At 46.5% G+C, this 1,000,460-nt stretch overlaps 1 protein-coding gene and 1 long non-coding RNA gene across 2 annotated transcripts; one reads left to right on the top strand and one right to left on the bottom strand.

Moving 5' to 3' along the window:
- Window positions 1-62,626: 62,626 nt before the first annotated feature.
- Window positions 62,627-171,762, top strand: LOC138527584 (uncharacterized). Its single transcript, XR_011283953.1, has 2 exons — window positions 62,627-62,737; window positions 171,306-171,762. It is a non-coding gene; the product is annotated as an uncharacterized lncRNA (long non-coding RNA).
- Window positions 171,763-344,086: 172,324 nt separating this feature from the next.
- On the bottom strand, window positions 344,087-967,702 carry MAP3K9 (mitogen-activated protein kinase kinase kinase 9). Its single transcript, XM_069638859.1, has 11 exons — window positions 966,194-967,702; window positions 902,441-902,854; window positions 766,870-767,050; window positions 657,176-657,324; window positions 634,234-634,409; window positions 628,126-628,366; window positions 612,720-612,842; window positions 536,642-536,798; window positions 453,133-453,245; window positions 387,432-388,223; window positions 344,087-358,669 (listed from the first exon to the last, which is right to left on the bottom strand). Exons 1-11 carry the CDS (start codon window positions 966,618-966,620, stop codon window positions 358,203-358,205), a joined length of 3,240 nt encoding a protein of 1,079 aa, XP_069494960.1. The 5' UTR covers window positions 966,621-967,702; the 3' UTR covers window positions 344,087-358,202.
- Window positions 967,703-1,000,460: the final 32,758 nt, after the last annotated feature.

Genomic DNA, 1,000,460 nt, shown 5'->3' with positions numbered 1-1,000,460 from the left:
ACAACTCACAAAACGCCGACTCTCTCCATAGAATATGTACATCCTTTTTGATTCGAAAATGTATCTGAGATCTTTTCTTTTGAAATAACGCTGAAATAATACTAGCGGTGTACAATATACAATAATATATTGTATGAAAATTGCAATTTTAAAATTCCTATATATTTTCAGTACTGAATATAAATATTTGATATTTGCGCTTAGAGATGCAGCCATAGGGCTTGAAGTGGGCCAGGGCTAGCCAGGGCTCAGCCCTGGCAGTCTCCAAATATTGCCCCTGAGCCAGGGCTCTCTGAAATGACCTCCTTTACTACATTTCTTTAAAAATATGAGTGGCAATACTGCTCTTTGCCAGTAGATGTTACCTTCAGTAATGCTTAGAATCCCAACATCAGTTAAATAAATCTGAAATTAGGTACTTTTCAAAAAGGAAAGGGAAATGATAAGCGAATACATTTTTTGATTTTTGGCACACATTGTGTTAAAGTATTATCATTGGAATGCCCTTAATGAGTATGTACGAATAATGGATTTCTTTCAGAAGAGATGTGTGATGGATGGCATGGTGTACTGAACGCTTTTGATTTGATGTTCTGTTTCATATTTGAATTTATTTATTTTGGTCAACATTAGTATGCACATTATCCGTATTTAAATACCAGAACGTGTTCCCTTTCATTGCACATATATAAACTTGATTGGCTCAGTTAGGTGACGCTTTTCATTACACAGGCCACGCCTCTTTTAAAGCTCTAGTAGCTAATTGGGATTTAAGGCTGTGCGAGACCTGTTTTAGGCCCTGCCCCCAATAATTGCATCACGACGCATTGGAGCCTCTCCCGCCCCCCCTCACCCCCTTTGATTCCTTCTCTCACTTAAAGCACTGGGCAGCCGGCCATTACTAATGATGCCCATGGAGGCAGAAACACGTGCCCATGGATGCTGGCTGAACTCTTGCTCAGAGGAGATTTCCTTGACATTTCAGGCTGGACTGTCATTTTTATGCCCTCCTGGTTTGGTACAAAGAGCTAAAAACATGGTTGAGGTACTCCTGGGTGGGTGACAGCTCATGCACAAGCTGTTCCTTTTTTTTAAGTTCTCAGCAGAGGACTGCTCACATTGTTGGCTATATTTGTATGTAGTAGTCTGATTTTTGAGGCAGCTGGGTGAAAGCAGCACCACACCAGCAGATCCCGGTGGAAAATGTTAGTTTCCCTTGAGTTAGAGGCCCTGACTTCCGAGCAGTGAAGATGTCATGGTCAGTGCACCCAGGAGACGGATTCTAGAAGGATTCTCCAGCGTAGTATTAGAACAGCAGAACACAGACCTAGTAATGAACACTGGACCCAAACGGGATCCAATTGAGGGGTAGTCATTTGTCAACCTTGTCCACCGCAGAATGCCCATTGCTCAAGCTGGCCTTTGACATGCACACCCAACTGCTACCCCGGAAGTCGTATTCCTTTGTGGCCCGTGAAGCAAAGCACCGGCGCACACGCCTGATCATGAGAAGCCGTGAAGGTGATATCGCTTCTGATGAAGTCCAATGTTCAAGGCTAGAGGATGGGTCCTGAGCGAGTCTGGGTCCAGTGGACCGCCACCCACTCGGTGAGGCAGGCCCCTCAGGGGGTATATGATGGATCCCCCAGGCTTCCCATCCATCCATCCGTGACCTCAATGGTTTCCCCAGGCCTGTTGGTGTTAAACCTCCCTGGAATTGTGGGAAAATCTCATCCCATAGGACACTTTACTTTACACCACGCACCAGGGACCCGAAGGCTTAAGGGCGCACATAGAACATCTCACACCCAAACATAAACAGCCAGCACAGCTTCATCTAGACTAGTAACCAGTGGTCGAAGTGAGCGGGAGCGGTCAGGAGCGGTGCTCCTATACTTTTTTAAATTACCTTGTACAGCTCCTATACTTTTATTTTAAAATGAAACCGTTCCAGAATGGTTTTGTTTTAAAATAAAAGTTTTAGGAAGAAGTTGAAACCTTCACTTTCAGTGCAGTGCACTGAAAGTTCCCTTAAACAGCAGGTGCAGGTGTTTGGGGGGTGTATTGTGTGTGGGAGGGGTTGTGGCAATGGGGTTTGTGGGGAGCAGGGGCAGGCCAGCAGGGAACATAGTTCCACTACTTCTTTTCGTACACTTCGACCACTGCTAGTAACACCAGAGAAGAGCATTCCGAAGTAGCACGGCAGGCTTATTTCCATGGCTCTACTGCTGGCAATACTCTTTGGGGTTGTGGGGAGCTGTCACGTGATGAGCAGCGAAATTGTGAAAATGAATGATGAGTTTCACTGAGCCGCCACCGCAGCCACCCATCAACCTCCCAGCGCAAATCCGAATGCTTGATTCGCTGCACAACAAAAGTCCACAAGCTGATGGTTCAGAATCCCACTGCCCGCAATAGCACCAGCTGCTCAGATGCTAAATTAAACATGGCGGATTGAAGCTTTCGCTCTTCAACCAGCGGGGCCACGATGTGGGTCGGCCACCAGGCACAGGCAGTGCCGAATTTGTAAAGCAAAAGAGTAAGACCCAACCCCTAAGCAGGTTTATACGTCCTGCACGACCGAGCTCTCTTGTTGAATAGTTGGGCACACCAGAAACACCCAGGACAGTGGCAGAGCTGGGGGGGGGGGCAGCCAATCACCCTGGTTACCCCCCCCCCCTCCAGGTGATGAGTGCACACCCCAGCCTCCCGCTGGTGCCCTATTATTCACCCCCCCTATTATCCTCTCCTCCCACTCCCCCCCCCCGCCCCGCCCGCACCAAAAGCTGCCCCCGACACTGACTCGGGAAGGTGTCATGTTGGACTTTTCCAGTTGTCCACATCGTTATGTGGAAGTTTGGGAGGGAGATAAAGTGGGAGCCGACAAACTATTGGTGTGGAACGGATACAGTGTGGTGAATATCAGTGTGCAATGATGGTTTACAGTGAAAAAAAAGTCGAATTTTTTTAATGACGTTTTCTATTCGAAATGGGGGGGGGTTCCCCCCAACCCCCCCTTTTTTTTACCCATTTTTTTTATTCCCAGACACCAAAATAAATATATAATTAAAAAAGAGGGAATTCGACTTTTTTTTTTTTAAGATTTATTTTTCGACATTATTGTCATTCGACTTTTTTTTCGAGATTTTGACTGGATACCAATGAGGTGGCAAGGAGGAAAGAGGATAGAGCAAGAGAGAGAGATGGAAAAGTCGAGGTGGGGGAGGGAGCAGGTGTAGCATGAAGGAGAGTGGCAAGAGCTGGGGGGACACAAAGGAGAGTAGCGGTGAAGGAGGGAGAGTCAAGATCAAAGGTGGGAGAGGGAAAAATGAGAGCAGAATCAAAAGAGGAAGAATGAAGAGTGGAGGCAAGAGGGATTGAGAGGAAGGAGAAAGAGGAGAAGGTTAGAGCATAGCACCATCGAGGAGGGAAGGTACAGGGTGAATGTATGAGGGAAAAGAGGGCTCCGAAAGGTGACAAGCAAAATAGCTTGAAGGAAGTAGAAAAAAAAAGATTTGGCCTAAGAGCAGGGTTCCCCAGCGAAATATCAGACTGAGCGGCATGGTTCTGGCACATGTTATTAGAGGAGTGGAGGCTTGTGGAGGAGTAGAAAAAAAAGTGCACAAGTAAAATGGGGTGGGAGGGTTAAGCCTGGAATCCCAGGAACCAACATTTGCCAAAGAGTCGGATCCCAACCCCTGTACTGACCACCCGGGGCACAAGAAGGGCTAGTGCCAGGTGCACACGGATGTTCAGAAGACTCATGGAGACGTCCCGACACAAGCTCTGAAAGACAAGAAAGTGTTCATTAAAGCCGAGAAGGAAGTCTGTGGCACTGAAAACTCCAGAGACCCAGGCACTATTTTGCTGCCAAAATGACAAGAGTTGTTCACAGAGGGAGAGGGAGGGACTGAGGACCATGGTCCTGAGGAAACCTGGCCAGCTGTGTTTACTTCAACAATCCCAACCAATGACCTCATTTTCACAGGGACGTCATTTCACCAAAATGCCAGAGGTAGCGGAAGTGACATCACACGACCCTTGACCCCCTGATGACCACAGGAAGTGAGGTCATTTGACCCCGCCCCAAAGTGATATCGCGGGTAGCGATGGAACACGACATTTCACCCGTTGACAAAACAGGAAGTGGCATTACATAGCATTGTATACTACGAAAAATATAGTTACGATATCACTACGTGATGTACCTTCATACAAGAATGGATCGCCATATGTACCATTAAGATCAGTGTGTATGGGCCCATATTACCAAATTACTGTGTATGCAAGCAGACGTCCATGACCAAATGATAATGATGTGTTATTATATAGCACTTACCCTTACACCCAATATCACCCAACCTGTGTTGGTACTTATTTATCAAACTAAGAAGCATGAAAGGCTGAGAGGCGTTTAAAACAGATTAAATCAGTGACCCACCCCCTGAAGGGTGCCTGAAATAAACCTTTAATGAGCCCAGCAATTATTGTATAGAATTCCAGAAAGACACATTATTTGGTATTCCTATTCTTTCTTATTTAGGGTCAGTGCTGAAAGTGTTAGACTTGTGGCACTCCTGTTCTTATTTTTCTTCTTTTTTTTTTTAAGGGGCCTGAACAAGAAAGCCACCCACCCCAGAAGTAAAGAGCCATAGCCCAGGAGCTTGCATTAAATTTCTTTTTTAAAAAAATAAAAAAAGAACATATTTTCTTTTAGAGGTTGCAAGGGAGACGACAGAGGTCGCAAGGGAGACCATTATAGTAGCCCCCTTCTGGGTGGTTCACCGAGGAAGTATCACTTGGGGAGGGAATCCCTGGGATTGGAGACGATCATCACCAGGGAACGCTGTATCTCTTTGCTTTACCTCACCATATCCTTTTTCCAAGACTAAGTCCCTCTATCCCTTCCCTCGATACAGATGATATATATTACTGTCAAGTTAGTGAAAATAACCCACAGGCTAATATTGAAGACCTACACATTATGAAGTATTATGCATGTAGCCAAAATGACCTGAAAATGCATATAGTCAAACCAATATGCATAGCAATACTGAAAATATCTATATCCAAACTGGCTAACAGAACAACGCTGATAATAGAAAATATTGTGCAGGTATCTTGACAAACAGTACTGTGATGAGGAAAATCACCAAGATTGCAAAGATAACGCGTGAGTAACTGAATGAGTGGTCTAGCTTCCAGAGGCCCACAATTGGCTTGAAGGAGCATATCAATCCAATGCGGGAGTTTCAACAGCGTTCAAGCTCAGGCTGAAACTAAAGCGTCATAGAGACGCGAGAGAGGGTGAGCCGTCCCCCAAAGAGGACAAGCGTGAAGCAGAACCGGGCGATAGACGGCATGCAGAACATGCAGGCGGGAAGGGGCCTTAGTTTGCATCATGGCTGCAGACCCGACTGGATTCTGGACGCTGCCCGAGCCTCCTGGAATGAGAGAGCTGCCCGGCGAACACGAACACTGCCAAAAAGGAGGCAAGCAGTTCTGCAGGATGCCTGGGAGCTGTAGGAGGTCCGGGGAAGTGTAGTGGTGAGGTAAAGAGCCAGAGAAAAGAGTCTGGGACACTGCAACAAATGAAATAGTTGCATGTTTGGGAGGAGAGTGAGTCAGATGAATGCAGTGCTCCTGTGCGAGTCTGGTACCTGCACCCAAAACCATGAGGGTCTGGGACCCTGAAACACATAAGAAGGGTCTGGGACCCGACAACAAATAAGAGACAATTGTATGTCTGGCAGGAGAATGAGCCAGATGAATACAACATACCTGTGCAGGTATGGGACCCGCACCCAAACCACAAGGGTCTGGGGCCCTGAATCAAGCGAGAGAAAGTTGCCAACTTGGTAGGAGAGTAAACCAAGTGGATTTGACACATTGTGAGTCTGGGACCCACCAGTGACACCTACGTTTAAAACCAAGAGGGTCTGGAACCCGACGGAGACCATTGCCCATTTGATGAGAAGATCTGGGACCCTGAGATAAACAAGATGCGCATTACATATTTGGAAGGCTTTAGGACCCTGAAACAATTGCAAAACAGCTTCAGACTTGGAGGAGAGTAAACCAAGTCATAACAATGCAACCTTGCGAGTCTGTGACTCGCACCCACACGTGAAACCAAGGTCTAGAGCCAGGAGGGTCAGAGAACCAGAGGAGTAACATCAACGATAACCACGGGTATGAAAAGGAAAGCAAATACGTCATACAAAGCATCGCGAGCCTGGGACTCACACCCCCGCATAAGATGAATAATAACAGGATCAACAACCACAGGAATCCTAAGCCTGGCAGCAGGAGGGGCCAAGCTGGAAGGATTCGAGAACTGTATAATCAAGGAACAGTTCCTCCTGAGTTTTATCCTCAAAGGCGTTGAGGTGAAAGAACTAAAAACCTAACATTGGGGATTTTCGCTTAGGAGCAGAGCATACCACGTTGATGGGAGATAAGAACTGTGAAAGCAGACAACAGCTCCTCGTCAATTATTCAGAGACTTAGCTATTTCTTGGAACTCAATGATGTGTTCTTTTGATAATGCACTGTAAACTTGTACTGCCTGTATCAGGTCTTTCCCTTTGGAGTGTGATGCACACTTCACAATAGCTACATGAAGGGGACCTTATAATACTTCTATTAGTGTAGGTAACACAATAGCAGCTGTTTTGCTTTGGAAAAAGTGCACGTCTTATTTGTCTCTCCAATACTGTAACTGAAATACAACCTTGGAGAGAGAGACTCACTCACTCGCCAAGAAGCCTCCTCTATCGGAATGCATGGATGCCTTTCATTTTTAAGCCATATACAACTGCGTGATGGCATTTCCAAGTTTCAACATTTGCCAGTTCCCATGGATTATCGGCCGAATGACCCATGGTCACTTGAAGAGGTGAACTATTCCCTTTCTCATGAGATCGCGAGAGCATAACTTTCTCTCGGCTCCGCAACGTAATCAGGCGCTAGCTGGCACCTTTATTAAAAACAATCCTTGAAGCACTGCTAGCATAGGTGAGAAAAACATGTTTTCTAATGGAAGACTACAGCCAGTGTTCAGACTTCACATAAAAATGCAGATCTCACTGAGGAAGAAAAATTGCTGCTCTGGGCTCACCCAGAATGCATTTCACACAGACTCCATTTTTTTTGTCAAAAACATTAAAATTCAAAAGCATTACGCATGCTGAACTGGTAACGTGTCTTCGCTTCTGTATCCTCTTCTCTTCCACCTTGATAAACCTGAATGTACTGTAATGTCATGTAGGCGGCATCTGTATAGAAAGTGACATCATATGCATCCTATGCTGATACACTTCTATGAGTGTTATGAGTTATGCAGCTTGTGCTGAATAGTGTAACGGTAATCTCTGTTGCACCACATATCTTTATACAGCTGCTCCTTTGTGTCTTTGGACACACTCTTGATCTATACTTGAAGACCCACCTACACTTCTCCTGTGTCTAGGGCGTCTTCACTCCCCCTGCTGTATTCGCCTGGTTCTCCTTCATATAGTGCACAATTGTGTACTTTATTTTGGGGCTGAACTGTTTTGGCTATGAACGTCGCTGGGTTAACTGTGTGGCACCTCACTATGGTGATGGTTCGGTTAGTCAAGATTACCTAATTTCCACCAGTTCTGAGTGGTGAGTGGTGAATTGTTTCTTTTTAAAATGGAAAAGACTACGTGCTCAACGTACAAAGTGAGTGGCCATCCCATAACCATGGTGGCAGATATTTGTACAGAAAATGTGCTGCAGCAGTAATGCTTTTTCGCATGGGAAGTGACCTTGCATGACTGGCTCTAAAAGACCACTGTAGTTTGCTAATGGCTTGTGCTTCTGCGATTATCGCTTTGCGAGTACTGCGGTCATGACCTGTCCGTTTGAATGTGAGAATAAAGAAAACGTGTAATTTGCGGTTGCTAATACTGGTGCACTGCTGCAGGCTACTTTTAAGGTCTTCAAAGTATTCTGCCATCTGTCCATTTAAGTGTGCCTTTCATCTTTTCTACTTCCTTAAGTGCCTGTAACAGGGGTCTGACGTGTCGAATAATCACATACCTATGTTCTGCAATAGTTCTAGGAATTGATGCATCCCTCTAACTGTTTTATGCTGTGGTATGTTTCTTACTGCAGCAGCTCTATCTGGACGTATACATCCGTCTGAGGATAAATACACTGTTTTCTCTGGACAGTACTGAAATCTTTCTTTGTCCACCTTGTCCACTTTCTCTGCAAGGATTATTAGGAGTTGTATTGTGTCTTTTCTGCATTTGTCTTCTATGTTGCTGCATACTAATAGATCTACATACTGTAGCACTGCTGGCCATGTGTATGTTTCCGAAGTCCATTTGAAGGATTCTGTTAACACTAGGGGATTCACAGTACCCCTGGGGCAAACTAGTATGCTGGAATCTCTTTGTGCGATACAAAAACGCAGTCGAATACTGGGAATATGGATGTAGTGGTATAGTGAAAAATGCATGCTTGAGGTCAATTACAGTGAAATAAACTGCATCAGAGGGTATGTTGCACAGTATTGATGTAGGGTTTGGCACTAGCGGGTTTTCTGCTTCCACTAGATTGTTCAGGGGGCAGAGATCCTGAATGAACCTCCATGGGGATCCTTTTGCTTTTTTCAGGGGGTATATGGCCATGGTGCATGGTGAGTTTGAGGGCACTATAATGCCTTGGTCAAGTAATGCTTTGATAGTGTCATACATTCACTCATCGCCTTCTTTGGATAATGGGTATTGTTTTACTCTGGGGAGGATGGCTCCTGTTTTGAGTTTGATCTTTACTGCCCCTATGCTGGTCAAAATTGCTTGTCCATAGTCGACTATGCACTTCTGGCAGGTCCTCTTGTAGCTGTGAGGGTGCTTCTGTGGCTATCAATATTGTCTATGGTACTTCTCTGTGCTGCACTACCATTTCCTTCAGTTCCCACCGCCTACTCATTTTTTTACTTGTACTTTGGGAACTCCCTGCACATGCTATGGAGTACTCATTTTTATCTAAACAGTAAGATCACAAACGCAACTGGCCAGTACCTAGTATTCCCAAAAGACCAGAACAATGACCTTCATAACACTTCCAAGGGTCGCCCCTCTACAGCGCCCCCCAAGCTACCCTTTAAACACAATGCACAAAACCTGAACACAAAATCACAGCGTGTCTTTGCGCAAAACCAATATCCAATATCATCAAAAACCCTGCCAGATGCAGTCTCCACCCCATTCCTATTTCTCCTCATTCAAATTATACATCAAACATTTGCCTCTGATCACCTGATATCTTTGTTATGTGTACACGTTCTAACCTGCAATTAAAAACTTATTTACACAATTTTATATTCTCCGCCTTGCCATGAACGGAGGGTACAGTCATCGCTAGTGCAAGACCTCTCACTTTTATTTCTAAAGCATCGCTGCTCTGCCTCCCTTACTGAGGGATGTGTACACTTCACTTACCAAGTTCACAACGAATGTGACGTGTCCGCTCCTCGATACGGGAGCCCTCTTCAGTTTCTACTAAACGGAAAAAGAAAAACAAGGCAAAACAGACCAGTGGTTCACACAGTCACTCCCTCCACTTCTGCATATATACTCGCTATCCCGTTGTATTTCAATGAGGTGCTGTGGCTTTCTGCTCTCTACAGGCAACCTCGCTTTTCCAGGGGTGCGCTGGAGGAGCCTCACAGCTGTCCGGGGGAGACTGTAATCACCGTACAGGCCACCAAATATGTTAGGCAAGCCCCAAGTTCAATAATAAAAAATAAATCCAAAGAGCCGAAAAAGAATGTACGAGATATGAGAAAATCAAAACGTTTATTACAACACTGCCCGGGCCAGTAATAATCAAAATGACATTCGACATGATGATAGAAAATGGCTGAATTTACAGCTAGTATCGGAGATGACATGACAACAGATGTTACAGGTTATTCATACTTTCCCGGCCCTGATTGGGCATCATCGTTTACACTATAGGTGAATCTATACAATATCTTGCCCTATTGGCTTATTCTTTCCTTGTGACCGTGCCAAGACATCCGTTTATTAATTAACACTGAGATCAACTTATTTCTCATGATGCTGATTGGATGCGCTGTTTTAAAACTTGTATTCCCTAGACTCCATATTGGATTGGCTGTCCCAGGAGAGAGTAATCGTGGAGTGAGTGACTTCATGTATTCCAACCAATCATTGTGTGAGATGTGACCGTGTGACAAGAAAACAATAACTTTTACATCCTTTCCCCAAAGACCTAATTAGTTGGCACCATCTTACCGTTCTCATCATTATGAACTGTTCATTGCCAGTTCGAAACATTACTCGTTTCCTATCCTTTCTCATGGTTTATGCATTATTTCATTTGCTCAGTCATTTACCTTAGAAGCAGGGGACTTAGGTGTTCACAAATTCCATTATCTTATGATGCTATGAATATGTGCACATAGCTTGCACTGTCATAAATGCATTCTTAAATATCGTGTATGTGCGGTTGTAAGTGTTCATCCATTTTCATGAGATTCGCTGCTGTCTAACTCGAAATACCCAAAATACTAATAATCGTGCGGGACCTAGCCGACGCACTCCGCCAGTCTCCACCGCCTACCTGCCAACTCAATAAACAACTAACCCCTGACGCCTTTGACTCGTGGCTCAACGCATGCGGCTCACACCCCCCTGCAAACCATCAACCCACCGTGGCCTCTTCCCCAGATGGTTCACTCCTCAGTTGAAGACCACTAAACAACTATATAAATACCTAGAACGCAAATGGCAGAAAGACAAAACCCAGAAGAGTAGGGCCACCTTGGCCCGACACCTCTATCAGTACAAGGCCGAAATCCGGAAAGCAAAAAAAGCGCACTACAACTCCCGAATCCTAAACTGCAAAAATCCAAGCAAAGAACTCCACAAAATCATTTCCGAATTCACCAAACCGGCTTGCACCATGACCATCCCGACCCCCTCACAATCACTGTGCGACTCACTCTCCCTCCACTTTTACAACACGGCTCTCGAAAGAACAAATACTCTAGCCACCAAACTAGCTCTCTTACATCCACCAGACAATACTCCTCCCATACCGTCCAGTCCATCGGCTGCGACCACTACGCAACCAACGTTCGAATCCTTTAGTCCAATATCTCCAGAGCAATTTCTCAAACTTCTATCTGCCCGCAAACCATCTGGCGCTCCGCTGGACCCTTGCCCAGCCACAACCCTGAAAGAAATTTTTACCTCCACCTGCGCAGGAGAACACGCAAGATCCATCATAAATGCCTCCCTATCCTCTGGTATCTTTCCCGACGCATTCAAAACGGTTCATGTCAAACCTCTAATTAAAAAACCTTTGCTCGACCCTCTTGAGCCAAAAAACTACCGCCCCATCTCAAACACCAGATTCCTTGCCAAACTCATTGACCGAACTGCCTACTCCCAACTAAATGCCTTTGTCGAAGCCAACAACCTCCTAGATCCCGCACAATCAGGTTTCAGAGCCCGTCACGGAACTGAAACCACCCTAACCTCAATCTGGGATGACCTTAAAATTACAGCAGACTCCGCGGGATGCGTCGCTCTAATCCTTCTTGACCTGTCCGCCGCCTTTGACACAATCAATAACTCAATCCTCCTAGACCGCCTCCACTCCCTAGGAATCTGTGGAACCGCTCTTAAATGGATAGCTTCATTCCTCAAAGATAGGCACCAAATAACGATACTCTCAACCTTTACCTCCCAAGCCCGACCAGTCTACACGGGAGTCCCACAAGGAGCATGCCTATCTGCCCTCCTATTCAATCTCTACTTGATCACCCTCCCACCAATAATTCGTTCACACAACATCCTGTGCTACAACTACGCCGACGACACTCAACTAATTCTAAAACTCCTGAACCCAAAACCCAACTCCCGACCTGACCTGGCATCCTGCCTCCTGGACATAGAACTCTGGATGTCCCAAAGCCACCTCTTGTTAAACCCCTCCAAAACGGAAATCATGGTATGTGGCAACTCAGAACTTCTTCCACACCCGCTACTCTGGCCATCCGCCATGGGCAAATCACCAACCCCCTCAACTCAGTAAATAATCTTGGATGCACCCTTGACTCTGACCTAACACTCTTGCACCAAGTCAACAACGTCTCAAAGTCCTGCCACTACCACCTTAAAACCCTTAGGCGCATCTTTCCATATCTCTCCTTTCCCAACAGACTCTCCGCGGTCCAATCAATCGTTATCTACACAAACCCCCTATACCTCGGAGTCCACGTGTACCAACTGAATAAACTCCAAAGGGCACAAAATGCGGCAGCCAAATTGTTACTTGCGCTCGGCCCAAGAGACCACATCTCCCCGGCCCTTAAGATGCTTCACTGGCTTCCAGTAGCCCAAAGGGTGACCTTCAAAACATTATGCATCTCCCATCGAGCACTGCATAAAACTGGACCTCAATATCTTCAAAACAAGCTAAAACCCTATCACCCCCCCCACCCTAAGATCAAGCTCAGCCGGCCTCCTAGTCATACCAAAGACAAACTCAGTCAGGTTAGGCGGTTCATCATTTTCCGCCTTGGCCCCCACGCTATGGAACTCTCTCCCACCCCACATCCGCGTAACTCAGGATTTAACTTCTTTCCGCAAACTGCTGAAAACTTGGCTCTCCCCCTAAAACCAACCCAACCAAACTAACCCAGACAGACTAACAGCAACTCAATGGGCCTCATTAGGACCCTGGCGCTAAGTGTTTAACGGCGCCGTAAAAGGCTGCGACGCCGTTAAACACTTAGCGCCTTACTACGAGGTCCCTTTGATGAGACCAGCCGTTAAAGTAGGGCCCCGCAAAGGGACCTTGGTGCTAAGTTCGGTACTGCAATTTGCGGTACCATACTTAGTGCCTTCCCCATTCCCATAGAGCCCTATGTGGCGAAAATGGGAATGGGGAAGGGCCATGGTTCAATGGGGAATTACCGCCCTGCCAACCTTGGAATGGGGTGGTAATTCCCCATTGAACCATGGCGGACCTGTTACAACACCGGCACCAACCATGGTGCTAATAGCGCCATGGTTTAGCACCGGTGTTGTAATGAGGGCCAATGACTCCAATCCAGCAAACTACCTAATGCAAGAAATTGACAGCTAATAACCCCTTAAATAAACTAGAGGGACAAACAGATTTAAACGAATACATTAGATCAAAGCAGTGAAATGGTTAATAAGAAGTAAATCATATGGAAAAAGTAACGAGATTTAAACTCCTGAAATGGACAAAATGCATGAGGAATGAACAAAGCGAATGGCGCGGATGAAATAGTTAAAATGGATGAAGCAGGTAGAACAGATGAATGCGCTGAGTAGAAGAATGCATGAGTGGAAGAATAGATAACTATATAGTTCGAACTAGTGTGGAAATCAAATGAATATGTAGATTGGATGAGTGTATAAAATGGATGAACATGATGAGCGGATGAGAGTGTAGAGCGGCTGGGTGCGTAGAGCGAACGAGCGTGTAGTGCGGATGAGTATGTAAATACAGAGAAGCGAGTAGACCGCAGGAGTGCTTAAACCAGATGAACATACAGAACGGATGAGCATAAACCGGATGAGTGTGTAGAATAGACGAGTATGTGGAGCGGATGAGTATGTAAAGCGCATGAGTGTAGATCGCGGATTAATACGGAAGTGCAGAGAGTCTGTAGATCGCCAGAGCAGATGAATGTACAGACCTGCCGAATGTATAGAACGGTTGAGTGTATGGAGCGGATGAGTGTATGGAGCGGATGAGTGTATGGAGCAGACGAGTGTATCGAACGTATGAATATATGGAGAGGATGAGTGTACAGAACACATGAAGGTATAGAACACATGAGCATAGAGATGAATATATAGAACAGGATATTGCTGTTGATTGCGTGAAAACCACCAGTGCTTAAAGCGGATGAGTGCGTAGAGGGGATTGAGTGCATAGAGGGGATTGAGTGCGTAAAGGGGATTGAGTGCGCAGAGGGCGTGAGTGCGTAGAATCAGGTGAATGCATAGTACGCGGTCGAGCATAAAGCTGATGAGTACCTCGAGCGAACGAGTGCCCAGAGTGAACGGACGCATTGCGTAGAGTGGATGAGTAGGTAGAACGAACGAGCACAGATTGCATCCAGTACTGATGAGTGCATAGAATGGATGAGTATGTAGAGCTGCTGAATGCGTAGAGCGTGGGGCAGTCAAGAGTGCATGCGTGGGGCGATCAATAGTGCATGCGTGAGGCGGACGGGAGTGTGCGGGCGGACTAGAGCGCGCGGGCGGACTAGGGCGCGTGGGGCGGGCCGGAATGCATGAGTACGTGGAGGGGACCAGTGCATTGACCAGAGTGGGGTGCATCGAGTGGATAGGAATGCATTGAACAGGCTGGAGCGCATAGAATTGCGTGACATATATACTATGGTTTGGAATGCAGAGAACGTTTGAAAGAGCATATAACCCATCATATCACGCCACCACGCTTACTCTCTCCTTACATCACCACTCAACTAGAACACAGAGATACTATGACACCATTCGGTATAACTGTTCTCATACCAACATCCGCCGCTCACTCCACATCATTCTAAGTAAACACTGCTGGTATCACACCCCCCAGCCAGGCGTTCTCCTCAGGCCTAACGCAGCCACATCCGTTCTGGATAATTCCTGCCAGAACGAACACATTCTTCTGACCTCTCAACCACCACACCTACCGCTAAGAAGCAGCTATTACACGAATACCGCACCAGCTGCACACATACCCGGTGCCCACACGCACCTTTTGACTCTCACTACTCTCTCTACTGATCTGAACTTCGGTTCCCGAGGGCATTCAACCTACCAGCGCCTTCAGACCATACCAATGGTATATAAGGCACTATATAAATGCAAAATAACATAACATAACATAAGAAAGAAGCATATTCCTAAGATTGGAACTTCGCAGTTTGAAACATTATTTTTGTAACGCCTGTTTTCACTCCACGAAGCTGAGAAATGTTCAGTTATTTAAAACCATTAAGAACACTTTTTCCTTTGAGAGGAGATCAACACTAAACATTTATATTAGACTGTTAGTGTTAGGGACAGGAGTAAGGTTTTGGGGCACGACAGTGACAGACTTTTTAGTTTCAGACTTCCTGAAAATCTCATGAATTTCCTTTGCAGTAGGAAACCCCCTCTTAGCCGTAGGGACAAAGAGGCATCATGAGGTTTGTGGTAGCCCTTAAATGCAGTGGTAATGGAGTTACTGCCACATTTAAGGGTCCGCCCAATCATGAGTATGGCGTGTTTACCCCAAGCTCAGAGCTGGGGGTAAACACAGCAGAAAAATTATGGTTTTTGGTGCAATAACCAGTCGGCAATACCGCCGGGGGTATTTGTGCCTAAAATTCCCTATTGGGTCCTGGGGAATAACATTTACTGCACACCCCGTGATCCGGCAGTAATACCTCTGGATGGGTGGGCGATAACACAAATAAAATTGGGTGATATCCCAGTCGGGATACCGCCCAACTCGTGAAGAGGCTGTATGGGCCTCATCACGAGTTGGTCAGTAGACCTTAAATGCAGCAGTAACAGTATTACCACCGCATTTAAGAGCTGGCCCAATCACGAGTTGGGCGCTAAATGGGCTGTTTTACCTTCAGCTTTTTTCTGGAGTTGAAAATTCCACTAAGTGCCCTGTTTTCGGTGTAATTACCACCGGCTGTATTAGCACGAAGTATTTGCGCTGAAGATTCCCCAGGACCCAAAGGGCAATGAGGATTTACAGTTCAGACCCAAACCGTTATCTAGCTGTAATACCGCTGGACCCCTGGTTGCTAACGCTATTACAGTTCGGCAGTATTAGACCCGGGATACTGCCCAACTCGTGATGAGACCCTATATCCAAAATTCGAATAGCGTTGTGTCTAAGTCTTACTTCTACACCCTTACAGGGGACCACAGGTTATTTTGGTTAATATATCCTGGAACATCAGAGTCGATCTCCTGTTCACGGAACCTGATTTTCACATCCCTTTTGAACCACTTGAGGATGTATTCTGTTTTTAAGCAATGGGAGGTCATTTTAGAGTTTTGGACCAATCCCTGCAAGAGATCTAAGAAATCATGTGAATGTTAACCTTGGGCTTCGAGTTGTCTGTTAGTGCTCAGCCCTGATGCTGATGGAGTGGTGTCATTGGAGATTATAGCAGCCAAGGCTTCTGGAGATCTAGGTGGTTACTGTGGAGCAGGACTGGAATTGTGCTGGTGAGGCCCAGCATGCAGGCACAGAGCAGTCTCCTTATGTGTGAAGAAAGTGCCCCACTCTAAGTTATGAAAATGCTTCAATGCAACCTGCCTCTGCTTTATTGTGAACTCTGAAGTCTGTTTGATTTCAGTTTTCTACTTCCTCCACTTACTAGCATTCCTTTTTCGATCAAGAAAGAAGCAGAACACTGACAAAGCCTTTATTTTGTTACCCTGAGAGCCAAGTTTGGTATGAAGCTGTAGACATTAAGCTGCCTCTCACCTCGCTCCTCATATCAGGCTTAAGTCTGGAATCATGTCTTCTTTGTCTGTAATGGCACAGCCTTCTCCTCACTCTGATGCATCAGCTTGCCCAAACCCACAGGGAACTAATATACTCCTGCCTTCTTTCAGCAAGTCTTTCAGTGCCTGTGATAGACAATGGGCAGCTTTGGAAGCAGCAGCTTAATATGCAGTCAATGGGTCACAGTATTACTGCATTTTAATACTTTAATCTTCCCAACAGCATTGGTCTGCAAGTTCATTAGCATGTGTAGGAATCGCCGATTCCCTCTCTGAAGCAAACCCTATTTTCTGACTAGATCAGGGGTCTGCAACCTTTGCCTCTCCAGATATTTTGGACCACAACTCCCATTAGCCCAAGATAAAGTAGTCAACTGTGAGAGGTTATGGGTGTTATAGTCCAGAATATTGGGAGAGCCACAGATTGAAGACTCCAGGACTAGATAGTGAAGTGTATCACCATTTTAATTTACATTTGTTAGGCAATGGGCCTCATTCCGAGTATGGCAGTAGGGGTTTAACGGCACCAGTAAGGATGCCGGTGCCGTTAAGCCCCTAACGCCACATTCTGAGATCCCTTAGCGGGTCCCACCAGGAACGGCTAGTCTAACCAGCCGTTCTTAGCGGGACCCGTTAAGGGACCAGGGAGCAAATAACGTTATTTGCTCCCTCCCCATTCCCATTCAGCCCTATGGGAATGGGGAATGGTTTTCTGAATGGGGAGTTACCGGGTCCTCCAAGGTTGGAATGATCCGGTAAGTCCCCATTCAGAGAACCCAGACCCGGATTTGGAGGCAGCTATGGTGCTAATAGCACCATGGCTGCCTCCAAACTCGGAATGACCCCCAATGTGTTCTTTTCTTTTAGCCCTGTAACACACCGCTGGAGAGGTCCTTTCCACTGCAAGAGGAAGATAGGAAAACATTGGAAACGATTGAAGAGCAATGGGATTAAGGATCCTGCAAAGGCATCTGAATAGATCAGCCCCTTAGATGTTGACAGGAAAACCAATGGCTGCATTAGGCTGTGTAATTGACTTCCAGGAGTTCAATAGAAGTACTGCTGTCAACCAATTCCTACTCCCACGCACAAATGAACTCATAACAGCAAAATCAAATGCTAAAGTGTTTTAGATCATTGAATTTAAACCAGCCTACCAGCAGGTGAAGCTAAATTCCCAGCTCAATGGACATCACCATCTTCATCACCCAAATGGGGCTTTTTAGGTACAATCGTATGCCTTTCTGGACAATCTCCATAGCCAGTGTCTTTCAGTATTCGGTAGGCTCGAGAGCCTAAAGTACAACCAAAACAACATATTGTTCTTCGGAAGGGACGTAGAAGAGCATGATGCCAGTTCTGTCATTTGTCGAGGATGCTGGTCTTGCGATTAGCTTAGGAAGTGCACATTCAGGAAAGAAAAGATTGACTACCTTCCACCCAAGCTCACATCAGATGAAGCGTGTCCCAAGTTGAACTTAGTTAAAGCTGGACTGCACATGCCCGTCCCACAAGGGAATCCTGCGCATCGTTCTCAGGACTCACTGAGCACTATGGGAAGTTCATGAGTGCGCAAGCCTAAATGGGAACATGAGTTTATCTCCTGGTACAATGACTGTGACGACGAATTCCAGAGAGCTAAGAAGGACATGCTTGGGGGGTTCCAGTGTTCCAAGGCTTTGAAGATGGACTGATGCTGGAAATGTACATGGAGACCAGTAAAAATGGTGTCAGTGCTGTTCTGATGCAAGAAGGTAAACAAAGTTTGAAAATAATGGCCATTGCAAAAGTGATGGCTCTCTTAGTGGGCAATGGGCATCCTTGGGAACCCTCTGTTACGACCACACGTCTCGTCATGAAAACGGAGCTCCTGCATCCAAAACCATTGGCTCACAGTCCTTTAGTAGCGGACCCATGGACATGGAAAACTCCTGAAGCAAAGCACTACGCCTTTCGCAACAACCTTGTTAACATATAATAAAAAGAAGGTTGGTTACATTCCATGTACAAACAGAACATCTCTATGGTTAACCCATAGTACACATTTTTGCTAGTCCCTCATTGATGTCTGTGCCTCAAGCAACACCACTGTTTGGAGTGTAAAACTGTCTGCCATTTTGGAATCTCCTGTCACAGTGACTATGAAAGTACAAAGAAATAATGCAACCAAACACAGAAAACTCGTGTTTAAAAGCAGTGTGATGACCACATGAAACCATGTTTGTACACAAATTAGACCATGTAAAGTGCTTAGTGCTTGAACATATCAGGTGACTCGTGATTGCATAGGCAGTGCACCAACTCCGATTCCCCCAAGTGCCAATTGCCTATTCACATTTATAACCAAACAAACCCAAGATCTAGTATCTAAAACATGTTACAAAAAGGCTGCTAACTAGCAAAAATGTTACACCGTCTGGTATTGAAAGCAGTGCATCATATGAGGGACATATTCAATGACATACAAACAAATGTACAATATACCAAAGTTGCATAATAAAATCGCTATTGTTCAACCATAATGGACACCAGGGAAGAATGTTTCTTTTTTTTTTTAACTCTGTTTATTAATGGTCATGTCATCAACATTCAGCATTATTGACATAATACAGTAGAAAAAGGCGTTTACAATTACGCAATACAGTCAGGTTGAACATACTCAAGGCGTTGGCACAGAAACGGTTTCATCGTCGGATACCATGTCACATAAGTACATTCTAAAAGGGCCCCAAATGTCTTTAGGGTGACTAGTCCTGGGTAATGTCATAACATATTGTTCCTCGCATTCATTAACAAAAGTCAATTCTTTGAGAAAGTGCTCAACACATGGTTTTTGAGGGCTTTTCCAGTTTTGTAGTATACATTTTTTCACTATCATACAAGACACATTAAACAATCTCCTTCTGATTTCGGCCACTTTCCCAATGTCCCCAAACAGATATTTCTGGGGGGTGAGAGATGCCGGAACCTGAGTTATCCCCTTCATGATCTCAGCCACCTCCCTCCAGAACCCCGCAATCAGTGGGCAGGCCCAGTACATATGAAACGAGTCAGCATTTTGGTCCCCACATTTCTGACATTCCCCAGTACAGTTTTCTGAGAACTTGGCCATCTTGGCCGGTGTGTAACGCAATTTATTCAGAATCTTAAACTGTGTCAAGCGCAGGCCGGCGCTTAATCGTTACACCCATATCTGCCCCCCAGGTTGCTTTAATTATATTCAAGGAATGGGAGTGTGATTGTATCATAGCATACATCACGGCTATGCCAAATCCGGTCCCAGAGGTCACGACACTAATGCATTCATGAGATGGCGGTTCATCCAGGAATAGCGGCTATCTAGCGCTGAACGCTGCTTTCATGCAATGGTATTGGAGTATTCTGAGTTAAGCTCCTATGACTGTGTCAACAAATTCTTCAAGGGTCACATACTTTCCATTCGGAAACATGTCCCGCATTTCTATCTCCCTATTGGGATCCCATGTCTTCTGCAGATCACAATCAAATGAGGGCGAGATTCTGGGGAAATTCCATAGTGAGGCTTCCGGGTCACACAGTGCCTCTACCTGTAGTTTTTTGTAGATTAAGGACCAGGTGTGGACAGTGACACTGACCAGATCGAATTTGCATGAATCCCTGTGTCGTGTTTTAAATAGGATGGATCGGAGTTCGGTTGGTGACGCTGTGTATCGCTCCATCGGGATGTGTGGTGCATTGTCCAATGGGTCATACTATTGCTTGGCGAACTGGGCTTGTGCCACCAGGTAATAAAGTTCAAAGTCTGGCACCGTGATACCCCCCATACTGTACGGTCCATCCAGTTTATCCCATTTCATCCTTAGCGCCCCCCTGGACGACGTGGCTGCGGATTGGAGCCTAGCAAAAGAAACGCCCTGCCTGGCCAGATCAGAATATTTCCAAAGAGATAGGGCCTCATTACGACCCAGGCGGTAAGGGGTTTACGGCAGCGTTAACAGCGCCGACCCTTACCGCCTGAGTACGAGGTCCCTTAGCGCCATGGCGCTTTTAACACCTGCTTTTAGCAGGTGTTAAAATCCATGGCGCTAAGGGACCATGGAGTTAATTACGCCACCGTAATTTACGGTGGCGTAATTAACGCCTTCCCCACTCCCATTATGCCCTATGGGGCAAAAATGGGAATGGGGAAGGGTAAATGGGGATTGGGGACTTACCGCCCCGCCAAGATCGGAATGGGGCGGTAAGTCCGCCAACCACCATGGCGTAAACGTAGTTTACGCCATGGTGGTAAAGTCACGGCCCAGGCGGTAACTTACCGCCTGGGTCGTAATGAGGCCCATAGAGGAGTTTGGGGAGAACCACCATCTTCAGAACTTCAATCCGCCCGTATGGGGAGATGGGGAGCGTAGCCCATATTTGCAGTTTAACAATAAGTGATTGCAAGAGTTGGTCATGGTTGTCCGTGTAGAAGGACTTTTCTGTCCCTGGACACAATTATACCCAGATAACGTATCTGTGCAGGAGACCATTTCAGGTCGTAAGTATTGGCTGGGCATTCTGTAGCAGGTGTAAGAGGAAATATTTTGGATTTGGCGATGTTGGTTTTTTAGCCCGAGTATTCAGTGAACTTATGTATGTCTGTCATGATGGGACCCAGGTTTGTTACGAAAATACAGGAGAGTGTCATCAGCATATAGTGATATGGACTGGGTTGGGCCTGTCATTCTAATTCCCCTATCCCTGTGATTTGTTGCACAATGCTGCCAATTGTCTGGTACCCCTACCTAATAAGAACATTTTGGAGAGGGTTTGATTAGTAAGGACCTTGGCTCCGGGTTTGGTATATAGCAAGCAGACACATTTAAGAAAATAGGGACCCATCCTGAATATCTTAAGCAATGCAAACAAATATTCCCATGATATGGAGTCAAAAGCCTGCCTGAGCTCCAGGATGAATCTGTGCCATAGCCCCAAAAACTCTTCAGTGATTCAAAGCGGTGGACCGCGTCAGAACAAATCCACATTGGTCCGGTGGACCAGTCGGGGCATGCTAGGGAGGAGCATAGTGTCTAGGACCTTAGTGAATATTTTTGCATCTGAATTGATTAGTGCAAGAGGTCTATACGAGGACATGTCATTGGGTGGACGCCTAGGCTTTAATAGCACTGTTATTACTGCCTCCCTCATAGACTCTGGTTGGATGTCTCGGTCCATTGTTTCTTTCCATACTTTTAACAGGACGGGGGCCAGTTCAGCATGATATTCCTTATATAGCTCCAAGCCCAGGCCATCTAAGCCCAGCGCTTTCACGGGTGTTAGGGATTTTATAGCTCCTATTATTTTAGAAAGTATGCCTAATAGCGTCACTGTGTTAAAGTTGAACTTAGAAGGTATTCCCAACATCATTGAGTGTGCCATAATAGTGCCACTATGTTAAAGTTGAACCTAGAAGGTATTCCCAACATCATTGAGTGTGTCCTAATAGCGTCACTGTGTTAAAGATGAATCTAGAAAGTACACCCAATAGTGTCATCTATGGTGCGGATAGAGACAACACCCGGCCAACATGTGGATGGGATGGATGGAAAGGATGGAGTGGATGGAACGGATGGAGTGGATGGAAAGGATAAAGTGTATGGAAAGGATGGAACGGATAGAGTGGATGGAAAGAATGGAGTGGATGGAACGGATGGAACGGATGTGGAACGGATGGAGTGGGTGTGGAACGGATGGAGTGGATGTGGAACGGATGGAGTGGATGGGGTGACTGGAACGGATAGAGTGGATGGAACGGATAGAGTGGATGGAACGGATAGTGGATGGAAGGGATAGAGTGTATGGAACGGATGGAGTGGATGTGTAACGGATGGAGTGGATGTGTAACGGATAGAGTGGATGGAACGGATGGAGTGGATGTGGAACGGATAGAGTGGATGTGGAACGGATAGAGTGGATGTGGAACGGTTGGAGTGCATGGAACGGTTGCAGTGCATGGAACGGGTAGAACAGAGGGAGTGCATAGAAAGGAGGGAGTGCATGGAACGGAGGGAGCGCATGGAACGGAGGGAGCGCATGGAACGGATGGATACCACCATATCACACCACCACGCTTACTCTCTCCTATACACCACCACTCAACTAGAACAGAGCAATACTATGACACATTCGGTATAGGTGTTCTCATACTAACACCCGCCACATACTCCTCATCATCCTAATTAGACACAGCTAGCTGAGCACACATCGCTAGCCTAAGTGTCTCCTCAAGCCTAACGCAGCCAGAAATCCGTCTGGGTATCAACCCACCAGAATGAACACATATTCCTGACCTCCCAACCACCACACCTACCGCTAAGAAGCAGCTATCATGCAAGTGTCACATCAGCTGCACACATAGCCAGTTCACCCATGCACCTTATGACTCTCTCTCCCTCTCTCTACTGACTTGAACTGCGGTTCCCGAGGGCGTTCAACCTACCAGCACTTTGAGATCATACCAATGATACATAAGGCGCTATATAAATGAAAAGTAACATAACATAACATAAATGGTAAACACACATGTGGTCAGCACAATAATTAGTAAACATGTGTGGTCAGCACTATATTTTGAGGATCTGTACACATCTGAGAATTTTGGATGTAATGAAAGTGGTCTTGTATAGCGTCGTGCTGCCACTATTGGTGGACTCTCTGCATGCTGATCTGTAAGAAAGAAAGGGACATGGGGTGATTAGCTGGACAGTAGGAGAGGCACATGTGAAACCTGTGGTGGTGATGGGTGCAGGTCAGAAGTACCCGGTTCCTGAGTGCCAATCTGCTTTCTATGGTGTTGGCAGATAAAGATAAACCTGGGAGGATATTATCCATAGGGAAGAGCCAACATTCAGATGGGCTACAGCCCTTGGATATTTGAAATGTAATTGGTGGCACTTACCTGTACCGCTATCACTTGTGTGTAACCTTACTCATAGATGCACAACCCCACAAATATACATTGAGAGAGTGGGAAATGCATTGGGGCAACTAGACGTGCACAAATACGCACGTGTTCAGGATCCAGCACTGGTGCTACGAAGTATGCAAAGCTTGACCTTAAAATCACTGCGTGTAAAAAATGTCTTCTGCTGGATTGGGACAAGAGAAAAAAGAATTCTGAAAAGGCCTCATGTCACTGTTCCTCAGTCAAAGGCCTCCCAGAGACATCTCATTGACCGGCTACAGAAAACCTGCGGCGGGGCGACAATCGCTATGGGGGACACTATTAAATGTACTCAAAAATCAACTCACAGCTGCCTTTATTCAGAGACCTCTTTGATACCCGCTCCAGCCCTCACCACATTATTCCCCATTGCTATAATCTACAGGTCCACCTCCAAGCAGCACCATGCCACAAGATCTCCCTGATTTCTGCTGCTCAGTACTACCAAACTAAGACCGACCAATCAATCTTGGAGGTCTTCAATACCCGGGACGTATCCTATATCGAGGCTGCAGCCGCATGCATGGCCAGCTCTATCAAACAACACACCAGCTCATGAGCCGACGCACAAGACGTGTCCAAAAATCAGGACCTGAGTTCAATGGGCAATGACCAAGCCACTCCTGGTTAATTGCTCCTAATTTGGTCCCTTCCCAGAAATGTGCCCATTTAGAAAATCTTCGGCAAACCACTTTAGCTACAAATTCTTCTTCATGCCACAGGCCGAGCACTCATACTACTGTCAATACTAAAGCATCAATCTCCCCGCCCCTACACTGTTTAACTTCTTCAGCCTCGGCCATTGCCTTCTGCTGCTTGGATTACTGCATATCACTGATCATAGGAACTTTGAAATTCAAGCTCCCCTCTTGGAGGCCAGCCCAAATGGCTTTCTCTATGGTTCCATGGGACTACAACGAAAACAGGAATCACGAAAAAAAATTTCACAACCCTAAAATAACAACAAATAACTATTCTATTTTTTTATTTAATTTGGGGGGATTCCCCCCAAAAAAAATTTAGCTAGCTCCATAACGACACCCCAAACACCTCCCGACCCGCTGTATTCTTTTAGCCCACCCCCATATATATTTTAAATAGAAAAATCGGTATTTTTCGGTATTTTGGGGTCGTATAGAAAATTGTTTGTTATTCCTAATTCGCTGTTATCACTGTGTACCTTTCTCTGTACTTATAGCTGGATAGTGATGATGAGACTGGCTTCAGACCACACTAATCCTTGGCCTGTTCTGAACAATGCCTTCCAAACAGAACTCCCATATGACCACTTGAAAACATAGCTACAGTGGGGGAAAAACTGACCCCTCTCAGCAAAACAGAATCCACGACCTCAAAGGGACGCTAATCTCCAAGCCCAAACTAACCCAGTCTGTAAAGACTCTTTCATAGCTGTTGCAACCACAAACTCTAAAAGCCCTTTTTCTTCACATCAAACACAAAGCCAAGCTACTGTAGTTCAGGAAACAGCTGAACACTTGCATCCTTCCACAGGCCGCCAACCTCCACCTGCCATCCCTAACCTTAGAGCCCCCGATGCCATGCTAGACCACGCAGATTAAGGGCTACACAACTGCTTGTACTCAAACCTTGCACCACATGACCCCCCCTGTCACTGACACTTGGACTCGGACATTTCATGAAATGGCCTAAATGAATCGTGTTTCAGTGAATTTCCTGAGTCTCGACACCAAAACACTCAGAGCCTCGTTCTGATGGACACGCCGAAAAAAGACCACCCTCTACCACATCCAGCGAAGGGGCAATCTGTCTGACCTGCTAGCATTGCTTGTCTTGACTAGACACGAAATGTGGGAACGTGAAAAATTGTGTTTCCTCTGAAAACGTCCGTGCCATTGCAGAAGAAAGATGTCGAACATGCACGCGGAAATTGTGCGCAATTGTGCTTCCTTGTTTGCATGCCAGTATACAAAAAATCTGTAGATTGAATACCAGGGAATGTGGCTGTATGCTGTGATTGTTGACCTTGTGTCTTATTGCTGCGTTTTGTCGATTCTGTGAAGGTGCATGTTAGGCAAGATTGTGTGCAGTACCCTTTGGGAGGCTACAGCAACCTTGTCTTCCTGACAATAGGTAACCCATCCTTTGGCATAAGTCTGTACTACACAGGTTGGTAGTGTGGCTGAGAAGCCAGGCTTATCTCAAGAGGGGTCAATGTGAGCAGTGGGGTTTTTACACAGAGAGTCACAGTGACAAGTATTCAAACAAACTCTTACACTCAAGGTTTCTTGATAAAACAATGATTAATTTATTTAATAGTCAGTACAATACGCCTTCTTCAGAAGGGAGCAATATATAAGTAACACAGAAATACACTTAAAAATACACACTCTTAGTTTCTCCAAATCAGCAAGCACCCATTTGGGATGGCACACAGGAGGTTCCTACACCCTGAGGTCACTTAAATAACTAGGACACTTTGGACATTCATATATCACTGGTACATTTAGAGCAAAACTGAGTTTGGTGTAAAAGAAAAGGGTTTGGGAATGAAACAAAGGTTACACAAATATTCTGAAGCAGGCAAGTACTTTTTAACCCCCAATGCAAAGTATATTAACCCTTTCCTGGAGGAAAGGTAAAGCACAAAGTCAGAGGTAAGAAGAGTCTTTCAGGGAGCCAGGCCAGCCAATGTTAATTGAACAAAAGTCTATGTGAGCTGAAGTACTTCTTGCAGGTAAGTAAAAGTCTTGCACAATGTTTTAGAAGTCGTTGTAGAATAAAAAATCACTGTAGAGCCACAAGCTGGGAGGCTTGTGAAGGGCAAAGCTGGAAGCAACTCTGCAAAAGCAACCAAGACAAGTCTCAACTGAGAACAAGCAAGGCTACACAACAAGAGGTAAGTCCCCTTAGGTGTACAGTACCTTTGGTTAAAAGAAATGATTCCAGCTGGCTTTTGTTCCTGTGTAGATCTGTAGATCCTGTGGTTCGTGGGCCTCGGTCATGGGGACAAGAGGAAGGACGTCTGGGGACTCCTGCACTACAATGGGACGGTCGGCGGCAGCAATGGGCAAACTTCAATTCAGCGTCACTTCGCGGTTTCAGCTCCTCGCGTCTCTAACAAATAGCAACACAGCGGTTCTCGGATACCACTTTGGACTTTCCTCACATCTGGGGTCCAGCACTCTGTTGAGATGGCACAGGCTTGGTCAGTCCTGCTTCCTGGGAATCCGGAGGCAGTGACTCAAAGACACTCACTCGATTCTGGTGTTCCTCTCCCTGGCACTTTGGTTCCTGCAGCAGCAATGGAAGTACAGCCAGCTGTGAGAGGATTTCCACATGAGCTCGTCTTGAGGTCGATTGGTCCCACCAACTCAAGGGGAGAAGTCGTCCTTTGCAGGTCTTCGCTAGTCGAGGCGAATTCAGAGCTTGAGCACTGCAACAGGGCTTCACCGGGCAAACCAATGGTTCAGGAGTTGCAGCAGGCATCTCTTCCAAGTTCTTCTTCGGATTCCTTTGTCCAGTGGTCGACTGCCTGCCAAGCAAAAAGCCTCACCTTTTATGCAGGTTTCTCCCATTCATTCGCAGCCTCGCTGCCAATTACACCGCAGAGTGGCTTTCCTCTGAGGACAGCCCTCCAGCCAATTACCCTTGGGTGCATTCCTGTAACCAAGGAGAATAAGCACAGGGAGTTTTGGGCACCTCCTCCACTTCCTGCCCCTGCCAGACATGCTGGAGCCAGAGGCAGGCTTCACTCATGAATCCCGCCAAAGAAAAAATGAACAAATAGACCATACCTGGTTTGGTGCGCAGAATAAATCCCAAGAAGGACCTTTCCAACAAGAAATGGCAAAAAAAAGAAGACCGAGGTCATTTTTACAAAATGGACACCCATGGGTGTCTTACTGCAGCTGCAATTGCAGCCCGCGGTAAAAACACACAATGGTAGTAAAAAGTAAACCACTGCCACCAGTCATTAATTGTAGAAAGGGTAACATAAACATGTTACATGAGAAACTAGACAAAGGGCATACTAAGTAACCCCTACATCACCCTATTATAAGATAGTGTGTGCTGGGTCTAGAAAGTTACAAACTGTAAGTAAAGCCAATTGCACTTCACTGCACTTGGAAACAATAGTTACACCAAGAGAAGGTATTTAAACCTTTGGGAAATCTAAGAGACTTCCCTGTGCCACTGCACTGAAGGTGCTGTGTGTCACAATGTAAAGATGATGCCTATGGAGTTTGTCAGACTCCAAAGTCAAAAGAAGCACGGAGTCTAAATCACAGAAAAATATATGAGAGAGTGTGAAAAAGGTCTCACTCTCTCCAGGTTAGAAATTAAAAGTCCTAAAGTCCAGCAAAAAGAGCTGGGCGTCTCTAAGGTAGAAGGGAATTAGCACATTTCTGAGAATTCTCCCTAACAACATTGGCAGCAGGATTGCCATCAGCACTGCTGTACCCCCACTTATGAAGCTTGTGCCAGTCCTACAATACCTTGAAATGGGCAGCTTCCAGCACACAGTTGCCATGATGCATGGTATGGCCCAGTCCACATTCAGCGCCGTCCTGTGCCAGGTGCTGGATGCACTGCTGCACCACGTGAACGCACACATTGCATTGGCCACCACCCAGGCACAGGTGAACAAACTCAAGGCACAGTTCTATGCCATTGGCCAAGTCCGAACGTGATTGCAGCCCTAGACTGCACACACGTTGCACTGGTAGCACCCCGGGACCATGAGGCAGCCTACCGGAATCGGAAGCATTTCCATTCTCTGAACGAGCAGATGACCTGTAGCCCAGACCTGACCATCAGCCACTGCTGCGCCCGCTACCCAGGATCCACCCATGACTCCATGGTGCTGCGCAACAGCCGACTTCCAGCCTACATGGATAGGCACAGAGCCCAACGTGCGTGGATAGTGGGTGAGTACAAACCCTGAATGAAATGCCTGCCAAAGTACAACACATTTAAAGGGGGGGCACACCCACGGGAAGCCTTCCATGCCACCAGGGGCCGCAGCTAGCACCATCACAGCACCAGTTCCATAAATGTGTGCCACACAAGGACACCTGCACATGGCCACCACACCTGAACCCACAAAAAGTGATGGGCACACACTTGTCAAAACACCATAACACATGGGAACACAACAACCACAATGCACCTTGTCTGTGTTGCAGTTCTGCTATACACCCTGACACACAACAGTAACCTCACCCAGCGCACCCCACAGGAATGCAAAGGGAGAGGAATGCAATACCCATCCATGAAACCACTGTAGATGATCCATATCAAACCTGAACATGGACATCCCTGAGAGGGTGACCCATGGATGCACATTTGCATGAATGTTAAAGAAATGAAAAACTGATGCCATGTAGCTAAAGCCCCACCATCCACTGAGACAGCCACAACCAAAAACAAACCAACACTGGCCTTGAACAGGCAGTCATGACGGGAGCCTTATCCTGACGTTATGGATGCACCACTGTGCCAATCAAACCCAGGGGGCGGTGCATGAAGAAAGTGGGCTTCAAGGTACATGGCGCACATTGCAGAGCAAACCTGTGGCACATGAATACACCATAATCAAAGGACAAGTGGTAAAATGCCGATACTTGTTGAGCATGAGTGTCCCACACAATCCCATACACATAGGTCAATATCCACTGCTGTGAGTGCAGGCATCGCAAGTGCAGGCAAATGTAATCTGCCACAGGACAGCCCACTTAATCACAAAGGGGCAAGTATGGGTCAGATGATGCATGTCCTGAAAGATGATGGATGTATACCAATCACATTGCATGTCCCTGTTGCACACTAAGATGACCACAGTGCATAGTGTATTGATGCTTCTTCCTTGCACACCCAGTGAAGCAACCTAGGCCTCATGTACACATTTAATCCTATGCAGGTGATTCAGGATATCCGCAACTGACATAGCTGATGACCCCTGTGCGGAATCCACAAACACCGGCAGAGATGGCATATAACAATGCTCACAGTCGTACCCGCATATATGTGGAAAGGACATTTGGTTTGTTGAAGGCACGGTTCCAGTGCCTGGACTGTACTGGAGGGGCACAGATGTATGCGCCAGAGAAAGTTGGCAAGATTGTACTCACCTGTGCCATGCTGCACAACATCTGCTGCCGTAGGAATGTCCCACTATGCCCTGATGCAGACGGGCAACACCAAGAGGATGGGAGTGACGATGACCATGAGCCCGTTGCTGGGGCTAATGCACACAGGGATAGGGTGAGGGAGGTGAGATTAGCCAGACAGGCGTTGAATGAGAACTTTTTCTGATTTGGTGGATGGGCACATGTCACAAAGAGCACTTTTAAAATTAAATAGCACTTGTACACAATCATGAATGTCCTTGCTTTCTACCATCTTTCAACATGCTTTAATTAAAGTTCAACTAACCCCCTCCCCAGCACACATCCCCCTCTCCCTCCACCAACTCCCCAGTACACATACCCCCCTCCCCCAACACAGTGCATATGGGTCATGTGCCCGGCCCTCAGGCCAACAGTGCTTTGTCCATTTTACAGGGATGTTGTTGCTTCCCACGTGCTCCGCCTTCAGGTAAGCGTCACTGTGAATGACGCAGTGGCCTATGCCTGGGTGAACCCTGTAGGGATCCCTCTGTTGGGGTGGTTGAGGTGGATGGCACTGATGCGGCCAACTGCAGCTGCTGGCGGAGGAGATTATTTGCATCACGCATCTGTTCGGCATGCGCAGATTGCACCTCACATAATTTTGCGTACTCACTGGCCAAACCCTGTAAGTGCTTCAGCGCATCCCTCTACAACCTTCCGTGTGCGGGCATTGTTGTGCACCATGGTTTTGGCATCCCCCCTTATCGCACTGCTAATGGCCTTGATGTGGCGGTTGTGTTCCCTGGCCATGCCTTTTATCCTCTTCTGGCGTGCCTCCATCACATCTAGGCGTGCCATGACTGCATTGGCTGCTGTGCCTGGAAGATCTCTGCGGGGTAGTGTGGCTGCTGTGCTGGGCAGGTCTCTGCGGGGTGGTGGGGCTGCTGTTGCTTGCTGTTGCTTGTGGTGTTGGACTGTCTGGTGGGGCTGCCATGGATGGAGGTGCTGCCAACAGATGACCCATATGAGGTCTGTCCTCATCCGCCACTGGTGTGTGTGCATGGCGGCGGCATGCATGGCCATGTGGACTGTCGCTGGGAGTCTCCACCTGGTCAGGGGTCCCTTCGGGTGAGTCCATTTGCTGCACTGGATTGTGTATTGGTGTGATCACAGGTGCAGCATGCTGCCCTTCACCAGATGAGGCACCCTCATCTAGGGTGATTGCACTCGTGGCAACTTCAACATCTTGTGAGCCCCCGGTGGCTTGGGATGGGCTTGGTGAGGTGGCACTCGTGGCTTGTGGGCGTCGAGGTGGTGAGCCCCTGGTGGCTTGTGAGCGCAGAGGTGGTGAGGCACTGGTGCGGTGGGGTGGGTCCTCCGCCTTGGCGTATCCCTTCGGGTAGTGTTGGTGGTTGAGGCGCATCTGGGCAGATATCGAGATGGGCCTGGTCATCCACGATGCACTCCGATGATGCCTGCGTGCCCCTGTAAGGGTTGTAGGGTATGGCATGTGGGCAGGGCACCTCAAATTATTTTCATGCATTTCAAGGCTTACTAGGCTTACTGGGGGGGGGGGTTACAGGACAGTTTCTATCATGCTTGGGCCTGACCAGTTTAGTATTCGCAATGTTGGTATTACTGGGGCATACTACGTGGGGGGGACACAGTACAGATTTGTTGGGAGAGCCTTTTCATGCATATGATGCAAATGCACAGCTGGCATGCTGCAGTCAGTGAGTGGGGGTTGGTACTACACACGCCCACCTGATGTTGCTGTGGCCACACCATGGATGTGTGTGCCATGGTGCTTGCATGTGTCCATTGGCTGCTCTATTCACAACTCTGGATCCCTGGGGTCGCCTGGGTGCACTGGTACAAAGATGAAGTCGTGGGTGACTATGGTAGATCACACGCACTGCACCCATTCACAGTGCCCCGCTGTTGGACATCCACACTGGGGATGGAGTGGTGGCCTATTTACAATGCAATTTGCAAGGGGGAGACTCACCTCCAGCCTCCTGGGTGCCAGTGCTTGCCTCCGCTCCGTCCACTCCCTCAATGGATGCCATGTCGATGAGGGTGGTGCACTGCTCCTCCCATGGTGCCAGCTCCAGTGGTTGTGGTGGCCCTCCACCAGTCGCCATGCTCTCACTCCTGTGCTGTGCCAGGAGGCCTCGGATACGGACACAGAGGTTGTTAAAGCGCTTGCGGCAGTCCTCTCCATCCCTGGGGACACAGCCCACCACAGTGACCTTCTGGCTGATGTCTGCCCCAATGTAGTTACACCACTGTGAGCCCGTCTTTTTTTGTTGGGGACCATAGAGTTTGTTCTGGTGGGAAATTACCTTCTCCATGGGTATAGTGAGTTCTTAGTCCGAGAACTTCGGTTTGCACACCCTGTCCAGGCCAGACTTGCCCCTTACACGCTCCTGAGACATTATTTGTGGTTTGTTGGAGTGGATGGCTTCCAGGGGCTCCGATTTTGGGTGGATTGTGATTTCCAAAATGGCCACCGCTTTGTTTCCCGGTCTGGTGGTGAGGCATTCATGCAGCGCTATTAGCGCGAGGCGCCGGTGGTAACGCAATGGTCACAGAATTTTTGGGTTTTCAGCCAATATTACCGCCAAACGCTATTTGCGTTAACGCCCGGGCCGTGTGCGCGTGCCCGCCAACTCATGATGGGGCGCTGTTTGTGCTACAACTCACGGCGTTAAAACAAATACTGCTCGCGGTATATGCACCCGGATACCGCCCAACTCATGATAAGGCCCTTAATATGAAGTAATTTACTTGAATGCTTTGGGGTTGAACAAGGGTGGGAAATGTCTCCTCCTTTTTAATGCTTACATGAGCTCACTTGCTGGTCATCCTGCTTGCAAGGGTTACAAAAAGTTACATTGGTTTGCATGTAAATAACCTTATGTCCTCACACTTTAACTATCCTCTTTCCATTGGGTAGCCTCCTAATCCATCTCACATAGTATAAATATCTTAGTGTAACCTTCAGAAATAAGCTCTTATTTGGTGGTGCGCTGCTGAGTAGCGACTAGAATGGTCGCCTGTTGCTGTGCTCCAGCCACAGCGAGACCCTGAATTTAAATTAATCCTTTCAGGAGCCCAGATATCGTAGCTGCATGGTCGCATTGGGTTGCGCCCGTAGTCTAGCAGTTTCAGGCCGGACCCGGTGGTGTTTGATCTCCGGCCAGAGTGGAGCGGCGAGGCGAGCTGCCGAACGTGTGGTGCGTTCACCAACACCCCGCCCGCACATCCAGTGCAGGCGGCTGTAACCGCAAGTGAGACAGCAGCGCGTGGACGCCTGTACGCCTGGGGTGTGATGACACTGATACACCCGTCTGTGTCGTTCAAAGTGGATAAAAGCCATGTCGATCCCCAGGGAAGATATGTGGTGGTAAAGGGAATATTGGATGGGGATGACATAGTCCTGGAAAACTCCGGCGGGCCAAATGTTGACAACCCCGATTTTTACTGGTCCCTTGCGGATATACTAGTTGGGCATATTGATGTACCTGTGGTTTGCGGAGGTGATATGAAAATGATCTTTGAACCTACCATAAATCTCTCCTCCACTAACCCCCATCCTCTCACCCTTGTGGCTCAAGCCCTGTCACAAAATATGTTACAACTACACCTGTCGGATGTCTGGCGAGGGTTGCACCCCATGGTGAGAGAATATACATATTATTCCACAGTCCACGATTATATGTGAAGGATCGATTACTGGTTTCTGTCCATGGACCTGATTGGGGGTGCGTGGGTGCTCTCTCCTTCCGCACACTTTTTTGGACCATTCTATCGTATTGTCCTTGACCTTCACTCATACACGCAGGCCCTGGCCCCTCTGGCGCATGCCAGCCACGATACTATGGGAGTCCAATGTCATGAAAACACTTTTCTCAAAAATTCTTTAACACGAACTTGGGATCGGTGGCACTGTACTCTACTATATGGGAGAGTTTTAAAGTAGTTATGAGGGGGAACTGCTCTCGCTGACTGCCGGGACCTTTAGGACACTTTGGTGGGAACTGCGCAAGCTTGATAGGCAGATTAGACATCTCGAGAATGAGTATAGGAAGACGAAAGACAGAGCTCTTCTGGGGCTGATTAAGGGCAACCTAGTGCAAATTCAGGACCTGGCGGACAGAGAGGTGCTATACATTGCTAAGCCAGTGTTTGCCTGCCGCTATGGCAAGGCGGATAGCCCAGGCTGGACTCTAGCTAGGGCAGTCAAAATGGACTTCTCCCCTCGGGCTATAACAGGCATTACTGCATCCTCAGGTACTACTCCGACTTCAGATGACAACATCAATGCAGAGTTCTAGAAATATTATGAGTCCCTATATTCCTGCAGAGACACTAGCACAGACCAGGAGCACACACAGTATTTGGAAGGCATTGATCTCCCGGCACTACCTGATGCAATGCCCCTAGCACTGGATGCTTCAGTCACTACAGACGAAATTGCTAGTGCCATTGCGGCTTTGCAGTCCGGTTAGACCCCGGGGTCAGACGCACTGGGGGTTGAACTGTATAAGGAGTACAGTGCTCTTCTTGCCCCACATTTGGCACGGGTATGGGAGAAGTCTCTCGAGGTTGGGATCCCCCCAAACTCCATGTGTGAGGCAATTACCTGGTGAAACCTGGTAAGCCGCCGAATGAGGTCAATTCATACCGGCCAATATCATTACTAAATACAGATGCAAAGATCTTCTTGAAGGTTTTGGCATCTAGACTCCTCCCATACATGGTATATCCAGTACATCCTGATCCATCAGGATTCATCACAACCAGAAATACAGCTTTGAATCTCTGTAAGCTTTTTGGCATTATTTCCCATTATTGATCAGCAGGCCAGGACGGTGGCGGCATCTCTGAATGCCAAGAAAGCCTTCGACTCAGTGTCCTGGCAATACTTGTTGAGGGTTCTGCGTTGGTTTAATTTTGGGAAGCTTCCAGGGATTTGTCCACCTTCTCTATTCACGGCCGTTGGTATGTGTGAGGACCAATACTAAGTTATCCCCTACCATATCCCTGCACAGGGGAACGCATCAAGGATGCCCCTTGCCTTCTGTGTTGTTTGTGCTGACAATAGAACCACTTGCTGCAGTCATGAGGGGTAGGCATGGGCACAGAAGGATTCATACGTCAGGATTCCCACAGGTAATATCTTGTATGCTAACGACACATTGCTATATGTCCGCAATCCTGAAGTGAACCATGGCCCAATGACGGATGAAGTACAGACATTTACAAAGCACTCTGGTTATAGCGTTAACCAGGCTAAATCCAAACTGTTTCCCATTACAGATGCCACACCTCAGATGGCAGATCTCTTGGGTTTTCACTGTGTAGACGACAAATTCAAATACCTAAGCATACGGGTCTTGTGATAACAGTGCACGTTGTATGCAGAAAACTATGCCGGGCCCATGCAGCACTTGGAGGCAAAGCTTAAATTCTGGGCTAAATTAAGACTCTCCCTGTATGGCCGATTGTCCTTGTTGAAAATGATAGTCCTATGGGAGTCTGGTGCCACCAGGATGAGTTGGAAGAAGCTCACCGAAGGTCATGTTCACCTGGTCTCCACGGGGGCGTGCTTGTGTGCGAAGGATGATGTCTGCACTGGTGTTGTTCTGCTCAATGAGGGCCTGCTTGCGTCTTCCCTTCTGTCTTGCCTCAGGAGATATTCGTCTGCAAGTTGAAACAAGATATTAGCCAACTGTGTGGAGCTGGTTTTGGTTTTCACCTCCTTCCGTGTTATCCTTCTCTTTCCCTGGCTCACCTTGTCTATTATATGGGTGAGCTCTCCATTCTGCACACTCTCTGGCAGAGGCGCGGTTACTCTGTAGTTTCAGGATCGAGATACTTCACTGATCCGATGGAGGGTGCTGAAGTGGATGGACCGGAGTAAGCAGGTAAGTCTCTATTCCAATAACTCCTTGAAATAGTCCTTGCATGCAAGATATCTAATGTTCGGTTTTTTGTCTTTCAGGTGTGGCACAAAAGCGGCTTTCGGATGATGGATGACTCTCCTGACAATGATGTGCAGGGTTCTTGCCGGTAAGTAGAGCGCTGTGCGAGATGCACTAATAGTTCGCTTTATTTCAGCCTTCTTGTTGTGTGCGACTAACCTGCTTTGTCTTTTCTGTTCGGCAGGTGCAGCGCTTTTCCAGGAAGAAGATGCAAGGTCCGACTGACGGTGTTGAGATGCGGTGCAATGCAGAATGATGGAGAACTGCTCGCTGGAGTTCCTGGAGAAGGCTGAGTCAGGTGCGTCGCTACTCGAGAGGGTACCTTCTGTTCTGATCTTATACAGATGCGGCGGCCCTTGGATAAGCGTAAAGGCGAGGTCCGGGTGTTCTGCAGGTAAGGCCTTCAATGCGTGAATAACTCTTGTCCTTCTATTTTCTCAGGTGCCGATGGATAGAAGACTCTGGACGGGCGTGGCAGAAAGGAAGCAAGAACTGACACGGTGAGCGTTACGCTGCAGGAGTGCAGATTAACGCGAAGTGTGTTCAGTTTGCAAGGTGCGGTTTAAATAGCCTTGCAAGTAGTTCCAGGAAAATAGTCCCCTTTATTGTATCCTGTCTCTCAAGTAAAGTAGTCCCAAGCCACACCCTGTACTGAATGGCTCAGCATCACAGAGCCAAATAAATGGAGCATGTATTTAACACATACCATGAGCCTGGCGCCAGAGGCGCCAGGACTGAGCTCAGGTGAGCCTAGCTAGGGCCTGGAAAGTCCCAAAGGAAGCCAGAATCTGGGCTGGGCTCGCGGGTTTCAGGGTTTTGGGGGCATGCACCATGACACCGAACTGTATGAACGTGGGGGACTGACCGCCCCGATATCAAACTATATTACCTGGTCTCTCAGGCTCAATATGCAGGATTTTGGAACGCACAGGGGCCTGACCCTGTGCACTTGATGCTTGAAAGATATGGGGCATCACCCACTAACCTTAAGGTGGTCATCTTTAGTGACAAATACACTGATTCCAGTACTTTTGACCCAGTACGTATGACTGTCAATGCTTGAGCACGGCTGTTTCATAGGCTGGAGCTTTTGGTTATTTACTTAAGAATATAATACTCTGGAATTTCCGTGGGCTGGTCCCCCCCTTTGACGATGACGTACAGAAATCTTGGGGTCGCAGCAGGGGATTGGTATTGGGCAACCTTTTCCCGGGCAGGCTGTTTGTGACCCTAGACGACTTTACGACCAAGCTTGGTAGCAGCCCTATTGCTTTCGGCAATATTGCAGGTTGAAGGCCACTCTAAAACTGCTGTGGCTGATGTTTCTGCATGAACCTGAAACCCGTCTGCTCACAGAAGCAATAGCCACCTGTAAAGAACCTAGACGGTTAGTATCCAGATTATATGGTCTTGTTCTGAAAGCCCTACCCACTTAGAATATTATACGGCAGCAATGGGAACATGATTTAGGCATCCAATTCACGGATGTTCAGTGGCAGAAATGCTGTATGCTCACTAGGTAGGTGTCTCTGTGGCCTCAGTACAGGCTTATCCAGTTTACGCTCTTAAATCAACTGCACTACACGTCAGCAAAACTCACAACATTTTCCCGGGACACTTCTGATGAATGTTTGAAATGTGGCCATGCCCTAGCTGATACTATACATATGTTCTGGCACTGCCCGGGTTCTACCAGTTTTGGGGAGAAAGTTGCAGCTACCCTGCATGAGATTCTGGAGATCCCCTACACACTGGGCCCTGTTAAGTACCTTCAGGGGGCATAGGCAAGGTGTTGGTGGTTACTAGACGATGCTTCAATGTAGCATGTGTAGTTGCCAAAAGGTGTGTGCTTCGTTATTGGAAATCAAAGAGTCCTCCGACACATGCAGAGTGTATGCGTGACCTCATTTATACTTCTGACCAAGAAGAACTGTGTGTATCTACCATAGTATCATTGTGTAGGCCTACAGACATTTGGACTCCCTTGCGAGTATACTTGGAGACTGCAGAATGATGCGACTTTGCAATGGACCGATGCTGCACTCCAAGACTACGCTGTGTGTGTCCTTTTTGCATTCCTGTATATTAGAATTTCATGGATGTCATTTCGTATAATTATGATTAATGTCTACATATGCAGAGCTTAGTGCTGTGCCTGCAATCTCGTATGATGTTACATCTCATGTGAGTGTTTTCTTTCTTTCCGGCCAATCCTGGTATGTTTGCCTTTGGTTTAAATAAAGTTTTTTAAAAAATAAATAAGCTCTTATTTGTTCCTCAAGTCATTAATTTTGACAAGACTTTCTTCCACCATCTTTGTAGGTTTTCGAGGAGCTATTCTGCCCTTACCGTTCCCCCCCCATTAACACTAGCAGTTGTCCTCTTAAGTGGAGACTACTTTGATAGGATCTTTGAAGGGCTCCAAGCCAAATCTATTTCCAAGCGCCAGGAGGCACAGAACTTCACAGCCCACTTCAGCCTGAGACAGCGTGACATTTTCTGCTCACACCACAACAACTACCAAGAGGCTTCACAGACTGCCAGTCAACAAGAAGTTTGCCTTCTAAATCAGTTGCTTAAGCCATAGCCATGGGCGTAGGACATGGGGAACACGGGTGGGGGTATCAACCCCCCCCACAATCTTAAGTGGGGGATACAATAGCATTTATCCCCCCCACCAGTTTGTGCTGCTCTGCAGCAGCATGTGCCATGTGTACTGATATGTGCAAACTTCAGACTCTGAATTGACTCTGAAGTTTGCATGCAGCAGGCGCGGGTTCGGTCGGGTGGATTCTATCCATTCCATTCACAACAACAGTGAGGGAAGGGGAGGAGAACGACGCAGGACCATGACAGCTCTTGCTCCTGCGTTCCCATCCTCTTCCACCCCCGGGAATACGGCACATGCCAGGCTGCCTGGAATGCGCCGTGCACTGCTGCGCAGCCTGCAAGCCTCCTCCTCCTCACCTTGCAGAAGCCGGCAATAGCAGCAGGCAGCCGCAGTGACACGTGCTGCTAGGCTTCGAGTGTGTGAGCCTGAGGTGAGAGTCTATTAGACTGCTCCCTGCCTCCTGCTGCGATGCTGACGCCCGTAGCTGGAAGAGTGAACAAATCACCCCCTGAAACTACCAGCTGCACAGAGGTATTCTTCCTTTCTGACTGACCCTGCTCTCTGAACCGCCTTGTGTTGCAACCACTCGCTTCCCTGCTCTCTGGTTTAGACGCCAGTGTCCTTTCCTTTCCTCTCACCTGCCTTCTCTCTTCCCGCTGCCTTCTGCCTTCATGTCATCGCGTCGGTTTTGGTAAATAATTCTGGAAGGTTTCTAACAACTCTACAGCCACATTATGCATTTAGTTTCTGTCCTTTTTGGAAATTCGAATCCTGATGTATTTCTAACACTTCCTGTTGTAAGAAACATACAAGGCAGGATCAAAATGTATTGAAACAGAAGGAAAAAAACAGGTACAAAACACGCAGAAATGCTCAAAATGCATTTAAAAGCCAAAATCCAGCCTGTAAACTAGAAGAAAGGATTACCACCTCTTGATAGGCCAGGAGACAAAAAAATTAGCTCAGACAGACGCATAAGTGCTCAGAATGCATTGAAACATATTACAATGAAAGGATTACATCGGGTGCACGTGTAGAAGGGGTTCGGGCATGTTTTCAGGTGCATGGAGTTGTAGTTCACGCTCAAGGGAGAGGCGCGCACTGCATTTTGCAGAGGACAAGAGGTTGCGGGGGCCTGAAGTGAATGGAATGGGTATGGTCGTGCTGCGGCGCTGCCAGTTAACAATTATATGTGCAGTATAATAACAGAAATTAATGGAAGGAGCACGATGGGTGAGCCAAGGGCGGTAGGTCTGCCGGTAGCAGGATGGTATCTCCTATTGTGGCAACAGATGTAATTCCTCTTTAATAATCAGGTGTTAGGAGTGCTGGAAGGGTTCCGGTGTGCTCAAGTTTCAGTGTTCGAGTGAAGGAGGGTTTCAGTTTCCAGCAAAGAAGGAGCGGCATGTCGTGGTCAAAGTACAGGAGGTGAATATATGAGGAAGGAGTTTTAGTTCATAATAGGGATGTGGGGTCCTTAATTGGTAGGGCGTGTAGGCATTTTTTATTTCTTTAGGACAAATGGCCACATGCGTGCAGGGGTGGGCAAATGCCTTTATCCACAGAAGAGCACAAATGGTTCCTTTGCCCACAATGAGCAGCCAGTGGAAGAGGGGGATGAGGGGGTTGGGGTCACGGGCCATAAGATTGCTTTGGGAAGCGGTCTCTGTGCCACGCATTTCTGTGTTATAGGCCCCTGTGGGATTGTATGTGGGTGCTATGCAGGGTTGCTTCAAAATACATATATTGAGCTTAAATTGGATACGGTTATGGCAAAATGTAATGTTGGGCAGTTTAAAGTCCCCACGTAACTGCAGAGGTTGGGGCACCGAAACCACAATACATAAATAAAAAAAGGAAAGTCCCAAGGTGTCCCCTGTCCCCCCCAGTTTTTATGGGTCTCCTACGCCCCTGGCCATAGCCCCCACCCCAAACCCAAACACCAGTCTACAAGCACAACCTGATGGTGCTGCATAAGCGAGCCAGAAGTTTAGGGTGCAAAGACTGGTAGGGGGTGTCTGTACTTCTGCTCTCTATATGGTAGAAGAGAGGCACAGCAGACCCCAGCCAAGATTCTCTATTACGGTAGCAATGGACGAGCAATCAAGGCCTAGCTTCTCAGGAGGTGATGCAGGCTGGTTCTTAAGTACAGTGTAGTCCCCAAGCCCCCACAAAGGAATGTCCACACACTGTATTGGTTAGAACACAGTCTTTATATAATCAATATTCAAAGTTATGTACACTTATCATAATAACTCACTTTGTACCTAGGAAAATCAACAATGGCAAATATATACAATTCTAAAGTGGTACCACCCTTTGTATTAGATCTCATTAAAGTGCATCAACAATACTGTAACAATGTCACACAGATCAATAGAGTGAAACCAGCAATAGAGAGAGGAGAGAAAATAAGATGGTTGAGCAATAGGCAGAATACTGGCCCCTACCACTAGACACAGTTCTGTGTGGAGATCTCCCCACCTGGGCAACCTGTAAAATAAAGATATAGCACAAGCCCAGTCCATATATTGTTCTGCAAGTCTTATTCCCTCCTATAATGTTTTTACCCCCCCAATGTACCTGGTGGAGTCGAGTTCTTCGAAGAGGCGTCGACAGATCCTTCTTGAGCGACCCCCTTTCAAGCGGGAGTCACGGATCGTCGAGAGGCGTCGAGAAGCGTCGAGGAACTCGGCGTTCGGCGGCGGGGAATCGACGGCCCTTCTTGAATGCCTTGCCTTTCAAGCGGGAGACACGGGGCGTCGAACGTCCGTCGACAAACAGGGTAGAACGGCGTCGATGAGGCGGCAGCTTCGATCCAAGCGGTGCTCGTCGACGACGGAGCGTTGGCGTCCTGCAAGGCAGAGGCGTGCGGGGCACCTCGATGACAATTGTTCTGGACCGCAAAGATTGTGGAGATGGGGGCCCAGCAAGGGCGTCGAGTCGTTCGAGTCTTTGTGGTCTTCGGGTGGCGGGAAACCCACCGGCAGGTTTCTCCTCGGCGCGTTGGTCGTCCTCGACTTTCTCCGGCCGGATAAAGCGGTCGACGGTGCGGACGAGGGAGTCCTTCGATTCAAATGTTCTTAGGCAAGGAGCGGACGGCTCCGGTCGTCGGCGGCACGGCGTCAAGTGGTTCCCACGGCTGGGCAACACAACTTCGACGGGCCTCCAGCGGTAACACAAACCTGCCAACCCTGGTCCACGGCAATGCACTTCGACGGCGGCGATGTCCGGGTGCTTCACTTCGATCTCCTCGGCGGTCCCGTCTCGGGTCGGCAGCCTTTCGAGGGTCTGTCTTCCAGGGTGCTTCGGCGAAGATGGAGCGGTGCTCGATGGTCCCTCGGAGCATGGGAAGAGGGCGCCTTACCAGGTCCTCTCTCGGGTCAGTCTTCGACGATTTCGGCAGCCTTCGGATCGGTCGAAGCAAATGCAACAGCAAGTCTTCTTCTTCCAGCTGGACGTCGAGGATCAGCAGTTCCAGTTACTCTTAGAGTGGAGACTCAACTCCAGAACGCTTCTGAACAATTACCAGTGGTGAGAGGTCCCCAGATATACTATTCTGTCTCTCATCCACACTGCTGGCACACACTCAGCAGCCAATCATACAGGAGGGCATTCATGCAGTCAGTCAGCCAATCAGGCACACAGTGCATTCAGGCCACACTCCTCCCTTTCAGACACTCACAACAAGGAATGTGGATTGGGACAAGTACCCAGCCATTCAACACTACACACTGCATTCAGGCCAGTTTCGGGCAGGGCTGTCTCAGTCTTTGTCTCTCATGCCAGAAACCAGACAACCACAACAAGGAGTGTATATTGGTCACACACTCCATTCACCCAGGTCCCACCCACAGGAGGTACCCACAACATACGGTCACTGGGAAGGCTCCAGTCAGTCTAGCTGGGCCTTCACAACAACACCATATATGTAACTTCCACCCAACAGCCAGTCAGGGGGAAGGGACAGAGTCAGGGCTTCCCAGGACTTTGGGAAAACAAGGTAACAGGCAATAGAAAGCAAGAGGCCACAGGGGCCATCTTGTTTCCTATCAGGAATCAACTGACCCCAATGACAGGGACTGGGTATCCCAAAATGGAGGACACCCAGAGCACCTGTCAAATTCAGCATGGAGCTGCCACCAGCCCATACCCTGCTCTGTGGGCCACCCACAGGTGCCCAAAAACATACACTAGGGGCACAGGGTTGTACCCCTACCCATGGGTGCCATGAGGGTAACCCATGGGTCTGTTCACCAAACCAAAAGAGAGAGCTGCACTGCCAGGAGTCCCACATGGACTCCTGGGCAGAAAACATGACAGAACACACGATAAAAAGCAGTAAAGGACAAGGATTCAGAGGCCCTGTCCCTCTGATGCATTTCCAGCATCACAGTCGCCCCCCGCAGACTGAGGTGGAGGGTGTCTAATCTCCCACGGGATAGACACCCTCATCCAGACGGTCAACAAACCTTCTGGAAAGGCCATCTGCATTATCGTGACTCTTCCCTGGTCTGTGCTCTATGGTGAAGTCTAGCCCTTGCAGGCTAATGGACCACCTGAGCAATTTCGGATTCTCACCCTTCATTTGCATAAGCCACTTCAGGGGCTTATGATCTGTTTGGACCTTGAAGGTAGACCCCGTAAGGTAGGGCCTAAAACGCCTAAGGCTCCAAACTATGCTAAAACACTCCTTTTCAACAGTAGCCCACCTGAGTTCTCTACCCTTGAGTTGTCTACTGATGAATATGATAGGATGTTCTCTCCCTTTGTCATCTAACTGGGACAAGACAGCTCCAATTCCGGTGTCGCAGGCATCCGTCTGGACGATAAAGGGTCGGCTGTAGTCAGGCGCACACAACACAGGTGCCCTACACAGACTTTCTTTCAAGCCATCAAAGGCCCTCTGACAGTCTTCGGTCCAATTAACCTTCCTAGGCTATTTGGGTGAAGTTAGAGCTGTCAGGGGTGCAGCTATGGTTCCATAGTCTGCCATGAAATTGCGATAGTACCAGTGAGGCCCAAAAAGGCTCTCACCTGGGTTTGAGTAGTGGGAGTCTCCCAGTTCTGTACATCCTGTACTTTACTGGAGAGAGGTTGGATTTGACCCCCTCCTACCTCATGACCAAGATAGGTAACTTTCCCCTGAGCTATCTGGCACTTGGTGGCCTTGATAGTGAGGTTAGCCCTTTTCAAGGCCTGCAACACCTTATCCAGATGTGTCAAATGCTCTTCCCAGGTGGAACTGTAGACGGCAATGTCGTCTAAGTAAGCCACACAAAAGGCTTCCAGCCCACTGAGCGCATGGTTGACCAATCTCTGGAAGGTGGCAGGGGCATTCTTCAACCCAAAAGGCATGACCCTAAACTGGTAGAGTCCCTCAGGTGTTGAGAAGGCCGTCTTTTCCTTGGCATGGTCCGTCAGAGCTATTTGCCAATAGCCTGAGGTAAGGTCAAAGGTGCTCACAAATTTGGCAGCACCTATGGTGTCCACGAGCTCATCAGCCCTGGGCAATGAGTGCGCGTCAGTTTTGGTGACGGCATTGACTCCTCGGTAGTCCACACAGAACCTCCAATCCTTGGTACCCGCCTGGGAACTTGCCTTGGGGACAAGGACCACTGGACTGGACCAGGGACTGGTTGAGGGTTCAATAACACCCAGATCCAACATCTTGGCGACCTCAGCCTGGATGTGGTTCTTGACGGTATCTGACATACGGTAGCACCTGCTTTTGACAGGCACACTGTCACCAGTTTCAATTTCATGCCTACACCACGGTGTAAGGCCTGGCGTCAGTGAAAACAGAGAGGCATACTGTTGGAGCAAAGCCCTGCAGGCCCTCTGTTGCTCTGTTGTCAAATCTGGAGAGAGATGTACTCCCTCCACTGAGCCATCCTGAGGGTTGCTATGCAGCAAATCAGGAAGGGGCTCACTCTCATCCTCTTCTTGCCCTGAAGCTAGCAAGAGACATGAGACTTCTGCTCGCCGGTGGAAAGGCTTGAGCCTGTTGACATGGAATACCTGAGGGGCTACCCCAGAGGCTCCCATGTCAACCAGATAATTGACTTCGCCCATCTTGGAGATGATCCTGAAGGGTCCAGTCCACTTGTCTGCCAAAGCTCTAGGCTTGGTAGGCTCCATCACAAGGATTTCCTGTCCCGGAGTCCAATCCACTTGCGAGGCTTTAAGGTCATGCCAGTACTTATTCAATTCCTGGCTGGCCTTGAGATTTGCTGTCGCCTGACCCATCATCTGTGTGATCCTCCGTCTGAGGCCTAACACATAGTCCCCCACTTGCTTGGCGGGACCTGGAGGGGTGGCTTCCAAGCCTTCTCGGATCAAGGCGAGGGGCCCCCTCACGGGATGTCCAAAGAGTAACTCAAAGGGGCTGAAACCAACACCCTCTTGAGGTACCTCTCTGTAAGCAAACAGCAGGCATGGCAGGAGGAGATCCCATTTCCTTCTAAGGGGTTCTTCCAAAGCCCCTAGCATGCCCTTGAGAGTTTTATTAAATCTCTCAACCAGACCATTGGTCTGGGGGTGGTAAGAGGTGGAGAACTTGTAGGTTACCCCGCACTCTTTCCACATGGTTTTCATGTAACTAGACATGAAGTTGGATCCTCTGTCAGAGACAACCTCCTTGGGGAATCCAACACGGGTGAAAATGCCCAGGAGAGCTCTGGCAACCACCTTGGCAGTAACAGTCCGAAGGGGTATTGCCTCAGGGTACCTGGTGGCATGATCTACCAAGACCAGGATGAACCGATGTCCACCTGAAGTGGGAGGGTCAAGGGGACCAACGATGTCGATGCCCACCCTCTCAAATGGTGTGCCAACCACTGGCAATGCCTGCAGTGGGGCAATGACACTGCCTCCAGTCTTGCCAGACAACTGACAAGTTGGGCAGTTCCTGCAGTGGGACTCCACCTCTACTCCCATCCGTGGCCAGTAGAAATGGGCAGAGGGCCTCTGTTTAGTCTTCTTGGTCCCAAGATGACCAGCCAAGGGCACCTCATGCGCCAACTGCAGTAGGAAGGGCCTGTAAACCTGGGGTACCACCAACCTCTTGAGGGCACCAGGTTCAGGCTTAGTGGGCTCACTAACAAGGAGCTCACCCTCCCAATAAATCCGGAATGTCCTAGGCACTTCTCCTTGTGCCTGGGACAGGGCCTGTTTCCTCAGTCCCTCGAGAGAGTGGCACTCTCTCTGTCCCTTACAGAAGTCTGCCCGGGAGGGTCCCCCTTCAGCTAACAAGCATTGAAGGTCAGGATGATCCTCCGGGTTGAGAACCTCTCCCACAGGAGAGTCTTCTGTCTCTTCTCCCACAGGAGTTGAGTTTGGGTTTTCCACTGGACCCAGCCCGTCCGGAGCATGGATCCCGATGGGTGCTGTCAGAACAGCAGGAAGAGAAGGTGTTCCCTCCACAGAGGTGGCCTTCTTGGTCTTCCTTCTTCTTGCCTTAGGCCTCGCCTTTGGCTCGGGTACCTGACCCACAGCCAGACCCGGTGTCACCTGTGACCTAGTGACTGCAGCAGCAGTCACGGGAAGACCATCCGAGATCAACCCCAACTCTACTAGATCATTTCCTAACAGAATGTTAGCAGGGACATTGTCCTGAACCAGGACAGGAAGCTTTGCTGTCTTGTCTCCAATCATGAGTGTGACTAAGGCTACAGGCGATAATTTGGGAGGCCCACCAGCTAACCTGGTGGTTCTCAGAGGAGCACCTACATAGTCCTCTGGCTTGAGCAGGGTCCTGTCCACCACTGTCATGCTTGCCCCAGTGTCTCTCAAACCAGTAGAAGGCTGGCCATTCAAGAGGACACTTCTCAAAAACCTACAGGTGTTCTGTGGGATAGTCGCCAGTACTTCTGCATACTGGTCCCAGGCCCCAAGGGACTCTAAGGAAATCTCTACCGGAGCACCAAATGTGATCCCGGTAGAGGAGGGGAGGACAGTGGCCTCCACCTCAGACACGGGGTAAGGGTAGGTCAGGCTGACAGCCTGTACTCCAAGTGCCTTACCTTTACACTTGGAGTCACCCCTTTTGTGATCCAGAGCCCCACAGTCCCAACAAGCGCCAGGAGTGCGGGGTACGGTACTGGAACCACTGGGAGCCTGCTTTGCAGCAGGTGGACCACTACTCTTATTCCCACCCACAGATGACTTATCCCCACTAGATTTTTGGGTCTTGGGAGAGGAAGGTTTAGGTTTACTTGCCTGTGACTGCTTGTGGGACTCCTCAGCCTTCTGAGAGGCCCCCTTTTCTTTGTCCTTGTCCTTCCCACTGGAGTCCTTAGGGGACACCCGGTGGGAGACCCACTTGTCAGCCAACCTAGCCAGCTTAAAGGGGTCCAAAATGTTCTGGTCAGCCACATACTGACGCAGCTCTGGTGAACAGGCTTCAGAAAAATGCTCAAAAAACAAGGAGGTGGGACAATTCAACAAAAGTCTTAACCTTGTACCCATCGATCCACCCCATCATGTTCATGTGCGCAGCACTCACCCAGTCAACCCAAGACACATTCTCTCTTTTCTTAAAATCCCTGAACCTTCTAAGGTATTGGGTAGGTGTCTTGCCAAACTTGGCAATCAAAGCAGACTTCATACACTCATACTGACCCCTTTCTTCCACACTCAGCTTCAGAATACAGTCATATCCAGTTTGAGGCACTCTGCTTAACAAACACTTAGCCCAATCTCTTTTATCAACATCATGAATCGCACAAGCCATTTCAAACGCTTCAATCCATTGGAGGATATCGGAACCCTCCACAAATACACCAACCAAATCTTTAATAAACTTGGTGGCTGGGGACCTGACACTCTCACTGGTTTTAGCTGAAGTCTCCACTCTAGCTTTCTCTAGCTGGATTCTCTGACATTCAGTGTCCTGGCTCTTGAGTTCAAGATCCCTATTCTTGAGCTCCACTTGTTGAGCCAACTCCTCTTTCTTAAGTTCAGCATCTATTTCCAACTTGCGGTATTCAAAGGCCAATTTCATCCTTAATAACTCAAGCTCAAAGGAATTGCTGGGGTTTGGAACAGAGGCAGCAGGAATGGCGGCATTCCCAGAAACAGATTCAGCAGAAACCCCAGGGGCAGAGTCCTCATTGGTTGCATTCCCCCCCTCATCAAGAGTTTCACTATCAGTCTGGTAGTCCACCAGGGCAGCTATCAGCTCAGCCCTAGACTTATCCACAAAGTCTAACTCCCTGGCTTCACAAGCACTCTGGAGAGCCTCCAAGCTCATCCGAGTCAATTTGCCATTTGCAATAGACTCCATTGTTTGTAATGCAGTTATCTTGTACACAACTAAACCTTAATTTAATAAAGTGCAGATATTTTGTAAGTGGCACGGTTATACACTGATTCTTAAAACCATAAGCATCCCACCGCTGCCACCAGCTGTAAAGACTGGTAGGGGGTGTCTGTACTTCTGCTCTCTATATGGTAGAAGAGAGGCACAGCAGACCCCAGCCAAGATTCTCTATTACAGTAGCAATGGACGAGCAATCAAGGCCTAGCTTCTCAGGAGGTGATGCAGGCTGGTTCTTAAGTACAGTGTAGTCCCCAAGCCCCCACAAAGGAATGTCCACACACTGTATTGGTTAGAACACAGTCTTTATATAATCAATATTCAAGGTTATGTACACTTATCATAATAACTCACTTTGTACCTAGGAAAATCAACAATGGCAAATATATACAATTCTAAAGTGGTACCACCCTTTGTATTAGATCTCATTAAAGTGCATCAACAATACTGTAACAATGTCACACAGATCAATAGAGTGAAACCAGCAATAGAGAGAGGAGAGAAAATAAGATGGTTGAGCAATAGGCAGAATACTGGCCCCTACCACTAGACACAGTTCTGTGTGGAGATCCCCACACCTGGGCAACCTGTAAAATAAAGATATAGCACAAGCCCAGTCCATATATTGTTCTGCAAGTCTTATTCCCTCCTATAATGTTTTTACCCCCCCAATGTACCTGGTGGAGTCGAGTTCTTCGAAGAGGCGTCGACAGATCCTTCTTGAGCGACCCTCTTTCAAGAGGGAGTCACGGATCATCGAGAGGCGTCGAGAAGCGTCGAGGAACTCGGCGTTCGGCGGCGGGGAATCGACGGCCCTTCTTGAATGCCTTCCCTTTCAAGCGGGAGACACGGGGCGTCGAACGTCCGTCGACAAACAGGGTAGAACGGCGTCGATGAGGCGGCAGCTTTGATCCAAGCGGTGCTCGTCGACGACGGAGCGTTGGCGTCCTGCAAGGCAGAGGCGTGCGGGGCACCTCGATGACAATTGTTCTGGACCGCAAAGATTGTGGAGACGGGGGCCCAGCAAGGGCGTCGAGTCGTTCGAGTCTTTGTGGTCTTCGGGTGGCGGGAAACCCACCGGCAGGTTTCTCCTCGGCGCGTTGGTCGTCCTAGACTTTCTCCGGCCGGATAAAGCAGTCGACGGTGCGGACGAGGGAGTCCTTCGATTCAAATGTTCTTAGGCAAGGAGCGGACGGCTCCGGTCGTCGGCGGCACGGCGTCAAGTGGTTCCCACGGCTGGGCAACACAACTTCGACGGGCCTCCAGCGGTTACACAAACCTGCGAACCCTGGTCGACGGCAATGGACTTCGACGGCGGCGATGTCCGGGTGCTTCACTTCGATCTCCTCGGCGGTCCCGTCTCGGGTCGGCAGCCTTTCGAGGGTCTGTCTTCCAGGGTGCTTCGGCGAAGATGGAGCGGTGCTCGATGGTCCCTCGGAGCACGGGAAGAGGGCGCCTTACCAGGTCCTCTCTCGGGTCAGTCTTCGACGATTTCGGCAGCCTTCGGATCGGTCGAAGCAAATGCAACAGCAATTCTTCTTCTTCCAGCTGGACGTCGAGGATCAGCAGTTCCAGTTACTCTTAGAGTGGAGACTCAACTCCAGAACGCTTCTGAACAATTACCAGTGGTGAGAGGTCCCCAGATATACTATTCTGTCTCTCATCCACACTGCTGGCACACACTCAGCAGCCAATCATACAGGAGGGCATTCATGCAGTCAGTCAGCCAATCAGGCACACAGTGCATTCAGGCCACACTCCTCCCTTTCAGACACTCACAACAAGGAATGTGGATTGGGACAAGTACCCAGCCATTCAACACTACACACTGCATTCAGGCCAGTTTCGGGCAGGGCTGTCTCAGTCTTTGTCTCTCATGCCAGAAACCAGACAACCACAACGAGGAGTGTATATTGGTCACACACTCCATTCACCCAGGTCCCACCCACAGGAGGTACCCACAACATACGGTCACTGGGAAGGCTCCAGTCAGTCTAGCTGGGCCTTCACAACAACACCATATATGGAACTTCCACCCAACAGCCAGTCAGGGGGAAGGGACAGAGTCAGGGCTTCCCAGGACTTTGAGAAAACAAGGTAACAGGCAATAGAAAGCAAGAGGCCACAGGGGCCATCTTGTTTCCTATCAGGAATCAACTGACCCCAATGGCAGAGCCTGGGTATCCCAAAATGGAGGACACCCAGAGCACCTGTCAAATTCAGCATGGAGCTGCCACCAGCCCATACCCTGCTCTGTGGGCCACCCACTGGTGCCCAAAAACATACACTAGGGGCACAGGGTTGTACCCCTACCCATGGGTGCCATGAGGGTATCCCATGGGTCTGTTCACCAAACCAAAAGAGAGAGCTGCACTGACAGGAGTCCCACATGGACTCCTGGGCAGAAAACATGACAGAACACACGATAAAAAGCAGTAAAGGACAAGGATTCAGAGGCCCTGTCCCTCTGATGCATTTCCAGCATCACATAGGGTCAGCTACCCCAAAACAGTAGTCTCTCAGGCACGGGATATGCAAATATTTTGGAGTAGAAATACTACAGGCCCATGGCTGAAACTTCTGCAATCTCCTCAGCACAGAGCAGACTTTGTCAAGTCCCACGGTGGACTGAATTCCTTTCTCTTCCATAAAACATTTGATCTTAACTCATCCCAGTCCTCCAGGGACGACTGCTGCCACCTCTATGGCAGGGGCAGACAACATTTGGCTCCCCAGATGTTTGAGACTACAATTCCCAGCAACCTTAGACAGTTTAGTCAATGGTGAGGGATCATGGGAGATATAATCCCAAGCATCTGGAGCTCCACAGGTTTCAGACCCCTGCTCTAGGGTATCATTGGCCTTGAACGATCCCACTGACTGTCATTGCTGCAACAGAATTGTGATGTTGCATAACTTGAAGATTCTGCAGTTACGCAAGGACACAGAAGGAGTGCAAACCATCAGCTGACAGGTAAACTCAGATCAGGGTTGGCTGCCTTTCATATCTCGTATCTCAGAGGGTTCCATGTCATTTCATGGCCTGCAATTTCATCCTCTGTCATTTTAACATGCACATTCCATCGAAAATGCTCATAGTTTTCTTTTTTGGGGGGGGGTCCATGCCCCCCTCCCACACTTTGGCTATTGCCTACCCGCCCAAACCCTTACCTGCCCTTTCCCACCCCCATAAAAAATTTGATGAGCATATTCATTGTAATATGCACGTTAAAATACCAGGGGATGAAAATGCAGGCGATGAAAAGACATCGTACCATCACAGAGCCATCATATTTTCTGCAAGCTGGCATGGCAATCCGCCCTATTGCACAAAACTTTAAACACCCACCCACTGCCAATCTTTCCTGTAGCCTACCCACCCTGACACCTCAGTGAGGCAGCCACATAGAGGCATCCGTCGCAGAAGTGCATCTACACAAAGAGGCATGCACACACAAACCTGCACAAACACAGACAGTTACGCGTACACAGCAAGTCAAAGAGAGAGAGAAAGGACCGCAAAGAGAAGGTCGCACACACAGAGAAACAACCGCGTGCACCATAGACTAAGACCAACACTACTCAGTTGAAAAGTAGGACAGAGATACTGAGATAAAAAGCATTGGCAATGGCAACAGTTTTGGCTTTTGTGTAGGCGTAGGAAATGTATTTGCAAGGCACAGCCATAGTGTTATTAACTGGCCATTGATGGTAGCAGCTGCAAGATGATGCAAGCGACTGAGCATATAATAGCAGTGCCTGGTAAATGCCTAATACTTGCACACAGGCCAAAACGGTTGCTGAAGAGGAAGAGGGAGAGAGGAAGGGGAGGGGGAGAGGGAGAGGGAGGGGAAGAGGGAGCGAGGCAGATGGAGGGAGAGAGGGAGGAGGGAGAGAGAGCCACCCCCTGCCCCCCGGACTTATTTCTGAGCTCCAGCACTTATTTTCTCAGACTCAGTCTGATTATGATGTGTTTGGCACCTTTATTATTAAATATCATTCAGCAGTTGTCACACACCAAGCAACAACAGTGTGCACTGGCCACGTTCACTTCACCCTGTGACACGCATCGTTGGTCATGAACTTGATGACCCACGTAGACAGCAGAGTGGTAGTTATCAATTTTCATTGATAACAATAAGTTGGAAAGTGACATTGCTGCGTGCATGCGCTGGTCATGCCCACACACTTCTCCAGTCCTGCATAACGTTGAAGCCCCTCCACTACTGCAATATGCAGCAACACTACAACATTAGTGTGGGTTGGCAACAAGAGGACAGTCACCAGCCAGCAGCACCAGCACAGGGGAAAGGCCAGGGGGAAGCCACTGCCTAAGAGGAGTGGCTTTCATGAATGTTAACCTACACACAAAGGCATTACTGCAATGTTTGACAGACACGTTTAACAGTTCAGTAATCATGGTGCCTGCATTTGTCAATCAATTAAACTTAGGAAAGCAGGTTTGCTCGTTTTTCTATGGATTGATGGTCAGCATGATCCAATGGCCACCTGTACAATCCGAGCAAAATGTTAACAATGAGGACGTGTTTAAAGAAGCACTTAAACATGTGTCTTAAACTAGCATGATATGTCATTTTATGTTTGGCATCTGTGAGTTGCACATCTGTCACGGCTTATGTATCCACCACCCACAATAGCCAGTAGGAGTTGCAGCGTTAACCCTTAATATGCAGGCGCTGTGGAGGAACATTCATGGGTGCTGGCAGCAGTGGGCCGGGAGTTGCCTGCCTGATGTGTCCCAGGTGTGCGCGAAATATTTGGGCCCTGGTACTTATGTTTTTTAACAAATGATGCACTGGAGAGAGAGAAATGCAGAGATGCAGACAGTATACGAGGAATAAGGAGTTAGGCAAACTGCACCCACAAAAAGACAGAAACACATGCACATACAGACATTCAGAGGTGTATACAAAGAGACACGTACTTTCAAAAACAGATGTAGATGTAAAACCGTCAAGAACGATGGGACACGGAGACAACAGTGTCACATCAAGATAGGTCTTGCAGGCAGAAAGACTGATACTGACAAACTAATATACACACAGACACACAAAAAGTGACATTGACGCACATGCACTGTGACGCATGCACAATTAGACTGACAGGCACAAAGGCTGGCACAGAGACGCAGCTGCTCCAGCTCTGTTTCCTCTGTAATTGCCTAGCTGCGGGGGGTGGAGGGGTGAAAACTATAGCAGAAGCAGCATCTGATGAAAGACGAAAGATAATTAAAAGAACATTAAAATAAGAGAGAACATGTAAATTGTCCTCAACCACAAATATGTTTTGCTTGACAAAAAAATGGAATGGAATCTTCTTGGGAGATTAAAACCTTTTGTGGGCACAGTTGGGTCCATCTACAGAACGGCTTCTCATTGGGCACGTGCCAGTTTTTAGGATTATTTTTCTAACGTGTCTTTAATGGCACCTTATGTTTGCAGACTATGTGCTACATCAAATATTCGACTGCTTCCATTGTATAATACAATAGCCACGAAAGAAGAAAACATGGAATCTAAGGTCTAGCATTCTTAACAAGCATTGGCAAGGCCAACAGCTTTGGTGTTTGTGTAGCCATGGGAAAGGCATTTGCCAGGCACTGAAGCAGTGGTTATAACTGCACATTGATGGTAGCAGTTGCAAAATGGTGCGAGTACCTGGGCATATAATAGCAGTGCCTGGCAAATGCTGACTACTAAAACACAAATCAAAACTGTTGGCTTTGACAATGCTTGTTGTTAACGGGAGTTTAATGAAGGACACGCACAGTGCTTAAAAATCGAATGGCTGAAGGCAGACATTTTTGTTACACCAGTAGCGCGTATACAGCTCCAATTAAGTAATTAACTCTCAGAATGCTGCTTTACAAAACACTGGCTAGCTAGGAGTATGTGACATGGGAGTGGAGGGACAGGAAGTGGGTGGCAATGGTCATAGGGAATAACATGCCACAACACTACAAGATGTGTGTCCCTCCTCCTATGCCATTGCTCTTTAGCTGTACTCGAATGCAATAGTTTTGACTTATAGGCGGTGCTTTAGCACCACCTAATAACCGAAACCAATAAATGGCCCTGGAATTGTTGCATCGGTCCGATAAGTCAGCCATAATTATTCTTATTATTAAAGTTTCATAGAGCACGACATTCCCATGGGCCTCAGTGCACAGAGAACATAAAAACAATTACAAAGACATACAAAGGGCTGGGCCAAGGAGGGAGGCACTGATGAAGGCTGATTGTTCAGCCAGATTTAAGATCGAAGATCCAGACTTTTTCCTACCGATTACTTTGAACAAAGCCTCCATTTTTAGATTTGGTTGCAAGACTTAGGCCCTCATTATGAATTTGCTGGTATCCCACCGGTAACTACGGTGGGATACTAGCAAACTCACCTATCGTTTCTGCTGCTTGATATCCTGGTATTACCGGATATTACAAGCGGCAGAAACACAGGTAAATCCCCATTCCATGGAGTTCCATAGGACGCCATGGAGGGGATTGCCGCTATTTCCGGCACCGGTAATTCCGGGGCAGGAAAAACTGTCATTTATTTGCCAGTGGGGGCCTGATTAACATCGAGCTCTTTGTTGGAGGTATATCAGTGAACCCCCACCAGCAAACGTGTAGTTTCCCGGGGCGGTAAAAGTGCCGATGCCAGAATTACCGCGACTTTTACCAGCACTTTTCCTGCACCAGGAAACTTGTAATGAGTGGAAAAACTATTGGCATGAGAGAGCAGATGGAGCAGAGATTGGTATTTTGTGGTTGTATTTATTTAAAAGACAAGGATGTTAGTTTGGTTCAGAAATGACTTGCAATAATACATTTACAGATCTGGAAGGCAGTGCCCGGGACGGGACCTGTGCAATAGCACGAATATGAGAATAAGTGACCAGCTAGTTTATGAGGTTATGAACAAAGTAGTGTAACAGAAAATGGGGCTGTCCACCTCTAACGTAAGATATTTTAGTCTCAGTGATTCCTCTGCAAATTGTTCTTAACTGTCAGGCTATTTTGCAAGTCTATGCAAAAAGGACGCGCATACTCGTCCTTGGCACTTAAGTGGTTAAAAGAAAAGGGGCTGCATTGCATAAAAAGGGAGCCGTAGCACACAACACTCATGCCAACAAATGTGTATATAGTCTATATGCCCTTGATTCCTTAAATGATGTACTTTTCATAGCAATAGCATGAATACATCTGTGCATAATATGGCGTTATTCTTACTTTTCTATTAATGATTAATGTGTACCAATTGCCAAAATTGTGTACAGCTTTACATTTCTACTAAATTGCCATTGCTCAAGGTTACTGTGTACAACTTTACATTTTCACAAATTGCGATTGCCATGGCTACGTGTTTCGCCCATAGGGCTTTATCAATGCTAACACATTGTTGTCCTCATTCCCTACAAACGCGTGACACCCCTGTGAATAGTGTCAATTCTCTAATAATTGTTATAGGTTTTGTTACCGAAATAAGAATAAAGTAGGACATAGGCCAGGGACAAAACTAAAAAAGGGAGGCTTGCCAAGATAACATTAACCTAGGGGGCACACTAAAGAGGAGTGATGTACAGAGATACAAGACAACATTATTACGTGGCACTGAACGGAGTGGTGTGGTAAGTTAGGAAGGATGTGGGAAGTGGTGAGGGCATCTCTCTCTTTGCCAGTCGGTGAGGTTTAAGCCAAGCTTGGAAGAGATCCACAGGTAAAAACTCTTTGATAGTGATGAGCAACAGATTTCAATGGACTTGGGCTAGTAGGGAGAAAGAGCAAAAATGATAGAAGTCACAGTTGTGGCATGGGACAGTGGGGTTGAGTGCAGCGAAGGAGTGTAGGGAGCAAGATGGTGAGCAGACAAAGTTTCAGTCAGGCGGTGTCTGAGGAAGAAGACCAGTGAGAGCTTTGTGCCTCCCCCACTTGCAGGCAACCCCACAGGTGAGAGGGCAGGAGCCGACCCCTCCTGCAGCACGAGAGACTGCAGCCACGACGACTGCAGCAACAAAGACCCACCTGGATCAACCATCTACAGCCCCAGCAGCCCCTGCCTACCATCTGCCCATACAGACCTGCACATTTCTTCGTGCCTAAATCACCCGAGGCACCCGATCCCACACTGCGCTGCTGCCTACCTGACCCTCCAAAATGGCCGGCGCAATGCGGCATGAGAGCGAGGCTCTCGGCTGCTAGGCAACCCAACAATACATCTGCGATGCCGCCCCACCGGCAGGCAGAAGCCGGCGGCGGAACAAGGCCAGGATAAAGGCCATCACCCCCTGTTTGCCCCTGTTTGCCATCGTGAGCCCACCAGAGACCCTCCGACCTCGGGAACGATCAACAATCTCACATCATCAGTCCAAACCACAGAGGACTTGAAACACAATGGTAAGGTTCACCTCCAACCCCAAACTAACCCTAAAAGGACTAAGCAACTCTGCCCTACTGTTACACTAGCGTGTGCTCTAGCGACATACCACAAACACTATGCTATTCGTCACTATACTACCTCTTGTTTTACTAATGTCTAACTCTCCCACTACGGGATTTAACTCTACAGCCGCCTGAGAGGATGTAGCCACCCTCCCTCCCTCTTTCTCCATCATGTACATGTTCCTCCGGTAAGGCCGCCGCCTTGCAAACCACCAATGTTCTTGTAACGTAGCCATGATTTCTGTGATATAGCTAAAATCTGCTACCATAATGTAACTAAGTAAGCTGTCCTATGATGTAACTAAGAAAGTATGCCTGCCGTGCAATTATAAAAGTATTCTTGTAAATGTAACAAACTAATCATTATCATAACGTAAATGGAAAGTATTCCTGTCCTGTAACTAAGAAAGTATTCATTCATGCGATGTAACCAAAACAGCATTGTTGTCATGTATCCCTGTTACCCCTCCCTGTAACTAAGATCCCTACAAGTAACAGCGCCACAATGCCCGAGGGCTGCATGTGCGCTATATAAATTTAATTAAATAAATAAATAAATACATTTGTTGACTAGGAAAAGACTCGAAAAGGGAGAGGTTGTGAAAGGAGAGCCAACAAACATGGTGTTGGTAGGTAGAATTGGGTGCGGAAATGGGTAGGTTGTAGAGACTGTGGGTAGTGAATTAGAGGACTTTGGGCCTCATTACAAGTATGTCGGTCCATACATAGCAGTGCTGGTCACACCATACCGGCACCCTACTCCGGACCGGCACACTACGAGTCACGATGCCGCAAACACTGTCACCGTCATCACAAGTGGCACCCACTGTGCTACCGTAGCTGGCAGCACCATGAACATAAACAGCAGATTGACCCGTAGGCTGTGCCTGATACACTGGCTTGGCAGTAGTATGGGTACATTCTGAGTTCCGACTTCACGGAAACACTGCTGTGAAAATGGCAGTGGCACTGTGATGACCACGCCGGAAACACTGACATCGGGCACCAGGCATTAAAAACAGTGTCAGGTGTGCAACAACAGGCCACAGGTGGCCCAAATCAGCCCAGATGCACACTATGAGCACTGTGAATGTACAAAAGGACAATTCCCCCCCCCCCAACACAACCATACTGGCAGCTGCAGTAGCAAACATGGAGCTGGAGGCCCTGCATGCAGGGATACAACATGTAAATGAGCTGGAAGATGCAGAGAGGCAGAGGAGGCGGTTGAGGCACAGGAGGATAAGGAGGAACATGATGGCCATACACAACAACAATTGGCAGCAGGTAGCACCCCGCAGGCAGCCACCCATACCCCGCTTAAGGGCCACACCCTGCAACCTCACCCAGACACAGATCCACACACTCTACCGGCTGGACAGGGAGACAATTACCTCCACAGTCAACCTGATCCACAACAACATTGTCAGCCTCATTAACATCCAGACTGCCATACCCCTCTTGATCAAGGTAGTGTCACTGCTGCATTTCTTGGCTACCGACACCTACCAACACACTGTGGGTGAGCTGCATGGGTTATTCCAACCCTGTTTTTACAACATCCTATTTCAGGCCCTGGATGTCCTCCTGCGGCACGTGTCAGACCACACTGCCCAATGTGATTGGTACGTTGGACTGCATGCATGTGGAGTTGGTGGCCAGACATGCCATTGAGGCAGTTTACAGGAACAGGCAAATGTATCACTCCCTCAATGTGCAGACGGTGTGTGATGCACACCACCTCATCACGCACTGCTGCACAAAACATCAGCGGTCAACACACAATTCCATGGTGCTGAGGAACTCCACGCTGCCAGGGTACATGGCACACCATAGTGGAGAGTGGACCTGGATGTTGGGTGAGATGATTAAAAATTGCATGTGCACTGTTGATTGGTGGGGGGGTTAATTCACTGTCACCAGTGCATGTACATAATGCAATATCATACACACAAATTGCATGGCTAAGTGGAAGGGCATGACCACAAGTGGTACATGGGCACCCCATCACAGACACAACAAATGCGCCAGAATGCATCTCACCAATGCCACATACCCCTGCAATGACACACTGTACACAACCCCCACTGCCTGCGTCACAGCCAGGTCAGACCAATGCAACCAACCTCCACACCAGCAGAGTACCCGACAGCATGTAGCCAGTTCACCTGCCTGTCAGAAGTGTACATACCCATATGCATGTGACATAAATGCAAACAAATATGTAGCACACATGAATGAATGGGTGAGTTGACCATTGTACGACATGCAAATGGAATCAGAATTGACACATGCAATGGGTAAAGTAGAAGATGGCGTAGGCAAAGGGGTAATGGGCAAGATGGGTGTGAATATGACATGGAAAAGTGCTTGCAAACTACCCACCCACCATTTCCTTCACAATTAAACCTAATTCAAGATTTTTCCTTTACTGTGCATACATCCTCATAAATAATTTTCACTGAATCAAAGATGACTTGCAACCACTCTTATGCTGCATTCCCCAAAATCAAAAACGCAAGTATCAATACACGCATGAAGCCCATTCATAATTAAATATTAGCTAAAATGTGGGCATGCCAACAAACAAGTGCTTCTGTGACTGCTGCTGCTCTAAGAAACATGTCAGCAATCACAGGTACTTGAATGCCATTCCTATGCAAATATGGGTCTGCATTCTGAGGTCTGGCAGTAACCCACAGATGTGACCGGCGGGTTGCCGCCAACCCCGTAATAACGCTACCGGCGCCTGAGTTTCCATTGCCACTGAGACATTACAAGTTTACTGCTGGCCCAGGTAGACCGGCGCCGGAAAGGTTAAGTGCCCATTCCGATAGAGTCCTATGGGACTCTTTGGGAATGGGGACTCGAAAGCACCGGCAACATCGCTGATGGCGCCGGTGCTCCCATGGCAACTCTGCCTACCAGGGACGTAGCGCCTGGCAGGGCCAGACCTGTCGGGTGCTCTGACGGAGGCAGGCAGACTCGTAGTTTGCCAGTCCCAACACAAGGGTGCCGGTAAGGTTACCGGCACCCTTGTTTCCAGACCGGTAAACTTAGAATGAGGCCCAAATGTATAAATCTCAGAAGTAATCGGACACTGCAATTCCCATTGACAATGCACCACATACTAGGGTCATCTGTGCCATTAGCTACATCTTGTGCCAATCCCATGTGACACTGGCCAACACATAATCTTTGCTAACAGGCCACTGCCAACACAATGAATTTGCTCCCCTTCTGTCCCTCCCATGCAGGTGATGCCGGATACCCCTTGATGCCATGGCTGATGACCCCCGTCAGGCAACCACAGGACCAGCATGAGCAAAACTACAATGTGCTCACATCAGGACACGGTGAACAATAGAACAGACATTTGGGTTGTTGAAGGCAAGGTTCCGCTCCCTCAGCAGATCGGGGGGTGCACTCATGTACAGCCCCTTGAAGGTAGGCAAGATAGTCCTGGGCTGTACCATGTTGCACAACATGTGCATCAGGGGCAACATACCACTTCCCGAGACATGGACATGCACCCAGCAGAGGTGGAGGAGGAGAGTGACAGTGAGGATGAACTGCCATTGCCACATCCGCGGGATGCAATGGATCGGCGTGATGCATGGTATGCATTAATCAACCACTACTTCTGAGCACATCACATATGCACATGGCCTAGGCCATCAAACACAATCTGCACTGTACACAAAATAAATCTCACTCTCACATTAGAAATGAATGTCCAGTCATGATTTCTATGCAACACCAAGTGTAATGAAAAGAATGAAATGCAATAACAGGTGGACCAACACCCCCCTCCCCAACTCTCCCTCCCCACTCCCCCCCGACTATGCCTTCCTGCTCACCTTCCCCAACTATCCCTCCCCACTCACCCTCCCCAACATGTGTCATGCTGTCCATATAGTCTCAGCCCAAGACACATCCATTGCACATGTTGGTCCATGGCCTATTTACAGGACCACTTGCCTCCTGGCCTGCCACTGTGGTGTGTGACTGACAGGTGCATCGACCTCCGCCTTGGACTGCCAAGGATGGAACTGGCAGGTGTGGATCTTGTGGATGCCGTGTGTGTCGGGTCACTGGCCCGTCAATCCAGGGCTGCTCCCCTCGCTGACCCTCCTGGCCATCAGTACAATAGCGGATGTAGCACATCAAAGGGAACGTGCAGTGCGACTCCCAGTGGCCTGCACACTTTCCCTCGTCATCTGGGCCTCAGTGTGTAGGAGGCCTGCCTCCCAAATGCATCAGGCGTGCCTCTTCAAGGTGCTGCTGCACCAGGGAGGTTAAGGTCTCATGCCATTCCTCCATGCAGCAAAGACGGCTGTCCATGTGACTGACACTGGGGAAGGGTGGGCGTTGTGGGCTGGTGAGGTTCATTGGGCTGAAATCTGGCCTCTCATAGCTGTTGTGGTTGGTGGTGTCCCCCGTGGAGTCTCCAACATTGTCGGCAGTCTCCTCTGCACTGGATTCATGTCGAAGTGCATGTGGCCGCTGTGGTGGGGTAGTGTCCTTCCTCCTGCTGCTTGCCTTGCAGGCACTGCAGGTGGTACAGCCTGGGTTGGGAGGCAGCGGTAGTTACCACTGCAGGCGGTGCTGCCTGGGTTGGGGGGCAGTGGTTGTTGACACTGCAGGTGGTATTGCTTGGGTTTGGGGGCAGCAGTAGTTACCACTGCAGGTGGTGCTGCCTGTGTTGGTGGGCAGTTGTGTCAGTGGCAGCGGTTGCTGCCGTGTTCTGAGTGGTGGTGGTAGTCTGTGCAGTATGGCGCCATCGCCGTCTGGTGCCCCATGAAGTGTCTGGTTGGGATCCATCACTCTCAGATGATGTGCCTGGCGGTGGTAGAAAGGCATGATGTAAGGGACCAGTGTGGATTCAAGATGCAATGATACATGTAATACGTTGGTTGTGGGCATGCTTTGGTGGGGACATGGTGTGGTTTCCTGGCACTTGCTGGGTACGCTGGTAGGGGGGCTGTCAGACTGTGAGGTGTTGGGGTGGGGAGGGGGTGGTTTGGATGGGCTAAGGCTGGGCTTGATGGCTGGCCCAGTTGCAGGTCCAGTATGTGCATTTGGGGTCTTTGATAGGCCTGGCAGGGACATGGGGCACACATAGACGCAATTGCTCTAGCATTCAGGAATATGACTCACAGGCTAAGGTGCTCACCGCCCGCCTCTCGGAACGAGGGTATCCCAAGAGACTTATTAAAAACGCCAGGAAGCATGCTAGGAACATCCCTCGCAAGATCACTATGCAGCAAAAGGTGCATCCGGCAGGTGAACAAACCATCACAGCAGTGTTCAGCTATTCAAACAAAATCAACCAGATTAAGAAGGAACTTGTGAAACTGTGGCGCATACTTAATGTTGGCCCCGTGACTTTACCTGTCCTGCGTTTTACTATGAAAAAGAGGAGAAGTGTTTGTGACACTCTAGTCCATTCATATGCGCCCGCCCAAGAAGTCCGAGACCAATCAACCCTCTGGGATACTACCCAGCCACTGGGACACACTCCCTGTGGCCAATGCAATGTATGCTCCTTGACTAAAAGAACCAAAACCCTTGATCTTGGTCTTCACACCCCGTGGAGACAAAATTCATTGACCAATTGCAACTCCTCTAACGTCATCTATCTGATCACGTGCCCATGCGCAAAGAGGTACATTGGCATGACCACCCGCCCAATTAAGAAACGCATTCAGGAACATATGTCTTGCTTACGCACCAGGCGTGACAATGCTCCCATGGTGGAACATTTTTCCCGACACAATCACCATCCCAAGGATCGCCACTGGACGGTGATTGAGAAAGTCAAATGCCCCAGAAGAGGGGGTGATATGGTTAGCCTCTTGCTCAAAAGAGAACAAAAATGGGTTTTCCGTCTCAAAAAAGACTGAATTGGCCTGAATGAGAACATTCCGTGGCACTCATTGGCCCTGATCTCATGACCTCTGTGTGACACACTGTCATTTGCAGTATAATGTGTTAGGATCCCCTTTGACCCCATGCAAGGCACCATTTGGCTCTCAATTCCGTCTCTCCTCACTTGATGAACCACGGGACCCATTAACGTCTCCCTAGTGATTTCCTCTATACAACTACGAGATGGCACTCAGGCCGTTGTGCTAGCAGGACCCTCTATCACCCTTGAGGAATCTTCCCATTTAGTCCGGCATGTCCCACTCTTTGAGTGATCAGGTGCAATCTCTAACACTAGCTCTGTCCCTTTGCAGTCCTCTGCGACCTGTCCTCTAATTGGTCACTGCACCTAGACAGCACTTCATGGTCCTACCACAGCCTTGTGTGTGTGGACAGTCCCACATTGACTGCACACCCTGCAGGACATCCCCATGAATAGTCATAGGCAGTGCCCGTAGTGACTTATGTACCTTGGGTATTACACGTGAATTCAATGTGCTTTCGTTCCACATTGTTTTACTAACCCCACTCTTGTCTAACAGTGATGAAAAGGATTTTCCTCTATCTGGGGTCTGCGCGTCTTCTACTGCATCATTAGGCAGATTCCTCTACAACTGCCTGACCTCGCTGGGACCAGCCGCTCCTGCCTGGGAGTACTGCCTGACTTCCGGTCCAGGCGTTCTGCCTGACTTCCGGTCGAGGTGTTACAGCTGGCAACACATCTTGAATGGCGATGGGCCGCATCAGTTACACTGCATCCACGGCGAACGGCAGTACGCGTATCTTCATGGGTCCATTCTCCCTTGCAAGTAAGTGCCCACGGACCATCTTGGCCTTTGCAGCCCATTACGTGCTGAAGCCTATTTTAGCCAACACGCGTCTACGGACTTCTTCCTGACACATGCTAAGCTGCCACACCAGCAGACGCTGTTGCCTGCCTCATATTTAAACCAACTATTAGTCCATCTGTTGGTGGCCCTGCTTTGAGAACCTGCCTTTTGCTGATCCATTGCCTTGTGATTGCCAGTAATATAGCATACATGCTATTGTGATAAAACATATGTATATTATAATTTAACCACACATTAATTAATTATTTGTAAAATTCAAGTGTTATTTTAGGCCTTTGCTAAGGGTTTAAAGTCCGTTTTTGCCTCTTATTCTGTGAGGGAAGGTCGGATTTTTGTTCTGTCTTCTGCCTGTAATTCCTGATTACCTGCTGCTTCTTTCAATCCATTTAGAATTCGATTATTCGTGGGATGAGGGAACATTGCAGGGGGAAATCTTAACTTGGGTGCTATCTTTCCTAAATCAAAAAGTGCTCTTATTCAATTGTTATGTGTATATATTCTAGGAGAAGGGTAACCAAGTGTCTTGATTCCATTTTCATTGTGATTATCACCCCATTGGTGATTGCTGCCCCAAATTAAAAATTTCATGATTTCCTTAGAATTTAAAAAATAAATAAATATTGTATTTTCACCAACTGGCCTGGTTCATGGTCCATTGTGACCCAGGGTATTTGAAAAAGGGGGTGTGATACGAGTTGTGTACCATCTCAAATTGAATTTGCATAAAATAAAGAGAAAGGCATATCAATTGAGCGCTACATCCTAGGCTGACACCAAGGTGTGTGTCACTTGATTGAAATCCTTAAAAGTGGGTGGGTGGTCACTTATGGGTGGAGCTGAGGGTCAGCATTGCCGGGTTCTGGTGGCATTGGCAGCACAGCAAGCACACATGCAGTATGCAGTGGCAGGGTGATGCGTGTCTGTGTGGGGGCGGATGCTTGTACACTTGGCAGTAAAGGGTGCTGGTGCAGTGTTCAACATGCATTTCTGGCATGGGTCATTGTTAGAGGGCCAGGCTGTATGTCAATGACTGCGACCTGGGTGTTGATGCAGTGGTGGGAGCAGGGTGGCTAGGGCTGATGTTCATTAAATTGGGGTTATGTGTACTCACTGGCCTCTTTGAGTGTCCTGGCTCCAACCTCCGCAGTGCCAACCCCTTCAATCGACCCCATTTGCAGCACACTGCTGCACTTCACCTCCCAGGCAATGAGACATATTGGCGAGGAGGGACCACCACCTGTGCCCAACTCTGTCTCCGGTGGCAGAGGTCATCCCAGCGCTTGTGGCAATCTCGGACCGCATGTGCTATTGTCCCCACTGCTGACACCTTTTGTGCCACTTCTTCCCATATTGTTTTTTTGCGTAGCTGGGTTTGGCTGCTTTGGTCATTGGGGAGCAAGTCCCCTGCATGCAGGACAATGGTGCCTACGAGCATGTATAGCTCTTCCTCAGAGAAGCGTGGCTTGCGCTGCCCGGTCCCACGGACACGAGATGTCATGGTCCTTGAAGTGTTTTTGGTGTCAAGAAGGGTGGATGTCACCTGGGAGTTGCAGATTGCAATGGATTGTGTTTTTATAATGGCGGCCGGCCTGTTTGCACTTCTGGCGATCACTTTGCTTCCGGTCACAGTATTTGCGGTGACGCTGTTTCCGGTGCTGCTGGGTCTGGCATCGCTATGTGAAATCCGGGGCCACTGGTACCAAGGGCAACAGTCTTGGCAGTTTTGGCCACTTTACACAGTGTTTCCGTGATGTCGGTGCCACCGTTTCCGGCATGCCGGAATGCACGCGCCCGGCAACCCGTAATGTTCCTTTGTTTACGGAAGCACGGGTTGCCGGAAATGGTGGGATCAGCATCGCGGAAACTACGGATTCTTACCAGCAATCTTGTCATGACGCCCTTTGTCTAGACAGAGGAAGGAGTAGAGGGAACAGCAATGAGTAGGCACAAGCAGTAATTGAGTTTGCTGAGCATGAGAGTGGAGATTTGAGATTTCGAACAGCAAAGAGTAAGAAATGTATGGTTTTTTTAAATGTTGCTAGTAGATATGTTAGTATGAGCAACAGAGGTGATGATAGTAAGGAATTGTTGCAGTTGGTGGTCGCTTTCAAAAAGTACCCCAAGGTCGTGAACCTTGGGAGAGGTAGGAAGGTGGTCAGGTGCAAAGGAGATTGGAGAGGGGAGAGTAGATGGCGTAGGAAGTCGGGAGTGAGATGACTTCTATTATTTGGAAGATTTCAGCATGAGACAGCAGATAGCCACCCAAATTCCAGGATATTTTAAAGGAGTGACCTTCCAGGTTGGTGGCAAACCGGGCTAAAGCAGATTTGTGAAACCAAAGGTCTTGGAGAGTGAGGAGAGAGTAGTGGTTGACAGTGCTGAAAGTGGAATAGAGGTCCAACAGGATAGGTACAGATTTTATGTTATGTTAAAAGTTGTTATTACGTGCACTGTCGCCCCTTGCATGGTTCCTTGGTGCTGTGGTGGATCTATAAAGCAAGAGGGAAGGGGGTAAGTTAGCAGGACTGAGCAGGAGAAAAGAGCAAGCAAGCTGTGATGTGCTATTGGCAGCTTCAGTTTGGTTGACACTGTTATCTGAGCGTAGGTGTGTTTTTCGGTTGGTAGCCGTCATGTGCTGTTGTGCAAGGCTATGTGTGGTTTGTTTCATTGTGGTGTAGTGAAGTGCTTGTGGTTTGTTGTGCTGTAGAGGTATAGTTGTGTTTAGAGATGTATGCAGAAGGATGAGGTTTTTTAGTAGGGTTGATTTGTGGCAGTACCCAATCCTACACCGTCTGTTTTGATTGACTGTGGCCCATATCCTTTACCCAGTGATATATTCTGGTGTGCTACACTTACCCCTCCTATGTTGTGTGCATAAGAGTGTGTGTTCAATGGGCTATCTTCCCCTCTAGTATAATTTTGGTGTGCCTCAATTACCACCAGCACATGTTTCTCGAGGTTGGGATGTTATCCCTGTGCCCTCGTGTCCATCAGTTCCGAGATCAGTGGGCCTCTCGCTCCCCCGCTTTTTAATCTAAGGCTCTCTATCAGTGGTTCATTTAAATCGGTCCCATCTCTTTCTCCTGTTTCCAGTTTGACCCTCTATCGGAAGGGGACACGCAGGGCGTGGCCAGAGTCCATGCAGTGAGGCTGTGCCTGGCGTGAGCTCTCCCTTCGATCCTTTGATCCTTTCACTGATCCTTCCTGCGGTGCTCTATTACTATATTTGACCCGAATTCCTGGCTACCCACTAACTATCCCCTGCAGCCACCCCAGCAACGTTAGTCTGATGTGGATCGCTGCGCATAGGGAAGAGAACGACCAAGGTTTCCCCAGCACTCTTGCGGGTATCGATATGGCTGCCACGCTGGCTCGTGTGGTGAAAGATTAGCCAGGGACCTGGAAAGGTGATCCTGACTGGCTCTGCCCCACATAACAACTGCGGGGACAGGATTGACAAGATTGGCAATGGGGGGGGACCCAGCGACTGCTGGTGGATGGGGCGGTGAGGCGGCGGGGACTATACTGCCCGAGCCACCCGCCTGCCTGGAGAAGATGCTGGTTCGCAGCTGGGGACAAACTTTGAATTTCCGCACAAGCTCTGTGTGCACAGTAACACATGAAGTTACACGATAGAGGGGAAGACAACACAGCTGCCCACTGTGTGGTATCTCTGACATCCCCATTACACTTGGCGCAGTAGGTACCGACCTGTGGTGGGTAGTTAGCCTGACACCCCGATGGCACGAAGAGGCATTGCGGGTGTGGGTGAGCCTGAGCAGTTTAAGGCTGTTGGGTGGAGCTATGGCCCTATTGTTGAGGGTGAACTGGTGACCTTGTAGGTCCTTTGTTCTTTGTTTGGTTGGTTAAGGCTTATATCCGAGACTCTGATCACTGAAGAGAGGTGTCGTGTTCATAGAGATGCTATACTTTTATTGCAGCTTGTTTGGGTGTGGGGGGTCCGATGAGGTTATGGTATCCAAAATGTTAAAAATACATGGGAAATGGGGGAGAGCCTTGAAGGGGGAGTTGCCTTTGATATGGTATGTTAGGGGACATGTTGGTGGGGTTCCATGTCATTTCATTGTGGGATGTTTTTTCACAGGTTTTTTACCACATATTTTTTTACGAAAAAACTCAGATTTTTTATTTTTTTATTTTCAGGGGTTACCCCCACCCAAAACCCCCATCCCCTTTAATTTTTTTTATATTCCCGTACACCTATACCCAATTTATATATTTTCCTAACCCCCCAAAAAAATTCAATCAGTTTTTTAGGCAAAATATCTGCGGTAAAAAACCCAGTGAAAAAAACATCCCGCAATGAAAGGACGTCGTACCGTTGGTGGAGTGGGGTGATGGGGGCTAGGGGCAGCAAGGGTTCATGCCTGGAGGGATGATTGCTTTATGGAGCAGCGAGATCAATTGCCGTAATGAGCTGCTTGAAGCTGAAGTCGGGGAGGATGAGGCACCACTGGAATGGAGCAACTTAGAATATTAACATGGAACACTAGGGGAATGGGCTCATACTTACGCAGGAACCGAGTGAAATCATTCCTGCATAGAAAGCATGTTTGTACTGCATTACTGCAAGAAACGTATATACTACCTGCTGAACAGGAATCAATGTTGGCTAGATGGGGGGCATGGGATATGGCTCTGCCTACTCCAAGTTCACTAGAGGCGTTCTGGTATGGATAGACCCAGAGGTCCCTTTCCGGCTCCTCAAGGTGGAAACTGACAGGGAAGCTAGATATGTAATTGTGCATGGCTATTTGAACTCTCATGAAATAGGCATAGTGAACACCTACTGCCCTAATCACGCTATCCCTGCCTTTCCCTGCTCCCTGAGTGGTAAATTAGCCCATAGAAGAAACTCCCTGTTTCTCTGGGGAGGGGAATTTAATTGCTATATGAACCTAACACTGGACAGGTCAGACTCAAGGTGTGCCGGATCACTGCAGGCTTCTGCAGCCCTTAATGGTATAACGACAGAATTGCCATTGATTGATGTTTGGAGGGGGCAAAACATGGACAGACGGGAATACTCATTCTACTCAGCCACCCATAATCTATACAACAGGATTGACTACCTCTTTATACACCTTGCACATTTGTCAAGGGCTGGGTACCTAGGGCACACCGTTCCAGTGCACTCCCCGCTTCTGGTGTGTTGGGACATTCAGGGGCCAAGACCACATGTCCCGAAATGGCGCATGCCAACAGGAATGCTACATGATGAGATATTTAGAGGTCAACTGGGGGAAGCCCTAACTGTTTTTCTGGAGAATAATGTCAGAAGCGTTCATAGCCAGGGAATCGGTGGTGGTGGTGGTGATCAGAGGGGAAGTCATAGCTAAGGCTGGAGGCATGAGAAAAACACTGAGAAACAGCCTGGTGACTTTGGAAGACAAGATCTGAGTCATTGAGTCGAGGGTAGACATGGACACTTGTCGAAGCAGAACTCTTTTTACTCTAAACCCAGTGCACAGAGCATAGGAGAAACTTCGAGATTTTGAGTACCCAACTTTTACAAAGCGTATGTACAACGAGGGTGACAAGTCTGGGAAATGACTGACATGACTACGTAGAGCAGAACGACCCCGGCGGTCTATTACATTGATTCAAGATGAATGTGGGGAATCATGGCAATCACAGGCTGAGATTAATGACACTTTTCACACGTTTTACAGCACATTATATAAACATGAAGTGCAGGTGGCCCCTGAGTACCTGAACTCTGCTTTCTCCCAGATTCAACTGCCCATGTTGACTGCTGAACAAGAGACCTCTCTGGAGACCTCTCTGGAACTCCCTCGAACTGAAGAGGAGCTGAGGGGTGCGACCTCATCCTTGTCTAATGGGAAGACCCCTGGCAGTGATGGACTCCCTGCACAGTTCTACAAAAAGTATGCCTCCACTCTAGCCCCCACTCTATTACCTGTATATGGCGCGGCATACAACCGCGGCTTACTCCCCACTAGCATGCATGAGATGTGTATACTCCCAATACCTAAGCCTGGGAAACCTCCAGACGGGTGTGACTCGCATCGACCCCTTGCCATGTTGAACCAAGATGTAAAGATATTGATTGCAGTATTAGCGACGACACTCCAAAAAGTGGTTGTTATATTAGTGCATGAAGTCCAGACGGTATTTATCCCTGGGAGGAGCACATCCATGAACTTTCACCGCCTACAACATGTGGTAGGTCTCATTAATCTTTCAGACAGCGCATATGTGGTGCATCCCTTGATGCCATAAAGACGTTTTTGGGAGTGGATGTGGGAGGTGTTGCAGAGGGGAAGGCTTCATACGTGGGGTCAGGTTGCTGTATACATGACCAATGGCTAGGGTTAGAACTGGGAGACATATATCGGACGCATGGGATATACAAAGGGGTGCGCAACAAGGTTGCCCTCTATCGCCCATGCTTTATATATTGGTGCTGGAACAGGTAGAGGCTTTCCTCTGCCAGGAATTTCCTGAGGCTGGGAATACAATGGGTGGGACTACACACTTGATCTCCTTGTATGCAGACAACATCCTTTTATATTTATGCGAGTCAGACCATGATTAGCCCATCATCCTAGATAGATTATCCGTGACCACGTTTAGCAGGCAGAAATCTTGCCTTTTTCCATTGGCGGGGCCACAGCAATATGATGTAAGAGACTTGACCGATCTGGGGATATGCTGGGAGACTATTTTGTTTAAATACCTGGGGATTCATACAGCACATGCACCTGAGCATATGCATATTAAAAATATAGTGAAGGCATTGGAAGGGGTGCAGAGATCCGTGTCATTCTGGGGTAAACTCCTGCTATCTCTACTGGGTAGAGTGTCCGTGGTGAAGATGATAACGCTACCACGTTTTCTTTATTGTTTTGCCAATGTGCATCACTTCATCACAGAGCCATTTTTTCCCCAATCGGATACCCTGATAAGAGAGTTCCTATGGGAACAAAGCCCCATAGAATCGCCCTGGATACATTGAGATTGGCATATGAAGATGGGGGTGTGCAACTCCCGCGTCTTGAACTTCATTATCTAGCGGCACAATTACAGTATGTGGCGTGTGGGCTATCAGATGAACTCAACACAGAGACTAAGCTACTCAAAGACATGCTGCCTCCAGCAGTACCCAAGGAAGCTTTATGGGTAGCGGAATGCTGCATAAATCATATGTCCCTGCTGATTACAATAGGAAGAAAGATTTGGGTGAGAACACAAAAAATACTCCACAACCCCTACTCCCCACATGTGCCGTTGGCAGCAAACACATGCTCGGTTGGGAATGAGATAGCAGTAACAAGGATCTGGGAGGCGGTTGGGCTTGCCACATGGGGATATATATACAGAGATGATAGGTTCAGTGACCTGGAGGAGTTAATGCAATCATTGGGCTTGCCCAGAGGCCAGTTCCTACATTATCGGAGACTAGTGTCCTTGGCGAAAAAGAAATCGGAAGGCTGGCCGGAGGAGCCGGAACCTAATGTGCTATTAACGTTAATGTATGACTTAGAGGATGGCTGGCGTCCGGTGTCCCGACTATATAAATGCCTGTTGGGAACAACTAGTGTGTGGAATGAGCGACTGAAACTACATAGGGCGAATGATTTGGGAATTGAACTGAGTGATGCTAAGTGGGACATGGTTCTGGTTTTCATTAAAAAGGTCTCCCGCAATATGAGATTTAATTTATTGCAACTGAACGTGCTCCATATTATATGATAGGATATGATATGGCATTTATAACGCGCCTATACACAAGTGTTTCAAGGCGCAATGAGGCAAGGAAGGGGGAACAAAGGGAGGACAGACAACGATCCTACTAGGCCTGGTGTCATTCAGATCGCAGAAGTTCATGGGATGGGGGAAGGGAAAGTGCAGGGGGAGAACATACATGACGCCTGGACGAATAGCCAGATTTAATCCTGATGAATTCACTACTTGTCCGTGGTGCCATGTTGACCCTGCAGATATTATCCATATCATTTGGCACTGCGCACAGGTGAAAACGTTCTGGCAGCAGATACAGCTGGCATGTGAGAAGGCTGGAATTGTACATTATAGATGCGACCCGGCGGAATGCCTGCTAGGAATTTATCATAGGCCAGAGAAACAGAAACATGTGTTGAAACTAATGGATTTAGTATATATTCTTGCTAAAGGGTGCATAGCCTTGGCTTGGAAGCAAAAAGGGGGACCACAAGTCTCCCTGTGGTACAAAGACTTTCTGAGATGGAGTGCAGCAGAGACCACTGCCTGGCAAAGGGCATTCAAAATAAGACTGGGAGAACCAACAGACAACACAGAGGCAAGGAAGGCCCTTCTCCGAGCACTGTCTCATCCATCGGATGACAAACCCCTGTGAACAACCGTTTTTATGAACATCTTTTAGTAGCTGTAAACCCCCTCAGTTATACACATGGTTAATATACTCCATGGCCGCCTGCCCCCCTTCCCCTGGACATCTGGGGCAACCTGAAAATTGAACTGACTTCTAGCTAAAAGCCTGGCATGCAGGTGTGCTCTTCCCGTGCCCCCCCCCCTTCATGGCCCCTTTCCCCACCACTCCCCCCGCCCATCGTTGATAGTGCTGAAAACCTTAGGACACCTGAAAGTTAACTGTTTATTTGGAATAGTTGAAGAAGGGTCATACATTGATACTTCATAATGTGTGTAACTGATCTTGAACTTGGCAATTATTGAAGCATTGACTGTGTCACACTGCTATGCCACATGTATGAATACAATAAAACCATTTATATTTAAACTATAGGAAGGGGCCACCTAAGTCTACTTCCCATTCCGACTACTCTCTTCTTCCGTGCACTCCACTCGGTCCGGCTTACTCCTCAGTCCTTCTCTGGTGTGGGTTTATTTCATTGTGAGTGAGTGTTGTTCACTCGTTTTAGTCCCATTCAGAGTTGAAAAGCCAGGTTTTCAGAGGTTTTCTGAATTTTAGGTGGTCCTTCATAGTTTGTATTTCTCTGGGGAGGGAGTTTCAAAGTTTTACGGCTAAAATGGAGAAAAGATGATCCACCCAGTTTTGTTCTCATGCACGGTTTAGGTTCTAGGCGGATGTTCGTTGCTGAATCTGAGTGTTCTAGTCGGCTGGTAGATGGTGATTTTCTTTGGTATGAATTCCGCTCCCAGGCCGTGGATTGCTATGTGTGTTATGCACATAGTTCTGAAGGTGATTCATTTTTTGACTGGGAGCCAATGTAGCAGCCTTAGCGCTGGAGAAATGTGGTCCTTTTGTGAGAGTTTGAGGAAAGGTTTGGCAGCTGCGTTCTGTATATGTTGCAGTTTCTTCAGTAAATAGTCTGGCATTCTGAGGTATAAGCAAGCAGTTGGCATAGTCTATCCTGGACTTGAAGAGGGAGAGAATGGTCAGTGTTTTGTGCGTGAGGCATGGTAAAATCATTTTGATCATGTGTAGATGGAAGAAGCATTTCTTAATTATCACGTTTACTTGTGGTTCTAGGGTTAGCTTGTTGTCCATTAGGATTCCAAGGTATTTTGACAACTTCAGATGGTGTTGGTGCTATTCCCAGTTCTGTGGGCCATGGGATGTACTAGTTGCTCCCTTGCTGGTTGGATATAATCAGGATTTCTATCTTGTCCAGGTTGAGTTTGAGGTTGTTAGTGTTCATCCATTGGTAGAGTTCTTTCAGACAGTCTATTAGAATTGTGTGTTCCTCTTTTTTTCGTTGACGGTTTTGTAGATGATTTGGGTATCATCTGCGTAGCTCTAGCAGATGAAGCTGTGTCTTTTGATGTGGTTGATTAGTGACATCATATAGATGTTGAAGAGGAGTGGGGATAACAAGGATCCTTGTGTTTCTATTGTTCCAGACAAGAAAAATGTAACCCAGAGCAGCGCTATGTCGGTTACCCCTCTTTCTTCTACTATGTTGAGGATTTTGTGGTTGACTGTCAAATGCTGCAGAGAGGTCGAGTAGTATCAGTGCCAAATTCGTGTTGGAGTCTGCACTGGTTTTTAAGTCATCCCATATAGAGAGAAGTGCCGTCTCAGTCCCTCTCATGGGTCTGAAGCCAACTTGTTCCTGGTCCAGTAGTTGGTTATTTTCTACGTATTCCACTGTTTGTTCGTAGACATAGGTATCTAGTAGTTTTGCTGGATAGGGAATGTTTGAGATCGGTCTGTAGTTTGAGAGGTCTTTTACATCGCCTGTTGTGTCTTTGAGGAGTGGTTTGATGTAGGCAGATTTGAATGCCTACGGTACTCTCCCCATTGAGAGTGATAGGTTGATGAGGTTTAGGTAGTATTCCGAAGGTGTAATCTGTGTATGGCTTGATTTATAGATGTCTGGTGAGCAGGGGTCTATTGGGGATCCTGCCTTGTTGCTTTTTTTTCACCAGTTTGAGGAGTTTTTCTCTTAACATTTGGGCAAGGCTGTTCAGCCTGTTCTGTGGTCCCGGGATAGGTAGGGAAGGGTGCATGGTCTGGTCGATTGGTGTAACGCTCACCTGATTCCCGTAGAGGCGCCGGTCTTGACTGGGCGTATACCGTATCTTCAAAGGTGATGTGAAACACACGGCTGGCTCTTTGGGCTGGACCTCTGTGCACTGTATGTCTGGCTCGAAGGGTAAGATGTCTTAGGTAAGTGAACGCCGTGCTCTCCATCTGCCTCGAGGCAGGGTGCTGTAACCAGTTTCTTCACTGGATAAGGGGAGCAGGCCTCTTGACTTCAGAGGACTGCTGTCCGTCGTTTACTGCACGAATGGTAAGTTTCGAGTAATTCTAATGTCTTTAAAGTCTTTAGTAATGATGTCTCTTGTTTTGCAGGGTTCCGGCGATGGCGGATGGCGGGCTGAAGTGAGTTGAAGATGGAGCCCGTGTGATGAATAGAAGCGCCTGGAAGCACGTAAGTAAGCGCTTGTTGCCTGCTTCACGATGCGCTCTAACTGTCTTTTTATTTTGCAGGTACAAGTTCGGGGCGGCTGCAGGGTGCCTGAATACCCACTGGGTTAGATGTGGAAAGGAGTAATGGCACGTGAGTATTAAAGTTCCCCAATGTCTTTAAACGCACCTTGTTTTGTCTTTCAGATGCGGGATGCAGCGCCGAAGGCCTCCGGAGCGTGCGAAGAGTTGGTAAGCTTTTGTCTTTCAGATGCCGGAATGCAGTGTGAAGAACTCCGGAGCGCACGAAGAGTAGGTAAGCCTTTGTCTTTCAGATGCCGGAATGCAGCGCGAGGCGTTGGTGACAGCCGATGGACCAGGTAAGTGAAGAGCTGTCACTGAAGACCGTAATGCTAACCTGTTCTTTCTTGTCTTTATAGGTGTTGCTGAAGACTGGATTCAGAATGGTAAGCCTTTCTCCTTAGGCCCAGGATCAGATGCAGAAGACACGATGAGCGTTCTGCTGCTGAGGATGCAGAATAACGCAAAGCAAGATTCATCCATCGGATGTGGTTTAAATAGCCCCCTGTAGTGCTTAGGTGTCTCCTTCCACAGCCACGCCTAGGTAAGAAAAGAGTTCCTGCTTTCCAGAAGAGTTTCAGTGTTCTGAATCTAGGGAGTGGCTCCTGCCCCACCCAACAGGAAAAGTAGTTCCAAACAGAAGAGGATCAGAGACTCAACTGGCAGGCAAGTAAGCAGCATGGTCTGCTGCAGGTAAGTCCACCCAAGCATTATGAGCCCGGCACTTCCAGCGCTGGGACTGGGCATATTTATGAGCCTGGTGCCACTGGCACCAGGACTGGGTCCAAAAGGTCCCAATTGGGACTGGTTGGCACTCGGAACCTGGGTTATGGATCTGCTTCCAAGGGAGTTGGGAAAACCCTGACCTTTTGGAAGCAGAGATCATGACAATTGGTCTACTTTGTATGATCCAATGTATGCTGGTGATATTATTCCTAAATCGATCTGGGAGATCATTGCGTTGTTTTTGTGAAGGCACAAGGGTGTTTTTGCATACAGGGGGATTTCTTTCCTCGTTTATGATGATGAATAGTTATTTCTGAGTGTTGGTGGCTTTTGTGATCCAGTTGTCATACTATTTCTTTTTTGCTTTAAGGATTTCCTTTTTGTATGCTCGGATTTGTTTTTGATAAATTATTCTTTTGTCTTGGTTGTAGTTTTTCCTCTGTTCTTGCTCTAGTTTCGTGTTTTTTTTCATTGTGTTGAGTTGGGATGTGAACCATCTCCCCACTGCGGAGATGGCACCACTTTCTAGTCTCCTCTGCCAAACTGGCTTATGTACAAGCATGCAACAACTACCAGAGTTCTATTAAACGCCAAAGCACAGCATTTCGCTGACCGTATCTTGAGTGCTACCTGCTCTTCTAAAGAGCTATTTCGGGTGGCCAAGGAACTGACCACTCCTGTCCATCCCCCCCTGCTACTCTGCATACGCAAGCACATTACGACTGCATTGCATGCTTCTTTAAAGAAAAAAAATCGGTAAAATCCGTGAACAGATATGCACTGAAAGACCCACTCTTGCTGACTCCTCTGATGTCCTTCCTTACCCTGTTGTGCACTCCTCCAATGTTTTCAATTTCATGACAGTGACAGATACTATGGTCTCTGCTGCTTTACATATGCTAAAATTTGCTTCCCCCACTGACCCAATCCCACTTCGTATCCTTCAAACTCTTCTCACAAACTTGTCCCTCTATTCACGTAAGCTCTTCAATACTCTTTTTCTAATGGATATATTCCTGACTCGCTTAAACACGTTGCAATTTCTCCCTTACTGAAGAAACCTCATCTTGATCCTGCTGCTGCGGAAATCTATCGACCTATATCTTTTCTCACCGTTGTCATAAAACTGCTTGAATCTATCGCCACTCCTCAACTCTCTGTCTTTCTTGAAACCAACCCTCTTTTCCACCCCTTACAGGCAGGATTTTGCCCCGGAATGGGTACTGAATCTGTCTTGGTGGCCCTTCTTGATGACATTGCTTTACTTCAGGACGGTGGAGAGGTTGGTACTCGTATTCTCCTTGACCTCTCCGCTGCCTTCGAAACCGTTGACCACTGTCTTCATGAAGGTGGAATTTCTGGTACACCTATGAAGTGGTTCTCTTCCTTTCTTTCCAATCGAGTCAAGACTGTTTCTCTCCCCCCATTCACTTCTCCTACTACCACCTTGGACTGTGGGTTTCCTCCGGGATCGGCCCTTTCCCCTATCTTGTTTAATCTGTACATGTTGGCTCTGGCCAAATTGGTCTCCAGTCATGGTATACATTTATTTTCCTATGCCAATGACACACAGATTCTTTCCCGACGTAATGCCCCTTCGACTGATCCCCCTCAGAAGCTGAAGGACTGTCTTTTGGCAGTCGGTGTCTGGATGGCCAAAAATTGGTTTAAACTAAACAGTGATAAAACCGAGATTTTATTGGTGGGCTCTACCTGCACAGGACAATCCTAGACCTCCGACTACTGGCCTTCCTCTCTCGGGCCCTTGCCCCGAAACCTCCTCCATTGTCAAAAGCCCATGCATTAAGATTATGCCCTCTGGCTACAGAGCAGCCCAAATCTCGACAGTCTGTCAAACTGGCTTTGGAAAACTTAAAGTACTGAAAAAGGTTCTTCCTTTCCTCCCGACTGACTCTAGATCAGAAATGGTCACATCCTCCATTATGGGATCAATTGATTACTGTAAGGGCATCTATCTTGGCCAACCAGAAGCTCTGCTCCAACGCTTACAGATTATTCAAAACTCAGCAGCCCACCTTGCCCTGAATACCCCCAGACTGGCACACTCCCAGGACCTTCTTCGCAATCTTCATTGGCTCCCTGTGAAAAGCTGAATTAAGTTTAAGGCTACCCTCAATGTTGGGGCTGAGTTCCTGCAATCCAGACTTACACCTTACAAACCAAGCAGAGTTCTTCGCTCGGCCAACCAATCTTTGCTCAGTATTCCTTGATTCCAATGAACCAGAGCTGGAGGAAGGTCTTCCTCTGTGCTCGGCCCTACACTATGGAATGCCCTCTCCTCTGAGATTCGCAATATTCCTGATTTTCTCTCCTTTCGTAAACGTCTCAAAACTCTTTTGTTCTAACTTCTCTAGTTTGCCGCCTCTCTTCTCCTCTCTTAGCGCCTTCATGCCTTCTGGTCTTGGTCGCGCTCTATAAATTGCAGTACAATACAATACTGCTTTCTTTCATGATGGGGTGAGGGAGTTTTCCAGATAGATACTGTTCATTCTTTCGGCGATCTACTTCTGGATTAGGTCTGCTTTTTGTCAAGGTCAGTTGCTTCCAAGTTTGCGAACAATGGTTTTGAGGATTCTAGTTGTTCTTCCAAACAGCTTTTTATTTTTACTCTATTCCAATATGTTTTCCAGATTGGGGGTACTTTTGTGGCTGTCTGGATGGTTTTGATGGTAGTTGGATCACGAACGGTACAATGAGGTGGTTGCGCGATAGTATTTGTATTGGTGGCGCATTTGATGTGTTGCTCCTTTCAGAATCTGTTGTAGTCTCATTGTCTCAAGCTGCTTAGTTAGTGATTCCTGCGAGCTTGCATTTTCTTCTTAGCACCATATGTTGAAGTCCCTGAGGATGATCAGGTGATCATGTTTTATCCCTGGTTTGTGACGACTTCTATGAAGGTTTCTATGAAGTTTGCGTTGTAGGTCGGTGGTCTATCGATGAGTATGAATCTGAAGTTTGTTTGTGGGTCCGATGTCAGGTGAATGACGAGGGTTTCACAGTTCGGGATGTTCAGTGGGTCAGTTGTTTTTATTTTCAGGTGTTCTTTGCAGGCTACTGCAAGTCCACGTCCCCTTTTTCCTTTTCTGTTTACCTTTATATATTTGAGGTTGTTGGGTAGACAGCTGTGTAGTGTGACTTTGGAGTTGTCATCTAGCCAGGTTTCTGTGATGAATAGCATGTCAATTCCACTGTTGTTGAGTAGATCATAGATCTCTGTAGCGTGTTTGGCCATCGATCTTGCGTTGATTAGGTTGCTGTGTATTTATTTTCTTAATAGTGTCCTGCTTTTCTTGCATTCGTCGGTGTGTGGCCTTGTTGGGGAGTTTCCTCATTCTCAGGATGTGACATGTGTTTTGTTAGGTCTGATTCGTCATTGAGTAGATCAGCTAAGATTCGTATTGGATCCATGACTTCTTATGGGTCCTCTTCTGTGTCGAGTTGCCATGGCTGTAGGTCCCCCTGGGTTCTGGTGATGTATGGAGTAACAGTGTTGTTTCCCCATCTATCTCCTTGTGCATGTTTCTGCCTTTTTCTTGAGTGGTCCCGGTAACCTGCCGGTGTGTCCAACATCTCCGTTGGTTGTCTGCTGCCCTGTCAAGTAGTCCATAACAAGGTATGGTGTTAGGTACAATGATTTTTTTCTTATTTTTGAGTGTGTTCCTTCTTCTGTCACGCTTGTGGTTGTATGCTCCGTTGTTGGTATTTGATGGTTTGGTGGCATGGTGTGGTTCTGTTTCTTTTATCCTTTCTTTGTGTTTTGTCTCACATCATCCTGTTCTGTTGCGTGATATTATGTTCTCTTACATTTTTCTAGATTTTTTCTGGAGTTTTTGTTATTGTGTTTTTGTTCATAGGGGACCTTCCCACCTCCAACACTTTTTCTGAGTTTTAGTTGGGGTTTTTTGTAGTCTTTTATTTGTTTGTTTAGTTTTAGGGATGGATCCTTCTTTATCGCGGTTTCCTTGGTGGTCTTGTTGTTGTTGTCGGGTGGAGGGGGGATGATTGCGGTTCGTTCGGGGTCTGTGTGGTTACAAAGTGGGTTGGGGAAAAGGTCCTTACGCGACAGGGCTGGGAAGTGGTTTCTGAATGCGCGCCATGGTAAGCATGCCGTTTGGCCTGTCTGCGGAGTCTGCAATCCTCTGACTATTAGTCAGCTGGCAATTTACCACTGTCTTTCTACTTTTCTGCTAGATTCCCCTGTAGCCCCTAGATTGGAGGCACAGCAGTGATGGTCGAGCACCTAAGATGTGGGCCCTGTACTGGTGGGGGACTTAGTTTGGGAGTTGTTTGACTTGTAGCACAGGTGCAATGCAGGGGGATTGCCAGGAACCGAGACCCAGCAGTGGTGGGGGAGCACCTAGAACTGGAACACAGTGCTAGGCGCACCTAGATTTGAGACATCTGACAAGTGGAAAAAGCACTCAAACTCTAGACACAACAGTAGGTCAAAAACACAGAGATTTGAGAGACACTGCAAGTGATAAAAAACGCCCAAACTTGAGACACAACAGTAAGTAAAGAACATGCAGATTTGAGAGACCCGGTAAGTGGGAAAAGTGCCTAAATTTCAGACAGAACACTAAATAGAAAAAAAACAGATTTGAGAGAGCCAGCAAGTGGAGAAAGATGTCCAAACCCGAGACACAACAGCAAGTAAAAAACACCTAGATTTGAGAGACCTGGTAAGAGGGAAAAGCACCCAAATTACAGACACAACAGTAAGTAAAAAACACTCTGATTTGAGAGACCTGGCAAATGGGAAAAAAGCTCACATTTGAGACACAACAGCAAGTAAAAAAAAAACTGATTTGAGATACCTGGTAAGTGGGGGATAAATGCCTAGATCAAGGTTTGGAGTTGAGTGCATCAGAGAGAAAGGTGGAGACATGCATGAGTGCAGCCTCAGTGGAGTGTTTACTACAGAAGCCTGATTGAAGTGGATCTCTAAGGCCATTATCCTCAAGGTACTAGTGATCTGGTTGAAGAACACTTACTCATGGACTTTTGAATAATGGGGCAGAAGTGAAACCAGCGATAGTTCCCTACCATCCCAGCTTGACGTTTGGGTCAGTAGATGTTTTTTTTTTAAGGTCGAAGAACAGTTGCACATTTAAAGGAGGCAGGGACGAGTTCAGCAGAGCCACAGAGAGAGAGTTTAAAGAGATCAGAGAGATTATTGCAGGTGATTCAGACTAAGTGTTTGACTGAGGAGCAGACGGGTTGATAGGAGCACAAGATGGCTTGGCGCTGCCAAGGAAAGGTGCTAATTCGATATGAAATGTAGAGGAGAAGTAGTCAAGAGAGAAGGGGCAGTGGGTAGAGACAGTAGACAGATGTAGGAAGGGAAATAGCAGGGTTGTCAGAGTGTTAAGAACTTTAGTGTTTTTGGTGGAACTGCAGTGAGAAAAGTCAGCAAGGAGGAAGCAATAGATATTGGCTTGGGAGGTTTTAGCAAAACATGGGGTTTGCATGGGTGGGATTGCGAAGGAAGGAGCTTATGTTTATGAGGCAGGAGGAGTACAGTAGCGCAGAGAAATTAGTAATGGAATTTGTCTAGGCTAAGAGTAGGGTGGGGGTTCGGGAATTGAAGGTTTGAATATCAGTGGGGATCTAGGGCTGAGAACAGGGGTGGGAAGGTGCAACTGTAATTGCAAGATGGTGTTAGTCAAAGGAAATTGTAAGCGCATTGTGAAAATCAGAAACCGCATGGTTAGTGAAAGAGCAGGGATAGGGGAGAGTGACCGGAGAGAGGCCCTCACATCAAGCTAAGGGCCAAAAGAGTCCTGCTTAAATGTTCTCTTAGTCATTGAATCGGGGAGGACTAGAGGGTGGAAGGACCAAGGAGAAAAATTGAACAATGGAGTGGTCAGAGTGAGAAAGGTAAATGGAGTGGTCCGAGTAGGAGAGCAAAGTAGAAAAAAATACAAGGTCAAGAGAGCTCACACCACAGTGGAAAGATTGGTCCTGCAGGGAGTAGATGGAGCAGTCAGCCAGTGGGCAGTTAAGTTCAAAGCGGTAGGTTGCTGAGGGCTTGGGAAGGTTAAAGACCCCCAACATGACAATGGGGATTCTGGTGAGAATATCTCAAGAGGGTTTATGTCAGGGAAGGAGTTGAGAGGACCGTGAGATTGATGTGAAGAGTGACACACATCTTACACGTGTGGCTTGACCACAGCAAAAATAGTGGACAAATTGGAAAAGGGAATTTTCTTTCCTAACCCAATGGGGGTTTCTCTATTATGAAGCACCTAACATAAAACGTTATTTGTCAAGATCATTTTTTTATGTTATTTGTCCCAAAATAAAGTCTAATTGCAACATCCTCACACACTTACACACACATTACCTGCAGCACTGCACTGTGCACAACACACAAAATCATGCACAGACTGCTCACACCACAAGCACTACACCACCTCAGCACTTCACACAAACACACACAATGTTCCTAGCACTGCACGAATACACTGCCCGATCACTACAGTGCTCATGCACACCATTATGGCACTGCATGCATAAACACACACACAAACACACACACACACACCCACCCACCATCAGAGCACTGCACAAAAACAGACCTAACACACAAACCACACTGCACACAGCATTGTGCACACACATTCCCAAGCACTGAACACACTGCCCATAGCACTGCATGCACACTGTCCCCAGCACTGTGCGGCACTGAACGCCCACCACACACACATGCAGCAAAACAGGAATCTGGCCTTGAACTGCTAATCAGCCATCTGGAATATGGGAATACTGCCCTTAATGGACATAATAATACCTGTATGATATCTATAATATTGGAACATGGCTTTTCTGTGCTAACTGGGCATAATGGTGTCTCGCATTAAGTGGGCAAAAGTGGATCTGACATTAATGCCATGAATGGACATAATTGCATCTTGATGTGACTGGACATAGCCGATCCTGGCATTTACAAGCCAACTGGATATAAAAGACTCGGTCACCACTCTGCTAACTGAACATAGTGGGGCTGCTCTGCTCATTACACATATCCGTGTCAATGGTTTCAGTACCTCAGGATTGAATAGCATTGGTGCACATATTTACACTTTGTTTGCAATACTTGGCAAAGGTGTAAGATCTTTAGAATTTCATAACAAAACCTTGACATTATGTGAATTCCTGTGCATTTGCTGGTATTACCTGAAATACCTCACATGTGTGACCAAGGGTATATGATGTCACTACCTGACAAATGATGGTACTTTCTAGGCATATGATGACAATACTTGGTGTCACAGATGGCCGCAAGAACACACTAACTCTGAGAGACTGTTCAAAGGTTTATTATAATATCCAAGGGGGGTCCAACTAAGGGCAGTCCTTCTTTGTCTCGTCTTCCCGTGAACTTCCTCCACCATGCAAGCCCAGAATACACAAATCCCGAAGATGATGGTCACGAGAGATTGGTAACTCCTACTATCTAACATCTCTCTGGCTAGAGGCGAGGGCCTAACGGCAACAGCCTCATCAATCTCACTCCCTCCGGGTTCTTCTAGGTGGATCCTAGCCAGGTGCAACAAAACAATCATGATGCTCTTCAAAGCAAGAAATGGTGCCCTTCAACCCCCAGATTTCTCTCACTCTTACACCTCTCACAATGTTGTGTTACTGATCCTGATGTTCTTTCCTTCCTTTCCCTTTCTTTTACTTTCCATCTTCTCCTCCTCCCACTCTCTATTACTCTCCCTCTCTTTCCATTGTCTGTCCTTCCGATGCTACTCTGTCTCATGTCTACTTCTTCCTCCTTCCCTACTCTCCATTCTCCACTGTTCTCCTCCCATCTCTACTCTCCTCCTCTCCCCTCTCTAGCACTCTCCACTCCCACCTATTCGCCACTATGCTCCACTCCCCTCTCCTCTCCATTACTCTACACTCCCCTTTATTTTCCACTCCCCTCTACTCTCCAGTTTCCTCTACTACACTCCAACCCTCGTTCTCTCAGACACGCCCTCCTTTCAATCTCCCAGTCACCTTTCTTAGTCACTCCCACTTACTCCCCTGCTCTCCCACTTTGCATTGTTCACTCAACACACATTCACTCTCACAGCCATGTAGCACTTTCTCTCACTAACCAATAACTCTTCTTTGACACTCTCTCTGCTAGTCTCCTCCATGCTCTGCTCCTCTGTACTTCCACTGCCTGGACTCTTGGTCCGCGCCCTAACCCTTTGACCTCACCTGAACAACCCTCACTCGGCCCTTTAACCATCTTCTTTTGTTATTATTCCTTCCTTGCTGTAGCCATCTCCCCCTCTCCACTGGCCCATCATTTTGGGCCAATCCCTATCTGGCTTTCCCCTGGGGGCCGGGTTACACATGGTACAGCATAAATAGTATTTTCAGCAGCACCCCTTTTTCCAGCATGGCCCACCGGTGCCCTGTGACATCTCTTCATTGCCAGTCTCTATGTTCCTGGAACACTGCAGCGGGGCGCCGGTGCTAGTCCATAAAGGCCACATATGGAAACTAAGGCACAATAACCATATACTATAATGACACGTCAGACGCGAGGTTCGTTTTCCAAACAAGTATGGTTTATTTCAAAGGTTTGTCAGTCGGCTGACTGGGTCTCAACGCCTCACGACGTGTGTTTCCAAACACTGTGAGATGCGAGAGAGCGAACGAGTGCTCAAGAAGCAATATATATACATTAGACATTGGCCCTCATTACGACCCTGGCGGAAATCGAAAAACGATGGCGGAAATGCAATACCGCCATCGAATAGCGCTCGGTGCGACTATGACCCGTCACCGCAAAGTACGAAGCCATTAGCGACACCGTAGTGAACGCCAACGCTAACTGCACCAAGCACGCGCGCGCGCGCCATGCCAAACCGCAAACACCACCATGGTGCAACGGTACGCCAATTCCGACCCTAGCGGACATGTACCTAACGCCATCAGGCATGGCGGAATGTACCATTCCGCCATGGCGAGAAGTACGGCATCGCGAATCAACCGTAAACGGCCCCACTGAGTGCCTGTACACCGCTCCCTGCCCACAAAGTACAACTCCCCGTAGGTGCAATGAAGCCACAATGCAACCATTGAAATGTACAAGTCACCCATGCATGCCAACGAACAAAAGAAACACAACAGGGGCCAATGGGAGCTGCAGGGCACAGATGGCACGAATACAGAAGCCATCCCAATGGACATGACCACAGTCCCCCACCAAGAAACGCACGCAAACACAGGCACCTGTGACCAGCAATATTCCGAAAACCACATCATTCAACCAGTCCACCTGGCTGACCGGCATCTGTTACACAAAACCCAATCCCCCGCCCCTGAGCATGACAACATTCAAACTGGCATATTGGCAGCCCCCATCCCTGACCTCACTGGGCTTCGTAGGCAAACGCGCACAGCACAGTACCACGCAACTAAACCCCGAAGCTGGAACCCAATGCAGATCTCCTCACAATACATCGCCCCCCAAATAGGCATATGCCACATCACTTGCAAAGAAAAACGCTACACGGGCCAAATCAGAATAGAAATTTTATGCACATCAAAATCACCAAGCACATACAGCCATCAGGCCATGAAATCCAAAACACCAATCACCATTGTGGGCTGCTTCCGCAAGAAATGACCAGCCACTACCTGTGTGTCGCCCTGTTCCCCCATGGTACACAGAGCCACATTCACGTACGAAAAGGCAACATGGAAGCGCACAGAACCGCAGGGCCGTCCCAATGGGGAGGCACTAGTCCAGCTGAAAGGCCGAAATGTTGCTCCGAGCCACCAGTACTGCGTAAGGGCATGTGGCCCATTGGCGATCGTCCCATAAGATCGTAATGCTGCTCCACTGATTAACACGAAGCAGCAGGTGTCGGGAGTAAAATCCATCTGCAGGAGTGGCATACAGATGGCAGTGGCAAAAGGGGAGGAGATACCTGTCAACCAAAAGAAAAGAAAAAGAACAGAATGGCCATCAGAACTACATACCAACAACTCACTTCAATGATCACACGAAATCCACAGCCATATGCATGCTAGCCCACTCCAAAGGAACATCACCACCCCAAAACCACTTGCGACTCATAACCATCTATATCGAGGTGCAAACACCATCACAAACGAGTGTCTGAGGGCGCCTCGAGACAGGGAGGGCTCAACAAGGCCAGATGGACGATGGTCCCACTATGGCAGCCCGGCATCACATAGCGTAGGGGAGGCGGATAGATCCCAAGAAGCCCTGTACATGGCAAACTCTGTATCAAATCACCTGCCCATGCATCCATCCATCATTCCCTCATCCCGGGATCAAAATGCCTGAATAATTACTCACATGACATTAGAAACATCCATTGAGTCTGTGCGTTATGCAGCCTGCTAAATCCACAGTGCCCCAGCCCGTAATTCCAGTGTTGTGAAGTAACATGTATTTGGGAACGGACGGCCTCATCGCCCACGTAGCTATTGCGCATCCCAAACTATTCATATCAATCATTGCTCCCTCGCCATGGGCCCTGTCTCAAGGACATAGAACAATAGAACGTTACATTTGCAGTCAGACCTGTGGGCATCTCCTCGCCGCTAGCTGGAAACCGAAAGCGCCGCCCTTCGAATTCCTCATTTGCAACATCACGTCGAAAAGGCATCTGTGGCCGTTTGAAATCACTAATTATCCCATCGAGTGCGGCTGTGTGTGAAAATGGCAACTGCCTTCACCCACGAATGGGACGCCCCGCCCGTCGTTGCAACTCGGTACAGTGATGCATGAGGGCCCACCGTTACTCGAGTACTACGTCCCACTGACCCCTCACAAGTCTGTTCGCGACTGCACAGATAGTATGTGAAACAATGGGACCACAGCAGAATGAACATATCAACCAATCTTACACGGCCATCGGGTACAAATACATGATTGCAATAGCAAGATACAATTCCCCGAATTGCAGCGTTGTGCGCGGGACGTGCTCGGCCAAAGGGGAGAGCAGTTTGCACAGGTGGAATCAATCACCACAGGTGGAGGCCATACAGCCTGAAAACACATAAATTGCACAGCCAGTCTCCTCCCACAACCACACCGAAATGCTACCGGCAGGACTCGCGATGTTGGCCCTGGGGGACCTGATAGCACTGCAAGTGCTCCGACTCCAAGAAGTAGACGAACACCAACTACAACCAGCCGCACGGAGGAGACGCAGGAGGAGGAGGAGGCCAAGGCAGGGCCAGCAAGGCCCACCAGCACAGCCACTACCACCACGCAGGCAGCCCGCAATTCAACGCCTCCGAGCACATCCGTTCAACCTCACTGATGAGCAGATCCACACCCTCTACCGTCTGGACCGGGACACCATAGCCGCCATTGTGGACATGACACAGGCTGACCTTGTCAGCATGATAGATAGCCCAACCGCCATCCCACCCCTACTGAAGGTGGTGTCTGTACTCCACTTCCTGGCCACAGGCACCTACCAGCACACAGTCGGACAGTTGCATGGCATTTCTCAGCCACTGTTCTCACGGACACTATTGCAAGTGCTCGATGCCCTCCTGAAGCACGCAGACGACTACATCTCTCTACCACGCTCGGAGCAGGAAATTACCAACACAAAAGTGGGATTCCATGCACTTGCCGGCATACCGGGTTGCATTGGTGCCATCGACTGCACCCATGTTGAATTGGTCGTCCCACATGCCATGGAGGCCCAGTACCGCAACCGAAAACAATTTCATTCCCTGAATGTACAGATGGTGTGTGACTCCAACAGGATCATTACACATTGTTGTGCCCGATTCCCTGGATCAACCCATGATTCTATGGTCTTGAGGAACTCTACAATACCACGCTACATGGAACGACACGCAGGGAACAGATCCTGGCTACTCGGTGAGTCTCATTACATGCATGATGATGTGGGGTATGTGAATCGTCAATGACCTGCCAGGAAGGGGGGGGGGGGGGTGTGCGTACGTATCAATGGCATTCCACATCATACGTTTCTCGTCCACATACAGGTGATGCTGGATATCCACTGAAGAGATGGCTCCTCACACCAGTCCGGAACCCACGGGACCAGCATGAGGAGGACTACAACCATGCCCACTCACGTACCCGTGTAGTCATAGAACAGGCATTCGGCCTACTGAAGACCCGTTTCCGCTGCCTCAGCAGGTCTGGCGGGGCACTCCTGTACCGCCATGAGAAGGTTGCAAAGATGGTCATGGCATGTGTCATGCTCCACAACATGTGCGTACGTAGAAATGTGCCCATGCCCCCTGACGCAGAACTGCAAGCACCTGATGATGGTCATGATGAGGGTGGGGATGTGGCAGCACCTCATGGAGTCTGCGAGGCACCGGAGGGCCGTGACATTCGTCAGCATCTCATTGATGTATGCTTCTAGCACTCACGCCTGGTGGCTGATACATGGACACGGGACTCGTGGCACTGCGTGTGTCTGGGACATGCACAATATGGACTGTACGCCTATGATGGCCTAGTACACAAAGATCAATGTCCACACTTCTCATTGGTTGATCGTGCACTTTTTATGGCATATGTGATATCATGTTGAACACCCTATCGACCCGCCACCCAAGTGAGCCCAACACACCCCCTCCACCCTCCTACCTCCCACCCGAACACCAGTGTCCAAAGATGCTCATTGTCAGTGGGCTGTCGCTATTGCATGCCCCCTCTGCGGGTATCAGGGGCACCCCTGCCTGTGGAGCGCAGGTTCCTTCCAGATCTACGTTGGGGGCTGCCCTGGACGGAACTTGCAACGGATGATGTCTCTGCCTGCTCACGTCCATGCATGTCCCTAAGGGTTTGCGAGAGCTCAGTGAGCACACGGCGCACTGCGGCAAGTTCGGCACATACGTCTTTGGACGTCGCATGCAGTTCCCCCCTCAGGCTCTCGGTGCTACTCTCAATTTGTGCCCTTAGCGTCTCTGTACCTCTCTCCATTTCTGCCCTAAGTGTCTCTGTTGATGTTTCTATGTCTGCCTTGGTGCCCCCACATTCATCGGCATGGCCCTTGAGGAGTGTGGCCATTTGCTGCTGTTGGACGATTAACTTGTCGAGGGACTGTTGCCTCTGCTGGGCCATGGCCATTTGCGGTGGTGTCACAGAGGGGCTGTTGTCCTCATGTTGCCTTGCCACAGGGCTTGTGGGGGATGGCCAGTCGTCGTCTTGTGGCTGCACCTGCGTGGTATCCTCATGTTGTACGGGATGGGACAGACAGGGGGATTGGGACAGGTCATGGATGGATCTGACCTCGACATCCCCGTCTTCTGTGTCCGAGCATGCTGCCATCAATGGGGTGTCACCTATGGTGCTGCTGCCACCAGAGGCAGTGCCTTCTGTGGCATCCATTGGGGGGACCTGTGGTGGTGGTGTTGTGGCCATGCTGGCTGCTGGGGTGCCTGTTGATGTTCCCTCCTCTGTGCTGCCACCTGATTTGTGCTGCTGCCGTGTCTTGATGCGTGCAGCTGAGGTGGAGGGTCTCTGGCCGTTGGTCTTGGCCCTCTTTGCAGGTGTGCTGGTAGGGGTGTCCTGTAGCTCGTCGTTTGGATCGGACCCTGTGGTGGAGTAAAGGAGGGCGAGGGTTATTGATGGGTCAGTGGGAATTGGAATGGCATTGTATCACATGCATTGGGGTGGTACCTGAGGGTGATTTGGGTCGGGGTCTTGGAGGTGCTTTGATTTGTGTGTGGAGTGAGGGTGCAGTTGTTTGGCAGCCTGCAGTTAGGGTGTGCCTGCTGCACGTGTAGTGCGTGTTTTAGGGGTTTTTAATTATTTATGTATTTATTGTGGGTTTTAACGTGCGCTTTCAGGCCGATGTGTGTGGACGTTCTCCTGGACATGTGTTTCTGTTGCACTATGTGGACGCATGGTACTTCACATGGTTGGACTTTGTGGATTTGGCATTGTTTTATCTGGCCCACCTACCTGAATCTTCGGATGTCTGCACTCCTTTCTCCATCCCTCCGACTCCCTCTATGCTCTCCATTCCGATGGTGGAGGCACAGATTTCTTCCCAGGGGGTCAACTTGATGGGTGATTCAGGACCTCCCCCGGTGGCTGTGGCAATGTTGCGGTTGGCAGAGAGTATGCTGCGGACGCGTATCCGCAGGTCGTCCCATCGCTTGCGGCATTGCTGTGGGGTGCGGGGTGCGGTCCCCACCGCACTTACCCGCTGTGCCACCTGAGCCCATATGGCCTTCTTGTTTGCAAGTGCCGTCCTGGTCATTTGCGTGGAGAAGACGACGGCTGCATTCTCCTGGAGGGTCTCTGTTAGCACGGTGAGTTCCTCACGGGAGAAGTGGACCTGCCGCTTGCGGTCGCACGCTTTCTTCGCTACTTTTCCCATTTTTCGTGGTTTCGCTAGGGTGGTTGACGGGTTGGGGTGTGTTTCAGGGTAGTGATTTTAGTGGTTGTGTGGTTTTGGTGTTTTTATAGGTGTACGCCGGGATGTTTCCCGTTCCGGGCCCATGTTTTAACTTCCGTTTCCGTATATTTCCGGGCACCGTACTTTCCGGTAGGCGCACACTGCGGTGACCGCTAAGAGGGGTGGCGGTATTGCACCTAGGGCGCCGTACGGCGGCGGTGTGGGCCGTTTTGGGGTCATTTCCGCCATCGCGGTCTTTGCACTTCCGCCGTGGCGTGGTGCTCGTGCCCGATGGGTCGGAATGGGCCGCACTTTGCTCCTTCGTACAATGGCGGAAACGCTATTTACGCTGTGGCGCTCCGGTCAGTCGCTTTCCGCAAGGGTCGTAATGAGGGCCATTATCTTTTGCTAAGGCAATTCAACCCGCCCTCATACATGTCATACAGGCTAGGGTTCAAGGATTGACAATTATGACATGTTATGACAAGTCTTCATTAAAGTCTAAACATAGTTTTTCTAGCACAGGCAGCAGAGACAGCTTTCTTTTATGGGGAACATAGTGCTCTGGCTCAGTAAGGATATCGTGTTCATAGCAGAGAAACATTCCTTACTATGTTATCTGTGTGTTACGGCTCATGAGCTAAGGGTACGATAGTTCTGAAGCAGAGAATACCATTCTCTGCAGAAGAGCACCGCTAGGAGAATATAATTCATGTTTTATTGCCTTTTACAACAGTGCTTGCAAGACAAACCGGCATCTGTACTACTGATTAGATGCGGCTTCTGCTCGACTTCAAGGACTTAGTGAGAGGGAAAAACAATGTATTTCTGCACAGTTTGACATTCCTGTCTGCTTAAGTATTTCATCGTTCAAGCTGTGGCCTCACACCGTGTGCGAGTCTAAAGCATAGAATATATTTGCAAAGCGGTTAACAGGAAAGAAAAAGCAAATGGCTGACATTTCACAAAATGGACGCCCTTTCGTTACATTGACGATTCTTGGATTGCGATGTTTGTCACATGATGCGATTTGCTTCTGGCCAACATATTATACGTATCATTCGACTATGGGTTTACTTTTCTGGTCTAACAAGCCATCCTTTGGGCCGAAAGCCAATAGCATCCTCCATACATCGCGTCTTCATCGGACCACGTGTCCAAATCCGAACTGCCCATGTCGCTCTAATCATCATCAGAAATATTAATTGCCATAAATTCTTTAATTATTTCATTTTCGTGTTGTGCACCTTCACTTATCATGCGAGGAGGTTTTGTACTAATTGCACGTACACACTCATTTGTAATTTGGGAGCAGAGGACTGGCAGGCATTGTATGCAACTATAGCAGAATATGAGGATTCCAAATATCATAACCACGATTGCAATTAGTTTCCATCCCCATGATCGTAGCAGTTCCCAAAACCATGAACTTATATTCAGATTCCAACCACCTGTGGAACTGTTACGCTCACCTGGCTCCCACAGGGGCGTCGATCTGAACTGGACAGCTGCGGTCTCCACCAATGTAATGCGTAGTGCCGAGATGACAGACTGGACTGGCCCACCTGGCTTCGTTTGCTTGGCCCGTAGGAGTATTCTTCTGCAAATGGAGAAAGGAAATTAACCACCCGTGGAGTTGAGCGTTAACCCCCACCCCTGCTGTTCTCCCCACTGATCACCTTTAATGTCCCCTCTTATAGTCTCACCTAATGGTTTGGAAAGATGAGCTCTCCATCCTGCATTGAGCGCAGGGGCGCGTAGATAACCAGTTGCTTCACTGGTTCGAAGGAATAGGTGAGTTCCAGAACAACATTGACTCTGAAATTTCCGGCAAGACGCCATAGGTATATAGTTCGTAAGAGTTCAAATGTCTGACTTTCACTCTTGTCCGATTCCTTGCAGGTTGTAGCTTGACCCTAGCGAAGAGTTCCTCGTGGCAACCAGTAACATTCAGGTAAGGATTTGTATTATCCAACACAGTTCGATAAAATAATGTCAGTATGTAACCTGTTGATTTCTCCCTTATTCAGGTGCTGAGAGAAATTATGAAGTCTCTGGGAATAATGCCTCAGGCGGTAAAATTAGGTAAGTCTATTGTGGTGAGGAGGATTCCCCTTGTTTGTCCCTTTGTTTCTCCTTGCTGTCCTTTTGTTTCCCCTTAGGGGCCGGGGTACGGCGAAGATGCAGTGGAGGCTGCGCCGACCCGTGAAGAGGAATAGTACCCCTGGTGGTAAAATCAGGTAAGACTATGGGGGGTAACTAATATTGCCTCTGTTTATTCCCTTGGCTCACCTTGCTGTTCTTGTGTTCCCCTTAGGTGCCGGAGTGCGGCGGGAACATGCAGAAGGATGCGGTGAATAGTGAAGATGCTGCGAAGGCCGGTGAGTTCAGCGCGGCGCTGCAGCAGGCGAGGCGACGTGCATAAAATAACTTCTTTCTTCCAGCTCGAAGGCGCGGTGGATCGGGAATTCCGGTAAGGATCAAAGGTATTGCTCTTGTTCTAACCTTTTCTCCTTCTTTCTCCCTTTTTCTAGGAGCTCCAGACTCGAGGCGGGCGTGGCAGAAGACTGGATGCAGACTTGCTGGCACAGTGAGCGTTACGCTGCTGGATGCAGAATAACGCAAAGCGTGTGCTGCTCTTCAGGTGTGGTTTAAATAGCCTCCAAAGCAGTCCCAGGTAAGTATTCCTCCCCGACCCCACCCGAGTAAAAAAATAGTCCCTAGGTAAAGTAGTCCCTTCCAAGCCTCTTTTGGCTTGGAGCTCTGCAGCATGGTCTGCATCTGGTAAATTGTAATCTATGAGCCTGGCGCCAATGGCGCCAGGACTGACTCTCCATATGAGCCTGGTGATATAGACGCCAGGACTGCACCCAAGTGGCCCCTAGCAGGGGTTGTTGGGCTTGCTTGGAATAACTTGATGCCTGCTTCCGGGGCTGCTGGACTTGGTCTGGATCCCCGGGGGTAGGCATCATGACAGGAAAATGAATTTCAGAACTTAGGACATGCAATTTCTTAATTGATTCAAATATCGTAGGGGAGGAGTCACTTACGAATACACAGCATGCTGATCCCACCAATTTGCATACTCCTCCACGATCAGCACCTTGGACAGTTTTCTTATATTCCATGAGTTTATTGCTTGTCCCCAAAATGGTGCAAATTATTTCGCTATATCCCCAGCAATCTGCCCTGCAGTTTTATCTCGTCGTGGCCGAGATCTAGATAATTTTGCTATTTCAGAAGTTTTGGAAAGAAATACACCAGGTAAAAGTATCCCTAAATAACAGGTCCCTTCGCAGGTTCTAGCTAACCATGGATAGGCCTGATCTCCACATATAAAATAGACAGAACCTCCTATATACAATGGCTTCTCTTCTTGTTCAAGCACAGCAGTATTCATACATCTGGTGAATATTCCCACTGGGTGGAAACCCTTTTTCCGTAAGCAAAATGGGACAGAATGTGGACTATGATTAATAGTGTATGAGGGAGGCACAGCATCTTTGTTTCCTTCTGGAGCCATTTTAAAAGTGATTAGGGACTGGTAAGGCCGAGAGAGTCTATCTACTGGACTTGTTGTTCCCAGTTTTATTTTGCTTATGCTTGTAAATACGGAACAACCCAACGGTTCCAAAACCAATCTTTCAAATTCATTTATGTTTGTTCCATCAAACTGACCAGTGACACTATCATTCAATTTTCATAAAAATAGCGCTCTTAATGATGCATAACAGGCGGTATTAAGGGGCAAAGAATGTACATACCAACCCATTCCTCTTTCCTCATGCTGGGGTAAATGGGAACAAACACAGCAATTTGACCTATTCAAGATAGCATGGGTCATATTCATAATCAGCAGTAATGTGCTATTATCATATAATTTTCTATGTTTCACTTCTTGTGATGGAAGAGTATAAGAGAGCACATGTACCGGGCTGCTCATTGTAGGAGCATTGGTAGCAGACAAGAAAGAGTTTAAGGGATGCATAGTCTTAAGATACCAAAATATTGGGATCAGTGTAATCAAAATGCAAAGTGGTATCATAATCAACAGCATATTATTCTTTCTAAACCAAGTCTTTCTTGGAGTAGGCTTAAAGGAATGGTTCGGTAAAAAATGTGTATTGCCCCTACAGGTCGGCCATGTGTTTTTATGCCTAAGTCGCTCGATTTTAGAAAAATTTCCTATGGACCTTACCCGAGTTTTCGTCCATTAAACGCACGCGAAAACAGGCACCAGGTCGCTGCCATTTTGTGATAATCCTATCACTTGCCGCATCGCCCTAGCTGACCTGCTTTTGCGGCACTAAATCATATCCCCCGCCCCTGAGCCTGACATTATCAAAACATTCATATTCCCAGCCTCTCTCCGTGATGTTACTGTGCTGCGTAGGCAAACGCGCCCAGTCGTCTTCTACGCGACTTCACACAGAACCCGGAAACCAACACAGATCAACTCACAACACAGCGTGCCACAATTCAGAATATGAAACTGTACTTTAAAATTAAACAGCAACACGGTGCATTTGGTAAAGTACATTTATTTGACATTAAATGTTTATAGAATATTACTGCGACACCATCTAGAAGAGAGTGGGTTCCTCCATTTGGCCTTCACTCTACATAGCCCGAGGTCATAAATCACATAATGTCCAACAGATCCAGGAATACCAGCAAGACTGGGGCTATGGATACATTTGCAAAAGCCACCTCGAGATCTGAATCAGCCCATTCTTCATGCGATCAGACCGACACACCGCTCCCTGCAGAGGGGCCTCAGGCGGACCTGACGGTCATGATGGAAACTATGGCCAGAAACTTCGCTGCATTTCATGAAAAGCTCGACGACATCAATGCAAATGTGCATCGCTTAGGGCCAAGTTGGATCAACAGGGGACGCGACTCACTGAGGCTGAAAATAGAATTGGTGCCAGCAAAGACACTGTAGCCACACTGCAGAGTACAGTGGCCACCCTTGTCACGGACATGAAGTCAGTGAAGGCTAAGTGTGATGACCTTGAATTCAGATCGAGGAGGAATAATATACGCATTATTGGGGTCCTGGAAAACGCGCTGAAGGGCCGACTCGAACTGGCTGTCGAGAACCTATTGAAGGATCTATTGGGCAACCCGGTTTTGTCCCCTTTCTTCACGATCAAGAGGGCCCACAGGGCACTGGCCCCACGTCCCAGGCCTGGGGACTTTCCAAGACACATCATTGCGAAGATCCTGAGTTTTAAAGATTGCGACCAGATCCTCCGCCTCGCACGTGAGAAGGGTGAGCTCAGAATGGACTCGCAGGTGATCCGAATTTTCCCTGACTTCTCGACTGGAGTCCAGCAGGAACGTCGCCAATTCCTTGGAGTTAAGAAACTGCTCAGGGAAAGGAACATTCCTTATGCCATACTATTCCCTGCACGTTTGAAATTCACATTCAACAACAAACTTTACTTCTTTACGGTGCCTTCGGAGGCAGTGAAATTCATAGAGGCACACATTCCCCCTCATCCACCCGCTGAGGATATGATGCAGAATGACTGAACTCCATCTGAGGCGTGCTCCCTCTGATCGCCCTATGGCCGGGCGTCCTTATGGCTATACAAGTTTCTGGTTGTTCTATTTACATTTCCTAAGTAGCCCTGGCTGTACTCACTGCACCTAATCTCTTGAAAACGCACTTAATACTGAACCTCTAATCTTGTCCATGTTGACTTCCTAATGTTGTTTAGTGTAACGTTCCTCCGTTCCACACGCAGGCCCGGCATAGATGCAGCGACATGCATTTTTATACCGCAAACACTGCTTGTTTTCTCAAGGATCCCACCGGGCTCCAAGCGTGCTAGCGCACGGCAATAGCGCACCCCATTGCGATTGGACTGTTTGTTATACTGTTGTTATGGGTTAGCCCCTGTTGGGCTCCTGCACCAGCTGGCTCAGGTTGGGGTCGATCCGGCGGTGCACAGGGAGGGTGGTTTGGTGCTTACACTACTAAATTTGGGTTAGTGGTGAGGGAGGTGGGTGGGAATGGGGTGTTATCTAAAAAAGGCACACGAGGTTGCATGGTGCGAGCATTAAAGGCCCATGAATGCATGTTCGACTTCAAACGTTGGGGCACACACCACTGCCGGGTCTGGGATGTCCGCTAAAAATGTGTGCAGTACGTTAGGATATTTACTACTGCAATGTCTACCGTCATAATGTCCTGGAATGTCCGTGGGCTAAGCAACCACACCAAGGCCCGTAGAATCATAGCGTATGCTAACAGACACAACTGCAAGTTACTGCTCCTACAGGAGACGCACTCCAATGGCCTCATACCAAGAACCCTGGCCCCTGCATGGGGACCGGCGAGATTCTTCACCTCCTATTCCACTCAATCCAGGGGTGTTCTAACGATGATCCACAAATCCATTAAGTTTACAATGCACAAAAACTACACCGACCCCGAAAGTTGTTATGTAATACTGCACTGCACTCTGGCTAACAAAGAATATTTACTTGTTAATACCTACTGCCCTAATGTGGATTCCCCCGAATTTTTTGACCACATCACCACCATACTGCTGGGATTTGTGGGCATACCGATCCTGTTGGGTGGGGACTTCAATCTTATCCTCGACACGGTCCTGGACAGAACTGGAATTGCTCCTCGTTCCTTGTCCGGTGCTGCACGCAGACTACAAGCCCACATTATGACACTTGACATCTGTGACGCTTGGAGAAAGCTACACCCCCAACGGAGAGACTACACCTACTACTCATCAGTGCACGATAGCTCCTCTAGAATAGACCTATTTCTTGTATCAAAAGGAGTCATGGGTGGGGTGGTGGAAGCCCAGATTTTACCTCACACACTGTCTGATCATGCCCCAATTACACTCTCAGAGAGGCTGGGGATACCTGTCCCGACGTTCACCACCTGGCGTTTCAAATCCGAGGCCCTTAGGGATGTTGTATTTAGGGCTGAAATACTTGCTGACATTCTGTCTTTCTTTGAACACAACTCTCTTTCGGACACCTCGGCTGCAGTCAGGTGGGACGCCTTCAAAGTGTATATTAGGGGTATGTCCATCTCCCGGGAGGCTGGGGTGTTGAAATCGATCAGAGCCGCACTGGATCGATCTGAAACCAAACTGAAGCAATTGGAACTACAATGTGCCACTAGGGCTGACCCTGCCATACTTGCTCAGGTTGCCGGTGAACTCCAGGCATACAACAAGCTCACCGTCAGTGAAACACAATACTTTACCCGCCCGCAGGCAGCCAGGAAATATGGAGAGGGAGACAGGCCTGGGAGAACATTAGCGACGCTATTAAAATGGGAATCTGGCCGGACGCAGATCACCTCTACTAAAGATAAAAATGGCAACGCACAATGGGCCGACCAACAAATCCTAGATACGTTCGCTGAGTTCTACGGGTCCCTCTACTCTCAACCCGCTGAACACACAGAACAACATATGCGTGAACTCCTCGACCAGATCCCCACCACAGAGATCTCCTCCGCTACTCGTGACGAATTGGACTCCCCCATCACACTAGATGAAATTGTAACAGCCATTTCTGACCTGCCCAAAGGCAAGGCCCCGGGACCTGACGGCCTAACCGCCGATTTCTACCAAGAGCACGTCGCCATAATCGCTCCCAGGCTGCTTGAGGTCTGGGACGAATCGCTCCGTGCCTCTATCCTCCCCCTCTCCATGCGCAAAGCGGCCATTACAGTGCTGCTCAAGCCTGGCAAACCTGACAATGAATGTGGGTCCTATAGACCCCTCTCCCTTATGAATCTCGACACAAAGATTTTTGCAAAAATTATAGCCAACCGATTCCTGCCCATTATGACGTATTTAGTCCATGAAGACCAGGCCGGCTTTGTACCCGGTAGGTCTACCTCCCACAATATCGGGAGACTGTTTAACGTGATGTCCCGCATTGATCAAGATGTACAGGCTGTGGCGGTTACGCTTGATGCCCAGAAGGCCTTTGACATGGTCTCCTGGAAATACACATGGCTAGTGCTGGAGACCATGGGCATAGGCCCAAACATGATTAGGTTCATCGAATTACTGTAGACTTCTCCTGTGGCGCGGGTTAGGACCAATTCACTGACATCTGACCTTTTCACACTCTTCAGGGGCACCCGACAGGGATGCCCCTTCTCTCCTATTCTGTTTGCCCTAGCAATAGAACCGATGGAAGACTTTGTCTGTGCTCATCACGCCCGCAAGGGAATAAGACTGAAAGACAGTCCTGAAATTATATCTTTATATGCGGATGATGTTTTACTATACATCAGAGACCCCGCAACACACCTTGACCCCATACTAAGGGACATCACCCGCATTGGCACCCACTCCGGTTTCACTATTAACTACTCCAAATCAGAGATCTTCCCACTCACTAAGTCCACTCGACAACCCACCACTGAATACCCCCTCCGCTGGTCACCGAATGGTATAAGATATCTAGGTGTGCAAATATCGCTAGACAAATCCACCCTCATCGCCGACAGCTATTCCGCGATATCACAAATAGCTGAGACTAAACTCCTACGGTGGCGTGCCCTCCCACTATCCATTGCTGGACGGCTCTCCCTCATAAAAATGATCCTACTCCCCAAACTGTTATATACGTTTAGCAACGTACCCGTATGGCGTGGGAGGTGATATTTTACTAGACTACACACACTATGTGCACAGTTTCTCTGGCACTCTGGCGCAGTACGCAAAAAGTGGACGGACATGGCACTCCCATATAAACAAGGGGGATTCACGGCTCCAGATCTGTCACTTTATTGGTCCGCAGCCCAGGTCCAACATGCCACCCACTGGTACCCTGGCACCCTGGTGCGTCCCCATATCAAACTGGAACGAATGGCAGCTGCTGGTATCAATCTAATGTCCCTCATACTACATCGGCACTACACACCAGACTCTCCCATTGACCCAATCAGCACGACCCTTCAAGCCTGGGCTTGCTTGCTATTTCAGACACTGAAGCCTCTCCATACTACAAGTGGCTTCCTGTATGGGCCTTTCCCGGCTTGGAACCCACTCATGATGCGGCACTGGCCCGACACTGGGGGATGCTGGGATACCAAGCACTGACGGACTTCTACCCCGAGGGCAGGTTCATCGACCCCCAAACTTGGAAACCGGGGCACACCGGGTCCACCTTGGAGACCCTCCAATACTACAGACTGCGAGCTGCGTTTCGCACCAAATGGCCCACATTCCCCGATGAGCCCCCAGACAACTCAGCCATTGCATATATTGCCAATTCTGGAGGTGCCCATGGAGTAGTCTCATCACTTTACAAGATCCTACAGGAGGCTACCCCTACTCCCACTATCAAGGCACGTGATGAATGGGCTGGCGAACTAGATCTAGAAATATCAGATAGGGTTTGGGGGGATATGTGCCTACACACTCGGAAAGTCTCCCTCAATTTCTGTTTTCGCGCCATGCAGTACAAACTTCTAAATAGACTTTACTACACTCCACATAGGACTTCGAGGTTCGCCCGTGATACGGCGCACCCCTGCCCCCGCTGCGGAGCGACGGCAGCTGACCACTTACACATGTTCTGGTATTGTGATAAATTGCTGAGGTTCTGGGAAAGCATCCTAGAAACGCTCACGGCTATCACTGACACAGTGATTGACCCTGATCCTTTAGCCGTCCTCTGTGGAGCCTGGAAAACGGATGACACCAGACGTTTGGCCAAGTTTCTTAATATTGGGTGCATGATAGCCAAAAAATGCATACTTCAGAACTGGAAAAGTCCCATCCCCCCCGGTCCACCAGAAATGGCTCCATATGCTTACTTGGGCACGGAACTGTGAGGAGGAATTTATATCCATGCTCCCCGTCACTTCTCGACCCAAGAATATCTGGGTGGAATTCAATTCGTACCTTAACAGTCGTAGTGAAGACACACCCGGCTCTGGATCGTCCCCCACCCCTTCAGTGCCCACTGCTACAACTTAAACTCGTACTCATATGTATCTTGTATGATTATTGTCTGACATTATTGTGATTTTGTACAACTGCTCATGCACTGCTCCACCTAATGTTTCTTACTTGTGCTTGTTGCCTTGATGTATGTACCACGTAACCTTTGCCGCCAAAAATAAAAGTTTATTCATTTATTTTCAAGATTTACAATAACCAAAATATACATCATCAAAAGTTCAAACAGAGTATTAAACATAACACTCAGTTTTCATAGGTACAGAAGCAAAAAAGTCCAAATCATGGATAAATATTGAAACATTTCAGATAATAGAAGACACATTTTGTACTATTCTTAAAATAAAACACCTAATCTCAAAATAATTAAACAATAAATGCAACATAGAACATTACAAAAACATAAAGACCACACACAGACTACATAAAACAGAACAAAAACAAAACAGGGGGAAATCCTCAACTGATGCACATAAATAATATCGGATAGTCGGATCCGATAGAAACAACTAATCCTCAGATACACAGTCACCATATAAATCTGTAAATGGTTTCCAAAGATCTCGATACTTATTTTCCTTTCCTTGTCTCACAACCATCACCCGCTCAAAGTTTGACAATACCAACAAATCATTAATCTAATTCTCCACTCTGGGCTTCTTCCTCGTCTTCCACACCATCAGTATTTGTTTCACTGCAACCACAAGTGCTTTATCAACCAACTGTCCATACTGACGAGCAATCGCACAACGCCCTCTACCCGACAACAGCAACACCTGCATAGGCATCCATATCTGTGCTTCTCTAATACAGCAACAATAGGGCTTTTGACAAAGTCGAACTCCATTTCCTCATAGACTGGTTTGATCACCCATTGCTTACTTCTTTTTGAAAAGGCCTTAGTGTAGCGAGGCATCCTTACATTACCCGTAGTCCTAGATTGTTCACGGCCGACATTCTCGTTATGGGCCAAGACAGCAAGTAGAGTCCTATGTCACATGCCCTGTATGCTGAAATGCAAGCGCTTTGGCCTGTACTTTAGGCACATATTGTGGAACACCTCCACACCTCCTGTGTGACAGAATTCTGCCAGTCCACTCAAATCTCTTGATAGCGTTTTATCGAAAACAATCTTCTCAATGGCTTTGTGTGTTGGTGAAGATGGAATCAACCACTTCTTCTTCTTTGCCTCCTCTGGACTAAGGGCCATGTTCACATTGGTGGAAATGTTGGTTTTCTGTCCAGCGGTGAAAGTTGGTACAGTGGTGCATCAGTGACTGCCATTTTCCAAGTAGTATTTCCACTGACCCTTCACAAGTTTTGGAGCTCCACCAAAGATGGTTGCTGATAGACTGGGACCACTCTGAAATACGTTCCAAACCTTTTTTTTTTCCCTGCAGCCGAGATTTTCTTATTGATTGATTTAGCAAGATGCCATACGTCAAATTGATGTTTAATATGTGGGAACTGCTCTCTCATTGTCTTGGCAATTGAAACATGTCTGTCCATGGCTATGAGGTCAATGTGCATTCCCCTCGATTGTAGATATCCCACTGATTTTATAAATCCTAATTTCTCCATGACCACTGAGGATGTACATTGTGTTACCTGCACAACCACCAAACTCACAATTTTCTTACTATCCATGTCCTGAAAGTGGTAGGTGCAGTACTTTGCAGAAAATCCAGGGCTGTCGCACTGTCCATCGCCGGCTAGCCTGAATCGTTTGCCTTCGAATGTACTTGCTACAGACAATTGTTCAATTTTCCAAGCACTAATAGCCGGAAACAGATAATCATGTTGGTATTTGTAGTACTGCGTTTTTTAAATGAAATGGAGTCCCACAAACTGAAAGAAAGACTCTAACTTTCTAAAACTGGACCCACTAAAAAGTGATGCTACTGCACACAGTAGATTGCCTGCTGGAAGTTTCCCCAGCATCGGTTGTGCAGACCATTAGAACGTATGATTTAATCTACAGGCGGCATTTATTTTGACGTTACTGCCTTTTTTTTGATGAGTGACATGAATCAATGGCTTCCACATACTTTCCCTCTAACGGAATGCCCACATTTCAGCATACTTATAATATTCATCAAACAACTGTCGAATAATATGTATTTGCCCTCTTTCATTAGACTGTCATCCGGCGTCAAAGTTGTTTCGGCCTGTGACGTTGAGGAAATATCACCACATTTGAAAGAAATATCGCTGCTATCAAGTTCTGATGCGTCGGTGATTGCTGCTGCTGGTTCATTCTCTGTCATTTCAACATCTGCTACTTCAACATTGATGGGAAAACACAACAATGTCGACAGCTCTTTTGGTGGCAATTTTTTGGCAGGTGTAGATTGTGTGAATTGATCTGCGACTACTTCAGAGCTATCTTCAATACATCCAGTATCATGTTGTTGTGGTGGTGCGGTCGCACTGTAACAATGGTCCATTACAACTTTACTGGATTCTCCGGACACATTCAATTCATGTTCTGGCCATTGGACATGAGCATCTCGAGTCTCAACACGCGGCATCTGAATTAATAGTTCCTCCATAGTGTAAATGGTATGGCAAGCAACATCTCTCATTCGCTTCACTGTCTGTGTATGTATAGTTCGGACAGCCACGGGTAACTAGAGGACAGATCGGAAAAGGGATGTTCAGTTTAAACACGAGATAAAGTATAGTACAATTGACTGGAAAAAAACATAAAATAGTCCCCAGCACAACAAAATTTCTAAAGTTATGAACTGTTTGTAACTAACCTTATTTTTGTTTCTTTTCTTTGCAACTTTTTTAACTCGACCTTCAACATCTGCACGCTGTAGCTCAGATTCGTTTCTGCATCTCTCCCCTTCCTGTTGCGCTGCAACGACTATATTTTCTATATCCGCATAGACAGCAAGGAATGAGGCTCCATCGACTCCCTGAAACATAGTACTTTCATTACTGTGCATCAAAATATTGTTAGCATAAAACACACGTGAGGACGAACACACAGTACATCTCAATAGCCAAACACGATTTAAACATTGTGTGGAACAATCAAACAACAAGTATTCGAGCTCTGATGACCTAGTTCGATGGAGCTGTCAGTATCCATACTTCTGGCTCTGCATGGACTGCCACGAATGATTGTATTGAAGAGGAGGCATCAGCAACTCCCTGAAACACAGTACTTGCGTTAGTATGGTTTTCAATATTGTAAACATAACACACACTTGGGGTCGACGGCACAGGTACATATAAAGAGATAACCACAAATATTGCATTGTCTAAAAGAATCAAGGAATATTTAAATATGATCAGATTTAATCGACTTATTGCTCCGATTTCTTTACATCTGCATCATCTAAATGGGATCTTGTGATTGTAGTGGAAGCTCCATTGTCTCCCTGAAACACAGTACTTGCGTTAATAGGGAAGAAAGTATAGCAAATGGAATCACGTTATATGATCATGCTCGATGGAACTGTCAGTATCCATACCTCGTGCTGCTGAAGAATATCTATGGATGTTGTAAATGTGGTGCGCACTTCCAAAAGCTGTTGCGCCGATTCGTATCCACATGGTCCCGCTTCCCCTGGAATTTCTTGAATGTCAGGCTCCGCATCAAGTGCGTGGGTTGACGCTTCAACAACTGCCTGAAACATAGTATTTGCATTAGTAAGGATTACAATATTGAAAACACAACACACACTTGGGGTCGACCGCACAGGTACATATCAATGGCTAACCACAAATGAAACATGGTGTAGAACAATCAAACGACAAGTGTTCCAGTCCTGATGATCACGGTCGATGGAGCTGTCAGTATCCATACCTCGTGCTGCTGAAGAACATCTAGGGCTGTTGTCAATGTGGTGGACGCTTCAGCATCTCCCTGAAAGACAGTATTTGCATTAGTATGGATAAAACTAATTATAACTGAAAACAAACACCAGGGGACGACAACTAAGGTGTATATCAATTGGAAAGCACTAACCAAACAATTGGTGAAATAATCACGCGATACATAAAAACTATTACTTGACATGCATAAAACAAGTCTGTAGCGGAATAGCCAAGTATGATTACCTGATACGCGCTAGAAGTGGTTGATAACTGCCGGCACGTCACGGATATAGAATGTTTTTGCTTCAGATTCAGTGGATAGTCAAGCAGTTGTAAAGGAAAATTATTGTTTGATAATGAAATGCAAATATTAAAAAATTGCCATGTAAACCGACAGAATACTTGAGAATAATGCTATTGAAAATGCTAAATATATTACAGTTCCCTGTGCCCTTAAATAGATAACCTTTGGGGGTTATAAAATCAAAAAATAATTTATTGATAAATGTCATTATTCAAAAAGCTATACACTCATATCAATATCGAAAGTATTACAAGGGAGTATTACAAGGGACACAACACCTAAAATATCAATTAATCCATTCGGCTACCTACACACTACCGCAAGGCCTGAAGCTAAATCCGTGCACTTGACTCACCAGTGGTGGAATGTGGACGAATAGAGATGGAATAGCGTTGCGAGCAATTTTCGTGTCGTTCGCCGTTTATTCTTCTTTGTTACCCAAGATGTAGCGTACATGTTCGAGGAAAGGTGCCGGCTGCAGATGCGGTATCGATCACCCCTCTTGTCCTCCAAGACTTGTTGGACCCTACTTTCCAGCTCATCCAGTGGATATCCGCAATGTCTGACCCATTCTCTTATTCGATCAACAGTTTTCGGGAATACATGCATTGTAGTGCCTTCAGATTCAGCATGGGTCTTCGAAGGGCAACCGCTAATCGAACAGGCAGGCATTGTTGAAAATTCTGAAAAGTAAATATCAAGATTGTTATAAAACCTTGATGAATAAAAATGTCATAAAAAAGTAAATGAACCAAACCATGTTCAATGCAAGGATTGTTTTGGTCGCCGGAACTATACCAGTTCATCATGTGCGGCTTAGTATTTGCATGAATTACAGAAATGTTTTAAATGATGTGACTAAACTCTGAACATGTGACTCGTCCCTTGGATGTTCTGTCTTGCACGAAAAGGAAACATGCTTACATTATAGACTGGACCCCCGAAGGATGCAATTCGATGACAATTGACACAGATGAAATTAAATAGATCTATTGATAGCATAACAATTGAAACCCAAGTCAATAGCAATGAGACCAATGACCATAGCACTATTGGGTACTGTAATCGCAAATAGATAGAAATGTAAAAATGACCGAATTATGACTAGGATACATGGCCTTACCTTGACCAACAAACAGTTGGATTCAGCAGGCCGAGCAGTATGTTGCAGGAGAACAGGTAGATAGCCACAGGTAGCACACTGACGAGTTTGCTCGAAACGATCACAGATAGCACGACGACGAGCAGATTAGCATAGATCTCAGTGCTTCTATGGGAGAAGGTTCAGGAGTTGACTTGCAAAGCACAAAGATGTTCTCATGAGACATATCAAGTGGTTTATAAAGTATTAGAAACAGAGGTGTGTTTGTGAATGAATGACGTGTGTATGTCGTGGTATTATGTGGTTTGCAGGGGGGCGGCCTGCCTCAGGGGAGGCCTTCCTGGAGACACAGGTCTGAGGAGGCCATGTGAGCGATGGCCCCTGGGCGTGGGATACCTTTTGAAGTGTACATGCTGTTTGGCACCTTGGCCGTTTGCGCCCGTGACAGCCCCCCATGCCAGCGCTCATCCCCGGGTGGGAACCGCCTTTGATAGAGGGGGCTGGGATGGATGGGCCGGTGGGCATGCAGGCAAGTGTGTGGGAGCGAGGGGCCATCAGGCCCCTCTCATCCTTTACTTCTCAGTAGAAACTCGGACCAAGTGCCTCCAGTAGTGGGTTTGCCCCTTGCCCTTATGTGATGTTAACTTTGGTTGACATTCGCGTAGATGGGACCACTGAGCAGGACACGGGGCATCCATTTTTGTACCCCCTTTCCACTCCATCTTGGTGACCAGGCCTCACTGCGCAGAGCACATGGCCCCCACCCTCGTTCCCACTCTGAATGGAAAACTCCAGAGGTATTTGCAACAGCTAATAAATGTAACACATCACTCTTCCTCTGAGATCACTGTCCTGCATGTGAACCAGCCTGAACTAAGCACATAGCTAAATCATCTCCACAAACGTGTCCGTGCCCACGCACCCTCGCCAGTCGAAACTTACTGCCATTCTGCCCTTGTGTCCCTGCAAGGTATTCTCTTCATGTGCCAGACCACTGACCACACCATGATGCCCACCTAGCAGATCCCCAACTAACATTTGACCCCTACTGCAGTATATCGTTGCCTATCAATAACAAATGCCACATACCGGAGATTCTTGTGAGCACAGACCCACACTTCAAACAGTGTATTATAGTGGTCAAGGCCATTAACCTAAGGCCTGTATAATCCAATGTTGATTGATAGTATAGATATATGTGTGACTTTTATAGAGACATAACCGACTGAAGACTTTGAACAAGTGTTATTTAGTGCATGCATTATTGAGAATATATTATGTTAGCTTAGATAGTGACCACCCTGCTTCACAGCGACCTGACTTTCACCCATTCGGAGCACAGATGTCTGACGTCCATCCGTGAATGGAGACACACTTGATTCATTTAAAAAATCGAAACAACCGTTAAAATATATGTGGTGTTTTATTTTGTATCTTATTTTGATGTCACAAAAATACAAGACTTTACACATTGTACAGGTCAGGTTGCAGCACAGCTCGAGAAAATCCCCTGTACTGACCGCTGTCACTCGGGAACGTTTCTCTCATGGCACGAACGGCACAGGCGGGTATTACTCTTCGAACGCGGTGTCCAAGCCTCCCGTGAAGCCACCATGTAAAGGAACGATAGGCCACCAGCCGGTACCACCTGTGAAAAAGAATGATACAAACTATTTTTAAATGAACAAGATAAGTTTAATAAACGTTTGTTGTCAATGACAATTCTTGTAACTAATGGCATTCTGCTTGGACAAATGCTACGAGACACTGCACACTATTGAACGACTTTCATGCGTTACAATGATATGTAGATGTAATTTTGGATATAGTAGAAGACCATGAAATAGGAGTGGCATGACAAGCAGAGTATACTTACTCGTTACTCGGATTACAAGGACGAACAGTTGCGCGAAGTTCGGGCATAAGCACCATCATTATCCTCAACACGGACTGTGTGAGGCAGGCTGCCCTGAAGTCTGGCAGCTCGGTGATGCATTGCGGTCGTGGCTCGCCTTCCGAAATGTAGGCCACGCATCCCGAGTTTTCACAGCAGCAGCAGTTCTCGTCCTCGGTTGGCATTAGCTCCCACCAATTGCATGTGCACCAGGTGGAAGCACCGTTCATGCGACTAGGTCCAGGCTCTTCAGCTGTTGAATCGTTCTCCCAACTGCCGTCCGAAGCCCCATCGTTTTCGCGTGTTTCCCTTTCCAGTAGTTCCTCCTCGGTATACTCGGGCTCGTACATGTAGGGCATTATTGTAGCCATTGTGTGTTAAACAAACTAAAATAATTTATAGCGGTGGTACTGGTATCTGTTCACACGGGCTACAAGCAACGAAGGTAGCTGACCAGAGCACAGAAACGAGTCAAAGAATACTCAAAGTAACACAGAGCGAGGAATGGAATTGAAAATCTGCTGCTGTGCGTTGTGAAACGGTCTGTTTATTGAGGAAAGAGGCATCCTGCAATTTCCATGGCGACACGACATTAGCTGAAGCGCAGCGAATGTTGACACGAGACGTGCTTTGGCGTTGTGAAATGGGCGGTACATGTCTGCTGATGACAGGCTAAGGGGCGAGGGATATGATTTAGTGCCGCAAAAGCAGGTCAGCCAGGGCGATGGGGGAAATGATAGGATTATCACAAAATGGCAGCTACCTGATGCCTGTTTTCGGGTGCGTTTAATGGACAAAAACTCGGGTAAGGTCCATAGGATATTTTTCTAAAATCGAGTGACTTAGGCTTAAAAACACATGGCCGACCCGTAGGGGCAATAAACATTTTTTACCGAACCATTCCTTTAATGTCAATCTCTATATCATCAACAGCACTGGTGCAGGTGGGAGCAGGAGCGAATATAGGCACCGTCTATAATGTTTATTTCAGGAAAGGTTGTTCAGTGTTTGTCTGAAAAGTTCTCCCCAGCAACATACGTTAGTAACAAAAGTTCAGGCCAATCCAGGTTAGCCCGTTTATAGATGACAGCAAGCTGATGTTAAACTTCACAGCGCTCCTTAAGGCAGGAGCAAGTGTCAATTTTATAGTGTTGGTACCATTTGTCCCCGCTTGTCCGTGCCAGGTTGCAAAGCCCTTAACTTTCAATGGTAGCACCGGGAAACCGCGTGTCAGGGCTCTCAACTGATACAGCTCATATGCTCCTTTTCCCTAGGCCTCTGCTCCCAGCTCTATCTGTGAGCTAGAAACAAAGGCGAAACAAAAGCTGATCACCTCCGATTTTGTGAATGTAGATTGTACCATACAACTCCAGGTACATTATGATTAATGAACAATGCACTCTCATTTCCAGATGCAGGATTAGTGCCAACTTGTGATGCAATGAGTGATGATGAGGCAGCAGTCGGACAAAGTTGATGCAACTTCGGCCTTTCGATTTTCGTTGCAATGCCCAGGCTCTTTCTCGGGTTTAGGAAGTACTTGTGACAGGGATTCAGCATGATATCTTTGTGATCAGGTACAGCTGTCTTGCTTTCGATATCACGATCATCAATCTCTTTCTCATGTGGCAAAGAAACTGCACTCTTTTCTTGTGTGTTGCGTGGATCCAATGTTTGTGGCTACTCACTCGAACTGCAGTCTGCATGGCCAGTAGCACCTGGAAGGGTCCCGTCCTGCGCAGTGCAAGTGAAGACTTTCTTTCCACATTTTTCACCAACGTCCAGTCACCTGGCTGCAGACAATGTCCTGGGCCGGTATATCTGACAGGAAGAGCCTCCTTCAACTGCTGATGAATCAAATGCAAGTTTTGAGTCAACTGTTGGCAGTAATCAATAATTTTGAAATGCTTCACATTTCATTATTGCTAATCGCTTGGGAAGGGAAAGTGTTGACAACAGTCTCACTATCAAAGTGCCATGTTGGATTTTGGTTCCATGTGATGTCAGGAAACCCCTTTCAGCCCATAATCGACCAAAATTGTGTACCACACCAAAGGCATACTGACTGTCAGTATATATGTTTACATTGAGGTTTGCAGAAATTTCACATGCTCTTGTTAACGCTATTATTTCTGCAGCTTGTGCTGAGTTATATGGGATTTGTTTGCTCTCTATAGTAGTTTTCAGTGTAGTAATGGCATAAGCAGCAGTTGATGTGCCATCTGGTAATTTAAAACAAGAACGTCACAAAACAGTTCTCTATCTGGCTCTTTCTGTGGAGTGTCAGTTAGATCAATTCTTCCTTTTGTCTCTTGTTCAGTAACCATTAAGCAATCATGTGGGAATTGTTTTTCACCTCCTTTTTCATTGGGGGGAGGCATTAACTTGGCTGTATTTAAAGCGCAACATCTCTTAATTTGAATATGCGGTGCAAATAGGACAATTTCGTACCTTGTTATTGTGGCTGATGTGAAATGGTGCATCTGTGTTCTATTTAAAAGAATGTCCACTGAATGAAGTACCATTACGGTTAAAGCGTGACCTGAAACCATTCCCTCGGTTTAACTGATGTGGCGGCTGCAGCAACAGCTCGGCAAAGCACATGCAACAGGATCCAACGTGGAAGAGAAGTAGCCGCATGTTCTATTTCTCTCCCCGTGTTCCTGAGTCAAAACAGCTAAAGCAAATCCATTGTTTTCATGCACAAATTAATTAAAAACTCTTGTCATAATTTGGCGTTGCCAAAAACTGGAGCTAAACACAATGCAGCTTTGAGCAGGTCCAATGCTATTTGACATTCCATGTTCCATGACAAAGATAAGGTACCATCCTTCCTTGTCAATGCCACTATTGGTTTCACAATCATTGAAAAGTTAGCGATCCACTGCCTACAATATGAAGCCATGCCAATTAAAGCCCTGACTTCTTTCTCCGTATTTGGAATAGGCATATCGGAGATGCTTTCTATTCTTTCTGGTGTCAATCTTCTTCCCTCCTTCGAAAGGAGGTAGCCCAAATAGGCCACTTCCTTTCAACAATACTGGAATTTTTTTTGCGAAGCTTTGTGTCCATGCGCCGCTTAATGTGTCAATAATGCAACAGTGCTTTCTTTACAAATATCTTCTGTGTCTGCTGCTATTAGCAAGTCATCAATGTACTGTAATAATACGCAACCTGTTGGTAATTCAAGCATATCTAGTTGTTCCTTCAATGCTCTACTATAAATACTTGGACTCTCAGTGTAACCCTGTGGAATATGTGTGAATGTAAATGAACGTCCTCCTTGTGTAAAAGCAAACAAATACCTACTATCTGGATGCACTGGGCTACTAAATAATGCATTTTTCAAATCAATTACACTAAAATATGATGCAGAGGCTGTAGTCATAGTCAAAATTGTAATCACATTCGGGGGCTAATGGAAATTGATGATCAACCACTTTATTTACACCGCGTAAATCAATTATAAAAAGGTAAGGTATATCATTACCTCCTTTCTTGTAAACCAGAAGAATCTGACTATTGCAAATACTACCAGAAGTTTCTTCAATTACGTTTCTTTTAATTAAATATGATACAATACACTTCAATGCTTTTTCTCCCTCAGCCAAAATTTTATATTGCGGAATACGCGGCAATGTAATTCCTTCTTTCAAAACAATTTTTACTCGTTCTGCTTTCAAACAACCAACATCATTGTCATTCACTGACCATATACAAGCCGGTACTTTTCTCAATTCAGTCAGTAGTGGCATAGATACAAATTGTGAAACAGGAGTCTTTTGTGGCGAAATTGTCAAATACACTCCATCAGGAGAACAATAAATTACTGAATTCCATTTTTTGAACAAATTCAATCCCAACAAATTTCCGCCGCAATTTTTCGTCAAAAGGAATGGGCAAGACTCTGTAAATGGACCTAGTGTTATAGGTACTGGTTGTGATACTGGACTAATTACTGGCGTACCTGAGAACCCTACTGAGACATTTCTATGCCCTGACAGTGGTATTTCTGGAACCCGCTGATGGTCAATTGACATTTTTTGTGCACCTGTGTCCACTAAAAAAATGAGCTCCCTATTTCCAACCTTCATTTCTACGTAGGGCCCTTTCTGGTCAACGGCAATAGGTACTGGTTCCAACCCCCGTTTCTGGCTGTCCTAGTAGAACAGTACATCGTCAGATGTAAAGTTGCCAGAGTAATATGCGTTGGACTGATTGTCAAAAACATTTCCACCATTCGTATTGTTACGTTGTTGATTCTGATTACCCTGATTATCCTGAAATTGTGGCATCTTTTGGTTTCTATTCTGCCCTAGTATTCCTAGACGACCTCTATTCTGTCTTCTCGGAATAGTCCCATTTCTATTCTGTATCTGCGGGCACTGTGCTCGCCAATGGCCTTCTTGTCTACAATAGGCACATTGAATAATCCCTATTGGACCCCCTTGAATATTGGACGTTAATGCAAATTGGATTCTGGACGGTGCATTCCCACCACCTCTATTTTTTCTCGATACTTGCTGTAACAATATTCTTGTTTTCAAATCTCCTTTATCCCTTAGTTCCTTATCTTTTTTCTGAATTTACTCTGTTTTCATAATATTGGGCCATATGTAATTCTTCACTTTGTGTTTTCGCTTGCCATGCACTTTCAGATGTCATTATTAAAGTTTGAATTTTCAGCAACAACCCTCGCACGAACCTATCAACAAACAATCTCTTCCCGGGTTTGGTACTTAGGTCTTGACCACTAAAATCTGCAAATACTTCTTCAAACCGATTAAAATAATCTGTCGCTCCTTCCTCTTTGCCCTGTAAACAAGCAGTCAATTTATCCCAAACTATTCTTTTTTTCGGGCACTAAAGTTTCAATTTCTCTACTATCCGCGATGGTTAGGCCAACATTACCTGCGGTGGCTTCTCTTCAGCCTTTCTGTGACTATCAATTTTAGTCAAATTATCCCATGTATTGCCTAACATCGGCGTGTCATTTATATTTCTAACCTGTTTCCATATATCTACAGGAAGAATCACGGGAAACAGTAAATCAATGTCACTTAATGTAAAAACAGATTAATTTAAAACAGATTCAATTTCCTTATAGAATCCTGCAGGGTTTTTCCTAATATCAGGGATCGTCTGCTTTATAGTATTTACCTCTTGCCTAGAAAAAGGGACATGTACAAACTGTGCGATATAATGAGCTTCTATCGTTCGCGCTGGAGTCACTCCATCAGCAGCAACCTCTACTTTCGGGACAAACGTGGGAGGCACCACCTTCATGGGTAATTGCAAACTAGGCGATTCTACATTTGATCGTTTATTAAGCAACAAAGCTAGATCAAGTGAAAAAGCAGTCGTTCCAGTTTCAGGCGAAAATGCTCTTTTATAAATTGTCATTAAGTCAGCGGGACAACATATCTTATTCTTCATACGTTCATCCTGTAGATACTCCACCATAACTTGTACTTCCTTTCTCTGCATTTCTGGTGTATACTGACTAAACGTATCATGCACTTCAATTGGGGAAATGGCGGCATCCGTAATCCATAAGCGCATCTCCCGTACAAATTCGCATCTCTTCACTGATAGGTTTCAACGGCGGTAAAAAAAACTTTGCTGAACGTACGACATAAGCGGTTTATCTTTTTTCAATAATTCTTTATGCAATCGATCAAGTTCTCGCTTAAACACAAATATTCGCCTACGTGTTCATGTACATTCGCCGCATTATCTCGCAAGTTTGAAAGAACAACCAAATCACGCAACTCTTGCAGTACCACTGTATCAGTCAAATCACTCCATATTTTCACAAGATAATTCCCCATGCATTCTACCAATACCTGTTGTTCACTATGATCAGATATGGAACTTTTCAAAGCCACTTCATTGTCATCATCAATATTCGTTTCAGCCAATTCTTTCAGTTCTTCTTTCCTTCTTTTGCTAATTATACTACGAGTATGTCTAATACTTCCTTGCGCAGGCCCAATCTCGATAGAACTGCCTGCTAAAGCGGCTAACTCATGCTCTGAAGGCGGTGGAGGAAATGATGTCACAGACACAGGGAGAGATGAACTGCTTACTGCAGGTGCGGCTGGGTTCATGGGAATATGATGTACATAAGGAGAAGGTGCAACTGGATCTGTACTTTGATGTTCATTTCTTCGCTCATTTAATATTTTGTTTATTAGTTCATCTGATGTATGCAAATCTTGCGATGGATATATTTTCTGTACATCTAATGGAAAAGCCCTGTCCATGTTCCTAATGGCTTCTGTCTGCTGATGCTGATCATGCTCTAGCGCTTTCTCTACATTTGTTTTATGTCTACGCGCGTGTTTCTCCCTACTTCTCAAACAGAGATTAGCTTCCTTCCTCCAGTCTCTTACAAAGTCGAACGCTGCAGGTCTGGCCTTTTTGCGTAGCAATACTGATTCTAGGTGTTCTATACGTGCTAATTCAAAGCTCCCATTATTAGGCCACTGAAGGTCTGATACATGTCTGGTCTGCCTATGCCAAATCGCATTAAACACTATTGGCCCTATACCATACTTGATATACATTTCATGTGCTGGTGACCCTTCGGGTGGCGCAACCTGGCCAGTTTCCAAAGATTGTCTACCGCAGTGAAAAAAACTCACTAAACAGGAAGACAATTTCCCAGGCATGGTTAATTCTTACCCTTTTCTTATCCTAGGCGTTTGAACTTGCAAGTGCAACACTCTACCAATATCAGGACGTTTAAGAATCGGGGCACGACTCACCTGATCAATCAATTCATCACTCAGGACGCAATTCGCCCGTATACAGACGCAACCAAGAATCGTCGCGACCACGTGTCTGGCTCAATCTGCCTCGTTCCAGGACCTTCACCATGATGCTCTCTGGACGCTGATCGTCGATCAGGGATCGGCTGTGTACAGATCTGCGGAGGAGTCTCTCATCACTTACATTTTGCATCACCAGATTGGACCTCATGATATTAACTCTTGCACTCCTCTTCCATATGTGGTATGTAACTGCAATCCTTTGAAAAGACCACTGCACATGCCAAAGTAAGCCTCGGACTGGCCTATATGACAATTCCAGATCGGCCCACCAAGGGTCAGTTAGTAGACCAACGTGGCCCAATTCAATCATTCAGTGAAGTTTGCAACTGGTAATGATAACCAATGTCACCCATCCGTTGTGTCTTAAGAAACAGAATTTGTTACAATGTGTCCCAAAATGTGCTTCAGGTATTTCTGCGACAATCTTTTGTGAAAAAGCTTGAATTGAGATTTTGAAATGTAGGTCATTTGTTCTGGCCCCCTGATTTTGTTTTTATCCCAGACTGATCGTGGTTAAAGGTGTATCAATTGGGAACAGGTCTTCGATCAAAGATTTCAAGTGAGCAGAACCTGTCAGCCAGACTACTTCTTATTCGGTCATCTCTAGATTGGGGTATTTTCGGAAACATCTGTACTGTGATGCCAATATAGAATACTTGGTATGCGGTGTTGTCGGCCATTTTAGGTTACACTGCGTTTCCATTTCCTTTTTATATAACGCCATCAACCTGGAACTAAAATACTAATGTGCATGATTAAAAGCCATGCCTAGTGGGCCATCACTGTTTTTAAATATACTCTGTGCAACGTGGAAAGCTGTAGTCAGTGGTCATAGATAAAGGCCATAGCTAGTGCCCTTTAATATGTTAGAATATACAGTCGGCACAGCCAAAAGCCATAGCCACTGGCTAGTATCGTGTTGAATGCCATGGCTAGTGGCTGGTTAGTGTATATAATATACAGTGGGCACGGCTGAAGGCCATAGATAGGGACTGGTTAGTGTTGCATAATACACACCGGGCGTGTCCGAAGTCCATTGCTTATGGTATTTTAGTATTTTAAAATATATAGCGGACATGGCCAAAATATGTACAAATTGCTCATGGTCAAAGGCCATGGCTAGTGAGGCCCATTTATTTATTAGAATATATAGTGGGCAAAGCCAACGATTGTGGCCACTGGCCAGTATTGTGCTAAAGCCCTTGGCTAGTGGCTCATTAGTGTTTATAATATACAGTGGACGCAACTAAACGCTGTAGCCACTGGTGAAGGCCAAAGCCTATAGTTCGTGGCCCGTTAGGGTTTTAAAATATACAGTACACATGGGTGAAGACTGTGGCCAGTGTCCATGACTGAAGGTCATGATTAGTACCCATAAATGTGTTAAAATATATTTGGCCAGGCACACTGAACATGGCTTAAGGCCATCCTTAATGCTGGTTGCTGTTGTAATGTAATTAGTCATGTTATAAGTGATGTGATCTGTGATGTCATCATTGTGGTTATAGGCTGCACAACGGGGGCGTGAGGTTAAGGTGGCTTTAGCTGAATTTCAGGGGTTTCGTTGCGTTAAATTCTCACCTTAACATCCCTGCAACTGATGTTTTTACCTTGAATTTCAAAGGTTTTGTTATTCCATAGATTTTTAAAATGCTACCAGACCACTAGCCATGGCCTTTGGCCATGGCCGTTTGGCATGGCCACTCTATGTTTCAAAACACTTGCAACCCATCAGTCAAAGACGATATCAATCAAAAACCGATGTTGTCCTGTTTTGACAGTGGAATTGTTATGCATAAAATATTGTAGGCTTTGAGAACTCACAATGTTTTTAGGCGATGAGCAGTGAGATAAAATTATTTGCCATGGACCACACTCTCTGGTTAAGCAGCATGCTCCAAGCCCCTTGTTTTATGGCCAGTCTCTTGGTGACTGTTGTGATACATTGCACGACCCCAACTAAGCACATCTAAGAAGCACGGAAACAGGAAAACAATGACCAGCTGCAAGAATAACATATGCCGAGGTACTTTCTGCACCCATAGTAAAAATCAAAAGCTGTCACCCATGAATATAAATGAACATATATCTTAAGGTGAAATATACAAATAGCTTTGGACTTTTAAAAAAAAGTAATGAACACCAGAACAATAACCTGAGAGAGGAAATGTTCCAATAAATATGCTGGCAAAGTATAGAAGGTGCTCACCCTTTAAACCCAGCAATCTGTAGTGAGATATTCCATGGAAAACAAAATCCGAATGCAAAACAAGTGCTTATGGTCTTGTGGTAAGCGTCTGCACTGGGAACATGACAACCTGAACACAATCCTGGTATCCAAATACTTGAGCAAGCTTGCCAACCTCAAATAAACCCAATGGGTTGGGTGCGCTCTGTGAAAAAAAGTTACGCTGTCCACCCACATGTGTCGTTTGTTGGTGCCCTGAAAAGCAGCCAGAATCAGGGAAGATACTTACACCAGTGTCCAGGATTGCAAACTCTCTTACCACATCACAGGCAAATACTCATGACTTACTTGCCCTCTCATCATTTCCCCTCCTCACCCCATGTCTGGCTTTCAACAATGCTCTGCTTTAGAAAGCTAACTTGAAAAGTACACATACCATAATTTCACTCAAATATATAAATCCTTATAAAACCGTTAGGCAAAAAGTGCACAATTGTGGCATTATTAGTGTGTGATTGATTCTATGAACTTGTAGACTATTATTTGTTTTTAAAAGTTAAAACGGTTGCTAGGTTTCAATTGGTTTGATATATTTAAAAATATATATTGTGCTTTTTTGAGAAAAGATTAACTTTAACCCTTTGATTAATTTTATAGAGTGTGTGACTATTTAGTATCAAGGTGACATGCTGGTTTGCACGCCGATCCAAAACGGTGTGGAACCGCATTTAGACCTCTTCATGCTGCTGTTAGAACCACAATTCCCTTTAGGATTGTAGTTCTCGATGCGCATTTATTTGGATAACATGCGTGACAGCGCCGGTGTGAGAGACACAAGCCAGTTTGTGGCGGTCAGCAGTGCTCTGTGGTATTAGTGTGAGTACTATGGTATTACCTATCCTCTCAAGGTCCTACAGTACCCACTATGCATGCGTTAGCTCTGATTCAAGCTACAAAAGACAAACTAACTGGCCAAGGTTCTTCGTTATAATCAAACGATATCTGGATCAAGCCTACCATATCCAGCAGATATTAGTGGGCCATCTAGCCCTATAGTATTAGCTAATAAGAGCAACGACTCACATACACAAGTTGTAGTAGGTGTTTAAAAATATTACTACTTAATACGAGGTTCTTCATGATATTGATGTCTGTGCTCTTACAGCAACATGGCGTCATCCTGCAGGAGGCTCCACATTGGCACTTGCTACCCATCCTGGCAACGATATTTCCTGTCATGACAGAGAGGAAGGAAAGGGAGGTGGAGTTGCCTTTATTTTTAAAAGCACTCTTGACATATGGAAGACGGAGTGCCTGCACATCGAGGGCTGTGAACAGTTACACGTTAAAATAAGAACTAACACTTAAACTACATTTAATTTGATTATTTTTTATAGATCTCCATCCTCTATGCCTGGCTTCCCTACTCAACTCTGTAATTCTATACTCCCGACTCTTAAACCTACTACCAAAGCTCTGGTCCTGGGGGATTTACATTTTTGGTTGGGTAATGCAAATGATCCACAAGCAAAACAGTTGGAGGGTGCATTTGGAGATTTGGGTTTTAAACTAATTGTTAAATCTCCCAAGGGGAATATCCTGAGCTGGGTGTCACTTCATAACATTGAAACCACTGATTTGTCGGTTTCGCCCTGTCCTTAGTCGGATCACTTCTTTATATACTTTTCCATTAGGTGTAATAAGGCTCCAAAGAAAATGGAAGTGAAATAAATGGTCATTAAATCAAGGAACCTTAGTAAACTTACTCCAGAGGCACTGGGACCTTGGCTTATACTATTGGCTGAAAATGTTAAAGGTCTAGTACAGGCCGAAGATATTGTTGATGCTTTCCAGCAAACCATGCAGAAGGCTACTGATTCAGCAGCACTTCTAAGAAGGAAGCGGGTGGTGGAAAGACAGTTGAATGCCTGGTTCACCTCCGATATACAAACCCTTAAAAGTTAAAAAATGAAGTGCCTTCACATATGGAAGTCCTCGCAGGACGAGCAGGATAAGGAAGCCTATCAGAAGGCAGTGAAACATTTCAAAGAAGCTTTTATATTAGCAAACAAAAGGAACTTTGATGATAGGATAGATAAAGCACAGGCAGAATCCAAAGAACTTTAAAAATGTTTACATGAACTAGAACATCCACGTCAGAACACACCTGATGTTGGTACTAAAGATGCTACCTGGTGCGAATCTAAGCAATGTCTGGTAAACTCAATAGGATTAAATCCAATATTGAACCTGCTAAGAAGGCCATTGTTCCCACTGAAAAGAGTTCTTTAATAGTAACAGATATACCAGTGCAACAACAGTTTTACTTTAAACCTATTCCGGATCCTGAACTGGCACTGATCATAAGAAATCTTAAACCCACACTTTTCAAAGGGGATGTCTGCCCAGCTATAGTGATACAATCATGCTCCCCCTATCGATAGGCACACTGTGTACATTTGTAAAGGCTTCTTTTAGAAACCATCTTGTGCCCATGTGTCTTAAGTATGCCTGGATTGCTCCCTTTCTTAAGAAACCTTGCTTAAGTCCACTGACACCTCTGAATCACTGTCCCATCACCAATACCCTGTTTCTACTAAAGATCCTGGATTGTGTGGCATACACTTGAAGTCTAGGGGTATTCTGAACAAATGGCAATCAGGCTTTAGGGAAAATCATGGCACTGAAACATCTCTATTAGATTTGAAGTCTAGACTATTGCAGTTCATGGATATGGACCAGACGGATCTGCTGATGCTGTTGGACCTTTCTGCCACCTTTGACACGGTAGACTACTCTTTGTTGGTCTCCAGGTCGAAGGAGGTGGCTGGGTTCTCAGACAACACTGCCTGTTGGATTGAGTCTTTGTTTAGCAACCGCTGGTGCAGGGTCAGCAGTAAGATTGCAGAAGCCAAATCGGTCCTACTGACTCAGGGCGTGCCTCATGGGAAGTGTTTATCACTCTCCCTTTACAGTATCTTTACTGTGCCGTTCCTTAACCTACTGGAAGAGAATAAAGTGAATTTTACTAACTATGCAGATGACACTCCATGTGTCATCTTTCTGATGGGCAATTACCAAGAGGATGTTAAAACCATCAATAAAATGTGTGGCCTGATCCAATTATGGATGGCCAACAATGGCCTGGCTCTTAATACAGACAAAACAGAGTTAATGGTTATTGGTACTCAGCCAAAGTTCGCAAAATGGGAAAAGACTGTGCACTTTTTAAAATCGCAGGATGTAATATTAAAAGAATAGATACAATCTAAACACTTGGAGTATACTTCGATCAAAACCTAAATATGTGGGCCCACATGAGTAGTTTAGTGTTCTCTATGGCATACTACATCAAGTTACTTGTACAGTTACATCCTTACATCTCTAGAACTAGCTGTAAGACTGTGGCAAGAGCAGACATTGGCTCTAAAATGGACTATTGTGGCAATCTACTGGTGGGCATAGCTAGGTCCGACTGCAGCAGGCTGCAGATTATACAGAATAGCGTGGTAGGAGTTATTACTGGCCTCAACAGGAGAGATCATGTGTCCGAGGCCAGGTGCGGTTTGCACTATTGAGGCATAAATTGATTTCCAGCTTCTGTTTACTGTACATAAATGCCTAATGGGGTCCAGCCCACTATATCTTAGCGAGGCATTGGTAACGAAATCTAGTACTCGCACTCTTAGATCGAAGATCGAAAAATACTAACCAACTTCAAGCCCCCGCTTTTAAAATGATTCAGGTAAAGAAGTGCGCCTGCTCAGTGTCTGTCCCGAGGGCCTGGAATGCCATCCCACCTGATCTTACGGAGCTTAAATACACTGGTATGTTTAGAAAGAAGATGAAGACTCTGCTGTTTAGGTAACTTGTTTCCCTTGTTTTCTTCTTCTGCCTAAAATAGGGACTTCTTTCAGAATTCCTATGTTGCCTATATATGGTGTATTCTTGTTTGTTTGCGCCTTTAAATCTCTTGGTCAGTGGTGCGTGGTGGAAGTAGAAAGTAAAGTATTATTCCCCCCCATCTTGACTGCAAGACTAAAAATACCAGAATGCAATTCAGCAAAAGGCAATAAAATGGTCTCTAAGTGCACAAATTTCAAGGACTGACAGTAGCACAGTTTAAAAAATAATAATGCGGATGCCATGTGTTATGAGATATTTAAAACTAAGAAAACACACAGCATTCGGGACTGTGGACTGTCTCCCATCCATGCATTAACCAGGACCGACCATGCTTAGTTTCAGAGCGAGGAAGAATCCAGCTCCCTTAGACCATGATTTTCTAAGTGGTCTTGTAAGGTGGGCTCATTTATTAGGCAACATGGCCTTTGTGGCTGACTGTCAGATCTCCCCACCATCCCAACACGGCATTAGGGAAAAGACGTGCAATAGCACCATTTAAGTATAGGCACGTCCGCAATCAGAACATGCTTAATCGCAACAAAAATGCGGGCCGTGGGAAAAGAACACTCTTACCCAGAATGCCACATGGTGCCTGGAAGGTAGCCTGGCAACGCTGGCGTCCTCTGCACTGCAGGATGTCTCGCCCTGCTCTGACAGTATCACGCAAAGGCAGTCACATGATCCTTCCTTCATAAGCTCCTCCCATGGAATCTGCTAGCACTTCTGAACAAACTTTGGTGGCGTTACGGATTTGCTGTTCTGTTTCTGACCTTTTTGATTCTCGTTTTCCTGACCATCCTTACCTCTTTCATTGCCCTCTTTGTTATGACCAAGGACCGCTACTGTTTTGCCTTTTGAACTCTGAATTTGCTCTCGCTGCCTGCATCCTGCCTGACCACGGACCGCTACTGTTTTGCCTTTTGAACTCCGAATTTGCTCTTGCTGCCTGCTCCCTGCCTGACCACAGAACGCTACTGTTTTTACCTTGAACTCTGATTCTGCCTGCTTGCACCCTGCCTGATCACGGACCGAATTTGGATTTGCCTTGGATTATGTTGAGTACTTTGCTGCCTGCACATTGCCTGACTTCGGACCGCTCCTGAACCGCATTGGATTCTGTTTTGTCTTCTTGCTCCACACGGAACTTTGTACGGGACTTGGGAACATTTGTTTTCTGGGACTCACGAGTACACGGACTAGAGATTTCTTGGTGTACTTCGTGGGTTTGTTTCTTGTTCTCTCCTGAAAATCAATGAGGGAATTTGCCACGCACTTCTGCTGCTCCTCAACTCTATGTTACCGTCGGACAGGAGTCCAATACGGTAAGACTGCTAACCTGGTATTAGTGATATCTTGACATTAGTGATATTCATTCTGCCAGTTATTTATACTTTGCTTTCTTCGATTAGAACTCTGGTGCCTGCATCATACAATCCGTATCCAACACTGCCATACCTGAGAGAGCAGGTTAGTGGGTACATTGTGTATGTATTAGTGTATTGGCTCATTTGTATACGCTTTACTGATAACTTGCCTTGCTTTCAGCTGGTGGTGTGTCCTCCTGCCTACCGTGTGTCCACTCCTACGGCACCTGGGTCATCGGTCTCCTGTCTTTCCATTAATAGACCATTCTGGTTTTAGGTTCTGACAATCAGACAGGTACATTATTTGGAAGACTTTGTCTTCTACACGGCGAGGCAACTCGCTCCATTTCAAGCATTCATTGCTCTGGCAGATTCAGGAGACTTTTAACATTATGGATGCAAACGAGACCTTAGCCACTATTTTACAACTAGTGGCTGATCTACGTAATGATATGACAGCTGCTCATTCCGCCACCCAACGACGGATTGACGTGCTACAAGTTGGTCTTCAACCCCCTGGCGCACAGATAACACCACCTGACATGGCATCTGGGTCGGGCTTAGGACCGCCAACACCGGGTACTGGACCGGTATACATGACTGCCCAGTTCCCATTGGCCCCTCCCAGAACGGTTCAATGGGGATCCTAAGTCTTACAGGACCTTTTTGAATCAATGCAGGCTACACTTTCTTTGTAGGCCTGCTTCCTTCCCTGACTCAACAAATAAGGCCGCCTTTTTGCTGTCCCATTTGGGTGGTGCAGCGGCTGCTTGAGCTAATCTATTGCTAGAGGATGGCAGCCATTTACTCTACAATTATGACGCCTTGATCGATGCAATGAGCCGTGTGTTTGATACACGTTATGCCACCCAGGCAACAGATTTGGAATTGCTCGGGCTCAAACAAGGGGATATGTCCCTTCTTGCATATTTGGCCAAGTTCAATCAGCTTGTGGCGGAGACTGGATGGCCTGAGGACAAAAAAGCATTGTTGTTTTACAAAGGTCTCTCCGAACCTTTGAAAGATACCTTGGCTACCGTCCTGATAGTACCAAATACCTTTCCTGAACTTCTTGATTTGGTGTTACAGATTGATTCCAGACGTGCAGAAAGGAAAGGGGAAAGGCGAACTGTTCCTCCTACGTCCGTCACTCCTCCCATTACTGCCTCAGGTTCTTCAGAACCTATGCAGATAGGGGTTTTACGGGGCCCTATGTCCGCGGAGACGAGAGAACACAGGAGAAAGAACGGGTTGTGTTTCTATTGCGGGGCCTCAGATCACCTTTTGCGTGTATGTCCCAAGAAACCAGCTAAGAAACAGGGAAACGCCAAACCTCGGCAGTAGAAGGGGTCCAGCTGCCGGGCGTTTCCTCTGTGGACTCCAAGTTGTCCGTTCCATATTGTCTTTCTGTTACCCTCGCCTCTGAAGAAATTGGTTTAAGAGAGGTCTTGGTTGTCCTAGACTCGGGAGACACTGGAAATTACCTGGATGGAACTTATGCTCGATAGTTAGGATTACCTATTGTAACCAAGCGTTGTCCAGAAACCGTGAATGCGGTTGATGGGTCCTCTCTGTTTTCAGGCCCTGTAACAAAGTGTACTGCCACTTTGGTTATGACCACAGGCTGTGGGCACCAGGAAAGCATAATGTTTGATCTCATTGCCGCTCGACAGTTCAGGTGCATCCTGGGACTACCCTGGTTGCGGTTACACAACCCCGTAACTGATTGGCAAACGGGCTGGTGACGTTCATTTCTGATCATTGTGAAACAAACTGCTTGGAGACTAGCTCAGATTCATCGAACCCTAGTCATGCCTTGCTTGATTCCGCTCCCATTGTGGGGGCAGTTATCAACGTGGTCTTACCGCAGGAATATCAAGGGTACAAGGACGTATTCGATGCAGGGGGAGCAGACATTCTACCACCTCATAGGAGTTATGATTGTCCTATAGAACTGGTACCTGGGGCAAAAATACCATCGGGCGTATATAGTCTTTGACCCTCAAGGAAGACATGATATTGAAAGAGTATAAAGATAAGTTGTTAAAAACCGGCTTCATTCGCCCCTCAAAGTCCCCCGCAGCATCTCCCTTATTTTTTGTCCCCAAAAGGGAGGGGGATCTATGCCCATGTATCGATTATCAGGCCCTGAACACTGTTACCATCAGGAATCAATATCCGCTACCACTGATCTCAGTCTTTTTGGACCAACTCAGAACCTCAGTTGTGTTCACTAAGTTGGACTTGCGGGGGGCATATAATTTGGTAAGGATACGCAAGGGAGACGAATGGAAGACCACGTTTAAAACAAAATACGGTCTCTTCAAATATTGCGTGATGCCCTTTGGGCTGTGCAATGCACCGGTCACCTTTCAGTACTTCATCAATGAGGTGTTCCACGACATGTTGGACCATTATCTAGTGGTCTATCTAGACGACATCCTTATCTATTCCCCCTCTCTTGAAACCCATGTTACACATGTGTCCAGTGTATAACAGTGATTGAGGGAAAAACACTTGTTGGCCAAACTAGATAAATGTAAGTTTCAAGTAAATGAGGTTGAATTTCTTGGCTACAAAATCACTGATCACGGGGTGCAAAAGAGTCCTTCCAAAGTATCTGCAGTATTGCAATGGCCAATTCCTTTGAATTTGAAGGCGTTACAATCCTTTTTAGGATTCTCTAATTTTTACCGACGTTTTATTAAGGACTTCTCAGCCATCGCTTCCCCCCTCACTGCTTTGACCAGTTCTAAAAGGGCGTTTTGCTGGAATGAGGAGGCTCAAAATGCGTTTGAGACTCTTAAAGCCGGATTTACCTCTGCACCAGTACTCCAGCACCCCAACCCGGCACGGCCATACATCGTGGAGGCGGACGCATCTAATATTGCCTTTGGGGCTATTTTATCACAACTATGCCCAGAGACCAACGGACTCCACCCAGTTGCTTATCATTCAAGGAAACTCACCTCCTACTAGAGGAATTACACTATCACGGAACGTGAGTTGCTGGCAGTGAGAGATGCCTACATGGTATGGAGACATCACTTGCTGGGTACCCCAGAACCTGGCCAGGTCTTTACTGACCACAGGAACCTGCTTGCACTTCAATCCGTTAAGTGTACCACGGCTCGTCATGCCCGATGGCACGTGTTTTTCTCAATGTTCAACTTCGTTATCACCTATTGCCCTGAGGCTGTTCATTCCAAAGCAGATGCACTCTCTCGTAACCACGGTAATCCTGAAACCAGTAGTATGGATGAGGGTTCTGCTTCTGCCCAATCAAGTGGTATGTGGGTGTACTCTCCAACCCTCTCTCAAGGATGCTAAACGAGACTGGGTCAGGAAGTCTCCCACTGAGATAACCAATCTGGGGATTAGAGGTAGTGCAGTCACTTCCTTATAAACAGGGGAAGATCTATCTGCCCGATGCTCCTACGAGACTCCAGGCGATGCAATGTAACCATTGCATCGCCTGTTGCTGCCGCCCATTCAGGTATCCGTAAAACTCTGGATCTATTGAAACGTAGGTGTCGGTGGCCCTGTATGGCGAAGGACATTGCAGACCATTTGGCAACCTGCGCAGTGTGTGCCCAGTGCAAGAATCCGCCTGGCAAACCAGTGGGGTTGCTCAGACCCATGCCCGTACCCGAGTTACCCTGGACTATGATTTCCATGGATTTTGTTGTGGAATTACCACTGGTGGAAGGATATGACACGATTTGGGTCATCATAGACTATTTCACGAAGATGGCGTTGTTTATTCCCTGTAAGGGTATTCCTACTGCTCCTGTCCTGGCTGGCCTGTTTTTGAAGAACGTATTCAGGTGTTTTGGTCTTCCTTCGATCATTATTACTGACCGGGGTTCTCAATTCACCTCCCTTTTCTGGCAAGCCCTCACTTCTACCCTAGGTATTGACGGTAGATATTCCAGTGCCTATCATCTGCAGACAGATGGGCAGACTGAACGCTTGAATGCTACCATGGAACAATATCTACGCTGCCTCATCAATCAGCATCAGGGTACGTGGGTCTCTCTTCTATCCTTTGCAGAATGTGCATATAGCGATTCATTGCATACTGCAACGGGAATTTCTCCGTTCTATGCTATGTATGGTATGAATCCACGTTCCCTTCCAATACACCTTGAACTACCACTGAATAATCCTGCAGCACTTGCATGTGTGAGGGACTTATCTGGAACACGCAGGATGGTTAAACAGCATCTGCTTCATGCTCAGACGAAAATGAAGGAGACTGCAGACGCTCACAGGTCTCCGGCCCCATGGTACAAGACGGGTATGAAGGTTTGGCTGTCTACACGCAACCTGCGAATACCTGGTCGCAGGGCTTTACTACCAAGATTTGTGGGGCCATACGAAATATTGGATGTTATCAATCCAGTGGCCATACAACTAGAACTTCTGTCAACCTGGAAAATCCATCCAGTGTTCCATGTTTCACTTGTGAAACCCTGCCATCCTTCTACTAGACTTCCATCTCGCCCGCTCCCGATTAAAGTTCATGGTTCTGATGAATATGAAGTGAGCGCTATTCTAGGCACATGGATACGCAAAGGGAGATGGTTTTATCTGGTAGATTGGAAAGGATACGGTCCGGAAGATCGTACCTGGGAACCTGCAATTAACATTCATGCTCCTGCTCTCGTGTCCCGGTTCTGGTCTGCCCATAGGGTGAGGACCTCTTTGGGGGAGGATACTGTCAGATCTCCCTGCCATCCTAACACGGCATTAGGGAATAGACGTGCAATAGCACCATTTAAGTATAGGCACGTCCACAATCAGAACATGCTTAATCGTAACAAAAATGCAGGCCGTGGAAAAAGAACACTCTTACCCAGAATGCCACATGGTGCCTGGAAGGTAGCCTGGCAACGCTGGCGGCCTCTGCACTGCAGGATGTCTCACCCTGCTTTGACAGTATCACGCAAAAGCAGTCACATGATCCTTCCTTCATAAGCTCCTCCCATGGAATCTGCTGGCGTTTCTGAACAAACTTTGGTGGTGTTACGGATTTGCTATTCTGTTTCCGACCTTTTTGATTCTCGTTTTCCTGACCATCCTTACCTCTTTCATTGCCCTCCTTGCTATGTCCACAGACCGTTACTGTTTTGCCTTTTGAACTCTGAATTTGCTCTCGCTGCCTGTATCCTGCCTGACCAAGGACCGCTACTGTTTTGCCTTTTGAACTCCGAATTTGCTCTCGCTGCCTGCACCCTGCCTGACCACGGACCGCTACTGTTTTTGCCTTGAACTCTGATTCTGCCTGCTTGCACCCTGCCTGATCACGGACCGAATTTGGATTTGCCTTGGATTATGTTGAGTACTTTGCTGCCTGCACATTGCCTGACTTCGGACCGCTCCTGAACCGCATTGGATTCTGTTTTGTCTTCTTGCTCCACACTGAACTTTGTACGGGACTTGGGAACACTTGTTTTCTGGGACTCACGAGTACACGGACTAGAGACTTCTTGGTGTACTTCGTGGGTTTGTTTTTTGTTCTCTCCTGAAAATCAACGAGGGATCTTGCCATGCACTTCTGCTGCTCCTAAACTCTTTGTTACCGTCGGACAGGAGTCCAATACGGTAAGACTGCTAACCTGGTATTAGTGATATCTTGATATTAGTGATATTCATTCTGCCAGTTATTTATACTTTGCTTTCTTCGCTTAGAACTCAGGTGCCTGCATCATACAATCCGTATCTACCATTGCCATACCTGAGAGAGCAGGTTAGTGGGTACGTTGTGTATGTATTAGTGTATTGGCTCATTTGTATACGGTTTACTGATAATTTGCCTTGCTTTCAGCTGGTGGTGTGTCCTCCTGCCTACCCTGTGTCCACTCCTATGGCACCTGGGTCATCGGTCTTCTGTCTTTCCATTAATAGACCATTCTGGTTGTAGGTTCTAACAATCAGACACGTACATTATTTGGAAGACTTTGTCTTCTACACGACGAGGCAACTCGCTCAATTTCAAGCATTCATTGCTCCGACACCTTCCTCTCTTTGAATCCAAGCAGGGTTCTTCCCAGTTACTGCAGGGATGGGAAACTCACTGTTGCTGTAAAAATACCTATTTATTTTTGTATCATTGACTGGGAGACTACAAATACCAGAATGCAATTCAGGAAAAGGCAAACAATGGTCTCTGGGTGCAAAACCTTCAAGGACTGAGAATAGCACGGTTTAAAAAAGACAGTAATACAGATGCCCATCCATACAGTAACCGGGACTAACTCTGCTCAGCTTACAAGCAAGGAAAGTGCCCGCCCATTTCTCTAAGTGGTCTTGTAACTTTGGCTCATTTATCGGGCAACATGGCCAGAGGAGGCTTGCCACTTCCTCACTTTGAAGCTAAGCACGGTCTGTCCTGGTTATTGCATGGATGGAATTCCTGGATGGCCATCGCCAGTGATATTTCACCCCTGACAACACTATAGCTGTAAAAATATCTTTTAACAAAAACCTGTAACTGCGGGTTATGAATTAAACATACCCTCGGATATCCGTAGTCCTTTATAGCGGTGAATACAGCCGCGAAAATCACAAAAAAGTGAAGAAAAAATGCTTTCCTGTCCCCCAGGCCCTCACCAAGAGCCCCCTCATCTGTGCCAGCCAGAGGAATTGCTAGGGGTTGGCTTAGGGGACTATAGCCCCGGATCGTTTGGTTGTAGCCCAGATAGAATCTCAGGGGATGCAACCAAAAGGCTGCCTAGCCCCAAGTCCCTACACAGGGAAGTCTATATGTGTGAGGCTGCTTTCTTTCTGATGTGTGCCTCTTCATAGTGACTTTCAAAGCTTGTATTTTCATGTACGTTGGGGACATTGGATATACTCCCCAACACTACTACCTACTACCGCCACCCTCTGATCTTACTCTCTCCCTCCTCCAATCCAATATAACTCCCCCTCTCTCTCCACACCACTACTTCCCCTATCCGCACCACTACTCGCTACTCTCCACATCATGACTTCATGACTACTCTCCGCTCTCCACACTACTACTAATCTTCCCCTAAACCTCCTACCACTACTCTCTACCGACACCTTTCTCCCACAATCACCCTCCTTTTTTCTCTCTCTCTCTTCTCTCCTTGCATGAACTTATTGTGCCAGACTCTATTTAATTATGAGGGGGTGAAAGTCAGTGCATCCATCAACCACAATGAGCAGGTGCAAGCTGTAGTGTAACCCCAAATATTTCAATACTGTGGGGAGCACATGTGTCACATAAGTGCAAGAAAAATATTTGCACCCTAGCACTTGTGTTTTTATTTTTTTTTTCATACAAAGGGAGGGAGCACTGATCCTCACCCTTCCCTCTCGAGTGACTCTTTTCCTTAGCTGGTTCCCTGGGCCAACTGGTACCTTTCCTTTTCCCCAGTGCAGGTGTTACAGGCACGAAAGCATACAAAAGGGGTTTTGACCCGTGCCCCTTTGTCGTACATGGGTCTGCTGGTTTCAGCAGTGACAGCCCGCTGCATTCAATGTCCCCGTTTGATTGGTGGCTTTCTGGCAGTTTGAGATGCCGATTTGAGGAGGGAACCACTTCTCGTCCCCCATTACAGATGAGTACACTGGGCCTCATTATAGGCTTGCCAGTATCCTGGCGGAAAATCCACCTGGATATTCCCACTAGGATACCTGCAAACGTACCTACCAATTCTGCTGCCTGATATCCTGGTTTTACCGGGATATTACAGGTGACGGAAAGGGCGTTAAATCCCCATTCCATGAAGTCCATGGGGCGATTTGCCAGACTTCTTGGCACCAGCAATACCGGCTCCACAAATACTGGCTGTTCTATGCCAGTAATTGTGGAGCCGGTCCGGCAAAGTTCTGGTATACGTAAATACCATCACTTTATTAACAGGCCGGCAGGGCACTGTCTTTGGGCGTGTGCATATTGCTTGAGCACTCCGCACACTCGCTAGCGCTGCAGTTGTGCTGGTGCGGGTCACGTAGCGGCTTGGCTTTATTAGGCTGCTACTGTCTCACTCTAGGTCTGATTGCTTGCTGGCTGTTCCACCACTAAGGCTGCTGGTATTTGGAGTCCTGTGGGACAGACTGTAAGAAACTAGACAGAATGGGGCTTTGCATGTATGGAAAGATCGACAGTGCGACTTATTTCAAACATGCAGGCAGTAGAAGAAGGGATAGGGGCTGGGCTCACCCAACTCTCACCCTATCTGGAAGGGCCGCACCGGTTCTGGGAACCCCGTGGTAGGGCTCCCACACCAGGCTGATAGGGGTCCCCATCCCCTCTTCACAGGATCACATCACACGCATTCGTAACGTACTTCGTGTGTCTATCGCAGATTGTGCAAATGCAGATTTGGAGCATATTGTGTGTGCAGATGTACACTCTGTGTGCACTGTCTGTGTTTATGTGTGCCCATACACATTCCGATTACACTGTATGAGCCTGTGGGCACATTGATCATATGGTTTGTAGTTCTCGTCTGTGTTCCAAGTGTGCATAGGTGTCTGCACATTCCGAGGGTCAGCTCCAGGGCTTTAAGTGGGCCGGGGCCTGCCGGGGCTGGGCCCCGGCAGGCTCCGAAATTTCGTTTTGAGGCGGGGCCCTGCCGGGGCCCACTAATCTCCCCGGGCAGCCCCGGCCACTACACGAAAAGGCATTTTTTTCTACAGCCTGAAGCTCTCGCTCGTGTGCGAGAGCTTCAGGCTTCAGAAAAAAATGCCTTTCAGCTATAATGGTGGCGCCGCACCTGCGAGGCATCCCTTTAATCAAGGGATGCACGTGGGCCGGCGCCACCATTATGGAGAAACGTGAGGCCGCTGGAAGCAGAGGCCTTGCTTTCTTAATACTGAAGCTCCCGCGGATTCGCGGGAGTTTGTCTTTAGGAAAAAGGCCTCTGCTTCCAGTGGCCTCACCCTTTCAGCCTTAATGGTGAGGCTGCCCCTCCCCAGCTGGCGAGGGGCAGCACCACCATTAAGGCTGAATAGGCGAGGCGCTGTCCCCTGCCAGGCAAGCCTATACAAAATAAATGCGGAGATCAGCACCCTCTCCCCCATAGGGGAGAGGGTGCTAATCTCTACAAAAGGCTGCCTGGCAGGGGTGCCAGTAGCCCATTGAGCCGGGGCTCGTCAAGGGGGCGTGGCCTAACGGCCCATCAAGATCCCGTTGTTAGGCCACGCCCCCTCGATGGGCCCCGGCTCGATTTGTAGTGCCACTTAAGGCACTGGTCAGCTCCATACGTAAAAGCATTCTGCGGGTAGTGTAGGGGGTAGCGCGGATTGCCTCCGTGTATGTACATGCTGAGCAAACTATAGACTCCTATTGTGCTGCTTACATTTACTTGGCGTGGACTGTGTGCGCCTATTTACAGCCCGAGGGATTCCTGTGTGGGGTTTCCGTATGTGTGGCGCATACTGTGTGTGTGTGAGGGAGAGTTTGGCGTGTGTATGTGTTCGTCTGCATGTGTGGTTCGTGGGCATGTTGTCGCGGTGTGCATGCATAGTTCATATCTGCTGTAGGAATGCATATTTTGAATCTTAATGCTGTGCTTACTGTTATGCCGAACACACATAATGCACAGCAATGTGGTGGCCTCGCTGCACGTTAGTATGTGTGTATTTCGCGCACGCTGAAGCTCAGGCGAAGGCCACATAAAGCACACCGATCGAAGTGGCCTTATAGAGGGCAAAGCCGCTACCTTAAACGTTGCCACTTCCGCTCCTGCGTGGAAACTGGCCGTGCGCCCGGAGCCGGTTCTTGTCCTAGGAGGGCCTGGAATAAGTCCACCATCCCGGGGAGGTGTTCAGCGCCATCCTGTCTCATCCGTCAGAACAATGCGCAGCGCGCTAATGCCGGCGTGACGTGCTTCCTTCGGCTCCGTGTTCCGGCTCAGGACGCACTGTACCTGGTTGATAAAAGGATGCCTTTTGTTTGCCGTTGCAAGGCACTCAGTGCTCCTATGTTTTCCCCGGCTTCTGGACACAGCCCAGGATACAAATCCTCCACCAGAAGCTTTGCACAAGAGCGGACCCTCGAGCCTAGCCCAACACACAACAGCAATCAAGGCTATGTTATGTTAAAAGAACGTTATAGCCAGGGGTGGACTGGGAACCAAAAAAGGCCCTGGAAATAATGTTCAAAGTGGCCCCAAATTACACATTTTCATTAAGTCCAATCTTTGTCCTATGGGTACATTTGGAAATAAAATAGGTTATCCAACAAAAGAAGCCCAGGGCCCAGAGGCCTAGCGGAAAATCTCCAGAGTTCCCTATAGGGCAGTCCATCCCTGTTTAAAGTTCGCCAAATCACCCGTGTCGTAGTCACCCGTGTCGTAGTCTCTGAGCATAACGGAGGAGTCATGGTTATACAACAGCTCATCTGTCTACAGCCAAGAGCCGTTCCATCCAGCAGCATGCAGAGCTCTATGCAAGAGTCTGCAGCCTATGGCTCGCCAGATATTTTGGACTACGATTCCCAGGATCCCTCATCATTGACTTTGCTAGCACAGACTGATTGGAGTTGTAGTCAAAAATATAAGGATTGCAGACCCATGCCGCTGCAGGAGAAAACAGACTTACTGATGACCCAATGCCTTTTAGACATCAGACGAAACGTTGCCCTTTTACCTCTTTGGGCATCTTCTTCCTTCCTTCTCTGTCATTAGCATGTATGCCAGTGGAGGACTTAACGGTCGGCAGACAGACAAATGGCGAGTGGGCCCCTGTGCCCTGCCCCACCCCTTCTCTTCCCAGTCTCTCTCTGAGACACACGTTGCAGTCAGACCCGAAATTCAGCAGATGGTCACAGCGCACTGTAATGGAGGCAAAGAATCTATTAATTGGCTTTAAACGCCTGCAGCGCGGTGCACAATGTCCACTATTACTCTGTTAATCACTTCCCAGTTGTTCACTGCAGCTCGGTCCAGGGTGCTCTGACTGGGCAGTCAACTTCTCGCTTTATCCCCTCTCCAGAAACGCACGCTCCTCTGCTCTAGCAAGTGTTTAATGTATTATAGTTAAGAAATAATGCAGATTTAAGCAGACCTGAATTCTTTTTGTTGTAATATTAGTTCTGGCCTGAATGTCTGCGCTCGGGCCTTTAGAATCACAACTTAAATAAAATGAATCATGTATCCCTAAAGTTCATCTTTGCACAACTCCGCCCACTTTGGGGCCCCACCTCCAGGACCCGCCCACTTAGATAGATAAATAGATCAGGGGTCTGCAACCATTGGTACTCCAGAGGCTTGGGACTACAACTTTCATCCGAGCTCCCCAGTTTAATCAATGGTGAGGGATCATGGGAGGCGTGGTCCAAAACATCTGGAGAGCCACACGTTGAAGGCCCCTTAGCTAGACAGGTCGATAGATAGCAACAGCTTCAAATTCAAGACAGTGTAGACCAAGGTCTATTGGAGACGTATCCTAGCTATCTTCCAGTTTTGCCCCCTGCCCCCTGCCCATATAAATCTGCCACATCTACAGAGATTCCTCTGGGTAAATGGCCCATGCATTTGCAGTGCCCTCATTACATCTCTGAGGGCCTAACCAGATCATTTACATTTTTAAAAGAACTGAAACCTTCTTTCTAGTAATGAAAGCTGTTGGGAAAGGTCCAGCAGACGAAGACGCCGCCATCTTCTCGCCGGCAAGTAGATTGCTATAGCAGGAGAAATGTTTCTAGGGGAGGAAAATGCTGGCACTAATGCAGAATCAGAATGCAGCTGCAGAGCGCGGCATCCAGGGAAATTGGCAGAGGTGGAGGCAGAGCCGTGTACAGTCTTTGAGCTGTGTTTCCTCGACCCAGAAAAGAGCTTATCATTGGAAGAGGGCCACCTTGTTGCACAGCTGGGCCAGAACAAGGAAGTGAGGGAGCGGGTAAGTGGATTTTTGGTAGGGTGACCAAACGTCCCAGTTTTGCCGGGACTGTTCCGGTATTTACTCCTTGGTCCTGGTGTTCCATGACTTTTTAAAGTTTTAAAACACTGTCCCGGGATTGGAGGAATGGGTGGCTATGGTCTGGGTTTTTGCTGCAAACCGATTGAGAAATCCGGAAATCGGGCCCAGCACCGCTCTCCCTGCACATGTGAATGCTTTTCACTCCCCCTTCTCCTCCCTGGCCTCTCTCCTTCAATGAGAGTTGAGTTCCTGTGAAAACACCATGTAACAGGCCACCGACATAGAAGTGGGACTACAGTGTTATCAGAGTCCTGTTAGTGTTTTAGTCCCTCTTTTGTGTTTATGTCCGCTAAAACTGTAGTCCTGCTTCTATGTCTATCACCTGTCTCCTTTTGTTTTTCTGTTAATCTGGTCACCTTAATTTTTGAGGACAAGTAGTGGGGGGAGAGTTTTTTGGTAGTGGCTCTGGCAGAGGTGGCCTGGGGGTGGGGCAGGAATGTACAAGTGTTTTGCATGTGATGACCAGACACAGAGGTCCAGACTGGGTGGGTCAGGGTGAAGGGCAGTGGTGTTGATGAAGGAGGGCTTGGGGCGGGAACCACCCCCCATAGCACCAAAATGCCTGCCATTGGAGGCCCCTCCAAGGATGTCCAAAAATGTGGTCTTTTTTTGGAGCAGCCTGCAACGGGCTGGATAAAAACAAGAATCAGCAGAGTTTCTGCAGAAAAGAACAAGGTAAATGGTGAGGGGTGTCTCCCCAACGTACTGTGAGACCATCGATCCAGAAATTGGACCGTAACTATTGTGGTTGGGCTGCAAAAGCATCCTGACTCTTCCTTCTACCTGCAAAACGGTGAGGCTGTGTGGAGACTCATGGCAACACTGCTCCTGCAGACATGGCCAGCGCTAGGCATGGGCAGCATGTGTGGCTGCACTTGGCCCTGCGCCAGCTAGGTTCCCACGCCGGGGGTGCAGTTGATTCTCTCTTGCAGGCTGCAGAGTGGGCCGTGTGCTCAGAGTCCCTAAGCTTGCTGCAGTGCACTCTGAGCACATGGGCGGCACACGCTGCAGCCTGCATGATAACAGGGAAGCTTGCCGGAAATTTCCAAAGCGGCTGTTCTGCCTCGAGGTTTGGCTCCCTTTTGTTTCTTCTGGTGAGGAAACTTGTTTCCTATCAACCTCCTGCTGCGATTCTGGAGAGACAAACGTCCCCCGCCATGTTTTCGCTGCTGCCTACATGCATAGTGGTAATTATCTTGTGATGTCACTTCCTGTGATGTTATCAAATGCAAGTTAAGAGGCCCGCACTTAATGTGCCGCACATGGGCCCGCAAATCCTAGGGCTGGCCCTGCCTGCAGATTTTGCCACATTCGCACCACTTTGACGTAAATTCCCAACATGAGCGGAAACCATTGCATAAAATCGACTCTGTGTGTCTATCTGTCCACATCAGTATTCCAAACCCAGGGAAGAAGAAGGCACAGACTGCTGTTTAGCGTGTGCTAAGAGCAGGGGGAGTCAATAGCGATCCACAGTGTTGGTGGCTGACATGTATTTTCATGGGGTGGCCATTACCGATCTCTGCTGCTTGGGCATAACCCGTGCATCCGTCCATTTGGACCCATTACATAGCAATTGCTCATTCCACCTTTCGCCCCAGAAATGTGTAGAATGAGTCCTTGTTTTTGTTTTTTGGCATAAAAAGGCAGCAGATTTATTTTTCCACATCATAAAAACCACACTTTACACATTAGTGGAAATAACTCGGAAGATGCAGCGACTGCTCCGTGTCCAACAACCTGCTTCCCCTTTCCAAAAGTCCAGTATAGGCCCAACTCTCCCAACCCTTTGCGCCTGAGCCTCGCCTGCCCATGCAGGTGTCCTGGGCGGGGAGAGTGCCCTTTCCTTGGGGGAAGCTGAGCCCTTATTGTTCCCCCCCAGACACCCCTGCCATTTAGGCTCCCAAGGGGCGCTGGCCGGAGAAGAGCGAAGACCCTTCCGGCTTTCTCCTGGCTCATCCGGAGTCTGTCTCTTGTGCTTGGTCGCCCAAACACTGCTACACCGCCTCGCCGCCCCGCAACGTCGACGACCAGGCTTGTCTGTTCCTTGCCCTCATTGTACGGTGGGTGGGTGGGAAACAAAATCCTCTTCATGGTCCTTGTGGGCGGGCGGCCTTCTGCCAGGGCTGGATGGAAGATGGAAGCTGCCTGCAGTAAGGAGCTCGCCCGATATAAAGGGGTAGCTCCACCCCTTTCTTTTGTAGGCCTTCGCAAGCTTTTCCCATTTCTGCCACGCTTTCCGCCGGCGCCTCCCCCTCGTTCCCAGGAGGAAGGGGGAGGGCAGGAGGAGGATACTGCCCAGGTTATCGGGGTGCCTCCTCCATTTTCTTTGTCCTTGTTCGTAATCACTGTCATACATGCATGGCAAGGATCCATTTGGGTTGTCCATTTGAGATGTAAACCGGCAGTGCCGGCTCCAGGTCTGCCAGCACCCTGTGCGAGATTTGTGCACCCCCAAACCCCACCCACCCACCACAAATGGAGAACAGCAGGGTGCTCAGTTCAGTTGTTCAACAGCATCTATTAAAAAATGTAGAATCACGGTGTAATTCTTTAATAGGTGCTGTTTACATGACACTGAGCTGGAGGCGATGCACCCTCTATTTTCTGCACCGTGGGGTGCCCGTGTGCGGCCGCACCCTCTGAGTGCACCTCAAGCCGGCACTGGAAACAGGCACGGGAACATGTGGGTCATCCTGAATCCCCATGCCTATTAACATTCCATACGGAAAACGATGAAGATCCGCTGCAGGGCCCTTGCACCAAAGAAGCAGGGCCATGCTCGCATGAAAATAGATACTTACATAGGACATGTATTGGGGCTTTTTTTGCAGCTTTGCTGGATCTGTGGCAGAGGCGGCAGGCCCACTTAAAGCCCCAGTTCCCGAATCTGAGTGAGCAGCGCTGGCTAATGGGCCGGCTCTCACTGGATCCGAGATCCGGCATCAGTTCTCTAGCCGGATCTCGAGACCCAGCTTGCCTCTGCCCCAGTCCGTCAAACAACCATGCACAGTGTGCTCGACGTGATCTAATGTACTGTGCACACAAAGCCTGTGTGCACAGTACGCTCGCACAGAGCACATTAGATTATAGAGGCCCAGTGGCATATCGAATGGAGGGAGGAGAGCAGCTGCGGGACATTTGTTAGTGTGACACCTCTCATGTTCGGCACCTCAATGAGGGTGCCCAGTGGGAAAGGTGTCCTGCTGGCAGGACAATGTGTGCAAGCAATTCCTGCTCAGCACGCTCATTGTCCTGGCAGCAGGACACCTTACGTTTTCTGACCGGGAGAGGTGTCCTGCTCCCAGCACAATACCCCACGGAGCTCCAGCAGCAGAGGGGCTCTCACGTTGTTCTTTGTAAACAGAGCATTAGAATGTGAGCCATTAGGCACTGATGGGCGGGACGGGGTTTAGGGGGACTATTAGCAAGGACTTTTGTCCCTTTAGAAATGGGAAAGGGAGGGAGTGATACGTGTGCATAATGATGCATGTGTTATGCAATAATGAATATGGCTTTAAAACTCGAGGGGGATTTGTTAGGCTCACTTTAAAAGCAGGGTGGGGGGAATAAAACTACAGCCATACTCTTATTACTGAACTTATTTCTATAACAATGTATGTAGTGTATAGTTAGTTTACTATGAAAGGCTAGTTTATTAAGAAATGTGGTTTGCTTCCAAGGCATTGCTATAAAGAAGTATTTACGCACATGAAATGTGAAGCAATACCTTAATAAATATCTATATCAGCTACATTTGGCCAAAGTGTGTGATCCTCGGCAAATCATTTAATCGTACTTTGTCTTATCTGCAGCTCTGTAAGTGATTCTGATTCACTTCATAGCTTATGTTAATATATCATGCTATTATTAAATAATAAAGCCCAGTGACTGTAAAGGTGCTCCATATATAATAGTGCAATTTAGATATGTTGCACCACAAAGTTGTTTGCCACTTAGTTTACTTATGGCAATTTATTCTAAAGTCATTTCGATGGTGCCTCCATATATCAAAGACAATGCTCCTTGCAGTGTCCTTTTCTGTTAAGTCACTTCTGTTGGTGCAATCCATATGCAAATTAGGAGTTTTGCATGTTTTTTGCCCCAGAGCGCCTGGACGGAGCACTCTATAGATGAGTTTCCTGCATCTGTAATGGTCCTGCAGTTTAAAAAAAAATAAATTATCTGATAAAATGCCATCTCCCACTAATGTTACCAAAAAAGTAGACTGGGGCGGGGTTGGGCGGTTTGGGGGCACAAATGAGACCGTATGGAATTGCACACACTGTATTTGGGAGGGGAAAATAACAAGACTTTTTCTGTGGCTCACCCCCCCACTCTTGCAATGCCGGATACTCCCCTGCCGAGGATAGCCCCCAGGTTCACAGAGGGTCAAAGGCATGGCCCCTGTGACAGAGCAGAAAGCACACTATGCACATAGAGCAGAATCCATTTGGAAAACACAATGATCAACGAGCCCCAGTTTCGCGGGCTCGGTGCTGTGCAAGCACACTGTTTGCACAGAGCAGTACATTATCAAGCCTGCAAAACTGGGGTTCGGTGATCATTGCCTTTGCCAAATAGATTCTGGGATTTGTAGTCTTGAGACGAGGGCTTGAAAAGTACACAAATCATAGTGAGGTACATCTTACTATGGTTTGTGTACGTTTAAAGCCATGAAAGAAATTGCTCAATTTTTAAACTATTTCGAACATACTTTGATCGGAGTTCAACTGCCAGGTCCGGCCCTCTGAACTCTGCCTCCTCAGAACTCCGCCCCTCCTCCAAACCCCGCCCCTAACCCTCCCCTTGTAGGATCACCGTCAAATGTTTTCCAATGTTTTCCATTGCCACCACTGCGAGTGAGCACCTTCTAGTGAATACTCAGGATTCAGGTAAAGTGTGTGCATTTATCACATGTGAGCATTGGCAGACTGGCTTATACAGAAACCGATTTCCTGACACTGTCGTGCCAGTGAAAGCCTGTTTTTATGGCTGCGGCAGACTAGTCAGGATGGTACGTAAAGCTGATCTGTCTCTTATCGCTTTCTCCCCTGTTTGTTGGTAAGGTAGTCTAGTGGGCAAGGGCGGACTGGCCTATCTGCCATTCTGCCACCGGCAGAATGAAAATGGACTTTGGATGGCCCTGGGTCCGATTTTATAAGCCGCTCTGGGGCCGTTTTTATGAGCACATTACTATCCATGGAGGTTGGCTGGATTTTTGAAACTGAAGTTGTACTTGTTACGTTGCCTCACACAGCCTGCCGCCAGCTTGCCACACAGCGGAAAACAGCTGTATATATGATTAGGATGCACACATTGTCTGTCGGCAAACATCATCAAAAAAAAGTGAACACTTAGTTAATGTTAACTTTGCTTTGATGGTGCACCAATAACATGAGTCGTGGGGCTGCCAGTGCCCCAGCCATCCACTGGCTTGGCGCCATGCATGCAGCTTCACGTTCTCTTTGAGAACACCAACTGTTCCTGTCGTAGGGGGTGGGCTCTACATCAAGTTTGCTGTTGTCTGCCTTGGGTGGGAGGCATGGCGGGGCTGACCTGGGGAGGACTCTTGAGCCTCGCCCTCTCAGGGCAGGGTCAGGGGGCCCTGTCGATATGTAGCAGGCTGACAGTGGCAGCCAATCATGCTCAAGACGCTTGGGCCGTCACGCGCATTGGTGTGTTGCTGGGTGCCACACCCAGCACAATGTGCAGATATTCGAAAGGAAGTGTTGATGACAGAGGAGGGAGCAGGGCTCCAGCAAAGCACGTCCGACAACGACGAGGAGGCCTATTCGAAATGCCTGGCCCAGCCGTGAACTGCAATGGAGAGTCTTTGGAAATAGAATTTGTGTACGTGGCTTACACACCGTAAGTAATAAAAACATAAAATTGAATGGGCCAGCGGGTGCCGGGAGTGGGAGAAGAGGCAGTCACTCTGAACGAGAACAGTCAAGTGAAGTGTTTGTAATGAATTGTTACTATCTTTGTTAGTCGAGAAAGGCCCAGAGAATTGCCACTCAGTCAGTGTGTGTCACGGCCGTGCAGTCATCGTGTCAGCATGACTAAAAACACATGCAACTTCAACCACAAGGGGATGTTTGAGCACAGGCAAAAATACATATGAAGAAAAGAAACCACATTTCCAATCACACTAAATGAGTGCCTTTTGAATGGAGATCAGGTTTTCTCAAACGCCTGTTGCAGGCAGCAGCATGCTTCCCATCCATGGCAAATGGTTTTGGGAGCATGGGATGACTTAAACTCGCTGTTCCTGGCGCTGTATCTGGAGCTTGTGCGGAAGGGATCCGTGTCGTGGTCTGCGTGGGTCATTGCTTGCAACACTTGGCTCAGTGTGGGCTAGACAGGGGTGGAGGGCCGGCCTTTGTAGTAGTCCTAGTCCTTACAAAAGTGCACCAATGACAGAGGGGAACCCTGAATCCTTAAACAACCTGTTTGTGTGTACATAAATGTGAGTGTGCAGGATTGCCAATTTGAATGAATGCCAGAATAACACGCTTAAAGTAGTGTGAATTCAGCCCACATGAAAGAGCTCCCTGGACAGACCGGGTTTAGGGAAAGGTGAAAGGTCCTGTCCTGCTGGTGCATGCAGGGCCTAGGTATCCTGGTTGATGTAAATTTTTCGGAAATAGTATCATTGTGCAGTCTTCCATTCTATTAATTGACGCATCGACCTGCTCCAAATTCCCATTCCCCTTTTACCTTTATCTTCCTGTCGACATTCTCCATATTCTATTAAGCCTGGCCCCAAGTATTCAATTGAATCCGATTTCTTATAATGTGAGCCCAGGGGGAGTTAGGGACCTGGCTGTCCATGTTGCTCATCTGTGCATAAGGCGTTTATGGTGCAGCTCAGTTGGTTTGTTGGAGGCAGCCCCACTGATGCTCGCTAGGGGGCACTGGGTTTCTGGTTGCAAGTCCGTGACAGTCTGCGCTTGTCTATGCATTTTAAGACAGCCCGGGCCAGGCACAAGCCCTCACTTCTTTGGGGTGCTACTTGGTAGGAGGTCTCCACAAATTGTTACGCTCACCTGGTCTCTGCGGGGGCGTTGGGATACGGTTGACACCCTCCCTCGGTTTGGCTCCCCTGTATCAGCTGTCTTCCCCAGCTGCTACGGAGTGTGCTGTTCTGGATCCTGGTATTGCCTCTGGGAGGAGATGAGAGGCAATGAGAATGGCGTGGAGGTGTTACAAATTCCCTCAACCCTTTCGTGCCAATACGTAGTGCGCAAGAGTTTTCCAATGCAAGCTCACCTGTAATTTTGTAATGCTGAGCTCTCCGTCCTGCTTCCTTCAGCAGGGGCACGTAGAGTGGGCCTAGTTGCTTCACTGGACCACGAGAGTGGCGATACAGACCAGCTGCGACCAATCCACTTGAGAGGTAAGTCTTTGATTATGGTTATGGTTCATTTATAATAATGTCTTTGGCAATGAGTCTTTTGACTTGATGGCAAGTAATAATAATTCTTGCAATGTCTCTGCTCTTCCTTATAGGTGTGAAGATGGTAGATCGGAAGCGTGAGCAGATCCGGGGATTCCCTTGAGGATGATGGGACTCTCAAAGTCAACAGGTAAGCTGGCCGTTATAATTGAATTCAAGACTCAGGTATGGCGCGGCCCAGAGTAAGTTATTTATACGATTTCTAACCTGTTGTGTGTCTTTCCCTTTGTAGGAGCGGTCTGACGGCGTGGAGCAGACCCTGGATCCGTTCCGCGGCACCGGATGAAGAAACCGCGATGAAGAGGAGAAGAAGCGAAGCCCCCGCGTTGCTGGAAGTCTGGATCAGGTGAGGAAAGACTCCGATGGCGCTGGAATGCAGGTAGGATGCACGTACAGCGATGGAGCGGCTAAAATCAGGTAAGGTGTGTCTCAGCGATGAAGCGGCTAGAATCAGGTAAGGTGAACCTTCAGCGATGGAGCGGCTGGAATCAGGTAAGGTGAACCTTCAGCAATGGAGCGTCTGGAATCAGGTAAGGTGAACCTTCAGCGATGGAGCGGCTGGAATCAGGTAAGATGATCTTCCGCGATGGAGTAACAGGAACCAAGGTGAGGAACAGCGGTAAGCGTCACGCTGCAAAGCAGACTAACGCGAATAGAGGGCATGTGGTTGGGCTGGCCTTATATAGGCTAGCTCTGACTCCTCCCTTTGGCCCCGCCTTGTGGCTCCACTTTGCCCCTCCCAAGGACTCTGGCACGTGCCTCCCAATGATGTTCTTTGGCCACGCCCGGCCCTGATGCACGTGCCTTAGGCACAGGGTGCACAAAGCACACCTTTCTATTAGCCTGACACCAGAGGCACCAGGACTGGGTCCATTTGGACCCTGGAGGTGATGAAGGCCTGGGCCCTTGCCCAATGGCCATGACAGCACTCCCCCCACAAAGCCCTTCTCACGGGCATCCTTCTCCCCGGTCCAGGTTTGGTGGGATTGTTTACGGTGAAACCGCCTGATTCGTTGAGGTGCATGGACAAATTCCACTGGTTCCCAAGTGCGATATTGAGGTTCATAACCTTCCCAATCAATTAAATAGTATAGTTTCCCTTGTACCATTTTCGAATCCAGGATGTCTTTAACCTCGTACTCAGGTTCTCCTTCGATAATTTCTGGCTCCGGAGGTTTTTTGATCCTAGTTTCGGGCTCCACAGGCTTCAGGAAAGAAATGTGAAACACTGGATGAATTAGCATATTGGCGGGTAGATCTAGTTTTACCGCGGCCTGGTTGATAATGGCCTTGATGGAATAAGGTCCGAGATATCTGGGATGAAAGACTCGAGGTCCTTTTAATGGTATATTTCTAGCAGCAAACCATACTTTATCCCCAATTTGGTAATGTGGGGCTTCCTTCCCTTCTATGCCTGTCAGCAAACTTCTTTTGTTGTACTTTGGCTTTAGTTACATTCTTGGTTGCTTCCTTCAGAGTTTGAGTAATTGTTTTATGTAGAGAGGTGATTGCTGGCATTTCTAGCTCATCAACTGGGTCAAAGGAGGACGTCCGGGGATGCCGACCATTCATGATATAGAAAGGGGTTTGTCCAGTACTAGTGTGGACAGAGTTATTGTACGCAAATTCAGTTAACCAGAGAATGTCCTTCCAGGATCCTTCGGTTTGCTGCAGTATGCATTTCAGGTATTTTCTAGCGTCTGGTTAGTTCTCTCAGTTTGACCATAGGTCTGGGGATGGTGACTGGTGGAGAGGCGAAGGTCGATTCGCACTATCTTGCAACAGCTCCTCCAAAATGCTGAGACAAATTGCGTTCCTCAGTCAGAAATCAATACCGAAATTAAACCATGTAGTTTGATTATCTGTTCTTGGAATACAGTTGCCAGAGTTCCAGCAGTAGGAAGTCCCCAGAGGGGAATAAAGTGTGCCATCTTGGAGAATAAATCTACCACCACTAAGATTGTGTTGAAGCCGTCACAGAGAGGTAAATCTGTAATAAAGTCTATGGATAATGTATGCCAAGGGACTGGTGGTATAGCTAGTGGACGCAATAATCCTGCAGGACTTGACTTTTGGGATTTTTGTTGTGCACAAACTCTGCAGGTTGTAATAAATTGGACCACATCCTTTCTCCAGGTGGGCCATCAATAGTTCTTCCTGATTTTGCCTCGAGTCTTAGTAATTCCGGGATGCCCCTCATCCAATGACTTGTGGTAAATTGCAATAATCTTGTGTTGAGTTTCTTTGTCTTTGATGTATAGCCTTCCCTGGAAATAGGGTAAGATGTCTTTAATGGAGTACTGGTTCCCCTTGTGTAACCATTCTTGTTGGGCGGCTTGGTCCATTTGAGACTGAGGGTCAATCTTCAAATCTTTCCAGCAAGCGGTTACTGCGATCTGATTTTGAATTTGCTCTTCTGGAATGATGGATACTGGTTCTGATGATATAAATGCGTCTTTATCCTCTCCCATTCGCCACAGAGCATCTGCCTTTCCGTTACGCACTCCTGGCCGATAGGTAATCACAAAATCGTACTCTGCGAAGAAGAGAGCCCAGCGAAGCTGACGAGAAGATTGGGCCTTGGCAGTTTTCAAATATTGCAGATTACGGTGATCCATGACAAAGGTGACGGTATGTCTAGCTCCTAGGAGATAGTGTCTCCAAGTTTTAAGAGCTCCTTTGATCGCCAATAATTCTTTGTCGGTTATGGAATAGTTATTTTCTGGTGCTGTAAACTTACGAGACCAAAATGCTATGGGATGTGAGTGCCCCGTGTACGGATCCTTTTGCGATAATACCGCCCCCATTGCCACACTGGCGGCATCGGTCTCAACAATATAGGGCAGATCGGGTCACGGATGCCGAAGGATTGGTGCTGAAGTGAAAGCCGATTTCAATTCCAGAAAGGCTTTTTCGGCATCAGGAGACCAATAAAACGTCTTATTCTTTTTTAATAAGGAAGTGATAGGATGAACGATTTGGGAAAACCCTGGAATGAATTGCTGATAGAAATGAGCAAATCCGAGCACGCTGTGCACTCCCTTGATCAATGTCGGAGATGGCCACTGAAGAATAGCCTCTACCTTACGAGTGTCCATGTGCAACCCTCGTGGGGTAAGCATAAAGCCCAAGAACTCAACCTCCGTGACATGAAAGGAGCATTTTTCCAATTTGGCAAACAGTCAATGTTTGCAGAGTTTTTCCAGAACGGCTCTTACATGCCGTTTGGATGCTGAATAGATGAGGATGTCATCGATGTTAACTAGGACACAGACGTCCAACAATTTGTGTAGTACATCGTTCATAATAACTGAAATGCTGCTGGTGCGTTGCATAACCCAAAGGGCATGACCTGGTGCTCAAAAAGTCTGTACTTGGTTCTGAATGCCGTTTTCCATTCATTGCCTTTTTTTACTCTTACCAAATGGTAAGCTCCCCGTAAGTCCGATTTTGTATAGATTCGAGCATTCTTTACTTGGTCAAGTAGTTCGGGAATGAGCAGCAGAGGGTACCTATTCTTCACTGTAATCTGGTTTAATGCTCTATAATCTATACAAGTTCTGAGGTCCCCTTCCTTCTTTGGCACGAAGAATAGTGCTGAAGAGGCAGGGGACTTGGACGGACGAATGAACCCATTAGCTAAGTACTGATCTAGGTATGTTCTTAGGTGCTGATTTTCTTGCTCAGTCAGAGCATAGATTCTGCTGCAGGGAATTTGTGCTCCTGGGACCAGATCGATTTGGCAGTCATAAGTTCTATGGGGAGGTAGGGTATTAGCTTGTTCCTTTTGGAACACGTCCAGAAAATCTTGATATTCAGAAGGTAATGAACCAACAATTCCTAGGATGGATTTTCCTTCGAGTTGTAGTTTCCTACCGTCACTGTGGTAACAAATTGTTTGCACATTCCTGAGGGAAGGTCAGCTTCCTGGTGCGGTAGTCGATCCTTGGGTTATGGGTTTCAAGCCACAGCATTCTGAGGATCATTTGGAACTGGGGGACCCTTATAAGATTAAACAAAATGCTTTTCTGATGACCATCGTGACATGTCAGCATTACCTTATCGGTGTGTTGAGTTACTGGCCCTGAAGACAGCTGCGAGCTATTCACGGCAGTGATGTTTTCCGAGCTTGGTTTTTGCTGAAGTGGAAGGCCTATCCGTGCGGCCAAATCCTGATCGATGTAATTCCCCACTGTACCACTATCAATGTAAGCTTCCAGGGCATGGACTCTTGATGGTTGTTGGTGGTGGGTTATTAGTGTCGTGATGACCAGGTGGGAGGTCTGTACAACTTTCTTGATTCCGCTCAACAAGTGGACCCCTACACGTGCCGGGCGTCCGAGTTTTCCGACTTCTGTTCCTTTGCTTCGGTTTCATTGTCCTTGGCCCCTACCAATTTCTTGGGAGGTTTAACCATGCAATCTCACAAGAAATGTCCAGCTTTACCGCAATATAAACAACGTTTTTGTTGTCTCCTCTTTTCTCTCTCAGCCTCGGAAATGGGAGCTCACAATCCCCCAATTTGCATAGGTTCGGTAGCTTCATGAGCCTTGGTTTGATTGTCCGAAGGTCGCAGATAAACCGACCTCCCTTCTGCCCTTGTGCGATCCATTTTTCGGTCTTGTAGATGATGGTCCAGTTGCACAGTTAGGTTAATATATTCTGCACAACACTCGGGCGGATTGACCACTTGAGCTAGCACATCTTTTAACTCATCCCATAACCCTCGGCAAAATAGTGGCATTCTTTTCTCCTCTGACCAATTAGTCTGTGCTATGAGGCGGTTGAAGGTGGTAATGTAAGTCAATATGTCATGGCTCCCTTGTCTAAGAGATAGTAATTTGTTGTCTAATGCTTGTCCTTGGGTGTGCCTGGCAAGCAGCTTTTCCAATTCCCGTTGGAATTCCCCAAAGTTCCGAAGTATTGGATCATCCTGGGTTACTAATGGAATGAATCAGTCGGCTGCACAACCTCCCAAATATGAAAGTACAAAAGCCGCCCTTGCACTGTCATTAGGGAAGGCTCTGGGTCGACACAAGAAGTGGAGACGGCACTAGTTCATGAACATAGCGTATTTGTTTGTGTCGCCGAAGAAGCGTTCTAGAGGAGCCAGTGGGACTGCCCCCGGGAGTACCACTTGCACTGGAGGTGATGGCTGGGGCAACAGGGTTGGTGTAATCCTGGGTAACGGAACTTGTCCTGCGTGTGTCTGGAGCATTTGCCTTTCCTGCTCATCTGTCCGCTCTCGGGATACTATAAGGTCTCTTCTCAAGGAATTAGTCTCTTGTCTTGAGGCATGCACTTCAGCCCGCATCTCCCCTAGTAATTGGGCTAATTGGTCAGTTTCAGAGGTTTCCATTACGCCCAGGCAGATTTTCGGAGAAGCTTTGGGTACTATTATGCTCACCTGGTCTCTGCGGCGGCGTTGGGGCATGGTTGGAGCCCTCCCTCGGCCTGGCTCCCCTGTATCGGCTGTCTTCCCCAGCTGCTGCGGAGTGTGCTGTTCTGGATGCTGGTATTGCCCCTGGGAGGGGATGAGAGGCAATGAGAATGGTGTGGAGGTGTTACAAATTCCTTTGACTCTTTCATGCCAATACGTAGTGCACAAGAGTTTTCCCATGCAAGCTCACCTGTTATTTTGTAATGCTGAGCTCTCCGCCCTGCTTCCTTCAGCAGGGGCACGTAGAGTGGGCCTGGTTGCTTCAATGGCCCGTGAGAGTGGTGATCCAGACCAGCTGCGACCAATCCACTTGAGAGGTAAGTCTTTGATTATGGTTATTGTTCATTTATAATAATGTCTTTGGCAATGAGTCTTTTGACTTGATGGTAAGTAATAATAATTCTTACAATGTATCTGCTCTTACCTATTGGTGTGAAGATGGTAGATTGGAAGCGTGAGCAGATCTGGGGATTCCCTTGAGGATGATTGGACTTTCAAAGTCAACAGGTAAGCTGGCCGTTATAAAAGAATTCAAGACTCAGGTATGGCGCGGCCCAGAGTTTGTTATTTATACGATTTCTAACCTGTTGTGTGCCTTTCCCCTTGTAGGAGCGGTCTGACGGCGTGGAGCAGAGCCTGGATGCTTGAGGGCAGTTCCGCGGCACCGGATGAAGAAACTGCGATGAAGAGGAGAAGAAGCCAAGCTCCCGCGTCACTGGAAGACCGGATCGCGTAAGGAAAGGCTCAGTCTCCGATGGCACTGGAATGCAGGTAGGATGCGCGTACAGCGATGGAGCGGCTGGAATCAGGTAAGGTGCGTCTCAGCGATGAAGCGGCTGGAATCAGGTAAGGTGTGCCTTCAGTGATGGAGCGGCTGAAGCCAGGTAAGGTACGCTTTCAGCGAAGGAGCGGCTGGAATCAGGTAAAATGAACCTTCAGCGATGGAGTGGCTGGAATCAGGTAAGGTGAACCTTCAGCGATGGAGCGGCTGGAATCAGGTAAGGTGAACCTTCAGTGATGGAGCGGTTGGAATCAGGTCAAATGAACCTTCAGCGAAGGAGCGGCTGGAATCAGGTCAAATGAACCTTCAGCGAAGGAGCGGCTGGAATCAGGTCAAATGAACCTTCAGCGATGGAGCAGCTGGAATCAGGTAAGGTGCGCATTCAGAGATGGAGCGGCTGAAGCCAGCTAAGGTATGCTTTCAGAGAAGGAGCAGCTGGAATCAGGTAAGGTGAACCTTCAGCGATGGAGTGGCTGGAATCAGGTAAGGATCAACAGCGATGGAGTAACAGGAACCAAGGTGAGGAACAGCAGTAGGTGTCACGCTGTAAAGCAAACTAACGCAAAGCAAGGGCATGTGGTTGGACCGGCCTTATATAGGCTGGCTCTGGCCCCTACCTTTGGCCCCGCCTTGGAGCTCCACCTTGCCCCTCCCAAAGACTCTGGCACGTGCCTCTCAATGATGTTCTATGGCCACGCACCTTAGGCACAGGATGTTCTATGATGCACGTGCCTTAGGCACAGGGTGTGCAAAGCACACCTTTCTATGAGCTGCTACTCAGCGAAAGAAATGTTTACGCTGCTGTCAAAGATGCTACGCTCCTGTCAGTGCTGCTTTCTGTTAAAGGCATGTGAATGCAATGGTGTTCTGTGTTCTGTGGTGAAAACGCTCAGTGCTGCCCAGTGGTAAAGGCATTTGATACTACTCAGTGTGTCAGTGTTAAAAAAGCATGGTGAAGGCATTTAATTGTAAAGGTTTAAATTGGGTGGACATGGGAGAGAGTGGTGACGATACAGTATTTAGGTGGCTCCAGTGTCACAATAAATATGTGCAGGAAGCTCTATGTTTGGAACTGGGCTGCCCTGGATCTATGTTATCGTACCTGCTGGCTCCTTCATGCAGTGAGATTGTATTTATGTATGTGACACTTATCAGGTCATGATAAAGCCTCTCTGAAAGCTCTCGAAGACTGAAAACGAACTGCATCCACGCCACATGTCTCTTTTTAACGCATGAGCAAAAGCTCTTATCTTCTAAAAATGTCTGAAATTCGACATGGACATACCCAGTGGTTGAAGTAAGCGGGCGCGGTCGGGAGCGGTGCTCCTCTACTTTTTTAAATGACCTTTTACAGCTCCTATACTTTTATTTGAAAAAGGAACCGTTCCGGAACGGCTTCGTTTTAAAATAAAAGTGTAGGAAGACGTTGTGGCTTGCACTTTCAGTGCACTGCACTGAACGTTCCCTTAAACAGCTGGTGCAAGTGTTTTGGTGGTGTGTATTGTGTGTAGGAGTGGACGTGATGATGGGGTTTGTGGGAAATGGGTGCAGGCCAGCAAGGAACATAGTTCCCATACTTCTTTTCCTACACTTCGACCACTGCTTCAGGCCAGGACAAAGCTTCATAGTTTTAGTTTACAGAAATGGAAATAGCCCTTAAACTGTAGTAAATGTGTATGTGTATTTTCTTCATGCCCGTTGACTAGGAGTGTCCAATGCACAGTGCTTCTTGTTAGACCTGATTTCCTAAGTTCCACTGTACAATTATAGGACACACACAGTCAATGTACTTCTGCATTAGGTATAAAGTGTGGCGAGCACAAGTGTGCACTATAATTTGTCATAGTGTGGTCCTTTCGCTCTCATTCCAAACTGTTGGCTTTGGAGCCTAGTGTTTGACCTTCCTTCCAAACTTTGCAGCATATAGCTGACACGTTCTGTAAACCCAAGGATTGTATTTCAGAATTTACTATATATCCAGAATATGGGGATTAAGGCAATCAGCAAAACTAATTTAATTTTAAAAAAAAAATATTTCCCAGAATGCCTTGCACACTGCTTGTCCTTACCTTTGCAGGTCAAGGGTGGGTGAAATAAAAGGAACATTGGTGTTGGCAGACGGTTGCATTTGCTGATACCTGAGGCATACGATCATTATTTTCTCTTAAAAGCTCAGTTTTGTTTATTCCAACTTTGGTCATGGTCTCTGGCATCTAAACACTGGCCCTTATTCCAAACAGCCTACTTTAATATATTTTGGGTGTATGGTTGAATGTACAGATTGTACCTTTTGCTGTGCCTGTGCACTTGCACAGCTGAATCCAATACACAAAATGATAAGAAACAATGTTTTCTCCGTGCTTCCCAGTACAGTGGGAGTTTTGTTACAGGCCCCTCAGTAAGGGACCTCTGAGAGGCTGTGTATGGTTCAGATTCAGTGGCTGCATTGAGGACCCTTTCTGAAGTTGCAACAAGGCCTATATTCTTGGGCCATTTGTGTGCCTGGGAGGGAGACTGAGGGACATAAGGTTTGTTGCACCCTGTTTCCTTTGAATACATGTTTCTGGTGTAGGGCATGTTTGATCAGGGCTTTGAACAGAAAACAGGAACTTGTGGAAGGTGAGAGCTTCTCACTTCACTAAAGTATAAATACAGCAACCTAAAGCTAGGTTATCGTTAGTGCCAGTTCTGCAGCACACAGTGTCATACTGGTATGAGCATTGCATGGTGCGCTGAGGACAGGTTTTCCTAATTTTCCAGCCACCAATCGCACCTCGGTAGTTTAGGTGCATTAACCTCATTTAACGAGGGATGGTTCTCACACTGTAGAATTGGGGAGGTGATAACTGTAGTGTGGCATTGCCTTAGATTGGGGATTGTCTGAGCGGCATGAGGTGTGTGGTGGCACCATGGTTGTGGTGAATTGTGGTAGCTGAAACTGCATGCTTGTGGACGTCACCCTTTCCTGGCACCTTACCCGCAAGATTAGACAGCACATAGACAAGACAGCACACTGTTCCTGCCTTCTCTTGTTTCCCCTCCAATCCCTCTCCGTGTTCCCTCTCCCTCCCACCCCGCATCTTCCCATTGGCCTGTGGGCCCTGCAACTTCTTTGCTCGGGTTAGCGACCCTCACTGCTGCTAGAGTGTGATCCCTGCTTGCAGGTAAGAGCGCTGCCCTCCAATACCTAGGCGGCCTTTGGTTTCCTTTGGCACCTTGCAGCACTATACAGGAACGCAGTTTCCCTTGTTAGTCCTTCTCCCTCCCCCGACCCGCTTCCGTGTGTGTTTTCTCCTGTTTCTGTCTTCTCTTGTTTCCGCTCCAATCCCTCTCCATGTTCCCTCCTCCTCCCGCCTCCCGTCCCACCCAGCACATTCCCATTGGCCCGTGGAGCCCTCTAAAGTAGCCCTCCCTGGGCAGCCCACTGCCTGGTAGCCCCTGCGGCTAAGGGCCCTAAGCTAAAGGGCGGCTCCCACAACGGTGGCTCCAGTTAGTGTCTGCTGGTGTCAGCAGGGGAAGCCAGTGGCCAGCCATCAACCAGCTGCGACTAAGGCAGGTCGGATTGGCCTGTGTTAGGTTTAGAACCTCACGCTTCCCTGTTAACCTGACCATAGAGCAGACCCTCAAACTTAGGTGTGTTTTCTCCTGTAATAAAATTGAATTTTGAAAGTATTTAAAATTGCATTGAAAAACCTAGGCCTTTTTCTCGCTGTTCAGGACTCTCAGACTTGCGTGTTCTCCTGTTTTATAACTGCTTTGTTAAAGTAGTGCCATTCTGTGGCTTGCCTCCTAGCAAAAGCACTCATCTAGCGTACCTTTCTACCATTATCTAAGCACCTGTCATCTTGTCCAATCGTCTACTTGTCTCATCTCTTGTTCTAGACTGCTTGCACCCTGCCCTGTGTCCTGCCTTAGTGTTCTCTCCTACCCCTTCCCACTCCCTTCCTCTTCTCTCCTCTCTCTACCTACTCTATGGTGCTCTCTGTCTCTCCTATCTTTTCTAACTGCTTCTCTATCGACTATCCTGCTCTCCTCACTAAATCTGGTAAGAACTTTAAAAAAGAACATCCTGGTCTCCAACCCAGGCCTTCCTATCGCTGACACCTATACCAGTGCCTTCTCCAGGCAAACTAACACCAACATCCTCTTTGTCGTTCCCTCGCCAGACCTATGGACTCTACATATGGTCTCTGTGCTCTCTCCATTCTCTTCCTCACCCATTAATTGTGGCACCCAGTGGGGGGCCCTCCTGGTCTCCTTCCACTCTTCCAAGGTCATCATTAATGTTTACTTGAATGGTACCGTCTTGGTCCAAGGCCCTCAAGCCAACCTTCTCCTCTTTAATAGACGCTTCCCGCACTTCATCAATTTCCTTTCTTCTCCTGCTGTCCCATCTCTCTCCTCCACAGCTTCCTTGCCTCCCCCTGCTGTCTCCTCCTTGGCTACCTTACCTTCTCCTCCTTCCTCATCTGCCCTCCCTCGGGCTGCTTCTACACCTCCACAGGGCGTACCTCTGATTTGTACCCCTCCCTGGAAGTCTTTCAAGGACGGCAACCTTCTCCATATTGCCACTCTGTACTCTCGCTCAGCTGTAAAACATTCCTCTGATATCTGCCGCCTCCTGGAAGAACTTGACCTCGATGTCCTCAGTCTCAATGAGACTTGGTTCACAGCCAGCTCTGTCACGAGCTTTGACACTCTCCTCCCTGATGGCTACAAGATCCTCTCCACGCCCAGGTCCAACCGTTCCGGAGGGGGTGTAGCCCTGATCTTCCCTGAGTGGATTCCTGCCTTTGTATTCCTACACAGGCCTACTCCTCTTTCGAATGCCTTGTCTGCAGGCTTGCTCTCTCTCCTGGCCATTCCCTTACTGTGACTACCATCTATCGGCCACCTGATCAGATCCCCCCTACCTCTCTGAGTGGGCGTACCTCTCCTCTTCCCTCCTGGTCTCAACCACTCAACTCCTCCTTCTTGGAGACTTCAACATCTACCTGGATGCTTCCTGTCCTTCACCTGGACTCTTTAATGACCTTTATGACTCTCTCTCACTCTCTATTCTCCCCTCTGGCCTGACTCACTCTGCAGGGCACACTCTCGATGCTCTGATCTCTTCAGACCTTCCACTTTCATCCCCTCTCATCACTCCTCTCTCCTGGAGTAACCACTTTCTCCTTTCATTCCATCTCACCCTCTCTACCCCTCAGGCCAGGCCAACCCCAGCACTGCCACCTACCTTCTCGTTTATCTGACCCATGAAGCGTGTGGTCAGTTGAGGCTTTCGCCGCCACTTTCTCACCCCTCCTTCCCCCCTTGGCTGACTCACACCCTGACATAGCCCTTTCCATGATCCACTCTCTTATATCTGATACTCTTGATATTCTTGCCCCTGTCATGAGGATCCACTTGAAGCCCAAAGCCAAGTGCAACTCTTTATACGACTCAGACCTTGTCACCCTTAAACGCAAGTGCATGGTGGCTGAGAGGAAATGGCGTGCTTCCTGCACATCCTCTGACAAACTGGCCTTCTCTCTGCTCCAAAGGCAATACCGGATCTCTGTCCACACCAAGAAGAGAGCCCTCATCCAAGCCTGCATCTCCGCTGCATCTAACAACTTGGCCAAACTCTTTAAAATCTGCAAGAAGCTGGCCAATCCTGCTGCAGTCTCTACCTCTCCTGTCCTCTCCCAGGACCTTTGCACGGCCCTGGCTTTTCATTTCATCTCTAAAACTCAGGACATCCTGTCTTCTCTCGCTTCCTCTCCTCCTCCTCCTTCTACTGCCTGCTCCTCCTCTGGCCCTTCTTCGGCCACCTCTCCTCCCTGCTTCTCTGCCTTTCCCCTGTTCTTCTAAGACAAGGTTTCTAGACAAGTCTGATCTATGAAAGTGTCATCGAAACAGGTTCACCCCTGTTTCTCCAAAACCATCAAGGACCACATTGACACCCTGGCTCCTGCTCTAGCCGATTTCTGCAATCACTCCTTCACCACTGGAGTGTTCCCCTCCCCCTGAAGCACTTCCTTGTGCACCCTCTTCTTAAGAAACCTTCTGCCGACCCTTCCTGCCTGGCTAACTATCGTCCAATCTCCATCACTGCTTTCCTGGGCAAACGCCTGGAAAAGCTGGCCATCTCCCAGCTTAATCTTCACTCTGAATCTGTTGGCTGTTTCCATGACCATCAGTCTGGCTTCAGAGCTGCCAGACGCATGGAAACTACTCTTCTGAACATCCGTGAAGACCTGCTCTCCAACCTCGATTCCAAAACCCCTTGTGTCCTCATCTTACTTGATCTCTCTTCTGCCTTTGACACGGTCAACCATGCCATCCTGCTCAACCGTCTCCGTGATAACCTGGGTATCACTGATCAGGCCCTGGCTTGGCTGACCTCCTTCCTCTCCGATCGACCCTCCCAGGTCCAACTTGGGTCCTTCCTCTCCTCTATCTCCATCTGTGGTGTTCCCCAGGGGTCTAACCTCTCTCCCTGGCTGTTCAACCAATACTTGGCACTTCCTGCCCACCGCATCGCTGCTCTCTGCCCCAACTTTCAGTGATATGCAAATGATACTCAGTGAATTTTCAGGCTCCCTCCAGCCACCTCTTCTCCTTCTGTCATCTCTTATTGTCTGTCCGCCATCCAGGAGTGGTGTGCCACCAATGATCTCTGCCTTAATTCCAGTAAGACCGAGATTCTCCTCATCGGCACACCTGCTCCCTTCTTTCCTGTCACTCCCTAGCCCTCTTCCTGCTCTCACCTGTAAGGCTAAAAACCTCAGTGTCATCTTTGACTCCACACTTTCCTTCTCTCCTCACATCTCGGACGTCTCTAAGAAGTCACACTACCAACTTCACCTCCTCAGAGGTATTCTTCCTTTCCTCTCCTTCCCCCAGAAGCTCACTGTTTCCAGAGCTTTGGTTCTCTCTAGGCTGGACTACTGCAACAGCCTCTTTCTAAATCTGCCTGGCTCTACTCTCCGCCCTCTGCAACTCATCCAAAACCGGACTGCAAGACTTATCCTTGGCCTCAAGGCCAGGGATCGTATCTCTCCAGGACTGAAATCTCTGCACTGGCTCCCAGTGGCAGCGAGGATTAAGTTCAAAACCCTCTGCATTGGCCACAAGGCCTTCTGGAGCCTGGGACCTCAATACCTTCAACTCTCTCTTCCTAAATATCTTCCTTCTCGAGCTCTTCGCTCATCCACCTCCAACTCCCTCAGGGTTAGTCGCTTCTCCAAGCAGAGAGTTGGTGGTAGAACTCTTTCTTCTGCTGGCGCCTCCCTCTGGAACAGCCTCCCTGCCTCTCTGAAACTTGAGGAGAACCATCTCTGGTTCCGGAAGCACCTCAAGACCTTCCTCTTTGATTCTGCTTTCTTTCCTTCTCTCCCTTGCTGATCTCCTGGCTGAATCTTATACTGCACTGGTTACCTGGCTACCCTCTGATCTCGTGCCCAGGTTCACCCCCATCCGCCAGTTGCACACCTGCACTGTCCCCCTGGCAACCCTTGCACTCGGGGACTGTTTCTGTATTCCTACAGCACCTACTAGCACTTGACACCTGATGTCTGCACTTATTTATTATCTTTATATTACTGTTATCCTATGTACTGCACTGCCCCCCTTTCCCCCTGCACTTTTCCTCTTCCCAATGCCCTGCACTTGCGCAATCTCAAAATCACCTGGCCTAGTAGGATCGTTGTCTCAGTCTTCCCTCTGTTTCCCCTCCCTTATCTCGTCCCGCCTTGAAACACTTGTGTATAGGCGCGTTATAAAAGCCATATCGTACAAACATTGTAAATGCTGGCCCCTAATCCTGTGAGATATCTATACCTAGACAGACCCAGATGTGGGGTTCATGCATGCTTCGATTAAATGCTTCTGTATCAACATGGATTTATCGCACGCTCATGCTGTCTCGACTAAGGGCTTGTTGATGCAGCCGCCCTTTGGTATCAGCTGTGATTCAAGAATGCTGCAGAGCCCACCATTGCACTCGACTTGAGTGCGCCCTAGTCTGTTGACCCATGCACAATAATGTATCTTTAACTGCTTATCAATGTGGTAGGAATTAAAGAGAGTGAGGAAGGAAAGAAATAAGGAGGAATGGCAGAAAAGTCCAAAACAAGGAGGGTAGAAGGATGGGGGAAAAATTAAGAGAAAAGATGGTAGGGAGACAGGAAAGTATGTGAGAGAGGAAGAAAAGGAGGAGAGGAAAGATGCCCATGAAAGAAAGGAGAGAGAATGGAAGGGAAAGCAGGAATAAATGAAGGAACAAAAGAAAAAAGTAAGAAGAATATCAAGAGGGCGGGATAAGGGAGTGATGGATGATGGGAGGGAAGAAGGAAGAAACTGCTTGCTCCTCCTAGCTTACTCCAGTAATATAGACCAGCGGATTGAGCGCTCGCTGGCGCTGCTGCGATCTATGCATGATCTGCAGGTAGCAGGTTCAAATCCAGGCAAGGCCAACTCAGCCTTTCATTAATCAGAGGTTGATAAAATGAGTACCAACTACATTGGTTGGGAATGATAGTATGTAAATATGTTCTATGTACAGTGCTTGGGCAAACGTGATATTTACATAACAAATCATTATCAAATGCAGGGGCAATGTACAAGGAATGTTATCACTTTTTCTCAAGTGTTTACACAAAACATTACATGCAACAAACACCATTAACCCCCCATAAGTAGCATTTTCGGTAAAGTTTTGAATTGGCATAATTCTCGAATGAGGGTTTGAGGGCCACTTTTTTTAGGTGAGGGCCACTTTTTTAGAGGTATCCAGGCCCATTTCTTGTCCCAGTCCGACCCTGCTATTGGTTAATCTGTAACTGCTTCCTGTGTGGTCAGTTTCATATCGCAGAATCACTGTTCCGTGGGTTATTGTCCTTATTGCACAGGCCTGTACAGGTGGTCGCAGGTAAGATGGCTCAGCGGGTTAAACACTCGTTGCAGTGATCTGTGTTTGATCTGCAGGTAGCAGGTGCGAATCCCAGCACGGCCACCTCACCCTTTCATCCTTCCGAGGTCGATAAATGAGTAGGAATTGGGTAATAATAGCAATGTATGTAGAGTGGTTTAGATTAAAGCGCTGTAACAAAACACATTGTTATTATAAAAACCAAGGGTCAAATAATATAGCTCACTGGGTTAATGTGCCATGTGCATACCTCACATCCTGGACACTTAGCTCATCGGGTTCTCTTAGCTATTCTGGGAGGCTGCTTCATTGCTTAGGATTCCCCATCCTTATTTGCACAAGCATGTCGTGTGGATTCGTATCCACATGCACAAAAGGGCAAACATCGCTGCATTTGTGGTTGCACAATTGCAATTCGCCTGTCAATGTTACCCACTCATTGCATCCGGTTTTCATGCAGCACTAGAGGTTAAGGCCTTTGCTGCTCCAGGATGGGGACAACCCAGGGGGCTGGGCGCGTTACACCTGCTGCAGCCTGTACACGAGCACAGGAAAGGACACGTTGTGAATCGGGAGGCAAACAAACCAGCTGGGGCCATACTCTGGCCTCTTAGTAACATTGATGGTAGAGTAGTAGGCACTACCGCCCACAACCCCCGAAAGGCTGGTAATGCTGGGGTAGAGCTGTCCTCATGCCGGGCACTCCTGGCATATGACTGACACTGGCCCAACCCCACCTGCCTTCCGGAGTAACCAGCCAGAGTCCTTAAATCTCCCACTTTTCACAGGCATCAGGCCGACTGTTCCATAGGATCTTTCGTTGCCCAGCCTTCTCCTATCTCCGTTCCAAGCACAGGAGCGCAGCAGGACACCCCCGTCCCCCTTCATCCCAGAGATGAAAGCCGCTTCTCCCTCTACATTCTTCCAACAGGACTTGGAAGAATGCCTCTTTTAGCTTTCGGTGCTCGAATTCATCTTCTGCACAGGGGTGGGGGTTTGATTAACTCGTGTGATGCTTCACCATCCCAAACGCTCCCTCTTAGCTCATGTATCACAAAGCTGGGGTTCTGGCATCTATCCCACACTCCTTTCTCACTAACCCTCCACGACAGGGGGCAGGCGGTCAATGGCCGCAGCAGAAAGGCTTCGCTGGAGGCTTTCAAAACAGGCGGAAACACGTGCCTTCTCGCGCAGAGCTTTCAACAAGCTCCCCGCATTGCGACTTGAATGCACCCTTTAGTGCCACGTGATAGGGAGTAGTTCCATGGGCAGGTGGCTGGTGAATTTCTCCACCGAGATATATATATATATATATTTAAATGATGGTTTACTTGGTGCTTTTCCTGAGTTTTAGAGAAGGCAATTCACATTCAATTCAGTGGTGGAACTCATGAAAACCACCAATGGATACCAGGTCACCAACAGTCAATGGGAGTATTTTTCAACTCCTTTTCATGGCAGCCTTGTCCAAAGAAAACACTGGTCTCAAAAATATATACAGCACCTCACACGGACATGTAAAACACGTTTTAATGCTTCCAATGCCCAACAATCTATGCCAGTATTGTCAATGTAAGATCACAACTGGCATGCTGGCTGTGCCACATATATGCCAGCATGCCACTGTAAGAACACATTAAATGCCATTGCCTCATCTGCTGCTTACACCTCCAAACCTCTCATCACCATCAAACCCTTCTTCTCATCTACTAACTGCCTTACCATAGCCAGAGCTATCATCGTATAGAGACTCGATTACTGTAATGCCCTCTTTGCAGGCACTTCCGAAAGAAACTTGTGCAAACTGCAAACCATACAAATCAATGTCTTCCCAGGCCACTAATCATGAGACCACATTTCGGAAGCAAGAAAGAACGCTAACTGGCTACCAATTCGAGAAAGAATCAAGTTTAAATCTCTCTCCATAGCCCATCGATGCCTTATGAGTACTTCACTGATATAGCGCTCCCAATGCTTTGAGAAATACATCCCAACTCACCAGTTGAGGTCAGCGAACTGCCACTACCTCAAAGTACCCAAGTTAAATCGCAAGTCTTCCGGATAATCCAGCTTCCCTGTCACAGGGGCTAAGCTGTGGAACAACCTCCCCATCACACACAGAAAAGAACCGTCCTACTGGACCTTCGCAAAAAACTGGAAACCGTGGCTCTTTAACTAAACTGACGCTGCCTCTGTACCCGCCTGGAAATGACCACTTCACCTGTGTTTTTCCTACTGACACATTTCCAACTCAATGTAACTAGCGCCTAGATACCTGAGGGTTCAGCATGCTGTACCAAAAGCATAAATAAAGAAATACATGTATTGTTTGTAATGGTTTTTCTGAGGGAGCCCATTGATGTCTAGTGGTGTGTTTGGGGCCAATCTAGACATAACGAAGAATAGGTGTATTTTACCCTCACTGTGTCATGTCCAGCCATTGCGACTGGCTTTATCTGAATGTTAAAATGTATTGACATGCACCAATCATATGTCTATTTGTGTTCTGTATTTAGGAATTTGTGTACATTTTTTGTCTTTGTGATTTAATAGGTGATTTTATTTGAAGTATGAATTATTAAATTGTTTTTTTACTTTTTTGTATAAAATATTTTACCTTTTGATTGGATCTCCATCTCCTTATTTTTTTTGAGGTAGATGTGTAGTCTTCCCTGTTTTATAGAATAATATGTGGGTACATGTGTGCAATACATTTCTATGATGATTTTCTTTTTGTTTAACGACATATATCATATTCCCACTTAAAAGGAAAATCATTCACCCTGTAGTGGGACATACCTGATTAGAATACTGAGTGTTTGAGTCTATACATTTGCTTAAGGTGGGTGACACACTCTCAGTGCCGGTGAGTTGGTGAGGTACGGCAGTTTACTTCTCTGCCATCAATCAATGCAGATGATATAGTAGCATAGACCTAGTCAACCGGAACGCGGACGCGCAACTCTTGCTTGCATATGTAACATTACCTTAACGTTAATAATAGTTAAAGGTTCCCTGCATCTCCACTCACACATGGGACCTTCTCTAAGAGGTAATTTCCGGTTTCTGTATGCCTTTGCGACCATCCACTAAAAGATGGGACCTTACGTAGGACTTACGGACTGCACTGAGAGGAGAGTAAGGCACACCGTTAATCCTATGAGCAGACATTCTGCAGAAATGGAGTTTGGCATAGCAGTGTAGCTGCTTTTATCATGCCACTGTTTCTCATGAAGTGTGCTCTACGGTAGGAGTGCCTGTGGGGATAAAAAGCAATTCAATCTTCCATGGCCAGTCTTCCACCAGTATCTGAATCTTTGACCAAGGAATGATCATATGACATAGAGAGAGGGGTGCACTAGAAACCTAAATAGAGTGACTAGCGGCGTGGGATAATCATTTCAATGTATCAAACCAGCGTATAAGGAGAGCCATTTGGAAGACAGCCAGGACTCTGGCTCTTCCTCGGAAAATCAGTCCAGTTACACCAATTTGGCAAAGTTTCAACTTTCATCAACGTTTTAATGTCAAAAACAATTGCTGAATAAAACCTGTATTTTGCACCAGGTGTTCCACTGAGGTTAAAATATGGACCATTTATCCAACATTATCTAAAATCATCCCATTTGATTTTCAAGATATTTGACGCACACATACCTCTTAAGCTGAAATAATACATGCCACAAAAATCTCAAAGATCACCTCAGCCAAACTCAAGATATTCACTTTTTTAAGTGGCTCAATATTTCTGGACATGTGTGAGCTCAGGGCCCTTTAGGAACGTGCATATGTAATGGATGGGATCACACAGATACATTCCTGAGTCCAAATAACTGAACCAACTCAGCAAGATGGCAAAGTACTGTTTTATTAACACTTATCTAACAGGGAGTTACAACGAACATCAACGGATGTATGCTCGATTTCTCTCATCGATCTTTTCACAAAACATAGACTTTATACTAAAAATACCTCAGAGGTGACATCATACTACATGGCAATAATGAAAAACCTACTAAGGGTCGAGATTGGCTTAAGGAGAGCATCTAAGTATATTTTCTACAGGAACTAGGATTGTAACTGGCTGCCCACTGTCAGGTGGACAACATATGGCTACCTCTAAAACAAGTAAACTTCAGAAACATTAGATGCACGGTTTCTCATTGTTTTTCAAACTATAAGGTCCTTCGTTATGTGGACCACTACGATTGGTTGGCAAGCTTGTGCCAGGTCTGGAACATTCAGTTCACTTAGCAGCACTTAAACCCAGACCCAGGCAAGGAGATGGGGCATGACACTACCTCTCCACCCAATTAGCCTAGCATCTCTCATCACCCATGCCTTGTGCCATGAAGACTGTCTTTGAAATTGGCCTTGCAAAAGTATCCTTGTCTTTAGAATACATGGGAGCGAGAGCTCTCACTATCGTGTTCTGGGACTCCAAGTCCAAACTCTATTTTCATCCTTGGCTCACGTGACAGGAGACTATGATTTGGTCCATTTTGCAGGTTTTAAATGCTCTAAATGAATTAAACTTGCCACTCTTGGAGTTCTTTCTTTGCACCTGTCATGATCTCTGTTTCCAAAAGGTCAGGGTTTTCCCAACTCCCTTGGAAGCAGATCCATAACCCAGGTTACGAGTGCCAACCAGTCCCAATTGGGACCTTTTGGACCCAGTCCTGGCGCCAGTGGCACCAGGCTCATAAATATGCCCAGTCCCAGCGCTGGAAGCGCCGGGCTCATAATGCTTGGGTGGACTTACCTGCAGCAGACCATGCTGCTTACTTGCCTGCCAGTTGAGTCTCTGATCCTCTTCTGTTTGGAACTACTTTTCCTGTTGGGTGGGGCAGGAGCCACTCCCTAGATTCAGAACACTGGAACTCTTCTGGAAAGCAGGAACTCTTTTCTTACCTAGGCGTGGCTGTGGAAGGAGACACCTAAGCACTACAGGAGGCTATTTAAACCACACCCGATGGATGAATCTTGCTTTGCGTTATTCTGCATCCTCAGCAGCAGAACGCTCATCGTGTCTTCTGCATCTGATCCTGGGCCTAAGGAAAAAGGCTTACCATCCTGAATCCAGTCTTCGGCAACACCTATAAAGACAAGAAAGAACAGGTTAGCATTACGGTCTTCAGTGACAGCTCTTCACTTACCTGGTCCATCGGCTGTCACCAACGCCTCGCGCTGCATTCCGGCATCTGAAAGACAAAGGCTTACCTACTCTTCGTGCGCTCCGGAGGTCTTCACACTGCATTCCGGCATCTGAAAGACAAAAGCTTACCAACTCTTTGCACGCTCCGGAGGCCTTCGGCGCTGCATCCCGCATCTGAAAGACAAAACAAGGTGCGTTTAAAGACATTGGGGAACTTTAATACTCACGTGCCATTACTCCTTTCCACATCTAACCCAGTGGGTATTCCGGCACCCTGCAGCCGCCCCGAACTTGTACCTGCAAAATAAAAAGACAGTTAGAGCGCATCGTGAAGCAGGCAACAAGCGCTTACTTACGTGCTTCCAGGCGCTTCTATTCATCACACGGGCTCCATCTTCAACTCACTTCAGCCCGCCATCCGCCATCGCCGGAACCCTGCAAAACAAGAGACATCATTACTAAAGACTTTAAAGACATTAGAATTACTCGAAACTTACCGTTCGTGCAGCAAACGACGGACAGCAGTCCTCTGAAGTCAAGAGGCCTGCTCCCCTTATCCAGTGAAGAAACTGGTTACAGCACCCTGCCTCGAGGCAGATGGAGAGCACGGCGTTCACTTGCCTAAGGTGAGAGCGTTAACCTTTGGGGTTCTACAGGAGAAGAGAAAGGGAAGAAGAGAGAGACATTCAATAACCCAGTTCATTAATCCCACATTTTCTATCTGCAGACATCTTACCCTTCGAGCCAGACATACAGTGCACAGAGGTCCAGCCCAAAGAGCCAGCCGTGGGTTACACATCACCTTTGAAGATACGGTATACGCCCAGTCAAGACCGGCGCCTCTACGGGAATCAGGTGAGCGTTACAGAACGCAAAGCCTACCACAAAACTCCCGTCCAGGCGCTATGGAAACCTCGGATACCGACCAGCTAGCCCAGTTACTTGGGGAACTAAGGGCAGAAGTGCATGCAGCCCGTCAGGAAACGAACGCTCTAAGAAGGGAACTGATTATTTCCAAGGAGCGAACAGATGATCTCGCTAGACAATTGCTACAGTCACAAGCCGGACAGACCCCGTTACCCGCATCTGGGGGAAATCTTCCTTCTACATCCTCTATGAATCCAGTGCAGATCAACCTACCTGGGTATGTACCTCTGGCTCCGCCCGAACGATTTTCTGGTGACCCAAAGAGGTTTGCAGTATTTATCAATCAGTGCCGGTTGCATTTCTTATGCCGGCCAGCAGCCTTTCCAAATGATCAAGCTAAAGTAGCTTTCGTGCTTTCGTACCTTAGTGGCAATGCGGTAGACTGGTCGATCCCTCTAGTAAATTTAGATGATCCGGTCCTCCATAATTTTCAAGCTTTTCAGCTCAGTATGGAAAAACTGTTCGCAAGACATTCACAGGGGCAGGCCTTGGACAATGAGCTTCTTTCGTTGCGACAAGGTAATCAAGACCTTTTGGCTTATATTGCGTCTTTCAACAGACTGATAGTGGAAACTCTCTGGCCTGAGGACAAAAGGATTACGCTGTTTTATAGAGGCCTACGCGGAGAGCTCAAAGATGTGTTAGCCCAAGTAGTGAATCCCCCACAAGATTGTTCGGACTATATAGACTTAGTCGTTCAAATAGATCACAGACTGCAGAACAGGAAGGCCGATCGTTCCAAGTTTGATGCTCGAGTATTTTCCAAACCGCCAACTCCTTCCAAAGGAGTAGACTCCGGGGAACCCATGCAAATAGGGGATCTGAAAGGTCCTCTAACACAAAAGGAGCGGGAAAGGAAAAAACAGTTGCAATTATGCCTCTATTGCGGAAACTCAGGGCACTTTCTTCGAGACTGTCCGGTGAAACCTGCCAATAAGGCAGTAGGAGCTGCAGTTACCAAAGTTACAAACTCTGAGCAGGGAAACGACCTCGCCCGACAAGAATAGAGGTCCTCTTGCCGAGCGTGAAAACCAGTTCCGTGACCTCGCATTTCGTGATACCTATGGTCCTCATTAGCCCTGATAATCCGGATCGATTACATGCAATTGAAGCTTACGTCGACAGCGGTGCCATTGGCAATTATGTGGATCATGAAATGGTTTTGAGGATGAATCTAACTCTTTGTCCCAAGGCTGTAAAGGACGTCATTACTACGGTGGATGGTACGGAGATAGCCTCCGGGCCAGTAACGCATACCACTCAAGAAGTGACGCTAGTAAGTCAAGATGGACACCATGAGAAGATCGTGTTCGATGTGATCAAGGCCCCTCAGTTTCAGATTATTCTAGGAATACCTTGGTTAGAGAAACACAATCCTCTGATCGATTGGCGAGCAAGAACGGTCCAGTTTCCAGAATGTTTCTCTACTTGTCACTCTCCACCTGGTGTTGCACTGGCAGCAATTTCTTCAGAGACTCCCCAGTTACCTCCCGAATACCTAGAATACCAAGATGTTTTCCGGAAGGATCAGGCTAACTCTCTACCGCCTCATAGGTCTTATGTCTGCCAGATCGACCTGATACCTGGATCTACTCCTCCTTGTAGTAGAATTTATGCCCTCACCGAGCCTGAGAACCTTCACCTTCGACAATACCTGGATCAATACCTGGCAAATGGGTTTATACGTCCTTCCAAGTCCCCTGCTTCTTCAGCTTTGTTCTTCGTTCCAAAAAAGGAAGGAGACCTTAGAACTTGTATAGATTATCGCTCCCTGAACCAGATCACCGTTAAGAATAGATATCCGTTACCTTTGATCCCTGAACTCCTGGACCAAGTCAGAAAAGCATGCATATATACAAAGCTGGATCTTAGAGGAGCTTACCACTTGGTACGAGTAAAAGAGGGCGATGAATGGAAGACGGCCTTCCGCACCAAGTATGGGCTATTTGAATATCAGTTCATGCCCTTCGGACTTTGTAATGCCCCGGCCGCCTTTCAATATTTTATGAACAATGTCCTCAGAGAGCTCATAGATGTGTGTGTTGTTGTTTACATTGACGACATCCTCGTTTATTCTTCATCGGAATCTGAACATCGGAAACACGTGAAAATGGTCCTCGAAAGATTGCGTCAACACAAACTTTTCGCTAAGTTGGAAAAATGTGTTTTCAACGTGACTGAAGTTGAATTCTTGGGATTCATATTATCACCTGGCGGAGTGCGTATGGATTCAAAGAAGGTCGATGCAGTTCTCAAATGGCCATCACCATCCTCCGTAAAAGGTGTGCAAAGCATGTTAGGCTTCGCTAACTTTTACCGCAGGTTTATCCCCGAATTCTCTCGAATAGTCCAGCCCATCACTGCCTAAAACAAACGTTTTGAATGGTCTACCGAGGCGGAACAAGCTTTCCAGGATTTGAACACTAAATTTATCTCTGCACCAATCTTAAAACACCCTCGCCCCGAACTCCCCTACATCGTGGAAACTGATGCTTCAAGCCTTGCCATGGGGGCAGTTCTATCACAAAAGGACCCGGTAACCAATCAGTTGCATCCTGTGGCATTTTGGTCCCGCAAATTCTCGCCTCCTGAAATCAATTACACGATTACTGACAAGGAACTTCTGGCTATCAAGTCTGCCTTTAAGGCTTGGCGGCATTATCTGCTGGGGGCCCGACACACCGTTACTGTGATTACGGATCACCGAAACCTGCAATATTTGAAAACCGCAAAAGCCCAATCCTCTAGACAACTCCGTTGGGCATTATTCTTTGCCGAGTTTGACTTCATAATTACCTACCGACCTGGTACAAAAAACGGTAAAGCTGATGCCCTTTCTCGGATGGGAGTGGAAGAACACTTGATCAACCCTAAACCTGTACCAATCATTCCCGAACAAAGAATTCTGGGTGTTATCGCCACAGAATCCATAGAGGAAGTTAAGGATAAAGCCAGGCAACTTGTAACTCCAGCAGACATACAGAATTGGCATCTGCAGGGAAAGGACTTTGCAGTAAAGGACAACTTATTGTATTTCCAAGAACGATTATACCTACCCAGCACAGATTTACAGAAAAAAGTAATCTCTTGTTATCACGATTCTTTAATGGAAGGACATCCCGGTATGGCCAAGACCTCAGAAAAGATCAAGCGCTACTTCTGGTGGCCGTCTTGGAAAAAAGATATCAGAGACTTTATAATGTCCTGTGGAGTATGCGCCCAAAACAAGAGTCAAAAGGAAAGACCAGCAGGCCTCTTACGCCCTATTGACATCCCACCTCGCCCTTGGCATACGCTTTCTATGGACTTCATCACCGATCTACCTCCATGCTCCGGATACAATACGATTCTAGTAATCGTGGACTTATTCTCCAAGATGGCGCATTTCATTCCGCTCAAAGGCTTGCCAACAGCAGCAACTCTGGCCCGAGAATTTCTCGAAAACATCGTCCGACTGCACGGTTTTCCTTCGGTTCTAATTTCGGATCGAGGTAGTCAATTTATTTCTCATTTTTGGCGAAGTTGCTGTCGGTCGGCTCAAATTGATGTGAGACTATCGACCAGTCACCACCCTCAGACCGACGGGCAAACCGAGAGGACCAATCAAACTCTGGAACAGTATTTACGCTGCATGCTGCAACAAACTGAAAAAACTTGGAAAGACATCCTTTGGATAGCCGAATATGCCTACAATAACTCTGTCCATTCGGGAACTGGGAAAACCCTGTTTTTTCTTTTGTACGGCAGTCACCCTCGAACCTCGGAGTTGGATCCCCTCCAAGATCTTGAAACACCAGCAGTAGACTACCTGCATTCTACAATCACCCAAGCCATTAAGGAAGCTGTTTCTCACCTTCAAAGGGCTAAAGAACAATACAAGAAAGGAGCAGATCAACATCGGAAGGAAGCCCCTCAATATCAAGTAGGGGATCAAGTCTGGTTATCCACCAAATATCTACCTCTAAAAGGGCCACGCACATTCAACCCAAGATACCTTGGTCCCTATTCCATCACTACCCTAGTAAACCCAGTAGCGGTCAAGTTGGACTTGCCCCCGCACATGAAGATACATCCGGTCTTCCACGTCTCTCTATTAAAACCCGTGCAACCTCAAACCCGGCTAACCAAATCTCCAAAACCTATCCTAGTTGATGGAGAACTCGAGTTTGAAGTCAAAAGCATTCTGGACTCCAAGATCTCCAAATCTAAACTATTCTACTTAATTGACTGGAAAGGCTACGGCCCCCAAGAGAGATTCTGGGAACCTGCTGAATATGTCCACGTTCCTCGCCTAATCAAAAAATTTCATCGAACATTTCGTGACAAGCCAAAACCCCCGGAGAAGCCCGGTTTGGGAGGGGCCTTGAGGGGGGTACTGTCATGATCTCTGCTTCCAAAAGGTCAGGGTTTTCCCAACTCCCTTGGAAGCAGATCCATAACCCAGTTTCCGAGTGCCAACCAGTCCCAATTGGGACCTTTTGGACCCAGTCCTGGCGCCAGTGGCACCAGGCTCATAAATATGCCCAGTCCCAGCGCTGGAAGCGCCGGGCTCATAATGCTTGGGTGGACTTACCTGCAGCAGACCATGCTGCTTACTTGCCTGCCAGTTGAGTCTCTGATCCTCTTCTGTTTGGAACTACTTTTCCTGTTGGGTGGGGCAGGAGCCACTCCCTAGATTCAGAACACTGGAACTCTTCTGGAAAGCAGGAACTCTTTTCTTACCTAGGCGTGGCTGTGGAAGGAGACACCTAAGCACTACAGGAGGCTATTTAAACCACACCCGATGGATGAATCTTGCTTTGCGTTATTCTGCATCCTCAGCAGCAGAACGCTCATCGTGTCTTCTGCATCTGATCCTGGGCCTAAGGAAAAAGGCTTACCATCCTGAATCCAGTCTTCAGCAACACCTATAAAGACAAGAAAGAACAGGTTAACATTACGGTCTTCAGTGACAGCTCTTCACTTACCTGGTCCATCGGCTGTCACCAACGCCTCGCGCTGCATTCCGGCATCTGAAAGACAAAGGCTTACCTACTCTTCGTGCGCTCCGGAGGTCTTCACACTGCATTCCGGCATCTGAAAGACAAAAGCTTACCAACTCTTCGCACGCTCCGGAGGCCTTCAGCGCTGCATCCCGCATCTGAAAGACAAAACAAGGTGCGTTTAAAGACATTGGGGAACTTTAATACTCACGTGCCATTACTCCTTTCCACATCTAACCCAGTGGGTATTCCGGCACCCTGCAGCCGCCCCGAACTTGTACCTGCAAAATAAAAAGACAGTTAGAGCGCATCGTTACAACTTACCGTTCGTGCAGTAAACGACGGACAGCAGTCCTCTGAAGTCAAGAGGCCTGCTCCCCTTATCCAGTGAAGAAACTGGTTACAGCACCCTGCCTCGAGGCAGATGGAGAGCACAGCGTTCACTTACCTAAGGTGAGAGCGTTAACCTTTGGGGTTCTACAGGAGAAGAGAAAGGGAAGAAGAGAGAGACATTCAATAACCCAGTTCATTAATCCCACATTTTCTATCTGCAGACATCTTACCCTTCGAGCCAGACATACAGTGCACAGAGGTCCAGCCCAAAGAGCCAGCCGTGGGTTACACATCACCTTTGAAGATACGGTATACGCCCAGTCAAGACCGGCGCCTCTACGGGAATCAGGTGAGCGTTACAGCACCTTAACAAGGGATGATTCATTCTTCGCACTTTCGCTCCTTTCCAGAATAGATAGCTGACCTTGGCTGCTTCAGTCTTGACTCCTGGCCTGACATGCTCGTCTTGCAGCTCCACGATTTTGCATATTCTTGCTGCGACACACTTTTCCCTTCCCTCTTCATGGGTCCTGGTTTACTAAATTCATGATACCAATGTCCAGCTTATATACAATGGCGGCTTCACCTGCATTCTATTCACTACGTATAGCCAGCTTCTATGATGACTTAGTCTACTTGCGTTTCAGCATCTGTACAATTATTGAACAGTTGATTTTCTGCAGCACTTTGTGCAAGTGTAATCCTCTTTCTTTTGCATTTAAAAGCTCACTTGATTTTTTACTTCATCTTTAGTCCCTTCAGGATCTATACATCTTATTCAGCCAGTATTTTAGGACATTGTACATACTCTTTTGTGACATCACTGGCTTATTTTCTATGCTCCATCTCATATTCCTTCAGGGAGTTCCTCCTTTAGGTTGTCTCACTTCGGGGATACATTCGGCAGGGTTGTCTAAATGGGTATCTTCTCTCAAACACACGCTGCGGTATTGGCACAACTGCAGGTGTCAAACACGCCACAACTCTGGTTTCCAGCATATTGGAGGTAGGGGGACAGGGTTTCCTGCAGAGGCATGCAGCTGCTCCTCTTCACCCCCCCCCCCTCTGTCGAGTCCTCGACCACCTCCTCTATCCTTTCCATACTGGTATTTTCTCTTGAAAAAGTGTTTCTTTGCTGTCCATATCTTCATCCGCCCCCTCAGGGTGCCTGCTGATTTGACATGTTCATCTACACTCCAGGTCATGTAGTTACATTGTCCATTCGGGGTACAATGGACCCATCGTCCCATGTACTTCTTATGATTCTTTGGGTACAGAAACTTGGTTCCTTTGGGTGCTATGATGCTAGCCCCTATGTATTTTCCAATGTCATCATCAGTCAGCTCCTTGGTGTTTGGTTCCGGTTGGACATCGATCATGATCTTCATCCCTACCACTTTCTTTGTTGTTTTCTTGCATTGGGCAATCATCATCCTGACCATACAGAATCCAAACATTACTAGCACCAGTATTACTCCAAGAACCTTGAATATATTCACCAACCACTGTGGAATCCATGAAAACAAAGAGGCAAACTGGCTGTCATCTTCAATGTCATCTGTCTCATCTCCCATCTTGACATGCAGTTCTGTCAACAACGTTATGGCCTCTGTCAAGGTTCCATTCTGGTAATCGTCAGAAGGTATAAATGTGCAACATGATGGCCCGATTTTGGCGCAAACTCTTCCTTCCATCGCTGTGATCATATCAAGGACATATCTATTCTGGAGGGTCATCAGTCGTATGACCCTCAGCTCTTCTTTGATAGCGTTGAATCCTTTTATGGTAGGATTGATTGTCTGCAAAAGCTCCCATCTGGTAATTTGCAACCATTTGGCATTCGCCACTGTTTGGATCCCAGGCATGAAAATAGCTGTCACTATCATAGCCGGCTTCCTGAACAAATTGGGCTCCCCATGAATGGTATCATACGCTGTTATCGACTTGGATGAGAAATAACTTTCTCTTTGTGTCCGTTGGAGAAGTTCAAGCGATCTTCTTTTTCTCAAATGGTCATCCACCTTTGGAAATTCACCAATGTTTAGATCGCTCTGAGGAATCACTTATGCTGGAACATGGATGAGCACCAGGGAACACACTCTGCCCCAATCCTTGGGTAACTTCATATAGGCTCTAGATCCACAAGACCAATATCGATCCCTAAGGACGGCTGTCCCTTCTCTCATCCCAGGAACATCAAATGTGGCTTTGCATTCTTTGTTATATCCCACATGGTTCTTGCCATGATTTTGGAAACATAGGGCCTCATTACAAGTATGCCGTTCCGGTAATATTGTTGCCGGTATTACCGTACCAGCATCTTTTACCGGACCATAGTAGTCCGAGTCACTATGCCAGTGTTGCCAGCATCAGCAGGGGCCCGCCGTGTCCGGCCATACCGTTGCCAGTATCAGCGTTGACACACGGCAGCCATGCCAGTGACACCAGCATGCTGCAAGTAAGTCCACATTAAGAGGCGCACAGACATGCAACCACTGGCATGGACATGCCGGTAATAATGGATACAATGATGCGGGAAACACTGGCATCGCGGACCAGGCGTTAATAGGAATCTGGTGTGTAGAAACCTGCCACAGGTGCACACAATCAGCGCAGGTGGAGGCAATGGGCTGTTGCAGAGCACAAAAGGACCACTCCCACACACCACCCCCCCTCCAAATCCACAATGCTACCATTAGCACTAGCAGTACTGGAGCTGGAGGACATGCCTTCACAGCTACTCATTAAGGAGGCAGTGTGCCAGAGGATGCCATGGAGGCGCAGGAGGAGAAGGAGGGCCATCATGGGCCAGCAGATACCCAATGTGCAGGCGGTTGTACCCCGCAGGCAGCCACCAATCCCTTGCCTAAGGGCCACCCCATTCAATCTCACCCCCGCTCAGATCCACACCCTGTACCGGCAGGACAGGGACATCATCACCACTATAGTTGACCTCATAAATGAAGACCTGGTGAGCCTAAGCAATATCCGGACAGCCACCCCCCTCTTGCTGAAGGTAGTGTGTGCGCTACACGTCCTTACCACAGGCATTTATCGGCACACAGTGGGTCAGCTGCATGGCATCTTCCAACCCTGTTTCTCCCGTGTGCTCACCCAGGTGCTAGATGCACTCCTGTCCCACGTACGTGACACTAGCTTACCAGGGACTGCAGAGGAGGTGAATGCAACCAAAATAGCATTCCATGCACTTGCAGGCATGCCTAATGTAATAGGTGCACTCGACTGTACACATGTGGAGCTGGTTGTCTGGCATGCTGTGGAGGTAGTGTACCGCAACAGGAAGCTGTACCATTCCCTCAATGTACAGATGGTGTGCAATGCCTTCAAAATAATCACACATTGCTGTGCAAGATTCCCTGGCTCCACACATGACTGCATGGTGCTGCACAACTCCACGCTGCCTGCTACATGGCACGACACGCTGGGCATCGTACCTGGCTGTTGGGTGAGTCTAACCACAGGGCCATGAGGCCTGTTGAATTGGGGGGGGGGGGAGTTTAACAGCATAGGCAACCTGTCTGCTGGGTGAGTCTAACCACAGGGCCATGAGGCCTGTTGAATTGGGGGGGGGGGGTGGTTAACAGCATAGGCAACCTGTCTGCTGGGTGAGTCTAACCACAGGACCATGAGGGGTGTTGAATTGGGGGGGGGCAGTTAACAGCATAGGCAACCTGCCTGCTGGGTGAGTCTAACCACAGGGCCATGAGGGGTGTTGAATTGGGGTGGGGGGAGTTAACAGCATAGGCAACCTGTCTTCTGGGTGAGTCTAACCACATGGCCATGAGGGGTGTTGAATTGGCTGGGCAGTTAACAGCATAGGCAACCTGTCTGCTGGGTGAGTCTAACCACAGGGCCACGAGGGGTGTCCAAACATAGCATAGCATGGCATGCATGAAGAGCAGATGTGCACACTGCATGCATGAATCCATCATCACACCTGCAAATTCCCCTAACCATTACCAAGTATCCACTGAAGTGCACAGAGACTGGATAGGCCAATAGAAGGCTAAGGTAGATGAGGAATTATACCAAGCAACCTCATCATTCCAAACCTGCACAACATCAAACCTCACACATTGAATGGAACAAGACCAGACACAGAGTTCTGGGTGCCTTGAACTTTGACTTATGTAGATTTAACAGAATGTGCAACACAGTGAATGCATGCCGAAGTGCAAGGCCTTCACAGTCGTGTCTCCATGTATTTAACAGACACAGTGCTCAAATCAGCATATGTATTAGGATCATCACAAAACAAAAACCGCATGTACCACAATGCACCACTCTGAAGTGACAATGCATAAAATACATGAACACAGTAAAGCAATGCACAAGTCATGATGCGCAGCCAGAGAGAAAACCATCTGCCACACTAAATAAAATAGTGACTGCACTCACAGTCCACAGGTACACCGCAGGTCAGTACGCCCCTCATCTCATCTTAAGGGACACCTTCAAGTTGAATGGGTCAAGTCTGAAATTCAAAAATGCCACAAATCTTGATTCCCACCAATACATGATTGGGAGGTGCCGACATCAACCAATGTAGCTTCATTCCACCATGCAAACACCCACCCAGCCATATTCTTGTAACATAACCCTTCACCCGTGACACATACTACCAATGGATATCTTACCTGGTCATTTGGTTGAAGGTATCGATGGATATGTACGTGAAGACCTGTATATGTTGATTGCATACCGGGAAGACCACTGTATTACAAAAGCAAATTAGGCAAATGTGTACGTTGCCACTGTATAGGCACAGTCCATTTCCATTGATAACACATCAATGAGAACTAAGTCTATTGTCGTCAGATGTACTTGATTTCTGAGAGTGCAGGTTCACAGTGGATGGGCCATGTGACAGGAACTGCATCCATCTCCCTGCTACCCATGGATCAGCCATAGGTTCACTTACCGGGTTCATAGCCAATGACACATGCCACGTACAGTCATGAATCCCTGTGCTAAGTTGCATTTTCAAATGTACACTGTACAGGCAGTGCCAACATGGAATGACCAAATAAATCACAAGTACCCTTTCTCTTGCTCCCATGCAGGTGATGCCGTTATCCCATGATGGCATGGTTCATGACCTCCATCAGACAACCACACAACAGGCACGAAGAGGCCTACAAACGTGCACATGTACGCACTCGCTGCACCATCGAGCAGACGTTTGGCCTGTTGAAGGCCAGGTTCCGCTGCCTCTGCAGGTCGGGAGGAGCCCTCATTTACGGGCCAGAGAAGGTGGACAAAATCGTGCTGCTATGTGCCATGCTACACAACATGTGCATCTGGCACAACGTCTCCCTCCCCCCTGACATGGACATGATGCCACCATAGGATGAAGAAGATGTAGGAAATGCTCCGCGCCACAATGGAAATGATGGACGTGCCACACAGCAAGAATTAATTGAACACTACTTTTGATGGACTGTTAAAGACACAGCACTGGGCATGGGTCACACTGGGCACTGAATACTGTACATGATTAAATAGGCTCACACTGAATAAGCAATGTCCAGTCATGTTTGTTCGAAACACCAGGTATATTGCATAAGGATAAACTATGTACAGATGTGAATTACATTGCCTAACACTAATATCCTGTTGTACTGACCCATCAACCCCTCCCCCATAACCCCCACACCCCCTCCCCCTTGCCCCCAAACCCACATCACCACCACACCTCCCCCATTACCCACACACCCTCCCCCCTTACCCCTACAACTCCTCCCCACCATCCCCTCCCCCATTACCCAAACACCCCCTCCCCACCACCCACTCCCCCACCATCCACTCCCCCACTACCCCCACAACCCTTTCCCAACTACTCCCTCCCCACATGCACAAGAACCTTGGCCTATTTACAACGCCTATTTGGTGGATGGGGGTGAGCCTCTGGCAGGCGATTGAGTCGCTGTGACCGACGCACAGGGCTACTTTGAATGGAACTGGTTGGTGTTGTGCTTGAGGATGGGCCGAGTGGGTGGTGATGTGCCGTTGTTCCGCTATAGCGTTGACCAACAGGTTGATTGATTCTGCCATTGCAGACATTACTCCATTTCCCTCCCTCACACGCCTCGCCAGGTGGTACACCCCATCCGTGGCTCTGCCCAGCATTCGTGCCATGTTATGCAAGGTGTCCTGCATGGTCTGCCGCATCTGTTGTGCCCAAGTAAGGTACTGCGTGACCAAGGCATGCATTGCCTGCTGCCTTTCCTCCATCCTGGTGAGGTGCCCCTTGATGTCTCGTATGTGACAGAGTCCAGGTAGTGGCATGGGTGGTGGGCTCCGAGGGCCTGGGAGAGTAAACACTGGTTCATCCTCATGGCTACCTTCGGTCAGTGTGTCGTGCACACTGGCTGACAATGCTGTGTGTTCCTGACCCTTGTGTTGGTGTTGCAGGTTCATCCAGCTGGCTGGGTGGCGGGAAAACAGGCTTTTCCTGCTGGCTGGGGTTTAGGGATACAGGCTCTTCCTGCTGGCTGAGGTCTGGGGATACAGGCTCTCCCTGCTGGCTGAGATCCAGGGAAACAGGCTCTTCCTGCTGCCGGGGCTGATTGGCAGCAGGTGTTGGTGGCTTCCGGGGCTGCTTGGCAGCAGGTGTTGGTGGCTGCTGGGCAGCAGGTGTTGGTGGCTGCCGGGCAGCAGGTGTTGGTGGCTGCCGGGGCTGCTGGGCAGCAGGTGTTTCCTGCTGGCAGTGGGGGCTGGGCCAATGGTGTTGTGGCACGCTCCGGTCTTGCAGTGGATGTGCTTGGCTCCTGGCTGGAGCTGGTGGATTTCCTGCAGCGGCGACGTGCCCCAGTGGAACTGGGTGCAGTAGCATGTTCCCCTTCGCTGTCAGATGATGTGCCTGTGGGGGACAGTGAGTCAGGGCATCAGTAATAGGTGTGGATCCATCTGACAGATAACAATGGTAGTACATACGGAGTCATGTGCATTGTCATGGACATGGTGGAGGGCATGGCATGGTGCACACATGAATGTGTGGGGGATGCAGTGTGGGAGCATGTTTGTAGTGTGGCCATGAAGTGAGCAGTGTCTGTTGCCTGGGATACTGGTGTTCAGTGGTTTGGGTGTTGTGGGCATGCCACAGGAGCTGTGTGACATGTAGAGTTTGATTGTGGAACGGATGTGTTTCACTTGTGGACGTTGCTGCATTGATGTTGACTCTGCAGGAAGGGACATGGTGGGTGTGACAAGTGGGCGACATGTGTCATTGATGTGTGCATCTTGACATGTTGTGGCTTTGGCCATGTGATGGCATGGCGGTGACGACAGCAGTTGGACATTGTGTGGGTGAGGTGTGTCTGTGTGCATGCAGATGCTACTTGTGTGACCAATACGGGGGACATGTGGGGTGTGTCAGTGTTTTTTTTTTGTTTGCTCTCGCAGCCAAGTACATTGTACTTGTGTGGAAAGAGGTTGTCGGTGGGTGGTATGGCAGCAGGTATTTGGTGCCATATACTTGACATTCAGACATGACCATTGGCATTGGGGCTACAAGGTGTGTCATGTGACTTTGGGGTTACAGGCACTCACCGGCATCATCAGATGTCGCAGATCTTGCCTCCACATCTCCGACTCCCTCTATGGCAGTGGTCTTCAACCTTCTTTGGCCTGGACCCCCCCCAGGCAAAATTTAGGCAGGCCAGGCCCCCCCCAAAAATGCCAAATGGACAGTATGTATTGCGCGCCGTCACCGCACCCTACTCCCACTATAGTGCCTGGGATCCCCCACCTGCTCCCCTCACAGTCGCTGGGCTCCCTCATCCCACTCCTGCCCAGTCCCTGGGCTCTCCCCACCCTGCTCTCACCACTATCCCATGGTTCCCGCCCATTCTGCTCCCACCACAGTCCCTTGGCTCCCCCATCCTATTCCCACAAAAGTCTGAGGGCCAGTGGCGGCTAGTGAATTTTTTAAGTGGAGGGGCATAACTGTTTACCCCAAAAATGCCATAGCAACCGAGCGCAGTGAGGGAGCCCAAACCAATGAAGGGGATTCTGGGGGTTTGGGGTTTCCCACTGCCCCCGTGATTTATTTGAAAAATAATGAGTTAAAATGTTGCATTGTAGAGCATACTTTAAAAAATAAGGGTAAATAGCCAAACAGTTTGCAATTGGTGCTGGGGGACTGAGGGCGCAGGAATGACATTTTTTACTGGACATCTATGATAGATGTCCAGTAGAAAGATACCATCCCTGTCCCCTGGGCCCCACTGGGTCTAACACAATCAACATGATTATGTGTCTATGAAAGACGCTGGGGTGCCAAGGGGGAAAGCATGGAATTTTTGACTGGACATGTATGATAGAAATCCAGTAAAAAAAGACCATCCCTGTCCCCTGTGCTCCACAGCACCTCAGAATGAGAGCTGATTTTGGCAGGTGGGTAGGGGGATTGTGCAACAAAGGCATTTAGGCATTTTTAAAATGCCTTTGTGTACAATCCTCCTTCCCCCCTCTATCCACCACTTGCCGAAATCAGCTCAATGGACCAAAACAAACTAACACACACATTCATACAGCAATCACTATCATTCACACAAGCATCCATCACCATACACTCACTCATAAGGAGAACCATCTCCGGTTCCGGAAGCACCTCAAAACCTTCCTCTTTGCTTTTGCTTTCTCTCTTCCTCTCCCCTGCTGACTCCTGGCTGAAACTGCACTGGTTACATGGCCACCCTTTCTGCTCACAGGCCCAGGCCCCGCCAGTTGCTCACCTGCACTGCCTCCCTGGCAACCCCTGCACTAGGAGACTGTTTCTGTATCCCTACAGTCCCCCTACCTGCATTTATGCCTGCACTTACCTTGCACTTGCCACTAGCTGGCCGTTTTATTTATTCTGTATCCTACTATCCCATGTACTGCACTTTCCCCTCTCCCTGCACCCTCGCACTTTTCCCTTTCCCCCTTCCCATGCACTTCCACGATCTGAATGACACCTGGCCTAGTAGGATCGTTATCGGTCTTCCCCTGTTCCCCCTCCCTTGCCTCGTCGTGCCTTGAAACACTTGTGTATATACGTGTTATAAATGCCATATCATATCATAACACAAGCATACACGCATCCATACACATGTTTACATTTTTAAAAAAATGAACATAAACGTACCTTCCGCATTGGCCTACGTGTGGGCACTGAAACGCTCTACTCCAGGCTGCTCTGTCCATATGTGCGAGGAGGCGCAGGAGCTCCCCCTTGCACACACAGACATGCAGTGCCAGCATTGCATAGCATTTCCAATGAGCTATGCAATGCTGGCAAAGCAAAACGCCCAAGCCTTGCATGGCTCAGTGAGCATGTGTGGCTGGGGAACTGAACTGAACTGTCAAAAGGAAATAGTGTTTCCCTTTGACAGTTCAGCCAGCCCAGGAGCCCTCGCTCAGCTGGAAAAAGCAGCTGAGGGAGTGCTCATTGTTTCACTGGCTGGCTCCTCAGCTCCTCCATAATGGGTGAGGGGGCCACTGGGCGGTCGCCCCCTCCCCATTATGGATCAGTCGCCAGGCTCAAACTGGCCTATAGGGCAATAGGGCAATGACTGTACCAAAAATGCAAAATGCTAGTGTGGGCCAGTCAAAATGGGCCACCTTTTGCCAATGTGGGCCAGTTTGATGAGTTACTTCACTAAGCGGTTAGTAATTTTGATCATTGTTGCTGAAAAAATATTCTTTAAATATCACAATTTACTTACATTTTAACACAAAGCACCCCTTTGGGTACTATTCAAACAGTCTGTGACTAAAGGAATGAATATCCATTTACAATTGTGGGCCACTTTTTCATTGGTGCCTGAGACAGTTTCATGCTTAAGCCCGACCATGTGAGCCGCCCCTGCCCATTTCTTCCACTCTAAAAAAAAATGCATTTTCATTTCATACTGGGCTCTCACGCCCCCCCCAGGGATGCGGCCACGGCCCCCTGAGTGGGCGCACCCCCAGTTTGAATACCGCTGCTCTATGGCCTCCATGTGTAGGACGGTGCTGCACACGCCTGAAGTTTGATGGGGATAGTGCTCCACCTCCTGTGGCCAGGCCCTGGCTGTGCTCTGCAGCAAGGAGGTTGTAGACACAGAGATGTAAGTCATCCCACCTATTCCTACAGTCTCGGACGGTCCAGGGTGTTGTCCCCACCCCCGAGACTTTGCGGGCCACATCTTCCCAAATGGCCTTTTTCCGTATTTGGGCTTGGCGCCGCAGATCTGCACAGAATACCTCATCTGCATGCTCCACAAGGGTGTCTGCCAGCATGTTCAGTTCCTGTTCACTGAACCGGGGTTTGCAGCGGCGAACGACAGGCTGCCTTGAAGACATGTTCCTCTGTGTGGATAGGTGCTCAGATTTTGAGTAACACTTGTGGAATGAGGATTGCAATGTATTGTATTTTAATGATGGCCGCCGGCGCATTTCCTGTTCCGGCACGATGACGTTATTTCCGGTGCCGGTAACCGGTACTGGTAATTACAGACTCCTTGTGCCAGAGTCGGTGTCTGCGGCATCGATGATGCCGGTATCAGGGGTTTTGGGGCCTTTACAGGCATGCCGGTGCTTCTGTTTCAGGCATGCCGGAATGCATGTGCACGCTGACTCAGAATCTACCGTAGATTGCGGCAGCAGTGCTACATGGACACGGTAGCACCGGCATGCCGGTAATTTTCTTTTTTTACTGGCAAACAAGTAATGAGGCCCATAGTGTTGCATTAACCAAAGGAACTACAACTACTGGGCCTGATTCGTCTTCTACCCATGTCAACAATTTAGAGTGCTTGGCCCACGACTATAAGCATCCTTCATTCACCTTCTGCACTTCTTGTACGTAGTCCATCTTCAGCAGATGAGCTGCACAAGACACAATTTCCTTCTTCCCATCCATTTTTGGTATGCACTCGTCCATAGATCAACATTTGAGTTTGCTCCCAACATCCAGGTGATCCTGCTATTTCTGTCACATCAGGACAATTCATTCTCTTCATTTCTTCAATTATCACCTCATCCTGTCCTGCGGCATCCAGGCTCCATTTGTGTGGTTTTGATATAGTCATCCTGCTATGGAAATGACCATTTTGATCTCCATCGCAAGGTTGCCCAACTTCCTTGAAACTGTCCTTGAGTAGTACACACTGCAAGATGACAGGCATTTTGCATCATGTGCTGACACCTCCTTCGAAATGAAAGCCCTTACTGTATTCATGGCATAGGGGATGAGAGAGCAGACATAGCAACTGTTCTTTGTCTTCTTCATTAATTATTTCTAATACGATCATCAAGTTTCTTTTATGTCTGCAACTGTACAATGTGTTCAATTGTAGCAATAAGGAGTCTTCTTATCACTGGACCGGTTTTAGGATCCTGTAAAAATGTGTGAATATTAACATCTCTTCTAACGAGAGCAGGCTAGGATTGAGGTATGAACACAAAGACAGCAACCACAAGCCGATGAACGTCACTGTCGGCAGGCATAATGTGTTTTTATCATTTAAAACAACTATTCTCCACAAAATGAATCTGGATATTGATCTCTTTTTCAATTTCTGATCAAGAACTGACGTTTAGGCATAACTCTGGTGCATTATTTACTGCTTCAATATTTTCCTAAAAGTACATTTCAAATTTCTGGAACTCTCTGCAAGAATATATATAAGGAGTGTCCAATTCCAGTCCAAATAAAGTATGCGTTAATCACTCGTTGCTTTATCGTCCTTCTTCTTTGTCATCCATCGGGTCTGCACACCCGGAAATTCTTCTTCTTGTCTTGCTTCTGACTCTGCAAAGTTGTGGAGGTCTCGCCTTTATAAACCTTCACATCGTTTAAATGCAACCAAGCTCTTCTTCCCTAAACCTTAACTGTAGAAGGGGACACTTCTTTAACAGCGCTGATTAGCGCTAGGTGCCCAACATATAACTTAGGTGGTGGTGGTGGTAACAGTTAGCTTGGATTGGTTGCCAAATTATCTACTTCGATGTTTCTAGACTGTCCCCCTGACGCTTGACTTGATTTGAAATGAATGAAATACTGATAGTCATACATGTCAAATAATCATGCATCTCATCACCTAAAGTTTTTGCAACACTCTCGGCATCACTCCTAATGCTAGACAGAGGTGTAAGGGGTGTTCCCATTCGAAGGCCAGTCACTAGCTCATGCAAGGTGAGGTGGTGGTCTGACCCTGGCTTATTCCGTAGGCCATATAGGGCCTGGGGTAGGTAATACAGTTATCCCTTTTTCAACATCAATTTAATCTTGGCAATCCTCTCTTTAAGGAGTCCTTTGAGTCTCTCACATATCCTGTTCGCTTGTGTGTGATACGCAGAAGAAAACTTGTGCTTTATACTTAATAAAAGCCCTATTTGTTCGAATAATTCATTGACAAAATGTGGCCCATTATTGGATCTTAGCACTTGACACACACCCCACCTCAGAAATACTTTGTGCACTAAAAACTTTGTTGGGCACGTGGCATCAGGGTGTGTACACAGACCTGCCTCGATCCACCTAGAGAAGGGACATACCAGCACTAATAGATACTTATATCCATTACATGTCTGCAGCATATCGACATAGGCAATATGTAAATGCTGAAATGGACCATTCAGTCAAGGTATTACTCCTCTAATCGTTCTCAGTGTATGCCCAGCAGTAAAGTTTTGACACGCGATGCAACTCCCCATGAATAGTGCAACGTGTTCCAACAAATTAGGAATAAACCAGTCTTCTGCAATATTGGCAGCAAGACTATTTCTAGTTACGTGCACTGGCTAATGCAGCTGTTCAAGCGCGACTTTCAATAAAGTTACTGGCATCACTGGCTTTCCAGTGCTATCCTGTCACCATAAAGCTTCCATGGGGGATAAAGAACACCCCCTTTGTTTCCATAGTTCTTGCTCCTCCTGTGGTGCACTTCCCTGAATCTCTATTAATTGGGTTATTGATAACATATTGAACCCTTTCTGTATCAACATGGATGTAGCTACATTTTATTTAATATCTTCAGTATCAAAGATCAACATTTTTGGAGAATATGCAACCCTTTTGACTTCTACATCTGCGGCTTCGTTCCCGCAATAGATAAAATCTGTTAGTTTAGTATGCGCTGCGCATTTTACGACAGCTATGGCTACTGGGAGTTGTAGTGCCTTAATGAGCCTATCCAATAAGGACACATGCTGCACTGGAGAGCCATCTGCGCATGAGATAGCCACTCCTCTTCCAAGTTGCCAACCCTGTGTGTACGGTTGACATCACATAGGAGGAGTCACAGCACAACGTCTCTTCCTGTCCTTCATGTTTTTCAAATGAGACAATAAGCCCTACCTATTCTGCTGCTTGCACTGAAAAGTGAAATGGTAGTCTTGCACTCGCCACTACTTCAAATTCTCCATTTAATCTGTGTCTCACTATTGCAGTGTCTGAATGTCTTTCCCCACTAGTCAAATACATTTTCGAAGAACCATCAATAAAAATAATCTCCCCTCCTGCTAAAGCATTCTGCTTCACACAGGGTATTTCATCATAAAATTCAACATAATTGGCACAGTCATGCACCTTCTTCTATGAATGTGTCTGGGTTCACTATTTTACATCTTACAATTGTAATCGTTGGGTTCAAAATCATTACCTCATATGCTTAAACTCTTTGGGGTGTCAATGTACCCTTGGGTTTCTCTAGGATAGCAAATAGAGCATGCTCTACGAAAAGGGTCGTAGAGCAGCCCATAACAATACTTTTGGACTTCTCAATTGCAAACGCAGCAGCTGCCAAAGATTGTTCGCAAGTGAAGTTTCCTCTCATAACTGGGTCTAAAATCCCACTGTAATATGCCAAAGGTTTGTGCCTCAATGTGGTTCTTTGTGTAAGCACTGTGTCATTACTGACCCATTTGTGTGTGAAAACAAACAACATTCCTTGCCATATTTGGGAATTCCTAAAAGTGTAACTGTACAAATTGTTTTTTTTCGATTCCTCAAAGCCTTCCTCCATTTCTTCGGTCCATTCTAGTTTTGTTTTACCAATTTGTTCTTTCTTTAATGCTTGCAGAAGTGGTCTTGTGTATGTGCTATAATTAAACACCCAGGCTCGAACGTAATTGCACAAGCCCAGAAACAGTTGCATCTGTCTCACTGTGTTTGGTTTTGATGTTTTCATGATTGCCTCAGCTCCCTCAGGTGTCACTTTCCTTCCTTCATGCAAAATTAACTGACCTATGTATAACACTTCTTCTTGACAATACTGTAACTTTTCCTTGTCCACCTTATATCCTTTATCTACTGAAACAGTCATTAATCGGATAGTGTCCTGCCTGCACTCATCCTCTGTTTTACTGCAAATCAATAGGACATCTAGGTACTGTATCACCGCCCTTTGCAAGATCGATATTGCCTAGATCTATCTGTAGGACTCTGTTAAAGATTGATGGGGACTCACTGTACCCTTGAGGCAAACGAATATGTTTTAGTCTCTTTTGGCGAAGCGTAAATGAAGTCAAGCCTTTGGAGTCCAATTGCGACGGGATCAAGAAAAATTCATTTTTCAAATCAATCACTGTGAAGTATCGAGCTTCTACTGGAATAGTACATACTATTGTTGCCGGATTAGAAAATAAAAGAAATTTAGCATCTACAACCCTCCTTTAGTTTTTTTAGTCAGATACACCGCTGTATTACACAATGACTCTGATGGCACCAGAATCCCCCGATTCATCATTGCTGAAATAGTCTGAAATATACCTTCATCAGCTTCTCGAGACATGGGGTACTGTTTTACACGCGATAAAATTGCTCCTGGCTTAAGCTTTATTTTAACCTCCCCTACCCCTTCAATCAACCTATGTCCTAGGGGCCTGTGGTCCATAGAGCACTCAGCACTTTTTCTGTAAATTATGTAACTGTATAATTGTATATACCTTGTAATGTGCATTCCTGTCATGATCACTGCTTCCAAGGAGCCAGGACCAGCCCAACGTCCTTGGAAGCAGGCCCCTAATCCTAGGCACCAGCCGGTCCCCACGGGGACCTTTTGGACCTTGTCCTGGCGCCGGTGGCACCAGGCTCATCAGAATCATCGGTCCCGGCACTGGAAGCGCCGGGCTCATAATATGTGTGCAGATGTTTGGGTGGACTTACCTGCAGCAGACCATGCTGCTTACTTACCAGCCATTTAGACGTCCTCTGTAAACAGGAACTACTTTCTTACCTGGGTGGGGCAGCTCCATTCCCTGGATTCAGCATGGGGAAAGCTTCTGGAACTGGAACTCTTTTCTTACCTAGGCGGGGCCGTGGAGGAAGACGCCTCATCACTCCAAGGCTATTTAAACCACACCCGATTGATGAAACGTGCTTCGCGTTATTCTGCATCTGCGCAGAACGCTCACCGAGTCTGTTCCAGCCTTTCTTCTTCAATCTGCAAGAATCATACTCACCATTCCTGTATCCAGTCGACAGCAGAATCTGCAGAGACAAGAAACAGCAGGTTAGCAAGGCAGTCCTAACTCGCAGTGTTTACTCACCTGATCCATCGGCTGCGGTCATTTCGGCACGCTGTACTTTCGCCTGTGAAGACAAAAGCATTGTCATTACTTACCGGCACTCCGTGAACTCTGGAATTCTTCACACTGCATCGCCACCTGCGGAGATAAAAGCATCGTATTTACTTACGGGCCTTCCGCGGACTCCGGCGCTGCAAACAAGCTTCTGAAAGACAAAAGAAGAGACATTAGACAGGTATTTACTTACGCCCATCGCGCTCTTCACAGTAGAACGCCTGCAAATACTCTGGTGCCTCTTCAGCACGAACTACGCTGCAAGGGAAAAAACAGCTAGAGCGCTTGCATTTACTCACGCATTTCCAGGCGCTTTATTTCATCTTCCTCAAGAGTCCTGCAAGCAAAATGGGAGAAAAGCATCATACGAAGTCCTGTTCAATGTTAACGTGCCTTGCACCTAAAAACTCTAAAGACTATAAAGACTAAAAAGGTGTCTGGAAACTCACCGCTCGTGCGATTAACGACGGTAAAGGTCCTCTGAGTCCAAGAGGCCTATGTTTCACCAGTGAAGGAACTTGCAACAGCGCCCTGCATCAGACGCAGATGGAGAGTCCAGCATTCACCTATCTAAGGTGAGCACGTTGACCTGGGGGCTCTACGGAGAAGCTTGGGAGAGAGAGGAAGAGAAACATTAAACAACCCAGACCATTAACCCCTATATTCTTTCACCTGCAGAAACCTCACCCTACGAGTTCGTCACACAGTGCGAAGAGGTTCGACCCCAGAAGCCCATCGAGTCCTGCACATCACCTTTCGAGTCACAGACACCTTCCTGCCACGACCTGCGCCTCCGTGGGAATCAGGTGAGCGTTACAGAACGCGAAGCCCACCGCAAAACTCCTACCCAGGCGCAATGGAAACCTCAGACACTGATCACTTAGCCCAGTTGCTCGGAGAATTAAGAGCAGAAGTACATGCAGCTCGTCAGGAAACAAGCTCTCTAAGAAGAGAACTAATACTTTCCAAGGAGCGAACAGAGGACCTCGCTAGGCAATTGCTACAAATGCAGGCCGGACAGACACCTCTGCCCGCTCCAGGAGGAAGCTATCCTTCTGCACCATCTGTAAATCCAGTGCAAATCAATCTACCTGGTAATGTGCCCTTGGCTCCGCCCGAACGTTTTTCTGGTGACCCAAAGAAATATGCAGTGTTCATCAACCAGTGCCGCTTTCATTTCTTATGTCGACCAGCTGCATTCCCAACAGATCAGACCAAAGTGGCTTTCGTGCTTTCTTATCTCAGTGGCAGCGCCGCAGATTGGTCGATTCCTTTAGTCACCCAGGATGATCCGGTTCTGCATGATTTCCAGGCCTTCCAGTCCAGTATGGAGAAACTGTTTGCAAGACATGCACAAGGGCAGGCCTTGGACCATGAACTTCTTTCATTACGACAGGGTAATCAAGACCTCTTGACCTATATAGCCTCATTCAACAGACTCATAGTGGAAACTCAATGGCCCGAGGACAAGAGAATAACGCTTTTCTACAGAGGCCTGCGTGGAGAGCTCAAGGATGTGTTAGCTCAAGTTGTGAACCCTCCACAAGAATGTTCCGACTATATTGACTTAGTCGTCCAATTGGACCACAGATTACAGAACAGGAAGGCTGATCGTTCTAAATTTGATACCCAAGTGTTTTCTAAACCACAAACTTCTACTAAGGGAGCTGACACTGTGGAACCCATGCAAATAGGGGGGATGAAAGGTCCTTTAAGCCAAAAGGAGCGGGAAAGAAGAAGACAGCTGCAATTATGCCTCCATTGCGGGAACTCAGGGCACTTTCTTCGAGACTGTCCAGTGAAACCAGCTAAGAAGGCTGTAGGAGCCGCAGACACCAGTGCCACAAGTTCAAAGCAGGGAAACGACCTAGCCCGGCAAGTGTAGAGGTCCTCTTGCCGAGCGTTAAGATCTGTCCCGTGACCTCGCATTTCGTGGTGCCCATGGTCCTCATTAGTCCAGCACGTCCGGATCGTTTGCATGCAATTGAAGCTTACATCGACAGCGGAGCAATCGGCAATTATGTGGACCGTGAAATGGCATCAAGGATGAATCTACCCCTTGTCCCTAAGGCAGAAAAGGACGTCATTACTACAGTGGATGGCACGGAGATAGCCTCCGGACCAGTAACGCACGCCACCCAAGAAGTGACGCTAGTGAGCCAAGATGGACACCGGGAGAAAATAGTGTTCGATGTGATCAAGGCCCCTCAGTTCCAGATCATTCTGGGAATCCCTTGGTTAGAGAAACACAATCCGCAGATCGACTGGCGAGCAAAGACGGTTCAGTTTCCAGAATGTTTTACCACTTGTTACCCTCGGCCTGAAGTTTCAGTGGCGGCAATTTCTTCTGAGGTTCCTACATTACCTCCCGACTACCAGGAATTCCAAGATGTCTTTCGAAAGGATCAAGCTAACACCCTGCCTCCTCATAGGTCTTACGACTGTCAAATAGACTTGATACCCGGAACAACTCCTCCTTGCAGTAGGATTTATGCCCTAACCGAGCCAGAGAATCTTCACCTCAGACAATATCTGGACCAATACCTAGCTAACGGGTTTATCCGTCCTTCTAAGTCTCCAGCTTCCTCGGCTTTGTTCTTCGTTCCGAAAAAGGAAGGAGACCTTAGGACTTGTATAGATTACCGCGCCCTGAATCAAATCACCGTTAAAAACAGATACCCATTACCTTTGATCCCTGAACTCCTGGGCCAAGTCAAAGAAGCATGTATATTTACAAAATTGGATCTCAGAGGACCCTACCACTTGGTACGAATAAAAGAAGGCGATGAATGGAAGACGGCCTTCCGCACCAAGTATGGGCTATTTGAATATCAAGTGATGCCCTTTGGACTTTGTAACGCTCCTGCCGCTTTCCAGTATTTTATGAACGATGTCCTTAGAGAACTCATAGATGTGTGTGTTGTTGTCTACATTGATGACATCCTTGTCTATTCATCATCTGAAGAGGAACATCAGAGACACGTTAAAAAGGTTCTCGAGAGACTGCGTCAACATAACCTTTTTGCCAAGCTCGAAAAATGCGTTTTCAACGTAACTGAAGTTGAGTTCCTGGGATTCATATTGTCACCTAATGGGGTTCATATGGATTCGAAGAAGGTCGATGCAATCATCAAGTGGCCATTACCAACCTCGGTAAAAGGAGTTCAAAGCATGTTGGGATTCGCTAACTTTTACCGCAGATTCATTCCTGAATTTTCCCGGATAGTCCAGCCCATCACCGCTCTGTTAAAAAAAGAACAAACGTTTTGAATGGTCTACTGAAGCAGAACGAGCTTTTCAGGACTTAAAAGCTAAATTCATTTCTGCACCTGTTCTGAAACATCCTCGCCCAGAACTCCCCTACATCGTGGAAACGGATGCTTCTAGTCTTGCTTTGGGGGCAGTTTTATCACAAAGAGATCCGGTCACACACCAATTACATCCTGTAGCCTTTTGGTCCTGCAAATTCTCGGCTCCCGAGATCAACTATTCCATTACAGACAAGGAACTTTTAGCTATCAGATCGGCCTTTAAAGCCTGGCGACATTATCTTTGGGAGCCAGACACACAGTCACCGTAATGACTGATCACCGCAATCTACAATATCTGAAGACGGCCAAAGCTCAGTCTTCCAGACAGCTTCGCTGGGCTCTGTTTCTGGCTGAGTTTGACTTTATAATTACTTATCGACCCGGCAGTAAAAACGGAAAAGCAGATGCCCTCTCTCGGATGGGAGTAGATGAATATTTGACCAATCCAGAACCAATACCCATAATCCCAGAACAAAGGATTTTGGGGTTAGTCAGCACTCAATCCTTTGAAGACATCAAGACTGCAGTCAAGTCACTCCTAACTCCGGCCGATTTGCAGGACTGGCAATTAAAGGGAAAAGAATTCTCAGTGGATCAAGACCTACCATATTTCCAAGGACGATTGTACTTACCCTGTGAGAAAATACAAAAACAAGTCATCTCCGGTTATCACGAATCTCTGATGGAGGGTCACCCTGGCATTACCAAAACCATGGAAAAGATCAAGAGACATTTCTGGTGGCCATCATGGAAGAAGGATATTAGAGACTTTGTAATCTCCTGCGGTGTGTGTGCCCAGAATAAAAGTCAGAAGGAGAAACCAGCCGGCCTTTTACACCCTCTGGATATTCCTCCCTGTCCATGGCATACCCTGTCCATGGATTTCATCACGGACTTACCTCCATGCTCAGGGTATAATACCATTTTAGTAGTCGTGGATCTATTCTCCAAGATGGCTCATTTCATTCCCCTGAAGGGCCTACCTACGGCTTCGGTATTGGCCCGAGAATTCTTAGAAAACATCATTCGGTTACATGGTTTTCCCTCGGTTTTAATCTCCGATAGGGGAAGTCAATTCATCTCCCACTTTTGGCGAAGTTGCTGTCGTCTAGCCCAAATTGATGTAAGACTTTCAACCAGTCACCATCCCCAAACTGACGGACAAACCAAGAGGACAAATCAGACTCTAGAGCAATATCTGCGTTGCATGCTCCAACAAACTGAAAACCCTTGGAAGGATATTCTGTGGTTCGCTGAATACGCTTACAACAATTCGACTCATTCTGGAACCGGGAAGACTCCCTTCTTCCTATTATACGGACATCATCCTAGAACCTCTAATTTGGATCCTCCCCAAGAATTCGAAACACCAGCTGTGGATCATTTACACTCTGAGATTACCCGTGCTTTTAAGGAAGCCACTGCCCATCTGCAAAGAGCTAAAGCTCAAGTCAAAAAGGGAGCAGACCGGCACCGTAAAGAGGCCCCTCACTACGCAGTAGGAGACCAGGTCTGGTTATCCACTAAGCACCTGCCTCTAAAAGGATCCCGCACCTTCAACCCGAGATACCTTGGACCCTACACCATCTCTACCATAGTTAATCCGGTGGCGGTCAAATTGGAATTACCTACGCATATGAAAATACATCCAGTATTCCATGTCTCCTTATTAAAACCAATACAACCAGAAACTCGATTGACTGAACTCCCAGAACCCGTTTTGGTAGACGGAGAACTCGAATTCGAAGTAAAGAACATCCTAGACTCCAAAATCTCCAAATCTAAATTATACTATCTGGTTGATTGGAAAGGATACGGTCCCCAGGAAAGGTCTTGGGAACCCTCAGAATATGTCCACGCACCTCGTCTGGTCAAGAGATTCCATCTGAATCACCCCGAAAAGCCAAAACCCCCGGAGAAGACACGCTTAGGAGGGGCCTTGAGGGGGGGGGTACTGTCATGATCACTGCTTCCAAGGAGCCAGGACCAGCCCAACGTCCTTGGAAGCAGGCCCTTAACCCTAATCCTAGGCACCAGCCGGTCCCCACGGGGACCTTTTGGACCTTGTCCTGGCGCCGGTGGCACCAGGCTCATCAGAATCATCGGTCCCGGCACTGGAAACGCCGGGCTCATAATATGTGTGCAGATGTTTGGGTGGACTTACCTGCAGCAGACCATGCTGCTTACTTACCAGCCATTTAGAAGTCCTCTGTAAACAGGAACTACTTTCTTACCTGGGTGGGGCAGCTCCATTCCCTGGATTCAGCATGGGGAAAGCTTCTGGAACTGGAACTCTTTTCTTACCTAGGCGGGGCAGTGGAGGAAGACCCCTCATCACTCCAAGGCTATTTAAACCACACCCGATTGATGAAACGTGCTTCGCGTTATTCTGCATCTGCAGCAGAATGCTCACCGAGTCTGTTCCAGCCTTTCTTCTTCAATCTGCAAGAATCATACTCACCATTCCTGTATCCAGTCGACAGCAGCATCTGCAGAGACAAGAAACAGCAGGTTAGCAAGGCAGTCCTAACTCGCAGTGCTTACTCACCTGATCCATCGGCTGCGGTCATTTCGGCACGCTGTACTTTCGCCTGTGAAGACAAAAGCATTGTCATTACTTACCGGCACTCCGTGAACTCTGGAATTCTTCACACTGCATCGCCACCTGCGGAGATAAAAGCATCGTATTTACTTACGGGCCTTCCGCGGACTCCGGCGCTGCAAACAAGCTTCTGAAAGACAAAAGAAGAGACATTAGACAGGTATTTACTTACGCCCATCGCGCTCTTCACAATAGAACGCCTGCAAATACTCCGGTGCCTCTTCAGCACGAACTACGCTGCAAGGGAAAAAACAGCTAGAGCGCTTGCATTTACTCACGCATTTCCAGGTGCTTTATTTCATCTTCCTCAAGAGTCCTGCAAGCAAAAGGGGAGAAAAGCATCATACGAAGTCCTGTTCAATGTTAACGTGCCTTGCACCTAAAAACTCTAAAGACTATAAAGACTAAAAAGGTGTCTGGAAACTCACCGCTCGTGCGATTAACGACGGTAAAGGTCCTCTGAGTCCAAGAGGCCTATGTTTCACCAGTGAAGGAACCGGCAACAGCGCCCTGCATCAGACGCAGATGGAGAGTCCAGCATTCACCTATCTAAGGTGAGCACGTTGACCTGGGGGCTCTACGGAGAAGCTTGGGAGAGAGAGGAAGAGAGACATTAAACAACCCAGACCATTAACCCCTATATTCTTTCACCTGCAGAAACCTCACCCTACGGGTTCGTCACACAGTGCGAAGAGGTTCGACCCCAGAAGCCCATCGAGTCCTGCACATCACCTTTCGAGTCACAGACACCTTCCTGCCACGACCTGCGCCTCCGTGGGAATCAGGTGAGTGTTACAATTCCTCTGTTTGTATTTACCACCAAGAACTGTTCATTTTTGCTATAATGTATGTAACCAATCTAACCACACTATGCGCCCAGATGCCTATGGGCCCAGCAGCGCTAATATATATATATATATATATATATATATATATATATATACATATATATATATATATATATATATCCTGAAAAAATGCTGGTTGCTGCTGCATTCTCATCATTCTTTGTGGGACTTCCCTTTTCTCTATCCTTATCCAGTATGTAATGCTCATAAAGAACACTACTTCATAATTGCTTCGATCTTCCCTGAACATATCGTCATCAGTTATGTCAGGCAGTCTGTAACCCTCCTCAGAGCTATCACTGTTCTCCATGGTATACCCTCATCCCGGTAGGGCCAAACTCAGCCTTTCATCCTTCCAAGGTCGATAAATGAGCACCACACACTGTGGGTAATAATAAGCAGAGCTCAGATGCCTGAGGGTTCGTAGCGCTATATAAGTGCTAAATTATTATTATTATTATTATTATTATTATTATTGTCTATCCCTTCGAGCATTGCCATTTCTTTCCATACTATAGCTGCTTCCAACTCTATAGGAATAGTCTGTCCACTCTCCTCATTCATAGGTATTTGTGGTCTAAATAAAAACTCATCAGGTATTCTTACAATCTTTCCTACCAGGCCAGGTAGCCATGTCAGTAAAATGTTAACCCCATTTAGAAAAACCTCTGGATCTACTGGAATGATTCATAGAGCCACTTGCCCTGTGAACGCCAGTATGAACTCTCCCACAATAAAACAGTGTATTCCTGGTGTGGAACACACTATTCTTTGATCAGTAAATGAAAACGGCATGTTACGTTTCGTCATTAAATCTCTTCCTAAAATGTTATCCAGGGTCTGTCGTGAATATAACAGAGGCACAGAAATGTCACATTCTCCTATGGAGACTGGTAATTGATCAGTAAAAGGATCTCGACTCATATCTCCAGAGAAGCCTTGCGCATTCATGACAAAACCTGACATTGGATATTTTCCCTCTCGTGTACATGAACAAGTTGCTCCAGTGTCTACAAGAAAAGAAAAGGATTTTCCTCCTAACGTCACATCAACCCTTGGTTCCTCTTGGGGGTCTAGTGTCACAGATAGTACGGAACATATCAAGTCACCCTGTGAGCTGTCCTATTGTGGGTACACGCTCATCCCTGTCCCTGTGAAATGATTTCATCCCACCATAGTGACGCCTCCTATTCTTGGTGTCAATACTTGTCCTGTGTTCGCATTCTGCTATGTCTGCATAGGGGCTTGTTGCGACTGCCCCTGTGGTGGATTCATTTGTGCTCGTCCCTGCTGTGACACATGTTGCACTAGCGGTGCTTGTGCTTGATAAGATGTGTGATCTTGGGCAAAGATCTCTCTGACCTGTGTGCTGTATGGCAGAGGATAAGCTGTTCCCCCCTCTGGAAAATTGGCCGTTTTGTACATTCCCTTGGCTCCCGCATATGCGTGCAATGTGTCCTGTCATTCCACAAGTCCAACATACTGGAGGAACCCTTCTGTTAATCAGTCTTTGGTTATTTCCTCCCTCAGCACTCTGGTTCTCGTTCTGTGTGTTTTGAAACCTATCTTGGTTATTCTGAAATCTGCCTCCTCTTCCCCTATAACCCATACCTCTGCCTTGTAGCATAAACCCATACCCACCTTCGTCCATCGGGAACAGATTATTTGCATGTGATCTCCCGTTGTTTCCTGCATGCCCATACCTTCTCCGCTTGTCAATACTGCCGGTTCTGTGGCAAATTTTGACAACTTTTTCTGAACTAACTTGGCTTCCTCAATCTTTCTATTCTCATCTTCTTGTTCTTTTCTTGTAATAAGCGGCAATGGTGTACAATTGTCAACTGTATCTCAGCCAATGACATCGCTTCCCTCCCCACTTGTTTTTTCATCTGTCCCTCTACTGGCTCAGGCAACCCCTGGCATAAAATATGGTAAAACAACGCCACTGTCTTTTCCCACAGCTTGCATTTTCAAGCTGCCATGTCTCCTGAATATCCTGAATATAAGCAATAGGGTCTTCATCTTCTTTCATTTTTCGTGTCATAATGGCACCCATATTGGATGTGTCAGGATACTGTACCCTGAGAGCCCTCCAAACATCTGCTCTACAATTATTAAATGGGGCTCCATCATACACTGTGTTCTGTGCAGTCACACGTCAATATCCTGCTCTTCCCCATATGTCATCAGCCCTCTCTCCAAGAATGGCTGCCAGGAGACCTTTTATGTCCCTATTGCCAGTGTATTTCCTCCTGTAATTTTCTTTCATTCGTTTATCTATTTCCCAGCCCCCAAAGTTAAACTAGGCAGCTTACACTTTAATTATCCTTATCCATCTGCGGCCATGGAATATATTGCAGTCTTGCTCCCCCTTTTACTAACAAGGGAAACTGTATAAACCCCATCCCATATTCGGATCTCACTATTAGCCTATCCATGGCAGGGATAATTGTCCCTGTCTGTCTTCTTGTCGGTAATGACCTTAATCTGCTTACATATGGTGGAGATTCTCCCTTCTCACTACACAATCATCCTTTGGGACGCTCAGGATATGCTATGGGATCTGGCATTCTATCTTTAGGCTGTTCCAGATCTGACCATCTTACTTCCTTATCCATTTGCAAGCTTTCTTCAAGGACGTACACGTGTCCGCCTCCTGCCCTAAGACCAGACTCTCTTTCCTCGTCCGACATATCTAAGTCCCAACTAGTGTGACTATCATCCCACTTACCCTGGTCTAAGTTCAGTCTGCTAAAAGACAATGCTCGATGTTGGTCACTGAACAGGTTTTTCCTCCTTACTGCGTGATTGAGGAACTGGGGATCGATCATCGTTCCCTTGAGCTCCATACTCGCTATCTCGTCTATACTGTCGATAGACCTTATCGATCCTTTCCCCAATGCTTTCTGCATGAAATCTTTCTTCTTCTAGCACTACTCTCGATACTGCTGACATTACTTCCTTTATCGGAAGAATCACCTCCGCTGTCCCCCATCATATTTCTGGGCTCAGCCTCATTTGTTCATTTTGAATAAGACTAGTATCCGAAATTCACCGTCTCCTCTTTCGCTCTATTTCTTCATCTACTTCCCTTTACTTTCTCACATCTCTTCTAATTCTTTCTTCCTCCTGTGTTCGTTCTTCCATTCTTACTCCTTCTTTTCATTTCTTTTCTTCACTTTGTCTCTGTAATCTTTTGTCCTTTAATCTTCGTGCTTCTTCCTCTTCTCTCTTTCTTTCCTTTCTGTCCCTCTCTTCTATCGCTCTTTGTTTATTGTCATACTTTCTTTGTTCTTCTGCCTGTTCTTCAATGTTCTCTTGTTCCTGCTGACATATCTGTTCTCGTCGCTCCCAACGTTTCCTTCTTTGTTCATCTTCTTTCAATCTTTTCTCTCATTCCTTATCCTTCCTTTCTTGTTCGTCATTTCTTCTCTTTGCCTTCCTCAATACTTTTCCCATCTATCTTGAGTAATATCTGTCCTCCCATCCATTCATTTTGTACGATCGCTGTTGACAAATTTGATCGCTCACTTCTTCCTTCCCTGTCTTGCATGAGTTTAAAAATATCGTCCTTTCTTTAATTCTCTTCCAAACTATCGTCACTACTGTAAGCGGGGGGTTCATATATCAGATTACTGTACCCCATCGCGGCTCTTAGTTCCATTAAAGGATACACTCCTATCTCTTCCATAGCAACACTCTTTGCTTCAGGCAAGGTAAGGGAGCTGAGGGCTCAATGTCTACCCACTTATTCTGATTAAGCATCCACTTTGCAGGTGGCGGGTCTTCCCTTTCCTCTTGGTACATCTTCCAAAGTTCTAAAATTGCAAATCTTCTCCATAATTTCGTTCCTGTATACGCACCATGCAAGCATGTGTTGTAATACCGCTCTTGACAATGATCCCCCTTTGTGGTCATGGCATAAACATTTTATCTGCTGTGCTCTTTACCCATTCTGCACTGCACTGTTGGAGCTTGGGCATATGTTTTGGCAGTGTCTTGCATAGGTGTATGAGAGGAGTATCCCCCATACTGAAAAGTCTCAATTGACTGTCAAGACTTATCAGATCGCTAAATAAACCTTTTACCTTGGTTTAAATCACAACTTTTATCATTTTAAAACAAATATGAGCAAGTACCATCAATCGCTGCTTAATCCTCTTATTTCAATAACCTAACTATTCTTTTGATTGGCACCAATCGTTTCGCTACACTTATCTTTATTCACAGTCATTTCTTCACAATTATATCGCTCTTCGATACTTTTATTCAACAAACAACATTTAGACTAGTCAGACATTTACACATTATAAACACTGTGAGCACTTCTTCCCTCGCCTTTACTTTTTACCCTATACAGGGTTTGAGACATTACCTTACAAGGTCCTGACCTGTGCATTTTATATTTCACTCTACCCCCATTGGGGTTTGAAATGTTTCCTTCTAATTCCCTTGAATTAGGACTCCTAGGCGTTATCTCTTTATCTTCACAGTATTTCCCTGTTACACAAAATTATTACAATCCCTTCCCTTTATTTGCCTATCCCCTTAGTCTACTCACCATTCGTTAATCGACTTGAGGCCTTCGGTATGGACTCCTCCAATCCAACCACTTTACCTTCCGTCCTCAGAGTGCCTGTGCAAACCGGGAAGGGTTTCTTCAAAGGGGGACCTGCCCACCGTCTCGGTTCTTCTTGCAAGTTTACTTCTATCGGCAGCTCTACACAGGAAACTCTGCGTTCTTCCAGCTAATGGCAAATGATACCGATCGTCGGAAAATCTGGAGCTCAACTAGTTTGGATATTTAAACCATCCGAACTGCTATCACGTGAGCTTAGGGCCCTTTAGGAATGTGCATATGTAATGGATGGGATCACACAGATACATTCCGAGTCCAAATAACCAAACCAACTCAGGAAGATGGCAAAGTACTGTTTTATTAATAATGATCTAAAACAGGGAGTTACAACGAACATCAACTGGCATACGCTCAATTTCTCTCAGCGATCCTTTCGCAAAACATAGACTTTATACCAAAAATACATTAGAGGTGATGTCATACTACTTGGCAATAATGAAAAACCTACTAAGGGTTGGGATTGGCTTAAGGGGAACATCTAAGTATATTTTCTATAGGAACTAGGATTGGAATTGGCTGCCCACAGGTGGACAACATATGCCTACCTCTAAAACATGTAATCTTCAGAAACATTAGATACACGGTTTCTCATTAGTTTTCAAACTATAATGTCCTTCTATATATGGACCACTACAATTGGTTGGCACGATTGTGCCAGGTCTGGAACATTCGATTCACGTAGTAGCACGTAAGCCCAGACCCAGGTGCAAGGAGATGGGGCATGAAACTACCTCCCTACCCGCATCTCTCATCACCCATGCCTTCTGCCATGAAGATTGACTTTGAACTTAGCCTTGCAAAAGTATCCTTGTCTTTAGAATACATGGGAGTGAGAGCCCTTACTATCGTGTTTTGGGACTCCAAGTCCAAACTCTATTTTCATCCTTGGCTCATGTGAGAGGAGACCACGATCTGGTCCATTTTGCAGGTTTTAAATGCTCTAAATTAATTAAACTCGGCACTCTTCGTGTTCTTTCTTTGCACCTTAATAAGGGGTGATTCGTTCTTCGCATGTTCGCTCTTTTCCAGAATAGCTAGCTGACCTTGGCTGCTTCAGTCTTGACTCCAGGCCAGGCAGCCTCGTCTTGCAGCTCCACAATTCTGCTTATTCTTGCTGCAACACAGTTTTCCCTTCCCTCTTCATGGGTCCTGGTTTACTAAATTCATGATACCGATGTCCAGCTTCTATACAATGGCGGCTTTGCCTACATTCTATTCACTACGTATAGCCAGCTTCTACGATGACTTAATCAACTTGCATTTCAGCATCTGTACAATTATTGAACAGTTGATTTTCTGCAGAACTTTGTGAACGTGTAATCTCCTTTTTCTCATTTAAACATTCACTTGATTCTTCACTTCCTCATTAGTCTCTTAGTTTCTTCCAGATCTATACATCTTCAGCCAGTATCCTGGGACCTTGTGCAGACTCTTTTGTGATGCCACTGGCTTCTTGTCTCTACTCCTTCTCATATTCCTTCAGTGAGTTTCTCCCTTCGGGGATACATTCGGTAGGGTTGTCTCAATGGGTATCTTCTCTCAAATGCCTGCTGCAGTATTGGCACAATTGCAAGTGTCAAACAAGCCACAATCTCGGGTCTCCAACGTATGGCAGGTAAGGGGGCAGGGTTTCTGCTCCTCTACATGTGTAATGGGGCAGAGGGCTACATCATTGAGATGGACTTCATTTTGAACACATAGGCCCACAGAACATGGAACACGTGTGCATAGGAGTCAGGAGGAGAAACAAACTTAACAAACTTGATATCATCCAAACCCCAAAACCAACCTGCAAACTGCACACCCAACATGGAACACCTGAGGATGAAGGTCAGAACAGAGGATGAAGGGGGGTATACTGTGGAATGTACACATTAGTGCACAGCCTCTTTCTCCTTCTCTCTCTCCCACACACACACCCCATTACCCAACCACCAATTTACCCCTACCATAAACAATTACAAAAGGAAACAACCTCAAAGATGGTGTATTGTGAGTATGTTCAATGGCAAAAGGCATCAAAAATAAATAAATAATTTAGCTATCGAAACACAACAGACTAAGAAAAAATGCCTTACTGCCCCACAACAGACAGACACACAAAAAAAGAATGTGCTGTGGAAGAAAATTGAATTGCCAAGTTCAGTTAAGTGACATCCCCCAGAGAGTGCAAGGGTCATTGTTGCAGATGTTGAAGAAAAAGATAGGTGGCATATTGTGGTCACCCATGAGTCAACCTGAATTTGTTCAGGTTCCTTCTAACTTCTAGATCTTGCAATGTATCACTGTCCCTCAGACCCAGGAGATCTGTGTGCACGAACACATGAAAAAACAATGTGGCATGATGGAAACTGTGAAAACAAACACTCCAATCAGCCCTCATTTGACTCAGAAAGTCTGTGCCCTTGGTATAACTAAGGCCATTGCCACTAGTGGGGAGAATATGCAATTAGGGAACACCATGACATTCAGGATTAAAAGGCCTGAAATAGGCCATTATCTGAGCCATTCAGCCCCATGATGTCCATGCCAGTGATTTAGCAGTCAAGAGTTTCTCCAAACACAACTCCTCTATTCATCAAAAAGCATGGAAGCTAGTCCTGCTGTTTCTTTCCTCCCATCTGCCGATTTTCTCCACTTGCCACCTTCTGATGCACGCCTCAAACCACCTATTGATACTTTCTTCCTGCCACCAATTATGTTCACCTTGTATTTCTTTCTTCTCACGATCTCCTGTTCTTCCTTCTCCCGCTGTCATGTCCAGACTCCTACGCTCCTTGCTCCCTCCCTCCCTCCATTCTCTTTCTCATACCTCTCTCCTCAATTCACTCTAACCACAGCTTCCTCCAAACAGCAAGGCTGTCTCTTCTGGGACAGTGCTTATTAACCTGGGGATTTCTCCCCGCGGTCCAGACTAGCAATGAGGGGCTGCACCTGTTCTGCCTGCTTGTACTTGACTAGCGATTGACTCGGTCATTTCTGCACTGGGATCCACTGTCTCTAATTTGGTTGCGTTTTTCTCTCTCATGATGCAGAATGTGGCTTTCAAAACGGGGTCAGCCATCTTGGAATTGGGCAACGGTATTAAGCACCAAGCTCGTGGACGTGAAATACCTGAAGGCCTTGATGGTGTCCGGCTCGTAGATCTCCGAGATAGGTCCAGGTATTGTTAGCAGAACAAGTGATGGTGGGACCCCAACCATTCCTCTCCTCTCCCTGAAATTGTAAACAATCAGGGTGAGCCAAGGACTGGCTTGCCACACCACAGACACACCTCCCAGTATTAGCGTGGTGAGGAGACAGTGCAAGCACTGACCTGGGAGTCGTTGATGGCTGTAAGGTGTGCAGTCTTCCCTTGCAGGGGCCTAGAGAAAGGACGGACTGCAGCAGGTCCAGCGTTCATGCTGGACAGTCAAAGGTTGGTGAGACAGGCTGAATGGATGGGCACAGCTGAACAGCAGGCAGGCAAGGGTAGGAGAGAAAGCAGGGCAGAATGGCAGACAGGAAGGGTTGACAGATAGGCAAGTAATGGCAGGGAAACAAGCAGGGAAGGCTGGCAAACTGTATGGTAAGCAGGGCAGAGACAGAATGGAAGGCAGGAAGGTGCAGACAGGCAGAAAAGCAAGCAGGACATACTGGCAGGCTGTATGGAAAGCAGGACAAACTGGCAGGCAGGATGAGTTGGCAGGCAGAGAATGGCAGGAAAACAAGAATGGCAGACTAGCAGAATGACAGGCTGAGTAGTGGGAAGAACAGGAGGAAAGTGCACTGACAGGGGCACCAGGTTCAGGGACAGCATTGTGACACACTCCCTTGTGGGCCCGTCAGGCTTATGTAGGGTGCTGCGATAACAACGAAGCCGATGGAATGGGGCATGTTGCCATGGGGATCTGGGCAGCAAACGTCCAGTTCATTGCAAGCCATCATGGCAGCGTTCAGGGGAGGCTCTGAATGCTCGCAGCCCTATGTCTGCCTGGATGCCGCAGTACCCATCCGGTGTGCCGCCAGCATGGGTAAAGGTACCAGCCTAGTGCCGTTAAAGATGGACGCAGGAAGCCGATAACAAATGGGTCTTTTCGAGCATGTTTGTGAGAACACAGCTCCTGAATTCCTATGCAAGTGAGTGTTTGTGGGACACTCTTTACTAGAGTGATGTGGGAGGGTGTGGAAGGAGGAGACTGACACACAGAAGGCATGCTTTTGGGCAAAGACTTTTATTTTGTACCAAAAGAAAGAAACCAATCTAACCCAAACTCTAAGAGGGGTTTCCCTGGCTCAAATAAAACAAAGGAAACATCAGAATGTCCAAAACTAAAAAGTCCATCATCCTGTGTTGAAATCCTACTTCTAACCCTCACACTTATAAAAAAAAATTAAAATGGATTTCTCTCTTCAGGGTTGAGAAGAATGACTCCCTTCTGGACAGTATGGTTTACAAAGTAGGGGGAATCTCTCCCTTCCTCATGCCTTTCTCGGGCTTCTCTTGACAGTCTACTGTGGTTGGGGGAATATTACCCTTCCCTGGGCCTTTTTTCCCAGGCATTTCTCAGGCGTTTCTTGGCAAGTCAATGTGGTAGGGGGAATGTCTCCCTTACCCAAGCCTATCTCAGACTTCCCTTGGAATTGTCTCTGCTCCACAGGTCTTTCTCAGGCTTCTCTTGACAGTTCACTAGGCAGCCCTTGTATACGCTCCTGCGAGGGTCTGCATTTCTCAAATGAGGGTCCCAGACCCCTTCTTCTACTTCTCATATACGGATCACAAACCTCCTTGTATTGACTTCTTATCTGCGGGTCCCCAACCTCTTTATTCAGGCTTCTGGAATGCGAGTCCCAGACCCCTTCGTACATGTTTCTCAAATGTGGGTCCCAGAACCCTTCACATCAGTTTCTCAAGTGTGGATCCCAGGCCCCCTTACAATGGTTTCCTAAGTTTCCCAGAGGTCCCTGGGTAGCCCCCATACATTCTCTTGGGGCTCCTGGTCGTCGGCCTCCTTCTTGGGTCTCAGTTTGTCTTCCTGCAGCTCTTCTCAGCTGTTTCCTGTTCTCACACTAGTTTACGCCGCTCTGCCACTCTACTGTGGAGCCGCACAGTGCGTACCTGTTCACCTGCGCTGTGCCACGCTCTACTGTGCCCAGGCCTTCAGTATTGCTCATTCTCGGCACGTCGCACTTTGGCAAAACAGGTAGGGGCTCTGAAACTCTCTCCGTTACTTCCCGTTCAGCAACCGTAGTCTCAGCTCTTCCTGGTGCGGGCAAGGACCTCCACTTGCAGTGCCTCAGAGGCAGGACTGACAACAATGTTAGTCCCTCTTCCATCTTTAAGCTACTTGTGACTGGATAACCAGACCATTCACTCTGGTTTTCTGAGATGTTTGTTAGGACTCTATTTTCTTCGTCACAGCACTTTGAGGGAATGTCCCAGTTGAGTTAGTCCTGATCTTCCTCATCCCAATACTTTGAGAAGGCAGCTCAGAGGAGTCAGCACTACTCTTCCTTGTCCCAGTAGTAATATCACTGCTATAACAGAGATACATAGAGGAACCTATAGGATCAGCGGAAGGCAAAGAAGAGGAGTAAAGAAAGGTGGGTGAATGTGTGTTGTACCGCGTTGGCTCCTGATGTCCTCCCTGTCTCCCAGAGGGGGAATCCTTCACCACAAGATCCACCCGCTGAGTCCCACCCCCAGAGGGACTATCGGGTAGTGGCCTCACCTCCCTGGCCTCATGCAAAGGGTCCCACCCTCAGGAGCAGGGACGACATCATGAGATTCGTCACAGGTGTTATTGTGCAACCTGGCTTCCTTTGCATGAAAGTATTGCTGCAGGTAACACTAACAGACTGTTTTACAAAGCAAGTGACTAGCCCCTTGCAATGTGACATTTCTTAAAGTGGCAGGTGCATTTTGGTTACACATGTAGAGGGTCCCTGCCCACTGGCCGGGACTAAGCGGAAGTGACCATCAGATTCTCCTTATACCACCCCAGCCCTATCATTCACTAGCTTTGGGGGCGTGGGGATACCAAGCCACATTGATTATCCACACTTGATGTACCCAAAGTAAGGCAAGGGACTTTATCACATATCTCCCCCTCTCCTCTCTGAAGCCCCTTTTTGCTGTCATTGCATAACTACCTAATTAGTCTATATTAGCTAGAAGTTTGGACTCCCTATGGGTGAAAGAAAAAGAGTACAGCCGAGGAGCCAGGAACCCCCTCATGATTCAAGGGTTGCTATTCTCAGTTCTGGATAACCAAGTGAGTGGGGCACGGTCTATGGCTAAGGTGAACTTTTGGCCTGTCAGATAGAATTTGAAGTCTTCTATGGCCCACTTAACAGCATGGCACTCAAGTTCAAAATTGGCATAGATTTTTGTGTGGAAATTGAGCTTTCAGCTCGTAAAAAGAGCATGTAGTTGGGCCAAGTTTCGTAATTGAGAAAGTAATGCTCCTAAAACAACATGGGAGGCATCATTTGTAGCATAAACGGATAATACAAATTGGGCGTTATTCATAGGGGGATTCCAGAGGGAGTTTTCCAACATCCCAATGCTGTTCTCCCTACTTCTGGTCCATTGGATAGGTTGTATACGAATTGTTCGTTTTACAAGAATTTTTATTGACCCTTTCACAATTGACCGAATTGTGAAGGTCAATTGTAACATATATGTGGGGGGAAACCCCCTACAACCCCCACCCAACGCCAAACCCCCTATCTATATATATTACCAAACCGATATATATATATATACAGTCAATTGTGAAAAGGTCAATTGTGACCCTTTAAATTCGGTCAATTGTTCATTCGAACAATTGTAAACAAACAATTTGGGTAATACCATTGGATACAATTACATTTTGGTCCTTTTAAGTGATCAGTTAACAGTTCTGCGATGGATGAAAAGTTTGGAATTAAACAATGATAGTACGTGACTAGACCCAGATAAACGTGCAGATCCTTCTTCATCTTGGGATTCAGGCAATAATAATAATATTCTAAATGCTTTTAACTTTTGCTTCTTGTAGTTAAAGTGTCCCCTTCTGACTTGAGAACCCAGGTTTTTGACTAAGGACAGAAAGGAGAACATTTTGCTAGATTGAATTTATATCCTGCATTCCAGAAGCTTTGGGAAACCAAATGTAGATGTCTAATGTGGCCTGCCCAATTCTTACCCTACCATTATATTATCTATGTAGTCTCCAGAGAAAGCTTTATGTGCATGGTGTCCATTACCTACTGAAATATAGTGGTGGCACTATGTACTTCCCAATGGTGTGAGGGAGGCAGTTATTTTCTACTCTCTGGACCATGGAGATCTGCCAGTAGCCTTCATTATTCGAGGCAAAGAGGTCAACCCGGATATTCTGGCAAGCTGGGCACAGTGAGCAGTGTGTTTTTTAGGAAACGCCAATTACGTTAATTTGTCAGAGAGGTGTAGAGGACTACTCAAGATCGATTAGAAACTCTGATCTCTTCTCTTATTAATTGATTGATATTTTATTTCTATCGCGCTCGTACACAAGTGTTTCAGAGCATGACAAGGCAAGGGAGGGGAACAGGGGAGAACAAAACAGCGATCTTACTAGGCCCAGTGACATTGAGAACGTGCAAGTGCATGGGAGAGGGGGAGGGGAAAGTGCATGGAAGGGGGGAGAAGTGGAAAGTGCGAAGCAGAGGAGAAACAGATAAATAACAATAAATAAATAATGAAGGCAACAAACAGTGGTAGTGCAGCCAGCAATTTGCAAGTGCTAGGTTTAAGAGGTTTATGAGGCAGAAGAGCAGCACAGCGTCTGCTGTTAGGAGAAGCTTTTGGCAAAGAGATGGGGAAGTTTGTTGGCACATACACTTCCCTATAAAAGGCACAGGCCTCTATCAAAAATATATTACAGGGCAGAGTTTTTGCAGGTACCGGTCACTATAGAGGTCGCCGACCGGTCGACACTCCTCATTAAGAATACCTCAAAGCACCAGAGCCCAGTATTGAGAATCAGGGCAGTAAGATTAATTCTTCCCTGCATGAGGACAGAATTTCAGAGGGCGCAGAAAAAGAGGATTCAGCGGAGCGCATGCTTCAGCAACAGGTAAGAATAAACCCCAGATTACACCCTCCGGTGTGAGGGAGGACAAAGCAATGTGTAGCACACTTGTGCCAGCTATCCAGCAATGCATGGATCTTACATGGTTCAAGGATTCCAATTAGAATTCATAGAAACACCTGTACAGATTATTGTCCCTCCACTCATTAGTATTTCCCAATTAGAGGAGGAACAGCTAGAGAGCGAATTTGCTCAGCTCAGCATGAAGGGAGCCAGAGCCACATCAAGGCTCATTCAAAATTTGTGAGCAATATATTCCTAGTACACACAAAAGAGACAGTTTGTCCAGTCATAAACTTGAAGGACATGAATGGATGGGCTACCTGCAGACACTTCAACATGGAGGGCAGACACCTCCTGACAGACATCCTAAGGAAGGATGACTGGCTACCCAAAATAGACCTGAAGGACTCCTGCTTAATGATTCCAGTACAGCAAGAATTCCAGTCCGTCCTCTGCTTCAGATGGGCAGGACAGATCTGGTGATTCAGGACGTTGCTGTTCGGCCTTTCTTGAGCACTGTGGGCATTTACAAAACTGATAACGCTGGTCTCAGCAGCCATCAGAGAAAAAGGCGATAACTTACTTTTAGAGAAGAGAAAGATAGTTGTGAGTCAAACCAAATGGGCGAAGGATATCCTGACCTCTCCTGGGGTCCTCATCCACCAAGAGAATTCGGAGACTTCTTAGAGCAGGAGAATGGATTTTCTGGGGTGCATACTGAATACCAAGAAAGCTACTCTGGAACTTCCAGCGAAAAAGATAAACAATATCAAGAAGGATGTCAGGGCATGTCTCAGAAGAACAGGTATATCTCTGCACACATTGGTGCAAATAGTAGGCTCCCAGCATTATCCATAAAAGTCATTTTCCCGGGGTCTCTACAATCAGATATCATCAAGCAATTCCTCTAGATCAAGAGTCTAGGATGGAGTAGCATTGGTGGTTGCAAAACATGGAGGCATGGAACGGTCATTCTATTTTGGGGAACAGACCAGATCCGATCCTAGAATCAGATGCCAGCCGAGCAGGCTGGGGAGCCAGGTGCGGTGCTGTGGAGACAGGAGGCTAATCACCACCGGAAGAGCTATATCTTCATGTAAACTGTTTAGAAAGGTTAGCTGGGTCCTTCGCAATCAAAGCGTTTACAAAGGACAAAGTAGACTGTCGCATTCTGCTCAAAATGGACAAAATTAAAAAGGAGTGTGGGAGCCCTTCTACTCAGAACAAACGTGGGTCAAATGCCCTGCTCTATGGAATTTCTTCCACTCAGGAGGGTCTACAACCGCATTTTAGCTCACTGCACCCTTCACATTGGAAAAATAACCATTTGCATATCATTCTTGGTCCCACCTATGAAAGATGTGGAATGCCCAAATACCACTCTTGACTCTGCCTTGCCGGGGCTATGAGGATGATTTTGCACTTGTACATTGAAATCATTTGCAGGACCTTGCGTGTTACTGGTATCGGGGGGGGGGAAGCATAGACAAACAGCCTCTCCCTTGATAGAGTGAAGGCATCCCCTAGAGACCCTTCTTATGGGCATCTGGTGGCAAATTTTGGACATCTCTTGTTCTCCCGTTTTGCAAAGAGATCTATTGAAGGCGAGCCACACTGTTTAAATACCCTGTTCAGCTGTGTGCTGCATAGTTGCCATTCGTGGCTCTGATTCACTGCTTTGCAGAGTTGGTCTGCTGTTTCTTTCTGCTTGCCTGGCAGGTGTAAAGCTTGTAACATTATTTGATTGCGGTTTGCCCAGTGCCATAATGCCTGTACCTCCTGAGACAACGTCCTGGAGCGAGTAGCCCCTTGTTTTTTTATATAATACATGGTGGTATTGTTGTCTGCCAACACCTAGACCGCCATCCCCTTGAGCACTGGCTGGAAGGACTGAAGAGCTTGGAATGTGGCCTTTAGCTCTAGTACATTGATATGCATCTTTGATTACTCTGCATTCCATTGACCCTTGATGGACAAATCTCCCACATGAGTGCCCCATCCTGTTAGACACGTGTGTGTTATCACTGTTTGTCGAAACGGGGCCTCTTCAAGCGCCATTCCCTTTTACTATGTGCAAGGAGTTTGCCCACCACTGGAGCTGGGGAACAAAATGTGCTGTGACTGTTAGCTTGTTGTTCCATGTTCCGTTTGTTTGAGACCAGCGGTCTGATAGAAATTCCCACAACAGTCTCATGCAGAGCTTCCAATGGGGAATTAACGGGATGCAAGACAGCATTGTTCCCAGTAGCTGCATGCATTTTCTCACTGATATACGTTTTGCTGGCTGGAACTGAATAAGTAGATGAGGAATTGAATCTGCTCTTTCCTTTGAGGGATGGACCAAGCCGTTGGTGGCGTTGAACTGTGCCCCCTAGAAAACTAAACTGTTGGATGGCTGTATACAGGATTTCTTGCAATTTATCAAGAATCCTAGCCACCTGAGAATGCTTATAGCATTCCGGATTGTGCATAGCACTTTCTGTTTAGAGGCTGTTCTCATTAACCAATCGCTGAGGTAGGGGTACACATGCTGCCAATCTTTGTGAAAGTCTGTGGGGCAAATCGAAGACCGAAAAGGCAGCACATTTAAATTGATAATAGTTGTTTCCAACTGTGAACATGAGAAACCATCTTTGGGCTGTAAGGATTGCATGTGGAAGCATCCTTCTGCCAACAAAATCACCCTTGATAAGATTGGGCAATGTGATGGACTTGTTGAGACCCCTTAAGTCTAAAATTGACCTCCACTTTTTGTCCGGTTTTCTTACAACAAAGAAACAGGAGTATGTTCCCTTACCCTGTTTGCCTTCTGGGACCTTTTCAATGGCATGTTTGAGTAGCATTTTGTCTACTTTTGCAGAATGTGCAGCCCATGGTCTGTGTGAGTGAGGCCTGCTTTTGTTGTCTCCCTCTTTGGGAGGTGGCTGGTGGTCGTATTTGTGGTGTCTTGTATTCTTTAGCTTTGTAGGGGTATGTTTTTCTGTATGCCTGTGAGTAGAGTGACCCTCTTTGATAGGGTTTGCGTCCCCTGGTTGAACCTGCAGATCGTCCCTAAGCTCCTCCAAAAAGTTGAAAGACAGGCTTTGATGGAAGGGATGCGAGTGATCTCGCCATATCAGAGTCGGTTTTAATTGCCTTTCAGGGCCTCATCTATTTTTGACCCAAAGATTTGATCCCCTTCTAATGGCATGTTGATGACCTTAGACTGCATTGCAGGTATAAAGACTGTACATTTTAGCCATGCTTGTCTGTGCAACACTACGCCATTTGCGATTTGTTTCAATCATGTCGCTGCTATATCTACTCCAATGTTAATTGCGTGGTTCAACACTTCTTCCCTCTCATGTAGTATAGTGAAAGCCTCCTTTCTTTTGTCATCCAGTAAGTGCTCTAATAGTGGTGCCATCCTGTTCCACATTTTGCGATCATATCAAGTCATGATTGCTAACAAATTTGCCGCTTATACTGTGGTTGCTACAGTCTCCAGTATTTTCATTCCAAAGGCATCCCTCTTTCTATTTTCATTTTCCAGAGGGGTGGCGCACTTGGAGCTCTAGGTGTGTGTTTTCCGCACTCCTGCGGCCGAGACCACGAATTCCAGACTGGGCAGAGAAGTTAGATATTTGGGAGATATGTCTGGAGCCCTGTATTTCTTCTCAAGCCTGCCTTTGAGCGCTGGCTCGGAGAAAGGCTTCTTCGTGAGGAGAAACCACTCCTACCAGTCATGGTCCAAAGAAGTTACAGCATGACTGATTTTCGAAATATGTGCATAAGATCAAATAGAAAACAGTCCTTTTGTTGGGATGGTGTTAATCCGAATTCCTCACATGCCTTTGACATCATGCCATGAAGTGCTCCAACATCATCGGTATGGGATTGTTTGGAGGTTAATCAAACAGAAGATACTGGAATGAGGCCTACCGATAAGAGGGTGGCCTAATTAGGAAACGAAGAGACAGCTGACGTATCTCCAATCACCTGGGTTTCATTTCTATGTACATGCGGATAACAAGCTGAATGTCCAAAGTTGGATTTGGGTTGCAAACCAATTACAATAGCCTGCCATGCACTTTTATATACAATGTTGCAAAGTATGATTCCGCTTCCATATTTTCTACTATGATGAGTGTCCTACACCAGTAGGTCAGGGTGTGTCAGACAGATAAGAGACAGCCATTGAGGTACTAGAATGCGTATTTTCTATAAGTAAAAATGATCCCTTAATCAAATCCCACCCCTCGATAGGTTTTTGATGTTTGCCATGTAGGATGACCTCATAGATGACACATCTACCATTATATAAGCTACAAATAAAAGATAAGACAGTGTGATCTTGCACGAGTTGGATTGATGAGTGTTTATTCGCCCCGCTTTACTTTTTGAGATTAAAGCAGTATTTTACCATCTCCTTTGAGTCTGTCCAGTTATTGGCTCCGAAGTATGTTCTTGGTAATTCCATCTAGCACAATAGATGCTTCAAGGTGCTAGAACACATTTGGTAGCAGTACGGATGGTTCTGGTCTAATCGACCTAGAGGCCAGACCTAAAACCCAGACCTAGGTTCCCAGACAATTGACAACTCCTGCCATAAACCAGGCGAGCGCAGAGTTCCCTGCAGTGAACGGTGTGCTAAACCAAAATTCTGTGATCGATATATGGTCAACAGTTTTCCCCCTTTGAAGAAATTCCTGTTTGGTCCCGCAGGTGCCCCGTGGACAAAAGATTAACTGGTTGGTTAGGGGGGTGTCGATGCCGGGGGACTCGACCTGAGGACCAGACATAAGTAGACCATCGTAGTTGGTAAAAGCATATGGGGGTGCGATTGTAATTATGTCATAGTGTAAATAAGAGACATAAAAGAGTAACTGGATTTTCGGGAATTATATAAAGAAGAGAGATAAGAATAGCTCAAATTTACGGGCTCAAGAGTGATGGAAAGGGCACCCATTATAGTTCCATATCAGAGCATTAAGGACTCCTACTGGCAGATCCAGGCAGACGAGCGAGTGTCAAAATAAAAAGAGAGGAGAGTACATCCACTAAAGGTAGTGGGGGAAGATGTACATATAGGGGAATATATATATATTACATGGCCAAGGTAGTGGCCATGGAGTTATGGTTAAGTTGCTGTTTCCATAGGAAGAGCACTTTTTGGGTGGCTTATAACTTCGCTCCTCCTGGACGAATCCTCACCAAACTTTGCAAAAAAAGTATATGGCCCACTATGAATGTTTTTGTAAAGTTTGGTGAGGATACGTCCAGGGGGCGGCAAAATTATAAGGGGGGTCCCAAAACTTTTTTTTTCCCATAGACTGAATGGGGAAAAAACTTTGCTCGCGCCTACAGCCCAAACTGCTGGACGGATTTTCACCAAATTTGGATCAGGAGCAGCGGCTTGGTCCCGAAAGCGTGCTTTTGCAAATTTGGTGAAAATCCGTCCAGTAGTTTTTTTTTTTAAATGACCAAAAAGTAGGTCAAAATAAATTAGTGATATCTGTGTTCGTTCCGCGGATGCACTTCCCTGTTCGCTCCGCGGACAGTGTCCTGATTGGCCGAGTGGCTTACGTCATATCCACGGACCTACGGTGTGTTCGCTGATTGGACGGTGTTAAGCGTGAAGCGCGTCAGATTTTCGGTAGCGCCCGCCATCTTGGATTCGCAGACGTCCGCGGACAGCGCAGTGAAAGTTTGTTCAAAATGTGTATTTAGTAGAGTGTGTTGTTGTGTAGGAGTGTTTGGGGGGGGGGGGATGGGAGGGTTTGAAATAGGTTATATGTTGTGCTTGTTTATGTGGTAGACGTTCTTTTTGTGTTCGATTTGTCTGCGGACATCATGGGTGTTCTGAAATGTTTTAAATAAACTGAATGGGTGGTGTTCTGAGGACTCCATATGTGTCCGTTTTGTTCGCAAGTAAGCTGAAACTGTTCCAAGAACACTCACGGTGTCCTGAAATGTTCGCAAAAAAAAAAAGAAAATGGGGGTGTTCTGAGGACGCTGTCCGTATTGTTCGTTGTCAATCGCGGTGTCCTGAAATGTTTGCAAAAAAACAAAATGGGGGTGTTCTGAAGACGCTGTCCGTATTGTTCTGTGGCAAGCTGAATGTGTTGTAAGAACACTCGCGGTGTCCTGAAATGTTCGCAAAAACAAAATGGGGGTGTTCTGAGGATGCTGTCCGTATTGTTCGTTGTCAAGTTGAAAGTGTTCTAAGAACTCTCGCGGTGTTCTGAAATGTTCGCAAATAAACAAAATGGGGGTGTGTTCTAAGGATTCAAGCGGTGTCCTCAAATGTTCGTAGGGGGTGTCCTGAAGACCCTGTCCGTATTGTTCTGTGGCAAGCTGAATGTGTTCTAAGAACACTCGCGGTGTCCTGAAATGTTCGCAAAAACAAAATGGGGGTGTTCTGAGGATGCTGTCCGTATTGTTCGTTGTCAAGTTGGAAGTGTTCTAAGAACTCTCGCGGTGTTCTGAAATGTTCATAGGGGGTGTTCTGAAGACGCTGTCCGTATTGTTCGATGGCAAGTTGAATGTGTTCTAAGAACTCTCGTGGTGTCCTGAAATGTTCGCAAATACAGAAAATGGGGGTGTTCTGAGAACGCTGTCCGTATTGTTCTCTGGCAAGTTAAAAGTGTTCTAAGAACTCTCGCGGTGTCCTGAAATGTTTGCAAATAAACAAAATGGGGGTGTGTTCTAAGAACTCACGCGGTGTCCTGAAATGTTCGTAGGGGGTGTCCTGAAGACACTGTCCGTATTGTTCTGTGGCAAGCTGAAAGTGTTCTAAGAACTCACGCGGTGTCCTGAAATGTTCGTAGGAGGTGTCCTGAAGACGCTGTCCGTATTGTTCTGTGGCAAGCTGAAAGTGGTCTAAGAACTCTTGCGGTGTCCTGAAATATTCGTAGGGGGTGTCTTGAAGACGCTGTCTGTATTGTTCTCTGGCAAGTTGAAAGTGTTCTAAGAACTCTCGCGGTGTCCTCAAATGTTTGCAAATTAACAAAATGGGGGTGTTCTGAGGACGCTGTCCGTATTGTTCATTGTCAAGTTGAAAGTGTTCTAAGAACTCTCGCGGTGTCCTGAAATGTTTGCAAATAAAGAAAATGGGGGTGTTCTGAGAACGCTGTCCGTATTGTTCGTTGTCAAGTTGAAAGTGTTCTAAGAACTCTTGCGGTGTCCTGAAATGTTTGTAGGGGGTGTCCTGAAGATGCTGTCCGTATTGTTCTCTGGCAAGTTGAAAGTGTTCTAAGAACTCTCGCGGTGTCCTGAAATGTTCGCAAATAAACAAAATGGGGGTGTGTTCTAAGAACTCACGCGGTGTCCTGAAATGTTCGTAGGGGGTGTCCTGAAGACGCTGTCCGTCTTGTTCTGTGGCAAGCTGAATGTATTCTAAGAACACTCGCAGTGTCCTGAAATGTTCGCAAAAACAAAATGGGGGTGTTCTGAGGACGCTGTCCGTATTGTTTGTTGTCAAGTTGAAAATGTTCTAAGAACTCTCGCGGTGTTCTGAAATGTTTGTAGGGGGTGTCGTGAAGACACTGTCCGTATTGTTCGATGGCAAGTTGAATGTGTTCTAAGAACTCTCGCGGTGTCCTGAAATGTTCGTAGGGGGTGTCCTGAAGACGCTGTTCGTATTGTTCGCTGGTAAATTGAAAGTGTTCTAAGAACACTGGTAATGTCCGCGGACATTAGAAGTTTCTATAGGCCATAGTTGAAATGTTTGACTGTATGGGTGTGATATGCTGCAGTGGTTGTGGCCAGGGCATAGTGTTGGGTGCATGACCATTTTGTCATGCACCCAACACTCTATGCCCTGGCCACAACCACCGCAGCATATCACAGTTATAGTTGCTTATAACTTTGGGTCAAAAACAAATTTATAAGGAACAAAGTTATAAGATATTATGGGTGTGTTATGCTGCAATGGTTGTGGCTATGGCATAGAGTGTATAATATACTTACTGTTGGGTTTAGTAACTGGAGTACATGTATTTCTTCTTAATTTCTGTGTTAAAAGAAAATTGCATGTTAGTATTAGTATTTTGTAATGACTTATTACATTGTATAATATTATATCAACAAAAAAAGGAATAATCAGGATTCCTTTTTTTTTTTTTTTTCCCTCCTTTTTTTGTACATATACCCACCTGGGTAAATCAGGACTCCGCCAGGCGCCCTATATTTTCTATAATATTATATCAATACATTGTATCAACATTTTTTTTTTTGGACCCTCATATTTAGTAGATTACAAACCAGAGTACTGTGCAATTTGCTCAGTTTCTGTGTTCGTTGCTAAAATCATTGGATCTGTGGGAGAAAAAAAAAATCCATGTTGGATTAAAAAAAAACCTTTTTCTGTTATGCTACAGTTTATTTGTTGTTTTCAGTGTTCACTTGTTGCTTCTGGCTAATGGTTTATACATTGGGTTGTTGCATTTTTTTGGAGCAGTAACATATTATTTATTTGTTTGGATATTATAAAATTTTGGAGCACTTAGATACCAATTGGCGTATTCTAACGGTCTTTTTTTTTAAATATATTTTAGTGGTATTGATTTATCTGTTTGGATATTGTTAAGTTTTGGGACAGTTAGATACCAATTGGCATATTCTAACTGTCTATTTTTTGCTCTAATTTAGTGGTATTCATTTATCTGATTAGTTGTTGTAGAATCTTTGGCCAGTTATATAGCTTTTGGAATATTCTAACAGTTTATATTTTTTATACTACAAGTTTAGTTAAGGTTTAAGAACAATTTATTTATCAAATTTTGGCTTTAAGAACATTAAATAAGCTTTTGTAAGATTTGCTGGTAATCTCTGCTTTAGAGTAATGGTACTATCATTACATTCAAACCATCCACATTTCTTTTTTATATATGCAGTGTAGTGACCTGCATTGGTTTTGGCTCCTGCGTGGTAGATTATACCTATTGTTGTGAAGGTTTTCTTGCCCAGTGATATTTGACCATGTGTGAATCCAGTCATCCTGCAGTTGTTTTTGGTACCATCTGCATTGTAACGTAGAAACATTAGTATTACGTATTTACTATGTGTTTGTATTACTAATGTGGAGCGATTATCTGAATTGCAGGTAGAACATAATCTAACATGGTTTGCATTTTGTACAAGTTGCTGAAATGGAATGGATTCACAATTAGGTATCGATATATATACGAAGCGTTCATTGGGTATTTCTTCTTGTGTCACATTGTTGCAGAGATTGCATGTATGTTTCCACATGTATGAAATCTGGAAGATTTCATTTATAGGTATGTTTTTGTTTTCCAGTACTTGTAGCAAGTACATTAGAAATTCTTGTGGATCTTCCTGTGAGTTTATAGTGAATTTCACCATTCCAGCACAGTAGTCCAATTGTTGTCTTATTCCATAAACACTATATGTGTTATCAGGATTGTTTGCTGCATTTCTGTGAAGTAGTAACATTTGCATACACAATGGGTCTGTACTGTGTAAGTAAATGTTGTCAACAATTGGTGGTAATTGAAATAGAATATTCATTGCTACATTTGCGTAGCAACTTACAACTATATTTGAGAGTTTAAATGGACGAGGTATTTCTGTATCTGACTGCTTTTTTTGGAGTTTGTCTTCCTTCTTTGAAGAAGTACCTGGTTTACTTTCCCTAATTGATTCTTTTTTGCTTGTGGTACTTGATGAAGTATTACTTTCTTTTACTCTCTTTGGAGGATTTGCAGTGACATCCTGTTGCATTTCTGTTTGACTTATTTTTCTTTTATAATGTTTTACTTTTTGTGGAACAGAATATGTGCTTAGATGGGGGTGTATAGTGAGCAAAGTCTATTGTATTCTAAAATGCAAGGAATATCAGCGTTTATTTTACTTGCATCAAAGTTGATTAGAAATAGACCGTCAAGTGTACGTAAGCGTGATAGTGCTACGTAGCTCATGCCTTCTTTAAAGACTGTGTTACCAATATCTATCATTGCTTTATCTAGGGTAAGACCTTGTGATTTATGAATCGTGACTGCGTATGCAAGAGTTAGAGAAAATTGTTCTCTGCGTACATACATGTCTTTGAAGAGAAGAAATCGAGCTGTTGAGCGTCCTATCCTTTTTACCTTTGAAAGTTTGTCAAAGAGTATATTGACAAACTGAATTTTGTTGTCACGTGGGTATGTTTGAAAGCCAACAACTGTACCCAGTGCTCCATTAACTAGTCCTTGGTCCACGTCAAGGTTACGTTTAAGCATTACTCTGCAATTTAACGATAATTTTAATATCTTTTCTAAGCCTGCTGTGTTTGAGATTGATTTTTCTAAACTATTTAGTCTTGTTGTGGCTTGGTCACACATAGTTAGTGTCATACCATGTACATCTAGTTTGTCTGTGGCACTAATTTCCATTATTAGTTGCATTTCTTTACTTAACATTATTTCATTGAATTTGAAACAGCTTGCAAGAGTTGGCATTAAGGCCATACAATTGACATTTTTGTGGGCTAATTGTTCCATAACAACTGTAGCACATGCATTATCACCATAAAGTGCATTAATTTGCTGGGTTTTCAATATTGCTCTTCAAAAGAGCTCTTCATAGTTTGTTTTGAGTACTTCTTGTAATCTGAGGTGAATCAAAGCCAACATTAGGTTGGAGACCATGCTCACTTCATCTATTAGTAGCATTTTCATTTGTTTCAATACTCTGCGTAGTTCCATTGCAGCTTCTGCAGAAAGTTTGTAATAGTCTCATTTGTTCTGGTGTTCTACTGGCAATAGTAGTAATCGGTGTAAAGTGACACCACCTATGTTGAAGGCAGCTAAACCTGTGGGGGCAGTGACAACAGCTGACAGTTTGTTGTTTGTCAATTGTTGAAGGAATTTACTGATGATTTTGATTAGGAATTTTTGCCAGAACCAGCTTCACCACTGATGTACAGTAGTATAGGTTTATAATTATGGCAGGAACATTCTTTATTTTCATGTTGTATACCATGTGCAATTTGTTTTGTTACTTCTTCAAAAATGCTACGTCGTTCGTTGTTTAGTTTTGATTGTAGTATAGTTAAGTCTTCTTCATCTTCATACTGACACATGGTGTTTTCTATTTCTATCATAGCTAAGTCTGCCTCATTTATTATTAGTGGTTCTCCCAGTGGTTCTTGGCTTCCTGTTACAGAAGGTTTACTACTGTCAGGAGTGTCTTTATCTAGTTGGGCCTGGAGTTCTTCGTGTTGCTGTTCATTGTGCAACATTGTTTGTATTGTGTAAAGTTTACATCAGTTATAGTGCTTTCATTTGCTTTGAAAGCATCTTCATATGAGTCATAGTTATCTAGTATTTCTTCTTCTTTTCTCCATGGTTTGAAGAGTTGTAGCAGGGACATGTAATATACTTCTTTATGTTGAGGAGTCTTCAATGACAATTTGATATGATTAATAAAATTTGGTTTAGTGAGTTTAACTAAGCTGCCTTCACAGTTTGTCACTCTGTATTGACCTTTTTTTTCATCAGGTTTTATATTATTTTTGTATGTGTAGTTTTGGGCTATGTGGTATAGACACATGGTTTCCAAAGTATTACTTCTGTTTAGGTAGTATGTGTCCAATAAACTGTTTTTTAAAATGTCTTGGCTTCGTATGATTTTAGAACTCTTTTTCTAGATTTAGCTGGACCAAGACTTAGCCATACTATATTTTCAGATTTACCATACAATGCAGTACCAGTTAAACGATCAGCTGCTTCATATGATCCACATTCTCTATGGGAGAGCATTTTTATGCCCAAGCTGTATAATTTCTGAGACACTGTTTTATCTGATGACAGGTCATTCCAGAGGTCTTGGAGCTCTGTCTTTTCTGCTTTGGTTAAGTATGCTGTGACATATTGTGCACCTGCAGTAGAATTGTCTGCAACGTACTGCACATCTATATTTGCATTCCATAAGTGGGCTATGATTGCATTATAATCATTGATATATTTTTCTTCGTCTTTTCTTTTTATATAATATGTATTTTTAGGTGACTTACCTTTAACACTATATGTCTAACTGAAGACATGAGGTTGTTCACTTAACCTGTATTTGTAACTGGTCTAGGGAAACCAAATTGGCATTTGGTGTAATATTTCCCTTTGTTTTTGTATTTGCGACGACAATATTTGCCACATTTATGTCTTTGAAATTGTAAAATTTGTGCATGAAGATCACTATTTGTGGATTCTGAATTTCACAAGTGACATATTTTTCAATAAACTGTAAAACAGTGACATCACTGTCTTGACCAAATTTAGGAGCATCTTTAATCCATAAAAGCATGTGGATATGTGGTGCTCCTCTGGCTTGGTATTCTTTTCTCCAAAAGAAGTGTTGCACTTCTCCAAGGGAGGAACAGTTTTATTACAAATAAAATGTAGCATAGCAGTGAAGCGATGGTGAAAATATCTTGAAACATTAACAGGATCCAAAGAACAAAGTTCTCCTGGTGTTAGTATATCTATGTTTGTTTTTTTTTGTTTGATTTACAATGGAAATCATGTAAATCTTCCCATGCATATTCTGCACAACTTAATGTAACAAACCAAGTGGGTGGGCCAAGGTTTCTGATCATACAACGTACATCTCCATGACGTCGAAATCAGTACTCTTTAGTACCACGCATATTTGCTAATAGATTTGTAATATTTGATTGTAAAACCTCTTCCTTTTGTTGCACTTTTTGTAATAATTGTGTAGCTGTCATATTTTGAAAGTGTAATCCTGATTTTAATATGTGTGCAACTCCGTAACAAAGTTTCTAGTTCACTTTCAAAGAGTAGGTGGAATATGTATTCCACATTTTGTCTAAATCTGGGATCTTCAGAATACATCCGTAATGAGCGGTATTCTGATGCTGATATTTGAATAGGTCTATCATCGTACCTTCCTCCTTTGCCAGTAGGAAAGAGTAGAGGAAAAGCACGTGCTCCTATACTTTGTTCCCATATGCTGATTGGTGATCCTTTTGTTTGACGCATTTGGTACGTTTCCAGTGCATCTTCTATGGTGTCATTAGACTGCAAAGGATGAATTGTATAATGGTCTAATGTATTTGATATTGTAGCAGGATCTAGGAGCTCAGATTGACCAGTTTCTTGTGTTTCTTGAATTATTTCAGTCGTATCCTTCAAGTTTTCTTCAATATTAATTTCTTTGTAATATTCATTATTTTCTTTAAGATATTGCAAGGCTTGTCCAACTTTCTGTAAATCTACCATCTGTTGCCATATTTTTTTGACTTTTGTAGGTACTCCATTTACTAAGATAATTAAAGATTGCTGCATTGGATGTTGCACTCCTAGAGTATGCACATTTACTTTTAGATCTAATGGTAAATAAATTACTTTTCCACGAATGCCTTTTACCAATTCAGAGGGAGGTAATTTTGCTGTTTTTGGTTGAAGGCATATTATTGCTTGAAATGAGTGCACTGTTTGAATTGTGATGCTCTCATATAAATTAAGCTGTTGTAGGGGTTTTGGTAGTGGGTATAATTCCAATTTATTTGTGATAGCACATGAAGGAGTTTGGTTGTTGTCAAGTTTTGTAGTGCAGTAACTGCAAAGTATTGAGGGGTCAGTTATTTCGTATTTGTTTTCTGCTACAAGGTAGAGAGCTAATTCAAACAATTTAGAATCTTCATTGTCTTCTATTTTATATGATAGGTCTACAGTTTTTGTGTTACTTTTATAAAAAGCTCTGCAGCAACATACACATACATGGTTTGGTACTTCAGCTGATGTACTTTTAAATTGGAGTATTTCTTTTTTATATGTGTTTAGCAAAAGGTTGCCATGTGTAGAATTGTTGCTAATTTGGTTTAAAGCTATTTCATTCTGTAAATGGCTTTCACTTCCAAAATATTTTTTCTGGATATAGTCAATTTCTTGAAGTAGGTCTTTCGCTGTACCATGTAGAAGAATGTTATTTAAATTTGCTAGTGCTAAAGCAGGACTTTTAGCATAGTACAGTTTATAGACTAGATTTCTTATAGTTGAATGATGTGTTGATATTCTTTTGATATCATGGAAGGTGGTTTTACAAGTAGGTCCTGTAATGCAGGCCAATGAATGTCCTTATAGTCCTGTGTATTTGCGCACTGGACAAGTATCCATATTTTGCAGTAGTTTAATTTTGATTTTGTATTTGCTTTTTACATATTGATTGAGGAATTGGCATACAGACTTGAAAAATTGTTTGGGAATGTTACATATTGACGTGCATGGCCATTTGTACACTAGACGTTCTGATTCAGTTGAATGGAAGGGTAATTTTAAGTTTTTAGGGCATATTTTTGTAAGGAGTACTTCTTGTTCCATTATGGTATTATTAACCTTTTCATAATCTCGACCACTGCTATGTATGGCTATTGTATTTGTTTGGTTTTGTTTGTACGCTTCTTCATTAAAGTATGGTTTTGTGCTCGTAGTGTGATTCCATACACCTCCACAGATACTTAAGAAGTTCTTTCTGTTGACATTTCCTTTATTGCAAAGTCTTTTTTGTAATTTAGTTATTAGTTTTGTTAGTGGTTTCATTTTGTTTAACACTAAAATAAATAACTTTCTTTTGAGAATAATTGCAGTGTCTATCAACGCTTCTAAGATTAATTTCCTACGATAGGTTTTAAGCATTGAACCTGATTTCTCTCCTGTTTTTATAAGATTTTGAAGGACTTTGTGACGGAACCTTTTGGCTAAAATACTTTTCTTGGTATGCTTACTTTGCACTATATTAAAATTTAAAGAAGCAGTTTTATGTGTAGTGATAGCTGATTTTCTGTTTATTGTTTTTTGGTTTGTTTTACATTTTGATAGAGGAGGCAAAGTTTTTGTACTTGAAACTTCTTGTGTTTCAGTAAATTACTTTATTAGCTGTTTTATTTCAACTTTTTTTTAAATTCTGCTAGAGATGGATGCTTATGTTGCACACTTTTATTTTCATTTGCTCTACTTCTGCATTGCTTTCTATGGACTTGACTTTTATTAGGCATTCTTTCGGGTCTGTTGAAAAAAAATAAAGATGGTATGGGTTGGGGTGTTCTACAATGTATGTGTGATGTGTGCATGAGTGTTTGGGTAAGATGATGTATGTAATGGTGTGTGATTGTGCATTGGGAACTACAACTAGTAGTGATGGGTATTCTTCAATTAATATGTTCCTAAACCCAGGTTCAGATGACAGAAAAAAATAAGCTAGTGGTGTGCAGAAGTACAAATAGTAAATCTAATGTATACAATTAAAACAGTTGTTTGTTCTATAATATGAAAATTCTAGCGGTTGATTTGGGCAATTTGTGCGTCCAAAAATAGGAATTTGTGCGCCATTCTGGCTGTAAATCGCTGTTTAAGACATGGGGATTTTTGGACAGAATGGTGCACAATCTCGGTTTTTAGGCACAGCAATAGCATGAATTAACTTTACAGTATGTTTGAGTAAGAATAGAAATATTCTAGTTACTTTTTTCTAAAATGAACAGGTTAATTCTTAGTTCTTTGTTTTTCAAATTCGGCTGCTTCTTTTCAGGAGAATGGTCTTCACTGCAATTGTAATAGAAACAAATTATTAATTTTGTTTGTATATAGCACTGTTTTTAATTTAGATATTGATTTTTTAAATTGAAATCCTCAGCGCCTTCCTAAAAACCATTAAAACTATCTACATAAAATACTTCGCACCAGTTCAATACATATGATATGTTCTTAATGAACAAATTGCATTACAATGACTAACTGTAACACACAGAATATCTTTACTATGTCTTGTGAAATTCATAATGTACCACTGAATACCACTATTTCGGTAACTAAGCTGTTCTAGTTAATAGTGCCTCAATGTCATGCTTAAATAAAAGTAATTAAAAAAATAAATAAATAAAAATATGTAATTGTATAAGTATTATTTTTTGAGATTTGAACATAGAGTGTGCATGCATGCAATTTTGTTTGAATATATGTAGTCTATACATTTCATAAATGTTAGTTTACCATGATTTGAGTGTGTGTGTATAAAGAAAGTAAATAGTATAAAGGTTTATAAGTGACAGTTGATTTTAGGAAATTGGAAAAAATACAGTAGATTAATTTTCCAGATTACACAAGCTAAAAGTCAGTTTGAAAATGTGTTCATGTACTGTACAGAAAATATGCATGCCTGTAGTTTGTTTTCATGCATATGGATATGCATGGAGTTGCAAGTACAAATCTTGGAGACTTGTACAGTATTTCTTGTAGATGGTGCTTGCCAACGATATGACACTTGTGCTCAGAGAAATTCACAGTACATTTGCAGTGCTGATCTATGATGATGCAGTTAGATGTAGAGGTCTTGAATGTGATTGGTGCATGGTCATGTGATTTCTTAGCTACATCCAATGAGGGAATGGCACAGAGAGTGAAGTAGAAATGGTAGAAGGGCTGTTCATGTTACGATATGTCCGCGGATATGGCAGTAGTTCGCGGACATCGGGAGTTACATCCGGGGATTTTTGGGTTCAGAAGTCATGCAAATGAGAATGAGCACTGAAAGGGATTGGTCAGGAAAGTTTAGTGGGTGTGTTGTGCCAGGAGAGAGTTTCTCAGATATTCTTTTTGCTGAGAGAACGACAGATAGCTATGGCTGTGTGTTTCAGAAAACAGATTGTCTAGATTTTGGGAGATTCGTGGATACATTGGTTGAAGGTGCATGCAGAAAGCTGTGGAGTAGCTGTAGATCTTGGATTTCCACATGTGGAAGTATACTGGCATGGAGTATGTGGAATGAAGTGGTTGGACTTGCTACCTCTCTGTGCTACTTTGGAGACAGAGCAACATCCAGACATAATTGTAATTCATTGTGGAGGGAACAGTTTAGGACATATGACTGGAATTTTTTTGCAATTTGCTATGAAAGAAGGACTTGGGAAGGTCATGGACATGTTTCCTAATTCTCAAGTGATATTTTCACGGATTGCGCAGAGACAAACGTGGCTTTGTTCTTCTTCATTAGGTCCACAAATGGAAAGAGCAAGGCGCAATGTTAATAAGGCTGTTTGTGCCTTTCTAAGAGATTTTGGCATGTCCTCTTTTCACAATGAAAATTATTATGTTTCGTAGTACATACATTTTTCGCAGAGATGGAGTCCATCTTACTTATGCTGGCAATCAGATTTTTCTGAGAAATGTACAAAATGCATTGCGACCTTTTTTAGAAATACAGAATCCATTTTGAAGTAGGTGTTAAGTATTTATAATTTTTGACATACAAACACCTGCCAAAGGCTCTTTTCAGAGCCACCACTTCCTTCCAGAGAAAAATGCAATGGTTATAATAGGGTAGCACCCCAATTTTTTGAATGTTCGTGAACTGTCCGCGGACTTCTAAGAAATACAAAGGGCCCTGCTTCATTTATCTTCACTTCTATTTTTTAACTATGAAAGGCGGCTCTGAAAAGAGCCTTATTTTTTTTTTATTTTTGTTATTTTGTATTTTCTTTGGTTTTTTATACACGACACATTAGGAGAGGAGGGGAAAGGAGGGTAAAGGGGGGGACACCAAACACAGGGATAAGAAAGGGCGAGCTGAGAGAGCAAGATGTAGAGTGGGTTTTATTTGGGTAGTGAGCAGGTCTTCTCATGCTCTGAGACGATAGTCTCAAAAGCACTCCGAAGTCGCTCCCCCCTGCAGAGTACTGTGTCACAGTACATACATACAACTGTGACCCTCGAAAGGGAAGGGTGATCAGAATTCTGTATGGCCTGTGAGGCAGCTCGAGGAAGACGCTGTCCCACAGAGGTGGTCCTTGTGGTGACAGGATCAGAAACGGAGGATGAAGTAGAGGAAATCAACCTACTACGTTCTTCGCAAGGTACAACCTTGCAAATAGCCCCAGAGTGAAATCACCTCAGGTGTCGCTTCATGGTTGTGGTCCCAAAGCTGTACGAACCGTGCTTTCCGTGACTGAGTATCATTTTGCACTCATTGCAGATAACACAGTTTGCACGAGCCTTAGGACCATTGCCATAAATGGTAAACAACCGCCACACCCAAGACTCACGCCTAGTGCGGGTAGTAGGGATTTCCTCTACCCCATTCTCGTCATCCTCTTCCTCCTCCTCTGCATCCTCACTCCTGTTCCCCTCTTCAGGCCCTTGGGAAGTTGGTGGTGGTGGAGGGGGTCGGGGTGGTGCTGAGGCAGACACAGCACCAGGTGGCAGCAGTGGAGCCACAGAAGCCATCAGGTTGAAGATGGAAATCTGCAGGTTGCAGCAAAAATCTTTGTGCTCTGTAGAATAGCCAGAAACACAATGAGAATAAGCTCTAGGGCGTGGTCTTTTATAGGGGTGCTTGTGCACGGTCCGCGGACATGCGCACTGTCCGCGGACAGATAGAACACAAAAAAAGGTTCAAAAGGTTTCAAAAAGTATGTATAAACTTATAATTAGTATGTGGGACTTGTGCTATGGTGAGTTTTTATTGGAAAATATTGTGGATTACTTGAAAATGTACTTTTAAATTGTTCGGGGACACGAACAGTGTCCGCATTCAGAACACGCGATCAGCGTGGGTGCGGTCACATGGTCGCTTCGCGAACATGTTCGCGAAGGAAGCGGCTGTCCGCAGGACACCAAATGCACGGACATTGGTTTGCGCATGCGCGTTGATGTTCTACGGACACTGTTCGGGTCCTGAAGTAATTAAAAGTGCATCAGACGTCAAACGAACAGTTACGGACAGGCGTTTGTTCTTAGAACAGTGTCAGCTTGCTTGCGAACAATACGGACAGAAATAGCATCCTCAGAACACCTCCATTTTCGTTTCTTTGCGAACATTTCAGGACACCGTGTGTGTTCTTAGAACAGTTTCAACTTGCTAACGAACAGTACGGACAGGTAAAGTGTTCTTCAGGACACCTCCATTTTCGTTTATTTACGAACATTTCAAAACACCAATTGTGTTCTTAGGACAGTTTCAACTTGCTAACGAACAGTACGGACATGTATAGTGTTCTTCAGGACACCTCCATTTTCGTTTATTTACGAACATTTCAGAACACCAATTGTGTTCTTAGAACAGTTTCAACTTGCTAGCGAACAGTACGGACAGGTATAGTGTTCTTCAGGACAACTCCATTTTTGTTTATTTACGAACATTTCAGAACACCCGCGCTGTCCACGGACACCTACATTGTTTTTTTAAAAAAAACAGAAACTAATTACAACTCAATATAAAAATTTAACTTTATTTAACATATATTAATAATTTATGACAGAGAAGGTGAGGCAGAAACGGAAACAAAAACAGGAGAATTAGGGGTTTCAACATGATTGGTATCAGGTGAAGAAGGGATGGAAGTCTCATCAAAACGTTTTGGGTTATGGAGAGGGTTTGGGGGTAATTGACTGGGATATGGTGAGGGGGGAACAAGTACATGTGGGGCAATGGTATGACATTTTTGTTTTAAAATGATCTTCAACAAAAGTTTTCAAATTATTAAAATTGGTGAGCAATAAATTAATTTTTGATTTTATGCTGTCAAGCGTGTTTTCCATAACAGCTTCTTCAGAGTTATTTTCTATTTTGGTATGCTCTGTGCAAAAAAATATATATATGTTAAATGTATATAAAATAATAATAATTAAATGGTTTATATTGTAAAGTGTTTACCATTAGTTTCACTATCTTGTGACATTTCCTCATGTGGGAAATGCTGCTCTAGCCATTCCAGAGTACTAGACATTTCTGTGAGAAAAAAAGATATTATTTTTTTTTAATCTAATACAGAAAGTTTATAAATATATGAGTAAAATGAAGTACACTTACTATTTCAGGTAAAATATGTTCTAAGTACTGTGTAGGTCTGGAGTTGTTCTTAGTTCTGTAGTGTCTGTGAGGTAATTATGTTGGAAGCCAATTTATCTTCTTCTGGTATATTCCATTTTTAGAACATATTGTATTTAAATGAATTGTTAGTGTGTTACATATATGGGTTACATTTCTTATGTATTACTACATATAATGTGTATGTGTGTTGTTTTTTTGAATTTGTTAAATGTTCCTATGTTATGATATAACAATCAAACATACCCCCCTAGAGTTTTTAGGTAGTGGTACTGTTCTCCGAACATGTCAGCGGACATTAAAAGAGTTCGCGGACATCAAGTTCAGTAGAAGAGGTTCAGTATGTTCCATATTACATGTACATAAAGTCAAAGTTATTATTGTTAAGTTGCGCTACTAAAAACCTATGAAATTCAGTGAAAAAACTTTGTTAAAGGGACGTTATTGTTAAGTTGCGCTACTAAAAACCTATGAAATTCAGTGAAAAAAAACTTTGTTAAAGGGACATTATGGTTCCAAGTAAAACCGAAAAACCCTTGAAATTTGCCAGTTATGGTAAGCTAAGCAACAAAACTCGCGCCACCACCATGCACTGCTAAGACTAACACCCACGACATCAAAGATGACATCACAAATGTCATTGATGACATCACTGATGACATCACATGTCTGGCTCACTCTTTTTTCTTTTGCTGACATATCTAGGCCACATGGTTTTCTTCAGTAACAGTCAGAAACTAAACATTTTAATTTATTTGTAGACGTATCCTTCAAGTAGGTTCTTACAGTAATTCCCTTAGAGTCCAGTCACATCATATGAAACATATACATACGGGAAGACACAAGGTTGAAAGACAGCAATCCTTTTTGTGCATAAAGATAATCAATAGACGTATGAGAACTTTCTGACAGTTCTGTTGTTTTTTTATGGCTGTACTTTCCCTGTATATGGTCATATTTGTATACATTGTTCTCTCACTACTTTCCTTAGGGTCCAATCACATCAAGTGATACATATACACAGGGTAAATAGCAGCTTTGAAACAGAGCAATCATTTATTTGCATGAAAATAATCAGTTAAGTTATGAATTGTTTCTGCTACTACTTGTGTGTTTTTGCTAACCTCACTTTCCCTGTATATACCCATATTGGTATGTGTTCTTGTGTCTTTGTGTTTTGTCTATAGTAATGCAATTATGTAATACATGTGTTTTATTAGCTACTTATTCCATATTTCATAGTACACAAAAATCTATTAAGAAAACAATTATCATTTCATTATTCAACATATTAGCATTACGAATATTATACCTTCATCTTGTATGCTGCACACAATGTTATGTTTCTGCATGAGTAGCTTAGTATACTAGATAGAACCCCATAATACAATGCTATTTATATCAATTCATCGTTCAGTGCACTAATTAGGGTATGATATTTATTGCAATGATCCTTGACACTTTTTTTTGCAACATTACAATAAAAATCCTGTGTACACATATTTCATGAAAAGTACATACACATGTGATGTCATCAGTGATGTCATCAATGACATTTGTGATGTCATCTATGATGTCGTGGGTGTTAGTCTTAGCAGTGCACAGTGGTGGCGCGAGTTATGGTTGCTTAGCTTACCATAACTGGCGAATTTCAAGGGTTTTTCGGTTTTACTTGGAACCATAACGTCCCTTTAACATAGTTTTTTCACTGAATATATATATATAAAGTGCACATAAATAAAGGGTATAATATGAATGTATAAAAGAAAATGAAATGTGTTTAGAAAACGAACAGCAAAAGCAAAGAAAGACTAGTGCAAGATAAATAAACAATTTTTTCCTTACACTTTTTTGACAAAGGATCAATGTTGATCAAAAGGTTAGAATTAGACAAAACCAAAATAGAAGTAAAGAAGACAGTCTAAAGATACTAAAAAAACACAAACGATATAACAATAATTAACAAAAAGTGTAAATGTGTCATTGTTCCCGTTCCCAGCGTTCCTTGCCGCTGTGTGCCGAAACAGAATACACACGTAATCTGCATTAGACGCTCCTGGCGGTTGCCCTGGCGCCTACAGGACCGTCGCTGCTCCAAGCGGCCCGACATTCTAAAAAAAATGATGCCCCTTTTCAGTTGCAATGGTCATGCGACGCTCTCCAACCTTGCACAAGTACTTACATCATCAAAGGAGGCACTCAGCCTGGAAGCATAAAAGCATGTGCATTTCACATAGCAAGTCCTTCTGATTGAAGTTACTTCCACGCTTCTTGCTCCTTCGTTCTTCGATGTTCTGCTTGCTGTTTCTTGGTTACCGGCTTTCTGTACTGCTGTGACTTGCCTTCTGATATTGGAATTCTCCTGTGATACTTTGACTCTGGCTATGATAAAATGATTTGACAAAACAGGGGGGGCAGATAGTAAAGTTAACAGGGTATTCGCCCTTACTTTGTGCATATTTCAACACAAAAAATAGTCAACAGCCAGCTGTCTCGTAATTATGTTATAGCCAGTTGGAATCCAGATAATAAAACCTAAGTGGTTAAGGACCAGTGTTTAGTTACCCAAAGAAAGGAACACGGCTGTGACGAGGGACAGTAAGGATAGAGCAAGTCTCTAGCTATCCCTGCCTAATATAAACAACCCTGCTTTTGGATTTCCCCTTTGTACTTGCTTGCTTGCGGATTACCTGGTTTTGACACATTTATGTACTACATATTTCTTACTGGATTACTTACCTTTCTATCAACAGAGAACTTTGGACACTTTGCTGTAATCACTGCAATCACTTCTTCTCTGTTTTCCATTAGTGTGCCCCCCTTCTGTTTGGGAAACAAGGTCCTTACTAACCAAATTAACTACCCCCCTCCTTTTGCCCTACCTCCTTTTATTCTCCTGATTGTTTTGCTCCTACACTAATCCAGGAGTCATTTAAAAAAAAACTTCATCAATAAGAGCCTTTTTTTCCAGATCTTTCATTTACATTTAAAGTCTATTCTCAGCATATTCAGGCTAGTTTCTTTTTTAACTTCCCTGTTATTGTTACCATATCCTATTCTTGTACTAAAGCTCTCCTTCATTTCATTTCAGCCTGGTGAATACCTGGTGATGTTTTTCACTCTTCCAGGTGAACCTCTATCCTGTACTTACATTATAGGCTCGGACAGGGCAGTATTTCATAGGCAAGGTCACCCTATCAGAGGAGGCCCTTACTGGGCTACTCCACATCTGATCCATACCAGATCATCACCGTTTCTTGACAGCACAGGTGTTACGGCTTGTCTAAGTATTTTTACAAAATGAATGCGTTAGAAAAATAGTATCAAATAAATTCTGTTTTCAAAAATAATAAACGAAGATAGGGGAAATATTCTGATCTTCTGGAATGCAAGTGATGGTGCTTACTCAAAAATATTGAAACAATATATTTAATTAATTTGGAAGTAAGAGAAATATTTGAGTAAGTACTGACAGCCTGAATCGGCTTGTCGTAGTGGAGGAGACACCTCTCACACATCTATGCAGGACACTGCCAATATATACAGCTAAGGTTATGCAGTACCGTTCTGAATGGATTAAGGGCATGACCAATAAGACATTTATGCCCTGGCCTCCAGGAAGGTCATTGTCAAACATAATATTACGAAATCTGGTGACATATTTGCATGCCACGTATAAGGGAAAGATGTTAGCGAAGAGATTGGCAGTATTAGAGCTTTGGGAAATGTACCGGAATGAGAAAGAAGGTCCGGTCTATAAGGTGTGGATGCTTAGTCAGCATAAAGGGGAAGACGTAACACCTTCAGCTCCTCTTTCCCCTTCTGAGAAGCAAGACAGAGAATAAAGAGGAGGGATTTTAGCCTTTAAAGGAATTGAAAGGAGCACCAGGACATGTTAATCCACCGTATGAACCCCCTGCCTATACTAGTGAAGCGACAGAAGAAGAGAGTAAGAGTAGAAAATGCAAATGTATACAGACACATGATGAAAGTAAACAGCGTGATAAGAAAAAAGATAGACAGAATAAACAGAAAGAGACAGATGAAGAGTAGAGAAACAAAGGAGAATAACAGATACAGTTAAGGGTACGACAATAGTACAGAACGAACGGAAGGACAAATACTACTCAAATTAGATGACAAAGGTATTGGCGGAGTTTGAGAAAGAGAGAAAGGGAAGAACATGACAAAAAAGCGAAAGAGAAGGAAGAAGAGAGGCTATGTAAATGAGAGAGACAAGGAATGTAAACAAAGAGAAGAGCAAAGAAAGCACAAGGCAAGAATAGGAAAGGTTAGAAGAGAAATGAGAAAAAGAAGGCCAAAGTTTGAAAGCACACAGGTTAGAAAGAGGGCAAGAGGAAGAAGAATCAAGGGAAATAAGGACAAGAGAGGAAGAAATGAACAGATGTAAGGGATTTAAAGATGATGCAATTGAATATTTATGCCATAGAAGCATGATACCCATAGAAACACCAGAGCAAACTGAAGAAGAGAGAGGTTCACAACCATCTCGTGAAGGGTGGCGAGGACCATCAGATATGCCATCATGGAGAGAAGAAGACAGAGCATAGGAACAAAAACGGGGAGACTATATAGACAAATGAGGGATAAGAAAAGGTATATAACTCAAGAGGGCGAACAAGGAACATCATTTAGGGGAACAGGAGGAAACTTAGATGATGTCAGAATAAACGACCATAGGACTATATCCTTAATTGGGTTAGAACTTCAGGATGCGGGAGAGGATAACAGCCATACGAGGTGGGGTATAATGATGTCAGACAAGGAAAGGAAACAAAATAGGGAGACGCAAGAGGAAGGCGCATATGGATTTTCAAGAGAATCGAGCGTAGAAAAAGGGGTAAAATGGTTAAATCTACAAGACGCTATAAGAAAAACACCAGAACCAATACCTTATACTGAACAACCACAAGTATGATCGCATAGTACATGGGATGCGTCCCGCCCTATGTGAGCAGACTAAGACCATTGCCAGGCAGAAAACAAGAAGGCGACGATAATGCTGCATGGAAGACAAGGAGTGTGGGTAAGTATGACAAAGGATCAGGGTTTTCACAGTTCCCACTATTATAGAAAGGAAGAGGTTGACCACAATATACACCATGGTCCCAGATGGATAAGGATAGTTTAAAATGCACACTGCCGAGTTTGACTTCCAGTGTGGGAAAATGGATTAAGGAATCAGAGAAAAGGATGTCAGGAATTACGTTAGCTATAAGCCTATTATCAGCCATTCTAGGGGAGGGATCTGATGACACTTGGAAACGAGCAGGGTACCCAAAAGTAAATGCGCAAAACACAGTGCATGATGGGGCGCTATTCAATAACTGTAGAGCAGACCTATGGCGAGCGCTTAGAGTACAATATCCAAACACATCGGATATAGGGGAGATAATGACTAGAAAGATGAGAGAGGATGAAGACCAATTGCTTTTATACAGCTATTCAGGATAGATGGAGTGAGGAAACGCATGAAGTGTGGGATAAAACAGTGTTATTTTACCACATATTATGTCAGGGACTGCCAGAACCAGTACCGAGGCAGTTAAAAAAAACAGGTGGGAATGGAAGCAAAACCATGGCCAGAGATACAATTGGCAATCGTGCATTATTGCAGAATGCTAAAAGAGAAAGATAAGAAGAAAGCAGGGGTAGAAAGCAAGAAGCAGCATAGCTGTTGCAGAACAAATGAACAAGGTTCGCCATAGAAGTAGTGTTGACAAAAATGAGGGAAGCTTGGCACAAGTGATGCAAGTCCTACAGCAAAATAATGTAGTCAATGTTCAAGATCAGAATGATATAATTATATGCCAAGAGGCAGAGAGAATGGGCCTCGAGGAGGACGACGAGGAGGATTTCAAAACTCTCAAGGAAAGGGAGGATTTAATGGTGACCATTCATTACTATGTTGGAATTGTGGAAAATTAGCGCAAATGGCTAGAGTATGTAGATGCAGAGCAGCCATTCCACAGCAGAATTGGCAATCTCCAAGAGGGGGGCGGAGGGAAAGGATATGCTCCACAATATAACAGATTCACAAGGATATTATGCCCAAGACCCCACACAGAATCAGCATACCCACCGCAACCACAGTAGTTTCAGCAAGCACCAATGCAGATACAAGTGTCACAACAGCAGCAATTCCAACAAGTACCAATGCAAACGCAATCATTATAGGGGCAGCAATAGCAAGCACCTATGCAAATGCAACAGGCACCCACTCAACAGATATAATATATTCCTATGCAACAGATAGGTGCATCACAGTGGCTGATGGACACGGGAGCTACACAAATGACCAAACCGAAACTAGGGAGTGTGGCTTTGGTAGGAGGAAATCCTTTGACAGGCACAGAGATTAATTTATACCAACAATAGGACAGCCCACAGGACGACCTGATGTGTTCAGCACTATCTGTAACACCAGACCCCAAAAAGGAACCAATGGTTAAGGTGACAATAGTAGGCAAGATATACTCATTTCTTGTGGACACTGGAGCGACTCGTTCCTGTGTCTGTGAGGGAACATTTTCAATGTCAGACATTGGCATGAATGTGCAGGGATTTACTGGGGCAACGACTTTAGTTCCATTTACAGATGAATTACCCATTTCTATAGGAGAACACAACAGGTCTATGGCATCGCTATATTCTAAACAGACACTGTTGAATATATTAGGATGTGATTTGATGACAAAACTTAGTCCAGCAGTAACTCTACCGATGTTGCGGGCGGGTTGCCGCTGGACTTGCAATATTTACTGGCACCTGGCTTGCCGGAATCACCGGGGATTACGACCCTGGTGATCCGGGAAGTCAGGTGCTGGTAAATTGTTAATCCCAATTCCCATTTGAGTCCCATAGGACTCAATGGGAATGGGGATGATGGAAGCACCGGCACCGTTAATAACGGTGCCGGTGCTTCCATGAAAGGCTGGGGGCGGGTGCCGTTCCACCCGCCAGGTCTGACCCTGGCGGGCGGTACAGCACCCACCCGCAGACTCGTAGTGTGCCAGTCCGGTAACAGCAGTGCTGGTAGGCTTACCGGCACCGTTGTTACCGGACCGGCACACTTGTAATGAGGCCCAATATCTTTTACTGGCGAAGGCATAGTGTGTTCAACCCCCGGGGATATATTATATAAATGTGAGGGACTTTATACTAGCCTTTGCAGGAAAGAAAGCTTTAAGGGGAGTCCCGCTAGACGAGGAAGTGCTCTTGTATGGAGTGAATGTTCTATTATCATGGTTACCTAAATTTGACAGGTAAAATAACAACGATGTCTGATACACTTTTGTTCAGGCCAGAAATTCCCATGGATGATGAGGGAAGGGCAAGTTATTCCTTTGGAAATATAAGCAGCAATGTTAAGAGAAGAAAGGTTGATGCTTCATCGGCCAGACAATGATGGAAGAGGATGGAGAACAGTGACAGCCCTCAATGAAGGAAATAGGCTGACAGAGTTGACAGATGAGGAACTTTTAAGAGATGATTATTCAGATGACAAATTAATATTCTTTATACATCTTACTTATTGGATCAAAGTTGAGAGGAAAGAGGTATCACAGAGAACGGCATTGGTAAAAATAAAGCCACAATTTGTTCAGGAAGACATGGAAAAAGTGCAAAGTATCCTATGGACCACAAGTCCATATGACGTGGGCCTATTGAAGAGAGTAGGAGCAGTGAAAATTAAGCTTAAACCAGGAGCTATTTTGCCACATGCAAAATAATACCCTATGTCCAGAGAAGGGGATGAGGGGATATTCAAAACTATATCCGGAGCAATGAAACAAGGAATTCTGGTGCCATCAGATTCACTGTGCAAAACAGCTGTGTACGCTATCAAGAAATCGAAGGGGGGGGGTGTGGAAATGTATCCACAACCTTTGCCCTTTAAACCATATAGTCGAGGCAGAGCTTCCTTTAGTTCCAAACCCTGCAACAATATTGTGCAATATCCCATCAACAGCCAGGTATTTTACTGTTGTCGATTTGAAAAATATTTTTTTCTCAATTCCCTTACATGAAGACTCACATGATTTGACTTCCTTTCCATATAGAACAATTCACCTGAAACATACTAGATTACCTCAGGGGTACTACGAGTCCCCTTTCATCTTTAATAGAGTCCTTCAGATGGACTTAGGAAATGTTGAGCTCAAAAGTGCCATAATTCCAATACGTGGATGACATTTTAGTGTGTAGTGAGACAGAAGTGAGATGCGGAGAAGACTCTGACAAACCTATGATGATACTTGCAGAGAAAGGGTACAAAGTAGACAAAGAAAAATGACAGTATTGTCAAGACAAAGTATTATACATAGGACAGTTAATCTCGCAAGAAGGGAAAAGAGTGACACCTGAAAGAGCAGAAGCTATTATGAGAACTGTGCAGCCAAACAGGGTGAGACAAATGCAGCAATATTTAGGTCTATGCAATTAAATCAGGGCTTGGGTCTACAGCACATATATTAGACTACTTTTAAAAGTGCTCAAAGAAGCACATGTGGGCAAAACTAAATTGGTGTGGACAGAAAACATGACTGAAGGATTTAATTAAAAAATGCGATCAGCACAGCTCCTGTATTAGCAATTCCAAATTACAGTGAATAATTTCATGTATTTTCCCATTCATTTATTTATTTATTTAATGTGATAGTCTATTTAATAAACTATACACATGTTAATGAGTAAACATCATATATAGATTAAACTTCCGAGAACAGAATAGTAACAATATAACAATAATATAACAATATAATGATAATAAACTATTTACACATATAAGATCAATCTCAAAGCTCAAGGCTCAGATAGCATATAAAATAACAAATAGAGAAGGTGCTGAGAAGAAGAGGAACAAAGGGCCGGGGCAGTGACAGTTATAGGTTACGAGTACTGATTTCAGATCTGAATATTCAATATTTCTTCTATCTTAATCCAGATATTGAAGAGAGCTATCATTTCTCGCATGCTCTCAGAGTTCATGCAGTGATGCCAGAATAATGACATTCCAATTGATGCTGGATTATGGGAGAACTTTCCCAGATGACAATGGATTACGTCAATCATAGTGCCACATCCTGTCAAAACATGCCTTGCTGACTCTAATACTTTGTTTCCTTCACACAGCCGACAGGTGCGTTGTTCCAGTGGTAACTGCTGTCTTCTGCCCGTAACCAGGAGAATAGGCAGTTGGTCCATCCTTAACAAAAGGATAAATCGTCGCAGTTTTTTTGAGGGACATAGATTGAGACACCCTTGGGGTTGCAAGAATGAGTACAGCCTATACTGAACAAATGCGTAGCTTTTCAACGCGCTAAGGTGAGCGAAATTCTCTAGCCAATCCCACATTTCTACCCTCTTATCAAGTGCATTTTGAACTTGCTTGGTATATGGGCCAGCTCGCCAGGTCCATCCAATGGTAGCAAGAAGTTTTATCATCGTCGCAGATGGAGACTGAGGTTTTTGTTTCTTGCACAATTCTTGGAAGATGGTAAGCAGCAGAGGGTTAGCTGTTGTACTGCGCATTTTCAAAAAGTTGCCCAATCTCCTTTTCATGACGATGGCCCTCATAGAGGGTAGCCCTAGTTCTAATCGAATAATTGCCATCGGGACTCCCGGGCCCAGGCCAAGTATGCGACGCCAGAATTTCCCCTCGATGATTTGAAGCCAGCTAAGATCTAAGTCAAGAAGTGGATCTAGACCATAAGTAATCATAGGGATAAATACCTGCATATATAATTGGCGCGTACCCCAGAGTGTAAATCCTCCTTGCTGATTGGTAAAGTTGGCTATTAAAGATGTTACTTGTGCTGCTCGCATTGTACGTGAGAGCTTAAGAGCCACATAGTCCCCATTGGGCTCAAAATCAATACCTAAATAACGGTAGAGTGGGGCGTATGAAATCAAGTTGTTGTTCACCCTGAGGTTCACGCGGGACACTTTTTTGCTAGTAAATCTCAGTACCTTAGTTTTGTCTAGGTTAATAATGAGACCATTAGAATCGGCATACTCCCATAATGCAATGGCTGATCTACGTAAGCCACTAATAGTGTGGTCAAAGATGACCAAATCATCAGCATATGCCATGACGGTACAGGCAGAGTCCCCGCATTTGGGGGGGCAATTATGAGTAGAAGTTAGAGCAAGCCGGATATCATGCACATACAGATTGTACACTAGGGGGGCAGTCACACAGCCCTGTTTGACCCCCCTATTTTGATATACCTTGCCGGTCAGATGTCCCTCCTGGTCCAATTTTAACCTGACTGAGGTATTCTGATGTAACAATCTGAGAAAATATAGTACGCCAGCAGGGCAGCCTAGAGCAGCCAGTTTAGACCATAGGCGTTCTCTAGGTACCAGATCAAAAGCTGCTTTAAAGTCGATGTATAGTGCATACAACGGTGGCTCGTCTCTTTTACGGGCTCTTGCTCTTAGTAGATTCATTACCATCAAATTGTACCCGGTAGAGTAGCCTTTTCTGAAACCACATTGGAATTTGGATAATATATGGGCCTCGTCTACCCATGTCTGAAGGTCCTTGAACAACAGAGCGGCAAACAATTTGCCTGTCGTGTCCAGCATAGAGAGGAGTCTGTAATTATTTGGGTCTAGCCGGTTTCCCTTTTTAAATACCGGGATCAACACGGCTGTGCCACGATTTAGGTATCACCCCTTGGTTCAGAATTTTCTAAAACATAATTGTCAACAATCCTGCCCAAAACTCAGGTTGGGCTTTGATAACTATGTTGGCTAGGCCATTAGGGCCGGGAGCTCTAGAGGATTTTAGAGTTTTTATCTTACAGAGTATCGCTGTGTATGACATATCAAATGATATACTAGATCTTGGAGGAAGCGATGGAAAACTCTCCTCTGGCTGTACGATGGCGTTACGATTCAACAGGAAATCCTCCCATTCCTTTGCACCAATAGGGTTTGCAAGTTGCCCCTTGGTAGTTTCTCTAGCTTCACGCAGCAGTGCCCAGATGCTACGAGTGTTTTTCGAGCAAATGGTGTAAATCAATTTCTGATATGCCAGAGTTCTTTCGGTAAGCCGTAGCTTTTTGATATTGGTTCTATATTTATTCTTGCATTTCCTAAGAGCCACCCTGAGATTTTCTAAAGGTTCGCTCCTTTGTTTGATCGTGCGCAGCTCCCTTCTAAATTCCCTCTTAGTGTCTCTGATCTTTTTGTTAAACGGGGGTATACCACCCTCTGGTTTAATCATACTCCGATTAGGGGTTGAGGCATGAGTATTAGAAAAACGACTGATCCAAGTTTCTATAGCTTCTATAGACATATCGTTGAAGTTGGGTAATAGGGGCCAGTTCTCAATGTTTAATGCTTTTGAAGCCAAGTGTATGTTCTGGGCAGTCCACCTGATACTAGAGCCCGCTTTGTTTACCTGAATTGTACCCAGATTACTCTTTTCTGATTTAGTGTGGACAATGTTTAATACACACTGAAGTGCAGCGTGGTCACTCCATTCATTTAAAGATACCATTAGGTCAACAACACATAGCAGCATTTTAGGGCACATAAATATATAGTCAATTGTACTGGAAGAAGAACCGTTAGCCCACGTTGGTTTTCCTGGATGGTCACTAACAGTGTAACCATTCACCATCTCAAGATCCCAGTCATCAAACAAGAGACGCCATTGCGGGCCTTCAGTATCTTTTTTGCTATGCGTAAGTAACCGCATGTTTCTTAGCCTAGAGTTTTGTGGGTGTAGCCCTCCCTCACCCGGTATTCGGCAATTGAAATCGCCGACTACCATAACCGCACCGTTTCCCTGAGTTGCTGACCAGGATGCCAACAATTCTTGAAGGGCTGCTTGAAGTGGTTCACTTATACGGGCATAAGGAGGATTATATATATTTATCAGCAGTACCTTTTCTCCTTTACCCTTAGGCCCGTATTTAACTTCCACTGCCAACAGATTATTGTCTAGACTACAGGGTATCTGTTTCGAGATCAAACGGCTTGCCACCCCAGTAAGTAACCCGCCGAATGGTCTACCCTTCTCTCCCCTTTTCGCAAAAGACTGATAAGTCACAAAACCATCCAGTAATAAAGGGTCCATCGCCCAGGTCTCTTGTAAACATATTAGCTCATGTTTGGCGACAAAGTTTGCTGACCCCTCAGAGGACAGCAGATGCGCAAAGCCTCTGCAATTCCACGAAAGTAATGACCAGGTTCAATGGTTGGATAGAGCTTCGGGAAGTGCTTCAGCCAACCATTTTAACACGTGTTGTATTTCTGCCACTTCTACTTTCTTTCCCTTAGGTACAATCGGGCATACATCTAAATCAGCTGAACCACTTGTTTCGTCGTTATCGACACAGGGATCAGGTTCATCCAAGTCAGCATCTATCTCCATGTCAACTGCCCAAAGTTCATCTCGATACTTCCTGATCAGCTGTGCGGTTGAAAGAAACTTGCAATGAAGGGCAGATACACACGAATTCCGCCCCTTCAATGGCTCCACAAACTGAAAGTCATCAGATTGCAATACTCGCAATTCCGGAACGGAGTATAATCGGGTTAAGAGTTCTGACCGAGACAGCCATCTGCGCCCGCTGTTATTATAAAGGTTCTTGATCCGACATATCCTACTGAACGGAGAACTCAAACCCTCCTCCGTTGGTTTGCTAGGAGGATGGATGATTTTAGCCTGAGGCAGCAGAGGATGGGATGGTTTCTCCGGTGACCTACATAACCTTTCCTCTGGCAGCTGAGCATCGACTTCAGGTTGTTCCCACTCTTCGTCCAGTGCTTCTAGGTCATCCAAAGTCAATGTACCTTTAGCCTCAGTATCCTCATCCTCCCTTGCAGGCATTGGCGGCTTCTTCGACTGTTCCTTGTTCTGATCTTGGTCTGTAATCAGCCAGCTAGTCAGGCAACCACCTCCATTGTTATTCCTTTTCTTAGCTCGGGCAGCCCTTTTCTTTGCTTTTTTTGAGCGGCCCCCGGTTTTCACAAGTTCTTCTACTGAGGGGCACTCTGACAGTTTTTTCCTGTTTTGTTGAGCCTTCTTAGCCAGTTTGCGCTGTTTGCGAGAGTAAAAAACCATCTCGCTCTGGTCCATATTTGCAGATGCTTCTTTAATGGGCATGGCATTTATCTCTTCAGCTATATCAATGGCCTCCGCTAAGTTGATTTCTGCCTCATCTTCCACAGGATTTTCATAAGTCCGCGGAGTGATCGGTGCGGTGGTATTGGCTAAAATGCGTCCGGTCATTTGGAGCAGAATTTTTAGGGCAAACTGGATAGAAGTTACAGAGGATTGTATCTCTGCTATTTCATTTGCTCCAGGAAACGGGATAGAAGGGTCCACATCCTCATTGTCCGGGACATCCTCCATTGATACCATTACTAGGTTGGGGGAGGCTGATAATCTGCCCCCCTGCTCAGAATAGCCCGAGATAATGACAGGAGAAGCCGCAGGATGCGTTCCCTGTGTCAGATCTTTATCGTCCTGCCTCTTGGGTATCAGGGGGGTCATCCCACGTTGTATGTTCAGGCATAGATCAAGTAGAGAATTATTATCGATGTCGTCGAAGTTAGTGGTACTCATACAGTCCCCCCCACCCCTCCAATGTATGTTGGTTCCTCTATGATCGTTGAATTAGTTTCAGGTATAGAATTTGTAGGGAAGAAACCAGTAATCTTCCCTTGACCTGGGACGGTGGGCTTTTTGAGCTTCTTCATGGAAATTTCCTTAGTACTGTCCTTCTCCTCACTCCGCAATGCCTCTGCTTCTCGGGCTTTCGGTGTCTTTCGTAAATTATATTTGTTTTGTGCTGTCTTTTGTCCAGGAGGCATTTTAAGTTATTCAAATGAATAAATAATTAGAGGGAGGGTAGTAGTACTGTTTTTTATGGGGCCACCTGTCTGTCACACCCCCAGATGGAGTACAAACATAAAAAGAAGGGGTTAAGTAAAAAAGGGGGGAGGGGGTCCAATGGGCCTCTTCCACTGGGGATACAGGGAGTACTTCCCACCTCTCTTACAGTTCCAGCACCACCCCAACAAAGTCTTAGTGTGTCCCCTGCACCACAGGTGCAGCTTGCTGTAATGTGCCAGGGGGGAGGGGGGGGGGGGAGCAGGGACGCCAATAGGCACCAATAGGCACCCGATATAACGGCCGCTGAACTTCCTTAAGTTCAGCGGTCCTGGCCAGGACACCCGCACCTTCCTCCCGCGCTTCTGCCTCTTCGGGGGGGAGTAATAAAGGCGGTTGCGGCGTATCAAAGGAAAAAATATCAGGTCCAGGAGCAAAACGGACCGCTAGCGATAAAGGAGATTATGGCGTGTCATAAACAAGAATATCAGGAGCAAAAGCAAACGGTAAGGCGCCTTTGCACCAATGCGCTCTGTTAGTTCTGTTGGCAGCCTTAATGAGGCATTACTGCTTACCGCCTCGTAGCTGCCTCTTTGCAGGGGGGCCTCTCCATTGGTCTCTTTACCAGCTGACCAGCTGGCCGCCGCAACACACCCCGCACACACCGCCTCAACGGGACGCTGCTCCTCAGCTCTGCAGCTCCGCGGGCTCCGCCGCTCCCGTTCTGCCGCTCTGCCGGGTGCCTCGGTAAGCTACCTGCTTCGCTTCACGCCGCGTCGCACCGCGTCGGCCACTTCCGCACTCCTCGCAGGGAAACGTTTAGAGGAAGGGACCTTCCCACACTCAGATGAGCAGACGAGTCAAGCCGCACTGTGAGACACTCCTCACTCTCCCAGCCGCTTCCGACTCGTAATTCCAATCCGCCAGGGGAAGCGTCAGGTGGAACAATCCGTACCACAATGTCCGTACCACATTGACTACATAAAAAAACAATTTGCACTCAGGCAGCCATTCAGAAGTTACCCTCATGTTGAAACAATGGAGGAAAGCTACCAAGAAGGATGTCCCTTGCCGAGTTGCCAGAAAGCAGCCATGAATAAAATGGTACACAACATAGATATGCATTAAACTAAGTATAATAACAGCAAAAGAATGTCCCAAAGAAGATATATGAACCTATGTTGAAACTTATATGAAAATACTTAAGAATTATGATGTAATTGGAATACTAAGAGAAACATGTACTCCATGATGCAGTAATTACAAATACAAAGAAGAATGAAATGTTCACTGGCCAATAACTGTAAATACGCTGAAACGCAAGGAGGAAAGACTACATAGAAGCTTGCTTATGAGAGGTATATAATCAACGTTTACGACTACTGTTAGGACTGATTTTCTATACTCTGGCCTGGTGGACAGATGTATAGAAGGCCAACCTATATTGTGACAGGGACAACTCTGGGGAGCTGTAGCCAAACCAGTTCAGGTAGCAGTGACAGGCGGTCTAGGGTAAGTTCTTCAGAGGTGGTGAGCTTGTAAAGGGTCCACAATCGGTTCAAACAATGGGAATCACAAATTATATTTAGACAGGATGTATAAAAATATAATTATTATTTACTGGCCAAACCACACTATAGAAAAATGACTACTAGCAAGTAGAGTTATCACACAACACTAGCACTTATTAACGATGCATAATATTAAACACATACTCCTGCAAAGGAAAGGTAAGATTGGTTACATGTCTTTCTGATAAATCATTTAATAACAAATGACTATGTAACGAAACATATAGAATGAAAAAACATAACATCTTTTTTTTGGGGGTGACACCCCCAAACACCTGTTTCCCACAGCTAAACCCCCCCCCCAACCATTTCCCCACAAGATTTAACCCTTTACCCTACCCCCACATACATTTTCATAATTTATTTTGTTATATAATTTTCGTTATATAGTCATTCATTATTACATTTTCGTTATGAAGACTGTAAACCATAAGATTATATTATGCACTCAAGGCCCACAGAGAATAATCCCTAACTTAAATTGTCCAGCCCTAAGTTGTCTGGGGCCTTTTGCCAAATAGTTCAGTTAAAGATCCACAGAATCTTTGCAGCAGGAAAAAATGCAGGTAGGGTCTCTGGGGTCCAGTGAAGGGTTTGAATTGTCAGAGTACAAGTTAAACTAGCTAACAGAAGTAGCCCCAACTTTCAAAGGTCTTGTGCAAGCAAGCATTTGCAAAGCCAATAGTGTTAGAATAAAGCTTATTGTAAGATCATTGATTTATAATGGAGGTATAGGGGTAGGTAAGAATCACTGTAACTTACGCCGATACTCCGATTCGTCCATAGACTTGGCAGGACAAAGGAAGAGGGTCTGATGTTGCTTTTCCTGCCAAAGGTCACAGTCCTCGATTCACAGGGGTTGCAGGTTCTAGCTGATCTCCGGTTGGTGTCTTTCACTGTTGCAAGGACTCTCGAATGAAGAATGCAGCAAAACGTGATACAGAACCCCTTTCAGGACTGGACTCGGGTCAGTTAAGCGATTTTTGGATGGTCGTCACCGCAGCATGGCGAAGCAAAGGGACTAAACTGCTGCTGTCAGACTTTCCCTCCTATCTCGGGTCCCCTTGAAGCTTGGATGCCGACATTTTGCGGTGGTGAGTCTCCTAGGGCCAGCTGGGGATTCCCAAAGTTCCAGGTTGGAACTCAGAACAATGATGTCGGGAGCACAGTAGCCCAAACTCGAGCAGGTCAGCCACAGGACGGTCACAGGACACTTCCGAAGGCTCTTTGTTGCAGGGTACCAAGCAGATGTCAGAAATGGATGTTCCCTCCACTCCAAGGGTTGCAGCTCCTTCGCAGGACTGCTAAAGATCTTCAGCAAGACAGTGCTCCTCCAGGAAAGCAGCAGAAGTTGGAAGCCAGGACTCCTTCCAACGGGTCTCCCGTTTCTTTGCAGGTCTCACAGCTGCATAGGAGTCTCGGCTCCTTCAGGTTTCTCCAGGATCTCTGAGGAATGGGTGCAGGGATCCACTTCTTATCCTAAAATCCAGGTAAGAGCAGCTGCCCTCACTAGCCAATAACAGGACTAGCCCACACAAACAACCCAGCAGTGGTCCAATCAGGACCAATGGTGGGAACACTCATGCATATCACTCAAACACACTGAAACCAGTTTGTGGATTTGGACGAGACAGTCCCAGCCCACATCCTGCCAGCAAACACACAGAGCCCTTCAGCAGCCCGCCAAAAGCTTCTGCTTTCCCAGTCCCTGGAAGTCCTTATAAGAATTTTCCTGGGCTCACAGGCTAGAAAGAAAGCTGAAGAACAAGATGCAAAAGGACAAGTGAAAAATCTTGTGGCACGGCCATGTTTGACCAGTAGCCACAGTTAGTAGCCAAACGCGGTAAACGCAGTAAAGATATAACGAAAAGTCCCGAAAAGTGGGAGCAAGTCACTGCTGCCACCAACTTATACTTTTAGCACACCTAGAGTAACCAAAAATCCTCTGAGTGTTAGTCTATGGCAAAACAAAAATGTATCCCATTGCACTGCAGTGTAAGCTGCATTGTACAATGATAAAAAGATACCACAAGTGATACCAAAGTAACCAAAAGTAGTAATACAAAAAAGGTAGCAGGCGCCCCTCTCTCGAAAGAACAAGGCATGATAACCTGTTCAGTGGTTATTAACCACATTGAGAGTTTGCAGCCATTGCTTTGTGCTTAGAGAGGCTCAGCTTCACCTCACTGATGATGCCCAACAAGGCTGAAACACGTGTATGAGGTTGCTGATGGTACTCTTGTTCAGAGAGGAATTGCCATAGCATTTCGGTGCTGGACTGCCCTTGTGGGCGGGACAAAGAATGATATGCAAATGGCTATTTCCCATCTGTGAAGGTACAGTGAGCAAAAAGCAATGGCTGCGAACTCTCAATGTGGTTAATAACCACTGAACAGGTTATCATGCCTTTTTCTTTCGAGAGAGGGGCGCCTGCTACCTTTTTTGTATTTTTGAAAGGAACTTGGGGTTGGTCACCCTAGGTTACCTGGGGGCAACCAGACGTGGACTCCCTGCTCACTGTGCTTAGAGAGGCTCAGCTTCACCTCACTGATGATGCCCAACAAGGCTGAAACACGTGTATGGGGTTGCTGATGGTACTCTTGTTCAGAGAGGAATTGCCATAGCATTTCGGTGCTGGACTGCCCTTGTGGGAGGGACAAAGACTGATATGCAAATGGATATTTCCCATCTGTGAAGGTGCAGTGAGCAAAAAGCAATGACTGCGAACTCTCAATGTGGTTAATAACCACTGAACAGTTTATCATGTCTTTTTCTTTCGAGAGAGGGGCGCCTGCTACCTTTTTTGTAACCAAAAGTAGTAACACAGTAACACGACTGAGGGGAAACAATGTTTCCCAGTACTGACAGCCTGAAGGACATGTCAGTTTTGCTATAACATATGAGAAAAATCCAGTGTAGTGAAGCTTAAGGCTTCACTGCACTGCACTGCAAAATATGCAGGTCAGAATAAAAAATAATAACAAAACGTTCAGGGGTTCCAAAAAGATGGACGGAAAGGTGCAGTAAAGAGAAATCTTTCCTAACAACTACCATCAGAACAAGATGGATAACGGCTCAGGTCAATCAACCCAACTACCTAAAAATATGAGCCCAGAGTTTTAATGTGGAAAGCTGGTGAAGAAGCTGTTTTCCTTGCCAAATAGGAGAGTACATTGGCTTTGAACCAAGGATGCCATTTCGAGAGATGAAGGAAAAGCACGAAGAGGAGTCTACGAGCAGATAATGCCGAAGGACATATTTCCCAAAGATTAGGAGGAACAAGAACATTTACTGATGCCAAATATTGGATAATGAAAAGGCATAAAGTCAATATGGGATAGAGTGAACAAGTCTCTAAAGGCCAAGAGGAGAACTGCACAGATCACAAATGTAATCAAATAATGTTAAAAGCACTGTCAATATGAACAATTTCATGGTCGTGTAACATGTGAGGAAGAGCTCTCAAACAAGGCCTATTCATTAGGCCTGGAGCTAAGATAGCGGTGAACCTACACTCCCTCGAATGTCCTGAGACAGTGCAGACTGGCACGGTCAGTCTTTAAACAGAAGACTCTCGCATGAGGCCTAATTGAGAAACAAAGGGAGAGCCGACGTATCCCCAACCACCTCCAACAAGCCGAATGTCCAAGGTTGGATTTTGGGTTTCCAACCAAATAGAATAGCCCGCCATGCACGTTTGCATACAATGATGCAAAGTATTATTCTGCTGCCACATTTTCTGCTATGACGAGTACCCTACACCATGTGATTAGAAGTAGCTCAGGGTGTGTTTTACAGACAAGAGACCGCCAATGAGGAACTAGCATGCGCATATTCTATCTGAGAAATGACCCCTTAATCCAATCCCACCCCTCGATAGGTTTTTGACGTTTGCCACATAGGATGTCATAGATGATGCATTTAGCATTATATAAGCTACAAATAAATGATAAGACAGTGTGCTCTTGCATGAGTCTAATCGATGAGTGTTTATTCGCCCTGCTTTACTTCTTGAGATTAAAGCAGTACTTTACCATCTCCTTTGAGTCTGTCCAGTTATTGGGTCCAAAGTATTTTCTTGGTAATTCCATCCAGCACAATAGATGCTTCAAGGTGCTAGTGCACGGTACGGTGGTCGTTGATCTGCTGTGAACATTGACAAGGTAGTCTTTATCGTGGAGAGGTAAACACAGTTTGATATGATATGATAGTTTATTGGTATACTGCCTATACACAATGGGCCTCATTACAAGCTTGGCGGTAGCCGTGCCTGTTTTACAGGCACGGCTACCGCCAAACTCGCTACCAGCAACGCCGCCAGCGAATGCTCAATTACCGGCCCATTACGAGTTGAATGGGCCAGTAATTGACCATTCGCGGGTGCCGGTATTGCCGGGCTCCCCTTCCCCATTCTGCCCAGATGGGGAGCATGGATGCGCCGGCACCGCTGATTAACGGTGCCGGCGCAATTACGAGTTATGCTCGCGGGTGCCGCACAGCCCGCCAGGTAAAACGGGCTGTCAGGCACCTGCGAGCAGAACTCGTAATTCGGTGGTACGATATGAACGGTGCCGGTGCCTTACGATCCCGGTCCAGCAGGGCCCTGGGTTAAATGCAGAGAGGTTGCCCCACTCATAGAGCGTAAGATGTAAGCGCAGTAGTGCTGAACAAAGTACAGCGGCCCAGAGGCAAGTGCAAAAGACTGGAGGGGGAGCCTGGGACCTGTACTGCTCTGGAGGTGAACCAGGCAGTTAGGAAGGAGAAGGAGGGTGGAGAGGAAAGAAAGGAGGTTAGCAAGGGAGAGGTAGAGAGAAGGAGGAAGAGAAGAGGAAGGACTTGAGGAGTTTCCGGAACTTAAGGTGCTCCAGTTCAAGATGAAGAGAGTTAGGGAGGCTGTTCCAGAGGGAGGCACCTGCAGCGGATAAAGATCTACCCCCAAATCTCTGTTTGTGAAAGCGGCTCACCCGCAGAGAGTTGGAGGACGACGAGCAGAGGACTCTAGAGGGAGAGTATTTAGGAAGAGAGTGTTGTATATAGTGCGAGCCCCGGGCCCAGACAGCGCTGTGGATTATGCAGAGGGTCTTTAACTTGATCCTTGCAGCCACCAAGAGCCAGTGGAGGGATTTCAACGCCGGAGAGATGTGGTCCTAAGGCGTGAGGCAAAGGATAAGTCTTGTGGTTCTGTTCTGGATGAGTTGTAGAGGATGGAGAGTAGTAGTAGGGAGATTGAGAAAGAGGCTGTCACAATAGTCCATTCTATAGAGAACCAGGGCTCTTGAGGTGGTGAGCCGCTGGTGAAAGTTGGAAAAGGTAGAATACCTCTGAGGAGGTGCAGTTGGTAGTTGGACTTTTTGGAGATGTCTGAGATGTGAGAAGAGAAGGAGAGATTGGAGTCGAAGATGACTCCAAGATTTTTTGCCTCAGTGGTATGTGAGGATGCAGGGCCAAGGGTGGCAGGACAGTGAGAAAGTGGGAAAGCGGGAGCAGGGGTCCCAATGAGTATGGTACTGTCTTACTGGCATTTAGGAAGAGATTGTTCGCAGAACACCAAGTCTGCATTGCAGATAGACAGTCATGGATGAGCGAGGAGGAGGCCGAGGGTAGCCTGAAAGAGAGCTGTGTGTCATCCGCATAACACTGAAAGTTAGAGGTAAAGGTAGAGATCCTGTGGGCCAAGGGGGCCATACAGATATTGAAGAACCAGGGGGAATGGTTAGCTCCCTGGGGGACACCACAAGCAGAGAGAGTGGTAGAGGAGAGAAAGGACCAGAGTTCCACCTGGGAGGGTCGGTCAGAGAGAAAGGAGGTGAGTCATGCCAGGACCTGATCTGTGATGCCAGGGTATCATGGAGACGAGTGATCAAGATGTTGTGGTTTACCGTATTGAAAGCAGAAGAGAGGCCAAGAAGAATGAGGACAGAGGGAGAGTTAGAGTCAATATCTGAGAGCAGGTCTTCACGGGTGTTCAGAAGAGTAGTTTCCGTGACTCTAAAGCCAGACTGATGGTCATGGAGACAACCAACAGATTCAGCCTGGAAGATAAGTTGAGTGATAGCCAGCTTCTCCAGGAGTTTTCCCAGGAAAGGGGTGATGGAGATCAGGCGATAGTTTACCGGAATAGACGGGTCGGCAGAGGTTTATTTTTAGCAGAGGGTGCACAAGAGAGTGCTTGAGAGGAGAGGGGAACATTTCAGTGGCAAAAATGAGGTTGCAGAGGTTGGCCAAGGCTGTAGTGAGAGTGGCAATATTGTCCTTGATGGTTTTGGAGGGCAGGGGTCCACCTCTTTGGAAGAGGCTTTCATAGACTGTACTTTTCTAGAAACCTCATCAGGTGTGACAGGGGAGAGAAGAAGGGGTGGGGTGGCCGCGGGGGGCCAAGAGATGTTGCAGGAGGGGCAGCAGAAGAGAGAGATGACAGGATGTCCTGTGTTTTGGTGATGAAATGTGCTGCCAGGGCCAAGCAAAGGGCCTGGGTGGGTGTAGTAGAGGATGTGGCTGTAGTAGGATTGGCCAGTTCCTTGCAGACTTTGAAAAGTCTGGCCGTGTTGTTAGATGTCGCTGAGATGCGGGCTTGAATGTAGTCTCTTTTCTTGGAGCACATGCACAGTCTATATTGCCTTTGAAGAGGGCAGCAGGCCAGTTTGTCAGAGGGTGCACCTGAAGATCCCCATTTCCATTCGACTGCTCTGCACTTGCATTTAAGGGCAGCCAGATCAGAGTCATACCAAGAGTTGCACTTTTTGGCAAGCTTCAGATGGACCCTCATGACAGGAGTAAGAATGTCAAGAGTGTTGGAGATGGAACAGTGAAAGATGGAAAGGGCTGTATCAGGGTGGGAGTCAGCCACAGGATTAGAAGGAGGAGAGTAGGTGGAGGCAAAGGCAGCCACTAACACTCTTTTCATCGGTCGGATTACCTTGAAGGCAGGAGGTAGTTTAGGGTGCGCTATTGCCAAAGGAGAAGAGAGCTTCAAGTGAGAAGAGATTGATCAGTCCATGAGAGTGAGGTAGTGAGATGAATAGAAAGTGTGATGTCTGTGGTGATGAGAGCATCCAAGGTGTGGCCCGCAGTGTTCATTGGACCAGAGGGTAAAATGGAAAGAGAAGGAGAGTCACATAGGTTTTGGAAAGGTCCTGAAGAGTCAGGAGAGTCAACATGGATGTTAAGATCCCCCAGTAGGACGAGTTGGGAAGAGGAGCAGAGGAGAGAAGAGGCTAGGTCATCCCATTTTGAGAGGAAGAGGGTGGACTAGCCCGGTGGCCGATAGAAGGTGGCCAGAGCAAGAGGGGCGACAGGCAAGAGAGAGAGAGAGAGAGAGAGAGGGCCTGCAGACCAGGCATTCAAAGGAGGAGTAGACCCAAGTGGGAAAAATGGAAACAGGGATCCATTCAGGAAAGACCAAGGCTACTCCACCTCCTGGCCTGTTGGGTCTGGGCACGGAGAGGATCTTGTAACCTTCAGGGAGGAGTGTGTTAACTCGTGACAGAGCTGTCCTGCGACCATGTCTCAGTAATGGAGCAGGTTGCCATTTCTCAAGGACTTACGTGGGGTGATGCAGGGGACAGAGCCCCGCCCCCGCAAGTGGCAAGAGTGGAGGTTAGAAGAGGCAAAGGAGCTCCAGATGTGGTGGCAATGGGTGGCCAGGGCAGCAGGGTGGAAGAGGCTGACACGGTTGTCCGTGTAGTGCGAGTAGGCAAGGGAGCCTGTACACTTGAAAGCGACAAGGGGGGAGTTGTGAACGAGGTGGTGAGGTTAGTAGGAGGCAAGGTAGCCATTGTGGGCATAGTTGGCAAGGGAGCCTGGGCGGCCGTAGAGGCAGGTGGCAAGGGAGCCTGTGAGGAGGAAAGTTGCTAAGGCAAGGAAGGAGCCTATCCAAAAGTAAGAGGTTGGGTTGAGGCCCTTGTACTAGGATGGTACCATTTCGATAGACATTTATGATGGCCCTGGAGGTGGAAGGGGTGGCAAGAAGGGCCTCCAAGCCGGTGCCACCATTTATGTTTAATGAAGAGTAATGAGAGAGCAGAGCGGCCATATGGAGAGTCCGTAGGTCGGGAGAAGGAACGACAAAAAGGATGTCAGTGAGTCTCTCTCTGGCGGAAGCACTGACGTAGGTGTCAACGATAGGAAGGACTGGGTTGGAGGCCAGTATGTCCTTCTTGAGTTTCTTCCTGCCAGACTTAGTGAGAGGTGAAGGATAGGCGATGGAGAAGCAGTTAGAGAAGATGGGGGGATAGAAAGCGCCATAGTGAGGGGCACAGAGTGTAGAACACTTAACCAGGTAGAGCAGTAGAGTTACATGGGAGGTCGTAGGCAAGGAAGGAGCAAAGCGCACAGGAAGACACAAATGGGATAGGGAAGAAACAATGGGAAATGAAGAGGGTGAGGGAATGGATAACAGACCAGAACAGAGGTAAGAGGGGGTAACCAGTCAGCACATTCCCATGAAAAGCAGGATGTGCACACCCTAATGGAGGCACATTGTAAGAGCACTGCTGATCTGTTTTCTTGTTCTTTTCAAGGACTGTCTACATTCCACAGCAGCTATACCTTTGAAACCTAACATACTGCAATGTGATTGCTAAATCGCAGAGCACAAGGCAACTCTAGCAGAGGGTAAACAGTAATTGCTTTATGCAATACGTATTTTTGTCAATAAATCTTATTCTGTAGCTACTGCCGGCCCTAAAGCTACGACATAAACAAGAAACAACATATACATTTTCTAACTATGTAGATGAACATTCATTTATTCTCAAGTTTATTACCTTTAATTCTCAGGACAGTATTTCTACCTTATGCTATAGAGTGAAGGGCAACGTCTGCTATTCTAGAAGGATAAACATCTTTAACTAAGGTGAGCCGACCAAGGCAGAGCGTTTTTTTTCTCATCACATCTTCAAGGTGCTATATGATCACACACTGGGAAGAGTATCCTTAAGAGGATTGGTTGTCACTTGTCATGGGTATGACTAACTATGCAGATGCATGGAACTTTTTCTTGGAATACTTGTGACTCACTAGATTCAGACTATAAATTGCACTGGCACATGCAACAATAAAACAGTGAGAATGGAGTAATTGCTCATCTGTGATAATAATTATGTACACCGAGTCGCGTTGATGATAAAAGGGGGGTTAACTGTGCACAGACTGGACAAGAGCACACATGTTTTATTTTTTAGTTTCTTGACCATTAATGTGGTTTTATTTTTCATGAAAATAAGTTAATGCTTGTTTTTCTCTTCTCTCCCATGTCTCGCCCTCTCTATATTGACATTTTCAATTTGTGGCTGTTATTCTTATTGTTGATTAATGTGTGGTTCATGCTGTATTTTGTCATTCATATATGTTCAGCTCAGCCTTGAGAAAGACATGTGTTGGCATAAGGGCATTTGCTTAATCTACCCTATAATATCTTAAGTGACGATTTTGTGTAATGTTTTTATGAAATGATTTGTGTAACACTTGAAATCGGGGTCATCATATGTCCTACAGACATGGTTCTGGTGTTATTCCGTTCCACATTTAGCCCGCTTTAACGGTATTCTATCCAAGTCTGTGAAAATCTTGTTTGGGTATTGTCACCTAAACGGCTGGAAGGATCCGTGTGAGTCAATGTCTATAGGCCTTTGTTCTGTGGAATAAAGATTTACAAATATATTACACATAGATGAACTTTTTTTTAATTTTAGAATCACCCTTGCTTGGGAATGAAAAGAAAGAAAAATACATAAATATACACAAGAAATGAATATGAACTTTGAGTGAGAATTCACACCGGTCCTTCCAGCCGTTTGGGTGACCATACCCAAACAAAATGTTCCCTAATTTGCTTCCAATTCCAATGTGCAAGTGGAGCATTATCTGGGAACAGGACCAAATAATATTCAGAACAAACAACTACCTTTCAATCAATAACAAAACAGTGCTCGCTCAAACCTAGCTAAAACTAAATTACACATGCTATCCAAATCTGCAATACCAAAGGCGTTTGAAGTTTAGTCACTGATGAAGTTGTGTATAAGTGACGATTTAGTGTCATGTTTTTTTGTAATGCTTTAAATTGGGGTCATTGTATATCCTACAGACATGGGTCTGGTGTCATTCCGTTCACATTTCGTCCACTTCAATGGTATACTGTCCAAACTGTAATTACTGACGCGTTTGAAGTCCATTCACCGGAGTTCATTCATTGATGAAGTTGTGTATAAGTGACAATTTCGTGTAATGTTTCTTATGAGTCTGGTGGCATTCCGTTCCACATGCATCCAACTTTTATAGTAAACTGTCCGAATCTACACTTCCTAAAGCGTTTCAAGTACCTTAACTGACATTAACTGATGAAGTTGTGTGATGAACTAAGTGATAAGTGACGGTATCATAACGCTTTGAATTGGGGTCATTGTATGCCCTAAAGATATGGGTCTGCTGTCATTCTGTTCCTCATTTCTTTAACTTTGCAGCCGTAGAGTTCAACATGCAGCAGTCGCTGGGGGGTGGGGAGGGATAGAGCGATGCAAGCCACTCGGGGGGGTTGGGCGCCCTGTAGGAAGAATGTAGGCTCCGCATTCCCACATTCACATTAAGGCGAGAGTTTGAACTTTAACTAAGGGCAAGGGTGTGAGACTCATCATGGACTAGGAGTCTCAGGCTGAATTTAAATAGATGCCAATGCACAGAGCACATATTAGAAAAAGATCACTTTGCTCCATGATGCCATGTTAATGGGCTGAGCTGCACCGAAAAATAATACTAACATGATATTAATATACTCATTAACCCAACCCCATTTAACTTGTAACAGATTCCCATAATAACATTTAGAATAAATTATCCCATGATATAAGCTGGATGTCGATTGAGCGAAGTACATGATGCTCTGAAAATGGAAAAGGGAAATTATTTAAATGTGCAGACTGAATCTGTGTTGTGAGCTGAGGAATGTGAAGATCTGTTATACTAAAATCATTGCATTGCACTGGAGCAGGAAGCTCAAGAAAAAATTAGCAAATTCTATTCAGAATTGCAGTTAGAACAATGAGAAAGGCACAGAGGAAATCGTGTGATGTTAGTGGGATAATCTACACAAACCTTGAGTGACAGGTTTGTCTATGAAAAGGGTTTGAGGCAGAGTTAGAAGGGCATTCTTATTCTAGCACTCACTGACGGAGGAGCAGAGGACTGCTGCTGGGCTGACTGTTTGCTGTGGCTGCCTCTCTCCTGGGTCGGCAATCTTTAGAAGGGCTGTGAAATCTCGAGCAACCTTAGCTGTGAATGACCCTGCAACACTGCCCAGCGGTGTCTGGGAATATCAGCATCTTAATCTAGATAATTATGAAGTTAATTGAGGGGCGAGTGAAGTGAGTGATACTATATAGCACAGATTAGATAATTCAGTTAATTTGTAGGCACTGCATTAGTGATTATAATTTAAATGTGCATTTAAAACTGTGTTTATATTTTTCAAAGTTTTGCTGTTATTCAAAGTATATTTATCCTGTCAAGTTTTGTTAAAAAGCCAAGGTTGATTTGGCAGAGCTTGGCACATTATCACAGATAGAGCATTGAAAGCCATTGCAAGAAAAACTTTGTTTACATTGTGAATTACAACGTGGATGTACGTGTCACTCTGTGTAACTTGCATATTTCTAGTTTATGATAAATAATCTACATTTGAAAAGGTAATTTAGTCTCATTGTATTTTTATGCATTTCAGTCCCATTGATTTGACATTCATTGAGATAAACGTGTGGTAAGAAATATCTCAAAGCAAAGTTAGCCGCAGTAAATTGTTTTACTTAGAGAAACTGAATGAATGTTGTGTATTTCATTTGCATGCTTTACATTTGTTGAAACACAGCCAAAAGGGCATACACGTGATGTTGTAAATAAAACCATTTATTCAGAGTGTATAAAGTCCAGCATTTGTTTATTGGTAGTGACTCTGGTAAAATAATTATTAGGCAGTATTCTGAAATTAGTCTCACCACTATAAAATACCATAATTGTAAAAATACCACAAAAATATCACGAAAAACCACCATAGCAAAATACCATAAATATACCACAAAATACTAGATATAACCCCAAAGAAATCTCATACAGCCCTCCTAGTATACATATAAAAAGCTTTTTCACTCCCAGCTTGTTTTAGATTTTTGATTGCTAATTATAATCAGCCAATAGATTTGATGATTCATATGCCCCAAGGAGCTATTTACAAAGCACAGGACTTCTAACTCACATTAATATGTTCACCATAAATTAGAGCTAAAGACCTCCCATTAGTTTTGGACATGCGCATGGTCTAAGGGGTAAAACTGTATTCTTTATCGTTGACATGGTTGCCGTCAATGACAAGTTTGATTTCGCAGTGGTTACCACCATTGATAAGCTTGCCGATGGGGGAGCCCCTGCTGCTTTGGCTGTTTTGTCCATCGTCGACATATCTTTCGATGAGGATTCATTAGAAACCTCTTTGCACCGCATTACGCCCATAGACTAGGTCGTCGGCAATATCCTTATCTACAAACAGGAGGAAAGTGCAGCAAGGCCCAATTTTTCAGCCTTTTCTTTTTAAAATGAGAAGTAGACCAATCTCTCCTCAGACCTGGCCCTTTTTGAGCATAGGCCACCACACTTTTAGTTGACTCAGCCTCAGAAAGGGGGAGGGGGGGTACTTCCCTTAATTTCGCCAACATTCTAGGTGCCTGTGCCTATCTCCTAGTGTTTTGGCACTGACAGTTCTGCAAATTTCGCAGTCTTCTTGTATATGGTTGGGGTACAGACAGTACATGCATTCAGAGTGTTTATCCCCCTCATATACATTCTTTATTCCCCAGGTCTCACATGCCTTTAATAGGAATTTCTTTGATTGTCCCTCTCTCACTTACCTGAATAAGAAGCAGAAGATTGTTGAAAACCTTTGTTGATTGTAGAATCTCTCATTTTGATTTTTAAGTAGAATATAGTTTTCTCTCAGGAGAAATAGAGGTTGAGGACTCCTCAGCAGGACGTGTGGTTAGAATCTGAAGATGGCCTCTAGGGTGAGGCAAGATACTCAACATTACATTAGCTGAGGTACAAAACACCCAAAAGGACAGTGATGGGTTGTAAAAGTGAAACATTTATTCTTTATTGTATAATATAATCTGAGTTTACCAAGGATTCCCAGCCTGGCAACGGGGAATATTCAAAGCATTTGAATCCATGAAAGATCCAATGCTGGAGAAAAAAACAATTATTTTCTTTTTAATCACAAAGTTCTTGTGTATAACTTTGTTACTTCCTCTCTGGGTTATGTGTCCTGTGTAATCAGCAAATCATTGCTCACAGACTCCAAAGCCTGTATCCCTGCCCCTTTATCATCCTCTCTTCTACTTTTCTATAGAACCTGAAGTTCATCTGTGGCCAACCCACTATCTCATTCTTCCAGACATGAATTCCCATTATGTAGCCAGGGAGCAAGTGGCTAACTATTAACTGCTTCACAGAAACCATCCTCAGAAGAATAAACAAATATCCAGGTATCCTGTTTGGATCTCGGAAGGAAACCCTGTAAGCATCTGGCAGCTGTTCTCAAAGCTCTGTCATTCCTGCCAATGTTCTAACAACTTCTGCCCAAAACTTCACAACCTTAGGGCAAAACCAAATCAAGTGGCCCAAGTTAGCCATTCTGGCCTGGTGTTTCAGACTCATCCAGGAGGCTGATGGGTCTACGCTATGCAGTCTATGTGGAGTGAAGCATTTTCTGTATATTTACTTTGATCTTACATTCCTATAGATTTGCTTCACTATTAAACATGCCCTACGCCATTCACTTTCCATCAGTTCTTGTCCAGGACGAATTCCCACTTTTGTCTACATGGCAATGGCTGAGGCTTTCTATTGGTAAATAGAGATTTACACAACACAGACACTGCTTGCACACCCCCTCGTATATCCCAAATTCTCTTACATAAAACAGATTCCTGCGTTCCAATGGGGCAATCCTCCTGTACTTCACACGGTAGTGTAGTCATTCTAATAAATTGCAGGAATGTTATTTTACTTATGTCTTACTTCTCACGGAGTTCCGAAAATGTGTGCAACTCTCCACTACCATAGAAGTCTGAAATTATATACAAACCCACTTGCTGACAGACCCAAATATCTTCCCCAGTCACGGCTGCGCAGAGATACTGAAGAGTCCACACTAGACAATTCTTAGCACAGGGGACTAAGATTCCTGATTCTTAAAAACCCAAACCCAAATCTTACGACACAGAGTGAGTAAATGCGGGATGTCCATATGCCACCCGTAAACCGATAACTCCAATTCCAGCCACGCACGACCAAGCCCATCATTTGCTTTTTAGAGCTGGAGTCGTGTTCCAGCGACTGAGCAATTGTAATTGCGCTGCCAAATAATATATTTGAAAATCTAACACCCTCACCCTTTGGAAGGCAGAACAACTCTTTGGTGCCCTGTCTCCCAAATCAAGGAGGTCAAAGTTTTGCACACATTGGGTCTCATTACGAGTTCAGTGGTAATTCAGCTGCAAATACGCTGAATTGATGCCAAACTTGATAATCATTACCGCCACTGCGTCCCGTGGCTTTGCTGCGGGATTACAAGTGGTGGTATTAATCTGCATTTTTGGGCGCTGTAGGGGATTTCAGCGGCCCACACTAGCATGAAGTTAGAAAGGGATGCATACGGCACACTGCCCAGAATGCCAAACAGAATAAGACATGACTTCTCCCCCACTTAACCCAGAGTCCAGAACAGGCACTTAACCACTCAACCAATTCAAGCAGAATGGGCACAATCCTAACTGGCTCTTTAACAAAAAAAAGTAGCAAGTCATCAGAATATAATGATGCGGTTTGCTTATTACCCAGCCCCTGTATACCCCATCGGGCAAGTTCCGACCTCAATGTATTGGCGCAGGGTTCCACCTTTCAAGCAAATAGGAGGGTTGACAATAGGTACCCCGGCTAGTGTCCTCCTCACCAGTGGCGGAGCAGCTTTTGGTGCCGGGAGGATAGATAATGGAGCACCTGCGAGAGGCTAGGGGGCGCACTGGGAGGGAGCAAAGGGTCGCAACCCCCCCTCCACCCCGCTCAGCCACTGCTCCTTACCGATCCTACTTTCTGACACCAATGATCATGTAGGCACTCTTGCCGTCAGCCTATCATCTAACAGCCTCACCAGGTAAACCTTTGGGCCGACTCATGCCTTCATCCTTCTGAGATCGCAAATTGAGAACCACAATATTGGCCATGATAATGGCAATTACTAACACTTGTTAACAAGCACAAGCGCCCTGAAATGTTAGCTCAATTTAGCAGTGCTATATAAAAATACAAGAATTATTCTTTATTGTTATCATTTGAGCCTATTGCTGACATAGTCTTTACAGGGGCGTTGTATTTTTCTTGAAAGTTCTATCTGCGGACTATCTACGAGACACCATTAATCAATGTTTGTCTTCTGGATAGAACTGGACTGGCCAGCGAAAGAGCGCCACTAGCTCGAGGGCTTGAGCGCGGGAAACCAATCAAGCAGGAAACACATCCCGGAAGCTTCCGCAAAACGCGCTGTCTGGACCAGTTTATTAAAGGATTAAGTAGGAGCGCAAGACACGAACTAAACTGGACAGGGACTTCTCTATGCGACGTTACTCATTTTAGAAGTGAGCATTTAGGGCTGGGTAATTATTTCAGACCCGACATGGCACAACATAAGATCGCTGTAAACTGCTGTATTACTTGCACAACTTTTAAGATATAAATACAAACATTAGAAGAGCTTGTACAATAAAGTCGACCTGACTGTAGTCATTATTTGATATAGACATGCAGCTGGTTGCACTGAATGATGTGAAGAAATGTCCAGTGCAGGGCACTAAGTGGGTGGGAGTGTTAATGGTAATGTTTACTTATAAAGCGCCTATACACAGGCACTGTTTCAAAGCGCTCAAGGAGGGTGGGAACACGGGAAAAACAAACCGTCGCTCAGAGCCCTTGAATTTCTCAGACGACGATAAAGGTTTGCACAGGCAGAGTAAGTGAATATGATACATTTAACAGCTGAGGCACAGCAAATAGGCCTGACAGCAATTCTCCGGTTTTTTTTTCCAAGTGCACTGCACATTAAGGGGTGAAGACAAGGTAGAACAGACAGGCAATCTTAAGCCAGGGATGCATTCTGATCGTGAAAGTGTAAGACGGGCGAGGGAGGGGTGGGGCTCCAAGTGCACCCAGTCGGTAGAGACTGGGGTAAGTGCGAAGAGAGAAGCTCTGTTGGATTTATTTACGAGTGCAGTGAGGGGTGTGGGGTGCAGGGCCCTGAGGCAAGTGCAGAGAGGTTAGGCGGGGGTGTCAGGGACTAACTATCATTGGAGAGTCAGTGGTTGGGAGTGGTGCTCCTTTACATTTTTTTAATTAAGTTTTACGGTTCCTATACTTTTTTTTTTTTTTTTTAAATTAACCGTCCTGGAATGGTTTTGTTTTAAAATAAAAGTGTAGGAAGAAGTTGAAACTTGCACTTTCAGTGCACTGCACTGAACATTCCCTTAAACAGCAGGAGCGTGTGTTTAGGGGTTTGTATGGTGCGTAGGAAGGGGCGTGGCGATGAAGTTTGTGGGGAGCGGTACAGGCCAGCAGGGAACATACTTCCACTGCTTCTATTCGTAAACTTCGACCACTGGGTCCAGTGCCATAAAACAGTGAACACATTTGTGTGCACGTAACTAGCAAACATGGGATAGTCCGCTCTATACAATTTAAATAAGTAGGTTTCCTTTGAGATTTAATTTACTTTCAGGGAAGGACATTTTCAAAAGCCATCTTTGGGCTTCAAAATGCATGTGTATCACTGTGGTGCTAACAGACGTCAAAGGGGGCGAGAACTAAAGGGTACGATGTTCCCCTACTTTTTTGGGAAATCAGGAACCCCTTTTTACCTTTCCCCGAAATCCCTCCCTTTTGATGACTTTTTGCCACCCAAAATAAGTGGAAAAACATAACTTTACTAAAGTGAACTACTTGTCCCATAATCCTACAGAGACAGATGAAGAAGAGGGCTCAGGGGGCATGTACAAGTGAAGGACAGGCATGTAAGCCTAACAGTATTTGCTGAGGTCAGGCAATTAACACTGAGGGCTTGCACCTGAACTTAATTTCCCCACCTGAAGGCACAAAAGGCGGCAGAAGGAGGGAGAAGTCAAATGGAGCTGGAGCAAGAACCGGAAGGCTGGGAGCAGAAGCGGCAAGAAGAGCATGAGGCTGGCAGTTCATGAGGAAGTGTGTTCCCTTAAGGGACGCTGCGGCAAGAGAAAAGCAGATTTCACCTGCAAGTCCTGACAGAGTCTTGTGTTAAAAAACCTGCTTTGTTGTAACTGAACTGAGAGAGACGTGTCAAGGTTAAAAGTCTTCCCAGGTGCACCTAATGACTGTGAATGCAGAGCCAAGAACGTGCTGCAACCCGAGGCCTGTGTACTGAAGCAAGCCGAGGGATAGAGGTGGCGAGGAGACTCCTCATGTTTAAGGCCTGACCAAAGGCACTTGTGCTGCCGAGGGGTGCGAGTCCCGAGATTGCCTAAAGGAGTAGCAGAGCCCGAAGAAGTCGGGAAGCGGAAACAATCTGCAAGCGTAGTGTTTCTGGAGCTGGTGAGAGAAGTTCTGTATGCAAGTTCACTTTCAAACGCTTGCCGGTAACTGTTAACAGATCATTAATATCTCATGTAAGTGTGGAGGGAGTAAAAGTTGTTCATTGCTGTGAAGCAGTCGGCTACAATGAGAATGTATCACGTGTAACTCTAAATGCAAGTTAGAGTGTTTGTGAACAAAAGAAGTCGTTCATTCTCCATTGAACTGTAAAACCGTTACCGGAGTTGTTCTGTGTCTCCAATTAAGAAGGGAAACGCTTTTCAGGATCACACCGAAAACCTAAAGCTGACTTTCACGATTTGTTACAAGGTATATTCCATCAAGGCAAGGTGGCGTACGAATGATTGTGATTCCCGACGTGAGTCAGAGTGTAACTCTGTGATAATAAAGGGAAATACAAATTCTTTCAAGACTTTAAAGCTGAAAATCTTCCTTCAAAGTGGTCGCCTGTACCTAAGACTGTTTCTAATGGAAGAACGATCCTTGTAACATTAGAACAAGTATTCCAAGCAGACAGAAGCTATTAAACTGAAGAGAAGAGTAAGCATTGCCCTAGCCAGTAGGCAATTCCTTTGTATTAGAAAACCAGCCCAGTTAAGAACTATTCACCCACATTCTGAGAGTGTTGTAGTTGTTAAAGGTCCAGTGTCCTCTGACACAAGTGTGACATTGTTATCCCAAGCTGGTTGTGTTGCAATGGAGCTTAAGGGTAACTACTGGAGCCATGACGGTGTGAATGAAGCTTGGGATGGGAGCTGGACGCTTGTAAAAGTACTAAGGCAACAATCTGTAAGGCTGAGACTGTTGAAGCTAACAGAAGCAGTCAGAAAGCAGAGGCAGATTACATTCGGGGTAATAACACAGTAGAGGCAAATAGGCTGCACTTTTCTCATAGGTCAGGCAAGAAGAGGGCTTTGTCTACGTGTGGCGGTCGAGAGTCTTGTCTTCAAACAACTTATATTTTTAAAGCATCAAGTTTGAGTAGACCAAACTGAACTGTGGTGTATATTGTTGTCAGTGCATCTTACCCTAAAGCTGATCGACGTTGTTAGTATTCTGTGGGGCAAAGGAGCCTGCTCCCCAGTAACATTAGTAGAAGGGGGTTGTCAAGAGGAAAGTAACATCCTGAGAAGAAGCATCCTGACAAGTATACTAAATACACTGCAGAGGTCAAGATGAAGCAGAAGTTGTTTCTTTGTTTAACAAACTGTGCTAACTTATTCTGGACTAATGATATCCAGGATCACCATTGGTGCTGTTTTCTTTACTAACCTTGGAAGGGGACCTTTTCAACGGAAGGTTGAACTGTGCAGTGGGATTTTGTTTAGTGAACTTTTATTTTCCTTTGGAAATGATAAGACCTGGTTCAAGACTTCACCCTCTTTTTGAACATTTGGGGGAAGGTGACTTTAAGCAATCCTGGGAAAGGAATCTATCCAGGACAGATGAAGGTCATTCAAATCATTGGTTGTTGGTTATCCTTTTATGTATGTTGTTTAGGTTTTATCTTGAATGTTTTGTTGTTTGGTGCGAGGGCCAGTTTTGTTGATGCTAGGAGTTAATCCCTTAGAACTTATAGGGAACTCCCAAATAGAATAGGTTTAGTGAGGTTTAATTTGCACTTTTCATTTTAAATAAAAATGTTTAGTTTGGAGAAAAAAATCTCAAGCAGTTGTCAGCCTCTTCCCTACTGTGGATTTGAACCTGGGTAATGAGGGTAACTCCAGCGGCACACGATGTTGAGCTATCTTGCAGATGCTGGGCTGCTGCTGTACCTTTGTATAGATTGCCTGGGACATACCGCTCATTGTCAAGCAGTCGCAAGGCCCTGTCCTCAGCACAGATATGTGCCTTCTGCAATGAATCATGGATTGCTGCAGACACAGTGTCTGTACAGGTAATGGGCAGGGGTGTGTAGCTATAGCCCTAAGCATGTCCCTTAAGAGGGGGGAATGGTGGGTGATTGGAAAGGGGAAGGCTGCTTAAAGCTGCATGCTGTGAGGGACACTGAGCAACTAATGGTGGTTATTTAAATGGTGCATGTTCTTTGGTTGTGCTCTCACCTGTCTAAATAGTACTGTAAACACAGCAGTGTAGGGTGCAGTGGAGAAAAGGAAGGTATGGTGTTTGCATTGTGGGGGGGGTCGAGTATGGGGACACTGGGGGGCAGAGGGGTGGCTGGTGTGGGAGTAGTAGAGGGGGAGGCATAGCTCCACTACTTTTATATTTTACACTTCGGCCACTGGACCTGGATCATGAATGGAGAAGTGGTCCAGGTTAACATCAGCGTTCCTCCCACCCATAGAAAAATAGGAGGGGGCAAATATTTGGAAAATAGAAGGTTGACACCCATGCATAATAAGGAGTAAAACAGCCACTGCAGCCCACTGTACTTCTATATGGCCGCATGACTTAAAATAGCCTTGTAAGAAGCAGCTGGTGTTCGTTTAACACAAACTGAGATGTGCAGCAGGCTCTAAAGGCAAAAATGTATAAACTGAACGGATGCAGACGTTCCAGCTTCTGTTCGCTTGCAGACATGCCAGTGTGCACAGACAGTTCTGCAGCTAATCAGAGACCTTATCAGCGAGGACTTCACTGCAGGCAGGTCCTTTGGAAGCTCTGCTGTGTTCTCCGAGCCCTTATCAGCTCCCACACAGCTGTGGCAGTGATCGCACCATCAATGGAGAGAGCAGGTGTCCAAGATTGATTTCAGAACAGACTGCAGGCACGCGACTTTCCATTTCAAGAAGCTAAATCCATCATCTGGCATGGCCGCCAAAGAAATGAGGGGGGTGGGGTGGCGATAAAAATGGCAGGGGGGTAGAAGTGTACCAAATAAAAGTAGTTAAACTGTGACGCTGGCAGGAGATAGTAGGCAAGAAGGGAGCAACATGCAAAACATTTGAAGGGTTGCAGACATGCTGGTGACTTCAAATTGAGTTGAAAAACATTTCAGTTTAGCAGCTGTCGGGTGGTAAAGTGGAGAAATGTGCTTTAACTTCACAAAGAGCAGTCCCGGAATGGTGAAAATGGTGGCAAAAAGTAGTGGAACGGCAACAGTAAAAGATAAAAGTAGTGGAACACTGCTCCCGACGGTTCCCGCTCACTTCGACCACTGGGTTTGGGAGGCTTTCAGTCAATCGCCTACCAAGCCAGGCTCCTGTTGGTGAGAAGTGCGCCTTCTCGAGGCTTTGCTGAATTCCAGTGCCCATTAACTGACATTTGGGCGTGGTTTTGTAATGGAGATTGCTGTGAAAAAGAGAGGTTCTTCAAAGGTACAGTACTAACTTTCCCCATTGCCTGGCGGCTTTTTGTTCCTAAAGTTTAGTTTGACTAACTTAGGATGCTTGTATTATTAATAATGATATTGTGCCCTTATATAGTTCTTCATGGCAGACTGCTCCATCATCTTGACTCTATCATCACTGGCACTATTACCCCATTTTGAATGGTACTTTATTGATCGACCTCAGATAGAAGACAGGGACGTCATTTCACCAAAATGCCAGGGGTAGCGGAAGTGACATCACACGACCCTTGGCCCCCCCATATCATCACAGGAAGTGATGTCATTTGACCTCGCCCCAAAGTGATATCGCGGGAAGCGATGGAACATCACATTTCACCCGTTGACAAAACAGGAAGTGACATCACATGGCATTGTACACTACGAAAAAGATACTTAGAAATCACTATATGATGTACATTTCAAACAAGAATGGATCGCCATATGTATCATTAAGATCAGTGTGTATAGGCCCATATTACCAAATTACTGTGTATGCAAGCAGACGTCCATGACCAAATGATAATGATGTGTGTTCTTATATAGCCATACATGCCAACCCTCCCGATTTAGGCGGGAGACTCCCATTTTTAGGTGAAAAATATTGCTATTTTTCACGGTCTCCCGCCTAAAATAACTGTATCCCCAATGCATTCCTATGGGGAAATATGCATCTCCCGATTTCCTTGTAAATTTCCCTCCCAGGTGTATCTGAATGTTGGCATGTATGTATAGCACTTACGCTTAAGCGCTTTATATAGAAAAAATATACACCCAATATCACCCAACCTGTGTTGGTTCTCATTTATCGACCTCAGAAGGATGAAAGGCTGAGTGAGGCATTTAAGAACAGACTAATCAGTGACTCACCCCCTGAAGTGTGCCTGAAATAAACATTCAATGAGCCTAGCAATTATTGTATAGAATTCCAGAAAGACACATTATTTGGTATTCCTATTCTTTCTTATTTAGGGTCAGTGCTGAAAGTGTTAGACTTGTGGCACTCCTGTTCTTATTTTTCTTCTTTTTTTAAGGGGCCTGAACAAGAAAGCCACCCACCCCAGAAGTAAAGAGCTACAACCCAAGAGCTTGCATTACACAAAAAAAGAAAAAAAAAACATATATATATATATTTTTTTTAGAGGTCGCAAGGGAGACCCCACAGGTCGCAGTTGCGACCTCTGGCGACCCCTAAATGACGTCCCTGATAGAAGAAATGGTAAGTCGGCCCTGCCGCAGGATTTGGACTTGCGAAGTGCGGGCTGGCCGGTGTCAGAGACCAACGCTTTACCCTTGTAGCTATCGATCCTCGGTTAGCAAAGCTAAAGTGGCCCTTCCAAAGTGACAAGAAGGTTTAAGGGTAGAGATCCAAAATGTCGAGGTGAAAGCATGTTCTTAAAGTTTATGGTCAGAGCACAACAGCTGGATCTTAAACGCTTATGTGCACTTCTCGATCCAGTGGTTGCCGTGTAAAGTGGCGTGGGTGTAAATGTTGTTTTCATTTTGGTGCAAGCAAGAACAAGATGGTGAAAGAGTGGAAGTGAGTGGCCTTGAAGAGCGGGTTGGGAACAGAGAAATGAAGCAAAGCAACAGAGTGAATGAGGCAGGAGGGGGGAGCTATTTAGAAATAGATGTCAAATGGACGGGGGCAAAGCAGATGGGGAGAAGTGGAGAAGGTTGCGAAAAGTGCAAGGTGAAATGTTAAAAATGATAATCAGGGGGGCAGTAGTAGTAGAAAGGGATCTGTTGGAGGAGGCACGCCTGAGGTGTACACTGTGTAATAAGGTCCACTGGTCGGACTCGGACGCGACCCTAAAACCCTCCAGGTCACCTCTGCAGCACCTCCTCTTCACACGAGGGGACAGTAACATGGCTCACAGGATAGTCACAGCTCCACGTGGGAGAACTCCATTCCAAACTAGCCAGGTCAGTATGGGGGAAAGAATGGACAAGACACTACCACTCCCACAATTCCCTAATTGCACCCAATTCAAAAACTGGACTGGATCCAAATAAGGCAAGTAAGGATACCAGGAGGAGACCACCATGTGGAATGCCGAGCTAAGTCCCAAGAAGCCAACAGAGCACCAGGGGAGACCACCCAAACCAAGACTAACCATGAGTTGGACAACGTGGGCTTGGGTGGGGGGTCCCTTTTGTTTCTCTGACCTTCTTTTGGGTCCTCTTGGCCCACTTGTTTCAACACTATGATGCCTACAGGTTGAAGGTTTATGTCTTTGTGCTTAGTAAGTGTTGGACCATAGATCAATGTTGGACCATACATCTCCAACAGTCTCACTGGTTGCCTAAAAGGAAGCTCGGACCGGACCAGGAAACTGTTTACCATTGCATGGCCAGGAGCACAGGGCATGAGGGGGGACAAGTCAACCTATAAAAAGGGCTCTTCAAACCTCGAGAGAGAGATTGCCCAAGGATCCAACAACCCTTAGTGCTCCCTCGCCCCTTCTCAAAATCAAAGGGGAGAAGGTGAAATTCCAGCATCTATCCATCTCCAGTAGAGTAGAACATTTGACTTGAAATGTTCTGCATCATCTTCAAATGCACCCAGGGAGCTGCTCCTGCACATGGTGTGTCCCAGGATGGAACTTTTGGTCTATGCAGGATCCTACATCATTTAGCTCTAGGACTCTGTCATACCAGAGGAGATAGAAGACTTCCAGTCTTGTTTTAGGTTCCCAGCTTTGAATCAATTGCTATTCATGTCAAAGCAGGCTTTCCTAGTTTCAGTCCCCTGTTGAAGCAACATCTGATCAGGTAATTGTTAGATAAAGGATCCCGCGGGCCGCAGAGTCTTTTCTTAGGGTCATCATGTTGGCCTTCAGTTAAATTCGTCAACTGCAGAATCATTTGGGATACCACCATTTGTGTGTGCGCCATCTAATGCTGTGCACCCCATTCATATCCACTGCGACCCTCATTCCTGCCTGGTCCTAAAAAGTCAGGTTATCTCTACACTTCTCACTGGAACTTACTTAGGTTTTAGAATGTGTATGTATATGTCATATTTAACTTTATTGAATTGTATATTGCATTTAATTTCCCCCTCCACTTTTACAAAAAAGACTTGTGCTCAGCTACACTACCAGAAAGGTAGCAGCTTTGTGATTTAGTCTATCTTAGACTAATGGAATCCAGGCTTTGCAATTGGCCCCTCATTTCAGTCCCTCCCCGGCCAAACATTCTACGAAAAAAAGTCTTTTGTTTAAACAGGACAGTAACTTAAAGCTTCCTCCATCTTATACCACTATCAACAAATAGATGTTTGGTCCAACAAAATTAACTTTAATGGTATTCAGCTGGTAGTGTTTAAGTCGTGTGGTTGGAAAATGAAATCACTAATTTTGGGAGCTAAAAGCATTGTTCGAGGAAAACTTTCATTGTTCAAGTCAGGGGGGTCTTTTGTGAATTCTTATTAACATAGCATACCAATACGAACAGGCTATGATGAAATGTGTGACAGGCTATCGGCACGGTGGTCCACCAGAAACACTCCCTTTATGAGCATTGCTTTTTTTGGGAACTATGGTATGGTCGGTCTTTGCTCTACTATTTGGGAAAGAAGTCATCACTTGCTCGAGTCACGCCACTGGACTTCAGCCAGGCCATCTCCAACTAGCAAATTCTAGCAAATTCAGAATTCCTTCTGAATTCAGTATTCAGCTCGTCATAGCAACATCACAAGCATCAAAGTGGAGCTTATGCCTCGCCAAACCTACTGCACAAATCTTTCATTTTGCAGTCCAAGAAATCAAACCACTCATAATATCCTCATTGAGAAAAGATTCACCCCCACCTTACAGCAGAACCTCAACTTCCTCATCCCACCAGGCTATAACACCAAGCAGATCAATCACAACCGTAAGAAGTCACATTGACGTCCACCCTCCAGACCCCCTCAATTCACAGAACTACACATCGGCTACCCACGCAACCAGCCACAGTCAACTTGATCTACTCCTCACTACAGACCCCCATGGCCTTAACTTAAGAAAATCTCCAAATGCCTAACATCCACACGTATCAATTATCCCCTCAACACCTTCCTTGCTGACCACAGCCTAACTGGCACACAAGCAACCAAAACACATGAAAGACACACTCTTTGACCTAAAGAACTCATTAAGCATACAGAATCTCACTACAAAACCTATCCTCATCACAGGCAAGACATAAATGTGATATCGACAGCATCAACCTCCATCGAAAGCTTACCTCCCCACATACCAATGGACTGACCATTCACCCATATCCATCCATCTACATCACATGCACATCAACCAAAGTCAACGAAAACACTTGACATCTCCATAAGGGACTTCCCTACTGATGTTCTGCAGAAAGAACTCCTCTCATTGACAGACTTAACCATCTCTACATCAACACCTTGCTCAACACTCGCAACCTCGCCGTGAAGGACCTGGTCAACATCAACACCACCGTGTAAAATCTTCCACTCAACCGCACAGAAATTAACTAAGCATTCCATCCTTAGGCTATTTTTTCCGGCTACCTCCCTACTTTCAGCAATCTCCTCGAGGTGATCACGTTTGACCATTTAATATTAAAGATCTCGATTTCCCCATTTTACTGTACATATGGATATGGGGAAATGTAGTTTTTTTTGTTCACATATCCATTTTAGGCCGAGTACTTATATTCCCTCCTCTATACTAGAAATTGTGATTTCTCTCCTTTTTGAGAACACACTATTTCTCTTCAGGGCGGGATATTTGACCCACCCTGCTTTTCTATCGCCATTTGCACATCACATCATCACAAAATCAAATAGAAACAGCTTTTCTAGTTCAACATTTTTTGTCAGCATGACGCGGACACTAGGAATTCAAGTGGACCATAGTGCAGAATAAAAGAAGCATTGGATAAGAAGCAGGCAAGCTAAAAACTGTTGTCACGAGAACAGGCACTGTTTGTGTATTTCCAGAAAGCCACATAACAGGCGTGAATGACAGGTAGGATTGGCATAACATATAAATCTAGAGCACAGGAGAGATCTTATTCTTGGTGTAAGGCAGGATAGGCATTCTGCCTCAAATCATGATTAATTATACAAATCTACATTTCCCAGAATACAGTGTAGCACTATTTGCGATGTGCAAGTGAAGAATGAAAAAGAGGAAGGGTAAAAAAAAAACACAACATCCTACTGATAAAATAAATATTTAGAAAAGAGCAAAAAATGCGATTGACAGTATTGAGGAAGAAATAGTACTCAGCCTAAAATGGATACATGATAAAAATCTACATTTCTCAATATCCACATGAGGAGTAAAATGGTACAATATTGGTATTTTATGCCGGTAAATGGGATGAGAAAATGGAGATAGATAATATGAAGGGGTCCAAAATCATTGCCTCCCATGAAGAGGACTGCTAGAAATTATCAAGAAAAAAATCCAAACTTGGGACACTTGGTCAATATTTCGTGATCGAAAAGATCTTTTTACGAAGCGATATAATCACGCACGCTAGTACACTGGAACAACAGAAAACATGCAGTACACTGGAACGCACGCTAGTACACTGGAACAACAGAAACATGCAGGTAATGGCGGCCAACACAAATCAATGTAGTGCTGCGTAAAATGACAGAAATTGGAACCCAATATGGGTAAGTGGGTATCCTGTGGTTTCAACGCTGGAAATTACTTCGAAGTCATTACTTTGAACAAGTATATATATTTCAAGAATGAATTTTTTGTTCCAGGTACGTTAAGTTGAGAACTTAACACAACAAAACCCCCTGAATTTCAGCTAAAGCCACCTTAACAGCGCCCCCCCGATGCGTAGCCTATGACCGCAATGATGACATCACATCACTGATGACATCACTAATTACATTACAACATTAACTGCCATTAAGCATGGCCTTCTGCCATGGTCAGTGTGCATGGCCAAATATCTTTTACCACATTAATGGGAACTAGTCATGGCCTTCAGTTTTGGACAGTAGTCACAACTTTCACCCATGTGCCCTGAATATTTTAAAAAACGAACAGGCTACCAACCATAGATTTTGGCCTTTACCAATGGATACAGCTTTCAACCTTGTCCACTGTATATTATAAAAAATGATCAGGCACTAGCCATGGACTTTATCACAAAACTGCCCAATGGCCACAATCTTTTGCTGTGCCCCTTATATATTCTAACATATAAATCATAGGATTTGACCTTCAGCAGTTTGTACATCTTTTGGCCAAGTCCACTATATATATTTTAAAATAATAAAATGCAATTAGCAATGGTCTTCGGCCGTGCCCACTGTATATTATATACACTAACCAGCCACTAGCCATGGCCTTCAACACAATACTAGCCAGTGGACACAGCCTTTGACTGTGCCGACTGTATATTCTAACATATTGATGGGCACTAGCTATGGCCTTTAGCCATGGCCACTTACTACAGATTTCAACGTTGCCCACTGTATATTTTAAAACCGTGATGGGCTAGTGAGCATGGATTTTAACCATGCACATTGGTCATTTTTAACAATAACCGACCACAAGCTATGGCCTTTGGTGCTAGCCAGTGACCCCAGCCTTTGACATGGCCAAGTCCATGGCCTACAATGTTATTAAGGTAATCAAAGTTTTCATGAGCTAACTTATAAATTATGTAATGTCTAATTCCATTATTGATATATTAAGTTATACACAATGTAATTTGTGTTGTCACCAGTGATGAGATTTGTAATGTCATCAGTGTTTTCATACAACATGTAATTAGTGATGTCATCAGTGATGTAAACTGTGATGCCAGCATAGTGGTCATAGGCTGCGCAGCAGGGGCGTAAAGTTAAGGTGGCTTTAGCTGAATTTCAGGTTTTTTTTGTGTTAAGTTCTCACCTTAACTTCCCTGCAACTAAAGTTTTTTCCTTGAATTTCTAGGGGTTTGTTATTCCATAAATTTTTAGAACACTTCCATACCACTAGCACAGTCTTCAGCCATTGCCACTGGGCACAGCCACTCTATATTTGAAAACACTTGCAACCCATCACTCAAAGACGTTCATCAATGAAAAACTGATTTTATCCTGTTTTGACAATGTTTTTTTAATGTATAAACGATTGCAGGCTTTGAGGACTCACAAGCTTTTAGGCAATGTGCAGTGAGATTACATAATTTGCCATGGACCACACACTTTGGTTAAGCAGCGTGCTCCCAGCCACTTGTTTTATGGCCTGTCTCTTGGTGATTGTTGCGATACAACACACAACCCCAACTAACCACATATAAGCAGCATGGAAAAGGAAACAAAAAGGCTGGTTGCAAGAATAACATATGCACGGATACTTTCTACACCCATAGCGAAAATCAAAAGCTGGCAGCCATGAATATACGCACAGTAAATAAACATATATCTTAAAGTTAAATATACAAATGAAGTTCAATTGACCTTCCCCTTAGAAGGAAGTGCACAAGACAAAATAGCATTGGACTTTTAAAAAAAGTAATGAATACCAGAAAAATAATGTTCCAATAAATATGCTGGCAAAGTATAAAAGGTGCTCACCTTTGAAACTCAGCAATCTATCATGAAATATTCCCTGGAAAACGAAATTCTAATACGAAACAAGTGCTTGTGGTCTTGTGAGAAAGCCTCTGCACTGGGAACATGATAACCTGAGTAAAATCTTACTAGCCAAATATTTGAGTAAGCCTGCCAACCTAAAAAAAAACCAAAGGGCTGTGTCCCCCCTCGGAAGAAAAGTTACACTGACCACCCACTTGTGTCCTTTACTTGTGCCCTGAAAAGCAGCCACAATTAGGGGACATTAACTGCACCAGTGTCCAGGATTGCAAACTCTCTTGCCATGTTGTGGGCAAATACTCATGACTTACTTGCCCTCTCATCGCCTCACCTCCATGTCTGGCTTTCAACAATACTCTACTTTATAAAGATAACTTGAAAATCACACATACAATAGTGTCGCTCAAATATATAAATCCTTATAGAAATAGGTTAGGCAAAAAGTGTATACTTGTGGCATTATTCCTCCCCATTTTGACTGGGCGACTACAAATATCAGAATGCAATTCAGCAAAAGACAAAAAAAGGCCTCCGAGTGCAAAACTTTGATGGACTGAAAGTGGCACAGGTTAAAAACAATAATGCAGATGTGTGTTATGAGATATTTAAAATTAGTATAACACACATCCTTCGAGACTGTGGACTGTCTCCCATCCATGCAGTAACCAGGACTGAACCTGCTTAGCTTTAAAGCGAGAAAGGATCCACCCACTCCGGCTATGCTACTCTAAGTGGTCTTGTAAGGTGGGCTCATTTATTAGGCCCCTTCCTCGCTTTGAAGCTAAGCTGGGTTGGTCCGGTTATTGCCTGGATGGGAAACCCATTGTAGGTATAAACATATCTATTTTTTTATTATATATAAAAGATCGCAGGCTTTGTGAACTCACAGGGGCCGATTCATGGAACAAATGTCTGCCGAAAAAAGTGGCGCAAGCTGGCGCAAGCAGGCGCAAGCGTGAAAAAGGAAGCGCACACGTGCGATTCATGGAAGTCTCTGCGTGTGCTTTTCTCGGGATGTGTTCCAAACCTGTGCGTGATGCACACGGGCGCACACGTCATTGCAACATCCTGAACGTCGTGCGTGGTGCGCACAGGGAAAGCGCCCAACGTCCGCGCACATACCAAAAAGGGGGCAGGACATGGGGCGTAATACACAGAATGGGGAACAACGCTTGAAAAAGAAAGCGTAACTGGGGAAGTACTGCAGGGAAATACACGGAACGCCCACACGCACGTGAACAACTCGTATTCATGGATTTGAATATGGGAAACAAGCGCACGCTAAAAGACGCGCACAGGCATCACCACGTCCGCCACAGGAAGGCAGGCGGAAGCGTCCCCGCGCACAGTATAAAAGCGCGCACAAACAAAAAACACATACATACCGCTACGATGAATACCCCTTTTGTCGCAGCACTGATCGTGGGACACCGCAGGAGGAGGAGAATAGCCAGGGCCCGCATTTTTTCCCCCCGGACAAGCCTTTTTGGGATGCCTGACGACCAGGTCTACGGCAGGTATAGGTTTCCACCTCGTATCATCCTAGACCTGGTCAGGGAGTGGGAAGATGACCTTACATCACCCACCCTCTGCTCCCAAGCATTGAGCCCCTTTGAGAAGGTGCTCAATGCCCTGCATTTTTTGGGCACTGGGTCATTTCAGCGGACTACTGCCATAGTGGGGGGGGGGTCTCACAGGCCACGCAGTCACGCTGCCTACACCAGGTGTTGGCAATCATGACTGCGCGCCCCTCAGTCCGCTCAGAACACCCGCAGAATGGCAGGCCGTTGTCCAGGACTTTTACAGGGTGGCAACACTTCCCCAAAGTGCTCGGTGCCATAGATTGCACCCATGTGGCCCTACGTCCACCTAGGGCCACTGAGCACATCTGCCGAAACCGCAAACACTGGCATTCCATCAACATGCAGGTGGTATGCGATGCCAAGGGAATCATCACCTCTGTCTATGCAAACTACCCTGGCTCCACCCATTACAGTTTCATATACAGAATGTCCGCCCTGAGCCGGGCCCTGGAAGCTGGGCAGCATGGTGACACATGGCTCCTAGGTGAGTACAAATGCCCGTGCACATGCATGCATGTCACACACAGACAAATACACAAACCCCAATTATCACAACCATTATCACCTCTTCAGGGGACAGTGCCTACCCACATGATGATGCCAATCCGGAACTCCACCACACCACCCCAGGTAAGATACAATGCTGCCCGTATTGCAACCAGGGCCATAGTGGAGCGCACATTCGGAGTGCTCAAGTCACGCTTCCGCTCCCTTGACAGCTCTAGCGGCCAGCTACTCTATGCACCCCCAGTAGTGTGCAGGACCATTGTGGCAGCATGTGTCCTGCACAATGTTGCAACACGGCAGGGCGTACTAGTGGACATGGTGGTGCCCCCACATCCTCAACCACAGGCACCTGCGCTGCCCATGGGAGGGGATAGGGCAAGTGGCGAGGCAGCCCGGACCCAGCTTGTGGCCACATTTTTCACCTAAACTCCCACCTCTGCGGAGTGCACCCAGGCCTGGCACATACCAGGTGACAATCGATGATGACAAAGAGACAGTCAACTGTCACAACCTTACCACCCTGAGAATGTTGCCATCGAAGTGCCACATTGTGTGCATCCCTAGCTACTCAAACCTAACCAATCCTGTGTGACCAAAAGGTACACATGCAAGGTGTGTATCACACAGACTTGAAAAACAGGCCATGACAATCACTGGTATGTCACACAAAGCCACCAAAACCACGACATGGCAAGCAATAGCAAAACACCAGCACAATAACAATAATGAACACATTGACATGTGAAAAATGCAAAGTGGCGTCAGACAACCATGCCTGACATCGAATCAGATGAAATGACTGACCAACAACCTCCCACACAAAGCAAGTCATACCCAAATGCATAACAACAGTTGTAGCTTGAACATAACAATGAATGCCTGTTCACATGCACATTGTGCACGGCAAAAGAAACACTGCATAATACATGTGCTGTGTCCATCTCCTGCAACACACTGCTCAGCACACAGCATAGTGACCAGTCATTTTGTGTGATGCACACCCTGAGCATCACATGAAAATGTCAAACTAAATAAAAAAACAAATCACGCATTTACAGGATCCACAAATGGTCATAGATCATGTGCTGCAGGGACACAGTGGTCCCCAGAAGGCTAACTGTGTGCACATGTGGACATGGAAGGGTGGTTGTACATGTTGTGGATCATAGTGCAAGTGTGTGTGTCAGTAGGGACATGCACTCAATACATGCATGTGCAATCCAGTGACCATCAGTGTCCTCATCACATGTGAACATTGCCCATGTGTACACCCCAGCATGTAAAACCACAACTATACCCTCACACCTGAAAGGTAAACACAACACATGAACAGCCATTGATCAGCAGAATACATCATGTACATAGGATACCACAATTACAATGTCAGCGTGCCCCTCACACTGTGGGGAAAGGCAACTGTCCAACAACAAAATACCCCCCTCCCTCACATATCACCATGACCCACTGAACAAATGCGCATGGGGTATGTAGCCTTCATCCTTGAAGTTCACCTGGCCACAGGATAACCCTTCCCCTTTGTCTCCATCTTCCACCTTGCGTGTAAAAAGTGTCGAGCACCCTCAGAGGCCACCTTGACTTGCAAAAACAACAAATCAAAGAGAACTCAAAGCAGGCCAACACATAAGCCAAGCAAAAAGCCTGCAGGCAACAAAACAAACCAGAAGAGCCTCCAGTAGATGACTTGAAGTAGCAGTACGTCACAAAGCCCAAGTACTAGCACAATGATGGAACAACCAAGGTAGCACAGTAAAACAATGTCACAACAGGATGTGTACCATGTGTGGTACATAATATCGAATGATGCACCACAAACTGATGTGTACTGTCACAGCTCCTGTGTACAGGCGCAGGAGTGGCATGAACCAACCCACCCCCACCGTGGTCTGGGTGCCCGCAAGGTCAAACTCAAACAGGGCTCTGAGACCCTGGTGGGGAAGGAGGGTCAGGGATATGCAGTCGGGACAGGCATTGGTATACTGGATAACCGGAATGAGGGGCAGGAGAGGGGAGTAGGATTGACAAGGGAAAGTAGGGAATGTACAAAAACATAATAATCACATTAACACATACACAATCAGACCAAACGTGTACATCATGCACATACTACCAAATTACTCAAATTGAAGTCAAAGAGAAACTTATCTCTGGGGTGAGTGCTGGCCTCCTGCCTGCGCACTCTCAGGTTTGGTAAAATGACCAGTTCAATGCTGCAAAGAGAGCCAGAGTCACTAATCTGTGTGTGCCCATAACACACACACACACCACCATGCATGCCCCAAAGTAACAAAATACTCTACAAACTATCTGGTGTGGTGCTTCGTACCCATACGTAAGATTCCCCCCGTGATGGTTCATACACAGTCAATGCAGTAAGTAATGCGCTGGTGGGTGCGTGGCAAATGTAAGACTAATGTGTCAAGATTCACACAACATCCAATGTTCCCTGGGTAAGCATCCAGACGCATTTAGCAAGGTACGACTTCAGTACAAGTCGTGTTCCAGCATAACCTAAATAAAGTAGGTAGTGCATGTGGCAATACAAACCTGTAAATGAAATGCACTGCACACGAGTCTGTCCCTCGCTGTCCGTCCCTGTGAGCTGCTTCTTCCCCTGTCTTGGAACGCTACACGGCTAATACAACTGCCTCATTGGACCATGTTGGACCGGAGGATATGTGCCACTGCCCCTGCATGTGCCCCTGACAACTTTCCCATCAACTACCCATTACTCCACCAACGCATATTAGCTGTACTGTGCGCTTCAACACCAGTATCTGTCCAAGCTCACCGTCAGTGGTGCTACTTAGCATGCATGTGCAACTGTCCTGGTGGACGGTTGGCTGCGGTGTGGCCCCCTTGTGCTGCTCACCTTTCCTGGAGTTCCTTGAAACACGTCAGCTTCTGTATGATATATGAGCGCAATCCCTGTGGCTCTGCCTGCGCACACATGTGCATGTCTGGACCACCGAACGTGACCAGCTTCCAGACATCCAATGGGCCATGTCTGCTGGGAAAGGTGGTCTGGAGGCTCATCCCCCTGCAGAAAGGGCAGAAAACACATGATTAATGCATGAAATTTCCCTGTGTGTGTCTCCTAAGGCATGTCATGAGTGGACCATGTCAGAGATGTATATCTGAAATCACTCCATCAGTGCAACTTTCCCAGCCAAAGTGTGTCAGCCACTGTCTACAGCATGAATTGCATGAAGCACATGTACAGCAAAGATAACAAACACACTACACAATGTATAGCAATTAATGCACACATGAATAATAAAACTACCCATCAAGCATAGGAAGAACTGCGGTCAAAATCACCCCTATCATCCCCACTAGGGGTGTCAACACAAGTAGTACAGCAGCAGACATGCCAGAGATATGACAGTCCTAAGCCCTTGTGTAATAAGCTGTTACACTGAACCATCCTGGCCACATACTACCCGGGCGGGGGGGGGGGGGGCACCAAGGAGGGGGGGAGGTACAGGGTGCTGCTCAACACCCACATGCGATGATGTTGAGGAAAAAAAAAAACTCCATGGGCTCAACGCCTGCACAGCCCGACCTATGTGGGAGATACCTCGTCATCCGAGTCTGGCTCTTCCTGGAAAGGAGGACCTATCACAGGAGCCTGACCATGCCTAGCCGCAGCTTGCCCCTCGTCGGCAGCAAGTCTGCCGGACGGGTGAGCCTGGTTCTGTGCGGCGAGGACACGTAGGTCTGCATGCAGAACCTCACGTGATACACGTGCTTCCTCTTGCAAGGTAACATGTGTAACACGGAGGTCCTCCTGCAAGGCCTGGCTGGACAACTGATGCACCTCCCGGCAAGCATGTAGCTCAGCTGAGATGGTACGCTTAAGCTGTGCAAACCTCTCCTCTGACCGCTCCCTCTGGGACATCAGAAGTACACCCAGAGTGGATCTGAGGGAAGCATACTCCTCCCTTAGGGCCTCCATGTATGCCTCTGCATGAGCAGCAATTGCTTCACGCAGAGACAACATTTCAGCCTGGCGTGCCCAGCCTGAACGAGCGGGCCGTGGACCGTGCCGCCTGCTGCTGGAGAAGCACCTGCCTAGCAGGGGGGAGCACGGATTGGGCCACACGCTCCATGCTCACAGCGATGTTCTCCATTGCTGCCCCTGGCGTTCAGAATTGGCAGTCATGTCTTGCTCCCACTCAGTATACAGAGGTTGCGCATGGTGGCCGCGTTGCTGGGCTTGACACCTGCGGGACCCAAGGACCGGGTGTCCTCGTTGTGTTGGCACCACCCGCTGCTGCACGACTACATGCCCCCGTCGACGTGATGGCCCAGGCAGATCAGTGACTGGTATGGAGGGTGACCCTGCGTCCCGATCCACCACAGGCAGAGGTTCCAAGACTGTCTGACCCCCTCAGTGCAGGTGTCACGGACAGAGGAGTGCCCACATCAGAATCACTCACCCCTGACATATGGACCTGATGCACATCCAACTCGACATGGACGTCAGAGTGGTCATCAGGGTTGGACTCATTGCCAGCCAAAGACAAGATGGACTGTAGCACATGTGGGTTTTTGTGGCCTACCACCCCACTACCCCCACTTGTGCCGGGTTGCTGTAGTGACAACAACCCTGTGCCTGGCATGACAACACCATCCTCTGGCTCCATTGCGTCATCATCTAAAAAGTAGAGAGAAAAAAGGTCAGTACACATGTTAGAAGCACACAACACACACACACATAGACATCACACAGACACCAAACACATGAAGCAGACATGTCACACACAAAAGAGAACCTGCATTGCATGCTGGGTCAACTTGACATTGCTTCTGTGATTAAGCATGTAGAAGGGTGTTATATCGCTCTGAAGTGGGTCGATGCAGTGCAGCACATGTGTATGTTACTCACTATCCACATGTAAAAGTACTTCATGATGTGTATCAGAAAATGTGAAGGCAGTGCAAGGTCAACTTCAGCCATCACGTGCAATGTGCATGCAATGGGTAGCATGGCTACAAGCAAACCACCCCTCCCCCCAAGTGCAAATGCAGGGATGCCGTGCATGGTATCAAAAGGATGACCATAGACCTGTGTATTGACAGACAGTGTTGACTAGCATCAATTGCATCATGCGAGTCAAGTGACAACACAGCAGATGATGATGGGACAGTAAGCAGGACATGATGAAACCTCAGGAGTACACCCACATGTGAAGAAGACACTACACCAGTTGGACAGAGTCATTGGCAATGAAACAGGCTGAGGCCTGTGACCCACACAGACTATCACACCCTAAACATGTGTGCGACGCAGGACTGAGCCACAGTGGCCATGGGAAGGCTGATGAAATGCCATGCAATGTAGGTCACCCTGGACACGTACTACAATGATCATCCAGCCAAGGACACATAGGGGCATGCATGGAATCCACATGGAGCATGAATGGGCACTCATGTCCCTGTGGGGCATCTGGCCTCTGCACAGTCCAAGTGAGACACCCTGCATCAAGTACAAATGATGTACCCCACAGCATATGTCTGGCAGATTGGCTGGTGGAAGTAAGCATGTACACAGGACGCATGAACAGGCAAGTACTCAACGGCAGAATTGAAGCTGACCAGTGCCAAGGTGAAATTGGGGTGCAGAGGGGGGGTGGAGGGGCAAGGGAGCATACCTACATGGAGTACCCGCATGCAGGCAGAGGACACATGCACGTCAGTCATGCTATGACATAGTCCCAGAGCTGAGAGGAAGGTCACCCCAGGCTACATGAAGAAGGGCCAGTGAGCTGGAACATGGACTGGAGGGGCATCCTGGTGACCAGCATGTGAGTAGGGTGCAATAGTGGTGATGCGGACAGTCCTCGTCCCCTCCACATGTCCACCATCCTGCAGAGCAGCCATGCATCAGTGAAATATTGCATTACTTGCACATCAGAACCATGTAAACATGACATGTAGTGGCAGTCATGCACAACACATCACACAAGTAAAACACACATGTCCTCAACAAACACGCAGCAACACTCACTGGACTGGGCATCAAAGTCCAGCATCTCTCCCACTCCTTTGACCAATTCAGGTGGTATGAACTCTGCAACGAGTGACTCGTGCGGAGTGAGGTCTTCCTCCTCAAGTGCAGGCCCACTGCCAGTCACCAGAGTCAAGTTGTAATTTGAGGCATGCTTAGCCTTAGCGCTGCGTTTGAGGTCATTCCAACGCTTTTTGAATTCTTGCGCCGTGCGCACCTCATGGCCGAATGCACTGACATGTTACACAACTTGCTTCCAGTGGGTATCACGGTGGGCAGCCGTAGTCTGACAATTAGGCCCCACTAGCATGTCACGGCTGTGGTCCCGCACATAGTCCACGAGGAAGTCCAGTTCCTAGTTGCAGAAAGGCTTCTTCCTCGACATGCAGGAGGTCGTGGCTGTGTGTGGGGTCCAGCCTGTGCTGCAGGTGCAATCTTCCTCCTCTTGGATTGTGGCACAGACCCTGGCTGGCAAATACCACCCTGATCAGTATGGCCAGTGGCACCGGTGGATTGAGCCAAGGGAGTGGCATGTGGAGGGACGACCAAAGGCTTGACTTGCGTCAGTGGCAGTTGGGTGTCCTCTAATGGACGCTGCGCAGCAACATCCGCTGTGGCAGGGTCATTGACCGCGACTGTCCTGGTTGGCAGACTCACAACCGGGGTGTTGTTGGCTGCATCTGCCCCTGCACTTGCCAATACCCGGCTGGTCGGGGCAGCAGATGACATTACTGCCCCAGGAACATGCGTCTCTGTCAGGGTAGCCCTGCGTGTCGGTCTAGGAAAAATGGACACCTTTCACGATGGACGGCAAACGCATTTTGGTGGCCGAAGGCCAACCGTCTCATGTACGAAACGATAGAAATACAGGTTTCTGAGTTTGACCAATGAACGGCCATTTTGCTGTAACAAGGATCGCCATTTTGTTTTCTAACGATTGCTCATTGCTTTCTGTTCAAATTGCTTTGCAGCACATTTCTGCTTACACTGCTCGACTGTTAACATTGTTGTCTGAACATGAAAGGACAAGGCCGCGAGGCTAATAAGAGTTCGTTGAAACACAACATAGGCAGCTCCGGAGAGGAATGCCCGGCTCCCTCCCGAATGTAGCCTTGAAGCAGAGCCGCAGGGCATTTAATCATTTCACAGCTGCCAGCCAGTCTCGTTATATGATAGAATATGTTAGAATAAAGCAGCTAAAGGCTTGAATTATGCTCTTCTTACGGCCCCCCTTTTCCGAGCCCTGTAGAGCGTGTCGGCTCCCAGGACACGAATAGCACCTCATAGATAGCAAGGTCTAGAATGTGAATCTTCCCCCGTATGTAGCTCGCTTACAAGAACAGAAGCACTGTGTTCTGTTCAACAAAGAAAAGATGTCTCTGCACTTGCAAAGTTGCATATTGTTACTAGAATAGATATTTGAAGGTGTCAAATTCGTCGGAAGTGTCCATCATCAAACCGAGTTCAAAGAAACCCAATAAAGGGAGGTGTTAAACATGTCACAGCTGATTGTATGATATGCATTTTGTATATATGTAACTGATGTACGTAATTCGCTCACTTGCGTCCCTCGAGGTCTAGAGATACACGTCGCGAGACCGAGTTGACCAACTGAGACTATTTGCTTTGCAATAAACCCTAGCTTTGGGAATACAACCTCGTGTCTGGCGTATCTATCGTGTGTGGTGACTTGCCTTGTTTCCATAACGCGAGGGACCCCTAGGGGCTACTTTCATGCATGCACCTACGGTTTCCCTCCTGCCCTGTTGGAAATCTTCCAAGGACTCCTCAAGTGCCAACACAGCCTGCGTGTCGTGATCTCTGCTTCCAAAAGATCAGGACTTGCCCGACTCCCTTGGAAGCAGACCCATAACCCCGGTTCCGAGTGCCAGCCAGTCCCAATTGGGACCTTTTGGACCCTGTCCTGGCGCCAGTGGCACCAGGCTCATAAAGATGCCCAGTCCCAGCGCTGGAAGCGCCGGGCTCATAATGCTTGGGTGGACTTACCTGCAGCAGACCATGCTGCTTACTTACCTGCCAGTTGAACCCCTGATCCTCTTCTGTTTGGGACTACTTTTCCTGTTGGGTGGGGCAGGAGCCACTCCCTAGGTTCAGAACACTGGAACTCTTCTGGAAAGCAGGAACTCTTTTCTTACCTAGGCGTGGCTGTGGAAGGAGACACCTAAGCACTACAGGAGGCTATTTAAACCACACCCGATGGATGAATCTTGCTTTGCGTTATTCTGCATTCTCTGCAGCAGAACGCTCATCGTGTCTTCTGCTTCTGATCCTGGGCCTAAGGGAACAAAGGCTTACCATCCTGGAATCCAGTCTTCAGCAGCACCTGTAAAGACAAAGAAAGAACAGGTTAGCACTACGGTCTTCAGTGGCAGCGCATCTCTTACCTGGTCCATCGGCTGTCACCAACGCCTCGCGCGGCATTCCGACACCTGAAAGACAAAGGCTAACCTACTCTTCGCATGCTCCGGAGGTCTTCGCACTGCATTCCGGCATCTGAAAGACAAAAGCTTACCAGCTCTTCGCACGCTCCGGAGGCCTTCGGCGCTGCATCCCGCATCTGAAAGACAAAAGAAGGTGCGTTTAAAGACATTGGGCAACGTTATTACTCACATGCCATTACTCCTTCCCACGCCGAATCCAGTGGGTATTCCAGCACCCTTCAGCTTCTCTAAAGCTCCGAACTTGTACCTGCAAGATAAAAGGGACAGTTAGTGCGCATCGTGAAGCAGGCTACAAGCGCTTACTTACGTGCTTCCAGGCGCTTCTATTCCTCACGCGGGTTCGATCCTCAACTCTCATCATCCCGCCATCCGCCATCGCCGGAACCCTGCAAAACAAGAGATATCATTACAAAAGACTTTTAAGACATTTGAAGTGCCCAGAACTTACCGTTCGTGCAGTTAACGGCGGACAGCAGTCCTCTGAGGTCAAGAGGCCTGCACCCTTATCCAGTGAAGAAACTGGTTACGGCACCCTGCCCCGAGGCAGATGGAGAGCTCGGCGTTCACTTACCTAAGGTGAGGGTGTTAACCTTTGGGGTTCTACAGAAGAAGAGAAAGGGAAGAGGAGAGAGGCACCCAATAACCCCAGTTCATTAATCCCATATTTTCTATCTGCAGACATCTTACTCTTCGAGTCAGACATACAGTGCACAGAGGTCCAGCCCAAAGAGCCAACCGTGTGTTACACATCACCTTTGAAGATACGGCATTCACCGAGTCAAGACCGGCGCCTCTGCGGGAATCAGGTGAGCGTTACAGAACGCAAAGCCTATCGCAAAACTCCCACCCAGGCGCTATGGAAACCTCGGATACCGACCAGCTAGCCCAGTTACTTGGGGAACTAAGAGCAGAAGTGCATGCAGCCCGTCAGGAAACGAATGCTCTAAGAAGGGAACTGATTATTTCCAAGGAGCGAACAGACGATCTCGCTAGACAATTGCTACAGTCACAAGCCGGACAAACTCCGTTACCCGCATCAGGGGCAAATCTTCCTTCAACATCCTCTACGAACCCAGTGCAGATCAACCTACCTGGGAATGTACCTCTGGCTCCGCCCAAACGATTTTCTGGTGACCCAAAGAGGTTTGCAGTATTTATTAATCAGTGCCGGTTGCACTTCTTATGCCGGCCAGCAGCCTTTCCAACTGATCAAGCTAAGGTAGCTTTCGTGCTTTCGTACCTTAGTGGCAATGCTGCAGACTGGTCGATCCCTCTAGTTAATCAAGATGATCCGGTTCTCCATGATTTTCAAGCTTTTCAGCTCAGTATGGAAAAACTGTTTGCAAGACATTCACAGGGGCAGGCCTTGGACAATGAGCTCCTTTCATTGCGACAGGGTAATCAAGACCTTTTGGCTTATATTGCGTCTTTCAACAGACTGATAGTGGAAACTCGATGGCCTGAGGACAAAAGGATTACGCTGTTTTATAGAGGTCTACGTGGAGAGCTCAAAGATGTGTTAGCCCAAGTAGTGAATCCCCCGCAAGACTGTTCGGACTATATTGACTTAGTCATTCAAATCGACCACAGACTGCAGAACAGGAAGGCCGATCGTTCCAAGTTTGATGCTCGAGTATTTTCCAAACCACCAACTCCTTCCAAAGGAGTAGACTCCGGGGAACCCATGCAAATAGGGGGAGTTGAGGATCGAACCCGCGTGAGGAATAGAAGCGCCTGGAAGCACGTAAGTAAGCGCTTGTAGCCTGCTTCACGATGCGCACTAACTGTCCCTTTTATCTTGCAGGTACAAGTTCGGAGCTTTAGAGAAGCTGAAGGGTGCTGGAATACCCACTGGATTCGGCGTGGGAAGGAGTAATGGCACGTGAGTAATAAAGTTGCCCAATGTCTTTAAACGCACCTTCTTTTGTCTTTCAGATGCGGGATGCAGCGCCGAAGGCCTCCGGAGCGTGCGAAGAGCTGGTAAGCTTTTGTCTTTCAGGTGCCGGAATGCAGCGCGAGGCGTTGGTGACAGCCGATGGACCAGGTAAGAGATGCGCTGCCACTGAAGACCGTAGTGCTAACCTGTTCTTTCTTTGTCTTTACAGGTGCTGCTGAAGACTGGATTCCAGGATGGTAAGCCTTTGTTCCCTTAGGCCCAGGATCAGAAGCAGAAGACACGATGAGCGTTCTGCTGCAGAGAATGCAGAATAACGCAAAGCAAGATTCATCCATCAGGTGTGGTTTAAATAGCCTCCTGTAGTGCTTAGGTGTCTCCTTCCACAGCCTCGCCTAGGTAAGAAAAGAGTTCCTGCTTTCCAGAAGAGTTCCAGTGTTCTGAACCTAGGGAGTGGCTCCTGCCCCACCCAACAGGAAAAGTAGTCCCAAACAGAAGAGGATCAGGGGTTCAACTGGCAGGTAAGTAAGCAGCATGGTCTGCTGCAGGTAAGTCCACCCAAGCATTATGAGCCCGGCGCTTCCAGCGCTGGGACTGGGCATCTTTATGAGCCTGGTGCCACTGGCGCCAGGACAGGGTCCAAAAGGTCCCAATTGGGACTGGCTGGCACTCAGAACCGGGGTTATGGGTATGGGATATCTATTCTTAATCAGGCCATTGAGTTTCCACTATCAGTCTGTTGAAAGACGCAATATAAGCCAAAAGGTCTTGATTACCCTGTCGCAACGAAAGAAGCTCATTGTCCAAGGCCTGCCCCTGTGAATGTCTTGCGAACAGTTTTTCCATACTGAGCTGAAAAGCTTGAAAATCATGGAGAACCGGATCATCTTGATTAACTAGAGGGATCGACCAGTCTGCCGCATTGCCACTAAGGTACGAAAGCACAAAAGCTACCTTAGCTTGATCAGTTGGAAAGTCTGCTGGCCGGCATAAGAAATTCAACCGGCACTGATTAATAAATACTGCAAACCTCTTTGGGTCACCAGAAAATCGTTCGGGCGGAGCCAGAGGTACATTCCCAGGTAGGTTGATTTGCACTGGATTCATAGAGGATGTTGAAGGAAGATTTGCCCCTGATGCGGGTAACAGAGTTTGTCCGGCTTGTGACTGTAGCAATTGTCTAGCGAGATCGTCTGTTCGCTCCTTGGAAATAATCAGTTCCCTTCTTAGAGCGTTCGTTTCCTGACGGGCTGCATGCACTTCTGCTCTTAGTTCCCCAAGTAACTGGGCTAGCTGGTCGGTATCCGAGGTTTCCATAGCGCCTGGGCGGGAGTTTTGCGGTAGGCTTTGCGTTCTGTAACGCTCACCTGATTCCCGCAGAGGCGCCGGTCTTGACTGGGCGAATACCGTATCTTCAAAGGTGATGTGTAACACACGGTTGGCTCTTTGGGCTGGACCTCTGTGCACTGTATGTCTGACTCGAAGAGTAAGATGTCTGCAGATAGAAAATATGGGATTAATGAACTGGGGTTATTGGGTGTCTCTCTCTTCTTCCCCTTCTCTTCTTCTGTAGAACCCCAAAGGTTAACGCTCTCACCTTAGGTAAGTGAACGCCGAGCTCTCCATCTGCCTCGGGGCAGGGTGCCGTAACCAGTTTCTTCACTGGATAAGGGTGCAGGCCTCTTGACCTCAGAGGACTGCTGTCCGTCGTTTACTGCACGAACGGTAAGTTCCGAGTATTTCAAATGTCTTTAAAAGTCTTTTGTAATGATGTCTCTTGTTTTGCAGGGTTCCGGCGATGGCGGATGACGGGCTGAAGTAAGTTGAGGATGGAACCCGTGTGAGGAATAGAAGCGCCTGGAAGCACGTAAGTAAGCGCTTGTTGCCTGCTTCACGATGCGCACTAACTGTCCTTTTATCTTGCAGGTACAAGTTCGGAGCTGCTGAAGGGTGCCGGAATACCCACTGGGTTCGGCGTGGGAAGGAGTAATGGCACGTGAGTAATAAAGTTACCCAATGTCTTTAAACGCACCTTCTTTTGTCTTTCAGATGCGGGATGCAGCGCCGAAGGCCTCCGGAGCGTGCGAAGAGTTGGTAAGCTTTTGTCTTTCAGATGCCGGAATGCAGTGCGAAGACCTCCGGAGCACGCGAAGAGTAGGTAAGCCTTTGTCTTTCAGATGCCGGAATGCAGCGCGAGGCGTTGGTGACAGCCGATGGACCAGGTAAGAGAAGCGCTGTCACTGAAGACCGTAATGCTAACCTGTTCTTTCTTGTCTTTATAGGTGTTGCTGAAGATTGGATTCAGGATGGTAAGCCTTTTTTCCTTAGGCCCAGGATCAGATGCAGAAGACACGATGAGCGTTCTGCTGCAGAGGATGCAGAATAACGCAAAGCAAGATTCATCCATCGGGTGTGGTTTAAATAGCCTCCTGTAGTGCTTAGGTGTCTCCTTCCACAGCCTCGCCTAGGTAAGAAAAGAGTTCCTGCTTTCCAGAAGAGTTCCAGTGTTCTGAACCTAGGGAGTGGCTCCTGCCCCACCCAACAGGAAAAGTAGTCCCAAACAGAAGAGGATTAGAGGCTCAACTGGCAGGTAAGTAAGCAGCATGGTCTGCTGCAGGTAAGTCCAGCCAAGCATTATGTGCCCGGCGCTTCCAGCGCTGGGACTGGGCATATTTATGAGCCTGGTGCCACTGGCGCCAGGACAGGGTCCAAAAGGTCCCAATTGGGACTGGTTGGCACTCGGAACCTGGGTTATGGGTCTGCTTCCAAGGGAGTTGGGTAAGTCCTGACCTTTTGGAAGCAGAGATCATGACAGCACCCCCCCCTCAAGGCCCCTCCCAAACCGGGCTTCTCCGGGGGTTTGGGCTTGTCAGGAAATGTTCGATGGAATCTTTTGATTAGACGAGGAGCGTGGACATATTCTGCAGGTTCCCAGGATCTTTCTTGGGGGCCGTAGCCTTTCCAGTCAATTAGGTAAAATAGTTTAGATTTGGAGATCTTGGAGTCCAGGATGCTTTTGACTTCAAACTCGAGTTCTCCATCAACTAGGATAGGTTTTGGAGATTTAGTTAGTCGGGTTTGAGGTTGCACGGGTTTTAATAGAGAGACGTGGAAGACCGGATGTATCTTCATGTGAGGGGGCAAGTCCAATTTGACCTCTACTGGGTTTACTATGGTAGTGATGGAATAGGGACCAAGGTATCTTGGGTTGAATGTGCGTGGTCCTTTTAGAGGTAGATATTTGGTGGATAACCAGACTTGATCTCCTACTTGATATTGGGGGGCTTCCTTCCGATGTTGATCTGCTCCTTTCTTGTATTGTTCCTTAGCCCTTTGAAGGTGAGAAACGGCTTCCTTAAAGGCTTGGGTGATTGTAGAATGCAGGTAGTCTACTGCTGGTGTTCCAAGATCTTGGAGTGGTTCCAACTCCGAGGTTCGAGGGTGACTGCCGTATAGAAGAAAAAACGGGGTTTTCCCAGTTCCCGGGTGGCAGAGTTATTGTAGGCATATTCGGCTATCCAAAGGATATCTTTCCAAGTTTTTTCAGTTTGTTGCAGCATGCAGCGTAAATACTGTTCCAGAGTTTGATTGGTCCTCTCGGTTTGTCCGTCGGTTTGAGGGTGGTGACTGGTCGATAGTCTCACATCAATTTGAGCCGACCGACAGCAACTTCGCCAAAAATGAGAAATAAATTGACTACCTCGATCCGAAATTAGAACTGAAGGAAAACCGTGCAGTCGGACGATGTTTTCGAGAAATTCTCTGGCCAGAGTTGTTGAGTTGTTGCTGTTGGCAAGCCTTTGAGTGGAATGAAATGCGCCATCTTGGAGAATAAGTCCACGATTACTAGGATCGTATTGTATCCGGAGCATGGAGGTAGATCGGTGATGAAGTCCATAGAAAGCGTATGCCAAGGGCGAGGTGGGATGTCAATAGGGCGTAAGAGGCCGGCTGGTTTTTCCTTTTGACTCTTGTTTTGGGCGCATACTCCACAGGACATTATAAAGTCTCTGATATCTTTTTTCCAAGACGGCCACCAGAAGTAGCGCTTGATCTTTTCCGAGGTCTTGGTCATACCGGGATGTCCTTCCATTAAAGAATCGTGATAACAAGAGATTACCTTTTTCTGTAAATCTGTACCTGGCAGGTATAACCGTTCTTGGAAATATAATAGGTTGTCCTTCACAATAAAGTCCTTTCCCTGCAGATGCCAATTCTGTATGTCTGCTGGAGTTACCAGTAGCCTGGCTTTATCCTTAACTTCCTCTATGGATTGTGTGGCGATTACACCTAGAATTCTTTGTTCGGGAATGATAGGTACAGGTTTAGGATTGATCAAATGTTCTTCCACTCCCATCCGAGAAAGGGCATCAGCTTTACCGTTTTTTGTACCAGGTCGATAGGTAATTATGAAGTCAAACTCGGCAAAGAATAGTGCCCAACGGAGTTGCCTAGAGGATTGCGCTTTTGCGGTTTTCAAATATTGCAGGTTTCGGTGATCTGTAATCACAGTAACGGTATGTCGGGCCCCCAGAAGATAATGCTGCCAAGCCTTAAAGGCGGACTTGATAGCTAGAAGTGCCTTATCAGTAATAGTGTAATTGATTTCAGGAGGCGAGAATTTGCGGGACCAAAATGCCACGGGATGCAACTGATTGGTTACTGGGTCCTTTTGTGATAGAACTGCCCCCATGGCAAGGCTTGAAGCATCAGTTTCAACGATGTAGGGGAGTTCTGGGCGAGGATGTTTTAAGATCGGTGCTGAGATAAATCTAGTCTTCAAATTCTGGAAAGCTTGTTCCGCCTCGGTAGACCATTCAAAACGTTTGTTTTTCTTTAACAAGGCGGTGATGGGCTGGACTGTTCGAGAGAATTTGGGGATAAACCTGCGGTAAAAGTTAGCGAAGCCTAACATCTTTGAACACCTTTTACGGAGGATGGCGATGGCCATTTGAGAATTGCATCGACCTTCTTTGAATCCATACGCACTCCGCTAGGTGATAATATGAATCCCAACAATTCAACTTCAGTCACGTTGAAAACACATTTTTCCAACTTAGCGAAAAGTTTGTGTTGACGCAATCTCTCAAGGACCATTTTCACGTGTTTCCGATGTTCAGTTTCCAATGAAGAATAAACGAGGATGTCGTCAATGTAAACACCACACACATCTATGAGCTCTCTGAGGACATCGTTCATAAAATATTGAAAGGCGGCCGGGGCATTGCAAAGTCCGAAGGGCATGACCTGATATTCAAATAGCCCATACTTGGTGCGGAAGGCCGTCTTCCATTCAGCGCCCTCTTTTACTCGTACCAAGTGGTAGGCTCCTCTAAGATCCAGCTTTGTATATATGCATGCTTTTCTGACTTGGTCCAGGAGTTCAGGGATCAAAGGTAACGGATATCTATTCTTAACGGTGATCTGCTTCAGGGCGCGATAATCTATACAAGTTCTAAGGTCCCCTTCTTTTTTTGGAACGAAGAACAAAGCTGAGGAAGCAGGGGACTTGGAAGGACGAATAAACCCATTCGCTAGGTATTGATCCAGGTATTGTCAGAGGTGAAGATTCTCAGGCTCGGTGAGGGCATAAATTCTACTACAAGGAGGAGTAGATCCAGGTATCAGGTCTATCTGGCAGTCATAAGACCTATGAGGAGGTAGAGAGTTAGCCTGATCCTTCCGGAAAACATCTTGGAATTCTAGGTATTCAGAAGGTAACTGGGGAGCCTCCGAGGAAATTGCTGCCAGTGCAACACCAGGTCGAGGGTGACAAGTAGAGACACATTCTGGAAACTGAACCGTTCTTGCTCGCCAATCGATCTGAGGATTGTGCTTCTCTAACCAAGGAATTCCTAGAATAATCTGGAACTGAGGGGCCTTGATCACATCGAACACGATCTTCTCATGGTGTCCATCTTGACTTACTAGCGTCACTTCTTGGGTGGTATGCGTTACTGGTCCGGAGGCTATCTCCGTACCATCCACCGTAGTAATGACGTCCTTTACAGCCTTTGGACAATGAGTCAGATTCATCCTCAAAACCATTTCATGATCCACATAATTGCCGATGGCACCGCTGTCGACGTAAGCTTCAATCGCATGTAATCGATCCGGATGTTCAGGGCTAATGAGGACCATAGGTATCACGAAATGCAAGGTCACGGAACTGGTTTTAACGCTCTGCAAGAGGACCTCTATTCTTGTCGGGCGAGGTCGTTTCCCTGCTCAGAGTTGGTGGCCCTGGTAACTGCAGCTCCTACTGCCTTCTTGGCTGGTTTCACCGGACAGTCTCAAAGAAAGTGCCCCGAGTTGCCGCAATAGAGGCATATTTGCAGCTGTTTTCTCCTTTCCCGCTCCTTTTGTGTTAGTGGTCCTTTCAGGCCCCCTATTTGCATGGGTTCCCCGGAGTCTACTCCTTTGGTAGGAGTTGGTGGTTTGGAAAATACTCGAGCATCAAACTTGGAACGATCGGCCTTCCTGTTCTGCAGTCTGTGGTCGATTTGAATGACTAAGTCAATATAGTCCGAACAGTCTTGCGGGGGATTCACTACTTGGGCTAACACATCTTTGAGCTCTCAACGTAGACCTCTATAAAACAGCGTAATCCTTTTGTCCTCAGGCCATCGAGTTTCCACTATCAGTCTGTTGAAAGACGCAATATAAGCCAAAAGGTCTTGATTACCCTGTCGCAATGAGAGGAGCTCATTGTCCAAGGCCTGCCCCTGTGAATGTCTTGCAAACAGTTTTTCCATACTGAGCTGAAAAGCTTGAAAATCATGGAGAACCGGATCATCTTGATTAACTAGAGGGATCGACCAGTCTGCCGCATTGCCACTAAGGTACGAAAGCACGAAAGCTACCTTAGCTTGATCAGTTGGAAAGGCTGCTGGCCGGCATAAGAAGTGCAACCGGCACTGATTAATAAATACTGCAAACCTCTTTGGGTCACCAGAAAATCGTTCGGGCGGAGCCAGAGGTACATTCCCAGGTAGGTTGATCTGCACTGGGTTCGTAGAGGATGTTGAAGGAAGATTTGCCCCTGATGCGGGTAACGGAGTTTGTCCGGCTTGTGACTGTAGCAATTGTCTAGCGAGATTGTCTGTTCGCTCCTTGGAAATAATCAGTTCCCTTCTTAGTGCATTCGTTTCCTGACGGGCTGCATGCACTTCTGCTCTTAGTTCCCCAAGTAACTGGGCTAGCTGGTCGGTATCCGAGGTTTCCATAGCGCCTGGGTGGGAGTTTTGCGGTAGGCTTTGCGTTCTGTAACGCTCACCTGATTCCCGCAGAGGAGCCGGTCTTGACTGGGTGAATGCCATATCTTCAAAGGTGATGTGTAACACACGGTTGGCTCTTTGGGCTGGACCTCTGTGCACTGTATGTCTGACTCGAAGAGTATGATGTCTGCAGATAGAAAATATGGGATTAATGAACTGGGGTTATTGGGTGCCTCTCTCCTCTTCCCTTTCTCTTCTCCTGTAGAACCCCAAAGGTTAACGCCCTCACCTTAGGTAAGTGAACGCCAAGCTCTCCATCTGCCTCGGGGCAGGGTGCCGTAACCAGTTTCTTCACTGGATAAGGGTGCAGGCCTCTTGACCTCAGAGGACTGCTGTCCGTCGTTAACTGCACGAACGGTAAGTTCTGGGCACTTCAAATGTCTTAAAAGTCTTTTGTAATGATATCCCTTGTTTTGCAGGGTTCCGGTGATGGCGGATGGCGGGATGATGAGAGTTGAGGATCGAACCCGCGTGAGGAATAGAAGCGCCTGGAAGCACGTAAGTAAGCGCTTGTAGCCTGCTTCACGATGCACACTAACTGTCCCTTTTATCTTGCAGGTACAAGTTCGGAGCTTTAGAGAAGCTGAAGGGTGCTGGAATACCCACTGGATTCGGCGTGGGAAGGAGTAAGGGCACGTGAGTAATAAAGTTGCCCAATGTCTTTAAACGCACCTTCTTTTGTCTTTCAGATGCGGGATGCAGCGCCGAAGGCCTCCGGAGCATGCGAAGAGTAGGTAAGCCTTTGTCTTTCAGATGCCGGAATGCAGCGCGAGGCGTTGGTGACAGCCGATGGACCAGGTAAGAGATGCGCTGCCACTGAAGACCGTAGTGCTAACCTGTTCTTTCTTTGTCTTTACAGGTGCTGCTGAAGACTGGATTCCAGGATGGTAAGCCTTTATTCCATTAGGCCCAGGATCAGAAGCAGAAGACACGATGAGCGTTCTGCTGCAGAGAATGCAGAATAACGCAAAGCAAGATTCATCCATCGGGTGTGGTTTAAATAGCCTCCTGTAGTGCTTAGGTATCTCCTTCCACAGCTTCGCCTAGGTAAGAAAAGAGTTCCTGCTTTCCAGAAGAGTTCCAGTGTTCTGAACCTAGGGAGTGGCTCCTGCCCCACCCAACAGGAAAAGTAGTCCCAAACAGAAGAGGATCAGGGGCTCAACTGGCAGGTAAGTAAGCAGCATGGTCTGCTGCAGGTAAGTCCACCCAAGCATTATGAGCCCGGCGCTTCCAGCGCTGGGACTGGGCATCTTTATGAGCCTGGTGCCACTGGCGCCAGGACAGGGTCCAAAAGGTCCCAATTGGGACTGGCTGGCACTCGGAACCGGGGTTATGGGTCTGCTTCCAAGGGAGTCGGGCAAGTCCTGATCTTTTGGAAGCAGAGATCATGACACCTACACTTGTCGGGCGGAGTCGTTTCCCGAAACAGAGTCTTCATGGTTTTTATCAGCGGCTCCTACCGCCTTTCGGGGCGGTTTTGCCGGGCAATCTCGTAGAAAGTGTCCAGAATTCCCACAATAAAGACATAATTTTAACTGCCGCCTCCTTTCACATTCCTTTTCAGTTAAGGGTCCTTTAACCCCTCCAAATTGCATAGGCTCAGAGACATCAACTCCCTGGGGATTAGCATGGGTCTTGACCAACACCCGGGTCTCAAACCTAGACCGATCTGCTTTTCTGTTTTGAAGTCTGTGATCCAATTGGACCACTAAGTCTATATACTCTGTGCATTCTTGGGGCGGATTTACAACTTGGGCCAAGACATCTTTAAGTTCTCCGCATAGGCCTCGATAAAACAACGTGACTCTTTTATCCTCTGGCCATCCCGTTTCCACAATTAGTCTATTAAAGGTTGCAATATAGGATAGGAGGTCCTGATTGCCCTGTCGCAGGGATAGAAGTTTGTCATCCAGAGCCTGCCCCTGAGAGTGTCGAGCAAATAACCTTTCCATGCTTGCTTGAAACCTTTGAAAATCACGGAGAATCGGGTCATCTTGAGTAACCAGTGGAACTGACCAATCGGCAGCGCAGCCGCTGAGATATGACAATACAAAGGCTACCTTGGTCTGATCATTAGGGAAGGCCCCAGGTCTGCATAGGAAGTGCAAACGACACTGATTCATGAATACTGCGAATAGTTTGGGGTCCCCAGCAAAGCGTTCGGGTGGGGCCAGGGGCATGTTTCCAGGTAGATTAATCTGCACAAGGTTACTGGAAACCACAGGAGCGGGGTTCCCTCCGGAACCGGGTAGAGGAGTTTGCCCAGCTTGACCTTGCAAAAGCTGTCTGGCCAGGTCATCAGTTCTTTCCTTTGATATTATTAATTCCCTCCTGAGGGCATTAGTCTCTTGACGAGCGGCATGTACTTCGGCCCGTAATTCCCCCAGTAATTGGGCCAACTGATCAGTCTCAGAACTTTCCATAGCGCCTGGGTGGGAATTTGTAGGAAGGCTTTGCGTTCTGTTACGCTCACCTGACTCCCACGGAGGCGCTGGCCTGGTTCGCGCTGCTGTGACCTCTTCAAAGGTGATGCGCAGGGTTCGGAAGACGGACTGGACCGGGCCCCCAAATCTGGCTTGTCTGGCTCGCAGAAGTATCCTTCTGCAGGCGAAAATAGGGGATTAACTGTCTGCGGGGTAATGCAATCAGCCTCCCACTTTCCCCTCTCACCCTCCTCGAAACCCTTCTGTGATTCCTCGTAGCGTCTCACCTTAGGTTCTGGAAGGACGAGCTCTCCATCCTGCTTCGGATGCAGGGGCGCGTTGGTATCCAGTTACTTCACTGGATTTTCGGATTGGTGAGAACCAAACTTGCTTGGCTTCCAGGTAAGTTTTTTGATAAGAGGTTCCCCTTGTGTCCATGCATTAATGTACTAATGCTAGTGTCTTTTTCCCCATAGGGGCCGGGGTACGGAATGCCGGGGAACAGGCACCGAGATGAGAGGTGAAATCCTTGTAGAAATCAGGTAAGTCTTTAATGAGAGTTTTTTGGTAATGTCTTTTCATACGCTCATTAACGCTGATGTCTCTTTTTCCCCTTAGGGGCCGGAGTCCGGAAATGCCAGGATGCGGCGCGGACCCGAAATGAAGAGGGAATGAATCAACAGGTAAGTCTTAACATGGAGAATTAGCTTTCCTTATCCCCTTCTCTCTCTCACCTTTTGTTCTGGTCTTTTTCTCCCTAGGCGCTGGGGCGTGACTGCGAATCCGGAAGATCGCTGCTGAACATGGAGGCGCCCTGTAAAGGTGAGTAGAATGTGGCGCTGCAGCGATCGACACGATGAGCTTTTAAATAAAAGTCTTTCTTTTCAGGATTGTCGGCGAGATGTCTCCGGGATGCGGATTTAGCAGGTAAGGACTTTTCCTTCTTCTGTTCTCTTCTTCTCTTCCTTTGCAGGTGATCCAGGATGCTGGCAGGCGTGGCAGAAGTCAGGATGCAGGAGCAGACACGGTGATCGTCCAGCTGCTAGATGCAGAACAACGCGAAGCACGTGTGGCTGTTCGGGTGGGGTTTAAATAGCCTTGGAAGAAGTTCCAAGTATGTATCCTTCCTCCAATCAGGTATGTATCATTCCCCGACCACACCCGGATGGTAAATTAGTCCCACAGGTAAAGTAGTTCCTTTCAGGCCTCAAGGAGGCCGGGCCCTGCAGCATGGTCTGCATCAGGTAAGTGCACCCAAGCACTTCCATAATGAGCCTGGCGCCTATGGCGCCAGGACACTGTCCAAAGGGCCCCTATATGGGGTTGCTGGGTCCTTCCTTGGGGACTGGATGTCTGCTTTCGGCGACGCAGGGCTTGAACCGGCTCCCCGGGAGCGGGCATCATGACAAAACCAGGGAAGATAAAACCTCTGGAGCCACCTTGGACCAAAGTACAATGGAAGAGAAACCGTCGAGCTGCCAGGAACACCTGGATTGTACATTGGAACAAGATCATGGGGCTAATCCCACGACCAGCGACCTCCCAACGGAACCCGAAGAAACAGAAGAACTGGTCCTTGTAAGTAAAACGCCTCCGCGTGCCAGAACCTCCAAAAAAGATCCTTCGATGTCTACGGCACCAACTCCTTTGAGAGCTAGAAGGTACAGCGTACTACCAGAAACACCCCTAAGAGCACGGAGACTCAATGAACTACCAGGGTCTATACCAGCTGGCTAGCCGAAGAAAAAACTGGACATCTTGACCATTATGTCAGCTGTAACAGTGGCCATCACTCCCTTCACTATTTTTTTTGTTTTTAGTTGCGGGGCCGAGTAGTGCGAGTACTGTCTTTCTTGGGGGTGCTTCATTCTCCATATATCAGTCAGGTCAAAATCATGAAGCAGCGTCTGTAACACACGTGCCGCCAGGGCAGGTTTTTCCAACTTCTGATCTGATCTGTCCACCCTTGGATCTGGTACACAGTTAAAATCCCCACCCCAGATTACCGCACTTCCCATGCACATACCAAGGTTAGCACTCAGGGTTCTGAAATACATTGCTGTATTATGATTGGGAGCTTATGTATTAATTATACTTATCTCTCTGTTCTCTGCCAGGCCCCCCGAGTATGACCATTCTCCCGTCCGCTTCAGCAGTTTCCTGTAACACATGAAAGGGGACATGCGGGGCCACCCAGATAAGGACCCCTCTGGCATAAACTGAGTATGTTGAACCCACCACCACTCCTTTCCATTTCCTCTTAATCATTCCCAGTCTCTCTTTTGTCAAATGGGTCTCTTGTAATAGCGCGATGTCTATCTTTTGTCTTCGCAAGTATAGCATGACCTTATTTCTCTTCAAATAACTGTTTAGACCCCTAACATTCCACGTGATTATTTTAAGGTCCCCCATGGCTTGTTATGATTTCCGCCCCCACCCCGACCGCGCAATCCACTACTCGTACCCGTTTTCGTCTATTTAGGCTTGTATCCCAGTTCAAACTTCCTTTAACTGCACACACCCCAAACACCCCTCCCTTCCCCTTATCCCACCCAACCACACCCAACTCCCCACGCTTTCCACCCCTCATTCTCCCCCCCAACCCCCCCCAACCCCCTCCCCAACTGTTGCCCAGCTCCATCCCTGGATCTCAGGCTTCCCCGCATTTAGCACTTTTCTGGCTCCCGCCTGTACTCGATGCTCTGCGGGGTAAGGCCGCCCTACTGGCTAGCCTACTAGGACTAATATGGGGGGATAGGGTGCTCACGTCCTGCCACTCCTGTTTGCTATAAACTCTACACACTGTATGCAATTTGCAATATTCAAGTCCTTGTGTCCGTCCAAGTCCATGGGATCTACTTCAAGTCCCACCCGTACCCAGTGATACCCCTCAGCCATAGCCATCACCCACAGTTCTAATGGATACCCACTGCACATCATGTCACGCTACATGTAATGTCCCAGCCAATTATCGTCTTACTCTTGCGCTCGATCCGCCTCCTGTTACGGACAACCCTGAAGGTCTAGCCAGGTCGTCGCTTCCTCGGGCGTGTGGAAAAAAAACATCTTGCTCTTATGTATCACTTTTAGTTTCACGGGATACAGCAGCATATATTTGATCCCCACCGCACGTAGCCTTCTTTTGATCACCACATAGCTGTATCGCTGCCTTTGGACCAGCATTGTGTAATCTGGATATGCCGTGACGGTGCACGACGCCCTCTCGATGGTTCCTCCTTTGCGAAAGTATTCCAAACTCTTCTCACGATCCTTATAGTTCAATATTTTCGCTATTATTGGCCGGGAGGGAGCCCCCGGTTGTGGCCTCCTCATGAGGGCTCTGTGCGCACGCTCCACCGCAAACCCCTGCAAGAGTTTTTCAGCCCCTATTTCTTGTAAGAACAGATTCTCAATGTAGTCTGTCGGGTCCTGTCCTTCCTCTCCCTCCGGCAGTCCCACCACACGAATGTTGTTCCTCCTCGCTCTCCCTTCTGCCACCTCCGCTCGAGTCTCCAGATTAGCTACCTGTTGTTTGAGAATGTGGATCTCCTTTACGTTGCTAGTGCTGGTGTCCGTGTTGATTTTCACCGCACTCTCCAAGCTGCTCGTTCTCTCCGCCAGTCCCCTGACGTCTTGCCTCAGCAGGGTAACTTTTATGCCTACTGCGTCTATTTTGGCCTCCAGGGAAGTGCGCAGGTCCGACATCGCTGTCCCCTATGAGTCTCGCAGCTCCGTTATGGCTGCTAGTATCTGATGTTTGTCAGTCACTGCAGCGCTCTCCCCCGGTGCTGCCAGGTCTTTGGACGTTGGAGATTGTTGTGTTTTGGCGAATGCTTCCATCGTGGATTGCTTATTCTTGCTTTTACTCACAGTCCTACGCCCCGACATCTTTCAGCCTTCGTTATGCACCCGAGGTTGACTGGCCTCAGGTGCACGATCCTGCTGTTCTATGTAAGCTCGGCACCAGTGCACCTCTCCGGGTATAGGCAGCCGTCCTAGTGGAGCCCTGGCGCTTGCCTATGTATGCTGCGCTCCAAGTTCAGAGTGGGCTGTGTCCTCCCACGTATCACAAGTCCCACTGCGTCCTAGAGTCCACGCAACCTTAGCGTAGTCACCTAGCCTCCCGGTTTCTTACGTGCAACGCTTGGGAGCCTCCACCTCCACCTTAGCACCACTCACGGCTGTTATCCCCAGCTTTGGCCCAATGCTCCCACATCTTTTCTTAGGACACCACTGTCCCTGTTTCCACAGCTTACTTTCCGGGGCCAGTGTACACTTTCAACTTCTCCTCCAACAGTGGTTTCGCGCCTGGTACCGGGATGCCAGGCTGCACAAGTGTTTATGTCCTCTGGCAACGCTTCTGCATGGAATTTGTGTCCTCTCTCTGCAGGCCCTAGACTCTTACAAGGCCTACAGCGTTACCTCAGTTCCTAAACCCCTGTCACGAAGGGTAGGCTCTCCAGTGCGCTTCAAGTGCTTAATAAACCCTGCGCTTCCCGTTGTGCTCCTTTCCGGCAGTGTCACAGCAGTACAGTTTACCGGTCCGTATTTTACTGAGCACTAAGGCAATGGGAGGGGTCAGTTCCTGGGCTGTATTGTGAAAGGGCAGGCTTTTCCGGTGCTTCTCATCCGTTCATTTCCCAGCATCTCATGTGGCACTTCTTCCCAGCAGCGCTCCGAGTCAATAGCCTGCCACTCCTTGCTTATCATGCACTCCAATAAAACGTAGAAATATTCAGTCAGCTCAAGTGGCAGCCTTGTCCCGTGGAATTAAACCACAGCACGCCGGTTCCGTGTGCTCTGCACTTATGCAAACAGTCTTCCCTGATCGCCCACTATTCCTGTAGTGTCTTATAACGTTCCTCATTTACAGCCTTTGTTGTGAGCGGCTGGGAACAGTGCGAGCCTCTGGCTCTTATCTTCTTTGCAACCCAGTTGCACTCGTTCGGTTTGCTCGTTTGGTCCGCTCGCGTCTGGGGGCTCCACTACGGTATTGCTTAATGTAGCAGCTGGGATTTACACAGGCATTGGCTGTTTGTCCTCCGTGGCATGAATACAGTTGCAAGCATCCAGCATACAGTTTGCTCGCGCCCGGGAGCGCCGCCCCAATATTGCTTTACACAACAGTTGAAAGCAGCACAAGCATTCGGCGTTCGTCCTCTGTGACACGGATACAGTTGCAATTTTTCAAATATTTCAGCTCGCTCGCGTCTGGCAGCACCACGATATCGCTTTACATAAAAGCAAGGTTCAGGAGCATACCATCCAACAACTACCTTCTATCGCGGTCCGTGTCTTTCAGCTGCCTTCGATTCCCCTCGAGGTTGCAAGAACCGCTTCCTTTGTTGTACGCCATCTTGGCAGCAGTTCGTCCCCACGGCTGCCTCTTCAACGTTCCATTATCTCGTGATCCTCAGTCGCAATGTGCTTGCTTTCAAGGATACTTACAGAGCATGTGTTCCGACGTCCATATCTTCATTGACAGGACGCGCATAGCATTTTTCAAGTGTAATTTCAAGGACAAGTGCCGGATCAACAGGAGCTGGACACAGAGGCACGTCCTACTCCATGGCTAGTTAGCCACGCCCCCCCCCCTCACTCCCTTCACTAAACTGTATGAGTTGATATATGACACCTTAAAGGACCACAGCACCCTCTCAGCAATGATGCACTGCAAACTACTCTACTTGGAGGGCTACATAGCTGCCATGGAAAAACAACCAGTAAAATTCCATTCGTCTACAGCTCGATGCAAACTTCCCGAAGACCAGTGTCATAATGCCTACCCCGGGCAGCTGGACCAAGCCCATCCGCCCCGGAAGCAGGCATCCGGACATTTGTTTAAACCTCAGAAGCCCCGGCTAGGGGGGGTATATGGGTTCAGTCCTGGCGCCTTAGGCGCCAGGCTCATAGTAGAAATAAGTCCTGGCGCCTAAGGCGCCAGGCTCATAGTCATCACTTACCTCAGGCCGACCATGCTGCACATGCATCCAGGCCAACGTGAGACCTGGAGGGACTATTTTTCCACAAGGACTACTTTTCACTCAGGTTTGGTTCTAGGGACTTCTTACCTGAAACTACTTTCAAAGCTATTTAAGCCACGCCCGATCTTCAACACACGCTTCGCGTTATTCTGCCTTTAGCAGCGTAATGCTCACTGTGTCTGCAAACCTGCATCCAGCCTTCTGCCACGCCTGCCTCGAACACGGAGCCCGTAGGAGAGAAAAGAAAATAGAAGAAGAGGTTAGATTACAGACTTTAATCTGATTCCTCACCTGATTTCGGATCCTGCATCACTCCGAGCCTGAAGGGACATTCTTCCGGCACACGTCGCATCCCAGCTACAGCGAAGCTCCATTTTCACCAGCCCACAGCATCTCCGACTTGGCGCTGCCTGTGTCACTTTTTTGGTGATTTTCAACACCTGGGGAAAAGACAAGAAACAGCAAGGTGAGCCTAAAGAGACTAAAAAGACAATCACTTATATTACAAGACTTACCTGATTATCACCGGAGGCTTTATCCTTCAATACGCCGCATCTAGGAAAAAAGGAAAAGACAGTGAGCTAATCTCACGCACCTTTACAGGATAGTTTGGGTAATACAGACTCTTACCTGAACGCCCCAGCAACCTCCAGACAGAATTTGCCGCCGCAAATCAACAGGGAAGTGCAAGAGTGAACTTTGGACATTTTTAACTCTTTACAAACTTGGCAAACTCCGGACTCAATAATCGTCCAGAACCCCAACACCTAAAACCAGTGAAGTAACTGGTATCTACGCGCCCCTGCATGCCACGCAGGATGGAGAGCTCACCAATCAAAAACATAAGGTGAGGACACTGACTGAGAATATCGGAGGTGGCAAGTGGGGAGAACGGGAGCAGGGAGGTGGGGTCTGCATTCACACCCACGGGGCTAAATACCTTTCTCTATCTACAGGAGAATATTTCTACGAGTCAAGCTTACAAGACTGAGGGGGTCCGTCCAGACGGTCATCTTTGCCCTACGCTTCACGCTGGTGGAGATCGCAGCTGTCCCGGTTTGATCTACGCCCCTGTGGGAACCAGGTGAGCGTGACAAACAGAGGCAAACAATTACAACAACCTCTAAAGAGATAGGATGCCAGACATTGTGGAATTTGAACAAACCGAATCAAGCACCATTCCATACGCCATATGGTCTTGGGAGGGCCGACCATCCGCCCCCCAATCCACCCCAAAAAAGCCAAAAGCAATGGAGAAAAGTCATAACCCCCTGAGAGAAACCAAAGACAGAGGCAAAAAAATTAGCCAACCAGATACAAAGCGATCGTCTAACTGTGTGTGAAGGAAATGAGCTAATATCGGCAGTGGACCTCAATAAACCCAATTCTAAGGAAAATGATTCACAGATGAATAAAGACTTTCCAATCTTTGTAGACCCGAAGGCCACACAACCTGAAACTCTGAGGAGGGAGAAACAATTGGTTTTCCGCTTACCACCATCAGAAAAGAGACCGGCTGCAAAACCACTCAAGAAGCCGGGCCAGAAAACAGGGCTAGAGGCTATTAGCCAACCAACTGACACTGACCCAAAACTCACTCCCAGCAGTCCATATCAACCTGGTGGAGTAAACAAGTCCATTGGACAAATTAAGATCGACAGAGGACCTTCTGATGGAAGAAGCGCCATCAAACTTAAGCCAACATCTTGATGATCTCCCGGTGGTTATACCTGATGACACACCGCCCCCAGCCAAGTACAAAGAACGGAGTCAAGAATTTTCATCAATAGAAAAGATCTGTGAGGCAAAAGACGAATCTCCTTTCCTGACTTTGGAGGAATGCAGTAAAAAGGCGACCCAAATTGAAAAATGGGGGTCAGATTGCCGAGCGCAAAAAGAACCAGCGACCTTCTATGAAAGACCTCAACGTCACTACTATTCAAACACACGGAGGTCCCCTAATCACAGTTCCAGGAAACCAACAAGCAAACATCTCTCGAAAATCCAACCCCCCCCCCCCCAAGAGGACTGCAGAGGACCCGATCCCCAAAAGAAGGTTAAAAAACGAAGCAGAGTGACAAACACAAAGATACAGAATATCGAAGTAGAGGCTCCCCAAAAAAATTCGGCGCTCATACAGTGAAGAGTCCAATCCCAGCCTTTAGACTAGATCAAATGCGGGACAGTAGAGAATATGTCATCCTCAACAGAAGAACAGTTATGAAATTACTTCACAGTGTACCGAACCTTAAATCAGTGGAATCCAAGGATCTAAAATTAGTAGAACCTAGCCATGAAGACTGACAGGCGACCTCCTACCTGTATATAACCTCCAGATCTGTAAAACAGAGGCTACGTGACTCCAAGGGAAACCTCTGGAAACTCGGCTATGAGCTGAGTGAAACCGAAGATCTTAGACATCAACAACCGCAGGATACCCACAGAAAAGCCACACATATTCTAGTCCACCACCAAGAAAAGAAAAGAACAGTCGAAACAGGTTACCATCTGACAACAGCCAAAACAAGCTCCACAAATCCGGCTCTGCAGAAACTCACTGAAACACCTATGGTAAGAAGATCTAACGTGGACAAAAAAAGACCAGTAACAACTCATAGGCAAAGCAAAGAAAGAAATTCTGAGGCGGTCGTGCGAAACTGTACGAAGACCAACTGGCCCATTGATATCAATAAAAAGAACATTCACAAAGACTATCGACAAAGTCTCTAAACAGCCGACTGAAGGTGGAAAACTTAATTCCCTGCATAATCTATGGGCATGGCCCCCGAAGTCTCTGGTCCCTCAAAGAAAATAGCATACATGAACCAACAACACAACGAACCTGCACCAGCGAAACCTCGAGACTGAGATCATGGAACACACAAGGGTTGTCTCACCTCACGGTTCCGGGAGATGTGAATTTGGACTCCTTTGACATTCTGTGTCTTCAGGAGACGTGGTTTATAGAAAAGCCCGCCTTACACAGGTTTGACTTAGTCCTCGCTCCAGCAAAAAAAGGGACCCAAAGGGCAGCCATCCTCAGGCATGTTAATTGCGACAAGTTCAGGGAGAGGAATGAAAATGATCCAAACTCTAACTTCCACTCTATTCCTACTAACTATCCAAGTGAAGTGACCTACTGGAATTCAGAACAAGGAAAGCCATCGACTGTTTCTACAATAATCATGAACACCTATTGGAATTCAGACGCCATCACAGACAACGACTTCTTGGACATGGTAGCGAAAGAAATTGATCGATCATATATTGACCCCGAAGAATCTCACCTCCTTATCTGCGGGGATCTAACACAGTCTGCAAAACAAAAGAGACCCTACGGCCCTCGGGGGCATCGGCAGAGCTGCGTGGCAAAGCATGGATCTCGTTGATGAGTTCCAGAGATCTTGTAAACTTGGATACCATCTATGCCCGTACCAACCACATCCCATCTTGGGAAGGCCGTAACTCAACGGCCAAAATCGATTACATTTTTGCCTTAACCCCTTTGCTCGAAACCATCACCTCATTTAATATCACCAATACCGCGGCCAGCGACCATAACCTACTGAGCATAACGTGGCCATCTTCCACGGTGGGAAGAGTCATGACAAACTCAAACCTGGCTATAAACCCTAAAGGAAACCGCCTCTCTTTGGGTGTTAATAACATCATCGCCCTGACAAACAACTACGCCAAGTTGGGGACATCGAGAGCGCCTAACCTCCAACCAGACTATTGCTTGTTGCTTAATACCTTCAAAAAACCTAAACTGAATCAAGGTAGGGCAAAAAAGAAACCCACCCATAACTACGATCAAATACTGGTCACCAAAAGACGCCCTTTAAGGAAACTAAGAAGAGCACTAGCCAGCAACAGCTCAGAGGCAAACAGACAAGCCCAATCTGATGGTCTGAAGCACTACAAGTCCTGGCTAAAATCCTATCGGCTCTCCATGTACCAAACGGACTCGGAAGAGATGCTCAGGGCCATTTGCGGCAAAAAACACTCGTAAATTTTGGGTTCTGATCAATGCAACCGAACGATCTACGAGCGATTCACTAATTAACAGCATTGGCGAAGACACCTGGATTACACACTATAAAAGTCTCTTCTACGACCCACTTGCGAGTTACAACCTTGTCAAACTCGCAGGAACAAGCTGCGTCTTCTTGGGTGGACCTCTGAGATAGACAGGACATTCTGGAAATCTTAAAGAAACTTAAAAACTCACGTGCCCCAGGTCCGAATGGACTGTCGAACATGCACCTGAAACAGCATCTGGCAGAATGGTCCCTGTGTTAGGAAAACCCCTAGAACTCTTTGGAAACATTGGAAGATTCACCATCATCGGCGCACACAGTGGAATTCAAGATGGCGTCTGTTGGATCACGTTTCTACTACCTAACGGTGCAGGTCTAGTTTCGCACTCAGTTCCACCTGATCACTCCTACTTAAACCCAGAATCACTAAAACACTCTGCGTTGCTACTCGCTCCCGTGTATGCATTGCTTTCCATCTGTGTTTCCCTACCTTTCACCGCTCGGCTGTTGCCGTGCTAGCTGCTCGCAGCACCTTTCTCATTATAGCGTCTGCCAATCTTGGCCGTTCGCTGTTTCTGTTTCCTCGATCGGCTTTTGCCGTACTAGCTGCTCGCAGCACCTTTTTCTCCGCTCAGCGGCTGCCAACCCTGACAGTTCGCTGTTTCTTTTTTCCACACGGCTTGCCGTACTAGCTACTCGCAGCACCTTTTTCTCCGCTCAGCGGCTGCCAACCTTGACAGTTCGCTGTTTCTTTTTTCCACACGGCTTGCCGTGCTAGCTAATCCTAGCCCTGCTCGGCATCCTTTACTCCGTTTCGGCTGCGGCCACTTCGGTACTCACCGTTTCTGGTTCACTTACTTCTCTCAGCCTCTTTCCTCCTTCCGCCGTCGGCCTCTCGCAACCGCGGCTCCTCTCCTCCTGCTGTCACTTTGTGCTTCTCCTCGTCTTCCTCTGAGTCACGTCTCTCGTGAGTCTGCTCTCATTCTCCTGGTATTAACAGGGTTTCCCAGGCATCTTACCTTGGATTATTCGTGCTCCGCTTCCTGACGTCAAGTGTACAGCAAGTTATTTTTCTACGTCTTCATTAATCATACGAACTTCCGTTCCAATCAATCGGGACCTGTCTGGATCTGGGTTTTCTTCCCCTCGAGGGTTTCCCAGGGGGTGGCCCCCTGGGTGCACAGAGTACTACTCACGGTCTCTGGACTCCCGGGGGGACGTCTCTCTACTCTTCAAACATCCTGATAAAGCCCGAAGATTCGTGAGTACCATTCTTGGCTTATCAAAAAGTGTGGTGTTGAAACAGATTGTAAGAGATAGCAACGCCATGGAGCAACAGATACAGCAGCTGGTAGCGGCTGTACAAAATCTCAATACCGAGATGCAAACCCTGCGCAATGAAAACACCATGCTTCGTCAAGTAGTACACTCAAGAATCGAATTGCCTCCAGGTCCCCTCCCTATGGGGAAATATGATGGCAATCCCAAAAAACTAAAAGAATTCATCGACTCTTGTACGGTACAATTTACATTGAAACCGGCCTTTTTTCCTAACGACCGGTCCAAGGTCAGCTTCATGATATCCAACCTATCAGGGAGCGCTCTGGCTTGGGCCACACCCCTGGTGACCACTAACAATCAACTCTTAGATTCTATTGCTGGATTCTCCAATAGCATACAAGCCATGTTTGGACGCAGAGAAATAGTGGTATCTGCACAAGAAAACCTCTTAGACCTGAAACAAGGAACAATGGAAATTCTGGCGTACATCACTCAGTTCAAGCAACTGGCACATGAAACAGCCTGGGCAGATGACGCTCTCATTACTATTTTTAGGAGAAACGTAAACGAAGACTTGAAGGACGAACTGTCTCGAGTACCTCGCCCGCATAACCTTGCAGAGATGATTACGCTCGTTCTACAGATGGATTATAGAATCCAAGAAAGGAATTTAGAAAGGAAGAAGGGAAAAGCCAAAGGACCTCCTCCAAATGTACGAAGCGAATTTACCAAGACCTCACGAACCCATGAGGAAGAACCCATGCAAATAGGAATCACTAGAGGTCCTCTTACCTCAGAAGAGAGAAACAGAAGACGCTCTCTGGGTCTCTGTATGTACTGTGGTTCGGACAAACATGTTTTGAAAGACTGTAATCTAGTCCCTCCCCGGCGTTCGGGAAACGCCTTCACCCGTTCATAAAGGGAACCATGAACGGGCATGGAACTCCGAGTTCCCTCAACGGAGTGGCTAATTCTACTCAAATGGTGGTTTTACCAGTAACACTCCGATTTAATGATGTTTCACTCCAAAACGTTCCAGCTCTTGTAGATTGCGGAGCAGCGGGTCTTTTTATGGATACCGAATGGGCTTACAAGAACAAGATACCCCATATAGCTAAAGAACTACCAATCCCAGTCGAAGGAGTGGATGGAAAATCCTTATCCTCTGGACCCATACGAGCCAATACCTCCGTCCTCACAATGAGGATATCTACCCATGAAGAGGAAGTGATCTTTGATCTCATTAAGGCAGCTCACTACCCGATAATCCTGGGAATACCTTGGTTGGCTAAACACAATCCCTATATCAATTGGAAAGCTGGAACCATGTTTTTGGGATCAGAATACTGTACCTCCACATGCCAGCATAACGGTACTACTGGAATACACACCTCCCAGGCACCTGAGATCTCTCAGAACTCTAATGCAGTAGTGCTAAATCTGAAATTGTTACCGGAATGTTACCACAAGTACAGTAAAGTATTCTCTAATGAGGAATTCAAGGAACTGCCTCCTCACCGGAGAGACGATTGCAGTATAGATCTCCTGCCAGACGCCCAGATCCCATTTGGAAGGATGTACACCCTATCTAATCCCGAAAAGGAGGCCCTGAAGGAATATCTTCAGACAAACCTACGCAACGGACTTATCACTGAATCAAAAAGTCCAGCTGGAGCATCCTTGTTTTTCATCCCGAAAAAAGACTGCAAAGAACTGAGACCGTGCATTGATTATAGGGGATTGAATAGGGTCACCTACAAGGATCGATATCCTTTGCCTTTGATTCAGGATATTTTAGAAGCGGTAAGGGGTGCCTCCATTTTCACCAAACTGGACCTGAGAGGCGCTTATCATTTAATTCGGATCAAAAGCGGAGACGAGTGGAAGACGGCATTCCGCACCCCTTTTGGGCATTACGAATATCATGTTATGCCTTTCGGCCTGGCTAATGCTCCATCAGTATTCCAAAGATTCGTAGACCACTTGTTTTCGGATTTATTACTTCATTCACTGATCGTATATCTTGACGATATATTGATCTTTTCTACCAATCTACAGGAGCACATTTCTCATGTTTCAGAGGTACTACACCGCCTACAAGACAACCACCTTTTCGCCAAATTAGAGAAATGCTCGTTTCATCAAGAAAAGATTCCTTATTTGGGCTTTATTCTTTCCAAAGAAGGGGCTTCCATGGACCCCCACAAGGTACAAGCCATTTTGCATTGGAAAGCTCCACAAGGAGTCAAAGAAATCCAAAGGTTTGTTGGCTTTGCGAATTTCTACAGGAAATATATACCCAACTTCTCCAAAGTCATCAAACCAATGACTACACTTCTACAGAAAGGAAGGAAATATGTGTGGACTAAGGAAACACAACAAGCCTTCGACGAATTAAAGTCTGCATTTTCATCTGCTCCCATCCTTAGATTGCCGGACCAAACCAAACCATTCCTTCTAGAGACAGATGCTTCTCATTCTGCAATAGGAGCAGTCTTGAAACAGACTTCTCTTAGCGGTAAAGAGCATCCTATTGCCTATATGTCGAAAACCTTGACGTCCTCAGAACAAAACTACACGGTTCTGGAAAAGGAATTACTCGCCATTAAGAAGGCATGCCAAGAATGGAGACATCTTCTAGTAGGAGCAAGACATCCAGTAACTATCAGAACTGACCACAGGAACCTTAAAGTCCTTCAGAATTTCGAATGCCAGAACAGCCGTCAAGCCCGATGGGCATATTTCTTCTCTTCTTTTGACTTTCAAATTACTCACATTCCTGGCACCTGTAACCAAATGGCTGATGCCTTGTCTCGCAGTCTACAAACAGAAGACTGTACAATTAAGGAGAAGATATTTCCACACACAACTTTTGTTTTTGTAGTCTCTTCATTTCTCCAAGATGTCCGCAGTCAAATAAAAGACATAAAAGATAGTGATATCCAGATCCACCAGCTCCAGAAAGAAGATGGTCTATATTACTATGGCACTAGTCTGTTTGTACCTACAGGAAACCTAAGACAGCAAGTATTACACATGTGCCACGATCACAAAGTAGCAGGTCACAGAGGAATAGCCAACACTCAAGAACTAATCAGCCGTCATTTTTGGTGGCCCACCTTATCTGCAGACGTTAAAGACTACGTTTCGTCGTGCGTCATATGTCTGCAAGAAAAGACACCAAGAAGGCTCCCAGTAGGAAAACTGGTCCAACCCGCTCTACCCGACCAACCTTGGGAAAAGATTTCTACAGATTTCATTGTAGATCTACCACCTTCAAATAATAATACCACTATAATGGTGACGGTGGATTCAATGACCAAGATGGCACACTTTATACCCATGAAAAAACTCCCAACAGCAGCTCAGATGACATCCTGTTTCTTAAGGACAATATTCCGATTGCATGGACTCCCCAAAAACATCATCTCCGATAGAGGACCACAATATATATCGACATTTTGGAAGAATTTATGCCAATCCTTAGGAATACAACGAGATCTGACCTCGGGATATCATCCACAATCTAACGGTCAGACAGAGAGGCTGAACCAATCTTTGGAACAATACCTTAGATGCTTCATTTCTGCTACCCAAGACAACTGGGACGACTTCCTACCCTATGCGGAAATAGCATACAATAATTCTCAACATTCTGCTACCAAAATGTCTCCTTTCTACTGTACCTACGGATATCATCCTGTAATAATCCCTACCACTCCTCCCAGAATTACCAACTCTCCTGCAGTAGAAGAATTGGTGGCCAACATTCAGTCTGGACATGCCCTGGCTAGAACAGCTCTCAAGGAAACTCAAGAAAAGACTAAAAAACAGGCGGACAAGCGAAGAACCCAAGAACCTACTTACCATCAAGGGGATTTGGTATGGTTGTCCTCTCGATACCTCCCAAAAAGACTGATACCTAATAAACTGTCCCCCAAATATTTTGGTCCATTTACAGTTTCCGGGGCAGTAGGGAAGGTGGCCTATCGCCTTCAGTTACCTCCTTCTTGGTCTAGGATACATAATGTTTTCCACGTCTCTCAACTAAAGGCGAATGTTTCAGACAGGTTCCAAAGACAAGAAAGAAACAAACCATTGCCTATTGACTCCTCTGAAGGACAAGAATATGAAGTATCGGCCATAGCGGACTCCAGATACCATCGGGGAAGTCTTCAATATCTTATAGATTGGAAAGGTTATGGACCATCTGACAGGACTTGGGAACCAGCGTCTGCAGTTCATGCACCTACACTGGTGCGCCGATTCCACAGGTCTCAACCGTGGAAACCCGGACCTTCCACCCCACGGGAAGGGCATACTGTTAGGAAAACCCCTAGAACTCTTTGGAAACATTGGAAGATTCACCATCATCGGCGCACACAGTGGAATTCAAGATGGCGTCTGTTGGATCACGTTTCTACTACCTAACGGTGCAGGTCTAGTTTCGCACTCAGTTCCACCTGATCACTCCTACTTAAACCCAGAATCACTAAAACACTCTGCGTTGCTACTCTCTCCCGTGTATGCATTGCTTTCCATCTGTGTTTCCCTACCTTTCACCGCTCGGCTGTTGCCGTGCTAGCTGCTCGCAGCACCTTTCTCATTATAGCGTCTGCCAATCTTGGCCGTTCGCTGTTTCTGTTTCCTCGATCGGCTTTTGCCGTACTAGCTGCTCGCAGCACCTTTTTCTCCGCTCAGCGGCTGCCAACCCTGACAGTTCGCTGTTTCTTTTTTCCACACGGCTTGCCGTACTAGCTACTCGCAGCACCTTTTTCTCCGCTCAGCGGCTGCCAACCTTGACAGTTCGCTGTTTCTTTTTTCCACACGGCTTGCCGTGCTAGCTAATCCTAGCCCTGCTCGGCATCCTTTACTCCGCTTCGGCTGCGGCCACTTCGGTACTCACCGTTTCTGGTTCACTTACTTCTCTCAGCCTCTTTCCTCCTTCCGCCGTCGGCCTCTCGCAACCGCGGCTCCTCTCCTCCTGCTGTCACTTTGTGCTTCTCCTCGTCTTCCTCTGAGTCACGTCTCTCGTGAGTCTGCTCTCATTCTCCTGGTATTAACAGGGTTTCCCAGGCATCTTACCTTGGATTATTCGTGCTCCGCTTCCTGACGTCAAGTGTACAGCAAGTTATTTTTCTACGTCTTCATTAATCATACGAACTTCCGTTCCAATCAATCGGGACCTGTCTGGATCTGGGTTTTCTTCCCCTCGAGGGTTTCCCAGGGGGTGGCCCCCTGGGTGCACAGAGTACTACTCACAGTCTCTGGACTCCCGGGGGGACGTCTCTCTACTCTTCAAACATCCTGATAAAGCCCGAAGATTCGTGAGTACCATTCTTGGCTTATCAAAAAGTGTGGTGTTGAAACAGATTGTAAGACCCTGTTTATCAGTCAAGTCTTTCAAAGATCAGCAAAAGCAAAGAAACTACCAGAATCCTGGACTACCTCAGTAGTAGTTCCTATCTTCAAAAAAGGCAATAGAGACGATCCCAATAACTTTCGTCCAATTGCACTCTTGGACGTGATTGGCAAGGTCTACGGGTCAATGATGGTAGGCAAATTTCGATCATGGTCGAGCAGTGCACCTTGCAAGGACCCATTTCAGTCTGGGTTCAAGATACTAATACCAACATATTTACCCTGAGCATCTTGAAGAGCAAAATACTGGCAGGGGGAAACTGACTCTTCATGACCTTTATCGACCTAAGCCAAGCTTTCGACCAAGTAGACAGAGCAAGATTGTGGGAGAAACTAAAAAAGTGGAACTGTCCGGCTGAAATATTACAACCTATCTGGGCGCTCCACAACAACACCAGGATACAAGTCTGCTTAAATAACCAAGGGCTTTTATCAGAAGAAATAACAAATCAATGAGTCAAACCAGGCTGCCCGTTGGCCCCTGCTCTCTATGTGGCTTACATGGGAGACTACTCAGAAACTGAGGGAAAAGTTAGAGCCTTTCCCCCCGCAACTGGGCCAGGTCAAAATATTCAGGATTCTATATGCAGATGACATTATCCTTCACGACCAAACCGCCATCTGTCTACAGAGACAGCTCACTAACTTTGCCGAATACATCACAGAAAATCATCTAGAAATCAACAAATCGAAAACCAAAATACCATCATTTGGGACAGGGAGAGGTAAAGCAGACAACTTTTTCTAGAATGGGAAAGGCCAACGTATCGAGAAGGTTACAGACTTCAAATACCTGGGCATCATGGTAGACAACTCTCAATATGAAAACGCCATGCAAAACCATCTGAAAAATAAAACTAAGAGCCTAATATCTCATGCTAAAGCCATTGACAAGAAGTTCGTCAACACCAGTCATAGGGCCTCATTATAACTTGTGCGGAATGGGTTTAACGGCGCCGGTAAAGATGCCGTTAAACCCATTCCGCACAATTACGAGGTTTTTCCAGGCGTCCATAGCGGGTCCCGCGAGGGGACCAGGGAGCCAACAATGGGCGCGTTCGGAATAGGCCCCTTGTTAGCTCCCTCCCCATTCCCATTGAGCCCTACTAGGGCTCAAATGGGAAGGAAGAAATACCAGGCCCTCCATTTCCCCATTCAGGGAACCCGGACACGATTTTGGAGGCAGCCATGCCCTTATTAAAGGCATGGCTACCTCCAAAGTCGTAATGAGGCCCACAGACTTTTACAAAGCCAAGGCTGTTCCATCACTTGTATATGGCGCAAAGCCATGCCGGGGCTACCCAAGAAGATCTGGCTCACACTTGAAAGTAACTTCTGGCGAAAAGTGTTGAACCTGCCAACCTCAACACCTATGGCTTTAGTGAGGCGCAAACTGAGTCAGTTGTCACTACAATTGGTGGTTGAAAGAAATTCAGTGATGCTATTCAGGAAACTCCTGCTAGAAAACAGCCCCAAGTTACTGGAGGCAATAAAAAACAAGTTGACTGGGGGACGCTGCACAGTTTTAAACCACTGGTCTTCTGACCAAGTGGCTAAACTAGAAACGATCCAATGCTGCAATCAAGATCTGATTGAGAATCCAACAAGAAGCCCCACAAAAAAATGAATGAACTGGACTGGATTAAAACATGTGAGCAAGCAGCAACTTACGAATTGACCTCGCAATTTTCGTATGTGCCCCAGAAACTGCATACACTACAACCTTTTGCGGGCAAATACCCTGACCAAAAATTGAGAAACATCTTCCTAAGAGCTTGCCTCAATCTGCTGCACACCAATGAAATTTTTGCCATTTGCGGGCAGTCAACGTCAAATAAATGCAGGTTCTGCAAAAACCTTGCAGAGGTCGAGACAACAAGGCAACCCTTCCATCATGTCCAGGAGTGGAAAACATCAGGCAAGCTTACCTGAACCCTATCTTGGCCTCAGCATATATCTTCGATGAAGACGTCTGGTGGTCTAGATTAATTGGAGGACAGAAAACAGTGTGGGTGACAACCCCTGCAAAAATAATGGACTTAATTCTGGCTTTGGCTGTCCAAGGAAAATAGACAAAAAAAAGCACAGAGAAATGCAAAAAGGAACAATTCTTTTAAAAACCTTGAGGGTCATTCAAGTATAAAAAAAAATTGATGAGCTTTCATGAAATAATAATTGTGATATAATTCTGTTATGATTTGTGTTTTTCTCCTTATGGTATTTAAACATGTTACAAAAACGATGCAGACATGACGGGTAACAAGGACACATTTACTATTGTCCCAGATAAAAGTACAGACAGCATTTTTAGAAACTTACGAGGCACTCATTTCAATTAAAAAGGGATGTTGGGGATGATCATGAAGATATAAAAAAATATCTTGATAATTCATCTCATTTAAAAAATAATTGATGCTATCAGCACATGAAGGAGGCTGGAGAGAGAACATCAGATGAAATTTACTACGCCTGTTCCCTAATACCATATGCCATGAATGCAGCAAGTAAATGTATTGCCAAAGGGATGCCTGCACATGATGCAACATTTCTCAGTCATCTAGCAGCGTCTACGAACAGAGGGCAATTTGAAGAAAAATTGGCAACTTTATGATGGCAATAAAGAGGAACAAGTCCATATGAAGATACTTATGTGAAGACAAGAAGGATGGAAAGTGGGATGGAGCGGACAAGAAAAAAAAGTATGTATCCATCCCAAATTTGAGAATGAATAAAAGTTATTGAAATGAGGACGATGGATTGCATAGATATGACTGAAATATCAGGAGAGCCAGTATGCTGGGAGACCTCAGAGACCTCAGCTATTGGTGTATGGGCATGCTACCACCAGTACCGGATGGGAAGGACTTTTATCTTGATGTGATACAAGCTGTTTTCTATCTACGCCGTTTGTTCCTACTTGTGTTATATGGAACACCCACAAGTGCTCTTTCCATATGTAAATAGAGTACACTGATCGTACTACTTTTTGTTTATTCGTGTACGACTTATTGGATTAAGAGGATTAAAATCCAAAGTTAACTCTAATGTCTTGGTTCTGATTGTTCCATTCATTTCACACCTGTGTTTACAATTTATCCTTATTAACACTGTTAAATTGTGTAATGACATTTTCTTTTGGAAACTAGAGAAACGTAGGCGGTGTTTGTACACCGTAGAATTTACGCCCTGTTGGCGCCAAATGTTTAAATGAATTTTGATTTAAAATAGAGGGTACTTATTGTCCCTGTTGAGTGCATCTGGGCTTGCTGGGTAGCAATACACAGGTTTGGATTTGTAAGGACTTTTATCTTGCCCTGCACACTTATTGAAGAAAGGAACAGTAAGTATAGTGCAAATAGTGAATGACAGATACCTAGAGTCATGGCCAATTATTCTAAGTCACTAACATACGTCGACAATGAAGCAGGACCAGTATCCATAATACCATTAAAGAATGCAACAACATGCTTCAAGAATGGACGCTCAGTTCTGGTTGGAGAGAACAATAAATGTGGTCAACCGAGGTCCCAGGGATGAATGTAGGAACTGTAGTACTGATGGGACCGATATTGGGCCTGAGGATCCAGAGCTTACATGCGGTTGCCTAAAAATTGGGGAGGAGTATGTTCCATTGTGTTAATAAATGTTCCAGCATTACTGATTCCTCAAAGTGATCTCAATATCGATGAATTTCCAAAAATGATTGAACACCAGAGAAGGAAGAGGTTGCTCATTCTTTGCGGGCTGAAAAGGAAGAACTACTTCTCATAAAAATCAATAAAGGCCTATGAAGACATTCCAGATGAGCATAAACTGTTCTGCAAGACAGCAATGATAATGGCATCTATATTCATGCCAGACTGCAGTGAACCTCAAGTGGTTGCAGTTTACCAGATGGGAGCTGTTACAGACGATCAATGCAACAATAAAAGGAATTAATGCAATGAGAAGAATTGAGAGCCATCAGATTGATGACTCTCCAGAAAAGTTATGTCCCTGACTTAATTATGGCAATGGAAGGAGGCATGTGTGCCAAGGTCGGACCTTCTTGCTGTACATTCATGCCATCCCATGACGGAAAATATGGAACCCAGGTGAAAGCAATAACTATACTCACGACCTTGCATACGAAGATGAGCCCGATGAGACAGCAGGAGATGACTGGTTTTCATTCCAATCATAGTGGATTCCAACCTGGCTGGCCAATGCTTTCAAAATACTCGGAGCAATACTAGTGTTGGTATTGCTAGGATTTTGTCTCATAAGGATCATCTTGGGACAGTGCAAGAAGACAACCAAGAAAGCTATTGGGATGAAGACAATGATTAATATAGATGCTGCAGCCTGTGAGAGAATGCAAGATGAGTGAAGTAACGGTAAGAATATAAAGAAAAGTCCCCTGGCAACTCCAGGAATGAAGATCTCCTATCCTAAGGATCATACAAAAAGTTTAGCACTGTAACAAACCAGAAGGTGTCTCACCCGCTAGTCCCCGGGGATCTGTCATTCAGTTGGCCAGGACACGGCCATCACTTTTGGATCCAGTGGCTGGGGCGGACCAGTGCAGGAGGATCACCTGAGTGAGGGGTCATCTGGGAGTGGGAATGGGAAGACGGATGGTGAGACGCGGTATTCCTCTGTTCCCTTTAATTCCCTTACCCTATCCTACCCAATGGGATATTTAGAAACTCAACCCCCACCCCCATTTTCCTGCACAAACAATTTTACACGCACAGCCTGCTGCGGGAGAAAACAGGCTCACACCTGAGCTTTGAACGGTACATGTCCCAATACTGTGGTCAGGCGAGGTCAGGCAATTATCGACAATCACTCACAAGTGACTTCCATTACACTTCCCCACATGGATAAAAGGCGGAGCATGACAGCACACTCTAAGTGAGGCAAAAAGCACATAGGCAAAGCCTTTTCGAGTTCGCAGCTGAACGAGGGGAGAAAGACGGCCAGGCACGAGAGGTTTGTGAGAGGGGCAACACCCTTGACCTTGTTGGCAGGAATCTGTTACTTTCAAGAAACCTTCAAGGCAGAAAACGTAAGACCAGGAAACCGGGCTGAAGAATCCTGCACTGTGTGTCGGAGATACCGAGGGTCCTCCTGCGTAACTGACCAAGGCAGGGAGAACAGCAGACGTGTGGTATAATCCTTGGCTCCAAGAACAAAGAAGTGACAGAGAACAATACAGCCAGTGAGTTGGGGAGACGGATAGCAGACCGGTCTGTGTTGAAGTCAAGGATGCAAGCGACAACATTGTAAAAAGAGCGCTTGAACGAACATTGTTAAACGCGTGTCATGAAAGATGCGAGTGAAGCTAAATTGCTGGTGAATATTTAAACATTAAAAGGAAGGACATGATACCGTTGACAGAGTGGTCCAGCACTGTGAATGTGCTCAGTCGAAGGTCTCTGTACAGTATCCTGACAAGCGAAACAAAAGTAGAAGATTGATGTGAAGTATAAATTGTGTGAAGTGAATCGAAGTGGTCCTGCGACAGTTTAAGCAAAACCCATTGCACATTCTAAAGTCTTCTATTCTAATAACAAAAGGGATCTGAGCACAGACTAGAGCGACCAAATTGTGAACATTGTAGAAAAGGAGTCTGAGCCCGGACGCGGGGGACCCGTGGTCTGAGCACAAGGGAGGGAGACCAGTCTTGAATTTGGGAAAGTGAAAACCTTGACAAAGGAAAGGAACTTTGTTTGTTTGTTACATGAGGCCCTCTGAAAATAAGAGACAGTCATTGTGTGAGAGACTTTGCTGGGAGGCCCTGATGCCTATGTGTTGAACTATTACCTCCTGCCCCAGAAGACAGAATGTGTCCGAAGCCCGCACATGCCCCTTGTCCAGTGCTGAAAACACGGGCAAGGGAAACCAACTGCCAACTATCCTGACATATCATTTCTTGAACACTTTTCTTTTGCATACATTGTTATCCCACACTATTTTGTATTTAGAAGTAAGGATTGGCAATAGGTTTATTAGTATAAGCCCTTTTATTTTGAGACTCCACTAGTAGCTTGCTCCCATCTTTAGATTTAGGTTTAGATGGGCATTCTAGCAACCCATTGAAGTTCAATAAACATCCTTGAACTGTGATCACTTGTGTCTGTCTTCACTGTTTGATACCATGCCTTCCTTACATGGATATTGGATATAATGCTGCCATATGACCTGGAGTGTAGATGAACATATGAAGAATGCAGGTCAGCTGAGGGGGGTGACACATATATGGATGCCAAAGAAACAACAGTATGAAGATGAGATACAGGAGATTGAAGAGGAGAATAAGGTTGAGGACTCGGCCAGTGGGGGAAATGTAGAGGAGCAAGTGGATGCGTTTTCCCTAGCTCCCGCCCCCTCACTGCCGTCATACAGGAACAGCAGGAGAAGGGCTATGTGTGGGATCCCATGTGTTATGCCTATACCGCATCGAGTGTATGAGAGATGATATGCACTCAGACAACCGTACCGAATGTACCCTTGCATTGAAAGAGTGGAAGGATGTTAGCACTCACCTTTGGACATCATGTGACGCTTAGTGAAATCTGATGAGGCCAGAGTGATGTCATGAAGAAGATATACAAGGACATACCGAAACGATATGAAAATACTCAAGAATAACAACGTAACTGAAGTGGCAAGAGAAACACGTTTGAAATGATAAAGTACACATATACAAAGAAGATGAAGTAATTTGCTGACCAATAAGTGTAAATACACAGTAATGCAAGGTAGATGCACCATATAGAAGGTTGCTACAAAGGAAAATATAACATGGCAAGGACGGCCATGATAGGAAAATGCACGTCAGCTTGTGTAAAGATTCAATCCAGCGACCTCAGAAACAGACCAGTGGTGCAGTCAGTAGATGTTGAAGAAATATCTTTGTGTGCAAAATAAAAAAGGAGTCTGTGTTGGTCTGGAATCAAGGATGCTATTTCAAGGAATACTTGCATGGCACAAAGGGAGGCAGATGGATAAGCCATATACATAAGACATATTTCTCTTAGATTAAAGAAACAAATATTTTCAAGAGCCAAGTATTGGACAATTAACAATGGATAAGGCTCCTGCAAGATGGAGTGAGCAAGTCTCTAGATCCAAGAGGAGCAAGAACACAGAGTGTAAATAAATCAAATAGCAGTAAATAGGAGGTCTAAATTGACACATTTGCAGTCTCCTCACAGGTCAGAGATCAAAAACAAGGGCTATTCATAAAGTCTCAGTTGAAGATAGTGATATGCTTACACTCCCTCAAATGTTCTAGAACAGAGAGCAGGCTGCAAGGTCAACTACAGACGGGAAACTTTGGTTTATGGTTGGAGTGATGAGAGATGATGACTAATTAAAAGTGGGGAGTAATCCGATGTGACTCAAGCACCTGGGTTTCGTTTTTCTTACGTGCTGTTAACGAGCCTAAAGTCCAAAGTTGGGTGAGAATGCCAACCAATTAGAAAGTCCATGGGGCAACGTGCTATACAATATTGCACAAACCAATCTGTTGCCATTTTCTCGGCTATAATCCATATTATAAATGCATATTTAGAGGTAGTTCGAGGCGTGTCCTACAGATAAGGGGCAGCCAATGAAGTACTAACCCATATGCATGCCATAGGTACATATGTTCCCATAACCAATCCTTCCCGTCAATAGGTGCGTCAGTTTGCCTCATTGGATGACATCATTGATGACAAATATTGGGCTATATAACCTTTGTATAATCAAGATTGTCTGTGAGTGTGTGAGCATCAGTCCGTTGTTCGCCAGTTCGCCCTGCTTTATTGAATTGGGACTAAAGTACTACTTTACCATATTTTCAGAGTCTGTCCGGTTATTTGATCTGAGATATTTATTGGTAATTCCATCTAGCACAAGAGACGCTTCAAGAAGCTAGAGCACAAAACATTATACAGGAGATGATGAATCAACTCCATATAATGTTTGATGGTTATATGGAAACAGGTGGATGTTTCGGCATAGGAGACCATTTATAAAAAGATATATGGGATACATTACTCACCGCAATCCTATTTCTGGTGCTTGTATCTGCTTAGATTGACATGCTATGCATATCTAGTGGAAATTGCGGAGTATTACAGTTGTTGTTTTCGAAACTCGAAAAGGGACATCGACAGATCGTGCCAATAATACTATCCCTAGTGTGACGTCCACTGTACCCATGGTCCATCATCATCGAGGTCACTCAGATTGTTTTGTTTCAGACATGAGGTAGCATGAAATGTATCATGAGTACAGCTAAATAAATATCAGAAAAGCTCATAAACCATCCATGCACCTCCTCTCAGGGGAGGAAGGGTGGGCACATGTGAATCTAAGCAAGTACAAGCATCAGAAATACGATTGCGGTGAGTAATCTATCCCATCTGAGGCTTGGGGAATCTGCTTAGATCACATGCTATGCATAGATTAGTGAGCAGTGTTAGGAGAAGGTGGTGGGTTGTGAGAAGGAGCGGCAGCAAACAGATGTTTTAGATCCACTTGTCCCACCTGTGTATCTGCTTTGTAATGGGTGTCAATGCAGTAGTGCTGAGTGAAAGTATGTACTGAGCTCCATGTAGCTGCTTTGGAAATGCTGTCTAAGGGGACATTTGCGATAAAGGCCAAGGTAGATACTGTGATTCTAGTGAAGTGAGCTCTTTGTGTGAAATGCAGTGTTTGGTTTGATAATGAATAGCACAGTTGTATGCATCTGACTATCCATCTGGAGATGGCATTCTTGGAAATGCGATCTCCTTCTCTGCCTGGTGCTACAGAGACAAACAGCTGGTCTGTTTTCCTTAGCGGTCTAGTCTTGTTTACGTAATAAAGGACTGCCCTCTTCACATCCAACGTGTGGAGTTGTACCTCAGCTGAGCTAGTTGGATTCTGAAAGAAGGCTGGTAGCTCAACAGATTAGTTCATGTGGAATTTGGAAATTAATTTAAGAGAGAAGCTTGGATGAGTACGTAAAACCAATTTGTCTTTATGAATGATAAAGAAAGGGTCCTGCACTGACAATGCTTGCAATTCGCTAACTCTTCTTATGGAAGTAATAGCCACTAAGAAGGCAGTATTGTATGTCAGGTGTTAAGACTTGACTTGTGCATAGACTTCAATGGGGGCCCCCCCATGAGCTTAGCAAGTACAACATTGAGATCCCAGCCTTGCAGTGGGTTCAAAATTGGAGGGTGGAGTCTCTTTACCCCTTCCATGAATGCCTTAATGACTGAAATTTTCCACCATGATACCTTACTCTGAGAGGTTGTGTACGCTGATAAAGCCGCCAGGTGGAACTTTATGGAGTTGAATAGTAACCCTGAGTCTAACAAGTGAAGCATATAGTTTCGAATGTGGGATGGAGTACATTCTACAGGGGTTATTTGTTTAGACTGGCACCAGCTTACAAATCTTCTCCACTTGTCGAAATAACAGTGTCTGGTGTTTGGTTTACGAGCCCCCTTGAGAATATCCATACGCCGTTGTGGCAGATTAAGGTGTCTGAACTCTATGACCTCAGGAGCCAAGCTGTCAGGTTCATTGAGTGTGGTTGAGGGTGAATTGTTATTCCCCTGTGGGTGAATTGTTATTCCCCTGTGTTGGGTCAATAGGCTGGTCTGACACAGGAGTTTGATGGGATCGCACATCGCCAGTTTGCACAGATGTGGACACCATGGCCGTCTTGCTCACATGGGAGCAACTAGGATCATTGTCATTTGTTCCCTGTGAATCTTGTTCACTACCTAGCTCATTAAGGGAGTTGGGGGAAAAAGCGTAAGCAAATTTCCCTGACCAGTTCATTCATAGGGCGTTCCCCTTGGAGCCTGGTTGGGGGAACGTGGACGCAAAGTCTGGGCATTGCTTGTTTTCTCCTGTAGCAAACAAGTCTAGCGTGGGGTAACCCCACTGGGAGAAGATGTGGTCTACTACACTTGAGTCTAGTTCACATTTCATGTTAGGGGTAGGGGATCTCTGTCACGACCCTCGCCCAAAACCCCCTCTGGCAAACCCATTGGCCAGGTGGAGTCAGGACTCGGGCCTCTAGAGCCTGGCATCCTCTTCAAAAGCCCTCATGGGGCCAGTTCCGGCGCCTATAGTGCCAGGCTCATACACCATGAACAACAATGTGCTTGGGAACTACTTAATTGTATTGTCAGCCAACATGGAGGCATCCACACAGCTTGGGTCCCTAAGAACCAAGCTATGCGGTCTAGTTTTTTGGGTGTGGCAGGCCTGGAACTACTTTCCCTGGTACTACTTTCCCTGGGCTATATAAACCACACCCTGACTGCGGAACATGCTTCGTGTTACTTTGCAGCTTGCAACGTGACGCTCACCGTGTCCAGCTATTCCCTCGAACCTCGGAGAAGCAGAACCTGCAAGGAGACAAAAGTAACATCATTAGCAGCAGCATCTTACCTGCAGTCTTCATCTTTAAACACTCGCAGCTACTGAGAACAGCTTCCTCGAATCTGTACGCATCCCGGACAGAACGACCTGAAAGAGGAAGATAGAGACAACATTAAAGAAAGCTGTAGAGACATTTACAAATTACGAACTGCTCAAAAGGCTTACCTGGCTGGTCGCCTCTCGGCTGGCACGACTCTGTACATTCCACTTGCGCTGAAGAACACCGCAACCTACAAGGAAGGAAAACATAGGTTAGCAAAGGCAAGACTTTGCAGCGCTGCGCATAGCGCTTACCGCATCATAGCGCTCTTAATGCACCATCATTTACCAGCGGAGCTCAACCAAGCCAGTTCGTCGCGCTGAAGCTCCGCATACCTAAGGGAGGAAAAAGAGACATTTTAAACAAAGAAAGGCATGCAGGATAGCAACAAAAATAAAGAACAGCAATAAGACTTACCTGAAAAATATCAAACGGGCTGGCGTCAGTGAAGTAACTGGACCGCACTCGCCCATGAAAGACAACGCACCCCTGCAAAGAAGGCAGGACAGAGAGCTCGCCTAATTCTACCACAAGGTGAGGAGAGGGCGCCAGAGGGACTGAAAGCATACGGGGGTGGAGGGAGGATACTTACCCCAGTCGGTCAGTCTTGAACACAGTCCTCCTGTATTTTCAGGCAGAACCTTCCACGCAGACCACATCAGGGCAAAGCTGAGAAGCATACCAGCGAGTAACCCGGCTGGGTGGAGTCCCTGTGGATACCAGGTGAGCGTAACAATCTCTGCTCAGAGAGTCTGCTAGAGTGTTGAGTACCCCTGGAACGTGTTGGGATGATCGAACATCCAACGTTTGAGGGCCCACCTCCATATTTTCTGTGCCAGCTTGGACAGACTTGGAGAGTGTGTGCCCTCCTGGTTGTTTGTATAGAACATTGCAGTGGTGCTGACTGTTAAGATCTGAACCTTCTGGTTCGTCAACTGCACTTCGAATGCTTGAAGTGCTTTGAATACTGCTAGTAGTTCCAGCAGGTTGATGTGGCTCTGTGACGTGATGTGAGTCCACAGACCATGTGCTGTGTGGTGAAGGTAATAAGCTCCCCACCCGGAGAGTGATGCGTCTGTTGTAACGATCGCTTGCGCCTCCGGATCGTGGAGGGTTATCCCTTTAACAGATTTTCCTTTGTCCACCAGCGTAGGTTTTGAACTAGTGTTGGTGAAACGACCACTAGATCATCCCACTGACTGCTTGACTTTCGCCAACAACTCCTGCATGGGGCACATGCGCAGGCGTGTGTGGGAGATCAGGTATATGCACAACGCCATCATGCCTGGTAAACACATTGCTTTGCGTATGCTTATCTGGTGACCGGCTTGATACCGAGGCATTTGCTGAAGCATGTTTTGAACTCTTTCCATGGATGGAAAGGCCAAGCCTGCTTTTGGGTCTAAGACAGCTCCTAGGAACTGTTTTGTTGTGTTTGGTACAAGACTTCACTTTTTCTCGTTTATAGAGAAACCCAATTGGAAAAGAAGGTTTATGGTTCTTTGCGTGTTTAGTTTGCAAAGATGGGGCAATTCCCCTGTGATCAGCCAGTCGTCCAGGTAGAGATACAGTGGGATTGTCAACCTAGGCAGCTTTGCTGCCACCACTGCCAGTACCTTGGTGAATACCCTTGGAGCAGATGCTATTCCGAAGGGTAGTACCTGGAATTGGAAGTGCTGGTTTGCTCTCTTGATTCGCAAGTTTTCTGTCCGCTGGGAACATTGAAATCTGAAAATAGGCACCTTTCATATACAGTCTCCCCACTTTAGCAGGGGGATTACCTCCTGTAGCGTTGTCATGTAGAATTTCTGTCGCTTTACATAAGTGTTTGCAGGGCGTAAGTCTAACACTGGGCGCATTGATAGATCTTTTTTTGGCACAAGGAAGTAGGTTGAATAAAAACCCTTGTTTACCTCGTTAGATGACACAATCTCTATGGCGTCCTTGAGAAGCAGTGTGTTGACTTTTTCAAGAAGGATGAGCTGTTCTTCCTTTGTTGTCTTTCTCTGGCGTGGGGGATGGTTTGATGGTCTTTGGATGAGCTCTACACAATAACCTTGCGCTACTGTTGATAGCACCCACTTGTCTGTGGTTATTCCCTCTCATGCGTGGGTGAAGAGTAAAATACGTCCCCCTGCTGGGGTGGCATGGGAGGGGACCTGTAGCGGGCTGTCATTGCTTGGGAGGTGTTCCTCCACCTCTAGATGTGGAGGATCTTCTCCGGCAGCGTGATCTGCGCTGGCCTCTTTGGTAGCCTTGTGAGGCTTGACCCTGTTGTTCCATGAAGAATTTTGACGCTGTCTGTAATCAGAGCCTTGTGGGAAATTTTGGCCACGAAAATGACAAAAATGGTTTCCACCTCTCTGGCGGTTTATTTATCAATGGCCCAGAGACTTCAAGGTGTCATATTCCTCTTTGGCAGACTTCAAGGCGTCCTCCACTGCTTTACCGAATAAGACTGAAGGTTCCACTGGCATGTTAAGTAACATAGCCTGGGTCTCAAGCTTAAAGCCAGATTGGCGTAGCCAAGCGTGGCGCTTGATTATAGTCCCCTCAGCGATAATCCTGCCCGCATTATCTGCAGCATCAAGGTTATTTTAAAGGATGGAGCTGGAAGTTGCCTTGCCATCAGCCCCCACCAGGGCTAGTTGTGATTTTAAAGGTTCAGGAGCAGAAGTTATTAAGGTAGTTATTTCATCCCATTTGTGGCAATTATAACTTGCCAACAGTGTTGAATTGTTGGTGATTCTGGTCTGGAAAGCGCTGAAGTCGCAACTATCCTCCCCATAGTACAGAGCTTCTTGCTCTCCTTGTCTTGTCTGGGGTGCCTCTGAAGAGGCTACTGGTGTCCCTGCCCTTTTACAGGTCGTTGTCACAACGAGCAAATCTGGCTTAAACTGGCCCCTGCTATAAAGCGGGTCAGATGGTGCTGGGTGGAAAATGTTCTCCACTTGCGGGTTAACTGCCCTAGTCTGGTTAGTTGTCTCCAGTGAAGGTAGGATCCTCCTATGGACAGATTGTACAATTGAGATGAACTGGGTGGCAGCCTTCTTGTCTTCCAAAATATCCTCCACAAAGTCTTTGTCTAGCTGCGTTTCTTGTGTCTGGATAACAAAGTGTTCAGCCGCTTTGATTAACATATCATTATGGAGGGGCTAATTATCCTCTGCCTAATCGGCCACTGGGGAGTCCTGTTCAATTGGTGAGGCCAGAATATACACCTATGCCTTTTCATCATCACCATCATAATAATGATCAGATTGCTGGTAGTCCTCATTATCACCTTCGGTGTCTGTATGGATGTCATACAGGTCACCTAGTACTGGTTGGACTGGTAGTGAGTTTAGCTGGGGGCTGGGAGTCGGAAGCCAGAGGCTGGGAGCTTGAAGGCTGAGAAGTAGGAGGTGTAACCTTAAAGTTTTGATAAGCCTGAGGGTTTTTTTCAAAGAAATTGGCAAAAAATGTCATTCTTCTCATGACCTGGTCTTTGTCTTACGCAGTCCATTGGGCTAAACGGGGAATGACACCAGGGTACTGAGGGGTAGGGACTTGTTCTAAGGGTGTAGGAAGGCCCTGGGGTGTGGGTGGGCTCTTGGTCTGTAAGGCTTCAGCCAAAGAACCCTCCTCTTGTGGGTCAGAGAATGTTTCTCAAGTGGGTGTAGATTTGTCCTTATGAGACTTATCTTTATTATTAGAACTCTTGAAGGAGTGTTTCTTGGAGTGAGTAGCCCTTAGGAGGCTCTCAGGGATATGGTTTTTGACTAGGCATGATAAACCAGTCTTTTTCGACCCTACTGCCATTTTCGACGTACGATGTCGACTTTCGGTAGTGGGACGGACCTCCGCCTCATCAGCCGACGTTCGGCCAATGGAGTTTTAGGTACGCCGTCTTTGGATTTCCGGGGCCTGTCATGGGGCGATCGGGACCTTGAGTGCCCAGAGGACAGGGATTTTTTGTAGACCTCCTCCCTGGCGACGTACTTGGGTGTTTTGTCGACGACGTACTCATCACCCCGGGATTTGTGTTTAGTGGCGGGGGTAGTGGAAGTGCTTTTGCCGCCGGGTGTCATACCTGTACCAGAGTCGCCAGCCTGTCTCTTGGGGTCAGAGGTCTGCACTTGGGAACTTTGCTGTTCTCAGCCGCCCTCGCCATCCGAAAAGACAGTGACGCTGCCATCACTGGAAGCTCCCTCCACGTCAATGGCGGCCTCGGCCTGCATTGCGTGCTTGGCCCAGCGATTGGTTCTTCAGTCTTTAAGTGTCTTAGGTTTGAGGAGCTTGCAGGCTCTATAATGCCCCTCGTCGTGGTCGCAGTGCAGACACTAGTTACACACACAGTGTTTGTCTATGCACTGGAATTTTTTTATTTACGTGGGGCAGCATTTAAATGGTGTTCTATCCATGTTTGGGAAAGGGAGCCAGGCGAGAAAGGGAATGGTTGGGAAAAAACATACTACAATGACCACCTCCCCCACTCTCTCTACTGTAAGGGCCTAGGCCCGGTCGCCTTCAAAGGCCGAAAGGGTCATTTGAATTGAATCTTGAATTCGTCCGACAGCTGTCTTTTCCACCGCGTCGATGAATTTGTCGAAGTCGGAAGGAAAAGGACAGAAAGAGTAATCTATTTTGAATTTATCATAGGCAAATGGTGTTACCCGAAATTGAAATCCGCGATAAGCATCCACTCACGATGGCGGAAAGAAACAATCTGAGGGATCTCGACGCATGAAGGATCATGGGTACAGTGGATGTCACTAGGGATAGTATTACTGACACGCCATGTCGACATCCCTTTTCGAGTTTCAAAAACAACTGTAATACTCTCCAGCTTCCACTAGATGTCGGCCTATGCGTAGCATGTGATCTAAGATTCCACAAGCCTCAGAAGAACAAGTTACTTTCTTACCTGGCAACGTTCTTTCGATGGGATGGTCCGACGACGTATTCCATATCTATGACAGGTAATCACCACAGCTGTGCTGCTTTGGAAAATTTTCAGCGTCTACGTCCTGCTTCGATGACGTTGATACGCTGTCCTCGAGGGCCTCCGTTGAGCCGATGTCAACGGATGTTATAAGTAGGATGCACGACGCCCGTAGCCTCAGTTGTAGTTTTTTTCCCCCCAGAACCTGTGGCACCAATCTTCTGCCAGTATGACCACAGAAAACCTTATGGAAACGTAAGCTGCAATCGCATAAGAAATTCTGTAGCAGGGCAGGTAGGGAGGGAGCGATATGGAATACGTCATCGGACATCCCATCGAAAGAAGGTTGCCAGGTAAGAAAGTAACTTGTTCTTCGAGGGGATTGTGTCCTCCGACGTATTCCATATCTATGACAGACTCCCAAAGCAGTACCAAAGTATGGAGGAGGGAAAAGAATTTTGAATACAGAAATTTAGAATGCCCAATTAAATTGCAGAGTAAAGGACCACCTTGCCAAAGGCCAGATCCTGCCCATGGATAGAATCTAGGGAGTAGTGTCTTACAAAAGTATGGACCGAAGCCCATGTGGCTGCTACACAGATGTTACGAATAGGAACACCCCTCTGCAGGTCAGTAGAGGCAGCCATACCCCTAGAAGAATAGCCCCGTAAGCCTACCGGAGGGTCCTTACCCGCCAAGCAGTAACATTCAGAAATTGCCAAGATAATCCAGCTAGACAAAGTCTGCTTATTAACAGCTTGTCCCAAACACCTTCCAGCGTATCGGATAAAGAGCTGATCGTCCACTCTGCCCAGGCGTGAAACATAGAAACTTAAAGCTCTCCTAGGATCCAACCTATGGAGCCTCTCCTCTTCCTTAACAGGATGCGGAGGAGGATAAAATGCCGGAAGAATGGCCTTCTGGCTTAAATGAAATTCCGACACAGCTGTCATGAGCACTGTTTCCAAGGAGTCAGGACAAGCCCAACATCCCCGGAAGCAGGCTCACAACCCCCGCCCCTGGTCCCAACCGACCCCTATCGGGGCCCTCTGGACCATGTCCTGGCGCCGTTGGCGCCAGGCTCATAAGAATCACTGGTCCCGGCGCCAGAGGTGCCGGGCTCATACTTTGGGTAAAGGTGCTTGGGTGGATTTACCTGTAGCAGACCATGCTGCATACTCACCTTCACAAGTCCTGGCAACATGAAGCTCCAGCCTTCTGCTGGGTGGGACTATTTTTCCAATCTGGAACTACTTTCTTACCTGGGTGGGGCTGGCATCACTCCTTGACTCTGGAACACAGGAACTCTTTTTCTCTTGGGCGAGGCTGAGGAGGAAGACACCTAATCACCTCAACACTATTTAAACCACACCCGATTGGAAGAATGTGCTTCGCGTTATTCTGCATCTGCAGCAGGACGCTCACCGAGTCAGCTCCAGTCTTCTAGTGATATCTTCTGCTCCAGCCTGTGAAAACAAGTCAGATCTTCATTTACCATCCAGGGATCCAGTCTCCGGCCGCACCTGTCAGCAAAGGAAGATCAGGTTAGCAAAGGGCAACGTTTTAGCAGCCGCGCTTACTTACCTGAATCCACAGCATCTCCCGAATCCCGTGGCCTCTACCTGCAAGACAAAGAACTCCGGTTAGTTCAAAAAAAGGGGAAATTGGACACAATTATATTTTCACTTACCGGAGCTGTGCGCTCCTCGCCATCTCCTCTTCTGCTGCATCTCCGCACCTGCAAATCAAGAAAAAGACATTAAGAGGTGCGAATAAACCTGTCAGCAAGCATATTACTTACGTGCTCCTCCACGTGCATGGACCTTCATACTTACGTGCATCCGTATGCTCAGCATATAGCATTTCGGCACCTTAGAAACAAAGGCAAAGACTTCATTAAAAGGTGCTCTCGAACTTTACAAACCGACCAGCATCCGCTTGTGCAGAAAACGACGGCATCGCTTCTTCAGCAGCTTTAAACCCTCTGAGGCTACAAGAGACTTAAAGCAATCCCAGTGAAGTAAATGGAACCCAGCGCCCCTGCATCAGTCGCAGGATGGAGAGCCCAGCATTTACATATCTAAGGTGAGAGCTCATTCAGACTTTGGGCGGCCTCAGGGAAAAAACGAATAAGGAGGAGAAGTCCAACCAACAACCAACCATTAATCTCTTTTTCTTCCGCCTGCAGACACCTTACTCTACAAGTCAGACATTCCATAAGAGGAGGTCCGGTCCAGAGAACCATCTGAGTCCTGCGCTTCTCAATTGAAGACACAGTAACTGTCCAGCCAGGATCTGCGCCTCCGTGGGAACCAGGTGAGCGTTACAGAACGCGAAGCCATCCAATAACTTCCTACCCAGGCGCAATGGAAACCTCAGACACTGACCAACTAGCCCAGCTATTAGGGGAATTAAGAGCAGAGGTACATGCAGCCCGCCAGGAAACGAATGCCCTGAGGAGAGAATTGATTGTATCAAAAGAACGAACTGATGATCTTGCCAGACAGTTGTTACAATCACAAGCGGGGCAAACCCCTTTGCCTACAGGAGGGAGCTACATTCCTGCAGCCTCGGCCAGTCCGGTACAAATCAATCTACCCGGAAACGTGCCTTTGGCTCTGCCCGAACGCTTCTCTGGTGATCCTAAAAGGTTTGCGGCTTTCATCAACCAGTGCCGATTGCACTTTCTGTGTAGACCAGCTGCTTTTCCGACGGACCAGACTAAGGTAGCCTTTGTGCTTTCGTATCTTAGCGGCAGTGCTGCTGATTGGTCGGTCCCTCTAGTAGCACAGGATGATCCGATTCTTCACGATTTCCAAGCCTTCCAGACCAGCATGGAAAGACTGTTTGCAAGACATTCCCAGGGCCAGGCCTTGGATAACGAACTCCTTTCCCTACGGCAAGGCAATCAGGATCTCCTGTCTTATATTGCGTCATTTAATAGGCTAGTAGTTGAAACCAGATGGCCCGAGGACAAGAGGATCACGCTGTTCCACAGAGGTCTGCGGGGAGAACTCAAAGATGTTCTAACCCAGGTAGTGAATCCTCCTCAGGATTGCTCTGAATACATCGATTTAGTGGTCCAATTGGATCACAGATTGCAAAACAGGAAGGCAGACCGCTCCAGGTTCGAAACTCGAGTGTTCTCCAAACCACAGATTTCCACCAAGGGAGCTGAAGCCGTAGAACCTATGCAAATAGGGGTCATGAAGGGCCCTTTAACCCAGAAAGAACGCGACAGGAGAAGACAGTTGCAGTTATGCCCCTATTGTGGAAATTCAGGACATTTCCTTCGAGAATGCCCAGTGAAACCTACAAAGAAGACAGTGGAAGCTTCTGATAAAAATACCGAAAGGCCCGAGCCGGGAAACGACCTCGCCCGACAAGTGTAGAGGTCCGCTTGCCAAGCGTTAAAACCAGTTCTTTGACCTCGCATTTCATAGTCTCAATGGTCCTCATGAATCCAGAGCAACCGGATTGTTTGCATGCTATTAAAGCATACATTGATAGCAGAGCAATCGGTAATTATGTAGACCACGAAATGGCTTCCAGGATGAACCTACCCCTCTGTCCTAAGGCAATAAAAGACGTTATTACCACAGTGGATGGTACGGAAATAGCTTCTGGACCAGTGACCCATACCACCACGGAAGTGACGTTATTAAGTCAAGATGGACGTTGTGAGGTGATCATGTTCGATGTGATCAAGGCTCCTCAATTCCAAGTAATATTGGGGATTCCCTGGTTGGAAAAACACAATCCTCAAATTGATTGGCGAGCAAAGAAAATACGGTTTCCAGAGTGTGCCCCCACTTGTTATCCTTGACCCAGTATTGGACTAGCAGCGACAACGTCCGGAAGTCCGCAACTGCCTATGGAGTATCAGGAATTCCAAGCCGTCTTTCAGAAGGAGCAGGCCAATACTCTACCTCCCCACAGGTCGTACGACTGTCAGATAGACCTGATACCCGGATCCACTCCCCCCTGTAGTAGAATTTATGCCCTTACCGAGCCTGAGAATCTTCATTTGCAACAGTATCTGGACTAGTACCTAGCCAACGGATTCATCCGTCCTTCAAAGTCTCCAGTATCCTCAGCTCTGTTCTTCGTGCCGAAAAAAGAAGGGGACCTTAGGACCTGTATAGATTATCGTGCCCTGAACCAAATCACGGTAAAGAATAGGTATCCCTTACCTCTAATTCCGGAACTCCTTGACCAAGTTAAAAGCGCCTGTATATACACAAAGCTAGATCTTCGGGGAGCGTACCACTTGGTACGGATCAAAGAAGGCGACGAATGGAAGACGGCCTTTTGCACCAAGTATGGACTATTTGAATACCAAATGATGCCCTTTGGTCTTTGCAATGCTCCGGCCGCCTTCCAGTACTTCATGAATGACGTTCTTAGAGAACTTATAGACGTTTGTGTAGTCGTCTACATTGATGACATCCTTGTCTACTCATCTTCTGAAGCAGATCATCAGAAACACGTCAGAGCTGTTCTTCAAAGGCTTCGCCAACATAAACTTTTTGCCAAGCTTGAAAAGTGTGTTTTTCATGTCACCGAGGTCGAATTTTTAGGTTTCATTTTGACACCCAACGGGGTCCACATGGACTCGAGGAAAGTTGACGCTATCATCAAGTGGCCATCACCAACTTCTGTGAAGGGAGTCCAAAGCATGTTAGGTTTCGCCAACTTTTACCGCAGGTTTATCCCGGAATTTTCACAAATAGTTCAGCCCATTACGGCTCTTTTAAAAAAGAATAAACGTTTCGAGTGGACAGCAGAGGCAGAACAGGCCTTTCAGGAGTTAAAAGACAAATTTATCTCAGCTCCTATATTAAAACACCCGCGCCCGGACCTTCCTTATATCGTTGAGACCGACGCCTCCAGCTTGGCAATGGGGGCAGTTTTATCACAAAGGGATCCAGAAACTAACCAATTACACCCTGTGGCATTCTGGTCCCGCAAGTTCTCGGCGCCCGAAATCAACTACACCATCACTGATAAAGAACTTCTAGCTATTAAGTCCGCCTTCAAGGCCTGGCGGCACTACCTCCTTGGAGCCAAACACACAGTCACAGTAATCACCGATCATCGCAACTTACAGTATTTGAAGACCGCTAAAGCTCAATCCTCCACACAACTTCGCTGGGCTCTGTTTTTTGCCGAATTTGACTTTGTAATCACTTATCGTCCAGGCAACAAGAATGGCAAAGCAGATGCCCTTTCCCGGATTGGAATGGAGGAACACATGGTCAATCCTGAACCCTTACCTATAATTCCCGAACAAAGAATCCTGGGCCTGGTCTCCTCGCAATCCATCGAAGATATCGAAGCAAAGGCCAAACAACTTGTGACTCCTTCAGATCTACAGAATTGGCAACAGAAAGGAAAGGACTTCACCGTGACTAGGGATTTGCTTTATTTTCAAGGACGACTATACTTACCTGGTACTGATTTACCAAGACAGGTAATCTCTTGCTACCATGATTCTTTAATGGAGGGACATCCTGGCATTGCCAAAACCTCAGAAGATCAAGAGACACTTCTGGTGGCCGTCATGGAGAAAGGACATCAAGGACTTTGTAATGTCTTGTGGGGTGTGCGCCCAAAACAAAAGTCAGAAAGAAAAACCAGCAGGCCTCTTACACCCACTAGACATCCCGCCACACCCCTGGCATACCCTTTCCATGGACTTCATTACTGATTTACCCTCATGCTCCGGATACAACACCATTTTAGTAATCGTGGATTTGTTTTCTAAAATGGCCCACTTCATCCCACTGAAGGGCTTACCCTCAGCTTCAGTCCTGGCCCGAGAATTCCTCGAAAACATTGTTCGGTTACATGGTTTCCCTTCAATTTTGATCTCAGATAGGGGAAGCCAGTTTATCTCACACTTTTGGCGAAATTGCTGTCGTCTAGCTCAAATTGATGTGAGACTTTCAACCAGCCATCACCCCAGACCGACGGGAAAACCGAGAGGACAAATCAAACTCTGGAACAATATTTACGGTGCATGCTGCAACAGTCGGAAAGTAATTGGAAAGACATCCTTTGGATCGCCGAATATGCCTACAACAATTCGATCCATTCAGGAACCGGAAAAAGTCCCTTTTACCTCTTATACGGGATTCACCCTCGAACCTCCAATCTTGATCCACCTCAGGATCTCGGAACACCTGCCGTAGATCATCTACACACTGCTATCACTCAAGCTTTCAAGGAAGCCACGACCCATCTTCAACTAGCCAAAGAACAGTATAAAAAGGGAGCAGACCGACATCGAAGGGAGGCCCCCCAATACCGGGTTGGAGACCTAGTTTGGTTATCCACTAAACATTTAACTCTTAAAGGACCTCGCACCTTCAATCCAAAATATCTGGGACCATATCCTGTCACCGCCATAATAAATCCAGTGGCTGTGAAGTTGGGCTTGCCGTCCCACATGAAAATACATCCAGTTTTCCATGTATCTCTACTAAAACCAATGCAGCCTGGAACCCGATTGACTAAAGCTCCAGAACCCATTCAAGTTAATGGAGAACTCGAATTTGAGGTCAAAAACTTCCTGGACTCCAAGATCATCAAGTCCAAGCTATACTATCTGATTGACTGGAAGGGCTACAGGCCCCAAGACCGATCATGGGAACCCTCTGAATACGTCCACGCACCTCGCCTAATCAAAAGATTCCACCAAACTTTTCCCGACAAACCAAAACCCCCGGGGGAGACAATTTTGGGAGGGGCCTTGAGGGGGGGGTGCTGTCATGAGCACTGTTTCCAAGGAGTCAGGACAAGCCCAACATCCCCGGAAGCAGGCTCACAACCCCCGCCCCTGGTCCCAACCGACCCCTATCGGGGCCCTCTGGACCATGTCCTGGCGCCGTTGCCGCCAGGCTCATAAGAATCACTGGTCCCGGCGCCAGAGGTGCCGGGCTCATACTTTGGGTAAAGGTGCTTGGGTGGACTTACCTGTAGCAGACCATGCTGCATACTCACCTTCACAAGTCCTGGCAAAATGAAGCTCCAGCCTTCTGCTGGGTGGGACTATTTTTCCAATCTGGAACTACTTTCTTACCTGGGTGGGGCTGGCATCACTCCTTGACTCTGGAACACAGGAACTCTTTTTCTCTTGGGCGAGGCTGAGGAGGAAGACACCTAATCACCTCAACACTATTTAAACCACACCCGATTGGAAGAACGTGCTTCGCGTTATTCTGCATCTGCAGCAGGACGCTCACCTAGTCAGCTCCAGTCTTCTAGTGATATCTTCTGCTCCAGCCTGTGAAGACAAGTCAGATCTTCACTTACCATCCAGGGATCCAGTCTCCGGCCGCACCTGTCAGCAAAGGAACATCAGGTTAGCAAAGGTCAACGTTTTAGCAGCCGCGCTTACTTACCTGAATCCACGGCATCTCCCGAATCCCGTGGCCTCTACCTGCAAGACAAAGAACTCCGGTTAGTTCAAAAAAAGGGGAAATTGGACACAATTATATTTTCACTTACAGGAGCTGTGCGCTCCTCGCCATCTCCTCTTCTGCTGCATCTCCGCACCTGCAAATCAAGAAAAAGACATTAAGAGGTGCGAATAAACCTGTCAGCAAGCATATTACTTACGTGCTCCTCCACGTGCACGGACCTTCATACTTACGTGCATCCGTATGCTCAGCATATAGCATTTCGGCACCTAAGAAACAAAGGCAAAGACTTCATTAAAAGGTGCTCTCGAACTTTACAAACCGACCAGCTTCCGCTCGTGCAGAAAACGACGGCATCGCTTCTTCAGCAGCTATAAACCCTCTGAGGCTACAAGAGACTTAAAGCAATCCCAGTGAAGTAACTGGAACCCAGCGCCCCTGCATCAGTCGCAGGATGGAGAGCCCAGCATTTACATATCTAAGGTGAGAGCTCATTCAGACTTTGGGCGGTCTCAGGGAAAAAACAAATAAGGAGGAGAAGTCCAACCAACAACCAGCCATTAATCCCTTTTTCTTCCGCCTGCAGACACCTTACTCTACAAGTCAGACATTCCATAAGAGGAGGTCCGGTCCAGAGAACCATCCGAGTCCTGCGCTTCTCAATTGAAGACACGGTAACTGTCCAGCCAGGATCTGCGCCTCCGTGGGAACCAGGTGAGCGTTACAACAAGTTTTGGAAGAAAGGAAGGACAAACCCTAAGGACAACCGTGTCCTTATGAAACACCATGAAGGGTGGCTTAACAGAAAGTGCCTGCAACTCACTCACTCTGCGAGTGGAAGTAACCGCAACTAAAAATACAGTTTTAAGGGTTAACAAGGACAAGAATGTAAAGGCTCAAATGGAGCACCCATTAGGAATTTTAGAACAAGGTTCAAATCCCAACCGGGCACCTAGAAAGGTGATGGTGGAAACACATTAGTGAGCCCTTTCAGAAACTGAGAAATTAAAAGGAATTTTGAAATAAGAACACTCCTCAGACGAGCGCTTAAATGTAGACAGCGCCGCCAGGTAAACTTTAATGGTACCCACTTGCAGGCCCTTGTAGGCTAAAGAAAACAAAAAAGACAGAACCAAAGGAATGTCACATGAAAAAGGATCCACATTCTTAACCTTGCACCAGTCGCAGAACTTTCTCCAACGGCAATTGTACAGGGACTTTGTTGCAGGCCGTCTGGCCGATAGCAACACCTCCATCTCGTCTTCAGGGAGCTCCCAATCCTTATACTACAACCTTACAGAAGCCAAGCGTGAAGGTTGAGGGATCTGAACTCTGGATGGAGAACCAGACACCCCCCTCCCGTGAGAGCAGATCGTCTCGGTAGGGAAGACAGCGTGGAGGGCAGATGGACAAGTCGAGAAGGTCCAGGTACCACGTTCTCCTGGCCATTGCCGAAGCAATGAGGATCACCTGGGAACCGAACCTCTGTAACCTCCGCAGCACTTGCGGGATGACGGGGACTGGAGGAAACGCGTACAGCAGTGGGAAGGACCACCCCACCACGAATGGGTCGTCCCCTAAGGCTCCTCTTGGAGGAAATTCCTGCGAGCAGAACCTTTCGCACTTCCGGTTGACACTGGAGGCGAAGAGATCGACTTGTGGGGTCCCCCAAAGGGCGAAGATCTCCAGGAGAATCTCCTGAGCCAGCTCCCACTCGTGAGAGATTACGCTCTGCCTGCTCAGAGCATCCGCCGTTTCATTTTCATCTCCGGACAGATGAACTGCCGAGATCGAAATTTCCTTCTGGATGGCCCAGACCCAGAGCTGAATCGCCTCCCCACCCTTTTTGTTGAGGTAGCGCATGGCCACTGTGTTGTCCGTCAGAATCAGGACAGTCTTCCCTCGCACAGTCGGCAGAAAAGCCTTCAGGGCAAGCCTGACGGCCCTCAGCTCCAACAGATTGATATGGAGTTTGGACTCCGACGGAGACCAACGACCTCTGACTGTCAACTCGTTGCCATGAGCTCCCCATCCTGTGAGGTATGCGTCCATCACGATTGTCACCTCTGGCCAGGGTAGCCAAAATGGAGCGCCCTTCATCAGATTGCCTTTGACGGCCAACCACAGAAGGTCCTGGGCGACCGAGGGAGGAACCTGAACGGGATCCAACAGCCTGCCGGAGGACTGTGACCACTGCATCTTGAGAGCCCATTGCAGAGATCTCACCCGCATCCTGGGCTGTGGCAGCAGAAGAATGCACATGAAAATAAGCGTCCTTGAGGTCTAGAGACACCAACCATTCCTGAAAGTGAAGGATCTGGAGGACTTGAGAGAGAGTAGCCATCTTGAACTTGTCCTTCCTGAGGAACTTGTTCAAACCACGCAAGTCCATGATGGGTCTCAATCCCACGTCTTTCTTCTAAATCAAAACATAAGGGGAATGCCATCCCTTGTTCCTCTCACCTACAGGCACCAGTTCTATGGCGCCTTTCTCCAGCAGGGATTTGATATCCTGGGCAAGGAGCGGATCCGGACTCTTCAAAGAGAGATTCCCTGGTGGATTGTCATGAGGCCTCTGCTGGAAAGGAAGACAGTAGCCGTGGGCTATGATCTCCAGAACCCATACATCTGAAGTAATGGCACGCCGTTCTACAAGATGCTGCTCCAGCCTTACCCCAACCGGCGAACCATGGGACATGGCCTCATGACTGAGCTGAAGCGGCTGTGGCAGTGCCTGAGGGTAAAGAGGCAAATGCCCGAGCGGCTCTGGCACCTTGAGTACCTTGTTTTCCACCTCTGGCACTCCTACGGTGGCCCCTTTGACTTGCAGACCCTCTCGATCTACCAAAGGAAGAGTAGTATCGAAAGGAACCTCCCCTCCATTGCTGTCCCCTAGGACGAAAAGTTGGATGTTGGCAAACTGCAGCGCTCAACGACTTCGCTGCAGCTTTGGAGTCTGCAACCTCTCAAGGCTCTCGTCAGCCTTGCTGACAAAAAGATGTTCACCATCAAAGGGCATGTTGAGAAGCCGGGCTTGCACATCAGGAGCAAACCCCGACTTCCGCAACCACGCAAATCTGCGCATTACGGTGCTCGCCGCCATAGACCGGCTGACACAATCTGCCATGTCCAGACTCGATTGAACGGATCTACACATGACATCCTTGCCATCCTGAACAAGAGCAAGAAAGACATCCCGTTTCCTCCCCTTCGGGAATATGTTCAGCCGCCAAAGAGACAATTCCACAGAGTGTGAGTGAAACGAGCTAAGGCACACACAGAGTTGACTGCCTGTAAAGCCATACCCCCTAAAGAAAATACTTTCTTCGCCCATCCATCAAAACATTTGTTGTCCCTATCAGGAGGGATGGTAGAAATATAGTCAAGAGACTGGAATAAATCCCTGGATGAGGGCACGTGTTTGGACTTGGCCAGAGCCTTCCTCAGGGTTTCCACCGGTCTCTGGGGCACCTCTGAGAAATCCTCATCGAAGGGCGTCGAGCGTGGCGCTGATGGCTTCAACACAGGCCTCGAGGGCGGAGCCCCTAGCGTGTCCTTCGACGGTCTTGGCATCGAAGGAGTCGACGTCTTCTTCGAAGACCTCACCGGCTCCGGCGGTCTTGATGGCATCGAGGACCGGGACCCGGAGCGGGCATGGCTAGAGCGATCCACCTTGTCCGACCGGGACCTCGAAGGTTCCCTGTGATCGCGACGACCACTCGAGCCCGAAGGCATGCAAACAGTGTCTCTAGCATGTTCCCTGCCGGCGTCTTTCGATGGTGCGGACGGAACGGAGCACTGCGATTGAAAAATCGCCATCATCTCCTTGTGAAATGAATCCCATTCCGGTGACATTGGCTCGACAGAGGCCCTCGAGGACAGCGTATCGACGTCATCGACACAGACGCCGAAAATTTTCCGAAGCAGCACTGCTGTGGTAATTACCTGTCATAGATATGGAATACGTCGGAGGACCCAATCCCCTCGAAATATATATATTTTCTAGGTAGATAAAAAACGCAAATAAAATATATTTTGGTGGGTGAAAAGGATGAATATAAGTAAGTTTGTTCAATGAGAATATAAAAAATAAATGTGTGGGGTCTGTGACGAATCGAGGGAATTCACCCCTTCCTATGGGTATGAGGTAATATTATCAGGTAATATTATCCCCACCAATAACATCGCCATATATATGGTCGTGGGGCAAGGCCATAGGCGATATTATTAGTGGGGATAAATTATGGGGCAATTAGGACCGGGGGTTGCGCAGGGAACCGACGCGCCATTAAACAAATGATGGGGGTTGCAGGGGTGGCCCCCGCAGGTTCCATGGCTTAACATTGCTGAAACAATATGGTGATTTTTTGTATGCCGATATTGTTGCGGGGATATTAACACATGGAACCTTCCTGTGAGGCTAGGGATGTGAGCCTTCTCCGCAAAACGCTACCTAGGGGTCGAGGCAAGTGGGACCTCACAGCGAGATACTCCCCCTTAGGGGACAAGGACACTTGTTACTGTGAGGAGATACCTACAGTTGTGCACACTATGGCCAACATGACAGGCTCTACAGTACCAGAGGTCTTTGTACCTCAAGAATGGGATGAAGAAAATCCTCAGAGATACCATTGTCTTATTGGAAATGAACATTGTCGTGAAATACAAAGTGCCAAATTTGCCAATTAGGGCTTCAGATGACAGCATTAGCAGCTGAAAGCCAATAGTTTATTCAACGTATGTGCTAAATGCTGAAAAGTAATGTGTGGTAGCGCCTCCATTACGCTTTAGTGAGCTACAAGGAATATGCAGGCCTAGTAGGGGTGGTAGGTCACATTATGCATTGTGCATAGACATGCAGGGCAGAGGCCCCAGTGTAGTAGCTAATAGAGACTTGTATTGGAGTGTTTGGAGCATTATGGCACCTATATAGATAGCTTAGTGTCCATAGCGCTTCAAAGATTGGCTATGAGTGCAGGCCTGGTAGAGCTTGCTCACATGGGGTTAATTGATCTCGGCTTCTCTTAAAATATTCTGTTTCTTGTAGCTGTAGCACTGCATGGCTTCGTAAGCAAATCCTCTTTCCCTGAGAAGGCCTGGTACGGCCTTGCCCACACACTGATAAGACACATTCCAGTGCTTTCGCAGACAGGACTCCAAGGGAGGGGTACGAGCACGAAGCATCTCAGAGAGAGCTGGGTTTTTCCATGAGCAAACCTATATTTTGCACAGGGAAAGTTCTGGAACTGTGCGTCATGTTGATTGACGGCACAAGAGTACAAAAGGTGCACGCACCCAGAACTAGAGGGAGATCGATCCGTGGACTTGGTTCAAGCAAGAGCGAGTGCCCGGAACCTGACGGTCTGTGCGGCACCCTGCAGCGCTGTCATCTGAGCGGAGCTGGCAGCAGTTAGCTTAAGATGACCGGGGTCTCCAGCGCTGATTAATGATACCATCTGAAGGGGCGTAAGACTGTGTTTCTCTAAGTTTTGTGATTGCTCTAATGAGCTTTGTAATCTTCTCTAACTTGAATTCCAAAGTGCTGCTAAATTTACTGTTTATGCTTTTTGTCTAATAAATGCTACATTTATTCTGAAGGTGTTATTTTTCACTAGCATGAGTTCATTGCTCAGCACGATAGGACCTGTAATTTGGGCTGAATTGGGTAATTTTTGCTCTGAAGGGCTGGTCCCTGGGAAGATTTTCCCCTTTTCAAGACAAACATGTCCCTTTAAATCCAAATATGGAAGGCACCGAGATGAGTATGTTAAATAACGTACCCTGGAAAGAGAGAAAAGGAATGCATAAGAGGGCTAGAGAGGGCCCCGCGCAGAGTAAGGTCGAGTGAAGGTTGTAAGGAAGGCATGGTATCAAACAGTAAGACAGACACAAGTGATCACAGTTCAAGGGTGTTTATTGCACTACAAGTGGGTTCAAAAAACGCCTATCTAAGCCTAAATGTAAAGATGGGAGCAAGCGATTACCATCAAATAATAATAACACAGTCCTAGTGGCGTCTTATCAAAATAAAAGGGCCTATACTAATAAACCTATTGCCAATACTTCTAAATACAAAAAGTGTGGGAACTAATGTTATGCAAAAGAAAAGTGTTCAAGAAATGATAGGTCAGGATATTGAAGCCGTTGGCTTCCCTCCACCGCGTTTTCAGCACGGGACAAGGCGGCACACTCAAGCTTAGCACATTCTCTGGCTTCTCTAGCACGAGGATGCAGTTGAAAACTTCAACATCATGGCCTTCTGTGCCAAAGTTTCTATGCCATTCAAAGTCTCTTATTTCAGAGGGCCCGATGCAAAACGACAAAATATTAAAAGTTTCTTTCTTTTCAGGATTCTTAATTACACACCTTCTCTGGTTATTTATTGTTCATCCTAGGTCCCGCTATGCCAGGCTCAGACCCACTTTAACATGAAACCTTCAATTGGTCTCCCTCTGCTGGACTTGGACCAAATTCATGTACTTTTCCAAACTTTCTGTACTTCATCAAAATCGAAGACTTTTCGAATGTGCGCTGGATTTTGCTTGACCCGTCGCAGGACCACTTTGATTCACGTTTATGTGTTCTCGTTCAGTCGGCCTCCATCCGTGGGGCTTGGAACAAACGTATCTACTTTTGTCACTTCTCAGTTGGATACCTTACAAAGACCTTCGTTTGACCATCCATGTGGTGCCGGACCACTCTGAACTTTAAAGCAAGCTACAATATCTTTGACAATCACTCATCAGCAGTTCAACTTCACTTGTGTCTCGTATCCACGCGTTTTAACAATGTTCATTCCAGCACTCGCCCTACAATGTACCTGCTTGCAACCTTGGCTTCAACACAGACCGGTCTTGTATCGGTCTCCGCAACTCACCGGCTTTGTTAACTTCAATGAAGCTGCTTTGTTCTTGGAACCAAGGACGGTTCCACGGCGGCCAGCGGTTCTCCCCGCTCTCTGACACAAAATGCAGGGTTCTTCAGCCTGGTTTCCACGTCTTACGCTTTCCATTTTCAAGGTCTCTGGAAATGAATGGTTCCTTGTCAAAAAGTTCAAGGGAATTTCCCTCCTTGCAATCTCCTTCGGTTTTGCCGACTTTCCTCTCTTGCTCAGCTAACGTCTCGAAACTTCTGTTTCCTCATGTGCTTTGCCCCACTCAGAGTGTGCTCTCGTGCTCCGACTTTTATCCGTGTGGAAAAGTGTAATGGAAGAGATGGTCAGTAATTGCCTGACCTCGCCTGACCAATGTATTGGGACACATCAGGTATACTGCTCAGGTGTTAGTCTGTTTTCTCTCATAGCGGGTTGTCTGCAAGAAAGTGTTCGTGTTGTAAAGGGGGGGGTAGAGTTCCTAAATATCCCACCTGGTATTATGGGGGAAAGGTGTTACAAGGAAGATCTCGAGAATCCCTTATTCAGATAGCCTGGGAAGGGCCGACACTCTCAGACCCCAACGCTAGGGGCAGACGAATGAGAGAGGATCACCTGGATGGGGGAACCCAGGATTGTGCTTAGGGAAATATCCCCAGGTGAGGCGTGGTATTATACCAGGAAAGAAGGAGTGGAGAACGAGATCTCTGAGGCCTTTGTAGGCTGTACTACACCTGCCTCCCTTCCTCCCATTGAATCTCTCCTGCCCAAATCCCATAACACCTCAGTGTATAACAAATGCTCTAGGATCCCAAACCCTGTTGCACCCAGAAACTATCCCTCCCAGACTCCCTGTTTTCTGGTTTCCTACCCAAAATCGTCAAATCGTCCTTCTCCAAGTCCCTCTGCCTATTCTTTTCCAAAGACCCAGTCTACTTTTACAAAACACTACCATTCCCATAATTCCCCCTGTTCATTTCACAATGATAATCCCGGTCATTCCCGTCTGTCTCACAAATCCTATCAATCTCACCCTTTTTTTTCAAAACCCATGGTACGAGGGTTGTAATGCCATATAGCACCTTTTCCCCATCCCACCCTGTAGGGCAATCTGACCCACTAGCCCCTCCTCTTTCCGACACAAACACTATCTTACCTCATGGAAGACAACGGACTAACAAAACTGTCTACCTGACATGTCCCAACCCAAGGGTCAAAGTCAGGAAATTGACCAGAACCTCACACACCTGACGGCCCTTTCCTTTCCCCACAGGGATAAAAGGTGGAGCACTAGTGCACAAGCAGACTGCATGTCACGAGAGCGAAGTCAGTACGGCAGTTCAAGAGGAGGAGAAAGACGGCGTGAACCATGAGGGTGATAGCGAGAGAAACGACTTCGCTGTTTCCAACCAAGACCCGTGAGACCTCTGTGGAAGGAATCATAAGACCCCGAACAATATCCAGCGTGTGTTGCAGCAGATGTCAAAGGTACAAAGGGCCCTCCTCCGCTAATAACCAAGCCGGGGAGAAAAGCTGGTCTCTGTGGTACCAATCTTGACTAAAGAGAGGAGGAAAGCCAAGCGGTTCATCACAGCCGGTGAATCACGGGGAAAGCCGATAAGAAACCGAACTGTGTTGAACCAAAGTAGAAAACGGCTAATTTAACTGTGAAAGTACAAAGAACTGTTGACACAAAGAGGAGGAAAACCAGAAACAGAGGAGTCAGGCACCCTGTGGGTGCTCACTCTGGAAACTCTGCATAATTACCCGATTGTTGAAACTACCATAACCAGAAGGCCTTGGGAAAGGTGAGAAAGGGGTCAAAGTTGTCATACAGAGGTCTAGTAAAATCCTCGATACAGTCGAAAGTCTTTGACCAACAGAAGCTAATGGAGGTGAATCCTGCATCGTAAGAATTGATCAAGGAAATATGCGATTCACAAAGTTGTCAAGAGTGAACTCGAAGGAAGGATGCCAATAAACAGGGGAGTGGGGGGGGCAAAGTCTGAAGTCCTGATATACAGTATGTTGACAAGAGTGAACCCGGCAGAGGGATGCCCACAGTGAAATGGTTAAAAAGACATTAAGGTTTGTGAACGTCACAGATGAAATTGTGTTGAAATACAAGCCACAGTGAACCCGGCAGAGGGAGGCTAGTATTCAAGAGGGGTATGAGCCTGAAAGAGGGGGAATCAAGGCTTGAAACCCCACTGACACATGAATACAACCAAGAAATCTTTTGAAATAAGTCAAATTGAAACTGGTGGAGGGAGGCTAATATTCAAGTTGGGTCCGAGCCAGAAGAGGGGTCCCAGGGGTGCAGAATTGGCACCCATGTACTATAAGAACTGAACTTTTGTTTTGTTATATGGTACACATCAGGCACTTGGAATCAAGATACTGAACCACGGAAGGTCCTGTATCACTAGGAACGTTTTTTTGTACCTGAACACAGAAGAGGGGGATCCAGGGGTGAAATGTCATTGCCTGTCGTGCATAGGGAAAATACATTTTGTTTGTTCTAAGTTTGACACACATCGGCCCTCGGAGGCAAGGGGCTTTTTATAGAAAAGAGACTTAACCACAGAAGGCCCAAATTGCTGAGAGGCTCGTGCTGGGAAAGCTCAACCGTGTGCTGTGCTCCGGAATCCCATCTTGTCCCATGCTCAAAACGTGGGGAAAGGAGACCCCTGGCTACTGCACCCTGACTTAACATTTGTGAACACTTCCTTCTTTCTTATGGACATTATTCCACACTTCTTTTTGTATTTAGCATAAGGATTGGCAATAGGTTTTTCTTAGTATAGGCCCTTTTATTTGACAAGACGCCACCAGGACCGCCTTATTATTATTTGATGGTCGAAGCTTGCTCCCATTTTAGATTGAGGTTTAGATTAGGCGTTTTTCCAACCTACCTATTGTTAGGCAGAAACCTGTGCAGTTCCCTTAGGGACCACTGCAAAAAGTTTAAGACTACAGGAGTTAGCAGTAAACCCAATTGGTAGCAGTCCGCACCACCCAGATTTACCTGGTAGCTGTGGCTGAGCAGTCAGACTTCTCTCAAGAAGAGTTAGGCAGTATACAGAGCATACACAATAGAGCAGGTAAATACAGTAGAACAAGCAAACACTGACCAGATCTTTGGTGTAAAAGATAAATAATTATTTATTTAAAAAAATATCTATAAAAACACACTGGCACTAATATCAAGCAATTTCAAAACACAGTTACTAAAGTATATACACTCCCTTCGCAGAATATTAGACAAGTCTTACGTAAAGCACCACTTATTTTCAGACAGCGGTGAGCGCTTAACGCAGATGGCACTCTAATACTTCGGGTACAAGGGAAAGAAAGGCAGAGCATAAATTGAAACAGATCCCAACACTTTCAAAAGAACACAGCAAGAGAGGAAGGCAGATTAAACCGTGAAGTTAGAGTTTCAGAAAGCCAGACCCGCTTTAAGAGGATCAGAATGAAATGGGTCCAAGGTCACACGGTTGAAAAGTGCAAAATAGTCTCGAAAAGGTTCAGAAAGGAGTTGGCCCAAAAAAAAGGGACCAGTTAGATGGTCAAGAGACCAGCCCAGTCTAGAAGGTTAAGGATTTACTGTCACCTTGTAGCAGTATATAGAAAGGGAGGCCAGGCAGACATAGTACCTTGAAATGGTGAGAACACTCCAGCGGGGGCAGTTGTTCCTGGCAGCGGTTGCGAGTCGGTGCTTCGTCCGGCAGAAGAGAAGATCTCGTCGGGGAGGAAAGCAGAAGGTTGTTGTACTGCCAGGGAAGAAACCAGCTGCAGAGTTTCTCGATTCAAAGGAGCTGTCCTTTTATTCGTGGTTCAGTGGTAATTGGCTATCCTGTTGCCGGAGTGCTTAGCACAGGAAATTCGACCACTAGACGTCCTGGCAGGCGAAAAGGAAAGTGAACTGGTTGTCTCCACCAGCTCAAGGGGAAGAGACTCTCCGGCAAGAAGATCTCCTCTGTCGTCGGGAAGTGGTGAGGCGGTTCAGCAGGGCTCCACCGGTGGTGTCGTCGTTGCAGGTCGGCTCAGCTTCTCCCTCTTCGGATTTTCCGGTCCTGTGGCGATTTCTGAAGTTGCAGTCCCCAAAGCCCTGCTTTTATGCAAGAAACCCCCATTCATTCAGCCTAGCTGTCAATCAAACATGCTAAGTGGTGAGCCGGCCGGCTCACCACTTGGGCCAATCACACAAGAGTGCGACTTGAGTTGCCAAGGCAACTCAGTCCAGGGTGCCTAAACCCCCTCCCACACCCACTCTGGTACCCAGACAGAGTGGCACCACTTTTGGAGGCTTCTGTGGAGAAGCCTGCCAAAAAGTGGAACAAAGGGCTCGACTTGGGTTGGAGGCACAGAAGAGAACACAAACGCCATTTTAGAATCGAGTTCTGGCAAAAATTACCAACCAGTGAATTAATATTAAATAAATAACCCGGCGGTATGTTCGAGGCTATAGGAATTAAATAATTAAAGTTGGTAGCCTCGAACAATGGGAAAATCCCATAGAAATATATTCGCGGTTGAATATAAAAAATTGTATCCACTGCCACCAGCCAAAACTCGACCAGTGGGGACAGAGACGTGCCCCCTCGAATAACAGACCCCGGGGCAATCGAATTGCCCTGACCAGTACGTCCACAATATGATGGTTTGTACAGGTTTCTGTTCATAATTTGGGACTAGTAAAGCCAATGGTGACTTTACATTCCATGGGAGACAGTAGTCAGTCCCAGGGTATGGAGCCTATGGTGGGGTGTCACTATGACACCCCTGTGTCACTGCAATGAAGGTGCTGTGTAACACACATAGTAAAAACACACAAGACCTTATGGAATAAAAGACCCCATAGCCCATAAAACACATTAACAGTCAAAGGAACCCCTCAAATCATGTCCAAGAGTGTGAGGAAGAGAGTCTCACTCTTGGCAGGAGAAAAAAACAAACTCGAGAAATCCAGCAAAGCTGCTGGGGGACTCACTAGGTTAGGAAATTCAGCCTAAACAGAGAATATTCCCTAACACCTATACATTTTAATAAACACCCTTGAACTTTGATCACTTGTGTCTGTTTTTACTGTTGTCACCATGAGTTCCCTACGATACTGCATCTCACCATCTGGTGTCTCACTCCCACTATATATCCTCCCGCACTGGTCCGCCACCAGGAACTGGATCCAAAAGCGATTGTTGTGTCCAGGCCATCTGGATGACAGATCCTCGGGGACGAGTGGGTGAGACACCTTCTGGTTTCTCACAAGGCAGAGTACGCACTAGTGAGGAGACTTGAGAGTTTCTAATTCACCCGCCAGAGTAGGCTGGAATGCCAAAGCCACAGTGTAGCCCCGACACAAGAAAGCAACCGGTCAGGAGCCTGACACGAGAGGCTGGGACGCCAAAGTCACGGCGCAGACCCAGCTCGAGAAAGCAACAGGGTGGAAGCCCAACAAGAGAGGCTGGAATGCCAAAATTACGCCACAGCCCGGTTAGGAGAAAGCAACCGGGTAGGAGACCAACGCAAGAGACTGGGACGCCGGAGACATGGCACAATGCCAGTACAAGAAAGCTGCATGGCAAAAGCCCAGAATGAGAGACTGGGACACCAGAGCCATGACGCAACACCAGCGCGAGAGACCAGCAGAGAGAAACCGAGAAGAAGGTGATGGCGAGACCACGGAAAGCCTGTGGTGGACAGACGGTCACAGAAACATAGCTGATATCACTATGAATAGAGAATCTGAGAATCTCCGGCCCCTCATCAGAAGACCAGAACACCATATCGGAAAAAGAGACCACAAGGAAAAGCATGCTGACGAAGGCAATGTGACCATGCTCAGAAGCCCAAGAAGAGGTTGCAGAGGAACAAGCCTCCCGAGTACATTCTCCTTCATAGCAAAAGGTAACGGGGAACACATGAACAGCGGGAGACTGAAAAGTACAAATTATGAAACAGACTTATCCTTGAAACAGATGAAATTAAGTTGTTAGGATGCAAGAGCGAGAAGTGGCATTGTGAGAAAAGGTCAGTGGGATCTAATTTGTTGTGATACAAGAGAGCAATACCATTGTGATTTGAGACAAAAATAAAATGCACCACTGAACCATGTAAATCAGCCAGTAGAGAAAAACAAGTCGAATGGTCATTCACCCAGAGAGAAAGGTTATCAGAATAATCGTATCTAGGATACGCTGGAGGTGATAACCAACAATCCATATCTTGCAAAAGAATCCCAAAAGGGATCCCAAGAAGAAAGTAAGAGTACAAAAAGCAATTCAAGAATTACAGAACTTCATAAAAGAAATTACAAGAGAATATTAGAGATTTTCAGATCAATAAATAAGTCTACAGATTGGTACTTAAGTACCCTCAAGGATAAGGGGGACATTCTCCGGATATAGGTTAGTTTTCATAGTGGCAGGGGCAGTTAGGATAGTTTGGGATTACAGACTGGTTCCTTTGGACAAGGGAGTGTGGGAATCCTTCTATTGAGAACGAACATGGGTCAAATACCATGTTCAGGCCTCATCACTGAGGTGAAGCTGAGCCTCTCGAAGACCGGGTGAGCAAGGGGTCCATGTCTGGATTACCCTAGGTTACCTAGGGTGAAACCCCAAGTTTTACCAAGTTACAAAGGAGTGTGGGAGCCCTTCTACTGAGAATGAACATGGGTCAAATACCCTGTTCTGTGGAATTTCTTCCACTCAAGAGGGTCTACAACCACGTTTTTGCTCACTGCGCCCTTTACAGAGTAGAAATATCCATTTGCATTTCAGTCTTTGTCCCACCCATAAGGGCAGTCCAGCACCGAAATGCTAGGCAAATCTCCTCTGAACAAGAGCATCATCAGCAATCCCAGACATGCGTTTCGGGCTAGTCGGGCCTCGTCAGTGAGGTGAAGCTGGGCCTCTCTAAGACACAGTGAGCAAGGAGTCCACGTTTGGAATACCCTAGGTTACTTAGGGCGAATCCCCAAGTTTTACAAAGGAGTGGGGGTGCCCCTCTACTGAGAACGAACATGGGTTAAATACCCTGTTCTAAAGAATGTATTTCTTCCACTTAGTAGGGTCTACTACCACGTGGGTTGGACAAAGACAGACATGCAAATGGATATTTCTCCTGTGAAAGGTACAATGAGCTAAAACGTGGTTGTAGACCCTTTCAAGTGGGTACCTTCCCAAATAACAGGTTATTTGGCCGTGTTTGTTCTCGGTAGAGGGGCTGACGGACCTCTTTTTGTACATTTAGGGACTTGGGGTTTCACCCTAAGTTACCCAGGGTTATCCAGATGTGGAGCCCTTGCTCAATGCGCTTAGAGAGGCACAGCTTCACCTCAATGATGAGGCCCGACTAGGCTGAACACGTGTCTGGGGTTGCTGTTGGTACTCTTATTCAGAGGAGAATTGCCTAGCATTTCAGTGCTTGCCTGCCCTTGTGGGTGGGACGAAGACCGATATGCAAATGAATATTTCACCTCAGTGAAAAGTATAGTGAGCTATAACATGGTTGCAGACCCTCCGAAGTGGGCACCTTGCCAAAGAACAGGTTATTTGGCCACGTTCGTTCTCGGTAGAGGGGCTCCCAGACCTCATTTTGCATGGTTCCTTTGGACATTCATGACTGACTGACAAGCATCTTAGTTAGAAATATAGACACGGGTCACCCATAGTGATGGGGAAAGTTAGACCTTATCCTTTACTTTAATTGACAAAATGTGAATCATGTCCACAAATTGTCCGTGTCCTCCTTCTGACTCGCCACAGGTCATATAAAGAGGGCTGTGAAAACTCATACATTACCATGAAATAAACGCAGGAAGTCTCGGCCCAGTTATCAAATCCTGGTGTTATCTATGTACTAAAAACACTACTGCTTATTTAGGATTCAGATTGTTATTAGCAGTTGTACAGACTAAAGGAAGTGATTGGGTATACCCAACAGCTAACCATGAGAGCTTTGATTTACATGTGGTTGGTGGACGTACGTACCCCTGTTTGGGTTTTAGGTAGTGTGTCCCTATTGCCAAGGTTCTCTTTTGTTTCGTCCTAAACATAATAACTCAGGCACTTACGGGTGTGCTTCTCTTCTGTTTGATAATATAGGTCCGTGCCAATGTGTGCTTACAGGTTATAAGGGGGTTTCACTACTAACACTTTTCTCCTTCAGGCCGCCACCAAAACATCTTCCTCCCTTCCACTAGCCACCAATTCCTGCCAGGGTCTAGGTCACATTGCTAGGTGGGTATCAAGACAACTTCTACCTAGGCATCTATGGCCTTGTCCACGTTATAGCCCCTAACAGGCTCTCTGCAGAGCAGTCTCTCTGACTGCATCCAATGGTATTGGGCGGCCTGGTCAGCAGATCTATTTATCACAGCAGTTTGACACGATTGGATGAACATCTCATCTAATATTTACACACTGTTTTTGCTTTTGAACAGAGCCACAGGTACACATATTTTCCATTCCCCTGGCCTTCCTTAATTAGCTTCTTTGAATGCAGATTGATGTTTTAAACCCTCTGCCCATCATCCTGAAATCAGGCAAGAACTCGCTCATCATTGAGGCACATGTCTCCATCAAAAAACATGGTGGTCTGTGAGCTGTCTGACTGATTCAACTCCTCCCTGACGTTGTTCGGCCAGGGCTTATGCAAAGAGGATCCTGTATTTCAAACTACAGAATACAAATACTGATGTTTTCATGGAGCAAAGCATTCATTGGGGCTATTCAGGCTCACACTACGCTGCTGGTGGTGTCTGTTGGCCAAGAAGTGAAGACACGGGTAGGGATTCTCCCATGGGCTACGTCCATGGGTCGCATTATGACGTGGTTGCCTTCACCTAGCCCCCAGAGCCTCCAAGGGGTCCAATGTAATTTGAAAACAATCACAGACCCCAGCAGCCTAATAACAATCGGAGCAACCCACAGAAAACTCATTTACTCAGCAAAAACCAAGCATTACACCAAAGTCCTAGAAGAAGCTACCAACAAAATCAGAGCCCACTTCAATGCCGGAAAACATTGCATCCCCCTGATCCTTTGACCTACAACACCTTAAATCCAACAAGTGCAATACCAATAACAAGGTCTTTACAGAAAAGATCAGCAAGATCAGGTAACATATCAAGAACACCAAACACTCAGCAAACACCCATCCCATCAATCCACACAACATATCAAAGTGGCCAAGTTGAAAACTATAACATTACAAGACCTAACTGGCATCACCACAGCCCTCAAAGCCACCACCTTCACAGACGACATCCTCCACGTTATTAAGAAAAACCTCCAGCAAAAGCACTCACATAACACTGCAGTGTCAACGCCTCCCTCACTGAGACAATAAAAATGCGCCAAATCCTCCTCTTCTGAAGATGGCGTGATGACGACATCGATCAAATGAAACCCTCACCACGATAACAAGATTTTGATGTCAAGCACATATTTGAAAATATCACAAAGACAGAAGTCATCCACAAGGAAACTCTTCCTGTAAGCCCAAGTCCAAACCTGGCTGGCAGAAATAAATTTAGACTGAGCAACACCACTAAAGAGAACCCACACTGCATCACTCAGGTTCAATTTCGACAGCAACCTCTCATTCAAGCCCCACATCACCAAGAAAACGCACACAGCCGGGTTGGCAGCAAAGGCACACCATTGGTCTGAACAGACTTGAAGTGACATGTAAGCTCTGGTATACTTCCAACACGATGGCAGCAACATCCTACTGGCCAATGTGCCTGCCACCACTCTGCCTCCGCCTCCCTTGACAGAAGCCCCACATGCTTCAGACTCTTTATTGCTGGTCAGAAGAAAGTAGTCCACATCATGCATTTCCTGAAAGTGTTTTACTGGCTACATGTTCAAGCCAGCATTACATGCAAGACAATTTGTTAACTTACAAGGCCATGAAGACCACCACCCTATCCAACCTAGCAGAAAAACTCACCATCTTTGGAGGCCAATTCAGCATAAAGCTCCATGCCATCCCCATACTTGAAAGAAACACCTGTAAACATTAGGGAAAAAAAAGAAAGAAAACCGGCATCCTGCTATACTCTCCGACTGTGTAACAACTTCTCAACTGACGTCAGATTGACCTCCACATTCCTGCATTTGAAAAAAGCCATGAAGACGTGTTCTTTAAACAATATTAAAATAAATATGGACTACGGCTAACCATCCCCACCCATGTCCTCCTTCTCTTGTACCCAGGTACCCCCCATTGTACATCACATCACTGCTTCCTTGCTAGAGTTGCTCTACAGAATTTCCCAATGTTACACCAATTCTAGAAATGTCACTAGGTCATTAGCTGTTGCATGCCCCTAAACACTTGCAATGACCCAAAATTCATATTTGCATCTGCTTCTCAAAACAGGAAATTAAAACAAGAACTTTAATGGTGGTAGCAACCATTTAATTCAAGTCAGTGTGCTACAATGGTGAGGCAATGCCTGGACCAGCATTACTCTGCAATACAACAATATATTCACAGTTCAACCAAGCCTGCTTGGCACGCTTGGTTTAAGAATTACAAGTATACTTCCCATCAGGTATTCTTCAGCTTCATTTAAATATAGTCCTATAACATTAAATAAATTAATAATACAAAAAGAAATAAAAAAAACACTGACATAATACGGTTGCAGTTACTGTAAACAATGAGACAAACGTACAAATCAGACAGAAACAATTTTAAGAGATGCTTCCAAACCTCCTCTCCCAGCACAACCATACAATACAAAGAGGGAAAGGGTCAGCATTTCCAGTTCAGAATTAAATATTGTTTAAATGGTTCTTTTTTAATTTTAAAAGTACATTAATTACAGGTCTCGGGACAGGTATTCTGCACTTTGATCATTACTTTGTCCACTAGAACCAACAGGCTTAGAGAAAATATACTCCAAGAAGTTCCATTGCCTTTGGGAGATCCTAGCCCAGTCCTGTTCTTTCCTTTGCATTCTGGCATTTGCAGTAGTCCTGGATTTTGCCAATATTTAAACAGGGCTATATGTGCTGGAATACAATCAAAAACAGGCCTGGATTGTCATCTGCGAGGTAGAATGGGGCATTCTGGCATGCATGGAATTGTGAAAAAAAACAATTGCAGTTGTCTTTACACATCCCGGCATCAGCAGCAGTCTGCAAAACTAAGGATTCTAGAAGGTCCCCTCGTTGGACGATTTTTGGTTGGGTGGTTGGGCACTGTGACATTCTTAAACAGCCCCTTTAAAGTTCGATACCCAACTCATTTGCTCTCACATACAGCTTCAACACTTTGGGCCTCATTACGACCCTGGCGGAATGGGTTAACGGGTGCTGCAAATGGATGCAGACCCGTTAAACCCATTTCGCCTGATTACAGGGTCCCCTTGCGGGACCCGGTAAGGACGTCTGGTAAAACCAGGCGTCGTTACTGGGTCCCGCGAGGGGACCAGGGAGCCAACAACGGGCCGGTCGTAATCGGCCGTTGTTAGCTCCTTGCACCCATTCCCATTGAGCCCTATGGGGGCTCGAATGGGAAAGGTCCGGGCCCGGATTCCCTGAGGGAGGAATTACCGGGCCCTCCAAACTCAGAATGGCCCGGTAATTCCCCATTCAGGGAACCCGGACCCGATTTTGGAGGCAGCCACGCCGCCAATAGCGGCATGGCTACCGCCAAAGCCGTAATGAGGCCCTTTGGGTTTTAAGGACATTGGAAAGGTATCCAATGGGTATGTGGGACATTTTTCAGCCATCATTAAGTATTTAGAAGCCCCAGAAAAGAGTAGTCTCGAAAGGAATCCTCTTAGTGGCGGGATTGAGCATAATTCCCCTATGAGCGAGTTACAAAAAGCTTCTCTATCGAAAATAACGTCGCTGGAGTCCACAGCTAAAAACGGATCCCATGCCAGCAGGAGCACTTATACAGTTCTATCTTTTTAGCCAAACGCCTTTCTGTTTTACTTATGGAACTTCGAGTACACACTGTTGGCTAAAAGGTCAGGCGTGGAAAACGTTTCTATTGGTGACCAGGGACGGCAATTGTGGTGAACCGGGTGGCTTCAAACCTAGTCACCACTGCCTTTAAATTATGTGAATTATATTCTTAAATGAAAAAAACAGAACATGAAATTTGTGATTTACACAAGTCTTCTCATTTTACCAATTTATTGTAGCCACCTGACTGCCTGTAGGATACATCTTTGACAATTCTATACTGTTATCGCTTATTTTCCAAATATAAAAAAACATATCCCAGTTAGCAACTACAATGGTCAATGTTAAATCGGTTCTTGGTACTGTTTTATAGGGTTTGATCTATATTATTTAACCAATATATCAACAATTGTCTCTTTGTTACAGAAGATGGTCGATCTACAGTTTGTCCTACGACATTTTAAACGCTGACTATTTGGTCATGGTCTTTTGATCAACATGACCAAACCGATATATAGATGTGGGTAGCTGGAATCTCAGGGGCCCCCTCACTGCATTTTGCGGGGGTGAGCCTCCACGTTCCGTTATGTAGTACTTCACCTTTGATGTTACACATCAACATCTTCTGAGGTTCTGCAAAATACAGCTCCAGGGCGAAGATAGATGCCTGTGAATAGTGGGGAGGGGTTTTTGAGTTAGGGAGCTCGCGGGGTGCTCTTTACACCCCCGATTTACATATCAGGCCGCATGTACTACATTTTGAATGGCATGCAGGAAACGTAAGTTAAGTGCTGTTTTGACATGTTCAGATGGACTGATCATGAGAAATCAGTAGAAGGAATACTCAGTGGTGCGTTGTAGGATGATGGCCAGTAAATGGTTAATGAGTGTGTTGAATGTCAAAGCCTGGCCATCCGTATCTTTGGCCTGCATGACAACCAGTGACTATCAGGTTTTAAGACACTTTATCCCTGCAACAACTAATGGATTTAATAATGTCACAGAATTCAGGTGATAATGAAAATCATCAATAATTTGCTGTAAATTGTGGTCTCAGTTTCAAGAAACTGGCCCAAATTACAGATCATGCATCAGAAGCATTACAGGTTCCTCTGAAGATAAGAGTTGCTAAAACTGATGTTTTTCTTTCCTTCCCAACTCTCATAAATATAAATTATGATTTAAGCCATAATTCGGAGTGTTCTAGAGGAGAGAGGATACAACTATTCCCATAACCATTTGGCTGTGGTCTCCGTGTGTGAGGGTCCAGAAGCAGCCACTTAGGTTAGGATACTGGCAGGATGTCCACATGCACTGGTAAGGGCAATGCATGTTTCTTGATTCTAATGCACAAATTACATTCTAATTCAACATCACTAATTGCTTGAGCGCATAATGCAAAGGGTATATTCTGACACAGATCACAAAGACGCACCGGGTTTAGATCAGTATTCAAAAGCTGTGAAGCGTTGCACCAATTTGCACGCACAGACTGTGATTTTGGAAAGACCATCAAGACCTTTGGAGGCATCAATTGGCGATCTTCGTATTGTCATTACAGGACAGCAGCATTTCAGTATTGAAGTCTTGCCGTGCCGTCAGCAATGGAGTCAACCAAATGAGGGAGCTGGTGTTGCTGGTGCATTTTGTTAACAGATTTGTGACCTACACTCTTAAATTGGAGAACAAGAAACATTTTCCATGAGCAGAAGTAGAACGACTCATATTAAAAGAGAAGTATCTAACTTTATGCCTGATACCCTTATGGACCAGTGGTTCCTATTTTAAAGGTCTAAATTTGTTCCACTTATTTTACAAGCTATTCTTGAACCCAGAGAATTAGGATTATTAAAACCCATCTTTATTTTTTGAACTTGATCACACCATATCCAATGTGCTTGTGCTTGTGCTTACTGGCTCCTTCCTCTTCGACCAATAGGATGAAGCCAGGTTTAGTATGCTGAGAAAGGTGCATAGATGGATCAAGGACTACAAGCAGAGCTGGGCAAAATAAGAGGCAGGCTAATATGCTCCATGGAATTTGGTCAATACCACCGATATATGAAACTTGACCTTAGTTTCAGATTCCTGCTTTAATGGAAAATTGACGATGGCAGTCTACTCCTTTGAAAATTAAAATGTCATGGTAGCCAGAAAAAGAGGTTCTGCAAATCCTAATTCCAGTCAATCCACCTGCCTCTGAGATTCCCACTACATTCAATGGTTTTCACCAAGCAATTGGCGAAAGAAACCTGTCGGAAAATCACAGGTTCTTTCTTTAAACAATACATCATTATTTTAATAACCAGAATTACTGAAGTCATGTTGTCTGTTCCACAATGCTACCAATGTGTGATCTGCATAACAATGTTTGTAGCATGCGTGGGATGTCATTTCTTTGTAGCAGTTCTTAATATCAGATCATCATGTCAGGCGCAGAATCTCCTTGCTCCTATTGAGGCTATCATTGCGAAATGGAACGCATGTTTGTCTCCACAATAAGTGGTGAAAATGATGTGACCATGGAGGAAGCTTAGCATGCTACTTGCTGTGGGGGACGAAGAACCAATGTTCTTTATATCGCTATACAGCCTTCTCAGCATATTCTAGGACTGGTATGATTATATAAATAAAATCCAGTCCTACAATATGTGGGGGAAAAGTGCTGAATAGTAGGAGAAAAACAAAAATCAGATCTCATGGGCAATGTAAAATAGGTGAAATGTTTCCACATGTTACATGGGGGGTGGGGGGTTGGGAATATCCTGTACAAACCATGCACATTGGGAGACTTTGGTCATAAGCAACAATTGCAAACCTAATTGCATACCTTTCCCAGATGCAGAAAGAGCAACATACGTCTTCCAAGAATATACAGACTCGTAGGCAATCAGGGAGCATAGCCTTACAGTGACTAGTAATCTTAGAAGGCCATTATGGATTCCCCTGTTGGACATCCGGTGTGCAATTTACTAAGTGCACAGGCTGAACACGTAACTCAACCCCTCGAGTGTTAGCTTAATTTTGTTGACATCAGCCAGATACCAAAAGCACCAACTGCAACGAAGTGGACATAAAGCCTTGACAAAAAAAGTTTCATGGTAGCTTACAACACATTTCACCGGATCTTGAATTGTACATTTGCCATAGCAGTTCAAGGCCTGTACTGCAATGACCAATTTGTGGGCATCATTTTGCTGATGACATTTTGTGGCTCATTTCCTCTCTGTGCTGTCCTTCAGACACCTGCAGTGGCTGAGGAACTGTGCAGTGAGGACTCTGACTGGGAGCCATTATTAAATCCAAGCTCGCAAAATGGTGGACTTGAATGGAGACAAAAAATAACCAATATAAAAACGCAGTGATCAGATATTTGGAATATTACTCACCAGAGTGACTATAATACTGCTAGTCCAAAGTCCCCTTTCCCCTATTCTTGATGGGCGCCCCCGGAACGGGGACGGTACCAGACCTTCCAGCGAAAAAACAGAGCTTCCCCATTAAATATGATGCCAGGAACAGCCCCAGCGTATGCACGCCGTATAGCCCCGCCCTCTGGCGCATCACCTCAGACCCTTTACATGCCAAATTATCTTAACAAGGTGCTTGGCCATGTATTATAATGTCCAGGGGGGGTGGAGATGGGTCGTAAGGAGGAAAAGGGACTTAAGACTAGGAGTATTATAGTCACTATGGTGAGTAACATTCCTTTCATTACTCCTATGTCCCGTCCCATTTCCTCCATCCTAGATGGGCAGGGCCAGTGCTACCAGTAGGCAAGGTTAGCCACTTTCCTATAATGTGAAAATGTTAAAGCAGCAAATGCCACCGAAGGCAATAACCACTTATACATTTTGTGTATACATATATTTATTATTCTCTGCCTTGAGTCGTCTCGACTACTTGAAAGTGGCACTGTCTTCAGCAGCAGGCAGCACAGCAGGCACCGTGAGGTTTGGGTTGGGTATAGGCGTTGACGTGGCGCTGTGCCATGCGCAGGGCCTCAGGCCTCACTCCACATTAGCACTGCATGTGCACTCGTGCAAATGTCCTTCCGTTCTGGACTGTCCGTGGGCGCCCTGCCCCTGCCCCTGCACTAGCTGCAGCCTGCCGCCGTGGGGGGCGGTCCTGCGTCAGAGACCCAGACACACGCACAGCCATGTGAGGTGCCCTATTGTTTTATAATCTTTGTTCTGCCCCTCAGCTCTCAGGGGCATCAATAGCCAAACTGGAATAGAGAAGAGAAAGTGAACATCGGAGCAGGTGGTAGTGCCTGGCAAATGCCTATCCTACGCATGCATATTATCCACAACTTTTGGCTTTGACAATGCTTAAATGAGAAGCACACTTGCTTAGCTGAGATTACTGATGTTTCCTTTGAATTACTCTTTGGAGAGGGTTTTCTCTGACAAATGGTACATCAAAGAATTTGCAGTGCTGGACTGACCTACAGAGAACTCTGGAGCTTTCCATGTGGGCCTCTGCACCATGGGCAACTTGTGAAGAATTAGTTATAAAGCTTCAAATATGTTGTTCACCACTATTAACACATGTTATATGAAGGTTTTGGGCTACAATTTTATACCTTTAATAGGACAAATGTGCTTAAAAAAATATCACTATCTAGACTTGTTTGTCTAAATTATATTGTACAAGAACCCCCAAGGCCTATTTAGAGGGATTTAGCTTGTTTGTACAGTGTAATATGGGACCCCTATGAAAAACAGGTCTACTGACACTTTTGATTCCCAGTATATCCCCAATCCAGTGTTTCTTAAAACGGCTGCACTATTAGAATTTAGGAAAAAAAGCTTGAAAATGTGATTTACTATACAAATGTTGGCATACATTTACTTCAGCATCATGGTTTTCTTTAGGCAAAATAAGCATGACAGTCAAGGGGGTTAGCATGGAAATATATTATTGTTGTAACAGACTGCCTGATATTCTTTTGGCATGAGCAGAATGATATAGGGGGTCAACTCTGGGATATATTGTTGTGACTGTACTCATAATATTGGGGCATTCGTAGCTTTAGTGAATTAGGCCGTGTTGGCATAGGTTACTGAGACTGGTCACATGATATTCTTTGGGCACAAGCAACATAAGGAGTCAAAACTTGCTTATATTGTTGTGAATGTGATATGTGTTGGGAAAAAGCAGAATGTCAGAGGAGAGTAAACATTAGCCTATATAGTTGCGTCTAGCCTCATGATATTCTATGGGCACTACCAGGATGAACAAGTGTTTTACAGTGCCAATGATGGCAAATATTGTTGAGACACTTCTGATGATATTTGTTGGGCACAAAATGTATGAAAATATGTTATATGTTGCCAGTGCTGACATATACTGTGACAAAGGCACATGGCTTGATTTGGGGATGACCAGCATGAACATGTGTTGCAAAATGATCCCGTGTACTCTGGGCAACCTGGATTCTATTGAATTATTTCATGTGACCATCCAAAGAACTGATGGTAAATTCTATGGATTTTCACAGACTTCAACTGTAACCGGTGTCATACAATGGGATCGGGGTGAAAGGCTGTAACGGAAATGTTCGAGGGAGAAAAGCCTAAGATTATTTTTCCGAAATAACTTTTGGTCTTTCCTCCCCAGAACATTTCCGACTTGGCTCCCAAACCCCACCCACACTGACACCCCCAGACCCATACTTACCTTGAGGCGACCACCGACTCGCTGTGTCCCTGCAACGCCTGTTCAGGAACCGGCGCCGCAGGGTCTTACTTTTTTTGTGGGCTTTTTGGGGATCAGCTGCGGGGGACACCTCCGCAACCCCGCTCACAATATAGTGAAAGAGGGTTTGGGGGACAACCCTGCAACCCCTAGCACCGAAAGGGTGATATGGACAAACTTTTCAACCATTTGAAATTTTCGAATGGACGAAATTTGGCCAAATCCCCCATTCGGTCATTTTCCTCAAACACTTTGGATGATTCCATACAATGCAACAATGTAATGCATTATTTTACCAAATTTCCTGGGGTCAACCACGAAACATCTGTGTTTGTTCTGGTCAAGAAAAACATACTGTCCTAACTTAGGAAAAGTTGCATAATGGTTGCACAGGAAAGTTGCATAGTGTTTGCACATCCCATGCCTGTTCTATTTGCTGGGAGATTATAGTGATGCTCATGCTGTTTTCTGTTCTGTGTGTACGAGATGAGAGAAGTTGTATTTCTGCCGCTGTTCACAGAGGCAGAGGTTTGCAAGGTTGCAGTACATGCTATACCATCTATGTGAGACAAAAACCTGCACATGTGTCCCATGCTGTTTCTGTTTAAGGCCACATTTGATGCCACTCTGGTGTTGTACACATTGCTGCCTGAGGGAAGCTTAACACGGTTACCTATTCTCTGAATTTTTGTGAGGGGGAAGCTTGCAGTGCTCCTACCCATGCTGTACTGGCTGGGAATGTGGGGTGTGGATTGTCATGCTTGACTGATGTTCTGTGTTTCCATTCTATTTGTTATGGCAAATTCTGTTTCTGCTGGATTGAGAGATGTTATGTGGGATTTACTTTTACGATTATATAAAGTGCCCCCCCCCCCACTGTCTGAATATTGGGGCTAGCTTTGTGAGGTCCGGTCTTCACTTGTAGGTCTTTCTATCCAGCCATATCTGCTTCCGTATCACTGTCCCTGGGAAGGTAGACCGCACTGAGGTAGTTACTGTGATGTAGGGCCCATTCCCAGATCTCTATGTCGATGAGACAGAGAATAAGAGATCTGGTGAAACCCTGTTTGTTCAGGTAAAACATTGAGGTGGAGCTGTCGGTTCTCACTAGCACTGACTTGCCCTCTACTTGAGTCACAAAAGCCTTTAGCGCAAGGTCAATAGACTTGGGCTTAAGTGCATTTATGTGCCACTGCCTCTCCGGTCGATTCCATAACCCGTAGATGCTGTTCACCCCCAGCGCAGCTCCCCAGCCCTTCAGGGATGAATCTGTCATAATGATGACCAACAGTTTTTGGGGCAACAGGAGCGTATCCCTAATTACATTGTCTGTTTGCAACCACCTCTGGAGATCCAGATGCATGATCTGGGGTATGGCCACCTTGACTGACCCATTCCTTTTCTTGGTCCCAGCAGACACCAGCTACAACTGGGTGCATCTCATCTTTAGTCTGGCATTGGGCACTGTTAGCACGCATGAAGCTAGAAATCGCCAAGCTGTCGTCTCACTCCTTGCCAGGAAGTGATGTGCCGCCTTTTGAATGTCCCGCAGCCTGTCCTGTGTGGAGAATACCCTGTGAACCACTGTGTTCCAATGGGCTCCCAGGAAGACAAGCACTTGCGTAGGGTTCGGTTGGGACTTCTTCTGAGTGACCGAGAAGCTGAGGTGATATAGAATATCAGCCAGCCTCTGGCAGGACTGCTGCGGTCTGGCTGGCCAGCTGGCTCTCAACAGCCAGTCATTTAGATAAGGGTACATACAGGTGGTGCCCCTTTAGCCTGAGCAGAGCCACCATCCATATTCATAAACTTTATAAAAATTCAGGGGTGCGATAGATCTTACATACATATTAGCCAAGAGCAGAACTGCCATGTCCTGGAAATCCCCAACAGGCACCAGGATAGAAGATTGGTGGCACGATTTACATAAATGGCCTTTGGCTGAAACAGTAGTGTGGCAGCGAGCGGTGCACACTAGTTCGTCCAGAAGTGAGGAGGGAATTGCGTCTTGGAATGCACTGACACAGACCATGTGGTAGCACTCGTGGGAGTATAAATACACAAGAATCTTAGGAGTAACTTACACAATTTCACAGCTCTAGAGATAAAGGCAAATGCAGTTAAACAGGGAGAAGAGGGAGGGAAAGTTGTGGGTAATGTCTAGATAAGCTCTACAGCATGCTTCGACAACCTTATTATATAAGCATATCTTTGTATTGTGCCTACACAGTTGTGAATGTGATGGTAACAATTACTGAAAAAAACAAAAACAAAAATGGAGGGGGCCGAGATTAGACCAAACGGCAGCACCTTGTACTGGAGAGGATATCCAAGTACAGTGAACCAAAGAAATTTCCTGTGCGGATGAAATATGGGGATGTGTAGGTAGGCATCCTTGCGGTCCTGGGCGCACATCCAGTCTACCTCGCAGAGAGCCTCTGTGATCTGGGCTGATGTCACTATCTTGAAATGTTTTAAGGGGAGAAAGAGGTTGTGGCAGAATAGGTCAAGCACCACTCGCAGGCCCAACTGGTTCTTCTTGGGGACTGCAAACACTCTGGAATAGAAGCCAGAGCCCCTCTCTGCCGGTGGGACAGGTTCCACTGCCTGATCCTGAGGAGTGCTGGTGACCCAACTTGGAAAAGTGGGGGAGAGAGGGTGGGGCAAGAAGGTTGAGGAGGAATACAGTATCTCAAGCCTGAGAAAACAAAAACAGAATCCATGGGTTCATAACTAGTGGACGTCAGTTGTCCCTGAAGAGAGCAAGACTGCTCCCTACCAAGTAGTTGTGGACCTGAATGTGGAAGTCACTTTTTTCTGGACTCAGAGGCTGAGGAGGAGGGGGACTGGAAGAGCCCCTTGGTAGATAGCCTGGGTTGCTTCCTTCAGTGTTGGCTCGGGTACTTGTCAGGCTGACTGGCTCTTTTGTCGCTAAAGCCCCTGAGGCCACCAAAGGACCTAGCCAGCTGGTCCATCCTATGATAGACGGGGTGAAGGACTTTGCCGCATGTTTGGCTAGTACCTTAAGGGACTTGCCACTCTGCGTGCTGGTCTTCTTTTTATTCAGCTCCATGCAGACAAATGCAAGAGCTTGACTCCTTCAAAGGTGAGATGGACTATGCGTTCTTGGACATCCGTCGGAAAACCTGGTTGCGTGGATCCACTCGGTACATCTCATATCCACCCCAAGGCACATGCCCCATGCTTGCGGTGTTGATGTGGGGTGACAGAAGCCTCCAGCAGGTCCTGCGCTACGAGTCTCGCTTCTTGCGAACCAAACTTGAATGCCGTTTGTCTCTACAAGGGGAGATCCTGGATGAAGGCGGCTATTTCTCAACATCGTTTCTGATTGGCTGTGGCGAGAATGGCATCTGCGTTTGCTTGCTTAAGGTGAAGGTCTGTGTTGCTGTATACCTTCCGCCCCAAGCCACCCTTCCAGTAGTTTCTCCTCCTTTGATAGGCATGCACTGGCTGAGGAGGTCGAAGACGACGCTTGCTTCGGGTATAGCAATGCTGCTGTGACTACGGACAAGTGCGGCTGGGGTGGACCGCCAGCAGCAACACGCTTCCCTCTAGCTTCCTGAAACTGGAGTGTGCTTTCAGCCATAGCTTTTTAGCCACAGCTACCACATTTTCTGCAGGGGCACCCCCTATCTGCTGCTCGATTTGAGGGACAAGACCTCCATGAGCACCCCCGGCTCCTGCTAGTCCTGTCCGGCATGGCCAGAAAGCCTGCCAGGCCCTGCGCCCTGTCATGGAATGCCCTAGCGGACTAGGATGCATCGTCACTGTCCTCATCGCTGTCGGCTTACCCCCCCCCCCCTGTGATCTTTGTGAGGGGCTGGAGCACCCGATTTATCACCGGCCGTCATGTCCTGCTGCCACAATAGTGCCGCAAACACTGGCGGAGGTGGCAGTGTTGTTGGAAGGGGTGGAGGAGGCGCAGGCAGCACCAGAGCTGGTGCTACCGGGGTGGCTAAGATTGGGCCCGCAGGCTGCTGGTGCAGCACCATTTGGGGTATGACTGCCCTGATCAGCCCCTTGAGGATTCCAGACATCTGCTCTGACTTCATCAGCATAAGAAAGCAGTTAAAGAAGCTTTCTTCACATGCCGGCAGCAACTGTTGGCCGTGCCTTTGCGGTGTAGCTGGGTCCCCCTGTCTCGGGATGAAGGAAAGCATATGCCCCTGATAAGGGTATGTAAGATGAGGAGTCCAGGGGTACCTTGAAGGCCCATGTGTCCCCTGCAAGGGCAATGAAGGAGAACTAGCCACCTGAACCACCCACTCAGAAGGGGAGGATGCATGCAGTGTGCATGCCCTCCTGTGATTCACCTGCCGGGGTGTGCCCCGCCACTATTTTGGACATCTCCGGCCACATGCTGCCTGTTACGTGGCCGACTACCATTTTGTTGGGCAGCTGTTATGCCTCAGCAATGCACAAAAAACTGGGTTCTGCGCAGTGTCACTTGGCCCTGCCCTTGCGGGCTTCTGACTGGGACGGGCCTCAGAAGAAATTCCGGCTCATGTCGCCTTTAGGCACCCCCTCGGACCTTGGTCCAGTATCAGAGTCTAACAGCCCTCGCACCGCGGTGCGGTCTAAGAGCTCAACTGCCCCTCAGTGTCAGGCCTGGTAGTGCCTTTGGGCCCCGGTTCCATGTGTTAAAATCGTGGCAAAAATGGCTGTTTACACAAATAATCGAGGCAAAAAGGCTGTGGGTTTGCCGCCGCAATCCATGTAAAGGATGCAGGTGACACCGCTGCAACCCCCAGACCCATTATACCATTTAAGGGGAGCGAGGATATCCTCGCAACCCTTAAATGGTATAATGGGGTACACCTTTACCAGGTCAAACCACAGCATTTTTGCAGCGATTTTTTGTAAAGGTGACATTTTTGCCACAATGTTATTACTGCATAGCGGGGCCCCTCGGCGTGGAAGCCGCTAGCTTGCTTTGCCTCAGGCTGGACCCAGTAGAAGGGCTTAACGTGCCCCTCCCAACCGCAGGGACTCCAGGGAAGTAATCCCTGTGCTGGGGTGGTTTATTAAATAAGGGACTAGCCTTGTCCTGATGCTTCGCCTTACCAGCAAAATCCTTAATGTGTTGGGGTAGCGATCTGTCAAACATCTCTCGACACCATCCAAGTCTGTTCTTAAGGGTCCACGTTGTAAGCGTGGTGCAGGCGCCGGAGCAGTGCTCCAATCCCAGGCACTCCAAGCAGAGCATGTGGATCAGAGGCCAGGAACACACACTTGCATGAGGCACAACGTGTGAGCCCTCCCGAAACGCACATGTGCTGGGGAGGTGTGAAACCGGAGGCCGGTATAGAAGAGCATAGAAAAAAGAATAAGGAAGCGGAGCTCCCGCAAAGCTGCAAAAAAAGCCACGACTGTGCGCAAGCCGAGAGGTTCGTCACTGTAGGCGCGGAAAAAGGGACTGAGGTGAGGTGGTAGAATATGGCATGAAGGGGGGCTATTTGGCATCAAATTTAAAGGGGAAGCACAGATTTTTTCACTGGAAGTTCCGGTACCGTCCCCGGGACACACATCAAGGTTGGAGGAAAGGGGACAGGACATAGGGGTACAAGTGAAAACTTGCCAAAACAGGTCTTCAGGAGATACTGTGTAACATTATTTTTGTTCCGATTTTCTGTTGCTCTCCTTTAATAAATGTTCTCATTTCAAGAACACTGGAAGAAAAATCAGATAGTGCTTTTTTTGTAATAACCTTTTCCTGAATTTGGCTCTGTAATTAGGGAAAGCAATTGCAAATGTGTATTGCATACATCCCGCTATTCCATTCACACTCTAGAACAAGGGTCTGCAACATGCGGCTCTCCAGACTGTTTGCCCTACAACTCCCATGATCCTTCGCTAATAACTATGCTGGCTAGGTCTGGTGGGAGCAGAGGGCCAGAACATCTGGAGAGCCAAAGGTTGCACGCCACCTACGCAAGAAGATTGTGCACAAGGTTTCCAGAAAGCTACTGATCTGGAAATGCTGAGTGCCCCTGGGGAGAATATGATGGCTTGATAATACTTATTCAATATGCCTCCATGCACACTAATGCAGTAGGATTCAAAATACACATGTACTTATCCTGCTGATGACTGCCAGCTATCTGATTACTTGGATTTGCAGCACACAAATGGCACTATACTAGCATTGTGGCTATTAGTGGGAACACCCGACTACAAGCGCAGCAGATGCGACCCACTGATTACAGCACTGCTGTTCAGAACGCCTGCAAGGAACAGAGCAGAGTATTATTTCTCATTTGCATATATCATTGATTATTCAGGATGCTCGTTTAAGTACTGTTCTGAAGTTATTGTAAACAGAGTAAAGATTTGCTCTTAACAAGGACTCTTTGCCACTTAAACCTCAAACTAGTATGTGGCTACACAGAAACAAACTTCAGCATTGAACGGATTAGAGGATGAACAAGGTAGGCCACTCACAAGATTTGGCCAAAGTCATTTGAAGCATACTCTCCTACTGAACAGCCAAAAGCCTTCATTGTCATTCATTTAAAGAACATGCTCAATAACCCAGTCTTCATCACCTGTGTGGTTTGTCACCCTAACCAAGAGCTTTCAGTTCTTCAAACATACATATCGGCTCTCCATCACAACCGCCCTACTTCTCGTTCCTTGGTCCATCGGAAATAAAAACAGAAGGGAAGACGTCATTTGTATAAATACTAGGTGGTTTGGGTCAGCAGCTTCTATTGGAAATGTGTCTCTCATATGAAAGGCAATTGCACATCATCGCAGTGTCAGTTTCATACTAGCCTCATTTTTCGAATGTCTTCAAAGTGCATTCTCAGTGCAAAAATCATGGTTGAGTTGTGATGCGGTTTGCAGTTTCTTTAACAAAAACAAGTTCATGCTAAGACCAGAAGTCATTGGATTGATTTGTTTTCTGTTCTGTTCGACACAGTGGGACAGTGCTGTCCTGGCTTTGCCCCACTGCGTCCACGTCTAAAAGCGTCCGCTCAGACACAGGGATTCCCATTTGGAAAGGCAGCAGGCCAGGAAGCCCTGGGCGGTCCTCCACTGTGCTACCACTACTACTGGCAAAGCAGGAGTCTAAGTTGCTTGGGGTTTCGGTACTTGAGCTGTTGGCAGATGATTCACCCCTATTACGGCTCGGTGAGATGAACCACCATGAGTCAAGTCGCTGCCTATTGGTGGAGGGACGTGGTCTTGGCACAAATTCCAGTGTCTTAGGCCTTTCCAGTGTTGAGTCTTTCTGTGTGCTCCAGCGTCTAGGAGTTGGGGGGAAGATGAGGTTAGGGTCCGGCAGGCGGGGAACCTCATTGGGATCACGGCTAGGGCTAAGTGTTTGTAACATGCCTGAAAAACAAAAAGTAAACAATTTTATTTTTTGTGCAACTAGCAATTGTGCTAATCTGTATCTACAGCCAACATATTCTATTGACCTTGTCCATAGCGTAATCTATAAACATACAAAACATGTTAATAAAGTAATGCCATCACATATTGAAACTTGATTACAAATATAAACATTATCTCAGGTTAGGTCTTTATAATACCAAGCCTTATTTAATGCCCAGAGTCTTCTTTATTTAGGGACAATACATTCCCATCCTAATACCACATCCTGCTGCTACATCTGTCAACTATGAAACACCTATTCCTTCATCTGATAGCTGAACCCTAGAAATATGTTATGAAAGTTCCGTATTTCAACACAAAATATTCTAGGAAAATACCTGTTGACAAAATGCTTGCCCATTCTAACCACCCAGGGTGTCGATGCTTGAACAAAAACTAGCTGCTCTCTTCAAGCTGGGCAGCATTAAATCAAGAGTGTGGGAGACTGAGAATCATTTGGCTCATGTGTATCCTGTGCGCACAACCCCCTTCTGCTGGAAGATCTAAACCAAAGCACATAATGAATATGGATGCAAGGTGCAATTATGGAACGTCCAACAGTTCTGCAATGTTTCCTTACTCTAAGGACTGAGGGAGAGGGGTTTAAACATAAAATTCTCAACAGCAGGAAGATAGCACAGGGGCAACACAATTGTCTTGGAAGCAAGACAACGCAGAGCAACACCGGTTCGAATCCCGGCCCCATGCTTAGAGACTGATCTTCGTTTTGATGCGTGTTATAAAAGATTGCATTTTTAAATTAATTACACCACAAAGCCACCACTGCCAACTGTCTACAGGAGAAAACAGGTTACAACCAATGAGACTTAAGAGATTGAAAATGTCGGAATGAAAATAGTCTGGCTGGTCAGATTGTTACGGCTCCTACGCCTGAGCAAGTGAAATGACGAGGTCCACAGAAGTCAGACTGATAATGAGTTTGGGTGAAGACATTCGGATCAGAGGAATGATAAGTCCTAACATTATGGTATGGGTGAATTTGGCTTCCACATGGAGCAACCGCACACCAGCGGCATGGTCTCCCCAAAAACTTCAGCCTCACAAAAATTGAGTTTCTTCACCGTCAACATTTACTGCTTGAGAATTTGTAAGGATGGAAAGTTGGCAGAATCATCCATTCTAGGGTGACCTGTTTTGACAATTGGGATGGCGCAAACGTCATAGAAAACATATTGGGAAGATGTGCTACTTTTGACCAAGGATATCTCTGGTCTCACTTTGCACCTAGACCCATTGGCCTGCATTCTGGCAAGGGTGAGGGGGGGATACAGTTTATCCTTTCCAATCTAATTCAGGCAGACTGCTTACTCTCACGTTAGTCATGGTGGAATTGGCGATAGCTCAGGAATGGAAAAACAAGTCTCCACCGACCTTATAGAACAACATTTGGATGATATATATTAGGACAAAAATTATGTCCACTTTACTGGATGAGCAAAGTGAACATCATAACCTAGCGACACTTTGCTGATTGTGTACAGAGAGCAGGGGCACCAAGTCTCTGGAAATCTGAGCTCGTACAGCATCTTAGTCTGACAGACACTAATGGGATGCTGTTTAGATGACAGTCTAAAAGTTGGAAGTGAAGGATGGGTTCAGCAATAACAACCAGGGCACCAAGGTTAGTCGCTCATTCATCTGAAATATTGAACAGGGAGTCCTTCGGTTGAAATGAACATGTGTACAGGTGCACCGCAGCACTCTAATGTCCAAGTCGGATCATTTAGATGTATTGATAATGCACGGTTTGGCCTCTTTTTTGGCACTTTGATGTACTGACAATATGGACTGAAAATCCAATAAAAGATCATTAAAAATATCATAAAAAGACAATCTATATTAAACACAATACTGTGTGAAAATAACCATTTATTGAAAGCTCACAGCTCACTGTGTGCAATATATTTTTGTAATATTTTCTATTTATGTGGTTTTGGGCTTTAATTGCATGATAAAGAATGATGTTATAAATTATTGAAATTCATAGCAAGTGCCTTTATAAAATTGACCTCTCCGAATATGGCTAATCGCCAACATGCCACCACTAGAATGTCACTGGAGGCACACACAAGAATAACCACAAGGAAAACCCTATCATGTTATTTTCAATGTACTCACAAATTGCACTTTTAAAATGCATCACTTGACCCTTTTAACTAAAAAGGCATTAGGGAGTCCTGTAGAGTCCTTGTTGTCATTTGAGCCCCGGCACAGCCCCGGTCTGCTTTCTGTGTCAGTTGAAGGAGGTGGGGCTATCTCCTCAAAACAGTGTTGCCGGAGAGAGCAGAGTCCTGCAGGGTCCTTGCGGTATGCGTGGTGGGGCGTCTTTTGAATTACTGCAAAGCGAGATTCTGAGTTTCCCTGATTTGATCTCTGGCCTCGCTGATACACTGGGAGTGTTTTCTTAGCATCTATATAATATGATACGATAGTTTATTTATATAGCGCCTATACACAATGTGTTTCAAAAAGCTTCAAGGCAAAAGGGAAAATACAATTACATTCTTAAAGGCCATGAACAGTAAGGATGGGAAATTAACTATCATACTCGGCCTGATGACATTTTAGATAGTGCAAGAGCTAAGACATAGATAAGGACGGGAGGGGGAGAGTGGGAAGGAAATGGAAACAGACAGGCGACTACCGGACTAGACCGGACTAGGCCATTTCTGGTAGAGCCAGAGAAAACAAAAGGTGAGGGAGAGAGGTGCAGAAAGGGAGGGGAGGAACAAAACAACTAGGCTTGATGACATCTCCGGATTGTGCTGGGGGGGGGACAAGTAAGGGGAGGGGCGAGGAGACAGATGAGGTTGCTATCATACTAGGTCCAAGTACAATTCTGATAGGGTAAGCGCATAGAAGAAAGTAAGGGGAGGAGGGGAGGAGACAGGAAAAGGGAGAAGGGAGAGGAGGAGAGAACAGAGAGTAAGCAGTCAATAAGAGTGGAGAAGCAAGAGGGGAGAGAGAATACAATTGCAGAAGTCAGTAGTAACACAATTTTGCAAGCCTGGATACAAGATGAAGATGGGAACAGCATGATTCAGGGCCACCATGAGAAAGGGTGACGAACAGTGAATCAATGAAGTCCATAAAAGTAAAATCCAGCATTGGCCACAAGACGGTGATGGTGAAACCAGAATGTATCAAGACAGACTCCTGCAGAAGTAGGCTGGAGGGGGGCAACAGGGTAGAAGAATCAAGCAAAACATGCAACACCTGTGTGTGAGAAGGGGGGGAGCACAAGGGAACATCACGGGTGGACCAGAGGGGTGGGGATGGCCTGTGGGGATAGAGGGAGTAAACCGATGTTGGTGCATGCTACGGAATTCCTGGAGCTGCTACTCTGACACACGTGTAAGTGGAGTCCACCTCTTACTTGTCATACCATTGTTTACCCCTACATATTATGGCTTGCTTCACATTATTAATAACTTGCTTAAAGCCTTAGAAGGGCAGGGGGGGGGGGGGACACTCTGGCAGCTCCTCAAGCCGTCGGGCATGCCCTGCCCTTGGACATGCCCTGCCCTTGGACTTCCACTTGCCTCTACGCTGGCTTATTGGGAAAGGATTGTCAGCCCCCAAGTGTGTAGGCCTTTTGCCACCCTGGCCGTCTGATATTCCTTGGTTCTGCAATTGGTCTGCCAAATGTATTAAGCTTGCCTTGTTCCGTGTATGGTCTTTGGTGACCAAAAGCCTTGTTTACGGTAGTAGGGAAAAGATTTAATGAAACTTAGCCTGAGGGTGTGGATGGTAGTGACTCGAAGTACACAACTAGTGACTAGAACGATTCCAGAATGCTGGCAGCAGAAGCAGCAGCTTAATCCTGCAGCTCCTGGCCCTCTCCTTTATCATATATGATAATGAACTCAAAGAAAAATTTAAACTGCTGAAAACCCTATTCCAAAGAAATCTAAACAAGCCCCAGAGGTGAGTGAGACTACCAGTCCTCAGGACATTTATACCCTTCTGCTGAAAGTCGCCCAGTATGTTGGAGAAGTTAAGCCATCTTTGGCAGACCTCAATCTGAAAGTCTCTCATCTGGATAGCGGGGCCTCAGTTTTGGAAGCAGGTTCAACAACCATGAGCACTGAGATTGCGGGCAGCTTCAGGGCCTATAACAACTTGAAGGAAGAAATACAGAAGGAAAAGGAGAAGTATTTGGAGTTGGATTTGAAAATGAAGGGGAAAAACCTAAGACTGGTGAGGATAGAAGAAATGGCAGGGAAAAATAACGACAACTTGATCCCCTTTGTGACGGAAATCTTAAAAGATTGCTTTAACTTTGACCCAATTTCCGTGAAGGACATTGACCAGGCATTCAGAGTTGGAAAAAATTTGGGCCCAAGAGCCAGACATATTTTAATTACTTTTGTGAGCTCCAGGACAAAGGAAAATCTGTTGAGTGCTGCCAGGAATAAAGGAAGCGCCAGCTACAAAGGGAGTCCTATTTTCCTCTATCCAGATTACCCAAAGGAGACCTTGCTGAAGAGAAGATCCTTTAAAAGTGTCAAGGATATGGCCAAGCTTTTGGGCATTAAGGTTTATCTGAATAAAGCCAACCTTCTGACTCGGTGTCTGCCTGCTGGGGAGAAAACTACTTATGACCCTAAAGAAGCTTTGAGTTTGTTGGAAAACCTGCAAAACATCTCTGCTTCAGTGCCTTGATTGGATGGGCTTGGAGCCCCTCCCCCAGATATTGCTACTGTTTCATTTATTAATATTTAATTGTCTCTTTTGCTGTCTTTATTACTTTTTTGGACTGACAACACTTTCCCAAAATGGCGCTGCATCTTTCAGACGGTTCTACGTTTTATTGTGAGATCGAACGTATTACCGTATGGCCGTCGTGATTTCATGGAACTCTCCTCGAGCGCAGCTAAAGCTTGATAAAGGGAACCTCAGCATCTTGTCAGTGTCACCTGACTGGTTCGTAATTGACGAAAGTGACGCAGGGAATTGTCTCTCGCTTTGACAGTGTATGTGGAGTCTTCCAAATGGCCCACGGCTGTAAATTAGGAGGGAGGCGGTCGGTACTATATCTGCAGGATCACCATCGAACCGATCATCATACCGTTCTGGAATGCTGACTTGTCCACTGATCACATCTAAAACATATAGTGCTCAGAACACGATGGATTTTCTTGGTACACTAAAAGGCGAGAGCGCTAATTTCTTTAGTTTGAATTTCAGCGTCGATGGCAAAGCTACCATCTATAGTCATCACAAATATTATGGATTGAGAGCAGACGGTACTCTGGATGGAATTGCAGTCATACGATAAATAGTTGATTTTGTCCCGATGGCGGCGCCTACTTCTCTTTTTATTTAATACGTCTATGTCTCAGTGCGGAGTGGTGTCGGTCCTGAGCAGCACAGAATATTTGTTGTGCACCTAGGCAAGTCCTTTTTTTTTGGGAGAGGAGCTGTGGGTCCTGGTTTGTTGGGTATACCTTAAAGTTCAGTGCTGTGCTGATTGCGTGGGACCTGCATGCCAGTTTTAATGTGGAGAAATGCTCACTTCAACGATACGTACCTTCCAGTTTCGTTTCCAACACCCTGCATGTTATGATACTGTTCCCCTTAAACGGTGAAACCTACTTAGCACAGTGACAACGTCAAAAAGGTCCGGTTCCAGTTTCTATAGCATTCCCACAATATAAACCATTACAATGTATACGCAACTGTGGATGTTGATGTCAGCTGTTAGACTTTTGCAAGACTGATCTTATCGCTCCATATATATAATGAGTGCCTTACAAGTGGGGATCAGTACACCTACTGGGATTGGATATAATATGACTAATGTTCACTATGCCTTTTCACATTATAAAGTGTCACATTCCTTCTTTTTAGAACTCTTATGTGCATTTTTCAAATAACAGGTTGGTATGCTGTAAAGTATCGTATACTTGATTCTTTGTATTTAAAGTATCAATCTGGTTTTCTAAAGATGGATGTGGGGGACGGGCTTGTATACTGTGACTTATGTTAAGGATTTGGCTCATTGGGGTTATGGTACGAGATGGCCTTGTGCATAGGGTCTAGGAATTGATTCCCCAGGTTTGTTTTTCTTTTATTTCCATGATTTGTATGCCAATAACATTAATAGTTTTTTGTACAACAGGCCGTTGTGTGAGTACAATGATAAATCCACACTGTCTACGGTACGCATCAGTTGGAGATTTTTCCATATTATATCTGTCCTTATGATTATTTTTGACTCGTCGTGTCTCCAATGGGTCATATAGCCAAGGTCTAATGTCTAGAGGAATGTCAATTTTAGATGGTGATGTTTTTGCTTTCTATGTTACTCTGATCAGAATTGAGCGTTTTTCTTTTTGATCGGGAGGAGCACGATAATCTAGTAAATGGATTATAACGAGGAAATTATGCGTTGGTGGTGGGAGTTTAGATGGTTTTGGACCCCGGCATGCCCTAGATTAGCTTTTCAGGCTTTCCTGTTCTTAGACTAACGAGATTGGCCATTCATATTATTTTAAGACTAACATATGGTCTGGGTTTCATACATTTTCATGGCTGTAGTTGGCTCTGCTTAGCTAGACAGTTGGCAAAATGCGGGCCGTTTTGGTTTTGTGTGTATCGGGTCAACGTGTACAACTATCGATATAATTTCCTGATACTGAGATACAAGAAGTACCAGATGTATCACCTTAACTACATAGCTTGGGTTTTCACAACTCAATTTTAGAAACAGAAAGTTTGTACAATGAATTTTGACCCAACACATACAATCCGAAGTATGCTATTTAGATTCTTCTAACTTGGTATGTTTTTGAGCTCGATGGAAGCCTTATTAAGTAAACTGGGGGGGTAGCTCTACCTTTTACAACTCAGGTCGGTTTATTTTTAGATCCTCGAGGGTTCTTGAGTTACTATGTTATATTTAGGCTGAACAGGAAGATTGGGAGTACACGTGGTTGGTAAGTTACTTATCTTGTATAAACTGACTGAGCACTTAATTAATGCAACCTTGCTATTTGTTTTGATTTTAGATTTTCGGCGGTATTTGCTTATCTGTATACATTTTACACTTACCACGTATTTGTCTGCTAACATTATATTTCTTTTACAGGTCAGGCAATTCTACACTGGTGAATCTCGGTAGGGTGTGGGATGCGAGGATGGAGCTCGAACATGTTGTAATATCTTGGCGTATACTTTATGTTGAATCTCAATTGGGTGAAGGACTATGAGTAGTAGTGTTTCCAGTGTCCCGGTGTGCTCTGACTCTGCTCCTGGTAGGTGTGAGGTGATTAGTGGCCTTAAATACCTTAGATAAGGAAAGTGAAAGGGAATTACAATTTGCGCATTGAAAGGTTTAAGAAACTTTAATGGTGCGATTGGTGCGATAGTCCCAAGACTGAGGATCTTAGTTTGAACAGTTTGTTGGAATTGGTTGGAATGTGTTTGGTGTTATATGATTGGAATTCGTAGAAATGCTTTAGGTGGAAATGGAATTCACTTGTTTTGGCTGTTATTGTAGGTCGACTGGCTACTTAAACATGTCAGCCTTAATTTGGTTCATTTGGATTTTGATTTCCTGTCAGTGGGGTTGGTGGACTTCTACATGAAGGTAAATGGCATGTCGGGGAGGTTCAGGTTCTGTTTTGGTGCATGCATTGTCCCAGGATACGTGGAAGGCTGACTACGCCAGGTGTGCAGATATAATACAATGTTGCTGTTTGTTTACCTTGTTTCCATAGTATTTGGGATAGTGTTGTCGGATATACTTAATTTTTGTTCCAGTATGGGGAAAGTGGGGAGGGTGCTGAGGTTTTAATTTGAATTACTTTGAGATAGAGTTCTAGTGAATTAGGAAAGGTGCCTAGAGTATAGGGCCTTTGAAATGCACTAGTTGTATTGTACTTTAATGTTTTGTCTAGATTTCGCTTTAGAGGGTTGGGGTGGTTTACTTTGTGTTTTTTAATGAGTCTATTACCTTTTCATGAATGTGCATTATTTGAAGCGTGTATGATAAGATGGGTGAGAAATTGTGTATAACCACCTGGAATGTGAATGGTCTGAACAATCTAGTCAAAAGGAAAAAGGTCCTCAAGTACTTGAACGATATGAAAAGTGATTTGTGTTTTTTACAAGAGAAGAACCTTGAGCAGAGGGAAATTACAAGATTGGAAAAAAATTGGTCGGGAAGGTTTTTGGTTCCTCTTAGGACTCTAAATCCAGAGGAGTTGCGATTCTGATATGCAAAAATGCACTGATTAAAGTCTTGAAAGAAGTCTCAGATCATGAGAGACGCATAATTTCATTGTTGGTTGACATTCAAGGGACAAATGTGATTCTATGTAATATATACGCTACGTCAGTTGATGATGGAACTTTCTTCAGGCAAGTAGCTCAAGCAATTCAGGATTTGGGTTCGCCGGGTATTATTTTGGGAGGCGACTTTAATGTGGTCTTGGATCCCGAAATGGATAAAAGTAGGTGCAGACTGTATAGGAAAAATGCTAACCATTTTCTCGTGTTGCAGGATTTGCATAAAGAACAATCTAAAAGGACAACTGGAGGCTGGAGCATCCTTCCGCTAGGGAATACAGTTTTTATTTGGGGGCGCGTGAGACTTACTCTAAATTAGACATGTTGTTAACGGCCGGGAAAATGGCTGAAAATTACAGATCTAGTAAAATTGGGAATATTCTCCTAACAGACCATACGCATGTTGGAATGTATTTGAAATTGGAATTCGCACTGCATCGGTCGTGTACGTGGAAAATGAGCACATCGCTTTTGTAGGATGATGAAATAGTGAAGAAAGTCGCTCCTGAGATAGATTTTTTCATGAAAGAGAATCACACTGGGGAGGTACATCCTCAGACAGTTTGGGAGGCCTTCAAGTGTACTTTAAGAGGGATACTTATTGGCCTGTCTAGCGGTCAAAAGAAAAGACTTGAAAGAGACTTGAATTGGATTCTCAGATGTGGTCTCTTTCACGGGAAGTCATGGCTGATCCTAAGGAATATGAAAAAGTGAATGGGTTACGGGATTTGAAGAAAAAGTTGAATGCGCAGATAACAGAAAGGGCCGAACGGAATATATACCAGCTGAAATGTTCGTATTATGAGAAGGGAGAAAAGTGTGATCGTTGGCTGGCTTATAGGTTGAGGAAAATGAAGTCAGAAAGAGCTATAACATCGATAAGGGACCAGAAGGGTTTGATAACATTTCATCCGAGGAAAATCAATGAGATCTTTATGGATTTTTATACGGAACTATATCAAAATGAGCCAGAAATCACCGGTGATGGAAAACAATTCCTTAGGAGATTAGAGATTACGAAAGTTTCTGATACTGACTTTAAATCTTTAGAAGAAGATATAACATTAGAAGAGATTAAAAGGGCTATTGGAAGATAAAATTTGTGAAAATCGCTGGGGCCGGATGGTTTCCTGGTAGAATTTTACAGATTGTTGCCACATTCTGCGCTGGTCCTGCTGAAAGATATGTTTGATGCTTCTTTGATGACGGGTTTTCTACCACATTCCACTAGCCACGCAACTATTTCGGTCTTTCTAAAGAAAGGGAAGGATGAGAATCTACCTTCAAGCTACCAACCTATCAGTTTGATAAAGACAGATAATAAGATTCTCTCGAAGATTTTAGCCTTAAGGTTGGAACATGTACTCCTACGTTTGATTCATAATAATCAATCAGGTTTTATTCAGGGCAGACTGACTGAGTAATATCCGCAAATTGATCCCAACAATGTCGAATGCCGTGGACTCCTAGAAGATATCGCAGTGCTATCACTTGATGCAGAAAAGGCATTTGACTACGTTAACTGGAAATATCTGTATTCAGCGATGTGTGCGATGGGGTTTGGTGCAAAATTCATGTCTTGGATACAATTGTACTATTGTTCTATCCTTGCCCTCCAGCGAATATTAATATTAACGGCTTAAGATCTGACACTTTTGAAATTAGGAGGGGTACGAGACAAGGGTGCCCACTGTCTCCTCTATTATTCATCATTGCTATTGAGCCTTTGGCTTTAGCCCTCAGACAAGATTGTAGGCTACACGGAGTGAGCTGTTGAGGCTTAGTGCAGAAATTGTGGCTCTACGCAGATTATCTTCTTTTGGTCTTGAGGGGTCTGGAGGAATCTTTACCCATGCTTATGGATATTCTGTCACTTTTTCATCATTCATCTGGTTACCAAGTTAACTGGTAAAAGTCTGAAGTGTTGCCTTTGACGTCTACTTGCAATAAACAAGCTTTAACCTCAACAGGGTTCAAATGGTGTGCTGACAGAATATGCTATTTAGAGATATGGTTAACGCCTAAGATAAATGACATTGTGCAGGAAAATCTCAAAGAACTTTGTAGAGCTATGGAACATTGGGGTGTGTTAAATATCTTTATGGGGGGAAACTTAATGCCCTTAAGATGACCTCAACTCAGAAGATTAATTATGTATTGGGTATGATTCTGCTGAATATCAACTCACAATATTGGAAGGAATTAGAGAGGATCGTGCAAGATTTCATTTGGGACCATAAACCACCCAGATTGAAGCTTTGGAAATTACAATTGCACCTGGAGAAGGGTGGACTAGGGATCCCTAATTTCCGGGCTTATCACCTGGCTTTCATGACACCGTTTTTTATCCCATTCCTTAACACGCCGGATGAATGGGCGATAGCTGAGGCTGGGTCGAATGGGCCTTTGTCACCAAGGGCTATATTGTCAACCATGGCTGGACCTGGTTATGTGAAGAATCCCTTGACTGAATTTCTAAGACCTTCTTGGAAGAAACTCTGAATTTCTAAAAGTTTGATACTCTTAAGGATCCAGGTGCATCGAATTTGGTTGAATGCCAGGATCAAGGTGGAAGGAAAGATTATTTTTTTGGCCTGAATGGTTCTTGAGAGGGGTCAGGTGGATAGCAGATCTGTTTCAAGATGGGAAATGGCTGACGGCCAGGGAGGTTTCTGAAAAATTGAATATCATTGCCTTTACGAACTCAGATTATCAGAAGCTCAGGATAGCAATTGATGAAGTAGAGATAAGCGATGGGTTAGTGGAATTTTTCACTACTAAATCAAAAAAGGGAGAGGGAGGATTGGCTAGGAGGGTATATCATCAAATTGTTGCTGAATATAAGGAAAACGTTCTGCTGAGAGATCAATGGAGTCGGAGACTTGGATGCGATATTTCTTCAGAGTTGTGGCCGAGAATGGGTCAAAATGTCAAAAGTTCTTTAAGCCTAGGTGAAAGATCCCAACCGATTAAGATCTTAAAAAGGGTGTATTGGAGCCAGGAACGGTTGTGTAAGAGAGGACTTACTAATACCAATGATTGCTGGGGCTGTGTGCATAAAATTGGGACTCCGGAACACATGATGTGGGATTGTGTAAGAGTGCAAGGTTTTTGGGTGGAATTTGGTGCGATTTGCGAGAAGGTACTGGTGGAGAAAATTAATTTTTATTTTAAGACCTTGATTTTGGGAGGGGATGAATTACTTCAGAATATTTTTCTACTCTAAATGTACATAGTTTTGTTTATATAAGGTTTAAAATGCTGTTGTTTAAATGACAATTTTGTTGTATACATTTGTCTGTGTATGTATTTATTTATGAATCTATGAAAATAAATATTTTTTTAAAAACAACTAGTCACTGAGTGCCTTTGTCTCTCAATTAAACGGGTGTTACCGCATTCCCCCAGCATTGGTTTTATATTTATGTATTTATTGAGGGCACACGTGGTGGAGTCCTCGCCGTTCTTAATAAAGCCTCTATTTAATAGGGACTTTTAGGTTTTAAGACTGTTGGGGAGGTTACCCGGTCTACTTGGGATACTCACCCTTGTTTACTTCTTGCTTGGTGTGTTGGCCCTCTGGTTAATACCTGTAGAGCAGTGGCACTGGTATCCATTTGGTAGGTGCATTCTGTTTGGGTTTGTTTGCTCGGTTAGTAACTTAATTGATTGATTTGGCTTTCTGTCTGCCCTGGGTTCTGAATCTTGAATTGCGAAAGTTGAATTCATTGAATTGTGAACTTTGAATTGTAAATTGTATACTTGAATTCTATCATTATAGATGTCTATTAAGTATTATTTTAATATGTAATGTTGTAAAAGTTCTTCGAACTATACCCAAATAAATAAATAGGTATTTGGAATAAGTTACTTACTTGTAACTCCTGTTCTCCAGCATTGGTATCTTTCATAGATTCACATGCTGTGAATATTGCCGTTGTCAGGCTGGGAATGCTCGATAAAATAGAGCAGTTTAAATTAAACTGAAACCTCAGTCACTTTAGTTCTCCATCGTCGTCGTTTTTGGTCATACTGCCCACAGCCACTAGGGAACATTCCCTTAACTCGGCCCCTGACAGCCATCTTCAGATTTGGCAAGTGCACGTAAAGTGGCAGTAAGAGCCAAATGACGAGCCATGAGGGGTAGGAGGGAGGGTTGCATGTGAATCTATGAAAGATACCAATGCCGGAGAACAGGAGTTACAGGTAAGTAACTTATTCCTTCTCCAGCATTGGATATTTCATAGATTCACATGCTGCGAGTAAATTACAAAGCAGTAAAAACAACCAATACACAAGGGTGGAGGAGCTCCCATATCACTTACCACAGGAGATTTACCAACCTTATGCGAACAGGTTTCGTAGAACTGCCTGGCAGATTCTAGACTCCTCTGCGGAATCCCTGTTGACGCAGTAGAATCTGGTGGATGTGTGCGCCGACCTCCAGGTGACTGCATGGCAGATGTCCGGCAGCGGGATCTCAGAGAGAAAAGCAGTAGTCGCAGCCACTGCTCTGGTGAAATGTGCTCGGGTCTACCCAGAAGTGGTCTGCCCGCCCTGCTGGTGGCAGAAAGAGAAGCAGGCTGCAATCCATATGGCAATAGAAGACTTGGAGACAGCCTTGCTGGGCCCTGTCGGTCAGAATGCGACAAATACTTGATCCGTTAAACTGAGTGATTTTGTGTGGGCCACATAGTACTTGAGGGCATGCAACCGCAACCACATCCACTGTGTGCAGGGTGCGTTCTGCCGGAGATGCGGAAGAGCCGAAGAACACTGGTAACACCACCTTGGTTAATATGAAAGGTTGTAGGTACCTTCGGTATGAACCTAGGATTAGTTCGCAACGTAGCCTTGTCCTTGTGGAACGTCAAATAAGGCGGCTTTGAAGAAAAAGCCTGCATCTCTCCTACTCACCTTGCAGAAGTAATTGCGAACAGAAAAGCCATCTTCCATGACAGGATTAGAGGGATGCATGGTGCATGGGCTCAAAAGGGGGTCTCATTAGCCTTGTGAGCAGTACTATTATTTAGAACAAATGAATATTTCTCCTAAAAAGAAATTCTATACCAAAGTATTTCCTTTGTTTGTACAATTAGCCTTAAGAGGTAACCATGTAACCATTGTCTTGCATTGCAATGCTTTAACCGTCACAAATATCACGCATTCTTTTATTGTATTTTTTTCTAGGCACAGTAAATGAACACAATTGCAAAAGATCTCTACACGTGTAGAGAGACTAAAATAAAATGTATGTTTGATACATAGAGAGACTGTTTGTTTAATACACAATAAAAAGACTGAACTATTTAATCTGCTCTTAAAAATTTGAATTTCAACAAGCAAAGGAGCCAAAGGAACTCAAGTTGGCGCAAAAACAATTTATCCCAACTCTATCTTCTTGTGAACAGTACGTTGAGTTTCCAAGCTGGTGTGGGGCGACGGACTGGAGGAAATGAACTAAACAGACCTCGTTGAAACTCTTTTACTAGCTGATGGGACCAAAGGAAAGACTTTCCAGAGGACTGGCAGTATCTGGAGGATGCGGGCAGGTACACTTTAATGTAGGAGTGCGTCAAACCAGACTCTACCAGTGACAAAAGATACGGTAGTAGTTCCTCTGGTTTGATGGACTGGGGACGCAGGCGATGACTTCTGCACCATACCTGGGAAGCTTCAACTTGCTCTTGTAGCATTTCAGAGTGGCAGGGGCCCTTGATTTAACCAACACTTCCTGGCATGCCAGCGGGAGGGAAAGAGACCCAAATTCTAGGAACACAGGAGCCAGGCCGTCAGATTGAGAGAGGTCAGTCGTGGTGCAGAACCCTTACCCGGTTCCTGGACAAGAGTGACTGGTGCTGGGGTAGCCTGATCTGAGCTGCTGCCGAAAGAGCCAGGAGCTCCGAGTACCATTACTGTCTCAACCACGCAGGCACCACCAATATCAGTTTGCACTGATACTGTTTGAAAGTGTGTAGGACCCATGGCACTGGAGGAATTGTGGGGAAAGCATACAGGAATTCCCCCCCAATGGAATGCAAAGGCGTCCCCCAAGATGTCTGGAAAGGGAAACCGGCTGGCAAAAGCCTTGTAGCAGCTGTTGTCACGTGTGACAAACAGGTCGATCTCTGGGGTGCCCCACTTCGGGAACAACAGGTGTAGTTGGTCCTTGTGTAACTCCCATTTGTGATAAGAGCGCATCTCCCTGCTGAGGGAGTCTGCCAGAGTGTTGTGGATCCCTGGTAGATGGTGGGGAACCAGGAACATGTTCTGTTGTAGCGCCCAATACCAGAGCGCTTGGGCCTCCCTGGAAAGCGGTGGCAATCTGGTCCACCCTTGCTTGTGGATGTAAAACATGGACATTGTGTTGTCTGTGTAGATCCGAACCACCTTCCCTCAGAGGAGGGAGAGGGAAGATTTCAGTGCCCAGAATATTGCTTGTAGCTCCAGCAGGTTGATGTGCTGGGTCTTCTCTGACTGACCACAAACCTCGGGTGTACTGGTCCTGGCAGTGGGCTCCCCAGCCTTCCAGGGAGGTGTTCATGGGTACGGTGATCTGTTGGTCTGGAAGCCTGAAAGGGGCACCTTGCAGGATGTGTTCTCTCACTGACCACCAGAGCAGGCCCTTCCTGAACGCTCGTGTCAGCGCGATGAGGTCCTCCCAGGAGCCTGAAGCTTGGATCCATCTGGCATCCAGGAAGTCCTGCACTGGCCTCATGCGTAATCTGCAGTTGGTGACCAGTGGGCTGCATGAAGACAGTAACCCCAGCAGAGACTTGTAGCTGCAGGCTGAGGTCGACCGGGTTTTGCTGGGGCAATGTACCATCTGCAAAAGGGCCATTATTCTCTCGTACGAGGGTCTGGCTCTGCAAGCGCTGGTGTCTAACAGTGCTCCGAGGTACAGTGCCGTCCGAGAGGGGGTTAGCTGAGACTTTGGAAAATTGATGGAGAATCCCAGCTGCTGAAGACATTGGATCGTGGAGCGGTGTTGGATTTCTGCCAAGTGAGGAGGAGGGGGACTCTTATTAACCAGTCGTCTAAGTATGGGTAGACTTGAACCCCTCTACGCCTCTGGTGAACCACCATTGGTGCAAGGCATTTGGCGAAAACCAGAGGGGCTGATCTGAGCCCGAAGAGATGCGCCCCGAACTGATAGTGCTCTTCTGTCACCCCAAAACAAAGGTACTGCCGATGTGATAGGCGAATAGGGATGTGGAAGTAAGTGTCTTCGAGATCGGGGGATGCTAAGAAATCCCCCTGCTAAAGCTAAGAGAGCACTTGCTGCAGAGTTACCATACAAAAGGTCTGTGCCTTGAGAAACTTGTTGAGCACCCTTCGGTCTAGGATGTGTCTCCAACTCCCTGGATTTTTGAGTAAACCCTTTTTCCTTACCAGGAAGTAGTGAGAATACACCCCCTTCAGTTTCTTGTTCCTGTGAAATTTTTCAACAGTGCCTTTTCTTAGTAGAGACTGCACTTCTTGTATTAGAAGGAGCTGCAGTGTTTCCGGTCTTTGCACAGGCGGTATGTCCGGAGGATACTCTATGAATTCCAGAGAGTGTACCAGATGAAGGAGGGACAGCACCCATACGTCGTATGTTACTTGAGCACATTCGTCGACAAAGTCTGAAAGGCGACCCCCACTGGGGTGCTGAAGTGGGGGGTCCCTGGCCAGTCATGCCCGATTGGCCCCTAGGCTGGGAGGAGCCTCAGCGTCTTTGGGAACCCTTGTAAGACTGGGTTTGCTTCCTGTACTGGTCGCAGATGAATAAGGGGTCTTGTAGGACAAGGACGACTGATATGTGCTGCGGTTGTCCCGTAAAGTTCTATTGTAGTGCTCCTTCCCTGCGCCAAAGGACTGGCGCTTGGTGCTGCAATGTGCGCAGGGAGCGGGCGGTGTCAGTCTTTATGGCCTGTAAGCCCTCATCCACCTTCTTCCCGAACAGGGCTGTACCATCGAAAGTCACCCAGGGTTTGGACATCTAGTCTGAAGTCTCTGGCCTTAAGCCAACCTGGTCTGCGCAGGACCACTCCATTCCCCATTTGGCCATAGCCTGTGTCTGCAATGTCGACGGAGGCGGTGATGGCGTGCCAGATGCAATCTCACCCTCAAGCAGAATGTCCAAAGCCTCTTGCTTCTTGTCCTCTGGCAAGAATTCTAACAGGGGTCCCAACTTGTACCATAACTCGTGATCACAGCGGGCGAGTATGGCCATAACGTTAGCCGCCTTGATGGTTGTGGCCGCTGCTGTGAGGATCCTCTTGCCGAAGGCGTGAAGGCGTTTGCCCTCCTTGTCAGGGGGCACCGAGCAGGATAAGGGTGGGTTGGACGACCTCTTTCTGGCTGCCGCTGAAACCACAGTCTAGAATGGGCTGCGTTCTGAGACAGGCCGCAGCACTCTCTGGAGCCCTGTACTTTTTGTCAAACTGATCTTTCTTTGGAGGTGCAGTTGCCGGGTGTGCCATGGCTATCAGGCTGTCTTCCCAGATGTCCTCCAGGAGTGGTATGGCCATGATAGACTACCTGTGTTGTTCTCTGCGCTGATATTAAACGTTTTCCTTTCTTTGCTCTTCCGGAGATAACCCGAACATTGTGGATGCTCTGGACATGAACACGTGGAACGCTCCTATTTTGTCAGGGGGAGGGTCCCCGAGAGGAACTTCATCTGGTTCACCACCTGCAGTGACGAAATCCTTGAACTCGTCTGTATCGGAATGAGTATAAGACGTGCCCTCCCCAGGTTCCGTGTCCGCTCCCTCATCTGTCAATAACTCTAGTGCCGACCGGTGTCATTGCGACTTGGGAGTGTGGGGGGGCGAGGAATCTCGTAACCCTCTCTTGAGGGTCCTGGGGCTTCAGCTGGCCTCTGCTTGCTGGGTTCGGCAACTGGTGCTCTCAAGGGGAGTGCATGGAGGGTTGCCACCAAAATTGCCAGAGTTGACAACAGATCCAATGATACGTTTCTTTGAGGGCATGGTGGTTGATGCTGGACAGTTCCTGCGGACAGCATAGGATCCCATTGGGGCAGAGGTTGAGGAGGCTGCATGAGCCCTGCTGATGGCAGGGATGTTAGAGATAGAGATGGTGGTCTAACAAGGCTTGCCTCCCCCGAGGTAGACTCCTCTGTGGCAGAGCCCTAGGAGGCGAGGCTTTCTCTGGTACAACAGTGTTCTTCTCCTCTGATTGTGTAAGACTCGGTTCTGGGACCACAAGGCCACCTGGTAGTAGAGCTATGTCCAGGTTTGGGTAAGCAGTTCTTTGGCAATCAGCCCGTGCTGCTGTTGTGTTGGTGCTGGTCTCTGGTCCAAAAGCAGTGGTGACAATGGTTTGGTGAGATTCCTGGGTTGTCGACAGTCTAGTCGTTGACAACGGTATGGTGGACGAGGCACCCGTAGTCGGTGTGCTCATGGTCGTAGCCGTCGAGGTCGATGACGATTTTGTCATCTTGGTCGACGGTCCAGGAGTTGATGGTTTTGTAGAAGATTTAGTTGTGGACAATGTTTTAGATGGCCTTGTCGTCAATGATGATACATCCGCAGACTTTGTTGCTGTTGCCGGCTTCGCCGATGAGGAAGCTGCAGTAGACGACTTTGGCGTAAATGACCTGGAGTGCGAAGAAGACGGCTTCTTAGCAGAATGCGATAAGCGTGGAGAGGAATGCTCACCCGATTTGGAGATGGATCTGGAACTCAATGCCTCTTTGGGGCAATGGAAAGGGCTTTGTTCCTTTTCCCGACCTGGCTCTCTCTGGGTACTGACCTTCGTGGGGGGTGGGGGCCGTCCTTGCGGGATGATCACAAGCTTTTGCCTGAGGCTTCCTTCTGCCTCTTGTTGCTTATGGCTTGGTCATCGTGCAATCTGTACCTCTTACTTGTGATGGTTCGCTGGGCCATCCTGCCCTGCCATAACAAGGCATGACTTTGTACCAAAGCCGAATCAGAGGCCTCGCCAGCATCCTCCAGCCAAGCGACAAGATGGCGATGACGATCCTGGCAAATCTGGCAGTTCTTGATGACATACTTTGGGCAAAGGTGAAGGCAGTAGAGGGATTCTTTGTGGTGGTCCTCCGCATAGATGTTTTTCAGCCCACACAGGGCACACGCACTGAACAGGCACTTTCTCGTGGACTCCGCCATGAGGTAGACCCAACTGTGTTGTTGAACTCGTCTTCGACATTCACTGGCGGCGGGAACTTTAGACGGAGGTTTTTTTGATTCCGCGTTGTCGGTCGTCGAACGACGTTGAGGAACAAATGTTCTTTCTTAGCAAAATTCCGAAATGTGATTATAATATTCGAAGACAATTGATGAAGATTTTTGAGGACTCCCAACACAAATGTTCAGTAAATAAATCTGAAGAGGACCGACAGGGGCGGAGTTAAGGGAGTGTTCCCTATTAGCTGGGGGCAGTATGACCCAAAACGATGACGATAAGAGCACTAAAGTGACTGAGGTTTCAGTTTAATTTAAACTGCTCCATTTTACTGAGGATTCCCAGTCTGACAACAGGGAATATTCACAGCATGTGAATATATGAAAGATCCAATGCTGGAGAATAAGGGAATACATTATCAAGCCCCTACCGTCCCCCCCCCCCCCCGAACCCCGTTTACACAATTTAAAAAACATGTCCTTTACTGAACAGAATACTTCTTAAAGGTCCTTTAAAAAAGGCTATTTGGTCAAGTTTTGGGGTTCATAAATTGAGACTGACCCGTCCTGAATCCTGATTGGGAGGTTAGGTTGTGCACCTTAAGGGACCAATGAGAAGTGTTCCTTAGAACGCTTCATTCGGTAAAAAGGCATCTCCAGATGAGTGGTGTACCCACCTGTAAAACTCCCTAAAGGTAGGCAAATGCCCAACAGAAAAAAACAGATAAGCAGGTGTCTGCCCCTTTTTGCCACCTGCACAGCTGTATTAATGTGTTCAGACCAAGCATCAGCACTGCATGCCACACAGCGGTTATTTGATTATAAGAGGAACTCCAATGCAAAAAAAAAAACTTTTCCTTTATGGTACCTGCTGGGTACAAAGAAAGTAGGCATTTCATTAAAGAACGGGTGAACTGCACAAGTCGCTTTCAATGGGATGTGCAAGCACCTTTCAGGGAGATGGAACCTTCACAAAGAACCACAAAACTGAATCATTCAGAAGCATTGGTTTTCCATTAAGATAACCAGCCACTGTGGAATACAGGAATACCTTCCCATACTTTGAGAGGCCAACTTAATATTTTGATCAGTTAATGATTTGATGTGGCCGTGATGGTGTAATGGGAGGCTAAGACAGCTGGTTGCCGAGCGTACATGGTAGTGGGGGGTCTGTTTTCATTACTTGGATCAGAAGAGCATTCTAACTTCGCTATGCCCTCGTCAGATCTGATGCACCATCCATCATCACACATCTAGCTCTGACAACAGCGATGCAAAGATATCACCCCAGCCCATACCAACAGTTGAGTGCTCTCTAAAAAGAAATTTGCCAACCAAAATAGCGAACCATTGATTGGCATGACCTCCTGCAGCTTCTAATAATAATATCGAGCTTTAGTAATGCTTGCACCACAAACGGGTGCCAAGTCCACAGTACTCACATCACCTGCTTCTGAAGCACAAAATAGTGAGTCAATCATCAAAAAATAGTCATAGGTGCCCCTCTGCAAGAACAAACACGGCTAAATGACTTGTTCTCTGAGAAGGTTCCCACTCGAGAGTTCCGCAGCCACACTTTAGCTCACTGTACTTTCCACAGAAGGGAACATTTGCATTTGCATATCAGTCTTTGTCCGGCCCACAAGGGCAGTCCAGCACCAACATGTTAGGGCAATTCTCTTCTGAACAAAAGTACCAACAGCAACCCTTACACACGTGTTCCAGCCTTACTGTGCCTCTCAGCACAGTGTGCAAGCGGTCCACATCTGGAGGACACTGAAACTTAGGGTGACTAAACCGAAGTCCCTTAAACAATCAAAGAATAGTCATAGGCGCCCCTCTGTGAGAACGAACAAGGTTAAATGACTTGTTCTCTGGGAAGGTTCCCACTCGAGAGTCCGCAGCCACACTTTAGCATTTTGGTGCTAGACTGCCTTTGGGTGGGGGAAAGACTGATATGCATATGTACATTTCTCCTCTGTGAAAAGTGCAGTGAGCAAAAGCGTGGCTGAGACTCTCCCGGGGCCATCCACCCAAGAACAGGTCAATGGGCTGTGTTTGTGCCGATAGAGGGACACCCAGACCTTCTTTTGCATATACTGAGTCAATCATGCCACAATTCATGTGACTCACAGGCTCTGTACACATCTTGAAGAGGGCACTCAAGCCAGGAGCTTTCCAAAGGGTTTACACAGTTTTTACAATATGACACATTGGTCAATGGAGCTGAAGGCACTACAAGGGACCTTGCCATCATCTTCTGCCTGAAGATGAACATTCAAACTCATCACTCCACAAGGTAACTATTCTCCATCACAGATATTGGAGTAGGCAGATACGTGCAATTGGTCTAACTTAAGTAGTCAAGAAAAGGCATTTATGAATAAAGCATTTCCATAAGTCGGGTAAATTAAATATTGGGCAGTGACCAATAAATTTGTGGTAGCCGGCACTGGCCCCTAACTTGGCTTGGCAAGATTGCATTAAAGCTTGTAGGTGAGCTCAGTTAGCAAACAATCGAGTTTAGCATGAGAATGTGGCGTCAGAGAGGCAGAAATATGATCTGTGAAATCATAAATCTTTACTTCAGAAAACGCAGCTTAACTGGGACAGAATACCTGTGATGATGTCATAGAGCATTTTGTCATTGAGGATCTGAACAAATCCACAAATTGAACAGTTTTGCAGGACATGCGTCTAGCCCCAAGATTTCCCCCACATAATTCAAGGTTCATTATAGTAGCTCCACTGAGTAGGGGAAGAATGTAGTCTTTCAAGGCCAGATGTCTTCCATACTTCCTTCACTACTCTTGTCTTCTTTTTCCAAATCAAAAGGACTACCAAGAACGAAGAGTGCTGATAGAAGGGATAGTGACCATATCGACTAGCTCAATCGGCCTCATTACCATTGTGGCGATCTAGAAATAAGGGTGCCGGTCGCACCGTACCAGTACCCTTTCCGGACCGCCACAGTGCAACTCTGCGGGTGGGGGTGTGACTTGCCGGGTGCAACAACACTCACTCGCAGAGTTTTCACGAAGCACCGGGACCGTTAGCAACAGTGGCGGTGCTTCCGTGTCCCCACTCCCATGGAGTCCTGTGGGGTTCCATGGGAATGGGGGCTAACATTGTCCGGCAGCCTGATTTCCCGATCTGCCGAGACTTGTAATGTCCCAGTGGTACGGAAAGTCAGGCGCCGGTAAAGTGTAACATGTCCGGTGGCAACCTCCCGGTAGCACCTGCGGGTTACCGCCATACTCGTAATGAGGCTCAATATCTATGTAGATAATTGCAGCAATACTGAAAAATCATGGTGCGTCAGGCTGCACCGCCTCTTTGAACTTAGGGACAGGCAATAGTTGCTTTGCGCGGCACACCAGGAGCTCTGGAAGGGGAGTGGTGGCAGGAACTCGATCACTATCTGCTCTAAATAGCTACAAAGAGAAGAACAAGTTACTTTCTTACCTGGTAACGTTCTTTCGATGGGATGGTCCGACGACGTATTCCATATCTATGACATGTAATCACCACAGCTGTGCTGCTTCGGAAACTTTTTCGGCGTCTGCGTCCTGCGTCGATGACGTCGATGCGCCGTCGTCGAGGACCTCCTCCGACGTCCGACGTCATCCGATGTGATAAGTAGGACGCACGACGCCCATAGCCTCAGTTGTAGTTTTTTTCCCCCAGAACGTGTGACATAAGTCAACTGCCAGTCAGACACAAAGCCTTGCGGAACGTAAGCTGCAATCGCAAAAGAAATTCTGCAGCGGGGAAGGCCGGGCGGGAGCGATATGGAATACGTCGTCGGACCATCCCATCGAAAGAACGTTACCAGGTAAGAAAGTAACTTGTTCTTCGAGGGGATTGGGTCCTCCGACGTATTCCATATCTATGACAGACTCCCAAAGCAGTACCAAAGCAAGGAGGAGGGAAAGAATTTAGAATCAAAATGTAGAATAGCCAATCAAATAGCAGAGCAAAGGACCGCCTTGCCAAAGGCCAGATCCTGTGCTCGGATGGAATCAAGGGAATAGTGACGTACAAATGTATGTACTGAAGCCCAGGTGGCTGCATCACAGATGTTGCGAATAGGAACACCCCTCTGCAGGGCAGTAGACGCAGCCACACCCCTGGTAGAATGGGCCCGCAAGCCAGCCGGTGGGTCCTTACCCGCCAAACGGTAGCACTCCGAGATGGCCAAAATAATCCAGCGAGACAAAGTCTGTTTCGTCACAGCTTGCCCCAAACGCTTTCCAGCGTAACCAATAAAGAGTTGATCATCCACTCTGACCCGGGACATGCGTGAAACATAAAAGCTTAAAGCTCTCCTAGGATCAAGCCTATGGAGCCTCTCCTCTTCCTTACCAGGATGCGGAGGAGGATAGAATGCCGGAAGAACAACCTTCTGGGCCAAATGAAATTCCGTCACTACCTTCGGAAGAAAAGAAGGACGAACTCTAAGGACAACCCTGTCCTTGTGAAATACAGTGAAGGGAGGCTTAACTGAAAGTGCCTGTAACTCACTCACTCTGCGAGCGGAAGTAACCGCAACTAAAAACACAGTTTTCAGAGTTAACAGCCTCAAAGGGCAAGAATGTAAAGGCTCAAACGGAGCACCCATAAGAAACTTAAGAACCAGGTTTAAATCCCAACTGGGCACCAGGAAAGGTGACGGAGGGAACACATTAGTGAGCCCTTTCAGGAACTGTGAAATCAAAGGGATTTTAAAGTAAGAACACTCTTCAGACGAGCGCTTAAAGATGGACAGCGCCGCCAGGTAACCCTTAACGGTACCCACTTGCAAGCCCCTGTGGGCCAAAGAAAGTAAAAAGGACAGAACCATGGGGATGTCACATGCAAAAGGATCCACATTCTGAACTCTGCACCAGTCGCAGAACTTACGCCAACGGCAACGGTACAGAGACTTTGTTGCCGGCCTTCGGGCCGAAAGCAACACCTCCATCACGTCCTCAGGGAGGTCCCAATCCTTATACCTCAACCTTTCAGAAGCCAAGCGTGAAGGTTGAGGGATCTGACCTCTGGATGGAGAACCTGACCCCCCTCCCGTGAGAGCAGATCGTCTCGGTAGGGAAGACGACGTGGAGGGCAGATGGATAAGTCGAGAAGGTCCGGGTACCACGTCCTCCGAGCCCACGCCGGGGCAATGAGGATCATCCGGGAACCGAACTTCCGTAACCTCCGCAGCACTTGCGGGATGACGGGGACTGGAGGAAACGCGTACAGCAGCGGGAATGACCACTCCACCACGAACGCGTCTCCTAAGGCTCCTTCTGGAGGAAATTCCCGCGAGCAAAACCTTTCGCACTTCCGGTTGACACTGGAGGCGAAGAGATCCACTTGAGGGGTCCCCCAAAGGGCGAAGATCTCCAGGAGAATCTCCTGAGCCAACTCCCACTCGTGAGAGATTGCGCTCTGCCTGCTCAGAGCGTCCGCCGTCACATTTTCGGCTCCGGCCAGATGAACTGCCGAGATCGAAACTTCCTGCTGGATGGCCCAAAACTCGAGCTGCATCGCCTCTCTGCACAGAGGAAGTGACCCTGCCCCCCCCTTTTTGTTGAGGTAGTGCATGGCCACTGTGTTGTCCGTCAGGATCAGGACATTCTTCCCTCGCACAGACGGCAGAAAAGCCTTCAGGGCTAGCCTGACGGCCCTCAGCTCCAACAGATTGATATGGAGTCTGGACTCCGACGGAGACCAACGACCGCTGACTGTCAGCCCGTTGGCATGAGCTCCCCATCCCGTGAGGGATGCATCCGTCACGATCGTCACCTCCGGCCAGGGAAGCCAAAATGGAGCCCCCTTCATCAAGTTGCCTTCGACGGCCCACCACAGAAGGTCCTGGGCGACCGAGGACGGCACCTGAATCGAGTCCGACATCCTGCCGGAGGACTGCGACCATTGCGTCTTGAGTGCCCACTGCAAAGATCTCATCCGCAGGCGAGCCTCTGGCACCAGAAGAATGCAGGATGCCATGAGGCCGAGCAACCTCAAGAACTCGAACGCTGGGAGCGTCTGGGCATGCTGAAACTTGTGCACCATCTGCTGAATGTGAAGAGCCCTCACCTGGGGAGGAAAACACTGCCCCAGGGAAGTGTCGAGCACTGCTCCGATGTACTGGAGCCGCTGTGTTGGTGTCAAATGGGACTTCTTTAAATTGAGGGAGAAGCCCAGCCTGTGAAGGGAGCGACAGGTGATCGATAGATGATCCAGGACTTGCTCGGGAGAGCTCCCCCTGATCAACCAATCGTCCAGGTAGGGGTAGACGTGAATCCCCCCTTGCCTGAGATGCGCTGCCACCACCACCATGAGCTTGGTGAAAACCCTCGGGGCGGAGGTCAATCCGAACGGCAGGACCCGAAACTGAAAGTGCGAGTCGCCAACCGCGAACCTCAGGTACTTCTTGTGCTTGGGATGGATCGGCACATGGAAGTAAGCATCCTTGAGGTCGAGTGACACCAACCAGTCCAGAAGCTGAAGGGCCTGGAGGACTTGAGAGAGAGTAACCATCTTGAACTTGTCCTTCCTGAGGAGTTTGTTCAAACCGCGCAAGTCCATGATGGGTCTCAATCCCCCGTCTTTCTTCGAAACCAAAAAATAAGGGGAATACCATCCCTTGTTCCTCTCCGCTACAGGCACCAGTTCTATGGCACCTTTCTCCAGCAGGGCTTGAATTTCCTGCGCAAGGAGCGGATCCGGACTCTGCAAAGGTGGATTGTCGCGAGGCCTGTGCCGAAAAGGAAGACAGTAGCCGTGGGTTATGATCTCCAGAACCCACACATCTGAAGTAATGGCTTGCCACTCTACAAGATGCTGCGCCAGCCTTCCCCAACCGGCGAACCATGGGACATGGCCTCACGACTGAATGGGAGCGGCTGCGGCGTTACCTGAGGGCAAAGAGGCAACTGCCCGAGCGGCCTTGGCACCACGGGTACCCTGTCGTCCACCTCTGGTACCCCTGCGTTGGCCTCTTTGACTGCCAGCTCCTCTCGCTTTACTGAAGGATGAGTAATAGCGAAAGGAACCACCCCTCCACTGCTGTCCCCTAGGACGAAAAGGCAGAGGTTGGCGAACTGCAGCGCCCAACGACTTCGCTGCAGCTTTTGAGGTCTGCAACCTCTCAAGGCTCTCGTCAGCCTTGCTGCCAAAAAGGTGTTCACCATCAAAGGGCATGTTGAGGAGCCGGGACTGCACATCAGGAGCAAACCCCGACTTCCGCAACCACGCAAACCTGCGTATCACGGTGCTCGCCGCCATGGACCTACTGACGCATTCAGCCAAGTCCAGACCCGACTGAACGGACTCACACATGGCATCCTTACCATCCTGGACCATAGCAAGGAAACCATCCCGTTCATCCCCTTCGGGAATATGTTCAGCCGCTAACGCAACACAGTTCCACAGAGTGTGTGTGAAACGAGACAGGGCACAAATGGAGTTGGCCGCCTGAAGCGCCATACCACCAGAAGAAAACACTTTCTTCGCCCAGCCATCAAAACGTTTGTCGTCCCTATCAGGAGGGATGGTAGGGTACGACGCCTGCTTTGCCGCCTGCACCACCAAACTTTCCGGAGTGGGGTGCCTGGTCAAGTAGCAGGGGTCGCTACTGGCTGGACGGTATTTACGCGACAAGGATCTGCCCACCGCCGGGAGACTCTCCGGAGCAGTCCAAGCCGCCGCCACCCTTCTCTGTAAAGCCATATGGAACGGCAGTACCGGGTCAGTTGGGGGACCAACATCAAGGATGTCCGTCAGATCATCCTGCACAAACTCCCCTGGGGGAGCAGACCATCCCAGATACTCAGACACCCTAGCCATAAGGCGCCGGTACGAGGAATCGGCATGGGAGCCAGGCTCAGGCCTACAAAATTCCACCTCCGGAGAGGTGTCCAGTCCACTGGCATCATGCAGTGACTGCCTCAAATCGTCAAACTGACTATGGCCCGAGACAATTTCATCTGGCACCTGACTAGGAACCAGGCCATCAGAATCCTCATCCGCCTCCGAAATATATTCCAGGTGGCGAAAAGGCACCCGAGAGTGCTTGCTCTTAACCAGAGCCTTCCTAGGGGGTACACCCGTGACACGGGGCACCTCCGACACGAAAGGCGTCGATGGCGTCGAGCGAATCGGCGCCGACGCCGAGAAAACCGGCAACGGCGCCGAGAGGATCGGCGTCGACGTCGAGGAAATCGGCGTCAACGTCAGATGCAGCGCCTCCAGTATCGGCGGCGTCGACACAGCCCTCGAAGCCGGAGCCCCGAGCGTGTCCCTCGACGACCTGATCGTCGCCGGCCTCGACGACGTCCTCGAAGCCGGAGCCTCGAGAAAGCCTGTCGACGCCCTCGACGCCTCAGACGTCGATGTCTTCCTCGAAGACTGCACAGGAGCACACGGTCTCGAACGCGTCGAGGACCGGGACCTGGAACGGGTACGGCGAGAACGAGCCTCCTTGTCCGAACGGGACCGCTCCCGTGACTCGTGCCGACCACTCTTGCGAGCGGCGTCTCTCGACCTCACACGGCCGACCCCACTCGGGGGCGCGGACGGCTGAGTACCCTGCGACTCAAGAATCGCCAACATTTTCTTCCCGAAGGAAGCCCATTCCTCCGGCGTCGCACGGCTGGTGGGGTAACCGACGTGCCGTGCAGAATCCTCGGAAGAGGACCTGGAAGGCGACCGGTGACGGCGCTTCCGAGAATGCCTCGAAGAGGCTGAGGAGTGGCGAGACCCACTCCTAGAAGAAGACCGACGAGACTTCCGACGATGACGCGGAGAGTCACCCCTCGAATCATACGTCGAAAGCCCCGCCGACTTCGACTTCCGGGGCTTGGACACCCGACCTACCGACAACTTCTTCTTACGTTCGCGTAAGGCTTTGGACGTGAGCGACTGGCAGTCGATACAGTCATCCGTGTCGTGGGCCTCCCCGAGGCACCAGAGGCAGGCGTCGTGTGAGTCAGTCACCAACATCTTGGACCCACACTCCCCGCACTTCTTAAAGCCCGGACGCGGGGTTGAAGACGAAGTGGAAGACATCGCCGAAGGAAATTCACAAACGAACAGGTTCGAAGAACCAGAAAGAACAGAACTCCAAAGAGTCATGTCTTAGAACCGAGAAACACGAAGCAACACGTTCGCGGAAAAAACGGAACTGAGGCTATGGGCGTCGTGCGTCCTACTTATCACATCGGATGACGTCGGACGTCGGAGGAGGTCCTGGACGACGGCGCATCGACGTCATCGACGCAGGACGCAGACGCCGAAAAAGTTTCCGAAGCAGCACAGCTGTGGTGATTACATGTCATAGATATGGAATACGTCGGAGGACCCAATCCCCTCGAAAGAGGTTATATAAGCAGGAAGGGGGAAAACAAGAATTTCAATTACAGAAACTTCGGTCAAGTGGTGGCTCCTAAGAAGCAGGGTTAAGGTGTAGCAAAGTTTTATTCCGAAAGACAAGATGGCAGCATTTTCGAATCATACGTCACTGGTGACATGCATGACATGACTTGGATGCCATGGGTTGCATCATACCACTTGCTTGTGGAGGTCAGCAATCCGGCACAAATTCCAGTTTTTTTAAAGTGAGATAGGAGGCAAATATGTTATTTTACTTTTTATATAAGGATCTACACTATTTCATGGTGTGTCATAATTTCCATTTAAGGCCTCACTTGTAAAAACACAATGTTCAATAAGTAGGTGGACGCTAAACCCAGGGGTATTTGAACTACCATAATTTTATATTATTCCTAACTGGCTCTTAATGAGGGTCTACATTTGTTTGAAATATTTTGTTTAAAAGTTACCGAAAGCATGGTGGATTATTGCTCTCTTTTAAAATCCCTGACATGAAATACAGATAATTTTTCTTATAGTATAATACAGATTATACATTTACCTGCATCAACTCATTGATCTAACAGCTATGCACACTTTGTGTGGCCGAAGTCAATTCTACCACTGTACACCATTTAGTGCATTTATAAACTAAAACACAAATCTGAAAAATAAAACATTAAAAAACAGGAAAGGTTGAAGCATACACCGTAAACCTGAACGGGGGTCATTAATTAAAGTCCTGACACTGGGTTTACCTTTAGCAATCTCAAAGCATTGAGTAACTATGCTGCATGACACTTGAGCACTCACCCTGCTCCAGATGATTAGCCCAATGCAGTCATTCAAAAGATAGTCCACAATTGACCCACAGAAGACATTGCAAAACATACCTGATACTGGAGCACTTGCTTTGCAATTGTTAGACGTGGTACCATTTGCCACCACTATCGCCCCTTTTATGGCCCCGTCTGAGGGGGTGCGCCGGTGCCCTTGATGTGGCCTGGCATTTACTGTCACGTGTGTAGGGGTGAGGGACTGATTAGGGTTCCGCTTGAAGCTCTCAATATGGACATTGACCAAGGGATTGCAAACAAATGGTATAGGTTCCTCTGCAGTCACAGGGGTGGCAGGCATCTCGTACACCACAATTTCATCACTGTCCGAGCGCAGCAAGGACTTTGTGGAGTTACATTCAGATATGGAGGATAAGGATAGCTGGGTCAGTGACGAAGGGGGTTCACCTGGAACGGGTGAGAGCTCCTCTTTTTTTAAGAGCTTCCTCGCGGGAGGGCTGGTGCTTCTGCGTGGGCGTCCTGAGCGCTGAAAGATGCTCTCTTTCTTTTTCTTCTCTTCCTTGGGTTCCACTTCATCCTGGGTCAGCTGATACTTTCCTCCTTCCAGCATGTCAAAGCCGAGACCTACAGTGGCCAGAAGGGCACCACAGCCCAGAAGGACCATGGCACACCTCCTGTGCTGAACGTCGCGCTTAAGGCTGTTGGTCGGAGTGGCCTGTGGAGTACTCGAGGTAGAGTTCACTGGTGTTGGCTCCTCAGTTGTATCGCTGAACTGGCCGTCCCCATCACCCACCTTTTGGAAGGGGATGCAGAGGTAGGATTGGCCAGAGATCGGTGATGGATGCTCTTGACAGTTTTCACTATTTTGACACTCGCCGTCTTCATTTTCTGTAAATACAAATAAAAAGCATGAGGAGTTGGGCCATCAGTTTCATCTTTTCATGCACATTCATTCCATTCTATCAGTATGTGAAAGGCCACAGAGGACAACCTACGCGTGGCATTCCTGAGGAGCCCACTTGTGGTATTCCCGGGGGAGCCCATGCGTGGCATTCCCATATCACCTTTAAGAGTGCAGAAGAAATAAAAGAAAGCTTTCGGTATGAGAATGGATTTCCTATTGCAACATATACAATAATTATAGTTAAGGGCCTGCTTGTACTTATATCTAAGGTCTCAATAAGAGTGGGGCGGATGTACAGGAATACCACTAGAAGTAAATGCCACCTCCACTGGCAGCAATTCTGAAATTCTACCCGAATTCAGAGTTAGCACCGGACACTGTGCTAACACTGGTGTTTGTACACCAACTCCGGTGGCATTACAGAAATACAACTTGAATAATTTTTCATATTAAATGGCAGAAATATATATTGTACAGTAGTTGCACATACCAGTACTGTATTCCTTTTACATAAGGACAGAAGTATACTTTCGGACCATTTTATGCACCACATGGTAAAGTGTGAGCACCAGAGATACCCACCTTTTCACCCTTTAGAATGGCCCAATGTCAACCCCTTTTTTACACGGTATTGTTTTGTGCCTGTACTTGACTGCTGTACAATGGGTAAAGTTTGAAATACTTTAGCTGCCTATTCACATTTGTTACCTCCACATGTAAATTCAGGGTAAATAATGGTGGATTTCCCATGTTGGAGATCTAACTGAATACCTCTGGCAGTATTCACCATTTCCCTGCAGTACACCAATTTGGGAGGGCAGTAAAAAAACAGCAGTATTTCACAAATATCACCCTTATAATGTTACTTGCAAATTCATAACTATCTCCTTAACAAACTGAATATAAGCATGGAATGGCTGCATGGATTAGTAGAGTGTTGGAGAACACCTTGAGTCCGTGCAATTGTTAGAAGCATGACTGGAAAGGAATGTGGGTGTGTATAAGATTACATAATGGACAGTCAAATCAGTCTATGTTTGACACAATCAAAGAAACTAGCACTCCTGTTTGCCTGTCACACTGCGCTTGTCAAACATCAACAAAGAACAGAACTGAATCCGCATGGACACTGAGCTACCATTCCTCCCCAAAGAGCAGCATCATCAGTATAGTGATGTGGCACATTGGCCATCTAAGGTAGGATATAATGTAACCCTTCTGGCATTTCTTGTTTTAAACATGTAGATGTAGGGTGTCATGGAAGTTAAGCCCCAGCATATAAATATGGAGTGGGAGGAGAAAAGAAGGTCTGGAGCTGCTTAAGACTGGATACAATACTGCACAAGTTCTAATCCCACACTTCAAGCAGAGAGGGGACAGGGAGGATTAAGTTGTGCCCTCACCAGTGTTCAGGTTCTCATGATTCTCAGAAATTAGACACCTTGGTCTAGGGCGCAAGCTTTAGCTGCAGTTTTGTGTAAGCACTTCCAATGTATGCGTCTTCTGAACATGACTACTTTTCATATGAGCTTCAGCAGCGTCTTCTTTGGGGAATCCATTCCCCTCATGTTGGGTATGGATTAAAAAAAATCATCTGAGATGTTACATTGCCTTCTAAGATACAATGGCCTAAGTAAATTCAAGAAAAGTCTATCTAGGGTGATATCTATTTATTCACAAGGAAGAGAGTCAAGTAAATGAGAGAAATCTACTCACTTGCAGAAGTGATAGGACAGTAGCAGACAGAGCCATTAAGTGGTAAGGGACATGCAAATAGTTTGTGAAAAGCCTACACAATATTGCCGGGCCTCCAATTAATTTATTTTTAGTTCTCAGACAGATGTGGTCTTCAAACCTTTAATGGGCACCAGTCATGCAGTTATTTACAGTATAATACCACATTAACTCAGTGTTTGGACTGCCAACTGTCCTATGTTTAAAGACACACACTAAGCAGGGCAGCAGAATTATAGCCTTCATCCCCTACCCACCACAGCGAACATAACACCACACCTTCTGCTGGGGAACAGGAGCCCGCCAATCTGAGAACCCTCCACTGGTTGCTCTAATGGACGTATACACTCAATAAGTAATTGGCCAATCAATTACTGGGGGTAATCAACAGGTGTGCCGAACTTCACCATGACCGTGCCTACAGGCTGTATAACCACTTAGGATATAGCCATGAGTGTGACACATATATAAATAACTAAGTAGTACTTCATTTACATGTCAGATGTACATATCAGATCTGAGGAAACCTTTTCTTCCTTTTTAACCTGTACTATGCTTCCCTCCCAATTTTATATATTTGTTTTAAAAGCTCTCTTTTGATAGATTTTGCATTCATTGAAAATGAAATATACATGTAGGACTGCTCCCACAGAACACTGATAAGCGATGGAGCATATACAAAAAAACATTTTAATATCTTATATCTTCATTGTCCCATCTTCAAATACACCATTCCGGTTTCCCGATTCATCCATCTCCCGACAGCCCTGTAGGCTGAATCTCTTTATGCCGTATTTCCTGTTTGACTGCTACCCGGAGAAGATGATGCTGACCCTGCAGTCAAGACTATTGGGAAATCCTGTCCTCCTATGAAGATTGATCACTTGCTATTTTTATTACAACCAGGGAAGGTAGTGCTGGGAGTTCATTCAGCAGTTTCCCTATCCAGGGTAAGCATATAAAACATGCACCTCACCCATTTAGGTCAGGGTTGCCATTTAGGAACATGGCTAGGATGTCGAGATGCTGGGCAGAGATATCAACATGATTTATTGTGGGAAAGAAATACATGAAAGCAGTACCAAACCTGTTTGCTTAAGCTACTACACATACAACAAATAGTTGGCACTTCCGAACAAACAAATACTGCATATCAACCCTTGCGGTGGATTATGGGGCATAATCAACAACTGGCAGGTGTGAGGGGTCAGAAATGTGTGGCGGACAACTTTGTAAACAGTTTTCAACATTTTATTAAATAAAACTGGTTGAATAAACGCTTCACTATCCCTACCCTGATGAGGATTTCCCTGCCTAAAGTAAACTAAAGGGAACAGAAGTTGGTTTCACCAATTTGTGGCAAAAATTGCTGAAAAATAAAGCGATTGGGAAACACCCAAAGAAAAACTGCTAAACGAAGCTCTGGAAAGTAGAAAAGCTTTATTTATTTATTTCCTTTATTTGTGTGTGTCACGAGTAACCTTTACAAAAAAAATATATAAAACACATAAGAACAGATCTTTAAAATACATTACATACATTTTTTTTAATCCAGAGCATTCCTTATAATAGATCTTAATAAATAAGAATAAATGATTTATACATCCAAATGAACCTTACATAAAATAAAGAAGTACAGGATACTAATACATGCAAAGTGTTGTAGCAAAACTACCTCCCTATAGTTTACATTTATCTTTTAGAAAACGTAGTATAGCCAATTGAAGTTTGACCCTAGGTCCATACAGCATGTCTTTCCAAAGGGCTTCCAGATCAACATTCTCTGGGTTAAGCACATATTTAATAAAATAATCAATACGTGCCGATCTTAGACCCAAGCATTGCGTCAACAAATGTTGTAAAGATACTTCTCCAATGTCTAAATCACAAAAAAGACATTTAACCATATGAGGTGGCAAAGTTTGCCTTATAGTCATAATCTCACCTGTACTGAGGACATTAAAACGAAAACGCATAAAATCCTGTCTGTGCTTTTTGCTGGGGAATCTTATGAGGTAGGGTTCAGTTGTTGTAATTTTTTTATAGTTACCAATCATATGCGCATATCGTTTTTTGCTTTGTATTATGTTGACAGTGTGGTTCCAGTCTGCGTGCTGGAGAAGTATCTTCACCTTGGTGGGGTTATTGATAAGGAGTTCTTTAGAAACCCCAACTAATGCCAATACTTCGTGTACCTCTTTTTCCAAGTCACGCACTACTACAGAAAATTCCTTTCCCGCAACTAGACACCGTCCAAGGATCCATATAGAGTGGATTCTTTACTTATAAGCAGTGTCCTGAACAAAGAGACTCTACGCCAAAGAATTAGACTAGAGAGCGAGTATAGTCCCAGTTCAAAAGGAATTGCTGCCAGTGGAACACATTCCGGGAGATACCAAACCAATGGCCTTAGTAAACGTGCCTCATATTTCACAAAATCGCTCCTAAACCAGGACGGAACCAATTCCATTCCTTAACTAAACTGGGCAATCGTTTCACGGCGATACATTTTTATACATGGTTGCATTGAACATTTCCCATATTTGCAATCAATTTTGAGTAGCTGAGAAAGCAATGGTGTCATTTTTTTATTCAAATAATTGCGTATATTGACCCTGGTAACGGTCTCAAAAATCGGATAACCTAAATACCTGAAAGCACGACATATGGTGAGTTTAACATGATCCAGAAACCATGCAAATTTAGCTTGTGTTTTCCTATGACTAAATTGCATGATAAAAGTTTTGGTTTGATTTATGTCTAAAGGGTTGTCTGCCGTGTACTTCTTGAATGCAGACAAAACTTGTTGCAGACCCATGGGTGTTAAATCAAACAATAACACATCATCTGCATATGCAGTCCACGCAATCCGGGTGCCTTCGACTTTTGGCGCAGCAAACAATGCCTCTTCCAAGTGCGGACCAACATCAGACCAGTACAAATTAAAAACAGTGGGGGCAAAAATACACCCCTGTCTGAGACCATTTCCTGTATTAATTTCCTCAGACGGGGTACCTCGGTGTTCAGTCGGACTCTTATCTTGGTTTCTGAGTGGCGATAGTATAAGATCGCTAGGAGCTCTGACGGCATGTCTAAGGCTAACATTTTATTCCACAATGTACCTCTGTCCACTAGATCAAAGGCTGAACAGAGGTCAATAGAAGCCAAATAGATAGGTTGGCTACCTCTCTGTCTGGTCTGGTGCTGCATAATAGTTAGGAGAAGTCCACCTGCATCAGTTCCCACCCCTTTTCTAAAACCAAATTGCTGTGCTGACAATACATCCTTTTCCTCCATCCACACATGTATATGTTCAAGAACCAGGGAGGCAAATATCTTAGAATCAGCGTCAAGCAAAGCGATAGGTCTATAACTAGTTGGTATAGATCTATCGCCCTTTTTATAGATTGGGAGCACATAGGACATATGCCAAGCGATTGGAAAAACCTTGGTTATGACAATGTTTTTAAACAATAAAAAGAGAATTTTGGCCCAGAGAAGCGGGTTGCCTTTGAAAACCACATTGGCTAGCATGTTGGGACCTGGTGCACGGGAAGACAAGCACCTAGCGATCATTCTTTGGACATCCTGTAAAGAGAAGGGGAGATTCCATGGACAAAGAGATCTCATCCGGAACCACCCAATTACAAACCAAGGGTTTATATAATGAACCAATGTGCCCTTCCCAGATAACCGAGGATATTGTCACACCTTGTTCTTTGGCGTGCACATCCCCTCGTCGTGGTATCCTGGTATGATGGTGGTGACTGGCTGTGTGTATGCAGAGGCCTCATGGAATGATGAGGTGGAGCTTGGAGTGTGGGAGGCCTGGGGATTCCAAGTGTGTCGGTTGGACTTGGAGATAGTCTGGGAACCTGGGCAGAGGCTTATTACTTACTCTCCTACCTTTCGTTGACTATGCTATGTAACCAAGAAGAATAAAGCCTTTTTCCTTTTACACTTACCTGAGTCAGCCTGGTTCCTGCTCCCTGTCATCACTGGCTCAGGATACATCATTTTGGCGACGAGGATTAAGCTAAAAGAACCCGGAGCAAGGTGGGAGAGCGAACCGAAGGAGAAGGAGAAAGGAGAAAGCCAGATGTCCGTGCACCAACTGGGAGAAGAGCTGTCAAGATGGTGTTGTGCAGCATAGTTGGTGCCAAAGTAATAAGTGACTGTGGCATCAGACAGGCTGTGGATGAAGCCTGTAGCCCATCCGTGGGGCAGGAGGAGTGTCAGGCCTTGATGAAGCTTGGGGGCCGTGTGGCAGAAGGAATTAGCCACAAGTGAGCTGCGTTTGAGGTGCTGGATATCCGAGCGCCTTTGTGCTCCTGTAGTGCAAGGATTTATGGGACCTGTAGTCCTGTGGAGGAACAGCGAGCATTAAGGTACTGCATAAAATGCATGATTTGGGCAGGTTTGGAGGGTCCTTGGGGGCCGTGGGTTGCGCGCGCCCAATCGTGCCCCCCCCTGCGTTCCAGCCGTTGCCGTCGAGCTGGAACGCATGGAAATTTCCCTGTGCAGTTGTTCCTCTAAGTTGGATCCCCGGAGCTGTTAGTGATTGCTGGAGGCCTGCCTTCGAGGAATGGTCCTCGCAACGTGTGTGGAGCGTGAGAACGTTCAACAGGGAAGCGATTGCCTGATGCCTTGGTGTTGTAGACAAGCGTGATGACATACCCCCAGGAGAAATTAGCGTTTGAAGTGGCAAGGCGTGGGGAGATGCCTCTGCATTATTAAATGTGCGTTGGAAGGTCTTAAGGAAATAAACGCTTGCGTGAAGCTGCAGCGGACTGCCTGGAGAAGTGTGAAATGCAAGGTACTATGATCATTTTGACCTTTACCGCGGCAATAAAGATTAAATGATACTCTTTGGAGAAAGAAGTTCGCAATCATCAGGAACAAATGGCGTTCCGTTTCCTTTTATTGAAGAAAAGCACAGTTTTGGGCTGTCAAAGTATAACGAATGTGTTTAAATGAAATCTGGCTAACTGGTGTTGAGTGCAGCAGGACATCAACGCATGTTGTGGAGTTAATTTACATTTAAGAGGTAAAGGTGATTATGGCAGCAGTGATAGAGCAATGTGGTTTTGAAATGTTCTTTTTGATTACCAACATTTTGCTTTCAGGAAGGCATGAATACAGCGTGCTGCACTACTAGAAATGTTATGAGAACATGTTTGTGCAGACCTCTGGAAGTTACAACTGGAATTTAGTTTCCATGATTTATATGCAGATTTGGTGAGCATGTGTTATATGTGTACTGTGGTCATTGTTGGACGCTATAACTGGGAATTGCATTTAAGCATAATTTTGCACTGCAATTGGGCACATGATTTGCCCATGAGTTATTTTGGGGTAATGAAAGAAAAGAAAAGGAAAATGTTTTTTATTGATGCACTCTTTACTGATTATGCGCAGAACTTTGAAAGCAGGTAGAAGCTTTCTTTATTAATGATGTCTACATTTTAAATGGTGTTGAAGTATGGACTACCAAAGTTTTGACCAAATGTCCACAGAATTTCATTTTGCAGATCATTTTTTATTTTTGTTGAGATTTGCGCCCCCAGCATGGTGACTGATCACCTCCATGGCTGGTGGTGCGACACATTCCTGTTTTAGGAGAGGTAGAGATTTTTAAAATGCGCATTTGTGGGTAGTATGTATGTTGGGTGGACAGTGTGTTTGGAGTTGTGTTGGAGTTCTGCGTGTGTGAGCGCAATGTGTGGAAATCGTGTACGTGAGTGACGTATATGTGTGCACATGAGGTAGCATGTGTGTAGTGGTATGTGTGTACGTGTGATGGGAGCACGTGGTAGTGGAGTTTAGCACGTGTAGTGGAGTTGTAGGTGATGGAGCTACATGTATTTTGTGAAGTGGCTTTCACATGCCGACTGGGTGCGTTTGCCTTTTATGTTGAAAAACCTTTTGTAGTAACCTCATTTTTTTGGAAGTTGGACACACTTGTTTTGGTGGTGCTCCAGTTGGGGTTAACCCTTTAGATACGTAGACACCAGGGCATGGGGCCCATTTTTCGTAGTTTGGGGTCATGTATATGCATTTTGCATGGGAGTTTTAGGCAGGAGGCCCATTTTGTAGGTATGTGCGTTAAAGGTGACCGCACATGGTGGTGTCTATTTAGGAGTAGTTAGACTCCTAGAAGTTGTTCTGTAGTGCCAGGTGGTTCAGTGTAAGGCGAAATTCAGTTGTTTAGCACACCAGTTGATTTTTATGTCTAATAGGTTTTTGGAGGGGCACACAGATTGTAGGCCAGTGTTAGATTTGTGACTGTGGTTAATTGTGTTTTTTGGGTTGTAGTTATGGTCATTGGAGGACCAGTTTAACCACGCACTGGCAAATTGAATTCTTAAACATTTTTTACATTAAAATTTTTATTATATTTTACTGGGAGTTTTGGAATTTTAGCATGACAATTTTATTTTTGTTGTGCTTTAATAAGAATTCCAGCCTTTTTTCATCCTATGTATACAGTTTATTCCATCTTTGTAACGGTTGTGTTACCGTTATTTTGCATGGTTTTTACTGTGTTTGGGTTTACGCACCATTTTTCTTCCTTTCTATGGTTGCGTTTTGTGGTTTATGTGGTCTTTTTATAGTTAGTCTTCTTGCTTTAATTTTCATCCTTTTCTATGTTTTCTTTAGGTGAGAAGGGATAAGGTGTTGAAAGGTGTTGAGGCGTGTTTGTTTTGTATACTGTTGGTTTTGTTGTTGTTGGCATGTTAGGATTTTTGTTAGGCCAATTGTGTACGCTTGTTGGGCTACACTATATTTTGGAAGGTATGTTGGTCTCGTTGAGACATGGTTTGTGCTCAGGTGTGGCAGACTTGAGGCCAGGAGTGGCAGTTCTGGCAAAAGGTGGTAGGTTAGGAGGGTTTATGATGGTAGTTTAGTTTTTATTGTCCATGTGGCAAGATATGCACTCGTTGTGGCAGGCCGGGGTAGAAGGTGTTTTTGTTTGTTTTGATTGTGATCCTAACATGATGGTGAGGGTATTCTGTTTCTTGTGGTTGTTATTAAGGAGGGAGATGTGTGGTATCCTGGTATGATGGTGGTGACTGGCTGTGTGTATGCAGGGGCCTCATGGAATGATGAGGTGGAGCGTGGGAGGCCTGGGGATCCCACTGTGTTGGTTGGACTTGGAGATAGACTGGGAACCAGGGCAGAGGCTTGTTACTCACTCTCCTACCTTTCATTGACTATACCTATGTAACTAAGAAGAATAAAGCCTGTTCCTTTTATACTTACCTGAGTCAGCCTGGTTCCTGCTCCATGTCATTCCTGACTCAGATACATCACTCGTCTATTAACAAGGGACCAAAAATGACAAGTACTGGTTTTTGAGAGTGCCTCCAGTATATTTTCTGCATCTCTTTGCACCATGTTTGCTTTTAAAGTACGTACCCTGTACCTCCATTGTTGTTTTACTTTTTTAATCGTTTCTCCCAGGGATTGTGTGAATGGGAGTTTCTGGAGTTTCCGAATCTCACAATTTCTTTCTTTTTTAAGCTGATGGATGGCCGGGTCAAAAACATGGGTGTGAATAGTGCCTTTTTTCTTCGATTTCCCAATCCCTTTTGGCCCCAAGATAACCTCCCTGACATAGTTGTTAAACTCCCCATGTGCATACATCATGATCTTATTTTCACAGCCATGTTTGTTGTAGTCCTCAAAAAAAACCTTGTTCACTTTTTCGACATTATCCCCGTGCCAGTTTATTCTATTCCTAGCGGAGTTTAGCTCCAACGTCAAAGGAAGAGCACCAAGGGATTCCGGAGAAGGGTGAACCCGCATGGTAAGTTTAAGGATACTATGATCGCTACTCAGAGTTGGAATAATTTTAAAATCAAACAAAGAGTATCTTAAAGACGTACTTACAAAAATGAAATCTATTGTGGAAAACTCCTTTCCATTAGACCAAGTGAAAGCACTCAAATCCTTACCTACATAATCGTTCACACAGATTAAGCCCCAATTTCTCAAAAAGGCATTCCACTGTTGACCCTGTATTTGTTTCCTTGATGAACCAGGGTTATATGAACATGTACCCGCATCGGCGTTGAAATCACCCAGAACCATGAGATTCAAAATTTGATATGCTATTTGACACTCTTGAATAACTGCGTCCACCAAACAAATGAATTCCTTTAGATCAAACTCGGGACTCCAATAAATGTTAACTACTAATAGGTAACCAAGAGCCACAGGCAGAGCAAAATATAGTAGCATGGCAATGCATCCTTTATGTGGAGAAAACACTTGAAAATAATGGCGTTTCTTATCGCAATAAGAAGACTCCCCCTACCCCCACCCCCCCAGACGGCCTTCCCCGGGACTTCTTCTCCGCTGTTTAATGTAAACTATACCCATCCAGCACCAGCGGAGAAAGGGCCCAGGTTTCCTGAATGCAGCAAATGCTGGCATCTGTAAGAAGGCGTAAACTGTCAGACTCTGTCCTCAAGGGTTTATTACCTTATTACCAGAATTCCAGGATACCACTAGAAATATTGGTTCAGATTATGATTTCACATTCAAAACTTGTATCTTTGCTAAGGTCTCAGTTAGCGTTTGAGCAAGCCATTTTAGATCCGTCTCTGAGGTTTGTTTCTGTTTAGTGGAACCCTCCCCTGCCTCATGGTGCCTCATGGTTAGAGTCAATATTCACCTGATCAAAAGACTCAGCCTCCACTCCTCTACTAATTAAATGATTATTGAATGGTTCCAAGTCAAGTCCAAAAGGGTGTAAGGAGACTATTTCTGAGGCGACAAGATCCACGATAGCCTGAGAGAAAAAAACCAGTCTAACACAATCCAGTCTCAGTGGATGCATGTAATCCACGAGTTTGATGTCACCTGAGGAGATCATGGAGAGCCTTGGTATTTCACTGAACAAGGTTAGAATTCGATGGCGATTCAGCGAGGAGGGACTCCCTTGTGAAAACATAGAATAAAGCATAATACTAGGATAGTCAGTGAGGGCAGGAGGTCTCCAGTCCATTCTATTAGTCAGCCTGTTATTTACCATTCGTTTAGTGGATTTGGGGGCAGTGAAAGCTTCCCTCTCTGTCCTAGATTCAGACCCGGTATTATTTTCCACCTCTTTAAACAGCTCATTGCTGGAAACTCTATCCTCCGTCAAGAGCGCCTTACAATTACCCTCCTCGCTATGGTGTGCAGCTTGTACCAAATTCATCCATGCTTTAGGGGCCATATTGGAGGCTTCCTGACCAGATTGGGTTTCATGAGCCGTGTTCGAGGATGAGACCTTCAGCTCCCCACCCTGTCCAACAAAGTCTCCCGGATTCCATGACAGAATACTTTTATCTCGACCCAGTCCATCATCAGCTGTTGGCTCAGATGGATGTAAACCTTTTATTTCTCTGTCGAGTATATGTCGGGTTCCGATACCCTCCCCGAAAACACCTTCTAGATTCTTCTCATTACCACTGCTCAAACTCCTTACCTTGGTCCAATTTTGAATACCTGTAACTGTCGTACCTGTCCTCCTTGAGTCTTCAAGCAAATTCTGTAATGCTTGTTTTACTAGTATTTTAATATCCTCACTTGGGACCATACCGGATGTCGAGGGTGTCATGGGTTCCCCCTTCACACTCCTTCCCAATATAGTTTCCGTTTTGTGTGCTTCCACTCTCTGGGTCTTCCCCCCCATATTAGGCAGGAGCCCCTCCCCCCCTTCATATGTCATTGGTTACATCATCACCTTTCTTCTTCTCTTGCTCAACGGCAGGGGGATTATTTACTCCTTGTTTTGGTGGAATAAGAGTAGACGTGGGCAAGGAGCTCTTAATCTCTTCACTGTTCATAGAGACAATTTTAGATTTGGGGTTGAAAAAAAAGCTTAATGTCCATCTTGTCGTTTGCAAGCCCAGCATTTTTATTGCAGTTACATTTCTTTGTGTCATTTTTAGACTCCTGAACAAGTTTCCCCCCTGTTGGTTTCTTATCAAGGGATTTTTCTTTCTTTTTTATTTATTTCTTCTTTTTTTTTATTAATTGCTTACGAGCCTGTGCCTTTCCTTTGCGAGTCATGGCATCAATCAGGGTAGCCGATGCTTCCCCATAATCACCTTCCACAATAGCCGAGTGGCTAGTAGGACTCGAGGTATGATGATTCAATCCTCCTTGACTAGCATTATTTGGTGCCTCCAGTTCTTTCAATTCCAATGCTTTTTGCTTTCATCGTCCAGTTGAGACAGGTCAATACAACCCTCAACCGCCAGACCACATATCTTTCAAATTTGCATTGGAATTGTGGATTTTTAGTGCTGGTAGATTCTTACTTTTTTTTCTCACAATTTTTTGTTGTACCATTAGTCCTGGCCAGCCTACGCCCGATGGCCCTAGCCCTCATTTTTTTCTCTCTTCGAGATAGCGATGGGTTATGATTATTTGAACAATCTAGGGACGAGTCTCAATCCAGTGCGCCTCCTTCATCACCGCCTGGCTCTACTCCCTCCTCTAGGGCCCTTATTAATACAGATGGACTATCCCTGTCGGGAAAGTTTGTTGGGGCCTCTCGCTTGCTTATGCTAGATACTAGTTTTTCATCCATTCTTACAACATTTGTGAAAACCAGTTCGATCTTTTCACCTAGACTCACAATCTGAGTGCCATTAGTGGAGACCATTCCTTTAAGCTCGACCAGATCATGCAGCCAGCAAATCCATTTCCTTGTGAAAGAACTTCTGCGTAGGATTTGGGGCAAACCACAAGCTTGCTATCAGTTTGGACCATCTGGTCGTGGGAGATCATGTGAGGATTACCATGCCCTCCCATAAGTGCACATCTTCCCATTGCCATAATGAAACCCTCCATTTTGCAGATCTTTTCTGTGTTAACCAATAATATCGATCTAAGTTCCTGAATATCCAAATGGGTACGTTCATGACCCTTGTCTAGGAGATTCAGGATCCTGGTTAACACAGGAAAGGTGGCATATGACACGGCCGTGTCCTCTTGATTGATGCCCTCAAAAATGGTCCTGTAAGGGGGTCAATAGTTCCAAAAGACTGATTCAACATAGAAGATATATGTGAGGCTGGACTGGAGGATTTTATCTGCGTGGGCTCTGACCCACCCTGTCCCCCATGACCCCCCAAAAGAGGCTCCGTCTCCTTAGTCCCATAACTGATATTGCGGTTTCTTCTATCCATCATAGGAGGATGCTCAGGGGAGAATGGGCCCTCCTCAGTAGGCTCATGTAAATGGACATTATCGAATCCCCCAGCTCTAGGTCTAATGGGTGTAGATGGCTCATTTGACAGCCGAACCCTTCTGTCCAACTCGGCCCTAACCAAAGGTGCCAAGAGAGAGGTGTCGGCTCCTTTTATGGGTTTTCCTCCTTCCTCTATTTGCCCCAGAGAGTATCTACGGGAATTCTCCTCAGTGCCCGTCATACTCTTCTGTGTCGCAATAGCTGCCGGGCCTGTGTAAGAAGATTTCTCTCCCAAAATACCTGCCCCCCCCAATTGAGGGGGTAGTACCTGTGCAGTTATTCAAAACATGTGGGTGCCGTTCTTCAGCTGGTAAGTTAACATCACTAGGGCCTTTAGTTGTGGTGGGGTCTAACAGTGGACATTCCACCAACCGGCTGTCCATTTTATCCACAAAAACTGGTTTGACCAAAGAGTAGAATTTTTTGGCTGCTTGTGTAGGTCTCACCAGTTTACCGTGTCGGAGTGTGCCCACCATACTCCACGATCAAAACAAAATAGGAGTTTACTCAGTATAACATTTTACAGCACATGTCCAATAGAAAATAACAATTTTACTGCCTTCATTCAATTTACAATTGAACCCACAGAACACAATGTAACATTTCTGCCCAAATTGTAACAAAGAATCAAAATATAAGTCAAAGCCGATAAGCAGAACAATAAAGTTCCGGAGAGCACAACAAAATATGCCCCCCTGTACCGCCTTACCCTACACCAATATGATGATGTTGAGTTCCCCCTGAAAAAGAAGACTTCAGCTGCCCGCGCCCCGTGAACACTAAACAGTACTTGTGTGTACCTCTGGGTGCACGTGCGGGTGCGCGGGTCAGCTGGGTTATATCCTATTGAGGAGGGGCGACATGCGCAGTCAATGGGAGAAGTCCTAAAGGGAAACACAAAGGGTACAGTGTCAGGACCAATGAAAGGGGAGGCTAAGTCCAAAAGAGGCTGTTCCAAATGTGCACCAATTAGGAAAATCCTAACGTGCACTGTACTGTTTTTCAAACGAGCACAGGAAGCCAAACAGTCACCTTTTTTATTTTGATGACTCCAGGCAGCAAGGTGCTACACAGTAAGACGTCCTCCTGGTGGTTTTTGAGTGTCTTTTCCTTCCTGGAGAGGTGCTTTGGCAGACTTCACAACAAGTTCAGCGCCTGCCAGCAGCAGCCCGCCGCCCCAGTAAACAGTACTTGTGTGTACTTCTGGGTGCGCGCACGGGTGCGCAGGTCAGCTGGGTTATATCCTATTGAGATGGGGCGGTATGCGCAGTCAATGGGAGGAGTCCCCAGTCATCCAGGATCTTTTTCAAGTCCTTGACGCGCAGCTTCTTCAGTTCTACAGTACTCCGGTCAATCTGTTTATCATATTTTAATTCGCAGATCTGACCATCTTGTTTCTTTAGCTTCTCACAGATTTTTTCAGCCGGGATGTGGTTACTCAGAGGCTTGGACACTTCGTTGGTGATTTTGGTAGCTGCATCAACAGTGGCACCAATGTAATAGCACAGTCTGTTTTCTTTCCCTTTAGCTTCGTTGCAGGCTTTCAGAAGCTCTTTCTCAATACTGGCTGAGGTGAACTCCACATCTTTATCCTTCAGGGACTGATAGAACCTCATCAGGAAACAGACACATACGATTGGTTGCCGTATTCAGGATACTCCACGACACGCTCTCCGACTGGCAAGTTTTGGACACTGGCTAATAAAGCTTTATTTAGATAATGCAGTTTAAAAACAGCTTCCCAAGTATGTTCATGCCACAGAGGCTGACTGACGTGTCGCCACACTCCTGTGGCTTGCTCACAGTAACTCCTCCCTGTGTTGGGAGCCCATTTAAACACATGCATGCATTTAACAAACAGTGAAGAGGTGACTTCGGCTAGATGTTCAAATTTCTGTGGGCCATTTTTAAGAGGGCTCATGGGTCTCACAGAATATATGCACATTTTATGTACTGTTTGACTTGGATTCATTCTATGCGTGCAGTTGTTAATACATTCCTCCAAAATGATTTTAGGGCTGTATTCCGTAAGGCTTCATCAATAATTGGTCTAAATGCCCATTTTTTTCATTTACGCACGTTAAATGATAGAACAACATGCATGGGCCTGTAATAGCTCAGTGCTTTAAAAATGGGCATTTCAACACTACGTGATTTAGACCTACAGCAAGCCGAGATTGTGTTCGATAGTTCCAAAGTGAGAATATAATATGGATCAATTATATATACACAACCTGCTAAAGTGCTAGTGCATAGTGCAAAGCTAAACCAGATTCTCATGGAATAATGTCAATATGCTTTCTTCTTGTACTTAAATGTAGATACATTGCACTGAAACCTTAATAATTTATCTAATGTCAAATTGATGCGTGCATTCAATATGATTCTAGAACCACTTCATAATATAGGAGTGAGCGATTCTGTCATTTGTCTATGTATATACATATATATCCCCATCATATAATAAAGTGCAAGTGCATCATATTGCAACGAAAAAACAGATATCTATAATATATACATCTCCAATAATATATATATATATATATATATATATATATATATATATATATATATATATATATATATATATATATTATAAAACTGTTTCTGCGTATAGGACTACAAAACGTCACACCATTGCCCTATACCATTACATAATTAATTTTCTGATTTAACGGTCTCGTGTATAACCAAAGTCACAGGATTTTATCCATATTTATATCATCATCATATGTAGCGTCACTATGACGTTAATAGCATAACTACTGCTCGAATTGTCCATGTTGGCCGCACGGTTGTTTTAAATCATTAAAAAACATCTTCTTGATGAAATTGTAACTAAACTTATATTGCATATCAGTTAGAGATTCTCTTGTGAAAAGTAATAGAGGTCCGTATGAATGCTATCCATGAAGGTAGTATGAGATATTTTGCACCTTGCACTTTCTAAAATGGCGGAATGTAAATAATAGCATCTGTGTAAGTCACCTTTTCTGTGTTCATTGATGTGTCCTGGGTTAAAAGAACTCCCAGAACAGGGCAGAGTTACTGTGAACAAGCCACAGGTGTGTGCCGAAACGTGTTAGCTAGCCTCCCTGCCACTGGGAAGCCGTTTTTTATTGTAAAGATTATAGAATTCAAATTTGAACTTTTTAAAAAAGCAAACTGTTGCAGTGGAGTTGTTCGCTGTTTTTCCCTGGTTGGATCTTTGGACAAGCAATTGTTGCAGGATATTTCTGGATTTTGTTTTTTGATGGGAGTGCAGCTTCTAAAGAGACGGGACCATGCGATCCGTGTTTGCTTTCATTTTCACATACATATATATATATATATATATATATATGATACATTACTCACCGTAATCGTATTTCTGATGCTTGTATCTGCTTTGATTCACATGCTGTGCATAGGGCGACATCTAGTGGAAGCTGCAGAGTATTACAGTTTGTTTTTCGAAACTCGAAAATGGGCGTCGACACAGGGCGTGCCAGTAATACTATCCCTAGTGAGACGTCCACTGTACCCATGATCCCTCACGCGTCTAGGACCCTCAGATTGTATTTTTTCTGACATGAGGAAGCATGAGGAGTAGCGCGAGTACGGATGATCCAAGCAGATAGAAGATAGATAAGATAAGACTACAAGCATCCATGCGCCTTCTCTCAGAGGGGAGGAAGGGTGGGTCGCATGTGAATCTAAGCAGATACAAGCATCAGAAATACGATTACGGTGAGTAATGTATCCCTTCTGAGGCTTGTGGAATCTGCTTAGATCACATGCTGTGCATAGATTAGCGAGCAGTGTTAGAAGGAGGTGGGATTTGAGAAGGGTCATGAGCAAATAAATGTCTTAGAACTGCTTGTCCCACTTGAGTATCTGTCTTGGAATGGGTGTCAATGCAGTAGTGCTGAGTAAAAGTGTGAATAGAGCTCCAAGTAACTGCTTTGCAAATGGTGTCAAGGGGAACATTTGCAATGAAAGCCAGAGTGGCCCAAATGCCTCTTGTCGAGTGGGCTCTGGGAGTAAAAGGCAAAGTTTTGTCAGAAAGAGAGTAACACAACTGGATACAGTTGACAATTCACTTGGAGATGGCACCCTTAGAGACGCGATCTCCCTCTTTGCCTGTGGCTATGGAGATAAACAGTTGATCTGTTTTCCTAAGCGGTCTGGTCTTGTTTACGTAGTAAAGGACCGCCCTACGCATATCTAGGGTTTGTAGTTTAACCTCAGCCAAGCTTTGTGGGTTTTGGAAGAAAGCCGGAAGCTCGATGGACTGGTTTACATGGAATTTAGAAATAAACTCAGGTGAGAACCTAGGGTGTGTCCGTAAAACCAGCTTATCCTTATGAATAGTAAAGAAAGGATCCTGCACTGACAGAGCCTGAATTTCACTGACCCTTCTTATGGATGTAATGGCTACTAAGAAGGCAGTCTTATAGGTCAGGTGTTTGAGACTTGTCTTATGCATGGGCTCGAATGGGGGGCCCATGAGTTTAGATAGCACCACGTTCAGGTCCCATCCTGGTGGTGGGTTAGATATAGGAGGATGAAGTCTCTTTACTCCCTCCATGAAGGCTTTAACCACGGGTACTTTCCACCACGACACCTTGCTATGTGAGGTGGTGTACGCTGACAGTGCTGCCAGGTGTACTTTTAGTGAGTTGAAAACCAACCCTGCGTCCAGCAGGTGGAGCATGTATGTCACAATTGTGGAAGGAGTGCAATCAACTGGGTTGATTTGTTTATTCTGGCACCAGATAACGAATCTTTTCCATTTGTCGAAGTAGCAATGCCTTGTGCTCGGTTTCCTAGACTCTTTTAGGATGTCCATACACCTCTGTGGTAAATTGAGATGTCCAAACTCTATGACCTCAGGAGCCATGCTGCTAGGTTCATGGAGTTGGGTAGAGGATGCACCTTCTGACCTTGGTGCTGGGACAAAAGATTGTACCAGCCCGGGAGTTTGATGGGATTGCACACCGAGAGTCTGCGTAGGTGTGGAAACCACAGTTGTCTCGCCCACATGGGCGCAACTAGGACGAGCGTCATCGACTCTCTGTTCATCTTCTTCACCACCTTCCTGATGAGAGGAGTTGGTGGAAAAGCGTACGCAAACATCCCTGACCAGTTCATCCACAGGGCGTTCCCCAGGGAGTCTAGTTGGGGAAACCTGGATGCGAATCCTGGGCACTAGCTGTTTTCGCTTGGGGCGAATAGGTCTATAGTGGGGAAACCCCACTGAGAGAAGAGATCTTCTACGATTTCTCTGTGTAGACACCATTCGTGTTCCTCCGGAAGGGGATCTCTGCTCAAAGCGTCCGCTAGAGAATTGAGATCCCCTGGAACATGTTGAGATGGCAGAAAGATGTTCCGTCTGAGTGCCCATATCCACATTTTCTGGGCAAGTCTGGACAGATTTGGCGAACGAGTCCCACCTTGCTTGTTCAGGTAGAACATGGCTGTCGTGCTGTCCGTCCGGATCTGCACCGACAGGTTCAGTAGGTGGGGCTCAAACGCTTGGAGTGCTCTGAAAACTGCCAGAAACTCTAGCAGGTTGATGTGATTCTTGGCCACTGTGTGAGACCAGAGATCCTGAGCTGTGTGGTGGAGATGGTGAGCTCCCCATCCTGTCAGGCATGCGTCTGTCGTGACTACCGCCTGTATTTCGGGATAGTAAAAGGGTTTCCCCTTGGATAGATTGTCTCTTGTCCACCAGTGGAGGCTTTGTACAAGTGTTGGCGAAACGACCACTAGATCGTCCCACTGACCACTTGCCTGAGACCACAGTTTCGCCAACCATTCTTGCATGGGACGCATGTGCAGGCGCGCGTGGGGGACCAGGTAAATACATGACGCCATCATGCCCAGCAAATGCATTGCTTTGCGTACTGTTATCTGGCGACCGATATTGATATTGCGGAATTTGCAGAAGTATATTCCGAATTCTTTCCTCTGAAGGAAAAGCCAACCCCTCTTGAGTATTTAGAACAGCTCCTAGGAACTGCTTGGAGGTGCTGGGCACCAGACTTGATTTTTTCTCGTTTATGGAGAAACCCAATTCGAAGAGGAGGTCGATCGTTCTTTGAATGTTTGTCCTGCAAATTACTGGGGTCTCCCCCGTGATGAGCCAGTCGTCCAGATAAGGGTACACTGGGATTGCCTCCCTGCGTAGGTGTGCCGCCGCCACCGCCAGTACCTTGGTGAAACCCTTGGAGCCGAGGCTATCCCGAAGGGCAGTACCTTGAACTGGTAGTGCTGACTGTCCACCTTGAAGCGCAGATATTTTCTGTGCGCTGGGAACATGGAAATATGAAAATAGGCATCTTTCATATCAAATGTTGCCATGTAATCCCCCTTTTTTAGGAGGGGAATTACCCCTTGGAGAGTAGTCATGCGAAATTTTTGGGACTTGACATACTTGTTTGCAGGCCGTAAATCCAATACTGGGCGCATTGTCAAATCTTTTTTTGGCACAAGGAAGTAAATTGAATAAATGCCCTTGTTTACCTGGTGTCCCGGGACGAGTTCTATCGCGTCCTTTGCGAGAAGATTTTCGATCTCTTCGAGTAGGATCTTCTGGTGGTCTAAGGAGTGTATTCTTTGTCGTGGAGGGTGGTTTCGGGGACGCTCTAGGAGTTCTAAGCAGTATCCTGCGGACACTGTGGACAGCACCCATCTGTCTGATGTGATCCCTTCCCAATCTTGGGTGAAGATGGAAATGCGTCCCCCTACTGGGGATGCGCGAGAAGGGACCCTGAACTGAGCGTCACTGTTTTGGTGGAGGCGTGCCCCCTCCTTTATTGGGACTGCCTCTACCCCTACCACGACCTCTTTTGTTACCCCTGCCATAACTCTGGGTAGACTGCTGGTTAGTGTTCCATGGAGTACCCTGGCCTTGGGAATAGTTTGAGCCTCTTCGGGAGTTTTGTCCGCGAGGCCGATGAAAATTGCCATTCCGTCTCTGGTTAGGGGGTTTGTTGGTTAGTTGCCCTAAGGACTTGAGTGTCTCGTACTCGTCCTTGGCATTCTTCAGCGCGTCCTCGACCGCCTTTCCAAACAGTAGATCCGGCTCCACCGGCTTATCTATCAATGATGCTTGGGTCTCGGCCTTGAACCCAGACTGCCGTAGCCAAGCATGCCTCTTGATGACCATGCTTTCAGCAATTAATCTGCCGGCGTTATCCGCAGCATCAAAGGTTGATTTTAAAATGCAACCTGACACGGCTCTCCCCTCTGCCGAAACTCGTGCCAATTGGCTTTTTAAGGGTTCTGGGGCGGAGTCTATGAGAGCCGCGACTTCTTCCCACTGGTGGCAGTTGTAACTAGCCAGCAGGGTGGTGGAGTTGGCAATCCTTGCCTGGTAGGCGGAAGTGGAGGCTACTTTCCTGGCCAAGCCATAAATCGTCTTGCTCTCCTTGTCGGGGGGAGCTTCAGACGATGACAAGGGTGTTCCCGCCCTCTTACGGGTGTTTGTAACAACCAGTGAGTCCGGTTTGAGATGTCCCCTTATGTACAGTGGGCCAGATTGGGCTGCCCTGAAAAGCTTTTCAATTCTGGGGTTTACTGCCCTAGTGAGATTGGGGTTAACAAGGGAAGGGTCTATCCTCCTTTGTATCGACTTAAGGATAGGGATGGCCTGAGCAACAGGTCTCCTTTCTCCCACCAATTCCTCTGCAAAGTCCCTCTCTTCCTGAGCACCTTGGGTGTCAATGTGGAAATGCTGTGCCGCTCTGGACAGGACCTCATTTAGGAGAGGCTGGTTGTCGACAGGGGAGTCGGTAACCGCGGGCTCTTTCTCTACCGGGGAATCTACCCTGTATGTATCTGGGTCGTCGTTCTCCTCCTCCTCTTGGGCCTCATCATCCCCATAATAGCCCGTCCCAGTTTGTTCTTCAAACATGCCCACGTCTGGATCCTCACCAAAGGATGGATCTTCCTGATATTGAGAATAGGGCTGTATATAAAAGGGGTCTGAAGACTGAGTAGGTGCTTCACCCCGCGACTTCTTACTTGGGGGTATTGGATCCTTATAGCCTGAGGGAGTTGCCCCTTCTGGGGTAGAAGATAGAAAGTGTTCCGGGATTTTGGCGTAGAAATCTGCCAATGATGACATCCTTGACATTACTCTGTCTATGTCATCACTGGACCATTCCCTTGAACTGGGAATAACTGTATTCTGGAGTGCTTTCCCCGTTTTATCCTGACTAGACCTACTGGCCTGAACAGGGGCCTTAGGGACAAGAGACTGAGACTTGCCCGTCTGTTTAGGTGGAGTAGAATGTAGTTTAGGAGTGAAAGTAGGCTGGGACTGCTTGCTTCGTTGTTTTCCCCTCCCCGCGGGTGGAAGAGTGTTTCCCTGAATTTTGGGCCCTATCAGAGCTTTTCGGCGGCTGGCGCCGAGATTCGGTGGTAGAGTCCCTGTCTCTGGAGAGTGTAAGGGATTTGGTAGCAGCCTTCGTGCTGCCTGCAGACGCCGACTCCTGGAGTGCGGCCTGGGGGTAGAGGTCGGCGTCGTCCTCCGACGACCGAACCTCAGTCACTAAGGGGAGCGAGTCACTCTTAGCAACAGTAGAGGGTTGCCTGGTGTCATGAGGTGATCTCGAACGCCCAGAGGACACTGACTCGGTGGACCGTTCTCTCCGTGCCTCTTTCCGAGAACTCGACGTGCGCGTGGAGTTTCGGTTGGACCTTTGTTTGCTGGAAGTGGTGTGGGTAGCGCTCATGTCGCCAGGTGTCTTCCCCATAGCTGTCCTGCCGGACAACCTTCTGAGGTCGGGGACTTGCACTTGGCTGTCCATCGACTCCACATTGCCCTCGCCGTCTGAAAGTACGGCATCGCTGCCATCGCTGAAGGCACCCTCCGCGGCCATGGCCTCTTGTCGCCTGGCGTGGTGGGCCCAACGCTTTGTCAAACGGTCCTTAAGGGTCTTCGGTTTGAACCGACTGCACGCTCTGCAATTCCCCTCAGGGTGGTCCCTCAGCAAGCAGAGGTTACACGTGGCGTGTATGTCAACCCAAGGATACTTGCGGTTGCACTTGGGGCAAAATTGAAAAGGGGTACCCTCCATACGCACCCTGTGGCAGCGGGCTGGGAGTGTAGGAATATAAGTAATGTACCTATATTAATCAGAGTGTAGGATATGTGCCACCCCCCCACTCTCCCTACTTGCAGGGCCGAGTCCAGAGGACGGCCGAGGCCAGAGGCCTTCCGAGGCCCAAATCCGTCGCTGTAGTTCGACGGTTGACTTTTCTCCGATCCGGCGTCGAGTGTCGATGTTCGGAGACTCGACGTATAGGTGGAATAAACGGGGAAATATATAACAATATTTTCAAAATCTGACTAATTTAGGGTACTCCGCTCAGTGCTTCCGACCAGCATGGCGGAAAAAAACAATCTGAGGGTCCTAGACGCGTGAGGGATCATGGGTACAGTGGACGTCACACTAGGGATAGTATTACTGGCACGCCCTGTGTCGACGCCCATTTTCGAGTTTCGAAAAACAAACTAATACTCCGCAGCTTCCACTAGATGTCGGCCTATGTACAGCATGTGATCTAAGCAGATTCCACAAGCCTCAGAATATATATATATATATATATATATATATATATATATATATATATATATATATATATATATATATATATATATATATATATATATATATATATATATATTCTGAATCACAACTTCCCATCCCCTAGATCCAAACAAGGGTTTTCTTTACAGTTCAAAGGAAAAAAACTGAATCTGTTTTTAACACAAAGTCCCATTGCTTCAATGAAATAGCTTAACAAAGCCATAACATCTCACTCCTCCTGGAATAAGAACTGTCCCAAAGTATCTTGAAAAAAAGTTAGAAGCTCTCACTCCTCCAGGAATAAGAACGCTTTCACATTTTTGGCAACAACAAATAGTTTGGTCAGGATGAATCTCCACAATTTTAATGGCAGAAAGATTTGTAACTTTTCTTCAACCGGTTTGCACAATTCTTCCCCAAATGTCACAACTCAACATGTTTTCTATTAATACCACTCTTAAGCACTTGCGCCTTCTACTACCTGGCGTATCCTTTCACCAGGTTTCTTCTGGGCAATCACTTCTTGCCCTACAGGTATACTCGCCTGCCCATATACTTCTTCAGAACCAAAATAGATAAATGCTTCAATGGTAACTTTCACAATAGAACAACAACAACTTCAATAATCTCCTTTGGTATCAAAATACTAGCAGCTTTCAGAAAATAGAACATTCACATTGATCCATATTAAGACTTCTCTACAAACAATGCGCATCTCCCTCTGTAGAGCTTCTTCCAGAAGGGCAGCCTGTTTGCCACCTTTCTTTCCCTTCTGCATCAAAAATGAGATAATAGTCAGGATAAAGTATTTTCCTGCTTCTGCCTTGGCTCTAGCGCTGTGAGTTTTTATTAACCACACTGCTAGGTGTCCCAGAACCTGAGTTAAAACCTTGACAACCATGGGGCTTTCCAATATTCCCCCCTTGTGTTTGGCAACTTTTGTTAGACTGATATTGCCCGTTCTTGGATCTATGTGAAAGAACCACAACCCAAAAGCACGAGTCTCAAAACTGCAAAGCTGACTTCTTTGCATTTTGAAAACCTTGAATGCTTTTTTTGACACTGGTCGACCGCTTTGCATTTAATGTATGCAGGTTACACCCCTGAAGCCCATATTGCCGAACTAGGAGTGCGGGGGACACCCTGCAAATGCTGCTCACATTGTTCGGCATTTTGGGATTCGAATGTTCTATGCGCATTCAGCATTTTGTATCCATTATTTTCGACCATGCCACCTGTTCTTTAAGTTCCCTTGGCTTGGGTATTGGTGGTATGCCTGAGATTCTGATAAGGCCTCCCCACCAGGTTGTTGGTATTTGCTCAAACTCACATACTCAGTTCGAGATTCGGTTTGATTTAACATCAGCCACTTTTGTAAATTTTTACTCGTTTAGTATTTGTAGTGGTTCTTAGCTTGTTTGTGTAAATTAGCAATTGTTCGGTGTTCGTAATGCTTATTAACTTGCTATTGTAAGTTTACAGCAAATCGTTATTCATTATGCTTATTAGTTTTCTTTTGTAAGTTTGCATTAATTCGGTATTCATAATGCTTATTAGCTTGCTTTTGTAAGTTAGTAACAATTCAGTATTCTTAATGCTCATCAGTCTGCCTTTCACTCGCGAGTGGTCCTGCCTGCCCTGAACACGTCGCTTCCAGGTGCTCCTCTTTGTGTCACAGGACTGCTAGACCTGTGGCTTCTCCAGACCAGGTGCACCCTCTCTCTTTGGTCGCTGCTGCTTCCACCACACTGCTTTGGAGTCACCCTGACTCCCGAAAGTCTCTGGTGCAACCATGCCACCTGAGACCTCTCGACTACTCACACCACGCTGGCTTCCTGCTGCATAATCTCTACACAACGCTGTCTTCCTGGGTAAGCATTTGTTCTCCATGCTTCCCGCTGTGTGAACTCTGGAATTGGGGATTATAGAGGCACACACACTCTCAGGACTCGCAATGGTCCCGGCATCTTCTTGCTCCTCTACTTCTTCCCACAGCATGCAGGCTCGCACTTCTTTCTCCAATTTCGCTTCCTCGTTACCTGCACCTGAGGGGTCCTTTTAAGCCTCCGAGTCTCCCTCAGGTGTAGGTCATTTTTACTAATTGGCTGACCATCCTACACCTTTGTCCCTCTACATCCCTCTTCCTTGTCCAAGTACTGAGGGAATTATAGGCCTTGAAGTCCCTAATGATAAAGTTTGTTTTCTTAACTTCTTCTACATTGCAATAAGCCATCAAGAGGCTAGGGTCGCGGGGGGAGTTAAAGAGGGGACTCTCCCCTTCTACCTGACCCACCCCCCCCCCCCCAACATATGATCATCCTATACGACACCACCCAAAGGGTCGGGATCAGGAAGCGTCTGCCTTTCCCTGGAAACATGAGGCAGGCCCCTGGCAGAGGTTTTGGGGGAATCACTACCGATTCATCACACAGGTCTCTGTCAACTCTGTTGGGTGGGTCTCGACATGTCCCAAAGCCTCTGAAGGCCTTCTGTATAAGTTCATACTCCAGTTAGTTGAGCTGGAAACACCTTGCCAACACCAATCCAGCATTTCATTTTGGGTGGGCCTTGTTTCTCAGCCCCAGACAAACATATACAACCAAAGCCGTTACGAGAAAACAAGATGGTTTAGGCTGAAAAATAAGAACATTGGTTAAATAAATGTGGCGCAGAGGCTTCAACTTGTAGCTGGTAGCTGCAGTGATAAACAGGGCTTAGTGGACTGCAGTCTTACCACAGAGAATGGGAAAATAGGGGGGCATCTCTTGTCAAGTATCCTCTTGGTTCAGCCCTGACATTTCTGTTGTTTCTGGACCAAATAGTGTACTGCGAGTTGATGATATTCAGGCATTGATTGCATTATGTGCTCTTTATCCCTTCTATGGTTCTTTTTTAGCACTCAAGTTACTGAATTGGCCGTTCTGCAAATTAGTAGTTCTGGCTTTTAGGTGGCGCTGAAAGCACTACCTATAAAGCTGAAACTATTGTCATTAAAATAAGAGCTTTAACATGAGAGCTTGAAATAGGGGCTTTGGGTGCAGGTTTGTAATGCTTGTCAATGCAGGTTGACATACGAGGATGGATATTATGTAGTTTGGCCATGTGCCATCGCCAAGTGAAATCTACATGGTTTTCCTCCCACTCCCACCCATCTCTTCCCACAACACAGCTCTTTTTGCACTCTTTGGCTGATTTTCTACTGAGTGGTGTATTTGCCAGCCGCATTCTGTTAATGTTATAAAAAAAAGTTATTTGACCTGACTGATGCTTTAAAAAATATTTACTGATGAGTTTTCGTTATATTGCATATTGTAATATATTTTGTAATACAAAAACAATGTACTGTTATAAATAAGTTTTTGGCAAAATGTCTGTAAAAATGTCCATTTACTTATTTGTGGGTGTTTGTCTAGTGTGTTCTGATGAAGAAGTACCTGATTAGATATGCAGCGTGATGTCACTATGATGTGATTGGTTGGCCCAGAAGCAGTCTGGCAGTGCAGTGAGTAAAGGAGACCGGCCCGAGATGCTTGCTGATTCTGCATACTGAGCCCGCTGTGTCCTGCGCCAAGCCCAGTCGGCTGAACAGCAGGTAAATGCCACATACCTGATAGGAAACACATGGAGATGGGAGCAACTGCCGTTGGTGTCCTAGTGCAGCGGCCTCACATGCAGGAGATGCCTGGAGTTGCTTGCATCATCTGCATCATCGGCCTTCCCTCGCAGGGCACGGGACTGCCGCTCAGAAGCGTCGGACCAGCGGGAGTCACAAGTCCACTGGGGTGTGTGGGTCACTGCATCTGCCGGTCCCGCCGCCGTGCAGACTCATACTCCTGCCGAGCGGAGGTGAGAAATACCACAGCAGCCAGTCACCAGCACTGCAGACACAGGTACACTGTCTACTCAGCTTAATGCCGGACTCGAACTCAGTCGCCAACACCATAGAGCAGATGCATTTTACTGCAGTGCTTTGTATTGAAAACTGGGAGTACTATTCCCACTTCTCTACATATAGAGGTGCCTCAGCGCCTTCCCAGGTCAGCTTCTCCCGTGATTCAGCAGAGCCTAGCCCACTGCTGCTCGAGGGTGGCTTACATGCTGACTCTTGCAGCTGCTGTGTGCGCTCAGCCGGCAACACTAGGGCCCTGATTTAAGGTTTCCCCAAGGCTAAGCTGTCTGGGAGCAGAGAGAAAAATCGCTCGCTGGACGGACACATGCCGACTGTGGGAGGGGGTCGCTGAAGGTCCTTTACAGTTCAGGTAAAGACACCACGGCCTGAAAACAAACAAACCCATCATTTGTGCAGGATGTCTCAACTGACTATATGTTAATGCCAATCATTGGCTGTATTCCACTGCATTTTCTGAATTCTAGACTCATTCCACTGTTTGTAATTCAACTGCCATAAACAGATTTGGAGTTGATTTTACAAAAAGAAAAAAATAGATAAAAGGAGCCGTTAGTAACTCCACCTGAGTTGATCAGGTGACCAGCTGGTTGCATGTGCATAGTCAGAAGATGAATCACTTTGCTATCTGTCTGCAACACAACATCAATAAATATCAATTAAATGAGGTAACTGTATAGCTTTCATGAATTATCTGGGATCATTGAAGAATAAGCTCAAAACGGGGTGGGGTGTCTTGATTCTATGGTGAATCTCCTTTAGGTGCTGTGACAGTGCAACACTGACAACTTGCATGCTCCTTCCCCGACACTGAAGTGAATCCTAATTAAATAAAAAATAGGGTTAAACCTCTCAGTGGTTCTATTGTGAACACAAATATATATGATAAAAAGTCTACCCATCTGATACTCGAAGGGTACTGCTACTCTCTAAGGCGTTCTGTGACCACACAGAGGAATGCTCTGCCCCAAGGTCAAGTTGTTTTAAGATCTTGGTGTTCTGACTGAGGAGATTTAGAATATATTTGATATGTCCACTCTAGTGGGTATTTCAGTCTTTATAATACACGTTCCTCCTCCTTCTAGGCCCTTTTAGCACTTGAGTCATGCTCCCTCTCAGCTCAAGCCTTGTTTGGGGTACACATATCTAAGGAAACTTCACCTGTGTCACAGGGAGATTGGAGCAGGATTGCTGAGATCCCCTCCATCTAATTGAGCGATTATGCTGTAATCTACGGGAGATGGAGCAACTCTGCAGGTGGGTGCTCCCTTCTCCAGTGCGAGGGCCAGCACTATGGAACCATTTGCTTTAACATCCCAGAAATATGAACAGACTCCAACACCTGTTGGAGAAAACCCTTGTAAGGAAAGAAACCTATGTCTAGATCATGGTTCTGCAACCTTTAGCTCTTCAGAAGTTTTGGACGACAACTCCCATCAGTCCTATACAGCATAGTCGCATTTGGGGATCATGGGATGTGTAGTTCAAGACATCTGGAGAGCAGCAGTTGTAGATTCATGCCCTGGACCTAGCCAAACCCTATTTGAACGGATGCCGCCTTTCCTCCCTATGCAACTCCCCTGACACCTGGTCTTTCCAACTCCACACCTGCAAGAATCCTGGGTCAATTGCAATCTCATGAATACAAAAACAAGCACTGGCAATGCAGAAGGTTTGGCTTTTGTGTAGGCATGGGAAAGGCTCTTGACCGGCACTGCCGTAGTGGTATTAACTGGCCACTGATGGTAGCTGGTGCAAAATAGTGCGAGTACCTGGGCATCTAATAGCAGTACTTGGCAAATGTATAATACTTCTACAGCCGCCAAAACTGTTGACTTTGCCAATGCTTGTTAAAGCTATGGAACGAAATATGGGGGACTGTCCCGATGTTGGGCTCAGTGAAAGTATTGTTTTCAATATCTGTAGCCTTTTTGGCATGGTTTAAGTCAATAGTAATGTCATCCATTCAGGACAATTTCTTGTGTATTGCAGCTACTGGTTTTTGAATAGGGGTATGCAATGTGACTAGCTACTTCAGAGGAATTGTGGTTCTATGTCATAATTTCACTTTTTGTAGGTCACCTAACAAAAAGATTTTTTTTGGCCGGTTTAAGCAGCTTACAAAAAGTGAAAAAACGACATTCCCTCGCCCCCCGACCCTACTGCTCCCCACCCGTCTGCTGCAATTTATTCAAAATCGGGGGGTTTCACCCCCCAGAATCCCCTCCCCCAGCCCCGCCTCCCAAGACTCCCCCAACCCAATTATACACACATACAACACCCACACAAGCACACACTGACCCAGTAGTCACAGAGCAGTCTTTAATCGATATTTCGAGCTGAACATTTGGTGTTTGCCACACTTTCACTGGGTCTGGGTGTTTTTGCAAAGTGGTGATCATGTAGGATAGGCACCTGGGTTAGTTATGGGATTATATGGAAGTATAAGTTATTTTCTGACAGTTTCTTCCTTATAGCTGTTTGAAGGACCTTCGCTACTCATTGTTTGAGGGAGGTGCAAACATTTTTTGTGCATTCTTTAATCAACTTATGATCTAGCAACTAATCTACTGTTGCCTTGCGGAAGACTACATGGACGAAACTAGCACATGTGGAGAAAGACATCTGTCTCACACGTTTACAAACGGGTAGCGGCCTTGCTGGTGTTTAATCAGCTAAATGCAGGCACTGCATGGGTATCTAATCTGCTTTTCCTAGCACACTAGTATGTGCATATGGAACTCTGGATATGAACTTGGATCCGTTTTTTGCATTAGGTGGTGCATTTAGTTAGGATTTGTAGAGAACTTAGGTCAGTGTTTGCCTGGGGTGGTGCATTTAGTTAGGAATTGAAGATTTTTTTCATTGATCCATTTGTATATATGATTTTTTATTTCGTACAGACTCAATGTTCCATCTTGCAACCTAAACACATTTGTGGAATGATTTGTATTTTTCAACATTGTAAAAACTATTTTATATGTGTGACCATTTATAGTGGTTAATTTTTATGTATGACTTTATAAATTGTAACTTGCATTGAGATCAAACAACAGCGAATTAAATGATGTAAAATGTACCTGTCTCTATCGAGAATTACCATACGTATGTTATAGTTGTATGTTAATAGAAAATTGATTGATGTTGCACGCACAGTGATACGGGGCGTATGGAATTAATCTGAAGTGGATGGGTTTCAGTCTGCACATCGTCAACAGTTCTGGTTGAGGGTGTTATTTTTTTTAAAGATTTGGTTCATGTTATTAAGGAGCATGTGTGTGTCCTATGAGTTTCTGTACCAGGGACATCATTAGCTCAAGTTTACCCAGGATTGAACTCTGCTTGGAGAATTGACAGGAAAACTGCGCTCTTCTTGGACAATAGAGATGTATCTGGTAATCTGTAGACCATGGGCAACAGGAAGAGGCAGCAGCCCTAAATCTTGGCATTACCAGCTGTAAAATAGCTCTTCTTAACATGGTATGTTCCTTACATAATTGAGGAGTCGTCACCCTCACTCCCAGGGTGCTTCCGCATATGCCACCTTATGCTCTACCAATGTATTTAGGCTTATAAAGATATTTTCCCATCTCTCTCTTTTTTTCATAAACTAAGAGGGCAACCAAAAAGGCTCACATAAGGCTTGTGATTTTTCACAAGAGGCTACTCCAGCACCATGTGGTACAATGTGCCCTTCCATATAGCCCAGTGTTACTGCTCTGAGGCGATCTTTACGAGTTGGTCAGTAAGAATAATTGGTCAGTGTATTGCTTGTTTTTACAGACAGCCTTTATTTTGAGGCCGAAAGCTGTTGACCTCATGTGGTATTTTTGGAATAAGAGTGAGAATTCAGTCCAGTAAAATCCCTTCTCAGTCTGCCAAACAGCAACCCCTCCTCACAACCCAACCACTTCCCCTCCCAGAGCAAAAAAGGAGTGTCTAGCTTCATCCTTCACATCCAGCTGGACCTCAAGTGCCAAAAGAGAGATCTAGCTCCTACTCCCTTCCCATTATCACTGCAGACTCTACCTCTTTGGCCCGATTAGTTCCCTATACCATGAGTACTAACTTATTTCCATCTTTACCTGCCCCTTCAAGCTACCTTGACTAACAATCGCCAGTGTTCCCCAGCCAGCTACGTCCTCTCCATTAAAAAATAGCCCATGAAGGTTGAGCGAAGGGATGGTAAGTCAGTGTTAGGGAAGGGAGGGTACCATGTCTCGCCATCCAGCCCCCTCTTCTCACTCTCCACCCAGGTAATCCTCCCTCGCTTATCCACGCCCAGGGTCAGGATCCAAAAGTGATGGCGCTTCCTTGGCCACCTGAGCAGAAGATCCCTGGGGAGTAGTTGTGAGAATACCTTCAGGTTTCTCACATAGCCTGCTGAACGGCTGTTTGATAGGAGCTTGAGGAATTCTGTGTGAGTGCGCAGAGAACAAAGAAGAGAGGAAGGGTATCAGGGGTTCTGTTATAAATATTGAGAGGGCTAGGGTGAGGGTGAGGAAGGTTGAGATTTTGTTTTAGAGAAGTGTGCGTCTCTTGAAGGATGTCAGTACACTCTGTGTAGATTACAACCATATATGATATGCCAAAGTTTTAGAGATCAAATCCGGCATTAATGAGTATGCTTTTCAAGACACTTTTTCTAAATTTGTTTATAGCTGTGGACTCGCAGTACTGTGGAAGAGTCTGATGGTGATGTAGTTGTCTTTCATTGATTGGGGTTCGCTCTCAGTGAAATGGGACAAAGGTGATGGAGCACATGGGTTGGAATGCATTCATGCCCAATCTTCCCCTTTAAATACCGACCAAGTACCAAGAAGAGGAAGAAGCAGCTCGGAGTAATACTCACTTCCTATTACAAACACCACTCTGCTACTATGACGAAGAAGAGGGGTATAAAGACATCCAATACCGAAGGTCCGGCATGTCCCATTGATTGGATTACATATGGTCAGGCAAGACATGCCAACAACTCACACCTGATGTCCCTTAATATGGCTCAGGTGTATAAAAGGGGAAGGTACAAAGATAACAGGAAAAGGAGAAGGCGAACGAGAATGAGACCCGCAGTGTTGGGAAGAGACCCAGGAGTCTGAACGCTGGCATCGATCCCGGATGACCTACAGCTGGTGGGTGCAGGACCGGGAGCCTTTGAACTTGAAGGCGGGCAGTTGGGCTGACAAACCGAAAAGAGTAGGAAAAAGAGACTCTGTCCATGCCATGACCCGGAGGCAGCTGGAGCTGCAAAGGCAACCAAGAGCAGGGGAGACCCTGTTCGCGTCTATTGTGGAGTAAGAGGCTGAGAATTACAGTCGGGACGTGCCCGACAAATGTGGCGGTCTGCTTCCCCACTGCGGAGAAGGGGAGCGAGAACAACAGGAGCAGCCACTGTGGAAACACGAAGCGCCAGTAAGTGTCAGAGGACACAGGGAGACCAGAGGGCTCCCGGGACTGCAGGCAAGTGTCTTTCCAAGTGAATGTGAACTATATTGCAGTGGCGGCTGCTTACATAGGGCGGGTGGGCGCCGCCCCCCCACCCATGGCCCCCTCGATGCAGGGAGTGACATACACGAGTGTGCAGAGAGCAGTTCTGCAATCTGCATCATTTTCTAGCAGCGCTGCACTGTGCTGCTTGACGGCAAAAAGAAAATATAAATATGCCACTCTCTGCCGTCTTATCAAGGCTGGGTAGGCTGCACAGAGGGATGCGTCCCATTTTACGCTGCTTTTTTACTGTAAAATGCGTGGAGCTCGTAGCTCCATGCACTTTACGTAACCCCCATTGCATTGTAGAGGCTGACGGGGCGCTAATGGGGTGGCCCCGCCAGGATAAATCTGTGCGCAAATAGCGCACCTGAGGAGCTGACGTGACCTGCTGCTGTAATTTCGGCATAGCAACAATTCATTTACTGCAATGTCATTGGCTGTTTGCCAGCCAATGATATTCAGTGTGGCTGGCTGGGCACAGACCTGCGACGCCGGAAATCCTGTTTGTTCCACCTTCTCACTTCGTCCGAATGTTGCTGCCCAGAACACTGTTCTCTCAAGATGGTCCAGTTGAATGCACATGGCCTACCTCCGATTAGTGTAAGTTAATTACGTGTGATTTGAGAGGTGCTTGCCTGCCCTTCATTCCCCAGGACAGTGCTCCCAGTCCAGGCCCGTCCTGGAGCACTGCCCCAGGGAATGTCGGCCGTAGTAGTGGTTCTCTGTGTCGACGGTCTGTCTAGGCCAGGTTAGGTACTGTGCTGACCAGCACGACACATGTGGTTGCCGTTGCACAGTTATGTTTTTTTTACACTACCTGTGAAATATTGTATATCACTGCACAAGGTGTTTTTTGCTGTCGGATTGATTGTAAAGCTGTTGCAAGTTTTGCATCCTTGATCCCCTAGTCCTATGGTACCTAGTGATGTTGCCTACTATTCGGGTTGGCATAATTAACATGTGAGAGGGACCATTTTGAACAATTGTGCACTTCTCTAAATAGGCCCTTGAATACCATGAAGCAGAGGGGAAGCCACGGCACGCCACAAATGCATACCATTGCTGGCTTAGTAAACCTGCAATCCAGTGAAACAAGTCGGTATTCAGCATTGCTGAATACCGACTAATTTTGCCATTTCCGTTAGTGGGGCTTTTTTTTGGAATGCAAATTCATTCTAACCCCCATTTTCCGCCTGCAATGTAGACGTTTGTTCCATGAACGTGGGTGCTGGCCCTTCCTGGCCCCATAACAGACCTTTAACAAAACAAAAAGTGATATTCTGCACTCATCCCCATACTGGCAGAGTAGATTTCTGATTTGAAGTCCGGGCTGCTGCGGCCAATTCATGATTGCTTAACCCTAAACACTCTGCTCTCACAGGTGAGAGACTGGACAGGGCTCTTGCTGTAGTGCCCTGGGCATGAGTGCTGCCTTCTGTCTTCAACTTCCTAAATGTGTGGGCGTTAAGCCCTTCCTAGCCAGTTGCTGTCTCGGCACTGGCCCAAGAGACAGCAAGATGTGATTTCTGCGATCAAATAGCTCAGTGGGTAAAGTTCCTATTCATTGCAATACTTTTGGGTAATCGTAGAACAACAGTTATTGACACCGCTTTGAAACGCTAGAACTATAGCAGCGTGTGCTTCATGGAGTAAGTGACCAAATACTACACAGTGGTCTCACAATCAGAGTGCCGAGGCTTGTGCAGAAAGTGATGTACTGTGACCCTGCCTGGGAGTCCAGTCCCTGGTCTGTAAAGGAGAAGGAACAGGTACACAGGAGCAAAAGCTATTAAGGGAAGATTCTAGAGGGGCAGGCAGGGTGGGGGGCCAGGGGTGTTTGTGACATAATTGGATGCTGGCCACTGGACTCAGCGCAGCTGGCTTATAAGGGAAGCACAGGGTGAAAGGAGAGCAGTTTGCTAGGACTCCATGGGTAGTGTTTGCAGTAGATGCACACTAGTGTGGTAGGCTCAAGAGGTCCCTGCAAGCATGGAGGGTTGTTTGCAAAGGTCGAGTTTTACCATCACTACAGACACTGCAGAAGCTTACCCCTGGCACTGCCGAGCCCACCTGTCAGAGAGGACGCTCCGGAGGTTGACTGTGGGCAAGGTGACCGAGGGATAGAAGGATCGGGGGGCATTGTCCGTACAGAGTGGTAGTTCCAAGTGACAGTGGCTTGAGACTGCAAGGGGGTTGAGGTTAGCCTGAAATGCATTCTCTTGGACACGCGCAATCTGCAGGTTCCCAATTGCCAAGTGTGTGAATGTTGGACATCTATTGGGAGGGGGTGGCCAGGCAATGAGTGCTTTAATGCGTTGACAGTAACTGTAGCAACGGGTACTCGAAAAGGACAAACGCTTGACAGTCTTTCTTAACATCCAAAAGACTGGCACGCTGATGGAATAGTACAATGAGCAGGATGAGCAAGAGTAGGATTGGTTGGAGATCTAGCTCCCAGCTGAGGGCCCTGCCCTGCCACTCCCTCCATGCACTGCAGAGAAGGTGGAAGCCTGGTGACCCCCGCAAACAGTGTTTCCTCTTCACTAAGTGGCAGAATAACGAAGAGACAGTGCCTAGAGGCAGCCTTCTCTGCACCAAGGGACAGCAGGAGGCAGAGACCCCCTGTGTGTGTGTGGGTGTGGGGGTAGCAATTAAACGCACAGATAAGAACAATTCTCTTTTAGTTAAGTCGAAGAGAAAACAGAAGTGGAAATCTGCAGAAAAGTGAAATATAAAACTGCCTGGGCAGATCATGTTGAGAAAGGTGTGTGTGTGGAGGGGGCGAGCAAGTGAGGTACAAACAGGCGAGAGAGAGGAGAAAGAAAGTGTATAAAGGCAGAGAGCAAGGAAGCAGAGAAGAAAGGAATGAGGGAGAGTGGAATAAAGGGGAAGGGGGAAGTGGGAAGAAGGAGGAAATAATTAAGGACAGAAGTGAGGAAAGAAAGGACGAGAGGACATCAAGGAGAGAGGGGGTGACAACGTGTTTCTTCATAGTGCTTAACCCTCCCCGTTTTAAATACCAGATTCTTTTCCAACCAATCCAATTAAGTTCCGTACATACTTCTATTAAGGATGAAAGGCAGCGCAGCAGCAAGTGGAATTGGCACGGATAGGACTGGAAGGGAGAGCATTGTCCAAATAAATTACATCATAATACTTGCACACGTAAGAATGATGTACCACCATTAGTATGCAAAACCTAATGCTTTTTATGTCATTTCTGTGGGTTTGGACAGTAAATTGCACATTTTGGAAGCCATTTTTCAAATGTTTTCTCACGGTGGGAGAAACCCCACGGACCCCCCTTAGTGTGGGTTGGGCTCGCTCACTCACTCCGAAATTCGCACCAAGCAATGTACGCCCCACCACCTTTCAAAGTCACCAGCCGCCACTGCTATATTGAATACCAAACTGAATTGAAACTAATTTAGTATATTAAATACTGAACTGAAACTACTAATTGAGTATATTGAATACCAAACTGAAGTTAACAAGTGCTATTTGAAATAAGATCCCGGCATATTGAACACCGGCCGAACATTTGAAGTTAACAAATGCTATATTTGAAATAAGATCACAGCATATTAAACATTGAACATACTGAATGTCAAACTGTATGTAAGCAGCACTGTCGCAAAAACGAAAACACCACATGGAAAAAAAAACAAAAAAAATCGAACAATCATTTAAGTATTCTATCCATCAGTGTAATTGTAATCAGTTATTTATAACACGCTTAATACCCAGAGATTTCTTTGCGCAGACTGGTGGATTGAACCTGTGTTGCTCCGTGTCTTGCTTCCAAGGCGAGCACATTGCCCCTGAGCTATCCTCCCGGCTGTGAGAAAGGCCCATAAGTCTATGGCAAAACAAAACACTGATGCGGAAGAGTTACATTAACAGAAGAGTGTTACAATAACCAAAGTGCATACAAGTGTGAAAACTAGAGGCAGAAATGCTTAAAAGGGGGCCAAACAAGGGTAAGGGAACTCATGGTTGCACAAGCTGTAATCAGTGTACTATGCGGTCTGACAACTGCGCCTAGGCCAGGGAGTTCCCCACTGTGAAGATCACAGACATCAAGAATCAAGTCAAGCAGAAGCTGAGGGTTCCTGGTTGCGTGACCTGTAATGGGAGGACTGTGTGGTCCGACAACTGCACTTAGACCAGAGAGCCCTAAATGATAACCAGTTAAGGACATTGGAAATGATTCATGAAGAACTGTGAAACAATTGGTAAAGCAAGTCAAAAGGTGGCTCAGGTACACCTATTGTTTTCTCGTATTGAACATTGATCAGATGAAAGCAGTATAAGTGCTGGAGTGAAATCTTTGGGAAAGGAACCCTGAGAGTTGAAAGAACTAAGAAACGCTGTCGTGGGGAAGGGAACCTCAAGACCTCCTTTTTATGTAAACGATACTTTATTGAACTTGGGGAAGGGAACCTCAAGATTTGACAGAACATCGACAAGCAGCCACCAGAGCTGTGTTGGACTTGGGACAGGGTACCCAAGAAGAGCTAAGAACAGCTGAGACTATTTTATTTTACTATTTTGTTGGCTAAAAACCCCACACCACGTTTTCTTTAGATGTGAGGATAAGCATAGGTTTTTGACACACACAGGGCCTCATTACACGGACGGCGGTAACGGTTAACGGTCACCGTTAATGGTACCGGTGACCGTTAACCCTTACCGCCTGATTACGAGGTCCCTTTGCGGGTTGGAGACTTGAACGCCTGCTTTTTGCAGGCGTTAAAAACCAACCCGCAAAGGGACGAGGGAGCTAATTACGGTACCGCAATTTGCGTTGCCATAATTAGCACCTTCCCCATTCCCATTATGCTCTATGGGGCAAAAATGGGAATGGGGAAGGGCAATGGGGCAAGGGGGAATTACCGCCCCACCAACCTTGGAATAGGGCGGTAATTCCCCTTTCCTCCAAGGCGGTGCCGGTATTTTACCGGCATGGACCAAGGTGCTAATAGCACCTTGGTCCACCGCCGTCCGTGTAATGAGGCCCACAGACTTAATTTAGACTTATAGACACAGACTCCATAGTTTTCTTTAAGCAGGAGAAATCCTTAACCTAGTTCTAGGGCAAGTTAGGCCTTACACCATCCTCACCTTGAAATAAAACATTTTTTTAAACATGAAATCTGTTGTCTGTATCATCTCTTGATACCATGCCTGTCTCGCAGCTCCCCAGGAGACGCTTGCCCCTGCCAAGACATTCTGTCCTCTACTTGTGCGGCTAATCTTGCACTTTTCATCATCAACGCCTCATTTCCTGTCGGCATCTTCCCAGCAGAATTAAGAACCTCATACCATCAAGCCTCCTTAAAAAGTCTTCTCCCGACTCTCTTAACCTGGCCAATTACAGACCTCTCTCAAATAACCGGTATATAGCCAAACTAGCTTAATGAGCGGCATCATCTCAACTATACCTTTTATCTGAATCTAACAATGTCCTATATTATGCTCAATCAGCCTCCAGACCCTTCCGGGGGAACAGAATCGTGTTTAGTTTCCATTTAAGAAGATCTTAAAAGACACACAGACTCAGACTGAAGCACTGCTCTCATCCAATCTGCAGTCTTCAATGCCATACACCACTCCACTATCACCAACAGACTACACAACCTAGGCATTACAGATCTAGCTCTGAAATGGGTTACCTGCTTCCTGTCTAACAGATCACAAATTGTACACCTATCATCATTCTACTCTTAACGCCCCATTCTCCACAGGGTAACACAAGGTGCCTCACACTCCCCACTTCTCTTTAATCTCTACCTAAGCCCGCTACCATCCCTCATACGATCCCATGGACTATCACGCTTCAACTACACCAACGACACCGAACTCCTCTTCAAAATCTCAAATAATTCTTCTTTTCTCCCTACCGGCCTCCCAACCTGCCCCTGCGAGATCGTGCACTGGATGATAGCCAACCACCTCCTCCTCAACCCTGGAAAAAACAAGGTTATGCTATGTGAAAAAAACACACTCTTCCCTTAACCCATCCTCTGGCTCCCTTCTCCAAGACCCCACATTCCTGTTCTAACACAATACAAATTATCGATTGCCTTATGGACTCCAACCTGACCCTGCCATCAACTAAGTGGTAAAAAGCTGCTTCCTCCACATCTGCATACTCCAACGTAGTTTCCCTTTCCTAACCTTTTCACACAAGGTGACCATAGTCATACTATCACGCCCAGACTCTGCAAACACACTATACCTTGGAGCTACCACCACTCACCTGACCAAACCTCAACAAGAGTAAAACACAGCTACAAGATTTCTCTTACATTTAGGACCTAGAGAGCACAGCTCACCTGCCCTCCAAGTTCTCAGATCGGTCGTCGCATCTATCTTTAAAGCAATGTGCATCACACATAGAGCTTTCTACAATAAAGGACTTGAATGCCTGCAGCAAACGTTTTCTTACTACAAGCCCATCCTGAGGCCAAACCTCAAATCTGGCTCAGCACTTCTACTTGTATTCCAGTGACAAAATCAACTTGCATTGTGGGTTCCTCCTTCTCAGCCAGGCACCCACAATTTGGAACTCATTCCCTGTACAAATCCACCACCTAAAGGACCACCTCCTCTTCAAGAAAGCCATCAAAACAGGTCTCCAGCTGCCGACTTAACCTGATTACCTTACCCCTACTTGATAACTAACCCCCACACTAGCCCCATCACCTGACCAGCTCTCCCCCCCCATGCCGACCCCACTTTCGCACACACCCATCTTAATCCATCTAACTGCCTGCTTATATAATCATCCGATTTGCTCTAATGTGTCAAGAGCCTGCGGGTGATAAATGCAATTAGGCTATCCTATCATCAGCTTTCTTGTACCCTCTGGGGCCACCAAATGCTGAAGCCATTGACAAGGGGTCAATCCAAATTGTCATTCTTTATGATCATTGCCTCCCCTCAGGGACCCTGTCATGCAAAAGACTTCCTGTGCCTGTCATCCTTAAGAGCCCCTTGACCAGATATAAGGGTTGGTCTCAACCCTGATGCCCAACCTAAAACCAGACTATTACTGGATCTTTTGCAGCCGTAGTATACCCTTGGTAAAAGACTGAGCGTGCAGCACCACACAGTAGGTCCTCATGGTACACTATCACCAATTCTCCACTACAGAAGCCCTGCAACATCCTGTCAACCAAGACTAATCCCGCATGCATTAGACATAAATTAAACCTTGGACAAGTCATCCCGGTCTAGAGCCTTTCATACCCCTTTCAACAAGATCACATTCCATACCCCTAAAATTCAAAACTCCCTGCCTTCCACCAGCAGTCCACACTCCCTCAATTTCAGTAACTCAAGAGAACCAACCCAAATTCCTAGCTTTGGTCTCAAATTATGCATCACATATGGGATTGAAAGAGGTTTTTTGACAGAAACTCAGATCTAGGAAGGTGCAATCCTACCCACAACTGCAAAACACCTTAGCAAGGAGATACCGCTCAGCAGTGACAATACCGGATAGACTGATCTCTCAAGGAGGACCCTAGACTGCGGCTACAGTCTGAACCCATTCTTCACTGACATCCAACTGAAGACTGTCAGAATTAGACAGTCTCACAAACCCGCAAGGTAGGATTCGTCCCCCTTTGAGGGTTCATTGTTATAAGCAGTTTGTCTATATCAGTACCGCTTGGGAGGCCACATGTCCTAATATACCCTCAGCTCCCGCCCCTTCCATTGTCATCCCGAAGTAAATCTGCTCTGTACATCTGCTCCTGGAGAGGTCCTGTTACACAAATTGATAAACACAGGGGGGCTTTGCGAGACAGACCTCCGCGAGAGCACTGGGGGCTTTCTTGTCCCGATAACGTTTATTTTCTTAGCCAAAAATGTTGCACTGTGCTTTCGAGAGAATTTCCAACCCGAGCACCTTAAGGAGGGCAGGGTCGCGTTTAAGGTGAGGTAGGACAACATACGAGTTTCCAGATGAAATTATAAGTGTCCGTTCAAACGTATACAGGTAAACTACATTGTTGCATAGGCGCCTTACAAATATCCAATAACAAAAATACGGAGCTACAGCGGAGTCTACTGCAGAGTCAAGCACTCTGCAGTCCTGAACAGAGCACTGAGGAGTCTGCTCTCTGTTTTCTTTGTTTGTGGGCGGACCTACATAAACACTCCTTTGACCGCGGAGCGGAGCTACAGCAGAGTCTACTGCAGAGTCAAGCAGTCTGCAGTCATGCAGAGGGTCAGTGGCAATGGGGCCTCGATGAACTCTAATCCCCAAGAAAAGAGTCACACGAGGCACACGACCTCTCCACTCCCTCCTCTCTCGATGGAAAACGTGGAATGTATGGACGTGATGGACGTGGATGACTCGTATACTTTGGAGCCGACAAGATGCCTCAGAAGTAACTCAAAGCTCCTGATGCAGCCGGAGAAAAAATCACCTACCTTAAAGCGAGGTAAGAGTCATGCTACACCATCCGCTTTGACTCGTACAACAGAGTCGCGTTTTGACTTTTTACCTGAATTCTTCATTGAGCGATCTCACAAACCTAAGGGAACGCAAAGTATTGCCGCCACTGCAACTGCAATGGCTGCGGAGAAAATCTTGCCATTGGCGGCAGAGACAGAGGAGGGACATGTAATGTGTGACGGGGACGTGGACCGGAGGCCCGCCTCGGCGAGAGGTTTGTCAGCCGAGACTGCCAGAGGGCAGCCTGGGATGACGCTTTCTCTGGCCTGCCCCGCCAACACATGTGAGACGCAGGAAAAAAATCCGGTCACAACGTCATTGCCAGATACTCTGGTAAACATTGCAACAATACCGCCAAGTTTGAAGGGGTGCTCCAAGGAACAGTCAGTAGGTGAGGGGAGGGGAGGGGGGGCCCAGATAAAAGAACAGGAGCATCGGCAACTTTTGGGCACCAGTACAGGGATAATGGCACAGATGAAAACGACAGTGCTGACAACATGCCTAATTCACCCTCAAACTCAAACTGAGGCGCAAAACCAACAAGAACCAATAAACAATCACGCAAAGACCAAAGAGGCACCAGCAATTACTGACAAAATACCAGTTCCGGTCAACACAAAAGAAAAACCTTTATGTGTAGAGGAGATCGCGGAAGATGATATGGTGGATGATATGTCTTGACCACGGAGCCTCTGGTAGCTAATGACCAAAATACTCCGTCTAGTCCCGAGGAGACGATTGCGACGGATCCAAAAAAGGGGGATGGGGCAAAACAAACAAAAAAAACTCACAACAAAAGGCAAAAAGGGAAAGCCCTTAAAACAAAAAAAACAGAAACCCTAAAAGGGAACGTGCAGGCCAGCAGTAAGTACACAGGCGCCAGCTCTGGAAAGAAAATTCAAAAAAACTGCCAAAAAGTAACAAACAAGAAGGAAAGTGGCACAGCAAAACTACCTAATCCACTAATCTCAAATGCACTCCTTAACTTCTTTAGGAAGCAACAGCACAAACGGAAATTCAACACAGAAACTGAACTATCTGATGCAGAAATGCTGGAAGTAGTAGAAGAGATTTTGCCTGCAAATAAAGCAAGAAAAACGGACGATCTGAAAGTTAACGCTAAAATGAACACAGACAACAGACTTGACCTCAATAAAGAACTAGCAGTGGATCCCAAACTAGGTGAGTCCACTACACCTCCACGAGAAGGAGAGGTAAATCATCCCTTAACTAGCACCAAATGTCTCCCACATCCTGACAAGATGGTCCAAGACTTGATATCCCCAGAGTTAAACGTCGCCTCTGATTTAGCGGAAAACGCTATGTCCAACGCTGAGATCCGGCAAAAACACAATCAGGCACAACAGGAAAAACTAGATCCCCCAAAGAACACTTCCACTGCAGATCGATATGGGCATGACACGTCACAGGAGGATCAGGCGAGGGAACATCTTTTCACCCCGGGTGTGAAGAAAAATGAGCGAACAGCCCTGGGCTAAAATCCATCTGCAACACCTAAACGGGAGTGAAAATCGATCAATGCAAATGACGGAAAAAAGAAACCAGATGGGGAATCACGGGGACCAGCGATCCCTGGCGACCCCCCCCCCTCGTGCATTTTCGCATGCCGAAACCTCGGCCCAGTCTTTTACGCTTCCACACAACTCAGAACAAACATCAGGGAAACACAGAAGACAGTGAAATCACGATGGACACGCAGAAAAACTCACCAAACAAAAAACCAGACATGACGACAATTATGGCAGCAATCACTATCTCCCTTGCTCCGTTCGGGAAGCTCTATGAAACTATAAATGAAGCTACAAAAGACAACACAACCATCTTAGGAAAACTACTATCAAAATTCGAGTTCATTGAAGGATACCTCACGGCAATGGAAGTAAAAAATGAAAAACAGGCAGCTACATGGGAGGCAAAATGGCAACAGATGGAGGCGGCGCTCCAGGCGGAACTAAAAACAAAAATCCCAAAATAAAAACAATGGGAAGTCAAACTCAAGCATGGCCAACAAAGGAAAAGGCCGATACGGATTACAGGGCTGGCGAGTCTAACCAGATGTCACCGGCTGAAGAGGCATGGCTGCAAAGCCAAAACTTAAGACCTGACAAAAGTACAATTCCTAGAAGCAACCAAAGAGAAAAACTAGGCCTGCAGTTAGCAACACAAACAAACAACTAAAAATAAAACTTCAGCTACAGAGGGTAGCATTGACTTGACCAAGAGTCCTGACCGAGACGACCAGAAAATTACAAAAAGCCCAAAAAAGACCATACATACAGAAAAATCCCCAAGAACGGCAGATGAATTTTTAACGACAAGTAAATTAATGGATATATCAGTATATCCGGACTCAGAGCCAGATAAGGAGACTGCCGAAGACAAAGTTATCGAGAACTCGGCACAAGAAGATATCTCAAAGACAGAGCAGACGGAGGCAGAAGATTCCATAGAAAATAAAACATCTAAAAGGGGGCGAAACTTAGGGTGTGAAAAACAAGGAGTCAACCAACGAGACCAGAGCCGTGCGGAACACCATAAAGAAAACCGAGAAACTAACCAAAGAAAACCAAACAGACGGGCACCATCCCCAAAAAGACAGAGTACGAAGTAACTCAAAGGAAAGAATAAGAAGAACATCGGGGCGGGAAAGACTCACGTGAAGAGAAGCTAAACCAGAAACTAGAGTCTTTAAATTAGAACAATCATCATGTAAAAGTGAGTATATCATCCTGAACAGGAAAACAGTCCTAAAAACTTTGAGCAAAATTGTATCGCTGCAACATCTAAAGACAGATGATTTCACCTTAATTGAACCCTACCACCGTGACCAGAAGGCAAAAACATATCTGCATATTTAAAGTGGGACAATTAAGAACCTTACTAATGAGCCATACAAAGATCTAAAAAAAAGCTGGTTTTACACTGACAGAAATAACACAAGAAAACGAACAAGACGGAAGGTCAAGGAGAGTCAGTGAGAGTGAGAGTTCAAAACGTCATCAGATATAAAAAATACACGCCTGGGAAAACTGCAAAAGGGCCAACTTAGGAGGAACAAATGCAGAGGAAAGCAATAGATACAGGAGGCAGAATTATCGAGAAACCAGTCGAGTGCTGAGTAGACGAAGTGAAAACTACACTAGTTCGCACAAAAAGATGGGTCACCTAGGAAGAGCGAGCAATACCATAAACAGACTCCGATCAGAACGAGAGGAAGACTATCAGAAATCAGATACACACCGCTCTAAAAAAGATCAAGCAAATAAACATGAAAACGTTAAAAAAAAAAAAAAGAAGTGTTTGACCAAGTCGCAGAAGACTCAAGAAAACCAAAAGGCCCATGGAAATGGCTGAAGTCAGCCTTAAACTCCAACTCTGAGAAATAGCAACCACAAGGAGGAGCGCCGGAAAAACGACCTCCTCCGACTCATTATGAACAGACCACTACAAAGAATGCTGTGACGATGGCCTCATGGAACATAAGACTAACCCAGACAACCAAGACCTGGGAGCTTTCGATATACTTTGTCTCCAAGAAACATGGTTAATGATGAAACCAGCATTGGACGGATTTGAGATAGCATTCGCCCCGGCAACAAAAGGCATGTTTGGCCGACCATCGGCAGGGCTACTGATAGCCATTCGAATGGGATGCGGAACTGAAATAACCAAAACAATTACGGAATCATACGGCATCTTGGCGATCTTAACAACGTGGAATCAAAAACAGTGCAAACAAAGGCAAATTAAATCATCAAAGATCGCAATAACTGTATATTGGAATCCACAGAGAACGTCGAGCACGGATTTCTGTAACAAAATAGAAAAGGTGATCGACAACATCTCAGTGGAAGATCCGCAAACACACATAATTATATGTGGAGATCTCAATTTGAACTGTAACAGCGACATAGACAACACGGGAAAAAAGAAAGCACGCTCACAAGCCGAAGAGAGAGGAACTCTATGGATGGCCCTGATGAAATCTAGAAATCTACACAATATTGCTACAGTGAGATCATGGTCAGGGACGATACCCACATGGGAGAGAGGAACATCGAAAGCTACCCTTGACTACTTTTTTACCTCTGAGAGTATGTTACATTACATAGAAAATTACTCAGTAGTCAAAATGACAGAGAGCGACCATAATCTGGTAACAATTACATGGGCATCAATACCTCCCCTAACCCAAAGCTACAAACACCAAACAGAGGTAAACAACCAACGTACGCGGCTGCGTTTAACTGCAGCTAGCATTGCAAACATCTCAAATGCCTGCAAAAGCCAAAATAACGCCTCGGAAACCAAACCAGTACGTCCAGATTACCTGCCCTTTCTGCTACAGCACAGAAAGAAAATGAAAGATGGAACCCACGCCGCAGCTAAAAACATCCATGCGTACGACAAAGAAGTGGTGGAAAGAAGAAGAATTCTAAGAAAAGCGAAAAGACATGCGAAGTCAGCAAACGCTCTACTAGCGTGGAGAAATCTACAAAGCGAGATAAAGTGATACAAATCCTGGATCCTAGGGCATAGGTACACTCAGTACCAGAAGGACGCGGAGCAAATGCTTAGGGCACTCAGCACTAAGAAAAGCAGTGATTTTTGGGCGCTCATCAAAAGGACGAACAAAGAAACAGACACTAAAACAATTAACGCAGTGAGTGAAGAATCATGGGCTTTATTCTTTGAAGATCTCTACAAAGTCCCAACATCTAGTGAGGTGCTTCCGCTAAAAAACATAGGACATCAATGGATTGATCTATCTGACAGACAAGACATAAGACGCAATTACACGATTAAAAAAATCAAGGGCACCAGGTCCGGACGGACTCAGCAATATAGACATCAAACAAAATGCGGAGGAATGGGCAGAGTTCATCAGCACCATCTTTGAACACTGTAGAGAAACAAAAGCTATTCCCGCATCCTGGACAGAAGCAGTGATCGTGCCGATTTATAAGCAAGGCGACAGAGAAGAACCGGGCAATTATCGCCCTATCGCACTGTTGGATATAATAGGGAAAATATTTGCAACCTTACTTCTAGCCCATTTTCGTACCTGGGCAAAAACGTCACTTGCAGATGACCCCTTTCAAATGGGCTTCCTCAAAAATGGAAGCACTTCCGTGAACATTTGTTTGCTAAACCTGATAAAAGCGAAAGTAAAACAAGGAACATCGCCAGTGCATATGGCCTTTATAGATCTGTCACAGGCGTTCGACAGAGTAGACAGGCGAAGACTATGGACCAAACTGGAAATGTCCAAGAGAGCTACTCGATCCTGTAATGGCCCTACATGAAAACACCAAACTAAGAGTGCGACTTAACACCCAAGGAACGCTATTGCGCGAAATTCCATCCAAACGCGGGGTGAAACAGGGCTGTCCCCTAGCCCCCGCCCTATTCATCGCCTACTTAGGTGACTTTAAGGAAGCCGAACTGTCTAAGATCTTTTCCTCCAAAACTGGGGAAGGTGAACATCTCGAGGCTACTATACGCAGACAACCTTATTCTGCTAGATCAGACACAGATAGGCCTGCAGCGCCAACTAAACAACTTGGCGGCATATATGGACGAAAATAATCTGCAAATAAAAAAGAAAAAAACAAAGGTTCTGGTGCTTGGGAAAAGCTCTACGAAAAAGAAATTGAACAACAGATGGTTCTTGGGAAATGTAAGCATCGAGGTAGTGCCATCCTACAAATATCTTAGTTCTCATAGACGCATCCAGCCAGGAAGAGTCAATGCAGGCGACACTCTGGAAAAAAGCAAAGAACCTAGCAGCCCAAATGAAGACCCTGGATAGAAAATATGGGAAATTTTCAGTCATCCCAGTAATTCAATTCTATAAAGGGAAGGTAGTTCCGACACTCATCTACGGGATGGGTGAAACCCTAAACATGCCCAACACCATATGTAGGAAACTGGAAGGGTTTCTTGGGAAATCCCTATTAGGTCTACCAAAGTCAGTCTCAGTGGAACTCATCAGGCGTGAATTAGGCCTGCTTTCCCTTGAACAATCAGTAACTCTTGGCGCAATGCAACTCTTGAGAAACACCGCACTACCTGAGGCTTCGCTGACTTACAAGATCATTGGAACGGAAATAACAAACCGCAAGTTGAACATCTTAAAGAGATGGGTGGACAAACTAAGGAGGAAACTGGAGGAAGTGGTGTGTACAGAAGAAGACTTGCAAAAGAACCCAATAAGAGTAAAATCCAAATTGGAAGCCCAAGACTGGATCAACACCCTAGAAAAGGCACAACTCAACAAACTCACAAAACATCTGCCACCCATCTTTAACAGTCTGAACGGACCTTTGCCGTACTGTATAAAGTTCCCCAACAAACAACTCAGGATCACCTACATGAGAGCACGTTTAAATCTCCTCCCCACTCGCGAAATTCAATCGATCAGACTATAAACAGCCACCATAGAATGCAGACTATGTGGCGACCCAAACAAACAGGAGACAGTACACCATCTCCTGATGCAGTGTTCGGAGCTAAGAGAAATACGCGCTACATATCTAAACAACCTGTGCACTGACCTTGTTGGACTTCAAGAAGAAGAAGAAACAACATGGTGGAACAGGTTGATGTCAGGGGAAAAAATGTCCTGGGCACTAGCAACCGTAAAAATCTTAAACGCACAATCTGGTAGCTAACGCTACAAAACAAGTGCAACCTAGTTCGGTACGACTGAACGCGGGAACTGAGTACCAACGAATTACAGGAAGGACTGGTAAATCCGATTTGAAGCTAGTGAATTTCCTCTGTTCTGTTGGAACCCTGAACTTTTGAAGGTCGAACCTTGAAAGTCAAGTCTTTGTTGTTGTTTGCCTTCTCCTTCTTCATCTATGTTATGTTCGCCTTTCTACCCTTTCAATGAATCTCTTAGCTCTGAAGGAACAATAAAAATTCTTGTGAAAATTGCTAATTGTAATTACAAACAAGTAAATTAAAAAAAATACCCTCAGTTTGTGCTAAACTGTCGCACACTAAGATTTAGATGGAGTAGGATATGTAAGAAACCACTAGGTGCCTGTTGCAACATATTAGGCAACTGACTTAGGCCTCTAACCCATACGTACGGCCCACTGACACATCGTCGCACTATACTTTATCCTTTACCACTAGAAAATGCTGCACAAATGTGGATAATGGTTTATGTGCATTCAAGCATATATCCGTTCAGTGCGCACGCTTTTACGCAAGTAATGTATAGCTGACCGGTACTAGCTCCTTTCCACTCATCGCTGCACCACATTGGAATATAGTTGAGTCGCACAAACAATTTGGTCCAGCTGTCACATAGCCATCTTCATTATAATCCTAATATCACTCCACCTCAGTATATTCTATGCCGCTGCACTATACATCTCCACTAGTAATTGAAATACTGTATAAACTATATCGGCTAACTGCATGAAATGTGATGCTCCGCTGTTTCATGCATGTTCAAATCACGATCTGCCTAAGGGCCATTGAACCCGAGCACTTCGAAGCCATAACCCATGGCAGAAGGCGCTATACAAATACCACATAACACAACAATGAGGCATGCTGTAAATATCTCAGGATGAGGAGGTCAGATTGTCTCAGAATACTGCCTATTTTTACCTCCACAGAAAAGGTGGATGTAAAAACATAACCCCTCCCACACCTCTACTATGTTAGAAAGTTGCTGTCCTGCAAGTGAAATGATATGCTAATGCATCCTTTCCACATAAGGGAGAAAAAGATACTAGATACCAATAAAGTGAGTGACAATGTGGGAATCTCAGATTCCCACTTACACTCCCACTGGATGCACAATGCACAGAAGGACGGGCATTACTGAGCCTTCTGTTGATGGTTCTACAGACAAAATCAGTGGCATTGTCCCACTTGCATATTCAACCGGCCAACAAGGCTGGAAAAGCATTTTTATTTCTTTACAGGACATGTAGATTTTCAGAAATATTGCATTTTTCTGGCATAACTGGTACAGAGGGGCTATAAAGGTGTACTACTGGCGCATCTCTGAGAAAACTGCATGTGGTAAGAGTACTGGTAGGCTAAGAAAAAAGATGGAGCTGCTAAGGGGGTGCTTCCATCAACCTCTCAAACGGAAAATCGTCACAGCACTGTTTCAAGTTGCTATTGCAGCAACCGAAGGTATGACATTTGTTGGCCTCATGCAAGTACAACAAAAAGATGAGAATTGCCAAGGTCGGAAGCTGGTCTCTCGCTGTGCCTTGCCGATGGGCGTAGAGACAATGATTAGTCTAGTACTGGCCGTTCAGCTGAATGCTTCCTGAGAACCTGAATCCCAAAGCCGCCCTTTCTCTGTGAGGGATTCACCATCCGGGTCCAGAGCCTTCTCCTAAATACAGAATGTTGGAATTCTTATTGAAGCGTTGGTGTTTCTTAGGGTAAACGCAAGTACAAACATTTTAGGTAAATTTTTGATAAAAACCTCAATAGTCATTTTAAGCCTGATCTTAGTTTTTGAACATGCATGCTTACCCAGGCTTCGGTCTTTGCAATTCTCAGACAGAGCATTCATCACTCTGCTCTATGTGAGCACGGTGGGCATTTGAAAGCTTCCAGATTTGCAGTCACACTCCCGGTCAGTGTGTCACGCTTTGACAAAAAATAATTCAATCAATCTTTTTCTGACGTATAAGGTTTCTTATAGGACTGTAAATGCTAAAAAAATGAATGAAAAGCTTGCGGGAGGGAGAGAAAGGGAAATGCATAAAGACCTGAGCGATCAAGGAAGTAAATAGTGAGTAAATTGCTTATAGTTTGCTGCAGGTTAGATGTCTACCCGGAGTCTTGTTGATAGCAGGAGCAGGATTTGCAGCCTAACATATGACCTTGGGGAAAACAACGGGAGATCGGGGACAGAGAAGGTTCACTGGCATTGGTGGATCTTCCAGTCACCTTTAGACAAAGCAGATTATTTTCTCCCAAACACCATGACCAATTTCTTTGGTATTGTGTGGTTACTGGGGCAGTGGGTTTGATCCATCCTTAATGATCACATTAGCATGAGAAGCAGTATAGGTTCTTCAGGTCCAGGAAAAATGTAACATGCTGAGTAGGGCAGAGTTTTTTGCCGGTCTCTTTTTTATTGTTCAATTTACACACCTGCGATTTGTCTGACATTGTCAATTTCCGTGATTTAGTTAATCACCTATGCTCCAATGATGCCAAGTACTAGAGGATGGCCAAGACCATTGGGATGGGAGAGACACATTCATCTGGTGAATGCAGTTATGGCTCAATAACACTGTCATGTGGTAAATGGGTAGAAGATGGATATCATGCTGATAGACAGCAATCAGCTATTGACAAATTTGGCTTTTCATCCAACACCCTCTGTTGTCTTTGTTCTCAGCCTAAGAAGTGGAAAATATCTAAAGCTCTCCAATGTCGCAATAAATCCAAAGTTTAACCAGAGGTTGTCGTCAATTTTGGGTGTTATAGTGGTCAAGGCCCATAAACCTGTGACCTGTATAACCCAAATGTTGTAGATGATATAAACTCTTGAGTGATTTGTACAATGACATGATACACTGCTGAGGGTCTTTTGATCTACCATTATTTAGTGCATGCATTACTCAGAATGTATTGTCTTAGCTTAGCTTAGATAGTGACCACCGTGTTTCACAGCGACCTGACCTTCACCCATCCGGAGCACAGATGTCTGACGTCAATCCTCCCGCCAACCAAGCAACCAACCCGGAGGAAGAGATGATGCCCACACCTAAGACACCACCCCGGCTGACCAATCCAGGTCCAACGTAGCATCATATGTTAAAGATGTCAATGTACTATATAAAATGTGTTGTAACCTTGATGTGGTCAGAGCACTCTCAGAGATCTAGATAAACCTTTCCTTGAACTCTCGCAGCCTGCTCTTTTGTGCCTTATTCCCTGTCCAGGGAGTGTCTGTATTCATTTTTTCACGTAGAGTAGGGGAGTGCACAAACATTTGGTGACCCCCTGCGACGTGATCAGAGAGGTGCCTCAAGGCCGGCGCAGAGCGGCGAGATCTGGGACGCCCCCAGCAAAACCATCGCCTCCGCGGCCGACCAGCCAGTGCGCACTACGAAGAAGGGTCAAGGGTTCCCGGTTGACGAATACCCGACTGAAAAGCTGCTCGCCGAGGCGGGCCACGGCTTGGTTGGGGTGCGAGCCGGACTAGGGTCGGACTGCGAGCGGCGACCCTCGGGTCACCTGATTGAACACGTGAGTGCCAGTTGCGAAGGTTACGAAGGAAAGGTAAGGGGGAAATAGGGGGGACAGGTGGTAACGGGTAATAGGGAAGATTAGGGCCTGTGTGAGTGATGAGGCTTTTCTGATCTGTCCTTTATATGGCCATTAGGTTTTTGTAAGAAGTGAAGAGAAAAAAGAGAAGTGGTATCCTAGCCCGAACCGGGTAGAAGGCGGCGCCGCGTAGCATTGTCTTGTCCAGTGCAGAATAAATAAGTGAAGATACAGAGAAAATAGTAGGAGTCTCGTATATTAAGTAGACTCGAAGTAGTTATTTAGAACATTCTTTTTCTGGGTACGGAAGGATTCTTGGAGAAGAGCAAGAGGGTGTAAGAGGTGGGGAGTTAATGAGAAGAGTAGGCGAAACGGGAAAGGGGTGGAAAAAAGAGAAAACGGAGAGAAAACGCGCACAGGTAGTGCATGTGCATGATAAGTGTTATATGTGCTTTTGTGTTCTGGCATTTTTCGTCAAGGATATCCAAGTACTGTGATTAATTTGTGGTTAAAGTGGCAAAATATGCAAAAATGAACTAACTGTTGAATTTGAACATGCAACAACTATAAGGTTAACGTTGAAAAGTGATTGATGTATTTATCTTGATACATATATGTGCATACAAATTACAAGTAACTGAGAAGATTCGTGGTGTTTGTCCACTCGAAGGAAAAAAGACTAGTGAAGAAGTGATTAAGGGGAAAGAGAGGTCGAAAGGTAAGTATAGACAAAGGGAGAAAAGGGAAAAATATCGTCCTGGGGGAATAACACCACTAGCACATATTTGTCAGCACCTTCCGTTATACAGTGAGAAAATACAGAAATACAACAACCAATGGTTGACGGAGATAAAAGGGGACAGTGTGACGCCAATTTGGCCAGAAGGTGGGTCATTCGACAAAAGAGTATTAGATTTAGTATCCACACACTTGTTAGCAAGGTATAAGGGGAAACAACTACAAAATAGAAGGGAAGTACTAGACTTGTGGCGAATGTTTGAAGAAGTTACGCCTACAGCAGAGGTAAATAAAGAAAGAACGAACGAAACACAGAAAACGCACGAAGAGGTAAGCACCCCGCCACCCACAACCGGAGCAGTTGCCACAGCACCACCACCCTATGATAAAGGAGGTGTGTATGGCCCAACAAGTGCACCCCCGTGAATTTGGCACACTTCACTGGAGAATTAGACCGCCAGCTAGCGCAGGCACAGATGGAAATAACGCGGCTAAGAGCATTGTGCGATAGAGGCCAAATGCTGCCAGGGGGAGGAGAGATGCCACCATTATCCTTTGCGGATCTAACGCCAACATTGAGCACAGCAGGGGAAGTGGCGCAAGCGATCTCAAAGCCAGCGCGATCAGTATCATCACAAGGAACATGCATACCACAAGGGCAAGAGAAAGAGTGGCGGTCAGGGGAGTTCCTGTTCCATCTAAATGACAAACCCGTGAGAATTATACGCCCACCCACCCCAGAAAGTGAGAGAGGTGAAGGATGTGAAGGGAACAATGAGCAAGAATCAGAAATAGAAGAGGTGTGGAGTGACTATGAAGAGGCAGCTGCCGAGACCGGGTCCCCACTGCCAAACCGCCGTTACTGAGATACACCATCGCCACCACTATGGCAGGGTAGACTAAGACAGCGAGGGGGAAACATGATGGTAAGTAAAATAAAGAAAGGTGCGTTAAGTAATGTAGGAAAGAAACACAAGTTACAAATGCCATTGATACATAAAGGAGCAGGTAGGCCACACTACATTCCATGGGCCTCAAATGGATAAAAACAACTTGCTAAAGGTCCTCCCCCCACTATCGGGAGGGGCTGGGAAATGGATACATGCCTTTGAGAAAAACACAGCAGGAGTGCCGCTAGCGATAGGGGATGTGATGAGTTCATTAGTGTCAGCAATTGGTGACCAGGCAGACGCAGTGTGGGAAAAGGCCGGATTCCCCGGAGTAACGATGAGTTGTGACCGCCACGAAGGGTCGGAGTTCAATATGGTTCGAGCACAAGTATGGGATGCATTCAGGCGCACGTTTCCAGATATCCCAGATTTACATTTAGTGATGCAGTGCACAATGGAGGAGAACGAGGATCCTACGCAATTCATACTGCGGGTACAGGATTTATGGAGAAGCGAAACTGGCATGGCGTGGAACCAGTTCACCGCCTTGTTTTATTTTATCATTAAAAAGGGGCTCCCAAAGGAGGTGCAGAAGGCCTTGGACAAAATAGCTGGGATAGATGCCAAAGGCTGGCCTGAAATACAGAGTATAATTGTGCACCACTGCAGGAGGCTCAAAGAGAGAAAAAAGGAGATAGCACAAAAAAGGTTGGCAGACGAAGCGAAGCTGGTACAGAACAAATTAGTGAAGGTCGCCGCCATCAACGCCAGCGTAGCCACAGACCGAGAAAACGAGGGGGACGAAGGAGCGGGAAACATACCAGCAACAATAGCGGCACTGCGGGCCACAAGAGGACAAGGACAGTGGAACGGAGAAGAGCAATACGGTGGACAACAGTGGCAAGAAAGACCAGCAAGAGGAAGAGGTGGGTACCGTGGCCAGAGAGGGGGGTTTGGAGGTATGGGAAATAGAGGATTTGGCAGTCAAGGAATGAGAGGCGGACCACAAGGGTCATGCTGGAACTGTGGGAGATGGGGACACTACTCCAGAGATTGTAGAATGCGGCCTCCAGGGTATTTCCAGGGGCAACAGCCCATGGAGAACGACCAAGGTTGGGGGTGCCCACACCCAGGTAGCCCCTATGGACTACCGATGGGAAGTGGGAGACAGCAAGAGCAATAACGAACCTCAGATGCAGCAAGGACAGCAACCACCACCACAACCTGGCAAAACAAAATGCAGTAGGAAGCGCAAACAATAATTGCTATGCAACATCCGCAAACGGTGCGCCCGCACCATACCGTGGCGTGACCGTGATAGGAGACATTGTCTTCTCAGTGCCAGGGCAAGAAAGATATTCAGATTAGGACAGCCCAGAGGGAATACTTTCGTGTCCAGTCCTATCCACCACCCTATGTGCAGAAGAGGAACCACTAGTGGGGGCAGAGATAAGAAATAAGCAGTTTATCTTTATGGTAGACTCAGGAGCCGAGAAATCATGTCTTATGGAAGGGTGGTTTCCGCTCTCAGGCAGAAATTTAGAGACGCAGGGGTTCTCTGGGGCTATTTTAAAAGTTCCTTACACTAAAGATCTTGATATAACGGTGGGGGGAAAAACCGTGCGCGCACCCTTAATGTACCACAAAGACGCGCCAATCAATTTGCTGGGGAGAGATTTGTTAAGCAAATTAAATATGACCATCTCGTTTACAGAACGAGGAATAGTGTGTTCAACCCCAGGAGTATGCCCAGTACGAGCCATGTTGATGATCAGCACAGTAATGAACCAAGTTGTGGTGCGAGGAATACTCATTGATATAAGTATCTTTATTTATGGCATCAAGGTATTAGCACGAGCGGTGCCAGAGATAACGAGAAAAGAATGGAGAACACCATCAGATTTCATATTCCGCCCAATTGCACACACAGACGTCGTGCCAGGCACGATAATGTCCATAGACATCGAGGCAGTTCAAGTATCCAGCAAACGTATTGTGGTCATAGGACTGGACGCGCATGGGTGCGAGTGGAGAACTGTGTTATGCATAGACCCAAACATAATGCTACGAGATATAACAGACGAGGAATTATTCACTGATGGTGAGAATGATGGAGAAATAATAATGGAAATAAGCATACCATGTGATATTATGATCCAGTACAGAGAGGTACATAACCCACTGATGGCTAGCATAAAGCCCCCACTGACTATATTTGAGGAAGACATGGCAAAAGTAGCACCTGAAATTTGGACCACAGGGCCCCACGATGTAGGGCTACTGCATGAGGTGACACCAATAAAAATAAACCTCAACCCAGGTGCAATACTGCCGAGGGTAAAACAATATCCCATATCAAGAGAAGCGGAGGAGGGAATTAGGGAGACCATAAATGCACGCCTGAAACAAGGCATCATAGTGCCATCAAACTCCCCATGTAATACAGCGATTTTCCCGATCAAGTAAGCAAAAGGAGGGGCGTGGAGGATGATCCAGGATCTCCGCCCACTCAATGACGTCATTCAAAAAGAGTTCCCATTAGTGGCTAACCCGGCATCAATATTGTGCAGCGTGCCAAAAGAATCAACATGTTTCATTGTAATTGACTTGAAGAATGCTTTCTTCTCCATACCACTCGACCCAGGATCCCAATACCTGACAACGTTCACATTAGGGAACAACAGGTATGAACATCGCAGACTCCCACAAGGGTATTGTGAAAGCTCCAGCATTTTTAACAGGGTGTTACAGGAAGACATTGGAAACAGATGTAGAGAGCACCATCATTCAATACGTAGACGATTTACTCGTCTGTAGCCATACAGAAGAAAAGTGCAGAGAAGACTCGATAGCACTACTGAATGTGCTAGCTACCAAGGGGTACAAGGTAGACAAAGGAAAATTGCAATACTGTCTCGCCGCGGTTGTATACCTTGGCCAGCTAATATCAAAAGATGGGAAGCGAATACTCCCAGACAGAGCAGCTGCTATACGCAAAATAATAATCCCAAAAACTGTGAAAGGCATGCAAAAGTTTCTTGGCATTTGTAACTATTGCCGAGCATGGATCCTTGATTACGCGGCATACACACACCCTTTACTACAAGCGTTAAAAGAGGCACAGAAAAATAGAGCAGCAATAAAATGGGCGCAGGAAATGATAACACAGTATTTGAAATTAAAAGTCCTCACTGCTGACGCCCCAGTCCTCGCGAACCCAGATTATGAGAGGGAATTTTTCTTGTTTTCACACTGCAATGGGACACTGATGACAGCAGTACTGACACAGAAAACATCATTAGGTCACAAACCATTGGCTTATTACAGTGGGACACTAGATCCAGTAATGCAAGGCCATTTCGCGTGCGAACAGGCTCTCGCAGCTGCGGCCTTCACGATTGAAAAGAGCGCCACCATTGTCATGGGATGTTCAGTAACGCTGTATGTGGAGCATTCCCTGTTCGCCATCCTTGAGCGATCAAAATCGACAATAACGACACAAAGAGCAACAGCATATGAAGTAATAATTTCAAGCCCCAACGTACACGTTATGAGGTGCAAAACAGTAAACCCAGCAACATTTATTACAGAGCCATGCACGACAGAGGACATACAGGAACACGATTGTGCCACATATGAGGGGGAAGGTGATAACATCCCAAAAGCAAGCGAAAATGCCCTACAGGAGGGAGAAATAGATTTCATAGATGGGTTAGCATCAATAAACCCCCAAAAGAGTGGAAAAACACGTCGGAATGGCGGTAGTGCGCATGGAGGAAGATGACTATGAGACGATTGTGCAAAAGCGCCTCCCATCCCATTATTCAGCACAGGCAGCAGAATTAACTGCCCTGATCGAAGCACTGCACACAGTTAAGGGCTGTGCGGTGACAATATACTCAGACTCAGCCTATGCAACTACCACAGTGCACTCAGGGTTGTCACGGTGATGTAGACGAGGAGTCAGGAGGGCAAACGGTTCTCCAGTACAGCATGCAACATTGTTGAATGAGCTAATAGATGCATTAGCAGTACCATCAGTAGTGGCAGTGGTGAAATGCCTAGCCCATACCAACAACACCGATGCAATCTCATTGGGAAACGCGGCAGCCTATGCAGCAGAGAAGGACGCCTCGTATTTCAATGTGACACCAACACTCGAATGCATTGTAAAAGCAACCACCACAGATCCACAAGAAGAAGCATTCAATAATACCCCAATAACGCAGATAATAGAATTACAAAGAAGAGTACCACAAGAGGAGCAAGAACTGTGGAGCAAACGGGGATGTAAACAATCAGCCACAGATCTCATTTGGAGACAGGAGACAACAGGAAAGGTATTAATGACCATAGAGTTGAAATAGCATTCCAACAGCTGCATTTCCCCAGCCATGTAGCAAAGCAACACATTGCCGCAGACATCCAGGAGCACTGGTTCATCCCCAATTTGCAAGAGCACCTGTCAAAATTCATTGTAGAATGCATGACATGCCAAACATATAATTCAGGAATGAAATTAAGAACACTGTGCGGTACCCTGCCCCGACCAACAGGACCATTTGGAGAGCTCCACATAGACTATGCTGATATGGGAGAGCAGTGTAATGGAGCAAGATATTTGATTGTGGTCGTGTGCCCCTTTTCAAGATGGGTGGAAGCGGGCCCATGTCCCCACCCAGACGCAAAGTGTGCGGCCAAGTTCCTTGTGCGGGAGGTGTTTTCACGATGGGGAATATGCGATGTGATTAGATCACTTCCTCTTTAAGGAAGTGACATCACTCTTGCGGGTAAAACACAAACTATGCTCAATTTATCATCCAATGGCGAATGGGGTGGTAGAAAAGATCAACAGATTATTAAAGAGTAAGTTATCTAAGCTGTGTAACACATTAAAGAAAAACTGGGTGTATTGCTTGCCCCTAGCACTGTTCCAACTCAGGACGTAACCATGTAAAGACCACCATCTAAGCCCCCACGAAATTGTGACTGGGAGGCGAATACACACGCCAGTATCCCCGATTAGAAGAGCATCGTATGCGCACAGGGCTGCCACTGTGCTGGGGGAAGAGTTCAAGGAATACCGGACCCAGTTAACACGCGCAGTACGCATCGTAGCGTGACAAATAGCACCGCCTTTTACTGAAAATGTGGCGACTGATACTACCACACTGGCCACAGACAGTTCAAGCGGGCCACTGATGCCAGGAGCACATGTGTACGTCCGCAGCTTTGTGAGGAGGTGGAATTCACCCAGGTTTCATGGCCCTTATGAGGTCATCTATAGTACACTCACCGCGGTGAAGGTAAAAGGATTGAAGTATTGGGTTCACTTATCAGACGTGTGGAGGGCACATGATAGTACAATCCCCCAGGAGGAGCAAGATGGTGCCACTGGCACCACAAATTAGGTTGAAAAAGGATAACCAAATTGTCATTAAAGAGAATATGCAGAGATAAAAGTTATGATATGTATTTTGTTCTCCACGACTTATCTCCTCATTCCTTCTTTTCTATGTTTTCCTCCTCTCCTCTTTAATTGATCGAAATATTCTCCATACACCTCAACTCTCTCTCCCTATCTCCCACCTTCGTTCCGATTATTGTTCCACGCTTTTTTCCATCACTATTTTACTACCATCTTCTCTATAGCAAAAGTACATGTGCAATCGAGTAAAAGAACAAACATAGCTAAAAATGATGATTAAACATAAAGTTGAACAAAGAATGTAAATACATGTATATATTGTGGTGACTTAACAAATTTATATCGCCCCTCCAGGTGAAAAATGGCCCAACGACCTACAATCGCGGAGAACAAATTAATGCTAGATAGTGATAGGGTCGCCATTAGGGCTCAAAGGTTCAGTAACGTTGAATCTGTTTTGAAATGTGCTGCAATTTTGATGTCAGTAATGTTTTTCGCAGCTTGGTATTATACCCTTTTATCTTTTGTTAATGACATGCAAAGGGGAAGAAGCGGGGCTAACATGACACGAGAAGGATCGCAAATGATATGGACTGGGGTAAAGACTATATGGAAAGAGTCACATGAGATTAATGTCAACAAAACAGATGTGATGCAACCCTCAGAATACATCACTGTAGGATCAACAAGTGTGTCAGTGTTACGATTCAATGTAAATATGCGTAATGCTTATGGATATAAGGAATTTAATGGAGATTATTGGTCAAATGATTTAATTAACACTAGTATTAATGCACAGATAACCATACACCCTACCTCACACAACATTGCTGCTACTGATGATGATACACATACCATATTGAATAGTAATGATACAACCTGGGCTGGAATGTTTCCAATACATTACAAAAGGGTGAAAAACAATAACCAGGAAGGGAGGAGGAGGAGAAAAAGGGGGGCCGGACGGAAAAGATACGACATCTATCATGACCTGGGGTTAGATGAAATAGAAGATCCCCGCCACCCTGATCAATCAAATAAATGGTATTCCGACATGAGTGCCACGGCGAAGCAAGCAACAAATGAAAGCTGCTACGTCTGTTCACTCATTCCGCACGCATCAGGAACACCGTAAATGTTAGTACCACAGGAAGTGCCCTTGTCGGAGGCCCAATGTTTAATTCATCTGGTTTTATGCAGAATAAAGAGCGCACACCGTCACATTGAAAAAACTGGAGAATGAGAAAACGTGCACAAGCAGACGCCAAGGAGTTATTTGCCTCAAGGAACCATTTCTTGTCATCAAGGGGACGCGATATGCAGAAAACAAGTGGCACGAAGAAACAATTGAATGCAAAGCAGAAGCCCTTCGAGGCCTATCAAATGACACTTTCCAATGGATAAAAGAGGTATGTGACCCCATCTGGTCGCAACATGTCGCAAAGCTAACGTGGGTCACAGCGTTAGAAATACAAAAAGAAGTGCCACATGAACTGTGTTTCCATGGGGATGGAAAAGTGAACATGGGAGAGACAAAGAGATGTAACAAAACGGTAATCATACCCGACATGAAGAAAGGCACAGCTGCACTAATGGATATGTATTGGGTTTGGGGCAAACAAGGTTACCTGCACCTCCCGCATCGTGGAAAGGAACTTGTGCTCTAGCCACCCTCCACACAGCCCCGATGGTAATACCAGAAAGCCACATCCAAGGGTCAGCAGGGCAATCGGCTGGCATATCGGCAGCAGAGCAATCGGCTGGCATATCGGCAGCAGGGCAATCGGCTGAACCATCGACAGCGCCCCAACCAACAAGAACAGAAGCTCCAACATATGAACTATTGTCAGAATATGAACTAAAGAAAAGATTGACACAAAGTAAAAGATCCTCCAATTACATCTCATCCGAATCATCGAAACTCCTTGCTGAGATCCCACAGAAATACAAGCTCTTTTCATCAGCAGAGACATTCTTCGCCTCACTTCTTGTCCCGGGACTGCAAGCACGAGCGAACGCCAAATGGTTGCAGATAGTGCGCTGGGAGCTCATTCAACTGGCTAACGACACTGAAGAGGGGTTAAACGTGATAAAAATAGAGCTCCGCGTGCTGCGCATAATGACAATGCAAAACAGATATGTCCTAGATCTCCTCACGGCGATGGACGGCGGTGTTTGCCGAAAAATCTGGGGGGCGTGTTGCACATTCGTGCCAACTGAAGAGGCTGATAACGGCACACTCTTACATGTGATAACAGCAGTACACAATCTAGGAGAGAGAATGAGAGGGGAAGAAGGAGCAGAAGAAAGCAAATGGTTCGACAATTTGTTCAGCTGGATACCATCATGGGTAAATGTGGCAATGAAAATACCAATCCCCATCATCGTCTTTGTGCTCCTGTTCTTTTGTGTGTGCCAACTGGGACTACGGTGTTGTGAGAAAAGCATGCCAACCTCAGCTATGATGATGGTAACAATGGGCCGACCGACAAGGGTAGCTACCATGATAGATGCACAAATGCAAACAGGGGAGTGCAATACACCACAATACAGGATATCAAACAAATAATCAGGATGAGGAGATCCAATACAGAGACACAAAAGTGCTGTGTGTGTGTGTTTATTATGTAATCACACAGGAAGTAGTTAGTGGCTCAACAATTTACTTTACATTTCTTCCGATAAGCACGAAAGATGGTTGAAACAAACGAACGGACAAAGTTAGTTATACAGTAGTAACACAAATAGGTGTCGGCCTCTGGAGTGTAGAGGTCAAAACTACATTGGGATACATGTTTCCTTACAGATCGAGGGGGTACAAGAACCCGCTGGTACAGGAAAAACACGAGCCTGAGACTGGGGATGGTCTGAGGCGTGGTAAACAAAAAGTGCACACAACAATCTTTCAATATGACAAATACAAGGTAGTGATACAGTTGTGTCACGTAGTTCGACACAGGGTGTGACACAGGGTGTGTTTCGGCCAAAGAAAGTGGCTTAGTTAGAGCCTGTCTTTGTGCTGGCCTTCGTCAGGAAAAGGCACCGGTGGCGGTGCTGTCCGTGATGTCTACTGCTGAGGTAGCAGAGGGATGCTGTCGGGAAATCCAAAATGAATGCAGGATAACCGGTGCAATACTGGCACTGGGTGGGTCGGCTGTAGTTTCCTAGAGGCCGACGTGGTTCAGAGTCTCATGGTACCGGAGTGGGCCGATATTGTTAGTCGTTGTCCGACTAACACGGCTCTCAGCAGTCCCCGCGCATCATGGCAGCTTATCATCACGACCGCGACCTGGGTCCAATATCGGCCCATTCCAGTATCGTGAGACTCTGAACCACGTCGGCCTCTAGGAAACTTCAGCCGACCCACCCAGTGCCAGTATTGCAACGGTTATCCTGCATTCATTTTGGATTTCCCGACAGCATCCCTCTGCTACCTCAGCAGTAGACATCACGGACAGCACCGCCACCAGTGCCTTTTCCTGACGAAGGCCAGCACAAAGACAGGCTCTAACTAAGCCACTTTCTTTGGCCGAAACACACCCTTGTCACACCCTGTGTCGAACTATGTGACACAACTGTATTACTACCTTGTATTTGTCATATTCAAAGATTGTTGTGTGCACTTTTTGTTTACCACGCCTCAGACCATCCCCAGTCTCAGGCTCGTGTTTTTCCTGTACCAGCGGGTTCTTGTACCCCCTCGATCTGTAAGGAAACATGTATCCCAATGTAGTTTTGACCTCTACACTCCAGAGGCAGACACCTATTTGTGTTACTACTGTATAACTAACTTTGTCCGTTCGTTTGTTTCAACCATCTTTCGTGCTTATCGGAAGAAATGTAAAGTAAATTGTTGAGCCACTAACTACTTCCTGTGTGATTACATAATAAACACACACACAGCACTTTTGTGTCTCTGTATTGATCTCCTCATCCTGATTATTTGTTTATGATACGTATACCCACCTGGGTAAATCAGGACCCCGTCAGGTGCCCTATGATTTATACCACAATACAGGATGACAGCAATTTACAGGGAATATGGGGATATAGTTGATGAATTGCATCATACAACGATAAAAGAACCAAGGGAGTTGCAATGGTACCAAGAAGTATGGGTAGATCTAGATGGGGATGGAGGGATTTACTTAATGTGTACACCAGATGAATATGCCAGAAGAGGAAATAGCCTAAGAAGTGTATGCAGAGCATGGATGCCCATAAAAGGCACCCCCACGTGGGACGAGGCTGTGGCGGAAGCTGAGTACTACCGAAAGGAGAATGAAAAGAAAAAAAAAAGTAGAAGTATTCGTTACTTTAGATGTAACAAAAGGGGAAATGTGTGGCAGCGACGGGCCAATGGGCCCCTCTCTACCATCACTTCTCAGTACAAAACTCGGACCAAGTGCCTCTAGTGGTGGGTACGCCCCTCGCCCTTATGCGATGTTAACTTTGGATTACATCCGCGTAGATGGGACCACCAATTAGGACACAGGGCATCCATTTTTTGTACCCCCTTTTCGACTCCATCTTGGTAACCAGGCCTTACTGCGATAGTACAAAATGCCTCTCTCCCTTTTGCCCGCCGCAGTAGCTAGGAGCACATGGCCCCCACCCTCGTTCCCACTCCAACTGGAAAACTCTGCAGCTCCATTCTCACGCTGAAGCCAGAGTTGCTTGCAACAAATAATAAATGTAACACATCCCTTTTCCTCTGAGATCACTGTCCTGCATGTGAACCAACATGAGCCTCACGCCTTGAAACACTTGTGTATAAGCGTTTTACAAATGCCATATCATAGCCAAGCACATAGCTCGTCCATCTCCACAAAAGTGTCCTTGCCCTCTTACCCTCGCCAGTTGAAACTTATTGCCATTCTAACCCTGTGTCCTTGCAAGGCATTCCTTTCATGTGCCAGACTGCCAACCATGCTATGAAGCCCACCCAACAGACCCCCGAACTAACATTAGACCCCTGCTGCAGTATATCGTGCCCAATACTAACAAGTGCCACATACCTGAGATTCTTGTGAGACTAACCCTATAGTTCAATGACAATATTATAGTGCTCAAGGCCCATAAACCTGTGACCTGTATAACCCAAATGTTGTAGATGTTATAAACTCTTGAGTGATTTGTACAATGACATGATACACTACTGAGGGTCTTTGATCGACCATTATTTAGTGCATGCATTACTCAGAATGTATTGTCTTAGCTTAGCTTAGATAGTGACCACCGTGTTTCACAGCGACCTGACCTTCACCCATCCGGAGCACAGATGTCCAACATCAATCCTCCTACCAACCAAGCAACGAACCCGGAGGAAGAGATGATGCCCACACCTAAGACACCACCCCGGCTGACCAATCCAGGTCCAACGTAGCATCATATGTTAAAGATGTCAATGTACTATATAAATGTGTTGTAACCTTGATGTGGTCAGAGCGCTCTCAGAGATGTAGATAAACTTTTCCTTGAACTCTCGCAGCCTGCTCTTTTGTGCCTTATTTCCTGTCCAGGGAGTGTCTGTATTATTCATCTTTTCACGTAGAGTCAGGGAGGACACAAACAGTGGTTTAGGGGGAGGAAGTTGTAAAGGTATCAAAAACTGCTTTTAGCTCATTGTTGACTCATGGTGGTACTCCATACTTCAATGTTGATATATGCTTCCAAACAGTTGCATTAAGTGCTGTGTTCTACCCGGGGAGAGTGCTCGACCAATCAGGCTGCCGGAAGCGTGCGCAGAATCCACAAATAACACCCTTCATTCTCTCAGCCACCTGTGCCTCTCTGAAAGATGTTAGCCATATACTTTCCTATTCAGCTGTTGCCCCAGACGCCTTCCCTCAACCCAATGGAGTTTTGCACCCAAATACCCTCCTGCTGCCACTTCAGTCCCACATTTAATGGCGCTCCCTGGTATCCGTTCTGTGCTCCATCATGGTCACCAGGAGAACAGTAAAGGGAATTAATCCCTTCACTGTTTTCTGTGGTGGCTATATTTGCACACACAATTTCCCTTTAAAAACCAACTATTAGCACCCAGATGAATACCAATAAAGTCTGCTTTCAGGGGCTGGCATGCACGGTAAAGGCACTGAGCCCTCACAGCGGCCCAGGCAAATGTTAGGCTCCGGCTGGCGAGCTGATACAGGCCCTGACCCTCCCCGCCATCCCCAAAACATAGGGTTTACATCTATAATTAACCACTTTTCCCAACGGATATTGCTAATCCTGATGACAAACATTTTAAGGATGCTTTGTTAGCGAAAGACAGAGTCAAAATCAATTCCATTTGAACACCATTTGAACAAAATAAGTGTTCTATTCTGACTAGCAGGTGCATGTGCTGCACTCATTTAAACAAAAATGGGGACCTATATTACAGTCAGAAAAAATTGGGTATCAGGTAATATCGCCACCAAAAATATTGCCGTACATATGGTCATCGGGAACGGCCATCGGCAATATTTTTGGTGGGGATAATTTATTGGGTAAATGGATGGGGGGTTCCCCCGCTCCCTTTTAAAATATATGGGGGTTGCGGGGGTGTCCCCCGCAGGTTCCATGGGGTAATATCGCCACAAAAATATGGCGACATTTTTGTACGGCGATATTGTTGCGGCGATATTATCACATGGAACCAATAATTGTTGTTCAGGGATATAGAAAGGACCATTAGCTTAGAAATTCCACCAAAAGCACCTCAGCAATCAAAATACCTTGCTCATGGGACTTTGGAATTATTTCTGATCACAAAGCAAGTGTCCTACATTCAAATAGGTTTTGCCTATACAATAATTCTATACACTTTGAATTGGCCACCCAAAAGAAAATCGATGCCGAACTTCAAATCAGTGTCATTTGAAAGAGCTGCCGAGAAATCCAACATGCAATCTGCGCACAGATTGTCCTCCGGCAGGTCGCACTGGGAACCTGACTTGAAATTAATAGTCTATAGCAAACACTGAGTCTATGTTTTCTATAAATCATTGATGTGGAGTTGGACTGGACTGGATGAGCAATGGAAACCACTAAATATGTTAGTGGAGAGAAATGGACAGAAGAGTGCTAGGATTAGCATGAGGCGAGCAGGTGTGCATGCAACTCGTACCCATCTCCGTGAGGCTGGTGAATCCTGCAACAGCTGGCACTGGCCTCTGCACCTTTCCAAGGTTTGGAGTACTTGATGACCACTGCTTGTAGCCTTCCACCAGCGGCTTAAGGCTGCAGAAGGAAAAACAAGGAGGGGGATAAAAAGAGGAATTATATTCAACCATTAAGGCAAAAGGACATGTACACCAGGTGTAGGTTACTTGCTAAATCGAAAGCGTGATAAAAATATTTTACATTACCCCTATCAACGCCTGCAACAACTTGACAGATAAAACCTTACGTGGTTTATTGGTTTCTAGTGGTCATATATCCAGTATGAAAAGCATTATATAAAAAAATACTTCGCTTTTGTAAGGCAGGGGGCGTTGATCGGAACTTGCATCTGCCACCAGCTACTCCCTCCTAAGTGGGATTATTTTTTAAATGTAGGCAGATGTTTCTACCTGAAGCTAGCTGGCACTGCCTTTTTAAGAGCACACTGCATTTCGGAAGTTGGGAGATCAGTGGTATTCTCAAGAGATTAAAAGCTCCCTGTTTAGGGCCAACACCAGGTTTGAGTGGAGATTTAAATCAATGACAGAGGCTCTGGGACACAAATATGCTACCAACATACTCCCAATAAGTTTATTAGAATAATTTAGAAAATCAACCCACTGATGAAAAATTATGCACACACAGCATAACCATCAATGTAACTACTTTAGCAGTAGCTCCAACAACTTTACGCTTCCTCCCCTTCGCTACTCCTTCTCTCTGCTCTCCCACATTCTTGCTGTTCCTTAGCACCTTCTTCTGGATTTGACTTCATCTGCCTTTACTCCCTCCAGCTGAAAGCCATTGGGTCTCTTTACCTATCCCTGGGGCCTGCCAAACCGCACTCAGCTGTGTCCATGTGTTAGGTGAGTGCTTTGTCAGGTGTATTGACCCACATTTGAGTCATTAAGCTGCAACATTTGGTGCTGTGGGCTTAGAAAATCCAAGATGGCCAAAAAGCCCACACGTGCGCCAGAATCCAGGAGAACCGCGCAGTTTGTGCGCACACCAACATGGTCGCCTAAACCGTCCTCCAACCAGTGCGAGCGTGATGGGCCAGGGGTGCCATGAGTGGAATGTGTGCCAAAGGAAAAACAGCAGTGCCTGTTAGCTTAAAAAGCCCTTTGAAATCACCTTGGTTTCTCTGAATGCAAGCTTTCAAACATTGCAGGATATTCAAAAATCTCACTGAACACCAGCAGACATTTGGCAGAATGAATTTTTGTGTGCATACAAAATCTGGAAAGAAAAAGAGCCCAAAACCATGTTCATAACAAAACTGGCTGAGCTGTGTTAGTCAGCAGCTTAAGTTAAACTGAACTGAAAACCACTAAAATCGAAATGTTTAAATTTAATGAGGGACCTACTTTTGAGTGTCACATAGTTTGTAACTGTTGAAATGTCATAGTTTGGAACTTAGAATCAGCATTCTAGCTGCATGTGTAAAAATTGTCAGTTTGATTTGAATGTAGAAAACTGGGAACAAAAAGTGACATTTAGCTGAAACCTGGCTTAATGAAACTGGATTCTGCCTGACAACTACCTGCGACAGGAGTTGAAACTGGATCAACAGCTGTGTTCCCAGGCCTGGCTGCATTCTGCTGCCCCACAAAAAGGAGGTCACATGGCCCTGTTGATTGAAAGGGGAGTGGCAGCTGGGGACTGCAGGAAACTGAACAATGGACTCAGGCAAATGTTATATTGGGGGGGCCGTAAAGTGGCTTCCTCTTGGGGGAAACTGGGAGGGGCAGTGCCTCTGCTAGCAGCTGAGCTTGGGGGAAGTGGATAAACCAGTTATTCCACCCTGTGATGTGGGAAGCCACACCCCTTTTTTGACCAGGGCATAATTTTAAAAAGATAGATAACTCATAGTGCGGACTGGTCAAAATTATATAAATGATACCATTATTCTTGTGATTTTTCGGTGCACATTTTAGGAGGTGTTAGGACCCTGTGGTATGTTCCTGGGGATAGTAGCGGAAAAAGGTTGTTACTCCAAATGTATGCATGTTAAAAATCTGACACTTTATCATCTGAAACCCATCTCCCTGGTGCACATTTGTGTAAAATCTGGAAAGGTTTAGCGGTCGTTATCTGGATGAAAAGGGGAGAATTCTGTCATCAGTGGACACGACATCGTACAAAGACAGGGATCGGATGGTTTGGTGCTACAGAAAATATGTAAACTGGACCTATAATATGAGAAAAATGGTACATAGATAAATATGTATTTGGATCAGAAATAGATTTGTGTGCAATTTGACAAAGGGAGGTTCCTCTGACCATAAAACCTACAGCATCACTCTGACATTCCATTTCTTCCCCCCAATCAAGGGAGAGAGGAAAGCTTGGCCAATGACAAGTAGAGAGGGGCAGGCTCAGTTATGCCACGCACACACCCACTTCCAAAACACATAAAAAGAGACTGCTGGGACAGATAGAGACATTCAATTCCATTTTCTGCGGGACGCTCTGCCGGGAGACTCCAGACTTCACATCCATCAATCTTCAGAGACCAGAAATTTACTTCAGAACTTAAAGCAAGGGCCTAAACCCACAAACTGAGAACTCTTCTCAGCAGGCCTCAGCATCCTTAAAATCATTTGCAAACTATTCCACAGCCGGGCGAGCTGTCTGAATTATTTTGCCAAGAACTTTTGCCAGTACCCAGAAAGCAGTGTTACATCCAGAATCCACTTGATCCGGACCGGAAGCAGACCAGAGATCCAGAGAACCACAGGCCGCTGTATCCAGAGCGCTGACCCAGATCGCTGTGAAGTGCCGAGACCAGAACCGGAGTCCAGTCCAAAACCTGACCATATCCGTGGCGAGGCCCATTCCTGCCCAAAATATATTGCCAGAACTGTGCAGAACCCAATCTCTTAGTTAAAATAATCGAATCCAAGCTATTTTAACCTAATTAGAACAGCCTCCTAGAAATCGTGTCATCTGTCATTTTTAAAGCTGCACAACTATTACCTGTCAATTCTGCAGCTGCAAGATGTCACCTGTCATTTTGAGTTTTACTTTAAATCCGAAAATCTACCTTTATTAAATCATCCGTATCTCTGCAACCGTTTGTGCTAGGAACGAGATTTAACTTTCATTTTAAAGCTGTTATTCTAGGCTTTCCAACGAACCTAGAACCGACTCCCTATACTTGTTCTGTAATCGCGAGACACGCACTCGCGAAATTTACCGCGATTTGGCCCGATTTCTTCGTCTGTAGAAAATCAGCAGCTTTTTGGCTTCTCTTTGCTAAAATTCGTTGCAATCTGCTAATCATTCATAGAGTATTGTTAAAGAGAGCCTGAACTAATATAAAGTAACCATCACCTACCCTGAGCCTCTAGAGGGAATTAAAAGCAATTTTAGCACCTTTTTACTTCCTTGCAAACCACATTAAAGTAATTCGCCTGTGTTTAAAACTCATCCTGTTTTCCCTAAGCTTGCTGGGAGAACTGGAACTGTGTATTGCATTATAAAGTGTGATTTGTTGGGCTTCTTGAAGACTGTGTGCTCTCCTTCCATTTCTTGTATTGCATAGGGGGGGGAGTGAATTGTCAAAAGAAAAAGTGATCATATTACCTTTTGCTTAAATCATAACAAGTTATTTCTGTACTGCATTTTATTCCGCCTTGCGTTTCCTTGAACCATATAAAGCATTCTTTCCCACCTTATTCTTCTGTTCCTATTCATAAGGTACCTCTTGCTGACTACCGCTCATATTCATAAGTGTAATATCCATTATCAATTTATTTATAGAAGTGTGATATATATATATATATATATCGTTTAAATTTTCAAATAAACCTTTTAATTTGCAAAACAAACCTACTTCTTGGCTCAGTGGGGTCAGGGGGATTCTAAGAGGGGGGTGTTATATAAGGGTTGTCATCCAGAGTACTGAACTGGATATAAAAATACATCAATAAGGGTTTTACTCAGCATCCCAGACTAGGCATTGACTTAGCTGTAGTGTTGATTGAATATCGCTTACAAAAGTGGGGGCTCGGAGCCGGGATATTCTGGGTTAGATTTACCACTTGTGCAGATTAATATAGTGTGCCAACTGACCAGATACACATATCCGGTTAGATCACCACGCTGTTTTACACTGTGAAAGCATCCCTCAAAGGAACGCTCTAAGGAAACGGTCTGTTTTGCAAAATAAAATACAAACTTCTGTAAGTCAGGAAGGAACTCAAATTCCAGAATGACGACCTTGGTAGATATGAAAATAGCCAGAGAGCACTTCTTACATAAGCTATTTGTGAGAGGTGAGTGGACTCATCAGGACCAAACGGTCTGGTTGCAGGCAATCGCGCAACAGGTCACTGAAACAGGGTCGGATATATGGAGAGATCAGGGTCCATTACATGGGGCCCTGAGTGAACTATATATGGCCCCTAAAGCCAAAGATGAACATAATAAGATTGCCAGGATAGCGGCATATTTGTATCTATATATGGGAGCCATGCAGGACAAATGTGCTGAAGGCCAAGATCTGGCAAATAGGCAACAGATGGCGTTAGAAAAGGCCCAATCTGACCTGGTCTCTTCTGAGCAGAGGCTGCAGAGGAGCCAGGAGTCAGAAAATGATAGTAGGCAGTACATCATTAAAATAAAAGAGGACATGGATATACTGCAACAGGAAAAGACAGACCAGGATACCAGAATTCTGGCTTTGCAGAAGGAGCACCAAGACAGTTTGGACTCCTTACTGCAGAGCCAGAAAAAGCTGGAGCAACAGATCAATTTCAACAGGGCATGCACAGAGCATGTAGCCAATCTGCAAATCCAAATAGACATAGAGAAAGAGGAAAGCAATAAATTGATTTTGAAAGACCTGGATACCCAGGCAGAGTTTGATGAAGAACGCCAGAAAGCTGGTGTCTTTCAAAGGCAGAGGGACGACCTGGCGTCACAAATGCAGGCTCTTGGTCAGGAAAGGGATACCTTAGGCCAGGAAGTCTGCCATTTAAAAAGAAAAATTGAAGAAAATCACTTGGCCCTCCAGGGGCTGGGTGACCTCCAAAAAGAGCATCAGGGCTTGCTAGATCACACCAGGAGGGTGGAGGAGGCTCTGGCAAGAAAGGAGCAGGCCAGTAGGGATGGGACTGAAGAGGTAACCCTCCTGCAGCAGAGACTGGCCCAGTACTCCAGGACCAATCAGGAGGCACAGAGAGAAAATGAGGCTCTCTGTCAGCACAATGATAGGCTCCAGCAACAGGTAGCCATGCAGGAGAGAGTCTAGTAAGGCCTTAACTGAGGAACTGAAAGTGCAGGCTCTTGCATTGCAACAGGAAGCAGGGGCGGATAGAGATGAGGTTCGCTGGGAAAGAGAAACTCCTGAGCATAACCTCAGGTGCCCTAGTACCAGAGGCCTTCATCTCTCCCAGTCCCTGGACTCTGCCACCCCCATGTCCCCTCGCGCACATGAGCCCAGGGCCACGGGGATGGCAGATTACTATCCAGCTAGAAGTATGGGGCTCATAGGCCAGTACCTCCCAGGAATGGATGGGCGGGCATCCGGGTATGGGCACCCAAGCACAGTGCAATTTAGTGGGGAACCTGAGGAGAGTAGGCCCACTAAGGGCATCCTGAAAACCTCTGCCAAGTTAGGTCAGTGGGGGGGATACCCAGCAAATCCTGGCAGCAAGGAGGGATCTGAAGACTCCTCTGAGCGTCACAGGACACAGGAGACAAGGTCCCCACATTCTGCCAGCCATTCCCAGGCTCGCAGAATCCGGGAAAACCTGGAAGATCAGACGGGCACCTCTGGGAGCAGCGCTTCTGAGTCGGAGGATGAATGGACCAGGGTTGCCCGAACCAAAAAGGCCAATAAGGCAAAAAAGGGCCTTGCTTAAGGACCCATTGAAACAAATCAAGGCAATAAGGAGCGTCATCACGCCTTATCATAAGATTGCCAAGTATTCTGTTTGGGAACACTTGGAGCTCTATGAGCAAATGATGGAGACTTTCCATTTGAAGGACAACAGTAGCTGCATCCAGTACGTAAAGTGGACCTTCTCACCAGACTACTCCAGTTTCTTTGACAACCATTCAAGGTGGTCCACATACAGGGCGGCCATCTTGAAACATTTTTCTGTGCACAGAAATCCTCAAGAGGCTCGCAAGGCAGCCTACAATTTGCAATGTGAGGAGGATCAGGCCCCACAAGAGGTTGTGCAAGAATTAAAGCGTGCTTTTGCGCAGACCACCAGAAGGGTGCGCACGGATAGCAGAGAATTTATCAATACGTTTTTCCATGCCTTACCCAAATACATAATGGCCCAGCTCGTGAGAGATTTTCATGAGAAAAGATCTTTAGACTGGGTCATTGAACAGGCTACCCGGATCTATGAGGTGCAGAAGACCATCGAAAATAAAAATAATGCGCCGAAAAACCCCAAAAACCAACAGCACCCCTGCTGCTGCCAAGGTGGCAGAGGTAAAGGTTGCCCCGTTTTAGATTTGGAGATGGGGGGGGCCTAAAAACCTGCCTGCACCAAATAATTCACAGCCCAGAAGGCCCTCGGGCCAGTCACAGACAGGGAGTTGATGAGGTAGTCCCACAAATGGGGTTCCCCGCTCCCCTGACTATGTAAGTCCCCGCTACAAGGGAAACCGACCAATCCTGGGTTATGTGTGGACTCCTCCAGTCCAAGGGGGGGGGTCCAGCCAAGCACCTAACCCAGGGAACTTCCCTCCCAACTTCCCACAGGAGGGCAGAAATTATCCAAATCCTGGGCAGAACTTTTTCCCCAGGTATCCACCCAATTTCCAGCACCAAAATCATCCATCCTTCTTTCCCCAATTCCCTGAGCCCAGACAACCTAATCCGGGAGAGGGGAGGCCAAGGGTGGAGGGGTACCCAAATCTTCCCAATGCGGGGTATTACCAGAGAAGGGATAGCTACCCTTCCCGGGATCAGCCCAGGGGAGAAAATAGAGCCCCGTATCAGCCTGAGCGGGTTTCACAACTTGAGCGCCAGGTCCAAAATATGGCACGAGATCTGGGTCACATACTGAGGGCTCAACAGAACCCTCAGATGAGTATGCCACCGCAGAATGCTCCAAACTCTGGACCTGGTGCTCCAGAACAATGACGGGGGCAGCACACCGATAACCCACCGGTTCCCAGGGAGGAGGCACAAGGGGAAGGGGGGTGTAAAGCCTTGGAGGAAGCTTCCTTCCCAACTTGTAAACAGCCCCTGGAAAACCAGGAACCGGAAACAAAATCTCCTGCCCCTGAAAGCCTGCCTCCCAAGGAGCAGAGGGGGGTAGGAGAAACAAAGGACCCAAACAGACCCACTTTGTGGAAGAGGTACAGATCTTCCAATTTGAGGGAGAGGAATCCTCAGAGGATCCTGGGAAAAGGATCTTCTTCTTTAGAGATGGGGGAACTCCTCCCAAAGAAAAATGGGTTCCAAGGGATTCCAACCCAGACTGGGGAGATATGGAGACTGAGCTACCGCCGCCCATCATCTCATCCCAGAACGCACAATACTGAAATCCCCTGGTTCAAACCCATCCTGGTGACTGCCTCCAAAAAGGGGGGGGCGGCCCAGAACCGGAACCAGGGGAACCCACAATGGCTCTGATCTCCAGTTGCCAACTTTTTCTTTCAGATTCCCAAGGCTCTCCACAGAATTCTGCCAAATCTCTTCGCTAGCAATGTCCAAAACCAGAAAGTTAGCCCACCGGTTGTCCAAAAATGTGCATTATCTGTGCCCCCTTGAGGAGAAGGAGGGAAGATACTATGCACCGGTACAAGTACAGGGGCAGGGTACAATTTCGGCACTGGTGGACACTGGATCCCAAGCTACCCTTCTGTCCAAAAGGGCCTTTGATGAACTAAATGCAGGAAGGGGGAGAATTACCGTATTCCTCTCACCTCTCTTCCTGGACAACTGCAGAACTTTGACGGGAAGGAAATTCCTGTCGAGGGGACTGCAGATTTGGACATCAAAATTGGGCGACACAAGGTGAAACACAGGGTCATAGTAGTGACTCCAGAGGGCACCCCTTGTTTACTAGGGAATGACCTCCTGAGAAGGTTGTCACCCCTAATAGATTGCGTAAACAAGGTCCTCTAGACCCAGACTAGTCGACCAATAAAATTAAAACAGTGTCAACCATGTTAGTTTAAATGGCACCTGCCACATGGTTGAACAAAAATCTGTAGAATTTCACTTCCAGAACAACCAAATTCCAGACGTGACAGTAATAGCAGAAGGACAACAGACTGGTGATGGGGGGTCCTCTCTATTTCTGAAAATCAACCTTCCTTCCAGTTTAAGGTGGTATTCCACACTGGAAGGACCCTGAAATTCTTTACTAATCCACAATCAGAAACTCCCACTCCTATAGTCCAGAAAGATGTGAAATCAGCTCAGAGCCTGGCTGATATTCAGCAAATTGGAGAGCAGTTGTTCATCCCTGTTCAGTTAAATGATGGGAAGGACTCTGTTCTCGCTCGAGGGTGTGTGAACAACGGTAAGAGCTTCATCAGGGAAGCCATGTTCCGCCAACTCCCAAAAGATCCAGCCATTCCCACATTTAAACTGATAGACAAATGGGAAATGGACCTGGAAGCACCTAATTCCAAACATCTCCTGCCAAGCAGGTGTATGCTCAAAATCTCCATTGGCAACAAGAGCATAGTCCATAATTGTTGGGTCGTGCGAGACGTCACTGCCGCCTTTTACTTAGGCAGTGACATTCTCAATCGCTTTGCCATTAGTTTGGACCTAATAAACTTCAAAGCTTGGTCCCGATTAGCGGATAATCCCAAGGTGCTTTGATGGTTCAGAAAAAGCATTTAGGTCAGCTCAATTGCTACCTTATGCAGTTGAAATTCAGATTAAAGAGCGAGTCACCTTCCCAGAAAGGACCCGACAATTCTCCCTGGATGTGAAAGTTAAGAGGACAAAAATTGAAAAATCCTGATGCTTATATACATCTAAATGCTTCTCTCCAACAGCAAGGGTTGGGGGTAAACCCAACACCATTAGTCAACATAGAACATGACACCATTCCAAAAGAGGTGGATAACAGCGACTTAAAGAGTATTACTCTAGCCGCGGGCACCATTATTGGAATGGCAGTGGATGACCGCCATTTCTCCATTGATTTAGGAAATGAACTGTTAGGACCGATCCCCAAGGACTGTTTTGACAGTGACAGTGAGGACAATACAACACCAGACAGGATTTTCATCCGGCATGGGGGAACTTCCTGGTGTACACTTCTTGCCCTTATGGTAAGGAAGATGTGACTTGTGACTTCAGGAGGGATGAGGTGATTTTCCAGGTCCATGAGGGCTGCCTTTCCCACCTGAAGCCTCCAGTCCAAATCAGCACTCTGACCAGGGACTTCTCCACCCAGCTGGAGGAGGCCGCTGAGATAGCCAAACCAGAAGTCTTTCCAGGCTTCAGGCAGCTGGTGGAGGAGAGAGTCAACCTAGCTGATGCCTGTGTGACTCTGGAACAGAAGCAAAAGTTGAAACAAGTTTTCTTGGATTTCCAAGATCTCTTTGCGGTAGACTCATAGGACTGTGGTCGCACCGACATCCACACCACAACAATTCCCATGGACCCTGGAATGACTCCAGTGTTTGTGAAGCAATATCGTTTGCCTCTCGCATCCATGGAGTCCCTTACTGAAATAATTAAGAACCTTATGTGCCGGGGAATAATCCGTCCAGTACACAGCACCTTCAATAATCAGGTGCTGGGAATATTGAAGCCAAACGGCCAGTGGAGACTCTGTGCCAACCTTAGGGAGCTCAACAAACGGGTCCATACTTCCCGATGGCCTCTGCCCTACATTGACCAAGGGCTGGCCCAGATTCAAGGGTCACAAGTATTCACTGCAATAGACCTGACCAATGGATACTGGACCGTGCCTGTCAGTAGGGAGGACCAATACAAACTGGCTTTTACCTTTGGGGGCCAGCAGTACACCTGGACCCGGACTCCCTTCGGATACCTCAACTCCGGCAATGAATTCAACATTTTCTTACATAAGGCCATGCCTGACCTGGGTGCGAGGAGTAACCTGGCTTATGTAGATGATGTCCTCATCAAAAGTTCATCTGTGGAAGAACACATAGCGGAGATCTGTTATGTTCTGACGCAGTTGAGGGCACCCGGAGCAAAACGTTCCTTTCAGAAAGCACAGTGGTGTAGAACCTGTGTTAATTTCTTGGGGTATGAGGTTACTCCTCAGGGTCTCTGTCCCCAAGAAAAGAAAGTGGAAGCACTTCAGAAACTGAAGGATCCCACAACTCTGCAGGAACTAAGGAGCCTCCTTGGACTGACTAATTACAGCAGAAAGTTCATTGAAGGCTACGCAGAGCTCACTAGACCCCTGATTCATCTCTTGAAGGGGGGGGTCAAGTGGGAATGGGGTCCAGAACAATCCGAGGCAGTAAGACAACTCAAGAGAAGCCTCTCACAAGCACCTTGCCTAGCTTACCCTGTCAGAAACAAGGAGATCTTCCTGGAGACAGGGTTCTCTAATACGTGCTTGTCGGCAGTATTATACCAAAAGCATGACAAGGTCAATAAAGTAATCTCCTATGCGAGCAAAACTTTATCCTCTGTGGAGGAAAAATTCAACGATTGTGAGAAGGCACGGTGTGGGCATTGAAGAATTACCGCCCGTTTATCCAGGGGGAACACATCATAGTGGGGACTCCACACCAGCCTCTGCCATATCTCCAAAGTGACAGAATCCAGGCCGGAAATGTGAGTAATTCCCGAATTACTTCCTGGATTCTGTGCAAGGCTTTCCTGTGGAGGTCAGATATGGCCAAAACAAGAAGAGTCCCCTCGCGCAAGGTCTGGCTGACTTGCATGATTGTGCCAGAGAAAACTGTCTTGAGGATGAAAGTCTGAAAATCAAGGACAACATGGAGGCATACCTCAGTTCCCCACACAAAGTCTTTGAAGAAGACAAGTGTGAGGGAATGCCCACTGTATGTGGATGGATGCTCTTACCATGTTGACAACAACGGGGAGAAAGAACTGGTGGCCGGCGTAGGGAATGCATGGGTGAATGAGTCCCCAGAACCATCCGCTGGATACAAAATTGGTCCCCGAAGTAGTCAGGTGGCAGAATTGAGGGCTGTGCATCAGGCCATCCTCACTGCTGTCCAACATCAACTCCACGAACTGGTCATAATCACAGATTCGGATTATGTACGGAACGGGTTCGTGGAGAACCTGGTTAATTGGAAAACCAGAGGCATGTTATGTGCTAATAACAAACCCTTGAAACATGGGAAGTTAATTCAAAACATTGATGATCTGGTCACATCGAATGGGATGACCATCTACTGGAAAAAAGATCAAGGGTCATTCCAAAGTAGAGGGACCAGACAAAACTGGAAACGACTTAGCTGATCAGCTGGCCAAAACCGGGGCCATCCAAGGGGATCTAATAGAAATAGAGTCCCTGTTGGGGGAAATCCAGGTCACTGCCATCACTAGGTCCCAGACCAATGCTCACAATGATCTTCCAACTGCACAATGGAGTAAGGAGACCCCTGATGCTGATTTAATTACATCTCAGAAGGGGGATCCAATTATTGGTAAGTTTTACCAACACCTTGAGGACTTCGAGAACTTTCCCCTGACGGATACCGATTACATTGGGAAAGAGGACCTAAGAGTGTTGATGAAATGTCCAAAAAGGTTCTGAATCCAAGACGGTTTGTTGATAAGTAAATCCCAAGCTGGCCATGATCAGTGGGTGGTTCCTACCTCATTCCTAAGCCTGATGTTAAGTCACGCCCATGATGCGGCCACCGCCGGTCATAGGCGGTTCCACACAACACTGGAAATCTTAAGAGAGGTTGCATACTGGCCACACATGGGGCAAGACCTCGTCCAATACTTGAAGGGGTGTCTTGTGTGTGCACAATTTCAGCCATCATCCCTCACACACCGTGCGCCTCTCCAGGGGGATGACACTGCCATGGTCAGATTTGCAAATCGACTTCGTAGGCCCTGTAATTCGCTCGTCTAGAGGAAACAAGTACATTTTGACCGTTACATGCTTGTTTACCAAGTGGGTGGAATGTCTCCCAGCCCCAAACTGCAAGGCAGAAACAGCAGCTGCCCTGATGATTAACCACATCTTTTCCCGCTTTCGTCTACCTCAAAGGATTGAGTCAGACAGGGGTAGCCACTTCACCAGTGAAGTAATGACAAAGATGTGGGAGATACTGGGGGTGAAAAGGAAGCTACACATTGCTTACAGGCCAGCTTCTTCTGGTGCGGTGGAACGCTACAACCGGACAATTGTGAGCATATTAAAATAGTTTGTGGCAGATTCTGGGCCAATTTGGGATATCTGACTGGACGCAAGATGGTGCTTCCTCAACATTTGCTCTACAGGACCCAAGAGCAGACATTGATAAATGCCTCCACAACTCATGAGTATGTGGAGAATTTGAGGAAACACCTTCAACATGCTTTTGCCTATGCTCAGCGGAATCTAGAAAGATCAGCCGAGAGCATGAAGACCCACTATGATTTGAAAACTACCCGAAAGGAATATAAGGTGGGTGATCGGGTCTAGCTATACAATTTCCAAAGCAACCAGACCAAACAGCGAAAATTTTTGCCTACATGGAAGGGACCCTTTGAAATTATAGACAAGATCTCCCCTGTTGCATACAAGATCCGCATCCCCAAAGGCGGTTTGGCGGAAGGGGAAGACAAGTGGGTACATATAAATCAGCTAAAGTGTTGCCATCCCAGGCACACTCTGCAACAACTGGAGGAGTCCTCTGCAATACCAGAGGGGACCGCTCCAGAGTAATTCAATTCCAACCCTAAAATATCCCACATATAGTCTCTAAAATATTATGATTTGGAAAAAAAAAAATGTCTTATAATTGTATCTTGTTTTTGTTAAAATAAGAACGCAAATGTTTTGACTATAAAATGTATATGCCACCCCACTATATCAATGGTGGGGAGAAATGTCTACGAATAGGTATTGCCGCTTTCCTTTGTCGTCCTAGGAGAAAGAAACTGACCAAGGAGGACGACCGGGAGCAGAGACCCGAGGGGCCCGGGGTACCGCCCAATATTCCCATCAGGACCGGCGAGGAGAACCGATCGATCCAACCGGATGGAGGAAAAGATGCTGAACTGTGCCATTTGCGGAATTGGAAGAAGATGATGCAGACATACCAGTGGTGGGTCAAAACATTCTTCGCACCCGACTCCCCCTCGACTCAAATTCAAAGTGCAGTCAGGTGGGGGGGTTTGTCAGGTGTATTGACCCACATTTGAGTCATTAAGCTGCAACATTTGGTGCTGTGGGCTTAGAAAATCCAAGATGGCCAAAAAGCCCACACGTGCGCCAGAATCCAGGAGAACCGCGCAGTTTGTGCGCACACCAAAATGGTCGCCTAAACCTTCCACCCACCAGTGCGAGCGTGATGGGCCAGGGGTGCCATGAATGGAATGTGTGCCAAAGGAAAAACAGCAGTGCCTGTTAGCTTAAAAAGCCCTTTGAAATCACCTTGGTTTCTCTGAATGCAAGCTTTCAAACATTGCAGGATATTCAAAAATCTCACTGAACACCAGCAGACATTTGGCAGAATGAATTTTTGTGTGCATACAAAATCTGGAAAGAAAAAGAGCCCAAAACCATGTTCATAACAAAACTGGCTGAGCTGTGGAGGTCAGCAGCTTAAGTTAAACTGAACTGAAAACCACTAAAATCGAAATGTTTAAATTAAATGAGGGACCTACTTTTGAGTGTCACATAGTTTGTAACTGTTGAAATGTCATAGTTTGGAACTTAGAATCAGCATTCTAGCTGCATGTGTAAAAATTGTCAGTTTGATTTGAATGTAGAAAAACTGGGAACAAAAAGTGACATTTAGCTGAAACCTGGCTTAATGAAACTGGATTCTGCCTGACAACTACCCCCGACAGGAGTTGAAACTGGATCAACAGCTGTGTTCCCAGGCCTGGCTGCATTCTGCTGCCCCACAAAAAGGAGGTCACATGGCCCTGTTGATTGAAAGGGGAGTGGCAGCTGGGGACTGCAGGAAACTGAACAATGGACTCAGGCAAATGTTATATTGGGGGGGCTGTAAAGTGGCTTCCTCTTGGGGGAAATTGGGAGGGGAGGTGCCTCTGCTAGCAGCTGAGCTTGGGGGAAGTGGATAAACCAGTTATTTCACCCTGTGATGTGGGAAGCCACACCCCTTTTTTTGACCAGGGCATAATTTTAAAAAGATAGATAACTCATAGTGCGGACTGGTCAAAATTATATAAATAATACCATTATTCTTGTGATTTTTCGGTGCACATTTTAAGAGGTGTTAGGACCCTGTGGTATGTTCCTGGGGATAGTAGCGGAAAAAAAGGTTGTTACTCCAAATGTATGCATGTTAAAAACCTAACACTTTATCATCTGAAACCCATCTCCCTGTTGCACATTTGTGTAAAATCTGGAAAGGTTTAGAGGTCGTTATCTGGATGAAAAGGGGAGAATTCTGTCATCAGTGGACACGACATTGTACAAAGACAGGGGTCGGATGGTTTGGTGCTACAGAAAATATGTAAACTGGACCTATAATATGAGAAAAATGGTACATAGATAAATATGTATTTGGATCAGAAATAGATTTGTGTGCAATTTGACAAGGTGAGGTTCCTCTGACCATAAAACCTACAGCATCACTCTGACATTCCATTTCTTCCCCCCAATCAAGGGAGAGAGGAAAGCTTGGCCAATGACAAGTAGAGAGGGGCAGGCTCAGTTATGCCACGCACACAGCCACTTCCAAAACACATAAAAACAACCGCTGGGACAGATAGAGACATTCAATTCCATTTTCTGCGGGACGCTCTGCCGGGAGACGCCAGACTTCACATCCATCAATCTTCAGAGACCAGAAATTTACTTCAGAACTTAAAGCAAGGGCCTAAATCCACAAACTGAGAACTCTTCTCAGCAGGCCTCAGCATCCTTAAAATCATTTGCAAACTATTCCACAGCCGGGCGAGCTGTCTGAATTCTTTTGCCAATAACTTTTGCCAGTACCCAGAAAGCAGTGTTACATCCAGAATCCACTTGATCCGGACCGGAAGCAGACCAGAGATCCAGAGAACCGCAGGCCGCTGTATCCAGAGCGCTGACCCAGATCGCTGTGAAGTGCCGAGACCAGAACCGGAGTCCAGTCCAAAATCTGACCAGATCCGTGGCGAGGCCCATTCCTGCCCAAAATATATTGCCAGAACTGTGCAGAACCCAATCTCTTAGTTAAAATAATCTAATCCAAGCTATTTTAACCTAATTAGAACAGCCTCCTAGAAATTGTGTCATCTGTCATTTTTAAAGCTGCACAACTGTTACCTGTCAATTCTGCAGCTGCAAGATGTCACCTGCCATTTTCAGTTTTACTTTAAATCCAAAAATCTACCTTTATTAAATCATCCGTATCTCTGCAACCGTTTGTGCTAGGAACGAGATTTAACTTTCATTTTAAAGCTGTGATTCTAGTCTTTCCAATGAACCTAGAACCGACGTCCTACTCCCTATATATGTTCCGTAATCGCGAGACACGCACTCACGAAATTTACCGCGATCTGCGATTTGGCCCGATTTCTTCGTCTGTAGAAATCAGCAGCTTTTTGGCTTCTCTTTGCTAAAATTCGTTGCAATCTGCTAATCATTCATAGAGTATTGTTAAAGTGATCCTGAACTAATATAAAGTAGCCATCACCTACCCTGAACCTCTAGAGGGAATTAAAAGCAATTTTAGCACCTTTTCACTTCCTTGCAAACCACATTAAAGTAATTTGCCTGTGTTTAAAACTCATCCCTGTTTTCCCTAAGCTTGCTGGGAGAACTGGAACTGTGTATTGCATTATAAAGTGTGATTTGTTGGGATTCTTGAAGACTGTGTGCTCTCCTTCCATTTCTTGTATTGCATAGGGGGGGAAGTGAATTGTCAAAAGAAAAAGTGATCATATTACCTTTTGCTAAAATCATAACAAGTTATTTCTGTACTGCATTTTATTCCGCCTTGCGTTTCCTTGAACCATATAAAGCATTCTTTCCCACCTTATTCTTCTGTTCCTATTCATAAGTTACCTCTTGCTGACCACTGCTCATATTCATAAGTGTAATATCCATTATCAAGTGCTGGTCAAGTGGCACAGCGAGTAGAGCGCTCGCTTTGACATCCGTGCAGAGCCTGCTAACCCAGGTTCGAATCCCGGCAGGGCCAAACTCAGCCTTTCATCCTCCCGAGGTCGATAAATGAGCACCACACACCGTGGGTAATAATAAGCAGCGCTCAGATACCTGAGGGTTCGTAGCGCTATATAAATGCCAAATTATTATTATTATTATTATTATCACTTTATTTATAGAAGTGTGATATATATATATATATATATATATATATCGTTTACATTTTCAAATAAACCTTTTAATTTGCAAAACAAACCTACTTCTTGGCTCAGTGGGGTCAGGGGGATTCTAAGAGGGGGGTGTTATACAAGGGTTGTCATCCAGAGTACTGAACTGGATATAAAAATACATCAATAAGGGTTTTCCTCAGCATCCCAGACTAGGCATTGACTTAGCTGTAGTGTTGATTGAATATCGCTTACAGTTTGGATTGGCAATTCACATTTGAATTGGTCTCCTTGGCCATTTTGACTTTTTGCGCATGTTGGCGGGCCAAGGGCCCTGTTTGGTGACTTGTCTGCATAATTTGACTCTACCTTTGCAAATAACCTGCCTTAAGGTCCATGGGTGAGATGGAGCGCTTTGGGCAATGAAAGAATACCACCAGTAATGCCTTTCTTACAAAATACTGTATTTTCACAAGAAGCTGCTACACCTGACGCCAGCTAGCAATATCTGCTTACATTTTTTAATCTGGTTTTAAAATGTTTTATTCTAAACTTTTCCATATCAATATACTTCTTAAATGCACAGAAAAGCAAACTCATACTCAATAATAGTGATATAAATTCTTTTACAAAACCGTTCTCTAAACACAATAGAATAATTTGACAGAAAAGTCAAGAGAAAAAGAAGTACATTCATTGAACATATAGCATCTCCCTTTAGAACAACCAATAGACAACCTTAAATAGCATGCACACTTTCCTGTAACAAAACACAATCCTAAAGGTACTTCGAGACATGACACATTATACATAAAGACAAAGACTAACAAAAACAGAAGAAAGTTACTCGTACCTCAATGATATTACTATCCTGTATCCAAGTAATATCTATTTGACAAGTAAAAAAGCCTCTAGAACTCACGTGGGTAACTCCACTAATCCTCCTTAATCATACAATTCTTCATTGAATTATGCCAACATTTCCAAATCTCGTTTATCCTGCTTCTTATACACCTGCCTACATTTTAAAAAGAATCCCCTGCAGGAGGGAGAAGCTGCTGGGATTTGCGATCCACACCACCTGACTTACAAAAAACTACGTAATTAATTTTAAAAAATAATGTTCATGCTGGATATATTTGCGATAGAAATCAATAAAGAGCACAAGGTATCATCTGTTAAAGGGATCTGCAGTGTGAGGATCAGGAGGGAGAAAAGGAATGATTGTGGGGAGCAGGTGGGAACGATGCAGAAAGAATGCACAGAAAGAAGAGGAGGAGGAGGGGGGAGAAGGTATAATAAGAGAGGAAGAGGTTAGAGATAAAGCAATGGAACAATAGAAGGATGGGGAGAGAAGAGCAAAAGAAAGAATGTGGAAAGATGGAAAAAAAGCAGACAGTGTGGAGAGTGAAGGAGGAGGGAGAACAAAATGAGCACTAGTAAAAGTGGAGAAGACCAGGGAAAAGTCACTGGTACAGAAAGAGGAGAAGAGATCCAAGAAAACAAGACTTAAGTGGGTTGGGAGGTGGAATAGCGAGAGTAAAGAGGAAAGGGGAGGAAAAGTGAGAGAGAAAGGACAAACCAAGAGAGGAGGCGATCAGGACTCGATTGCTGAAGAGCATTATAGAGGAAGCAGGAGACAAGAAAGAGGCAGCGAGGTCAGGAAAAGGGAGAATCCAGGACTATGAGCACCAGATGAGAAGTGCACCTACCAAACCATTGCCTGCAGAAACTTTGGCAGTCCTCCAATGATCTTGCAGGGCTTTGCCCTGCCATCTCCTAGTCTAGTGCAATCTGACAACTGCATACCAGTGGGAACCTCAAGCCCTACCTCGTGTAACTTGCTATGAAAAGAATAACAATCTGTTGAAAGCAAGGAAGGAACTACCACTCATCCGGCTAAGAAATTAGTACTGAAGCATTTAAACCCCAAAGACTGAGCAACATTTCCTTGATCACTAGATGGCAGAGCAAAGGGAAGGGAGGGACAAACTGACGGACTAGGTTGCTTAAGCAATTGCCCATTCTTGCAATTGCTCATTCTTCATGTCTTTGAATATCAAACATCCTTATTTTCACTATACCCTGAAGTCTAGGCACATTTATTTTGCAAAATAAACCAGCTTGAACAATATTTCGTGAGTATCGATCCCACCGGCCAGGACACTATACAAGATAGAAAGCGGCTACTGGCGTCAAAGGAATCATTGTAGGATGTGCAAAAGTTATGTGGTTACAAGCTCCTTAATCAAACTATTCCAGAAAACTTGAATTACCTGCCTTCCGCCAAAGAGCAATTTCCTTTATTCAAACATGCGGGGCAAATGGCTAACCTCTGCAGATTTTCTGCCAACCCTTTTCCCCTCTATCCTGCTTCAAGCTTACTTCTTCCTCCTCATGTTCTCCATCCCACACATTTTGAAGCAGCCTCAATCAGTGGTGTGTCCAGACTCTTGACTGGGCTGGCCCAAATGGGGCACTGACTTATGCAGGGGTGGCATGAAGTACAAGGGTACACACATACATAATGATCATAGTTTAGGATAATGGGGTAATACTTGGGGTGACCATTCAGATTCCAGGGGTAGTACGTGCCTCCTAGGCCACTCCCTGGACACGCCACTGGCCTCAAGTGGTATTGAAATGGTTGCATAGTATTAAATAAATATTAGACCCCTCCGCCCCCTCCCGCCAACACACAATAAAATATAATTACTTAGTGGCTGGTACAAGACTACAAGACTGCATAATTTCCATATTTATTATCCACTGCGTTATACTTGTAATTGCTTAAATTATCTGCAGAAAGTAGACTGTAAGGTTGTATAAAAAAAGGGAACAATTGTGTTTCATTGTAAAGGGACAGGTGATGTTTTTCCTTTAGTGCTAAGGATATAGTTCTAGGATTCACATTTATATGTTAGCAATGTAGACAGTATTTTTCCACCCATTATGTAAATATTATATACTATTCACCTTGCATATCTATTTTTATAGTGCAAAATCCATATTGGCAGAAAGTCTATCTTAATCGAGTGATAATGTTCCTGTGCACATTAATCAGGCTCAGATAAGGGAGAGGCCGTCCCACTTCCATTATTTGGATGTATCGCTTTATAGAGTCCACCTCACCTGCCTCTTCCCTTTGGGTGTCCCATAGCTCCGGCAAAGCAGTTGACCCTAAAGGTTGCTTTGCCTCTGCTGGGACGCAAGAAGGCCCAATGAACCAGCTCTCCTTTCCAACCTTGCACAACACTTTTCACGTATGCCTGAACCACGGAGTTGTCTCACGGTTGAATACGACATACGTTTCTCCCACAATATCGCTGCATAGTGAAGGCCCTTTGGTGCTCCACATTTTCACCCAGGTCAATGCTCCCTTCAGTAACAGCTTCCCTGAAATTCAATATATAGGGGCCTCGGAACTCCCAGGAGATTACTATTTTTATTAAACTAATTGTCGATACCCTCAAAACACTTTCCTAAATGCATGCCACAAACCGCAGCCCCACACAGAACTAAGGCTTACATTATTGCTGTGCACACCCTTTCTCACAGCCTCAAAGGATGTATTGCCCATCTTCCTGTATGTGGCCGTTATTCCCAAGAAGATGACTTCATTTTAGTTTTATTTGTCACTTGAGGAACCCAAGAAAGGTAATATGCAAACCGGATGCCAATATAATCATAACCTAACCTCTCCATGGATATACCCCTTTACCTAATAATGTTTGATTCAGCTAAGTTAATGCACAGGCCATATTCATTGCAAAAATGTACTAAAAGTCCCAAGCAACCTAGTTAACACCATTTTAGTTTTGGCAAGGATAACACCTCAGCAGAAAACATGAGCAATCAAGTGGGATATGCTTTAGGATGTACTGCTATGCTACCTGCAGCTGTTCTTAGGATGTCCTGCTATGCTAACTGCAGCTGTTCTTCTAACCCGTTTATATACAGAATAAATAAGAGGGGCTAGGACAGAGCTTTGGCAGCCACCTCACTTTACAAGGAAAGGAGAGATTTGTGTTCTTATTCCACCGAAACTCACACATGCCGTGTTACAGCGGTATAAAGCCAAAATACAATTAAGCAACCTCACTGGTATGCCAATCAATGTTCCCTCTAATTATTTTTCTTTATGTGCGGAACTGGATGGCTGTTGTGCACACATCATTTTCCATGTGGGCAACTGACTAATGAGGTAAGCCCCTTTGTGAGCTACCTTTGCAGAAGAGAGTTTGGAAATGAATTTCCTCTTCCGGCCTACTGCAATTCTTTACAAATCTTACAAAACAATTTCCAAACACATAGGCTAAAATAAAATGTCATACGTGATTAAAGAGAAAACCCATCAACCAGTCCAAGGGCCTCATTACGAGGTGGGCGGAATGGGTTTACCGGCACTGGTAATGGTGCTGGTAAATCCATTCCGCACTATTACGAGGTTCCCTTGCGGGACGCGCTCAGAACTTCTGGTCAGACCAGACGTCCTTTACGGGTCCCACAAGGGGACCAGGGAGCTAATAACAGGGCCGTTAATAGCGGGTCCGTTATTAGCTCCATCCCCCTTGAGCCCTATGGGGACTCAAATGGTAATGGGGGTGGGTTTTTTGAATGAGGAATTACCGGGTCCTCCTAGGTTGGAATGTCCCGGTAATTCCTCATTCAAGGAACCGGGACACGATTTTGGAGGCAGCCATGGCGCTAATACTAATAGCACCATGGCTACCTCCAAACTCGTAATGAGGCCCCAAGTCTTCAACATCTGCCACAATACCTTGCAAACATACTTCAGCGCAGAGAAAAATGTATGTGTTATGCCACTGGAAAATCACTCATGGGTATTACAAAACACAAAAATCTCTTGGCATAACTGATGTGACTGTCAAGTAATTCAGACACAATACATCAAGTGCCACTTTAATGAAGTAATTCAAGGGCCAGGAGAACATGCTTTTAATCATTTGTTTAAGGATGATAATTGCATCAGAATAACTGCCCCTCACAATATGAGGAAGAGACTAATAATATTAATGTCCGATCTCAAGAGGAATTTTAAGGGGAAAGAACCGCTTTTAATAAGCAGAAAGTATCCTTATTGGCAAAGCTAATTACTTTTACACTCCCTGAAAAATCATTTGACTCCAACTAGGGAGCAGAATCTGATTAGAGCCCTGCTTGTACCCCTACATATGAAGTGAAATGACAGGGCACATAATAAAGTGTAGTTTTGCCCATCCTTCCACACCACAGCCTAGATACAATTAAACAAGAGCCTGGCTGAAGAAAATCACATATGTATGCCTTTTAAGTTAATACGACCAATTTATCACAGATACAACTGATTGAGTGCCTTCTTCTGTAACTATGGATCCCTCTTATGTAATTCTTTGTGATCAGTTAAATAAGATGCAGGGAGTTGCTAGAGACGATACACACAGAACACATGATTATATTGAAAAGCCCTCCGCAGCTGAGCATAGAAAGAAAAAGAAGGTGTTGTGGTCTAGATGGGTACTAGAATTTCCTATCTTTTAGCAAACAAGCAACACATTTCCTTCAGTGTACTGCTGAAACATCTGCATTGTTTTTTTAAATGTGCTACTTTGTTCATCACCCGCAAGGAGTGATTACCTGTACGCTTCCACCCATAGCCTTCCCCGGTTCCTGTGCTAGCCTCCAATACTAGTTGATGGAGCACTGTAAAAAGTAAGGGATCGTAGCAGTAAACATTCACTGGGATATTTGCAGACCCACAATATTTTGCAGGCAAGGCATATTTAATGCCTCAACATATTATGTGCATTTTAATTATGTCATGACTCTGCGTGTACACAATTCTTCTGCAGTGTACACTAAATTGTTTGCAACATACCCCACCCTTATATCATTGTGTAGGATTACACAAGTGCTCAGTGAAATGGTTTTTGTATAGAAGCGAGTTACCATATAATGTGTGAAGGCCTATGTGCAAAGGAACTCTGAACGCTTGGAAATGATGCAGATTATGTGAAAGCAATCTCCTGTCTGAATATCTGGTGTCCTGATACTATGGAAGAGTAATCGGAGGCATAGTGCATGCCCCTTATCCCTTGTAGGATAAGGAAATGATATTGCAATGTTGCTCTCCACTTATAGGGTAATGTTATTAATGATAAAATAGGAGGCGCTGAGTATCACATTTGTCTTCTCAAAATCTTTAGAGGGCAAATTAATATTTGAGTTTTATAATGCGTTAACTTGCAAGGGAACTGCTTCAAAGTACTCACGTGACATGTGTAAAAAGAAGAGGAAGCATGGGATAAGGTTACACATCCAAATAGCTTGCTTGCGTAAGTCAGTATCTGATATTTGAGCTGGTAGTTCAATTATATAGTTTGGGTGATGTTTTTGGTAAGGTGCAATGAGTAACAGAAATGTTGGCACATGAACGTTATTCATGTTACAACAAACATAAAACTGGTGGATGTAGGGACAAGTCTGCAAACCTTTCGCAGAGCCAAGAGAGAAAGAGTCAAGGTTGTCCGGTGTGATCTTAATGTGTTCTGGGGCCGAAGTTAGAGTCATAAGGTGAAAGTGTGGTAGTCCGGTTTAGGAGTCATGGGTGGGGAGGGAACATTATTTGGTTAATGTGTGGAGGCATAACTTGGTTAGATTCTTCTGTTCATGAAGCCAGTTTTTCATATTCGTTTGAACCTCTTGTGTGTGTAGGTTAATGTTAGGGATTTTAGGTGTTTACGATCACCCGTGCATAGTATTGTAATGCAAATGAGCAGAATGTCAAGGGTAGTTGCTTAATTTAAAAGAAAGACAATTTCAGGTAATTGCTGTGGCTTGTGCCTTTATAAAATCTTTTTGAATAGGTGAGAATTGTCTGTGTGCACTGCTAAAAATCTTCTGAGCGGCACCCAGTAGGAAGCTGGGCAAGCGCACATGCGCACAGCTTAGAGGGAACATTGACGCCAATACTGGCAAGCACCATCCAGCACTACCTTGCTCCCTGGGACAAACTCAAAAGATGTGCTATCAGGAAGGCAAAAAACAGCCTCCCCTTCCTAACTAAACAGACCGACATGAATGAGGGCTTGGAAAGGCCCTTATCAGGCAGGCCCTCCTATCCCTAGCCCCATTGTAAGAGCAGCTGTGATGGTACAATGATCATATACTGTAAAGGCATAGCCTGATACTCTACCCCGAATGATCAATGGATATATTTTAGTCAGAGAATCCATCAAGGAGATTGACCGATAGCATGTTTGATTATTTCTGACACCTTTCTTGAAGAAGGGCACTATAACTGCATTCTTCCAAGAAGAGGGTATTGCAATCATGTCTCGGGTTACATTAAACACCTCTGTCAAGGGAAGGCCACAGGTAAGTGCTTTGTACTGCATCAGGTCTGGGAATATTCGGATGGGTCATGGTGCCTTTCCAGTCCCAAGCTTTGAGATAGCCTTAGTAATTTCCTCAAGGGACAAGGACACTTGTGTCTCAGGAAGACTGTTGCCATCCGTAGGGATGCCCCCAGATCTCTATTGACACAAGGGAACAAAATGGTTAAGCCAGCCAGCTGCACTTACCTCAACATGCTCTACCCCTGGTGCTGTTTGCCCAGAATGGACCTTGATCTTTTACAAACACAGCCTCATAGAGGACATACCATATGTCCACAGAATGGGCATTATTGTTATTATTGACTATCGTTTTAAAACATTTTCTCCTTTCCATGGTTACCTTTGGCTCATGTGCTTCCTTCATGGCATTTACCATCACAGCTTTGGTCTTTCTACAGCATGCATTATATCAGCCTTTCAATTTCACATGGCACTTGACAATACCCCAACTCCACCATTAATAGTATCAATAGGTTTAGAAAAGATCCGACCCCCGCACGATACCAAGTGCCCGTAGGCCAACACAGTATCCATACTTAGGGCATTATTGTTTAGGATTATTTCGATAATGGGCAGGCTGACCCTCATTGACTTAGTTGACAGGATACGAGGACATTACACCCACTCCCTGAAATTAATCCATGCTCTGGCTAATTCCAAAGACTCCACTTACTCATAATCAACCACTTCAATAGGCACGGTGGTGAGCACCCCAAAATGTAGCACAGTTGCTAAAGGGCCCTAATCACTAATTTGCACCACCTTAAAATACTGCTGTCTGGACCATGCTTTTAGGTTGTGTGACAGATCCTCATATGTCGTACCTTCTCCCTTAGGGGGAGCCCTTTCCCATGAAGACAGAGGTGAGGCCGCTAATCAATAGTCCCCCTGGGAGTGGTACTAAGAGGGAGGATCCCATGGGGAGGGATCCCCCTATGGGACTAGGCATGACTATCTGAAGAGAACACAGTATCCCTATAACACCCCCACCACCTCTCCTTCACTTCCTCCCTATCCCATGACTTCTGTAGTAAGACGAGGAAGATCTCTAGTGAGTCACAACATCATAACTATCAGTACTGTGACAAGGAGGAGGCATAGAGCAGTACAGAGTACCGCCCTGAACCACTTTGCCCATTATAGTGGTTCAACAGCCAATTGGAAAGAACCAAGTTAAAAGCAAAGAAGGACTTGACAAAGTGTCAAGCCCGCCTTGGGGGAAACGCGAGATGGAGTACATTCAGGGAAGGAGAGAGGCAGACCTGGGAACCGAGAGAGAAGGAGGTCGCAGTCATGCTGGTCCGGTGTGCAGGGAAAGCACGGCGAGCAACAAGGAAGACACTCCTGGCATCTCCGAAAGTTGGCACCCATGGAGGAATGGTCTCCCGCCGACAAGGAAGAAGCAGGCACGGCGAAGCCGCCGTCACCTGGAGATGATAGAAGAAAGCAAGGGAACCTCTACTGCAGAGAGCAGGCGCACAAGACATCCCGAGACCAACACAGACCCGGAAAAAAGGTACAGTGATGAGGCGCAGGGGCACCTGAAGAGTGGCAGAGACAACTTGAGGGGAAAAGTAAGCAAAAGGAGGCACATTATTGGGTCTGGGATCCTGATGGAAGTTGAAGGACAAGCCAAGATAACAACACTTGGAAGAAAAGTGAAACAATTGTAGCAGGGTACTTGCAAACACCTGCAGTGTGAGCCTGGGACCTGCACCTATATAAAATTAAGCCTGTGTGGGAAATCAAGTCACCACAAAGAGAACTGTGAGAGTGATAGACATAAAGGCAGTTGTGATGAATCTGATGGTGTCATCACTCGTTTCCCAGTGGTGACTTCTCCCTATGTAGCCAGGGGACGGCAGCTCTACCTGATCTTGACCCTGTGGGTGGTTCTATGAGGGAGGACCACATGGGGGAGGAAACCCACAGGGGAGTGTCTTAACATCATTGGACAAAACATGGTATCCCCTTTTCTTTTTGAAGATACCCCTTAAATTCCCCATGCCTTAATGGCATGTTGACACTCCCATTCCTCATCTTTGTGTAAAGTTGGTGTGTCTAATTCCCAAACTCCCATTAAGGAGAATGTACTAGCACTTGAGACGAGGAAGAGACAGGGAGTAGCAAAGACTACTCCCTGGGGAACAGAGTGCTCATTTCCTCCAATTTATTCAAATGCTAACCTGACTACCAAGAATACTTTTTAAAACTAATTGCAAATGATCAAGAACGGTCTTCTATTTTCTTAATCAAAATACTGCAACGAGGAAGCCGAGCTGAGTAATGCGGATCAATGAAGACCAGGAATGCACAACGCACTATAGTTGTTGTAAACATATGATTGATGGCAGGACATTTAAATCGGTGAGCCCACTGACAGGAAGTGGCTGGCTGGAGATATTGTGTCCTCTAGGGATCAGTTGATGGATAACTGGGTGGTGATGCAAGGTCCAAGGAGCCGAGCAGCTCACAAGAGAAATCAAGAGAGGCAAGCTGCCGAGAACCATATAGCATGTGAACGAGAGTGAGAAGGACGGCCTCCTGGTGGCTGCACTGGAAAGCAGCTCCTGTGCCACGTAAGCCCAGAGGAACATAGAGTAGGCAAACGTACAGTGGGCGAGCGAGAGCTGTGGGAAGCCCAGAAGCTGCGAGGCAGAGACAGAGAAATGCAAGTTTCTGCAAGTATACAGCAGAAGAAGCAATCCCCGCCACAGAGAACCGGTGAGTCCACCCAAGAGAAGTGGGGAAGTCAGGGCATTTCGGCAACTGTATCAAAGCCAAAAAGAAGTAAACAAAATCAGTGAGCAGGAACGAAAGATGCATTTATTCTGGTCTATTCCTTTAAGGAATATTGCAAGTGACTGTGTAAGCATGCAAGTGTGCACAGTATGCATATGAGGAGGGTCCTGGCAGCTGGCAGTACAGTAAACCAGGCAACCCAAGCTGCAAGTATATGAGAAAAGCCCTGGCAGGAGAGGACCAGGCAGATTTGAGTGATACGAAAGAAAATTCTGGCAGGAGAGTGATTCTGGCAGGAGAGTGTACCAGGCAAAGACAAGTCGGAGAGCATAAAAAGTGCATCCCATGAGAGAGTCCTGATCAGGATATATCAGGCAGAAATCAAACTGTGTGGAAATAATTTTGCATCATAGATTGTGTTGAAATATATCAAGGAGGAAAGGAACCTGGCAAAAGAGCACACCATTTATACTATCAAGGTTCAGACTACCAGCAAATATATTGTGTATACCAGTTGTGTTTGATTTAAGAAAGACTCAAAGAACTGATATTAAGTGGAGTGAAGAGAATTCCATGGAAGGGACCCACCCCGCCCCCCTTGGAATTAGGAACATTTGGAACTTTTAAGTTGAAATTGCTTATTTTCCTTTTCAGAACATTTGAACACTTTACAAGGCCAAAGACATTGCCCTTTTCACCTTAGAGTTAAGTTTTAGGATGTGAGGGTCAGAATAGTACTTTGGACATAGGGCAGTTTGACAATGGACAAACCCATTTGTTTTTCTTTAGGTAGGGAAATACCTTTTAGAGCAGGGACAAAGAGGCATTTCCCAATCCTTTTGTGTTTAATAAACATCTATGGCCAAAATCGTGAATTCCCTATGTCCGTGTCTCAATCCTAACCCCTCACAAAGTACTTGGCAGAGGAGTAAACCAAGTCTGTATGTAACACCACAGCTTTGAAGTGCATCAAAGCTACTCTTTGTCGCAGAACCTGGTAGGAGGAAACCAGGGCTGTCAGCCAGGGTCAGGGATCCACCACATCTTGGAAGTGCATCCAAGCTATTCTTCTTCATCGCAGTGCCTGCTGGAAGGAAAACAGGACTGCCAATCAGGGCCAGAGACCGAGATGCAGAGAAGAATCCTGAGACAGGACCACTAGGGAACAGAGACTTCCCCAACGATTGTTGAACTGTATTTCAAGCCTGAAAAAGACTGGGACATGGAGATATCCCCCAGCAGTTGATGAACTTTATAAAAAGCCTGAATAAGGGCAGGAAAAGGAGATATTCCCCAACACTTGGGGATATTAATATTCCAGAACTGTCTTTTTTTCCCAGGGGAAGGAGTCACTACGTTTGGGCTCGAAAGACCTTTGTTTCATTTAGTTTAAACTAAGTGTGTGAGGGAGAGAGTGAGGATTCTGATATTGGATATTGGTACTTTTGCTTTTGGACATTCCGACACTGACAGAATGTGGTTGAGGCAGGGAAACCCCGCTTAGAGTTACGGCAACATAGGGTTTTCTTTCTCACCCAAATACAAGTTTCTACTAATCACTATGGCCCATGCGTCAGAGTCTTACTTCTGCACCCTTACAGTTGGGAGAAGTGTTGTCTATCAAAGATTTGCATACTGGGAAAGCAAAGGTATAGCACACTGGTGAGTCGGAGAAAGAATGCCCAAAAGGTGATGCCCTAGCATCCCCCCTTTGGACAAGTAGTGGTCATCCCTTTACACCCCACCATTCTTATTGCAATAACATTCCCTCGTTTAACCAATTAAGCAATACAATCCCCCATTAATAAAATGCACTGAGTTTAGCCAGCTTATAGTCCAGGACATTTCAACAGTTTTCCAAAAATAGCAACAAGTCTGACAAGTTGTCCCTGTTGGATAATCCAGCCAACCATTTTGGTGCATTGTAGAAGTTGACAACCAATAAGACGCTTCTCCCTTTCACATAAAATATTTGGAGAGCTTATTAATATCTCAACCCAAACACAAGGTAATTTATCTGGAGGCAGCAGATGCCAAAAACAACGTTCTTTACTTTCTTTAGTATTCCTCAGCAGTACTACCTTTACTTTGTGTCTCAATGAGCGTTCTACATTTTTGGTATTTTGGAATGTGACCCGACATCTGGGGAGTGTCTTTGTATTCTAGTAATGATGGGGCTATCTCTGGCATATGGCACATTTCATGTAAGTCACAATGCGTTGTCAAATCTGTCAAAACTCACTTCCATGCCTTCCCCAGCCATTAATCCTCTCCTGTCCTACATGCATGCGCTCACATTTGGATCAGTCAAGGACACCTGATCCAACCCTCGAAAAAAAAAAAAAATTTGAAATCTTGCCAGATTTGCAGGTTGAGTAACTTAGTTTATATACTGCTGAATATGTATAACTTATGTACTCAACCATAGACTTGATGGCAAAATAAAATATTTTTGCATTGAATAAACAGTGCCACATGAAAAAACATTACAAACAATGTTAATATGCCTTCTCATTATTCTCCTTCCCCTCCTAACAAGTTGGAACAAAATGTCCCACAGAACGAAGAGTAAAAGATCTTGCATGTGAAGTACCATCAGCCAAGGCTAATATGGTGCTTCTGATAAATTGAGGTCACGGGATTACAGTTTGAAATCACTTATTGATTAGAGTCAGGGGTTGAATGTGACTCAAAGCTAGGATCGCATCTAGCGTTAGGATAAAGGATCCTACACGCAATGGACCATCAGCCGAAGCCCAAGATAGAAATGGAGTGTGAATGAGTGGCTGCAGACTGACGCAGGAGTAGAGTAAATGGATACATGTTGTATGTTTATTTAATGATAGAACTGTTGTACCCAGGAATGCAGCTGGTCCTATAACAGGGCTATTCATTTATATACATTAGCAAGGGCCTCTGTGCTAACTATACTTCAAGGGTAAAAATGTACAAATATAGTTTGAGGCTGAACATTGGGGAACTTGCCTGATCCCCGCAACCCCCACTCCCTATGGAGCACAGTGCATTGTCCCTGCAACTGCCAGGGACACCAAGGTCACACTGCCCAATGCAGCCTCCCCTCCTTGCTTTGTCTCGCCAATGATTCATCTCATCAGGAATGTACAAAAAAAAGTGCCCATGTGTCCGAAGTCTGCCGCCTTCGCATTGTCCTCACCACTTCCTCAGATTTCTCGTATTCTCTCCGTGGCACAGTACTTCCAATGGAAGGTCAGCTAGCTTCTTTTTTTATTTACTTTTTATTTGTATTTCGTTATACAAAAACCTTTTTACAAAATCTTCTATTTACATTCACGATAAAAGCAACAACAAAAAAATGCAATCAAAATGCAGTCTTCCTTCTCTAGTCACTAACAACTATTCAGCACTAAAAAGATGCAAGAAAGCAGAATAAACTAAATTTTTAAATTTGCATTTGCTAAAGAGCATACAAAAGAAAAAGAAGAGAAAAGAAAAGAATAAGAGAAGCAGGAGAGAGATGGTCTATATAGGACACATTAACTAATGAACACACAGGGGTCTAGATCCATCTCATTTTCTGCTTCACTAAGGAGGACATTTTCCTGGAAGCGTAATTTTCAGGGAGAGACCTTTGCCATCTTCTTGCTCATCACAATGTCATACCTCGAGGACTTTTACCACTGCTGTTGTCAGAGAGCTTGAATGTCCAGAGAATAGTCTATCCCAAAACAAATCAGCAATGTGATCCTCTCTACCGACTCCAAATCTTGCAAAGAAGGAAAGTCTTACGGGCCAAGTCCCCTCACACTCCAGCAGTAGATGCTTCAGGGTTTGGTTGGAGGGTATTTTACAGATGTTACATAAAACGATGGAATTCTCCCCTTTTCCCCTTACTGATAGAATCTCCCCTGTGTGTGCTATGTTAAGTCTTATTCTGAGAAAGAACTTCATTAGATATTGGGCTATAACCCCTTGTTTTTTTCCGCTTTTAAAAAGAGGTTTTCAGGAGTGTGGGAGCGCATCTTATCGATTGTAGTTATCCAGTCTATTTCATCTAGATTCTTTTTTACCTTTAGGGGGTTGTATATCAATGTCTCCAGGTCTGTTCCTTCTTTTTCCAGACCCTCCATTGACCTTTCTTCAAGAGTAGATAGTATTTGGGATTGTTTTGCTTCTAAATTGGCCTTAATGTCGAAATACCAGGCATCCTTCTGAGCAGTGATGAATAAACGTGAGAGGGAAATTCATTTCTAATCTGCCTGGGAATTGAGTGAGCGTAGGCCCAGTTCGAATCTTAGCGTGGACATTGGAAGGCTCAATGGGAGACACAATGCTCTCTTCCAGACTAGCCCCTCCAGCCTTTGCCAGTCTACATTCCATAGACATGATTTCGTTTCTAAACCATAGAGGATCACTGGGACCACTTTAGATGTATACAATTGAATCAATGAATCAATGGAATGATCGGAAATTTGTAGAATTTTGCTGAAATCTTTTTCATTTGTGGAACCAGCTGCGAGATTTTCAGTTGCACATCTTGTTCGACCTTCCCCTGCGATGGTGCAGCATAGACGTTATAACCCAGGTAGGTTAAATCTTCCACTCTTAGGATGCTCTGGCCCCCTAGCTTCCAATATAGATAGTTTATCTTCTTGAGTGGGTGCTTGACGACGACTATCCTCGATTTCTTTGGATTAATGGCAAGGTCGTTTTCCTTTGCATAGACGTCGAGTTTGTCCAAAAGACGTTTCAGCCCTACTGGTGTTTTGTCCAGCAGGACCTCATCGTCGGCATAGGCGAGCCAGTGGATCTTACATCCGTTGATTATAAGGCTAGCAATGCTGATTGTTCTAATGACTCCCTCATATCAGCGAGATAGAAGTTAAAGAATAGAGGGGCTCCCAGGCAGCCCTGATGTACTCTTCTTTCTACCATGATCAATTCTGACAGATGACCTTCATCATCAAGCCGGACTCTAATAGTGTTATCTTTATGGAGTTCTACCAACATAGACAAAAGCCCCTCTGGGATGCCCCATTTCCTTAGTTTTGACCATAGACGAGATCCATTCACAAGGTCAAAGGCCTTTGAGAAATCAACCCAGGCACCATATAACTGTTTGCCTTTAATCTTTGTTTTTTCACTTAAGATGTTTAACATCAGGCCATTTAATGCTGTCAAGTGCCCTACTCTAAAGCCTGTTTGGTGTTTTGACATTATCTTCTTTTCCTTCACCCAGCCCTCTAGCTCCCCCAATAAGATCTTCATGAAGAGTTTACTCTCGATATCGAGGCGGGCGATCGGCCAATAGTTTGTAGGTTGCAGCCGGTCACCCCCTTGAATAGCGGGATAATGACCACTGATTTCCATGATGCAGTGAATTGTTGTCTTTCTCGAATCTCTCCAAATAGCCAAGATAGTAGTTTGGCCCATAGTTGAGGCTGTTATCGCCATTTGGCCCTGCTGCTTCTGAGGATGAGGATTTGGCAATCAGATCTAATAGAGACTGTTCCCCGAGAGGAAGACACCAACGAGTGGTTTTCTCCGGCCTGCGCTCCATCATCACAGGGTTCTTGAAGCTGGCTGGCAGGAATTCTATCCAAATCCTTGCTGGCACCAAATTGCACAATGCAGTGTCTGAATTCCCCTCTAACCGGCGAATTACTGACCAGAATTCTCCGGAGTCATTGCTTCCTGTTAACTTCAGCATACGCTCACCATCTTGCTGGAGTCGCCACATCCTCCTGCCCACCGACCACTGCTTTCCCTTTGTGAAGCTCTCTTGGACTCCCTTCCATAATCCTCTCTACTGAGACCTGCTCTCTTCAAATGTCTCAGTTTCTGTTTGAGAAGCTTTTTCTCCTGTCTAGTCACCTCATCATATGAATGTCAAACTTGTCTGCTTCCTCCCCCCCACCTCTACACTTGGTGGACAGATCTGCCAAATATGTTTCACAAAACACCTCTGGCTTGCATAGACCCTGCTGGATGGTCTCTGGAGTCTCCAGGAGTCTTATTTAGGGCTTCCCCTTCTTTTTTGTATTTACACAGACTTAAACTACCATTCATTAACAAATAAGTTTGAGCCTGCTTGGTTCGCAAATCTGTTGTGATGTCTAAGAAAGATAGTTCCAATCTGGAGTGGTCGATTCCACCCTCTTGCTCGATCTTGAATGTGAAAAGGTCCGCTGTCATGAAAATATAGTCTATTGTGGAGGCGGAAAACCCTTGATGCCAGGTTGGGGCTGCTGGAATGTCTCCTGGCAGATTCCCATTTACCATCTTCAGTCCCCATCCTGCTAAAAATTCCACCCAAACTTTTCCCATGCTTGAGATTATTCAGGATCTATAGATACCAGAGTTCTTTTTCCAGTGTTACACATTGGGCATTGAAATCCCCTGCTAATATTACTTGAACACTCCCATTGCCGGTTTTGATCCTTTCCAGCAATATCGATAGTGTGTCCAGGAAAGCCTGGAGGTTGCAAAAGGCGGGGTTCCAATAGATATTTATAAGAAACACCTTCAGGGAGGGGTTTGAATTGTTCATGAGTACCTTACCCGCTTGGATGCCGATTTTATTTTCAAAGATCACTATCGAATCTTCCATCGTGGCATTGCTGAACGCCATCAGCAGCCCCCCTGACGGTCAGCCTTTGGCTTTTTGCAGCGCAGGTAAACAGCAAAAATGATATCCTTCAATTAGAATTGGATTTACCAACCATGTTTCTTGTAGTAATAGAATATTTATATTCCGGAATAGGTGGTCTTTCATTTCCCTGGAGGTGAATGTATTGGGGCCCGCATGTTCCAACTGACTATAGGCATCTCCCTCTGCCTAAAGGGACTGTGTCCCCACCCACAGTTTCTGCAAGACCTGTATCAAAATCTCTGGTAACATGGAGAGGGCTTTGTCTTGAGAGTTGCCCCCGTTCTTTCTCTGTTCCACTTGGTTGGACTCCAAATTACTGCTTTCCCCAGAGTATCTTCTGGCTCTTGATGTCCATTTTGGTGCCTGTGGCGTAGTGGAGGATATTAGAGGTTCTGTGCGTGAGAGCAACAGACCCCATCTCTCTAGTTCTGTTGATGCTCCCACTATAGCTTCCAAGCCCTCTCTCGATGTCAAACCCACTTCGACTGTAAATGGGGAATTGATGTTTGGGAATAGTACAGATTCAATGTCTCGAGAGCCAAGGAGATAGAGATTTGGTAGCTCCTTAAAGTAGGAGAGAATTGCACTTCTGCACAGCAATTTGTGTTTCTTGTTCTTGTCCGAAATGAAGAGCCAGACTTTTGGCATTGCAAATGGAGACATAGCATCTTCTTTGACCTTACTTTCCCATGCTGAATGTTTTAGTTCTTGTGGAGCAACCGATATTTGTGTCTCCTTCTTATCCATTTCCATTGACTTTCCCCCTCCATTATATTTTAAAATCGAGCGAGGAGCACTTGGCCTTGCCCCAATTTGACTTCCTCAATCATCGACTTTTTCCCCTGCAATGTAGCTAGGGTTTTCAGGAAGATTGGTGCCATCTTCACAGACTTGCCTTGAATCTCGGTCTCCTTCATGTTATTGATTGATTTTGGGGTCACAGCAGTGCGTTTATTCAATAGGAATATTGGGGCAACCGGACGGTTATGGTTCAGTGGGGCCGATCAGGAGCTTTGATGATTCTTCTTGCTCTCATCAATCTGTGGTAGATTTGCCTCTTTTCTTTCCTTTGTGCTGGGCCGTATATTCTTGATCTCATTTTCCCACTCTTGACAGTCTGTTTGGAGGCAGACACTTATGCATTTAATTTCAATGCTATCCATTGGGTCATCTTGACAACACTTATTTTTATAATTTCAGAGTTGCTTTGTTTTTGCTTGCCTCTCCTCCTTTTCTCCCTTTCCTTTAACACGCTCCTCCGTAGTGGCTGAGAAATTCATATGCTCTTCTCTCTCCGGGATACGCACTACTGGTGACTTTAGCAAAGATTTTTGGAAGGGATTTGTTTCCGATTTTTTATATTTCCCACTTTTTTGTTTCTTTCTTTTTTTTCCTCTCGCTCACTGGAAGGAGGGATTCTCCGTTTCTTCTCTTCCTCCTTGTTTCTCTCTTCCTTTCTTTCCTTCTTCCCTCGGATCGTTGCTGATCCGTCTCCAACATGGTTTGCTGAGCTTGGTCCAAACATTTCGGGCGGGCTCCACTGATGGTTCCTCCTGACCAGATTCCTCTTCTAGGGCTCCCGCCGCTACATTAGCGAGTCTACTGAACTCCTCGAGTATCGATTCTGATAGGGGAGTATCATCAAAGGGGTGGTTTGTCTCATCTGGTCTATCTTCCCCCGACTTCTCCCCTCTGAGCTTGCCACATAGTTTTCTTTTGTGTCAGCAGATCCTGTAGGAATATTTTATCTGCCTCCTCCTCTTTTCTCCTTTAAGCCAACGAGAGTTGAATAGCTGATGTATCCAATCCTTGTTTGGCTATCTCCAGTCGTAGATCCTTCATCCAGGGCACAATACTAGAGTTGATAATATTGTTACAACCCACCAAAGAGGAGTCCAAACCTGCTTTTTCCTTAGTGAGTTCTAGAAGAATACCCACTTGCGCCTGGACTTCGGTCTTTAGCAGTTCAAAGAAGGAGACCAAGGAGTTAAGGACATTGTTGAATGCCGGAATTGTGGCTTCATTTGTGCACAACATTCCTTGTTGGGCGGAAATGGTCTGTGCTCGGATTTGGTTTGATGGAGAACCAAATCCCTTTTCTTCCAGCGACTCTCCTTCAATGATTACACTGGGCCTGCCCCCTTTCGCCCTCCTGGCAATCTGGGGTCTCTTGTCGCAGATCGTTCTAGTATGGCCAGAATAACTGGTGGCTCCTTATTGTCATCTGCTTCTCCATGCAAGCCTCATCCTGCTCTGCCTGAGTCCGACTCATATGCATAAAATCTTGGTCATCCACCCTTTAGGATTTTCTTTTACAGAAGTGTTTGTTTATCTTCTTTTGTATTTTCTTAGTTGTGACTGTATACTCCAGTCCTTGCTTCCATTGGGCGGTGCTCCGTAACCCCTGCCATGACGGGAAGCGGGTGTGAGGAGGGCTTATGTTTGCATGGATTTGAGCATAGATTTGTATTATCTGGCCCTCCTCAGCTACCCAAGTGGAATCGACAGAACGGTCTTCCTGTGCTACGAAGTTTCATCTTTGTCTTATTTTATTTTTGTCTTTTTTGTTTTTATTGTTTTAATTGTGGATCTTTCTTATCCTTTTAGCTTCTGTTGTAGGGACAGCTTAGCTGACTGCACAGTGGTTGCACCCCCACCACTGGGCCTCCTCTAGTCAGAGTGTTTCTCAGCTGCTAGAACGATCCTTACCACCCCGTCTCAACTCTAGTCTATCAGTGATGTCTGGGTTGGGACTGTCCACACTAAAATTATGGGTGGATGGGGAGGGGGTGTGAAGAGGCAGCGATGGAGACGGCGCGCTTCAATATGGGGTGCTGCTTCAGTTCAAGCGGGGATTTGTTTTCACTTTTGTTTCAAGTCCTATTAACACACAACAGAAGGCTTTCCAAAGCACCCAATACCAAGGATGTAACTATATTTCTCTAAATTCCCGTTTGGGTTTGTTTGTTTGAATTAATACGGGGGCGGAGTGGGGGGGGGGGAGTAGAGTTCCCTGCACCGTAAATCCAGTGGGCCAAAATCCACAAACCCAGTTCTCCTTACCTCCTTTCCTCACCCTTCTTTCACTCCTATGTGTCGCTCAATTCTTTACCTTGTTATGTCTGCAGGGCTATCCGTAGCTATTCCTCCTTGAGCTCCCTGGTGTGTCCCAATACTGGTCCCTGCTTCTTTTATTCTAAATCCAGCTGCACTCTGGATAAATATTAAACCTGAACCAGCGTACTGCACTCTAGCAGTTCTCGGCTATCCGGCCAGCACAAACAGCAAAAAACAGCAGATTCAGTCCTCCGCCCTTTTCTCCTTGACGGGCATCTCGCCGCAAGGGCTGACGGTTCCTGCTTTTCACCTACACCAGCACTTCCTGGTGGGCGTGTCCTGCCTTTGATTTGTTGTTAAAGGAGCCGTATGCAATTCGCTCCGTAGGCTCTACTGCTCTGCTCTCTCCTTGACAGCACACGGCACACAGCAAAAGGCAGCGAGTAAACAGTTAATATCTGTTAACTTGCGTGGCACAGCACACAGCAAAGAACTGCGGATTCAGTCCTCCGCCCTTTTCTCCTCGACAGGCTTCTTGTCAGCTAGCTCCTGCTCTGGGCCCTCGCTCCCCACAATGGGCTCATGGTGGTTGGTCTGGTGCTAACTCCTGAAGCGGTTGAGCTCTGATGCTAGGGAGAAAAGTTTGTCACTCTCAGGCTTACTAAGGGTCTGATGAGTGTCACCTAGAATGCTGCCAGCAGCTGTGTCCAGCGAGCCTGCAGTGTCCATGGCCATATCTGGCCTTACCTCCCAGAACCCATCTGAGCTTCAGTTTCTCCCAGCTCCGAGCCCAGATGTCAGAATGGCATTAACAAACTCCACTATGAAAGATATGCTCATTTCTTTAACCTTGCAATGCCTCTTTCGCCAAAGCTAGGTTCAGAAAACATGCCCCTCACTGGGGGTTGAGCTTAGAAACTCCAAATACACATAAATCACTGGAGTATCATTTTTCGGACTAATTATCAATGTTATAACAAGACACTTACAAAATCTAACTCATCCTAAGCAGGCCTGGATTGCATAGCCAAAACCTTTATCCAGCAAGTTGCAGTGTGGAGATTGTGGCTCTTATGAGGAGTATTTTGACATATTGACTGTTGTAATGCAAGATCTTTGTTGTACCACACCAGCTCATGGCTCAAGGAAACTGTGCCAACTACTTGCAGGTCTCAGTGAGTGCTCCTCCGTGATGGTTTGTTGGAGAAGCAGGAAGCGGACTCCAGCAGGTAAACAGGTCCTCAGTGCACATCCACCTCATAGCTCGTCCAGAGTTCTACTCCAGCCAACCAACAGCTTTGGAGTGTAAAGTAGGATTAACCTGATGCACAGTCGTCACCCAGGGGGCAGACACAGACAGTGCAATTATTGAATACAAACATTTCAGAAGGGACGCAGAACCCCAAAGTCTTGAGTATCTTGAAATTCGTACTCGACACTCCTAAAACGTATTTGAAAATGCTAGTGATAAAGTGGCTTTTGTGAGGCTTGTGAACACTGCAGCCTCCACAGTAAATGCAATCTGATAGGATACTTAAATTAAAGAACGCTTTGGCAGTTGCACCCTGCAGGCTCAATGGCCATGTCAGAATGTCCATTAACATTCTCTGATACAAGTTTTTCTTTCTGTGAAGCAAGCTTTCAAATGTACAAATCAAGTTGTTTTTTCTCTATTCCTCAAGTTGACCTTAGATTTAGGCTGCATGATTAACTCACTCTGAATTTGATTAGTAGAGCAAGGCAATTTCTATAACTGTTCTCTCGGTACCGAACACCCTCCTTTCCATCTTGATCCCCATTCATATTAAAGCATGATGTACAAACCAAATTATCCCCAGGCTTCCTCCTAGATATTTCAAATTTCTCCCCACTTATGCATGGGGCAATTACTACCATTTTTTGTCTGATGCACGGTTAACAGTTCCTGGTTGGGTGGGTGCATTCTCTGCCTCTAGGTGTGCACACCTCTTGGATCGTTTTTGAAATGTCAGCACATGTCAGCCCTTTGCTTTGTCTTTCCTTGCTGCTTGTAGTATCCTTCTGTGCCACACTAGGGGCACTGGGGTTATTGAGCTCTCGCTTTGGACTACTTTCAGTCAATTAGTAATGGCAAATAGTATTATAACCTATCAGTCGATGATACTTAAGCACCCCTTTGCATGACTTTTTGTCATCCTATGTCGGCTTGACAAATTATTTGTCTCTGAGGCTTTTTTTGCAATATGCATCAGGATCTGGTCCTGGATTCTTTCTTCTCTGGGGAATGGCACCATCCTAAGTAACTCTGAGAAGGCTACTTCCAACGGTTTATAGTGAAAAGGTTTTTTTATGACGTTTTTTACCCATTTTTTTTATTCCCGGACCCTAAAATGAATATATAATTAAAAAAGAGGGAATTCGACTTTTTTTTCTTCGAGATTTATTTTTCGAGATTGTCATTCGACTTTTTTTTTCGAGATTTTGACTGGATACCACTTCCAACCTAGGTTTAACAGGTCAGGCGATGGCTCAATGCCTATGCTACCTTGTCCAGCATTCTGTGAGGTATCCTGCTCAGTGGCCTCTTACAGGTCACACACTGGTTGATCTTGATCATATAACGGAAACTCTATGTCCAGAGGCAAAGTACCTTCCTTCTTTACCCTGCTTGACTTACAATTGTAGACTCCTACTGCTCTTTCAGACCTTTCTTTTGATAGTGTTTCCACAGCATCTCATACTTTTGGAGCATTGTCAGATCCTGATCCTGACCGCAGATTCTTTCTCTGTATCATCAAGAAGTTATGGCCAAAGCTCTCGGCATTCCTATTGGACACGTTCTCCAATACATTCTAAAATGTAGCCTCACCTCTCCACTCCACTCCACTCCACTCCACTCCAATTATAGCTCCAGTTAGGCAAGGAAAAACCTGTAGAGTTATTAGCGGTCACTAACTATGATCATCATGTACAGCCTTTTCCATAGGCTATATGCTCCTCCCCAATATTGTTTGTGTTGTGTCGAGTGGCAGATCCCAACTTTGACTGGTCCCTGGCTTCTCCTTATACTTCTGGTTTCCTTAATATACTCTTGGTTACATTTCGGTGCCAGGTGACAGGCCAGAGAAAGACTGAGTTGCAGCAGTTAGAACCCCTCTAGGGCATCGAGGGAACTGTGCAGTAATTTGATGCATCCTAAATCACATTATGGACTGCTTACCTCCCACTGTATTGGATTTACGTTATCGGCCGGTTCGATTACATCAGCAAGTCCAACTGGATCTCACAAATCAGTTAACAGCGCAAAAGCAGAGTGAGCCACTCCCTGGTTTTGCACTTTGCTTTGCTGTGATCAAATTATGAGTCAACATTTTGGCACTCCAAAGGATCCACAGCAAAGGAGTTTATTCCTTTGGTGTCTCAGTTGAGGATGGAGGTAAGGATCTGGCAGTTGGATTATTGGGATGGAACTAAGGGTCCAGGGCGACTACACTTTAATAACTTGACCCTTCAACCCTCTTACCTATTCGTAGTTGGCCTTTTGGCAATTTTGGTTAGTCTGGCTGTTGGATTACCAGTCTGCTGTGATTTCTGTGATGATTCACAGGTTCTCGTCACTATGAGGATTGGGAGGCGAGGACAAAGTCAAGTATTTCTCGGGATTGATCTCCCTCATCACAGTAGTGATAACCAGAGAACCAAGAGTCAGATAGGTATTCCTCAGGAGTGATCTCCCTCATCACAGTAGTGATGCCCAGAATACCAAATCTCAAGAGTGCCTCTGGAGTGAACCTCGTCAAAGTGGCAAACCCAATATCTATGAAAGATACCAGAAGAACAAAGAACTATCAGGGAGTAATTGCCCCAATAATCAAGCTATACAATGTTCTGACAAAGTGCCAGCAATAACAAGAGTTGATAAAACCTTACACTATGTTGCGCGCCAATCTTTGGGAGAAAATAAAGAGATTTCTAAAAACTTGTACAAAGGACTATCAAGGAACAGTGTCCAAAAACTCTTCCAGATAGACCAGGAGAAGGGCGTCATTCTCCTGGTCTAAGAGTATTTGGTGAATCAGGCCCTATTGCGAGAGACTGCTGGTAAATCAGCCTAAAAATTGATTGTTTCACCAGGAGAAGGGAGCCATTATCCTGGTGATTTTTGATAAGAAGTATGTTGAATCCTTTGTTTGATTTATTTCTCAGTGGTAAGGATAGAGTAGTTGTTTGGACAGAGGGCAGTATTTGGTTATTTTGACTTATAACTTGACGAGCAGTGTTATTCTATGTTGAGGTAGGGTAAACCACTGTAGGAACAGGGAGAGACAGGTTATATTCTTTGTTTGAATAAAAGTCTATAGCCAAAACAAGAACACCTCGTCAGTCACCTTATTCCATAATGCAACAGTTCTTGGCTATATTGGGCTGTTATATAGTCACATATTTTCAGTAACTGTTTTACTAGTTTTTTTGTTTTGTTTCCTTGTTCTTAATACTTGTGCTTTATTGAACTTATGTTCTCATGTTCATATGTTCTTGTAAGTTCCTGGTTTGTATAACTGGCTGTAATTTGGGAGGCTGGGGGTGGGTTGGTAATGGAGCGTTGTTGGGGCTACAAGAAAAGTTGTAGGTAATTCAGTGAATAGAAAAATTATTCAGAGAACTTCCAATTGTAGATTCCCCCACCTGCAGAAGATGTTGTCGCAAAAAACACTGGTTAAGACGCACCACAGCCTGAAACTTGGAACAGGCAATGACTGAGTCTTAGAGGGACACATCTAAAATCCAAGATGGTGCCCACACCATATGTAAGCCTTGTTCCTTCCTTTACCCCCCATCAACACGAGGTGCTTCCCCAGAAACGGGCCAATTCCAGCCCATACCTAATGATATCATACATGTGCAGACCCTGAATGAAAGATCCACCCAGCGGGAGGATAAAAGAAAGTATAAAATCCATGAAAGTCAGTCAGAACAGGAGGCTTGTGTTGGGTGTAGGCTGGAAAGCAGGGGACAACCAGTAAAATGTAGGAGTGGAGGAGAGTAAATATTTGGTGGCAGACGAGAGCAGGAGGAGATGGTGAGAGTGAAAGGAGTGAGGAAAGAGGAGATAACATTAGGAGAGAAGAAGGAGGTGGTGATTGATTATTACATTCAGATTTCTAATATTAACAGCAACAATAAATATAAATAATTTAAAAAAAAAGTCAAACCAATTAAGATTGTGATCCATACAAAATAGTGGCCTGCCTTAGAAGAGCTCTAGAAACATAATTATATAAATTATACCAAAAAAGCATGATTACAAACCATTATAAAACAAAGGGCTTCTTGATAAAATCGAATGTTATTAACTTTAAAACAGTAATTAAAAAATTCCTTACGGAAATCTAAATAGCGAGTGCAAAGCAATAGAAAATGGTGCAGATCTTCCAACATGGCAGTATTACAATGGCAATTCCAGTTGATCACATTTGTTTCCCCACCTCATCCAATCATTCAAAGGCAACACATTCAACCAGGTCATGAGTACCAGCCTCCTACATGCCCCAGATTTAATAGAGCATATTTCGCCACCCCTGGATGTGGAATCCTGTAAAGCAGCAAAAAGGGCCTCGCCCGATCCATCCCTGCTGCTTTTTGTTTCAACATAGACAATGTTAGAAAATGAAGAATGATGAGGGCAATCCATATATGGGATACAGATTGACAGTAAGTTACAACCCTCATTATACCATTGACAATTTAACAATGCAGGGGACCCCTTAATTTCCCCGACCGCCTTCATCAAATGTGTGTTATTTGACTGACCCATACAAACTTTTAAGAAATAGGTAGCAAATATAGTTTGCACCTAGGCCTCAATAGAAGAAATCCACAATTCTAATAGCAGAGCACCGCTTGGGGCACCGTTGGGGACACCCACTAGTTTCTTCTAAATTCTATTTTGGGTCTTCTCTAACGAGTCTCCCATGACCCCGAGTCTTCACTTCCCCTGTTTCACCCGGAGGAATACCTGACAAATACAAGGTGTACTCTCAGACCTGAATTCACCCCGATTCCCCTGGGCCCTGCCCTTCTCTTTACTGTGTGCTGTGATGTCCCCCTATGGGCTTACCTTGATCTTTAGTAGGGTGTGCACTCCATCCTGCATTTGCATGGGCGCGATTCACTCATGTGATTGGTGCCAATGTCTGTAGGCTGAGTTCAGATGCCAAACGCTGTTTTATGCCTTCACAGCGAGGCCGAGAGTTCAAGGCGCCAGTTTCTTCACTGGCTAGAAAGTCATTCCCACAAGTGAACGTTGCGCAGAGAATGTTGAGTGTCCAAAATTGTCCGTATTTCTTTGTTTGCCAGTATTTTTGTGGGTGAGTAGTGCTGCGTGTAGAAGCTAGCTGCTGGTAGGTTTGCGCAGAGCCTTCAATTCAAGCGCGCCTGGTAATGTCTCTCCCTTTCCCTTGCAGGAGAAATTATGTGGTAATAGCGCTTCGAGGTTCAGCGCTACTGGAGACTTGGTGGTTTTGAACCACGTAGAGAGAGAGCGCAGTGAAATAAGTGTCCACGTTATTGGAGCGAGCGCAATGAATAAGGTCTTCTTTCTTACAGGGGTTTGTGCGCTCGTGCAACTAACCTGGATTCCAGTGTCGCGGGAAGGTTCGGTGAGTATGCCCAGCCTTACTGATGTGCGTGTGTTAACGCTGTTCTTCTTTGTTCTTGCAGGTGCCGGTGTAGAAGTCCCCTCTTGACTGGAGATAGCTGCGGCGTGGATTAAGAACCAAGTAAGCTGAAGCTGAATGATCCGGAGCGGGTAAGCAGAAGTAGGATGATCTGGAGCAGGTGAGCAGAAGCAGGATGATCCGGAGCAGGTAAGCAGAAACAGGATGATCTGGAGCAGGTAAGCAGATGCTGGTTGATCCAGAGCACGGCAAGTGTGTTGCTGAAACAGCTCACAGTAAGCAACACGAAGCACTGGAAGAATCTTGGGTGTGTCTTATATAGCCAGCCACACCCAAACACTAGAGAGCTCATGAATCATCATGCACTTCCTGTTTGGCAACAGGAAGTGGTAACCAGGAAGTTGCTACAAACACTAGGAAGGGATTAAAGGAGGGATTTGCTATGTGTTCATTGTGTGCCTATACCAGGCCTGTCAAGCCTCCACCCAACTTGCCCCAAATACCTGTTTGATACCCATGATAGATTTGGAAATTGGAAAAAAATAATTAATCCAGCAGCCATGAGACTGGCGTTACCTCAACATATGCGTATACATCCCGTATTTCACGTGTCACTATTAAAACCAGCACACCCAGGAACCCGAACTTCCACACCTCCTGCACCCATACACGCGGGTGAAGAAGCACCAGAATATGAGGTATGAGATAGTCTTTCCCCTCAAGACCCCTCCCAAAGGTGTGTATGAGGGCTTTGGTTTCTCAGGATGGTCCAGATGGAATTTCCGCACCAATTGGGAGGCATGCACGTGTGTACTGGGTTCCCATGATCTTTCCTGGGGTCCGTACCCCTTCCAGTCAATCAAATAATACAGGGTTTTTCGTACTTGTTTGGAATCTAATATGTTCTTGACCTCATATTCTGGTGCTTCTTCACCCGCTTGTATGGGTGCAGGAGGTGTGGAAGTTCGGGTTCCTGGGTGTGCTGGTTTTAATAGTGACACGTGAAATACGGGATGTATACGCATATGTTGAGGTAACGCCAGTCTCATGGCTGCTGGATTAATTATTTTTTTCCAATTGTATACAGGCCTATGTATCTAGGCTGACATTTTTGGGACCCTTTAAAGCAATGTGTCTAGTTGCCAGCCAGACCGAGTCTCCCACTTGATAATCTGGGGCTTTTCGTCGATGCTGATCAGCGTTTTTCTGTGTTTCTTTGGCTTGCTTTAGGTTCCTGCTGGCTTCTCTGGCTGCTTTCATGATGCTGGCATGTAGATTCTTTACTGCGGGCATTTCAATGTTTTCTAGCGGATCGTAGACAGACGTTGTGGGATTTCGACCATATATAGTAAAGAAGGGTGTTGCTTGGGTTGATGAATGTGTTGAGTTGTTGTAGGCATACTCTGGCATCCATAGAATTTCTGTCCGGCTTTGGCTTGTTTGGTGAAATAGACAGCGCAAAAACTCTTCCATGGTCTGGTTCGTGCGCTCGGTTTGGCCGTCCGTTTGAGGGTGGTGACTAGAAGACAGATGGACTTCTACTCTTGCCAGGGCACAACATTTTTTCCAAAAAAGAGATACAAATTGGCTGCCTCGGTCAGAAACGATTACGGTAGGGAATCCATGTAACTTGACGATTCGGTCCAGAAAAACCTGTGCCAGGGTCTGAGCTGAGGGAATACCTTTTAGAGCTATGAAATGGGCCATTTTGGAGAAGAGGTCCACTACTACGAGGATGGTATTATAACCTGAGTTAGGAGGTAGGTCAGTGACGAAGTCCATTGATACTGTGTGCCAGGGCGCTGGCGGAATGGTGATTGGCTGAAGGAGGCCGGCTGGTTTTTGCCTGGATGTTTTGTATTGTGCACATACTCACAGGTGCCTATGTAGGTGGCAATATCCTCTCGCCAAGTCGGCCACCAATAAGATTTGCTTACTTTCTTCATGGTTTTGGCTATACCCAGATGGGCTTCTAATAGCGAGTAGTGGTAGTCTGATATGATTGCTTGTTGCAGATCCTTAGTTGGAACGTAGAGGTGTTTTTGGTAGTATGGTAGTATGTCTTGAATGGTGAACTGATCTTCCTTCGTGTCCCAAGCCAGTAGGTCTTCTTCAGACATATTTTCTTTTATTGCTTCCTGCAGTGTATTTAACGGAGATGGGCCGATGCAGAGGCCGAGAATGTTATGGCTGGGTATGATCTCCACCGGGTTAGGGGCCTTGTAAACTTCCTCTCCTGTGCCAATGCGGGATAACGCATCCGCTTTCCCGTTCTCAACTCCGGGGCGGTAGGTGATTCCTAAGTCGTATTCCATCAAGGATAGGGCCCAACGGAGCTGCCTAGAAGACTGAGCTTTTGCTGAGCGTAAGTATTGCAAGTTCCGATGATCTGTTATTATTGTGATGGTGTGTTTTGCTCCTAATAAGTAATGTTGCCATTCACACAGTGCACTTTTGATTGCTAGGAGTTCTTTCTCAGAAATCGCACAGTTTAATTCTGCTGGGGAAAATGCCCTTGAACAAAAGGCAATGGGATGAAGGCATCCAGTTTCAGGATTTTGTTGAGATAATACGGCCCCCATGGCAATGCTTGAAGCGTCCGTCTCCACGATGTACGGTAAATCGGGCTATGGGTGTTGCAGTATCGGGGCTGAGATGAATTTTTCCCTGAGAGCTCGGAAAGCTTCTTCCGCCGCTGGTGTCCATTCGAACTTTCGTGTTTGCGAGCAAGGACGTTGTTGGATGTACAATATGTGAGAATCCCGGTATGAAGCATTGATAAAAGTTTGCAAACCCTGGGAAACTCTGTACTCCCTTTACAGATGTGGGTGAGGACCAAGTGAGGATTGCCTCCACTTTTCTATTGTCCATCTTGATCCCCCGTGGTGTCAGTACATATCCCAGAAACTCCACCTCGGTGACGTGGAAGGAGCATTTTTCTAGCTTTGCGTACAGTTGGTTTTCACACAGTTTGCGGAGTACAGCTCGCACGTGGGTTACGTGTTCTTGGGGATTGGTGGAGTAGATCAGAATGTCATCGATGTAGACTGCGCAGACATCGAGGAGTTCCCATAACGCATCATTCATAAAATGCTGGAACGCATCCGGAGCATTGCAAAGCCCAAAGGGCATGACCTGGTATTCATACAAGCCATAGCCGGTACGGAACGCAGTCTTCCACTCGTCCCCTTTCTTCATGGGTACCAGGTGATACGCGCAGCGTAAGTCTAGTTTGGTGAAAATCTTCGCTTGTCTCACCTGGTCTATGAGTACTGGTATCAGAGGTAACAGGTACTTATTTTTTATGGTGACTTGATTTAGGGCCTGGTAATCAATACACATTCTTAAATCCCACTCTTTCTTCGGTACGAAGAATAGTGGCGAGGCCGCTGGTGACTTAGATGGTATAATGAAGCCATTGGCCAGGTATTGATCCAAGTAGGTCCGTAGATGAGGGTTTTCTTCCTCGGTTAATGGATAAATGCGGCTGCACGGTACTTGTGCCCCTGGATGCAAGTCGCTCTGGCAGTCGTAAACTCGATGTGGTGGTAGTGTATTAGCTTGCTCCTTTGCGAAGACATCCTGGAACTCCTGGTATTCCTCTGGTAAAGTGCCCACCAAGCCTAAACCTGCTATCTTTTCCTGTGAAGCTAACAATGGGCTTCCTTGGATCCCTTTGTTGTCGTAACAAGAGGAGCATTCCGTGGAAAAGAGTAAGGTTCAAGCTCGCCAATCTATCTTTGGATTGTGCATCTCTAGTCACGGTATCCCAAGAATCAGCTGGAATTGGGGTGCAGCGATAAGGTTGAATCTAATACTTTCCCTGTGGCCATCTTGGCAGATTAAGGTGATGGTGGAAGTACACTGTGTAACTGGTTCCGAAAGGAGTTGTGTGCCATCCACAGCTGTCACGCTTTGTACGGTGTCCTTATGGTGGAATGCCAATCCCAAGGTCTTTGCAGTGTTTATGTCCTGGTAGTTCCCAATAGTCCCACTGTCTATGAAAGCCTTGAGGCCATGCATTCGGGTGGGCTGTGAAGGGTCTACCAAAACCACAGGAATACTGAAATGTGAGATCTGAGTGCTCCGATCCTGGCTCGCCAGACCAACCTCTACATCTGCCGGGCATTGGAGTTTTCCGCTACCGCACCTGTGTCTTCCCCTGTGTTCTCTAGTACCCCCATTGTCTTTCGTGGGGGTTTAACCGTGCAGTTCCGGAAGAAGTGACCAGATTGGCCGCAATATAAGCAAAGTTTTTCCTGACCTGACGCCTCTGTTCTCTCTCTGCCTTGGTGAGTGGTCCCCTGAGAACACCCAATTGCATGGGCTCTGAGTGTGTTTCAGAAGCCTGTCAATGGGACGCTTCCTTTGGTCGGACATACACTGGTCTATGCTCTGATCTGGTTCGGTTGGCCTTGCGATCCTGAACCGGTGGTCTGGTTGCATAGTTAGGTTGATGTATTCACTGCACTCTTCGGGAGGATTAACTACTTGCGCTAAGACATCTTTTAATTCTCCTCTCAGTCCTCAATAAAATAACGTTATTCGTTTCTCCTCTGGCCAACCTGATTCGGCTATTAAGCGATTGAATGTGGCTACATATGAGATAAAATCCTGACCACCCTGTCGCAGAGAGAGTAGCTCATCATCCCGGGCATGACCTTGAGTCCGATAGGCAAATAGTGTTTCCAGTTCACGCTGAAAACCTGGGTAATTTCTCAGTAAAGGGTCGTCCCTAAGCACTAACGGAACGGACAGTCCACCGCGTGCCCTCCTAAATAGGAGAGGACGAAAGCTACTTTACCTTGGTCGTTCAGAAAAGTATCTGGTTTCCATATGAAGTGTAGCCGGCATGGATTCATGAACGCTCCAAATTTCTTGGGATCCCCAGAGAAGCGTTCCGGGGGTGCTAAAGGAATGTTGCCTGGAAGCAATACCTGAACGGGTGTGGCTACAGGTGCCACGGTAGGCTGCCCCTGGGGAAATCCACCTGGTAGGGGTGCTAGACCAGCTTGGGTCAGTAAGAGCTGTCTTGCCAAGTTGTCCGTTTTGTCCCTGTTGACTACCAGTTCGCACCGTAAGGCATTTGTCTCAGAGCGGACTTCATGCACCTCGGCCCGTAGTTCACCTAACAATAGGGAAAGCTGGTCTACCTGAGAGGTTTCCATCGCTCGGGCAGAGGTATTGAGGATGGCTTCATGTTCTGTCACACTCACCTGTGTCTCTGCAGGAGCGATGGACGAGCCTCCCTTGACCAGAGTCTTCACTTCCCCTGTTTCACCCGGAGGAATACCTGTCAAATACAAGGTGTACACTCAGACCTGAATTCACCCGATTCCCCTGGGCCCTGCCCTTCTCTTTACTGTGTGCTGTGATGTTCCCCTATGGGCTTACCTGGATCTTTAGTAGGGTGTGCACTCCATCCTGTATTTGCCGGGGCGCGATTCACTCATGCGATTGGTGCCAATGTCTGTAGGCTGAGTTCAGATGCCAAACGCTGTTTTATGCCTTCACAGCGAGGCCTAGTGTTCAAGGCGCCTGTTTCTTCACTGGCTAGAAAGTCGTTCCCACAAGTGAACGTTGCGCAGAGAATGTTGAGTGTCCAAAATTGTCCGTATTGTCTTTGCCGGTATTTTTGTGGGTGAGTAGTGCTGCGTGTAGAAGCTAGCTGCTGGTAGGTTTGCGCAGCGCCTTCAATTCGAGCACGCCTGGCAATGTCTCTCCCTTTCCCTTGCAGGAGAAATTATGCGGTATTAGCGCCTCGAGCCCGGGTTCAGCGCTACTGGAGACTTTGTGCTTTTGCACCGCGTAGAGAGAGAGCGCAGTGAAATAAGTGTCCACGTTATTGGAGCGAGCGCAATGAATAATGTCTCTTCTTTCTTACAGGGGTTTGTGCGCTCGTGCAACTAACCTGGATTACAGCGTCGCAGGAAGATTCGGTGAGAATGCGCAGCGTTACTGATTGCGCGTGTTAACGCTGTTCTTCTTTGTTCTTACAGGTGCCGGTGTAGAAGTCCCCTCTTGACTGAAGATAGCTGCGGCGTGGAGTAAGAACCAGGTAAGCTGAAGCTGAATGATCCGGAGCGGGTAAGCAGAAGTAGGATGATCTGGAGCAGGTGAGCAGAAGCAAGATGATCCAGAGCAGGTAAGAAGATGCTTGCTGATCCAGAGCACAGCGAGTGTGTTGCTGAAACAGCTCACAGTAAGCAACACAAAGCACTGGAAGGATCCTGGGCGTGGCTTTTATAGCCAGCCACACCCAAACACTAGAGAGCTCATGAATCATCATGCACTTCCTGTTTGGTAACAGAAAGTGGTAACCAGGAAGTTGCTACAAACACTAAGAAGGGATTAAAGGAGGGATTTGCTATGGGTTCTTTGTGTGCCTATGCCAGGCCTGCCAAGCCTCCACCCAGCTTGCCCCAAATACCTGCCTGATACCCATGACACAGGCATTTAGCCAGCATACACATCAATACATATGGTAGAATCTCAGCAATCCACCAAACATTGCTGCCACCTTCTCAGCAATAACTGATAGATGCACTGCCCATTTTCCATCCTTAGTAAAAACTGGCCACGGTAGCAATATGATTTTACTCTCTTCGATTGTTTCACTATCGAGGACCCAGGAATAAGGATTTCAACCCTTGCCAAAGACCAGGACTTTGTTCTTCATCCTGTTCAATTTAGGGCCATGAGCTAAGAAATATTCCACAGCATATATAAGGCCCTGCTGCAGCCCGCCACGCGTCACGTCGATCAAAGCAGTATCGTCTGCATACAGAAGAGAGCCAAAAATAGTACCATGCAAGGAGGGCGAATTGGCCTTGGCTCCCAAAGTCTCCAAATTAAAATCAGACAAATACAAAATGAATACAATTGGAGCAAGGGCACAACCTTGCTTAACCCTATTGTTAGTTTGAAATGGGTTACATACTTGCCAACCCTACAGATTTAGGCATTAGGCTACTGCTTTTGAAGCAGCCCTACCGCCTACAGATTTCAGTGACAGATCCTACTGCTTTTTACAGTGGCAAGTGATTTATGTGACTCTAAGGCAGGCTCCAGGACAAAGCATGCAATACATTAATTAGTCTGCCTGTACAGTGGGCTGGTAGGTGATTACTTTGATTGCACTCAGACCAACCCACTGACCTGACAGTTAAGTGACTCTGTCCTGCATGCTTGCTGGGGCAACCCTTAGGTGAACTACCAGTGAAAGCAAGTGGCAGAGTCCAACACCATCACACAGCATCTGCCGACAATTTGGTGTTACCATTCAGAATTATACATTTTTTACATTTCAACATCTTTCCATGTTGTGCTGTTTGTATGTTTTGTATTTTCCTTTGATGTCATTGTAAGGGGAATTATTATTTTTCAAACTTGAAAAATCCTACATCTTTTTGGTCACAGAATGTTGGAGGTTAGTCAGCCGTTCGTTGGACAATGCACTCACAGAGGCATACGGGTCTCTGAAGCAAGAAGGAGGTGGTGCTAACTGAAGGGTGAGATAGAAGACGGTAACCCCAGGAGTGACACAGAAGGAGGTAACTTCTGGAGTAGAGAGGAAAGGTGGCAATAAAGAGAAAAGCACTATCCGAAGAGAGTGAACTGAAGGAGGTGCTGGGAGTCAAGGAGGTGATATGATCAGGAGCCGAAGGATGGCAACTAGAGTTGTAGGGAGGCAAGAGGTGTAAAAGGAAGGGAAAAATCCAAGGAGTTGACAAGACCTGAACAAACATCAGGGTATGGAAGTGATACAGCTGCTGTACATCAGAAGAGAGCAGTACATAGTAAGTCAGTAAGAAGCAGAGAGGGAAGTGTAGTAAGAAAAAGTGAGGAGAACCAGAGCCTACCCGGCAAGAAAAGGCAGGTTCTGGTAGGTCAGATCAGACTTAGGGAAAACAAGATGGCGCGAAGAGGAATAAAACTAGGTAGGGCAGAGTATGGGCAGTTCAGAGAGGGGCAGGGGAAGAAGACTGGGATCCAGCCACTCTACCCTGAGAGACACCTTTCTTACTCCCGCTGCCAGCTATGACCAAAGACCTTTTCACTCTTGAAGAATGATAAAAGACTTTGGAACCCCCCACTAAAAGCAACAGTAGAAGAGTGTATGGAAACCCTGGGAGCTCACCTTGGAGAACGGGGAGGCGGTGAAACATCACAGGAACTCTGAGGATTGGAACTTTGAAACCGGGCGCTGAGGGACCCGACAACCTACCTTGCCTGCAGACATTTACCTGGAGGAGACTATCTTTAATGTTATTAATACTTTTCTTTTTCTATGGGATGTACCCATTTACCCCAGGTTTGCCAATAGTGTACAGTATCCCTAATAAACCCAGTAGAATGAAACCACATGTTTTGGCATCATTTATGGTCCCTGCTGTCCTATGTGACAGGAACATAGATGATGTCATACAGTCACAGCTTCTGCTGGCCCCAATCAAGCGAGATATGGATCTGTTTAGATACCAGAATGACATTTTGATTCCCCGAGAGGATTCCAGACCCAAAGTGAAAGCCCACTGAGCAACCTTGAGAAATTTTAATGTGGTGAGCCCCAGGAATTGGGTGGCTACAATAGTTTGAAAGAATGCACCTCCAAGAGTGAAAGCAAAGTGTGCATTACGGTCCCAATTATCACTTTTCACCTGGGAGACTGCACCATTACCATGTCGAAATAGTAACACAGTAATTGGAGAGGACACTCTTTCAGGCCGTCCTGGAACCAAGAAGAAGTTGATCTATGAGGAAGCTCTGCTGCAGCACATTGTCAAGACAGGCCTAATGGTGAAGTTCTGCCAGCGTCTGTGGTCCCTGCCCTTTCAGCAACAACAGGGAACTAACGACCCAGTACAACTGTCCATTAACTCTGTAGTCATGGTTGAATTGCAAGATCAGAAATTTTCCAGAGAAAACCTTGCTTCTCATCTATGCATTCATCTGCCACTAAGAAGCAAGAAAACCAGAAACCTTAAACACCAGTAACAGACAGCACCAGAGGCCTGCCACTGCAAAAAACCAAACAAGAACGAAAAACTACAATAGCATTGTTGGGGCTTCCGAGGAGTCTAAATCTTACAAGAACTGCAACTGCTGAACATCAACTGCATCTTTCCAGTATGAGAACTGTACCATTGATGAACCACAGCTGCACAATGCCCTGGAGTTAGGAGTTCATAATCTCCTCTGGTGCAGCACCTTGTCCAGTGCATGTTCAGTCATCATGCAGATGGTTCTTGCCACTGGAACCGTTCCTGATCATTTGGAGAGCATGATTGCTGTTGTTCACCTTTGACTTTTCAAAGTTCTAATGTTTTCACAACCAGTGTTCAGGAAAAACTGTTTGACTGGACAGGTTTTTAGACCTACATGTTAAGGTCCTATCTTTACTATTAGGATTCTATTTAGTATTGGATAGTACTACAGCATTACAATTCTGTCTTGGTCAGCAAATCAGAAGCGGTCTGTATTTCAAAAACATTTCTATAAGACTGGGTCCTAGCTGAGCGGCGTCACAAAGCCAAACTGAATCAATGTGAGAGAGACACAAGAGGTTGGGATTTAAAAAGTTTATTAGGGATATCACAAAGATTGGACCAATTTAGGGAAATGTAACAAGATGGTATTCCGTTAGGGGTTCAACAACAAAGTGTCTGGATTTTGTTATTTTCAATCCAGGGTCCTTCCTCAGGATTTGTCATCAGTTTGCAGAGGCGAGAGTGGGTGTGTTAGAAGAATCCTGAATCTTACAGGGTGGTTGTAATTCACCATCCTACATCCCAGTAAATCACTAACAACTGTATAGAGTAGGAAGTCCCTGAAGGTGTTTAGTTATCCTGCTTGTTGATTACCATATTTAGGGAAAGGCAGCTCTTTAGACAGTAGGGGCCATGTTTCAGCAGCACCAACCTGGGGTTTGTAATGTATCGTATGAACACTTATAAATGCTAACTAAGGCCAAACAGCATCTAGGCGCTAAGTAACACAGATACAGGAGAAGTCCGACTGGACAGGTCACCTGGAGATCAGAAAGTGATAAGTTACTCACCAGAATGACTAACATACTCTTAGTCCCCTTTCCTCTATACTGCATGGGCGTCCCTTCCTAGGGATGGGCGACGGAACCCTTTTCACCAGAAAAAACCTTCTTCCCCTTTAAATTTAGAAGCGCGCAGGGGTGCAGCCCTGGGAGCATGTGCTACCCTGAATCCGCCCACCGGCACCACACCTCAGTCCCCATTGACGCATCGACAATATTTAACATTGCCTAATGACACCAGTATTAATTGGGGGAGGATGGTGGGACATATGGAGGAAAGGGGACTATGGATAAAAGTACGTTAGGCACTATGGTGAGTAACTTGTAATTACTCGTACGTCCCGTCCCCTTTCCTCCATACTGCATGGGCAATTACAACTGAATATAGCCCCAGGGTAGAGAGGAGACCCTCCTTAAGAAAATAGATTCCTTAGCACCGCCTGTCCGAAAGCCGCGTCTGACTTAGAGCCGGCGTCCAAACAGTAATGCTTGCAGAAGACTGAAGGGGTGGCCCAGGTGGCTGCCCTGCTGATGACCTGCCACGGAACCTGCCGTTGGACTGCAATGGCCGTGGCGTTGACCCGGACCGCATGAGTGTGCATGTTAGCTGGAAGTGGCTTGTGCTGCCCCTCGTAGGCCACTGCGATGGCCGAAACCATCCATCACGCAATGGATGCCTTATATGCATGCTACCCGGTCCTTGACCCCCGAAGGTGACAGTGTGCCCGACTTGCAGAAGCCCTTGGTCCTGTCTAGATAGAATTTCAGAGCACGTCTGACATCCAGACAATGCAAAACCCTGGGAGGCTCGTCCTTAGGGTCGGCAAAAAACGTAGGTAAGACCATTTCCTCGTTTAGATGGAAAGCGGAGGGTACCTTAGGTAGGAATGCGGGGTGTGCCCGTAGGGTCACCTTATCCTTGTGAAAGGTAGTATAGAGGCTCTGAGGCCACCAGAGCCTGTATCTCACTGACTCTGCGAGCCGAGGTGAGCCCCACCAACAGGACTGTCTTAATGGTGACTAGCCTGATGTCTGCGGATGTCCTTGGCTCGAACGGCTTGTGTGCCAAGGCGCCCAACACTACATTGAGGTCCCACACAGGGTGTGGTCCTTTGATGGTCGGTTAGAGTCTTGCGAGGCCCGTCAAAAGTCTGACTATCGGGTTGGATGAGGAGAAGAGCTCCATCTCTGAATTTCTGTAGGCTCCTATAGCCGCCAAAAATGCATGCGGCATGTGTCCACCAGCACACCTGAGTGAGCAAGGTGTGCAGAGAAGGAGAGCACGTCGTCCAATGTGTACATAAGGGGGTCGATCTCCTTAGAGTCCGACCAGTGACAGAACCTAGCCCATTTACTCTTGTACTGGCTCCTGGTAGCCTTGCTCCTGGCACTCTAACTCTAGATCAGCCTATGATAGGCAAAGGTGCTTCAGCATGACCTGCTCAGGAACCACGTTGCTAGGGCTAATTTCTGTGGCGCAGGGTGGATGACCCTGCCCCCATGTTGCACCAGCAGAGGAGCTGGACCCAACTGAAGGTGAATGGGTGGCCTGTCGGATAGGCTGAGAAGCTCAGAGAACCACGGTCCTGCTGCCCACCATGGAGCTATCAGAATGATGTTGAGGTGGCAAGACTCCTTTATCTTGCAAATCACCCTGTGGACCAGGGGGGTGGGCGGGAAGGCGTATGCTGTCATGCCGTTCCACTGTATCTGGAATGCCTCACCCAGGGAGCCGGAGCCTTGTCCCTGCCAGGACGCTAACTGATGGCCCTGCTTGTTGTCCCAGGAGGCGAAAAGATCCACCTGAGGATGCCCCCATCTGCTGAAGATCTCCAGCAGCACCTGGTTGTTCAGTTGCCACTCGTAATTGTCCGCCCCCAGTCTGCTGAGCCTGTCCGCTTCTAGGTTGGACTCCCCCGGAAGGTGGATGGTCCTCAGGCAGATGTTCTCTAGGGCCCATTCCCACATGCTGATCGCTATGCTGCATAGTGAAGACCACCTGGTCCCACCCTGCTTGTTGTTATAGTACATGCTGGTGGAGTTGTCAGTCTGGATGAGGACGGCCTTGCCCCCAACGAGCGGTAGGTAAGATTTGAGCGCTAGCCAGATGCCCTTCAGCTCCAGCCGTTTGATATGGGACACCTGCTCCTGCCAGGTCCAGACCCCGTGGACGCTGAGGCTGCCCAAAGTGGCCCCCCAGCCTTCGAGCGAGGAGTCCGTCGTAATAGTGACCTGCGGAGCCAGCTGCCGGATGTGCCTGCCCGTCTGTAATTTGCTGTCCCTGGACCACCATGTGAGGTCCGAGTGGAGAGGAGGAGTAACTCTGGGAGCCCTGCTGCTGATGCCAAGAAGCTGCAGAGTGCAGCTGTAATTTCCTCATCCTGAGTCTTGTGTGGGGTACGGCCAGCAGGACCACTGCCATGAGACCTAACAGATGCTGGTACCACCAGGCCGAAGTCACTTGTCAGGTGAGGAAGTGAGTAGTGGCTCTCTTGATGGCCGCGATCTTGTCCTCCGAGCGGAAAACTCTCTTGGAGATCGTGTCCCATATGAGGCCCAGAAAGGTCAGTCTCTGCGTAGGCTGCAGCTTAGACTTCCTGAGGTTGAGCAAAAAAAAAACAGGTTGTGGAGCGTGTTCATAAGGGTGGAGGACGTGTGGTGCACCGCCTCCGGAGATTGGGCCCTGACGAGCCAGTCTTCCAGGTACTGGTAGAGATGGTAGCCCTGGGCCTTGAGGAGGGCTGCCACTGCATTCATGAGACTGGTAAACACCCAAGAGCCGAGTTGAGGCCGAAGGGTAGCACCTTGTATTCGAAATGGCAGCCCATGATCCTGAACCGCAGGAAGGAACGATGCAGCTGCCAAATAGGGATGTGTAGATACACGTCCTTCAGATCGAGAGAGCACATCCAGTCTCCCCTGCACAATGACTCCGCAATGAGTGCTGGCGTAACCATCTTCAATTTTTGAAGAGGGAGGGAGAGGTTGAGGGTGGAAAGGTCCAACCCAATTCTCAGGCCAGCCTGGTTCTTCATCTGTATGGTGAAAATTCTGGAATAGAAACCCAATCCTCGCTGGGAAGCTGAGACTACTTCCACTGCCTGGCTCTCGATGAGCGACCGAATCTCCGCCAACAGAGTTGCTGTCCCAATCTGTGGGGGTGGAGGAGAGAGGGGAGGAAGGGACTGGTAGGCGGTACCCCTTGGATATTACAGAGAGGATCCAGAGGTCCGTGAAACACCGACGCCAGAACTGTGCGTGAAGGGCGAGCCTGCCCCTAACCGGAGACACATGGACCTGAACGGGCGCACCATGCCTTCTTTCCCTCTGAGGCTGCTGCGGAGGAAGGGGACTGGAAAAAGCCCTTACTCCGCCCCCTTTTTGCTGTTTGTGTCAGTGTTGACTCGGCGAACGCTCAGGCTGCCTGGACCTCCGCTCTTGGAAGCCGCGGAACCATCCAAACGTCCGCCCCTTGTCGGAGTGTTGATGTGACTGGGTGTATGCCCTTGGGCGTGGCCTTCATAAGGATAAAGACTTCCCAGTTTGTGAACTGTTTTTCTTTTTATCTAGCTTCTCGTCGGTGGTGGAGTGAAAGAGGTCATCACCCTCGAACGGAACGTTCAAAATGCATTCCTGGACGTCCGGATTGAATTTAGTAGCCTGGAGCCAGGCCGTCCTCATGTCCGTGGCGATGCATACGGCCCAGCCAGAGGTGTCGATGTGGGTCACAGTGGCCTCCATTATGTCTTGCGCCACCATTTCAGCCTCTGCCAGTCCCACCTTGAAACGAGACTGGCTCTGCACCGGATGTTCTGGAAGGAATTGGGCTATTTCCTGCCAAAGCATCTGATTAACGGCTGCCAGCATGGCATCTGTGTTGGCTTGACAAAGATGCAGCGAAGCCTTGGAATAAAGCTTCTTCCTGTACGTCTCCAAGATCTTCTCCTCCTTGCCGAGCAGCGCTGAGGTCGAGGTGGCTGAGGACGACTGAGGCTTTGAGTAGAGTGACGCCGCAGCAATCACCAAAGAGTGTGGTTGAGGGTGGGCCGACAGCAAGAGTGTATCCCCCTCCATTTGCCTGTACTTGGCGTCTAGGGGTGTTGATTGACTGGCTGGAATGAGTGGGGTTTGAGCCACTCCTTTTTAGCCAAGGCGACAAAGTCCTTTTGCATTGGGATCCCCGTCCTAGCCAAGGGGCGTAGAGTGAGGACCTCAGCAAGCACCCCGGTCTCTGGTTGCTCGACTTTGGACTGAGGAAGGCCCAGTTATTCAGCCAGCCCTGCAAGTCATTTGTGGAAAGCCTTGGCCGATGATGGTGTCGGGGGCCTTCTTCCTCGTCTGTGTCCACCTGGGCATTTGGCTGGTCCAGTGCGGGGGGAGGGCCGCTGGGCACTGAGGGCTGGGGTGTGGAGACCAGAACCAGAGGCTGGTACGGAACCCCTTGAACTGTGGGAGGCAGTGGAGCCGGAATCGAAGGAGCCGGCACAGGCAGCGGTCGCTGCACAGGGGTCTGTGGCGCTGGAGCCATAGGAGGAATTACTATGGGCGCGGTTGGCGGGGCCAGAGGGCGCCTGTCCCTGACAGCATCCTTGAGGATGGCCCCCACCTGAGGAGATCTCATGAGGGTGAGGAACGTTTCAAAGAACCTGTCCTCATAGGCCGGTGGGGTAGCAGGTGAAATTGACAGGATTACGGAAGGCTGCTGCTCTCAAAGAGCTCCCTCCACCTAGCCAGTCTATTCTTCAGGGCACGCGAGGAGAGTGTGTCACACACGGTACAACCTTCCCATCCGTGGACACCTGCTGAAGCCCGCTGAAGTCGACATGCACCAGGGAGGAGCGTGGCACCAGAGGACCGAGCACCTGATTGACCAAAGAAAGACAAAAAGACAGAAGAAAGTATCCGGGGATGAGCGCGTGGTATTACATGGCCAAAACCAAACCCAGGAGCACTGGTGAAATCGGCCCTTTCCTGTCGATGCAAAAAAGGGGACTGAGGTGTGGCGCTGGTGGGCGGAGTCAGGGTAGCGCATGCTCCCAGGGCTGCACCTCTGCACGCCTCTAAATTTAAAGGGGAAGAAGGTTTTTTCTGGTGAAAAAGGTTCTGTCTCCTGTCCCAAGGAAGGGATGCCCATGCAGTATGGAGGAAATGGGGGTGGGACGTAAGAGTAAGATATGTTTTCAGGTTTACAGAAAATTGAAGGTGATCAGTGAACTCTCGAAGGAACACAGGAAGGGAGTTCCACAAGGTAGGAGCATAGACTGAGAAGGATCATCCACCGGCTCGAGCTCTGCAGTAGCTCGGAATCTTTAACAGAACTTGTGAGGAAGACTGCAGGGTTCTAACAGGCCTATATACGGTAAGCTTAGAATGCAGATATTGTGCGCCAGTATTGTGGATGGCGCAATGAGCCAGGCACAATATCTTAAACTTGATCCGGCTCTCAACAGAGAGCCAAACGCGATGCAGAGTTCTGCAAAACCTGCAAGCGCTGAAGGAAAAAAGCTGGCTACCCAAATAGATGCCATTACAGTAGTCCGCGGACCCCATAATGGAGAAGGAACAACCTTGGTCCGGGACATGGGGGAAGGCTGAGGTGGGGAGAAATGGTAACATTTTTCTCAATACTTTAAGCTTGGCAAAGCCCATTTGGCATACAGAAGAGAGTTGCTTTTCTCTGGAGTCGCTGGAAAGAAGTTTAATCTCTAGACTATTTACAGCTTCCACAGGCAGAGAACAGGGTCCCAAAGAGGTAGACCAATATTCAGCACTCCATGTGGACCCCAAGGCAGGAGAACCCACCACCAAGACCTCACCAATGAGATTTAGCCAGTTCATTGTTATCCAATCCCCAATTGAAGATAAACCGTTCCGCAGTTTGGAGGTAGGATCTGACACCAGAGCATTTAAGCGGAAAAGGACCTACGTATCATTAGCGTAGCGGTTTTAGGATCAGCCGGCGGATGCAGAAGTTAAACAATAGCGGGCACAGGGCAGAGCCCTGTGGGACCTGTGAGACACCTGAAGGTGTCTCACTTACTAGTCCCGGGGATCTGTCATCCCGGTGGCCAGGACATGGCCATCGCTGTTGGATCCAGGACCTGGGGTGGACCAGTGGGGAGGATCACCTGGGCGAGGGGTCTTCGTGGAGTGGAAGTGGAACAACGAGGATTGAGACGCGGAATCCCCTTCCCTGTAACACCTTTTCCCCATTCTACCCTGCAGGATATTTAGAAGCTCTACCCACCACCCCCCTTTTTCCACACAAACACTTTCATACATGGTAACAGACAACGGACTAACACCAGAGCCGTTAACCTGACATGTCCCAACACACGGGTATGTCAGAGTCAGGCAATTGACAATAACCACTGTAAGGAACTCATGGTGGCAACAGTAAAGACAGATACAAGTGATCATAGTTCAAGGGTGTTTATTAAACTGCAAAGATAGGTTGGAAATATACCTATTCTAAACCTAAAGCTAAGACGGGAACAAGCATCGACCATCAAATAATATTAAGGCAGTCTTAGTGGCATCTTGTGAAATAAAAGGGCCTATACTAAGAAAAGCCTATTGCCAATCCTTATGCTAACTACAAAAAGAAGTGTGGGATAATGTTCTTAAGAAAGAAGCAAGTGTTTACAAATAATAAGTCAGGATGCAGTACTTTGGGTCTCCCTTCCCCACGTTTTTAGCACGGGACAAGGTGGGACCTTGGAGCACAGCACACGCTCAAGCTTTCCCAACACGAGCTATCAGTTCTGCTTTCAGCAATCAGGGCTTTCGTGGTGAAGTCTCTTTTCTATCAAAAAGTCTCTTGCCGCTGTGGACCTGATGTATTCAAATAATCAACTAAAGAGTTCCTTTTCACATATACATTGGATGATGCCCTTCAACCATGGATCCCCCTCTTCTGGGCGCAGATCCCTAGAAAGTTCATTAATGATACCAAGATGTCTGATGGTTATGTTCTCTTGTTTTCGAGGGCCTGTCAGGTTCAAAGTATCAAGACAAAAGTTCAACAGAAAGTTCTTCTCTTTATTTGGGTGATAGTTCTTCATCCCGGGGTTCCCCTCTCTTCCGGGCTCAGACCACTCTCTCATGTCAGCTTCTCTTTATCAGATTCCCTTTGGCATGGCATGCATTCAAAGGCTTTCCCTCTTGCACTTTGCTTTGTTGGATTCACATGTCAATGGGTGTTGGCTTCTCATACTTGGATCCCCCTCTCTTCCGGGCTCAAATCTAACTCTACTGTTCGCCTCCATCGATCATGTTCACTTTGGCTTTCAATGCAGTTTAGCCGATGGCTTTCACAAATCTTAATGTCTTTTTGTACAGTTCACTGTGGACACCCCTCATTCGGGTTCACTCTTGCCAGTCTATCAATCGCACCTTTTCCATTCAACTCTTAAGAGGCGGGATTCACTTCCCTTAGTTTCACAATCATCTGTCAGTCAAAAACTTTAGACTGTACAGAGGATATTACAAGATCCCTGTATGACCACTTTGACCTTATTCTCGCCTTTCCCATGGCCTTCTGGTTACGGTAGTTTCAACAATTGGTTAATATGCCAGAGTTTCCTGAGTGAGCACCCATGTGTTGCCGGACTCCTAGGTTGATGGTTTTCCCCCTTTCACATCAATTGCTCTTTATGCTTTCACAGTTAAATTAGCTGTTTGCTACTTTTCGTTCAACACTTCAGTTTCTTATCGACTCTCCCCTCGACCCACCGGCTGGGATGAATGGCTTGGCTTGCTTGCTCTTTACATTCAAGGTAGGTACCACAGAGACAACAGTCTCTCCCCGGCTTGGTTATCAGCGGAGGAGGGTCTTGTGTACCATTGACATCTGCTGCAACACAAACTGGCTATTGTTCGCAGTCTTGTGATTCCTTCTGCAGAGGTTTCACGGGCCTTGGTCGGAAAGGGCAAGGTTGCTTCTCTCCTTGTCACCCTCTTAGTATGGCCCGTCTTTCTCCTTCTCTTGAACTGCCATGCTGAGTTTGCTCTCTAGACAAGCGGTCTACCTTGCTCATATTGTGCTCTCGAGCTCCATCTTTTATCCCAGTGGGGAAGGGAAAGGGCCATCAGGTGTGTGCAGTTCTGGTCAATTGCCTGACTTTGCCTGACCCTTGTGTTGGGACATGCCAGGTAAATAGCTCGAGTGTTAGTCCTTCACCCTTTGTGATAGGCGAATGTGTTCACGTCAGAAGAACAAGTTACTTTCTTACCTGGTAACGTTCTTTCAATGGGATGTTCCTCCGACGTATTTCACATCTTTGACATTGATTACCACAGCTGTGCTGCTTCAGAAAACTTTTTCGGCGTAGGCGTCCTGCATCGATGACATCGATACGCTCCTTCGAGGACCTCCTCCGACGGTCGACATCACCGGATGTTATATGAAGGACGCACGATGCCCGTAGCCTCAGTTGTAGTTTTTTCCCCCAGATCGTGTGGTACCAATCTTCTGCCAGTATTACTACAGAAAGCCTTGTGGAAATGGAAGCTGCAAACGCATAAGAATTCTGTAGCAGGGCAGGTACGGAGGGTACGATGTGGAATACGTCGGAGGAACATCCCATCGAAAGAACGTTACCAGGTAAGAAGGTAACTTGTTCCTCGAGGGGAATTGTGTCCTCTGACGTATTCCAATTCTTTGACAGACTCCCAAAGCAGTACCAACGTAAGGAGGTGGGAAAAGAATTTAGAATTTTTTAGAATGCCCAATCAAATTGCAGAATAGAGGACTGCCTTGCCAAAGGCCAAATCTTGCCCATGGATAGAGTCCAGGGAATAATGTTTCACAAAAGTATGGACAGAGGCCCATGTAGCAGCTTCACAAATATTGTGAATCGGAACACCCCTCTGTAGTGCCGTGGAAGCAGCCATACCCCTAGTAGAATGAGCCCGTAAGCCTACTGGAGGGTCCTTTCCCGCCAAACGATAACACTGAGAGATCGTCAAAATGATCCATCTAGACAAGGTCTGCTTGGAAACAGCCTGACCTAAACGCCTTCCAGCGTAACCAATAAAGAGCTGATCGTCCACTCTGACCCAGGACATTCGTGAGAGATAGAAACTGAAAGCTCTCCTAAGGTCCAACCTATGGAGCCTCTCGTCTTCCTTACTAGGATGTGGAGGCGGATAGAATGCCGGAAGAGTTACCTTCTGGCTCAGATGGAATTCCGACACAACCTTCGGAAGAAAGGAAGGCCGTACCCTAAGGACAACCCTGTCCTTATGGACACAGTGAAGGGTGGTTTGGGGGAAAGTGCCTGCAACTCACTCACTCTGCGGGCGGAAGTAACCGCAACTAAAAATACAGTTTTAAAGGACAATAGTCTCAATGGACAAGAATGCAAGGGCTCAAACGGAGCTCCCATTAGGAACTTTAAAACCAAATTCAAATCCCATCCCGGCACCTGGAAAGGCGATGGTGGAAACACATGAGTTAATCCTTTTAGGAACTGAGAAACAAAGGGATTTTAAAATAAGAAATTCCTCAGACGAGCGCTTAAATATGGACAGCGTCGCCAGGTAACCCTTAATGGTACCCACATGCAGGCCCTTGTTGGCTAAAGAAAGCAAAAAAGACACAACCAAAGGAATGGAACATTGGAAAGGATCCACATTCTGTACCCTGCACCAGTCGCAGAACTTCTTCCAACGTCAACGGTACAGGGATCTTGTTGCGGGTCTTCTGGCCAAAAGCAACACCTCCATCACGTCTTCAGGGAGGTCCCAATCCTTATATCTCAGCCTTTCAGATACCAAGCATGAAGGCTGAGAGACTTGACCTAAGGATGGAGAACTCGACCCCCCTCCCGTGAGAGCAGATCGTCTCGGTAGGGAAGACGACGTGGAGGGCAGATGGACATGTCTAGAAGGTCCGGGTTATCACGCTCTTCTTGCCCATGCTGGAACAATGAGGATCATCCGAAAACCGAACATCCGCAACCTCCGCAACACCTGCGGAATGACGGGGACTGGAGGAAATGCGTACAGCAGTGGGAAGGACCACTCCACTACGAAGGTGTCCCCTAAAGCAGAATCTCTTGCACCTCCGGTTGACACTGGTGGCGAAGAGATCCACATGTGTGGTTCCCAAAAGGGCGAAGATCTCCAAAAGAACTTCCTGAGCCAGCTCCCACTCGTGAGAGACCGTGCTCTGCCTGCTCAGAGCGTCTGCCGCCGCGTTTTCGTCTCCGGCCAGATGAACTGCCGAGATTGAAATTTCCTGCTGGATGGCCCAGAACCAGAGCTGCATCGCCTCTCTGCATAGTGGGAGTGACCCCGCGCCCCCCTTTTTGTTGAGGTAGTGCATGGCCACTGTATTGTAAATCATAATCAGGACATTCCTCCCACGCACAGATGGCAGAAAAGCCTTCAGGGCTAGCCTGACAGCCCGTAGCTCTAACAGGTTGATGTGGAGTTTGGACTCCGACAGGGACCAACGACCGCTGGCTGTCAGCTCGTTGGCATGAGCTCCCCAACCCGTGAGGGATGTGTCCGTCACTTCTGGCCACGGTTGCCAAAACAGAGCCCCTTTGAACAGATTTCCTTCGACAGCCCACCACAGAAGGTCCTGGGCGACCGAGGGCAGAATCTTAACGGGGTCCGACATCCTGCCTGAGAACTGCGACCACTGCATCTTGAGTGCCCACTGCAGAGATCTCATCCGCAGCTTGGCCTCTGGCACCAGTAAAATACAGGATGCCATGAGGCCGAGCAATCTCAAGAACTCGAACGCCGGGAGACTCTGGGGACGTTGAAACTTGTCCACCATCTGCAGAATGTGGTGAGCCCTCACCTGGGGAGGCGAACACTGCCCCAGGAATGTGTCTAGCACTGCCCCGATGTACTGGAGCCGCTGGGTAGGTGTCACATGAGACGTTTTTAAGTTGAGGGAGAAGCCCAGCTTGTGAAGGGAGTGGCAGGTGACGTACAGATGATCCAGGACTTGCTCGGGAGAGCACGCCCGTTAGGCAGAAACCTGTGCAGTTCCCAAGGGGTACCATCATGCTTTTTGAGGGTCCTAAACCTCTTAAGGTACTGGGAAGGGGTCTTCCCAAATCTAGCTATTAAAGCTAGCTTCACGCACTCATAATCCTTCTTATCCACCTCCCCCAACTCCATTACCACATCAGTTGCAACAGGGGGGAGCCTAGAGAACAACCATGGAAGTAACTAATTCCCTGTGATGTCCTGGAGCCCATGATTATATTCAAACATTTTCAACCAATCCAACACATCCAACTTAGGTTCATACATACGCACTAATTCCTTAGGCATCCAGGGTCTTTTGGGACTGGAACTCCTAGAGGAACCAGAAGAGAGAGAAGCAGTTTCCACAGACAACTTTTTCATTTCAAGTTCATGATTAAGCTCCATTTCTCTGAGCTTCAACTCAGCTTGCTTCTGCTCAGCTTGGGCATTGATTCTTCTGAACTCTAACTCTTGATTTCGTTCACATTGAGCAATAAAACATTTGTATTCTAATTCAAGCTTCATTTTTTCAAGTTCAAAATATTCAGGATTACATGTGGGACCTGGTATAGGTGCAGTAGGTACAGTTAGTAAAGCAGACAGAGGTTCAGATCAATACCATCACTGTTATCCACATTTGCTGGGGGGTGGGGGGGTAGATTCCTCTGTACCACCCAGACTTAGATTTTCTAACAATCTTTCTATAAGTTCCATTTTCTTGCCCTTCCCAGAGAGGTTCTTATGTCTACACAATACTTCCAAGCAATCAGCAGTTTTGGCAGACAATGATTCTAGGGTATAACTTTCCATAGTAGACCGGTTTAGAAAATCAGCTTTTTAGTGTTAAGCTTTGTGGTTAGTTGTCCTAAAGTATCTAAAAGCACACTAAAGTGTATACTCAATACAAATCCCACCGCTGTACACCAGTGTTAGACAGAAACCTGTGCAGTTCCCTTAGGGACCACTGCAAAAAGTTTAAGACTACAGGAGATAGCAGTAAACCCAATTGGTAGCAGTCTGCACCACCCAGATTTACCTGGTAGCTGAGCAGTCAGACTTCTCTCAAGAAGAGTTAGGCAGTATACAGAGCATACACAATAGGGCAGATAAACACAGTAAAACAAGCAAACACTGACCTGAGCTTTGGTGTAAAAGATATATAATTATTTATTTAAAAACACATCTATAAAAACACACTGGCACTAATATCAAGCAAGTTCAAAAACACAGTCACTAAAGTAAATACACTCCCTTAACAGAAGATTAGACAAGTCTTAAGTAAAGCACCACTTATTTTCAGACAGCAGTGAGCGCTTAACGCATATGGCACTCTAATAATTTGGTTTAAAAGGGAGAGAAAGGCAGAGCATAAATTGAAACAGATCCCAACACTTTCAGAAGAACAAGAAGAACACAGCAAGAGAGGAAGGCAGAATAAAACCGTGAAGTTAGAGTTCAGAAAGCCGGATCCACTTTGAGGATCAGAACGAAATGTGTCCAAGGTCGCACGGTTGAAAAGTGCACAAAAGTCTTGTAAAGGTTCAGAACGAAGTTGGACCAAAAGAAAGGGACCAGTTAGATGGTCAAGAGACCAGCCCAGTCTAGAAGGTTAAGGATTTACTGTCACCTTGTAGCAATCTATAGAAAGGGAGGCCAGGCGGACACAGTACCTTGAAATGGTGAGAACGCTCCAGCGTGGGCAGTTGTTCCTGGCAGCGGGTGCAAGTCGGTGCTTCGTCCGGGGGAAGAGAAGATCTCGTCGGGGAGGAAAGCAGAAGGTCGTTGCACTGCCAGGGAACAAACCAGCCGCGGAGTTCTCGATTAAAAGAAGCGGTCCTTTTTATTCGCGGTTCAATGTTAAGTGGCTATCCGGTTGCCGGGGTGCTTGGCACGGGCAATTCGACCACTAGACGTCGTGGTAGGCGAAAAAGAAAGTGAACTGGTTGTCCCCACCAGCTCATGGGGAAGAGACTCTCCGGCAAGAAGATCTCCTCTGTCGTCGGGAAGTGGTGAGATGGTTCAGCAGGGCTCAACCGGTGGTGTCGTCGTTGCAGGTCGGCTCAGCTTCTCCCTCTTCGGATTTTCAGGTCCTATGGTGACTTCTGAAGTTCCAGTCCCAAAAGCCCTGCTTTTATGCAAGAAACCCCCATTCATTCCGCCTAGCTGTCAATCAAACATGCTAAGTGGTGAGCAGGGCGGCTCAACACTTGGGCCAATCACGCAAGAGTGCGACTTGGGTTGGCAAGGCAACTTAGTCCAAGGTGCCTAAACCGCCTCCCACACCCCCTGTGGTACCCAGAGAGAGTGGCACTACTTTGGAGGCTTCTGTGGAGAAGCCCGCCGAAAAGTGGAACAAAGGGCTCGACTTGGGTTGGAGTCACAGAAGAGAACACAAACGCCATTTTAGAATCGAGTTCTGGCAAAAAATACCAACCGGTGAATTAATATTAAATAAATAAAACGGTGGTATGTTCGAGGCTATAGGAATTGAATAATTAATGTTGGTAGCCTCGAACAATGGGAAAATCCCATAGAGGTATATTTGCGGTTGAATATAAAAAGTAGTATCCACTGCCACCAGCCAAAACTCGATCAGGGGTGACAGAGACGTGCCCCCTCGAACAACAGACCCCGGGGCAATCGAATTGCCCCGACCAGTATGTCCACAATATGATGGTTTGTACTGGTTTCTGTTCATAATTTGGGACTAGTAAAGCCAATGGTGACTTTACATGCCCTGGGAGACAGAAGTCAGTCCCAGGGTATAAAGTCTATGGTGGGGTGTCACTATGACACCCCTGTGTCACTGCACTGAGGGTGCTGTGTAACACACATAGTAAAAACACTTGAGACCTTATGGAGTAAAAGACCCCATAGCCCATAAAACACATTAACAGTCAGAGCAACACCTCAAATCATGTCCAAGAGTGTGAGGAAGAGAGTCTCATTCTTGGCAGGAGAAAAAACAAACTCCAGAAATCCAGCAAAGCTGCTGGGGGACTCACTAGGTTTGGGAAATTAGCCTTTACAGAGAATTCTCCCTAACAACGCCCTGATGAACCAATCGTCCAGGTAGGGGTAGACGTGAATTCCCCCTTTCCTGAGATGCACTGCCACCACCACCATCAGCTTGGTGAAGACCCTCGGGCGGAGGTCAATCCGAACGGCAGGACCCGAAACTGAAAATGCAAGTCGCCAGCCGCGAACCTCAGGTACTTCCTGTGCTTGGGATGAATCGGCACATGAAAGTAAGCATCCTTGAGGTCGAGAGACACCAACCAATCCTGAAGTTGAAGGGCCTGGAGGACTTGAGAAAGAGTAACCATCTTGAACTTGTCCTTCCTGAGGAGCTTGTTCAAACCACGCAAGTCCATGATGGGTCTCAATCCTCCGTCTTTTTTCGGGATCAAAAAATATGGGGAATACCATCCCTTGCTCCTCTCCGCTCCAGGAACCAGTTCTATGGCACCTTTCTCTAGCAGGGATAGGATTTACTGCGCAAGGAGCGGATCTGGACGCTTCAAAGAGAGCTTCCCTGGTGGATTGTCCTGAGGCCTCTGCCAGAAAGGAAGACAGTAGCCGTGGGCTATGATCTCCAGAACCCACACATCTGAAGTAATGGCACGCCATTCTACAAGATGCTGCGCCAGACTTCCCCCAACCAGCGAACCATGGGACATTGCCTCATGACTGAGCGGAAGCCGCTGCGGCAGGGCCTCAGGGCAAGGAGGCAACTGCCCGAGTGGCTTTGGCACCTTGAGTACCTTGCTTTCCACCTCTGGCATTCCTACGGTGGCCCCTTTGACTGGCAGCTCCCCTCGATCTACCAAAGGAAGAGTAGTATCGAAAGAAAGCTCCCCTCCATTGCTGTCCCCTAGGCTGAAAAGGCAGAGGTTGACGCACTGCAACACTCAAGGACTGCGCTACAGCTTTGGAGGTCTGCAACCTCTCAAGGCTCTCGTCAGCCTTGCTACCAAAAAGATGGACAACATCGAAGGGCATGTTGAGAAGCCGGGACTGTACATCAGGAGCAAACCCCGACTTCCGCAACCACGCAAATCTGCGCATCATGGTGCTCGCCGCCATGGACCGGCTGACACAGTCTGCAAATCCAGACCCGACTGAACAGTTTCACACATGGCGTCCTTGCCATCCCGAACGAGGGCAGGAAAACCATCCCGTTCCTCCCCTTCGGGAATATGTTCAGCCACCAACGATACACAATTCCACAGAGTGTGCGTGAATCTTGCAAGGGCACAAACAGAGTTGGCTGCCTTTAAAGCCATACCCCCAGAAGAAAATACCTTCTTCGCCCATCCATCAAAGCGTTTGTCGTCCCTATCAGAAGGGATTGTAGGGTACGCAGCCTGCTTTGCTGGGGCCGTAGCTGCCTGCACCACCAAACTCTCCGAAGTAGGGTGCGTGGACAAGTAGCAGCGGTCACCACTGGCTGGGCTGTATTTTTTCGGCAACAACTTATTCACTGCCGGGAGACTCTCAGGAGCAGGCCATGCCGCCGCCACCCTTCTTTGTAAGGCCATATGAAATGGCAACACCGGGTCAGTGGGTGGACCTTGGTCCAAGATATCCGTCTGGTCATCCTGCAGAAAATCCACAGGTGGAGCACACCACCACAGATACTCCGTCACCCTCGACATGAGGCGCCTGTACGAGGAGTCAGCATGTGTACCAAGCTCAGGCCTGCCAAACTCAACCTCCGGGGAGGTATCAAGACCACTTGCGTCATGTAAAGATTGACAAAGGTCTTCCAATTGGCTATTACCAGACAACAGGTCATCAGGAACCTCAGGAGGCACAACCCCCTCTTCATCAGACCCTTCCTCCACCTCTGAAATGTACTCCAAGGGTTGGAACAAGTCCACCCTGGGAGGAGGAACAGAGTATGGGTCAAACATAGGCCGCACAGACTTGCTGAGCGTCTTTCTCAGAGCTTCCACAGCTCTCCTGGGCACCTCCGGCAAATTTTCCTCAAAATGCGTTGAGGGTGCCGATGGGAGTGGCGTTGACGTCGACCGAGGTGCCGATGACTTCGACAACGGCTTCGAGGCCAGAGCCCCGAGCGTGTCCTTCGACGGCCTCGGCGCCAATGGCGTCGACAACTTTCTCAGAGCCAGAGCCTCGAGCAAGTCCCTCGACGGACATGGTGCTGACGGCGTCGATGCCTTCTTCGAAGACCTCACAGGCTCCAACGGCCTTGACGGATTTGAGGACCGGGACCTGGAGCTGGCACAGTGGCGATCATCCTTGTCAGATCGGGACCTCGACGGTTCCAGATGACCGCGCCGACAGGCCGAGCCCGAAGACGTGCGAGCGATGGCTCTAGCACATTCCCTGCCGGCTTCACTCGAAGGCGTGGACGGAACGGTGCCCTGCGATTCGAAAATCGCCATCATCTGCCGGCGGAATTCATCCCATTCGGCCGGCGGCGAGTGTTTCGTGGGACAAGCCACCCGCCGTCTGGCAGAGTCATCTGACGAGGACGGGGAAGGCGACCGGTGATGGCGCTTCTGTGAATGCCCCGAAGAGACCGAGGAATGGCAGGACCCACTCCTAGAACGAGACCCCCTGGACTAACGCCAACGCGGAGAGTCGCGCCTCGAATCTTCAGTCAAAAGACCAGTGGATTTCGACTTCCGGGGCTTGGAAACCCTACCTACCGACAGCTTCTTCTTCCGCTCCCGCAAGGCCTTCGACGTCAAAGACTGGCATTCGTCGCAGTCATCGGTGGCGTGGCTCTCGCCGAGGCACCAGAGGCAGACGTTGTGCGGGTCCGTACATCTTGGAACCACAGTCCCGACACTTCTTGAAGCCTGACTTCGGGGTAGCAGAAGACGAAGACCTCTTTCTCCTAACAACAATAGAAGAACCGAGGTGCACTGAGATTTCTAAGCAAACACGTTTGCAGAAAAAACGGAACTGAGGCTACGGGCGTCATGCGTCCTACATATAACATCCGGTGACGTCGACCGTCGGAGGAGGTCCTCGAAGGAGTGTATCGACGTCATCGACGCAGGACGCCTATGCTGAAAATGTTTTCCGAAGCAGCACAGCTGTGGTAATCAATGTCAAAGATGTGGAATACGTCGGAGGACACAATCCCTTCGAAAAGAGGTGTGGGGTAAAGTGTTTGTGTATCCTACGTGAAAGGTTGGGGAAAAGTTGTCATAAGACGGGGGATACCGCATATCACCCATCAGTGTCCCACTTCCACTCCTCGAAGGCCCCCCATCCAGGTGATGCTCCCTCACTGGTCCACCCCCCGGAACTAGGTCCAATAGCAATGCCAGTGTCCTGGCCACCTAGATGAGAGACCACGGGGACTAGTGAGGGAGACACCTTCAGGTTTCTCACCACGCACACATGACTGCCCTTTACTTTCCCCACAGGAATACAAGTCGGAGCACGTGAGAACAGTATGAGCAAGGCCGAACGCACAAGGAGATAGCAACAACAAACTGGCAGTTCAAACGGGGGAGCAAGGCCGCGAGACCTGGAAGGACGATGAAGGAGGGTTACCCTTGGCCTTTTCAACTCAGACCCGCAAAGCCTCCGAAAGGGAAATCATAAGACCGGGGGTTACAGCTGGCGTGCCGAGCAGCAGATGTCAACGGTACACGGGGGCCTCCCGCATTGATAACGCAGGTGGAGAGGCAAGATGGCTACCATGTTACTTTCCTTGACTCCAGAGATCAGAGAAGCCAACGGGTTCAGCAGAGCTGGTGAGTAGGAGGAAGCTGATAACAAACCGAACTGTGTTGAGCCCAAGGTTGCAAGTGGCAACATTTTGAACACAAAGAATATGAAATAGAAAGAACTTGTGTGTGTTTGAACTTTAAAGAAAGCCCAGCTGAGGTCCAGGTGCAGAGGGGTCCAGCGCCACGTGGGCGCTCATTCGAAAGACTCTGACCAAGACCGGTTTTGAAACTACAAGAACCGGAAGGCCCTATGAAGGGGTGGCGAGAGGCGTAAGAGTGGTCCTACAAGGGTCACGTCAAATCCCTTGTACAATCGAAAGTCTCTGCCAGAGGAAAGGTAGGGGAAGGGAACCCCGCTTGCCGCTAAGATTGTTAACTGGAGAATAAGGCAAGTGTGAACCAGACAGGGATGCAGAAAGAAAGCCAGGAGAAGGAAACCCCTGCTTTCTGATGAAACGGAGTAATAAATGAACTGTGCTAAAGAAAGGCCGTAGTGAACCTGACCGGGAGAGGCCCATCCTTACAAGGAGGATCTAAGCCCAACGAAGGGAGGTCCTAGTGGTGAAGACACTGATGAACTTTGTGTCAACAAGAGTGAACCCGGTCTAGGGTTACCTGCAGTGGGAAATTGTTTAAAAAGGACATTCAATATTGCAAGATATATATCGAAAAGGCTGGAGTGAACCCGATGGAGGGAGGCCTGACTTGAAAGAGGATCCAAGCCCGACAGAGGGAGCTCCTAGGGGCGGAGAGCAATCGCCCAAAGTACAGGAATACCGAAGGAACTTTTTATTTGTTTGTTTATTACTTTGAATCCACAGGACTTCTAAGCCAAGAGACTTTTGCAGGAAGGAACCTCAACCTCTGAAGGTTTTGATATCGATGAACTGGAACTGTGAACCTCATGCTAACGAGGCCTTGGAGTGTGCTGTGCTTAGAAGACCCGCCTTGTCCCGTGCTTAAACCGTGGGGAAGGTAGACCGAGCCATACCATCCTGACTTTTCATTTGTGAACACTTCTTTCTTTTCTGGTGAACATTATCCCACACTCTTTTTTTGTAATTTAGCAGTACGGATTGGCAATCGTTTTTTTTTGGCAAGACGCCACAAGGAATGCCTTATTATTTGATGGCCGTAGCTTGCTCCCATTTTAGATTTAGTTTTAGATTAGGCATTTATCTCACCCATTATAAAGTTCAATAAACACCCTTAAACTGTGATCACTTGTGACTGTCTTTACTTTTGTCACCTTGAGTTCCTTGCAGACCCTGCATGTCAGTGCTACTGGGGGAAATTTAAATGGAGGCAGCGACACGTCCAGAACCGATCGGACAAGAAAGAGGAGAACCATTGGAGTGGACGACTTACAATCCCAGTTCTCTACAGGCTTCGTAGTAGGATTCCATGATCAATATTATCAAAGGCCGCAAAGAGGTCAAGGAGAATCAAAACTAAACGCTGACCTCTCTGCGGTCCTGAAGCAAGGAAATCAAGTGAATGAAGCCAATACCGTACTAGAAAAAGCCAGTGGGTGGTTAAGGCTTATTATGTAAGACATGATAGGGGGGCGTTGGGCACGGCTTTGGATCTCTATCAGGGGCAGGCAAAGCTAGTGGCTATATACGGGGCAGAGATCTGGAGCTATGTGGACACCTCAGCCATGAGAATTACAGAAAATACATTTCTGAAAGCTATTCTGTTGCTACCCCGGTCAGATAGCACAGCGAGTAGAGCGCTCGCTTTGACATCCGTGCAGAGCCTGCTGACACAGGTTCGAATCCCGGCAGGGCCAAACTCAGCCTTTCATCCTTCCGAGGTTGATAAATGAGCACCACACACCGTGGGAAATAAGCAGCGCTCAGATACCTGAGGGTTCTTAGCGCTATATAAATGACCAAACAAACAAACCCCAAAGCATGCCAACTAGCTCCTCTCGTATGGAATGCAATCTTCCACCAACTGATGAGGAGCTTGCAATCTTGACTACTTTTTATTGGGTTAGGATTTGGGGTAGCGGGAATTAGAGGAATATCAACAAACTTTGATACATGTGCTATCCTTGAGAGGCTGGTAGAAGATCCCTTGGCTGTCACATGGTAAATACTGGCTAGCCTAGTTAGGGCTCTCTCCCTATTGGAAGAGCCCATGTCAGATGAAGTACAGTGCCAAGAACAGAGTAAAGGATGCTTTCAGAAGATACAAGGACATGAGAACCAGGATCACAACACTCGCTTTGGCCACAGGCCTGGCGTATCTTGCCACAAAAAGAGTCCCAGGGGTTTGAAAATTACTTTAGTACCCTCAAACCAGCATACGCCCAGGCACTCTACACCTGGGATCGCAGCCATTACGAGATATAACTAAAAAGTGGGCATGATCAGAACATTTATTGTGTCCGCTGTGTGAGAATGGCATGGAAACGATGGTGCACTTTTTATTATTTTGTGAGTCATTGAAAGATCTGAGAGCAATGTACCTGATACCCCTATTTAGCCGAATTGTTAACAAAGCCATCCGCCTATGTAAGGAGACTACTGATATGAACGTGGTTCACTTTGTCGACAAGTATATCCACAGAGCCTGGCTAAGGAGGAACAGGGCCAATGTGGCTAGGTTTATGAAACGGATGAACCTCTCTATCAAAACCGTTCTCCTGATGTAGAGATCTATGATTGGGATTTATCAGGATTTTGGTCGAATAATTGTTGTACCGTAAGTCATACTTTTTTACCCTATCAAATGTATTTTAGAGTTTATGAATTAATGACGATTTTTATCAATATGTATTGTTGGGATACTGTGTAATTATTTACTGTTGTGATGCTAACCGATATTGCTTATGCCGAATAAAGGTCATTTTGAATTGAAGTATTACCTAACTTATGCATAGGGGGATGATCCTGCAGATGTAAGGCAAAATCTGCCAGATGAGCGACAAGAGTCTTAGCTGGATCAGTGGAATTATTAGCACGAAGATTAGTCACCCATCAAACTATGTTTGGGATAAGTAAGTGACAAGTTTGCAACCAGTTGGGCACATTCCAACACATAATTAGACGTAGAATGCAATGGTGGGCGATAAACCAACAAAAGATACATACAAACGTAAGTAGAAGGCTGCAACCTGACCAATTAAAGTTCACATTGCAGTTTATGATTCAAGGGAATAGCAAAACCATTAAGAAATGAGAGAAAAATTGGGGCTAAACCACCTCCAACCCTGTCTAAAGGGGGGTCTGTCTAAGTGCAGTATCCTGTACTGTGAAGGCACCATCTGCACAATTTCAGGAACTGAGGATGCAGCGAACAAAATTTCCATGAAACACAAGATATCGGGGGAGAGGTCCTCAAGCGGGGTGTAGATATCATTACAGTGGGAGACTGCCGATATGGCATTAACTCAGATAACGTATAGGGGTTTAATGGCTCTACACACACACTCTCCCTCTTACTGCCCATGGTGCTTTTGGTCATTTGCAATGATAAAACAAATTTTGATACCCCGTACCCGCAAAATCCTGGAGGCCACTTAACAGATGAGGGAGATCGAGCTATCAGATCATTGAGTGTAAGACCCTGTCGAGAAGCAGCACTGAGATGAATTTGAGGCAATACATCTTTATTTTGGCAGAGGGTTGAGGCCCAAGGCCTGTCCAGCTCACGGACAGGCACAGACCAGCTTGCCTTTGGTGCGTTGCAGGCACGCCTGCTGCGCCTATCTGCTGCACAAGCGTGCCCTTCGGTGCATATATGCCATGCAGGGAGTAATGGCCAATAACACATGACGGCACGTGCCCCACAGAAATAAAGAACAGACTGTCCAGTCAGTAAAGTGACAGTGCAGCAGAATACAAAATACCCACCAGAAAAAGTTTACTTTTTAAAATCGTTAAAAACTCCCAGTTCACCAAATGAGTAGCACATAAAATAATATCAAATTACATTTCAAATAACGTTTCTTTTTTTAAACTAAGCATACAGAAAGCAAACCGCCTGCAGGGCAATCTCACCGCTATCTGAACATGTGGGTGGTCCCTCTGGCGCATATATGCTGTGCAGGGAGTAATGGAGGATGACGCGTGTTGGCGCATGCCCCACAGAAATAAAGAACAGACCGTCTAGTCAGTAAAGAGACAGTGCAGCACTATACAAAAAGCCCATCAAAAATAAGATCAAAAGACAAATAATGTATTTTTTTTAAACTAAGAATACAGCCAGCAAACTGCCAACAAGGCAATCTCACCGGGTTTAAGAATTACTGGACTATGGGGGAGGTTCATTACAATACAAGTGAAAAAGGAACGGTCCTAGGGCCCCTCATAACTTCAATAAAAAATTATAGGAGAGGAAAGGATGGAGCAGAACAACTATTAGACAGGAGAGTGGGGAAATGTCAAGAAAGGTAGGAGGAGAAGTAGGGGGTAAACAGAAAAGAGAATGGAGAGAAGGGTCATCAGAAGGAGGTAAAAGGAGAAGTGGGTAAGATACAACTAAAGAGAGAGAAGGAAAAACAGGTACATGGATCCCACTAAGAGGAAGGAAAGGAGGCGGAAGAGGAATGCTAAGAGAAATAATGGAGAGGAAGGGACGCTTCAGTTTAGAGAAGAAACCGTGGTACATCAGAGGAGAGGGAAAGAAACAAGTGGAAAGAGCGAAACACAGAAGAGGAGTAGGTAGACAACCAAGAGAGGAGGGAGTAAAATAATTTATAGGGAAGATAATTAGGGTAAGATGTGAAGAGATGGAGAAAGGAAGTCCTTTATGGCCAGGCCAAGGAGACCGTCCTTAAAATGGTGAAGAGCGGCCAAGTCAAGAGTCAAAGGTTAAGCATGAACCTACAACCTCTAGTATAGCATGAAGTTGAAAGGGCCCCCCTCCCTTTGTAAGGAAACCAAGAGGGAAAAGGGAAAGTACTCTGTGTCCAACTCTGTATGCAATGCCTGATGCCAAACCCTATGGATCAACCTAAGGATAACGGCTTGTGGCACATGACAGCAGTCTAGGAGGACCAACGCAAGAGCCAGGGTGACGAAAGAAATACAGAGTCTAAAAATAAAACACAGAGAACTTGGAAGTTGATTTGAAGTTGTCCATCAATTCTTTGGATAGTACAGCATTTGAACTATAATGAATTGCCCAAGTCAGTTATTACATAAAATGACTTTTGACACGCATTCTTAAATGATGTTAGTTTGTTCTTTACACTCAATACCTGTATGCACACTTTAAATATGGTGCAAGTATACGTTCATGCACATTGTTAACATTGAAAACTACAAAAAATGACATTTTTCAGTGAAAAGTTTTAAAATTAATTTAAAATGCAGCAGCCGTGCCCATCATTTTATTAAGCCTACACAAAGTACAGCTGTGCGAAAGACTGATTCTCCAACATCGGCTCTAGCGTTTAAATAAATAAAATAAAGCTTTTAGAAATGAAGGGACTGTGTTGGAGCATCTTTTTTTCTCAAGTTGAGGGTTTTGGGGATTAGGGATACTTTATCAATTTCTGCTCATCGTGTGAGTGGTAAATCAGACTATCCGCTACTCTCCTAAGAGCTACCCTTGACTGCTCAGCCATCACTACCACTAGGTGAGCCAGTGAAAGCTTGCAGGAATCCAGGTTGCCTATTTGTAGGCCAGCTCATTTACGTTCCTGAATAAAGGAAAAAGAGAAACCATTGCAATGAGTATCCCTCAGAAGATTTACAAAAAATATGGTAGTTTGCCCCATTTCTCCCTTCACAAGACGAGGTCACTTGGATCCTTGAAAATTGATGAAATTTCAAACAATCTTTTTCTGCTGAAAATATTTATGTTACAAATATGAGAGACATTTTCGTGAACCATTTTGTCATGTCATGTTCTCAGGAACAAGTGGTGAGAGTGCCACTGACTAGGGATATTAACAAAATAAAAAATTAACACAATGGTTTTACATTTCTGCAAAGGAACAAGTTACTTACCTGTAACTGTTGTTCTCCAGCATGGGTCTGGCATGGATTCACATGCTCATGAATATTCCCCGTTGTCAGGCTGGGAATCCTCGGTAAAGAAAAATCAGTAACAGTTTCGTTTCTGATCTGTCTTTCTTAGTAGTAACCAATCACTGGTCTCTGGGTCATACTGCCCCCAGCCAATGACTGCCCTCTCCCTAAACCCCGCCCCTGGCAGCCATCCTCAGATTTTTATCGCACGTTCAAGTGTTGGGAGTCCTCGTGCTATAGCTCTCGAGCTTTTACTGCGTTTTGTGCTTTTTCAAAGATTTATCTCATTTTTCGATTTAATCGAGCCTCAAGCTCCACCGTTTCTACTTCCGATCAACGGGGACCCGTTTCGGATTTATCTACGCCCCTCAAGGGTGAAGTTTTCGTCGAGTTACGCTTCTTGGAGGATTCCAGAGGTTTCTGAGGCCTACCTCGCGGACGAGAAGAACATGGCCCAAAAGAAGGGAAGCTCGACACTCGGCAACCTACAAAATGTGTTCAAGGAGGAGGACGAGCATTCGAAATGCCTTTACTGCCTCCACGAGGACAAAGCGCACGTGGAGAAGGACTGTGCGTTTTGCATGAACATGTCGGATCGGACTATGAGGGATCGTCAGACCCGTCTCTCCAACTGGCTGTAAGGCAAGAGCCCAGCAGGTGAGGAGAAGAAGAGCGGTCTTTAAGTCCTGTGAGGGCGCCCCGGCGACCCAATAGAAGGCAAAGCACCGCAAGTCCGCGGGCTCCGGGAGCGCCGAACTGTCAGGCTCCTCGGCTGCCAGGCACGGCGCACCTTCACCGACGCCATCAACCGCGAGCCAACGCTCTGGCTCGGGGAAGAGAAAATCCTATGACTGCCCTCTCCCTAAGCCCCGCCCCTGGCAGCCATCCTCAGATTTGGTAGCACGTAAAGTGGCAGTATGACCAAGTGAAGAGCTGCAGAGGGGAATGAGGGAGGGTTTGCATGTGAATCCATGCCAGACCCAAGCTGGAGAACAACAGTTACAGGTAAGTAACTTCTTCCTTCTCCAGCATGGGGTCTAGCATGGATTCACATGCTCATGAATATAAGAATACATAGCAGTACAACATGCACAAGCACAGGAGGTGGCAAGGCTAAACATTAAGCATTACATAAAACTCAACATTAAGCATCTCTTACCTCCTCACCAGGCTCACCTTAAGCGAACAGGTTGCGCAGCACTGCCTGGCCGACTCTGGACTCCTCCCTAGAATCCCGGTCGACGCAGTAGAATCTCGTGAAGGTGTGCGTCGACCTCCACGTAGCAGCCCTGCAGATGTCCAGCAGGGGCACACCAGGCAAGAACGCCGTGGTAGCAGCAATCGCTCTGGTCGAATGGGCTCTCGGACGGCCGGGCAACGGTCGGTTTGCCAACCGATGACAGTGCATGATGCAGCCGGAGAGCCATCTGGAAATGGAAGCCTTCGAGGGAGCATTCCCCTGGTTCACAGGTCCAAAGTTCACAAACAGCTGTGATGTCTTACGAAAGCTCTTTGTTCGGTCCACATAGAACTTCAGCGCTCTAGCTACATCCAGCGAGTGCAAAGTCCTCTCGGCCGGCGACGAAGGCGACGGGAAAAAGACTGGTAACACCAAGGGCTTGTTGAGTGGAAGTCCGACGGCACCTTGGGCATGAAGGAGGGGTGTGTCCTCAGCACCACCCTCGTCTCGTGGAAAGTCAAGTATGGAGGCTTGCAGGAAAGGGCCTGAATCTCTCCCACGCGTCGTGCAGAGGTGATGGCCACAAGGAACGCTGTCTTCCACGACACGAACTTCAATGGAGCAGAATGCAAGGGCTCGAATGGCGGGCCCATGAACCTGGTCAGCACCATGTTGAGCTCCCACGCCGGGGTTGGAGCCTTCACTGGCGGGAACGATCGGAACAGTCCTTTCATAAACTCCTTCACCAGGCGATGAGACCACAGGGACGACCGTCCTGCAGTTCTGGTGTATCGGGAAATCGTTGCCAGATGTATCTTGATGGAAGCATGAGCTAGTCCAGCTTTGGCCAGCGACAGTAAGTACGATAGCACTTGAGGGGCTGTAATCCGTAGAGGGTTAATCTTCTGTGCACTGCACCAGACAGAGAACCTCTTCCACTTGTGTCTGTAGCACTTGAGAGTTGAGGACGCCCTGGCCTTTGCAAGAACCTCTCTGCAGTCAGCCGGGATATCGTACCCTCCAAACTCTAGTGCTGCAGGAGCCAGGCCTGCAAGTTCAGCGACTCCGGGTCGTGATGAAGAATGGTGCCTCCTTCTCTGGAGAGAAGATCTGAGTCTGGCGTCAGTTTGACTGGTGGGGACGCTGACAAGTCCAGAAGGTCCGGGAACCATATCTGTCTCGGCCACGTCGGTGCGACGAGGATCATTCTGCACCGGGACCTCTTGAGTTAGTTGATGAGCCCGAGCAGCAACGGCAACGGAGGGAACGCATACAGGAACAGACCATCCCAGGGGAACGAGAAAGCATCGCCCATGCTCCTCGGCTGGGGGAACCTGCTGGCGAACCTCTGGCACTTGGAGTTCATCGCTGTCGCGAACATGACGATTTGGGGTTTGCCCCATTGCCGGAAGAGTTGATCCACTTGATCCTGGCATAGTTCCCACTCGTGGTACGAGCGCAGCTCCCTGCTGAGTGAGTCGGCGATGGTGTTTTTTATCCTTGCTAGATGAAAAGGTACCAGAAACATCCGCTGGGCAACGGCCCAGTGCCACAGATCCTGGGCTTCCTTGGACAGGGCTGGGGATCGGGTTCCTCCCTGCTTCCGGATGTAGAACATCGTGGTGTGTTGTCGGTGAAGATCCTCACCACCTTGCACTTGAGGGACGGGAGGAATGACTTGAGGGCCCAGAACACTGCTCGGAGCTCCAGTATGTTGATTTGGAGCGGCCTCTCCTCTGGGAGCCACAGGCCTCTCGCGTGAAGATCTCCGGTGTGTACTCCCCACCCCTCCAGGGAGGCATCCGTCTTCACCGTCACCTGGTATGCTGGGGTCTGAAAGTCCGTGCCGGCTGCGAGATGTGCACGAGTGCCCCACCATCGAATCGCTTGGCGGAATACTTCGTTGAGCGAGATCTTGTCCTCAAAGCTGCCTGTCGCTTGCATCCAACGGGCGTTGAGGAACTCCTGCAGAGGACGCATCCGAAGCTTGCACAGGCGCACCAGATCACAGCAAGAGGACATCATCCCAAGAAGGGACTTGATGGACCTCACTCTGGCCACGTCCGTGGCCAGCAGACGCTGTAACTTGCACAGGATGGCCTGCTTTCTTTCCTCCGACGGCGAGTCCAACTGCGCTACTGTATCGAGCTTGGCTCCCAGAAACAGCGCGACCTGCGACGGAATCAGGTAGGTGGGATTTGGGGAAGTTGATGGAGAATCCCAGGTCTGTGAGCAGCCGGACGGTCTTTGCTGTGTGTTCGACGGCGAGTTCCCTTGTCCCTGCTCGGATGAGCCAGTCGTCCAGGTAGGGGTAGACGTAGATCCCCTGCAGGTGCAGCCGCGCCGCCACTGGTGCTAGGCACTTGGTGAACAATGGGAGGGCCTTGAACTGGTAGTGCCGCCCTTGGACTGAGAACCTGAGAAACTTTCGGTGTCCTTTTAGAATGGGGATGTGAAAGTACGCATCCACCAAATCCAACGACGATAGGAAGTCGCCTTCCTCCAGCTGGCCCAGCACGTGCTGGAGGGTGACCATCCGGAACTTCTGTGCCTTGATGTATTTATTTAGCCGACGCAAGTCCAGGATGGGACGCCAACCTCCTGTCTTCTTTCTGACGAGGAAGTATCTTGAGTATACTCCGGAGCACCGGAGCTTCTTTGGGACGAGCTCGATGGCTCCTTTCTTGAGCATCGCCCTTACCTCTAACAGCAGTTGAGGGAGGTGGTTATCCTTCCTGGCCATGGGAGGAATTCAGGGGCACTTCTTTAGAAATTCCAGAGTGTGTCCGTGGGCCATGGCATCCAGCACCCAACGGTCGGTGGAGATGGACTCCCACACGCTGACGAACTTCGTCAGCCGGCCTCCCACCGGGGTGCTTCGGTGGGGGCCCGACGCAACGGCCGGTTCAGTCTTGCTTGGAAGCAGCCTTGCCGCCTTGGCCTCCCTGGCGACGACAGCGAGATCCACCTGACTTGCCTCATCCCCTATAGGCTTCTTGAGACGAGGAGCGGGCAGCCTGACGGTAGGTCGAGGAGCCGCCGCCGAATCCTTTGGAGGCACCTTGCTTGCCTCCGGAGTTCCGAAAGGGCGGCCGCCGTTGCTGCAGAACTCCCAAGGCCCGAGCCTTCTCCGTGTCGGTCTTGATGGCTTGCAGTGACTCATCCACTGTCTTTCCGAACAGATTGTTCCCGTCGAAGGGCATGTCCAAAACCTTAGCTTGCACGTCTTGGCGGAAATCCGTCGCCTTGAGCCACCCCCGCCGTCGAAGGCAAACGCTGTTGCCCAACTGGCAGAAACCGGTGTCGGCAATGTCCGTGGCCACAGTTATGGCGCGGTCCGATGCTACCTCACCCTCCTGTAGGATAGCCAGGGCCTCTGCCCTCTTGTCGTCCGGGAGGAAGTCCAACAGGGGGGCGATCTTGTACCACAACTCCCTGTCATAGCGAGCCACAATCGCTAGGGCGTTGGCCGCCTTAATCGTCGTCGCCACCGAGGAGATGACCCGTCGTCCAATGGCATCTAGTTTCTTTCCCTCACCGTCCGAGGGGAAGTTGAAGTTGGAGCCGAAGCCCCCCCGCTTTCTTCTTGGCCGCTGCCGAGATGACCGAATCCGGGGTCGGTTGTGCCCTAAGGCACAAAGGGGTGCCGTCGGGGACCCGGTACTTCTTCTCGTACCGGTCCTTTTTGGCAGGCGTCGTGGACAGGTTCTTGAGGAGGTCAAGACCCTCGTCCCAGATGTCATCCAGCAACGGCACCGCAAAGACCGTCTTCCTCTTGGCCTCGCGCCGTTGGTAGAGGAAGCCTCCCTTCTTTTCTTCGGGGCAGAGCTGAAAAAGCTCGGATGCCCTGGCAATCATGGCGTGGAAGGAGCCAATTTTGTTGGGAGGAGACGCCCGAGGAATCGGAGATGGGAGGTCAGTCCCGTCGTCGCCGCCGTCATCCGTCCCCGTCGGTGCCGTGTCCGTTGCTGTGTCATCCCTCGGGACCGGGGAGGGCAACAAAGGCTGAGAAGGCCGTGAGGGCTGAAGGGGAGCTGGATTAATTCTCCTCATGTTTGGAGGGCTTCCCGACAGACCCGGTTCAGCTGGGTCGTCTGTCGGGGCAGTCTCGTCCTCATCTCCGTGCAGGAGGCTTGAATTGCTTGGATTGCCGTCAAAATGGCCGCCGAGTTGTCTTGTGGTTCGGGTTGTGACAGGCGTGCCGGGAGTGACGGTTGTTCCTCCTCCACGGGAACCTCGTCTTCGCCACCCTCGCTCTCGTCGTCCCCCTTGTCGGGATCCCTCCTGTGGGACCGGGCCTCTTCCAAATTCTCGGTCAGTTCCTCCTCGGAGGTTGTGTCCGTGTCTGTCACGGCTACCACCCCCCCTCTTTTTCCACCAGGGTTTTCACTGGGGTCTTCTCGACGGGCTTAAAAGAGGATTCCCTCCGCAGAGGCAGGGAAACTCTGGGCCCCGAGGTCGCCTCCACTGGGATAGCCTCCACAGGCTTTGCCAGTGCCGCAACGACTCCCTCAATCGAGGCCTTGGCCGGGATCAAGGCCTTCCCCACCTTGGGCACGCTTGAGGCCTTCACCTTAGGGGGGAGGGTCACCGCCTCGCTCCCCTTCGGCCTGATCCTTCGAGATCGACCGTGGCCTCTCCAGAAGCTTAGCTGGGTTCACAGATGTTCTCTTCCCCGAGCCAGAGCGTTGGCTCGCGGTTGATGGCGTCGGTAATGGTGCGCCCTGCCTGGCAGCCGAGGAGCCCGACAGTTCGGCGCTCCCGGTGCCCGCGGACTCGCAGTGCTTTGCCTTCTGTTGGGACCCCGTCGCCGGGCGCCCTCAGAGGACTTAGAAGACCACTCCGACTTCTTCTCACCTGCTGGGCTCTTGCCTTCCTGCCAGTTGGAGACGGGTCCGACGATCTCTCATAGTCCGATCCGACCTGTTCATGCAAAATGCACAGTCCTTCTCCACGTGCGTTTTGTCTTCATGGAGCCAGTAAAGGCATTTCGAATGCTCGTCCTCCTTGAACACATTTTGTAGGTTGCATCCAGGGCAGATCCTGAACAGTTTGCTGAGAGACGAGCTTCCCTTCTCCTGGGCCATGTTCTTCTCGTCCGCGAGGTAGGCCTCAAACTTCTGGAATCCTCCAAGAAGCGTAACTCGATGAAAACTTTACCCTTGAGGGGCGTAGATAAATCCGAAACGGGTCCCTGTTGATCGGAAGTAGAAACGGTGGAGCTTGAGGCTCGATTAAATCGAAAAATGAGATAAATCTTTGAAAAAGCACAAAACGCAGAAAAAGCTCGAGAGCTATAGCACGAGGACTCCCAACACTTGAACGTGCGGTAAAAATCTGAGGATGGCTGCCAGGGGCGGGGTTTAGGGAGAGGGCAGTCATTGGCTGGGGGCAGTATGACCCAGAGACCAGTGATTGGTTACTAATAAGAAAGACAGATCGGAAACGAAACTGTTACTGATTTTTTCTTTACCGAGGATTCCCAGCCTGACAACGGGGAATATTCATGAGCATGTGAATCCATGCCAGACCCCATGCTGGAGAACAGTTTTTGTTCATAGGACACTGTAGTTTAGCTTTCAAATTTGCAAAGTATATATGGAGGAGTCATTTGATTTACTGAGATGATAACAGGACACAATCAATTTGCTCGTTCTTACCCATCGTCTCCTATGGCCAACTCTTTTGAACAAAGGGAACTTGGCCCCCACGTTCGGCCTTTCTTCTTCATAAATCGCTGCTCTTCTTTCTCAACATCAACCTTTGGCTGAACAGCACTGCTTTGACCCCATGTTTTGTTGCTCTCCCCTGGTGTCACTACAGGAACAAATGAGATTCAAGATACACCGTTCATCAAATAATGTATACTGTGCAAGTCAAGAGTTAACGATCAATGTAAATCAGTCAGGAGCACAAAAACTTGATCTTCAGCACCCTGGTTTACCAGAACCACTCAATGCCATAATAGCATTATATCTCAAAATGTTTTAAAAGTCTATAGTAATTCACTTTATTCAATTGGTATCAGCAGTAAGCCATCTACTGTATAAATAAACTTGATACGACAGATCAATGGCATGCAAAATAACTTCCCCTAGCTACATCTTGATGGAAGGGCTAAGTGGCTTTATGAGCTCTGTATGGCCAAAGTTCATGAAATCACTGTATGACGTTTGAAAACTTTGAGATACACTTTTTGGGGACTACATTCATGTGTAACAAATGTGCAAAACAATCCACAGTAATTTCATATACTCTGTCAATCTGTAACACTTCTTCCTACCCTCGCTGTTCATGATGAACAGGCAAAATTAAAGCATTTATTGTGACAAGAGAAAGGGCTGAAATAGTAAGAGGCAAAACATCAATGATTTGCAAGTACAAGTAATTACTGCAGCTGGGTGACGGCTAAGAATACTGGAAAAAGGTAGATAAATGCAGAGATGGCAAAGTCTCAAACTGTGAATAAGCTACCTAATTGGGAGGATAGTGGAGGGTAGGCGTGTGAGACTGAGCAGGGATGAGGATAGATGTGCGAAGGATCAACAGCGAAAATGCCAAAACATGGAGCTAATAGTTTTGTTCAGTGTGTCCCATCGTTCACTTTGGAGGTATTGTACACTGCGTGGGGTGGACTGGGTATACATTTTCTCACTCCCCTTACTTCTCATTCTATCCCAGTCCCCAGAATCATCTTATGGGAAAAGCAATTACGCTAAACTCCAGAGGGGAGTTATTTGCATAGAACGTTGAAGAGTTTATTTTGATGCTATCTCGCATACTGTCTTGTGGCAGAGTGCAGGTGTGCGGATAGCCCATTCTGCGAATACAGTTTTGTCAAAGTAAATTACGTGTGGTAATTTACTTTGCTGAAATTACCTCAAGACAGTAAAGAAAGGTGTGTATGTGTTAAGGGGTAAAGTGGTTAGGGCAGACTCACCCATTTAAAAAATAACAAAGACAAAGCCACAAGGTAATATGGATGCAATTTCTGCTTAGTAAATAACTAAGAGGTAATTTACTCTGACGAAAACCACGTAGAACCACACTCTGGCTTGGAATGGCGCCCAAAGGGGCAGTGAGAGGGTGAGCGTGATGTGTGGATCCTTGCTTGCCCCAAGAACAATGTTTGTTATTAAAAGGAAATAACATTTTTTTCGTGGCACCTACTGGTGAGTGCATTGCCATACCAAATCCAAGCCGCATTTACTACTCTCATAATGCTGAAATTCCAATAAAAAAGATGCATTTTCCTAAAAGAAATTATAATTAGCTGACCTGCATAAGCAATATTCTTAATTTTTTTGATAATCAGGCCTTTAACAAGGTGTAAGGTGGAATGGTGATTGCTCTATAGTTTTATTAGTCAAGAACATAAAGAGAAAACCTTACTTTCCCTGCCTCAACTAAAGTTCTAATGGGTCTGTGAGGATATCCTTGAAAACTAAAAAGTCCACCGTCATGTGTCAACATTCTAATTCTGTCCCTTACACTTATAACTAAACTAGACGGTTGCATCAATATTCTTGGTCCAGGAGAATGATTCCCTTCTCCTGCACTGGGTAGCAGGGTTCTAAAGTTACTCACCAGGGGGAATGACTCACTTCCCCTGGTTTTAGTACTTCACAAACAAAAAAAGATTCTGTTCCTTGAATACTTTGAAACAAAGTTCAATATTTCTTTACTCCAGGAGGAATTACTCCCTTCCATACGATTTCTGGTTTGTTCCTCATGGAAATCAACTTGGCGTCTTCCGTCTCATCAACTTCCTCTCTCCTCCTGCCACTCCTCCCTCTGCCACCCCTCTGATCCCTTCAACACCACCGATGGGCATACCACATTCCTGTACCCCTCCTCGGAATACCTTCAAAGGTGGCAATCAGCTCCATTTAGCTACACTCAACACCCCTCTGACACCTGCCACCTCCTGGAAGACTTCGACGTCCTCGCTTTCACCGAGACGTGGTTCACGGCCAGCTCTTTCACTTCTATTGACACACTCCTCCTGTAGAGTTACAAGATCCTCTCTAAGCCCAGGCCTAACCGGTCAGGGGGCGGAGTGGCCCTGATCTTCCCCAAATGGGTCCCTGTTACTACCATACTCACTCAGTCCAACTACTCTTCCTTCAAATGACTTGTCTGCAGGTTTGGTATCTCTCCAATCCTCTCGCTGACTCTTGCCGCGATCTTCAGGACACCTGGTCTGATCTCCCCCTTGCTCCAAGAATGGTCTGACCTCACCTCTACTCTCTTGGCCTCCATATGCAAGCTTCACTTCCTCTAAGACTTCAACTTTCACCTCGACTCCCCTGATGCTGTCCCTGGAAAGCAGCCTCTGTGACTCTCTTTCCCTCACCATTCTGCCCTCTGGACCGACACACACCTTGGATGCTCTCATCTCAGCAGATATCCCCATCTCCAACTCTCTCACTAAACCTCTCTCCTGGTCTGATCATGCTCTCCTGTCCTTGCACCTGGATCTCTTGGGTCCCCTGGCTAAGCTTCTGCGTGCATTGCCAACCTCCTTCTCTGTCATTCGACTGATGAAGCGAGTGTCAGTTGCTGCTTTTGACACCACTTTCATTCCCCCTCCCACTCCGGCCACTGACTCACACTGACACAGCTCTTACTAACCTTCACCTCTCCATCTCCAACACTCTGGACATCCTTGCCCCTGTCATGAGGATCCACTTGAAGCCTGCCTACAAGTGCAATACCTGGAATGATTAGGACATCGCCTCGCTGAAACTCAAGTGCAGAGCTGCTTAGCGGAAGTGGCAGACTTTGAGCACATCCATTGACAGACTGACCGGCCGCCTGCTCCAAAGGCAATACAGACTCTCCATCCGCTCGAAGAAGGCGGCATATATCCAAGTCTGCATCTTGGGGGCCACTAACACAGCTGACCTGTTAAAATTCTGCAAGGAACTCGCTAATTCTACTGCAGTCTCCACTTCTCCTCTGCCATCCCTGACACTCTGCACTGCACTGGCCTCTCACTTCATAACCAAAACTCAGGACATCCTGTCCTCACTCTCCTCTACAGCACTCCCTTCTCCCTCACCCGCTCTCAGGTCTCCCTTGGCCCCCTCTTCCTTCCTACTCTCCTCATTCTCGTCCATAACACCTGATGAGGTATCTAGACAAGTCCTCTCTATGGAAGTCTCTTCCAAACAGGGGCTCCCCTGCTCCTCCAGATCAAGGACAACATTGCCTCCCTTGCTCCAGCATGGGCGATGTATGCAATAATTTCTTTGCCACTGGCTCCTTCCCGTTACTCCTCAAGCACTCCGTTGTGCACCCTATCCCCAAAAAGCCTTCTGCCGACCCTTCCTGCCCAGCTAACTACTGCCCTATCTCCATTACCCCCAGTGGCGTTGGGTGGGGGGGCCTGCGAGCCATGCCGAGCACCCCTCTACCCCCAGCTTGGCAACAAAATAACAGGTCACCGGCCAAATTACCATGCTTGTGCAATACACACGAATATGCTGCTGCAGGGGTATGCCACACACTGCACTAGGAGAAAGATATATATGTGTTTTAATGCATTGTGCAGCACACTGAGATTAATTGGCTAAAAAGCCAGAGTATGTGCAATTGTTTTGAAGCGTAACACCAATCCAAAAATCCAATACATGCAAGTCACCAACAATGCACAGGGAAATTAATGCTTTAATTAATTGAATGCTTTGCTATGAAAAATGCCATTCCACATTTAAAACATGTCCAACTGTCTGCACAATGTAGACCAGTCTAGGCACGTAATAACTTATTACAGTAAGGCAGGACAGGCCACATTTAGACATACCTAGACTGGTTGCACCAAAATGCCAGTCGAAGCAATAACACCTATGGTTGTTTTATCACAGATGCTCAGAAAAATATACAATGTAACTGTAAGAGACTGCTAGACTGGCAGCACCCAAATGCCAGGCTAGCCAAGTCATTACACTTAGCAGGACTGCTTTATCAGAGAGGCCCAGTTAAAATAAATCAAGCCAAACTAAGAAATGATTAGACTGGCTGAACCAAAATGCTTCTCTAGCACTTATACCACATATCATGCCTGCTAAGCCTGGAAATGGATGACCATTACGATTTATTGCACAGTCCCTGCTCCACCCCAGCCACCACATAGCCCCTTCTCCCTCAAACCCCTTGCCCCAACCGCCAAAATCAGCTACTTGGCCCAGAATTACCTTCACCTCTCTCTTCCTTGTCCCAGTGCTTACATATGATGCACCTTGCCTCATAGGTAAGTACTGGACAGGGAAAAGTGGGACTAGGAGTAATGAAGATTACAGGTAACTATGCTAGGATTACCTCCATGTCCCGCTACCTCATCCCAGTACTTGTGTATGAGGCAAAGCACCTCATACACAAGTACTGGGACGAGGAAGAACATGGGCAGGAGTAATGAAGATTACCAATAAGTAATGACAGCATTAAACACAAGCAGTGGTGCAACACCATTGAGCCGACTGAGCTTCAGCCCTCTCTCCGCACTCCCCCTCCCCCCCCCCACCTAAATCCCTGAAAAATTGGGCTATGCTGACTACCTGGCAGACCTACAGAGCCGTTGCCGGACAAAACAGGATGCAGATGTTAAATGGCACCTGGGTTTCGCTGTTAACAAAGTCCTGGCAATTACTAACATAAAGCATTTCACTGTTAGTACCTGCATTCAAATGCATAATTTTCTAGGCAATTGAAATTGTGTTGTGGGTTTAGTACTTGCACGCCAGGGGAGTGATTGAAAGGGTAGAGAGGGGACAGGAGACTGCTCAGTCTCACAGAAGTCCATAAGTGGGTGCTTTCAGACTTAAAGGAGAGAGTTAACTGCTTGTAACATTGAATGTGAACTAGAATAGTATCATTTGAATGTGTAAAAAGTTAGATGCCCACACACAAGTAAGTATGCTCCTCCCCCACCGACCATGAAGTTATCGCCTCTCCCAACATTTGAAGGGTTAGCCTCCACTGACATTTAGGTTTTGTTGCTCCCCTGAACACAAACACACAGCCAGCCACCCATACATTACGCAGTCACTCATTCATGCACATTACGTGGTTGAGGAAACGATGCCTTCAGCTCCCTGCAGCAGCAAAGGACGCTTGTGGAGTGGAGGGGAGCCCTATTACATCACAAAGAAATGCTTTCGTTCTAAAGTCACTCTCAATTCATAAAGAAATGATTTCTGTTAAAGTACCGAACCGTAACGGAAATCATTTCTTTATGAAGGCAGCCGTGACTACAAAAGGAAACTATTTATTTTTGAAGTCATGGGCTCCCCCACCCTATGACATGGAAGCCTCCCTGAGACTTCCATGTCATGGGGTGGGGGAAGCCCTCGGAATTCAAAAAGAAATTGTTTATTTTTGTAGTCACCCTGCCCTCATAAAGAAATTATTTCTGTTACGCTGCAACCAAAATAAGGTCTTTATGAAGGCGGACTGACTTAAAAAAGAAACAATATTTTGTTTTAAAAAAAAATATAAATTGTCTTTTAAATGTTTTAAGTCCAAGGGGGGCCCCCTCCCAGGACATGTGGTTGGGGGGGAGGGGAGGGGAAGTCTGCACAGCTGGGGATGCGGCTGCCCCTGCCATGCCATAGATTACCCCCTTCCTGGGCCAACTCTTGGAGAAGCTTGTCATCTCCCAGCTTGTCCAACACACTGAATCTGTCGATTGTCTCCACAACCACCAGTCTGGCTTCAGAGCAGCCAAAGACATGGAAACTGCACTCCTGAAAACATGTGAAGACTTGCTCAAATCTCGATTCAAACTCTTCTTCTGTTCTCATCCTTTTTTACCTTTCCTCTGCCTTTGTGTAGTGTTGTACTTATCTATTTGCACTGGGTGCACACAGTGCTGCTGATGGTAGAACACAGCTATGTCATATGGAATGTGATGGGACCTGAAGGTTCCAAGAACTACAGTTGGGAACACAGGATGGGAGAACCTTACTGGAAGGATGTCATCTGTTTAGCTCCCTGCCCCTTTCTATATAACTAGCCCTGTAACTCTGTAACTTATAAATAAACGTACTCCTTTTATATATACTGGTCTCCTGTGCTTTACCTGAATCCAGATGTCTTCTTACCATCCCCGATACTACAAATGGCGACGAGGATGGGATGAACAGGTGTTTTCTGGCTCCAGCTAAACTCATATACTTGGCCTGTTCATCCCAAGATGAAAGGACCCACTGGAGAATAATCTGATACTCCTAGCATCATAAAAATGCTTTTGGCAGAGGTCCATGATGAGCCCACCAGTGCACAGCCCATCGCCAGTTTCCAGTGAGATGACTTCATATCATCAGCCCACATAGGTATAAATCATATTTTACATTTATATGGCAGGCAGCCTCCTGAGGAGTATCCTGAATTTTCTACAAACTGAGGTATTGTGTGGCAGGTGATGTGGCGTTGCGGCAGAGTTTAAATTAAGAACCAGATTGCTTTTACAAGCTGCTGAGTTACAGGGCTAGTGATGCAGCGTTTCGCCTAATATAGAATCAGTGCTGCCTGGGAGCGTTTAATAGCAGCGTTGTAATACTACAAGATGCCACTACACAATTTTTTTCCTTCAATTATTATGGCACTGGATGGGTGTTGTTCACTCTGCGCTGCACGTGATCCAAATACTGTTGCTACGATATCTGAATCCAAGTATATAATATTAACTAAGCATGTATCTGTACTGCCATTCAACAGTCATGCGGAAGGTATTATTGTATCATGGGTTTTCTGAGAGAAGCGCGGTTTCAATGCGTGTGTCAGGTATTTCCCATGTCAATACAGTGTTCCGCCGTTGACCGTTATCCAATTTCGTCACGGAGCTCTGCGAGGCTCCGTGGGTGCAGATAAAATGATGACGTACGTGAGTGGCTGGGCGTATTGGCGGATCATCGAACGTTGGATTGTTCGCAGTTCTTTTCGTAATTGCGGCTGCACGTCATTTTCATTCCCTTGATTTGTGAATGAAGAAAAACATTAGAGGAATGGCACTATTAACGTGGCCGACGTGTTGACTTATGCGGAAGGTCAGCGTTCATAATGCAAGTTCCTGACGCAAGGATAAAGCGTATTGGCTGCAGGAAACTTCAAGGGAACATACTGTTCCCCGACGCAGAGCATTTTCTCTTGTTTTACTTAGACATGCGGGGATGTCAAGGACAATTTATTGTGCATCGGCGAGGAACACATTTAGTTTATGCAGTGCCGTGTTTACCTGGATGGAACGTGGGGGCACTAGTTTGACTGCAAGGAGCCCCAGTTAAATGATCTATCTCGTGTGTCTTCCATGTGTGGTATTTCACTGATGCCATTTCCCGCATCGAAATTACAGATGAAGAATGCAGACATGGAATAAGTCATATCTTTGAAGTAATTGGCGGGTTAATGCTGCACGGTAATGTTTCCATTCAGTAATGACACGGACATTGAAGGTACTGTTTTCTTCATTTTAAACACAGCAACCTGCAAATGATAATGCTACATCTGTAGCTCTAGCAATGTTTTCTGCATGTGTCTCCATTAACCATTCAACGTGCAATTCATGGACATGTTGCATTTTGCGGAATTTTAATGCACGTTTATTTCTGTTGGATTTTATTATTATGATGGTTAAACAATTGCTAATACTGTCATGACGTATTGTTATGAAGTGGATCGCATATTGGTAAGTGCTAATATTTTAAAGGTGATGCACTTACTATATGAGGATGAGTGGGTGTATTTATGCATAACACTATATCACACCAACAACCTAACCAACAAACAACACAAAGAAAAATGTTTTTTTTCCTGCGTGTAGTGTTTAACAATATTACAAGATTTTCAGGTCTTCAAATGCTGCATTTCATATATATTTGCAATGCATATTGATTTTAAATGTGTTATCAATCCAAAGGGGAAATATGTTCATTAATGATATATTATCCATGATGTGGATTGTAATTAAGTATAATTGAAGTGGCACAGCATCGTTCTGATGCCATGTTATAGTATAATATTTTGGCACAGCATCGTTCTGATGTCATGTAATACATGAGTGAAAATAATGAGTGATTTTCATGTTAAATGAGAGAGCCCTATGGTTAAATGTGACACAGATGTTGCGTGGTATGTATACAATTTTTTGGGCATATTACTTGTGGCATGCATATGAATATTTTACCGGTTTAGATTCCTTGGCCTAACATGTTTTTTAAACCTTGGATGCTTTCATTTTTTTGGCTGCATTCAAAACAATTTTGTTTTAAAAGATCTTTTGCACTTGGACTCAGATCTGATCAGTCTCGGTCGCGGTGTATTCTCTTCTCGCGCTGTTCTTTTCCAGCTGCGTTGTTTTAATGTGATCTTTGTTTTGTGAGTTTTCTTTTCTGCATTTCCCACTTTTCATTGTTTCTTATGGCAGGGTGTGTATGTGAATATGTGATGGCGCAAACCAATGGTGTTTCGGAGAGGAATGGTGGTGTATGTAGTTATGCAGTTATGGTTGTGAGGCAAATGTAATGTTGATAAGGATAAAATATAAGAGGTTCATATGAATGTTAGATAGTTCCTTATGGTTGCGTGAGTACGCGTTTGTGCTGGGTGTGGCAGACCCTTGTCTCCAAGTGGCAGATGGAGTGGGAGGAGATACGCTCTGATGGTTGAGAGTGTGGCAAGGAACGTATGTGCTCGCAAGTGGCAGTTATGAGGCCCGGGAGTGGCAGTCCCGGGCAGGTGGTGATTTGTGTATTTGATTGTTTTGATTGTTAGTTACGTGAATGTGGATACCCTTTCTTGGTTGTGAATGTTGTAATGGTTTTACGGATTTGCAGGAGTGTGTAATTTTGAGAGCCTCTTTTAATGCTTGGTTTGTGATACTTTGTTTGGTGTTCAATTGAAGAGAGGGAGATGTGTAGTGTTGTACTTATCTATTTGCACTGGGTGCACACAGTGCTGCTGATGGTAGAACACAGCTATGTCATATGTTATGTGATGGGACCTGAAGGTTCCAAGAACTACAGTTGGGAACACAGGATGGGAGAACCTTACTGAAAGGATGTCATCTGTTTAGCTCCCTGCCCCTTTCTATATAACTAGCCCTGTAACTCTGTAACTTATAAATAAACTTACTCCTTTTATATATACTGGTCTCCTGTGCTTTAACTGAATCCAGATGTCTTCTTACCATCCCCGATACTACAGATATGATCAATCATGACACCCTTATTAAATCGGCTCTGTGATACCCTTGGCATCACAGACCTGGCACTGGACTGGTTGACCTTTCTCTCGGATCGACCATCCCAGGTTCAACTGGGCCCTTTTCTCTCCTCCATCACAATATCCACCTGCTGCATCCCTCAGGGCTCTATCCTCGCAATGGCTCTTCAAAATCTACCTTTCCCCTCTAGCCCATTTGATCTCTGCTTTCTCGCCTCACTTCAGTGTTATGCAAACGACACAGCTCACTTTCAAGCTTCCATCTACTGCCTTCTCTTCTTTCTCTCTCATTCCTGTCTGTCTGACTGCCATTCAGGCATGGTGTGCTGCTAGCGATCTCTGCCTTAATGCCAGTAGGGCTGAGATCCTTCTCATTGGGGTTGCTGCTCCCTCCTTCCGTCCCACTCTCTGGCTGCCCTCCATGGCTCCCGTCACCTCACCTCACCCTCTAGTAAGGCAAAAAACCTTGGTGTCATCTTCGGCTCCTCTCTCTCCTCACATCACGGACCTACCTAAGAAAACCCACTTTCAGCTGCACAATCCTCAGAGGCATTATCCCTTTCCTCACCTTCCCCCACAAACACAATGCCGCCAGAGCTCTGGTCCTCTTTAGGCTGGATTACTGCAACATCCTCTTCCTCAATCTGCCTAAATCCTCCTTTTGTCCCCTTCAACTAATCGACAATAGGACTGCAAGACTTATCCTTGGCCTGAAGCCCAAGGACCACATCTCTCCAGTCCTAAAATCTCTCCACTGGCTCCCGGTTGCTCCTGGTTGCTGCAAAGATCAAGTTCAAGACCCTCTGCATCATCCACAAGGCCTTCTGGGGCCTGGGACCCAGCTACATCCAACTCCCCCTCTCTAAATATCTCCCTGCTAGAGCCTTTCGTCCTCTAGCTCCAACTCTCTGCAGATCAGACTTTTTCCAAGCAAGTAGGGGGGGGGTAGGTCTCTCTCTTTCGCAGGAGCCTCCCTCTGGAATGGCCTCCCTGCCCCTCTAAGACTTGAGCCAGATCGCCTTAAGTTCCAGAAGCTTCTCAAGACCCTCCTTTTCGCTTCTTCCTTCTCTCTCCCACTACCCTGCTAACGTCCCCCTCTTCTGCATTTGACTGGCTGCCTGGTTCTTTCCGATTCATACAGGGACCAGGCCCTACTCCCTGAGAACTTTGGTCTCCCCTGAACCCCCCTTTCCACTAACCTGCACTTGCCCTACCAGGCTCCCTACCCCCTGCACTAGCCTGGCTGGGCCTGCACCCCTATTGAGCCCATCCAGCCCCATCCTCGCACTTAGCATTTGAACCTTCACTCCCCTGGCACTTGTCCACCTGGCGTCCCCTTAGCACTCGCCTTGCCCAGGGGCCCTCCTCCCCCACCCCAGCACTTGCACGCTCTTCAATCCTACCTGCACTTCCTTTACTGCCATAGCACATTCTTCCCTGACCCGCACCTCCCCCACCATCCGAACTCCCCTGCACTTCTTGGTACTGCATTTGTATGGTCCGAATGACAAGACCTAGTAGGACCATTTGTTATTCTTGATCCCTGTTCCACCGCCCTCTTTTGTCTTGTTGCGCCTTGAAACACCTTTTGCTGTACAGGCCCATTATAAATACCCAATAAATAAAATAAAATAAAATAAATAAAACTACCAGGAGAATTACTCCCTTCTCCCCGCTTTCCTTGGCTTTGCTCTCAAAGTTCCTAACACGAGGGGGAATGACTGCCAGCCCTGGCCTTTCTTAGGCTTTCTTGCACAGTTCAGAACACCAGGGGGAATGTCTACCTTCCCCTGGCCTCTCTCACACACTTGGATTTACAATTTAATTTACACTTTGAGGCCCCGTCTCCAGACTTGGGCAGACTTGATTCACTCTCCAAGTACTGCCAGAAGGAAGATGACTCGAATTACCCTCTTCATGTGGGTGCGGCCCCCAGACCGGGGCCCCAGACCTGTAGTCTTCTACTGTTGCGATCTGGCAGACCTGGTTCACTCTCCTGACAGGTAATGCCATGAAGATGGCTTGTATTACTCTTTTCTCGTGGGTGCAGGTCCTAGACCCTTATTTCTCAGTTTGGCTCTTCAGGCAGACTTGGAATACTCGCCTGCCAAGTACTGCCATGAGTAAGGTAAGTGAGAACTCCTTCTTGTATTCCCTTTTTTAGATTGGGCTACATGCTACCATCCCAGTTCGCAAAACCCTTCGGGCATCCCCTCTTTCTCGTCTCCACTCAAGGTTTTTTGTCCTGTCACTGTTACTTATATAGGGTATTGGGTTACTGTCTCCCGAGTCCCAAGATCCTCTTGCGGCCCCACCAGCCAGCCCGTATATCCCTGTACCTTTTCAGGATCTTGTTGGCGGGCTACGGTCTGCTCTGGGGTTTTGGTTCACCTTGTTTGCTTTGACATCTGGTTCTCTGTCTTCGGCAGCTCTGCTGCTTCAGGCGCGGTTCCCTTCTTGTGTATGCCTCGCACCACGCGGTCTCCGCTTTGCTGCCAGTCATTCTGCTGCTTCGCCCGCCTTCGACTAGGTGCTTTGTTGTTGGACCTTCTAACATCCTTAGCGTCCGGGTCTACTGCTGCTTTCCGTTCCCGCGCTGACTTGCCACACTGCTCTCGGCTCCTCCTGGGACAGCTGAACTTCTGGTTGCTCCTCGGAGGGCTCAACAATATTGTTCTTTCCTTTTTTTTTTTAAATCAATTTTTATTAAGTTTCGTACATTTATTACGACATTACATAGCATGTGTAAGCATGGATTAACAAAAAAACAATCTTAACACCCCACCTCCCCCTCCCCCCCGTCCCTCCCTACCACCCCCCTACAGTTCAAGTTCTCATTAGTTGCTTGTTGCTTGTTTGACAGGCTTTTCGAAAACAGAAGTGTCGTTACACAGTGCACTTGGCGCGCCGAAGTCATGGGTCCAACTGGGAGAAGTTCACGATCAGGTCGGTGGGCAATGGTCCAGTGCCCCTGGGGGAAGGCCCCCGGCCCAGGCACAAAGCATTAAACTGATCGGCCATATTTGTCAAAAAATGGGAGCCAGATTTCCTCGATATTGGACTTGGACTCATCGAGTAGGTGTGTGAGAAACTCCATGTCATAAATGGCTCGCACCTTGGTCACCCACGCTTTTTCCCCCGGCATTTCAGGGTGTTTCCATTTTTGTGCCAGGCAGCATCTGGGTGCCACCAACATGACCTGGAGCATATGGTCCCGAGTGCCCTCCTGACCATCCCCAGTGTCGATTCCGAAGAGGAGGAGCCAAGGGAAGGAGGACCGCTCAACCCCGTCCACCCCTTTGATCCAGGCCAGTACCCTTTCCCAATAATTTTGGACCACTGGGCATCCCCACCACATGTGGATGTAATCCCCTCTCTGAGTCCTACATTTCCAGCAGTGTGGGTCGTATCCTGGCTTCATCTTAGCAATCCTCTGCGGGGGGTAGTGCCATCGGTGTAGTATCTTGAGGGCTTGATGGCGATATTGGAGGGAGGCCCTGGATCGATTGGCCCGCCTGCACATCTCCGTCCATCTTTCATCATCAATCTCCTCTCCTAGGTCCCTACCCCATTGTGTGCGTGCCAGTGGAGGATCCCTGGGGGCAGAGAACAGGAAGAGCTTGTAAAGGCGAGATATTATCCCCTTAGAGCCCCTCGCAGATAGGAGAAGCTTTTCAAAATCCGTGAGATCCCTCCTGAGGGTGTCGCCCCAAGATGGCTCAGTGAGGACACCCTTAAGCTGGAGGTAGCGAAAGGGGGACAGGGTACCTATTCCCAGGGCCTCCTCAAGGTCATTTAAGGGCAGGAAAGAACCCCCCCAACCAAAGATGGCCAGTCCTGCTAAGGCCTGCCTCAAACCATGTCTGGTACGCCGCTGGCTCTGCTATTTTGGCCAAGAAAGGAGGGGCCCAAATGCAATTTAGCAGGGAGGGCCACGTTGTGAGCCACCGATAGTAACCTCCCTCCCTCCACAGGGACCACAGCACCTTCAAGATTGGATGATTCAGGACGCTTCTGGGGATCTTCTTCCTTGGGACCCAAAGTCATTCCTCTATTGTGACAGGGGCAAGGGGCCTATTGTCCATGGCAACCCATTGTTTTTTCGTATCTGGGGAGAAGTGATCGACCAAAACCCTCAACTGGGATGCTCTGTCATATGTCTCCAGGTCGGGATAACCCACCCCCCCATCCTCCTTAGCCCTAGTCAACACCTCGTAGGAGATCCTATGCTTTTTACCCGACCAGAGGAAGTTGAGAAGGACTCGCTTCGTTTCCGTAAAGAAGGTCTTAGGGATCAGCACCAGGAGCATTTGGAAGAGAAATAAAAACTTTGGGAGGAGAACCATTTTTATGAGGTTGAGGCGTGCCATCCAGGAGAGACCTGATCCCGCCCACCTCTCTACATCTCTTCTGATTGCGGACCAGAGGGGGGGGGGGGGGAGTTGGCCGTGTACAGCTCCTCAAGATCACGCATGATCTGTACTCTCAAATACCGGAATCCCTCTTCACTCCGTCTAAAGGGGAGCCCTTTCACAAAGGCCATCTCCGGATCCGACAGATTCCCACCTATAAACGCTACTGATTTATCCAGGTTGACTTTATACCCCGATAGCTCTCCACAGAGCGAGAGGCCCTGTAGTAATCGGGGGACTGTTTGGGACGGTCTGGTGACAGAGTAGCGCGTCATCCGCGAAGAGGCAGATTTTGCATTGCATGTCTCCCATCTGTACTCCCCTAATGGCCACATCATTGCGGACCGAGATTGCCCATGGTTCCATTACTAATGCATAAATTAGCGGGGACAGGGGGCATCCCTGCCTTGTGCCACATTCGAGGGGGAACTCTCTCGATTCTGTCCCGTTTGCCACCACTCTAGCCGAGGGGGAAGAGTAAAGCGTGGCCATCCACCCCAGCCACCTTGGGCCCATCCCCAGAGATGTGAAAACCTCCCCCATAAAAGCCCAGCTGACCCTGTCGAAGGCTTTCTCCGCATCGAGAGCCAATAGGAGTGCGCCCTCGTCTCGGACCCCCACTGTGCCAAGTATATGAAGTGTCTTCCGTAAGTTGTCGGAGCCCTGCCTGTTGAGGACGAATCCCGCCTGGTCAGGGTGTATCAGGCGTGGAAGGCAGTTCTCAAGTCTGGAGGCCAAGATTCTGGTAAAAATCTTGGCATCTAAGTTAAGGAGCGAGATGCTATTTTCTCCCAGCCCCCGTGAATCCTACCTTCCCCATCGCTAAGATGGGCAAGCCCCCTTTCCACCCTACAACGCCAGGACCTTTGTGCCAAAAGAGTCCCCACCCTGTCTCCCCGTTCATAGTATCTTTGCTTGGTGTACCGCATTTTCTTAATAACCTCCCCTATGAGAACCGTGTGGAGCTCTTGTCTTTTGCCCTGCATCTCCTCCAGGAGTGCATCTCGGTCTACCCCAGGAACACCCAGTCTGGCCCGCAGGACCCCCAACTCCGCACATAGCTTGCCCTCAATCAGGCCCCTTTCCCGTTTACGCCTCGAGCCCTCAGGTATGAGGAGACCCCTAAAAGTGGCTTTTCCGGCTTCCCATACCATGGACATGTCGGTCTCACCATTGTCGTTCGTCTCAAAACAAGCCAACATTTCTTGCTTCATAAAATCCCGAAATACGGGGGTCCCTAAGAAGCGTGTCGTTGCACCGCCAACGGGAAGATCTTGGGGCGACGGCCAGTGACCAGTTAGCTACGAGTAATTCATGGTCCGACCACGTTATGGCCTCCACCTTCGGCTGTTGAACCACCCCGTTCCCCTCTTCGGAAATTAGCAGGAGGTCAATTCTAGTGTAGCTACAGTGTGGGGGAGAGAAGAAGTTGTAACCGCCCTGGCCCGGATATGCTTTGCGCCAGACGTCCACCCAATAATGGTCCCTCAAGAGGGTCTGCAGGGCCAGATTATCCTTGGAAATCCCCTTGGCAGACCACCAGTCCAGACGAGGGTCAGCTACCAGGTTAAAGTCCCTGCCAAGTATCATGGCCCCTTCTGCCCATTCGTCCATGACATTAAAGATCCGAGTGAGGAACTGCACTTGACCTCACAGAACCCCTTGACACCTAAGAATCGACCCCCAAAACCGCTCTTGGTTTCTACCCCCGTGAGATGGAGCGCCCTCCCCAGGAGAATACCCACCCCTTCCTTCTTGGAGCTCGCATGTGAGGCCCAGTAGTTGCAACCAATATCCTTCCCCTTAATTCTGGATTCTCTTCCCCGTTTGTAATGCGTTTCTTGTGGGAAGAGGACTGTTAGATGTTGTTTGCGGAACATATTGCTCGTAAGGGACCTCTTATTTTGGGAGTTAAGGCCCTTGACGTTCAGCGTGCCTATCCTCCCCTCAATCATTATCGTCTTTTAGGTTGTGCACCTTGAACCCCTCATAACATCTGCATTTCAGAGCCCGCTGCCAAGCAAGTTTCTGTGATTTGAACTGGTTTTCCCCCCCTTCCTCCCTGTCTCTCTCGCTGGTCATTCCACACCCAAGCCCCCAGGCCCTAGCCCCCCCCTGCCCCCTCCCCCCACCCCCCTTTCCCTTGCAATGTAAGGCGTTCGTCCACGCCCCCCAACAAGTGTCGGGGTTGGTCAACGAACCACCAAGGACTCTAACCCCAGCCCCAGGATTTTCTTGTGTTAGGGAATCCCAATTCTTAAAGTCAATATAAGTCGACCCCACCAAATCCTCGGTGCAAATGTCCGAGGTGGAATTCTGGAACTGTGAGCCCCCGCTTCAGCCTGTAAACTTCGAACTCAGACTTCGTGCGTGGGTCAACACAACAAAATAGTTAACATTTAACAAACTTCCGCCCGCCCTCCAACCCGGCGGGCCACTTGCCGCGCCAACGTGGCGCCCAGCCGTGGCACCTTCGGGCCCCAGGTCCCCTTACTGCCAGAGCCTGGAATTGATGATCATCGTAGGATTTCCTCAACCTCCGGAAGGGCGATGCTGTTATGGCTTTGGATGGTCCTCGGAGGTCGTTGATGGGTGTCTGGTTTTTCAAAATTTCCGGGCCCCCTTGACCTTAGATTTGCCGCTGAGCTTTTCCGATCTGTCGGGGCCCCTCGGGGGGGTCCCGGGCTCTTCCATCTTGGCCACCCGAGTGGCCCGCCTGGTCGCCAACCAGGTCGTCCGTGGCCCTTTGAATGTCTTCCTCAGACACCAAGTGGTGTTTCACCCCCAGCCATTCAAATTTCAGATAGAAGGGGTGGCCCCAGCGGTATCTGACCCCTTTTCCCTGAAGCCATCTTGTGAGGTTCCCACACTTCCTTCTCATTGACAGGGTGAGGGCTGATAGGTCCTGAAAGATGGACACCCTGGAGTCGCCGTATTGAATATTGCCAAGGTTCCTCGCTTTCTCCAGAATTTTAGCTTTGTCCTTGTTATAGTGTAGCCGGGCCAGGACCGAACGCGGGCCTCTGCCCCCTCCGCCTGCTCGATGGACCCTGTCGAACTTGATCGCACCTTCGGCATCCGCCCCCAAGACAATCCTTACGATGTCATGTACTTTGCCCTCGAGGCCTTGTGTGGTTTCACTCTCGGCCTCCACTAAACCAAAAATACACAGGTTATTCCTTCTCTCCCCGTTTTCCATATCGTCCACCTTGAGCCGGAGTTCTTCTTCGCATCTTTCCATGTCTTGGAATCTGGTTTCCATTTGGGTCTCAAGGAGAGTTGTGGAGAGCCGATTGTTTTCGACTCCCTCCATTTGGTCCTCCAAGGTGGTGACTTTAGTCGTGAGGTCAGCCAATTTGGCACCCATGTCAGTCCTTATCCCGCGGATCTCCTCCAGAATCATCTGGATATTGTTCTGGATGGCACCCAAGTCTGGGGGTGGGATGGAGGGGCCCCCGGTGGCCATGACGCCCTCGCTGGCCACAAATTGGTATTTCAACAGGTTTTCTTTCCAGCTCAGGGGAGGTTTGTTTTGGTCACCTGTTGTTGGCGGTCACCGCTTGGTCATCGGCCGTGTCTGGGTCCGTTAGGGCACGGGGTGGAGGGAGAGCGCGTTTTCCGTGGTCGTCGGTGACTCAGTACGTGCCAGGCTTATCTGGATCTGTTAGTTCCCCCTGTGGTGGTGGTCTCCGGGTTTCTCGGCTAGGGGGCTCTGGAATTGCATTGGTTGGGGCTATCTGAAGGCCAAGCGAGGATAGTGTCCCCTCTGGCGCCCCATTCAATCAAAGTACCCTTCAAATGGGCCTCCCTTAAGGGGTCGAGTCCCCCGAGGAGGATATGGGGGCACTGGGCGGGGGTCCTCAACTTCAGCGCGTGGCTTCCTGTGGTCCCCCAGGCCTCGCTGTAGTGGGGGGGGCCCTCAAAGAAGTCACAAGTGCCCCTGGATGCCCTCCTCCAGTGACAGCGGAGGAGGGGTGTGTATTGGGGGGGCACTCCCGCATCGGTCCCCCAGCTCCCGGACCCCACGGGTCGCGGGGGACTCACTGTGTGGCGATGGCCTCATGGTGGCCTGCAGGTCTGTTCAATGTGGGGAGGGGGCGGGCACCCAATTTCCAGGGCCCCGTCACTGCTCTTTTCAAGTGGCTCCGAGGTGTCCGCGTCGGCGGTCCTGGGATTCCTCCAGGTTGCTGCCTGCTGCGATCGGTGGTGAGGGGGAGGTCGGGGGGCGCGCTCCCGCATCGGCCCCCCGGCGATGTTGCTGCCCTGTGGGCAGCTGGCCCTCTCTGTCTCAGGCCTCGGCGGCTCTGCCACTGGAGTCACGGGATGGGCGGAGGGGTCGGACCCCCCCTGTGCCGGGCCGCGTCGGCAGCGCCTCGCCAGACCCACGCCAAGTATCGAGGGCCGGGGCGGGAAGCCCCGACGCACCGCGGGTGCACAGCCTCGGGTTCTCCCCCGTGGGCGCCGCCTCCTCCTCGCCCGTGGCTTTCTCACTCCGACAATGGCCGCGTGTGCGCGGCTGCTGCGGCCTCCCTCAGTGTGTCGTGCCGGGCCGTGGGGGAGGGGCCGCGGGAACTTTCCAATCTGTAGAACTCGGCTCAGGGGTGTCAGATCGGCACCGGAGTTGGGTGTAGCGGGGGGCCACAAGTTCCCACAGCGTATGGTGGGGGTCGCGTAGCTCGTGGGACCCTCGTTCCGTGCTAAAGCCGTTGTTCACCCGGAGCTGGGTACGGAGCTCGAAGCTCAGGCGACCATCCTGCCTGCGCCCCCTGGTGGCCTCCCCGTTCTTTCCTTTTTGTTGGTAATGAGCACTGATGACTAGACTGCTCATCTAAGTTATTGTTGGTGCTCTTCATTGTTCCACACCTCCTCCTCATCGGTTCTATGTAATTTTACTGAAATCAATTTCAGAGATGTTTAATGAAACAATTACAACGAAAAAACATCAAAAATGTGTTTTGCTTTTATTTGCCCCCATAATCCCTCTGATTCCCTATGCTTTTATCCCCCACCCCAAACCCATCCCCACCGTTTTGACCCCTTACCCCCACCCCAAACCCATCCCCACCGTTTTGACCCCTTACCCCATATGGAATTTTTTTAAACAATATTTTTTCATTATAATTGTTTCGGTATAAAATAATTCTATGAAATCTTGTCGTTAAAATCACTGGATACCCTCCTCATCAACTCAGTACCTGTATAATAGTTCTCCCTTAGGTAATCCCTACTCTACCTCGTCTCAGTAGTTGTTAAATCCTCAGATTTACAGAGACACATGGAAGGGTAGGGAAATGGGTTAGGGTCTACAGCATAGGGAGGTGTGTTGAGTGAAGGTTGATATAGCACGTTCTCCCTAAATGGTCGTCCTTGTCCCCAGAGGGGTAGTCTTTCCCCACAAGATCCTCCAGCTGTGTACCACCCCCAGGGGGACTATCGGGTTGCAGTGTCACCGTCCTGGCCTCATGAGCAGGGGCTCCTACTCTGGGAGATTTGCAACATATAAGGATTTGTCACAAAGGGCATCTGCTGCCATAACTGGCTGGTACAGCCTTTGTTGGCATCTCTGAATATGTAATGAATAGCAATGTATGGATTCTGCTTTAATTCATTGTCAGAGCTTCTTCCTTGGCTTGCTTCCTATGGGGAATTTCTTACTCTATCACCTGCAAAGATTCTTCTTTCAGTTTCCGAACACAGATTGTAGATATCCCTTCTCTGAGATTTGCTCCTTAAACCTCCTCTCCTCCCATTTCCAGGATTCTCTCCTTAGTTCTTTTACCTCCTTTTCCTTCACTTATCCCCTCACAGGTATTGCTCCTTTCCACAGCAACCCTGAGCGTTTTCCATTGTTCCTGTTCTTTTCTCTTGGTCCCCCTTTCCTGTGTTGCTTCTCTTTCTCCTTACTCTGGGGCTCTTAAGGGCTTACTTCACTTCTCACCATTTTGGTATGGTCTCTTAGACCCCGCTTCTCACTCTTCTGTGAGTCTATTCTTCCATTCTTAGGAGAACCCCTTTTGATACTTTTCTTGGATAGTTCATCCCCCAGGGTAGTTATTCTTTTTCCTTCTCTAGGAAGTTCTACTCTTCTCGCCAATTCAGAATTGTCTTTCCTTTTCCCTGCTCAGGAGTTCTACCTTTGTTTCCGAGGAAATCTCTTCTTTTCTAAATTCTCTAGGATTCGCTTTCCTTTTCTCTGCTCTAGGGTTATTGTTTTGTTTCCACTGTGTCCCCTTTTTGAGGTTTGTATGATCCTATACTTCTGTGCAGGGACGAAATTTCGGGGTATCCAGGGGTCTCCCTTGAAACCCCTGGAAAAAAAGAAAAAAACATTTTTTCTTAATGCAAACTCCTGTGGCCAGCACCATCCGGTTCTTTGCTTCTGGGGTGGCTGACTTTCTTGTTCAGGCCTCTTAACGATATTAACAATACATATGGCGATCCATTTTTGTATGAAATGTATATCACATTATAGTGATATCGTAACCATATTTTCCGTAGTGTACTTAGGAACAATGCTATGTGATGCCACTTCCTGTTTTGCCAAGGGGTGAAAGGTCAGATTCCATCGCTTCCCGTCATATCACTTAGGGGTGGGGTCAAATGACATCACTTCCTGTGATCTCGCCAGAGGTCAAGGGTCACGTGATGTCAATTCGGCTACCCCTGGCATTTTGGTGAAATGACATCCCTGCTTCTGTGGTAAAAATGCAAGCTCAGTGCAGTAAATAGGCACAAAATTACCAACTGAAGGAGTAGCCTGCAGACATGGGAGGAGGTTTCATTAATAGCCGCTCAATTATATTCTGTGCACTAGGCTGGAGAATGCCCTAAATTATTGTGTTTCAAGGCAAGTAACATATAGGCAATGGAAGCTACAGGTACGTACGAATACATGGCTTAACATTAGCCAGAGGCACTGTAAACAGGCCTCAGAGCATGCTTTTGATTAGAAACAAATTCACATTTTACTAACGTGCTCAGTAGCCGCAGAAGCTGACAGCACAATGCAAATTACACGTTCCGAAGATCATATGGTAAGAAATTAATAGCTCTTGATACTTTCAAGGTCAGGGAGCTAAGCTTGTGGGTAGAAAGGCAGTGGGCACACAATCGTTTTATAATTCGGCAAATACATTTATAAAACTGGTCTACTGGTAGTTTTGAGGTGTCTGATGGTGGTTGCAAATTGCCCCTTGGCACATATGAGCCTGAGAAGAGGTTCAAAGAGTTCTTAAGATGCAACATTAAAATGGTAATTTTGTCAGTGGTTCAAGGCTGCTCCAGTGTCATGATCAACTATATTCTCATGAGAAATGGATTGAGATGACCAGCGGCAGATGAATAAAGATCCGCTGGTCATCTCAAATGCCTCAATGTATTGGCACTATTGATGTGGGAATTGTGGTTTGGACCGTGATGTCACAGAGGGGGTCGAGAGTGATTGATTGATTGATTTGTTTATTTATAGAGCGCTTTACACCAAGGCGCTGTACAATGGAACAACTCATACAGTGAACAACAATAAACAAACATTGTGGACAAAATTACATAATGAATCATTCGACAGCAAAACAGTGCAAAAAGCAATTAACTGGTGGGGAGGGGAATTGGAGAGGAAGTAGGATTGGTGTGGGGGAACAGAGAAGGATAGAACAAATGAAGAATAGAGAGGTGGGAGAATGAAAAGGGAGTGGGGATTGAGGAGTTAGAAGAGGGAGAGAGGGGGGGTGAAGAGAGAATAAGGAGGTTATCAAGGAGGAGAAGGGATTTAAGGGACGTGCGAAATGAGGGAAGGGTCGTGGAAGAGCGGATTGAGAGAGGGAGTGAGTTCCAGTGAAGAGGAGCAAGGAGTTGGAAGGAGCGGAACCGTGAAGCACAAGGGGAAGGACGTGCAGTGAGGAGGAAAGGGTCAGCAGAACGAAGAGAGCGTGAGGGGGAGTAAAAGGTGATAAGGAGGAGCAAGACCATATAAGGATTTAAAAACAAGGCAAAGAAAGCAGAATTTTAACTGTAAGTGGAAAGGTAACCAACGAAGATGAGAGAACGAGGAGGAGATGGAATCACGGGAGGTAAGGAGACAAAGAGTACGAACAGCAGTGGTAAATGGATTTAAGGGGGGTAAGCTGGGATGCAGGAAGACCAAAAAATAAAGGGGAGCAGTAGAATAGTCTGGAAAAGATGAGAGGAGATAAGGAGTTTGGTCGCATGGAATGTGAGGGAGGGACGGATTTTGCGAATGTTGTGTAAGTGGTAACGGCAGGAGCGAGAGGTAAGTGAAATGTGTTGTGAGAAGGAGAGAGTGGAGTCAAATATAACGCCCAGATTACGAGCATGGGAGGAGATAGGGAGGTTGGAAAGTGGATGAATGGGGGAGGAGAGGGAGGAGGAAGTGAGTTAGAAGGGAAGAAAAGGACTTCCGTCTTATCAGTGTTGAGAGAGGAAGCGGGAGGACATCCAGTTCTTGATAGCTGTGAGATAGGAGGAGAGTTTGAGATGGAGGTCAGGTGTGAAGGAGGAGAAAGAGAGAAAGAGTTGTGTATCATCAGCGTAAAAATGATGGGAGATGTCAAAGGAGGAGATAACAGGGGCAATGAGTGAGGTATAAAGAGAGAAGAGGAAAGGACCAAGTACAGAGCCTTGTGGAACACCGTATATTAGAGGGAAGGAAGAAGAGGTCTGACCTCCCCATGAGACGGTAAAGGAACGAGAATAGAGGTAATAAGATAGCCAATTCAGAACAGGGCCCTTGAAACCAAAGGAGGAAAGAGTGTGTAGGAGGAGTGGGTGATCCACAGGGTCAAAAGCAGCAGAGAGATCAAGGAGAATAAGGATGGATGATTGCTTGGCATGCCGAGCAGAGAGGAGAGAGTGGAGGATAGAAGTGAGAGCGGTTTCAGTGGAATGTTTAGGTCGGAAGCCAGATTGAAAGGGAGGAAGGAGAGAGGAGGAGGAGACAAAAGTAGAGAGTTGAGAATAAGCGAGACGCTCAAGGAGTTTAGAAAGGAAAGGTAGAAGGGAGATAGGAAAGGTAGAAGGGAGATAGGTCTGTAGTTAGAGGTGAGGAGTGGATCAGCAGAGGGTTTTTTTAGGATAGGAATAATTGTTGCGTGTTTGAAGGCTGAGGGAAATGTAGAAGAGGAGAGGCAGGAGTTAAAGAAAGTGGTAAGGTATGGGATAAGAAGAGGGTAGATTTTGGGGAAGAGAAAGGAGGGGAGAGGGTCAGAGGGAGCGGATGTGGGGTGAGCTTTGGACAGGAGGGAGGAGACCTCCAACATAGAGACGGGTGAGAATACAGACATAATGGAAGAGGGAGGAGAGGGGGGAGGAGAAGAGAGGGAGTTAATTTTTTGGCGGAGTGAGATGATTTTGGAGGAAAAGAAGTTAGCAAAATCAGAGGGAGAAAGCGTGGAGTTGGATGAAGGATTGGGAGTAGGAGGAGTGAGAAGACGGGTAAGAGTTTGAAAGATTCGCCGAGGATGAGATGCTTGAGACTGGAGGAGGTTAGAGTAGTAAGAGGACTTGGTGGTTGCAAGACAGAAGTTGTAAAGAGCGTGATAAGAAAAGAGGTTCGATTAGAGAGCGAGGGAGTTTTGAGCCAGTCTCTCTCTAACCGCCTGAGAAGGCGTCGCATAGAGCGGAGATGGGGGGTAAGCCAAGGTTGAGAAGGCTTGCGTGTGGGGCGAAAGAGAGAAAGGGGGTAAAGTTGGTCAAGGGTAGAGGAGATAGAGGATGAAAGGGAAGAGAGAGCATCATTTGCAGAGAGTAATGAAAAGTCATGGTGAGATGGGAGAGAAGAAGAGCAGGTGTCTAAGAAGAGGGTAGCGTCAAAGTCCCGGAGGTCACGACGCAAGTAGATTGGGGGAGAAGGATTAGTGGTAGTAGGTCTAGAAAGAGGAGAAAGGGAGAAAGAGTAGAGCATGATCTGAGAGATAAACAGGGAGAGAGGAGACAGGGGAGGAGTCGTCGGAGGAGTCGAAGAAGGAAAAGATGAGATCAATAGTGGAGCCAGAGGAGTGAGTAGAGGGCGAAGGGAGGAGGGAGAGGAGGTAGGAATCAAGGATGGAGAGGAGAAGATTGTGGGGGAGAAGGCAGATGGATGTTAAAGTCGCCAAGTACCACTAAAGGAGAGGTAGGTGGGGAAATAAGTGAGAGGAGGTGATCCAGATCATCCAGGAAAGAGGAGAGAGGACCAGGGGGTCGATAGATTATCAGGAAGGAAATAGAGTAGGGAGAAGAGAAGGACTTGTAGAGGAATTCAAAAGTAGAGAAAGAGGTGAGACTTGGAGAAGAAGAGGAGGAAATTAATTTCGGGTGGAATAAGAGACCTACACCGCCACCTCGTCCAAAGGCACGAGGGGTATGGATCAAAGAGGAAGACGAGGTCGTTAAGGAAGCAGGGACAGAGGTGTTTTGAGGTGTAATCCATGTCTCAGTTAGGCAGAGGAAATGAAGATTGAGGCGAAAGAAAAGATCAAGGGTAGCAGCGGTCTTGTTACAGATGGATCTGGCATTCCAGAGAGCAGTGTTTATGAGGGCAGATTGGTTGGCAGTGGGGGGGTAAAGAAGGTTAGGGCGATGAAAAAAGGAAGGAGGATGGGTAGGAGAGTGTGGGGGGAAAATAGTTGAGCGGACTAGGCATCAGGAGGAGCTAGTAGAGTAGGAGGGAGAGGAGGAGATGGAATGGGTGGGAGAGAGTGGGGTGAGAAGAAGATAAGGGGGATCGCATACCAAGGGCTTAGGTACAGATAGGTAGGTAGGAGCAGAATAGTAGTAACGGGAATGTGGAGGGTATAGATCAGAAAGGATGAGGATAGGAGGAGTCCAAGTTGGAGGCCCAACTGGAGTCAAAAGAGTCGGAGGTTCAGGAACTCAAAACTGTGGAAAGAGGGGACGAGAGGTGCTAGAGACAGGATGATGTAGTTGCACCAAGTTATCCTGACAAAGGGAGCCAGAATGATCCAAAAAGTCAGATGGTGCAGGAAGTCGATAGTGTAGATGGAGGGAACAAGTGGTGCTTGATGTATGACAAAGTAGGAGTCCAAAGTTAAATCCGCACTGCCGAAGGTGGTGACAGGGTAGAACTGAAAAGGTGTGGGAACAAACAATGGGGAGGGGGGAGAAGAAGCATATAACTCAAAGTCAGAGTCAGGCAAGCCAGGAACTGTGGGAGGAGAGTTGGAACACAGCCAGTGGAGCGACAATTAAACAAGTGGAACTAGTATAGCGCAGCGTCCCCCGATGGCAAAAATATGGATCAGCCGGGAACCATCATAGTGCAGACAGAGTTCCGAGGTTGAGCGAAGTACAGGGGCCCAGGAAGCAGTGAAGCAAAACCGTCAGGAAAGTGCGCCGGAGGTGGGGACTCAAGCCCTGTGGGAAGAAGAAGGGGCTCGGAGAGCTGAGTGAAGGTAGCTGTGTGGAGGGAGCTGCAGGATTCAGCGAAGTGAGTCCACCAGGAATGCACTCCAGACCGAATGGAATGATGAGAGTTCAGAGAATGGTGTAGAGGCAGCCATATGGGGGAGGCCCCAGGCCGCTGCGACTTAGATCAAGAGTACGGAGAGCTGTGAGGCGGCTGCAGCATGGAGGGAGCCTCAGGAAACAATGAAAGAAGGAGTGGACTCCGAAGGCCACGGGGTGCTCGACGGTCGGATGACTCCAAAAGGGGGACCGGAGCTAGCTCAGTAGACAGCGGTAGCCGTACCTGTTGTTGTGCTCTATTTAATGACAGTGGGCTCCGGCAACCGATGAGGGTTCTGGCACCTGACCTATGCAGGATCCAAGGAAGAGGCAACCGCTGCCCTGGGTGACTGGAAGGCAGGAGGGCTCCGCGGGTCGGCTGGTGCAGCAGGCGGCGGCAGGGAGGAAGAGGCCACCGCCGCTCTGGACTACTGAAAGGCGGGAGGACCGTGCAGGTCGGCTGGCTCAGCAGAGAGCAGAAGGAAGGAAGAGGCAACCGCCGCCCTGGATGACTGGAAGGCGGGAGGCTCCTGTAGGTTGGCTGGCACAGTGGGCAGTGGTGAGGAAGGAAGAGGCCACTGTCGCTCGGTCTACTGGAAGGCGGGAGGATCCCGCAGGCCGGCTGGCTCAGCAGAGAGCAGAATGAAGGAGGTGACAACTGCCGCCCTAGATGACTGGAAGGTGGAGGGCCTCGCAGGCCGACCCGATGACGAAGCGGGAGGAAGGTTGCTCAGGGGCTTGCTCCCGGAGCCTCTCAAGGTGGGTCAGATTTTGGTGACCGCCGCCCTGGATGTCTGGAAGGAGGAGTGTCGCTCCAAGGTTCGAACCCGGAGACGCTCTAGATGAGTCTGATCATGACAGCTGCCGCCCTGGATGTCTGAAGGCGGGAAGGACTCACCGGGTCCGTCCGAGGACAGAGCGGGAGGAAGGCCCCTCCGAGGTTCAATCCTGAAGCTGCTCCAGGCGGGTTCGATTTTCGCTGAAAAAGCAGACAGTGGAGCCTGAGCAGGTAGGAAACAGGAACGGAGGACGATTTTGGCAGAAATTGCAGTTTAAACTGCCTTAATTTACAAATGATTCAGCCTGATTTAAGGAGACGCAGACTCAGGCAGCCATGCTCAACATGCATATCACATGTGCACATCACATGTGATGTGGTGAGGTTTGCAGGACCCAACCACAGCGGGGTACTGTATGCTTTTCCATAAGGGAATGACGTAGCTCTACCAATCAGCTCAACACGGAGGACTATCTCAATGTTGCAATGTGCTTTGATGCTAATTAGTTTGGATGGTTAAAAAACCTTTGTCTTATGGGCATATTAAATCAGCCTTTTTCATGCAGCACTGTTCCACTGTCTTTGATATGATATTGTGATAATACCCCGAGGTTTCTAAGCGCAGAACCGGGGATCGAACCTGAGGTGCTCCATGTCGTCCTCCTTCCAAGGCGAGCACGTTGCCCCTGAGCTATCCTCCCGAGTGAATTTTACTTTCCCAGCTGCGCCTGGGCCCAGAATACATTTCGTTACTTCTTGCCTGTTGTACTCTCCTTTTTGGATTACTTTTGTAATTTTATTGGTGAGTTCTGAGGTAATCCGCAGTACATTTTTGGTGGCCAGTACAGGGAGTCAGCTTTCCCGACCAGATGTGGGAATTTCAGCTGTGCTCCTGCAGGAGTGCGGGATAGTGTTTGCAGACCAGTTCTAGAGCTCTATATCGAGGATGCAGACACCGAGTTCACAAAAGGTCTGCCTCGTCAAAATGCTCCCTGCGCTCGGAAGGGAATCGAGAATCTTTGAAGGATTTGTGAGTGTATCCGTGCATGAACGCTGCAGGGTGCGGGGGAGGATTATTTTTATGATGTATAGGAAACACCCTCAAAAGTTGGGAGGGTGATTGGCCGTAGTAGTCATAGATATTAGGTCCACTTACCCGATAGGGAGTGAGTGGGAGGTGGCACATCTGCGTTAGAGCAGAGGATTGCGTAGTAAGTGGCAGACCTTCTTAGAGGAGCGTTACGCAGGCAATTGGTTTAGTTGCATCATTTTTTATTTACAGGATAAGAAGTATTGAAGTTGTGAAGAGAAAGGGTCTATGCAATGGTGTGTTGTTGTAACGGTAGTAATTTGATGGCATAAAGTGAAGTTATCGTGTTTTAGGTTTATTGTGGTTGTGGAAATAGCAGAAGGGACAGAGCCAAACTAATATGTAAATATTGGAGGAGTTGTGTTGCGTGTCCATGTGGCGCGGTTGAACGGTGGGAGGAGCAACCAAACCCCAGACACACTAACATGGGGCATAATTGTTACTGTGGTGGGCCTGTGGAGAAGGCCATTTGTGTATTGACTGAAATTAAAAGGACACGTATGTGCAATTTATTGAATGTAAGTGGTGTGAAAGGGAGAAGCCTGATGAAAAGGTCAGTGTGAACGAAATAGGGTGAATGAGTAAGACAGTAAGTATAACAGTGGGTGAATGGTTATGCATGTGTGTGTAGGTAACAGCACAGTGGGAAAATTATCAGGAATGGCCCGGAGAGGGACCATTTCAAAAGGATATAATTGACAGTATGTATTCATATCTGTTAGCAACATATAAAGGTGCAAAGCTGAAAGAGAGACAGGACATCTTGGGTCTCTGCAAAATGTACAAAGTGACTAACATGGAGGAAAAGAACGGAGAACAGGAAGAGGGGAAAGCTGGCTCTCCACTCCCTCCTTATGGATTGTTTCTGTTGTTAAAGCCAGCTTCAGGATATACTAATCCTAGGTGGGCATCTTCAGATAAGAAAAAGACAAGGAAAAACAGGGCAGGGTCAGAACCTCATTCGAAGGGTAAAAAGGAAAAAGGGAATACAAAATATTTAGCAGACATAAAGGAAAGCACACGACAGCAACTCGACTCAATGTTTAGAGAAGCAGAAAAAGTAGTAGAGAGGGAGATTGGGGGAAAAGGGAAGGAACAGGGAACGGGAGAGAACCAGCAGGGATGGACGGCAGTACATATAAAATGTGAAGTTGATAACTGGGGTCAGGACATGCAAGAGGATGAGCGAGATTCGACAGAATGAGATGATACTGCATTGGACTGGGAGGACACCGGTGACAATGACAGTAGGGATGACTTTGACCCATGTGATCTAACAAGTGTGGGCAAACGAAGGAGGAGCAAAGAGGGGGAAGAAGAAGAAGAGAGGAGCAAACAGGGAACTGGGGAGATAGGCTTCAAAACAGGAAAGCAAAGATGGCAGTAGCAAAAAAGACCATGACAGGAGGGTTAAGAGCAGAGGACAAACTCAGTTGCCCCTTCTACAGAAAGCAAAAGGGGAAGAAAATTACGTACCCTGGCAGATGATGGATAGGGATACTTTGGACTACAGTTTATCTTCACTAATGGCAGGGGCCAGCAAGTGGATATATGTATTCGAGAAGGAGACAGCAGGGAGCCCACTGGCCATAATGGACATGAAAAGGTTTTTGGCAATTTTGGTAGGGGAACAAAGTGACAAGATTTGGCAGTAAGCAGGATATGCCAGGGTAAAATTAAGCACTAACATACAGGATGGGGCACCTTTTAACAATGATCAAGCACGCGTATGGAAAGCTCTGGGACAGCTGTACCCAGATACTTGCGATATGGGATCAATATTAGCACGTAAAATGAAACCAGATGAGGCCCCTACAGAATACATATGAACAATACAAGCGATATGGATGCAAGAGAATAAATCATCATGGGACGATAAGGTAACTTTATTCTATCACATTCTAGTAAGGGGGATTCCTGCAGATGTGCAGGCATCCCTAGGAAATGTAGTAGGGAGAGAAGCAAAAGGATGGTCCGAGATGCAGGCGACAAATGTACAGTATTGTAAAAGAAAGCAGGAAAAAGACAAGGAGGCAGTAGACAACACTGTAAAGGCGGAAAACAAATGAGTGCAGAAAAAACTAGCCACAATAATCATGGAAGGGTGTAAGGAACTCATTGTGGCAACAGTAAAGACAGACACAAGTGATTACAGTTTAAGGCTGTTTATTGGGCTATAAATGCAGGGTGGAAAAACACCTAACCTAAACCTAAATCTAAGATGGGAGCAAGTGTCGACCATCAAATGAAAAATAAGGCAGTCCTTGTGGTGTTGTGTCAGAATAAAAGGGCCTATACTAAGAAAACCTATTACCAATTCCTTAAAAATAATTACAGAAAAGAGTGTGGGATAGGGTATTCAAAATAAAAAAGAAAGTGTTCACAAATAGTAAATCAGGATGTGATTTCCTTGAGGTCTCCCATTCCCACGCATTTAGCATGGGACAAGGTGGGACTTTGGAGCACAGCACACGCTCGAACCTTAACAGCATTTCAATAAAAGTCTCTTGCCTTCAAGGGCCTGATATTCTCAACAAACCAACACAAAGTTCTGTTCCACAAATACTTTGGATGATGGCTTCACCCTTGGGTCCCCCTCTTATGGGCGCAGACCCCTTACATGACAGTTCCTTTCTCAGTGAACTTTGGGTGATAACTTTCCACCCCCGATCTCCCACAAACGCGCTCAAACCCCAGAAGACGAGGGGACACTTTCCTTTCCCTTGTCTTGCAATGCTCACGATTTTTGAAATCTTAATGTCTTTTTTAACAGGATTTTGGATTTTGCCCCTATGACCCAAAGTTACTAAAATTAGGCGAAAAACAAGGGGTATCCTCGGAGTTGCTGTTGGTACTTTTGTTCAGAGGAGAATTGCCTAGCATTTCTGTGCTGGACTGCCCTAGGGCAGAACAAAGACTGATAAGTTTTGGATATTTCTCCTCTGTGAAAGATAGTGAGCTAAAGAATCTTGGTAAGGCTCTCGAAACAAGGACTAATGTCCGGCAGAGGGACTCCCAGGACCCCCCTTGTGTTTTGCATAATTTAAGTAACTTTGGGTCTCACCCTAAATTACTAGGGGAATGCAAACGTGGAGCCCTTACTCACAATTATTAGAGAGGCACCACTCCACTCTACTGATGAGGTCCAAAAAGACCGAAAAACGTGTTTCGGGTTGCTGTTGGTACTCTTGTTCAGAGGAGAATTGCCTAGCAGTTCAGTGCTGGACTGCCCCAGGGCAGAACAAAGACTGATATGTTTTGGATATTTCTCCTCTGTGAAAGATAGTGAGCTAAAGAATCTGGGTAAGGCTCTCATAACCGGGACTAATGTCCGGCAGAGGGACTCCTTGTTTTTTGGATATACACAAGCACCATATAACCCACAATGGGGATCACAACAGAGGCAAAAAACAACCCAATTTTACAAATGCAGGAGGAGTAAATACATACATGGGGCAATATCAGACGGAGAGCATATTATCCAAGGGGAAGGGGATTTGGATATAGGAGTATGGGGGCTGCTGTTCGAACAACAGTGTTTTTGTTTGCAGAAATTCTGGTCACTATGCCTGAACATGCACACTCATTCAGCAAACAGAACAGCAAGGAGCAGTGCAGCAACAGCAGCCATATATGCAGACATGCAAACAACCTCAGCAGATGCAAAGGATACCACAGCAACAGATGGAATTACAACCTACACAGACACAGGTTGTGCCAACACAGGGACAAGAACCAGCACAAGGAGGAATGATAGCTGGAACGCATGGTACAGTAAGCATACTCCAAGCACCAGCACAGACACACTCACAAGAGAAGGTGTCAATTTTGGGACAGAATGAGGTGCCCCATTACACTGGGGTCCACAGTAATGGGTGGAAATCCATTCTCATCCTCGCTCAACACATTTTGCCAATAGGGGTTCCCACGGGAAGTACGAGTGTGTCCAGTCCTAGCAGTAACTGAAAATACAGCAGAGGAGCCGGGGGTAGCAGTTCAAATAGGACGGAGGGACCTTTCCTTTCTAATAGATACTGAAGCAACTACATCCTGTATAAAAGAAGGTGGGTTCCCATTATCGAACAAGAAATTGGACATGCAAGGCTTTTTTTGGGGACTATTCAAGCGGTTCCTCTAACGAAAGACTTCCCAATAACAATAGGGACGCAACATATTGTGACACCATTATTGTACTTCAAAGACACACCTATTAACATATTAGGAAGAGATTTGTTAAGTAAATTTAATGCAGCAATTTCATTTTCAGAAAAAGGGATGGTGTGCACTACACCTGGCATGTACCTAGCTAGGGTGGCAGTACGGATACAAGCATACTATGCACACAGCACACAGAGGGATACCCAGGCACACAGAGATGTTCCTATAGGGAGTGCAAGTACTGCTAGGATGGGTCCCAGCGATACAGGGAAAGGTTTTCTGATTGGCAAATGAATTTGTGTTCAGATCATAGTGCCCCTCAGCAATCACATCAGGCACACACACACACACACACACACACACACACACACACACACACACACTGCTATACCTAGATGAGGTAGTAGTGAAAAAAGATAGGATTATACTGTGTGCTACAGATGACGATAACATGGAGTGGCGATCAATACTGTGCATAGATCCCACACTAGCACTGACGGAGTAACAGAGTCAGACTTGCTTGCTACAAAAGAAGAGGAGGGGGAGATAGTGTTTCAGTTGAGCATACCTTGTCCAGTACAAATAAAGGAAAGAGCAGTACCCCAGATGACAACTGGTGAAAAGAGACAAAATACATGCAGGAGAATTTAGAAAAGTTCCAAAGAATTTATGGACCCCATAATGTAGGAATACTGAAGGGGGCGTGAGCAGTGCATATTAAGATCAGGGATAGATCACTTTTGCCGAGGGTGAAGCAATGTCCTCTTTCAAGAGAAGCAGACAAAGGCATATATGAGACACTGCATGCCTTTTGGAAGCAATGTATCATACAGGAATCTACATCACCATGCACCACAGCGATCTATCCAATTAAAAAGGCATAGGACGGGGCTTGGAGATTCATACAGGATCTCTGCCCCCTTAGCCACATCATCAAAGCAGAATTTCCGCTAGTTCCAAATCCAGCGACAATTTTCTGCAGCACCCCGGCAGAGTCGCGCTACTTCTCAGTAGTTGATTTGAAGAATGCATTTGTCTCCATTTCCCTGCAGCCAGACTCCAGGTATCTCACTGCGTCCACATATCACGGGACCAGATTCGAACATACAGGAAAGCCCCAGGGGTACTGTGAGGGACCCAGCATATTAAACAGAATGATACAAATGGATCTGAGCAGTTTGCAAGTAACAAGTACAGTGATACAATATGTGGATGACCTTTTTGTGTGTAGCACGACAGAAGATGAGCGCAGGGAGGACTCAGTGACACTACTAACATTGATGGCTGACAAGGAGTACATAGAGGCCAAAGAAAAATTGGAGCATTGTCAAACAGAAATAGTTTACTTGGGGCAGATGGTATCAGCAGATGGGAGATGAAAAACACCAGAAAGGGTTGAAGCAATACATAAAACACCCCGACCAAAAACAGTGAAAGAAATGCAACAGTTCTTAGGTTTATGCAATTATTGCAGAGCATGGGTTTTTGATTACTCCTCATACACCAGGCCACTCTTCCAGGCACTAAAGGAAGCACAGAAAGAGAAAAGCAATCTAAAGTGAACAGCTGAGATGAGTGAAAGGTTTCACAAACTCAAAAACGAGCTGGCACACGCAGAAGCATTGGCTTTGCCCAATTACAAGGACAAGTTGTATTTGTTTTCTCACTCAGGTGGTAAAGTAATGACACAAAAGTAGGGACAGGGACATAAGCCACTGGCATACTAAAGTGGGTCACTAGACCCAGTGATGCAGGGACATTTCCCTTGCATTCGCAAGTGAGAAGGCATCAACAATAACAATGGAATGTTCAGTGATTTTGTATGTGGAAACATGCATTGTTTGCGATACTAGAAAGGTCCAAATCAACTCTGACAACTCGGATACAGGTTATGAAATTAAACTGACAAACACTGCAATAGAAATTGTAAGATGCAGGTCAGTAAACCCAGCAGAAATCTTTGCAGAACCAATAGAGAAAAGAGATTATGTACATTATTGTTTGGCATGCATGGAAAAGAGCGAAGGGAACCCCATGGTGAAAGAAGAAGCAATATAAGGGAGGGACATGAATTTTATTGATGGGTCTTCAATTATCGATCCAAATTCAGGACAAAGGGATTCTGGTGCAGCAGTGGTAGGACACAAAAATGGAATACAAAAGGAAGGGGAATTTGCAGGGTTTTTTCAAACATGACTGCCAGCACATTAGTTTGCACAAGCAGCAGAATTGGTGGCATTAATTGAAGCCCTAAACATGTCTGAATGTCAGGCATTAAATATCTTTTCCGATTATGCTTACTTAACATCTACAGTACATTCAGGACTAATTAGATGGAAAAGGAGGGGGATTCAGAAGTGATGGCTCACAGATACAACATGCAGCAAGTTTGAGTTAGTTATTTGAAATGCTGCTGCTCTCAGCAGAATTAGCAATAATTAAGTGCAAAGCACATACTGGGGAACAAGATTTTATTTCATTGGGTAACGAAAGAGCAGACAGAGCAGCACAAGAAGCAGCATATTTGCTAGAAGGGACACATGCTGTTCCCTGGCGAAAAGGAGAAAACACGACTGATCGTCTTGAGGAAACCAATAAAGGAACAGAATTCACTGCCAGAGGGCTTTAATGCAACACCTATGGTGCAGATAATAGAACTACAGGGAGAAGCACCAACTGATGAAAGAGAGCTTTAGAAGAAAGGGGGTGCCCTCTGTCTCCAACAGACTTGATTTGGCAACAAGACAACACCGGAAAGGTGTTAATGCCAAGAAAGTTGTTGAATGTGGCTCTGGAACAGTTTCACTACCTTGCCCATGCATCAAAAGCTCATGTGGCTGAAAGTGAGGACTGGTTTTTGCCATATGTATATGAACATGTATCTGAATTTGATAGCAAAGGCATGACATGTCAAAATGTTTCATGTGGTCACAAACAGAAGGGCCCTTCTGGCACTTGCACACAGACATGTCGACATGCAAGATAGATGTAACTCTTATAGATACATGCTTACTGTGGTATGTCTGTTTTCACGCTGGATTGAGGCTGGTCCCTGTGCCCGTAATGACGCCCGTTCAGTGGCCAAATTCTTGGTGAGGGAGGTATTGCCGAGGTGGGGGAATTGCAGACTAAATTTTCTCTGACAATGGTCAGTATTTTGCAAATGATTTGATTGGGTAAACAAATGGCCTTCGAGGAATACGGCACAAACTATGTACCATATACCACCCACAGGCCAATGGTGTGGCTGAGAGAATGAATGGCCTAGTGAAAGAGCGCTTGGCTAAGCTAACACTGACGCTTAGTAAGACATGGTTGTACTGCTTACCCCTTGCTCTCTTTGCTTTGCGAAACTCACCCGAGCAGATCATCATTTGACTATTCATGAAATTGTTACTGGCCGGAGAATGCATGCACCAATCTCTCCGGCACGTATAAATTCTGATGCCAACTCTTCTTTTAACATTCTAGGGGAGGAGTTCCATATGTACCTCACAGAACGTACAAGATCGCTTGCCTATATATCCCAACAGACAAACCCAAGGACACAGACCGAGCAAGCAGGTGAAATAAACAGTGGCCAGCAGGGAAGGGAATTTCCACAAGCAGCACCTCTCTATCAAAATCTTCAAAAGAAATCATGTTAGAAAGTGGAAAGTAAAACATTTTACTGGTCCACATACAGTGAAATACTCAACACCAACGGCTGTCAAGGTCAAGGGTCGTCGGGGATGGGTCCACCTCACCGACATGCGCAGTGACAAGAGCACCAGCTCCCCCACAGAAGAGGGGCAGAGAGCAACATGATGGGATCTAGCAATCCATTTTCATTAACTCTTTTTTCAGCAATAAGGTTTTATAGAAGACCAACGAGGGAAGAAGGAGATGATGTATTCAAGGACAATGTTAATATAAATAGACGGCAAACAATGCCTATTTCGTGGTGTGTATTAGCATTAACATGACTTATTATAGGATTAATATTGTTGTTTTTTTCCTCAATGAAAAGAGTGTTACATTGAAAAATATTTGTGTGAACAGAGCAAAAAGAAATGTGTTAACTGAAGAGGGGCTTCATACAACATCTGGAAACAAAACATCTGCTATGATGAAATGTTACGTGTGAGAAGAGAACAGGCAAACCGCACATGGAACATCTGCTCACTCATCCCACACGTAATAGGGGCACCCAAGCTTTTCCTACCACAGGCTGTTACATATGAGGAAGCCGGATGCGTAATGCACCTATCCCTCTGCAAAGTAGGGGTTTATTTCAAGGAACAAGTGTTTCTGTTCAGTGGGTGGATGAAGGGGAAGAGGTTTACACAGATAATTATGGGCAACTTGAAAAGATGACAGTAGACTACATAATAGAAGCCTCTAAAAGGGGGGAGCAGGTGATCAATGAGCACAGACAACTGCATTGTAGAGATAAAGAAGGGTGTAGCACTCCATGGTGTCACACAAGACCATTCACGAGCATAAAAGGGGCAGTATTGTATGATGGCAAATGGGAGGGGGGATTAATGCAGTGTCATGCTGAAGGTTTGGTAGGATTTGAACAAAAAGTGGTGGCCACAGGAAACAACAGCTGGAAGGCAGTTTGGGGAAAACATGTGCATGCATTGCCATGAATAAGTTCAGCGCATCAACTGGTTTATGTGGGGTACATTTATCCGTCCAGCAGAAGTCCCCTACATCACCAAACCACATCTCAGCAGTCACCAGCAAAATGGCTGCGCTGGCTCTGTTGAACACTATCGTCTTGCATTAAAACCGTGTTTCGCAGTCAACAAAATAATGGCTGCGCAGTCTTACCAGCCACACATGGGGCAAGATGAAACACAGAACACCTCAAGAATTACTGCCAGTATCTTCTTCATTTGCACCAGAGAAAAGAACTCAAAGGCAGAGTTGCTATGCTGCCAGTTCAAAACCTTTCACTGAAAAAGAAAATATTCTGCCTTTTAAAATGACTGCACCCCGATGCTCTCTCTCTCCTAGCTCATGTCAGTTTCAAAGGACCTTTTATTTGGACAGATGCCTGTGGAACCTATCGTGCTTTATGCACTGGTTATTTGTGCTTTTGAGATAGAGGGTTTCCTTGATATGATACAGGGTAGATTGTGGAAGCAGGTATTGGATATGGCGCTTTCATTACCGAATAGGATTACATGTTATGAACTCGGGCTATTGCCACTCTCAGTAAAATGGCATTGGCGCATGCGCAATAATTACGCTAACATGCTTGCTCCTCCAAAACAATCCGTGTACGAAGATTTTGCTATAATGCTAAGGGATGGCAGTGTTCCGTCAATCTCAAAATTTAAAAATAAATGGAAGTTATTTTGGAGGAGACAACGATAGCTAAGGAAGATCTTATTCTGGGACTCTCCTCTTGTAAAAGAAAATTTCAGCTTTACTACTGGTGTCTCTTGTTAGACCAAAGTGGCATTCGTAAGTCATAATATGAATATGCCAACTTTCATAGAAAATGGGGCGATAGGGCCCGGTACTTAGAGATATTTCCATGTAAGCAGGAAAGAAAAAAGTATATGCGGTACAAGTTGAATCAATTACTGACCAATGAAAGGCTGCAATATTGGAAGCAGCGAGTTGTAAATACTAATTCTGGAAGATGTCGCTTTTGCCCCCAAAATACTGTATTAGAATCGTTAAAGCACTTGGTTGTATATTGTGAATTCTTTGAATTGGTTAGATGTAGAACTTTTGGATCAGATTTATCCCCGTTCTCAAGGCTGTGCAGAGAAAGCTTGTGGGAAACCTGTATGTGGGGTAACAACCAAAAGGTTGTCATCCGATTAAACCCCTTGAGTTTATTGAAGAGGCCCTTTCACTCAAGAACAACATGTAAAGTGAGGGGGCTGTATGGGTAAGGTCGGAAAGGATAGCGGACAAATGCATATGGATGCAATCTGAAGTCGCCTGATAGAGTGGACAAAAATGTTAATGAAACTTTTGCTAAAGTTGACTAGTTCACATAAGCATAAATTGTTGTATGTATCGTAGATGCTTTCGTTAGTATCTACTGGAAGAATTTTATGAAAGTGTTTATTTATATTTTTATGTAGTGATATAATGTGTTATGTATTAGTTTGCTTTTTCCTAGATATAATGTGAATGAAAGAGTCGTATTTTAAGTTTTTATGTGATTGCATGAGTAGTGATTGTCTTTGTAGTATGTACGTAGGAGGTAAAAATATGAATTTTTTGTCATTTAATTCTAATTTGTCATGTTACCAATGAGTGTTTTTTTTGTAAAGGTTTGATAACCAAATACAAAAATAAAAAAAAATATGGATAAGCAATGGTAGAGGATTTCGCACCCTTGTCAGACAATGCGGCAGTGCTCCTGCCTGGGACAAGGGATTTCCAGGACACACAGGTGCGACTTTCTGGTAGCACCTCTCATCAACTCAAACTGAGGAGCTTCAAAGGCAACTCCATGGCAACGCTGGACTCAGGCCAGCTAGAGCCTGACATTTGGCTGTGGGTTGGGAAGAATGCACTTATTTGGAAGACAAAGCCAGCTCATTCAGGGCAAAAGACTGTTCTTAATTAATAGACTTTAAGACTTATTTATGCAACCGGAAGACGAACAGTTTAAATGTAATTTTTGTGGCATTAAAATGAGACACTGGTCCTCATTACAAGTCAGACGGTCCGGAAACAACAGTGGCGGTAAATCCGCGGCCACTGTTGTTTCCGGACCGGCTGATTCTGAGTCCTGCAGGCGGGAGGTGTCATTCCTGCCAGGTCTGACCTGGCGGAAGTAACACCACCCGCCTGCAGGTGGACATGGAAACACCGGCTCTGTCCAAGACGGAACCGGTCTTTCCATTGTCCTCATCCGCATGGAGTTCTATGAGACTCCATGGGAATGGGGATTTACTGAATTGCGCTTCCAGAATTACCGGGTCACCAGGGTTGTAATGCCCCGGTGATTCCGGCACTCAGAGGCGGAATGGTATTACTGGTCTGGTGGCAGCCTGCCGGTTTTTCTGGCACGGATACCGCCGGACTTGTAAGGAGGCCCATTGTAGCTTTCCCTAGCATGTAGGGGACACAAACGGCAGGACAATGTGATTTATGGGAAAAGTATAATTGGTGCAACTTTGAAATGTAATGCAAACATGCTCTATGATAATAGGTACACATATATAAAATTGTAGAATTTCAGGTGAAGCGGTTCCCACTAGAAATTGTGAAAGAATATTAGAATGACTAAATAACATTGTAGAAATTTAGGAGTTGGAAGGACAGGTTCAATGTAAAATATATAATCTGCATTTTCTGTCATAACTAATTCTGGCAAAAATAACTGTGGGAGGGTCATGGGCATTGTAAGCACACACAATAAACTGATGTCATGTACCTGAAGTCCAACCAGCTGACAGGAAGTCGGTGACAGTCATCCCTGACAGTCATCCCTGACCAATCCAGTTGTTAGAGGCATGTCAAGCCAAAGGTCTGCCCCCATAGTAAATCCTGTGCTGTCATCCGCCTTATAAAAAGGTGGAGGCTCAGAGAGACAAAGGACTGAGTCTCCTGACCGACTCTCCTGATTGACTTTCCTGATTTCCTGCTTCAACATCTCCAGAGATCCAGACATTACTACTCACCCTGCAGATTCCAGATTCCCCTGCCAGGAAAGGGATAGCTGATCCAGACCCTCCTATCCAGGCAGAACCACCCTTCAGAACTAAACCCCACAAAAATCCCACTAATTCTGGGAGAAAGGAATCCTTATTGGGATTATTAAGCACTACCTGCTTGCCCTGCTACCTGCTTAATCCAGCTGATGCACCTCGCTATCGATTGAGACCACACCTATGTTACCAGCTGTCCCCTTCTAGGAGAGCCCGTCGCTGTGCCGTGACCAGATCCTTGCCACCGCTGTCCAGAAACCCGGTTGGGACAGCTGGTAACATAGGTGTGGTCCCAAATTCAAGTGCTGATTGTAAGTATGTTTATGTTTATTGTGTTTATATAGCGCTTTACGCCAAAGCGCTGTACATTATAACAACAAGAATACAATAACAGTAGAAGCAATTACAAGATATGAGTCAAACCAGTAATACAGCAACTAGAACAATTTGCCAGTTGAGATAAATGAGGGAAGAAGGGGTGGAGAGGGGAATGGAGTGGGGAACAGGAAGTGAGATAAGCTAAAGGCGAGAGAGGGTGAGAGGGGGCATAAGAGGAGACAAGGCAGGGGTAGAGAGGCAAGATGAGGGGGATAAAAGAGGGGTGGGGGAGAGGGAAGGGCGGGGAGGATCAGAGTATCAGGGAGGGGAGTGGAGAAGAAGAGATTTTAAGGGGACACAAAAGGAGGAATAATTGGGGATGGAACAGATAGAGAGGGGAAGGGAGTTCCAGTGGAGGGGAGCAAGAAGCTGAAAGGAGCGAAAACGAGGAGGCACATGGGGACGGGGAAACAAGGAGAAGGAAGTGATCTGCAGATCTGAGGGAACAGGAGGGAGTGTAGAATGAGATGAGAGAGGACAGATAAGGGGGAGTAAGTTCATGAAGAGATTTAAAGACAAGACAGAGGAAGTGGAATTTGAGTTGGGAATGAAAGGAAAGCCAGCTAAGCTGTGAGATCGAGGAGGAGATGGAGTCATGAAGTGAGAGAAGACAGATGGTGCGAATGGCAGAGTTGTAGAGGGATTTTATGGGGGCAAGATGAGAAGCAGGGAGTCCGAAGAGGAGAGAAGAACAGTAGAAAAGACGAGAGAAGAGAAGGGAGGAAAGCATCACCCCAAGAGAAGAGAGGGAAGTATCACCCCATCCCATAGCAAAACGTAGCATCCCCCATTTTGAAACCTTGCCTTTGTTCCACCTTATAAGTAATCCCATCAATACCATGATAAAATAGTCAGAATCCCCTGTGTTTTCTGTTCCATGGTTTCTAGGTTTTAGCGTAATTTTTCCCCATCCTTATAATCTATTGCATAAACCCTTAGTCATATTTTTAATAATTTAATTCCCATATAGAGCTGAACGCACCATGAATAGGTTAACCTTGCACATTAACTTTCGAGCATACCGTGTCTTTCTTTAACAATATAGTCACGATAAGTGAAACTTGTCATTTCTTTTCCAAACCGATTTTCCTTGTCCACTGCTTTCATTTTAAAAACGATTTTCCTTGTCCACTGCTTTCATTTTAAAACAGAATTTGCTTTCCTTTCCCATTAAGAATCTCCTCCTGTCAGTCATTTAGCGTTACCCTTTCACTTTCATAATATTCCTGTGATGTGTATCTGTCCCTTAGCATAAAAACCGGATTCCGATTTTGTCTGTTTAACCCGTTTTTCCGTTTTTGACATTTAAACCTGTGAAATAAGAAACTGCAATTTCTCCACGTGATTTGGCTGCACTGTGTTCTTCCTTCCCAAGTCGATTTTCTGAATTGTATGCCCGTTGTTAGGACATTGCTTGGTAGTTTTCTAGTGTTCTTATACTGTTATACTTATTAGTGCCTTTTCCATTCAACTGTGCCTGCAAAATAAACATTTAGTAATTTCGCTGGTCATTTTGCTCAGTTTTCCGGGAGCTAAAATCCAGTTTTTCACCTCCTATTCAGTGGGGGTGAATCGGATTTTAATTCCGATTGCTGCACCGTGTACCCGACTCCTTGCTACACCTCCGCATCCAGGGAATTAGACCTGCAGAAGCACCATCTCCAAAAGGGACCATTTGGTGCGATTTGCAGAAAAACAGCAAGAAATGAGGTCCCAAAAAGAGCATTCTAAAAACCTCCAACCAATCAGGACAGTGGGGAGGTCTTCCCCTAACCTTGGAAGCAGAGCGGAGTCAGAAGACTACTCTTGTGCGCCACAGCTGAGAAGAAACTAGGTCCCACCATTCTGCGAGCCACTCACTAGCTCAAAGAATCAGGGAGCGCCTGGAAGATCATGAGGGGACCTCAAACAGTAGCGGCTCTGAGTCTGAGGGCGAGTGGACTTGGGTGATGCAGCAAAGGAAGGCAAATAAACGGAGGAGAGTTCTGGTGAAAGACCCCATTAGGCAGATCAAGGCTATTAGGAATTTCATAACACTGTAGCACAAAAATGCAAAATATTCTGTCTGGGAACATCTGGAACTACATGAACAGATGATGGACACTGTTCACATCAAAGATAGCCAGAACTGTATAGACTATGCTAAATGGACGTTCTCTCCGGAGTACTCCAGCTTCTTTGCTGGACTGGAATACCAAAACCATTCAAGGTGGTCCACCTACAAGGCGGCCATTTTGAAGCACTTTTCCGCAAGCAGAAACCCCCCAGGAGCCGCAAAGTGGCCTACAATTTGCAATGCAGAGAAGATCAGGCCCCAAGAGAATTTGTGCAGGAGCTAAAATGCGCCTTTGCACAAACTACCAGGAGGGTGCGCACAAATAGTAGAGAGTTTATAACGACCTATTTTCATGCACTCCCAAAATACATAATGACCCAGCTAGTGAGGGATTTTCATGACAAAAGGACCCTGGACTGGGTAATGGAGCAGGCTACCCGGATCTATCAGGTCCAAAAACCTACAGAAAATAAAAAAGATGAAAAACCCCAAACCAACCAACTCCCGCGGGTGCTAAAATGGCAGAGGTGAAGGTAGCCCCCATTTTAGACCTACAAATGGGGGGGCCTAAAAACAGACCTTCCCAAAATCAGCCAAATGAGATGCAAAGAAGGCCATCGGATCAATCAGCAACAGTTGGCAATCACGGAGGTAATCCCACCAATGGGACCCCTAACTCTCCCGATTACATCAGTCCCAGATATAAGGGCAAGCAACCTATCTTGGGGTATGTATGGACTCCCCAGCACAAGGGGGGGATCCAATAAGGTGAGTACTGCCCCAGGAAACTTCCCTCAGGTGGGCAGTAATCCCCCAAATCCAGGGTTAAGTGTCTTTCCCAGGTATCTACCAAACTCCAACCTGCAGGACAACCCTCCTTTCTTTCCCCGGTTTCAGGAGTCCACCCAATCTGGGAGAGGGGATGCCAAGGGTGGAGGGTTACCAAGGGAATCCCCAATAGGTCCAAAACCTCACACAGGATCTGAGTTGCATTTTGAGGGCTCAACAAAACCCTCAGATGAACCTGGTGGCTCAGAACCCCCCCCAAATCAAGGGTCTGGCACCCCAGAACAATGACGGGGAGAGCACCCCGACTACCCACTGCTTCCAGAGGAGGAGGCACAGGAGGAACGGGGGTGCAAAGTCCTAGAGGAAGCTCCCTTCAGCATCCGTGAACAGCCCCTAGACAACCCGGATAACGGAACTAAAATCTCCTGCCCCCGAAAATCTGCAACCCAGGGAACAGAGGGTGGGTAGGAGAAACAAAGACATCAAAAAGACCCATTTTGTAGAGGAAGTCATTTCCTCCAGTTTGAAGGGGAAGAATCCTTTGAGGATTCTGGGAAGAAAATCATCTCCTTCAGGGACAGGGGACTTCCTCCCAAAGACAAAATGGGTCCCAAGAGATCTGAATGAAGACTGGGTGGGTGTGGGGACTGATTCAGAGTCACCCATCCCTGAACCTCAGAATTGTCATCCTGAGAAAAAAATATTAATTGAGGGATCCTCCCCACAAATTAGTTCTAGTGACTGCCACCAGGAAAGAGTGGGCAGCACAGAGCTAAGGTAAAAAGGGGATACCAAAATCCCACATATTTCAGGATGCCAAATACTTTGTTACAGATTCCCAGACTCCGGCACAGAAAAATTTCCAGAACCCCATCGTGTCGGAGTCTCAAATAAAGAAATTGACCACCCAGCTTGCCCGAAATGCCCATTAACTTTGCCCGTTGGAGGAGAAGGAGGGGAGATTCTATCCCATTCTGCAAGCGCAAGGGTAAAATGTATCTTCAGCACTGGTGGACACAGGAGCCAAAGCCACTCTTCTGTCTAAAAGGGCCTTTGAGCAGCTAAATTCAGGAAGGGGGGAGAGACACCAGATCTCACTCACCCTTCTTCCTGGACAACTCCAGAACTTCGACGGGAATTAAATTCTTGTCAAGGGGACTGCGGATCTGGAAATAAAAATTGGACGACATAAGGGGAAGCAACCGGTCATAGTAGGGACTCCAGAAGGAACCCCCTGTCTATTAGGGAATGACATCTTTCGCAGGCTGTCTCCCCTAATAGACTAGCTGAACAAGGTCCTCTGGACTCAGACTAACCGGCCAATAAAATTAAAACAAAGTGTCAACCACTTTAGTTTAAATGGCACATGCCACATGGTTGAACACAAATCTAATCATATTGAGTTTCATTTCCAAAATAATCAAACACCTGACGTTACAATAATTGCTGTAGGACATCAAACTGGTGACGGGAACTCCTCTCCATTCCTGAAAATCAACCTTCCTTCCAGTTTTAAGTGGCATTCCACACTGCAAGGATATACTTTGAAATTGTATACCAATTCACAATCTGAACATTCAAATCCTATAGTCAAAAGTGATGAAAACCCAGCTCAAAGTTTAGCTGACATTAAGAAAATTAGAGAACAGCTGTTCCTCCCTATTAAGTTAAATGAGGGGAAGAGTCTGTTTTCGCCCGAGTGTGCCTGAACAACGGAAAGAGCTTCATCAGCGAAGCCATGTTCAGAAAACTCCCAAAAGATCCAACCATTCCCACATTTATAATGATTGATATGTGGGAAATGGGACTGCAAACTCCCAATTCCAAACATCTCATGCCTAGCAGGTGTATGCTCAACATTTCTATAGGTGACAAAGGCATAGAGCATAATTGTTGGGTCGTGTGAGATGTCCCTGCTGCATTCTATTTAGGCAGTGACGTTCGCAATCGGTTTGCAATTCATTTGGACCTTATAAATTACAAGGCCTGGTCCCGACTAGGGGGCAATGCCATGGGCTTTGATGATTCTGAAAAAGCATATCGGTCAACCCAATTGCTGCCGTATGCGGTTGAAGTTCAAAGTGGAGAGGAGGTCAGCATCCTAGGACGCCCTGAAAATTCCCACTGGACTTAAAAATGTAAAGAAGACAGAAACTCTGACACCCATGTACATCTCAATTCCCAGCTCCAACAGCAGGGATTGGGGTTAAACCCAACACCATTAGTCAATGTAAAACACAACACCATTCCAATATTGATGGATAACAACGACTCTCTGAGTATCACTCTGGGCGCAGGCACCATTATTGCAATGGCCGTTGATGACTGACATTTTTCCATGGATCTAGGCAATTAACTGATAGGACCAATCCCCAATGATTGCTATGACAATGATGATGACATACCATCAGCAAGGATCTTCACCCGGCAAGGGTGGGGCGGGGGGTGGGAGTTCCTGGTGTACTCTTCCTGCCCTTACGGGGAGGAAGAGGTGACCTGTGACATCAGGCAGGATGAGGTGATATTCCAGGTCCACAATGACTGCCTCTCCCACCTGAAACCCTCTGTCCAGGTCAATACTGTAACCAGAGACCACTCCACCCAGCTAGAGGAGGCCGCTGAGATAGCGAAACCCAAAGTCTTTCCAGGCTTCAGGCAAATGGTTGAAGAGCGGGTCAACCTCGCTGATGCCTGTGCGACTGAAGAACAAAACCAAAAGTTGAAACAGGTGTTCTTAGATTTCCAAAATATTTTTGCTGTGAACTCGAACGACTGGTCGCACCGAGATATATACTACCACAATTCCCACGGTCCCTGGAATGACTCCTATATTTGTGAAGCAATATCGCTTGCCTCTCGCATTTATGGAGTCCCTGACAGAAATTATCAAAAATCTAGATTCCTGTGGGATAATTTGTCCAGTCCACAGTACCTTTAATAATCCGGTGCTGGGGATTTTAAAACCAAATGGCCAATGAAGACTTTGCACAGACTTAAGGGAGCTGGACAAATGAGTCTACATGTCCCGATGGCCTCTTCCCTACATTGACCAAGGCCTGGCCCAGATCCAGGGGTCAAAGGTATACATCGCTATGGACCTGACAAATGGATATTGGACCGTGCTCGTCAGTAGGGTGGACCAATACAACCTGGCCTTTCCCTTCAGGGGGCAGCAGTACACGTGGATCCGGACTCCCTTCAGATACATAAACTCCGACAACGAATTCAACATCTTCTTACATAAGGCCATACCCGACTTGTGTGAAAGGGGTAACCTGGCCTATGTGGATGATGTCTTGATAAAAAGCTCAACTGTGGAGGAACATATAGCGGAAATCCGCTATGTTCTGACCCAGTTGAGGGTTGCTGGAGCAAAACTGTCCTTCCAGAAGGCACAGTGGTGCAGGACCCGTGTCAACTTCTTGGGACATGAAATAACTCCTGAGGGTCTCTGTCCCCAAGAGAAGAAAGTAGAAGCACTATTAAACCTAAAAGACCCCACAACTCTGCGGGAGCTAAGAAGCCTCCTTGGACTGACTAATTACAGTAGGAAGCTCATTGAGGATTACACAGAGATCACAAGACCCCTGATCCATCTGTTGAAGGGGGGGGGGTAAAGTGGGACTGGGGTCCAGAACCAGCCAAGGCAGTAAAACATCTCAAAATAAGTCTCTCACAAGCGCCTTGTCTAGCTGACCCTGTCAAAAACAAGGCGTTCTTCTTGGAGACGGGGTTCTCGAATACATGCTTGACAGCAGTATTATATCAAAAGCATGACAAGGTCAATAAAGTAATCTCCTATGCAAGCAAAACTTTATCCTCTGTGGAGGAAGAATTCAACGATTGTGAGAAGGCCCCCCTGGCAACGGTGTGGGCATTAAAAAATTACTGCCCATTCATCCAGGGGGAGCACATCATAGTGGAGACTCCACACCAGCCTTTGCAATACCTCCAAAGTGACAGAATCCGGCCAGGAAATGTGAGTAATTCCAGAATTACTTCCTGGATTCTGTCCATGCAGGGCTTACCTGTGGAGGTCAGATATGGCCAAAACAAGAAGAGTCTCCTCGCGCAAGGTCTGGCTGACTTGCACGATTGTGCCAGAGTAAACGGTCTCGAGGACGAAAGTCTCAAAACCCAGGACAACATGGAGGCATACCTGAATTCCCTGCACAAAGTCTATGAAGAAGAGAGGTGCGAGGGAATGCCCACAGTTTATGTGGACGGGTGCTCCTACCAGGTTGACAACAACGGGGAAAAACTGGTGCCCGGTGTTGGGAATGCCCGAGTGAATGATGCCCCGGAACCCTCCGCTGGGTACAAAATCGGTCCCCGCAGTAGTCAGGTGGTGGAGTTGATGACAGTTCATCAGGCCATCCTCACTGCCGTCAAATACCAACTCCACGAACTGGTCATATTCACGGATTCAGATTAGGACCAGAACGGGTTTGTGGAGCACCTGGTAAATTGGAAAAACAGAGGCATGCTGTGTGCTAATAACAAACCACTTAAACATGGCAAGCTGATACAAAATATTGATGATCTGGTCACCTTTAATGGGATGACCATCTATTGGAAGAAGATTAAGGGTCATTCCGAGATAGAGGGGCCAGAGAAAACTGGAATCGACCTGGCTGATGAGCTGGCCAAAACCTGAGCCCTCCAGGGGGATCTCCTTGAGATCGAGTCCCTGTTGGGGGAAATCCAGGTCACTGCTGTCACCAGGTCCCAGACAAATGCTCACAATGAACTCTCAACTGCCCAGTGGAGTAAGGAGACCCCAGATGCTGATTTAATCACGGCACAAAAAGGGGATCTGATTATTGGGAAATTTTATCAACACACTGAGTACCCTGAGAACTTTCCTCTGACGGAAACCGATTACATTGGGAAAGAGGACCTCAGGATGTTGATGAAGTGTCCCAAAATGTTCAGAATCCAAGACTGTTTGTTGGTAAGGAGATCCATCTCTGGATGCGACCAGTGGATGGTGCCTACCTCATTCCGAAGCCTGATGCTAAGTCACGGCCACAGCCGGTCATCAGGGGTTTCATACTACTTTAAAAATCTTGCGGGAGGTTGCATACTGGCCACACATGGGGCAGGACATCGACCAATATTTGAAGGGGTGTCTTTTGTGTGCACAATTTCAGCCAAGCTCAAGCTCACTCACACACTGAGCTCCCCTCCTCACACTCCTCCTCACACAAAAAGCCCTCTCTCTCTCTCCTAGCTCATGTCAGTTTCAAAGGACATTTTATTTGGGCAGATGCCTGTGCATTAGAAACGGGACTGGGGCTTTGGAAAGGTTCAGAAAATGGATGAGAGGAAGGCCGCATTGTAAAGTGACAGCCAAGGAAAATTAACTAGGTGTAAAATGGTGCTTTTAACAAACAAGAAAATATCTGTTTAAAAGTGAAATGTTGAATTAAGGCCCTGTCTTTGCATAGATAGGTGATGGGAGTTTGTTTTAAAACATATATTGGATATGTAATTCCAACAGTCTTGCTTTCTGGTTCAGGAAAGAAAGAAAGAAAAAATAAATTTGCTGTGGGGCCAGAAGAACACAATTTACAGGCTGTGGCTTCAAAAGAACTTGCTTCCTGGGAACAGGATCTACCTCCCTTCAAGTGGACCAGGGCATATGGTTAGGCAAGGGTGGAGGATCTCGCACCCTCGTCAGACAATGCGGCAGTGCTCCAGCCTGGGACAAAGGATGTCCAGGACACATAGGTGTGACTTTCTGGTAGCACCTCCCCTCAACTCCAACTGAGGAGCTTCAAAGGCAACTTCATGGCAACGCTGGACTCAGGCCGGCTGGAGCCTGACATTTGGCTGTGGGTTGGGAAGAATGCCCTTATTTGGAAGGCAAAGCCGGCCCATTTGGTGCAAAAGACTGTTCTTATTTAATAAACTTTAAGACTTTTATTCCTGTAATGTTTGTGGCATTAAAATAAGACATTGTAGCTTTCCCTAGCATGTAGGGGACGCAAACGGAAGGAAAATGTGATTTATGGGAAAAGTATACTTGGTGCAACTTTGAAATTGAATGCAAACATGCTGCGTGATAATAGGCACAATATATAAATTTGTAGAATTTTAGGTGAAGCAGTTCCCACTAGAAATTGTGAAAGATTATTAGAACGACTAAATAACATCGTAGAAATTTGGGAGTTGGAATGACAGTTTTATTGTAAAATATGGAATCTGCCTATGTGATTTTCAAAAGCACCACAACTGTAAAAATGTGCATTCTGTGTCATAACTGATTTTGGCAAAAATAACTGTGGGAGTGCCATGGGCATTGTAAGCACACAATAAAACTGAGGTCATATCCCTGAAGTCCAACCGGCTGACGGGAAGGCAGTGACAGTCACCCCTGACCAATCCAGTTGTTAGAGGCATGTCAAGCCAAAGGTCTGCCCCCATAGTAAATCCTGTGATGTCATCCGCCTTATAAAAGGTGGCAGCTGAGAGACAAATGACTGACTCTCCTGACTGACTTTCCTGATTTCCCGCTTCAACATCTCCAGCGATCCAGACAATACTACTCACCCTGCAGATTCCAGATTCCCCTGCCAGGAAAGGGACAGCTGATCCAGACCCTCCTATCCAGGCAGAACCACCCTTCAGAACTAAACCCCACAAAAATCCCACTAATTCAGGGAGAAAGGGGAAAGGTGTCTGAACCCTCATTGGGATTATTCAGTGCTACCTGCTTGCCCTGCTACCTGCTTTATCCAGCTGATGCACCTCGCTATCTATTGAGGCCAGACCCCGGTTACCAGCTGTCCCCTTCTAGGAGAGCCCGCTGCTGTGCTGTGACCAGATCCTTGCCCCGCTGTACAAAAACCTGGTTGACTGTCCCAAATTCCAAATGCAAGCACGGATTGTAAGTATCACCCCATCCCATAGCATACCCACTTTTGATACCCTGCCTTACCCCATAAGTAATCCCATCAATACCCTGATGACTTGTTAAAATAGTCTGAATCCTCTGTGTATTCTGTTCCATGGTGTCTAGGTGTTAGCATCATTTTTCCCCATCCTTATAGTCCATTGCATAAATCCTCAGTCATATTTTGGATAATTTAATTAATTCCCATATAGAGCTGAACACGGCGTGAATAGGTTAACCTTGCAAATTAACCTTCGAGTGTACCGTGTCTTTCTTTAACAATCTAGTCACTGAAATCTAGTTTAAGTGAAACTTGTCATTTCTTTTCTAAACCTATTTTCCTTGTCCACTGCTTTCATTTTAAAACCGAATTTCCTTTCCTAAGAACCTCCACCTGTCAGTCATTTAGAGTTACCCTTTCACTTTCATATTATTTTTTGATGTGTATCTGTCCCTAAGCATAAAAACTACATTCCGATTTTGTCTATTTAACCTGTTTTTCAAACCGTTTTGACATTTAAACCTGTGAAATAAGAAAATGCAATTTCTCCACATGTGATTTGGCTGCACTGTGTTTTTCCTTCCCAAGTCGATTTTCTGAATTTTATGCCCGTTGTTAGGACATTGCTTGGTAGTTTGCTAGTGTTCTTATACTGTTATACTCATTCGTGCCTATTCCGTTCAACCGCGCCTGTAAAATAAACATTTAGTAATTTTGCGGGCCATTTTGCTCAGTTTTTGGGGAGCTAAAATCCGTTTTTTTGCCTCCTATTCAGTGGGGGTGAGTCGGATTTTAATTCCGATTGCTGCACGGTGTACCCGACTTCTTGCTACAGCTCTCCATCCATGCAAAGTTTAACAGGGGTTTGAGGGAGTGTTGCAGGGGGAATAATTAATTGTGATGCAATTTAAAATCCACTCAAAAGTAAATGTTGCTTTCATTCAAGTATGTAGTGTTTATCTTGCATGAAAAGGTTCAACTAATTGCATTCAATCAATTTACTGTGTAATTATCACCCGACTGGTGATTGCTGCCCAATATTATTTTTGTGTGATTTCATTTGTATTTTAAAATAAATAAATATTGTATCAACCCCCCACCGGCCTGGTTCATGGTCAATTGTGACCCGGGGTATTTGTAAAAGGCGGTGTGAGACGGGTTGGGTGGCATCTCAATCTGAACTCTTATTAAATAAAGTAAAAGTGTTTAATTGTGCGCTGCAGCCTAGGCCAGTATCAAGAATCCTGGTCTGGTGTGTGTCGCCCCATTAGAATCCTTAACATTTATATAAAGAACCTTACACTATTCCCTCTGTGTTTCAGGTCCAGTGGGTCCATCAATCCGGAGACTAACATTGGCTGTGCGAAGGTGATCTTCAATGCAGCACTGACGCAGGGGACAGCTGTCATAATGGATCTGTGATGGGCATGCAGATCGAGGTCTACGCTAAGCTTCCTCCAGATTGGAATGGGGTATGTGCAATTGTACAACTGCACAGCCCTGCCCTGGTGGTGCCCCGAAGCAACAACATGGTGCTCTCGTTAAAGGAGCAGTCAGTGTGGTTGAAAGAAAAAGTGGTGCAGCAAGGCAAGGAGCAAACAATACGAGGAGTACTAAAGAGAAAGAGGAGAGAAAATAACTATTGGTCTGAGAAGAGTGCAGAAAGTTTGGCAGCAATTCCTGCAGTTTTTTGAATGTTTTCCAAGGCAACCATTTTTTTCATGTCCTTACTTCTTCCACTTGTGCAAACTGCAGCTAATGCCAAATGGCTGCAACTGACTAGGTACGAGTTGCTGCGACTGGCCAATTCAACAGCAAAGAGCCAAAACGCATTAAAAGAAGAGCTAACAGCCAGACTTTTAGTGGCACTCCAAAATAGGTACATCTTGGACCTCCTCACTGCCATGGAGGGAGGTGCTTGTGCAGAAATAGGGAGTAGCTGCTGTACCCTAGCGCCCAATGGAGAAGAATCAAATGGAACACAGAGTAAAGCTATTAATGAAATAAAGACACTCCATGGAAAGATGAGAAACAAAGTTAGTGGAGTGCACTCTAACAATTGGTTGGACACCCTTTTTGCTTGGGGGCCTGCTTGGCTCTCAGGAGTATTTAAAGTGGCTGTCCCCGCACTGTCCTCATGCTCGTCACCTTCTGCAAAAGTATTTTGAGACTCAATACTAACAAAGGGAGAGGGACATTTATGATGCCCTTGAATGTTGACGGGGTAAATGATAGAAAATAAGCGCACTATCAAACTAACAAAGGGTGAAAAGATTGATAAAGAAGTTGATTTGGTCACAATACCACGGGCAGATATAGACAACTACAATGCCTTTTGGATGGCATGCATTAAGGATGGGCATGGATGTGTGCTGATACAGGGATCATTGGAAGATGATGGAGGTGACATGATGAAAAATAACAAAAGTATGGATACCTAAAAAGAAAGCAGCAGGGTTGGTACCTGGAGAAGAAAAAGAGTTAGTGATTGAGGGGTCAATCAAAGGGAGGAATAATGTGGTAAAAATGCAAGTTCAGCACGGTAAAAAGGCGCAAACTTACCGTGCTGAACTTGCAGGAATAGCCAACTGCAGGAATAGCCTGCTGATATGGGAGGAGGCTTCATTAATACTTACTAAATTATGTTCTTTGTACTAGGCTGGAGAATGCCCTAAATGATTGTGTTTCAAAACAAGTAGCACATGGGCAATAGAGACAGGCTAAAGGTAACTAACTATACATCGCTTAACATCAGCCCGAGGCACTGTAAACAGGCCTCAGAGCATTCATTTAATTAGAAACAAATTCACATTTTACTAACGTACTTAGTAGCCGCCAAAGCTGGCAGCACATTCATTATTACACGTTCCCAGGATCATGCAGTAAGACATGAATAGCTCCTGATATGTTCGGGGTCAGGGAGCTAAGCTAAGCTCATGGGTGCCGAAGAAAGGCAGTGGGCACACAATCATTTTATAATTGGCCAAATTAATTTATGAAACTGATCTACTGGCCGTTTCGCAGTGTTCCATGGCAGTTTCAAATTGCCCCTTGGCACAAGTGAGCCTGAAAAGAGGTTCGAAGAGTTCTTAAGATGCAACATTAAAATGATACATTTGTCAGCGGTGCAAGGCTCGTCTACTGTCATGATCAACTATATTCTCACGAGAAATGGGTGGAGATGACCTGCGGTAGATGAATAAAGATCTGCTTATGATCTCAAATGTCTCAATGTTTTGGCACTATTGATGTGGGAATTGTGGGTTGGACTGTGACATCACAGAGGTGGTCGAGGCTGGTATGGTGAGGTTTGCAGGACCCGACCACAGCAGGGTAAATGTATGCATTTCGATAAGGGAATGACATAGCTCTACCAATCAGATCCACATGGAGGACTATCTCAATGTTGCAATGTGCTTTGATGCCAATTAGATTGGATGGGTATAAAAACGTTTGTTTTAGGAGCGTATTTTGACAGCGTCTTTCATGCATCACTGTTCCGTCATCTGTGTTAATCTTGCGTTCCTAGCTGGGGGTGGACAAGCAAGTGAGGATCACCTGGGTGGAGGGTGTCTGGGGATTGGAATGCCCTTGGTAGAGACACGGTAGCCCCCTTTTCCTACTAATGACCAACCCGTTACCCTGTCTTCATGGGGTATTATAAATCATCCCCCCCCCCCCGGCTTCTTCATACAGGACAACAAAAAGTACTGAGATGAGAAAGAGGCTACAGGGAATAATGAAGACTAGTTGCTTTCACCACTTAGGTCCTGGGACGAGGAAGAGGGCTGCTGAAAACAGTAGAGGTCAGGCATGTACCCTTAATGATGGCCACGCAGGGCTAATTGTGAACTTGCACCTGCAGCCTGTTAAAAGGGCTGCAGGTGTATAAAAAGCCCCACCAAATGAGAATAGGAGAGGAAAAGGTGGCAGGAGCAGTGGCGATTAAATTGCTGCAGCAGCATAGAAGCCAGGAAGAATAGCGAGGAGCCGTTAGTTTGCAGCATGCTTATGGTTCAGGGAAGAGTCGCTCGGGAGCTGGGACACTGAAACCAAAAAAGAGGCGTGAAAGGGGAACCGTGCTGGATGGCTGCCCCTTTTTCTATTGCTCGAGGTGCTCGGTCTCTTGGGGTCAGAAACTGACCCAGGAGTGCCTGAGGGGCAGGAGATGGAGCCCTGAAGCAAAGACCAGAAGGCTGGAAGATCTGCGCTGCAGGAACCCACGTCGAAGCAACCAATGAGTTTCTAAGCAATCAGAAACCCGGTATGCAAGTGTTTGATCATACGCACAAGGATGCTTTGTATCAGAGTGGTTGCATGAATTGTGAGACAAGTTTTCTAAGGTCTCCGATTTGAATCCTTGCAAACAAGGAAACAATAAGACTTGTTAACTTTGGAATAAAAGTGAATACTTTGTTATGGAGTGGTTGCTTGCAGGGGAAAGCACGTTTTGGAAAGTCTCTATGATGGGCATATTTTAAAGCCAACTATGACGATATATTACAACAATGATGATTGAAAATAACAGTTACTTACAGGCAAACCTTTAAGCATTATTGAATATCAAACGGAAAAAACAATGTTTAAACAATATATCTGCACATTTTGAATACCGCACTGAAAGAAAACCATTACTTATGAAGATGCTAAAAGAAATTAAGCTTTGCTACATAACTAAATACAATGTGCCAATTCCTGAAGTGAATGAAATTTACATTGCAAGCAACATTCACATATATAATTTGTACAGAACACTTAAGTGTTACTTCAAAGAAACCAATGTTTAATGAACTCTAAAGGGCAAAAAAGCTCAAAAATGTCCCAACTACAAAAACTGCAAAACCCAAGAAAACTGGGAAATCATCCCCCAATACTGTCCCCAAAGAAGCGAAATTAGCCCCTAATACATCACAAAGATCCCTGGATTCCTACATGGATGTTATGGCCAATAAAATAGTAAACTGCATGAATGCAGCCACAAGAGAGGTTGCCCCCCGGGCAGAGGGACCGGGAAACAAGTGTGTGGGGGCAACAGACATCTGTCCTGGCCCCTTGTTGGCTGGGGGGGCGGTACTCGGGGTTAATAATGGAGGGGGGGTAGATCAGGCGCCACTGCCTACCCAGCATCCCAGGGGGGGGGTGCTCGGAACTAATACCCTAGCGTATGAGGTTAGGGAAGCCGCAAGTTTGGATAGCTCCGTAGACTGTGAGGGGGATAAAGAATGGCTTGCACTATTAGATAAAAAACTGAGACCCCTGCAACAGTTGCTGACCTCCTTGAGAGGGTTAAAAGAGGGTGTTTTAAATACTCTTGCAATTATGGATGACTCAATCAGGGCAGTCTCCCTCAAACTGTGTGATTTGGTCAGCATTGTTGAGGAAAGGGGAGTAGTTGATAGACAATGCCAGTGCCCCCACAATTATATCCCTAACTGGCGGTGTTTCCTCTGGTGACAAGGCCTCTGATATACTAGACAGACAAGCTGTTGCTGCTGCCACAGGGGAACCAGAGGTGGTCCCTGTCGAACAAGAGGGTACGAGGGGGTCTGGAAGGGATACATCGGGTAGTAACCAGATTGAAAGTGCATCTGCACTGGGGTCAGGGAGTGGACAGGGGAACGCTACAACCCTAAATTTACCACCAGAAGCAGCCCCCTTTGTGGGGGTCATTACCGGATTACCTGGGCTTCTCTCGGGGAGTTTTGAATCAACGCTTTCCCTGATACAAGGCATCCCACTGGATAAATTCGAACCTGATGGGGCCCAAGATTGACCCTAAAATTATCCGTATGGCAAGGCGAGTGGGTTGGGTGGGGAATAGGCCTAAGCGCCTGAATGGGGACTGTGTGGTGGTAACCTTTTCTGACCCACAAATAACTGACTACCTTCTGAACACAAATCTGGCCCGGGGTCTTAAGCCCAATGGTAATAAATTGGTGAGCAAACTTTTTCCCCTGGATTATTTCTATGTCCAGAGCGTGGGTCAGGTGGTGCATAACCAGTCCATGGATAATAGGACTGGCAGGGGTCCTGTCGAGAGGAACACTGCCTTAGTTCGGCCGGGCCAAATTAACCCTCTGTTGGCCGGCTGGAGTACCATCCCCACGAATAAGAGACAACGTAATGCTCTGGAGAGGAATGATATGGCCTCCGCGCCAATAGACAATCCCTATGAAATTTTAACGTCCTGTGAGGATGTAGATTGACAAGAGGCTGTGACTGAGGTCAGTGCAGCCCTACAAATGCCATCTGTACCTGAGGGAGGTGCTCTAAGTAAGAGCTCGGAGCTACGTCTACTCTCGTGGAACATTGCGGGGTCAACTAGGAAGATGAACCTAGGGCCAGTTATTGAGTTTTTGCAATTAAACTCAGTGATTCTACTCCAAGAAACTTGGGCTATTGAACCCCCACACCTTGATGGTTTTGTTTCCTTTGGTGTCCCTGCAAAGAAAAAGCCGAGAGGCAGATACTATGGTGGCATGTGTATTTTGATCAAGGCATCCATAGAATGCAGGTTTGAGGTGATTCCGACAGGGCTGGATTTTACGCAGGTGGTGCTATTAATAGCGGAAAAAGGGAAAGAAATATGCATTATCAATTTCTATAATAGCCCCCATATATCTGATCTTGATCGATTAACTAAGGCCAAGAGCTTTATAGAGGACCTACTACATAAGGGCAGGAACAAAGTCATCTCTTATGTGTGGGGGGGGGGGACTTCAACCTCAAAATGGGTGGGGGGGGGCAGTAAGGGACATTTTGGACCCTCATGAAGATTTGGTGGAGAATATCCCACCCAGGCGTATGAGGGATGAGAGAACTTGTCAAAAAGGCCTAAAGTTCGGCCTTTGGCTGTTGGAATGGGGCTTTCGCATAGTAAATGGCCGCTTAGCTCCAGATATTCCTGGGGAAGTGACGTTTAATAGCCATCAAGGCAGCTCTACCATAGACTATTTTTGTATTTCGGTGAACCTTTGGGAACATGCTGCAAGCTTTGAGGTATCAGTAGACCTCAATAGTGATCATTATCCTATTTGTCTGTCACTCAAGGGCTTGCTTGGGGAAGGAGTCTCTAAGGATATAGCCCCCAGCCCATTGCTGGGAGTGCCTCCGGGCTCAAGAAGAATAAAATGGGGGAAAATCCAAGAGGAGGAGCTGCATTACAAAACAATTGGTGAGAATGAGCCCCTTGTGATGGACATTCTGGGTGACCACTTACATGCAGAGAGTGTAGTTGAGAAATTTCTAGAACTGTCAGACGCTCTCACAACCAAATTCACCATAGTTGCAAGGGCCACGGGGAAGACACTGAAGAGAGGGTGGTTTGATGAGGCATGTAAAAGGGCGAAGAAATCCCTGCTGCGGACACTCAAGGATGTTTTGAGCAGCAGATCTGTGATTGCCATAGCCAGGAAGGCGTATAGCCTTGAGCTAAAGAGGAGGAAACTGGAGATGAAAGGGTTAGCGTGGGAAGGTTTTCTGAGTGCTGCTTTGAGGGGGGACCAGAAGAACTTTTGGGCCTATGTAAAAAATGGGCCGGAGAGTTGTTGGTCCGACGTGGGCAGTGGTAACCATGTGGAAGAAGAAGCCTGGTTAACTCATTTTGGGAGCTGTTTGGGTCAACAAGTATACAGGTGTACTATGACTATGCTGGGCCATGCCTGAAATTTGAGGTGGAGGAGACTGAAAAGGCCATTAGGCTTCAAGCGCATAATAGAGCCCCGGGCCCTGATATGATCCCCTCTCATCTATTTCAAGATCCTGTTGACTTATGGGCCCCACTCTTAACGGTGGTGTTTAATGCGTGCCTTCGATCGGGGAAGTATCCCCCCTCCTGGAAAAAGGCGATAATTTTCCCAATTTTCAAGAAGGGGGATATGTCAAGCCCAGGTGCGTATAGGCCAATATCATTGTTGGATTCCTCCTTTAAAATCTTTGGAAGAATTCTGTAAGCCCGAATTGAAACCTGGATATGTGAACAGTCTATCCTTTCTGACATCCAATTTGGGTTTCACCCTGGTGTGGGCACAATGGAACAAAGTCTCAACTTATACCTCTTAGTGGCCAACTCAGTATTTAGCCGGGGTGAGGCAGTTTACCTGGCCTTTATGGACCTGAACACAGCCTTTGATAAAGTGGACAGAGTTAAACTCTGGGCTGTGCTTGGGTCCTTGGGTTGCCCTGGGGATATTTTGAAGGCGCTGGTTGATCTGCACACAGACAACCAGGCATGTGTTCGTAGTGGTCCAGGGGGACATTGCACAGCCTGCTTTCAGGTGGGGTGTGGAGTAAGACAAGGCTGTGTGTTGGCCCCCATTTGTTTTTGTCTTTATATTAATGGCCTCTCCCAGGACCTTATTGATACTCGGGCAGACTTCCTGGTTCTGGGGGGTAGGGGCTACCCGGTACTGGCCTATGCTGACGATACAATCCTTTTAGCAAGAACACCTAGGGCTTTACAGGCCCTGATCAATGCTTATGCAACATTTATGAATAACCTGGGTTTAAAAATAAACACAAAGAAATCAGCAGTCATGGCTTGTGTGGGCAGAAAACGTTCTGCCCCCATGAAGCCAATGCTTTGTGTTGGGGAAACCATACCTAGAGTTAAGGCTTTTGATTATCTGGGAATTAGATTCTCTGAGGCACTAACCGGTGTAGCCCATGTGGCTAAACAATCAGCCAAGATGAGCCAACAACTAGGGGGCATCTTTAGATTTATGACCAAGTGTAAGGGACACCCACTGGATGTGATTACCAAGATCTACGGAGTACAAACCGTAGCCACCACTATGTATGGTGCGTCCATTTGGGGTCTCCAGAATGCAGCCGAGATACAAAGGAAGGAGACAAAATTTTTCAAAAACCTGCTGGGACTCCCGCCCAGCGTCTCTGGAATAGCTGTACACAGAGAGCTGGGCGTGGAGTTCTGGGAGGATCAGTGGGCAATGGCTCCACTTCTTTTTTGGGTCCGGTTATGGGCCAATGAACATGCCTCTCTCTGCCATTCCATTATTCATGCTGTGCTGGGCAGAGATGGATGGAAAAAAATCCAATGGCTTGTATATGTCTGGAAAACTCTGGGGGCAGCTAATTTAAGATCCCTCTTCCCACCCGCCATATTAATTACAAAGAGTGAGGGGGTGCAATATAAAATAGCACTGGGGGAGACTAATGTGAGGAAAAGAATTCTGGAGGAGTATGGCCACAGATCTGGTCGATTCCACACCAGTATTAGCAGGCTCACAGGAATACAACCCTATCTGACTTGGAGCCCTCTCAAAAAGGATAGGTGGCTGATCACAAGGGCACGGTTTGATTCCCTAAGGTTACAAGGGAATACCTTCAAATGGAAAGGCTTCCCTGATTCTGCAGGCTGCCCAATCTGTGGTTATCATCTCGAGGATTTAGCCCATTTGTTGTTTTTCTGTACTGGATATGCCGGCATTTGTAGAGAGACCTTGATCCCTGCCCTTAAGAAGACAGCGATACGCTCGCACAGGGCAGCTCTCGTGTTTCTATTGAGTGCCGACATGCCCTATACAGCGTGGGCATTGCTTATGTTTTTGAAGAGAGCGATGTTCTTTAGAAAGGGTCTATTATCAATGCAGGGAGATGCTAGTTAGCACTATGAAAATCTTTTTTAATAGGGATTTAAAGTTCACCTTTCTTATTTAACTGACACTGCTAGTGTTTTCATGGGTTTTAATCATTCATGTAATTATTTGATCAATGTTTATGGCAGGTTATCTAGGTTACGAATGCCTATGATTTTATTATTAGGATGTGTTTTATGAAATGTAACCTTCTTTGTGTTTTTTTGTCGTTTAATGGATTTTTCATAATCCGAATAAACTTGTTTGACTGACTGACTGAATGAACTCTAAAGTAAATACAACTTTAACAAGACCAAGGAATACAATGTTTATTTCAACCCAAAGTGAATGGAACTGTAGGAAATTAACTTTAAAAGGTGAATTTCGATTTTCAACTAAAACAGTTTGTGGTGCAAAGACCAGCTATGTGCAGAGGGTGCAAGTGTGGCACAGAACATTAAGAAAATTGGGAAACACCATCATATTAAAACGTCACTGAAACTATATCTTGGGGAAGGAATCCCTGAGGTTGGAACTACTTCTTGTCTTGAGGACAGAGCCTCAGGATATTTGGTGTTTTGAACTGTGTTCTGGAACTTGGGGAAGGGAACTCAGAGTATTGGTTAATCCTATATTGATTTGATACTCAAGACCTTTGTTAGAACTACTTTTTACTTGAGGAAGGGAGCTGCAAGCTGGACCAAGCTCCGAACTTTACGCTGAACACTATTTTGTTGGTTGCTGACATCCCTACACGTTGTATAAGATTAGTTGTGAGGGCAAGTATAGGTTTTGGACACAAACTCCTAAGCTGAACATGTGGACTTTGACTTTCCTTAGGTTTGGTAGGGAAATCCCACCATAGCATAGGGCAAGATAGGCGTTTTTCCAGCCTGACATTTAAGTTAATAAAGATGTTTATTTTGAACTTTGAATCTGTTTTCTGTCTCTTACTTCAAGATGCCACACACCATCAACAGGGTATCCACAGAGCCTGACTTTTTTTTTTTTTTCTCTCCCTCTCTCCCTCTCTCTCTCCCTCCCTCCCTCCCTCTCTCCCTCCCTCTCTCAGCCCCGCTGAGCCCTGTGGGGATGTCAAGCAACGCCATCTTGTACAACACAAGTATAGTTTGACATTGTTTTATTAAGACTGAAAACATAAGGGCTTTGGTTAAAAAAAAAAAAACGCCCATCAGCACTAAGCAAGTATTCTAGCCAAAATAACGGATTAGTAAACAAGCTAGTGTCAAGGATGCGTTGACTCAAAATGTTTTTCTTCAGATGATCCTCGAATCTGAGGGTGATGAACTCTTAACATAAAAGTCTTAAACTATTCTTATGAGTCTCGTCCCTGAAGGGGCGCCCTATTGTAATAACCAAAGTTTAAAGGTGTTGGCCAAAAGAACATTCAAACCTTTTTTTTTTAGAAGACCTCTATCCTCCAGGCTACCACTCTCGAGTTCTTCAGGTTTGACCAATAAAAGGGTTTGTAAACCCGCCCATCCCTATTCTAGAAATTCAACAAATATTAGATGCCATCCTCATGGTACTGCCTTCTGCGGGGCTCTGGTCAGATTTTTTTACGCCTCTCCATGGCCTCTTACTTCTCTCAACACATCATCTTCTGGAGGCCTCGCCAGGACCTCCGAGATTCTCTTTGGTCTCTCCACAATCTTCGATTCTCTCAACACAACACTCTAGGCAATATGGGTATTTTTCCCTCCATCATTCAGGGTCCTTTTCAGGCAGGCGATATCCTCATTCTCCTGGTAGGGGTTCCCCTAGTTCTAAGTTTCTTCAAGGAAGTACTGCATCCTAATGTTCTCATGGATGAATTAATTCCCACGCTCAGCATTCTGCGAACTTGCGAAGTTTGCGCTTCTTTTGATATTCTACTGTGTTAAAGGGATGTGGTTAGCCTTCTCTTTACAGTGAATGATTTTTGCACTCATAGCTCTTCATATCATTCAATTCTTACACTCTCACATTTGCTTTCTTTCATATTCTAAGATTTGGCCATTCTGAGGAATGCTGGGTAGTCCTGAACCAAATTGACAGTCCAAGACAAATCCTTGTGCCCTAAGGAAATACCTTGTCTGTCTGTGCAGGGAATCCTACTTCATCCATCCTCTGGAAGGAACATTGCGTGGAAGCCACACCACCTCAATCAGCTGTGCCTCAATCACGAGCACATGAAAGGATGGAGAGTTTCTCAAACTGACTACTGCCCTCACTGTCCCTGACCCAGGCCATACTTTGCCAGATTCTTGCTGTTTCTGTCAGAGGCACTTAAGTTTTCCTGCTGTTGTCTCTTGTCTACAGTTTCGGTTTCCCAACTCTCAGCATCTCTTCCACCAGTAAAATGTTTCCTCCTAGACTTTATATCCATGGTGTTCCTTGGATTGGCTCTCCGGGCAATTCCTTTGGTTGGTGGCATAGCAAACCATCGCCTTTCTGGTCTGCATTCCTTTTGTTTCTATCATGATGGTTCCCTTACTAGTAAAGCCCAATGTCCCTTGCTGGTGTACTCGATTTAGGTGTCCTATTTTCCACATGCTGTTGGATTCCTCTTTTCTGGATGCTCTGTGCACCGTTAGAGCTGTCTGAGGCTGATGATTTCCCTGTGCTCAGGCCTTCCACACTGCACTGCCCTCCCTGCTCGACTGAAGACTGAGCATGGGTTTCTAAGAGACTCTCTGTATCACGTTCCGCAGCTAGCGACCCTCCGTTCTTTTGGCTAGAGGGATTTCAGAAGAAAGACTTGACTCGTGGGGTTCGACCCTTATCCAAGGCTCTGGCACCAAGGAATCCCCATTTCTGTGTCCATTTGAAGACCATGAACACAGGATAAGAAGACAAAAGGCTCAATCGGAACAAAGAGGTGAATGAGAAACTGGGGAAGTTGGTCCCTTTTCAGTGTTCACTGGACCATTGTACTGAAAACTGAAAAGGGAAAAAAGGAAGCAGAGCAGCAAGATGCTGACGTGGGAAACATGCATGTTTTGTGGGACAATCCAAGAACATCATGTTGAAAGTTTGCATGGAGTTAGAGAAGGCCCAGAAGCTCTGTGTGGGCCAAGAGAATTGTGTCACATTCCCACAGTGGCAATGTCAAATGAATGCAGGCTTGTACTGGTATATACAGCCCATATTTCTTGTATTCTGTTAGGTTGGTGCACTTGGACAGGTGTCAGGAATGCGGGTGCCAACGCCCTTAGAGTATCTATTTCCCCAGGGACAGCGGGTCGCTTATCCACTGCACAATGGCATCAGACCCCTCGATTTATTTCTGGGAAAGGCATTGCATCAAATCTCACTTGTAAAGCACCAAAGCACTCATGGTCCCTGCGAGAGCGTTGGTTGTTGCCATGGAGGCAGTGGCATCCTACGTTTCGCTTACATTATTTTTACTCGCTACCACGTTATTCAAGGTACAGCAGATCAGCTGACCGGAATATAAGCTCTTTCTGGTATTCAGCCATGAACTTTGTTCTACGTACTTTGTACTTTGACCCTGCCTTTATCCTCGTCCCCCCTTGTTTCTATACCTTTGATGTCTTGTTACTTGATACCCTATTACCTTGATGCCGACCTGGAATGCTCATACGGATTGAATTGTCTCACGTTCTGCCTCCAGTCACTGCTAGAAGAAAAACGCCAGCCCTGGACCGCTGACATGGATTTTTTTGCCTCGCGGTCTGTCTACACTCACCGCCATAATAACACCGACCCGGACTGCTCATATGGATTGATTTGCCTCACAATTCTGTCTTCTATCCTCACCAAGATCGGTTCCAATCCGGAACTGCCACGGAACTCTCGCCACCAAGTACTTTGTTTTTTGGACTTCTGGAATACCACTGTTTACAGATTTCACCCGGTGTGCCTGGACTAGAGACTTCCGATTCTGCACACCTGGTGCTAGCCGTCCTCGTGCCGTAGATGTAAGGTTGCCTGAACTGGACTCCATTGCAGGCGTCCTCGTGCCGGCGGAATAGGGTTTTTTCCTTTTCTACAACACGGATTTACTCGTCATGACTCAGGACTCCTTCAATGGTTAGCAAATCTCCTTTTTCTCTTGTTTCCTTGCCTACACCACTGTTAAAGCTAAGATTCACATTACTTTTGTTTTGCCCACAGGCTCATGCCCCCCTCCACCTTGTCCCATTAGAATAGGATTACTTGTTGAACATGAAAACCAAGCCTGGAGAATACAAGTGAGCTTTGTTCAGTTTACTGTTCTTGATACTGTCTTTTCTTGGGATCAGTTCTTGATTACTGTCTTCTTGCATTCAGCCTCCTGTGACGATCCTGTTCTGGGGTGCGGATTCCATCTTCCGGCTAATCAAATTCTCATACCGTCCATTGGTACGATTGAGAGTTGTATTGGCAGTAAGATATCGTCTTCTACATGACGAGTCAACTGCTCTCCCCTGCTCAAGCAGTTAAACAGCAGTCTAACAATAGGGTACTAATTGAACCTACATAGTAAGGGTGCCATTAAAGCGACATCGCACATTTTTTGCTTTGGATTGGTTGGTAAGTGGGATCTTGTCCACAGAAAAGATTAGGCATCATAAGGAAAGGTTTTTAGTTCATGCACTGTTTTAATCAAAGGCAATTGTTTTGCATCCGGGGTATGACTGATACAGATTGTCCAGTTGACTTTACATGTCATTAGTGTTCCCAAAATCAAAGTCTCCCAAAATGTCTCTGATGCCACTTGTTGAAATATCTAGTGAGAAAAGAATCACTGAAGATTCATCCAGCTAATTATTTGTTATTATGGTATTTATTGAGCGCAGACCTGGCTTCGAGAAGCAATGGAGCTCTTTACAGAGGTATACAAACATATAGATGCATAACGGAGCACTTTTTAGAGGTAACAACAGAACAGGTATACAGCGTGGGTGCCATACAGAGGGGCACAACTGAGGTGTACAGCCGTACTGGGTGGCGGGAAGGAGAGGGGCCGGTGGCATCTAGTGAGTCAGGTGGCAAGAGGGGCGATATGATGGCCTGGGTGTTGAGGCAGAGAGATTCCTTGAAGAGATGGGTCTCGAGTTCTTTTTCGGAATTGTAGGAGCGTGGGGGCGAGTCAGATGCTGACGGGGAGGAGGTTCCATAATCTTGGTGCATAGGCAACGAAGGCTTGTTCTCTGGTCCTTTCCTTTTTGCAGCGGCGGATTTCAACTCTGCACATGTCCTGGCTTCTAGTGGTAGGCTGTCTGCCGGAGATACAGTTTCTCTGCAAGGTAGCTGCGTGACTTGAGGACGACTGCCTTATAGACGACGCAGTAAGACTTGAAGGTGATTTGTGCGTGCAGTGGGTGATGGTTGTTTCTGCGAAGACCCTTGATGAGGCGTGCGGCAGCGTGTGGGACAAGCATGTAAGTGTCATCATGTGGGTTTGCCTATTTTTATTTTATTATTTAAAGGGCGGATCTAGCTCGAGAGCAGGAGAGCACTGTAGAGGGTATGGTTAGCCAGCGTTTGGGCCGGCACATTTATTAACAGAAACTCATTACTGTGCGTTGTGTGTACGCCCTTTGAGATTAGTCCTTGGTCAGGTCCTGAAAGCGACACATTTTAGGAGATTTGCAAAACTGGAGAATTGTGGGAGCATTTTAAGCCAATACCAGCATAGAAGTCCAGTGGGTGGGTGCATGACAAGAGATGGATTTTTTGCTGGCCCTCTCTTTGTGGACGAGTTGTGATTCAAGCTGGTCGGTCGATTTGCTGAATGAGGAGCGTGTGCCACCGATATGTAGAGCTTAGCCGCCAGGTACACTGGTGTGCTACTAGTGACTGATTTGTAGATACATGCAGTCTTGAACAGTATTCTGAACTGGAGAGGATGTCAATGCAGTTTGCGTATAACGGGGGTGATTCAGTCGCATTTCCACAAACTTGTATTAAGACATGCACAAGTGTGGTGGACTTCTTTTAAGGTAGCTAAGTGAGTGGTTGAACGCCGCAACAATCTGAGAGACCGCAAGGGCCTGAACTACGGTCTGGATGTCCTGCAGCAGGAGAAAGGGTTTGATTTTGTGAAGGGTAGAGATTTGGAGCGTGGCCATTTGGACTTCTAGGCTATGCGTTTCTGGAAGGACAGGCTTCTGTCAATGGTAAAGCCTAAGGATTTTGTTGAATCTGAGAGTTAAGTATCAAATCCTTCTAGGCACCACAGATCATTGACACATTGCTGGACTAATTGTTGTTCAGCTTGGTGACTGATGTTTACAAATAGGGTCTTGAAAGGTTTAAGTTTGAGGTGGGCAGTCGACATCCAGGACTGGATTATGTCTAGATAATGTCATCTAGGCTTTTTACTCTCATGTACAACTGAGTATCATCCGCGTATCGAGTGCTTAGAAGCTCCATATAAAGGTTAGAAATTATTAGTGAGATTATGTAGCCTTGGGGCACTAGGCAGAAAACGGAGTCAGTAACAGCTCAACATGTTCAGCTGGACAGCCTGGTATCTGCCAGAGAGGTAGGAGGTAAACGAATTCAGGACGGTGCCAGAGAATCCCATACTGCCGGCAAAGAGGAAGAGGAAGATGCAGTGGTCAATGGTGTTGAATACCGCCGAGAGGACAAGGAGGACAAGAAGGCTGAGTCACCCTTATTCTTGATTTGGAGGGCATCCTCTATCAACCTGTTGGTGGCGGTCTCAATGCTACACTTGGGGTGGAAGCCCGACTGATAATCATTTAGGAAGCGTAGTTGTTAGATTCTGCGAGTAGCTGTGCAGCAACTAGTTTTTCCAAGATTGTGCTGATAAACGGGAGGTTTGTAATGGGTGGTCTCAGTCTCAGGTTTTTTTTTTTTTAAAGATGTCATATGAAACCAGTCTTGAGGGTGTTCAGGAATGACCTTTTAGTGAGGGAGGCATTAATGATGCTGAGGATAGTGTTAAAAGCCCAGTCCATAATTTGTTTAAGGATGGAGGCCGGGATGAGATTGTCCCAGTAGGAGGTAGGTTTGAGGAGGTATGCTATTATTAGGAGGTCTGCAGAAACAAGAGGAGAGAATGCGATCCAGAGGGGCAGTGTGCATGCTGAGGTACGGCATGGGAGGAAGGGGGTGTGCTAATGCTGTGGGAAGTTGATTAAATCCATCAGATTTGGACTCTTTTTCAATAAAAAAGTTGTTGATTCCACTGCATTTTTCCTGAGTTGCTGGCACCTCAGGGTCAGGTGAGGGTTTGGTACAATGCCTTATTACATTACAGAGGGTTTTGCTCCAGTTAGAGGTTGCTACAATGGTGGTGGAATAGTAAGCAGCTTAGACCTCAGTAATCTGAATCCTATCATTGAAGTGGTGAGATTTGAGGTTGGTGAGTTCAACAGGGTTACGTTTTTTGCGCCACCATTTCTCTATGGCTCTGATTGAGCGTTTGAGCTTGAGGATGTACCAAGGTGCAAATGGTTAGGTCTTAACGCAGATGATTTTTAGGGGGTCATGAGTGTCCATGAATTTCAAAGCAGAGTTGCTGAATAATTCTAGGAGGACTGAGGCATTCCCTGTAGTGGGGAGGTTTGTTTCCATCATATTGACCGGGAAGGTTTTCAATGAGCGCTGCTGAGTGAGGGGGCGTTTAGACTGACCTTTGTGGGCCGTGGTAGAGTGTGTGATTGACAGCGAGATGGCGGCATGGTCAGACTAGTCGCGTGGGTTAGGGTCTGCACAGGTGAGGTGGAGGGATAATGTAAAGACTAAGTGTAGGGATCCTGCTTTTGTTGTGCGAGAGGGAGAGCACATTTTCCTTAGGGTCCATGATTCAGTCTGTGCAAAAAAGAATACATCAAATGTGGTTGTCGGCATGAGACCTGGGTACGTTAAAGTCTCAGAGAAAGACATGTGTGTGCTAATTTGTCACAGAATAAGTTGGAGATGTTAGCAAAGAAAGACACTCCTGTGAGGTGGTCTGTAGATTAGAAGGAAGGTGATGGATTCTTTGTGTGATAAAGGGAATCAGCAGGGAAGTGATTCGAACAAGCTTGTTATGGGATGATGGAGCATGGGCAATCGCTCCTGTGGATGATTGCCACTCTGCCTCCTGCCCTTACTGGATGGTGAGCATACTGGAGCAGAAGCCCGGGGGTCGGACACCATTGAAAACATGTAGGGTCAAGGAGGATGGGACCAATTTTCAGTTATGTGGAAGGCGTCAAGATCATTTTAAGAGATGAGGTCCGTGATCTCTGAGGCGCAAGTTAATGCTGAGCTAGAAATGATCAGCATGAGGGGGCATGCGCATGTGGTCTGTGGGTATTGTATTGGGACATGGGCGATATTGATGATGTTTGCTAAGGTAGCTTGACCTGACGCCCAGGGCGTCTGGCCATTCGAACCCCATTGAGGGTGGGGATAGGCTGTAGAGGGAGGAGCCACATGGTGATGTCTTTAGGTGAGTGGCATTAGTAGAGATTACTTTGTAGGTGAAATGCAGGATAGCAGGTCTGGCCCCGCGCTCAATCAAGCGCGAAACAAGCATAAACAGGTAAGGTCCTTGTCTTCGTCGTCCTTTGCCGAGGACACACAAGGAGGACTGGTGAAATAGGTGGTAGACCGAGCAGCTGAGTGGCAGGGCGGCTCACATGACCAGCAGCCTCCTAAATGCCGTCTGCCTGGAGTTCTTTAGTAGCTGACTGGAAGGCGCAAAAACTGGTGGTGATCGGAGAAGCAGAGTGGCAGGGCCTGGTCGTGTGACCAGCAGCCTCCTCAATACCTGTGTGAAAAGTGATAGTAAACAGCTATCTAATCAGTCACAGGTAGGGATTAACAGAACTTAAAGATGTGTGGCACACTGCTCGGGCCAGTAGAACAGGACTATGGAAGGTGCTCTTGAAAACTATTTTTCGCAATTCTCTTTGAAGATATATAGCAGAAAAAAGTCCTCAATAGGTCATAATTGTTTTACCTTTTACTAACGGTATCAGGACTGAGTGATAAAGTTATCCGATATTGCGTTGGTCAAACTGTAATGAATACTCTAGCTCCGGTTTAACTAAGGCCCCCTTTTCTGTGCAATGGCAATCCCTGGTGTGTTTATTTTTTATTATAGAGATAACTTTGGAGCTCAGGGCATTGATATTGTGTCCCACATGCAATCAAGTTTGTACACAGAGTCACAGAGAAAGTTGCATGACTATTTGCACTGTAAAGCGTAAAGGCAGAATTGGAAGATTCAATTCATTGCCCAAATACAATAGTGTCAGTGTTTGGCAAAATGCTGCCCAGATGGCTATATCCTGGGGGCCTAGTAACCCCAATACTGAAAATGTTCTCTAGCTGTTGAGATCAAGCATTAAAGGGCCTACGACTACATGTGGCACAGTATCATTAATCAAGCACTAAATTGACAGAATAGATTTATATTAGCATATCTAAGATTATTACTCTTAGATCTTCATTATTTTCAGGTCAATTCATCAAAATCGGCCTTTCCAAAGAGTTCTTTCTTGTTTCTTAGTTTCTTTCAAATGGAATTAATCTTCTCGCCATGCTTCACTCTTCTGCAGCATCTGGTTTTCTTCAACATTTGGAGCCAGCTTTTTTATTGTGTCTCTGGGCCAACTTCACCAACACTGGCATTCTGGGTATTTGGCTTTGTTTGCATGCTCTCTATGAAGAACATTGTCTAGCCATGGCAGCTTTGCCTCTCGTTCACCTGAGTCAGGCTTCTTAGACTTTAAAAGGATATCCACATCTTTTACATAGGTCCATTGAATCTAACACAGGTTCCTTCGTTTCTTATTTTTCATATACCTTGGTTACTTACCCATACAGTTTCATATACCAAGCTTCCCACCAACTCGCCCTTTATGATCTTATCTGGAGTTGATGAGAAAATAAGAGAATATTTAAATTCTTCTCCACAGGAGAGGAAGGGTAGTAATCTTAAATTTCCTTTTCTGGATGGCATAATGTAGATGGTGACACCGGTGGGGAAATGTATCTGTAAGTCTAAAGAGACTATTACCTTGTCTCTTCCCAGCACCACATAATCTTGGGGACAGAAAAGTTGGTAAGTGTTTCCCTCTACGATCTTCCAACAAGTGGAAGGTAATCCCTATTTTATGGTTTGAGTGTATGTGAGCCTCATTGTTCCTTATCCGTTTTTAACCTCCATTCCTTGACCAAATGAAGTAGGGTTGCTTGACCTCAGTTTCTGAGGTAAATGACCCGCTGGTGGAAAAGATGATGGTAGAGCGCTCTTTTCCAGATTTAACAACCATCAGGCTTACACTGTCTAGTTTGCCATTCGTGTGGGATCCCCAATTTTGATCAACTTGGCCCGAATCCACTCCTGACACCACGTGTGAGGAACCAGGAATGAGACATTGATACTGACTCATAAGGATTGGCATAAACTTTTATTAAATAATAAAGGTGTTGGCAAATGCCCCACTATCACCTAGGAGCACCTGTACAAGACTTGGACACACCACTGTTTGCTCTTCTGCATCTAGGTAGCCCCTGGAAGAATCGACAGTCAGTAGCATTATCCCTTGAAACTGAGTCTAAGATGTTAGTGGTTATGTAAAGGGAAAAGGGAAACTGATCAGGGTTGTAGGATGGATACATCCTGCAGTGTAAAGTCTGATAAACTATTTTTATTTTTTAAAAGAAAAAGATGTTTTTTTCTGTTTTTGGTTTAGATCTGCTTTGTCAAAAACCAACCAGGCCAAGGGCATGGTGTTGTGCGAAGCAGGTCCGCAGGAGATGCTGGCCAGTTGATTATGAAGCATGTTAAGCTATGTTCCACGTATCGGATCCTTTAAGAGCAGAGGATCGGACCATCTGCGGCAAAGCCTGCGCAGGCCAGGGCGCAGTATTGTGCAACGCCGGTGTTTGGTGATGAAGGGGGAGTGGCATAGTGTGCGAGCATGCAGTGCAGCTTTCGACCAGCAGTGACTAAGGTAAGAAGGGTGCGGGCAGTGCAAGCAGCCACTACTGCGCTCTACTAAACTGCCCGGCCTTTGCGCGTATTTCTACTTAACTGCCTGGCCTAATGTGTTTGGTCTCTGCGCACCTTAGGCTTTCCACTCTTGCAGTTAGCCATACTTTGTTTTTTGCCTGGCCTTTGTGGGTACTTAACCACCTGACTTAACATGCTCTGTGTCTGCGCACCTTAGGCTTTCCCCTCTTGCGGTTAGCCGTACTTAGTGTTTTGCGATTCTCTGTTGTGTTCCGAGGATGCTATGCCTCCACACTGTTAACTGTTGTACTCTCTGTTTTCTTCTCCTCTAGGTTCCCACTCTACTGTTGGTTACTGTTGTGCCCACTAGGCTCTCTCCCTCGCTCTAGGTTCCCACTTCAATTACCGGTCGCTGTTGGTTTCAGCTGTATCCACTTGCCCCACATTCTAGGTTGATCTCTGTCACCCCCCCACCCACCCTTGTACCTAGTCCTCTCCAAGTTCCCTTATGGTGCGTTACCTTCTTGTGCCTCTTCTGCTGTGTTCTCTACTGTTGTGACTGCCCCCCTCCCTTCTCTGAAGCCTGCATTTCATAGCGCTGGGATGTGCTCCTCTCCCACTCTCTTCTCTCCCTCACTTCCTCCTCTTTCCTCCTTGCACCCTCTATGGTGCTCTCGATTTTCTCCCATCTTCTCTAACTGCTAATCTATGTCCTATCCTATCTCTCTCACTAAGTCTAGAAGGGAAAAGTTAAACAGGGATATCCTGGTCTCCAACCCAGGCATTCCAATCGTAGATACCTACATCAGCGTTTCCTCCAGACAGACTCTCGCTGACATCCTCTTTGTCGTTCCAGCTTTAGACCTATGAAACCCTCATATGGTCTCTATTCTCTGTACTTTCTCCTCCTCCCCCAATAATGGTGGCACCCGATGGGAGGTCCTCTTGGCCTCCTTACATTCCTCCAAAGCCATCATGAATGTCCATCTTAATGGTACCACCATGGTCCAGGGCTCTCAGCCCAAGCTCCTCCTTGATAGGCATCTCCTGTGCCTCATCAACTTCCTCCCTTCTCCTACTACCCCTTCTACCACCTCTCTGGCTCCTCGGCCACCTCCATCCTCCCCCTCCTCCTCCTCCTCCTCTCTAGCAGCCTCCTCCTCCTCCTCCTCCTCCTCCTCCCTGGCCCCTCTGCCACCTCCATCTACTGCCTCTGCCCACTCTCTGGGCCCTCTGCCACTTTCACCAGGTGTACCTCACCCCTTTTTTCTCCTCCCAGTCAGTCTTTCAGATGTGTCAACCTGCTCCACGTAGCTACTCTCAACCCTCGCTCTGCTATCGAACACTCCTCTGTCACCTTCTCGAAGACCTTGACCTAGATGTCCTCGCTCTCACCAAGACATAGTTCACGGGCAGCTCTGTCACGAGTTTTGACACTCTCCTCCCTGAGGGCTACAAGATCCTCTCTGAGACCAGAACCAACGGGCCGCCGGAGGTGGAGAGGCCCTGTTTTTTCCTGGGTAGGTCCCTGCTTCTGTCATTACTACGCAGGCCTATTCCTCCTTTGAATGCCTGGTCTACAGGCTCTGCATCTCTACTGGCCTCTCCCTGGCTGTTGCCACCATCTACAGGCCACCTGGCCAGGTCACCCTCTTTCTCTCATAATGGGCAGACCCCTCCTCTAATATCATTGCCTCTACCTCTCAACTTCGCCTACTCTGACTAGACCTCTAAAACCTGCATCTTTCTGTCTCCAACACCTTGGACATCTTGCCCCCGTCATGAGGATCCGCCTGAAGCCTACCTCCAAGTGCAACTGTTGGTATGACTCAGATCTTTCCGCCCTGGACGGAGGGTACACGAAAATGGAAGGAAAGCCTGCATGTTGAAGCGGCGAGGTGTGGCATAGCCCCGACACAGGGCACCGAGAGTGAAGCACTCTAGGGCGGGGGTGAAGTGCGGCCCAGCCCAGTCGGACAATGAGAGCGGCATGCACAGGCAGTGCGCGTGACCCCAGACTGGGGCCACAGTGGAGTGGGACATATGGCCTCGCCTGGCGCAGCCCGCCATCGGGGCTGGGAGGCCCCCGATTCACAGGTGCTGAGGAACAGAGGGGTTTACAGGCCCCATGTCTACTCGACGCTGCAGACTCCGGAAGACCCGGGGAGCGACAACGGCAACAGGTGTGTGGCATTCGGCACTGGGGAACACAGGGAACTCGTCCCCTTTTACTAAAAAACAGCGGGCGCTCACGGGGGCTAGGGCAGCGATTACCCCCCCTTGCTGGGTACTGGCAGCGGTCCAGGCTGGGGCCCCCCTAGCCCACCCCATAGAGGAAAAGAGGAAAAGAGGTGCCTCAGACTGAGGAGGCATGGGGGAAGTGAAAGGAACCCATTGTCATGAGGTTGGACTAGCCCCCGTCCTGGAGGTGCGGCATGCGAGGTGAGGAGGCCCACGGAGGAGTAGGAGAGGAGCCAAGCCCCCCACAGGGGTGGGGGGGCTGAGGAGGTCACAGCAAATGCAGATTGTCTTGAGCAGGAGGAAGGGGGTCGTACTGGGGTGTTCAGCTGACAGTGAAGGAGGAGGAGGAGGCGACCACTCATCAGCCCATTAGCCAGTGCCTGGTTTACTCTCTTGCAAGGACCTTTATACTTTATTATTCAACCATTTCAAAGGATAATGGGTATGGTTCTTCCCCAAGTTTCTTTCTTTCTCTCAGACTTCACAGTTTGTGATTGTTTACTTCTTTCTGTACTGCTCACAGTTCATGCACATCAGCCCCAGTGCCCCATCCCTTCTCTGTGGGTTCACTGACTTTCTGTGTTTAACCGGGTAACCACTGCTCCACCTCCTGTCTTCTCCGCTTCTCCCATGGAATTCGGGAGACTTCTCCTGGCTAGCAGTCACAAGTGCTCTCGCTCTCCTCCCTCGGATGAAGCCCAACCTGGCTTCTCACAAACAGCGTCTTTCTCCTACGGCCTCGCTGCTCTCCGGTGTCACCACCAAGGTAAATGGTGTGAGGAATGCTTTCCTCTCCTGTGTGTTGGTAGTGCCTCACGGCCACAGCAGCCTATCGCGTCCACTCCGTGACTCGCCAAACTGCTCCGGAGTGCCTTGGCCGGTGCTCTCACATGCCCCCTTCCACTACAGGGCGTTCAGAGTTCCTGTGGGTATAGAGACACCATCTGCTTCAGCCCTTCGAATCTCGCGCTGCTGACTGCAGCTTTCTTCCGCATCCAAGCGGACGCTTGGAGGATCACTCTGCCGGCTCTCAGCTGTGTTGATTTTGAACTCCCACATTATGGCTGGGAGCCTGCTTGAACCAATTAGGGTTTGACAAACACTAGACTTTACATTTTGGTTCTTCAGGAGAACTTCTCTTGGCAGTCCTCTTCTTCGTCTCAGTATTTAATACTCTATGCGATGAAAATGTTCCATCATCAACTTTTACAGGGTATTTTAAGGAACTGTGACAGTATGCCATAAAGGCATGAGGGATTGAGGGGGTTTCCTTAAAAGGAAAAGGGAGATACCATGTCTCACCTGATGATGTTGTCTCATCCCCTTAAGGTTGCTCCCCCCCATGTGGTCCTCCATCAAACAGACACCAGAATCTGTATCAGGCCATGGCTGCCGTCCCCCGGCCACATGGGGAGAGGCTATCCCGGAAAAGGAGTGACGACATAATCAGAATCGTCACGGTAAGCAACTCATTCCGGGTGCCTTCAATGCTGGATCCAGCAGTGCCTTAATTGGCTCACCGGTCTTGATGGTTTAACCATCTTTTTTGTGGGTCTTAAAGTTTTAGGAGGGGGAAAATATACTTTTGATTAATTCCATGCCCTAGCATTTACCCGCATTAATGGCAGATTTCTTATTGTCCAGCCAGCTAAAGCCTTCATTTGTCTTGGTAAGGTGAATACCCCAATCTATTTCACTTTTATAAATGGGGAACATCTAACCAAATGTTGCAACTTCTAATTAACAGACCATGGCAACCTCCCCCAAGAAATAGTGGCTGAAATGGCCACCACTTGCTCAGTTGAAGGCACCACTTGCAAATGTAATACAAAAGCAAATAGCGATGGTGTGAATCCCCCCTGTAGAGTGACCACATAAGCGTTAACTAGTATACAATAATATTACAGAATTTACAACATTGAATAACTTTTAGAACAAATAAAAAATAACGAAAAAAATAGCAACATTTTTGTTTAAAGTATATATCGGGGAGGGGGGGTTGGGGTAAGGGGTTAAAACGGGCAGGAAGGATGTTGGTGTGGGGTAATAAAGCTGGGAAAACAGGGGGTTTGGGGAGGGCCCCAATTGAATTTTCATTATTTTAAATTTGTTATAAAAGTACATTATTTGATTAGTTAAGAACACATGGAACTGAGTAACTGAATGTATAGAAATCAATAACTCAACAGTGCTTGCTTAATTTCAGGGACAAGTGCTGCTATGGGCAAAGCAGTAGGAGTAAGCAGCGAGAGCACTTGGGGGCCTGGTTGCAGGCACCATCCTAGTTAACAAATGTTCCAGAGGTACAGAGCACTCCCCTCTTACTGTCAGTGACTAAGGGCTCAACCCCCAGGCTTGCCACAACCACAAACAGGCCCAACTCTGAAGTGGAAAGGGCATACGGAAAGGCATATGGGGCCATTGGAACCTGGTAAACAGGTGCCATGTCAAACCGCTTGCAAGAGAGACTTGGGTACAAGTGGTCATGGGAGGCCTGAGTTTTCAAGATGTTTTCAAAGATGGTTTTGGGCCGCTGTGTCTAGAGGCCTTTTAGCTGGCGTGCGAGTCATGTAGCAAAGCATGCTGGCCAAAATTCCTTGAAGGAAAAATTTAAGAATTGTATGTTTGCCATCGAACTATGATGTTGGAGAAAGATTTAAATGATTGGTCAGTGGCTGGGTCAACTCAGAGCTTCCATGGATTGTGGCCATTTTACCACGGGTCCATTGCCGTGGCAGAGTTCACAAATTGGCCCATGACACACCAGGCCCCCCCTCCTCCTTCCTCTAAACTGCCAAAGACTATCCCATGAACTCTGTGGCCACGTTTTTGCCAATGCCAACATATCTGCACAATGCCTGGAACCTCCTACACCCATATTTTTGGGTGCCCTTTGCTCCTTGGGCCAGTTCACACCAAGGACACATTGTGTCATCAGAGAGTCAATAGCATTGCATGTCTGAGGGTGTTCTATAGGCCCAATGTTTCCACATAAGCTTTTTTGGTAGTGGGGCAGAAGCAGTGGTCGAAGTGTAAGAATAGAAGTAGTGGAACTATGTTCCCTACTGGCCTGCACCGCTCCCCACAAACCCCATCGCCATACCCCCTCCCATGCACATACAAACCCCAAAACACATGAACCTGCTTTTTAAGGGAACGTCCTATGCAGGGCACTGAAAGTGCAAGTTTCAACTGCTTCCTATACTTTTATTTTAAGACGAAACCATTCCAGAACGGTTTCTTTTTAAAATAGAAGTATAGGAACAGTAAAACTTAATTAAAAGAAGTAGAGGAGCACCACTCCGCCCACTTCGACCACTGGGCAGAAGTCTTTGTAGCAGCAATACACCCGGGATGCCCCTTACTGCTATTGTTTTCTAAATACTTATCTTTTTTGATGCAACACTTTTAATGATGTGCCATCCATCACCCACAGCCACATGAAATGGCCGTTCTGCCCTGATCCATTGCATGCGATAACAACCGCTAAACGTGAATGCAGTATGCTGACTGGCAGGCTCGGACAGGCCTATAGGGCAATGCCCGAACCAAAAACGCAAAATGCTAGCCTGGGCCAGTTTTGGGGGGAAAAGTGGTCTACTTTCTTGGCCCATGTGGCCAGTCTGATAAGTTACTTCACCATGCGGCTAGTAGTTTGGACCAGTGTTACTGAATTAATATTCTTTAAAATACAAAATTTGCAACACATTTGATCAAAAACCTTCCCCTTGGGTGCTACTCAGTCTGTCACAAAATGAATGAATTGTCATTTGCAACCATTGGACACTTTTTCATTGGTGCCCGAGACAATTTTATGCCCCAGTCCGACCTGGTTGACCAGATAGCATTTTGCATAGGGAAGAGGGAAGGGGAAAGGAAAGCAGATCTAGGAGGTAAGCAACGGTATGTCACTAGTTTTCTGTAACCATAATCTCTGGAAACTGTCCAAATGGAATCAGAGTGCAGTTGATCAGACAATACAGGAATCAGTTTTGTGTGCATGGTACATATCATGATGCCCGCTTGTGAACCGCACATGTATTATTCTCAGTTGCTTACATTGTATGGCCCGGAGTCGTGGCATGACTGTGGGACTGGCAGGCGGGCTAGACCGGTTACTGATTAAGCTCTTCTTTTTGTCCATTGTTGGAGAGGCCTGCACAGTGAACTTGTGTTGAAAATCTGAAAAGAGACAATATTTGGCCAAAATTAAAAATGTATGCAAGATAAATATATAAATATTGTATTTAACACCATAGCCTACACTTATGCTTTACAGAAGAACCCCCTGAAAACGTATGTGTCTCAGTTTAGAGAACTTGTGGAAGCAGCATTTAGGCTAGCTATCCACTACATCCTCCGGCTTGTAAGCACAGTGGTGGAGAAGCGATCATATTTACAAACCGGGTTGCCAAGATCACCAAGAGGTGAAAATCTGCCTGGTACAGCCACTTCTGCTAGGTGGATTCCCTGAACCCAGTCCTTCATTTTTAAATAAATAAGTGCCAGGGTTCTAGCGCACTGGTGCCACATCTGATGGTCAGCTCACCACACACCAATGCCTGCATTCACTGCTGCCCCAATAGTGCCAACCTACTTGAGGCTGCTGCTGCAATATCTGCTGGCTCATTAGGAGTGATTTCTCCACCACCCATGGCAGATGTGTGATTTACAAACACCAATCAAAATAACATAACAATAAAATAATAGGTGTCCTAAAATGAGAAAAACATTTTACTGCTTCTTTAAAACACATCATCAATTCTCTCTGATTCTATAGGTGCCAAGGGGAACAATTATGACTGCCCATCCACAGAAAATAGAGCAAAATTGCTCTTTTCGCATGGTAAAATGATGAACAAATGCAGGCATTGTCATTACTAAACTGATTGACTTGTCTGACAAACACCTCAGCAAGAGCTTAAATAGGTTGCCACTCAGCACAGGACCATATTATATATGGTGCCCACCCCACATCTCCTCATTATGACCACCAGGATGAGGTCCCAGCACTGTCATCTTGCAGCACATAGTCATTCATGAAAATGTTTAACTAGCTCAGCAACACCGGCATAGCTAATAGCACTGTGGTTTAATGCACGTCTCAGACTCAAAGACATTAAGTGAAAGGAGTCTGAGACAATAGGTGCTGGAGCTCAGAAATAGGCCCCGAGGGTCAGCCCTGGCAAACACCCACACAAATTAAGCACTACCTGCAAGTGCGAACAACACTAACTGGCTCTATACTCCAGAATGCTTACATTTCCCAGAGACTGGTTTCTAAACTCCGTTTTGCTACTTGACCACATGTGATCCAGCACAAATACATCACAAGCAGAAGTACTTCACACACTGTTGATTTTTTTCGTAGTTTTGGCAACCAAGTAAAATCTTCACTTGTTTTTACTTTATGTAGCTCCCACCAGGCACAAACTGGCCTACAGGGCAATAGGCCCATGGTCGAACCATAAACGCAAAACGATGGTGTGGGCCAGTTTTTTTTTGTCAAAGTGGGCCACTTTTTTGGCAATTACTTCACCATCCGACTAATAGTTTTGACCAGTGTTGCTGAATAAAAATTCCTTAAATTGCACAATCTGCATCACATTTTATCAAAAATCTTGCCCTTGTGTATTATTCAACAAAAAAAATGAATTTCCATGTTTAACGGTGGGTCACTTTCGGTACGGCGTCCTTTCGTCGTGGGATGTTTTTTTCGTGGTAAAAACCCATCAAATTATTTTAGAAAATGGGGAGGTTGTGGGGCAAACCCCCTCAAAAAATTAGATGGGTTTTTTCGAAAAAAAAAATCGCGGTAAAACACCCAGCGAAAAAACATCCTGCGATGAAATGACATGGAATCACTTTTTCATTGGTGCCCGAGACAATTTTATGGCCCAGACCGACCCCGACAACCACCTATTATTACAGGACGATGGGCCTTCAGAACATTTTTATATGGTGTGACGCTGGTTCTGTGCAGACTTTTGAAAACAAGCACTGGAAAACCAACCCTTTTGGTTTTTTGTATAGGCATAGGCATTTTCCTTGAACAGTTATAATGGTACTACCTGGAAAACAGCTGGCAACTGGTTTCATGGAGTGGATATTATGTAATGATTGTATGAGAGTCAAAATGGTTGACTTTGCCAAAGCTAATTTTTTAACAGGAATTCAGTGCGAGGAACAGGTGCTTATAAAACAACTGGCCGAACACTCACTTTGTTAAAGCCTTTTTATTACACTAGGAGCAGACTTACAGCTGCATTTCAGCCATTAACTTTCAGTAGACTGCTTAGAATGACGTGTCCATTTTAAAGCACAGAGCTAGCTCAAAGAGATACCAGTGGTGGGTGAGGATTTTGGGTGGGCAGGGGCAAGTTGGGGGTCAGAATGGCCATGGGGACTAGCATTGCGATGGGTGGGTAAATGGCCAAACAACACCCACAGGCTGTGTCACTTCTCAAATCCTATCCCTCCTATCTTCAATTCCCAGTCCAAAAGTATCGGCTTATAGGCAGCGCTTACATAATGGTAAAAACTAAAAACGTGAGACTGCATTTTTCACACAAAATGTTAATGAATTGCGTCTTCAGAACTAATGTTCACAGAAATCGAATTTAACTAAAACAAGAAAAAATGAACAGAATGAGATCAGTAAATAAGGCATAGTATTGGGGATAGGGGAGAGAAGTGGAAAAAAAAAGGAAACATTAGGTTGGCGCACACCCGAAATAGGTAGGGAAAGAAAAGCAGAGCCAGATTTGGGGACTCACGGTCGGTAACAACTTTGTGAACAACAAAATTGGCAATAGCACACAGATCCTTGAAAAATATTATTCCACGAGTTGCACCTGAAGTTGATGGATATGTCCATTCTAAAGGAAATCAACGGGGCACGGAAAAGCTGTGCTAAGCATCATGGACTAACCATGTTCATAGAAATAGCGCTAATCTTAATGCAGGTCTTTGCCAGGTTCACCTATCTCGCCCTGGCAATCAGCTGTAGAACAGTATAGGGCTGTGCTCGAGGCATGTACATTATGCGCTGTGTATATGGCTGAAATATTATACACTAGATTAGTTTTGCACAGCAGCCTAATTTCCACTTTCTCTAAGCAAGCCTGTTGAATTCTTGGATAGGGATATCCTCTGTATGTTAAGGCTGAATTACAGTTATTCGCATCCATTCAAGTACTGCTGATAAATCTAGACCTTTTGAATGAACCAACAGTAGCCGTAGATGTGGTGGCTGTCCCTTTAAGGGCGTACATACGCGGCGGAGTGACGCCACTCTGCCGCGTGTGGTATAAATAAAGGGGCCTTCCCGGCTGCATCAGAGCGACCGGGGAGCCCGAACCATACACACGTGTCCAGTGTGTGTCTGTGTGCAGTGGAGGGTTCACAGGAGCGCCGGAGGGAAACCGGAGCCTTGTAACAGTGGCGAGGAGGCGGGACACCAACCCGGCAGAGGCGGTGAACTTTTCTCTTTGTTCTCTGCATTCCGAATGCCACGGCGACGGCGGTGTCCATGCGGATTGGCCGCCATTGTACACACTGTGAAGGGTTGTGGTTCAGTTCCAGAGTGCTTCTGTGCCCATCCGCACGTAATTTTTGGATTCCCTGATGAGGGGACAGCTGATGCTGCATATTTTATTACTTTTGAAGAGTTTTGTACACTTTCATCACATTGAGTGTGAGGTGAGGAGCTGGGGGAGGCCTACCATCTTTGTTATGATCCCCTGGGCCCACCAAACTCAATTTTTGGAGCCACCATTGTGGCATGGAAGTTCCTTCTTTGTTATTCCTGGTTGTTTTGGACATTGGTGAGGGAGGGCCACTGTGTTGAATGCCAGGTGGCAGTGTGCCAGTTGAAGAAGGTGCCTGGGAGGGCATTTTGGCTGGCTGTGTAGTGGTGGAGGAAGCAATCAGAAGTATTTGGAAAGGGTACCTGACCAACATTATCACACTCAACATCTGTGTGCAGCTGTGCCTGAAGAAGTATATTGGTGAGTTGCGGCCCCAGTTTTTCTTTTTGTATGAGGTGCCTGTGCGCTCGCTCCCATGGATGCGGCCGTCCAGGGTGCTGGAGGACCCGCTGCTCCCCAAGCGCCACAGGTGCCGAGACAGCAAGGGGCACTTACACAAATGCCCAAGTTCGACATCTCGGGAGCCTCATCCAGCCTGGGACTTAGATGGAAGATGTGGATTAACAGGCTTGATTTGGTCTTCAGGGCCACTCGGCAGATGGATGAGGACAGCAAGGTGGTGATACTCCTGTACTCGGCAGGACCAGCAGTTCATGAGGTCTTCCTGTCCCCACAGCCTGCGAATGCTACCTTACAAGCAGACCCTATTTTTAGGTTCCTTTAAAGCATAGTGCTGTGTAAAAAATGTTGTGGGCAACTAGGACAGTATCCCAATAGGTTGACCAATATGATGCAATACTTGGCAACTCGATAATACAACACAGCACTAGTATAGTCGTGTGGAAGTAACACACTATACTCATCTTGCAAATGTACTGCTTTTATGAACTGTTGAAGTCACCTTTGAAATGCTGCACTGTATGGACTAAACAGGCTGAATTGAGTGACTACCTGTCACCACTGGACATATCTTGTTATTTAAAATATGTACTTAATATTTGAAATACATGTACTCTTGTTCTAGACAACTTACCAAGTGGGTGACTAGGTTTATTCTATTTTTTGTCTCATGCTTAAAAAATTCTGTTCATGTTTAATTCATTTTTGGTATTTACATTGAGTCACCAATGTTTGAAACTTGCGACCTAATTAATAAAGGTCTCTGAAACTGTTTTTTCTCTCCAGGACTTGGATTCGTACTTTCCTCCAATAGTACATACTTACATAGATGTATTAAAACTTTAATATGGAGATGTGTTCAAACTGTCACTACAATAATTCAATGTAGTACTAATGTTCGAGGACAGGACAACCCCCCTGTACAAAGTGCGAATGCTACCTATGCCGCAGCTAAAGATCCGCTGCAGGAGTACTTTATGCAACTCGCCAATGCAGATTACAAGCACTTTGTCATGTGTAGTGCCTGGCAAAAGGATGACGAGTGCCTTGACAACAACTACGGCAGGCTGTGCCACATGTCTCTGCTGTGTGCCTGGGATAATGCGGACACAATGATACAGAACCAGCTAATACAGGGATGTTCGTCTGGCAAGCTGCGCAGGAAGGTTCTGCGAGAGCCTGAAATCACAATGACTTGCATACTGGAACTTGGATGCTGAGAGGAAGTGTACGAGGTGAGGGCGTCAAGAATGGAGGTGGTTGTGTGCCCAGGGAAAGTGGAAGATGTGTGGGTGGTGGCCCGTGGTCAAGGTGGTAGAGGAGCGAGATGTCCAAGCGGCAATCAGAGGGAGCAGAGTGCGAGAGCCATGGACTTGTGTACGAAATGTGGGTAGGATCTCCCACACACCGCTGAATGCCCAGCGAAAGGAAGTCGTATGGACGCTGCAGGGCGCTGAACCACTATGCCCGAATGTGCAGAGCTCCGATGCCGATGGTGGTCCCAAAAAGGCCAGTGAGAGCGGGATTCTTCAGGCAACAGCGCCCGCCCAATGTTGCCCAGATCGAACAAGGCGACAACGGTGCCCCTCACGAGGACGACGATGGAGAGGGGGAAGAGAACATTTTCTTCCTCTTAAGTGTCAGTGCTCTGCAGTCCACCAACAGGATACAGCCACTGTGCCTGGTGAAGGTAAATTAGTCCCTGGTGATGGTGGATACAGGGGTGTCTGCCAATGTGATGGCGAGGGTGCATTACGATGCCATGGTGGTTCCACCCAAGCTACAGAGACCAAAAGCATGCATCTTCACGTTTGCCGGTGAACAACCTAGTCTGCTGGCTGGGGCATTTGTAGCTAACGTGGAGCACAGGGTTTGTCCATCAAGGCCTGGTTCTAGGTTACAACGGTCAGGGGCAACACCCTGTTGAGTTGTGCAGCAGCAGAGGCACTTGGCATTGTGAGCTTTGCGTATGCAGTGTACGTGGAGGATGTGCAGGTGCTCATGGCAAAGTACTGCCAGCTGTTTGAAGTCATTGGCCGCATGAAAGGTGATCCGGTGAGGCTCCACATCGATGAGTCAATCCAACCCATCACCCTGAAATACTGGCGAGTTCCATTTCATCTGCGGGATCTAGTAGATAAGGAGCAGGACAGTCTGGTATAGTTGGACATTATCAAGAAGGTTAATGGCCCAACCCCTTCGGTGTCTCCAATTGTTATCGCCAGAAAGCCTAAACAACTGGACTCTGTGCGCATCTGTGTGGACATGAGGCTCCCGACTAAGGCGATCAAGCGCGAATGTCACATTACCCCCACGATCAATGAACGACATTATCAGTGGGGCCCTCGCTGATTTGGATGGTGTCTTGAATATCAGCGACAACATCCTGGTGTTTGCAAGGACGGAGGCGGAGCACCTGGACAGGCTGGTCATGAACTTGGAATGGCTCCAGACTCTTGGGTTAATGCTGCACAGGCACAAGTCCGAGTTCCTTAAGAAGACTATCTAATTCTTTGGGTTTGTGTTCAAGGAAGGGGGCGTGTCACCGGATCCTCGGAAAAGGACATTGTGGAGGCATGGCCCCGAGAGAACGTATTAGAGGTCCGGAGCTTCTTGGGAATGGTCACGTATTGTGGCCGGTTCATCAGGAACCTCGTCGTGTTGTTAGAACCATTGCGCGAGCTAACCAAGAAGGATGCCGCGTGGCAGTGGGGATACCTTGAGCAGGCTGCGTTTGAGGACGTGAAGGGGCGCTGACAGCAGAGGACACCATGCCCTTCGACCTGGCTCTACCATCAGAAACGTTGGTGGATGCCAGCCCGTTTGGCCTGTGGGCGGTGCTCAAGCAGACGGATGCCAACTGTGAGGTCCGGCCAGTCGCCTATGCAAGCAAGGAACTATCAGAGATGGAACAGCGGTATTCCCAGATCGATAGGGAGGCCCTTGTGGTCCTGTGGGGATGACGGCCGGTGACTGATCACGGACCACAAGCCCCTTCTGCCCATCTTGGCTGGGTCGTCGTCTAAGCCTCCAGCCCACATCAAAAGGTGGATATTGGTGCTGCTTGAATATGGAATTTCCCTGGTGTACCGGTCCGGCAGCAACAACACGGCCGACTATTTGTCTAAACACCCGCGGTGTGAGCCAGAGGGATAAAGTAACATCAGTGTGGAGGAGGCGACGAGCCTGTGAAACTGGTGGTGGAGGAGACCACTCTAACTCAGTGCCTATCCACGAGCAGGAACAGATGCTTTACCATCTTGAAGGCAGCCCTTCAACAGGGCTCATGGAAGTCGGTTGTGGACACGTTGGCTCTGAGGACCCAGGAAGCGAGATCAGAGCTGGAGCAAGGACAAGCTGGCGTTCGTGGAGTCAGGGTTGTTACTCCGAGGGGACAGAACAGTGATACTGCAGTGTAAGGTCATGCAGGTTATTGAGTTGGCACACCAGGGGCACCAGGGAATTGCCAAGACCAAGGCTTGCCTGCGACAGAAGGTGTGGTTCCCAGACATTGAGAGGCGGGTCGAGGAGTTTGTTGCGCCCAGTGTGTGGTGCCAGGCGGCGTCCCCAGCCCAGAAGGAGCCCCTGATTGAGACTATGCTAACAGGGACTAAACCCTGGGAGCGTGTCCTCGCCGACTTCGGGTCAACAGGCCCGGACATGCTCTTCCTAGTGGTCGTGGACGAATGGTCCAGGTATCCGGAGGTGGAATTCATCGAGTCTGTGTCATTCGACAAGGTGGCCGTGTCGTTGTAGAAGATGTTTGCTACCCGCGGCCTGGCTCAGACTGTGTTCTGACAATGGGCCACCATTCCAGGGGGACAGTTTTGCCCAACTGATGGAGGAGTATGGTATCCAGCACCGAAAGATCACTCTTCTTTTGCCTCGGGCGAACAGGAACGATTTATGAGGATGCTGAATAAGGTCTTACGATTCGCTCATGGCCAAGGCCAGGGCTTGCAGAGGCCATTATACCAGTTCCTAAGGGAGTACAGGGCCACCCTGCATGCGTCTTCGGAATGGCCCGACTGAAGCCATGTTCAGGCTATGTCCCAGCGGCCTTATTCCAGAAGTGGGAGAGCGAGAGAGAGTCGGCCGTCATTGACAATGCGCAGGGGGAATGGGTGAGGAGCCTCAGAATTGAACAAGAGAATATGAGGAGAGAACTCTGCCCCCACCAGCTACCCCCGGGGGATGAGGTGCTGGTAAAGAACCGGCACCCTCAAGGCAAACTGTCATTGACCTATGAGCCTGGTCTGATGGACGTGGTGGCGGTGCATGGCTCCACGGTGACTGCTTCAGATGGGGCTGCCTCTTCCACCTGCAATGCCAGCTTCTTTAAGAAAGACAGAGACACCAGGCTAGAGGTGTTGCAGAGAAGGGACATCAATGACGTACCGGACAAGGGCAGGGACCTGGCCCATCCGCCGAGTTCCCCAGGTCAAGGGAACACAGGTGAAGAGGGCCCGATCTGGGAGGCGGGCAGGAGGCATCCCCAAAGGGTGGGGAGGGGGAACCCTGCCCACCTGAGTGACTATGTTGTGGACCCCTGAACTGGTGGGACCAGCACAGGGACTGGAAAGTGACTCATGGGGTTGGGGGTGGCTGTGATTAAAGGGGTTGTTTATTTTGTGTGCAGTGTGTTTTTATGCCTGGTGTGTACTTTACCTCTTTGCTGTTTTTGTTATGAAAAAGGAGTGTGGTGGCTGCCCCTTTAATGGCGTACACATGCCGCCGAGTGACACCATTCTACCGCATGTGGTATTAATAAAGGGGGCGTTCCCAGCCGCATCAGAGCGACCTGGGCGCCCGAACCGTACGCACGTGTCCAGTGTGTGTCTGTGTGCGGTGGGAGGCTCACAGGGGTGCCGGAGGAAACCAGAGCCATGTAACAGTAGAGACGCTGCTGGTACTGTTCACACATGACCAGAAAGTCTTTGCAACAAAATATGAAAATTGCAGCAGCCCAGCGTGTACAGAAATCTGCACAAATCTTCATTTCTGATTCGAGATCTGTGTATGAGTGTTCATCAGACAGCCTCTTACAGCTGGTAAGCCCAGTGAATCTTTCTTTGGGAATGGTCTTTTCTCTCAATTTTCCATCAGGTGATCTAGCCCTTGGGCCTCTAGAGAGATACAAGGGATGCCAATGAAGGGAAGTGGGTAGAAAGAGGCAGGGTCATGCAAACACTGCCAGTGTTGGTGATGCTTTTTGCCTGACTTGTTAATACTTGTACTTTCAGGAGTCCAAACCCATTAACCTGCCCGTTTGTAGTTTGAGCTTGATAGAAGGAGATCAAAGCAAGGTTCCGGGGCTGACAATTACTGGGCAATGGGTATATAGAGCAATTAAAGGTTTCTTTAAATGTGCTCCTGCCAACTATCTCCTTACCAGGGTGACAGCTGATGTAGCGGGTTTAAGGGTCTAGCAGAATCCGCAGGGCATACATGTCGGGCCCATGGGTTTCCTGGCTTGAACATCTGGACTGCACCAGGTTTCCGGTGATTTAAAGATTTAAGGTCCCTGCAGAGGCGCTTTAGTTGTAGGTGGCTAACACAGGTGGGGTCATGGAGAAATTAGACTTGGGGCGGTTTCTAGTCATTGCATCGAATTAAAAAGCATCGAATGCCTTGCCATCGAAAAGAATGCATCGGAACAAAAAGCACTGAATGCCTTTTTTCCCCATTTTATTTTTAATGGGGGTTCCACCCATTCCCCTTTTTTTTAACCTTTAAGTCCTGTTATAATTAAAATAAACCCTTTACCTTAAAAAAATCAATTCGATGCTTTTTTTTCCAATGCATTTTTTTCTATGGTAAGGGATTCAATGCTTTTTAATTCGATGCAATGACTAGATACCCTTGGGACGTGGGCCAGGAAAAAGTCACATGGTCTTCCCCGGCTTCCCAACTTCAAGATGGCCACCTCAAATGTTGCAGGCATGCCTTGCACTGCCATGGGGCGACTGCGGACAACCTGGATAGGGGTGGAACCAAGGAGGAGCTGCCACTCCCCAGGTGAGAACAGTGTCTGGGTACTGGTGGAACCCATCAATGCCGTTTAATTACAGGGGGAACTTTTGGAGGATGATGGGCAAGACTGAGCTGTATAATGGGAGGAGGAGCCCGGAAAGAACCGAGGGGCAGAAGAAACAGCACCAAAGGCTCATGGGAGTAGGGGAAGGCAATGTGTAGGAAGGAGAGGTGTACCCAGAGAAAAAGGCAGAACAAATGTCAAGGAGATGGAGATACATTGGGGTGAGAAGGGGAAGTTGGGAACTGGATGAATGTAGACCGGAAGAGTAGGAACAGAAAGGAAAAGCTTAGGAAAAATAAAAACTGCTGTAATGGAGAGGCAATGCATGAGAGGTTGGAATACAATATGGGAGAGTGGAAATGAAGGAGGTAAGGAGAGAAAGCATAGTGGAGCAACAATGAGACGTCTAGAAGAGGGAGAGAATGGAGAAGAAGAGAAGGAGAAAGACATGAAGTAATAGAGGAGAAGATGGGAGATTGCCTGGTGGAGCGGTAAAGAGGGACTAAAGCAAAATGGAACAGAGGAGTGAAAAAGCAGAGGAAGAGAGGGTAAAGAAGATGAAGGAAAGGAGAATGTAGACAAGAAGGGGAGTGGGAGGCGATACCCAATGAGAGGGAAAGAATTTGTCAGAGTATAGGAGGGAGGAAAGAGTTGAGAAAGAACTATCAGAGGAAACAACGGTAGAAAAGCCCGGAAAGGCCGGAAAGGCCACAAGGGTGGAAATCCCAGCTACAGGATGAAGAAACTCAGTTTGTAAAAGCAGGGGAGAAGGTAGAGCAGCAGGAAAACAGATCCCAAAACAAGGTTCAGAGAAGGATGAAAAGGCAGGCCACCCTCAAAGAGTAAGAGATATTGGTGCCAGATGAGGTGGTGGTGATTTTCAGAGTGATAAGGAGGAAAGATGAAAGAATGCATGAGCCATACTAGCAGGCAAAGAAGGCTAGACGTCATAAAAGCGTCAAAGGGCCCCCAAGAATTCAGCTACAAGATATAGAACTTGCAACCCAACAACGGGGTGCAGAAATAAAATTATTAGAAAGTGATAAAGAGAACTGGGCAAGAAGGGTGTTGTGGAGTCTCTAGTAGCAGAGAGATGTGTCATCCCCTGCCCTAACAAGTTAGTACACTGAGGAAAGTAACCACAATGAAGCCTCCAGAAGGGGAATCTTGACAGTCACACCTGGCTAGGAGGGGAAAGTGTTAGCACCCTGGATTCCAATGGTCCTTAAAAAAATGTTTTTTAAAAGTTTACGATGCCCGCTAGGTGGGACCATTACGGCCAACACAGCAACCTCAGGAGACATTAACAACAGACAAGAAAGACCCATCAGACCCTAAAAAGAAGTGGGGGACACTATAAATAATAAAGACTGAGTGACTGTTTGAATCAGATTCTAGAAGAGGACAGGGTCTGAGCTCTGGTCTTATGGGTCGAAAAGCCAGAGGAGCCAAAGACCCATCACTTATTAAATTTGGTGCAATCCTTGTTCACAGTTTTGCTTGAAAACACTGTCATTGCTACCTCAGCAGAGATAAGCACAGACCCTAACCAAACCCCACCTTTTTAAAGAGAATAAAAGGGAGAAGTAACAGTGAGAAAATGATGTAGAGGTTTCTGTGGTTCCCCTGGGAGTGTCATAAGGCCGTCCATGAGAGAGTAGTGCCGACGATGGAAGAGGGAACCTATGCCACACTCTGGATGCAGTCATGCCAGGAAGATACATACTGGATAACGTATATGTCAGGAAAAAGACAACACAGCAGGGAGATAAGAAAATCCAGCCTGTGGTGTACTCAAGCATGCCCTGTTTTGGGTGTAGAGTGGCAAGAATAGAAATGAGTGGGATCTTCAAATACCAGTGGAGTTGAGCAGTTTGTTCTGCCAAGGGAAATGTAAAGAAAATTAAAGGTGTGGTACCTGCAAGACAATGTGTACTGGAACATAGAGTGAGGAGGCGGTAGAAAAAACCTTGCAGTTGAGTGTGGAAATGCAAAGTTAAAAGACAGTCGAGGAAGAGGCTGAAAAAACCTCTGTAGAAACAGCGTCAAAAGAAAGGCTATTGTGGCAAGTGAGAACGCCAAGGTGAAGTGAGGACCTTAGGGAAGAAGAATTGTAGGATTACAGAGAAATGGGGAATTAACCTATCGGCAGACTAGGACGTTAGTCCAGACATATCATCACACAACACTAAAAAACAGAACAATATTAGTTATAGTAATAACCATTAAGCAACATGAAAATCTCAAAATAATTGTTTATTGGAAATATCCTAACTATGTCATACCAAGAGGCCGAGGTTCAGAACAATTGCTTATTGCATATAGTAATCATTATAAAGAACACGGGAAGTACAAAATAACATTGGGGTAAGAATCAAAGCAAGGACATACCAGATAAACTATGACAAGAATACCTAGAACTGTAGCTCAGTGACAATTATAAGCAAGATGGCCTATTCAAGGATCGAGAACCCTTGCTATAACAAACTTTTAAAACAAAGTCTTTTGGAAATCTATGTAAACTCTAGAAAATCTTGAGAAAATAAAAATAAGAAACCTTTGAACTTGATTCAAAATATTGGCTAGGTGATTATGTGATTATTGCAGAATTTAAGAACAATCTTGCCTCTTGATACTGTACAGAGAGAATGGTGTTATATTCTGCGACTATCACATAATGAACTTGTCGTGCTGCATTGTGTACTTGCCAGAATATCCTTCTCACCATTGATGCTGACAAGATGGTGGGGCGTCTCTCAGCAACAAATGAAGAAATGTGGTTAATCATCATGTGTGATAGCTATAAAGCAATTTATTTTGTGGCCCTAAAGAATGAAATTCTAGTCGATTAGTTAGACACGTTAACTAGAAAGCTACAAGTCGGTTGGCCTTGGCAGATCACTAGTGTTTAGTGTCCAGCAGTAATTCTATTATCAAAGTAAATTGCGAATGTCGTCTCATTTGTGTTTTGAAATCAAAATCTGGTCTCAGTTAGGGTGAAGAAGATCAAGAGATGACTCAAGAGGTAGTTTTGGGGAAACAATACAGGGATTGTTGTGCTATACGTGCTTAGGTTAGGCACAAACACTGTGAATCAAGGTAGGATACGTCTCCTTAAACACACGGGACAGCAGAAATCGGATAAGTGTATGGACAGATCAAAGGGCTAGTTTCTGGTAGCATTGTCACCCTATGCCAAAGTTCTATAAAAACAGAGTCCACAAAACAGAGTGTGACGGATAGGGACAATGTGTCCCTTATTCTCACAGAGAAGCTACCCCTTTTGAGGCTAGGGAGGTGAGCCTGCTCACCAAGACCCTTCCTAGGGGTCTGGGCAAGTGGGACCTTCTTGGGAGTGATTCTTGTCTTGGGGACAAGGACTCCCATTCCTATAAAGAACTCCTGTTCGAGAGTACAATATCTTCCAACATGGGAATCGGAAAGACTGTTAACCCCGATTTGGATTCACTGAATACTGACATTTCTTCAATTTCTTTGGTTTCAAGTAATGCTGGATCTCACCTGAACACCACAGTCAAAGAAAAACTACACACCCCTTTTGTTTGTCATGACATACATAAAACACAGAGGAACTTTGTTTGGGGAGGAGAGAGAGAATCCTACGCAGAGGTGAGACTCCGACAGGATGACGTCCTGCAGAGGCAGAGCCATGCTAGAATCGCAGAGCCAGCGGTAGCGTTGACAGCGAACTAAACATTTGCAAGAGTATTTGTAAATGGTAATCAAAGAGTAAGAACTTAGGTCTTTAGGCGAATTCAGTTTCAGTATGTCCAAACTTATGAGATTGAGGTTTGGTAAACATTCGCAAGAGGCTGGGATGATAAAGGAAATGTCTCGTCTGGTGGCGCGACCATACAGAAGCTGTGCTGGGCCTGGGGCATGTTAATTGCACTGAGACCAGAGTGAAGCAGAGAGCCTAAATCCCCAAGCTCAGCTTGAGATTTACATTAGCTGCCTAAGGGATGCAAATGCTCCCAAAAAGGTTAATGCCGTGCAAAGGGGCAAACAGTGTGATTTGAGGCTGGAAAAGCCACAAAGGTTATGGAAACCAGATAAACCCAAATAGAGACAAAGCAAGCCTACCAGAGGGCAGGAGGGATTTGGAGAGCTCTGGAAAACTGAAAGATATTGTCATGCCATGCTAGGAAATCCCAAAAGATTACAGGAACCATGTACACCCGAGTGTGCAAACACCATACCAAAGAGGAGCTAAAACAAGCCTGTCAGATGCCCAGAGGACTTTGAGGAGTCCAAGAAACCTGAAAGATAACGTACTGAATTGGAGGACAGAGCATATAAAGTATATCTAAAGGCTTAAAAAGGTGGCATACAGAACCTGCAGAGGCTGAGGACTGCTACAAGAAGTTGATGAACTTTTCTTTAAAACATTTGTTTGGAAAGAGATTCAGAACTTGACAAACTTTAAAAACCTTCGTCTTGGAGAAGAGATCCAAGTGTTGGGCCTGGCAGAAGACAAACACAGAGGCTATTGCTCTGGCCACCTCCTTTATGTTAAATCTTCTTAAGTGGTAGGGCCAGTTAGCTGAATAGGATTTGGATTAAGGACTGTTTTGGGATATTTGACTAGCACCCTTAGTTTTAGTTTAATAGGCAGGGAACTTCCCTCATAGCAGTAGGGCAAGATAGGAGTTTTCTTTTAATTTGAAACATGGCAGTACCTTCTGGTTCGCCAGAGAAGTCACTCATAGTTACACTGATAGTTCTCCATACCTGAGAATTCCTTGTTGCAGAGAATGATTAAGATGTTGCCAGATGGCCCTCGATTTCTTCCCCTTTACAACACCCTCTGGACCTCCTCTACACTGTGTCTCTCCCAACTATCACAAGTGGCCTTCACTCTAATCAAGCAAATTGCGTTGTCACCTTGTACTAAAAGGTCCTTTCTTAAAATCCCCAATCAAATCTTATCTCCTCTCCTGACCGCACTGTTTCTCATCTCCTCCACCTGTATTGCCGCAAGTTAGTGAATTGAGATGCAAGACTGGAATTTAGCATGTGTTATGGAAATGCATATATTTTTCACTATTTATGAATTCGCTGACATTTTTTTATTTTGAACAGTTATATATTAATGTATGATGATTGTTCGCTTAGCTGTATTATTTTTGTGATTTATGTAAAAGGCTAATGAATTAGCCATATACATTAATACAAATAAATAAGTACTCACATGCATCAGGTCTTGTCTGAGGAAAGGCCTATCCTACTTGTGAATTATTGTATGGGTTATCATTTGCCAGAGGAAATACGGACCATGTGTATGGCAGAACGTATGCATAACCTCTGAGTCAGTGAAGGCACATTGGTCTGTTGATAGAATGCAGGCACCATCACTTGCCTGAAGGTAGACTGATCCTGTTGCCATCCTTGAGCTTTAGCCGATTCCTCGTGAACTTGCCTTTGCGCTTCTTCACTTTTGGCTTTTCCTGGCACAGCTGGTGGATGATTATGTTGAGCTCACGCTCCAGGATGTCAATCTCCCGCTCTGCTAGCTCCTGCTCGCGCTGGCGCAACAGCTCTTCATAGTTCTTCTGCTCAAGAGCAGCCCGGGACAACTCCTCCTCCCATGTGCGCAGCTCCTGAAATTCAAGAACGCAACGTCTAAATGAGGCATCATATGTATAGAGTCCCCTTGAAATGGTGGTGTGTGAAGGATGTCACTGGCCACCAATTTAGAGAGTAGATCATGCAACTCAACAGTAAATAATTCAAATTTTCACCAATCAACATTAACATTAACCAGTCCGAAAGATACATTTTCTGAGAGACCAGAGACAATGTGCATCTCCAAGTTCCCCATGTCTCAGTCACTGCACACTGATTGCACATAAAAAGCCTAGGTACTGCATTGCAGATACTTCATTTAACCATACTTCTTGAACCCCAAAAATGAAAACGCATTGGAGAAACTGAAACTCAGATTTTGATGCACTATGCAGTGGGAGTTCCAGAATATCAGGTCACAGGTGAAGTGCTAGTTCAGCTCGCTGCTGGCAAGCATGGAACATCATTAGTCAGAAAATGAATACCCAGAGAAAAAGGAGTGGAAAGTGGCTACGTACTAACTTTTCTGATGAAGACCCCTGCCCTTAAGATAAAGGATGGAATGATAATGGGGTCTGGTTACCGTCACCTGGTAGGTGATGAAAGCCCACAAGCAATGTTGAGTGGATCTGCAGGTCTAACCCATGCCTACTTGATCATGGACTTTGTCACTAGGCGCCACTAAGAGGATCTGTTGGCTTAAGGGACTAATGTAGCACAGATTTACAGAATTGGGCAGAGAGAATTTAAGACCAGCTGCTACTATGTTATGTTATGAAATGTGTATGTTATTGCATTTGTAAAGCGTGACTGCACCCAACAAGGTATCCTGGCAATAATGGCTCTCAATACAAGAGTGACTACCGGTAACAAAAAGGGCACAGACCAAGAAAAAAAATAAAAATAAAATGCCAAACAAGCAGAGGCAAAAATCCACTCACACCGACAGACAAACAAAAAAGTTTTTCAGATCTTTTTGAAAAAAAGATATGATCAGTGATGGTCCAAATGGTCTAAAGAAGAGCGTTCCACAGGGCACGGCCAGCAGTGAAAAAAGCTCTACCACCCCTAGTAGATTTGCGAAGCCAGAGAACTTGAAGCAAGTAGCGATAAACTGGTGAAGATCGATAGAAGGAACGTTCCTTTTCATTTTCTCGCAAAGTTAGGAAGCTCCAGATCCATGAAAAGCCCGGTGGACCAAGCATAGGACTTTAAACTTAATACGGCTGCAAATCAGGAGCCAGTGTAGCTACCAAAGGACAGTCAAAGTCTGTGTAAATGTAGGTAGCCCCACCGCAGCAGAATTCACCAGGACTTGCAAACACTGAAGAAATGTTTTAGGCTGCGCAAATAAAGTAGCATTGCAATAATCCAGGGTGCTCATCACCGCGGTGGCCACCACCAGCCCCCGCAGTTTGGCTGGTATGAATGGGATGGTTTTTCTCAAAATCTTGAGTTTGAAATGGGCAGCGCTACATCTGCCCTAATCTGATGTTCAACAGAAAGGGAGGCTACAATATTAACGTCAAGATTTTTCACAGTGTGGTCTGGGGTAGGTAGAGAGCCCAACGAGGGGGACCAAAAGGCAGCCGACTAGGGTGAAATCTCACACTTAATAGCACACATGACCATGACCTCTGTTTTTTATGAATTAAGTTTGAGCCAGTTCTTCTACATTCATTTCATGATGTCAGATAGGCAGCTCCGAAGACGACTAGCAGCATGCTCCTGATCAGGGTCCTTACGCAAAAGCAGCTGCGTGTCAGTGTAAAAGTAGAATCTACAGCCGTATGCATGAAAGAGTTTAGCCAGAGGCAGCAGATAAATGTTGAACAAAAGAGGAGAAATTGCAGATCCCTGCGGGACCCCACAGGTACGAGAAGACCCAGAAGAAAAAGGAGGCAGCGAAAGAGATTGCATCCCAGCTGACAGAAAAGATAGAAACCAGTCAAAAACTGAACCACCAATGCCGCTCTCCCTTAGGCGTTGACAGAGAATTCCATGTTCAATGGTGTCAAATGCCACGGAGAGGTCTAGCAAGATAAGAACACCCACGTCTTATTGATCTAGTAATAGGGAGAGGTTGTCAATGACTGAGACTAGCACGGATTCCGTGCCCATCAGGGGCGAAACCCTGATTGAAAGAGATTCAGAATAACATGAGATTCCAGGAAAGTTCTCAACTAAGGGGTCACATTGACCTTCAGAGTCTTCATCAGGGCCTGTATAAGCGAAATAGGCCAGAAGTTACCTTGAACAGCTGGGTCCAGGGAAGCCTTTTCCGATAGTGGGGACACCAATACATGCTTAAAAAATGTTCGAACACCAGCCCGCATAGAGTGATTCACTGTATCCATAAGATGGGCCGCCAACCCAAGGCCAATGGTTTTCAAGACCCTTATTGGAATCAGGCTGACTTAAGTGAGTTAACAGCCCACACCACCATATCCTCACCAACCAGAGCAAAACGAAAGTTGTCTCAGGGGCAGGAACAATAGATGTTGTATCCTTCTAGAACACGAAAGAACAAAGACATTGCAGATACAGCACTTACCGGCCCTTGCAAGCCCCACATGTGAGGAAATCTGTCCACTACGACATGGACTCACAAACAGGTGGAGAAGTCGCAGACTGTAGTTTCACTCAGCTGGAGCCACAGAGCATGCCCACGAACAGCGGTTCCAAGATTGCAAGGGACGAAGTTATTTTCTCAGCCAACAGACCAGCAAGGGGGGAGTTGTGGAGGAAGTAGTTTTGGTCCGAGAGTACCTAGCTTTTGAAATTAACCGATCATATGTTTTAAGTGGAAAACACGAACCTCTTAGAAAGCAGAGGTCCTGGCAAGCATAGGCAGGCCACTATTCAAATGGTGATAGTTGGCAGAAGTGTGAGGGAGTCCAGGGAGAAGAAGTGTGAAGGAGCATTTGTAAAGGTGAAAGGAGATGAGAGGTGGAGACTGGTGAGGAGAGGAAAGAAACAGAAGTGAATTTATAGAGGAGGGTAGAAGCATCAGGAGAGGTGATAAAGGCAGAAGAAAGAGCAATGGTGAAATAGTTGGAGGATCTGGTGTGGCCTAAGGATGCAGAAGTGGTAAAACATCAGGAGGATGCAGAGGTGGTAAAAACCCTCGGCCACAGCATGATTCAGATCATTCTTAGGCCCAAGAAGTATGAACATCACTAAGGATAATGCTTCCTCCGATAGCTCTGTTCTTATTTGTGGTGTGCCCAGGGGTCATGCTTGTCGCCACTCCTTTTTAACATCTACTCAAGACTCTTGTGTGACCTCTTGTCCACAATGGGCTTTTATTTCGCAAATTATACCGACGACAAACAGATCGTCCTGCGGCTATCTGGTGTCTACATCGATGACTGAGCGCATCAACAATGTGTTCATCAAGATTCAAAAGTGGATGGCCTTGAACACATTAGGACTAAATAATTCTAAGACTGAGCTTCTTACTTTGGGCACCCAACAAAAACAAAAAAGGCTTGTCTCTAAATATGACAAATATACCATTGCCCAGCACGTCATTCCCGTCTCCAAAACTGTCAAGACTGGGTGTTTTATTTGATCCCAAACTATCCTTCAATCGGCAGGTTAGTCACCTTAAATCCTCCTGTTACTACACACGCAGCTACTCTGGCATATCAGCCCTTTTCTGTCTGACGGAAATGCTTTCAATTATTGCAGCTGCTATTATAAACTGCAAACTAGATTACATGAATAGCCTATTAATAGGCACCTTGCAGACTAATATAAAAAAAACTGCAAGTAATCCAGAATTGAGCTGCCGTGTTGTTTGTGGTCTTAAGCGCAAAGCACATGTCACGGAAGCCAGAAGGAGCCTACACTGGCTGCCCATCCAACACAGAATACAGTGCAAGGGCTTAGTCACAGTGTTCAAGTGCCTCCAAGGCAAAGATCCATCTTATCCGATTACCAGACTCAAGAAGAAGTTAGTTGGAAGAACTTTACGCTCCAATGACACTTGGGGTCATTCCAACCCTGGCGGTAGGGGGTTAACGTGGTCGGTAGAGCTGCTGGCCCCATTAACCCCCTACCGCTGCATTACAAGGTTTTCTCACAGGGCGTCCTTAGTGGGTCCCGCGAGCTGACCAGCATGCTAACAACAGGCCCGTCATTAACGGGTCTGTTAGCATACTCCCCATTCCCATTGAGCCCTATGGTGGCTCGAATGGGAATGGGGATGGGTTCCTGGAATGGGGAAATACTGGGTCCTACAAGGTCGAAATGGCCTGGTTTTCCCCATTCCAGGAACCCAGACCCGGTACCCGGAATGGGGTAGCCATGCCGCAAATAGCGGCATGGCTACTTCCAAGGTCGTAATGACCTCCACTGTCCGTCTAACACAAGCGCGCTCTATCATTAAGAAATTTAATGGAGCCAGCTTTAACTCCTGGGCTGCTTCTTTATGGAATGCCCTTCCTAAACATCTTGTTGATAGCGACTCAACTGCCCACTTTAAGAAGCACCTTCAACTTTGGTCTTTGATGCTGGACATGGCTGAATGCTTTTAATAATCTCCCTTACCACCTAAACAATTCTTCTTTCATAAATCCATTTTTTCTCTCTTTTAATTCTTGGCTTGTTTCTGGGCTGTGTTTCTTGCATCTTTCTGTTCTTTTTTGTCTCTTTGTCTCTCTTTGTAAGCGCCCTGAGGCCTATGGGTTAATGGCGCTATAGAAAAACCTAGATAGATAGAGGAGGAGGCGGTGAAGACAAAGGAGGTGAAGGTGGGGATACATCCAGAGAAAAGGGTGGGGTGAAGGCTCAGGAGGAGGAGAAGACAAAGGCAGGAGCATTAGTGAGGACCCAAGAAGAGGTGGCAAAACAATAGGGGCAACATGGAAATGCTTAACTACAGAGGGAAGGAGCCCGAGGTACAATATACACCTGGTGGATAGGAGTGGAGGACGAGAGGAGGAACCGGCAGGAAAGGGATCGCAAGGAGCTGGAAGGAGACAAGCTTAAGGATAACTATAGCAGTAGAAGAAGTTGGGGAATAGAAGAGGATTTCCAAAGAAGGAGACAGTTGCAGAGGTGTAGAGAGGAGAGCAAACAGTTGGGTTTGGGAACAAGTCAGAGCACCCCAACCCCAGAACAGAGCTGCAAGAGCTTCTCTGCAACCGATCTATGTGCCCAAAACTCAGCAGGTATCTTTGGAGCATAACATTAGTGGCTTTCAGCCTCTTCTGAATAATTGTCAAGAAAAGGACATTTTCAACGTGCAACCCCTGGAAAAGGACCGTACCACTAAACTAACGGAGGAGCAAAAGACCAAGGAAGGAGAGAAGGACCCCAGACCGAGTGACAAAAAAAAAAAATGGTTGCCATTAAGCCCGATTTTGTGAGATTGATCTTATAAACTTTGTTTTGTTTGCTCTCTATACAAAATATCCTGTTTTGTTGACCCCAAGTTCCATGTTGGTTGGATAGGGTAAAAAGCAAGCCCACCAAACAACCGTTTCATGGGAGTCCCACAACCCTAATTAATTCCAGTGGAAAAAATGTGCACCCTTTTAGGGATTTTGTGTGATGCACCGAAGAATTCCACAGATTACAAAGCAACCGTACCAAACTGACCTGTGGCCCATGCGACAGGCCCCTGGAATAATCCCAATCGCCTGTATCCAGGAACAAAGGCAGGACCGGGGAAAGGAATGGGGAAGTGGATCACAGGATTTTGGTTTCATTAAAGCTCGACTTATATCTAATGACCATCCTGAATGAAATATTAAAAGGATTCAAAATACTGTCTGTGTGTTGATGCCACTTTGCAGTTCAATCTAAGCAACATTGTAAATATATTTTTCTGTTGGCTTTTCTAGCAATGTTGTTATTTCTCCTGATGTGTTTCAGCCCCTTCTATGTAATTTACCTTTTCTTTGACCCTGAGTTGCTCGAACATCTCCTGGATCTCGTGCTTCCAGTCGTCCTGCAGTGAGTGAAAGGAGTCTTGTGGCATCTCAAAGAAACCGGATTCCTCTATTGTGGTGAGATGGTAAAGGATGCTACTGAAGGATGGCCGGGAATGGGCGTCTGAATTCCAACATTCTAGAAAAAGACAGAAGCATATACAATGTTCCTTTAAAACATAATATAATTTAATTTCACTTCTAGAGACATATGGCTCTCATTACAAGTTTGCAGAACCGGAAGAAAATGCCAGTAACAATGGTTACCGGCACCTTTCCAGACCAGCAAACTACAAGTCTGCCAGTAGGGGCAGTGAACTACCGGCAGGACTGAGCTGCCGGTAGTTCAAGCCCCTACCGGCAGATTTTTCACTGAAGCACCGGTACCATTACCAACGGTGCTGGTGCTTCGGTGTTCCCATTTCCATGTAGTCCTATCAGACTCCGAGGGAATGGGAACTTAATGTTCCTCCACTGCCCGTAATAATACGGTAACACTGGCATATGGGGAGGCGGAAACAGTAAGTCAAGTCTGCCGGTAACCTACCAGTAGCAAAGGCGGGTTACCGGCAGACTCGTAATGAGGGCCAATTGACTACATTCCTATTAACTGTGTGTCTATCAGTTATACGCAAACACCACTATAAAAAGCACTGCATAACAACGTATGACAGCAGCATCCATGCAATCAGTAGACAGATAAGGGGGAGGGGCACATTACAAGTTTGGTGGTGCAGGATAAAAGTAGAGGTAATACCGTTTATCTCCATTTTTCCCATACATCCAAACACAAGGTAGCCGCTAATACTGGTGATTTTTTAGGTTAGGTAAAGTGGAGTACTTACCTCCACCTTCATGCTGAAGGTCACTCCTGCACTTTACCTCCAAAAATTGCTGGTATTACCGGTAATTATGACACCCAAAATTGAGTCTTGTCGACTCCATTAAATGGGGATTTACACTGGCAAACTGCCACTTGGAATCAGGTGGTATTACCGCCAGAGGTAATACATCCAGTGGTAATACCGCCCAACTAAGTCGCAGTATCAGTAATTCCGTTTGATGGTATTCTGGCAGATTTTCTGCCAGAATACAAGCAAACTCATAATGAGCCCCAATGTGCCTGCATGCAAAATCTAATGTGGTCCCCCGGAAAAACCATTGGCCCCCTTGATCTCCACAGAACACGCTGGTTTTTCAAGCTTCACTAAAATTTATAACTTAACTAAAAGGAATACTCCACTCAAGGGACCTCTAACCCTCACACTAATATAACAATCAAAATAAAAAGATGTTATATGGCAACTGGATTCAACAAATATATACAACATACAACCTGGTTTGACAATATGATCAAGGTCTATTGCTGTGGACTGGGAGAACTTTCCTTCCCCAGATCCAAACAAAGGTTTTCCCCACAGTTCAAAAAGAAACACAAGGAAATCCAAATGGAACACAAAGTTCTGTTGTTTCAATAAGGTATCTTAATGAAGTCATAAAATCTCACTCTTCCCAGAATAAGAGCATTTCCACATATTTGTCAAAAACAAATCATAAGGTCAGAATGGTATGCTTCACATTTGAGAACAATTAGCTTTGTCTGATTCAAGAGCGACTGCTGGAAGAATTAGAACTTTCCCTCAATCACATTTGACAATTTTTCTCACAAGTGTCATAAGTTAATGTGTTGCTTTCAAATAGTACCACTCTTCAGCACTTGTTCCTTTACCTACTCTGCGTAACCTTTAACCAGGTTTCTTTTGGGCAATCACCTCTTGCCCCATGGGTCTACTCACCTTTGGCATTTGTAACGTGTCTTACACTGCCTTTGACCAGCTCGCGAGTGATCTTTCCTGTGCTGTTCACGCAGCCTGTACCGGAGCGCTCCAGAGTCACTTGTGTGGCTTAGACTCACCGGGCAAGTCGTTTCCTGATGCTCCTCTCTGCGTTCACAGTACTCCTGCAACTGTGGCTTCTCCCGACCAGGCGCACCTTCTCTTTTTGGTCGCCACCGCCACGTTTAATTGGAGTCGCTCTGACACCAAAGAGTCCCTGGTGCTGACCTGCCACCTGAGAACTTTCGACTGCTCACACTACACACCGCTTCCCGCCGTGAAAGCTCAGCACCATGTAGTTTGCCTGGGTAAGCGTTTCTTCTACACGCTTCCCGCTGTGTGACCTCTGCAGTTCAGGACATGGAGTCAGACTTTTTCAGGACTAGAAACGGTGCAGCATACAGAGCCCACACGTCTTCTGCTTCCCAAACTGCTTCTGCTTCTTCTCCTTCTCCACTGTTGTTCCTACTATCTGCACCTGAGGAAGACTGGTAGGCATAAAAGGGTTCTTTTACACCTCTGCGTCTCCCTCAGGTGTAGGCCATTCCTGTTAATTAGCTGGCCACTTCTACAGCTTTGTTCCTCTTTATCCCTCTACCTCGTCTCAGTACTGAGGGAGTTATGGGACTTGAAGTCCCAAATGAAAGTGTTTGTTTTCTTTACTCGTTCCACATTGCGAGTTTGATTTCCACTTTCTACATCATTTAACACAGGAATATTACAAGAGCATATCCTAAAAAAATGAAAAAAACAAAGTTACTATTGGTAATAGGAACTCCCGTCCCCTGCACACCAGGGGATGGGAGTTCCTATTACCAATAGGAACTTTGTTTTTTTTCATGATATTACTGACTCTTTGATACCGGGGTCATTTGCTTTCGCCCCCACACCCTTTAAGAGTGATAAGATTATGTGAGACATAGGAGCTTAAAATTCTTGAAACTTAGTGTAACGATTCCTCATAGAAATAAGGGTGTGCAGTTTCTCTTTTGGGTGTTCTAGTATATTAAGAGCCTATCCTAAGTCACGTTTGAGAAGAGAAATATAGTTCAAGGCTCTTAAGACCTTTATTATACAACTTCCTCTTACTAGGCTTTTGGGAATTGGGGGGGAATGTATAATCGCATGCATTTTCTTGGGTGATAACGGGATATTTGTTATTCTTACCACCATAACGTTATGGCTGAATTAATTCTCACTTAGATAGTCACCTTGTGGAATACTAGAATTATGATGACAACAAGCAATTACATATTGTGTTATGGGTGGAAGGTCTTCTTGCATAGAGGTTAAATACCTTGTCTCATCCCACAGGTATCCCTCGCTCTCCTGACCCTTTTCTCCTCCCGGGTGATCCTCCCGCAATACACCACCCCCCAAGATCAGGATCAGGAAGAGTCTGCCTTTCCAGGGTACTGAGGGATCTATCGACTTCATCACACTACTTTTGAAAAAGGTTTTATTTTCCAATGATTTGAGAGTGTGTGTGTCCATGCGTTATTGTTATTTGTGGGCATGTCTTAGAGGTATCCATCCAGTTGGAGACGATGTGTGCGCAGAAACATATCCGCAGTCCTATACGGAATATGCATATGGATAATCTGTATGCAAGGGTATGTTTGTCAGTATTGTAAGGAAGGCATGGTATAAACCAGTGAAGACAGACGCAAGTGATCTCAGTTCAAGGGTGTTTATTGAACTTCAATGGGTTGGTTGAATGCCTATCTAACTTAAATCTAAGGATGGGAGTAAGCTATGAACATCAAATAATAATAACACAGTCCTAGTCGAGTCTGTCAAAATAAAAGGGCCTATACTAATACACCTATTGCCAATCCTTCCAAATACAAAAGGGTGTGGGGCAATGTATGCAACAAAGAAAAGTGTTCAAGAAATAATATATCACGATGATTGAGCAGTTGGCTTCCCTTGCCCATATTTTCAGCACAGGGCAAGGCAGCACATTCGAGCTTCACACAGACTGTCTTTGCTGCCACAAGGATACAGTTCAAAGCAGGGTATTCTGCTAAAGTTCCTTTTCCAATAACAGTCTCTTACTGCAGAGGGCCTGTCGAAACAAACAAATATTAAAGTTCCATTTCTATTAGGAGCTTCATATGCACAAGGTCATGCTTCCAGTAATTATCATGGGTCTCTCTCCTTCAGACTTGGAGCCCTTTGACCACAATGTTTTACTCTTGGTCTCCCTCTTTCAAGCTCGGATCCTCTTGATATCAGAATCGAAGATTTTCAAATGTGCGAAGGGTTTTGCTTAAATCGTCGCAGGACCACTATGATTCACTTCATACAATATTCTCATCAATCTTTTGGCTTACATTTCTCTTGCGGTATACCTTACGGAGACATTCGATTGAGTACATTCACGGTGCCGGACCACTGTGTCAACGGTATCGTATCTTTCCTTCTCAAGTTCAAACATTCATCAGTAGTTTAGCTCTACTCGCGTCTTTCATTACACACGTTTAATCATGTTTGTTCCAGCTCTTGTTATACAAAGTTGCTGCTTGCAACCTTGATTTCAAGACAGACCAGTCTTGCATCGGTTTCCCCAACTCAACATCTGTGCTGATCTCTGTAATGCTTCTTTGTTCTTTGAGCCAAGGACGATACCCTGGCGGCTGCCGCTCCTCCGCACCTTGGTCGGTTACGAGGGAGGGCCTTCGGTATCTCTGACACACTGCAGGATTCTTCAGTCTGGTTTCCTGGCCTTATTGCTTTCTGCTTTGAGGGATTCTTGAAAGTAACGGTTTCTTGCCGAAAAGCTCAAGGCTGTTTCCAGCCTTTCTCCCCTCTTTCAGCTGCTGACTCAAAACTGCTGTGTGCTTTGCCTCACTCAGAGTGTGCTCCCATGCTCTGGCTTTTATGCGTGTGGGGAAGTTTAATGGAAGTCAGGTGTGAGTAATTGTCTGACTTCACCGGACCATAGTAGCGGGACATGTCAGGTACACTGTCCGGGTGCAAGTCTGTTTTCTCCCATAGCGGGCTGTCCATGCAGAGTGTTTGTGATGGAAAGGGGGGGGGGAGATAAAGTCCCCACGTATTATACCTGGTAGGATAGGGTAAAGGTGTTACAGGGGGAGGGATACCACGTCTCGCATTCTGGTGTCCCACTCCCACTCCCCGAAGACCCCCTCACCAAGGTGATCCTCCTGCACTGGTCCACCCCCAGCAACTGGATCCAAAAGCGATGGCCGTGTCCTGGCCACCACCTGGATGACAGATCACCAGGGACTAGCAGGTGAGACACCTTCTGGTTTCTCACAGTATCCAGATCGTGGTTGGATGCTTGTCTGTGAATGTGCTATCTGCATATCATGGCCGTGTCTGCAGTAGGGGTGTCATGGTATTAGTTTTAGGACGGTACGATAACCTTCCTGCCAAATGACGGTATATCATGGTTATCGCGGTATAGCAGGTGGAGTTAACCAATCTTAATATTTTCTAAAAGGTCACAAATTGTCAGATTTATCATCACAAACAAAACCAGGCATCCAGGGCCAGAATTTGGCTTTTCAAGATACTTTCCACAAAATGCCACCCCTTGCTTCCACCAAACACACATGTGGAGAGGAGGAGGTGAGGGGGAGCCCTGCTGCGACACGCAAAGCAAACTGAATAGCTTTTCTTAAGTGGTCATTTTGGCTTTTAGCTCCCCTACTGGCGAAGATGAACATGTTGCCATCTTTATAACCTGCATGCCACAGATCAACGGAGACTGATGGTAGTATAAGCTTGTGCGCATACACACACACGCACACGCACGCTCTCTTTACGTTACAGCCTTTAGTTTACTTGCGGGCCAAAAGGTGTTCATGTAATCACGGACATGTTACCCTTTGGTATGGCAGCAAGGAATACCCACAGAGATGAGTGAATTTCGAAGTGTGACTTATTATATGTAAATTCAATTACAGAACCAGGGAAATCCCCCATTGTCATATGTTTAGCAAACATTATCCATTATAAATCTATAAACCCCAAAGCCACCAACCCAAAGTAAACCCTTTCCCTTCATGGCATTTATTCTTCTTATTGCTAACATATTGATTTTGTGTCAGGCACGTGTGGTTTATGGAATGGCATTAAAAACTGCTCCAACTAAAACTACTTGGCAGATGGCACATCCAACAGTGCAAGACCAAGACTGTGCAGCACTTGCTTACTGCAGCCTTTCCAAATCAGATTGAAAAGCACACTTAACGGTATAAACGGTATACCGGTATAAACAATGTGACGGTTATTATTGTTCAATTGAGTGGTTCACGGTATCTTTAACGGTATACCGTTATACCGTTACATCCCTAGTCTGGAGCAATCTCAAGTCCATCTGATCTGATTTTTCACATCTGTGCCAGGCACCTATTCCAGGTAAGAGCGAGGTGTGTGCAGAAAACGGAAGCTGAAAACTTTGCAATGTGCATCTCAACTTTTTTGGGGCAGTCTATGGAAAGGCCCATGTGTCAAAGGAGCCTTTTTTGCACATTATTTTGAACTAGGGGGTGAATTACTGTGGAATGATCTGGCTACTGAAGTAATTAGTCAAACTGGAATAAGATTAACAAAGCACCACACCACAGCATAAGGGATCTAACCCTGTGAATATTTTTGCAACAATTGGGATCTAACCCAGTGAATTGGTAGTATATTGGCCAGGAATTGGAGTGCACGCCTCATCCCTCATTTTTTTAAGGCAAATGCTAATACAAAGGCAAAAAGTTGTTCATACCAAAATACACTGCTTAGGAGGGATCTGTGTCAGACAGGTTGGGAGGAGGGGAATGGTGATGGAGTACTGAACAGTATTTTCCATGATGATAAATGACTTATTAATTGCTTCCATCTGATGTTTAGCAGTGTATGTTAGCAAATGTGTCAGTGAAGCACTGCTGCCACTCAATTCAGGGCAAGTGAAGGGATCCTTCAATTTCCATTTTCCTAAAGTGGCCAATTACCTCGAGACAGGTCACCTTTAGTGGTTATCAGACAATGAAGAACAAACACATATAGACGTTGGGCAAAAGACAGTGGTGGACAAACCAGCTCCATGTCACTTCTACTACCCCCAAAAAGAACTATGCTTTGGGAAGGATTGGCCCCTCAACAAGGTCTCCAGATAAAGATTTCCAGGTTGGAGTATTTTACACCCTACTTCTAGAAGTTGAGCATTATTTTTCAGGGAGTAGAAAAGTAGTTCACACTGGCCTCAGAAGTATTTTTGGGAAAGTAAAAATAAATTTTAAAAGTATAAAACATAGGTATTTTCGTTGTAACACATACTTTATTTGTGCCCAATAATTAACAGAAACGAAGAGATGGTTTTTGATCTGATAAACCCTCTTCAGCTCAGATAATATAATGCTGAGCTGCTCTGTGTGGCATGCATTGCTGATGCATCTGATCTGAACTCATCCACACAGGGTTAAATGTAATTATATCGAATTATAAAACTAAGAATGAATTTTGGACCATCACCAAACCTCTAAACAAAATAACATTTTATTTTGTTGGTTTCGGGAGTCCCCCCGCCCCATCCCCTCCTTTTTTAAATACTTTTTCCACACCCCAAAAACTACTATTCCCATTCCCAACCACATATGTACATTTTTAAAACATCCATTCCTTGTTTTCTATTTGATACTATCACTGCATACTTCCACACAGCAGTGTCAGCGATGACAAAAGGCAGACACGTTATTCCGTATTTTTATTTGTGTTGGGAGTATTCAACTAATTTTCTTTAGTAAAACAGGCACTTATATCACTTATCTGGATGGCTTCCTGCATTAATATCACAATCAGAATGCATATAAACCACTAATGACCAAATATTTTCCTTATTCATTATCCAATTTATAGCCTTACCTAGGCTCATGAAACCCCACATAGAAGACCCATTGCACTAGTAAAGTTTGTCCATCTTCCTCTAGCCCCACTTCGAACCATGGCACATTGCCAATTAGTTGTGCCTGTGATACCACAGGAAAAAAACTTCAACAACACTTTCTTTTAAATCGGATCTGGATATCTGCCCAGATCATCACTGACAAGGCTGATGGAAAGAATTTGGGAGGTGGGTAGCTGGTTAGCAAATCTGGAGAAAACAAAAGTTAAACATTTTTTCATTTAAATAAAATAATCCTTAGCGGGCATGAAAGTCATAGCAGCCTAGACAAACTGCTACTGAGAATGCAAATGTCTTCTAATAGAAAGAAAGGGAGGGTCAGGGGTGGGCATTGGGGGTTAGTATAAATGGCGCTGAAGGTTCACTTTTGTATTTTCAACAGAGATCTAATTGTGACTAAGAAACCTACTGCCAAGCTTCATAGACGGTTGTTTAAACAGACAATTGTGCCAGAGGCGTCACGTTCCCTGGGGCATCAATGCAGAACTGTTCTGCGGAGGGTCCCTTACAGACTAATATTTCTTAGAGATTGTTGAACTTATAAAGTCCAGGATAACCCGCTAGCTAGACATGTAGGTTTACTTTGCCTGCCACAGAAACAAATCATGCAAGATCACCCCCTACCATACAGGCAAATCTGACTCAGCTACACACGATAATGGTGACAGTCAAACACTATTGTCGCTCAACTTTCAACAATCACATTTCAAACTCCAACCATGATCTGGTGGAACTCTATCAAGCACCCTCTGACATTGCTTAAAACACCTTATTACCACTGACCAGGAAACTTCAGCACACCACAAAGTCAGCAAGTGGTTCTTCCAATCCAGTATTTCCTTGACCAAACCACCTATGGTACAAGCATTCGCTGTGTTTAACCGTATGGTGGACTGCTGGCCAAACATGTCATGCAGCTCTCCTCATCGCTTTACTAATCATATGAAGGGGAGCATGTTAGAATCAAGGCTCAGAGTTTCTTGTTGTTTCAGAATTTCTTCTCTGCTCAGGATCTGGTCCAAAGTGCCACGTCAAAGTCTTTGGTTTCTAGTCACAAGCTTCGGCATAACCCTGGGGATGGGCCGCCATCTTCTTTCCACATCGTCTTAACGCATACTACCACCTAGTCTTAATGCAACCCACACACTGTTTAACTGCCTCATCACGAGTTTGGCAGTAACCTTTACATGCGGCGATAACGCCATTACCGCTGCATTTAAGGATCTGCCAAATCACGGGTTTGGCAGGATTTACTCCCAGCTATGAGCTGGAAGCAAATCCGCCACGATTTTGCCGATTTTCGACACTATTACCCCAGAGCGAATACCGCAGAAAATTCCCCATTGGGCCTAATGGGGAATGAGAACTTACCATTCTGCCAAACCTGTGATCCGGCGCGAATAGCGCAGGGGGGTTTGGCGGTAACACTAATAGCCCCAGCTGTAATACCGCCAGGGAAACCGCCCAACTAAGGTTCTAAGTCTTTACCTCGTTTCAACCTCATGATATGATAGGTTATTTATAACGCGCTTAATACCAAGAGGTTTCTAAGCGCGGACCCGAGGATCGAACCAGTGGTGCTATGTGTCGTCTTGTTTCGAAGGCGAGCACGTTGCCCGAGTTATCCTCCCTGTTAGAATGAACTCATAGGCCTCATTACAACCTGTCAGGTTTGGACCGCAGTGATTCCGTGACGGCGGTAACAAAGTTTCCGTGTCCGCAAGGTTGCGGAAAGACCGTCCGATTACGTGCTGTCGGTAGCGCGCACCACACAGATGCAGAAACGTTGTTACCGCCATCACGGAAAAAGCCATGGCAATGGACATAGCGCTGCCACAAGTAGCGCAAAAACCGTGTCCGCCTCCGTTGCCACGGACACGGAACCGGAAATACCATGATCGCCTAAACGGGAAACAGTGAGGCGGCCATCATATAAAGCACAATCCATTGCCATCCAGAGTCGGCACAAGCAGAATCCACACTGTGAGAAGGCAAAAGGGACCACCAGCATGTCTGCCAGGATTCCAGCCCAAAGGCAGCGCAAACAGTGCTTGAGTGAGGCGGAACTAACTGTTCTGGTGGAGCATATAGTGGAGCATGCAGAGATGCTGTTCAGTGCCGATCAACGGCGTGCCACACAGTAGCGGAAGAAGGAAGTGTGGGCGGAAGCAGCACGCAAGTGCACTGCTGTGGGCGTCACTGTGAGGAGCGTGAAGGACTACCACAAGCGGTGGGACGACCTCAGGCTGAGGGTTCGGAACCTGATCTCCACACACCGCCAACGCAGCAGTGGGATAGGTGGAGGACCCCCTTCCCCACTGAGGCTGCAAGCATGGGAGGAGCGTTGCAGCAGTGTCCTCCACCTTGAGGGCATCCATGGGATCGGGGAGGCTGAGGCAGGAGTGAGCCCACCTGCAGATGCTCGTAAGTGGTGAAACATGAATGCCACATGAGAATATGTTGATGGCATGACTGGGCTAAAGGACCCATTAACAACACCCCCTCCCCCCAGCAGCAGTGCATGACTGGGCCAAAGGACCCATTAACAACCCCCCCCACAGCAGTGCATGACTGGGCCAAAGGACCCAGTAACAATCCCCCCCCCCCCAAGCAGTGCTTGACTGGGCCAAAGGACCCATTAACAACCCCCCCCCCCGCCAGCAGTGCATGACTGGGCCAAAGGACCCATCATGATCCGTATGGCAACCAATATCAAAATAATGCATACCCCCAACAATCAGATGCAAGTAACTAACACTATTGAATGATCAACTTGTATGATGCATGTGATGCACCCATCAGCCACTACCACAACACTAATTGCATGTCCTCTGTGTCCCCACAGCCGTATCAAGTGACAGTGATACTGCACAACAGGCCAGGCAATCTGCACCGGCACGTGTCCAAGCCACCGCCCCTGCACAAGAGGATGCTGCCAGCAGTTCGGCATCTCTGCCCCCAGTACCAACTGCAACAAATGTGCCGGCCACCACCACCAACATCCCCAGCGTCTCCACGCTGCCTGAGTTAACACAGGTGCCAAGGGAACCCAATGTGCCCACCCAAACCAACACAGAAGACAGCTGCACTGCAGAGGAGGCGGCCTGTAGTGACAACAGTGCCCCGGCAGAGCACTCTGATACTGGGCCACAGGGCAAGATGCCCACATTTGATGACCTGGGATCCTTCCATCAGCTGGAGTTTAGTCCCACATCACTCCGAAGTCCCATGAGGTCACCCACCCCATCTATGGCAGAGCTTAATTCCCGCATGCAGCGGATGGAGGAGCAGCAGGCTACCCTCACCCAGCTGGTGGAGAGGCAGCTCGAGGAATCTAGGCTGCAGAGGGAGTGCTACAGCACGTCAGTGCGTCGCCTATCAAGGTCCATTGGACGCTTTGCCAGCACTATTGTCACCCTGGCATGCCATGTGCGGGTGGGTAATGACAACACCTCCAGGCTCATAGAGTCCATGTTGATTGGGCAACAGGCAAATATTGCACGTATGCCATCTATACCTGATTCTGTGCCATCCAATACCACAACCCCATCCAGCTCCACTACTGCCAGTCCAAGGAGGCGCTCGAGACGGCTAACGGGGCTCTCGGGCAAGGATGCACAGGCACAGAAGCGCACACAGAAGTGATGGCATGTGTGTGGGGCACTGCAGGGCACACGTGGACTTGAAGGGTGTGAGGGGTGGGTACGTTTGGGTGGTGGGGGAGGTTGTTTTGGGTGTTTGAACATTGGGGCCTTGGTGGGGGTGGGTACGTTTGGGTGGTGGGTGGGCACGGGTGTACAGCTTCCCTAACCATTCCCTGTTAATTCATCAATATATCATCATTTGAAATCAAAACATACATGTGTGGACATCTATCATTTCATTTGCAGTACAACAAATCATTTATTGTCATCACCATATCAATGCATTACTGTGAATGCGCTGTGTCTCAAAAGTAAATGCAAATCAGTTCATCCCGTGCTCTTTGGCCATCAAGTGGACCCCCAGGGGGAGGTTGTGCCACCCCATCCCCATCCCCATCCCAATCTTCTTCATCATCATCATCTGCGTCTGGGGGCATTGGGATGTTTCTGCGCAGGCAGAGATTGTGCATCATGGCACATACGAATGTGATTTTACCCGTCTTCACTGGGCTGTACAGCAGTGATCCGCCAGATCTGCTCAAACAGCGGAACCGGGCCTTCAGCAGTCCGAATGTCCTCTCAATCATTCCACGTGTGCGGACATTTGCCCTATTGTACGCCTCTTCATGCCTGTTCCTTGGTCTCCGTACAGGTGTCATCATCCATGGCGTGAGTGCATATTCAGCATCACCTACATGGGATGTTGATGGGGGGACATGTCAGTGTTTGTTGCATCATGTCTTCATCTGATGCTGTGCTATTTTGTATCATTGTTCATTCATGCATGTGTGCCATGCAGTGGTTGGAAGTGTTTATTGGCCATCACAGTGGATGTAGCCAAATGGATATTGACCTACACATTTACGTGCATGTGTACTCTGCCCTCCGGGTGACATTTGATTGCGAGTATGGCATAGTGCAGTGATGTGCACACATGGCAGAGTCACTCCACTGTAATGAAGTAGTTAATGCAGGACGTCTCATTTACAGGCATCATGTGCATTGGGAGGGCAGTGTTCCATTTGTGGGTGGGTGTTTGCAGTGGCACAAGGTGTATGGGACAGTGACAGTATCGGCTGTGTGTGTCATGAGGCAAGGTGTGTACGGGCACACTGTGTTGACCTGTCATGTCTTCCTTTGTGATGTGTGGGATCCGCTTTCTATTTGGTTGATGGCAGGGGGGGTGATGCATGTGCGGTCACAGCGGCACACTCACATTGCTCATTGGCCTGGAGACACACACACCACTTCAACAGGGTCGGAGCATTGTCAGCTGTACTCACCTAATAGGCATGTGTTTTGTCCAGCATAGCGTTCCATGTACCGTGGAATTCCGCAGTACCATTGAGTCATGGGTTGAGCCTGGGAAACGTGCGCAGCAGTGTGTAATCAGTAGCGTGGCATCACATACCATCTGTACATTCAACAAGTGATACTGTTTCCTATTGCGGAACACCATCTCAATTGCACGTGGTACTGTCAGCTCAATGTGGGTGCAGTCAACTGCACCTATGCAATTTGGCATGCCTGCTATGGCATGGAAGGCCAACTTGGTGGCAATGACCTCGGGGAAGGTACGGGGTAGGGCTATGTGTTCCGACACATGGCGCAACAGGGCATCCAGTACCTGTACCAGGATTTTTGAAAAACAGGGTTGTGATATGCTGTGCAGCTCACCGACTGTGTGTTGATAGGTGCCAGTGCCAAGGAAATGCAGCAGACACAACCTTCAGGAGGGGGGGGGGGGGATGGCGTTGGGGGTGTCTATGTGGCTGCTGATGTTGTCCTCAATCATGGCAGTGATGTACAGGATTGTTGGACGGTCCAGCCGGTATAGTGTGTGGATCTGTCCTGGGGTAAGGTTCCAGGGTGAGGCCCCGATGCGTGGTATTGCAGGCTGCCTGCGGGGTTGTGCCGGCTGGACAATGGGGTTTGCCATAGGTGCAGGGTTGGCTGGTTGGCATCTGCGCCTCCTCCGCCTCCGCCTCCTCCTCCTCTGCACTATTACTGCCATCATGTGCAGTGCTGCCTGTTGGTTAAGTAGGCCCAGTCCAAGTGCTACTAGAGCTGCTGCCTGCATGGTTGTAACGCTCACCTGACTCCCACGGGGGCACTGGCCTGGTTCGCGCTGCTGTGACCTCGTCTAAGGTGATGCGCAGGGTTTGGAAGACGGACTGGACCGGGCCCCAGATCTGGCTTGTCTGACTCGCAGAAGTATCCTTCTTAGGGTCTGGAAGGACGAGCTCTCCATCCTGCTTCTGATGCAGGGGCGCGTTGGTATCCAATTACGTCACTGGATTTTCGGATGGGTGAGAACCAAACTTGCTTGGCTTCCAGGTAAGTTTTCTATAAGTGGTTCCCCTTGTGTCCATGCATTAATGTTGTAATGCTAGTGTCTTTTTCCCCATAGGGGCCGGGGTACGGAATGCCGGGGAACAGGCACCGACCCGAGGTGAGCGGTGAAATCCTTGTGGAAATCAGGTAAGTCTTTAATGAGTGTTTTGGTAATGTCTTTTCATTCACTCATTAACGCTGATGTCTTTTTCCCCTTAGGGGCCGGGGTCCGAAAATGCCTGGATGCGGCGCGGACCCGAAATGAAAAGGGAATGACCCAACAGGTAAGTCTTGACATGGAGTTTTAGCTTCCCTTTTCCCTTCTTTCTCTCACCTTTGTTCTTGTCTTTTTCTCCCTAGGCGCGGGGCGCGACTGCGAATCCGGATGGTCGCTGCTGAACAGGGAGGCGCCCTGTAAAGGTGAGTAGAATGCGGCGCTGCAGCGATCGATGCGATGTGCTTTTAAAAATAAATGTCTTCCTTTTCAGGATTGTCGCCGAAATGTCTCTGGGATGCAGATTTAGCAGGTGAGGCCTTTTCCTTCTTCTGTTCTCTTGTTCCCTTCCTTTGCAGGTGATTCATGATGCTGGCAGGTGTGGCAGAAGTCAAGATGCAGGAGCAGACACGGTGAGCGTCCAGCTGCTAGATGCAGAACAACGCAAAGCACGTGTGGCTGATCGGGTGTGGTTTAAATAGCCTTGGAAGAAGTTCCTAGAATGTGTCCTTCCTCCCATCAGGTATGTATCCTTCCCCGACCACGCCCGGGTGGTAAATGAGTCCCACAGGTAAAGTAGTTCCTTTCAGGCCTCAAGGAGGCCGGGGTTCTGCAGCATGGTCTGCATCAGGTAAGTGCACCCAAACACTTTCATAATGAGCCTGGCGCCATAGGCGCCAGGACTGACGTTTTCTATGAGCCTGGCGCCAGGACGCTGTCCAAAGGGCCCCTAATAAGGGGTTGCTGGAACCTTCCCCGGGGACTTGATGTCCGCTTTCGGGGACGCAGGGCCTGAGCCGGCTCCCCGGGAGCGGGCATCGTGACAATGGTTCTGTGTTGTGTTGGGCTGGGCTGGGTGTGGCCCTTTTGTAGGCTCCCAGTGTGCTGCTGGGTACAGCTGGGCTGATTTGGTGCACCCGTGCCCTGATTCAGTTCAGCAGGCACTGCCGCCACCGTGATCACGGTTTTAACGCCATTTTTCTGGCTGTGTTTCTGTGTCCGCGCTAGTTGTGATGCTCGCGGTGTTTCGTATTGCCGGTAACGGAGGGGTTTCCGTGCAGGTGGACTTTACGGGACCCTTAACTCCGTGGTGGCGGTTGGGGGAGGTGCTATTTCCAGGGCCGCGGGTCAGGATTGGGCGGATGTGGAAACGGTGCCGGTATGGTTTTACCGGCGGCATTAACTCCGGACCGGTGTACTTGTAATGAGGCCCACTAGCTTTTCAAAAAGAGGTATTTGTGCTACCTTTCTCAGCTCCCCTCAATACATTAGCACTTCAAGCTCAATGGATGTGCATGTTCCCTAACAACAAGCCTGTTTGAGGATGCTCTAATGAAGTCTGTGGATACAAATAGGGACATTTGGCGTATTGCCGAATATGCAATGGAGCAGACTTGAATCAGCTCATGGTTAAGAAAGTGTTGATGACCAATTAACATGACACTGTTGAACGATTGTTATGTATTTTCAATTGAGGCACAATCGTGACTGCTAAACACCCAACCAAGCTACTGCGAGTGGTGTTTGAAGAAACGTTTCACCTATGGTGCACAGATTGTGTAGGTGCTTGGTGTACTATTGTGGATCTTGTACAACAAACCAGGGTTGCTATTTTACTGCATTTTGTGGGTTTTTATGGGGTGGAAGCCTACCATACCCGCTTCTACATCTGACCTCTCTCGCACCCCCACTACCCTGAAATCCCTTACAAATATACCTTTATCCCGACTACCCCTAGAAAATGCCACAAATACACACATTTTACAAAATGGCAGTTCACCAAATGTGGTGAAACTGCTGCAGTGAGTTGTTCAATGACTGAATTTGTTTCACTGGAAATGGCAGATTATGGTTAATTCCTTTCTGAAGCAAGAGATATTTGTAGGCCAATGAAAACAATGATTATCAATATTATTATTGGCAATTTATAACATCTTACAACATATACAAAACTCTTTCCCTACGCCAGCAGAACCACTGAATGATTAATGACCGAGGTCTTATTCCCGCAGAGTACTCTACATCTAAAAGCTCGAATGGCTAACCTCTTCTTGCGACTTCAAGACCAGATTAATGAGACTACAAACCTTTTTCTTTTATCTTCTGTTACTACTGATTTTTGTAAAAATCTATTTGGATGCATCTTTCATGTCCAATGTTGCCATGTAATCCCCTTTTTTAGGAGGGGGTATTACCTCTTGGAGAGTAGTCATGCGAAATTTTTGGGGCTTGACATACTTGTTTGCAGGCCGTAAATCCAATACTGGGCGCATTGTCAGATCTTTTTTTGGCACAAGGAAGTAAGTTGAATAAATACCCTTGTTTACCTGGTGTCCCGGGACAAGTTCTATTGCGTCCTTTGCTAGCAGATTGACGATCTCCTCAAGGAGGATCTTCTGGTGGTCCAAAGAATGTATTTTTTGTCGAGGAGGATGGTTTCGGGGACGCTCTAACAGTTCTATGCAGTACCCTGCGGATACTGTGGACAGCACCCATCTGTCTGATGTGATCCCTTCCCAAGCTTGGGTGACATTGGAAATGCGTACCCCTACTCGGGTTGCGTGAGAAGGGACCCTGAACGGAGCGTCACTGTTTTGGTGGAGGTGTGCCGCTGCCTCTACTGGGGCTACCTCTACCTTTACCACGTCCTCTTTTATTATCCCTGCCATAACCCTGGGTAGACTGCTGGTTGTTATTGTTCCATGGTGTACCCTGCCCCTGGGAATAGTTAGATCCTCTCTGGGAATTTTGTCCGCGTGGGCGACGAAAATTGCCATTCCCTCTCTGATTACGGGGTTTATTGGTTAGTTGGCCTAGGGATTTGAGTGTCTCATACTCGTCCTTGGCATTTTTCAGCGCGTCCTCGACCGCCTTACCAAACAACAGATCCGGCTCCACCGGTTTATCTAACAATGATGCTTGGGTTTCAGTTTTGAATCCATACTGCCGTAACCAAGCGTGTCTCTTGATAACAGTTCCTTCTGCTATCAATCTGCCGGCGTTATTCGCGGCATCAAAGGTTGCTTTTAAAATGCAACCGGACACGGCTCTTCCCTCTGCGGAAACTCGTGCCAATTGGCTCTTTAAGGGTTCTGGGGCGGAGTCTATGATTGCCGTGACTTCTTCCCACTGGTGGCAGTTGTAACTGGCCAACAGGGTGGTGGAGTTGGCAATCCTTGCCTGGTAGGCTGAAGTGAAGGCTACCTTCCTGCCCAAACCATATAGTTTCTTGCTCTCCTTGTCGGGAGGAGCTTCGGACGATGACAAGGGTGTTCCCGCCCTCTTACGGGTGTTTGTAACTACCAGGGAGTCCGGCTTCAGATGCCCCCTTATGTTTAGTGGGTCTGATTGGGCTGCCCTGAAAAGTTTCTCAATACTTAGGTTCACTGCCCTGGTGAGGTTGGGATTTACAAGTGAAGGGTATATTCTTCTATGAATAGACTTAAGGATAGGGATGGCCTGCGCAACAGGTCTCCTTTCTCCTACTAACTCCTCGGCGAAGTCCCTCTCTTCTTGAGCACCCTGGGTGTCAATGTGGAAGTGTTCTGACGCTCGGGACAGAACTTCATTCAGGAGAGGTTGATTGTCAACAGGGGAGTCGGTAACCGGGGGTTCTTTCACTACCGGGGAATCTAATCTGTAGGTTTCAGGGTCTTCCTCTTCCTCTTCTTGGTCCTCATCATCCCCATAGTAGCCCGTACCAGTTTGCTCTTCCAACATGCCCAAATCTGGATCCTCACGAAAGGATGTATCCCCTTGATATTGAGAGTAGGGCTGTATATAGAAGGGGTCCGAAGACCGTGTTGGGGCTTCAAACCGGGACTTCTTACTTGGAGGTATTGGATCCTTCGAGCCTGAGGGTGCTGATCCGTCGGGAGTATAAGAGAGAAAGTTTTCAGGGTTTTTTGTGTAAAAATCTGCCAATGATGACATCCTTGACATAACCCTGTCTATGTCATCACAAGACCATTCTCTAGAACTGGGAATGACCCTTTTTGGAACTTTCTCCACCTTATCCTGACTAGACTTACTGGTTTTAGCAGGGATCTTTGGGTTAACAGAAGACTGGGACTTGTCTGTCTGTTTATGTGGAGTGGAAAGTTTTAGAGGTGTGGAAGGAGGCCGAGACTGCTTCCTTTGTTGTTTTTCCCCCTCCCCGTGGATGGAAGAGTGTTTTCTCTGCTTTTTCGCCCCTTCAGAGCCTTCCGACACCTGGCATCTAGGTTCAGGGGTAGTGTCCCTATCTTTTGAACGTGGAGGTAGGGACTCGGGAGCCGCTGTTACGCGGTCTGCGGGCGCCGACTCCTTGAGTGCGGTCTGGGGATGGAAGTCAGCTTCGTCTTCCGACGATCTAACTTCCGTTACCTTGGGGAGCGAGGCACTCTTGGCAACAGTGGATGATTGCCTGGAGTCATGCAGCGATCTCGATCGAGAACGCCCAGAGGACACCGATTCGGACCGTTCTCTGTGTGCCTCTTTCCGAGAACTCGACCTGTGCGTCGAGTCTCGGTTGGACTTCATGTGCTTTGTGGAAGTGCTGTGAGTAGCGCTTGTGTCGCCGGGGGTCTTCCCCATAGCCGCCTTGCCGGACGACCTTCCGAGGTCGGGGACTTGCGCTCGGCTGTCTCTTGACGCCACGTTGCCCTCGCCGTCCGAAAGCACGGCGTCGCTGCCATCGCTGAAGGCGCCCTCCGCTGCCATGGCCTCCTGACGCCTGGCGTGGTGGGCCCAACGCTTGATCGAACAGTCCTTAAGTGTTTTCGGTTTAAACCTACTACACGCTCTGCAGTTCGCCTCGGGTGGTCCCTCGGCAAGCAGAGATTGCACGTGGCGCGTCTGTCAACCCAATGGTACTTGCGGTTGCACTTGGGGCAGAATTGGAAAGGGGTACCCTCCATACGCACCTTGTGGCAGCGGGCTGATAAGTCTATATACCAAGAGTGTAGAGTATGTCCACCCCCACTCTCCCTACTTGCAGGGCCGAGGCCAGAGGCCTTCCGAGGCCCAAATCCGTCGTGCAGCTCTCGACGGTCGATTTCTTCTCCGGGCCGGTGTCGAGTGTGGAAGTTCAGTGACTCGACGTTGGGGTGGAGAATGGGGAAAATATAACGATATTTTGCAAAAGTATGGCTAAGGCCAGGGAACTCCGCGAAATGCTTCCAAACAGTATGGCGGAAAAAAACAATCTGAGGGTCCTACACGCGTGAGGGATCATGGGTACAGTGGACGTCACACTAGGGATAGTATTATTGGCACGCCCTGCGTCGACGCACATTTTCGAGTTTCGAAAAACAAACTGTAATACTCTGCAGCTTCCACGAGATGTCGGCCTATGCACAGCATGTGATCTAAGCAGATCCCACAAGCCTCAGAAATATCAATATAAATGAGTGCCCTTCTCTATGTGCAAGTATTAGGAAAGGTCTACTGCATAAACTGGAAATATGAATGAATACTGTGCACCTGAAAGAATGATGACAGCACAGAGTCGCTAATATTTAAAAGGACAAAACCCTGAAACCAATATACAATTTTGCATCTGGTCTGGTCCACCAAACAGACCACTTGATCATCTACTGCACAGGACAGAGTCACAGTTCACAGTCCTCACATAGAGGGAAAACAACAACTATCCTGGTTCTTCATCAAATTTCATTACAGAGCAAAGTGCTGTCTTTCCCTCATCTCACACATAATAACAATAATAATAATTTAGCATTTATATAGCGCTACGAACCCTCAGGTATCTAAGCGCTGCTTATTATTACCAACGTTGTGTGGTGCTCATGTATCGACCTCGAAAGGATGAAAGGCTGAGTTTGGCCCTGCCGGGATTCAAACCTGTGTCAGCAGGCTCCGCACAGATGTCAAAGAGAGCGCTCTATTCGCGCTCTACTCGCTGAGCTATCGGAGCACACAAAGCTGTCAGAACACAGGTCTATCCTTGAACATTCTTTACACTGCTTCAGGAGAGTAATAAACAGAAGGACATTCAACAACTTGAAGATTAAGTGATTGAGTCAACAGAGGATCTATCTGGCCTTTGCAGAAGCAGTATATAAATTCATACATTACATAAATTCATAGGGCAAGTGAAGGGAATGTAGCCAAAGCCTTGAACCCAAAATATTCTGCAAACATTTACATACAAAATAATGATGAGAATAACTAATTAACCATTTTAGTGGCCCTTGACGATGTACATACATATTTTAGTCTGGCTTGAATGGTATGTCAGCAGTCCGAAAGCTGAGAGTAACTGGGGTTTTCATTTTGTAGCTCGGTGTGGGTAATATTCCACTAATCTAATGCTTAAAGACTGCTAGAATACATGCTTGCTAGTGGGCAAAATAGGGTGCCTTTTATGTGTGATTGGTGAGTCTCACTTGGAATGCGCTCCCTTTTAAATGGGAAGTTGCATACAGTTATTCACCTGTTTTTGTATGTATGTGCCCCCCCATCACCAAGCTTTTGAGCACTGCAGTTATGGGTGCACGTTATTCCATGGAAAAAGGGGGTTTTGTAGGATTATACAATTACCCGCCACCCCCATGATGAATCGGCAGCATTTTTTCCTCGAATTTTTTTTCAGCACTTCTATGTCTTTCGGCAAGTTTGGGGTAGAATGGTGGAGCAGAAGGGCAAAGTTATAGGTTGGGAGAACGTTAGTGCACACCTATTTAGACAAAATGTAGTGAGAAGTACAAAAAATGACAACAAGTTTAAGGTGCAGGGAGGAACTATCACCCTCACACAGTCGTGTGAAAAACTGAGAACAAGTGACCTCTAAAGGTAGGAGCGTGCCGTCCCCTGCACATGCTGAAAATAAAGCCAATTCTTAGAAGTAAAAATGCACAATGATGTATGAGAGATAACACCAATAGATACACAACGAAATAATATAGCAAAATATAGTTCTTTAATTGTAATAACATAAATGTCTTCTAAAGAATGGACAGTCCGAGGGGAGCTGACGCATTTCCCTTCTTCAAGAGCAGTTTGTACTGGAAAAAACAACCGAAAAATCCTTATAATTTCTTGTGTAGCACATACTGATCAAGTAAATATATTCATGTTAGGCCACATGGCCCGTGACAGTTGTAATGCTATTCCACATGAGGTTCATACTCCATGAGCAGACACCAACAGTGACAAAACCCCATGGATAACAGAGCCGACTGGATGTGACAGAGGTAAAGCAAAGAAAAATGTTAATAAACTGGTGAATATAGCAATCCCAAAACGGTCACCCTTGTGTAGCATGCTGACGCCATCCATGTAGTGAACAGGAAATAATATTTAAAAAAACAAAAGGGCCTACACCTGGCTGATAATGAATCCAAATCAAAGGGTAAAATAAAAACGAATAGACCCAGGAATAGAGTCCTATAGGTGCTCCAGACAAGAAAACAAAGTTGTTTTCGGAGAATCTAATGTCAAAACTATCTGAACAAGAAAGACCCAGGGTAGAGGGCTACTGACCTGGTCCATATGAAAAAAAGTAATCAAAGTTCAGTGAGGGTCCCAAGCAAACTCAAAATCCGGAATAGTGGGCAGGACTCTTCAAGTGTATAAAGCTCTGGAAGAGGCATAGCCACAACCTATTAGTTTCCATGTGCCTCAAGGTTACATAACAGAACATTACATATAATCTCTCCTGAACCAGGTAAAACAAACAAAGCCCTTGGGCATACCCAATAAAATGGAATTCCTCAAGTTCCTCAAACGCACAGAGCCACGGTGCATACGTCATACTAGGCAGGACTCTCAAATGGTTAAGGAAAAGCAGACATGTGTATTCACGAACGTAGAATATCTGTGGAAAAACACAGAATGTTTGGGAGTTGAAGAAACAAACTCCTATTTATCAAAATGGGTTGTTGCCTCATTCAGCTCTAAGTAGTAGCTCAAATGAGTTGAAAGTACACTTCCCTTACATCCACTGCGGGCAAAAGCCCATATGGAATGCAAAAAAACCTGCATGCCCTCTACACAGTTCCTATAGAGCCCAAGTAGAACAACAGTGCATTGCCGCCAACAGAGGTAAACCCCAAACTGTTAGAGATATAAAGCAGACTAACCGCATGCTGAGAAAAACGATTGACCATCTTGGAGAGGCAATACCTCAAGGATAGAAGTAAAGATAAAAAATGGACTAATCTACTGAGTAAGTCATAGTAGAGGCCCTAAGTCAACTGAATGGCCTGATAAAAATAAAAAGCTGGGCAGATGGGAAACCATCTGGCAAAGGCCAGAATCCAAGGAAGGGAATTTGTATTGCAGGAATTGACTGAAAGAAAAGTACAGCCAGGGGCAAGACACACATAATTTGTCCCAGCGTGTGTGCGCATGCACAAATCGCATTCTGTTTTTCAGTCCTCATTTTCAGTTTGGAATCCTTAGTCTCAGAAAAACCCAGCCAATGAGTATAATATTTCTGCACATTTACCATAAGTGTCATTGTTCAGGTGCAGGTGCAGGAAGCCCCTTACATGTTCATTAAAGAGTCAAATGCTTGTAGAAAAAATTTAATTAGGAGTAATAATGAATATTTACTTCTATATTGCGTTCACCACCACATATTGGGATATCCATTTCTAGAAGGTCAAAACCAGATATTAATTGTAAGGCGGGCTTGCATCCCTGCGTGGAGTATTATGTACTTTGAGGGTTCAGCAGATTCTTCTTTAGTCAACATGCTTTTGAAGAACACTGGACCCACTTCCAAATGACCTTTTAATCATAAGACAAGGCATGCATCATAATGACTCACCTTGCGAAATACAAAGTAATCTGCATTCGAGTTGGGCTTTCAGCATGTTACACAATCACATCAAGCACAGTAATATGTCTGGTCCCTGGACTACAGACACCCAGACGAGTGGGTCTTGTATATTCACAACAAGTTACGACAACATTGCAAATGCATATATCACATGATCGTATCTTACTTACCTTCCATTAGTTTTGTGAAAGGCTCTGGGCAGGTGGAAGGTATAGGTAGAGCTAATTTATTCATGGCAACACCATAGGCTACAGCAAGACCATCAATTCCTCTGAAGGGCACTTCCCCAGTGAGCAGCTCCCAGAGCAGCACACCATAACTAACAAGTGAGAAATAGAAATGAAAGAGAATGACAAAGTTACTCACTGTAGAGACTACATTTACTCTTAGTCCATAGTCCCCTTTCCTCCATACTTGTGGGATATTCCATACATCGGGGCGGGGCGGAAGCACTTTTAAATCATCACAAATTAACTTTTGTGTCCTTTTATTTTTACGTTGGGCCACCGCACGTGACCGTAGCCTTGCCTAGCTGAGCTCCGCCTTTGCATCGCCCTTCAGTCCTTTTCTATCGCCAGGTCCAGGACCATTTTAACAATAGAGGATACTTATTAGAGGGGACGGTGGGCGTGCGTATGGAAGAAAGGGGACTATGGACTAGGAGTAAGGTAGTCACTACGGTGAGTAACTTTGTCATACTCCGACGTCCCGTCCCCTTTCCTCCATACATGTGGGAGATTCCCAAGCACTGACCATAGGAAATACGGGTGGATGGAAAATCCCTTATTGGAACAAATTCTTAAGAACTGCCTGGCCAAATTGGGCATCAGCCCAGGAGCTTAGGTCAAGACAATGGGCCTCATTACGAGTCAGTCGGTCTGGAAATAACGGTGGCTGATCTGACCTGGCGGGTTTAACACCACCCGCCTGCAGGCAGACGTGGAAACACCGCCATCATTACAGCATGGTGCCGGTGCATCCACTTTCCCCATTCCCATGGAGTCCTATAGGACTCCATAGGGATGGGGATTAACAGAATTCCGCCTTCGGAATTACCGGGTCACCGGGGTTGTAATGCCCCAGTGATTCGGCAATCACGGAGGCGGAATGGTAATACGAGTCCGGCGGTAACCTTCCGGAATTTCCGGCACCGTTACCGCCGGACTCATAATGAGGCCCAATGTCTGCAAAAAGCAAATGGGGAAGCCCATGTAGCAGCCTTGGCTATGGACTCCCAAGGGGCGTATTTTTGGAAGGTAACTGCAGCCGCTTTGCCACAGACCAGATGTGCATGAATGCCCTTTGCAGGCTGAAGGCCTTGAGTTTTATAGGCCTAGGAAATACATGATGCTATCCCACGTGAGATGGACGCTTTAAAGGCTGGTTTCCATTTTGGGTCAACAAACATAACAAAGAGTTGTGAAGAACTTCTAAGTTTGCTTGTTCTGTCAAGGTAGAACTTCAGACCATGTCTGCCGTCTAGGTTGTGTAAAACCCTATCGGCCTCGGAGACCAGGTTCTGGAAGTAGATAGGTAAGGATATTGACTGGTTCAAGTGGAATTCAGTAACCACTTTGGAAAGAAGGGTGAGTGCGAGGCACAACCTTATCCTTGTAGAAAGTTAGGAACGGATGTTCAACAGAGAGCTTGAAGCTCGCTAATTCATCTTGCAGATATAACTCCAATCAAAAAGGCCACCTTGCAAGAAAAGTACTTGAGCTCGGTAGTGGCCATGGGTTCAAAAGGCTTATGACATAAAGCAGATTTTGTTTGGGATGAGGGGCTCGAACCGGTGGAAAAAGATGAAGACCTGCAAAGTGTCTCTTGATGACTGGGTTCGCCAGTGAAAAAGAGCAACTGTCTGTAGACAGATAAGTCGCACTGGCTGATAAATATGTCCTGCATAAGACATGGATGCCAGAGGCTGCAAGATCAGATGCAAAAGACAAGATACAGTCAATAGAAGGCTGTCTGGGATCAAGCTCTTTGGCTAGACACCAATGACAAAAACAGAGCCACTTGCTCCTGTATTGCGTTCTCGTAGAGGGCTTACGTGCCGCTTGAATTATCTGCATGTTATCCGAGAGGTTGAACTGTGCTAATGATCCGAACTCAGGCACCAGGCCGCCAACCTGAAAGATTGCGTGGAGGGGTGCCACAACTGGTGATTGCTCTGGTGAAGAAGGTCAGGAATCTGTGCAACCTGATCAGGGAGCACACTGACATGTGCTGTAGTTCTGAAAACCAGAACCTGGCTGGACACCAAGGAGCTATAAAGAGGAGAGGGCAGTTGCAGGAATTCGCGATTTTCCAGAGCGACCGATGAATCAGTGGCAAAGGAACAAAAGCGCAAGCTTTCATGTTGTCCCACGGAGCTCGAGAGCATCCCCCAAGGAAGACACTCCAAAGCCGTCCCTGGAAGCATACAGAGGAAGTTTCCGGATCGATGAGATCGCAAAGAGGTCAACTGCTGGAGAACCCAATTGCTGGAAGATCTTGGTGAGAACCTCTGTGTTCATCTGCTACTTGTAACTCGCCACAGATTGGCGGCTGCAGGAGTCTGCAGCTACATGGATGGGACCTGGAATGTGCACAGCTTGAAGCCAGACATTGTGTTGGATAGCCCAATTCCAAATTTGGATAGCAAGGTCCACCAGAGGCGGAAGACTTGATGCCCCCCGTTTGTTGATGTAGAACATCGCTACGGAATGGTCTGTGCGAATTTGAACCACACTATTGGTGAGAGGGTTGAAAAGCTGTGCATGCGAGAAAAACGGACAGCCGCTCCAGGTAATTGATATGGAACCGCCTGTGCTGAGGCGTCCACAAATCGTACACCTCAAGGTGACACGGTGCCGCTCCCCACCCCAGAAGGGAGGAGTCTGTAGTAACTTGCTTGTGGGCAGGGCTCCTGGAAGGAGGTCCCCACTGAAAGGTTGCTGGCGGATGATCACCATTGAAGACCCGCCGTCAAGCAGGACGGGACTGCAATCATCTTGGAATCTGGATCTGTAGCCTGGGACCAGCAGCTCCGAAGAGCAAGCCGAGTGCACCTCATTTTCAGGCATGCAAGAGGTAGTGCTAACACGCAAGAGGCCATGAAGCACAGGAGTCTCTGGAACCACCAGGCCAATATGTGGATTGACTGTAGGAAGAGTTGGCACGTGGCTAAAAAGGTCTGTTATCCTGTCCTACGTCAGGAACAGTCCAGTACGGACAATATCCCAACAGAAACCCAGAAAGATCAGATCTTGAGCAACCGTCAGACGATTTCCGCCAGTTCAACGACAGCCCAAGATGGAACAGGAGCTGAAGGAGTGACTGAAGATTAGCTGTAGTGGCCTTTGGGCAAGGACTGCACAGGAGCCAATGGTCCAAGTATGAATATACATAAACTCCCTGCAGTCTGAGGAATGCTGCAATGACCGCCAACATCTTCGTAAAGACACACTGTGCCAAGCTGAGACCGAACGGAAGCACACAATACTGGAAGTGTTCCGTTCCAACAGAGAACTGCAGATACTTTCGATGCAGGCTCCAGATCAGAATATGCATGTAGGCATCCTGAAGGTCTACCACTCTGAGCCAATTGCCCTTCTGGAGAGAGGACTTTAACTGGCAGGGTGTAATCATCTTGAATTTCTCTTGGGGTAGAAAGATTTAACTTGGAGGGCGAGAATAGTGTGTAGGTCAGCCTGGTTGGGTTTGGGCACTGTAAACAGACGGGAATAATACCCCTCCCCTTGCTCCAGCAAGGGAACAGGTTCCACTGCTCTAAGGTCTAGAAGTTTCTGTACCTCGGCTCTGAGAGAAGGCGATCCAGTCTGCTGGATTGTGAGAGGGTGGGATGGGGGAGGGGCAAGCAAATGCCCACCCGGGTGACAGACAAAACCCATCTGTCTTCTTTGATGGTCTGCCATGCCTCCAGATGAGATGAAATTCGTCCTCCCACTTAAGTCTCGAGCGACCGGTGGAAAATATCATTTTGATTTATCGGTGGGGAGACCACTCGCTGCTGAAGAGGAGGCCGTTGACCGAGAGAAAAACCGTACACCTTGCCTTTGCTGTTTACAGCAATGGCCCCCAGCGCGAGCTCCTGCGCATCGCGAACGGTTGTCCTGAAAACCTCCGAAACCAGAGAAGGACCTTTTTTGAGACCCCGACCTCGGAGTATAAGGTGCCTTTGCAAGGACCGAAAATTACTTGCCATTTTGAGTGCTTGCCTTGGAGTTCCTCATCCGTGAAGGAATGGAACAGCTCTTTACCCTCGAAGGGAGATCGGGCACCTTGTCCTGAACTTCCTTCGAAAACTTCGTAGCATGCAGCCATGCTTGGCGGGAGATGTTTACTCAGAACATAAGACCTCCAGCAGAAGTGTCTACATGTTGGGGCACAGCCTCAAATAGATCCTGCACAAGAACTCTGGCATCGGATAAGCCGCCCTTAAAAGTCTTTGAGCCTATCAGGAGGAATACATTCCTGAAACTCTGCAAGCTCCTTCCACAGCTTGACATTAGCAGCAGCCGGGATAAACTCAGTATTAGCATGACGCAGATGAAGAGCCGAATTGGAAAAAAACCTTTTTCGCCAATGGCGTCAAGAAGCTTGTCCCCTTTGGAAAGGATCAGAGATACTGCAGTGGAGGATGTAGATGCCGGTTTCGACTGGAGCATAGCTGCTGCCACCACCGATGAGGGGAGTGGACATGCAGACAAGGATATGTCCTCAGACGCGTGAAGCTTTGCGAGCGTCAATTTTCGTGTTTAGGTGTTGCACGAAATTAGGCTTTTCCCATACCTTGAGGGCTTCAGCCAGGACATCCTTTTGAAGAACAGGCCAGCATGCTCCTGTGTCGACAGCTGAAAGGCTCCAAAAAGTACCCCTTCTTGTGGAGCAGCAGGCTGGGATATTGGGATGACTAGCAACACCATTATATTCACAACCCGGTCGTGAAAGGCTCTAATAGATCAGGGCGGGTCATCACTGTCCTGGTCTGCTTGATCCTCATCCAGTGAGGCGGAAGCAGAAACCTGATCCGCTGCACATGGTGCGCCTCTGGCCCACAGGGCAGGGTTGACGGTGCAGCAGGGGTCTTTTCCGCAAGAGAAAGTAGAGGTAGAGGAGGCAGGGGAGGAGGAGGAGGAGGCCACACAGGAAGTGGTGGAGTAGGTGGCATACTGGGACCTGCAGAGGGATTGCCGGAGCAGGGGGTGATTCAGGCCGCTTAGGATACATTTCCTTAAATAAATCCTTAAGGTACGCCTTCATGGGATCAGAATGCATAAGCTTATGGTACTTGCCAAAAATGCATCCTAAGAAGAAAATCTAGGCACTTGAGTGGGTAGAGGCTGGTCGGAAGGGGCATACACCCAGGATTGCAAAGTGGATAGTTGCCAGGATGGTCCTCTAACTGTATCCATGTAAACCAAAGAAGCGGATGTAGGAGGGAGCGAGACTGTGTGCGGCAGCAGAGTCCGAGCACGCCAATCCATTGGAGGGTGGAACAGGATCTTTTTATCCACACGGGAATCAGGGGACTTATGTTCCAATTTTGCCTTGTGACAAGGAACCTCGGCAGAGCCGTTGCTAGCAGACCTACAGTGTTTCTGCGACCCCTTAGAGACTGCTGATAAATTTGCATCCAGTGAGGGAACCTCAACGGACCCGGTACTCGAGACTTAGGTGTTTAACCGGCTTCTTTGCTCCCTCAGCAGGATCGGTTCGACCACAGGCCTGACTGTGGGAAGGCTTAAAGTCACTCCCTGAAGCCAGAGCTCTCGAAGGAGGCCCCTCTATCTTGCTGGTCTTAGATATAGCCCCAAGATGGGGTACTCGGTACACTTAGTTCCTGATGTGAAAACCTTGGGACTGACCCCGGGGACAAGGGCATCAGAAGTACTGGGCCTAACTTTAGCCCCCAAAAGAGGAACCTCGGATGAAGATCCAGTCCTGGCAGCCCCTTTGCAGTGGATCTCAGAGGAATCTCAAGAGTGCCGGTTAGATCCCTTTCGGGATCCCTCAGGGAGATCCCTGGTAACAGAGCCACTTGAGCCCCTCCTGGACCCCGAAGACTCCGCGAAGGGGGTGCCCTAATAAGGAACAAACTTACTGGTTGCTTCCTTTTTTCTTCAATCAACTGCTGTAAATGTGGTGGAGGAATCCGCTGGAACACCTCCTCCCCCCACCTGACAAGCGGGCGCTGCAGTGCCCAGACATAGAGGGAGTCACAGTAGAAACACGAGTCGCACTGGTGTTCTGGGCCTAAGCACTACAGGCAAAGAGAGTGGGGATCCGCCCTCACGAACCGACGTTCACACGATGAACAGGACACAAATCCCAGATGCTCCGGCATAAACGGAAGAAGGATGACCACGGAACCAGAGCAGGAAAATGAAGGACAAGGGAACAAAAAGAAAAACATTCCCTAAGTTGTAAGTGCATCCAACCCCAGCCGTGCAGAGAAAAGCACTGACGGTCGATGCGTTGGGTGGAGCTCAGGTAGGCGGGGCTACGGACACTTGCGGTGGCCCGTGCAAAAATAAAAGAAGGACAACGTTCATTTTTTGATGCTTTTAAAGTGCTCTTGTCCCGTCCCGATGGACAGAACGTCGCACAAGTATGGAGGAAAGGGGACGGGACGCAGGAGTATGGCTTTAACACAAGTAATGGACAAGTGCTTATAATCACAACTACAATCATTACATGTGCAAACACTAGCAAATCACAAAGACTGAACACCTTGCTAAAATGTTTTGTGTTACCACTGAATTATCCTGCTCAATAGAATGAAAATGAAGCTTAATTAAAGAATATTGTGCAAAATTATAAAAACGTCATCTAATTCACAATTTAATACATTTATATTGCACACTTTTATCAAGGGCCAACAATCAAGTGTCTTAATTATCCAAGCACTTTTATAATCGGACGTGTTAAAACAAGCCCAGAGGCGCATATGAATTTCTTTAAAATAGAGTGCATGCTGACAAAGTCCACAACGAAAGATTGAAGCACTTAAAAATGTTGCCTTACAAAAATGATTCCTGCAAAAACTGTCACATATTAATTCCTGAAGAAGCCTTTACTTGCGAGACACACGTTAACTCACCTTATTTAAATCTGCATGTCTGCAATAAATGCACTTATACATTCAAGACCATTTGGAATGCACAGATTTTAATAATCACTTTCAATATCTGGGTGGAAAAAAACAATCTGAGGGACCTAGACGCGTGAGGGATTGTGGGTACACCGCACGTCACTATAGGGATAGTCTTACAGACACGCCTTGTCGACGTCCCCTTTTCGACTACGAAAAACAAAATGCAATACTCCGCAGTGACCACTGGATGTCAGACTATGCACAGCATGTAATTCTAAGCAAATTAACAAACATCAGAAGTTAAGTACTCTGCTGTGTGCTTACTACCTTCACATGTTTGGATCCAGACAGACCTGTCTCGGCCATCATCTTCCAGAGGTTAATACATTGAGTACCATTAAACTGGATAATAATAAACCAATATTGCAGTGCTTCGAAGTGGTGGAAATCTGGCAAGCAGCACTATAAAAACTATCTTAACGGGCCCGTTATTAGCTCCCTCTCCATTCCCATTGAGCCCTATGGGGGCTCGAATGGGAATGGGGATAGCTTCCCTGAATAGGGAAATACCGGGTCCTCCAAGGTTGGAATGACCCGGTAAGTTCCCATTCAGGGCACCCGGACCAGAGTGTGGAGGCAGTCATGCCGCAAATAGCGATGGCTACCTCCAAACTCGTAATGAGGCCCAATGTGCTCACTTTGATTTCACCGTACGTAGTTGAAGAACTGGCTTAGCAAAGTGTTGCTTCCTCACGCAACCTACTAGAGAAGTCATCTACAAGGTATTTACAAGAATAATGAGTCATACTCTAACTTGAGTTGTATTTTCAAAAGTGGTACCTTGCTTATAGCTTACATGGAAGCGATAAGTTTGACTCTCTACCAGCTCATGTCCCACCCAAGTCACCCAACCCCCCCAACCCCGAAGGTGCTTCAGCTCCGATAGACACCTACATTTAGCTCTATGGCGTGAAATCTTAATCTATAAATAATGGACATTGCTTCCCTTTGCAAACGTCACTGTTCGTGAACTATGTCTTAACTACTGATCAAACAATAATCCAAAGGATCTGCCAGCAGTGGCTCTCCAGATGTGTTCGACTACAACACCCATGATCGCTAACCATTGGAAATGCTGCAAAGGGATAATGGGAGTTGTAGTCCAAACCATCTAAAACCAAAGGCTGGAGACGTGTGCCAGTGAAAGAAGAGGCGCAAGTCTGCCATGGCAGTCAGACGAAAGGTATTCAGCTCAATCCAACACTTAAAAATAGGTTAGTATATTAATTCAACAGCACCAAATGCAAACAGAATTGTGCTCATGGCTGAAATGCTTGTGATACCTTATTCTAAAAGGTGACCTGAGTATTTCAGGAGGGGCTGGATAATAGTGGAAGGAGCGCTGGCCAGCCCCCTTGCTTACATTAGTGTTAGTAGCACGTTCCCAACAACTTATAACAGGCTGCCAGCAACCACATGGTTGCTGGAAGCGCATTTCACCAAGGCGGGACATTAAAGGGCCCATCTCAGTGAACTTCCTGACTAAAAGATACAAAGGCATTTCCATCCCTTTTTGGGGTGGGAGAGATGGAAATGCAAGTGTAGCAGCCTGAGTTTAAACCACAGCTGTCACACTTGAACATAAAAAAACACAGGTAAAAAAATGAATCTGTCATAATTTGAGCTTACCCCTGCGCATGTTTCAAAGGAAGCCGGGGGAGGACCCTCTCCACCAGTTTGTGAATTCTGCGTGCACTTCCAAATGCCCAGAAATGCCCCTTATTTGTGCTAATGTGAAAAGGGAGAGGGAAGAGCATCTGAATGAGCGCCTCTAACATGCGCTCATTCAGATGCCCTTGGTGAATTGGGCTTCTCTTTTTTTTGGCCCAAGTGATAAGCTTTGCTAGCACATGTGAGCACTTGCACAACAAAAAGTTGAGAATCTGGCCCATTGCATTTTAGAATAATATTTTAACAGCTGCAGTGTGCATCTTGAATACAACGAGCATATATATAGGTTTACAGAATGGCAGCTTATTTGATTGTCATTTCAGATGAAAGGACTCGTATAGTTAGTTCCTTTCTCCAAACCAGTCCCTATCGTTCCCTCAGAAAAAGGATAAAATCCATGTCCTAGTGGGGGATAGTGCACATTAAGCGCAACTTGCTCTCAGTTGATCTTCTCTGCAGGGATTAGATAAAGCATGAAACATCCCATAAAATAGGCACAGTCATTTTCACGGCAACAGATTGTGCCGAGAAATGCACCTGTGTGGGGGGGGATGCATTGCGGTGCTTTAATGATTTTACACTTTACGGTACAGATGACCGTGTGAAACTGCTGCCTGACTGAGGGTACTTCTGGTAGGAATTGCCGGATTGGGGGCCCCAGTGGCCGTGCTGGGAGACAGCAACGACCTCTGGATCCCTGTGACATCTTCCGGCTTTGCCAGAGGGTCCACCCCAACTGAGGCTATCCTACGCTGGCGGCGCCAATGCAGCAACTGTGTGCCCGAGATCGCAGTGGATTTCACCACTTGCGGCCAGCCGGGGAGCCAGACCAGAAAGCCCCCAGCCACTGTCCGCCTGCGCCCCCAGGCCGGACCGGCACATCCTCTCTACTGCCGTCATACTGGTACCGCGGGCGGCGGCAGTGACAGTCGCTCCTGTGGTGAGTGGGTGGCTCTCTGAGATGCGGGCCCGCCTGCCGTACTGGTCTCACGCTGTCGGCCCCTCCACCATCGACAGCCTTGGGCGGAGAATACACCCGGGCTCCCCCCCCGGATGGGAGGCCTGGGGCCGTAAACTGGGAGGTGGGAGGTTTGTGCCAGGTCCGGTGGGGCTCTATAACTGGGGGGTTGTCCTACCCTCTTTAGTTCAAAACACATGCACAATCATTCCAATGCATACTAGTTTAAACCCTTTTGGATGTCCGTGAACATAGGGCAATCATAGATAGAAGCAAACGCTCATTGCTAATAAACACATATCTCTAAGTTTTTGAAAAATGTCAGCCTTTATTATTAATTAGCTGGTATTCTTTCTTTTGCAAAATATTTAGGTATTTTTATGCATTTTTATGCATCAAAGTTCATCATAACCATTAAAGTGAACACGTACATAGTTATGTCTGGAGAACATAAAAGAAATGTTCATAGGAGTACACAGCATAGAAAGTACTGTAAATACCAAAATCATGTAATTGCCATGTTTCTTTGCCTCAGCAAGACTTAAAACATTGCCCATGTTATTGCATTATGTCCATGTTAAACCAACTGCTTTTGTGTCCGTGCACGAGGCCCAGGGTTTTCGCCTTGAACACATATTACTCATAGATTTAGGAATGTCCCCCTGCTCTCCTTTCCCGTAAAGCTACATAAACAGCATCTGTTAGCACGTTTACACTTCCCTTCCACAGAAAGCAGCCTTGCAAGTCAGCATGTGTTCACTGACCCTGGGTTTTCTTTCTCATGGATAAATGATTGCTAGCATCCGCACTCTTTCCCGAGACATGAGCATAAACGTATCTATATTTGGAGTTGTTATTCTCTGGGATATGCGTGAAGGAGACTTGTGTTAGGCGCTCGTGCGTCACTCTGTAAAAGATATGCCCTGCTTTTGTTCAACAGCCCATAAATGGACATCATTATCACTACAGCAGCAGGATATGTGTAGCTTGCAAAATTCCCCACTGTGTCAAGTGTGATGAATTAGCTCGTTGTACGACTATACATGTTAAAGGTTATATCTGCGTCCTGAAGCGTATTATGATTTGCTTAGATAAATTATATGAGTAATGACCATTTGCGATGTCCGGCCTTTGTAAAATCTCACCACAATGTCTGGGAATACAGCCAAAAGTGTTCCGACAGAAATTTGGATGTTTGGAAATGTCTGGTTCTGAGCCAGGCATAAGACTCAATGTAATCATTTCCCTATAAAAAGCATGCTCACCGTAATATTGGCAGCACACACTAGCAGCATCCCTCTGATGATGTTACGTGTTGGCCCTTCCGCAGAAGCTTTGTTTTATTGCAATAAATGATTGTTAAACTCACTTACGAGTGCGTTTATTTTTTGACGGAGACCTCCGCCTGGTGAATTTTAGCATTGACTAATTGGCGTCCCTGGCTGGTGGCCTTGCAGATGCAGTCCATCGCTTTGATGCGTGCCTTCCATTGAGCTCCTGTCTCCGGCGGACTATTTACTGGGCCCAAATTCTATCGCACCTTTTCTGCAAAAGCGCAAGTCCTCATCTTGAGACGGAGATCAGGAAGAAGAAGAGACGACTGCTCTGCCAAGGACCAGACGAACCAGACAGAGGGGAGGTCTCCTTGGTGCGGTGAGTGAATTGTATCTGCAGAAATTGTATTGGTGGATGGTAAGCCACAATTGGTATCAGTTTTATGGTATGTATTATTTGGGTTTGGTAAGGTATTTTATTAATAATGGGAAACTTGTGTGACCGAAATAAAAATGAGGAACCTATGCATGCGTCTGCAGAAGGCACTCCGTGTTATACCATGCTTACTAACTATGGACTGGGGGCGGTATAGTTTTGCAAAAACTGGGAGGTCTACACAAAGAAGTCAGTTCAATTTAGATGGCCTCCTAAAGTCGGGACTTTTGATGTTAAGACAATCGAGCATCTGGAATTAGTATTATTAAGGAAGAAGGTCCGCCCCGTCCAGCATGATGCTATTCGCCAGTGGCGAACAGAAGCGATAAAGCAGAAAATGTCCCAAGATAAAAAGGATAGAAAGAAACAAAAACGAACCTTGCAGGAGAAGGCCTGTGAGTTGGATAACAAAGAATTTGAGCACCAGCTAGATATAGAGGATCGGGCTGCCCTAATAAAATATAGTAAAGGTATGTACCCACTTCTCCCTAAAACAGAAAAGGAAATCGCTAGTCTTAACATCGAAGCTGATCAGGATGCAATCAGATTAACAGAGAATCTTTTGCGACTAACAGTACCTGTCATATCCCCATCTAATATTGCGCCTCAAGTGCCTTCTGCATCTCCTCCTCCACCCCCACCCCCATATGGTACCCAGATCGGCACCATGGATCCAAATAGTACAGAGGAAGAGGAAGGGCATTTGCCTAGAAAGCCGCTCTTCTTCACTCCGGTTGAATATGCCAGGTTAGAATACATAGCAAACAAATTGTTTGATAATCCGGCTGGAGGGGTAAAACAGAAATTGAACACCTGCCAAAAGAAGGAATTTCGCCAGGTAATGAGAATACATTGCAACCTTGTTAATAAGTGGTTGAGAGATGATGCCGAACGCCCGTGGCCCGCGGGTTTGTATAACATTTATAAGGACCTTGACACTGAAAAAGATCGGGTAGCTATGGGATAAATACAACCAGATAATTGACCGGGTAACTAAGGAAATGAAAGATTACCACGACCAACTGATGTGGGAAGAAGAGGAACATTTTAGAAGAACGCAGTCCTTGCATGATGCCAAACCAACGGCTAATGCTTTGATTAAAGGGATACTTAAAGAAACGAAGCCAGGGAAGTTAGAATATTGGACGGACATATTTGCCACCCATCGCGAGGCAACTCGACTGGTATGTCTGAAAGGACTTTTGAACAGAATAGGATCGGAATGTGCAACAGGTGAGCGGGAGGAAGTTTGTAAAAAGGTGAGAGAGTGCGAGGCCGAGTTAAAAACGTATAAACCTAATTGGGAAGTAGAGGATCTTAGGACGCGCAGATTGTTCAAAGAATTATTAGAAGTATTTCTGCCAAAAACCCCAATGATGGCACCGCTGAGGGAATGTGCGCCTATTGTTACAGCAAATGTAGACCCAGCCAAAGACCCCACTGTAACCAAGACATATGTCTATGTACCCCTCACTAGAGCAGAATTGTTTAGTATAATAAAAAGCACCCCGAACCCTAGGACTAATGCCGCAGGATTCTATAGGGAGCTAAGAGCGCTATTCAAAATGTGTACCTTGACTTTGCAGGACATTGATCATGTGATGTCTGCCGTGACACCGGCTGATGTGTGGGAACCCTTTAGATCTCAGGACCCTCCTGGGCATGTCATCAATTGGACAGCATTAGAAAAAGAGGATACAGACCGGAAACCAATTGACCCCATTCCAGAGGGCCTGAAAACACTAGGGACGAGAATATTAAAAGCATTAAGTGACGTGTTGCCAGAGGTAGATGTGAATGTTGAGAAAATGGATGCTGTTATACAGAGCCCTGTAGAAACAGTTGGGGACTATTTCCTGAAATTTGAAAGTGCATTTAAGGCACGCAGTGGTCAGTCTGTTAGCAACCCTACGGGTCAGAGGTATTTCGCCATGGGCTTTGTGAAGGGTTTGCATAAAGGAATTAAGAAACCACTCAAATTGGGCGAGAGCACTTGGCAGGCAAGCACTCCGTCCCAGATTCTAGAGATGGCTAAATATTACGAACGGCAGGAGGAGGAAGAAATGGAAGGTAAGAAACAGGCAGACAGGAACTTAAAAAATAAGGTGCTAATGCAACAACTGGTACAACCATCTTATAGTAAACAAAAGGGGCAGAAACCCCAGGTAAGAAACCCAGCAGGTAATGCCCCACAATGGACACCCCCACGAATTGATCAGTGTTCATTTTCCAAACAGACGGGACATTGGAAAAACGAGTGTCCCATATTGATGGCACGAGGTGGTCAACCGGCGGGTGGGAAAGGAAGAGGCCGAGGTGGACCTCCTACGGGACCACCCCAAGGGCAGGGAAGGTTTGTAAACCCTGAAAATAATGTATTCTCAACTGGCGCGGCGCAGCGACAAATGGTTGGAGTGAATAGCAATGGGTTTGCGGAAGATGAATTGAGTGGAATGATGTTCTTTGATAACACAGCAGCAATGAGTTGAAACGCCCCTAGTGAACCTGGGGAGGCTGTGTCTGTTCCTATAGCCCAGAAAGGACTGTATGTTAAATTGCAAATAGGACAGCACCCCACCGTTAAATGCTTGGTTGATACCGGTGCAGGTAACAGCTTGGTTGACGCCAAGGCCGTCCCCTCAGTTCCACTATCGGGTGAAAATAAGGTTTCTGTAGGGTTTGGTGGGGAACCCATATCTACTCCAGTGTCCCACAAAGTTGAAACATCTATATGTGGAGTGAAATTGACAAACAAATGGTTACTTACTAACAGGTTCCTGTGAATCTCCTTGGATTGGATCTTTTGAAAGCTCTAAATGCAACCATTTATTGTTCTCCGACAGGTGTTCGAATGACCATATGTAAATCCAAAGTTGGTGGTTGTTATCTGACTGAACCTTTGCCGCCAGAATTACAGGCATTGCCCGCAGAGCTTTGGGCTACTAGTAGTAATGATGTGGGGGTTTTGAACATTCCCCCTGTTGTGATCAAGGTAAAACATGGTGTCCCTCTACCCCAAACCCCACAGTATAGAATATCTCCAGAAGGGGAAGGAGCATTGGTTAGGATTGTACAGGACCTGATGCAGCTTGGGGTTGTTGAAGAATGTGATGACAGTCCCTGTAACTCTCCGGTTCTTCCAGTCCATAAGAAAGGAGATGAAGTGACCCCATACAGATTTATTATTGATCTCAGAAGAATTAATAAGGTTGTGGACCCCAGGTATACAGTTGTCCCCAGTGTGACTAGTATTCTTACTATGGTCCCCCCCAAGGCTACTCATTTTAGCGTCGTGGATTTGAAAAATGCCTTTTTCTCCATACCCATAGCAGAAGAATCCAGATACCTTTTCTCCTTTGTGTTAGCACAACGGCAATATAGGTTTTGTCGAGCGCCCCAAGGTTACACAGAGAGCCCAGCTATTTTTAGCCAAGCGCTAAAACAACAATTGGATGAAATGTTGTTACCCCCTGGTGTGATGCTCATCCAATATGTGGATGATATTCTTATTTGTGGAGACAATTAATTGAGTTGTAAAGAAGGTACCTTGATCGCGTTACAACATTTGGCATATCATGGTCACAAAGTGTCGCTTAAGAAAATGCAATATGTAATGCCTAAGGTTGATTATTTGGGATATGTCCTCACTGCAGAGGGTCGATCACTGTCACCTGAAAGGGTGCGATTAATCCAAGAAATGGCCTATCCCAGTACCTTTAAAGAATTGAGACGACTGTTGGGTATCACCTCATATTGCCGCCATTGGGTCCCTGAGTTCTCTCTGCTAGCAAAACCCCTGTTACAATGTTTGAAGACAGAAAAGGATCAGATACCCTTCACCTGCACACAAGAAATGAGAGAGGCCTGCGACGCTTTGAAAAGCGCCTTGTGTAGTGCCCCCAGGCTTGGGACACCCAATTATGACAAGCCATTTACTCTTTTCGTACATGAACAAAAAGGTTGTGCCCTATCTGTATTGACTCAGGAACAAAATGGAAAGCAAAGGCCTTGTGCTTATTTCTCTGGCACATTGGACAGTGTGGCTGCAGCACTTCCCCCTTGCATGCTATCAGTTGCCGCAGCAGCGGTAGCTCTCAAACAGAGTGCTGGTTTAGTGTTGGGAACTGCTATAATTGTGAGAGTTCCCCATGCCGTAGATGTGTTGCTCAATAGAACTCAAACTCAGCATTTTACAGCAGCCCGCTTGACACAATATGGATTGACATTGTTTGCACCAAATGTAACTATCATGAGATGTAATACTTTAAACCCAGCTTCCCTTTTGCCCTTGCCGAGTGCTGAGGGAGATCAAGACATGCATGATTGCCTTATACGCACTGATGAGCAGACCCAAGGTAGGGTCGATCTGAGTGACCTTCCCCTAGAGGGAGGTGATGGGGTTCTATTTTGTGATGGCTCATGTTACAAGCTGGAAAGTGGGGAGACAGTGGCTGGGTACGCGATTACAACTGAAAGTGAAATTGTCCATATGGAACGCATACCCGAGTTATCAGCGCAAGCTGCAGAATTAAGGGCATTGACAAAGGCTCTAGAATTGAGCAAAGGTTTAGATGTAACCATCTATACGGATTCAGCCTATGCACATGGTGTGGCCTTTAATTTTGGCCTGCTATGGAAAGAAAGAGGGTTTCTCACCTCACATGGTACCAAAATAAAACATGGTAATTTGCTAAACAAATTGACGGCACTGGCTGAACCCGCTCAGGTGGCTATAGTGAAGTGCTCTGCCCATAAAAAGGTGGTAGATTTTGTGGGGCAGGGAAACGATTTTGCAGACCAGGTGGCTAAATATGCCGCGGAACACTGTAAACTGTCCCTTCCAGAGTGTAACATGCTGCAAAGGGATGTGGATGGGAAGAGGGATGAGGGTGAATTGGGAAAGGACCCTGAGGAGATAGTAAAGGACATTCAAAAGGAAGCGGCAGATTGCGAAATTAAAGCATGGACTAAAGACAGTAACAATGGACAAACTTCTAAAGGGGTGTGGCAGGGCAAAATCAAAATGAGGTGGTTGCTCCCTGACAGTTATTTACCCATGGTAGTTGATATGGCACACGGGAATGCCCATGTTAATGCAGGTGCAATGGAGGATATTCTAAGCAAGGTATGGAAGAATCGGAAAATTGGATCGTATTGCAGGAGGTGGGCAGCACAGTGTGCCATCTGCCTCCAGCACAATGTGGGCAAATCTGTGAAGGTACCAGCAGGTCATAGCAGACTCCCTATGCAGCCATTTGAAGTAGTATACATGGACTTTATACAAATGGAACCAGTTGCTAAACTAATGTATTGTCTTGTAATGAGGTGTGGGTTCTCTGGTTGGACGGATGCTTACCCCCTAAGAGACAACACTGCTATTTCCACAGCTAAATGTATCCTGAAATGCTGGGTGCCCCAGTACACGGTGCCCAGCCTTCTGTATTCCGACAACGGAGTACACTTTACTGGTCAAGTTGTGAAGTATGTATGTACTGCCTTAGGTATCGATCAGCGATTCCATTCCATTTATCATCCCAAGAGTGCCGGGATTATTGAACGATCGAATGCTGTAGTCAAAAACAAACTAGCAAAAATCTGTGCCTCCACAAACCTGAAGTGGCCAGATGCCCTTCCTTTGGCATTGTTGAGTATGCGGACCACTCCAAAGGGGACGCACAAATTGTCCCCCTTTGAGATCGTGATGGGCCGCCCCCCAAGTGCCTGGTCTGTCCCTAAACCAAGGGTTATTGGTAACATTGAACAGCCATTTGTGAGGGATTACTGTGCTGAACTCACACAAACTATTATCCATCAACAGGTGAAAGAAGCAGCTCCGCCGGCCCTAGAAGGAGAGGGCCACGCCATCAAACCAGGGGACTATGTCCTGGTAAAGAGCTTTGATCGCACCAATTGCTTGCAAGCCCGCTGGAAGGGGCCATTCTTGGTCCTCTTAGCAACACAAACCGCTGTCAAGGTAGCGGGTCACAAGACGTGGATACACGCCAATCATCTCAAGAAGACACCACCTCAGATAGTCCACCCCCCAACCAAGGACACAGATCATTTTGCAGCCGAACTAACGGAGGACACTCCAAGGTATAACTTGCGCCCCAGGAAGCAACATTGATTGCCTATGTTTGAACTCTGACATCTGGCTGAGAAAGGACTTGGTAAAGGGTCGGAACAAGCAAGGACAATTGAAAATACAGATGAAGTGGCCTCAGCAACCCCTCCTGGGTATGAAGTAGCCCCACCGAGACACAGATGAAGTGGCCTCAGCAACCCCTCCTGGGTATGAAGTAGCCCCACCAAGACACAGATGAAATTGCCTCAGCACCCCCCAAGGGTAGGAAGTAGCCTCAAAGAGACGAGTCAAGGTAGGAGCCAGAAGTGGTGAAAGCAGAACGGGTTATACTGTGCAACCCTTGCGATCTAGCGCATAAACGGACGGCACCGTTAGGGTAATTGCTAGGGACTTTGAACTTTTTGTGTAAATATATATATATATATATATATATATATATATATATATATATATATATATATATATATATATATATATATATATGATACATTACTCACCGTAATCGTATTTCTGATGCTGGCTGTTAAGTGTAGGAAATGTATAAAATGTACCTATATACAAAGAGTGTAGAGTATGTCCAACCCTCCACTCTCCCTACTTGCAGGGCCGAGGCCAGAGGCCTTCCAAGGCCCGGGCCGAGGCCAGAGGCCTTCCGAGGCCCAAATCCGTCGTGCAGCAACCGACGGTCGAATTCTTCTCCAAGCCGGCGTCGAGTGTCGAAGTTCGACGTTGGGGTGGGGAAAGGATGTAAATTTATCAATATTTTAGCAAAAGTATGGCTAAGGCCAGGGGACTCTGCAAAATGCTTCCGACCAGTATGGCTGAAAAAAACAATCTGAGGATCCTAGACGCGTAAGGGATCTTGGGTACAGTGGACGTCACACTAGGGATAGTATTACTGGCACGCCCTGTGTCGACGCCCATTTTCGAGTTTCGAAAAACAAACTGTAATACTCTGCAGCTTCCACTAGATGTCGGCCTATGCACAGCATGTGATCTAAGCAGATTCCACAAGCCTCAGAAATATATATATATATATATATATATATATATATATATATATATATATATATATATATATATATAGTGACATTTGGCAGCCAAGTTCCGGAACTTAGCCACCTGGGATCAGCCCTGTGTGAGGGAACAAAGTAGGTTGTTAAAATGGATAATGAGGATGCAGGACAGAGGCGTCCTCGAATAAATAGATATGCATGCACCCCAAAGGAAAAGCTCATCTTATCCCTTGTCTGTATTTTTATAACAGTAGGGTTCGCCATATTCTTCTGGTACCTTGAGCATCATGATATTTATGCTGCCCGTAACCTGCTACCCACCACATCGTAGCCCCCTACACCAGAACCAGTGACTATTCCCCCATGTAGATCAGGAGTACCGGATGAAACACCCCAGGAATAGCATCCTGACATGGATGAATGATACGAATCAGATCCTAAATAAGACCAACTGTTACATCTGCAGATATGTTCCCCATAGCCATGAAAGCGGACCCGAATGGTACGCGACTCCTGCTACGAGTGTTACATGTGTGCCTTGGCGAGATTACCTTTTGCGTGCCTCCCGTAACTATAATGAAACACCACAATCAGTCACATGCTTTAATAGAAAACACAATAAGACATTTACTGATTCTTGGGTTTCGAGAGACACTTACATTCCCCTGACACAGAATGCAACCAGGTATCTGAATGGATCCACCTCCTGCCCATCCAAAGAAATAGAAATGATTCCTCTAACAACTTTCAAAAGGGACGAGAAAGCAGTACTACCCCGCCAATCTCGGTACAAAATATAGCTCGTAGGGCCCCCTTTTGCTACCAACGGAACCAACGGAACCAAACACATGCAGAGGCTTTTTTTGTGGGTAGACACCACTGCCAGAATACAGTAGATCTGAATAGTAGAAAGGCACCCTTCAGTCCCCCTAAGGGGGTCAATGTTTATTTGTGGGAAAGAAGCATACCTCTGGTTACCCCGCTATTGGAAAGGTAGATGTACCGTTGGTTACGTAATGTTAGGTTTCATTACAAATCTGTGGAGGAAGTGAACTTAAAACCCAAGGCAAAGAGAATAAAATTGAAGATGGAAAATTACGGACGAAGGAAAAGAGGTGATGTCACTAAGGAAGACACCACTTGGGATGAATTCTTTGATTTCCTAAAGGGCATAGTGATGCCAATGGGAATAGTTATGAATTCCAGGAGCATTAGGCACCTGGCTAGGTTAGTGGAGAAGGAATTAAATATGACAGGCGACATACTGGCTAACCTTACTAAAGAAGTTCAGGCACTCCGGATGGTTGCATTACAAAATCGATTAGTATTAGACACAATGCTGGCAGAGGTAGGAGGGGCTTGTAAAATAATTGGCACTTCCTGCTGCACTTTTATACCTGATTATAGCACCGATATCTTTAAAAGGATCGATGAAATGCATAAAATGGCAGCTCAAATCCATTCTGAATTTGGGCCTGGGGATGGGACATCCTGGTTCTGGGATTTATTACGAAGCTGGGGATGGAAGCTCCTCACCCCTCTTCTCGTCGTGGGAGGATTAATAGCTGCTTGCTGCTGTTGCATCCAGTGCTTTCCCTTATGCATATCCGTCATAGGAGACTGCTGCAGGAAAATTACTGGAGCACTCACTCCCAAGCCCACAAATGCCATGGTCACTAATGAGATGATAAAATTGGAAGAGGCGATCGAGGAGTTACACAAGATTGACGTATCAGATAATGAAAATGAAAGAATAAATAAATACAAACCAAACCAGGTGTATTATTGATAAAGTCTTGCTGACGCAAAAGGGTCGTTTGTAAATACCAAAATCATGTAATTTCCATGTTTCTTTGCCTCAGCAAGACTTAAAACATTGCCCATGTTATAGCATTGTGTCCATGTTAAACCAACTGCTTTTGTGTCCGTGCACGAGGCCCAGGGTTTTCGCCTTGAACACATTACTCATAGATTTAGGAATGTCCCCCAGCTCTCCTTTCCCGTAAAGCTACATAAACAGTGTCTGTTAGCACGTTTACACTTCCCTTCCACAGAAAGCGGCCTTGCAAGTCAGCATGTGTTCACTGACCCTGGTTTTTCTTTCTAATGGATAAATGATTGCTAGCATCCGCACTCTTTCCCCGAGACATAAGCATAAACGTATCTATATTTGGAGTTGTTATTCTCTGGGATATGCGTGAAGGAGACTTGTGTCAGGAGCTCGTGCGTCACTCTGTAAAAGATATGTCCTGCTTTTGTTTAACAGCCCATAAATGGACATCATTATCACTACAGCAGCAGGATATGTGTAGCTTGCAAAATTCCCCACTGTGTCAAGTGTGATGAATTAGCTCGTTGTACGACTATACATGTTAAAGGTTATATCTGCATCCTGAAGCGTATTATGATTTGCTTAGATAAGCTATATGAGTAATGACCATTTGCGATGTCTGGCCTTTGTAAAATCTCACTGCAATGTCTGGGAATACAGCCAAAAGTGTTCCGACAGGAATTTGTATGTTTGGAAATGTCTGGTTCTGAACCAGGCATAAGACTCAATGTAATCATTTCCCTATAAAAAGCATGCTCACCGTAATATTGGCAGCACACACTAGCAGCATCCCTCTGATGTTACGTGTCGGCCCTTCCGCGGAAGCTTTGTTTTATTGCAATAAATGATTGTTAAACTCACTTACGAGTGCGTTTATTTTTGACGGAGACCTCCGCTTGGTGAATTTTAGCATTGACTGTACATTAGTGCATTTTAACAGTCGACTTGCTGCCCCAGGATTCATCCCTGCCCAGCGATGACACCTTGCCTGTGCCTCCACTTCCAATCCAAGCACGAGCAGTGATTTCCCTGACTTTTTTGGCCGCAGAAGGCTTACATCTGATTAGCCGAAACGTCAGCAGCACACAGACACAGAGTTTCCCCTGAGTTCTATCTAGTGCTGCATCTACACTCCTAACATCTCACCCAGACGTAACTCTTGCCAGGCATATGAGACCTACAATCAACGTCTCCACTATCTGTACTAACTTTCTGTGCTTCATGGATTGAAACATGAGATCTTTCAATTTACAGCAATTCGACTGTTAAAATGCACTAATGTACTTTCTATGCTGTGTACTCCTATGAACATTTCTTTTATGTTCTTCAGACATATCTATGTACGTGTTCACTTTAATGGTTATGATGAACTTTGATGCATAACAATGCATACAAATACCTAAATATTTTGCAAAAGAAAGAATACCAGCTAATTCATAATAAAAGGCTGACATTTTTCAAAAACCTAGAGATGTGTGTTTATTAGCAATGAGTGTTTATTTCTATGATTGTCCTATGTTCACAGGCATTCAAAAGGGGTTAAACTAGTATGCATTGGAATGATTGTGCATGTGTTTTGAACTATAGAGTATAGAGGGTAGGACAACCCCCCAGTTATAGATTTTCAGGCCCTCCTGTCCTCCTAGTTCCCGGGCAGCCTCTTGTTGTATAATTAGGTTGGGGACCTTTGAAGTTCAAAGAGGGGCCCCCTTGCCCCCAGGCAGAATTTTGGCTTTATCTGGCGGGGCAAGGTAGCCCTTCTCATTCTTTTCCCCTTCCATCTCGGTGACAGCAGCAGGACGGCTGCAAGAAGACTGGAAGCAGGACGACACGGAGTGCTGAACGCAGTGGAAGAACGGACGTTTCCAGGCAGCAGAGAACAATTTTTCTTCGTTTGGTAACATCAAACCAGCATCAAAGGTTTCCTTGCTGTGCGCGAGTCTCCCAGCCCCGCAGGCCTCAGCGAAGCAGGTGAAGCGCACTGCTTACGGAGGCGACCGGGGGATTGCTGCCATATCTAAGATTGGCAGGCAGGCTTCCAGGGACCAGGCTGCCCACAAGAAAAAATTGCTGAAAGGGGACGGTAGAAAAACACTGCCGACTGCAGCATCCAAACAGCGGGCATTCCTTTAAGCAAAGACGGAATTTAGGATCGCAGCAAGGCCATGTCTGGCGAACATTTCCGCTGCCCCGTTTGAGGTATTATAAAGGGCCGCGTCAGAGGCAGCCCCTGCTGGCTGGTAATCACTTTACAGCCGCAGAAGCGAGCGGAGGGGCGGACTTCTCCCCAGCCCATCCAACACCGCTGAAAGCCTGCCAGCAGTGCCGGACAAACCACGGAGGACGCTGCATGAATAAAAAGTCGGGCAGCCCGCGGACGGAGCAGAAAGTATAAAGGCCCCAGTTGGAAGCAGGTCGACGCAGAGCGCCCTCGAGGAGGGGTGGGGGGGGAGAGGAGAGACCAAGCGGTTCCAGAAACCATTTTGTTTTGTGGACACGAACCTTCCGCATTGACAAACTCACTTTTACTTAAGTCAGGAAGCAGAATGTGAGCACTTCACCCCAGGAGGAGGCGAGCAAGGCTCAAGCAAAAATCTGCATCCAGGCCACCCCATCACAGAGCAAGCCCACAGGGTATCTTCCCGGGCCGTTCTTTTCAAACCACAGTACCGGCAGGCATTTAAGGAGAACCCCTACAGTGCGAAACTCTGCAAGAGTCGGAAAATTTTGGAAGCAGGAAGACACAGAGCAATAACCTTACATAACACAGGTAACTTAAAGGAGGAAAAAGGCGCCATACATCATATTGTGGCGTTATACCCCTAGCAGCATTGGGCAGAGCGGGCACGCAGGGGCACGGCACACCAAGTTTGACTAACAGAAGAACGGTTCACTGCAAGCCGGCACGCAGAGATTCAAAGAGGAAAGAGATGGCCGCTGCTTTATCCCTAAAAGAAATACTACTCCTGGAATGGGCCAAAGCAGCAGAAGCAGTCCATGGCATGGATCTGGTGCAGGAAAGAATGGCAGAGCTTGCATCAACCAGTTTCAACGCTGACAACGCAGACGCAATGGAGGATGAAGACAACGGCGATGATGAGCCAGCAGAAGAGGAGCAACCTGCCAGGACGAAGCAGCGCCTTGATGTCCGCAGCATGCCCGCCTCTTCAGACACCCACCCCGGCACCAAAAGAAAAGCAAAATCAGGTACTGTGAAAAGAAATCATTTGGGGCCAATGCTAGAACAATTTTTAAAATGGCACAAGGATGGGGGTGCTGGGAGAAAGAAGAGGCACAGGGATGACTTGAGCAGCTCCAGCAGCGAGAGTGACAGCACGGATACAGAGTCTGATTCTGGGGGCGAGGATGTCCAGGGCCACCTTAAAGCATGGGTTGGGCCTAGCAATGATGTTGTGTCCCCAAGCCCACAAATGACTAAATATGGGAGGCGCACAGCCGTCAAAAGCGTGAATAGAAGTTTAAAAAAGACTATTGCATGGCACATTGAGCGCAGAATTAAGAGAAAGATTTGGAAGAAGCAATTCGTTGATATTTTTTGCCTATTGGAATATGAAGAATTAGGTTTTGGTATTTCCAAAAAAGATAAGAAAGAGGAAGAGAAAGAGAGGGCGAAGAGGCCTACCTTGGAAGAGAATACCCAGAACTGGAAGACCTCTTTTCAAATCCGGTCAACAATCATTTTAGAAAAATTCCAGGAAGAGGGCACTGCACTGATTGCCTATCACCACAGAATTTTGGAGATTCACAATACCTTTGGTGGGGATTTATGGCTGAACTACGATAGGGAGTTCAGTAAGGAGATGCAGAGATTGCCTGATCTGGGCTGGGAGGAGGAAGACACAAAACTGTACATTTTCCATGTCCTGAAAGAAAACTCAGCTCGGAACACTCAGGGTAATAAAGACCAGGAGCATCAGAGTAACAGGAGGGGTAGAAACGGGTAGCACAACCAGCGCAGGCACCAACAAGACAGTGCACATGCCAACAAAAGCAAGCCCCCCTTTCGAAGACCGCCCCCAGAGGGGGCAGAAAACGGGGCAAAGTCAAGGGCAGTTCGGAAACCGCAGCACCGGTGGGGCCAAAGGGAGCCCCCCGGGGATCTGCTGGTATTTCAATAGAGGTTCCTGCAACAAGGGCACTGAGTGCAGATACAACCACCAATGCAGCACATGCAATAGAGGGCACAGCAGCAACAACTGCACAAAAGCCTTTCCCTCCAGGCCCAGCCCCAAGTCACAGAGGGTAAAAACATCCACTAGTTATAAGATGGGGGCCTCACCGATAAAAATTGACCAACTACTAAAAATGTTAGAGAGCTACCCTGACCCAGCAGCTAGAACATTCTTACGTCAGGGATTCATAGAGGGTTTTCAGATCCCATTCAAGGGCCATGGATCCCCCCATCGTACCCAAAAACCTAAAATTTGCCTCATCCCTAGCCCGCATAATAAGAGAAAAAATTGATAAAGAGCTAATACTGGGTAGGATAGAGGGACCCTTCCAACACCCACCCTTCACAGAGTTTCTATGCTCCCCCCTGGGCATTGTGCCCAAAAAAGAGCAGGGGGAGTTTAGGATGATCCACCACTTATCACACCCACCCGGTAGCTCCTTCAATGATGGCAACCCTGCCACTGAGGCTGCTGTCTTACAGCTGTGTGAAGGACACTGTTGACCTAGTAAAACTGTCAGGTAGACACGCTCTGATGGCAAAAGCCGACATTAATTCAGCTTTCAGGCTGCTGCCCGTGCACAAGAGCACCTACCAGTGGCTGTGCTTCCATTTTGACAACAAATTCTACTTTGATAAATGCCTCCCCATGGGCTGCGCCATTGCGTGTGCCTACTTTGAACAGTTCAGTTCTTTCCTACAATGGGCACTCCAACAGGCCATGCCCATAGCCTTAATGGTACAGTATCTGGACGATTTCTTCTTCACTGGCCCAGCAGGGTCTCCTCTATGCAGCTCATCCATCAAAAAATTCAGTGAAACCATGCAAGCATTAGGGGGCCTACTGGCGCCTGAGAAGACAGTAGGACCCACCACCACCCTGTCATTCCTAGGAATAGAGATTGACTCTTCCAAAGGGGAATGCCGCTTACCCAAAGATAAAATAGAGGACCTTCTAAAGACAATAAGGTTGATGACAGGCAGGAACAAGGCAGCCCTGCGGGAAATACAATCCCTCGCCGGGAAGCTCAATTTTGCTACCAGAATCATGCCCCAAGGGTCTTTCACAGGAGCCTGAAACTAAAAATGAGGGGGGGTTACAAAGTCACACCACCACATCAGATTGGGCAAGGAAATAACAATACCTGGCCATGTGGGAATCATTTCTTAACAATTTCAATGGCCAGGTGATATGGCGCAAGCCCATGAATGGGGCAGACAAAAGGTCCTTGTTCACAGATGCGGCCGGCAGCAGGGGCTTTGGGGTATGTTTTGGTAACAAGTGGTGCACTGGCCAATGGCCTCCCTGCTGGCAGAAGCGGGGCTGGACCAGGAACATCACACTGCTAGAGATATTTCCCATATGGCTGGCACTCTATTTATGGGGGGACTTGTTGGCCAACACAGAACTGGTCACATGGTCAGACAAAATGGCTATTGTACACATTTTAAACAAGGACTCTGCATCCTGCCCTCTGGTACTAAAAGTGTTGAGAGAATTGACAAAAGTCAGCCTGAAAAACAACATTGGAATAATTGGACGGCACGTTGCAGGCAAAGATAAGGCCGCTGACGCTCTGTCCAGTTTTCAGTTCTCCACTTTCAGGGCACTAAATCCACAGGCAGAAGCCATGAGGTCAGCAGTTCCAGAAGAGGTTTGGGCCATCATGGAAATAACCAGGTCAGCCCCTGCCAGCAAGCCAGTCACAGCTCTCCCATGAGATGCCCTCTTCCAGCTCGAACCCGCGCCCCGGACAAGGGGGGTTGCCTTTCCTGGCACCACACTCCAACAGGTGAGCCAAAAGGTGTCCTAGGGGAATTGGCCAAAAAGGCACCGACACAGAAAACTGCGAAAATGTACAAGTGCTTGACGGATTTTGGAAACATCACAAAAGTCACCAACATCAGGAATATCCAGGAGAGCCATGTCAATGACTTTATGGAGTGGGCTTTCAAACAAAGCAAAATGAAGGCATGGGCCTCATCCCATGTGGCAGCAGTTTCATATTACAATAGATTAGCAGGGGCACCCGACCCCACCCACGGCGCGCTAACTAGATATGCACTCAAGGGTTGGTCCAAACTGGAAGGGGTCAAGGCAGACACTAGGCGCCCCCTCAATTTTGCAAAATTAAAAATCCTGCTAGACCCCCTCCCTGCAGTATGCAACAATGCCTACGAGACCACCCGATTTAGAGCAGCCTTCACACTCAACTACTTTGGGGCTTTCAGGATTAGCGAGATAGCCCCTAAAACCACAGGATCAGAGGAAGGGCTGGATGTAGGCGACATCCACCTGGGGAAGGACTCCATGGCAGTGAAACTCTGTAGATCCAAAACTGACCAACTAGGGGGGGGACAATTGTTCACACCCAAAAATGGGTCTGCCCTCAGTAGATTCCAGGTGAGGTCTGTACTCAAGTAGACTATAATAGCTATAGGATGGAATCCTACTGAGTTTGGATCCCACTCTTTTAGGACAGGGGCAGCCACTTCAGCCTGGATGGGGGGTTGCAAGAAAAAGCAATAAAGGGGGTCGGGGCTGGAAACCGGGGTCTTACAAAAGATACATCAGGAAGGACTTGATCTAATAGTCTCCGACCCCCCCCACCCTTTTCCCTCTTGTGATCACAGGCGACCTTCCGTCTCAGACCGCATGGATCGGGGGCCACTCTTTCATCACCAGGACCAGCAGATGGCTGGAGGAAACCCAGGTCGGCATGCATTTCCAGGACACCATCACTTACTGGTGGGGCAAGCCGGGCATGCGCTGGGGAGACCCCCCACGACAAACTGGCCTACTAGGGGTCTGCTCTCGCCCCCTGGAGTATCTCATCATCCACCTCGGGGGCAATGACTTGCCTCAACTGGGAAGGAAGCTCCTCCTGGCCGAAATCTGCACCTCCCTCAGATCCCTGGCTCACATGCTAAGACTTCGAACAGAAGTGATGATGTCAGAAATCATCCCGCGCCAGCATTAGAATGGAGCAGAGTGCAACAAAGCCATGGAAATATCTAGGTGCAAACTGAATAAGGCAGTGGCCAATTTCTGCCTTTTCTCAGGCCTCAAATTCATTAAACATGGGATCTCGGTGCATAACCAGGCCATGTTCTGCAGTGACGGGGTCCACCTGTCCATTGAAGGCATGGACGTCTTCACCAGGAACATCTTCTGGACCTTGGCTGCCAGGGGCTGTACATAAATCACAGCTCCTATTTTGGGGGGAACTGAGGTACGCCGGTCAGCATCCCCTCAGGGTGGCGGCGGGGATCAGCCTCGAGCGGGCCCTAATTGGGAGTAGTGCCCCGTACTCACCTGATCCCTCTGTCCCCAAAATATATTTTTGTTATCCTTTTTATGTGATGTTATGCTTGGTTATTCTTTTGCACCATGGCTGGTACTAAAATAAAGCTTGTGGCCAAAGTTTTTCCACCTCACACCCTGGTTTCAGTCTCCTCATTCTAATTGTCATTACTGTCTTTGATGTCATGTCATACTTGTCATCTATGACACCTGTCACCCACATGCCACTCCCCCGCACAAAACACTTCCAGGCTTATACACCGGGCCCCCCGGCCCGGGCCGTAAACTGGGAGGTGGGAGGTGCTGCCCCACTTAGCATGCACATGGTGTGGGCGGGCAGCTGGGTCCCCAAGACAAAGGGGACCCAGACTGCCGGTCGCCAGTGCAGGAAAGCGAGGTGAAGGGGGCAGGTGACAACAGGTAGTCCCTGCCCTCTGTCAACTCGCTTCAAGGGTCCCCCTTCCCATCCTGGCGGATGCGGAGCGCGGACCTTTGAAGTTCAAAGAGGGGCCGCCTTGCCCCCAGGTAGAATTTCGCCTTTATCTGGCAGGGGCAAGGTAGCCCCTCTCATTCTTTTTCCCCTCCATCTCGGTGACAGCAGCAGGACGGCTACATGAATAAAAAATACCTCCCTCCCACCCTGCAAATAGCTATAAAGAACCCCACTAGCGGGGGCCAGGTAGACTATAGAACAGAGGCTAAAACGCCTCGCTTTAAAAATAAGAATAAAATGCAACCCCAAGAAGGGCAATTAAACCTCAATGGGGACCTAAAAACAAATGGGTCAGGAGCAGAGGGTAAATCTGTTAGGCTCTAGAACCCTCACTAGAGGGAAACGGAATAAGTTAAGCACCTACGGGGGTTTCCTTTTTCATTTAAAACAAAAATGGATCACGAGCCGGAAGGATCCTTAGTAAGTCTCCAGGAACCCATTTCAGATAAAATCAATACAAGTTAGAGTTCTAGGGGTCTTCAAAAACAGAAAAGGAGTGAGGACCTTGAGCAGAAACATGTACTAGTAAGCTTCAAGAACCCACCTCCATTCATGCATAGGGGGGTCTTACTGCAAGTGGATCAGGAGCAGGGTAAGTTCCTAGTAAGGTTCTGGAACCCACCTCCCTTGCATTTAATACCCAAGATAAGCACACTGGGGGGCCCAAACACAAGTGGATCATGGGCAGGGGTAGTTCCCAGTAAAGCCCCTTGAACCCACCCCAGCGGCAAAATAGTACAACACAAGCGCTGAGGGGCTCTCACAACACAAGTGGATCGGGAGCAGGGAGAAATCTTTGGAGCAGGCTTTTTAACCCACCCCGGCTGAAAAATAAGCAACCTAAAGCGCAGAGGGGGTCTCATAGCACAAGTGGATCAGGAGCAGGGAAGACCCTAGTAAGGCTCCTAGAACCCACCCCGAAGAAATAACTACCCCCCAACAGAGCATGGGGGCTTCAAAAACTCAAGTGGATTGTGCGAGTAAAAAATGCCAAATTCATCTCCAAGGACTACACCAAAAGGCTAAAACGCATCCATCAATGAAAACTACAAAACACATGACCAAAAACTCAATGGCTCAAAGAACCCACCCCGAGGAGAAGCAAGTGAATGTTTTCACAGAAGGGGGTTGTTTTCTCAGAGAAAAAAGGATCAAGAGCCATAAAATCTGCGAAAATCACCCTGTGAGCAAGGGAGGGCTCTAGTGCTAAACCTGGTCAGGTTGGACACTAACGAAATGCACATAAGCGCACACCTCCCCACCTCACATGGAAAAGACAAGAGAAAGCAGGGAGAACCTGCTCCAAAAGACAAGCATGTTATGAACAAGTCACAGCTCACACGCTGTGGCCAACAAATGTCACAAGCTTTCATATGAATGGCGGCGTGGATCAGCCTCGAGCGGGCCCTAATTGGCAGTATAGCCCCCCGCTCACCTGTTCCCTCTGTCCCCAAAATATATTATTGTTATCCTGTTTATGTGATGTTATGGTTGGTTTTTCTGTTGCACCATGGTTGGTACTAAAATAAAGCTTGTGGCCAAAGTTTTTCCACCTCAAAACCTGGTATCAGTCTCCTCATTCCTGTAACTGTCATTACTTGTCATCCATGACACCCGTCACCCGCATGCCACTCCCCCGCACAAAAACACTCCCAGGCTTACGCATGTTCTGCACCACATGGGCTGAAGGCTGCACCACCCATTGGCCTGCCGCGGGGCCCCATCGCCGGTGTTGGTGCCCCGCAACGGTTTCCTTGGTTCCCCATGCTAGCGGGCAACAGCGGACCCATAACTGGCCGTGGCGGATGACAGTGTGCATGTCCGTGCTGGCAACAGACCGTTACTGATGATTCCTACACTGCGAAGGCTTATCAGCCAATATCTCCAGAGAGTGCTGCACTTCGGGCCCAATTGCCTTCCACTGAGAGGCTGTACATGCTGATGGTGGTGGAATATTACGCTGTGAGTGCAGCAACTTTTATGATATATTGCAGACATATCCCAGCTCCGGACTGCAGGGTGGTGCCGCTATTCTGAAATATTGTCTTTTTTTAACTGCAATGGTAAGACTTCAGTGACCCTCTCTGGGCCCATAGTGCGGGTCGCTGCGGCCCGCCTACCGTCCTGTGGGAAAGGTTAGAGACATTGGAGATAACCTTACGGAGTGTCGGGCGAGTGGCTTGGCGGCCATGCGAGCAAGTCTCTGAGGGCTCCCGTTCGATCCGTCCAATTATCCTGAAAAGAAGGCCGAAATTAGGCGAGAAGAGACGGAGAAACAAATGAGGGGACATCTGAAGGTCCGGGGCACACGCAGGTGAAAGCCCGAGCGAAATCGGTGGACGGCGAGGCTAAAATGAGGACTGTGAGCAACGCGGAACCGTCACACAAAATGGCGGCCGCGACCAGTTGAAAGTCTGCCCGCGCCCTGAAAGACGAGGAATTGCTGGGCGACCAGGCGTAGGAGAGCAGACAGCTTGCAGGGAGTGAGGAAGCCCTGCAGGTACCAGTAGACAACCCAGCAGGAGACTGGGATAAGCGTCGGGCCGACCCGCCCCACTGCGGGCGAGGACAAGCGCCGGGACCCGCAGAGGCACGGGAAGCTGCGGCCGCGAACTACAGACGGCAGCGCCCGAGGCCCAGAGCACCGACAGGACGCCCCGACACACCGTGGCCCGGCGGTCACAACGAAGAAGCCCCATGGGAACACGCGTCGGGCAGCAGCAAGGGAGCCCTGCGAGGTTGGTGAGTGTCTCCCTCCCCTGGCCCCCAGCAGCAAGAGGTACGCGGGCAGCCGCTACACCACAACTGCAGCAGAGTGGCAGCCAACTGCAGGGCAATCCGGGGGACCCATAACGGAACCAACAAGACAACAGTGGAGGATCCCACAGGCCAGACAGCTGAGGGACAACAGGCGCGCCCAGCCCCAGGCTTAGTGGCCTGCCTGGAGACACGGGGCATACGTGGGAGAACACAACCCACCCAAATAGCTGTTAAGCCTACAACAGAGACTAGCAATAGAGGGAGGAAGGAGGGAGTCCTCAAACAAATAGAAAACCCCAGTGGAGGGGAAGAGACCCCCGGCCCCCACACACACGAGATTGCAACTCAGCTGGGGAGAACGGCCTCTCAAACCGCGAATTCCCCCTCAGCACGGCAGATCGGCTGGAATCATCGGTGAAGGGCCCACAAACAGGCCTCCACGGCAGAGATAGGAGAAAACAACGTTCCCACTGAGTGGCCACCGACAACTGTAGAATTGCAGATTCAGTGCTGCTGGGCAACAGCAAGGAAGCGCTGGGGGAAGCCACCTGATAAAGGACAGGGCATACAAGGAGACCTAGCCCGACTGAGTCCATGAGCACTCACAGCTAAGAGAGTGCAAGAACTCTGCAAATACAAGATCCTAAAAATTTTTTTTAAAAAAACAACAATGAAGCGCTCAGAAGCAGCAGCACTAAAGGGGACTCAGAGTGGACAGGGTTAAAACTGGAATAATCTGCAAGAGGGAGAGAGCGTGCCGGCCTCGTAGGGGCAGCGATCCGGAGGGCACACCGCCCGCAACACAGCCCAGGGCACAGGACAACAGAAGGCAACATGCCCGACAAACAGAAAGGCGGCAGAGGGAGACAAACGAGCATGGAGACATTTGCCCATAAGAATGATGATCCGCAACCTGGGACGATAGGGGTGGATGCAGCCACGCCAAACGCCACACAGGGAGAGATCAGACAGGTGGAAGGCAGTATCCTGGAGGCCATAGAGGCGTTGAAGGCGTCGATAGGGGGAAAACTGGATGCAGTAATTGTGGACGTTGGGCTCCTTAGACAGGACACAAGGAACCTAGCGGAGAAAGTGACGACGGTGGAACAGCACGTGCAGAGCAACTCGGCGAATGTGACCACCTCCCAATCACAAATAACAGAGGCACTGGAACGCAGGGCCGAAGATGTGGAGGGCAGAGCCAGGCGCAACAACATACGCATTGTGGGCCTGCCAGAGGGGGAGTAAGGCAGGGACCCCACGAACTATATAGAGAACCTACTGCTCCAAGAGGTAGGCACAGGGTCCCTGTCCCAGGGTTTCGTAGTGGAGAGGGTACACAGAGCACGAACTAGGAAACCCCGCTCGGGAGCGCCACCAAGACCCATGATTGCGAAGATCATGAATTTTAAAGACAGGGAAAAAATCTTGACATTCTCAAGGGAAGGTGGGGTGATAACCCGAAATGGAGCCAGGGTAACTATCTACCCAGACTATACTGCGCTCGTGCAAAAACAACGGGCCCAGTTCTGGCCGACCAAAGAGCGCCTCCGGGCAGCGGGTGTGAAATTCATGCTGCTATACCCGTCCAAGCTCAACGTGTGGCACAACGGGAGCACACAGATCTTTGAGACCACAGCAGATGCACAAGAGTGGATGGACCAACAAGGGATCCCACAACCAAGAGAGGGGGACGAGAGGAACAGAGAGAGGCCCCGGCGGGACAGGGAGTGAGAGTGAGGACCAAACACACGCCTCAGGGGCGCAAACAAAGGTCGGGCGAAGGAGAGCCTGACAGACACTCAAGCAGGCTGCCGGATGCGATGACACCTCGCCGAAATGAGAAACCAAGGACGCACCCTGCGGAAAGCGGAAAATGCAGATAATCAACAGATCAAGAATCTAAAGGCCTAAACAAGTGGTTCAAAACGGGAGCTCAAGACCTCCGGAACTGGACCGCCAAGACCCACAGTAGAGACCCCAAGTAGAGACAATGTTTGCAGTGTCAGTTTTAAGACACTCCGCCGCGACGAGTGTGCCCGCGGAAAGGAGGGCGGCACCTGGAAGGCGGCAGGGCCCGAGCAGGGGGGGAGGGGTGGGGCTGGGCGTTTGTAGTTAAGGTTGTGTGGTTAAGTTTGCAAGGAGAAGGCACGAGAGGAAGAAGGCACAATATACGACGAGGACCCGGCAAAGGCAAGAAAGGCGTGGGAAATCAACAAGGAGCACTGGGGAAGAAGGCCGGTATGGAACAGAGGCTAGCGACTGAAGGGTTAGCTGACACCGGGAAAGACAAGGGAGAAGGCGAACAAGCAGACCAGCAGAGGTACAGCGGAAGGAAGGCGGCGGTATGGCCCTCGAAGTCAGTACGCCAGGAGGATATAGGTGCAAATAGGCCCATGAGAATGAACGGGCCACTGAAGCCAGCCAACACAGGGGCCGAGAAGAATTAAATGTGATCACATGAAACATCAGAGGGCTGAACGCCTATGTGAAGAGGTTAAGGGTCTACGCCTAGTTAAACAGAGCAAAAACCCACATTGCAATGCTACAGGAGACGCAGTTGACGTCTGAAAAGCAAGCCAAGGTGGCCAAGAAATGGGGAGGCCAGACGTATAGCTCAACATATTGAAACTATGCAGGAGGATGGTGAGCTGGATAGCCCCGGGCACCCCATTTCAACTCATCAATCAGGAGAAGGATGCCGAGGGCAGAGTCTTGATTGTCCATGGAATACTGGAGAACCGGGAAGTGTGCCTGGTGAACACCTACGCCCCCAATCATGATGCAACAGACTTCTTTAAGTCACTCATGCCCCAGTTGGTCCCGTACAGGAATGCAACAATCATCTGGGCCAGCGATTTTAATTGCACGTTGGACCCCCGACTGGATAGGTCGGACGACAAACATAAAAGAGCGGCACCACCGGCGCGGGTGCTACAGAAGATACTGGATCAGCTCGAGTTAGAAGACATCTGGAGAAAGGTACATGAGAGCGAAAGGGGTTACACACACTATAGTGCCCCACACGGGACATTCACTCGGATAAATTACCTTTTCACGGGCAAGGAGACACTGGGTGAATTCACCGAGGCACACATACACGCGTGAACCCTGTTCGACCACGCCTCGCTAAGAGTGGCATGGGCGCGCACACACACACACACACACACACACACACACACACACACACACACACACACACACGCACGCACAGGAGAGCCCACATGGAAATTGAGGGCGGAGGCACTGTTGGACTGGGAATTTCAGGAGAATATTCAGAACACGATAGATGACTACTTCTAGCACAACACAGGTAGCATGGACAGAACGGGAACGACATGGGAGGCCCTTAAGGTAGTGGTCAGGGGTGCGGCAATGGGGAAGGCGGGTGGCCTTAGACGGGAAATCCTGGTGGGACTGGACGAGATAGAAAGGAAGATTGAGAGGGCCGAAGTGCAGGCGGGGGAGAAAGGAGGAGAACAGGGAGACCTCGCCGCCATGAGACAACAGTGTATGGCAGCCTGGGAAAGGCTGGGGCGGCTAGATTACAGGAAGTAAATACAGAAGTTGCAAGCAGAAGGAGATCAGCCTGGCAGGCTCCTGGTTTGGTTAACTAAACAGGAGACCAAGCGGGAACCGATAAACGCAATTCAAAACTGCCAGGGGGAGGTGATAAGGTCCCAAGAGGGTATAAATGCGGTGTTCACACAATTCTATGAGAAACTATATACCAGAGTCCAAGAAGCAGAAGAGGGGGACCTGGAGGACGCATTTGCAGAAATCAGGCTCCCTCAACTGACAGAGGAGTAGGCCCATATGCTGGACGCCCCCCTGACGGTGGAGGAACTGGTGAAAGTCATTACCCAGCTACCGGTGGGAAAGTCCCCGGGGCCCGACGGGTTACCAGGGGAATTTTATAAGAAACACAGAGATAGCTTGGCCCCAAGACTACTAGAGACGCTGGAGGAGGCATACGAGAGGGGGAGGCTCACAAGCAGCATGTCAGAATCTATAATAGTTCCAATACTTAAAGCAGGGAAACCACCCCTCGAGTGCGGGTCCTACAGGCCAATCTCCCTGATAAACCAGGACTCCAAAATCCTAACAGCAGCATTAGCTGGCCGGCTTAAAAGAGTGATACCCACACTGGTCCACACAGATCAAACGGGGTATGTACCGGAACGAAACACTGCATGGAATCTCCGGAGACTCCATTATGTCATTGACAGGACGAATCAAGAAGAGGGGGAGTGCGCCGTGGCTTCACTGGATGCGATCAAGGCATTCAATTCAGTGAACTGGGATTGGCTTCGGGGAGCGCTCGCTCACTTTGGGATAGGGGTGGGGTTCCTACGCTGGATAAAACTGTTATACAAAGATTCGAGAGCAAGGGTAAAGACGGGTAGGCAGATCTCGGGGGAGTGGAATATAAGGTGGGGTACAAAGCAGGGGTGCCCGCTGTCCCCGATGTTATATATTCTGGCCCTGGAACTGTTCGCGGCCTTCCTAAGAGCTGAATACAGTGACACTGGCATATCGATAGACGGGGAAACACACCATATTTCGATATACGCAGATGACATGCTGCTTTATGTCCGAGATCCACGCACCCACCTGCTGGACCTGTTTCAAGCTCTGGGAGCGTTTGGTAGACTATCAGGAATCACTGTTAACAGGGAAAAATCCTCGTTGTTCCCCCTGGCAGGCCTGCAAAAAATGACATCAGACCAGCTATCACACCTGGGCCTCACATGGACCCCCATTACTTTCAGATACCTAGGGGTGGACATATACCATGATACCACTGAGACATACATGGCCAAGACACAGGCGGCCCTGGACAAAATTGGGAACACAACCCAGTTTTGGAAGACACTACCACTGGGGATGATGGGCCGAGCGGCCCTACTGAAGATGACGGTCTTGCCCCGGCTCCTATACCACTTCACCAATATCCCCTACAACATACATGGGTCCTTTTTCAGGACATTACACACCATAGCAAGAGACTTCCTGTGGGGGTTGGGGACGGAACAGGGTGGCACTGAGCACACTACAAAGGGGCTACGAGTGGGGGGGAATCAGGCTCCCGGACTTTGAGCAATACTATCTGGCAGCACAACTACAAATTTCGACCAGTGCTCCAGCAATACTACTTAAGAGAACTTTTGTGGGTGAGTGCCGCCCGGGCAAAAACCCTCCCTAACATGATCCAGCTGGGCTGAGCATTATGGAAGAGAGTGGAAAGCACAGGGCACGAGGGAACCCTGCTTGAGGTAAATCCCCCTGGCGGGACTGGTGGACACCTGCATCGCAAGTTTGGCAATGTTCAGAACACAATGGCAAGACAAGGGTGTGGCCCAAATAGGGGATTTGTGGCAGGAAGGGCAATGGGTAGACTTCCAGTCCCTGGTGGAGGAACAAGAAGTACACAGGGGCCAATTCCTACTGTATAATAGCATGGTCCAAGCAATCAGAAGGAGGTGGGAGACCCTACCAGAGGAGGAAGACACGGGAGGGATGCTGTACGCGTGGTACGACGTCTCGGAGGGGGGGGGGGGACACACCATGTCCAGGCTCTACGAGCAAATGTTGGGAACCATCAACACAAGGGCACTGAACACGCGAGCGAAATGGGAGGAGGAGCTCCAGTAACCCTTCAGGGATGAGGAATGGAACAGGGCCCTCCAGTACGCGAAGAAAGTTTCAAGGAACGCAAGGTTCAGGCAGGTACAAATATACATTGTACACCGAGCATATCGAACGCCTAAAAGAATGTCGAGCATGGGGGGATATCCCAACCCCAAAGCTGCCCACGTTGCCAAGCAGAACTAGCGGACATGGTACATATGTTCTGGTCGTGCCCGAGAGTAACGAACTTCTGGAGCACAATTAGGGAAAGAGCGTCAAAAGCGGGAATTCACATGCAGGCCTGGTTGCCGGCAGCTTGTTCCTGAGGAGAGACAAGCAGAGGACACACGCGGCAAAAATGAAAGACTTGATGACGATACTGGCGAAACACTGCATTTCAATGGCGTGGAACGCAAGCGCAGGACCCTTGATAGAGGGCTGGTGGGCGGACTTCCAAAAGTGGGCAGTAGCAGAAACAACAGTCTGGACAAGGGCCACGCAAAGGGGAGAAAGCAACAGCGGGGCCAGAATACTGGCATGGAACGCTCTTTTGCAAGACCTGCTCGGGGGCAAGGATGGAGACAGCACGAGTGACTCAAGCGACCCGGCGGGGGAGGAAAGCGGATCCGCCCGCATCCTGGGTGTGATATACAGGCCAGCACGAAGACAACGCGATCGAGGGGGAGGAGCTCTAGCCGTGACTCGTGCAGAAGACGAACAATACAGACTCAAACTCGAAAGTGCCGGAGCAAATGTGTTGTGAGTTGTTGTTTAATTTGTTTTTGTGTTTGTTTGGTGTTTTAAAGGAAATAAATAAAAAAAAATATTTAAAAACCTTACGGGAGTGTCCCATGCTGAATCCCATTCTGTTGCATCGCTAGGCAGGCGCCGCTCTTGTGGCTGGATTCCACCACACACTACTGTACTGTAACAGAGGCCAACTGATACCATATTGGTGCAGAACGCTGTGCATACTACACAGTACCACTTCTACCCAGGGGCAAATCACGCTCGGACTCGACCACACATCACGCTGTTGCATAACTGCAGCAAGTTACTGTGCAAATGATCACAGTGACCCCCACTGCTGCATGAAATTTGTGCCCACCGGGCAGATGTGGGGAGCCACATATGAACCCCAATCTAGTCCTCGGGATTTGTGAGTAATACAACACTCGTATACTCCAAGTGACACTAACTCATTTAAATAGCGAACCTTCAATGTATCCTGGTGAAACGACAATACAATGCCAAAAAGTGCCAGGAAAAAGCAAAGCTCCATTAACATGTTCACTAAACCAGCGGCCAGGACTGGTAGAGAGGGATCCGGCGCCAATGTGACACCTCGCAGCTAGCTGCAGTGCATGAACCTAGCGAGCTACAACAGATGATGGCCTACATGCGCAAGGGGTTCACTACTTTACACACCAAGCTGGATTATATGAGCAGTACCATCAGCTCAAAATCTTGCATGGACAGTCTGATGCACGAGTGACGGAGGTGGAGTCCAGGGTGGGCACGACTGAAGACAAGTTGCAGGCATTAAGAGCTGACGTTGCCTCCCTTTCCCTTTCGAAGCAGGTTCTATCCATCAGGAAGAAAAACGACGACCTAGAAACTAAATCCCGGTGGAACAAATTGCAGATTATAGGAATACCGGAGGATAATGTGGCAGGATTTATGGAAGAATATGTGGAGCATACTCTCTTGTCCCTGCTGGACAGCCCAAAACTATCACCACACTTCACTATCAAGCGGGCTCACCGTACACTCGCGCCAAATCCCAAGCCTGGTGCCCCACCACGCCCTATCATTTCTCGGTATTGAATTACAGAGACAGAGATGCGCTACTACGGGCTGCAAGAGCCAAGGGGGAACTTCTACTGGGCTCCAATAGGATCCACCTGTACCCGGACTTCTCAGTATCGGTGCAGCAGGAGCGTAAGACTGATGGCTACCAAGAAAAGGCTCCGAAATCATAATGTGAAATACTCCATGCTCTTCCCGGCTAAACTAAGAATAGAACATCTACAGGCATCTACAGGCCGCCATCCAGCCCCCAAGCTTTGGAGGGGTGCTGCATCTCCCCTAGAAAGCACTGGATGCCATTTGGCCTTTGTTGTCCACACGAGGCTACCTGCCATTCCAAGATGGCCGCCTCGAGTGCCTGCTTTCCCTCCAGCCATCCGTGTTTGTAGCCACCAGCCCTGATCATCTGCAACCGGAACCCGATTGGCTCCCTCTACCTTCAAGAGGCCAATCAGTGAACCGGAAGGCGTGAGCCAGCCCCGTGAGAAGGCGTCGGGAAAAGGCTCCAGTTCCTGACTGAGCTGACCGAGCTGCAGGCTGTGGCAGGACATTACGCCTGAACCCTATCAGCCCTGCTCACCACTATCACACCCCCAGGCTCCTGGACCTACCCAGACTATCTACTGGACCTGACCCCTGCTGCACACCATATCCAACCGGTGTTCCTATACCACAGGTAACCCACATGTGAACGCTGAGTACCTGCTACTGCATATGTAATACCAGCTGACCCTCTGGGCAGTAAACTCCAGTCAATTGCACACAAACTATGCCGACTGCCAACTAATCTTTTTCACCTGCTACACTACCACCTTTCAGGGATACTCACTGTATGGCCCACAGCTACACATGCATATGCCCCCGCCAGCTACTGCGCTACACATGATAAATGCATTTAATCTTTTAAAAGTGCATTGCCTTCTGAATGCGGCAGCTAGCCTGCCATTATAATCTATCTTGACAACAGCATTTTTGCCTGCCTATGATAGTTGCACCCAGCCTGCCTTTGAAAGCTGTATTTTAAAAATTGCATTCAACCTGCCCATGATAGTTGCATTTAGCCTGCCTCTGATAGCTGCATTTATTTTTAGCCAATCGCTACTATCTCAAATTTAGGCGCTCATCTAAGTCAATTGACCCATTGCTTTGAGCCACCTTGTACCTATGGGATGCCTACTGCTTTTGAGTCAAATGTACTGCCCTTGTATTTTAGTCAATTGCCATCTCCTCAAACCTAGGTGCCGCCTACCATACTTGAGTTATCTGTCTTAGTCGCACATGCTCTAACCGTGATTAGGCTGGAATACACAGCTTTACTTTAGCTCGAACTGCCTACCCCTACACGGTGACGTCACAAGATGCAAACCTTACAAGACACATTCGCCCTCCTCGCATTAACAACACTCCTAGTCTACATACTTGGACTCGCTCCCACCATTGAATACACTACCCTTCAACGTTTAGCCCATGCCCCTGCCATGACGCAAACTCAACCCCAACCATTGATGAGTCGTAACGACCAAACTATAGAACCTCAACAATATAGGACCTTCGAATCTAAACCATGTAACACCATATCTAGAAACGCTAGACTCCGAGCCAGACTCGCAAAACTTTAAGAAACACGCGCAAAACCGCTGACCGCATCCAACCGTAGCAAACCCACTCCTAATAGGGGTATAGAAGGACCACACAACCTAAACCTGAAGACACAGAATGCACGTATGCACACTTCTATCACGACCCAGGAAAAGATATGCACATCTCCATCCACCATCCCACACATAAAAGGCGCACTAATCAACGCTAGGTCCTTGATCGTTCATGCCATTGAGATTGCTGATCTTATCCAGACCGAAAACCTTGACTTCCTGGCCATCACGGAATCCTGGCTACATGCCGCCGCAGGACCAGCCATCATGTTAGCAATCCCCAATGGCTACACCATCCTAAGAGCAGACAGAAGTGAAGCCCGGGGAGGTGGTATAGCCCTTGTTGTTAAATCCAACTTATTCACCAGGCTAGCTCCTTCGAATGACTTTAAATCTTGTGAAAGCCTAACAGCTAAATTTGCGATTAACAATTCGCAAACCCTCACCATCCACCTTATCTATAGACCTCCAGGCCCTATTGGAACCTTCGATGCCTTGGACATAATTGCACCATTCAAAATGAGACGTAGCAAACCCAAAGCCCACCTCAACTCCTGTTACACCCCCCCCCATCTAAAAACTCTTCGTACCAAAAAGAGACAATGTGAGGTCGCATGGAAACTACAACCGTCGGAAGAAAATAAGAGCACTCTGAGAGACATATCTACCCTCTACAAAAAGGAAATACTGTCGGCTAAATGGGAAACCTACAACACTAGAATAGCCCAAGCCAACTCCAGCATGAAGGAACTCTTCATTATCCTAAAGGAAATAGAATCCCCCATCCCAGTGCCTGACAACTGTGTCAAAGATAAAATATGGTGCACCAATATTCAGCAAGCCCTAGCTAACAAAGTGACAACTCTCCAATCTAAAATTGCCACGAAAAAAGCCTCGCTCACTCTAGATACTAAGCCCAAAACAACTATCACCCCTCCCAAAAATAACATCAACAAGCCCCGCTTTAAGTTCTCTAAAGTATCTATTATTGAGACAGAAAATATCATACTGTCACTCAAACCATCTAACTGCCAGGGGGATCAATGTCCAGCCCAACTGATAAAGGACGCAGCTAGAGACTTGGCTCCCTTTATCTCAAAACTCATTAACACCTCATTCGCAACAGGGTCCATTCCTAGTAACCTAAAAGAATCCTGGGTACTCCCATTGCTTAAAAAACAGACGCTAGACCCTGCCATACCCACAAACTACCGCCCAATCACTACTGTGCCATTTCTCTTAAAAATTATAGATAAAGTGGCGTACTCACAAATACAGAAACACCTTGAAACCAACAATTTACTAGGAGTACGGCAGTCTGGCTTCCGTCCCCAGCATGTGACCGAAACTGCCCTCTTAGACCTAAAGGCGCAAATTGATGAGCTAAGGGATCAAGGCAAACCAGCCTTACTCCTCCTCCTGGACTTATCAGCTGCATTTGACCTTGTTGACCACAAGGTCCTTTGTAGACACTTGGATATAGCTGCGCACTTTTCAGAAGAAGCCACAAACTGGATCCAATCCTTCCTCAATAACAGGACGATGAGTTTTCTCCACCACTGCGGCAGCAGACCCCATCCCCATCACATGTGGTGTGCCCCAGGGATCGTGTGTTTCTCCTACACTCTACAACATCTTCACTAAGCCCCTTTTCCATGATCTGGACCTTCTTGGTATCACCTACACTAATTATGCAGATGATACTCAGATTCTCCTACCACTTACCGGTGATTACGACAAGGATTTGGCCTTGGCGAACAGAGTGTATCTCATCATCCAGGCATGGATGGCCACTCACGGACTATGCCTGAATGATGACAAAACTGAAATCATCATCCTGGGCACACCCCCACCCTAAAAAAACTGGGCCCCAACTACTCCTCTTTTAACATTGACAACAACCCAATTACAACCGCCCGCGTGGTAAAAACTTTGGGTTTCTACCTGGACTCCACCCTCTCTTTCAACAAGCAGGTCAATGATAAGAGCAGGCAAACCCTTCCTATCAAACAACAGCTGCATCATACTCGCGAGAGCACTCGTGTTATCAAAGCTGGACTACTGCAATTCGCTCTATATTGGGGCTAATAAGGAAGTCATCAAAAGAATTCAAATTTTACAGAACAATGCGCTTAGAGCAGCACTTAGTATTCCCAGGAGAGCCCACATCACCGAATTTAGATGAGCCAATAACTGGCTTTCTACTCAGGAGAAAATCCAACTAAAAGTCGACTCTCTGGTCCACAAATGCCTTAACAACGCCACGCCGCAGTACCTCTCTGCGATATTCACGCGATTAAAACTAACAAAACTTACCAGATCCGCTAACTCCAACAACATATCTATACCTAGAGTCAAACTGACTGAAGTTGGTGGCTGCAGCTTTCAGGTGAAAGCAGCTCAACTCTGGAACTCCCTACCACCCACCCTGAAGACTGATCAACCCTTCCTCACTTTCCGACACAACCTCATAACGTGGATCAAAAATGCAGACACAATAGATCTTCCTCTGCCTAGACTTATTTAATCCCGAGGAGTTTTCTGATTAGGACTGCAAATACATGCATCCTCATTTTCGCCTGTTTATTCCTGTATATTTTGTATATTATCACTTTATATGTTTCCTGTTTGCTTATCTGCCATGTGATCCTGTAACTAAGCCTTGAGTTGTCTTATAAAATGCGCCCGGTTACCCCTGGGTCTGGTGCGCAATATAAGTAATAAAAACAAACAAAAACAAACAAGAACACAGCGACAAGGTGTTTTTCTTCACAGTTCCTGAAGACGCTATGCGGTTCATTGACGAGCACTTTCCAGGTTGACCTCAATCCACATTAGAGTGCCTCCTTTACCAACTTTTACTGACTATTTTGTGGCGCTGATGCTAATGTTGACACCCTTGAGTGCGGCACCTACCTGTCTGATCATGATTTTATTGCCCCACTGCTCAGGGAATACGTACTTTTTAATATGTACCTGTAACAATGTAAAAGATTCAATAAGATGTTACACCTATGCCGGGCTGCAATCGGCCAGCAGCCTCCCCCAAGCAAAATTGCGAATGTTGTTGGGATAGTTGGTTGTGGGTCTATCATCAGTATGTTTGGGAGAGGAATGTGGTGCGGGAGGGGTATTATGGGATAGTTTTAAAAAAAAGTGCTTGATATTCGTGTTTCGGTTAATAGAACTCGGTGGCATTGGGCATGCGAACCTATCAAAACGACTTATCCCCGTCTCTGGGGAATTCAGAGACCATATCATAATCTGGCCAAATGGGGGTTGAAACCGTAAACTTCCTGAGCTGGAACCTGCATGGGCTGGGGAACCCAATAAAGATGCGCAGGCTAAAACTGTATGCTGAGCAACACAAGATACATGTCTTGTTTCTGCAAGAAACTCACGCACTAGACACAGGCAGTTGCAGACTTGCCAAAAGCTGGGGCGCACAGAGCCACTACACCTCGTATTTGTCTCAATGTAGGGCAATGTTACAATATGAGAGCAATTGCTCATAAGAATACAGATAATTCATGGTCTGTATTGAGACCTTGTGTGACAGTGCAGTATTGACAAATGATGCGAGTCTCTAATTGTCTCAATTTAAGGACAAGGTTACCCCCTTACAATATGCTCTCATATTGTACCTTTGTAACCTTGTCAGACGGACAACCTTGACTCATCGGTAGCCATCCATTTAGTACTTATTCCATATATACTTATCCATTTTCGTTACCAGCCTAACCGAGGCGGGAACCCCTGAGGCAGACGTATGGGGCTTAACTCGCCCCCACCCACCGCCATAGGCGATTTTTGAATCCAACCCCTAACATTGGCTATCCTTAATACTAATTTCTATTCCCACAATCTTCCCCATTCACATGTGTACAAACCTGGTTTCTCCACTCCAGGCCAGTCCTTCCTTTTCACTCCCTCCCTCTCTTTTCGTTTCAAGTTTGTCTCCTCCCTTAATTTCCTTCTCCTTTCGTAATTCATTCTCACTAATTGTATTTATCACTACTCCAGCATACTGATTTATTAGAGTTCGCCACATTCAGTGTGTTCTAGTTGATCCTTGCACTTGGGCATCTGACCCTTGCATCACCAAGCATTAGCGCTCAGTAACCAGTCCTCACTCAAGATGGCGTCCTTTTTTCGCCACCCGCACCGTCAATCGGCAGTCGGGCTACGTATTTAATAACTCGCAGGAGCCGCACACGCCTGGCTCCTGTTCACTGTTACAGCCGGGACGCTGGTAAAACCAGCTACTTCGCGTAGACCCCTTACCTGACAGAGGGGCTACGCATACATCCAATCTGTGGCCAGACGCGCACCGCCGCTCAATCACTAACTATGTTGTTCTGTCTGCTTCTCTCCCTTCCTGTCCGCGACCTAGCTTGCTGTTCCGTGTGCATCTCCACTCACCGCCGCATCTGCAGTTTCACACGATTACGCTTTCAATTGACCTTGCAACTGCATCTTAAGGTATGCAGGCTTGTGCCTTTTCATTTCTATCAAATCTGTGTAATTATACAATTCACCATTAACATGGTGTATGTTATGCTATTTTTACAGTGAAGCCCACGATCCTTCTATTTTTTGTTGCTTACCACACACATTGGTAAGTTAAACCTTTCTTGTTTTCTCCAATTACCATGTCCTCAACTGAGCTATTTTTTTTCCACACGCTCTTTTTTCCCTTCCAATTTCTTGTCTTGTTTAGTGTTATTAATAAAGACTTCCCACTACTCAGGTAAATTGCTTCAACCTTTCGGAAATATATTAACTAACTGGATGGCCAACCCAGATGAAACATGCTAACGTATAATTTTTTTGTTGTTGTTATTTTTGTTTCTCTCTACCCCCATTCCTTCTTCCGTGTGCTAATCTATTTGCCATCTCTTGAATAGTTTTTTGTTCTCTTTGGCTCCATATGCACTGGCACAATTTATTTGGCAATCGAATTTCCTTTTTATGTTTTTGATTGCTTCTTTGTGTTTAATATGATTGCTTTTGATCTCATATGCCTGATGTGCAATAATATGGTGACTTGCCACTTTCTTTTTGCTTTGTTGTTTGGGTCGTTTTCATGTATAATACATTATTCTGTAATTCCATGTACTGGCCTATTTTGCATGTACATTAACCTGTAGCCTCAGTAGAAGAGCAAGTGCTCGAAACCCGTGTCAGGCTACCTTTTTGGGGAAATAAACATATACCAACTGTAATTTATTTTGTGTGTGCGCGCAGTGCGTCTGTAAAATCAACCTGGTTCTGTTTTATTGGTGCTGGACTTGGCAAGTCCCCACACCCACACTCACCTGCAGCGCTCACACCACTCTTTATAATTTAGGTCCTTGCGCTGAGCCTCGCTGTCCTTGTTTGCCAACCTCGTTTACTTAGTTCTGTGGATAGTCATGCGTCCCTTTGGGAACTGAATCAGGGATACTGAAGACTATACGCAGGAATAGTCAGGCTAGCGAGGGTAGGCTGCGTAGCCTAGAGCAGGCATATGCAACTACACCCGGCAATACTACCTTGGGCGACATTAAGACCGAACTGGATAGGTTTCCGAGAAATGTTTGAAAGGGAGCTGAAGTTCCTAGACAGTCCTGGTCAGGCGAGGATATATGTTGAGGGTGAACGCCCTGGTAAACTGCTAGTTAGAATGGTACAACAGGCTAAGGGTAACCATCTTATACCATTAGTGCAAGACGTGACAGGTCAAACAGTACATACCACACCCGAGATGAGCAAGGTTTTCCAATCTTTTTATTCAGCGTTATATGCTAACTTGGATGCTGCTACCCTCTCGGACATAGAGACCTACCTAGACAACCTACCGCTGTCAATACGGTCAGATGAAGTCAGAACTAACCTTGACCTTCCCATCAGCTCTGCAGAAATATCTCGAGCCATCGATGCTCTCCCGTCTGGCAAGGCCCCCGGCCCAGACGGGCTCACAATAGACTTCACTTTAAGCCCCATCTTACACCTAAGCTAGCCACTCTATGGGGCGAAGCTATCACTACCGGGACACTCCCCTCTATGCTGCGTGAAGCAGTGATCACTGTACTACTAAAACCTGGTAAACCACCAGAATATGGCTCCTACCGCCCTCTTATAAATTCTGATATAAAAATGTATGCTAAAGTACTGGCTCTTCCTCTCGCCCCCTACATGCAGCATTTAGTACACCCAGACCAATCCGGTTTCATCGGCCGGCCATTCCATGACACTCAACCTGCGCCACCTTTTCAATGTACTGGTACAGATTGACACAGAGACACGTGCGGTTGCCACTGCTTTAGACATACAAAAGGCCTTTGACTCGGTGTGCTGGCAGTTCGTATGGACGGTAATTAATAAATGCAATTTTGAGCCCGGGTTCATATCATGGGTGAAACTGCTATATACAAAGCCCACTACGAGAGTAAAAATAAATGGCTCCCTCACGGCCCCCACAGATATAGGTAGCGGGACCCAACAAGGCTGCCTGCTGTCTCCCCTAATATTTGCCATAGTTATGGAACCACTTGCTGATGCTATCTGCTGAAGACACACCCAAAGAGGGATACGACTGGCGGAAGCACCAGAGATAATTTCATTATATGCAGATGATGCCTTGCTGTTTATACGCAGCCCGGAGAAACACCTGGCACCAATCATGCAAGAAATACATTTATTTTGAACCTTCTCCGGGCTGCATGTGAACTGTGCTAAATCTGAATCGTTCCGGCTCACGGAGGCAACCACTGCCCCACCAGGTCTCATGGGCTTCACCTGGACCCCTCTGGAACTGAAATACCTGGGTGTCGTGGTGAAGCGACACAGGGGGTCCCCCCCTCTATGCCCGTAACTATGGGCCATACCTGCTCCAACTGTCGAGCAAACTGCTAACCTGGGCGAGACTCCCGCTTACAATTGCTGGACATTAATCTCTCCTTAAAATGATTTTCCTCCCAAAAATGCTTTACGACTTTTTAAACATTCCACTATGGCCCGGGGCGACATTCTTTGATACACTAAAAACAGCAATGAATAGTTTTATATGGCACTCGGGTGCATTTCGGCTAAAATGGGAGACCTTGTTGAGACCCTATGCACAGGGCAGTTTGGCTGCCCCAGATTTTGAAAAATACTGGGTTGCGGCTCAGGCGCACTATGCACTTTATTGGTTCGATGCGGAATCACTGCACCCTCAACTGAAGATAGAGCGGCACGCAACAGGTACCCGCGATGTCCGCTTGCTGGTCTTGCGGCCGCGTTGGATAGACCCCAGCATTAATGACCCAGTATTTACGACAGCACTGGCCTGGGGCAAGATATGCAAAATGGTGGATAATCGCCAACCATACCATAGGAATTTGCTGCTTTGGAACTTTTTTCCATTCCATCCTAAAATAAGTTAGGCAGCAGTGCAACAGTGCGCGGCACACGGGTACATTACAATGGGTGACATGTATGACATGGAATCCTTTGTTACGTTCCAAAGCCTGACAAACTCCCCCCCCCCCTCCGCCCACACAGACAGACGCCACAGTGGCTACAATATGCAGGACTCAGACGGGCGTTTAAAAAAACATGGGCCACACTCACGGTTCAGCCGCCAGACGAGATGCTCCTAGAAATGATCATGGGTGGGACTTCTTTGCGGGGTGGAGCAGCCAAGCTGTACAGCTTGCTACAGAACCGTGGAAATAAACCCTTATGTAAACTCCGAAGAGCCTGGGCTGGGGACCTGGAGATGGACATCACTGATGATGCTAGGGAAGCTATGTGTCTGCAGACTCGTGCATTGTCCCTAAACACACGATTTTGGCTAATACAGTTCAAAGTGCTACACAGGTACCACTATACACCAGCCATACTGCACCTTTCTTCATACACACACTCCTCACTCTGTCCTAGATGCCACACAGACGATGCGAGAGACCTCCACGTGCTCTGGAGCTGCTCCAAACTAAGAGTATTGGTGTGGAGCCTGTGACGTCATGTCAGAAATGTTTAACTTTCCCATTGAACCACAGAATTGCATGTTTCATCAATATACTGGTCTGAGTAGATGCCAACATAAACTTGCAAGCCTCTGTATGTTGCTAGCTATTCATAGTATACTACAATGGTTGCGCCCCACCTGCCCAACTGTGGCACAGTGGTTGTGTGCTGTTACATGGGCATCAGACGTGGAGGAGCGTTGGTCTGTGTTGCAGCCTGCGAACTGCATGCCTATGGGCATATGGCCCCCTCTAAGTAATTACTTGATATCAACTCAGCCTGACACCCAATGACTATCAATTGTGATGCTACTACTCTTATACACTGCTATTGGTATCTATCTGTGCAATGCCTTGTTATGACCATAGGATGTTTGAAAATGTAGATTAAGTTGTAAGACGCCCACTGCTGCAATGCCAGGAATCTATGTCTCTGTTGTAATGTCAAGCACTTGATAAATAAAGTTTAAACATAAAACCAGAAATGCACCTGTAAATGAAGAGCATTCAGCTATTACATAGGATGGACGTCACTCTGGGATGGAGCTAATGGCTGACAACCGTCGACGTTTCAGTCTGAACACATTGCATCACTTGCTCATTGGATCGTGAGGGAGAACAGTCAGTCGGCGTGTTCACATTGCGGGTCACTTGGTGAGCCTTCACCATCTAACCCTTGTTTTGACAACCAAACATGTCTACTATTGTGGTCCATCGGTCTAATCGGTCCACTATTTCTTCCTATGCCAGAGGGCCTCCTACTCTGATCTCGCTCATAACCTCACTTGGGATCTCTTGTGCGATCTAACAATGCTCTAATGGAAAGGGACCTTACCCTCGGCCACTCTCCGCTCTCAGTTACTGCCTACTTTGTAAAGTAATTCATGTTTGAAATGAAATGCTGTTCTTAAACAAATGCAAATAAATATCTATCCCGTTATGCATCCCTCTGAGCTGGCTATTGTGGTTATCTGGACTTTGGTGCCACAGAGCATCTTGATGCCCTAACCTCATCATAGCTGAGGGGGGCCCCAGACAGGGGATGCCAAAATGCCCTTAATCTTGGGCTGGAACATTTCCTATGGTAACCTGGCATTAGACTTCCTGGGTATGCTATGGCCACGTCTGCACTGTGATTTACCTCACACACAGCACATTGTTTCATAGGACGATCTTCTCAACATTCCAAGTGATCAACACACAGCCTGGGCTCTATACATTATATTAACTACTAGTAATCCTAATCAGCTTGCACACATACAAATACTAATAGGAATAACCGTGGCAATACGTTGGCTACCTTAAGCACACTGTACAGGCCCACATTCAGGCTGTAAACTCATGAAGAATATGCGACTGTGCATTAACGCAGATGTTTTCCAACACTAACATCAGTAACGCAGCAAGGGTCCTCTTGTCATCTGGGAGAGATAAAGGTAGGGATTCAGGATCTGTTTATCAAAGAACAAATACCAGTCATTTGGTGACTTAGAAGCTGGAGGAATCTGGCATGAAGCTCTATAATAATCAATGTAACTAGCCTTACCCACTGTTGGTACTCTTTCTTACTGGGGGAAGGGAAGGGTTAAAGATCGGACTCCTCCCAACTAGGCTACCAAACTGACAGTGCATGCCATTGTCTTGGTTCCAAAGCAATTATTATTTTGTTTCAATAATTTAGAACACTTAAAACCAAACAGATTAAACTGCATCTGAGCGCAGATGATTAATTTAAGACTACAAATATGTGATCAGAAACAAACAGTCCAGCCACCTGTAATATTAAAATCTATTTAAAAAGAGCGTTTTTGCGGGATTTCGGAAAATGTAGCAGCGTTTTCTTATTCCTCAACTCCCATGGAAGGCCGTTCCATAGTATAGGGCCGTACAATGCGAAACGCCTATCGCCCCAAGAGACACAATGGGACGGGGGACAACTAAAAGCAATTTATCAGTAGAGCGCAGTAGTTGAGTTGGTTGGTATCGCTTCAATTTTCCAACAAGATATGAGAGAGCCAAGTTGTTCAGACATTTGCAAATCAAGCACAGAATCTTGAAGTCAATTCTGTGACTCACTGAAAGCCAATCTAGAGACCTTCGCAAAGCTGAGATTGGAGTAGATTTCAGAACTTCAAAAATCAGTCTTACAGCTGCATTCTGTGCTTTCTGCAGCCTATTCAAATGTTTTATTGGGATGCCCACTAACATGCTGTTAATAGTCTAGTTAAGAGATGACTAATGCCCCCACGACAGAGGCATGATGTTCGCATGGGACAAACGGGAAAGCTAAATGAAGCAGGCACATGGAGAACACAGATTGTAATTTCACTCTTACCTGGCTTTCACATCCTAGATCAGCTTACCAAAGGCAACCCAAATGCTTGAGTTTGTGAGAAAAATGTACACTAGAACCCTGGGAGCATGGAATGGGAGGTTGCGCTTGTGGGGTACATTTAAGGCCCATTTCAGAATTCCCCTTTGGACCAAAAACCGCATTGAAATAATGCCACAAAAACAGCTGTGCTTTCTTTGCCTGGCGCACGTGTGGCGAGCATTGAACACTGCTACCCAAAAGAATGGCTTTGTACCTTTTATTTCAAATGAAATCATCAGAAAATGACTCGCATTCAGAACAGCACCACATTTGCTGTTCTGTCATTTGAAGATTAAAACCACGCCTCACACCAAAAACGGCTTTGCAAAATGTTCTTTATTTCATGAAAACATCACAAAGTTATGCCCTTCATGAAAACACACCCTTGCGTGCTTGATTTCTGCTGATTACCGAGAAGTGAGGCAATACATTTCAGGAACAGCTGCTGTACTGATAAAGTACTTGAAGAGCAAAGAATTCTGTTTTCCACTTAACACGGCTTTTGTTTTCTTTTACTGTGAACCATCGCTATCAAAATTGCAGTAAAGGAAAGAAATAACATGGCATTTCTTTTTTCGCATGTCAATATCAAAGAAAACCTGGCCAGCATCCTTTGGAGTGCATAAATCAACCGTATATGCAAAACCCCCAGAGGATTAAGTGAAATGAAACTATGGTCTGCAGAAACCATATTGGTAAATTTAAAATGAAAGGAAAAAAAAACACGTGTGAATCTGCTCTCTTGAAAACCTGGAAAATGCAGTTTAAAAGTGAAATGTCAAATGACAGCTTGTGCTTGCACGGAAATATGTTTGAATATGTGGGTGGCAGTTTTGCTATATAATGAACAATATATTTATCCCCCGACCCCCCAAGACTTGGTTTCCTTTGAAAAAAAACTCAGAAACCAGCAGAACGGTTTTTTGGCCCAGGGCACTGACTTCAAAGATGCCCTGCCTCCCATGACAAAAGTTGCATCCATAAGTAAACTGGCCCACAGGACACCCGAGAGGTTCAAGAGTGTGAAAATTCACTGCCCCACTAGACTTGCCGGCATCCCTGCAGAAAGGAACAAAGAACCCAGTAGGGCTGGTTCATGACTGAGAGGTGCGATTTCCTCCAGCACCCACCCTGAAGCAGGAACTGTAAGAACTTCAAAAGGGCATCATAAAAATCCTTTGTTGCAAGCCAAGCATGGCAGAGATAGTTGGTTGTGGGCATTTGCAGGACCACCCAGACAATAACAAATTTACACCATTGACTTTAAAGAAATTTTGTACATTAAGACATTTCTCCAGCACCCTGAATAAGTAGCAACCTCATATTATGCCAGTATTTCATGGGATTTTTAGACAAACATAAAGAGACCAAGTGCATGTTTCTAGCACTTGGTGAACTGAAATGGCCATGAAAAACACAAATTCAAGTTGAATTAAAAATGGGATAAATCTGAAACTAAGTGGAAAGTTGTGAAATGTTATTGGGAATATATGTAGCCATTGGCAGATTTTTTTATATTTACTTTTCCAGAAAATGGCAAAATTGTGCCAAAGGGCGATGCGACATCGCACAGAGTTAGCGATCTGACTCTCCAATTCCCTGTGACTTATGGAATCTGTACATCTGCTTCCTATAATGGTGGCTAGTATGAATTTGAGGTTTTGCTCCATAACTAATTTTTTGGTAAAAAGTAGCTTTGTGAGACGAAGAAAGGTCATAAATGCACACATAAATTATATAATTTCCCCTGAACCAATCAGCCCAGGGGGTGGTGGGAGGACCCATAGGCTGGCCTATCCTAGGATAGGAGTGGTTTTCAGATTATTTCCCCCATCAGATTGTATTCCTGTACCAAATGAGCCTACTGTATACTAATGTACTTTCCTGCCTTACCTTCCCACTGTAATTTTTCCTTTACTGCCCTACATTCATTCTGTAACATTTTCCTGTACTTAAGTGTAAGTGAGCATACTGTAACAGCGCCACGATGCCCCCGGGCCGATGTGCGCTATACAAATTCAAATAAGTAAATAAAAATAAATAAATTGTAAAATTATATGATGTCACTTTGGCTATATAAAGGGGAGACCGAGAAACACAAGGGACAATCCACTGAAACTCACCTTCAAGATCCAGGAAAGCAGACCCATCCATCCAGATCCAGGCACACACAAGAATCCAGGGAGAAAGGAGGGGAGACAGCTGATGCCATTCAAGAGAGCCCGGTGACCAGACCTTGCCTATAGTTCCAGCATTCCATCCAGGAGAGTCCAGTGACCAGATCCCTTGGCCTAGCGGTCCAGAGACCTCGCTGGCTTTCCAGAATCCCAAACTCAAGCTTATATAATATGTATCACACAACCCCAGTCCCCAAATTGCATATCCCGCTCTTTTGACCCTTGCACCCCATTGAAATCCCATCCAAAATCCCAAAATTGCCAGTATAATCTGTTCCGTTCGATAGAATAATCTATGTGAGCCTATCACTGTTAGCGTATTCCTTTTATAATTCTGTCAGTTATCTGTGTAAGTCCTTAGTACCATTTTGAAGTAAATTAATGAATTCCCCTATGAGGAGATTCACAGTGCGAGCTGGTTAAAATTTGTAATTAACGTGCAGTGTCTTTCTTTAATAATTATAGCCATGTTTCCCTATTCATTCTGACCCCTTGCCCCTGCTTTCCATCCACAAAGAATTTAGTTGGCAGAAGTTTGGGGGCGAGTGTTGCAGGTGGAGTGCTGAACTTGAGTGCCATCTGTTGATTTTTAAAAACGCTTTCTCTTCTGTTTTGCTATTAAAGATTTGTATATATATTGTATTCTAAATTTGAATTAACTGCATTGTGGGAATCTTTGCATTATATTGCCACCACATTGATGATTGCTGCCCATATTGTTTGATTTGCTTGATTTTTCATTGAATTCTAAAATTAATAAATATCATATTGATACACAGCGGCCTGATACATAGTCCAATGCGACACGGGGTCTTAAGGTGGGTGTGAGACGGGTTGGGCCTTCTCAAAGAAAGAACCCAAAATTGATTCAAGATAAAAAGCGTTTTTATTGTGCGCCACATTCATTGTCCGTGGAAGAAGTCCCGGGCTGGAGTGTGCAGTGTTACAAAACAGTTACACGCTGAATCCTGAAGTAGGAGACGTTTCAGACTGAATAAGGCCACTTCCGTTTTACTGGGGTTAAGTGGTAACCAGTTCAGGGCCATCCAGGTGCCTACTTCATTCAAACATTGCCCTACAATGTGAAAGGAGCCCTCAAAATGTCCTGGCTTCAGGAAAATGTGGGTATCGTCGGTGTAGGAATGAAATCCAGCATCATGTTTCTTCAAAATATCTATTTGAGCTAGCTCCCGTAAATATGCCTATATAGGCCTGTCTTCCAAGGGATCTTTTCACTGAGCTTAAGGATTCTGTTAGGTGAGCAAAGAGTTATCTTGTGATAGTCTTATAAAATTAGGCCTGAGACTGGGATGTATGCAGTCCAACACGCATCAGGTCAAGTGTCTGTGCCCACTGGGAACCATCCTATTAATTACTGGATTTCAAACTGCGCAAATGGGCAGCCGTATCACGTTTATAAAATCTTTTCAAATTCAGGTCTACAAGTTTTGAAAAAAATAGGGTAATCTTAAAACAGGCAGGTAATGACAGCCGAAATATCTCCTCTTTGAAAATGTTGTGGGTGTCATGTTTCCTCCCACATAATTTCTAAATTAATAGAAACTGGATGGGTTTGTAGAAGGTGGTAGTTTATTAAAAATCTGTTTGAAAATGTAGCAAGTAAAAACAAAGTGTCAAACTAACTATGAAATGATTAATGGCTGGGCAGCTCCTCTTTTTTTTTGCACCCCCTTTGATTAGAGACTGAAACAATGAGCTATTGACTTTAATACCCAATAATTGCTGCTATGTGAAAATATTCAAATACTACTGGACGCAATTACCCCAGATCCCTACCAAAAATCGAGTCAACGCTTCATGACCAAGTTGTTTCGTACCTGGTCCAATTCTGTCCAGTGGTTTAGGATGTGCGCTGGAGCAAAATCTGGAATTTTTCTCTATGGGAAAATGAATTAGAATTAGGACAAAACAGGGTTTTTTTACTTTAAGATCTTTTTTATTTTTTAAGTGATCTTCCCTCAAGTTTCCAATGTGGATTAGGTGGGCGGGGGGGGGCTCGGGGCTGTTGTGACAAACTTTTTTATTTGCAAGGTTTCAGCCAAATCTGTCATGCAAGTCAAAAGTTAATAGCAATTAATGTTTGGGTTTCCTATGCATCTCAATACTCATCTTAACTATTGTGCGGTGATAGCCGCCATAGAATATTACTTTCTGTTTGCTCTATCTGGTCTATGTCCGACTTATTTGCATCCTCAAACTTGCTCACCATTTGTTCTCATCTTTGTACTATTCTACAGGCACCCTTTGAGGGAATGCCTCCAGCCATCTGTAAATGTGTTATTGTAAGTGATTTCTGATCGAAATTGGCCTCTTTCGTTAAGTAACTACTAATACAAAATTAGAAATAAATGTGCCCACTAGATTTAAATCGCACCATAATCCTATTACTTACATTGAAAGACAAAGAGCAGAAACATAATTTATACTTGTAGCACTTGCTCTAATGTAAAAGAACATGTACCTTAGTTTAAACCGTCCATAAAAATCATACTAAATGAGGTTCTAGTTTGTTCATCTTGTGTTAAGTCCTTAAGCCACCTACAAGCAGTAGATCTTGTTTACAGGGATTAGCAGAACACCGATATTTCTCTCCTTAGATTAGAATATCTCAGTGGGGGAAGCTTTCCAGTCCACTGCAATTCTGGGTGGTACCTGGGTTGGTCTCACTATCAAGATCGCTCGTTGGAGAGCAAGTCAATCAGGGCATGCAGAATATTACCCCATTCATGGCGTTGATAACAGCCAAAGGCAATGTTCAGGTCCTTGCATGACCGACCGCTGGTGTCTGCAGTGGAGACTCTGGCAACAGACGCGAGGGAAACTACATTTCCCAGAAGAACTAATCACCGCAATGGCGTAACATTAGTGATGTAGTTACGTTCTCCGACGATGAGGACACTCCCAAACACGAGAACATGTAAGCTTAAAAGCAATCTTATACCGTGGCTCAGTGCTTCTCAATGTTATTCAGTGAATGGCTAGTTACAGTGTAATTTGCTAATATTCCTCGGTTCCTCGACCGTTTGCCTGTTTCCTGGATTACCTTCTGCTTTCGCCGTTTGCTTTTTGGACTGCTTTTCTGTTTTTTAGACTCACAAGTTATGTGGACTGTGCTTCGTCCTTTTGGCTGCGCCTATTGGGTTTTTATAATACTCTGGGACACTTCTTGTCCCATTCTTCCTGGGGGTTGTTTATTCTGGGCCCCTACCTGGATTCTTGGTTCCCTGGATTAGCGCCTTTTGCCTGGATTCTTTGGCTGTGTCCATATGGGGCACGCTCCAAATTTCTTACCTCAGGATCTCCCTTCCTCCTTTTAGACATTCTCCTGCAGTCGGCTGTGAGGTCCCAGTGGACTTGGTGACTTGCTGCATGGTTTTGTTCACGCTGGGACCGTCAAGCAGTTCCTCTGACCTATGGACTATTGTAGCCTGCACTTCTTTGGAGATCAGATAGAAAAGGAATCAAACACCTGATAGGTGTTGCTGCTGTGGGATGCATGGATGGGTATGATAGGAATTGGAATGGATGCCGGTGTGTAGTCTCATAGAAGGGTCAACACTGCTTTGTCTGGTCCCGGATCTTCTGTGTAGCTTCAGCAGTATTCTTGTTGGTCCCCGTTCCTCGTGGGAGGCAGTGACGTCCTGGCTTCACTTTCCACTTGATTTGCTGGTGGAGGAGTTTTCTATATTCAACCGCCACCGGGGTAACGAGAAAAATTCTCTTTGTGCAGGTTTCAGACGATTCTTCATTGTGCTGACTACGTGCTTCCTAGTCACTCCTGACAACTGAACACTAGTCAGTTACTTGCCAGGATGCCTTCTTCCTCGCTAATCAGGAGGCCAGAATTGGTCACATAATTAGACTGCCTAGAATACTGGCATAATACCCAGCTTGCAGGGTGTAACAAATCAGTATAATCCAAACATGGACTGAATGCACTGATGAATTCTGTGCAAGCTGATGGTGCCCCCAGGGCAATTTGCTGCTCTTGTTGGCAAAGTCCTCAACTTGCCTCCTACATTTTCTGTTGTTGTAAAAACATCCACTTACCGCAGGCCTCCACAAACATGGAAAACTGACTCATCCGTGAGCTCCTTTTCTCCCATGTGCCAAGTGGTTATCCTGCTTGCATTTTATTTTTGTGGAAAAAAGGTTTATGTGGCCTGAGCAGAGTATTCTTTCCTAAAACAAAAGTAGCATTTAGCAGACAGATGCTTTTGCTTTTCATGGGTGCTACAGCAGGCTGACCCTGCTGGTAAAGGCTCACATTACTGCCGGGTCAGCCTGCCACCGTGGCCATCAACACAACATTCCAGATAATATTGCTGCATATCAGCTCCTGCACCATTCAGCGGAAAAGGCAAGCGGGATTCTCAGAATTCAGTTCTGCTTGGCAGAGCAGAATCTACTATTATTCTGCACAATTCTGATTGCGCTTGGATCACTCCACAGTGCCCAGAGTTTTCTAATGACTTGCCAAAAAAGACATGTTGCTGGTGTGCACAAATCCCCTTATTGACGAGCCCATGCAGCAGAGAAACTAAGTGGACAACAATGTCTTGTTTTCTTGGAGAGGTTTTCAAACTTAGTGTCTTAACTTTTTGTATAAAAGGAACATTTCACTTCGCCCAATCACTTGTTGCTTTCTTTCAACTGGAGTTGTTCTCCAACTTCCCTTTGTACATTTTGTTTTCATAGTTCACTTCCTCAGTAAATCCAAGAGTCACCCTCATGTACTACATATTTATAATTATCTTGTAAAGAACTGGATGGACAAACATAGCATTAAAGTAAGCATTCCTTCATATGCATTTTTTATAAAAGGTTATCTACGAGTATTTTTATAATGAGGTTTATTCACTTTTTCTATCACCTTCAACATTTCCACCATGCTCTTTGGGAGCCCTTTTTAGCCATATATGCAATATATATGGGATACATTACTCACCGTAATCGTATTTCTGATGCTTGTATCTGCTTAGATTCACATGCTGTGCATAGGCCGACATCTAGTGGAAGCTGCGGAGTATTACAGTTTGTTTTTCGAAACTCGAAAATGGGCGTCGACACAGGCGTGCCAGTAATCCTATCCCTAGTGTGACGTCCACTGTACCCAAGATATCTCACGCGTCTAGGATCCTCAGATTGTATTTTTTCTGACATGAGGAAGCATGAGGAGTAGCGTGAGTACAGATAATCCAAGCAGATAGACAGAAAGGTAAGACTACAAGCAATCATGCGCCTTCTCTCGGAGGGGAGGAAGGGTGGGTCGCATGTGAATCTAAGCAGATACAAGCATCAGAAATACGATTACGGTGAGTAATGTATCCCTTCTGAGGCTTGTGGAATCTGCTTAGATCACATGCTGTGCATAGATTAGCGAGCAGTACCCGAAGAAGGAGGTGGGATGTGAGAAGGGTCATGAGCAAACAGGTGTCTTAGAACCGCTTGTCCCACTTGTGTATCTGTCTTGGAATGAGTGTCAATGCAGTAATGCTGAGTAAAAGTGTGAATAGAGCTCCAAGTAGCTGCTTTGCAAATGGTGTCGAGGGGAACATTTGCAATGAAAGCCAGAGTGGCCCCAATGCCTCTAGTAGAATGGGCCCTTGGCGTAAAAGGCAGAGTTTTTTCAGAAAGAGAGTAACACAGTTGTATACAGTTGATAATCCACTTCGAGATCGCGCCCTTAGAGACGCGATCCCCCTCTCTGCCTGTAGCTACAGAGACAAACAGTTGATCTGTTTTCCTTAGCGGTCTGGTTTTATTCACATAGTAGAGGACCGCCCTACGCACATCAAGGGTGTGTAGTTTCACCTCAGCTGAGCTTTGCGGGTTCTGGAAGAAAGCCGGAAGCTCGATGGACTGGTTTACATGGAATTTAGATATAAATTTAGGTGAGAACCTAGGGTGTGTGCGTAAAACCAGTTTGTCTTTGTGGATAGTAAAGAAAGGATCCTGCACTGACAGAGCCTGAATTTCACTGACCCTTCTTATAGAGGTAATGGCTACTAAGAAGGCCGTTTTATAAGTCAGGTGTTTGAGACTACTTTTATGCATGGGTTCGAAAGGGGGGCCCATGAGCTTAGCTAGCACCACATTGAGGTCCCATCCTGGCGGTGGGTTCGAAATAGGAGGGTGAAGTCTCTTTACTCCTTCCATGAAGGCTTTAACTACTGGTACTTTCCACCACGATACTTTGTTATGGGATGTGGTGTAAGCCGAGAGGGCTGCCAGGTGTACTTTCAGAGAGTTAAAAACCAAACCTGCGTCCAGCAGGTGGAGCATGTATGTTACAACGTTGGAAGGAGTGCAATCAACTGGGTTGATTTGTTTATTCTGGCACCAAATAACGAATCTCTTCCACTTGTCAAAATAACAGTGCCTTGTGTTTGGTTTCCTGGATTCTTTTAGGATGTCCATACACCTCTGTGGTAAATTGAGATGCCCAAACTCTATGCCCTCAGGAGCCATGCTGCCAGGTTCATTGAGTTGGGTTCCTGGTGCACTGTTTGACCTTGTTGCTGGGACAGTAGGTTGTACCAGGCTGGGAGTTTGATGGGCTCGCACACCCCATCCTGCGTAGGTGTGGAAACCATGGTTGTCTCGCCCACATGGGAGCAACTAGGATGAGCGTCATCGATTCCTTGTTCATCTTGTACACCACCTTCCTGATGAGAGGAGTTGGTGGAAAAGCGTACGCAAACATCCCTGACTAGTTCATCCACAGGGTGTTCCCTTGGGAGTCTGGCTGGGGGCACCTGGATGCAAATCCTGGGCATTGTTTGTTTTCGCTTGTGGCGAATAGGTCTATAGTGGGGAAACCCCACTGAGAGAAGAGATCTTCTACGATATCTCTGTGAAGGACCCATTCGTGTTCCTCTGGGAGGGAGTCTCTGCTTAGGGCGTCCGCTAGGGAATTGAGCTCCCCTGGAACATGTTGTGATGACAGGAAGATGTTCCATCTGAGTGCCCATATCCAGATTTTCTGGGCAAGCTTGGACAGATTTGGCGAACAAGTCCCTCCTTGTTTGTTCAGATAGAACATGGCTGTCGTGCTGTCCGTCCGGATCTGCACTGACAAGTTTAGCAGATGGGGCTCGAACGCCCGAAGCGCTCGGAATACTACCAGAAGCTCTAGCAGGTTGATGTGGTTCTTGGCTACTGAGTGAGACCAGAGACCCTGAGCTGTGTGGTGGAGATGGTGAGCTCCCCACCCAGTCAGGCATGCATCTGTAGTCACCACTGCCTGTACTTCGGGATCGTAAAAGGGTTTTCCCCTTGCGAGATTCTCTCTTGTCCACCAGTGTAAGCTCTGTACGAGTGTTGGCGAAACGACCACTAGATCGTCCCACTGACCACTTGCCTGAGACCACTGTTTCGCCAACCATTCCTGCATGGGACGCATGCGCAGACGCGCGTGGGGGACCAGGTAAATGCATGACGCCATCATGCCCAGTAACCGCATTGCTTTGCGTACCGTTATTTGTTGACCTGACTGATAATGTGGAATTTGCAGTAGTATATTCCGAATTCTCTCTTCCGAAGGGAATCAACCCTTTCTGAGAATCTAGGATTGCTCCTAGGAACTGTTTTGAGGTGCTTGGCACCAGACTTGACTTCTTCTCGTTGATAGAGAAGCCTAATTCGTGGAGGAGATCGATAGTCCTCTGAATGTTTGACCTGCAAATTCCTGGGGTTTCCCCCGTTATGAGCCAGTCGTCCAGATAAGGGTACACTGGGATTGCCTCCCTGCGTAGGTGTGCAGCTGCCACCGCCAGTACCTTGGTGAATACCCTTGGTGCTGAAGCTATCCCGAAGGGCAGTACCTTGAATTGGTAGTTGCGACTGTCCACCTTGAAGCGCAAGTATTTTCTGTGGGCTGGGAGCATGGAAATATGAAAATAAGCCTCTTTCATATCCAAGGTTGCCATGTAATCCCCCTTTTTTAGGAGGGGGATTACCTCTTGTAGCGTGGTCATACAGAATTTTTGGGGCTTGACATACTTGTTGGCAGGCCGTAAGTCCAATACTGGGCGCATTGTTAAATCTTTCTTTGGCACAAGGAAGTAAGTTGAATAGATACCCTTGTTTACCTGGTGTCCTGGGACGAGTTCTATCGCGTCCTTTTCTAGCAGAATGGCGATCTCCTCGAGAAGGATCTTCTGATGTTCTAAGGAGTGTACTCTTTGTCGTGGAGGGTGGTTCCGGGGACGCTGCAGTAATTCTATACAATATCCTGTGGACACTGTTGACAGCACCCATCTGTCTGAGGTGATCCCTTCCCAAGACTGGGTGAAGTTGGAAATGCGTCCCCCTACTGGGGTTGCGTGAGAAGGGACCCTGAACTGAGCGTCACTGCTTTGGTGGAGGCGTGCCGCCTCCCTTGTTGGGGCTGCCTCTGCCTCTTCCACGACCTCTCTTGTTACCCCTGCCGTAACTTTGGGTAGACTGCTGGTTGTTGTTCCATTGTGTACCCTGTCCTTGGGCATAGTTGCCTCTTTGTGAATTTTGGCCGAGTGGGCGACGAAAATTACTGTTCCCCCTCTGGTTAGGGGGTTTGTTGGTAAGCTGGCCAAGGGATTTGAGAGTCTCGTACTCGTCCTTGGCATTCTTAAGTGCGTCTTCGACCGCTTTCCCAAACAATAGATCGGGTTCTACCAGCTTGTCTATTAATGAAGCCTGGGTTTCTGTTTTGAACCCCGACTGCCGTAACCACGCATGTCTCTTGATAACAGTACCTTCTGCTATCAATCTTCCTGCGTTGTCCGCGGCGTCGAAAGTTGCTTTTAATATGCAACCAGACACGGCTCTCCCTTCTGCCGAGATCCGAGCCAACTGGCCCTTTAACGGTTCAGGAGCAGAGGCTATGAGCGCCGCGACCTCTTCCCATTGATGGCAGTTGTAACTTGCCAACAGGGTGGTGGAGTTTGCAATCCTTGCTTGGTAGGCGGACGTTGAGGCTACCTTCCTGCCAAACCCGTACAGTCTTTTGCTCTCCTTGTCGGGAGGAGCTTCTGACGACGATAAGGGTGTCCCAGCCCTCTTCCGAGTGTTGGTAACCACTAGGGAGTCTGGTTTAAGCTGTCCTCTTATATAACGAGGGTCAGACTGGGCTGCCCGAAAAAGTTTTTCGACTCTGGGGTTGACGGCTCTGGTGAGGTTAGGATTCACCAGGGATGGATTTATTCTACGTTGGATGGATTTAAGGATAGGGATGGTCTGAGCGACCGGCCTCCTCTCTCCCACCAACTCTTCTGCGAAGTCCCTTTCCTCCTGTACACCGTGGGTGTCGATGTGAAAATGTTCTGCCGCGCGAGCGAGAACTTCATTAAGGAGGGGCTGGTTATCAACTGGCGAGTCGGTAACTGGGGCTTCGCTCTCTACCGGGGAATCTACTCTGTAAATTTCCTGCTCGTCTTCTACCTCCTCCAGGTCCTCATCATCCGCATAGTATTCAGTCCTGGTTTGTTCCTCCATAATTGTAAACTCCTGGTCCCCTTCAGGGAAAGGCTGTCCTTGGTATCTGGGGTGTGGAGTAGAGTATGGAGTAGAGTAAGGCTGCACCTCGAAGGGTTCAGGTCTTTCGAACCGGGCCTTTTTACTTAGGGGGATAGGATCAGAGGAGCCTGAGGGTGTGGCCCCTTGAGGGTCATACGAAAGGAAATGTTCTGGGTTTTTGTCATAAAAATCAGCTAAGGAAGACATCCTTGACATGACCCTGTCTATGTCTTCACTGGACCATTCTTTGGAACAGGGTATGACTTTAGTAGGCAACTTAGAGGACTTATCAAGGGTAGCCTTGCTGGATGTTGATGTCCCAGTAGAGTTATGTTTGTCTGTCTGCTTAGGGTGGAAGGATGGTCTTACAGGAGTGGAAGGCTGTGCTTTCCGCTGTTTCCCCCCCTCCCCGTGCGTGGAAAAATGTTTTCCCTGCCCCTTGGAGGCCCCAGAGACTTTCGACGCCTGGCGTCGAGGGTCGGGAGAGGTACCTTGTTTCGAGCGTGGGGCCTCGCTGGTGTTAACTGCGGCCTCGGTCTGGAGCACGGCCTGGGGGTGGAAGTCGTCTTCGTCTTCCGACGATCGAACCTCCGTTAATCTAGGGAGCGAGGCACTCTTGGCAAGAGTGGATGATTGCCTTGCGTCATGAGGCGATCTCGATCGAGAGCGCCCAGAGGACACCGAGTCGGACCGTTCTATCTGTGCCTCTTTCCGAGAAGTCGACGTCGTCGAGGTTCGGTTGGACTTGGTGTGCTTAGTGTGTGTAGGGTGTGTAGCGCTTGCGTCGCCGGGGGTCTTCCCCATAGCCGCCCTGCCGGACAACCTTCCGAGGTCGGGGACCTGCGCTCGGCAGTCTTTCGACACCGTAATGCCCTCGCCGTCCGAAAGTACGGCGTCGCTGCCATCGCTGAAGGCGCCCTCCGCTGCCATGGCCGCCTGCCTGGCGTGGTGGGCCCAACGCTTTGTCGAACGGTCCTTAAGTGTCTTAGGCTTAAACCTACTACACGCTCTGCAGTTCGCTTCGGGGTGGTCCCTCGGCAAGCAGAGATTGCACGTGGCGTGCCTGTCGACCCAAGGGTATTTGCGGTTGCACTTGGGGCAGAATTGGAAAGGGGTACCCTCCATACGCACCTTGAGGCAGCGGGCTGGTAAGTGTAGAAAATCTATAAGGTGTACCTATATACCAAGAGTGAAGAGTATGTACCACCCCCCACTCTCCCTACTTGAAGGGCCGAGGCCAGCGGCCTACTAGGCCCGGGCCGAGGCCAGCGGCCTTCCGAGGCCCAGATCCGTCGTGCAGCAGCCGACGGTCGATGTCTTCTCCAGCCGTCGTCGAGTGTCGACGTTGGGGTGGGGAAGGATGTCAATAAATAATTTTAAACTTCAATAATTAGCAAAGTATGGCTAAGGCCAGGGAACTCCGCAAGATGCTTCCGACCAGTATGGCGGAAAAAAACAATCTGAGGATCCTAGACGCGTGAGGGATCTTGGGTACAGTGGACGTCACACTAGGGATAGGATTACTGGCACGCCTGTGTCGACGCCCATTTTCGAGTTTCGAAAAACAAACTGTAATACTCCGCAGCTTCCACTAGATGTCGGCCTATGCACAGCATGTGATCTAAGCAGATTCCACAAGCCTCAGAAATATATATATAATACAAGACTCTTTTAGAGAAGAACTAATGCCAATAATACATTTACCACTACTCAGTCCAAAAAATAATTGTTTTGGTGGTCAGTAATTTCTCTTATAGCCGTGTATTACAAATATTGATATGCAACTTACTGTTGTAAACTGCATTAATATACCTGTGATTTGAACAGCTAACCAACCAAGACAAGCTCATATCTCCCCAGAAGAGAACACATCACCGCCACTAGAACTGCATGCAAATGGCTTTCCATCCAACAAAAAATAGACCTGAAAACCATATGCCTTACATACAAAGCTCTTAACCATCTTGCCCCGCCCTATCTCTCTAACAAATTTACATTAAGACAGAACACTAGAACTACCAGATCGTCTAACACACTACAACTAACAGTGCCCAAATACTCCCTCAAAAGAGCCGGTGGATCCAGCTTCCCAGCTCTGGCATCACAACTTTGGAACACTATTCCACTGGATATCAAATCTACACCCACTTTCCAACCCTTCAGAACTAAGGTCATCACTTGGTTACTCAACAAATAACCTACCAACTATGTATGTATACATACCTAATGTTCAAATGTTTCCTATGTTGTTTGCCTATTTTTGTCTATGCACTAACTGCCTTCCTGTAAACCTTCTTATGCCTTACTATTACTGTACTATTGTCCCCTTCTGTTACCTGTAACCTGATGTTCAAAGCGCACATATACCCCTGGGTCAAGAGCGCTATACAAATAAATAAACAAACAAACATATATGCCCTGGGTCTGTGTGAAGGCATCATGAGTCAGACACAGACAACAGGTTCCAGTTTTCGTAACAAAACCTTTAATGAACTGCAAAGGCAGGGTAGATGAATGCCTAACTTCCCCTATGCTAAGGTGGGATTTCCCTACCTAAAGAAAACTAAAGGTTAGTCTATGTCAGGAGGTCCAAAGTAAAACATCGGTCCATGTCCAAAACCTATACTTGCCCTCACAACTAACTACATACAATGTGTAGGGATGTCAGCATTAAAGAAAAAGAAAAGTGTTCAAAGTAAAGTTCAGCGCTTCTTGTAGCTCTCTGGCTTGTAATCATCTCCCCGTCCCCAAGTTCAAGGTTATTCACCAAATGCCAGGGTTTCCTTCCCCAAGAGTAAAAATCTTTTGGTTCTCAAACAAAAAGAGTTCAATTTTTCCAGTGTTGAACATATCACTTGTTTCCAGTATCACAAAACAGTCTTTGCATAACACATGTTTCTTGATGGGGGCTTTCAATCACTTTTCCATTCAAGGCCAACTCTTGTAGGTGCAGTTGTCAGACCACACGGTCCACCCCATTACAGGTCACACAACCAGTACCCTTTCTCGACTGCTTTTCTTGTGGCACCAGTCCACTGCTCTCCTCAGCAGCAAGGTTTGCCTTAGACACATGAGTAACACTTTCCTGACACAATGTTGTGGCTCGGTTAATCACCTTGCAGGGGTTACACTGCCTTATATTTCTTTGGCTCTTGCCAATAATTGTTTACACAGTTCTTTGCACCAGTGTTGGATTTCTTATATCCCGCATTCAACTCCTTGTGCTCTCTTGACTTTGCTAGCGCTTGTTTTCAGTTAAGGCAGTTCCTTATATTCACATGATTCACAAACCATGTGTATGTTGCTTGGGTGATGTGTTCTGATTGAGTGCAGGTCAGGCTGTGTAGTCATGACTGCTATAGGTCACCCATGTGGTGCCTCCAAGCCATCCCCTGCCCTTGGGTTTGGGTTTCACATTATCCCTTCTGACCGCAGTAAACACTTAGCACCTGATTACTGCACTTGCCCTTCAACTGGCATCATGCCACAACATTGTTAATACTGTTTTTCTGTTCATTCTGCCTGATTGATGGGATCATTTGCATGATGAACACATTTTTTTGCCGTTCTGCCCCAAATTCACCATACTTCAGACATAGATTTCACCCCACAATGCCACACATTTGTTGGCTTTTTATGGGAATGATTTCATCAATCAGGCTGATTGACTTTTGTGCACCTACACATGCAGTGCACGCAATCACTTCGGAGCCCTGTTTGAATGTTCAACATGACAATTGACTTGTGTCATGTCCAAGTGACCTACCATTGATGTATCCATGTGCCTACCTTCACTATATTAGTAAACACTGGGTTTGTTGCAGCCTGTGACACGTGTGTTTTGTCTGACTCTTGCATGTTCAATTTCATGTGCGTCTCACATGGATGGGGGACAGTACTGATTTACTACCATCTGAGTGTCCTTGTCAATTCTGCCATGGCTATGCTACATGCCATCTGTGTGTTGGCATGCATCATGTTTGTGTATTGTCCATGCCACTCACAGGCTAATGTGTGATGCAGGTGCTATGCATCTTGCAGCACATGTGTTGATTTTCCATTTTGAAGTCCTCAGTGTCTGCTTTTAGGGTCCGCTTCCACTTCATTGCCAATGCATGCATGCCAGAGTTAGTGTCATGTGTGACATGTGTCATTAATGTATTCAATGTGTAGATTGTGATGTCTATGTGTGTCGGCTATGCTGTTCATGCCTGTCTTCATTACTTTTTTTTAATGTTTGTACAGGTGATGAGGCACTAGATGCTGTTGAGGAGGAGGAGATGGCGCAGGAGCAGGAGTACTCAGAGCCCCGACCAGGCACCAGTGTAGGACGTGGGGTGCTGGTGCAGGAAAATCCATTAGTCCTACAGACCATCCTGTCCACGGGTGTCTCTGGGTACACCTCTGAAGACCTCTATGGTTCAGGTGCTGAATCTGACATTGAGACAAATGTCCCATCGCAGGTGAGTGTTTCTGGCAGGGATGCTGCTCTGTCCAACCCACCTGCACTGGGGGTAGGCCCCTCAATGGGGCATTCAGTGTTGGAATGTCTGCACGTGGCGGTTACAGATGCAGGGTCACACCCCACTATATTTGCTTTTTTTTTCTCAACATCCACGTATGTGGGTGTTGGGATGCACCCTGTACCTCTTGGGTGGCCTCCTCCCCGCCAGTCGACACATGGCCATTTTTGATTTTTCTTTTTTCTTTTTAAATTTTTCTTTTTGACAGTTTTTTTTATATTTGATTCAGATTTCAAATTTTTAAATAGAATGTTTTAATTGATTTTTTCAGTTTAATATTTATTTTCTTTTCATGTTTCATTAGATTTTTTCATTTTCTTTTGAATTTTTGTTCATTTTAATTAGTATTTTAAATTTTCATTTTTTTGGATTTATTTTTTAATACTTTTCATTTTCTTCTTATTTGTAATTTAATTTTTTTAAGTCACATTTCCTTTTTTGTTGATAACTGTTTTCTTTCAGATTGTACATCCATGTTACAGTGTTTTGCTTGGTGTGGCTCCCGTAGGCATCCACTGTGTGTTCTAGCTGGGCACATGCAGGCTTGTCCTGTGTTTGGGTTTGAAACTTGGGTTCCTGACACATATGCCACTCCTGCTTCCCCTTTCCATGGGCTCGCAAGGGTGTGACCAAGTGATAGTAACTTACACAGAGGCATTGGGTTCCCATAAATTGTGTGGGCAGTCTGTAGTCCAAACTGTGTATACATCCCTAGTGGGGATTGGTGACGATTTCTCCACTGCATCGTTGATTTGTATATTGTATTACATACAGGACATTTTGCATATTTGCATGTAGCTTCTTCCTGTCTTAACGAGCCTGTCTCCATTATAGATGCAGTTCATGTTGTATGCAGTACACTGCCACATTTACCTACCACCAACACACTGGAGATCGAAGGGGTTGATGTGCTGCCCTTTTCAGGTTGTAACACTTGCACTATTGTCATTGGTTACCGTCATACATTCCCACTGTTGGGTCCTGTACTAATTTTTTTGTCTTGCTGGTAAGTATTTGTTCATGTGTGCTGTTTCTCTTTCATTAGTGAGAGGGAATTGTCTCTGACCGATTTCCATTTGGGACGGTGCACTTTGTGACACTTGCGTCATGTGTTGTGCATACATTTGGTTGCTTTCACATAGCATGCCATGGTGCGTTGGGTAGATGAGATGGGGTTAGGGAGGGGTTGGGTGACATGCCACTATTTGGGTGTACTATTTTGCAAGGGGGTAGTCCTTTATGCTGCATGAATGTGTGCCTTTTACTGACACAGCATTGGGTCTGTTTAAGTCGCTAGGGATGCACACAATGTAGCACTTCCAGGAAAACAATCTCAGGGTGGTATGGTTGTGACAGTTGACTGTCCCTTTTGTCATCATCATCAATTGTCAGCTGGTATGTGCCAGGCCTGTGTGCACTCCGCAGGAGTGGAGTTTAGGTGAAGAAATGTGCCACAAGCTGGGTACGGGCTGCCTCACCACGTGCCCTTTGCCCTCCCATGCGCAGCGGCCGTGCATGGGGTTGTGGATGTGGGGGCACCACCATGTCCACCGGCACGTCCCGCCGGGTTGCAACGTTGTGCAGGACACATGCTGCCACTATGATGCTGCACACTACTGGGGGCGCATATAGCAGCTGAGCACCAGAGCGCTCAAGGGAGCGAAAACGTGACTTCAGCACTCCGAATGTGCGCTCCACTATGCCCCGGGTTGGAATATGGGCGGTGTTGCATCTTATCTTGAGTGGTGTGGCGGGGTTCCGTATTGGCGTCATCATGTAGGTGCTCAGAGGATAGGCACTGTCCCCTGGGGAGGTGATAATGGTTGTCATTAGTTGGGTTTTCCCATTTCTCAGTGTCTGACATGCATGCATGTGCAGAGGCATTTGTACTCACCAAAGAGCCATGTGTCGCCATGCCTCCCAGCTTCCAGGTCCCGGTTTAGGGGTGACATTCTGAATATGAAACTATCATGGCTGGACCCCGGATAGTTGGCATATACTGCGGTGATGATTCCCTTGGCATCACATACAACCTGCACATTGTCGGAATGCCAGTGCTTGCGGTTTCGATAGATGTGCTCAGTGGCCCTGGGAGGACGTAGAGCGACATGGGTGCATTCAATGGCACCTAGAACGTTGGGGAAGTGTGCCACCCCGTAAAAGTCCTGGACCACGGCCGGCCTTTCTGCAGGTGTTCGGGGCATGTATGTGTGCCTGCGGACTGAGGGGCATGCAGTCATGATTGCCAACATCTGGGGTAGGCAGCGTGACTACGTGGCCTGTGAGACGCCCCCAACTATGGCACTTGTCCACTGGAATGACCCAGTAGCCAAGAAAGGCAGTACATTGAGCACCTTTTCCAAGGGACTCAGTGCTTGGGAGCACAGGGTGGATGATGTGAGGTTATCCTCCCACTCAGCAACCAGTTCTAGGATTATTTGTGGTGGAAACCTGTACCTCCCATACACCTGGTCATCAGGCATCCCAAAAAGGCTGGTCCTGGGTAAAAAAATGCGGGGCCTGGCTATCCTCCTCCACCTGCGATGGCCCACGACCACTGCTGCGAGGAACGGTATATTCATCGTAGCGTATGAGCTTGTTTGTTCTTTGCACGCTCTTATGCTGCGCGGGGCCGCTTACGCCTCCTCCCTGCTGGTGTACGTGTTTCCGGATTAGCGCGTCTTTTGTGGCACGCGGGTTTCCCCTGTTCGATTCCATGAATACGTGTTGTTAGCTCACGTGTGGTCGTTACGAGGATTTAGCTGCGGTACTTCCCCCATAATGCCCACATTTTCACGTGTTGTTCCCCATTCCGCGTGTTCCGCCCCGTGTTCCGCACCCTTTTGGTGTGTGTGCTACACGTTGTGTGCTTTTGCTGTGCGCGTCGCGCACTGTGTCCTGTGACGTGTGCGCTACCTGCGGATTTGGCGCACATCCCGGGGAAAACACGCGCAGCACTTTCCATGAATCGACAAACGGCTTTGTGCACGGCTTTGGCACGCGTGCGCTTCGATTTTCACGCTTGCGCTCTCCTTTTCAGCGCACATTAATTCAATGAATTACCCCGTAAATGTGTGCACGTGGCGGTCAACTTGGTTTCAATTCAATGTCCTCATTAGACCATTTTCAGTTTGCTCCAGCAGTTTAATCAGTCCAACTGGCGGTAAGAAATATTGCCAGCCACAACATATTTTAAATTCAGGAAAAGGTATATTGCTGCAGCAGTGTATATTACACAACCAATATTAGGCTCATTAAAATCCAATATGAAACCTGCTTCATTGCAGAAACTAGTTTTATCTTTTTGTAAGACCACTTGAGAACAGTTTTGAATTTCTTTTGGGAATTTAGGCCATTGTCGGGAGGGGGGGGGGGGTATTTCATTAATTTCATTGATCCGTGTTACGCATTTTCGGCAGAAGCCTTGCATTTCAGAAATACAGAAATGTTTAAAATAGTAAACTGTTAAAATATAAATAAGGTACAAAAACAGGGAGGTCAAACATAAAAATGATGTCCAAAAAGGCATGTAAACAGAATTGAAAAAAGAAAAAGGCCAGGGGCGCAGGGAAAGAAAAAAAGATGGAGCACAAAGGACATAGGGGGTCATGTTATGAGGCACGGCGCGGGAAATTAGGGTGTAAAAGCAAGGTGCAATGCTTGTAAGCCTTTATTTTCCACTCTGCTCCATGTTCAGGTGCTTATAAAGGTGGAAAACGAGCACGAACTGGAGTTTGGATCTCTGACGTGCTTCCTCCTCAGTCTTGTAAGTGCACTTCGATTTGCACCTGAATGTAGTTTTCATGCAGAAGCAAAACAAAAGGATTCCTATGGAATCTAGCTCCACTGAGCAACTGCTAAATGCAGGCGGCTTCCATAGGCATGCATTAGTAAATGCCATCTGCAAATGACAATTGCAGGCAGTATTTACTTTTTGACAAAACGAAGAGTAAATGCAATTTCGCCTGGTTTTATTCTTCCCTTTTACACTTCTATTTGCAAATGCTTAAAAATTGCATGCAAGGTAGCCAACACTGGCAGTCGCCTGCATGCAATTTACGCATGGCATAAAATTACCCCCAAAATGTTTGAACAGGCTGCATATTTCTGCATCACTTCGTTGTTTTAGGCTTTTCTTATATAGGTCTGGCAATATACTATTCTGACCTATGGGGGAGTGGATTTTATTGTTGAAGAGTAATTTTCCCTTTTGCAAAGCTCAGTTATTGTAATGTCAGAGGCTACTGCCAAATACATTTCAATAAAAATCATACATATTAATCTGCAAAATGATGCTCGTGTACAGCAAAATAAAGGAATTTCTGTTTATGCAGTAAGTTTTCATATGAAGACCAGGCCTGCACTCTAGATGTAGCCTTTAGAGTTTAATATTGTGACTCGCATGATACATGTGATAGGTGCATTCATGATCGCACTTGATGCTCAACAATAGGACACGCCATGTTTGGTGGCTGTTGCGATACAAGGCGGCACTTAGAACTCCATAAAACGCTTCAACACTAATAATTTGAATAGACCCTTTGGCAACAAAGGATTTTCAGTAGACATACAAATATCGGTGTCTTCGTGCTCCAATTCAGCTACCAGATTTGGAGCATTATTTTGTCTGAAATTATAGTAATTGGGAACCTAATTAGAGCCTGCGGGGCTCCTTGCTACGAATTGGTCATGATTTCGACAGCCTTATAGCCCACAAGTGTTCAGTGTGCGGAAGAGCACCAGTAGTAAACACGCAAAAGAACAGTGCTTATTAGTCCTGCAAATCAAAAGCTAGACGCACACACATGCAGGCTGCGAATACCTCCCTCCGGCGATGCACGAAATCCGATTGTAGCTCAACTGCAGGGGCTGAAAAAGAGCACATGGCAGTTCAGGAATCAATGAATTATTTCACGATTCAGATTTAGGGGTGAAAATCACATCTGAAGCAGAAGTTTTAAGAGTAGAGGAATATAAATTACATGTTTTATTGAAATGGAGACAGCTAAAGCAGAGCATTTAGGACACTGAGCACAAGGAGGCTCACATAATAAAGATGACAGAAAGCGTGCCATGCAAACACCAACAGAAAGAAGAATGGCCTTGTAAATAAATAAGATGGAAAATATCCGAAAGAAGCAAAAACATACTGTCCCAAAACCAGGAACAGGCGCGCGCAAGTCTCAGGGTAAATGTAGAAGGCTGCGCCTGTGAAATGCTGCACGTGACCACAACGCTTTCAACCTGTCAAGCACTGAATGGATCCCCAGAGACAGCCAGCTCTACCCCACAAAGGCAATGGGAATCATAGGAGGGCACACACAGGCAACATGATGTTCCTGTTCTGCACATGCAAGAATTTACAAAACAAATGGCGCTTAGCATGGCACCTCATGGACATAGACACCAACCAGAGTACAATTGCCAGGTCATGTGATCAGTGTCAGAAATGCAAGGGTCCCGAAGGTGCAATAGACAAGGGTATGCAGAACGTGGAAGCGCTTTTCAGCATGGTGTCCTCCAGTAGAGCAGAATTTCACCCTTTGTTGTTGAACTGATCACTTCCTCAGATTTCAGACTTATGGGGAAGCAGCCTTACGAGATTGCGACACCGGCCGTGATCCCGTGAGACTGCAGTGTGCATGAGCTGAGCGCAGGTCTGTGAAAAGCGCAGAGAGAGAAGAGAGTGACCGAAGGACAACGTGGGCGCTCCCTGGCCCTCCTCCCGAGCACAGGCATGGACCTGTGAATACATTATACAGGACTAGAGATGGCTTCATATCCAGGCAGCACAGGTCACAGCAGTGAAGCAACTGCTGTGCCCGACACCAGAGACCTAAGCTACCCTTGTTATTGCCATGTTCCTACTTGATGTCTCGTGTATGCCACAACATAACAGGCGACGAGGCCCAGGGAGGGACGACACCAGCATGAAGATGTTGTTCAATACATACCTAAAGGCCATGGGGGCACGGGCTACCCCGCAGGAAGAAAAAAGGCCATGCTGCTGAATGCCATGGGTGTCAAGTGGTAAAGGACATTTGCAGGCTTTAAGCCTGAGTCTCTGGAGGGGGATGACGACGATGCCCTCAAGGAAGCAGTTTGTCGCATCATTAAGAGATTTTCAAACTGAGAGAACATTGTGTTGCACCGGTTGAAATTTTACACAAGGAAGCAAGAGAATGGTGAACCGGTGGATGTTTACATCACCCACATGAGAGTTGGAGGCACAGTGTGGGTTTGGTGACAACGCTGATAACGTGATCTGCAATATGCTTGTGGTGCATACCAACTGCAGAAAGGTTCAAGACAAATTCATCCTAGAGAAAGAGCTGAACTTAGACAAAGCTGTTCAGACTGCTTGAGCGGAGGAAGAAACCTTGTGCAGGATGAAAGGAAATGGTGGGAACCGCGCCAGCCACCGACGTGTCGCCGGTGCAATGGAAGGGGCCTTGTGACAAACCCAGGAGGGACGTTCCTGACGAAAGGGGGGTGAAAAACAGAGAGCCTCTGGAGTGTCACAGTTGTACCAGCACAAGACACCTCGCAAATGACAAAGACTGCCCTGCGAGAAGCAAAGAATGCTCGAACTGCAGGAGGTTCAGCCCCTCGCAGTAGCCTGCAGATGGAGAGGAGGTAAAGTCACATATATCAAGCGTGATGAATGTGCAAGTGGAGATGAAGGTGATGATGACAGGCCGATTATCATCATGGTGAACTGTTCAGGAGTAAGAAAGGAGAAACTGCATTGTGTAATAAAAGTGGACAGCAACAAGACCCAAGTAATGGCTGACTCAGGCTGCGACTTAACAATCATGCCCATCCAGAGATATAGGAACATGGTGGGCCGTTGGACGGTGGAATTGAGAAGAACTAAACATAAACCAACAGTTTTCTTTCGGAGGAGCGTCAGTGGATCTGTAAAGCTACATCAAGGCGAAAATAGAGGCAGACAGACCACGACCCAACTTTACTTCTCGGAAGAGGGTCCGGCAGTGTTGGGATGGGATGACCAGCATATGCCAAATATAATAAGTATATGATCAAGTGCTTTCAGTCGAAGCAGGAGGCGCTTCAGTGCAAAAAGAGGACTTTCCTGCCCAATTTTCCAAGGAACCAGGGAAGATGAAAAATACATCCACAATATTCGGCTCAAGCCCAATCCAGTACCAGTCAAGCATAAGTCTTAGTTACTTACCGGTAACTGTATTTCTCCAGCATTGGTATCTTCCATAGATTCACATGCTTGAATATTCCCCGTCGTCAGACTGGGAATCCTCGGTGATAAAATAATTATATACTTTTTTTTTTTTTAATATACATCCATTCTTACCTGAGAATGCATGTACATAGTCCATTGTGGCTTATGAGCCATTCTATTGTGTAGTCCCTCCACCTCACTTTGGTCCTTTATGGCCCCAACCAATGAGGTGACAGGGCTTAAGCTTCGCCCCCAGCAGCCATCGTCAGATTTTGAACCTTAGGAATTACAGTATGATGGGTGCTTAGCGTAGGAGCAGCCTCTCAGGGGAGGCGGGTGGGCGCATGTGAATCTATGAAAGATACCAATGCTGGAGAAATACAGTTACAGGTAAGTAACTAAGACTTCTCCAGCATTGGATCTTTCATAGATTCAGATGCTTGAATAGAATACCAAGCAGTTAAAACATGCCATCATATACATATATGCATAATACAGAAAACATATCTGTGATTAAACCTTTACCATGCGGCAACACAACGGTTACATACTCAGGGAAAGGTGGGGAAAGGAGGCTGGTCCTACCTTATGCAAAGAGGTGGCGGAGCACTGCCTGTCCAACTGCAGTTTCTTTGTTGGCATCTTCACCCAGGCAGTAGTGTTAAGCGAACGTGTGCAGAGTGCTCCACGTGGCGGCTCTGCATATGTCCTTGAAGGCCACCCTTGTGTGGAAAGCTGTTGACGCCGCTCTCCCTCTGGTGGAGTGCGCTGAGGGCGGTTCGGAAAGGGGGTCGCCTTTCATTTGATGGCTGTGGGTGATGCAAGCAGAAACCCAGAGCGCCAGACCTTGTTTGGAAATATGCTGGCCCTTTGTGTGGCCAGAGAAGGAGATGAACAGTCTATATGAAGAACGGAACTCCATAGCTCTCTGCAAATAAAACGTTAATACTCTTGCTATGTCCAGAGAGTGCAATGTTCGTTCTGCTTCCGAAGAGTGATTCTGGAAGAAAGCTGGCAGGACAAAGCGTTCTGTGAGTGTCATTTCCGACACTAGCTTCGGAAGGAACTTAGGGTGTGGTCTTAAAATGACACGGTTCTTATGGAACAACATGAAAGGTGGTTCAGAAGATAATGCTTGTAACTCACTGATCCTCCTGGCCGAAGTAATATCAAGAAAGCAGTTTTCCATGACAGGAATTTTATGTCACATCTGTGTGCCAGGGGCAGACCAAAAGCAAAAACAAACAATGCAAACAAAACACATGACCAATGTTAAGGGAGGTAAATATGTATGTGCTTTGTAGCACGGGTCATGTATAAACAGTAAGCACACAGTACAATCAGTTAAGAGAGGTGTGCTGCCTTACAGGAGACTGCTTTGTCCTATCTGTAGGCTAAAAGCACATCGGGACTACATTGCCCAGCATGCTTTGTGCATGGGCAACCAATCAGGAGACAGATCGGGCGTGGCGCGTGTCATGGCGCATGCGCGAAAACCCTTTAATGGGGCTTGTGCTCGAGGATCCCGAGGAGAAGGACGTGTTGGGAGCAGCTCTGGAAAAAAGCACGCGTGAGGGGCCCAGCCCCACCTGATCAAGAATCCGGCCCCTCGCCAGCCTACAGATAAGTTTGGGACACGCTCTGAAGGGGGTGGGGAAGCCCTACACGGAGATCTAGGCAGTACTGCAGAGGGAGCTGGGGAAGCGCAGGGGGCACATTTGTCTCAGCCCATAAATATCGCCCCTGCGCCGGCACCACAAGATAAGTAGCTGCACTGGGGGCGCCATATTTCTGCATTTGTTGTGCCTGCCTCGATGCGCCGGAGAACATTAACTCAGGGGTGGACCAGGTGTAATAATGCGTGTGGCGACCATTAGAGGAACGTATTGCAGAGACCGCGGAAGCAAGGGGAAAACCTGATGCCGAAAGCCACACGCGGCGGAGTTCACGTTGGCATTAGTGAACAACTTGTTTACTAGAGACAAGTACAATGCAAAACAGTTTGCGGGAAGCCACGTTATTAACCCTGCAGGAGTGTGAATGAACGTGTGAATGTGGCATGAAGTGTGAATGACCGTGTGAGTGCACAACAAGGAATAACACAATATTCTTTCTTTGTAGCTTGAACCCTGCCTGCACAACCTTCAAGACGCTGCACAAGTCTGACAGCTCGGGACTGGTGATACCCATGACCACGTTACCGGACTGTACAATTAACAGAGTTAAGTGTTAAATTCATGGCTAGTCTGTGTCAGTGAACTAACACTGCCACTGTATATTGTGATTGTATAACGTGTTTAGGCCTATGTCTATATGATTTTAACATAGTGATTTGGTTTCCTGGAGGGGAAAACTTGCCAACCCATGAATAGTGCAAAAACAGTCATATTTGGCATAAGACGAAGGTGTGCAACAGGTGAACCTTTCCCAATCTCCCCAGACCTGCCCACAACCTCTACCTAACCCTTTTTCCGGTTTCCCCAACTACCCTTACCCATCCAACCAACGAGACCCTAACCCTCTTTCCCTGCTCTGGTCGCGAATGCCTGCGTAAGCCTTGACTTGCAGGTATCAAGACCAGTGTGGGGGTGGTTGGTTAAATCCACTCCTGCGCCAGGGATCAGTGTGCCCTTGACACTCTGGATGGGCTTGTAGGGAGGCTCCATAAGAGCTGTTAACACAGTGTTCAAGCTCCAGGTTGGAACCGGCGAGGGCGTAGGCGAGTAAGTATGCAAAAGCCCTTTAAGGAAGACCCTAAATGCCGACACGGAGAATAAGGACTGCGTCTCCGGGGCCAACGTGTATGCCGTAATGGCGGATAGGTGGACCTTGATCGAAGACAGTGAAAGACCTGCTTTGGCTAAGTGTAGTAAGTAGGGAAGTACTTGCTCAACCGAAGCGATGAGAGGATCAATAGCATTCGTCTCACACCACTTGGAAAAACAAGTCCATTTCCTAGTGTAGGTGATGCTTGTAGAAGGAGCCCTTGAGGCCCTGATTGTATCCCAGCATTCCGCAGGCAGCTTAAGATTCATCACCTTACACTGCTCAAGAACCAGGCCTTGAGAGACAGGCTCGCTGGATTGTGATGGAGGACCTTGACGTTCTGTTGCGTCAATAGATACTGATGCGCTTTGAGGCGAATCAGGGCCATCGGGACTGGTGCTGTAGGGTTGGGTACCAGACCTGCCGCGTGCTGTCCGGTGCAATCAGGATCATAGAGCACTTCAGCTCTTTCATTCTGCGTAGTACCCTGGAAAGGAATGGAAAGGGGGGAAAAGGCATATAGGAATTTCCCCGTCCAATCCATTGAGAAAGTGTCTCCTACTGACTGACTCTCTGGGTACCTGGAGGCGAACATTTCACATTTCTTGTTGCCCGGTTGGCAAAAAGATCGAGATGTGGATGGCCCCATAAGGCAAAGACCCGTTGGGCTTCTTTCTCGTCCAGCTCCCACTCGTGAGAAGACGTGGAGTCCCTGTTCAGTTTGTCCACTAGGACATTGTTCACTCCCGGAAGGTGTTCCGCCTTGATCTGGACTCTGTGATGCAAGGCCCATGCGCATAGTAGTTGAACTTCCTGAGATAAGATCTCCAACCTTGTGCCTCCTTGCTTGTGTAGTGCATGGAGGTTGTGTTGTCTGTCTGTACAGTGAGTACCTGCCCCGCTACTACCGGGAGTAAAGCTTTCAGTGCCCACCGTATGGCCCTGAGTTCCAACACACTGATGTGGAGTTGGGACTTCTGGGGTGATCAGGCGCCCTTGGTTTGTAGGTCCGCAAGATGAGCTCCCCAGCCCGAAAGGGACGCGTCGATGTTGGTGCCTTAAATGGTATTCCTTGTAAGAGGTTCTGCGGAGTGTTCCACCATCGAAGAGCTTTGTGCAGCGTCATTGGAATCTGGACGATGTCCTCCAAGAACCGAGAGCTTGTTTCCATTGGTGGTCCAGCGCCTCCTGCACAGGTCTCATGCGAAGCCTGCAATTTGGTTTGAGGAATATACATGAGGACATCATGCCCAGGAGGGATTTATAAGAGCGCACCAATATCGTTTCTCTCCCTAAGAACCAAGAGGTCAAGAGGATAATAGCTGTTGCTCTTTCTGCCGAAGGTACCACCCTGGGAATGTTGGTGTCAAGCTCGGCTCCCAGTAAAAAGACTGTCTTGCTGGGAACTGGGCAGGACTTTGCATTGTTTATGGCAAAACCTAACCCTTTTAAGAGATTTGTTGTCTTTGAAACTGCCAACTGTACGCTTGAGGCGGAACTTGCTCTCATCAACCAGTCGTCCAGATATGGAAAGACTGATGTTCCTGCCCTCCTGAGTTTCGCAGCCACTGGTGCCAGGCATTTTTAAACACTCTTGGTGCTGATCTCAGACCGAATGGGAGCACTTGAAATTGAAAATGACAATCGCCCACAGTGAACCTGAGGAATTTTCTGTGAGCTGGGTGGATTGGTACATGGAAGTATGCGTCGTCCAAGTTTAGAGTGGCTAAGAAATAGTGTATTTTTAGCCAAGGGACCACTCCTTGCAAAGTTATCATCTTGAATTTGATGCGCTTGATATATTTGTTTAGCGCTCTCAGGTCCAAGATGAGTCGCCATTGACCATTCTTCTTTTTGATGAGGAAGAAACGAGAGTAGAAACCCTTCCCTCTTAGAGAGTAAGGTACTGGCTCGATTGCGGGTTTGTGCAGCAGTTTCTGGATTTCGGACATGGCTTGCTTTAACATATGCACCTTGCATGTAGTCGGGGGCAAGGAAGGGGGCTGGTTTAGAAATTCTAATGTGTGTCCCTCGCGGACCACCTGTAACACCCATTTGTCTGATGTTATTGACTGCCAGCATTGAAAGAACTGGCTCCCCCTTCCCCCTTCTTCCGCGGAGTGACGTTGAGGGGGAGGAGCTGGACTGTCAGTTTTGTTTGTTCTGCGACTTCCCTTGAGCGGAGCCCCGCCTCCCTCTCTGGGCGTAATTCTTGGAAGATTTGATACTTGGTGTCCTGGTATGAACTACCTTGTGACTTCTGGCCGTAGGATGTGCGGTTAAAACCTCTGTACTTCGAGGATGAACCTCGAAAAGGACGAAATGACTGGCGATCCTTGTCTTTGTCTTTCAAGGAGCTGATGGCACATGCCGTGTCTGTCTGTTTTGATTCCTTTGAGGTGGTCATCGATCTTTTTCCCCGAAGAGTTCTTGACCATCGAAGGGCATGTCCAATATCTGAGCTTAGACCTCAGGCCTGAAATTGGTAGCCTTCATCCAGGCCTGTCTTCTCAGCACTGTGCCGTGGGCCATCTGCCGGAAACCTGACTCTGCCACATCCACTGCAGTGTCAATTATGTGATCCGAAGCAGCTTCCCCATCGGCAATAATCGACCTGGCTTCTTCCTGGAGTTCTACAGGTAGCCGTTTGGCCAGCCAAAGCTTGCAGTCGAATCTCGCCATCATGGCCAGCGCGTTGCCCGCTCTGATGGTAGGAGATGCTGATGCAGATACTTTCCTGCCCATAGCCTTGAGTTTGCGACCGTCCTTGTCCGGTGGGGCTGACAGAGGTGATGCTGGATTAGTCAACTTTTTCCTTGCTGCTACCGTGATGACCGGGTCTGGTTTTGTATGACCTCGTAGACAAAGAGGTGCAGACTCCGGAGCATTGTATATTTTCTCAGGCCTGGAAACTAGAGCCGGAGTAGATAGGGGTTTGGCCAATATCTTGGATCTGGATACCCAAATGGTGTCGAGGAGAGGAATGGTAGTGACCGTTCTCCTACGTTTGTCCCTGTGCTAATAAAGCACTGACTTCTTCTCCTCCAATGTGACTTGTAACTGAAACAATTCCGCGGCTTTGCCGATGATAGTATGAAAAGAGACTAGATCATCCGGCGGTGAAGAACCACCCGGAGAATCTTTCTTTCTAAACTTGTCAATGATGTAATCGTCCCATTCGCTAGTATCCGGCTCCTTTGCGTGATCTCACCTTCTTCTGGATCAGAAAATTCTCTGAAAGGATCTTCCTGCCAGTCTGTGACCGGAACAGAGGATGGTACAATCGTTGGATCTCTAGCTGGAGACCTTGTCCTGCTTGATGATGCTGGAGAAGGGACTCTTGTTGGTGAAGCACTGTGTCCTGCTCCTAGACCTGCGCAGTTGCTCAGGTGAACGCACCCTTTTCTGTGGCCTACTCCTGGAAGGCGAATGTCTTGGCATGCTTTGTCGAGGTGAAAAATCTCTCTGCGGAAGTTTAGGCTTCCTCGATACTGCTGACTTGCCTCTTTCATTTTCACATCTGTTGAACTCCTCAATGATCCTTTGCATAGATAACATGAGCACAGGATCATATGGATCAGCAGGCACCTCTGTAGTAGGTTGCAAAGGAGGGCTGTGTTCCTTAGGCACGAGACAATGCTGTTCTTCAACCAACTCAGTGTCCGAAAACTCCTCCAGCAGAACGACGTCTGGTAACTCTGGCATTTCCTCCTAAGGGAGATAATTGCATTCCCTGTGGTTCAAGAGCATCCACAAACTGAGGTGGTGCTTCTATAGACTCAGGAACACTGCCTTCATTGGATGGTGTAACAGTGGCGTCATCGACGGAGCCGTGGTCAAAGTTTTCGTTGATGACTTTCTTGTCGACGACAGACCTGTGGACGAATATTTCGTGGACCATGTCTTGACTTTATCCGCCGACGAATGCTTCGTGGACGAATGACTCGCGGACGAGCGCTCTGTGGACGAATTATGAACTTCCTTCATCAAAGATTGCTTCGTGGATGATAAACTCGCTGACGAGGACTTAGTCGTGGACGGTGCGGTTTGTCGCGTGGTGGTCGTCGATGAGGGTGCCGTCGACGGCTTGGTGGACAATGGGCCTCTATCCTTACTGCCGCTCGTAGACAGCTTCTCTGTGGACGACTGCCCCCCCCCCCTGGTTTTTTGCAAACTCCTCCTTACCTTTGGAGGTAGTTTTTGCCGTAGAATGTTTCTTCTTATGGCTTGTAGAGTCCAGGGCAGGTAGGAAAGGTATCATTTCCAGCTTCCTTTTGCACTTGGGAGTGGGAGAGGAGCTTCCTTTCCACTGAAGAAGCCCTTCTTTTAGAAGTTTGCTTCTCTGATGATTTGATGGAGTGAACAGGGGCTGTCTTTGCAGATTCCTCATCAGAAGAAAGTCCCTTGGCTTCCAAATGCAGGAGAAGTCTTCTATGTCTGTCTTGTAGGGTCTTAGTTGAAAAAGACTTGCAAATGTGAAATTTCTGGATGTCATGAGGATAAAGACAGTATATAGAGTGATCATGGGGATCTTTCATGTAAACCACCTTTCTCCTGCACCTCGTGCAATCCCTGAATAGGGAAGGCTTCTTGGTAGTCTGAAGGTCAGCCATCTGAAGAGAAAGTTCACTCGACGAATTCTGGGTCAAAACAAAGTGTTTTGAAACCCCAAAAACCAGTGGAGATAGCCCCTAGCCAGGGGTATGTGGTAGAGTATATACAAATATAAACTACTGTGACAATTGAAGAAAATTTGAAAAAGCTCAGAGAGCTTGAGGATTCCTAGTGTCATTTAGACTGTGGTGAAAAATCTGAAGATGGCTGCTGGAGCGGAGCTTAAACCCGGTTACCTCATTGGTTGGGGCCATAAAGGACCAAAGTGAGGTGGAGGGACTATACAATAGAATGTCTCATAAGCCACAATGGAGTATTTACATGCATTCTCAAGTGAGAATGGATGTAGATTAAATAAAAAAAAAAAAAAAGTTCATATAATTATTTTATCACCGAGGATTCCCGATCTGATGGGGAATATTCAAGCATCTGAATCTATGAAAGATCCAATGCTGGAGAAAGTGAGGCTGTTGCCTGCACCAGCAAGAAGTGCCTTAGAGGCCCAACTAGAAAAGATGGCGGAGTCATCCAAGTGGCTGAGTCCGGTGGTAGTTATCAAAAAGCAACAGACATATGACATAAGAGTTTTGCACCGACCTGCACAGCCTAAACATGGAAGTGACAACTGACAGCTACCCTCTACCCTACATCAACAAATGTATCCTTATGATGAAGGAAGCAAAGTTCTTTTTGAAAGTGGTTATGAGTACCACCAGACAAACCTGCACAAAGTGCCCAGACCGCTCACAGCATTTATCACACCCTTTGGCACATATCGATACTCTTGCATGCCGTTTGGGTAATCAACAGCTGCCTCTGCGTTCCAGAGGAGGATGGACTCCCTGCTGCACAATGTGGGGAATGTGGAGTACTTTCAAGATGACATTCTCATCTATGCAGAAAATGTCAAAACTCACGACAAAGTGCTGAGCAAGTATTCGAGAAGCTGCAAGGTGTGCCCGAGATATGAAAAGTGTGTAATGAAAGCCAAAGAAGTAGAATATCTGGGATACAGGATCTCAAGGAAGCAGTCAGTCCCAAGAAGGACCTCTTGCAGGCCATAGTCAAGGACGACATGCTCTCTGACTGTGCAAACATCTGACTTGTGGCCAACAGATCCGCCATTCTGTCCCCGGTCAGGTACACTCTGCAGTCGATCGTGTTCCAGCGAAAACCCAGGAAGATCAAGTCCTTAGAGACAGTCATGGAAGATTTCCGCCAGTTCACCAACAGCCCGAGGTGGAACAGGAGCTGGAGGAGAGACTGAAGATTGGAGGCAGCTTTCAGCGAACAAGGGCTGCGCAAGAGCCAGTCGTCCAAATACGGATATACATGGATACCCTGCAGACAAATATAGGCCGCGATCACCGTCATCATCTTCGTAAAGACACACAGCGCCGAACTTAGGCCAAAAGGAAGCACTCGAAACTGGAAATGCTCCTCTCCCACAGAGAAACAGAGATATCTCCTGTGTGGACCCCAGATCAGGATATGCATGTAGGCATCCTGAAGATCCACCACGCTGAGCTAATCGCCCATCTGCAGGGAAGACCGTATCTGGCCGGACGTGATCATCTTGAAGTTCTCTTGGGGTAGGAAAAGATTGAACTGGGAAAGGTCTAGGATGATGCGCAGGCCAGCCAGGTTGGGTTTGGGCACCGTAAACAGCCGGGAGTAGAAGCCCTCCCCTCGCTCCCCAAGAGGAACGGGTTCCACAGCTCTGAGGTCCTGCAATTTCTGCACCTCGGCTTTCAGGGAGGGCTATCCCGACTGCAGGAAAGGAGGGTTGAAGGGTGGGGTAGGGGGTAGGGGTAAGCGGAAGCCCGCCCGAGCGACTGACAAGACCCACCTGTCCTCGGTGATGGTATGCTACGCCTCCCAATGAGAAGCAATTCGTCCTCCCACCGGGGTCTCGTGCGAGCGAGGAAAACCCCAATTTGGCAGGCTTTTCAGTGGTGTTACCACCCGAACCTGAGGAGGAGGCTGAGGAGCAGGAGAAAAACCGAGTCCGTTGCTGCCTCCGGCAGTTATTACCCGAAGGAGTATCCACTCTGTGGGATTTCCAGTCTAGAAAGCCCCTGAAACCAGAGGAGGGCCGGCTCTGCGACATTGGTCTCTGGGTCCTGAAAAGGGTTTTAACCAGGACTGACAAGGACTTAGCTGCCTGGGTGCTGTCCTTCGTTTTGGTGAGCTCCACATCCATTGTGGAATAAAAAAGCTCCTTACCGTCAAACGGCAGGTCCAACACCTTGTCCTGTACCTCCTTCGAGAACTTGGTGACATGCAACCACGCCTGTCAAGAGGTGTCAACACCCAGCATAAGGCCCCGAGCTGACGTGTCGACGTGATGAGCCGCAGCCTCAAGCAGATCCTGAGCCAAGACTCTGGCGTCAGATAAACCCGCCTTAAAGTCTTCCAGCTTATCGACCGGAATGAACTCCTCAAACTCTGACAGACCTTTCCACATCTTCATGTTTGCCCCCACTAACACCAGTTCCGCGTTGGCCTGCTGGAGCTGCAAGGCCGAGTTAGCGAAAATCTTCCTCCCAAGGGAGTCCAAGAGTTTGTCCTCTTTCCCCAGAACCTGAGTCGCCGTCATAGAAGAGGAAGCTGCAGGCTTAGACTGCGAAGTGGCCGCGGCCACCACTGTGGAGGAGGGGGGCGGGCAAGATGACAGGGCCACCTCTTCCGAAGAATGCAACCTGTACCACGTGTCAATTTTCTTATTGATAAAAAGTCCAGAGTGTGGCTTTTCCCAGACCCTGTGGACCTCAGCCAAAACGTCCCTCTGCAAGAACAGGCCGGTACGCTCCGAAGGAGACAAGGTGAACGCCCCCGAAAGCACACCCTCCTGCGGAGCGGGTGCCTCTGGAACATCCAATAGGCACATCATGTCCAGTACCCAGTCTTGAAAAGCTCTAATAGAGCGGGGCTGGTCTTCGCTGTCCTGCTCGCCCTGCGCATCATCCGACAGGTCAGGATCCTGCTGAACCATGTCAGGCACTGTCTTGTCCACGGGGGACAATGGGGGCAAGGGTGGAAGGGTCGATGGAGGCACCGTAGGCAAGGGCGACGCCGGCGGAACCACTGGTGGAACTCCCGAAAAAGACCCTTGAAATACTCTCTCATGGGGTCGGTACGCATGAGCGTCTGAAATTTGCTGAAAAGGGTATCCTCCGGGGACGGTTTTGGAGCAGACGGAGAAGGCCTCTCATGAGGAGGATAATTCCAGGGACGCAGCGGGGACGGTTGCCACATAGGCCCATCCCCCGAAGTGTCCACAAAACTCAAAGGTGCCGAACCAACAGGCAACGAGACATTGTGCGGAAGGGGCATCCAAGCATTCCAATCATAAACTGGACGAAACAGATGTGTACAAGGAACTTTGTGTTCACCCGCGGAACCAACTCCTACACCTGAGGCCGATGGCGTAGTTGTAGGGTGGGCGCCCAAAATGGCCGCCGTGGTCGTGGCGGGAACGGGCACCATTTTGCCATCACCTGAGGGGGACTGCGGCATGTGTGGAAGTGAGGCAGGGGTCCCCATCGGTGGATCAGGGGTCTTAATCTTAGCCTTTAAACAAGGAATCTCGGCCAAGCCGGTACTATGAGGCCTGGAATGTTTCTGCGACATACCAATAGCCAAACTAGCCTTCACAGGAAGGACCTTTGCACTGCCGGTAAGGGAAGAACTTTCACTCCCTGCCCCCTCAACAGTTCTGGCGTCGCCACAAGAGCGAGAACGGTGAGGAACAACCTTCACTGATAAGGCCATGGCAGGCCTCTCAGAAATGTTGGTTGCCTTAGCCTCTGCACGAGTGACCTCGGACGACCAAGGTCCGGTAACAGCCTTACTAGTGTGGGCCTCGAAAATCCGTTCGGTAACACCAAGCCCAGCCGAGGCCTTGGGGCGCACCCCAGTACTTTTGAGGGAAGCCGATAACGAGGCCTCAGAGCGAGCTCTGGTACCCCATGACTCAGTAGAACAGGGTCTACAGGTAGCCCCCACAGGAGGGGCCTCAGAGCGTGCTCCGGTATCCACAGCCCCCTTACGGAGACCCTCAGAGAAAACTCTGGTAAAATCATTAGTCCTAGAATGCACCTTGGGGCAATCCCCGGTGACAGAGCGATCAACGCTCCCCCGGCGCAGGAAGAGCCTGTAAAGGTATCTCCCGGCCGGGGTGCTCTGAAAAGTAAAGAACTTACCAGGCGCTTCTTCTTTTGCATCGATAAACGCCCGAAAATGTGAAGATGGAGTACGTCGAAACACCTCCTCCCACCGTTCCAACCGACGTTGAAGTACCGAGACCGAAAGGGAGTCACAATAAAAACAGGAGTCCCAACGGTGATCCGGACCCAAACACTCTAAACACAGAGGATGGGAATCCGCCCTCGCGAAGCGTCGTTGACACAATGAACAATCTGGAAACTCTAGTTTGAACGACAGACAGACTAGTAAACAATCGCTAGCAAGAGCCAGAGAGGAGGAAAAAGGAAGAAGATCTTCCGAGGATGTAAGCACGTCCAGTCCCGATCGAGCGGAGAAAAGGACTGATGGGTGATGCGCGGGGTGGAGCCAAGATGGGCGGGGTTACGGCCGTGTGCCGGGCCCCACTTAGAAAGAGAGGAAGGACTAAACCTTTTATTTATTTTTAAATTTTTGGATGCTTTTACAGGGATGTCCCATAAGTATGGAGGAAAGGGGACGGGAAGTAGGAGTAATGTTTTCTAACATATGTTCCTTTTTCTTCCTCCAGCTTAGGAGAGGGGCTTTGTGGTTTCTTGCTCCAGCTTTTCCCTCGTCCACTCCTCGCTCACATGCATTCCAAAGTAAAGTAAATGGCGGTCTGGAGGAAAGACGGTCACCCAACAGGGCTACGAGACAGGTGCTGTGTACAGGACCAGTTTACACTACATGTAAGACAGGCTGTTCTTCTGAGCCTCCTAGATAAAAGCCTTCTCAGCGTGCCTATGACCGTTGCTCCCTTGACCCAGACAGCTTTACCTCTTCCTGAACAATGCTCTACTGGAACCACCAAAATCCTGATCCAAAGAAAGAAACTAACGGTTTATTTAATGTATTTCTAAAGCACTTAAATAAGAAGCCCCGAGGCATGGGAGCACTGGGACGGACAATGAAAAACATAAGGGTCAAAAGGATAACTCTTCATGACTTTGTGCTTTTTACTTGAGCGTCCACCCCATTACAAGGCCAGACCAAGTACCTCTGTGAGGACCACGGTTGCCAAACTTGCAGCCAGAATGAAATGTCTGAATTCTGCACCTCCCTTATCCTACAACAGTCTGCCTCACGCACCAAAGCAAAACAGAAAGCAACCCTCTGCTGGATAGCGAGATCAGGCGTTCCAATCAAAGAGAATGGTCTCAGTGGCACGTGACTTGGCCTAGCAACGTTTAACCAAAAAGCAAGCCTAACTTGTATCCCATCCGTCCCACAACAGAAAAAAAGACAATATTTTTTTCGTACACCATTCAATATGAGCCCTTAACCACAAACTAAAAAACTAAATTGTTCCACTGCTCAACCCTGTACCTCAAAACAAAATAAACAGTTTACAAGCTCTTAGCTTGCTGGTCCATCCCAAAAGACACAACTACTAATTAAAAAATAAAAGTAAAACCGGTTCGACTGGTTGCCCATTTCCTCTACCACTAAGAGAAGATTTCTACCACACGATAAGAAAAAAATAAAAACTTGCCCCTCAAATTAACTGCACTGACAAACCAAAACAGGAAACCTGTTCAAACGCCCATGTGTACTCCCAACCCCCTGTAAAGTTGTTGTGATGCTCCTTCATGACTCCCCACCTCATTCTTTCAATAAAAAAACACGTCAGTTCCCAGATTATGATTAGTATTATTTGAAAAGCTTTTCTGGACCCAGGATAGCCCCTGCATGATGTGACCTGGAAAATGATTGGTGGGCCTTGATTGGGGGTGTTTTCATAGTGGAATTGGTGAATACCCATCCTCTTCCTTGAAAGGAATTGCTTCAATTTCCTGGACTCCAAAGTGGAGAAAGGGGGGATATAAATGACAAGACTGTAGAGGAGCAGCTAGATGCCTCTGCAGGAAATCCCGCCCCTCTACCTCCTATATGTTGGAGGCCTGAGATTGTACCATGTTTGACACCAGTAGTTGTGCCAATACCGAAGCGGATATTCAAAAGAAGGTACGCACTGAGAAAACCCTATCGAATGTATCCCCAAAAAGACAACAATCTGAGGGAGGAACTCCCTGAAGGAAAATGAAAAGAAGCGAAGAGAGAAACTAGTGAAGTCACAAGAAACATGCGCAACGCCCTGAGAATACTGGATGAAGAGAATGCATGGATCTTACAGAAATTGATGTCGAAGTTAAGCATCGAGTAACCTTTCATTTGCGAAAAGAAGACTGCACGTGTGCGAAGTGATGCAGAAAATCAACCATTTAATCATTGTACAGATGCTGAAACACAATTAGACTAAGTCATCATAGAAGCTGGCTATATGTAGTAATTATACTGCAGGCAAAGCTGCCATTGTATAGGAGCTAGACATCGGGGTCATGAATTTAGTAAGCCCGGACCCATGGAGAGGAAAGGCTGAGAATTGTGTTGCAGCAATAATAAGATGGGATTGTGGAAGTGCCTGGTATCAAAACTGAAGCAGCCACGGTCAGTTATCTATTCTTGAAAGCAGTGAATGTGCGAAGGATGAAACATCCCTTATTAAGGTGCAAATAAAGAACACCAAGAGTACCAAGTTTTATTTAAGCCATTTAAATGCTGCAAAATGGACCAAATTGTGGTCTCTGGTCACGTGCGCCAAGGATGGAAATAGAGTTCAGCTTGGCGTCCTAGAACAAAGACAGTGAGGGCTTGCACTCCCATATATTCCCACAGACAAGGATACTTTGCAAGGCCAAGTTCCAAGACAATCTTCATGGCAGAAGGCATGGGTGATATGTTTGTTAACTAGGTGGGGGGGGGGGGTGGGGAGTAAAGTCAAGACCACCTCCCGGCAGCCTGGGTCTGAGCTTACGTGCTGCTCAGAGAACTGAATGTTCCAGACATGGCACGAGCGTGCCAACCAATTGTAGAGGGCCGTAAAACGAAGGGCCTTCTAGTTTGAAGATCAATGATAAACTGTGTACTTAATAGTGTCAAAGATTAAATGTTTTAGAGGTAGGCATAAGTTGTCTGCCTGACAGTGGGCAGCCAATCACAATCCTAGTCCCTATAGAAAGTATATTTAGATGTTTCCCTTAGCCAATCCTAACCCTATATAGGTTTTCTATTATTTGCCACGTAGTATGACATCACCTCTGATGTATATTTGGACTCCAAATTACTCTGCGATCCCATCCATTGCATGCACGTTACTAAAGGGCCATAAACTCAAGACACTTACCATTGAGACCTGGAATGTGACGAGAAAATGTAACAGGCCGTTAACTGAGCCATGCAAGGATTACAATTCTCACCAACTACCTTCAGCATTGTGCACAGCAAAAAACTCACACAAACCTACCACCAACCGTAAAAAAGAACATACAACTCCCAGTCCCCTTGATCCTGCCAACATTCAACATTGTTGACTGCCCCAGTATAGGAAAGAGAAAGTTACAGGAGTCCAGATATCCACAGTTTCTTCCTAGCATGATAGCAAATAGAGCAGCCATTAAAACAGGCAGACTATGCCACAATCTCAGTAAGACGGGGGGGGGGGCCACAAACCTTTGTTTGTTTGTTTATTGATTTTGTATAGCGCGCCAAACCCAAAGGTAGCTGGGCGCAACAGAGAACAGAAAGGCATGAAAACTTAAAAACTTAGTTACAGGGTAAGGCGCAATAAGAATATGATACATTACATTTGACAAATCAGATAAAGGAATATACATATATACAGTCATATTAGGTAGCCAGGATAAGAGTTGAGGCATGGTTCAGCTCAGTTGTCATTGGATCGTAGCCATGTAAGGGTATTCCGCCTGAAGCTATAGTAGGATTGGTCCGTTCTAATGTTGAGTGGGAGAGCATTCCAGTATTGGGCTGCCTCGACGGGGAAATTACTGCCACCTTTTTTTTTGGTCTAAATTTGGGTATCTGTAGGCAGTAGGAGTTGGTAGTTCTGGTGGGGCGGGTTGATGTTTTTCTCGTTATTCTTGCTGCTAGGTGGGGGGGGGCTGAGTTGTTAAGGCATTTGAAGGTAAGTGATGCCGTTTTAAGAGATTCTGTCACATATTTTGAGCCATTTGTGCCCTCTTCTTTTGTTAGAAATATGTTCTTTGGATGGTAAATTAAGGGCAGTTCTAAGGGGATTGTTTTGCAATGTTTGGAGTTTGTCAATGAAATATTTGTTGGCGCCCAGATACAAGGCATTGCAATAGTCAAGTTTGGAGAGTATTAGGGCGTTGGCGATGATGATGCAGCTGGCTTGGGTAAGGAAGGCTCTGCTTGCCCTGATAAGCTTGCACGTGTAGGCGGTAGAGGAAGCTAAGGAGTTCACTTGTTTCTTTAATGTCAAGGCCGAGTCGAGGTGAAAGCCTAATGTTTTAACTGCTTTGGCAACTGTGATTGTATTACTATCAATATTGAATGCCGAGTAATTGGGGCTGAGTTTTTTGAGGTTAGCATCGGAGCCAAGGAGCATGATTTCAGTTTTATCATCATAGAGGCATATACCATGCGTGGCCATGCATGCCTGAATGATGAGGTATATTTTGTTTACCAAGGCCGTATGAGAGACGAAATTGCCCGAAAGGGGAATAAGGATCTGAGTGTCATCAGCATAATTAGTGTATGTGACACCCAGTCTGTCCAATTTGTCAAATAAGGGCTTGGTAAAGATATTGTAGAGAGTTGGCGAAATGCAGGAGCCTTGGGGTACACTGCAGGCTATTTTAATGGGGTCTGCTGATGCCAGTGGGGAGAAGACTTTCATTGTACGGTTGTCCAAGAATGATTGGATCCAGGCTATGGCCTCGCTTGAGAAGTGGGCGGCCGAGGCCAGGTGTTCGCACAGGACTGTGTGATCCACCAGGTCAAAGGCCGCTGACAGATCAAGGAGGAGTAGCATAGCAGTGTTTCCCTTGTCATTGAGCTCGTCGATCTGAGCTTTGAGATCAATTAAGGCTGTCTCTGTACCATGCTGCGGTCTGAATCCTGATTGGCGGGCACCTAGGAGTTGGTGGGTTTCAAGATACTGCTGGATTTGTAGGTATGCTGCTCTGTCTATTATCTTGAGAAGGAACAGTCCTGTGGTGATAGCCCTGTAGTTGGTGGGGATAGAGGTATCTAGGGTTTGCTTCTTGAGGAGAGGCAGAACCCAAGACTCTAAAATTGCTGAGGATAGTATTGGATGAGAAGGATGCGCTAATCAATTTGGTTATGAAAGGGGCTAAATCCCTTGCCGCGTCCTTAATTAGCTGAGCTGGACAGCTGTCACTCTTACAGTTAGATGGTTTAAGGGATGCGATCATTTTTTCGGTTTCCAGGGTGGATATTTTTGCGAATTTGAATGGGTCCGGGCCTGGTAGGTTGGTAGTCATAAGATTGGTGAGGGCCGGTCTTAGACCAGATTTCAACCCAGGCGGGAAGCATCATTGGAGCCCCCCACCCCGCTAAAATAACTCAAATTGCATGGTACTACCCAGGTGACTATGTTGTGTCCAGGGCCTCTCACATGGAATCAGTAAACCATGGCACTGTCATAGACTGCACCCAGGTCCTCTCTTCTGTACCTACTTTTAGCACAACACGCTATCCGCATGAGTGCCACTAGCTTTACTTCATTGCAAAAAACAGATGTTACTGTTACCCGCTACATGGTACTCGTTTCCAGAGGCGTTGCTGAGAGGTACCGGGGGGGCTGAGGGGCTATAGCCCCATGTCTTTTGGTTGTAGCCCCAGATAGAAACTCAGGGGCTACAACCAAAAGGCTAGCTAGCCCTGAGTCTCGACAGTCAAGGCATTAGCATAGTCCCAGACCTTTTCCAGACCTAGCAACACCACTGCTTGTTTCATTACTTCTTAAGGATTAAAAGCAGTAACACAAAAATCTCTGGAAATCTACATGCATGTGTACCTTGCCCCATGGGATGAACCCACCTAAGTGGCAAAGGCAAATGTTTCCACTTCTGTTCAACAACAGTAATCTACATGTTAAGTAAATGCTCTCAGCATGAGCATCTAATGTTTACCAAAGCTGGGAATGCAGACAAACGAGTGCTCACTTTTCTTACCTAACATCAATATTTAATTCAAACTCTTCTTGCTCAAAGATATGTGGAAGCCAATCTCTAAAATACATTTTACATTTTTAAATGTTGGGCTTCAATGCAGGAATGGGTGATTATTTCACACTTGATATTGGAAAACTTGAGATCTCTGTAAACTGCCCTGCAGGTCATGACTTCAACACACCTCAAAACAGCTTTTGCGATGAAACCATATGATTGTCAAACAGTGACTACAAAGGCATGCATTAACCAGGGCTGAGAGTTTCACGAGGGACACTTCTACACTGTTTATGTTAACTGCTGAAGCTATTAATTAAGGTGCTGTCCATTTTTCTGGTTACAAAGACTGTGTAAAAAAATGGGTCTGAAGGATAACTGATCCCATTGCCAGGACACTTCCGACCACCTACAGGGCCATCCTCCTGCGGCCATGACACATTCTACTACCAGACGGCCCATCCTGATGGCTCTCCCAAGGGCAGTAAAAAGCCATAGAAGCCTCAGAGACTGGTCCAAAATGTCCAGTTTCCCTTCACTATAGAAGATGTGAGGGTGAAAGCTACCCCCTGGTGCCCAACCGTCCATCTTTCTGGTAGTACTCCATAGACTGCAATCTAACTGTAAATTCATATTAATCTGTTACCCAAAGCATCAGTGGTGCCATTCTAGCAGTAGAAGTGCAGCAGAACGGGACACTCGAGTGATAAGCCATTGACAGCTCTCCGACTCTGACACAGGATTGCCTCTTAATTCGAAAAGATAGAAAGGAGAGACTTGTGCCTTAAGTACTATTACTAGCTTGCATGCTCATTATGACCTCACAGATGGGGTACCACAGCCATCCAGTAAGCATTGTCATTATTACCAAATTCAAAGGTATTAATTTTGTGGTCATTCAAAGGGTATTGTTAGCGCTGGCCCTGCAGGATATCTAACCCATGATCTGCAGGCTACAAGCAGAAATCGGCAGCAGACACCAGCGTGTCCCACGATTTCTCTGAGCTATTTTAATGTGCTTGAAACTAGCCCTCTGCATTGTCTCTACGTCTCTTGCAGTAGAGACATTAACCCAACAAGCTGTCTTATTGGGATTAGAACCTCACAGCTTGAAAAGAGGGAACAGACACAAAGGATAGAGTAGAGAAAAAGATGGACTGAGAGAGAGTGAGGCACGACCTGTCTTATCATGAGACAGAAGAAACGACTGGGGAAACAAGGAGTAGATGAGAAAGGAAAATATTTTTTTTGTAATAAAAAGGAAACACATGGTAATGGTAATGGGGAAGAAACCTGGGTGACTCACAAAGGGTGGTCAACTGCAAAAAAGAAAACGCCAAGAGAGGCGCTAAGATATACCGCGCATGAGGGAACCTCAAGAAACATCGAAGACCACTACACTGAACCACACAGTGAGTCTGTAGGGAGAGAGGGGAGGCAACGGTAGAAGTAGAACTCTGTGGCAGACAGAGGTGGCAAGGAATAGTAAAACCTGAGTCGCCTGGCTGGGCAGACGACAGTGTGAAAGACTGCAAAGAGTGATAAGCCAAGAGACAGAACCCCCCCAATGTGAGAAAGGGCGAGTGTGGGGGAAGACACGTTGAGATAACAGGGACAGAAAGCGTGAGCGGAAAGCTTGCAGTTGCAGGGAGGCAGTGGGAGACCGATGAAGGAGTAGGAAGGAGACTGTGTAGGAGAGTAGGATGCAGGGAGAGCAACAGAGAGACAGAGACAGAGAGAGAGAGAGAGAGATACAGAGAGACAGAGAGAGAGACAGAGAGAGAGAGACAGAGAGAGAGAGACAGAGAGAGAGAGAGAGCCAAGAGGAAACAATTATGAAACAGAAGCAGACGAGAAAGGAGAGCTGTGTGATACGGGTGGTGGGACTGGCAGTGTCAGGAAAAGGGGATGGGTGATACAGAGAGCCCTGTCGACATACCTTGATCAGCTGCCTGGTTGTTCACTGTCCTGGTCAGTGTGTGGAGGCAGTCAGCAGCAGGCAAGGCTGTGCGCTGCTATAGAGATTCTAATCTCTTAGTCCCTGTCTGCCCAGAGTCTGAAGCTGAGCAGCCGATCCCAATCACTCACCCCCAACTACAATGTACAGCGCATGTACTGAGGAAGAGGCACGTGCGATGGGGCAGGCCAGGGCCCGGGAACTGATGAGCAACAAATGTTGCTTTTAAGATGAAATTAAACTTGCAGACTCCAGGAGGTGCTAGCATGGCTTTGCCTGCAACACTACTGACAGCCGGCATGCTACTTTGCCTCAGTGATTTTATAGCACTTTGTATTTTTATACGTTGTACTTTATTACAATAATAAAATAATGCAAAATCATGCATGATGGTTGTGGTTTTGCAGTCGGACTGGCGCCCCCTAGAATTTGGCACATAAGGCAGCCGTCTGCATTGCCTGATGCAAAGACCGGCCCTGAGGGAGGGTGTCTCGTTTGAAGTTAGGGAGTCTTTCTTTAGGGAGATTTAGTTTGGAGTGTTTTATCTTGTTTGTAAGGGCATTTTGGATACTAGTTCACCCTTGTTTGTCTTTGGTAATGTTGTCAGGTGGGGGTACTGGGGATTCCAGCTCCCTTAGAATAGTAAATAGCTCTCTAGTGTTAGAACTGGCATTGCAGATTCTTTCAGTAAAGAGATTTTTTTTCGTGAGTAGGATTTCTTTTTTGTAATTATTGGCAAAGAGTTTAAGCTTCAGTATATTTTCTTCAGATGGGGTGTGGTGCCATTTGGATTCTAGTTTTCTTTTTTGTGTTCTTAAATCTCTTAGGTGGGGGGTTAACCAGGCGTTTAGATGTGCTTGTTGTTTACTTTTTTGGAGTTTTAGAGGGGCAATTGTGTATCGCTTTCTTCATGGCATTGTTGTAGCTTTCTACCAGGTGCTCTGGGTGCAAGTTTTCAGGTAAAGCGTTAATGGTAGGTATTAGTAATGGCAAGAGATTTTCTGTAGTTATATTTTTTTTTGTCCTAGTGGGAAGGGGTGGTGCCATAATTTTCTCTTTGGTGATTTGTTTATCGAGAGTTAGTGTGAAGTTGATGAGGTGGTGATCTGTCAATGTTTTTTTTTTTTTTTTTTTTTTTCCAAACTTTATTTATATTTTACAATAACCGGTCGGCATGGCTCCAACAGGGAGCTTCTGAATGCAATATCCCACAACAATTCCCCCACCCCACCGCCCCCCATCCCCCGTTTCCACAGTATCTTTGAGAGTTCCTACTCATTGCCTTAGTCACATGGACTTTTTCTCTCCTTGTCTTCCCGCTCCTCCCTCTTACGGACCTGAGTTCTGGGTGTTTGGATTATCAGGGTCCGAAGCTACAGATTTGTTCATCAGGTAGGTGATATATGGTCCCCAGATATCAGGAGGGCGTGCGTGTAAAGGTAGTGTACGAATAAATTCAGTGTCCATATCTTGGCAATAAGTTATATCCTTTTCCCAGTCAGCTACCCTAGGGAGTGGGCCCCTGCCCCACGACATGGCTATTCTCCTTCGTGCTAGCACCATGAGGAGTGCCGCCAGCTTGCGTGACGATGGCTGCAGATGTCTTGTGAGGCCGAGAAGCGGGCCCAGCGGCAGGGGGGTCATCTGCTCTCCTATAATCTCGGATGTTGTTTGTATAACGGTGGACCAGAATTGCTGGATACCGGGGCAGACCCATGCCAGATGAAAAAAGTCGGCGTTGGGACAAACGCATCTCTCACACTGGGCCGACGCCTCTGGGTGGTGCCTGTGTTTTTTGGCGGGTGTGTAATATGTTTGGTGTACGAAATTGAAATGAATCAGTTTGTAGCGAGAATTTAGCGCCACTTTTTGAGTTTGTCGCAGAATGTAGGCCCAGTCTTCCTCACTGATTGGTTCCTGCAAAACCGATTCCCACCTGTGTTGCACTTTAGGTAGGAGCTTCCTCGTGTCACTCACCAGGGTTTTGTACAGAGTTGACACCAGTCTGCCCTCTCCCTGTGCTAATATTGTGTTGTGCAGCAGCTCCCACGTGGGGGGTTGTTTAGGGAATGAGGGGAATAGCTCCTGCAGGGCGTGACGGAGTCTAAAATAGAGAAAGATGTCCAAGGATGTGTTCCCTCCCTTGTCCTTGGCCATTTGGGTGGTCAGAAAGGAGCCCTCTGGGAAGAGGTCTCCTAGCGTTTTTACTCCTATTTTGTCTACCCATAGCAGGAATACCTTTTCGTTCGTGAGAGGGATACCGGGGATAAATTTTATAGGTAGTATGGGGGAGAATCGTACAGCCACTCCACATGCACTGGCGATCTTCTTCCATATCGCATATGTAGACAGGACCGTGTTCAGTGTCTTATGCGGCACGGGGATGTGGCTGATTATGACTGCGGATAGTAAATCGGGGGAGGCCAGGGCTCTCTCCACTTGCACATGTGGTCTTACATAGTGGATTGAGTACCAGTGGCTCAGGAAATGGGCCTGAGCCGCCCAGTAATATTTCTCTATATCTGGGAGCGCCAGACCTCCCTTCGCTATGGGTAAAGTGAGTGTGTCGTAAGCCACCCGAGCCGGTTTCCCCGCCCATATTAACTCTAGGATCGTGCTCTTGATCTTTGACAGAAAGGACTTGGGGAGAAGTAGCGGGATATTTGTGAAGAGATATAAGAGTTTGGGGAGAATAACCATTTTCGTCAGCGAGGTCCTGCCCCACAGCGTCAATGGGAGTGATTTCCATCTCTGTGATCTGTCAATGTTGAGGGGTAGTTTTAGTAATAGTGGTATCACAGTTAAGAGTGGCGACCCAGTCCAAGGTCCTTCCTTTGTTGTGGGTAGGGGTGAGAACTTTTTGGGTTAGGCCATGTTCAGCTAGCATAGTGGCTATAGATTGGGCTGGTTTGTCATCTGTGTCATTAAAATCTAGATTCAGATCGTCTAGTAGTAAGATTTGTGAGGACTCTTTAGTATTGTTGGCTAAGAGGCTAGATAGGTCCTCCTTGAAAGTCCCAGTAGGGCCGGGTGGCCTATATATCAGGTAGATTGTTAAAGCATGGCAGTTGGAGATGGGTAATTTGGCTATAAGGAGTTCACACGATTTGAGAGGGGGATAAGCTAGGAGTCTTAGCGCAAGGTTAGATTTTGCTATAAAGGCCAAACCGCCTCCTCTGCTGTTTGGTCTGTCCATTCTGATTAAATGATAGTTTTCCGGAATTGCTAGAGAGAGTGCTGGACCTGCTGCTCCGTGCAGCCATGATTCGGTGACTGCCAGGAAGTCAAGATTATCGGAGGATAAGGTGTCAGCTATTTCAGTGGCATGGGCCACTAGGGACCTGGCATTGATCAAAGCTCCAGATAGTCTAGTTACGTTAGGTGTGTTCTGGGTTTTTATTGGGATAGGTTTGAGTTGGGTAGTGTTGTCGCAAGGTGTGATTAGGTTGGGACCTAGTTTGGGGTACCCTGAGGTAGGTTTATAATGGGGGTTGACAGCTTTGTTGTTATAGTATATAGGCTCGTAGAGACGAGGTAGTCTTGCTCGGAGTCTGCTATTTCTGTCTATGGTGGGACAAGGTGCTCGTTTAAAAAGGGGCAAGGTGAACGCCATGATGGGTATGGTGAGGCACAATAGAGAGTGACTTGACTGTTACTTTGGACGGAGACTCCCATCAGCCCTTGCAAGCATTGTCAATAGTGAGGGACTGTGGCATCCCAGTCCAAAACATCTGGTGGTGCAGATTGCATAATCTGCACTAAAAAGGTTTAACTCGTGCCCTGCATGGTACTGATTAAGACTTTCAAAATTAAACCAATGTTTCTGAATGAATACACAAACAAGAGAACTGTTGATTTGCATTCCAGAGAAGGGCTAGAAAGTCTTGCACTCCCAGAGCTAGATATCAAGGTTTGACCCCAGGATCACTTCAGTAATAGAGGGATTGGCCCACTGGTGTTTTAAGGAAAGGATTGAGATCTTGGGTTTGTTCTAGTTACGAAAGGGAACTTGTCCTTGTAATGTCTATTCTGGTTCATGGATAAATCATACAATGCCATTTTTCTTCTCTTGTTGTATTGATGCCAATGGTAACATTTAAACATGCTGAGTTATTACATGAGTTTTAGGACCAATAGAATAGCGCAGATAACCCTGGAAAGAATTCAGATGTATACATGTTCAGCAAAAGGAACAAGGTTAGAAGATTGCTAGCCTCTCCCTTGGTTTTGAACCATTTCCATAGTACAACTCATTAAGGGCCACTTTCAGAAAAGGTGTAAAGACCTTGTGCTCTAGCACCTTGAAGCATATTTTGTGCTAAAAGGAATTACAATAATGATCTTAGAGCAAATAATCACACACACTCAAAGAATATGGCAAAGTACTACTTTATCATCAATTTAATAAAGCAGGGCAAACTGGCAGACATCAGACTAATGCACACGCACTCGCACAGAAGCTTGATTACATGGATGTCTTCTACCTCAATATGTGTCATCTACGACATCATTATATGTGGCAAAATACAAAACCTATCAAGGGAAGGGATTGGTTAAGGGAACACATGGTTTAGTACATCATTGGCTACCCCTTATCGGTAGGGAACGCCTCGAACTACCTCTAAGTTACGTATAGTACTGATCATAGCGGACAAAACAGTGGATTGGCCTATGCTACATTGCACGTTAAGTTGTCCCTCAACCCCACTGATTGGTTGGCATACTATCCCAACCTTGCACTTTTGGCTCCTTAGCAGCGCGTACGTGAAACTAAACTCGGGAATTTGAATCCCATCACACTACTCCCCATTTTCCCTATTAGTCCACCATCACTCATTGGTAGGTCACAAGCCAAAGTCTTCAGTTTGTGGTACCTTGTTGTCTGCTCACTGTCCCGGAACATTCAAGGGAGTGTGAGCACACCACCATCTTAGCTTAAGGCTCTAATGAATAGCCTTTGTTTTCGACTTCTCACATATGAAGAGACCACAAATGTGTCCATTTCAGCCTTCCATTTACTGCTATTTGATTTATTTATGTGGGGTGCTGTTGCTCCTCTTGGCCTCTAGAGACTTGCTCACCATCTCGCATGAAATGTGTACACTTTTAATTGACCAGCAGTTTGGATCTCACTGATGGTTTCATCTTCCTCCATCTATGAAGAATGTCCCACATGCAGAGCGTATCCATGTACTCCCTTTGTACTCTGTGCTTATCTTTTAGCATCTCGAACTCTAGGCCATCCTTGACTTATTGTCATCTCTGCACACAGAGCTGTTTTTCTGCGTCTCCTGATTCTACAGCCTCAGCCTGTCTCTGATGTTGCTTGGTTAAGTTCAACGTGAGCCAGCGTCTATTTTCCTACTATGGCTGTCCTTGCCATGTTATGTATTCCTCTATTGCAAGCTTCTATGTTTTCTTTCTAACTTGTGTTACTTCGTATTTACAGTTATTGGTCAGTAAGTTACTTAATCTTCTTTAGACCCATAGCTTTAGGTATATGTTACTCTTAGTGGTTCAGTTACATTGTTACTTCTAAGTATTTTCATATTGTTTCAACATAGGTTCATTATTCTTTATGACATCACTTCGTCGTGGTCAGATTTCACTTTAGGGTTCATCCATAATATGCATGAATGCATTCTGACATCTTGGCAGGCGTCATCCTTCCATGTAGAATTCTTCCATGCGACATCCTTCCACACTTTAAGTGCAAGAGTACATTCTGTATGGCTGCCTGAGTGCATAACGTCTCTCATACACTCAATGCGGTATGGGAACAATGCAGGAGGTCCTATTTATTGCTTTTCTCAGACTATTCCAATATGACGGTGGTAAGAGGCGGGAGCTGGCTAGATAGGGTTGTAGAGGAGCAGATACACTATTTCAGGGAGGCTTTTATCATTAGCTGATTGTGCCATGCTCTGGACCCTAAACTGGGGCCTTCATCAAAATCCACCCATGGTTTATTCTCTGAACCATGCAGAATGGCAAGCGGTGGATAGCACAAGGATGTGCAAATTAACAACAAAGGTTTAACAGGACATAAAATTAAATAATGGAGGAACTGATTCACAAAGACTTGCACTGGAGCAAATAAGATGTCCATGAGTTTCTCAGATCTGCACCTGCTAACTTGCACCAGATTAGCAAAGCCTACTAAACCTGCAGCAAACCTGGATATGCCTAGAGCACCTCGGAGATGCTGCCGGCATTTCCATATTTGCTCGTTTCAGGCTTTTTAATCAGGTGTACAGTAGCAAGATCCACACAGGCATCTCCTGATCTGCTCCAATACAAATCTTGGGCCGAGAGCCCCAAAATGATTTCAAAGGTCATATAGATGGAATCATTAAAAGATATTTACGATTTTGCACGATTAGAATTAACACATAATCAGGATAGAACCATCACAATTGAACCTACAAAACCAGAACATACACAAACGAAACGTTGAACGATCACAACGTGTCTGCATCAGACAGATATTATCGTGTCAGCCTTTTAAGGTTGAAAAGCCATTGCATAGGAAGCTGCCACATCCCACAGCTTGCTGACCTCCTGCCCCACATCTCGCAATGTGACTGCATCAGACAGATATTATCGTGTCAGCCTTTTAAGGTTGAAAAGCCATTGCATAGGAAGCTGCCACATCCCACAGCTTGCTGACCTCCTGCCCCACATCTCGCAATGTGACTGCATCAGACAGATATTATCGTGTCACCCTTTTAAGGTTGAAAATCCATTGCATAGGAAGCTGCCACATCCCACAGCTTGCTGACCTCCTGCCCCACATCTCGCAATGTGACTGCATCAGACAGATATTATCGTGTCACCCTTTTAAGGTTGAAAAGCCATTGCATAGGAAGCTGCCACATCCCACAGCTTGCTGACCTCCTGCCCCACATCTCGCAATGTGACTGCATCAGACAGATATTATCGTGTCACCCTTTTAAGGTTGAAAAGCCATTGCATAGGAAGCTGCCACATCCCACAGCTTGCTGACCTCCTGCTCCACATCTCGCAATGTGACTGCATCAGACAGATATTATCGTGTCACCCTTTTAAGGTTGAAAAGCCATTGCATAGGAAGCTGCCACATCCCACAGCTTGCTGACCTCCTGCCCCACATCTCGCAATGTGACTGCATCAGACAGATATTATCGTGTCACCCTTTTAAGGTTGAAAAGCCATTGCATAGGAAGCTGCCACATCCCACAGCTTGCTGACCGCCTGCCCCTCATCAAATAAACAACTGCTGGATCAAACGGGATGCCCCAGTCTTCACAGCGTAGTTCACACATGCGATTAATTTCCTATGCACCTTGCAACTTGTCAAATTGCATTAATTCAAATATTAGCCATTAAAACACGAAATCATGACCCATTTCCCTGCTGTCACGAGCCAGTATGTCTTCCCATGGGGGGAGGGTCACAGAAGTTGCTGATGCAAAACGTCCGAACAGGTTTTTAAAGCAGAAAGTTCCATACAAAACTGTAGAGGAAAATGGTCAGAACATTCACAATACAAAATCACACTGAGAAGGACTGACCATGCTGCTTCACCATTCCAGATCACTGAACATGACCTACTTTAAATAACTTGAACGTTCCTATGTATATAAATCAAATTTGCTAGTAAGCACACAGGTTGAGGACATGGCCAGTCCTGTGTACACCACCGTTGTTCTGGCCAGACTTCGGAGATGACGCCAATGGCTGCCAGGTTGGAATTAATCACCCACTAGTGTGGGCGAACTGCTGAGCCAAATTCCACTGTGTGCAATGATTGACCCAGAAATATCAAGCTGTGAATCACCATGCAGGGGGAGTGGTCTAATCCAAGGAGACGCGTGCACATCGCCGTGATGTGATGAGCGCCTTCTTTCCCATCGCATGTGCAACACAAACCCAAGCGCAGCAGCCCACATTTTTGCTTTACGCCGTTGCCCTTTACAAGTCTTGCATGGAACAATATATAAGGAGCTATTGACACATATAATGTATAGTTTATAAAGTGTTCTTAAAGAGTTAACTGGGGTGAGATTGGGTGGTGGGTTGAGGTGCAGGGATACGTTTGTGGGGTGAGGTTGAGGAGGTGGTGAAGTGATGTGCTGGTGTGTGGTTGTCTAGGTGTGGGTAGATGCGAAGGATAAGGTGGGTGGGGTTTGGTGGGTGTCATGTAAGCGTGCAGTTTTTGGGTAATAGGGTAATTTGGCTGCATTACATGAGGTGGTGAGGATGGGTGGGTGGATTATGGCGTTGGTGTTGTGATGAGGTTGAGTTGGAAGAGCGGTAGGGTCAGGTTGTGGGTGAAATTCTGCAGTGAGGTTGGGTGGGACGGAAGGTTGGTGAGATTCAGCAGTGAGAATGGGTTGGTAAGGTGGTGGCATGAGGAGCCAGGGAGATGTCAGGTAGATGGAGTTTCACAATCACTGCACAGTTAGTGTCCGGCACCCAGCCTCTTAAGAGTGCCATTGAAAAGGAATGAGGGAATAAGGGAGAGTGTGACTACAATGAACATTTTACCTGCATCCATCTTCTAGGATTCTGGCATGGTCTCTTAAATATTGCTTATTAGGTGGTGCTCCGAGTGTTGCCATTAAGCCAAAACTATCGGCATGTGAATTGAAGATAAGAGATGGATTGTGAGGGTGGACACATAGCCACAGGGTGTTTGGTTTTTTACTCACCCATTAAGAGTCGAAGGCCATGCTAGTCTCTATGGCCATTCTAACCCGCTACCCTCCACTCCAAGCCCTTCCTAAACCACAACCCCCTGGGATCTTGTTGAGATAACTCTGCATTTAAGAGCGTGCCAATGTTATGCTTAAATGCAACTGTAAAGCAGCTCCTGGTGTGATATACATTTCTTAACCAAGCATGTTTTCAACCACTTGATGAGCAATATGTGGTCCTTGCATCTGTTCCTTACACTGAATTCTTGTTAAAAAAGACAAGCACTAGCTTTTGTATTAGATGGGTATTTGCCAAGCACAGCCATAATATACAATAGGTACTAACATAGTTTGCCTGCAGCCATCATCTTACGGCCAGGTAGTAACATTATGGCAGTGTATTGACAATTTCTACACCATGCCTACAAAAAGGCCAAAACTGTTGGCTTTGATGTAACTTGTTTATTTTGGCCTGGCTCTTACCGCCTTACCGTGGCGTAGGCACTCTTACCAGGTTTGGCCAATGAAAAAGTGTCCCACAGATCCAAATGGCAACTCATTCCTTGTGTGATGGACTGTTTGAGTAGTACCTAAGGAGGAGGTTTTGAATAAAATGTGATGCAAATTGTATATTCATTCGGTAACACTGGTCAAAACTATTAGCCGCATGGTGAAGTAACTTATCAAACCGGCCTATTCTGCTAGGAGCTGGCCAATCCTGCTGTAGTCTCTACCTCCCCTGTCCCCTCCCAGGCCCTTGCCTCTCACTTCATCTCAAAAACCCAGGCCATCCTGTCCAACCTCTCGTCCCCTCCCCCTCTTACCCCTTATTCTGCAAACTCTGGCCCTCCTGCAGCCGCCCCCACACCCTCTTTCTCTTCCTTTCCTTTTTTCTCCCCTGACGAGGTCTCTAGACAAGTTGGATCTATGAAAGTCTTGTCAAAACAGGTTCTTCCCTGTTCCTCTAAAATCATCAAGGACGTCATTGAGACCCTTGCTCCTGCCCTGGACGATTTCTGCAACCTCTGCTTCGCCTCGGGAGCCTTCCTCTCCCCTCTGAAACACTCTTGTGCACCCTCTTCTCAAGAAACCCACAGCTGACCCTTCTTGCCCTACAAACTATCGTCCCATCTCCTTTCTTGGGCAAACTCCTGGGAAAGCTGCCCATCACGCAGCTTAACCTTCACTCTGATGCTGTTGGTTGTCTCCACGACCATCAGTTTGGCTTTAGATCTGCCAGAAGCACAGAAACTGCTCTACTGAACATCCCTGAAGACCTGCTCTCCAACCTTGATTGGAGCATACCTTCTGTCCTCATTCTTCTTGATCTCTCTTCTGCCTTCGACTAGATCAACCATACCATCCTGCTCAATAGTGTCCGTGATAACCTGGGTATAACTGATCAGGCTCTGGCCAGGCTGACCTCTTTCCTCTCCAATCGACCCTCCCAAGTACAACTTGGGTCCTTCCTTTCCTCTATCTTTATCTCTATCTGATGTCTAACATCTCACCCTGGCTTTTCAACCAATACCTGGCAACTCTCGTCCATCGCATTGCCGTTTTCTGCTCCAATTTTCAGTGCTATGCGGATGACACTCCTCATTTTCAGGCTTCTCTCGGCCACCTCTTCTCCTTCTCCCATCCCCGATTGCCTGTTTGCTATTCAGGAGTGGTGTGCCGCTAAAGATTTCTGCCTCAATGCCAGCAAGACTGAGATCCTCCTCAACGGCACACCTTCACCCTCCTTTTCCGTCACTCTCTGGCCGGCCTCCCTTGGCCCTCCTCCTACCCCTACCTGTGAGGCTAAGAACCTCAGGGTCATCTTCGACTCCATGCTTTCCTTTTCTGCCCACATTTATGATGTCTCTAAAAAGTCAAACTTCCAACTACATCTCCTCAGAGGTATTCTGCCTCCCCCTCCCCCCCAGTAGCTCACTGTCTCTTGAGCCCTGGTGTTCTCTCTAGGTTGGATTACTGCAACAGCCTCTTTCTAAATCTACCTGATTCTACTCTCCTCCCTTTGCAACTCATCCAGAAAAGGACTGCAAGAATTGTCCTTGACCTCAAGCCCTGGGATCGTATCTCTCCAGCCCTGAAATCTCTTCATTGGCTCCCAGCGGCTGCAAGGATTAAATTCAAGACCCTGTGCATTGTCCACAAGGCTTTCTGGGGCCTGGGTCCAAAATACCTTCAACTTTCCATCCTTAAATACCTTCCCTCTCAAGCACTTAGCTCCTCCACCTCCAACTTCCTCAGGGTTAGTTGTTTCTCAAAGAAACAAGCTGGGGGTAGATCTCCATATTTGGCTGGGGCCCCCCTCTGGACCAACCTCCCTTCCACTCTGGAACTTGAGGAGAACCATCTCCGGTTCCAGAAGCACCTCAAGACCTTCCTATTTGCTTCTACCTTCTCTCCTCCTCTCCCCCTGCTGATCTGTTCAGCTTCGGCATTGTGCACCTGGTTACCCTCTGATTTCGGGCCCAGGTACTTGCCCACTCTGCCACGCACCTGCACTGCCTCCTGGCAACCCTTGCACTTGGGTCTGTATCTGTAACCCTACAGTCCCCCGATTTTTTTCTGCACTTATCAGACACCCCCTGTCTGTGCCTTAAACCTAGCATGTGCCACTTGCTGGCTGCACTTCCACTTGTTTTTTTTAATTCCTTTGCTCAGCACTTACACTTCTCCCCTCCCCCCTGCACTTTCCCCCTTCCCTCTCCTGTGCACTAGCGCGTTCTCAATGTCACTGGGCCTAGTAAGATTGTTGTTTTTGCTCTCCCTTGTTGCCATCCCTTGCCTCATCGCGCTCTGAAACACTTGTGTATGAGAGCGATACAAATAAAATATCAATACTTTGAACAAAAGAAATTGGCCAACACAAGCATTTTGCGTTTTTGGTTCGGATATTGCCCTATTGCTTTACAGGCCAGTCCGAGGCTGCTTTTTACTGTCACAATACTGGGCATAGTCAGGTTTACGGACGTATTTACTTCCATAGCTCACGTTTTCTTTCTAGTATGTAGCATAATGGTGAGGCGCCTAGGATCAAACTTGCATAGAGGGCAATGCCTGAAGTGCAGGCCCAACATGCTAGTGTCGGCCCGTTTCTTTGGGGTCAAAGTGGGCTTGTTTTTTTTGCCAAAGTGGGTCAGTTTGACGAGCTACTTCACTATGCATCTAGTCGTTTTTTGCAACATATTTTACAATAAAACTCCCTCTTGGGCACTACTCAAACAGTCTGCCACAAAAGGAAAGAATTGCCATTTGTGACTGCGCTACTTTTTCATTGGTGCCCGAGACAATTTTATGATCCAGTCCAACCTTGGAGGCAACCTCATCCGCAATGTAACTAATCAGGGCTCGGGTCATAATACCTGCCCAAGCATCCTTAAACACAATTCCAGCACAAAAACACAGAAAGCCTAACTCTCTGAGCCTCTGGCTGGGGGGTAGTAAGATGAACTCCTATTTATCCGCAGAACACCACCACGAATGTGCTACACTCACAGTCCACCAAAGTTCACGCAGAGATGTCACAGAGAAAGGTCCGAGGAGTGCCCTTGATCCATACTTAAGAGCTATGATGAAGTCCCCTTTCTAACTTTGGTACGGTAGAAGTGGAGGTTAGAGGGGACAGGTACAACCACTTGCAGTGTCAAGCTGGGTCCAGAGCAGGTATATGGGAATCCCAAAACCTCCTTAGGGTGCCAGGTGTGGTGGGTCAGAAGAAGGAGTCAGACTCTCGGAGGACATTTCCAAATTACTTTTATTTAAATGCTAACAGAACTGCCTAGCTTTCTCTATTTTAAAGGCATTTCCTTACATATCTAAAGGAACTAAAAGTGCTTTTCTGTCATCAGGAAGTCCCAACGAAAGAAAAGTCCTCCGTCCAAATCTAGTTCTACCATGAACCTACCACTAATAAACTTAACTTTAACTGTCTCGATTCTCCTGATATACCAGTCTTTTCTGATGGCTTCTTTATTTCAATGGCTTTATTCTGGTTGTTATTTACAGAGCAGAAACTTCAGTAATAGTCTCTTTTTTTCTTGAATTAACTCTGGTTATTCCTCTACAACAGTTTTTGATTTGATATTCACTTCAACGAAGAATTTAGGCCAACTTTCCTCGTGATACTTTCTCAGTTGTTGGTTGGAGGTTTTAGACTACCCACAGTCTATTGATCCAGGTTCCCTCAGCTAGGTTGTGGTTTCTGCCCATTTGAAATGTCCACTTACGGATTCGCTCTTTATCGCCACATTCTCTACTTGACAAACTTGTCTGTCCTCCTCTGTTACCAGACTTTATGACACTGTTTCTTATCTTCACAACTTGTTGCTCATATAGTATTTCCCTTTGTTATTGGGTTTTGGTTTGGAACCTTCACATACTTCCCATCCAGGATTATTCAATTCCATTTCTCAGCTTTATACAGTTCCAGTTATATAGGTTTACATGAAGGAACTCTTCATGAGTACTGAGACGATTTCCTCTTCTCGTCTCCCGTTGCTTCGGCAACCTCCCGCTTCTCCCTGTTACCTCTGTGCAGGCTGAAGAACTTAACAGGCTCTTGCATACGCGTGGGTGCTCTTCTCCAGTATGGAGTTTCTCCTTCCTTCTTTTCTTCGAGGCCTCGTCTCCGGCTGTCCTTCTGCCAGATACCGTGTGTGCGATTCGGAAGCTGCTCGCATCTTGTTCTGCATGCTCGTTGGTCTCCCATTCTCGGCTTGCCTTATGCCATACACCGTCTTTACTGCTTGGAAGCTGCTCCCGCTTCCAGTTACCTTCTCAAATTGTCTCTGCATGTTTGATTGGGTGCCCTACCCGCTAAGCTGGAGACCTGGTCTCGCCATCACCTGCAGCAGGACTCTGCTTTCCTGGACTACAACGGCTCTCCCGTTGTTGGATACACCGGATCTCCAGCGTCTCACTCGGGCACTCATACGCTCTTCAAAAGTCGCAGGCTCCGCAACTGTTCTCTGGTCCTCCTCCTCAAAGCGTGCTCATATCAGGGAGCTTCACCGACGTAGGATACTCTCTACTTCTCCAACTTTCTCCACTCGCCCAAGTTAAGTATGCATGACCTCTTAAAGAGATATTCTCATTTCCTTCTTCATGCTGGTAGGTTCCAGCATTACCTTAAGCCAAACAAGTATATGGTACATTAGTCTTTGTAGCAATTAGTCCCATGTATGCTACTAGGCAGTGTGGCTAAGGGAGTTCATCAGTAACGGGAGTCCTTGTCCCCTAAAGTAGAGTCTCTCCCAGTGAATTTCCACTTGTCCAGACCCCTAGGGAGGGTCTTGCAGGGTGGGCTCTCCACCCTAGCCTCAAGAGGGAGACTCCCCCTTGGGGAGAAGGGACGAATACCTTTGATTCATCACATGTGGTTAAGAGCAGGGAAGTAGCACTTGGGTACTAACAGACATAAAAATGCTACAACTCGGTCTACCAAGGTAATTTTTTTAGACAGCCCTGAGAAATGTATTGCATACATGCATGGAATTGGTTGGCTCAAACACAAGAAATTACCACACATGCATTGAGAAACATGGATACTGCCAACCTAGCCATGGTGAGCTGCAGACCTATGCCCCTACGCCCTGTGACACAGGAGAGCCCAACAGAGAGCCACATACAGAGGGCAACAGAGCATTCCCAACTGCTGTGCTGTGAGGAGACAATCTCCAGGTGAAAGCTTGGACACGTTGCCGCAAAGAAAGGGACAAAAGTAAAGTGTCAGCCGAGAAGCAAGAGTCAATCACCACCAAACCAATCATGCTCAAGAATCGTAAGGAGAGTCAGCTGAAGTAAACTGAGCAGAGGTGATCCGCAGGTGCTTTGCCAAGTGGGTATATAAAAGCCACACACATCCACAGAGAGAGATGGCTGTAAGGCAGTGGCAGGGGTACAGAGTTGGCAGTTGGAGAATGGAAGAAGAAAGGTGATGTTATATAGAGGCGGAGGTTGGAGGAAATGACCTGGAGAGGTGAAGAAGGAAGCATGAAAGAATCAAAGGCGGAGGAAGAAAAGAGCTGGAGTGGAGGCCGTGCTGAGTTGAGAGATGATACAGAGGTGAGGAAGGAGGAAAGATCTGGAGCGGAGTTGAGGAGGCATAGAGGTGAATTTGGAGGAAAGGCAAACACTCTGGAGAGAAGAGACAGGAATGTTGAAGTAAAAAGGGGAGATGCAGTGTGGAAGTATGATTTACGGTGCGGGTATTATGAAGCAGAACGTCAAGTGACTGACCGCAGAGAGACGATGAGGTCAATGACAGACCTAAACTCTTTAGGCACAAGAACACTGCAAACCATTGAGGAAGTAGGAGAGGAGAATTGGGAGAAGTGTGTCAGAATTCTGAGACAGGGAGTTTATGGCAAATTGAGCCAGGTAAGGCCTAATACCCTGAGATAGTTAATCATATGGTGGAAACTCAGAAGGGCCTGCTAAAGCTGTCCAGCTCTCAAAGTACTGGAGAGCATGGCTTGAGCATTGAATCTTTGGTCTTGCCACATGAGTATGCTGGGGTACAGCCAGGCTCTCATCGGAGAATGGACCAAACATGTGTCCCACGTTGATTCATTTGATGTTCTGACAGAGCAGAACCAAATCTCTTGTTCTTTAGAAAAACATGTAAATAGGCTTGCTCAAACAAGCCTTAAAATGTTACTCAGCAACATGGATGTTCGTTCTCGATTAACGGCATACAAGGAGACCCACCAACAACACTCGGCAGTCACATTGTCCTGTTCCACTTAATATCGATGGGCAGAGAACAACCGCTGCCCATCTAGATGTTCAACTTGTGCTATTACAGCGTTCCCGATGTTAAGTAGTTAAGTATAAACCACCAAGAATTAAATCAAATGGAGACAACAAATTGGATATCACGGAATGACTTCAATACATATGTAGACAAAGTAATTGTTTAAAAAAATTCAATGTGCACACACTCGATTCTGCAACACAATTAATATGCTTATTCCCTCTAAGAAAAATGCAGACGCAGGTTTGCTTGCTTATAAATGAATCCACCGATACATTGTGAACTTGAAGTTCATTAAACAGATCATTTCTTCCCATCCACATTTTCAAATGCACAACATGCTTTTGGGTTATTGTAACCCCTTCATATGGGTGCCAATGCAGATGCTCATTACACTGCCACGTGGTCTATTTACATAGCATTTGTGTTTAAACAATCATCACTCCCAACTTTACCTGTTAATCAGATCCTAGCTCTCTACTACCAACTACCTAACTCAACTGTATCTAAGAACAATGCATTTCTAGAAACACTCGTTGAAGCAGCCATAGTAAAACACAGAGCAATATCTTCTACAGCAGGAATCTACAGCTTTTGGCACTCCAGATCCTTTGGACTACAACTCCCATCATCCCTAGCCAGCATAGTCAAAGGAGGTGAGGGTGCTTGGGTGTCAGTCCTAAACATCTAGGGAGCTGCAGATTGCAGCCCCCTGTTTACAGTTTCATGAAACTTGCTAGAACCCTGCACACTTGGTTTTCCCAAAACAGAATCAATGAATACCTCCACACGTCACTGCCTTTGGAGAACATAGAGGAGCGGATCACCTCGGGTGCCATCCAAGCATACGTCCCAGCCGCACTCATCTTGGTGGTTCGATGCCACTCCCTTGCCAAGCCAAAGTCTGTGATCTTCAACATTTTGTTGCTCAAGTCTGAATTCTCCACCTTGTCGAGTATGAGGACTGAAATACAAATGGGAAAATAACACACAGTTAGTAGTGAATATCATGCTTGACAACTAATCGGAGGCATAGTCAACTCTGAGAAACATTTTACAAGATGAACAGAAGGAACTGAAATTGGCTTGCGTTGTTGGTTTTTCACAACAAGCTAAGAGCTGTAGAATACTTCTGCATATTGTAAGCATTCAGATAGTGGGATCTTGCAAGGTGTCACAGTCTGGACCTCAAGGACCCAATCATGCCAGAGTTTCATGGCTATGCAAATAACTGCCATTTGAAGTAATTGTATGCAAATGGGACTTTTCTGGTGTCCTAAAACAAAGGGTGAATTTTGCAACCAAATCCTGGAGTTCCATGCATGGAAGGGTTTCAGGTGGACGAGGTTAGTCATTTTTGCTTAAAGATACTGTAACAACGCTTCTCTCATGGTAAAGAGGTCCCATGGGCGAAGGCGGAGAATTAGGACTTGGAAGTCCTAGGGGCAGGGGACTGCCACCCTTTACACAGCGCCACACCATTAAGCAGCCCCCAGGTTCCGCAAGCCATCTTTGGCCTTAAGGGTACTCCTTTCCCCAGAAAACCACCATGGTTAACGCATGAAGCGTGAACCATGGTGGTTGCTAACAAATATATACAAATCACAAGTAGATAGAAAGAATACTAAGGAAAAACAAAATCTATGGTGTTGTAAAAAGTAAACCAATTAATATATTTTTAAAAAGAAAAATGAAAAAGGAGTTCTCCTTCAATTCTTCACTCTCAGGTTTACCAGATGGTAGAACTTCATGTTGTACTGGGACTTCAACTCTTGGTCTCTTAGGTCTGTCCACTGGAATACAGGTACCACCTTACCTTACGAGTAAGATAAAGGGCCTCATTACGACCCAGGCGGTAAGTTACCGCCTGGGTCGTACCTTTACCACCATGGCGTAAACTACGATTACGCCATGGTGGTTGGCAGACTTACCGCCCCATTCCGAGGTTGGCGGGGCGGTAAGTCCCCAATCCCCATTTACCCTTCCCCATTCCCATTTTTGCCCCATAGGGCATAATGGGAGTGGGGAAGGCGTTAATTACGCCACCGTAAATTACGGTGGCGTAATTAACAACATGGTCCCTTAGCGCCATGGATTTTAACACCTGCTAAAAGCAGATGTTAAATCCGCCATGGCACTAAGGGACCTCGGAATCAGGCGGTAAGGGTCGGCGTTGTTTACGCCGCCGTAAACCCCTTACCGCCTGGGTCCTAATGAGGCCCTTTTAAGGTCTACCTAGCAAATATGCTGTCCATTAGAGTTTGGCAGTGGTTCAACCACAAGAGCCATACCTGTACAAACCGGAGCTGTGAACTGAAGCAGCACTAAGGGATCAAAGTCATTCTTCATTGGCACGCAAACAGAGCTAAAAAAGTAATCCCCATTCAAGGGTTATCCAGGCCACACAATCCGGCCAAGTTGGTTCCTCATATGATTGGGTTAGTCAACCCTATAACTGTGCATTCTCGGCTTCTTTTTTAGTTAGCTGCAGATGCATGGAGTGTACGTTGTGCTGTCTGATAACATCATGTGCCTAATGGAACTGTTGCCCGCATTTGAAAAGTTTAATTCTATCAATTGGGAAAGACGCATAGCAGCATGTTTAGCCTGGGAATCCTTCCTTCTTCCTCATTCCATTCCCCCCTCCCGGCCGGGTCCCTCCACGACCATGCTGCCAGATTGGTCCATCTAGGGCAGCCCCCTGCCTGTGCAGCCCCTCTGGCAAAGGGCCCTGAAGCAAAGGCAGCTACTTCAGTAGCAGCTCCAGACTGTTTGCCAGTGTTAGATGGTGGAGCATGCAGCCCAGCCGTCAACCGGCAGTGACTGACTAGGTAAGAAAGGCGCAGGTAGGGGGAACAGACATTACTGTTCCCTATTTATCTGTCCCTCCTTGCTTATTACTTCTATTAGCTAAGTTTGCAGTATGCTGCATATTGCAGTTGAATGTTATCCATATCGGAGATTAGGTGAATTGTCACAGTTAGCATTTCCCTCTATCTAGGAAAATCACATCTGTGTGTTTTTGCATTTGATGTTGTGTTGAAAAGTAGGCTTTTCCCAACCTCTATCCCTCTATCTAGGATCTTTTTCCCTTTATCCAGAAAACTCACTCCTTGGTGTCTTGCTTTTCTGATTTATGCTAGGCGTTTTTCACTTATACTGGACACTTGGTTCTAAATTGCATTGCTGTGTATTGCAGCTAGGTCTCGTGCACTGCAGTGTCTCCCTCTCTCCCATCCCCCTCCCTCTAGGCTCTCCATACATGATGCTCTCAAACTCCCCTATCTTCTCTAACTATCATCTATCCTATCTCTTTCGAAGTCTGGGAGGAAAAAGGTCAAGAAGGATCTCCCGATCTCCAAACCAGGCCTGCCCATCGCTGACACCCATGTCCACGCTTTTCCAGGCAGACTGTCACTGACATCCTCTATGTCGCTCCCTCTCCAGACCTTTGGCTTTCCCATATGGTCTTAGTGTTCTCTCCTTTCTCTTCACCTCTCATTAATGGTGCCACCCATTGGCAAGTATTCTTGGCATACTTTCTTTCCTCAAGGACCATCATTAAGGTCTACCTAAATAGCACTGTAACGGTCCAGGGCTCCCAGCCCAACCTCCTCCTTCTTGATAGGCATCTTCTGTCTCTCATCAATGTCCTCCCTTCTCCCGTCACTCCTCCTTCTGCCACTGCCTTAATCCCTCTGCTAATTTCACCCTGGTGTACCACATTCCTGTATCCCTCCTCAGAAGAACTTCAAAAGTGGCAACCAGCTCCACTTAGATAAATTCAACTGTCGCTCTGCCGTCCAACACTCCTCTGACATCTGCCACCTCCTTGAAGACCTCGGTCTCAACGTCCTTGCGCTCACTGAAACGTGGTTTACGGCCAGCTGTGTCACAGGTTTTGACACTCTCCTCCCAATAGGCTACACAATGCTTTCTAAGCCCAGGCCTAACCGGTCTGGGGGTGGAGTGGCCCTGATCTTCACATAATAGGTCCCTGCTACCATCATACCCATTCAGTCCTACGCCTCCTTCGAATGCCTCGTGTACAGGCTTGGTGTCTCTCCTATCCACTCGCTGACTCTGGCCACCATCTACAGGCCCCCTGGCTGGTCTCCCTCTTCCTCTCAGAGTGGTCTGACCTCACCTTTTCTCTCCTGGCCTCCACCTCCAAGTTTCTCCTCCGCTGAGACTTCTGATCTCGCTCCTCTTCTGCAAGTGCCTCCCTTTGAAATGGCCTCCCTGCCCCTCTCAGACTTGAGCCAGATCTCCTTATGCCCTGGAAGCTCCTTGAGTCTCTCCTTTTCTTCTTCCTTCCCTTCCCCCCTCTCATGCTAATGTCCCCCCTCTCCCTCTTGACTGGCTGCCTGGTTCCTTCAGATTCTTACAGGACACCAGGCCCTCCTCGACCAGTCTACCCCTGCACTTCCTGTCCCCCGACAACCCCCCACCCACTCAACCTACACTTGCCCTTCCGGGCTTCCTCTCCCAGCACTAGTATGGATGGGCTGCATCCCTTGAGCCCTTCCAGCCCTGTTCTTTGCACTTAACATGTGGGCCGCCTTTCCCCTGCACTCTCTGCATTTCCCTGGCTCTGTCCACATGGCTTCCCGGGGCACTCGCTGAACCCACAGGCCCTTCCGCCCTGACCAGCACTCCCTCCTTCTCCCCCGCACATCTTGTTACTGCACTTACACGATCCGAATGTCACAAGGCCTAGTAGGACCGTATTGTTTTGTCATCCCTGTCCACCCCCCATTGCCTTTTTGTGCATTGAACCATATTGTGTACCACATTGTGTATAGGCACATTATAAATACCCAATAAATGAAATAAATGTAAATTCCAATTCGCTTTCAAGCATAAAAAGTCGAGACTTGCACGTAACTCAATGGCTAATACCGCACTATGTGCCTCATTAAGAGTTGGTCGATGTGGGGGGAAAAAATTAAAGTAAAGAATTACTGCCACTTTCCCACACCATCAAATTCCAGAGATTAGAATGGAAGTGGAGGCTTTACCTTCAGCATATGGCTAGAGGTAAAGCGTCCACTTTACCTCCAGGAAACAAATACTCGTTTTACTTCTTCCAATAATATATCTGACAGAAATCCCATGCAGTCCTATGGGCTCCAAAAATGGGCATTAACACTGCCTTGCCCTCACCTGTAATCCTACAGTAAATCCACAGGACCAGCTGGCGGATAAAGTAAATAAGTTTGATGGTAAATCCAATGGAATTACCTCCAAACGCATTACTAAGCCCTTTCATTGTACTGGCCACAGTGTCAACATGTATTTCATGTCATACTGGGTGCTTTCTCAAGGAAAATTAAAGGAGTAGCATATTTCAAATGTGAAACAAAAGATTTGTGATTGTAGAGCAGTGTCTGAAATGGGAGAGCTAGGGTGTGCTATGAAAGATTAGATATCAGCAGTGGAAGAGGACTATGTAGATGTTGTGGTTTGCTTTTATAAAGATATTGAACAGAGCTGAGCATTTTGCAACCTAGCACATGCTGTACATTTGTCTGTTGCCTGGAAAGCTTTTCCAGGAACCTTCTTCGCCACAGAAGTATTTTAGCTCTGTGCAACAATACCACAACGTCATCATTGCATCTGTGGCACCTTGGAGAATGGCAACTGACTACATATATATATATTAGCTTCCAAACTGAGCACTCAAAGGGACTCCTTTGGAGACCCAATTCAGAATGTAACATTTGCTGCAGAAACGCAAATATTCAAAGTAACAAGGACAGGTTGTTAACTGGAAGTTTTCCGCTGAGATTGCATCCCATCTGAAAGTAAACAAAGTGTCCCACTGTATTACTGCACTACAACGTATACAACAATACTGAAAAGAACATTTCGACATTGGTCTCTCTGTCTATCTCCCTCTCTCTACTATCCATCCCTCCATCTCTCTCCGAGTCTGTCTCTGGCTCGATCTCACCTTCACTCTTTCTCCCTCTTCCTATATTGCCATCACTCCTTCTGGCTGCCGGTCTCTAAGTATGTGTTTTTTGGTCCATCTCTTTTCCACTTCTCGTTTCCTTCTTCCCACTCTCTGGCTCTCTCTTTCCCTCTCCCCGTGTCTCTCGCTGTCAGTCTTTCCTAGCCTGTGCGAGCGGTCAGAAACAAGAGGCGGACAAAGTAGTTCTGTGCTCAACTTCAGCCATTTTATTAACAGAAAGGGGTTTGAATAGAGGCCTAACTTTCCCTAACCTAAAGCGAGCGTCCCTTCCTATGAAACTAAAACTAAAGCAGGCTGACATTGTGTCCAAACTAAATCTGACCCTCACACTAATATACACAAACAAAAGGTGTAAGGTAGAGGTTTCCAACTTCAATTAAATAAAAATGTGCTAAACTTAAACATGTAATTTCAACCTAACAATCCTTGTGATTCAGGAGTTCGTTCCCTTCCAATGGATTATTTCAGGTAAATTTTTCAAAATGTTAAATTTCAAAACCTGTCTCTTAAAGGCAATGCAAATGTCTCATTTACCTAATACTTTTCTCAGGATGGCAAAACAAATGTCTCTTCCACAACCATGGTTAGAATATAATAAAGAGGAAGTCTCTCCTAATCTTTCAGGATGGCAAACAGAATGTGCCTCATTATAACAGTGGCGGCCACGGTATGACCGGTGCCGGTAAGGCACCGGCACCGTTCATACGGGGCCGCCGCATTACGAGTTCTGCTTGCGGGTTCCTGACAGCCAGCCAGGTCTTATCTGGTGGGCTGTGCGGCACCCACAAGCAAAACTCGTGATTGCACCGGCACAATTATAAACAGTGCTGGTGCAACCATGCTCCCCACCCCCATTCTGCCCTATGGGGCAGAATGGGGTTCGGGAGGCCGGCATTCTCGCCACCCGCCAATGGGCAATTACCAGCCCATTCATCTTGTAATGGGCCGGTTATTGCCCAATCGTGGGAGGCAGTGCCGGTGGAGAGCATGGCGGTAGCCGTTCCTGCCATACAGGAACAGCTACCGCCATGCTCGTAATGAGGCCCAATGTCTTTCTTTGACAACAGTGGTTGAAATATGGCAAAGGAATTACTTAATTGCTTGCAATCAAGCTCAATTCCTGCCCCTCCCCTCCACCCCAGGTGAGGCTGTGGAACGTGGACATTTTTTACGCTAATAAGTACCCCAAGAGTTCATCTAGCGCTTGGGTCAACCAGCCTGAGTGTTTATGGCCATTAGCTTAAATTAACATAACAGAGCCAGGAAATGTTGTGAAGTTCTTTGGAATCAAAGAGACACCATTCTGAAGCATTACTCACAAATATGTAATTGACACTGAGGATATTAAGTTGATATATTTTTAATATCACAGCTATCTCCTACAAGCTCTAATTTGCATTGCCCAAGCTATAACAAAAGCAACCATGACATAGAACATTACCATACATATGAACACGACTCTTGCTCATCTCTCTCTCGCCTCTGCTCTGGGATCCGTGATGGTCAATCTCCCCAGCTCAAACGACTTGAAAATACACTGCCAGCATTTTATAACACCGTTTGAGAAAGTCTGTCCAAAAGAATTATTTCATTACTTTAGCAACTAGAAAGGATTTCTGTTTCCAGATTGGCAGACTTGCAGTACTTTCCTGAATTGTGGACGTGGAGGCAAGATTGGCATATTCTTCCTCATCTTGAACGCCTATCAGCATCATTTGACGGATCTCCATCTCTTCATCTTCCGTGGGATCCTCACTTGGAAGAGGAAGATTGCATGGAAACATTGCAGTAACCATCTGACACAGGTTTTAGGTGGTCCACAGAAAGGTGCCTGGTACCTCTTTTAGGTGGTAATGCGGGTAGGACAGCAGATCAGAGTGAAAGGTTCCAGATTACATGCATTGCTGGTCTGTAAAACAGGCCAAAAGGAGTCTTATCATGGATCTTTTCCAGGATCCAGTCTCCTGCTTTGAGTGTGTTCTCAGGACTGGCCTCAGCAGCGTCCACCTGTAGGGATTCCCTCAGCAGCGTTGTCGCCAGCAGTTGCTCGGGTCTAGAGAGGGGTCTGGGAAGAGTATGGAGATTAGGCATTAAACATCTTTCTACAAACAAGAGTTCAAATGGAGTCTTACCATTGCATAGAGGCTGGTGTGGTAAATTATTTAAACGCCTGACCACTAAGGGCACATGGTATAACCAGTTACCTCCAAGTGACAGAATGCATTTAGTCAGGCTCACTTTTATGGACTGATTGGCTCTTTCCACCATTCCGTTTGTTTGGGCAGGGAAAGGAAGAGAAAATTGCAGCTCAGTTCCCCATGCTTCCAATGCTTTTTTCAGGGCCCACCCTGAAAATGCTAGACCGTTATCAGTATGGAACCTTTGAGTTGCCGTCACAGCTACCACACCCCTAAGTGCCTTTATGACTGATTTGCAGTCTGCTCTCTTTTGAGGAATCATCCAGGTGAACCTAGTGCAAGAATCCACTATTATTAGAATGTACTTGTACTTATTTACTTCTGGTAGTGGGCCTATACGATTCATATATCGGATCTCAAAGGGCGAGGCTGCCTTTCTCAAAGGAACCTCCTAGGGTTTTTTGCTGTGGTCCACAGTTGTCTTTAAACATGCGTCACAGTTTGCATATATATTTTCACCTGCTGTCGTAGCCCTGGCCACCAGAAACGGTCCAGGAGCAGCTGTGCAGTTGCGCTCACCCCATAATGGGCAGATGCAAGTCCAGCATGTGTGGCTGCAATCAGCTTTTCCCTGCCTGCTCTATTAGGGATTCATCTTTGAATAGGATCCCCTTTTTTCATAGGAATGGTGACTATTGCTTTGTTATTTTCAATGCCATAAACATAATTACTGGGGAAACCTTTTGGCCTACGTACAATACCTAAACACGCTTCTTATTTCCTTATCGATTGCAGTTGCTGAGTGAGTTACGGCTGCTATCGTTTTTCTCAGTGTGTGCTCTTTAGCATATTTATCTGCCAATATATGGCCAGTTCTATAAATGCGCCCTTTGGTATGTGCTATTGTGTGCATCACCCATAGCTAAGAGCAAGTCTTTTTAAGATCCCAAAACTGCTTCCAGAGTTGCCTGGAAGCAATAGTTTTATGCCTAATGTCTCTGAAGTCATTTTTAATCCACCACTGTGAATCAGTGTTATAAGCCTAGACAATGGGCCTCATAAGTATGCCGGTCCGGTAACAATGGTGCCAGTAAGCTACCGGCACTTTTGTTACCGGAACGGCATAATCTGAGTTCTGCGAGTGGGTGCCTTTCATCCCGCCAGGCCAAACCTGGCAGGCGGAACAGCACCTGCTCGCAGACCTTGACGGTAGCACCGACACCGTTATTAACAGTGACAGTGCTAACGTCCTCCCCATTCCCTTTGGGTCCAATGGGACTCGAATGGGAGTGGGTAGTAATATTTTCCGGCACCTGGCAATGTTGGATTACCGGGACGGCCGGGGCTGTAATGCCCTGGTAAGTCCCTATTGCCGGGCGCTGGAATAAAAATGACTCCGGCGGCAGCGGCGCCGTTTTTACCAGCACGGCTACCGCTGGACTCATAATGAGGCCCAATGTAATCTGAATCCGAGACTACTAGTGTTGGCTTCCCTGAATCTGCTTGACACAATGCAAGCAGTAATCCATGCAATTCAGCAGTCTGGGTAGACATGTCTCGCAGATGCTTTGTTGCAATATCCGTGTGTATAAATGCTTCTTCATGTGTGAAGTGTCCTACAACTGCTGCGCACGAGGCAGTGTACTTGAAACGTGTCACTACCACTGGAATCTTGGCCCCATCGCAGTAAATTACCTGGAAAAAAAAAATCAAACAACGGCATGTCAAGCGTCAGACTCCGTCTACTCTCCAACTCAATCCACTCAGTCTTTGCAATTCTGCCTTATAATGGTACTTAACATCTGGAGCATGTTGAGATGCTGACCATTGAATCCATCTGGTATGTAATGCCTTTGCATTGGGCACGCTAGCTTTTGCGGCAGCCTCAAGTTGAGCTTAAGGTGTGTTTATGTGCATAGTTCTATTTGCTGCCAATGGTCGTTCCTTCTGAATAATCATCTGAACTGAAGCCAGAACTTTCTTCTTAGGTGTACATTTTAACTCAGGTTTGGAATATACATGTGACTTACATGCAATTGGTTTAGTCGCCCCTAGATTGCACACTGTGAATGTGAAAGCATTATCTCCCACCACCAGGTTTATCTCAAAGTCTTTCTCTGTATTTCTGTCCTGCAAAGGACCAGTCTGACCCATTAATGAATACACATGGTACAGAATGTGGTTCTGTTCTGGCAGCCAGTGAGCTAAATTGAAATTCGGTTTTATCAAAACATACAATGGTTTCACTAGCTCAGCAAAATTAGAGCTCTGCCAACATTCAACAGTCCTAGAATGGCCTGTAACTGCCTAAGCGTGGTAGGTGGCTGTATCCTGGCACACTTTTCAAGAAACTCTGCTGACAAACCTCTGCCCTCATCTGAGAGAGTGAATCCTAGAAAGGTAACCTCATGATGAGCTACTCTTGATTTTTGAAGTTAATCTGGTACCCTTTTGCAGCCAACGTGTGAATTACTGTCTACGTGTTGCAAGTGTTCACTGAGATTCTCATGGGTGATGTAAATATCATCTACATACTACCAACAGTTAGGAATGTCTGCGAGCAAGCTCTATATTCTACTTGAGAATGTGCAAGATGAATATTTATAACCCTGCATTATTCTAGTGAATTAGAAATGTGTCCCCTTAAACGTGACTGCAGTGTATTTCTGGCTTTCTACACTTAAGGGTTGTGTGAAATACCCATTGCCTAGATCAAGGTTTGTTTTATATTTACATCTGTGTACGTTTCTCTAGCAATCCAGAACTGTGCCGATTCTGGACTGCATCTGTTTTACAATGTGCATTTAAAATTAGAAAATCCACAATAAAACGATAAGTACCATCAGGTTTTAAAACTGGGAGCACTGGACTATTATGTGGGCTAGCTTGCTTTAGGATTATTCCCTGGTCCATTAGCTGGTCTACTATGGTTTGCTTGTGGGCAACTGCCAGTGGCAGAGGTGGTCTTAGTGCTGGAATCACATACGCTGGACATTCCTTATCATGCCCTACATGATTTTTAAACAGCTGCACTGTTGCCAGTGATGACCAGTTCCTTGCATATTTTTGCATCCCTTCCCCACTCACTGTTTGAAAAGGCAGGCTTTACCACTTCTCCTCTTGGCGCTTGTCGCACCTATAATGGTGGCCAATCTTGAAATACTAACAGTCCTTTATATTGAATGTGTAACTGTGGCCAAAATAGTGCTTCAATCTTTTTTGGGTGCTCGCCTTCCAGCTGAATAGTTACAAAGTACACTTCAATATGTGCTAATGTCTGCCCAGTAGGAGTAGTGATCTGTTCATTGCTGTGTGCCCTTGTGTGCTCCAACAGTGCCTTGTGGCTACATTCAAATATGGAAATGTCCGACCCGGAGTCTAATAGGACCTCAATCCAAGTGTCGCTTAGTCTTGGGAACGATGCGATGAGTGTGTAGACTCTGCATTCTGTGAAAACTGTAGGGCTGCCTTGTGTTTTTTTCTCAACCCTCACTTCCTTCCCCTCAGCCTTAGAACAATCTTGCGTCCTTGCCTGTGGGGAAGGAGACGGACCTTCATCAGTGTATTTTTGCGGCCTCTTCATGTGTCTCCTAGCTCTAAAGTCATAGTCAGTAGGTCTGAAACGGGACTGCCCTAGGGGCTTACCTCATGATCATCTACCCCTGTGGTTGCCTTGCCACTGCGTGGCTTGTCTATCTCCTGTAGCTTTCTCATTTTTAGGCCCGTGCTCGGGATATTTTTCTTCCTCGATTGGTGGGAACATTCGCCTCTGGTTTGCTGCCCTTTTTATCAAGGAACGATCCTCGCCCTTTCGAGGGCATCCCTTCATAGTGTGTTTCCTTATCAGGCGTAACATCTTTTTTAACCTTTTTCTGCGTCTCTGCAGGTCTCCTGCCTAGGTGATCCCTGCCTAGCGATTGATAAGTGGATATCAATATGTCCCCAAATTTCTACCTTCTTTCTTGTTCATTCAATTGGGACAATTTCCTATAGACTTCCAACCTTGCAGGATTATGCTCTCAACCATTTCATAATTATTAGATGCTATGGACAGGCCTAAGTTCATGGCTGCGGCAGCGCCTTGTGTTCCCATGATGTCTGCTAGTATCAGTGCTAGTCATGTAATGGACGGCGTGCCTACCAGCTGTAAATGAAGCCAGCTATAGATTGAGATCCAGCTGTCACATCTCGCTAAAGGCGGTGTGCAGCCAGATGGAAGGAACATGGCTAGTGCCCTATGTCTGTTATAGGGGTTAACTTGGGGGTAGGCTGCTTGCAATTGCCCTAGTTTCTCTGAATACCACTTGGGTAGGTCTTCATTCTGGACAGACAAGATCCCAATATAATTCTCAATGTCTGCAGTTGTACCCCACCTGCATCCAGCTGTCCTTGAGGTTGTTGAGCAGGTGCTATACCTTGCTGAGCTGCATATTGTAGCGCAATGTTGTACACTGTATCAAAGTGTGTGGCTAACAGTTGGTAGTCAGTCTGCAGATATGGTCCTCCACAGTTTGGATGAAACCAGGCCAAGAATTCTAGTGACAAATTGGGTGGGCAAACTAGATTACCTCCAAACCAGTTGACATGATTTGTATGCATTAAAACCAATTCGGGAAACTGGTATGGGCGATACTGGATGGTGTCTAAGACTCCCCTCACCAGGAGAGTTGCATATACATTATTTGTCTTATTGGCTGGGGACTTTAAGTAAGTAAAGTGTGATTCTGCTGGCAATCCACCATTTGTGCCACTGCTACTGTGAAATTGGTATTCACTGCTTGACAGTGCGCTGATCGAAGCCATTCATATAGCGCCATTCTACAATGGATAGGAATAATAATTTCCTGGTTAGCCATCTCCTGTAATCCAATCTCTCTTCTTTTGTACTGTCCTTTTACCATGTTTGGGACCAGAGGTTCTTTTACCCATTAGTAATGCTCTGGTCATCTCTAAGACGTCTCATCTGTTACGGGTGCCACCTGACTTCATTGCTCGCGGTCAAGCTTGATTCCTGCCCCTCCCCTCCACCTCAGGTGAGGCTGTGGAAAGTGGACATTGAATCAGAAGTCAGTTTTTACGCTAATAAGTACCCCAGGAGTTGACCTAGCACTTGGGTCAACCTTCCTGAGCATTTGCGCGCTTTAGCTTAAATTAACATAACACAGCCAAGAACATTTTGTGAAGTTCTTTGGAATCAAAGAGACACCATTCTGAAGCATTACTCACAAATATGCAATTGACACTGCGGATAGTAAATTGATATATTTTTAATATTGCAGCTATCTTCCACAAGCTCTAATTTGCATTCCACAAGCTATAACAAAAGCAACTATGACATAGCACATTACCATACATATGAACTTCTTCCCAAATATTCTTTAACATGTTTGCATGTCACATGCCCCCCCCACTTGTCTAGGCTGACTAACCGGTTCTCACAGTGGCCTGCTGAGAGGAGCTTTTGCGGGGCCACCTTCTCCGCCTCGGCAGTCTCTTGTTTGGTTCCCACCTTGGCTTCTGAGTCCTTCACTAGCAGAACCAGCAAAGTTCTGCAGAACCGCGTCTCCCTGGGCCCCACTGCACACCGTTCAACTTCACTTCACCCAAGTTACTTTTCTCTGGTCCCAAACACTGCCAATCTGCTACTGGCAGACATCTCCTGTTCCCCCCCCCCCCCATGGCTCTTCCCCATGGGCTTGCCTCTAACTCGCTTCCGGCACTCTGCAGCTTATCTCCTTCTCTGATCTCCCAGCTGCAGGTAACTTCCAGGTTTAAATGACCCGCGCAGCTGATTTGGATCTTGACAACTAGACTGTACATTGTACTTGGTGTCACGTTCCCTCCACATTAACTCATTGCTCCCCTTTCCTCTCAGTACTTGAGGCTTTCTGGGACTTGGGAGTCCAAGGAAGTTCCAAATGATTTCAAGTTACCCTGTTGGATAGTTTTATGCATACAATAATCACCATAAACATTAGATGTTAGATATCTTCTAGGCTTATCATGCACACATGAAGACCGAAAAGCTTTTGTTTGACCAAATTATTTATTTATTCGGATTTGTAGAGAGCATGTCAGCCCGGGGGCATCGTGGCGCTTGTTACAGACATATCTTAGTTGCATATACATGAGAGATATATAATTTACAGGAGCAAGTATGACATTTGTACATATTTACATTTGTGTGTGAGGGTGAGGATTTTGTGTGTGATTCGCTCTTTAACCGGGAACCATTGGGCTGAGTGTCTGGCGTGGGGGATATGCTCTCTTCTTGGGATGCTAAGAGTGGCCCGGAGAGTATTGTTCTGTGTGACTTGTAGTGTGTTTAGGTTTTTTGCCGATGTGCCTGCTAGGAGGGCATTGCAGTAGTCCAGTTTGGCTCCAATGGTTGCTCTGGCTATTGTGAGGCAATTGTGTTTTGAGAGGTATGGTTTGATGGCGTTTATAAGTTTGGTGGTGTGCGCAGATGAGGAAGTGATTGCGTTGACTTGTCTGGTCATTGATAGTGAGGAGTCTAGGTATACCCCCAGTGTCTTGACAGCTGTGGAAACGGGGATGATGGAGTTTTCAATGGAGAAGTTGGCATACAGTTTGTCCAGTTTGTCTAGGGTGCTTTGTTATCCTAGTATCATGATTTCAGTCTTGTCTCCATTAAGGCAGAGGCCATTGACTGCCATCCAAGCCTGAATGATGGAGTAGATTGTGTGAAGTGCCTTGGCGTCTTCGTGGTATGAGCCTGAGAGAGGTAGAAGTACTTGTGTGTCGGCCGCGTAGTTTGTGTATGTGATGCCATGTGAGTCAAGCTTGTCAAAGAGAGGCTTAGTGAACAAGTTGTAAAGTGTGGGTGCAGTGGAGGATGGGGAGGACCCAGAAAAAGTAGTTTTCAGAGTTTTAAAATTAAATGGTTCTGAATAATGACAAGATACCAAATAAAAACTCTGGAATTAAGGGATCTTCCTTACAAGAAAGAGGTGAATACTGCCTCTCTCCAGCTGGAGTCGCCACTCTTCGCTGACAGCCATCTCCTCTTGTGTGATCCACCCACAGAATATCACCCCAACGGTCAGGATCAGGTAGCAACTGCCTTCCCTTGGCCACAAGGGAGGAGACTTTAGGCTGGGATTCATCACACCTGTCAGTCTCAGTCAGTGTGTGTCTCGCTCTCTCTCAGTCGTCCCCTCTCCCCGTCCATTACACTGTTGCTCTCTCACTCACTCTGCCTCTCCCCCAATCTGTCTCTCTTACCCCATTGTCTCTCCTTTCCTCAGTCTGACTCTCTCACCCAAGGCTGGGTCTCTGAGTCTGGCTCTCCCCGACACCCTCCCCACCCCCAGTCACTCACTCGCTCTCCTTTTATGTCTGTCATTCTCTCTACATATTTTGTCCTCTCATACCCTAAATAGCTCACTCATACGCTCTAAGGTGTGCACTCTTACATCTCTCTCTGTGTGCATGGTTGCACTTAGAAGATATCTCTCCGTCCCTCTATGTCTTTGGCTCCCTCTTGGTGTGCCAGGAAGTAATTGCACATATGAAGGTATGCGTTCAATGACTTTTGTCCGTAAAGAGGTGCGGACAGTGGAAGGCGATTTGCACATGTGCGAGATAGTCACAATGAGGTGTGTCAATGCACTTGTGTTTTTGTGTGTGCACGCAGTTCTGTGTGTGAGCACATGCAGAGTTTTGTGTGTGTGGCATGTGCAGTTGTGAGCGCTCAAATCTGTGAGAACATGCAGTTGTGTGAACATGCTTGCCAATGTGTGCATGCACCGGTGTGCACAGGTGCATGTGCCAATGGGTAGTGTGAGAAACCAGAGCGTATTCTCCCAAGTAGACCTTGAGAATCCTTTATTCATGTGGCCAGGGAAGGGCTGGCTCTCTCAGATCCCAACCCTGCGGGTAGACTAGCAAGGGAGGATCACCTGGGTAGGGGAGCCCAGGGTTATGCTCTGGGGAATCCCCCAGGTGAGATGCAGTATTATACCGGGGAAGAAGGTGAGGAGGACGAAATCCCTGAAGCTTTCGTAGGCTGTTCCAAATATACCTCCCTTCCACCCAATTACAATCCCTCTGGATTTGGTGAACATATTAGAAACTCACAGCCCATAAACTACATCTTCCAGAATCCCTGTCTTCCTGTTGCCTACTTGAGTACTCCAAATCATTCTTCTCCACGTCCCTCCAATTATTATTTTCCGAACTCCCAGTCTATATTGACAAAACACGATCGTTCCCACAATCCTCCCTATTCATTTCACAAACCTTGCAAATCTCACCTTTCCGAATTCACCAACCCCCCCCCCCAGGCAGAAGAATAGAATTCCTGATGACACCTTTTCCCCAGCCCACCCTGTAGGATACTTAGAGACTCTACCCCACTCCCCGTCCCAACACGAACACTTTCTCATTCTGTGACAGACAACGGACTAACACCAGAGCCATTTATCTTACATGTCCCAACACAAACATCAGGCAGAGTCAGGCAATTGACAATAACTACACACACCTGACTGCACTTTGCCTTGCCCACAGGGATAAAAGGCAGAGCACACGAGCACAATTAGCAAGGAAAACCACACAAGGAGGCAGCTATTCCAGGACGGTAGCTCAAAAGAAGGAGCAAGGTGGCGAGAACTGAAAGGAAGACAAGGAGGGAAGTGCCCTTGCCCTTTTCTACCCAGACCCGCAAAGCCTCAGTGTAAGGAATAATGAGGCCGGGAACTACAGCTAGCGTGTGTTGTAACAGATGTCAATGGTGCACAGGGCCCTCCGACACTGATAACCAAGATGGGGAGAGACACTTGCTACCGTGGTACTGTCTCTGACTCCAGAGACAAGAAATGCCAAGTGATACATCACAGCCGGTGAGTCATAGGGAGTACCGATAGTAAACTGAACTGTGTTGAGTGAAGGTTGCAAACGGCAACAAGATATGAACTGAAAGAACTTATTAACAAAGAACTTGTATGTAACAGAACTTTTAAAGCAGCATGGAAAGAACAGCTGCATAGTGGTCCAACGCCACGTGGGCGCTCATTCGAATGACTCTGGCTGGTCCCTGTTTGCTGAAACTACTGATACCAGAGGGCACTAGGAGAGCCTGACATAAGAGGTCAAAGTGGTCATACAAGGGTTGAGTGAAAAGCCCTTGTACAGTCGAAAGTCTGACACACTGAGGAAACAAAGTGAACATTGGTTACTGGGGGCAAATGTGAACCCAACTGTGGGATATCGAAAGAAAGCTAGGGGAAGGGAACTCCGCTTTTCTGATGAGATGATGGAATCATGAACTGTGTTAGAATGGCTATGTGAACCCGAAGGAGGGATGCCAAGAGAAAAGCAAAGGGAAGTGAATCCCACGTTTGTGATAAAGCAAAGTGTACTTTGTATCTGGAAAATGTGAACCCAGCCGAGGGATGCCTGCAAGTTGGGTTGAAGCATACTAACCCTATGAACATTGTGTTGACAAAATTAAACCCGCCTGAGGGATGTGTACAGTGAAAGGTTGTTTATAAATACATTGAGACTCGTGAAAACTAAAGATTAAAATATTTTGAGAAAAAGGCTGTAGTGAATCCGACAGAGGGAGGCTAACATTCAAGAAGGTTCGGAGCCCAGTTGAGGTGGATCCCGAGGTGAAGAGGCATGACCCAAGGTAAAGGAATATGGAAAGGAACTTTTGTTTTGTTATTGTGGACACATCAGATCCTAAGAGGCAAGAGACTGTGCATGAAAGAGACTTGGCCACTGAAGGCCCTGATATCGCTGAAAGGAACTGTAAGCTCGTGTTGGAGAAGCCCAGTGACGTATTGTACTCAGGAGTCCTGCCTCCTCCCATGTTAAAAACGTGCGGAAGGCAGACCCCAGCTATACCATCCTGACTTATTTTGTGAACTCTTCGTTCTTTTCTGATGAACATTATCCCACACTATTTTGTAACTTAGCAGTAAGGATTAGCAATAGGTTTTCCTTTTAGTATAGGCCCTTTTTATTTAACAAGATGCCACTAGGACTGCCTTATTATTTGATGGTCGTAGCTTGAATCTGTCTTTATTGTTCCCACCATGAGTGCCTTACAATGGTGATAATTTTTGCAGGGCTAAGACTGCATACAAGGGCATGTGTGTGTTCTGGTGCGAGGAAGCATGTGTACGTATACAGAGGTTTGCTAGTCCGAGCAGAGTTAAATGAGAAGGCTATGTTTGCACACATATGTGCATGCATGAGTTCTCCTGGGTGCAACTATGCACAGAGAGATGTAGGAGTGCCCGCCTGAGAGCATGTGTGCAGGAGCATGAATGTAGGTTTGTACATACACATGTATAGGTTTTTCATGTGCACCTCCATACAATTACATACCTCCAAGTACACAGATCCTGCATAAACACATCTCCATGCAGTCACATCCCCTGATCACACACACACACACACACACACACACCCCTCCATGCATGCATACATACATACAACATCCACCCCACACTGCTGCACAAAAATCTTACATGGGCCCCACCCCCAAAGCTGGAAATCTGTGTGGAGAAATTCATTAAAAGGTTGAAATATTTTTAAGCAAAGAAGAAAAGCTGCTTTAGGCCAACTCCCGTTCATTATCATTTTCCCATACAGAAAATGGCACTTTAATGTAAAAAGCACAGCGTGAAAATAGCTTATTTCCACTAAGTAAAAAACAAGACACAAAGCGTCTCAGTGATACATTCTTTGCTTTGGTGTAAATCCATCCAGAGGTTCTTTTTTTAATTCAGAGAAGAGAGTGCCCGCCCAATCCAAAAATGTTTTAACAAGTCTCCTATAGTGCATTGCAGCAATGGGGCTTTTCAGAAATGTGTGATGCGAGCAATTGCCACAGTAATCATGCAGCAAGCCAAAAAGAAGCGCTCAAAAAGATTTGTAGGAGAGAAAGAGGTGGGATGGTGAGAGGACCAGATGGTTAGTGGGATAGATTGAGGAGGGCTGGAAAGCCTGTTTTGATTCAGACCATTTTTGTGTAACTGTGGGAATCAGAAACATTGAAATAAGAAGTAAAAAAATACATCACAGGAAAGAACGGGAGAAAGGGTAGAATAGGAGAGGCTCAGGAGAGTTATCGGTAGTGGAGGGTAGAGGGGCAGCAGGGATGTAGAAGACTTTAATTCTAAAGCATTGTCCTGTTATTGCGATAATCAAAAAATTATGCATTACTGCAGGAATGATTCCTGTGGGACAACATGGCTGCATTACAGTGACTATGGGAATGCTTCCGGCAGGACATTTTTGTGAGAAGCTACAGCTGAAATTAAAGTAGGAGGAAAAAATGGGGGGCAAAGGCCACTGGCCATGGCTAAGTGCCCATGATCTTTCAGTCGCATTGTAGCAACTTGGACAGGGGCCCTGGAGACACTTTGTGACAGAATGCCATCTGCACAATGCAACCATATACCTTACTGTAATAGTCTACTAACATTAACAGCAGCTACAGTCGCAACTCGATAGGTTCAAAAGGTCACAGATCCATTCATTCGTACAGCTGCCGAACCCAAAATTCCAACAGAGGTGACTCTGCATCTACGGTTGAAAGTATCAACGTTGTACCCCAGCAGCCTGGTGGCCATTGGAAGACTAAATATAAGCCAAGTCTGGGTTTGACATGGTGCCTACTAAAACTACACAATTATACAAGCATTTTATTGTCAGCTTGGTGAACAGTGCCACATCACCTTATTGACAGAGCCTGGTGCATATTAGGCTGTATGGTCTGGCTGAACCCGCACCAATTCACGCTGGTCCCATTCAGTACCCATTCCCTTTGATCACCCTAAAAAAGCTGGTCACATCCTCAAGGGAAAACAAACCCTCCCTGGGGGTCGAGCTGTGAACAGGTACTTCAAAAGCAGTCCTGTCATTAAAATGGGCGCCTGTCACAAGAATGTCGATTTCTGGAATCCCTTTGATGTAAGAAGACAGAGAAAGGGAGTAGAGTTAGAAGAGCCCAGGAGAGAGCTTCAGTCCACAAAGATCTTGTCGCACCATCTTGGATATTGTTAGGGCTCCCAAACGTCCTGTCCCACTCACCACTTCAGCAGACAAAGCTCTCTGGGTATACATCAAAAGGTAAATGGCATTGGACCAGTAAAAGGCTTGCTGTTGACCAGTCCACAGTGGAACTTCGACTATGTAAAGGTGGGACACCCTATCCTTAGTTAATTTACCACTGGATACTGCTTGAAGGAGTCACTGGGAATACATTTTACTCCAAAGCCCTCTCCGAGAGAGGTGAGGGACAATAGCTTCAAGAAAGGGGAAACCTCTTCTCCCTAACCATCACAAGGGCTTATTTTGGAATTCCAGTAGGCAGGTCAAGGCCTACAGCGACAGACACTGAACCCCAGGACCCTGGTCACTGGAGACAACAGAAGCCTACATGTGAGCTGTACAGACCTTCCAGGTTAGAAAGTACAGATGAAATGACGCACCTTGCCCCAAGACCCTGGACTGATCACCTAGGACCCAGGAAATAGAGGAAGCAACCCACTGGCCCTCCATGCATCTCCAAACTGCCTTGATGCCAATTTGGGTGCCTGTGACACAACTGAAGCTGCTGAAGCCATCTTCAACCTCGACACTCGACCGCTTCTGCATTTCAAAGTTTAATGCAATGCCAACCCTCTACCATCTCCACATTAAGAACTGCCAAGGGAGGGGCGTGGCCAGCTGGGCACCAAGTAACATGCTCTTTCAGTGAGCTCCTTAATCTGTGGCGTATTAAGACCTTCCAAGACCCCCCAAAACAGGAGACCCCCACCCACCCAAAAGAATGGAGAGTGGATCGGAACATGGGGAGTACACCCCCGCTCCAAGGCAGTGATTAGAAGCAGAGCCCCTGAGAAACGAGTCACCGAACAAGAAGGAAGGCAGCCACCCAAGATGGCGGGCGGCACTTAGGAAGAGAAGAGCGAGGACACTGAAACGTGCAGCAACTTCACTGACTGATGTAAATAAGGGACATAGCGCTCTGGAAGGGACAGCCGCCTTGCAGAACATAAATCACAGGCACTGTGAATAGGGGAAGTACCCTAGGGACAAAGCGCTCCTCCCACGTAAAGAGAAGGAAGCATAAGGACCAGCGAGTTGCACCGTAGAAGACCTTCTGCTGGGCTTAATCGCGTGGAGCTTGGACCGATGGGTAGGATCTATGACGAAGGAACAAGGCGGCCTCTTAAGCGATGAGAAACAGCCGGTGAGAGCGGCGCAGGCAGGGAAGCGTAGGAATTTGCCAGCGCAGCTGAACCGCCCCGGAAATATAACGTAGGACACTCAATTACCAACGGCCTTGGACACATGGAAGCTCCAGACCCGGGAGGAAGGCCAAATTAAAAGGGAGGAGGAGCAAGCCCTGATAACAGCAAGCAGCCCCAAGGAGGAAAGGAAAACACAGTGAAGCAAAGGGAAGCAAGGCCCCAAGGGAATACCCCATGAGCAGAAAGAAAGGAGCTATAAACTGTTACAGGGCTCCAGTGTGAGAAAACATTGCAACAGCACAATATGGTCCAACAATGACAAACCCATAAGGCGGAAGGGAGATGCTAAATTAAGGCTAAGAGGCCCTAAATACTTGGAGCGGTCCACCTGGCAACAATCCACCTGAAGGGGGGAGAAGGAACACACATTGAAGGGAGAGCGAACAGGAGTCCCAAAGCTTGAACCAGCTGCAGACCCCTTCTGTGGCGGAGAAAGGAAGTAAAGTGACAGCACCAACAAAAGGAGGGCCAACAGAGGGGGCAAGATCTGTAGGGTTAGAACGGAAAAGAATTTGAACAAACTGAAGGGGCCTATCTCAGGTGACATTAAGGTTATGATGCAGAACCAGGACCCTGCAAAAAAACTGCAACAGACTACAGCACATATTCACTTGTCCGAAAGGCCGAAGAAGGGCCTAGAAGGAGATGGTCCCCCCCACAAGATGTTCCGACATGCAGGAAATGCTAGCTAAGATGAAGAAGGGGATAAAAGACTGCCATTAGCCTCACCAAGCAAATCACAGAGCTGAAAAGACAAGTTTCGGCAATCGAGAGCAGGGTGGAAGAGACAGGCGACACTATGTGAGCAAGGATACGAACAAGGAGAATTAGCCAAGAGTATGGATTTATTTGAACAACAAATGGAATGGATTGTGGCAAGGCAAGAGGGCAGTGAAAACAGATCCATAGGAACAATGTTAGACTTAGAGGCATACCACCGTTGGTCCCGGGAAGCCGAACTGCACGATTACGTTCAGGAATGTTCTAACAGGTATTGGGTAACGCTGAAGGTGAGAGAACAATCCTTGATAGGACACATAGGATATACAATGCCTACCAACAGAAGAAACACTTGTGTGATTACAACAGCCCACTTTTTCCGAACAAAGGAGCAGATCATGAAAGCAGTAAGAGGAACAGAACCAATCAAGTTCCGTGACTCCCATAATTACTTTCTATCAAGACATGGCTCAAGCCACGCCGATGAAACGAAAACGGCTTTGGGTGGTTACAAGCTGGCTACAAGAGAAAGGGGTGCGCTACAGATGGACTTTCCCGTGCAGTATCAGATTAGAATATCAGGGCAAGACACACCACATAACAAAGGAGGACGAAATGGCTGACCTGTTGAGCAAGGACAATGACCCACGATCATAAGACCATTCACCCGAAAGAGACCCTGATAAATGCTTAGGACGCACAACGAGGAGGGAAGGGTTGCGACAGGGGCGCCCTTACTTAAAATGAAGAGAGGGGCCTGAAACATAACGATGTTACTGGAGGCAATGTTATGATTTATGAATAATGCGCGAACGATCTACGACAGTTAAGTCACAGATCTGGTGACTTCTGTGATGGCAACAGCGAGAAGCCACTGATGTGCGTTGAACACAAAGTACACGGTTCCACATAAGACAAGGCCTATTGTCAAAAGACAGATGTAGACATTTGCTGTAGACAAGATATTGCAGTTAATAAATAGCGCACGTGGGTTCAGCGAAGAACAAACGCATAGCCTGCTGCTTGATGTTAGCAGAAGGCGATGAACAGGACATGGTAGTTTCCTCTTTCTAACCACAGAATAGCAGCGGCCAAGTTCAAGACATGCTTTTTCGCACCAGGCAGATCAGATAAGGAGCCAAGGACAGAATACACATGTACAATGCAAGTGTAGCTTTTTACCAAGGGTCAAAGACAGCACCTGTCTCTTGATTTTGCACATAGGTATATCATGTGTCCAACACAAAGCTAAGCACAGGAGCAGTGTTAAGCTCTACAGTCTAACGGTCCAGGTATCGAAAATGACACCCATTATAGGCCCGCTTTAATATAAAAGCACAGGCTGACTGGGTAACCAGAGTACACACACACACAGCGCTGCTGAAGAAATCGTGGGCGGTTGGGAAGAGACATCCATTGCAGATTCCCGAGCAGAAGGCACGAACAAAGGCGTGAGCAGGCCCGATAGATAGGAAGTTGTGGTCAATTCGCATGCAGCCAAGCGAGGTCTGAAAGCCTGAGTTTGAATGTGAAAGTCAAACTGTATGCATATTCTGAGACTGAAGGCGTGTTTTATTATGTTACACCACACTTGATCATACCATAGCTTAATGTAGACCAACATAACAAACTCCATGTTGCTGGTATCTTAAAATGATTAATTTTACTTATTCTGTATTAAATGTAAACCAGCCTTTAGCTTATGCAATAGCGCTCTTCACATGTTTAGTAATATGTTAAATTATAATGGCTGATTCCATAGCAGGTGTAATGAGAATTAGAGCTAGTAGAGAACAGAAATAATATTAAATATATTGACTTGCTACCTTCAAGTGTCAACTACATATTTCTGAGTAATGCTTCATAATGAGTTCTCTCTGAGTCTTAACGAACTACACAAACATTTTTCCTGGCATTATTATCTTAAGTATGTCAAGGGTGCAAACACTCAAAGAAACAGTGCTAGCGCTAGACTAAATTCCTAGGGGCATCCCATGCCATAGAATATGACATTTGATTCCCTTCACACAGCCCTATTATGGGTGGAGGGATGGAGCATAAAATAACGCCCTAAGGGGCAATTCTGTCAGAAACTCTTAAGGTGAGATGTAAGAAGCACATCTACGGGACAGAACCCTGCGGGGGTTAAAAGAGAAGACATAAGGAACTTGCAAGAAAGGGGCAGAGAAAGTAGAATGGGCAATTCAGGGGGTGATGGGGGGGGAGGCGGTGCGGGTTGGATAGAAACCCTGATTGGTTTACTCACCAGGATCTGTTAGCTGACTTTTAAATCATGCATATGAAATATGAGTTGGGGTCTTGGGGGGGGGGGGGGGATCAGGTTGAGTTATTTATTGTTTTTAAGGGATAGTTACATGGCTCAGATCTTCTTGGAGAACAAAGGGCAACTGCAGGCGGGAACCGGAACACCCTTTCAATATAGCGGACATAAAAATGGTAACCCTGAACCTGCAGGGTCTAAATTTGGTGATGAAACGACACTCCATACTAAAACGGCTTTCAGATATCCAAGCATCGGTGGCTTTGCTACAAGAAACACCTTTTCGCTACGGATGAGAAGAGAATGACATATTGCGCCTTCCCCAAAACATATTTTGCAACAGGTGGGACCAAAACCAGGGGGGTGGCAATCCTGGTGGGAGCCTCACTGATGTTTGGGAAGCAGTTCAGTTACCAGGACCCAGAGGGGAGATATCTGGTACTTAAAGGCATTTTGTGAGGTCAGATATTCACGTTGATAGCACTCTATGCCCAAAGGATAAGCAGGACTTGTTCCTTAAAACAGGTCTCCAGAAAATAGGCACCTGGTGTGAGAGCCAAGTAGTGATTGGAGGCGACTACAATTGTCTAATGGACTCCATCCGAGATAAAACACTCCATCCTACAAACAATGATAATAGAAACCGACAAACCCTGGGGAAGTTCTTTTGAGACCTAGACCTAATCGAAGTCTGGAGATTCTTCCATAATACCGAAAGGGACTATACACATTACTCAGCAGTACACAAGGGATATGAGGATAGATATGGTCCTAGCTTCAGCAACACTAATCCCCCAAGTAATAACAATAGATATCAGAGTCAAATATTTTACGGACCATGCTCCGATGATACTGCAAATTAACATCCAGCCAAATGAACAGGTGGGCAGGAAACAATGGAGGCTGAACAAACTCATCCTAGGGGACATCGCCCTTAGGGTACACATGGAGAAGGTAATCGTTAACCATTTCACAGAGAATGATACTGGGCATGAATTAGCGGATGGTATGGGATGCTGAGACGGCGGTCATAAGGGGGAATTCATCTCAAACTGCGACTTAAGAATAAGGGAGAGAAGCTGTGAGAAAGGACTTGGAGAGCGAGGTCCAAACGGCAGAAACACAACATAAGACTAAAACACAAAGTTTGCTACGAACACCGAGAAAGCTTAGAGCCCAACTAGAGGCACATATGGCAGAGCGATCAGCGCAGACTCTGCTGAACACTAACCAAACATATTACATTCAAGGGAGGAAGGCTAGTCGACTACTAACAGCTAAATTGCGGAAGCAAAAAAACAGCAAATATATCTCAAAGTTACAAGACGAGCAGGACAACCTACATGTCGCATAGGCAGACAAAGTAAGGATCGGACTTGGGCCTCCAAACAGCCTTCATTGAGAAAAAGGTATGAGGCTATATGAACCTTACGGGGTATTAAAACATCTGGTCTGGATGGGTTTGGAAACGGATACTATAAAACTTTCAGAACACAACTGATAGCGCCCATCACACACTTATTTAATAAGATTAGAGTGGAAGGAACAGTCACGGAGGACATGGTAAATCCACTGCTGTGCTGATGCCTAAACCAGGAAAAGACAGAACTGAATGTGCCAACTATCGCCCTATTTTCCTCTGAACATGGACGCAAAAATATACGCAAAGGTCTTGGCCGGGAGGTAAGCTAGAGTTTTACCAGGGTACACGACAAGGCTGCCCGTTATCACTCTTCATTTTTGCTGTGGCAGTGGAACCATTGGTGGACATGATCAGACAGGACCAAGAAATCCTGGGAATAGAAAGCAAGCATAGGAGGGTCACACAAAATAGCTTTGTAAGCGGATGACATCCTATTATTTCTGAGAGACACTAAACGAACCTTGTCACAAGTGATGGCTAGACTATGAGAATTTGCAACAGTAACAGGATTCACTAACAATTTCAATAACGCTAAAGCCCTTAACATAACAGATAATCAGGATGAAATAAGGTAACTGAGCAGGGGGCACCCGCTGACCTGGGAAGAAAAGGGAATAGAATATCTGAGAATAACATTAACAAAAAGGTACAAGGAACTATACGGAGCAAATATTCTGATCCTGTGGAATCGGCTAATAGACGATTTACATAGATGGGACACACAGGAACACTCGTGGTTTGCCAGAATAGCGGCGGTTAAAATGACAATAATTCCCTGACTACTATATGTAATTAGTTTGCTTCCCATAAACCAACCCGGATGATTAAGACTCTGCAGCGAGAGATACTCTCCTTTATATGGCACAAAAAGAAACCTAGGATTCAGAGGTCGATCCTCCTTCGCTGGACAGGGATAGGAGGGTTGGGGGTCCCGGATGTGAAGAGGTATATTTTAGCAGCCCAATTAGCACCCATGTTACGATGGTCAGAATCCGAACCACAAAAAGGCTGGAGCAAACTCTAGCAAGAAGTGACCTCCATCCCTCTGAGGGCATTACAATCCCTGGAAAACGGGAATAGAGGAGCGGGAGGTCGCCTATTAGAAGCAACACAACTCTCACTTCAGGGGTGGGACCAAACACGGAGATGGGGGGAATCTAGATTAGGCCCTCATAGCCCAATGTGTCATAATGCGGATTTCACTCCCAGAAATAATGTAACATACTGGGAGAGATGGGAAGGGCAACATAAACTGAAATTGGAAGACTTCTATCATAACGGAAACCCACTACTGTTTGAGGAATGCAAACAGAAATTTCACAAAGCGGAAGGAGAAAGTACAATTACATGCAAATTAGACACTGGATTTCCAAAAGGGATGCAAAGAAGGCAGGCACAAGGACACCACTGGGATTGGAGCTATGCATGCGGCAAAGGTCTACGGTTAAAGGGACATTGGCATTTACAAGTTCCTAGATAGAACGCAATATACAGATGACCTCCCCTATATGGCTAGATGGGAGAAAGACTTGGGGGTTACCATCTCGGAAGAAGAATGTGGACAAATTTGGAGGAGTGCACAAAAACATCCAAATGTACAGCTTTAAAGGAGTCGGTACAGAAAACGTTTCACAGACGGTATCTGACCCCCCAGTGACTAGATGGGATGAACACAAATTACTCCTCCTTATGATGGAGACAATGTGGGGAAACAGGAAGCCTAGGTCACATGTGGTGGACGTGTCCCAAAGGCAGAATATATTAGAAAGAAGTTCTGGGGCATCACAAGAGCCCAATTACCATACTCGCCAGTGCTGATACTGCTGGGTGCAGAGGTAGAAGGAACCTACGCCGCAAGTGGGGCTACAGCCGCACTTATCACACACCTACTGTCGGCAGCTCAAATTACCCTGGCCCAGAATTGGAAATCAACAGAAGGTCACGTACTAGCATGTTGGTGGGTCAAAATCTGGGGTGTATTAGCAATGGAGAAAGTGTGTGCACTTAAAACAGGGACATACCAGAAGTTTTTGAAGATATGGCTCCCCTTTCAAGAATATGCCAAGGATAAGGTGTACCACTTCCATAGGCCGAAACTGCTTAAAAACATGTGTATTATAGGATTGAGGCAGGATTACCAAATAGAGCACCGCTTGGATAAGGACTGCATGTCAGACATAAGATCTGTGAGGGAGGCAGGGAGAGGGTGGGGTGAGTTTTGCCACGTGGTTTCATGTTGGACCGTTCGCCCAGTTTAGTTATATAATACAAAAGGAACTCGTTACACCTATGACAACCAGCCATAATCTGAAACTGAATTTTTGAAAACGAAAATGTATGATGAATAGAATACGAATATACTGTATGTAAATAATAAGATGCGATGTGGCATTGAGTTATACAAATAAAGTCTTTAAAAACAAAGAACTGCCAAGGTGTGTAGTGTCGCCAACTCGACGCATGCTGCCTGTAGAGGAGCAGCCTCTGCCCTGCTATAGGGTAAACAAACAGGAGACTGTGCCATTTAGAGGCCATGTCCCTCCCCTCGTCCAATAGTGCAAATATGAGAGAAATTGTGCACCAGGACTACTTTATTAGCCATACCTTAGGCAGAAACAGTGAGGTTAAACATGATGCGGGCCAAGATTATAGAAGTGATGTCACTTCACCTATGACATCATATAGTTGCATAAGAGACATGGGGCCTTATTAGGAGTTTGGAGGTAACCATGGCGCTATTAGCGCCATGGCTGCCTCCAAATCCTTACAAACTCCACCCTGGTGAATGGAGCTATTATCGCCCCATTCCAAGGTTGGCGGGGGCGGTAATTCCCCATTCACCAGGGCCCTTCCCCATTCCCATTTGAGCCGCCATAGGGTTCAATGGGAATGGGGAAGGCGCTGATAACGGTACCGCAAATTGCGGTACCGTTATTAGCACCAAAGTCCCTTTGCGGGTCCCGTCCTTAACGCCTGGTAAAACCAGGCATTAAGGGAGGACCCGCAAAAGGAACTCGTAATAGGGCGGTAAGGGATTACCGGTACAGGTGCCCTTACCGGTAATCCCTTACCGCCCACCTCGTAATGAGGCCCATGGTAACAATGTATTTATTATAGAATAACAGACATTAGGCCACATTGGGCGTCATTACGACCCTGGCGTTAACCATGGCTCTATTAGCGCCATGGTTGACGCCGGTATTTTACCAAATCCGCCATGGTGAATGGCGGAATTACCGCCCCATTCCAAGGTTGGCGGGCGGTAATTCCCCATTCACCATTGGCCCTTCCCTATTCCCATTTTTGCCCCATAGGGCTCATTGGGAATGGGGAAGGCGTTAATTACGGTACCGCAAATTGCGGTACCGTAATTACCTCGAAAGTCCCTTTGCGGGTTCCTTCCTTAATGGCTGGTAAAACCAGCCGTTAAGGTCGGGACCCGCAAAGGGACCTCATAATTAGGCGGTAAGGGTTTAACGGCGCCGACACCTTTTACGGCGCCCGTTAACCCCTTACCGCCTGGGTCGTAATGAGGCACATTGTGTTTAAATATGAAGAAGGTCATTCACACTCAATAAATATTAGACATTAGAAAACGGATAATACTCAAAATATATGTAGGAAAGTAATTCCCCGCCAACAGAAATATGGCTGCAGCAGGCGTCCATTATCTTAAACTGGACTCCACAGTTTGCCTTCCAAATGTGTAAAGGCTTTAACTCTGACAGCAGTTTATGAAGGTTTAAAAGTGATGTGTGCAGAAATGGAGTATGTTGGGCAGAAAGCCAAGGTACAGTAAAATGGCAGAAACAAATAACAGAATATGTGATTTTCAATGATGTGACGCATAAAGCTAAACTGGCATACAAGCAGGAAAAGATAAGAGAGAAAATTGACCAATGAACAATTACAGTCCAATTCTGTCTTCAGCAGTGTACTAGAAAGTCTGAAGACGTCATTTCTGGAAACTTGTTTTTGTCCGCCTTTAAGGTTACAACATATGTCGATGATCCAGAAAATGTGGGAAACTACCTAGTCTTGCTAATTTAGCATAGAATTCATATGTATCATGAAGTGTTTATGTCCAATAGAAATCAAGTGATCCATTTGACCTTTAAATAAAATGACCAATGAAAACTCCATTGAAAGATAGGGTTCAGATTAGCATAAAATGATCGTGCAGTGCTGTATTTTCTATTAAAAGTGTGTTTAAAATGGCGAGGCTTTGAGTCCTTGCCTTGCTAATTGACCAACTATGGTATGAGTAACTGCTCCCAGCCGGCTGAAAATAAAACCTTTGCTGTTTGCACAATCCCAGTCTCTGAAAGAGCCTTCATTGAATTATGACTGGGCTAGGGCCTCTCTTACATGCCTGGTTACTAGCTTCTTTGAGTTCAAAGCCATGGTCGCTGCAGTAACTCAAGGCAGTCAAGCCCGCTTACCACCAAAAGCAAGTCTCTGCATCGAACACAAGAGGTCAAAGAGTCTTCCAGCAGCACCGACATGATACAATCTGCCATTCTCTCAGCATCATCGACCCACAAGTCATCGCCGCTGCCGAACAGCACTGCATTGTTGAAACCCATTGCCACCACTTCCAGACTCTGTCCCCGCTCATGCCAAAAACAGCCAGAGTACTGGTTCGATACTGAAAAGCCTGGCTCGACACTGTTGAGCCCTGAAAGAAAAGATCTAAAAAGGTTTTTGAAGCGGCTCTGTTCCCTGGTCAACCATAAAGGATTCTTGTGGCTTAAGCCCCCCCCCACCTTTTTTAAAGACATCTCCAATCGCTGCCATTTTGCTGCCGTAATCTTTGCATGAGCACCCCGGTCTACAAACCCAAAGTGTGCCTTTGAATTAAAGTCTGCTTTCTCTGTGATTTTCCTTACAGGGGTGGGCCTGTTGTGTTTTCATTAGTGTTTGCATTTTTTATTTTAATTGAAGATCCCATTTTTATTGAACATTGGTTTGACATTTTTTCATTTTGGTACCATGGTACTATTGTTGGTATTGCTTCCGTACCAGCTCACTCTGCTCCTGAAGAGTATATCTTCCCCTCCTCCTGTACTACCCTAAACAGCAAAGGGGGTATTGCCCATTGGGTTGTGCTGGTTTCACCTTTAGGATTGGGATCACTGCTGGTTTAGAAGTGTGGAGCTGAGTAGAAACGTTAGCTACTGCTCATTCCTGTACTCCTGCAAAGCAGTAGCATCTGATTATTTATTAGTGAATTGGCTATGGGCCATGGCCGTAGGAACTGGCCAGGACCAGTGGGCCACAGTCTATTGCCCTAATGAATTGTAATGATTCTCTGCTATCGTGGGCCATTAGGGGCCTAGTATGCTGTTTCTGCAAGCGCGGATAAAGGTCTAGTTGTTGCTCGCTCATTTCCCATGCTGTGGCTTACTGTAAAACCAACATGGTAATATCTACACTGCCTCGAGCAGCCTTTCTCGCATTGCAATGCTTTCCAAGATGACGCTTTTCCGAATTTTCCAGTCATCCTGGTACTGGTCTCGTTCCTTCCTTTTGGTTCCTCGTTCTTCCTCTCCTTTTCCGGTATATGCTTAGTACGCAAGCCCTCCACCTGCCAGCCTGCTCCTTTTCAGCTCTCTGAACACTGCTTACCGTGTAGGGGGTATGATATTTCCCCACATGTACTGATATTTCCCTGCAGGTTGTTTGGATCGAAGCCCGGTTCACAGATCAGCACTGTAGGGAAACAATTTTCCTTGCAGATCCCCTCCCTGCCCTCCTCCTATGTAGGAGACAACCCCGCCTGCTCCATTAACACCCCTGCCCTCCACTACCTACCCCATATCCTGTGTTCTGCAGGGGACATGCTTGCAACCCTCACCATGCTCGCTCATCCCCTTTCCTGCTCTGTTCCCCGCTTCTGCACCCTCCTTCTGCCTGCCAGGAATGGATACAGCTTCTTGGAGCTCACTTCCCTGTGGAATTTCTAATATACGATACAAAACCTCCAGTCTTTACAGCTGGATTGTAAGAACAGTAGGCTAGCAAGATGGGTGTTCTTTTTTCCTCAATTTGGCTTTTTCATTAGTATAATTTTAAATATTTTTATTGCTTTTTCTCAAATTCAATTAAAAATATTACAACTTCCCCCTCCACCCTCCTCCGCCTGCGGGTGTCGGTCTTGGGTCTACGTGTGTGCGCTCTTTTGCGCATTTAAAGTAGGTCCAGGATTCTGATATTGTGCGGGCACCACCGGATCATGCAGTCACTCTGTAGGTATGCAAGGATGCAGCCCCATTCGGTTCTGAAAACTTCTGGGATTCCCTGGAGTTTGCATGTCATCCATTCCATTGATATGAATTTCCACACTTTTTGAAGCCAGTCAAACTTAGTGGGTGGATTCTTTTGCTTCCAGTGTTGACCTATTGTCAACCATGTCGCTATGCTCAGAGTCATAATTCCTCTCTGTTGGGTTTTGGTGTACTTGCTTTGTTTCGGGTCCCACATGCCCACCAACCATATCTTATCGTCCATCCTCTCTGCTCCTTGGACCATGTCCCCACTTGTTCCTTTATCTCCTCCCAGAAGTGTGATATAGCCGGGAAGCTCCACCATATATGTTTCCAGTCCTCCCTTGTTGGATAGTGCCACTGTAGGAGGATTTTTTGCCACATCTCCCTCAGTTGTATGGAGTGTGTCAACTTCAGGAACTTGTTCCATACCTCTTGCCACTGTGTCTGCGTTATTGATTCTCCCAGTGTTTTCTCCCACCTTTTCATATATGTATTCAACCTGTGCATTTAGTAATGTGTACAGGTTTGTGATCAGTTTGTGGGAGCACGTGTCCGTTGTCACATTTTTTTTTTTCAAACAGTCAGCTGTCTCGTGGCGGTCTCTTTACTAGGGGCGGGGGGGAATAGTAGCCAGTGCTTTAGTTGTGTATATTGAAATTCTTCCATTGGTTTCACCCCCACCTCTTGTTCGCAGTCCTGGAAAGTCTTGACGGCCTGGTCCCCGAACATATCCCTTATTTTCATGCACCCTGGTTGTATCCAGCTACTGTATGTTTTCTGCTCCATTCCTGGTTGGAACTCCGGGTTCCCAAACATTGGGGTGAAGGGTGACGGATGTGTCGTGCAGGAGCCTCTTTTGATCCCCAAGCCCCACGCTTCAAGTCCTGCCCCCATCACCTCGCTGACTTTAGTGTTTGGGTGTCTGCATCGCTTGTGCTACCAGAGTAGGTTCGATAGGGGGGCTCCCGCTACTGCTTCATCTTGATATGCCCAGATGTGCTGGTAAGGTTGTTCGACCCATTCTTTGATGACTTGCAGTTGCACTGCCTCGCAGTATTTTTGAAAGTGGGGAAGAGCTAGTCCCATGTAGAGGAGGTCCCAAATAAAGCCTGCACTCCCATCGCCCATTTTGAAGTACCAGGAACGTTCACATCAAAATATGTGATGTATGATGAGCAAATAAAGTAGCAGAGCCGCAGTAGGGCTCTGCCCAGTATCCATCAGAAGAGCAACACCTATTGAAGTGCCAATACCCAGACAACTGTGGACAGTAAGGTATCCATTGAGAAAACCCTACCAACAAATGAGACGAAATGAAGATTGCCTAAGTACCGTCCCGGAAGAAACCAAAAAGGCCTTAATGGAAGACAAATGGTGATGTTACGAGAGCCCGGACAGACTCACAGATAGAAGAAATGACAACCAGAAAATAAAACACAGAGACGAAACACCATGAATAAAGATATTGTGAACCCAAAGGAAGAAAACGATGTCGAAACACAAAGAAGCTTAAAGGGATAGTCCAGTAAAAAAATGTATTTAAAAAATAGATAGGCAACATTAAAAAAAAAAAAAAAATACTAGCACTTTTTTTTTTAAACTTCCTATGTAAAGTTTTGAGCTATTCAAGCTCAAAATTCGCAAAAGCAAGCACATGGGCGCATCCATTTTGTGAAATGGATGCCCGCCTGTGCTGGCTTTTGCTTTTGTGGCACTAATGAAGGAAAAGCCAGCCAGCTGTAGTAAACAAAAGCTACCGCTGGGTGGCTTTTCCTTCATTGGTGCTGTACGCGGAGGACGGGGACCGGAGACTAGAGCAGGATAGCTGCAGCTGAATCCCTTTAAGCTATAAGCAGGATGAAGATATTTAACCAGCTAACGCCTGTACATATTCTTGGAACCGCAAGAAAGCTAAGAAAACAGGGCAGCTTGATATGCTAAGTAGAAGAATAGCGCGCCAAGCGCCATTATACATAATTTACCTCAAAACGAAGCACAGTATTATAAGTGCGATTCCACTTTACACGAAAAGCAGAATCAACTCAGGTTACTAGAGGCCAAACAAGACGAGATTCATATTCTAGCAAAATTAGAAGAGACGGCTGAATCGAAACTCATCAGATGCAACTCATGCCAGGAGAGGCAAGGACATACTAATAGAAGGAACGAACAGTAGCTACATCTAATTAAAACTTAACAGAATATCCGGTCTTTGAAAGGTGATAAGGAAGCGTAGGCAGGTGGCAAGCCAAATAAGAATTAAATGCACAAATTGAGAGAAACTAGCATCACATGACCATCCGAGCGAGGAAAAGCACAAGTTCACACCTACGCTTGACATCCGCCCAGGAAGAGATATCGGAACTTTCCCAGACAGAAGATGCAGTTGCGAGGCCAACCATAGTAACATAATTAACACATAGTTGTTGAAGTGATGATTGATTGTAACCTTAATTGGAGGAAGGCCGGGTAGCTGAGGGGCACCATGTACTTGGCTGACCATTCTGCGTGTTGCCAAGTAAAGTGGAAATGTATGCATGGCGTTGGTGCCAACCCAATCACAATGGACCAAATCATCTATGGTCCTATAGTTAGTAGAACCAATGGGACGTTGTACTTTTAGGGACGTCTACAGTAGTCATTTTTGAGGGAAGGGCTTAGAGGGTCACCTGACAGTATTTACCCAATCCCCTCACTCTGTTACTATATACAGATATAGTAACTATATTAAAGTTATCTTTTCCTAGCCAATAGAATTACATGTTAACTTTTAAGTGTAACACGTCAATTATGACGAGTTTTGAGTATAAATGTCAATGTATGAAGTTCAATGGAGTTGAAGCGAGACAGACTATCGCATCACTGCTGATTGCCATGACTCCCTGTTTTTGTACTTGTCATTAAACAGACTCCCTTTGCCACCATTGATTTGTCCTTATTGGTGTTGGATTAATAAATCTGCACCCCCATCCATCTTAAGGTGTAGCTATTTTGTCTTAAAGTACTTCGGAGCAAACCTCGGCTCTATGGGCCGGCCGGGGGTCTCCAGAGTACACCCACTTCGTTCTTCTGCACTGTGAGGGTTGTCATTACCACTCTTGGCGGTTTGTGCCGCCATATGAAGGTGGAAATCATTTTATTGCGTAACCTGAAAAAGAATTTGCCATTTTTATCAGAAGCGTTTGAAAGTAGTATAGTAGTTTTGGAAGGATCGACATTTTGATGACCGTTAGCCTTTCAGGACTTTTTAAATTGTTTTTTTATATATATACCCGAGTTCGGTTTCTAAGCGCGGATCCGGGATTCAAACCTCTGTTGCTCTGCGTGGCCTTGCTTCCAAGACCAGCACATTGCCCCTGTGCTACACATGCAAGGCTCAAGTCGAGAGGACACGCGGTGGATACAGAGCACCCACTTTTTTCAGATGGCGAACACCGTCCCCCTGTGTATTTCAGAAGATGTGTGAAAAATGACAACATTTGACTGTGTTCTTTGAATTTATGCCGACCTGAGGATTTGAACGACAGTCGCTGGATTTGAGGCCAGGCACTTCACAATTACACCATATAACTTGATGAAAAAAAGCACACAACTAAAGTAGAAATGACATATTTTGGGACTGCATGATCCAGGGCAAATGTTATTGATTCTTAGAGTTTAAACCATACACACCTTTTAACATTTTCATCCACTATTAGGAGAAAATATCAGCTCTTCGTTTTTGGTGTGTGTTGATTTTATGAACTGCAAATGCCATTCATCCTATGCAATTTATATGGTTATGGAAAGCCAATTTGAAGGACATTTGCATATTTCACCTTGATATGCTAATTTCTGGTGACGTCAAATGATATGATATGACATTTATAACGCGCCTATACACAAGTGTTTCAAGGCGCGACGAGGCAAGGGAGGGGCAACAAGGGAAGACAAACGATCTTACTAGGCCAAGTGTCATTCAGATCGCGCAAGTGCATGGGAAGGGGGAAAGGGAAAAGTGCGAGGGGGAAGGGAGAGGGGAAAGTGCAGTACATGGGATAGTAGAATAAATAAAATAGTAAAACGGCCAGATGGTGGCAAGTGCAAGGTAAGTGCGTTGTCGTGGCAGAGTCGAGTGCAGTCTCTGCAGTCCCTGTCAGGACTGGCAAGGACATGGCTCAGGCCAAGCTGACCCACAACACTACCCTCTAGCAATATCAAATGAGGGGACCGAAGAAGAGAAAAGGTGCCTGCCGAGTTCTCGCCAAACTCAACTGCCATCATGCCCCCTGTCATTCACAAAACATCCTACCAAGCAAAGACCACAAGGTCTACTAACCACGACTGCTATTCTGCCAGGAGGCAGCCCCAGCAACACTGCAGGCGCTTCATCTTGCACTTCGAAATCGGTGCATAACTACCAGAAAACTGCCAAAAAAGGGGCGCAAACGCTGGCAACAAACTCATCCACCCAACGTGAATCTCGAAATTCAATGGACGATGCCGCTTTGGACCCTGCTCCGAGCCCTGGAACCTTACAGACAACTCAACGGAATGCAAGGAAATTGCAAGCAGGACAGCACAGAACGTTCGGCTAGACCTCAGTGTTGGAGGCAACCCAGAGCAGCCAGTCGAAGGACCGACTGCGAGGGACATGCCCCAACCCGTGGGAGCCCAGGTGCGTGAAGCTGCCCTAGAATCGCCGCTAACAGAAGCCAACAAAATCAACCCTCAAGCATTCTTGGAATCGCCACCTACCCTGGACGGTGAAGACTTGCGGAAGGATCCTTGTGACCTGGATGGCTCTGGGGACGCACCCATAGCCCCAGACACCTGTCCCATCGGACGGGCCGCCCCGTCCGAGCCCTCCCTGTGCCCAGGCGTTTCTCAGGCTCTGAGTGGGTCTGTGGCACCGCTCGCGATTAAGGCGCAGGTCCATGCCGCCTGGGGCTCCGGCGCCTCCAAGCTCCAGGACCCCCACCCGAAAGTCCTGGGGCCACGTGGTGTGGACTCGCGTGCACCTCTGATCGGCAAATCGGATTCTCGAGCTCCCCCTGTGGCCGACAGCATACCGCAGCTGACACCCTCTGGGAACGAAGGGGCACCGAGTGACTCAACCAGGCCTGACAGCACAGGAGAAGAATGGGAAAACATATATAATCACCACCACGAAGTTCAGAAAAAGAAAAAAGGAGGAATCCCTCCACCTAACCCGGGGAGAAAAGCACATACTCCCCCTAAAGGTGAAACGAACACCAGAAAAACAAATACAAATACAAAAAAAAAACACCAATAAGAAAGCCCAAAGACCGGCGCAAACTAAAAAGGGACTCCAATTGCCCTCCAAGGGGTCAAGTTCAAAAACTACCCTTTGCAACTCATTAAAAGAACTATTCGTGAGACAAGGCAAAAGAAAGCACGAGGTGCTTAATGAACTTACGGATGATGAAATCCTAGAAGCTCTAGCGGACGTTGAGTCAGCCCTAAAAACACACAAAACAACCTGCACCTCCATTCAAAACAGCACGCCTTTAACCGGCAAAATCGTTCCAGATCCGGCGCCGCAGGAGAATCCACTGGTGACCTCCCACCAGAGCATACTTTGAGCAACACCAGCACTCTCGACGAGGTGGTCACCCTGGGCAAATTTCCACAACTGCCTCCTACAAACCAATCACTGCCTGCCAATTTAGGCGTGAGGCTAGACCTTTCACAGGCAGCCTCGTCCCCCCCCCTCCGGGGAAACATAAGGATGCAGACTCCCTGGAGCATCCACCCTCAAGAGACCTCTGTGCCTCTACGCCAGACTCGATTACAGATCCTCACGCTGCAATTCTACTTCCAGACTTACGCCCCAAAACGGTGGCAGACACAGACTGGCAGATCCCAGGGATCCAAAGACCTGCGAGAAGATCCTCCCTACCTTACCTGCCTCGAGAAACCCATCTCGCACAAAGCCTGCTGGACGACAGGCCCCTACACGACCTACCTTTTGGGTCGCCACTCAGATGCAAGACCCACACTCACACAACACCCAAAGAAACCCCTGCAAAAAAACCCAGACATGACGACGATAATGTCAGCTATCACAATCGCCCTAGCACCTTTCGGCAAATTATACAAATCGCTAAATGAGACCTTAAAAGATCACACAACTCATCGCACTGATGCATACCAAAATGATTTTTGTCAAGGGCTTCATCACTGCAAAGGAGAACAAGCCGAAAGGCTGCCACGCCTGCCCAAACTTCCAAAAAATAAAACACAAGATACGGCCAGAAATAAACTTGAAGAACCAAAGACACAGTGCCACTGCGCCCAAACTGAAACAGACCCTCCACCAGGCGCTGCACCTTTTGTTTTCTCAGGTGCGCAACAAGACACTCCAACAGAAAAGAACAAAACAGAGTACAAGGGAAAAAAGTACCCATCGCTAAAGCAAGGCCGAGTAAAGAGACCTGGATCATCATTGATTCACCAAACCACATTACCTCCTGTCCCAAAAACGAAAACACCCAAAAGCAAAACTATCTGGTATTCAACCAACAGAAAACCATAATTCCACTCCCTCAAAGGCCACCCAGCTCCACACTCGAAAAGTCCCTGAGGACAATCGAGGACTTTATGGTTGACAAAAGTGCGATGGACATAACCCTCCATCTCTCCCGAGGAAGGGGTCAACAAAAAATCACGACACTGCGAACCAGCCACTGAGTGCACCTCTGGAAAAAAAACCAAGACGAAACAGCCCGACAACATATTCCCCAAACATGCCCGGTAGCCCCCAATGTCCAAAAGAATCACTCCATCAAAATCAACCAGACCTCAACATCCATAGACAACAAAGAACTATCGAAAGACCCGGGCCACGAGGGCCTGCAGCACTGAAGAGGCAGATGGATCAAGCAAGCCCAGATTACAAAACGACACAGCGAAAGACCACGCCGCAAGGAGGAAGTGATTGCTCAGAACAAACCTCGACCTGCAAGAGGGCACTTCAAAATTCGACCAAGATGCATCATCTTTAAACTAGAACAAACAGAAACAAACTCAGAAGCCATAACTCTGAATAGAGGAACTATCATGAAGATTTTGAAAAACACAAAAGACCTCAAACGGCTAACCCCCGACAACATCACTCTCGTCGAACCCTATCACAAAGCCAGAAAGGCTAAGGCCTACATACACATAACAGGAGCTGCAAGAGCAATCCTGACCAGGGAAGACTTCAAATCCCTACTCAGAAAGGGACTCCTACTAACCAAATACCAAGACAAAAAGCCCTGCCCTGTCAAAGACACAGAAAACAAAGCACCAGGAAGCCAAAGGGCACATTTCAGGGCGAAAACAGCAAGATACCACCAAGGAGAATCAAATTACGGAACCCCTCCTAACCGACGATACAAAAAAACCAGACGATTCACCAAAACCAGAACTAACAGGAAACTCTAATCCACCCTACAGTGAAGTCCTCCGGCAAGAAAAGCCGTCATCACCAACCAAGAAACCTGGATCAAATAGCCATCCCAATCTTACTATAAAAACAACACGACCTACATTCTCCTTTGCCCCAAATAAAACAATGTGGCTACCGAAACCACCAAACTCCAAGGCCAACAAATAGCAATCACCAGTGAGGCAAATAAGGCAAGAAACCCCAGGATCGAAAGAAGAAAAGAGCTACACATCAGCCTCACTAAAATTGGGATCATGGAACACAAGGGGTTTCAAACACCTGATGACAACAGGAGACATCAATCTGGGAAGATATGACATTCTAGCACTCCAGGAGACCTGGCTGTCAACTCCTCAGGCAATAGACAGCTATGCACTTGAAATAGCGCCAGCAAAAAGAGCCCTGATAGACCGCCCATCAGCAGGCCTCCTAATTGCAGTGCGAACAGGATGTGGCCTGGCTATTGAAAAAAAACGCTCCTTCTCCCAAAGCCACCTGTCGGTACAGGGGGAGTAGACAAGGACTGATCCAATCAGCAAGAAGATCCAGAAATTCTCAATGGCCATCATAACCACCTGTTGGAACCCCAAGGCCATCACAGATGAGAGATTCCTACGGACAATGGAAGCCGAAATAGACGACATCCAAGCGAACACTGAAATCACGCTGATCATCATATATAGAGACCTAAATGCAAACTGCCCGACTCTAAAAGAATCCCCTATAACAAACAACGGCAAGCGGCATGGCGACTCCAGAGGGCACAAATGGGTGAAACTGATGGACTCCAGACTCATCTTCAACGTAGACCAAATCTCACCTCAAGCATCCCAAATCCCAACATGGAAAAGAATTAACCAAAACGCCACCATTGACTACATATTCACCTCAGAGGAAATGATCAACTTAGTATCATCCTCAATATAACACGCGCCAAGGCAAGCGATCACAACATCCTAGAAACCTCGTGGCGGTCACAAAGAGCTCCAAACCCAACAATGAAGGAAACAGTGGAGACCAACAACAAAGGTAATCGTCTCCGACTACCAAAAGAAAGAATTTTGGAGCTATCTGGGAACTACAAGGAAAGAGTGAGCTCTTTGGAGCACAATAAAAGCTCAACTACCAACCGCTATTGATCCCATACCAAACAGGTGCTCCGAAAAACCAAGGGATACAACAACAAGGCCCCCACCACTATGATAAACTCTTGGTAGAGAAACGCTGCACTCTCCGTCAACTTAAACGTCAAGCGAATAAGAAACTCGCCAACAAGTAAGAATACATACCACGAGGAAGCAGAGAGTTACGCAAGATGGATCAAATTCTATCGTGCTACTCTATACCAACATGACTCGGAGGTGATGCTAAGGAAGGTCAACGGCAAAAACTCCAGGGAATTCTGGTACCCTAGGGACAGACAAAACCACAAGGCCTTCAACAACTAATGCTGTGAGTGAGGAAAGATGGTCTAAGCACTTCATCAGCTTGTTCCAGAAGCCATCCCACAAGCCCCAGCTGACAGCCCACCTGTCATCCAGGCCCCACACCTTGGGAAGACTTCTCCAATGAAGCGGATATAGAAAGTGCAATTCAGAAGCTAAAACCATCAAGAACTCCAGGCCCTGATGGGATAAGGAACATTTACCTGAAAAACCACCAAAGCGCTTGGGCTTCTTTCATCAGCATCATCTTCAAAGAGATAAGCCTCTCAAAAACAATTCCTAGCTCCTGGACCACAGCAACAATAGTCGCCATCTTCAAAAAGGGCAAGAGATCTGACCCCTCCAATTACCGACCAATAGCCTTGCTAGAAACGATAGGGAAAATCTACGGCTCCTGTCTTCTAGAAAGCTTTCAACGCTGGGCGAAACACTCTCCATGTGACGATCCCTTCCAAGCGGGCTTCACCAAGACCGTTGGGACCACAGTAAACATCATGCTACTGAGCATAATAAAAAGCATCTCAAGAACTCAACAAAAAAAGGTTTTCATGGCCTTAGTCGATTTAACCCACGCATTCGACAAGATTGACCGCGACCTACTATGGTCAAAACTGGATGCAGGGAACTGTCCCGACCAGATCTTAGATACCATCATCGCGCTACATACAAAAACCACAATAAGAGTAAAGCTCAATCAACAAGGCACCCTCTCTGAAGAGATTCTGACAAACAGAGGAGTGAAGCAGGGCTGCCCTCTGGCGCCCGCACTCTTTACAGCATTCCTTGGAGACTACAAAGAGTCATGTGAAGCCCTCAGAACATTTCCATCTAAAATAGGGGGGTCCTGAGTCCCAAGGCTCCTTTACGCGGACGATATCATCTTGATCGATCAGACACCGATAGGACTACAGTGCCAACTCGATAACTTGGCAACCTACATAAGAAAAAACTATCTGGAGATCATAAAAGAAAAAACTAAAATCTTGGTGTTCGAAAAACCCACAAAAACAAAAAGAAAACCCAATCAATGGATGATCGAGAAAACCAAAAAATTGAACAAGTAAAAAGAATTCAAATATCTTGGGGTCATGATTGACAGCTCCTGCGACGAGACAAGCATGCAGGTTAACCTCTGGGAAAAAACTCGGACACTCGCCTCCCAGGCGAAAAGCAATGGATAGGAAATTTGGCCGCCTCTCACTCTTGCCGGTGATAAAGTATTACAAAGGAAAGGTAATCCCCTCCCTGATTTATGGAGGTGAAGCCATCCTGACAATTCCACCATCAATTTGGGCCAAACTTGAAGCCCATTTCTGGCGAGAAGTGCTAGGCCTTCCAAAATCAACATTACCACCAATAAGGAGAGAACTGGGGCTGCTCTCCCTAAAAGCAATAGTCGACTGGAACGAAATGGCCCTCTTCAGAAAAGTGATCATGCCAGATACAGCGCCGCAGTACAAACTGATAAAGCAAGTATTAGCTGCAGCAAACTCCAACATGCTATCAAACTGGGCTGTCAAGAACAAACTTCAATTAGAGCACTGCGGCTGCAATGAGGAGGACCTCCTTCAAAATCCAATGTGAGTCAAGAAGAAGTTAAGCGAATTGGATTGGATAGAAACACAAGACAAGGCCGCCTCAAACAAACTTCTGGCCCATCTCCCAAGTCAATTCAAAAAAGCTCAATGAAATTGATCAAGTTTTCTGATGCTTTCCCGACAAACGCAGGAGACAAACTTTCTTGAGGGCTAAGCAAAACCTCTTGCATACCAACGAAATCAGAGCTATTGGAGGTTTATCCTCTTCCAACGGTTTCCGTCTATGCCAGGACGCCTCCGAAATCGAATCAGTAAGACACCTGCTGATGACATGTCCTAAAACCTCCTCTGAGTTAAGCGTACCTAAAACCACTTCTGGAACCCTTTTCGCTGAGAGAAGACTCATGGTGGTTCCGTCTGTTAAACGGCAGGAAAACAAGCTGTACTACTGCCGCGGTGAAGATCCTGGAAGAAGCCCTGGCAGCCTGCTTAAAACAAGAAAACTCTGCATTAGAAACATGAAAGCAGCTACAACCAAGTAGAAGAAGAAAAATACGTTTTGTAAAATCAATAAATTTGATAAACACAGAAAAAAATATATATAGGTTCTGGTAGGGGGACTGTAGGGATACAGAAAACAGTCCCCAGGTGCAGGGGTTGCCAGGGAGGCAGTGCAGGTGTGCAACTGGCGGGCCTGGGTCCGAGATCAGAAGGGTGGCCAGGTAACCAATGCAGTATCAGCCAGGAATTCAGCAGGGGAGAGGGGAGAGAAAGCAGAAGCAGAGAGGAAGGTTTTGAGGTGCTTCCGGAACCGGAGATAGTTCTCCTCAGGTTTAAGGGAGGCAGGAAGGCAGTTCCAGAGGGAGACCCCTGCCGGAGAGAGAGACCTACCACCAACTTGTTGCTTGGAGAAGCGACTGACCCTGAGGGAGTTGGAGGCGGATGAGCGAAGAGCTCGAGAAGGAAGATATTTAGGAAGAGGGAGTTGAAGGTATTGCCGCCCCAGGCTCCATAAGGCCTTGTGGACAATGCAGAGGGTTTTGAACTTAATCCTCGCAGCCACTGGGAGCCAGTGCAGAGATTTCCGTCCTGGAGAGATACGATCCCTGGGCTTGAGGCCAAGGACAGGTCTCGCAGTCCTCTTCTGGATATGTTGCAGAGGGCGGAGAATAGAGGCAGGCAGATTTAGATAACAACAGTCCAGCCTAGAGAGATACAGGGTTCTGGAGACAGTGAGCTTCTGGGGGAAGGAAAGGAAAGGAAGAATATCTCTGAGGAGGTGCAACTGGTAGTGTGACTTCTTAGAGACGTCAGAGATGTCAGGAGAGAAGGAGAGTGTGAAGTCGAAGAGGACCGAGGTTTTTAGCCTTGCAGGTGGGAGCAGGAAGAGGGCCAAGAGAGGCCAGCCAGAGAGCTGCAGGGAAGGAGGAAGTGGGTGTGCTGATTAGTAGAATCACAGTCTTACTGGCATTAAGGCAGAGGTCATTGGCGGCACACCACTCCTGGATAGCAGACAGACAGTCGGAGATGAGAGAGGAGAGGAGGAGGCCGAGGGTAGCCTGAAAATGAGCTGGGTATCATCCGCATAGCACTGAAAATTGGGGCAGAGAGTGGGGATGTGGTGGGCAAGGAGTGCCAGGTATTGGTTGAACAGCCAGGGAGAGAGATTAGATCTCTGGGCACACCTCAGGTAGAGAAAAAGATATCGGAGAGGAAGGACCCAAGTTGGACCTGGGAGGGTCGGTCGGAGAGGAAAGAAGTCAGCCACGTCAGTGCCTGATCAGTGTAACCCAGGTTATCACGGAGACGGTTGAGCAGGATGGCATAGTTATCAGTGTTAAAGGCAGAAGAGAGTTCAAGCAAGATGAGGACGCACATGGTGTTAGAGTCAAGGTTGGAGAGCAGGTCTTCACGTGTCCCACTGTGTATGTTAAAGGGTCCCCCTAATTTTTCCTTGACCCCTGCTTAACTGGCACCCTAGCATTGCTTGCTGATGCCTTGTCTCGTAAGACCACATACCTCCCAAACCCAATTGCACCTCCAAAGGTTTGGTGGCTAAAAAGTAATTTGTCTTTCTGATACGTACATTTTTGCAAAAGGTGTAACTGCAAAAGGTGTAACTGCATTACAGTGCTCACCTCAGAGTCCATTAGGTATGGAATGGCAGACAGGAAATGGATTACTGTTGAAGGGTCACCACTTGTTAAGATGGAGAGCAGTCAAGGCTAAGTCTCAGGAGAAGCGGGGGTGATCAGAGGACTTTGATGATACACACAGTTAGACACCAAGAATTACACTTAAACAGTAGTATCCGAAAATATACAATTTATTAGGCCCAAGAATAAACATAAGTGAATAACAAAAAGTAATGTAAAAATACAACACAAGCAACACACTATGTAAAATATATACAGTCACCAGAGTCAATGCAATTACTGTCTAAACTCCACTAATACCTGTAAGAGGAAAATGGCAGACAATCTTTATAGCACAGACAATCTTATGAGATGAGAGACCCTAATTTTATAAGTCCAACCATACATTGAATGGAGGCTTGTGCTCAATGTTTGATGTGCTCGTAAAAGCGCTCAGTTGTGCATAAAAACACAAAAGTACTTTTCTAAGGAGCTGGTAAAGTAAGGGACAGGATTCTGAAGGGTGAAAACAGGTTCCAAGAGTCAGGGGAGGATCTGCTGCGATGAACAAAGCTATTCCCAACTTTCGGAGGGCTTTAGGAAGCAGAGGCTACCCAAGCCAAGAGGAGGACCACAAGGGATCCTCTGTGTGTAAAATGCAATGGATGAACAAGGGGCCACCCGTAAGTGGTTTTAGTACTCACCACCTTTAGCTCGGTTTTGGTACAAACTTGGCAGTTCTGGAGGGGGTTGTCAGATGTTAGATTTCCTACCATTGATTCAGCTTCAAAGTGCACTGGCACTGCGGGTGCAGATGCAGAGCCGGTTCACAACAGGAGCTGTACTCTCGTCTCGGTTGAAGAATAAAGAAAACACTGATGCAGCTGGTCTCAGGGCACAAGTGGGAACAAGGGAAAACCACCTTCAGCGACCATCACTGTTGCACAGTGACGCTGGGGCACCCAAGTCCCGCAGTCTTACGCAACTTTCTCTCTCACGGCCCAAAGTACCTGGTGAAAAAGTGATTTACATTCAAAACTAGGATTCCCTAAAGTTTCGAGGCAAAACTCGATGCAACGATGCCCCTGCATGGGTGCCAAGGTTCGAGCTGGACAGTTCACTGGACACGTCAGTTTCCTCGTAACAATGAGGAAAAGCCCAGAGTTTTGCAGTTGAGGGCTGTGTTCCACTGGCAAAAGTCAGGTCAGAATGCTGAAGCAAAAGCAAAATGTCTGGGGGGTCCACAAATAGAGGGAAAGTTGCCTTTAGAGGAATGTTTCTTAACACTCACCCCTCCCAGACTTAAGACAGGGGGAACTAATCCATCCCTGGACAAGTCTCATTTTCAGGTCGATAAAACATTCTGGACAACTCATCAGCATTGCTATGTTGGACACCTGGCCTGTGCTCAATGGTAAAGTCAAAGCCTTGGAAGCTAATGGACCACCTGAGCAACTCAGGATTCTCTCTGTCTGCCCAGTGAAGTGGGTCCCATAGTGGTAGGGCATCAGCTTCCTAAGGGCCCACACAATAGAAAAACATTTTTCCACAGTGGACCACCTGAGCTATCTGTCCTTAAGATGGCGACTGATGAATACAATGGGATGTTCCCTGCCTTTCTCATCCCAGTGTCAGAGGCATCTATCTGCACAATAGGATTTCTGATAGTCAGAGGCCCTGAGGACACAGGAAGTCTTTTAAGCCTTATAAGGCCTTGTCACACTCCTCAGACTAAGTTACCTTCTTAGGTTTCTTTAGAGTGGCGAGGGCAGTCAGGGGGGCAGCTATATTACCATAATCTGCCATGAAGTTCCTGTAATACTCAGTGGGGTCCAGGAAAGTTCCCACTTGGGTTTGGGTTGTGGGAATAGAACAGTCCTGTATTGCTTGTACCTTACTGTAAAAGAGGTTGAATTCTACCCCACCAACCTCATGCCGTAGGTAGACCACTGAGCCCTGACCAATTTGGCACTTGCTGTCCTTTATGGTCAGGTGGGCCTTCGGAAAGGCCTGCAACACTATACCTAGGTGTCTCACATGTTCTTCCCAGGTGGGGCTGAAGACTGCTATATCATCCCGATATGCTATGCAGAATTCATCCAACCCTTTCAGAACATGGCTGACTAACGTTTGGAATGTGGCATGTTCATTCTTTAATCCAAATGGTATTACCCTGAACTGGTAATCCCCTTCTGGGGTTGAGAATACAGTCTTCTGCTTGGCATCTTCTGTCAGGGAAATTTGCCAATACCCTGCAGTGAGAAAAAAAGTGCTGAGATACTTGGAGCTTGTCTACCAATGTGTCTGTTCTTGGTAGGGGGGTGAGCATCGGTCTTGGTGACAGCATTCAGAGCCCTGCAGTCCACACAGAACCTCTGTGCAGAGGTGCCTGCCTTTGGCGCCAAAGCCACAGGACTGGACCATGGAATACTGGAGGGTTCTGTAAAGAACTCATGGTGGCAACAGTAAAGACAAACGCAAGTGATCACAATTCAAGGGTGTTTATTAAACTACATGAATGGGTGAGAAAAACACCTAATCTAAACCTAAATCTAAGATGGGAGCAAGCTACGACCATCAAATAATAATAAGGCATTCCTAGTTGTGTCTTGTCAAATAAAAAGGGCCTACACTAAAAAAAAAATATATATATATATGAATAACGTGCTATTTTGCCAGCTAGTAACAGACAAAATCCTGAGAGGGGACCAGATACTTCATTGTTGTATAGGGCCAGAGAAATGGCGATATCACTTTGAGACCCTTTATGGTGGAGAGGTGCGCATTGCCCCTTTAGAGGCTCTGCTAAAGAAAGACGATTACCCGAGTGAGGGAGCAGAGAGTGTGTCTATAGAGGATGTAGTGCTTGCAATTACCACCCAAAAAGGGGCAAGGCAGCTGGCCCAGACCTTATCCCAGCGTATTTGTTTAAGGATGAAGTAGCCATAGGGGCCCCGGTCCTGTGCAGGTTATTTAACAGGATTATCGGGGAGGGCACAATCCCAGAATCTTGGCTCAGGGCAATTATAATTCCCATCTACAAAAAAGGTGGGATGGAAAACCGGGCCAACTATCATCCTGTATCCCTCCTGACAGCGTGGGTAAACTGTTTGGGAAAATGATCCTAAAAAAACTGCAACTTTGAGCTGACATGTCAGGATGCTGAAACAAAAGCAAAATCTTTGGGGGGCGGGGGGCACAGATAGAGGGGAAAGTTGCCTTTAGAGACATTTTGCCTAACACCACTTGTTTCTCCTGACTGCTTCGCTACAGCAGTACATACTTAAGCTATGTCATGGCGCCCCATTTGCAGGGCATCATGGTCAGAAAACCACCCATGACTTGGTCTTGGGGAACCTCTGGTGGCCAAAGTGGAAGGAGGACAAAGTTGAGTATCCGAATTCATGTTCTGTGTGTGCACATAGTCATTCTTCTCCAGTTGGGAAACTCCAACCTCTTCCTATTCCCTCTAAACACTGGGATTCCAACTCTACCGATTTCATTGTAGACCTTCCACCTTCACACAATATGACCACTACCATGGTCACAGTGGAGCGTTTTACCAAGATGCCCCACATTGTGGCCATGATCAAGGTGCCAACGGCTCTGGATATGGCCCAAATATTCATCAAGTATACAAAGGTTGCACTGTCAATCTCCCATTATCTCAGATAGAAACTCACAGCACATCTCACGGTTCTGGAAACATCTTTGCAAGTCTCTACATATAGAACAGTGCCTATCATCGGGATACCACCTACAGTCCAACGAACAGGCAAAGAAAGTGAACCAAGTTCTTGAGCAATATCACTGATGTTATACCACTGCTTCTGCCGACAACTGGGCTTCTTGGTTACCCTTAGCAGAGTTTGCGTACAATGATGTTACACCACCTCCTTGTACAATTATCCATTCTATGTCACTTGATATGATACTTATGGCTAACATCCTCACTCTTTCCCCTTGGGCCTCAGTACTGAGGCCAGTGTTCCTTCCACAGATGATCTGATCGAAAAGTTGCATAACAGTCATTCACTAGCCACAGAACGGTTAAAGAGTGCCCAAGAGAGGATTAAAAGAGCTAACAACAAGCCTAGACCTGCTAATCCCGCATTTCAAGTAGGAGATAAAATATGGATATTTTTAAAACACCACGGCATTTGGGACACAGATTCGTTGGCCCTTTCAATATTCTTCAGCCGATCAATCCAGTGGCCTTCAGGATTCAAATGCACCCCATCTTGGTCAAGTATCTATTCAGTTTTTCATTCCTCCATTCTTCGTGGCTTTCTGCCAGACCAATACACCCAGTGATTGACCCAAACAGCCCTGCCCAGCCTGGGGACTACGGTTTCTGAATTTGAAGTGTCAGGGGTTCAAGGTATCGATGTGGGTCCCTGAAATACTTAGTGGACTGGAATGGGTACCCTGGTTGCGACCGTTCTTGGGAACCAGGCAGCTATGTCCACAGATTTAACAGTTTACACCCGGGCATGCCTGGCTGGCAACTTGGGAGAGGGTATGCTGTAATGGTTCCCAGATATTGGGGGGCCATTAGGGGTCTGGTCAGCTGTCCGGCACAAGCTCAGGTAAAGGTCTAGTTGTTGCTGGCGCCGTTTCCACGCTGCACCATACGCGTCCAACCAACATAGCAATATCTACAACGACTCACAAAGCCTTCCTTGCATCTCAACACTTTTCAAGCGGAAGATTTTCCCTGCAAATACTGCCTGCAAATGTTCCAGTCTTTCGTGTACCCGTCTCGTTTCTTCCTTCTGGTTTCTCGCTCTACCTCTCCTTTTCCAGGGTATGGCTAAGCCTTTGCTTAGTATGCAAGCTCTTTGGCCTGCTCCTCTTCAGCTCTACAGACAGCAGCCCATTACGTGTCAGCGGCTCTCAATCTTGCCGGACTCCTGCATCTTCCACCACATATTGAAGGATCAACATCAGCAGGATAGGGGTTTTCTTCCCCCAGAGCGTTTCCCCCTAGTCGGACCGTTACTGCTGGGGTCCTTCTGATAGCTTGTTCATTTCTGGTTGTCAGACTGGTTTACTAGAGGAACAGATTCCATCTCTTTGATTCTAGATGTCTCACCAGACCACAGGTGAGAAACAAGCCTGTCCCTGATCCAGACAGTGACGTTACTGCAATGCGGACAGTGGCCATGGCAGGAGAGACCTGCTTATTTACTAGGGAAAAGGATATGGGGCGAAGGCTGGGGCCATGGGACACTGATCATGGTCAGTGGGCCTGGTCTTTTATTCTAAATGTCGTAGACTGGACAGTGGCTACGGCAAAAAGGCACTGCCCAGAGTGACCTGGGGAAGATCGGTAATATCCAAATCCCTTGAAATTCATTGGCCAAAAAAAAAGAAGGGAAAAGAATTGCATTTTTTTTTATTTTTTAGGACAGAGTTAAGATACCAAATTCATCACAACAAAACCCATGGCATTCTGTGGATTTGGAAAGGGATGACAATCTTTACTTGCCAACCCCCCATTGCACGGCCCATGAGCACATACACGAGACCACAGCAGAAATCAACAACGAGACCAAAAATTGCATCATGGAGCACATGTACAGGAGAATGCACAGTCTTAAGATTGTCATCACTTCTGATATTTGCTGAATTTCCTGGGTTTTGTAGCGATGAACTTGATCATCTTAACTCAGTCTTAACTAAAGATAAATATATGTTTATGCACACATACAAACACATGCAAGGAAGTCAAGGGTTCTCATTCTCTTGTTAGCAGAGGGAGCTTGAGCCTGGTTTTTAATAATTCCAGAGATGGAATAATTTGATGCTGGGGGGGAGCATTCCAGAGAAGGGGGCCAATATGTATAAGGAGCATACGCAAGAGAAAGGGCAAAGGGGGTCAAGGGGACGAATAGGCTCTAGAGAGTCTAAAACATGGGAGGGAGAGTAGAAAGAATTGCAGTTAGCAAGGTAGCAGGTGTGACCGGATCAGGGACATGACCTAGTCAGCTTGGAATATGGACCCCTCCCGACTTGGGGTGGGCTGCCAACCAGGGTATATGCTAGAGTCGATCCTACCCACAGAGGCGTGGTGAGGGTGTGGAGTGGGCCCCATTTTCTGCCCCTGTCAGTGTACATTCTATGTGTCTGCTGGTACCGCTGTCACTGCCAAATGCCTGACAGCCTCTTTGGTGGCCAGACCTGCGTGCGTCCAAAAAAAAAAAACTCCCAACACCATACGGACCTCAGGCTAATGTGGGGCATGAAAAAAGGAACCGAGAGTGAGAAGGGACTGCAGTGGGAGCAGGAGAAACACAGAAATCCCCCATACCAAATTAGAAGCAAACCTCACAAGCCAAAGTCAAAAAGAAAACCAGCAACCTGAGCAAATGGCTGCTACCCTGCAAATGGAGATTCAAATGGGGCCGGCTGAAAACCTTTTGAAGCCTTGTAGGGATAGCTAAGCCAGTGATTGGCTATTGAAGCATGTGATAAGTAGGACCACAGGGAGCAGGAAGGATTGTTGGAAGGGGGAGGCTATTATAGAGGAGACTGAAATGTGTTCAGTGAATCAGGTGGGGCGGTGGTGGATCAAGAGACCAGGCGAACAGTGGAAGGTAGAATGGAGTAGAGTGCTGAGGAGACTGTGGCAGTGTAGTGTGGTGAGGAGGAGGGTGTAAAAGTTGAATAAGAAAGAAAGATAGAAACTGAGGGGGAGAAGTGTAGGGTGAATGAGAGAAGAAAAAGAGAGATACATAGAGAATGATAAGTGTGTATGTAGGAGAGAGTGCAAGGCTGTAGTGGGAGTAATGGCGAGGGCAAAGTGAAGCAGAAGGAGGGTATTTGGAAGACATAGGCAGAGAGATTGTGCTTATATTTGGACACAGGAGTATAATACAGGAGACAGACTTGAGAGGAGGAGGAGAGAAGGGAGGGTAGCGAGAGAAGAGATTGGAAAGGAGAGGGAAAGGGAAGGGGGTAGAGGGGTGCAGGTAGTGTGAGGATGGCAAGAGAGAGAAAGCGAAGGAGAGGGGGAGGGATAGAGAGAACCACACACCGGTGACATCAGGCAGTCCACAAACCAAAAGTACTCCTTAGAGAGTCCCTTAGGGAGATAGCTAGAAAACGCCAGATCTTTTACTCACCCTGCCCCCATCGAGATTAGAAAGATTCTGGGGTTAGGGATGCCTGGGCTAGGGCTAGGGCGGAGGGAGCCCACATGGAGGTCGAGAAAGTTCTAGTCTTCCTTCATGAAGAATTAATTTAAAAGGTCATTAAACCGGACTTCTGTCTCCGTATTATTGAGGCCATGTGTCGCCCAGGGGACTAGGCCATGGATAGGATTAATGAGGGGAGAAGGAACTTTGCACTAAGAGCCAAGCAGCTTAGTGTCAGTGAGCTGAAGTGAGAGATGATCTAGGTATATTGTGTAGAGTGAGAGTAAGAGTTAAATTCTTTGTTGAGGGGGCAAAAGAGTAGCGAGGAAGGCCCAGGAGAAGGCTAGAGCAGTAATCTAGTTTGCCAAGGACCAGGGTGGAGATTAAGCCAGAGTGGTTGGTGAGGTGTTGGTGCATGTTCCTTATGTTTAGTCAGTTGATCCTGGCCATGGTGGATGTGGCACTAATGAAATTACTGAGTTTAAGGTTGAGAAGACCCCCCCCCCCCCAGGTTGCGAGCCATGGGTGATGGAGTGAGGTGATCAGGAGAAAATGATGAAGGGAGTTGGAGAGTGGAGTTGGCATGGAGGCCAGAAGAAAGATCTTCAGGATTGGAGAGGTTTAGCATCTTCCAGCACACACCTATCTAGTGAACATCAGGAGGCATAGAGACATCCAGTCCTAGATGAGATGGTAGAGAGGCAGCGGGTATTGAGTGCTCAGATGCTAGGGTGTAAAAGGAGGATGGAGACGAAGAATATCTAGGGATCATCAGTGAAGAGGTGGTAGTGGAAGATGTGGAGGTTCAAGAGGGGTGAAACAGCAGGTGGGATAGTGGTAGACAAAGGGGGTAGCAGGTCTAGTGATGAACTCAAAGAAGGTGAAGTGGGAAAGAGTAGGGAGAGAGGGCTTGGAGAGGGCCCCCGCGAAAGGCCCAGAAGGAGGTCAGGATATGGGGCTATGTAGCGAAGCTTCATTTATTTGGGTGATATATGAGGGAGAGGGTAGTGAGAGTAGAGGAGGAAAGGAGATGGTAAAGTGGATGAGAGAGGGGCAGAGGATGGAACAGCAAAAGAGTAGAGAAGGATTGGAAGATGGGATCTAACAAATTGACAAGAGTATATGTAAGGAGAAGGAAGTAAAGTCAATGTGGAGGGTGACCAGAATGGCAGTGTCGAAAGGTGGGGGTTCATGTTTTGCGACAACCACCACAGAGAGTTTGGGGTAATTGGAATCAAACTGATTAGTGAGGAAGGGTATTTTAACAGTGTTTAGATGGCTCAGCGTTGCAGAATAAGTGCAGTTGAGGCGAGAAGATAGAGGGAAATAGAAGAATCACTAAAGGGAGACAGTTGGGTGCAGAGGAGATTAAAGAGAGTAGGGAAGGATGAAATATGACTAGTTAGCCATTCAGGTCTACGGATAGTTTGGATGGTGTGGAGGGAGTGATGTGACGGATCATGGGTGTAGGCTGAAGCAAGCAACAGAAAGAGAAAGTGCAGTAAAGAGGGGAAGAATAGGTTGGAGCATGGTGTATAGAAGGGAGCATAGCGATTGTTTGGATGAAGAGAGGAAGTGGGAGGCCCTGAGGGAGCACAGGAGCGCTGTTTACAATGCCAGGTGATAAGGGAATGCAATGAGGGGAGGCTTTGGCCAGTTGGACCTTACCTGCCGAATTGTACCCCACAACAGTCACCCTCAACCTTGGGGACCTTAACTGCAGATATTCACATTGGAGGACACCTGGTATATATCAGAAGGATGGATGGTCATATGCCAACGGGACGTGTCTGTTTGCACCCAGATCTACATGCTAAAAGCACTGCACACACCTCTGTGCACCAACACCTCTGAGCAGTGAGTAAGCATACCTGTAGATAGATGTGTGTGGAAGTATATATGCAAGCACCCATGCAAATGTCTGAGCGTGCACATAGAGGGTCTGCAAGCCTTGAGGTGTCCATGCACATTTGTAGGTGGGTATGTGCAAGCAGAGGTTGAGTGTGCACAGAGGTATGCATGCATACACCTGCAGGGACAACCACACTCATCCATCCCTCCACACAGAAACTTCTAAATTAATGCACCCCATGAGAATCCATGCACACGTACATACCATTACACACACACACACACACAAACCAATGCTTACATAGTTGTTTTTGTGCACACAGATGTGGGTTTGTGCATACACACCTTCTCACAACTGTGCACACGCATGCAACACAAATGCAAACATCTATGCTCACTGACACCCATCTTAGCTCATATTCACACCCCTCTATGCATGCTTGGGCACCTTTCATGCTTTCACACCTGCATACATGCAGACACGCACTGCCATAGAGAGACTGACAGACAAACCTTGATAGAAATGTTAAGATTCAATTTTCATTTATATTGTCTATTCTCTATTGCAGTGATACAATGACGCCCTTTGTTTACTTTCAGGCAGGGGGTAGTCTCAGCTGAACATTGAACAATGATAGGCTTCCAGTTAGAAATGTATTACAATTAATGTTTAATAATTGCTGCAGGATGGCAAGACTCCTTTTAAAATGGCTCCCCACAGGAATCAGTTTGAGGGCAATTTTAAGGGATTACATTACATAGTTTCCATGTAATCTAGGTCTATTCTCAAAAGTGTTATTGATGGTTTCTTCAAACCCTTTGTATACATTTCTTTTTTTAATTTAAGTGCTTATGGTTGTAACAACCTTTCACACTGTACATAAAGTAAAAAATAATATGTTTCACATAAAAAGCACAGCATATGTTATTATGCCATGCACAAACATCTCATTATCATTATACATAAAATGTCGACAATATTTGAAAGAAATTTACAGTTCTACTTTATCATTGGCATATTGGGACTATCAATGTGTCTTCAACAGTTTGCCAAATGTGATAAACTTCAGAGATTAAAACAAGTGATTGCGCACCATAAATAATGCTCCAAAATTGATTGCTTTGGAAATCCCGAAACTTGACATATCTTTTAGCATAACGAGATTGCAATTTATCACATTGTGTGAGTATATGTCGACAAGTTTCCACGAAATCCCAGCAGTATCTGAAAAGTCTCTGTTCTCTAGGTATACACTTCCTTGCTGCAGTATGCCCCAAAGCAAGCAATATTTCAAGTCTTAAACACAAAACGAACAGTGTCAGTGCAGGGGTTTGAAGCTTAGTTAGATGGTTATGTGGAATTTCTTCAAACAAGCCTTGTTGAGCATATAATGCATATTTCTATCTCTCCGCTAAATGTTGCAGAGACTGTATGCAATCTAGGTCCTCAGATTTCGTCTCATACTCAGTTAAATGGAAATCAACCACAGTCTCAGATACACAACTTAAACCAATATCTTGAAAATGTCTGAGGACCAACAGCGCCATATCTTTAAACCAGATGCTCCTTGCACACCTTTGTGTATGTCCTATTGTAAGGTATAAAAGGTATGAATTATCATGATCCCCATAACTAATCTTAGCCCATAACCTGCAGACTGAAACCCTACATAAGGAAAGTAAGGGCTGGAGCCCCAATTCCAATATTATTGCCTGTACAGGTACTGTGCATGGGAGGCCCAAGAGGGAGCACAATATCCTAATCTCCAATCGAGGGAGCCAAGCAACCGCGCTCTCCGGGAGGACCTCCAGCGAGTACAATATCCCGGCTATTATAACCCTCCCACTGCCAAGGAGATATATGCCCAGCCTCCATCATTAAAGAGGGAGCTAAAAACATACCCCCTTCATCACTTCCTTGATAAACTCTTCGTTCTCATCCAACCAGGTACCCAACAACCTCAAGGAAGCTTGGGTCATACCGTTAGTAAAAAAACCTAACCTCGACCCCAATGTCCCTACCAACTAAAGGCCCCTTACCACCGTTCCGTTCCTGCTAAAAATCCTGGATCGGGTGGCCTACCTGCAAATCCAGAAGCACCTAGAGGAAAATGAACTCCTCGGACTCAGACAATCTGGATTCAGACCCAGACATGGAACCGAGACAGCTCTGTTAGATCTTAAGATCCAAATGGATGAGGCGAAGGACAATGGCAAGCTAGCAGTCCTCCGTCTTCTAGACCTTTCCGCAGCCTTCGACCTCGTCGACCATCAAATTCTTACTAAGCACCTTAAAACAGTGGCAGCATTCTCCACCAATGCTTCCAAATGGATTAAATCCTTCCTCTCAAACCAGACTACGAGAGTCTTCTTCCCTTCTGCCTCAGCTTATCCCACTCCGATATTGTGCGGCCCACATTATACAATATTTTCACTAAGCTTGTTTTTGACCGCTTGGACAAGCTGGGTGTCGTCTACACTAATTATGCAGACGACGCTCAAGTCCTCATCCCCCTCACTGGCTGCTATGATCATGACTTAAAACTGTTAAACAACATCTATAGCGAAATCCAAGCATGGATGACTACCAACAGTCTTTGCCTCAATGATGACAAGACCGAGTTAATGATCGTTGGCACACAGGCACGCCTAAACAAACTCAACGCCTGATACACTTCCTTCGTCATTGACGGCAACATGATTAAAGTCTCCAACGAAATAAAAACATTGGGGGCCTATCTAGACTCAACGCTTTCTCTCAAAAGACAGGTCAGTAGTGTTGCATCCACCACGGCTTATACTAACAAATTGATCTACAGTTGCAATTTGTACCTCTCCACAAGCAGTTGTACACTAATACACTATTCCTGGCACTTCTGAACAAAATCGAACCAGGCTCTAGGTACTCCTAAACAATTCACTAAGAGCAGCACTCAGTCTCCCCAGATCCTGTCACATATCCACTCACAGAACTAGCGCCAACTGGCTGCCCATCCGGGATAGAATCACTCTACGCACCCTGGCCATCATGCACAAATGCCTCACAAACTCAGCTCCGAGATATTTGGCAGATAAAATGTGTATGCACAAACCTACACGCACTACCAGATCTTCCCTCTACCATAGTCTGGTGGTACCAAGGTTCAATCTCAAAACTGCTGCAGGAGCCAGTTTCCCGGTCCAAGCAGCCAAACGCTGGAATTCCATCCCCATCCCTCTCAGACAGGAACCTTCCTTCCTCTCCTTCAAAGCCAGCATAAAAAACTGGCTATCCACTCACCACTAAGTTACTGCGGTCTCATTATTGCTCAAGAAATATGCATGATATCGACGTAATGTATGTAACCATTTCCCCGTTATCCTTGACTTCCTCTGATCCATTTGTAACCAGGATCCTTCGTATTTATTATCTTCTCGCCTGACTGTTTCTTTCTGCCTGTTCATGTATGTAACACTAAGTCTCTCAAGTGCCCAGCTACCTCAGTGTTTGGTGCGCGATATAAATATTAAACAAATACAAACAAATACAAAAAACAAAATACACCCTGATCTTTGCCTCAATGGATCCGCCACTCAGTCTATGATCCTCCTAATAGCAAGCAATTTTGACCAGTTCATCTCACCCAAATTAAATAATTTATGAGTGGCTTTAATGCACATGCCCATATACTTATACTCCTTGACTTGTTCTATTCGACTTCCGCCCATTTTCCAATAGAAGGCCGGGGCCCTGTATGCTTGCTTCCCTATAGTCATAATCTGAAGTCAGTTTTCCCCACATAGATATGCAATGTATCAAGGGAGCGTTGTAGCCCCACTGCTGGCCGATCAATTATCACTGTCATCGGCTTAGGTGAGGCAATATATATCCTCACTACCAAAACGTGGTAGATGAATATTCACAGTCTTCAGGCGCAGTGCAAAATTAGAGACATAACAAGAGATCAAGCACACAGCCCTGCCTTAGGTTTCTATTAGTGTGAAAGAAGTCAGTTAGGCTTCCCTCATGCGAAAGGTGTACTTTTACATGTGTGTTACTATGACGCTTTTTAAGAAAGTACAGTAAAGAGTTGTCAATCCCCCAGCTTTCCAATTTATCCCACAGTTTGGGGCGAAGAACATGGTCAAACGCAGAGCTATAGTCCAAGTAACAGATCTATAATGCAGAATCTGGGTTTTGAAAGGTGTCCAATATTAACGTAAGCAAAACCCAGATGGAATAGGTTGTACTGCAATTGTTCCTGAATCCAGTCTGGCGTAGGTTTAAGAGACCCCTACTTTCCGCCCAAGTCGAGCAGTTTCGAAAATATCTTAGAACTGCTGTCTAGCAAAGCCAACATTCTGTAATTTCCCAGAAACTGTTGAGGGCCTTTCTTATGCACCGGGATTAATATCACCTGTTGCCAAGTCTTAGGGACCAGCCCAGTCTCACAAATGTGCAAAAACAAAGATTGCAAGATATCTGCCCAATAGCAAGAATCGCTTTTGATAGTGAGGTTACACAGGCCTATCTGGCACGGCAGATCTGGACGATTTTACCTTACTTATGACCTCAATCAGGTCGGCCCCATCACCTGCCTCCAGACCTCATTTTTACCATGGAATTACATTGCGTCAAACAGGGAGATTCCTGCTCATTCCACTAATTCTCTTTAATAAACAACGCCCATTCAGGTCCCACACTATGTGTTCGAACCATATGCCAGAATTTCCTGGAGTTCCTTGTTTTTATCAATTGGTTAACAAAACTTCCAACCAGCACTGGCCTCATTATAGCGATAATTACGCAACCATTGCTTATAATGGGTTTTCACCTTTATGATATGTTCTTTCCTTCCCACTTCATACAGCCTATAATTTCTCTTGATTTTAAGCAGAACTGCATGCAATTCCCTTTTTGCTATTCCCATGCAACACAGGATCCCAGGCTTGCCCAGATGTTTACGGCTGACAATATGCCAAGAGTTGGGAGGCCCATAAAGATTTAGCATGTTTTCCAAGTCCCAATTTCATACTTTCATCACGGAAACTGCTTTTTTTCCTGGCGAAAACAGTTTGACCTTAAGGATAGAGAGGTTTTCTGTCGTCCAGTGCAATCTGTTGCCCTGTATTCATACGGTTGGATTGTATAGTAGTCTTTACTGTATTTTAATATGACCACTAACTCCAATTCAAGTGCAGCGTGGTCACTCATACTGACCTGGGATATCTTAAGGACTGGCGAATGGTTTGTCACAACTGCAATGACATAAATAATAATCAGTGAAGCTACTATATTTGCCATTTGTCCAAGTATATTGAACTTCATTTGTGGTAGGATTTACCAGGTGTAAGTCAAACTCCTATTTCAAATCTCTTCACTCTTTACCTTGTTAAATATTATTGGCATTAACTGGTCCCAATAGAGGGTTCAAGCTGTAATCAGAGCAGTCCACATTGAAATCCTCAGCCACAATGATACCACCTTTTGGATATTGAGAGCACCAAGTTCGAAGGCTGTCAGTCAAAGCTTAAGTCCAGATGTAAGAGGTTCACCTGGGGCATCATATAGCGTGATTATCAACATATTTCCACCACCTAGGGGAGATTTAGTTAAGATAACATACAATAGCTAATTATTTGTACAAACATTAGTAATCTCTTTCATGTGATATGCAACTTGAGCTCCAATACAGAGGCCACCAACAGGGTGTGCTAATTTAGGAATGGGGGGATAGGCGAAATATTAGTCAATAGCCATCCAGCTCAAATCTGGTAGCAAGCCCAAGTTTCCTGCAAAAAAACAGGTCAGTAATCATTATTTGTTGTAAAGCAAGTTTGTCGTTAAAAAAAAAAATTGATAACCTCTTGTGTTCCAGGATATCACATGGAGCAATTTGGTAGAAATAGCCTTGTATCAGCGTGACATTTGTGGTACACTATACCAATAACCAACAACCTGCGGTGCATCCCACTTAGTTTCAGGCCCCCCTCATTCCCCTGACCCCCTCCCCCCCCCCCAACAACTTAATGTTTAACTGTTTTTTTGGCCTGGGCTAGTCAGTGTAATCTGGTTGCCTAATCGGGCGGAACACAAAGTTCAAAGCCTAAATCTAGGAAATCCCTCGAGTGTTTGCAGATCCGTTCAACCACCGTTGGCGATATGAATGACTCTAAAACCCATTTTGCTGCACTATAAAGTGTGGTTAATTCCAACCCCTCAATATCTTTCGAAGTAATAGTACATACATCAGTAATGAGGTGGATTCTAAGAGCCAAGTACAATTAAGAAAAGGGCTATATTCTGTGGGATTCCTCTCTGTGATCTTTATGAATGATTTTGATTCAGCATACCAGGATGGGTCAGGTAAGGAGCAAGCCTCGCCCCGCCTTGCCATCTGCTGGGCTTCCACAGAGGTAAGCCAATAATCATGGCTGTATTTCGCCGAAAGGCCCTCTTCCACCATCTGTAATGATTGTCTGTCCCCCATTTTCACAAGCTTGAGATCCTGCTGGTCCTCCTGTGCCCGGCTCTGAATAGTTTTACTTGACCCCAATACCATGGTAGAGGTCGTCCTACAGCCCTCCTGAGTGACTGATCGGGGCTCGGCAATATTTCCTGCGGCCTGGTATTTATAATCCCATCAGCTGCCCTGTTTTTGGAAACCAGAATACTATGCACATACAACCATTTGTATATAGGGCCGTGCAACAGAACTTGCCGTACTGTTCCATCCCCAATCCTATTTGTAATGGTGTAATAACCTGAAGCAGAATCCGCCTCACTGCCATCAATATGTGTCATTACCCTTTTTTTGCAGTCATTTTTTTTTTTGTCATTTTCAATGCTTGGCGCAATCGTGGTGCACTGCGTCGCTGGAGTGTTTTCCGTTTAGGTTTTGTATATAAAGGAGGGCTATTGAGCATAGAGAACTCTGTACACAATGCATCAATTGTGTGCTCCTTAATTATATTAACAGAGTCTTGTCTTTCTGTTTCTAGCCCCAGAGGTGTTGGTTGAACCATCCCATATTTTTTCTCTTTTCCTGACAGGCTCTGGGTTTTCTTTCTTTTCTGGCAGCGCTTTATTCATAAACATATCTCTTTGTTCACTATTCTCCAGAATGATTTCCACAACTTTTACCATGATCTTCTTAAAATCGATTTGTTACGACACTAAATTTGAACATATTGGCAGCAAAGTTTCCACCTTTGACAAAATAGATTGCATGGGAGGCTATTAGGTGTGCATGGAATTTCCTCCTCATCTTCCTCATTGTCAGTAGTAGTAACGTCAGATGACGACACATACTTAGCATGTGCCACAGTGAATGTTAGCATATGCCACACTTATATGGAATTATTAAGATTACGAAGTGCAACACTTAAATGGAATTGGGAATGCTAGCATGTGCCACACTTGGATGGAATTGTGAACATTGACCTGTGCCGCATCTAAATAGGATTTTGAAGGCTAGCAAGTGCGACACTTAGAATTGTGAATGTTAGCATGTTAAATGTCATAATCCACTAACCAAAAAGATCAAAACGTTCTGCTTACCTATCTCACTCAAAAATTCCCACAACCATTTCTCGCACAACAAGCCGCACGCACTTCACCACACTGCAACAACATATAAGCAGGACCAACAGCACACGAGGACTGACATTGATCCGATACTCGCACCAAAGCTCAGCACACGGTGTATACCGAGTTGAACCTGCCAACAGAACACCACCCCTCTCACTATCCTACTCCCTCTCCACCTTACTAACCTATCCCACCTTCCCGTTTACAGATCCGCCATAGCGCCTGGGGACCAATTCTGTTGGTGACAGTGCGCGGTACAAATACCTTTAACATATTTACCCAGGTCCGGTGAAGCAGATAGGTTTGCACCAATATTTATGTCATCGGTACAACTATTAGACCTCAACGAATTTTGTTTAAGGTTCAAGCACAATTGTAAAAGAGAACCATTATAATTATTGTCAACAGAAGGGACTTGCCCGAATTAATTGTAGTAACTAAGGAATTCCCACCATTAAAGCAAAGAAACAGCTCTATCCATAACCGAAGATAAAGGAGCTATAACTCTGTCCGCCATTACAGCTGCAGGGGTTCTCAAAGAAGCGGGTGATTTTCAGCTGCAGCCTAGGCCCTCTGCCACGCTTTTCCTCTGTCTTTTTTTGTGCAGGGAAGTAACATTTAGTTTCGCTGCTATGTGATATGCTGTGAGCACGTTCACGACTTTGGTGGTAACCCTTAAATCCGGCGGTAGCACTATTACCGCCGGATTTAAGGGTCCGCCAAATCAGGATTTCGGCGGATTTTGCCCTAGCTCTGAGCTGGGGGGAAACCCACTGAAAATGTGCGCTCATACCGCCGTCGGGAAATCCGCCGGCGGTATTAGCGCGAAGTTTCCCCATTGAGCCCAATGGGGAATGGGGCATTCCCGAATGGGCTCAATGGGGAATGGGGATTAACATTACCGCCAAACTCGTGATCCGGCGCTATTAGCGCCGGGGAGTTCAGCGGTAGGGCAGATAGCGCAGGCGCTAATAGCGCCGAGGTTACCACCCAAGTCGTGATGAGGCCCACAATGTTATTTGTTGCACCCCTTAAACCATAAGAGTGTTGCTTTCGGGTTGTCATGTACAGTTAAGGAGCTGATTGCACAAGCAAGAAGCAGGGGTTAGTAGATTGTACCTGAAATAGATATGTGAATTGAGTCGGAACAAAACATCCTAATTCAACTCCAGCTCCTGCCAGCTGCCAATCTGCAAATCTGCACTCCACAAGCACTTGCAAAAAGCCTGCCCCGCCTCTCTTATGCCGTTTCCTTGAAAGAGGGCAGGAATTAAAAAAAAAAAAAGTCTTTCCAGTTATTTCGGGAGTTCAGGCTGATGAAAAAAAGCTGCAAATCTGCACTCCACAAGCACTCACCAAAAACGTTATGCATGATTTGACTCCTTTAAGAAGGGATGTAACCAACCACACCCATGCCGACAGAAGGCACTGGCCCGTGGCAGGAGGCCATGGCAGTGGGCCCCAAAGAAACCTATTAGTGCCCCGCCCATGGCCACTGGGCACCCAAGAAACGTATTGGTGCAACATGTACAGGCCATGGCTAATGGGCCAAAGAAACCTATTGGGGCAAGATGTATATTGGCCACGGCCTAAGGCCATGGCTAGTGGGCCACAATGAAACTATAATATACCAAAATCCTTTAAATTCAGCAGAAAAAAACAAATATTCATTAAGAGCGTGCTACAGTGATCAGATTGAACTCAACAAAACCCCTGAAATGTAGCACTCACATTTCAAGCAAGTCCACCTTAACTATTAGTTAAACCGCTGAAGTTACACAGGTTGCCTCTGTAACCGTGGAGCGCTTTGGGTGCACAGGCTGCTGATGCCTCTGTACTCAGAAACAGGAGGAGCCAAGCTCTCCTTTGTTTCCGAGTAAATAACCATCACGCAGCATAAAGCCACGTGTCTTCATGCTACTTGATTACTTAACTCGAAAACTAAAGGAGAGCTGGGCAGTCCAGCCCACTCCTGTTTCTGAGTACAGAGACATCAGCAGCAGGGGGACCTTTCATTCATAAAGAGTTGCCTACCAACGGCTCCTTGGATGAAGACTGTCTGCTGTGTGTGAGCTGGGGCACACTGTTGTCACACCTTCCACAATGTTGCCCCCAAATATTTGATTGACAGAATTGTTCCCAAAACCGCATCCAGACCGGCGAGATTAGCCAACACCCATTGCATTACCTTGCCTCCATACAACCTAAAAAGAGCTTTAGGCACCAGCTTCCCGGTACAAGCAGCCTTGGCTTGGAATGCCCTCCCTTTGAACCTACTTGCTGACCAGAGCCTCTTTAGCTTCAGGACTATTACTAAAAAATGGCTCTTCACCAAGGGCACTGCACCTACTGTCTAATCTAATTTGTATTAATGCCTATTTTTATGTATGTATAATAAGCTGTCTTGAAAGGGGCATTTATGTGTGCATACCAAGCTGTCTTGTAAAAGCGCCCATATACCTCAGGGTGTACGCTGTATAAATAATAAACAAACCTTTGGTGCGCCCATCCCCTTCTTTTGTTTAAAAAGAAGGGCTGGACGCAGCAAAGGCAATAATGCCAGTGTGCACCAGCTCTAATTCTATTACCAGCAGCCCCCAATCTTAGCCGAGGGTATGTCCATAGGGGCATGGCCTAAGTACCCCCACTTAGGCCACACACCCTAAGGAGAGCCTACCTCGATTTATAATCCCCTTTAGTGTACTGGTTCAGCCCCATCACACCAGGATCGCCTTTTGCCTTAAAGCGGAGAGTTACTTGTATGATCCATACGGTGCAAATTGGAAACGTTGCTGCATTTTCTGCATGGACGGGATTAGAATGATTAAACTCGAGGGACTGAGTGTCAAACAACGATTACAAATTACTAATGGGTCTACAGCCAGGAACACAGTTGAAAACCTACTAGTTTAATGCGTTTACCTTCGGGCACGTGCTGTCCACCAGCATAATACAGAGCGGCGAAGGCCCCACGCGCAGCATGCAGCAGGATGCGTCAATGGCGTCAGCTAGCCTGCAGGTTATTGGCTCTCCTCGCGCTCAGAGGGGATTCACGGGTAGGCATCAGATATCACAGCAGTGCGCTTCATGAGATCAGCGGAAAGAGCGCTTACCAAGGGCAGCGCCCACAGCACAGGCCGGGCGCACATACCTCTTCACTCAGTCACGGCCGCATTGTGCCAGTCCAGAAGCAGCAGCTTTCACTCAGGGCGCGCAAGAGGGGACTTTTCACTTTGGCCTCACTAAAAGCGCCATTGCGAGAATGGGGTAACGTAGTATTTAAAATACCCCTCATGTTTATAATACTACCAACCAAGTTATGAGTTGGAATATAGAATGGCAAATGTACCGCACCCGGCAGACAGGAACTCGTGCATGAGGTAACGAAACACCATATGCAAACGTAGCTCCAATTTAGGTGCCGTTTAATATTCGTGAATTTAACCGATCAAGGTGCAAACAAGTGGTGTTCTATGGAACATCACAAAATAAAACCTACATGTTTTGGGTTAAAATGGCCATTTCAAAAGTTAACCATGTTGGAAATGATTGATTTCCTGGTGCCACTTTATCCCGCGTTGTTTTTAGGTGCAGTTTATTTTCCACAAAACATAGCCGACGGGTGTTTCGCACTTGCCAAGCTTCCTCTGGGATATCATTCACAAAATCTAAAGCACAATTATTATTCACCAAGGTCAACGCGTACACCTCAAACACCTGGGTATTGGGTAGACCAATTTTTTAAATGACAGCCTCGAGGAATAACATAACAGGTTTGCACCGCGAGTGGCCACTCTGAACTCGCACAAAACTGCAGCACTTAAAGGGGGTCAATACAAGGTTGGAGGTAAGTAACTGTCCTTACCGGCATGTACAAATACTGTGTCCGTGTAGCAAAGAGTCCGCTATTAGAGAGCTATTATGAGTCCGCGGACACGAGCTTTGCGCCATTCCGGTAACAACCTTACCGCCATGCCGCTAAAGACCCAAATATCACCCTTAGCGGCATCAAGGGATGCACAGATAGCACAACCGCCATCCATGGTTCCGGCACTAGCAGTGACCTCTATCAATGGTGGCCGCTAATAGCGGTCACCGCTAATAGCAGTGACCGTAAATAGGCGGAACGGAAATAGCGTCATCGCACAGGAACGGTAAAGAGCACAGCGGCCATCTTTAAAAACACAATCCATTGCCATCCTCAGCACACAGGATCCACATCACCACCACACCTGTCCCAAAATCAACCAACAGCATATCCGAATGCCCAAGGCACTGAAAAAAGGAGCTGCGTGCCTGCGCAAGGAGCGCTTCTCCGAAGAAGAGCTCAACATGCTTGCAGACACCTTCGCCGAAAATGGGGAGGTTGTTTTTTATATGCGTCGACCTGCACTGTTGCGCAAGAAAGAGATCTGGTGGGAGGTGGTGCGTAAAGTGAGCGCGGTTGGCACCACCCCACGCACGGTAAAATATGTCCGGAAGCGCTGGGATGACTTGCGCCTACGTGTCCGAAAGATCATCGCAGCAAACCATAGCCAGGGAATGGCAACAGGTGGTGGATGTGCCTCACCCATTAAGATGACTCGCTGGGAGGAGACTTGTGCGAGCACCATTGGAATGGAGGCAAATCGAGGGAGTGGGGGATATGGAGCGTGGAGCCCCGTCATCGGCTGATGCAGGTAAGTGTCCCAAATAAACCACTGTAATGCAAACCATGAAGATGTCCACCCAAACTGACAATGAAATGATGCAATGCAGGGGCCACCAGACACATGTACGCAACCCTGCCTACAGGCAGTGCACAGCACCATCTCGTCCACATGCATGATGCACCCCATACATGTGTCAGCCCAGACACATCCCTGCATGTCCCACCCATAAGGCAAGCAACCCGTATGTCACTACTCCAATGGCAAATACCTGCCATTCCATAGAACTGCAGCTACCCCAATGCATGCATGATGCACGTAGACCCATCACTGATGCTGTCCCTCTCTTGGTCCGCCACAGGCACACAATCTGACAGTGATGATCAGGACCCCACGGAGCAGCCCGCGACACCCGCGAAGTAGTCCAGGAGCATGGAGGGAGCAAACAGGCCCTCAACATCAAGGGGAAGAGTCAAACCAGGACTACCTCACAAGCCCAACATAACCCACGAAGCTACAGCACCAATGTGCAAAAGGGCCACCACCACAGCACCCACACCAGCCACCACCACACAGGAGCCAGTGGCTGAAGGCTCTGTTTCCACTGCCAGCAGTACCATCGAAAAGGCAGCTGCCACGGCACCCGTGTCAGATGATGATACACATAGTCCGACACCCGGAACACCTACCGCAACAGGCACCATGCAGTCACCCCACCTCTCCCCACCCAGCATACACAATGCCAGCAGCCATGAGCTGTCTGCTGTGGAGTCATGGCCAGGGAGCCCCAGCCCCACGGGGAGCATGCATGATGCAGCAACCATGTCGCATGCAGCTTCGACATCACCGGTGTCCGGGACAGGCAAGAGGGAATCATGGTAATCCAACAGAGCCAGGAGGAGCTGACAGGGCTGGTGACCCATCACATCATTGAAAGTGGCCAGGCAAGGGAGGATTTCAGGGAATGTGCAGCGTCCCTCAAAGCGGCCATTGAGTCAACTTCCACAAACATATGCAACGAATTGGCGGCTGCGAGGCAGGTCCTCACCCGCATGGTGGAAGCCTTGGAGGCCCTGCGTCCCGCACAGGTGATCGAACAACCAGACACCTCCTCGAATGCCAGCTCCACACAGACCAGCCCCCTGCGTAGGTCTGTGCAGAACTTGCACAGGTCGGACAGGGGTCCACCCGATGCTGGCAGTGGACAAGGGTTGTAGGTGCAGCCTGCCATTCCGAACTATTGCAGACTAATGGTGCATGCAAGTGCACACCATGTGTGGGGAATTTGAGGGGGTAGGGGGAAGGGGGAGAGGGTGTGTGGGGAAGTTGAGGGGGGAGGGGAAGAGGGTGTGTGGGGAATTTAAGGGGGAGGGAGGAGAGGGTGTGTGGGGTGGAGGGCTTGTGCACAATCAATGTTCTATTTGTTCAATACACCTGTTGTGATTTGAGAATTCACATGACCGGACATTGCTTATTGTGTACGTGTGCTTTACTGGTGAACAGTGTACAGTGTCCATGTCCCCGACACTACCAGTGCTCTGAGTCCCACCTCCATGGCACATTCCGCATCCATGTGTGTTAGAAACATTGGTTAATCAAAGTCTGGCACGTCCCTCCTGTGCATCGCTACCTCCCTAATGTGCAGCCCCATCTCCTCCATCCTCATCCCCCTCGTCAGGTGGTTGCAGTTCAACGTCAGGGGGCAGAGACACATTCCGTCTGATGCACATATTGTGTAGCATGACATGCCATGATGATCTTGCCAACCTTCTCATGCCTGTACAGGAGTGCCCCACCAGACCTGCTGAGGCAGCGAAACCGTGCCTTCAAAATCCCAAATGTCTGCTCGATCAATATGTGCACGATTGTAGTCCTCCTCGTGCCTGTTCTGCGGGTTCCGGACAGGGGTAAGGAGCCACCTCTTCAAGGGATAGCCAGCATCACCTGCATGTGTGCAACAATGGTTATGTGTAAGTGATTACACCAAATATAACCTGTATCGATGACACAATAGCATGCATTTATTTCCTGTTTGCATCCACATATCCATGCACGAATAGAGCTACTCAAAGTAACTGCAATGTGTGAATTCATATGATCGACAGGTGTGCGTGGCATCGTCTAGTGGGCGCAGGGGTGTCCTATTCCTTATGATTGCTCATGCACTGTGGTTGCCCACGCCGGTTGTTCCCATGATCTAAGTGATGTGTTGTTAATTGTATGCTTTTATCCCGTCACCGTTGAAGCCAGACTCTTGATGATCGGACTTTCCACGTCTGATGTAGCCATGCTGGTATGCTGGACCTCTGGTGGTGTAGGAGTGAGATTCTGTATTTTGGCCTCATGTGACTGCTTTGTACACACTAATGGGCACATGTCCATTGTGGTGATGTTATTCGGTCATTTGCATTGGCCATAATAACTGCATGTCGCTGCATTGTGTTGCAGGGGCTACTGTCTGATTATGTGCAGTGTACATGTTGATGGCTATGGAATGGTTGCAGAACTGCCTCATTTTCATAGTAGTGCAGCTTACGTCTTGCATTTAGGTGTCAGGTGTCGGGTCCAGTCTGGCCTGCTTTGGGGTATGAGCATGGTCCATCCTCTCAGATAATCTCAGCCAGGTGAAGTATGCATCCCCCCCCCCCCATCTCAGCCAGGTGAAGTATGCATCTCCCCCCCCCCCCCATCTCAGCCAGGTGAAGTATGCATCCCCCCCCCCATCTCAGCCAGGTGAAGTACGCATCATCTCCCCACATCACACTGCCATGAGCTTGACATGCAACTCACTGAGTAGCCAGGATCGTTGCCCTGCGTGCATGTAGCGTGGTATCGTGGAGTTCCGCATGACCATTGAATCATGGGTTGATCCGGGAAATCGGGCACAACAATGTGTGATGATCTTGTTTGAGTCACATACCATTTGCATGTTGATGGAGTGGTACAACTTACGGTTGCGGTACACTACCTCCATGGCATGTGGGACCAGCAATTCAACATGGGTGCAGTCGATGGCACCGATGCAACCTGGGAAGCCTGCCAGTGAATGAAAGACAACTTTGGTTTTGGAGATCTCCTGGGCAGTCCGTGGTAGGAATATGTGGTCACCTGTGTGCTTCAGGAGTGCATCGAGCACTTGGCTCAGCGTCCGTGAGAATAATGATTGTGATATGCCATGCATCTGCCCTACTGTGTGCTGGTAGGTGCCTGTGGCCAGGAAGTGGAACACAGACACCACCTTCAGTAGAGGGAGGATGGTGGTGCGGATGTCTATGAGGCTGACAATGTCGTTATGTATCATGTCCACAATGGTGGTGATGGTGTCCCGGTCCAGACGGTACAGGGTGTGGATCTGCTCAGGGGTTAGGCTGAATGGACTGGCTCTGATTCGAGGGATTGGGGGCTGCCTGTGTGGTACAACTGCCTGCACTGGTGGTGCATGCTGGGCCTGCCTCACCCTCCTTCTCCTCCTATGTCTCCTCTGTGCTGCCTGTTGGTGCTGGAGTTCCACTGCAATCATGTCCTCCAGCCCCAGTATTGCTACTAGTATTGGAATCATTTTGGTGTGTGACTGGGTGTGGGTAGGGGCGGGGTGTGCTCCTTTTGTGCTGGCCCAGTCTAGATTACCTCCACCTGTGATGATTGTGTGCACCTGTGGCAGTTGGGAACACTGCACATGGCCGTTTACGGGTGGTTCGCGATGCCGGTAAGGTACTTTTCGGCCTTCAGTAGGCCGTTATTTGCATGTCTGCCTGGCTTGTGTTCAGCTCCTGTTAACGCCTGTAGGGTCGCGTGCCCGCGCCAATGCCGCTATTAGAGGCACCGTAAATAACGGTGCCGCTGATAGCGGGTTGGTGGGTAGTAATGGACCGGAGCGGTAAGCGATGTCCGTAATCTTTTACCAGCATCATTTTTCCCTTACCTCCAAGTTCGTAATGACCCCCAAAGATGCGCTCTGAATAGGAAGTCCATGCAAACTCTGCCCAATCTTTGCAAATGTAATGTGGGGTACCTGGCAAGATCCAGCACGGCCTTAGCTTGAAAGCTGTGCCCCTGCTTCCACTACACCATCTGTTGTGCCAGCTGAATAAAGATTCCAGATGTTTTCGTCACTCGCACCCCATGCCCAGCAATTCAAAATAGTCAGCAAATTTTTCGTTATACACTGATTTTTGAGTAACTATCCAAAATGGTGACAAGATGTTCCGCATCCTGTGCATGCAAACTCTTTTTAGACCCTCACAACGCTGCAATTTAGAGGATGTCAGCCCTCACCCATCAATCCTCCGAGGCACTGCGATGTCCATGGCCAGCACCCCCCATATCATTGGTGACAAGGAAGTCCTAATCTCAAAAAGAAAAGGAGAGAAGATGACGGGCCCCGCAAGATTCCATCCCCGCCCCTCACATGTGCTGTTGAGAGAAAGGAGGGAGAGCGAGAAGGGGAGCACCCGACCCCCATCGCAAGCCAGGATTGGCCTGCCCCTCACTGCCTCAGCTGTGGTGCAGGCCCAGGCCACCCTGCGGGGAGGTGCGCCCGCCGCATTCCACCGCAATAGAAGAAGGGTGCGCCCCCAAAAAGGGAAAAGAAATAGGGCCCCGCTGCCGCGAAGAAAACGTCGTCTCCCGCATAGAGAGAGGGAGCCGAGCTGTTTTCTCCACTTAGGGGGAAGAGGAGGAGACGTGGCAGCCCCGCTGGGCTGCGAGGCGAGAGCCAGGCTGCAAATCCCCCTCCCCGCGGCATCCACCATCGTAGATGGGAGCAACAATGGTGCAGACACAGCAGCGGCAATAAAACAACATCCCGCTGGAGGGAAGAGTGGTGCTGCCCTGCCCCCAGGCGAGAGGCAGGGAGAAGAGGCACCCTTTGCCGTGGGTCGTCCCCGGCTGCGGCCCACTGTGAGGAGGGTGCTCCTGCGCCAGGAGAGGATCCAGCCTGCACCCCCCCCCCAAGGCATTCGCCGTCAACAGAATGAAGCACCTGTCCAACAACCCGGGTCGTGCCTGCAGCCCCTGCGGCATCTGTCAAACACAGAAGGAAGAACAGCTAGGGCCCACTATGATCCTGGCCCGGCGGTGAAATAGATGAATTGCTCCAGTCAGGAGCAAGGCAGCACTGTCCTGTGGTGTGCCGGAGCCCCAGCATGATCCCGGTGCCCTACGGCGGTGAAATTAATAAAATGCTTCGGTTAAGAGCATTGCTATGGTGCTCCAGTCGGCTCGGGGCAGAAAGAAAGTCAAAGAAGTGTGCTCCATGCCCCGACCAGACGATAAGTGGATGCTCCAGTTCGGAGTGAAGGACTGGAGTTAAGAGCCCCTTACCTCCAGTCCTTCGCTGGGGTAGAAAATGTGCGGCAGTGTCAAGCAAGTGCCCGCCCACAGGCAGAAGCCCGCTGACGGAGAAAGTGATGGCACCGAGGTCAGAGCTCCAAAGGGAGCTAAATACATCTCCCAAAGGGAAAAGGGAGCTGCCCACTCGCTCCACGAGCCCAAGAGGAAGAATGCAGCCGCTGCGGTGAGTACATCGCCCGGCCCCCACCTCGCAGTGCAAACATACATGGTGCCACCTTGCCATAGCCCTTGTAGAATCCTGGGCCAGGTGGGCAGCGATGAATAAGGCACCAACGGACCAAAGAAGGACTGGGCAAACAGCTGCCACGAGGGAACAAACATGCCATTGGCAAGGCATACCACCTGATCCTCAGCCATCCGGCGACATAAATGAGGAAGGTGCTCACTGGTCTCAGCGAGATTCTGGGCCGCCCATTGGTGACAGAGGATGCAGCTCTGTGTCAGAGTAAGGACAAAAGGAAGAAGCCCCAACAGTGAATCCCTGGGCGCCACCGGTGGGTGGGTGCATGTGCTCTCAGGGGGGCAGAGTAAAAGTGCATAATAAAGTACTATCAGCACAGGCATATAATGTGTTCATAGCATCGAGCACAGGCATATCGTGTGCTCATAGCATCGGAGGGATGCCGTCAGACCCCGAACCCCAATGACAGCAACAGGGACGGATGGGCGCCATGTCTCTGTGACAGAGAAGGAGAAGAAAAAGGACTCTGCACACCAAAGGCTAACAAAATATGGCATTGTCCCAGCACCAACAATGGCCACACCGTGGCTGACGTGGGACTTCCACCCTCATGCTCCTCAGGGTTCCCAGCCATGACAAGGCATAAATAAGTTTTCAAAAATTGATTAGCAGAGTTTGCTAATCACATTTTTCTTGATTAGCAAACAAACTCATTTAATTAGCAATTTTGTACTAATGTTTTTAATGCCACCAGAAGATACTCGCACCCAAGATATAAAATAAGCAACAATACAGCAGTTTTATTTTGTATACTGCTGAAGTAAGACATTAGTGACATAAGTCAGGCCTTGCAAATTCTTTCTGTAAAATGGTCACCACAAACTCACTTTAGTTTGGCACACTGCTGTCACCCAGAGGCCAGTCATGCACAGTGAAACTTTTATTTGACATTTACTGCAAACAAAGTAAAGTTTAAATAAAACTTTCAAACATCCCCTGCAAATGGTACTGGCTCTTCTTAAAATCTACTCAACAATGCGAGTGGGCGAAAATACTTTGTGAGCCCTGGATGAGTGTCTGTAAAAGGTTAACTGCAAGAATGGACACAAATAATTAGATATGATAAAAAAAAGGCTCTTAAAACAGTTTGGCCAGCTCTCTCTACTGCAGGTGCAAACATATAATGCAATCCTAATCATAGAGCTAAGTGTGCTCTGGAGGCCAACTACAGTGTACAGTTTTGCAGTAGGTCTGTAGATGTACAGACTGGATGAAACTACTGATCGCTACTTTAAGTAAATATCAAGTTAGCTTTGTGTATTCATTATGTAAAAGACTAAGCAGAGTGAATGGCATAGCGGGCAGAGAACTGGGCAAACTAGGCAGGATATTGTAGTTTACAGCCATCTCACTTTCAGGGTATAAACCAACATGGTAAAATAGAATGTCAATGAGCATGGGATCAGCTCATGGGTTGAGCACCAGTTGCAAGCTGTGTGTAACCAGCAGGCCACAGGACTAGGTTTGCCATCAAAGCATGTGGCCGTGTGGTAATGTACATTTTCAACTGTCCACTCGCCAATATGATGCATTTCCCTAACAAAATGAAATCTAGTTGATACTGAAATTTAGATACACTTCACTGTAAAGCATGGAGCCAATGCAGTGTTTTACAGTAGCAATACCGTAATTATGCATTATGTAACTGATTACATTTTTAGAAAAGGAAATGAAAGCCTTTTCATAAAAAAAATAACTAACACATACTGGTCTTTGGCAGACAGGATACAGTTAGCTTAACAGTATTATCCAGATTATTTCTGATTTGCAATTATTTAAAAAATAAAATGTGCATAGCACTCCCACACAGGCCTTTTGGCACACGAGTGAAGGGGGTGATTACTGCTGCACTCCCTCTTCATTAGCCCCTTTGAACTTGCAGTGAACAGAGAAAATGGGGTGGAGAGAGCTGTGAAGGTGAGAAAGGAATGCAGGGTGAGCTGTGCTTTCATTGAACAGGGTAACTTAAATAGCTAACTTTGCTACACAAGTGCCAATTTAATTAACAAACCTTCAGAATTGCATAGTAAATTGCTCCGCGGCACTGCTTATTTTATGCCTTGCATGAGAACCGGGGCATCCTGCGCTCTGTGCACTGCACATCCCACCAGGACTCTCAAGCATGGGATGCTGCCTGTGCAGGGCTTGACAAAGTGAAGACCCTCCGGCACTGGGGAAGAGGCACTATGTACGGCCAGGTGATCTGAGAGACTGAACCACACCACACACCTGGGAAGCCACTCCAGTCCCGCACTGCCAGCCAGACAAGAACCTGTGCACTGTACCAGCAGTCGAAAGGCAAGGCCAACGAGACTGGAAGCAATCATCTCCCGGCACGGTGCCATCAGGAAAACAGGACCCCCTGCCATGGAAGTCACCCTGCCACAGAAGCCACCCTGCCTGCCCTACAAGTGGCCTCAACATGAGGATACTAATGTCCCCTACTGTACTGACTGAGGACCAGGGAGCTAGTGGCCCGACTGCCTGCCACTGAGGACATCCTGGCTGCCAGCCACTAACGTCACCCGGCATGCCATCCCGTCGAAGGACCAGGCCAACGTGGGCATGGGGGAGATACCTACCGGCACCCTGAGTTCGACAATAGCTGAGGTATGACTGACGAACACAGGTGGCCCTGACACCCGCCGTGAGGAAGCAGTACACTGGGCAAGGTAAGGGTAGCAGCTCCTTAGGAGTGCTTGTGCGCCCTCATGTGCCACTGGAGAGCAGCACTTTGCGGACTGGAGGAACATCGCCGAAAAAGGGGGTGAGTGATGTCCCGTCACCCCGTACCCTGCAAGCAGTATGTGGAGCAGCCTGGACGCCTAGCGAGCTGCGTCTCGCTGCCCTGCCCTCAAAATCAAGGGACTATGCCGAAGTGCCCCTGGCACTTGCCAGGTGCGGCTTTGCCGGTTTTGAACTATACCATCAATGGCCCTGGACCCGGGGAAGTGCCTCCTGAACGGACGCTGATGGAAGGGGAACTGGTCTCCTGCAGTCCTGCCATTGCTTGAAGAGGAATCAGTAAACATGTGTTTTGATGCTGTGAACCTGCATAGTATTTACATGCTTAAAATGGTCTCAGTAAAGGACAGTGATGTGAAGCAGCTCTCCCGCAGTTGGTAGGGGTGTTCTATATGGTACTAGTGGCTATCCGTGAGCATCATGCAATGGTGGCAATTCCGTACCCCACTTGCGGTCCAACTGCCAACCATCCACCGGGAGGCCTGCCCCCTGTGATATGTATATAAGAATGTGAGACCATGTGTGTGTTAGTAGCACATCCTGTTTGAAGTTGGTCCCATGACTCTCGTAATGTTGTACTGTAACGGGGGATGAGGACCTCAGTTATGTTGTAATCACACTTGTTTGTCCCTTATGAAAAAGGAGGGATGTTACAGAGTTGCCCTCCCATGTGTGTTGCCCCTTTAAGGGGATGTGTCCCTCCCATGTACATTACCCTTTTAAGATGGGCCATGACTCAGTCATGGCCCAAGCTAATAAAAGGGAGCCCTGCAGGCACGTGCAACAGAACGGCTGCAGACTCCGATACAGAATGACTTGAGTCCGTCTCTCATTAAGGCCTACAGGCCAGGTTGCCATGGGGCCCCCTTGCCAAAAGGGCATCCAGGGTCTGCATGTGCCGGTAGGTCTCAACCTGTCACCCCTAGAGGCACGGGGCCTCAACCTAATACCACAACCTAAAAATATGGGCATCCAATTTTGCCCACCAGCAATAACTAAATACCAAAATTAGATAATCGTTCACTCAGTCTTTGTTTACATAGTGACATCAGTCACGCACATTACGTGATGACGTCACACTCAAAACGCCATATAATCGGCCATTTTGTTTAGTATGACGTACATCCGGCGTTGCATCCGGTTCGCGGAGATCACCATATCACAGAGACTGGGAGATCACTGAAATGGGAACCTGTAAGTATTACTTTAAGAACTTGGTTACTTTAGCCTCATTAAGCCTGACAAAACGAACACGCATTCACCATGGCTTCTCTATTGCCAGGTGCTATTGCGCTGGATTTCTGATACTTGTTGGCCAGATCAGGGACACCCTACTACGCTTCAGAAGCGGATAAAACCTAGAGTTTCCTCCAGAATACATTATTCCTTTAGCCACTATTGATTCGAGCAAGTGTTTTCCGTCTAAACTTGAATTTTTATCTTAATGAATCAACACATGATTATCATGTAAAACTATTTTTGGCAGAACTTTTCCTGACAATTCAAGATTAAAATCGGAAATTTCTCATCAATATTTAGACTTGGCTATTCATGCAATTATGTCCTAGATAGCCCTGTAGACAATAAGATCATTACCATATATGTAAGGCTAATTATGCAATAAATGTCGTAGATAATCCTGGAGCATACAGAGAACTTAACCATCATCAGTCTGGTTACTACTATGGAAGGAAGAACGTCCTTCTACCCATCTCTTAAAGAAAGAGGAAAAGGGTAAGCATAATCCCCATCAATCATAAACAATAGGTGAAATACCCTAATTTGGAAGGTCAACAATGAGTGTTAAGAGTTGAATTGAGTTCTGGGGTATTTTTATTGATATCAAACAACCACATTACCATCAGTGAATAACCTTGATTTTGCGATATATTGACATCTACTTACCCTACTACAAGATGGCATGACTCAAACATCTGGTTGTTCTTTAATTTGATGATTCTTTAAATTGATGACTTTTGTGGGTCTAAACCACAAGGATGTCTAAATTAAGTGAAATTCATGTGCCTTACGATTTAAGCAGCGAACAATGTTGTGTTACATTGAGTTTGTAATTCCTCATCTAAATGAGAATATCATTTAATTTGTTTATTTACTAGATTTAAAGTTTGAATTGCATAATACAGCCCCCGAAGAAGAGAATTTATTCGCGAAACGCATTGGGCAACTTATTTGGAACAATAAATCCTGAATCAATCAAAATATCAAGTTACAAGTTGTGTTTCTTCACACAAAAATGAAAATGCAATTATTACTTGATCTAATGATAAGACTATGTGATGTCTAATCCTACTTTAGAAAATTAAATGTCTAAATAATGTTTTTTTCTCAAAATATAACGAAAGGAACAAGTTACTTACCTGTAACTGTTGTTCTCCAGCATGGGTCTGGCATGGATTCACATGCTCATGAATATTCCCCGTCGTCAGGCTGGGAATCCTCGGTAAAGAAAAAAATCAGTATCAGTTTCGTTTCTGATCTGTCTTTCTTAGTAGTAACCAATCACTGATCTCTGGGCCATACTGCCACCAGCCAATGACTGCCCTCTCCCTAAGCCCCTCCCCTGGCAGCCATCCTCAGATTTGGTAGCACGTAAAGTGGCAGTATGACCAAGTGAAGAGCCGCAGAGGGGAAGGAGGGAGGATTTGCATGTGAATCCATGCCAGACCCATGCTGGAGAACAACAGTTACAGGTAAGTAACTTGTTCCTTCTCCAGCATGGGGTCTGGCATAGATTCACATGCTCATGAATATAAGAATACATAGCAGTATACACATGCACAACCACAGGAGGTGGCAACAGGCTCAACATTAAGCATCTCTTACCTCCTTACCAGGCTCACCTTAAGCGAACAGGTTGCGCAGCACTGCTTGACCGACCCTGGACTCCTCCATGGAGTCACGATCGACGCAGTAGAATCTTGTGAAGGTGTGCGTCGACCTCCACATAGCAGCCCTGCAGATGTCCAGCAGGGGCACACCAGACAGCAACACCGTGATAGCAGCGATCGCTCAGGTCGAATGGGCTCTCGGACGACCGGGCAGCTGTCGGTTTGCCAACCGGTGACAGTGCATGATGCAGCCAGAGAGCCATCTGGAAATGGAAGCCTTCGAGAGAGCCTTCCCTTGATTCACAGGTCCAAAGTACACTTACAGCTGTGATGTCTTCCGAAAACTCTTTGTGCGGTCCACGTAGAACTTCAGCGCTCTAGCTACGTCCAGCGAGTGCAGAGTCCTCTCGGCCTGCGACGAAGGCGACGGGAAGAAAACTGGCAACACCAAGGGCTTGTTGAGGTGGAAGTCCGACTGCACCTTGGGCATAAAAGGAGGGGTGCATCCTCAGCACCACCCTCGTGTCGTGAAAGGTCAAGTATGGAGGCTTGCAAGATAGGGCCTGGATCTCTACCACTCGTTGTGCAGAGGTGATGGCCACGAGAAATGCTGTCTTCCATGACAGGAACTTCAACGGCGCTGAATGCATAGGCTTGAATGGGGCCCCCCCATGAGCCTGGTCAGCACCACGTTGTGCTGCCACGCCAGGGCAGGGGCCTTCACCGGCGGGAACAATCGGAATAGTCCCTTCATAAATTCCTTCACCAGGCGATGCGACCACAAGGACGCCCGTCCTGTAGTTCTGGTGTATCGGGAGATCGCAGCCAGATGCATCTTGATGGAGGCGTGAGCCAGTCCAGTTTGGCCAGCGACAGTAGGTACGGCAATACTTGAGGGGCCGTAATCCGCAGAGGGTTAATCTTCTGTGCACGGCACCAGACAGAGAACCTCTTCCACCTATGTCCATAGCACTTGAGAGTTGAGGACGCCCTGGATTTTGCAAGAACCTCTCTGCAGTCAGCCGGGATATCGTATCCTCCAAACTCTAGTGCTGCAGGAGCCAAGCCTGCAAGTTCAGCGACTCCGGGTCGTGATGAAGAATGGCGCCTCCTTCTCTGGAGAGAAAATCTGTCGCCAGCTTAATAGGTGGGGACGTTGACAAGTCCAGAAGGTCCGGGAACCGGATCCGTCTCGGCCACGCCGGTGCGATGAGGATCATCCTGCACCTGGACCTCTTGAGCTGGTTGATGAGACGGAGCAGCAACGGCAACGGAGGGAACGCATACAGGAATAGGCCGTCCCAAGGGAACGAGAAAGCATCGCCCATGATCCTCGGCTGTGCGAACCTTTGGCACTTGGAGTTTGTCGCCGTCGCGAACAGGTCGATCTGGGGTTTGCCCCATCGTTGAGAGTCGATCCACCTGGTCCTAGCGTAGTTACCACTCGTGGCACGCGCACAGCTCCCTGCTGAGTGAGTCGGCGATGGTGTTTTTTATTCCTGCCAAGTGGAAGGGAACCAGAAACATCCCCTGGGCGACGGCCCAGTGCCACAGATCCTGGGCCACCTTGGATAGGGCTGGGGATCTGGTGCCTCCCTGCTTCCGGATGTAGAACATTGTGGCGGTGTTGTCGGTGAAGATCCTCACCACTTTGTCCTTGAAGGACGGAAGGAACGATTTGAGCGCCCAGAACACGGCTCGTAGCTCCAGGATGTTGATGTGGAGAGACCTCTCCTCCGGGAGCCAGAGGCCTCTTGCGTGGAGATCTCCGGTGTGGGCCCCCCCCCATCCCTCCAGGGAGGCGTCCGTCATCACCGTCTCCTGATACGCCAGGGTCTGAAAGTCCATGCCTGCCGTGAGGTGCGCACGGGTACCCCACCATAGAATCGCCCGACGGAACTCCTCGTCGAGCAGGATCCTGTCTTCGAAGCTGCCTGCCGCTCGAATCCAGCGGGTGTCGAGGAACTCTTGTAGCGGACGCATCCGAAGTCTGCAAAGGGGCACAAGGTAGATGCATGAGGACATCATCCCGAGGAGGGACTTGATGGACCTCACCCTGGCCACATCCGTGGCTAACAGGCGCTGCACCTTGCCCAAAATGGGCTTCGTCCTTTCTTCCGACAGAGATCCCAATTGCTCCACTGTATCGAGCTTCGCTCCCAGAAACAGTGCCACCTGAGACAGAACCAGGTGGGATCTGGGGTAGTTGATGGCGAATCCCAGTTCCGTGAGCAGGCGGACGGTCCTCGCTGTGTGTTCGACGGCAAGTTCTCTTGAACTTGCACGGATTAGCCAGTCGTCCAGGTAGGGGTAGATGTGGATCCCCTGCAGGCGCAGCCGCGCCGCCACTGGTGCGAGGCACTTGGTGAACACCCTGGGTGCCGACTTTAATCCGAACGGCAGGGCTCTGAATTGGTAGCGACGCCCCTGGACTACGAATCTGAGGAACTTTGTGTCCTTTTAGAATGGGGATGTGGAAGTAAGCATCCTCCAGGTCCAACGACGATAGGAAGTCGCCCTCCTCCAGCTGTCCCAGCACGTGCTGGAGGGTGACCATCCTGAATTTATGTGCCTTGATGTACTTGTTTAACCGACGCAGTTCCAGGATGGGGTGCCAACCGCCTGTCTTCTTTCTGACGAGGAAGTACCTTGAGTATACTCCGGAGCCCCGGAGCCTCTTAGGGACGAGCTCGATGGCACCTTTCTTGAGCATCACCCTTACCTCTAACAGCAGTTGAGGGACGTGTTTCTTTTTCCTGGCCAGGGGAGGAATGCGAGGACACTTCTTTTGAAATTCTAGCGAGTGTCCGCGGGCCAGGGTGTCCAGCACCCAACGGTCGGTGGAGATTGACTCCCACACGCTGACGAACTTTGTCAGCCGGCCTCCCACCGGGGTGCTTCGGTGGGGGCCTGACGCTACAGCCGGTTCAGTCCTGCTTGGAAGAGGCCTTGCCGCCTTGGCCTCCTTGACGACGGCGGCGAGACCCTCCTTGCTTGCCGCGACCTCTGTAGGCCTCCTGGGACGAGGAGCGGGCCGTCTGGCGGTACGTAGAAGAGCCACCGCTGGATCCCTTGGAGACTCCCTGTCTGCCTCCGGAGCTCCGAAAGGGCCGCCGTTGCTGAAGGACTCCTAGGGCACGGGCTGTCTCTGTGTCAGTCTTGATGGCCTGGAGGGACTCATCCACCATCTTCCCAAACAGGTTGTTGCCGTCGAATGGCATATCCAACACTCTGGTCTGGACGTCCTGGCGAAAGTCCGTCGCCTTGAGCCATCCTCGTCGTCGAAGGCAAACCCTGTTAGACAGCTGGCGAAATCCGGTATCGGCAATGTCCGTTGCCACCGTTATGGCGTGATCCGACGCCACCTCACCTTCCTGCAGAATCTGTAGGGCCTCTGTCCTCTTGTCGTCCGGTAGGAAGTCTAGCAGGGGAGCTATCTTGAACCAAAGCTCCCTGTCGTAACGGGCCACAATCGCTAAGGCATTGGCCGCCTTAATCGTCGTCGCCGCCTACGAGATGTCTCGTCGTCCCATGGAGTCCAACTTCTTGCCCTCGCTGTCCGGCGGGGAAGTGGAAGTTGAAGCCACCACACCCGCCGCTTTGTTCTTGGCCGCTGCTGAGACGACCGAATCCGGCGTAGGCTGGGCCCTGAGGCACAAGGGGGCGGCGTCGGGGACCCGGTACTTCTTCTCGTACCTGTCCCTTTTGGCAGGTGTCGTGGAAGGGTTCTTCAGGATAGCCAGCCCTTCGTCCCAGATGTCGTCGAGCAACGGTACCACGAGGACCGTCTTTCTCTTGGTCTCCCATTGTTGGTAAAGAAAGCCTTCCTTTTTCTGTTCCTCAGGGCAGAGCTGTAAGAGCTCAGATGTCCTGGCTATCATGGCGTGGAAAGAGCCAATTTCGTCGGGCGGAGCGGCTCGGGGGGGGGGGGGGTGATGAAGGAATGTCCATTGTACCATCGCCACCGTCGTCGTCCGTCCCAGTCGCTGTATCCGTCGCCGTATCATCCCGAGGGTCCGGCGAGGGGGATGAGGGGTCCACAGGCCTTGTGGGCACGAAGGGCGGTGCGGGGTGGACTCTCCTCCGGTTGTTTGGAGGGCTTCCCGACGGTCCTGGTTCTGGATCCTCCGTTGGGGTCCGTGGTAACCTCGTCCTTATCTCAGTACAAAAGGATTGGATCACCAACAAAATGGCCGCCAAGCTATCCTGGGCTCGGGCAATGGCTGCGACGGGCGGGATGGCTGCTCCACTGGGCCCTTGTCGTCGCCATCGTCGCTATCTTGGATCATATCAGCAGGATCCTTCCCCTGGGATCGAACCTTCTCGAACCTCTCATTGAGGCCTTTCACGGTTTCCACCAGATCCTCCACGAGGCTGAATCCTAGTCCGTAATGGCCACCGGCCCTGCCTCCCTCTTTTTCCACCGGGGTCTTCACGGGGGTCTTAACGATAGCCTGGAAAGAGCATTCCCTCCGCGGTGGCAGGGAAACTCTGGACCCCGAAGCCGCCTCCACTGGCGTAGTCTCTGCCGGCTTCGCCAGGGCCGCTGCAACAACATCGATAGAGGCCTTTGCCGGTTGGATCAAGGCCCTCACCACCTTACGTGCGTCCCGGGCCTTCGCTTTGGGGGGAGGGTCATCGCCTCCCTCCCCCTCAGCTCCCTTCGAGATCGACCGGGGCCTCTCCAGAAGCTTACCCGGGCTTCCTCTTCCCCGAACCAGAGCGCTGGCTCATGGTTGATTGTGCCGGGGAAGTCACGCCCTGTTTGTCAGCCAAAGAGCCCGACCTTTCGGCGCTCCCGGTGCCCGCGGACTTACAGTGCTTGTCCTTCTGTTGGGCCCCCGTCGCCGGGGCGCCCTCACAGGACTTGATCAGACTTTTTCTTCGCCTTCTCACCTGCTGTGCCCTTCTCCAGCCAGGCGGCGAGGCGGGAACGACGATCTTGCTTGGTCCGTTCCGACAGGTTCTTGCAGAATGCACAGTCCTTCTCCACGTGCGTCTTGTCCCCACGAAGGCAGTAGAGACATCTCGAATGCTCGTCCTCCTTGAAAACATTTTGCAATCCGCATCCTGGGCAGCTCCTGAACAGCTTGGATTCGGGCGTCGAGCTTCCCTTGTCCTGGACCATGTCCATTGAGGTAGGCCTCAGATCTTCTGGAATCCTCCAAGAAGCGTAACTCGACGAAAACTTCACCCTTGAGGGGTGTAGAAGAATTCCGAAACGGGTCCCCGTTATCGGAAGTAGAAACAGTGGAGCTTGAGGCTCGATTAAACCGAAAAAATGAGAAAATCTCCTGAAAAAGCGTGAAAACGCAGTAAAAGCTCGAGAGCTAAAGCACGAGGACTCCCAACACTTGAACGTGCGGTAAAAATCTGAGGATGGCTGCCAGGGGAGGGGCTTGGGGAGAGGGCAGTCATTGGCTGGGGGCAGTATGGCCCAGAGATCAGTGATTGGTTACTACTAAGAAAGACAGATCAGAAACGAAACTGATACTGATAATGATTCTTTCTTTACCGAGGAATCCCAGCCTGACGACGGGGAATATTCATGAGCATGTGAATCCATGCCAGACCCCATGCTGGAGAAATTGAATTACTTAAACCTTAAACATTTGGCTCTATAGCCCTAGACAGTGTGCAGCGGACGGGAGTTCCCTAATTGGGAACTTATTTTTTGTTCACACTTTATCCATAACCCATGTGCTAGGGTTGTTATCTTTCTCCCCCGCACCTTGACTTCACATAACTACACAAACATAATTTTATACCATTTAAATCAGCTAAGATTCACCTAGGAGTGCTTGGTGTTAACTCACTTTTGGTACGTAAGGCCTGCCCCATAGCTTACATTTCAGGAGTGGGGGCTTCTGCCCGATTAGCTCAATGACATTGCGCGCCTGATGGTAGTACACAGACTTACGAAACACACACGATTGCTCTTGCATATTAGCTAAAGTATGGCCAGCTCAGAATCCAACACATCGGCAAAAAAGGCGCAAATGGCTTTGTATCAGGTCTCTCTACTCTGCACGATCAATCCATTCCTTCCAACACAGGACTTCCGAACACTAGGGCTGGACCTAGTGATCTCTTATGTCGACGGCAGTAACAGCCTCCTCGCAAGTCTCCCAGCTTTACACTTGGCCACCCTCAAGCATGCAATCACAACTCAGCTCACCTCACTCCCGGCTCTAGGAAATCCAACCACATCACCCACATCCTGCAAAAATTGCACAGGTTGCCCATCCGGGCCTAAATCTGGTCCAAAACCATGTGCCTCACCTACAAGGCAGCCACCGCAGGTACACCAGCCGACCTGATGGTCAAACTAAAAACATTGGGCTGCCCACGATCATCTCGCAGTGAGACCGTCTCCAGAATTAAAAATAGACTGGCTCACAAGGAGAAAATTAGAAAACTGACCTTCTCATGCTATGCACTAATCCTCTGGAACCCCATCCTGGCGGCAATCCAGACTGCTCCAAGTCTGCTTCAGTTTAGAAAGTGTAACCGAGATTTCAGCTATCTTGTGCACTACCCCGTCCGTATAGTGTACTGTGATCAGTATTACTAATGCTTACGTGATGACTTGTTTGAAATACATGTTTATTTTAAATGCCAACAACACAATGGTTAGGTAAAGCATAATTAATACAATGAAAACATACAGTACAGTACTATTAATTGGCAGAGCTATAAACACCCCAATTAAAATTACCCAAAGATGAATAATTAGATAATGAAAAAATAAAGAAATAGAAAGAAATAAAATACACATCACTTAACATGAAAACATGCAGATAGTATACAGTAAGACCCCACTGCTTCCCCAGCAGTGTCAAAAATGCATAATAAGGATGAAATTATTACAATGCACCTATCCTGTAAGCACATTAGCCAAACATATGCAGGAATAGTCCCCAAATGTCATAGAATCTATCAGTGTCCCCTTGTGCTTGAAGATGGCCGTCTTGTATGTGGAGAAAGTCAACAATTGCTCCACCCATTCATCAATACAGAAGGAATTGGAGGATGTCCATGCATGCATGATCATCCTCTTTGCAAGCATGCAACTCCGTAGCAGCCAAGTTTTCTTTGCAAACGGGAGATCAGTTAGCATGGTGACGTCGCCAAGAATCAGAAGTGTTGCCCTTCTAGTAATGGCACATCCCAACACCAGGCCCATCCTCTCACCAGACTCCCCACGACAAAAATCTCTAGTTTTTCTGCAAAACCAGAGGAGGTGGCTCAACGTACCCATTCCTGCTTACATTTCCAACATTGATTACTCTCCAGAAGGCCTATCTCAGACATTCTTTCTGGGGTCCAATGTGTCCCGTAAAGAGATTTGGTCTGAGGCCCTCAGACCAAAGTCCATACTCGTTAGGCGGACGTAGTTACAACATCTTTGTCAGCAGCCAGGGCCGACCACGCAGTGGAGTAACTTTGCTGAAAGTGTTGGTGGGGACAGGGGTGCGGTTGAGGGAGGACTGATAGTGGCTCTTAGGGATCGTCTTTGGCCAAATTGTTTGAAAAAATGTGGTCGTATGGTACATTTGACTGAATTCAGTCACCACCATTAGTTCAAAGCTGAAGATACCAGACACGAAGAGCTGGGGTTGCGGGGGTGTCCTCCGTTCCCTCTGTTCTGTAATTTTGGCTTCAGCGGTTACAGAGGTGTCCCCCGCTTCCTCAGCATTGATGGAAAGGGACCCAACAAAAAAAAAAAAGAGCAATCACCCAACGTAAAAGATTACCAGAGGAACTTTTGTTTGTTTATTGTTTAGGGTCTAGCAGGCATTCTAAGGTAAGATACTTTATAGAAAAGGAACTGGCCCCAGAAGGTCCTGGCATTGTTGAAAGAAACTGTAACCTCATGTTGTGAGTCCTAGGAGTGTGCTGTGATCAGAGGTCCTGCCTTGTCCCGTGATAAAAACGTGAGGAAGAGAGACCCCATCCATACCATCCTGACTTATCATTTAGTGAACACTTCTTTCTTCTCTTGTGAACATAAACCCCACCATTTTGTAACTTATTTGTAAGGATTGGCAATAGGTATTTTAGTATAGGCCCTTTTTATTTGACAAGACGCCACTAGCACTGCTTTATTATTATTGGATGGTCGTAGCTTGCTCCCATCTTAGATTTAGGTTTAGATTAGGGGGTTTTGCTCTCCCATTATACAGTTTAATAAACACCCTTTAACTTTGATCACTTGTGTCGGTCTTTACTGTTGCCACCTTGAGTTCCTTATACATAGGAAATGCGATTAGCACAGCAAAACGGATCGGGGAGGGTACAATTCTTGGCCAAGAGGAAGAGGGAATGGTCTGAGAGGATAACGAGGTGGATTTCAGAACCCTCAGGGAGGAGGATTGAATGGCGGATAACCACAACAATATTGGAATTGCAGGAGAATAGCACACATAGCTAGAACGTGTAGAAGCAGAGTAGGCATGCAGCAGATTTGGCAAGCTCCAATAGGGGGGATGGGCTATATTCCGCAATATAATACAGTAGAGTATTATGCCCAAGATCACATGCAGACTCAGACACGTGCGCCGCAATCACAGCAGATGCAGCAAGCGCCATTGCAAATGCAATCGCCACAAGGCAACTTCAGCAAGTACCTATGCAAACACAGCAGGTACAAACTCAGCAGGAGCAGACACAACAGGCCATGGTACCACAATGGAATATGAATACACAAGTCCAGCAAGCATCCGCACCCAAATTAGGGAGTGTGACCATGGTAGGAGGAAATCCTTTCACAAGTTCACGGGTGAATTTATGGTACGACGTCCATTCATCGCCATTTTTGTTTCGCAGCATTTTTTGCAGCAGATTCTTTACGGCAAAACAACCCATCGAAAAATATGGGGGCGGGTAGAGGGATATAGGTTTCTGGGTGTTTCAGGACTAGATTTCAAATCAGTGGGAAAAAGAAAAAAAAGAAATTCAATGAGTTTTTGCAGCAAAACATCTGCGGCAAAAAATGTCGAAAAAAAAAGAAAAAATGCGATGGAATGAAATGGAACCAAATTTATATCCACAAGAGGACAGCCCACAGAGCGACCCGATGTGTTCAGTACTATCTATGACACCAGACCCCCAAGATGAACCAAGGGTCAAGGTGACGATAGGAGGCAAGGCATTTTCGATTCTTGCAGGCACTGGGGCAACTTGTTCCTGCATCCTTGAGTGAAAATATCTAATGTCACGTATTGCCACGAGTGCTCGGGGATTCTCAGGGGCGTGAGTTTAGTTCCTTTCACAGACAAATTACCAATCTCTATAGGAGAACACGATGTGTCAATGCCATTATTATATTCTAGGGAGACGCCAGTTAACATATTAGGGCGTGACTTAATGACGAAACTTAACATGACGATATCTATTACTGATGAATGAATAGTGTGTTCTACCCCAGGGATACATTATATGAATTTTGAGAGCTTATATTAGGCTTCACAGGCCAGAAGGGATTACGAGGAGTTCCCTTAGATACAGAAGTATTTTTGTATGGAGTGACTGTTTTATTATCATCGTTACCCAGGTTGATAGATAAACTATTTAATGCCTGATGAATTTTTGTTTAGACCAGAAATCCCCATGCAGGAAGAAAAAGGGCAGATTATCCCTTTGGAGTTAGAAGCTGCAGTGGTCAGAGTGGAAAGGGTGATTCTTCATGGGACAGATAAGGGAAGAGGATGGTGGACAGTGATAGCCCTCAGTTAAGGGTACAGGTTGACAGATAAGGAGCAGTTTAGGGATGAGTACGCAGACTATAAATTAGTATTTTTAATAATTCTCACTCATTGGATTGAAGTAGAGAATAGAGAAATATCGCAGAGAATGGTGCTGGTAAAAAAAAAAACGTAATTTTTCCTGGAAGATTTAGAGAAAGTGCCAAATATTTTATGGACCACAAGTCCATATGATGTGAGTCTATTAAAACGAGTAGGAACAGTTCAAATCAAACTTAAACAAGGAGATCTTTGGCTCCCCATGTCACCCCATGTCTAGAGAAGCGGATGAAGGTATATTTGAGACCGTTTCCACTTTAATGAAGCAAGGCAAACTGGTGCCATCCGATTCTCCATGTAACACGGCTGTGTACCCAGTGAAAAATCAATGGGGGGTGGAGGGTGATGGAAACTCATACAGGACCTTCACCCCCTAAACAATATAGTCCAAGCTGGGTTCCCTTTTGTTCCAAATCCTGCAACAATATTGTGCAACATCCCATCTAAGCTCAGAAACTTCACAGTTATAGATTTAAAGAATGCGTTCTTTTCAAATCCCCTTCATGAAGACTCAAAAGATTTTACTTACTTTACATAAAGAAATATTCGCCTGAAACATGCTCATTTTCCCCAGGGGTAATGCGAGTCCCCTTCAATCTTTAACAGGGTACTTCAGATGGACCTAGGTAATTTTCAGCTTGAAAGTGCAATCATTCAATATGTGGATGCCATTTTGGTGTGTAGTGAGAAAGAAGAAAGATGCAGAGAAAATTATGTCAAGCTCATGACCATACTCTCAGAGAAAGGGTATAAGGTGGACAAAGAAAAGTTACTATACTGTCAGGAGAGGTCTTGTATATAGGACAGTCAATTTCTCATGAAGGGAGGAAAGTGACACGAGAGAGCATAAGCAATTATGAGGACCTCAGAACCTAAAGGAAGGAGAGAAATGCAACAATTCTTACACCTATGTAACTATTGTAGGGCCTACGTTTTTGATTACAGTATATATATTCAACCATTTTTAAAAGGACTTAAAGAAGCACAGGTGAGCAAGAGTAAAATAATACGGACAGATGAGATGACTGAAGGATTTCAAGAATTAAAAAAGGCAATCAGAACAACCCCTGTGTTAGGAATTCCAGATCATCATGAAGAAGAACGAGTTACTTACCTATGGTAATGTTCTTTCGACTGGATGTTCCTCCCACATATTCCTTATCTTTGATATTTCCCAATATCCAGCTTGCTTCCTCTGAATTTTCTTTTCAGTAGAGGGCGCTGTGCATCAATGCCTGGTCGAGTCGATGTCCCCCGAAGTCCTCCGTCTCGACGTCACCGCAGGTATAAGTAGCACACGCAGCGCCCGTTGGCCTCAGTTCTTTTTTGACGAGTGGAGCACTGCTCTGTATTCGACAGTTACTCCCTATGAGAGAGCGTAGACTGCAACCGCAAGAGAAGTTTTATGTGGGGTAGGTTGGGAGGGACGATAAATAATACGTGGGAGGAACATCCAGTCGAAAGAACGTTACCATGGGTAAATAACTTGTTCTTCGAATGGATTGTGTCCTCCCACGTATTCCTTATCTTTGATACACTCCCAAAGCAGTTTACATAATTTGTAGGAGTGAGTAAAATTTAGTGCGATCATGTATGCACAGAGTGCAATACTACTTTTCCAAAAACAGAATCTTGGCTCGTGGAGGAGTTTAGAGGAGTCTAGACGGTAGTATTTGGTAAGGGTTGCACAGACGACCATGTGACAGCGGCACATATATCCTTTATCAGAACTCACCTCTGCAAAGGAGACGAAGTTGCAACACCCCTGGTCGAATGAGCTCTTAGATGTTATGGAGGGTCTTTACCGGTCAGTCTGCAGCATTCCAATATAGTTAAAATAATCCATCTGGGGATAGCTTGTTTGGTGATGGCAAGACACAATTTGTGACCTGAATAGCCCACAAATAGCTGGTCATTCTGCTGCAGTATTGGCAATTTGGAAATGTAAAAGCGCAGTGCACGTCAAAGTCTTTCTTCCTCTTTCCCCAGATGAGGTGGAGGGTAAAAAGATGGTAATGTTATTTTCTGAGTAATATGAAACTCAGAAACAACCTTGAGGAGAAAGGTAGGCTTCACCTTTAGTACCACTCTGGTCTTTATGAAAAACAGTATGAGGAGACTTGCAGGATAAAGCCTGTAGCTCACTCACCCTTCAGGATGAGGTTATTGCCACCAAGAAAACGGTTTTCAAAGTAAGAAGTCTTAGAGGCTTGAAAAGGAGCACCCATCAGAAAGATTAAAACCAAGCTGAGATCCCACAGTGGGACTTGAAAGGGGGTCGGAGGGTAAACATTAGTTAATCCCTTTAAGAATTGTATTACCAGAGGAATCTTAAAATAGGAGACTAGTGCGCTTAAAAATGGAAATCGCTGCCAGGTATCCTTTTATGGTACCAATCTGGAGCCCCAGATTTGCTAAATGTAATACAAAAGATAACACCATTGGTGTGTTACATGAGAAAGGATCAACTTTATTATCTCTACACCATCTGCAGAATGTATTCCATCGGCAGCGGTATAAAGATTTGGTTGCTGGCCTTCTGGCCCGAAAGCAAAACCTACATTACGTCGTCCGGGAGGTCCCAATCCTTGTATCATAGCCTCTCAGAAACCATGAGTGAAGGCTGGAGAACCCAACCTTCCTCACGTGAGAGACGATCCTCTTTGTGGAAGACGAATCGGAGGGCAGATGGACATGTCCAGAAGGTCCGGGTACCACGTCCTCTTGGCCCAGTCTGGGGCAATTAGGATCATGGATTTCCTGAACCTCCTCAACCTATTATCTTGCCCTGCACAGTTATTGAAGAACGAACCAGTAAGCTTAGTGCAAATAGTGAATGACCGATTTTAAGATTCATGGGCCAAATACTCAAAGTTACTCACATGCGTCGACAAAGAAGCAGGATCAGTATCTATAATACCTTTGAAGAAACATGTTTCAAGAATCGAGGCTCAGTTCTGGTCGAAGAAAAAAAAAATGTGGACAGACAATCGAGGTCCCAGGGATGAATGGAGGAACTGCAGTACTGATGGACCGATATTGGGCCTGTGGATCGAGAGCTTGCATACAGTTGCCTAAACATTGGGGAAGAGTAGGTTTCATTGTAATAATACATGTTGCAGCATTATTGATACCACAAAGTGATCTTAAAATCGATGAAATTCCAAAAATGAATGAACACCAGAGGAGAAAGAGGTCGCTCATTCTTTGCCATCTGAAAAGGGAGATCTACGTCTCATCAAAATCAATAAAAGCCTATGAAGACATTCCAGATGAGCATACACTGTTCAGCAAGACAGTAATGATAACAACATCTATATTCATGCCAGGCCTCGAGCCTGCAGTGAACGCTAAGAGGTAATCAAAGCAACAATAAAAGGATTCAATGCAGACAGAGAAGAATTGAGAGCCATCAGGCTGATGACTCTGCAGAACAGGTATGTCCTGGACTTAATTCCAGCAATGGAAAGAGGCGTGTCTGCCAAGATCAGGCCTTCTTGCTGTACATTCATACCATCCCATGATGGAGAAAATGAAACCCGATTGAAGCAATAACTATGCTGACGACCTTGCATACAAACATGGAAGATGAAGTTAATGAGACAGCACGAGATGACTGTTTTTCATTTCTATTATCGTGGATTCCAACCTGGCTGGCAAATGCTCTCAAAATACTCGGAGCAATACTCGTGTTGGTATTGCTAGGATTTTGTCTCAAAGATCATCTTGGGAAAGTGCCAGAAGACAGCTAAGAAAGCCATTGGGATGAAGATAATGATTGATATACATCCTAGAGCGGGTAAACGAATGCAAGATGAAAAAACTACTTATGAGAATATAATGAAGTCACCTGGCACCTCCAGGAAAAAAAGTACTACTATCCGAAGGATCATAAAAAATATGTACGATGTTGGATATTCTGTGCACCATCAGGTGAATGCTGTCACAGGACCTGGAGTGTGGATGAACATATAAAGAATGCAGTACACCTGAGGGGGGTGACAAAGGTATGGATCCCAAAGAAATGACAGTATGAAGAGAAGATGAAGGAGACTGAAGAGGGTAATATGGTCGAGGGCTCGACCAGAAGGGGGAATGTAGACGAGCAGGTGGATGTGTCTTCGCTAGCTTCTTCCCCCTCACCGCAACACACTGGAACAGCAGAAGGGCTATATGTGTGACCCCCATGTGTTGTGCCTATACCGCATTGAGTGTACCCCTCGTACTGAAACAGTGGAAGGAAATCAGCATGTACCATTGGACATTGTGTAGTGCTGAGTGAAATCTGACAAGGCCAGAGGGATGTAATGAGGAAGATATACAAGGACATACTGAAACGATATGAAAATACTTAAACGTGACAATGTAACTCAAGTGAAAAGAGAAACATGTACGAAATTATAAAGCAATCATATACAAAGATGAAGTAACTTGCTGACCAATAATTGTAAATACGCAGTAACGCAAGGTAGACGAGTGTAACGCTCACCTGGTATCCACGGGGACGTCACTCAGCCTGTTCTGACCTCTTACGACCTCTAACCCTTCCATGGAGTCTACTCGACTGGGGACTGGGCCGGAAACACAGGATTGGTAGAGTTTAACTCTCTAATGTCTGTGTGCTTGAACCCCTTCTTCCTCGGGGTCCAACCCTTCCCTTTGATCCACAGCTCACCTTGTTTTCTTGGAAAGTGTGCTCTCCGTCCTGCTTTCAGCACAGGGGTGGGTTGATTGATGCGGGCTCGTTGCTGCCTAGTTACTTCACTGGCAAGAGTCCGACAGGTAAGTATAATGAGTCTGTTGAACAGTTCTCTAACTTCGTTCCTTTCCTTCCTTAGATGATGGCTAGAGTCCGGGGATGGTGACGTGCTGCTGAGATGAGTAGCGCTGAAGGCGAGTGAGAGCGCGATGCGACCCTTTCGTATTTTTTCTGCGTCTTTTAGGGGCCGGGACGTTTACAGCATGGATGCCGGTTATGAAGAAGAAATGCAGTGAGTAAGCGCGGTATGCGGCGCCTCTAGATGTTTCCACGCTAACCTGGAGTGTCTTTTCCCTCTTGCAGATGGATGAGAAATTCCGGAGACAGAGTTCCCCCAGAGCGGCTGGAATACAGGTAAGCGCTTGAAGCTCGTACAATCTTTAAAAATAAGCGAAGATTTGCTGAATGCTTACTAATGCCTTTTTTCTGTTCTTTTCCCTTTTCCTTAGGAAGTGGCGTGCCGGGATGGGAATGACACCGCCAAAGAAGCCCACAGAACAGAAGAAGCGATGAATGATGGGCAGAAGCGCCGCAAGGTAAGGCTGTTCCTAACGGTGTTCTTGTTCCTGCAGGAGCTGAGCGCAGAAGAAAGATGCAGGCCTACTGGAGACCGATCCGAACACGGTGAGTGTCACGCTGCAGGTGCAGAAAACACAAAGCATGTTTCTCAGCCTGGGCGTGGCTTAAATAGTCTCAGGGTATCTCAGGTGTCTCTGGGCTGAACCACACCCAAAAGACTAGACTGCACATGCAGTTCTGGGAACCGAAATATGTGGGGGCATCCATCTTGTCCGCATCAATGCACTACAAGTCCAATCCCCAATGTTATCCTATGGGAGTGAGTGAGTCTGGTACCACAAACGCCAAGTCTGGCTCCAAGTGGGTCTTTGGAGGGATGGAGAGGCCCTTGAGGGCCATGTAGGTGATCGTGGCCTGGCTCCAGCCTGACATCTTGGAGGGCTGGAGACATGAGGGGCAGGAATCATGACTAGACATATAGAAGCTTGGCATAGAGGAAAATATAACATGGCAAGGACGGCCATTTTAGGAAGATGGACATCGCGGGTGTAAAGATTCAATCAAGCTACCTCTGAGACAGACCAGGGGTGCAGAATCAGGAGACGTTGGAGAAACAGTTCTGTGTGCAATATAAAGAGGAGTCTGCTGGCCTGGGGTCAATGATGCTATTTTAAGGAATAATTGCAACGCAGAAAGAGAGGCAGATGGATAAGCCATGTACGTTAGACATATTTCTTTTAGATTAAAGAAGAAAACATTTGCAAGAGCCAAGATTGGACAATTAACAATGGAGGAAGTCTATAAAAGATGGAGTGAGCAGGGTTCTAGAGGCCAAGAGAAGCAAGAACACCCAGTATAACTAAATCAAATAGCAGTAAATAGCAGGTCGAAATTGACAATTTTGCAGTCTCCACACACGTGATTCAGAAGTCGAAAACCAGGGCTATTAATTAAGCTTCGGATGGAGATAATGATGTGCTTACCCTCTCTCAAATGTTCCAGAACAGAGAGCATGCTTCAAGGTCAACGATAGGCCGGAAACTTTGGCTTATGGTTGGATGGATGAGAGATGGATTAGTTGGGAAAGTGGGGAGTAATCTGACGTGACTCAAGCACCTGGGCTTTGTTTTGCTTACGTGCTGCTAGCGAGCCGAAAATCCAAGATTGGGTGAGAATGCCAACCAAGCAGAGTGTCTATGGGCCAACATGTTATACAATGTTGCATAAACCAATCCGCTTGCTAGAATCGGCCTTATACATATTTAGAGGTAGAGTCGTGCCCTACAGATAAGGGGCAGCCAGTGAAGTACTAACCAATATGCACATTTGTTCCCTTAACTAATCCTTCTCATCAATGGGTTTTGCAGTTTACCACGTAGCATGATGTCATAGATGATCCATATTGGGGTATATAATCTCTGTATAATCAAGTTTGTTTGTGAGTGTGCGAGCATCAGTCTGTTCGTCAGTTCGCCCGGCTTTATTGAATTAAGAATAAAGTAGTACTTTGCCATATTTTCTGAATTTGTCCGGTTATTTGGTCTGAGATCATTCTTAATTCCATCTAGCACAAGCAACACTTGAAGGTGCTAGAGCACACCACAATGCATCATGCATAATTCAGAGCAATAACAAAGTGCTACATTGCATCACACAACAGCTTCAGTGCCACACCCATGTACCCATATACACCCACCCAGCAATACTGACACCAGAGGGTGTCTCACCCGCTAGTCCCCAGGGAGATATAGATATATATATATATATATATATATATATATATATATATATATATATATATATATTTATTCTCTCTCTCCCTCTCTCTCTCCGTCCTATTTTGTAGGATATTCAGAGCTCCCAACTCCCCCCCCCCCCCGCACCTTTTCAACAAACACTGGGCTGAGGACGAGGGTGACAGAGTAACAAGACCAACTCTCATACATCGTACTGGACATGTCCTGTTAATCGGGTCAGGCAAAGTCAGGCACTTGACTTCAAGTGCATACACCGGATAACAATTAGCTCTCCTCACACGGATAAAAGGCAATATTTAAAGACACGCCCTGAGTAAGGCAGAACACGAGTATGAGCAGAACGTCTGGGGTGAAGGCAAACCTACTGGAGCAGAGCGACGGACCAAGGGACAAGAGTAATGGGTCAAAAACCCCAAGAGTTCCCTACTGGAGGTTGTTGCCTCCGACAGGCCGCCAAAGACATGTGGAGGAGGTCAGATCCCGCAAATGAAGACTGCATTGTGTTTCAGGGACGCCAGAGGCCCTCCCTGTCGAACAGCAGAGTTGGGGAGGCAAGGCCAAGCCTTTGGTGCTAACATTGACTTGAGAATGGGAAATTATAAAACCAAGTGAGAAACGCACACAGCCGGTGAGTTGGCAAGTGACCTGAGAGACTGGTGTGTGTTAAAGAAAGCTTAAAGTGGCAACATTGTATACAGCCATGAAATCAGCGATACATAGTAACAGAGTGGTCCGGCAAAGGGAAATAGCCCACTCGAAAGTCTCTGTGAACAGTACATTGTTTATAGCGATAAAAGTGAGTGAACTCCAAAAGCGAAATAAGGGAAATTAACCCAGAGAGACGGAGAAAGTAAAAAGCTGAAACGGGAACTTTGAGTCGAAGTGGTCCTGCAGAGGTCTGTAAAGAAAGCTACGTTCATTCGAAAGTCTTCGACATCCAAAAGCGGTCTGCATACACTTTGCATAAAGCATGGGGAAGGGAGCCCCTTGCCAGTATTGTTGCTTTGTTGTGAAAGGTCTGATCCTGACAGAGGGAGACCAGCGTGAGGTTTGAGCCCGACAGAGGGGGACCTATGTGAACTTTATGTTGAAATATTATTTGGAAGTAGAAAGAGAGACTTAAAAACGTGGAAGGCCAAGCAGGCCTTGATCCAGGTTTTGGAACCGTTTATGGTACTGAGAACCCGAGCCAGAGTGCGTTATCCTGTCTACAAGGATCGCATTACTCCATGTGGTCTAATGCAGAGAGGAGAGCTGATTCAGCTACCTTTATTATTTTGAACACTGATTTTTCCTTTGCATACATTTCCCCTTTATACACTTTTGTGTCCAAGAGATAAGGCAGGCATTAGGTTTTGTTATCATAGGCTATTTTGATTTGACAGACTCTACTAGGACGGTTTTGTTCATCGTTTGATGGTCGAGACTACTCCCATCTTAGTTCTAGGGCAGAATAGGAGTTTCCCAACCCCAGAAACATTAATAAAGGTTTTTACAAATTGTACCTATTGTGTCCTTGTCATACTTGTGATACCATGCCTCCCCTACATGGCACACTGCCTCAGAAGTGTAGGGAAGGCCTAAAGGCAACCCAGAATGCCACATGCACGAGAGTAATACACAGCCACAAGACACCCACCAGGAACAAATGTCACTGACGGATATCGCGAAACATCAGCTGCAACGTAACATGGTGCATGTGATGCCAAAACAATGCATGATACTAGTGACACAGTATGCACAGACATTTGTACGGCCACATGCCATGGGATAAAACCCCATATGCATGCACATGATGACCATTGCCAGGTTACTTGTCCTTGACTGAATTCTGGAATTATATTTGTATAAACTGCAGCAAATAATTCTCACTTGAAGAGAATAGGAGAAAGTCTATAGACCCGTTTCAAGTTACCCCGAATCAGTTTAACAATAGCGTTCCAGTGATGGCCACATGAACCCCGGGATCCTGCTTTAGTTATGCAGAAGAGGAACAGTGTAAACATTTAAACAAGTGGCAAATGGGACAGGAAACAGTGAAATATCGGACACGCCAGATTCTCTTACTGCAATAAACCTTATACATTTTTGCATAGGAATGACCCCAATAGTGAACCTTCAAAGAATTAAAAGAAGACTGCCATTGTAGATGGTTAATCAACCAGAACTTTACTTCACACTAAAAACCATGCGTGGCAAACACACGAAAAGACTGGTCGTGGGTGGAATGGACAGAAGTTAAGGCAGGAGAGATAGGAAGGCAGAAGGTGGTGATGGGAGGTGACAGAGTAAAGAGGTAGGGATGGGATGGAAGAAGGAAGGATTTGCAGGTAAAGGATGCAGATGAGATTGGGTAAAAAAGAATCTATGGGCACACCACCGCCAACACATTAGTAAATTTCTAAAGAAACAGATTATGTCTGTTGAAAAGTGATTCACTGGGTTACATTGTATACAAAAAACAGGTAAAGTTACAAGGTTGCAAACACATAGCAGTGTTTTCTTGTGCACAAGGGAAAAAGCCTATGCTGTGCGAAAAACCAGAAAGAACATAACCTCATGGAACCAATCAGAGGGCCACATGAGTAGCAGTGCATGATCACAACCAAAATAAAAGCTTTTTATATTGTCAATGGCTGAGAAGCGGACCAATGTCATGCACCACCTTGAACTTGGCTTTTTAGCCAAAAGTGTTTTTTACATGCTGGGAGTGGGTGCGTACTTATTAGAAGGATAAACAAACTACATGTCCCAGAATGAAAATGAGTGCCGATTGAAAAGAAAGGAATAGCTCAAGGTTGGCCACTTTGCAGCTTTGGATTGTCACTTGTCAAATATGTCCACGCTACAAAATTAGCTTTTTTGGCTTTCTGGCAAAATAAGACATGCCTCTTCCATTTAGACGCATGTAAAAATCTGAAGAAACCAGGACGATTTTGTGCACATAGCAATCACACAAATTTAGCTATGTGCTACGGGCTCTGAGAGGACATGTGGACAAGGAATATTTCAGGATCAGTTAACACTGAGGTTCTGGAATTTTTAGAAACGTAAACACTGACTCTTCTGAAGAAAAGGATGGGAGCAATTCCATATATATTTAAATAACCACAAGGTACACTGAACATATTAGGGAGAGCAGGGACAAAACGCTACTAAAATACAAAGGCCCTCATTAAGAGTTGGCTGGTATCCCACCAGCAAATTACCATTACCATCTTTGCTGCCCAATATCCCAGTATTTCCGATATATTACGGGCAACAGAGAGCTGGTAAGTTCCCATTCCCATGGAGTCTCAAAGAACTCTACTGGCAGGTCAGGCCTGCCGGGATATCTGTGTCCCCCCCCCCCCCGGCAAACTTGAAGTGTGCCAGTCTGGAATACGTACCAGAGCCGGAATTACCGGAGGCCCAAAATGTCCTTAATGGAACATTCTAAACCTGTCGTCGAAATGTGACTATGGATATAAACAATTTATTAGATTATATCCAAAATCTCCTGGTAGTGAATCCCAACAGGGTAACACTACATGACCCAACATAACATACAATACAAACAAAATGTATTTTGCCATCAACATTAAAAAAAATGTTTTAAACATTCATTACCTACATACAACAATAATCATTTAGAGAAAACATACATAATGAAAACCATGTTTTAAATACATTTAGAAACATATACATTCATGCAAACGTGTGTAGCATGTGTGAGCACATTCCTAGGTATAAAATACATGGATTATTTCCATTACACTAATGAGAACACTAATATACATTAAGATAACATAAGGTAATATCAAATCACCAGGATAGAATATTAGATGGGTTTGAGAAAAATGTAAACCACACACAACAGCGTAAACAGGCCTGAGAAGAAAAAGACACTCCTCTGTGCGGGCAGGCAACATACACAGGTCTACACAAAGTCTCTAATGAGTAGCTAGTATCGACTGTAGAGTCTTCCTCAGGGCCACCGGACCTGTATTCCCATGTAAAGTCAAAGTACAGAATGAATGCTGGACTAAACGATTAAAAATAGTGCTTCCTCTGCTACTCCCAACTAAAAAAAACAATAACACATAAGTTGTCACAATGCAGAAGACAACTGCATTAGACGACAGCAACATGCGCCAAGACACCACAATGCTGGTAAACCCAAAGTGCAAAACAATAAAACCCAAGTGCACCCCAACACGACACCTACAACCATCAACCCAACACTGAATGGAACCCTGGGATGTGCAGCTCTAATCCCGTTAATTATTCCACGCATGACAATGAACAAATGTCTATAAGAATCTCAATGAAGAATGGCTACAAATATTTTAACTATTCCTCTTACACCACTAGGGGACTGTCCCTGCACCTCTCAAACACAAATCTAACCAAGTCAGTCGCCCAACAATCCGATCATCAATCCTCTGCAAATAATAAACATGAGTCAACTAATATATAATGGATGATTCAAAATCAACTCGAAAACACAGCAAACAAAACAGCCACTATATGTAAAGACATACTTATCCCACAAGATTACCACTGAAGAGTACCACTGAATGAAAATCGCCCTCAGTCAAACCCAATCCCCTCTGTTACCATATTCACCACTGAATAAAACTCGGACAGAAACGCTAGCAGAGAAACGTCCATTCTGCTAAACGCTGACGTACTCATTTAGCCACCAACCAACAGGAAGAATGTATCAAATCAAATACAAGACAAACAGGTCATTCCCAACATGGATGGCAGCCATTACTGCCCAGTCAACATACAACGCAAATGGTTTAAATATACATTCCACATTCTGCTCGTCCAAAATACCAAAAAACACAGATAAAACCGTGCATCCCTCATGCATAGTCTGACGATCGTCGTATGTTGTATATAGGCAATATATCTTTTAAAGAAAGACGTTTTATTTTATGTATGTTGATGGCAAAATAAACAATGTTTGTATTGTATGTTAAGTTGGGTCATGCAGTGTTACCCTGTTGGGATTCACCACCAGGGGATTTTGGATATAACAAGTTCTTTATATCCAGAGTCACATTTAGAAGACAGGCTTAGAAGGTTTCAATAAGGAGATTTTGTGTTTTATGGGAGCAATTCCATAGGCACATAAAGCGTTTGATAGAAATGCAAAACTGAAAGTCATGCATTATGTACTATCAACATGGGTCCCATGGCTGCCCCATGCATTTTCAGTACTGTCCCACTAACTAGTAGCAAGCAGTGTGTGCCATTAATTTAATTTTGGAGGTTTTCGAATGTTAAAATTAGTTGTAGAAGATATTACTTCCAAATAAATTGGCTCATGCTGATTAATCCAGGAGCTGATTTACATCAGCCTTTAAGCCACAACTTTTCAGAAAACTGCTTGAAAATAACATTGTCAGCCCCATAACGGCAGAGTTTGATCTTACTGTGAATAAATCAGCTCAAAGTGACCACAGGGCGGGTGGGGTGCTTGGGTGAAGGCAGGTAGTGGGTGGGAATGGACAAAGATTAGCATGGCCACAAGCAGTCAACGGATGGGTAATAATCCAAGCACCAGCATATGCCAACTGCTTCATATTCAAATGTCAATCTGAGCATATAACGCAGCATACAGTACGGCATAAGTCTTAAAAATATTGAGGAAGATACATAGATGACATCTTTTCAGTCTGGCATGGCTCCAATGAAACACAAGCTCATTTCCCTGATAAATTAATGCTATCGATGGTAGTTTTCAATTTACAGCAGAATATGGAAGTCCAGACATTTTCCTGATGTCACTTATTCTTATTATATCTAGCTTTGTGACAAACATCTTCCACAGACCCAAAGATAGGAACTATTCGCTTCATCGTTTAAGTTCATCCGTCCAAAACACCTAAATGTTTGCCATGTAGTCGGTTTCTTCAAGTGAATAGGATTGTTAGCGATGATTAACAGTGTTCCAAAGAATTGGATAATATATTGAAGATATTTTCTGATTGTGGCTATTCCACAGAAGAACCAACAGTAACCAGCACCAAAGCAATACTGAAATGAAGACACTCGCTGTTACACTCCAAGTTAAAATGTGCTCCACCCGCATTGGTTTACATATCAAAATATGCTCTACAGATCAATAAAATCAGGAAAAGCGTATGTAAATATGGTACCATCTTAACATGCGACTTCAAAATAGCGTGACTTGGTCCTCCGTCACGAATAACCACACTGACTCTTATGAAAAGTACAATGGTGTTTATTTGAAAACTTGATGGTCGGAATGGCTGCTTCTGCTCTTGATTCTTTGGGGTCTAAAGAAATTGGAGACGATTGGTGCTAGGGCCGTCCTTTTTCTCTCTACCTTCGCTGGGCCTGGGACCCACCTCCCAGCCCCAGACGTCCCTACCGGGTTGTTAGTCACTATAGATCGGTAACACCTATTGCTTCTTCCAACTATGACTATAGGTGTTTTCCCTAAGACACTGGCTACCTGCCTCCTTAGGGAACATTTAACCTTCCCTCTCCTATTGGTTAGTCTCTCCAGGAATAGGTAATGGTGCCTTCTTTCACCTAGCGTCACGTGCACTCCCTTCACAACTTCTCATATTTGACCCTTTCCTGTACTGATCCCTTGATCTATTTTCCTCCCACCACGTTACTGTCCCTCTAATCTCACTCTGCCTTTCCACCTCCACCTTTAAATCTTACCTCCTTTTCCACTCCGATTCTTTACTGCTGCTTTAACTTCCAAATATCCCTCTACCTTGGTTCCTTTTCCGTCCTTCCTCTCACTCTACTTCCCCACCTCATAATTTCTATCTCATGCAATGCCAATAGCCCCTCCCACTCACCGTCACTGTTGCTCTTCCTGCTCTACTACTATTCCCATTTCCCTACTACCATTAACTCTCTACTACCTTTACTGCTCCAAACACTCAAGGATATGGTTCCCTGCACTCCACTCCACACTCCACACTCCACTCCAACAGAACCCAGTGATGTGGTGCCCCACTCAGCCTCTGCTAGCCCTGTTTGACACTCAGGAACTCTTAGGGATATTGTGCCCTTCCTCCCCTCCCTGGAGCTTATGGAGGAGGTGGATACTCCGCCATTAACGCTCCAACACCTTTTCAAGGAATGTGTGCCATCGGTCTAGTTCTTTCCAGGATATCTGCTGCCAGACTGCTCATCATTCTCCTTTCATGGATACAGTGCGTTGCAACCCAATTTTCTTCTAGCTCAGGGTAGGATGCTAGTTCTGGTTTTTCTCCTCTTCTCCTGGCTCCCTTACACTCCTTTGACTCCCCATTTTCATGTTCATGGAAATTCAGAGCTTCTGCTTATTCTGTACTACGTTACCTCTCTGGTCTCCTGCTGTTTACCCTGCCTTTGTGTTCCGACCGCTATCACAGCTAGCGACCTTCATTCCCTGCTGCTCTGCTTACATACTGTTACGGAACAGATTCAATGTTTCTGAACACGCTACACCTCTGCAGCTACTCAATACACTTACCTTAAGTGGCGTGGATCTTCTGGGAAAACGCTCTGCCTACACACTCCAGTTGTTATCATCATCAATATCATGCAAGAGCCAGCAGCACACCACTTCAGGTTTTTTTGTTTTTGCCTTTTGGCATTTTCCCCTAACTCGGTTGTCCCGAGGCGAGGCTTCTTGGCTGGGTGGTTCCCTAGACAGGCATAGTGGCTTCCCCTTGTGGCAGGCCTCATCTTCACCAGGAAAGGAAGACCTCCAAAAAGAAGCAGAAGGGCAAGGAGTTACCATGGGAAGAATCCTTTCCCCATTCATCTGAAGATTCATGTGAGGAGCAGGTGGGAATCGGTGTCACCTGTACACCCTTCTCGTTACTACAGACCCCAGGGATATGGTGCCCTGCTCACCCTTGTACAACCGACTACTACTCTACCACTTTTGTTCTTCCCTTGCTATTCCTGCCAGCTACTACCATTCTCCCAACAACTACTACCACTATTATCCCACTCTGCCAATACTCCTATTCTACCTCTTATACTCACATTAGCCTCTCTCTCACAGACTCACACACAAACACACACTCCAAAGACCTCCTCCTTCACAAAAGCCTCCGCACCCAAACCTTCTCTGGTCTCTTGGACGTCCTCCCCCATCTCCTGTCCTCACCCCTCCTTAATTACCCTGCCCTCTACCAGGATTGGTCACTCACCCCGTCCAATCACATACCTGGTTCAAGGGGGGAGTGTTTAGGGAGGCTTCAAAAGGGGCTTGTAAGCCCCACCCCTTTTTCTGGCAGCATCTATGGCAAGGAAAGTGGAAGAGTTCTGAGGAACTGGAGTCCCTGTTCCATAAGGCCTTCTAATGGGCCTTTTAAATCTTAATATCTCTGGTGAGCTGGTGGGAGCCTCATTAATAAGGTGCTTTTTTCCTGAATGGTGTGAAGATTTCTGGGGATTTTGCTACACCATTTTCTCACGTGGCCGGTGTTAGGTTGCGAGCTGTGTGCAGCGAAGAAATGTGAGCTGCTGCTGTGCGGTGGCTTTCCTCTGCTGCCTCCTGCTGCAGTTATTCCCATCATTGTTCGCCATCATATAAGGAAGGGATGGGAAGGGGTCTGTACACACTCGCACAAGCACCAAGGAATCTTTGGGGTAGACTCCCTCCCTTCCCTGACACGGCCTGTAAACAAGGATTTGCTTACAAGCACCGTCACAATCTCAAACACCACCCAGTAGGTATAGATGACACTAAATAAAAGTATCAAATTAATAATAAAAATGAATGTGGAAAAAAAAAGAAAAAAAATATAATCAAACAGACTCTTCAGGTGGATTTGTGAAAATTTTTAATGGTAGTCAGCAAAGGCAGCGTATGCAAGACAAACAGCAACCCAACTATACAACAGGACACGGTGCAGCAGTCCCCCTCCCTCAGTGCAGAGCCGTTTTATACAAAAGAGCACACATGCATTTCAATAGAAGGGGTGGTTCAGACATTGCATGATAAATGACAAGCAACAATGTTTTTGCATGAGGTTCACTGGTTCTCAGCATATAGGTCTTAGACGCACACAATGTTCTCACGCCTTGGAGAGATACATTTATACAGTTTCTGCAGGGCATTGTGAGGGGTCAGAAATGAAAGCTGGACACAGTTCTCATGTTTTGGTTATAGAGTTTTATTCAACTTAAATGGGTAGGGAAAATGCCTTTCTGACACTATTCTAAAGAGGATTTTTCCTACCTAAAAAACAAAACTAAGGATCTGTCTGTCTGTGTCAGGATGTCATAAATCAAAAACCGTCCGTGTGTCCAAATAATCTATTCTGACCCTCACACTAAAACAAAATAATAAAGTGACATGGGAAATGTCTATGACCTGGTATTTGCAAAATGTGTTCTTAAATAAAAGTAGAATAGCTCCAATGTAAGTGTTCCCCAAAATGGAAAAGCCCTTAATGCCAGGAGGGTGACCCCTTGCCCTGGATTCTTCACTGGTATCACAAATGTCTCCGACACACCTTGTATGCTTGCAAAATGCCTGGGGTACTCCCCTACCAGGACTTCCTAGGTTTGTAATTTGCCTGGTATACTCCCCTGCCAGGACGTGTCTTATAGTTTCTCTTTATCTTCAAGTAGCATATACCTTTCTTGTTGGCTTAGTATATCTACTTGACAAACAATTACTTTACTTTCAGTAATTTCACAACGTTCAAAATCTTCTGCTCTCTTGATTCATAAACCATGTTCTTGTCATTTCACTTTCTGTAACTTTACAATGTTCTATTTCTTTCTCTTTGGCGCGACACCGAAAACACTCCATGGTCCCCACTCTACTCTGGCAGACTCACCAGTTCTCTGTAGCTTTTTCGAGCTTGCTCCCGTACACGGCATACCTTTGCCGCCTGCTTGCCACTCTGGGTGGCTCTGATGTCTTCTCAGGCATCCTCGTGGCGCCGCTCCTGCACGCTGGCTTCTCTGGTAAAAACAGCGCTGCTTTTCTTGGCTGCCAGACGACAATGGACCCTCTTACGGTTCCTGGCATCTCCACGGTGCGCCTCACACCACGTTTATTTCCTTCTCTGCCAGTGAACTCCCTTGCTCCGCCACACCGGCACGCACCTCCAGCTTCTGCACACCGGCTTGTGCCTCCAGCCTCAGTCTGCCTTCACTAAAGCAGTTACGTCTTCTCCAGAGGAGCTTCTTACCATTCGGTTCACATTTTTAAAGGTCCGGCTTACATGTGCTTTCATCCAACAACTAGCACGCTCAATATGCTTGCTGCTCTGTCAATTCCTTCATCCTCCTCGTCTCAGTATTTAGGTGGTTATGGGAATTGAAGTCCCTTGAGGGTTTCTGATGCATACTAGTTGGAGGGTCTTTTCCAAAGATGCCACATGGAAGATCAGTTCTACTTGAAGGAGAACTAACATGACAATATGCCATCAGGGTATTGGGCAAAAAGGGGTCTCCCTCACGGGAAAGTGCCGCACCTCACCCGATTGAGCCACAACATCTTCCCAGAGGCTGTCTCCTCCCATGTGATCCTCCCTCATATAGCCACCCCCAGGGTCAGGATCAGATATCGGCTGCCGTCCCCTGGCCACATGGGAGGTTACCGCCAGGAAATCAGTGATGACTCCACCAAATTCATCACAATAGTCAATATATTTTGTTGCGTTTTAAATGTGAACCTCAGTTGACTGTTGGCTAAGGTTTCGCAGGAAGAGTCAGTTTTCATCAGGAGGCAATGTTTTCTGAAATATTGTGACTTTTGTGGGTACTTGGGCCAATGTTAAAATGCATTATATTGTTTTGGTATCCACTTGTTTCACCTTAGGAGTCCAAGAATCTGAGTTGGCTTTCATTAGTGTTTTTTCAAGTGCTGATGTACTGTAGCCTCATTCATGAAATCAGATCAACATTTCTTGGACATGCTAATGATTCTTGTTATGCTCAGTAATTGAAACAATAGTAAGACCTCAATCATGTTTAGGTGCACATAATGAGCACAGAGAAAGTAATTGCAATCTGTAGGCTTTCTGGACAATTAAAATTGTACTTTGTAGTTCACACTATTCACTGTAGAGTCATGAGGAATGCCTTGGGTCCTAATGAAATTCAAATTTGATGGTTCAATAAAATGTATTCAATTGTAACTGAAAACTTCTAGATTTTCAACTGAGGGCCTTAAATTAACAAATATGTCATTGATAAACTGAGTCTCAAAGTCCTCCGCGTTTTCACTGGGGAGTATTTAGTAATTTAGGGGTTTCCGATCGTTCCATGAACACGTTGCAGATTATGGCACAATCATGGTGCCCATTGTGTGAAGGCATCATGAAACAAGGCAAAGACAACAGATTCATAATTCAAACAAAAGCTCTTTATTAACTTAAATGTCAGGATGGTGTAAGGTCTAACTTGCCCTATATTATAGGTGGGATTTCCCTACTTAAATAAACTAAGGATAGTCTGAGTCAGTAAGTTCAACTTAAAAGTATATCTGTGTCCAAAACCTATGCTTGCCCTCACAACTAGAGCTCAACAATGTGCAGGGATGCCAGCAACCAACTTAACAGTGTTCAAACTAAAGTTCCAAGCATCTTCCAGCTCCAAGCTCTCTTAGCTCTCTTCCCAAGGTCCAAACAGTGGCAACAAAAGGGCCTCTGGTTTCCCTTCCCAAGTTCAACAGTTCCACAAAATGGTCTCAGGGTTCCCTACCCCAAGTTCAACACAGTTGCACAAAATGGTCTCAGGATTCCCTTCGCAAAGTTCAACACAGTTCTACAAGGCTTCAAATTCACAGTAAAATCCACTAGTTTGGCTTGCCTTTTATTACGTCACTTTTAGACAGACCAGCCTCAGCCTCTTGACTCCTTTTGGTTCACTCCAAGAAAGGGTTCCTCGGTCTAGATGCAGTTTTCGGAGTGCAATCAATAACCCCTGGCACTTTACAACAGTTCATACTTTTTCATATAACTTCCTTGACAACACAGATTTCCTTTTTGCATATGTGATATAAGTCAACTTATTCTTCGGATTCATTTTAATGGCCTTATGCCTTTATCAACATGTGACTCACACACTTTCTTTCGTGGTATTTTTTCTGGTTACCACCTTGCTTCCACAATATCCAATAGTGTCCTGCTTTGCGCACTTTTCCACTTGGTTTGCAAAAGCAGTTTCTTTAACTTTGTCTCATTCACAAATGCTCTTCACATTTCGTTTCGTTCATACGATATTGTCATTATTATTCAAAAACATATCTTATGCGTGGCAAATTGTTCAGTATTCACTTTTCCAGTGCCCCGACCCATTTGTCTTGCACTCCGGTTTGTTCAGCCTCCACCGTCACCCACACCATGCCCCTGGAGCCCCCTGGCCTGAGTGAACCTTCCCCGTCACTCACTGATGTATGGCCGCTCCTCCGGGTGCGGTGGTCTTGTTTGCAGGTTCTCGTTCACTCCACTTACTCTCTGAAGGGTCTCCGGCAAGCAGCGCTCATTCTCTCTGGTCTTTCCTGCAGCGGTTGGCGGCAGTTTCCCAACGGGGAACACACAGCAATGGGGTACATCCAGCTTCCGACACTTTCGTGGCCCCCAGTGACCTCAGCGTCTTGCTGGTTTTCCTTCCCACAGCGTCCTTTTCACTGGCCCACATGTTCCCTACTCTGCCTTGGATGGCTGTGGTCTCTGGTCCAGCTGATCTCTTTCAGCTGTTTCTGCCTCCCTTTATACACCTGCAACCAATTAACAGGTTGCAGGTGGGAACACTCCGTGTCAATTGTCTGACCATAATCATTGGGAAAGGACTGACCCACACAATACTTCCTCAGCTCAGTAACAGAGTGGTGAAGTGAGCGGTTAGTGTTCACTACTCAGTCACCTCTTCCTCGTCCCAGTAGTTTGATGGTATGAATATGGAACAGTGGGTGCATGGAATAGGGGGTGGGGGAGAGTGATAACACCCTCTAACTGTCAGGGGAAGTGTAGAGGGTATTCTGATAGGTTCTAGATTTTATTTGAGGGGTTAAATGTGGGTTTAGGCTATCCACATATGGGGGATTCTTCTTTTGTTGTTTTTCCTTGTCCTTCTATTGGAATGATGCGTCTGGGGGTCAATTTTCCAGGAAAACCAGGCGGGAGGTGAAAGGGAAACTGGGAATACCAGCTCGCCTATGGACATCCTCCCCCACTCCCCAAGGACCCTCCATTCAGGTGATCCTCCCTCGCATCTCCAGCGCCAGGGTCAGAATTCATATGTGATGGCCTTACCCTGGCCAGCTAAGAGGATCCAAAGGGAGTAGATGTCACGACACCCCTCAGGTTCCTCACAATTGCCATACCTCCAACTTGTTATTGTCTTAACAAAACAAAAATAACTATGCAATGATAAACTAAAAGTAATCCAAATTTCATGAAGTACCTATTTCACATTTTGTCTTGTAAGGTCTGTTCGGGAAGTGTGAGTGCCTTCATCGGGTTGTATACGAATTGTACGAATGACAATTGTTCCAATAAAAATGACCTTCTGCACAATTGACCAAATTTAAATGGTCATTTAGGATATATATGCGGGGGGAACCCCCCCGAAACCCACACCCAATCCAACCCCAAGCCCCCACCCATATCCCCTTATATTATTATTATCCCAACCCAACCCATTATATATATAAAAATGACCAAACGGTCAATTGTGCAGAAGGTCAATTCGGACCGCTGTTATTCGAACAATTGTATCGTTCGAACAATTGTAAACGAACAATTCGGGTAATACCCTTCATCGTAAGATATTAGTGTACAAGCAAATTATGTCAGTGGTGGCTATTATAGTATAAGTGGTGCATGGTCTATAGCCTCATTTCAACAGCTGCCTCCAAATTCATACTTCCATATGTTTGTGTCGCATCCACTTTCTCAGGGCTTCCAGTGAGGGACCGCAAGAGTTTGTGGTCCTGTGTGCAAATGCAACATAGGCCGTTTCCTAATTGACTCACCACTATGTTGGATTCTTTACATGTCTTGTGTGTGACTGAGATCGCAAGAGCTCCACATTGGGCACCCAGAGCTGGTTTGGCTCATGCAGCAGCCACTCCGCAGATTGCGCTCCCTGACACCATGTCAATCAGATTTGTTCCTGCTGTTTCAGCACTATAATTACTAGAAGTGAAGTGTTCCTCAACCGTGGGCTATGTCTTGAAGTGCCCATGGATCTCTTCGACTTATTACCACATACAGTAATGCTCTGTACATATAAGGATCAGGGGTTAATGGATGCAAATGTCACGTTGGCTGCTATGGGGGACTGGCTATCTCCAGCTCACCTGGTCCCCACTTTCCTCAGCATCTATCTCAGGTCTTGTAGATTACTCCTTCTTAGGCTGTGCTGCTCTCATCTGCCATTATCGGTCTCCTTGCCTGACTGATGTCATCAAGCCCCATTGGCAGCGGACGGATCACATGGTGATCACGTTGTCCTCGTTTATTTCAACTCTCACCCTGGCGTTGAAGTAAACAGCAGCAAGTTCAGTATTTTTTCTTGTTGTCCGTTATTTGCTTGTTGCTTACTGTGGCAGGCAAGTGGCAATATACAATTAGTAATTTATTTTATGGTTGATTTTAATTATATACAATGGGTATTTCGAAATTATGTCATTCTATTCCTGTCGCCAATACTTGGTGTCCCACTTCTTTAGTAAATGCTAATTTTCCTACAAGGTTTAATCAATTGAACCTTATTTATGTGCCCACACAATGGTCTGTTCCTTTTGTTAAAGCATCTCAGTTTTACATCTCAGCTGCACTTTATATGGCCAATGTGCTTCATTAAGGAACTGCAATCCGGCATTGGGTGTAGAAGCCGTAGCTTTTAAAATATTTATTAATTAATAAAATGGTGCAGGTAATTCCATCTCAGAAAGGGTGGTGTGCCAGGCAGCAGGACAAGAGACTGAAAGACTATGCCTCTCCTTGGAGCCTTTGTGAAGTCAGGTAACACCCCTCTCCAGCAAGACATCAACTCAGCAGGGACCTTCCTGAGAAACAGGCTTCAAAAGGGCATAACCTACACAAAATGGCTAGCTTCACACCAGGGTGTTGTATACCAAAGGGCCTTTGATGCCATTGGTCTATGAAGGGAGCAAGGTTAGGGTAGTCAGAGAGCTGAGCACAGTTGGGGACAGGGATTTGTCAGCCTCGAGGACTGATTCAGGGTGAACTGAAGAATCCTCAGGAGTCGCAGAAGAATATACCCTCCTCCCCTCAAGGAAAGGCCTGCTGATCTGGTATTATTTGCACATTTGGCTTGGCACTTTCCCAGAAGACAGGAGTGCTACTTGACACACCCTTCTGCAGAACAAACAGAGATAGGCACTGGAGCTGCAGGTAAACAAGTATAGAATTGAATTTCACAGAACACTGAAGAAAACTTAATACACAACCAATTCCTTGAGCAGTGCTTACCTGCTGCTGCGCTGTGACTCCCCTAGATCCTACGTCTGGGTAAGGAAATCCTTGTAAAAAGGAAGGACTTCACTATTAATGCAAAACCATAAAAAGGAAAAAAGTAGCAAAGAAGAAACCTAATTACCTATGGAAATGAAAATAAACTCTGCTCTCAATCCAGAGTGAGATCCAATGATGGAAAAGGTTCAGGAACGTGAATATGGCAATGTAGACCGTTGAGAGAACAGTTTGTGTCGCTGCCCTTGCTTTATGGGCCTCCGACCACCTCCGGAACCAGCGCGATGCGCACTGTGTGATCGGAGGAAAGAACCCCGATACGAGATGTACGCCATACCCAGAAACAGTCCCTCGTCGGCCGCAGGGAAGCGTGGCACGCAGAAGATGTCCACATCACAGAGCCCCCACGCCTCAGGGCAACCAGTGGGTATGATCCGCAGCCAACGGAAACCCCATTCGTCACCGTAGGGTCAAAATAGGATTGGACCCATAAAGCAGGCATGTTTTTGTCCAATTACAAGTGGGTTTTTCCCTTTAAAAGAGGGGGGTCTCCCACCCCTTCTTGGATTCATTTTGAACCATTAAGACCACTTTTGGGAGACTTCACTTTTCCAGAGCCCTCTGCAAGTGAGGTGAAGATGAAATGTTCCAAGTCAGAGGGAAGCTCTGCTCCCTAATCACTCCAAGGGCACATTAGGGGCGATGTGTTGCTGGAGCAAGAGGCTTCTCTCCGTCAGCTACGTCAGCGCCCCGGACCTCATTGGAGGTGAAGGACTTCTGCAGGTGTTTGCCAGCCTCCCCTGTGTTGGGAGACAAGAGAACAAGGACTAATCTGGTCCCTGAGCTCTTGATTTGGGACTCTTGGCAACCAGAGAGCCAGAACTGCCAGGATCCCTGTTATTCGCGGTCAAACTGTTTAGAGCAGTCTTTGAGCCTGTTCAACGCTGTTCAAACCAACAGGATCAACCCATGCCACTGTCGTTGCCTCTTCCAACCAGTTTGCCATCGCACTACGCCAGGTGAGCGTGTTCTTGCCTTGACTCGAACTAGATGCTCGCCACTGCGAAAGGACTGAGCTGCCATGTCTCGATCAAGCTCACGTCATCAGCATCTTTGTCTTCGACCGAAGCTCGAACAGCGACACACATTTCCCAGAGGTTCCAATTCTCATTTAAAGCTTCATTGAAGGTAACTGAGAACGATAGAGACAATCTACGCCTTCCCCAGTGCGAAAAGTGGTTAAAAACCAGGCAATTGTAAACCTATTAAAACACATTACAAAGAGGTCCAATCAAGAGACCAGAATCAAGCCAACCACAGGAAAGACCACTCTGTGGTTGGCTTACACAGGGAACTCTCAGCCCAAGTGTATAAAAAGGATGGGAAATAACCATTAAGGGGACAAGCTGAAAAGAAGCAAGCGTGCTGACCAATACATCCTGAGAAATTAGGGAGATCTCTGCCTGGTGTGACGAATCGAGGTAGTCGGTCACTTCTCCACAGGCGGGAGCCTTTCCCTGTGAGGCTAACGAGGTGAGCACGCTCCGCAATACCGTCCCTAGGGGTAGAGGCAATTGTGACCTCAGCGGGAGAGACTCCCCCCTCCCCACTCAGGGGACAAGGACTCACGTTCTGATGAGGAGCTCCCTAAGCCATATAATAGCCCACCTACGATCACCTCTACTGAAAGAAAATATGAAGAACAAACTAGGATGTGTTATTGTCAGTCAAATCCTTTAGTTGTGCATTTAAAGAAGAACTTGTATTGTACTGAGACGAAGAAAACTATGGCAAACATACAGAGAATGAAGCAAAAAGAAAGGAAGGACTTTGATGCTGTGCTGGTGTAATGAGGCCAACCCACGGAGAGTAGAGGAGGAGCTCTTGTGGTGGGTAGAAGACAATGTGGAAACCAATATGAGGTTGGGGAAAGGGGATTTTCATTGCGAGGAACTAGCGGAGGCCAGGGCAGACCCATGACTTGTACCAAATGAGTCAGCACGCAATCCTGACAGGAACACACATGCGGCAGTGCTTGAAAAGCCAAAAATCCCATATAACTTCCCCACTCCAATCAAGGGTCGGAACAGACCCTGGCCATACCACTTACCTTGGAGGGCCATAGGAGGCTGCAGTGCATACACGCAGGCAACAATGTTTCAAAGAGGTTTGTTGAGGTCGTCGCTCAAACGCCAGATAGCACGCAGCTCGGCAGGCAGGCATCATCATGGTGGCCGGGAGGCAACTCTGAGATCAAAGGGGAGCGGGACTGTGGATTCGAGCCAGGGGATTGGGTCTCCCCGAGGAAAAGGTTGATGATTGACGGGAGGGCAAGGAAAGAAGTATAAAAGGCAGTGCCAATGTTACATTGTGGCTGACAGACTCCCTGCTTTCTAGGGGGAAGAATGCGGTCACGAGGAACTGGAATAATTCTGGACCTGTTAGGCTGAAATGTAGAAAGGAGGAAAGAAGAAGTCTGGAAAAGCCATACCTCAGATTTCAAGCAAGGAAAACATAATAAGGGACTTTTCTTTTTTCATTTTGTTTTACTGCAACAAGCTCTGTGATGTGTAACTAAAAATGTCTCATCAAAAAAAAATAGCTTGAAGACAATTTATATCCTGCTGTTCACTTTCCCACAAGTTGTGGCAGCGGTGGAATTCGAAAAAGCCATGGATGGCGCCATGAATACCCTAGCTGAAGGACAACAAGTCTTGCAAACAAATGCTCCAGGTGCAGAGCCACCATGCCCAGGTGGATCCCCAAACTTTTCAACAAGCCCTGCAGCTACAATCTGACAGATAATTAACCTTACAGGAAAAGAAAATATCATGTAAGTCTAAAACAAATCTATGATAGATGTCCAGTAAAAAGATACGATCCCTGTCCCCTGGGCCTAACACAATTAACATGATTATGTGTGTATGCAAGGCGCTAGGGTGCCATGGGGGAAAGCATGGCATTTTTGACTGGACAGCTATAATACAAATCCAGTAAAAAAATACCATCCCTGTCCCCTGGGCTCCACAGTACCTCAGAGGGAGAGCTGATTTTGGCAGGTGGGTAGGGGGATTGTGCAACAAAGGCATTGTGGCATTTTTAAAATGCCTTTGTTGTATAACCCTCCTTCCCCCCCTCTATCCACCACTTGCCAAAATCAGATCAATGGACACACACACACACACACTTCATTCATACAGCAATCACTCTATCATTCACACGAGCATGCATCACCATACACTCACAACACAAGCAAACACGCATCCATACACATGTTTAAATAAAAAAGAAAATGAACATAAGCATACCTTCTGCATTCGCCTGCATGTGGGTGCTGAAAAGCCCTGCTCCAGGCTGCTCGGTCCGTATATGCGAAGAGGCGCGGGAGCTCCCCCTTGCACATACAAACATGCAGTGGCCCAGCCAGCATTTCCAATCAGCTATGCAATGCTGGTGAAGCAAAACGCCCCAGCACTTGCATGGCTCAGTGAGCATGTGCGTCTGGGGAACTAAACTGAACCGTGAAAGGGAAATCGTGTTTCCCTTTGACAGTTCAGCCAGCCCAGGAGCACTCCCTCAGCTGGAAAAAGCAGCCGAGGGAGTGCTAATTGTTTCACTGGGCTGGCTCCTTAGCTCCTCCATAACGGGTGAGAAGGCACCCCCTCGCCATTATGGATGAGCCAACGCCTGTACCAAAAATGCAAAATGCTAGTGTGGGCCCGTCAAAATGGGCCACCTTTTGACCAATGTGGGCCAGTTTGAGGAGTTACTTCACTATGCAGTTAGTAATTTTTACCATCGTTGCTGAATAAATATTCTTTAAATATCACAATGTACTTAAATTTTAACACAAAGCACCCCCTTGGGTACTATTCAAACAGTCTGTGACTAAAGGAATGAATATCCATTTACAACTGCGGGCCACTTTTTCATTGGTGCCCGAGACAGTTTCATGCTTCAACCCGACCATGTGAGCTGCCCCTACCCATTACTTCTAATCTAAAAAAAAATAAAAAATTGTTTGCGCCCCACAGTTTGAATACCGCTGTGCTAGACAGTGGAAATGTCAACAAGCCGCCATTACCACTCCAGTAAGTGTCCAATGATGTGGTGATACCAGTGAAATGCATGCATGGGAATTCAAAGGGGTATCCTAGCCCAATTATTGATCTAGAAGTAAGCAATACCCCATCTAGACTAAGGGCCACCACAATGCCCAAGCTTCCTGACCCGGAGTTGATTGGGACGGACCATCCCGCTTTAACGAAATTCTTCATGAGCAGAGTTGGCTAAAGGAAGCCCGGATGGGTTATATTATAGAGTGCATGAAGGAACCAATGGCCAACTGAAAGAACGGCTAGTGCCACAGTCTTATCATGGTGGTCTACTGAAGTTGGCTAATAAGCACGCTGGGGAGGACACCTAGCAACTGAAAAACCCAACAAAATCTGTTGAAGCGATTCTTTTGGCCGGGATTTTATGGGGAAGTGGCAAGGTTTCGTAAAAACTGTCAAGTTTACCTAATGAATATCCCTTACATTCCCCCTAAAGCACCGCTTCAGAAGATGCCCCTCATCAGGGAACCCTTTCAGTGTGTAGGGATCGACATAATGGGGCCTTTGGAACCAACCAGTAGAGGGTATAAGCGCATATTGTTAGTGGTTAATTAAGCAATCTGCTACCTCAAAACATTTCCTCCAAGAGGAATTACAGCAAGACAAGTATGTGATGTACTTATACAGCTCTTAGCAAGAATGGGAATTCCAAAAGGAAATAATATCAGATTAAGGCACCAACTTCATGTCTGCTGTAATGAAACAAGTGTGTGGACTTCTGAAGGTGAAACAACTACATGCGTCTGTGCATCATCCACAAACCAATGGCTTAGTCAAAAGGTATAACAAGACCATTAAACAGATGTTAAAAAAGGGTACAGAGCCTGATGTAAGAAACAGAGACAAAATACCATTAATAATGATGGTGTTGAGGGATACTCCACAGTCACCCACGGTTTTTCCCCTTTTGAGCTGCTGCTCGGTAGGCAACCCCAGACTCTACTTGATATAGCCAAAGAAGAATGGCAAGCACAATCAGAGAAACCACTGTCATAGTATGCCGATGAATTTAAGTCCCATTTGGCGTCTCTTGATCTCGCCCTCAACCAACCTGGGACAAGCACAAAACAAACAAGTAGAACAGTATAATCAATCTGCCTGGATGAGAAGCTTCAAGCCAGGAGATAAAATATTGATGTTATTGCTGACCCACGACAACAAGATGTTGGCCAGATGGAGGGGATATTATGTCATTAAGGAAGTGTTAGAACCGATCAATTACCTGGTAAGTCAGCCAGGAAGGAGGCAGGCGGAAAAGGTTTACCATGTCAACCTCGTTAAAGAATGGAATGAAACAGCTACCAGAATGGCGTTGATCACTTCAGAACAAAAAGGGATACCGATAACCCTACAAGTACCGAAAAAGTTGGTATCATGGAGTTGAAGAGGGGGGAATATCTTCCAGAAGATAGGAAAGTAGAGGTGCTCGAAAGCCTAAGGTCATTAGCTCATGTTTTTTCAAATGTTCCTGGAAGAACAGACCTAGTGGAACAAGCCCAAGTAAGTAAAGTTACGACCATATCGGTTACCTGAAGCTAAGCGGGCCGACGTACAGAAAGAGATTCAACAGATGTTAGAAATTACAAGTCATTAAACCCTTCAAAGGTCCTTGGTGCTCCCCTATAGTCCAGGTCCCAAAACCAGATGGATCGACTAGATTCTGTATGGACTTCCGGCAACTCAATGCCATTTCCATCTACGAGGCATATCCTATACCTCTAGTTGCGCTCCTCGAACAACTCGGTTATGAACAGTTCCTAAGTACCATCGATTTAACCAAAGGAAACTGGCAGATACCACTCAAAGCAAAACAGGGAAAAAACACCCTTTGCAACCCCAAGGAATGTATCAATTTACGGTCCTCCCATTTAGTCTGCATAAAGCCCCAGCAACCTTTCAGCACTTAATGGATCACCTACTCATGGAACATAAGGAGCATGCATCTGCCTACCAAGATGATATAGAAGTATACAGTAAAAACTGGAAGGAACATTTACTGCATTTACAAAAGGTGGTGAAAACTCTTGGAGAAGCAGGACTGCGAATAAATCATAAAAAGACAGTACTAGCCGCAACTCAAACCAAGTACCTGGGCTACAATATCAGAAGCAGAGAAATCAGACCTCAAATAAGCAAAATTTAAGCCATCCAGAAATTACAGATACGAGCAACAAAGAAAGCCATCAGAACTTTTTTGGGGTTTGTAGGTTACTAGCGCCGTTTCATTCCCCATTTTTCAACCATTGCTACACCTTTGACCAATGGTCTTAAAAATAATCACTCAGAAAATTTGACTAACAAGCCAACTGCGCTTCAGGCATTCGAAGAACTAAAAAAAGTAATCTCATATCCAGTGCTACAATGCCCGGATTTCACACAATACTTTTTTGTACAAACAGATGCTTTTGGGACAGGATTGGGGGCTGTTTTTTCCCAGGGGAAACTTAAAGACCTGAGACCCATTACTTTTATATGCCAGAAACTGTTGCCACATGAAGTCAACTATTCAACTATCGAGAAAGAATGTCTCGTCATCAAATGGGCAATAGAGGCATTCCGATACTATCGGTTGGGTAGATCCTTTACTTTGTTTACTGATCATGCACCTTTACAATGGCTAGCCTCCCAAAAAAACTCAAATAAATGGTACCAAAGATGGTTCCTTACTCCTCATCCCTTTCCATGGGCCTCATTCCGAGGTTGGTGGTAAGGGGTTAACGGCACCGGTAAAGGTGCCAGTGCCGTTAACCCCTTACCACCGCATTACGAGTTCCTTTAGCGGGTCCCGCTAAGGGCGGCTGGTTTTACCAGGCACCCTTAGTGGGAGCAGCTAAAGGACCAGGGAGCTAACAACGGGCCTGTTATTAACGGGCCCGTTGTTAGCTCCCTCCCCATTCCCATTGAGCCCTATGGGGGCTCGAATGGGGATGGGTTCCCTGAATGGGGAAATACCGGGTCCTCCAAGGTTGGAATGGCCCAGTATTTCCCCATTCAGTGAACCGGGACCCGGTATGGGGGTAGCCATGGCGCTAATAGCACCATGGCTACTTCCATACTCGTAATGACACCCAATGTGTTGTTCTAAATAAACCAGCAGTGTTCCAGACTGTTGCGGATGGCTTGTCTCGAGCCACCGATCTACCCGAATGGCTAAATCATAGGGCAGGGGTATGTAACGAGGCCAACCCGCGGAGAACAAAGGAGGAGCTCTTGTGGTGCGTAGATGACAATGTGGAAACCAATACGAGGTCGGGAAAGGGTATTTACATTGCGAGGAACTAGCAAAGGTCAGGACAGACCCACGACACTCACCCAACGAGTCGGCACGCAATCCCGAAAGGAACACACATGCAGCAGTGCTCAAAAAGCCAAAACCCCCATATAGCTTACCTACACCAATCAAGGGTTGCAACAGATCCCGGTCATACCACTTACCTTGGAGGGCCATAGGAGGGTGCTGTGCATACACTCAGAAAAACGGATGGTTCAAAGAGATTTGTTTATGTTGCAGCTGAAACGCTAGAGATGCTTGGCAGGCATCATGGCAGCCGAGAGGCAACTCTGAGATCAAAAGGGGCCGGACTGTGGATTTGAGCTAGGGAAGTGGGTCTCCCCAAGGAAAGGTTAATGATTGGAAGGAGGGGAAGGAGGGAAGTATAAAAAAAAGTAGTGCCAATGTTACATTGTAGCTGACAGACTCCCTGCTTTCTAGGAGGAAGAACGCCGTCACAAGGAACTGGAATATTGCTGGGCCTGTTAGGCTGAAATCTAGGATGGAGGAAAGAAGGAGTCTGGAAAAGCCATACTCCAGATATCAAAGAAAACCTAATAAGGGACTTTTCATTTTTCGTTTTGTTTTTATGCAAGAAGCTGTGTTATTTGTGTCTCAGAAAAAAAATTTGTGTCCAGCCGTTCACTTTCCCACATTAACGCAGAGTAATGAGAATGGGATGCGGAGACATGGAGAGAGAGAAACCCTGCAAGTTTCAAGACTGTTCGCTGAGGAGCGCAGCAGACACCAGGACACACAGCATCCGATGTAGAAGGAAGCCCGATTGAAATTCCAGACACACAACGTTAGAGAGGAAAGACGCAGAGAAGCACACCGAACGCAAGGCATTCTGACCCTGAGAGAAGAGTAAGAGTTGGTGTGACCAAAAACAAGCATTGGAGGACCGCGGACTCCAAAAACAACGCTGATACCACTTCTGTGAAGGAAGTAAAAAGAGGAACAATTAAAAGAGCAACAGACAACCCGAACGGGGAACATTTGAAGAATTGAGATGCCTATCCGACAAGTGAGAACAAAGGTCCCAGCCTGCTACCAGCCACAGTGACGGTATACCTTAACATTGAAGGTAGCAGGCAAGACGGGAGACCCGGAAGAGGGACCCAGAATCATTACTGGAACACTGATACTCGTCCCAGTCAAGATATAATATTCAGAGGAAAAGAAGCACAAGATAACCAATGTGGGAATGTCCAATCTAGTCCCAAACAATATGAAAAGTGCACATTAAATAAGGAGAAAAGCTTAATTCTGAACACACAGAAAGGACTAGATTGGTCTTTTGAGGAGGAGAGGACAAAGATAAATAAATAAAAACAAGAAATGTATATCAAGACGCAAGAGTGGTCAGGGAGAAAAGAAGATTGAAACTTGGAATAACCCAATATCAGAGCTTTGTCATTTAATCTAAGGAGTTACTGAAAAATATTCAAAAATATCTTATTGAATTAATAGGGGTGAAGACCTAGCTCACAGCAGAAGGGAGTCATTCTCCTGTGTTTTTTTCATTATTCTCATAGTGATAGGGGTAGAACTGGTTAATTTGGACAGTGGACAAAGTGGTTAATTTTGGACTCGCTAACAACTGACACCCACATTTGCTTTGTTAGGTAGGGAATACCCGGCCGTAGTAGAAAGAAAGTTAGGAGTTTTCACTTTCTTTTAATAAAGATCAAGAGTGAAATTGAAGGTCACAGTCCGAGTCCTTCTTCTGACCCGCCAAACTGGACGGATGTGGCTCATCTGCTGCCCACAGTAGAATAGAAACTCTGCCAGATATAAGGAAGAATCTACACTACTAGGACCTGTCCTTGGTCAGATGTGATACATACTGGCTTGTATTTCCACAGACACCCAAGGAGGAAGGGAAGCCAGAGCATGGAACCCTCCGAGTAGAAGCCTAAACAAGGAGGAACCTGAGAAAAAAAAAAGAGTCACCTGGCAGGAGGGTGAGAATAGAAAAGGGCCCCAAATTAAGGGGGCGGGGGTACTCTTTTGATTACATAGAGATAAAAGGCTGTGGAGAAACCTGAGAGAATTGTTAAAGGAGAACCTTTGGCCATGAATGAAGAAGCCTAAGAAACTCAAACTGTGAGAGGCCTAAGAGAAGGAGCGATCTGAGAACCAAGGCTCATGCCATGACCTGAAATTGATACTGAGAGCCAGAGGCCATCGAGAGGCCTGAGGGAAGAAGTTGTACAGAATAAGAACCCAGGAGAAAGACCAGAACAGTGAGTACCCCTGAAAGGACTTCCCAAGAGTGCATCTTGTGTTTTGTTATAGACTAGGGCTGGACATTTATAGTAGTTTATGAATATTACAATTTAAAGCAGAGTATTAGTCAAGAGGCTAAAGGGTGTATTACAAATAGGTTTGGACTGTGTTTAGTGGAATAGGGCTTCTCTAGAGGGACAGAGACTCATAAGATGAGGTTGGCACTTATCTTGGCAGCAGAATTCAATATCCTGAGGTGCTTGGAGCATCCGAAGACCCTCCAATTGGGTTGCCCCCTCATTGACACTAATATACAGAGTAATTCCATGATATTCTAGATGATTTACCTAGACCCCTGGGCATTAAGTTGTCCTATTTATTTTATTCATTTATTTATACAGTGTGTATGTGATGTTTGTCTCGAAAGCGCTGTACACATTTAACAGAACAATACAAATTAATAAAATCAGTCAAATGAATCATGGAATAACTCTGGATGGAAAGAAGCGAACATCAACTCAAGAATCAGCAACATGAGAAAAAGCAACAACCAAACTATAATCTTTAGCTATTTCTTAAACAGAGTTAAACTTCAACAAGAACGAATAGCCAATGGAAGGCAACTCCATGGTTTAGGTGAAATGAATGGAAACTAGCAGACACACAAGGACAAGGAACATAAAGAATAAATTGAGCAGCAAAGCAAAGTGCCCTAGGAGTGCAATACAAGAGACCAGGGCACAGAGATATATGGAGCCCAAGGCATGAACACATTTAAAATCCAGACAAAGAAAATGGTACTCAAATCTTAATTTAATAGGAAGTCAACAGTTGAGCCAACTAGGGAACGAGGCTACAAGAAAGAAAAAAAAAAAGAAAAATCGGTCCCATGTAAAAATGTCACCAACAAATGCCAGTTGTTTGCAGGGACATTATTAGTTTTAACATGCAGTGGATACCCCTGCAAACCCCAAACAATCCCCCCCCCCCCCCAAGAGGTGCGGGGGGGGTACACCCCTGAAACCCCTGCCACCCCCATAGTCCCCTATATATGGTCACCATGGATAATGCACCACAACCTTTTCCCGGCGACATTATGTATGGCGACCATATATCAGGACTTTATTATCTGATACCGAAAAAATCCTTCTCACAGCAGAGTGCAAAATAGAACAAAGAGCAAAAAGAGCATAATTAGGAAGACCCAAGTAAAAAGAACAATAATAATGAATGCGTGATAGAACAATAGTAACTAGGTGGTAGACATTTGTTCAACCCATACTCCAAAACGACATAGATAATAGACAATTTTACTCAACCTTCAGAATCCTGTTGCATTTTTGCACCACCTTCTCACAAGTCCTGGTTGCGCGCTGGTCACTCAACAACGATTGGGTCTGCCCAAGGAAGTGTCGGCTCGTTTTGGACATGTGCAGGCAGAAAGTACAGCAGTCACATCAACCTTTCCAGTGTGACTGTAAACAGTGCAAGAGCCATAGAAGAAAGGGTACAAGTCGGTGCTAGCACCTGTGCACCTGCAGTCGGCCAAGAGCAACTGTGACATACAGAGCCATAAACACATGCTACAGTAATACACTAAAGGCAAAATAGAATGAGTATTGCATGAACAAATCAACCCGGTTTAGCAACCCAAGATAAGCTACCAATGTAATTCGTTCACTCTAAGTCATAATGAGTCAAAGCTCAGCTACGCCACACTGATGGCAGCTGTGCACTATACATCACAACTGGAGTGAAGGATATTCCATGCACCAGAAGCTGTGCTTAAGAATCTCCAACCTTTCAAATTCTGATGTCCAATTTTTGGCCTAGAAAGACAGACTACAAGGATCTAAAAAACTGACATTAAGCCCTTTAGTGAAACAATGCATTTTAATGTCACCGACTGTGATCCCTGCAGTGTGCAGACGACCATAATGGCCAAGTTAAATCTACCTCGACCCACGTGTTTAGACAGGGTAAACCGAAAACCTCCAGGTTAGGAAAACAACATATGCATGGAGATAAAGTTTGACCCATTTAGTCAAATATTTTCGCCTTTTACAAACTGATCCAGTGTCGCGCCTCTTGTAGGCCAAAAAGGCACCATTCCACGCATTTGGACATTTTCCATAATTCTTTATAAAAGATCAGTATAGTTTTTTCTCTTCTTTGGCATTTCTCATAACAGAAGGAGTTCCTGGGGTAGTTTATTCCGGATATCCCTGTGTGCCCGAGTAGTGCCAGGCAACCACTTCCTTGTCTCGCCTCTCCCTCCCGCCTCCCAACCCGCCCTCTGCCTCCCAACGCGCCCTCCACCGCCCATTGGCTGACTCGCCTGGTCATGGCCGACCCTCCCAGGGCAGCCCTCTGCATGACAGCCCCTACGGCTAGGTGTCAGCAGGTGGAAGCCAGGGACCAACGTCGACAAGCATCAACCGCCCAGGTGGGTGTGGCATGGGTGGGGAGTACAACACTTAGATGGTATTATGAATGTTAGCCTGCGTCACTTCTAGATAGAAATGTGAATGTGATCATGTCCCAAACTTAAATTGAATTGTGGATGTTGGCATATCCCGCACTTAGATGGAATTGTGAATGGCAGCATGTGCCACACTTAGAGACGAAATTGTGACCATTAGCCTGCGTCGCATCTAGATAGAATTGTACATATCAGCATGTCCCACACTTAGATAGAATTGTGAATAGTATCATATCCCCCACCTAGATGAACTGTGAATGGTAGCATGTCCCACACCTGGACAGTGTTGTGAATGCAAACATGTACCACACTTCGATGAAATCATGAGCATTAGCCTGAGTCGCATCTGGATAGAATGTGAATGTTGGCATGTCCCAGCATGTCGCACACCTAGACTGAATTATGAATGTCGGCATGACCCACACTGGGATGGAATTGTGAATGGCAGCATCTAGTGCCACACCTAGATGAAATCATGAACATTAGCCTGAGTCACATCTAAATAGAAAGGCAAATGTCAGCATGTCCCACACTAGGATGGACCTGTGGATAGAAACATGTACCTCACTTGGATGAGATCGCGAACATCAGCCGGATTCGCAACTAGATAGAAATGCAAATATTACCATGTCCCACACTAGGGTGGAGTTGTGAACATTAGCCTGAATCACACCTAGATATAAATGCGAATGTAATGATTAGCATGCCCCACACATTTGTCATTGTGTACCCTGCTCTCCTGTTCCCCATGCTGTTGCCATTTATTCATATGCCCCGCCCTCCTGTCCCTGTAAGCCCAGCCCCCTTTCACTATGTGCCCGTGTGTCGCTGTGTTCCCTGCCATCCTGTTCACATGCCTGGTCTCGGGCGCTTTAAAGAGAACCATCATATCACATCACTACGCTTGCTCTCTACTATACACCATCACACAACTAGAACACAGCTATAACCCTGACAAATTCGGCCTAGTTGGTCACATACAAATACTAACCCATTATGACCTCATCACCCTAATAATACGCAGCTAGCCGATTAAATTTCCGGCCTGGTTGCTCACATAAGCATCCGTCAGTCCTAACGCAGCCAGAACCCAGTGTGGGTGTCCACCCGCCAGACTGCACACATCCAACTGATTTCATCACCACACCGAACGATTGGATGCAGCTACCATCCAGCAATTACATCAGCTGCGCACATATCTGGTGCACCGAGGCACCCTATGACACTATTCTCTCTCTACGGACCAAAACTGCGGTTCCCGAGGGCGTTCAACCTACCAGCACTTTGAGATCATACCAATGATATATAGAGTACTATACAAATGCCAAGTAACATAACATATCGCACACTGCCCCAAAGGCCATGGCTATTCGCTCACCTAAAAAGCACATAAGAGGAGCGCATGGTAACAGCAAGGAAAAAGCATTTAATTTGATAGTAAGGTCACATCTTTGTAGCGCCAGCACACCCAGGTGAAGCTGAAACTGAATAGGAGCACTGAAATGGGACCACAACATAGGACAGGACAACATAAGGCAGGCATTGCAGTGCACATCGGCAAAGCGGATGCGTTGTGTGCAGGCGTGGAGCCATGTAGGGAAATGAGAAGCGTTAAAAATGCGTGCAAGTGTGCATATATATATATATATATGCACCCACACACACACACACACACACAAGTTGTGCACATGTGCCAGCGCCACACTGCAATGTGATTCCCTACTCAGCACGTGACAATATTGCCATTTTTGGGCAGAGGCAACAAGTGTTCTTTCAGAGGCAGTACTGTCCTTATTTGGCAAAGGCAATATAACTCTGTACTGACTGAAGGCCTCTTCACAAGTTCAGCGGTATCCCGGCTCTAATACCACCCAACTGTAATAGCGTTAGCGCTCGCCGGTTTGGGGGCTTTACCGCTGAATCACGGGTTGGGCGTGAACAGTAAATCCCCATTGGGTCCATTGGATTCAACAGGGCATTTTCAGCACCAATACTGCATACTAACACAGCCGGCGGTAAGCCAGGGCACTAAAAGGGATTTTCCCCTATAGAAAAAAGCTGGAGGTAAAACAGCCCATTTAGCGCCCAACTCATGATAAGGCCACCCTTAAATGCGGTTGTAATACCGTCACCGCAGCATTTAAGAGCTACAGCCCAATTCGTGATGAAGCCCTGAGACTTTACTGGCATTACTGGGAGCAAACAAACTGTGTGACTACTTTCAATCGACAATGTTTCACTTGCAGAGTCAGTGGTGGCATTATTAGGCAAAGACAAAAGTGGCAATACAGGCACAGCCAGCGTGAACATCTTCTTACAACTGAAGGGGCCCCTGAGTGACCCTTGAATGTGGAAACAAGGCAAAGTCACCACACACGAATAGATACGCCAAACACGAGGTTCCGTTCCCAAAATCTAGGGTTTATTGCAATACAAAATAGTTCCAATTGGCCAAGCGGTCTCACGCCCCGCGATGTGTGTCTAAACAGACCTCAGGGGATGCAAGCACACGAGCAACATACATCAGTTACATATATACCAAAAGGAGCACCTTACAATCAGAAATGACACAGTACGACACATTTGATGCCACCCCCAATTCATTTCCCTTTGAATTAGAGGCGATGATTGACTAGTGTGACAAATATGACACCTTAGACCATCATATTTAGTAACAGGTTGCAATCTCCAGTTTTACAGACATCATTCTTTGTTTGCGAGAACACAGTGTTTCTGTTTCTCATAGGCAAGCTGTGCGTAGGAGACTGGCGCACACCAGGCCTCCCAATCTCTAAGTTTCGATTCTCGCTCTGGAGGTCAGCCCGCTCTCCAGGGCCTCACTGGACTTAGGAAGGGGGGCCGTAAAGAAGAACATAATTCAACTCTTTAAATGCTAGTTTCGTACATTGCTATTCTTTCAAGAGACTCGCTGGCATTCATGTACTGATTAAATGCCTTGCTCCCGGTCTTCAAGGATATATGAGGGAGGGAATCGGGCATTTCTGTCTGGCTCTCCAGTGTAATATTTCAACATGTTTTCGTAGCCTTGGACCATTGAAGCGAAATAATATCTACAGCAAAGCAGTTTTACATGAGGCAAAGAGGCAACGTTAAAGAGACCAGAGAGAAAACAAAATGGGGATTCTAGTCATCTTAAAATGGCCACACTCTAGCTGGGCCAATAGCTACGTAATGACTAATGAGCATGTATTCTTAACACTTTAAATGAGGCGGTTGGTCCTCGGCCAACCAATTATGATGCATTTCCTTCCACCCAGGGATGTCTAGATTTTCTGGACTGACACAACAGCAAAACTTGAAATATAGGGCACAGACACATAACCATGTTTTTACAGTCACAATGCTGGGATATATCGCGGGCACAAGCAGTAAAGTCATGTGAGTTAGGAGGCCCCTCGACATTATGTGTAATAGTTGGCCACCCTGACGTGGCAAGGAAAGGGAAGTGACACAGGACTAAAGAAGGGGTCGGGGGTTCCGGGCTTACGCAGTTGTATTAATCAAGTTAATGTAACAAGATGTGCCTGGCGTCTTGTGCCTCATTGAAGAAGCGGAGCGGCCCTGACCGACCACCTGTATCGAGGGATACCACACTGGTGACGTTAGGGGGTGACCCCACATGCAGCCTGAGAGTAGCGGCGATGGGAGCGGTTGTGTCCACGGCGGGTGACCCAAGTTGCGCTGGGGCACACAAGCAGAGCACCACAGTGGCGTGTGTGAAGAGAGCTGAGCAGCCAGGAAAAGAGTCGGCCCACAGTTCCTCCCGCAAGCAGCAACACTGTGCCTGTTGTCCGGTGAAACAGCAACATGCAGACAAGCCCGCTCGGTGCAGAGATTCCACGAAATGGAGGACAGCCGCCGGAACAGGCACTCCTTTTGACACATGCATAAAATTGTTGCATGACCCAGCACTTGCTGCCACCTAGTGGGGGGAAAAGAAATAAAGACAGATGGTCTTGATAAAACACATAAGGGAGGGAACAAAATTTTAATTCAATACCCCACGCCAACACATGCAATAAGGGGTTACCACAGCATCCGGTGGTAGGCCCCCAGGGTAAATTTCCACGCCCGGACCAACGCAGGCCGACAGGCATCACAGATACTTTGATTCTGTGCAACTCCGGCATGCCAGAAGGGGGGATACCAGCTACAGTGCCTACAAGGCCATCAGTCTCTTTCCAGACAGCGCAGCGTGAGTCACTGGCCCTACACCTTCCCCCCCGAATTCGATTTACAGGACACTAGCAACCTGGGGCCGCACTGGGCAAGATGGATAAGGGACTTCAAGGTCCACATAGGGGCCCATGAGGCTCATAGACATTGAGAGGACCAAGAACATGCGGTCCCTGCCGGTGGGTCCCGCGGTAAGATATTTTGGGCGGATTTATACGACACAGAGACAGCATCATTAAATGACCTGAAAGATGCTGTCGGAATATTTCGCTCCAAACACAAATGTGGACTATGAGAGACACGTATTCCGCACGACAGGACAAGAAAAGGGACAAACGCTTGACAATTTCATCATGAAATTGCAGATCTAAATAAAGCATTGTGAGTTTCACAGACACTCCAACGAGGAATTGTGCCGTCAGGTCATCGTGGAGTGCGAGCCCCAGGCATTCAGGGAGAAACTATTACAGCAGCAGAGGTCACTTAAAGAAATACTCGTATTAGCCCGCATTGAATCCGCCATAGACAATCAAATGGACAGTATGAACAGGGTAACAATAAAGCCTCAACAAAAAGGAGACAGCGTGAACAAGTAAACACCGTCAGCCAACAAAACCACAATGCATGCCAAACACACCTGTTTTGAATGCGGGTAGGAGTACCCGCATGTCAGAGTGTGCTCTGCGCTAGGGCAAAGATGCACAGTCTGCAGCGGGGAACACCACTTCCAGGCTGTCTGCAAGAACAAACCCATTCCAAGGCAAGGGAAAGGGGTCATCAAAGGGAAGACAGAGGTTTATGCGGACAAGCTCATATGAGGCAGGAGCCAGCAGTGAATCAAGGGCATATAGACCACGAGAGCCACAGATTCCCCACTCGCAGAGAATGTTGCTAACCAGACTGGATGGATACCGGCGCTCCAAGAGAAATGTTAGATACATTGAGGTGCAGTCGCCGTCTGGCAACAAATCCACATCGTCTGCAGATGATCAGAGGAAGAAAGGGAATGCGTGGCACTGGGAAATGACACAGCCACGGAACACATGTGATGATGCATGTGAATAATACCCCCACTGAATTCCTCATTGATACAGGGGCAACTGTGAACATTTTAAGTGATGAAGCATACAATAATCTCCCACAGCCCTCAAAACTAAAACCGTTGGCGATAGACCCTCTATGGGTCCAATGCACCCCAGCCATGCAGAGGAGTAATTTAGGCAGTCTGATTGGTTAAGTCACATGCAGCTCATCTCCATCTACATGTATTGACGCCAACAGTGGTTGCATCCTCAGCTTGAAGGCGGCAGCAAACATGTGTCTGGTACACATCCTCTACCAGATGAAGGCACAAAATACCTGGCCAAGGTTGAGGATATCAAAAGTGCATTCCCAAAATTATTCAAAGGACGCTGTAAGCTCAGAAACTGCAAAGTAAAGCTACACATCGACCCAAATGTCAAGCGGTAGCCCAACATTATTGGGGCATACCATTCAATATACAGAAGCAGGTAGAGGAGGAAATCAATAAATTACTAAACCAAGTTAATGAACCTGCCACAGGACCCACGCCATTGGTGTCTCCCATAGTGCCAGTCCCCAACAAGGCAGCTGAAAGTGCCATACAACTTTGTGTAGCTACAAAGAGGGCAAATGAAACAATTCAGAGCGAAAGACGCCATGCGCTGAGAATCGCGGACATGATTCACCTCCTCCATGGAGTGACGATTTTCTCCAAGCTTGACCATACCAAATTATACCACCAGCTGGATATGCCTCCAGAGTTTTGTTACATCACCACGTCCGTAACTCACCTGGGGCTGGTCCGGTACAAGCGGTTGAGTTTTGGGGTGTCAGCAGCCGAGATTTTCCGGGAAGAAATACATAAGGTCATATGACACGTCCCAAACTGCCTAAACTATTCAGACGACGTCCTAGTATTTGGAAAATCAATAGAGGAACACAACGCTGCTCTACATCGTGTGTGCTCAGCACTGGATGCAGCCTGACTGACGCAAAAAACAAACAAATGCGAGTTCCACAAAAGTACCCTACCATTTTTCTGGCATATCTTGTCCGAATGATGCATGCAACCAGACCCCAAAAAAGCATCAGCCCTAAAAGAAGCTCTGAGGCCAGAGAATGTGTCAGATCTACCTACGTGCATTCCATGGGCTGGCAAGCTACTGCTCACGGTATATACCAGATTACACCACCATCAGTGCACCTCTCAGAGAACTCATGAAACAGAACCAGGTTTTCTAATGGACACTGGAGTGTCATGAAACCTTCAAAACCATTTGTCGACACATCTTGAAGGCCGAGGAGGACATAGCGTACTTCCACGCCAAGAGAACAACTGAACGCCAGCCCTGTCGGTCTGGACACCATCCTGACACAGCAGGACCCTGAAGCTCCTCATACACAGCTCATAGTGGCATACGCCAGCCACAGTCTGACCCATCCTGAACAGGCTTATTCACAGGCTGAGAAAGAAAGTTTCACGGTCGTATGCGCCTGGGAGTACTTTCACCTATTCTTCTATGGGAAGACATTCACTGTCGTTACAGACCATCAAGCCTTCTAACCATATATGGCAGCCCAAAGGCCAGGATGCCCATCCCCCCCCCCAAGAATTGCTAAATGCGGCCTACACCTTCAAGATTACAGATGTACCATTGTGCACTGCCCAGGGTAAGGAAGACAGCCCGGCTGATTACCTGTCTCGACATCCTACAGGGAGGGCTAGGGTGGAACTGTCCATAGCGGACATCTACCTCACCTATACAGTGCATCACATGATGCCATTCCCCGTCGACTGAGCATCTCTCAGAAGCAAATCTGCATTGGCTCCAGCCTTACGCATCATTACCAGTTGCATTGCACAGGGCGAAATTAAACATGCCAAATCTCAGGCTAAACATCAATGCATAGCTGTCCAAGAAGATGTACACAGTCTGGAGCTGGTGCAAGACAAGCTCACCGTCGCCAAGGATCATATCGTGATGAAAGGCTGCAAAATAGTATTACCCAGCTCTTCGAGGGAGGGGGTCATTGATCTCACGCACAAAGGGCATCGAGGGGCGGTGTCGACTAAAAGACTACTGATGCAAAAGTTCTGGTTCCCGAAGCTAAACTCCAGGATAGAGGAAACTTTACAGAAATGTGCCACATGTTGCGATAACACCACCACCCCACCCCGTTGCACATGTCCCCATTGCCGGAAGGAGTATGGAAGGAGCTGGACGTTGATTTCTTATATTGGTACTCATAGACAAGCACTCCCGATTTCCAGAAGCCCAGCTGATCGAGTCCACATCTGCCATCTGTGTGATACCAGCTCTAGATCGCATGCTCATCAATCATCAAGTCTGACAATGGCCTGCCCTTTACGAGCGAGGACTTTGGGAATTTTGCTCAAAACATGGGTTTTCAGCATAAAAGGATCACGCCATTGTGGCCACAGGCCAATGGCAAACGTCAAAAGAACATTGCAGGTGGCTAATGTCACCAACAGCCCATTTGAGCATGCACTGTATCAACTGCTGAAAGAATACAGGTACACAAGACAGAGTGTGTCCTGCTGACCTCATGTTTGGGAGAGCGGTGTGAACCAGGCTGCCTGAAGGCCCGACCACTCGCTCTAGAAGTAAAATAGAACAGCAAGCCTGGATCCGTGATGAAGAAGAAAGACACGAAAGATTAAAGAAAGGGCAGATGCCTGTACAGGAGCCAAAGAGGCTGACATAAAAGTGGGAGATCAGGTGGTAATGCGTCAACTTCGGCACCAAAAACCCCACAATCGCACCTGAACCTCTGACAGTGACAAACAATAAAGGCACCAGGCTCATAGCGAGAAAAGGATCCCAGAAGACAATAACACAGAACGCGTCGCATTTCAGGAAGTGCTCAAATGAAGTGCAACTCTGGTTTTTGACCAAGGCAGATGATAGTGGACAGGACTCTCAAGACTGGTATCTAGGGGATGGTAATGCATTGGAGGAAGAGTGGGAGACAGCAAGACCAGACAGTGATGGAGAGGCTCCAGAGGAAAGGGGTGAGGGATGAATGACAAAGACCTGCATAAAACCCCGAAGACTGATTAAAGAAATGGGTAACTGTTTTGAACCTGTTTGTTAAAAAGGAGGGAAGATGTAATGTTGTTTGTGTTAGGCGATCCCTCAACATCGTTGTGTGTGATAGTTGGCCACACTGATGTGGCAAGGAAAGCAAAGTGATGCGGGGCAAGGGATGGGTCAGGGATATTAATAAAGTGAATATAGCCAGACGTGCCTGGCATCCCGTGCCTCATTGAAGAGCAGCACTCTGCCGAGACATCGGTATCGAGCAATACCACACAAGCATTTTAAGAATGGGTTGGAGAATGCCAATTGTGGGTAATCCTGCGGATCCCTAACCAAAATCCTGCCTCAGGTCTCCTCCCAGTCGGCCAGGAGAGGGCGATGCTTCCTGATCCCAATCCTGGGGGTGGTGCACTGCAGGAAGATCACTTGAGTGGAGACAAGACCCAGGGTGGGGGGGGGAGATTCCAGGAGATGAGGCATGGTATTTTTCCTCTAAAAGGGATTAGTTTACTGCCATTCCAGATGAGGTTATGGCTTGTTATCATTCTAATGCAGGTGTCCGCAGGGGAAGTCAGTGAAGCCATCGGCTAGCTGTCAACCAGCAGCAACCACCAAAGTAAGTGTGGCATAGGTGGGGGGTAAAGCAATTACTCTACTCCAGAAAACCCTGCCACTCAACATTACCTTACCTCAGAACTGTGAATGTTAGCAATGCTGCACTTGCTTAGAATTGTGAACATTAGCCTGCATCACATCTAGAAAGGATTGTGAATGTCAAGTAGGCCAACATTTAGAGAGAATTGTAAACATCGGCCTGCGCCGGACCTGGACAGAATTGTACATGATTGCGAGTGCCACATTTGGTTAGAATTGTGAACGTTGGCGAGCATCACATCTATATAGGATTGGTAATGTTGGCAATGCCACATCCAGTTAGAATTATGAACATTAGCCTGCGCCAGACCCAGACAGGATTGTGAATGTTAGCAATGCCGCACTTGGCTAGAATTGTGAACATTAGCCTACACCAGACCCAGACAGAATTATGGATGTTAGAAATGCCACACTTAGTCGGAATTGTGAACATTAGCCTGTATCACATCTAGATAAGATTGTGAATGTCAAGTAGGCCAACATTTAGAGAGAATTGTAAACATCGGCCTGCGCCGGACCTGCACAGAATTGTACATGATAGCAATGCCACTACTAGCTAGACTTGTGAACATTAGTCTGCACCAGATAGGATCAAGATGCGACATGAATGTTAACAATTGCCACACTTAGATACATTTTGTCAAATATTAACAAGTACCACATTTAGATAGAACCACGAACATTAGCCTGCGCCAGACCCAGATAGAATTGTGAATGTTAGCAAATGCCACACTTAGAGTTGTGAACATTAGCCTGCATCACATCTAGACCGGATGGTAAAATGTCGGCAAGTGCCACACTTACACAGAAGAACACATTTTATCAATAACCTCAAACCTAGAAATTGCTCCTGCTGCACTGGCTCATAAACCCACGCTAACACTCCCATCCCATATCATTACTCTTACTCTCTACTCTACACATTCCCACAATTAGAATGCAGCTATACCCCTGATCAATTCAGCCTAGCTGTTCACATACAAACATTACCCCATGAACACCCCATCACTCTAATAAAAGGCAGCTATCCCATGACAATCCGGCCTAGCTGCTCACCAAGCATCCTACAGGCCTAACGCAGCCAGAACCCAGTCTGGGTGTCCACCCACCAGACTGAACACATTCAACTGATATCTTCTCCACCTAACGCTAGGATGCAGCTACCATCTGGCAATTACCTCAGCTGCACACATCTGCTGCACCCATGCACCCTACAATACTTTCTCTCTCTACTGACCTGAACTGCGGTCCCCAAGGGCGTTCAACCTACCAGTGCTTTGAGATCATACCAATGATATATAGAGCGCTATATAAATGCCAAATAACATTAACATAACATAATGGCCTTCAGCCTACAGATAAAACTAAGGTAATAAAACCTAAGATTTAAATATCTAAATCTATTGCATCCAAAACAACATATCTTTGAAATCCGTAAGTTTAAATGTCCCCCTCAATATCAAATGTACACTACAGGGAATGGTGAGAGGGTCGCTTTCTCTGCACCATTAGTCTCTAATAAGGTTAAACTACACAATCCCTCATCTTAAAATGTTAAGTGAATTACAACTACCCTTAAAAGGTGTTGAAGTGGAAATACCTAATTTTCATAAATTGAACTACGTGCCCCAGAATGTCTCAGGAACTATGACGAAGAAGAGGGCTGAGGAGGCATGCAGAAGGAAGGAACAGGCAAGTAGGCCTAACAACCTTTGCCAGAGTCAGGCAATTAACACCAAGGGCCTATACCTTAGCCAATTGCCTCACCTGAGGAGCATACAGGCTGCAGCAGGAAAGAGCAGTAGGACGGAGCTGGAAGGCTGGCAGTAATAGCAGGAGGAGAAGAGCATGTGGCTGGAAGTTTATTAGGAAGTGTGACCACATAAGGGACGCTGTAACGAGAGATGAGTAGATTTCACCTGGAGATTCTGAGTTGGTCCTGTGCTCACAAACCCTGTAGGGCTGTGGCTGTACTGGAAGAGACTGGGAGAAGTCATCAGCTTCCCCAGGTGTGCCCAATAGCTGTGACTGCAGAGCTGAGGCTGTGCAGATACCAGAGGGCGTGTGCCAAAACAAGCTGAGGGAAGCAGGAGAGAAGGAGACTCTCTGTGGTCGAGACCAGATCAAGGACAACCATGCTGCAGAGGGACGTGGGTCCCAAGAGTGCAAGAAGTAGAAGCAAGAAGGAAAGTCGATAAGTGGAAGCTGCCTGCAACCGCAGTGTTTTGGAGCCGATGAGTGAAGCTCTGTACTCCATTTCACGAAGAACTCCTTGCCGGTAATTGTAACCAGTTCTAATTGAACTTGCGTTGCAGTAGAGGAGAGTAAACGTTGTTTGTTGCAGTGGGAAGTCATTATAACAAAGGAAATGTATCACATGCACGCTTAACACAAGTCAAAGAGCTTACGTGCAAAACAAACCTTTATTTTCCATGGTTACATTAAATAGGTGTACCGGAGTGGTCGCGTGTCTACAATTAAGAGGGAGAAGGTTATTGGCAGTCACTCGAATGGTAGCAGCTGACTTTCTTACCCGAATTGTTACAAGAACCTTACATCAAGGAAAGGTTGCATATGAATGGTTGGGATTCTGATCAGCATTGAATAAAAGGAAATGCAAGTCTTTAAAGTCCTTTGAAGTGGACAGGACAAAGACTGATATGTTTGGGATATTTCTTCTCTGTGAAAGATAGTGAGCTAAAGACTCTGGGTAAGTCTCTCGTAACCAGGACTAATGTCTGGCAGAGGGACTCCCAGGACCACCCTTGTTAATTTGTAGCCAGAAGATGTACAGAAGGCTGTAAAGAGACAAGAGAGGCCAAGAGGATGCCCCTTTAGTATGCCTAGGAAGGAAGAGTGCCTTGCCTACCTGTGGAGGTTGAAGAGGTGTCTGTGATTTGCCCAATAAATTCTCAAAGTACCAAGTTGCAGCGGAATTCACATAATTGTGGTTGTCTATGTAATTGTCAGAGAATATTATATTGAAGGTGATCGAAGCAGCAACACACTGGGAAGCAACTGCTTTCACAGGATCATTGGCAGAATGTAGTTGGCATGAGGAAAGCAACCCCCTTGGAAGAAGCATCCTGACAAGTTATATCAAAGATGCTGAAGAGGACAGTTATTGAAGCAAAAGTGGTACTTTTGTTTAAACTGTGAAGCTTCTCCTAGAAGGAGGTGATCCAGGGTTCCCATTGGTGCAGTTTTCTTTGTGGAAATAAACAAAAGAACTGTTACCAGTGGATTTCTGTTTGGGTGAACTTTTTTTTTGTTTAACTGTCAAGAACTGATTCAAGACTTTTCTTTTCTTTGAGTGATATTGACTTTGGACATTCCTAGGAAAGATCTACCCAGGTCAAGTAGAAGTTATCCAAGTCACTGGTTATTTGATAATCATGTATTTATGTTGAATGTTTTGTTGTTTAGTGTGAGCGCCAGTTTTGTGTATGCTAGGAGATTGTCCCTTAGAACCTGACTAGGTAGGGAACTCCCTGCTAGGGTATGCTTAGCTAGTTTTTCTTTTGCATTTTCTGTTGTTAATAAAATGCCAAATACAGTTGTCCCCCTCACCTCGCATTACTGACTCCTCACATAATGGTGTACTGTTGGTGAACTGGCATTTATTAGAATATGTTGTATCTCACACGACCAAATGGATTGTAAATTAAATGGCCCTTAATTCATTTTTCAAGCGGTAGAATGCACCATTTCCATTTTTGCCTTATTATTTCAATACATTTCTCAGAGGTGGCCCATAAGTGCCATTGATTTGGTTTTGGCTCACTCACGGTGCTTGTTCATACTAATTTGTGAAAAACATTTATAGCACATCAATTTGAAAATGTGTTATCCACGACGGGCTGTTCCTGTTCTACATGTGTGGGAAATTTGCAGTGGTGCTGCCAATTCTGCCTTCCATTTGGGAGCTGGAATTTGCAAGTGCTTCTGCCCACTTGATGTCCGCTTTGTGTGCAAGAGAAATGTTGTAGTGCTACTGCCGATGCCTTTCCTGTTCTCCATCAGGGTAGCTTGCAAAGCTGCAAGTGGAACTGGCCACAGAATCTGTGTGAAAAGAAAACGTGCACTACTGTGGCCAGCTCTGTGCCTGTTTGCATGCGAAGTGGCAGGGCTCATAAGAGGCAGGTCATGCAGTGGTCAGGATGGGGTGTGGCTGCTAAATGGCATTTGGTCTAGGACAGCAAACACCCTTCCACCAGCCCCGACGTTCTCGTATAAGAAATCAAGAGAACAGAACCGGAGCAGGAAATGCCTCCAATATAGGTATGCTCAGAGGGGTCACTAAACGGCACTCTCAAATTCATGAACTAGGAAACATAACTAAATTTGGGAATCCATTATTCAACCTAATCTTCCTCAGGCAAAGAACTGCTGGGCCGTCCTTCACTTAAGTGGTGTACAGAAACCTGAACCCAATTTCTCCATTGGCCATACATCTTCTGAGACCAGGCACCTAGACTTCACAGAGTACTGTGTCCCTACACCGTCCCATCTATGCCTCAGGTTTTAGCCGCCACAGACTTGGGCAGTACTTTGCTGTGAACTAAGACCACTAGTGGGGGGGGGGCATATGGGCCCCTAGGCTATGTGTGCCTTCACCAAGGTACAGATTATTGGAACGTAAAAGCAGGCATGCTTGCTTTGTGAGTTAAAGATCCTTATGTAGAGATATGTAAGCACCATCATTTTAAGGTCTTAACTTGGACCTATGAGTGAATGGAGACGTGTGTGACAGAGCTGCGATTTCCAGCAGGTGGGTGTCCAGGGATTATGGTGGTTTCTTTTTTACCAGGCATGTAAGGGGTTAATGGCCGGTGCTTGGCTATGGGCTCTATGGCACCAGCACCTAGGCCAGGCACTTCTTTAGGGTTGTCTAGATTATGTTATATAAGGCTCCGGGTATAAACCAACAATCTATTACATTTGAGATCAAATTAATAGAAGTGCAACTGAGGCAACTAGATGCATGACTGGTCCATATGAATGCCATTTGACTGGTATGTGAGAGAGTCAGAGAAGATTGCCACTGAACTAGAGTCCGTAGCCACGGAAATCTGCTGAATTACGCTAGGCCATTTGAATGATTGATGAAGCCTGCCCAGGATTAAGAAATGCAAAACCTATTTAATTCGTTTTTCCGATCTGAGGTTCCTCAGACACCACTATTACTTGCCCCTGAAGAAGGTCATATCTGTGCATTGGGTTCATGGCGTACCCTTAAGAAGTTCTCTTATACCAATTGCACAGCTCCACATTAAGTGTGCGCTTCACAATATCATACCTGCAGAGGCTCCACTGTGGCCAATCTGAGTACTGCAGCATCATTTCTTTAAGGGTTATTGACCAAGGACATCCACACACCATATTACTGCAAACCAATTCCCATCAACCTATTGGTTTGTATGGACGTACTAAGGTAATAAAAGAGATCCAATCTACAAAGGAAATGGCACTACTACGCCGTATGGTAGCAAGTCCAATGTATGTGGATCACATAGCAGGATGCCTAAAGTTCATCAGATCACAGATTTCTGAATATACTGGGTTCTTCACGATCCCCTGTGGTTTATTTTTCTACCAGCAGCACCGACATGCTCTTTATTGATTCTTCACAAGTCATACACCAGCCATGCCTTCCTAACAGAAAGGCGCAGGACCTTCTGTTAGTCACCAGGTACTTCTGTTAACTGGTCTCAACCTTTTCTAGACATGGCAAGTGGTTTCCCTGGGGAGTGCTGTTTTCAGCCCATGTGCCAGGTTGCTCTTTTTATATGTGATAAATAATAAAGGATGGTGGTGCGAAGTGGAGGTACAGTGCGCTAGGGAACATGTAAAAAGTTAAAAGAACAATCAACATTACAAAAACAAATGTGAAATTATTTGGCTTCTCGAGATTTATGGCATTGAACGAGTTAAGAAAACCCATTTTATTGTAGTGATTTTTTAATGGAACATTGTGAAAGGACTTACTGTTGCTGGACTTGAGGTCCCGGTGTATGATGGGAACGATTGCTTCCTCGTGCAAGTAATGCATTCCGCTGGCAATCTGCACCGCCCAGTTCACCAGCACATCCGGAGGGATCCGCTTCCCTGACAGCACGCGGTTCAGCGACCCTCCGCGGGCAAACTCCATGATCAAGCAGAGGTTGGGCTCCTTCAGGCAAACCCCTCTCAGTGCAATGATATTGGGGTGTTCCAGCATTGCAAAGAGCTTCGCTTCCTGCCGGACGTTCTCAATGGTCTGGCTGATGTCTTCATCTGGGTCCTGCCGGGCTGCCTTCACTGCCACCTCTTCCCCCTGCCACACAGCTCGGTAGACTTTCCCAAAGCCCCCAATGCCGATAATTTCTTCCAGAGCCAGCTCTGTGAAGTCTATCTCTAGTACTGTGGAGCAAAACGAGAAAAAAAGGCATCCTTTTAAAACTGCAAGTGGTTGAGACAAACATTACAATACACTGCAAATTAACTGCCTTATAGGCCCCCATTGGATCGATGGGAATATCATGGAACATAAGGCAGAGCACTTTGGTGCCCTCCCAAGAATGGCTGCATATTTACATTTACAAGATAAAGAAATAGATTACATTATGTCATTTAGGTTCTTCAAATTCATAAAATACAGCTTGTGAAATAAACCGTCAAATTGACAAATCTACTCAGAGCACTTTAAAGAGATTAAAAAGCGAGGCATACACAACTAGGGCACCACGATTATTAAAGAATAACGAGCATAATCCCAAAAAATTATCCTTCTGGCACGCCTGCAACAACACTCCATCACCCCCAACGCATCTACTCACACAGAACCTTTCCATTTGCAAATGTGGTCCTGGGAGGTGAGGCGGTGAAGTGGTGGTGAGAACTTTAACAAAACATAGCAATTAGGATTGTCCGCAGCTATAATCTCTGGGCATGGAGTACTCCTCTTTGCCTGCCTGACTTTAGCCTTGCTCAGCCATTCCCCAGGCAAAGACGGGAGCAGGGTGTGAGTGAGGGGGAAATACGATCTGAGCGCTCTCCTCTGCCCAATGCCACCTGTTTCTCAAGTTACGCAGGCACGGGGCCCAGAGGGGTGAATACACGGAAGACTGGACGGATCTCCCCTTTTGCCAACTCCTTCACTTCATACATTTTACTTTAAGGGCGGGGGAGGGGGATTGGTTTACGTTCATGCCTCCTTTTCGGTGATTATTGGAATTCATACAATCCAGTGGATTAGGAACTGTGGTAGGTCAAGAGGAGACGGACTAAATGTTGGCATTTGGAGAATGATATGAAAGGGGGTTAGGGAGCTCATTCACAGAACAAGACTCCTTGTCTACAAGAGGGGAGTCTCTCTGTGCGATGTCCTGCTTGTCACCACCCCTAGGAGGAATATCACGTAGCGGGCTTGCCTCCCTCACCTCACAAGGAAGGGCTCTCCTCTCAGGAGAAGTGATGCGATCCCGTGATTCTTCACAGAACCTTTCTATTACGTCATTCTTACATCTCCTAAATTTAGTGTTTTATGGGTCTCACCCTCTGTTGGTGCAGTTCACTGTTCTAATGCAAACCTCTGTAAACAAATTAGTGGTGAAGATGTAAAATCATAAGATATACATTGTGTGTCTGTGTGTGGATGGGGTGACAGGAGTGTGCATTGGGAATCTTCCCGAGGATGGCAATTTAAAGACACTGCCCATCTGGTCATCAGTTTCAATGGGGAGAGGCACTGACCTTGCAAACTCTTGACTGCAATCCTTCATGGTCTCCTATGTCATCTCTTTAGAGGGATAGGCAGACTCAAACCCTTTGTCAGATTCTTCCTCATGGCTGCATACACATTGCAAAAAGGCTCAAGTCAGAACAGCCAAGATACATTTCAAATGGATTGGGAGTGTAGTCAAACGCGCACTGCCATGAACATGTGTTAATGCAACAATTGAAATCTGAGAGCTATAGTAACAGATTCACATATATTGTTTGCACAGATATATTAAATCAATCCCATTAAATATATCTGTGCAAACAATATGTGTATCTGTCACTAGAGCTCTCAGATTGTAATTGTTGCATTAACACATGTTCATGGCAGTGCGCGTTTGACTACACTCCCAATCCATTTGAAATATTATACTAGATCTGAGCCTTGTCAGGGTAGGTTCTGTGGAAGTGTACACACAGCAGGCCACTGTCTTAAATACTTCTACAGGTGGATATTATAGCGCATAGGTATTTTTTTGGTCGAACCCTTTACCAAGTTTCAGCCAAGATACACGTTGGCACATTCATGGCCTTTTCTTCAATGGAAACGTGTATGTTACCTTAGCAAAGAGAATGTGCGGCATCTCTGGAACGTTCATATTCTGTCTTAACGATTTCTTGTGCCCATTACTCTAAACCGTCCACAAATGTGGACCATAGTTTTGAGTTTATAGCGATAAAGGCAAACTTTCTTAGTTTTGATTAAAAAAGGGAAACTATGATTACCACTGACTGGCTTCCACTGAAGAAAGTCACAAGAAATACAGAACAAATCCGAGAAGTCTCTTCCTTGGACTGCAGCAGCAACACGGATGCTGGAAGCTATTTCAGAGTTATTTAGGAATCCAAAACAATGTGCAACGGTAAAGAATGTAGCCCCCACCAGGCTGGGAAATCAATTAGCCATCTTGAATTTACAACACATTTGACAGGGCACCAAAGAAGCAGCAGGGCCACTGGAGTCTCCAAAACAATATGTAAAGTTGCGGTTTTCATCAATTTAAGAAGTAATCAATAATGTTTTTTGAACACTTAATATACTTATTTACAACAAATATATTCAAAGTAGTGCAGATTCATCAATTTCTGTAGAAACGAAAACCGGTTAATAAATAAGGCTTGATAAAGTCAAAATAATGTGCCTCTCCCTTTAAATGCAAATTTACTTTCAGAGACTATTTTGCCTTCCCACTTTTCTCAAAGAAGCAACTCTATGGACAAAAGAGAACCGGTGTGATCTTCCCAAAACACTAGTTAATGAATCCACCAGCTTGAAATCCCAGCTCTTCCCATCGAGCATAACGGATCAAGAATTCTCTATAAATGATTCTGTGTCAGACCCAAGTCCAGAAGCCATCAGAAGAGTTGTTTTGAGTATTCTACGAATGACAGAATACCAAGCCTCGTTCCTAATATAATCTAAAACAGATGCCGGATTAGAAGGTTTCCCACCTTTTCCAATGGTCCTAAACTCGCAAAGAGATTTACGATTCTGGTCAAATTAAGCACAAACTTCATTCATTTGTGCAATAATTAATGACGGATGTGATTTTGTGTACAAAGAGTTGGTGCATAAAAATAGTATAACATGGACACTGCTCTGGAGTTGGATCGTGAACAATGACAGGACGGTTTCCCCCAGAGCACAGGTTGCTAACAATCTACCTTTCCACACTCTATGAGCACCTTCCTTAAACGGACAAGCTTCTGGCTAGGTTTCCTAGCTGCACCATGTAAAATAGTTCTAGCCTTTACAGCTTCATATCCCAACAGAAGCTTCTTGGCACGCCACCTCTCATTGAACAACAAACCAGGCCATTTAAAAAGCAAGCCATATACGTCACAGCACCAACTAGTAGATTTCCCTGGTAGTTCACCTGAACTTCAGAATCACAGAGAAAAAGCACCTATTAAAGGGAAAGTATAGCGGCCCCATTCTAAGAGGTGACCACAAAAGTGATAGGTGGAAGGTTTCGAATGAATCTGAACCACTGGCAATTGCTCTGGGCAACTTCCACACCACCGTTTTTTAGCCCGTCTGCGCCATTGCAAAAGGGGTCCAGCCATGTGCAAATCAGTCAGCTGCCGCCACCAATGGTAGCAGCCCAGCCCGAACTGCTAGGCCAAGTCCCCTCTGCACAGAAAACCAAGCAACCCCAGACATGTTTCGGCCTTGTTGGACCTCCTCAGTGAGGTGCAGCCTGGTTCCGTATGGCGCAGCGAGCAAGGGACCCACGTCTGGGCATACCCTCTCTCACATGGAGAGACAAACTGTGACCACAAAAGTGATAGGTGGAAGGTTTCAAATGAATCTGAACCACTGGCATTTGCTCTGGGCAACCTTCCACACCACCGTTTTTTAGCCCGTCTGCGCCATTGCAAAAGGGGTCCAGCCAGTGGTTAAGATACATTCTAAACCGTCCAGCCATCACCTCTTTGTTTTTGCATTGTCACCCCGAGTGGGATGGGTATGCCCCGTGCCTGCTGGCCTAGATACCCAAGCTACTCCTCACTGATGAGGCCCAACAAGGCCGAAACATGTTTGGGGACGCTTGTGGTCTCGTGCAGAAGGGATGTGACCTAGCCGTTCGGGCCGGACTGCCCCTTTTGGGGTGGGACAAAGCCTGATTTGCACATGGTCTTTCCCCTTCTGTAATGGCTTGGCAGGCGAAGAACGATGGTCTGGAGGGTTGCCCAGAGCATTGCCAGTGGTTAAGATTCATTCTAAACCTTCCAGCCATCATCTCCTTGGTTTTCCCATTCTAAGAGGGGCACTCTGCAGACTGCCGACACGATTTTGTTTTCATGGATATGCTAGAAATCGCTTGGGAGACAGTGGCCGGCATGTGAACCAATGAGCATGCAGCATTCTGGTTTGAGTTGCTGAGCCAGTTTGCAGTACGTTACTTCACAGAACTAAAAGGCTCCACAGAAACTTACCAATTCAGTCTTTTTGGGATTCAAATGTATCTGCAGTTGGATGTCGACTAACAGTAAATTTACAAATGGATTTCAATTTCAGAAATTAAACTAAAGCATAATGCGAATAAAGTCCATGCAAGAAATCAGGGCAAATCGCAACTGCAGCTATAAACCAGCAAGTAATATACAACTAGAAAGGTAAAATGCAAAAAATGAATCCCGGTCGTTATTTCACAGCCAATTGTAGTTGTCCCGGTTTCCACACAGAAACACCATAGAAAAAGGAGATGGGGTGTCAAAGGGGTCTCACTCATGAAAGGGCAACCTGTTCTGGGCAATGCTGCAGGGCCACCCAAAGCGAGGCAGAGTAACTGCCAGTACCATCCAGCAAGGCCCATGAGAGGGGCAGCCCCCCCCTATCCTCCCAGGCCTGCCTCTCTCCTTCACTTACCACAGAGACACGCAGTCTCTCTCACTACAAAACAAGAGAAGGGTGAGGTGTGAACAATCACCTCACCCTTCCACAAAACAACAGAGTGCTAAGCACTCAGAGGAAGCTACCAGTCAGGTAGGGAGGTCACAATGATCTGCCCCGCCCCCGGGGGTGCAGTCGGCTACAGCCGGCCTGGGCCTCAGCCCCCACAGACATACATCAAAGACCCAGGGCTACCCCTGGGTCTTATAAAAAGAGCGGACCAGCTCACAGTGAAACACAAACTGTTTGTGGACCCTGAACTGGGAACCAAACAGTCAGGAGGTTCGCTGTTCACTCAGCGTCTTCCACACTTTTCCTTCTTTTCCACAAAACCTTCCCACCCTACAAAAGAAGGGAGAAAAAACAGGGAAGAGACAAACAGGACACTGTACAGTGACCACAAGTCGTGGGACAAGGCGGGCACGGGCCAGGTGGGGGTTCACCCCTGGACCCGGTGCCCAAAAGTATGATATGATTGTGATATGAGATTATTGTTATTGTTCCACATAACCATATCTGTACCAATAAAATCCCACGGCCTTTTATTGCCAACACTTGAAGTGGTGTGTTTCCAACTTCTTCTCAGGGCGGGTAGGGTCGGTTCCTGTACTTGCATGCATATGGGTCCAGCAGTTACTGATTAAGAAACAGACGCAAGGGTCACTGGGTGTCCTCTGTGAAGGGGCACTGCTGTCTCTGCAGCCTGCCACGTACAATGGATGCGTTGCCGTGCATACAGCAAGGTCGGAACATGAAAAAAAAAGCATTGTCAAAACTAACAGTTTGGGCTTTTGTGTAGGTATGGCATAGGCATTTGCTGGGCACTGACATAATGATACTAAATGGCCATGAGATCACAACAGCTGGACAAGGGAGTGATTATCTGGGCACTGGATGGCAGTACCTGCCAAATGCCTATCTAATACCTCAAGCCACAACTATTGTATTTTAAAAGAGATAAAATCAAGTAGTTGAAGGCACACTTGGTTATGGCATTTTGATTACATTAAAGCTGCAATTAAGCCATTAACTCTCAGCTGACTGCTTAGAAAGAACACTGGCAGGCTAAGGTTTGATGCTACATCTTGATAGAACAGGCTCAAAGAGATCCCAGGAGGGTGTCTTTTGGAAGGAGAGGGTCAGGTAGTGGGTGCGGGCAGTAGGTGGGAACGGCCATAAGGATTTGCTTGTCCATGGGGGTTGTTAAATAACCAAACACCCACAAACTACGTGCCCTCTATATGCACGCGTATACCATCTCCATCCTACCTGGACTCCAAGACATTCGTTTACTCCAATGTAGGTGTCTGCAGATGTTTTGAAATACATCTCCCATCAGCCTAGCCAACGTAGTTAATGGTAAGAGCTAATGGGAGTTGTAGTCCAAAACATCTCAAGAGCCACAGGTTGCAGACCCCTGCACACGCGCATTAGTTTCGTCAGTGGCTATCTAATTGCACAAACTAAAAAACAAAGTGGAATGAAGGGGCCGGGTATGGCTGAGGAAGGGACAGAAAGGGCACGGACCCGCATCGGGAGTGGGCGGCTGGGAACCGGGAAGGGGAGCAGACACAGGTTGCGCAGTCATTTTTTATGGAGGAAAAAAGTGTTCCGTGTTACCATCAAACCGATACGAATCCTAAAAATTAAGTCATTAACAGCAGCAAAGCACCATAGCAAATGGAAACGGAGTGCACATTATTTCTCATTTGAATACCATTTCAGACTGCAGGAAGCTGGCTCCGAGTGGAGCCGTGCAGAATGCACAGCTTGCGACAGCTCTGTGCAGCCCCCATCCTTGTAAACCCATTACCTAATGTAACGACTGCGGCTGTGAGGATAATCCGACCCCAATGATTCTGATGCCGATCCAGGACCAGGCAGTGCCCAAACCCCAGTAGCTGCTGGCAGACAAGACCACGCTGTGAAATTCCCAGCCCAGCTGGAGAGACAGGCAGTGCTGAAAGGACAGCTCCTGGGCTCATGGCCAGGAAGGACTGCAAGAGTTGCTCGACAGCCAAGGGGGTAAAATGCAATCACAGACGGTGCATAGGGGCCTCAGCAGCTTACTGCAGTCTGGCTGGTGTGCAAAGGATACTGTTGGCCCGTTTTCAATGCTACCCGAGGACAGGACGCTAAGCTTAAAGTGGGGCTTGCATTTGCAGCGAGAGCCGAATATTCTTCATGTCTCAGCAGCTCCCAAGCCGCGGCATCACTAGGGGCGGGGGTGTTGCTGGGGTGCCCTGCCCCTCCTCTGAAATCCTGGGGTCCCCTTGTGCCCTCCTACCTCAGCTGGACTACTTTATATGCACTGTTGTGTCTGTCAGCAGAGCACACACACAGGGCCACAATCAATGCTGCCACACAACAATGAAGAGCTGTTAAATTGCACCTGCAGCCAAGAGCAGCCCCTCCAATCAGAATGTAGTGCACAAAACCGCTAACGATGTATCATTAGTGAATTAATAGTTTAGCGCCGCATTCTGATGGGAGGGGAGGTGCAGTGGGGTAATTGGTGTGCACATAAGATTCTCTCCAGGAGTGCTTCTGACGTCATACATTGCCCTTTTATAGGCGCCCCCCCTACTTTTGTCTGTGGCCCCCTCTGTGCCCCTCCTAAATTTGATTCCTGCGAAGCCACTGCTCAAGGCCAAGATTTATATAAACTGAAAAGAAAGTCTGGAGACTTTTGGTCAAAAAACATTTAAAGAACTGTACCAAGCTGATCAAATGTAATTTACACTTCATAGACACATTATTGAACATACGAAAAGACAATGAAACATTGGCAATAAATCACAATTCTCAGTCACATATACTAAAATAATCCACAGCACATCAGCAAACACAGAACATACAACAATCTGCATACAACACTGACTGCACAAATCTAACAAACACTCATTTGAATAATGATTTAGCATGTGGTTCACACAGGGGAGATGGCTAAGTATTTCATATTTCCACCTTCGGGCCACTTTGCCGAACCACTGACCAACTTACATGCGATTTATCAACGTCTACTCAGGGATACAAAGACTACATAACAAAAACATATGCACAGAATTAGAAATCACCAACTAACCACTGCTCGTATGCGAGAATACATAAATACATGCTCACAGGCAAAGGAAAGCCAGAGAAAAAATGTATGCCCTGTAAACAGATCAAGGATAACAGAAAAATAGTGAAATCTCTGAATAGCCCGATGCCAACACAGAAGGTGCACTGCCATACAGTGGGTGCTACCACAGAAAGTAAGAAGAAACAGAGTGAATGAGAAACCACTAAAGCCCGTGAGGCAAGAAGAAGCCTTAGAAATAGAGAAAGCCCTACTTCCAAAAGCAAATCACTGAAGGCTCGCTGTGATATAGTGAAGCCCCTGAACTGAACTAAATTACCTGAACCTGATATTCAAGACTCGACCTGAATGGAAAAAATGAAAAGGGGTAATAAGTGCCAAACCGAGGCCCGAGCAATCCATGGAAATTAAACATTTCTGAAAAATAAAAAGGATTCTGGGATGTCAGCCGACCAGGCAGCAGCTTAATCCAGCAGCTCCTGCTGCCTCCCTCGTCTGTGGATTACTGAAGTTTCCTGGCCTACAACAATGAGCAATATGAGTCAGAAGAAGATAGATAAACCCGAGAACCCTATTCCCAAAAAATCCAAACAAGGCCGTCATCCTCAAGAGACGTCCTCGCATCAGGGATATTTACGCCCCCTTTTATTGAAGGTCTCTCAAGATGTGGGAGAGATTAAGTTTTCTCTTAGTGAGTTCAGTTCCAAGGTTAACCATTCTAGAGTCTAGGATCTCAAAAGTGGAGTCTGACAACAGAGGACTGGCTTCAGAGGTTGCTGGGAGATTCAGAGCTTACAATGATCTGCATGGCAAAGTCTCTCTTTTGAAGAAAAAGAACACCGTCACTGTATATTATGTAGCACCAGCAAGTCAGGGACCTCTTCCCTTGCAAATGAAGGTGGCACACAATAAAACGCTTTATATTATTACACAGAATTCTTTTTAAGGAGGCCTCCAACCCGTCTCACACCCAACCTCCCCTTTTCACAATAGACCAGGAACCAGGACAGTGTGTTGTCAATCAATCATTTATTGATTTATTATTTTTATTTCAATTTTATTAAGATTTCAGGAATATGAACAAGAACTGTACAGAACATTGCTGGAGATTCATAATAACCTGTTATACAAATAGGTAGTTTACATTCTCCAACAGTGAAAACCTAAAATGTTCATCCTAATTTCCCCTCCCCCAACCCCACAATATTTTAATATCCAATCAGAACAAAGGGATGACAGCAGCCACTAATGTTGTGGCAACACAATGCACAGACTTCTAGACAGTAACCAGGTTAAGAGATACAGTGATGCCACTCCGATTTTGTTTTATGAAATGCAATACCAAACAATTCCACTCAAATGATTGCAGTAAGGTTGAGCACTCCACCCTGCGACAATGGAAAAATGGGGTTTCAATGATTTAATACTACTGCTATGGGGCAGCACCCAAGGGTACTCCGGGCTGCTTACACAAGAAGACAAATAGAGCTTCAAAACAGACTAGCTAGCATACATAGGACATTAGATTTTAACATAAGCAACACATAAGAAAAAACAAAAAATAAAAGGGAATGCAATTCAAAATCAGTGATCATTGTACAGTAGGGGAAGAGATATAATCTAGGAAAAACTGGTTTAAACTGGTCAAGTGCAATCTTTAGAAAAACAAAAATGGAAATTAGACTAACTTTGCTGGGGCTGAAAATGAAACACGCTTTCAACAATGAGAAAGGCACATAGAAACCACAGTTTTCAGCGAAAATGACAGGGGCAACTAACAGGTAGGCTTTGGGCAAAGGGATTACTCACGATGGGAACAAATGTTTGGGTTCAATATGACAGCTGAAAATGGAGATTTGTTTTGCAACCCCCTTTAACAAATAAAAAAAAATGTTTTTTCAGCTCTTAAGGAACTGACTTTTTGGGGAACAATTTATATTTATAATGACTCGCAAGACACAGGAAAGGGAGAGGTAGTTTTGAATGCTACCTTTCCCCATTCCATGAAGTAATGTGGGAATTAACTGATTTAATACATCAAATATGCTAGGGATCTACACCAACACAGGAAAGTCTTAACTGGGAAATGGCGAAAATACCTGGACATACAATGGATTCTTCCACCGGAAAATGAATTAACTATGCAGGCAAACAAAGGACTTTTCAGATGGAAAAGGACTATAATAAACAGGCAAACAAGGGATGATTTTGTTCCATGGGAAAAAGGACTTAAATGTACAGGTGAACTAAGGATTTGTCAATGGGAGAGTTACCACAATGCACAGACAAATACAATACTTTTCAATAGAAAAATGACTGAATTTCACAGATAAGATAGGGAATTTTTCCCATGGGGAGTCTCTAGGGTAGTGCTTGAGAAGATAGGACTTGTTTAATCTATGGCTGGGGAGGTCTATACTTGCACGAGAAAAGGGCTTTATGGTCATCAAGGGCACCAGGGCTTCACTGCAGGGACCATCAAGAGGTCAGTCAATGCCTCTCTCTGTCCTCCAAATCAGCTACTTCAGCTCCCTGCTTCACTCCCAGACTAGGCCCACTCCTGCAAGGATAGCTCCAGATTCTTTTGTCAGCTGCACACCTCAGATTTTGTAGAGAGAATCCTCAGTTGAGGTAGAGTAACCTATTTACAAGTCAAATTACATCACTGATGTGTCATCCTTCTCGCACAACTGATAGGGCAGTGGCCAAGGGTTCCTCCCACTCTACAAGCCGGTAGGTCCAGAGAATGGGGGAGTGATTTGAGAAGCCAGGGGAGGAAACCCCATCAATCATATGACAGACAGGGGGTTGGATCTGGCTTCTGTATGTGGAAATCTCACATTTTGATAAATGCCCGTTCTCATCAGATTACGCCACATATGCCAGCATACTCGGACACATTTTCTTGTGAATCAAATGATCCGACCTAGAAGTTTGTAGGTTATTCTATGGCACTGTCACATGTTCTTAGTTTATGCCCAAACTAGATCACATAAAAATCTGGCATTTGATGGGCAGTACCTATCGACTGTTACACATTTTCTCACAGTTTTATGATTGTCATATTTATGCAGATGACACAATAAATTTTTTTCTAATAACTTCTGATAGGTTGGTGTCCCCAAAATCGTTTTTTGGCCCACCAACAGCAGCTCACTGACAGCCTTTCATAAATCTGACAGTGTATGATTAATACTTCCCAAGTTATCCCTAAATTAGCATATCTCTGATTGTATGCAATGGGTGTGAAGCGCCACCTTCACTCTGCCCCCTCTCCTAGCAGAGATCTGGTGTTTAGCTCGGAAGTCAAGAGGGACCCTTTTGTTTAGGTTAACCTGCAGCTTCAAAAGGTAATGGCCATGTTTATGATGGCCTAAGTGCTTTTGGTCATACAACTTGGGGATCCAGAGACTTTCCCAGCCCATTCCCTTGCAACACACCTTTGAAATCCAGCTTGAATTGTGGGGGATTCCCAGCCAGGAATTGAAACTTACTGGCAATGATTTCCCCTTAACCTTCCTTGAGCTGAAATTGCCTTTTTAGCTTGCATTTTAATTTGACAAACTCTGGAAATTCACTCCATTAATTATTAAAATATCACTGCAACGATGCAAAGGTTACATGTGGGCAACATAATTACAGTTTTCAAGACTTTGATGCACATCTGGTTTTACAAATTGTTCAAGGCAAAATCGAAAAGTCTTTTGTAGTCCCAGCCGTGGAAAAGGCCTTCATTTGACTGCAGCATTTTAACCTAGATCAGGCTCCCAACATGACAGGAACCAAAGTCCTATGTTGAAAGTTTTGCACACATTTTGAGGAGCATGTCTTTAAATTAAAAGGAAAACCGACTGTGAAGGCATTGATTCTGGTCATAGTAATTCTGCAGTGCAAGTTTGCACACAAATTTACACGCTGGATGCTGCAGTTTCTGCCAATATTGTCTCATCTTTTCCAGACCTTTTTCAAATGTTTTCTGATGTCTTCCCCTCATGTGTGGCAAGGAACATTTTAAGGCATCCCCAGGCTTTGCCGCCTGAATTCACATTTTTTCGTTTAAGCATTGCAGGGCCTTATTTCCATGTGGATTCACAGTGTGCCTTTCATTGTGGGGAGCACTCATACGGACTCCGGCCTTTAGTTATAGTGTTCAGGGCTATTTTACCCCACAACATACACCTGGAAATAATGTGTGGAAATCTTAATCTCTGTTTGGTGGGCTTGTAGGAAAAAGCTGAACTGGAAAATGTTTTGGGCGGTCAAGTCCTTAAAGTGCTCTGACAGGTACTTGGCAGGAAGGTTATTAACGCGATTGATTTGGATTGCGCCTACAGGGTTGGAAAAGCTATGATTGACAAACCCCAACAGGTCATCATGGTGCTGACGCAAATGATTGCAAAAGAGAAAGATCTTGAAGGCTGCAAAAGACAAAGGGAAATTACTGTTTGATGGGACTACCCTAAGGACATACTGGAGAAAAGGAGATCATTCACTAAGGCAAAGGCTTTGGCAAGGGAGAAGAATATAAAGACCATGTTGGTTAAACCCGCTATCTTGAAATTATATGTTGATGGGGTGGTGAAATGCATAGGTGACCACGTGGAAGCTGTGCAGTGGCTCAAGCTCAAGGATTGATTTGGCATAATATGCCCACTTTTAATTCTGTTTTTTTTCGGTACATGAATTGTGTAACCAATGTTTTAATGTTAGTAGTGTTCACTGCTCATTACAATCATTTTACTCGTTACTTCATCATTATTTAATTGTTTAGATTTGGCTGGGGGTTACTCTTATTTGTAATGGCTTATCGTGTTGTTGGGACTTGTTTATGGGTCTTTCCTCTAATAGGAAGTGTTAGTCATGATATACCAGCTGAGTTCAGACCATACGAAGAGAACACGTCTGTGTGGCGTACGCATATGGAGTTCTAGGCTTTTCCAATGCCCAGAGGACGTATGAAATGTTTATATGCTCAGGTACTGCTGACAAACACAGAATGACAATGGGTATTCCTGAATAGGTGTGAAACTGAATGGAATGGGAAGAACTGGTTTGGTGTGCTGTCAGGGGTCGACATGTCCATCTAATTGTTCGCTCAGGTGAAGCGCAAGTGAAAATTGATCTCTCCAACCCCTTCTTTCAGCCATTCTTCGGTCCGTGTGAATTACGCTTTCCTGACAGCACCGGCAAATGCGTGCCCAGTGTTCCAATGTTGGATATCTTTATACGTTATACCTTAGGGCGATTGGTGGCCATCTGTCAGTACTCCCTCCTGGGTGTATTGATTATAATTAGCTGTGTGCCTGTGCTCAGAGCATGCAAGGGCTGGATGATACTATGGTAGCCGCAATCCTAGCTATGTGTAGCAAGACCTCATGCCCTGATGCTTCGTACGCTTCATAAAGGAATTTTGGGTAAGGTGGGTGATACATAAATGGAGAGCTTCAGGTCAGGCTTCATGTTTTGAATTATCTACAAAGAGAGCTAGTGGTCTCAGGCTGGCGGAGATGTGGCAAGATTGGGCTAATGGAGGATTAGTGTGTGGTCAGTGACAGACTGCAGACAGTGTTCAAGGTCCAGCTCTTAAGCTCTTAAGGTACAGTGTGCCTTAGTTTTACTGTTTGGATCCGAGTAGTGTTCTTGCCCAAGTGCTATATGTGACTACATTACATCACGGAATTCGATGTATTGAGACCATAAACTAGCACGGGGAACAATGGTTTTGTACATATACATGTAGATAGAATGTTATGCATAAGGTGCCATGTGGCCGTGTAAATGTCGCTGCTCAGATCCCAAACGACATTCTGTGGGGTACAATGATTTTGGTATATTAAGTTCAGGATACAAAGATGCATTGTGATCAATCCTTTTGTATGAAAACGTATCCAATGTCATGGCCAACAGCGCATTCGCAAGCATGCTCCTGTATCAGATGACTCACTGTATTGTCTAGATGGCAGTTTGGTGGTGAGGCTTTGGACAGTACCACAGTAGTTGCTGATGGTGGTGTCCATTGGTTAGAACCCGTAAAACCATTTTGCAGCTCTGGCATGTGGTAAGAAGGATGATTCCTGCTACCAAGGGGGATACAGTAATGGGGGGTTTCAGCTTGTTTGTTTTGAGTCTAATACATATTGCGTTGGAATGAGATTTGGGATAGTTGTACGTTATGGATTTTGGTTGATGTGGGGTGTGGAGTTTTAACTATTGCCAATACAGCTGTGAAGTGCTTCTTAGTCAGGCCTGCTGTCTTCTCCAAAGGCAATACAGACTCTGTCCTCTCCAAGAAGAAGGTCCATATCCAAGCCTGTGTCTCTGAGGCATCTAACAAGGCCGAACTCTAAAATCTGCATGGAGCTGGCCAATCCTACTGCAGTCTCCACCCTCTCCTGTGCCCTCCCAGGCTGTCTGCACAGCGCTGGATTCTTATTTCACCATGAAACCTCAGGACATCCTGTCCTTACTCTCCTCTTCCTCCTCGTCTTCCTCACTCAGCACCCACACCCCCGGCCACCTCTCCCGCTCCTCTTCCTTTCGCCTCCTCTCTGACAACACCCGACAATGATTCTAGATAAGTCCGATCTATGAAGGTTTCAACTAAACAGGTGCTTCCATGGGGTCTTTCAAGGACCCCATTTCCAGCTTTGGCCAACTTCTGCAATCACTGTTTCACCACTGGATCTTCTCTTCACTCCTGAAACACTCCCTTGTGCACCCCCTCCTTAAAACGCCTTTTGCCGATCCTACCCGTCAGGAAAACTATCACCCAATTTCTATCACTCCTTTCCTGGACAAACCCCTGGAAAAGCTGTCAATCTCCCAGCCTACTCTCCACATTGATGGATTGTTGGTTGTCTCTATGACCACGAGTCTGGTTCAGCAAAGCCAGAGGCACAGAAACTGCTCTCCTGAACACCTGTGAAGATCTGCTCTCCAATCTGGATACCTGCTCCCCCTCTGTCCTCATCCTCCTTGACCGCTCCTCTGCTTTTGACATGGCTAATCACGCCACCCTGATCAATCAACTCTGAGAACCTGGGCACAACGGATCAGGATCTGGTGTGGATGACCTTCTTCCTGGACTGACCATCCCAGGTCCAACTTGGGTCCATTCTCTCCACCACCTCCCTCTCCTCATGTGGTGTACCCCAGGGCTCTATCCTCTCACCCACACTCTTCAATGTCAATCTGGCCCCTTTGGCCCACCTGATCTCCACCTGATCTTCTAACTTTAAAGTTATACAGATGACACTCCGCTCCCTTTCAGGCTTCCCTCAGCAGCCTCATCTCCCTCGCTCATTTCCGACTGTCCATCCATGATTGGTGTGCCTCCAATGATCCCTGCCTTAATGCCAGTAAGACGGAGATCCTTCTCATTGGGACCCCTGCTCCTGCTTTCCCCATCTCACTCTGCCCGCCCTCCTTGGGCCCCTACCCTCACCTTCCTGCGCGGCAAAAAACCTTGGTGTCATTTTGACTCCACCCTCTCCTGCTCTCCGCACATCACAGACCTTGCCAAAAAGGCCCACTTCCAGCTGTACCTCCTCAGAGATATTCTTCCTTTTCTCCCTTTCCCCCAGAAGCTCAGTGTCCCCAGAGCCCTGGTTCTCACCAGGCTGGACTATTGCAGCAGCCCCTTTCTCAATCTACTTGCCGACACTCTCCGCCCTCCGCAACTAATCCAGAACAGGACTGCAAGACTTATCCTTGGTCTCAAGCCCAGGAACTGTATCTCTGCAGTCCTGAAATATCTCCACTGGCTCTAGGTGGCTGGAAGGATCAAGTTCAAGACCCACTGCATCGACCACAACGCTTTCTGGGGCCATGGCCTGGACTACATCCAACTCTCTCTGCCGAAATACCTTAATTCAAGAGCCCTTCGCTCTGCTACCTCAAAATCTCTGAGGGTCAGACGCTTCTCTAGACAGAGTGGGTGATAGATCTCTCCTCTGCAGGTGCCTCTCTGTTGTATGTTTAAAGATATCTATTCACTGAATTTCTGTTAATCCACAATGTAACTGTTCCACAAAAACAACTTGGCTTTTTATCTGGTCAGGATATCTGGTGTACTCTCCTGCCAGGCTTTCACTCCTTGTTTTCTTGGTTCCCCATAGCGTTTGGCTAGTCCTGCTATATCCCTTTTTAGCTGCCATTTTTCTTATACACTATTCAGTTAGTTCTTGCCTGATATGTTTCCCTACCAGGACTTTCCCCGTGTAAACACACCTGCACTAGCCTGGTATACATTCATGCCAGGGCTTTTTTTTAAATGCACACACTTTGTAGCTTTACTTTGCCTGGCATCCTCTCCTTCAAGGGGTTTTCTCACGTGTGCGCTGCATACACTTTTAAACTTAATATTTTCTTGAGTTTCCTCTATCGAACACACTGCCTGCCAGGTACACTATCATGTCAGGGCTTTTCTTCAATGTGTACTGTATAAACGTACTGAACTTAAAGTCTCTTACTTCTTGTTTGCTTTCCGTTCCAACAAAAGGTTCAGTGTTTCTTTCTCTTTCAAGTATTTCATTCGTATTCTTAACATTTATTTCACCTTCAGCATGCCTGCCCATACACCCCAGTGTGCCTGCTTCCTGTTCGGGGACTCACCGGCTCTCACCGGTGTTCTTTATTGTTCCCACGGCTTCGGCAAAGGAAACGCTGCCACTCTGTACCAGCAAATGCCCAGGAGCCCGGTGCTGGCTTCTGGTGTTCTTGCAGCGGGTCTCCTCTCTCAGTAAGCTTTCCATTTCGGTATTCTTGAGCCAGATGGCTCCACGGCAACCTTTGCAGCTCTACGGACTCTTGGCCCGTCCAGAGAGAAGCAGCTTTCTCCCTCCAGCAGCGCACCTCAGTCAGCTTTTGTTGCGATTTAAATCTCCCAGCTACGGGCCTGTGCTCACAACCACTAGAGCACAACCTGTACTCTTGTTTTTTCCGCACTGCATTACGTGGTTCATCTTCCTCGTCCCAGTATTCTTGCAGTTATGGGAATAGAAGTCCATTCTTGATGTTTTGGAGCGTAAGTCAAATCAAATCTTGATGGCTCACACAGAGTTTGTCAGGTGGTTTTCAGTACCCTTCCTAGGTGGATGAGGGAAGGTGAAACAACATTCCATTAAGGAATTGAGTAGAGATGGGTTATCCTCAAGACAGGAAGTGGAATACCATGCCTTGTCCGATGATGCCCTGCTACTCCCCCAGAGGTGGTCTCCCCCATATAATCCACCCTCATCTTACCGCACCCAGGGTCAGGATCAGGCAATGGCTCCCATACCCTGGCCACATGGGGAGAGGTCACAGCTGAGAAAGGAGCAATGACACCATCTGATTCATCACATGGCACACATATGGACTAGCACAATCCGGTGTCCAGAGATACACTGCACCAGTACTGTTTAAAGATGTGAAGGCAGGCGCTCTGTTACCAGTCTTTAGCTTCTCCTCCTACCGCACGTTTTCATGACTTCATCAATCTTCAGGGAGGCTGAGTTTCTTTGTTTTTTCAGGTGGGTCTGCATTTCTGTTTCAGGTGTGACAAGGTAATTAGCTCTGAAGATTCTGGTACTTGTATTTTTCGCACTTGATTTTGCTGGCAGGTGACTGTAAACATGATGGCCCTGCTGCACTGTTCCAGGAGTCCCGGGCTTACAAGGCAGTGCAGCAGGGCCATCATGCCTTACATTGGAGAGCCACAACCATGGCTTTCCCCCTCCCCCCATCAAGGGGAAGATTTGTGCTATGGAGGGAGTTGTTTCCAGTCACCTGCCAGCAAAATCAAGTGCGAAAAATACAAGTACCAGAATCCTCAGGAGCTCAGGACGACGTTATAACTTGTGTTAATCAGCCCACCTGCATATCACATTTTCTTCGCTGGACCACAAGTCTTCGTTCTGCCCCCATGTCAGGATCTCCTTCGCCAAGCAGGCGGCCTCCTCAGAGTCTTCACTCTGCTGATAGCAGGTACCGGAGCCTTGGCTATGCAGTATTCTGTTTAGATCCGCTGCAGCGAGAGACCTGATCCAATTCCTAGCACAGCCTACTCCCCGGTTGCCCCTGGCGGGACACCGGGCCCGCACGGTCTCCAGCTGAGTGTCCCCATGCTGCGCTCACACAGCCTGCCCAGGCGCACGCAACACCTCAGACGGGTTCCAGCTGTTCCACCATATCTCGAGCCTCCAGCCTTTAACCGCAGCACCACCTTGTGTGCTGGACGAGTCCCCAGAGAAATCACGGAAAAACATGCTTCTTTGCTGCTCTATTTCCAATGGATATTCCGCTCCTAGGCAGAGCGTTGTTCAGGCGGGCAACTTGTTTGGCGCCCTCTAGCGCCCAAGTGAATCTGGCTTTTTCTCATGAAGATGAGATCATCACAGGGGAGTCCTCTTTAGATATCTTACCCAATGGTGACGCATCTGAAGTAGAGTTAGTTTCACTTGGAACCCACCAATTCTGGAGCTTCTGCTCCCATACCCGTTCATTCACATAACTTATTTTCCTGAGCATAGCATACTGATAGAAGGTGCAAGTGCCTCTACTATTAGGAACACTGGATCCAGTCTAACTGTGGTAGATTCCACTGTGGTAAACCCAGAGGCTCATGTCAGAGCTCCTTTGGGGGACTTATTCAGTTAACTGTGGCGCCCTCACTCAACTTCCCAGTAATGTCTGTCATTGAAGCTGTGAATAGTGAAGTGGATAGGGCATCTGTCAGTTTGAGGAGAAGAGTTCCTAGAAGAGTTCTGTCAAAGATCAGACTCCAAGACTAGGTCCCGAGAGACACTCTGCAGACCTTTCAAGCACTAGATCTCAAGATCAGGCTGCCTTAGCCATGTCTAAGCCAAAAGGGAAACCTAAGGCTAGAGGAGAAAGAAAACAGATAGAGGAAAAGAAAATATTCCCCCCTGCCCGACCTTCAACTGAGGTTGAGGTTGAGGTAGTTGGCCAAGTGCCTACACCTGAAGAGGAAGGGGTATTGGCAGAAACCCTTTATTCCTATGGGACTCCGGAACTGCCCAGCATGCATGCAGAAGAGATTAGTAAGGGCCAACAGAAAAATCCATCACTAAAAGGCCTATGGAGAAAGGCCTGCTTCCAATTGGAGGATGAGCCTCCTGTGAAGCAAAGAATCCAACAGGAACGTGGGACACAAGGGAGTAAGCTGGTTTAGGACGTTTTGACTGCATGCAAAAGTTTGCATGGTCAAAACGTCCTAAAAATGCTACCACCAAAGGTTCGAACACGATCACGACGGACTCCTCCCTTTTGGGGTGGGGTGCGACGTTGGATCTTTTTCAGGTCTCGGACCTCTGGTCGCGTCAGGACAAGCTCCTGCACATAAATCATTTGGAGTCAACTCCACAGTGGTCCCTGATTGAACCACTACTGGTGTGCACGAGTGGTGCAGATCCTTTCTATTGGAGGGCTGAGTTTGAGCATGCACCTGAATTCAGAATAAGGAGGAGTCCTGCAGCCATTCCAAGAGGTCAGAGGGGGAGCCAAGTATCCTGTGTAACTGTGCGGACGGAAGACCTGAGGACGAATCCTGAAAAGGTCTGACCATCATTCTTGTTGCTTTCCCGTTGAAGCCCTACTGGACCCTTGTTTGTGCTTCTACTTTTTTTATTTAAGTGTCACAGGGTTAATTATAACCTTTAACACTATACAAACATACAATTCCATAAATACAGGTGATAAAACAGATAATAACATTTCATGAGTACATAGAGTATAGCAACAAGATAAAAATTAATATGAATGTTGTTTCCATAAAAACACATAATAACCAATCAATGCCCCCTGAATATGCATTCACTACACGCATAGTAACCAATCTATTCTTTGAGAATATAAGCGTACTTTTATAAAAATCCGAGTTTTTACTTCATGTGCAAAATTTCATTAAATAGTTTCATGATTACCTCCCAGATATAATAAACAGTACAATTTAACACAGTATTTCTACCTTCGTAGTTCACAGACCAAAACTGATTCATGTGTATAAATTTACCAGGTTACTCACCGTAGTGACAACCTTACTCCTAGTCCATAGTCCCCTTTCCTCCATACTTGTGGGACATCTCTCCGTCCTGTGTATATTTTTCCAAAAATGTGTCCCTCCTCTCTTTCTTGCGTGGGGCCCGGCACGTGGCCGTAACCCCGCCCACCTTGGCTCCGCCCCCGTGCATCACCCATCAGTCCTTTTCTATCGCAAGGTCAAAGACCATTAGCAACAACAGAGGAACCTTATTAGAGGGGATGGCGGGCGGGCGTATGGAGGAAAGGGGACTATGGACTAGGAGTAAGGTGGTCACTACGGTGAGTAACCTGGTAATACTCCTACGTCCCGTCCCCTTTCCTCCATACTTGTGGGAGATTCCCAAGCACTCCTTACAGGAACTATGGGTGGGTGGAAATACCCCTTACTCAAACAGGTTCTTTAGCACAGCCTGACCAAACTGAGCGTCAGCTCTAGAGCTCATATCAAGGCAGTAATGCTTACAGAAAGCAGATGGGGAGGCCCAAGTAGCTGCCTTAACGATGGACTCCCAGGGACCATATTTCTGAAAAGCAACCGTGGCTGCCTTGCCCCGCACCAGGTGTGCATGGATACCTTTAGGAGGTTTCAGCTTTTGGACGGTGAAAGACTCTGTGATGCAGGCGGCAATCCATCTGGAAATAGATGCCTTAGACGCCGGCCTGCCCTGAGGGTTACTGAAGGTCACAAAAAGTTGAGAAGAACTCTGAAGCTCGGAAGTCCTGTCCAGGTAGAATTTAAGAGCTCTTCGGACATCAAGACAGTGTAGAACCCTTTCAGCCTCTGAGGCAGGGTTCGGAAAAAAGACCGGAAGGGAGATCGACTGATTCAGATGGAATTCGGTCACTACCTTTGGTAGGAAAGCCGGGTTTGTCCGAAGGACTACCTTGTCCTTGTGAAAGACCAAGAAAGGATGCTCCACCGACAATGCCTGGAGCTCACTCACTCTCCTCGCTGACGTAACGTCGACCGAAAGGACACTTTCCAGGACACGTACTTGAGGTCAACCGTAGCCATTGGTTCAAAGGGTTTATGGCACAGCGCCGTCAAGACTACATTTAGATCCCAAGGCAGGTGCGGACTACGAACCGGAGCGTAGAGGCGTGTCAAGCCAGCAAAATGTCTCTTCACCACCGGGTTAGAGAATAAGAACACAGGTCTGTAGAAAGGTAAGCGGAAACCGCTGAGAGAGAAGTCCTGCAAGACAGAACATGAACCCCTGACTCTGCTAGGGAGGATACGAAGGACAGCACTGTGTCAATCGTGGCCACCCTCGGATCCAACTCTTTCTCCAAACACCAATGACAGAACCTGAGCCATTTACTCTTGTATTGAGATCTGGTCGAGGGTTTCCTGGCTGCCTGGATAATGCGCATGTTATCCGGAGACAAACTCAAATGCTCTAAAGACTTGAATTTAGGCACCATGCCGCCAAGCTGAGCGATTGTGGGGAGGGGTGTCACATCTGTTGTTCCCCTTGGTGAAGAAGATCGGGAGTTACTAGTAACCTGATCGGCGGATACACCGGCAGGTGTTGTAGTTCTGAGAACCAAAACCTGGCCGGCCACCACGTGGCTATCAGTAAAAGAGAACAGTTCACAGAGTTCTTCAACTTCCAAATTGCTCGATGAACAAGAGGCATAGGCGGGAAGGCGTAAGCTCGCATGTTGTGCCATGGAATCTCGAGAGCATCCCCCAGAGAGGAGGCTCCCAGCCCCCCTCTGGAGGCGTACTGAGGAAGCTTCTTGTTTACCGCCGTGGCGAAGAGGTCCACCTCCGGTGTGCCCCAACGCGAGAGAATCCATGAGAGGACCTCTGCCTTCAACTCCCACTCCTAGCTGACCACTGTCCGCCAGCTGAGGGCATCCGCTGTGACATTCAGCTGGCCCGGGATGTGCACTGCAAGCAGCCAGATCCCATGAAGCACGGCCCACTCCCAAATCTGGATGGACATGTCCACGAGAGGGGGAGACTTTGTTCCCCCTTGCTTGTTTATGTAATACATTAATAGCACATTGCCAACAAGGTGGTTCGCATAAGAACGGACAATGAGCGGTCTGAACGCCTTGAGCGCCAGAAAGATCGCCCCCGAAGCTCCAAATGATTTATGTGCAGAAGCTTGTCCTGAGGCGACCAGAGGTCCGAGACCTGAAAAAGATCCAACGTCGCACCCCACCCCAAAAGGGAGGAGTCCGTCGTGATCGTCACCATGGGGGCTGGGTCCTGAAACCCTGCGCCCACCGACAGGTTGCTGAGAGATGACCACCAGTCCAGGTCCACTCATGGAATCCGGAATCATTATCCGCTTGGAATCTGGGTCCAGAGCCTGACGCCAGGAACTCCGAAGAGCTATCTGGGTCTGTCTCATTTTGAGACGAGGAAGAGGAAGAGCCAGTACACACAAGGCCATGAGGCCCAGAAGCCTCTGGAACCACCATGCCAACATGCTCTCCGACTGCGCAAACATCTAACATGTGGCCAACAGATCTGCCATTCTGTCCCCGGTCAGATACACTCGGCAGTCGATCTTGTTCCAACGAAAACCCAGGAAGATCAGGTCCTGTGAGACAGTCATGGAGGATTTCCGCCAGTTCACCGACAGCCCAAGATGGAACAGGAGCTGAAGGAGAGACTGGAGGTTGCCCGCTGCTGCCAACGGACAAGGGCTGCGTGAGAGCCAGTCGTCCAAATAAGGATACACATGGATACCCTGGAGTCGAAGATAGGCCGCAATCACTGACATCTTCGTGAAGACATGTGGCGCCGAGCGGAGGCCAAAAGGAAGCACCCGAAACTGGAAGTGCTCCTCTCCCAAAGAGAAGCAGAGGTATCTCCTGTGTGGATTCCAAATCAGGATATGCATGTACGCATCCTGAAGATCCACCACACTGAGCCAATTGCCCATCTGCAAAGAGGAGCGAATTTGGCTGGGCGTGATCATCTTGAATTTCTCTTGGGGTAGGAAAAGATTGAACTGGGAAAGGTCTAGGATGGTGCACAGGCCAGCGTGGTTGGGTTTGGGCACCGTAAACAGCCGGGAGTAGAAGCCCTCCCCTCACTCCCCAAGGGGAACGGGTTCCACAGCTCTGAGGTCCAGAAGTTTCTGAACCTCCGCCTTGAGGGAGGGTGAGCCCGACAGCTCAAAAGGGGGGTTGAGGGGTGGGGTAGGGGGTAAAGGTAAGCGGAAGCCCGCTCGAGCGACTGACAAGACCCATCTGTCTTCAGTGATAGTCTGCCACGCCTCCCAATGAGACGCAATGTGTCCTCCCACCGGGGTCTCGCTCAGAAAACCCTCATTTGGCAGGCTTATCGGTGGCAGTGCCACCTGAACCTGACGAGGAGGCTGAGGAGCGGGAGAAAAACCGTGTACGCTGTTGTCTACGGCGGTTATTCCCCGCAGGAGTATCCACTCTGCGAGATTTGCGGTTGAGGAAGCCCCTAAAACCAGAGGAAGGTTGACTTTGCGACAACGGTCTCTGGGATTTGAAAGGAGCTTTAACCAGAACAGACAATGATTTAGCCGTCTGAGTGCTTTCCTTGGTTTTGGTGAGCTCTACATCAGTAGAAGAGTGAAAACGCTCCTTACCATCGAATGGAAGGTCCAGTACCTTGTCTTGCACTTCCTTCGAAAACTTAGTGGCATGCAGCCACGCTTGCCGCGAGATATCAACCCCAAGCATCAGGCCCCGAGCCGAGGTGTCTACGTGATGAGCCGCAGCCTCCAGGAGATCCAGGGCCAAGAACCTGGCATCGGAAAGGCCACCTCTGAAGTCTTCCAACTTCTCGACCGGAATGTGATCCTCAAACTCCGACAGACCTTTCCTCATCCGCATGTTAGCTCCCACCAAAATTAATTCTGCATTGGCCTGCCTGAGCTGCAAGACCGAATTGGCAAAGATTTTCCTCCCTAGGGAGTCCAGGAGCTTGTCCTTCATTCCCAAGACCTGAGTAGCCGTCGCGGAAGAAGATGCTGCAGGTCTGGATTGCAACGTAGCCGCAGCCACCAGTGTGGAGGGAGGCGGACAAGACGACAAGGCCACTTCTTCCGAAGAATGCAGCCTGTACCTCCCGTCAATCTTTTTATTGACAAAAAGTCCCGAGTGTGGCTTTTCCCAAACTCTTCGGACCTCGGCCAGAACGTCCTTCTGCAGGAAAAGGCCGGTACGCTCCAAGGGAGACAAGGTGAACGCCCCAGAAAGCACGCCCTCCTGCGGAGCGGGTGCCTCGGGCACCGGAACATCTAAGAAACTCATCATGTCCAGTACCCGGTCATGAAAGGCTCTGATAGAGCGGGGAAGGTCCTCGTTGTCCTGATCGCCTAGAGGGTCATCTGACAGGTCAGGATCCTGCTGAGCCGTGTCAGGCACTGCCTTGTCCACTGGGGACAATGGTGGCAAAGGCGGAAGAGCAGGGAGAGGCACCACGGGTAAGGGAGGCGCCGGCGGAACCACCGGAGGAACAGGTGGAGCCGGAGGCGCAGGTGGACATATCTCCTTGAAAAGCCCTTTGAAATATTCCCTCATGGGGGTCGGTGAGCATAAGCGCTTGAAATTTACCGAAAAAGGCATCCTCAGGAGATTGTTTCGGAACCTGAGGAGGCCTCTCATGAGGTGGACAAATCCAGGGACGTAACGGAGAAGGGTGCCACACCGGCCCCTCCACCGACATATCCACATAAATCAAAGGAGCCGCCCCCGCGGGCAACAAAACATTGTGCAGAAGAGGCATCCGGGCGTTCCAATCATAAACCGGCCGGTAAGGATGCGCACAAGGGACCTTAGGTTCACCCAAAGGACTGAACCCTACAGCAGGGGCCGATGGCGTAGTTGTGGGGGTAGTACCTAAAATGGCCGCCGGCACGTGAGGAAGTGAGGCAGGGGTCCCCGTCGATGGGTCAGGGGTCTTAATTTTAGCCTTAACGTAAGGAACCTCGGCAGAGCCGGTACTATGAGGCCTGGAATGTTTCTGCGACATACCAACCACCAACTGAGCCTTCTAAGGAAGGGCCTCGGCAATGCTGGTAAAAGAAGAACCTTGCTTCTTTGCCCCCTCAACAGATCTGGTGTCACCACAAGAGCGGGAACGGTGAGCAACCGCTTTCACTGACAAGGCCTTGCCCGGCCCCTCAGAACTGTTGGTAGCCTTAGCCTCTGTACGAGGGACCTCGGACCTAGGCCCGGTAATAGCCTTATCGGCACGGGCCTCGAACATCCGTTCGGTAACCACAAGCCCAGCCAAGGCCTCGGGGTGCACCCCGGTTTTGTTTTTGAGGGAAGCCAAAAGAGGCCTCAGAGAACGCTCCGGTACCCCCCACGACTCAGTAGAACTGGGTCTACAAACAGCCCCCACAGGAGGGGCCTCGGAGCGTACTCCAGTGTACACAGGCCCCTTACGGAGACCCTTGCAGAAAACTCCGGTAGAATTATTAGGCCCGACAGGCACCTCAGGGCGAACCCCGGCAACAGGGCGATCCACTCCCCTCACAGCTCGAGAGGAACCTGGGAAGGTATCCCCCGGTCGGGGTGCTCTGAAAAGTAAAGAACTTACCGGGCGTTTCTTCTTCTCGTCAATGAACGCCTGAAAATGAGAAGGAACACCTCCTCCCTCCTCCCACCGCTCCAACCGACGTTGAAGTGCCCGGACCGAAAGGGAGTCACAGTAAAAACAGGAGTCCCAAAGGTGATCCGGACCCAAACACTCTAAACAAAGAGGATGGGGATCCGCCCTCGCAAAGCGACGGTGACACGATGAACAGTCTGGAAAATCTAATTTAAAAGACATAGACAGACTAGTAAACGAACGCTAGCGAGAGCCAGAGAGGAAAACAGGGAAGAAAATCTTCCGAGGATGCAAGTGCGTTCGGCCCCGATCGTGCGGAGAAAAGGACTGATGGGCGATGCGCAGGGCGGAGCCAAGGTAGGCGGGGTTACGGCTGCGTGCCGGGCCCCGCGCAGGAAAGAGAGGAGGGACACATTTTGGGAAAAATTTGGAAGCTTTTTACAAAGTGCTCCGGTCCCGTCCCACCGGATGGAGAGATGTCCCACAAGTATGGAGGAAAGGGGACGGGGCGTAGGAGTATTCATGTACCAACATTGAGGATCCTTTCTCATTTATGGAGCTTAAGCCAATGCATTCAGTCAACAGATGTACAACAGCCTCTAGTGGTTCCCCACATATTCTGCATACTCGTTCTTGCATTGGGGTTTTAAACCACATGCCCCTATTAGCCAACACTGGAAGCTGGTTAAGCCTTAGGAGGATGAACCTCCTTACCTTCCTATTCTGCAGGTTAACAATGTACGTACATGCAGAATCGGTATGGAATGCTTGCATAGAATATATAGCTAGATTTCCCAGCTAAGTAGTTGGTTTGCATATCTGATCCCAAATCATTGCCTTTTTATATTTTCTCGATATATTTAGTGGCCAGATTACCATCTGGCAGAAGCGTGCAGCCTATTTCTTTCAGAAATTGAATAATCTCATTATACCATACCTTCAAGGCTGGAAAGGAGCACAATCTGCCATATTGATCATAGAAATATGAATAAACAGAGTCAGCGTTACCTGCGCTTAACTTCATTTTAAGATTAAAAATTGCATGCTGCAATTATTTTTCGAGAGAGACCGGGCCTAACTCAAAGCATATCGCCTCTACTGGCACACACTGAGGGAGACCAAAGGCACTAGTCCAGATTTTCCACCTCTAGTTGCTCCAGCTAATCAGTCTCCTTAGCAGAGAATACTTCCAAACCATAAAGTACACTTGGGATTATACAGGTGTTCTATAATTTCAGGAGGCCCTCTACTGAATACCCACCATATTTAGAGAAGGGATCTGGTTGCCTTAAACTTTGTGATAGTATGACAGGCAATGTTTTCAGAAAGTTTCTCTGTATCTAAATTATTTGTGATAAGCATGCCATGGTATAGGTAACTTGTCACTTCTTCCAGAAATCTCTATTGTTTTAAGATTTGATTTAATTGTCATAATTTTAGATTTTGATAAATGAATAACTACACCATGCTGCTCAGAGAATTGCTCCAAGTTATTCAAGCTATGTTGTAGACCTATCGCAGTCTGATCAAAGATTACAATATCATCTGCATGGGAGAGCCAGGCAATAGGAGGACTACCAATGCGAGGGGGGATGATCATTGCAATTATTGAAGGCTCTTTCTAAATCTGAGATATATATGTTAAAGAATACCTGGGCCAATGTACACCCTTGTTTTAACGCAAAGTTTGCGGGCATCTGTTCGCTCACCTCACATTCTTGATCTACTCTAAGCTGTACCGGGTTATTGGTATATAAAGATTTAGCAAAAAATAGAATTCAGGAATGAAGTCCACCTTTGTCAATTTTTTCCCAAAGCACCCAACGATCAACTATATGAAATGCTTTGCTAAAATCAATATAGCAGATATATAATACTTTGGTTTTAGATAATAGGGTGCTGCGGATAAGATGTGATAAAACCCAGACAGGGTACTATAGCCCTTACGGAAGTCAGACTGTTGATTACTAAGGATCTTTTTTTCAACTATCCACACATTAATATTATTTAGAAGTAATTTGCTAAAGATTTTGGAACTAGAATCTATCATGGCCAGAATTCTATAATTGGACGGAGAATCTCTAGGGCCTTTTTTGTACATAGGCATTAGGACTGAACATCTCCACGATCTGGGTATTTGTCCTATGTATACAAAGGTGATATGTAAAATTGAAGCCCATGCTTTTGTGTTTTCCTTGTATACCAAGTTAGGAAAGCTGTCAGGGACAGGTGCTTTAGATGGCTTCAGATCTCCTATTATTTTTTCAATTTCAGCCTCAGAAAACGTAAGTATTCTTTATCCCCTAGATTCCGATATTTATAGTTAGTTTCAGGGATTTGTTCTCAATAGCATAGGGATAATATATAGGTCCTCCAAATATTATTATTAGATATTGGATTAATCTCTTGAATACCAAGCATATCTGAGTTATGTTTTTTTTATAGATGTGACAAAATTTTTGCATATCATTATCTTTTAATGCCAAAACATTTGCTTCCATTGAGCGGAGGCGATCGAGCACCTATCCATGCTATACCAATTTTTATGTTGCATTTTCAATGTTTTCGCTTGCAATTATCTTATTTCAGGATCCTGAAAGTTTCTTTTTATCCATCAAATCTTGCTATTTAATTCCTTTTTCTGAATTGCTACAGACTGATCATGGCCATTACATTTCCATGGGGACAGCTACGGGAACAGATTTTTTTGTTGGCGATTAAAAACTTCCTGTAGCAAATTCTATACAGTGATGTAAAAGGACTCCATATTACCAAATATCGGGAGGGTGTCATCAGTCAGTGCAGCTAACAACATTAAATTAGTTCTGCAGTTTCTTTCTATTCCATTTTATGCGGTTTCCGTTGTTGTTAATACAGTAATCACCCTTAAAATTCCCATGGTTAGTCTTGTGGGCAATTTTCAAGGAAAATTCTATTATGACATGATCACTAAGATGGTGGACTATACGCTTGAAATAAGTTATAAGCACAAACCCGGAAAATTCAGATAGTACAAAATCAATCCAAGAGAATTATCGACCATTTGACCAAGTATAGAACAGGTCTTTATGTCCAACATTAATCAATCGGTATAATTGGCATTTTCTAATAAATGAATTCCAGTAAGAGATAGATCATTTTCTTCTGGGCCAATGGCCCATACCTCAAATTATATTTCCTGGTAGATTATATACATTTATCAATAGGATTTCGTTGTTTCGCCCTATCCATGGGATATCTATCGTAATGGCTAGGAGAAGGTCAGGTCTACTATTCAATACACCTATTGATGCCTTCAAATAATTCGAAACTGCTGTAATAAGGCCCCCAAAAGGCCTGCCTAACTTATTTTTTCGAGCAGGGTTCTGGTAGGTTGTGTTTCCATCTATAAAGAGATTTTCTCTCAACCAGGTACCTTGCAATAGAATGTCAGCCGTAAGTAATGATTGAATACTTTCAGAGTTAGATATAAAAGAACAACCCCTTAGTAAACCAGGATGTGATTTTTATGTGATTTGTTCTAGGGGCCACAGATAAATCCACTTCTTCCAAGTTCCTAACTGTTGGGGGGGGTAGTTGTTTTGTCTCGCTAGTGAGTTAACTTTTGATTGTAGCTCAAGGCATACCCTGGTGACTATCTTTTATCATATTGTCTGATGGATGGGAGTTCGTCCCCTCCAAAGGATATGGATTATCCAGAGGCACCTAAGGGGTCGATACCCTTGCGAATTCATAGCCAAGGTCAAGGTAAAAAAGAAGCTTGTGTCATAATAAGCTCAACAATGATAGGAGATACCCAATGTAGAACAGCCCAATTAGGTCCCCAAAGTGATCGAGGGATCTCAACTCTCTTCAGCACACAAGATAAAATCTTACTTAATGCCGGGAGCTGCTGTAAAAATTCTCGAATATTAGAGCGATTTAAGAAAGGACTGGCAGTAGTTGTGTAAAGGTCAGTGACCAGAATTTTATCAGAGCTCATATTCTTCAGGACATCATCAAGATCCACAATAGTGCTTTTCAAGTGTGTACATTTCTTCAAGATATGTATCGTAATTTCATCCCCCGTCGGCAAGGAGAACAATTTCCCCATGTACAATTCCACTAGAGCAACACTCGTCATCATTTTGGGATCTAGTATTATGTAATGACTGAAAGAGGTTCTCTCGGATGTGAGCGTTTCCACCCAGTAAGTCATTGCCAGATGATTTGTCTGAAACTAGCTTTACACCAGGGATGAATCCCTGGGCTTTTTTTGGTTTGGCATTTCCCACTATTTTAAACAGGACATACTCTTGGGGAAAAACAGAAGACAAGCCCTGTGGTGCAGTCTTGGTGTTAATATTACTGCCAGTGCCAGTATTGGCAGTCGGTGCAGCATGCTTAGTCTTCTTTGTGTGCTTCCTGTCAGGGACTGACAGTATCAAAGGGACTTGCGATCTTGTCGGCTGTACCACGAACGCTGCAACGAACGCGAAAAGTAGAAAATAATACAGACGCCCTGAATGAGAGACGCATATACGTGAGGGAATCGAACCACTAGATGAACCTTACACACAGTGTGGAAAGAAGGAAAGCCGTGGACTTAGAAGTTATTTCTCCCGGCCAATCAATCGTTCAAAAACGAACAAACATCACAGTACGTGGCTGTTCCCACTTTTGAATCAGAGGACAATTCTCCTTAAGACTGCAATTGAAACGCTCTGAAAGCTAATATCACATTTTGCCCCTCCTGATTCAACTGGATAGGAGATGCTGTGGCTCATGGCAATAGATGTGTTTGAAAAATGGGATGTTCTGTCCTGAAGAAGGTTGCCGTACAGAGAGAGCACTAATGGGGATGCTCGCAGAGAGCAACTGAAACACGTGTCGACGTGAATCTGTGGGAACAAGAGAACACAGATCTTTGTTATACCCCAAGAGTGTGGGGAGTGTTTTCCTAATGAACTATAATGAGATGAAGATATAACAGATGTTGAACTGTTGTTTTTTATATGTAGACCATTTTTCGAAAAAATTAATTGCTGAATAAGAGATTGATGAGATGAGTATATATGTGAATGAATGAAAAGTGAATGGGTCACAACGTCATAGGAACTGTTTAAATTTTACTTTTAGATTGTGTATAAATAAACTAATAAAGACTTGGAAATTGAAACCAAGTTAAATATAAAAATTATCTAGGCATTCCGTCATCCTGATTCGTCCACTAGTTCGAGTGTGTTTATATTTTCTGATTGATCTACCTGAAGAACTAGGGACGTTAAAACAGGTACCCCTTATATATTTTTGGGACTGAGGTTACACCTTTGCCATCTCTCATAGTTAGAACATTTCCCACCAGGATATTCGTTTTTAACCCACTATTTACATCTGTCATGGGCTGATTTACTATATCAATAGTGTGAGTAGCGGACTTTATTAGATCATGTGTATGCTGAATAGTTATAATAGGAGCAGCCATCTTCTCTCCACCTGATATTTGTTTCCCAGATTCTTGTGTACCCACGGCTAAGTTTACTGTTTTAGCAAGTTCACTGCCTTAGCAAGTTCACATTTTATACACTGGTGTTCCTTATATATGTTTTTACACAAATCAAGCAAAAAATTCAGTATGATTAAAAATTCTGTCTCCATGCTAAATGTTCCTGAACCAGGAGAGTCCAGAGAGAAGGCTCTCATGATTTTACGTCAGGTGTTGCATATGCATTCATGGCAATCGCAGTTAACTTAGGAGGGCGTGACAGTTTGTAGTAGTGGTGCAGTTAAAGGCGGTAGATTGGCAAGAATTAGGAGGCATAGCAAAATCCATGTTCGACTCGCCCTGCAAGTTCATGGCTATGGCCATCAGCAGGTTGTCTTGAAGGGATGGATTAACTTATTTTTCTGCGAGTTCTGAAACGGCAGCTGTCATAAGGGGAGAGTTAATATTACTGATAGGATTACATTTTGGTCATTTTGGTTTATAAAAAAAAAAAAACAACAAAAAAAAAAGGTATTCTTTTATTTTTCCTCGTTGACATTCATCAATGCCATTCAGGTCGTAGATGGAATTGGAGATACCAGCCATTCATCAATGCCATTCAGGTCGTAGATGGAATTGGAGATACCAGCCATGGTAGTCTTCGCCTGCATTAAAAGTCTCTTGGTTGGTTGGTTGCTTTTTTAAGTTTTGGGAAGCATTTAATGTTCCAATACATACTGCGTGGTCACTGGAACGTAATGGGCGGTTCCTAGCGACTGCAGGCATTTCCGTGTTGTCAGGTGTATAAGCGTAGCTTACGTTGGTCTAATATTCCCAATAAGGGTACACACACACAGATAGCAGTTTTTATTAGAAGTCTCAGAGGTACACGAGACCCTCCGGTCGCCTTCTCCATTCAGTAATAGCAGGAAATGCCTGTGTGAACGTGGCTATATTGATCCAATATTCCAAATGTGTATGCATGCACAGATGGCATGTATTATAAAGACACCAAGGATTGCGTAATCGCGATCACCTCTCCAATCTAGTTAGTCGGAGGCGCCTGTGCATGCAGCTCTGGTGTTTTGTTCCCAAAACGGATGCAAGCGCAGATAGTATGTATGGTATAGGCTCCAAGGTTACTAAACCCCACAGTCGCCACTACAGTCAATATAGCAGGGGGATGATAAGGAAGACAGAGTTAGTGTAGCTCTGCTTACCGGCAAACATATGTTGATGGTATGTATTGTAGAGGCACCTCGTCAATCAATATAGCAGGGGTATGGTAGCAAGGACAAAGTTAGTATAGCACCACTTGCCAGCAGTCACTCGTAATAATCAACCTGCAAGTAGCAGTTCACCTACCCACAGTGACCACGATAACCACTTCCGTCCATGTTGCGCTGCGTGCCAGACTGGAAGCAATATAGCAAAACAGCAGGGCGCAGTAATAGCAGGCTCCACCTCTTCAATAGACACAGCAGAGGTACTTCACCACGGTAACCACTTCTGTCCGCTTCAACCCACTTCTGCCCTTTGGACTGGTGGGACCCACCAGTCTTGATTACTTCTCATGATCCTGCAGCAGTGGTGCCGCTAAGGTGGGGGAGTGGTCTTGGGCTACATCGAGTTCACACAGAGCAACGCCAGTAGTTCCAGTTGAACAGGCAAGTATAAACATACAATTATTTATTGGGCCTTTAGATTACAAATTATGCAAGTAAAACCTCTATTCAAATATTCATATAAGCAGGCCGAGAAAGCAACACGCGTCCAGTTTCTCAGCGACTGACAAACACAGGTGAGCGCCCATGCCGCATCAGACTGGTATGTATGCGCTCTACCAGCCCTATGGAACATAACCGATGCAAAGCCACTCACCCACACACATCTGCAACCATACTCCATTCTCAACGAAACATTGCACAACACCTCGGCCATTAAAATGCAGTTATCCCCCACGACACAAATTCAGTCCAGCTGGAACACATGATTTTTGGATTTGTTATATATTATAGTTCAATGAACTTGTCACATATATTTATATAGAACCCACACAAATAATATATACTGAATCTACTACTCTCGCACTCTGTCTTCAACCTCAAAGCACCTATTCTCTTTGCCAGCTTAATATGGGTTTGCCAGCTCAATATGCGTTGCTAATAGAGACATGACCACCCGTACCCAATTTCACTTGTCTAAAACGCACACGCGTTCTAAACTCCTCCGATGAATTTCCCGCACTTGGACTCTGGTCCCTCGGGGCGTTCAATGATGAAATGTGCTTTACATGTGACGACTACTCCTACTATACTGTGCCCCCATTAATACCACCGGGGGGAGGGGGATTTTTATGAAAAAAGTGACCTCTGCCGACGATTTGGTTCTATGCGTTTTTTTCAGAAACAAATTTGTGAGTGATAATTTTGGATGACAGTATTTTAGTAGTTGGACTTTCTTTTAATGGGGCGTTCTCTCCTTATCCCCCCTTCCCACCATCTATATTTGTTTAGGTCAAACTACCGAAAATAGTTCGACCAAACTTACCACCATCTACGTTGTCTCTTTGAAACCCCTGTATACGCTTTACGGAAGTGGAATTGGGGCTGCCCTAAAGAAAGCCATCTCGGATCAATTTGAAGTCTTCATTTGGAGGAAGTCTAGGTTTATTTCGGATGAAGTTAGTCGTCCCTCTTTGTCTGGACCCTGGTTATATGGTGGTGGGAATGGATTCATTTGCACGCAAGTTGGTAGGCGAGTGTTTCACTTGCTAACTGCTGCCTTGTTCATAGTTTAAGGCCCAATGCGGCCATCAAAGAGGAGCTATGGAGTGATGCCATGCCTGCTACTCTAGGAAGAGTAGGTGCAGAGTATACACCTTTAACTGCAGAAGGAAAACCAAGTGTTCCACATTTAAGGGACTCACCCTTTGACTCCCAGTGCCCCCACATGAGTCCTGACTGCAGAGAATACAAGAACTCCCAAAGGCAATTAGAACATGTGTATATGCAACCAAGGGTAAAACTGGAACATTTTTTTCAGATGTTATATAGATCCTAAGGGCAGTAAAAGGGTTTCATTGAGATTAGGGCAATTAGATATCAAGGCAGTTTCTGTAGGTGATAGTGGTCGCCTACATGGCTACCACTAAACTAAAATATGCAGCCATATTGTAAGGCCAGAGACTTGTACCTGTGTTAGCTTTTGCTCAATAGGGCAGTTATGACTATATGGGAAAACTGGAGACTCTAGTCTTGGAGCATTGTCTTTGGTTTGCAGTTGTCGCAGTAGCAACCATAACTGGTTATGAAAATTGGGGTCTGCAGGATTATTAATGTGCCTTTTTATCTTGTTCTTGATTGTGTAACAAAGGATGTTTCAATATAATGTACATGGGCATAGCCTACTTTTGTGGATTTAATTTCCGAATTAAAGCTAAACTGAAAAGGCTTTTTTGGCACCATGCATAATTCTTTGCTAAAAGGTATGAGAATGACTGCTCCATCTGTTCAAGGTTTCTAGGCTTCCATTTGCTTTAACAGTTCATGTGTGGTGCAAGAAGAAAGATGGGTTTTGTGAGCCTTCTTTTGCATTTCTCTAGTTAGCAGTAGATCTGCCCGATACTTCCATGGAAAACGACTTGTTGTGAGCCATCTGCCCCTATATGTTTTAATATGCAAAACTCTAACAGAAGAGAAAAATAGAAATTATTTTCTACTTAGTCAAGTGAAAATTCCATGTTGCTCCTTAGTCCACTTTGTTCACTTTCGGGAGTCAATCTGAGAATGAGTTCAGAGTCAGACAAATATATGAATAGCGATCACGAGGAAAGCAAGTGTCACTAAGTTTACCTTCTGCCACAGTTATGGTTAACTGGATTCGTGTCTTCTTACTGTAGCATTATTTGTGTTGGCATCCCGTGCACCAGATATCCTTCCGGCTCTATTATCCCCCCCACCCGCCCTGCACATACTGCTCCGTTTCATTTTGTTTTCCTGGCTTTTACTTCATAGATGAGACCACCCACAAGACCACATTTCTTGGAAAGTCCTGCAGTAAATTAGCACCTAAAAGGAAATCTGTGGAAAGATGACCCGCAACCTGGCAAACAAGTGGTTGAAATCAATCCTTAGTGGCGTTTGGAAGGCATGTACCGTCACGCTTTTGCTGCTGTACATCTAGTGGAATCCATAGAGCGCTTTGTGAAGTCTCACTCTTTTCAACCTACACACGTGTGGCCTTTAGCAGCCCTTTTTGTTCTCCATTGGCAGAGCAAGAGTATCTACACTGATAACACACTAATCCGTATTAGTTTAGATGGAACCGAACCAACTCAGCGGAAGGCATTTACACCTAATCATTAGATGACAACATAGCTTAAAAATGGTAGTAATACTGAAGTCCTGGCGCTAAAAACAAAGATCTTTAAACTTGAAATAGACTATTAATACCTCCCCCGCTCAGCAGTCCGATTTGGGACCCTAAACTAATGAACAATTTTCCTTAATTCAACAGATGAAGCCTTAACAAAACCAAGGTACTTTGATAGGAGGTTTCCCTTGCAACAATTCCCCTGCAAGCCATTCAGCCAGTGCCATAGTCTCCTCTCAATAAGTAATTCCAACCGGCTTTATTTGTGTATGCCGCCATATCAATTAATGCTGCCTTCAAGGGTTAGAAAATGTACCAGCTTGCCCAGTGGGAGGGACCTGAATGGCAGCATGTGTTCCCATTTCTAATCCAGTTCTAATGGCTTCAGATGCACTTTAAGTCCGTTTTCAACATCACACTCCAGTTTGTAGTCTTAGGCCCTTGTTAAGGTGCCTTAATTCCAGACAGCAAGGATAGGAGAGTGAGCATGCCCAGGCGAGTAAGCAGGCTTGTGAAGTTTTCTTCACGTAACACTGCCTGAATTTCAAGACTATTGACTCTTCAGAAAGTAACTAAAGACAAGGATGTCTACACCTACATCTTGCTTACAGTTACTTTCATGCAACCACCACTTACAAAGAACCTAAAAAGCACTCACAATATGCAAGCATTTTACAAGATAAGGTCAAATGCCATAATGTAAAACAGTCTGAGCTGGGTAATTGTAAGAACTATCTAACAAGCATGTAATATTTTTTCCAAAGGTGGGTTACTTTGATTGCACTGGATCAGTCTACAAAGAAAGGCTAAGGTCATAGCGAGAATCATACTATTCCTAGGAGATCCTTGCAGGCCAACTGCTCAATATTTAAATTGCAGGATCCGGCCCAACACTTGCATCTTATGAACTGAACAATCTGCGGCTGGTGATTCTGCAATATCTTTAAGTTGAAAAAGAACAGCTCTCGAAAGATCAAACCAGGTTTGCAGGCCACCGTCCTTGATTGCCCTGCAGTTGCTTTCCATGCCTCTTGCCGCTGTCCGCTTTTCACTCTTCAACTTAGAGGCAAATATAAATGCCTAATCATGCTTCTCCGCTGCACAGATGGCTCTTGCCATGCAGCGCATCAGCGCGTTTGCCTTTTTTAGCATTGCTTTACCTCGAGACATTAAATTTCACCTCTCAGCATTCAAGGCTTGCACGCATTCAATCAATGTAGCGCAATCAGCATTTTGAGCAGCTGCTCAGTTTCACCGCCCTGAAAGTCATTGATGAATGTACTAAACCAAGAACCTAGGATTGACCTTCGAGAGATTTCAACCAATGTTCCGCTTTGGAAGGCTAGGGTCAGTCTTCTGCAATAATGTGCCTTGCTCTAAGATACGGTGTTAAAGATCTCTAAATCCTCTCACACTAGCAGCGTACACGACCGATCCTCATCATAGCAGAGTAACATACCAACAATGAAAATATGCCACTTACAGGATAAGTTGTATATTATTTCAGCACTTTACAGGCCATCAACTATACTCAATTGGCATCACCAACCAAAAAGCTGTACTCTATCAACGTAGATGAGATAAAAGCCAGTCAGTTGGGCTGGGATTTTAACCTTTGACCCAGATATATGCACAGATTTGACAGCTGGTATGCTAACCAACTGAGGCAACTCAAAAGAGACTAATTTGCTTCAAACTCTACTGCATCGCATCATTCCAATACAAGTTCTCAAATGCATGGTTTTGCACATTTGGGGATCAAATACTGAACGTTTGTATATCATGGATAATGAATATGGCAATGATTACATAGCCCGACTTACTTATTTAGTATTTGACTTATAAATGCAGATGTGAGCCATCTGTTGCCCAACAAATATACAGATGAATAAGATAAGTGTGTGAAATTGCGAAATTATAAAATTACTAGTCTCATGGATTTTTTTAACCACATTTTGCCAATTCCAAGATGTAAGAAATTAAGAAACTGCTCAATAAATGTGCAGCTAATAGAATACACGAGAACAGAGTGACCAAAAACACAGTTGCTAGAGATTTCATCAGCAGTCTAAATGAAAGCTATTTACATGAATTGTCAAATAGTTTTACTGGTAAAGAAACATGATCACCTTTTCCAAGTAAACCAATTCCATCTGAATTTTCCAGCAACTGTGTTGATGCATAAATCCGTAAATTACTTGGTTCTGGAGATTGTTCACATCATTTTCTGAGACTTTCTTCACAAGTTTTCCATGTATTGGTTTCTTTGTTGTATGTTAGTTTCCTGCAAGATCACCGTCGCTAATGTCACCACAGGCACAATTGAAAAATGATTTCCTAATTTAGCAATTTCATGAATGAAAAAAGATTCATGTAACCAATTTACAGCAGGAAAGATTAAGTTTGCACAACACTATTTAAAAATGGTGCCCAGTCATAACTTCATCCCCAAAGCATATATATTTCAAATTGGCATGCACTTCATATCTAGAAATATTAATACTGATCTGAACAGAATTTGCCATCCAACCACCAAGCTCTCGCTGCCAACTATATGACGTCTGAAATTAAACAATAGTAAATTAATGCAGTGTTGGGGAGGTCCAATATTAATCACATGCCGTGATTTATGCTGTACGTATATTTTGTGTGGAGATTTCTGTTGCACATAAAACACCAACAGAAGGATGTCGCTGTGTGGATATCTCCAGTCTCCAGTCTACACTTGTGGAAATCCATCCACTGTGACAAGAGACTTGCTTAACGGGGAAAGAAAAACAAATCCTCATCTTCCTTTACCACGGTGACTCCGTGCTCCGAACAGGAACATCAAGGGAAGGGTTGGGTACTGAAAGTTCAACAAAGATCTAATGTAGACAAGCCAGTTTCTCAATTAATGGAGCTGAGAATGGTATCACGGCTGCCGACACTGAAAAAAAGTCAGCAAACAGCAGGGCAAAAGATTAACATAAAAAAATATAGAGCTTTATATCCAATCAAAAAGGAAACTTTGCTAGTGCAAAGCTACATGGTCCATGTATTTCTCACTTGGCGCAGCTTCTTTGGTGGCATTTCTGGCTTAGCCTATGGTTCATTGTTCAAAACATTTGATGCAGTGAACACCTAGGAAGTGACCTGGGACCAACAACTGACCACAAATGCACACAACCCACACACCTTTGTTTAGTATTGGCGAAAAGTGGAAAGACAGTAAATGGGACAGAAATACATTACTGCATAACCCACCTGCAAGAGGCAATAGAAGCCAAAGATACAGCTGGACTCTCGCATGGAGAGGAGTCTGGGCCTGTACAGAGGAGTAAGGAAAATGGTGCAAAGTGGAAGGTAAACGCTGTTTTTTTGCAGCAATATTACCCCATGGAACGTGCGGAGGTACACTCCTGCAATCCCCATATTTTCTCTACATGGAGCGGGGGACACCCCCCCCCCACAACCCCTGCTCCCATTTACCCCACATATTATCCCCCTAAATAATGTTACCTATGCAGTTTACAGGCGACTATATGTATGGCAACATTATCAAGTGCGCATGATAGTGACCGTTCATTATAGCACTTGAAGAATGTTAGCATTACCCCCCCCTGCCCCCCCCGCGCCCATGGCTTAAGGTTGTCCTACTCTTACCAATTTGTGGTTTCCAATTAATGACATTGTCAATTTGAACGCCTAAATAGTCAAATGCTTCGACAATTTCAACACTGTTATGTTCTATTGCAAATTTCATCTTAAAAGGTTTCCTACCCCTTAAGGGTGGGGGAGGTTAGTAAGGGTGACAGATTAAGACCTTAGTTTTGGCGATTTCATGTTTCATGCCTTTGTCCTTCGCTAGATATTTAAACAAAATTTAAAAAAAGACAATGGTCTTTGAAAGCCTACAGGGGTCTTGGATAATAAAGTAGCAACCTCTGCGTAGAATAAGGTAGCTATTTTATGACTGCCTAAAGACGGTGTATCAGCATCCAGTTATGAAAATGTATTTATCATGGCATTAAGGAACAGTGAGAAAGCAGAGGAGCATAAACACACCACTAATGAGCTCCGATGTCTATATTAAATATGGGGCTGTGTCCCTGAATGGAACCATCTCTCACTGTAGCAAAATTTTCTTTAAACCACGGCCAGGAAGATAGCTCAGGGGCAACGTGTTTGTCTTTGAAGCAAAACACAGAGCAACACAGGTTTGAATCCCGACCTGTGCTTAGAGACTGGTCTCCGTTATTAAGTGCGTTATAAAAGATGAATTACTATAAAAGATTAATTATAATAGCCTGTTGCCTACAACGAGAGAGGTCAGGATCATTAAATGTTCATGCTCGTTGCACCATACTTCCAGTCTTAACCGTCACACCATACCAAGAACTTTGCCCAGTTTGACCAGCAATGAGATGGTGGTTTTGTAGTAGGTTCTGGTCCCCCCCTCTTATATATTGGCTCCAGAGTAGCCCCTTGACAAGTGCTTGCAAAGCTTACCCGACAGTAGAATCTCATTATAGAGCTCTGTTAAAAATGGTACCCACACTTTCCTGAAGCTCTGTGAGCAGTGCTCACCTTTCGAAAACTTTGCGTTGGGTTGCTGGCAGCTCCGCTCTTCACCCATGGACGCTACCCTTGGCCTACAGCACCTGGGAATCTTCCGTGCCCCACATCTCCGGCTGTGGGCACAAGGTAGAGACTCTGGCGGCTTCGACCCCCTCACGGCCACGCTTGGTCCCCGGCGTCACGGGTTCTCCTGTTAACAGGTTTCAAGTGTGAGCCCTTGAGTCCAACTACCTGACCACGATTACTGGTGTTCTCTGGACATACCTGATCCTTGCAATCGTTTCCAGACCTCTTTCTCGTCTCTGTACCAGAGTGGTGAAACTGAATATTAGGGTGTACAACTCCTAGTCGCCTCTTCCTCGTCCCAGTACTGGAGTGATGTGACTGAAGGGAACTATGCACAATTCTAAGTTGTTTTTTCACTATTTTGGCCTGATGTTTCTCTGAAAAAATATTAGGGGGTTGATATGGGTTTACCTTCCTTGAATAAAGAAACATCTTCCTATTTAAACACTTTCTAGTGTCAATACATTGATGGCATCTTCCAGGGTCAGAAAAGGGGAAAGGGTGACAATAGCCCACAAAGGCTGCTGGGACTGAAGGTTCATCATCAAATGAAAATGGGGGATACTGTGTCTCATCCAGGGACATCACCCTTCCATTCCCCAATCCACCACCACCAAGGTGATACTCCCTCACATATCCAACCCCAGGGTCGGGATCCAAAAGCAATGGCCCTTCCCAGTTCACCTGAGCAGAGGATATCAGGGAGAAGGAAGTGAGGACGGTTCCTCACAAATTCTAACTTTTAATCAAGAACTGTGCATCATTGGCAGTGTGGATATTACATTTTCTTTTGAACTGTAGCAAATCTTCTTAAAGAGGTGACAAAGCATTGTGCGTGGCCAGGATTACCATTGGGGCCATTTTGCTGAAAGTGGATATTTCACCCAAGAGAGGAGATTGTTGCCAACTGGGGAAATAATGGACATTCGAAAACAGGGGGTGGGGGACAATGACATATTGCGAGGGGTGCGTAGTGCCATCAAATCAGTCCCTCACACATCTAATTAATGTGGAGGAACATGGGACAGAAGGGTCATAAAGCTAGGAAGATTTGTGGAAAGGGTTGAGTGGTTAACATTGGAGATTACGTGGAATAGAACGATATCGGGCCAGGAATTCCAGCTGACAGCAGCGGTGGTAAGCCTATTGAGATCTCTACACCTCCTAGAGAAAGATAAATCACCACCAGGGTAGGGTGAGAAGGACGGAATTTGAAAGTAACGCAAGAAGCTATCTCAGCCACAGAAAAGTGAAATTTTAGGTATAGAGCCAACATTTTATAAAGAACCAGGGAAAAAGAAGGGAGGCCCCAGCTGGGGGGGAAGGGGGGTTTCAGGTAGGGAAAGGAGGAAGTAATCACTCCTAAAATGGGAGTTGTTGGATCTCCGGCCCTAGGACTTACCCAAGAATAGGGGAGGAGGGGCTAGACTCTTTGGTGTTTTATTGAAAAATGAAATGTGAAGATTGTAAGTTTGTATTAAATTGTAAAGGTTTGTTTCTAATTGTAATAAAAGATTAAACCAAATACAAAAATAAAATAATAATAATTAAAAAAGGAGATTGTTGCCAGTGGAACTTTGGTTAATAAACTTACTTTGAAACATCAAGAACCGATTTAAGACATTTCTTAAATCAGTAAGCATTTGCAGAAGTGACTGGGAATCCTAGGGAAGTGAAATCCCCCAGGACATTAGGTCATTCAGGCACTGTGAATGATGTTTATGTCATGTCCAATTGCCATATTTTTTCTTTATGTATTTGTTGTTCAGAGTGAGGGCCAGGTATCCTGTGTTAGAGTGTATTCCCTTAGCTTTGGGACAGTGAGGCGTTTTGACATATTTTCTTTAATAAAATGCCACACTTTTAGAAATCCTCAAGCAGGTCCACCTCGCATCAATGACCCCTCATAGGTCTCTCTGCTTCTCCTGCCCTAGCCCAGATAAGCAAGGTCCCGTCCATTTCACGCTAAAACTAACAGTGGTTGTTGGACCAAGTGGCTGCGCCTGTGTGCAAAGGCTAGAATTAGAAATGGAGCTGGTGACTGCCAACTGATTTATCAAGTTATCTATGAGCAAAGTTCTCATAACCAGTACATATGATCGCATTGGTACATATTTAGTACATTAAAGAGAGTTAAAATGCACAAATATACATTTTTTTAAATTAGTATTACAGAAATACATATGTTACATCAGAATAGGATATAAATCATATTTGAGTCATATGTATTTTTACATTAATACATTAGAGATGGGGAGACTAACGAAAGCAATTTAAATACTGGGATAGGTTTGCTTTCAGAATAAATAACTGGTATTTAGCAGAGTTCTCATACAAAGTTGGTGCATATTCGGTTAGAATGAATGCATAGTGTATGATACCTATAAACATTGATAGATGTAGATTAACATGATATATTGTGAGTGTGAGAAAGCCATTTGGGTCTAGCTAAGAGCATTAAACACATCCAAGATGGCGTCCACAACCAGCCATACGAAAATAATGCTCAAACAGCCTACTTGTTGTGTAATAATCACCAGACAACCCAAAGCTGAGAAACAAAGCCAGACAGTTTCTTCAACAGTGAGGTGGAGATGAAGCTTCTGGTAAACCCTAGGATTCTCTTGAGCACAGTAAGGCTGTGAAATAAACTATAGATAAGTAGTCAAGCCACCGTAAAGGGATAGGTAGAACATTAAAACATCATTATTATTATTTACAGACTTTGATGTTATTGGTTAAAAGAACTCACCCAACTACACACAGCGCTGTGATACTTGTGTTTAAAGCGCACCAGTGGGGGGTGAGTCCATAAATAGTTTGCACAACATTTTGTATAGAAAAATCTGGACAATACTATTCCAAAACAAACGTTTTTGGTGGATATTCCACATATGCAAAGATAACATTCATACATGAAATATAAGTTTTAAATGTGAAGAGCAAAGGTCCTCAAAACCATATAAAGTTGGCAAGATTCAATTGTATAGAAGGCAAGTACTAAATTAGTATAAACAACAAACAGTTTGAAGCAGATTTAAACAAATATTTACACAATACATATATATTCTTTTTTATTTAGTGTTTGGTGGGAACATCAAACCTTTCACAGCATTGAAACTTTACAACCTTAATATTTCTTACCATACATCACAATTATAATACAGATTAAATGACAGTTCATAATATTTTGATATCAATAGTTAATCCTCACATTTTTCACCAGATTGTTTAGTTATTATATATTTTTTTTTATTCAGCGTTTTCTGATTAAAAAAAAGAAATGATTATATTCATAAACGCAATTTTATGACGTCTCATAATTCCAGTCCCTTCATTTTAAAAGAAACAGCTGAACAAATAACATCAGTACAGTGAATAAACCTTGATAATTTTATTTATCATAAAAAATTAGTTTAAAAATAAATATAATTGTGGCAATAGCAATACCAATTTGAGAACCATTCAAAATTATATCCTTACACTTTTCCGGAGACATGCACCTCTACCCCAACATAAATGTTTCTAAATAAAGCCATTTCAAATCTTGTAAACCTGTACAGGTTATCATGACACGTTCCAGAGATTCAATAGTGTTTGTTAATTTACAGAATCTCCAGTGCCTAAAACCTCTTGTAATTTTGATCCTTGCGCCTAGAATCTCGTTTGTGGGGTATATGTTCAGCCGAAATCTCAATGTTCTACCTCCAAAAATAATACAATATCTATATATATATTTATAGGGAATATAAGGGTGTCAAAGAAGAAAAGTTGACACAAAGGTGGCATGATTTTGGTTATGGAATTGCATTTATGGGTTTGAAAACCTAACTATCCCTATCTCCAAGAGGTGTTTCGGTGCCTCAAAACTAATACTAAAGGGTTTGTCAGAATGTCCATCAAATTAATCTCCACCGTCCTGTGTCACAACCTAGTTCTACACCTCACACTACAACTAAAAGATGAACCAACAGAAAGTTCCTTCATCAGGAAAATAGCTCCCTTCTCCTGCTTCGTGAACAGTGTCCAAAACAATATTCTCTAACAACACCAATGCCAAGGAGAATGACTTGCATCCCCTGGTGTCTCCAACACAACTTTCAGCCCTGAACAAAGAGAATGCCTCCCTTCTCCTGGTATTACTTGGTACAGTTCACAATAAGGCCAAGGAGAATGACTCCCTTCCCCCGGCGTCTTTAACCCAACTTCTAGTTCGGTACCAGGAGATGACTCCCTTCTCCTGGTATGCTTGTCACAGTTCTTTCTCACCGTTTTCAGCCTGTAGTAGCCTTTGCCACTCCGGTTTGTTCTTAGTAAAGTCCCAAATTGTGTTGGGGTCCCAGCCCTTTCTCAGTTCTCTCTTTCTGTCATGTCGCAGCATTGGAAGGTGTGGAGACGATGGCGGTTCAGCTAATGTGCAGGTCAGAGGGTTGACCCACAGAGTGGCATGATCTGAGACTTTCCCACTATGATGAGGAAACTTTCCTCTTATGCTCTTTACATCTGCCTTCGGGTCCCAGACCCTTCTCTAGTGGTCAGTGGTTTCCTCTTTTCAACTGTGACGAGGAAGATTTCCTCTGATGCTCTCGGGTCCTCAGACCCTTCTCTGGCTCTCGTTAGGGTCCCCAACCCTTCTTGTGTTCATGTTAGGGTCCATGGCCCTTCCTTGGTGGTCAGTGGTCTTATCTCTGCCACTAATGCTTCTTGGGCTCAGATTAGGGTCCCTGGCCCAGTTTGTTTTTGTGGTGGGGTCTCCAACCCTTCCCTGGTGGTCAGTGGGTTTCTGCCTGCCTCTGACACAAGGAAGAGGATGTTGGAGTCACGACTGGCACAGACTAGGCCCAATAGTTGATTCACTCCAACTGGGCCAAGGGAAAGGTGTTTGAGCGTTTCTCCCGCCTGCTCCTGCATCCCCTCTGGGGCTCCCGTACCTCCCCTTACCTTCTTTGGGGCTTCGATACATCAGTGGGGCTTCCTGGGACCGGGATCGGCTCTGTCGGCTCTTCGGGCTTCTCTCACTCACAGGCCCTGCAGCATGGCTTCTCTCTGCACAGACCAGCTCACTTCCCTCTCTTGTCAGTGTGTTTGGGTCTGCAACGGCAGTCCCAACAGAGAACTCCCACAGCTGCTAGCTGGCGTTCTCAGAGTCCTCCTCTCGCTGGTCGGCCAGCAGGATTTGAATCTCACGCGTTGGAGATCTGCTACACCCGTTTCCTCAGACGGCTGAATTCGGTTCCACGGTCAGGCTTGACACATCGGATAGTCCCATCTTCCTTTTTATACGTTGTATCCGGTTCTCCCATGTGGATTGCACAAGTCCTTTGTCTCTGCTAACGACTTGATCCTCACGCCTCCTCGGGGCCTCCTCGTATCAGTGCTAGCACAGTGAATGGTCTCCTGCGTTCTTCCTTGTCCTAGTACTTTTGGCTTTCTCTCCTTTGTTACAATAATACATAGGTTTGCTTTTAAGGTAGTGGTTATGAACATTAGGGAGGACTAGGGAATGTTGGGGAGTGACAACACGCAATCCACAGTATTAGCCGAGTAGCTATTTCCTCTGCTGCCTATTAGCTCAGTATTTTCTTTCTTTCCACGCCCCACACAGTCACATGATCTCCCAATCCGACACTTATGTGCCAGCAGTACAGGCAGCGCACATATGCAGCGGGCGGGCCTGATGTGCACCAAAGGCGTGCAAAAGGCAAGCCCATCTGGGTCCCGGTCAGGGAACTGGGTTGCATGCTTTCCTCGCCCCCGGTTTCTGGTGAGTGCTCCGCCCTCTCCTCGATCTCACGGAAATGGCGGATTGCTTTGGCTCCTTCCTGGCCTCCTGGCTTTGTGGCTAATCCTGTGGATACTGTAGAGATGCCATCTCCTAATCTGACCCAGCTGCACTGCTTGCTGTGCAATTCTAGGTCTCTAGTGGCTCATGCCCCTAATTGCTTTGATCTTTTGTCTGACTTGCGGCCCGACTGTTTGCTGGTTACTGAATCTTGGCTATCCGATTCTTCAGGGCCTGCTGTAGTGACTATGCTGCCTGATGGTTATAATATATTGTGGTCTGATCACACGTCCAATCACCCTGGTGGCGGCGTTGCCTTCATTTTTAAAACTAGATTTACATCAACAGCGATTCCTTCTGGTATTTGAGAAAATAGAGGTTATTTTGGTACGTATGATTTTATCTGCCTCCTGGACCCCTCATTTCCTCATTGTACATCGTCCCCCTGGCTCTGATCCAGCTTTTACTGAGGCTTTTGTTACCTTTGTGGCTTCTGTCCAGCTTCAATACACTAATATGGTCGTCGCTGACGACTTCATCTATAGATGTAATGACCCTTCGCTGCCTCCTATCTGTCTTTGGCACAACTTTTTTCTGAACCCACCCATATTTCAGGTAACCACCTGGATCAATTTTATGCTAAATTCCCCGATATCGCAGTTGCCACCGCCCACAGCATCACCTGGTCTGATCATTTTGTCATTCCTTTTGTATACAATGTTACTGACTGTGTCCCCACATCCTGCAATCAATGTGTGTGGAAGTGCAATTGGTGGTTAGCTGACCGGTCCCGGCTCGCTTCTAATGTTAATGATCTGTGTCTAGCCACTCCCTGTCAGATCTCTGTTCTCTCTCTCTCAGATATTCACTGCAGCGGCTGATATGGCGGCCCCCCTCAAATGCATCAGAGTGCAGAGTCGGCCCTCTGAGCCCTAGTTTAATGACAATCTTAAACTTAGTCTATGGCGCTCCTCCCATTCCCCCTGTGATAGGGCTGCATTCTGTGCTACTACTTCCAGGGCCTAACCCAGAGTCATGACGCCGCATTAATCGAGCTGAGGCGCAACCTCCAGGTGGTTACAGAGTAGGAATGAGGTACTCGAGTTTAAAACAGGAGGATCTGGAAAATAGAGCTCGAAGAAATAATCTGCGCATCCGGGGGGTCCCTACATCGGTCTCAGACAAAGAACTACCTGAGTACATAGGCAACTTCTTCCAAGCCCTCCTCCCACACATGGACAAATCCCAGCTTATCCTAGACCGCACTCATAGATTGCGCCAGAGACGTGGAGTGAACTCGGACGGTCCTCCGGATGTAATCACCAGAGTCCATTTCTACACCACTAAAGAAGCCCTCTCGCCAATAAGCCGTACTAAAGATGAGCTCTCGTTCATGAGCACTCAGCTTCAGATTTTCCAAGACCTCGCGCTGATGACCCTACAGAAAAGAAGAGCCCTGAAGCCCTTAACGGGGTTCCTGCAGTCCCAGCAAATACACTATCGATGGCTGTACCAGTCTACGCTTCAATTCACATACCAAGGACTTCAGCGTAAGATAAGTCGCCTGGAAGACGCGGAATCCATCTTACACGCAAACTCCCCGGAGTCCAACGAGCCCCATAGCCCCCTGCTCCTCTCAGGAGAAGCGGAGCAACTGCCCCAGAGACCGCAACAGCAACCCTGGTCTAAAGCACAGAGACGCCGGAAAGTAAAGTAATCCTACCACCCATCGCGATCACGAAAGTCCCGATCCGATAAGCTCAAGAAAACGTCAGTGATGCCGCGGGCCCCGAGCGGCCCATGCCCCACTGCAAGCAGTATGTCATCGCTCCACCCTTGGAGTCGTACCCAACTATGTGGTTTGGTCCTAGCCCTGTTGGCTGGGAGTACAGTTTTGGCCCCGTTGGCTGTGGATCGGCTGGCGATGGAAATTCCAGCCCCCCACCCGACTAAAAGTTTACCCTCCCGTTGGAGGATATATAAAATGCAGCCACAGGAATCCCAAGCGGAGTTCAAGTCTCTGGATGGCGACTGAGCAGTGCCGTCCCCATCGCTCGGGCCAGCTCCCTCTACCAGGGGAGGCCCCGCCACCGCACCAGAAACTGAAATTCCTGACAATGAATGTCAGAGGCCTCAACAACCCGCAGACGGGAAAAGCGATCCTGAGGCGCCTACAGAATGACGGAGCCTCCGTCGTCTTCCTCCAAGAGACCCATCAGATCCCAACCGACTCCATGCAGCTACGTGACCGGCAATTCCTGCTGCAATTCTTTGCCTCGAATCGAACAAAGAAGGGTGGTACGGCGATCCTGTTTGCCAAGTGCCTCAGACCACAAATTCTAGACTCTCTGCTCTGCCCAGATGGCCACTTTGTGGCGATCAAATGCCGAATCTTCGGCCAACTCTATGGGCTGATCTCAGTGTACGCTCCTAATGAGGTGCAAGAGGAATTCTACTCAAGCCTAGGAAATACCCTCTCGCCATTTGCAGAGGGCCAAACTATCATCAGGGGTGATTTCAACGGAGTCCCTGATCCATTAACAGACAGGTCACACCCTCTGGCTCGTAGAGACTTTGCCCTGGCTACAGCGATTCTAAAGCTATTCAGAACTTTGGAGGTAGTTGACTCCTGGAGAGTCCTCCATCCCGAGGAACGGGACTACTCATTTTATTCTTACGTACATAGAACGTATTCACGTATCAACTTCCTCCTGGCCTCCCCCCAGGTTTGGCATTCACAGACGAAGTTTCCATCGGGCCATATCCCAATAATCCTTGCGCTCAGAGCCCACGATCCTGATCCGGCTCCGCGACGCAGATGGTCCCTCTATGACCCCATCTTAGGCGATATGGCAACTAGAGACGTGGTGGCCAAAGCCATAAAGGAGTTCTTTGAAGTGAACAGGAACGAGGATACCTCTCCAGCTAATACGTGGGATGCAATGAAGGCGGTGGTGAGGGGGATCCTGATCTCCCGTGGGGCAGCCTACCATAAACAAAAGCAGCAGCTACGTCAGGACTTAGAAGCCAAGGTGCAAGAGGCGGAGACGGCATGTAAGGCTAAAAATTGGTCCCCACGAACCCTTCTGATCTTGCAAGCAGCTCGGAAGAAGTTGGAGGCCCACTATGCGGAAGATACCGCCCAGTTTCTGGCTAAAACAAAGCAAAGCTACTATGCCAACGGCAATAAAGCTAACAAATTCCTGGTGGATAAGCTAGCGAGAGTCAAGAGAAGGAACACGATTGTAGGCTTGCGGGACTCCCAGAACATTGTGCAGTTTGCTGACCAGGAGAAATTGCGGGTGGCGGAAGCCCACCTCGCAGAGACAATGTCGCCGACCCCGAGATCCAAGGAGGAACAGCAACATAAAATTGCTTTATACGCGGACGATGTTATGTTGACCATAACAGACACCTCCCAGTCGTTGAGGGCCTCCCTGGCAGAAGTCCTTAGGTTTGGCAGGGTCTCGAGATTCTCCATAAACCTTACAAAATCAGCAGCCTTGGCAATAGGCCTAGAGCAGGCTGACAAGGAGTCCTTCAGAGCCCACTGCCTGATCCCATTAAGCGATGCCTGGTACAGGAAGGGCAGTCTGTGTACAGGAGGTGGCTAGAGCCCACAGTGGCGGATACAAAAGGATTAAATGCGTTTGAAGTAAGCATTACCAAGCTTGATAATTTATTTGTAAAAGAACAAGATCTTGGCCAGATACCATTTGGCAACCAGGGCTCAAAGAACGAAAATATATAGAGGAATTCATCACAGCCTTCATGGAGCTGGCCACTAAGTGCATTTTGAACATTATACGGATGAGCACCTAGGGGACCAACTCATGATACGTTGCAGTAATCACAAAGTGAGGGAAGCTCTGTGGAGAGAAGGAGACATAGGCTTGGAGAGAGCCATTGAAATGGCAAAGATAGTTGAGCACACCGAAGGAACTGGATGCATATCGGCACGGGTTGTGGCTAACCAGGTCAAGTGAGCTTTCAAGACAAAAAAGAGGCAAAGCAGAAACAAGAAACTAAGGAGCTGAACAAGAAAAGACCGGATTTGAAGCAGAAGATAGACTGGAAAGCAATGCTTTCAATGCGGGAGCAACAAGCATTTTGCAAATGGCAAAGCATGCTTTGCTCAGCACGTAATCTGCTGAGAACACCGGAGAAAAAGGCCATTTGACACGATGCTGCAAGCAAGGGACGAAATACAGTTCATCGAAATGTGTGCAGGAAGTTGTGTCCTCGTTGACTGGGTGGCATAAAACAGATGATGAGGTGTGCATGCGGAATGCGGTGGATGGCAGACACAAAAGAAATAAACCACATGCTGAGTTTGAGGTTAATGAGGTGACTGTCAAACTATTTATTGACCGCGGTGCAAATTACTCACTAGTGAAAATAAATACAAGGAGGAACAAGGATGTTAATGTTGTGAGTAACAGGAACCAACTGTAGCAGCACATGCATATGGCGAAGTGCCTACAGATATAGTGGGAGAGCTCATTTTGGGTTCAAGGGACACAAGAGGACCGGTGTAGTGAGGTTGACTAACAAAGGAGGTAATCTGTTGGGGGACACGCAAGCTGATTTTAGGGATAAGGTTGGACCCCGCGTAACCCTCACAAGTTTTGCAGGAGAAGGAGGTGATGGAGCATAAATGTGACATAAGGGAATGGTATTCCAGCATATTCAAGGAGGAGACAGTATGTCAAGGGTTTTTTACGCTACATTAAGCGAAGACCAGGATCAATGCTGGTTAGAGCCAAGGCGAGGACAATTCCCTTGGCTTTAAGGTCGGGAATAGAAGCGGAACTCAATCGCACGGTGAGCAAAGGTATTATAGAAGAGGCGGAGGCAGCAGAATGGGTTCGTTTGGTGGCGGCTGTGCGGAGGCAGCAGAATGGGTTAGTTTGGTCATGGCTGTGCGGAAACTCAATGGTAGTCTCAAGCTCTGTATAGATCTAACAATGCTCATTACAAAATTTGGTTGCAGACAGATTTCCTTTACCGCGGATAAACAAGTAGTTGATGGAAATATCTGGCATGAGGACATTTCAACCATTGATAGTTCACTTGCATCCTTCATCGATGGATTTGACAACGTTCACAACACTGTTCAGTCTGTACAGGTGTAAGAGAATGCCTTACATTACATTACAAGCAAAGTGCAAACAGTGGCATTTGCCTAGCGTGTGTTTAAGGACGCCCAGACAAGGTACTTGGTTGTGGAAAGGGACACGTTGGCCTGTATGTGGGGCATAGAAAATTTCAAAATCTATGTATGGGGAAGGGCACTTATCATTACGGATCACAAGCCATTGGTAGCAATTTTCAACAGGAAAGCTCTGGAAGGTGTATCAAGGAGAATTGTTAGATGGATAACAGAAATGCAAGGTTTGGATTTTGAGGTTCGTTATATTAAAAGGAGAACAGAACGTGATAGTGGATTAGTTGTCTTGAAAGGCTGTCCCAGATGGCGATGTCATCAGGGCAGAGTCGGAACAGGGAATAGGAGAAATGGTGAGACAAGTTTATGTGAATGCCCAAGTGGGCAATGAAGAGCAGTGGCAGGCGAGTTGTCACAAGGATGAAGTATATAAAAAAGTAGTGAGCTTTGTGCAAGTTGGCTGGCCCACAGATGATTTAGGAGAGGAATACAAACAGTACAGGAGGATAAAAAATAAGTTGCATGCTTATCCGAGGACAACAAATAGTGGTTCCAAAAGGTTTGAGAAAATCCGTCACGGGAATTGCCCATGAGGGACCTTTTGGGGTTTGCAAAAGCCAAGTGGATGATCAGGCAGGAGCATTGGTGGCCAGGAATGGATGTCGAACAGTAGTCAAAGGGTGTGAAGGCTGCGTGAACAGTGATAAGGTATTGATCACTGGGGTTCCACCAATCAACATAGTGGAGGCTCCCAGTTCGGTGTGGGATGTAGAAGTGGCAGACATTTTGGGGGCAATGTTCATGAGATGAGGACAAGGACACTATGGGCCTCATTCCGAGCTGCCTCCAAAATCGGTCCGACTCCAGTCTGGTGAAGGGTGTAATTACCGGTCCAGTCCGAGGTCGGCTGGACCGGTAATTCCCCATTCACCAGAGCCATTCCCCATTCCCATTTGGGCCCCCATAGGGCTCAAAGGGAACGGGGGGAAGGCGGCAATAACGGTACCGCAAATTGCGGTACCCTTATTGACGCTGGTACCCCTTTGCGGGTCCCGTCCATAACTCCTGGTAAAACCAGGCGTTAAGGGAGGGACCCGCAAAGGGACCTCGGAGTAGGGCGCAAAGGGATTACCGGCACCGGTGTCATTACCGGTGCCCGGTATCCCTTTGCGCCCAGGTTGTAATGACCCCCTATATAATTGTGGCTGTGGACATGCTGTCAAAATGGCCATAGGTGTGGGCTGTACAGGATATAAGTGCATTTTGAGTCAATATTTTGGATTGAGGGCTTTCCAAAAAAGTTTATCTCAGATAATGGTCCCCAGTTCATAGCGAAAGAGATGGAGGAGTTCTTGCGAGAACCAAAGAGGAGACCACTGGAACCCACAACCTTAACCTCAGACTTATCCCCATTCAGTTTGAGCCAATTTTCGCTCATCCAGCACCCCACAGCAGACAATCTAGCAGCTGAGTGGCATGGGCCAGGTGGGAAAGGTCAAGGCGAAAAAGAATCTGAGTATCATCAGTATACGAGTTACATCCGAACCCATGGCAGCGGATGATAGCGACCAGATGCTGGATGTAAATATTGAAAAGAGTGGGAGATAAGGCAGAACCCTGAAGGAACCCACACACCAAAGCAGAAACAGCAGAAAGAAAGGGCTGGAGTGATAGCAACTGTGAGCGGTCGGAGAAAAGAATGGAACCATGAAAGAACAGACCCAGACACACCAGCCGCTGACAGACAACTGATCAGGATGGGGTGATCGACAGTATCAAAAGCGGCAGAGAGATCCAACAGGATCAGCGCCACCACTCCACCCTGATGAGCAATGAGTGTCAGGTCATCATGCACCGAGACCAGAACAGTCTCGGTACCACAATCCTGGGCCTAAAACTTTACTGAAAATCAAACAAGGACGTATTTTCACAAAACTGGCCAAGTAGCGGGGAGACCAGGGACCCCAGCAACTTCATAAAAAAGCAGCAGGAGTGCAATAGGGCGAAAATTCGCAAGGACTGAAGGGTCCAAAGAAGATTTTTTAAACATAGGAATCACTGTAGCACATTTTAGAATAGAAGGAATGGTCCTGGTCAAACATGAATGACTAACCGCAGCCATGATGTTAGACATAATCAGAGGCAAGATGGCTTTCACCATTCTCAGAGGGATGACATCAGTAGGAGAAGCTGACTTCATTTTCTCAACTGCTGAGTTAATATCCGCAGCCATAAAAAGCGGAAAGGAGTCTCAGAAGGCACAAGATGGTAACATAGGCCCCAGGAGCGGCACAGAGGATAAACCTGGCATCACCACAACCAGATTGCGAGGGGCAGATATATGATCCCGGATATTGTCTATTTTATGGACAAACAAATCAGCCAAGGAATCACAACGTAGTGTCTTGTAAGTGAATTTTTATTCAGTGATAAACACTAGAAACATTCTGGAACAGAATGATGCGGTTCAGTTGGAAGGGTGAAAGGGAATGTTGCTCTTTGAAAAGAGAGGGTTGAGAAGAGAGTGCAGATAGAGAAGTGGAGAAGGCGGCAACTGGGGCTGCTTTAGCATGATCTTAAATAAAGGAGAATGCATACCCTTATACCCATGGTCTCTGTGTTGTTGAAGACACATACATAATACTGGGTAACCAAACATTCCATGATTCACCCAGGTCCCTAAATTAGCACTGCAGCACTCTTGGGGCTGCTTCTGCCTCCACACCTTTGCCAATCATCCCTCTGCTCCTTACTCTCCTGGACACCCTGCCAACCTAATCTGACTGTTGCTCTTAGTCTATATTATATTTTCAGTGTGCCCCTCGAATTGTTCCACTCAGCTTCAGTTTAATATTGTTCACTTCTCCTTATTTACTCTATAGACACTGCAATGCCTAATAATACTTCACATTATGCACTTTTAATGTAGTAACATCAAGCGGCATGAAGACATCACCACGTGACTGACATCACCACGCTCATCCACAGAACGGCGGCAATCTTTTCTGAATACCTACGTGTGTGTCCTTGCATGGCACTCTTTTTGCCAGTGTTTCCTCATGGTTCATGGGATTCCTTTTTCAAATTCATTGGCTAGCATGATTGGTTTGTGCCCTTCACATTTTAGTTTTGGAGGAAACGGTACTTTCTATCCTATACTCTTGCAGATCCACTGTACACAGCACACTGAGCACATGCCTCCCTGAGAGTGCTCCAAGGAAACAATTGAAGGTACTTTGTTTCCCTCTTTTCTCATGTGATCCAAAACAGAAGAGCATCACGCATTTCTTAGCTTAATTTTTACCTTTTCAGTATACAGCGTTTGAATTTTCATGCTGCATTATATCAGGTATAGTATACTTCTATTGATTTCATCACGTGAACTTTTGTCTCATCACGTGTTTTTCAACTCATTTCTAGTTGCATACTTGGATGGCAAAATTACTTTAAATATATATCCTATGTGCAAATTTACATTTTTGAAATCATTAACTAGATCTTCAGACTGCACAATCTTACTTGGAACATATTTTGTTCTTTTTATAGCTACAAATTTGAATACACTGCTCCTGATGAAGGGACCGTTTTCCAGAAACTAGTAGAGCTCATTAATGAATAAATATTGTAATCTATCACACCTTGCTGGATTGGAAGTTCTTGTACAAATTTTATTGAATTCTTTATAAGTTGATTTTTGAACAACCTCCTGTGTAACGGTTGTCTAAATTTTATAATCGCACCTTAGAGTTGCCACGACTTGACTTCAAATGATTTATGCCAGAGTTATGGTGTGCAGGGGAACAAAGGCCTCTTCAGGGTGAAAGCTTCCTTCTCCATTTCTTCACAACCTCTGTCAGGGTGCTTTGTTTTCCCCTGTACCCAAGTGATTAAGAACTGTGTTTAATATTTACTTATATCCTAACTACCTGGGGTGTGCGGATTAACTATATTTTTCCTGTTGCTCCCATCAGATCATCCCTCATGACACCTATCACCCTGACCGCATCAGCCATGGCTGCTTACCCCACACAACCTCAACCCTGTGTACTGGACATTGGTCCAATAACCCTCATCTATCCTTGCAACACTTGCCCTAGGCGTTTCATTTGGCAGCACAGATGCCTAGCCATGGCACATGGTACTGAAGATAAACAGCACTAATGTCCTGTTGCCAGAATACCAACTGCGAGCTGGGTGGATGACAGGACATTGTAGGCATTTATAAGTGTTCCCAGGGCAAGTTCTCAGCCCTTTACCATTGATAGAATTAGTATCATTACATTGGGTAATCACACTAACAAATACAGAGATTAGAAGCCAAAGAAATACAGCATGAAGCACTATATGAATACATGGTTTTATTATTGTTGTAATATGTGGTCCGGGACCCCTTTGTAGCAGCAGAAAACATGAGGCCCTTCAACAAAGATCAACACATGGATTCCAAGCTTGCTGAAATCAATGCTAAATTCACTGAGTGTGCTCTGCCCATGGACACCATACCATTCAATTTAAAATCATCTTAATTTAACCAGTGCCGTTAAAGAGGGAAGAAAACACCACACGGGCCTCACATATCTCATCACAGCTAATAAATTGCCTAATATAAAAAAAAAAATCTAAATAAAATTACATAAAGCACTAAAAGTGTGCTCTAGCCTGTATTTACACAAATTAAGAACAAATCACATGTAATTCAGTATTTGTTTAAGTACCCAAGTGAGACCGCCCTTTGTCCATTTGCTCCATAAAAGATGTGGATCCTCTTCTCCACCCTGATCATTCAGAGCAGAGGGAGGATTCCTTTGTTATCACAAGTTTCAGGTCCTTGCAGAAGTCGGCAAGAGATGGCAAGGCTCAGCGACCATGATGATGGGTCCAACTCTGGGAAAGTGTGGCGTTACCGACACTTGAACTACCTTTGAAGTACTTGTTGGCTGATCCAGTCTGGTTCTTCAAGATGGACCCATTGCTGTGGATGCTTTCCCACCATGTATAAATGACTCATGATACTCCATGATATTCGCCTGTTCGGTGGGGGGCAGGAGGGGAGCCGGAGGATATGTATCTGGCAGCTGGTTGCTCACTTCCGAAGGTTTCCCGGGGATTGTTGAAATATTTCTATGAAGGTTCTGGAAGTTAGTATGGCTACAAATGGGGGTGCTTGGCAGGCTTCCTGATGTTTACATTTCTTGGTTCCAATGCCAGATTGCCTGTTTTCACTCTTTGCTTAGAGGCTGGTGGTTCTCATAGGATTGGTGGAGAGGTAGGGGGAGGGGTGGGGGTGGAAGAAAGGCCTAGTTGGAATCCCACTGCAAGCTGTGGGAGGCTTCATACTCCCGGGACATTATTCTCTATTTTCGGTAGGTTTACAGTTGGAGTATTTTGAGGTATTCTGGAGTTAATCCAGGGATTTTCTAGATTGATACATGGGAAAAGATTAATCCAACCTACCAGGCTTATTATGCAGATTTTTTTATGGCATCAGACGTTTCTATTGTTAGCACCAGAGGATCGCATTTTAGGAAGGCCGATTTTTTCCTGCAGTTACAATGAACTTACAGGGTCTAAATTCCCTGATGAAACGCAAGGGTAATTTATTCTGCTTGCAGGCCCTGTGCGTGGGAATCACTTGTCTTCAAGAAACTCACTCATGTCCCCAGGATGAGCATTGCATGCACAGCCAGCAATTTCCCTTTCATTTCTATGCCTTTGGTGGCAATAGGAAGAGGGGTGGCCAAAGACATTACTTTTTATAAAGAGGATTACATCCGGAAGCCCAATGAGAGGTTTCCAATGGTGAAGGAGGTCTGATTTGGCCACTTGGTTACACTAATCAGAGTGTGTGCACCAGACAAGAAGCAGAATGTATTGCTTTCTGTTTTGCTTCCCAGGATAGCAGCATTCTCCACTGACTATATAATAGAGCGTCGATTTCAACATGTTCTTGAACCAGTTCAAATCAAATCCCCAGCCCACACACCGGTGGATTTTCCAAATGGGATTGCAAAGGGGAAGCTTGTGAGAGAACTTGGGTTAGTCAAGGCATTGGGATTTTTTCACCACAAGGAAGCAAACTACACTCACGTATCCTCTGTTCACTGGGGCCATTCGAGGACAGATTTGCTACTTGTATCATCAACTCAAATTCCATGTCTCTCAGAGGTTAATATTGGACTCTGGGTCCGTTGGATCACATCCGGACCCCAGGAATTGCCCTGCAGCCCCACCAAAACATCCGTGGTTCGAGTTTGAACTGGTATGTAGCGGTTAGCTAACCTGAACCGATTATGTGTGTCCCGTTTCCCAATGTCGCCCTGTTGTTTGTATTGGCGCCCCAATGCCTGCGGATTCCCAGCGCAGTATAAATAAATAAAATAAATAAGGATTCATTGCTCAGAGAACCGGAGATGTGACAACATTTTAAAGGGCACGGTCACTTTCCTCTATGAAAACAGTATGCATGGGATGGGTCAGAATGTTGTGTGGCATGTTGTACTTCGAGCTTATGTCACTTTGCACAAACTCCCTCATCCTCCTTTGTCTCAGTACCTGGGTGGTTATAGGAGTTGGAGACTATAGATGGCATTGGACTTTTAACTCTTAAGTAGTTTTTTCTCTGAGATTTCACATAAAGGCACATCAGAAATAAAAGGTGTTATGTGTGAGCTGTGGGTGTTTGGGTCAAAGGTGGGGACCTGACCAGAGTAGTGTTATGTTATGTTAAAGGTTCTTATTCCGCACACTGTCACCACCGACGTAGTAGGACTGAGCAGGAGAAAGGAGCAAGAGAGCAGTGATGTACTGTTGGTAGCTTCAGTTTGGTTTTCACTGTTCGCAGGTGTTATTTTTGTTAGGTAGCCGTCATGTGCTTTTGTGTGAGATTATGTGTGGATTATTTTGTCGTCGTTGTGTAGTGAAGACTTTACTGTTGGTAGTGCTGTAGAGGTATGGCTGTATTTAGTTCAGAGTTTGAGAGGTGTATGCAGAAGGATTTGTTTTTTTAGTAGGGTTGGTTAGTAGTGGTACCCTATCTAACCCCCTCCATTTCAACTCCCTGTGGCAGATATTCCTTCCCATTGTACACTGTGGTATGCAACAATTACCATTCCTATATTGTGTGCCGAGGTGTGGGTCATCAAGAGGACTATTCAGTGGTGGTACTCTCCACCCCCAGTGTTCATACCACTTGCTGCCCAAATCCCGTCCCCCATTGCACCTCCTGGTTTCCAGCAGCCATAAGCCCCACGGGTGCACTTGTGCTCCCTGTGACTCATGGTCCATCTGTTCAGAGTTTGGGGTGCCCTTCTCTCCCCTTTTTATTTAAGGCTCTCTATCTGTAGTCTAATTAAGTTGGTCCCATCTTTTACCCATGTTTCCGGTTGGAACCCCCTAAGGGCCTTCCTATTCAGATGACCATCTACTTCCCTGCACTTCACTCTGGTGTGGCCTACTCACCCTTATTTTTCCGCTGTGTGTTCGATTCATGGGGGTGGGTGATTTATATTGGTTTTTGTCCCATTCTGAGTTGAAGAGCCAGGTTTTTAGAATTTTTCTGTGTAGAGAATGGGTGTCTTGACTTCCTCTACAAGGGGGAGTAAGCTGACAATAGGCAGCGTTTGAAATTGAGTGGAGCTGGGAGCTATTTAGCTCCTGCTTCTAACATAGTTGAGCCTGGTTAGCTAGAAACCAACAGCTACCAGGAGCTACTTTTGGCTTCTAGGGCAACTGGCATCTTACAAACATGTAAATGTAGCATTAATGTAAGAGTATTTGAGAATGTTAATAAATCAGAATTAGAACACATCTAATACACATTTTAAGAAAAAGGTTCAAACAAAATGGACATATTAAAGAAGCATCTCTGGAAGCTTCTGCCTACAGAGTGATGTCCAACACCCAGGAGCTGGTTTTAGCTCTTCCTAGTCGAATTTTAATTTCGAATCCTGCAAAAGGCCATTAAGGTCTTGGGTGTCAGAGATTCTTCCTCGTTGGAAGGGGGGCAATACTGTGCCTCATCCAATATAGCCATGACACCTCCCTGGTAGTTGTCTACTTCCATGTGATCCTCCCTCATATAGCCGCCCTCAGGTTATAGGATCAGGTAGAGCCACATGGGAGGAGGTTCCCACCAGGGAATCCGCGATGACTCAATTGCATTCCTCACAGTACCGAATGAGGTTGCGAAGAGAGCTGCAGTAAGTCCACTTACTTAGAGAGGCTGCTGTACTCTTTGCAAGTTAATAATGGTTAGCTAACCTCCTTGCATAAGGGATTGATGGATGCAGAACCTCCTAAATGGCACATTCAATGATAAAAGGTGGACCAAAGATGAATTGATTACTTGATGGGAACCAAATTTGGAGAAGAGCGGAAACATTGTGTAGGTCATTGCAAAACATGGAACAAAATTATTAAGCACATGTATCGCTGTTATTGAGCTCCCAGGATTAGATGTTTTGGTCATGTATTGTCGGATATGTGCTGAAGGGGCGTGGAAGATTGGAATCTTTTCTGCATTCATGGTAGAGCGGTCCTAATTTGAGGCGGTATGGAGAAACTATTGTTGCTACCATCAGTGAATTATTACAGGTGGTACTCCTACTGGAGCAGGAGTTCAGCTTACTAGGCACACAGGTTCCTAAAGTAGATTTTCTTTCAGAGCATAGCAATGCACTTATATCACAGCTTTTGTGGTTTTGTAGAAAGGTAAGTTCTGTGCACTGGAATCTGCAAATAGTATCTGATCGAGAATTAGCATCAACATAAGTGAATGCATCAATTGCTCGATACATGGTAAGTAGCAGGAATTTCTCTTGATCTGGACGACAATTTTGCAGTGCATACAACAACAAAATAATATTGACTACAGAGGACTGACTAGATTCGGGGATCCTGGATTTCTGGAGGCTGCAAGTGGGATGATCTGTGGACAATCATGCATTCATTCTAGTCTACTCTGATTACATCAGGATTTAGGATGTTGGGACGGTGACTACTTGCTTCAATTACTGAATAGAAGGGTGGGTAATCAAGTTCTCAATTGGGACTTACTTTTGCCTGAAACATGAAAGGATTTGTCCCTTGAAATAGGACTGTCATAATGCCATTAACAAAAATAGGGAAGAATCTTTTTCACAAGTTTAGGGGTGGGGGCGGGGGCTAAAATGGTTTAGAGATGCCATTACTCTGGTGGCCCGGCAACAATTCCATGTTGAAAATGTAGAACATATTCCAAAACAACCCAGAGGGAGAAGATTGCACTATCAGGGGACCAAAACAGAGCGAGGGGCTAGCACCCTTGTTCAACACCTTATGTCTGCGTAGGAGTAAAAATGTAAACTGGTACTTACCAGCAATAATAATGTTTTGGGGACTAATCCTTCACAGTTACATTGAGTGTAATAAGGAGAGAATAAGAGTACCAGATGTTGCAACGCTGCGACTAGAAATAGCGTAGGCTCAGAGAATCCAAAAGGTTTAGATGGATGGTTAGGTCTTCCACATGCGCTAGAGTCTAATGTGACACATTGAAGAATATATTTGGACCTCATGAGTCTTTTCACTGTGTTGTTAAACAGGTCAGGGGATGTTGTAGAGAGGAAGCGGGTGGAAGATGGCAGAGCCCTGCAATCACTTCCGTACCAGCCCAGAGAACACAATGCTGAGACACAGTAGCCAAAACGCCTTGGAGAGCAAGTCAGTGATGTTTAATACAGAGCTGGTAGGAAGCAGGGAGGTCAACTAAACTCCCTGCTTCGATACTGCGAGGAAAGCATGACCACGAAAGAGCTGTATCACTTATGAAGGAAGGCGGAGCAGTTAAAGTCGAGATGCAGAGTCAACAGGAAGAGGAGACACCCAATAGAGAATGTCAGAGACAGGGGCAAGATACCAGACCAGGAGTGCAAGAGAAGATGCAGGGCATGACCCGTGCTGGGTGTAGAGCAATGAGTGGCCCGACAAGGGCAAGCACAGCAGACTAGACCACCAGACAGAGAAAAAACAACTGGGAAGGTGGGGTGCCTGCGACTATGAGGTGATGGGAAACACTGAGCGTTCAGTTATAGGGACTGACATCTGGGTAATTCATCCCTTGTCCCCAAGGGGAGCCACTCCCTTTGAGCTAGGGAGGTGAGTCCGCTCAGCAAGACCCTCCGGGTCTGGGCAAGACGGACTTCACTGGAAGTGACTCCCCCCTCGGGGACAAGGACTCCTGTTCCGACACGGAACTCCCAGTCCAGAGTATATCGTCAGTTTACCTAAGAATTGGAAAGACTGTTACATCTGTTTTGAATTTACCAAATAGTGACATTTCTTCAATCTCTTTGGCTTCGGGTAATACCCCTTTTGGTTGTGATTATGTATGCAAAAAGCAGAAAAACTCTGATAAAGGGAGGGGAGCGACTCCTATGCAGAGGTGAGCTTCTGATGAGAAGATGTCCTGGTGGGGCGGAGCCTCGCTAGACCATAGAGCCAGCGAATCGGTAGCCGGACGCCAGAAGACTGGCACCCTACTCAACTGAGAAGCCAAGGTCAGAAAAGAGACGGAGCCTGGAACGCAATCGTCTCATTTGGTGGTGCGGCCACAAGGAAGCCATGGTGGGCCTGGGGCTGGGTAACCAACAACGAGACCAGACAGCAAAGGGAAGCCCTGATCCCCGGACTTTGCATGAAAGTGCGTTAGTCAAGTCAATGAGATGATCTAGAGAAGGGAAGCGAAAGCTGCTGAGGAGAGAGTGCTTTTGTGAGGTACTAACATTGATAACAAAGGCTGGGGAAGCCGACAAAGTTACCAGAGTAGAGAGAAAGCAAGCCCAGCCCAGGGACATAGGGCTTCGGAGAGCCCAAAGAAACTAAGAGACTGTCAAGGCTGGAGAAACCTGAGCAGAGAGAAAACAAGCCTACAAAAGGGCCAGTGGACCTCAGAGAGTCATGAGAAACTGAGAGACCTTGAAGGCTGGGAAAGTCAACAAGAGTATGGAACCTGATAAACAGAGTGGACAAACACCCTATTTAAATCGAGTTGCACCAAGGCTACTAGAAGGCCAGATGACTTTGGGGAGTCCTGAGAAACAAATAGACTACATTTGAGGCTGAGAGAGCACCAACGGGTGAGGGAACAGACAAAACCTGATTGGGCTGAGGCCGATTGAGAGAAAGTAAGCCTGTCAGAAGACCAGTGGACTTTGGAGAGTCCAAGAACCACAAGGTTTTAATAAAGTGAACTGTAGAGAAAGAGAAACTGGAGGGGTTTTGCTAATTCTATCTCTAGCTTTAAACTAAATTACCACAAATCGACTGTTCTTAATTAAACTGAATAGATTCTGGGACAATCCTCAAAAATACCTTTGGCTTTTTCTGAAGACCACAATCGCTCATATGCTTGGGATTGTGTGTGTGGATCCTTTGCTTTTTAAAAACAATATCCCTCCAGTCCCCTTTGCCCACCAACCCTCAGTACCCTATTTGTCTGTAGCACCCATACTATTCACTATGGACCTGCAGCACCCGATCTCCTACCGATGAGCCTAAAGCACCCCATCTCTCCACTGGCCTGCAGCACCCCATTCGCCTATAGCCCCCTCCCCACCAAATCTTCGCCAGTGTCCTGGATCACCCCTTCTCCTCAAAACGGACCTGTAGTAGCGTAAGCCATCACCTCAGCACTGACCTGTAGCACCCACTAACCTGTAGACCATTTCTACTCGCCAACACCATGTGGTACCCCATTAGCCAGTAGCCCGCTACACCCATCTCCTTGCCATTGGCCTGTTGTACCACTTCTCACCACTAGCCCGTAGCCACCAATCTACTCCCCAATAGCATGGGTCCCTCATTCTACTCACCACTGATTTAAACACACCCTCGGTCCTCATCTCTGATATGCAGCACGCCCTTCACCTTATCATTGGCCAGAAGCACCCTCTCCTCTTCTATGGCCCAATCACCTGCATGCGCCTTCTATCCTCTCCACCAACCTGCCTGGTGCCCCATATTCTGCACTTGCACATCTTCACCGCTGACCTGCTGCACCCCATGTTGTCTTCACTACCCAGTAGCACCCCTCCGCCACCAATGGCACGCAGAACTGCCCTATTCCGCCCCACACACACCATAGTGCTCTCTCCTCATTCATTAACGCTACAGCACCCTACAGATCCCCCTTACCCGGCCGGTGGCCTGCTTCCACTTACATAGACCTGTATAATGTGCCATCCCTTGCTCTCCCCTCCCCCCTGTTTTTTCCCCACCTCCTCCATGACTGTAACCATTAGCTATTTCGCTCCACACAATTGACAGGTGTGGCACCCGCGGCTTAGTGCGTCACCACCCCCCTTACCTCAGTCACAAATGACCAGCAGCCGCCCCGCCCCCCCCCCCCCCCCCCAGCAATGGCACCCACCTCTCCCCGAGCACAGACACACCTCGGCAAAGACCTCACAGCCCACTTCCTCCAAATCCCTCTTAGCCGCCCCCTCTGCTCACCGTCGACATGGAAGGCCGGTGCGTGGCAGCAGGGCCGCTCCTGGCCCCCGGGGCCCCGGACCTTTCCTGACAGGCCGTCGCCGCTGCTCACGTAGTTGCTGGGGAAGATGCCGACGCGCTCGTCGATGCGCCCCGTCCACCAGCCTTCGTCGCCGGACACCTGGTAGTCCCTGGACAGCACCTGCACCGTGTCCCCCAGCCGCAGCGTCAGCTCGTCCTCGGCGCTGGCCTCGTAGTCGAACACTGCGGTCCAGAGCACCGGGAGCCCTGGAGGCGAGAAGGGCTGGCCGCCCGGCTCGCCACAGGCCGAGGGGCCCGTGCAGTCCGCCTCCTCCTCCTCATCCTCAGCCGCAGCCGCCACCTCGCTAGCCGGGCCCGGGGGAGACCTGCAGCCGACGTGGTGCAAAATAGACCTGAAGGGCTCCATGGAAGAGATCCATAGGCGGGCCTGGGGGCGCCCTGTAAATGCCGTCAACGATCCATAGGGGGTGTCTGCACTGGGTGGGCCGTAGGGGAGGTGGGAGGTCGTGCCCCTGCACTCATTGATTCATAGGAGTGAGTGGGGGGGTGCAGCGCGTGTAGATCTGGTGTGGGGGTGGGGGGTGATCTTTTAGGGGACCGTATTCATGCAATTTATGAAACAAGGGGAAGGGGCCCGTGCATGCACATTATCCACATGTGCAGTAGGTAACCCGGGAAGGTGCACTCACTGACTCGTACATCCTCGAGGAGAGGGATGGAGAGGATGCTAGGCAGCTTGGTCACGCAGTTCGCTGCAGAGTGGGGCAGTCGGGTCACGTGCACGCCCTATGCGATCCAACAGGGGGTTCTGTAAACACAACGATGCGTGAAAGATGAACAGGAGGAACCGAGAGGCCTGTGCGTGCCCTTATTCCGTAGGACTGGTGGGTACAGTTATGTGCATGCACACAATAACATGTGGGGGCTGGACCTACAGGACAGTGGCGTGTCGGGGGCATGGGTTCGGTGGTCCGTGTGTGGAGACTAGGGAGTCCCGTGCAAGCGCTCAGCAATCCTCGGGTTTTGTCTCCGATTACGGGGTGCCATGTGCATGCATGCAGTCAGCATTTCATAGCGGAGGCCTGGTGCGGAGAGGAGTCCTGTGCATGCACCCACAGTCTAAAAAAGGATTAACCCTCGGAATCATGGATGCAGGTAATCCCAGGTGCGAGAGCAAGCGGGCTCTCCACTGTGCTGAGATTGGGCCTGGCGAGGGTTAGAGCAGCTTGCGAAGCACCCGCCCGTAGAGTGCAGAATGGATGCCACCGATTCCGCTGTCCACCGTAAAGCTGCTGCATCCGTCCACACGACCCTGACTCCTGGCGTCGGGGCTGAGCAGGTCAGGGCTGGCGGAGAGTGCCGAGGGGGCGGGGCTGAAACTGCACCTGCCAGGACACCCATTGGTTTCCAGCACTGTCCATCGATCGTTCGAGGGTCTCTGAATGGAGGGCTCTTCTTTCTCCGCTCCCACCCCCTTGCCAGTGTGCCGCCCAGTCTTTTTATGGCTGGCGCTTAGACCTGCTGATGTCTGAATTAGCGACGAATGCAAATGCTTCTTCCCCTCATAGGCTCCCGTGCTGGAGCCAGGCGGCTCCAGATTGGATAGGGGGACTGTCTTTTGCCAGAGAAGGGCCGCCCCGTTGCCGTGTCCTGTAAACTGGCACCTACCACCCTTAGTATCTTCACCTCTGCCTCATCCCACTACAAGAGGGGGGCGTTACAGTGCCATTATATAGCATTTTACGCTGCTTTCTTGCAGCCAATGATGATAACTCAATGAGCTGTTTTACCACTGCAGAGATCTGTGTGGAACCTACAGATCACATGATCTCCCAGTGTTTCCAACTCAACGTTTCATCCACCTGCAAGGCCCCGAAAGCCCTATCTTTTTGATTTGTATTAACCTGACAATGATGTACATAATTATATTTCTCTCTAAAGAGAGGCCTGTAAGCAGATACTGGTTTCATAAAGGCTCCATGCCAAAAGTATAGAACACATGTGCCTTTGCTGTAACCAGAACAGCTACAGCCCCAGCTATGCACGAGCACATAGCAGGGTTAGCGGTCACGTGCGCATTCCTGACTGCTGGTGGAATACAAAGTTCCCACAGAGGTAGCTTTTTTCACTCTTCTTCAGCCCGATCAGAACAGAAACAGAGACATATGGTGGGTGATTCATGAGCTGCACAAGCTGGAGCTCGGGGAGAGAAAGGAGGCACACAAACAATCTTCTGGAGGAGAGAGGAGTCTTTCCAGTGGTGGCATCCAAGGAAAGCCTAGATGACGCATCCCCAAGGACTCAGTGCAACCACAGGAGGCCAAGGTGCAACTAGACTAACATTTTAGGGGGTAGGGGGCTGCTAAACATTCACATTTTGGGAGTGGGGCTAACTTTAGAGGTTGTGGGAGGAACACAATTGTGTGAGAGTTCTTTACACATTTTAATGAGACTCTTCTGTTGAAGCTTCAATGTTGCAAGCAGTTAACTCTACTTAATCTCTGAAACCACATTCTTGAAAACTACTGTGAGAATGAGCTGTCTCCTATCATTCCCTACCCTTCCAGTCTCTCCTCTGACATGCAAGTACTAACAACCAATCACAATTGCCTAAACATTTATGCCTGGTTTTAGATTGTTGGGTAAGGGGTACGTTTCTTACCTTTAATTCCATTTCTCCAGCACTGGCATTTTTCAGAGATTCACATGCTATGACTATTCCCGGTCTGGAGGCTTGGAATCCTCTATTATCCCTTTTCCCATTGAAGTAAAAGGAAAAAAACAGGTGCATTGTGTAGCCCATTACCCTCCTTATGGGTGCTTTTGGTCCCATCCAATGGGACATTGAGTATATGTCCTCTGCCCTGTATCCTCTCTTCAGATTCTAACCAGTGTGTGCTTGCTCTTGATATGCTTGAAGTAGTCTTTCACTCAAGGGGATGGACGGAGGGATGGACGGAGGGTGCATGTGAATCTGTGAAAGTTGCCAATGCTGGAGAAATGGCGTTACAGGTAAGAAACGTACCCCTTCTCCAGCATTGGATCTTTCATAGAGCTGTTCCCCATAAAAGCTTGTTTGCTTTTGCATGACAAAAAGAGATGGTATATGAGACCTACCTGGCTATGCCTTGTTTAGAAATTGCTTTTCCTTTGTTTGATGGCCCGTGAACTAGGAAAAGCTGCGCTGAGTTCCTGAAGGACTTGGTCCTGTCTAGGTAGTACATGATTGGCTTTTTATCGTCTAAGGAGTGTAGTGCAGCCTCCACAGGGGATTTCGCATTCTGGAAAAAAGTAGGCAATGTAATTGGAGAGTTTTTGTGAAAGTCTGTAGTGACTTTGGGCATGAAGTGTGGATTGGTTCTGATGACTAACTTATGCTTTCGGAATTGTAGGTACGGTTCCATTATTATTAGCACTTGCAACTCTGTTACCCTTCTGGAGGATATCAAGAAAGCGACCTTCCAGGATACAAACTTGAGGTGCGTGGTAGCCAATGGTTTGAATGGCGACTTCATGAGCCCGGCGAGGACTATGTTCAGGCTCCACTCTGGGCGCACTTTTGTTGTGGAAGGATGCAAGTTAAATAGCCCCCACAGGAAGTGTTTGATTAGCCTGTCGCTGACTTAGAGGTTAGTCCCTCTTTTCCAGATGTATCTTTAGATGGCTGCTAGGTGCAGTTTGATTGATGCATGTGATAGACCTCCTTCAGCCAAAGACAGGAGATATGGAAGGATTTTTTCTGGGGGTGCTGAGAGCGGTTGTATGTTTTGTTGCTGTGCACACCACATACAGAACCGTTTTCACTTGAATTGATATGAGCGATTGGTAGATGGCTATCTCGCTGCATGAAGGATGTTTTTACATTCCTGGGATATGGCTAAATGGCAGAATTCTGCAAAGTCAGAAGCCACACAGTCAACTTAAGTGACTGCGGGTCGTGGTGTAGTACTTTGCCTTGGTTTTGTGACATTATATCGGCGTAACCTTGAAGATGAATTGGCCGGAGTTCGGACAGTTGCAGGAGATCTGAATACCAAGTGTAGCTTGGCCAGTTTGGTGCAATGAAATTACCCTGCATGGGTACTCACTTATCATCTGAACCATCTTGCGAGTGACTGGTATTGGACTAAACACACACGCGGACCGATTGTCCATGAGAAGGCTTCCCCCATTGACCCCTACTGTTGTGTTCTGCTTGCGAACCATGCACATTTCTTGTTTTGTTTGGTTGCAAATAGGTCTACGGATGGACAACCCCATCAAGCGAAGACCTTGCTGAGCTGACTGTTGTTTACTTCCCACTCGTGGCACTGTGTGCCTGCCCCGGTTAGGCTGTCTGCCACTGAATTTTGAATCCCTGGGAGGTGGTGCGCTTGCAGTAGTATTTGGGTGGGAATGGCCCAGTGCCATACTTGCTGTGCCTCCTGGGATAAGGTTGACAACCTTGTTCCTCCTTGCTTTCTGATATAGTACATTGTGGTGGTGTTGTCAGTGAGTACTCATCATAGATAGAAATGATTTTAGAGTCCCCCTAACTGCCGAGGGTTGCTTCCTCGGCTGTCCAGAGCCCTTTGATGTGAGGGTGACCTACGTGCACCCCCAAGCCAGATAATGAGGCGTCTGTTACTAGCATGTTCTGGGGTATCAGCTCTTGGGATGGACAGCCCATTGTTATATTGTTGTGCAGGACCCCCATTGTAGCTTGCGTGTGAGCTCTGGAGTGATTTTTACCCTGTCTTCCCAGGATCCTGTAAGCTGGGATCTGGTACCCACCTGCTGGCTATAAACACTTGCAGGGGCGCCATGTGGATCCTGCAGTTTGGGATGAGGGGGATGGAGGAGGATATGGTGCCCAGTAGCCCTATGCTCTTTCGGATCAAAATTCATCTTCCTGATGGGAAGGTGGGGTTTAGTGATGTAAGCATTCTCACTCTGTCGTGTGATTGTCTCACAAGATCTTCTGCTGTGGGGAATTGCAAAACACGCTTCTTGGTTGGCCGCATTAAAGACTTCTTGAAGTTTATTGTAAAGCCCAGGCGCTGTAGTAAGAATTGCTTTTCTGAGATGGAGTGGTGCGCCTCAGTGATGTTTGGTGCCCGCTCCAGCCAATCGTCTAAATATGGATAGACGTGGTGACCTTTTTTTCTAAGGAATTCTGCGATGGGCGCACGGCGTTTGATGAACTGGGCTTTTTACTCACTTTATTATGGGGAAACTGACATGCCCTTACATACAGTCAATACTGAGAGTCTTTGTTTTCCTTAGTCCTTGTCAATATTGCAACATTTCTGCAAAATGTTGCAAGTGCACAATGTACCTTGTCTCTACCTTGTCTCTACCTTCCATGGTCCAACCATCACTATATTAAATTCAACCTCAACATGAAAAAAGGCCCCCCTAGGCCCATCTCCCCCTGTCCAGCAAGAAGCTCACGCCAATTGACAGCTGAAAACATAGCACTGTTTCTTCTTGTCCCTGCTCTGCAGGCCCCATTTTTCAAAAACCCAGACACCCTAGCTAAGACCTTTAAAGAGATTGTCACCCAAGCAGTTGACGCCATTGCCCCACTCGCCCTTAAAAGAGACAAAAAAGCCAAACATTCTAACACATGGTTCTCAAAAGAACTGCTTGACCAACGTTCTTAGAAGAGGTGTGCCCTCTCCGCTTGGAAAGCCAACCCCTCTGAAGCCACCAGAGGCGCCTTCAAAGCCATTTCCATATCATACAAAGCCAACATCACCCTAGCCAAAGTCGCATCCTTCAATTCAAGGATCAATGATGCCAAATCAGGGTCCAAAGAATCGTCACCATCTTTAGGGAGTTGGAAAAACCATCCACTCCTCCTCCCTCTCTCCTCAAGGACGAAAGCTGGTGTAACAGTATTCAATTCGCCATGCTAGACAAGCTTAATTCTCTTCAAACTAAAATTTGCGGCCATCAAAAAGCACTTCACCGCCTCATAGCCAACATGCATAGGAAAACGCCCATGCCCACTAAAACCAAGTCCTCACCACCTTTTGACTTTAAAGATATGACTGAGCTGGAAGTTATCGCCCTGCTCAAATCCATCAAACCATCGCGCTCCAAGAAGTGGCTCGGAAGTGGCTGTTTTGCTGGATTTTCTATTCAACTGTGGACTGATTGACACGGGAAACTGTAACCACGCCCCCTAATTGTCATCAAAAGGTGCCACCCACACGCGTGCTCCGAGAAGTGGCTCAGAAGTGGCTATTTTGCTGGACATTCTATTCAACTGTGGACTGAGGATTGATTGACACGGGAAACTGTAACCACGCCCCCTAATTGTCATCAAAGGTGCCACCCGCGCGCTCCTACGCACGCGCTCCGAGAAGTGGCTCGGAAGTGGCTGTTTTGCTGTTCGGCTGCTCGGCAAGCGAGCAAGCGTATTGTTATCTTCGTGCTCGTTCTCCTATTGCCCATTCCAGTGTTGCGTGACAAAAAATAGGTGTAGAGTGAGGTGCCCATTCATTGCAAGATCACGTGTTATGATCTACTGAGGATTCAGCGCATGGTGAAAGCAATCTGTTTCCATTCCCTGTGTTTGTTCCTGTTTGCCATCCATCTTGGCAAGTAAGCAGTCTTGCCGTTTTATAGGTTCTATTAAGTGTTTTATTTTCTCAGTGAAGCTGCATCATGTTTGGTGCCTGATGTCTCCATATTAACGGTTTATTAACACTAACTTTAATTTAGTGGGCAACAAGTAGTAGACTCACCTCTATGCGCTTTATCCAGAGTTGCCTATTGAGTACTCCCGTCTGTCCCCGTTTGATATATAGGACCTCCGTGGCTCACCCTTTCCACCCTTTCCACCATCACAGCATCATAGCCCCTAGCATATTGATGTGAACTGTGTTGTTCTATACCTATACTATTTCACCAATACTAATCCCATCAGACTTATAGCTATTGTTTGAACCATGGGTTACTATGGATGATTTTGAAAAAGAAATGGCAATGCCCAAAAATCTGCGCAATCTGCGAAACTGTGTTCCTAAGATTATCTCTCGACCAAAAAAGGGGGTAGTACAGGGAAACTCAATCATTGATTATTTTGGGAAAACGCCCACCATGGTAGCTCATTCTGAGATCATTGATAGTGACTTTCGCAATATGGAATCTGCCGATTTAGTATCAGAGTTGACCTGTGACTTGGGATGTGTGTAAGTTCAAAACTTTTGTGTGATGTACTACGCTGTCCTCCGAAACGAACAGTGAAGGCATGACTGATGTTTGTCATAGTAATAATGCTGTCCCAAGTGTTATCCCTAGTCTTCTTGATCCAAAAGCTGTTGATTTTATGCCCGGTGTAGCAAATGTGCCTCTAATTAATGCTGAAATGTGCAGCATTATATGTAATAGTTGTCTACAGGAAAATGGCTGCACCGATGTCGTAATCCACAGGGAGTATGACAGTAATGTTAAGAGTACTATAGACATATCCATTTCTGAGCTTGACAAACTTGATATCGAGTACATGGTTATTGACCCTGAAATGTCTTTGGCCGAGGTTGTTGCAACCCCTTTGTATTTCACTCCTCCTACGAAGATGGCGTTGCCGTCTGTACTTGACATAAAACATGCCATCAATGCTAAGCCTGTGCGAAAGAACGCGTCAGGGTATGATACTAGTATACCACCTGTATTTAGCTTTAATACAAATATGAAACCTAGAAAGATTCCATGCCGCTCCCCCCCCAATGTAATTACTGACTATGCGGATGGGTCATGTGAAAATGATGTGGATACCAGTATGAATTCAGATGAAATGTTCAATGCCCTAGAAAATGTGCTCTCTATGCTGCTTGAGAAATGTTCTGTGAAGTGTGTGCTAGTAAGCGAATTATGACACCCACTAAAACATCTGTTGATGATAGGGAAAAAAAAAGTAAGAAGTGTTTAGTGGGAATACAGGGAAGAAGTCAACCTTAGCTAAAAGGAAACCCCAATGTGTTAATCAGGCATTTATGTATAGTAAGAGAATTGTGAAAAGGAAAAAGCAAACAGTTGTCGGACCAAAGGCGGCGTCACTGAATGCCATTCATGCTACTGGGGATGAAGCAACCCTGGCAATTGATGTTCCTAATGTCCAGGGTCAAGTGAATGAAAACCCCCATGTCAAGGTGGCGTCCACAAGAAATGCTAATACAGTGCATGAATCTGTTTGTGTGCTGGAAGATTCTACTTTGCCCCCTGTAAAAGCCACCCTGCCAGTAACAAATCAACCAAGTGTCGTAGGACCTATCGGTGTGCCAGCTGGATCGATGCAAATGACATTACCAGAAGTTGGGTATTAAAGAATACCACCAATGTGAGTTCTAGTAGAAGTGTGAATGAGGATGCCAATGTTGGCATGTTGTCTGCTTTGCTAATCACCCAGGTACATAGGGATAAGTGTCCACCTCCTTTGAATCGTGCAACAGTTCTGAGTATATTTAAATCTATTGTCCCATTAAGGGTTATTACTTCTAGAGATATTCCTCTAGTTGACCAGCTTGAGCTTTCTAACCAATATATTTCTAATGTATGTTTTGAAGCTGAGGGTACTTTGAATTATATTATGGGATATGAAGTCGATCTACTGCGCATGGGCTATGCTGTATATAAAGTATCGATACCTGTTGTGAAACCCTGCAAAAACTCTGAACATCAGAGGCCCACTCTTATTGATCCATTTGTTATTGCCTCAAATAATCTGGAAAGTCAGGCTTCTGCAAAAAGTCTGTTAACCCGAGATTTGAATATAGTGAAAGGTGGCACAGACGATATTCCTGAATGCTATTGGCAATGGCTGCCATTGACCTTTAAGTCACACTTTGCAGAGTCTCGTCAATGACAGTATTCTTTGCAGTTGATGTATTCCTGGCATACTAGAGGGCATTCACATTTGTTTCAGGAGGAGGGTCTTATTGAACATCTGTCAGTATTTAAAATCATTGCACTCCAAGAAACCTGGTTAACTGCTGAGATACAGTTGGACGATAGAAGTACTGTACACCAGGTAGCTACCAAGGGCCCTCTTGGTCGCCCGAAAGGGGGTCTGTTGGTATCTGTTCAATTGCCATGGAAGATATTGAAACTACCTTTTGTCTACACAGAATGTATTGGTTACGAAATTAACATGGCTTATGGAAGTGATTATTGTCATCAACATTTACGATCCCCCTAATCTGGTTAACACGCTTGAAAATGTAAAGACTGTACACACTGTGTTAAAATTGTATAATCATCGCTATCCGATATGGCTTTTGGGTGATTTTAACGCAAAAATTGGAGACCTTAGCCAAAATGAAGAATGGATGGGTGGGCAGTTAAAATCAGGAACTAATCCAGTGACCAACAGTAGGCAAGGTTAGAAGTGGACAAATGTTATTAATACCCACTGTCTAGTGAAATTAAATGGTTTGACTCCAGGTGATGCCCCTATGAAATACACTAGGATTGAGGGTAGATCAGAAGCCACTCTTGATTATATTTTTATTAACTGTATGGGATTCCATTCCATTGGGGACATGGGTGTTGTTGAGAGAGAGGAAAGCGATCATTTCCCCCATGCCTATTGTTTGCTCTTCCTGGTGCATGCGATGAAAGCTTCGATCACAATGAAAATGGGATGGTCCATATCAATGAAGGTAAAAACAGAATAGTCTGGCACAGCCGTAACATCGAGAATGTAACCCAAGCAGTATCTGTCTTATTACCTGAGTTCATTAAGGAGGGGGTCTCGGGAAAGAACACTGAGAGCCTAATATTGTTAAACTTTGCTCAGCTTATGCAAAATATTCAAAAACATGTGGGTGAACATAGAATATACAAATCTGTCGGTGAACGGTCCAATATTGTATTACCATGTTGGCCTGGCAATGAGAAGATGATTAATGAAGCAAAAAAGAACCTCTGCAATGAAATTAGTATTGTGGTAAGGAAAAATGGCTTGTCATTATCAGTGCAAGCAGTCGCCTGCCACATAAAAAAACTCAAAAAGAACTATAAACAGTGGCTTAACTCGCACAAAAGGGATTGTGAGATTAAACTCTGGAAATAAATTGTGATGATGGCATTATCTAATAATAACCAGGGTATATGGCATCTGCTTAGTAAACATAAAAAAACGGGATCTGACAATTAATTGTATCACTTAGGAAGCATGGGCCCAATATATCAATGATACATTGGGTAAGGTTGAATTGTCTGAATACATCGTCCCAATGCCGGACGTAATATGGGATTGTAAAGCATCTGAATTCGACATCATCAGGATCATCGAAAATCTGAAGAACTCACCCGCAGCAGGCCCTGATGGTGTCTGTAACCTAGTGTTTAAAAAACAACCTGATTTATGGGGTGCTGCTTTATTGCTGCTATTTAAACAGATTGGTAGGCTGGGTGCAATTCCTCCTTCATGGCAAACTAGCCATATATTAACGGTATATAAGAAAGGGTCATGGGACAAACCGGCAAATATCAGAATGTTGGCAATGCTTGATGTTTCATCTAAGATTTTCACCAAGGTATTGCTTCGGGAACTCAATGCATGGATAACTGAGTCTAGCATCTTACCATATAATCAAATGGGCTTATGAGATAAATCTAGTACTACTCACAATTTGTTGATACTAACATCTGCAATTGAGCATGCCTGGGGCAAACAGAATTTAGATGTATATTGTGCGTATATAGACTTTTCCGCCGCATTCTATTCTTCGTAACAGATTATGGCAAAAATTGAATTTATGGGGGATTCCACAAGGTCTTTTAAGGATGCTGATGTTGCTCCATACAGAAACCTCTGTAAGAATAAGATTAAATGCTCAGGAAGACTCTCCAAATATATGGCAACATGTTGTGGAGTGAAACAAGGGTGCACGATCGCTGCGATCCTATTTAACTTATATCTGTCGGATATGATGAAAGCTTTCATCTTACCTGAAGCAAATCCTGTGAAGGTCAATGGTGTGACTATTGGTTGACTTGCCTATGCCGATGACCTGCTGCTATTGGATTATACTCCAGCTGGTCTTCAGCATATGCTCGACTCCATGGTTGCTTACTCTGCTGATAATGGCTTGTCCATTAATATCGACAAGAGTCAAATTATGTTTTTTTAAAAAAAACGCAGACCGAAGAAATATTCATGGAATCTAGCTTCTAAAAAAGTGGAACAAGTGACATCATATAAATATTTAGGAATCATTCTCGATCAAAAGCTAAATTAGGAAAAACAATGGTCTACACTCAAAAATCGTTGTTCTGTGACTGCCAATGCTTTGAGTGCATTCATTGGTAGAAATTGTGGTTTCTCAGTTACTGCAGTGCTCAATATCTATCAGGCGAAAATCAGGTGAATGTTACTCTATGCTGTTGAGATATGGGGGGTCATAATTTTGTCAAACGCATAGTGGTATTTGAAGCCAAACTCTTGAGGAAATTACTGCGTCTACCACAAAATCTTAGTGTGGAATACTTATATCTAGAGTTTGCCATTAAAGGTTTCTTGTATGGATATACCTGCCAATGTGTCCTGTCCTATGAGAAGGTGGTCACATTATCTACTGATACGATCACTGTGCCATATGTGAAAACGTACCTTAGCCTCTAAGGTAATGTGATGATTGGTACCATTTGCACCCTGCAAAGATTACATCGAAAATGGTCATTTGAGTGTGCCCCAGGAACCATAACTATAACAGTCTTAAAAAAGCGACTAAATAAGAAAGTGTATGACTTCTGGCATGAACAAAATACGATCAATCTTCCATCGAAAGTCAATAGTCGATGGTACTTTGAAGAGTATCTGACTCGAACCATGCCCCCTAAGTATATCGAAGCTTATCCCAGCACTAGCACTTCCCATTTTTATTTAATGATGAAATTTAACATAACAGAGGCATTGGAGATGAAAGGTGATAGATTAGGAATTCCATGTGTTTTTAGGAAATGTCGTTTATGTGGTATTAACGTTGTTGAGTCACTTTACCACCTAATCATGACCTCTGAAAGCTTAAATGATCTGAGAATTAAGTATTTTAAATCTTTTAATAATGCAACTGACATGACTGATATATCTGATCTGTGGATGATTTTTATGAGAGGAATCAATATTAATCTTATTTACTACTTCATAGTATTTTATCTAAAGATTGTGGTGATTTTAAAGTGTATTGAATGATGTATTTTGGAAATGTAAATGATTTTAGATTTTTGTATTAATGTTGTATGTTTATGTGTTATACAAAGCCTTTTGGCTAGATGTTATCAAATAAATAAATAAACAAACCCTCTAACTGCAAGGGAGATGCCTGTCATGCCCAACTCATCAAAGACTCGGCACACATCCTAGCACCCTTCTTAACCGCATTCATCAACTCATTCTTCCAGGCTGGCCACGTTCCAACTGGACTTAAGGAAGCGTGGGTACGCCACTCCTCAAAAAACCATCCTTTGACCCAACTGTCCCAGGAAACTATAGACCCATTACAACCGTCCCATTCCTACTCAAAATCCTGGACAAAGCAGCCTGCCTGCAAGTCCAAATATTCCTGGAAGATAACCGTCTCCTCGGCCTGCGGCAATCTGGCTTCTGCCCACGACATGGCACCGAAACAGCTCTCCTAGACTTAAAGAATCAAATGGACGATCTGAGAGACAGAGGCAAACCTGCGCTCCTTCTGCTCCTGGACCTATCCGCAGCCTTTGACTTGGTGGATCACAACACTCTGTGTCGCCATCTAGCAACTGAGGCCAACTTCTCCCCTAAAGGCTGTGACTGGATAACCTCCTTTCTCCAAGAGAGGGACATGAAAGTCTTCTCTGACTCAGCCTGTGCCACCCCTAGCCACATCAAATGTGGTGTTACATTGGGGTCCTGTATCGCGCCCACGCTTTACAACCTCTTCACGAGTTCAGTATCCTTGACTCCTTGTGCATATCGTATACCAATTATGCTGATTACACACAGGTGCTGATCCCACTAACTGGGGACTATGAAGCTGATACGAACATGCTCACCACCATTTACTCCACTATCCAATTCTGGATGGCAGACAACTGGTACTGCCTCAACAGTGAAAAAACAACTTCTGCTCAAAGGTTCACCCACCACCCTGGGCAACCTCGATGAACAGTACATAGCCTTTACCATTGATAACATTCCAATCAAGGTCTCTAACAACGTTTAGACACTTGGGGTTTACTTGGACTCGGATTTGACCATGGATCGGCAGGTTAATGCCATCGCCTCCTCGTCAGCCTACTATTCCAAAGTTCTCAACGCAGCCAGACCTTTGCGATCAGGCCAGAATTGCCTCGCAATAATCAGATCGAGGCTGGATTATTGCAATGCCCTCCTCGAAGGGACCTCCTGCAAAAATCTTGCCAAACTCCGGCTGGTTCAAAACAACGCCCTCAGGGCGGCCACAGGAACCTCAAGAAAAGACCACATTTCCGAAGTAAGAAGGGAGGTCCACTGGCTCCCGGTCAAAGAGAGAATTTTCTTCAAAACCCTTGCCCTCACTCACAAATGCCTCCACGAACTGGCACCCTTGTACTTGGTTCAGAGAATCACCAAGCACACCGCCACAAGACCTCTGTCAGGACTTGAGTAGCGTGGAGTATAAATACCTCCATCCCTAAGCAACCAACAGCGAGATACAAGATACTCGCTGTTCGAGGATTAGGGCTACAGGTGGCAAGAACAGGAACACCAGGTCCTCAGAGTGGCTACTGTAATGAAAACGGGCAGGTTAAGTTACTGACCAAAGCAATTCTTAATACACACAATCTGGGATACCAATAAGCACCTACTGGTAGATGGAAGACTGGGCAGTGCTGTAGAATGTTTCGTGGTCTAGGAATCCTAAATTATGCCCCTGTTCCCTCAGTGAGCTAAAGTGGAAGATCAGAAAAAGGGGGGTGCCTGATGATAAGAAGCCCCCGTTAGCTCACCGGCAGCACCTGAGTAAATACTGTGGTAGAGCCTGAGGGCGGACTCTACGAGGCACGTGGTTACAGAAGCAGAAGGTCCAGAACTCCAGTTCGGGCTATGAAGGACCCAAAGAAAGTGCCAAAAAACTGTCCGTGAAACAGTCCGTGGTCGTAGGTCAAGAGATCAAGATGCGACGTAGCAGAGAAGGGTTAGGCAGTAGCAATCCGGAAAACAAAGTCCTTGGTCGTAGGCCAAGAGATCAAAATGTGGCATAATGTCACGATCCCTTCCACGCACACACCAATACATCATGTGGTCCCGAAGGCGCTCCCCTACCCCCGTCTCACTCTTCCCTTTCTCCCCCCCTTCTCCGGGACTCACGTGGACTCTCACAAGCTTTGCAAGCGCGCTCGCACCTGGTCCGTAACAGGACTGCTGTCAGGCTACAGCCGTTTCTTCATTGGCAATTACCTTGGCGCCTAGGATCGCGAAGGGCTAGCATTGAGCTTCCGCATCGCGGGACTGTAAGGTCACGTGACGCTCTTGCCCGATCACGTGACTCAGCCGCGCATCACGTGATCAGAAGCGCGAGTACCTAAACACGGAAACCCAGGTACTCGTTGCTTCACAGCTGTGCTCTGCATCCTGTTTGGCGTTACATACCTTTGGATCACTGACTGCTCACGGAATCGACCTGGCTTGCTCTACTGGACTCTTCTTGGATCTACCCCTTTGGATTTGTTTGCATAGTGATATCCGGCTCTTGACCACGGACTGTTATTGGATTGCCTTCTGGATCTCCCTCTTGCACCTTGGCTCTTTGGACTTCTTGTCTCATAGCTCCACAGTTCCTGCTGACAGGCGAACAACTGAGGACTACTCCTCTTGGGGTACTTCAGTCCACGTGGGTCCCGGACCTCTCCACTAGGTTCACTACCTCTTCCTTGACCCTGATTGGTAAGACCTTTCCGTTTTTCCTAAACACTGTGGTTACTGTTTATTGCTTGGTACTTAATCCGCATTTTCTTGCAGCAGCGTGGGGTCCCAGAGGTTCGCGGTCCCGGACTTGAACATCTTCGTCTGTGGCCTCAACGGCTGCACAGAGAGTGGCTTTAGGTTCTCTCTGTGCGGCATTTGGGGACGGAGGCCTCTTCTGCCTACACGACACTCAAGTCACAACACATAACAATGAAGGGTTAGAAAACGAGGTCTGTGGTCAAAGTTAAAGCGCAACAAGGTCCAAAGGTTCAGAACGCCAAACGCTGAGATATCAGCTGAGAAGCAACGATTGCAGGGAAGCCGGCATTTTTATGCTGTGGCTGCGTGGTCATGTGATCTTGATACAGGCGTCACTTGGTGGGATAGCATTGCGTGTTGCCATGGAAGCAGACGTGAAGCAGTCCGCGATGCCGTGTGAGGTGATCGTTGTCCTTGCAAAGAGCTCCTATGAGCCTCGCCGCAACGGGCCCCCGCTGCCCCAACACTCGCGCATACAAGCGCCATGGGCGTTGCCATGAGCGACGAGATCCCGCCCGGAATCCTGGCGGCGCCCCCCCAGACCTCCGGTGCTGCAGGTGAGCAACAGGACACCCACAGGGGTGTGTTGTCTACTTTTTTGTGAATGGCCAAGACTGGGATACAGAGGGCCTACTAGAAGGGGTTTGTGAAGGAGGCGACGTGTGCATGACAACCTCTTAGGAAGGGCTACTCCAACATGATTGTCACGCCTAAAACTCGTAAAGTCCGCGCCGGGGGCTCCAGTTTTCCTACACTGGCCGCTGACCACTGGAACGCACTACCCACCCACCTAAGAATGATCGAGTCCCACCAAGCATTCCGCAAAGCTATCCAAACTCTTTGTATGAAAGGAAAATTTCAATTATCAACTTGTAAAATGACGTCATTGTATTACTCATCTGTATGTAACTCTGTTCATATCTGTATGTCATACAGTCTGTATCTGTAACTATGAGATCGTTGGTCGCCCGTTAACCTATTAAGCACATCTTCCTACAAAATTGTTGTAACAGCGCCTCGATGCCCCCGGGCTGCAAGTGCGCTATACAAATGCAAATAAATAAATAAAATAAATAAAGCTTCCAGTATTTTGCACTTGGGTCTTTCTGTCATTTTTAAAGGCCCTGGATACTCTCGAAGGATTTTTAAGAGAAGTGCAGGTGTGCCTTGGACAGGGCTGGTGGCAGCTTATCTTTTCATGTATTTTTAACCCTTTTCTGCGAGGTAAACCATGTTTTGCACGAATAGGTGGCCTGGCTCCAAAATGGCCATACCATGAGGTTCTTTGTCCTGTCCTTTGGCCATGTTGCCCCTTCACCTTCCCCAGGTCGAGCCAACCCGTGTCAGTCCTTATTTGGGCATGCATTCTCCTGTGAAACACCAAACATTTGCGGGCTTCTGCGTGCCTTGTGTGTGTGCTTCCAGGATGTGGGCTGGACTGTCTGGTTCCAATACACATCCTGGGTGCTGTCAATGCCTGGGACCACTGTGGTCCATGATTGCTCTATGTATGGTATGCCTGTATGTGAGCAGATCTCCCATGGGGTCCTCTTCGTTTTGGCGCAAAGGAGATTTTGGTTAAGAGAAGGCTCCAAACACCTATACCATGTCGATCTCTGGAGTTCTCACTGAACGAAGGATAGGATCGAAGTATCCTGAAACTAAGAAGCTGAGTCGAGGAACCGCTGGTGACCCACTGTAAGGTTTGGCACTCTGAGCCTGCTGTCGTCCTGCTGGACCCCTCTGCATCTGATCGAACTAGAAGGTCTGCGAAGGCGCTTTGACCCATTGGAATAGTGGGATCAACTATTCTCGGCACCTTCATCAAACCCTGCAAGTAAGCCTTCTTGGAAGTGTCCCTGGGTCAACCAGTGGGCTGACCAGCTTAAGCATAACTTTTTCCCTGATACCGCGGCCATTTCGAGGAGATCCTTGAAACTTGCTACATCGCTAGCTCTGTGTTCATGGCACTCTCACACCGAATTTCGTACACATGGCATTCCCAGGTCTGGAGTAAAGAGAGAGAGCCTTATCTGGAGTAAACGCGGTTACCTTGTCGGCCAGCCGTGGTGACGAACTTTGCAAGTGCACAGCTGCAGTGCCCCTCTTCCCCCTGAAGCCTACGACAGTGAAACTGGCCTGATCCATCCACCAGGAGCGAAGAAATCACCACTGTCCCATTTGGGAATCAATGCTGAAATTCATCGCTGAAACCCACAGAGCTGCAGAATTGCTGCATTTCAACCTGTAACCAAATTGGTCTCGACTGCCGAAGTTTGGTCCGGAGTGTACCAGGGGTCTGTGAGTAATTACAACCCTTACCAGTGGCCCCTAGCGCATCCATTTTTACACACGAGTGGCCCCTGAGAGCCCCACTCCTTTTTGCAGATAGCCCGAGCTATTGAACTATTCCCAAAGCTTGGAACCTGCTCTGCCCTGTTGGGGAGTCCCTCCTCAATAGTGGGAACCTATTCTGCATCACCTCACCTGCCTTCCTGAGCTGCTACAGACCCTACAAAAGACCCTGTTTTGCTCATCTGCACTACCGCGTGCACCAGCATTGCAAGTACATTTGAGCACTAGGCTCCTCTCATCGTAGGGATTGGACTGCTTTTCAGTTAGGACTGTGATTTCTACAGAATTGCCTAAAGACTATTTGCACTACCTGCTTCCTTCTGTTTCTAGGTTGTGGACCCATTTTGTGTATTAACCCTTTAGGCCCCCTTGGTATTGTATTTATGTATTTTAGTAGGATTGTGTTGGTTTAGAAGTGTTACTGTGATTATTACTGTGTATTGAATCTCAAAGGCCTTGAATAAATGTGTTTGTATTTTTAATATATATATATATCTATATATACACCTGACTGTGAGTGATTTGTAAGTGTCCTTTACTCTGTGTGCTCATTGAGATATTTCAGACACCCTCACCACTCCTGAGACCTAGTCTTGACGGCCGCCAATGCTACCTTGATTGGTGTGGCTTGTCCTGAAGGTTACCCTGTTCCAAGAAACTAGGCTGGCCTTCTGAACCTCTGCCCACCAGGTCAGAGTTCAGAAATCCATCTTAACAAATTGGTGTACAGCGGTGGGATAGGACTGAAGGTATCCAGGGTTGCACACTAGTGAAGGCATTTCAGATTACCCCTAACAGGACACATAGTGACTTAGTAGTAAAGACTGTAAAGGCCATAAACCTATCTAAAATAATGGAAACAAGTACCTTTAATAACCTTAAATGCTTCTAGATCAGAAACATTGAGAAAGATGTGTACTGAGAGAGGTTTACTTGCTCAATGTACAGAAGTGGAAATGATTCAGAGAAGCATGGAACGGCAACAGTTGCAACTTGAGGCCATAACCTCTGATGAGAGTGCAGAAGGAGGTGGAGCTCCTTCCACTGGCAGAACTGACAGTTCTGTCGCTGCCCTCATACATGGCGTCCATGAGGACAGAGAGGATGCAATGTCCAATGTTTCCTCTGCAAGCTCTGATGCTGAGGCCATGCTGGAATTCAAGAAGCAAGAGCTTCTGTTTAAACAGAAGGAGCTTGAATTTCACATGGCCAAGCTGAAAGAGGAGCAGGCAGAAAAACCGAAGGACAGGGATCACCAGTTGGAACTGGCCATGCTTCAAGTTTCCAATGGATCCACGGGATCTAGACATGGGTCTGGGTCCTCCTCTCATCCAAGGTTTCCTAAAGATCTGCTCAGTGCCTATGATGAGAAGAATTACATTATGGACTGGTTGAATGCATTTGAGTATGCATGTGAAGTTCAAGAGGTTGTAAATGCTGATAAGATTGCATGTTTGCTCAGCCGACTACCCCATTCTCGCTGCACTGCTATTATGGAAATGTCAAAAGCTGAAAGAGTAGATTTTGCAATGTTGAAGCAAACTCACATCTGAAAGTTTGGGAAGACTCCTGGCCAATACCTGAAGAGGTTTAGAGAGTACAAAAAGAAAGAAGGAAGTACTTGGGTATCATATGTGACTGATTCTTTAAAGAACTTCACTGGCTGGATTGAAGGCTATAAGGCCTCCACCTTTGAGGGTATGATATGTCTTGTGTAGCGCTCACCTGGTATCCACGGGGACGTCACTCAGCCTGTTCTGACCTCTTACGACCTCGAACCCTTCCCTGGAGGCTATTCGACTGGAGACTGGGCCTGGAACACAGGATTGGTAGAGTTTAACTCCCTATTGTCTCTGTGTGCTTGAACCCCTTCTTCCCCGGGGTCCAACCCTTCCCTTTGATCCACAACTCACCTTGTTTTCTTGGATAGTGTGCTCTCCATCCTGCTTTCAGCGCAGGGGCGCATTGATTGATGCGGGCTCGTTGCTGCCTAGTTACTTCAGACAGGTAAGTATAATGAGTCTTTTGAACAGTTCTCTAACTTCGTTCCTTTCCTTCCTTAGATGATGGCCGGCGTCCAGGGATGGCGGCGTGCTGCTGAGATGAGTAGCGCTGAAGGTGAGTGAGAGCACGATGCGCGATGCACCCCTTTCGTATTTGTATTGAACTGAGTTCTTTTCCTGTGTCTTTTAGGTGCTGCGACGTTTTCAGCGTGGATGCCTGTTATGAAGAACAAATGAGGTGAGTAAGCGCGGTATGCGGCGCCTCTAGATGTTTCCACGCTAACCTGGAGTGTCTTTTCCCTCTTGCAGATGGATGAGAAGTTCCGGAGACAGAGTTCCCCCAGAGCGGCTGGGATTCAGGTAAGCGTTTAAAGCTCGTACAGTATTTAAAAATAAGCGAAGATTTGCAGAATGCTTACTAATGCCTTTTTTCTGTTCTTTTCCCTTTTCCTTAGGAAGCGGCGTGCCGGGATGGGAATGACACCGCCAAAGATGCCCGCAGAACGGAAGGAGCGATGAATGATGGGCAGAAGTGCCGCAAGGTAAGGCTGTTCCTAACGGTGTTCTTGTTCTTGCAGGATCTGAGCGCAGAAGAAAGATGCAGGCCTACTGGAGACCGATCCGAACACGGTGAGTGTCACGCTGCAGGTGCAGAAAACACAAAGCATGTTTCTCAGCCTGACATGTTGGAGGGCTGGGGACATGAGGGGCAGGAATCGTGACATCTTCTCATGCTTGAAAATATTTGTGTATCTTCTTCCCCTGAGTTTAAGCAGCATTTGGCAGATTCAGAGGAGTTAGATCCTAAGATGCTAGCCACAGCAGCAGATTTGTGGGTGTCGCAGAGAGTGTCCCATAAGGACAAGACTCATCCTGGTAAGCAGGAGGAGGGGGAAAAAGTCCAAAGATAAGGAGGTTGGGTGATCTGATAAAACTTCCTCCCAAAAGAGCCACACAAAGAAATTTAAGGGTAAGTCACAAGAGAAGACACAGGGTAGGGGAGGTTATCCTCCAAAACAGAACTCTGGTTACAGTAAGCCTCCCTATGTCCCAAGACCCAGTGGATCTTGTGTGGCTTGTGGAACAAGTGACCATGTGAAGGGGGACGCCAGATGTAAGGTTAAAACCTTGGGGGTCCACTCTGCTAATCTGTCCATCTCCTCCTATGAGGAAGAAGAGACTACAGGGACATCCTTCTACTCGGACTCCTTCCCCAGTGGGAAGGATTCTGAGGTAGTTTTAGTTTCCCTGGGTTCCTGGGAGCCTAAAGTCTCAGAGGCTTATGCTAGGATTCCTGATAATACCAAGCATAACTTTAAGGACAGTGTGCTGATTAATGGAGTAGATACTCCTGCCCTTAGGGATAGCGGGTGCAGCAGAACTGTAGTGGATTCTACCCTGGTAGACCCAGAGGAAGTTGCCAGAGCTCCTCTGTTACCCACTAAGTTGGTTGATGGCCCACCTCTCAAGGTCCCAGTTATGCCGGTAAATCCTACTATAAATGGTACAGTGCTCAAGATTCCAGTGAGCATTCAGAGATGTCCCTAGAAAGGTCTTGCTGAGGAACGATCTCAGAGCTTTAGGGCTTATGGGAGAGACAGCAGAGAGACCCTGCACAAGGTCACAAACAATGGCTGAACTGGCCAAGTCCAATGCCAAACCTGAGTCAAAGGGGAAAGCAGTCAAGAAAGACAGAAGAGGGAAATAAAATATTCCCCCTAACTCACCTACCACTGAGGTGGAGGTAGTTGGTCAAACACCTGAACCTGACGAGGAAGAGGTGTTGTCAGGACTCAAGGTTGGCAAAGACGCAGAGTGTTTAAATATGCCTCTTAAGCTGGGGAGGACTGGAAACTACAATTCCCAGCATCCTCTGGGTCTGCGTGTAGTTCGACACGCGTGCGCTTGGCCAGCTGTTTGGGATTAAGGACAGCATATTAACTGGAAACGGCAGCGTGCAGGTGTGGCTTATTGTGATTCAGCAGTGGAGGCAGGCAGGCCGCGTGCGGAGAGGAGCGATGGAAATCAGGACTTCATGAACTGCATACGGCCGCATTTCGGAAGGAGCAGGAGAGAGCAGATAAGGATCACGGCTCTACGGTCATTGTCTGGGAAGGCCAGTGGGGCTCCCCAGACCAAAGATAAGTACTGGGAAAAGCACGGTGATTGCTTACATTGTCGAGAGTGATTTGCAGCGGGTCACACTTCGTCTGGGAAGTCCCGAGGGGCTCCCAGACTTAAGATAAGTAGCGGCGAACGCTCTTTGAATGTTGTTCTGGGAAAACACAGTGTGTGCGCTCATGTACTGTTGTGTTGGGGAACCCAGTGTAGATGCTCATTTAATGCTGCGCTGGGGAAACCCAGTGTGTATCAAGCAATAGTTAATCTGCATCTGTAATGGGTATCTATGTGCAATGAAATAGTCACGGACAAAAGACTCTATATGATACAACCAAGTTAACCAATCTTCACTGGTGCAGTAAACTAGTGGAGAGGGAAATCATTTATGTTATATGTTGCTTTGCTGCCCGAAGGGCCGTGTGTCTTGTCTGATCATTATGAGAACTTTTCCTGATGTTTGTTTTCATCATGTTGCTTGCTTATGTGTTTTCTTGTGAACCAGCAGGGGTTAGTACACGTATTAAGGTGTGCTAGTTAGGAAGTGAGTAGGTGGTATTTCATTTTGTTACATGTTGGACAGTGTTACATGTTGGACAGAGTAGGGTTCTTTCCTGGTGCCTCCCCTGTCTCATCCAAAGTAGGAGTTCCTTAACCTCTGTTACGCTCACCTGTCTCCCACAGGGGCGTCAGTCGGACCCAGACTGCTGCGGCCTCCACCAACGTGAGGCGTAGTGCAGAGATGACAGACTGGACTGGCCCTCCTAATCCCGTCTGCTTGACCCATAGAAGGATTCTCCTGCAAGTGGAGAGAGGAATTTAGCCACCCGTGGATTCTAGTGATGGCACCTCCCTGCTCTCCCCACTAATCACCTCTGAAATCCCCTTCCAGTACTCTCACCTTATATTCTTGAAAGATGAGCTCTGCATCCTGCGTGGATTGCAGGGGCGCATATATACCAGTTGCTTCACTGGTTAGAAGGCGTTGGGGAGTTCCCGACGAGAGTTGACTCTGAGGTTCCTGGCGAAGACCAGTAAGTATAGAGTTCATAGAGTTCAATATGTCCGATGTTCACTCTTGTTCCATTCCTTTGTTATCTTGCAGTGGAGTTCGAGAAAAGATGGTCTCATGGCCATAAATGGCATTCAGGTAAGAGTCTGTATTACCCGATGCTGTCCGGTAAATGATCTATGAATTTAACGTGTTGTTTTCTCTCCGTTTTCAGATGCGGCGTTTGAAGAAGTGGAGAGTAAAAGAATAATGCCTCTGGTGGTAAATCAGGTAAGTCTATGGTGGTAAGAGACATTGTATTTGTTGGCTCTCTCGGCTCACCTTGTTATTTCTTTTGTCCCCAGATACCGGAAACTGGAATAAAGTTTGTTTTCTAACCTTGACTTTACTTTCCTTTTTCTCTAGGAGCTCCGGATTCAGAACGGGCGTGGCAGAGGTCTGGATGCTGACTTGCAGGCACTGTGAGCGTTACGCTGCTGGATGCAGAATAACGCGAAGCGTGTGTTGCTGGTCGGGCGTGGTTTAAATAGCCTCAAAAGTAGTCCCAGGTAAGAAGTTCCTAGAACCACACCCCAGTAAAAAATAGTCCCTGTAGTAAAATAGTCCCCTCCAGGCTTCACGTTGGGTTGGAGTCATTTGCAGCATGGTCTGCCTGAGGTAAGTAATGACTATGAGCCTAGCGCCTTAGGTGCCAGGACTGATTTCTACTATGAGCCTGGTGCCTAAGGCGCCAGGACTGAACCCAGAAAGCCCCTAGCCGGGGCTGTTGAGGTTTTATTAAAAGTCTGGATGCTAGCTCCCGGGGCTGATGGGCTTGGTCCAGATGCCTGGCGGTAGGCATCATGACAGCACTCCCCCCCCAATGCCCCTCCTAAAGTTGTTCTTCCCCTGGGCCCTGGTTTGTCTGGGAAGTTCCGATGGAATCTTTTCACCAACCGAGGTGCATGAACGTGGTGACTGGGCTCCCATGACCTTTCTTGTGGTCCGTAACCTTTCCAATTGATTAAATAAAAAAGTTTTGATTTAACCATCTTAGAGTCCAGGATATTTTTTACCTCAAATTCAGGTTCTCCATCTATTAGGATGGGGTCAGGTGGTTTGGTTAATCTTGTTTCGGGTTGAACTGGTTTTAGAAGTGAAACATGAAAGACAGGATGGATCCGCATATTAGAGGGTAGTTCTAATTTGACGGCCACCGGGTTGATAATGGCTTTAATGGTGTAAGGTCCCAAATATCTAGGATTAAAAGTTCAACTTCCTTTTAGAGGTATGTGTTTCGTAGCCAGCCAAACTTGATCTCCAATCTGGTATTGGGGGTGTCACTTCTATGTTGATCAGCATGTTTCTTGTATTTCTCCTTTGCTTGTTTCAAATGTTCAGTTGCCTCCGTAAAGGCTTGTGTAATAGTAGAGTGCAGATGGGTCACTGCCGGCATTTCTAAGTGCTGGGGCGAATCGAGTTCTGAGGTTCGAGGATGATGTCCATACATGATATAAAAGGGGCTTTGTCCGGTTCCTGAATGTACTGAGTTATTGTATGCGTATTCAGCAATCCATAAAATTTCCTTCTATTGTTTTCAGTCTGGTGTAGCATGCAACGCAGGCATTGTTCAAGAGTCTGGTTGGTCCTCTTCGTTTGACCATCGGTCTGGGGATGGTGACTAGTTGATAATCTCACGTCGATTTGCGCCAATTGGCAACATTTCTTCCAAAATTGCGAAATGAATTGACTACCTTGGTCAGAGACCAATACGGAAGGAAATCAATGTATTCGAACAATGTTTTCAAGAAATTCTTTGGCCAAAATTGAAGCGGAAGGTAATCCCTTTAAAGGAATAAAGTGGGCCATCTTGGAAAAAAGATCAACAATAACCAGAATGGTGTTAAACCCATTACACTGAGGTAAATCTGTAATAAAGTCCAAAGACAAAGTGTGCCAGGGTGCGGATGGAATATTCAAAGGTTGTAAAAGACCGGCTGGTTTTTTTCTTTTGACTTTTGTTTTGGGCGCAGATACCACAAGACAGCAAAAATGATTTTACGTCTTTTCGCCAGGTGGGTCACCAGAATTGTCTTTTAATTTTGGCTTCAGTCTTTGCAATACCTGGGTGTCCTTCCATCAGAGCATCATGGTAATTGGAGATGACTAGTTCTTGTAGTTCCTTGAGTGGTAGAAATAGACGCCCTTGATGGTAAGGTAAGTCATTGATGACTGAATAATCATGGCCCTTTTTCACCCAATCTTGCAGGGCTGCTGAATCGAAAAGTTGTTGGATTTTTAAATGAATATCTTCTAGAGTCTGTAGATTAGTTATACCAAGAATTCTTTGTTCTGGAATTATAGGCACCGGTTCTGGGTCCGAATATGCTTCTCCCATCCCTATTCGGGACAAGGCATCTGCCTTATCATTCTTGCATCCTGGTCGATAAGTGATCACGAAATCGAATTCGGCAGGGAATAATGCCCATCGAAGTTGACGCGATGATGGGCCTTGGCTGTCTTTAAATACTGCAGGTTCCTGTGATCGGTGATTACAGTAATGGTGTGCCTTGCACCGAGAAGATAATGCCGCCAAGCCTGGAAGGCAGATTTGATGGCTAACAACTCTTTATCGGTAACCGCATAGTTTAACTCGGGGGCTGAAAACTTCCTGGACCAAAATGCTACTGGATGTAGTTGACAGGTTTCAGGATCCTTCTGGGACAGGACAGCTCCCCTGGGTAAACTGGATGCATCGGTTTCGACTACATATGGGAGCTCGGGGCATGGATGCTTCAAGACAGGTGCTGACATGAATTTCAATTTCAGCTCTTGGAAGGCCTTTTCAGCCTCCTCGGTCCACAAGAAGCGTTTGTTTTTTCGCAAAACTGCTGTGTGGTGGGGTGTACAACATGTGAGAAGTCAGGAATAAATCTGCGGTAGAAATGAGCAAATCCAAGCATGCTTTGTACCCCTTTAACTGAACTGGGTGATGGCCATTTGAGAATTGCATCCACCTTTCGAGAGTCCATTCGGACTCCTTTTGGAGTCAGGATAAATCCAAGTAATTCAACTTCTGTAGCATGAAAAACAAATTTTTCCAATTTTGCATATAACTTGTGCTGACGTAGTTTCTCGAGGACTGCACGAACGTGCTTAACATGGTCTGATTCTGAGGAAGAGTATACTAGAATATCGTCAATGTATACGACGACACAGACGTCAATGAGTTCACGAAGGACATTGTTCATAAAATACTGGAAGGCTCCTCGTGCATTGCACAACCCGAAGGGCATCACCTGATATTCGAATAATCCGTACTTGGTACGAAAGGCAGTCTTCCATTCGTCCCCCTTTTTTAAACGTACCAGATGATATGCCCATCGGAGATCTAATTTAGTGTAGATGCAAGCATCATTTACTTGGTCTAGTAATTCGGGGATCAGAGGCAATGGGTACCGGTTCTTCACCGTAATCTGATTTAATGCGCGGTAGTCTATACACGTTCTGAGGTCACCTTCCTTTTTAGGTACGAAGAATAAAGCTGAGGATGCAGGGGACTTGGATGGACGAATGAAGCCGTTAGCGAGGTATTGATCCAAGTATTGTCGTAGGTGAAGGTTTTTGGGTTCCGTAAGGGCGTAGATCCTACTGCATGGAGGTTGCGCACCGGGTATGAGGTCGATTTGACAATTGTATGATCTGTGAGGCGGTAAGGTGTTTGCCTGTTCTTTTTGGAAAACGTCCTGGAATTCTAGGTATTCCTGAGGTAACTGCACGACTGGATTAGTGACTGTGGCCAGGCCTTTGTTCAAGGTTTTTTCCGGGTAACAGGTGTGCGCACAATCCGGGAAGGTTATTCTCTTCTCTCGCCAATCAATACAAGGATTATGTGTTTGCAACCAAGGTATCCCCAGTATTATTTGGAACTGCGGGGCTTTGATTAAATCAAACACAATAGTCTCTCGATGACCAACTTGACCCAACAATGTCATCTCTGTAGTGGAATGAGTTACAGGCCCAGAAGCAATTTCAGTTCCGTCGACTGTGGTGATGACATCCGAAGTGGTCTTTGTGCAGAGAGGTAGATTCATCCTAGAAGCCAATTTGTGGTCCATATAGTTTCCTACGGCCCCGCTATCGATGTATGCCCTTACTGCGTGTATACAAGATAGCTGCCTTGGATCAATAAGGACCATTGGTATGATTAGGTGCGAGGTCTGAGTGTCCTTCTTCAAGCTCGGCAAGCGGACCTCTACGCTTGTCGGGCGTGGTCGTTTCCCGAGTCAGGCTCTGTTTGATTTTTAACAGCAACTCCAACTACTTTCATGGATGGTTTTATAGGGCAATCCCATAGAAAATGTCCCGAGGCCCCACAGTACAGACACAATTGCATCTGCCGTTTTCTTTCTCTTTCCTTTTGAGTTAGGGGTCCCTTAACCCCATTGATCTGCAAGGGTTCTGATGCATCTGTTCCCTTGGGGTTAACATTAGGGTTAACCAATACCCGATTCTCGAACTTAGCTCGATCAGCCTTTCTATTCTGAAGTCGGTGGTCAAACTGGACCACTAAGTCTATATATTCTGCGCAATCCTGAGGTGGGTTCACAACTTGGGCCAAAACATCTTTGAGGGCCAACGTGAGTGCCCATCTCTGGAAGGCCTAAGGCGACAGGCCTGCTCCCAGCTTGAGGGTCAACCTCCTGGGAAGCCCTCCTGGGAAGCATAGGATCTATTGGGAAGGTGGGCCCCTCTACAGTGAACCTACAGAGTCTATAGAAGGAGACCATAGGAGGTTGGTGGTTCCCCTTGCTGTAAGACCCTTCCTCTTGCAGTTGGTGCATGAAGTGTCACTTGCTGGTCACCTTGGCATCAAGAGAACCAAGCAAAGGTTATACAGGCATTTCTACTGCCCCAAGATGGGGGTGCAAGTAGATAGTCACTGTAGGAGTTGTGCCACCTGCCAGTTATCTGGAAAAAGTTGTACAACAACCCAAGCTCCATTGGTACCACTCCCAGTTTTGGGGGTACTATTCGAGAGGGTAGGGATCAACATTGTTGGTCCCCTTGACCCTCAAACATCCTCAGGCAATAGGTTTATCCTGGTACTGGTCGACCATGCTACCAGGTATCCTGAGGCCACCCTGTTGAAGACTGTGACTGCCAAGTCAGTTGCAAAAGCTTTACTTGACATATTTACTAGGGTTGGCTTCCCTAAAGAAGTTGTGTCTGATAGGGGCAGCAACTTTATGTCAAAGTATATGCAGATCATGTGGAAGGAATGTGGTGTCACCTATAAGTTTTCATCCGCATGTCACCCACAAACCATGGTTTACTTGAAAGGTTTAACAGAACCTAAAAGAGCATGATTGGGGCTCTGGAACAGCCCCAACAAAGAAAATGGGATCTTCTATTGCCATGCTTACTGTTTGCCTACAGAGAGGTACCTCAGGAGGGTGTTGGCTTCTGTCCCTTCGAACCTCTGTTTTGTCACCCTATGAGGCGACCCTTAGCAATAGTCAAGGAGGGATGGGAGATGCCCACTCCCCCCATCACTACCAATGTAGTGGACTATGTGCTAGGGCTCAGAAAGAGAATGGTACTCCTGATGGGTCTGGCTAGTGAGAAACGGAAGGCAGGGCAAGCAAGAGTGAAACAGTGGTATGACCAGAAAGCTGCCCTCATCAATTCATCACCAGGTCAGCAAGTCCTGATTAGGAATCCTACAAGGCCTAGAGCTTTACAGGACAGATGGACAGGACAGATGGTCAGACCTTTACACAGTGGTGGAGTCACTGGGTGAGGTCAACTATTTAGTGGACCTTGGAAGGGCTGCTCAGGCTTCAAAAGTGTTCCATGTGAATATACTGAAGGCTTTCATCCCAAGAGTTGAAATTGCTGTACGGCTGCTGGCTTCAGATGTTGAGGAGGAGAAGCCAGAACCTCCCCCTGACCTGTTCCAGGGCAGTCCTTAAGAAAGCTCCATTGAAGGTGTCAAATTGGCCCATCACCTGACCTCTGATCAACAAGCTGAGGTGAAAAGTTTGCTGAGGCAATTTTCCCCCTTGTTCTCACAAACTCCTGGTTTGACACTTTGGTGCAAACATGACATTGACATAGGAGATAGTGTACCCACTAAAAGTAGGGGATACAGGATGTCAGACAAAGTAAGGTCTTACTTTAAGACAGAGGACAACAAAATGTTGAATCTTGGGGTGATTGAACCCTTGAGTAGTCCTTGGTGCAGCCCTGTGTTTTTGGTTCCAAAGGCAGGCACCTCTGAGTTGAGGTTCTGTGTGTATTACAGGGCTCTGAATGCTGTCAGCAAGACAGATGCACACCTCTTGCCTAGAACAGATGAGCTGGTGGATACTTTGGGTGCTTCCAAATACCTCAGTACATTTGACCTCACTGGAGGCTATTGGCAAATAGCTCTTGCAGAACAGAACATGCCAACGAGAAGACAGCTTTTTCAACACCAGAGGGTCTTTACCAGTTCAGGGTAATGCCTTTTGGGTTGAAGAATGCACCTGTCACTTTCCAGATGCTTAATGGGTTGGATTCATTCTGTCTAGCATATCTGGATGATATAGCAGTTTTCAGTGCCACCTGGTAGGAACATGTGAAACACCTTACAATTGTGTTGCAGGCTCTTCACAAGGCCCACTTGACCATAAAGACCAGTACGTGCCAGATTGGACAAGGTTCAGTGGTCTACCTTGGACATGAAGTAGGTGGAGGGAGGATACAGCCTCTACGCAGTAAAGTACAAGCAGTACAAGACTGGCCTACCCCCACTATACATACACAAGTGGGAGCCTTTTTAGGGCTCACTGGGTACTACAGAAACCTCATGGCAGACTATGGCACCATAGCTGCCCCCCTGACTGCTCTCACAAGTCCTAGGAAACCCAGGAGGGTAACTTGGTCTGAAGAGTGTGGGAAGGCCTTCAATGGCTTAAAAGACTCCTTGTGCCAGCCCCCTGTTCTCAGGGCCCCTGATTACCAAATACATTTTATTGTGCAGACAGATACCTCTGACACTGGGATAGGAGCTGTACTATCAGAAGTAGATGAGAAGGGTAAGGAACACCCTACTGGCTTCATTAGGCAACAGCTTATGGACAGAGAGCTCAGATGGTCCACAGTAGAGAAAGAATGTTTCTATGTTGTGTGGGCCCTAAGGAAGCCGATGTCCTACCTCTATGGGACCCATTTCACTGTGCAAACTGACCATAAGCCCTTAAAGTTGAAGTGGCTAATGAACATGAAGGGAGAGAATCCAAAGTTGCTCAGGTGGTCCATAAGCCTTCAAGGCTTTGACTTCACTATTGAGCATAGGCGAGGTGTCCAACATAACAATGCTGATGGGTTGTCCAGAATGTTTAACCAACCTGAACATGAGACTCATCCTTGGGTGGATTAATTCCCCCTGTCCTTGGTCTGGGAGGGGCGAGTGTTAGGAAAGATTTCCATTTCATGTGTCATTTCCCCTTTAGGAGAAGTGCAGGTGTGCCTTGGACAGGGACCAGCTTTTCTTTTCATGTATTTTTAACCCTTTTCTACCAGCTAAACCGTGTTTACCGTGTTTGGCACAAATAGGTGGCCTGGCTACAAAATGGCCATGCCACAAGGTTGTTTGTCCTGTCCTTTGGCTATCTTGCTCCTTCACCCTCCCCAGGTCGAGCCGACTCAGGTCAGTCCTTATTTGGGCATGCATTCTCCCGCGAAACGCCAAGCTTTTGGGGGCTTCTGAATGCCTTGTGTGTGTGCTTCCAGGATGTGGGCTGGACTGTCTGGTTCCAATACACATCCTGGGTGCCAGAAAGTCTGGTGCGCTGTGAATGCCTGGGACCACTGTGGTCCATGATTGGTCCACGTATGGTATGCCTGTATGTGAGCAGATCTCCCATTGGGTCCTCTTCATTTTGGCGCGAAGGATATTTTGGATAAGAGAAGGCTCCAAACACCCATACCATGTCGATCTCTGGAGTTCTCACTGAACAAAGGATAGGATCCAAGTATCCTAAAACTAAGAAGCTGAGTCGAGGAACCGCTGGTGACCCACTGGAAGGTTTGGCACCCTGAGCCTGCAGTCATCCTGCTGGACCCCTCTGCATCTGATCGAACTAGAAGGTCTGTGACGGTGCTTTGACCAATTAGAATAGTGAGACCAACTATTCTCGGCACCTTCTTCAGAACCTGCAAGTAAGCCTTCTCGGAAGTGTCCCTGGGCCAACCGGTGGGCTGACCAGTTTACGCAGGACCTTCACCCTGACACCGCTGCTGTATCGAGGAGACCCTTGAAACTTGCTACATTGCTAGCTCTGTGTTCACAGCACTCTCACACCGAATTGTGTACACTTGCTGTTCCAAGGTTTGGAGTAAAGAGAGAGAGCCTGATCCGGAGTGAACGTGGTTACTCTGTCACCCAGCCGTAGTGACAAAATTTGCAGGTGCACTGCTGCAGTGCCCCTCTTACCCCTGAAGCCTGCTACAGTGAAACTGGCCTGATCCATCCACCAGGAGTGAAGAAATCGCCACTGTCCCATTTGGGAATCAACGCTGTAACTTCATTGCTGAAAGCCGCAGAATTGCTGCATCTGAACCTGCAACCGAATTGGACTTGACTGCTGAAGTTTGGTCCGGAGTGCGCCTGGGGTCAGTGAGTAATTACAACCCTTACCGGTGGCCCCTAGCTCAGCCATACATTTTTACGCACAAGTGGCCCCTGAGGGCCCCTCTCTTTTTCGCAGATAGCCCGAGCTATCGAACTATTGCCAACTCTTGGAACCTGCTCTGCCCTGTTGGGGAGACCCTTCTCGAATAGTGCGAACCTATTGTGCATCACCTCACCTGCTTTCCTGAGCTGCTATAGACCCTACAAAAGACCCTGTTTCGCCCATCTGCACTACCGCGTGCACCAGCATTGCAAGTACATTTGAGCACTAGGCTCCTCTCATCGTAGGGATTGGACTGTTTTTTCATTTAGGACTGTGATTTCTGCAGAATTGCCTAAAGACTATTTGCACTTCCTGCTTCATTCCCTTTCTAGGTTGTGGACCCATTTCGTGCATTAACCCTTTAGGCCCCCTTGGTCTTGTATATATATATTTTAGTAGGATTGTGTTACTGTGATTATTACTGTGTGTTGAACCTCAAAGGCCTTGAATAACTGTGTTTGTATTTTGATATATATTTTGATATATATGTATACACCTGACTGGGAGTGATTTGTAAGTGTCCTTTACTCTTTGTGCTCATTGAGGTATTTCAGTCACCCTCACCCCTCCTGAGACCTAGGGCCTCATTACGACTAGTGCAGAATGGGTTTAACAGCGCCGGAAATGGTGCCAGCGCCGTTAAACCCACTCCGCACTATTACAAGGTCCCCTCGCGGGACCCGCTCTGGACGTCTGGTTTTTCCAGATGTCCATAGCGGATCCCACGAGGGGACCAGGGAGCTAACAACGGGCCCGTAATTAACGGGCCAGTTGTTAGCTCCCTCCCCATTCCCATTGAGCTCTATGGGGGCTCGAATGGGGAAGGACCGGGCCCGGGTTCCCTGAAGGAGGAACTACCAGGCCTTCCAAAGTCGGAATGGCCCGGTAACTCCCCATTCAGGGAACCCAGACCCGGACACGATTTTGGAGGCAGCCATGGTGCTAAAAGCACCATGGCTGCCTCCAAAGTCGTAATGAGGCCCCCAGTCTTGACCGCCGCCAATGCTACCTTGATTGGTCTGGCTTGTCCAGAAGGTTACCCTTTTCTTAGAAACTAGGCTGGCCTTCTGAACCTCTGCCTACCAGGTCAGAGTTCAGAAATCCATCTTAAAAGCCACCACTTGCCATCTGGCATCTTTACGACAAAGTATCTGGAGTGTAGAGATGAAGATGTGCACGTCATCGCTAGTGCCCACCCCCTCACCTCCGTCATACTGGAAAAATAACAGGAAGACATTTTGTATGATCGCAGGTATCATCCCAATACTGAATCACAGACACGAGAGACGTTATGCACTCCGATAACCATATCGAATGTATCCACACACTTACTTGGTGGAAGTATGTCGGCATACACCATTGGACACAGAAGAGATATAAGTGAAATCAGACAAGAGTAAAGGGACATCATAAAGAGAAGACACGAGGACGCACTGAAACGATATGCAAATACTTAAAGAATGAAGATGTAACTGAAGTAACAAAGTAAACATTTGTGAGAATATGAAGAAATCATATACAATAAGAAGATAAGTAAGAAGACAATCAGTAGATGTATATACGCAGAAACGCAAAGTAGATAAGACATATAGAAGCTTGCTGCAGTAGAAAATATAACACGGGTAAAGTGGCCCTGAGGAAAAGATGAACGTCGACTCTATATACATAATAAGCAAGAAGCCTTAAAAAAGAGAGACCATGGCTGCAGAGCTGACAGGCACTGGAAAACAGCTTTGTGTGAAAAACAAGTAATAATCTGTTTGGTTTAGGAGCAAGGATGCCACATCAAGAGGTAACTGCAAAACGCAAGGGGTGTCAAAGATGATAAGCAACATATGCACAATATATATATCTCTTAGATTAAGTAAAGGTGTGAACATTTGCAAGTGCCAAGTATTGAACAATCAAAGATGCAGAAAGCATATGCAATACAGAGCAACCAAGTCTCCAGAGGCCAAGAGGAGTAATAGCACCCAGTATAATTGAATCAAATAGCACTAAAAGGTCAGAATAGGCAAAATAGTGGTCTCCTTCCACGTGGTGCAAGACCAGAAAACAAGGCATATTCATTAAGCTCCAGACGAAGATAGCGATGTACCTAAACTCCCTTAAAAGTCCCAAGGAAGAGAACAGTCAGCAAGGTCAACTACAAAGAAGACGCCCTGGTTTAGGGAGTAACTGGTGAGATATGGTAGGCTAATTGGCCAAGTGGGCAGTGGTCTGACATTGTTCCCCGCACTTGGGTTTCATTTTGCTTACATGCTGCTAACGAACCAAATGTCCAAGGTTGGGAGAGAATGCCAACCAATCATGAGGGCCTATGTAGCAGTGCACCATACATTGTTGCAGGGGCCACTGCTGTTATTCTGCTATTAATCTGTATCATATGTAGATAGAGGTAGTTCAAGGAAGGCGTGCCTACCAGATGGGGGCAATTATGTTACTAACACCTAAACGAAGTATGGGTATATATGCTAAAAAAATAGTCACAGGCGCCCCTCTGTGAGATCGAACGTGGCTAAATGACTGTTCTTTGGGAAAGTACCCACTCGAGAGTCCGCAGCCACACTTTAGCCTCACTGTACCTTTCACAGAAGGGAAATATGCATTTCCATATCAGTCTTTGTCCCGGCCACATGGGCAGTCCAGCACTGAAAAGCTATGGCAATTCTCTTCTGAACAATAGTACCAAGAGCAACCCCAGACACGTGTTTCAGCCTTGGGCATCAGCGAGGTTAGGAAGCCTATGACTATTTTTTGATAGGTATATATGTTGCCTTAACCAATCCCTCCTTTCGATAGGTTTGTACCTTTTGCCACGTGGGCTGATGTCGTAGCTGGCATACATTGAGGTATAAAGCCTTTGTGTAATTGAAATATAGTTGAGAGTGAGTGAGCTAAAATCTGTTTGTTCACCAGGTTTCCCTACTTTATTAGAGTTGATAATAAAGTAGGATTTTGCGATATTCTTTGAGTCTGTCTGGTTATTTGAGTCCGAGATCGGTTATTGGTAATTCCATCTGGCAATTGGAATGCTCCAGGTGCTACTGCACATTTTGGTAGCAGTGCAGATGGTTCTGGTCCAGTCTCCCGGGCC

Source organism: Ambystoma mexicanum, chromosome 14 (genome assembly GCF_040938575.1).
Source record: "Ambystoma mexicanum isolate Mex_15411 chromosome 14, UKY_AmexF1_1, whole genome shotgun sequence".
Taxonomy (NCBI): domain Eukaryota; kingdom Metazoa; phylum Chordata; class Amphibia; order Caudata; family Ambystomatidae; genus Ambystoma; species Ambystoma mexicanum.
The sequence above is the reverse complement of the archived record's forward strand: the minus strand, read 5'-3'. Positions and strand labels throughout refer to the sequence as shown.

Coding starts and splice junctions, on each gene's coding strand:
- MAP3K9 (XM_069638859.1), bottom strand. CDS start 966,620: ATGGAGCCCTTCAGGTCTATTTTGCACCACGTCGGCTGCAGGTCTCCC. Junction 902,855..966,193: donor ACCGGCCTTCCATGTCGACG/GTGAGCAGAGGG, acceptor TTTGCTCCACAG/TACTAGAGATAGACTTCACA. Junction 536,799..612,719: donor ACGACTCCGGGCCATACAAT/GTAAGCAACTGA, acceptor TTGTTCCTGTAG/TGACACCAGGGGAGAGCAAC.